At 35.6% G+C, this 1,153,433-nt stretch overlaps 3 protein-coding genes and 4 pseudogenes across 8 annotated transcripts; 4 read left to right on the plus strand and 3 right to left on the minus strand.

The window, feature by feature from the left end:
• Positions 1-74,480: 74,480 nt before the first annotated feature.
• LOC113200131 (testis-expressed protein 13C pseudogene) lies at positions 74,481-76,001 on the minus strand (annotated as a pseudogene).
• Positions 76,002-103,604: 27,603 nt separating this feature from the next.
• Positions 103,605-115,308, plus strand: LOC113200132 (prothymosin alpha pseudogene; annotated as a pseudogene).
• Positions 115,309-399,028: 283,720 nt separating this feature from the next.
• Positions 399,029-400,339, plus strand: LOC113200134 (E3 ubiquitin-protein ligase Mdm2 pseudogene; annotated as a pseudogene).
• Positions 400,340-410,768: 10,429 nt separating this feature from the next.
• On the plus strand, positions 410,769-967,748 carry Tenm1 (teneurin transmembrane protein 1). 3 transcript variants are annotated; one of them, XM_077793578.1, is made up of 32 exons: positions 410,769-410,985; positions 479,619-479,879; positions 481,462-481,518; positions 613,982-614,222; positions 653,026-653,264; positions 696,751-696,903; positions 713,501-713,700; positions 714,947-715,157; positions 720,076-720,177; positions 721,627-721,821; positions 726,403-726,603; positions 796,402-796,587; positions 798,164-798,187; positions 800,256-800,402; positions 812,204-812,420; positions 830,761-830,880; positions 836,944-837,205; positions 838,375-838,642; positions 853,199-853,342; positions 859,811-860,060; positions 868,896-868,916; positions 874,229-874,461; positions 903,203-903,357; positions 929,215-929,581; positions 930,990-931,500; positions 943,433-943,605; positions 944,639-944,874; positions 956,415-956,711; positions 962,256-962,643; positions 963,631-964,851; positions 965,430-965,572; positions 966,990-967,748. In XM_077793578.1, the coding sequence occupies exons 1-32, from the start codon at positions 410,769-410,771 to the stop codon at positions 967,746-967,748; spliced, it is 8,199 nt and encodes a 2,732-aa protein (XP_077649704.1). The 3 variants fall into 3 exon arrangements, with proteins under 3 accessions (XP_077649704.1, XP_077649706.1, XP_077649705.1); XM_077793580.1 differs by having other exon boundaries at positions 696,754-696,903; XM_077793579.1 differs by lacking the exon at positions 868,896-868,916.
• Positions 967,749-976,855: 9,107 nt separating this feature from the next.
• Sh2d1a (SH2 domain containing 1A) lies at positions 976,856-999,185 on the minus strand. Of its 4 annotated transcripts, none has more exons than XM_026412700.1 (4): positions 999,058-999,185; positions 982,349-982,412; positions 977,769-977,910; positions 976,856-976,893 (listed from the first exon to the last, which is right to left on the minus strand). In XM_026412700.1, exons 1-4 carry the CDS (start codon positions 999,183-999,185, stop codon positions 976,856-976,858), a joined length of 372 nt encoding a protein of 123 aa, XP_026268485.1. The 4 variants fall into 4 exon arrangements, with proteins under 4 accessions (XP_026268485.1, XP_026268483.1, XP_026268482.1 ...); XM_026412698.2 differs by having other exon boundaries at positions 977,778-977,910; positions 999,049-999,185; XM_026412697.2 differs by having other exon boundaries at positions 999,049-999,185.
• Positions 999,186-1,010,532: 11,347 nt separating this feature from the next.
• Tex13d (TEX13 family member D) lies at positions 1,010,533-1,012,344 on the minus strand. Its single transcript, XM_026412692.2, has one exon. The coding sequence runs from the start codon at positions 1,012,342-1,012,344 to the stop codon at positions 1,010,533-1,010,535; it is 1,812 nt and encodes a 603-aa protein (XP_026268477.2).
• An 83,497-nt stretch (positions 1,012,345-1,095,841) lies between these two features.
• LOC113199646 (small ribosomal subunit protein uS13 pseudogene) lies at positions 1,095,842-1,096,359 on the plus strand (annotated as a pseudogene).
• The last annotated feature ends 57,074 nt before the right edge of the window (positions 1,096,360-1,153,433 follow it).

A 1,153,433-nucleotide genomic window follows, 5' to 3' on the forward strand; every position in this document is an offset into this window, starting at 1 on the left:
GGAAAACAAATTGAGATTATGACTGCTTTATATTTTTTCTTCACACATTTTTATATTTCCAAAATTTCCCAAACAAGCAAAAAATAACTTCACTAAGAGGCAAAATGCTTTATAAGTTCTCTTTGGAGAAGGAAATCAAACAGAGAATTATGTGTTGCTACAATTCCAAAAAGTTTTTGAATTTCAACTTTATCCACTAGGATGCTGATTATCTAAAATCACACTTAAGTTTTCCTCATGTGATTACTTCATCTATTGTTATCCAATTCAAAACTACTGCAAAAGCTAAAATAACCAGAATGCTTTAGGAAATTGAACATTTTCATCACTATGTTCTGCTCATGTGAGAAAGAGTAAGAAAGATCAAAAGTGAAGACTCTATTAAAGACTTTTTATAAATTTTAGTAAAACAATCCAAAATCCCCAAATCTCTGCTTTCTAGCTGTCATGAGATAAACAGAGCTCCTCAACCATGCCTTTCTACCATGAGGATCTGCCTCACTTCAGACCCACAGCTATAGACTGAAGCTCTGAAACCACCATGAGCCAAAACAAACTCTTCCTCCTCTAAGTCATTCTTGTCAGGTGTTTTGGTCACAGTGACAAAAAAAGTTGATTAACACAAAGAGCAAGACCAAAGTGAAAATAATAATGTCTCACTGCGATATTTGTGCAGATATATGTGCAGTTTCATTCACTATTTAAGTGATTTACCCTCTCATACATATAATGAAGAGCCAATATAATTCAAATTTGTGCCTAGCAAAACTCTAAAAACTCCCTGTTGTGCACCTTTGGAGTAATTGGCAAATGACTTGATGCTTCAGATATTTTTTTCTTATGTAATTTATACTGTTCAATCACTGAATATTTGATTAACCACCTATTGCAGAACCATTACTTATATTTAAAAGGCTTTTATTAAAAAATAAAATACTTTAAATTTTCACAGTTTATCTATTTATTGTATGATTTCATATAAATTTCTGGTGTTTTCATCACCTGTTTCTCACAGGTGGTACTTCATGACTTTGATTTGCATTCCTTAATGACAAATGACAGTGAACATTTCCAATTAACTTTTCTAACATTTGTATATCTTCTTTGGAGTAACATCTATACAAGTTATTTGCATGGGTTTTAAAAATTAAGTTTTGCTTAATTTTGCTGGGCACAGAGGCACATGCCTATAATCCCAGCAGTTTGAGAGGCTGTGACAGAAGGATTGAGAGTTCAAAGCCAGTCTCAGCAATTTACTGAGGCCCTAAGCAACTAAGTAAGACCCTATTTCAAAATAAAAAAAATTAAAAAAATTAAAAGGTCTGGGGATGTGGCTCAGTGGATAAAGTGTCCCTAGATTTAATCCTTGGTTCCAAAAAAAATTGAGTTGTTTGTGTTTTTGTTGTTGAGTTGCACATGTTCTTTATATTTTAAGTTTTAAAAACTACACCTGCATAAGATACATGATTTGCAAATATTTTATTTGATTTCTCACTTTTTTAGGATTTGCTATTTTCTTAATTTTTAAATTGTTTGACATACAAAACTATTTATTTATTTTACTACTGAATATATTTTCTCTTTGTTCTAATTAGTTATACATGACAGTGGAATGCATTTTGACACATCATACATAAACGAAATACAACTTCTCACTCTTCTAGTTGTACCTGAAATAGAATTATACTGGTCATGTAATCCTACATGCACATGGGGTAATAATGTCTAATTCATACTACTATCCTTCCTACCCCTATAGTGCCTCTCCTTCCTTTACTCCCCTCTACCTCATCCAAAGTACCTTTATTTTTCCATACCCCTTCCCCTTTATTGTGAATTAGCATCCGCATATCAGAGAAAACATTCGGCCTTTGGTTCCTTGGGATTGGCTTATTTTGATTAGAATGATATTCACCAGCTCTATCCATTTACCTGCAAATGCCATAATTTCATTCTTCTTTAAGGCTGAGGAATATTCCATTGTGCACACATACCACATTTTTTGATCTATTCATCTGTTGAAGGGCATCTAGGTTGGTTCCATAGTTTAGCTATTGTGAATTGAGCTGATACAAACATTGATGTGGCTGTGTCACTCTAGTATACTGATTTTAAGTCTTTTCGGTATACACAGAAAGAGGAGTGGGATAACTGGGTCAAATGGTGGTTCCATTCCAAGTTTTCTTAGGAATCTCTATACTACTTTCCATGGTGGATACACCAATTTGCAGTCCCACCAGCAATGTATGAATGTACCCTTTTCCCCACATCCTCACCAACACTTACTTACTATTGCTTGTATTTTTATAACTCCCTTTCTGACTAGAGTAAGATGAAATCTTAGAGTAGTTTTGATTTGCATTTCTCTAATTGTTAGAAATGTTGAACATTTTTTTCATATATTTGTTGACTGATTGTACTTCCTTTTCTGTGAATTATCTGTTCAGTTCCTTAGCCTATTCTATTGATTGGGTTATTTGGGGTGTTTTATTTTTGTTTTTGTTTTTGTTTTTAGTGTTTTTGAGTTCTTTATATATCCTGAAGATTAGTGCTTTATCTGAGGTACATGTGGTAAAGATTTTCTCCCATTATGTAGGCTGTGTCTTCACGTGATTGATCACTTCCTTTGCTGAGAAGAAACTTTTTAGTTTGAATCCATCCCATTTATGGATTCTTGATTTTACTTCTTGCACTTTAGGAGTCTTGTTAAGTAAATCAGGTCCTATTCTGACATGATGAAGATTAGGGCCTATTTTTTCTTCTATTAGATGCAGGGTCTCTGTTCTACTGCCTAAGTCTTTGATCCACTTTGATTGGATTTTGTGCAGGGTGAGATATAGGGATTTAATTTCATTTTGCTACATATGAATATTCAGTTTTCCCAGTACCATCTGTTGAAAACGCAATGTTTTCTCCATCGAATGTTGTTGGTGCCTTTGTCTAGTATAGTTTTACTGTATTTATGTGGGTTTGTCTCTGTGTCTTCGATTATGTACCATTGCTCTACATGTCTCTTTGGGTGCAAATACCATGCTGCTTTTGTTACTATTGCTCTGTAGTATAATTTTGATTTATGGGTATTGATTTTATATCCTGGTACTTTGCTGAATTCATTTTTTAGTTCTAGAAGTTTTCTGGTGAAGTTTTTATCTTCTAAATATAGAATTATGTCATAGGAAAATAGTGATAGTTTGAGTTTTTCTTTTCCTATTCATATCCCTTTTATTTCTTTCTTCTGTCTAATTGTACTGGCTAGATTTTCTAGGATTATGTTAAATAGAAGTGGTAAAAGAGGGCATCCTTGTTTTGTTCCAGTTTTTAGAGGGAATGTTTTCAATTTTTCACTATTTAGAATGATATTGGCCTTGGGCTTAGCAATAGATAGCTTTTGTAAAGTTGAGGTATGTTCCTACTATTCCTAGTTTTCTCTAGTGTTTTGAACATGAAGAGATATTTTATTTTGTCAAATTCTTTTTCTGCATCTATTGAGATGATCATATGATTCTTTTTTAAGACTATTGATGTGGTGAGTTATGTTTATTGATTTCCAACCTATGTTTCCAAGGAAAGTAAAAACTTGGTATTAGGAGGAAGCTCTGGAAAAGAGTTGTGCTAAGATGGGAGATTTCTGTTTCATACTTAGCAACAGTTTTTGACTGCCTGTTTTCTGATAAGGAAAATCTGGGGACAGAGCAAAAGTTTTGTTACTGAAAGCTTCTTTATGTATACTACACTAGGCTGAGTGTGGTGGTGCACACCTGTTAATCCCACTGACTTGAGAATCTGAGGAAGGAAGATTACAAGTTCAAGGCCAGCCTCAGCAACTTAGCAAGGCCCTAAACAACTTAAGGAGATCCTGTCTCAAAATAAAAAATAAAAAGGGCTGGGGATGTGACTCAGTGCTTAAGTGCCCCTGGGTTCAATCCCTGGTACCAAAGGAAATTTTTTTAAATGTATACTACACTATGAGGCTGGAGGACATCTTTTTTTATTGTTTTAATGTGTAACCCTTTTCAACAGAAAACTACACTTTAGCATACCCATCTACTAGTCATAAAATGATATTAAGAACACAAAAACTATATGGAATCCTGAAAATCATAGTTTTTTGTAAATTTTAATGATCATACCAAATAAAATTCTGAAAAACAATATGGTTCATGATATTCCCCAGAAATATGTTCTTGGTTATTAAGAGATTAGAAAGATATCATGTCATAAACATAATACCTGTCCTTTCTGACTTGTAATAGAAAAGATACAGAAACATTAACAACTTTAGATACCCATAAACATTAGTTAATGATAATATTATGATAAGTTATCAATGAACTCAAAATAAGTGATTGCTGACTTCAAGTCTTGAAAACTTCGATTTGTTTGGCTATCCAATGTTATAATAGAACACTTGTGCATTCTTTGTCATTAGAAAAAAAATTGTTTACTCCTAGAAAAACCTGGAAAATAAGTAACTCTCTCCTTCCTAAAACAAAATGCATCTGAAAAGCTTTTAAGGCTAAAGTAATTAATTTATGTCTCATATTTCTTTTGTAGCTGAAAGGAAAATGCCAAGACTCTTAGAATATTGGTTCACTTATATGTTAGAGTAACTTTGCTAATAAAATTGATATAACCCTTAACAGACCTTTTTTTTCATCAATTTTAAGTTCTGCACCCAACATGCTTATGACCTCATTTCAATACACTAAAGGTTTAATACAATTGAGAAGAAAGGGAAATCTTTAATTTTGGATCTGAATCAACAAGTTGCTATAATATATCAAGGCAAATTTTGAAAGTTTCTGGGCCAATTTATCTATACATATAATACATTATAAACATCATAACCCCTATGAACACAGGATGAAGAAATTTAGGCAGTACTAATTATTATAGTCTAACAGGAACTTCAGGGTTAGCAAAGACTTCTCAAGTCAATAGATAAGACAGTTCTCACACTTATGGACATGATGTGATCAGTAACACAAGTACAAAAACTCCTGGAAGAAATATTTGTTTCCCAAAGGTTATTCAGTTATACCAGAAGATGTTATACACCTTAGAGTTCAATAGCATCCTCTTCTTTCAATAGATCTTTTTCTTCATTTTAATTTTAGAAATGTCTTATTTTGCATCAAAAAGAGGGAAAAGATCCATTTTGTCATTCAGTCAGTCATTCAAAAAATATTTTCAGTGTATCTTGTGTGACAAGAAAATAAAGAAATAGATGACTTAATTGAAAACCTGGTGAATGGGATAGAGAAGAATTTTTAAAAAATAGGAAGTCATGTGGAGGAAAGGATAGACAGAGACCACAGAGCCTCCTGAGCCTTATAATAAGGATGATATAGTAAGAATAGGATGATCTAAGATTCTATAAGTTCTGGACTTCTTTCAGGGGTTGATGTAAATGGGACAAAGGATATTCATGTGATTCATTCAGGTGGCCTCAGAGCATACAATGAAGACATATATGGGATATTGAAGGGTCTAGAAAGGTGATGAACTGATCAAAATTTTAGGCCCTCCCCTCCAGTCCTGCCAATTATTCTGGGAAACAGGACAATCTTGACTTATATTCATGGAGCTCTGGAACTTCCTCTTGACACTTTTTTAATAAGAAGTGGAGATCTATACCTGACAAAAGAGAACATGCATTTTTAACACTTTAGAAATACCCAACAGTGTATTAAATGAAAATCAAAGAAATCATTTTTACAACTGTAAACAAAGCCTTACATATACCATTTGAGAGACTGAAATGAGATGTGACACTTTGACAGATTGTCTGTTGACAAATTCTTTTTTTTTTTCCTTGAGACACTATGTAAGTTCACGGGACTGGTAATTGCTGGTGGAATTTACTTCATGTCTTACAGATATTTTGTTGGGTAGCACATCAAGAAAAATATAATAATAATGTTTGGTTCACATTTATTCTTGTGTATCTACAATATTTAACTGTCCACCAACATAAAAACAAGTAACCTGGGACATTGGCAAGATTTTATTGTGGCATTCTTCAGTAACTTTTATATACTGTTTCCTTTCATAATTTGAGACGCAATAATGATTTTTGTTATAAATTTCTTCATAAATATTCCTACTGATGGATGATGCATTTATTTAAGCATCAGTGGACAAATAAAGTTATCCACGGGTGACTAACAACCTTGAATAAATACCACTTCACTCAGTTGCTATCCATAGTACCTAAGAAATGCAATTACATGCTGGGACCTATTATCCCAATTAATGGACTGTTTTATATTCACTGTGCATTATACTTGAAACACTTTTAGAGTCCTGGCCTTCACTTAGCTACAGGCAAAGTAGAAATTTATAACAAATAACCAAGAAAAGACTTTCATTTACTTACCAAGATATGTAGCGTGTAATTATACTTTAAGCATAACTAGGCAGGGCTCAAAAATGCCCTTTGATTTAAACCACAATAAAAGTATATTTTCTAAACTGTGACAAATATAATTTTGTAATGAACAAGTCATTTTGGGTTACTGAAACACTGGAGGTTTTCATTATTAACTATGTCTATCTTTTCCTTCTCACAATGATGTGGTCAAAGATTAAACTTGATTATTATTTATTACATTCAAAGATATTCTTATTATTCCAGGCATATGAACCAAAAGAGCAGCAATACACAGAGCTCTTTGACTAGCTAGATGGGTGAACAAATAAAATAGTCTGCTAAGAAGTACACAACCCCTTGTTGTGTTGCTACTTTGTAAAATGTCAGCCTGAGGCTATGTTTTACGGCATTGGAAATTGACCACTGAAGTTTAACTCTACTCCCTCTGGTGGTTTCCAAAGCTGTATTACCAAAGCTATAAAATAAAACACAGTTGTAATTCTTCTCCTTATTGTAAGAAGCATTGATCGCCTCTGATTGTATATTATAGCAAAGGGGCAGTCTATTACATAAATTTATTGCATTTTATTCCTGATAATTACTGGAAGTTATTGAACAAGGCAGGGAGTTATAGCCAGTAAGTTCCTGCTCTAGCTGAGGAAGCAAATCTACAGATATTTAGTGGATCTAAACAGCTGTAAACAACACATCCTGTTTACAGCGTACTAGAAATTTATAATTTACAGTGCATTTGAGGTTATTTTAAGAATCATACTATCACTTCCAAATGTTTAGACTTGAAATATGAACTATAACAAAATGTCACACTAAGTATATCATCTTTGTTTTTAAAACCAATTTGATAACACATAAAATGACAAGTCAACCATTTGGATGTACTCTTTTACTTTATTAAGACAAATAGGTATTATTAATATTGACTTAAATTTTTTATCTATAGTGAACATGTATTTTTGGAAATATTTATTTTGCATTTGTTATTACAATTATTTATTAATCTAATCTCATTTTGTTGTAGCAGAAAAACTTGCCAATAATAAAAGTATAACCAAATTTAAAAGCTTCAAGGTTACTGAGGAAATAAGAGAGAAATTAAAATACTTAATTTATTTCTGAAGCATTCACAATAAAAAGGAAAAATCAGAAGAAACTGGGAGTTGTTATAAGTATGTGTGCATGTTTATATACACATAATTTGTTCTGTACTAAATATGAAATAAGTTTATGTTTGTACAACAGTCAACAAAACATAGATTGGGAAATGGCTAGTACTATTCATTGTCTTATTTATGTATCATTAAATCATATAATTTGAATGTCCCCTATCTTAAAATGGAGGACTAATTTTCTCACAAACAACAACTCAGAAAAAAAGGGTCTTGAGGCACAAGAGAACAAGCAAAAGCAGGCAAATACTTTAGAGAGATTACAGTTGGAAGAAGGAAAGGACACTCCTTGAGTCCCATATTTTAGAGTTTTTTGCCTGAGGAAGGCCATAATCAGTGCCACCTGGGGTAGATAAAATTGAATAGAAAAACCAAAACCATAGTGATCTGAAGGAACAGATTATGATAACAGATTTATGGGCAAAGACAGAAAATAGAAAGTGAAAAAACAGAGCAACAAAGAAGCACCCTAAACTCAATGTGTAAAATCTTCCTAAACTGCCTCTTGAAATACACATGTGTGAGGCAGATTATAAGAATCCCAGCTACACTTAAAAGATCTAAATATTTCAACTTTATCCCTTCCATGGGGGAGATAAGAGTTCAGCTCAATCAATTGTCTGCTATAACAAAAATAACAAAAAACAATGTACAAAATTCATACTTTCTCAAGTGTATAATTTATAATGGCCAGTATATAATCCAAAATTATTAAATATACACAAAAGGATAATACAACCCATATTCAAATGAAAAAAAAATCAGTTGATACTACATCAAGATGATCCAGGTATTGGAATTGGTTGAAAAGACATTTTAAGTAGCTACAATAATTATGCTCAAAAAGCATAAAGAACAATTGTAAGAAATCTAGAGCTAAGTGTGGTGGCACATGTCTGTAATCTCAGCTACTCGGGAGGCTGAGGCAGGGGATCAAAGTGCCAGGCCCCAAGCAAAGTAAGATCCCGTCTCAAAAATAAAAATAAATAAATAAATAAAAAGGGCTGGGGATGTGGCTCAGTGGTAAAGCACCTCTGGGTTTAATCCCTGGTGCCAAAATAAAGATATAAACACATAAATAAATAAAAGAAATTACATACTAGCAAATCTCAGCAAAGAAGCAAAGAGCTAAATGGTTATTTGAAGGAAGAAACACATTTCTGTAAAAAAAAATAAATATTGAAATTCTCTCTCTTGCTCGCTCTCTATCTCTCTAAAAAAACCCTAAAACTATAAAATTTCTAGTAGAAAACAGAAAATTTTTGTCATTTAGGTTTTGGCATAGGTTTCTTAGCCATGACACAAAATCAATAGTCATAAAAAGTGATGAATAAAACCTTTTTAAAAATAAAATTTCTGCTCATCCAAACATATAATTAAGTAAATGAGCAGGCAAAACACAAGCTGGAATAAAATATTTGCAAAGCACAATCATGTAAAGAACTCATCTCCAAAATAGTAAAAATAAGTCCCATAACTCAATAATAAAAGGACAAAAAAACAATTTTAAATGGAAAAAGAGTTAAACAGATATTTTACAAAAGAACATATACAGATGGCCAATGCAGCACATGAAACAAAAATGTTTGGCATCATTAATTGTCAAGAACATGTAAATTAAAACCACAGTGATCTATCATGACACACCCTTCTGAATCATTAGTATTAAAATGACAACACCAAATGTTCACAAAGATATAGGGTGAACAGGAGTCTTATATTGTTAGGAGTATAAAATGATATGACTATTCTTTTTTTTTCTTGTACTGAGGATTAAACAAAGATACTCACACATGATAGGCCAGCACTCTATCACTGACCTACTTCCCCAGCCCAAGATGATTACATTTTAAAAACATCTAACAGCTTCTTCAAAAAGTAAACATACATGCACTACAACCCAATGATTCTACTCCTTCATATTTATGCAAGAAAAATGAAAGACAGTATAAGGTTTTTAAAATACAATGAATTTTCAAATCAGCTTTACTCATAACAACAAATCTGGAATCAACTCAAGTGATCATCAGTAGGAAAATGGATACACAGCCAGCTGAGGTGGTGCATGCCTATAATCCCAGTGACTCAGAAGGCTGAGACAATGGGATCACAATTTTGAGGCCAAGCTCAGCAACGGATGCCTTAAACAATTTAACAAGACCCTGTCTCAAAAAAGTAAAAAGGCCAGGGATGTGGCTCAGTGGCAAAGTGCCTTTGGGTCCAACCCCCAGTACTGCACCCCCCAAGAAAAGGAAAACGGATAGACAGACTAAAGTACATTCATACAATGCAATTCTATTCAATAGTAAAAGGGAATGAACCTCTGATAAATACAACATGAAAGGATTTCAAAAACATTTATCTAAATAAAAGAAGTCTTATAGAGAAGATCAGAAAATCTATGGTAACTTTTATATAAGTTCTATAATAGGCTAACCTATGGTAAAAATTTTTAAAAAATACTTTCTTGAGGTGCTAGATGTAGTGATCAACTTAGAAGGGGCATGAAGGAACTTTCGAAGAAAATGTTAATGTTCTATATCTTCATGAAGGTTTGTGCTATTCAAGTGTATGCATTTATCAAAACTCAGGAAATGTTAAGTTGCTATCTGGGTATTTCAGTGTATGTCAATTTTCTCTAAAAAGAAAATTGCATATACAACCACATATTGAACTCTAGTTAATGATACCTATGCTAAAATGCTTAGAGATAAAGTGACTGATATAAACTCATCTTGAAATGCATCAAAATAAGGTATTTTGATAGGTTAGTAGAGGAATAGTCAAATAAATAAATATATGATGAAGCAAATATGCTGAAAATTATACTGTAATGTTGAGATGATGGGTATATAGCTTTTCACTGTGTAATTCTTTCTACCTTTATATGTTTGAATATTTTATTTACAATGTTGGGAAAATATGTTGAGACTTGGTCTTTTTGGTTATCTACTACTAATAAATAAACTATCCACAAACCTGATGGATTAAGAAAAATTTTATTTTTCCTCATGATTTTTAGTGTCACAGAAGCACTGATTTGATAATTTTGCTCCACATGTTATTGACTAGGGTACTGTGCCATATGCAATTAGCAGATGGACCAATCTGGAGAGTATGCAATAGCTTCACTCAAACTCCTGGTCCTTTGCATAAACAGTTAGGAGTTTGGGCATACCTGGACCCCCTCTCCCTTTGCATGTCATTTCAAGTTCTTTCCAGCCATGTGATTGCACTTCTTACATGGCAGCTCAGGATTTTGAGAGTCTATGGTGGAAGCTCTCATTAAAGTTACACAACCATATTCTGTTCATTATAGACCAGTCCATGTTTAAGGAGAGGAATATCAAATAACATGTAGCTATATATTTAATCTGCCATATTTAGCACAAATATTTTAACTGAAGCCATGATGTTATGCAAGAGTTTGAACTATAACTGACTGCATATTTATTGACTCCCCATTATATGTGGTCAAACATTAGTGATACATAATTGTAAACATGATCTTTACCTTCAATGAACTTATACTTTAGATCAGTTTAGAGCATAGGTACATATAAACTTGTGATACAATATGATTCTTACTTTATTGGTGGTATTCAAAACAGCTGGGGGCATAGAAGAGGTAGTAGGTAGAAATCATAAAAATTTTCTTAAAAGATAAAAAAAAATTGATTGATCTAAAAGCAGTATGTGGAAATTTCCTATTTGGGTAAATAGCAACCTCACATTCCATATTGTTATTTAGGGAGAAAATAGGGAGAAAGAGTACTAATTGGAGTCTATCTTTTTGCCACACTATATCTGCATGTATTTCTACCATAGCACTTAGATCCTGAATTGTATCTCCCTCATTAGAGAAATATTCCCTTGATGGCAGAAATTACTTACATGTCTCTGTATCTTTGATGAATAAATAAATAATATCAATAAATTTTCATGAAGATGATAACAGAATAAACTCCTAGCAGCTCTTCTGAGTTACATGGGGATTCAACTCATTGGAATATTTTAACCTGTAACTTCAATTGGTTGTCAAGGCATGTTCCTAGCCCTTTAAGCATAGGGATAGGAACTCTCCCAAACATATGAAAGTGCCTCTATAGAGAGAATCAAAGGAAAAAATATCTGGCTTAACCCTTTATCTTGTGCTGGCATTTCCTCTTCCCTATTCAAAAGAGCATGAAAGTTAAAAAATTGAAAAACCTTTCTATAAATGAATGAATAAATGAAAAAGATAAAACAACAGGCAATAGTAAGTAGCTATAGAGCAGTATTAATAAAATATCACGTTAATACTACTATGCTACTCTAAAGACACCAAGATCTAAGGCTTTTTGTCTTAATTTTAAAAATTTAAAGCAAGCCAGGTGCAATGGTACATGCCTGTAATCCCAGTGGCTCGGGAGGCTGAGGCAGGAGGATTGCTAGTTCAAAGCCACCCTCAGCAAAAGCAAGGCACTAAGCAACTAGTGAGATCCTGTCTCTGAATAAAATACAAAATAGCGTTCAGGATGTGGGTCAGTGGTCAAGTGCCCCTGCATTCAATCCCAGGTACAAAAAATAAATTAATTAATTAATAAAGCAAATAAACACTATGAAATGTCCTATAAACTACGTTGGAAAAACACTTAGTTTAAAGAACAATCAGAAAATGCATTATCTCTAGCTAGGCGAACCTGCAACCCACGGGCGGGCGGGTCAGGCCCAGCAACCTGCCAAGTGACAGAGAAGCTACACGAGCCTGCAGGGAACGCGGACAGGACCCACTAGGACAGGTCCGGCGGCCTGCTGAGGGGCAGGCCCGTCCCCTCCCCCAGTGTCTGCAAGGTAGGCGGGACTGTGACCACCGGCAGATCGGGCCCAGCGGCCTGCTGAGGGGTGGAGCCGGCCCCTCCCCCAGTGCCTGCAAGCTAGGGGAACTTGCGACCCATCGGGAGGTTAGGCCCAGCAACCTGCGGAGTGACACAGGTGCCCCTGGCGCCTGCTGGGTAGGCAGACCTTTGACCGACCAGAAGAGCAGACCTAGGGCCTGCCAGCGTGGTAGACGGGTCACACCAATTGGAGGAGGATCACAGCCACTACCTGCCTTGCAAGGGTGATTTTTCAACTATGCAAGAGCAATATAAATAAATAGAGGGAAAATTTCAAAAACACAACAGTTTCACCAAGCAGAAAGAAACGCGAGCAGTATGAAAAGACAAGGAAAGAAAGGACCACAGGCAATGCAGGTCAACTCAACTTTAGAAGAGGTAATAGCTGCAACAGATAGAATGTCAGATAGAGAGGTCAGGATATATATGCTTCAGATGATCTGGAGTCTCAAGGAAGACATGAGACAGCAAAATCAGACAATGAAAGATCACATTGACAAACAAATCCAGGAAGTAAAAGATCAATTTCACAGGGAGATAGAGGTAATAAAAAACAAACAAATAGAAATCCTAGAAATGCAGGAAACAATAAACCAACTTAAAAAGTCAATTGAGAATACTACCAGCAGAGTGGATCACTTAGAAGATAGAACATCAGACAATGAAGACAGAGTATTTCAACTGGAAAAGAACATAGACAGCTCAGCAAGTCTGCTAAGAAACCATGAGCAGAACATCCAAGAACTATGGGATAATATCAAAAGACCAAACTTAAGAGTCATTGGGATACAGGAAGGCACAGAGCTCCAAACCAAAGGAATAAACAATCCATTCAGTGAAATAATAAGAGAAAACTTCCCAGACTTGAAGAATGAGACAGAATCCCAAATCCTAGAAGCCTACAGGACGCCAAATGTGCAAAATCATAAGAGATCCACACCTAGACACATTATAATGAAGATGTCCAACATACAGAATAAGGAGAGAATTTTAAAAGCTGCAAGAGAAAGAAAGCAGATTACATTCAGGGGTAAACCAATCAGGATAACAGCTGATCTCTCAACACAGACTCTGAAAGCTAGAAGATCCTGGAATAACATATTTCAAACACTGAAAGAAAATGGGTTCCAACCAAGAATCGTGTATCCGGCGAAATTAAGCTTCAGGATGGAAGATGAAATTAAAACATTCCACGACAAACAAAAGTTAAAAGAATTCGCAGCTAGAAAACCATCTCTTCAAAAAATCCTTGGCAAAACACTACAGGAAGAGGAAATGGAAAACAACAATGAAAACCAACAGTGGGAGGTAGGACAGTAAAGGGGGGAAAATAATCAAAGAGGAAAACAAATCAGGTTTAATAGCATTAATAAACAAATTATGGCTGGAAGAACAAACCATATCTCAATAATAACCCTAAATGTTAATGGCTTAAACTCACCAATTAAGAGACACAGGCTAGTTGAATGGATCACAAAACAAGACCCAACAATATGCTGCCTGCAGGAGACGCATTTGATAGGAAAAGATATACATAGACTGAAGGTGAAAGGTTGGGAAAAATCATATCACTCATATGGACTGCGGAAACAAGCAGGAGTGTCCATACTCATATCAAATAAAATAGATTTCAAGCCAAAGTTAATCAAAAGGGATAAAGAGGGACACTACATACTGCTCAAGGGAACCATACACCAACAAGACATAACAATCATAAATATATATGCCCCAAACAACGGGGCTGCTATGTTCATCAAGCAAACTCTTCTCAAGTTCAAGAGTCTAATAGACCACCATACAATAATCATGGGAGACTTCAACACACCTCTCTCACCACTGGACAGATCTTCCAAACAAAAGTTGAATAAGGAAACTATAGAACTCAATAATACAATTAACAACCTAGACTTAATTGACATATATAGAATATACCACCCAACATCAAGCAGCTACACTTTTTTCTCAGCAGCACATGGATCCTTCTCAAAAATAGATCATATACTATGTCACAGGGCAACTCTTAGACAATATAAAGGAGTAGAGATAATACCATGCAACTTATCTGATCATAATGGAATGAAACTGAAAATCAACGATAAAAAAAGGAAGGAAAAATCATGCATCACTTGGAGAATGAACAATAGGTTACTGAATGATCAATGGGTTTTAGAAGACATCAAGGAGGAAATTAGAAAATTCTTAGAGTTAAATGAAAACACAGACACAACATATCGGAATCTATGGGACACATTGAAAGCAGTTCTAAGAGGAAAATTCATTGCTTGGAGTGCATTCCTTAAAAAAAAAAAAAACAACAAATAAATGATCTCATACTTCATCTCAAAATCCTAGAAAAAGAAGAGCAAAACAACAGCAAAAGAAGTAGAAGGCAAGAAATAATTAAAATCAGAGCTGAAATTAATGAAATCGAAACAAAAGAAACAATTGAAAAAATTGACAAAACTAAAAGTTGGTTCTTTGAAAAAATAAATAAAATTGACAGACTCTTAGCCATGCTAACGAAGAGAAGAAGAGAGAGAATTCAAATTACTAGCATACAGGATGAAAAAGGCAATATCACAACAGACACTTCAGAAATACAGAAGATAATCAGAAATTATTTTGAATCCTTACACTCCAATAAAATAGAAGATAGTGAAGGCATCGATAAATTTCTTAAGTCATATAATCTGCCCAGATTGAGTCAGGAGGATATAGACAACCTAAACAGACCAATATCAATTGAGGAAATAGAAGAAACCATCAAAAGATTACCATCTAAGAAAAGCCCAGGACCGGATGGGTATACAGCAGAGTTTTACAAAACCTTTAAAGAGGAACTAATATCAATACTTTTCAAGCTATTTCAGGAAATAGAAAAAGAGGGAGAACTACCAAATTCATTCTACGAGGCCAACATCACCCTGATTCCGAAACCAGACAAAGACACTTCAAAGAAAAAAAACTACAGACCAATATCTCTAATGAACCTAGATGCAAAAATCCTCAATAAAATTCTGGCGAATCGGATACAAAAACATATCAAAAAAATTGTGCACCATGATCAAGTAGGATTCATCCCTGGTATGCAAGGCTGGTTCAATATACGGAAATCAATAAATGTTATTCACCACATCAATAGACTTAAAAATAAGAACCATATGATCATCTCGATAGATGCGGAAAAAGCATTCGACAAAGTACAGCATCCCTTTATGTTCAAAACTCTCGAAAAACTAGGGATAACAAGAACATACCTCAACATTGTAAAAGCAATTTACGCTAAGCCTCAGGCTAGCATCATTCTGAATGGAGAAAAATTGAAGGCATTCCCTCTAAGATCTGGAACAAGACAGGGATGCCCTCTTTCACCACTTCTGTTCAACATAGTTCTCGAAACACTGGCCAGAGCAATTAGACAGACGAAAGAAATTAAAGGCATAAAAATAGGAAAAGAAGAACTTAAATTATCACTATTTGCAGATGACATGATTCTATACCTAGCAGACCCAAAAGGGTCTACAAAGAAACTATTAGAGCTAATAAATGAATTCAGCAAAGTGGCAGGATATAAGATCAACACGCATAAATCAAAGGCATTCCTGTATATCAGTGACAAATCCTCTGAAATGGAAACGAGGACAACCACTCCGTTCACAATATCCTCAAAAAGAATAAAATACTTGGGAATCAACCTAACAAAAGAGGTGAAAGACTTATACAATGAAAACTACAGAACCCTAAAAAGAGAAATTGAAGAAGACCTTAGAAGATGGAAAAATATACCCTGTTCATGGATAGGCAGAACTAACATCATCAAAATGGTGATATTACCAAAAGTTCTCTATAGGTTTAATGCAATGCCAATCAAAATCCCAACGGCATTTCTTGTAGAAATAGAGAAAGCAATCATGAAATTCATATGGAAGAATAAAAGACCCAGAATAGCAAAAACAATACTAAGCAGGAAGTGTGAATCAGGTGGTATAGCGATTCCAGATTTCAAACTATACTACAGAGCAATAGTAACAAAAACAGCATGGTACTGGTACCAAAACAGACGGGTGGACCAATGGTACAGAATAGAGGACACAGAAACCAACCCACAAAACTACAACTTTCTTATATTTGACAAAGGGGCTAAAAGCATGCAATGGAGGAAGGATAGCATCTTCAACAAATGGTGCTGGGAAAACTGGAAATCCATATGCAACAAAATGAAACTGAATCCCTTTCTCTTACCAAGCACAAAAGTTAACTCAAAATGGATCAAGGAGCTTGATATCAAATCAGAGACACGGCATCTGATAGAAGAAAAAGTTGGCTACAACCTACATGCTGTAGGGTCGGGCTCCAAATTCCTCAATAGGACACCCATAGCACAAGAGTTAACATCTAGAATCAACAAATGGGACTTACTCAAACTAAAAAGTTTTTTCTTAGCAAAAGAAACAATAAGAGAGGTAAATAGGGAGCCTACATCATGGGAACAAATCTTTACTCCTCACACTTCAGATAGAGCCCTAATATCCAGAATATATAAAGAACTCAGAAAATTAGACAATAAGATAACAAATAACCCAATCAATAAATGGGCCAAGGACTTGAATAGACACTTCTCAGAGGAGGACATACAATCAATCAATAAGTACATGAAAAAATGCTCACCATCTCTAGCAGTCAGAGAAATGCAAATCAAAACCACCCTACGATACCATCTCACTCCAGTAAGATTGGCAGCCATTATGAAGTCAAACAACAATAAGTGCTGGCGAGGTTGTGGGGAAAAGGGTACACTTGTACATTGTTGGTGGGACTGCAAATTGGTGCAGCCAATTTGGAAAGCAGTATGGAGATTTCTTGGAAAGCTGGGAATGGAACCACCATTTGACCCAGCTATTCCCCTTCTCGGTCTATTCCCTAAAGACCTAAAAAGAGCATGCTACAGGGACACTGCTACATCGATGTTCATAGCAGCACAATTCACAATAGCAAGACTGTGGAACCAACCTAGATGCCCTTCAATAGACGAATGGATAAAAAAAATGTGGCATTTATACACAATGGAGTATTACTCTGCATTAAAAAATGACAAAATCATAGAATTTGGTGGAAAATGGATGGCATTAGAGCAGATTATGCTAAGCGAAGCTAGCCAAGCCCTAAAAAACAAATGCCAAATGTCTTCTTTGATATAAGGAGAGTAACTAAGAACAGACTAGGGAAGAAGAGCACAAGAAGAAGACCAACATTAAACAAGGATGAGAGGTGGGAGGGAAAGGGAGAGAGAAGGGAAATTGCATGGAAATGGAAGGAGACCCTCAGGGTTATACAAAATTACATACAAGAGGAAGTGAGGGGAAAGGGAAAAACAATACAAGGGGGAGGAATGAATTACAGTAGTGGGGGTAGAGAGAGAAGAGGGGAGGGGAGGGGAGGGGAGGGGGGATAGTAGAGGATAGGAAAGGCAGCAGAATACAACAGACATGAGTATGGCAATATGTAAAGCAATGAAGTGTAACTGATGTGATTCTGCAAGCTGTATACAGGGTAAAATGGGAGTTCATAACCCGCTTGAATCAAAATGTGAAATATGATATATCAAGAACTATGTAATGTTTTGAACAACCAACAATAAAAAAAAATCTTCCCCTACCAAACATGAAAGGATTTTTTTAATCTGAATTATTTCAAAGTTGCAAATAATAATAGATACTTCTCCTGAGATCTTATTTCCTCCCCTCTGAGGGGTTCCTCTTCTCTTTAGGCCCAAAGAACAGGCTATGATACACAGTGAAGGCAATGTTTGTTTTCTTTGCACTAAATTGAAAATAAATTCACATTTGAAAGCTCAGGAAAAAAAAAAGAAAATGCATTATCTCTTCAAAGTACCCCAGTGACATAGCCTCTTTTATGCCCCTCTTAACAGAAACTTGATTCAGAGACATTCATATTATATTTTCCCATGAAAAAGGACAGATTCAGCCATTTCCCAGTCTAATGGACAATATCAAAACCCTTCTCTCAGACATCAACCTCCCTCTCTGTTCACATCTACTATTTCAACTATACTTAATAGCAAAGCCCTAGTTTTACATTATTATTAAAGAGAGAGAAAAATATTTGCTCCTTAGCTCAGGAAATGTCCTCAGGATAATTCTGATACCTTCAATTTGAGAAGAGCCCAGATAGACAAAGCAAGTGTGCAATTTAACATAGTTATGAAATTCAGAAACACTGTCCATCACTGGCAGCCATGAATGGCTGTAATAACCAAATACATAATAACCAAAGTAATGGCAAGAAAGAATTGTGGTGATCCATGAACATAATCAAGCAATGAGTCAATAACTCCTGTTTTTAATGAGGGCCTCAAGTTCTTCTTTAGCTATGTATCTTCTATTTCCATCTTTCTCTCCTGTGTAAATAATTTACATGCATATTTCCCCTCATTGTGAATACTTTTATCATATTGACATAATTATATTTTCATTTGAATGAAGGTTTATCTGTGTAGCACAGATGCTTTGGAGTAAAACTGAAGAAAAACAAAAATGAATTTTGATATGTTTATCTAAACTTCTTTTGCCTATAATGGAAATTATTAAAATTATTTTAGTATTATGCATGACAGGTTTCCCTAAAGGTTGTTGGCTAAACAAATATGTATGTGATTTTTACTTTACATTTATTGACACATCATATTACTTTGGAGAAAATAAAGGATTTATCTTTCACACAAAACCATTATTGCCATAATATTTCACAAGTGACTTGCCAATTTCCTTCATTATCATAAAATTCAAATTATCACTGATGATCATCTAAGTCAGAAGTAAAGACAGAATAAAAGGCATAATATAAAAGGAAAATTTAAAACCATTTATCATTGTCCAAATTTGTTTTCTAATATAAACAATTTTAGATTAAATGGTTAGAGATGTAGTCTTCTTTTAAAGTTTTTATAAAAAAATAAAATGGACTTATAATACCTCAGGATCTTATATCCTTATAAATCTTAAATCTTTTCCCCAAATATTTGTATTTATTTTTCTGTTCAATGAACATTTTTTACTGATCATATAGGAAATTGCTGTTACATAAAAACAGCAAAAATTACTGAGTTCTTACAATTTGCCAAGAATTGTTTTAAGTGTTCTACATAATAAAAATGTCAATAATCACAGAAATATTTATTGAGTGCTTACTATATGTAAAGGATTACTTACTTTATATGTATTAATTAATTTTAACAATCCTAGGACATATCTCTAATCAACTCTAATCATCACAATTTTACAGATTAGTTTAGATTAATCAAGATTAAGTAACACATGACATCAAAAGCAAGAAAAACAACAAAAAATAGTTCAATCCTACTTTATCAAAATTTAAGTCTTTTGTTCTTCAAAGGACACCACAAGGAAAGTGAAAAGACAACCTAAAAAATGGGAGAAATTATTTGCAAATCATGTATCTGATAAGGAACTTATGTCTTGAATAAAATTAATTTAAAATGGGCATAGGTCACAAATATGAACTTTTCTTAAGAAGACATAAAATAGCCAATGCACATATGAATAAATGCTCAGCATCATTAGTCATTAAGGAAATGGAAATGAAAACCACAATGACATACAATCTTACACACATTAGTGTGGCTTGAATCAAAAAGATCATTACAAGTTTTGGACAAGGATATGGACAAATTGGAGTTCTCATATAGTTGTGGTGGGAATGTAAAATGGTGCCGATGCTTTGAAAAACAGTCTGTCAGTTCCTCAAAGTATTAAACAGAATTACCATTTGATTCAGCAATTCTATTTCTAGCTAATATCCAAGAGAAATGAAAGTTTGTGTCCACACAAAAACTTGTAAACAAATGTTTATAGCACTATTATTCATGACAGTCAAAATATGGAAACAATTCAAAACTAATAACGTAACAAGTGAATAAACAAAATGTGGTATATCCATGCAATGGAAAATTATTCAAACATTTAAACAAATGAAAGTTTGGTTAATGTGAGAGCATAGATGAGTTTGGAAACATTGTATTAAATGAAAGAAGCTAATCACACAAAGTATAGAGGGTTTATGATTTAATTTGTACAAAATTTACAGAATAGGGAAATCTACAGCAGAAAGTAAACTAATTGTTACTTTTCATTCATTCACTTAATTAATTTTATTTTGAGACAGAGTCTGAATAAAGTGCTGTCCTGAAACCTGTCATCCTCTTTCTCCAGCCTTATGAGTTATTGCTGTTGTTTTGTGCTTTGTGATGGAACCCATGTCCTGACCTAACTATAATTCTCATTTCCTCCTTTCTTCAACTCTTTGTTTGTTCCCTCTCTTCTCTTTTCCTTTCCCTGATGATAGCTAAAAGGTATGAGCATTTCTTTTTGTCACAAAAATGTTCCATGGATGTTTGCACATATATATGTATATACTATCAACAATTAAATTGTACTCTTTAAGTGACTAAATTGTGTGGGTTTAAATTATGCTTCAACAAACTTGATTTTTTAAAAAACAATAATTTATTCCAGCTTTCACAGCTAATAGCAGAACTGAAATTCAAATTCAGACATTTGGGTCCCTGAATCAGAACTTGTAAATAAGTTTTTAAAAAATATTTATTTATTATAGTTGTAGTTGGACATAATACCTTTATTTCATTCATTTATTTTTATGTGGTGGTGAGGATCCAACCCAGGACACTGCATGTGCTAGGCAAGCTTTCTATTGCTGAGCCACAATCCCAGTTTAAATACCATTCATACATATTACTTTGTTTCATTTTTACAATAATCTAGACAGATGAGTATTATTAAATGTATTTTATGGGCAAATGAATAATGAAGTTAATATACATGGTCTCTGCCCTTAAGGAACTTCAAATCTAGCATAGGAAAAATGCATGCCTAAAAAAAGCAAGAATTATGAAAGACAAAATAAAATGAGTAATATAAAAAAGTGATATAGAAAATTGATGTACAGAGAAGGGATAAAAGAGGAATTTGTTGTATAAAAGTGTTGTTGTAGAACATTCAAAAAACTTAATACATAAAGCATTATAACTATATGAAATAACCAAAAAGGACTAGGAAATAACATTTTTAGAAACTATGAAAAGGCTTTCACTACTGCCTTTATATCTCACATTGCCTACAGAAGGAAATTCATACTTACTGAAGGCCTAGCATCATCTGGCCTTAAAAGAATCATCTAGCTTCTTCAGTGAGTGCTTCCTAACAAAAACCCTATGCTCTAGCCATAGTAAACCAAATCTTTTCAGGTTTCTATTTCTTCTGTCCTGGTTCCAGTAAGGAATGTTCATCTCTCTCTTCTCATGAAAAAAAGCAATTTTCATGGCTCAATTGAAATTATACCTCCACCACACAGTTTTGCCCATCCATTTGGTATTATTCATTCCTTCCTCTGTCCTCTACATCAGCTTTCTGTACCACTATTAAAAAACATTTCACCTGGGCTTCGGATGTGGCTCAAGCGGTAGAGCGCTCACCTGGCATGGGTGCGGCCCTGGTTCGATCCTCAGCACCACATACAAACATAAAGATGTGTCCGACGAAAACTAAAAAATAAATATTAAAAAATTCTCTCTCTCTCTCTCTCTCTCTCTCTCTCTCTCTCTCTCTCTCTCAAAAAAAAAAAAACCATTTCACCTTACCTTGTTCCATCTTGCATTATGCTGTTTTTTATGCATACGTCTCCTCCTCAATCCCCCCTACACTATAGACTCCCCAAAGGCATACCATCATATATCATATATATGCATTAAACTCTAGTACTCTAAACATCATAAATATTTGTTGTATAAATGAGAGTAAGTACTTAATATCAAGTATACAGTTGTTCCTCCTATGTCACCTGCTTATATTTGGATATTACTCTCTCTAACCTGTTAAAGATCCCATTATAAACTGTCATTATTAGCTTATCATGGACTAGACTGCCTCTCAAGTGTGTTGCCCTCTGGGATCTGACTTCATTTTGTCTCTGTATCTATAACACAGAGCTTGTCACTCATTAGGCTCACAGTAAAGTGTTTTTGAATGAATGAAAAAATGTTTAGAGGACAATGTTTCTCCTACAAATACACAACATGGCCACATAAATATCATATCCAAAAATGCAGGTGACACACATAGCATATGGCTTAAAAGTTGCCTAAGTAAAGATCAGTATCTAAAACTACAAATATTGTTTTGTCATTCTCATTTCCCTTAAATTGTGCTGTCAATCTCTAATTTCAGGACATTTGTTAGCATGGTTGTTTCTAAAATAACTCAAGAGTCTTGTTATAATAGGAAATTAACATTTAAATGTGTATCATATCAAAAAATGAAGTGTCACCATGAATGATATATAATTAAGGCTAAAGTAGCAAGTAAACTATAAGCAAATAATTTTAAGGCCTTAATTTCTCACAGAAAGATTCGGGAAGGTTAAAATTTCCATGGTTCTTCTTAGCCCATTTTATTTTAGAAAGTTTTGGGGAAAATGTGTCACTGTTTTGTGGTTAATTTGGCCTAAAATACATATTCTAGTCACTTAGAAATTATTTATATGCTTTTCTCACTGTTAAATGATTCAAAACAATTTGGTTTTAAAATGTCAAGCTTGTCATGTATGCAATACTGAATGGTGAAGTGTGACATTGCCATAATCAAGTAAGTTTGATTTTTAAAGTTGGAAAAATATATTTATGGAAATCTAAAATAGCATATTTAATATAGTATACACTACCAGAATTTCTGTTTCTTGTAAAAGTGAAAATTCTGATGTATATTTTTCTCTACAGCTATAGATACTAAAGGTTCAGGCAGTCAGAGAAGGAGAAGGGAAAGGAAGAATGAAGAACAGGTTGTTCAGGTTTCTTAGCATTAAGAAAAAATGCTCTGTTGTAAATATTTATTCTTGGTATTCCAAGAAGAGTCACACAACAGAAACACTATTCTCCAACATGAAGAGTCAGGAAGAAATAATACCTCATCTCAGTAGTTAATCCATGCAAGCCTGATTTTTTTATTGTGATAAAAAAGCATTTGATGTGAGATCTACCCTCTTAAATCTTAAGAGTATAGTTCAGTATTGTTAGCTAAATTGCTGTACAGATCTCTAGAACATTTTTATCTTGCATGACTGAAACTGTATACCCATTTAATAGCATTCCCCTTTGTCCCCTCTTCCCAGTTTTGCTGGCAACAACCATTCTATTTTCTACTTGCATGAGTGCAACTACTTCAGATATTCCATATTAGCGAAATCATGCATTAATTGTCAATTTTTGACTACCTTATTTCACTTATCATAATGCCCTCATGGTTCATTCATGTAGTAGCATATGATAGAAAGACTTTTTTTTAAGGTTGAATAGTATCCCATTGTATCTATATACCATATTTTCTTTATCCATTTATCTATGAATGAGTACTTAGGTTGTTTCCACACTTAATGTATGCCATACATGGTGATCAACTAAAACCATATTAAAAACGTAAATGTCAAAACTGTAAATTTCCTAGAAGAAAAGCTTCATGACGTTGGTTTTGACAATGATTGCTTGAATAATAACACCAAATAGTTCTGTTATTTATTCGAAAGAACTGAAATCAATATCTTAAAAATACATTTGCACTGTCATGTTCATGACCCTGAAATCATATTAGAAATAATCAAGGCTACCCTACAATCATAGGCCCAGAATGCAAGAGCCTTGAGGAAGAACACTTTCGTAGGAGGGATCACTACTGCCAGGCCCTGCTTCATATGTAGTCTGTGCTCCCCACTCTCTGTCACTGTGACCCCTGGCTTCCCCAGGTGTGGATCCAGAGGGCACCATGCCAAAGAAAGTTTTAGAGGTGTGACTGACTCTACTTATTTTTAAAAGGATACATCTGAAAGCTATGAGGCTCACACAAACAATAGCTGCAGGGGACTACTACTAGAGTCCCTACTAGGAAAACATTCAGCAAATCCACAGGGGGTGGGGCTACCTCTGAAACTGCAGACCAGTAGAAGCACTATAATCAATTCTGGAAGACCTGCAGTCAGAAAACTCCAACCTGTGATAGCTGCAGCATGGGCTGCACTCAGCAAAACCATAGTGGCAAGACCACCCAGAGATTTTGGAACTCCACTCTTGCATGACAAACCTTTAAGGGACTGTCACAATGTGTCTGGAAGAGGAGTTCACCACCTCAGTGTGTCCAGAAGGTAGAACTTTTGCCCTAATGGATCTGGAGAGCAGAGCACACAGCCAAAAATTATTCTCAAGCCTTTAAGTATCAGACTTGATAGGATATGTAACTTCTTTCTTCTATATGATCTCTATCTTTCAGAATGGGAATGTCTATTTTTGTCTATTCCATTATTATATATTAGAAATACATGTTTGATTTTACAGATTCATATCTTGAGACTAATTTGCCTTACTGTGAATTATACTTTGAGTCTCCTCATATTTTATTTAGATAGTATTTAGATAAAAAGTTATAATTCTTGGTAAATGCTAAAGTGAGTTAAGCCTTTAATGGTTATTGGGATAGAATCTATATATTTTGCAAATGAGAAGTACATGAATCTGGGGGTGGGGGTTGGGAATGCTATATGTTGTCTGAATGTTTGTGTCTTTCCAAAATTCATATATTGAAACCTAATACCTAATGGGAAGGCATTTGAAGGTGAGTCCTTTGAGATGGAATGAGGAATGGGATTATAGTCCATATAAATCAGGCCAAGGAAAGGTCCTCTGTCCCTTGTATTATGTGATGACACAGAGGAAAAGCACTGTCTATGAGCATGCGAACCCACATAAGTAACCAAATCTTCTATCATCTTTTGCCTCCAGAACTGTGAGAAATAATTTTTGTTTTTATATCCTCCCTATTTTATGGTGCTTTTAAAAAATGCAATCTGAATGGACTAAGACAAATCTCTTAACTGGTGTCTATATCTCCTTCTAAGAAAAGTGGTCTATCTATTATTGTTGAATTAGTGTTTCCATGGAAGGAATGAGAATCTGAAGCTTCCTATTCGGCTATCTTGCTGATTTCACTCTTGGGCAAGCCTCATCTTGACTGGTAGGGTAAGAACAGAAATACTTGGGAATATTGTTTTCATTCTTATGGAAAACACATGACTAATTGTAGGTTAAATTAGGTCTTTCCAGGACCCAAATACATGTGCCTTATGTTCATTTTAATAGTAATCAAACACCTAAACTTTTACCTGTTTTTACACCAACATACTTCACTAGAGAAAGTCCTAGCTAGATATCCTTTAATTTTAACCTAGTAAGTCCCAAGTTTTCAATTCTGTGCATATTTTAACAAATTGACATAGGTGCAATAAAATAAATTTGAAATCATAATCTATAACTTATATAGTATTATATTAATTGCTATTGTTACAGTATAATATAATTATACTATTTTAATTATATATCTATACAATATTTAATTTGGGAGAAGGTACTGGGGATTGAACTCCAGGGCACTCAATCACTGAGCCACATCCCCAACCCTATTTTTCATTTTATTTAGAGACAGGGTCTCACTGAGTTGTTTAACACCTCACTTCTGCTGAGGTTGGCTTTGAACTTGTGATCCTTCTGCCTCAGGCGCTGAGCTGATGGGATTACAGGCATGTGCCAACATTCCTGACTTATATTTAATTTTTTATAGTAGTTCCACATGTAGGATGATGACAAAAAAATGGATCTGCTTTATTTATTTACTTATTAATTCATTTCTCCCTTAATTCATTATTAACATACTTTGCATATAGTCAGGGCGCCTAGGAGAAACTCAGAGTCCTAGAGATTAACAAACTAAATCCTAGGGCCAAATGGAATTTTCACCTGCTTTTATTAAAGAGTAATTGGAATATGGACACATTTATTCATTTATATATTACCTAGATCTGTTTTCAAGATACAATGTGAAAGTTGAATAGTTTCTACTGAGACCAAATCCTTAGAAACCTAAAATATTTACCATCTGTCCTTTACAGAAAAAGTTTTTTCCAACCCTTGTTCTATGCTACAGATAGTATTGCCCTGTATAGATGGACTTCATTATATAAAATTGTAACATTTCTAAAAGTTCAAATTATGTTTCTGTGAATTGAATTATGTTATAGGAACCACATCTCCTTTTCTTCCTTTTTAATTTATTTGTTCTTTTTAGATATACATTACAGTAGAGTGTATTTTGACATATTATACATACATAGAGTAAGTATAATATGTTCTAGTTCGGATCCCATTCTTGTGATTGTGTATGATGTGGAGTTAAACTGGTCATGAATTCATATATAAGGATGGGAAATCTATGTTCAATTCGTTCTATTGACTTTCCTATTCCCCTCCTCTCTTCCTTCCCTTCATTCCTCTTTGTCTAACCCAATGAACTTCTATTCTTCCCTTCCCTTATTGTGGGTTAGCATCCATACATCAGAGAGAACATTTGGCCTTTGTTGTTTGGGGACTGGCTTATTTCCTTTAGCATGATATTCTCCAGTTCCATCCATTTACCAGCAAAGGCCATAATTTCATTGTTCTTTATGGCTGAATAATATTCCATTGTGTATATATTCTACATTTTCTTTATCCATTCATTTGTTGTAGGATACCTAGGTTGGTTCCATAGCTTGACTATTGTGAACTGAGCTAATATAAACATTGATGTGGTTGCATCACTATAGTATGCTGATTTTAAGTCATTTGGATACAAATGGAGGAGTGTGATAACTGGGTCAAAAGGTTCCATTCCAAGTTTTCTGAGAAACCTCCATACTATTTTCCATAGTGGTTACACCAGTTTGCAGTCCCACCAGCAATGTATAAGTGAACCATTTTTTTCCACATCCTCACCAACATTTATTGTTGCTTGTATTCTTGATATTGAAATTCTGACTGGAGTGAGATGAAATCTTAGAGTAGTTTTAATTTGCATTTCTCTAATTGTTAGAGATGTTGAACATTTTTCATATATTTTTTACCATTCCTATTTCTTCTTCTGTGAAGTGTCTGAGAAATCACATCTCTTAGTTAATTCACACACCAAGGAATCATTTTGTAGTGCAAACCAAACATGAAACATGTTCTACTTCTATTGAATCCAAAAGAACTTCCTTATAATGGTACCCATATAAGGGTGGATTGATGTGCCAGTGGAAATACTTCATAAAATGATTTGCTCTTAAGAAACTGAAATATGTCTTTTATACCCACTGTTCAACTTCTGTCTTTTAAAACTAAAACTTACATAGACACACCATATACCAGAAGCTAAGAGTTTTAATTATGAATAGTCTCTTTTACATATTGGAATACTTAGTGTTCATTTAAACCCTAATTATAATTACCTCTTAATTTCTTGCTCTATTTCTTTTAAATATGTATTTTTATATAACAGGGTGTCTTAAAGTAGGTGGTAGTTTTCCTCTAGTTAGAATATGTTTATGCACACATATAGTGTATTTTATACATATAAATATATTTTCCTTGAGTAATTGCAAACAAGAACCTAAAAGCCTTAGAAAAACTTCCTGTATTTGTATCATGGTCCTTTTTATTTTCCAAAATGCAGCCATTTTAATTAAAGAGATCTTTATAAGTGATAAAACATTTTATTCACTCATGTGTATATTTTAAATAGAAGAGATAACTTCAATAACCAAACAAGATGCTGTTCAGAAGCTACTGTAGTGGAAATCATTTGACATGTTTCTTTTTCCATTTTCTGGTTCCCTGGTTAGAAGTAGGAGGGAATCTGAATTTAGTGTTTCTTAGAAATTGCACATCATTACAGATTTATAAATAAATGTCCAAGTTTTTCATAACAAAGCTAATCAGCTTTTCATTTTGATTTTTGTTATCAGTAATTATCTATAGAATGGCTTTGCCTCCATCATTGAAAAAAACATAATTAGTGTTTCAAATGAAAGATAAGTATTCCACTATTTAAAAGTGATGGCCATGATTAACAATCTCAGATGCTGACAGACAATGCTTGTTTGCCTGTCCCTTTTTCAAAACATTGACTATATGGTTTTTAATGGTGAATTTTAAAAACACATATTTTGTTTTAGCAGCAAATTTTTCTTTGATGTCATTTCACTGGTGCACCAAGCCACCTCTGTGTGCTACTATAGTGTCTTCAACCTTCAGAGTGTGTGCTATCACACTATCACATATACCTTACATATTTTTATTTAAATAAGACTGGATGCTTCTAATCTTCCCACTTCTTTACTTTATCAGGCAAACATAGTAGATCCAAGTGACCATGGAAATCTTTCTGAAAATGTTTCAGTGTTAGAAATTCTGCATGCTTTACAATGATTCTCATGGTGAAAACAAACTGTTAGTAGCAATCCATTGATTTAATAACTATTCTGCTTTTACCAAGTTTAGCTAATTCAGATAACAAGTATAACTGTGGGTTCCAACCTGAGCCTACTGAAGCTTCTGAAATAATTGAGAATAGGGGAAAAGTTGACTTATTTTTCAGGCAGTTCACTTATCATCTTCATTCTTTAAACAAGCCAATAATACTTAAGACTTAATTTAACAAATCAATAAATATTGAAGATCAGTTCTGCCTACACATATAAAAGATATTGTATTGGTCATAGATAAATAAAAAGCCATTCTTGTTGTCAACAAACTTGACCTTTAGTAAAAGATAAAGGGGAAATATCTAAATAAATGCAATATAAAGCAAACCAGTATATAACTGACTAATCGACAGATATTTTATAAATAGGTAGCTTTAAGGGTAAGCCACATTTGATTGTAATTATAATCAATTTATTATAGAAACAGATATTTAATGTCTGTTTTCCTCAGTAGAATGTAATGAAAGCTGCGACTGTACCTTTCTTATCTTTAGGACAATGGCTACAATGTAATAGGTCACCAGTAATTGTGGAATGAATAATAAAAGAGTTCAGGGGGTAAATAATAAAGTTTGAGTAAATTGCTATATTCTAGTAATGCCAGAAGGAATGAATAGAACTCTGCATAATTATTACAGGGATTTATTCCTTTTTTATTATTATTTTTTTATTTTTTAGTTGTAGCTAGTCACAATACATTTATTTATTTATTTATTTATTTATTTATTTATTTATTTATTTTTATGTAGTGCTGAGGATTGAACCCAGGGCCTCACACATGCTAGGCAAGCCCTCTACCACTGAGCCACAATCCCAGCCCAGGTAATTATTCCTTTAAGAGAAATCAAAAAATAGAAGAAACATAGCTCTAGAGCAAGACTATCTAGGTTTTAATCCTTACTCTATCACTTACAAGTTGTATTACCTTGGGAGAGTTTTTAACTTCTTTGTGCATTAGTTTCTTCATCTGTAAAACAAGAATACTAATAATGCATATGTACACATGTGTTATGAGAATTAAATGAGTTAATACTGATATAACACTTATAAAAGTTCCTGGCATATAATAAGCACTCAATAAATATTAATTGCTATTATTACTGCTATTGCCACTACTAACTACTACCACTATTACTATATATCACAAACTGTCCTTAAATAAAAAAGATCCAAAGATGGACAACATTGCTCTGTGGTTTTGGTGGAAAACAAAGAGTAAGAGATTACTACAAATATTAGCTGCTATCTTTTGGAAAACTAAATTCCTAGATATTCAAATTAATCATTTTTACTAATTATATTATGTGATCATATATGCCATACACTGATCACCATCTTCAAAGAATTTGGCTCCAGGAGAATATGCTTACTGATAAAAATAAAACAGTAGGACTACTTGCTCAACAATTCAAATCAACTACATATTTTACATTATTTCAGGGTCATAATTAACAGAACAGCTATTAAGTATGGAAACACCTATTATTTCTGGTGGGTCAAAACTTGAGGAAAGGAAAATTGAGATTTGTGCAAACATAATATGTTGTAGTAGTATATTTAATTTTAATCTATGAATTTATTTGAACAAAATTAAATAATTAAAATGATATCATAAAAAAGAAAAAAAACTTAGGTGTTACTAACTTGAATCTAAAGTAAATTGAACCAGCTGATGTAAGAAATATCACATTGTTTAAAGTTAACAAGCAGAAATATCAAGGAGAAATATCTATGACTATTAAACTCTATTTATTGTAATTATTATAAATATATAGGATAATATGTCAAAAGATTTACATATCCACTATTGCTACTTTACTCATTTTAGGAGTATATACATATATGGATATACTTACATATTATATGATATGGAAATAAGCACTTATATACTCTTTGTTCTTGATCTTTCTAAGAAATTACTAATATACTTGAAATAGATATAATGTAAGTTCCTTTAAAACTAATAAACTGAAAGCTGTCCCCATTATCTGACAACAGATTGACTATATTCATAATTTTAGTTAATTAAGAATATGAGCATATCCACCTTCAATTTCCCCTTCCTTCTAAAAAAAAATGTTTTGTAGCTTCTCATTAGTGAAATTGGATACAAAGTGCTGTTAATGTTAAGAAAAAAAACAGAAAATGTTGTTTGTTGGCTGATTCGTTGGTTGGTATTGGTTTTTGTTTTGTACTTAAGGAAAACTTACAATGTTGAATGATACAGCTAGGAACATTTCCTTGTAAAGACACGTGTTTCTGTATTGATTCTGTTATGAGAACAGAAGAGTAAGATCTCTGTTGTATTTTGAATAAAAACACTGAAATTACTAAAGAAAATATACACAAAGAGAAAATTAAGTGGTTTCTATACCCAGGAACCTCCTGATCATATATGGAAACAGAATACTTATATTGCCTGCTACTGTTGGGGATCTGGGGAACTTGAAATGTTTGGTCATTTTGTGAGGAAAGCAGAAGGAAATAAATCCAAATGGAAAACAGGCTTTGATGTTCTTCCCCACAACTTGGCATGGAAATTCCCCAATTCTATCATCTATTGTTCCCTATCTATCATTCATATCTTTATTGTATTTTGAAACAATTTTAGACTTACAAAAAAGTTGTAAAAAGATTACACAGCTCTATTTAATGCTTTCAATCAATGCTATCATTTCACATACCCATAGTACAATTATCAGAACTAAAAACTAACTTTGGCACAATATTATTAGCTAAACTACAAACTTTGGATTTTACCAGTTTTTCCAATAACTTTTTTTAAAAAATCTTCTTAAATTGAAATATTTTTAAATGTGGTAAAATACACATAAAATTACCATCTTAAACATTTTTATAAGTAGAATTCAGTGCTATTAAGTATACTTACATTGCCGTGCTACCAATATCCAGAAGTGTTTCATGTTGCAAAGACTATTTTCATTAGGCTGTCTCTCCCTTGAATGTATATTCCTTGCTTTACCCAAAATACCTCTCTCTCTTAAGAGTTCCTCCATTATCCCTGGAATATGTATCTACTATCCTAAGTAAATGTCTGTCTCTGCCTCTGGGAGAAAAAAAAAAAAAAAGAGTATTCCCATTAAACAGTGACTCCCTGTTTCCCTTTTCCCGCAACCTCTAATGACAACCATTCCACCTTTTTTTTTCCTTTGAGCATGAAGGTTCTAGATACTTCATATAGAAAAATATTGCAGTATTTATCTTTTCAAGTGTATGTTTGTGACTGGATTAATTCACTTAGCATAAAGTTCATGTAACACATTTTGTTTTTCCATTCATCTGTGAATGGACATTCAAGTTGTTTTCACCTTTTCACTATTGTGCAACATGCTACTGTGAGCATGGATGTACAAATCTCTCTTTCAGAGATCATTTTTAATTCTTTTGGACTTATAGCCAGAAATGCAATTGCTATATTTCCATTGAAATCTATTGCACATCAAGAAGAGTACACAAAATGGAAATGAAGGACTCAGATTTTCATAACCAAATATTCTTTATAACTCCCACCTAGTCAAGTAATTATCCAGAAGCCTCTCAAAATCCTACCCTTTTCCAATCATCATTCCTTAATTCCTCTCTGAATTTAACCAGTATTTTAATTTTTAAGCACAATAGTTCATTTTTTCAGAACTGGAGAATTTATAAATGGATTCACATAATGCATATTGTGTCTGACATATCTTATTCACATATATCAATATGTGATATCAAATCACCAGAATTTGATTACAAGTAGGTAAAATTCATTCAATTTCATTATTGTATACTATTTATTTGTGAATATATAATACAAATTATTTAATAAGTTCTGCTTTTGATGGGCATTGGAATTGTTTTGAGCATAAGGATATTACAAATAATGTTGCTATGAATGTTCTTATATATGTCTTGGTGCAAATGTATGCATATTTTAGGGTATTTTTCTAAAAGTAAAAATCTTGAATCATTTAGATATGTTCAAGTCTAGCATATACTGCCAAACTGTTTTCCAAAGAGCTTGTACCAGTTTCAGTCTAATAAACAGACTGCTAGTTGCTCCATATTCTTGCCAATGTTTGGTATTTTCCATATTTCTCATTTTAGTTTTTCTGCTGATGCAGTCTTATTGTAACTTTAATTTGCATTTCCTTAATTGCTAGGGAGAAAAGACATTTTTACATATATTTATTGATCATTTGAATGTCTTCTTATGTGAAGTATAAGTTTAAATTCTCAACTATTTTTATTAGGATGTCCATGTTCCTTATTCATTTGTACTAATTCTTTACATATTCTGTATATGAGCTTTTTGCTAGTTGTCTATGTTACAAATTATTTTCCACAGAGAGAAAAAAATAATCACTCTATTAATGGTGTCTTTTTCAAGTATTTATTATATTAGTGCTTATTTGTTCTGTTTATTAAATATTTTCCTTCTCAAGTCATGAGTTCATATAGATAATCTGGGGTTATCTGGTAGATATTTTAATTTGCCCTTGATCTTTAGATGTGGAATATTTGCTTGCATATAGTGGGCGGAGCTACATTTACTTTGTTTTACATAGAAATATCCAACAGATTCAGCAGCAGCTATTGAAGAAATTATCTTTTTTTCCTTTTGATACCAGGGATTTAACCCAAGGGCACTTAACCACTGAACCACATCTCTTGCCCTTTTAAATATTTTACTTAGAGATGGGGTCTCGCTGAGTTGCTAAGTGCCTCACTAATCTACTGAGATGACTTTGAACTCACTATCTTCCTGCCTCAGCCTCCCAATGAATTCTTCACTGCTCTGCAGTGTTTCCTTTGTTCATAAATGTACAGGTCTATTTTTAAAAATATATATTTATTTTTCAGTTGTAGTTGGACACAATACCTTTATTTTATTTATTTATTTTTATGTGGTGCTGAGGATCAAATTCAGGACCTCGCACATGCTAGGCAAGGGCTCTACCACTGAGCCCCAGCCCCAGCCCATGTACAGGTCTATTTTTTATCCTCTTCTGTTCCATGTATCTATTTATCTATCAGTGCCAAAACTATACTCTTCATTATTGTAGCTTGTATAACTAATTAAAAGTTTTTAAATTTTAAAAAAAGAATTAACACATACCTCTGGTTAATATTAGTTACATTAAATGTCATGAATGCTATGGAAGAATAAATTCAGTTCAGACCAAAAAAAGAGAGAGACTGACAGATCAAGTCCTCTAGCTGTCTCCCTCAACATTTTTGCCCTTTTCTTGATCCTTTGCTTTTCAACGTAAATTTTAGAAGTAGTTAATCAAGTTCCTCTAAAGATGTATATTGACATTTAATTGAAATTGCATTGATTCTTCTTTAAATTGCATTTTTTATTGGGACATAATTCACATAACATAAAATTCACCATTTGAAAGTGTATACTTCAGTGGTTTTTAGTTCATTCACCATGTTAATCAACCATCACCACTAATTACAGGATATTCCCATCACCCCAAACAGAAACCTTATATCTGATTCGAGCCACTCCCAAGTTTCCTTTCTCCCAATCTCATGGCAACACATCTACTTTCTGTATTTATGGATTTTCTTATTCTAGAAACATCATGTAAATTGTAAAACTTGTGGCTTCTTCCACATGTGCTATGTTTCTGAGGTTTCTCCATGTTTTAGTGTGTATCAAAACTTCATTTTTATAGCTAAATATTATCCTACACTGTGAACATACTACACTGTTTATTCATTAATTCATTGATGGACACTTGAACTGTTTCCACATTTTGGCTATTATGAATAATGTTGTTGAGCATATTTTTTACATTTTATGTGGATGTATATTTTCATTTCTCTTGGGTATATACCCAGAAGTAGAATTTCTGGATCCATGTAGTGTAACTCTAAGTTCAACCATTTGAAGAAATGGTAGGCTGTTTTTTATGACACCTGCACCATTTCATACTACCATCCACAGTGTATGATGTATCAAATTCTACCAGATTCATGCCAACAATTCTTTTTTTTTCATTTTGTTTTCATATTATAGCCTTTCTAGGGGATGTGAAATGGTAACTCTCTGAAGTTTGTTTGTTTCTTTGTTTTATTTAGAGACAGGGTCTTGCTAAGTTGCTTGGGGCCTCTGAGATCCTCCTGCCTCAGCCTCTGGACCACTGCACCAGGCTACCGTATTCATTTCCATTCCTTGCAACCAATGATGCTGCACATCATTTTAAGTACTTAGTGGTCTTTATATATCTTTTTTGGAGAAATGTCTATCTAGATGCTACATTTTATAATTGACTTGGTTGTATTATTGTGATCAAGTTGTATGATTTATTTTTATATTCTGATTATAAATTTCTTATTATATAAATCACAGGTAAATATCTTTTTGCATTTCCTAGGTTATTTTCACATTCTTGATACAGGCACAAAAATTTTAATGAAGTCCAATTATCTTTTCTTTCTCTTTTGATTATGTTCTTAATGTTATATCTAAGAAATCATAAGCTGATCCAAGGTTAAGAAAACTAATGCTTGTGTTTTCTTCTAAGATTTTTATAGCTTTGACTCTTATCTTTAGGCCCATTTGAGTTAGATTATACAAGTTGCATGAAGTATAGATCAAAATTCATTGTTTCACATGTGATGTTCCCCCAGTATCATTTGCTGAAAAAACTATTCTTATCCATTTGAATGGTATTGACATTCTTGTCAAAAGTCAATGATTTTTAAAAGTCAATTGATTTTAAATGCATGGTATTATTCATTGACTATCAATTCTATTTCATTAATTTTTGTGTCTTTTCTTATTTTATTTATGCCATCTTAAGTAGTATGGACACACAGGAAGTATTGACATGGGAAAGTGTGAGTTCTCCAACTTTGTTCTTCTATGTGCTTTTGTTTTGTATTGTTTCATTGCTTTTGTTTTGTTGTAATATTGCTCTGGTTTTTCAGGGCCCCTTGCATTTCAGATAAGCTTTTCTATTTCCACAAATCATTGACTATTAAATCAGTTTGGGAGATATTTGCACATAAGTCTTCCAGTCCACAAATGTAATATGCGCTTCTTTTCCTTCTCTTTGCTTCTAAGCTGTTTCTTTCCCTTTTGGCCTTATAGCAGTTTTATTAAGACCTATCTGGATGTGTGCATTAGTCAGGCTCCCCCAGAGAAAGAATATACACAAACACACACACACACACACACACACACACACAAAGTCACATATCACTGAACAATGGGAAAACATGCTACAAAATGTATCATTAAGCAATTTCATCATTATACAAAAATCATATAAAGCATACTTATATAAACCTGGATGATTTAGTTCATTCCATAGTAGGTTATGTTGGTATTGCCTTTTGGTCCTAGGATATAAACCTATACAACATGTTATTGTACTAATACTATAAAAAATTATAATACAACTGTTATTATTTGAGCATTGAAATATAAACATAGAAAATATACTGCAAAAATGTGGTATAAAAGATTTTTTTAAATTGCTACACCTTTTGGGGCTGGGGATGTGGCTCAAGCAGTAACGCGCTCGCCTGGCATGCATACGGCCGGGGTTCAATCCTCAGGACCACATACAAACAAAGATGTTGTGTCTGCCGAAAACTAAAAAATAAATATTAAAAAAATTCTCTCTCTCTCTCTCTCTCTCTCTCTCTCTCTCTCAAAAAAAAAAAAAATTGCTACACCTTTATTTGGTATTTACCGTGATTGGAGCTTACAGAATTAGGATTTTCTCTGAATGAGAGAAACAACTCAATACACTCAACAGAGAAGTTTAACAAAGAGATGGAAGCAAGTAAAAAATCAAACAGAAATAATTGAGCTGAAAAATAATATCAGTGAAATTAAAAATATGATGGATAGCATAAATAGTAAGATTGATCAAACAGAAAAAAATAATTAGTGAGCTCAAAAACAGTCTATTTAAAAATACATAGTCAAAGAATACAAAAGAAGAAAAACTAAAGACAAATGAATAAAATATACAGAAATTTTTGGACAGTATTAAAAGGCAAATATCGGGTTATTGGAATTAAAGAGGTACTTGAGAATGCAAAGGGATAGAAAGTTTACTCAAAGGGATAAAAATATTGGGCTGGTGTTGTAGCTCAGCAGTAGAGCACTTGCCTTGTATGTGTGATGCACTGGGATTGATCCTCAGCACCACATAAAAATAAATAAATAAAATGTATGTGTGAATCTACAACTTAAAAATTATTTTTAAAAAGGGATAAAAGCATGAAATTTCACAAAACTAAAGAATACAAATATACAGGAACAAGAAGAGCAAAGGTCACTAATCAGATTTAACTCAACAAAACCTATCCAAAGATATCTTATAATCAAGATTTCAAAGTTGAAAGATAAAGATTCACAAGGCTGCAAAAGAAAAGAAGCACATAACACAGAGGTGTCCCAATTCACTTGACAGCAGACTTCCCATACAAAACTTACAAGCTAGGAGAGAGAGACATAACTGCCAACAAAGAATACTGTGCCTAGCAAGCCTCTCCTTTAGAAATGGAAAATATAAAGATATCCCAGAAAATCAAAAAGTAAGAGAAAATATGTCCACCAAACCCATGCAACAAGAAATGCTAAAGGGAGTTCTTCAAATTGAAAGACATTAATGAGTAAGAGAATAGAAAAGGTATAAAACTTACTGGTAAGAGTAATTATACAGACAAATTCAGAATGTTATAATATTATAAATATTGTGCATAAACTATTCATATCTTTAGTATGAAGACCAAACTAGAAAACAATTAAAATAATAATCACTATATTATTATGTTAAGAGATAGGCAACTATAAAGATGTAAAATGGCCTATCAAAAATAAAAAATGTGACTGGGAGTGGTGGCCTGGAATCTCAGTGGTTCAGGAGGCTGAGTCTAGAGTACCACAAGTTCAAGACCAGCCTCAGCAATTAGTGAGGCCCTAAGCAACTGAGTGAAATCCTGCCTCTAAATAAAATATTAAAAGGGATGAGGATGTGGCTCAGTGGTGAAGGCCCCTGGGTTCAACCACCCAGTGCCAAAAAGATTAGATAAAAAATCAAAATGTGGGGAGGAATGGAATGCAAGCATATAGTTTTCTTATTAGTATATTTTCTCACTTTTTGTTTTTGTTGTATCTTTATTATCATGTAGATTCATTATATATTTACAGGATGTTCTTGTAACTTTGTAACAACAAAGGAAATATCTATTATAAACAAAGCAAAACTAAGCAAGAAATCAAAGCACATCACTAGAGTAAATTACTTAACCATAAAGATGAACTAAAAAAAAAAGTGACAAAAAGACATAAAGAATAATAAAACCACAAAACAAGTAACAAAATAGCTATAGTAACAATTTATCAAAAATTACATTTAATGTAAATTAATTAAATTCTCAAAATACAGAGTGATTGGATAAAAACAAGACCAAAATATATACTATTTATAAGGAACTGATTTGGGGATGACACTATGGCTCAGTGGTAGAGTGCTTGCCTAATAAATATAGTTTTTGTTTCACTGTCTTTCTCTTTTTGACATGACAGTCCATTTGCATGTGTTAGATTTTTCTCATGGTACCACCTATGTCACTAATATTCCATTGGTATGTCTGTGTTTTAAAAATCATTTTATATCTCTGCTTTTCAGTCTATGTATCTACTCTAACATACTATATGTTAATTAACTCTTCAGTTGCATCTAATCTGTTAAAACCATCCATTGAAATCTTAATTTTGTTCATTGTATTTCTCAATGTTAGAATTAATTTCTATTTAGCTCATATACTTTCCCCAGTTTTCTATTTGTTTTCTGTTTATTATAGTCTTTGGTCATAATAATTATTTTAAAGATTAATCATAATTTTAAGATTAGAAATTTCTGTATCTAGGTCACCTATTATATTTCTTTTCTGCATTTGGTTGGTTTTTCTGCCTATATCTCCTTATGTTCATGTGCCTTTTTTATTGGGGGATAACCATTGTATGCTAAAATGTTTTAAAATATATTGAAGGCTGAGATGATATTATCAAGCAAATTTGCACTTGCTTCTGGGAAAAGAAATATGATACTAAAAATGAAAATTAATTCTAGTCATATTTTGAGATTACTTGAAGCATACCTTTAGACCATGTTGAATTTATAGTATGTATAGTTTACCATTAATATAAGTCAGTTATCTTTGGGTATCTCAATAAAGAGCATAAGGGGTTTATAAGACTTCCCATTCTTTGGTAGAAGTAGAAGATATTAAGACATTTGTTTGGGTGTTCTACCTGTTCTCAGTAGGAAAGTTTGTTAGCATTACCTAGACTGCCATTAGAACAGGTTAAATTTTTTTCTAAATAGAACTTGAATTAAAAATTTCAAACTTCTTCCAGCTAGTATGTTGAAACTTGATTATTTTCTCCTTTCCCTGACCTAAAATTCAATTGTTACCTAAAAATAGACTAAGAGGAAAAGGAGAAAGTTTAAAAATGAAGAATAATGCACAATCTGGATAATAGATCTTCTGAACAATCAAGAGCTAAGTAGCTTTACATTGATAATAAAATGTGCATTAATTAATTTGGTGTAATCACTATGATGAACACTGAACAGTAATGACTTCTAAACCTTTGTTTTACTCCTAAACCTTTTATTGATGAATCCTTCCTTTCTCCTGATCTAAATGCTACTATCATATGCCAATTTCTCATTTATGTGCAGTTCTATACTATTAATTCATTCCCCCTCTTTTGTCCCTCCCCCAACTTCTCTCTCTAATATCACATAGCTTTTGTTTGTGTCCTTATAATATGATTTGGAAACTACTGACTAAAATGGGCCCATACTTTTCAAATTGTTTTGAAAATTCTTTACCATTTTTCCATGAATCTGTAAAAAAAAGTAAGTTGTCATTTTGAGTGGGATTTTTAATGAAATTGCACTGAATTTATAAGTAAATTTGACAAAAATTGATATCTTGACAATAATGAATCCTTGCTTTATGCCATTGTGTATATAATTGACACTATCTTTTTCACACTTAATAAAAATATAAACAGTTTTCTCCTGTTTTGTATACATTTTTCATTAGATTTACTGCTAGTTACCATATCAGTTGTCTGAGAATATGATCTTTTGTATGTTAATTGACTTTCCAACTGTTGCTGATGGTATATAAAATCACTAACTTTTTGCATATATTGACATTGGGTCTAGCAATGTTGCTTATTAGTTTTAGTATTTAGTCTCAATATTTGTTTAGCTTGCATATTTAGATAATCTTTGAATGAAGACAATTTCTGTTCCTTCTTTTTTCATGCCTATTATTTTTCTTTGCTTTTTATACTCTGTAGAACCTCTCATACATTGCAATATGACAATGGGAAGGTCTATCTGCTTGATGGCTTTTTTTTAGAGAGAGAGAGAGAGAGAGAGAGAGAATTTTTAATATTTATTTTTTAGTTTTCGGAGGACACAACATCTTTGTTGGTATGTGGTGCTGAGGATCGAACCCAGGCCACACGCATGCCAGGCGAGCGCGCTACCACTTGAGCCACATCCCCAGCCCTCTATTGCCTTTATTTGAATTAATATCTGTTCTTATATTTATGATATTATTCTTTTCTTGGCTTTACATTAATATCCTAAAATTCTATTTTTTTCTAAATTTTAAAATTGAATACTTGCCTCAGTAATTTTCAATCTTCTTTTCTAAATACATTCATCTTAGGTCCTTCTTAATACTGCTTTTTCTACATTCTACATGTTTTGATTTACAATTGTTTCACTGTTTTTCAGTTGTAAGTATTTAATTATTTTCATTATGGTTTATTATTTAGATCATTATTGAGCAAATTTTTCCTTTAGGTGTTTTTTATCCCCAAATATAAGTTACAAACCCAAAATTTATTTTGGTGTCATATTGGTTGACTGTTCTGCATACAGGGGAAGTTCATCACAGCCTGAGTTTGTCAAAAGGCTATGGCATTATAGTAGCATCTAAAAGAAAATGAGGGCATGGGATCTCCCAGGGGAGAGGAGAGTTGGAGATGGGACTTCTGTGTCTAGCTGATGTCACTCAGCAGTACTTTGGGATATCTCCAGGTCAGAGAACTCTGAAGGGCAGCAGTAGCTTGGGTCCTTTATAGCCACAGGGTTTATCTTATCTGTGGCTAACAGATGTGCATTTTCACAGGGTATGCAAAGCAGGCAGACTCTGAATGGCTAAAAGTATCCTTATTTGTGGTATGTTTAAAACAATTGGGTGTGTAAAAATTTGAGTTTGGTGCCAGAGGGCATTTGAGCTAATGAGTCTCAGCCTGCTTTGAAAAAATAAATAACCTGGAGCCAGTATTCAGAGGCCATCTTTGGCTCATTTATATAACATGTTTTAGAAAAGCATATGTGTTAGTTCAATATGTCATGCTGCCTGAACTGCTATGCTTACCTCTTTACTAAAGAGCATCAAGCTGAAATTTTACATTTCAAGTATTTTTGAAAAATGCTTTTACATCCCAGTAGTAACTTCACTGTGATTGGTAATAAGGTTTTTCTTATGGCAAAGACCAATTCGTCCAACATAAAGCAAGGTCACTGGAATTTAGATGTTGGAGGGGAAGGAATCATGGTAGCATATTTTCTGGTGCAAGGTTTCATTTAAAAGATTAGGAAATTGAGTTACAGAAAGCCTTTTTTTTTTACTGTCACATAACTAATTAATAACATTATGACAATCAGCACCCAAGTCTTTGGATCTCAGTCCAATAGTTTTCCTACTGTATCATAACAGGCCAAACCTAGTCATTATAAATGATTTTATAAATAGGATTTATCAATTGTTTTTCCTTTCAGAATGTTCCACTTATATTATATACATTTTATAGTGTCTTTATCAAAACCACATTACAAATAATGGAAAAAATAAAAATTTAAACAGAGAGAGATCCAGAAGTATGATATAAATGACTATTCACAAGCCCTTCCTCTTTGTCCTATATAATGGTGATAGGATATAGTTAGAAGGATTAGTAAAGATGCAGTTAATTTTACTTTGCTACAGTGAAATTTCATCATGATCAGTATTTTCTCTCACTAAATTGGTTACATTAAAGTGTTATTTGAAAAGAGCAACAGTGAACAATTTTATTAATTTGCATTCAGTCAGCAATGGATAATCATTTCAGTAGGTGTTTTTAAAAGCATAAACAAGTTTCTTCTATCTTCCTAACAACTTCATCCTTATAATAAAGAAGAATGTATATGAAATATGAGAGATGTACCCTGTGGTGTTTGTTTTGTTGTGTTCATTATTGTCTTCCTTTTTTGACAAAGTATAGTAATAGAGAGCATTTATCATGTACTCTTATCACTAATTTGTGTGACTCAGTCTTTTAAGCATGTCAGCCTTGGTGAATATGGGTTTATTTAACTACTGTCTCAGGTTATGAAATTGAAGTGGTGAGTGGTTACAAGTTGCTTCAATATTTTTCTTACAGTTTAGGCACATTTTTCTCTACAAATAATATAAGTGACATCTTTAAAGCTAATTTTGGCTCCTCAAAAGAAAAGCTGAGTATACAGTAAGCACAAAATAGATATTTATATGCAGACATGAGGAAAGTGAGAAAGCTATTGAGAGGTGGATATTTCAGAAATATTTGGAGTGTGCATATTTCAAACTAGGTTATGCTGATAACCTGTCAATCTTAGAACACAGATCGTCTATAACTAAACCACTTCACCATAGTCATGTTAATTTTGTAGAATAAGGTATTCTCTTCTTGGTTTATTAGTCCTCCTTTATTGCTTCTAGTACAAAGTGTTTCACAAGAAAAATAACACTGATGACCAGACAACAGCATCTCATAAGTGTCTCTGGCATTAATCAGTGTGCTTGAATACAAGGAGCTATTATTTTAGCTACATTTAAATCCTGATTGCATTTTATTCTGCCTTGGCAATGTTCACAATGTGATCTTCATTAGAATGTATTTTAAGCTTTCACATGCTGGCATGGCCATTATTTGTATCCTGCACTGTGAGCAGTAAATCATGTGGAAGATGCCTAGATGTAGAGTTTCAGGATCCAAAATTTGCCTCTTTTTTGTTTTCATTTTGTTCTTTAGTGTTTCATAATAACTAAAAGGGAGTTTATAATATAACTATCTCTGGAAACTAAGCATATTAATAGAAGAATCTCACATTGCTATAACTTTCACATACATTTAAAGATCTCTGGGCAATTCCTGTGGGATCTTCACTCTGGTGAGTAAACATAAAGGATATTGGGTATATCCTGGTATCTTGCTAAATGTTAGAACTCTGAGAAATACTTCTTATACTTTGGGTATTCTGTGAATATGCTAATGAGTTGATATTCTGAAGTTTTTCATACCATCTGCACATTTGCGCCCTTGTTCATTTCTGAAAGGGCCTGGAGCCCTCACACTTGTTGCCTTCCCCTTAGCAGTGTGAAGCTCTAACGTAAGGAGCCTTTCTTAAGATTTTGCAGCAAAACAAAAAGTATAAGTTAGGTCATGTTTTACATCCAGACCTGGCCTCCCAAGGCATGCACCATTTTTTTTTTCTGCTTGTCATTCAGTAATAATCTATGGCACATTCTATAGTGTCACATAAGGTTTAAAGACATGGAATTCTGAATTAGATTTGGGTTTGAATTCTAGCTCCCCAGTTATAAACTTATGATCTAAGGCAAGTTGTTTTCAACAGGGAGTAATTTTGTACCCTGTCCCATGTGGTGGTGGTGGTGGTGGGGGTATTTGGCAATATCTGGTGGTTACAACCAGCCTGTAGTGGGGAGAGATCAGCGAGGCTGCTAAATACCCTATAATGTGTAGGATGGTCCCCTAAAACAGAGTTGTCGGTAATGTCCATACTAAGAAATCTTGATAATGAGGCAAATTGTTTAATCATTTTGATTGCCCTCATCTTTCAAATAGGAATAATAAAGTTTAAAGTTAGAGAACCAGAGAGCATTAGCAAGGATAGTGGAATGTGATGGACATCATTATCCAAAGTACATATATGAAGACACGAATAGGGTGTCAACCTACTTTATATACAACCAGAGATATGAAAAATTGTGCTCTATGTGTAATAAGAATTGTAATACATTCCACTGTCATGTATTTAAAAAAATAAAAACTATAATAAAAGAGAGAGAACCAGAGAGCAATTCCCTAACAACTTGTGTCATTTTCTGAGTCCTTTTAGACATAGTGTCCCCTTCTCTTCATATGTCTCCTATTAGTGACTAAAGGCTAGACTTCCAGACCAAGTAGGAAGAAGCACCATGAAAGTACAGTACAAGCGACAATTTCCTTCTGCTTGGTCCTGTCAGTGTCTCATACAGTATATCATGTAGGCGGTTAGCTATCCTTCTGAGATAGAACATATTGTGGAGCTAAATACATAGAACAATTGTAATAGCAAATTCTTAGGTTGCACTGCACTATATTTTTAGGCACTGAGAAGCTAATAACTTGCTCAAGTTCACATAGCTAACACTATAAAGGCCATTATTCAGCCAAGGATACCTGGTTCCAATGTCTACATAGTTTGTGCTGTTAACCACTACACAAATCTGTCTCAAAGAAAGAATATTAAGGGGATTTAGACTACAATAATATATACTCCAAATGGGGAAATACTGCTAGGATAGAAATTGGAGATTTATGAATTGGACAGGAAAAGGGTACAGTTTAAATGCGTGAAAGTAAATGAGAATTTAAAATGGAAGTTATAGCATTATAGAATGAATATTCATGGGCTTTGAAATCAGAAAGATGCTGGGCTTCCTAAATCCAGACTTCTTGGACAAAGAAATTTAGGGAACTTGGATAGATTACTATAGTTTCTCTGTTCCTCAATTTTTTGAAGGTCAAATTAACCAACTTTGAAATCTATTAAACTGTGCCTCGTGCATAAAAGTTTTATCATTGCCCTCAACATTCTGCCTGCATCTACCTTTACCTAAGGGGAACTAAAAAATTGTTGTCCTCTGGAGTACCCTGTTCTACAAAAACATATCCTAGATGATGTACAGGTAATGGTGGCCTAGACAATAGAGTTATAAGTCCTCATTGTGCTTTAACTAAAATATATCTGTTATGGTTTGGATGTAGTTTTGTTGGGGGGATACTGGGGATTGAACTCAGGGGCACTCAACCACTGAGCCATATCCCCAGCCATATTTTGTATTTTATTTAGAGACAGGGTCTCACTGAGTTGCTTAGGGCCTCACCATTGCTGAGGCTGGCTTTGAATTTGTGATCCTCCAGCCTCAGCCTCCTGAGCCACTGTGATTATAAGCATGCACCACCACACCCACCTATGGTTTGGATCTTAAATGTCCCCAAAAAAGCCCATATGCTAAAGGTTTGGCCACCAGCCTGTGGGGCTATTAGAAGGTGGTAGAACCTTTAGGAGGTAGGGCCTAGTGTAAGGAAGTTAGGTCATTGGAGGAAGACATGCCCTTGAAGGGGATATTGGGACCCTGGCCTCCTTCTCTCTCTCACTCTATACCCCACTCCATTTAAGTTATCATGAGGTAAACAGACTTCCTCTACTACATACTCCATCATAATATATTGAGCCTCCATAGGCCCAAAATAATGGGCCCAAGCAACCATGGACTGAAACCTCTGAAATCCCGAGACTTCTGAAAATCCTTTCCTCTTTATAAGTGATTTAGCTAAGGTATTTGTTACAATAGAAAGTGGACTAACACAATATCTCAGCTACCTTTGAATATATGTCTCCTTAAGAATGAGGATGAACAGTCATGTACCATGGATGAGAAAAGAAATTTTATTCTTACTAAATAACTTTTTAATGAAATAGAAATAGGCAGGTTTAGATAATCCAACAATGTGGATAAATATTCAATTGATAAATATTTCTTTTTGGCATTATACACACATACACACAAAATGAGATAGGAGTTTAGGGATAGATACAGAGAGAACACTGAATCTTATAAAAAAAAAAAAAGCCCATGAACTGTTAGAATGCAGAAGAAACAGCTCATGAGAAACTCAACCCCAATTCTTTCAAATTGGCTAATGAAAAGACAACAGAACTACAAGACAACCACAAGGAATCTAGTGGAACCAATCCTTTAGGAAGTATGCATTTTAAATATTTATATAACCAAGAAAAGACTCTAGATTCATTATAATCATGAGAAGCATACCAGTCGGTAGGGATTTAAGATGCTAATGAGACATGCAATGTAAGAAATTAGCATGCTTAGAGCATGTGAGGGCAATACGAGAGCATAAGAAAAAATGATGTGAAAATGTGTAACCCTACCCTAACATCACCTTAAGTTCAGTACCCTAAGTACTGTTCCACTATAAATGTTTAAAGCCCAATCCAAGACAAAGCAATTCACTCTCATTGAAATCATCTGCACTCCCATTCTCAAGTGTGTAGTTTCTGTTTATAATAAACTTATTGCTGTCTACTCAGACTTAATACATCCGTAAATTCTTTCCTACAAAGTGGTCAAGAAACTGAAAGTTCTGAGTAGAGGTTTGCTCTGCTTTTGTAAACCACCTTGGACCCCTAAACAAGTGACAAAATGAGTGAACACATACATGTATATACATATATACACAGATATAAGCATTCACACACATATAAATACATACAAACACATTCAAATAATCTATGATATAAAATTCATTTCTTTTGTGATACAAAAATTTGAAAAGTACTACATTAGAATTGGGAATTTGGTTTTTGTTTATAACAGTTTGAATGTATTCATAATATACCATTCATAACCTCTGACCCTTTGTTATCACTGACATAAAATTGTAAGGTGACTAACAAACATGGGGGTAGGGAAGTCTAAGACCATGAGAACAATGTGTTTCAATGTAAACAATCATGTATTTATCTCTTGGTGCCCTACTTGCCTATGAGAACACTCTGAATCAGGTAGACAATAAATATCCAACTTATTTGATTTCATGAAGCAATATAATAATAGATAAGCAACTTAATACATTCAGAACCATGACCTCAACAACCTACCATGGAAAAACTTTTATGTTGTTTCAATGGATTTTGAAAAGAAAAATCTTCATTTTAATATCTATTTTCTCTTCTGGAAAGGTCAATAATTGGAAGACCAAGACAAAATTACAAAATAATGTCTCTTAGTGTCAAAGTTTTACCTGAGGATAGAGAAATATGGGTCAGATGATAGTAGTTAAGGGAATGTGTAACCAATCAAATGACTAAAAGTATGCAATATAATACAATTATGTCAACCTGAAATGGATTAGCATCAACCTAAAAGAACTTCAAAAAAATGCCAGCAAGTTCTTTCTTCTCTGGCCTCTGACCTGTTAAATACTTTGAATAGTGAGTTCTCTAAAAAATGTGAATGGCAGCTGGGTGTGGTTGTGGACACCTATAATCCCACCAGCTCAGGAGGCTGAAGCAGAAGGATCACAAGTTCAAAGCCAGCCTCAGCAATCTAGCAAGGCCCTAAGCCACTTAGAGAGACCCTGTTTAAAAATAAAAAAGATTGTTGGTGTAGCTTAGTGGTTAAGTGTCCCTACATTCAACCCCAGCTCCAAAAAAAGTGAATGACATACATAGTACATTTATAGGTGCCAAAAATCTAGGTGAGGGAGAAAATGCTTTTGATGATAAAAACCAGGATACTACTAGATTATCACAGGTTGGTAAATGATAGGTGAAATCTAAGAAGTTAAATTATAATAAGGATAATCATAAAGTCATAGATTTTAATCCAAAAAGCCAACTATAGCAATACAGCATGGTGAAGAAATGGCTTAGCAGCAATATATATTTTTAAAAGAAAGAGGGCTGGGGATTCAATTCAGTGGTAAAATGCTGGCCTGGCATGCACAAGGCCCTGGGTTCAATTCCTAGCACTGCAAGAGAAAGCAAAGGAGAGAGAGAGACGAGAGAGAGAGAGAGAGAGAGAGAGAGAGAGAGAGAGAGAGAGAGAGAGAGAGAGGAAGATGGAGGGGCAGGGAAAGGAAGAAAGAGAGAGAGATTGATTTTGATATTTCAGTTTATAATGAACACAAAATAAGACTACCTTCAAAATGTGTATTACAGTATTATAATTCAGGTTTTATTAATACAACCATAGTATATTAAATAATGGAGTTCATAATCTTTTAAGACCACACCTAAGTATAGTTAAGTCTAATGCTCAGTTCTGTGAGCCATAATTTGTTCACATGAAAGCAGTCAAACTGATGAGAGAATTGAAACAATTTTATGTGACAGGTAAGGGAACTAGAAATATTCTATTTGAAAAAATAGGCTATTGGCAGGATACTAAATTACTTCTATAAACTCCCAAAGGAAGAAATTGGGAATATTGAGTGAAAGCTACTACATATTAACTTTCATCTCCCTATAGAAAAAAAAATTCCTACAGAGCTTATAAATTACTGACTGGATTAAAGAAGTAAGATATTCACTTGGAAATCAAATAATCACTTTGTAAGAATGTTGCAAATTAAAGAATGGTCTGTTCTACAATGACCTTCAAGGTTCTTTCCAAACTTAGAACTAAGTAATTTTTAAGAAATAAATGTCCAACAAATATATGAAAAAATGTTCAAAATTGCTAACTATCAGGGAAATGCAAATGAAAACAATGAGATATCATCCCATCCCATTCAGAATGGCTGAAAGAAAGAAAGAAAGAAAGAAAGAAAGAAAGAAAGAAAGAAAGAAAGAAAGAAAGAAAGAAAGAAAGAAACTATAAATAACAAATTGTGGTGAGAATGTGGAGAAAAGGAAACTCTTAGTTACAGTCATTATTACATCCAATAACATTATGGAGATTCTTCAAAAAATTAAAAATAAATCTACCATATGATGCAGCTTTCCCACTTCTGGGTATATAGCCAAAGGAAGTGAAATCAGCATACCAAGGAGATATCTACATATCCATGTTTATAGCAGCACTATTCATAATAACTCATAAAGAAACAGTCAAAGTGCCCATCAACTGATGAGTGGATAAAGAAAACATGGTTTATATACACAACACAATAGTATTAGTCATAAAGAAGAATGAAATCCTATCATTTGCAGCAAAAATGCATGGAACTGGAGGATATTGAAAAAAATAAAATGCTAAAAGAAATAAGCCACGCTTAAAAAGACATGTACTCCATCAAAACTTAAAAATGTAGACCCAAATGTAGAATAGTGATTACTAGAGTTTGGGAAGAATGGGGGGTTAGAAGGTGGATAAAGAAAGGTTGTATTTGATTAGTGAATGGTGTATGCATGTATAAAAATATCACACTGAACCCCACTAATATGTGCAATCAATAAATGTTAATAAAATTCAAAATCAATAAATACTAAATATGTAATACATCATTTTGTGGATTTAAGATTATCTCTAAATAACAGCAAAACGATAGAATACTCCACAGGATTAAACCATATGTTAAATATATGATCTGTATTAACTGTCACTATTTGGACATCAAGCAAACTTGAAACTTAGGAACTAATTTCTTCAACAAGACTCCTAGAGCACAACAAGTAAAATCCAAAATAAATAAACAGGATGGTATCCAACTAAACAGCTTCTTCACAACAAAGGAAATAACCAACAGCATGAAGAGCTAGCCTACATAATGGGAGATGATATTTGCCATCCGCACCTCATATAAGGTGTTAATTTCCAGAATATACAAAGAACTCAAAAGGCATAACACCCCAAAAAATCCAATCAATAAATGGGCACTCTTCAGAGAAAGAAATATGAATGCTCAACAAATATATGAAAAAAATGCTCAACATCTCTAGCAATTAGAGAAATGCAAATTAAAACTGCACTGAGATTTCATCTCACTCCAGCCAGAATGGCAATGATAAAGAATACAAGCAATAATAATAAATGTTAGCAAGGATATGGGGCCAAGGGTACATTGTTGGTAGGACTGCAAATTAGTGCAACCACTGTGAAAAGCAGTATGGAGATTCCTCAGAAAACTCGGGATGGAACCACCATTTGATCCAGTTATCCTATTCCTCGCTTTGTATCCAAAGAATTTAAAGTCAACACATGACAGTAATACAGCCACATCAATGTTTATAGCAGCACAATTCACAATAACTAAGCTATAGAACCAACCTAGGTGCCCTGCAATTGATGAATGGATAAGGAATTTGTTGTATATAAACAATGGAATATTATTTAGCCAGAAAGAAGAATGACTTTATAACTTTCACTGGTAAATAGATGGATTTGGAAACTATCATGTTAAGTAAAATAAGCCAGTCCCAAAAGAATCAAGGGCAAACATTCTCACTTATATGTAGAAACTAACCCACAATAAGGAGTGGAAAGGGAAAAATCAGAAGTTCAGTAGACAAAGGGGAATGAAGAGAAGGGAGGGTGATAGGATAATGAAACACAGTGTAAAAAATCTGCCATAATTTTCCTATATACATATATAAATACACCACAGTGAATTCCACTAACATGTGAATCCACAAGAATGGAGTCCTAATTAGAATAAGATATACTCCATGCTTGTATAATTATATCAAAATAGATTCTACTGCCAGGTATAACTAAAACGAACCAATAAAAAAGAAATGTGCATTCTAAAGGAAACAGTATAATAAACTCCACAATAAAGTTCAAGTAGTTATAAAAAACTAATATCATGTCTGTGATGCCTAACAGATTAAAAAGAACAAAAAAATTTAGTTTGAATATTTACAAAATGTATGTATAGTTTCTCTACACATATTTGAAAAAACAGAAGGTATGCCAGATTTTTTTTTTTTTTTGCTTTATTTTGGTGTTGAATAAATGAAACCCGAATCCCCAATTGCAGATTATTCTGCTGGAAGTAAATTTTACTTAGTAGCAGTCATCCAGATGTTCTATTCATTTGGTAGCTGGAAAACAGCCCAATTAGTTCAAATACTGCCCATTTTGGCAGACTGGTTTTTTTAATTATTGTAAAGAAAAATCCCCTTAGGAGCATTACTAATAAGATAATAGTCTTTAGATTATTCAATCATTAAAAGAACAAATAACAATATGTAAATCACTGAAAAGTTGTATTATCAAAGAATTGCTGATGTTCCATCATTCCTTCTGATTCCCTTGATGGGCTTTTTGCCAATAGAGTATAAAAAAGCATCCCAAATAAAATGACAGGTTCCCATAATCATATCGTCCTTGGTATTAACCATTGTACTTGTTATTATTTTAGAACTGGGCATTGAACCCAGTGGCACTTTACCACTGAAATATATCCCCAGAACTTGTATTTATTTATTTGTTTATTTATTTAGAGACAGGATCTCTCTAAGTTGCTAAGGTCCCCCCCCCCCACCCAAAATTGCCAAGCTGGCCTGGAACTTGTGATCCTCCTGTCTCAGTCTCCCAAGTGCCTGGGATTACAGATGTGTACCACCAGACCCAGCCATTGTCACATTTCCAGGCTCTAGGCAATAAGGGATCTTTTATCCTAGCAGTTTGGCCTACCAACACATAGCATACCATACAATCATAATGAAGCAAAGATCCCTAAAATATTAGGTGTTCAAAATATAAATTTTATCCACATGGTTGTACATATTTATAGATAAATTAATGATTTTCAGGAATGATACAATTGGTACACCTTAAAACCAAAACTATACATATCAAAAGATAACAGAAAATGGTAGTAATAAGTCAACATGAATATCCTAATATATTGCTCTTACTTTAGTAATCTTATACTCCTTTGTATTTAAGTAGATTTTTAAAATTCAGCAAAAAGGATAATCCTACAATATCCCATGTCTTCTCTCATACTATAGAGAATAGTTATACTTCCAAATCTCCCTTCAGTCACTCTCTCATCATTATTATTGGGTAGTGTTAATTTTTGACTTTATAAAATCTTACAGAATATTTCAAGTGCAAACAACAGGAACAAGTATAAAATGAATGTTGTGTGCATTTATAAAATGCCACAGCAGATAATAATTTGTTTATTTGGTCACCTTTCTCTGGCCAGGAAAATTGAGGGCCTTAAGCTTCAGAGAAAAATCAGTCTCTTATTCATTTCATGTATGTGAGAAATCATAAGCACACATGTTATTTTAATCAAACATAAAGCATTCAACACATAAAATCAAACTGTAGGCAGAAGAGAAAGTGACTCACTCACTCAAAGCAAGTAACGGATGCTATATCTTTCTTAGTAAAGTGAGGAATATAATGAAAGGCAATACTGTGAATACTTTTTTTCCCAAGTAACATTATGTTTTGGACGTTCTTTTTTTTCCATATGATCTTAGCTCGAAGCAGCTCTATATATCACTCAATTTAAAAAAAAATGTAGGCATTAAAGATATTTCATTGATATTTGGAAAAAAAAGAACACTCATTTTTTTTCCCATGGACCAAATATGATTATATGAGAATTTTTCTTTACTGGAATTTTATTTGGCTCTATAACTCATTATTATGATGAAGAAATTAAATCAATGTTCACATTTTCTTTTTTAATATTTTTTAGTTGTAGTTGGACACAATAACTTTATTTTATTTATTTTTATGTGGTGCTGAGGATCGAACCCAGGGCATTGCATGTGCTAGGCAAGAGCTCTACCACTGAGCCACAACCCCAGCCCCCATGTTGTTTTTCTTATAAAGACAAAAGGATGTTCAGTTTGAATCATTGCCAAGTTGTCATATTTTCAGAAAATCCAAAGTGCATATCCTTCACTTTCAGTGTTCCTCACTACCAAACTTTTTACTCAAAACAAATCAGGAGAAATGTAGCTTCCTCTGGTTGGGACTTGTTTTTACCTGTCTAAATATTGAGCTATCCAGGATCATGATAAATTCTACGAGAAATAGCTGAAGGATTTAGACGTATGTAAGACCTTTGTGTGTGTGATTTTTTAAGAATCAGTTTACTTAATTCAAAGGTCATTTCCTCTGTCTCTCTCTTATCAGAGACTAAGAGAGATTTTGTATTTTCATAATAACTAATTCCTATTAAGTCCTTTAGTTATTTTTCCTGTAAAAACCATGATCAACTTACACTGCAATGAAAAATAGTGTTGAGGTATACCGTTCACTGGATAGAGAATATAACCTATACTCAATAAAAGTAAGTTAAAAACTCAGTGGCCAAACAAATGAATAAATATTTTTTTAAAACTCAGTGCCATATGAAAATTGTAGACCATTCATAGATATGGAAATTTTATAAAATTAATTTTTATTTATATTTATAAATAATGAAATTTTAAATAAATCATGTCTTGAAATTATTTCACCAGAGATTGTACTCTTTATTTTTAATTGACATAATAATTGTACAAATTTGTCAGGTACAATGTGTTATTAGATTATCTATATTTGTGTAATTATCAGATCAAAGTAATTAACATATTACTTTGATTTTATTTGGCTCTATAACTCATTATTATGTCTGGCTTATTTTATTTAACATAAAGCTCTCTAGATCAGAGATCTTCTTTAATATTTACTATTTTCATATTTCTATACATAAATATGAATGCATAAAGTATCTTTTTAAAAATATTTTGGAAAATGAAAAAGAAAACTAAAAAAAGAACAATGAGCTCACCAGAGTTCTCTTATTTTAAGCATAAGGAAAATGCTGTGAGTATTGTGTCAGTACTTGGAGTAGGCAGCTTCTGATGTGACCCCCAATGATTGCTACCTCCTGAAATTCCAAACCATGGGTATTCATTTCTCATTCCTTTTGGGTTGAACTTAGTAACTTGCCTCTAATAAATTGAGTGCTTCTAAAGTAATGGGAATATCACTTCCATATCTAAGTTACTAAAACTGTGTTTTCAATATTGTTTACACCACCATCCCCTGATCTTGCTTTCTCTCACTCTGGATCTGTTTCTTCTTGAGCATTTGCTCTTTTAAATCAAGCTTCACAAGTCCACATAGCAAGAGACTGAGCAACTGAGGCTCTCAATTCAATAGCCCTTAGGGAATTATTCCTGCTGCATCAATTTATTATTGCTGGTATGACAAATTATCACAATGAAATAACTTAAAACAAAATAAATTTATTATCTTACATTTCTGGAAATCAGAAGCTTGAAAGGAATCTCACTGGGCTAAAATCAAGGTATCAGCCATGCTGGGTTCCATTTTGAAGATTCTAGAAAATAATTCATTTCCTGGACTTTTTTCACTTTTATAGGCTGCCTGCATTCCTTGGCTTGCACCCCACCCCTTTCATCTTCGAAGTTGGCAACAAGCAGATAACACTGCCTTATATCTGTGTCACTCACCCTCACACAAACTTCTGCCTCCCATTCCCACCTTTAATGTTCCTTGTGATGACATTGGACCCACCGTGATAATCCAAAATAATCTCTTTACTTTAAACTCCTTAGATCAGGTAGGCATGGTGGCACATGCCCATAATTCCAGCAGCTCAGGAGGCTGAGGCAGGAGAATCACAAGTTGGAGGCCAACTTCAGCAATTTAGCAAGGCCCTAGTCAACTTAGTAAGACCCTATCTCAAAATTTGAAAAAACAACAGCAAAAAAAAAAAAATGGTTGGGGATTTAGCTCAATGGTATAGTGTCCTTGGGTTAAATCCCCAGTGCCCCCCCCCAAAAAAAGTCATCAGATTAGCAATCTTAATTCCATCCAAAATGCATTTCCCTTTTGCCTGTAATATAACAAATTCACATTCCAGGGATTAGAACTCATATATCTTCAGGAACCTTTATTCTGCCTATCCCACCTGTCAATAATTACATATGTGAATTTGGAAGTGGATCATTGTGTTACCAACAGGAGTCAGGATTGTATTTGTGTTCTCGAGTTGAAGAATGAACACTGAAAATAACACTGAGTTAAGCAGGCAAGCAGGAATTTTATTTAAAAGGAGAGTAAAAACTCAGAGGACACAGAGACCAATCCATAAAATTACAACTACCTTATATTAGACAAAGGTGCCAAAAGCATGTAATGGAGAAAGGATAGCATCTTCAACAAATGGTGCTGGGAGAACTGGAAATCCATTTGCAACAAAATGAAATTGAATCCCTTTCTCTCGCCATGCACAAAAGTTAACTCAAAATGGATCAAGGAGCTAGGAATCAAACCAGAAACTTTGCATCTAATAGAAGAAAAAATTGTCCCTAATCTCCATCTCGTGGGGTCGGGCTCCAAATTCCTTAATAGGACACCTATAGCACAAGAGTTAAAATCAAGAATCAACAAATGGGACTTACTCAAACTAAAAAGTTTTTTCTCAGCAAGAGAAACAATACGAGAGGAAAATAGGGAGCCTACATCCTGGGAACAAATCTTTACTCCTCACACTTCAGATAGAGCCCTAATATCCAGAGTATACAAAGAACTCAAAAAATTAAACAGCAAGAAAACAAATAACCCAATCAACAAATGGGCCAAGGACCTGAACAGACACTTCTCAGAGGAGGACATACAATCAATCAACAAATACATGAAAAAATGCTCACCATCTCTAGCAGTCAGAGAAATGCAAATTAAAACCACCCTAAGATACCATCTCACTCCAGTAAGAATGGCACCCATTATGAAGTCAAACAACAACAAGTGCTAGCAAGAATGTGGGGGAAAAGGTACACTTGTACATTGTTGGTGGGACTGCAAATTGGTTCAGCCAATTTGGAAAGCAGTATGGAGATTCCTTGGAAAGCTGGGAATGGAACCACCATTTGACCCAGCTATTCCCCTTCTCAGTCTATTCCCTAAAGACCTAAAAAGAGCATACTACAAGGACACTGCTACATCAATGTTCATAGCAGCACAATTCACAATAGCTAGACTGTGGAACCAACCCAGATGCCCTTCAATAGATGAATGGATTAAAAAAATGTGGCATTTATACACAATGGAATATTACTCTGCACTAAAAAATGACAAAATCTTGGCATTTGCAGGGAAATGGATGGCATTAGAACAGATTATGGTAAGTGAAGCTAGCCAATCCCTAAAAAACAAATGCCGAATGTCTTCTCTGATATAAGGGGGGTGACTCAAAACAGAGCAGGGAGGAAGAGCATGAGAAGAAGATTACCATTAAATAGGGACGAGAGGTGTGTGGGAATAGGAGAGAGAGGGGGAATTGCACGGAAGATGGTAGGAGACCCTCATTGTTATACAAAATTACATATAAGATGGTGTGAGGGGAAAGAAAAAAGAGAGAGAAAAACGTGTCACAGTAGATTGGGTAGAAAGAGGTGATGGGAGGGGAGGGAGGGGAGGGGGGATAGGGAGGGCAGCAGAATACAACTGACACTAGCATTGCTGTATGTATACACATGGATGTATAACCAATGTGATCCTGCAATCTGTACATGTGGAAAAATGAGAATTCATATCCTATTTGAATCAAATGTATGATATGTCAAAATCATTGTAATGTTTTGAGCAACTAATTAAATTTTTTTTTTAAAAAAAAGGAGAGTAAAAATTCAGAACTCCAGTGCAGTGCACCTGGAAGGGACAAGATTGCTGTTTAAGTCTTACAGCATCCCTTCTTTTATACACACACAGACACACACATACACACATAAAACCAGGGATTGAACCCAGCAACTATTGCCAGCCCTTTTAAATTTTTTATCTAGAGACAGGGTCTCACTAAGTTGCTTAGGGACATGCAAAATTGCTGAGGCAGGCTTTGAACTTGCAATCCTCCTGCATCAGCCTCCTGAGTTGCTGGGATTATGGGTTTGTGCCACCATGCTCAGAATCATTCTTTCTTTTAAAAACACATAGGAGAAGTTGATAAGCTCATCTTGATTTGTTCTTGATATTTCAATTGTCAGGCAGTGGGCATGGACCTGATTATACAGTCCCTCTCTGCAAGGTGGAAACTTATACCTTTGAGAAACAGGAATTGTTTCATAACATGTTGATGCATCTTAAAATCGCTGCTCTCATGCTTGCTTTCTTGTTGAAGTTTACTGTCTCTTCCCTACTTTTCTATCTCAATTCTACAATGGAGACTTCAAATGAGTTCCTACCCTAGATGAAAACTTGATTGTAGCTTTGTGAGAGACCCTGAAACAGAGAGGACCCAGATTAGCCTGACCCACAGAAACTGTGAAATAATAAATGTGGATGGCTTTAAACTGCTAAATTATTGGTAATTTGCTACAAAGTAATAGATAACTAGTACAGTACTTAAAACTAAATTATTGTTTTTATTTGCACATTCCCCTAGGTTTTATTTTTGCTTCCATTTAATTAAAAACAAATGTACTCCATTGATTTCAAGTTGGGGAAATTACAGGTTACATTTAAGTTATCCAAACCAATAGCTAAAATGATCAATTATGTTAGTATTTGTAATGCAAAGCTCCAATTTGCTATACTTGCACAATGATCCTATCACATCAACAATAAAAATCCCTCTTCCTTTAGCTACAGACTGATCCTCAAAATATGATTACAGTATAAAAAGATGATCAGTCAGAAGAAAAGTCATGGTAGCCCAGCTACACCACAATGCTTGTAATTATAAAGAAATTGTGGTGCATTCAACTGAAATTTTAGCTGCTGGAATGAAATTAATGTGTTGTTAGTTACATTTTCTCTTCCTTAGAAATTAAAGATGCTTTCTTTATTTTGTGAAACATGGAGCACCATGAGATTAAATTACTATAATAAATGAAGAGTCGATTTATCTTTTAATGCTTTTTGTATATTCCTTGGGTAATATATATACCAATTGATCTGTAGCTGATTCACTTAATTGGTTAAACCATGGAGATAATAAGTGAAGTTAATTACCCTAGATAGAACTGAACCCAAGACTATGAGCACTATGTTACTATAAACCAAATAAGTAGTTTTTTTAAAAAAAATCATTATGAATATTAACATAAATTTTGTTTATCATTATCTAATAAGAAAGTTTAAATTTGGCTAGGCATGGTGATACTTGCCTATAATCTCAATTCAGTCCCCAGTACTTACCCTTACATTCTCTCTCATCCCTCTGTTAAACCACAATGCAAAGAAAATACTACTGACTCCAATTTTGAATCAAATTAAAGCAACTTATATTTGTGTACACAGGAGCTGACCAGGACTCTCTCTCCCCAAACCCCAAGCTAGAGTTCAGTACCCCAGCTCTCCAGCAACACAATTTTAAAGCATAAAAAGTTGCAAGGGGTGGGGGGGTGTCTTGAGAACTTACAGATAATAGGATTTTGAGAAGCATAATACAAAGGCAGATAGTAAGTTAATGATCTACATGGCTTAAGATTTCAAGGTAGGGAATAAATTTAGATGCCAACATCAAAATTTATGAGGTGCCATTGAGGTTTCAGAGAGGGTTGTTATGTGGTCAGGGAAAGCCAGGCATGGGTGAGTTTAAGGCACAGACAGGAATTCCAAACAAGTTTAGAAATCGCAGTAATTTATAGTAAAACAGAAATTAACTTTTCATGACTTTGTGAAGAGATGGCTCCAAATCTTAAGATGGAATTTTGCTGGGTTTATCACTTCCTCCTGTTCTCTTTCCTCTACTGATTTTCTGTTGTTTCCTTACATTTGTTTGTTTTATAATTAGTATCTTGTGGGTATACATGATGGTGATATTCACTTTAGAAAAAAAAAGTATATATATATATATATATATATATATATATATGCTGAGGGCCATTGCCAAGTAGGAATGACACATGGCAATTTCTTTGTCAGCCTACCCCATGTTGCTTAGAGGAAGGACTCTCCATTGTGGAAATGGGCTTGCCTTTGGACCCAGGTCATTTGCAGTGACATTGCATGTATGCTTGAGTAAGGTGACCTTGCTCAAGGACCAGGGCGGATCCAGGTTTAGGGTGTATCCTGCTGGGAATAGGGCGTATCCTGCTGCCTCAGGCACGCCCGCTCCATGAGTTCCCATTGAGTTCTCCTGGGATTCAGAAAGTATTTGGGATTCGGAGCCTGGTGGAGTATGTGAATTTTGCCCAGAACTTGGATTTCCCCAGAAAGTGATTGTAGAGTGCCCGTGTGAGTTCGGGAATAAAGAATTGCTGTTTGAATCTACAAGGTGTGTGGTGGCTTGTGATTTTGTGCCCAGCCAGACTGCGGTGTGTATATATATATAAGTTAAGTGAGATTTATTCCACTGGAAAAAACTATATTTAGCGATGTTGTGGGTTGCATTATGCCACCCTTCCATTCACCTATTGAAGTTCTAAACTTCAGTATTTATGGAAATTATTTGGAAAATAAATAAATTTATTGCTAATGCAACTCTTTAATTCAAATTAAAATATTAGTTTGGTTCCTAACCCAAGATTACTGTTTACCTATAAAAAGGGAAATTTTAGACACAGGGCAGACATACAAAGACAGAACGTTATATGAACAGCAGGAGAAAGATAGCCATCTATAATCTAAAAAGCAACCCAGAATATGTCCTTCCTTCATAGCCCTTAGAAAGAACTAACCCTTTTAATACCTTGCCTCCAGAACTGTGGGATTAAATTTCTATTGTTTAAACTAGCCATTTTGTAGTATTTTGTTATGGCAGCCCTAGTAAACTAATATTAATTCCTCTGAGAAGACTATAATCTAACTGTTGAATGATAGGCCTGAACCGTTTTTCAGCTTATTTTAAGTTTTATTCCAATTGGTACTTTAATGCATTACTTCATGAAAGCAAATGATTATGCACTCCCCTGTTCAACTTGGTCAAATCCCATGGATGTTCTCTGTCTCTTTACAAACAAGTACACAAGATATTCTTCCAATGAAAAGATAAATATAACCCTAGGGGGCCCCAAATAATACTTATAGCCTGCAAAATGATTTATTTCTTCCTGTTGTGTAAACTCATTATGTGAAAAATCTTATAAAAATATGCAAATTATATCAGAAGTTTACCACTTTAATTTTAATTTTCTCAACTTGATTCCACCTCAACTACCCAGTCCTAAAACTTGCCTTCTCCTTTATTGAGAAAAGAAATTCACCAAATACACTTTCAATTTTGTATACTTATTACCTCAAAATTATCTAACTCAAGCTCATCCTCACTTGCTTCTCTCTGGTCTCAGAAAAAAAAAGAGAGCCATCCTTCTGTTCAAAGTCAATCCTACTTTCTTTTCTTTTCCGCAACTTTCATGTCCCTGACAACCTCGTTATTGGCATCAAATCATTATTGGCATCATATTCTCCACTTAAGGTCAGGAGCCATTTTATGTAAAGGCTCCAAAGTTTTGATTCTGAGGCAATGCTGCTTAGCTTCCCATAAGAACACGTGCCTACCAAACAATCAACCCCACCCCAGCTTATGATGCAACTCTTAAGCAGCTAATGAAGTTCCTCTTGAGGGCCATAAAGCTACTCTGGGAGTGCCAGCACACTGCTGCTTTCCTTAGAAGGACAGCCTTGTCAGTTTACAGACAATAAATCTCTTGCATGAGATTCTAGTGAGTGGCGTGGTCTTTGGACTTTGCATGGACTATGTGAGTGACTGTTCACTTGTTCCATCTTTGTTCTCCATGGCACCTCTCCTGCTCCAATGAATCATTTTTCTCTGTAAAGTCAGGCAACGTGCCGGCAACCAAAGGAGGCAGATTTTAAAAAGGCCCTGAACGAGGTTTTATTGAGACTCATTCCTGGGCAGAACTCGATCAGACCAACAGAGTGGATAGGAAGAGGGTCTGAGAAGAAGCTGCGTGGGAGCTCGACCAGACTGGAATTTTATGGAAATGGGATTTTTGTCCCACTGGAGTTGTTTGGGGGAACTGGCTGAGATCCAGGATTGGCAAGGAGACCTGCTGATTCACAAGAGGTTTCGTTGATGCCTGATTGATGTTTCTTTCGCACACTTAGGCTGCTTGGAGCTTTATTCCTAAGTCACCACCACCAACCTGACACCCTCAGCTTCAAATATTTCCTTGTCTAAAAGAGAAATCCCACAGGATTCAAGATGGTGGATTAGAGGAAGACTGGATTCCTAGTTGCTCTGTGGCTCAGGATTCAAGCAGCAGGAGTGTTGCTTCTCAGCAAGGTGAGTGAAAGAGGAACTTCACTAAAATTCAATATTTGATAGAGTGTCTTAGGGACTCAGAAATCTGGGTACATTAAACAAAGGAGAAATAGAACATTGGTGCCAAGCCATTTACAGCAGCAGTAGTGGTCTGGTTCACCACAGAGGGTCCTTGCTTAGCATCTGGTAGCCATCCTAGGTAACAGCCACCATTTTCCTGCCCAAGGGTGTATCACCCTTCCCTCATACCAAACCCACCCTTAATCACCCACATTAGGACCCACCTGGCTCTAATCCCTGAGCTTCCCCCATCAAAGCCCCAGAACTCTTTCTAAATTGGCCACTGAGAGCTGTGGTGGGAGTCATCTTTGAGGCCACCACCCTGCAGCTGCTGCTGTGGAGCCAGTAGGTTATAGAAAATGCTACCACACTGTTCCAGCAAAGTGCCTATCATGTGGCTTTGGGTCTTCCTAGGAGAACAGTCACAGGAAATATTATACCAGGCGAATTCCAGTTGGAAAAGCAAATGTAAGCCGAACTTTCTATTCCTTTGAGTTTGGAGGCTCACACAACCAGCTGAAGTGGGTTGGGGATCTGAACAGGTGGGTGTGAGTGCATTCAGGAACTAAGCCTTGGAAGATTGTGTGTTCTCAGGCTGCAAAGTGTGTGGAGGATTGATTCCCTGCCCTTGAGTAAAATTCTTTGGAGGCTCCTGAGATTCAGACTTCTATCAAAGATTGGCAACTACCAGACCCTAGGGGTATGTTAATCTAATCTCTCCATAGCTGGTACAAACCTGCCCCTGAGGCCTGATTAGACCTAAGCCTCGCCTGTTGGAATTCCTACGAGAACTCTGAAACTGCCCCACCCTGGGAGTGTGTTGATCTGGTCTATTCAGACAAAACTCCAGGTGACAGTACTTCCTGTCCTATCCTAACTCCTACTAGGGAGAAGAGAAGCTGAGACTTATTTATACCAGCTTTAGTCTTAGGCTACTCCAACTGGTAGCTCAGAGAGCAACACAAAAAGAGGAAAGGGCTCACAACCCCCAGTTCTTTCACTCTCTCTCTCTCCCTCTCTCTCAGTGCATAGCCCAAGAAGAAACACAAAGAAGGACAGTTGGACATAGGCAGTGACAATCCAATCTCATCCATTCTATCTTTACCACCTCAGTAGAGATGAGTTCTTCCCTTTTCATTAAGAATCTTTTTTCTATGTGTGTGTGTGTGTGTGTGTGTGTGTGTGTTCACTTGTTCACTATGTGCATGTGCTATGCTCATTGGTTCAGGGACATATATACATATTTATTTCTTTTCTTCCCCTCATTTTTAGAATTTTTTAATGTAGTTAGCTTTCCTTGCCTTGGCTTTTGAGAGTTAGGGCTTGAGGTTTGTATATTTTGGTTTTGTTTTATTTTCATTTGATTCTCTTCTTTCTATATCTCTCTTTTCTTCTGCTGACAGCCAAATTCTCCTCTTTTCTCTTTATTTATCCCTTTACTTTGTTTCTCCTTCTTTTCTCCTCTTTTATTATACCTATCACTTTCTACATCTTTTCTACATTTTCTGTACACTTTTGAAATTGTAAACTCATTTCTACCTTTGTAGCACGATTTTCTCTTAATTAACTATTTTAACATCTTTTAGAACTAGTTGGTTTATATAATTCCTGCCCTACCATTCATGTCATAATTTAGAATCCCACCAGTACTGTAAAACTGTTCATTTTTCTCTACATCCTCTCCAGCATTTATTATTGTTTATATTCTTGATAACTGCCACTAACTGTTATGAGATGAAATCTCAGTGTAGTTTTGGTTTGCATTTCCCTAGTTGCTAATGATGTTGAACATTTTTTTCATGTATTTGTTGGCCACTTGTATTTCTTCTTTGGAGAAGTGTGTAATTCATTTGCCCATTTAATTGGGTTATTTAATTTTTTTGGTGAAAACATTTTTGAGATCTTTATGTATTCGAACTGTAAATACTCTGTCAGAAGAGTAACCAGAAAATATTTTCTCCCATTCTGAGGGTTCTTTCTTCACATTCCTAATTGTTTTCCTTATTGTGCAGAACTTTTTAATTTGATGCAGTCTCATTTACTAATGCTTAGCATTATTTCCTGAGCTTTAGGGGTTCTATTGAGAAAGTCCTTGCCTATGTTTATATAATGGACTGTTGACCCTACATTTTCTTCTAGAAGTTGCATAGTTTCTGATCTAATTCCAAGGTCTTAATCTACTTTGAGTTGATTTTTGTGCAGGGTGAAAGGGTCTAGCTTAATTCTTCTATGTATGTATACCTAGTTTTCCCAGCACCACTGGTTTAAAGGGCTGTCTTTTGTTCACTGTATGATTTTGGTGACTTTGTCAAGGATAACGTGACTTTCTATACCATTAGTCTATGTGTCTGTTTTATGTCAGTACCGTGCAGTTTTCATTACTGTAGCTCTGTAGTACAATGCCAAGCCAGGTATTGTGATGCCTTCAGCATTGCTTTTTGGGCTTAGGATTGCTTTGGCTATTCTGAATCTTTTATTCTTCCAAATGAATTTTAAAACTTTTTTTTTCTAGCTTTGTGGAGAATATTATTGGGATTCTGATGGGGATTGCGTTAAATTTGTATATTGCTTTTGGCAATGTTATGGTATGGATGTGAGGTATCTCCCAAAAGCTCATGTGTGAGATAATGCAAGGTTCAGAGGAAAAAGGATTGTGTTTTGAGAGTCTTAACCCAATCAGTGAAGTAATCCCCTGATAGGGATTAACAGATTGTTAACTGAAGTGGTAAGGTGTGGCTAGAGGATGTGAGAATTAGAGCTTGGCTTTGGGATATACATATTTGTATCTGGCAAGTGGCTATGACCTTTCTCTTCTTCCTGATCACTGTGATATGTGCTGCTTCCCTCTGCCACACTCTCACACCATGATGTTCAGCCTCACCTCAAGCCCTGAGAAATGGAGTCAGCCTTCTAAGAACTAAGGCCTCTGAAACCATGAGCCCTCAAATAAACTTTTCCTCCTCTTCAGTTGTTCCGGTCAGATCCTTTAGCCATAGCAGCAAAAAATCTGTCTAAAATAGGTAATATGACCATTTTAACAATATTAACTGCCTATACATGAACAAGGAGGGTCTTTCCATCTCCTGAGGTCTTCTTCAATTTCTTTTTTCAAAGTTTGATAGTTTTCATTGTATAGGTCTTTTACCTCCTCGGTTAGATCTATTCCTATGCGTTTTATTTTTTGAGACTATTGTGAATGGAATTCTTATTCCTGATTTCTTTCTTAGTAGATTCACTATTGGTATGTAGAAAAATTATTGCCTTTTGTATGTTGATGTTGTAACCTGCTATTTTGCCAAATCTGTTTTCAGCTCTAGTAGTCTAGTGGAGGTTTTGGATCTCCTATGTACAAGATCATATCATCTGCAAAGGGTGATATTTGACTTTTTCCTTTCCTATTTTTATCCCTTTTATTTCCTTCTCTTGCCTAACTTCTCTGTCTAGAATTGTTAGCACTACATTAAATATATTTCTAGCACTGTATTAAAAACATCCTGTCTTACTCCAGATTTTAAAGAAAATGCTTTCAATTTTCCCTGTTTACTACAAGGTTGGCTTACAGTTTCAGATACAGCCTTTATGATGTGTTGAGGTAGATTCCTTCTATCCCTAGTTTCTTCAAAGTTTTATCATGAATGTGGCTAAATTTTGTTGAAGGCCTTCTCTACCTCTATTGAAATAACTAATTGATTTTGTTGTTAATTCTATTTGTGTGATAAATTGCACTTATTGATTTGCTAATTTTATTTTATTTTTTTAAAGAGAGAATTTTTAAAATATTTATTTATTTATTTTAGTTTTCGGTGGACACAACATCTTTATTTTATTTTTATGTGGTGCTGAGGATCGAACCCAGCGTCCTGTGCATGCCAGGCAAGCGCGCAACTGCTAGAGCCACATCCCCAGCCCTGATTTGCTAATTTTAAACCACCTTGCATCTTTGGAATAAAACAAACTTGGTCTTAATGTTCAATCTTCTTAATATGTTAAATGTATGCTAGATTTTTTTACTATATTTTGCATTAATATCATTAGATATTAGTCTGTGATTTTCTTTCCTTGATGTGTTTTATCTGGTTTTGGTATGAGTGTGTACTAGCTTCATAGAATAAATTTGGAAGTGATCCATCCCTTTCTATGTCATGGAATAATTTGAGGAGTACCGTTTCTATTCTTATTGAATTTCTCATTCATATCCTATACTGACTTCCTTAATTCTTGTTGTTTTACTGTGTTCCCTTGGAATTCATTGATCATTTTTATAATCATTCTTTTGAATTCTTTACCTGATATTTGATCCATTTCAATTCCTTCAGGATGGTCAGTTGCTGGTGAATTATTAGCTTTAGGAAGTGTCATGTTACCTCATTTTCTTATATGTCTTGTATTCCTGTGTTTGGTTTCATGCATTTTTTGGGAGGATTTCTCTTCCACATATCTGGGCCTTTTTAGGGAACTTGCCAAATTGTCCTAGAGTGATCAAAAATGAAACCCCTCGTAGGTGTGGTATTCACAGCTTTTATGTTAATTCTGTTTTTGCTGTAGGAGTAAATATCTGTGAGTGGGACCTGAGTGTGCACCCCTATCCATTTCTACTGGTCATTAGTTTGGGTTTTTGTCTCTTCTATTCTTTGTATTAGAGCCTAGCTGAAAATTGAGTGTCATTAATTTGTATGTGGAGGAAGATACACTTTTTGCTGAGTTTAGTTCAGCCGCAGAATCTCTACCCTGTGAACTTGTATTGTCCGTTTAGTTTATGAGCACCTCACAGAATAGGGGAAAACAATCACAACAACCAAGGCAAACAATATACAGCATTGAACTAATACTTGGTTTCTACTATGACACCTACAATGTTAATATTCTCTCTCTCTCTCTCTCTCTCTCTCTCTCTCTCTCTCTCTCTCTCTCTCACACACACACACACACACACACACCCAACAAGTTACCAATAGCAAAAACAATAAGTAACATGAACTAGGTCTGGCATCAAAGCACACCAGTGTCAACTATGTTATCCGCACCAGTAATAATTGCAATGTACAACCACTATGGAAATTAGCATGGAGGTTCCTCAAAAGACTAGGCATAGAAACACCATATGACCCAGCTACCTAACCCCTCAGTATTTGTACTAAAGAATTAAAGTCTGGGGCTGGGGTTGTGGCTCAGAGATACAACGCTCTGCCACAGTCTGGCTGGGCACAAATAACCGAGCTGCCACAAAGCCTTGTAAATTCAAACAGCAACTCTTTATTCCCCAACTCTCACCAGTACTGCACACACCACACGGGACCACACTCCCTCCACCGGCTCCTTCCAATCTCTGAGAACTCCCGAGAGAACTCCCGGGAACTCCAAAGTAGCGGGGTGCCAGAGGCAGCAAGAGCCGCCCTATTGCCGGACAGCATCACAGCAATTATATATAGCTTAACTTAAATCATCATCTCAATGGTTCGTTGGCATCATCTTTCAACCATTCTCTCTGGCAAATGCCAGGCGTCATTCTGACTGGGCTGTGGCTCTCAACAATGCTCGCCTAGAATGCATGAGGCACTGGGTTCGATCCCTAGCACCACATAAAAATAAAACAAAGGTATTGTGTCCACCCATACCTAAAAAAAAGTGCTAAAAAAAAAAAAGAATTAAAGTCAACAGCTGAGGGCATGGTTATGCATACTTGTAATCCCAGTGGCTTGGGAGACTGAGATGAGAGAATCACAAATTCAAGGCCTGCCTCAGTAATTCAGCAAGGCCCTAAGCAACAAAGTGAGACCCTGTCTCAAAATTTTTAAAAAGGGCCAAGGATGTAGCTCAGTGGTAAAACATGCCTGGGTTAAATCTCCACTACCAAAGGAGGGAAAAAAAGAATACCATGTTATAGCAGCACAACTCACAGTAGTCAAACTATGGAACCAGCCTAGGTGTCCATCAATGGATAAATGAAATGTATATATACATAAGGGAGTTTTATTCAGCCATAAAGAAAAATAAAATTTTGGCATTTGCAGGAAAAATGATGAAACTAGAGACCATTATGTTAAGTGAAATAACCCAAACTCAGAAGGTCAAGGGTCATATGTTTTCTCTCGTATGTGGAAGCCAGAGAGGGAAAAGGAAAAGAAATGTGGGGGAGATCTCATGAAAATCAAAGGAATATCAGAATATGAAAGGGAACAATGGGTGAAAAGCAGAGAAAGAGGGAGAAAGTGCTGGGGAGTGATATTGGCCAAAGTATATTGTTATATTTTGTGCACATATGAATATACAACAACAAATCCCAGCATTATGTACAGCTATAAAACTCAATAAAAATGTGGAACGTGACAGAGAGAAATCCTTTGACCCCACATTTTCTTTAATCTACAATTGAGTTTCATTTTCTCTTTCCAACAAAACTGTTTGAAAAGGAAGTCATATTAATTGTACCTAATTTCATATCTCCCATTCACTACTCTGTGTTCTGCTTCCTATTACTTCTATTAAAGTTGAATTTTAACTAAGGTTATAAATGTCTTATAAAACTCAAGAGATGTTGTCATTCCGGTATTTTAAAAAAAATTTTAAAAATATTTGATGGATTTTGTTTAATTTTTTTGTAGTTGTAGATGGACAACTTGCCTTTATTTTATTTGTTCTTTTTTTCTTAATTTAATTGATTTATTTATATGGTGCTAAGGATCAAACCCAGTGCCTCCACATGTTAAGCAAGCACTCTGCCCCTGAGCTACAGCTATAGCCTCCCAGTTTTTTACTAAACCTTTGAATTTGACACTATCAATCACTACCTCTTTCTTAAAATTCTCTATTGTTTTGTTCAATGTGAAGAGGGTATTATAATACTCCACTAATTGAAATACAGATTTTTAAAGAACAGAAAATCACCCAAATGCCCATTAATAATGGTTTAAATAAAACTATTTCATTCATATTATGAAGATAAGTTACCATTAGAAATTATGTGTAATAGGAAAAACAGAGCAAAAATTGCTACCTGGGTATTAGAAGTTAAACACCAGCCCAAAGGGCTCAAGCCTGTTGCCCAGGGGATTCAGAGGCCTCTCCTAACTATAAGACTGAGCTCCCTATTCTTCTCACCACTTCCTTTAAATGAGTCATTCAGGCATTTGCCCGCAAACATGAAGTGACACACACCTTATTCCCTTACATATACCCCTAGGTTTTTGCTCTACCTCTATCTCTATCCCTATCTCTATATCTGCTTTACTCTTTATTCCAGCTTCATGCGATCCATAGAGAAAAGACTGCCATACTTACTTATTGCACCCTTTTTGCCCAATATCTATGAGGAAAAAAAATCTTGGGATTTGTTTCCTGATGTAGTGGGGATATTGAATTTGTTCCTTCTATCTGAAGAACGAGGAGTTGTTCCAAGCCAGATTACTCTTAGGATGGGAGAGAACAGAAGGTCAGGTTCCCAGCACCCAGAGGGATGGTCAAGCAGGCATAAACTGGACATAAGTCAGACAAGAGCCATAGGGGCATCTGCCAATGCAAATAAGCCTCCCACATAAGAAGCCCTTTTCTCGCCCACGGCCTACGTAGGTGACGGAAGCTGGGTTCCCCTGTGTGGAGTGGGCTGGCTGGGAAATATGGTGAAAAATCACACAACACAGAAAATAGTTTTAAAAAGTGGGGACAGGACTGCTCATCGACCTTAGGAGTTGAACTTCCATGCTGGAAAGAGAGAGCGAGAGCCCCTGTTTACTTTATTTATGTGGGGGAACTTCAAAGGCTTTCCACAGAATTTTCTAGCCAATCTAAGTAGGAGGTGGGCTGTCCAGTTCTCAATGGGTCCTGCACAACTCCAGAGCTACCAGATCAGCCCTCATAGCCTGATCAGTCTTCATAGCTGAGCAAAGACAGGTCCTGTGCAATGAGTAATCCATTAAGTGGGAGGGGCCACAAAATAGCTTTCAATTCCAAACCAAAATCTCCTTGGCTCCAAGGCTGAATGAAGTCATACAACTAGATATTAGGTCTTTTGCCAGGTAAAAGATGTATCCTGTGAAAGGCTCACTGTAATCACCTATGTCCATCTTCCCTTAATTTCCTGTTACAGCAGGGTTGTTCTATTCAGGTAGTCAAACTTTGACTGAGGACTCTCGAAACCAGGTTCTTGGATAATGTTTAAGGATATATCTTATAATTGTAATATGCTAGCTAAAGTCACATGTATAAAGTTTCAGTTGTTCAAGATAAAATAGTTCTAGAGAACTGCTAAACATTGTTCTTATAGTTAACTATAACAAACACTAAATTTGTTAAAGGGAAAGATTTCATTGTATGCTTTTTATTGCAATTAAAAATTAAGGCTATAGGACATGATGTACAGTCCCATACAAAGGATGTTTTAAAAATAGGATATCTCTGCATACATATATGGAATTAAATGCATGAAAATACAAAGACTTCAACCTCTGGTAGTGAGACTACAATTGAATCATTATTTTCTTTTTATTTGTTTTATAATTTTTCTCAAGTGACATTAAACTACATTTTAATTAAAGATGAACTCAGAAAATACTTCACATAAGAAGCTGTTTCAGATCTCCTTGGTTCTTTCTTACATTTGTGAAATAAGAGAGGACTGGCTCCATCAGAACACAAAGCTTCAACTCCATTCTAGGATAGATATTTTCTTCATTCAAAGGATGGATTCATCCATGAAATACTTTTCAAAAAAGCCACTGTCACCATTCTAGTCCACTGGTTTTTCCCAGGTACTATTCTTTCTTCAGTAAGGATCTTGAGTCATGCTCATCCCTTTGTTCTTATCCCTTCTGCTACTGAAGTTTTTGCCTCCTATTGCCTCCCAGAGAAGTTCTTCCAACACCCACCAACATGCTAGCTGAAGATGTCCCACAGTACATACTTATTCAAGCTGTTTCTTTTGGTTCTGCTTTTACTAGTAGGGGTGGAAAGGTAATGAGAAATTGTGTACTAAAGGTGGAAATAGAAATGGGAATTTAAAGGCAACATTTCTGCTGTCTATCTTCAGTAGGAGGTATGATGAAGTAAAGGAATAGGTGAGGTGACTATTACTATTATCCTCCACTTCTCTAAAGAGTTTTGCTTTTTTTGCTCTTTTTCCTGCTTCCTCATAGACTCTTAACTGGCCTCTTGCTACTTCCACTGAACTCCCTTGCTCAAGAAATACACATATCCTTCCTCTATCACTGTCACCTTCAATAGAGCATCAGGGGCAAGTTTTCAAGGTCCACTGATACCATCACTACTGGCAGCAGCTGTGGCCACACCTAATTCCTTTTCGTTTTCTTCCACCATCATTTCTTCTATTCTTTATTGTACCAGCAGCACTATATTTAGACCTGTAAGAAAAAAAAATACCCATATCTCCCAATGTGCAGAGGCCAATAGGATATACAAAATACCATGTTCTTCCTACTTCCTCCACAAAATATTTGTTCCCCAACAGTCTTCTTTTTCTTGTATTCCTGTCCCAAGTCATCAGGTCATTTACTGGATTTGCTTTTTGTTTTGTTTTTGGTATTGGGGATTGAATTCTGGCACTTAACCACTGGCTACATCCCCATCCCTTTTTTGTATCTACAGACAGGTTCTCACTGAATTGCCTTGCTAAGTTGTTTAAGTGGCTTTGAACCCTCAATCCTCCCGCCTCAGTCTCCCAAGCTGCTGGGATTACAGGCATCTGCCACTGCACCCAGCTATTTACTGTTTCTTATTCATATCTCTAGGGTAAATTTATGGTCTCACAGCATCATTTTTGTTGTTTTTCCCCTCATCTCACCACATGCATTCTAAGTTATCTAGATTGTTGCCTCTCCCCTATCCCTTGTCTCAGAAGAGGTTTATGCTGCTATTTTATACTTGGTTTTCTATAATCTTACTTATCATCTTGAATTCCTAAAAGGGGAGTAACTTAGAGAACAGAAAGTTACATAGATCCCTGCTTATAATACCTGAACATCCCTTACGCCCTGCCAGGACCACAGGGAGAAGGCAAGAACCAGAAGAGAATGATTGCATTATACAATCATTCTCAATCAAAAGTTATACAATCAAAAGTAGGGAGGTTAGGCCTTACAAGTCAGAACTTGCAGTATTGACAGACACTCCTATCTCCCACAACTGTTCCTACAAGAGCAGACATTCCTACCTCTAAGGTACTTCATGAATTTGGACAGTGCAAGTAGTAAGGATAATCAAGGTGGAATAAAGAAAGGTCTCATTTGCACCCCTCCAATTCTTGGATAATTCACAAGGAAGGGCCCTCCAATGGTAAATAAGATCGAACTTTCCTTCACCTCAGTGAAATCGAGGGAAGCATAAGCAAATTAGCCTCCCAAAGCTCCACACATACACATGACACAAGACATATAAGGCAAGTACAAACTCTTTATTGCAAGTTAGGATCAGAAAACTCAGACAATGTTTGTGAGGTGGGCAGGATCTCCAGGGAAACTCTGTGACACCTTTTGTTCACACTGGAGGCAGATCTAACCTCCCACAGGGCTCTACCCTGGCTTCTTGCCTTGCTACTGCCTTGGAGGAGCAGTGAATCTGCAGATAACACACCCAGTGGAAGGCAAGAGGCGCAGGGGCATTCTGGAGCCTGCTGGCCTCATCCAGGTCTATTATTAACCCAAACAATCCTCCCTAGAGAAGCACCATCTATACATAGAGCAGTGGCCCTGTTTTCTGTCTTTGGAATACATTTTTCTCCATACACCTTTTGTTTTGGTGCCAGGGATTGAATTCAGGGGCACTTAACCACCAAACTACATCCCCAGCCCCTTTTTTGTATTTTATTTCGAGACAGGGTCTCACTGACTTGCTTAGGACCTCACTAAATTGCTGAGGCTGGCTTTGAAATCATGATCCTTCTGCCTCAGAATCCTGAGTCACTGGGATTACAGGCATGCACCATACATGCCTGGGGTTGAGGGCTTGGTTATGTAATGAACACTCTCCCTTCTCCCCACCAAAACAACACTTTTTTGAATATAACCCAGTGATCTTTTAGACAGGTTGTAGGTCAGCCAGAAAAATAGGTATGACTCAAGAAATGAAACGGGCAGAGGATCAGAAAAGCCTTGCCTGTGATTTTACCAGGACATTTTCCTGATTTTTGCCATTGCTCATTTGTCTCACTTGGGACCAATGAGATGTGCAGTTTGGTCACTCAAGTCCTTTCATGAAATTTTTTTTTTTCAAGTTGCCTCCCAGAAATACAGAAATGGATATGAATGATATTTAAATCAGTTTTATCCAAGTTTCTATTACATGCAATGCAAAGAAAACACTCCTAGTCTAATGTGGGAGTTATGTTCTTTCCTATCATCAAACCAAACTCACCAAAAAAAAAATTATGATGTATACAAGAGATAATATTGTATAGTTCCAACTCCTAAGAAGCACAAAGCATTCAATAATGAGTTAAATTAAACTAAACAAGTTTTCTATCATATATAGAATTTAACAATACAAACCCTCAACAGTTTCAAGTTAATCCCTTGAAGAAATTAAATTCTAACATAACTATTTTGTTCTTCATTGTCCCACTAATAAGTGCCAAAGCATCTCTTCTTCCTTTTCTCTCTTCTTGGATCCATTTCTTCTTGGCTCCAGGCAGTGGGAAGGTGGGGTCTCAATGAAGTGTGCATCAATCAAAATTGAGGTATTCTTTCAAGCTCTGGGAAGATCTTTTAATAGGACAGGTTCATCTTCTGCAGTAACAACTTCGGTGGGGCTGAGATACAAAAACGGCCTCACCTACAAAAGTTAAAAAGCAAAAAGAAGCAAACATGAACACTATAGTAGTTTCCAAAGGATCAATAATATTTTCAAGGAAAAGTGGTGTTCCTAAAATTCAACATAGCTTATCACTCTAAAAGCAGATGGCTGCTAAAAAATAAATGGCATTTTCAAGAAAAAGAGGTTAAGAAAAAAATAGAAAGGAGTGGGGGGTGAAAACGTCATAACTTTAGTTCTCTGGAGTGTCAACCAGTCTATAATAGCCATCAAGAATCCACCATCTGACTGGCTCAGTGGCACATTCCAGCAGCTGGGGAGGCTGAAGCAGGAGGATAGTTCAAAACCAGCCTCAGCAAAAGTGAGGTGCTAAACAACTCAGTGAGACCCTGTCTCTAAATAAAATAGGGCTAGGGATGTGGCTCAGTGGGTGAGTGCCCTGAGTTCAATCCCCAGTAACCCCCCCCCAAAAAAAAATCCACTACCTTATTTAAAAAGAAAAAGCAAGCTGGGTGTGGTGGTATGTTGAGAGCCACAGCCAGTCAGAAGGACGCCTGGCATATTACCAGAGGGAATGGTTGAAAGGTGACGGCCAGCGAACCATTGAGATGATGATTTGAGTTAAGCTGTATATAATTGCTGTGATGCTGGATTGCTTGAGTTTTATATGGACCCTGCTCCAGGAATAGGGCCCTCCGGGAATCTGCCTCCAGGAATCTGCCTCGGGTGCCTGCTACTTTGGAGTTCCTGTGCAGTTCTCTCTGGGGGGGGGGGGGGCGGGGGTTGGGGAGATTGGGTGCTCAGAGCCAGGTGGAAGGAGTGTATTCCCGGGGAAGTGTGTGTGCAGTGCCGGTGAGAGTTGGGGAATAAAGAATTGCTGTTTGAACCTACAAGGCTTTGTGGTGGCTCGGTTATTTGTGCCCAGCCAGACTGCAGCAGTGGTACGCACCTGTAAGTCCTAGTGACTCTGGAGGTGAGACATCCTCAACAAGTTAATGAGATCCTGTCTCAAAATAAAAACATAAACAGGACGAGGGCTATATCTCAGTGGTAAAACACCTCTGGGTTCAATCCCTAGTACCCCAAAACAAACAAACAAAAAAAAGAATCCACTGCCAAGCAGTGATGCACATGGCTTGGGAGGCTGAGGCAGGACAATTGTAAGCTTGAAGCCAGTCTCAGCAACTCAGAGAGGCACTAAGTAGAAAACAAAACAAAAAGGACTGGGGATATAGCTCAGTGATAAAGTGCCTTTGGCTTCAATCCTCAGTGCAAAAAGAAAAAGAAAGAAAGAAAGAAAAAAACCCAAATCTACCACCTTGAAAACTTAAGTGTAATGAGGAGATATCTTTAATTAAGGAGTCCAATATTCTATAGTCCCATCTTTGTTAAAGTAAATGAATAAAACAAGAATATAATCACATACATTTTGTATGTATGTGGGCCCCAAATTATTAAAAGTGGTTAATCTGGGTAATAGAATATTGCATTAAATAATATTCTCTATGATAATCTTTGTTCCAAAAAATCAAAGGTGGAATGTTCTCTCTTGATATGTGGATGCTAACATCCAACAAGGGGGTGGGGAGAGAATAGAAGTTCAGTGTTTCAAAAATTTTTGTTACAAATTTTCTCTGAATAAATTACTTTTTGATCAGAAGTTGGGGGGGGGGGTCTTAGGAAACTGTTTTCTCTTTGGAATATTTCCACCCTTACTTACCTTTCTAAAATTAGTGAGATTTTCCTGGGTCATCACCTCCACTCTCAACTGGCATGTAGGCTCTCTTGCATTTATAGCAGGCTAGACGCCAGGGAAGATTCACAGCTTTACACCATGAGCAGATCCAATTCACTTGACTGGAGCATGAGGCAGACTTCTCCAGTTGCTGGGATTCCAAGGTTTTTTTCCCTTGGGGTTGCTTGGCCTTCTGAACCTGAGACTGCTGTTTCTTTGGGCTTTTTTTCATACCCTGACTCTTAATGCTACCCAGGGGGGTTGCCTGGGGTCTCTCTGGATCTTTCTGCTGCCCCAGGCTCCCATTAGCCACCAGGGGAGCAGTCCCCTGGGGCATTGCTGTATCTTCCTTCTGGATGTGGCTGCTGCTTTCCTCCAGGGGGTCTGTCCCCTGGGACCTCTCCTTACCCTCTTTCTGGGTAAGGCTAATGCTCTCCCCTGTGGGGTCTTTCCCCTGGGGCCTCTCCTGACCCTCCTGGCTTTGGCTTATGCTTTCCCCCTGGGGGAAAGTCATTCCCTGGGAACCCTCAGGACCTTCTTTTTGCTTGGGGCTTGTTAGATCTCCCAGGTTGCATCTGCCTGGGAGGTTCTCAGGATATTCATCCTGGCCCTGGCAGCTGAGGCAACTCTGGACACATTGAGGAGCCATTCCCTCCTGGCACCCCACTGGAGCCCACAAGCTGGGTGGATAGGTCACTGCAGGAGGCACCTGGGATGCAACTGCTGCCACTGTTGTGGCTGTTGCTCCTGCCGATTCTGATTCCATTACTACAGGGGCTTGTAGAGGTGTTGAGTATGGGAATCCCACTGGGATTGGCATTGGATGGGGCACTGGCATTTGCACATGTGGTTGCATTGCCTGGGACCAAGGACATGGGTGTCCTGGCACATAAAGCAAAGGTGCTGGGGCTGGCATCTGAGCCTCTACATGTGGCATGCCCTGTGTTCCAGCTGCCACCACTTCTGCCTGCTCCTCTCCCTCCAGGGACCATACCACAGCACCATGCTGTTGGGCTGCCATAACAGGTACAACCTTTGGGGGCAATGGATCTGCCAATGCTGACCTCTCAGCCTGAAGTAGTCTCCCACGCAGCACTTCACGCTCATCCATCGCCTGCTGCAAGGCAACCTGAGTGAAGCGCAGCTGAGTGGTAGCATCATCGCGCTCCTCACGCAGCCGCTGCAACTCGGAAGCCAGCGCCCAGCAAGCCGCCTCGCGCTCCTCCACCTGATCCTGCAGCCTACGGACCCGACGCCCCTGCTGCTCCCGCAGCCTGGCCACCACTCGCACGCCCAGGGCCAGGGCGCTCCAAGTGCAAGCCCTCTTGAGGGCACGAGGCACCTGCGGGTCCACCACCACAGAGCGAAGCCGGTCCTCCACCTCGTTCCAGGGACGAGAGCGAAAGGCCATGTAGAACTCCGGGCCACCACCATTCATGAGAACTTCATTATTAATGAACCGGACCACCTCATTGTGGCGAAAGCCACTGGCGTGGTCGCCAAATTCCACCGCCATGGCTGCTGCGGCCTAGGAAGTAGAGCGACGGCTTCGCCGCTGCTACTTCCGCCCCGGCCCGGGGAGTCTGCAGCCACCAACTCTCTCCCCACAGTCCTCGCTCAGTGCTCTTTCAGTCTTTGCTCAGTCCTGGCCCAGTCCTGGCCTCCTCCTCCCTCAACCCCCTCAGTCAGCTCACGAAGAACAAAGCTGCTCCTCTCACCACGTGCTGCGACAATGTGACATGGACAGACAAATGCTGAGTCATGCCGCAAAGCCTGTCGGGACCCACCTCCCTTCACAGAGTGCCACCTACTGGAACGAAGTGTGAGCAAGGTGGCCTTCTGGGACTAGCCTCCTTTGACACAGTGCCACCTACTGGGAGGGAGTATGAGCAAGGTGGCCGAGACAGGGACTGCAGTGAGATTGTTTGTGATGGGTGAAAGTAGGTCCTTTACAGAGACTCTAACCCAGGAGGTGGTGAGTCCTTCAATCATATAAACACTCCTAATCTAAAAGGAAGATGCTTCTGTGGAAATCAGAGATTTTCTGAGCAAGGAGGCTGGGAAGGAGGGAGGGAGGCATCAAAGATGGATAGTTGGGTGGAGAACGGGGTTGTGGATCTCCGACTTTAGGAAGGTGAATAGGTGCAAGAAGGGATTTTTTCAAAATTCAGGAGAGCCGGCGCGGTGACGCTCGCCTGTAATCCCAGCAGCCCGGGAAGCTGAGACAGGAGGATCTCAGGTTTAAAGCCATGTTCAGCAAAAGTGAGGAGCTGAGCAACTTAGTGAGACCCTATCTCTAAATAAAAGACAAAATAGGGCTGGGGATGTGGCTCAGTGGCTGAGTGCCCGAGTTCAATTCCCAGTACCAAAAACAAACAAACAAACAAAAAAAAAACTAAGGAGAGGAAGCAGCACTGACAGGTGTGAGAGAGAAAGCTTGGGCTTGCACTGCTGCTGTGGGGAAGGTTTGGCAGCAATGGGAACCAAACTCAGTTGTATACCCTGTACACAACTGAAGTAAGAACTTGGCAGTTGAAGATTACAAGGTGAAGCCGTATGATAAGGATAGCAAGGAGTACCAGAAAGAGCACAACTGCAATGGCTGAATAAAGGAAGAAAGGGAACCCAGTCCAAGATGGTGTTCTGGGAAGACACTGAGCTATCAAGGATACAAGCCACAATGCAGGTGCATGTTCTGATTCAGGGAAAAGACACTTAAGAGCTCCACATTTTGGACTGGAGTTCTGTGATGGATGATGAGATAGTGTGTGGGAGAAGTGAATCCTAGTGAAGATGCTGGATCTCAGATATTTCCAAGAGTTTCTGGAGAATACTATATATAAGCATGGGTATGGGTTTCCCATTATGGAGTGGGGAGAAGGGACTGCTCTTTGCCCAATTCCTGCATAGCTCCTACCTCACTCCCACAGAAAGAATTTTCTCTTCTCAACTTTAAATATTTCTGTCCTGGGATGGTGGCACATCCAGTAAACCCAGCAATTAGGAAGCTGAGACAGAAGGAAAGCAAGTTTTAGATTGGCTTCAGCAACACAGCAAGAACCTGTCTCAAAATAAAAATATAAAAGGGCTAGGAACATGGCTCAGTGATAGAGCATCTGTAGGTTCAATCTCCAGTATAGCAAAAGAAAAAAAAAATTTGTGGATCCCAGCCTTTCCCATCTCCTTAGGGAAGATGTTTGAATTCCTTAGAAAGTTTGCTGTATTCATTACCTCTTCACTGTCCTCTCCAATTTCTTCTCCTCGACTAACTCCTTTCCCAATACAATATAAGCAGTTTCAGGTTTCATACATGCTATATTATTTTCTTGTCTACATTCTCTGTACCTTAATTTCCAAACATAAAACTAAAGAGAATATTCTAAGGGTACCATCAGTGACTTTCCCTACCCAATAAACCAAGTTTCTTCCAACTTTAGCTTTTTGTAGCACTGACTTCTGTACATTTCCTTTTGAAAAATCAATCCTCCTTTTTCTTCTGTGATGTCAAATCCTATTGATTTTCATTGTGTCAATCTGGCTGCTCCTTATTAGTTCCCTCTGCTGTCCACTATACGCTTCCATTCACCCCTTAAATACTAGTGTCTATCTGAGGTTTGTCCTCAAAAACCTCAAACTTCAGGACTCTCCCTCATTACAAACACTCTCTGCTATCCCATCAATTCTGTTGTTCTTAACTACCTTCATTTCATTAATTGCTAAGACTCCTGAAACATTATACCCAGTCCTGATCTGTTCCTCAAAGTTCAGACTCACCTAAACAACAACCTCCTAAAAATCTTTGCCTGTATCTTCCAGAGGAACTTTTATTGTTCACAAGTCCTAAACTAATCAGTACTACTTTGGACAAATTGCTTATCAAGTTTGATACCATTTCTGAAGATACATTTCCTCCCAAGAGTTGTTAGACAAGAACATCCAAGTCTCCCCTTATCTGTAAAGGATGTATTTCAAGATCCCAGTGGATGCCTGAAACTTCAGATAGTATTGAACCTTATATGTACTGTGGTATTTTCTTTTACATACACAAATTTAATGTCTTTTCCATCTTAAGTAAACACTGTGGTCACAACTTTTGCAATTTGAGGTACAACAGCAAAACTAGAACAATTTTTTCCTTCAAAATTTCATAGACAGGGCTAGGCCTGCAGCTCAGTGGTAGAGCGCTTGCCTCAAACATGTGAGGCACTGGATTTGATCCTCAGTACCGCATAAAAATAAATAAATAAAATAAAGCTTAAAAAATTCACAGATAGAAGATTCATATTTATGTGCTTTCCTCACATGTTTAAGTTTGAACATTAGATAAGCTCGCGAGCATATAAAGCAGGGTTTATTTAAAAAGGAATTATTATGCTCGAATTCCGAACCCCCAAAAGACCACCAGAGACCAAGATCAATGTAAGCAGCAAAGAGGTGTTTATTGCGAGCTAGCTCAGTCCTCCGCACGCACACAGCAACTGGTGACGCTAAGAGGCCCCAAGCTCAGGGTTTGCAGCAGTTTTATACACTCTTTGGAGAAGGCAGGGACCCCACATACATCATAGCATCTCTTAGCAAATCATCACACACCACAGGAAAATCAAACAGCAACTCTAAAACGTGATTAGTGTATCAAGTGGCAGGAAAGAATCTGGAAAGAATTATTGGTTAGTTCAAGGGGTTGACGCACTTAACATTGATTGGTTTAAACCATGATTGGTGTCCAAGGTGGGTATGTGCAAACTGCAGGGCTTCTAGTTTAGATATTGGTCACCACACCTAGGTGGGGGCCATCTGGAATTTCAGATATTTCCATATCTTGGCCTATCTTAGACCATCACCAACTGTGGCTTTTCTGAGAACTGTTCCACAGAGCTTTCTGTGGTATTTTCCTGACTTTAGGACTGCAGTAGGTCAGGGGTTAAGTTTCAGAGCAAAATGAGGTCCCAAGTAGAATGAGATTGCTTAGGTCTTTCAGAATAACATCGACTTCTCCTGGGGGAAGAAAGGGGCCATAGCTGGTATCCTGGTAGCCCCAGAAGTGAGGTGTTCTACCCATTTTCAATGTCCTAGGCTTCCTTTGTTTGCCTGCTCTCTTCCCTTTATCTTTCTCCTTCCTGCAAGCTTACTAGATGGAGAAATGCTCCTTGGGATGGCCCAAAGGTGGGAAACCAATAGGCTGAAGGGGGAAGGGCAGGATGGTGCAGCCCGGGGGCACATTAATTAACAACTTTATAGCTCCCTGTAGGCTGGGGCAATTCCTGGGACAGGTTACCTTAGCAACTGGTTGGAGCAGGATAAGGGTGGAGGAAGGACTGTTAAGGAATTAACATTTCAATCCATCAGGCGACATTCTCCAACTTCCCAGTACTGGATCAAAATTGGCCTAACTCAGTTTACCTATCTATACTGACTGCCTGTCTAATTCTGGCTTCAACATTCAGAGGCCAAAAGAAAGAAACTCCACTCACCATGGAAAAAATATATATCCTAAAATCACCCACCTCCTCCAGCTACACCTTACCTGTCTTAAATTACCTCTCATTTAATCCCTATTAGGCGATTAATTCACTGATTGGCTTAAGCCTCTCATAACCCATTTTACCTCTAAGCTTTCTTGCATAGTCTCACACATGAGTTTTTGGGGAATACCTAATATCTAAACCATAACATTCCGTCCCCAGCCCCCAGAAGCTCATGATCATTCACAATGCAAAATAAATTTAGTCCATTTCCAGGAGTCCCCATAGTCTCAACAGTTCCAAGATTTCCCAAGAGTCCAAGTCCAAAGTCTCCACTGAGACTCAGGGCAAACTCTAAGTGTGAGTCCCTGTAAATATCAAAAGCAAGTCACATATATCCAATATATAAAGGTACAGAATAAACATTTCCATTCCACAAGGGATAAATAGGGGCATAGAAAGAAAGCATAGGACCAAAGCAAGACTGAAATCCAGCTGACATCTGGAGCACATGATTTCATAGTGTTCTCTCCAAAGGGCTTGTATAGCTCCATCCCTATGGCTTTGCAGGTTGCAACCCACATGGCCTCTCTGTTGGCTTGTCTCTGCTCAATTCTTTACAGCTTTCCTAGGCAGATGGTCCGCGAGGTACTGACATTTCTTAATTTGGGGGGTCTCCACTGAATCTCCAGCTTCCTTCCTCCTCACATCTCTATGCACTGCCCTCTCAGGGGGTGCCTGCTGGGACTGTGACCATGCTGCACTTTGTCTGGCCTCCCAGGCCCTCCTGTGAAATCTCAATGAAGGCCTCCCTGACCCCCTAGCTCCAGCATCCTGCAATCCTGCAGAACCAGCACCACCTGGTTGCAGCGAAGGTCTGCCACCATTTCTAGCAGCAGTAAAGCCTCCAGAGACCCTGGCTACAGCAGCCTCTGAGTGCCTGTGTGGGTGCCCATGGTGAAACAACTTCCTAGGCCCCTCTGTGCAAGCAGGGTACCCTACTGGTCTCTTCTCAAAGGAATTTTTACTTTTACACACTTGACTGAGATGGGTGTAATCTCACCAATTCCTGAGATCCCCTAAATTATCTTTCTTATGGTCTCTGGGTAAAGTCTCTACATTTCTTTTGTGGTGCTAATGTCTTTAACAACTTCCACTTCCTTAGCCCCAGTTTTACTCATACCTTTCAAGTAAGTTTTCTAACCTCTCTGCTCTGCTTTCTGCCCCAGATTATCACAATAAATTTGGCTAAAAGCTGCCAGCAATACCCATGCCACTGACTGAATACTATGCTTCTTACAAATTTCTTCCACCAGATTAAGAAATCCATCACATTTTAAAAACTCAGCATCACAGAAAGTCTCAGGACATGGGCAAAATGAAGAAAACTTCTTAGTCAAAACATAACATGAATGGCCTGTAGTCCAATTTCCAATAGAGTCCTCCTTCCCTGAAACATCATGAACCTAGTTTTTACTGTGCACAATCCTATCAGCATTCTGGTCTTTAGAGATCCCACCAGAATTGTCCATTAAGGTCCACTTACAATAGTCTAAAGCTTTCCCAGTTTGCATCACTATAACTTTTCAAAATTTCTTCCACCAAATTCCAAAAAGCTACAAAATCTTCTGAACCACATGGTCAGGTTAGTCACAGCAATGACCCTACTACTCAGTACCAATTTCTGTTTCAGTCAGCTTTTTCATTGCTATGACCAAAAAACCTGACAAGAACAATTAGAGGAGGAAAAATTTATTTGAGAGCTCACAGTTCAGAGGCCTCAGTTCATGGACATCCAGCTCCATTCCTTAGGTCTCTAGGTGAGGCTAACATCAGAACAAAAGTGTGGGGGAAAGAAGCAGCTCAAGACATGATCAGGAAGCCAAAAGAGAGAGACACACCAACCTTCTCCAGCCACACCCTATCAGTCTACAGTTACCACTCAATTCCTAATGGGGTTAAATAGGGTTAAGCTCTCATAATTCAATAGTTTTACCTCTAAACCTTCTTGCATTATCTCACGCATGAACTTTTGGGGGACACCTAATATCCAAAACATAACACCAGACATACAAAAAAAAAAAAATCAGATGTGAGAAAGACTAATCATTGCATATTACATGAAGATAGAAATAATCCCATTGAAACTAAAACTAAGGTTGTTCAGATTATCCTTCTTTTTTATTCTTTTGTTTTTGTTTTTGCAATACTGGAGCATATGCTGCACTACTGAATTATACTCCCTGTTCTTTTTTTCAAATTTTACTTTGAGACAGACAATTTAGCCAAGGCTGTCCTGGAACTTGCAATCCTCCTACCTTGGCTTCCTGAACATCTGGAATTACAGGCCAGTGCCACTACATCCTGCTACTGATAATTTTTTTATTTCTTTTGTATATTCATATTATAAATAAGAGGTGATAATAAAAAAGGTTGTCTTCTAGCTTTTTATATACTAATAAATAATAATGTTTTAGAATTTAGTATGTACTAGGTGCTGTGAACACTTCGTGTATATTACCTTATGTGATCACCAGAACAACCATGTCAGTTACAGTATTACCTCCATTTTTAAAAATAAGTAAATTGCAACTTGGGAAAGCTAAATAACTTTTATAATGACCCACAGCTAGTGTGTGTGTAAGTCCAAATTACTGCCTTGATTGGTCTGAAAATCATGTGTTTTGTGTACAATGACATTATTTCCACAGAACTCTTGAAACCCAAACTAATAAAAATTACAAAATCCATATAATATCCCATGTGCAAAAGTTGTACTGACATGCATTTCAATTCCAAACAAGAACAAAGCTTATCTATAACCTGTGAGAAAACCTGAATTTATCTAAAAGTGAATCAAATAAGTTATCAATTTGAAACAGAAATCAGAGCACACATTGAAACTGACATAACAAAGCTGTCCAACATAGAGGGTGCTCTACCTGATGGATGGGAACTTTTAGGTTTTCCCTGATCAGATTTATCTCTGTGATGATAGAGTCATCAAGTCATAAAATTTCTATAGCAAAAATTCATGAAAATCACCAAACCAATTCCACTTTTTTCATTACATTTTGACTTATGTCTCCTGATACAATTTGACTTCCAGTATAACTTAAAAGTATAGAAGAAACTCTGATCATTGTCCAAAGTGCTTTAGTCTGCTTGACAGTTATACTTATCATTGTAAAGAAGCCAGAACATACCTGATCCATTTGAATTAAACTGGTTTAAGCTTGTTTGTGAGCAATTGGCAACATTCTAGTACCAGAGTAAATTGAGCATCTTATATACAGAGCCAAGGAGCATATTCTGGAATGGGGTATCCAAGCCAACATACATCCACTTTAGGTGACAACTATATGCCTCTGATTCACAAAGCTAGAGGTTCACCTACTTGACCTAAACTGATGAAAATAATCATTACAATTTCTGAGAGAATCATATAGTCATTTGTAACATTTCTTGTTGTATAAAAGCTCTACAAAATAGTTGAAAATAGAAACAGAATTTGAATTTTTAAAAACTTGAGTTACATGCTATAGTACTGCCAACATTCTACTAAAGCAATACTCCATCATGATGTTCTAATTCAACAGTTGATCTTCTAGCTGGGCGTGGTGGCACACACCAGTAATCCTAGTGACTCAGGAGGCTTAGGCAGAATGATCACAAGTTCAAAGTCAGCCTCAGCAACATAGCAAGGCCCTAAGCAACTTACCAAGACCCTGTCTCAAAATAAAAATAAAAACAAATAAGGCTGGGGATGTGGTTTCGTGGTTAAGCATTCCTGGGTTCAATACCTGACATAAAAAAAAAAAAAAAAGTTGGCCTTGTGTATCTGAAGAACATTACCCGTAATTTTACATGCCTGTAATAGAATAGTATTGTTTTAAAGCCACCTATTTTGGTCATCATTATTCATATTTTGGTGGCAAGCATAGTGTATTGTATTTCCCAGAAGAGTTACTTTCTATTATACCCCTTTGTTATTCTTCTGTTCTCCTCTCAATATTTATTGTAAGAGACCTAGACATGTTGCATTATCCTTCTCACTGTTTTTATTTGACAAGAAAATCAGGATTCAGTCATGTTTCCCATCCCAGACCCCCATAGATGTTTTACATTGGGGCAAATAATGAGTGACATTAATCTATTTGACATCAACACAGACCATATTACAAATGGTCCTGTGCTTGAGTATTATGATAAATATGAAATTTCTTTTTTGTCCATTTCATAGGTTAACAATGCTCCCATGGGGGATCTTTCTTTAATCAATAAATACTATGGATGTGCAACTTTTTTTTTAAAGAGAGAGAGAGAGAGAGAGAGAGAGAGAGAGAGAGAGAGAGAATTTTAATATTTATTTTTTAGTTCTCGGCGGACACAACATCTTTGTGGTGCTGAGGATCGAACTCGGGCCGCACGCATGCCAGGCAAGCGCGCTACCGCTTGAGCCACCGGATGTGCACCTTACAAAATTATTTCAAAACTTGAAGAGTTCTTTTTCAACTTGTACCATGTCTTAGAACTTCCAGTGCTGTTTCACCTACTCCATGTTAAAAAAAAGAGAGAGAGAGAGAGAGAGAGAGAGACCATCCTTCCATTTTATCCTATTATCCTTCATTTTATCCTATTATCCTTTTAGGTTCCCACTAAATCTTCTATTTCCTGAATTCTAGCATCTATATCACTATTCTACTATAACTGATTTTGTTACGGTCATCCAAGGGCTGGGGATATAGCTCAGTGGTAGAGCAAGGCTAGCACATGTGAGGTCCTGAGTTCAGTCCCTAGTACAACAAAAACAAACAAGCAAACCCAATTGTAAGATCCAAGGGAGATTTTTCAATGTTATTCTACTGGACCTCTCTACTGTATTGGTACTAACAATCACACCTTCTTTCCTGAAATTCACCCCTCATGACCTCAGGGTTATCAAACACCAGGACAAAATCCTCTAGTTAATATAGTATGTTTCCAACCATTCTTTTTATTTTTTATTGTGACTTCCTATTCTTTCCTGTGCTCAATAAATATTGATGTTCCCAAGTCTGTGTTTTTCCTATTATCTTCTCAATTGATACTTTTCCTCAGATGACAAAATTTATGCTCAAGTTATTAAATGTCACCTATATGCCAATAACTGGTAGATCTATATATCTAATCTGCATCTCTCACTCAGGCTTAAGAATTGTACTAAACTACAATTGTCTCATCAAAACTTTAATGCCACAAACTAAACTCATCTTTAAAACCATGTAACATCCCCTTCTCTTCCTGTAGTTAGTTCCTATCTATTACCATCATCTACTCAGTCACCAAAACTATAAGTTTTAAGTAAACTGTAATCTTTTTTATTTGTTTCTTCTAATTAGTTATACATGACAGCTGAATGCACTTCATTTCATAGTACACAAATGGAGCAGAATTTTTCACTTCTCTGGTTGTACATGAAGTAGGGTCACACCACTCATGCAATCATTAATGTACTTAGGCTAATGATGTCAATCTCATTACATCATATTTCTTTTAGGTGACAACTATATGCCACTGATTCCCAAAGCTTTCCTCCCCTCCTTTCCTCCCCACCCTCCCCTTTGCCCAATCCAAAGTTCTATCCCCTTCTTTCTACCTATATCTAATCGGCCACTATAGCTTCCTTAATATTCCTTAGTAATCCTATAGTCTTTCTTCACATTCACACTACCACTTCCCAAAGCAACCATGATCATTTATTTACTCAGACTAATGCAATGGAGTCATGACTGTTCTCTGTACCTCTCATTTATTCCCCTTCAAATTTATTTTCCAGAATGTTTCCAGATTGATCTATTTAAAATTTTTCATCTAAGTGTCATGCTTAATAATCATTCAATGTCTATATATTTTCTACAGAGTAATGCCCAAACCCATGTTGTTTAATCTGTTCAGGGTTTTACCTATTGTATTTTCCAATATCATTTTTATCCATTCTCCTATCAAATGCTACACTCAAGCAATGCTTAGTTGTTTTCTGTCTCTTGTGCATACCTTATTGTTTCTCACGTACATGTATTATCTGTATTGTTTTCCATTTTCTTCCCTGCCTAGTTCCAAACACTCTTCACCTTTGAGTCATATTAGATGCTGTACCACATTTAAAAGTCAACGTGTTACTGGTAGTTTTTTCCTAATGACACTTCTGAGAAATGTGGGTCTATAGAAACAAATGCATTTTAGAGTGGGGTTTCTCCCTTTTATAGTTAAATCTGACATATCTAGTTCTGTTTTGTTAAAGGGTAAGAGGGATAGAAATGAATAACAATGCCATTAATACTATTTCCTGATTCAAGAATTAAATTAAAATTTATTCTATATATTATTCGAGTTGAGTACAAATGGATTATAGATTCAGCAGAATAAAGACATTCTACAATGCTTAATAGCTAACAATTTGTTTATTAGTCTGAAAAAATTATAATTGTTTAATTCAAGCTGAGAAGCAGTATAGTGTGGTGGAAAGAGCATTAGACTGATAATTAATAATTTTAAAAATTTTTATTCCTGCCTCTAATTAGTTCTATAATTATACTGATTAAAATACTGTTCTAGTAATACTGATCAATTCTCTCCAGAGCATAACAAATTGAATAAATCCACCATTACTCTATCCTACAAAAATATTGAGGTTTGAAAGCTCCTTTTTTAAATGGAAAAATACAATAAATGCAAAATAATAGTGAAGGAAGGATGAAACCAAATGTCTAAATAACATTCAGCTAGCAGGAATGTTTGACATGATAGGTAATATTGGCATTTTGGTGAGCATGGGTATTGGGATTATATGGTAAAATTGTGGGAGGAGACCACAATAAAATGTAAGAACTTGATTCTGATTTCACACAGACAGCAAAACTTTATATGTAAGATAACAAACCTCCTTAGATATCACAATTTTGTGAAGGAACTATTAAAAAAGGAAGAAAGAAAATAATGAAAATATTTACTGAATACCAAGTATTTATGAAAATCTTTAACATCCATTTTCATAGGCACTAAATCTTACTAGGAAAGTAATATTGACAACAGTTTTCTGAACCTGTCAAGGCATTATATTCACCTGAGATAATTGTTAAGCATATAGATTCCCCCGTCCTCAATCCACTTTCAGAATGGTAGTTTTCAATGAGAGAGCCTGATAATCTCTAATTTTTGTACATGACTCACGTGATACTTATGATTAGGCAATTTTAGGAAATACTGCTGTAGACTTTTAAAGGTCACAAAATACATATCCAAAGAATTTGGAAATTCTCAGTGTTGCAAATGCCACTATAATCACTATAATATCTCAAATACAAGTTCTATTTTTCTGCTTAAGACTCATCACTTTCTTATATCTTCCCACTTTCTCTTCATTGCCATTGTCAACACTAGCAGTTGGATCTTTTTGAGTAATTTTTTTTCATAATGACACAAAAGTTGTGTTACTTTCAGGGGAGTTTCTCACCTGTCCCTGTATAAGAGATTGAACTCAGGGGTGCTGTACCAATAAGCTACACTCCCCACTGAAAAACCAGCCTCTACCTCAGAGCAAAGCCTGTCCAAGGAAGGGGCATGACCTTTGACCTTGGAAAGACCCACAGAGCACTCCTAGGCACATACCCACCCTGCTGAGTTATTTATCTACAAATTACAGGAGAGGTCTGCTGCGCCAGGTGTCCCTGACTCAGTCAGGCTAGGTGGGGACCCATAGCAACCCCCTAGCAGCCACCAATCAGCATGAGACAGGGAAATACCTGGGATGCCAGATGACCCTCCCAGTAGTTTATGGTGGTTGATAACATGTTGGGAAACCATGTAGTTCAGCACGTACACCCCTCGTGGCCTAAACCAATCAGTTCAAATGAATACCCCTTTTGTACTGACCAATCACCCCTACCCAACCTGTTCCCTCCAGTGAATGTGCTAATCATGTTTTAGAGTTGTTATTTGATTTTCCCATGGTGTGTGATGATTTTCTAGGAGATGCTATGATGTATGTGGGGGTCCCTGCCTTCTCCAAAGAGTGTATAAAACTCTGGGCTCGGGGCCTCTCAGCGTCACCAGTTGCTGTGTGTGTGCACGGAGGACCGAGCTCTGCTTACATCAATCTTGGTCTCTGGTTGTCTTTTGGGGGGTCCCAAATTCAAGCATAACACTACTCCTTTTTATTTTTGAGTTAGGGTCTCACTAAATTGCTGAGGTTGGCCTCAAACTTGAAGTCCTCCTTCCTTCCACAGCATGACAAATAGTTGGGATTACAGGTAGGCACCATTGTCCTAAGCAAGCACACAAGGAGAAGGGAGCTATTAAGACACACTGCCACATTCCCAGCGACTTAAACACTCAGACATTTCACTCACCCAGAGACGCCATTTGCTGGGTTGCTCGGGTTGCTCGTGACTAAAACTCTCAGGGGTCACTCCAGGGGCACTGGGCTAATTGGGCTGCTCAAAATAACCACACAAGAGACAGAAATACCTTTTTCTTTGGGGGTGTTGTGACAGCTCCTCTGACCTTAAGGGTCCACAGAGAGAGAGAGAGAGAGAGAGAGAGAGAGAGAGAAAGCGCACATGAGAAAGAGGGAGAGAGCCATAGAGAGTGAGAGCACGCTCTGACCCCTTTTATTGAGGAGAAGCTATTCAAATGAGGCAAGGGGTCAGGTTTCAGGGGGCTGAGTCTATCTTCATGATGTCCACTGTCAGCAGGTTAACTGACATCTGGGGTAGGCCACACCCAAGTGCAGAGTAAGAGAAGGGGACACACAAAGGGCAATTCCATGGAACATTCTATCCTAAACAGGGCAAAGGGGTAAAATTACAAAGGAACAGGTAAGGGTAGCTCCACCCATGGGGATGTAGCAAGGCACACGCCCATGCATGAAGACACAGTTGCTCACACAGCTCCCTAGGCAACCAGATCGCAGAGTGACCAAGGACGATGCCACACCAATCAGAAGGGGAGACAGACTTGGTCACATGCTAGTGGGCCTCCCACAACACACTGTTGCCATCCATGAACTTCTGGGTAGAGAATTGGTTGTCTCACAGATTTAAATGCTGAGACTAATTTTATTTTTCATTAATCTGTATTTGCTAAATATATATATTGAATAAAACTATGTGGAAAAGTTAGTCTATAATATAGATCTAGCAAGCTGGCAGTTAGCAAACACTAAAATTTTGTGGTACTGAAATGCTAAGTCATTCTCTTTGAGATCACCCTCATTTTGTCTAATGTGAAGAGATGAATTCAACCAGGGACAGTGTGGGACCACTTTTAACATTTTCCTCACTCATATTGGAAGATATGTCATGATAATTAAAGGATGTTGGTTATTGAAAGTAAGCGGACAGGAAAGTAATTACTTAGAGTGGAAATCAGCATGCATTTGAGGCATATAATCCAAGCTCTAGTTAAAGGCTGATGGGTTCCTAGTTTATCAGTTCCATCTATAGAAAGGACTTGTGAGTTTGTCTGAATTAGCTTCTCTGGGCACCTAGGAATTATCACATCTGCTTGTTTTATTTTCTTTGTAGCATTTGTCATGCACATATTTTGTTCTTTCTTTGTTTATTGTCTCTGTCCATGTCTTCAATCCTCCAAACAAAATGTGAACTCCATGAGAGTAGGGCCCTTTCTTTTTTTATTATTATTTCTGTATCTTATGATAAACTCTTAGCAGAAAATAGATGTTAAATATTTCAGCACATGACAATCCTAAAGCTATCAACTTAGCACCTGCTGTGGCTAAAAAGCTCAAGAAAATAATTAGCATAACAATGGCATATAACATAAAATAAACTATTCTATTTGGGGGCAGGTACTGGGGATTAAATCCGGGAGTGCTTAACCACTTAACCAGAACCTCAGCACTTTTTATTTTTTATTTTAAGACTGGGTCTCACTAAGTTGCTTACAGCCTTGCTAAATTGCTGGAGCAGGCCTTGAACTTGCAATCCTCCTGCCTCAGTCTCCCAAGCAGCAGAGGTTACAGGCATGTGCCAGTACACCTGGCTATACTATTCCCTTTTTTTAATATTAGATTAATGGTTTGCATACATATCTTGAAAATGTGTTTGAATTGGATAAAATCTAAACTTAAATAACAAAGAAACAGGATGTTTGAGGAACAAGGTAGTCAACAGTCGAGTTACATAAAGTAGGATTTTTGAATCTGAGAAAATGAAAACTGAAGGTTGGACATGATAGGAAAAAGGATAAAAATGATGTTTTATCTGTTCAAATCTCCAAGTTTCATAAGTTACCCTTTTGGATTCTTACATTTAATAGATATGCATCATGTAACAAGTACTCTGAGACACCAGGGATACAAAGATGAATAAGATAGAGTAAATCATAGAATAGTAGTAAAAAGCCTTTTGTGGATGCCAGGGAATGCCCTCTGGGTGAGGTGTCACCCATACTTAAATGTTAAAATATGATTCAGAAGAACTTTATGGTCAAATCACAAACTGACTTTGTGCTTAGATTCTCCTTTATATTGTTAGAATCCCACATATATTCCCTATTTTCCAAAAGAAGATAGTCAATTCCTAAAGAGCAGAAACTACATTTGAAATCTCTTATTTTCTACCCAGTACATAGTAAATTGTCTTCAAATGAACATTATTTGGTTGATCACCTTCTCAGAGGATCACAAGGCACTACTGAACTTCATGGTAGCACTTAACGAGTTCAGATCTCTTCCTAAAATTATGTAATGATTTGTCTATCTAGTATTGACATTTTTGTAGTATATACAAGAACTATAGACTATCAGACCCTTTCATTTGGAAACTACCATTCAGGAAGTGGACTGAGAAGTACACTTAACATACTTAATAGAAGTATTTATAAGACATACACTTATGCAGCTAAACTAATATACACATATACATATAAGCTCAACTTTTTTAATGGATGAAATATACTGTCAAAAAAATTTGGAGAATAGTGCTTTTCACTTTTCATGATTTCTCCAAATAATAATGTACACTCTGGGGGCATCAATTAATTAACAGTATGGACTAAGATAATTCTTACATCTATTATTTTGAGTCTACTCTACACTCCTGACCTTCATATATAAATTTCTAGTTATGAAATTTTCCCAAAGTCAAATGAAGTTTATTTTAATTTTATTATTATTATTATTATTAATTTTTTGATAGTGGCGATTGAACCAGGGGCACTCAACCACTGAGCCATATTCCCAGCCCTTTTTATTTTGAGACATAGTCTCACTAAGTTGCTTAAAGCTTCACTAAGTTACTGAGGCTGGTATGGAACTTGTAATCCTTCTGCCTCAGTCTTCTGAGTTGCTGGGATTAAAGGTGTGTGTCACCATACCTGGCTGTCAAATAAAGTTTAAACCAATGGCTTTTTATTCTCTATTTCCCCAATTTATTTTTTGTTCTGTGTTTCCTACTTTTGTTGCCTACCCAGTTTTCTAAGTTGGAAATATAGAGGCCTTAATTTAGTGCTCCTACATTTCTATCAAATATATTTCCTATTCTATATCCCCACAGCCAGGTCTTTATTTAAAGTCCTCAATTTACTACAACAGGACTGTTACACATCTGATAAGTAGTTTCTCTACACTTAGACTTAGTTCCCTACAGTTTTCCCTTTGGCCTACTGGTCCTACACTATCAAAATCTTGATATAATGTTTTCCAAAGTGTTCTTCAAGGTGTGTTCCAAAGATTCTGTGAAGTTAAGGATTGAAAAACAAAAACAAAAACCTCTAACTCAGACTTGTCCAAGAGTGTTCATTCTTAAAAATCTACTTATTTCTGTGGAATATTTATTAGTATTTCCAAAAGACTTATATTTCACAGAATCCACTTTGAAAATGCTGCCTTGTTCATCACAAGATCATATTAGCCTTTCTCACAACATCCATGAAAAACATTCAAGATAGCATTTGAATTAGAATATTTCAGCAGATTGTTACCACTCTTCTTTCATCACTGTTTTTGAGCAACATGGTTTGGGGTAGTGCCTGTTTGGAAGGATAAGGCAACCAGGTGGAAGGGGTATGTGGGTGTACTGTAGCACTTTCATGCTAGTTATTTTCCTTTGCAATTCAGTGAGCTGCACTGAATTGAAAATAAATCTGTCAACAACCAAAGCAAAAGAAAAAAATAAAAAATATTCTGAAGAAAAAAGGAATCAATTTAGGGGAACATAGTAAAAATAAATAAATATTCACCATGAGTATGTACAGGAATGTCTTCACAAATGTACACACATATACTCACATTTGAAGAAATAGAAATATGCTCTTTTATTTATTCTTAGTGAAAGAGTTTTGTTCACTGTAGCAGTCCTTTTGAATCTTTCTTTCCCCATACTTCTGAGTGGGTGTTACCTAACAAAAGATAAGCTGCATTCAACTTGATGCAGTATAATGTGGTAAAAAGAACACTGAGCTGAGCTTCAAAACATAAAATTAGGATTCCAATCTCAACTATGTCATTCACTGTGTGACCTTAAGCAAGTCATTTTTCCTCCCTTGATTTTCAGCTTCTTTAATTATAACTTATCTGGGGATTGTCACCTACATTCTTAATGGGAAGCAAGAAATAGTGTGTGCACATTACTAATATGAAAAGTAAATGACACAAGAAGTTTTTAAAAGTAAAGAAAGTTTAGACTAACTGATCTCAACAAAATCTTGTGTGTGTGTGTGTGTGTGTGTGTGTGTGTGTGTGTGTGTTGCTAGGGATTGAACCCAAGGTCTCATGCATGTCAGGCAAGTGCTCTACCACTGAGCCACGTTTCCCTCAAGAAAACCTTGCAGTTCTATAGAGGTGTTGATATCCTTGAGCCACCAAAACATTCACTGCATCAAATTGAAAGTATAATTGCTAACATTTAGTGGTTGCTTTCATTGTAACTTTTAGTGTGTTTTACAGGTATTATTTATTTGAATCCACACTAAAACTCTATTAGGTAAATATTACGATTATCCCTGTTTCATAGATTTAAAAAATCTGAGCCATAGAAACGTCAAGTAATTTGGCCAAGGTCATACAGCTAATGGGTGAAAGAATAAAGATTTGAACCTAGGCAGTCTAGCTACAGAGAGTCTGAAATTAACTAATAAAGTAATAAGGAAACTTAAGAAATGAGTGCATTTGCAAGGAGAGAAGATGAATAGTATAAAAGTAAAAGCAAAATATTATAACCATCCATTTTAGCAGTTGCATATTTCATGTATATGTCAAGATCTTAACTGATATTACAAACATGGAGCAATGCAAATCAAGGAACTATTTTACAGTTCTAAAGGTTATCCAATAAAATTAAGATACAAAAACAAAGCAAATCTGTATTTCCTGGTCTGCATTCCAGAAAGTTGATCTAAGTGTTCTTACTACAGTATATAGATGAAATGTTCTCTTGGTATATTCTCTTTGGAAAATAAATAATATTAGCATTGTATGGATATAAGAAATCTTTTTTGTTGTTTCATTTGTTTCTGGGTTTTTGTTGTGGATGTTCTTGTTGTTTATACTGGGGATTGAACTCAGGGGTACTTAACCACCGAGTTACATCCCCATCCCTTTTTATTTTTTATTTTGAGACATACCCTCATTAAATTGCTCAGGCTGGCCTTGAACTTGGGATACTCCTGCCTCAGCCTTCCTAATCACTGAGCTCACAGTCCTGGAGATTTTGTTTATATCACTTGGCCAAAGATTCAATTGATCAAGCCTACATATTGAAATGAAAAAAAATCTGGACACTGAACCTCAGGCATAATTACCTGGTTAACAATATTCTGTGCCTACTATTACACATTAATATGTCCTGATTTATGGGAAAAGAAAACTGAGAGTTTCATATTTGCAACCTTCCAACACCTCACTCTATGCAATTCTTCTTTCATCTGGTCTCAAGATATTATAATACTGTAATTGTAAGTATAACACATTTCTGAGTCCTGTGAATCATTCTAGTCAATCATGGAAATAAGGTAAAAGGGGGAAACCATGAATCTGTTGGTCAGAAGTTTGGTCTGGGAAGTCCCCAGCTGGTGACTCGTCTGTGAAATGAGGAAAATCTTATGGAGGATTCTGCCCTTAACCTGTGACATTTGGCCTAACTTTAATTAGTTAGCATCAGAAGTCATTGCAATAATTCAATATGAATCGACTTAGAGAATAACACCAGAAATATTTAAGAGAAGTTGACCACTGCAAATTTGCCTAATGTACCAAGGTTGTACAAAAATAGATTTTTATATATTTTCAAATTTATCAACACCATAAATCATAACAATGTTGAACTTTAAAATACTACCGTTATAGTCAGTCATTAAACCAAAGATGTAATCTATTAAATTATACACTCCAGTACACAAAGCTGAATTTCTTGGTATAAACCAAGACATTCACTATTACTTTTTCTTCATGAAAATCAAAGCCTTTCAACCAAGATATTTTCACCCACACTAAATAAACTGATTATATCCATCAGCTTTCTGTCAGCATTAGACAGGTAATTTCAAAACAAGACTTAATTTTACTTTCACTGAGTGTAAATCCAAACTTTAATCTTCTATCTCTAGTCTTTAAACTCAACTTATAGTGACTCAACTTATGGTTAGAAACAGGTTTTATATATGCAATATATATGTTATAATGTTGAATTTTCAGTAATATTACAGTTCTAGAACTATGTCCAGTGCTATTGAAATCTGTTATCTAAAACAAAGGAAAACCATTTTGTTTGTTGAGTATAATGGATTTTCTATATGCACTTTAAAGAAAACACATCCCACTAAGTAAAAGAAGGCAAGGGTAAAATAAGAAATCTAGTAAATAAAGAATTAGTTGAACTCACCCTCAAAATTTAGGGAGTGGGTCAATTTGTTAGTGTTTTGGAAGGAAGCTGAGACTATTCACCTGATTTTCTGTCAAAGTGAAGGATTATTGACTACTGGTGCTTAGTCTACTTTTCTAATTCTCATGAAAAAGAGCAGTTTTAGATTTAGTGTTTAATTAATGTTTTCAACAACTGTTATTAACTACCGATTATATACCTAGCATTATGTTAGGCACTAACAAAACAGACATAAAATGCACTTCCTTCCCCCACGTGAGGGGCTCTTATTTAATGGAGATATAAGCAAGGAAGCAAATAATTTTAAAACAATGTATAAATTGTATAAAAATGATACCCAGAATGCTCTATTAGAGCAGAGACGAAATAACACTTACCTCTACTTGAGACTGTCACAGAAATATTCATAGGTGATGAATACTTAGGTTGAGACTTCATACGAGAGTTTAGAAAAGAAGTCAAAAAATGAAGGGAGCTTGTACGCACAGAATAGAGAAACATGATGATAGGTGATCACTCCTGCTTTTCTGGGACACAGGACATAGTGCTAACACCAGGAATGTTGCAGGGAAACCAAGATTAGTCATCTTTCAAGGAAATTGCATTATTTTAATGTGTCAGGAACAGCATTTTTAAAAAGAGAGGAGTGCATAACACATCATCAGCTCAAGTATTCTTTCACAGCTTTTAAAACTTCAGGTAGGTAAGGTGCACATGTGTGCACACAGGTGTGTATAAGCAAGCACACATATACATATGTGTCTGCATGCTTTTATGAGTGAAAATCAAATCAGTACTTTCCCATGACTGATTCCAACATTTGCTAAGGAATTTTGAACTGTCTATTCTTTTGAGATTAATATATGGGGATGTTGTCCCAAGTGAACACATCTTGCAAACAAGACAGGTTTTATAGGTTTCTTTGTTTTACTTCTGTGTCCTATAAAAGCCTCCCCTTTGCATTCCTTAAGGATAGAACTCCCAGACCACTTCAGGTTTGGAGCTACCCAGTTCATGAGTTATTTGCTCAAATAAATTCTATAAAAAATTATTTGCCTCAATTTACTTTTTAAACATGTGCATGAGACCTGTAGAGTAAACAGGGCTTGATCTCCACGTTTGATTTCATGAAGTTCTTAATAATTTTGTCTTTAAATTCGTGTTTTTTTAAGTGAACTCCAATGGTACAATCAAGTATACACTTGAGCAAAGAATATATGATTGGAAGCAGCATGCATACCACAAGCTTAGACCCAGGAGTATAGTGAGCACTGAGAAGTTAACATGCACTTGATTAGGGCAGACTAAGGTGCTACAGGGACCTATGGGAGTGGTTGGGCTGAGATGGGCAGCTATGGTGCATGCAGCCTCAGTAGAATTAGCAGTGGTGGTAGCAGTAACTATATCCAGGGGGAAAAGAGGGGTTCCACATGGGAGCAATGCTGGGACCTGAAGTGAGGCTAAATTGCCTGTACATTCTGGCATCTAATTCCTGCAGTGTCTGTACAAATAGTAAGTCCTTCTGCAGGAACTACCAGAGCTCAGGCAGTAAACTTTGTCTATGAATCATTACAAAATAAAAATATACACATGGACACTGCAATAAAACATATTACATTACTAGAATTCTTTAACAAGTTTAAAATTTCTGAATTTGAAAACTGCTACAATATTGCAAAACAAATATTCACAGACTTGGTAATAGAAATTAAATTTAAAGCACACTTTTCATTTGAAGTTTCACATGAATCAATTATTAATGGGGAAGAAAAGTTCTAAATTATTTTTCCTCTTACTTGAAGATTCAGTAATATAATGCATAAATAAGCATTTGAATTAGATATAAATCATTAAAACACTTTTAATTTCTTCCACAACCCTCACAATTACAGAAAATATTCAAAAAACATTAAAATGCCTTCATATAAGTTTACATTAAAAATTAAATTCAGATGTAATTAAAGCTGACTTGTATAAAGAGTTAAATCTTTTTAGAAAAAATATTTTATGAGAAATATCAGCTCGAAATGTACTAAAATATATTTAGAACCGATTTATCAGAAATGCTGACATAATATAGAGATGGAGATAGAGATAGAGATAGAGATAGAGATATTTGTTTTGGCAGCATTGGGGATTAAACCCAGGAGCCTTTTACCATTAAGCTACATTCCTAGCCCATCTTATTTAATTTTGAGAAAAGGTTTTGTTAAGTGACTAAGGCAATCTTCCTGCCTCAGCTTCCCAAGTTGCTGGGATTACAGGTGTGTTCAACTGCTCCGCCACCTCCTAAGGCTAAACATGCCAGAAGGATCTAAGTACTTTCTTGAGATTTTTCAGCTAAAGATGGGGGGAGAATGTCTTTCTTCCCTTTAGTCAAGGAATTATAAGGATTCTAAGGAACTGAAAAAAAAAATGTAACTTTAGGAGTCCCAGGGATCATCTGCTCCAGGATGCCTGAGAGACAGAAACCAACACCCTTGGAAACTAATAGGGAATAGGAGAGGGTGAGGAAAGGGAGAAAAAAGAGACCTACTCTATCAAGACCCTGCCCTTATACTTTATATGATTCTTTATTTTTTATTTGGATAATTACTCCATCTGCTTTGAATGTATTCATTTTTCCCTGTTCAGCTACTAGAAGTTGTACTTCTATCTCTCATAACCAATCAAGAATAACAGATGGATGACAACTTCATATGTGTGAGTATTCCATAATATACCATAGAAACTCTGACCAGCCAACAACATTAATAAAAGAATAATTGAACTAGAACTATCAAACTTAATCAAAGTTATAATACTAATCTTTGTAGTGCATTTTATAATGTGTAAATTGCATATAACCTCATTTGATCTTTACACCAATTTTTTGAGCAAGATAGGATAGGTATCATTACATGACTGCCTTCCATATGATAATATGATGACAAGCTAAATAAGGGAAGAATTGTCTTTTTCAAATTTTACAATTACCCACCAGCCAATTATATTTTAGAAATAATAAAACTGAGACTTTGGAGATAGGATTGACCCAAGGTTACATAAATTGTTAAATGAGTGATCAGAGACTGGTTCCCCTGGACATACACCATTTTCTGTTTTGTAACAGGTCCTGTGTTTGATAACTGAAATACAAAGGTAAGCATATTTCTAGTCCCTGCTGTCAAAGAATTCGGTCTTGTGCAATGGTTCACAATGAAATACTTCTCAGGTATTTTTTTTAACTTTTTTTAAAAAAATCAATATTACAATTACTAACACATTAATTGTGTAAATCAATGGGTTTCATTGTGATATTTCCATTCATACATATGTTGTGTATGGATCATGTCCATCCACCCTTTTTCTTTTTCTACCTTTTCCCCTTTCCCTTCTCTCTCTTCTCATCCCCTTCCTTATTTTCTAAGACTCCTCTTCTACTATGGGGTTTTATTTTGTTTTGTTTCATTTTTTAGTTTCCAAATATGAGAAAAACCATGCAGTTTATCTCACTCCACTTAGAATGGCTAGTATATAAAAAAAAAGTTAATACTATAGAGGATGTAGGGGAAAAAGGAATCCATATATGCTGTTGGTGGTAGTGTAATCTATGAAGCTTCCTCAATAAATAAAACAAAACCTAGGGGCTGTGGTTGTATCTCAGTGGTAGAACACTCACCTAGCATGTATGAAACACTGGGTTCCATCCTCAGTACCACATAAAACTAAATAAATAAAATAAAGATATTGTGTCCACATACAAATAAAAAAAAACTAAAAAGAAATAGATCTCCCATGCCATTCCTCTCCTCAGTATATAACTGAAAGAAATGAAGTCAGCATATGAAAAAGATACCTATATACCCACATTTATTGTGGACTATACACAATAGCCAAGATACAGAATCAGCTTAGGTGTCCATCAACAGAAGAATGGATAAAGAAAATATGGTATATATGTATAATGGAACATTATTCAGCTATAAAGAGGAATGAAATCTTGTTATTTGTAGGCATGTGGATGAAATTGGAAGACATTATGTTGAGTAAAATAAGCCAGTAACAGAAAAATAAGTATGGCATGTATTCTCTTGTATGTGGAAACAGAAAGGAAGGAAGAAAGGAAGGAAGGAAGGAAGACCTTCTGAGGTTTCTCATATACTCCATTCCATCCTATGGAAATCACTGGCCTGGTTATAGGTTTGATATAAAAATACTTCATATTATATTGGAATAACTCTCAGTCACAGCTAGCAGCTAGGAGCAGCTGGGAAGTGCTTGAACTATCCACGTTTGTTCAGGCCTGACAGAAGGACCTGCAGAATGCGGTGAAACCACATCCTCAGCACTTGGGGTTAGCCTTGCCAAACTACCAGGCCAGGAAACCGAGAGTCAGGGGCTTCAGGGCATGAAACCCCTGACTCAGTAAGGGCCAAAGACCCTTCCAGATTGCTTTCCGCCACTACAGCAATATTTAGAGTTTCCTCACAATGTGCTTACATTAGGCAGAAGATGATTGGCTTATGGATACTATCTTGCTTGTGTATGCTTGATGGGCACACCCCACACGAACCCTATATCAGTTGTGTGCATTCCAAAAAGAAACTGAGCTACTGGACGAGGACTTGAGGTGGGTCTCCAGCCAGTTCTCTCACCAGCTCCTGGAGTCTGTGTGTTGATTCCGCAACTCTACCCGCTGCGACAAGGTAGCCAGCAACTCATTGACCACATTAGTGACCAGAACCACAGCAATTTGGTGCCTCAACATGTCTGCTCACACCCTTGCACCTCGGGACTGGCCATCCTGTTGATTTCAGGTAGTAGACCCCATTTGTGTTCCGTGTGCTGAGGGTTCCTTGAAGGTGAGCAAGGTACCCCCTCCTCTACCCCCTTTCCTTGTCCCTGTCGTACCATGGTACCCCAAATTCAGGCACACACCGTCATAAGGACTGGCAATACCTTATGACCCTCCTTCCCCCTGGTTCACCTGGTGAATTCACATAAGGGACTGGTCCTTCCAGAATTCAGAACCTGGGTTTTCTCTGTTAAAGGGAACTCCGCTCTGGAGACACCATGTGGGTATAAGGTCTTGATCTAACAAGTCAAGGAAGTCCCCCACTAAGCACAAGACATTGGACCCTAAACACATCTTTTGTTTTTCTTAGTCAGGGCCTTCATGTCAACATCTTGGGCCCCTATATTAGGTATCTTGTCAAGTCAAAGACATTGCTTTAAGAACTATTAAAAGAAAAAAATGAGGAATTGTTCAGGAATATGATCCAAGGCCCCCATGAATGGTTTCCTGACTTCTTATCTAGAGTAATCCAGGCACTGGGGAAGCTCATTCAACCTGGCCCTACTCAAGGCTCATTAGTTAAACAACTGGCATGGGACTGCAGGAATTAGAACTGCAATTGCCCCCATATGCAGAGAATCCCTTTCAAAATGTATCTCTGCTACAAAGGAAATAGCCCCCTCTTCAGTGCCCATTCAGGCATTAACAGCTGCCATTAACAAACTATCAGTTCACAAAAATGGTGGGCCTTCCCAACGAACATCTGATCCCATTTGCTAGGGCTGTAATCAGCCAGGCCATATTAAACAGTACTGTCCTAAGAATGGCATCTTCCCTGGCCCCAAGACACCCTTCCCTAGATGCAAAAAAGAAAAAAAAAATCATCTCCTATCTACTAAATGTTTTAAAATTATGGATGTTCCCATGTCTATTAAAATTGACAAAGGGCCAACCTATACTAACAAGACATTTTTAGCAATTTGCAATGGTTGTCATATACATTACTTAATTGGGATTCCTTATATCCCTTAGACTCAAGGCATTATAGTAAGAACACAAAAGAAACTATACTAAGTCCCCTCATGATGCCTTGAAAATAATTTTATTTGCTTTAAATTTTCTTTCAATTTCAAAATTTTCTACTGAAATAGCAGCCCATATGCATTGGGCCCTCCTCTAGGAGTCCTCCCATCTACCTATGGTCTCATGAAAGGATGCCATAACAAATGCAAGGGATGTTCCTGGGCTCCATTTAACCATGGGTGGAGGATTTACGTATGTTAACAGGAGCCTCACCCCATCTGGGTATCAACAAGAAATGTCAGATCAGTCACTGATTGCCAAGCTCTGGAAATTGAGCCTGAAAGAAAGAAAGAAAAAGATCATCACAACCGCCCCACCAGAGGGCTCACAAAATAATCTGGGGTGATATCAAAGCCCTATCAGATCAAGCTCAGACCATGTCACCTCCCAGAGACCAGAGTCCTGGTACTCTCTTATTGCTTATGTGTGCAATTATAACCTGCAACTCACAGGTAAGTGCACAACTGGTAAGTCTGGAGGAAGAAAGGCCTCTGCCTAACGGCCTGATAACTCAAGGCCCTATGCTGGCCTGTCCAAGAAAAACGGACACACTTCAAAGTATGTCCCATGAGGGAAAAATTGCTTTGCAGATAGCTATCACTCATGAGTGGCTGTCTGTGGGACAGTTCTCTAGTGGAAAGCCTTGAGCACCACCTAGTGGCAAAAACCCTTCAGTGAGCAAAATACTCATGCCACTGCAAGTAAAAACCCAAGAGAGCCATCCATGCTCAATTAATCATGATCAGGATGTTGTACATACTTCTCTCTCAAATCTTGCAGAATACGTCCCAAGGACAAAACTCAGGAGGACAACAGGAGCCCCCCAGATCAACATCATCATAAGGCTTGTGGTCCTCACAGCCACAACTGCAACTGCTGTACTCATTGCTCCCCTGCACCCGTCCAGAAGAACCACACCCAACCAACTTAAAACAACTTATGCTGTTGCTGGGACTTTGATTGGACTTTCCCCTTCTTTTGCATCAATGCAGAAAAAGACCCCCTTTATGTTCCTGTGCATCATTCTGTCATTTAGCCCGCAAGGACATGCTTGGTGGGTGGGGGCTCCATATCCTGGGATTTTTTACCCGTTGGTTTGGATGGTACTGTATTGCCTTTCTTGTTTGCTACTAATGTTTCCTTGCGATACCCAGTTACATCTGACCCAATAACAAGGCCCCTTTGGAATATGTCACTCTCACTTGATCATTCATGGGCCTTTACTATATTAAGGGATGTGTCTAGGGCACAGAGGTTGTGTCAGTCTACACTTTGCCTTCACAATGCTATTCTTTGGGAGCCAGGAATAGAAGGCATTATAAAGGTGTTCGGCCACTCTCCTTAAAGGGGAAGCAAAAGTAGTTTCTGCAGTGATCTGCCTAGTGGCATGACCATGCCCCCTCATGTTAAAGACTCATGTTATTGGCCCCAACCCTTTCTGCAGAGATGTCCATGGAGAAAATTTAAAGATATCTATGAAGGTATATCTCTCAGAGCTGTATCTTGGAGAGATTGTCTCTCCCTTTCCAGACCGTATTTCACTTTTGATGAGCTTATTAGTTGGTCCAGACCCTATAGAAAAGGTGGACGGAAAATGGAATTTTCAACAGAAACAAATACATGAATATTTACATATCATACAGATTGGAGAACAAATGCTCAAAATATAAAAGAAAGCCAGTCAGGAGACTTTTTGCAATTAGGTAAACAGTTGTTATGTGGTGGTTACAAATGTATAGATATCAGTCCTATTGTCACCATGGATGCCATTTGGTTTAATGGTTCTTTTGAAAAACCCTCAGCTAAATGTGTTACTAAAGGCCATGTATGGGTTAAGCCACCCTTCTTCTTTGTACCTTCCACCCCAAATCACAAAAATGGTCATCTTAATTGTGACGATTCCCAATATGAGTTAACCAATTGCTGGAATTCCTCTATTAAGACAGTACTGCTAACGAGAACACCCCCCAGGTTATGGTTTCCAACAGAGGATGACTCCTCCATTCAAGAGGTGAACTTTACGAGAGATATTTCCCTTCCCAGAGTTAGGCGAGATTTGGGGGTTACTGCTGCCATTATACCTGCCTCCCTCACTGTGGTCGCAGCAGCTACCACCACTGGTGTAGCTCTGACCCAGTCCACAGCAAATGCTGCAACCATTAATCAGGTAGTGCAGTGCTCCACTAAAGCCCTGACCACCCAGGAGCGACTAAACCTGCATTTGAAGGAGGTATCTTAATGTTACAACAACAGATTGACCTTATTGATGAGAAAATTGATATGCTTCAATTGAATGTTACAGTACCCCTGCAGTCCTCAATTTTTGCATGATTGTCAATCCCCTGTCTTGGTAAAAAATGTAACAGAAGCTCGGCTTGAACTGGCAAATAGACTTAAGGGACCTTCGGACTTTTAGGAATTTCACTATGATGCTACATGCTCAGATTATCAGTCTAAAAGAAACCAGAGCAGGGCTAATTCTTAACCCCTCAATCTTACAGCTTCTATGGGATAAATTGTCAGCTTTAATTGACCCCACTAATTGGATCCTCGCTGGTATTGGCATAGTTTTTCTTGTTTTAGTATATGTTATTTTAAGATGCTTCCAAAAAAGACTCAACAAAGTAGAAACAAAACAAGCTGTGTTAGTTCATGCATGTAAGGAAAGTCAAAAAGAAAATAATGATTCTCCTGCATCTGTATGGATGGCGGCTATGGACAGGATCTAAGTAGTACCAACTAAGGGCCAGTTTTCTATGAGGGATCATGCCCTGAGTCTTAGCACTGCCCTCCTTTGCATCTATCTGTGTCTCTCAGCTCTGTCACTATATTACTGTTTGTCTGCCTATGGCCTTTCTACTCCCTTCCTGAATGCAGCCTGCCTCATCAGCCCAGTGCAGTGAGCTGGGCCCTCCATGGAGAAGAACCCTGAATTTCCTGATCCTAAGGTAAATACTGTCGTGGAGGCCACGGGGGCATTATCTATCAAGGAGACAGAGATCTCTCTCGGGGACAATGCCTTGCTCCACATCACCCTGTTTGGCCCCGGAGGATGGCTAGTTAGCCAAAGATGTATAAGATTCCTCAAGGGAGGGACAACCTAAGACAGCCACAGTTGCAGAGGGGCCATCAGGAGAAAACTTGGGGACCAACAGAAGTGAGGCACAGAACCTCGCCCCCCCACACACACACTTGTGCAAAGGCCTAAGTCTTCACCCCATCTGAGAGAGGTCTCCTGCCCCCATGGCTGCTTTGCTCCCCATGCCCAGCTCAGATAGGAACCCAAGTGACAGAGACCTAGTCAGCAGCAGCTGCCCTCTCACCACAGCAGGAAACAACTGCAGCTACAGGAATGGGCCATGTATGGATGTTTTCTCTTTTCTCTTTCTTGGTTCTTCCCCCTTTTCCTATGCTTTTTCCCTTTCCTTTCTTCTCTCATCATGGTTCTCCTTTGGCAACAAATTTAATGAAAAGGGAAGAAATGTTGGGATAACTCTCAGTCACAGCTAGCAGCTAGGAGCAGCTCGGAAGTGCTTGAAATACCCACGTTTGTTCAGGCCTGACAGGAGGGCCTACAGGATGGGGTGAAACCACATCCTCAGCACTTGGGGTTAGCCTTGACAAACTACCAGGCCAGGAAACTGAGAGTCAGGGGCTTCAGGGCATAAAACCCCTGACTCAGTAAGGGCCAAAGACCCTTCCAGATTGCTTTCCACCATGACAGCAGTGGTTTGAGCATCCTCATAGTGCGGTTACATTAGGCAGAAGATGATTGGCTTATGGATACTATCTTGCTTGTGTATGATTGATGGGCACACCCCACTCGAACCCTATAACAGTTGTGTGCATTCCAAAGAGAAACTGAGCTACTGGACGACGACCTGAGGTGGGTGTCCAGCCAGTTCTCTCACCAGCTCCTGGAGTCTGTGTGTTGATTCTGCATCTCTACCCACCGCAACAAGGTAGCCGAGTGACCATCCACCACGAAGGGACATAGGGACACATACAATATTATTAATTTATATTTACAAAAGGATGTTGAGATGTTCCATGTTTATATTTCCTCATATTTTAAATTTCATCAAATGATAAAAGAATGTATTGTATGAAAAAGATCCACTATGGGAAATTTGCCACAACCAGTGCAAGACCAGAACCTGCTGCTTCTTAGACACTAGACTTAATTAGTTGTGTTATTGCATTCCCGAAGTACCCCCCAATGGTTTTATTCACAAGTGGTATATTAGGGTAGTTAAGAAATTGGGTTCTCAAGTCAGATAGGGCTAGGTAAGTCCCAGTTCTGATACTAGTGAGCTCCATTACTATTACAAAGTATCATAATTATTTTTCACTTTTCTTTCCTTATCTGTATAACAACAGTGGGTATATGGTATACCAATAGTGCTTTTGTCATGGGATTTGTTGTTAAAAACTAAATATAGTTTTCTTGTTTTGTTATGATCTAAGGATAAAACCCAAGGATGCTTTAATACTGAGCTGCATGGTAGCCCTTTTTACATATTTTTTTTCTTTTTTCTTCTCATGTTTTTATGTGTTTGTTTGTTTGTTTTTGGTTGGGGTCTTTTTAACTTCAGGAGATCTGAATAACAAAGAAGTATGGGTTGATTAAATTCTAAATTGACAAAGGCTATCAATATATTTCAGCAAAGGATGATTCAATATGGTGATCAAGATGCATGCAGGTCAGATACAAATTTCAGCCCTGTAATATTCCTTAGGGAAAAATCAAGCACTATCTTCAGACACTGCAATTTAAGGTGCTCTTCATAAACACTGTGAAAAGTGCTCAGGTCCATCAAATGTATTTAATATTAACAACTATCATGGATACTTTGGCTTGGTAAAAACTTCTTGTTTTAGTCAGCTTTTTCACTGCTGTTACTAAAATACCTGACAAGAACAATTTTAGAGGAGGAAAAGATTATTTGGGGACTCATTGTTTCAGAAGTCTCAGTTCATAGATAGCCAGCTCCATTTCTTTGAGTGAGAGGTGAGGCAGAACATCATGGCAGAAAAGTGTGGCAGAGGAAAATAGCAGGGAGCATAGCTCCAGGAAGTAGAGAAAGAGACTTCATTGAGCCAAGTACATACCCCAAAGGCAAGCCCCAGAATGACCCACCTCATCCAGGCACACCCTACCTGCCTTCAGTTATCACTTGGTTAATTCTTATCAGGGGATTAACTCACTGATTAGGTTAAGGCTCTCATAACCCAATGACTTTACCTCAAAGCATTGTTTCACACATACACTCACATCCACATCCAAACTGATTTATTTATTTGTTTTTAATATTTATTTTTTAGGTGTAGATGGACACAACACAATGCCTTTATTTTTATGTGTTGCTGAGAATCCAACCGGTTCTGCCCGAGCTAGGGGAGCACTCTACCACTGAGCCACAATCCCAGCCCCAGATTTTTTTTTTTTATGTAAACTACTATCGGAATGCATTGTCTCACTACCTTTGTTTTTTTTTTTTTTAAAGAGAGAGTGAGAGAGAGAAAGGGACAGAGAGAGAGAGAGAGAATTTTAACATTTTTTTTATTTTTCTTAGTTCTCGGAGGACACAACATCTTCGTTTTTTGTATGTGGTGCTGAGGATCGAACCTGGGCCCCACGCACACTAGGCGAGTGCGCTACCGCTTGAGCCACATCCCCAGCCCACCTTTTGTTTTTGTATTGGCTGTTTCTTTTGCTTTTATGAGAAGCTAAGTACTTTTGACAGAGATAGAAACACCCTTTACTGAAGAATATTATTGACTTCTGATTTAAATTATTCAGATCATTACATAGTTTCTCTAATTTCTTGAATCACCCCAATTCAAATAAAAGCATCATTAGGTCTTATTATTTTATCTTTTGGAGGGAATCCTTTCAACTATAATAATTCATTTTCACTTTCTTTTCTCAGTCCAACTTACTGAAATTTACTGTAGACCCACTGACCACATTTAATAACCAGATATCCACTCCATGCCAACAGTTCTCTTTAGAGATTTCTAAACTTATTTTAAGTAAATTTAGCAGTCTCCTTTTAATCTTTATTACTCTAAAGCTTTCATGCCTGACAATTATGATTATCACTAAGAAAAAGACCTGTCTCATTTCTTGGCTCTGAGATAGGATAATATTCTCTTACTCTTCTTTAGACTTCTCTAGCTCATCTTCTTTCTCTCATTTTCTGCAAATGTTATCCTTGGCTCTTCTTTTCTCATATTATGGGTGCTCACATAAACTCAGTCTCATAGCTTTAATTGTCACATCTATATCTGTTGATTAAAACAAATAAATCCCCAAAACATCCTGTTGCTGAAACAGAGCTAAATGCATTACTTATAGTAAGAGAACATACAACCATGACAGGATCTTAGAAGTGTCTTGGAAGGGGATGATCAAATGTAGGATTTCTAGAGACTGGATTTTTGGTTTAACAAAGGTCTTTGCATGTAGGAATCTGAATGCAATTGCTAAAACTTGTAATGTTGATTTTTAGATTGGTGAATATGCAAAGCAAGATTTTTGAAGAGTGTTGATGAGTAATCATTTGATAAGCTAGCAATTTGTCCATTGACTGATTCATCATCCTAAGAATGAGGATTTTACCCTGATGAGTAACTTCTTACCTTTAGAAAGACAGCTAGTTGAGCAGCTTATTGTTTAGATTAATATTTTTTGCAACTTTTTCTACTAGGCAAGAATTTCCTGGAATAGTAATGTCAATATCAACAATATTAATTATCTTTATTATAATTATTAGTGCATAGCAATAGTACAAAATAATGGGTTACATTATGAAAATTTTATACATGCATACAACATACTTCAATCATATCCACCCTCCCTTTAATCTTCTTTTACCCTCCTACCCTCACACCCTGGTCCCCTTCCTCTTTCCTTTTTATTTCTAGATTCCAAATATAAGAGAAAACAGGTGATGCTACTTTTTATGAGTCTGGCTTATTTCACTTAACATGATGGTCTCTAGTTCCATCCATTTTTTGCAAATAACATAATTTCATTTTTCTTTATGACTCAATAATATATACTACATTTTCTTTATCCATTCACCCCACAGCCTTCATTCCTGATCCTATTAAGAAGTATGCTTACAGGAAGCTTGATCTCACTTAGATTGTAATCATTTTAAAATAGTACCTATAAGACAGTCACATTTTCTCTGGCTGCCTACTATACCAGCTACTATCCCCAGTTTCCCTTTTATCAACAGCACTAATATTTTTCAGGAATCTTAAGTTAGAAACCTAGGTACTATATCTAACTCCTCTTTCAAAATGACTCAATATCCAACTAGTCACCAATTGCTACCTATTTATAAATCTCTGATGAAATCCTCTAAAAATGATAAAAATTGCCTAAAAGAAGAAGTAATCAACCAGCCAGGCTATTCCACACATAGATTGAGAAAAAATGACACTTCTTGAATGAAAAAGCAGATATGCAGGTTAAAAAATGTAACTTAGCCTGAGTTTAGGGTTATGCAATTTCCAAAACTGTAATATAGAAAGAAAAGTTTAAATTTCAAGATGATTGCTGGGAAAGAGAAATTTGGAAACCACCAGTAAAACTGAAAAAGTGAAATTTGCAATGCTATAAAATGACTTGATCAAAATCAACATCCAGTTTCAGGTCCATACAAAGTCAATTTCAGTATGGAATTGGGGTTGAATGATATGTAGGTTAATGAACAAATACCCCACATAGCATAGAAGTGTAAATATTGGTTGAGTTGAAATGATGAACACTCACCATTCTTTGTGAAGTTTTCAGGAGTAAAGACAAAGTATTTTTGCTCTGTTCTAACATCACCAAAGATAGACCTATAATGGAACTCATATGCCTGCTGAGTTTCTTCAAGAACATCAACCCCACTCTTCCTGTTGACTGCCCAATATTCTGGTCATGTTTACTTTGATATTTGGAAACTGATGATTCTGGTTCCACTTTGGCAATGAGTTGTCCCATAACAAACACTCCTGAGCTATTTTGGCAGTTCTGTAAATGTCAGGTTTTTCTGATAAAAATGAGTAGCCTCCAGTGATTGGAAAAAAAAAAATTATGGAGGCTGCCTATTTTTTAAATCCAAAAGCCCAATTACCAGAAGAATATGATCTCAACAAAGGTACTAATATTTCTTAGCATTAGATTATAGATAAAATAATCTTCTGTCTCCTCAATTCCACAATGTATGAAAGGCACACTCTGAAAAAAAATACAATTACATTATTTCACCCCAAATGGCAGGATGCAGGATCCTTGTAGTCTTATCAAGTGGCAAGATTTTCAATGAAGTACAGGGGCAGGGCCAATAAACTTCAGAATTATAACACTGTACCTAAGGCACAAATTTCTGGACTTTCATATTTCTAATATTTCATTCATAACGAAGAAAGTTGGTCTCAGTGCACCATTTCTAACCAATGTTAAACACTGCTATTTTTCCAATAAAAATTATTAATGTGAAAATTGGCTAACCCTAATATGATAGTTTCCTTTAAGATACTTTACCTGCTGGGCTGGGGATGTGGCTCAAGCGGTAGCACGCCCGTCTAGCATGCGTGCGGCCCGGGTTCGATCCTCAGCACCACATACCAACAAAGATGTTGTGTAAGCCGAGAACTAAAAAATAAATATTAAAAAATTCTCTCTCTCTCCTCTCTCACTCTCTCTTTAAAAAAAAAAAAAAAGATACTTTACCTGCTAATTAGCTAGCCCCCAAGTGTTTCTTCAGATAGACACTTCATATGTTAATTAGTCACCCCTAGGATTTTAATTAGAATTAACTTTTTTCCCTCTTATTCACCACACTGCTTATACAGTTCTGAAGAATTTTAAAGTAAATTCCCATCTGGACACCATAACTCAGCAACTCCACAGGTTCATCACTAATGCCCTCCTCATCCTCCAACAACTGGCTGGCAGAATGTAGGAGAGCTACCTTTCATAAACAAGTAGGATGAACCCAGCCTGACTGTCAGCTCTATCCCTTAATATATAATTGGGTACTTATGTCCATTGCCTTTAGAAGAATTCCAAATGCAGTAGCATTATTTTCTTCTCTGAATTCCCACATTTCTGGATCTCTTATTAGATTCATAAGGGTAGGGTCCAGTCTATCTTGATCATTGCCCTATTTATGGCTCACAGAACAGTTTCTGATGAATGAAGGATCAGTGAATGAACACATTAATGAAAAAACTGAGTCACCCCAGGCTATTACTGAATTTCTCTGAGCTCCTGAAGTTTCCTTATGTATAAAATAGGAATAATATCTACTTTATATTACTAATTTGATATCCTTATCTCAAGTGCACTTTACATGGTGCTACCACATTCATTTTCTTAAGCACTATTTTATGCAACCCCATTACTGACTGCACTTACCATATTGTTGTATAATTATCTCTTTCCTTGTCTGATTTTCCCACTGGATTGCGAATTTGTTGAAGGCTGACACTTGACATTTTAAATTGTATCCTCAGACCTAGTACTGTGAAAAGATCATAGTTGGTCTCAATGAATGCATGCTGAATGAATAAATGTGCCTGAGTCATTGAAATGGTTAAAATGAATGTAATCATAATTGCTCTCAAGTGTTTGAGCACCAAATTTAATGTTATCCTTACTCTCAAAGTTTGCCCACTGTGAAGGTTTCCACTCTATTATTAAAGTGTATCAAGTTAAAAGTTAGCTTTTCATAGCAAATTAATTCCTCAGAGTAAGTTAACTGAGCCAGTTGATTTGTGGCTATGTGTACAAAGGCAAATGAAATAGAAAGTTAAGTAATTGCTCTGTCAATTTAGTCAATATTGACAGCTACTCTGGAGCACCCATGCAGTTTTCTTTTCCTTAAATAGTACAGATAATTGTCTCAAATCTAAAAAGAAACAATGACCCAGCATTTGTTCCCCATATGACATAAAATTGGTTGCTGTGAAATGGAAAATCAGAGCTCTACAATGGTACGAGTACAAGAGTTAGTAGTTCCTGAAGTATCAGAAGGACCTAGCTGTAAAGGCATTTTGCCTATAATACAGCTACATAGCATGAACCTTGAAGAAAATACAACTGAAGACATAGCTTTTAAGGAAGAGCACTAAAGAATTGAATCTTCATTTCCATCAAAAGCACATTATTGACAATTCCACATCAACAAACAAGTGTAACCCTTCCTTAATCACATTTATTCTGTAGTAAACAGGTAAAATTACTAAAGCCATTGACATTCTTAGTTAATCTGTTATAAATTTAAAGAAAGCAGAGACCTTTAAATTCCAAATATGGAATTTTTTTTAAAATGCAAGAAAAGTACTTGAAATATGTTGAAGTTATTTCTATTTCTAGTTCTTCTGAATTAAAATTATTTTTCTCTATTCTTGTTCATATTGTTTTTGCTCAAAATCTAAAAACTATTCCAATGAGTACAATATATTTAAACTAATTTTAACTTGATTAGTATTAATTGATAATACCCAACATCTATTAAAACTATTTGAATTGACTTAAACGATAAAGCATATGTGACAAGTGTCATTTTTTTCTTAGTAAAAATTGAATTCGGTTGAGAGATTAGGATTGAAATCCATTGCAATTGAACCCAAATTTAATGCTGATCTTCCTGGAATTAAAGATAAATGAGAAACATTATGGAGTTATATAGTTCTTATTGTCTGATAAAAGGAGCCAAAAGTTGTTTTTTTGTTTTTGTTTTTTTAATTTTTTTTGCAGAGACAAACATTACTAGTGTTAAATCATCATATGATTTTTTTTCAGGAGCATGACATAGAAATTAAGGAATATGACAGGCATTGATCCCTTCTTTGGCTTGATACAAGGCACAGAAATATTTTTCATGTAGCCATTTCTTGCACAGACTCAAAAGTAAAATGTAAGTCCATGACAGAGAATTGTGATGCAGTAAAAGCAGTTGATACTGAAAAATAGAAATTTAAATTCCATTGGCAAAATCTCAAATTTCTGTTTCTGCCCAGTCCCAACAGTCTCATATGAATGCCCTTCCACCTTTTAAGCCATGCCAAGGCAGCCAAGATGAGAAAACTTCTTTAAAATTGTTCTCATTAGAAGTTTTTAATCTTGAATCACTTGAAAAATTTAATGTGGAATGGAAGCAAACTGCTGGAGCACAAGTTGCGACAAGAAGCACCAATTGTGTTTCACACAATCCTGTTGGATAGGTACTGTTTGACTCTCAGAAGCAAATGTCAAGCATGAAAATATGTCCCCAGAACTTCATGTCCTGTCTGGTATGTAAGGAGTTTAGAAGTCTTTACTCTTATCTTACCAAGTAAAAAACTCAACTGAAAAATCAACTCTTCTTAACATCTGTCAGAGAGGTGAGAACAAACCATTATCCTAAAAACTGAACACAAAATGGGTTGATATAGAGAATCACAATTTGCTAGAGCAGAAACCCAGTAGTAGAAACTTCCAAGGGTAGTAAAATCTATACTACAATTGACAAATTGCTCAAGGCTTGGTATAAATAGGCAAATATCATGGGGAAACCTTCACACTTTTATTGAGTTTTACCTCTAGGAGTTCTGCCAGACCTTCACAATGAATTTCAAATAAAAATCCCCTCTTTCTTTCAAAAATGGGAGGGAAAAAGAACAATTTTGAAATACATAACATTAGGTTCATCTTTAAAAGCCTACCCTTAGGAGGAGCTATTTAACCAATATCTAACCTGCCAGGGTTTTACCAGACATGGAAATAACCACCTCTAGCTCTCTCTATCCTTCCACCTGGAATAATAAAAATACATACCTCCAGACCTGTTCAGCATCCTATCCCACCTAAAGGGAAAAAAATACCAAGAGAGTTCAATGTACAGAAGACAGGCTTACCTAAAGACTGAGACCTAATCAAAGAGCCATAGAAGCCAGGTGCAGTGGCTCATGCCTGTAATCCCAGTAGCTCAGGCTGAGACAGGAGGATTGAAAGCTCAAAGCAAAGCACTAAGCAACTCAGTGAGACCCTGTCTCTAAATAAAATACAAAATAGGGTGGGGATATGGCTCAGTGGTCAAGTGCCCCTGAGTTCAATCCCTGGTACCCACCTGGCCAAAAGTAGGAACCATAGAATGCTTTATCTCCCCACGTATTTTACAAATACATTACTAAAGGCCTATTCACAGCATTTCCTTTCACCTAGCATGTCATGTTCAATTTTCAACAAAAAAAATTCAGGGTATAATAAATTATAAAAAAAAATTGAAAAGACAGAGAAAGTATCAAAACTTGTCTCCAATTTGGCAAAGATGTTAACAATATCAGAGCAGAATTTTTTTGAAAAAAGCTATGATTAATAAAATAAGAGCTTTAAGTATTATATTATACAACATGCAATGCAAGCCAAGAGATGGAAAATCTAAGAGTTAATGAAAAAAAAAATGTTGGAGTTCAGACACACTATAAAGGAAAGGGAAAATTACTTTGATGAACTCCAACACTAAGACCCAATGGGGGGAAAATTCTCTGTGCTTCATATACTAAATGAATTTTTGTTTTGAGAGAAAGAGAGAAAGACTTGCCATATCGCCCAGGCTGGCTTTTTTTTTTTTTTTTTTTGAGAGAGAGAGAGAATATTTTAATATTTATTTTTTAGTTTTCGGCGGACACAACATCTTTATTTTATTTTTATGTGGTGCCGAGGATCGAACCAAGTGCCCTGCGTATGCGCTACCACTTGAGCCACATCCCCAGCCCCCCAGGCTGGCTTTAAACTCCTGAACTCAAGTGATCCTTCTGCCTCAGCCTCAAAGTACTTGGGACTACAGCACTGACCACCAAACCTAGCTGACAATAGAAACTTCTGAAACTGAAAACAAGAAGAAAAATACTTTAAAAGCTCAAATCAGAACAGACTATCAAAGAAATACAAAAGGGGTAGCAACCACATAATGGTCATATCAGAAAGAAAAGAAAGAAACAGAATCGATATTTGAAGCAATGACTGAGAAATTTCCCTCAAATTAATGTCAGACAGCATTAATTTTAGGGTTAGGGTTAGGGTTGATCTGTTGAATTTCCACAGATCCAGGAAATTCAGAGAACATCAAGAAGGATAAATGCCAAAAATCATCACTGTAGGCATATCATATTCAAACTTAAGATAAATCAACAATAAAATATGGAATTAATAAGTTAATTATAGTAAGGTTGCCAGTTAACAAGGTTAATATACAAAAGTCAACCACTTTGATCAAGAGGAATTTAAAATTAAAAACACATTGTCATTTATATTAGCACCCCCAAACATTTTGATAGATATAAATCTAAAAAGAAATGTACAATATCTGTATAAGAAAAACTACAAAACTGTTATGAAAGATACCAAAGGAGAACTACGTTTTCATGTATAGAAAAATTCAATGTTATCAAGATGTTAGTTCTTCCCCAATTGACCTATATAGATTCAATGTCATCCCAATCAAAATTCCAGTAAGATCTTTTGTGAATATTGACAAGGTGATTATAAACTTTAGAATAAACAACTCAATATTGAAGGAGAAAAACAAAGTCAGAGTATTGACACTACCAAATCTTAAGACTTTCTATAGCTGGGCGTAGTAGCTGGAATCCCTCTGAGTCAGCAGTAAAGCACCCTTGGGTTAAATCCCCAGTACAAAAAAACACAAAAAACAAAAACCACAACCCCCCCCCCCGCAAAAAAAAAAAACAAAGAACAAACAAAAACTAAAATCTCAATAGCTACCTCACCAAAAAATATATACAGATAGCAATTATAAAAAGATTTCAGGGGTTGGGGATGTGGCTCAAGAGGTAGCGCACTTGCCTGGCATGAGTGGGGTGCTGGGTTTGATCCTCAGCACCACATACAAATAAAATAAAGATGTTGTGTCCACCAAAAACTGAAAATTGAATATTAAAAAATCTCTTTTTAAAAAAAGATTTCAACATCATATGCTATCAAAAAAATGCAAATTAAAACAATGAGATATCACTATATACTTATTAAAATGGATGCTGAGGCAGGAGGATCACAAGTTCCAGCCCAGCCTCAGCAACTTAGCAAGACCCTATCTCAGAATAAAAGGAAATAAATAAAAAGGACTGGGGATGTAGATCAGTGTTAAAGTGCCTCTGGGTTCAATCCCCAGTGTCTCCCCCAAAAGAAAACAGCTTCACTGGCTGCTATGAAAAGCCATCTTTGCATTGTTCCTGGGTCCAGCTCCCCAATAGCCACAACCACCTCCGTCCCGCGCCTCCTCCACCTCCTCTGCCGCCCCACCTGTCAGACGCAGCCGTGGACACTAGCTCTGAAATCACCACCAAGGGCTTAAAGGAGAAGAAGGAAGTTGTGGAGGAGGCAGAGAATGGAAGAGACGCCCCTGCTAATGGGGATGCTAATGAGGAAAATGGGGAGCAGGAGGATGACAATGAGGTAGATGAGGAAGAGAAGGAGAAGAAGGTGATGGCGAAGAAGAGGATGGAGATGAAGATGAGGCTGAGGCAGCTACGGGCAAATGGGTAGCTGAAGATGATGAGGATGATGATGTTGATACCAAGAAGCAGAAGACCGATGAGGATGATTAGACAGCAAAAAAGGAAAAGTTATATTCAAAATAAAAGGCCACCGTGACCTATTCACCCTCCACTTCCGGTCTCAGAATCTAAACGTGGTCACCTTCCAGTAGAGAGGCGCGTCCGCCCGCCCACCGCGGGCAGTGCCACCCACAGGTGACACGTGCTCTTCACCACCCAACCAAAACCACAACGTGAATTTGCAACAGGGGAGGATAAAAGAACCAAAACTCCCAAGGCCCTGCTTTTTTTTTTCTTAAAAGTACTTTTAAAAAGGAAAATTTGTATTTTTAATTTACAATTTATATTTTTGTACATATTGTTAGTGGTCAGCCATTTTTAATGATCTCTGATGATCAATCCAACCTTTGGAGCATTCTCTGTCCTACTTCTGACTTTACTTGTGGTGTGACCATGTTCATTATAATCTCAAAGGAGAAAAGAAAATCTTTGTAAAAAAAAAAAAAAGCAAAAACAATAACAACAAAACAATCTTATTTTGAGCATTCCAGTAATATTTTTTGTGTATGCACTTTAGCTGTACTATAAGTAGTTGCTTTGCATGAGGTGGTTAAAAAGGCCAATGATAAAGAGGTTTCTTTTTCCTCCCTTTTTTTTTTTTGTCTATGAAGTTGCTGATTATTTTTTTGGCCCATTTGATGTATGTGTGAAACAATGCTGTCCAACAATAAACCAGAATTTTATTTTGCTGAGTTGTTGCAAAAAAAAAAAAAGAAAAAAGAAAAAGAAAATAAAAATATTTCAACATACCATAAAATAAACTCCAGTTCTGGAAAAGGATATATATTTAAATCTATATTCTGCCCCTTGTTAGCTGTGTAAACTTAGACAAATGGGAATAATAGTCCCCCTCCCATGGGTTTATTATGAGTATCAGATGGGCACATATTACAATCAATAAGTATAAATGGCATGAAAGTAGAAAGTAAAATGTCCACTACATAATAAACATGTGAATGCTAATTGGTATTAATAGTAATAACAGTAATTTAACAATGTAAATACTGTATGACCAAGAGAGAATTTGGTCCATACAGAATTCACAGTGTTTCTTTATGACCAGAATTGTTGTATAGTTTTTGTGAAATATTGTCAATGAGGACTATTGTCTTAGAATAGGTTGTGAACATATTGCTAGAAAAAAATTTTAACTACTTTTAGATTATGATAAAAATTTTAAGGTTGTACTTTTCTTCAAAGATTTAATTCATAATAAACTGTTCATTTGCATTTAATAATATATCCTTGACCTACATGCTACTTATCAATCACTGCATTACAGACTACCACAAACTTAACACATATGAAACAATACAAATTTATCATCTCAAAATTGTCCTGAGAAATTCAGAGGCAGGTTAGTTGGGTGGTTTTGCAAAGAATCTCTCACCAGGCTAAAGATGTCATGGAGGGCTGTAGTCTTTGAAGATTTTATGTAGTGGTAGGGCATTGAAAGATTCTGATCTTCTTCTTCTTGTTGTTTTGTTTTATTTTTAGGATTCACTTTTCTAAGTTCATTCATGCAGTTTTCAGCAAGAGACTTTGTTTTATCAGCAGGTGGGCTGCTCCATAGACCTGCTCAAGCCATGGATTCCATAAGAGTGAGTGTCAGAAAGACAGAGACAGAGAGAGAATGCAGGTGAGTGAGAGCATGTCTAAAATGATAGTCACAGCCATTTATAACCATCACTTCTGCCCTATGACATTGATCACACATGCTAATGTTATGGGGAGAATGTTACACAAAGGTGAGGATACCAGGAGATGGATATCACTAGAGATCATCTTGGAAGCTGGCCACCCCAATTAATGACTATGAGTTTGGATGCATTGGCCTCTAGATTCTTTCTATGCCTTTCTCATTTTCTCCTGGCATTTTAATTACAGTAATGTCTAAACTAATACAAATTTCACATATTATTTCTTTTGCAACAAGATCTTAATTATAATGCAAACCACAACATTCACAGAGGCTCAAAAGTACACAAGAGTCTATGTAGTTTCCTTTCTCAAATAAGATAAACTGTGTTTAAGACATGAACTCCTCAAGGAGAGCTCACAAATTGTTGTTGTGTTCTTATTCTTGACCAATAATTATCCAATATTCTAAATGTTATTCTCATTATTAAATCATTGTAATGACCAAATAGAAACTGACATCTAGTCTCCCATAATGAGATTCTGCTTGTGGACTCACAAATGAATCAACTAAATTAGCTCTGAAATGGCAATTTTTTGCATAATGCATGTGCCTGTGTGGTATATCTATGTGTGTATGTACATATGTACCACAGTAATTAACACATTTAAATATTCTCATTAAATTTTATATTTAGTATATCTTTAGTGCTTATCACAGTGCCAAACACATAGTAAGAGCACATTTAAATAACGTTGCAGTGAATCTTGTGGAAGATGACAAGGATGCTGATATCTGGCAAGAAGTAAACAAATGTCTTTTATGCCTGCTGGAGGGCAACATTACATAGTTTAGTGGTTCTTAAACTTCTACATACAGCAGAACTCATTTAAGAACTTGTTTAGGATTTATATTCCTAAATTCAAAGTTCAAGGGAGCCATGTAATCTGTATTTTTGTGTATGTGTGGTGCTGGGGATCAAACCCCGGGGCCTTGGGCATGCAACTCTACCACTGAGCCACATCCCTAGCCCTTTAATCTGTTTTTAAACAGGCACCTTTGGGCAATTCTGCTATAGCTGATCAGTATCTAACATCATATTTGAACATGTACCTAAGTGTAACTCAGATGTTACCAAATCCATTTTAATAATCAAATAAAATGATTCCATCTTCCATTTTCTCTCCTGTGTACACTAGACACCATATTTCAGTCTCCAATATGATATTTTCAACAATTTCTTAAATGTGATACCCAAAGCACAAATAAGCAAAAAATAAATGTAAATTTAATCAAAATTTAATTATTAAAATTTAAAATTAGACAAAAATGTTTGTTCTTCAAAGGATGCCATCATGAAAATGAAAGGATAATCCATGGAATTGGAGAAAATATTTACAAATCGTATGTGTGATGTTGTGGTTTCAATATGAGATGTTCCCCAAAAGTTCATGTGGGATACAATGCAAGAATTGTTAGGAGGTGGAATGGTTGGATTTCGATAGTTGTAACCTAATCAATGGATTAATGCACTTACATGGATTAACTGGGTAGTAATCCTAGGCAGGTAGGGTGTGGCTAGAGGAGCTAGAAAACTGGTGGTGTGCTCTGGGGTTTATAGTTTGTTCCTTGTAAGCAAAGTTCTGTCTGCTTCCTTGTTGCTAAGTCCTGAGTTGCTTTCCTCCCATGCCTTTCCACCATCATGTTCTGCCTCACCTTGGGCCAAAGTTATGAAGTTTACCATCTATGGATAGAGACTTCTGAATCCTTGAGCCAAAATAAACTTTTCATCCTCTATATTGTCTTGTCAGGCCTTTTAGTTGCAGTGATAAAATAAAACCTGATAAAAACATCTGTTAAAGATTATAATTCAGTATCTATAAAAAATCTTACAAGTCAACAGAAAGACAGATATTCCAATTAAAATTGGACAAAAAGTCTGAATAGACAATTTTTTCCTAAGAAAGAGATACAAATGGCAAAATAACACATGAAAAGATGCTCACCATTACTCTTTAGGGAAATGAAAATCAAACCCACAATGAGGGGGATTGGGATTGTGGCTCAGCAGTACAGCGCTCATCTAGCACATGTGAGGCCCAGAGTTTAATCCTCAGCACTGCATAGAAATAAATAAATTAAATAAAGGTATTGTGTCCAACTACAACTAAAACGTAAATATTAAAAAAAAACACAATAAACACAATGAGGGACCCCTTGGCTTTTGAGAACTCTGTTACTTTGTCACTTTTGTTATTGTAATAAACCTGCTGCTTGCTTGCTAAACAACAACATCAAACCAAACACTTCAATGATATACCATGTCACATACTCAAATGGCTATTATAAAAAAAGAGAAAAACAAGTATTGATGAGGATATGGAGAAATTGGAACACTTATATAATGTTAACATTCAAGTAATGTAAAATAGCACAGCTACTTTGGATAAAATTTTTCATTTCCTCAGTAAATTAAACATAAAATTAACATATGATTCTTAAAATTAGCCTGATTTCTATTTGTTGCTCTTAAATATTACTGTTTATATAATTATTTCTCTGATTAAGAATTTAATAGTCTTTAAAATAAAAATTCATTAAAATAAAATTTCCAGAAGTGTAAAACTCAATCATTATTATTTTCATAATGATTTGCTTGATTCCCCTGATATTTTCCTAGGTATTGGCTAAGAAATGGAGTTTAGGATATCTGGATCCATACAAAGTTCTGACTTCTCATGGTAAGCCACAGATAGACTTTTTTAGGACTAAACAAATGAAATTGAATCTTTGTTTTAACTGTCTGATATATTGGGGAAAATGCTGGACATGGTCCTGATGAAAGTGTTATTATATTATTATGGTTGTTATATAACATTATTATGCTATGATGTTAGTATACATATAGCATATAATATTTTACAGCAGCTCTGATCCAGAAAACAGAATAAAACTAAATTGATACTATATCTTCCAGAAATTACAATGTCAAGAAAAATTATAAGTTTTTACAAATGTTAAGAAAAGACCTGACATCTTTAAAATTTAAATAAGGTAAACCAGGTGGTGGTACATGCCTATAATCCCAGCAACTCAGGAGGCTGAGGCACGAGAATCACAGGTTCAAAGTCAGCCTCGGCAACTTAGTGAGACCTTGTCACAAAATGAAATGAAAAGAACTGCTATATAGCTGAGTGCTAGAGTGCCCCTAAATTTAATACCTAGTACTCCAGAAAGAATAGATAAGAAAGAATGAAAGGGTAAGGTAGAATGAGACATACAAAGAAATTTTTTTTTCAATGGGAAGCAGTATAATTAAGGTGTTATCAATAAAAACTCTCTTTTTCAGTCACAAGTCAATGTTTTATATGTGATAAAATTATAAAAGTTTGTGGGCATCTCAACAATAAAGTTATAGTATTCATTATGGATTGCTTATTTAACCAACATATTTTTATTTATGTATTCAATTAATGACTGTCCCAAGCAAAATCCTATTTCAGTTTACATGCCATGCTAAAAGCTAACTGTGTTTTTGACTTGATTGTCATCAGCAGCATATAAAAGTGTAAATGATGAATGTATTTTCTGAATCAGGTTCTATGATGTGAAATGCTAAGGTCCTTTTAAATAAATATGTTTAATGATTATAAAACTAATATATGCTCACTTTTAAAAATTGGGAAATAGAAACTTTGAAGCTAATATTCTTTATATAGCTGTATTTCATTTTCTTTCTTTCTCCAATATTCTATATCTTATGCATTTTTCTAAAAATTATATGATTCTTAGTAAACATCATGTTCAGGTTTCATTCTAATAGTAACTTTTAACAATAGTGCTAAATAAAAGGTTATACCTCAAAATATTAGACATGGTCAGGCGCAGTGGCACATGCCTAAAATCTCAGTGCTTCAGGAGGCTGAGGCAGGAGGATCCTAAGTTCAAAGCTAACCTCAGCAAAAGTGAGGCCCTAAGCAACTCAGGGAGACCCTGTCTCTAAATAAATACAAAATAGGACTGGGGATGTGTCTCAGTGGTCAAGTGCCTGAGTTCAATTCCTGGTACCCCCGCCAAAAAATGTTAGACCGATTTAAAAGTATACACCACTATGCTGGGAAATGATACATATAACCAGAGACTATCTGTTGTTTGTTATGTAATACTATATTTGAAAATGATTATTCTTTTTAATATTTATCATTTATTTGAATTATCATTTATGAAATATGAAAAAAGTAAATAAATGTATCTAAAGCATATCATTAGTAATTACTCCAAGGGCTAGTGATATAGCTTAGTGATAGAGTGCTTGTATGGCATGCACAAGGCTATGAGTTTAATCCCCAGCACTACAAAAAAAATAAAGATAAAATATTCCTCAGAAATAAATATTCCTCAGAAATAATGTTGTTGTAGTCAAAGTGGGAAAATGGAGGTAGAATTTTAATTTGGATTTATCCTAATTGATAATTATGGCTTTTAGCTAAATTGATGTAAACATACAATAATTCAAATACTCAGCCACATGAATCTTTACACCTTTAATTATGCCTTCTATGATTAAGGAACTCAATAAGCTAAAATCCCAGGTAACATATATTTTCAGCACTTCACTGAACTTAGGTCAGCTGCTTGGTTTTATTTTAGATAGTGTCTAATCTGAGAGTTCCTGACCATTTTTTAAAATGTTATGGGAAAGAATATAACAACTTAGTAGACTGGCCATGAACCTGTCCAGAGTCTTTACCTATAATTAAGAAAAATATCCTACTTTGTTCTTAATGTAGTTCTGTTGGAAGAGAGAGTAGTCAGTTTTGAGATTATTTTTAACAAAGCCATTTTTGAGGAGAGAGAACAGGTGGCTTAGAGAAAGAAATTTAACTTATGAAAGTGACTAAATCTTTCTAAGTCCATAAATAGTATCTAGTCCTCCAGTTTTTCAATTCTTAAAATTTAAATGCTTATGGCTATAAAAATATTACACCTAATAATTTTGAAGTATGCTTTCAGTATTGCATTTTTTATTTTAAAATGTCTTATCACTAAGGATGTCATTGTGAATTATGAAACTTTTCTATATTTAATTTTATTTGGTGTCATGGGCTCTGAGGAAAAGATTTTAGTGAAATAAAGGTTGATAATAGCTTCACTTGAAGTTAAATTATTTTTATTTCTTTTTCTTTTCTTTTTTCTCTTCTTTCTTTCTGTTACTGTATATTTACACTTGAGTGCCCTTTGAATCAGGACACCAATGACACTGTTTCCAATTAATAGTAAAAATTTTCTTTCATCCTTTGACTTTTTATGAGATGAATTTATATTTTCCAGACTAACATGCATGACAACATATCTCTCTATACTCATTAATGTTCAATTTTGCTGCTTTAATGAGAGGAATCAGGAGAAATGTCATCTGCTTATTTTAGACATTAGTAACTTTTACTAATATAAGGAGAACAAAAATACTTTTGAATCATACTCTATAATAGTTGATAATAAATAGACATTATATATGTATATGTGTGTGACACTTTTCCAAATGCCAAATATATATATATACTAACACATTTACTATTCAAAACAATCTTATGATAGAGGAAATTTGAATAGTAAACAAACATAAATAAATATGCCTAATCACTTTTGGATTTAGTCTTCTTTTTTTCTTATGGTTTTATATTACCATGAAAATAGAAGTCTGAAAATGAGGTTTTTTGTTTGGAGGGGAGGGTTGTTTGTTTGTTTGGCACCAGGGACTGAAACTAAGGGAACTTAACTACTGAGCCATATTTTATGTTTTATTTAAAAACACAGGATCTTTCTAAGTTGCTTAGGGCATTGCTAAGTGGCTGAGGCTGGCTTTGAACTTGTGATCCTCCTGCCTCAGCCTCCTGAGCTGCTAGGATTACAGGTGTGTACCACCTGACTAAAAATTAGGTTTTAAGAAATCATTTAATGATATAGAAAAGCACACATGATTTAATTTTGTGTATTAAATTTGTGTATAGAGTCATCTGAGCTCTGTTTTACATATGAAAACATACACACACATATACATACATATTAAGTGTCACTACTAGATAATGGGATTTCATGTGGTTTTCTTTTTTTTTAACCTGGTTTTCATTTTCTTTTTTATACATTGTATTATGATTTAAATCTAGGCAACACTCACAAACTTAAAATGTTAAGCTTAACAGAATACTAACAAAAATCATGTGAAAGGTATAGACAGGACTGGCAGAAAATGTGATATACAGATATATATATATATATATATTTTCTTTTTTGTACTAGGCATTGAACCCAGGAGCACTTAAACACTGAGCCACATCCCCAATTCTTTTATATTTTATTTAAAAGCAGGGTCTCACTAAGTTGTTTAGGGACTCCCTAAATTGCTGAGGCTAGCTTTCAACTTGTGATCCTCTTGCTTTAGCCTCCTGAGCCACTGGATTATAGGTGTGCAACACCACACTGGGCTAAATGTATTGATACTCTAAAGCAGAAAAAAAGACTAAGCTATAGGAATTGTTGACCTAGCTTCAGCTAATAGTCTGGTGATTCTGGAAGGATATACCAAGTCTATATTTAGTTCATAGTGAAATGTGTGGGAGAAAACTTAAGCATTTTTAGTTATTCTAATGAGCCCAATGATTATGTATGTAACCCTTAATGATCCATTTCTACTCTTCTAAAATTAAGTTGAAGTATGCAATGTTAAGCGTACAAAAATAGAATCTAAGAGGACTTTTCAACTTTATTCTATGAAGTCCAAAGATGTGTATTTAATTCAAATCCATATTGAAATGGATTTGAAAGAAATGTAATGAATTTGAAATAGGTAATTATTTCTTTGACAGAAAGAATATACTCACTAAAAATATTAATCTGAGCCAGGCATTGTGGTGTACCCCTCTAATCTCAGCAACTCAGGAGGCTGAGGCAGGAGGATTGTGAGTTCAAATCCATCCTCAGCAATTTAGCAAGACCCTGTCTCAAAATAAAAAATAAAAAAGGGCTGGTGATGTGGCTCAGTGGTTAAGCACCTCTGGGCTCAAGCCCTGGTGTGTGTGTATGCACACACACACATGTATATTTAAAAATAAGATCATATTTAGTAAAGTCATTTTTGTGTTAATAAAAATGTCTACTGCCTAAGCCTGTGTTTTTCAAATTGTGATTACCTAGAGCATCTGTTTCAGAATCAGCTGTGATTCTTGTTTAAAATGCAGAGTCCCTCCCAGACTAACAGTATCAAAATCTCTGGGAGTGGGACCATGATAAATAAATTTTCAACATGCACCCTAAGTGGTTCTAAAGCACACTAAATTTGGAGAATCCTTGTACTGGAAGTAAGATGTAGTCTCTGACAATGACAATTTATATTTGCAGTAGGGAACCGTCATGGAAGATGCAGTTATACTGTAGAGATTTGAATTAAATACTCAATTGTCTCTAAAGAGCAAAGCACTGAGGACAAATCCCTGTCATTATGCATCTCATGGTATCTTAGACTGGTACATCTCAAATTGGTTATTCCTCAGAATTTCTTAGCAGTTTTTTAAAGTACAGTGTTTCATGTTCCACACAACATCTACTCAATCAAAATTTCTGGGGACAGGGCCTGGAAATCTCTAAATTTTTAACATTTTTGTTGATTTTGATAATCATGTCCTACAGACTTCATTATGAACTAACTCTCCTTTCTACCTAGATTATCTTTTAAGGTACCTGAGTCTGCCATAAAATGAAATTGTGTGGTTTTTATTTTGTTTAGAAAATTGATAAAACTATTGATCATTATGACATCTCTTGTGTCATAACAAAGCAGCAAAATAACATTGATTACATTGACACTAATTCAGAAAGTTTGAAGCCAAAGTGATTAAATCTATTTCGCATGAATTGAGAGGTGGCAAGTATTTAGTCTCATGAGCTGAACTCTAGTTATTGCAAAATGTTCTATGATTCTTTATTTTAATTAACAAATAATAATTGTGTATATTTATGATACACAATGTGATGTTTTATCTATGTATACATTATAGAAAGATCTAATGAAGCTAATTAACACATCCATCACCTCACTAAGCTATCATTTTTTTCATTTATAAATAATAAATGAAATTATATGAGAATTAACAGTTCTCTCAAATAAAGAAAATTTAAAAACAGTTACACAAGAAGCCTTCTGTCAGGTGCTGTGACATGAGCCTGTAAATCCAGCTACTTGGAGGGTTAAAGCCAGCCTGGGAAACATAGCAATACCTTATTGCAATATAAAAAACTGGGGAAAACCTGTTAATAAAGAGCTAATCTCTGTCTGGTGCTTTATGGTTTTCAAAAAATGTTTACATACTTTATCTTATATTATTTAACACTAAGAGGAACCATCTGAGATAGAATTGTCAAATATTAGCTTTCCCATTTTATAGATGTATAACTTAAGGTTTATATATTAAACAATGATATGTAAGGTAACCTAGAAGTAATATAATTTGAGAGACTATACCAGAAGCTAAGTCGTCTATGTCTTGCTCTTTTCCATCACTGCATGATGCTACCTCCTTCACTAAAAATGATTCAAATTGGCCAAAATAATATAGATTAGGGCTGGAGGTGAAGTTTACTGGAAAAGCATTTGCCTAGGAAATATGAGGCCCTGGATTAGATCCTATCACTGCAAAAGAAAAGCTGAACAGAACATTTTTGCTCTTTGAGGAGAAAGAATAAGATATCTTTAATTGGAGTTTTTCCTGAGTTCCACCCTCAGCGAATGCTGCCTTATTAGCACAACTCATTTTCAGAAGAGTTTGTTTAATTCAAGCCCCTTGCAGATATATCAGTCACATATGCTATAAATCAAAATGCACAGCAGTGCCTCATTGGCATATTCTTAGTATTAAAATACAGACAATAATCTTTATTGATAAATTGAGTTTCAGACCAATAATACACTTCTTCACAAAAACATTTTTCAGTAACATTACAAATAAAAAATGCTGTGCAAAACTGCCCCAGTTATTCCCATCCAGCTAACAGAAAACAAATTGTCATGACTGTATTAAGTATATGGTTATATGAAAAAATATCAGCAGTCAGAATGGAAATGTTAAGGATGAAAGAAGATTATAAATATATAGTTAAATAAGGAATTGAAAACTTAGGTCATACTACCCTCACAAAGGTATTATTAGGTTACTGACCCAAAAAGGGGGAGAATATTTTGAAAAAGAACCTTTGTCAGAACAGTGATGTAGAATGAAAATAATTGTTTTTACTTTGGAGATAACCCTTTAGACTCTGCTTACTTTGTGACACTTTTCGGTGGCATCAAATACTTACAGATCAACTTTTCAGCCCCACAAGAAATTTTCAGATATCATGCAATTCAACACATTGGTAGGATTTGGAGAGGTACACTCAATACAAATCAAAGTTTTATATTGGACCTTAAAAAAAATCACTTCAAGGGCTGAGGATGTGGCTCAAGCGGTAACGCACTCGGCCTGGCATGCGCCGGGCGCTGGGTTCTATCCCCAGCACCACAAAAAATAAAATAAAGATTTTATGTCCACTGAAAACTAAAAAATAAATTAAAAAATCACTTCAATTGCCGAAGAACAAGCAAGGTTTTATCTCATTCTGTTACTGTCATTTCTTTTTTTATTTTTTTTTTAGTTACAGGTAGACACAATATCTTTGCTTTATTTTTATGCGGTGCTAAGGATCATACCCAGTGCCTCACGCATGCAAGGCAAGCACTCTCCCTCTGAGCCATAACCCCAGCCCCTGTTACTGTCATTTCTTAGCTCATGATTGTGCAGTAGAAGTTTCCAAATAGAGGAGCCAGATCTTAACAACAATAACAAAAAAGTACAAGTGGTTTTTGAACCTTATCAGCAAATGTTTTCTTGATCAAAGCTGACTTTATCCAAACCAGATTTTTGTACAGTATTTATATGTGCCTAGAGGGTAATAAGCACAATAAATGCAATGAATAGAATAAAATATATTTGGCCATATACTCTCCTGTGCCTAAGTCTATCCTTGGGAAGTGAGCAAAGTGGTTAAGGAGGTGCATTAATGTTTTTAGGCTACTTACTGCATGACTGCTGGAAGAGGTTAGTACCTTAGTGGGCTCCCTGAGCCTCTAACTTACTCCTAAGGAGAGACTTACTGGGAATATTAACCTCCAAATTACATAAAAAGCTTGATCCAATGCTAAAGGTACAAAGGAAGTATTATTCTAGACATAGAAGAAATACTGCTCACAATATGTAAGTCTTATCTTAGCTGGGGAAAAATGCTCCAGAAACTTCCCAAAGGAAGAAATAGGAGGTAAGCTACCTGGGATAAGTGAATATTCTTATTTTCTCACAAATAAAGAATTATTTAACAGCTCAGCTAAGGGTGGGTCTCTGTTGCTCTGTCATATGCCATAGAATTATATACACTATTGCAGTTCAGATTGTTTTGGGGGAGGAGGCTTACTGGGGATTGAACCCAAGGTGTTTTACTACTAAGCCACATCCCCAGCCCTTTTTATTTCTTATTTACAGACAGGATCTCCCTAAGTTGCTGAGGCTGTCCTTGAATTTTCCATCTTCATGCTTCAGTCTCCTGAGTTGCTGGGCCTACAGGCAGGTGCCATTGCACCCAGCCCAGATCAGTATTTGGTATTCCTGTTGTGTTTAAGTCTTTTTCATATTGCTATATGTTTATAGCATGGCTATCCAATTGTAATTTTAATGTAAGAATTTTATTTTTAAGTGAATTTTGTTATGTCCTTTTGTGATTTTTTAATTCTTACAGCAACATGTCTTCTATTTAGAAGAAAAATCAATCTCCAAATCCTGCCATCTAGAATAGCAACTGTTAATATTTAGTGACCTACCATTCACTATTCAGTATACAAATGTCACATTTTAAAAGTACAAATTTTGATAATGAATAATTGATATGAATCAATCATTTCATTGTTTTCTAAGTTCCCTTACCCTCCTTCACATATAAAACCTGTATCTCTCCTTTGACATATGAAAACATGTTTGTATAAGTCTTTAAGCAGGTATTGGAATATATTTATATATTTTTTTAAATATTTATTTTTAGTTGTAGTTGGACACAATACCTTTGTTTTATTTATTTATATTTGTGTGGTGTTGAGGATCAAACCCAGGGCCTTGCATGTGCTAGGCGATCACTCAACTGCTGAGCCCCAGCCCCAGCCCATATTTATATTTTTGTTACTGTAAATTTAGAATGTGTATTTAATCTAGCAAAGACTTTAAAATTTTCTCATTTAATAGATGGATGGTCTCTAAGATAGGGCCATCTTATTCAAAGTGTAATAGTGTCTATAATATCTTTCATAAAAGCAAGATCCAGTGTTCACTTTGTAACGACCATTGATTTAGAATTTTTAGCCTGTGTGTTTAAATAATTGAATATTTTTTATTGAAAAAGAATAAAAGAGAAGGAGAGAGGGAAGGAAGGGAAGGAGGGAGCAAGAAAAAAGTAAGGAAGATAGGAAAGAAAGGAAGAACGAAAGAAGGAATAAATAAGAAAAAGGAAAAGACAGAATGTTTCTATCTTTAGCATGAGGAAATCATTATTTATCTATAATAAATATAAATAAATCATTATTTATTTATAATCTACAATAATTATTAGCAAAATGTGTGGCAAAATATAGCCTGATTGACATACTATACAAAAAGATTATGAGAACTAGGCATGACACATCAAAGCAGAGGGGCATCTGACTCAAATCCGAAAGAGATATACTCATCTGGAAATGACTTTTAATCTTTTTAATTAAAAAGTAGAAAAATAAGTAGAGCATTGGTACACAATGGAAAAATACACTCATAGCTTTGTGTTCTATGAAGAGAATTTTGACTATGCTTCTATATGTATGCATTAATTTTTTTTTATTTAGTGGTAAAAATAAATAAATTCTGTGGGACCTATTCTTCCATTGATGCATGAAAAAATTATATAGGGAAGGAACTCTCAAATGAATCAATGAAAAAGCAAGCCATTTGGCATTTAACAATTCTCTTTATTCATTCATTTCATTTCCCAAATGAATACACCCCAAACCTCAGAACCAGAATCTATAAAATTACAACTACAGAAACAAGCACTTTCCAGGAAAGTGCTATGTGCCAGCACTCTGTGTATTTAGATATACTTATCTTTGAGATTTTGGAATATTTAAAATGCATTATGCTTATAAACTATCCTTTTTCAGATACCCACATTGAGAACATTGTTTTAAAGTAATACTTGCACTGCACTCTACTTTCTTCAGTTATAGGCCAGACTCTTCCCCATAATATGTTACAGGGCTCTTACTGGCAAAGAATTTCTCACTGCTTTCGTATTTCAGATACTGGTTTACAGGAAATTCATACACCCTTGGAACATTCTGGGAAAGGGCAGTACACATTTGTGGGCAAACCTTTTTTTAATTAAAAAATGTGTGCATGGTATAGAGAAGTTGATCATGTTTCATACAAAACACTGCTCCAAGTTGCAGAGTATTTGAAGGATATGGGAAAACGATTAACAAACACATTTATAAAGTAAAAAATGTCAGATAAAGTATAAGAATTGTATTATAGATAAAGTATAAGAATTGTATTATAGATCGTTTGGAAAGCAAAGCAAATGAGAACAGAAATGAACCAATAATAAAAAAAATTAGGGCTGGGGTTGTGGCTAAGTGGTAGAGTACTTGTCTAGTATGTGTGAGGCACAGGGTTCTATTCTCAGCACCAAATAAAAATAAATAAAATAAAGTCCATTGACAACTAAAAAATATTTTAAAAAATTTAAACACAACTTTGCCACTTGTCAGTAACACAAAATTAGAGGTTCATTGAAATTTCTCATGGAGATAAAAATCAGTGATGGAATCAGGGACTGGGAAAAGGTTCAAAGAGGTTAGGGTGCCTAGCTTAGGTTTCCTTAAAGAAATTGTATCTTATTTAAATGAGGTAGATTTTTTTTCACCATGACTCTTATCAATATATTAACAACTCATTCATCTACAAATGACTAATTCAGAATTTCTAATGATCAAGATGGATGTGGGATTGATGTTTGTCTTTTTGTAATAGCTATGAAATATTTATATACAATTGAGGGTTTGAGTCAGTTAGCAGGGAAAATGTTGAATCCTTTAGGCAGACACACTTTCAAGGCTTCTTTAAAAGTCATTGTTTAGGTGCTGGAGTTGTGGCTCAATGGTAGAGTGCTCCCCTATGACAGGCAAGGTTCAATCCTCAGCAGCACATAAAAATAAAATGCATTGTATCATGTCCATCTACACTAAAAAATAAATATTAAAAAAGTCATTGTTTATATTTCATCACTATAAAAGTAGTATGGAAAACTGGGAAAAAATATGAAAGTAGGAAGACAAAAATAAAAATCTCTCAAAATCTAATAACTCAGGGATAAACAAAACTGATATTTTAGACAATAAAGTTTGGAAAACTTTCTCTGTAAAGGGCCAGATAATAAATATGTCAGTCTTTGTGAGACATATAAGTTCTTTGTCATTTATGTTTTCAGATTTGTATTGTTTATAACAGTCCTTTTAAAATGCGAAAATCCTTTGTAGCTCAAATGCAACACAAAAACAGATTTTGGGCTAGACTTGGCCAATAGGCTATAGTTTGCACATTCCTTTTTAGTATATATACCTAACAATCATTTTTATTTTAAAGCTTATTATTTTAAGTATTATATATCTCCAATATTCAAAATAATATGTATAATATTAATACTTTTACTTTAGTTATTTTCAATACTAAACTTTCCTATATTTTATTTTAGCTCATCCTTCTGAAAGAACTCAATATTAGATACATCTAAAGTCCTATCTTTTGAACAGCAACCAAATTTTTAAAGGTTCCATTATCCTGAATTGATATGTGTATTATTCCTGCACATGATCTTTAGGCTCTTACTATTTATATATGTACCCATAATGATATTGTGCTGTGTGATTTTTTACATTTACATAAATAATTCTATTATATATACCTTGAATTTTTCATTCAACATTTTGTTTTTGAAATGTCTCCAAACATCTTCCCCCTCTCTAATTCCCCTTGGTAATGCATATGTATCAGTTGTTATAATTCATTCTAACCTGTTTTAGAGAGCCCCTATCTGGCAATACTCGGTTAACAATTAGTCTGTGTTGCTGAATACATTAACCTCACATCTTATGTATCATAGTTGAGTGCTGAGGAAACTCAGAGACCATCTAGTCTAAATTCCTCATCGTACAAATGGGTAAATGGTGATAATGAGAGTAAAGCATGTCCAAGATCACTCAGCAAGATTATGTCATAGTCAGAACTAGAAACTAGTTTTTTGCTTGCCACTGTTTAAAAATAATAAACATATTATACCCAGACCTTGCATTCTAATCAGGGAAAAATAATAATATCCAAACTGTATTTTACTGGACTTGCTGGCACTTATGGAATGGCTGGAACTCCTGCTCCCTTCAACTTGCTCCAATTCGGTGAGTCCCTGAGGAATAGCTAACATGAATTTGAACATGTGCATTGTTTGATTAACATATGGTGTCAACCATGTTCTCAGATGCACTCTGACTTTTAGCCCTCTAGAGCATAATCTTCTTGGATGTGTTCTGCCATTTTCTTCCTGTGGTTGTTATAATTGATAGCCTTTTCCTGCCATTGCAAATACTCAAATGGGTGAGTATCTTTTGCTTTCTTCTTTTTTTTTTTAAGTTTTTTTTATTGTTGGTTGTTCAAAACATTACATAGTTCTTGATATATCATATTTCACACTTTGATTCAAGTGGGTTATGAACTCCCATTTTTACCCCATATACAGATTGCAGATTCACATCAGTTACACTTCCATTGATTTACATATTGACATACTCAAGTCTGTTGTATTCTGCTGCCTTTCCTATCCTCTACTATCCCCCCTCCCCTCCCCTCCCCTCCCCTCTTCTCTCTCTACCCCCTCTACTGTAATTCATTCCTCCCCCTTGTATTATTTTTCCCTTTCCCCTCACTTCCTCTTGTATGTAATTTTGTATAACCCTGTGGGTCTCCTTCCATTTCCATGCAGTTCCCCTTCTCTCTCCCTTTCCCTCCCACCTCTCATCCTTGTTTAATGTTAGTCTTCTTCTCGTGCTCTTCGACACTTCTCAGAGGAGGACATACAATCAATCAACAAGTACATGGAAAAATGCTCACCATCTCTAGCAGTCAGAGAAATGCAAATCAAAACCACCCTGAGATACCATCTCACTCCAGTAAGATTGGCAGCCATTAGGAAGTCAAACAACAACAAGTGCTGGCGAGGATGTGGGGAAAAGGGTACACTTGCACATTGTTGGTGGGACTGCAAATTGGTGCAGCCAATTTGGAAAGCAGTATGGAGATTTCTTGGAAAGCTGTGAATGGAACCACCATTTGACCCAGCTATTCCCCTTCTCGGTCTATTCCCTAAAGACCTAAAAAGAGCATGCTACAGGGACACTGCTACATCGATGTTCATAGCAGCACAATTCACAACAGCAAGACTGTGGAAGCAACCTAGATGCCCTTCAATAGACGAATGGATAAAAAAAAAATGTGGCATTTATACACAATGGAGTATTACTCTGCATTAAAAAATGACAAAATCATAGAATTTGGAGGGAAATGGATGGCATTAGAGCAGATTATGCTAAGTGAAGCTAGCCAAACCCTAAAAAACAAATGCCAAATGTCTTTTTTGCTTTCTTCTTTATGCCCTCTGTAATCTGGCATGGCTTGTTGATTGGCATGTTGTGTACATTTTGTATTCTAACCGTGACTACAAATGGATGTCTATCATCTTACTTGACCTACCTAAGTCTTACAGAGGTTAGTTAAGTAGATTTTTTAAAATATTTTTTGTTGTAGATGAACACAATAACTTTATTTTCATTTGTTTATTTTTATGTGGTATTGAGTCTGAACCCAGGGCCTCACGGATATGAGGCAAGCACTCTACCACTGAGCCACAACCCCAGCCCAGTTAAGTAGATTTTTAAAGCTTTATTGCAACTCTTCTCCCTAAGACTGCAGCAGAAGAACAAGAGAATTAGACAATGGAATAATGAAACTGACAAAATCACTCTTCTGGTTTGAAACCAACTTTTGCACTTGGATGAGATTTACTTGCTATAGTTTTCTTTTTACTAATAATGAGCCCCACTTCTCCCTCCCAATCTAGGATGTTCCATGATCCTTCATAAAAATTGTATCTTTGGACTGGGGCTGTGGCTCAGTGGTAGCACACTTGCCTGGTATGTGTGAGGCACTGGGTTCGATTCTCAGCACCACATATAAATAAATAAAATAAAGGTCTATCAACAACTAAAAATATAAAAAAATTATATCTTTGCTACTCCAACACATCAAACTTTCAGAAATTCCCAGGTATCATAGCTTCTAGGATGATTAGTCTATTTCTCAAGTTGAGATTTCCTGATATACCACCTTTTCAAAATTCTGAAGAATTTTGTTTTTAAATTAGTCCATCCTTTCCTATATTCTCCTTATACTAGTATTAAAGATTTATAAAAGCACATTTTTCTTATATCCCAAGCACTATACTCTTGGGGGGGCAGCATACTAGAGATTGAACCAGGGATGCTTTAAAATTGAGCTACACCCCCACCCCTTTTTATTTTATTTTGAGGCAGGGTCTTGCTAAATTGTCCAGGCTGGCCTCAAATTTGCAATCGTCATGCCTCAGACTTCTCAGTAGCTGGGATTATAGGTGTGCACCACCACACCCAGCTCTTATCACTACATTCTTGACTCACAGGAAATATCATGATATTTCTATTTTAATCATTACTATGAATGAAAATTTAACTCTTATCAAAAAGTTGTTTTTAGTAACTAGTCAGAGTTAATATGGCAGGCATGATAATGGCCTTCCAAAGATGTCCATATCCTAATCCCTGGAACCTGTTATTATGTCATATTACATAGCATAAAGAATTTTATAGATATGATTAAAGGTAAGAGGAGATTATCCTGGATTCTCTGAGTGGGCCCAATATAATCACAACTGTCCTTAAAGTTGTGGAATCCTTTCCATACTAAATTTGTACGTCCACGAGTTTTTACTAAATTATATCATTACTATTATATTTCCAAGAATACAACTTCACTTAGTATTTGCCAAATCAATGTAACAGTGATCTAAGCTATAGATGTTTACAATTATTTTGGTACTGAGGATTGAACCCAGGATTACTTTACCAATGAGTTACATTCCCAGTCCTTTTAATTTTTTTTTTTCACTAAATTGCTGATGGTCTCACTAAATTGCCCACACTGTCCTTGAAATTGTGATCATTCTGCCTAAGGCTCCTGAGTCACTGGGATTGTAGGCATGAGACACTACACCTAGATTTTACAAGTATTCTTAATCTATAGGCAATTCAGATGTCAGCTTTCCCTCTTTGGCAAAGTTAACTGGGGAACAAATCAGAAATTTTGTTCCTTTAGTAGATTTATGGTACTCCTACAGATAAATTCTTTTCTTCTCCATAAAACAGAATTTCTTTTCCCCACAACTTTTAATATAGTATAGTATAATATAGTATAGTAGAGAAGAGATTCTTGGTAGGGGGTAAAGAGAAAGATGACACTAAAGAAATGTTAGCTACTTACAAGCTATTGAAAAAAATGCTTTTTAGGTCAGAGGAATCATAGTGTGATTTCAGTTAGTCACACAATTCTGTCTCAAATCTTCCTGTTAAAATAGTGACAATAACAGATTGGCTTCAAACAGAATTCAGAAAGATCTTTGATCTTATCTCCCTTCTGAATACACAAATCCCTGTAAAAACAACCAAAGCGTAAAACATGGTAGAAGAGAAATGAGTGACAGAACAAGTTAAAAAATATTTAAAGGTTTGCTATTAGTTTATATTACTGGCTGTCATCCCTTTGTTTTGATTATGTTGTTTGATGGGTGAAAATTCATCATTTTTATTGAATACTTAAATTCTGGTGGTACATTGTCTACTTCAATACTGTAAACCACTGAGATATTTAAATTCTGGAAATTGATAAATGGAAGTTAGGAATAAGTTATTATCTTTTAAAATATGGAGCTACATTTTCATACTTAGGGAGTTTCTATTCTTTCTAACTAAAACAATATGTTCCATTGTTTAACATTCTGGAATCAGAAATATTGCATCAGCCATGCAGATGGAGAAAGCACTAGACTTTACAATGAGATTTTAAAAAGAAAAAGTAGTTACCAAAGAGCCGTAGGGATGAATGCACACAGAAGGGGCAGAACATGCCAGATCAGAATTGACATATTGCTAAGAATAAAACTGAGCAATAGCAATAAAATGATATTCTTTTTCAATAGTTTTTTTCAAGTTATATTTGTACTTATAGGCTGTGACATGTTTTACATATATAGTTGGTCAATTTCCAAGTGTATGTCAGGTACCAAAGAACATAGAAACTAGAGTTCTATGTAAAGGTGACCTGACTCTAAAAGCGCCAGACAAAACTTCAAAAGAGCAGGATGCTTGGAAAAATTCACAGGTACCCCAGGCACAGTGGCTTTCTTAGTTTTTTTTTTTTTTTTTTTTTTTTTTTTTTAAAAAAAGGAAAAAACGGGCAGATTATCTCTAGCCAATTCGAAGTAGGCCCATGCAGTTACAGCCTTCTGGGGATATCCTGCCTTGTCCAGGATTATCCTGTCCAGATAATAATGCACTTTTCTATTGCCTTCATATTTTTGACCAAATGATCTCAGTCTTCCCCTGACAGATCCACATCCTGTTTGGGTTCTTGGTGTATTAAGAAGTTCTGAGTGGGATCTGTGGACCCTAAAGATGTACACAGGCAACTTCAGAGGTGTGGCTCTTAAATTCCCTGAAACCATCTGCAAAAGGTTTGCATATATTTCCCTGAAAAAAAAAAGATGTGTAACTTTGCCCTAAACCCTAATTATCACTAATTAATTGCATTCCAATATGTATACATGACATACTTGATTTTGGTCATGCAAAATCATATAATAATGATGATTGTAGTATTTTCAATCGTACATTCTGTTACACATTACATGCCTTATAAACTACTTTAATACAAAGGTCTAGTCTTGAAAATATTATAGCTCACTTGGGACAAAAAATACTCTTTAATTATTTATTAAATATTACTTTTTTCTACGTGCAAAACTGTTCTAAAACACTTAAGGCATATCAGTTAATTAAACAATGATCTATACCTTAGAAGATGAACTTACATTTGGCATTTAACAAATGAAAAAGTTGGAAAGCAATATAAACTTATATAAAATGAACAACAAAATGCTTATAGGCTGCAGAGTACTTTCATTTAAAGTTTTACTTTTAAGAAGATTACTTGTTTTATAACAGAAATACCCTGTCTTGAACAGTACTTCCTACTCTCAAATAATGTTATGGAATAGAGTTTGAAACTTGCCTGGCCTTGAATCCTGTTCTAACCTTAATAAATTTTATTTTTGATTTAGGTCCTCTCATTTAAGTTGATCTTTGAATATCTGCTCATTTCAGCACAAAAACATAGAGATGAAATTAATGTCAATTTCTTTTTTCTTACCCCTTTCCTGGAATTACATGGTAATTCGTAGTGGTACAAACTTACACCATGTATTGTATGGTCAACCCTTCCTGTTTGGATTTTAGTTGCTGCTGGTCCTGGGCCTTGTACAAGTGGTAACAACACAATATCATTTTTTTTCCTTCCAATTAATAAGAGGTAGCAATCTATTTTAGGAGCACAGTAAATAGAATGTTCACATTTATTTGAGTTATGAATAATACCAGGAATAAAAGCATTAGCAGGCAAAGTCTAAGAACTTTGGGTGATAATGTATATTAAACAAAGCAGATAAAAGAAATTTCAGTTAAACATAATTATTAAATATGTACTTTCTGTGTTCTTAAAAGAAATTCATGCTAGAGAAGGAAAAGCTCATATGTTAAAATATTATCATAATGTTTCATTTTAAATGTGTATGTAATTGTTTTTTTAAATATTCATATTTTAGTTGTAGTTGGACACAATACCTTTGTTTTATTTATTTATTTTTATGTGGTGCTGAGGATAGAACCCAGGGCCTCAAACGCACTAGGCGAGTGCTCTACCGCTGAGCCACAACCCCAGCCCTTTAAATGTTCTTACTAGTGGACTTCCTTTCTCTTTGTGTGGACTAAAGTTATTCTATATTTTGTGAGCTTGAATACAAAATTTCCAGTTTGTTCCTTTTACAGGCTATTTGATAATCATAAAATCACTTCTCCCCTGCTTCAGGCTATACCCATTACCCACTGTGCCAATGTAAGCACTTAAGGGGGTCTGGAGGGCTCAGAACAGAGTATTCCCTGGTCTAGGAGAGAAATAATGCTTCTGATAATGAGTCAGATATGCCATCTTTGTATATGATGGACAGTACATATTGTCTTTGATTCACGCACATGCCCTCAAGAATGGCAGAATCTTACCAATTTTATTCTGCCTACCCACTCCTCTTCTACATAAAAGATATATTCATTTATCTCTGAATTCTTAATTCATGATATCACAGAAGGTATTACTTTTTTCTCTAAGGTCAGAATGGGTTCTGGTAAATCATAAAACTGATGTTCTGGGAAGAATTGCTGTAATTGCTGTTCTGACAGAGTTCTTTGTGCTTTTGTATCTATGGAGGGAAGGAAAAAATTTCCCTTTACTAATTGTCTTTCCTTCTCCTTAGAGTGCCAATTTCATTTAGTGGGACTATTTTAAAACTATTATTTAGAAAATGATTTCTGTCATTCTTTATAATATCTCATTCTTATGGGATTCATTACACAGGTTCTCCACTGCTGCTTTCTATCTATGTGACACACAAACATTTTCTCATTTCCATTTTCACATTCTTAATATGCCTATACTCTCTACTGCAAAAACATCTCTACTTTTCCTTTAATCCTCATCTCTTTATCTGTTGTAACCTTTAGGTCTAACAAGAACTCACTTTAAATCCAATAAATAAAAACTCATTTAAAAAGTGTTCAGTGTCAGAGCAATGCTATTGCTGAGGAAGTAGCTATCAGAACCCACCTAATATAACCTTGAGGCATTTCAGCCTTAATAAACCAGAAAAGCCATAGGTAAGAGCCCCCAACTCAGCACTTCAGATGAGCTCACCATCAGAATCAATTATCTCTTTGGCTCCTCTCCAACTGCTCAGGTTCATGGATTATGTACTTGTATTAGTCTGCTGGGGCTACCTTAACAATATACCACAGACTGGATGACTTCTGTACCAAAATTTATTTTCAAACACTTCTGGAGGCTAGAAGTCCAAGATCAAGGTGCCAAGACTGATTACTAGTGAGGCTCTCTTCCTGGCTTGCAAATGGTTCCTTTACACTACAGGGTCTTTTCTCTGTATATTCGGAGAGATAGTGGGGTGGGGGAAAATGAATTTCTTCTTATAAGACTATCAGTCCTGGGCTAGGGTTGTGGCTCAGTGGTAGAGCTCTTGCCTAGCACATCTGAGGCACTGAGTTTGATCCTCAGCACCACATAAAAATGAGTAAACAAAATAAAAGTATTGTATCCATCTATAACTAAAGAATTTAAAAAAGAATATCAGTCCTATCAATCAAATTAGGGCTCCACCCTATGACCTCATTTAACCTTTACATCCTTAAAAGACCTATTTCCAAATAAATTCACTTTAGGTGTTAGAGATTCAACATCTGAGTTCAGGGGGAACAAAATTCGGTCTATAACAGTAAATCTGTCCTTTCATCTCTATTTTAAGGATTTGGCTCCTATCACTCCTTTTCTCTAAAACCCAATTTACTTTGGCATGCCTCTTAAGTGACTTTAACTGGACTTGATTTTATACCCTATTGTCTTTGTATTTCTGGTTCTTGGTTCCCCTGCCTCCATGATACAAGTACTATTTTTATATACAGCTGTGGTGGTGTGTGCTGTAATACCAAAGACTCAGGACACTGAGGCAGGAGGATACAAATTTGAGACCAGCCTGGGAAACTTAGTGAGAATCTGGTTTAAAATAAAAAATAAAAAGTGCTGGTATGTAGCTTAGTGGTAGAGTGCCTCTGAGTTTTATCCCCAGTATCATAAAAAGTACTATTTCTGTATAATCAAATTTTCTATCCATTCAGTTGTCTCCCCACCTCTTTCCTCAGATTAAAGCTTTTCCTGAGAAAGGATAGAATGATTTTCCATTTGAAATTCCTTAGATGTTGGTGAACTCACCCACTATATACATCCTACATACTCACTCCCTCCAAACACACACACACACAGATGTATGGCCTGTTCTCCTCTTTACAAGCCACAGTCAGCTGCTGGAGGAATCCAGCAGTGAACAAACCATTCCCTGTCTTGTCCGAAATCTTTAAATCCCACATTAAATTTCAAGAAACCTCATACTCTATAGTTTTGTTTGTTTGATTTTAATAATAATCAAATTACCACTGCCATTTAGTGGTGATCCATAAAAACTACAAGTTCGGGTTTTTTAAGAGATAAAATAATATTTTTTTTTTTAACATTGAACCTGAACCTAAAGAGCTGAAGTCAATTGCTAACAAAACCTTCATGAGTTTTGTTTATTTTTAGTACAGGGAATTGAACCCAGAGACATTTTACCACTGAGCTGCAAACCCAGTTCTTTTAACTTATTTATATATTTAATTTTGAGACAGGTTCTTGCTAAATTGTCCAAGCTGGCCTTGAACTTGTGATTCTCCTGCTCAGTGTTCTGAGTTGCTGCTATTACAGGTGTATGCCACCACAGCTGGCTACTATGGGATTATTTATGATAATTTTGTTATGTCTTTCACTAAGTTTCAATATATCATCGTGTCTACCCCCATCAATTATATTTTCTTTAAGTTGAGCCATATGTATCACATGGTATATCTCCACACATTAAACTTGAGTGTGACAAAATAAATGTCTCCATGGTTTTATGATATGCTTTCTTCCTTGTCAGTTTTTGAACTCTTTCTGCTATCAAGTATTATGAAAATTTAGTTAAATGGCTTATATATTTTGAGGGATTGCACATGGGTTGGGAAAAGAAGAGAATGTATTTCAAGGGAGAAAAAGAATCCTCTGAAGAACTTTATATACTAGTGAGTCCCAAAGAGAGAATAGAAATTGATGTCTCTGGGGCAAAACAGCTCAAGTAGCCATAGGCAAAATTCTACCAACCTATCTGAGCACATCTAGTTGATGAGAGACTATGTTGCCTGAGATTCTTCTTTACTCCCAAATGTGCTTAACTTAGATTTCTATATCCTTTGTGCTTTCAGTGGAAATGCTCCAGGAAGAATTGCAGTGATTTAAAAATAGATACATGCCACACTTTTCTTTCCATATTTTGTGGCAACTGACTGCAGATTATTTGAAGAATTCAGATTCCAATATATCTTAAACTTGCTGTGAAAACAAACAAAAATCCCTGAGTTTTGTGTGTTCATTGTTAATGTACATTCTCTGAAACCCAGAATTTCATGTGTCTGTCACAAAATTCAGAGAAAACATCAGTCTTAATTCTTCAGTATCTATATGGCTACCTAATACTGAAAGTTGAATAAAATTTCTCTTCAAATTTATTTCTGTTTTAATCATACTGTTTCTTTAATTGAAAATTTTTTTTTTTAAAGAACATATATGTTGGGCTGGGGATGTGGCTCAAGCGGTAGCGCGCTCGCCTGGCATGCGTGTGGCCCGGGTTCGATCCTCAGCACCACATACAAACGAAGATGTTGTGTCGGCCGAAAACTAAAAAATAAAAAAAATAAATATTTTTTTAAAAAAGAACATATATGTTACATTACAAATACTATACCAAATGTTTTGTGCATGGACTATTTTTATGTTTTTATTTTTATTTTTTTATTTTATTTTTGGTACTAGGCATTGAACCAAAGGGCACTTTACCACTGAGCTACATCCTGAGTCCTTTTTATTTTTTATTTTGAGACAGAATCTTGATAAGTCATCAGAGTTGGCCTTGAACTTATGTTATCCTGCTTTAGTAGCTGGGATTACAGGTGTGCTCCACCATGTAAAACATCTTGATACTTAAATTTCTAAGGAAATTTCTCATAATTTCCTGAGGGTAAGTTCTTAGAAGTAGAACTATTGGAATAATAAATAATTCTTTTTAAAAACAAGAAAACATAACGCTGAGGTTCCTAACCTCTTTGGATTTGCAAACCCCTCTGAGAATATGAAATAAATTTTGTATTTTGTATTTCTTTCAGAAAATGCTAACAATTATATTGTTTCCTTCCCATAGTATAATATAAAATGGCATTTTAAAAAATTATGTGTCTCTTGCTCATAAAATTACAGTTAAATTTGAAAAATAAGAAAAATTTAATCTTGCTGAAAGTTATATTTCAGTAAGGATATATTTGTTTCAAATAAGAGTTTAAAGTTTACAGAGCAACACATGCAATTTGAGATCAGCAAATGACATGACTTTTGATGGCTACAAATAATGAAAACACTTACTAATAAAATTATGTGGTATAACAGATAGAATCAGAGCTCATGCAGCTTTGCCAGATGAGAGTAAACTTGTATCAAAATGCCTCAAAATTCGCCAAGTTTTTTCAGTTGAAATCATGTCCCAACACGTCCTTTGTTCTCAAATGAAGAAAGCCTTCTTCTGTCAAAATTTTCATTGTTGATGCTATCCGTTTTAGTAAAATAGTTCTTAAAAATCATTTTTTTAATTTCAAAATCATTTGAGCAAAAAGAAACTTCAAAAGAATTTTGTAATGGTTTTAGGTATGCACAAATTTCTACCTGCAGAAAAATTGACCAAAATTTAGCTATCTTGGCTCCAGTCAGCAGAAGAATTTTTCTAAGTTTACAGAGTTTATAGAGTTTCTGGCTTTCAGTCTTCTCTTCCAGAATAACAAGCTTGGCTAAAAAAAATAATTTAAGAAAAGTATTGTAAATTATTTCCATGGTAACAACAATGGGTGACTGCAGGGCCTTGAATCAAAAGATTTCTCTTATTGTTATCACCAGAAATCATCAAATAAGCCAACCTATTGTTATGAAAGTAAGCTCTCTCTAAGTAAATATATAAATAAATAAAACTTTTTCATCTATTTCAATCAAGCACTTCAGGACTTGTTTTTTAGAGAGCCAGGAAAATCCTCTGTAGTCAGGAAATTCAAATTCTGTTTCCATTTCTTTTCCTACCTCTTTTTTTTAAAAAAGGTGATTTAAGGCCAAGCTATCAGAAAGTTGATAAATTTTACCATATCCTAGATGTAGCTAAAAGAGAGCAGTAGGAGACATAAGTTTCCTGTTATCAATACACAAAGGCACAGTAAATAACCTAGCTTTTGCCAAAAAGACCTGAATAGACATTTTCCCAAAGAATAGACACAAATGACCAACAGGTGTATATAAAAGATGCTCAACCTCCTAATCAAGGAAGGGTAATCCAAAACCCTAACAAGATACTATCTTACGTCCATTAGGATTTGCTAGTATTAAAAAGACAAGATATTAGTTTTTGACAAAGGCATGAAGAAAAGGCATCCTTTGGTGGGAATATAAATTAGTGTAGCCATCATGGAAAACAATATAGTGGTTCCTCTAAAAACTAAAAATATAACTACCACATGATTCCACTATTGTACTACTAGGTATATATCCAAAGGAAATGAAATTAGTATATCAAAGAGTTATCTATACTACCATTTGCATTGCAGCATTATTTTTTAAAAAAATAGTTGTAGATGGACACAATACATTTATGTTATTTATTTATTTATTTATTTATTTATTGTGTGCTGAGGATCAAACTCAGTGCCTCACATGTGCTGGGCACGTGCTTTCCCACTGAGGCACAACCCCAGCCCCCACTGCAGCGCTTATTTGTGAATATAGTTAGATACGGAATCAAACTACATGCCTATAAACAGATTAAGAGATAAAGAAAATGTGGTATATGTACATGACAGAATACTATTCAGCCTGAAAAAAAGAGGAAAATTCTGTCATTGGCAACAACAAACATGAACCTGGAGGACATTATACTTAGTGAAATAAGGTAAGCACAGAAAGACAAATACTGCATAATCTCACTATGTGTGGAATCTAAAATATTCAAACTCACAGCTGTATAGAATAGACTACTGGTTATCAGAGGTTGGGGAAGGGGAGAAAATGGGACATGTTAGCCAAAAGATAACCATTAAGAAGAAGAAAATCATAGCATTTGCAGGAAAATGGAGCAGGAGATCATCATTTTAAGTCAATTAAGCCTCAGAAAGATGAGTATCATGTTTCTTCTCATATGTGTAATCTTAAAAAAAAGCAACATGAAAGATGAAAGTAGAAGATGAACTTTTAGGAAATGGAGAAGGGGGATAGGTATGGGAGGGAGTAAAGTAGGAGAGGAGGGTGGATACAATCAAATACATTATATGCATGTATGAAAATATCACAATGAATCACATTAATTTTTACAATTCATATGCACCAATAATTAAATTAAAAATTATTTTAAAACAGATATTTTGTAAAATGTATAAAATTCCAGTTAGGTACGAAGAATTATTTTTTGAGATCTATCACACAAAAAATGATCAGTATGTGAAGCAATGGATATACTAATTAGGTTCATTTAATCATTCTAAGATGACATCTATGTAAAAATATCCCATTCTACCCTATAAATATGTGCAATTATCATTTTTTGATTAAACTAAAAATATATTTAATCATAAAATAAATAAATATAAATATATGAACATATTGTACATAAATAAAAATAAATATTAAATAAATAGGTAAAGTTTTAAAAGAAGTTGACCTTTGCCAATTTAGCTGCACATGACCACATATAGAGACAGAGGTTCAGATCCTTTCAGTCCCGAGGCAATCTTTCTCTCCAGCAACCTGGCTGAGCAACAGGTGTTCAGAGCAGTAGACAAGACTTCTTTTTTTAAAAATATTTTTTTAGTTGTAGATGGACACAATAACATTATTTTTTATTTATTTGTTTTTATGTGGCGCTGAGGATCAAGCCAGAGCCTCACACATGGAAGGCAAGCATTCTGCCACTGAGCCACAACCCCAGCCCTAGACTTCTTTCAGACTGTTTTCTGACTTTGATTTAGAAAGATTCCTTCTTTACCAAAGTGGAAAACAAGATTTGTGGTAAAGCACAAGAATAACTCCAATTGTATAAAAATGTACCAAGTTTTTTTTTCCCGTTGAAGTATTGCTTGGCAAATAATTTCCCATTTTGAAGATACCAGTAACATCTGAGTTTCTAAAAGGGGTTCAAAACACAGAGATTATGTTATTCTATTAGAATACGTATGACATAAATATTAGATGCAGTCTACACTGAAAGATATGAGTGGTTCTATCCAGTCTGTGGCTTACCTAATGAAAAAGAATTTCAGCAGGCTCCAGTTAGAGACACAGACAGATTTATGTAAAAAAGCAGTTTCACATTCAAGGGAGAATGTGAGTCATCTTGAGAATGATGAGCTTTGGGGGCAAAGCAAGGAATGATATATTCAAGAGAGAATGCTGGCCATCTCCAGAGGGAGAGACAGCAACACCTTGGTGTGGGGTGTTAATATTTATAGAGGGATAATTACTAGGGGCTAGACTAGAAGTGAAACCAAGGTGGAGCTATACAATTTGGAATTAAGTTTTTGCAATACTTGCACATCGTCCTCATGTTACTTTTTGCAGGTAAGGGTATAGGTCAAGGATATAGGCCAAGGGCACCATGAGTTGGATTTCTCAGGAACAACACTCTATTTTATTTTAAAGGTTCATGGGCATTTCCTGCATTCCAGTGGCTCATGGTGCTTCTCTTTTGAGACTCAATCTTTTACTGTATCCCAAAATTCCTATCTCAAGGAAATAAGACAGCCTCTCAACCTTTACTCTCAACGTGAAGATATTACTCTCAATTTTACAGAGGCCTTGTATAGTCAGTTTCAGTAGTTTTTTTTTTTTTGTTTTTTTTTTTTGTTTTTTTTTTTTGTTTTTTTTTTTTAGAAAATAAGGGTGCTTATTTTCTCATTCCATTCAATAAGTTTAGTGGAGGGTACCACAGATTGAACTCAGGGCACTCCACCACTGAACCACATCCCCAGCCCTATTTTGTATTTTATTTAGAGACCGAGGCTCATTGAGTTGCTTAGCACCTCATCATTGCTGAGGCTGGCTTTAAACTGATTCTCCTCTTTCAGCTTCCCACTGGGATTACAAGTGTGTGCCACTGTGCCCTGCCCATTCAATAACTTTTTAAATGGTATTAGGCCTAGGAAACAATTTCAGTCAGGATTTTACTTCCTTTACTGACTTATCTTTATGTAATATGGGTTACCCACAAGAAAAGCAAGGAGTACAGGGCAAATATGACTAAAATTTTAAAATAAAAGTAGTTTTTCTACTATCTGAATGCAAAGGGTCCAGATTTTCAGTTAATCGGCGTTATTGGCAGTAGTCTTTCAAACAGTTGCAGATTCCAGGTTTCCATGGGAGAAGAGTGCAGACTTACACGGACAAGCAGTGATGATAAATAGGAAAGTCTAATGATAATGATAGGTAGCAAATAGACATGAGCAGTAGGAACATGAAGTTAAAGGATTTATTAACTGGGCCTACTGTGCTGGCCCCTGCTACATGCTTTTGTTTTAAAAGTAATTTGCCTAAGGCCACTCTGGCCCTGGGTATATTATATTCCTCCAAACACAATCTGTCATCTGTAGAGCTATTCCCAGGTCTGTGGAGTTTAAGGCTCGTCCCTGTCCATAAGAACACGAATTACAAAGAAGATGGTACTTTTATGACCCTTACTTAGACCAAAGATTCCAAGAGTGAGGAAGACAGAATAATTGAAAAGCAAAACCCACCAACCATAAAATCAGTAAAAAGAGCAAGCTCCAATTAGAACCAGTCAGGGTGGATCAAGGTGACCAAGAGTTGCCTTTAGATATTTAGCATATGATTTTAACCTCATTACAATAGTAAAATTCTCCCCATGAGTTTTGCTTGGGCACCTGTGGGTAAGACCATTTGCAGTAGGTACTTAAAATCTGATGCAATCCTATTGTCCGTCAAAAGTTAACAGTGCTGAGGCTGGTTTTGAACTTGTGATCCTCCTGCCTTAACCTCCCAAATCACTGGGATTACAGGAAAAAAAAAAAAAAAACATCCAGCTTTTCTACCCTCTATAGAGTGTTTTCTTTCTTAATAACCTTTGCTTTAATCTTGCTACTTGTTATGATTTAGATATGTGTGAGACAATGCAAGTATCTTCAGAAGTAAATTAATTGTATTATGAGAGCTTTAACCTAATCAGTGGATTGCTCCACTGATATGGATTAACTGGGTGGTAATTGTAGGCAGGGAGGGTGTGGCTAGAGGAAGTAAGCCATTGGAGATATGTCTTTGGGGTTTATATTTTGTCCCTGGTGAGTGGAGCTCAGCTCTATTTCCTGATTGCTGTGTCCTGAGCTGCTTTTCTCTGCCATGCCGTTCTTCCATGATGTTCTGCCTCACCTTAGGCCCAGAGCTATGGAATCAGCCAACCATGGACAGAACCTCTGAAACCAGGACCCATAAAAGACTTTCCCCTCCTCTAAGTTATTCTTCTTGGGTCTTTTAGTCACAACAATGCAAAGCTGACTAAAACAATTCTTTTTCTGTCTTGCCTGAAATTTTCTCCTGCAACACAAGACCCAGGAAACAAAATGCAATCCCTGACTAGTGCCGTTAACAATAATATGTAAACACATTATTTGGAGTCTCTCAACTATATGAAATATTTGATCTTACTTTTCCCATAATAGTCACTTTACTATGGAGTAAAACAGTGACTACTTCAAAAAATACAAGGCTATGTGAATGTTGATCCTTCTCATTATCAAAGACCCTCACTCAACAGAGTAATCAAAGATGGGAGTTTGAAAAGGCACTAGTGAGACATAAGATTAGCATGTGTTACCAAGATTAACTAAAAATGAGGAGAAGGGAGACAGGAAAGAAGTAAATTGATACATACCCTCTGCATGGGGTGAAAAAAAATGAGCAAAAGCTTGATTTAAAAAAAAATCTCCAAGTCAATAAGACTATTTGAACAAAAGCAGCACTTGAACAAGATGAAATGAAATACCCAGGCAGAACACAAATGGTTTACATTGGAAAGCTGACATTCCTCAAAGAAGAAAACTCCCCAGAAATTCAAAATGAAGATAAAGGCATAGACAATCAAAGTGCACATTAGGAATATTAAATTCTACTAAGTGAACAAAGTGCTTAATTCATAAACAAGTACATCAAGAAAACTCTATATAGGCAGCATATTTTGTCTGAAAACAAACAAGCACACATGCCACCCAGAGATGAACTCCTTACTATGACATTGTCTTTGGGGTTCATTTCATGGGATTGCATTATAAATGAAGTGGTCTTATAATAGGGTTCTTTTAATACCATAAGGAAGTGCATCCCCCACCGTTCAAATCCAGAGACACTAGATGGAGCTCACTTGAGCTGTTTTGTATGTTTTTTGAAAGTTTTGTTGGGTATTATTAATTTTCATATTTCCTTCAATTCAGCAAATATTTACTGAGCACCAATATCTGCCAGGCTCTGTGCTAGTAATAGGGGATATAAAAATAAATAAGGCTTGGTCCCTATCTTAAAATACTATAAAGCCTAGTAGAGGAGACTGTAAGAAAACCAATAATATCAATATATGGAAAAGATGAAGGTATGATACCAGTGATACAAGTATAAAGCTTGTCCCTCAACTAAGACTGTTAGAAGAAGTCTCCTTACTTTTAACAATTTAAAGCCTTTGGCATCTTGGTCATTGACTCTTTCTTTTTATGTACCACTTTTGCTTGGTAAACATATTGCTGTATGTGAAAAAATGTATTTAAAAAACTGTTTTGGTCAGCTTTTCATTATTGAGACCAAAAGATCTGAGAAGTACAAATTAGAGGAGGAAAAGTTTATTTTGCTCATGGTTTCAGAGGTTCAGTCCATGGTCAGCTGACTCCAAAGCTCTGGGAAGAACATCATGCAAAGGGTGAGATGAATGGTGAAGGAAAGCTGTTCAGGATGTGGCAACCAGGAAGGAAAGGAGAGAGAGAGAGAGAGAGAGAGAGAGAGAGAGAGAGAGAGAGAGAGAGAGAGATAACACACTCAAGCACCGCTCTCTGCCTACTGCCTACTAGGGTCAAAATATAAACACCAAAGGCACACCTCCAGTGACCTACTTCCACCCTACCTGCCTACAATTACTACCCAGATAATCTATATCAGTGGATGAATCCATTGATTAGAGTAAAGCTTTCATAGTATAGTCCCTTTACCTCCAAATATTCTTGCATTGCTTTTGGGAGGCTCCTCATATTTAAACCACAACACTAATCAAATGGAAACCTTTCTAAAACAAAACAAGAAGAGTGCCTTAGATGGGAAAACTAAAGTAATCTTAATACCCTTGATTCCATGGATAGACAAGATTGGCCTCAAATTACATTTCTAGGCCAATGAAGTTTCTTTTGGCTTCTTGCTGTTTTCAAAATTGTCCATTCAGATTCTAAATTACTTATTGTCCCTCTCAGAATCCAAAATTCCTCCCTAAAAGCAGCTTTTCATTCCTCACCCTGTTCTTTTTCAAAATTGACCATTCGTTGGAGATTACTGTAAATATAACTAGGGCTACCATTTGTTATTTACTACATACATATAATGTCTCATTAATTTTCACAACCTTGGAAAAAGATATTTTCTTCCTCCTCTTCAGACAGGGAAATGAGGCTCAGTGAAGTTAATTTGGCTGATATTTCATAGCTCCTAAGGGGAACAATAGCATTCCAACCCAGATCTATCTAACTTCAAAGTCACTCTAAGTGTGCTGAGTCTGTAGACAAATTCCTGTCATTGTGTTAAGGGTTAAGAATAAAAGAAGGCATTATCTTCTCCCTGTGAATCTGCATTTCAATAGGCAGCATTGAAGAATTCAAATCATTCATTCTAAATGAATGAGTCTCTAATTGTTGAGTTGCTAGGACTAAAAAGGGAAAGAGTAAGCACCATTTTTCAGGCCCTTTGAAACATTTCACTAAATGTGTAAAGACTGATATCCATTCTCTACCTATCCCATTTTTTCACCAGCATTGTTTCTAGTAAGTATAGTGATTGTTTAGTTAATCCATTCATTTATTCACTTATTCATCCATTCATGCACTCAAGAAGTATTATGAGGCAGGCATTGTGCTAGGCACTGGAAATGCATGGTTAGAAAAAGACAGATATTGTCTTTGCCCTAGGGTTAGAGGATAATTAGAGATGATTTTTGAGTTTAAGATATTTTCTAGAGCACACAGAAATAGCCATTTCCATTTCTGTGTGCTGATAAGTGGATGGAACTGGAGAATATCAAGATAAGTGAAATAAGCTAATCCCCCCCAATAAAGGCCCAATGCTTTCTTTTCTTTTAAAATATTTATTTTTTAGCTGTAGTTGGACACAACACCTTTATTTATTATTTATTTATTTATTTATTTTTTGTGGTGCTGAGGATCAAACCCAGGGCCTTGCACGTGCTAGGTGAGCACTCAACCACTGAGCCACAACCCCAGCACCCCCCCCATGTTTTCTTTGATATGTGGATGCTAATTCACAATAAGGGAGGGGGGGCTAGGAAAGAAGAGAGTTATTTGGGATTAGGTAGAAGGGAGTGAAGGGAGGGGAGTATGTGGGGAGGAAGGATAGTAGAACCAATCAGATATTATCACTCTATGTACATATATGACTACATGACCAGTATGATTCTACATAAGGTACAACCAGAAAAATGAGAAATTATATTCCATTTATGTCTGAAATGTCAAAGTGTATTCTACTGTCATGTATAACTCATTAGAACAAATTAAAAAGAAATGGTTACTTCTGTCCATATATATAACATAAGCAAAGCAATTCTTATAGCCTTGCTGTAAAATAATTTAAAACATACTGGAGATATGCTTTATTTTCATAAAGAGGTAGAAACTGATGAAAAAAAAAAAAACCTCTAAAAGGAAGTACTGTGAGTTAGAAAACATTCTTCTACAATGAATTTCTTTTTGAATGAGCAACTTTGGAAAATGTTCACATCAATATGGTTTATTGGGTTCCGTACATGTGAAAAAGAACATTGACTAGATTGTGTAAGAAAAATAAGGAAACTACTTCCCTACTTCTTGATAAACTCTGAAATACACATTTCTTTATTTAAAGATGAGCAAAGGGCCAGGTATTTTCCAACTCATTCAGCCTTTAAATGGATCAATCTTGCTGAAAACCATTGAGATTCAAAGATATTAAATGTTAAAGTAAAGATATTGCTGAATGCAGAGCTTACAGTAACAGATCTGTAGCAACACATTAAGACTACTTCTTTGACATATCACTTTTAGTACATGCCCTTTTCAGAAGACCACTTAACTCTGCCCATTTAACAATCCATTCCTTGCCTTTGCTTCTGAAAGAGCATTGACATTTGCCCTTCTTATTTCTGTAAGCAGTGTCATAAAGCTTAATTTCAATCACAAGGTTCAGCAGCTCAGAAAATTTGTACCCTTCCATTCCTCTTGTGATGAAAAGAAATATTTTTTTCCTAACAGGGAACGGGTAATGAAGTAATGGTTTGGTGTTCATGATTGTCATTGGTTTCTGAGGTTAGTAGCCTTGTCTTTTTAAAGAAGTGCTTTTGTCTATATGTCATAGAATCTCTTATTAGAATTTCTATTAATTTTATAACATTTTTATCATTTGTTAATTAGCATTAACAAAATGAGTTATATGCATTCAACCATAATTCATATTCATTGAAGGCATAATTTAAACTTTTTGCTTTCTCTAAATATTATGTATGGATCTTTCTTTCATCAATGTTCATTATCTTGACATACTATTTTTTTAAGTACAAATGGAAAAAAAACTATATTTATGGAATGAGCAATTCAAATTAAAGTTGAACACTCTTTGTATTAGTTCCTTATGGTTGTTATAAAAATGTACTATAAATTTAGTGGCTTAAAACAGCATGCACTTACTCTCTTACAGTTCTGGAGATCAGAATTCTAGTCTAGATCAGAATACTAGTCTGCCTTCATGGCCACATTGACTTTTCTGTTCCATGTATCAAAATTTCCTCTGCTTCTAAATTATAAAAAATATGTGTGATTACATTTAAGGCCTACCCAGATAATCCAGAATGGTCTCTCCATCTCAAAATTAATTTACCAGGATGATGGAACACTCATGTAATCCCAGCAGCTCAGGAGGCTGAGGCAAGAAGATTGCAAATCCAAAACCAGCCTCTACAATTTAGTAAAGCCCTCAGCAACTTAGTGAGATCCTGTCTCAAAAAAAAAAAAAAATAAAAATGGCTAGAGATGTGGCTCAGTGGTTAAGTGACCCTGGGTTCAATCCCCAGTACTCCCCTAAACTCTTAATTTAAGCACACATTCAAAGTCCTTTTTTGCCATATTAAATAATATTTACAGGATCTAGGAATTAGGACATTTTGATTCCATCATCAAGTCAACCATATCCTTTTATTTTTAAAATATTTTCCCCTTAATTGTTGATAGATCTTTATTTTATTTATACATGGTGCTAAGAATCGAACCCAGTGCCTCACACATGCAAGACAAGTGCGCTACTGTTGAGCCACAACCCAGTGCCAACCATACCCTTTTAAAGGGCATACAAGGCCACATTATAACTTCTGTGGACCATAAGCACTTTTGCCTTTGTGGTTGTCTCCTGAATAAGATGAAATTAAAAATTACATTTTATGACTACATTGATATAAAGATGGTTATTCCCTGCTATCAGGAATACATATGCATTATTATCATTTATCTTCTGGTTTTAAAATAAATTAAAATGAAAACATTTTTGTGAACCCCTTAAATATTATGGACACTAGGCATTGTGCCTAATGGAAGAGTCAGTCCACATATATAAATTTCTTAATTGCACTTGGATTTTCAAAATTCACAAGATTTCTATTCCTATTCAGATAAGTGTTCCATTTTCTAAACTTTCATTTTTCTATCATGTGACCTGTAAAAAAGGAAACTAAAATATTTTAAAAGGTCTATTTCCCTCATACCTCATTGAAGAAAAAATACTGTGCAAGATCTTTTAAAATGTGATAAAAATAGTTTCATTCTGTCATCCCACTGCAGATTCTGTAACAATACATAGTCCATTTTGTTGGTTTTTAAAAAAAATTTAAAGGTTGGAGGTAAGATATAAGTAATACTAATAACACTGAACTAAAGCATACAACTGCAATGTGACCTGGTTGGATGCCACCCAATTTATGCTTCTTTCAAATTAGGTTTCTCAACAATAAGGTTGTTCTACTGTCAAATGGTTTATAATTGCTAACACAGTTCATTTGTGGTTTGCAGAACTATATTTCCTTTGGCAATACAAGGAGAGTGAGAAATCATACAGATTTTTATTTTCAGTGTGTTTTGAAAGATTATGTTAATCAAAGAAATCACAGCTTGGGTAACTAAGAGCAAATCAAAGTTTGTTTTCTCTCCTTTAGTAGGAAAATGCTATTATTATCATGCCCTGCTTTCTGACTAGTAATTCTACAACCAAACATTCTCTAACATGTAAACTTTGTTTCAAAAGCTCAGTTCATTTGTTTCAATAAACTCCTTATGATTTAGATTATGGTACAGATGATATTTTATTGTATTTTATTATTGTCAGGATAGTTTTAGGTACATCTAGACTAAAAGGCATTATTGCTATATTCATCCATTGCTTTCTTTGGGAAAACAGAATGTATAACTTTTTAAAATATGAAATAAGATAAAGGAACATATTTTAAAATATACTTATAATTTCAAGTTGAATTAAGTGTCTTGTGTTATTATAATACACTACAGAACATTTTCAGTTTCACATACTTATGAAATCTCATGTACTATCCCATTCACTGCTCATAACAAAAATTTGAGAGAGGATGTGAGGAAGTACTGGGAAATGAAATCAAACAAATTTTGCTATGTCCATGTAAGAATATGTCACATGAAATCCAACTTTTATACATAATTTTAATGTACTAATTTTAAAATATAATAGAAGGAAAAAGTTGAATGTAGGCAGGGGATTGAGGGAGAGGGAGGGGAAGAAAAGGTGTATACTGTGGAATGAAATTGATCAAATTATACTGTATGCATGTATGACTATGGCACAATGAATCCCACTATTGTATATAATTATAATACACCAGTACAGATTTTGAAACAAGTACTTTTATTATTCTGTTTTACAGGTGAGTATACTGGGGTACAGAGCAGTTAATTTGCCCAAGATCATAGAGCTAGTAAGTAATAAATTTGAGACTTAAATCTAAACCAGGTTTGTGTGAATACAATCTACACATGTAATCACCATATTACACTATCTCCACATAGAGTATTTTTAATGTTTGCATATTCTAATAACCTATTTTTAGGGAAATTCCAATGTTTATAAAACTTTTTTGATTGACTGTAAACTACCAATAAGTTCAACTAAGGACACACTGACATGTCATACATCAAATACGGAATATATAGGAAATGTTTACAAGAGTTTGCATTGGATAGTGTATATTCAGTTTAGTTGAATGTAGAATGCAAATAAAAAGTAAAAGTTTTGATACCTTTGTGTGTAAAGCTCTTAGTTTAATTCTGTTACAAATCCACAATCTTGTCCAGTAATTCCAGTTAATTTCATAAATGTATGAAACACACAAAGAGGATTTGGGTAGAAAGAATGAATAACTCATAGTAAATCTATTCTATCTACTGTGAAGAAAACCAATCAAAGATTATGTCCTATTGAAGAGGTGACAGTAATATCACATATTTGAAGGACAATATTAATGTGTAAAGGAACTATAGACTTCAAATGAAAGCACTGTGTGCTCTGCATTGCTACTTTAAAGCTGGCAGTGTCTCTATTACTATATCATGCCAGAAGAAATAAAACACAACACTAAAAATAAAAATAATAATAATATTTGCAATATCCCAAGAACTCTTTGGCTTCACCTGTCATTGTCCCCATATTCACAAGTTATTTTGATGCTATAAAATCTAGGAATAGGATGAGACCCTACACCTGACAGGTAAACATACAGTTTCTGTTTAATGCTGCCAATAATGAGAAGCTTATAGAACTGCATGAATTGTAATCCATGCCATTATTACACAGTAATAATATTAAGATTTTGTTGCCCTACCAAACTGTCTGTATTTCCATTTAGTAGGTCTATTTGGGCTTTGGAAAGAAAGAAAGATGCTTAATCTCTTCTCTCCGTGAAAGTATTTGAAGGTAGCTATTATGTTCTTTCTATTCTTTGGCTGGTCACCTCAAGTGCTGTGGACCATTCGTCATGTGAAATTGTGTTAGTCAGATTTCCTTCACTGTCACAAAATGCCTGAGATAAATAAGTTAAAAGAAGAAAAGTTTTATTTTGGGATTACAGTTTCAGAGGTTTTAATTTATGGTCAACTGGCTCCATTGCTTTGGGGTCTATGGTAAGGCAGTATATCATGGTGGAAGCAAGTGGCATAAGAAACTGCTTACCTAACAGAAGCCAGGAGGCAAAGAGGAAGAAGCCTGTGTCCCAATATTCTTTTCAAGAGCACACCTCTGGTGACTTCTACTTGACCCACCTCCTAAAAGTTCCACCACCTCCCAATAGTGCCACAGGCTAGGAATGGGGACTTCAACACAGGAGCCTATGAGGGACACTCCAAGCCTTAGCAGGAATGTTTTCACAGAAAGAACAAAAAACTTAATTTGCCAGCTAATTTATTATGGGCCAAAGGCCATAAGATGAGCCTTGTAAATTATCAATGGGGAAAGAAGTCACTTGTTTCATCACTGCAGTTTTTCTTCCATCCTGAAGTTATTGTCTGTTCCCCCCAACCCCGATCCAAATTTCATGAGAAAAACATCTTCCTCTGATATCTCACTATGTTTGTCCTTAAGCAATCTAAAAAAGAGAAAACCTTTGCCAAATCATTGCTCAATTCATAGGCATTTGAATTTACTTTATCTGATTGTGCATCCATGCAGTCAAAGGGTTTTCCACCTCGTGTATATGCCCAGCCTCATGCATGCTAGGTAAGGGCTCTGTCACATAGCTATATTCCTAGCTCCAGCATGTTCTTTTTTTTTTTTTTTTTTTTTTTACCATTGATTACATTGGCCTTGTGCCTTCTCTATCAGTTTTATCTACATTCTGGCATCAGCCACAGTCATAAACATGGATGATGTCATAAGCATGAGGTTTTGTTTTTATTGCATGAATCCTACTCTAGACAAGATGGGGAGAAGGCTTCAAAGTCAAACACTTGAAAATTAAGGATATAACCTATGTATTCTCTTCCTTCATTCTTATAGATGCAGTAATGCTGAAATAACCTGAGACCAACATTTTGTTTAGAAAACTGAAATCATTTAATTTTAACTAGTTTCCAATATCTTCATCTTGTATGTTTTCTCATCATTTTTTAGCATCTTCTCCCTTTTTCAATGCTTTCTATCATGCCTCTATTTCATGAAATACTCCATCCACTTCTCTTACTTTATTTAATCCTTTGTTCTTTTCCAAGGACCTTCACCAAGGAGTCCCTTAGAAGGAAAGCTACTCATCATTACATCTTGGGTGAGTGGAAGGAGAGGGTGTTCCTGGGAAGCAATATTTTTCTAGGTCCCCTTTTTATGTGGTGCTGAGGCTCGAACCCAGGGCCTTGCACATGCTAGGTGAATGCTCTACCACTGAGCCCCAGCCCCAGCCCAAAGTATCCTGTCCTTAAAGATGATTTTGTCACCACCTAAACTTCTCATTACTGATATACATTGATTTCATCACTATTGGTCATTTTATTACTATTAAGTTTTTAGATGCCAAATAAGCTTTAGATTTTTTTCTGGAATATAAGGCTAGTAATAACTGAAAGAATAAAACAAAAAATTATAAGACTGGCCCAAGTCTATTGCTACCTGCTATTGTCTATCCTAATATCTAGCATATATTCACTCATTGTTTCCATATCTGTTTCCTTTCCACATTTTGGTAAACTATATATCCTAGACCACAATCAGGCATTTTTACTACCCTGACAAATAAATGCTTTTCAACAAGGTCTTCTTTGACTACTGGTGGGCAAATCCAATTTATTTAACATAACAATAAAAAATTGTAGGCTATTCTTCATTCTTAAATGATCTCTTACTTTGTCTCCCATAAACTATTTCTAGGTTCTCCTTTCTCTTATAGACTTCTGACCCTGCCCTACACATTGGTGTTCCTCAGGATTCTGTCCCAGTGCCAGGTACAATGACACAGGCCTGTAATCCCAGTGGTTTAGGAGACTGAGACAGAGGATCCTGAGTTCAAAGCCAGCCTCAGCAACTCAGTGAGGCCCTAAGCAACTTAGTAAGATCCTATCTCTAAATTTAAAAAGTAAAATAAAAAGGGTTAGGCATGTGGCTCAGTGGTAAATCATTCCTGAGTTCAATCCCCAGTACCAAATTTTATTTTTAAAAAGTAAAAAAAAAAATTTTCCTAGGATCTATTCTCATTTTGCTTTCTTTTAGAAACAAAATCCCGTTTTCCTCATCTCATTCCATTTACCACTATTTACTCCTAATTCAGGACCTGTCTAATTCTATCTGAGCCTTAAGTTTCAGCCCAAGAATTCTTTCTTCTGAGAAGTCTCTTGACTAATTTCAAAAGGTCTAACTATACGTTTTCCTTCCCACTCTGCTTCCAGGGAAAAAGCCCTATAAATGTAATAATCATCCTTAACAAGGAGCCCAGAAGCAGTTCTTGCTTATCCCTGAGTCATGGGTGTCATTTCTCTGGCAGTCCTTAAAGTTATTCAAACAAGCCAACCCCTACTTCCTGTTTGGACTAAGGGAAGCACTTGGACTAACCCTCCCAATGCTACAAAGCATACTTCCCATAGCCCCTGGTCCTTCACTCCATTCCAGAGTGCAACCCTTGTGGGGCTCTGTATGTCCTGTGGTATCCTTCTTCCCTAGGCTGTGAGAATTGTGATTAAACTGCTTCCAATCTCATCTCTTCAATGTGAGGTGTCATATGTTCAACCACATCCATAAACCTAAAATGAAAATCCCTTTCTCATCAATGGAGGTAAAGAGGAGAGAAACAAAATACAAGTGGTGTATAGAGAATATACCTTATTATCAGGGCTAAATATTAATAAACCATTGATAATCACATAATTCTGGGTAGGAGATGGCAGGAGTTGGAATATAGATAAAACTTTCATTTTTTTCCATTTGAATACCATGATTTGGGAAGAATTAAAGGAATACAGTTGTCTGTCAGGTGGTTCCATAGTTATTGTCAAATATGATTATTCATTTTTCTGGACCATGGAATAAACCAGGATGTCCAAGTTTAAGATGCACTAAAAGGATTTATTGTTAAACTAGGTATTTTCCCATAAATACATTTTATTTCAACATAGCCATGTATAGTCATTTATGTGTTTTCCATTAACTTTCATACTACAACTGCATAGTTGAGTAGTTTTAACAGAGACTGTATGACCTGAAAAGCCACAAATATTTATTATCTGACTCTTTAGGGAAAAAAATTTTGTTGAACCCTGACATACAGGAAGGATATTCTACTGTTTCATGATATAAGAAATAGGTTTAGCTGTATAGAATTGTTATTAGAGCACATGATAGCTTAGTTTAAAGAGCAAAGCACTCAGTTTTATCCAAATATCTTGAATATATATATCATATCCCTGATTCTCCAACATTTATTATGGCACAGAGTAGACAACTCACTAATAGTTGAAAGAAAGGCTGGATACAGATAGGGCCTGGCTTACATACATATAAACACTTTCCTAAAATATCAGAGAGAGGTGGATGGCCATATAAAATTTATTTACCTCTTTCAAAGAATGAAGATCATGGGCTGGGGCTATAGCTCAGTGGCAGAGCACTTGCCTAACACATGTGAAGCACTGGGTTCAATCCTTAGCAAAAGAAAGAAAGAAAGAAAGAAAGAAAGAAAGAAAGAAAGAAAGAAAGAAAGGGAGGGAGGGAGAGAGAGAGAGAGAGAGAAAGAGAGAGAGAGAGAGAAAGAAAGAGAGAGAGAGAGAGAGAGAGAGAGAGAGAGAGAGAGAGAGAGAAAGAAAGAAAGAAAGAAAGAAAGAAAGAAAGAAGGAAGGAAGGAAGGAAGGAAGGAAGGAAGGAAGGAAGGAAGGAAGGAAGGGAGAGTCTCCATCTACAACAATAAGAAAAATCGTAAAAAAAAGAATGTAAATCACAACAATCTGGTTTAAAGATCTTAATTGGCTTTGGCTTTCAATTCTAGAATGGAGTAATATTTAATTCCATAAAATAAACATTTCAATAGCTTGCAAAAAAGTTTAACTGAGTATTGGGAAAGTAATTACTAGGCATTGGAAAGGGTGGGGTTGATAAAGGGAGGGCAGATAATGGCTACAGAACACAGATAGAAAGGTATAAGTTCTGGTGTTCTACAGCACAGTGGGATGAATATAGTTCAGAAAAATATATTATCTATTTTATTTTAAAAAGATCTAGAAGAGAGAAGCTTGAAGACTCCAAAACTAAATAAAGGATAAGAAGGAAATGTTAAATCACCCTGATTTGAATTGTGTATGCTGTATCCATGAGTTGAAATATCACACTAAACCTCACTAATACACATAATTAATAATGTTCATCAAAAAATAAAACAATAAGTGTTCTAATGGTCCAAATAGAGGAGACTGGTTTTATAAACAAAGAAGTATTTGAGAAAAACATAGAAAAAAAAACAGTTTAGTCATTTCAGAATTGCTTTCCTTATATGGCAGGGACAAGGTGCCAGGACAATAGAAAAATCACTGATTAATTAACATCCAATTACACTAAGTTTATTTATTTATTTATTGTTATTAGTTTTTATTATTTATTTTATTGGCTTATTTTAGTTATACATGACAGTAGTATTCATTTTTATATAATTATGCAGGCATGGAATATATCTTATGCAATTAGAAACCCATTCTTATGGATGTACATGATGGTGGGATTCACTATGGTGTATTCATATGTGCACATAGTGAAATTATGTCAGATTCATTCCACTGTCTTTCCTTTTCCTATTTCTCCTTCATTGCCTTCATTATCCCCTTTTTTAACCTACTAAATATCTATTCTTCCTGTCTCCCACCTCCTTATCATGGATTAACTTCCACAGAGCAGTGAAAACATTCAACCTTTCGCTTTTGGGGGACTGACTTATTTCACTGAATGTGATATTCTCCAATACATCCATTAGCCAGCAAATGCCATAATTTCATTCTTCTTTATGGCTAAGTAATATTCCATTGTGTAAATGTACCACATTTAATTTATCCATTCATCTGTTGAAGGACACCTAGCTTGGTTCCATAGTTTACCTATTGTGAATTGAGCTGCTATAAACATTGATGTGGCTGCATCACTGTAGTATGCTGATTTTAAATCCTTTGGACATATACCAAGGAGTGGGATAGCTGGGTCAAATGGTGATTCCATTCCTAGCTTTCTGAGGAATCTGCATACTGTGTTCCAGAGTAAAAACCAGCATGTCCAAATTTAAGATGTACTAAAAGTGATTTTTGATGAAACTGATTTTTAAAAGCCCCTTTCCCTGAAGACTCTTATTCAATAGGTGTCAGGCGGGGCTTTTTACCTGTGTCCCAGCTTGCTAGAGAATCATGACTCTATGCTTAAGTGTAGCCATGAGTATGCCTGGAAGTAGAGAAATTGATCACCTCTGCACAATAGTATATAGTATTTCAGTTCCCATTCCTCTTGTACTTTTTCTCATACCCTCCTTTTTTCCCTTTCTCTCCTTCCTATCTTATTACTGTTGCAAGTTAATGAAACTTATAGGAAAGACTTCAGCTGCAGGTTATAAAAGAGGGCAGTAAGACAATGAATCTTTAAGCCAAAATTCTTGTGTCCTGGAGTTGCAAAAGGGTAAAAGGTAAAGTATTAGAACTTAAAGCTTCTCCAAAATGGCTATAATTCTAAGACACCATTGAGGGTGATATAGGGAGTAGTCTAATCAAAATGATTGAAGTAGCATTAAGGATAAAGTGTCATTTCTGCTAAAGAATTGTGAAATGTTCAGAGATTTTCCTCTCCAAAAGCTTACATCATAAATGTAATCTTTACATGTTATATGTTTAAAGCCTGTCAAAATATAGCTTATGGGCTGGGGATGTGGCTCAAGCGGTAGCGCACTTGCCTGGCATGCCTGCGGCCCGGGTTCGATCCTCAGCACCACATACAAACAAAGATGTTGTGTCTGCCGAAAACTAAAAAATAAATATTAAAAAAAATTATGTAGCTTATAAAAATGGGAAAATATATCTGAGACTCAGTGTACATCATTATTGTTTGGTAATGTATTATTATTAATAGTACTTCTGCCAACTGGGAGTAGTTTATTATATTTGTAATAAAAATGATTAAAGAAAAAAACTTTAATGAGCTGAATTTGCAAACCTCAGGTTTTAAGTAATCACAAACATGTATGTCAATGTAATTGTTGAAAATATGAAACATGATCTAGTTTAAATCATTTAATCAGAGATGGGCAATGGTTCAGAAATGTAATGTTTCCATTTTAAAGATGTTAAAATTCATTACTATATTACATTCGTGTTTTTAAAACTTTGTGGACATTGGGATTAGGCCCAGAGGAATTTTAAAAATCAAAATTGACAGTACATATTTAACTATCATAACCACTCAGCAATTATGCTTAGCTGCTATAGTCTCATCCAATAACTCCACAATCTAGGAACTTGTGTGCATATTGAGATTCCTATGGAAGTTATAGCATTAATGAAATTGAGTTTTAAATTTCCCTAGGCTCAACCTAGACATTAAGAATATAAATGTAAATTAACAGAGAAGAACTAGCAGCCATGAATACTAACACTCAAATCACATTCATTTTCATTTAAATTTTACACAGACATCAGGGAAACAATTTCTCCTCCTTTCCTCTAAAGAAATTATATTAATAATTTTGGCAGTCTTCCTGTGATGGAACAACATGCAATGCAACATCTTTACATTACTAAGATAAGAAAAGAGTAGCATACTGAAAACTAATGCTTGATAGAACATATTTGCTTTGTTTGTGGGATAATTTTAGAGATTGAACCTAAATAGTCTACCCCTGAAATTAAGGATATCCAAAGGCTTAAAAGTATAAATTGAATACACTTATTAACCAACATTCTGTTAATAACATATATCATTATATGTGTTTTGTATCAAGTAGAAGAAAAGGAGGCATAAAATAAGTAGATGAAACAACAACAACTCTATAAAATGATGTAGCTATTAGTTTTCTCCTTATTTTTAATGAGATTCTGTTATGACCAGAGAGGATTATGTGTTCTTTATGTGGCTTTATTGCCCCTTTCTTTCTTTCTTCTTTCCTTTTGTTCTTCAAATCATAAGGAAAGAAGGAAACAATAACAAACTGCCAGTTATTCAGTGTTTGGTTTACTTACATTTGCTAAAGACAAGAGTCCCCTACAGGTGGATAGTCAGGTAAAAGGAGTTTGGGGCTCCTTGGTGGATAAGTGGATAGTGAGGGTCAAACCCTGCTGAGAATTAAAGTTAAAGATGTGTGGGGTGTGACTGTATTCCAAGGCAGTCTCCCCACCTAATTTCTTGTGGATTTCTCTTATGGATACTCCCCTCTGACATAAGTTTGTTCCTTGGTATTACAGATAACTTTCCTCTAGTAAATACAAATACTTTCTTAAATTTAATTCTCCTTTTATGATAACCTAAATCTACAAACAATTTTCCATTACACCCCTGAAAGAGAAATTATATCAGCAAAAAGTATATCAGTAAAAAGTAAATTCTAGGTGGTAGGAAGCTTTTCTTCATATAGGTTCATATAGGTGAGTTGCGTGTGGAGGCACAGGCCTGCAATTCTAGATACTTGAAAGGGAGGCTGAGGCAGGAGGATTAATTTTGAGGCCAGCCTGGGCAACTTAGTGAGAACCTGTATCAAAATTTAAAAAAAAAATTAAAAGGGCTGGAGATGTATCTAAGTGGTAAAGCACCCTCAGGTTCAATCCCCACAGTTCATATAGGTGGGAAAGGCATGCAAATAACTTTGTAACTACAAATAATTTTTATAAAAAGAGTGAAAGAGAAAGAGGAATGTTTTACTTGAGAGATGTCAAAACATAATATGAAAAGATAATAGAGCATGGTTTTCGTTCAAAGAAAGTCACTCAAATCAGGGGAACATAAGCAAGATTTTTTTTTAAAAAAAGATCACACTTAAAAAGGTGTGCTAATTTTGGTTCATAATGAACTTCAGATCACTGAGAAAAAGATAGGTTTGTCAAAAAAGAACAAGTGACCTATCAAGTGGAGAAAGAAATTAGTCGGCTCCCTAATTAAAACCATGAACAAAAGTTATGATTTTTACAAAGTATTAAAAACAATAGAAGAAAATAATGGATATGTTTAAAATTTGCTGGGTGTTAAGTTCTTCCTAAGCAAAGTATATAACCTAGTCTCCATGAAGAAGACTGAGACAGCTGATAACAACAGGTGATAGAATGAGAGAAAATATATACAAAAGATTATTGAAAATTTTAAAAATAAATATATGTAAATAACACAAAATAAACATGAAATTTATTTTGTGTCATAATTCATTACCAAAATAACATGAAATCTATGAGAAAATGATATAATAGACACTTTACAAAAAGAAAAGTCATACATAGTAGTATCAGGTTATTTTTTAAATGAGGTAGATCTATACTTATTGATGTGGATATACTATAATTTCTTTAACCATTTCTCTATTATTTGGCACTCAGGTTATTTTTAAATGACATAGATCTATACATATTGATGTGCCATCTTGCTGTATTTTGAGTTAAAAAAAACAAGTTTCAGAATCTTCCATATAAGGTGATCCAATTTAGGCAAGGAAATGCATATGAACATATTAGATACATAAATGTATAGAAATACATAGATTAAAGAAATGCATGCCAAATTATTGTAGGGGAAAACTAAGAGAGCTATAGCAGAGTAGATAAGGGAATAGTTATGTGATCTTTGGCAAGTTATGTAAGTTCTCTGAGTCAGTTCATCTACAAAATGCTTACTTCAAAGACTTTTTGTGAGGATAAAATGAAGCAATGTATGTAAAACACTTAAAATGAAGCCTGGCTATCAACTTCCTTAATAAGACTCCCAAAGTGCATGAAGTTAAACCAAAAACAATAAGTGGGACGGCATCAAATTAAAAAGCTTCTGCACAGCGAAGAAATGACTAAAAGTGTAAAGAGATAGCCTACAGAATGGGAGAACATCTTTGCCACCTGCTCTTCAGATAGAGGGTTAATATCCAGAATATATAAATAACGCAAAAACATCAAAAAACCAAATAACCCAAATAATAAAATGAGCAAAAGAGTCAAACAGATACTTCTCAAAAGAAGAAATACAAATGGCCAATAAATATATGAAAAAAATCTTCAACATTTCTAGCAATCAGAGACCTATAAATCAAAACCATATTAAGATTTCATATCACTCCAGTCAGAATGGCAATTATAAAAAATACAAGTAATAATAAATGTTGGCAAGAATGTGGGGGAAAATGTGCACTCATACATTGCTGATGGGACTGCAAAGTACTACAACTACTCTGGAAAGTGGTATGGCGATTCTTCAGAAAACTAGGACTGAAACACCCATATGACACAGTAATCCCACTCTGAGGTGTATATCCAAAATATCTAAAATTTGTATACTATAAGGATTCAGCCACATCAATGTTTATTGCAGCACAATTAAAAATAGCCAAATGATGGATCCAAATTAGATGCCCTTCAACAGATAAATGGATAAGGAAAATGTTATATATATATATATATATATATATATATATATATACACACACACACACACACACACACACACACAATGTATACTCATTTCAGAAGAATGAAATTGAAATTATGGCATTTGCCAGTAAATGGATGAAACTGGAAATGATAACACTAAGTGAAATAAGCCAGACCCAGCTAGTCAAAGGTTGAATGTTTTCTTTGATATGCACAAGCTAGACCAAAATAAGGAAAAAAGAAGAAGAATATGGGGGGGATTCTATGATAACGGAAGAGAGATGAGTGGAGTGGAGGAATGTTATTAAAGGGGAGGGAGGAGGGACAGGAAAAGGGAAAATTGGTGGAATGTATCTGATCTAAATTTTCTATGTACATATGTGAATATACCACAGTGAATCTCACCTTTATGTATATCTATGGCATTAATTTAAAAAATACTATAAGTAAATAGAAGAAAGATCAGTAGAGTAGAGGAAAGGGAACAAGGAGAGGGAGGAGGGAAGGGAAAGGGGAAAAATGGGGACTGAATTAGAACAAATTATAGTTCATGTTTTTATGATTATGCCAAAATGAATCTTAATGTTATGTGTAACTTAAGTGAACTAATAAAAATGCAGACTGAACATAGTATATGCTTACTATGTAAGAATTTGCTATTATTGTTACTTAAATATTTTTCAATAAGAATGCATTCATAGATTGCCTATGCATTAAAAAAGAACAAAATGAGAAATGAAAATGAGCATGGAACAGAAATATATCTAAATTCAAAAAGAAAAAAAAGGAAAAAATAATTTGCCTATACTGGAATTTAACTATACCCTATCCCAGGAGAACATAAGATTCATGTTACATGTCTTCCTTCTCCTCCTCCTCCTCCTCCTCCTCCTCCTCCTCCTCCTCCTCCTCCTCCCCTTCCCCTCCTCCTCCTCCTCCTCCTCCTCCTCCTCCTCCTCTTCTCCTTCTCCTTCTCCTTCTCCTTCTTTTTTTTGTACTTGGATTGAACCTAGGAGTGGTTTACCATTGTGCCACCTCCCCAACCCTTTTTTATGTTTTATTTTTAAACAGGGTCTTGCTAAGTGGCTTAGGGCCTCACTAAATTTCTGAGGCTGGCTTTGGACTTGTGATCGTCCTGCCTCAGCCTCCTGACCTTCTGGGGTTACAGGTGTGCACCACCACGCCTGGCCAATGATATATATCTTAAATTGTTCCTTTGATAGAAAGAAAATCATGGCTACAATATTTTGCAGCACCTTTTATCAAGAGATAAAGGCAATTCTCTACCCTTTGGGTCCAAATTACTCCTGTGATTTTCTTTGAGCAACAGGATATTGCAGAAGCAATATATTATGTTCTGGAGCCTAGGCCTTTTGAGGCTTTACATATTCTACCTTTGCTATCATGGGATGCTGCCCTGACTCTGCCATATAAGGCAATTAGTGTGGCCTATTAGGCAGTGAAAGACCATATGGAGGAGAACTGGGATCTAAGGCAACCAGGCAACACCCAGCACATCTTGCCAGGCAAGATTGAGTCCACATTGTACATTACCTATTCATCTTCCAATTAAATGTAGCTAAACAAATGTACGTGTGGAAAAAAAAAAGTAGACCAAAAGTGTGGTTAACCCACAGAATCATGAGAAATAATAAATTGCTATTGTTTTGAGTCACTAAGTTTTAGGGTCATTTGTTATGCAATAATAATTAACTGATACACATGATATGAGCTGTCACTGAGTGGGACCATATGGAGAGAGAGGTCAAGAAACCTCAGTTATTCCAGCCACTATAGCCGAAGCACTAGACATATAGGTGAGGCTACGTGGGAAGAGCTCAGTTCCAGGATACCTGAAGGCAGCCACTTTCATAAGCCCAGACAAGTCCAACAGAGAGATTCCCACAAAGCTGTGAGAAATGGTAGGTTGCTGTTTTAAACTATACAGTAACTTTTATTAAGCAGCAATATATAAATGACACCATAACCAAGAAGCCTAATTTACTAGATACATAGGAAATACTATAGTTTTGATATGGTTTGTCGCTTAAGGTTTCTTATATTCAAAGCTTGGTCCCCAGTGTGTTAGTGTTGGGAGATGATGATTAGGTCATTGGGTGTGCTGCCTTTGGAAGGAATTGATGTAGTTCTGCTGACACCCTGGTTAGTTCTCATGTGAGTGTTGTGATAAAACAACAAGCCTAACTCCTACGTGACTCTGGTTTCTTGTCTCATCATGTAATCTCTCCACCATGCACATATTCCTTCCATGATGCCATCTGCCATGAGATCTTCATCAGAATTGAGCAAATGCCTGCACCATGCAATGTGGACTTTCATCCTTCAAAATTCTTTTAAGTCACCAAGTCCAAAATTGTGTGCTAAATACACTGCTTTTCTTTATTAATTACCAGCCTCGGATTATAACAATGAAAAATGGACTAATACAGAAAGAATATCTTTTAAATGCAGTATTATCTCTTATATATTCCATCACATAGAACAATGTTCTATTAAGGTACTAGATTTTTCCCCCTGAGGGAAAAAGTATATATAGCTTTATCCCTGAGCTATATCTCTACTCCTTTCTATTTTTTTTTTTAATTTAGACACAGGTTTTGCTAAGTTGCTTTGGGCTTTGCTAAGTTGCTGAGGCTGGCCTCAAACTTGTGATCCTCTTGCCTCAGCCTCCCAAGTCACTGGGATTGCAGGCATATAACACTGTGTTAAACAAGGTATCAGATTTTAAAGAAAATTTCTTATATGGGGTAGGAAACATGATAATTCTAATTATTTAAACTTAATCATTCTATTTCCCCTGAGTTGTTTTCATTACTATTTTAATTCTTTGTCTTAGAAATAAAGATGTTAATTCAAAACTTACCTTTACTTCTTTTTAAATGATGTATGATGTATAACCAAACTATACTAAGGACATAGCCCTGCCGTCAAGGAAATAAAAGTACAATAGGATAAATAAGCATGTAAATAACTATGATACAAAAAAAAGAATGGAATAAGAGTCCAGAAAGGAAAAGTGCTTTTGAAGTTCAGAAGAGATCATTTCAGGATGGAAGTTCAGGGAGGGCATATTGGAAAACATAGCAAAAGATATGAGACTGACAATTATGGATAGACAGCTAGAAATGAAGAAGGGCATTCCAGGCAGATGAAAGAGTGCTTTGAACTATGAATTTTTAGGTTTTATTCATAATGATATTTAAACAAAAGGACAGATGGTTCCATTTTACCCAAATATCTGTCTGATGGCCTGTGGGATAAACTATACTTCACATAATTTCAAGACAGGGCAGTAGTAACCTGCAGCATCTAGAACTTCAACTAAGGCATTAAATACCCTAAAAAATGGATGAGCCTACTTCTTTAGTGTTAGGTAACTACTGTCTATGCCCATCCTGTGATTGAAATTACTTTGGTGATAAAACATAGTGGTCTTGGAGGAGTCTGCATTACTATAATGATATTATGTAAAAGTGTGTTTATAGCAAATTTTGAGATAAATAAAGTCTTGCCTTTAAAACAAAAGTCAAGGAGAGGTAAAGATTTTGTGAGGAAGAATAGTTATGTCTTTATTTTTAATGTCTAACTTTCTGAATATGATATGACACATATTATGGAAAATAAAATGCAGAATTATATAAAAAAGAAATTTTAAATCACCAGAATATTTCTGATACCATTAATACTGTAATTTCTCTCTCCTAGTTCTTTTTCCATTCACCTATTAATAAATATTTTATTATAGTCTACTCATGCAAAGATAGGATTATACACTACTGAAATCTCTCATTTTTTATTTAAAAATACATGGGGAGCCAGGTGCAGTGGTGCACACTTGTAATCTCAGTGGCTTGGGAAGCTGAGACAGGAGAATCCCGAGTTCAAAGTCAGCCTCAGCAAAGGTGAGGTGCCAAGCAACTCAGTGAGACCCTGTCTCCAAATAAAAAACAAAATAGGGCTGGGGATGTGGCCCAGTGGTTGAGTGCCCCTGAGTTCACTCCCTGGTATGTGTGTGTGTGTGTGTGTGTGTGTGTGTGTGTGTTCGATGGACTGGGCATAATCCATGCCAACCTCAGCACTTTCTTGAAAACATCAGCAACTCAGAGAGCTATTGTCTCAAAATTAATAAAAAGGTTTGGGGATGTAGCTCAATGAGAGAGCCCCTGGTTTGTATCGCCAGTACTATATATATGGTGTGTATATATATATATTATATATACATATTGTGTTTACATATAGTGTATATATATATATATCAGCTCAGTTTTAAACATATTGAATTTGAGTTAATTATTAATATTGAAATATTAATAATGGAATATCCAGTTAGCTGTTACAGATGCAACCAAGGAGGAATGTTGGGATAAGGGATGAATGTTGGGATAAGGGATGTAATCTGGAAGATGTCAATCTAGAAAAGTAACTGTTGATACCAGGAAATGGGTAAGGTCATCCACATGTTATCAATTGTGAGTTAGTGGGTCAAGAAAGCAGATGATTCATTTGGAATAGAACAAGTAATTTCTGAATGCATCACATGGTTGCTGTAAGTATTCATACTGTATCGCAATATACAAATCAATTCTTATTGTGAGTCTAATGACTGAACTTTAGGAACAATAAAGAAACTGACAGGAGGGCAGTCACAATTAGTTTTTCTTTTTTAATCACACTTTTTGTATTTCTGTTTGTATATAAAGTATGTTGACAAATAGTTTTAAGAAAAGAAGATTGATGGTGTCATTGGTCTTTAGACCCCTTGTACGCTTTTTTAATTTAAAAAATTATTTGTTCTTTTTAGTTACACATGTCAGTAGAATGTATTTTGACATAAACATACATGGACTATAACTTCTTAAAGTCTTAAAATTTGTTGAGGAATCTAAAACAGTTGTCTTTGTAGATCATACCTACTGATATTTATGTATTAGAAGTTAAAACACAAATTAAAATAACAGTAATGAATCAATAATATGTTAACATAAATATCATTTTCATGAAAATTGCTATATTTTCCAAAACAAAGTGTTATCGAGAAGAGTAGTATTATTATCTTTATTGTCTGGGCTAAAAGGACATAGTTGTGTTCTATCTGATTCTTCTTTTTTGTTGTTAATTTTTTCACACTGGGGATTGGAACATTTTCCCACTAAGCTACAACCTCAGCCCTTTTTATTTTTTGTTTTAAGATAGGATCTCACTATGTTGCTGAGGTAGGCCTCAAACTTTCTATCCTCCTGCCTCAATGTTCCCAGTCACTGGGATTACAGCATGTGTCACTCTATCCAGCTTCTGCTTTAAATTAATTGATGTAGACAGGCAAGACAATGTGAATAAAAGGCAAAGAATAACTTAGTATTATTATGAAAAATAAATTTGACTTCACAGACACCCTAAAAGTCTCTAAAGAAAACTCCCTCAGGAATTTCTGGACCACACTTTGAGAATTACTGGCACATGTTACAAAGAGAAAAGGAAGAATAAGGATAGAAAATGTTTATTGAGAATTAATGAGTAATAAGGATTTGATTGACATGAGTAAAAATTATTCAAACTGTATACCAGATCATATCACACATGCCCTGACTTTCCATTGTCTCTAAGGGTAAAACCCAAAATCCTAATCAATGTCCCTAAGGCTCTGGATGATTTAACAATTTTCTGCCTGTCCTTGTCTCATCCTACATCACTGCTTCACTGAGCTACTCATGCTCATGACACTTTACATACATAGGTTGTCCTTGCAGTCTTTGATGTGTCCAGAAATTTCTCATATCAATTAACATTGTTTCTCTTCTCTCTGCCTGGAATGCTAAATACTATACATTCTTCAGGCCTCTAATTAATAGTCACTGTCTCAGGGAATCCTACCTAACCATCTCAAGCCCAATTTAAATTGACTCTTCTCTGCTCTCTTGGAGATACCTTGTTCTGTTCCTTCAGAACATCCACCAGTTTAGAACTATGTATTTGATTAAAAGAGTGGTTATGCTTATCCTCTGCCAATAGACTGCAATCTCCACAAGAGAAGGAACAGGTGTGTTTTGTTTTCCACTGCCTTCCTAATACATAGTACTGAATATGCATATAGTAGGTGTTCTGAAAATTTTTGCTTAGTGAAAGTAGGAATGAGACAATTAAGACATATAGGGAGACTATTCATCTGAGAAGAAATTATGCACATTTATGTGTTGTATGGAAAATGATGAGATCCTTGTTCTGAATTTCCAAATAAATTTTATTTTAGAATCCAATAAGGTCTGTGATACACTATCCTAATAATTGTTAGCATCTAATAGCAATTGTCAATGTATGTGACTATAAAGTCTTCTTTGGGCCATTATTAAACATGTGTTTTAGAAGCACTAAATGCCTTATTATTGCAGTATAAAGTAATAGTTACCTGTAAGTCAATCATAATAATAATTCACTTAAAAGGTTATGATGATGAGGTCACAAAGTTAGAGAGAAGTTCAAGTGCATTTAAATGCCAACAGAACAATCTTAATTGTTCTATACTCTTTTCAAATTCTTTATTCTGGAGTGCAATTTCACCTCTCAAAAACAGAAATCATAGTACATTTTGAAACCAATTTTCCCCTTTTCAACAACTGTGATAGTTAAAAAGTGCCAGAAAGTAATATTCTTAAAAGTATTTTCAATAAAAAGACAAACACTAGCATAAAGCCAGCTTTCAAATCTGCAAGGGAAGACACTATATCAACTTTATGATGGTACAAATTATTGTTATTGCCATATTTGTTTATGTGTATGAATATCAAATATAAGTGAATATTATATAAATTAAAGACCAAGGTACTTTTCTTTTAACTGTCTATAATTTAACATTTAGGCAGTTATTTGAATCAATTATAGCAATAATACAAATGAATTGCCACTGCATCCTATTGAGAAGCCTTGGTTCCTGAAGGTTATGATTAATCTGTATTAGGGATACATTTTATTCTGAGTGTAAAGTACAGCAGCACTGATGGAGCCTTTCCAGTGAAGGATATACTATATGAGTGTACACTTACTTCTTTAAGCGAGGTTTGCTATATGGAATACAAAATGACTTGCTAAAGCCCAAAATTAGAACAAAAAGCATTTTGCTTTTCCTTGGTAGTTTAGCCAGAGAAGAGGCTCCACAGGGTCTATTTGGATACTAAATAGGAATAGGTAAAGAGAAGACTTTAATTGGTTTGTCAGTTGTTCTCCTGAGCCTTATTTGGGTGTATAAAAAATAAGTCATCTGATTCTATTGTGAACAGATGGATGCAAAATCCTGGCCACCAACTGTTCCCATCCAAGTGAGCTTCCTCCAAAGTGGCTGCTTTCCCCAGAGGGGCACAGTGGCGGGATATGGGCACTTCCTAGCAGCAAGCTGGTGAATGCAGTTTTAGAGACCTGTTTATGAAGAAGCTGTTTGGATAGAAAATCATTAAGCCACCTTTCCTGCTTCTAATCATTGTAGCCAAAATTTAAAGTGCCAGAACCATTCATGATCTCTGGTAGATGATTTCTGGATGGTATTACCAATTGCAATAGGAAATAATGGCTTGCCACAACAAGTACATATTGAAAGTATGCCTTTGAAAACATCTTTCCATTAGTCAAGCAACCAAACAAAACTTCATTTCAGATGGTACACATTGATTTTTTTATGTAATTGTTATTGACTTTAGTCTTCTAATATTATTGTACTTACACTCTTACTTATGAGGGTACTTAGAAACAAGATTGAAATAAGTGATATTTCCATTATGCATTCTTCTCACAGAATGCAACCTATGTGATTAAACAAATACATTAAAAAACCCCAAAGCCAGAAGATCTAAATATTGTTCTCTAAGACTGAATTGTTCTAGGCACATGGTAATAATTTCTCAATATATATTTGTTGATAAGTGAACTGTTCACAAATCGTTGAACATCTCTTAGATTCTTTGCCTATTCCCAGTGCTGGCACACTTCCTGGAATACAGTAGATATTCCACATTTGCTGATTTAAATTTATGTAATTACATTTGTTCTGGGATTAAACATATAAAAGTATATAATACAAGTGTATGTGTGTCTTTGTTAACAAAAAGACATATATCTTGTGAATTCCTAGCACATTATTTAAATAATATAAAATAGGCAACTGGATGACTGTCATATAGAGATTGCATGCTCCATTACAATTAGTTACATTGCCCTTTGCATTGGCCATTCCAAAACTAGCAATTTAGTGTGCTTCTTCATGATATCCATATTTGAAATGGAAATTCTTGATCCCATGAGCAAAACTACTTAAAATTCTGTAATTTTCTGTTGCTGAAATGTGTCTGGGACATCTCTAAAGTTGAATAAATGCTTTAGGAAATCCACCTACAATAGCAGGGTATGGATCACTAGAAACAGAAAATCCATTCTTAGGAAAAGGAGAATGTAACACAGCTTTCTGTATTTTAGAATTGGAACAGAAAACAATGTTTTGAAGAAACTTAAGGGAGACCAATACAGAACAAGTGAATGAGGGACATCAGAGAAACTTAGACCAGTAAGTAAAATGAGAGAAAGAATGTGAGAGAAAATATCAAGAGACAGTAGGGGAAAGTTTTTTTTTTTTTTTTTTAATGATAAAACAGATTGCTGGGGCAGGAGTTGTAGCTCAGTGGTAGAGCACTTGCCTAGCATGTGTGAGGTACTGGGTTTGATCCCCAGCACCACATAAAAATAAATAAATAAAAGGTATTGTGTCCATCTACAACTAAAAAATATCTATTAAAAAATAGATTGCTGAATTGCCAGGAAAGAAGCAGAATCTCCTTTCATGAAATCCCAGGTATTAACTGTCCATTTCCCCAATGTCTTCAAAAAGAGTAACAAAGAGAATGAAGGTGAAATGATCATAGTTTAAAATCCTGTATTACATTTCCATTGCTGTCATGGGTTGTCTATGTCCCATTCTGCCAGAACCTCCTTTTCCTTAGTAGGAAACCCTTTCCTGAAGTAATGGTTACAGAATTTCCTTAGAATATCTCCAGTTGAAGAAGGGACTGGCCAGATTTTTTTTTTTAACCTCCTTCTAGAACTTTGAGGTGGGGATAGAGGAGGTAACCTGAAAGTCTTTTCCCTCCACAGTTTAGGGTTTGGGCAGTTCTTAATATGAAATCTTTCTTTTTTTAGGATTTATAAAAGTATGGATATTTATTATATAAAGATCTTGTTTTTATTTTGAAGGAGGGTAGTGGGTTTTAGGAAGGTTCATTTACATACTGGAGACAAGATGTGCTTTATAGTCATCCTTTCCCCCACTGCTTTTTCAACAGCCCAACAGGGAGACCACGGAGGAAGCAGTTGCTACGCCCCATACAGAGTCTGGTTGTCATCTTTTGTTTCTTTGTTGGCAGGGCGGTGGGGCAGGACGGGGTTGGGGGTGGTGGTGTTAGGCCTCAGGGATCCGAATGATTCCCGCCTGAAGCTGAAGGCAGTGTTAGAAAAAGGACGGTGAGAATAAACGTGCTCTTGATTCTCTGATTCTCGCCCGCCTCCCCCCCCCCCCCAGTGTTCAGTTAAATGTATTTCCTCCCCTTAGTGGTGTGATGGGCTGACAATGCTCCTTCTCTGCAAATACCTGTTTCAAAAGCCGGGAAGATGGGAACACCGGGTTCCAAGATCTCCCCCTGGCGTCACCCTACACTACCTCTCTTTGGGAAACCGAACCCAGTCCCGCGGTTCAGAAGCGCAGAGACCAATCCAGCCCGGAAGCCTTCTTCCTCCGGCAGCTGATGCCACCCAGGGGGGGGGGGCAGCTGGAAGCTTTGGTGCGCGCCGAAAGCAACTCTTCCCGGTAATTAGCGCCAGCCACTGCTCCAAACGCGCTTTATTGCAACCCCTGGCGGGCTCTCAACTGGGCAATAGCTTCATGCTCTCCTTTCTGTTTTTGGGGAGGAAAATTAAAAACGCTCGAGCACACATACACATTCATACACGCCCTTCTTTCTTTACTCAAGAAAAGCATCAGCAAACGTCCTTCGCCCAAAGAAGGTTCGATGCTTCGCGCTATTATTTCTTTACTAAGAGGTTAGCGGTCCCTAGGAACACAACCAGGGATCTATCTCTGCTCTGCGCGCCCCCTACCTGGCTATGGCTGGGGTGGCGCTGGGGGGTAAGGGGCTTGGGAGTCCGCAAGACTCTTGATTTTTTTTTTTTTTTCAGTTGGTCTGTCTCCCCTGGCTCGGCACTTGGTATCTCCCACGGTCTAGCTCTCGCTAGGAAGCCGGGAAGAAGGCTGCTGTGGGCGTCGCCACCACCCTTCCCGGAACAGGAGCCTGCTCCAAGAAGCGGGCGCCAACGCCTCCCACTTCGGTCACATCTGGCCCAGCCATGCAGATGTTAGGGGCTGGAAAGTGCCTCGATTCGAGGCGTCCCCAAGTTCCGAGCATGCCCAGTCGGACTTCTAAGGCTCCTGAAGCGAGTTTCTGGGTGTGCAGATTCCACTTCTCCGCTTTTTCGAGGAAGCTGAGGACAGTGGGAAGGGAGGGATCCAGGGCTTTGGGCCGTGCACTGGGTTCTCCGGGGTACGTGCCCTCGTGCCCGAGTGGGTGAGGGGCAGAGCTGTTTGGGGAACCCAAGGACCTGGGCGGCCAGGCTGGGAAGAATCCGGAGAGCTGCTATCCTCCCCCACCCCCCTCCATGGGGACTTTGTGGATACTAACCTGACATACCACCAGCAGGCTGCATGCGGCTGGCCTTGGCGCGCTGGGGTCATACTGTTAGCGGGAGGCAGTCGGTGGTGCTCTCTCGCCCTCCGATGCACGAGAGCTTGTGGGTAGCTTCTGTACCGCATTCGCTGGCTTAGCTTTTCTGGAAAGCAGGGAAGACGGGAAAAAGAAGAGGAACACAAACAGTTTCTCTCCTCTTTCCCCCGAACCCCGAAGTTATACTGACAAGACTTCCCATTCTTTCTCAGTCCTGAGGGTTTTACACATCAAAGCAGTGATTGCTGTCATGTGTGTGTGTGTGTGTGTGTGTGTGAACGCACGCGTGTTTGTGTATGTCATGACTAGGAAACACTGTCCCAGATTGATAGTGGATTGAGAAATCCTCCTCCAAAATCCCTCATCCCATCTCACCCTCAAGAGAAAATAACGGTAAAAGCTGACCAAGCCAGCCGTCTGGTCAGGAACCTATCCACCGTGGTTCCAAATCTAAATTTTGTTGTTCTTCATTTCCTTCTGTTCCCATACCCAGCTTTCTCCTTCCCTCTCTCCACCCTCTAATAACACTCTGATCTTTCTCATCTCGACTTCTCTTCTGCCGGCTACCTGCTCCTTCAGCCCTCCACCTCCTCCTCCTGCTCCTCCCCCCCACCCCCACCCCCTTCTCAGCTGCGGCTAAAACCTGGAGTCTTGGGGAAAAAGGAAAAAAAAAAAAAAAAACTCAGCTGTGGAGCTGTCAAACCGGGCATGCTCAGTAGACAGGGCAGGTTTTTTGGTCTCGAGTAGCGGAGAAACATTTTTTGCACCACCGCGACCAGCCTTAGAGCGCGGCGGCGGCGGCCACGGCAACATCAGCACAGCCATTAGCCGTGCAGACGCCCCGCACCCGGGAGCGCGGCGAGCTCCGGCTCAGCCCGGAGTTCACCTCCGAGTGCCCCGGGGGCTGAGCTCACGCTTTTTGCTCACACACACACGCACACACTCTTTCATACATACACGTATACACACTATCTCTTGCACACATAAGACCTAGACGCAAGCACTCTACTGGCAGCGGTCATCCGCTGGCGCGGTAGTAGCCAGGTTCGGTTCCTGCCTCAGGCGGCCGCCGGCTATCAACACCGCCGCCGCCAGCCAAAAGAGAGCGATGCGGGGGCCAGAGCGGCAGCTCGAACAGTAATGTGGATTTACAGTCGCTTCCCGCAGGAACCAGCTGAGACACCTGAAGTCCCGGACACTAGCAGCACCCAGCGGAGCTGAGCACCTGGCGAGGGGGCGGGCGGACCGCACCTGAGGACACCACCGAAACTTGCACTAGGACTAGGTAGGTGCGTTTCTTCTGGCTCCTACCTCCTTCCCTCTCGCTCCCGCCCACCATCCCCCATCTTCCACCCCGAGGACTCCAGGCGAACTTCGCCCCAAGGCTGCAGCGGCGGACGCCAGCTCCCAGCTGTGAGCGGCGGGTTGCGCCTGCTCTGGGACTCCTGCCCGGGGTAACGCAGCCTCCGCAACCTTCTTCTTGTGATTTCCACCAGCCCAGGGCTCTGGACCACTCGGGGGAGGTGGCCTTGTTCGCAGTTCAAGCTTCCAGCAGGCCCTAGGGACACTGCCCTCCAAGGGTTTGCTGAGCTCAGGCGGCACTTTTACCAACCAACTCCTCCACTTTAGAGAAGGGGGCTCCTCGCTTAGGCTCTCGCGCAGACCAGGCGCTCTAACAAGTGGATTTGGATGCTAGGGGTGGGGGTGAGGGGCTCGATTTGAAAAGAAATAAGGGGACACCACTCTTCCGGCATCCGTCCCACTTGGAATGTCCACCCGGGGTTGAACCACTCAGGTTCGGCTCTGTCATCTCCCCAAGAGAAGATACCTGGGGGCTAGGACGCACTTGAGTACCTGTTTGCTTCTGAATTTCTATTCGAACCTCAAACAGGGAGCTCATGTTCCAAGGCAAACTCCAGGACCCTTCGACCTAAGCCGTCGAGGGCCCCACCCGTAGCATCCTCCCTGTACTCCAATTTTTGTTAAAAGAAACGGTCATTACAGGGTAGTCGGTGCTCCAGGAGCCGTCGGTGTTTGCTTTAACCACGCGCCCAACTGCGCGGGCTAGTGTGTTTTCGCATCTCGAGATGTGGTCCCTGGGATCAGCAGCGGCCAGCACATCTGCCGAGAGCCAAGCACCCGCTAGGCATGCCTGGGGAAAATGTAACTTCACTTTCTTCCACTCCACAATGGGCAGATTGCCAATTCAGTTTTAGGATGCTTTGCCTAGAGGTGGAGAAGGGGAGACTGTTAGTGCTACTTGGTGAGTGGATGTGTTTGCAGACAAGAGTGTATTTAAACATTTCAGTGAACCTAGTGCAGTCGGTTGTTTACAATTGCAGAGACAGACTATCTCACTCCACTAGTAGATGTCTTCTCAACGTCTATTTCGCCACTGGGAGAGTAGGGGCGGGGGCGGGGGCTGGTTTGCAGCTCATACTCGCGGTCCGCAGCTTCGGGTTTAGCAGATCTGCATCACTGCTACTGGCAATATGCTAATATGGGTAGGAAACTCTTCATCTTCGATATGAAACAACTGGTCAGGAGACGCCTTGAACTTTACCGTTTTTTCCTTGGATACTAATCTAGAGTTATATTTAAGGTGGCCCCAAGAAATACAAAGAGAAGTTCCCAGTGCCATAGATGGAAAATTAGATGCCATTCGGTTTTACAAACCAAAAGGAAACGAAATACCCCAGTGGACTGTAATAGGTACTGTTAGATTAGCATTTAATTGATCGCGTTTGTGGTAAGTAAGGATCATAGACAGGTTCCTTGAATTTTAGACTGCTATTCTATGATTATAATTAAAAAGCCAGGTACACTGTACTCTGAGAATCAATTGCTACTCAGCCTGTGTGAGGAAGACATTGCAAATGTCTGCTTTATTATATCTTTTTGCTGAAATATCCTGGTCCACCTTTCTAGTCCAAAGTCTTCCAATCTAGAGCAGAGAGTACTCTAATGTTACTGAGGAAGAGTACAACCTAAGAGGGAATAGCTTTTAATTTATTTTTTTTAATGAAAAGATGATCCACAGCTTTGACTTCTGCTCCACGATTATCCAGCATTTGCTTGCTGGCTCACCCCCACCCCTTGTTCTTCCTATCTGCAATGTGGGAAAAAATGAATTTTCATAAGGTGTAATATGACCCTTAAAGTAAATAACTGGAAAGGCAAAAATCCCAGTTTTGTCAACTTCAAAGACTTTTTTGTGATGTTAAATAATTTTGTATTGCAAAGTTATTTTTTTAAGGGTGAAAGCTTTCAGGTGTGCTAAAATAATGTTGGAAACTTTTGATGATAAGAAAATGAAGTCACAATATGCATTTGAAAGGGGGTTCAGGTTATTTCTAAAATGAATCTATGCTCTAAATGTTATTTGAAAGTTTTCAGGTTGTCCACCAGAATGTTTTTGAAAAACAGGTGTTTCTGGAAGACAACTCCATGAAGAAATGTTTAATATTTTCATCATAGAAGTAATAAATCCCAGCCCCTAAAACAATGCCAAACACATAGTAGAAAAACAATAAATAATTTTTGAATACATGAGGTAGAATTTATCATTAGGTCTAGATCCCAATTAGGAATTAGGATTAGTCATGTCATTGACAAAATATACAGTGAAGAAGAAGAAAAGATTGCTTTGTAGAATCATTGTGTTGTAAGAATGATTAAGTGAGATACCAAATATTCAAACATATTGATAATTATAAAGGAAAACTATATTAAATGGAACCATCATTTCATTCAAAGGCCTAATTTTAAATTTGAATACCATAAAAAATCTCAGTGTTTCAATTCAGCTATCATAAGTATAAATAACACTGACATGATCAGTTTCCCTCATAAGCATTGTACTTTTCTGAGGCCTTTAATACAAAGATTCTTGCTGAAACAGAACAGTCTAGCATTCAAGTTTATACTGTATAATATCATTTTAAATTATCAAACTGCAAAATATTATTTGATGTTACTTCTAAAAGCAGAAGGCTTAGTTGAAATTTATTTTCCAAGACAGTCTTAAAAACTTGAAAGTGGTAAGAAATTTTAGTGTTTATTAACATAACAACATTTTTTATATTTGATGTTAGAGATAGGCATTTAGCATTCATGTGATGTTTGCTTGAAGCTTGCTTTTCCTAAAAGTCCACCAGTTTCAAATTTAAGTATTGTTATCAAATGATTGGTATATATTGTGATTAATGAATTTCTTAAGGTTTCCCAAACACATTAATTTATTGTTGTTTATGCATTTATTTATTTACTTGTGAATGACCTTGGGTCAGAAGAAGATCAGCACTTTGAATACCTTACTCAATTATTAATTTTTAAATGAAAACAAATATTCTTATACTGGTAATATTTGTCCCCCTCCTCACATTTACACACACACACACACACACACACACACACACACACACACTCCAACAGACATACACACAGAAGTAATTTCATGTAAATGCTGTGCATCAGGTATAAAACATGTAGGATAATTTTATTTAAATTATATATGTATTTTTAAATTGCTGTCAACTTTAATCTCAAAAGTTATAATCTGTGCATACTTCAAAAGAGCTTCCCATCATTTACCTTTTGGACAAAGGTTTGAACTGAATTCCTAGAACAACTGCAGGCAAATGAAATGATGACAAATATCATAAGATACAGAATTTAGCAATTCTGATTAACAGTATAACTGGAAATATAGCTCTTGATTATGAAAATAAAAGGAATCAAATTTAAATATTGTTCACATATTCAATAGTTGCTTTAAATCATGTGCAGATTCTGAGGATTAGATTAGATCACTATATTGACTGGAGATCATTATTATTTTTTTCCTTCCTTTAAAAGGTAAAATTTACTTTTTAAAACATAATTTAAAAATTATGCACTATTTATATAATATAATTAAGGTATTTATCCTGACTTCACATATTATTTCTATTCCTTTCAGTTTTCCATTGATTTTTGTTAGAACAGAGGAAAGTAAATATCAAATAGAACCAGCTAGACCATGCTTAGATTTGAGCAGGTGAATGCTATAAAAGGCTTCACACAGCTTTTGATTATTCTTAACAACCTTGATGGCTCAACCATAGGCATCTCTCTTCAGTATTGGCATCCTGTTATGACATTTATATGATGTATAGAGATTTTGTAGTTTGCTAGACATGCTGTGGTACAATTTAGCAAGACCAACGATATTGCTTACATTTGGTACTCATGAAAAATAGGGCTGTATAAACTGGAGTATGATGGCATAAACTAAAAATTGTTGTAAAATAATATTCATATAATTGCTCTGCTAACATTTCTCTATGTAATTTAAGCAAACTAGTTTTAATTGGAGATGGTAAATATTTTTAAAGTTGATAAAGATTCCAAAAAATAGTAACTTAGAGACTAATAAATGTAGGCTATTAAATTCTTATGTAATTTCAGGACTCATCTCTAGACCTGAAAGTATAACCTTGGATAATTTACAACTTTAAAAAAATATTCTGAATTGTACTTCCTGTCCAAGCCTCTGCTTTAGGTAAACAATAGCATATGGTGAAACTTGGATGATGTTTTTAATGTGATGTAATGATTCTGAAATATTGGGATCTCCACCCCCGCCCTACTCTAAGAGTGGAGAAGTTAATTGGCAAATCAGCACATGAAAATGTGTTTAAAATCTTTTTTCATGTTAGTGGATCATCCCTGTGAAGCTCCTACTCTTCCTATCTGTGTTTGTGGTAGGTCTGTGCCAAGGTTTGTATTTTTTTTTCTGATACTTATGACTCCTAGACCATATCTGGATGACACCTAAATTTGTGAGTGCAAAGTCCCATCAACCATCCAGGTGTTTGGGATGACACAAATAAATATTTGATTGATTGATAGAATATTTTACTGCACAGGCTGATGATCCTTAAGATCTATGTCAAAAAGTAAAATAAAAGTTTAAAATACATGTAAAGTATCTTAAACATGCTTGGATTACTATAAAATACATAATGAACCAAATGTCATTGTGAATCTTTAGCCTTCTGTTAAACATATATGAAGATGTTGCTTGCATTCTTCAACAGTTACAAAAACAGCAACACACTGGCCTTTTCAACAAACAAACAAAAAAAATTTGACTTCACTTCTATACTCTCCTGCCCCTCCCACACTGATTCATCAGTTTAAAGAAATCAACTCAAAGGGTTTGATATATTGGCTTCTTACAATTTCCTGTGCCTCATTTTCCACCAATTCTTCTACTGCCATGGAAACTAGATGGGACAGACAGCTGGGAGTCACTAATTCAGGATGGGAACCTGCTTGTTAATTGAATTTCATGCCAGCCTGTTGGTCCCTGAAAGTAACTGTAAAAGGCTGGGGAATTGAATTTGCTAGAAATAAATGATTAAGCAGAACAAAAATCAGTCATTTTCCTGAAGATCTTTCTGCTATCTTCTTTGTCCCTGCTCAAGCAGTTCTTTAAAAATAGTCACAGAAATAAAGGTTTGATTTGTGCATTCTTATTGGTATTTATGTATTCTACAGTGTTTTCCTTCTAATAGGACATTCACAGCTCTAAAATAGTTTCCTAATAGCTATTACATTGAAAAACTACATTCTTTTAAATTGTGATTTTTGTATATTTTGAAGAACCCTAGTTAGTGATAACAGTAAAAAAAATATAAAATATGCATGAATTTTCCAGTAGGTAGGTTATTTTTTCTTTCAAATAGAAAAACAGTTTTGTGAAAATATCTACTCTCTACTTTTTTTATTAGAGATTACATGGATTTCAATACATTTATTTGAAATCTGTTATATAGTCACTTTACCCATCACCATAAAGCATACTGATTGTTTTAATTTTAATCAACTAAGTTGTCAGTTGATAAGTAGTCAACAATGAGGAAATTGCATTTTAATTTTTCTCATATTTTGTTGTACCATTTTTGCAGCTGATTACAACTTATGAAATTGGATTTTGGAATCATAATCCCTAATAGGAGATGCATTGCAACCCGTGTTAAATCTTTTGCAATATCAGCTATAGGTCCTGAGAAATCATTTTTCCCTGTGAATTATAGCTGCAAACGAATTTATTATGTCTAGAAAAAGCAATTCCCAAAAGATTTTGGTAATGAAAATAAGTGTGTGTGTGTGTGTGTGTGTGTGTGTGTCTTGTGTTTACATAAAGTGCAAAAGGTCTTTTTCTGTTTTAAAGGGCATATAAATTCAAAATACAAATATCTCAGAATTATTAATGGTAGATTGAATACAATCAAGTAATTATTTAAAGATCTAAGAAAATAACAGTTTACACTTTCACAATTAGGGAATACTAGGAGTATTGTTATCCAGTTACTGGATGTTGAATTGCGTGTATTTTATTCACTGGTTTATTTTGTTACCTGAGCTATATCTGGGTGATACAAAAATATCTGATTAAAACAATAAAACCAATCACTATCAGTAAAATGTGTATTTCTCAATATCTGTATCTTCTTGATTTCATGTGATCTATTCAGCAAATGCTTGGCATTTGGATGCACAATAAAAAAATTCAATCATCTGAAAGGTTCCACATATCTGACCATTAAGTTGTTTTTCACCCAAATGCCCAGTTTTTTATGGAGTAATAGCTTCAGTTTCCCTTCTGAAATTACTATCTTTAGTTTTTGATTGTTGTTTTGTTTATCTGAAATGTTTTACAAATATTTCTCATGTTGATTCTAATATCTATCTGTGTATATCTATCTATCTATCTATCTATCTATCTATCTATCTATCTATAATTTGTAACTCTCGGTAGAATTTCAATGTGGTTGTACTAAAGAAAATCCACTCTCATTTGTTTGGAATCAATGTAATGTTTTTAGCTGCTTATATGAATAAGAGTTTGTAAAGCAGCCAAAATAAAAGTACATGGCTATCAGTTTTCATACTTCATGGGAAATCTGATTACCATCTAAGGTCAAAGAGAAAATTTCCCAGTTGCATGGTTTTGCATAATTGGTGGATTCTAAGTGTGTGTATTACCTCTAATGCCTCTATCTGGTTTAGACACCTGTTAAAGACAAGGTGCCAGATTAGATGGACAATTGGTTTATTATATACCACAATCCCTGTGTCCCAGATGCATACACACATTTTAAGAAAACTCTTCAGTTGTTCAGAGAAATTAGAAAAAAGTTACTGCAGATGGCCTATCTCAATAATTCAGTTTTTTTTCAGGTACATTTAAAATCAAATGTCCTAAGAGATGATTAATTCAGTAAAGTTATTGATAATGAACTCATCTTATGCTACACATCCTTTGCACCTATGATGATGCTTTATTAAAGGTGTCTCAATCTTGCTGATTACCACCTGTGTTTAAATATAGAGGAGTATAAATACACTACAACCACGCAGTTGCTGGAAGACTTCTAAACCAAAAATTTTGGCTCTGTTCCTAGCTAACTCAAATTCTATCAACAAAATGTTTCTGATCAACATTTTGAATTTATACTCTCTGCATTATGCCCCCCCCAGCCTTTAACATTAATGATTTTCTTTTTCAAAGCTGTTCTATTTAATTGCAGGCATTCAAGTGATATTGATGTGTGATATCCTGCTCTATTAACTAGGCCAAAATGTGTTTATGTTTTTGTGTGAATGGAAGTTTTTCTTTTATTTTTTTAATTTTGTTTTATTTTTTGGTGCCAGGGATTAAACCTGGGGTGTGTAACCACTGAGCTCAATCCCCAGTCCTTTTTATTTTTATTTTGTTTTGAGACAGGGTCTCACTAAGTGGCTAGGGCCTTGCTAAATTGCTGAGACTGGCCTTGAACTTTTGATCTTCCTGTCTCAGCCTCCTGAGTTGCTAGGATTATAGGTGTATGCCACTGCACCTAACTGTATGGAAATTTTTCTAACGGAATATTTATTAAATGTATATGTGTATTCTGATATGGATTTCACAAGTGTATGTACAGAAACATATAAGTACATCACCTGTTTGCTTACTCTATACTTCAAACAAATGTTTCTGTGAATGTGACTCATTATATGTTTAAAGTTTTAAGCAATGTAGGAAAGCATTGGCAGAATTGCTAAGCAAGTCAAATAAAGAAATTCTGGGAAGACAGTATTATTTTCTGTAATGAGATCTACTGACCTCTAAGTGAGGAGGCTGTGCAGTTGATTGGGCAGTCAATACTTATGACTTAGTCTTGAGAAGACTTTTGTATTTCAAGATATCAGTAAAATCACTCCCCTTCTTCCCTCCCTCCCTCTGTCCTCTTCATGCTCCCTTTCTCCCTCTTCCTTTCCTTCTCCTGCTTTTCTCTTTCTTCTTCTCCTTCTCTCTGCTATTTCCAAGGGTTATGGTGGCATACAAATTTATGAGCTCTAGGTTACTCACTAAAGTATTGGTATTGATTTCTCTTTTTATTATTTTTCTGATTCTGACCAATTCTTTATGTATCTCCTAGAGAATTATAAAGTATAATGTGAGATATAATTATTTATATTGTCTTTGACTCATACATTCTTTCAATTAACTTAGGTAGGTGTTAAAATTAAATTACACAGCAATTTCCTGAGTTGGTGTTTTTTTTTTTTTTTTTTTTTTTTTTTTTTTTTTTTTTTTTGGTACTGAGGATTGAACTCAGGGGTACACATCCCAGCCCTATTTTGTATTTCACTTAGAGACAGGACCTCAGTGAGTTGCTTAGTGCCTTGCTTTTGCTGAGGTGGCTTTGAACTCTGGATCCTCCTGCCTCAGCCTACTGAGCCGCTGGGGTTAAAGGCATGTGCCACTGTGCCTGGTCCTGGGTTGGCACTCTTTGTTACAGTTTTACTCTGTGCTTTTGTTCATATGTTATTAGTACATTTGTGATTTATCTTTCATGTTTAGTCTAATAAAACTCCAACACTTAGGTGTGCCACCATTTATTTTTGGTTTGTAAACCATGAAGTGTTAACAAAAGGGTGCTACATTTTTTTCATTGTTTTGTTTTCCCCATATTTGAAATATTGCCTAGATGAAACATTGGACAACTTGTGAAAGTGAGGTAATTTTAATGTAAACAATTAGAATTCAGTGCAAGGGAAATATTTTAACGGTTAATTTAACACAGAAGACAGGAAATTTTAACAATATATTTCTGTAAAACATTTAATAAAACCTGTTTATGAAAATGTGTAAAAGAGCAATAGACATAGTGAGAGAACACTGGTACCATACATTTAGCAAAATATTTGGTGCTACCTTATTATTATTAAGGCAGAAAAATATATTCAACATTTACACAGAGCTTTAGGACAATGAGTCTTAAAGTCTCAAGTATTACTCACAAAAGCTCTTGAGGTCACATGTACTGACCTCTTCTTTTATTGAACACTAGTATTACACAGAATTGGTCATACATCATAGAATAGACTTTTTAATTTTATTTTTTGTATTTATTTCTTATTGGTACATTATAATCATATGCAATAATGGGATTTATTATGCCATATTTATACATGCAAATAACATAATTTCATCAATCATATTCTCAGTGTCTTTCTTTTTCTCCCTTCCTCCTTCTCCAGATCTGCTTATTCTACTCTACTGATCTTCTTTCTATCATTGTTGTTACTAGTACTACTACTACTATAGGGCATTATAATAATATATAAAAGCTGGATTTATTGTAATATGTTCATACATGAACACAGAATAATTTGGTAGATTTCACTACCCAGTATTTCCTCATGCCCTCCCCTCTTCTTTCTTCTTTATATTCTTCCTGTACTCTGTTGGTCACTCTCTTCTATATTCATAATATCTCTTATTTTATTACTTTTTCTTATGTCTCTATTCACACATGAGAGAAAATATTTGACTAACTTATTTCAGACATAATTTCATTCTTCTTTATGACTGACTAAAACTCCATTTTGTATATATGCCACATTTTCTTTATCCTTTCATCTATTGAAGGGAACCTAAGCTGGTTCCATAGCTTGGCAATTGAGAATTGCACTGCTATAAACATTGGTATGCATATATCACTATAGTGTGCTGATTTTAGTTCTTTTGGATAAATACTAACGAGTGGAAAAGCTGGGTCATATGGGGGTTCCATTCCTAGTCTTTTGAGGAATCTCCATACTGATTTCCATCATAGAACAATCTTTATGAAAAAAAAAATTCATCTGATAATTCTTCTATTCATTCATTCTCTAATTTAACAAACTTTTATTAATTTCTCTGTTCAGGTGAATTCAAAAACATTCAAAAGACTTACATTTAGTGAGGTAGACAGACACAGAAGTATGTTCTGATCATGTAAAAAATGCCCTCGTAGAGAAATAGAGTGCTGTGAAAACTCTAAGGCTTATTTAGTTTTGTAAAGGATAGGTTATTTGAATTCATTCTTAATCAGTAGTAGGATTTTTTTAGTCAGAATAAGAAGTATCTACTTGACATAAATATTGTAAAAGGGCACAAGGATAAATCAGCAATAGAGAATAGTTATCCAGGACTAGAGTACCATTTTTATTTCCTATCCAGGTATGGGGAAGAGAGGTCAGGGATACTGTTTATTTCCTTCTAGGTGCCTCACATATTGAAGATGTTTATTTCGTACTTGTTTAATGAGTGAATGGGTATTATCCTGTATGAAGAGTTAGCCCTGAAATTGGTGGATTTCCTGATGTTTATCCAAAATAATGTAATGTTCTATATTGTAGTAGAGCCTACTGAATTAGATGAGAGGCTTTAAAGTGAGGGAGGGGTGACCAAATTTGAGTTTTAGAAAGGTAATACCAGTAAGGAAGATAGGTTGAAGTGGAATAAGAGTAGAAGTAGTGAGACCAATGAAGAGACTATATTGCAACTGTGAAAAATTATGATGGTACAGACAACGGCAGTAACAGTGACAATGGGGAGAAAGAGACAAATTTGAAAACCATTCTAAGGGTAAAATCAATGAGACTTTGAAATTGATTATATTTAGGGAGTTAATGGGAAGAAAGAGTGATACTGAGGCTTATTATGTGATACGGAGAACACAAAAGAAAAAGTCAGTTTTGGTGAGGATAATGAGGTCAGGTTTGGACTTTTAAAATGTAAGACACCACCTAGACATCAAGATGGAGATGGATTGTGACAGATGGAGATTATATATCTGAAGGTCAGGTCTGGAGGTAAAGGTTTAGGTGTCATCAGTCAATGTAATAGTTGAAATTGTAGGAATAGGTAGGGGAGCTCATCTAGGGAGTATATAGAGAATGAGAAGAGAAGCAAAGATAAAATTTTGAAAAACACTGTACTTAGAGGTTAGCGAAATAAGATGATCCTTAAAAAGAAGAAGTTGTAATAAAAAAAGAGAGGTAGGAGGCAATCAAGAAAATAATGAAATAGAAGCTAAGAAAGGAAAGGATCTTAAACATGCCATCTGGGAAAAGACATGAAAAGATAATTCTCAAGAGAAGAAATAAAAATGGCCAATAAATGTGAAAAATGCGCAGTCTTCAGTAATCAAAATAAATGCTATTCAATGTGTCTAAAGTTTCAATTATGCAAGGTAAAGAAATTCTTGAGATCTGCTGTACATCATGCCTATAGATAATGATACCATATAGTACACTCATGCCAGTCAGAATGACAGCTATTATGAAGACTAACAACAAGTGTTGGTGAGGATGCAGTGAAAAAGGCACACACATACATTGTTGGTGGGATTGCAAATTAGTGCAGCCAATTTGGAAAGCAGTATGGAGATTCCTTAGAAAGCTGGTTCTAGCTAAACTATGGAACCAACCTAGATGTCCTTCAGTGGATGAATGGATAAAAAAAATGTGGCACTTAATCAATAGGATATTACTCAGCAGTAAAAAAGGATAACAAGATCATGGCATTTGCAGGGAAATGGATGGCATTAGAGAAGATTATGCTAAGTGAAGTTAGCCAATCCCAAAAAGCAAATGCCGAACGTTTTCTCTGATATAGTGACTCAAAGTGGGGTAGGGAGGGAGAGCATGGGAGGAAAATTACCTCTAGATAGGGAATAGGGGTGAGAGGGAAAGGGAAGGAGAAGGGGAATATGTAGGAAAATGTAAGGAGACAATCATCATTATACAAAATACATGTATGAAGATGTGAATTTGGTGTCAACATACCTTATATACAGAGATATGATAAATGGTGGTATAAAGGTGTATTAAGAATTGTAATGCAAAAAAGATAAGAGAGCTCATGTATGATGGCATAATTTGATGTGAACATACTTTAAAAACAGAGTTATGAAAAATGGTGCTGTGAATGTATAATTATAAATGTAATGCATTCCAATATTTTCATGTATGAAGTAAATAATAAATAAATAAACAAATAAATTGATGAAATCTTAAAAAAATTTTGTTAAGAGGGTAGATACATTAAATGTTCTCACTACAATAAAATGCATACACATATACAAGTTAGAAACAATAAATATAAGGATTTTGGGGGATAAGATAATGCTTAGTGTAATTGTTCAAGTTCCAAACCTTAGAGTCATTTGTGATTCTCCTTTTTTAACACTTGACATTGAAGCAATTGGCAAATGGTTAACTCTGTTGACTCTGCCTTCAACCTCTATCCTTTATCTGAGTCATTTTCTCCTCGCTCATTGTTAAGTCTGTACACCAAACCACATCATTCTTTTCCCTAGACTACTAAAATAGTCTTCTCATCCATGCCTCTACATTGAGTTTTTGCTCTCATATATTTTCCACTCAGTAACCAGGGTAATTTTAAAATTTAATTAAGATCATGTGATTTGCCTGTTCTTTGTCCTCCAATAGATGGTTTCTTATCACACTTAAAATGCAATTTAAAAAAATATTTTCCATGGCAACTGCCATACATGATTTGGTCACTATTTATTTGACTTCTTGTCTTACTCTCCCCCTCAAACCTTGCTCTGTGAAATGAGTCCTACTTCATTTACTGCTTTTATTTCTTCATATTTCTTATTACTAACTGGTATCACACACCGGGTTTTGTTTATTTACAATTTGTCACCTCTTCTAGCATATGCACTCCATGAGTGTATGGAATTTTTGCACCTTTTGTTCACCACTACTTCCATATCACCTAGAATAGTACCTGACACATACTAGGTCATTAATAAATATTGGCTGCATAAATGAATGAATGATAAAGACATGATAAAATGTCAGTATAGGTTTGGCAGTTTGCAGTAAAACCCTTAAAAATGTACATACTAGTAGAGGGAAAGGAACAGGGGGAGAGAGGAGGACAGGAGGGAAAGGTGAAGTACTGGGGATGGAATGAGAGCAAATTATCATTTTGTGGATGTACTGGGGATTGAACTCAGGGGCACTCAACCAATGAGCCACATCCCCAGCCCTATTTTGTATTTTATTTAGAGACAGAGTCTCACTGAGTTGCTTAGCACCTCACTTTTGCTGAGGCTGGGTTTGAAATCAGGATCCTCTTGCCTCAGCCTCCAGAGTTGCTGGGATTACAGGCATGTGCCTCCGCATTTGGAAAGAGCAAATTATATTCCAGGCTTTTATAATTACGTCAAAATATATGTGCTGCCGAAGCGAGCACAATAATTACGTCAAAATAAATAGTAATGTTACACATAGATAAAAGAAACTAATTTAAAAAAAGAAAAGAAAATACTGAAAAAAAAATGCTCATACTAGTTGACCCAATGATTCTCTGCCTGGAAATTTGTCCTGAAGAACTAATAAGAAGCATAGAAGTAACTTCATTTGCAAAGATTTTTACCAAGCATTATTTGTAACCATAGAAAAAGTGAAAAAGCAAAATGTTCAACAAGGGAATTTCTATTTAGAAAATGAGATTTTTATGGCCATTAGAGATGATGTTTACAAATATTTTATGATAAAAGGAAAATGTTTATGCTATACTATCAAATGATAAAGGTGGATAGAAAATTGTATCTACTCAATATGTAAGAAAGAAAAGAATACTGGAAAATGCCCAAAAGTGCTAAAAATGAAATGGTCTCTGGGGAAGATGGATAGTAGGTGATTTCTTTCCTTTATACTTACTGTATTTTCTAGATTTTACATAATAATATTATATAACGTTCATTTTCATACAGAGTATATTTACAAGGCAAAAAAAGAGGAAACAAAGAACACAAAATAATTACTGTCACGTGAGAAGTGAGGATTTGGTGACAAATAACAAGAATATAGCCATTTTTTGAGAAAATGTACTGGAGGTAAAGGAATACACCAATTCTGACTGTACCATTGTTCTCTGGCTGCTTTGCTTTGGAAGAGGTTCACAGATAGGGAAATAATTGAGATTCACCAATCCAATCTAGTCTTCATTCACTACAGAACCAAAGAAGGCTGAGTTTATTCTGTCAGGATTTGGACAGCAGGTTCAAGGGAAATTAGGCATGTTAAGTCTTCTTCAGATTGCTGTGGAAAGCACTAGCATTTTGCCTCATGTAAAACAGAAGTGATTACTCACTATATTTCTTCATGTCATGTAGTAAAAACAATTAAGTGAAGTTAGACTATAGATTACTTAGCTATTCAGCCACAGTCACCTCTAATGGAAAAGAAGAAAAATAGCATTGACAACTTTTGGCAGGTCTCATCATTAGAAATGCCCATATTGCCAGAAAGAAAAGAAGCTGCAGCCAATAATATAAACCTAGAAGTTCTTTAGGCCCTGAGGAAGAAAGTGACAATAAAGTGTTACAGCATTAATTGTTTAAGAGCACTGATCATTGTAATGGGAAAACTGCCTCCTTGTTAACACGTTATTTTCTACAAGTTATTTGAATAAATGTCCCATTAGAAAAACAGCATTAGGGGTTTCAATATGTAAAGCAATATGTAAAGATATACTCATTAGCAAAATAATGTGTGACCTATGTGCAGCCCAAGGTCCCCTAAAAATAGAGTGTTAATATAGATGTTATAATTAGTATATAATTGAGTAGTTATTGAAAAACAAGTAAGAATTTTATTTCCTAAACCAATAGAAATTATACTTTTAAAATCCATTTGAGAAAGAGAGCTATTCGTACACATATATACATATTTACATATGTATGCATATATATTCATACACATATATATTTTCATATCAACATCTTAAAAAAGACATTTAGACTTTCTTCTGCTCACCTGCAATTTATGCATTTCAACTCCATAGTCAACCTTGACTGATAGATCATTTTAAGAGATGGAGAACTTTCTTTCTTTTTGAAGGAAGTAGATTTTTCTCTACATAGGACTAAAGCAACAGCAGTGGCACTGTTTAAATGGTGCTGGGCTAAATGATCTCTCATTTTTCTTTTTTCAGTCTTGAGGATCAAAGCCAGGGCCTCAGTGCATACTAGGCAAGCACTCTACCACTGAACTACATCCCTAGCCCTGGGCCAGATACTCTCTTAAGGAGCTGTCTAGATTTAGATTTAATACTCTACTTGTAGGATCTAGCAAAACCTAGTCAGTTCTGTGAGATACATTTCTAACATTTGTGGCTTCAGTTATTTTTGCCTCTGGAATGCATTATTTGGTTTAGTCCAATGATGGTGCTGTCAAAATTTTTTTCTTAAAGGGTAGTTTAGTCCACATGCTATATTAAGACTGTCGACAGTTCCTTTTTTGGAAATGAACTCTTGAGTGTAATAGAGAGATAAAAGTGAGAGAAGTGGTACATATTGGGAACTGTTAAGTGATGGCAAGTAACCTGGGTATCTGATATAGATCAACTTGTGAACTGGCCTTTTCTAATCATAAATGGGGTGATACACTCCTAAAGGCTCCAAGTTGAAGTCAATTGAGAAGCAAGCAGAGAAGAGCTATATCTTTTTAAAGCACTTTTGCTTCCCAGACCTCTGTGTATCTCACCAAGGCAAAAAGCTACATATAGGGCAGTTTATTTTTTAAAGCATTTTTTGCTAGCCTCCTTGCAGAATCAGCCTGATGGGTACGATGCCAATTTCTACAGACTTGCTCTGGTATATGCAGCACAAGAGCCAGAAATGTTTTTGTAGTCTGGATGTAAGTACTTTCTGAAATTTCTTGCCTTGAAAGATTCTAACTTAGCACAATTATGGAACCACATCAACACTTGAACAGAACTATGTCTTTTCTGAGCAACATTAACAGTGATGAAAAATGCACATCAGGCAATTAGATTGCAACTAATCAAGAGCACCACTTCAGTCTATTATGAATGATTTATAGTGCATTGGATCTGGAGATCATTAGTAATAATATGATACTCTATTATAATTATAAGGTCACCTTGGTGATCATTGTCAAAGGTGACAATAATGTTATTGACCTTCATTTTTGAAAAATTGCATTTAAATGTCTTATTCTGCCTCATTTTGCTGGTAGAAAAATTAAATTGTTCTTACTACTGCATTTTTCCTCATATGTAAAAATAATAGATTTGGGGATTACTTGATTGATAAATTGGGGCCACAAGGTTAATTAAGTGTCAATCATACAATATTGGAATGTTAAAGTTTAAAGTTGTCTTTTTCTTTTTTCTTTAGCTTTAATTCACTACACTGCATTTTCTAAATGGAGTTTTGAAAAATCCAAAACATGTAACTTTTTTTATATCTGGGTAATATATGTTCATTTTAGAAAAGTTAGAAAATATGGATACACAGATAAAAGAGAATCATATACTTTACATACATAACATTTTTCTACACTGGACACACTTCATACTGTACTTTATATTGTACTTTTCCATTTATCAGTATTTTATGAACATCTTTTTGTCAATAAAATGTTAATACACACACACATTTGTAAAGAGTAGAGAGAGACAGAATTGAAAACAAAAACAACCAAAAATGTAAGGAAAAAATTATAGTCTCTCCCTCCCTTAACTCTTTCAAAGCATAATTTAGGAGCAGCAAATGAAAGCTATGGGTAGAAATTATAAAGTGACGATTAAGTTCCCTTAAGTGTTCCCATGTCATATTTAAGGGTTGGTTAGTTAGTAATCGTGTGGCTGTTCCTTGATCTGTTTAATCATCTTTTATTTATTGGATATTTAGATAATTTCCAATGTTATTATTAAAAATCATGAAAAATTCTTACACACATTTGTTTACATCTCTGATGATTCCCTTATAAATGTATGGATACAAAATAACTGGATCAAAGGAAGTGCATATTTTAAAGGTTTGGTCCCTATTGACAAGTTGTCCTCCATAATACTGTACCAATTTTACATTATTGGTGAAAAATTTTTTAAAGTTTGTATGTTAAAATTCTCTGTGACTTCATATAGACACTATAGAAACTACAGGAAGAAGTGGAGTAGATTAGTGGGAATCATTATATAACAGCACAACTCCTGCTTCAGTATGACTCATGGAAGACATATTTTACATTCATTTTTAAACTGTCAAATAAGAGATATCATGTGGTCCTTTGAAAAAAGGAATGAATCGAAAGTGATAAGATATGAATTTTAATCCTGGCTCTACCAACCAACCATATATGTGACTTTGTGCAAGTTATTTAACATTTCTGGGTCTCAGTTTCCTAACTGTATAACAGAGTTGTTTTGAGAAATAAATGAAATGTATATGATTGTTTTCTGTAAACTATAAAGGAGTATATATTTAAAAAATTTTTTTTGTAGTTGTAGAGGGACAGTTTGCCTTTATTTTATTTGTTTATTTTTATGAGGGCTAAGGATAGAACCCAGTGCCTCAGGCTAAGCAAACATTTTGCCACTGAACTACAGCCCCAGCCTAAAGGACAATATTAATGTAAGAAATTACAATTGGTATGCACGTTACATTGCTATAAACATCTTGAAATCATGGACATTTCATCTCAAAATGAGTAGTATGTTGAATGAATATTGGATAGTGTTTTGTTGGGAGAATGTGGAGCAGGCAAGAGTTCCACACTCTTCAAGGTATACTGTGCTACAAATAAGAAAATCTTTGAGAATGTGGATGTGGTTCAGTGGTAGGTGCTTTCCTAGCATGCCTGAAGCCCTGGGTTTCATTCACCTGCAGAAAAATGGAAATTCTTTAATAGCAGCAAAGTTAATATAATTGTTTGTAGTTACAAGCAGAACTTTTTAAAAAGCCGACTTTTCATCCCTTATGAATCACAAAATGGAATTTTTGTATAGTCAATACATTCATCTCACATGCCCATGCTACATGTATTTCCTCTTCTCCCTTAATATAAGGTTTACTCTGGATTTGTTTGTACATATGTTTGAAGGATAATTTGGCTTAATTTGTTTACAGGAACTACAAGGGTGACCATTATTCAGCTGTCTCCTTTTTGATTACCTTAACTTCTGGATCTATCAAGGTATGTGCATTCTGCACTGAACTTTACTTTGGAAATTGAACATATAGCTATATAATGTGAAAAGAATAGATAATTCCACTGGTATTATCATATATATATATATATATATATATATATATATATATATATATTGAGTTTTATGTAAATTAAATGCATTGTTTTAAACTTCTTGCCATCTATTTGTACATGTCATAGATAAGATTGTGCCTATACCCCATAATTGTCTTTGCAAAACCAGATATGCAGGCTGTCCTATATGTTTGAATAATTATGTGCCTTTTTCATGTACAGATATTAAAACCAGGACACTCCTTGACTAATGGAACCATCTTAAGAGTGTGTAGGAATAACAATGGCCAGTGAGAATGTTTGCAAAACTATTTGGTAGTTTTCACTGAGTACAAATAAATATGACATTTCTCCATATCAATGGAACAAATGTTTTCACTCAGAAAATTTACCAAGGAAATATCTGTCTTTGATTTTTTAGGAAAGTCACAGTAAAATATTGATATTGACACAGATTTTGCATTAATTTATTTATCCTTTTGTTCTTTCACCTATTCATTTATATGCCCAATAAATATTTATTAAGCAACTATCAGGAAAAAGGTGCTGTGCCTTATCTCTTGGTAAATGTGCCAATGAAGATAGAATTCAACTGCAATATTGGAAATGTGTTTTCTTCTATAGTCAGACTTGTCTCAGATGTAAGATGTAAGAAAACATGGCAAGATGGGGAATCTCTCTCATTGGTTTTAATTCTTATTAAGAATATTTGTCAATATTTAATTGGTAGTAAAGAGGGAATAGAAAACATCATTTTTTTCACTATTTGTTTCCTACATTTGGCAGTACTATGCATCATTGATCAAATATGAATTCACATTCTAAGTTATAATAAAGTCAAAGGATGATCTGAATTGTGGAAAGTTGGTTGTTTGGCATCACTTGATACTTTCTTTAAGTGCAAAATATGGAAGTATATTTAAAAATAAAAATTCTTAGACTTTGCATTGCCTGTTGAAAAATATTCTAAAAATATCTCATTGAGTGGGGCTGTGGCTGTGGCTCAGGAGTAGAACACTTGCCTAGCACGTGTGAGGCCCTGGGTTCAATCCTCAGCACCACATAAAAATAAATAAATAAAATAAAGTTATTGTGTCCAACTACAACTAACTAACTAAATAAATATTTAAAAAATCTCATTAAGGATTTCATTAATTGAGTTCCAATTCAAATTAGTCTGTAATGGGAATTTAAAATATATGTCTCACTTTTAACTTTACTATACATAGTTTTATTTGTCATTCTTCCAGAGGTTCTGTTTTTAAGAGGATAATAATTCATATCACTTCAAAACAAAAAATAAGATCATAGAAATTTATGGAGGAAGGAAGCCAAGATTTTCAGATATTGAGTCTTTTGTGAAAATAGTTTTCTTAATTTTGGAATTATGAGTTTTTCTGTTGCTTGATACTAACTGCAGGATTTTTTTCAAACTAAGAAAGTTTAACCGTGTGACAGATCTTAGCTAATGTGAATGAATAGAACAGAATGGAGGGGAAAATTCCTGACAGGCCCCAAGAATGCACACTTATAAAAAATAAATGACACTGAATATTTAAAAGGTTCAGACAGCAGCTAGTTTTCCTTCTTTAGAGACAACATGGCATAGTAGAAAAATTCTTGCCTGTCAATCACAAAGCCTGGGCTCTACTCTCAGCCTTATATTTGTAATATGTTACTCCCTTGGCACACTTCTCCTCTCTGAGCCTTAGTTTTCTCCTGTGTACACTAAAATCTTTGGGTTGGGTAGTTCCAATTTTCTTCCTGCTCAAATATTCTATAGTTTTTAGAAAATTAAGGATTTATCTCAGGTATATGATATGGAATCAAGATGGGTGATTACATTGGAACACACGCACTAGTTCTTTTAAAGATTGCAGCTTATTTCAGTGGTTTTCTGAGTTGGTAAAAGGACATTTATTTTTCTTTGACTTAAAGCAATTGTGTATCCTAACACCACTACCACCCACTCTTCCACCCCCTCATATGCCAGTACTGGTATTATACTAAATAGATTGAAGTCTAAGTTTAGCTAGTCATTTCAAGTTTTCTTCCTTGATAAAAATGCTTAACTGGGAGATACTTCCATGCTGCTCCACTTATAGTCTCTTAAAGTTTAGCAAACTCTTTCTACCCTCTTGCAAGGTGGTCATTCAAGGTCAAGCATTTCTCTGTACCTTGGAACTAGCCAAGTGCATAACCCGATGACTTCAGACTCCAGTGCTTTCAATCTGGCACCCTTCATGAGCATTGAATTTGCATTAAAGCATTTAAAATATATTCTCCTTCATCTACATATCACAGCAATAACAACCCGGGCACAGGACAGTGTCTGGGAGCAAATAACCACTTGGAGTTAATGATCTGAGGGGCAGATGAAGGACCATTGACTCTTCCTAGTCAGTCCTTCATCCCTATAAAATGCCTATTCTTGAGGTGCCAAGCTTTCAATAATTTTTTTTCTGTCTCACATCAGATTAAGTAGTGGCCATAAATAATAGCATTTAATACATAATAATGAGATGTGGCAATGCAATAAAATATCAACAATTCTAGCACTATATAAAGATGGCTATTCTGATCAAACCAAAAGAGGGAGTGGTAAATGAAGTTCATGAATCATAGTATTTTAGAAGTGACTCTCACCTTACTGATTTAATAGAAAATGTAAGTAAGAATTCATGTGGTTTGAGGGAGCAGTTCCTTTTCTTTTACTTCATATTCCACTGATGGATGATCCAATTTGGAAATAATAAAAAATGCCTCTGACATTATTTTAAGTGGATTTTTAATATAGTGTATGTTGAGATTCCCCCATTTAAAGCCTTAGGTTAATTTTATGAAATCTCCACAGTTCTGAACTAAGTTATAAATACAGCTTGACAAATGTTCTTTTCCAGATGAAGCAGTGTTCGTGTATTTATTACTATGACAGACATTGTCTCTACAAGGTGGCAGGCATTGTGCTAGATGTAGGGGATTAAAACCCATTAGGGTACATGGTCCTCACTCCAAAATTCATGGTAGAAAGTTAAGGATTGACCTATATACAGAGAAATAAAATAATCAATGTTGTAGTTGTGTAGCCATATGAATTCATTTGCTCATGGCATTTATTTTTCTAATGAGAAATATTTAGGGCTGGGGACATAGCTCAGTGCTGGAGTGTTTGCTAGCATGCATGAGGCCCTAGGATCCATCTCCAGTACCACAGTTGGGAAAAAAGGTAAATGAGAAAAATTCATCTATCAAAACCTACTTGGTAGGGCAATGTTATATATAATCTAAAATAGCCCCCCACTCAAAAAATTTATAGGTATTGTTGGTTATGGTAGGCAGAGTACTTGTGAATATGTTGTATTACATGGAAAAGAGTAATTAATGAGGCATATGGAATTAAAGTTACTAATCAGCTGGCCTCAAGATAGGAAGATTATTCTGGTTATCTAGGTGGTACCTATACAATCACAAGGGTCTTAAAGTAGAAGGAGGAAACAGAAAAGAGAGAAACAGAGAGATGGCAACATGAGAAGAACTCGACCTGACATTTTTGCCTTTGAAGATGAAGGAAGGGGACAAGGAGTATGGGTAGCTTTTAGAAGTTTGAAAAGGCAAGAGCACAGATTTTCCCCTGGAGCCTCTGGGAAAGAATTCTACCCTGCTGACATCCTGATTTTGGTTTATCAAGACCCATGTCAGATTTCTGACCTCCAGAACTCTAAGATAAATCTGTGTTGCTTTATGCCATCAAATTTGTGGTAATTTATTACAGCAGCAATAGAAAATTAGTACACTGAAGTTTATCCAGTACAGAAAATTTGAGAAGTGTCTAGTTTTCAGCCAGGCATAATAGCTGAAAGGTATGGTTCATATCATGGGATATCTGTCCAGTGACCATTTTTTTTCTGGATATATGTAACAGGTCCTTCCATATAAATTACAGCCGTTTGTGAGGTCCCTGAAAAACTTCAAAACTTCTCTCACTCCTGTTCCCAGTTTCAGAGAGTACTTAGGCTTCTTTTCCTCTCCTGTGGGCCACTTGTGCTCCTTCCTCCCTTCTCCTTTGCCCTGCATCTCTTTTGTTTCATGTCTCGGATATAGATGAGAAGTAAAACTTTTCCTTCCTTCTTTCATGAAGTGTCTGCAGTAGTGAAAAAGATACAGGTAGTACTATTACAACAGATCATCCTGGCTTATGTTTTATGACAAGCAAAATACTGAGAATTACATATAGTGTGAAACAGAAGTCTCAAGCTACTGGCCTTCTGCTCAGGACTGGTCTAAAGAAATGTTTTGTTTATAACTCAGGATTGCTCCTACCCTCCTCTCTTCCTCTTCTCTCCTTCCTTGTCCTTTGTAATTCCATAGAACCTGCCACTCCTTATTTTCTTATTCCATGCTTACATGACTGACATGTTACCAGCTTGATCTTTGGGCTATAGAAGTTAAGTGCATATGCTTTGGGGGTTAAGTACATGAGAAGATCTAGTGCTGCTGCATATTGGTTGTACAACTTGGGCAAGTAGATTAAGTAAAATAGTTAAACTTCAGTCTCTCCAGCTCTAAAATGGAGATAAAATTTTTACCTGTTACATCATCGTGTTGTAAGATTTAAAGTGGCATATACGTGACCCATAAGGAACTTTGCACAATGCCCGCCATAGAATATAGTATATTCTCATTGAATACTATCTATTACTTCCACTACTATTATTGCTATAGTAATGGCACAAAGGAGTCTATCAATGTTATCTAGTCAGGGAATGAGAAGCACGTATCAGGAAGGCTTCATGGAAGAAGTAATGCTGGTAATATTAGAGCCAGTGTGGACTCTAGGGAAGTAGAAAATGATAGTTTGGTATTATCAGATGAACAAATGATATAGATAGGATGATCTTCTAAGGAAAAGAAGCCATGACACAAATATCAAATAGCCTGGTGTCTTAGAGGAATTGCATATCGTTTTATACAGATTGGTATGAGTGGAAGGTAGGCATGAGAAGAGAGAGGTATGCTGATCATGTAGAAGGACTTGTATGGTTTGTGTCCTACTAAACAGCATCTCTCTTTTTTCCTGTTGGCTAGTGTTTTTTTTTTCTTTTTACTTGTTCTTTTTAGGTCTACATCACAGTACAGTGTATTTTGACATATACATACATGCAGTATAGTTTATTCTAATTAGCATCCCATTCTTGTGGTTATACATGTTGTGGAGTTACACTGATCATGTTTTTGTATATGAACATAGGAAAGTTCTGTCTGATTCATTATACTGTCTTTCCTATACTCAACCCCTCCCTTCCCTTCATTCCCCTTTGTATAATCCACTGAACTTCTATTGTTCCCTCTCCCATGGCCAGTGGTTTTTAAAATGTCACTTGTGAAATTCCAAGTTTGGTATATTGCCTGTTAAGTCTCTGTCTTGCCAAAGGGCAACCACAGAAACAAGTCCTTCTAGGAACACAGTCTAAAAGCCACTGCTATAGGCAAAGAGGAACAAGGGAAGGATTTTTTTTTTTTTTTAAACTGGAGATTGAACTCAGGGATACTCGACCACTGAGCCACATCCCCAGCCCTATTTTGTATTTTATTTAGAGACAGGGTCACACTGAGTTGCTTAGCACTTCATTGTTGCTAAGGCTGGCTTTGAACTCTTGATCCTCCTGTATCAGCCTCCGAAGCTGCTGGGATTATAGGCGTGTACGTGCCACTGCACCTGGCTAGGATTTTAATAATCACTTTTGTGACAAAGAGAGTTCACCCTAGTTGTAGTGTGGAAAATGGATTGGAAGAGTCAAGACCAGAAACCAATCACAAGACTATTGCTATGGGTCACATGGAAGATAAGACTCAGAAGGAAATTAGCAATGTGGATGATGATAAAGTGATAGATTTGATTAGTGGTTCTCAAACTTGAGTGTTGTATCAGAATTACTTTCAGGGCTTATTGAGACATAAATTGCTATATTGTACATCTGACTTTCTGCTTCAGTTGATCTGGGGTGGGACCCAAGAATTCACATTTCTAACAGATTCCCCAGGAGATGCTGATACCACTGGTTCTGGGACTATAGTTTGAGGACCAGATGATTTTAGATATGCTAACTATGTAGAGTGACAGACATGGAAAAATCATTTAGATATGGGGATCAAGGGAAGTGTTTTTTGCTTTGGAAAACTAGATAGATGGTGATACAATTCAGCATCACTAAGAGTAAATTTAGACTGAGTTGAACTAAAATGTCCATCACCCTAGCAAGGGCAGGGCAGCTAAAAAATCTTTAAACAACATGACTACAGTAACTCTGCATCATGTACAACCCCAAGAATAAAATCCTAATTAGAATATGTTAGACTTCATGTATGTATAATGTGCCAAAATACATTCTACTGTAATGTATATCTAAAAAGATCAATTAAAAAGAAAAAAGATAAAGATTCATGATCAGATCTTGGGCTGCCTTATGGACAACTTGACCCTGTACTTCTGTACTAGCTTTCCTATTTCCACCCCACCCCCATTTATCTGCCTTGGTGCCTTTCACATTCAGGAAGTGAAATTATAGGTCTGGGGTAAGGGAGGCTAATGGTTCCATTTTATGCCTGTTAAGTTTGGGAAACCTATGGAACATTTAAATGAAAGAACGTGAAAAAATAATTAGGCTTTAGAGTTTTATTTTTGTTTTTAGAAAGAGAGAGAGAGAGAGAGAGAGAGAGAGAGAGAGAGAGAGAGAGAGAATTTTTTAATATTTATTTTTTAGTTCTCAGCGGACACAACATCTTTGTTGGTACGTGGTGCTGAGCATAGAACCTGGGCCACATGCATGCCAGGCGAGCGCACTACCGCTTGAGCCACATCCCCATCCCTAAGAGTTTGTTTTTAATTTAACAAAAGTTTATATCCTTGTTTCAGTTTGGTCCTTGACTCCTCTTTATGCAAAACTAAATATAGTCAAGATATATGCCCAAATGTGGTTTGATTGAGATTTAATATAGTAACTTTCTGTGTGCTTACAGTCAATCCTGTAAAGATTTCTGAGTGTTAAATTTGCTTATAGCTTACAATAATCACTTTTGTAGTATAGATCAATGAATCCAAAACATGTTCATTTTTAAATTCGCCTTGACCCAACCTTCTCTATATTACTGGTTTACCAAAAAGAAAAACCAAAGTATGGAAGAATACCCATTGCTGTTAAGTAAGGGAGAATAAAGGAGTACTATATAAATTGTACTTTTTTCATTTTTCCTAGTTTCATTTTATTTCTGTTCTCTCTCTCCCCTCCATCCTTCCCTCCCTCCTTTCCTTCTTTCCTTCCTTCCTTTCTGGCTTATTTCCATAGTGGTCAGATTTTTCACCAAAGTTATAAGCTACTCTTTAAGGTTTGGTGTAGGCAGAGAAAATATCTTACAAAAACATAAAATACTTATATCCAGTGGTGAATGAGGAATAAAACAGGGGCTATTAGAATTTAGCAAAAAGGATTAGATAGGCTTAAATTTATTTTTAAGAAGCAGTTTTAATGGTAAGTTGATCTTTTCTGGCTCACAGTATATCCTTACAGATGTATACACACACACACACACACACACACACACACATATATATATATAAATGCATATGTATGTATACACATATGTACACACTTATGTTGATATATGTATGCATATGTGAGTATGTGTGTGTGTATATATATATATATATATATATATTCTGATATATTAAATTTCTCAATTCACTTGTCACAGTTCCGTGAAGCTGTAGAGTCATCTTAATGTGGAGAGCAGAAATATGGTAAGCTGGTCAATTACAGCCATTCACTGCCAAAAACTTCCGTGAAAAGATATACTTAACAGTGCCATTCATTTTTCTTTGGAGTTTGCTCATCTTAGAGACTGATTACATACTTGTAATTTGGGGATAGGACAGCCATTCATATGCTTCCATCTGCAAGGCTCATAATGAAACTATCTTGTATATTCAATTCAGTTTCTTATAACATTTAGCTCTGATCTTTCAAGGAAAATAGAAGCATTGCTCAGTTGGTACTTATTCCTCTAGCCCAAACACACACATATACTCACACACACAGAAAGAAGAACAACCACTAAACTGAAAAGAAAGTGTAGGCAGTTTGCTAAATACATACAGATAAGCTATGATCTGAAATGTATCCATATTTACCAACAAGTCCAATACTAGATACTTAGGAAATGGGATTGGAGTTAATAGAAATGGCTCTTATGGATTTTGGAAAATCTGTCAAGGAGAAGTTCTTCCTTAGGGGTATTATTTTGATCCCATGATATTGCTAACCTGACATCTGAATGCAGCAATGTGTCTTTTGGGTGAGGCAAAGCCTGGCTTTTTAGACACCCATCTCACTGTAATAAATTTGAAATCACTATTTCTTCAGCCTTACAACACTTCCAAAGCATATTGAGAATCAGTTATGTATTCTTTTTTTAAAACAAAAGTGCAAATAAGAATTAAAAAACGGCAAAAATTTTTAAATAAGTATAAAAAGGAAATGTAATCCCTTGCCATGTGCTACACAATCTGAAGTAGGGAGGGCCTTCTCTATAGAACGGATGTTGAATTGGTGACCTTCAAATATTATTCTATTTTCACTGGATACCTGACAAATGTCAGATGAAACTATTCAACTTATATGACTTTAAATGGCTGTTTTCTGAAAACACATCAGCTACTTATTTTGTCCCAGACTCATCTGTACTACTGCATATGGACTTCAAAGCACTTTAAGTGACATGGCTTACTGTCATTGTGAGTAATAGATGGCCACTTTTGTTCCTTTTGTTTGGAATATGTTCACCTTGTTAAATGGATTGGGAATAATACATGGTGTGTGAGGTAAACCTTCAGTGATAAGTTCATATAAATAATATGAGCTTTCAATTACCTTAATTTTCTTTAATTTTATACCTTGATTTGTTCAAAAGCACCTTGATTGATGTTTTAATATTTTCATACAGTCTATGAGCACAAAATTAAAGATGTACTTATGCCATACCCTGATCCAAGTTACATCCCTGATGTAGCCTGTGAGTACCATCTATTAGCACTAATTTGCACCAAGATTATAGTTTTAATAATAAAAGAGAACATGAAGTTATTATTCATTTTATTGCTGACAGTAGTTTGAGGAGGCAGAGGAAGGAGCTCAAAGAAGACTCTTTGGTAATTCTAAGAAAGGCTGATTTTCAGTTAAGTACATTTTTGTAAGTCATTTTGTCATTTGGTAAACATACAATGATCATTCCTTCAGATAGATGAAATATTCATTAGAAAGATAAGTGAGTAAATCACAGTACTATTAAAGAACAGCAATGGAGTGGGAGGCCTGTGAAGAATATTCTGACCCAAGGAAAAAGAAATCAGAATTGCCATAGAAAGGGAACATAGAATGCAAACTTTTTAAAAGGTTATTTCCATAAAGTCTGAGAAAACCTTGGCCTCCATTAATATTTTTGTCCCCAAGAGCCTAAACTGTAAGTATGGTATCTGCTTTGTCTGCAGAATAAAAAAGGAGATCCTCCCTTAATCATTATCCTGGGAGCTGAACATCCTGCTACATTTGAATAAAAATGCCTGCTTCATTACTTATGGGAACACAGAGATTGGTGTACCAAATGATTTACAGTAGAACTTACTAACAGGGTTATCTCATAAATGAATGGTCTGTTTAAAGAATAATACTAGTTGTTAATGTGTATAGTATTGAATGAAGTACATAATGTTCACAAATTCTAAGAAATCTACCAAATGAGTACTGGCTATTAAAAAATTAGTCCTATTATTTATATTTTTAGTTTAAATGGAAAGTGATGACATAGAAAATAGAATTCTGATGTGTTGACAATTCCATCAGTTTTTCCCTCTAGTTAATATCTCTTAAAATAATGTAAAACATAGAACTATGGAATCACTGAGCTGTCAAGGACCTTGAGAAATCATTCACTCTAGGCTTCTTCTTTCAAGTACATGGGTATCTACACAAAGGGTAAGTGAGCAATGTTGGTAGAATTATGAATACATAATTATTTATCAAATTTTTCAGCAATTAATTTCGTGTCCAGCACATGATAAGTACTTTACAGGTACCTAATGGAGCACATCTGTCATATTACTACTTTTTCCTCCTTCTAGTCCTTCTTTTTTCCCCCCCCTTTTTTTTTTTTGCTACACATCATTTCCTGTTTTCTTTTCCCATTATTTGATCCTTAGTATTGTTCCAGGTTTGTTGGGGCTCTCCAGTATAATGTGGTACTAAAATATAGTCTATGCCTCTTTTTTCCTCACTACCTTTGAGACTGTCATGGAATTTATGTAAAAATTTCTTATAGAAATCAAAATTATTTTATCACTTATCCTTTATCTCTGTGACTTCTGATTTTATCATAGAAAGAAATAAAATTGCCCTGGAATAATTTGGTATACCTATAACATTCATTGATGGCTACTCCCAGTGTCTTAATAAGATTTGCTCAAATGATAATATCTTTGGATGTGACTAAAATTGTAAAGAGGACTGTATATAGAATATTCTTAAGTAATAATTTATCATTTTAAATGTCCAGTTTGCCAAACCACATGAAAATATTCTCTTGTGTATAATTCCTTGAAAGATATCATGTTTTCTTAATTTTTATTTTTCTCTTCTCATACTTGAGTTTGTGTTTTTTTATGTAATAAACTTAGTAGATATTTAGAAATGAGTGCTAACTTTATCCTTTCTACTTTTCAAAATCTTGAGGACATAGATAAACCTATGTGACTGACATATTTTAGACAATAGAAAATTCAATTTCCAACCCACTTTTTCCCTTGTTCATTGACAAGTTGTGTGTGTGTGATCTTGCAAGCCACAAACAATTACTATGTGCCAAGTGCTGTGCACCTCATTTTTACAAGATTTTATCTCTTTGAATTCCTACAATAACTTTATGATATTTGTACAGTTTTCATCTTCAGTTTTCATGTTTAGAAGACTGAGGCTAAGAGAGGTTAAGTAATTTGGCTAAGGTTACAGAGTAAGTAAGTGATATGGCCAGTATTCAGAGTGTTTTTAGCTACTATTCCCTAGGTCTCCATTTGTTACTAAATCCATGAACAGGAGAATTCTGGTTTCTATAAGTATTGATTCATTGTTTTTTGTTGGTTTGTTTACTTGGTTGCTCCAATTGAGGTATTCCTAAGGGCATCCCTAAGATAAAACATCTTAATCTTAAAGTAGACTTCAGATTCTGCAGGCAAATATCAGACCCATCCACAGATACTGCTCTTATTGTGGATACCTCAACTAAAGGAGCTAATATGACCCCAGTAAAATTATGAGTCTAGTAGGTATATTTTGCAGTAGCACAAGCTGCCATAAAGTGAACTGAGTAACATCATTTTCTGCTTTGCCATTATCTTTTGCTACTCATAATACCATTCTAAGAAGAACTGTTTGTATTTTCTGTGTCAGTGTTGGTCATTTCTCATAAAGTTTCTGTGAGTGAAGAACATAGGCATTTCTTCATGGATTGTTTTCTGTTTCCTATGCTCAAATTATGGATATAATCAAGACCCATCATTAACTTTATGAGTCTAATTGCTTTTGTGTATAAATGACATTTTAGAATAATTATTCATGGAATGGCACCATATTTCCAACCTCCCATCACACATGTGCACTTGGATATTCTGATCTTTGAAATTCATTGTGTTTCTACAGGTAAGCATGATGTATTTCCAAGGTTGGATCTCCTGTTCACCTTCTTAGTTTCTGTAGGGATACCATCATTCTCCCAGCTACCCAGGCTTATAACCTTAAGGTTTTGTTTGCTTCCTTTCTTGTACATTTCGTTCCATATATAATAAGTCATTATGGCCCATCAGTGCTTCATGATGTCTTTCATCTCTTCTTTTATTTTTGTACCACTGCCATGAGTTTACATATAGTTTTGACAGTTTAACAGCTTGCTTATTAATCCCATGCTAAAGCATACCATATTGCCTTATTCATAGTAGGGATTCAGTCTATTTTGGTTTTTTGATTGATGGAAGTACAGGTTACCTCCTGCTTCCAGCAACAATGAGCTAGTCACTTTTGGAAGTAGACTTTTTGGAGTCCATCTTTTCCTGCACGTGTGCTTTATCTCTTTGGTAGTGTGGTGTATATATTTCATCAGGATCAGTATTATATACCTGTAATTCACGAACTAAGTTGATCCTGAATTAATGAGTTCCAATGCTTTAGAAGAATATTTTATCCAGGGAGGGTGGAGATAATAAGTTCATGACAATGGCGATGATATAGGCTCTCTAATTGATGCATACCTAGTATGTTGTGCCATACCTCACACTTGTAGGTATTTAACAAATGTATATTGAATGTATGAATGAATAAATGCCAGTGATAGAACTGTGCTATCTCAAAAAGGGAAAATGAAAATCTCATTAATTTTCTTATTTGCTCTAATATATTCTATTGAGGGGTTTGTACCTAACATGTTGAGATTTTTTTTCACACAGTCATATATCTAAGGCAATAATTGAATAAAATTTATGTTCATGCTAAATTATACTTCTTGTGGGACAACATGGCATGATTGTGCTTGGGTACCACAAATTATATTGATGGGGTAAAATGTGTTTTCATGTCTGTTTGTAAAATGTGGAATATTATTGAATTACTTTAAGTGTCATGTTTGAGATGAGTTTGGGCTGGTTTCTTTGGGTTTGACACATTTCAGTCTGTCATCCTATCCTTAGAGATGTTGAAAATTAAATGGGGATACTTAAATAATTTAATTTATAAGCTTGCTTACAGCTATGTGGTTTATCAAGCCAGATGTCGGTACCCTCAGTTTCTTGCAGCTCAGATGCTGCCAGAACATAAATTAAAATTGGTGTCTCATATCAAGGATCAGCATGTAAAAAAGAAAGAAATCTTTTAGATAGCCATTATCAGTGTAGTCTCTGCTGGGGAATCCAGTTTTTAAACCATTGGTTAATTTTGGGGAAAATGAGTCTATTTCATTCATAAAATAAGCTCAATTATATTTCAGGGAAAATCCTGTTCTCTGTATACATGATGACGTAACTCACATCTCCATAACACAAAGTCTATAATAGATATGTTATTCTAGTTTCACACCTCCTTCTCCTCAGAAGACATTTTCTGTTGCTTTTCAAATGCAATAGATTTATTCGAATTTTTATGATTATACCGTCAACATTTCCAGTTTCTCTTTTAAAAATTGGTCTAGAGGATGTTTTAACAGGGCGTTTTTTCCTAGTGAGAAATTATGCATCTGAGATCATCTTCCCTGACATAAATGGAAAACAAACAAAGGCATCTATGTAATTTAAGCTAGGTTGTGGGAGACAACTGGAGGCGATAGGAGCAATGCAGGATCTCTCCCAGCACTGCACCCATCCACAGTAGGACCTTGGGTAAGTCAATTGCTCTATCAAGGTTCATTTCTTCTCATATAAGATGAGGAGTTTAGGCTGAATCAGCTCTCAGTTTCCTTGCATGCTCTAGAATTCTTTGAGACATTTTAAAGTCTTAAGGCAGCCTCTCTTTCAACTCTTTTTACATTATTAAATTCTATCCACACTTTAACTCCCATGAAATATTCCAAGGTTCATAATTCCAACTTGACATTCACAGATTTTTTAATTCCTACAGCATTTATATAGTCAAAATGCAGTATTTTGCATGTTTATGTAGTCATGTTTACCTTATTCTTTTAATGTATTTTTCTCTTTTTCTTTTTAAGCCTTAGTAATTGTCTCCCCAAATAGACTGCAAGAGTCTTGAATACAAGCACTATGTCTTATAATTCTCCTATTTTCTTTATGGACTCTGTTACATTATGAAGTGCATAAAATTGTCAATTGATTTGGATTAAAGGCTAATCACTTATTACCTAGGTTGAAAGAACTTACTTTGTGAATAAAGGCAACCTTTTTTCATGGGAGGCTGAGTCACACAGTAGATAAAAAAAAAAAAGAGTATAGAGGCCTCTTGTCTTAGTGTCTTTGGGAGTCTATAACAAAAGTACATAAGCTGTGTGGCTTATGAATGGTAGTAATTGAGATTAACATCATCTCTCATAGCTCTTGAAGCTGGGAGGTCCAAGAATCAAGGTACTAGCAAACTGTCAGGTAAGGGACCACTTTCTGTTTCACAAAGGTCTACTTTGTGGGCATTGATGGCACCTTCTCACTGTGTCATCACATGATGGAAGGATAAGGAATCTTTCTGGAGTCTCTTTTATAGGGCATTAGTCCAATTCATGATGGCTATGCTTCATGACCTAGTCACTTCCCAAAATCCACATCTCCTAACATTCAACCTGGGAGAATTTCAACATATAATTTTGGAGGAGGGGACATAAACATTGAGACCATAGCACCTCCTCTGAAATTACTCCTTTAGAGTCCTGAAACTCTTTCTTTATTACAATAAAATGATTGTTTCTGGTTATTTGGATCTTGGGACGCCATTTCTGAAAAACAAAGTCCTATTTGACAGGAAGGAGTTATTTTGGTAATTTTCTTTTCTGGACCTCTAATGTCAACTTTCTAATTCAATCTACCCTACATAAATAGAGCACACATTATGTGCCTATTATTGTGATAAACACTGTGGTGGGTTGGAAAGAGATTAGTGTGTATAAAGAATAATTTTTACCCCCAAGGAGTTTACAGTGAAGGAGTTGGGTATAATGGTTATAAAAACACACAAATAGCTCCTATAATGTAATGTAATAAGAAGAGTAATAGAGGTATATATGAAGTGATTTGAAATTATAGACAAACAACATCTATCTTAGGGTTTATGTATCAGAATATACTAGTAAATAATGACAATTTCTCAAGGTCTAGAAAAATTACTAGAAATCTATCTGTCATAAAAGGTGGGGAAGTGCATTCAAGATGGATATATTAGAATAAGTAAAATACCAAGGCATGCAATCTAGAGGGACCATCTGGTATTTTTTTTAAAGATAGAGTGAGAGAGAGAGAGAGAGGAGAGAGAGAGAGAGAGAGAGAGAGAGAGAGAGAGAGAGAGAGAGAATTTTAATATTTATTTTTTAGTTTTTGGTGGACACAACATCTTTGTATGTGGTGCTGAGGATCGAACCCGGGCCGCACGCATGCCAGGCGAGCGCACTACCGCTTGAGCCACATCCCCAGCCCCATCTGGTATTATTATGTTGTAAGATATTTAGGGAAAGCAGTTCTGAAGAAGGGACTAGAATGGTAGGTTAGCTTCCCAGCTTATTAAACTTCCAAGTTCATTTATTTCCCAAGAGGGAATATATTCTTAAGTGTTTTCTAAAAGTAAGAAAGTCCATGGGTTAGGAGAGATGATCCTCAAGAAGAACTTGTGGAATTACTTTCCTTCTCTCCTGAAATTTTCAGAATTAGCTTCTTTGACTTTCCTATATATTCAAGACAGTAATTTATGTCCTTTTCTCTTACATATGTATTAGAAATGCTGATATTGTCTTAACTAATTTTATGACTAATTAAAGCAGGAAAAAAATCTAAGTTTTCATCTGAGGCAGAGCTATTATAACTCATAACAGTAGACAGCAGTATGGAAAACTGACACTATATTGTATTAAGGCTTGAATACAAGAAGTGTATTCAGCCAGTTTGGAATTTAGACTCTTTCTTGTGTACTTTTTCAAGTCCCAGTGGTAGACATCTTCTATTAATTTCAAGCAAACAGGGACTTTACATTTATCCTCTTATTTTGTGCATATTCTCTTCTCCATGAATACAAGTTCTTCTCTAAGACAAGGAACAGACAAACTTAGTCATTTGGACCTTAAGTGACTTTTAGGACTTAGTGGGATAGTCTCCCAAAGCTGTTTGCATTTTAAGAAGGAAATAAAGTCAATGCTTAACTTAAATAATAAGCTTTTCCATTTCTAACATCACCATGGGTTAGTCCACAGAGGGAGGTATTTGGTGTCTAATCCTAATGGGAATGGTTATCTCAACATTAACATCATCAAATCTTTGATAATACCTCCTGTCCTTTTATCTTACTCAGTAATATTAACCTATTTAAGGTTTCATAGTTATTGCAACTGAAATGAAAATATATAGCTAAATTTTCATGGGAAAATAATGTGAAGGATTTGAATTACCACCCTTGCTGTTACCTTTTATAATAATGAATAAAAATTTAGGCATTATCTCAGAGAAATAGAGTAATTTGAAAATGGCACAAAAAAAAGAGTAAATTGAAGGAATGACTTTCTGGCCCTTTGGTTTTTTCCTATGCAAACTTAATTTTGATTTCTCTGGTTTCTCTAAGAAAGTGACTTTCAATTGGCAAGGAGATTTTAGCATTTTGAATAGAAGCTTAGCTATTAAAAATATTGTATTTTAGATGAGCAAAACAGGATGACCTAAGGGTGTTTAGTTTTGAGATAAAACTAAATCTATTAAAAATATCTGGGGGTCAGATATAAACTAGATATCTCAGTTTCTTTACAAGCAAAGCCAAAGCCTGAGTGTGAAGCAAATTAAGAAAGAGGAAAATAACTCTGATTTATACCAGCCATGTGTGGCCACCATAGCCAGTTTGTTAGTCAGTTCATTGTAATTGGATTTCTGAATTATTTTTTTCATCTTACATTATTGCCATCTTTAAAAGGAATGTGGTCATTTTTCAGCTTCATGCATTGATAAGTAGGTACACAACTCCCACTGTTTTTCATGTGTGTCTAATTTTTGCCACTCTGCTGAAAAATATGTGACAAAACAGAAGTCATTACATTGCATTTTACTTCCTTAGTAGAAACCAGTTCCAGCAGGAGGGACCTAATATCTAGTTCCCCCAAGTACAAACAACTCATTTTAGCCTATAAGTATTCTTATGGTTTATTGGCTGGGCACTAGGCACGCATGGGCAAAGCAAAAGATATAGCTTCTTCCCTCAAAATGCTTACCCTCTAGAATGACAAGCATGACCTGTATACAGACAGGGTGTATTGGTTTTCTTTGACTGTGTAACAAACTATCAAAAATTGAGTGACTTGAGATGATGCCCATATATTATTTCACAGTTTCTGTAAGGCAGAACTCTGGGCATGGCCTAAATGGTTTTTCTACTCATTCCCACAAGGCCACAGTCAAGGTGTCAGCTGGGTTTATTCTCATCTGAAGGTTGGCTAGGGAAAAATCCATGTCCAACTCCCTCAGGTTGGTGGCAAAATGAATTTCTGTGTGGATGTAAAATTTATGACAATTTATTTCTTCAGGGCCAGAAATGGAAAGGGAGTTTCTGCTGCTTCAAATCTCTAACTTTAGGGATTACCTTAACCCTCTTTTAAAGGGCTTTTATGATTAGGCTAGGTCCACTCAGGATAATATCCCTTTCAATAAAGTCAAAGTTATCTGATTGGGGCCCTAATTACACCTGAAAAGTTATTTTGCTTTTGCCATATTATATCGATTTGAAATAAGTTATACGTTCTGCCTGTACTTAAGAGAACAAGGGCACAACTTATCAAATATTACCCAAGGATGTATTTACCACCATGGCAAACACTAAATACAAGCAATGATGATATAGGTACCTTGGTATGAATAACTAATCTAAGTGGAAATTATTTATAAGGACTTGAGGGAACACAGGGCAAAGGGTGAACCTTGCATGGGGGTGACATTTATTCAGTGAAAGTTTACTATGTATTTAATCATGTACTAGGCCCTGTGCTAAGTTTTGAGGCTAAAAAAATGCTGAATGCCAAGTGTTTTAGGCAACTCTTGAAGATATACAATGTCCAACTCCAGAAGACTTCAGAATACTATTAGATGCTGTTGTCTGAAAAAGAGAGACTGAAGAAATAGATGATAATAAGTATATAAATATGTTAACTTATAACCATGAGTTCCTTATATTTTGCTGTGTAAGTACAACACACACACACACATAGACACACACACACAGTAGCTTGTTTACGCAGGAAGGTAAGTGGGTTTGGCTGAATATAACTGTTGCCAAATATATCCTCTGACACAAAATTGCAATTGCTTTATGCTGGCCTCTTTATCTACTTTGTGTGGAAGGTGGAAAATTCCATAAGCCCAGGGTTTGGAGATCTCACTATTGAACCTGTTCAGGTATTGCTCATAGTGAGAAAAGCAGCTTCTTAGTTCAGTCAGGACATTTACATATCTCTTAAATTTGGTTTGAATCTCTGTTTATTACTTTATTGAATTTGGACACTAACCCTATCACATACTTTGATTTTTTGTGTGTGTGTGTGCAGAGTTTACCACTCTCACGTTATAGAGCAATTATTTTTTTCAGATTTGGATAAGCTGGATAGTGGAAAACAAAGGCTGAAATGTAGGTCTTGTCACTCTAAATTAAGAGTTTTCTATACCACACTTATAGTTAAAAACAGGAAGTACTATGGAAGAAAACAATAATATAGAAAACAAAAGTATCCAACCTCACTAGTTCTATGGTATAATATAGGATATATCATCTCATTCTGTGTTCAGTGGGGCTTTCTCCCCTCCTTGTGGACTTTAAGATCCAGATCACTAAGCCTTATAGACTCAGAGTATTGTACTCAAGAGTTGATGAAAATAAATGTTGTTGAGCCTAAAAAGACCCTCTGACTCACGTGGAGGGACAAATTCCAATGAGTCAGTTCTCTGTGCCCCATTAGTTAGGTGATCTCTCTACTGAGAGTGCAAACAAGCTTCCCATTTCCACAATAATTGTAATGATGTGAACATTTGCCCATTGGGAATGAGAAACTAAAATCAAATCACTTCACATAGGCTATTGCACAACTGACAGTTGGGATAATAAATTTCAGGACACTGCTGACTGGTTGTTCAAATCTACTTGGAATGTTTTCACTTCATTCAGTTTCCCTTCAGATTTTATGTTCTATCTATTATTCCAGCTACTTTAGGCAAATGTTTGGTCAGTTTTTCATTTTGTAGATTCAGTGTTCACATCTATGTTTTTAGGTGTACTGAATAGTTGCTCCATATTGTGAATAGAAAAGTGAGTTGATGCCTGGCATGCGTGCGGCCCGGGTTCAATCCTCAGCACCACATACAAACGAAGATGTTGTGTCCACTGAAAACTAAAATATATATATATATATATATATATATATATATATATATATATATATTAAAATTTTCTCTTTCTCAATCTCTCTCTCTCTTTAAAAAAATCCATGTTTAAAAAAAAAAGAAAAGTGAGTTGAGCACTAAATTCCAAAAGGAATAGGCATTTGCTTCATATAGTTATCTCAAAAGCTAATTGCATGGCCCCTCTTAGGAGTCAACTGAAATGTTTGTTTTTTGCAGGTAAAACTCAAAAAACAACCATGTCCTTTCTGACTAAAACTAACATTGTTAAACCAATCTATTTATAGGAATTTGATTATAGGGAAATAGAATATATAATACCAGCTAATATACAATTTCATCTGACTTAAATTATTTGTAAGTCATTTCACAGACATATTAAAGACACACCAAATTATCTATCCAAGCATTTTAGTACCCTGTTTATCCAAAATTTTCTTCACAGATTAAAATTTTTCTAGCATTTCTGTATTTAATTTGTTATAGCATATAGCTCGTGAGCTTCTCTTTTTGCCCTTTAAGAACATTACACTAGTAACCTAGGTCCTTGGATTTTAGTTACCTGTTTTATTACTGACTAGCTATGTGGTGATGAGAAAGTCATTTAATTTTTCTAGGCTTGGTTTTCTAGTCTATCTCCTAAGGCTCCCTGGCAAAAAAAAAAATCAAGAACTGTGTATAGAGAAGCTTTTTCAAGTACAATGGACAGAGTAGTTATTAATAATAATTATTATAAGTGTTGGTAACTTGGATGAGGTTGCTACTTAAATTCAGCACATGGTAAAACTTTTGAAAATGATCACTTCTTATCGTGAACATGGCATTCTTAGATTAATTTTTTTTCATTTGAACTTAAATGTTCTTTTCTTAGGAGGTTGAGATACTTTGTGGTTAACAGATGTAAATCAAAAGGCCAAGTTTTAAAAAATATTCCTAATATATTTTTATATAAAGTACTAAATATAATTAGAGTCTACTCCTTAGCAAAAAGGGTACAAAATAAGGAACAGGTATTGGTTTGTTCTCCTTGTAATGCTATTATAGATCCATATGCATTTTCAGAACACACTCTATCTCTACATATATCACATGCTCAAAACTCAAGTGTCATTGATGCCAAATCATTTGAGTTATTCTTTACTACAATTATTTTTCTCTTCAAAGGAAAGAATTGTGGCTGTTAAAAGCACTCAGAAAGTAACTCAGGCCCACCATGATGATTTTATTAAGTCATGGCAGTGATAAAATATATGATGAACAGGAAGATGGCAAAATGTTTTCCAAAAGAAATGGCCATGAAATTTTCACTACCTGTTAGGTTAAGAAATTAGCAAGGTTAAGAAGTTAGCATAATGTTCTACCTGAATTGTGGGCCTAGTGCCATCAAGCTTTCAAAAGCTGAGCAGAAAAGCAGTTCAGCTTTTGTCTACCTACTGTCATTAAAAGCATCTCTGCTTCTTTCCCCTACCTGAATCCATGGGAATCTCACCGCATAAAGGAACATTATCTGTCATTGTGATGCATTTATGATGCAGGTGTCTAGATTTTTCTTTTCCTACTCTCTTATTTCATGCAGTGCAGTAAAGTAAATTTTGACTTCCTATGGAGACGACATCTTATAAATAATATCTCAGATATACATATACATTTCTTAATGTTAGTGTCTAATGGTTTTGTTTTGAATCATAGGTATATCGACTATTAATAGTGCCAGATAATACAGTGAGAATTCTACTTCTTCCACGTTTCTGTTTAATATGCAAAACTAATTTTTCTCCATCCTGTTCTTTCCTGCCTTCTCCTCCTGTGTTTCTTCCATACTGATAATGGTGTTAAGAATTGGTATAATTTAATTAACTAGAAGTTGTGCAAATTAATACAGAATGTTTCTTTTGATGACCTAGATAATATGAATGAGAATCACTTTTTCACTGAACACTAATCTGCAATGACAGACACTCAATGCCATTTGTGTTGCTGACAGCTTTTGTGCCAGCTTTAGCAACTCTTGTCCTACTGAATGGGTTTGTTTTCTAGTCATGAACATGATGTTCAGTCATGAACACTTTTTTCTGAAGGAGTCAAGAGAAGGTGATGGTTAGTGTTAGAAGTAAGCCATGATCCCTTTCCAGAAACTTCCTATACTCAGGATCAATGAAAATTGGCTCCGTTTAGTTCTAGTTAAAACAGTGCCTACAACTATGGTGTACTTGTCAAAGCTAATGAGTCAGAGGAGAATACTAGAGACAGAGGAAAAGACTTTTCCTTGACTTATAATTTGTAAGGTTGTTATGCCTCTGGTACATTCTTGGTCCAATGGTAAGTAAGTAAAATGGTAATTCCATGGGGTAAGTTTACAAGTGTTTATGAAGTGATTGTGTGCTGGGTGGCTCTGCCAGGGGCAAGGTGATAATTTTGACATTTCAAGTACTAAATTTATGTGTTTTAGACTACTAGTACAATATGAATTCAGAGAAGAAAAACTTAATGAAGCCTGTAGTATTTCTGGATGGCTTTATAGAGGAATTGAGACACTGGGGCTTGGGGGAAATCTATAATTTGAAGAGATTAAGGAATGCAAAACATTCCACTTGGGCAGAATGACATAATCAAAGGCTCAGACTTTGTTGCATAGGCAAGAAGAAATTATCTGAGGATTTTAAGCAGGTATGTGACATTGTAAATAATATTACAAGAGATATTAAAAGTGACTGAAAGGGGGTGAGGTTTAACATTTAGAAGGGTATTATAGTAAGCTATGCCTATGATCACTTAAATAAATGGCAAGTTCAGGCTTTGTGTACATACATGGTGTACACAAAGTAGTTGTTTGTGAAATAGTTATTTAGAAAATAACTGACTTGGAACTATTTTGAAAATAACCAGTTTCGCTGAATTCAGTTGCTTTTCCCCCAAATCAGCTGATTCTTATAGAAGCACTGTGTTAATTACCTGCAGAAACATCACTTGAGCTTATTGTTTCACAGTTTATAGGCAAATCAGCTTGTGGATTACCTAAAATTTTGGCTTTTCAGCTGGAATTTTTAGTGGTGTGTCAATAGTGCCTTTTAAGAATTGTATAGATATTGGCAGGTGGTACCTAGATATGTTGGAATCACAAGGTGTTAGGAAACAGATTTAATTTATCACCCATAGGAAAATAAATCCTTTGGCAAGGCAACCAAAATCATATGGTATATTTTATTAAATTATTTTCAGTGATTTAGAATTAAATAACTTAAAAATTAGAGAATGAATAATGATGAATGAGAAGAAAAAAGTGACCAAAACACACTTTTATATATGTTTAAAATAATCTGCATTGAAGAACATGGCTATTGTTAATAAAAAGGCTCTTTTGAAAAGAGGGAGAACATTTGTCAAAACCATGTTTCTGATTGTTAGTGTCAGGCTAAACCTCAAGCAGAGGTCATGGATATTTATTAAACATTTATTGTCTCAGATCTGAATGTTCTTTCAAACTTACCTTTCCTGAAAGAACATGAATCATTGTATTTTTTTTTTTAGAGAGAGAGAGAGAGAGAATTTTTTTAATATTTATTTTTTAGTTCTCGGCGGACACAACATCTTCGTTGGTATGTGGTGCTGAGGATCGAACCCGGGCCGCACGCATGCCAGGAGAGCACGCTACCGCTTGAGCCATATCCCCAGCCCCCATTCTATTCTTAATGATATCCTAGGTTATGTATATTTCTGCCCTTAGAATCAACCTAAATAGAATAGTTATATTAACCTCTCTGGATCATTAGTTGTTGATAATTTCTAAATAGTTAGTATGGTGGCATTGGCAATCCCAAGTAAGTTATGTGATAGTGACAACATGGAAAAGGATGGCTCGTTGACTCATTGATCCTAGGGTGAGTGGGGCAATATGAGGCAAGAAAGTCCCTTTGAGAAAAGAGCCACTTCTTTGTGGCAATTCTTGTCCAAGAATTCAACTATATTCTTCTACTATTGATTTTTTTTCACTTTCCAGCTTATAATTATATCAGTAATATGGCATCCAGAGAGACTAGAAGGAGAAATACCATTCAACAGACCACTGGCACAGCACAGGGAAAAAGTTGATGGCAGCCTGAATTAAGGTCGCAGCAGTAAGGTTTGTAAGAGATGGACATATGGAAGAGAAATTGCGACAGTTAAATTTTCAAGTGTTGGTATCTCCAGTAAGATGAAGAGTAAGGGAAGAGTAAGGGTCAGAATGATGCTAAGATCATTGGGGACTGAGAGTATGGGTACTGTTAAAAGAAATTGGATATTCAGGAGGAAACTGGATTCTAATAGGTTTGTGATGAGGAAAGATGTTCCATTGAAGACATGTTGTCTTTTAGATGTCCAAGAGGGTGACTTTCAGGATTGTAAGATTGGAGTTTAGGAAAGAGATTGAAGTTATGGATGTAGATATGGGACTTACCAGTTTCATCAGAATTTAAATGTTAATTGAAACTGTAACAATGGATACAGTTGCCCATGGAGAGAATATAGAAAGCCAACAAAATAAAATGAACTGAGAAAAAGACCTGAAGTGCTAGTGGAGTAAGAGTAGTCAATAAAAGTTTTAGAGAAGGGATGGTTAAGAGTGACATAATGAGAATAAAGAAAATGTAATGTTTTGGAATCTAAAGGAAGAGGAAAAAATTAAGAGCTGTGGTGGTGATTAACATCATCAGCAATTGCAGAAAAGTTAAGAGGCCAAAGATTGGAAAAAGGCACTTCAATTTGGCACATTGGTGAACTATATTTAAGGAACAGTTTCAGTGGAGTTGAAAGAGCGCAGATCAGATTGCAGTGAGTTACTGAAGAAGTAAAAGCGGCAAATATATTCTGTAGTACATATCATCATTGATAGGAGCTATAACAATAAAACAAAAAGAAATAAGAAATTTGTAATAAATTTCTTTTTTGATTCTTTTTTATTATTAGTTGTTCAAAACATCACAAAGCTCTTGACATATCATATTTCATACATTAGATTCAAGCAAATTATGAACTCCCATTTTTACCCCATATACATATTGCAGATTCACATCGGTTCCACATCCACTTAATTCTGACAGTGCACAAATTCTTCATTAGGTGGCATTCCCAGTCTATATGCTTATCCACCATTAATTCATTGTAGTCCAGTGGAATTCTGTCAACAATCACTACAGTTTTCATAGTTAAAATAGTAAGCATGCACTCCCATGTTATATGCAGCACCTTTCACAGTACCCAAGTTATGGAATCAAACTAAGTTTCGAGCAAAGGATGAATAGATAAAGAAAATGTGGTATATTTATATGCAATAGAATACTATTCAGCCTTTGAAAGAAAGAAATCCTGTCATTTAAAAAGATTTTTTAGCTGCAGATGGACATAATACCTTTATTTATATGTGATGCTGAGGATTGAATCCAGTGCCTCACAAGCACTCTGACACTGAGCCACACCCCAGCCCCAAATCCTGTCATTTTTTACATCACGGATGGAGTTGGAGGATATTATGCTAAGTGAAATAGGCAGACACCAAGTCAAATGCAGCGTGTTCTCATTTATATGTAGAATCTAAAACAGTTGAACTTACAAGATCAGAGAATATAATGTGAATCATTTTCAGAGGCTGGGGGGTTGAGGGGAATGGAGAGATGATTAGATCAAGGGATACAAAATGTCAGTTACATAGCTGGAGTAAGGATTTTTTTTAATGATCTTGGGGATTTGGGGATTGAACCCAGTACACTCTCTCACTGAACCTTTTTACTTATTTATTTGAGACACTAAATTGCTGAAGTTCTCACTAAGTTGCCAAAGCTGGCCTTGAACATGTGATCCTCATGCCTGACCCTCCTGAGTTGTTGAAATTACAGTTGTGTGTTCCTGTGCCTCACATGAGGAATATGATTTTTTGGGTCCATTGTTTAGTGTGGTGATTATAAATAATCAGTAAGCACTGCAAATTTCAATATCACTTAGAAGGTAAATTTTAAATGATCTCATAAAAAATGTTAAGTATTTGAGACAGTCACTAAGTTTGTTTAATTGTTCTGCAATGTATTAAAATTATAACACCATTTTGTATCTCACATGTATGTATATGTATATATGTGTATATAAGAACTGTAATTTGGCAATATATGATAAAGGAGGAAGCGACAGAGATGGAGTCAAGGATGCCAGTCTTTATTGAATTAATCTGGATCTCACAGTACCTAGCACATAGTAAGCACTCAACAACTGTTAGTCAAGTTGATGAAAATCCTTCTAGAATCTCAACCTTAATATGCTGATTACTTTGGGGAAAAACAACTAAATAAGTGCTTTTCTGCTGTCCAGGGCTACACATGCTACTATGTCTTTTGGGAAAGAAGTTTATGTTTTAATTCTTAAGTGCCAGTATTTGGTACTTGGCTTGCGATACAATAGTCCCAGTTTCTTCATTGTCTATTTTTTAAATGAATTTTTGTAGTGCTGGAGATTAAACCCGGCAGTGTTCTACCAAAGTATACCCCATTCCTTTTTTTTAGACAGGGTCTTGCTAGGTTGCCAAGTCTGGCCTCAAATTTGTTATCTTCCTGCCTCAGCCTCCCCAGTCAGTAGGATTACAGATGTGTGCCACCATGCCCAGGCTTCAAAGAAATTTTAATAACCAAGAACTTAATGTGTATCAGCAAATGATCTTAACAAAAACTTCCAGAAATGTCTTCACATAAATACATACACAGAAACATACAGGACCATAAAGTCTATTATGCAATGACTGATTTTTCTGTCTGGAACTTAGTATGATTTAGATATTTTTTCATTAAATATTTGTTGTGATTTCACAGACAAAAGATTGTTGAAGTCATTTTATCTTATTGAATTATCATCTAGCTTTAGGCATCTGTGCCAAATCTACTTAACCTTATTATTATGCTACTTCTCAGCTTACAGTTCTAAAAATTTGTAGTGCATTAACTTCATATTGACTATGTTTTTTGCGTGTTTCTGTATCATGCTAAGGCTTTCCACATCAGTTTACATACAAGGAAGAATTTTATGGGAAACCTGTTAAATACTGAAAAGTGATGGAGAGAGACAGAGACTAAGAAAATTACATATTCACGCTCTAGACAGATACTAATGGTTTAAACAGCTATCTCTCTGGTAATGAGATATGAGCATCAGTGGTCAAATAGAGTTGATTGCCCTGGTAATATGACCTCATAAGGATTTTTCAAGTTCTTAATTTTAAATGATTATTTACTCATTTCAAGTATTTTTAAAATAAGATGGGATGTAAATAAATACATTTTATTATTTAGGATGCTCTTGATAACTAGTTGAAAAAAATTCAACTCAAAATAGCTAAAACAATAAAGAGATTTATTATCTCATATAAGAATTCCTAAGGTAGATTAGCCAATTCTGTGGATTAAAGACATCATTTTAGTCCCTGCTGTTCCTTCCCCAGTATTTGGAATAATTTGTCCCACATAATATTAATATGACCACAATAGCTCCAGGCATGACATCCTCCTACAACAATGTAGGAAGGGGCAGGAAAAAGAACTGTTTGTTTCATCTGACCCATTAAATGCTAAAAAAAAAAAAAAAAAAAAAATTCTCATCACAAGAAATCACAAGAAGCCTTCCCCTTACATCTCATTGGCCAAAATTAGGTCACATGAATCTTCCTTATCCTTTTACTGCCACAAGAGCGTTGAATTACCACAACCTACTTACATTGTTCAATATTAACACTCTGTGATTGAGGTTGAGGCTATAGCTTTAGCTGAGACAAAATCTGGGGCTGGAGATAGACTCTTTTTTACGAGCTTTATTTTATTTTTTATTTATTTATATTTGGTTGCGGGGATTGAACCCAGAGGGCCTTTACCACTGAGCAATATCCCCAGCTCTTTTATTTTATTTTAATTTTATTTTGAGACAAGGTCTCATTAAGTTGCATAGTCCCTTGTTTAGGCTGGCTTTGAACTCATTGAGACTGGCTTTGAACTTGGGATCCTCCTGCCTCAGCTTCCTGAGTCATTGGTATAATAGATGTACACCACTATGCCTGGCTTAACAGCTTTATTGATATATAATTCACAAACAATAAAATTTACTCTTCAAAATATATAATTCAGTGGATTTTGGTCTGTTCACAGAGTTGTGAATCCATCAGCACAGGCAATTATAGAACAATTTTATCACTCCTAAAGGAAATCCATACTCATTAAACAATCACTTTTTTTTCAAATATTTTTTTTTTAGTTGTAGATGGACACGATGCACTTATTTGTTTGTTTTTATGTGTTGCTCAGGATCAAAACTAGCGCCCTATACATGCTGGGCAAGTGCTCTATCACTGAGCCACAACCCCTGCCCTAACAGTCACTCTTCATTGCCCTTGAAAAATGCTAATATACTTTCTATCCCCATGAATTTTTTCTCTGTCGGATATATCATATGAATGGAATCATATAATATGTGATCCTTTAAGACTGGCCTCCTTCACTTAGTATAATATTTTCAAACTTCCTCCATAGTGTAGTGGGTATTATTAGTCTTCATTTTTTATGGCTCTATAATATTCCATTGTGTGAATATGCCACATTTTGCTAACCCATTTATCAGTTGATTGGCTTTTGGGTGTTTCTATGTTTTGGGTATTGTGAAAAATGCTATTGTAAAGTCAGTGTATAAACTTTGTGTAAACATATGTTTCAATTATTTGTGGCATATAACTCAGAGGAATTGCTGAGTCATATGGGAACTTCACATTTAAAATTTTGAGGAACTACTAAACTGTTTTCCATGGTGTCTGGATCCAATTTTACATTTCTTTCTTGTGATGAGCAATCATGTGCCCAGAGTGCTGTTTTTTGGACCATCCTGAGCATTTGTGGATCATTATATCAAATTTCTTTTTGAAATAACTCAGCTTCCTATTGGTTGTGCCCCTTTAGAGTCTCAGAATCTCACCCTCATGCACTTATAGACTATTTCTGCCTTTGCTCTCCAACATAGTTTTATCTTCAGACGCTGATCTACCCTTTCTTATTTAAATAAGCATACAGTATATATTTGGTATTAGACATTCTATTTCCCTATCCAACAACCATTTGTTTTTTCTTTGTTGTTAGCATGTTGTATTTTTTTCAGGTATCTTGGAATCCTAGAGTCATAACCATAGTTTATTTTACAAATGGAAAGGAACTTAGAAGTCATATTTTTCCCATTTTCTGTGGAAATTGCATTTAAGCCTATACCCTCCAGTTACACCTGGCATGTCAAGCACTCACTCATTAGTACTTATGTCCACAAATTGGAGTTCTTTGGTTCCTTGACATCAGTATGGGCATCAGTGTGGATGACTTTCCTACTAATACTCTTTCTTGCTATCCCTTGGGACCGTATTAAAGCAGAATTTCTAGGTGTAAAACCCAAACACCTCCCAAGAATGGTTAAATGTGCATCTGGTGTTGAAAATCTGTGGGTGAGGCTAACTTCACACACACAAAAAGACTTTGAGAAGCACGGATATTAATGTCATTGAACCACAATCCTTAGATACAACCCTAAATTTTCTGGTTGATATAATTTAGACAACTGTAACCCCTTATCTCTATTCCGGAATGCTCCTTCCTGTCTCTATAAAGATTATTTTGACTGCCTGAATACCATGATTGACTCAGTTTGATATTTTGCATGATTTTTAAAATGTATACTTATTATCTATGTCAGGGTGTAGGTAAGAACATACCCAAAAATATTCCTTCCCCTTCACAAATTTGGTGTCTCTATTTTCAATTTAAGGATGTGTGTCTTAGAAAGTTAAATACCTTCATTTTGGTGTGATATATACTAGATATTTTGGTTTAAAAGATGGATTCTAGGAATCCTGAAGCAGATCAAATATCCTTCCCTTTTGCCTTTAATCAGTGAGTTTGTTCAAATTATGACACTCCCTGATTTTGGGAGATTATTGTTCAGTTAGCTGTTCAACCGAAGTGTTTCAGGGAACATATTTAAGAAGGTCCAGGGTTTCTTTCATGAATTGTACCCTAATTAAGTTCTGAATAACATATACATTTTTCTACCTTGATGTTGAACTCCTCTCACTTTAGGAATGCATTCTAAACATGACAGTGTTGAATTCATAATGCAGTTGTTTGGAAATCAAGGCCTGTTAGTTTCTTCCTATCAAATAGACTTGTTGGGAGGTCAGCCATTCTTGGAAATTGCTGCTGGAGAAACCAATCATCATCAGAGTTTATTACATGTGCTTGTTGTAAAGTGTTCCAAAGATCTATTACCATAACAAAAACATGGTATCAATTGATACATACAAAAGCATGTGTAATATGTGTCTGCCTGCATGCAGCATTGTGCTGAGTACTTGCACTGTGACCTCCTGCTGACATTTATATTTTCAAGCTGTATGGCATATTGGGGTGATTGCTTTAATAATCTAGTTAAACAGAAGCAAAAAACTGTCCCAGAACTTCTAATATTAAGCAAACAACCTATATCATATATGACTATAGAAGCATTTTCCAAGTGATTAAGTAAAAATGATCAGCTAGAGCAGCAGTTCTCAACTCTGACTGCATATTTTAAGGATCAACTAGGGAGATTTTTTAAAAATAATGACACCCAGTCTCTACTCTCACAGATTCTGATGTATACAGTCTGGAATGGGGCCCGACATTGGTATTTTAAATCCCCCAGGTGACTCTCCTATGCAACCAAAGTTGAGAATTACTAAACTTGATTATATGCCTTGTGAAGATAGGGACCATTGTGTGTGTTATTTACTACTGTATTCCTTGTGTCCAAGCTAGTGTCTGGCATACAGTAATTCAACAAATATGTGTTTCATGCAAAGTTACCAAATGTAGAATTGGGGGAGAGCTAAACATTTAGACTCTATTGTTCATGCATTCAAATAGCAACATTTGCTAAATGTTTAGAGTACTCAGAGGCCTGTGGATTGTTACAAAGAATATTTCACAAAACCCACATTAGGAAAGCTTCTTAACTAATCCTGTATTATGCCTGCCTTTTGCGTAAAATGCAAGTATCCAAAACAAAAGTTACCCAAGATCTGACCTTAAATTATTTGTCATCTACACAGACTACTAATTCGCCACATTCTCCTGTGTGGTCTTCTTCCTGCTCTTAAATCCATTCAGAAAGTGGAGAAGGCACAGAAAGACAAGTTGCCATATAATCTTGTTCATATGGAATCTAAAAAAAAGGTGGTCTAATAGAAGCTGAGAGAGGAATAATGGTGCTGAGAGGCTGAGGAGAGTAATGGTCTGTACATTTCAAAAAGCTAGAACAAAGGATTTTAAATATTTATACTACAAAAATGATAAATGCTTATAGAGATAGATATGTTTAATGTAATTTAAAATTACATAATGCATACATGTATCAGAACATCATGAGACTGGATATAGTGGCACATGCCTGTAATCCCAGCAACTTGGGAGGCTGGAGGATTGCAAGTTCAAGACCAGCCTCAGTAACTTTGTGAGGACCTGTCTCAGAATAAAACATTTTGAAAAACGTGTAGGGATATAGCTCAATGGTTAAATGACCCTGGGTTCAATCCAGTAGCAACAAAAACAATAACAAAAAATCATGTGTTAAATGTTTGTTTTATGGTATCAGTTAAAATACACTTAAGTTAAGAGACAGCTGGATGTGAGGCACATGCCTGTAATCCCAGCAATTCAGGAGGCCAATGCAGGAGGATCACAAGTTGGAGGCCAGCCTCGGAAATGTATCAAGACCCTAAAACAAATGAGTGAGAGTTTGTCTCAAAATAAAAATTAAAAAAAAATAAAGAAAAAGTAAGTTTGGACAAATACTATACCAGGAAGTCTTCCTGTTTCTTTTCATAATAATATGAAGGGAAGAAAGGGAAAATTTTGTTGACCTCTGTTCAATTTTCAAGGAAGTTTGCTAGTCTGTTAGCACAGTGAGGTCTTTCAGTTATAATCTTGCTTCTTGGAGATCTGGTATACTCTTAATTGTATCTGAAAACACTTTTCCAAACAGAAAACTATCAAACTAATTTTCTTTTTTTTTTTTTTTAATTTTTTTAATATTTATTTTTTAGTTATTGGCAGACACAACATCTTTGTTTGTATGTGGTGCTGAGGATCGAACCCGGGTCGCACGCATGCCAGGCGAGCGCGCTACCGCTTGAGCCACATCCCCAACCCTCAAACTAATTTTCATCTCATACTCTTTTGTCAGGACTTCCATGACTTTGGAGTCTTATCCCAAACCCCAGGGTTATGACTCCAATTTAAATATGTAAATTGAGAAAATGTAATACCAGTGCCCTTTCTTTTTAGTGTAGATATGTCTCCAAACACTGGCATAGCTGGGACTTGATAATTACTCTGGCCTATAGTAAATCTAGTTTCGTAGTGCATCAGGTAACATTTAACTAATTGATTGTATTTTCTTTTTATTAATTCCATGTTTGCAATTGAATTGAGTTATGTATGAAGCAGTAAAAACATCCCGCTGTTCTTCGAAAATGGTGTTATATTTTATAACAGAGTCTTAAGAATACTAATGTTTAGAGATGACTTGAGGATTAGAATGCAGCTTTAGCTGATGGAAGAAGTTCCCCTTAACAATAGTGGATACAACATGCATGTGGTGAAAATGACAATCAACTGATCTATTAAGTGCAGAAACAGATGTCCTGTGTAAAGATTTCTGTGTCAGTGCTGGGAAACGTGTGTGTGCATTATTCATCTTTACTCAGGCACAACATTCAAATCATTTCCAAGTGTTCCCTTTTGAAGCACTTTCATGCTGAATTGCTGTCTGCAAGTTGGTTTCTTATATTTAACACCCAATTGGTCTCTTTGCAGAAGCACAGTAGCAAAGTAGGGCAGAAACTAAGGGTCAAAGAAGAGCTTAATCTGAAAATCCCAGCTTTATACAGTTGGTCTAAGAGGACTCCAGTGAGGAAGTGCTTTGTGAAAGTAAAAGCTCTACACATGTTAGATGGGATTATTTTTACTCAAGTATGCTTGGCATAAAACACCCTCTGTTTTTGCTGATTATTAAACTTTCTCTAATTACCCATCAAGAAAGGAGAAAAAAGAAATAACTTTCAATCCTATTTTAGTAGTCTCACCTGAGGAATTTAAGGTAGTTAGGTTTTTGGGTTTTTTCCCCCCTCAGGAGATTAATTCAGTTTATATGCATAAGAGCAAAAGAACTTTTTTTTTTCTTAAAAAGCTGAACTTGTGTAGAAAGACCTATAATTAATGCAGTAAGTGATTCTGGAAATTGCTTTTGAATAGAATTTCCATCCCCACCCCACTAGTCATAAACCCCAAGGGTGTTCTAATGGTTAAAGCTCAAGGAGAGACCTCTGCTTTCCTCCCCCTTTTTTCTATGTTGAAAGCACCAAATTTTCTTGATTTAGCTCTTTCGTGGGGGAAACAAAAGAGTCTCCTCAACCTTCTCCTGGACTCCTGACAGATTGCTTTCTCCTTGAAACAGTAAGTTAATATTACTAAGATATTTCCTTCAGTGAAGAAATAGTAGTTGGGGGCTCTAGCCTTATGATTGCTTTTTCATTGGAGACTCAACTTGCTTAGAAAGGAACTACATCTTAAAGACACACTTCTATTATTTTATGCCATCACTGATTTAATTGTCCTCTTTTCCTTCTTTTCCTTCTCCTGAGCAACTCTTTGTCAGCTAGTGTGATTTGGATTAGGCTTGTGGTACTGCCCTCTTCAATAGCATCTGCCAGCCTTTTGACAGTCTAACATATCTACAATCCAGAAGGTATTTTTTGGAGGCAATAATCTTGGCCCTCACAAGCTTCTTTATTCACAATGTCATAATTTGTACAAACAATTCAGGCAAGTCTAGTTCTGTGTGTTCCAGAATTTATAGCTATGGCTTTCCTCAGAAATTTCCCTATGGAAGTGTGACTCCTGAGTTATACAGAAATGCTTTATCTGAATACTGCAATCAGAGAATCTAGGTATATGTGTTCGTTTTGACCAAATGAACAAAAATCACTTTTTTTCTATGATTAACATCTCATTCTTTCAGTGCAAATAAGAGTTACTTTTCCCCCTTTAACTACTCTTCTCTAACCATTTTATACCTGTAGGCATTTATACACATTCCTCTGAACACTCACACTTTATTGCCTTCTGTGGAGGATAATGCTGTACTAGATGAATACCAAATAATTTTATTATAATGCTTTCCAGGAAAACCCATAAATTAAAAGGAAAGTCAATTTATAGGCAAACACCTTTTAATATGTTAAAAGTGCTTGGATATGAGATCCAAGATGCTTGGACATGACATCTGGGATAATATTCTTTATGGTAATTTTCGGTCCATGTTAAGCTAAGGTTGTTGTGAGGTCTTAATATATTCACTTAGGCCAGTTTCTCCACTTCAGCACTGTTGTCATTTGGAGCTAGATAACTCTTTGTTGTGAGGGAACTTTCCAGTGCATTACAGGACATTGGACAGCATTCTTGGCCTCTATGGCATGCTCATCGCACACTTCTCATTAACATGTGACATTCAAGAATGTCTCCAGCATTGCCAAATGTCCCCAAAGTGGGGAATATAGGACAAACCTGAGAAATACTGGTTTAGGATATATGTGGCTTGATCTTTCATTGAAAAGATAAAATCACTTTTCAATATAAATAATTTATATAATTTTCAATTACTGCAACTTATTCTGTTTCTTGGTACCAACCCAATGAACCTCCATATACTTCCTATATTTGAATACTTAACAATAGCATCACATAGCTGGGTGTGGTGACATATACCTGTAATCCCAGTGACTCAGGAGGCTGAGGAAGGAGATCACAAGTTCAAAGTCAGCCTCAGCAACTTAGTGAGGTCCTAAGAAACTTAGCAAGACCCTGTCTCAAAATTTAAAAAGGGCTTGGGATGAGGCTTAGTGGTAAAATGGATTAAATCCCCAGTACCAAAAACAAACAAACAAATAAATAAAATATAAAAAATACCATCACCTATTTTTTATGTTTGTGACAAGATTATATAGTAAATGATAATATCCTCACCCAAGCCCCTTTAATGACTATTTTCTCTCACAAAGCAATCATCTATGACATACCACAAATAGTTTGTCTATGTTGTTTTCTGCACTGGTCTCTGATCTATTGTGTAATATTGTTTTTATATTTTTTTAAATTTTTTTAGTTGTAGATGGACACAATACCTTTATTTTATTTTTATGTGGTGCTGAGTATTGAACCCAGTGCCCCCCACATGCAAGGCAAGTACTCTACCACTGAGCTACAACATCATCCCATACTGACTTTATTTTTAAAACAGGGATGTTAAATTGTTTTGCATGAATACTTTCACTGCTTTGCAAATTCGTTAGAAACATTAAGGAACCAAATTATAATATTTTGGGAGATTTATTTTCTACTAAGTATTTTTAACTGATACTGATTTTTAAGAGATTTTGTTCTGATGATTTATTTGTTGTTTATCCTTTCAACATAACTGTTGCTAGAAGCTTGAGATACATCATATGTTTTCTTTTTTGGGGGATGAGGGGGTATCATGGATTGGATCCAAGGGCACTTAACCACTGAGACACATACTCAGCCCTTTTTATATTTTATTTGAGACAGAGTCTCACTAAGTTGCTCAGGGACTCAATAAATTGCTGAGGTTGGCCTTAAACGTGTGATTCTCCTGCTTCAGCCTCCTAAGTCACTGGGATCATAGGCATGTGTCAGCATACTGTATATACATTTTCAAGGCCTGTAGGTACTCTGAAATTTTGATTCCCCCCTGACATTCACAGGAATATTACATAGACAGATTTTCTATTTAAAGATAACTTTGATTTTGTATAAACCTCACCGTGCCATTTAAGTAATAAATATTGGTGCATGAACTGGTTTGACTTTCTGCTGAGAACTGCTAAAAGCCTTTTAATAGAAAACAATAGGGAATGTCAAATATTGAATCACGATCTCACCGAAGCAATTTTTCTCAGAAAGACTTTCATCACACAGAAGTTTTATCCTTGCTCATATTTTGCCAGAAATTATGTCTGGTTAAAATCTTTTGTGATGTCTTCTATAGCTTGTTTATCAAGTTTTTTGTGAAAAAAAGGTATGCTTTAAATATGGTCCTAGCCTTAAAGTTACTTAATTTTATGTATAGATATATTCTGAGACAAAACAGGTTAGGTGTTCACTAGGAGAGGTGATTAATAGCCACACGTATGCTTAATAATATGGTGACTGCTTGCTTTGAATCAAATAAACTATAATTCCCCCAAATGAGCCACTAATTTTCACTCTGTCTTCTTGCCAGTCTGTGGCCTCTAACCCAGGCCAGCTGTCTCACAATAGAGATGATGTGAAAGGAATGTAGGCTCATTAGAGTTCAGTCACCACTACAAAAAATTGCTAGAATAACATAAACTATTAAGTTTATTTATTTGGGTATTTTTTAAGCACAATATGCTCTAAGTTTTGACTAAGTCTTAATCTGTCCAACTCATAGATATATATTTAGAACAATTGAGAAGGGGAAACAAAAATAAAAACCAAACAAGTAAGTAAGATTACCCATTCTGACTTCATGTAAGTATGGTCTATATGTCTGAAATGTGCAAAAACCCTTTTCACTGCTAACCACCATTTTGGACTTATCATTTTCTTCCTACTTCCTTTCCTTACTTCCTTTCTTCTTAGCATTTTTTTTTGTGTGTGTGTGTACCAGGGATTGAACCTAGGAGCACTTAACAACTGAGCCACATCCCTAGCCCTTTTTTATGTTTTATTAGAGACAAGGTCTCACTGAGTTGCTTAAATCCTCACTAAGTTGTTGAGCCTGGCTTTGAACTTGCAATCCTCCTGACTCAGCCTCCCAAGTCACTGGGATTAAAGGCATGTGCCACCACAACCAGCTCTTCAAAGGAGTTTTTAGCTGGTGGTGATCCTCAACATTTTTTCATCTTTAATATTATGTAGATGGGCTTGAGTTGTAACTCGGTGGTAGAGTAGTTGCCTAGCATGTGTGAGTTACTAAGTTTGATCCTCAGTGCCACATATAAATAAATGAATAAAACATAGGTCCATCAACATCTAAAAATATATTTTTAAAAAGTATATTATGAAAAAAAATTTTAAAAAGTATATTATGGGAGTTGTGGTTCAGTGGTAGAGTGCTTGCCTAGCACGTGCAAGGCCCTGGGTTTGATCCTCAGCACCACATAAAAATAAATAAAATAAAGATATTGTGTCCAACTAATATATACAGCTGGGTTTTCAAATGGTGGTTCTATTCCCAATTTTCCAAGAAATCTCCATACTGCTTTCCATATTGGCTGCACCAATTTGCAGTCCCACCAGCAGTGTGTGAGTGTGCCTTTTCCCCCACGTCCTCAACAACACTTATTGTTGTTTGTCTTCAAAATAGCTGACACTCTGGGCTGGGGCTGGGGCTCAAGTGGTATGCGTGGTGCACTGGGTTCGATTCTCAGCACCACATAAAAATAAAATAAAGATGTGTCCACCAAAAACTAAAAAATAAATATTAAAAATTCTCTCTCTCTTTCTCTCTTTTAAAAAAATAGCTGACATTCTCACTAGAGTGATATGATATCTTAGAGTAGCTTTGATTTGCATTTCTCTAATTACTAGTGATGATGAACATTTTTTCATGTATTTGTTGATTGATCGTACATCATTTTCTGAGAAGTTTCTGTTCCGGTCCTTGGCCCATTTATTGATTAGGTTATTTTTGTTTTGTTTTGTTTTGGTGGTTAGCTTTTTGAGTTCTTTATATACCCTAGAAATTAGTGCTCTATCTGATGTGTGAGGGGTAAAAATTTGCTCCCAAGATTTAGGCTGAGATGCTATTCCTATCCTCAGGAACTAACAATCTAGTGGAAGAGAAAAAGACACAAATAACTATGGCTGGTGGAACAAAGGCTATAATATAGACATACACAATGTGCCATGCAAACAGAGAAAATTAATTTTGTTAATGGGGACACAAAATGGGCTATAGAGGGAGAAGGTGACATTCAAGTTGGTTTGGAGAAATGAACAGGAGTTTGTCAATTAAAGAAATAAGAGGGCTGGGGATATAGCTGAGTTGGTAGAGTGCTTGCCTCACATGTACAAGGTTCAATCCCCAGCACCACACACACACAAAAAAAGAAAAATAAAGCAATAAGAATGTGTGCTAGAGAGGGGATTAGATCCATTCCAAGCTGTTGGAGAGTATAAAATAAAGGCATGGAAGTACATGACCTATTTGATATATGTTTCATGTGTCCCACTGTGGTATTGGGACAACTAGAAAGGTAGACCTTGAATACCTATTAGTGAATCTGAACCTTATCCTGCAGATGAAGGAGAGCCATTAGTGGGTTTTAAACAGGGTTTTGGCATACTCCTGTTTCCAGTTTAAAGAGAGGAGTTTGGTAGCAATATTGACAGATAGGAGGGGAAATGGGTTGTAAAGCCAGCACGAGTTTACTGCAATTATCCAGACAAGAGAGGGTGAGTGCCTGGATTAGGACACGAATATTGTAAATGGAAATGAAGAAATATTTTGTAGGGGTGGGGTTGTGATGGAGCACTTGACTAGCATGTGTGAGGCACTGGGTTTTCCATCCTCAGCACCACATAAAAATAAGTAAAATAAAGGTATTATGTTCACCCAGAACTAAAGTAAATAAATAAAAAGAAACATTTTGCAGTTGTGATAGAAAAATTATGTGTGAAGAATAAGGAGTAATAGAGAATAATGATCCTAAGGCTTCAAGCTTCAGCTTACTATCCAGGAAAATAGAGGAGGATGAAGAACAGTGTTGATTGGGAAAGGTGGTTTGGATGTGTTTGTAGTAAGATTACTGTATGATGTTAGGTATTCAGAACATGGAACTTGAATCTGAGAGAATTCAGAATTAGAGATATAGATTTGGGAGTCATTGACATAAATGGGGTTCTTAAAAACATGGGCCTCAGTGAAGCTACTCAACAAGAATATATAGAAAGGGAAGAGGACATGTCTCAGGAAAAAAAAGACAGCTTTTAAGAAACTAGTAGAGAAAGGGAAGCAGAGAAAGGAATCAAGTAGTTGGACTGTGAGTGTAACTGGGCTAGAGGACAATGAGCATACAGTGCTTTTGAGGAACTGAAAGAAGAGAATGAGTGGAAATAGGAGAAAAGAGAGAGAAATTAAGAAATGAAGAAAGACCGACAAGGAAATTGATTTAGAGAGATTAAGAAAGTTTGAGTATTGGGACAAGAGAGAGAGATTGAATGCTGGGACAAAAGAAACAAGAAAAGATTAAAAAGGAGAGCAAGAGGGATAAAAAGGAAGGATTGTGAGAGGGAATATAATACAAGTCTTCAGAAGCCTTTTCAGGTTAAAAGCAAAGATGAGTGGTAAAAAGCACAGATGAGAAAGATTCTTGGAAAATTAGGACATTTCTTTCTCTGACGCAGAAGACAAAGGAGTAAGAATAAATAAAAATACATTTTGAAAGTATAGTTGAGAAGATGAAAGTTCAGACCTGATGACTTGATTTCCGTATGAAAGAGAAAAGTCATGAATAGCCATGAGATGAGTTGGCACAAGTGAAGTAGGGTAGAGAAAAAGCATCAATGATAGGTTTTTGAGGAATAACTGGTATTAAAAAACTCATACACCTGCATTGGAACCCATTAGTAAGAAGATATGGGTTTTTTCTTGCTTTTAGCTGCTTGTGAGCAGAAAGAGGAAAAATATAATGGAGGAAGGATGAATGTAGGATTGTGAATTTTCAGGTCAGATATGGTACCAAGTAAGGTGTATAAAGGACCTGTGAATGAGAGTCAGGTAGGTATAGATGTGAAGTCAGGAAGAGGCTAATAGGCTAGGAACACACAGACAGGGATGTTATTGGAGGTCTTGTTGAGGTTGAAGAACAGATTTAGTGGAAGTGAAGAAGTATATTTTAAAGTCTAATTATAAGGTTAGAGTCTTGCAGATTTAAATAGAGACTCTATTATGGCTCAACTAATTTTTATAACTAAAGAGTAATGTTGAGTAAAACATGAAAAGAATCTTTAAACTCCTGTGAGAATGTCCAGTGATTAGAGCTATGAAAGCTTATAGGAGTAAGATCAGAAAAATCGAAGCTTAAAATGAACTGTATTTCTCTCTCTCTCTCTCTCTCTCTCTCTCTCTCTCTCTCTATATATATATATATATATATATATATATATATATATATATACATACACACATGTGTATTTATGAATATACATTTTTACATGTATTTTATATAAAATATTTTTTTCTTTCAACTTATTTGAATGAATACATATGTGAAAAAATGGAAGAATCTGTGTTCAAGTGAAAAGTGAAAGATGGTCCTGTGAGGCAATAATGAAATTATCTGGGACTATGCTAATATTGCAGGTGGGTACAGAATTGAAAGTGACTTAATATATTGAAAAATTATTAAAAGGTAATCAAATTCAGTTATGGTATGTTTTAGAGAGTTGAGGAAGCAAAAACAAACCATGAGTAGGGGATATCTAGCTTGTTAATTATAAACCATTTAATTTTTTAAATGCCTCCATAAGTATGTGTTATAGTAACTTTAAATGGGAGTCAGTTCAATGGCATTTAAAAATGTATTTCCTTTTTAATAGGAAAAACTACCAATTAACTCTATCCTTCATTCTATTTACCCTTAACTCTCTCTCTCTCTCTACCTCAGAAATATCTTCTCAAATACAATGGCATATCTTCAGTGGCACATGTCAGTGTCTAGCGTATTTACTGGCACCTAATTACAAATATAGGTAAAAACCTCAATAACAACAAAGCATTATACATGCTATAATAAATGTATAAAAATTTCTATGGTATCTGAAATAGGAAATGGCTAATTTTATATGAGCAGGTTAGGGAATATTTACCTTTAATTCCAAAGCTATTGATGTTTTTATTTTGCCTCTCAGATCTCAACCCCTCTCCCTACAACTCTGTTTTCCACTTTGGATTCTTCCTCCCTAATCTTTCATCTTCATCCAAATTTATCACATTTTTGCCCAATTCACAATAATCTGGTAAAGTAATTGGTACCAATGAGATGATATGTTGAATTATTGATGAGCCTTCTGGAAAGCTTGTTTCAACTCAAAGAAATGACAACAGGGGCATAAGTCTCAAATATCATGGCCAACATGTGTAAACACTATTTCCTTTGAGTAGACAGGTTTTTCAATGACTCTGTCATCTTATCACATTAATGCTTATGCTACTTATAGGTAGAACTAGCCTTGTGATTGTACACAATTTGCATATAGCACCCAGTAAAATTTTGTAGTCATTTGTGCAAATTAAAAGGTAGTACTCTAGATATAAAAGTTCTCTCTGAATGGGCACAATGTTTTAGTAGTTTTACTATCATGATTTCATAAATCAATAAAGTTTGTCATTAAGAGCATTAGAAAGCAAGTTATAAAAAATTAACTGTGTCCTATGCTAGTGAATTCAACCTTAATCAAACCTAACTCAACTTCTCAGCTCCAAAAAGGCATTTGTTCTTACTCTGTTTTCTGCTTGATTTCCCTCAGTTGAAGTGAAATGGATGAAGAATTTTAATTTGTCTTTTTTTGCATTCAAATATAAAAAGTCATTGGGTGTTAGTTGAAAATTTATGAAGTGACAGTCTTGTTAATAAAGATAAATGAGATGGCTTGTTTTATTAATATTAATGTTGCACATAATATAGCTTTGCTAAGTAAATATAGGGTTACATTTTGCAAACTTTGCAAATTAAGTATCTATAGCAATTACAGAGCTTAAGGCCAAGTCATAATTTTTCAGGTGTATTTTAATTGTTGGCAAATTTTTAAAAATTGGAGAATAACATGGATTTTATCTGAAATATTTGTGAGGAAATTGAGTAACAACCTTGATGATTTCCAGTATTTGTAATGATGTACCAATCATCATACTTACAATAATGAGAACTAATGGTAATTGAGAAGAGAATTTGGTTGGGTTTAATACAAGTCAATATCATCACTGTATACTCCATAGGGAAGCCACATGTTCTGGCTGCAATGAAATTCTTACAGTCTCCCAAAAGAAATCAGGCCCAGCTGTTCTATGGGACATGGGATTAAATTAATTAACTTAATACTTAGGTAGAAGATGGAAAGGGAGAAGGTCTTGGATATGCCTTTACTTCCACTCATTCATTTATTAAATGTTTGTGAACACTTCTCATATGCCAAGACCTGTGCTGGGCTATGAATATGACAGATGAGGTCCTTGCTCTCATAGATATTCATCACTCTACTTCTCAGATGTGAATGCTCCTGTAGTGTTCTGTCAGTGGCTAAGGAAAGTGTGTTGGTTCTTTCTGGTCTATAACATAGTTTAGTTAAGATGATTAAGATGTGAGGTACAGAGAGTTGTAGCTGAACAAAAGAGCAGTGAAGAGCTGAGCTGTTTTGTCCTTACCTCTTCCCTTCTTCACTGCCTGCCTAGCTTTCATAATAGATAGGCTAATGGGAAATTCTCTGTAGGCAGCACATGACTCCACTTAAGTTTTTCATGACCATTTTGGAAAGTAGTAGGAATTAGAAGCCCAGCATAGGCAGGACAGGAGATTGGGGGTGACATTTATCCCAGACCATGCTTTCCCTTTCAGTTTTATGATGTAATCTATGAGTACAATTATATTACCTAGTATTTAAATTTATATGCCATCAGAACAAGTATTAATGTATAAGAGAGGCATGCAATATAAAAATTGCATCACCTGAATTTATTGAAAGGTTAGTTTTCCCAACAAATTTATAAATGACTCAAGTTTACTGACAACGCTAATTAATTTGATTAAAAATTATCATTAGATTGATCCTCAGAACTGTGTATATTTGGACTTGATAACACACCATCAATAGGGAACAAAATCATTTTTTTTGGTATTGGGTATTGAACCAGGGGTGTTCTACCACTAAGCTACATCCCCATGCCTTTTTATTTCTTTCATTTTGAGACAGAGTCTTATTAAGTTCCCTAGGCCAGTCTTGAACTTGGGTTTCTCCTGTCTCAGCCTCCAGAGTTACTGGGATTATGGGCGTGCACCACCACTTCCAGCTAAAACCAGTTTTTTTGGAGTGATTTTGTTATTTCCTACTTTCTTAAGTGAAGGGATTTGCTTTATGACCAAAGTTTCTTTGTGTTGATGAGACATGAAAGATACCTATGAAAAATAAAAATCTATAAATTATCCAGATTTTTGAAACATCCAGGTGTTTAATTAAAGATACCTAAAATTGATATTTTAATTTTTTTTAATATTTATTTTTTAGTTGTACACAATACCTTTATTTTGTTTATTTATATTTATTTGGTGCTGAGAATTGAACCCCGGGCCTCGCATGTGCTAGGCGAGCGCTCTACCATTGAGCCACAACCCCAGCCCCAAAATTGATATTTTAGATAATGTAAGGGAGAATAAGTAAATGTTATGTCAGTCTCTTTTCCTGGAAGATTTGTAGCTGTTTTTTTCCCTCAGTATTGGAAAAAATCTTATTTCATGATCAAGATCCTGTGCCTTTGCCTTATGCAAAAATTTTAGTTTCTCTTCGACAGGATTTTTAATTTATAACACCCCATGTTAGCATACAGGTATTTGGTGATAGGTCCTTTAAAAGAAAGATCCAAATGGTTGCATTACTTTTACCTGTGGCAAAAGATATGTAAGCTATTGTCAGTCTTGACAATATAAAAGTAGGATCAGCTTTGCTCCAGAAAGTTTTCATTTAGATTAATAATATTAGAGGAAAATCCCAACTGAGTCTATATCAGGAAATCTTTTATGCTTTGATATCATTACACATTCAAGAATAACAACCTTTCTTTTAAATAAAATTAGAGTGAGTCAGTTTGAGGCTGAATAAAAAATACACAGGAAAACTGTGTATGGTAGAGATACATACTCTTGCTCTGTTGGGAACCCATTTATCTCTGGCTCTGAAACTAATCATATTATTAATAGACATACACACTCTGAGCAACTTGAAAAACAATCAAGATTTTTTTCAGTTTCAGAAGGACTGAGATAACTCCACTTGCCTGAAAATCCCTCAGTTTAACTCATTTTTTTATGAGATTATCAAGTTATTTTTTGCTTTTTCCATTTTGCCTATGTATGCATTCCATGTTGATGTTTCATATTTGAATTGTATCTATTGTTCATATTATTTTATCTCATTCTCTCCCTGGTAGACACTGTCAAGTATTACTGATCAATAACAGATAATTTCTTGGTGGGCCAGTTCAGGGACCTACATCTTATTTCCAAAGGGCTTTTGCATACTAGCACTGCTATTTCCTTTAGATAAGTTATTTTCTCATGGTAGTGTATAGACAACATACACTGCATTGATATACTTAAGATTAGTTATTATATTTGCAGATGGCAGTTTATTAGAATGAGCTGAAACCTTATGGTTTTAGCTGTATTAGTATGAGGTGACTAGCAAGTGAAAGAGTCAGACTTAAGTACAATTGCAGTACAGGCCTGAATGTCTGTGCTAACATAAAGAAGCCATATAATACTGCAGTGGGGTTTTACAGCATCTTTTCTTAAAGAAGTACAACTGTATTTTTAATAAGATCTTAGGGGAATGCCAAAACAATTAAGAAAATGGAGTTGCCTGGATTAGAGAGAGAAGGCCCACTCTCTCATCTGCTCTGTCCTCCTCTTCATCCCACACCATAATCTTTCAAGAACTTCTGTGAAGTTCTAGAGTTCTGAAGATTAACATGCCAATCTCCTGAGGTACTAATAACATATTTTTAAAAATATTTTTAATTGTAGATGGACACAATATCTTTATTTTGTTTATTTATCTTTTTGTGGTGCTGAGAATTGAACCCAGTGTCTCATAATACTAGGCATGTGCTCTACCACTGAGCCACAACCCCAGCCCCCAACATTTTAAAAAAATCATTTATCATTGACAATGGATTTTTTTGCTTTTATATTTTTATATTTCAAAGTTGGGATATTAGTGAGCTAGGCAAATCATATGAATTCACTTGAAAATGCACCCCCTATACAAACTGGAATCAGGAAGAATTAAAAACCTATTTGTTTTTTATCATCCTAACAAAAGTTAGATAAGCATAAAAATCAATGAATTTTTAAGTAATACGAAAGAGTCCATATTCCACCCCTATATCCATGTGTGCACAGAAAGGGATGAGCATCTACTATCTGCTAGGTGCTCCACCATGTGTATTATATTCTCTAATATTTAAAAATATCATAATTACTCTGGGAGGTGGAAATTTTTCCTATTTTACAAATAATGTAAATTTTGCTGGTGGAGATAAAAAAGTAAACTTTACCTAACGTCACACAGATTCCAAATTCTAATCTAGCTAGCTTAAATGTTCATTCCCCTTTTCCAATGCTATGTTGTCTTTCTAATAATAAAGTGATGGTAGGCAAGGATGCCATGAAAGGTAATAAAAGGTTATTCTGAGAAATGTTTACTGATTAGAAATGTTCTTTGATCATAAATACAATGTTTTTCACTCACTACCTATATACCACTATGTCCTCATCTTTTTATTTTATTTGCAATATATTTGATATATTTTACCTTCCTCTTCTCCTATGGCTTTCTTTTCTTTCTCCTTTTTCTTGTCTGTTTCCTATCACTTTCACAGTTGCACAGTCTTGAGAGCTAGGTTCTCCCCTCTTTGAGTCAAAGTTCTTTTGGCTACAAGAATTGAATACTTACTTAATGTAATAAAGTGGAAGTTTCTTAAAAGAATATAGAGACACCTCACAAAATGTAAGGGCAGAATGTAACTGCCATCTCAGGGACTGAAGGGCTCTTTCCATGTCTCTGAGAAGGCATAGCTTTTCTTTTTTCTCCCTCTCTCTCATGGCTTCTTTTTGCATATTTTCACTGAATCCCTCTCACTTTGCCCCCTCTGCTTAGTCATCTACAGCATTGCTCACTCAGTATAGATGTCCAAGCCCTAACTCTGAACAAGCTTTCATGTCAAGTACCTGGAAATTTCCTCTATATCTCTAGTTTTAAATTCCTGTGGGTATATAGTTGGTTCATATGATTGATTGATTCATGAGTAGGCTCTGATTTTGTGCTTATCCCTGATCCAGTCAGCTATTTGTATGGCATCCCACAGGTTCAAATATGGTCCCTTCAGTAGAGACTAAAGGTAGGGCCTAAACCCTCAAGATAAATATGCTTTCATTGATACTAGATTTTGCTTCTAAGTATACTCTTCTCTCTTTTACCCTAATTATTCTATAAAAAGAAGAAAGTAGAGACTATTGTGGCTAGTAGATATTTTCCTGCAAAGGAGGTCAAATTGTTTCATCCAAGACGTGTGGGAGACATTTAGTTTGTCCAGACTGGACATTCCAGAATATAGCAGAGATGCAGAAGCCTTTGTACATGGGGAAAAAATGATAGTTTTTACATAGTCAATCTTTTTTAAAAAAGCTTTTTGAATCAGAATGAACAATGTAAGAGCTTTTATCATTTGTTCCAGTTTCTTTAGACATGGATCAGACTCATAGATATAGAACACCTTGCCTGAAATTTTTTAACCTGTGTAAGAAACCAGATTTCTATGAATCAAATATACTGGATAATTTGTTCTTAATTGATGCATCCATATTCAAAAGAGAAGAACTTATGATGCTACTATAGTTTGAGGCCCAATAATATATTAGAAAATTATTTTTAAAAATAATTTCAAAGATCCTCTGCAAACCATTGTGCAGTTCTTTAATACAATGTGTGTGTGTGTGTGTGTGTGTGTGTGTGTATGTGCTGGGGATGGAGAATTGCAGTACATAACTGGAGTAATGCTTATGTTGCAGGCTAACTGTGTGTCTATGAGTCTGATTTCAATAGATTTTAAGGATAATGATATAAAAGGACTTGATTAAGATAACACTAGGGTACATTATTCTAGTCTTAATGTATCATTTGACGTAGCAACACTCAATCTTGACCACCTTCTTCTTCTTCTTCTTCTTCTTCTTCTTCTTCTTCTTATTATTATTATTATTATTATTATTATTATTTTAACCATGAATTGAACCCAGGGGTGCTTAAACAATGAGCCACATCCTTTTATTTGAAAAGCCACAGCTTTTTAAATTTTTATTTTGAGGCAGAGTCTCAATAAGTTGCTTAGGGCCTTGCTAAATTGTTGAAACTGGCTTTGAACTCCTGATCCTCTTGCCTCAGCCTCCTGAGCTGCTGGGATTACAGACATGCACCACTGAGTTGGCTGCAACTCTCAATTTACTAAAGAAAACTAAAAGATCTTTCCTTGAAATGATTCACCATCTTTTATCCTGAACATTTAGCTAAGGAAGTAAAAAAGGAGTTCAAAGTCAATAAGCCCCCAAATCTGGAAGCATCTCATTTTGAGATTTGAAAGTATTTTCTGGGAATGTTTTCTTCTAGACTCCCCAAATTCCCCTCTTTGCATTCCCCACAATCCTATCAGGTTTCGTGATAGCTTAGGAAGGGATAGACACTCTGTGGTTGCTCAAGATTTTCTACTTCAGGATCTTCATATATGGTGATTCTGTAAATTTCATAGATGATGACCTCTCACTTCAAGAAGGTCCTCCCTAACCATCCTGTTTAAAGCACACTACCTCACCCTCTGTTCACTCTCACTTTATAATCTATTTTACTTTCTATATTTTACTGATCACAATCTGAAGTTATTTTAATCATTTATGTGCTATTGAATGTCGTCCTCATCTGATGGTAAACTCTGAGAGGGCAAGGATCATATATGTGTCAATCACTATTGGTATCCCCAGTGCCTTACACAATGCCTAGCACATAAAAAGTGCTCAATAAATATTTGAGGGATGAATGAATGAAGAAAGCAGTAGAACACTATATTTCCATGAGCATAAGAGCCACTTAAGCCATTGTTTTCACTTTGAAAAACATGTAAGAAACCTAATGCCATATTGGTTGTGTCTCTTATGTTCATGTGGTTAGTATACGGCTCATCCATGGATAAAGGGGTAAGGGATTTGGGCAAGTCATAGGAAATCTGCACATCTAACTTTTTCAAAGAATAATTGCTGATATTTAATATATTTATAGAAAATTACCCTTAGTATGAGTGTGCATGGTGATGATTTTTCATAAACTGAGGATACACAATTAGCTAGCTCCCAGATCAAAAAGCTAAATATTCTCAGTACCCTGGAAGCTTGTATCATTGTAGTTTCTAGTCACTGTTTTGTTGAGATAATCACTATTCTGTCTTCCAACAGTATACATTAGTTTTGTCCATTTTCCCTTTCTATAATGGAATCATTCTAGATTCTACTCTTCCCATTTTATATTTGTGAGATTCATCCATCAACCATATTATTGCTTTACTCACAATATGTTTAAACAGGTAGAAACTAATCCAAAGATACAATAAGAGGACAATATGGTAGAAAAAGGAGATTGGTCATATAGTGAAGACTGGAGATTTATGTGTTGAAGTGAGCCATTTTCTATAATTCACTTTGCCTTCTCTGCTTCCTCTAGCCTTGCTTCCCAAATCCTAAACATGCAGCTTACAAATATCTGCCCTTGGGAAAACACTTACTGATCCACTGAAAATCCATCTCTGCTCCTGAGGAAAAAAAATATTTTGAGCCCATGCACTTTCCCTGATGTGTGTCACTAGTGCCATTTCTTTTTACCAGGGGCAGCATTTAATTATTGATTCTTAATGCATATATCCTGAAGGTGTTTATTAAACTGAGTTTAGGGACTTTGTTCTTTCCATTTCAGTGCATGAGTTTATGAGAATACCTACCAGGGAGGGGTGATGAAAAAAATGATTAAATTTCTGGACTTTACACAGAAACAGATAAAAATAGGAGACTATGCATGATTTAAAATTGGCAAGGACAAACCTTCAGTATAAAAAAATCTCTTTGAGTTATTAATCATGAGTTATATATTTTTTGTGACAGTGAAAGGGAGAAGCCTTAATTAAACACACCTTAATAACCTTCCCTTAGAAAATCCCTTTTTAAAAATAAATGTGGCATCAATCTATGGAAGCTGTAGAGTAACTCTTCTATAGTCCTATATAATGAGGAAACACTCCCTGACAGAGAAGGTTGCCAAGCACTTGCAAAAATTACTAAAGAAGGCTGGGGAATCGATGGCCATCTGTTCAGCATGGTTCTCATGCAAGTGTGTTTGGAGCCAGGGGGCTGGATGACATGATCTTTTAGAAAGAAAAGATCTTTCCTTTTTCATTTGATGATTATCAAATTTCTTCAAGCTTAAAAAATGTCTTCAAACTTAAGAAATAAAGTGTTCCTCTGGCTCATGCCATGTGTCTGTCTCCCCCTCCCATGAGGCAATTTTCACACTTTATGCCAGAGACCACTTGGAGGCAAAAGACATCATTAATTTCACCATTTCCACTCCTAGCATCACACATTTTTTTAAATGGAGGAAAAAAGAGAAGAGTATTGTGCTACCATTTAGGTAAAGAGCTATTATTTACTAGGCCTCATTTTAAAATGTTTTTATTGCTTTTTAAAGTGGTCAAAATGACACTTTTAAAACCCACAATTTTGTGTGACCTGCATATTGAAACAGTCCAGACACCACTTGCAAGATCTTTGTAGGCCGCTGTGGCTCCATACACAATAATAATCAATACCACTTAGTGTATTTATTGGGTACACACTAGGTGCCGGGAATTGGTAGGCATTTTACATACATTATCTCATTTAATTTACTCAACAATCTGGCAAGGCAGATATCACTATCATTGCAGCTATAAGTGACGGAAGTGAGTCTTGGCCAAGACAGATAACCAGCCCTTGGTCACATAGATACTTCATTCAAGTACTGAATAACAAACTCAGGTGTGTCTGGCTCCAAGGCTCATATTCCTTCTCTTTGCTGTACTTTCCCAATAATTTGAGAGCTTTGGTCTACTTCAAATAGGATTATGAAACAAGTGCAACTTCTGATTTTGACTGTATTTCTAGGTTCATCTGTTTTGTTTACTAGCTACCTTTTTAAAAAAAAAAGTTGTATGTGTGTGTTTTAGAATTGTGCGGTCCTCGGGTTGAATGTTGAAACTTGCTTTTGCCACTTAGCACCTATGTGACCTGTAACACGCTACTTAACATCTCTGAATTTCAGGTTCCTCTTTCAAGAAGTTGATCAAATAATAGAAATAACTTCTTAGAGGTGTTTCAAAGATAAAAGAGATTATGAATGTGAAATAATATCAAAATGATAGAGTATATAGTAGAAGTTCAATAATTATTATTAATAATAACATTGGGAATTGTTTTTGAACTACAATCTTGGCTGCCTGTCTTTCCCTGCCCAGGAATTAACTCAGTTACCTCCTACAGAAGCAATCAGGGCCAGAATATATTTCCTTCTATGTTTTCTGGATCATCACTCCAACCTTAAGATAGAGGTAAAGGGCTGGGGATGTGGCTCAAGCGGTAGCACACTCGCCTGGCATGCGTGTGGCCCGGGTTCGATCCTCAGCACCACATACAAATAAAGATGTGTTCACCAAAAACGAAAAAATAAATGCTAAAAAATTCTCTCTCTCTCTCTCTCTCTAAAAAAAAAAAAAAGATAGAGGTAAATATGTAAACCTCTGTGTGTACATTGGACAGAGGCTGACATCACAAAAAAACCTGGGTTCTCATATTTAGATTTTTAGTGGTCTTGCCTTTCATCCTTATAATATAAACAATAACCATGAAAATAAAATCTAACTTCAACCAAAGCAAATTATATATACTCTAGCATCTCAGATCATTAAAATATTATAATAGGGAAACTTGTGCCTATTTACCTAGCACTGTGATTCTCATATATTCCCAAACAAAAATTGTGATGCATGGTCCAATAATGAATTTATTTTTGCTTGTAATCTGATTTATAGGATAAGATTTATGAAAGCATAAAAATCAAAGTACATTTATCTGTACATTTTATGAATCACCTTCATTGAGAATAATATAGGACTTTGTAATATTGAACTCTCCTAAAACATAGGGACATGGGCTCCTCTGCATTCTTCTTTGTGTAAAAGTATATCATTTGAATATCCTTGAAAAGTACTAGGGTAGAAGGTCATTAGCATCCACTGCATTGTTAATAACTTCAATTCAGAATTTCCTTTGGTATCTTTATTTCACTTTGCTTATAGAACTTCTGTTAATGCTAAGTTTACAGAAACAGATGCTTTATGTAATTTTTGGTGTTGGTAAAAGTGATGCATATTCAGAAGGGGGAAAAGATAATTAGCCCCAGGGTTTGATAGACATCATTTAGTAGTTGTCCTGTTAATCTAAAATACTACACATAACCAATTACCATTGCAATGAGAACTTTAATTTTTAAACCTCCAATCCAATTTCTTTCAATCATTGCTGCAAAACATTTGAAAGCCAGCAATGCAGAATATGCTTTATAGATCTGTTAGAAATGGTCACATCCCCAGGAAGCTAAAATCACACCAGATCACACACATTAGGATGATCTTTTTTGGGGCCACTTTACAATTTTAGCTTTGGAAAAAATTCTGTTAAAGAGGAAATTCAGCAAATTTTAGTCATTAAAATTTTTGTAGCCATTATTCATAGAAGCCATATTCAAGACTACTTCTCTCTGATCTTTTGAAAAAAATTGTACTATCACAAGTGAATCTAGATACAGGAGATTTAAGGCAGTGAGTGTTACTAAAATTCTTGTCAGGATTCTGCAGGCATCTTTGTGGTTTTTGCTGTTTAGGGTATTTTCTGTTCGCCTCCCCCATTGACTTTCCTCTTCTACCTGTTAGTTGAGGGTGATTAATTTCTACTAGTGGTGAAAAAGCATTTTCATCCACCACTATGGGGTGGTATTAATCTGCTAGCCCTTCATAAATTTCATTGTGAAAGGACTTAATTTGTTTCCATTATGAGAACTTTTGTGCACATTCAGTTATCATAATCAAAAAGCACTTAACTGCATGTGTACTATGCCAAGAGAATTACAAAGATGTTTTCTGCCTTCTGAGTATTCAGGTTTAAGGGTGAACACCAGGTTGTGTGGATCAATGCTGAAGAACAGGATGATGCATGATCTCAGAGAGCAGGCTTGGGGGCAGAAGTGTCAATCCAAGCCAGAGGTCCTTTGTCACAATAGAGAATTTCAGGGAAACTAGTAAAAGTCTAGCCATGCCAGGGGCAGAAACCATAGCCCAGTTAAGATGTGGATACTGGTGAACTGCTTTGAGACAATCAAGCCCAGTAAGGGTACAAGCAGGAGTGGAGTCCAAACATACAAGCAAACTGGTCAGAATTCATGTCAATCTAGAAGAAATGGAATAGTTTGGACCCACATTTAAAGTGGTTATGTCTACTAGTTATATAGCCATGGGGGGAATCTATATTCCTTCCTTTGCCCTTGATTTTCAAGAGACGTTTTCATGTGTTTTGATCAGGAATATGGGTTTGGGCTATTTCCTCGGTTGAGGCAGGCTGCTATAGATGCTGAATGTTGCAACACAGACTGAAATCCTGCAGTGAACTCTTGTAATCTTGCCTTTGAGACAATATAAATATGAACAAAACATTCAACTGAAGGTCAGATTATATCTAGTGTCTCAGAATTGCAGTGTATCCAAACTTTTATTAAGATTCCCTCTTTTTGGCAATGAGTACAAACTGACTTCCATCAGAGTAGCTTTTAACATTTATAACTGAGGAAACCAATCGCTGTCTGAATAGAACTTTTTCTCCCAATTTTTTTTTTCTCCTAAAGGCAATAGACTTTCTAGAAAGGAAATTACTCTTCATGGAATTATACCTCTGTGTGTATGTAAGGATTATCTTGAGGTTGGAGTAATGATCTGGAGAGTATTGTGTGGAATTCTGGGATACAGGTGAGGTGGTGTAGAGATTGTTCTAAAGAACTCTGAGGGCAATCAGTTCAAGAAAAGTTAAGTCTGAGCTTGAGTTTGGGAAAAAAATGTTCTCAGTGATACCTGGAGGATTGCCAGTTTTCTGGGTTTCTAAGAATAAGGGAGAAATGGAAGAGAAATGATCCTGGTGTTTGTACCTTTGATCTTCATCTAGTACTTTGTTGAATACTACTGTGTAGAATATCCATAAGAAACAACATCAAAGGTCATGCAAATTATGTGAAAAAACATTTATGAATTGGTATGTACCATCAACCTCATTTTATAATTGAGAAAACCAAAGCTTAGAGAGGTGAACTAATTTGTTCAACCACTGTGGTTAAGAAATAGGGCACTTTCAGGGACATGGCTGTGGCTCAGTGGTAGCACACTTGCCTGGCATGTGTGAGGCACTGGGTTTGATTCTCAGCACCATGTTTTAATAAATAAAATAAATATCTATCAACAACTAAAAAATATTTTAAAAAAGAATTAGGGCACTGGAGGCATAAAGTGAACTTGAATTCTGGCTTCCGCTAATTAATAGCAGTATGACCTTAAACTAAAAAGATACTTAAATTTCCTCTTTCTTAGTTTCTCCATTGATAAAATGGGAATAATAATACATAGAATCATAGGATTTGTAGCTCTTTGATAAGATAATGTATGTAAAATATTCACAAGTGTTCTGGATTCTTAGTAAGTGTTCAAAAAAGGGCATCTGTTTTATATTTATTATCATCATCATCATCATTACCATCACCTTAATTATCAGAAACCAAAGCTCATACTATTTCCACAACATGATAGTGCCTCCTAGTGGTAGTGAGAGTGGTGGAGCCAGAGAAAGTGGATTTGTACAATTGGAAGATGAAATGATAGGGATATGAGGTGAGGAAAAAAAAAAAGGAAAGGCAAAATTTAAAATGAAGGATAAAGGGAGTTTTATACTTTGAAATATGGTTATTAGAAGGTCACTGGCCAACAATTGCCTCCGATGCCACATTCAATGTGTCCTGTACTAGAAAAAACTTTGCTTTCTGTTTGACTAAATTCATTAGATTGTGGAGAAAGGAACTTCAGTGTTCAATCAATGAGATTGATGGACAGACTGTCAGTAAGCTATTCTAGAGAAATCCACTAGGTAGACCCCATCTAATCCTCAGAGTTCTAACTCAAAGAAACTAGTTTTAAGGCCATGCACATATCATGAAAAACATGGTCCACCTGTTATGTTCACTTGACTTAATAAGTTTCCTGACCTGTAAGATACAAAGAATGATTGATCATTAAGATAATAAATTAATTTATTAAATCTATTTAACCCCTCATTCACTCCAGCTGTCAAGTGCGTCATGCTCCACAGATTTCCTGTGTGCCAAAAAATGTTCAAATCATGCAAATTCTGTGTGAAAAGCATTGTGTTGGCCACTTTAACTCAACTTCACATAATGTGCATGAACTTTGATGTTGTTTCTTATGGATATTCTACACAGTAGTATTCAAGAAAGTACTAGATTATGTGCAGCCCTCAGAATAGGAATGGCTATAATATGTCTTGAGGTATAAGGAAGCTAAATTCTTGTAGGCCATGTGGAGTTAAGTTAGCCTGATGAACTCATCTTCCCTGTGATTGTTGGTTTGACCTTCATTTCAATAAGAGTGACAGTAAATAGGACTCTTTTTACTTGTTTCTCTAGTAATTTGGATCAATTTTGGACTGATTAATTCTCAATATCTACCCCATTCTCTCAGGGAAACAGCAGATGCCTTCCACCTGAGAAGTCCCTGGTTCCAAGCTTGAGTTACCTTCATGAGTATTGAACTTCAACATACAAAAGTATCAGACAATAATTGATGAGGATTTAACTGTCTCTCTCTCTCTCTCTTTTTTTTTTTTTTTTTTACCATGAGGGACTTTTAAGTTCTGGATAGAAAACTTCTGCAATTCTGAAATTTGGATACCTGTTGAGGCAGATTTTAACCAAAGCAGTGTTCACTTTATTCACTAGGAACTTCCTAATATAAAAGGGAGAGATTTCTATAAACACGTTTAGACTAGTGTATCAGTAAAGCTGTCTTTTAGAGAAAGGAGAATATATGAAAATGTGAGCCCATGAAATATTAAAACAGAGCTTGTGAGGAAGAGAATCCTCTGTGTTAAGCACAGCAGTTGAGGATTTAATAGGAGTAGAACAAGATAATTGTTCTTTTAAATAATACCAATTTGAAGAAATTCCAGTAGTAGGTTAGCCAAAAGGGAGTGAATTAATAAAATACTTTATTCTTCTGTGTTTTGCTGTTTGAAAACTTACTCCCTTCATATCTCTGCTAACATGTCATTTTATCAGAAGTGCCTTACCCCTTCTGGTACATCCTAACCCCCTGACAATTGCTTTTCCCCCATAGCATTCACTGCTATTCTGACATATTTTATATTTCACTTGCTTATTTATTGTATGTCTCCACTATCCCCTCTAGGATGAAAGTTTCCTGGGAACAGGACTTTTGTTTTATTCATTATTGTACTCCCCATACGTAGAACAGTGACTGGCACATATGGGTGTTCGACATGTTTATTGACTGAATGGATGAGTGACCAAAAAGAAATTAATGTAATGACAAACTGACTTTAAAGTTGAATTTAAAATTATCTTTGAAAAGTTAATTTCATATAATTATAATAAAAAGTTAAGTATAATCAATAAATTGTTTTATCATATACATGTCCTAATCTTGTTTTCTATAGCCATAAAAATATAAAATACTATAACCTGAGGGGATAAGTCTTCATGTTAACAGTTGATGGTATCTCAAGTAATTAATTTTAAGTAATTATGCCAAATTTACTTGCTATTCTTTATCATTAATCAAGATAATGAACCTTGCCACAGATAACATTACAATTTACTAGCATTTTGCTCTTTGATTTCAGTTTGTATTTCTGTTTTGAGAAGTAGATTAAGATTTTAGGAAAAATAAGGGATTAAAATGGTGGTAAAATTAAATAGGTGAATTTAGAGCATGCACGTCTTACTAATTTTTAAGGATCCAAACTACCTCTGCAAATTCATCTTTAAAATTTTAGTTGAAGTGTGGTAAAAGGTTTACCAGCCATATGACTCTGGACACAGCACTCTGAACATATGACTCAATCCAAGCCTTGATTTTCTTTTATATAAATTCATGATAATTATTTCTGTCTTTCTCATTCATATGATTGAGAAGTACCAGAAATTTTCTGTGAAATGTAAAATATTATTCAAATATAAGGAGTCATATGATTCTAGTAAATAATTTCAAATTTATGTAATGATTTGGCCTTCATTAAGAGATTTTATTTGAAAATGTACAGTATTCTCAAATGATTCTTTAGAATGAAAACAAAATGAATGGAGGAGTATGTTAGTGTTGGAAGAAATGCAGGGGCAAAGAAGGTATTTCCGATTGGGCATGCTTTCTAAGGATATGGTCATCAGATTGGACTTCATTAGAGAGAGGTAAAGAAAGGTGAAAGCTAAAAAAAAAAGCCACTGGGTTTGTCATTGATTTCAATATTGTGGCACTGGAAACTAAATTTCAGAAGGTCAAACATAAGATGGAAATAGAGAAGCAAAAAAAGCAAAAGCACTTTATTTTGTGGTTGGATAGTATAAGAAGTCTGATACTTGCTCATGAAGCTGACAATTTCAAACCTGGCTGAAAGATGGGGTAGGAGGGTTTTTGAGTCAGCTTATTGAAAAATGGTCTGAGGTGAGGGGGCAAGTTGCTATTATCTAAAATATCTCTAAGGCAAGGTGGAGAAAGATTATGTAAGCCTAGATGGAAGCCAGAGTCAGAGACTTAAGAAACCAGATCTCAGTCAAAACAGATGGTGACAAGGTTATTAGCCAAAGTCGTTAAGGCAACTGAGAAGGAATACTGGGGGGGGTGGGTAGTTGGTGGTGTTATACAGCATATCAGCATGTGGTAGGCAACTGCTTCTATGTGAGTCTAGGTATTTTGCCTGTGGAAAAGCATGTCATGTATCTTTGCGATTTGCTGAACTAGTGTAGATAAGCAGCAGAGATAAGGAGAGGTTTTGGTTTTGCCTAGTCTTTGTCATGGAGAACTTTTTTAAATTACAAAAGACTAGTATGTGTGATAGCAATGAACTTTGAACTGCATCTCAGGTTCTTATTGAATATTCAGCATAAATGAACCTTACTTAAATTTATCTTCAGTAGTACAAAATCTCTCAAATAACTTTATTTCTTTTTTTCAATTTATTGGTTCTTTTTAGTTATATATGATGGTAGAATCCACTTTGATATAATTATACAAACATGGAATGCATCTTATTCTAGTTAGAACCTGTTCTTGTAGATGTACATGATGGTGCGATGGTGCGATTCACTGTGATGATTTTATATAGTCCGTGGGAAGATTATGTTGGATTCATTCTACTATCTCTTTTTCACACCCTCCCTCCCTCCAATTCATTCTCCTTTGTCTAATCTACTGAATTAGATTACCCGTTATCATGGTTTAGCTTCTGCATATTAGATAAAACATTTGACCTTTGGCTTTTGAGGACTAGCTTATTTCACTTAGCATGATAGTCTCCAGTTCTATCCATTTACTGGCAAATGTCATAAAATCATTCTTTTTATGTGTGAATAACATTCTATTATGTATATATACCATATTTTCTTTATCCATTCATCTGTTGAAGGGCGTCTATGATGGTTCCATAGCTTAGCTATTGTGAATTGTGCTGCTATAAACATTGATCACTGTAGTATGCTGATTTTAATCCTTTGTATGTATACCTAGGAGTGGGACAGCTGGGTCAAATGGTGGTTCTATTTCTAGTTTTTTGAGGAATCTCCATGCTGCTTTCCACAGTGATTGCATCAATTTGTAGTCCTACCAGCAATGTATGAGTGTGCTTTTTCCTCACATCCTTGCCAACATTTATTATTACTTGTATTCTTGATAGTTTCCATTTTGGGTGGAGAGAGATGTAATCTCAGTGCTGTTTTAATTTGCATTTCTAATTACTAGAGATGTTGAACATTTTTTCATATACTTTTTAACCATTCATATTTATTCTTCTGTGAAGTATCTATCTGTTCAGTTCCTTTGCTCATTCATTAATTTAGTTTCAAATACTAGTACTCTCTTGTAGGACTTTGAGTATGAATCCTGGTTTATTTCAAGCTACCATAACAAAATACCATAGATGGGTGATTTCAATAGCAGAGATTCATTTTTTCACAGTTCTCAAGTCTGGAAGAACAAGATCAAGGTTTTGGTCAATTCATTTTCTAGAGAGGAAACTTTTCCTGGCTTGTAGGTAGCCTCTTTCTCATTTTTTTTCACATGGGTTTTATTCTCCTTGGGGCTTGTGCCACTGTCTAATGTCTCGTTTAGTGAAAATATGAATTCTTTTGGATCAGATTTCAACTCTTATGACCCTGTTTCACTTTCATTACTTCTTTAGAGGCCCCATCTGCAAGTATATTCACATTGGGGATTAGGGCTTCAACATGTGAATTTGGGGGGAGTACAAACAGTTTATAACAAATACCAAGAGCATCACCACAGTGTTTATAGTAATTACTTTTTATTGAGCATTTTTATGTGTATCCCAGGTACAATGATAAGTACTTTTAGTGATTATCTTATTTTATTTGTCAAATATTTCTCAAGATTTAGTCTATCATAATCTCATCAGTACCACTGGTAGGTGCTTTTCTCAGTGTAATTATTTAAGACCCAGCTTCTTTCCATCTTGTGTTCTCTGGCCTCTTCTGAGTCCTAGGAATCACCTCCATTTAGCCAATTAGTGGATAAAGAAAGTGAGGGTTGCATATAGAAGGTTTTTAAGGTCCATGAGTAAAAGAGAAACATGACCACTTTTCATTAGCCATAACTTACTCACATGGCTATACTTAATGGCTGTTCAATGCAGTCAACCTGTATGTCAAAGAACAGGGAAATATGAATACTTGTGAGCATTAGCAGTGTTCTAGCACACTCATTTAATCTCCATAGTATCCAATGTGGTAGGTATGTATGTTCATAGTCCCTATTTTACAATGAAGAAAGGGTGAAAGATTTGCTCATTATTCCACCACCAGTAATTTGGATTTGAACTCCATCTAGTTCCAGAGGTTTGCTTTTTTCTTTAAATATTTATTTTTTAATTATAGGTGGATGCAATATCTTTATTTTATTTTTATATGGTGCTGAGGATCAAGCCCAGTGCCTCACGCATGCTAGGCGAGCACTGTACCACTGAGTTACAACCCCAGCCCCATCAGAAGTTTGCTTTTAATCCCAGTGCTGTTCTTATGAACTAGGGAAAAAGAGTATCATTTCATTATTATAGTGACTCTTTGAAATGTTTTACCTTTCCTCAAAAATGCTTTAACAAAGCACAACATTTGGCTAGTAGATCAAGGATTTTGTTTTGTTTTGTCTTAATTTGTTTTGTTGTGAAAGGAAAAAGGAAGGGAAGGAGGGAGGAAGAACAAACAAGAGTAATGAGCTTTTTGGCTGGGGATGTAGCTCAAGCAGTAGTGTGCTTGCCTGGCATTCGCGGGGCGCTGGGTTCGATGCTCAACACCACATATAAAAAATAAAGATGTTGTGTCCACCGAAAACTAAAAAATAAATATTAAAATTCTCTCTCTCTCTCTCTCTCTCTCTCTCTCTCTCTCTTAAAAAAAAAGAGTAATGAGCTTTCATGGGAGAGGCTTGATACCATTTATTCCATATGATTTTATGTATACTTGTTGATGCTAACTTATTCAAAATTAGGATTGTTTCCTTTATTGATGTGAGTTATAGAGAAACTTTGAATATGTTTAGGGAATAGTCATGATATCAAAGTATGGGTTGTCCTTTGTTTGTCTAAACATAAGTGCTTCTTCAAAAGGGAGTGTGTACTGTCCAGAGACCATATGAATTTATCTCAGGATTGAAATACTTTTGTCCACATTGAACACACATTGGAAGGTCAAGGACTGGAATACTATTCCCTATTAAACTAAGGGTTACTGAAGTGATCCAGGACAGAAAAGATGGGAGATGTACCTTCTCTTTCATCTAAGTGGTTACAGTGCTGAACATAAATTACATTAGGCTTCCACTTGTTTATTGGGTCTCCCAAGACCTTATATCCACCTGGACCAGGTTGCCTCTCCATTGTATCCTATTACATGGTGTATTGGTTGGTTTGTAATGTTCAATCAACAAGCATCTATTTTTCTCTATTAATCTTTTCTTGAGAGTTTATTTTCTTTTGGTAAATAATACAATACTACCCTAGTTCTAGCTAAGTTGCACTAACAAACTACAGAATATAAAATTCTAAGCTCCTAAAAGTTGTCTTCCTACCATTCAGATGGTATGTTTCATAAAATGTCAGCATATCCCCAAAACAACATAATTCAGCTTTACTAAAGTACAAGAAGGAATTATTTCTCTGACAAAGCTGTTCATCTGCCATATTAAGTCAAATTTCTCCAATACTATAATAGTCCTGGTGGCTTTTGAAGATGGTGTGGTAGTAGGCGGGGGATTGGACTATTTAGAAAGAATGTGAAAGAGCTTAAATGTTTCCTTCCTATATTAAGAAGAGTAGCACTCTGGGATGGTTTCATCTTAAAATAAATTTGCATTCTGTGGTTGATGGTAAAGAGGTAGGGAAATGAACTTGACTGACCTGTTCCTTTATTAAAAGCCAAGTCAGGAGTATTGCATGTGCATGTGTATATATATATATATATATATATATATATATATATTATCTCCAAATGAAAATTCATGGACAATGATATTACATTAGGCTTTCATCTGGCAGTGTTGATAGTCACAATAATATAGATAAAGATTTTCTTACCAATCTGAAACACCCTACAATCTGAGAAAACATTGAAATCAGACTTGGAGAACTGAATTAGAGATGTGTGGGTATTAAAATACTCCATCCAACCCATTTCCACATGTACCATCTGTTGTTTCCAGATGCACTACTTCCTAGAGGCAGTATTCATGGGTGCGGTATTACAACACCAACAAATCGGCATTCCTAGTTCTGGGACCTAATTCCCAGAAATACAAATTTTCATTGGCTGTGCTTCAGGGAATTAGACTCTTCTATGGCCAGGGATATGCCATTACAACCATGGTAACGGAAATAGACCAATTCAGAGCTTATAAGGCAGCAGGGAGCCTTCAAATTGGGAGCAGTATAAAGTTTCTCTGATGTGTCTGTAACTCAAGATAAGTTGAGTAGCACTATTAATGCTCCCCCCTTGGTGGTTAGATATGCCTAGCTCATTGCAGATAAGGTATTGGAGTTACCTCATCTATGTTAAGTTTGATAAGGGAAGTTAGAAATTGCTCCAAAGGCTCTAGAGTAGAAGCTTAAATATATATATATTCCAGCACCTTAATCTGGTGCTGTCTGTAAAGCAATGGGCTGTCACCTCCCTCAAGACCACCGCTTGCCTCATTAATACCACTGGAACAAATTATCACTTCACAGCCCAGAAATCTTCTATAGCAGTTGTGGTGATTGATGTAACAAGGCTAAAAAATAATGATGAAATGCATGTTCCAGAAGACAGATTCAAATGGCAGGAGCTTCAAAGGCAATTAAATGTGACACAGAAGGAGTCTTCCTGGAATAAAGTATTTTCAAATAAATGGTAAGATAAGTGTGATAATCTCCTAGACTCACATTACACATAAATTAGTTTGCTATGAATAATTATTTCTGAAGGCTTAGTATGCATTGAAGTCAAAGTTTAGAAACAGCCAGTTTGAACCATTTAAGTATGTTTGTGTGTGTGTGTGTGTGTGTGTGTGTGTGTGTATATATACATATATATATACATATATATATATATATATATATATATATATATAAGATGGGGGGAAAAGCAATGCTTTGGGACTGGCATATTTGGTCAGGATAGGATTTATTTATTTGAAACCATAGTATTTGAATGACATCTTTTGATATGCTTTAAAGTTTCTTGTTGGTTGGAAAGTAAAGAATCGTGACTGCAGATGTCAAGTTTAACTGCCTTCCTCCAGAGTGAGTCAAACAATTCTTATGATGTATTGATTCTATACCACTAAGTTACTATGTTGTGGGAGGAACCTGCCTACTCAAGAGAGTGCAGCTGTACATTAGATAGGCAAATCAAGGTCACTGTGAAGGGGAAATTTAAGACATAGAGGTAACTGGAACAGCTGGGCAAGGTTTAAAGAGCTCTGGCATGCACCAAAAAAGGCAGGCCACAAAGTGTGCATCTTTCCAGAGGAGGCGAAAAATCCTAAGCCTTGGATTTCTTTCCTGTAGAAAAGGTAAACCTCAAAGTGTCATTTTGGATCTGTAAGTACTATTTCCTTGTTTTTTTGAAATTTGAACACAGGACAGATAAGAGGAGTAACAATTCAACTAAAGCAAGACATAGGTTCTTTTTAATAGGGATTCTTGTCTAAAAGGTTAGTTAATCATAGGATGGCACTCCCAAAGAGAGTTGTAAGAATGAATCCTAGATACTAGTTTTGAAAAACACATGTTTGGGATCGGTGTGAAATGATCAAGAGCTGTAACTGTATATTTGTTTAAAGTTATTTTATTTCATTAATCTACCATTAGCCAAACCTGATGAAGTTATATGTTCATTTGTTGACAGAATCAAAGGAACACTCTTATTTAAAGTAAAATATGTGTTGATCTCATCCAGAACTCTCTAGATATGACTCAATGTAATTTAAACCCCATTAATTTAATTTCAATAATCTTTTTGACATTTACTTTTTACAATATCTTGACCAGACTCTTCAATGACACGATCAAATGACTCAGAAATTTGGTTCTATTTATACAGACCATCATTAACACAGTTGTTTACTCTGAGCAAGTCATAGTATCCTTTTGAAATACAAATTAAAAGCCATTTTGACCTAGTTATTTAAAACAAGTAACACTTGGTTAATTTGCAGAATGCAGACAGAAATATTCACCAACTGTCAAAAGATGTTGAGAAGTCATTTCCACTCTAAGATGTCTACAATTCATTAGATTAGCCAAAGTGGCATGTTCAAGAATCAAATGATTTGTTTTTTTTAAAAAAATAGGTTTGCCCTAATGTCTTAAAAACTTTGAGTTCAGACTTGAAAAATTCTGACTTTTAACTACCTGTCTTATTAATTAGTTGGAAATACTGAAAATACAAACTTATGCTTCATGAATAGCAGAAAACAAATATGACTAATATGACAGCTGCTTGAAATAGAAAAGCAATAAAGTAGTGAGTTTGTACTTTTATGACACATTTATAGATTGGTAATAAAGCTCCTTCCTAATCTCATTCTCTCATCACAGCACCCAAGTGATTTTTGTAATTATTATTTTATCTATCTTTTTAAACAGTGGAAAAGCCAGAAGATGAACCTAATGACCCAGCATTCATTTTTATTGTTACCATCCTTCAACCACATACACATAGTCATTTTTTTTAAGAAAACTGATTTTTTTTTGTCCTGCCCTAAAAGCATGGCACTAAGTTTTTGTATTTTGTCACAGCCGATAAATAATAGCTAGAATACATTTTTTTTGCCCTAATTCTGATTTTAAACAATGTTAAGAATTGGTTGCTTATACAGTATACAGTTAAACTTCTAGATAAGCATTTTTAATTGAATACTTGGAACCAATGAATTCCAAGTTAGTGCTGTAGTATTTTAAGAAGGGAAAAGTACTTACACGCACTGAGTGCCTTCTCTGTTACACTGTCATATATGTAAACTTATTTAACAGCAACCTCACAAAAACATTGAACAGGAGTTATTTTTATCCCCATTTGTATGGAGGAAGAAACCCAGTCTCAGAGACGTTAAGTAGCTTTTCCAGCGTCATACCAGCTACAGAGCCAATATTCAAATGTACATCTGCTTGGTTTTAACTACTACATTACGAAGCTTTTAAATATATGTGGGAAGTAAGTTTGATAATAATGGCTAAATCAAAATACATTGGAGTAAATTTGTATAATATTGTTCATCAAGGTAAAAGTATGCATTCAGTTTGTTAAATTGTTGTATCCAAGATACTGGAATAAATTAAATGCATGAGTGATATCAAAATTTAGAGAATTGTGCTTATTATGTTAATGCTGTTTTACAAATTTTCATAATGACTTCATCTAGGAACAGTCAACACAAATATTTAATAGGAAAAATAAAGTTAGTTAAGGTTATTTGCACCCATGTTTTCATAAAAGTATGGTTTTCAAAGCCAGTATTTTTATTTTCATAACCTCATATATAAAATAAGCCAACTACCAAAAGTGAAAAATGATATGCCTTCAGATTTGAACTATCTGTTGCTAGGTATGAGACTTGTTAAAGATATTCTGATGCAAATTAATCTTTAAAAGAGGGCTTAAGTTAAGTATGTTCAGTTGCATAATACACTTTTGGCTTTAGGTTATAATGCAATCAATTATTTCACTGTGATTCAATATTGACGTATTTCTGCTGGAATAAAAGCCCAATCACTATGGAATGCAATTGTATGATTCTATATGTGTAGAAATATTGAGATATAATTGCATTCTTGTTATTTTATGCTAATCATTTATGAAGATTTAAGACTTTTTTTCAAATTCAGTCTAAATCATATTTTTTGGAGAATGACAGGCTAACTCTAGGAATGTATACTGTTTATTAGAAATAGTAATTATTCCAGAATGAGGAGAAAATAAGTTCTATTTCCTTACCAAATCAATCAGTGCTAATTACTTACCGTGGTCTTCCAAGTTCTTATGACCATCTAGTTCTGGAACTTCCCTGAGCCCAGAGTTTTATTATCTATGAAATTAGATAGTAACTACTTCTCTAGGTAACTATTGATAATTAAATAACATAAAGTATGGAAAGGGCAATGAATAGTCTAGTGCATGGCAATTAGTAGGTATCACATTGTTATTTAATCAGTTAATATGTTGTGTATGTAATTCAGCATATTTGAAATAGGATTTAGGAACATCTATAATCTGACCCAGAAATTGATTTTAAAAATGAATGAAATGTCAATTACAGTGCAGCTGCTTATCACATTCCTTTGATTGCTTCTTCAATGTTCATCAAAATGATATAGACCTCTCAATAACACACCTCCTTTGTTAGATCTTACCCTATACTCTCTTCTGTTTCATTAGTTTCACTTTCAAAGTAGAACATTTTGATATGGCTGTTTGACATGACTATTTTGATGAAACCATATTGTCATTACCATATCCAAATAGCTCTACCAAATATAAAATTACTATTTTCTTCTAAAAATTGTATTGCATATCAAACATTTCTGAACCTAGATCTATCTATAAGTACCACCCACACTTCATAGTTTGCTTTACTCATACATTTAGTTTGATTTTTTCATTAAAATGTCATAAAACAGGAATATTTTAAATACATATCAAATTGAAATAACTTTCAAGAGGAAGGATGGCTTTATTCCTCAAAACCATCCCTATAAAAGAATGTTACCTTATTATGCATGTATTCCACCATAGAAATTTTTAGAAACAGTGTTCTCAGACCCCATCCCTAGTGTCTTATGGAGTTAGAAAAATTAAGAAGTCTACTTCAAAAAAGTAACCATTTAGAAAAATATTTTGTACTGAAAAAAGGGACAAAGTACATAATTACATTGCTAAGTCTGTATGTAAATAGAGATTACATAGGTATGGTAATTGTAATTTTAAGAGATCAGATCATTTGAAATGATGACCCTTCAGCAAACAAAATGAATAGTGACCAATGCCCCATTGTCAGAAAATTAGGTGGAAGAGCATGTGGTTCCTAATTTTATGTCATGAGAATGCCAGATGGTTCTTAATCCCAACCTCATTCTTTACCCCATTTCTGAGCTTCTTGTCATCCTATATTGTTCTGGTCTATAGATCAGGGATAGGGTGAAGTTCAAAGATATGTTGAGGGTGTTGCTTCACATACTATTTATTTAAAATAATATGAATATAAACCTTGTCATATTATCAAAATATCAGTTACCTTCATCTGTTCTTTTCTATGTACTTGTATCTTCTCTATAACAAAATATCAAATGGTAAAGAGATGTACTATAAATCAGGGTATTTTTTCTGTCTGCATATGTCCTGGTGGGTGAAGTGACATGGAGCGTGGACTAGACAGTTGGTCTGAGGCTGGACATCATTTTTCTTGATTCTTTTCATTTTGGCTCCTTGCTTGTTTGTTACAAAACAAATAAAAATTCAAAAACTTTGTAAAAGAATTGCTTGATATTAATAAATTACAAGTAATAAAGGATGCCTATTGAGAAATGTTCTTTTGAAACTAAACAATAATCCCAATTCAAAGAAAACATTTTAGATAATACAGTGGAAAGGACAGAACATCTGTAAAGGATAAAATTTACTTAAGTCATTATGGGAAAGATGTGATCAATTCAGAAAGATATTTGCATATAAAACAGGCCATACTTTTGTAAGTGACCTGCCTGAATATACATATATAATAATAGACAAAAATTTGAGTGAGTTGAATGATAATAAAAATGTTCTGGTGTGTGATAAACTGGTGATACATTCTGTAAGGCCACATTCACCACCATATATCCCATACAATGGGCAGATGTTAAGGTTGTGTTGGTAATTATGCATTTGTTGGACATCTGTGAGCAATGTGCTTTTTAAATAAAATTGATGTAGAGATTTTAAACTCCTGTCTTTAGAAGGCTTCCAGCCTAGATAAACCATATGATACGCTGACATACTGATCATAAAGAATAATGCATATTTTAAATGTTGTTTAGACAGATATATAATTCATTATTACTATATGGAACTGATGTAGACTCTATTACTTTTGAAAAGTCTCTAACCCAGATGAACCTTAAGGTAAACCTTATTTGGCAGGGGAGAATTCTACCACTGAACCAACAATACTTTTTTATTTGGAGTCTTATCTTTGAAGTGGAGATGTTAAAGACTGCTCCAGGAACCCTGCATCTGTATTATTTTTCAAGTCAAGAGAGGAGGAATACTGTCATCAGAAAAAGTTTATGAAGAAAGACTGAGGGAAGATTTGGTTGAATTTAGAATATGATCATATTAAAGTAGCACTATGTCATAAACTAGTTAAAGGCAATTACATACTATCCACAAAATTAGAAGATTCCAATGTGATCATCTTCATTTTTCTAGGATATTCGTAGTTTATAGAATAGGAAAACCTGATTAAATTTAGTCCTTTGAATCACAAGGAATTCTAGATTATTTCCTTTTTAATTCTGAGAGAACTTAAGCCATCTGTTGCCTTGAAGCAGAGAGATTTAGTAATCAGGCACAGCAGTAAGAAGATATTTGTCTAGGGATGCTATTAATTAACAAACTTGGAAAGCATTTTGCATTTCTTACCTTAAAGTCAAAGCACCCCTCACAAGTACATTGGACAATTAGATTAGAAAACCTGTCTTGGGTCTGGTCCTCTTTATGTTCTGCAGAAAACAAATGTGAATAGAAGGTGTTGGGTCCATTACCATAAAAAAGCAGCAAATGACAAAAATGATTTATTTTGAGACCCTAAATAAGTGTGTATTTAAAAAATTACACTAAGCAAGTATTATAATGTTTTACATAATCCTTTTTTAATTTAAAAATAACTGTTCCATGTCTTTTTCACTTAACTTTAAAATTTAAATTGAAAAACATGAACAACAAATTTTGAGGAAACTAGAACAATCTTTTTTAAAAAATCAACTTTATTTAGGCATAATTGGTATGCAATAAAAATGCACTCATTTTAACTTTATACACTGAAGAGTTTTGACAAATACATATATACCCATAGAAACATCACCGCTACTCAGGACATAGGTTGTTCCCATCATCATTTTGGATTCTCCTGTGCTTCTTGGAGTTGATTCTCACTATCCCCAGAAGCAGGGAATCGCCAATCTGCTTTCTGTCACTACAGATTATATTTGTCTTTTCTGGAATTTCATACTGGTGGAATAGTAAGATATTTACTCTTTTGTGTATGACTTCTTTCACTCAAAAAAGGTCGTTTTGCCTTTTGTTTCCACATCCTTTTATCAGGCCTAATGTCAGACCTCAAATGGATGTGTATTTGTATTTCATTGTGATTTTAATTTTCATTTCATTAATGACAAATGATGTTGGGCATCTTTTTATGTTCTTATTGGCCATGTGTGTGGATTTGGGGTCACTTCAAATCTTATGCCTGTTTTTGAAAATTGGGTTATTTGCCTACATATTATTGAATTTTGAGTCTTTTATGTATTCCAGATATAAGTCCTTTGCCAGCTATGTGTATTATGGACATTTTCTCCCATTACCTTTTTAATTTTCTTAATGTTAACTTTTGAAGACCTAAACATATTAATCTTGATGGAGTTCAACCTAACTTATTTTCATGGATGGTTGTTGCTTTTTTTACGTTCTGTGTGTCTTTGTATATGGCAATATCATAAAAGTTTTCTCTTGTGTTTTCCTCTGGTAATTTTATAATTTTAGTTTCTACATTTATATCTATAATACACTTGATGTAATTTTTGTGTGTGATGTGAGGTAAGAATTTAAGTTTAATTTTGCTATATGGCTTTAATGCTAGTATCATTTATTGAAATATTGTGATTGCCTCATTGAAGTTTGCCTTTGATTTTTATTTAAAAAATCATTTGGCCATCTATATGTGAATCTATTTTAAAATTCTCTTTTATTTGGGTGGGGGTATATGGGATTGAACTCAGGGGCACTTGAATCCTCCTGCCTTAACTTCCTGAGCTGCTGGGATTGAAGACATGCGCCATTGTGCCTGCCTTGAGTTCCCTGCTTTCTTCCATCGATCTACATGTGTGTAATTATGCCAGTGCTATGCTGGTCTGATTATTGTAGTTGTAAGTTATTAAATCTGTCCCCCAAATTTGTTCTTTTTTTCAAAACCATTTAAGTTATTCTAGGTCCTTTCTATTCATATTATTTAAAAAATCAGCTTGTCAATTTCTAGTACAAGAGTCTAATGGGATTTTGACTGAGTTTGCTTAGAATATATAGACCAATATGAAGAAAATTGATACCTTAACAACTTGAGCCTTGCAATCCTGGATCATGGTATATCTCTCCAGTTTTTATTTAGGTCTTTAACTTTTTGACAGCATTTTCTTTTGTTAAATTTATGGCTATGTATGAGAACAAACTTTTGAAATTAAAATATATTCATTATATATGTGTGTGTGTGTTGTGTGTGCATGTGTGTGTATATATTTATATGTGTGTGTGTGTGTGTGTGCGTATATATATATATATATATATAGAGAGAGAGAGAGAGAGAGAGAGAGAGAGAGGGAGAGAGAGAATGTTCAAGGGGCAAAGGGAAAGAGTAAACAATTTATCCTACCTAATTTTGTAAATTTGATTAATCTTTTCTTGACATCAACAACCTTTCTATTTTTTTATTTGTTTTAATTAGTTACACATGACAGTACAATGAACTTCTCTGTTTTAACATTTCAAATGTTCTCATGAATAATCCACATTTGTGTATATATTTATCTTCAAGCTTTTGATAGAATGTCTTTTAAGAAACAGGCATATGTTTTTCTTAAGGAGAATCTCCAAATGAACCTATCATTCTCTCCTAAAAGGATTTTACTTTTATTTGATTTATGCCTTCTTTATATTATCTGTTCAGTGACCTATCAAAATAAAGACGATAAGAATTCTTTCCCCATCTTCAGAAGTCTCTCTCACACCTTTAGCTGCCAGTAGTTACTGAAAAGCACAAGCCTTCATGTCCAGACCAATATCTTACCAAGCTTAAGTTCTAAATTACCTACTTCTTCCTAGGTCATTTCCACATGTAAGAGTTTGTTAATTCAAGCATATGTGAAACCAACACCTCATACCACACACACACACACACACACACACACACGTACATATATACATTAAATCAACATATTGCTAGTATGTGGTATACAAAGATGAGTTTATACCCTAAAGTGAAAACAAATGTAAACCAAATTTACTTGATAATTTGAAAAAATAAATAATGGAGGTAAAGAGAGATTATAATGAAAGCACCTAACTTTGATGGGATGGTTCAGGCCCTTTACAAACAAGTTTATGTCTAAACTGGCAACTGTTAGATACACTTTTGTCCATCATATGGAATAAATCATAAAATAAATATTTCTGTAATTAGTACTGTTAGTCACCTCCATGTTTCCATGTTTGAAAACTCGGAGTCATTCTTGATTCCTTTCTTTCTCTTGTACTTTGTGTTCAATGATCAGATATTATCAATTTTATGTAGTGTAGCACAGCCATTAAGAAGGCTGATTGGAGCTAGACAGATTGGATTTGAAACCAGATACCATCCTTTAATAGTTATGTCTTTTGGCAAGTTCTTTAACCTCTGTGGGCATCAGCATTTTTATCTGTAAAATGTACCTAATAATGATCTACCTTATAGTGTTATTATTAAGATAAAGTAAGATAGTGAATACTAATACCTCCATACTTAGCACCCAGCAAAACATTCAATAAATATTTGAAATTTTCAGTATAATATCATAAATATTTTCCTTCCTTTAAGGCCCCTTTGAAACTCTGTGGTTACTCTTTATCTTTATTACTGCAGTACTGAATCCATACTAAAAAAATCATATCTATGTGATTGTTTGATACATCACTTAAATTTTGTCATAGAATAGTGTTGTAAATGAAGATGAAATTGTTAGATCAATCCCTAGCTAAAACAATTTAATGCAAAATCTATTAACTATATTTTTATGTTGAGTACTCTATAGCCCAGTTATTGCATAATAACTTTATTCAATTATTCAACAAATATTTATTGAGTGCTTACCATGTGTCAGGCGTAATTAAATGCTTAGCATACATCAGTAAACAAAGATTTTGCACTTGAAGTGTTAATTTTCTAGAGGAAAAATATAGGCATTCTTTACAACAATTTTACAGTTTCTTACAGTTTTATGCCTCCACTTTTCAAACTTAAAGCCAGCACACAGATCTTTGGAGGATCCCTAAGGAATTTTCATGGTAAGGTGGTAAGAAAGATAACAAAGATTGAAGGAAGCTCCCTTCCAAACTTTCTTGTTCTCTTCGTTAACTTTGTCTCTGGAGAAGAAAGTTGGCACACAAAAACTAGCACTAAGTCTTTGGCTACTCAAGATGAAGTTTGTATTAGCTTCATTTTAGAGAGGAAATAGTTTTAGGCTACAATACACAGAACCTGGATAGAGCTTTGGCTGTGGGTGGGAAGAAATGGGGACCTGGACAGAAGTAGCTAAGAGAGTATTCACGAGAGCCTTGCCACTTCAGACCTTTTGGTGGAATGTTCTGAGTAAAAACACAGGAGGAAAACATTCACATACACACACATACACACACACACACACACACACACACACAGAAGAATGAGATTTCAGACTTTCAGGATGCAAAAGGAATAAAAGGAATTTGCAAGAATATACACGACTGAATTAAGGGATTCCCTATTCTCAGGAATGTCCAGGATATATACATAAGTCAGGAAAAACCATTTTAAACTTTGATATTAAACAGAACAGTGTTTGAATCCTAGCTTGTACATTTTACAACCTTTTTAATTTTGGCAAGTTCCTTAACACCTCTAAATCCTTCCTTCTTCAATTCAAAGTTAATGAAAGCACGTTATGGACACTGTCCATAGTTGTATCTCATTCAATGAGATAATGTAAATAAAGTGCTTACAAGAATGACTGGCACATAGACGGTCCTTGCAAATGTTCATTCTTTTCTTCTGGCCCTTTAAGAATTAACTTGATTCTTCAAAAAATGCTTACACATCTTGTCCTTTCCCGTTCCAAACTATCTTATATACTATAGCCATAGGAATCTCCTAAAAATCTTTGGATTATGTTGTACCATGCCAAACAATTTCCAATGGCTCCCTGTTACCTTCTGGGGAATACTCAAACTTCTTAGGTTAATATTCAAGGTCCTCCATAATCAGTACCTAAATATTTCTTCTCTACCATCCTACATGAACATTTCACTCATGCCCCATTAGTCTACACTAGTGTTTCTCTAGTAGGTCTGAAAAGTTGTTTAAGGATAGTGAGAGCATTAATTTGGGGGGAAGGCTGGTGGTGTGATAGGAAGGCTGCTGATAGCATTTCAGACAACGGAGAGGAGGAGCAGAGAGAAAAATTTTGAAAATATTATCTTAGCCATGAATTGTTTCTTTTTAAGACCAGTACCTGGCCACTGACTCTACGCAAGACATTATTCTTCAAATGAAGACTCTAGTGACATTGTCATCAATGAGTTAATCACAAAGAGGAGAAGATAGACATGAAAACAGTACTTTTTATAAATTGTAGTATGGTTTGATACTGCTTTTATAGATGTAGATGCATGTATATGTGTGCACAAGTCTCTCTCTCTCTCTCTCTCTCTCTCTCTCTCTCTCTCTATATATATATATATATATATATATATACATGTGTATATCTGTAGAAACATAGAGGGAAGTGTGACAAATAGATGTAGGTGATCATCCACAAAGGAGGTAACAGTTGAGTGTGAGATTGAGGTATGTGACATTTAACAGAGTAAGAGCATTAAATAATGGTGAGGGGGAAGACATTTGAGACCAGGGGAAGCAGAAGATATAAAGGGATAGGAGCTATAAGAGGCACTGATGTATTCAGGAAACACAAAAAGTCTAATGGGGCTTCAGCACAACATTAGGATTAGAAGCATCAAATAATGAGAAATGAGGTTATGAGCATAGATTGGAGCCAGTTTGGGAATTATACTACAATAATAGTTGTGACTTTTATTTTTATTTATTTAGGTGCCAGGCACTGAACCCAGGGGTGCTTAACCACTGAGCAAGTACCTAAATATTTCTTCTCTACCATCCTACATGAACATTTCACTCATGCCCCATTAGTCTTTTTAAAATATTTTATTTAGACACAGGGTCTCACTGAGTTGCTAAGTGCCTTGGTAATCTGCTGAGGCTGGCTTTGAACTCGTAATTCTCTTGCCTCAGCCTCCAGAGTTGCTGGGATTACAAGTGTGTGCCACTGTGCCTGGCTATGATTGTCATTTATTGAGCACCTAATATATTCTGTATTTTACTATGTAAAATGCCATATATTCCTTGCCTATTGATGATGACTCTAATGTTTCTAGCTTAGAAGATGTAGTATGGGAGTATACACTAATCCCATTAGCAGAGATGGGGAATTTAGGAGAAAATCAGTGGCAGGGGTATTAACTAATTTGGGTGTTTCATGAATTTCAAGGTCTGAAATGGAGTAAAAGTAGTTACCAGTTATAAATACTGGTCAAAAGGTCTAAACTGGACATATGGATCTGGAACCACCAATACAAGGAGGTGTGATTATGGATGATTACAGATGAGATTACTCAGGGAAAATGTGTAAAGGTAAATGTAAAAAGAAAAGAGCATCCAGTATGTAGTAATCCTTTCTCTGAATTTTATTTTAGTGTTTTCCTTGCTAAATAGTATATACTTCCTAGTGTTATATAGGGATTTTTTAAACTTTTTTTGACATCTATTGGATTATTAGGTGCTGGAGGACAGAGAACTCTATGATTAATTTCTATAAGCTAACCAATGTTTAGCAGAGAACCTTATATGTAGTGTCAATTCATTTTATTGAATTGTCCCAGATCATTGAATGTTGTTAGGGATGGGACCATGAAGGACCTAATCTGGGAGGCTTTAGTTGTTAGCTAGGAGCCAGAGTGGGAGCTATACATTAGGAGTAACACAAATGAGAGGAAAGCACCTACTACTGTTCTAGCCTATTTTCCCCATTCAAATGTGGCAACGTAGTTATGAAAAAGTATAAATGTCATGTTTTATTTTCAGGCTTGGTGTTTGATAGATTTTAGTGGAGGCAGGGAGAAGTCCTTGAACTTCAGCTTCTACATTTTGAAGCAAACTTCCAGTTGTAGTAAATAACAAGCTGAGCAAGCTGAGCATTTAATTTTTTTAATTTAACAATTATATTTCAACTATGCATCACAATGTGACAGCTTAAATGAACTAGTCACTGATTATTCTGAGATTTGAGAAGACGCGGGGCACTGAATAAAAGCCAAGTATTGTTATTTCGTTGTAGCTAAAAGACAAAATCAATACTTGATTACTCTGAATTAGTATATCCAGCCATGCAAATCTTTAACCTCAGATTAACTAAATGTAGGACCATGACCCAATCCACAATGGTAACATTTAGAAATAGAGAATTAACTGATGCAGAGCCTATTTGTAAATTGTGGAGTTGAGCTGCTGCCCAAGCTACTTTACTATCATTTTGTCTAGAATAGCTGCAGAATTATGTCAGCAGAATTTTAACTAATTGGCATTTCTATGACCCTTTCATTTCTCCTACTTCTAATACTCATTTTATAATACATCTCATAAATGAGGCCTTCCTACCCTCAGTGGTACTTTACATTGCATTAAATGTTGTTTCCTTTGTTAATATTCCAAATAGGTTTTAAAAAATATTTTTTAGTTGTTGATGGACACAATACCTTTATTTTATTTTATTTTGGGGGGGAGGGTACTAGGGATTAAACTCAGGGGCACTTAACCACTGAGCCACATCTCCAGCCCTATTTTGTATTTCATTTATAGACGGTCTCACTGAGTTGCTTAGCACCTTGCTTTTGCTGAGGCTGGCTTTGAACTTGTGATCCTCCTGCCTCAGCCTCCAAAGCTGCTGGGATTATAGGAATGTGCCACTGTGCTCAGCTTATTTTTTTTTTAATCTGGTGCAGAGGATCGAACCCAGTGCTTAACACATACGAAGCAACCATTCTACTACTTAGCTACAACCCCAACCCCTTCAAATAGTTATACAAATTACTGTTTTTCATATTCCTAAATATTCATTAAATTATTCAAAATTTCTTTTAAAATTTTTATTTTTTTTTTTTAGTTGTTGATGGATCTTTATTTTTAATTTATATGTGGTGCTGAGAATTGAACCCAGTGCTTCACACATTCAAGGTAAGCATTCTACCACTGAGCCACAACCCCAGCCCAAATTATTCACAATTTAACAATTATATATTGGAAATCTGCTATGTGTCATGTAGTATAGTAGGCATTTGGAGCTCTAGCGGTTTACAAAATTGGCAGGGAAATTATCCATACATTGTATAGTGGTGGAGAAAACATGCAAACAGATAAGTAAACTAGAAGAATTCAAATAGTTACTCATACTATGAAGACAATATACCAAGATAATGGGACAGAGTGGTTTGGTGGTGGTGATAAGTGGATTGCTGTGAAAGATTAACTAAACTTATTATCAGAGAGGTTTCTCTGAGGAGGTGACATTTGCATTGAAATGTGAGTGATGGAAGGGACTTGACCAGGCAAGTATATGAAAGAAGAATGTCCTTCATATAAGGAAAAGCAAGGGCAAGTTCTTCAAGCTTGGAGAATTGTGTAAATGAAGTGTAGTGAGGTAGGAGAGGTGTGAGCATCTCATTTGATATTGGAGAAGCAGGTGGAGTTCAGATCACTCAGCCTCATGGGCCATGATATGAAGGATAGTGGGAAATCCCTGTTGGGTTTACTATACTGGCTTCTGAAATTTGCCTTAGGTCTCTCTTGTTTCCTTACATCCTGCTTCTTTTCTATAGCGAATGATATCTGTTTTTCCTTGTCCCAGAGGAGTGACTATATCTCCATACATTTAGAAGCATCCTTTCTCTGTTGTCACCTCCTTTCCCCGGTTTCACCTTTCCCTGTCCTGCCTCTGAATGGGGCTTCCTTGTTGTTTTCAACAGATGGGCATGCGCAGAATTTGAGAATAAGGTCAGAAAAGGACTTCCCTTGGAATGAAAGGCAACATGAATCTTCCTGATGTAGATAACTGCAGTTTCCTTCAGCAGCCTCCCTCAGACAGATGCATGAAGGGGTACATACCAAGGTCAAGAAATGTCCCCAGGAAGGCCTACATCTTGGAAAGGATTCATGATTTCAACGTGTGCTTCAAGGGGAAATGTCAGGATGATAGAAGCTTTTAATATCTAATAAGAATTTTGAAAAAAAAGTGAGCTAGAGATTTGAGATTCCGTCATATCTCCAGCTTGGTCCAAGGACAGAAACTATGTGTGCTGGTTTTGTGTCCTTAGAAAGTCAATCTTTGTCATTTGGAATTCTATCAGAGTGGGGAAAATTCACTTATAAAATTCTATAATTCCCCTTCTTCAGATTCTGTGTGCACCAAAGTGCCTTTTTTTTATTCTCAAAATAGTCCCTTCAATTGTGATGTTCTCTCCTGTTCACCAATATTCGAACATATGTAACCTAATTTTGTTATCTAAACAATCCTACAATGTATGTTTTACTCTTTGTTAAAGATTATGAAACTGAGGTCTATAAAAAAGACTCCCTACATAAAATGCAGGGACATGAACAAATGTGGTAAATACCTTGGAAATAGAATCAACAGGATTTTTTTTTTAATTTAGTGGTGGAAGATTAATAATATAGCATTTTTGTAATTTCTAGAAACAAAAAAATTGAATTAGGTTAAGGTTAGCCCAGAATTGTTGCTATAAAGTAACTATTAATTCTTCTAACAGCTTTTTTTATGTTCAGATTTTTAGCAAATAAAATTAACTTTACAAAGGCATTTCCTTCTTTATATCTTTATTTTATTTATTTACTTTTATGTGGTGCTGAGAATCAAACCCAGGGCCTCACTCATGCTAGGTGAGCGCTCTACCGCTGAGCCACAACCCCTGCCCCTTCCTTTTCTTTATGTATATTTTTCTTTCTAGCTATTTCATCCTTGGTATGGCTCTAGATTAAGTCATCCAGTTATACATATTGTTTTCTGATATTGAGTACTCTGTTTAATAACACAGAAACTTTTTGTTTTAATGTGAAGAAATTGGCTATTTCATTTGTTAGGTCAGGAGATGTGGTTGGAATGGAAGTAATGAATCTCAGAATTACTAATGAAGAGTAGACTTCAGTTGTACAATGACAAATGGGACCAAACGAGGCCCAGAATTTGTTTTAGTTGGAGGGATGGAGTTAAAGATAGATCTCAGTTTCCCTAGGTTTCTGTAATCAATGTTGTGCTCTGTGTAAATCATATCCTTTTCATAGAATTTGTGGTTTCAAGGGAGAATATGGGAAGTTACTATGAAAGAGGGATTGAATTCATATTTGTAGACTTCCTACAATGTGACAGAAACTGTGGCAGGATTTTTATTTTTAATGCCATTCTATCTACTTTACACACACACACATACACATACACAAATACTGGGAGGGCACACTAAGCCCAATTTACAGATTAGAGAATGCTACTGACCTGTAAAAAGCTAAGTGCCATGCTTAACAGACAAAGCTGGTAAGCAGAAGATACAATGTTCAAACCAGGGTGACTCCATAGCCCATCTTCTAGATTTTGGTGACATGAATGGATTTCTTGTTTTATTTTTTATTTGTTTTAATTAGTTACACACGACAGTACAATGACTTTGACATATCATACATTTGAATCAGATGGGATATAATTTCTCATTTTTCTGAGTGTACAGGTTGCAGAATCACATTGGTCATGCAGTCACATATATACACACAGTAATAATAATAGTCTGTTTCATTCTACTATCCTTCCTATCTCCCCAACCCCTCCCCTCCCCTCCCATCACTTCTCTCTACCTAATCTAGGGTAATACTATTCTTTTTATTCTCACATCTTCATACATGTATTTTGCATAACAATGAGGGTCTCCTTCCAACTTCCATGCAGTTCCCTTTCTCCCTCCCTTTCCCTCCCACCCCTCTTCCCTATGTAGAGGTAATCTTCTTCCCATGTTCTTCTTCTCTTCCCCATTTTGAGTCACCCCCTTATATCAGACAAGACATTCAGCATTTGTTTTTTGGGGATTGGCTAACTTCACTTAGCATAATCTGCTCTAATATCATCCATTTCCCTGCAAATGCCATGATCTTATTATTTTTTAGTGCTGAGCAATATTCCATTGTGTATATATGCCACAATTTTTAATCCATTCATCCACTGAAGGGCATCTAGGTTGGCTCCACAGTCTAGCTATTGTGAATTGTGCTGCTATAAACATTGATGTGGCTGTGTCCCTGTAGTATGCTGTTTTTAGGTCTTTTGGGTATAGTCTGAGAAGAGGAATAGTTGGGTCAAATGGTGGTTCCATTCCCAGATTTCCAAGAAATCTCCATATTGCTTTCCAAATTGGCTGCACCAATTTGCAGTCCCACCAGCAGTGATGAATGGATTTCTTAATTGTGACTAATAATTTATTTGTATTTTATATGTATACCATAAAATAGCTTTTTTATTCTTTTAGTTTTATTAGTTTTTTTAGTTATGCATGACAATAGAATCCATTTTGACATAATTATAAAAGCCTGGAATATATTTGTTCTAATTTAGTCCCCAGTATTTCCCCTTGCCTTCCCCTTCTCCCACTCCCTGTTCTCTTTCCTCTGTTCTACTGATCTTTCTGCTATTTACTTATATATTTTTAAATTAGTGTCTTGTGGATGTACATGATGGTGAGATTCACTGTGGTGTATTTGTATTCATATTCATATATGTTTATGGGAAGGTTAGGTCAGATTCATTCCATTGTCTTTCCCTATCCCATCCTTCCTCACTTCCCTTCATTCCTCTTCATCTACTCTACTGATCTTTCTTCTATTCTCCCTCCCCCTTATTTTGGATTGGCTTCCACTTATCAGAGAAAACATTGGACCTTTAACTTTCTGGGACTGGCTTATTTCACTTAGCATGTTAGTCTCTAGTTCCATCCATTTATCAGCAAATACCATAATTTCATTCTTCTTCGAGTAATTCTCTATTGTGTGTGTGTGTGTGTGTGTGTGTGTGTGTGTGTGTGTGTGTATAATCACATTTTCTTGATCCGCTCATCTGTTTAAAGGCACCTAGGGTCCATAGCTTGGCTCTTGTGAATTGTGCTATGAACTTGGTGAGGCTGTATCAATGCAGTATTCTGACTTTAAATCCTTTGGATATATACTGAGGAGTAGGTTAGCTGGGTCATATGGTGGTTCCATTCTTAGTTTTTTAAGGACTGTCCATACTGCTTTGCAGAGTGTTTGCACAAATTTCAGTCCAACCAACAATGTCTTAATGTATCCTTTTCCCCACATCCTTGCCAACATTTATTGTTATTTGTATTCTTTATTTTTGTCATTTTGACTGGATAAATTAGGTTTTGATTGTAGTTGTCTTAATTTTACATTAAGCAAGTAAAATTGACCTCCCTAATTCTATAAATCAAATATTTGAATTATGGAAAGATGCTTTATGGAACCACTTTATATGATACTTTTAACTGTTAAGTTTAGTAGGATAATCCCCCTTAATACCATGGTTTCTGGATATTTGATTAAGTTTGGGGGGAATTGTCAAACTAAAGTGAAATAGAACCTTAAGATGAATACATTCACACCAGGGGATGTGAGTAAAAACACCCATCAATGTGGGAATCAAGACACCTGATTATGCATTTAGGTACCATTTAGACCTCAGTGTTAGCTCCAAATGAAAACAAAATAGAACTAGAAATGTGCAGAGCTTTTATGATGAATTTCTAACATTATCACTAGATTAATTTATGAGGCTAGTTTACAATATCTACATCAAAAGAAAAAGTACTAGAGCTAGGATAGTCTAGGAAAAGTCAATAAAACCTAAAAAGGCAAATCTTTATGATTTGATTTTTAAAACTAGAAGTATGTAAATTCAAAACAAGCACCTGTTTTCTGTATTATAGTTATAAAAGGTTTTTATTACAAAGGAAAATATATTTGCAATGTCAAGTTTGCTACCTCAGGGAGAAAACTTTATTAAGATTCAAACTGGAATTTTAAAATAATTTGAAATTGGAATTATTTTCATCCTTAGCATTTGCTGGTTTGTTTCTTATATTTCAACAGAATTTTCCTCACAATTTTGGCTTAAGTTTCCATCTCCAGGACATAACCTTGTAAGATCACCTCTCACCTTTATCTCTTGGTGACTGGGTGCTGAGATGGGACATTATGAACTTGATCTGACAACTTAATAAGATGTAATAAGACCTGAAATAGGGGCAGTGCCCTTTCAACTGAGAAGATCTAGATAGCTACAGAATCTTTTCAAGGGTATGTCTAACTAAATTCCTTTTAAGACTTCCTTTTAAAACATTAAATGTCTTTTCCTGTTTCAAACTAGAATGTGATCAGTTGGAATATTGGCGAGGAACAGGTCATTAGCGAAAACTCCAATGAAGACAATTGGCTTTGGGTTTGATTTTCCTGTTTTTGCGGTTAGCTTAGCACCAGATGGTGCCCTAGTGAGTTCTGTATAAATAATACAATCATAGGGTTGAGTGATTCTCTACCAGTCACAGACTGAAGCAGAAAATAGCACTTGTCTTTCCACACAAGCTCATGTAGATTCTCTTATTGCTGAATTGTTCTTACACAGATCTGACTCTTAAATTGTTGTTATGGTTGAGTTTTTCATTGTTGTTTATTTATTGGGTAGGAGAGCAGCCAGATCCTTACTCTGACCCAGAGGGAGGGGCTGTTGCATTTCAGAATCTTTAGCTGATATATCCAACCATTGCAGAAAAAAAAAAAAAGGCAAAGAAGCACAAATGTCTGCATTCCCTCTGTTCTTCATGAAAGAGAAGGGTGGCCCTTACATTCCCTTGACAGTTGGTGCACAACAGGGGGTGATGGAACTGGCTTAGCTTACTGAAGCCCTGTGGCAACCTCTTAAGGCTTTCAAAGTCTAGTTTAAGTGCCAACTCTAGCCCATGATGCTTGATGATCTTCCTCTGGGCTTATATGAGCTCTTCTGTTTGTTATTAGAACTTTCCTAGACTTCTCCCTTTAGATTTAAGTCTCATCTACAAGATTGTAAATAACTCAAAACTATTTTTTCCAACTTGCACTGCTTAACACAGAATTGGCATTTAATAGCTATTTGTTGACTTGATAACATATATGTAGGTCACAGTTACCACACATTGGAGCAAAGATTTAATGGTCAGTATCCCATTAAATGAACAGAATTCATACATTGTGACAAAGGATTCTAGTTTCTTAAAACTGGTAAAAATAAATAAATAACTAAAAAGCTCCCTGCTTTTCCATTTCTCTTTACTTTCTTGAAGATTTGAACCATATAGTAGCAAATCACAGAAAATATTAAATAACACATTGGGGGAAAATAAACAGAATCACTAAGAAACTTTCTTCTTTTGAAAAAAGTCTCTATTTTTATTTTGGAAGCACAAATAGTCATACAATTTTTCCAACCTTCACATAGATCTATGATAAAATTAACCCATTCTGGTATCTTTTCAAGCAAAGTTGGGGATCCATTTTCAAGTGACTATTATTTCCTATGTATTAAATGTTTCAGGTGACCTCAAAAAGGTCATTAAGGTATTCAGACCAGGTTGTTTAAGCCAGTGATTTAGTAATCATTTCCAAATGACACATTTCACACATTCCCCAAAGCATTTTGTAGTCTGTAGCAGGGTTCCCATGGTGTTTCCGATGGAATATTATACAAATAGATGCCACTTGGAAAAAATATTTTTGGTTGTTCAGAGAAATGTTACAAGTTCTTCTTCTTGGGTCATTATGAAGCATATTAAAGGTTCCAAGCAGTCCTTCAGTAAAAAGATTTATTCAATTTGTTTAACTTGGCATTTAGCAGACACATTTGATCCTAGGAAGAGAAATAACATTTTGTGGGAACTCTATACCAGGCATATGTTAGTGCTATATTGGACCTGGAATGTCTCCCAAAGGTGTATTATTGAAGTCTTGGTCCCTAGTGCAACAGTGTTTAGAGTTGGGGACTTCATGGATTCTAAACTAATCAATGAAGTAACCCATTGATGGATTCTAATTTGATGGAATTATTAGAAGGTGGTGGAAACTATAGGAAGTGGGGTCTATTTGGAGGAATAAGTCACTAAGGATATGTCGTAGAATGCTATATCTTGTCCCTGGCCCTTTTCCTTTATCTCTCTCTTTTCTCTATCACCCCCTCCCTCACTCTTTCTTTCTCTCTCTTTCTCTTTCCTGGCTATTCCTCTACCTCTCTGGGTGTCACAAGTTGAGCAACTTTTCTTTGCTATACCCTTCCATCATGCTGTTCTGCCTTACCTCGGGCCCAAAGCAATAGAGGGAGCTAACAATGGATTGAAACTTCTGAAACTATGAGCCAAAATAAAATTTAGCTATTTTAAGTTGTTCATGTCAGGTATTTTGGTCACAGCGATAAAAAAGGTAACACAATTAGCTTATTGAATATTTATGTTAACACTCCAAATTTGGTATTATTATCTATATTTAAAGATGGGAAATTGAATTTTTGCTGCTGAAGGACATTTTCCAAGTCCTACATTGACTGACTTTTGTATAGTGAGTTCTTAGGTGGACTCTGCAGCCAGTTAGCTGTATATGATCATTCTGTACAAATAAGTCAAACTTGCTTAATATTCTTGTTAATTACATTTAAATAATAATTGTTATTTTCATATACAGATATGCCACAATGAAATCCAGTATTCTCTATACCTAATATATATATCAATAAAAATTAATAAATAATAAGGTTGGTTTTAAAATGAAACAAACTTATATTTATATTATTGCATTCTGAAAGAAAAGGTGCCACACAAGTAACAAAATTACCTACTTTGCAAAATTACTAGGAGGAAGAGGGTAAAATGTAGTCCTAGGAAACAACATATTCACTCAAAACATTATGCTAAGTGCTAGATTTTCAGGAACAAATGTAATCAAACACATAGTTGTAAGTGCCCCAAATGGTCACCAGAACACATCCAGTTTCATTTCTAAGTATTGTGCACTTTTGGAATAGTCAGATTCATGAACTGATCAAATTGCATAGTGTAGTATTAAGGCACACAGTGGTGCTGTTTTGAAATGTTAAGACTAGAAATACGTTATGACTAGATATTGGAGCTTTGATCCTTAACTGTAACCTCCCTTGCTTCTATGGCTTTAGGCAAGAAGCTGAGCTTCTTGCATTTTATTTTTATCATTCCTTAAATTCATGCAACATAACCCACTTGTGACTATGTCTCACTCTATCAATACCCCTGTATAGTACCTAATTCTTTGGACTCCATTGTCCCTCTTGGCTTGTCAAAGTCACCATCTGAGGTAAAACAATTTCTATTTTCCCCTTTGTAAGGTTAATTTTTAATGATTTTGCTGTAGATACAGTTTCCCCCTTAATTTTGAGAGTCTTTAAATATCGTTCTACTTATAAATTCTATAAATAAATAAATAACACAATATATAATGTGTACTAATTCCAGCTCTCTCTAGGCTTATTCTACATACCAGCCTGAATGTGGAGATGGGTTTATGATAAAGACAAAGAGGACTGCTAATTAAACGTCTACCTTTCCAAATTGTAAACTGATTTCCTTGTTACCCAAGTTGAACTAAATCCCGTTTTCAATCTAGAAGTAATTACCTAGGCAGTGCACAACTGAACTGAGGCAGACTGCTTTTTGCATTCTGCATCCCTGAACTGTCATTAGCTGATATCATAAATATTGATATATAGTATAATACTCCACCAAGTTTATTAAAAGAATAATTTAGAAGTCCATAGTGGTTTTATCATCCAGGGTCCTACCATTCTCAGAAGTGTGATGAGTGCTTCCGTGGTTTTCCTAGATTTTGTTTTTATGAGTTGTTTATGGCTCTGACATTATTTTATGCCAGAATTCATTAACCTTTAAAAAGTTTCTGATATGGTAAAGTACTATTGTCACCTCTGGTTTCTAGACACACAGAATGCATCACTAAAAAGGAGGAGATGGGACTGATAGCATTCAGATTCATTGGAAGCTGCTTTCTTTGGCCGCTCAGTCTCTGAGGGGTACTGCTGGAGAGGGCAGAACTGCTGCCTGGGATGTGATGCCATTCTGATTCCTTTGTTACAGCCCCAAATTACAAGCTTCATTCTCTGATAACTGATGTCTTGAAAGGTATATCCATCTCTTTACTGTAAAAAGCAGAAGAGAAATAATATCTTTATTTAAAGAATGGTTTCAATGTATATAAAAGGGGTGATTACTACACAATCTGTATATTGCCTAAATGAGTTTATACTCTGACAAAAACATTTCTCTAATGGCAACTCCTTGGGTACATTAATGATTCTGTTGGGATCTGCTCAACAGAGCTTAGGGGACTAGATGAGATAGACAATGAAAAACAGGCAAACAAAAACCTCCACTCCTTTCAAAACTCTTTGCTCTTTGTTCAGCTAAAAAAAAAAAAAAGTGAAGCAACTATCAGAAGTACTTATTAAGTACTGAGCATTCTGCTGCTAAGCAGTGATTTGGAAGGACTGAGGCTGAAACTAGATCTATTTCAATATTGATTCTGGCTTGGAATAAATGTTTATGTCCTTGAAATAATTTGTTGGTGGTTGTTCATTCATTATTGTCTTTATATATTAAACGGGAAGTCCTTTGGTCTCCTTCAAGTTCTGGATAGGCTAATTAGCCATTTTGTAAACCGATATGGAACAGTATTTCATCTGGATAAATTAATTTATAGTTTTGCATTGAAATGTAATTAAAATGTTGTTACAACTAGTTTTTAGTCCCTAATCAGCAATCGCTGTTACTCTGTACATGAATTGGATGGTAAATTTCATTAGCTTGTTTTCCTGGGCAAAAGGTAGCGTCTAATAACAGTCTCTGATCCACAGAGCTGCAGAACAAACCCTTGACTTCAGTTTGCTAAGCAAAGTTGTCTACACACAATTTTTAAGGATATAGGGATGAAGATGCTCCTATTTGTTTTGGATGATGTTTTTCTGTTTCTTGATATTGTGTTTATGATTGAAAGTGTCTACCTTATTAACTTGAAAAGGAGTTTTTTTGTTGCAGTTTTAGCCAGCATTCACTTATTTTGTTCTCCTAAATAAATGTGATGAAAATCGCAATCAATCCATCAATTTGTCTGCTAATTCTACTTAAAAAGAAATTTCAACATTGAAGCTTATCCATTCATTCATTTATTCTGTCACTCAAAAAATATTTATGTATGCCAGTACTCTTTAAAGTATTGAGCTAAATAGACCTTAAGGTGTTATTTGAGGTCACAGCAAGAAAAAGACAATATGAAATTAGTCAAATTAAAATTTTTAAATGTCAGATTTTTAGCAGAAGGAAGCTAAGTTGATGACAAAATATCAGTAAATATGATGCATTTTCACAACTACAATAGTAAATAATTGTGACATCACCAACATATTTGTTGAATTAGTGACATTATTGGGAATTTAAATTGCTTGACTGATAGCCCTTAAAAAAACACTGATACACTTTTCTGTAAGGGTCTGTGCAATCATGTGATTCAGATTGCTAAGCTTTTTTTTTTCCCCCTGGGAAGTCCATTTCCTCAAAATCAAATAATAAATGTGGGGCTGGGGTTGAGGCTCAGTGGTAGAGCACTTGCCTAGCATGCATTAGGCACTGGGTTCGATCCTCAGCACCACATGAAAATAAAATAAAATATTGTGTCCACCTATAACTAAAAAATAAATATTTCAAAGAATAATAAATATGGTAGTATGTTTGGGTTACATACCTCAATTTTAACACATTTAGTAGTATGAATTGAAGGCATTAAAATTCAGTGGAATGTTGGGTTGCCAGAAGTTTTCTTCAGGATTTTTTGTAATAGCTCTTTGTGACTTAGGTGAGATTTAATAAAACGTTTTGTGTTTGACAACATTACTTAAATTTGTAGAAATAAGCTTTTGCAACTGTTTTTACATGTACACATGTGAACATGCTTGTGCGCACGTGCACACACCCCCCCCACACACACACACACTTATTGAAAAACAGAAGATTGGATCTATTTAGGACCAGTAGAGAAAACAAGTTAATGAATGAATATATCTAATTCGGAATATACCTTTCTGATTGATTAAGGAATAGGGTAGCAAAATACTCTGGAGTGTGAACTAGTTTATAGAATGGAGTAAAGAATGGAGTAAAGAAAGAAAAGAAATCACCTTCTCATTAAACTTGTTCTCAGCCATCAGATCACAACCATCACTCAGTACCAAAACCTGGTCTTCAGTAGGTGAGACAAGATGGGTAACAAGCTTCCTAATATGACAGTATAGTGGTGGTAGGTACTGAGAACAGCAACTGATCAGCACCAGAGAGGCTCCAGAGTTCACTGACCTCCAACACCTTACTGTCGTGTTAATAACCTGGTCACATATCTGGCTATATGGCATCTGAATACTCATCACAGAATACCACTGTTTGACTAATTTCTCTGTGTTACCAGGCTCTTGTTTACATACTGTTATCTCTAATGCCTTTTACCAAAGATGACAATAATTGAAAGGCCAGCCTTCTGAAGTGCTCATCAGAGGAATTCCACCCCCCATCACTCTACTATGGTAGCTCTCTAGAGGAATTTTGGTCACCAGAAACTCACTCAAGTTACCATGGGGAATTAGAACTATTCATCAGATAAAAGTAATCAAGCACTACAGACTCCCAAGGTAGGAGAAAACTTTGTGGTTTATCTGGACACTTGTCTGATGTTCAGATAGCTTCCATTTTTAAACAGAGTCCCACTTATAAAACTGTTGCCCTTATAGTGTTTCCTCAAGGGGGTTATCTTTAATGCCATTCCCAATTAGTACTCTGCAAAAAGAAGTGTTTCAAGGTCAAATAAGTTTGAGAAGCAATTGTTACCATATAGGCTCTGAATATTCCTGCCAAAAATAAATCTACTTAAATTAACCTGGATTTTGCACCAACTGATTTGGTTACGGAAACTTTCTTTCACATGTCATGTTTTAGTATTCTATTTACAGAAAACGTTTCAGTATATGTTTTTTCCAAATAGTACATATTTATTGAAGCAACTTGAAATTTCATTGGACTCATGTCAAGCTCTTATTTGACTCCTTGAGTTTTATTCTATAATACACTTACTATTTAGCCACATCTTCATATTTTACTTTGCTTGACTTCTTGGTCTTAAGTACCAGTTTTCTTTTGTCCCTTTCTTTTATTTTTTTTTATTTTTTTTTATTGTTGGTCGTTCAAAACATTACATAGTTCTTAATACATCATATTTCACAATTTGATTCAAGAGTGGGTTCTGAACTCCCAATTTTACCCCGTATACAGATTGCTGTATCACATCAGTTACCCTTCCATTGATTGACAAATTGCCTTTCTAGTGTCTGATGTATTCTGCTGTCTGTATTATTCTCTACTATCCCCCCTCCCCTCCCCTCCCCTCCCCTCCCCTTTTCTCTCTCTACCCCTTCTACTGTAAATCATTTCTTCGATTTGTATTATCTTGTCTTACCCCTCCTTTCCTCTTATATGTCATTATGTATAACCCTGAGAATTGCCTTCCATTTCCATGCGATTTCCCTTCTCACTCCCTTTCCCTCCCACCTCTCATCCCTGTTTAATGTAAATCTTCTTCTCAAGCTCTTCATCCCTACCCTGTCCTTGTTTACTCCCCTTATATCAAAGGGGTCATTTGGTATTTGTTTTTTAAAGATTGACTAGCTTCACTTAGCATAATCTGCTCTAATGCCATCCATTTCCCTCCAAATTCTATGATTTTGTCATTTTTTAATGCAGAGTAGTACTCCATTGTGTATAAATGCCACATTTTTTTTATCCATTCATCTATTGAAGGGCATCTAGGCTGATTCCACAATCTTGCTATCGTGAATTGTGCTGCTATGAACATCAATGTAGCAGTGTCCCTGTAGCATGCTCTTATTAGGTCTTTAGGGAATAGACCGAGAAGGGGAATAGCTGGGTCAAATGGTGGTTCCATTCCCAGCTTTCCAAGAAATCTCCATACTGCTTTCCAGATTGGCTGCACCAATTTGCAGTCCCACCAGCAATGAACAAGAGTGCCCTTTATATTTATAACTTTATATTGTTGGAGCCAATTCATTTTTCCAGCTTTCCATTTCGGATCCTGACTTTATTATATTATACTTTCATTATCAGTTTGAGATCTGTGCTATTTACTGATGTCATGAGCATATTTATTCAAATTACAGAATAGAGATAAGGAGTGGGAATAGGCAATATTGAAACCATTCTATAAACCATCACCCTTTGGTTGTGACTGCTGATCTCATTAATTAGTAACAAATCCTTCAGAAGGGAATTTCCCATAGCTCATGCTTCTAGTCTTTGTGATTTGCAAACCTTTTATTCAAGAGGCAGATAAATCATCTTTTTTCTATTTTTTGCTCCCCCAGTTTTTCCATAGAAAAATTGTTAACAATCTGGTTTCTAAGGACAATGGATCAGAAACCCTTCAAGATTGATTCCATCTCTTTTAAAGAAGTAGTGTTGGTCAAGATCTTGCTTCTTACTTTGCAGAAAGTATGTCTGGGATGTCTTATAATATCCATTGTCTTTCAGTGCTTAGATAATATAGTTTGTGTGATTTCAGTGTATTTGTATTGTAAATTTCTGTCTGAAATAATTGACACATGAAATTGTATACACTAATTAGTGTAATGTAATTTGTTAGATAAAGATACTTTTGAATGCGTGGGATGTAAGGCTTTCAAATTAAGCATTTAAATATAATTGCTGTTTAAACATCATTTCACTTAAAAGATGAGTATTAATTAATTTTTCTTGTAACTACAGATTTGGAGTGGTCTATTGTTAATTTATCTATACACAAAGCAAAAAAAATCTAATGTGTTGCTTAAATTTGCCCCAAACATCCTATTTTTAATGTAGTTTGTTTATATTTATGTAAGTATATTTGCAAAGGTTTAGCCCCAACTATTCATTTCCACTAACATGAATCCTGGAGAAGGAGTTTTGCTTTTGTGCAAATCACTGGGGTGGTATTACTGAGATTTTGAATCTACTTTTCAATAGCATAGCATCTTTAAATTCTCATTGTTAACATTAATTTAGAAAGGAGTATGTCAGAAGTAGTAGAGAGATAAAAATCTAAGACGGAAAAATCCTGAGTCCATGATTGACATTATGCCATTTCCTGGCTGAGGCATCTTGAATAAGTTATTCCATGTGTTTAAATCTCAGTTCCCCATTTGTAAAATGGGCATCAGGATGGTGATGGATACCTACTTCATAGTATTGCTTTAAAGACTACATGGGATGTATTCAAGTAAAGTGCTTACTACATTGCTAATACACATTAAGAATTGGTTACAGTCAGGCTGGGGTTGTGGCTCAGTAGTAAGCCCTCGCCTAGCATGTGTGAGGCTCTGGGTTCAATCCTCAGCACCACATAAAAATAAATAAATAAATAGATAGATAGATAGGTAGATAGATAAATAAATAAATCTATTAAATAAAAAGAATTGGATAAACTCATTACCAAGCTCTTAAGTTTTATTTGTAAGCAAAACCCCTAAAATGTCCAGAAAATGTTGACATGGCAAAAATTAAACTTTATTTGCATGGGGCTCTGGCAATCAAAAGGGACATATTTCTTAAAAGTATTCTATTTTTATGATTACTGTGGATTATAGTATCTAATTCATACAACATGAGAGTATATTTTAAATTCAGAATATTCCAAAAGTATTTCATATAGCCACATACCAATAGTATCTAAAACATATTTTAATCATTACACTTACCACATTGGGCTTAATTGTATATTGTAAGTGAGATGTATAGAGTCTACTGCCTTTGCATGGCCCACACATGGCCCAAACAGTTTGTAAGAAAATGAACAAAATAGTGATTCCTTCCCATTGGACACACAACTATTCTGAATTTGCCAAGTTGGAAATGAGCTTCTGTAAAATAATTTAAGTTTAGGACATGTTTCTAGATATTTTCTCTTTTAGGGCTAGCTGATTTGATTAAAATTTCATTTGCATGTTTTTCTTTTCTTAAATATAGCAGAAGTTACAAAAATATAATGGGAGGGCTCTGGGTAAAATGTCTTTGGTTGAAACATGCTCCTATCTAATATTACAAAGACAATGAGGTTTAATGATGATCAGTCCTGTAAGGACCCAGATAAGCAGACTAGCCAGCAGGCCAAGTCCTCAGAGACAGCCTCAGAGAAAACATCCAGTACATAGTGTCCATACAATCAGCAAGTCCTTAGGGACACGAGTACAGATTGTTTTCTGCACAGGGAAGCATTGTTGAAGGGACATGAGTTTGGACTGAAATATAACTTGCACTTCACTCACTGTGGGTCCTTAGTTATTCTGCCTGAAGGTGGTAATTCTTCTACCCAGAGGGGGCTATCTTCTATTTCATGCAAAAGTGCTTCAGGGGGAATGCACACTTACCCTCATCTCTGCTCTGCCTTTAACTCTTCTGCCTTCTGACTGTATCTTAAATGGATAGGACCCTTCAATAGAGAACTTTATGGTAGAGACTAAGATAGGATGACCTGGTTCCTTCTCAAATGTTGCTCTTTGTTTCACAACATTTCTGGAAATGATACAAAGATTACTTTAGTATTCTGATGGAAAGAACTGAGACTCTGTAGTTAGAAAGTCCAGGATTTTCATCCAAATTCTAACACTTACTGGCTTTGTGACCTTGGTTAAATTAATGGAAAATGTGGAGAACATACATAAATCAGATTGACTATAACATTTTAGATGGTCATATACATTGTAAATTTTATTAAATGAAATTCGGTACCTGAATTGAAAGAAATGAATGATTTATAAATCAAGGAAATGCTTTTTTTTTTTTTTTTTTTTTGGCTAGTGTAAAACAAAATAGTTATCCCACCTGGAATATTTACCATAGGTAAAAATCACCTGTGGTCCACATTGACTGATAGAATATATGTATGATTCCTTACAATTGTGTGAATTTAGGAATTCTGAGAATCATTTCTTAGGTAATGACTGCCTCTGGGACATAGAGGAAGTAACTATCCATTTTGTAATATGGCCTCTTAGAGTTTGAACTGCAACCAGGAGATATCCCACAGCACTACAGTTTGAATATTTTGAGTTTTGAGTGTAGCAAATGAAATCATAGAAATTAGTTGATGTTATGTGTTAACCCTACAAACACATTTCAGAAATTGATAGAAGGCCTAAAACTCCTATTGTGCTAACAAAGTTCTTTTTCTTTCATTTCCCAAGTAGGAATAATTCTAGGGAGAAGAGCCCCTTACATATAGAATGCACTTATCAGCAGTAGTATTCTAATGCATTATTTACACAGAAATGGGAAAAGCAATGGGAGGTTCTAAGTAGCTTTCATTATTAGTATATACACAACATTAATAAATTCTGCCTTGGTTAGCCAGACATGAATTGTTCTGCTGGAATTCTAAAAAGTAGCCTAAGAATAAATAACTATTAAAATCAAGCTCCAGTAATATCCATATAATTCTTATTGGCTCTGAGATTATGAGAAGAAGCCCTATGGAAAGTGACTGCCATAAATTATAAACACTTTTAGTAAAAAGTCATATTGATATTCTGTGTGTTGTTTGCTAGTTGTGTTTATAATTTGATCTGTGACTCACATAATTTTGTTCCCTATCTGTTCCTTGTTATTTTCTGGTGGGAGTTGGGTCAAAACCCATATTCATTTATGATTTCCCTGGCTCAAAAATTCCTACTTCTCTGGAACACTTTGCTCCCATATTATACCATAGAATTAAGTTTTATCTTTATATTGTTCTTTTGAGTACCTACATCCCTTGATATCACATCTGTGATTAGATTTTAGTTCCCTTAAGAGCACTGCTTTTTATATGACTACTTTTAATGTATCTTTGGGTTTTTGTTACTGTTTTCATTGATATTTATAACATTTTTGGAATAATGTTTAATTAACTCTATACATTTTTTGGCTACTATAAAGTCTTGAAACTTTAACTGCAAAGTAATATCAATAATAATAATAATAATAATCTTATAGTGCATAAAATGAGGAATATTACCATGACATTCCCTCTTTGTTTTCTTGATTGAATAGCTTCCTTCTTTGGGGAATCTTTAATTTGACAACCCTGTTAAACAGGAATATGTTTGTTGGGTAGACTCAGTTTTCACATTTTAGAGAGTTGTAGTTTGACATGTGTTTTGATTAAAAGGAATTTATATACAAGGATGGGATATAATTTCTACAGTTAGTAGAGACTATCTAGAAAAAATAGATTTGCTACTTTTGTGAGGTATATTTCTTTTCAAAACATCACAATGGCAGATAGTGGTGTAAATTTATCCCAAGCCTCAAAGAAAAAAAAGGGGGGGAAAGCTTTAAACCATCCATTGCCTTAATAACCAGAAAATCATCCATTTCTCCCCTAAAATAATATTCATGTTTTAAATTATAGTTCTTTATTAGATACTAAAGAAAATTTTCTCTTCTGTTTAGTTTGGATGGTAGGTATCCCTAGCAAAAAGATTTGCATCTAATAAATGTATGTTGTGAATGCACATTGGGCTAGTGCTTCTCATCTCTAAAAGGATTTCTTGGTTTTGTATCTACTGAGGGCAGGTTTCTGGGTACCTTCCTTATACTCCCTCAGGAGTGCTCAACTACTGAGCCACACCCTAGCCCTTTTTTATATTTTATCTAGAGAAAGGGTCTTGCTGAGTTGCTAAATGTCTTGCTGTGTTGCTGGGGCTGGCATTTAACTCACAATCTTCCTGCCTCAGCCTCCTGAGTCACTGGAATTACAGGTGTGCACCCTGCACCCAGCTAGCATCATTTTCTTAACACACTCAGCCTACCTGGTTTCCTATTAGTTGGACATACTACAATTTAAGGTGTCCAAACTTAGCTGAATCCTTTGGGTTTCCTTATATACCTCCACGATTAAGCTTATTTTCCCTTTCCATCTAATAGCTATCTCTGGCTGTGTCTTCCTCCTTTGCAGTAGATGATTAAGCCTTCCAATTTCTCCAAGAGAGTAGAAATCATCAAGCATAAACCTCTTCAACTTTCCTCATCTTTAATTTCAAAACATCATCAAGCATATTTTTCTCATTTCCTCTTGTTTACAAGTAACAAGCCTGTTTTGCCAATATTTTTTCATCTGTCTTTTACTTTGTTGCTGCAGGCTGTCATCACCTGTCATTTTTTAACCATCATTGTCTCCCATCTTGCCCCTTAATCTTCCAGTCCATTCTTCACAATGTAGCCAAAGCAATTCACCATTCAAATTATGTCACTCCTCTACTTCCACTTTTCATTGCCTGCAAATTAAAATCTAAAATATTTAATGTAATGAACAAGGTCTTTCATAATCAGGCACATTCTAGAGGGTTGTGCTTTGTGTTTATAATCTTATTTCCCACCACTGTCCTTGATGCACTCAGTTTCCTGGCCATGCCATGTACTTTTATATCTTTGTTGTTTTCTCTATGTATGCATCTGTCTCTATTCCCTTTACCTAGAGTATTTTATTTTGGATATCCTCTGATCACAGTGAGCTCTTGCAAGAAGTACCTAAAATATTTTCTCCATGTGAAGTCTTTTCCAGTTCACACTGAGAAACATTAATTTGTCTATATTTTCATGATCCTCTTTGCATACTTTTATTACATCTCCACCCTACAATTACATGTTTATTAGCCTTTCTGTCCTTACTAGGTGAATGAATATGTGTCACAATTTTGTTTCTCCAGATTCTAGTGTAGTGCAAAACATACAGTGGACACTCTGTACATATTGGTAAAAGAACAAATGGAGAAAGAACAAGTGAGCAGCAGCTTGGGTTTCATTTTGGATAGTCAAACATAGCTTAAAGCCTCAAACTTCAGTTCCTTAAAAGATTAATAGCATTACAGAAAAAAATGGCAAAATCAAAGAGGGAGATAGCATTGATAGTGACAGAGGTGATTACTGGATTTCTAACACTAGCTGAGGATTTTGTGTAGTATGGAGGGAGTAGGGAAGGAAGCAATGGTAAGAGAAGTAGGGAAACAGAATAAGTGACTGGCAGTGATGGGACCCTACACACACACACACACAGCACACCACACCACACATCTAGATTATCTATCTGCCACCTCTTTTATCTTCTAAAGCACTAATATAATAAATAGATATAATTATGATAATATGTTTTTGTTATAAATATCATATATGATATAATAACTCTGTCTTCCATTTCTCCACAGTAGTATTTTCTCAAAGGGCCATGTTTACCACTCGACTTTCTGATTATCCTTCTTTATGTTCCTCCATGGCAGAAACAACAAAAAGAAGATGGATTAACTTAGTCTCTTTCATAACTACTACTATCTTCCGTCTCCTCCAATTTGACTTTATCTCATACAGCATGCCAAATACTTTTCTTGAATTCTTTGTATCTCAAAAGGCTCTAAATAGATCAGCTGCCAAATACGAGGCATGGCATATGTTTAAATTATGAGCCTTTAAACCAAATCTGTTGAAAGACTGCCCATTTATTCATTTATTTATAAAAGCAACAATTAGATTATGAGTGCCTATTGTTTGCCAAACCACACAGTACTCAGAAATATGTTCATCATATCCTCAGGGAATGATATGTTTTCACATATCAACTGAAATGATGTATACCTTCTGCTTTTTAATTTTTAAGCATATTTTGCAGTTTAGTTACCATCCATGGATAAAGTTAGGTGTTTCTAATCAATAATCTTAAACCCAGAAATCTTAAAATGATTTTATTGTACTTACCTCCAGGAAAATTTGACAAAATGGGGTCTGACAAAATAATTGGTTTCAACAAGCAAGATGGGAAAATTACAACAGAGGTAACTTGAACTTGAGCATGACCTTGAAGGTTTATGAACTTTCTTTGAAGATCTTTATAAGATACCAATACCTCAGTAAAATATTATACACAATCACAAACTTGGATAAATTGGTCTTCTTGAGTTCCTTTGAACATTTAGACCCTGTGGTTAGAGTCTGTGTCTTGTGTCACAGATTTTAAGTCAAAACACTAGTCAGTTCTTGGATTTAATTTTTGGCATCCCCTTTAGAAATGTGAACTAAAGTAAGTGGTCTTTGTGCTAATTTGGAGTACATTGAGTTCTCTTTACATCACTGGTGATGGTAAAAGAGGTGTTTCACATCAATATTTAACTGTGTATAGGTACTTTGAAGCTATAATTTGATTTGAAATATCTCATTTCCTATTATAATGAGCTATGCTATTGGATGTTTATATGTAGTAGATTTGTTGTTAGGAAAGACATGCCTGGTGTTGTATGTGTACCCATTTTCCTGCAACAGTTTAATATTTCCTGTTTCTTTGCTATGGCATCTTAATTTTTCTGTCATCTTTGCCATTTTTATTTTTTAAAATATTTTTTAGTTGGTGATGGACCTTTATTTTATTTATTTCTATGTGGTGCTGAGAATCGAACCCAGTGCATCACACATGCTAGGCAAGCACGCTACTACTGAGCCATAACCCCATCCCCAAATCTTTACCATTTTTAAATAAACTTAAGATAAAGACTTAATTTCTAAATTAGCTTTAAGTTTGCAGAAAATTCAACAGTTTAAGCAGAGATTCACTGTGCCATTTGCATGATTTATCTTACTATTAGCACTTTACATTGATATATTTGTCAAAATTAATGAACAAATATTGATATATTGTTATTGGCTAAATTCCATAGTTTATTCAGTTTTTCTTACCCAGCATTCTTTTTGTTGTTGTTGCAGGATCCCATCCTGGGTACTGCATTACAATTGGCTGTCATGTCTCTTAGGCTTTTATTGGCTGTGACAGTTTCTTGTTTTTAATGAATTTAGCCATTTTGAGGAGTACTGATTGGGAATCTTGTAGAATGCTACTCTGTTGCATATGTTTTGTGTTTTTATGATTAGACTGGGGTCAGAATGGCAATTATCAAGAATATAAGTAACAATAAGTGTTAGTGAGATGTAGGGAAAAAGGTACACTCATACATTGCTGGTGGCACTGCAAATTGTGTAACCATTATGGACAGCAGTATGGAGATTCCTCAGAAAACTTGGAATGGAACCACCATTTGAACCAGCTATCCCACTCCTCAGTATATACCCAGAAGATATAAAATCAGCATCCTACAGTGACACAGCCATATTAATGTTTATAGCAGCACAATTCACAATAGCTAAGCTATAGAACCAACTGAGGTGCCCTTTGACAGATGAATAGATAAAGAGAATGTGGTACATATACACAATGGAATATTAATCAGCCATAAAGAAGAATGAAATTATGGTATTTGCTGGTAAATGGATGGAACTGGAGACTATCATGATAAGTGAAATAAGCCAATCCCCCCAAAAACCAAAGGCTGAATATTCTCTCTGATATGCGGATGCTAACTCACAGTAGGGGGGGAAGGGGGACTGGGAGAAGAAGGAAAGGTTTACCAGAATGGACAGAGCAGAGTGGGGGACAGGTAGAGGGATGGGAATAGGAAAGGTAGTAGAATGAATCAGCCATAACTTTCCTATGTTCATATATGAATACACAACCAATGTAACTTCATATCATGTACAACCACAAAAATGGGAAGTTTTGCTCCATGTATATATGACATCAAAGTTTATTCTACTATCATGTATAACTAAAAAGAACAAATAAAAATTTTTTAAAAAGAAAATCACATGTAAAAATAATTAGACTGGTGTTCAGATTTTGGGGAGGAAGATCACAGAGGCATGAAATATTCTATTTACTTCATACCATATCCTGATAGAGATGATCTACATGTCAGTATTTTTGATGTTGGCTTTGGATCACCTGGCTTAGATAGTATGTTTCAGATTTCTCCACTGGAAAGTTATTCTCTTCTTCCTCCTCCCACATTTCTACATAGTATTCTTTGGAAGGAAGGCATTATGTGCAACACAGTTAGAAGGGAGTTATACTCCATCTCTGTGAAGACAAAGTATCTACATAAATCATATGGACTACTTCATAGTATATTTGTCTTTTCTCCATTTATTTATTTACTTAACCATGCACTTATATCAGTATGGACCTATGAATATTAATTTTATACTTTGTATTCTAATCCAATACTACTTTATTTTTGTTCCTGCTTTAGCCTTTGGGAGTTCTTTCATTTGGTTCTTGTGTCCCTTTGACATATCTGTGCAATGTAGGGCTTTGAGGTTTTTATTTGAGCAATTACTTTATGTCATAACAGGATGTTCCCAGCTCATTTTGTGTATTTGCTTCTTTGTTTATAATCTCAATGATCATTATAGAAGCTGCTAGATTACAGATGACTAGACAACATTGAATATTGACTTAGAAAACCAGTGTGATCTCATGCCTTTACTAGTTTTTCATCTTTCTTTAGATTATAGACAATAAGAAATTTTCTTGTGTTTTACTTGCCAAATTTATCTGCTTTCTATATTAGAAAACTAAAATTTGTTGTTGATGGCTTTCGTAAATTTAAAAAGCTTTTAGTGGATTTTAGATTCACTGAATTGATACTTATCTTTAGAGGAAAATAGCTAATATGGTTGCACCCAGATAGCATAGGCATTAGTTATGATTATTGAAAAGTTAGAAGAGAACTAAAATTATTTTAGGAATATTTTATATTTTCTAAATAAATTATTTATTATCCATTTTTAAGTAATTGAAAAGTTAAATAGGAGCATGTGCTAATAGTAACTGAAGTAAAGAAAGGCAATGGACATTGAAGATAGTAAATAAGGCAGTTCTTTTTAAAAAGTTTGTGTATTCTCCCTATGAATACAAATATTCTGTTACTTTACAATGATTCACATTAGAGGTGCTCGTGATATTACAATCTTCTCTCGTAAGGTCTGTCAGCATTTTCATTATAAATCTACTTTTCAAAGGCATATAATAGCTCCTCTAAAATTTCATTTGGGATTTAAAGTTGCCAAACACAATTGTAGACTGAAAATTTCTTTTGAAAATTTAATCAGAATCATTGTTTTTGTCTCAGTGCTTTGACTTGTGTGATAGCTGCTTTCTTTCTTCCTGTGTCTTGATAAATGGTCTCTCTCTCATCTGAGAATGATGACTTTTGAATGAGAACATGGCCTTAAATTCTCTGAGTTTGATGGGTAGTGTGTAATATCATAACTCTTCGATTCTGTGGCAGGCAACTTCTAGCAGTGAATGTGTTTCCTAAATGGCAATAAATGTTTCTTTTTCTTTTTTTAATGGCCTATTAATATAGTCCCCATGGCTTATACTGTACCTCTCTGCTGATGTGCCAGTGACAGACAGATAGAAATTATAAGAAATTTATAGACAGAATTTAAAAAATAAATATCTTTAAATTCAAGGAATATATTATTAAGAAAAATGCAAGGCTTACATTTCATTGAATACTACCAAGATTCCATAAGGAGCATAAAGTAAAATTTCAAGAAAGTGGAAATATACACTGTGATCTTGATTAGGATGTCTGAATATTTTTAAATATGTTAGTTTTTCCAATTTAACTGGTTTATAGGCTATAGGTATAGGACATTTCATATTAATTCATAGGTCTCATATAGATTCAACAAAAAATCTGTTCTCTTTTTAATTGATGATTCTGAAATTTATTTTGGAAGAATAAACAGATTATAAGAGTTATAATACATAGTAGTATGCTAAAGTGGTAAGAATGGAGAGATGAATAAAATGAACCAGATTGCCTGGAAAAAAATATTTTTTGTAATAAATGAAACAAGATGGACAATAAGGAAAAGAAACATTTAATAAATAGTTCTTTGAAAATTGGTTGTTTTGGAGATAGAAATAACCATAAAATCTCAGATTAAATTATTAATTCACTATGCATATAAATAAAATTTTGAAATATTTAAGAACTAAAGGTCTAAATTTTTAAAATAGAAACAAATAGAGTTGATTGTTGGTTTTTAAGGTGAGAAATTACCCTCAAATCATAAGTATATAGAAAAAATCACAACAAAATGATGCTGGATTTCAGTCAGTAAGAACCAATATTTTTTCTTAGTCAGAAAGCATCATTAAAATAAAAAATGCAAATCATAAACAGGGAAAATATACTAATTCACATAAAAACCTACGGTCTATAATATATGAATATCTCTTATAAATCAATTAAGAAAAAGATGAACATTTATACAGGAAAGTGGCAAAGATATGACTAGGAAATTGGAAGGAAATGCATATAGAAAATAAATATTTGAAAAATATAAATTAAAAGCAATTTTTGGCAAATCATATTCATAGAGATTAGAAATAAATTAAGTTCTTGTGAAGGTGCTGTGAGTCAGGTGTTCTCACAGACTTCCAGAGGAGTATAAATTAGTATAATCTTTCTGGAAAGTAAATAGTAATATGTTCAAGGAGTCTTAAAAGCTATTAAACTTAACCCAAGAGTCTTCTATAGTGAAAATTATTAAGAAGAAATAATCAGGTTGTGGATGAATATCCATATGCAAAATCGTTTTATTTGATTACTAATGATGTAAGACTGAAAAAATCTAAATGCCAACAATATGGAAACACTAAAAGCATAGTACATCTATTATGATAGAATAATGTAGGGTATTTACAATCATCTTGTATACAAGGTTTTAGTTGTCATTAGAGTAGATAACTTTCTTTTCTGCATATTGCATCCTTGACTCTGTTCAAATTAAAATGAGAGATAGGAATTTTAATTAACGAAACCTCACAGAATTTCCCAAACTCTAAAGCATCACTATATCCTGGTTTCCTATTGGCTCCTTTGGCCTGGGAAAGAATGGTACTTTTTTAAGGTATGAAATTATACTTGCCAATTGCTTAGAGAACCTAACCCTAAAATGACTTCAGAAATTATATGCAAGCAATAAACTCAAGTTCCATTCTTAAATAGTCATATAAAAAGGTTGACCATTCACTTTTCTGAAATTCTCTCCTATTGACTTCTGGGTCAGTACTCTCTCCTGGTCTCTTACCAGGAGACGTCATTTGTTTCTAATTGATCCTCCGATATCTTCCTAGTATAATGTGGGAAGTAGCATGTAAGTCTCTCAAACAGCTGTCAACCAATCAAAATGGCTGTGCTTTGGGTTAAGACACCTAATGCTTCATTATTTTAAGACATCTAATTCATCATTATATGGTATAGTGAACTTGGGGTCAGTCTACATCTCTGCTGCTGGTTAGTTGAGTGGCTATGGAAAAATTACTTTACCTCTCTGAGCCTTTGTTGTTGCAGGTTAAGAGGTGAAAACCATATAAAACACTTAGTTATGAAACACTTAGTATATAGTAGGCTGTTAAAATGGTAGCTATTACTATTATTACTATTATGTATTATATGGGAGAGCAGTTGTTTTAGTCAAATTTTTTGCCCATATGACCAAAAGACTTGACAAGAACAGATAGAGGAGGAAAAGTTTACTTGGTGCTCACAGTTTCAGAAGTCTCAGTCCACAGACAGTCAACTCAATAACTCTGGCCCAAGGTGAGGCAGAACATCAGGGTGGAAAGTGTGTTGCGGAGGAAAGCTACTCAGAATGACCATCAGGAAGCAGAGAGAGGTGTGCTCACCAGGGACAAAATATAAACCCCAAACACATACCCCCAGTGATCCACCTACTCCAGCCATACCCTACCTTCTTACAGTTACCACCCAGTTGATTTCTATTAATGGATTAATGCACTGATTAGGTTAAAACTCTTATAACCCAATCATTTAATCTCTAAATCTTTCATTGTCTCACACATGAACTTTTTGGGGACCCCTCATATATAAACCATAGCACCAGTGAATTTTAAAATAAAATGGTATTGTTTTTAGGGAAATGTATGTTTTAAATGTATCTTTTTTCATTGTAAATGGACACAATGCCTTTATTGTATTTATTTATTTTTATGCAGTGCTGAGGATGGAACCCAGGGCCTCACATGTACAAGGCAAACACACTACCAGTGACCCACAACCCCAACCCAAGAAAATGTATTAATAGTTAATGCTACCAGTGGGACACAATATTAGCCAAACTAAGTATGTAAGGCATAAACGAAAGAAGTAGTTCTCAGGAGACTCTTTAATCAAGGTTACCCTTATAGACCAAGCTTTATACACTGTTCTATCCCTACCACATAGCACAGCTCCCAGCAGGTAGTAGTGCTCAATAGAGATTTATTGAATGGATAGATGAATAGATGAATGGATATCTGAGGTTCAAGGAATCACAACCCTTGGTAGTTGGGAGGCAATGTGAAGAAATCTAGTGCATGTGCATCAAGAAAAGATGTAAGTATGGAGAAGAGAAGGGAGGGGAAGAGTGATATAAAGGGAGCTAGAAAGGCATTAAAAAGACACTTCCCAACCCTTTGAGCTACAATCATTTGTGTCTTTTATATTGTTTAGAACCCTGTTTTCACACCCAGCTAAAAAACAGTTGATACCACATGATAAGAAAGTTCCTGTGGTCTTACTTATGGGCTTGAGAATACCCTCTTTTACTTGTATGATCCTAGTAAAAGTCAGCAACAAAATGACAAGGTAGTGACTACTCCTGGGAGCTATTTCTGAAGTCTATGGAGATCCAGAATCTAGGCTAGCAGGGCAATGGGACCATGGCTATAGTGACCTATTTTTCTAGCCCTAAATTGGGACACATGATCTGACCAAATTTTTTTTCCAATATATGGATGGATTCATGTTAACAGTCTCAAGAGATACCTGTATCTCCCTTAAATGATTTTTACCATTATTGGAAATAATAAGTTCTCTGAAATTAGGGCTGTTCTAAAAAAGATAGAAGCATATGGTTGCCATGGTTTTGGGAATCTTTTTAAATATGAGTTTTTTTTTAACTTTCAAAATTTTGGTAATCTCATGGATGATAGATGTACTTGTGCACACACACAAATGCATACACACATAGTGTAGGAAGTTTTGTCAGGATTTCAGATTTTTTAAAATTGCTTTTGTTTTTTAAATACATGACAGTGAAATGCATCACAATTCTTATTACACATATAGAACACAATTTTTCATATTTATGTTTGTATATAAAGTATGTTCATAGCAATTCATGTCTTCATGCATGTACTTTGGATAATGATGTCCATCACATTCCACCATCATTCCTAACCCCCTGTCCCCTCCCTTCCCCTTCCACCCCTCTGCCCTATCTAGAGTTCATCTATTCCTCCGATGCTCTCTCTCCCTACCCCACTATGAGTCAGTCACCTTATATCAGAGAAAACATTCACCATTTGTTTTGGGGGGATTGGCTAACTTCACTTAGTACTATCTTCTCCAAAGCCAACCATTTACCTGCAAATACCATGATTTTATTCTCTCTTATTGCTGAGTAATATTCCATTGTGTATATATGCCACATTTTTAATCCATTCATATATTTTTTTCCATAGTCATAATCAGGGTACAGAAGTCCTAGTAAAAGAATGGAGGGACATATTGCAGGTTTAGGGATAGTAAAGGAGCAGAGATGAGTAGCTGTGGTTTAGGTATAGTTGGTTAATAAGAGTACAATCTAGAATCTAGAGTCCATGAATTAGAGAATAAAAACAGGACTAGGAAAAAAAAAGGATTAATCAGCTGGATGCAGTAGCACACATCTGTAATCCCATCAGCTCAGAGACTGAGGCAGGAGGATCATGAGTTCAAAGCCAGCCTGGGCAACAGTGAGGTGCTAAGCAACCTGGTGAGATCCTGTCTCCAAATAAAATACAAAAACTGGCTGGGGATGTGGCTCAGTGCCAAGTTCCCCTGAGTTCAATCCCTGGTACAAAAAAAAAAAAGAAAGAAAAAAAGAATGTTTGAAGTATGACAATTATTTATGCTACATAAAAATAAGCTACAACATAGATGCGATTTTTTTTTCAGTGGGAAACGGATTTTCATGGAAAGATTTCAGGAGTTGTTGGGCTTTATGAAAGAGCCAAAGTACACATATTCAGTTGGCTTGAAAGGGAACCAAATATAGGAGGTTACAAAGATAAAATTGGTGTCCAACAACACTATTCATTCAGTCAACAAAGTTTTTGGTGTGCCTACCATGTGCCAGATAGTGTTCCAGGCACCAGAATAAATCAGTTTGCTCAAGTTTTTGCTGTTATGAAACTTGCATTCTAATGGCAAGATAAACAATAAATGAATAAAAACACATATTTAATGTGTTAGGTAGTGATGCATACTATAAAGAAAAGACAACCAAGACAAGAAGATAAACAATGGTGTAGTACAGCTGGGGCATTATTTTAGCTATGATAGTCAGGAGCCTTCTCTCTGAGGAGATAACACTTAAACAGACTTTAATAAATGCAGGAGCTGGTGATACAAAATCTGTATGGAAGGAGATAGCATTTCAAAGAGATTAATAAGTGAATATCAGTTCCTGAGTTGGAAATAAGTTTTATTATTAAAAGAACAAAGAGCAAGCCAGTGTGGTTGGATCTTAGTAATTTAAGGAGGAAAGTACCAGTTTGTGTGGAGCACTATAGATAGGCCATTGTGAGATATTCATTTTATGTTAAGTATGATGGAATGCCTTTGGAGTCTTTCTTACAGAAGAATCAAGTGACACGATTTATATTTTAACATGATTACGCTGGCTGCTAGGTAAAACAAGATTTTATAGAGTCAGGAATTGAAACAGTGCTGCCATTTAAGAGCTTATTACTAAAATCCAGATGCAGCCCAATGAGGGTGTGGCCGAGGATGGGTGTGGTAGAGGTGGGGAGGAGTGACTACATTCAGAATGCATTTTGAAAGTAAACTGGATATATATTTTATATTGTAGAGTTATAAGGTTAGGAAGTTGAGAAATAGATTTGTGACATGTTACATTTCAATCTTCTATACTGTGACCAAACATATTAGGAGTAAGCAGCTTATTATCTGAGTATAAAGTTCAGGACATGGTTAGGATTAAAGTAATAATTTGAAGAGTGAACACATATCATTTAAACTATTGAACAAGATAAGGTAATCTAGGGAATGAATGTGGAAAAGAGGTCCAAAAGACACACAGAAAATTCCATAGACATTGCTGTCACCAAGACAGTCGAGAAATAATTTTGAGTGCTTATTATATGCTAAGCATTTTTCTAAGACCTGAGAATATAATAGAGACCAAATAGATAAATTGATGCCCTAATAGAGCTTAGAATGCAAAGTTACATGACTGATAAGAGGATTAAGGCAAAAGTATAGCAGAGAATAATGGGTTAAAATGTTGAGTTTTTCAAATAATAAAAGAACCCTAATAATCACTAAATCAATATGCTCTATTGGAGCCAATAGGACAGAGGAAAATGATCATGGGATTAGTGGTTGGAATGAGGAAGTAGGAGAGGATAAGAGCCAGGAATACCTCCAGGGGTGGGGTTAGACGCCACTGTGATACATATATACCAGCAAAATTGAAATCTTGGATAGGCATTTTGAGCCTATTGGGGAAATGTCTTTCTCTGAGTAGATACAGAAGTGGCATAAAAGAAAGCCTAGAGTTACAAGTCAAGGAAAGACCAGAAAGGCAGAAAATGGTTATCAGCTAATGATGCAGAGGCAGAAATGAATGACTTTATATTTGACACTGTTAGCTGTGTAACTTAGGTAATTATTTCTTTCTGAATCTCAATTTTCTCACCTGCAAAATTGGGCAGGGGGAAGTTTAGGCTATACCTCACAGATATCTGGTATATACAAAACACTAAATAAATGTTAGCTTATAATAATACCAATTCTGATGATGATAATAAATTTTGAGAATCTTCCACATCTGGGGCACAATGGGTCTATGTAAGGTGAATATTTACTCTCAAGGTACAGAGAAAAGAAGTAGGGTTAACGAGGCTCATAAGTAAACTTTGTCAATCAGAAACTTTGATGCATGCTTTTGAACTTTGGATTTGCTATGTAAATATGACTGACTTTCTGTTTGAATTTTTTAAGTTTTGTTAATATCACCCTTTTGTTTTTCATGACATATTGCTTAAGATCTTTTCATATAACCCTCAGATAAGAGATATAAAATATTTAGTTCATCTGGGAATCTTGTCGTGTCTAGAGAAGTGCTTCTTGAACCTTAATGAGAACAGAAGCTTCCAGGTGATGCTTCCATACACCAAACGTTGAGTAGCATGGAGCTAGGAGGCCTATCTGGAGAGCACTAGAAAAAATAGCAGATTTGGGGCAATCAGTGACTTGAGTCACAAAAAAAAATGAGACTGACTCCTGCCTCTCATTTTGGCCTCAAGGGGTTGTCTTACATTACACCCAGTATAAAGAGAATATTTGGTAGTGGGTTATAAAGTTAAAAAAGCAGGAGTGCTGCATGTTTCTTCCAGCCTCCATATTGTCCTGAAACAGATGTGAGTGCACATCTGTCTACTACAGAGAGAGCTTCTGAGGAAAGTCTCCATGGAGCAATATATCTTGCTTTTATCATTTTCCTCTTTATGATGTTTTCTTTTCTCAATCCCTTGAAAAATCACATAATGGGATTTTATTGTAGCCTGTTTGAATGGATAGGACAATGGAGAAATAATGTAGTCAAGAAAGTGTTCCCACAACCAGAAGAAGTTTATCTGAGGAATGTTTGTGGCAGAATGTAACAACCATTAGAAATGAAATTTGGACAAGATGAAAAATCATTTGATATCAATCATACATTGTTTATCATAAATACTTGTAATATACAGAAAGATTTTCATTATGATTTATTGAGATTAAAAATGTGGCTTTCAAATATACTGTTCCAATATGACCAGCATATTTTATTGCAAAAATAGTCCTTCCTCAAGACTTTGATAAATGCAGATTGAAACAGACAGTGTATCCAGATGCTACTGAATACCCTCAGATATCTTGCTTTTCAGCAAGTAAACCAGAAATTGATGGTGACAGTGTTTCTGGTTTGTTGACTTTTTCAAAAAACTGTGATCCACCCTTATTTATGAATGAAATGTTCAGTTTCATTTGCTTATTTTAGATGCATTTATTATCTTTATATCTTACTCAGTCTTTCATTGCTGTTTAAATTCATTTAGTATTCAAGCTGCAACACTTTTTTGGTATTTTGTCTCTATTTCATTGATTAATACCAGAGGCAGTATAGTAAGGTTTTGAGACCATGAGCTTTAGAGACACACTGGTATCCTGACACTATTACTTGTGTGACTTTGGAGAACTAATTTAAACCCCTGGTGTCAGTTTCTTTATCTGTAAAATAGAATAATAGTAGTCCTTACTTACAGAGTTTGTGTGGATAATAAATGAATCAGTACATGTAAAATAGCCAAAATTGTGGCTTGCATAGTTGAGAACACTTACCAAGCATTCAAAATTTATTGACTGATCTTATTAATGATGCATGGTACACCATTTCCTATCAATGTCCATGTTTATCTCCTCAGCCAGACTGCAAACACATTTTAAGTATGAGAGCAGTATCTTTATTTTCTGTATATTTTCTTTGAACATTTATTATTTCTCTAATGTTTGCCATCATCACTATGGATTTGGTTTGCAGATGCAACTACCAAGAGGTGCATTATAAATACAAAAATGGAAGCTGCAATTAAGAAAAACTGCCACCAATAAGCAGTAAGTAATGAGCTAGGGTAAACGGAAAGCATATATTTTACCAATAATTAATACTAATTATAATAACACCTATTTATCAAGCACCTATTTTTCTGTATTGGAGACTTTATATCATCACTTTTATTCTTCACAGCAATTCTATTAGGAAACTGAAACTCAGAGGTTGAGTAACACAAACTGATTCTAATAGCAAACATGAAACTGCTTCATCCTTTTTTAAAAAATATCTTTTAATTGTAGATGGACACAATACCTTTATTTTATTTATTTATTTTTATGTGGTGCTGAGAATCAAACCCAGTGCCTCACACGTGCTAGGCAAGCGCTCTACCACTGAGCCACAACCCCAGTCCCCTTTTAAAAAATTTTTGAAATGGGATTTGTAGTTAAAGCTGATAAATTGTGTTAACATAACAGTTCTGCTTCTCACAAACCGTGTGACAACTTTGAATTCAGAGCCCTTATTTTTACAGAAAGATACTTTAAATCTAAAACTAAAGCTTCTTTCTAAGAGACTTCATCCTCTGCCATTTCCCTGCTAGACTGCTTTTCCTTCCTCCAGAACCACATGAGTTGATCACTTCCTCCAAATCCTCTAGTCACTGCCAACCTAAGACTGTGCATCCTCTCTTATGCCTCAGGATTTGTCCTCCTTTCCTCCGTAGGTTTGAGTTATGATAATGCATTTCTGATTTTCCATTCAGTGAGAAATAATGCAAATATGAAAGCATTGTCTTTCTCTATCTGTTTAAACACTAGGGCTATCACATTTTAATTAGTAAGTACTACTCTGAAGCAGTGGTGTAGAATAGAAAGAATGATCAATACTGCTGGTTCAAGTCCAGATGTACTATAATGAGCATCTTAGACATAAACAAGATAAGTTCACTTGATTTATAGGTTTAGAATTGGCGTATTATTAAGCCACTAATAATCTCCTTGTTCTAGTTTGCCTGGGGACCAATAATGTCAACAGATTCCCCTCTCTCCCCTATCACTTCTGTTTTGTCCTATTGTGAAGTGTGTATGGGAGGAGAAAGTGATTGAGGTAGGAGTAGAAATCATTATGTCACACAGCAGGAGGATCTGTGAATGTCCTTTTTAGTCTGAAGCATTCTTTACATGGGAATACATGTTGCCTTATATTATCTCAGTCACCTGAATCATATGGGTCTTTAAGGTTTTGATTACAATTCCTTCATTCTTTGCTTTTCTTCCAATTTGAGTATCATTTGCAAACTAGAAAATGTTTTCAATATCCTCATCCAAATAATTACATTCATATAAAAATCTGGTAATGAAACATTAGAGCTCAGGGCTTAATTGCTGAAAAATCAACCCTTGGAGCTAGAAAATTCAGTTAAGGTTCCATGGCAACAGGATCTATTATTAACTGTATAAATGTTATCTAATAACATTTTGAAATTAAGATGCTAGTTTAGGTACTTTCAGGACTATATATAAGGGAAGGTGCTGTTTAAAAACAAAATATCTTGTTTAAATAGTTTCTCTGGATGAAAATTTTGGAAAACTTCCAGTTTCTTCAATTATTTTATTGCTTATCAAATTTAATGCTCATTTTTCTATCAGTTAATGAGAAAATGCTCCATTGCTTTTGAAATACAACAGCTTAATGTCCATGAGTTGTATTTATGCCTTCCCTTTTTTTAAGGAAAAAAATCAACAGAAAAGAAAAATGAAATCAAACTTAATGAAGTAGGAAAGCTGTATACTAAGGATGTATCCTAAGGAGGGATCTGGAAGAACAAATTATCCTATGAAGAAAGGAGTTCTAGATACAAAAAAATATTCTTGAAACTTTTAAAGTAGGATATGGATTCCAAAGACATTTCAGGACAAGTTAAAGACATTGTACACTTATAACAAAAATATGAAAATTATTTCATATTAATAAAATAAATGTAAAAAGGTGATAAAACAGTTTTTGGTAGGCAAATCATTAATGTCGAGGCAGAAATGATTGCTTATTGAAATCACTAGATGTATTACTGAGAACTTGTAAATGCACTGGGAAGAAGATTCAGGAGTAGGAAGCAGTGATGAGATTTTCTTGGGGAGGGCATGGGAAAAATGGAGAGATTTTCTCATCTAAACACTGTTCATATTGCTGATAGCAAAGCAACGGCTCAGGGATGGTCAGCAACTCCAAGTTCAGATAAAATACAAAGATATAAAAGACTACATCATGCAGACCATATTCATGTTGCTGGAACAATGCTAAGTTAAGGAGAGGTTGTTATGGGGTGAGGTGATGCTAGAATGTGATGGAGCTACAACTGCTGATGCTATGTTGTTACTAAAGGAAAAGACAAAAATGACCTTTACTAGATTAGAGATTTATGTTAATCATAAGGAATGATTTTCACTGACTATGAAAACAACATTTAGCTCTTAATTTTTCTGCTGTACTTTTTTTTTACTACAGTACTTTTGGGACTGACAAATAGTGAAAGGAAATATACACTCTATGCTGTCCAATAGCTTATACTTTAGTTGAAGAGAGAATATATTCATTTTGAGGTGTAATATAAAAATAAGGAAGTTGATTATGTGGAAAAACAAGGATGTAAGCAAAAAAATCAAATGAAAATTCTAGAATCATTTCAGTGAAGAGGGACCCAGGATTAGTGACAAGAAAAAGATGTGGAAATTCTGCAAGCTATGGAGTCAAACAGATTGGGTTCTAATGCAGACTTTGATATTTATCAGCTGTGCAGTTTTGCTAAGCCTCTCTTTATCTGTACAACTAGTAAAAGAATAGCTAACCTGTAGGGTTTCTGTGAAAATTGTTAATAATACATGTAAGAATATGGGGCCTCTTTGGGGAGTAGTGTAAATATTCAAAAATTGGGTGTGGTAATGGTTGCACAACTCTGTGAATATATTAAAATCCACTGAATGTTCATTTAAAAAAGATGAATTGTAAGGTTGTATACACATGTATATTTCAATAAATCTGTTATGAAAAAAGTTAAACAAAATCACTGTATGAAAAATTTACCTTTTGATTGAGCAATTCCTCTCCTATTACAAAAGTAATAACATGCTTCCACACAGAAGTTATAATCCAATGTTAATAGCAGTATTGCTCCTAATAGCTGAAAAATGACCACAATCCATATATCCAACAACTGATGAATGGATAAACAAAATATAGTATATTCAGATAATGGAATATTATTTGGCCACAAAAAAGAATGAAGTTTTGATATGTGCTATAACATGAATGAATCTGCAAGTGATTATTCTAAGTAAAAGAAAACAGATACAAAATAGGATCATATGATCCCATTCATGTGAAAAGTTCTGAAAAGGCAAGCCTAAAGAGACAGAAAATAGATGAACGATTGCCAGGGGCTGGAGGTTGGAACAGGGACTACAAATGAGCTCAAGGGATGTTTTAGGGCTGGCATTAATATTACATTATTGGTTTGTGGTTTGTTGCAAAACTCAATACATTAAAATTATTAAATTGTAGATTTTAAATGGGTGAATTTTAATGGCATGCTGATTATATCTTAAAGGTATAATGGATTGTAAGCATCAAGTAATAAATACTTAACAAATGGTAGCTTTTATCATTGTTGAAACAATCATGGAAGGTTTTCTGAAGGAACTGAATTTTTTTAATGATAGGTGATGGGTAGAGTTTGGGTAGATAATGAGGAAATGGGGATAAGAAGAACAAATGATAGGGAAATAATATGACTTCAAGTGAGAAATAAGGATGATGTTAATTTGTGTTGCTATAGAACTTGCTAAAGTAGGTAGTCTGTACTAAGGGATGTTGGGAATATTGGGAGATAATAAATTGTTGGAATCAGACCTGAGACTAGAAAAGTACTAGTAGGACATAGTTGACTTGTTGCCATTGATGATTAGGTAGAAATTAAGGTGTTTGAGTGATATATGCCTCAGTGATAGAGTTAAAAAAATGTATCCTGTGGAGGAGTAATGATGCTAGGAATAGAGCTATTCTGGCTGAAGATGGAAGTCAATAATCCAAATCATTTAGAGGCCAAGTTGGGAAGAACTTGGGTAGTAGGATGTGATGTGCTGTATTATGGCAGGTACCCAAGCAGTAATTTATGTAAGATCAATTTTACATCTGAACAAGCAGGCTAAAAGGGCCAGCATGAGGAGGAAAAGCCCAGAAGGTCCAGCTTGGGTGTCTGTCAGGTAAATATAGTATTGTGGAGCCATGTATGTGAAAAGAATGGTGATCCCACTGGCTATCTTTTTTTCTGATGGTTGGTGGAATCATAAGATCTGACTAAGCTGCCTTCTAGTCTTATGAGTTATTTAAGTAAGCAGCCCTGTCAACATTATGCCCTCCGGCTTTTGAAAAAAATTCAGTGAGGTCAATGGGAGAAATGTCTCTGAATGTGTTCTCGAAGTTGTGTAGAATTTTCAAGATTTCACACCCAACTTGAAACAAATATTTACAGTGCTTAATCTAAGTGTTGTGATAAGATCATGACCTTTTCAGAAATACCTTTGATGTCAATCCTAATTCTGCTAAATTCTATCTGACAGGGTAAGAATGAAACATTATAAGCTAGTTTGTCAAGCATCTCAGTAATCTGTTGTGGCAATAATCTGCTCTAACTCAGCCCTGTAGTGATGGGCCTAGTGAATAATGTAGCTTGACTTGGAAGGAACTTATTAAGTGTTTGACCATTGATAAATGAAGGGAAAACTCACTAGGTAGACCTTGAAGTGATAAACTGGACAGGAACCTTGGCAGACATTAGTGCCTCCTGCCTACTATCATACCATGATTTATTTTGAAAATGATGACTGCTCATTTTCTTACCCACATCCCCATAATGCCACAGGAAAAGCAGTGTTGACAATCAACAGACACAGTAATGAAAAATATTGCAGGTTACTCCTATTTTGAGTTTTAATCACCATTGTAAAAGTGAAAAATGCTCATAAAGGATTAGCCTTGTGAAAGCCCATTTTCCTTAGATAACTTTTCTGATGTATAAATTTTAAAACTATGCTATCATTTTTGATAATATAAGCATAAAAGATCAAGAAAATTGAAATTGCATTTTTATTTTTTCAGGTACACTTTATGATTGGCCATAACGGCAAAGTAAGTATGTGATATTTTTGAGTTGATCATCCATTAAGTTTTAGAATGCTTTTAATCTCTTCTCCATCAATGTATCCTATTTCCCCAAAGATCACAGACACTACAGTTCATAAACTGAAAAAAAATGGGATTATTGTGTCTTTATTGCTTTTCTTAAGATTTTCATAAATTATCATTTTCATAAATTATCAAATTTCTTTCTTTCTGGTAAAATTTACTTCTATGTCCACATAGATTATTGAGTGCTTAGGGGATTGGCAACATGCATCATGCTGATTTTCCTTTCTTCTGATTTTGTGCTTCAATGTGATACACAATGTTTGATATGAAATATGTGCTATTTTATAAATTAGCAAATCATAAATTCCTACTGAGACTTGTTTACCACAAGTATCCTTTTTTTGTCCAGGTTAAATTTTATCTTTTAATCTATGAAGCCTCTTTTTAAAGATAGCCTCTCAATATAAATAACAAGGCAAATGGATAAGATCTCCCTCTGAAACAACAAAAAAAGACTATACACAATATTGTTATGTGAACAAAACATAGCTTTCATCGTGTTCAAACCCAAATAAAGTAAAAAACCAAGGGGCCATGACAAATTCCATCAGACCCAAAGGGTTTAACAATTGCAATTCTTCCTTGAACTTCTGAAGATTTCCTGTTCACTACAGCCCTCAAAACTTGTAATACTTCTGGGTGTGGTGGAGCATGCCTATAATCCCAGGGGCAGTAGGCTGAAGAGGAGGATTGCACGTTCAAGTCCAGCCTCAGGAACTTAGTGAGGTCCTAAGCAACTCAGCGAGACCCTGTCTCAAATTAAAATAAACAAAAAGGCTTGGGATGTATTTCAGTGGTAAAGTGTCCCTGGGTTCAATCCCTAATCCAAAAAAACAAATAAATAAAATAAAACAGAACTCGTATACTACAAAAAAATACCACTTAATACTACAATCCTAAACCTTGCCTCATGATAGTCCCTGTGTGAGTAATTCATTTACCAAGAATTACAATTTTTAAAAAATAAAGTGAGAAGTTATTAGTTTGATAACACAAAGCAGCCTTTCATGTCTTGATCCCCAACAGGTACTCTTATAAATTACTGACAAATTACAGTAGATGGCAATTCATGTACTGCTGCCACTGATAGATAAATCTATGCCATATTATTCTGGCTTTTATTGTCTCCTAAAACATCGTCAGATTGATTTTAGAGTAGCAAGGATATAAAATAAATACACAAGATACCTTTCCAATAAAGGAGAGGAAAACCAGCCTTCTTTGTGCCTGAGAATTCTACAATCAAAAGGGAATAACATTTCTGAGTACTTCTTGTTTCAGTACAAAAATTGTGTATCTGTTTCCTACTTGAATATACAGAATACAGAGCCAATTTGTTGTATAAGAAAAAAACACAGGATCCAGAAAAACTCAATATTTTCATCCAACAATTGTCCTAACAAGGTATACAATCTTAAACATGGCATCTAAGTTCCCTGTGCCTTAGTTTCTACCTCTGTGAAATTAGATGGTTGAATTTGATGACCTTCAATATCACTTTTAGTTCTAATATCCTCTAGTTTAAGAGGATAAATGCAGGGCTGGGCCTGTAGCTCACTGGCAGAGTGCTTGCCTAGCATGTGTAAGGCACAGGATTTGATCCTTAGTATCACATAAAAAAATAAAATAAAATAAAAATAAAGGAATGTTGTTCATCTACAACTACAAATATATTTTTAAGAAAAATATGATAAATGCCCACAACCCTCTATGTACCATACAGATAATTATGAATATAATTTATGTGGCTTGACAGCAATGCATGAGTACAGAGATAACAAGTTTTTGAAGATCAAAAGAAGGAATGTGGCTACTGAAGCAGATTAATATAGTAACTAATATTTGTGTTAATACACTCAAATATTATTCATTCAAAAATATTTATGAATACCTGAGTGTCATATCAGTGGTAGGTATTGAGGTGAAGATGAAATATTCTTTTTTTCTTCACACATAGGAGTGTATGACCTGGACACACTTGGATCTGTAAAATAGAAAAGTCTTGATTAATACTCAGGGAAGGGGATGTTAATTGAGACTTTAAAATTAAGTGGCACATTTTTTTCAGTCTTTGTGGTTGAAATGTTTTATAAAACTGTAGTCTATTTTGGACTAAGGTTGTGGCTCAGTGGTAGAGTGCTTGCCTAGCAGGAGTGAGGCACTGGGTTCAGTCATCAGCATCACACAAAAAATAAAATAAAGGCATGTGTCCACCTACAACTAAAATTTTTTTTAAATGTAGTCTATTGTATTATCTTAATGACTACAGTTTAGTGAACATAATTGGATTTTACTTTAGTTTTTGGAATATTTTTTCAGGGTCTCAAATTCATTATTCCCAAATCAGTTGCTGTTGTGCTGTAAAAATAGATTGAAATGAATCTCTTCTGGCAGCAGATCACTTCTTGGGAGATTAATTTGTTTTTCTTTCAGTAAATCCAAGATATCTTCTTGCTTAGTCACGATGTTTATTTTTCTCATAAAAGTTGAGTATAGCAGCCAGACACGGTGGCACACATCTGTGATCCGAGTGCCTCAGGAGGCTGAGACAGGAGGATAGAGAGTTCAAAGCCAGCCTCAGCAACTTAGCAGGGCCCTTAAGCAACTCAGCAAGACCCTGTCTCTAAATAAAATACAAAATAGGGCTGGGGACGTGGCTCAGTAGTTAAGTGCCCCTGAGCTCAATCACTGGTACAAAAAAAAGTGAGTATAGCACATGAAATACAGTGTTTCATTAGTTGAGCTTCAGTTAATTAAGATTTTGCTGTATGTAAGATCTTAATTAGTAACATAGAGATTTGACTTCTTTTTTAGGAAGTATTATGCTCAGTTTTAAATGTGAGAATTGGTTAGGAACATTCACTGGCTACAGGATGGTATTTAAAAGAGACCAACCAGTAAGGTGGAGGTGAAGCATTTAATATGAATAATAGTGAAATGAGGTTAAATTATTTGTAGTGAAGAAAAAATGATGAAAGGGAAATAATATCTATTTGACAAGCTCTTTTGTAGAAGAATGAATAGAATGCCCAGTTTGGAAATGACCAAAAGTTTATCTGGTCTAATTTTTCTCATTTCATGGATATTCACAGAGTATTTGAATACCTTCTTTTAGGGACTAGGAATATCTGGAGAACTTCTAGAGCAGCCATTTCATTCATGACTGCCCTAGTTAGCCTATTTCATATGGAGCTCAAATCTGTCAAATAGTTCGAGATATAAGGGTACATCTAATTCCTTTCCACACCATAACCCTTTAGATATTTAAACACAGTTTATCATGATCTCTTTTGTTATAGTTTTTAAATTCCTGAATCTTGTCCAGAAAGTAGAGCTAGTACCAAGATTACTCTCCTGCTCAAAAACTACTTTCTGTAGCCCAAAAGATAATGTGAAAGTCTTTAATCATGGCATTTAAAGCTCTGCCTGCCTTTGACCTTGATTTTCATTATTTCTCCCATGGAGGCTACAATCCACCTACCCTGAACCTTTCTTTTTCATTAATAAGTCATTCATTTTGCCTTCATTCATGCTTTGCTGATGTTTTTTCTTCTTCTCTAATACCCTGCTTTTCCTTCTGAGGCTAGTGAACTTTTAAGTAATTAAATCTTTAAGGCCCTGGTCAAATGTTCTATCTTTTGTTAAATTTTCATAGAGTTTTCTCCAAACTTATTTCCTCCACACAGAAAAAAATTCCCAATGTTTCTTTAACCCCCCCCCTTGTTTTGGTACCAGGGATTGAACTCAGGGTCACTCAACCGTGGAGCCACATCCCCAGCCCTATATTGTATTTTATTTAGAGACAGGGTCTCACTGAGTTGCTTAGGGCCTCACCTTTGCTGAGGCTGGCTTTGAAATCAAGATTCTTCTGCCTCAATCTCCTGAGTCCCTGGGATTACAGGTGTGCGCCACCATGCCGAGTGTTTCCTTAACTCTTGATTATTATGGCCCATGCCTCTATTAAATCATTTCAAATATTTTATCACATTTCATTTTTGTCTGTTAGCCCAGATAGAAGGTGAACTCTTGATTTTCAGTACCAAATTTGGTTTATATTTTCCCCTAAATTTAACATATTTGAAAAAGTTAATATAGAAATGATATTTATAATACCTTATTCATTGGTCATAAACTCTGTTCATCGATTTCATGGGAGGTTACCTACCTTTACCTGTCTGAAAAGTGATGACCTTTTAAATCTTTCCATCCATAACTTCATTTATTATACTTCCATCATATACCTTTCTTCTTAGCATTCGTCTTTCCAGGTTGAAGAAACATAAATTCTTTTTTTCTGTTCCTTATTTCACTATTTTTTCCTGGATTTTTTCCTTATCTATCAAGGAACAGGACCTTAAGCAGATCTAATTGGGGAGCAAGTGGCAACTGGTAGCATCATTCATTCCATGTGAAAAATCCTAGACTTTATCATACCACCATTTCTACTTCTTTTCATTCTGGCCTGCTTTTCTCAGAACAGTTTATAATTCTCACTGAATCACATAACTGTTGTGATTATTTCCAAGTCAGTGGTTTATTATTGATTTGTATTTCTTTGCTCAAAAATGCAAATCAGAGAGTGTTTTACATAAACTATGTGCATTTCAGTGTATGATACTAGAATGTTAGTTCTTACTTCTGCTTTGAACATGTGTCTTTCACAGCATTTCAGGTCAATTCTGAATTAACTTTTTACTGGGATCTTAGAAAATTATAGGATGTTTCAGAGCCAACTCTTATTCTTACAAGAAAAGGAAGGGAAGGGTCAGAAGGAGAGTATAAAGGGTTGAGTTGTATCTAAAGTAATTTCTTTAGGTAAAAGTTTGAAAATAAAAACAACCCCATTCTGAAACAAAAAGCAAAACCAAGAAGCAATCACTGGGCTGGGGTTGTAGCTTAGTGATAGAACATGTGCCTAGCATGTGTGAGGCACTGGCTTCAATTTTCAGCACCACATATAAATAAATAAATAAGTAAGTAAGTAAGTAAATAAATAAATAAATAAATAAATAAAATCTCCATTGACAACTAAAAAATATTTTTAAAAATATAACAAAAAGAAGCAATCAGCTACAGAAGCCACTCCATATGGTAGCAGCAGTAAGAAAGTTATGTGTGCTATCTAGTTCAGCTACGACAGAAGTTTGCCTGCCTCACCAATATTCTTTTTGAGTTTTCTCTTTGATAACTGAATTTGAGTTACTAAAAGCCCAGAAAGGTGACATAATAGATCAATGAAACCCAAAAAAATTATGAGCAGAAATTAATTTAAAAAAATAGAGGGGAGCAATAGGAAAAAGTTTCATTACTAAACCATATACTCACCCTCCCCATCAACAAAGAGGATTTCAAATTCTTTCTCTTGGAGTTTCTGGTGAAATTTCCCTTACCCAAAAGGCTCCAGTATAATAAAGTGAAATCTATTTGAGCACCAATGTTATTTTGGGTGTAAATGGTCTAAAATGCTTGGGAAGCTACTCCTATCATTGGATTTTTGATAAGGTTGGATTTTTCCCAAGATGACTTGATGTAGAATCTAAGGAAAATTAACCCTTTCCTTGGGAGTGTTGAAACAAGAGCGAACTGTTAATATTTGTTGTTCATCTCTGCAAATCAATATTCTCATATGGTAAAAAGTGAGCAGTGATTCTCTGAGCTACCATTTCTGTTTCTGAGAAAAACTGCATTTGAAAATCACTGAAAATGAAGCATTTGAAGCATTTCAGCCTTAAATCCTATGTGTATAAATAGTATATCTTTGGGTATTTCACTTTTGTCATATGCCAAGTATTTTTGCCTTTAAATAAATTACACATTTTACCTCAAGTATGTAAATTGAATTAAAAAAATTAGAAGGTGCCATTGTAATTTGAAGAATCCTTGCTTGGGGAAGGTCAGAATAGGAGGTCCTAGGCTTCCACTTTCTCTGTAGTCCTCTAGGGCATTCTTTCCTAAGCATTGAATTGTGGCCAACTTTTTAAAAACTATTTTTTTAGTTGTAGTTGTTCACAATACCTTTATTTTATTTATTTTTATGTGGTGCTGAGGATCAAACCCAGTGCCTCACATGTGCTAGGCAAGCACTCTACCACTGAGCCACAACCTCAGCCCTGTGGGCACTTTTGTATGATCTGGCATTTATCATATAAGGAGGCAGTTGATTAAAGAATGACTGTGAAATCCCACCAAATTGAGATAATGTTTATAAAAACGCACCTAAGTTGAAACAAACTAAGCGAATAGCAAATAAGAAAAATTGAGAAACAATTAAGACTGGAAATAAAGCTGTATTAGCCAGAATCTCTGAACTTAAAGTTTTTAGCTTCCTTTGAACTGAATATATACTATGGAAATATTTCATACAGTTTAATTCATTAAATGAAATGATAGTTGATTTCATGCTTTTACTATTGCCTTATAAAACAATCTTTTAAAATTTTAAATATTGACATAATTAAAATACATTTTCAACCTGAAACTGACCTTGGTGACCATTTAATCTGCCTCCTTTTGCATATGAAAAAATTGAGACACAGAAAATGAACTAATAGCATTCTTACATAACCTTGATATTCTCTCAGTTCACTGAACTTCCTAATACTGCATTATGGGTCCCCTATGCAGTCTACTCTTCAGGGATTGTATTGAAGGGAATAACAATGAAGGGAATTAAAAATTGCTACTAAGTCTCTGCTTCTATTCATAGACATAAGTAGCTAGGTTCAGACTCATAATTTTGGGAGAGGGACTCCGAGCTGCAAACTAGTAGGAGATGGAATTGAAGAAGTAGTCCCAGACCATCTGAGTTTCAGAAAGAAGCTGACCCAGACAGAAGTTGTCCATGGAATATCCTTAATTTTGTGGCAATCCTGTGTTTCTTGGTTCCCAGCTCCTGACCAGCTGTCATTTATATGACAGCTTCTTATAAGTTTGCCCTCTTTTAAACATATATTTAGGCTTAAAAGAATCCATAGAAGTAAGTCATCTATTCCTCTTGCTTGAATCCTTGACTATCTTGACAAATAGCCATTGAATTTATGCAAAGATAACACAATTTCATGCTATTCAACTATCATAGTCACTCTCTTCTGTACACATTGTTTGGTCTTTTGAAGACAAAAAGCTCACAATTGAACAAAAGATTCAGGTCTGTTTTTCACAACAAAAATCAGATCAAGAATCCATTTTTTTCTTTCTAGATTCTACATTTCCATTCATACATCTTATGTTCATATCACCCTCATCATCTTGCTATTTCATTGTGCTTACAGTCTCTATACACAGATATTTTAAATCAGTTTCTACCACCATGTATTTATATAATATAGATATTTTTAATGTAAATGCAAGACTCTAAATATCTATCGTTGAAATTACAACAAGTTATCTTTGGATCATAGTTCCATTCCTACATGAATTTGGAGTGTCATTATTATGTCATACAATAGGTTAGATGCTCTACTAGTTCTGTTATCTACAAACTTTGCTTCCTCATCTATGGCATGGATGAAAATGTTAAGTGGATCAAGAGAAATCAGATCACTAAAGACAAATTAATTGCGTATCTTGGAATGGTTGTTCATTTAATTATGTGTCAACCTAATTTTACCATCTTTAATCCCATCTGTATATTCTTTTTTAAGTATTATTTTATTTGTTGATGGACCTTTGTTTTATTCATTTATTTATATTTGGTGCTGAGAACTGAACCCAGTGCCTCACACATGTGAGGTTCAAATCTCAGCACTGCATATAAATAAATAAATAAATAAATACCCATCAACTAAAAATAATAATAAAAAAGTAAGCATTTTTTAAAAAAAATCATCCAATAGTACATCATGAAGGACTTTGCAAAATGCCTTATGCAGTATGAAACATATCTACCCATCTCCCTGCCCTGTTAATTTAGTCAATCTGTACAAAAGGGAAGCAAATTGTCAAGGCATATTCAGATTATGCCTATGCTAGCTTATGGTGCTGGTTGCTTCCTAGTCTCAGAGATAAATGAATATTCTTAGAAATCTTTCAAAAGGCCCAGAAACATGAATTTTTAACATTCTACTTCATGGTGAAACCCAGTCTTCAATTTATTCTTATTAAAGATCCTGTTATTCTGTCTAGTCCAAAAATAAATCTCTTTGACAGAAAAGACAGATGCAAAATAGGGGTTATCCACTTATTGATTGTAGGATTTGTTTGACAACTATCATCATTACATCATTGACTTCAGAAGTGCTCTTATTCACTCATTTTTAATTTAGTCCTATATGTATCTAGAAAAGCCTCCACCCTTGCCTTTTTTGGGCAATACCCATATCTTTTATAATTTGTAATAGGTTTAACTAGTTTAACTAGTCAGATTATATGCAATTATTTTTATCTTTTAACATCACCTTTTAAAAAAGTTCTCAGTTACAGCTATATCTTAATCCTAATGTAATTTTCCCCTTTATCTCCTGTCAGTGTTACTAGGATAATGATGATGATAATTATGGAGATGTCAATGACAACAACAAAAGTATTATAATAGATAACACCTATTAAGCACTTACAGTGTGCCAGGAACTATACAAAGTGCTTTTATCAAATTCATTGAAATAAATTCTATTATTATCTCCATCTTATATATGAGCATAATAAGACATAAAGAGGTCAAATAACTTGTCCAAAATCTCATGGTTAGTTAGTGTCAGAGCTGGAAGCCCTGCATTCTGATTTGATAGCCTGGAATCTAAACCTTTCACTGTATTGCTTGAGGACACAGGTTAGACACTGAACGTTTGAATTGTTAAGAAAATCATGTTGCAGTCTCAGAATATCTCACAGGCAAACTTGTAGAGTATGCAGAATTCATTTTTTGGCATGCCTCCCTTCTGCTTCTGCACATTTAACTATGTTCACTGCTTCTTGCTGCCAACCTCAGGGTTTCCTCTACTTGTAGGCTATCTTAGCTTTTCAGCTGAACTGTAAGGTTCTAGAACATATTTTTCTTATAGATATTCATTTGTCTCCCACATACCATAGGCCACCACAGTACTAAACACAGGGCATATGTGATATCCTTGTGAAATGAAATAAGTGACAAACTTTGCAATTCATTCCTATAGGAGGTGTGTGTGTGTGTGTGTGTGTGTGTGTGTGTGTGTGTGCATGAACATTTACAAGCTCAAATGCATTCGAAGAACTGTGCATGGTGAGGGAAAACATGGCACCTACAATAGAACAAGTACTCTGTGTCTGGTAAATGAGTAAATGAATGAGGGGAGGGAGGGAAAGAGTGAGCGGGGAGAGAGAGAGAGAAAGAGAAAGAAAGTTTTCCTGGAATAAAGTCAATATAATAGTCCTCATGCCTTATTTCTACAAAACATATACTCTTTTGAACCATTAACTATTAGATGCATTGCCCTGATTGTTTTGCAGTTCTGAGTCATAGTAATTGTGCTAGAAATTTTCAATACTATTTCATTAGAAGTTCAATTAAAATATGAGTGTGGATCTGTGTGAGATACATATCCATGGGATATTTCTGGTTCCTGGGACCTCCCTCCAATGCTAAAATCTACTGTACTCAGGTACCTCATATAAAATGACACAGTATTTGCAAATAACTGGTATACATCAACACATGCATTCTAAATTATCTCTAGATTACTTATAATAACTAAAGCAGTGAAAATGCTATGTAAATAGTTGCTATGCTGTATTATTTAGGAAATAATGATGAGGGGAAGAAGTCTATATATGTTTGATACAGATGCAATTTTGGAGGAATTTTTTTTCTGAAGATTGTGGAGGTGTGTGTATGTGTGTGTGTGTGTGTGTGTAAATACATGTACACATATGTGTATATATATGTGTGTGTGTGTGTGTGTTTATATATATATATATATATATATATATATATATATATATATATATATATCCAAAGATAGGTATAGATATTATATTTCATAGGTTTTTTGTTTGGGTAAACAGATTGACTCTGGTATTTTTCATCTGGGTGAATATGTTTTATTATTTTAGTATCTGGGTAAATCTTGAGGTACAAATTGACTCAGACCTATTCAAATTTAATATCAGACTTTAGACAAATCCTTTCATAACAAAAAATAAATGGAGAACATATGATGGCTTAGGTCTTTTATATATAATTATATGGTTCCCAGAGGGGAGTTATAATTGAATTATAAGCTGCCTCATGGAGTATTCTAGCTGGTGTTTAGAGAACCGCAAAGCAGAGCTGAACAATTTTTTTTCACCAGCTAGAACGTGAACAAGGCACCCTATAATTCAATTATAACTAGCCTCCAGGAACCATATAATTATATTATAAAGTAGTTTGAGGAAACTAGGAAACTGAATGTTTTTAAACACATTGTATATGTTTTAGATGATAATTTAATAATTTCACTTTACCTCTCCCCTTTCCTAGCCACATAGGCTTGAGGATACCTTTGTGACCTTATTCTCTTGTACTGTTCAAAACTTTCAAAACAAATTATCATCCTAGGAGGTCCTTAGATCATTCTCCTTTCACTGTAGTCTGTCTGTACATGCATACTCTCAAACTCTTTGGTCACCAGTTTTCTCAACTATCAAATAATTAGATTTGATTTAGATGATCTGTAAAGTACTTCCTAACACCAACACTCATTGAATCTTGTATTAGTCAGGGTTCTTCAGAAAAACGGAGCCAATGAACTGTGCAGTTATAGATAATATTATAGATATAGATATACAGGGAGAGAGAGAGAACATCACTCTGAAGAATTGGCTTATGCAGTGATGGGGCTCACAAGTCTAAAATCTGCAGAGTAGGCTGACAGACTGGAGACCAAAGAAAGAGTTGATATTGCAGTGTGAGTCTGAAGCCAATCTGGAGGCAAAATTCTTTGCCTAATTGGATGAAGCCCACCAATATTATGGAGGTTAATATCTACTGACATAAATGTTGACCACATCTATAATATTTCTTCACAGCAATATTGAGACTAGTGTATGACCAGAAGGTAGGTAGGTACTAGGATTTAGCCAAGTTTATGTAAAAAATTAATAATTATAAGTCCATACAGTGAAAGAATGTGGAATTGCTCAGGTCCATTTTTCCAGATGTGGATTATCTTTTAGGGATGTGAATAAAAATCATGAAGGTGAAGCTTTAACTTTGAAACTTTGTTATGTTATTATCAATACATTACAATGAAAGAGGTTTTTATTTTTAATAAATTGGTCTTAAGAAATCATTTCAGAATAATTATTGTACTTTATGGGATGAGGTGTTGCTCAATTCTAAAATTGAAAATGAAGCCAATTAAGACCTTTTAAAAAGCTTTCCAAAAATGAAAATGATGTATTTAAATTTATTTTCTATTGAAAACTTCTTCAAACTTTCCATTTCCTAAGTTGACTGATGGCATAGTAAGTCTACAGAGAAAACCCACCTTATCTAATTTTCCACCATCTTACTATCTTACATATATTTTCTCTGAGCAACTAATAGTTATCATGGCCATATTAATTTTTTAAAAACTTTAAACTAGTTTATATTAGAAAGTAATGCATACATAGGTATATGAATGTAATAACAGCATTATTCATAATAGCCAAAAAGTAGAAACAAACCAAATGCCCATCAACTGATAAATGGATAAGCAAAATGTGGCATATACTTACAATGGAATATTATTTAGCCAGAGAAGAAATGAAGTTCTGATACATGCTACAACATGTGTTAACCTTGAAAACCTTATACCCAGTGATATATGTCAGACATAAAAGGCCATATATTATATAATTTCAGATATATGAAGTATCAAGAATGTAAAATAAGCTTGTCATAGAAAGCCAAATATCTCATGATCTTATTCAATGCAGAATCTAAGAGTTGATCTCATAAAAATTGAAGGTAGATTGGTGGATACTTGAGGCTGAGACAGTTTGGAAGGATTGGGAGAAATGTTGGTCAAAGGATACAAAATTATGGTTAGGTATGAGGTATAAATTTAAGAGATCTATTATTGTACAGTTGTGACTATAGTTAACACTATATTGTATTCTTAAAAAATGGTAAGAGACTGAGTGTGAAGTGTTCTCACCACAAAATGTTAGCTATGTGAGGTAATGCATATGTTACTTAGCCAGATTTAACCATTCCATAAGGCATATAGACTTTAATACATCATGCATTTGTATGATAAATACATATAGTTTAACTGTCAATTTAAACAAGAATAGGTAATGAAATTGACCGAATTATACTGCATGCATGTATGAATGTGTAACAACAAGTCCCAGTATTTTGTTCCATATAAAAAGGAATAGAAGGGAGGAAAATAGGTAAATCCATAATCCAGAAATTATATTAGTGGTTGTGAGGGTAGGAAATTAGGCGAAGAACAGGAAATGGGATAAACTAATTGATACAGTTTTCCTTTTGAGATAATAAAAATGTTTTAAATTTGATTATGGTTGTGGTTGCATAATTCTGTGAATATACAAAAAATTGAATCTTACTCTTTAAATGATTGAATTCTATAGTATGTGAAGTATATATAAATAAAGTATTTAAAGTAACATATGCATAGGAAAAGATTCAAATAACATTGAAGAGTATATATTGGAAAATTAAAGTCTCCATGTCACTACCACCCCAATTTGTACTCACGACACCTGATCCCACTGCTTACTAGGAACCACTGTCAGTATTTCATATTTTTCCCCAAACACTTAAGTCTTCTGATTTTTTCACCCTTGTATGTTTCGGAAACTTCCTGTATCAACATATAAACATCTTTAGCATTCTTACAAACAGCTGTGTAGTATTCCTTTATGTGGATGCATCAAAATCTTTATAAACATTTTCCTCCTGAGGAATTCTTTGTTTTTAAGAGTGCTTGCAAAAATGCTGCATGTACATGCTTTGATTTTTTTCCAAGAAGGTGCAAAAATATATCTATAGGAAAAATTGTTACACATAGAATTGTCTTATCCAAAGAAATGTACATTTTAGATTTTGATCAATATTGCTACCTTGCTCTATACAATACTGGGACCAATTGATTCTCTCACTGAATGTACTTGAAACTAAATTGTTTCTCCAAATTAATATTGGATATTATCAAACTCTTTAAACATTGTTGATAGGATGGGTAAAAACACTTTCACATTTTAGTTTTTAAATATACTTTTGATTATGAATGAAATTAAACATTTATTTTTATATGCATTTTTATGTCAATTTATAGCATGCTTTTGTTCACACTCCTGTTGAGTCATTGGTCTTTTTATATTGAGTCATAAGACCTCTTCAAGCCTTAAGAAATTTATTAGCCCTTTGTCTATTAGAGAAGCTGCCAAAATTCCCTACTTTTCATTTGTCTTTATATTGTGTTTATGGTACTTTTTGGGTGGGTACTTTTTGAGGTATTCATTCTGTTGCTTTCAAATGAATTATAATACACAATGGAACATATTGTTCAAACCAAAGTCACAGTTTATATGACTATTTTTTAGTAAGTCTATGAAGGCCCTACTAGAGGAAACTTTGAAATTACCAGTGGTGTCAATGTTTCACTGCACAGACCCTTATCCTCATGAATATCAGATATCCCATAATTTTCATCCTGAAGTTTCCTCTTAGATAAGGGTAATTTTTGTTGTTTATTTTTTAATTTGTAACAGATTGATCAATAAAAACATGATAACATTGAACAGATTTTGGATCTTTCTTTTTTCCTTTGCCAGGGCATTCTCACTTCACTCAATGTAACAGCTGTCACAGTGCTTACATTATTAGCTAATTTAACTCTATTACTCCTTTCTCATACCACAGAAGGGTCTTTACAACACATAATTTTAACATGAAGATGAAATGACATATAAAATGGTTTAATGTAGAAAATGCAATTGTAAACATAAAAGACCTGACAACAGGATATTAGCTATTAGGACTAATTTTCATTTCTTTTCCTTCCTTCATTCCTTCCTTTTCCTTTCTTTCCTTCCTAATTTCTACTTTCATTTTTCCTTCCATTTTTCCTTCTCTTCTTCTTTGTTATCATGAAAGCAATATATACTCACTACAAAATATGTATGTGTACATGTGTACATATAGTTATATCATTACAGTGTATATAATGTAATAATAAAGGCTCCCTTACTTACCCCCCAACTCTCAGTTTATTACAGAAGGTGTAAGTCTTCTTTATGCAAATATTTTTGAAATTTTTTATGGGAATGCAAATGTGCATACTGTAATATATTATATTGCAAGAATATATGCATACAAATGAGTGTGATTTCCACTAGGAATAATCACGTAAGAATAATTATCTTAGAATGTACACTGATTTCAATGCTGTCTTTACTAACAATTTTCTTGGGACTTTTTTGTGGTATTACTTTTAGATCTTGGATCTTGGGAATTGCCATTAAATATTTTTACTAGGAGGATTTTTTTTCAAGGATGGAAGTGATCTTTGGGAACAACTAAACACAATTTAGAACCAAGTGTGTTGAATATATGTATTCAATATATGTAGTATAACTTCTGATCAAAAACACTAGAATATAAATTCTGATTGTGTTAAGCAACTCATAAACAAACATTACAGATACTCATCAACGAATAATTCCAAAAATGTTTTGAACAATGACAGCATTGTTTGTATGTTTATAGCATCACAAGGTGACTCACTCAATTAAGGAACTGGAGTTCATTTGAATGTGTAAATTTTGCTGTGCTAGTTTTTGGATGTCAGAATCCTGCTGTTCTGGTTACAAAATTCACCTTAGTTCCCCTCCCTAAAGAGCCTAAGAAGCATCATTCTAGGTCAGCAATATGGTGCATCCAGCACAGACTTTGGCTTCTGACAGTATCCCTGAGGGGTATAGTGACAATCTTAGAGATGAGGAAGAGCCCCTGGATTTTTCCACAGGTATTTAATTACCCATTATGCAATGGCTCCCCACCCACTCTCTCTTTTTCTTATCAATGAAAATTCTGAAAAAGTATTTGTTTCTGGAGCAGCTATATTGTTTTAATTCAACTTCACCTAATTTCTTATCTTTTCAGAGAAGATACACATCTTAAGACATTTTCTATCACCATTCTCATTATTCACATTGAGACACTTTTTTTAAAAGCTTTTCAAAACTGTCCCTTAATAAAATTATTATAATGCCCTAATGTTCCAAGAATTCCTTGCTTTCTTAAAGTCAGCCTCTATTTTCATTGGTTTTAATGGCCAGTGTAGAAGTTTACAATTTAAATTAATGAAGGGCCCAGTAATAATCTGATAAATATTGCCTAGTTTAGATAAGATTGTGGCAAATAATTGTTTTTTTTTAAATTTTTGTAATATATGCAAATGCTAGGTACAAAAAATAGGAAAAACATTACAGTATGATTTGTAAAGAGGATTTGTCATATTGTGTGTAGAGCATAAAAGAAATCTTAAAAAGCTATTCAGAAAAAGTGAACCTTTATTTTTAAACATGATAGGATAGATATGAGGAGGCCGATGTTTCAGACTCTTAGTAGTTCTGAAAATAGTCCCTGATTTCCAAAACGAAGAGTGGTGCTCTAAAATAAAGCAGCAGTGCATGTTTCCTTCCATATTTTTTTCATAAAAGACATGATATGGCAACCAAATGTTGATTAACTTTTGTTTTAAATGCATTCAGGTCTATAATGAAGACTTTTGTCAGGCAACTTGAGCTTCTTGTCATGATACCCATGATCCTTTGCACTGATTTGTTCCTTTTTTGAAATGTGGCTTGTCGCTGCAAAGCTATAGGCAAACTGTGGGTAGGAATGTCTTCAAATGATTTTATTGAATTCATATTTACAAAAATGTCGTTCCTTTCTTTACAGAACATGTATTGAATATCTACTGTGTACAAGACACTGGTAGCTATTGGGAATATAGAAATGAAGGTGGCATCTGTCCTTGAGAAGCTTCTAATCTAAGCATACAGTTGAAGTAGAGATGTGGTAATCAGGGCAAAAACATATAAAACATGCTGGGAAAGAAATATCTCATGGCATTGACTGGATATTCCAAAGGCTTTCTCAATCTCTTCTTTCATTAGAAGAATAAGTAAAGGCAATCCCAGTTTAGAATCCCTAACCTTGCCACTTGCTAGTTGCAAAACCTGGTGCAAGTTAAATCAAATTGTTTTTGCCTCAGTTATCTCTTTGTAAAATAGGAATAATTATATATTGAGATTGATGGAGGATTGTAATTTATATATATACTATGATTAGTTTTTCTGAATAATCAATAAATGACAGCTATAATGATGCTTATTTATACATAATTTGCTTATGTGGATTGCATAATATGTGACTTAGGGTTTTTTGTTTTTCCTTTTTGGAAACAAGATTTTTACAATTTAAAAAGTGACAGACATTGGAGAAGAAAATGACTGTATTTTCTCAGAGCATTATGAGCACTTGTAGAATACACCAAGCATGCTTTTATGCTGATACATTTTGTATCTGTCCAGCATGGCATGCATATTATGCTTTCCTTAAACACAATAATTTCACTTGCCACTTAACTTCTGTCTCACACATTTTCCCATCATATTTTCCTTGTAAGGGTCATGCCAGGAATGGCAGTGCACAGAAAAATGGTACCCTCTCCTCTTCTACATGTCTCCTTTCTATTCTCTGATATCTTCCCTGTCAAATTGAAGTCTTAAAATTGGACTCTCTTTATGACATCAAAAGCCAGCATTGAATAAAGAAACAAAAATACTTCAACCTGACTTATTGTAGAAACTCACTTCTCTCTATGTTTTCTTCTTTCTGTCCTTCAGGTTTCTGCTTCCAAGCTTTCTCTACTTAATGTTGAAATGATTAATCATTTGAAAAAAAATCAGCTGAGTTAGTTGGCCACTTGCAGACAGAATTTTTAGCTGACTGAACTTTCAGAACTTTTTGACTTTATGATATACTTAACTGTGTCTCTCTAGTGAAAGATAATATTTGCCCTTGGGGAAGGAGTGTCAACTTAATCACATTTTTTGGTTAACTGAACATAAACCTTAAATTCACTTTTAATTTTCAGTAATTAAAAGTCTAGTAGTACTTTTAATTCTTAAGTTCACTAAAGGATTGGAGAGCATATCACATACTATATGATAAGAAACCTGTGTCTATCATGGGTCAACTATAGTGATTCTTAACTGAGTGAACTGATGTTTTCTCCTTTCCTCATCAAGAAGAAGGGGTACTGGGGTTGTGGCTCAGTGGTAGAGTGCTTGATTAGCATGTGTGAGGCACTGGATTTGATCCTCAGCACCATACATAAATAAATAAAATAAAGGTTCATCCACAACTAAAAAAAAAAAAGAAAAGAAAAACCTTTAAAAAAGAAAGAAGGAGGGTCATGGTACAAACAGAAACTTGCTGTAGAAATTTGATGAATGTTAGGAATATAAACAGAAAGGATAGGGTAAATACTTTTGAGCATCTACCATATGCTGCTTACCATGCAAAGAACTATGGAACTATGGACAGAGCAATGATATTGATAGACCCAATATCTGCCTTCATGGAATTTAAGGAGACATAGCTATAAAATTAAAATTGTGATAGTATACTAAAGAATAACTATCAGGTGCTATGAGAAAATATACAAGGGACCTTAAATATAGTCTCATGGGCAGGAAAGGCTTCCCTAAGTAAGTAACATTTATGATGAAAGGTGAAAGGAGGGCAGGCAATAGGCTGCATTCAAAGAAGATGGGATAATTATTGGTTGCATTAGAACAGTAATTTTCAACTGAGGGACGATTTTTCCCTTACAGTGCACATTTTTATATTCCTGGAGACATGTTTGATTGTCACAGCATGGGAAGAGATGCCACCAGAATCCAATAAATAGAAATCAGGGATACTGCTTAACCTATTGCTCCTCCAACAAAGGGACCCCCCCAAACAAAAATTTCTTACCCAAAATGTCAAGAGTGCAGAAGTTGAGAAACTGCATTAGATTACAGAAGAAAAGAGGAAGGTCATTGTCCTGAGGGAAAGTAGAGAAATAGTACAAAAAAATATGAGATTATTTCATCAAACCTTATTGAATACCAATTATGTCCTAGATGTGTGTTGTGGGCAAACATCATTCCATTATTTTTTTAAAATATTTTTTAGTTGTAGTTGGATACAATACCTTTATTTTATTTATTTATTTATTTATTTATTTATTTATTTATTTTTATGTGGTGCTGAAGATTGAACCCAGCACATTGCACATGGTAGGTCAGCGCTCTACCACTGAACCCCAACCCCAGCCCCATCACTCTATTCTTATTTTTATTTCAAAACTACTGAATTGACTTTTATTCATGCTTTCAAGGATTTTTTTTCTTAAATATGTTCATTAACTTACATGCTTACTTTTTTTAAGAGAGAGAGAGAGAGAGAGAGAAAGAGAGAGAATTTTTTATTTATTTTTCAGTTTTCAGTGGACACAACATCTTTATTTTATTTTTTTATGTGTCCAGCACCCTGAGCATGCCAGGTGAGTGCGTTACCGCTTGAGCCACATCCCCAGCCCTACATGCTTACTGTTAAGGCCATCCCATGGATATCATCCACTCTTAACACAATATCCTTCTGAGGCTATTGTTTTTTAATTTTTTATTCTAATTTGTTATATGACAGCAGTATGTATTATGGTTCATATTATACATATAGAGCATAATTTTTCATATCTCCGCCCTTCATGTCTTTATACCTGTACTTAGGGTAATGACATCCATCTCATTCCACCATATTCTCTACCCACATGGCCCCTCCCTTCTCCTCCCATCCCTTTGTCCTATCTAGAGTTCCTCTAATCCTCCCATTCTCCTCCTCCCAACCCCACTATGAATCAGCCTCCTTACATCAGAGAAAACATTCAACATTTTTTGGGGTGGGATTGGCTAACTTCACTTAGCATTATATTCCCCAGCTCCATCCATTTACCTGAAAATGCCATGATTTCATTCTCTTTTATTGCTGAGTAATATTCCATTGTGTGTATATACTACATTTTCTTTAAACATTCATCTACCGAAGGACATCTAGTTTGGGTTCCACAGTTTAGCTATAGTGAATTGTGCTGCAATAAACATTGATGTGGCTGTGTCCCTGTAGTATGCTGTTTTTTTTTTTTCTTTTAAGTCCTTTGGGTATACACCGAGGAGTGGGATATTTGGGTCAAAAGGTAGTTCCATTCCCAGTTTTCCAAGAATCTCCAAGGATTTCCATATTGGCTGCACCATTTTGCAGTCCCACCAGCAATGTATGAGTGTGCCTTTCCACCCACATTCTCACCAAATCTTATTGTTGTTTGTATTCTTAATAGCTGCCATTCTAACTGGAGTGACATGAAATGTTAGCGTGGTTTTGATTTGCATTTCTCTAATTGCTAGAGATGTTCAAATTTTTTTTTCATATATTTATTGATTGATTGTATATCCTCTTCTGAGAAGCATCTGTTCAGTTTCTTGGCCCATGTATTGATTGGGTTATTTGGTTTTTTGGTGTTTACCTTTTTGAGTTCTTTATATATCCTAGATATTAGTGCTCTGATTTGGAAGTGGTAAAAATTTGCTCTCATTCTGTAGGCTTACTATTCACCTTACTGATTGTTTCTTTTCCAAGAAGAAGCTTTTCAGTTTGAATCCATCCCATTTATTGATTCTTGATTTTACTTCTTATGCTATAGTAGTCTTATTAAGGAAGTAGGGGCCTAATCTGATATCATGTAGATTAGATGCAGGGTCTCTGATTTTATTCTTAAGTCCTTGATCCACTTTGAGTTGAGTTTTGTGTATGATGAGAGATAGGGGCATAATTTCATTTTGTTACATTTGGATTTCCAGTTTTCCCAGCATCACTTATTGAAGAGGCCATCGGTTCTTCAATGTATGTCTTTGGTGTCTTTGTCTAAAATAAGATAACTGTAATTATGTGGGTTAGTCTCTGTGTTCCCTATTCTGTACCATTGGTCTATTTTGGTGCCAATACCATGCTGGGTTTTTTTATTATTATTATTGCTCTGTAGTATAGTTAATGTATGGTATAGTGATGCCACATGTTTCACACTTTAGCTATTCTGAGTCTCTTATTTTTCCAGATGAATTTCATGACTGCTTTTTGGTAGGCTTCTGAGGGTGTCTTCTATTTCATCACTTGAAATTGATCTATTAAAATTATGTGTATCATCCTCAGTTTGGGCAAATCATATGACCCTATAAATTTGTCAGTGCCTTCGATATTTTCTATTTTATTGGAATACAGGTTTTCAAAATAATTACTAATTATCTTTTGAATTTCTGTAATGTCTGTTGTGCTATTTCCTTTTTCATCATGTATGTTAGTAATTTGAGTTTTATCTCTCCTTCTCTTTGTTAACATGGCTAAGGGTTTGTCAATTTTGTTTATTTTGTCAAAAGAACCAACTTTTTGTTTTATCAATTTTTTCAATTGTTTCTTTTATTTCAATTTCATTGATTTCAGCTCTGATTTTAATTATTTGCTGTCTTCTACTGCTTTTGGTGTTGATTTGTTCTTTTACTTGGGCTTTGAGATGTAATGTTAAGTCATTTATTTGTTGATTTTTTTTCTTCCTTTAAGGAATGAATTTCATTTAATGATCTTTCCTCTTAGTACTTCACAGTGTTTTTGATACATTGTATCTGTGTTCGCATTCACTTCTAAGAATTTTTTGATCTCTTCCTTGATGTCTTTTGCAAACCATTTGTTCATTCAATAGCATATTATTTAGTCTCCAGGTGTTCGAGTAGTTTTTATTTTTATTTTATCATTGATTTATAATTTCATTCCATTGTGATCTTATAGAATACAGGGTAGTATCTCTACTTTTTAAATATTTGCTATGAGTTGTTTTGTGGCATAATATATGGTCTATTTTAGAGAAGGATCCATGTGCTGCTGAGAAGAAAGTGTATTCATTCATTTAAGGATGAAATATTCTGTATATGTCAATTAAGTCTAAGTTATTGATTGTATTCTTGAGTTCTATAGTTTCTTTGTTCAGCTTTTGTTTGGATGATCTATATAGTGGTGACAGAGGTGTGTTAAAGTCACCAGCATTATTGTGTTGTTGTCTGTTTGACTCTTGAACTTGAGAAGAGTTTGTTTGATGAACATAGCTGCACCATTTGTTTGGGGCATATAAATTTGTTATTGTTATGTCTTGTTGGTGTATGTTTCCCTTAAGCAGTATGAAATATCCTTCTTTATCCCATTTGATTACCTTTGGCTTGGAGTCTACTTTATTTGATATGAGGATGGGAACCCCTGCTTGTCTCTGTTGTCCAAGTGAGTGGTATGATTTTTCCCAAATTTTCACTTTTAGTCTGTGGATGTCTTTTCCTATGAGTCTCTTGGAGTCAGCATATTGTTGGGTCTTTTTTTTCTTAATCCAATCTGCCAGTCCATGTCTTTTGATTGGTGAGCTTAGGCCATTGACATTCAGGGTTATTATTGAGACATGATTTATATTTCAAGCCATTTTTGTTTATTTTTGAGATTTAACTTGACTTGGTTTCTCCTTTGAATAGTTTTTCCTTTAGTGTAGTACCTCCCTTAGCTGATTTTCATTGTTGTTTTTCGATTTCTCTCCATAGAATATTTTGCAGAGAATGTTCTGTAGTGTAGGCTTTCAAGTTGTAAATTCTTTTAACTTTTGTTTTCATGGAAGGTTTTTATTTCATCATCAAATCTAAAGCTTAGTTTTGCTGGATATAAGATTCTTGGTTGGCATCCATTTTCTTTCAGAGTATGGTATATGTTGTTCCACAATCTCCTGTCTTTCAGGGTCTCCATTGATAAATCTGCTCATAGTATAATTGATTTCCCCCTATATATAATATGATCCCTTTCTCTTATGGATGTTAATATTCTCTCCTTATTCTTTATGCTAGGCATTTTCATTATAATGTGCCTAGGTATGGATCTGTTGTGATTTTGTACATTTAGTGTCCTGTGAGCCTACTGAATTTGGTTTTCCAATTCATTCTTCATACTTGGAAAATTTTCTGCAATTATTTCATTGAATAGATTGCTCATTCCTTTGGTTTGGAACTCTATGCCTTCCTCCATTCCAATAACTCTTAAATTTGGTCTTGTTATGCTATTCCATATTTATTGAATGTTCTGCTCTTGATTTCTTACCATTTTCATTGTGTAGTGGTTTATATTCTTTTTAAGATTATATATTTTCTCTTCATTGTCTGTGGTCCTGTCTTCCAAGTGGTCTAATCTGTTGGTGATGCTTTCAATTGAACTTTTAATTTGATTTATTTTTTCTTTCATTTCAAGGATTTCTGTCTGTTTGTTTGTTTAGAATCTCTGTCTTCCTATTGAAGTAATCTTTTGCTTCCTGTATTTTTTATGTAACTCTTTGTCAAAATTAACTTTTGCTACCTGTATTTGCTCTCTTATATCATCCCTTAATTAACAGAACATTTTAATTATGTACATCCTGAACTCCTTCTCTGTCATTTCATGTGCTGTGCTGGCCATGGATTCTAATAATGTGGTATTTTGATTTGTTTGAGGCACTTTCTTCCTTTGTCTTTTCATTTTGCTTGTGTGTTTTCCCTTCTAGTTCTTTGGATCTGAAGCATTACTGTTTTTACCCTGTAGGCTTATAGTGCCCCTGTTGGTATCTAATATCTCTCCTTTGAGGTGAAAGACAATGTATAGATAATATATATCCTAAAAACAAATGTTGGCTCTTAAGACGTTTACAGTTTGATCACAATGTACAGAAATGGTGAATTCAGGCATTATCTACAATATACTCAGTAGGTTTGTAAAAGGGTTTCAGTATCTGTTTGTGGACAAAGAACCCAGGGTGAGGAGTGGGATGATATGCTGAGGAGGTAGGAGGTGAGATATAGAGTTATTATATCTTAGGAGTGTGAAAGAGAAATCTAAAGAGGAAGGTTAGTAGCAGAAGAAGGGAGAGGAAGTAATTTTGGGCAGACAAGTAAATGAAAAGACAGTAGAGTACATAAAACAAACACATATTTTTAAAGAAAAATAAAAATGTTAAAATAGTAGAAATTGGTGGGAAAAAGAAAGAAAGAATATACAACACAACTATAATATAATATTCAGACATCCCAGACTTCAAAATCCTAATTCATGCAAAGTACTTGCTTTAATATATGTTGGGGATGTGAGGGCAGGAGAATAAAGAGAGAGAGGAAAAAAAATCTTGAAGAAACAGGTATTGTTTGGGGAGATCAGTATCTTTCCTGCTTCCCTTCTCATCTAATAGGTGGGTGTTGTTAGGTGTTATCTCAGCCCTCAGGAATGTGAAGGTAACCAGGGTGACACTATGCTGGGGTAGCAGCTACTGGAGATTGGGGGGAGTTAGAAACTGTGTACCTGGCCAGCCAGAGTTCCAAACTGGGAGTTGCCCCCACTGAAGATGGTGATGAAGGTAGCCCAAGATAAAGGCACCTGCTTTTAGCGGTTGAGTGTTGGGTCAGGTGGGGGGAACTGAACGATGGTGTTGGATGATGAGTTCACAGAGGAGCTCTGTAGCTTGCAGTGTGTGGCTGTCAGCTGACTTCAGAGCCTGTGTGAAGTTCTTGGGTTTAGGCAGGCTACTGTGAATAGGGAAATATCTCCCCTCCTGCAGAGTCCGAAGATGGTGGTAACTGGGGGAGCCCCATGATGGTAGATGGGGACAGGGGAATAGTGGCTGGAGTTCCTGCTTGTGGGAAGCTGCTGGGTGTCCTGCGTGGGAGTGGTGTTCATGATTTCTGCTCGGGTGGGTGACTGAAAGTTCTTTGCAGGTGCTGCTGCTGCCGCAGATAGTCTCACTTGGGTACCGGGTAGTCCTGCGTGGGCGAGTAGTTGGGAGACCTAGTCTGACATTGAGGTCTGGAGCCTGAGAAGGGCACTAAGATTCCTGCATGGGGGCAGGAATATCATTCATAGAGAAGTAGTATTCTCAGTTCTTGAATCCCAAGTCACAGAGCAACATAGTACTTCCTCCCTCTGGCCTGCCATTTTGGATCCTGCCATCATTCCATCCTTAGTGAGCTCAATCTAGTAAGTAAACTCCAGGGATAGTACAGTAAGCGATAGAAATAATCACACTGTGCTAAGAAGTATGAAAGAAGGAAACTTAACCCATCTCTAAGGCGTCAGGAAAAGTTTCCTCATTGACACAACATTTCAATATATTTTAAATCGTGGATAGGAATTAATCTTTCTGAAAATTGTAGAATCATTGGTGGCAGGTAGTTGCAGATATAGAAATTTAGAAACAGACTATGGAGCCAAAATTAAGACTTTGGAACATAAAACAAGAATATGACATGCCTTAATCTAGCAAGCAGGCTCATCCCAATGGGTCCTGGACCAAAACCTTTTATTTGCCATCTCCAGTTCTGTGTGGACCATTTGGGCATAGAATTGTGCCCACAACCTAGTCAGGATGGAGAGTAACAGCAAACTTGGTGTGGGCATAGCTCCCAGGCTTTGTGGAATTTTCATCCTGTGATCAGGAAAGTGTCCAGATGAAAATGAATTTAGGGTTTTCAAAACAGGAATTCCACAGCAACGCAGCTATCAGCCAAGACCCAAAAAATAAAGCTTGATAAACAGGTTAATTTTAGTTAATATGTGTATTCTGGATTTAGAACAACTTCAGGTTAGTAATCAGGAAACATTGCTAGCAAGGAAATTATTGTATACTTCTCCTAGCAAAGGAACCAATGCAAAAGTATAAGCAAATAAGTGGGTATGTCTCCAAAATAATTCTGGATTTGAAGTACCTACTATTCACCCTTCTGATTTCTTTTTTTTTGCTGTATAATAATTGTAGCTAGTGCTGATATAGGAGATTAGTTGATCTTGGGCCTATTCTATGTCTAAATTCTGAAATTAGTTTACTTATATGATTATATAACTATGGACTTTTTAAGCTCTTTATTTACAAGTTTACCTTTCATTTTTGAAGCAAGAAAAACTTTCATTTGGGGACATAGTGTAGCATAGTAATTATAAGTATGGATAGTGGAACCAGATTGACTGGATCTCAATTCCATGTATTTCCTAGCTTTGCAAACTTTGGTAAGCTATTTGACTTCTCTGTGCCTCAGTTCTCATCTAAGAAATGGGGATCATATTAACTCCCACTAGTGGTTTTTTGGGGGTGAAGATTAAATCAACTGATACACAAATTGCACTTAGAATACTGCTCAACATGAAGAAAGGACCATTTATATGTTTGACGTTTCCAAAATAAAATTTTATGAAACCCAAACTGATACATGATATACCAGGCATAAGAAAGTATACTCTGGTTGAATCAGAGAGAGGCAGAGGTAAGTAACAGTGTTGGCCTGCCCCAAGCTACACTCTACACTGTAGTCACTACCACTGGGTTTCCATTCCTTTTTCCATCAGTATAAGCAACCTGGACATACTTGGAAAATCTGAAAATACTTTGATAGTCACTAATCTAAGACAGTCACTTCTTTTTACAAATGAGAAAATTGCTTTAGGCATATTAACTTATTTTGCCTAAACAATAGTTCCCTTTTTGGAGATTAGGCTCAAGATCACTAGCAAACTACAGAGAAAGAATTTGAATCCATGCAGAAAAGCTAGTCAAGGTGTATAAACGTTTTTTACATGCTGGATTTCAACTTCAAAGAACATAGGAATTTTCCCTAAAGAAGTATCTGTCAGCCACGGATTAGCTATTTGACTCTGGAGTCATCTGTTAATTTTGTTGAATCTCAATTAAATTAAAGCATACTAAACTAGAACAGAATAATGGTTTAGTCATTATTCTTGATGATTTTCACAGTCTCCTACTTTTTTGTCATAGTCTTAGAAAGAGTAATGTCAACATGCTACCTTAAAATGTTTGATTTAAAAAAGGTAGCTATGTGAGATAATGAGTATGTTAATTAGTTTGTGGTAATTATTTCATAATATGTATGTGCATCAAAACATCATGTAAATATATACCTTGAATATATAAAATTTTACTTGGCAGGAGCTGGGGATGTAGCTCAGTGGTAGAATGCCCAGCATGTGCAAAGTTTCAAGTTTCAACAGAATAATAATATTAATAATAATAATAATAATAATTTATCTGTCAGTTATACCTCAATAAAGCTGAAAAAAAGTAATTATTTAATTAAAATTGTGCCACTTTGGAAATTGTGCTTGAGGGAAGAAACATTTTTCTGCATCTGTTTTATGCTGGCAAAGTCTGAAATTTCTCTCTCTTAAACATACTTGGTGCTAGTGGACAAAAGAGTGGGAGTTGTATTATCTGTTTTATTTGAGGGATCTGTCTATTGGGTAAGAGGTTTCTAAAAATATTTTAATAATGTCAGTCTTTACATGAAAAATGAACTGGATATTCTTTTCTGCATTATTACAATTATTAATATTGCACCCTTAAAGGAAGTGAAAAATGTGGTCATTTCTTTCAATTAGATATTTGGGTGTATAGCACTATGGCAGGAGTTGTGTTTCTTCCTATAAGAGAGCAAGCAAGGTTTTGGTAATTTGGGTTGGGCTCCTCCCAGTATAAAGTGCCCCCAGTTAAAACCAAATGCATTAAATTTCTCCACTGCATCCAATTACTTAGTTAATTGAAAAGGACAGCATCCCAGTTTAATTATATGTTCTCGTTTCTGCATTTCTTTTAATTTATGGAACAATAAAAAGTAAAGCAGTGCAGAAAACAACCATTTGAAGAGCCATTTGGTACTGTTCCTGTTTGACCCTGTCCATTTGAGATTTCCAGATTTTCTGTGATTTTGGTCCATCTCCCTATGCATGATTGTTAGCTTCACTTGTTATTTTCAACAGCACATTAAACGTCCCCTGAGATGTTGCTTTCTGGCTGACATTTGATATTGTTTCTACTGTCGCTTTTAAGATTCTGTATTCTCCAGCTGTTGGGTTCTGGAGTAATCTGCTTGTGTTGCCTACCTCAGAATCATTTAGAAATTACAAGGTTATATGAATAATGATGCCATTGCATTGATAGTTTTAATAAGCACTCTCACTTTCTAGAGATGGTAATAAATTTAATAATAATAAAAAGAAGGTATACAGCATAAAGAAAATTTTAAAAATTAAATGACAGTGCACAGAATGGGAGAAAAAATATTTGTAAACTATAGAGGGGACTTTGTTTCCAGAGTCTATGAAAAACTCATAGAAGTCAATAATAAGAAAATAAATATGACAAAAATGTGGAAAAGACCCTTGAAGAAGATAACACTTCTGACCAGTAAGCACACGACAAAAGGTTCAATATCATTACCCATCAAGGAAATGCAAATCAAAGCCACAAGGAGATACATGTCACTCTCACTAGGATGACTACAATAAAAAAAAGATAGACAATAACATGCCTCATTAAGGATGTGGAGAAATTAGAAATGTCACACATCACTTGTGTAAATGGATAATGGTGCAGCCACTGTGAAAATATTTTTGTTAGTCCTTTACAAATAAAATGTTAAACAAAATTTCTATATGGCCCAGAAATTCCATGAACATGTATATATCCAATTAAAAACATGTACACACAAAATTTGTACTCGAATGTACTTATCAGCATTATTCATGATAGACAAGAAGTGTAAATCCACCAAGTAACCATATAATGGAACATTATTCAGCCATCAAAAGGAATGAAACTTGAAACATGCTAAATGTAAGAAGCCACCGACAATATTGATAGACAACATGCTGTATGTTTCCATCATTTGAAATATATAGAATAGCTAAACCATAGAGATAGAAAGTGGATTAGTGTTGTCATTGGTGGTTAAGGGGGATGGGAGTGACTGCTTATGAGTATGGGGTTTCTTTTTGTAGTGATGGGAATATTCTGGAATTAGATACTGGTAATAGTTGCACAACTGTGAATACATAAAAACCATTGAATTGTGCACTTTAAAATGGTAAGTTTTATGGTATGTGAATTATATCTCAATAACACTAGATTTAAAAAAAAAGAGAGAGAAGAAAAATACCCAACACTGAGCACTTACTGAGTTTCAGGCATTAAACTAAATATTTTAGCATGCATGCTCATATTTAATGTTCATAACAAGTGTATGTGCATAGGTGCTGTTATTTCTTCATGTTATAGCTGTGAAAATTGAAGCTTAGTAATGTTATTCAGGTTACTTAAAAATTTACTTGAGATACCAAAGACTTTTAAAAGCCTCCAAACTACAATTTAGAATTTAGGTAGCTATCCTGAAATACATTTACTTCTTGCCTTTATTTTTTTTTAAGTTTTTGTTTATTTGTAGATGGAAACAATACCATTATTTTATTTATTTGTTTTTATGTGGTGCTGAGAATCAAACCCAGTGCCTCATACATGCTAGGTAAGCACTCTACCACTGAGCTACAACCCCAGCCCCCTGCCTTTAATTTTATGATGGCTTTATTGATATAATTATTATAAATATATATCATAAACATACCATGACAACAATATAATTATTGTTTTTAGTATATTCACAGATATGTGAAACTATCCCCACAGTCACTTTCAGAACATTTTAATTATCTTACAAATAACTCTCATTTAAAACAGGTGAATTGTATGTGAACTATATCTTGATAAAGCTGTTTAAAAAAAAACACACCTTGTATTCTTGAAGTATCACCTCCCTATTTCCTCACCCCCTCCAAGCCCTAAAAAAACCCACTAATCTGTCTCCATGGTGGTAGAATGATACTGCTGCCTATAGTTATTTGCATTGTTGTATTCTCTGTTCAAACTGTGTCATTCAATGTAAGATAGAACCAAGGAATTATGAGACAGTGGGATTCCTTTTTAAAAAAGCTTGGAAACATCTGTTCTTAGAAAAGAGAAAAAAATGAATATCATTTCAATGGACTCCTAAAGGCAAAGGGGGAACATTACAGGTTTTGATTTGTCCTGTTTTTGGAATTACCTGTATTGTTTTACTGAGGAGCTGAGCCTACTCAAGAAAAAGGAAACTTGATTGCACAAATATATTTTGCTCCTGAGAAAGATTGCAGAAATTGTCAGGAACTTTCTTTGCCTTTAAAATTGACACAATGCCCTCTAGCTAAATGGTTCTGCTAAGCGGCTTTGCTTGAAACCTTTCCTACCCTCCTTGTCCTGAAGCTACTGCTTTTCCTCCTGACCCTCTTGACTTCAGTTTGAGTGTGTCTTCCAGTTAACAAGTAATTTGGGGGAGTGTCAAAAGGTAACTAGTGTCCCCTGGGTTACAATTAACCTAAAAATTAAAAGGTGGAGTTTAAAATCCTTATTAAGTATAACAAAAACATAAAAGGGAGTTTCTGAATTAGAGTTGGATTTAGAAAGTCACCTTCGAATTAATGAAACTGACCGTACTTGACTATGCACCAAGCAAGGTATTTGAGGGAGGATATACATATATATGTTAGTTTAGTGGTGATAAGTGGCTAATGCAAAGTAGAAAAATTCTTTCTAGGAGCATTTTTCTGCAATAATACTCATGTGCACATAATAATGTCCTTCAGCTTTAATTACCACTAATTTCTGAAATATGCTTGTGAGTGTTACATTATTTGAATTTAAAATTATGCTTTCTCATTTAACCTGGTCAGATATTTGGCAACATCATATTTCCATGAGAAAATTCTTTGATGATTTATTTTTAAAGGTGGCATAATAAAAGCAGCTGGGGTCTCTAAAAATGATTTATAGTGAACTTTTATAGCCTAGTAGTAAATTCTAACTAATATGTATTTCTGGTAATGGATGCCTACAGCCTGTCAATCTGACCTAAAAGTGGGAAGCAATATTGTTATTGTTCAATTTATTATGTAAACTTTAAACACTTATGTTGTGCTGGGTAAGTTCAAAGCATGGTGGATACTTAAAGTATTTAAGAATTCAGAACTGTTAATGTTTCTCTTTAAATATTTCTAAAAACTGGTCCTAAAAGCAGCAAGGTTCTTGGTCTAAAAATAACATTTAGAATCCCATTTTATCAAAGTCAGTTTGTGGCCTCTAGAAGTAAAGTATTATAAATATCATAAACATCTACTGGATAGAAAGTTTGGGGAAGGGATTGATAAACATCACTGTTCATTTTTGAATATTCAGTATGGAATTGTTCCCACAGTTGTGCATACCTTCTCTCCAAATATTTCTATAAAATGGTGCTTGGGTAGTAATAAGCCTCATTTATTTATTTAAATGTATTCCTCTTGCCCCAACACATACACTTGGATGAGTAAAACTACTATCTGCTGTTGCTTTCTTAATCTCCTCAGTTGCCTAGTTTTTAGAGAAGTTAGTTCTTTGGGGGGGTTAGAGGTGAAGCCATAAAGATCCTGTTGACCCACAGTCAACAGAACATTCCTCTTAGTTGTTTAGAAATGCAGATGGCCTTTTCAGGTCCTTTGTGACCTGTGGCACACATTTCTACAATTGTTGCTTGTAGTTAGGTTTTCTTCTATATCCATGGAACAAAAATAAGTGGTCCATTGGAGTATTGAATCCCAATCTTGGTCACATTAGTGCTAGGCTTTAACCAGCAGTTATGTGATTATAATAAAGAGAAGAAGTATCAAAGGACAACTGTAAGAATTTTATGACTATTAACAGAGGCATAGGGTAGGTATCTAGGATATATTATTTCTCGTTAGAAATGCCTTTGAAGGATCATACATTTCTTCAGTGAGCCGTCTATGACACCATGTGTCTAAGCTCTCGACAGCATTCAGGTTGTAAGATCTTTTTTACTGGAAAAGATTTTAAACTGATGTATGGTTTTGAATTTTTGAAAATGCATGCATGGGAATAAAAATAAAGTAAAAATGAAACCTTTTAAGAAGATAATGTATTTGTACTTATTTTCTTCCTTCTTTAATACATCTGTAAAAAATGAACAGATTTGGCTACTTAGTGGACTACCCCTTGATTTAGTTTATATCGCCATAAATAGATAAGAACTGTTTAAATTTCTTTGGTTTTATGTTTTAACATTGGTTTTTCAATATTTTGTTTTTTTCCAAACTACCGCCTACTATCAGGAGTACAAATGAGGGAACTGGCAGTTCTGCTTGTACAAGAGAGAAAAAAATAGTAGAGTACGCTTCAAGTGCTTTGTAAATGAAAAAATGGTGTAGTAATGCATATGTAGGGGGTCTTTTAATTGAAATTAATTGGTGAAACTGTTTTTGGCTTAAGCTGAATGAGTCACTGATGTGTCTTAAACTCTTGCAATAAATTAAGAACTTGATGGTAAAAAAAGGATATGGAGCTGACTGATAATGATAACTCACTATCTTGATTGTTGGGAACAGATAATTTTCTACCTGCATTGATGTCACAATGTATGGTAAGAATATCCATGGGAAAGGATTATGCAGTGTAATTTAGATGAAGCACTATGAATCCAGAACGTAGATTTTACGATTTCTCTGGCATTTAATACAGATGCCCAGTAGCTACTGGTTGTAAAATACTTTGGAATAAAGGAAAAAAACAAAATGCAAAAATAGTTCCAACTTTCCTTCTAAATATGTGCATAGGAATAGACTATGTCTTAATCTACAATCTATTTTTGCCATTATACATGTACTCTTTTTTGCATTACAATTCTTAATACACATATATACCACAATTTTTCATATCTCTGTATGTTGACCCCAAATTCAAATCTTCACACATGTTTTTGTATAATGTTGACCATCACATTCCACCATCCTTGCTAATCCCTTTCCCCCTCCCTTTCCCTCCCATACAATCTAGTCTCCTTGCAATCAGTAATAAAACCAGAGTCTACTCTACAGCTTTGCTATTTAGTAGAATAGCATTAATTTTAGGTATATTTTGGAAACAAAAAAAACAATCATTAAGAAATGAATCACTAATGAAATACGAATATAGTGTTAAAATCATAAAATAGCAATTGTCATATCTTCTAACAAATTTCAAATTATTCATTATGATACAAGATTTGATGGTATGTTAGATCTCCATTTCCTCATATAGTTCATTTTCCATTCATAGAAGTATATCTTTGTATAGGATTTAATAGAAAATGTGACTGTTTCCTAGGATGACAATATGGTACAACCAGGAATTTATATAGACTATGTTGTTGTTATTGATGAATAATACTTATGCTAAAGAGATGCATTCTATTTTTTATTTTTAATTTTTTTAAAAAATATTGGTTCCTTTTAGTTATACTTGGCAATAGAATATACTATGACATAATTATAGAAGCATGGAATATAATTTGTTCTAATTCAGTCCCCAGTATTGCCCCTTCCTCTCCCTTCCTCCCAACCCTTGTTCCATTCCCTCTACTCTCTTGAGCTTTCTGCTGTTTACTTATAGTTTAGTTTTTAATTTGTGTCTTGTGGATGTACATGATGTTGATATTCACTGTGGTGTATTCATATATGTACATAGGAAAGCTAGGTCAGATTTATTCCACTGTCTTTCCCTATCCTATCCCCTCTTCCTTCCTTTCATTACACTTTGTTTACTCCTCTGATCTTCTATTCTTTTTTTATCCTCCTTTGTTCTGGATTTAATTTGGTTTTATTAAGGAAGATACCATAGAATGTGATTATATATATATATATATATATATATATATATATATATATATTTAAATCTCTGTAATCTGATAAATACCTATTCACCTTTAAAGGTCAAGGTCAACATCACCTGTTCCTAATATTTCTACTCAGATTCAATTTTCTTGCTGGGAAACACTCTAATTTACTTACTGTACTGACCAACTCATTGTTCAAGTCTCGGCCTGAATTTCACTTTTGATATTTAAAAATATTTCAGCATCTAGTAACACCTTTGGACTTTGTTATTTGATATTGTCTGATATCCTTTACTAAATGGTCAGTCATATTTATTTTATCAGGCTTGTTTGGTACATACTGTACTACAAAAAAGAAGGATTTGACATTAGTACCCTCCTTTTTGGTATTTGCATTTTTGTCTTGTTTTTTCCCTCCCCAAACAGCTCCCACCTATCCCACTATGATGACTGAAATTCCATTTTTAGAGTTAAGGCATTATTGCTTTGAGAGTCCCATACCAAAATAAAATTACAAGTATTGACATATTTTGTCTGATCAGTTCATCAAGGTCATTTTTAGCATTCTTACTTAAGCAGGTTCCTAAAGGGAAGGTAAGTTTTGGCTTGGCTCTGGAATGAGAGATAAAGAAAGGGACATATCTGGAGATTTCACAGTTAACTAAGATGAATGTGTAAAATTACCTACTAAGATTAACAAGTAGAGGGATATGGAGATAGGAAAGAGCACTTAGGAAGGAAAAGCAGAGCTATAGATACCAAAATTACTCACATTTTGTTTTTTCCAAACCCATTCAAGCACCTAGAAATAACTCAGTTCATCACTGGCATTTACTTCAAGTTATATTGTTCCTTTTAAAGCTAAATTCTGTCTATATTGCTCCTTTTAAACTTAAAGTCTAATTCTATGATGAAGAGAAATTAATGAACAACCTCAGCTTTCAAGTAGTTTTTTTTTCCTCTAAGAGCACTGAAGTCATACTTAAAGCTGTTGAATAAAAGTACCCATTAAGTACAGGATATATCCAGATATGAGAGGTTTATTATCCAGTGAAAAGTACAATGAATACTATGATCTCTAAAAGTTGTTAAAGCACACAGATTCTACTTGACCTGCTGTATTTACATAAGCTTTATTAGCATTTACCCTTGTTATATCCTCTTCAATTTCTTTCGTCCATTTTTGCTCTTTATCTTCCATACTGTTTATCCATGCTTTCTTCAGCTGTGCTCAATACCACTAACTTAAAGGAATATATAATCCTGTGTGTGGTACATTTGAAAGGCTGCTGCAAGATCTACTTTCTAGAGAGTCTGTTCTATCTTACACTAGTGCTTTAAATTCCCAGCATTTTAATTATGATTGTGGTTAAGGCACTAGCTCCAAAAATCATAAGAATAGTACAAATATCCAAATCAGGCACACTCACATTTATTCCTTAGAATGTAGAGAGAAGATAAAATGTTCTATTTCTTTTTAAAAAAATATTTTTTAAAGAGAGAGAGAGAATTTTTTTTTTAATATTTATTTTTTAGTTTTCGGCGGACACAACATCTCTGTTTGTATGTGGTGCTGAGGATCGAACCCGGGCCGCACGCATGCCAGGCACTACTACTTGAGCCACATCCCCAGCCCCAAAATTTTGTTAGTTGTTGATGGACCTTTATTTATTTTTATGCAGTGCTGAGAATTGAACCCAGTGCTTCACACATGCTAGGCAAGCGCTCTACCATTGAGCCACAATCCCAGCCCCCAAATGTTCTATTTCCCTATGACTTAAGTAATCCAGAATGTTAGAGTTGGAAAGAATCTTTGAGGTCATCTCCAGTTTTTAGTTAAAGTTGAATTGTTTTGTTTCAGAGTTTTTTTTTTTCTTTAAATGATATTTGATGTGAAAGTTCAATGTTTATGAGAGAACATTAGGTCTCACCTTCTATTCTCATTATTGGTTCTGTGGAAGTTTTGAGTTTCCATAGAATTTGAAATGAACCCACAGTCTGAGCCATTTTGTGAAGAAAGTGTGTGACCAGAATCCCATTTTTATGATTTGTAATCTATAATTCTTTTTATCCTTTGGATTGGTCCCAATAGTTGCTTTTTTCCCCTAAATTTTGCCCTTTTATTCTGGAAATATTCTTGTTAGCATAGATGAATGATATTATAGCAGTACTAAACAGTGAAATGGTGACCACAAGGAAAATAATCCAAAGGAGAAGAGGACAAGTGATTCTGAAACATAACCCTCTTGGAAGAATCTATACTTTCTAAGAGAATCTCTGAAATACAGCTGAGAATGAAGTTTGGGTAGGGGTGTTATATTATTGGTAATTTTTGTTTTATTTTAATGACTCCCCAATTGACATTACAGCAATATCCAAGTAAAGTGGCCTTTAATAGAAAGGGGAATGAATTGTAGGTCAGATTCTCCCAACTCCAAAAGATCACTTTCTGAAAACAAATAGCAATATCTGGTGAAAACCAGTTTATTGAGGTCATGAGCCTAAATTTTATTGCAAAGCTCCAAATGATGAATAGTATCAATTTTTTTTCCTTCAGCTCAGATTTTTAACATCAAAAGGAAAAAAGGAAGGATGTTGTATATGGCAATATATATATATATATATATATATATATATATATAATCAGAAAATCCAAAATACAATTTTTTCTAGTGAAACACTGTATCAAAATGGAATTTTATTAACCAACATATGTTATATTCATTGGGATGACAGTTGATGGTATAACATACATCTAGAGACATTTTAAAATAGTCTGATGAGAGTTGACTATACTAGACTTCTGAATGGGTATTTGTAATGAACGGACATTTTCAATTTCCTAGTTTGTGGGAAACTACTATATGAGTGTTAGAGAGGTACTGACCATGAGGCAGAAAAATAAGTTTCACATCATGACATTTTATGGTCCTAACTTTCATAGAGTTCCAATTATTTGATTTTTGTTTTCCTGAGTTCTACAGCTTTTCTTTCAGAAAAACTTTTCTTTCTCTAAGACATGTAGATGGGTGAAGATCCATGGTTTGCATATGTTTGTATATGTTTCCCTGTTTAAGAAAAGAACACAAGATAACAAATGCCAAATTAGATATGAAAGTTAAGTATGTAGAATTGGTGTGTGCAAGTGAGGTTTCCTGAGGTTTATTTATACTTCAAGGTAAATCCACCCCTTAATGCAGAACAGAGCACTAAATAATTTAGTAGTTGTTCAGTAAAGGAAAGAGAAGTTTCAGAAACCACAACCCTTTGATATTGGAACAGTTTGATATGTTAATGACATGTATAAATATAAGTGACAAGATTGCAATCATTTGGTCAAAGAAAGAGAATTATAATGCACAGTTTGATGAGATCTAAATTAGATCAATTAAACTTTGATGGTGCTGTGACAATCTGGAATGTCTTTATGCAGTGCATCTTGAGAAATTTAGTTACAATTATTTTAAATCACTGATAGTACGTTTTATACCAATTAAATGGGAATTACCAAGGAATACATTCAATCTGATCAAGGTTAATAAGAAAAGGCTCACTATTTTCATAATGCCGTATAAACAGATGGTCTTCAGTAACATGTAAAGTAAAAACTAGGATTAATGATTCATTTTTAAATTTGTGATATACAGTGCAATTTAATCTAGAATCACTATACTTTTAGGCATCTGATTTTTTTTTGTATGAGTTGGTTGCTAATAACAGCATCTGGTTATCTTCATGCTCACTAAGAATCTTTGTGCACATACATATTTTCTGTTAGGGCTGGGATTACTTATGTCTGTTTTTTTCTTTAACTTATTGGCAGCTTGATTTAAGGTCTATGAACATAATTACTACCAGGACGATTAGAATATATACTGATGGTATATATTCATGCTTTGGAGATTAGCTGATGAAGCATTTGGCCCCCTGAGTAGGTTGCATTTGAGGGCTGCCACAATATCTACCTGCTGAAGAGTATCTTACCCTATGGTCCTGCTCTGGTATCTGAAAATTCTCACCTTTTTAGTTATGGTTTAGATTTAAAACACTGTCCTAAAAATGCAAAACACCAGAAATTAATCCTGCTAAAATGAAAAAAAAATTTGATATCTGTCCATGTCCCAAACTGGTAAGACCTTAGCTATAAATTCAGCAAAATGGGTACAGTCAAAATGAGGACAATGGGTGCTATTGCAATGTATTTATAGGCATACAACTAGAATTTAGGGATATAGTTGTAATAAATTGGCTCATTGGGAAGGAGAAATTGATTTTATTCCTTCCTGATTTGGTTATTGGCTAACTGTATGACTTCAGAAAGTCATTTAATTCTCTGTAACATGAAAAAGTTGATCCCTTCCAGTGGTAAAAGTCTATTTAAATACATATTTAGCATCAAATGTTTTGTAGTTTAGTCTTCTGGAATATTAAATCAGAGTTCTATAAATACAGGTCTGTTAGCCACTTGACACTGATGTCCTTGAACTCACTTTTTGCTGATGTACTACTAAATTTTATTCATTTCCCTTTTTCCAATATTAGCTTTTGATGTTGCAATCTAGGTTAATTATAGTTGTTTTTTGAGATGAAAATAACTGGAAAAATGACAACTTTATAGGCAACATAAAATTTTAATTTGAAAATTACCTACTGTAGATATGTGCATATCATATTAAAGACAGGTTTGGGCATCCATGATACCATGGTATGTATTACATGTAGTTGGGTGTGGATCTCAGGTAAATTAGGAAAGGTACCAGCTTAAATAGTGGAGTATGCCATGTGCCTATTAATAGCTGTTATAAATATTAACATGTTTTTATGAAGCAAATATATAAATAGCACTCACTGTGAGCCAGGTAGTATTTTCAGTGCTTTAATATATTGACCAATTTGATTTTTATAATTTATTAATGATGTTTGGCACTATTATTATATTCATTTTGTGGATGATGAAATTGAGACACAAAGAGGCTAAGTTATGCCCAAGTTCACAGAACTCATAATGGCAGGTGGGAGATTTGGTCTGGGTGCAGTCTTACTGAATGGAGTAGGTATGGTAAGGAAAACAAAGGAAGACTAAACTATCAAAGGACATAGAAACATTTCCATAAGTAGCCAAACAAAGCTCTTTCACACCTAGAAAAATAATATGTTAAAATACATACAGTGGTTAGGAGCTATTTATAGTAATAATATTCTAGGGAGCCTGTTATGAGCTAATGTAAGACAAACATGGCTAGGCAAATGTGAATAGCTGTTAAAAGGGAATGAAGTCCTGTCATTTGTGGCAACATGGATGGAACTGGAAGACATTATCTTAAGTGAAGTAAATCATCTTTTGCTCCTGTGTGAAAGCTAAAAAGTTGATTTCACAGAAGAGCATAGATCAGAGAATAATACAGGCTGGGAAGGTTAGTGGGGAGGGAGTATACAGAGAAGTAGATAATGGGTAAAAAAATAAAACAGTTACATAGGAGAAATAAGTTCTAATGTTCACAGGGTAACTGCAGTTCACAACAATTTATTATATGTTTCATAACAAATAAGAGGAGTTAGTAGGTTCTCAACACAAAGAAATAATAAATGTTTAAGGAGATGGTAATGCTAATTACCCTGACTTGATATTACACATTGCATATGTGTATTGAATTATCACATTGTCCTCATGAATGTACGCAATTATTATGTTTCAAAAAGGAAAATTTTAAATACATAAAAAAATAAAAAATAGTACTATGAGGCTTAGTGGTTTTAATGTCTTAGTGCTGGAGTCATGATTACATCTATTGCATAAGTACACCTGTGAAGTGCACCATATATGCCAATACGAAATAGATAAAATTTGTTTTTATTCTATTTAAATGACATGTGGAATATAGAGCCCCTTATAACAAAAGTCTGAGAAACTAGGGTAATGCAGTACACCATGCTGAGAGCATTCCATGGGTCTAGAGAGACTAATTTATGAGGAAAGATTAAAAGGATTAATTATATACAACTTGGCTAAGTGATGACTAATGAGGAACATGAGAACTGTCTATAAGTATCTGAAGAACAAATATGCCAAGGAGAGAAGGGATTTACTTAGTGGGCACAGACAGAGGAAACCAGAAACATTGGATGAAATCACAGGGAGGATCATTTTGGCACGACAGCATATAAAACTTCTTGACAGGTAATATCTATTATACTGTAAAATAGATTCAGAACATAAAACAAACCAAAAAGGGCCTAGTGTGGCCTTTAAGAATATGAGCAGAGCTTTCGGGAAGGCACAGTGATGTATAGTAAGAAGATACAGCCTCAATTCAGTACTGTGGTTCTACAGTATGATGGTCCTTACAGCTGGGAAGGTATCTACCCATCCCACCCCATGACAATGTTATAATGTAAGTTAAAGTTATTATGTTTCGTCTTATAGCTCAGAGGCATGTGAAGTAGTTTTATGCCTGGTTCTCTGGATCATTGTTGCTTCAGAAGGAGAAGGGGCATTAATGAGAATCAAAACCTGTTTTCCTAAGGGAAGAAATATTGTTTCAAGTAGAAACCAGATGCTGAAACCCAGGAGATTAGAGAGCACAAATTGGGCATTTTATTTGATATAGTAGGTGTTCAATTATTATTTATAGAATGAATAAGAGGATGAATGAACAAGTTTTTTTTTTTTTTTTGGAAAAGGTTACCAGAAATTGAACTCAGGGGTGCTTAAGCACTGAGCCACACCCTCAACACTTTTATTTTTAATTTTGCGATCCTACTTTCAGCCTCCTGAGTCACTGGGATTACAGGAATGTGCCACCATGTCAAGCTGAATGAACAAATCTTACTCAAAATATTCTCACCTGTAAAATATAGTTTGTCATAATACATGTCCATAACCAAAGCTTTTAAATTAACTAATGTATGTGAAGCCTGACAAAAAGTATATGATCAATAAATGGTAGCTATCATTATCTGTTGCTTCTCTAGATCAGTGTTTCTTAGAAGGAGAAGGGCATCAGTGGGAAGCAAAACCTGTTCTCCGGAGGGAAGAAGTATTGTTTGAAGTAAAGACCAGATGCTGAAACCCAGGAGATTAGAGCACAGAGTACTATTTCAACTCTTCCTTTAAATAATTCCTTTCCCTTTGCATTACTAATTATGTCTACTTCATCTGGAGGGTGTGGATAGGAAGCACAATACTTAAAATACCTGAAAGAATTGAGGAGTGCAGAGTGAGCCACTACTGAAGCATTCACTTTGGGATTCAAATAAGGTCATTTTGCACATAGTGGAAGCCTGATGGTGCTGCTGCAAAGGAAAATAAATTACCATGTTTCATAGCATTGATTTGGTGGAAGAAATAAAGATCATTTTATGCCATAGGTTGCCAAAGAGGTTTCTATCCTTTTGATTCTCTGTCAGTAGAAATCACCCCTGTTCATAAAACTGAAAGCACCAGTTAGCCTCTGGAATAGTCTTATTGATGCTCCAAGTTTTGGAGGGAATTTCAATACATCTGAATACAAATACACAGTGTCCCAACCTTTTGCCAACACCCTGGATTATAGTTAAACTCTACACAGTCTTTGTCTTTATGTTTCCCCTTTATAATTCATTGTGGATTTTGATACTTGAATTCACAAGCATCTCAAACTTAAATGTGTTTTAATTATCAGGTGTTAAAAGTCAACACAAATATATTGCAAAACCATGATGCTATAGAGTGAAAAGAGAATTCTTTTTAAAGATATAGTGTTTGAACTTTCAACCAATATATCCTTAAGATGAATATAACAAAAGCAATACCAAGCATAAGTCACATTTAAGATAAATCAGGTGAAAATAGAAAATTTTGACAAAGTGCCAACTGCTACATAATGTTTCAATGACTTAAGGAATACATTTACATTTATTTAGTGAAGATTAAAGATATCTCTGTTTGTGAAATGTCAATTAATAAGGACCTGCAGTTTCTATTAGAGAGAGCATGCATTTTAATTGTTTCTGTGGAATTTGAATAATGATTTGATTGTCCTTGTAACCAGATTACTAACCCTCAGTCTCCAGAGTATCCTGAGAGATAACACAGAATAGTTCCTGCAGTTTCTTTTTTTTTTTTTTTTAATAAACTTATCCACTGAGAGTGACATGCTGTTGCTCCTAATAGAGCACCAGAATGGGAAGATAGCATACTTCCATTCACCAGGGATAGGCCCTGGGACCTTCTTGACTCCCCATATCCTCAAATGTCACTCTAGCGTATAATTTCTCTCATAAAATGCAGTAAAGTATAACTGAAAAATTTAACAGACCCTTTTCAAACCATTAATAATTCTATAAATACAAGACTAAAGTCATTTACAAAGCCATTTTTTCTGACTAAGAACTAGCACTTTCTTTTCACTGCCAGCATTAGCACTAGCAGTTGTTTTTCTTTTCAGGGCCATTTTCACATAGAAATACTTGGTAGAGTTGCTATATGTATCCCAACATGTATAGAAAGGTGTAGATTTTTGGTGAAGCCAAGACTTCACCAAACAGTTGGGGAGTTGTCCAACTTGCTCGCTAGCTATGTCAACTCTATGACAGCCTCTCCAAAGATCCAAATTCAGTGTCAGCAACATTACAAGTTACTAGAGGTCATGGAATATTCATGAATAGTCAAAATTACAAATGTTAAATCCATAAAGTCCAAGAATATGCTGTATTTTCTAGCAGCATGAGCTTGGAAGTTGCTTCCCACTGGTTGTTATAGTACAGTATCAAAAGCATTTTAGCCTTAATGTACCTTTGGTGGTCATATCAGCTCTACAAAGAAATCTGGAAAATTAATTTTGCATCACAGTTATTGAAGACCAGCACTGGCTTTGATGCTCTCCAACTTCACTTTTTCATATTCTTGAATGCAGGTACATGCATTTCTACTAAATTTCACCTGCTTAATTTATTATTAAGAATTTAAAGGGTATTCTCTTGATCTGAAAATTAGATGCCAAATAGTATGTGGAAGCATTAACCACCTGCTATATAGGACACCGTGCACTGTAGTGAATGAAAATATTAGTATGGAAACATTCATTTGTTGATCACTTATGTTAGGCATTGGTTAGTCACTTTACATCTGTGTCTCATTACTCCTGGTGATAGGCCTATGAGGAATTCTCCTTACCCTTTAAAGAGTTTATAATCTATTTGAAGTGATAAAAAATAAAGTTTAGATTTGGTTGGTTCAGATAAAGGGTTTTATTTCAAAGATGTACTAGACTTTTAATATCCAATTTTTCAAGGTAACTGCATTTACCTTTTTCCATAAACTGATTAACTTACAATTTCTGTTAATTCAGGTAGATATCTCTGAAGCAAACCTTTATATATGTAATTTTAAGAATTTGCCACAAATATCAATAGTAAGATGTGAGTGAAAATTTAATCTTCATTAAATCAGTCTGCTTTTATGCTGTTTATTCAAATCCATTCTGTTGCATCCCACAAGATCTTTATTGTTTGGTAAAGAAGATTTTGCAGCCCTGTTGGACTAGCATTAGTTTGTGAGTCTGCTATAATCCTATCAGTGATCTTTGATCAAAATTTTCATTATTTCCCCTGGGAATTACAGGCATGAGGCAGTCATAAACTTGTTTCTTTATAGCAGACTCAACTTACTGAGCAAGAATTCATTGAGCAAGAATTCGTTGAGCAGTACAGATTGATGCCAACTTTTGCAGATGACAATTTTTGGTCTCCTGCCTCCTCTGGTATATAGTTAACTAAGAGGAGTGTAACGTAGAGAATCCTACAAAACTAAACAGATTGCAGAAGTCTAGCATATGTAGATTTGTAGATCTGTTGCTTTTCCTATCTGTGAAACAATCAGGGCAGTCTCCTGAGTAATATATTGTCTAGGGAGTCAAGTGCTCTGGCTTCTGGTCCAGGCCTTGACACACTATGTGACATCTGGCAAGTTATTTTATCTCTGGGGGCCAGGTTTCTGCAGGTATAAAATGGGATGATGATGTCTATCTCACAGTGCTATTGTAAGGACAAATGCAGAAAGGTTATGTTCCCTTCAAAAGGTCAGAACATATATCCAAAGTACTGCCCTTCCATGTGCATGTATGTCTTTTTCACTGTTGACATGTATAATGAAAACTATTTGTCATTTTATGTAATGGTTGCAGCCCAACAAGAGGTGCAGATGAATAAAATTTGGTTATAAACAAAGGGAGAATATTGCATAGATGAGCTGAGTAAATTTTTCTTCTGCAATGTATGCTGTTTATGATTATTATAGTCAGGAAGAGGATATAAAAAAAAAAAGAAAGCAAATCTGCAGCTATTCAGCACCAATCTTTATAAGGTAAAATGTTCCATAGCAAACCCAGGGTTCAACAAAAGGGACTGCGACTTCTAATGTTTTACCAACCCTCTTTTGTTCCCTTTTTCCTGCTACTTGTGGTCAGAGCTGCTTTTTTCACTCCCAAGATTTTACAGCTGCCCCTTAGGAGGTTTAACAGACTCTATTGTCACAGATTTCTCTTCTTCATTAATGTCTAAATGCAGTGAAGACGACAGGATTATCTGCAGAACCATCTCTCCCCTGGATGACATATTATACATTGAGTTTTAGGATTGTTTTCATATGGTTCAAGTTAGTAAGTCTTTACCTATTACCTACCATGTGTTCAGACTGGTAATATATAACATGAGGGATTAATGGAAAATAACAAACACAGTCCTCAGACAAAATTTTTTATATGTTGAAACAAAACATTTTCATGCATAACATGCATATCATCTTCCTTTTGAAACTATAAGGTCTTTGAGGCTATAAGTTATGTCTGGTTCATCATGGGGTCTTTTATTTTTTTGGTACCAGGGATTGAACTCAAGGGCACTTGACCATTGAGCCACATTCCCACCCCTATTTTCTACTTTAGAGACAGGGTCTCACTGAGTTGCTTAGCGCCTTGCTTTTTGCTGAGGCTGGCTTTGAATTCACAATCCTCCTGCCTCAGCCTCCTGAGCCACTAGGATTACAGGCATATACCACCAGGCCCATCCGTCATGGAATCTTAAACATATTTTGGGAAGGAGCACTCTTCACATTGTTAGACTGTCCCATGCCACTGAATAATTATTATTCCTACCTACTATTCAATGAATATCATGTCTCAGTCACTGTAACAACCAAAAATAACCCACATTTTTTTCAAATTTGGGAGAACTATTACTTTTAACTAGATGCATTATTTTTATAGTATCATACCTTGCACTTGAAATGAGATGCATCAATATTTTCTATAAGAAGGAATAAATAAAATAGCAATTGTAAAATAATTCAGCAAGGCAAAAACATCATATGCAAGAATCTTTGGGACAGAATAATAGTTCATTAGGGCTTTGGAAAGTGAGACTGTGTTGTGTTAAGCTATATAAGTTGTTGTCTTGGGCTGTGCCTTAATGGATAGGTAGTTTTACAAAAGTAAATGGGACAGCAGCTGCCACAATAGCAGGGGTATCAAAATTAATAACAGTATATGTAGGGAACCATGTTCATGGTTGAATAACTGGGGGATGGGACAAGGGATGTTTGGATAGAGAGTGGTGGGTAAGAGTGTAGACAGCTGGACTTGATCCTGTAATCAACAGTATATTTCCAAAGACTTTTGCACAATATTATAACAACATGGAAGTTTTAACTTATGGAGCCAAATTTGGCAATTTAATAGAAGTCATATTTAGGATGGGACATACTGGAGACTGGTGACTAGTTAGGAAGTTATTGCCATAATTTTGTTGGAAAATAATAAAATTCTTTGTCTTTTCTCATACACATTTTTTTTATTATTTCTCTTTTAGGTAGTGGGATAATTTTGGTACCTAAATGCATTAATGCTTTATTTCACTTTTCCTTACACTTCTAATATCAATGAAATATATTCTATTACTTGTATATTTTTTTTAATCTGCTTAATTTCATCTTCTAAACTATATAGTTTAAAAACCTTAAAGTACTGGAAGATGGAACTAGAATCAACTCAGGGATTAATTGGTTTTCTTAAAAGTGTGAGAATAAGAGGGAACATTTAATGCTAAATATTCAGGTTCTAAACTATGAATGAATGGCATTTACAGAAGAGAAACATCTGGTTTCTGAAAAGAATAACCTGATTATTACTTGGATTATATTAACTCATGTTTTTCTTCACAGATTCTTCTATTCAAGTGTCAATATTTTAAACTTCAGTTGGGAGTATTACTTAAGATGACCAGAAAACAGGCAATATAGTTAAAACAGTAATATAATATATAACTCATTGATTTATATTGATTTATAAGATTCAAATTAGTACACAAATACAAGATTTCTAGGTTAGTTATTTAAATTTTTATAGGACTGCTGTTCCAAAACAGTTTTTACCCAAGCACCCACTTATATATAGAATCTAATTTCAAATTTTTCTTAAGTACTCATATTAGGTGTCCTAAGGGACCACCACTAGTAATACATTGTAGTCAGGAAGAATCATTTTTTTGTGAATTGAAATAATGCAATGATTGCATTAATTACACTATTTTAAAGTTTGGACATTTCCTTTATAATAATTCACAGTTTTCTCACACCACTAAGATTTTACTCTCTGAATAATATGTGTTAACATATATCATTAAGCAAAACCACTGTTAGACTATTTAGGTAGAGCTAAATCAACTTTTGGCATGTATTGTACATTGTTTGAAAGAGTATTCTGGGGAAAAAGAAGGGATGAACTATCGCCATCCAACTGAGCTGGCGACCTCTGCTAGGTTCACAAACTCTGACCATTTCAACAACTAAGAAAATGGCAAAAGAAGCTGCAACACACAGAAGCACCTTTTCAAAATCTGGGATGGCTCTCTGACCTTAGGGGTTGGTGGAAAGAGAGAGAGCCACTGGAATTCTTTATTCTTATATAGGGGCACACAAGGGAAGGTTCCATGGAAAATTCTATCCCAAAAAGGGCAGTGACACCCACTCCTAGAGCCACACCTCATTATCCAAGTAGGGGTAAAAGTCCAATGTATTGTGGGCTGCAATAACTGTTCAGTACCCCTTTACTTAGGACTTAAAGGTATGTGCATAGCTTCTGTCCAGAGAGGCTCCCAACAATGAACTAGAACATTTTTTTTTATGAAGAAGTGGTTACCAAAGTCTAGAAGGTTAAATCCTAGATGACATAGAAAGCCTCTTCCGGTTGAAAACTAGAGAAAATTGTAACTTAGCAATTAAATTGCCTTTGACATCTTTTCAAAGTAAAGTTTTCTAGTAGGCCAACTAAAGAATAGTTAGAGTAGATGCATTTAAGGACCAAAGAAAATAACGTGGTAAAGAATGAGAAATGTATGTTTCTTCTAAGAGTTCATTTCAGCTTCATGGATTCCTAAATGCCAACCATCTTTAAATCTCTTAGGACTTAAGTTTGATAATGTTTAGCTAATTATGATTATGATTAATTATGATTCTGTTCTTTCAAGAAGGGGAAAAAAGTCCTCATGCCTTGTGTGAACTCTCAAAACATTCATTTCATTAAACAACTGATATGGCACATGAATTTATTTAAAATGCTTGAAATACATATTAGTTAAAAATAACAAATACACTGTAGATAGTTACTTATCAACTTAAATCACTTAGAAAATACAAAGATCTAATCTGTGTACATTTCTCTTTCTTTCCCTTGTACCAGTAAATGAATGAGAATAATGATCTCCAATCCTCTTCTAAAAATCTACCATGACCAAAGTTCCTTGCTTGGTACCTTGGTCCTAAATTCTGATCAATGTCCCACCCTGGTTAACTGGGTTGGACCTTTTGTCAACTGAAAGGACTTTTTTTGCCTAGGCCATGGGCCTGTTTTCCTGTACCGGGGCACTCAGCTTTACTGTACCAGCTGTATGAATTTCAAGAAATAAAGAGAACACAGCAATACCACACACATTTGAGGTTAACTAAGTTTTATTAAGTACAGGAAAAAGAATATGGATGTTGCAATCCCTGGTTTGACAAACATGAACTTCTCTGTGTTACTTCAGGTAGATGGCAGCATCACTCTGAGTCTTGGATTCTCTGTAAAATGACAAAAGCATGCCTACAATCTTGCTATGATATGTTAACTTTAAAATGCATTAAGACATGAGAAGAGATGGAATATCTTCTTTTAGTTCTTGGAAGGATTTGATGTACTATAAAATGGTTCCAAGAAAGGATGAAGGATAAATTAGAACTCTTCTTAACAACTGGCTAATGAATAAATTCAAGGAAACTCAAATAGGGCTTACATGAGGATAAAAGTAAGACTTCAAGGGAATGGAGAGTTCCTCAAAAGGTGAAAGAACTACTATAAAGGTCAACTGCTATAAAGGCAGCCTGAAGTCCAATCTAAAGGCAGGTACTATGATTACTAAATGTATACTCTTGCAAGGATGGTTCCTAAACTGCAGTGAAATGTTCAGGAACCTTGGATGAAATAGTTTTTACTTATTTTTTTTCTTAATGAAGAAATACGTCAAGTGTATAGGGGTTTTATATAGCAAATTTTCACATATCCATCATTTTTTTTAATCAAATTTAACATGATACCATATATTTTTAAGGTTTGCTTTCAGGAATAAAATATTACACACAAAACTGAGACCTTCTTATGTTATTCCCATCACATTTCCTTTCCTTTCACCCAGATGTAACCAGAATTCTGAATTGGGTATTCATCACTCTGGGTATATTTTTCACAGCATTCATCTAAGTTTTTATTACATACATATCCATCTTCAACTTTATTTTCTATCTCATAATTTCTTCTGTGATTTAACTATGATAATATCCAAAACTGTTTCCTTGTTAATTTATAAAAGAAGTCTGTTTGTTGAAAATACTAATCTTTCCTTATTGGTGTACATTGAGATTGTTTCCAGAATTTAATTATGCAAACAGTGTCACAGTAAACATTCTTGTGAGATTTTTAGAGAATACATCTATAATTAGAATATCTGGGACAGAAAGCATGAATATCCCCAACTTTACTAAGTATTGCCAAATTGCTTTCCAAAGTGCACAAGATTAGATCACCACTAGCAGAACATGAAATTCCTAATTCTTTATATCCTTATAAATATTTAGTATGGTTAAATTTTTGCCAGTCTACATGTATGCTGTCTTCACAAATTTCATTTATATGCTTGTGCAATAAAGTATTTATTTCTAAGTCTATGGTACAATGGATTCCTTGTCTGAGAATTAATTGCCTCTTCATATCATTTGTTCAGTTTTCTACTTTTTTGCTTGATTGTAGATTTTAAAATTTTTTTAAAATATTTTTCTTTAGTTGTAGATGGACACAATGACTTTATTTTTTATTTATTTGTTTTTATGTGGTCCTGAGGATCAAACCCAGTGCCTCACACATGCTAGGTGAGTGCTCTACCACTGAGTCACAACTCCAGCCCTTGATTGTAGACATTTTAATAAATAATCTTTATCAGATATGCTTCTTGAGGTTCTCTTCTCCATGTTTACCACTTATGTTTTCAGTTTGTCTCATACATCTTTGGCATTGCATCAGACTTACAGATTAATTTGACTATAATTCATAATACTGAGATTTCCGATGCATGAGCATATTTTCTCTGTCCTTTCACTCAAATCTTTTATGTCCTTCAATAATTTTTGCTTACTCCACAAAGGTTTTGCACAGATTTTCTTAGATTTATTTTTAGGTTCTTTTCAATTTGTTAATACTATAAATGTAATCTTGTGTTTTTCCCCTAGTAAATGATCTAATTGGTTATTGCTTGTATAGGGGTTTGTTATTGATTTTGGTACATTGATTTTTTTTTTCTAGCAACCTTGCTAAACTTTCTTGTTAGTTCTAATAGTTTGTACTCTTGGATTTTTCTGTGTAGGCTGTCATTTCCCAGTAATGACAGTTTTGTCTAATCTGTTCCATTTTTATACCTGATTTATTTTACATGTTTTATTGCATTGTCTAAAACCTCCATTAAATTTTTAAATAGAAATGATGACAGTGTCTTTGTCCTGACTTTAATGGGAACACGTCTAAAATTACACCATTGATTATTATGTTTACTGTAAGTTTTTAATAGATACCCTTTAAGAAGTCAGGGGACTACTGCTGTATTCTTAATTTTTAATTAAAATATTTTAAATTATGAGTGAATGCTGATTTTTGTTAAATGTTATTTCTAAATGTATTCAAATCACATAGTTTTATTTTTATTATTTGGTTAATTAGGTTGATTATCTTAATTATTTTTCCTGATGTTGATTCAGCCTTTCATTTCTTGGGTAAACTCAACCATAATATTTATATTTTATACACAGGTATAGATTTGGTTCACTATTTCTTGTAAGAGTTTTTGCATAAAATTAATCTGTAATTTTCCTTTTTCAAATTCTCCTTGTCAGGATTTTGTATCATGTTTATATAAGCCTCATTAAATGAATAGATAGTTTGCCCTTGTATTTTAGTCTCCGAAACAGTTTATATACATAGAAGTTCATTCCTTGTAACTCTGATAAATTTTGCATCAAAAATTGTCTGAGCCCATTGTATCTGAGAGTGGGAGATTTTTTTTTTACTTTAATTTCAGTTCATTTTATGATTATTACTTATTTTAAATTTCTTTCCTAGAATATTTGATAATTTATGGTTTTCTTTTCTTGGTTCTGGGGATTGAACTCATGGGTGCTTTACCACTAGCTAGACCCCCAGTGCTTTTTAAATTTTTTTTGAGGCAGGTCTCACTAAATTGTTGAGGCTAGTCTTGAATTTTTGATCCTCCTGCCTCAACCTCTTGAGTAGCTGGGATTAAAGGTGTATGCCACCATGCACAGCTAATTTATATTTTTCTAACAATGTTTTTTTTTGTAATTTTCAAATATATTTGTATAAAGTTGTTTATAACCTTATTTAATTTAACTTTTTAAAATCTTCTATTTTGCTTTGTCTCCCTATTTATTTATCAGTTTTGCCAGAGCATTATTTTTAAAATATTTTTAATAAACCATGTTTTAGTTTTATTATACGTTCCCATGCTTTCTTTCTTCTTCTTCTTCTTTTTTTTTTTGTATTTTACTAGTTGTTATGCTTATTTTTTCTTTTTCTTTTTCATTTGTTTTGGTTTAGTGTGAGGTTATTTTTCCAAGTTCTTGAAATAAATATTAATTAACGTATTTTTCATCTTTCTTATTAGTTATTAAGACATTTAATGTTATATATTTCCCTCAGTTTATACTTTGGGTATATCCTATAAATGTTGGCATGTATTACTTTTGCTGTCCTTAAGTTCTAAATATATATTTTAAACATTTATTTAGTGAGTTCCTTGTCAACTCACTAGGTATTTAGCAGTGCTTTTAAATACATATAGGGTTCTGAGACTGTAATTTTAGTGTTGATTTTTTGGTGCTCATAATTGTGTTTTAGGGCTCTCACCAATCCTGCCTCTGAGTAGGTGGGATCCAGAGTGTGAGCCTGGACCTACTGTTCTTTTCTCTCTGAAACAACAGTTTCTTTTGTGTCTAGGGGCCTATTCTGGAGGCTCAACATCAGGGCTTTTGGTTTTTCACCTAGCCTGCCTCTGAGCACTTTTGTTATGGACATTCCTCTGAGTAACACTGCATACTTCTGGATGCAGAGCCCAGCACATCCTTAGATTCAGAGTGTTTTGCAGATTCCTCTTCATTTCCTGCTTCAAGATGTGAATCTTGTCTTTGATCCTAACTATATCTTGCTGCTTTTCTCTTTTTATCATTTCTATGTAGTTAGAGTAGAAGGATGAGTCATTTTAAATTTAAGTATATTTCATAATTTTAAAACATTAACTCCTCTGTAAAGATGAATAAGTGGAGTATCACCCTCACTTCATACACACTCTCTTTTGCACCTCCCCCCAAAACAACACTAAAAATACTTGGGTACTTATATGGTCTCAATTAATCTTTTGTTTTGACTTACGCCTTTCTTCATGCAATATTGAAAATTAAAATTGCTTTTAGTTTTAGTGGTCATGCAGCACAGTACTTGTTCACAGGAATATTTTCCTTTGTTTTTTGGAGCCTCCAAAAATGATTATTCCCAAATGAAATTAATGCTTTTGCTTTCTGTAAAATTTTCTAGATAAAATTCTTTTTTTAGAAATTTCAACTTTCAAGTGTAAAACTGAAGGTCACACTGCCTGTTGATAACTAGCTCACTCAAGGAACAGTGAATCATAAGGCCAAACAGAATTGATTGGAAATTGGCAGGCTACTCTGCATTCTCAAGGCTTATCAGGAGATTTAGTGAAAGCTAATCACTTCAGAGTAAAAACAGCTAAAACTGTAAAGATCCTCTTTGCATTTGGTAAAGCATATTGATAGTTACTAGATGGGAATAATAAAGCTAACATACTGCTTTATGTGAAACATATTTTAATGGGTAGTAAGATTCTAGGTCTTGATTTAAGGGAGGCATTGAAGACTATATTTTCTTTACCAGCATGCATAACTGAGAATAGTGGCTGCACACTTTATACTGATTCACCCAGGAGCATTCTCTATATACTACTGACCCATCCAGAGAATTTTTTTTTTAGATTCTTCAGTCTTTATTCATGAAGCACAAGCAACTCATTAAAATTTTATGCATGTCATCATCTATCATCATCCAACATTACTTTCCTAAAGCACTAGTTTCCCTTGTCTTCTCCAGAATCTTACCTGCCTAGTTGATGTAGAGCTATAAGAACTTTGCCAGTTCTTTAAAGTTAGCACATGTCTATGCCAAAAAGGTAACCAAATAGGCCAGGTGCAGTGGTGCATGCCTCTAATCCCAGCAGTTTGGGAGGCAGAGGAAGGAGGACCAAGAGTTCAAAGCCAGCTTCAGCAAAAGTGAGGCTCTAAGCAACTCAGGGAGACCCTGTCTCTAAATACAATACAAAATAGGTCTGGGGGTGTGGCTCATTGGTCGAGTGCCCCTGAGTTCAATACCCAGTACCCCTCAAAAAAGGTAGCCAAATAGTGCATTCCACAGCTTCATACGTGTAGCTTTCAAAACTGATATGTCCAAAGCTTAGTGGATGACCTTTTTTTTTGGTGTGTGTGTGTGTGTGTGTGTGTGTGTGTGTGTGTGTGTGTTTAATATTTTTTAGTTGCCAATGGATTTTTCACTTTATTTATTTATTCATATGTGGTGCTGAGAATCAAACCCAGGGCCTCACACATGCTAGGTGAGCACTCTACCACTGAGCCACAACCCCAGACCCTGGATGAATGACTTGTTTTAATCCTATATCCTGCATTTTCTTAACTCAATATGCAGTATACATGATTTATAATTAATCTACATTTGCAAATATGATTGCTGAACATAAGAAAAGAGAAATGGAAAAGGGTTATAAAAGAAAGTTTTTTTTTTCTTGGGGATGCAAAGAGAATATTTCCACAATTAAGGTAGCCCTAAGTTAAGAAATATAAAATCAGTTGTACCGGAACTCAGACCTCGGAGACATGGATGGTCTGTTTTAGTATGAGCTAACTTGCTCTAAATTAATTAGGCCCCTTGATGCTTGAGATGCCTAAGAAAAATTTTTTAAACGAAATCCTGTAGTTATAGAAATGCTTTAAAATAGTTCATTATATATCATATTTGAGGCTGGAGCTTTTGGAGCACCAGGCTGCAAAATTCCTAAAAGCAAGAATCAAACTCTATTTATAGTAATAATTTTGCTACTTGACCCCCACATGATAATGCTACCCAAACCCCTGAGGAGTGAACCTAAAATTAGATCACATATTTTATACATTTTGTCCTCGAAGTTTTCATATCGCTTCTAGCCTAATCTTACTGAACCCTGAGCACCAGCCTTTTTTGTTTTGTTTCTTCCCCTTTTATAAAGAGACACTAGTTGAGGTAAACATACAGGACTGAAACCTGTGAGTTCAGGTTGAATTTTTCCTACACTTTTAGTTACCTTTAAAATTTATATGGATCTTTCAGCCAGCTAACCTAGAGTAACTAAGATCTAAGGCAAGGCTTCTTTTTCATGGAGAAACTCATTGTTTGACCTGTTGGGGTAAAGCGCATATTAATACTTTAATGTTCAAGAGAACCCTTGATGTTATACATGAGGGGTTAACAACATTCAAGTCTAGCCAAATAAGCACACAACAGGTATTTGCTGAATTAATGGATAGTCATAAATTCTTTTAGAACCAGATCCACTTCCTCAACTTCTTAGTGCCATATTTGTCATGACCAGAGGGGGAAAAGGATAATCATCTCTCCCATCTCTAAGTGTCATGGACCATTTAGAACAGGGGTTAGCAAAGTGTGATCCTCAGCTAACTACATCCTGCTATGTATTTTTTGCATGGTTCATGAGTTTAGAATGTATTTTACCCTTTTAAATGGTTAAAAAATATCAGAAGAAATTTAATATTTTCTGACATGTGAAAATTATATAAAATTCCAATTTCAGTGCCCATGAAAATAGCTTCACTGAGACACAGCCATGTTCATTTGCTTAAACATGGCTTTTGTGCCACAAAGGCCTAAAACATTTACTCTCGGGCTATTTATAGGAAAAAAAAAAGTTTGCCAGGCCTTGACTTATAGGATTGATAAAATGATTTTCATAAAGAAAACTACTAAGGGATAAACAGTGTGACTATTTCGTTTCTAAATCCGTTGCTATTATTTCTGAGCTATTTGCTTATAGGCCTTATAATAGTAACAGGTGCTAATGCACAAGAATAGAACAATAACTCCTACCATAATTGTCGACATTCATAGAAAACTACAGGTATAGGTGCAGCCAGATGTTTAAAGAATGGGAACTGAAATGAAAATGCTGAAGTCTTTATGGTAAAAAAAAATGTAGTCCTCATCTAGAAATTGCATCTATGACATGATAAAAAGCACAGACAAAGGAATTATTTGTCTTTAATTCATGTGTGTAACCTCTGGAATGGATTTTTAATAGACAGCCTCACAAAAGTCTCAAGAAATTTTACAAGACTATAAAACAATTTTCTCTTTTAAAGCCAAATTCAACCTTAATTTCCTTAAAATTTACATAACATCAACCAGTTCAAGTAAAAGTTACATTTTATTTTATTAATATTGAGTCATATAGAATATGTTGGCAATTTATTTAGAATTATAATATAAAGCTTTAGGGAGCTATTTATATTCCTATGGGGTAGTATGTACAGTCTTAAGTCAGTGGTAGAGAAGGGAGAAGAGTTAAATATTGAAATTTGAATAATGTAAGGAAAATGGAATAGATTTTAGAACTCTAGCCATTTTTTAGGGCTAAAAGCTCACAACATAGGCTGTGTTAAAATAGCACAAATGAAAGTGAAGTTTAACTAATGGACTTCATTTAACTAACATAGACAATAAAACCATATATTTCACTCCCTGAATAGGATTACATTTTGGCAGTTATTTAGTTAATTTGATTCATCGGGATTTGTAAATTGGATCATTCAGAGTCCAAAGTGAAATGGTGATTTAAATGCAGCCCAATGGCCTCTAGAGAAATAATCAATTCTTTACAATTCATCTGAAGAATTAAGTTTTATCCTAATTACTCACCTGGAGAATTAACTTAAATTTTGAAACATTTGACCAGGAAAAAAATAAATCTCAGCCTTCTATTTAGAAAAACTCTCAAGGAAAAAACTTTATTAAAAATTGTGCCCATTTAGTAAAAACAGGCATGAAGCCTATTTTTATAAAAAATAAATATGTAGTCAAATATGTTGTTTTGTGAAGTTGCAGATCCATTCACTTCTTTACTTAGTAATTATTTATGAATCCCTACTGTGTGCCAAATACTTGTGTGGTACTGAGGATTGAACCCAGGGCCTCACTCATGATAGGCAAGTGCTCTAACACTGAGCTGCATGAGTTAGCACCTGTGCCAAATACTTTCTTAAAAAAAATATGAAAGTTGTGTTTATTTAAAAATCTATATTATTCTCTATTCACTATTTTATTGTTATATGCATACTATTAAATTCAAACCACTATGAATAGAAAGGTGAACAAGTGAACAGAAGAAGTAGATTCCCTGCTATTTTGAAGTTCACTTTCTTTTCCTTTCTTTCTGTGTGAAATATGTTTAGTTTTTAATTTAATTTTTAAAATTTGTTTTTAACTGACACATAAAAACATAAAATTTTATATGTTAGTGGGGTACTATGTAATGTTTCAATACATATATACATTGCATAATGTATAAATCAGGATTAAACTTTTGTTTCCTGAAACATTCATCAATTTGTTATGGTGAAAACTTTCAAAATCTTTTCTTTTAGCTTTTTGAAATGTATAGTATATTATTGTTATCTATAGTCACTCTACTGTGCAATAGCATGACAGAATTTATTTTTCCTATCTAATGGTAACTTAGTACCCACTGATCAACTTCTCCCCATTACTCCCTCCCTGTTACTCTTGCCAACCTCTGCTAACCACTACTGTGCTCTCAACTTCTTTTTTTAATATTTATTTTTTAGTTGTAGTTGGACACAATACCTTTATTTTGTTTATTTATTTTTTTGTGGTGTTGAGGATTGAACCCAGGGCCTCGCACATGCTAGGCAAGTGCTCTATTACTGAGCCACAACCCCGGCCCCAAGTGCTCTCAACTTCTATGTGATCAACTTTTTTAAGATTCTGCATGAGTGACATCATGTGGTACCTGTCTTTCTGTGCCTGGTTTATTTTACTTTACATAATAATTTCCAGTTCCATCCATATTGTGGCAAATAACAGAATGTTTTTTATGGCTGAATATTATTCCACTGTATATGTACTACATTTTCTGTATCCATTCATATACACATTGCTGTCAATACTTGTTATGTTTCATCTTTTTGGAGCTCACATTCTTATAGGGGAGAGATAGACATTAATTATCATTTAAAAATTAATCTCAGGTAGGGACAGACACCATGTACAAGAATAAAGTGGGAGACTAAAATGAGGGTAAATGTTCCAGCTAGTGTGGACAACAGAAAGCCTTTCTGAGGAGCTAGCTTTGAGCTGAGACCTTAATAATAGAAAGGAGCCCAACACAGGGACATCTTACAGAAGATATATCCAAATATGTAAAATTAACCCCAACATGAGGCAGATTTCATCCCAGAGACTATTTCCTTGTGCTCAGCATCCAATTCTAACTTAGGTTTTCCGGTCATTACTAAGAAATACCTGTGAGGGACAATTATGACACAGGTTTATTACTATCATTATTTTGTTATTTATAATTAACATTTTCATTAACCAAATATGTTAGATGTTGCACACATATCATTTCATTCGAACCTCTTGAAATGGGGTTACTAATGGTAATAAATTTCTCCAGTTTAGGAAGAAGAAGGTTAAGAGTTCAAAGACACTAAGTAGTTTGCCCAAAGCCACCTGGAGGACAGTTTTGTAATTGTGGAGACGGGACCTGGAAGCCGCACCTTCCATTACAGATATCCAAACTGATCATTTTATTACACCATTCTACCTTGAGTCACACCTGTAATTATGAACCTGTTTATCAACATGTTTCTGTCGAATAAATGATTGCTGTTTAATATCTGCTGCTTTAGGAGAATTAATCAGAATAGAATTTTTAAGTCTGAATCCTCATGAAGGCTCATGATCAAAATAAAGGATGTAACTGCCTTTATATAGTATCACATGCTTATTTTTGTGCTCTCTTTTCAAAATAACTCAAATTTGTAAATCTCAACATTGTTACCTATTTATTTATACTGGACATTGAACACAGAGTTGTGTGTGCTAAGCACATACATACCACTGAGCTGCTTCCCTAGCCTTGTGATTGGTTTATTTTTAAAAGGAGAATTATTGCTTGAACATAAAATTTGTCACAGTGTGAAATTGTCATTAAGTAGTGATTTGTTTGCTTTTTGTTTGGTTTTGAGCTGCCCCAGCACTAATGCTAAAATGCCCACCTGAATTGGCCTAGACTTGTGGAGTATTCATTGACTTTATGCCCATAGTAAAGTAGTGCACATCATCTAATGTGCAAAACTCACTTGGCTATGGTTGACGGGATTTTCATTTTCCATACACAGAGGTAAAGCATTTTCAATATAACACAAGTCTCAGCATAACAAAGTCAGCAATTTGTGAGACACACACAACTCTGCTTACCTTTCATTTGTCAAAAGTGATGAGAAACATCTATATTGCTTGTTCAATCTGTTAATTGTATGTTTTCATCCAAGCTAAACAGAGAAGCTAAGATCTGTCCACTCTTATTAGTTTGTAAGGATGTGCTTGTCAATAGGCCTTTAAAATGCTTTACATGTGACCTATAACTCAAATGATTCTTTATAAAACAGTATTCTAAAGGTTATCTACATTTTAACATTACTTTTGTGTCACGCTAGAAATATAGGATAGAAATTCAAAGAGTACTGTTTCATAATTAAGAAGTTTTATGATTTAACTTTAAATGGGTTAATATTCACTTAGAGGAAGGAGTTAGGAAATTTACCATCAAAAATAGCAATGTTGAGGGCTGGGACTAGGGCCCAGTGGCAGAGCACTTGCCTAGCACGTGAGAGGCACTGGATTTGATCCTTAGCACTACATAAAAATAAACAAATAAAATAAAGGCATTCTGTCCATCTACAACTACAAAAATTTTTTTTAAAAATAGCATGTTTAGCCATGTGCCTATAATCTCAGCAGCTCCAGAGGCTGAGGCAGGAGGATCACAAGTTCAAAGCCAGCCTCACCAATTTAGCTAGGCCCCAAACAACTTAGTGAGACCCTGTGTCAAAATAAAACATAAAAATGGCTGCGGATGTGTCTCAGTGGGTAAGTACCCCTGGGTTCAATCCCTGGTACCAAGGGAAAAAAAAAACAGCATATTTTTAATTAATTTGTAAATTATTCAAACTTTTACCAAGAATTCAAAGAAGTTTTCATAAGTAACAGTGATGTTTTCTCCTAATAGGACCTCAAGATTGTTTCCAAAATAAACAGTTTTAAAATTTTTAAAAATTTTAAAATTTTTAAAAATAATTCAACATGAATAATATGCATAAAATAAAAATAGAATAATCATCCTTTTGATGTCAGTTTGGCATTGTAATGAGAAACTGAACAAATGCTCTGGAGCCAAAAATAATCCTGGTAAACCTTAGCCTCAGAGGAGTTCTGTCAACCTCTTTCAGGATCATCAAAGTTATCTTGGAATGATCAAATTCATTGTCCTACTAATGGTCAAAATCTAAGTGTCTTCAGCACAATTCACTGCTTTGATTCATTCTAGCTATGACTTAAATATGGAAAACAATATCATGAAACTTAAATTATCTACATTCTCATGGTTTAAAGCAAAAATTTGAGTTTTCTCCTGATTATCTTAAAGTTAACATGTATTAAACTTGCTCCCCACTTTTAAAACCAGGGTGATGCTGATATTTATACAAGCCAGAGAAGTTTCTTATATGCTTTACTCTAGATCTAGTCTATAATAGGTGCTCAATAAACAATTCATGAGGAAGTTACTAATTTAAAATTTTTGATTTTACTGTGTTTGTTTTGAACTTGAGGACTAAAGTGAAAAAATTTTACATGGGCACACAACAGGTTAATGGTAGAAGAGGAAAAAACTCTGGTCTCTTACATGCTAATTAATTCATTGCTCCTTCCTCAATAGTACCATGTTTCTTCTAATTCATTGATCTTGCTCCTTCAATTCTAATTTGAAGAGACTTGGGTTGAGCAGGTGAAAGGCTATGAAGACTTTGTCCCAATGTAAGGTTGCACTCTCAAAATAAACAAAATACAGATATTATATTAAAGGATATACATCTACCTTTTAAGATGAATAAGTATACTTCCAAAAACAGATCCGTTTTAATTTTCTCTCCCTGCTGTAGATTGAATCTTAGCAGTAACAAGTGAAACTAATGACAACTAAAGGCTGTCACACAACCTTTTCTCATTAAAGAGCTAGTGGACAACATTGGGAGCATTATCAAGCTGAGTTGCTTGCTCTGATATTTTTACTTATCTGCTGCTGTGACACACTGCATAATCCTTCAGGAAGTGTTATCTCATGGATGTGCTAAGGGTAAGGTTTCACTAAGCTTTGTTAGATAAAATACAAGATGCCAAGTTAAATTTTAACTTCTGAAAAACTATTTTTTTCAGTATAAGTATGTCCCAAATGGGACTTATTTGCTCAAACCTGCAGCCCAAGATTATCTGTCCAGCAGAAAAACCCCAGGAGGTCCAGGCTTCCTTTTGGACATCCTGCCCTTCATTGCCTGGTTTCAGTATTTGTGAATTCTTTGCTCACCCTCTCTATTGTGTTAGTGAATCTTCAGAATATTGCTGTGGGCCACTTGCTAATGCTGTCAATTTACATGACCTGTTAACAGATTAGTGATCCAGGCATAACAGAAACACTTCCCTAGAGCCATCTGGGAACCAGGGCTAAGCCTTTCACAATATTTTTCAGCCTATTCAAACACATATCTCCTTTTGATAAACATAAAAACTTATGTCCCTGAACTCCATTGAGAGTGTTATTTTCTGTAGCTTCTTTATGAAAATATTTTATCTTTTCCATTTTACAAATATAAAATTATATTATGATAGTAAGCGTGCTTTTCCAAGCTACACTCCATATAACACCACTCTAGAGATTTTGAAATCTACCCCTATAGAACAAGGTCTCTGGTTGAAAATCAGCAGTCTATGAGATATCAAAACAAATCAGTGAAAAGTATTCAGTCAAGCTACCCATTGAAAAATATTTAAATAATATCTTTTCTAACTTGGCTGTTTTTCCAAGAGTGACATCAAAACTGGTTAAAAATTTCTTTTAAGGTGTATTCAAAAACACTGGCTTTCTATTCTGTTGTAGTGATAAAAAAATGTTTCAGTTTGTCCATCACTGGTCCACATAAAAATTAAACAATTGTCTTCCCTTAAAAAGCCTATTAACTTCCCTCCTAAATTGATGAGGTGTTTGAGTCTCCTGTAGGTAAGCGTTGCCTTTAAGCTAGCAGGCCATATAAAATCTGAAAAAATCTTTTGGTTGTTCATACTTGTAACATTATAATATCTTGCATTTTTTGTTCTTTTTAGTTATACATGACAGTAGAGTATATTTTGACCTATTTATACAAACATGTATATGGAGATTCACTGTGGTGTATTGCATTTATTTTTATTTACCCTTTCAACATGGAGATACAGTTATCTTAGTCCCATTTTGCAGATAAAGTTGATAGAAGTCACAGTGAAGAGATACCTGGTTGTGCTAGTGAGGATCATATTATAATCTTAGTCATAAACCACAAGTTGTTTTAATTTCTTTTGAATTAGTTTTAAAACCTACATTACTGCACATTTCTGTCCGTCAGGTATCTATTGATAGATGAACTATAGATTTAATGACATACTTTTTTTGTGAGAAGATGAATATCGAGGAAATTATAGCCCTAGAAAAGAAGCTTAGCTATATGTGTTAATTCTCTTTATAGATATTTGTTTCATTTTTGCACAAATGATAGGTTTAGTATCAGGCAAAGAAATATTTAACAAAACTGTTTTGTACTATATTATTCACTTATGGATTAAGCTTGCTGAGCTGTTGTAGCAGGCCAGGGTTCACATACTTAATCTGGTTAGGCTGTTGCCTTCTGATTAACTAGGATTTATTGATTTTTTTTTTCAACTTGGAAAATAGAATGACTCAGAAATCTTTACCCTCTGATTTAATCAACCTAAAATAAATACCAAACTTAAAGTGATTTCTGAGTTTATCACATAATATCACTCAAGTGGGGACTATCATTTATCATTGTGGCATATCCAGGCTCCCTAAATGAAAGAAAACACAAATTACTCAGTAAAATTTTTTAGTTGAAAAGTAAGAAAACACTATTTAACTATTTTTAAAATTTTACTATTTAATTAAACACTCAATATTAGTACTGTATGTTAACAAGCAGAAACAAATAATCAGGATCTCTCCTGGTTAGTGTAATATAAATTATGTTTAAGGTTATTGAAGACTAAAGTATTAAGTTCTGATTATTATTAAAATTAAATACTAAGATATTTATCAGACTCACTTTAAAATGCATAGTCTATCTTGAAGCAAAATTTCTGCAGCAATAAAATTTAGATAAAATGCCAAATATCCTAACCTAAAGCAATCATTTGTAGTTAATCTTCATTTATGATTGCCCATCCCCATTTGGCTAAACATCTTGAGTTTTAACACATTTTAGTCTTCTGTTTATCCTTGTAGAACATTTAAAGGTTTATGTTACAAACTGCTTTAGAAATGAGGACCATGAGATGTAGGAAGAATAAGTAACTTCATAAAGGACCTTTATAAAACATTTTTCCTTAGCCAGCCCTAGATAGAACTACAGATATTGGATGTGTTTTGTAGCAATTTTCCTTAAAGAATAAAACCAACACACACACACACACACACACACACACACAGAGAGAGAGAGCAATAGCAACAGTAATCAACATGTACATCTTTTTTTGAATTAGAGAAATATTACATAATTGCCATAGGAAACTGGGCATGGTGGGTGGACACCTATAATCCCAACAGCTTGGGGGACTGAGACAGAGACAGGAGGATTGAAAGTTTGAGGCCAGCCTCAGCCTCAGCAAATTAGTGAGGCCCTAAGCAATTTATCCAGATCCTATCTCAAAAAAAAAAAAAAAAAAAGGCTGGGCCTGTGGCCCAGTGATTAAACACACCTGAGTTAATCCAAGGGGTGGGGAAGCCATAGCATGACTTGGGGATTTCCACTGTATGTAAGTTTATTAGAGTCTCTCTAAAAAAAGTTCTTTAATAAAGAAAATTGTCTATTTCCCAGGATTTCCTGAACAGATTTAACCAGAGAACCCTTTGTGGGCATATGTATACCTATTAGCATCCCAAAGAATAAATTATGGGGAATGTACTTTGACTAATGCTGGTCTTTCAATATTCTGTTAGACTGAATTCTGAATAGCAACTTAGTTTTTTGGAAAAAGCATAGAGCTAAGAAGTAGAAGACTATTCACTTTTATATTCCTGATGTCTAGCACAATGTTAGGAATAGAAAAGCACATATTTGGTAAGTAAATAAATTAGTGATGAGAGTGAATTAGTGAGTGATGGTTTTGTTCTGTCACTAACTTGATTTAGTATCTTGAGCCAGTTTTTTGAATATTGTGTTTGGTTCTTAAATTTCCTCATCTTAAAAAACTAAAGTCACTTTCCCTAATTATTTAATAGGTGTTCAGAAAATAAAAGAAATGAAAATATTTTGAAAGTAAAAATCCAATTTAAAATGTTACGTTCCTTTTGTATACAGAAATACAGGATATTTAGGGAAGAAATATCTAGGAATTATTTCAAAATATATCAGCTAGGGCTGGGGTTATGGCTCAGTGGTAATGCACTTGCCTAGCACTGGTTTTGATTCTCAGCACCACTTAAAGAAATAAAATAAAGATATTGTATCCATTTACAACTTAAAAAATAATAAAATAAATGAAGCAAATAAGCAAAACATTAATATTAGTAATTATTCAATTTAGGTGATAGGCTTGTTTTGTTTATTCTATTATCTCTATTTTTATGTATGCTTGAAAATTTTTCAGAACAAGGTTATAAAATTTCAAAAATATACTCTGCATATAAAACTGTAATTACTAATTCAGACATTTTGCATTGAATTCATAAAACAATATATAGGATTGCAAAGAAGTATGACTATTTTGTCGTTTTGACTTCCCTTTAACTAAAGGCAGACATTTGTTGAATTGTCGTGTCTGACTAGGGTGGTCAAACCATAATTTTCCTCTGAATAAAGTCAGCTGGCTGAAATGATATTTGAACTTAAATCCTAAGGCTCATTATGACTATGCTCTAGCACAGTAATTCTCAAAGTATGGTCCATGGACAACAAAAACAAGATTGCTGGGAACTTGCTCAAAATACCAATCTACAGGCATTATTCCACATATCCTGAATCAGAAAGTCTAGAAGTGAGGTTCAATGATCTGCATTATAACAAATCCCCAAGACAATTTTGATTCTTGCTGAGCATTGAAAATCTCTTTTCCAACCCATTATGTTGATCTACAATACAAAGTTTAACTGTAATATGAAAACATTCTGTTTCTATAATTAGCATTGTGCTGTCATACGTGGCGTCAACTCTGTCTTAACTTTGTAATAGAAGACAGTCAACAGGGATTCTATCATTGGTTAACTTAACCTGCTTCTTCTCCATCCTTTGAGCATTTTATACATTGGTTGAGTCCATTAAGGTAGAGTTTGAGAATGCATGTACTGTTTTAATGATCTGAGTGCTACAGTGGCCCCATCTACAAGGTATGCTTACGGGATGGAATGAGAATTTTTCATTGTGCAGGGATGTTTAGTCACAACCCTGCAGTTGTTTTTGATGGCTTATTATCTTGGTTTTGTGACAAGGATATTCTCTAGTGGTATTTGCTTATCTGTGGATGGTGGATGACAGCTGTCTCTATGCCTGAAGCAAATATAAGTGTACACAGGTTATTGGATCAGAGTTGGCTTGGTTGCCATTTAACCAGGAGCTGGTCACCAATGTGGAAATGTCCCTTTCAGTTTTGAAAAGAAGCAAAAATAAAGAAAAAACAAAAAACAAAACAACAACAACAAAACAACAACAACACAAAAACATAGCCATCAGGTTGAAGTTTCCAAAAAATTATATATATCACAAACTCTTCCCCCTTAAGCCTTTGTCATATAAATGGCTAACATATCTTTAAAATAATATTATTGATGAAAATTCTTCACAGAAATTTATAAAGCTTTGCCCTGTACTATTGAATTATTGGATTAGAGAAGAGAACAATTATTTCTCAACAGGTGGAAGTTGATGAAGAAATGAAAATTTGGGAACCTTTTTCTAATTGAATTTTGGCATTATGTATGTATTCTAAATTCAAAGTAATATAGCCCTCTTTGCTTGCATTTTTAAATGAAGTGAAGAATTTTGATAGTTGTATTTCATTTTTGTGCTAACAGTTGGCAAAAGTTCTTCCCTAAATCTTCATGGAAACATGAAATCAGGCATAGCAGCACAGGTAATTTCCTCAAACCTTTTCCCTACTTCTATTGTCTCACCAAAAAAAAGGCAAAGGAGTCTGGTTCTGTAGAGACCATAGCTATTTATAATCTGGACAGCTGTAGTGCAAGATTCACTGGCACTGTCCTGCTGGCAAATCAAGGACACATTCTCAGCATTGTACATTGAATCAGATTATAATAGGTTTTGCCATTTTCAATGTTTCCTTTCCTGCCTACTTTTAGTTTACTTATTATATACTAAATTAAGGACTAAAAATTGTAAATCCAATTTAACAAATCTCTTGAGAAAATTGAGAGTTAAGGCAATTTATGAAGAAGTGAGGAATAAAAACCAGAGGATCTTTTTTTTATTTTTATTATTTATCTTTTAGTTTTTGGTGGACACAACATCTTTATTTTATTTGTATGTGGTGCTGAGGATCAAACCCAGCGTCCCGCTCATGCCAGCAAGCGCATTACCGCTTGAGCCACTTCTTCAGCCTCCAGAGGATCTTTTGATGGTAAAGGCAGCACCCATTCCTAAGTCTTTATCTGGCAGCTGCTACAATAGATTCTAGTGAAGAACAAAAGCTGAAGAAGCAAGCCTTATGGAAATGGTCCATTTTCTTCTTTTGCTTTATTTTCACCTAAATCTATACGAAACATTTTAACTGAATCCCATCTGTCAAGGGCTTGATTTTGTGTGTCAAATATACATCAATGAATGTTGAAGCTATTTTGATTCAGGGACTCTGAGCAGGAAACTGGGCTGTCAGTCTAAGACAGGTTAAATGTACATTTATGGTGAATAAGGATAAGATTCAGGAAATTCGGGAGTACCAAGATACTTTTGAGCTTCCAGTGAAGCAGGAAGTGACTTAAGATAAAACTCAGAGGTAGAGAAAATGACCTAGAGGACAACTATAATCAAGGGTCTTTATGTACACAATGAAAGGACTCTTCTGTTGGCCCTAGATTGTTGCTCACTTACAGTATTTTTAAAATTACCACATTCAGATCTTAATTAAATAGTTATGGGGTAATTTTGCTCTTTAGAGGAGACATATTATATAGCAATTATAATATAAAGTGATAGATATAATGATAGTGCAAGGACATGGTGCTGTAGGAACTAAGTTGAAAAGCTCTATATAACTGAAGTCCCTGTTTATTCATTAAATGTACAACATTTAATGTACAACTTCTGTGTTCATTAGGTGTCCTATGTACACTAGATGCAGATAATGCAGTGGTGAATAAAAAAGATATTACCCCTGCTTTTCTGAGGCTTACAATCTGGGAAGGAAGAAAGTTAAGTAGTTATACTTCCTAGTTCGGATCAATTGAGTCATTTCATGACAAGAAGCAGGGCCTCATCTTTTGACCCAACTTTGTTATGTGTGTGTGTATGTATGAGTGTGTACGTGTTTGTGTGTGTTGTGATATATACAACTTAGTCAGGGTAAGTAATAATAACTGCTATAACAAATAACCCTGGCATCATGGTGGCTACACAGAGTGAAACTTCATAGTTCAAAAAGAATTGGTGGCAGTGTAGTTAGGGATTGAGGGATTCTGCTCTCTGTATCTTTTCTTCTCATTTTGACACACAGCTTTTTCCTACCCTTCATTGTTATGTATTATTTTAAGGACATATTTTATCTCCATTATTAGGTTACTGCTCTCATTTAAAATCTTAGACATCTTTGTCTTTCCAATGCCTAACATATATCCATTGAAGATAATTTTGTAAATGTTTATAGATTATTAAATAATGAAGCAGTTTCAAAGCAAGATGATTCATAAATGGTTAAAGCAAGTTATATTACTCCATTTTTCATTACTATAATGAAATACCATTAGATGGCCATCTTGATAAAGAATAGAGGTTTATCAATCCATGGTTCTGGAGGTTCAAGATTATGGTACCAACATTGGCTTGGCTCTGGTAAGGGCCTCATGGTGAACAGTTATCATAATGGCAAGAGCATGTGCATGAAGGAGAAATCACATTGCCAGACATGAAGTCAGAGTGAAGGAGAGGGACCAGTTTTGTGACCTCCAACTAGGCCCTATCTCTTTCAACAGTTCCCACCACCTTTCAACAACATTGCACTGGTAACCAAGCTCCCAAGTATAAATCCTTGGGGGTCACATTCAAACCATACCCATACCACAGCATAGGGAAAAGAAGTTAGTAATCATTTAATCTTAACTATCTCATTTTACAGATGAGGAAAGTGAGATTCAGAAAATAGTCCTAAAGATAATTATTTATCTCAGTGAGTTTTACCTAAATTAAGTCAGCCAACTGGAAGGCTATCTTATATGAAAAAGGTATTGTGGGACCATAGATGATGACAGATAATTAACTATGATTATGGCCTAGTTTCTATTTGCCTTACAAAGTAGAATACAAGGATGTTTTAGCTAGCCCCCAATATTCACTGTGGTGCCTGGACTCCCTCATCCCATAAATGTATCTATCTGTAAAAGGATCATTTCAATAATATATACCAGAATTTGAAAATAATTGAAGTTAGATAAAAATGAATAAATAAAAATAAAAAATAAAAACAAGACTTTTATTTAAATAAAAATTCAAATAAACACATGCACTTATGGGATGTCTGAAGTACAGGCTTTTACTATTTAGGGTAAAATCTTGGCAGGCTTGTTATGAGCAAACTCCCCTCTGGAATTTAATCAGGATACTAATTTGAAATGAAACAATTGGGGAGAAAAAAAGAAAGCTCCTTCAACTACAGTAAATTGAATTCTGGAGCAGTCAGTCTCTGGTTGGGATTGGAAGCCTCTGGAGGCCTCAAAAATGACAAAAAAGAACCTCAGCTTTATGGAGAAATCAGTACAAGATGAATTTGGTAAGGGTTTTATTTTGGAAGATATCTCTCAAATGGCTGGGCTTTCTGGCGAGCAAAAAGCCATTTGGTTGCAACAAATCTAGCATATGCATGATCATCTCTCATTTTATGTGAAAAACTAGATTCACACAGGGTTTTGAATTTTCCATGCAGTTTAGCACTCAGTCAAAAAAAGAGACGATTTTGCTGTTAAGGCAGGCATCGTCTGTTCATGCCAGAATGTAACTCAATGTACATTAAGGTGTCTTCTCTCATATTTGTAACATGTGCATTTTGGAAATATGATGCTTTTAAAGGAATTTTGAGAATATAAATCTCCCAAAACAACCTAACCTTCCTTTGTTCATTGATTAGTTTTTCATCTTGACATAAACAAAAAGATGGCCCCAGTGTTCAGGGATTTCTATTATTCTTAGCCATAAGTTTCTGGTGAACTTTGAATTTCAACATATTCCTTGCTGTAGGTCAGATACTATTTTCAATTATTAAAGCCATAATCTTGAAGACAAGCATAATTTTTGTAGCTTACTTGTAAATTTGTAATTTTAATGACTTAGTTTATGCTGAACATGAATAATAAACTATCACCTATTAAACCTGGAGAGCACCAGAAGTTACTAATATGATTTACAGTACACTGCAAAAATGGGGTTCATTATTATCCTGCATTTTACAAATTTGCAATAGACTATTGCAAACAAGTATTTACTTTAATTAAGGAAACAGCAAGGATTTTTGTAGAGAAGTATTTTATATAGAAAATAATTCTATAATAATCAGAAAGTTCATACTTGGTCAAAAGACTTCTCAGCATTTACTGAGCTCTACCAGAAAATCTGTTCATCCATTTGAGAGAAAATAAGGCATTTCTAAAAGCTTATCTATACACTGCTGATGGTCCTTTTCAGTTCTTGCCAGCTCGGCCCTGTCTTTAAAGCAAGGTCAATGGGAGTGCCTTTACTCAAGGGGGAGAGAATTTGAAGTATCCATGTTACTTTTCTTTTCTTAAATTGCCTTTGTAGAGCAAGACATTTATTAGTGGGCCTTGACAGATCCTTGAGACTTACAAAATCACTGGTGAAGGGATAATAGACTAATTTAAGATCAAGTTCAAACTCCTCAGCTAGGATTCATTCAGCAACATCTCCCCCTGTAATCTGGACCCACAATTCTATCTATGCTTCTCTCTTACTGCTTTCCCATATTGACATCTGCTTTGATTGATGCTTGTTTTAAAAATTGGTTTTTATAGGTGTGGTGGCACATACCTATAATCCCAGAAGTTTGGGAGGCTGAGGCAGGAGAATTACAAGTTCAAATCTAGCCTCAGCAAGTTAGTGAGACCCTAAGCAACTTAGTGAGACCCTGTCACAAAATAAAAAAAAATAAAAAGGGCTGGGGATATGGCTCAGTGGTTAAGCATTCCTGAGTTCAATCCCTAGTACCAAAAAATAAAAAAATAAATAAGAGTAGAGGAAGAGGATCTAGAGGGAAAGTGTAAGAGAGGGTAGGACTGGGGCATGAAATCTACTCAATTATATTATGTCCATGTGCAAATATACAACAATGAATCTTGCTTTTATATATAATTATAATGTACTAATTAAAAATAATAATAACATTAATATTGCCAATAACAAAAACAGTAATAAAAATAGAAAGAAAGAAGTAGAGCAAGGGGATAAGGAAAAGAGAGGAGTGGAGGGCAAAGAAAGGTATTGGGGAATGAGATTGAGCAAATTATGTTAAGTGCATGTACAAATATGGCATAATGAATCCCACTAGTGTGTATAATTATAATGCACCAATGAAAATATAAGAGTCCTAAAACTGGCTTTTATTTCACTGGGATTAGAACCATTTTTCAAGTCTACTTTTATTAGCTAATCAATCGTATTCCTCTTCTGTACTTAGTAGTTATGGAAATTTAACTTGTTCTTCAAACCCAGTTCATTTCCATTTTCTTGCATGAAGCACATGACAACTAACATAATCTTTGTTGATCTCCACATATTTGAATACCTAGAGTACACAGAGTATATCTGTGCTTGACTATCTCATGTAGGAGTATTATTCTCTAACAATTTTACATAAAATGTGAATTAAAATGTATAACCTGTTAATTTTAATATAAATAACATTAAGATTTTAATACGAACACTACTAGAACCAGAATTGATAGTTAAGAAATTTTCTTCTAGGGAAGTTATTACCTATTTGGAAGAGTTGTAACTGTGCCAGCATTTTCAGGGGATCCTTTCAGAAGAATGTTCTCTCATTTCTTCATGTCACATCATGTTTCTTAGACCCAAATGAAATTATTTAGCTTAATAACTCATTTCATTGGCCAACTTGATTTTGACTTGTTTTTGTACACAATTTGAATTCAGTCTCAAAGAAGAGTTTCTGCTAGTGAATTGTATAAAAATATTTTTTAGGTTTAGGACACAAATACTAAAGAAGAATTCCAGAAATGTCTGCAGCAATGTAGTAAGCATATGGTTCCCTAAGGTGACTACTTTAAAGAAGACAATGCCTTCTTAATTTTTTTTGTATTGTTAAAATAAACCCATGATTAATTTATGACAAGAGGCATAAATTAAAGTACATATCCAAGTCTTGCTGCTTCAACCAGAAGGTAACTTCATGCCTCAAATAGGCATGTAACCTCAGAAAAGTTACTGAAGTTTTCTCTGTGCTTCATTTTCTCCATAATCAAATAATAAAGCTTATCTCATGAGATACTATGCAGGCTAAATGAGAATACATGGAAAGTAGTTATACTGGTTGGCAGTAAGTACTCTCCCAGTAAATGCTATTGTTGTTAATGCTATCATTGGTTCTTTGGAAATATCTGTTCATGTCCATTATCTTTTCTCATCTTGTCATTAAATTTCATATTTTGGACCCAGATGTTATATTTTGATGACCACACAGAACACTCCTTCTGAAATCATCTTTATCTGTTTCTAAGCTTACTCTTTTTCTGAAACCCTGTTAATGGCTTCCTATTCAATTCAGTTATAATTACAAACCCCTTAAAGCCAGTTTCAAGGCTGATATCCTATTATGCTCCTTGGAGTTAGGGACTAAACTTCTTTATGGTATCAAGTATCATGTATATACTTCATTAATAAGTAATAATGATACTGTAATGAGCTATATAAAAAACTAGCAGCAATCTGAAAGTCAGGTGAAATCCTTGGAAATCCCATTTTTTTTTCTAAAATGAAACTATATTTCAAAACCACAGGGTGAGTAGACATAATGCAAAATCATATGTGAAGCAATTGGAAAACTTACCTCTTCTAAAATGAACATAGACAAATGTTGCTCTTAATAAACAAACTCAGAGATCACTGCCTTGACCTTGTACATAGATGAAAATAATAGTTTAGGAGATGGAAGCTTTCCATTGGTTTAAAAAATGGGCAGATGTTGTTCTACTTGAACAACCTTACTATCCATGCTGAAAATGGTACAAGGGAGCAATTATATCTAAAGAAGAATACTACAGACCAGTTTACTTTCAGGTCTCCTCTGTGTCTCCTGTTGGTGTCTGGAGCTTCTGCCTCACACCCACACAAAATGTACCAGCAGATGAGAGACTTGGGCATTTGACTGAGCACACTGTCCATGTTCTTGTCATTCACTTGACCTAAATTAAGGGCCGTGTTCATGACCAGAGTGTACTAATAATGTTAAAGCACATTCAACTGAGACATTTCATCTCTGCAGAATAATATTCAGTTTTGAGATTTTTCATTACACAAAGTAATGAAACAACCAAATCACTATGTATATTTATGTTTGTTGATAATTGATTTTGGGTTTTAAAGTGAGTTTAAGGAAGACCAGTATATAATATAGGTTGGACTCTCCTGAGATTCAATTTATTTGCTGCCATTTGGATTTCATTTTTATGGTTGAGCATACAGTTGTCCCAACATGAAATTAAAAGGCCCTCTTCCTTTAATTAATTATACTTACTGTATTCTGCACAATTATTCAGCTCATGTACCTTGAAGAGTTGGAATTAACAGTATCTCAGGGCCATAGACAAATGGTGCTCTCAGCTAAATCTGTGCTTTGGAGGAGTTCTGGAATATAGTTGTAATTGCTATTGGCTCAAATTCAAACTCCTTAATCTAGCATTCAATGGCTCCCATAATCTTTCCCTGATTTGTCTTATTGTTTCAAAAAATACCTTGTATATTCCCTGCATATGGTAGTTGCTTAATAAATCAGTTATATCTGTCCTTCTCCCTGACCTTACCTATTGTGCTTTGATTAGTCAGATGTCTCCACCCATCCTTGAAAGACTACTGAAATCCTATGCCTTTGAAAGTCTTTCTTGGGTATAGACTCTTTACACTGTCTCTCTCTTTTTATTAATTTCTTTGAGGTTAGGTACTAGATGCTGTTGTTAGTTGATAAATGTTTCACATGGGTAGATCTTCTCAACAAGCTTATGATGACAAAGTGGGCATGGACTGCATTTTGTTATAGACTTATATACCCTCTACAATTTCTGGTACAGGGGCTAAGCTTCTGAACAACACATACTAATCTATGATCAAGAGATTGATTGGCCTACTGCACCTTTGAAATTGTTTATTTGATCATTAGAGTAGAACAAAAAGATCAGCAAGAGGCAGGAGGTGGGGGAAAGGGGAATGAGATTGATCAAATTATGTTATATACATATACAAATAAGGGATAATGAATCACAGTCTCATGTATAATTATAATGCACCAAAAAAGTTAAAAAAAGATATTATTTATTTAAAGAATATAAATATCTTACCTATTATGGGGGTTTCTAAGGATGTGGGAATTACATAATAAAATATGGGTTTGAATTTCATTTGAAACTGCAATTATATTATTCTAGGAGAATAAAAGTGTACTTTTTTGGGGGGGGGCGGTTTACTTGCCTTTTAGCTATAATGGAATCAGTAAATCCCCTCCTGATTTAACATGGAATCTGTTGGTAAGTGGCTGTCAGGTTTCAAATCCAGAAAATAAAATTGGACTTTCAACTGGAGTACCTATTTTTAGCACTGCTATATTAGACATATGTTTTACTATGAACTACTCAGAACTCAACTACATCTGTAAGATGGTTGCTAACATAGAATAACCTCAAGAAATTATGGTTTTGTGTCATGAAAATATTTTTAGAACTTAAGAGTGTTTGCAAAAAGCTAGGTCAGAAAGTTAATATGGAGAAGGATTAAAGAATTTGAAATATCAAGTACCTATTAGATGATTATAGTACTTTAGGATTATAATTTGATTTTCTATGGAATATACACAGTTTTCAGATTCATTATTAAAAGTCCACTTATTCATTTAAAATAAAACCTTCTATAAGTAGCTTTTCCAGAAAAGCATTTCATAATTTTTCTTTATTATTTTACTTAGCTTTAGAGGCATAAAATGCACATATTTCAGCTTATTTTTTCAAGGAAGAACAGTCTTCTATTTGCTTTTTCCATCCAAATAAGTAACAACATTCTGAGAAAGTATATTTGCAAAGTTTCTATAAAAACATTAAATATTTTAAAGAAAAATGAAATTCAGAAACCCAGGTCAGCATATTGAAAGTGTTAGGAATTTTTTTTTTAAAGGAACTTAAATATGCTTGTGACAGCACTACATGTTTTTCTTTTTTGGTTAATTCTCAAAAATACTTTCCTTGAGAATTCACATATATACTACTTAAATGATGATAACAACACTCTGTACTTGCCTTCTTTAAAGCATTTGATTTATTGTTCTCATGGTGGGACTGGGTTGCTGATGCATTCATACACTCCTTTTGGTGAAAAATGTGATGCATTTGTGTAGCTGCTGGCAGAAGTTAGGGAGTTAGTTTGTAGCCAAGAAATAGAAGGAGCTAAATGTCCCAAACCTGTATTGTTGACCTAAATAGAAGCAGTATTTTACCATGAAGAGTTCTGTCCTAGGACTCAGAAAACTTGAATTCTAGCTATGTAAACTTCTGGATATTCGTGTATTAATTTATTGGGTTACTACTTATTGAATTAAGGGTAAGACACTGGGCTGAGTATTGGGGATATAGTCAAATTAAATATATAGAATCCCTACGCTGATATAACTTCCTGTACAGTGGTGAAGATAAACATTATTAAAATAGTTACACATATAAACTGTAACATTGTTCCTATGATAAGAACATGGAAGGAAATATACAATGCCATATAAAAGCATATAATAGGGTAATTTGATCAAGTCAGGAACGTCAGAACAGGATTCTCTGAGGAAGTGATGATTAACTAATGTCTGAAGACACAACCGTGTCACCAATCTAAGGGGTGACAATCAGGAGAGTATGGCTTTTCCACCAATGCAAAAACAAAAAAAAGCAGATCAGAATTATCATCCTGAAAAAAGATCAAAACTGAGCACTTACTCTCTCAGTAGAAGTTACTGTTATTACTGATGTTGCTTCTGTTCCAGTCATGGATTTTGTTGCTGCCACTGTCATGGGGCATCAGGTATAAATAGTGAGATAGCTTTGCAGCGGAGACACTATATGTATATGTATATATATATATATATATATATATATATATATATATATATATATATTTGTATGTGCACATTTGGGTACATACACTTATCTAATAAACACTTATCTGCTTTATTAATTCCAGTGTTTTGGACATTTGTTAAACTTATTAACTTTTTATTGAAATGATACTTATTCTAAATTTTTTGGCAAATCTGTGTTTAATTCCCATTTTCCTTTGTCCTTGCCACCCAATATTTTTCAGAGATAGCTTCCTCTCACTGTCAACTGGTGCACACTTTGTCTGTGGCCACTGCCAATAAGTGTTGTGTGTGTGTGGTGGGCGGGTAGAAGCATCATATAATGTACTCCCAAAACTCAATATATTTAAATTTCAGATGAAATGATTTTCTACTCTTTAACATTAGCAAAGATGATCAAGGGTTAACCATATCATGACTTATGAAGCAGTTATGCAAAATAAGGCTTCTAAGTATATGGATTATGGCAACTGGGTGAATAATTGACTATCTCAGGAAAAAGTAAAAATTTTAACCCAACCATACCCATAATTCATCCTTATGAAATACTAGTTCATTTCCATTCTTACAGCTTGTTATGAATGAGTATAAGAAAGCTAAGCCTAAAGCCAAAGAAATTTTTCATAAAATTCTTTCAAAGAGCGACAGGAAGGTTGACATTTCTATGATTTATTTAATGAGATACCTTCTCTCCTATGCTATATTATTGTTATTTAATATTTATCAAACATTATAACCTAGGATGAGTGGAGGAGAGAAAAAGAGCTTGTCAAGTTTTAGTTTACACGAGTTATGAGCAAAAATTTTAGTTGTAGCATTGAATCAAAGCCACTAGCCCTGCGCATTATGCCTGGAACATGGCCAGCACTAGAGGAGCCTAAATTAAGAGTGGCCAAAATCTGGGATCCAGGAACACAGGGAAGGAGTAAGCAGAGCACTGCAAAATAAAGGAAGATTTTGGCAGTGCAGAATAAAAGGAAGTCTAGATATATGCTTAATTATACTTAGGGAAGCCCAGCAATAAATTAAAAACCTAATAAGCAAGTTGCACATGTATAAAGGAAGGCCAGTAGCAGATACTTAGATATTCTGGTAGTCAGTGAACCTCATATTGGCTCTATCAGGAGATGATGGGACGGGAGATTTGGAGTTAGATTTCTATTCCTTAGAGGAACTGGTATGAAGGAATTACCCTTGAATTTTGGGAAGCTGTACTTTTAGGTGAGGGAGTTACAAGGTGTTGAGGCAAGACTTGGTTCTTGGAACTGGGATTAATAATGGAGATTGGGGACTGGGGCTGGGGCTCAGCGGTAGAGCACTCGCCTTGCACATGCGAGACTCTGGGTTCGATCCTCAGCAGCACATAAAAATAAATAAGTGAAATAAAGGTATTGTGTCCAACTACAACTAAAAAAGAAAATGGAGCTTGGGGGCAGGGGTTGTGCTCAGTGGTACAGTGCGTGCCTAGCATGTGTGAGGCACTGGGTTTGATTCTCAGTGCCACATATAAGCAAATAAATAAATAAAGATTCATCAATAACAAGTAAAAACGTCTTTTTTTTAAAAAAAAAAAAAAAGAATGGAGTTTTGACTGGAGTTGTGACTCAGTGGTAGAGAAGTTGCCTAGCATATGTGAGGCCCTGGGTTCGATTCTCAGCACCACACAAAAATGAATAAATGAAGTAAAGGTGGTGTATCCATCTACAAATTATTTTTTTTTAAAGAATGGAGCTTAATTTTAAAGAAACAATGCTGAAATATAGAAGTTCACAGAGTTAGAGCAGTTCCAGCAACAAAGCTTATTTGACATCAGAGAGTTGAGTCACTTAGAGCTTTTTTTTATTTTTCTACTTGCCTATCTTGAGATTGATCCCGGATTTGGGGATGGGATCACTGGACATAAATGTAATGTCATCGTGACATTGTGTGCTTATATTAGAATAGGAAATCAAGAAACTAAGTTTCCTATCATTATAAGTGGTACAAATTCTTTTTATTTCCATCAATCATTTGACTGAAAATTGATAGAAACATAGTTATAAAAGCTACTTTGTTAAATGAACTTCAGTTCTCTCTCTCTCTCTCTCTCTCTCTTTCTCCCACACGTACACATACACACAACACACCACTCACACCTTCACAAATATGAAGATCCACAAGGAGATCAGAGCTTACATCCTTTTGGTTTGATATACTTTTCCCCAACCCCACTCCCACAGTGACTGGTCTGAAATCCTCTCCTGGCCACTTCTTTGGGAAATAAGAGAGATGGCTTCTGCATGGTTGTTTGAGGTAAAATGTATTCTGGGTATTTCAGGGAAGATGCAGGAGGAGTAGGAAGTATCAGTTTGTTCAGGCTGATCCCTATAAAAAGTTCTTAAATAAGGGTGGAATCTATCTCTGCCTCTCTCCCACCTTACCTTTTAATAACCTTCTCTCCAAGGCAGCTCTCCCAGATTAAGGTATACTTCCTCTGTTAAACAGTAAAGCTCAAAATCCTATGGCTTCATTTTATCTTTCCAGCCTTACCATGCCTTGCTTTTCTATATTGTCCTTCCACTTTAGGCAAACAAACCTACTCAGTATTCTGTGAATAGTATCACCACATTCCTACCGCCTTGTATTTGTTTATATTATTCCCACTGCCTGAAACCACATTGTAGGTTTTCCATTATTGCCTCCTGAAACCATCCATCCTACAGCACTATATCACAGCACCTCCACTTACTGTGTGACTATAATTACTTCACTTCCAAACTTTGACTTCCTTATTTATAAAATGGAGATAATACATGCCTTTCTTTTAGGAATCATTGTGAGAATTGGATGAGATAACAAATGAAACTAACAAAATGTAGAAGTAGATCATAATCTTGGCTTTTAAAAGCTGAAACAATATGTAAGTAGCGTCACTTGTGATACTCTAGACACACGATGCCTAACATGTAGGAAATGTTCAAGTTATAGTAACTATTTCTATGATCATATCTTAAATATTCTGTCTCTTTCTTGAAAGTTGTCTTGCCATCTTACATGGTTTGTACCTATTTCAATATCTCCCCTCCCCACTTTAAGAAATTCTTTTTTAGTCGTCAGTGATAATAGATAATAATGATAGAAGTAGTTACTTTTTAAGCTCTTGATTTGTGCCAGAAACTCTATGGAGCATTTCACATGCATTATCTCATTCAGTCCTTAACAATTCTGTGATGGAAGCACTAATAGTTACTCCATTTTATAGAGAGAAAATTTGAGGTTCAGGATCCTGTGCCCCATTCATTCCCTCTCTATCCAAACACCAACTTCTTCTCTATGTCTAGAAGTAAAGTTAAACATTAATTTATTCTTGTCTATAGCCATAGTGACTAGCACAGTGGCTGTCATAGGCACACAAGGGGGTTTGCTGGTTGAATGAATCAGTGTTTTTTTCCCTGATGCTCAAAGGCCCCAACCACATTGTGCTACCTAAGCTTGAACACCTGAACTCATCTCTCTAGCCCTGCCCATATTAAATTGTATCTTTTCTACATTAAATGCCTTCTGGACTTTATTTCTGCTGGACAATTGATAAATTAATCCTGATAGGATGATAGCAGCAGATAATTACTGTATGTTAATGTGTCACCCCTCCTATATAACTTATTTGCATTTTAATGGAGGAATTCTACAGATAATCCCTTAAGGCAAAAGAATGAATCTTGAGGGTGAGAAATCCAGATTCTGTGCCAAGCTGCAGTTGTGGGGATGGGGAAAGAATGTGGTGATATGCAGGTCTCAGAAATGTCACTACTTAAGTATTGTTCCAGCTTTGATGAATATAATTTTTAAAAGCCAACATTATGATCTACTTCTGTATTTTCTTAGTTTTATATTAGAATTGTTGATTCTCTAGAGGAAAACTTCAAGCTCTTTTGGGCAAAGTCAAATGGCTAAGTCTAATAAGATGCATGGTACTGTGAAATTAAATTAATTAACTAGGATTAGAATTTAGGTTGTTTTCAAGACAAAATGTGTCCAAAGTATATGTTTATGAAATATTTTTTGCAGTGTTAACATTGGGACACACTGAATATAATTCTTCTCTTGAAGTTGGCAAGGGGAGCAAATAATGGGACTGCTCAGGAGAAGTGGGGAAAAAATATCTCCTTTTATACTCTTAAATGTAGGTCTTAGTTTATCTCACCATGGTATATTCCATTTTGGTCAATGATTTCTTTAAGATGTCTATATGGAATGTGTCACTGAATTTTTAAAATATTTTTGTAAGTTCAGTTTTCTGAGACATGCACATGTCTTTTACACAAATGATGTATTTTTTAGGTCAATTTTTAAGTAACAAGATATTGTCATTTATCACAAAGAATTAATGAAAGAGATACTAAGTGGTTTATTGACATAGTATGAATGCTTAAGATGGTCATTTATTCAACAAATATCTGATGAACACAAACTGTTCCAGAACTGAAAGGAAAAATGGGAATAAAAGGTTACTAATGTCATATAACCTTGAGCCAGAATCTGGGGTTTTTGACTTCTTTTTCCTGCAGGAGACTTCTTTTAAAAACTGCTTCCATTTGGTTCCATGGATTTATTTATCTATTCTTACATCAAAACCATACTTTCTTGATTATTGTCATTTTGTAATAAGTCTTAAAATCAGGTAGTATGATTCCTTCAACATTGTTCTTTTTCAAGATTGTTTTGGCTGTTCTTAGTCCTTTGTTTTTTTTCTACCTAAATTTTAAATTTTTTTTATTTCTACAAAAAAAGACATCATTCCATAATATTGATGGAAATTTGGAGAGCATTGAGATCTTAGTGCTGAGTCCTCCAATCAATGAACATAGTATATGGTATTTTATATTTTTAACAGAGTTCTCACAAATATTTGTTAAGTTTTTGTTTTTAAATATTTTGCAGTTTTTGCTACTATTATAATTATTTGGCATTTTAATTTTAATGTTCTAGTTGTTTGTTGTTTCTATGTAAAAATACATTTGATTTTCAAATATTGACCATGAATCCTGCAACCTTCCAAATTTCACTTATTAATTCTAGTAGCTAATTTTCAAAACCTTAGGATTCTCTATATAGTTTGTCATGTCATTCATAAATAGTTTTACTACTCTCTTTAAAAATCTGTTTTCATTTTATTCCTTTGCTGAACTTATTGTGTGATCTAGGACTTTCAATATAATATTGAATAGAAGTAGGGAAACCAGACATTATTTCTCTGTTCCTTATCTTAGGAATTTTTTTTTCAGTCTTTCAATATTAAGTATGATTTTAACAACAATTTTTAAATAGCACTATATCACAGCTTGATTTACAGATTGAGAATGTTCTCTTTTATTCCTAGTTTGCTGAAAGGTTTCTTTTTGTCCTAAGCAGATATTAAATTTTGTCAAGTATTTCTCTGTACTTATCAAGGTGGTTGTGATTTTTCTCTTTTATCCTCTCCATAGTATGAGTGACATTGATAGCTTTTTTGAATATTGTACCAACCTTGCAGCCCTAGGGTAAACCCTATTTGATTATGATTTATTACCCTTTTCATATGTTGCTTGATAACATTTGATAATATTGTCTTGATTGTGTCTATATTTATAATTTGTTTATATTATATTTGTTTTGACTTAGTTGTAAACTATAGGGTATATTTATTTTTCTTTACTTAACATTATATCATAAATAAATATATATATATTTATATATATTTTGTTGTAGTTTCCTTATCAAATTTGAGTATTTGGGTTATACTGACCTGGTGAAATGAGTTGCAAATAATTCCTTCTCTCTTATAAGATTGGTATCATTTGTTTTCTAAATGTTTGATAGAATTTACCAGTAAAACCATGAAGGTCAAACATTCTATTTTGGGTTTAATTTGAAAATCACAGAATCAATATGTTCAATAGCTACGTGGGTAACTATATTAATGAAAATGCTTGATTTACTAATAATCTACAGTTCAAAGTTCAGATGTGTTTTTCTAAAGTCATGGGGAGTGAAACATAAAAGTATTAGGAAGTATGAAATCTTAAATAAAAACTAAGTAAGTGAGGCTGGGGCTGTAGCTCAGTGGTTAGAATGCTTGCCTAGCATGAGTGAGGTACTGGATTCAATCCTTAGCACCATGTAAAAATAAAGAAATAAAATAAAGGTATAAAATATATATATATATATATATATATATATATATATATATATATATAAATACTAGATAAGTGTACTTAAAGGCAATACCAAACTGCTTTTTAAACCAAAAGGAGTTTGTAATGATACACACACAAACACATAACCACACACACACACACACACACACACACACACACACAGATAACACAGAGTATGTGGACCAATATACATGATCCATCATTCCATCATCTTAACTGCTATCATTGTAATGTATTTTAATTTGGTACTTTCTTATGTGTTTCCATTTGGTGCTTTTAATGCACAGATTTGTTTTGACTTAGTTGTAAACTATAGGGTATATTTATTTTTCTTTACTTAACATTATATCATAAACATGTTTTCAAGTTTTTACATATTTTTCATTGCTTTCACTTGTAGTGATGACATAATAGTCAATCAAGAGGCTATAATAGCATATAATTATTTCCATACTTTGGCCCAATGGATTTTTCTAGTTTTTCAATTTCCTTGAACAACTCTGAGATTAATATCTTAATACATGTAATTTTCCTCTGTGTTTGGTATTATTTAATTTAAAAGTGATTCATGGAAGTGAGATTATAATCCAGCATAAAAGAGGAAAGTCACAATTTTGTTTCAATTTCCTAACCACAGAGACTTTTTCATCATGAACATATTATTAGATTTTGTCATATGTTGGAGGGTGGTGATTAGTATTGATACTGTGGGGTCTGTAATTTGGCATACTAAAGAAAAATGCTTGAGAGCATTTTAAGGCATATGGTAATATAGGAAAACTTTAAGCCTCCCAAGATCATAGATTTGTAAGAAATTCAGGGCTAGGAGAAGTATGTGGAGAAGAAATGGTGGGACAGGAATGTATACTTAATTCCAGTGAAGAATGAAAAGTAATATTAGCAGTTCAAGAAGTCCTACTTCTGAAAATTCTGCCATCTGAGATACAACCATTGGGAAAACTCTTATTTCTATAGAAAAGTCATTTTTAATAACTTTATTTTATTTATTTTTATGTGGTGCTGAGGATCGAACCCAGAGCCTCACACATGCTAGGCAAGCACTCTACTGCTGAGCCACAACTCCAGTCCCTATAGAAAATCATTTTTAAGTACTGAATTATCTATATGAAGTAGCAGCTGCAACAATATGATTACTTCTTAATGTTGTTGGACATTATATTCTCTTATACTCAGAGGGAATGATGGCCAGTATTTCATAAGAAGATACCTCAAAGAGAGTGTTGTATGAGCAAGTAACCCCCAAAACAGCAGCTTCCATGCTTTAAAGAGTTAAGGGACCTTTCAACTTCTTCTTCAACATGAAGTTTTGAGTATTACACGGAAGTGACAACTCTATTTCATTTTCTAGTAAGAGGAGAAAGGTCACCCTGACTATCATACTCAGAAAGATTTGTGAAAATAGTTCAAATATATATGATATGATACCATTGGGCTAGCCCTTACCAAAGAAATCACCTACCTTAATATTTCATTTTCACTGACAGAAAGGTCTTAGGATCAAGGAAAAAGGAATACAGAAGATAGAACTGAAATAATTCTTTATTTAAGATATGTCTGGTTTTGAGTAGAGCTATTATTAGTATTATTATTTGAAATAAATAATAGAGGCTACCTCTCCATATGTTCTCTTGTATGTCAGCTTGTGAACTATTCTTTCTAAATTATATCCTGGTTGTCAGAGATTGCAAACTTTTAACAATCTTATTTTCCTCCTCTCCCCCAATCTGGCACTGCAGAGCAATAATTTGATGTGTTACTTTTAATTTTTGTTGCTCTTAAAATAATGTTTGGTTGTGATGTTGTACAGAAATGTCAGTACTACTGATTTGTCAACCTCATTTTGCTGTGCCCCAGTGACTGCTTCCCAAACATTAATTACGTTGCATAGAGACCATGTCTATTGTTTCTAGGATTTTTCCCTTAAATTATGAACTTTACATTGCCTTAAAAATTAAATGTAGCTGATTAGTGCTTATAATATTCTCTAAATGAAACACAGGTGGAGGTTCAAGCTACATATCATATAAAATACTGACAATATTGCCAAAAGACAGTCCACACCCAGTTCATTTTTCTGTGACAAGTAGTTTGTAAGTGATTACAGTCCTTGCCACGTTTGTCAACCTCTGTGTATTCTGATGTCAAGTTACCTCAGAAATATAAATGAGTACTTATCACGAGGCATAGTGGATATCATCCATGTGTTAGTCGCACTTGCCCATGAGTAAATGCTTAAAACTACCACTGCATCTAAGAAAGTTATAGTGGGCCTATAAATTTGATTCAAAGGTCTAAACTTTGATGGTGATTTTTTTTTTTAACAAAATGGTATGATTGAAGAATTAGGTGCCCTATTTAATCAGATGATATGCTTTGTACCACTTCTGAGGAATGGAGAAGTAAGTAAACTATATTTAAATTGAAAATTACAAATAATGGATTATAGTCTTTCTGTGAATACTCAGAAGTCATTCTAAATTTATGCTGTTCTTCAGGGTCATCATTGGAAATATCTATTATAATATTGGCTGAAATCTAAATCAGTAGAGATTTCTTGATGATAGAATGTCAGAACACAGAATGTTGACTGTAATTCACATGCTTTATTGAGAAGTAAGGGTAAGATTCAGTTCTGTGGGATTTTAACCTTTGATATTTGAAATAAAAACCAAAGAAGAAACAATGAAAAACAACATTCTAGAAATACCAATTTCAGTAACTTAAAGCCTGGAGCTTCCTTAGCATAGGCAGAGGGGGGAAAAGCCTTTGTTTTGTATCTCTGAATTCTATTAGAGATATTTTATTTAAGAATATGAATACTAAAATTCATAGGAAATTCCAAATTCTTAACCTACTCATCAGTGTTAATTCATATGTTCAAGCTACCAACAATGTAATACTGATTCCTTTGAGGCTGTGGAGGAGAAAAAAATTCATCATTGTTATCTTTTATCTAGGGATGAGATCAATTCTCCTCACATAAAATTAAATCCACAGAAGACATTCCATAAAGATTTAGGCCAATCCTTTCTCTGTCCTGAGGGTCAAAGAAAAAGGCCCAATAAGAACTCAGCCCCATAAAATCAGTAGTTGCTGGAATGCTTGACTTTGGGAGCACAAAAGAAAGTACTCTCCAGTGACAAGATATCTTCCTTAATGGTCTACTATGGGGCCTAACATTTCAAACTAAAAATTAATACCTTTAGACAAAGATGCTGAATTTCCAGATGACCTCTATAAAAATTAACTTCTTCTGGGAGAGATAACCCATTTAGTTCCAATTAGTCATTAATCACTTCAAATAAGTTGTTGACAGGTAGACATCTGGAAAAGACATGAGAGAAAGGGACAGAGACAGATCAAGTAACCTTTGATGAAGGAAGGGAATGATCTGTAGTAGGGACAAAGGAAAAGTGCATAGTAGAATATTTTATTCAGTTTGTTATCAATAAGAAGCCACTGTGATTCTGAAGGAGTGATGGGAAGGGATTCCCTGTGTGTGTGTGTGTGTGTGTGTGTGTGTGTATGTGTGTGTTTAAGTATGTGCATGCCTGTTTGGGAAAGAGGGAAGATGCTGATTTCAGAGAAAACTTTACCTACCGATTACTGGTTATATCCTATGAAAAATGAGAATCAGTAAGTTGTTAGAGCAGTTATTATTTAATTTTTATTATCAGAAATTTCATCCTTTTCTTGAGGTGATTATGTGTCTCCTTCAAATCTTCATATCACTTCTTGCATTGATTATCTTTTTGTAAAAATTTTGGTTCATTCTAAGCAGACTGATTCAGGGATGGCCTATTATGTTTTGGTCAAATTTGGGTTGTTGACTTTGTCAACCAGATCAACTTACTGATTCATGAAATGGGTCTATATATGTGTACATTTCAAGGAGTGTGTTTGTCATTTGACTTGCTTTTGAGGTTTATGGACTTAAGTTACTTAACCTCTGTAAACCTATAAATATAAGTTTACAGTCATAATAATAGTGATGATGGTGGTAATGGTGATTATGATGTTAGTAGTAACAGTAATGGCAGCCAATAATGAAGAAGTGAGTGCTCATTGAGTATACCACATTAGAGTGGGAACATCATACAGATTATTTTAAAATATTACATATTGTTCCTTTTCCTCATAATATTAGAATGTTTTCATTGCAAAACAAAAAGAAAATATAAAAATTGCCCTTAGTGCCACTGTCTAATAATCTGAATATTCCACCATCTGACGATTGTTAATACTTTAGTAGTATATGTACTTTAAATTTTTTGCTACAAAGTATGAATAACATAAGCATTTCCTAATTGTCACATCAACATTGTGAGGTGGGTATTGTTATTCTAAATTTATAGATGAGGAAACATGAGGTTTAGTGAATAGAGGAGCTCTGTAGAACCCAGCTCCCTTATTCAACCTAAAAGCTTTCTTCTATAGATTGCACCTCATTTTTTTGTAGTAGAAAGGTTCAAGGTCTGATACCTCTCCCTTTAGCCAGTTAAATCAGCACTTAGAATGAACTCAGATAATTCTTCCCTCCTTAGCAACTAAAATCCCAGTAAGAAATGCTGTCATTTAAGACAAGGTTTACTAAATGACAAAAGACCAACCATACCAGCTGTAGGACCAAATCATTCAAATTGGCAGCTATATTTTTGTAAAGGCCTCTTATCTCACACAATGCTCCTCCCACTTAAATATGAGGTCTTCATTTTAAATTGGCATTTTCCCTGAGAGTTTCTATTGAGCTGGTATTAAGGATTCTGTTTTTTAAAAATTATTGGCATAGAATAGTGGGTTTCATTGTGGCATATTCATAGATATCATAGCACCAAAGTTAAAACTCTGTGTTTTTAAAAATCTACAGAGATGTCGTCTTCAAATGTACATTGGTGTCCTGCTCTCCAACATAACCCTTCCCTGATCCACAAGAGGTATACTGACTGGCAAAGTTTAGATCTTTTGGCCTAAACCAGGGTCTATTTGGGCATTTTATAACCCCCTAGGGAAAATAGGACACACATGTTCTGCAATTCCTTTTGCCTTATACTTTTAGTGCACTTGATTGCTTTTTACTTTAGCTTTTGTTTTCTTTTCCATGGGTTATTTTCATTCTTTGAAATTAAAAAATAAAATTAAGTCTTATTACCTAGACAGGGATAAACCTAAGACTCATTTGTATTTTTCTGGACTGATAGGGAATCCAGAAGATAATTTACAGTCCTTCTCCACAGTAGATAATCTGGATAGTTTGTACCCACAAATGGGTCAAACATATTGCATTCAGTGTTCCATCAAGTCATGCCAAGTATATGCTCTCATGGGTTTAGCTTTCAAAAGAAAGGGCTAGGAGGTTATGCATTTCCTGGCATGGGGTATACCTCTTAGTGAAATGAAAGACACTTTACAGACAAAAAGCTGGCATGAGACATACCTTTGATTTCACCAGCAAGCATGCCATATGTCACAGAATTCTACTGCTTCCTCTCTGTTATTTCATCTGAATGCCTCTTTCCTGCACAGGGCTTTCGGTTGTAGTTAAGTAAAATGGATAGTACATTTAATTGATGTAAGTAACTTGAATTCAATTGGGCTTAAGTTAATTGCATGATAAATGAATAGTATATTGAGTTTCATACAATTCATGGGAGGCAACATACATAGGGAAAAGTACCAGATGAGGAGTAATGAATCCTGGGTTCTTGTCCAAGTTCTGTTACCATCTAGCTATGTGACCTTTGGCAAATATCTGAGCTTCTGTTTTTCTCATCTGAAAGTGGGAGTAATAATATCCTCCTGACATGCAATGTCAGAGAGGTGTCAGGCATATAAATTATAATACTGTTTGTGAATATTTAAAGTTTGTAAAAGTCTAAAGTGCTTTGCAAAATGTAAGGTATTATTAATATATGCTTCCAGAACAGCTACACATCTATATGAATACAGATAAGAATGACAGAAAAGAAAAAAAATTCTAAATTTCACATAAACTTTGTCATCTCTATTTTTATGATGAAAAACAATATATACTCAATGTGCAGAATGGAGAAAATAAAAGGAAAAAATGATTTATAATCACACAATGCAAAGATAAGTGCCATTAGTATTCTGGTGTTTCTTTATTTTCATTCTTTTAATTTTTTCAAATAATTAGTAATAAATCTGTGTATGTGTGTAAGGGGTGTAGTTTTCTGATGAAAAATTAATAAAGATTCATTATAGAATATTTGGTAGAAAGTTATCCCCCTCTTCCCATGAAAAAGCATTAACAATTTTTCATTAATTCTAATTTTCATTTCACATTGTATTCTACTTTTTTCTACTTGATTATAAACTCTCCAGCCAGGAATGGTGGTGCACACCCATAATCTCAGCAGTTTGGGAGGCTGAGGCAAGAGGATCACAGGTTCAAAGTCTGCCCCATCAACTTAGTGAGGCCCTAAACAGTCTAGTGAGACTCTGTCTCAAAAAATAAAAAAGGTGGCTCAGTGGTTAATTGCCCTTAGGTTCAACCCCTGGCACAAAAAAACCCAAAAACTCTCCAAAAGTATTTTAACATTTTATTATCCCCTAAAACCATACAAAAGTAAAGTACATGATTTAATTAACCCAGCACTGAACTATCACACAGCTTCAATAATTTTCAACCTATGGACACTTTTGCCTCATCTATATTCTAACTAATTACTTATTTTTTTCTCAAGGGATTTTTTTTGGTGCTTAGGAGGATTGAAACCAGGGCTTTGTGCATGTAAGTCAAGTACTAACTGAGCTGTATCCCCAGCCTCCATGGATTTTTTAAAGTAAATTCAAGATATCATATACTTTCATCCATAAAATTTTAGTATATGTTCACAAGATATTTAAACTCTTCTTTATCCTATGTACAACACCATATTGCACCTTAAAAATGAAATTTTTTAAAAGTATGAGATATCTGTTCATTTCTAAATTTCTTAGACTATCTCATATTTATGTTCATTTTTTATTTCTTTGGTCAAATAAGAATTTAAATAAAATGCCCACATCACAATTGGTTGATATGTCTCTTAAAGCCCTATATTTCCCTTCCCTCTTTTTTTTTCTTGAAACTTATCTGTTGAAGAAATGGATCATTTTTTCCTGTCAATTTTCAGGATACTATATCCAGTATTTCCTGTGAGCTGGATAATATATAAAAACTTTAGTTGAGAAGCAAATATAACACTTATGGTAACTTTTGAAATAGTTTTATGTTTTTTAAGTTGTATACTTTTGAGAAAACAAGAGATAAATGATTAGAGCATTTGAAAACATTTCCATATATATATGAAAAAATATATAAAGGATATATAAACTTGAGATTATTATTTCCAACCTATTTTAATGCATCTGTGTAAATTTATTTGAAATATATGCAGAATTGAAAACTTGGGACTTAATAGGTTAGAAACAAATAACAGTGTGAAATTAGTTCTAATATTTTTATTTTACACAATCTAATATATTCAAAATATTAAATCAATATATAATCAATATAATGTTATTAATGAAACATTTTGCGTTTTTTTATTGCACTGTTTTTGGAATCCCAGCAAAAAAAAAAGAGAAATTCTTAATTTTTTAATAAAATCCAACCTATAAAATCCGTCATTTGGGCAGCACTTCTGGCTGTGATCTAATTGAGGTGTTCTGCAAATGCATTTCCCCCCAAATAAGTGTAAAGCTAAAAAAATTGACCAAAAGAGCCCTTTAAGCACTGTAGAAGTCAATCAAAAGCCTATAGCAATCCAAGAAGCACTTATAATTGAATGAACTCTTGGGCTTTGAATAATAAAAAATGAGAATCTATATTGTTTTGGACTATGGCTGCTCATGAACTCCACCTCCCATCTCAAGATTGGCCAATGCCAAGGTTCTGCCATTGTTAGACAGGCTGTAAGCATCGTTGCTTCACTGCCACAGTGAGTATCATTCACTTGATATGAAGTGGTGCATGATGCCCATGTGAAGTGGCAATGTTGGTAGAAATGACAATCTCAGAGTTAGGCTAGTGGGGAGAACCAACAGTTCCGCTAACCTATGGTTGTGGTTATGAAAAACATTCCTGGTTGAGACTGTGCCTATGTGCAGTGGACAACAGAGACCCCAAAAAACCCAAGCCAGCCATATACCTACGAGAGTGCATATAGGAGATATCATATTTTTCCAGTGCAAAGTGGAAGGTGTGGCAAACTTGAAAATGACATGAATCTTGAATGAGCTCACTTTTGTTTTGTTCATAAAGATGGAATCATCCTATATGTATTTCCTACACACAGACCCACTGGTAGAGGATACAACTCTTATAGGTTCAAAGTGATTAAGTACAACCTCTGAGTAGTAAATGACAAATCACAAAGCTACAAGGTCACAGGGGTGACCCTGAGAAAATAGTTTTAAAAAACAAATATAACTTAAAAAAGTGACCAAAGACATCAGCAGTTACACTATAGAGTGATATATTCTGAAGATTTCACTTAACAAAATTATTAAATAAACAAACAAAAATTAACAATAATCTTCAGAGGAAAAAAGTCAAGATTTTCTATATATTATCTAAGATATACAGTCTTCAACAGAAAATTAAGATATGTAAAGGAACAGGAGAGTGCCATGATCATCTAAAAAAAATAAACTAGCTTTAAGTGTCTCCAGATGTTGCAATTAGTAGACAAGGTTTCAGAGCAACTATTATAAATATATTTAAAGTAGTGTTAGCTTTTCATCACTGTGACAAAAATAATTGAGAAAAAACTTAAAGTATAGATTTCTTTTTTAAAAAACTAAAAATCATCATTCATTTCTTATTGCAAAATTTATACATGGGTATTGTAGAAAATACAGACAAGCAAAAATAAGAAAATAAAGGCAGGCTGTGGTGGTGCAAGCTGGTAATCCCAGAGGCTTGGGAGGCTGAGGCAGGAGGATCACCAATTCAAAATCAGCCTCAGCAACTTAGCAAGGCCCTCAGCAACTCAGTGAGACCCTGTCTCTAAATAAAATACAAAAAAAGGGGGCTAGGGATATGGCTCTGTGGTTAAGCACCCCTGAATTCAATCCCTAGTATGGGGGAAAATCAAATCTAACCACAATTTCCTTGCAATCAGAGAGTATCATGTTCATTTGTTATTTCTCCTTCACAGCAGGGCATTTTTTCCTTCTATGAATATACATGCTTAGTTTTGTTTCATTCATAAAGATGGAATCATCCTGTATGTATTGCTTTTAATATTTTCACCAACAGTATATCATATAAATTTCCCCTTAATCCAGTGTTATTCCTTAGCATTAGTTGCCTGACTTTTTAAAAATTAGAGCTTTATACATAATAGTGGGTTCATTCTGACAAACTCATACATGCATGGAATTCAATTTCAGTTCATGATCCCTCCTTTTTCCCTCCCCTTTGCCCGTTCTCCTTCCTCTACTCTACTAGACTTCCTTTTGATCATCTATTTATTTGTATTTGATTGGTTCTTTTTACTTACACATAAAGGTGAAATTCCTTGTGGTATATTTATATATGTGCATAACATGATTTTGAAAGAATTCATTGCACATTATGCCTCCCCTCTTTCCCATCCTTCCACTGGCTCACTATTTCAGTCTTTTCAGTCCATGTTGAGCTGACTCCACTGTTTCTGGGCCTGTGGTAAGGTAGAACATCATGGCAGAAGGTTATGGTGGAGGAAAGCTGCTTACCTCATGGTATGTGGGAAACAGAACAAGACAAAGTGGTTGGGGACAAGAAGTGTTCCTCAAGGATAAGCCACTATGGATCAAGTCCCTTCAAATAGGTCCCACCTCCTACAGTTTCTACTACCTCCCAATTGTGTACTTAGCTATGGACAGAGTAAACCACTGATGAAGTCAGAGTCCTCATGATCCATTCACTTTCCCAAAGCCCCACCTCTGAAAGATATAGTAAGCAAACCAACAACAAAAGTCAGTAATTTCATCTGGTGCTTTAGTTATTCCAGTATGGCCATAACATCCGACATAAAAAACTGACTTCCTAAATAATATTTTCTCAAGACAATAAATAGCCTACTTTTAGTACATTTGTAGTTGTAAAAATCATTAATAATCATAACTGTGTAAATTATATAGTACAGTTTACATGGTGCTTTCATATGTATTTTGTTATTAGAGTCATCTTCCTGCACAAGGAATTTGTGCTAAAGGAAGGAAGGTTGAGTGATTTATCCAGTGAGTGACATAATGAGCCCAAACTCAGAGTTCCAGACTCCAAGTTGAGTGCCTTTTTATAATACATTTGCGACTCCATTGTACAACTCCCAGTAGAGGAATGTGAACACTTGCATACTAAAAGAGGGAATCACAATGGTGAAAATGACAGTTCCTTCTCTGTGTGTGTTCTTAGTACCCATTTGTTGGTAGGGAGGTTGTGGAAATCTAGCTTGTGGCCTGAAATGGTACAGAGATAGGAATCAAAGTGATCACACATTGACCCAATGACACCAAGTCAATTCTAGCCCTCTTTCATCTGAGCATTTAGTCTAAGTGCAACATATGGTAAGCAGGGGAAATTTTATTGAAAACAGACTTTATGACCTTGCAGACAGTCATTTAAATGAAATCAGATCTAGATTCTTTCTTTCCTGGGTATCTTTATGCCATCCTTGCCTAAGAAGCTTATTCTGTTACATAACTGAGAAGGAATACATCATTCTAAGCTGCAACTGAAAGTCTTGGCTGAGTACTCTGATTCCAGCAGCTTCCTTTGAATATTATTTCAGAAACTTGATGAGTCTCTTATGGAAGAGAGATTGAGTTCAATCTCTGGAGCTGCACATGTTGGATTTGAATTCCAGTTAGTGAAATTACTTAACCTCTCTGTGCCTCTGTTTACTCATCTGTAAAATGGGAAAAACCTATCTCATTATGAAATTTTAAGAATGAAACGTGACAGTAAGTAAGATGCTTAAAAGAATATCTAGATCTTCTTTCTAGTCCTTTGACTTCTGTAAAAAATCATTAATATTAATTGTTAATAATAACCAATTACAATATTAAATTTATTATTAGCAGTAATAATATTTAATAAAGCTGACAATATGAATTTATGCCAGGGACTTTCAACTTGTACTTGATATATATGTTTTTTTAGTTGTAGATGGACACAATATCTTTATTTTATTTGTTTATTTTGATGTGGTGCTGAGGATTGAACCCAGTGTCCCTGCATGTGAGGCAAGCACTCTACCACTGACCTACGACCCCAGACCCCTGTTACTTGCTTTTTAAAATGTTCACTCTTATTTTTTTCAGGTGCCATCCATAATATCTATGGGAAGTTCATGGGATTAATGATATTCAGTATTTCCCCTGTGTTACACATGTGTGGAGACACACTACCTTGTCATAAAGAACCTACGTTTTAGAACTCTTATATAGGACCTTTGCTAGTATTAGCTTGCCACATTTGGCATAGTTATCATTTGCCCATAGCAGCAAGCAACTTAGTGCAAATCCCAGGAATCATTATTAACCCCTGTATCCACCTCTGCAGTTGCTAAAGGGTGTATATCTTTGTAGTATGTGTTAGTACCCCCTTTTCAGTCTAAACTTTAGCATAATTGAAAACGAAATTCCAGCAGTAAGCAGTAAAAATTCTGCTTCCAATGTTTATACATGCAACTTGAGAAGGTTACTGATGAAGTGCCAATTTTGCTAAACTAATGCTGAAGATGGATGGCAATACAAAGCTTTGATTAATACTTGCTGTTGGTAAACTGGAAGAAAGTGATATCTCTGGTTATATAATACCATATTTAAAGCCCATTACTTTTCAAGATACTATATTAAATTTGATGCTACATTTTGGATAAGTATGTTAATGCTAAAATTACTATGAATTTACAAAACCCCAATGGATTTCATTGTATGAAAAATGAATTGAATATGATTGTTTACTTGGGGAAATAAGCAGCTATTGTTCTTCTCTAAAGAGTAAAAAAGCTTTTCTATATTGAGTTACCTTCAATTTTCTTGAAGATTGTTCCCTTTATTAAGTGTTTAGATGATCTACATAATCCACCACAAAGGATATTGAGAAAGTAATAAGAGAAAGATAATTTAAAATTACTTTAGGAGGTTGTTAGAGTTCCAAAGAGATGGTGTGATGGAGATAGATGTCACTGAAACTCAAAGATGTTTTATTATTTGTGAATTACTAAGGGATAGAAATGCGCTAGGTTTTTACACAATTACAAAAAAAAAAAAAAAAACTGTTTCTTAATGAGATTCTGGGCCATCATTTTGGAACGCAGTAAATGTTGCAATGTATCTAATGGCAAAGTAGGAAGTCCTCAATAAGTCTTGAAAAAGTCATATGTATAAGAACTTTGTTCGTGTGTGTGTGTGTGTGTGTGTGTGTGTGTGTGTGAGGGAGAGAGAGAGAGAGAGAGAGAGAGAGAGAGAGAGAGAGAGAGAGAGAGCGCGCCAGAGTGAGCGAGTGTGAGGGAGTGTGAGGGTGGGAGACAGTTATTGAAGAGGTTTAACTTCTTTTTTTCTTTTTATTGGTTGTTCAAAACATTACAAAGCTCATGACATATCATCTTTCATACATTTGATTCAAGTGGGTTATGAACTCCCATTTTTACCCCAAATACAAGTTGCAGAATCACATCCGTTACACACTCACATTTTTACCTAATGGCATATTAGTGACTGTTGTATTCTGCTGCCTTTCCTATCCCCTACTATCCCCCCTCCCCTCCCCTCCCATCTTCCCTCTCTACCCCATCTACTGTTGTTCTATTCTCTCCCTTGTTTTTTTTTTCCCCTTTCCCCTCACAACCTCTTATATGTAATTTTGTATAACCATGGGGGTCTCCTTCCATTTCCATACAGTTTCCCTTCTCTCCCCCCACTCGTCTCTGTTTAATGAAAGAGGTTTAATTTCGAAAATACTAAGTTAGAGTTAAGTGTTCAGAGTCTGGAGTCTATAGTGACTCTCTCAACTTCCCCATTCAGTGATTCTTCCCCTCTCTCCACTTGTCTCAGGTGATGCAATATTGGTGTCCATTAAAAGTTTTCAGGTTTTAACAAAAATAAGGAGAAAAAAATAGTCAAAAACAACCAGAATAGCGAATAATTGACGGAAACACTTGGGAGACCATCACTATTCACTTGCAGAATTAGGCAAATTCCACTTTTCTCTTTCAAAATGGCCTAAACAGGCAGGGGCCGGGTTGCCCGCGCAAACGCCCGGATGGGCCCTAGCTTCCGGCGCACTCCCGGCGGACCCGTAGGCAACGCGCACCGCAGGGTTCTCAGAGTTGGGCGCACAGCGGTATTCAGCCCACCGTGGGCTTCTGTGCACCGCAAACCTCCGCGAATTAGTGACCTGGGCGCACGGCGGACCTAGGTGCATGGTGGACTCTGGCGCATTGGTGACCTGGGCGCTTTGGGGACTTCACCTCACCGCGGACTCTGGCGCACCTCAGACCCCGGCGCATTGGTGAACTCGGCTCACCGCGAGCCCCGGCGCATTGGTGACCCAGGCACACCGCGAATCCCGGCGCAAGGGGGACTCTGGCGCATTGGTGACCTGGGCGCTTTGGTGGCTTTGGTGACTTTGGCGCACCGCACACCACGGCTTCTGAGGGAGTGTGTGCGGCTCTATGTGACTAGAAGACGGAGCTTTAAACCGAGTTTGAGGGGCGGCCCTGACCCCTCGGCCGAGTTCCTGCCGCTTCCGCCGCCAGGGAGCCTCCTTTCTCTTTGGACTTAGTTCGAGCGCCGGTGACTTGGGACGCGCGAGTAGAGTGGTGGCCGAGGTCCCGGGCATCGGGCTACCGCGCATCCCGTGAGGGAAACTGGGCGGCGTGAACGAAATCTCCCTCCCCCCGCCCGAAGCGCGGAAAAATCCCACGTGGTGAGGCGCAGCGGCGTTTACTGGTTATTGGAGACACACCTGTGGTCACAGACGTGAGGTACGTTTTCTTTACTGGTTCACGCAGTTATTCAATACCAACATGTCTCTGTCTACTGAGGGTGCCATGAGCACCTCACAGACTCCAGCTTCGGAACCAGAGACCCTGTATAGACCAAAGCCATTGTTTATGAAGTTGTTGAAGTCTGTTGGTGCACAAAAAGACATTTACACTATCAAAGATATTATATTTTATCTTGGCCAGTATATAATGACTAAACGATTATATGATGAGAAGGAGCAGCATATGGTATATTGTTCAAATGATCTTCTAGGAGATTTGTTTGGAGTGCCAAGCTTCTCTGTGAAGGAACACAGAAAAATATATGCAATGATTTACAAAAACTTGGTAATAGTCAATCCGCAGGAACCACCAGATTCCAGCACATCTGTGAGTGAGAGCAGATGGCACCTTGATGGTGGGAGTGATCAGAAGGACCCTGTGCAAGTGCCACAGGAAGAGAAACCTTCATCTTCCAATTTGGTTTCTAGCCCATCTACCTCAACTAGAAGGAGAACAATTAGTGAGACAGAGGAAAATTCGGATGAATTATCTGATGAACAACAGAGAAAGCGCCACAAATCTGATAGTATTTCCCTTTCCTCTGATGAAAGCCTTGCTCTCTGTGAAAGAAGCTGTAGCAGTGAATTGACAGAGACTCCAGCAAATCCAGATCATGATGGTGGTGTAAGTGAACGTTCAGCTGATTTGTTGGATCAAGCATCCATTTCTGATCAATTTAGTGTAGAATTTGAAGTTGAATCTCTTGATTCAGAAGATTATAACCTTAGTGAAGAAGAACAGGAACTCTCAGAAGACACTGATGAGGAAAGTCTAATTACTGCACATCAGGCAGTAGAAAGTGATTCAGATTCATTTGAAGAAGATTCTGAAATTTCTTTAGCTGACTATTGGAAATTTACTTCACACAACAAAATGGGTCCTGCCGATGGTGAGAACTGCCTTCCTAAAGATAAAGGGGAAATCCCCGAGAAAACCAAACTGGAAAACTCAACACAGGAAGAAGAGAACATGGATGTGCCTGATGGTAAAAATTTTACAGTGAAAGATTTTAAAGACTCTTGGGTTGAGCAAAATGATAATGAATTCACCCAAGCCTCCCAATCACAAGAAAGCAAGGATTATTCTCACCCATCAACTTCCAGTAGCATGATTTGTAGCACCCAAAAAGATGTCAGACGGTTTGAGAGGGAAGAAACACAAGACAAAAAAGAAAGTATGGAGTCCAGTTTTCCCCATAATGCCATTGAACCTTGTGTGATATGCCAAGGTCGACCTAAAAATGGTTGCATTGTTCATGGCAAAACAGGACATCTTATGTCATGTTTCACTTGTGCAAAGAAACTGAAAAAAAGGAATAAGCCCTGTCCAGTGTGCAGACAACCAATTAAAATGATTGTATTAACTTACTTCAACTAGTTGCAGTTTGTTAAAGTAGTATTATACATTTCTAGCTATAACTCTAAAAATTTAGATAACCTGGATTTTATTTTTGCTTACATGTATCAAGAGAAGTATCCCCCTGTAGATTTCCTTGTAGTGTAATTTACCTACTTTGGGAAGAAAAGTAGTGAATATGTTCTTTTCTTTTATGAAAATTTCACTTCTGTTTATATATTGCATTTGGATTTTAATGTAATTTACATTAGATATATATCATCCTTTACCTTTATCCCTCATATTCTATATAATTTCTACTTTTTCTTAGGTAAGAAGTATCTGATTTCCTTTTGCTTAAATATAAGTAAGACTTTTAAATGTAACTGATTTAGTACCCTTCATGTAAAGAGAAAAAATATGTATATGCGATTTAATATCTAATTTGAGATAATATGAAACTCTCCAATTCTTAAGTTTTTATGTTCTTTCATAACTTGGTGCTATTTAAGTAAAAATGTACTTCTTATTCCAAAATGTTGTCTTTTTTTAAAATTTTAATATAAACAGTATGTTGTAAGAATTGTCAATTGAGGATAGCCATTATTTACCCTCAAAACTTTTTAAGGCTCCCTTGTAAAATGTAGAATTGTCCTGAAATAATTGGGTATACACAGGCTCTTTTTGACACCTAATTTCAGAATTTCATGTTTCTTGTAAGTTGAAAAACAATTCTTAAGACAATTTGAAGCACCTTCTTGGGCTAGGTTACATGGTTCTTGACAGTTCCCTAGATTTCAGCTCTTGGCTTAAAACCAGTTTTAGGAACCAGTGAATTTAGAAAGATTAACTCAGAAGTTTGATAGACAGCATTGTTCATTTTAAAACAAGCTGGAGCTGTGCACATTGGTGCACACCTATAATCCCAGCAATTTGGGAAGCTAAAGCAGGAAAATCCTAAACTCAAGGAAGTCCAGCCTTAGGAACTTAGCAAGATCCTGTTTCAAAATAAAAAATAAGAAGGACTGGGGATCTAGCTCAGTGATAAAGCAACCCTGGGTTCAATCCTCTACCAAAAAAAAAAAAAAAAAAAAAAAACTGGAAAAGGTTGTAGCTTCTCTTTAAATTATCCAAAAATTGTGCATCACTTTTCTTTAAGAAGGACAAGGTCAGAGCATAGCATTCTAAAATGATCCTTCAGACTATGTAGATTAACTTCTTAACTAGTATTAAATAAGATTCTTAAAACAAAATTGTGAAAATGACCACCTTCATTCAAAGGCCCAGTACTTTTCTCCAATGTACGATGATGTACATACTCAGTTGAAGACAATAAAATCAACTGGACTGTAAGTGTAGAATAGAACAAAAGGATAATTTTGTACAGGCAGGTACTAGTGACAACATTATTGGTTTCAAAAACAAAAGCAATCATAACCCTATGACTTACGCATCTACACATACCTAAGCAGGAAACAAATGCCTGAAGAAATCAATACTTTGGCAGTTTTCAAAAATTTTAAATCTTTAATAATTGGGAATTTACAGTATTTTGACCAAGGAAGGAAGGATGTACTAAGAAAAATCCATCCTTTCTGAGAAAAGTTGGTAGTAATGAGGTTATAAATGACACACCTTCAGGGTGTATGTATGGAAAGAAGGCTATTTACTCAACATTCCACCCTGTAAATGGAGTCATTTTTAATATGTATGTGGATTACTAATGTCGTCTAATTACTAATGTTAGGTTTGTATATATGCATTATTTGTTGATTTCCAAATGAAGGATTTATTAAAAGTTTGATTAAAAAATGGCCTAAACAGTTTTCCAGGGCACCATGAGGATATTGACTGCAGCTATTCTCACAAATGAGTCACATCAGTTTTGGAGGAGTATTTTTCCAGGGGGGCTTTTTATCCTTTAATTGTAAGATTTTTAAAATGCTAATAACAAAATTAGCTTAAACAAATACATGTGAACCAATACATTAAACAATTTCAGAGTCTTGAATGTGATAAAATATCCAAGTACCATAAAAGCAGTCTACTTCAAAGACACCATTTTCTGGATAGGACCCATATTCAGAACATTTATCAGTCTGTATTTTAAAAGCTGGTGATTTATTTCTCTTTTTATTCACCAAAATGTTATGTTGCCTGCATGCAACACCAAAAGAACTGGACAACTGCATGACAAAATCACACTAGTGTGTTGGCTTTATTGTTCATCAAAAAAGGACAAAAATTAAAAGTGCCAAAGAAAGTTTCAGCAAATACTATAGACAAAGGGTTAATATTTTTGTTGTGTAACACTAATGTAGTTTATTTTATTTTGGGGGCCGGGGTGGCAGAGATTTAACTCATGGGCACTTGACCACTGAGCCACATCCCCAGCCCTATTTTGTATTTTGAGACAGGGTCTCACTGAGTTGTTGAGTGCCTCGCTTTTGCTGAGGCTGGCTTTAAACTCTGGATCCTCCTGTCTCAGCCTCCTGAGCCACTGGGATTACAGGCATGCACCACCATGCCTGGCCTGCAGTTTAATTTTTTTTAAATTCCCTAATATTCCCAATAGGTTAATGTACAAAATTTGTGAATAGTTCACAAGAGGAAATAGAACTAGCAAACATTCAGAAAAAAATAGCCTCACTTATAATCAAGGAAATGCAAATTAAATAAGACACCATTAATTTACTTATTTTAAAGAGACATTAAAAATAATACTCAAAGTTGGCAAGGGTACAATGAAAGGAAATTGTTCACACACATTGCTAATGGCAGTGTATATCATTACAATCCCCCAAAGCCACCAAAATGTTCAAACCTTTTGGCTCATTAATTCAACTTCTTGGAATCTACTCTTAAGAAAATAAGATGTTCATGGTATCTTTATATAGCTCTAGTTATGATATAAATGGGGAGGGAGGAATGTAAATATCCTGCAATGTGGGAATGTATATGTAAATTATGGGATATCCACTGTGCACAGCCATTAAAATGTTTGTAGAAATTGTGTAGAAACATGCAAAAAGATCTAAAAATCTGAAATGAAGGAAGCAACATGAAAAAATTATGTGTATAGTATGACTAGAAGGAAATGGGCCAGAATGATGGCAGTTACCCTTAGAGGCTGGTAGGATTATAAGGGAGATTTCTTATTCATTTTTGTAAAGAATCAAGTGATTCTGTTACATTTGTAGACTACTGCCTCCTAGCAGTTCATTCTTTACATATTTCCTTAAGAAAAAGAAACATAAGGGAATCAGGATTTCACTTTCCTTTTAAGAGTTTTGTAAATTCAGTGTTTTCTGAATCTGTCAATCAGCATTCAGGTAGAAGGTCTTTCTTGAGGAAAAATTATTGTTATATTTCCAAAGAGTACTACTGCCTTTGCTAACTATTCCCTAGGCACTGGTGTGGCCACATTTCTTCAAACCATTGTGCTATATGAAGGCTTGTGCTCCTTAGACAATGCTCTATGTACACACACACACACACACACACACACACACACACACATTAATATATATGTTAAGAATGAAAAATATTAAGAAAATAAAAGGATAGAGGAAATGAAGTGATCCCCAATGCATACATCTATACACAGAGACCCATGGGTGTAAAAGCAATAAAGATTGGGGTGTATATGTGAGAGGGTTGGGGAGAAGAAAGTAGAGGAGGGGAGATGAGGAGGAGTAAGAGATAATGTAACCATGGCCTTGAATATACCCACCACTTTTTTTTTGTCATATCAACCTGAACTTCTCTTCAGTTTCATATGCAATCCTAGAATTCCAGAGCCACAGATTTCTTTGAGTTAATTTGGTCTCCTTATTTTACATTTAAAAACAAGGCCCTGAAGCCAGGTGTAGTGGCACACACCTGTAATCCCAGCTGCTTGGAAGGCTGAGACAAGAGATTGGAGTTCAAAGCCAGTGTCAGCAACTGGTGCTAAGCAACACAGTGAGACCCTGTATCTAAATAAAATACAAAATAGGGCTGGGATGTGGCTTAGTGGTGGAGTGCCCCTGAGTTCAATTCCCAGTACCCCTTGCCAAAAAGGTAGCCAAATAGTGTGTTCCACAGCTTCAAACTTGTGGCTTTCAAAACTGATATGTCCAAAGCTTAGTGGATTCAGCCTCACTTATAATCAAGGAAATTTAAAAGAAATTTTTGTTTTTAGTTGCCAATGGATTTTTCACTTTGTTTATTCATATGTGGTGCTGAGGATTGAATCCAGGGCTTCACACATGCTACTCAAGTGCTCTACCACTGAGCCACAGCCCCAGTCCTCTTGAGACAGGAAAGATTATTTACCTAGGATCATTCTACCAGATGTTCCTCTGAAAGACACTGTGAAGGGGGCCAGTGATGTGGCTCAATGGTAATGTGCTTGCGTACCATGTATGAGGCCCTGAGTTTGATCCCCAGCACCGCCCCAAACAAACAAAAAAAGACAATGTGGAACACTGGTTAAGGGCATCAAGACAGGGGCTGGGGATGTGGCTCAAGCGGTAGCGCGCTAGCCTGGCATGCGTGCAGCCCGGGTTCGATCCTCAGCACCACATACAAACAAAGATGTTGTGTCTGCCAAAAACTTAAAAATAAATATTAAAATTCTCTCTCTTCTCTCTCTCTCTTTCTCAAAAAAGAGCATCAAGACAATTGGAGATAAATTGTAGGAGTTGAAATCTCAGCTTTGTAGCTTACTACCTGTGTAGTCTTAGCAAGTCACTTAACTGCTCTGTTCCATGGTTTTCTTTATCCATTAAATGGGGGATTAAAACAGCACCTACCTCATAGAGTTCTATAATAATTAAAGGAGTTAATATATGAAATGCACTAGTATAGTGCCTCATGCCTGGTAACTGCCATATTAGGTACTCGCTGCCTCTGCTGCTGCTGTTTTTGTAATAAATTTAAGGCCAATGATTTCCACATATCAAGTTGTCTCATGAGCTTAAATTTTGTGTCAGTGGATTCAGGTGAGGAGGGAAACATCCCAGTTCACTTCTGAAGTTGCTTGCATTTTGTTAGCAAGTATAAAGTGAAAAGCACAAGGGCAAACCACAAGTGGTGACATTTGAATTTATACTATGTGAACTATCTGAATGGATGTGCTGCAGTAGCGAAGATAATTGACTTCTTTATTTTTCCCCTCTGTTCCATAAGAGCATGTGCTTTACAATACTCATGTGCTTTGGTTTAAAATTTGTCACTATCAAAATAATAGATAAATTTAAAAATTGTTAAAATGAGATTAGTATGATATGATTAGTATGATGGGCTTTTCAAAGCACTATCATCATGATGTCTGAATAACATTTATTTACATTGTACTGCCAGGATGCCATGTTGGGCACTGAATGGAAAAGTCAGTTAAGTGGTTATGAGACCACCTTTACCCAGTCCTTTTTCCTTTTTTAAACAGTGTCTCCTTAAGTTGCCATGACTGTTTGAATTTGCAATTCTTCTACCTTGGCCTCCCCCCCCCCCGCCCCCCCCCCCAGTTGCTGACATTACAGACCAACACCACCATACTGGGGTTACCCTTACTGTACAATATTTGGAACAACATATTTTCAGAATTATTTTGCTTTCACTCTGGTAGATTTAAAAATACTATTTTTTTAATGTTATTTCTTTATTTTCAAAAATATACTGTATGCCAGTGAATTTAAACTCTGTTTCTCAAGGCTTTGACAAATATCACAATTATATAATTTCTTATTTTGAAAAAAGAAAACAAAACCTTATTTATTTTTATGTGGTGCTGAGGATCAAACCCAGTGCCTCACACATGCTAAGGAAGCACTCTACTACTGAGCTATAACACCATCTCCACAGTTATTTACTTTCAAAGCTCCAGGCACTCAGAACTCTTTGTGCCTCTTTCTATGTGCCTAAAGAGATCTGGAATGTTCGCCTAATCATTGGGGTCCACTGACACAAATTTTAATTTGAAAAGTTGTGGAGGGGGGTGTGGGGAATGGTGGGGTATGCCCATAATCCCAGTGGCTTAGGAGGCTGAGGCAAGAGGGTCATGAGTACAAAGCCAGCCTCAGCAATTTAGCAAGGCCCTAAGCAACTCAGTGAGACCTTGTCTATAAATAAAATACAAAAAAGGGCTGGGGATGTGGCTCAGTGGTCAAGTGCCTCTGGGTTCAATTCCCGGTATCAAAAACAACAACAACAACAACAACAACAACAAAAAAAAAAAAAACAAAAAGAAAAACAAACAAAAATGTTGGGGAGGGTTAGGAATCTCTTAACAGGTTATGTTTGTTTTTTTTTGTTTTAAAGAAAGATTGCTTCCAAAGACACTGGATAACCTTGAATAGGTGTGACATTCCTTACTGAACTGTGGATGGGAATAGCTGCAATCAGAAATTTGAAAATGATTAATCATAGCTGAATCTCTCTCTCTCTCTCTCTCTCTCTCTCTCAAAGAGGATATAAATAAATATACCGAGAGAAAAGAGAATGTTTAGGTTTCCATACATAAAGATAAGTGCAATTTTAACATGATAAATTGTACTTGTCAAAACATATTAGGCAATAGAAATGATTTTTTTTCATTTTTAAGTTTAATTTATTAGGTTTGAGTGGCATTAAGATAAATACAGATTTGTAACTCATGTTTAAAGGGGAGTGTTAATCTGCCCATTTTTATATTATCTTCATCATAATCCTTATCAGTGTGAAGCAGAAACTTGAAATAATAAGTGAAGAGATGGAAAATGAATTAGAAGATCAAATAGCATTTATTAATTTCTATATTGTGGCAGAAAACATTTTATTAAGCTCTTCTTAGTTATAAGGTCCTTGATTGATTTTTTTGCATTGTCAATGGCCTTATGTAGAAAGTAGCTCTCCACTCTCAACTTGTTAAACTCTTTTTCTTTAATGAACAAAAAATGTATATGTTGGTTGAAATGAATTTTGATGAATTTTATTCATACCTCTTTTTTTGGGTCAAAGTTCCAATCCTTGACTGCAAAAATACATCTCTGAAATTCTGCTATTGGTACATTTCTTTTTTTTTTTTTTTTTTTTTTTTTTTTTTTAAAGACCTTGTCTTGATAGAGTACATTTATTTTATTTTTTTTTAGAGAGAGAGAGAGAGAGAGGAGAGAAAGAATTTTAGTATTTATTTTTTTTAGTTTTCGGCGGACACAACATCTTTGTTGGTATGTGGTGCTGAGGATCGAACCCGGGCTGCACGCATGCCAGGCGAGTGCGCTACCGCTTGAGCCACATCCCCAGCCCCGGTACATTTCTTATGTTGTACTGTTTATAAAAAATCAAGGCCTAAAATTTAGATAACTGTCTGCCTTCTAAAGAGTATGCTATGGGGACCTAAGAAGAAAGAGATTAAAGTTAGCCTGATAACATAGGTGCTCAATGGAATTTCAGTGGTTGTGGTAACAGTGTTGATGAAGAGGAAACTAAACCAAATGCAGTCTCTTCCTAATACTTTAATCTTTGATGTTCAAGCACTACTTCATTAGTTTCACAAAGTCTTCTCATTCTCCTTTGTACCAGAGTTGTTAATTTTTTGCTTGCCTTAGGCTGTGAGTTCCTTGAGGGTAGTGGAGAAACTACAGTTTATTCATTTACACTTTCTTCCTAGGCCCTGTTCAGAGTATTTTTGTTCACTTATTCAAAATATGTTGATTAAGTCTCTATGCCAGACATTGTTCTGATTCAGAGAGATTTAATAATGACTACAACAGATAAAGCCTACCTTAATGGAGCTTACATTTTAATTGTGGCAGACTATAAATAAATAAAATATGTAGACTATAAATAAATAAAATATTTAATGTACTACTTGGTGATAAGTTCTCTGAAAGACAGAGAAGAGGATTAGCGGTAGAATTTTGGGGTGTTTTTTCAATGGAAAGTTGCAAAGGTCCTGAGGCAGGAACATGCCTAATGTTTTCAGAAATAGCAAGAAGGTTAGTGTAGCTGCAGTACATGAGGTAGGGGGAAGATATAACAGGAGGAGTTTGGAGAGGTTATGCAAGGGCCCTTGTAGACCATTGTAAGAATTCTGACTTTTGTTTTGAAGGAAGTAGGATACTCTTGCTGTTTCTGAGCAAAGGGGAGACATGAATGGCTTGTATTTTAAAACTTTCATTCTACTGCAGTGTAAAGAACATGCCATTAGGGAGTAATGGTGTTAGCAGAAGTCAAGTCATAGAATTGGGGTTGTGTAGCTCAATGATAGGACAAGTATCTAGTATTCGGGAGCCCCTGGGTTTGATCCCTAGCACCACAAAATCAATGAATAAATGAAATTGCATAGGTGACTATCACAATAATCCTGGTGGGAAATGATGGCTTAAACCAATGTGGTAATGAGAATGTGGAAAGGTATGGTTGGATTCTGGATATATTTTAAAGGTAGAGCTAACAGTATTTACAGATGGATCGCATATGGGATTTAAAAAAAACAGGACTCTATGCTTGCATAATTATATCAAAATGGATTCTGCTGACATGCATAACTAAAAAGAACTAACAAATTAAAATTAAAACCAGGAGTCAAGGAGGACTTTGCTTTTGTTTGACTTGAGCAAATAGAAGAATGGAGTGACTGTCTACCAAAATAGAAAAGACAATGAAAAGAGCAGTTTGGGGTAGGGGTAGAAATCAGGAATGTGATTTTGAACATACCAAACGTGAGATACATTTTGGATAACCAAGTGGAGATGTTGAATAGGCGGTTGAATATTAAAGCCCATTGTTCAGGGGAGAGTTTAATTCTGGAGCAACAAATTAAGAAGTTCTGAGTATATAGACAACCTATGAACCATGAGATAGCATTAGATTTAAATGTTCTTGGATCGTCAGATGTAATATTGTATCTTGCTTCTAAGCATCCTCATCTCTGATGTTAATTGAAACCAAACCAGGTATTTACACAAGACTATTGCTGGAATTTATAGGTTTAATAATTAAGTAGTTTCTATAGTATGTGCCTATAGTTGTGCTAAGTGCTTTAGAGAATATGAATAGCCATAAGACTCAAATCTGGTCTTCAAGAATCTTAACATTTAGTTAGGGTGATAAGACCTCAACCTGTAACATTTGGTTCACACTACAAAGCAGCATGTACCATTTAATGCATATCAGTCAGTCCATAAAACTTTACTAAGTGATTTCTGTGTTCTATGTGCCTGCAATAAAAGTAATGGAAATTCCAAAAGTGAGATCCTGTACAAGATAGAGAATCCACTATCTAGATACCCTGAGGTTTCATTGAAAATATGTATGCTGAAGAGCTGAAGAAAGATAAAAGAGTCAATTTCACTACAAAATAGAATAATATTCATTTGGTTTCAAACTAGGTTGTTGTTGTAATTATTATTATTATTTTGCATCATACATAAGACCAGATTGCAAAGTTTCAGCAGTGGATGGAAATCGTGATAAATAATGTGAAAAAGATAAGTAAGAGCATTTTTACAGGGCTTTTAGCTTTACAGAGGACTTTGACATCTCAGATGGCACTTGATCTTCTCAAACCTCTCAGTGCTAAGTAGGGCAGATAATGCCTCTATTGGTCCTAAGAGCTTCAGTGGTTCCTAGCTCAGCATTCTGTGGGGAAAGGAGGTTCTTTCAGTGATTTATCAAGAAGTTTGATATTGCTATTTCTAAACCCGATTTAGATCCTGCTGTTCCTATACCAGTATTGTCACCAGAAGTGTTGTTTACATCCTCAGTACTATGAAGAACAAAAATTTACCATCACTTATTAAAAATGCTCTGCAGGCCTGAGGCTCAAAAGTCACAATATGAACACAAAGAGCCCAGTCCCCCTCAAGGACACTTCATTTCATGAGCTCTGGTTCTGCTTCTCTCACAGAATCCTTCCCTTACTTAGAGCCCCTGCCTTAAATGTAGTATTAAACCGGAGGCAAGAATGTGTTTTTTCTGAATGTAGTTCTCTTAGCAGTTTTTATGTCGAGTGTGGGTTGTGCTAGGTTAATATTTGCACTCCTGGCCACTTACAAATCTGATAAATAAATAAATAAATAAAGGTCCATCAACAACTTAAAAAAATTAAAAAATAAATCTAACTACTGACTTCAGCATTAAAAAACACATGTGCACTACAAAGCAACATTGTCCTTTATTTGCATTCAAATACAACTGTTTTTGAAGGACGCCTGTCTTTTACTTTGAGTATTTTCTGATGCTGCAACTTCCAGCTTCATCCTAAATGCTTGACAATGTATGCATGTAACACAGTGTTATTATTGCCTCCGGCTAGCTTCATGTCATCTAGTTTGTCTTTTGCCTCACTCCTTTGATAGTATTATCAGGACCAATTGTAAATCTGCCAGATGTGTTTCCTTGCAAAAGGACAAATCTAAGAAGGCTTGTGTTTTTCCTCTCTCTTTCAGGACTGCTTTCATTAAAGTACTTCTCCCTTTTTTCATGAAACTGAGCTTAATCAGAGATGGAGCAAACAGACTGCAAACCTTATCAACCACTGTCAAAAGTCAAGCATGAAATGGATCTAGCTTATACCAGTTCTTCGGATGAGAGTGAGGATGGAAGAAAACCAAGACAGTCATACAACTCCAGAGAAACTCTGCATGAGTATAACCAAGAGCTGAGGATGAATTACAATAGCCAGAATAGGAAGAGGAAGGAGGTAGAAAAATCTACTCAAGGTATGTTTTTATTGGATTTTTATAACTAATATTACTTCTCATTAGGGAATGTTTGTATGTTTAAAACTGTTTCAAAAACAAATTTGCTGATGTTAACTGGTTAATAATTTGCACTGCTCAGTGAATCTGTTTCATATGCTAACCCAGCAGAGGTTGTGGGTTACATGTGCTTTCTAAGGATTATGCATGAATTTGGGTGCAACAATCCTCTTATCAGAACATTCAAAATTCGTCTAATCCTACAAATAGCCATTTACAGACTAAAGGATAAATAATTTATAGTAAGATGAAAAGTAAACAGCTAAGTGCTTTTCAAGCCATTGCCTATATGGGACAAAAGTCTCAAATAAATATGTGGTTCCTGAAAAAGCTAGCAGGATAGTGGAGACCACCAAACAAAGGTCCAGAATGTCAATCAACATATTGCAGAAACCTTGTGCTGCACAGTCTAAAGGGAAAGTAAGAATTTTTGGAGCCCCATGCCTTTTTAATCATATTTTGGAGATTTTTTTGGACAGCCTTGCCTACTCAATTATGAATTGACAAAAAAGTTTCTAACAAAACAGGTAGATAGAAATATGATTTCCTATTTCTTTTCTTTTGATAAACAGTATCAGACACTATTTTAACTATATAGAAAAATGGATAGACATTGGCACAGATCATTTGTTATGAATAAATTATGCTGAGATTTAAAAAAATAGATTTGTTTATCTAGTTTGATGGTTCTGAAAGTGTGAACCCTGACCTAGCAGCATTAGCATAAATTGGGAATTCATTAAAGGTACAAATTCTCAAGCCCCACCCCATACCTATTGAGTCAGAAATGCTGGGTGGAACCTAGCAATCTGTGGTTTAACAAGCCCTCCAGGGGATCTGTTGTACACTCAAGTTTAAAGACCATTCCTTTGAAATCTCTTTTACTCAGGTGCATTGATGATTTCATCTACTTGGGTGATTTCTAAATATTTATTTTTAGCTTAAACTTCTTCCTGAATTCTAGTCCTAAGTTTTCAGTTACCTGCTAGACACTACCAAATAAATAACACAGTGACTACTTCATATCAGGAAATCTAAAATGGAAACCATCATCTTAACACCCTCAATCCCAGTCCTCTTTCCATCACCAGACTTCTGATAATGATGCCCCCATATTCCCAGACAACCACCCATTTTTTATATCTTATGAGATGCCTCATCCTTCAGAAGAATTGATCACTACATCTCTCAAATTCACCTTCCCTCCATTCTTATCATCCTTATTGTCATTATATTTTCCTAGAATGTTTTTGTTTCCTAATTGATTTGCCTGTATCTCTGAACATCCCTCTTAAATCCCCATGCTGTGCTGTCTCTTTTTTGGAAGAGAAAGACTTGTTTTGGCAGTGCTGGGGATCAAACCCAGGGTCTTGTACCTGCTAGGCAAGCGCTATACCTCTGAGCTATATCTCCTTTCCCAAACTCCTTCTTGGATTGTCTTTGCCTGCTATCTCCCTTTATCCACATCCAAGCATCTTTCAAGACTTAACTTAAAAAAAAGAATCCTCTGCCACAGAACACTTGTTATACCAGCACCCCTATCACCATCAATATCCCACTAGGTAGGGAATTTCTTCCTCCATGAACTTTAAGTATACTTTATTTGTAACCCTTTCCTATGTCTCATTATGATCATATATATCCTCCTACATTGTACACTCAATGAAGATAAGGATCATGATTTCTTTATTGATATCTATTTTTCTATAAACCTTGCATGTAGTATATGCCTCATAATTGTTTTAAGGAATTAGTTGCTATCAAATGAAATGCAAGTGCTTACAATGCTTTAAAAGAGGCTTGTCAAATATTGCCTTTCAAATGCAGTCATTACAAAGGAAAATTACTGTGTTCTAATTAGTACTGAAATCTTACTTAAATTGAGCTAAAGATTTAAGATATTCATAATAACATTTAAATATATGTTAAATGTTTGTGATATTAACTGTATTACTCATTTTTATCTCAACATAATTGGTAAAGCTTTTATACTTGTCTTTTCAACTAATGTATTTGAATCTCTCCTATTTCTTTCAACTAAAGATTATGTACATTTGTTCTAAAATAACTTTCTTCTACCTACCTGACTGCTGATAAATGTTTTCCTATGGGGATTTTTTGGGTTTTATTATGCCATGAGAAAGGTGTAGTTTTCACTAAACTATTTCTCCATAAATTTGTCCTTACAGAAAATGAACTCCTAATTGTGAATTATGAGTGTGAGATGTGGTATAGAGTGGTTGACCTACTATTTTGTGAGTTTAAGAAAGAATGCACTCTGGTGACAGTTCTGAAAGTATAAACAACTTTGTGCAATGTCAGTATAAAAAGCTAGCCAGCCCCAGATTTTGTCTGTGCATTGTGATCAAAGGAATTTAGGGTGAGGGGAGTTTGTCTTGTGTGATGCCAGACTATCAAACTATCATTCTGAAGCAATAAGCTTTTATTTAGCATTTAATATGTATCAGGGCCCTGAGTCCTATGTTAGGGATGAAGATTTCTGCTTATAGGAAATTCATATGTGTTAGAGAAATAGATGTTCAAATAAATCATTGTAATTAAAAATATAAAAAGTTCTAGCTGGGTGCAGTGGTGCATGCCTGTAATCCTAGTGACTCAGGAGGTTGAGACAGGAGGATGGTGAGTTCAGAGCCAGCCTCAGCAATGGTAAGGCACTAAGCAACTCAGTGAGACCCTGTCTCTAAATAAAATACAAAATAGGGCTGGGAATGTGGCTCAGTGATTGAGTGTCCCTGTGTTCAATCCTCATTACCCACACTCAATATATACTTCTCCTGCTTATTCATGGCTTTAGTTTTGTTTTGCATGATTTCAGTTATCCAGTCAATTGAGGTCCAAAAATATTAACCAAGAAATTCCAGAAATAACAATTCATAAATCGTAAATGTTCAATTGTGTGCCATTCTGAGTAGTATTATGAAATCTCCCACCACACTTCTCTATCTTGCTGAAAATATGAATCATTCCTTTGTCCAGTGTATTCATGCTGTATATGCAACCCATCCCTTAGCCATTTTGTAACTGTTATCAGATTGACTGTTGTGGTATTTCTGGGCTTAAGTTCAAGTAATTTTTGTTTTACTCAATAATGATTATAAATCATAGGATTAGTGATGTTGACAATTTTGGTATACCAAAGAGAAGTCACAAAATACCTCATTTAAATGAAAAGGGGAACGTTCTTGACTTAAGGAAAGAAAAAGAATTATATGCTTTGGTTTTTAAAACCTGTGGTAAGAACAAAGCTTCTAACTATAAACTTGTGAAGAAGGAAAGAGAAATTCATGCTAGTTTTCCTGTTGCAACTCAAACCATAGAAGTTACAGCTACAACAATGATGGTGCTAAGTGAATATAGAAAATACATTAAATTTGTGGGTGGAAGACATGAACATAAAATGTGTTCCAACCAATGGCAACATTTTCAGCCAGAAGTATTGAGCCTCTATGAAGACTTCAGCAAGGGATCCTTGGAAACAAGTGACACAAAGACATTTGCTGAAAGAAAGGAATAGTTACACAGATTCAGGAATAGGTTTGGACTGAAAAATATATACATTGCTGGAGAGGTTACTACTGTTGATGTAGAAGCTGCTGTCTTATTTCTAGTAGAATTGAAGGAGTTGATTATGGAGAAAGGAAAACTATTCAAAGCACCTTTTCACTTGTGGTAAAATTGGGCTTTTCTGGAAGAAGCTGCTCATTAGAACCTATGTTCATGAAAGTGCAAAGGAGGCACCAGGGCATAAAACATGGAAAGACAGATTAACTGTGGTACTGTGTGACAATGCTGCAGGTCATGAGATAAATCCAGGCACAGTGTACTTAGGAAGTACTCACACTTTCTCAAAGACAACAACAAAAAAATATATCTGTTCATGATCCAGCAACATAATCAGAAAGTGTGAGTGACAGCCATTTTGTTTATGGAATGATTCCACCTATTCTTTTCCCAGAAGTGAAAAAATATTTGGAGGAGGAATGGTTAAAATTTAAATTCCCATTAATAATAGACTGTGCACCTGGCCATTCTAAACCCATTTGCTATGAAAATGAAAATTTTAAGATTGTGTATTCTCATCCATCAACATTTTCTGCTTTGGACAGCTAACCATCAACCTCATCATAACACAATGACACAAGATCACCCAAAGCAAATGATCCTCCTTCTGACATATCATCAGAAGGTTAGTAGCTTAACACTATGGCACAATGTCTGTCGTTCACCTCACTTCATGTCATCAAATAAGCATTGAATCATTTAACATCATTATGAAAGAAGGGTGAGTATATACAATAGGATACTTAGAGTGCACACACACGTATTGGCATAATTTCTATTACAGGATATTACATTTTTCCCTTTATTTATTGTTTATCTTATACTGTGCATAATTCATAAATAATGTTTATCATAGGTCTGTATGTTTAGGAAAAATAGTATATATAGGGTTTGGTGTTATTGAAAGTTTCAGGCATCCACTGGGAGTCCTGGAATATATTCCTCACAGATAAGGGGGAGCTACTCTATTGATAAAGTACCATAGCAGTACACAGGATAAAATAGCTAACTTCTTCAGGGGAATCAGTGTCTTTAAAAAGGTGATATTTGATCTAGGTCTTAAATTTTGAATGAGCATTTTACCAGGAGGACATTCCAAAAGGGTAGATTAGCAGGTGAAAAGTACAAAGCCATGAAAAGGTCTGAAAAGATGAAACATTCAATATGAATATAGCTAGAGCAAGGTACATTTGAGCCAGATCATGAAGTCTGGCTCATTTGGCATGATTTTTCATTTTTCTTTTCTTTCTTTTTTTTCTTTGCCTTTAAGAATGAAAAAATAAAACCATTCAATTGATGGAGAATTCCATCATGAATTATAATTTTTGGAATAAGAGTTGTACAGGAAATTTGTATAAGTATAGGCAGCAAAGCAGAAGACTGACTGCAGTTGGGAATAACCTGAAGCAGGGAGAAGATATATGAGGCCACTTAATTAACCTGAAATTAAGAATGGCAGTGGAATGGGCTGGGGTTGTAGCTCAGTGGTGGAACACTTGCCTAGCACATATGAGGTACTAGGTTAGATTATCAGAACCACATAAAAAAGAATGGCAGTGGAGGCCTAAACAATGGCTAAGGAGGTGAAGAAACATGTTCAAGAGATATTAGTGTGGTCAAGTTGAGAGGACTTGGTAATTGATTTATGTTCAAGGTTGAAAGAGATAAAAGAGTCAAGGATAACTCTAAAGTTTCAAGTTTGGGAAGTTGGGAGGATGGTGATCCATTTACCAAGAAAGGAACATAATAGGAGTGGGCCTAGAAGGGAAGATGGTGTGTTTCATTTTGGACATTTTAAGTTTAAGATCCTAATGTGACATCCAGACAGATTTTCCATCAGACAGTTGGGAATGAGTACCTACAGTTCAGGACAGATCTGGGGTATGGGTATAAACAGATTTGATCTCACAAGTGTCTTAGAGTAAGCAGTCTCACCCAGGGAAAGTGTAGAGGGTGAGACTAGAAAAGGTTAACAACAACCTGAATCTATCATCCATGAATTGACATGAACAGGTATTAAACCTATTTATAATTTTAGCCAGCACCATCCTTAAGTGCACACATATAAATTAATATATAAAAAATAGAAGCTGAATATCTGGATACTCAGGATGTCATCTGTCACTGATTGACTGATCTGCAAAGATACCTAATAAGGAAAATTTGTTACCATTGTAGGAGAGAAATGAATTACCCTGTTGGCAAAACATGGGCCTGGTTATCATCTTTTCTGTGAAGTCTAGTATCTTCTTTGTTATTTATTATATGTATTACTGCCTTAATCAAAGGAAATATTAACTTTCAAAAATATGTACCAGTGGTTTATATCTTGCACTAACCTAGTTGAAGTGGAGTTTAACTTCTTGTTTTTTTGAATTTTTATTTCTTAAATTGACATACCTATAATTCCAATAACTCAGGAGATTGAAGCAAGAGGATCACAAGTTGGAGGCTAGTCTGGACAGCTTAGCAAGACACTGTCTCAAAATAAATGTAAAAAGGGCTGGGGGTATAACTCAGTGGTGAAACTGCTTGCCTAGCATGCTTGAGGCCTTGGGTTCATTCCCCAGCACCATCAATAAATTGCCAGATAAAATTGTGAGTATTTAATGTGTATAGCATGATATTTCAAAGTGCTTATACATTGTAGATTCTCAAAACATCAAGTTTTAAGTCAGGAAGGAAGAAAGCAAACATAATATTGAATGGGCATTTGCTATAGTGCTAGGTACTGTGCTTGATACTTTGCAAGTTTATTAGCTGTGCAACCTCTTGTAGCTCTGAGCTTGTTTTCTTGACTGAAAAACTAAATTCTTCTTTTTCTTCTTCGTTGTTGTTGTTGTTGTTGTTGTCGTCGTCGTCATCATCATCATCATCATCATCTTACCTATTCTGTTCTAGGGCACTGCTAGGCATGGTGTTTCACATTTTCTCTTGATAAACACATTATGAGGTATGAGGTATTATCTTATCAGATGAGGTAACTGAAATTTAGAAATAACTTATCAGAGTTTCCATGCCTAAATAATGAGAGGATTGGAAATCAAGACTATGGCTCCAAAGTCCCCCATTCTTCTAACACTATATTGCCTCCCATACCTACCTCAGGGGATTGTGATAGGAAATGATTGCCATCACAAATGTGAAAATGTTTAAGAATTCAAAAAATGTTGCTGTCTTTCTACAGCAACCTTGGCAGCCTCTTTATGTTCCAGTGACCAAGAGTTTACAAAGAGTTTAAAAGGATGATATGCTATATAATTTACCATGACATATTTCTGAGTTTGATTCCACCTTTTAGAAAGTTAGTGTTTTATCCAATTCAGGGCTAATTTTGAGGGAATACTTTATTCCATCTTAAAGCATGTTCATATTCTTATCTTAATTTACCAAGAAAGTATCCCCCCCTTTCCCCTGCACACCTGGAGTACTATATTCTAAAACTGATATTCTTATCTTTCAAAAGTGTTTGAATGAAAGAATGGACACTAATCCAATATTATTCACAATTCTTTACCAATGAGCTCTATTAAGACTTATTTTATGAATTTGGAGTGTTGGATAGTATGCATAGTTTTTTTGGCAGTTCCCAAACGATCTCACTTGCAAAAGAAGCATCAACTAAGCAATTAGAATAAAACAAAAGAAAATATGAATATATGAATACATAAGCCAAATGACAATAATTTTAGTTATGAATGTTGCCCTATGATTTTTATACAGATAATAATAATTTTGAATGTAACTTTTTAACTGGGAGTAATTGGGACTGAAATGCCACCCATGTATAAAAAGGGGCGATGGTGAGAACTTTTACATATCACATAAGATCATATACCTAGACCCAAACATTTCACTTGTCCCTTCTTTTTTTTCTTTTTTTTTTTTTGTAGTGCTGGGGATTCAACCCAGGGCCTTGTGCATGCAAGGAGGCAAGCACTCTACCAACTAAGCTATATCCCCAGCCCCTCACTTGTCCCTTCTTAATCTGCTTTGGTGTGACTTCTTTTTGTCCTAATGCGATTTGTGTTTGGTTGATTGTTTTCCTCTTCACAATTACAATGTAAACCTGTAGGTCACACCATCGCCATCTGGTGGAAAAAATTAAAATTGCTGATATGTATTTACTGTCATGACATGAAGACAGTTTACCTATCATGCATCCATCCATCCATCCATTTGGTAATTTATTCATATATGCATCACCATTCATTTAGTGTCAACCATGTTCTAGGTACTGTGCTAGGTGGATGAACTTCACCTTGAAATGAACACACCCTCATGATTGTTATTTTCTCCCTCCTCGCCCCAGGTTAATGAACCACTTCATCCCACAACAAGAAGCTGCTTATGCAGCATTGCCACTTGTGGATATAACAAGTAGACAGAAGCCTAAACTTGAAACGTAAATTTCTTCGTTCTTATTTTAAGCATTTATCAGTATTTTAAACCACCCTTTGCTATCTGGATGACATCTATCTGGATGATTTGGATAACAGTTCCTGCAAAAAATCTTTTCTTGAAACAACTCTTAATCTCAGGATCTGTATTTCTGTAAAGATCACAGATCAGATGGCAGGTGTAATATTATGTAGCAAGACCTATAATATGAAAATTTCAATAACATTTGATCAAATATAATGAATTCTCTGCTGTGAACATGTTATTCCTATAGTTGTCCTAAGTTTCTAGCATACAAATGTATAATAACTGCTCTAAAAGAACTTAGACTATAAGAGAAAATTTAACCAAATCATTTAATAATCACTCCAATTGGCTCATGTCTTTCAGCCAGTAACATTTGTTCATGAAAACTTATCCCATAACAATTTTCTCATATATAGCATCTAAAACTGGAATGCAATGTCCATGCCAATTGTGCCATTACTTCCTCTACCTGTCCCATGGAAGATACTCCTAATTATTCATGGTGTTCTTGCCTGTTGAGCCCAGATGCAGGCTGACATGCTCTTCAGTATAACATTCCATTGCAAGCATTGTCAATCAATTAGAATCAATGAAACTCTAGAGTTGGGTGAAACCTATTTCCAATGAATGGTCTGCCTGTGCCGAGTTCTGTGTTAAATTCTGAAGAAACACAGGTGAATAAGAAGCAATTATTTCTCTCAAAGAATTCAGAATACAGTTTGGAAGACAGATATATATCAACAATACTGATGTAAAGTGATCAATAGTATAATAGTGGTATGTATAAAGTATATACTAAGGGGGGTGTAGAAGCTAGAACCATGTACTCTTTTTAGATAATTGTGCCAATGATTAAGAGAAATAATTTAACAATAATTCAGTATCAGGCACTGAGTAAGGTACTTTTTGATGTATTATGTTGTTTATTCTTCCCAACAATGCTAGGTGGTTGAGATCATTATTATGCTTATTTTACAAATGAATAAAACTGGGGTTGGGATCAAGGCAATTTGACATTAGAGCCCACTGCCATAACCAGTATGCACAAATAGACAGCTCTAAATTCACATGGCAGATTTTTTTTTGTGTGTGTATATGTGTGTGTGTTTGGAGTTAGTTAAAACTGTTAAAATGTCCATACTATCCAAAGTGATATACAGATTCAATACAATTACTATTAAAATTCTACTGTCATTATTCACAGAAATATAAACAGGTGGTTCTTGAAGTTGTAGGGGTAGGAGATTACATGCAGTGAGAATATGTACAGTAAGAAATAGAGCCACATAAGTTTAAAATAGTGAACAGAAAAGAAGTGGTCTTGAGATTTCAGAGACGAACCAAAGGAAGGCATATCACATAAGCTAGTAGAGAAGATTTTTTCCAGCAAGAATAAGTGACTACTATTTTCAGATGCTTCAGAATTAACAAGTAGAATGAAAATTGACAAAAGGCAGTAAAATGGGTGGTTTTGCAGATCTTTGCTAACTTTAGATCAGAGAGTTTCTACCTTGACTAGATATTAAAATCACCCAGAGAGTTCTACAAGTCTCAGTGTCAAGACTACTCCTTACATCAATTAAATCAGAATTTCCAGGGGGTAGGACCCATGCATTTAAAAAAAATAATCTCCTGGGCTGGGGATGTGGCTCAAGCGGTAGCGCGCTCGCCTGGCATGCGTGCGGCCTGGGTTCGATCCTCAGCACCACATACCAACGAAGATGTTGTGTCCGCCGAGAACTAAAAAAATAAATAAATAAATATTAAAAAATTCTCTCTCTCTCTCTCTCTCTCTCTCTCTCTCTCTCTCTCTCTCTCTCCCCCCTCTCTCACTCTCTCTTTTAAAAAAAATCTCCTTAGGGGATTCTTGTGTGCATCTGAGATTGGGATTCACTCTTTAGAGTAGGCAGTTTTAGTAGTCTTGGAAAAAGATGGCAAATCACAAGGATTTGAAGAGTACATAAAAGTGAATAAAATTGCTGGAATAAGGCTCTATTGGAGAATGTTTCAGGATCTCATTGCAACCCCTGAGAGTGAAAGTAATTCCAAAATAGAGTGACATGAAGTTAAAGAAGTCCATGGGAGGGGGGAGCTGGAGTTGTGGCTCGGTGGTAGCACACTCATCTGGCATGTCTGAGGCACTGGGTTAAATCCTCAGTACCATAAAAAATAAACAAATAAAATAAAGGCATTGTGTCTATCTACAACTAAAAAAATATTTTAAAAAAAGAAGTCCATGTCTTGATGTTCTCAATTTTCCTGGATAAAAAAGAGACAAGATTTCCTGCTCAATGTGTAGTTTGAGTGAAGAGCTTCAGATAAATAGTGAGAAAGGTTTCAGACTAGGCAAAGGGAAAGTTTTACATGCATATCTGGAGCCCACGTGAGGAAAGACTGAACATGGATATGTGGTAACATTAATGAAACCCATTAACTCCTGATGTCAATGTATTAGCAAATGAGTCACTTAGTAGGACTAATATTTGGAAATAATTCTCTATGAAGATTCTTTAACTTTATACAATTACTGATAATCATAGACATTTTACAAATTGTGATTATGCCTCTGACCATCAAGTCTCTTGTTGGGTCAGATTCTCAATTATATTTCTGCTTTTGAAGCCACATGTCTTTTTGCTTTCAGTCTGAAAATATTTCTTACCTCTGCACTATATGTAAGCCTACTTTGCTTGATGCTATGTTTAATGTTTTAATATTTCTTTGTAAATCTAGTTTTAAAGCTACCCATAATATGGGGGATGATTCTAGTGTTCTCTTCTTAAATAACGTTACTCAGTGGAATTTTGTATTGTCTTTGAGGATCTTCATATTTTCAGAAGGAAAAGACTAGCTGTCTGGCTAAGTGTCACATAGATGACTATCCCCTGGGAGGCAAAGCAACTATCCTTTTATGGGAATATAATTTGGTTCCTCCTCAAAGGGGATATCTGTTTCTGGGTTTGTGAAGACTAAGGACACAAGCTTTGTTTTGTTCCTCTTAACCTTTTGGGGCCCATTTACTGTATGGTTAATACAAAGAAAGAGACAAGGGTAAGTTGAATAATTTGAATGACAAACCAATAGATAACATGACTGAAGGAGAGACCTTAGGAGAATGATGAAAAACAGAGGTTGGTGAAATATGGAAGCAAGCAGTTGCTAAACCTGAAAAATAAAGTAAAAAGGCAGAAATTTGGTTCAATAGATAATAAGGAACCTCTACAGTATCTTGAAGGGTTTTAGTTCATAGGGTTGATTGAGATTTTTTTTCTGTATTACATGCTGATTCTCTTTTATTATAAAGTTCTGAGGAAAAGTTAGAATTGGCATTTTGAAATGTTGCTTTATATTCATTTCAACAGTCAAGAGCAGTTTTAAATATCTGCAAAGGCATAACTATGAGGTATGCCAATGTGTCCTGTCAGGAAATTGTCCTGTCAGAAAACTGTTATTGTGCTTTTTGGTCATCTGTGATGCAGAACTGGCATATATACAAATAAGTTCTATTTATTTTCAGCACTTTTTCTTTCTCATTATAATGTCTTAGAGGTGACAGAAGATAAATCTTGAATCCCTAGAAACCTCGGAAATATTCTCATTTGAAGCCTTTAAACTAAAAGCTGAGGCTTCTCTTATCCCATCAGTATAAACTGAACCATATGCAGTGCTATTCTGGTACCAATAATTCCTGTAACACATGAAGTATTTAATTTTATTACTCTCGAGTCTAACTGTTTGAGCAAATGACCCTTTGTGTCTTTTATGTCATGGAAAAAAGCCTTAGAAATGAGCTCAAAGGCAAAAATATTAATAAGGACACGCCCAAACCTTTCATAGAATTTAAAGGTTTGAATTAAGAATCATTTCTCAAGCTTCAACTGAGACAGTTAGAAGACTTCACTACTAAAGTCCAATTATGTCTTCTCATTAATGGTTCAACTCCAGAGTTTCAAGAACACTTAGAAAAATTATCACAATTACATACAAGCAGGCTGAATGCTAATGTGTCTCAAATTAATCAATAAATATGGCCCCAAATCACCTTCTCTAATTGGAAAAAAGCAGTCCATGGCTTTAATAAATGGAGCAGTCACAAGAAATGAAGAATTTTGTTATATATTTTAGTGCTTCATACACATTTCTGTCATATTTTGTAATCACACACACACACACACAGAACAATGCAGTGGATCAATTTATAACAGAATTGCACTCTGATTTTTTTCTATTGATTGCCCTTTCTTAAGCAAGACATACTTGTGTATAATACAAGACAAATTAGAACAGAAGCAGCATCTCAAATTCATGCATGGATACTTATGCCTCCGTTGCTCCTGTAGATTCCTATCTCAAGTATTCTAAGCCCCAGGTATGCTTAGAAAGTGTTGGCAATAGTTGGCAATAGTTTTGCAATGGTTACTCTCAGATTACCCATTGGATAGACAGCAATAAAGCTGATTTCTGAAGCATCCAAACTGTAGCATGTAGCCAACATGGTCAGTTAGTATGTTCTTTCCAAACCACATTTGAATTGGCAAAGCCAGTACATTTTACTGATCGACCATGGAACATGTCAGATCACTTTGACTTAAAAATACTAGTGGGCTGGTTGTGTCATATTTCTGCCACCACATTTTATAGAATTTACTTTAGAACTTGGGATAATATTTGACACCTACTAGTATTCAATAAATATTTATTGGACAAATACATTTATTAAATGTATATCACTGAGCATCTGGTAAGTAATTGGAAAAAAAGGCTCAAATTTGAATATTGTCCACATTGATTGATAATTACCTTTATTTATTATTTTCAGGGAAAATTACTATAGTTTTATCATATGGTGCTTTCTCTGAATGATGTGTCTGAGAAAAGTATGTGGTAGTTTTAGTATCTGAAGTATTACGACTTGATAAAGATTGTCTAAATAAAGTACACAACTGAATCATGATTTCATAATTTTTTGCAGTTAATAAGATTTAGCCTAAAATTCAGTGACAAATACTTTCTAACATGTATGAATCTGCTTTTTTCCAAATGCCTTCAGTTGGGTTTGGATATGGAATTGGTTTAAGACGTGTATGTGTGTGTGTGTGTGTGTGTGTGTGTGTGTGTGTGTGTGTGTGTAGAAGGGTGATATTCTGGTCAGTTACTTCTGCTTTTAGCACACTAGATTTTAGACATAGAAGCTATTGAAGAATGGCCACAATGTAGAAATAAAAAGAATCTGAAAGCTTAGAGGTAGCTTTGTATCTTTTTCACTATTATCCATTCCAACTTCCAGGGGTAAAGGGAAAAAGAGATACCCTAATTAAATGACACCCTTTATTGTTTTGGTTTTTGTTAGTGGTTGTAATGTACTAATATGATCATCTAACATGTATGTGTATATATATATATATATATATATATATATATATATATCTCATATTTGCATGTTTCTGTGTATTGTGGGATTGATATTTATACTTTAATGTAAACTTTGGGGCTTATGTTGTTAGAATTGTTCCTTCATAAGAATGTTGCAAAGGCTCACACAACAATCTGAATTTAACATGATCCAGAAGTACATTGCTTCTGGATTCAACAAAAATATCATCAAAAGTTACTTTTTAAAATAAACTAAACAGACTTCCTATAAGCCTTTTTTTGGTAAAATACTTGCACCTTTGCTAAAATAAAGCTTTAAAACACAGAATCTATAAAAAGAACACAATTAAGCAGTTTTTATTACTCAGGTTCAGAACCAAAGTTCAAAGCACTTAAAATTGAATCACAAATGCTGCCAAGGGCCTTCAGAGAATATGTCTATCAGTCAGGACCACACTAAGCCTGCTCCCCTAAAAGATGCATAAAATTTGATTCTATTTTTGTCCTATCACCAAACTTTCCTGATAGTATGCTGTGCTGATTTTTCCATCCCTACATAATAAAAAATATAATTTTTCATTCTATATACAATTATCACCAGAGTTCAACATGGCAATTGCTATTTTCCAAAAAGAGGCATTCAGTAATTAGTTGATCCTGAAGCCCCAGAGAAATTTCTACCATTTGGCATTGCTAAGCATATTTTATAAAAGTTCCATCAGTAACACTTCAAGTCCCCTTTCCCTTGTCCTGTCCTTGGAGAATATGCATTATAATCAGCTACCTTTAACCGGTATCTGGACACTTTGACATTGTGCAATACCTTGCACATAATTGTTTAGACATTTAACAAATATTCAGTAAACTGAGTTAAAAAATTGAGTATCTTTGTTTTGATGTATTTGATGCTGAATTATTCAGGGTGGTATAATAGAAACAATATTGACCTAACAGCAATTTAGGTTCAAATTGATCTTTTACTTAATAGCCTAGTGTCATCACAGAATAAGTGTTTAGCAAATATTTCTTGAATGAATGAATCGAATTAAGTGAACGAAACCTTAAACACCTCTTACCCTGCAACACTTGTAGTTGGTTCCTATCACTTTCCATCCTGCATAAAGCATGGCTTTCCTCTGAAGCTACTGTTTCTCTGTCAGTCATTCCTTTGGAGACTTCACTATTCTACACTCCACAAACCTAAAACTTTACTACAGCACTGAACTCCTTTGTCCTTATGCTAAAAGCCAATCAACCTCAATAAAAAAATAAAACTCCTTATAGATGGTATAGCTCTACCATTATCAACCTTACAGCCACAATCCCTTGTTTATTTAATGTTTTGAAATATTTAACATTTGTGGGTAATCATTTCTTTAATGTTTTAAAATGTGCAAAATTCTTCCTATTGATTCCAGTTTGGTACATTCCTGGGTACATTTGTGCCAACTTTCATCTCTGACTGAAGCACTGCTTCTAAACCCATTCTTTCCCTGTCTTCACCTGGTTAGGGCCTTCTTAACCTTCAAGTGTCCACTGAAACACTGTCTGCTCTGAAATGCCTTCCTTGGATTTGTAGAGTCTTGGCTTATGCCACTTCTATGTGCTCCTATACACTCTACTTATTACTACCATGGCTCCAATCACTGTATATTATAATTGACTATTGTTTGTATCTTTGATTTGACTGTAAACTTCTTAAGGTCAGAGATCATGTCTTATCCCCTTTTCTAAACTCTGCTGCATAGTAAGTGCTCAATGAATTAATTGTTTAAATGAAATTATATTTTTTAAAGTTATATTTCCACTTATATAAGGTGAAGATAAAATTTCCTTATGGTGGTACAGAAGATCAACTGAGATTGTACACATAAATCATTCTAAAAACTGCCAGGACACAAATATTATTCATGATTATCAAATAATTTCACAGGTGACTTCAACTCACAGATTGCCAATTACATACATTTTCAGAGAGTGATGTCCTCAGCATTCATACTATCTAGGAAATTGTGTCATTGGAAACAACAGAAACAATTAGAATTTTATACATGGGAGTAAGGGAGCCTCCTATCTCCCCACCAGCTAATTTAATTTCATTGAGGATCACAGGTTCTCAAGCCTGTGCTCTATAGTTTAAGATATGAATGGTGGAAACAAGTTTTACAAGATGTTCAGCCCTGTAATGGTGACTAGAGTTGTAACACCTCTGATTAAACTGCTGTGAAACACCAGAGAATAATTTTCAGTTCAGATCTTCTTGAGAATATCTCTGCTAAAAAGTGACATGATGAATATCAGATAATGAAATTTTAAATCATGAAAGAGTATTGATGAAAATGAAATTCCTAAAATCCATCTTTTTCAGTAGTGTAGTCATGCACATTAACCAGTTGGATTAGAAAAGTCTAACTCTGCTACAACTCGCCCAAATCATCATGGCTTTTATAGGTTCTGAAACTCTATGCAAAGTAGTTTGGCTGCAGAACCTGTGTTCCCTCTGATACTTACTGATGGCATTGACCTCAAAAATGGGGTTTTAATGACTCTTCAGCAGCAGATGAGTGTTTCCCTGTCGGGTTTTCATCACCATCTACTGCCTTCATGCCACAAACCTATTTGAAAGAGTTAATGATCCAATCTTATTTCAGTTACTATAATTATATACCCATATTTTCCCAAAATTCTGTGCATTCTAATAGATCCATTATATTTGGAACACTCAGGAACTGAACAAATTAGTCTGAAAAGTTTTCTTCATTTGTTGACTATAGGAAGCACAATCTATTGATATTGTTGTTTGAATAAATAAAAATACTGCTTTTTAGTTTATAATCCTGATGGCATTCCTAACTAAGCATCCAGTAGATTATTTTATAATTAAGTCTACTTAAAGTGAGAATGGGAGAGTTTCTAATCTTCTAGGGGATTTTTTTTCTTCTTCTTTGAAAGATTATGATAACTAGAATTGGTACCTCATAAAATGCCCAAATCAATATTGCTATTGACTTAATCCACAATAAGAGGCTTAACTTCATAGGTGACTTCTGATCAGCTGAAACAAAACAAAAATCAGTCTCTTGGGAGTTCCCAAGTTTAAAATAAAGTTAAAAGCTGTTGCACAAAAACAAATGTATCCAAACTAAAAGGACAGCATGGAGGGACCTTGTAAACAATTATATTTCAGCAAATATATCCTCATATTTATCCATTGTCAAGAATAAATTAACTAATATTTATTATTTGTCAGACATTATACATGGTCACATCTAATATTTAAAACAGCCCTATGTCCTAAATATTAGTGCTCTATCTGATGTGCATGTGGTAAAAAATTTCTTCCCAAATTTTAGGCTTTCTATTCACCTCATTGATTGTTTCTTTTGCTGAGAAGAGATTTTTAGTTTGTATCCAACCTTTTATTAATTCTTGAATTTAATTCTTACGGTATAGGAGTCTTATTAAGGAAGTTGGGGCCTAATCCAACATGATGGAGATTTGGGCCTACTTTTTTTTCTAATACATGCAGTGTTTCTGGTTTAAGTTGAGTTTTGTGCATGGTGAGAGATAGGGGTTTAAATTCATTTTGTTGCATATGGATTTCCAGTTTTCCCATCACCATTTGTTGAAGAGGCTATCTTATTTCCAATGTATGTTTTTGGTGCCTTTGTCTAATGTAAGATAACTGTAATTATATGGGTTAGTCTTTGTGACCTCTATTCTGTACCATTTGTCTAACAGTTTATTTTGGTGCCAATACCATGCTGGTTTTGTTACTATTGCTCTGTAGTATAGTTTAAGGTCTGGTATAGTGATGCCACCTGCTTCACTCTTCTTGCTAAGGATTGCTTTAGCTATTCTGGGCCTCTTATTTTTCTAGAAGAATTTCGTAACTGCTTTTTCTATTTCTATGAGGAATATCATTGGGATTTTAATTGGAATTGTATTAAATCTACATAGTGCTTTTGATTTGACAATATTATTTCTGCCTATCCAAGAACAAGGTGGATCTTTCCATCATCTAAGGTCTTCTTTAATCTTTCTTTAGTGTTCTATTGTTTTTATTGTAGAGGTCTTTCACCTCTTTAGTTAAGCTGATTCCTAAGTATTTTAATTTTTTTGAGGCTATTGTAAATGGGATACTTTCCCTTATTTCCTTTTCAGAGGATTTGTCACTGATATACAGAAATGCCTTTGATTTATGGGTGTTGATTTTATATTCTGCTACTTTGCTGAATTCATTTACTAGTTCTAGAAGTTTTCTGGTGGAAATTTTTGGGTCTTAGAATCATATCATCAGCAAATAGTGCTAATTTGAGTTATTCTTTTCCTATCTGTATTCTTTTAATTTCTTTCATCTGTATAATTGCTGTGGCCAGTGTTTTAACAGACTCTTCTCAGGAGAAGATATACAATCAATCAACAAATACATGAAAAACTGTTCAACATCTCTAGCAATTAGAGAAATGCAAAGCAAAACTACTCTTAAGATTTCATCTCAGTCCAGTCAGAATGGCAGCTTATATTAAGAATACAACAACAATAAGTATTGGCGAGGATGTGGGGGAAAAGGCACACTCATACATTGCTGGTTGGGACTGCAAATTGGTGCAGCCAATATGGAAAGCAGTATGGATAATCCTTGGAAATCTGGGAATAGTACGACCGTTTGACCCAGCTATCCCATCCTTGATCTATAAAAACATCATACTATAGGGACACAGCCACATCAATGTTTATAGCAGCACAATTCACAACAGCTAAACTATGGAACCAACCTAGATATCCCTCAGTAGATGAATGGATAAAGAAAACGTTATATATATATATACACAATGGAATATTATTCAGCATTAAAAGAGAATAAAATCATGGCATTTGCAGATAAATGGATGGAGTTGGAGAATATAATTCTAAGTGAAGTTAGTCCCCCCAAAACAAATGCTTAATGTTTTCTCTGATTTAAGGATGATGATTCATTATGTGGCTGGGGGGTGGAGCATGGGAGAATTAGATGGACTCTAGATAGTGCAAAGAGGAGGGAGGGGAAGGGAGGGGGCATGGCGGTAGGAAAGGTGGTGAAATGAGATGGACACCATCACCCTAAGTATATGTATGAAGAGAAGAATGGTGTGACTCTACTTTGTGTACTACCAGAGATATGAAAAATTGTGGCTCTATATGTGTAATATGTATTGTAATGTATTCTGCTGTCATATATGACAAACTAAAATTAAAAAAAAAACCAGCCCTATGTCATTTAGATACACTTCTTTTTAATATTTATTTTGTAGTTTTAGATGGACAGAATGCCTTGGTTATTTTTTTGTGGTGCTGAGGATCGAACCCAGTGCCTCACGCATGCGAGGCAAGCACTCTGCCACTGAGCTACAGCCCCAGCACCTGGATACACTTCTGATCCCAATTTTGCAGTTACAAAATTGAGGTGTAGGGAAGAAGGTTAATTTTCCCAAGATTGAACGTATGTCTGCTGGCCACTGAAGGTTATGTTCTTAATCAATATACTATATATGTTAAAAGATATTCATAAAATATAGTAGTTGATATTCAAATGGGTCTATAATGGATGATGATGTTTTTTATTCCATTAGAAATATGTGTTTGGGGAGGCTGGTAGAGCACTTGTCTAGCACGTGTGAGGTGCTGGGTTCAATCCTCAGCACCACATAAAAATAAGTAAATAAAATAAAGGCATTGTGTCCAACTACAACTAAAAAAGTAAAATAAAATAAAATAAAAAGAAATATGTGTTTGGTTTTGCTAGTGTGATTTTCAGGTATAACCTGAGATGTGTGCACCTTAATATAAAAAATCTAATATGATTTCCATTAGGCCAATATAACTTGCAAGATAACTGTGAAAAACCAAAATATATTCTATAGCCAAGGGAAAAAATGTCATTTTCTTGCCTAGACAGCTATGTAGTATAAAGATCAAATTCTCTATTTTGTTCTAACATTATGCACTAACTACCTAAATTAACTAAGCCAGAGATAATTTACTCATTGATAACCAATTTATTCCAAGGTCTTAAGTTTAAAAGCCTTGCTTCTTTTGAAGTTCATAACATCTGACTTTTGTTTTCTCCTTTTTACCTCATTAAAATGGTCTATCAATCTTCAGACTGGCAGGCATTTTCAGTATCTTATTGTTGCATTATATTCTTCTTCACTTCATTTCCTAGTATCTGCAGGAAAGCCAATGTTCAGGTAAATATTTTTTCTAATCCCTAAGCCTTATAGTTCCTTGACATCCTCAGAAAATGCTCTTGTCATGATCATCAGTGCCTCCATGGTGCTAAAAGCAATGGTCAATCCTTAGTTTTCATTTTGACTTTTCAGCAGCATTTGATGATCACTCTTTCACTTGGTTTTTAGGATATCATATCCTTCTGAGTTTCCTTCTATCCAATTTAATATTCCTTCTCACTTTCCTTTATTGGATCCTTTTCATCTTTGCAACCATTAAACATTGGAGGGCGTGATGACCTAACCTTCAAACCTCTTCTCTTTCCTTTGCTGCACTTACTCTTGTGATCAGAATATCCTGACTCATGCTATTAATACCATTTAAGTGCTGAAAAAGTTTACCTCTCCCCCCAAATTCATATTCATATATCTAGCTTCCTATATCTCTACTTGGATATCTAATAAGAATTTCAAAATTAACATATGTATATTGTATATCACTTGATCTCCACCTCAAATTTTCTCATCCCACTTTTGAATTCCAGCTGTTGTTGCAGGTACTAGCTGCATCAGACATAGATGAACAACATCTCTTCTCAGTTATCTGTCTATACCAGATAGCTCTAACTTATTGCGGTTTCTGCTATCTGTATATGAAATGCCTGTTGCAACCCATTCAGCCATTCTGAGGCATGTGTAAATATAGAAATGTGAGAGAGTTAGCACATCTTGGTACAACTATTGACATAGAGGAAAAAGAGAGCCATTCCTTACTATCTCCCTCTTCTGTGTTCCAACAGACAACTTTCCAGCTATTTTACAAGCTCTTCAGAAGGGCCACAGTAAGATTAAACTTCATGCCTAGAGCTGTGACCAGCTCAAAAACTCACCCTTCAGTTGGCTTTTCTTACTTCCCTTTTTCGGTTTTACTTGTCCTCCATTTCTGTTTTGGGAATCACTTCACAGTGCATTGTATCACATTCTGCTTCTGGAGATACCCAGGCTGAAATATATTCAAAATGCCTGACTCTCCATTCAAAACCTGTACCCCCATCCTTCTCTATCTCAAATTCTGACAACACTTTTCTCCAGGTCCTTATTTCAAAACTTTGGCATGGTTCCATATTTCATCTACTTTATCAACAATACTTTGTTATCTTTACTTATAAAACATACTCAAAATCTGACTACTTCTCATTGTCTTCTTTGCTACTGCTCTGGTCCAAGCCATCATCAGTTTTCATATTGACTTTTGCAATAGTCTTCTAACTGATTTCCATTCTTCTGTCCTTATTCCCCTACAGTTGACTCAAATATATATATATATATATATATAATAGCCAGAATGATACTTTTTAAACCAGAGACAGATCATGTCGCTCCCCTCACTTAGAACCAAGAACTTACTAATGTGACTTCCCTTTCTATTTAAGACGCCCATCTCCTACTATCTCTTCCTAATTCATTCTGTTGTAACTATTATATGATGTTTCTTAAAAGTAAGAATATTTCTGCCTTTGCAGTCACTATTCCCTGTCTGCCTGAAATGTTCTTCCTCTTATGAAGAACATAAGAACATAAGAACATAAGAACATGTCTATCAGTCTTGGTCTCTCACCTGATGCAGATACTTAATCAGATATTACCATCTCAGTGAGGCATTTCCTGACCGTGCTATTGGAAATAGCCATCCTCCCATACATATCATTTTTCTTTCTTTTTTTCACTTATCACTTAGATAACCATATAATTTATTACACAAACTGGGAAATTTTTAAGAGTAAATGGGTACTCTAGGAAGAATTACACTAAGACCACAGGTATAAACCAAAACTGAGAAAGACTGATATTATTATGGTCACCCTACTTATCAGCATCTAATATACTATTTGACTTATTTTTTATTTATACTTTATTTACTTAAACTTATATATACACACACACACACTACACCTTATGTATGCCTTATCTGGAGTAAACTGTATATTTTGTCATATTTAGTAGTATATTTTTATTTTATTCATTTATTTTCTGTCTTTCTCATTAAAACAAAGTTTTGTGAAAGCAGGAGTTTTTGTTCTCAATCTGATCCCTGTTGTCAGAACTGTGTCTGAATGTACTATGCATGTGGTAAAAATTTATTTAATTAATGCAAACCAATGGAATACTAAAATAGGATCTGGCACATCATTAGCTCTCAATTAATGTTAGTTATTATCAATACTCATTATTATTGTTATTGTTCTTTGTCATCAGCACACAATTAGCTCTCAATGTTAGTTATTATTATCAATGCTTAATATTATTATTCTTTGTCATCAAACAAAAGTGATTGCTTTTAGCTCTGAGAATGATGTTTCTTGGGTGGCATTACTCTATTTTATTTACTCTTCAGTAATATTTTCATAGGCTACCTATATTGAGATGCTTGCAACTGCCAAATAATTTTTATTTAAATGGTTTGCTCTCCTACAGCTTTTTAATCAGAATGTCTAGTAGTTGTGTGATTGCAGTCCTTTGTGATTCATGACATACCAATAAATTGTTATTTTACATATCAGGATAGATAAAAAATTAGCTAGTAAAACCTAGTGTGAGCTTGTATTAAAAATACATTCGATTAATTTATTTAAAGTCCAGTTGTGAACATTTTAAAAGATGCTTGAACTTCTAATTGTAAGAATATATAAAATAATTCTTGTATACCTAATCCAGTTGGAACTGTGGCTAAAAATAGCTTAGAAGAGTGATTTTGAGTTCTTTCAGTAGAATTCTAGAAATGCAAATTCAGATAATTGTAATGATCAATCATTTACTGGTATGTTAATTTCTTAATGCATTCAATTTATCAGCAGCAGGTTTTTTCCTAATTCTAAAGAAGCAATGCTTAATTCTCTTTTTACTGATTAATTGTGGAGAATTATACTTCTGGCAGTTGACAAAGGGACTTACATGGCTTGCTTCAATACCATTCAAGACATAGGTAAATAACAAAAGTAAACAATTCGTGAGAAGTGGAAACATAATTAACAGCATTCTTATGAATATTTGTCTCCTCTCACAAAAATCCTAGCAAGCTGTGGCAAGAGCTTCCAGTTTTCTTTGGATGAGAAGTACTTGTTAACTAATTAATGTATAATCCCAAATGATCCTTAAACATCAAAAAATTGACATTGTCCAATTAGCTAATTCAATTGGACAAGCATTATGGAGCATTTACTATTCAAGTGATTTTCTTTTGGTCACACACACAAATTTAATATAGCAGGACCCCTTCATAAAGTTCATGTTGGAAAGTATAACTGATAGCTTTTTTATTTTGGCTTTTGATTTACTGAGATTATTTATTTCAAGACAGAATTTTCTCTACAGTACATCTGTAGCCTTATAATCGTAGGCTATGTTATAATAGGATTGTGCTTTATTGAGAGAATGGATGAATTGATACTTGGTAAGTTCTTTCATTTTAATACTGAATTCCATGCTGAGGAGCCTTGTCTTCTAACCTTTTGTGCAGACAGTGTCCCTTATTCCCATTTTGCCCCCCTTTTGGATTGCTTCTACTATATGGTCTACCAGAAAGATCACATCACTGGGTCAAGACTCATGCTTTCAATTTTGCTTCATTCACTCACTGAATGACCTGAGGTCTTCTTTTAACTGCCTTTACTAGTATATTAATAGTCACCTGGGGTCTTGTGGCACAGTTAATCAAAGTCCTAAAAATAATTTGAAATGTACAGCCCTCTCTTCTGCCCCTAGAGAGAATCTTTGAACCAAAGAAGAAAAGTAGAATGGAAAGGGAGATTTGCTAGGATAATCAACAATATCTCTGTGTGATGATTTTTCTTTCAGACTTTCCTCTCTGATCCTCCTTAGTCTCCTAAAACTGAAATAATCATTTCATGAAAGTCTTCTTTATAATTTCTCATTTGAAGAACAGACCTTAGAAAGTGACAAGAATGTTATCTATTTGAAATAGAAATAATAAAGATTATGATATTTCTTTATGAGACTTGTGTTGAGATTTAAAAAAAATCCAGAAATGACTTCCAAGTTATATGCTTATCATATAACATCAGTTTGATACGCATGTAGAAATGGTTGAGCAGAAGTGATTGAACTCTAGCAATATCTAAATTGTAACAAGGAGTCACCTAGAAATTTAGTTCTCCTCTAAATTACTTTGTTGTCTCTTTTCCCCCACTCTTTTTATGTCTTTTTCCAATGCCATTACCATTATTCAGTGGCTTTCTGTTACCATTAGTAGACTTTTAACCTTATCAAAATAACTGAAAAATTCAAAGGTTCATCTTTGAGCTATTCATAGTGAGCCCAGTGGAAAATATGCTCAAGGTAGACTTTGGTATGCTTTAAGCACATTAATCTATGGGGGGGGGGTTGGGGAGGATTTCAGAACTTTTGTGTTTCTATTGGCAGTGAAGTAGATACTGAGGAAAGGTGAAAGATGTGTTGGAACGTGTCCAGGTATGATGATAGTATAATAATCTAGAGGAATAGATGATGAGGTATTTAACTTAGGCATTGAATATCCAAATAAAGAAAATAAGACATAGGTGACAGACAGATTAGTATTGCAGACTTAAGTGACTGACTGGATGTGAGACAGAAAGGAAATCAATATTTCTATCTTTGATAAAAATTGGTAAAAGGACAGAAAACTAGTAATCAAGGTACAGGAAGCAATAAATGCAGAATGTTTGAGAAAAACTATTCTCTTTTGAACTTGACTTTTTGGGACTGTAGGTTCTCCATGTAGAAATATCTAGTATGAATTTAGATATACAATACTTGGAGTAGTGGAACCAGGAAATGTATTTAGAAATTGTTAATGTACAACTGATACAGGAGATTGGATGTGATCAAAAAGGAAGAGCACTGACAGTGAGTGGAAAATATAAAAGAAGGGAAAGGACAAAATCCTGGGGCCGATCAATATCTCAAGGGCCACTAAGAATAGGATTACAGGGAAATGCTGAGAAATAGAGAAATAATGGTGAATCAAGACCATGTGGCATTCCATAAGTCAAGAAACTATGAAGAATCCAGACTCTAAAATCCTTATCAGATTTAGCATTTAGGAGTTCATTGCTGGCTTCAACAAGTGAGTTTTTAGTGTTGAAGGCAAATTTCAGTAGGTTGAGGAATAAATGGAAAGGAAGGAAGTGGAGACATGAAGTTTAGGCTTCGCTTAAGCTGGATATGGTGTTGTACACCTGTAATTTTAGTGACTCAGGAGGTTGGAGCAGGAGCACAAGTTCAAGGCTAGCTTGGGAGACTTGGGGAGACCCTCAGCAACTAAAAAAGTCCCCTTTTTAGATTTTATTTAGACACTGTCTCTAAATAAAATCTAAAAAGGGGACTGGGGTTGCAGCTTAGCTGTGGAGCACTTGCCTCAAACATGTGAGACACTTGGTTCGATCCTCAGCACCATATAAAAAAATTAATACAAAGGTTAAAAAACAAACAAATAAAACCAAAACAAAAATAAATAAATAAAAAGAACTGGGGATGCAGCTCAGTAGTAAAGCAACCCTAGGTTCATATCCTCCCCCAAAATGCTTGGCTGAGAGGGATGGGTTGGTTAAAGAAAGAGGCAATAGCTAAAAGAATACAAATTTCAGGAAGGAATTTTTATTGTCTCATTTGTTTGTTTCTGTATGGAAAGAAAATTGAGCATATAAGCTGATCTTCTCCTTCCACAGTAGCAATGAACAAATATTTGATGTATGACTGAATGAGTACTTGTAGACTGAGAAAGAGAAACAAATAAAGAAAAAAAATGAAATGGTAGGAAACAGAGGCAGTACCTGATAGAGCAAGGTCCTAAAGAAAGCCTAAAGGGATTGGGATCCAGAGTAGAGATTGAAGGTTTAGTCTCTGAAATATGAGAAGAGGAGAGATAATTGAATGAGTTTAGTGTGTCTCATAGCATCTGTTTTTTTGTTGTTGTTGTTGTTGTAGTTGTTGTTAAGTATAGGAAACAATGTCATCTGTCAAGATTTGCTGAGAGAAGGTCCGGAGTAGAATAAGAAACATTAGCAGAGTGAATAATAATAGAACAGACTAGGAACAAATATACTAAGAGGTAATAGGGTTTCAGGGAATGTTAACATACTCATATGTTAGGATGTTGGTTTTAAGTGACAGAAAGTCAACTCAAACTGGCTTAAACCAAAAGGGGGAAATTATTGGCTCAGGAAATTTTAGAAAAATTTGCATATCAAACTGCAGAAAGGGCAGAGAGATATGACTGACATCAGAAATAACCAGAGCTAATGAATTTACATACTATCAGCATAGTTTTTAAATATTTCTAGTGGTCTTTGTTTTTAAGCTTATTTATTTTCACATATAGGCTTTCTTCACAGTGAGAAACATGGATGGTAAAGGATCTTGAGCTTTTCCTCTTATAGTTCTAGCAACCCTGATAGAGGAGGATTCCATTTGAGCAAGGACTCTGATTAGCCTTGCTTTGTTTGGTTGTCCACTGCTGGGTCAATCAATCATGGCCAGAAGTAGGATCTGTGAAATGTATCTTGATTGATAAAGCTCGGGTCAGATGTTCACACATGAATGAATTGACTATGGCAGTTCATTTCATCATTCAACTATTATTTGTTTGGTTGTTACAGCGTTCCAAGTCTTATTGTAGATGTTGGAAATGTAGCACTGAAAAATATAGAAATGGCCCCCACTTTGCTGAGCTTACACTCTTGTAAAGAGAAATTGATAATAAACAATTTAATTCTGGTTACTGATATATTCCCTGAAGATATTAAAATAGGCGTAACTGATATTAAAAAATATAATAAAAAGATATTAAAATAGAGAGTAACTGGTGATGGGGTCTAGTGCACACTGAATAGTCAGGGAATTCAGAATATATGACACTATGATCACAAAAAGCAACAAGTTATTTGAAGATTTGGATGAAGATCTTGAGGCAGAGGGAAGAAAAATTGCAAAATCCCTGAGTAAGGAATGAACTTAGCATATTTAATTTACAGAAAGAAGGAAATTGTGAAAAGGTTATGGTGAATGAAAGTATGAGATGGGGTGAGAGAAGTAGGCAGGAGCTATATCCTATAGGTCCTTATAGTTGCTATAAGAAATGGCTGCTGGAGCTGGGGTTGTGGCTCAGTGGTGGAGCACTCTCCTAGCACATGTGAGGCACTGGGTTCAATCCTCAACACCACATAAAAACTATCAGGATAGTTTTTAAATATTTCTAGTGGTGTTTGTAAAATGAAAAAAATAAAGGTGTCTACAAGTAAAAACAATTAAAAAAAGAGAAATGGCTGCTGTTGCTGTTGAGAGTTGACCCAGTTAAAGCAAAGAGCATGGCTTTTTTTTTTTTTTTTTTTTTTTTTTTTTTTGTAACAGGGATTGAACCCAGGGGCGCTTAACCACTGAGCAACATTCCCAGCCCTTTTTATGTTTTATTTTGCGACAGAGTCTCACTAACTTGCTTAGGGCCTTACTAAATTGCTGAGGCTGGCTATGAACTTGTGATCCTCCTGCCTCAGCCTCCTGAGCCACTGAAATTATAGGTGTGTGCCACTGTGCCCAGCCAAAGAGCAATTCTTATATCTAGTAACAAGTTAGGTGGAGAGAAATATGCCTAGAAAAGTAATATGAAGCATAGTAACATGAGATTTCTTATCAGCTCAGATATCGGAATATTATGAATTAAGGTAATATCACTTACAGCATTGACAGGGCAGATCAAACAGAAAGATGAAGGAGAAAGCAAATGTCATGTGATTAAGTGACTAGTTGAAACAACTGATCCTGGATTCAAAACACATGGAAAATGACTGAAGATAGGAGGGAGGCTGGTAGACTGGGAGATTAGAAACAGGTTATTGATCTTGTGGTCTTTGTCAAGGTTGAAGAGTAGGTTTTATGTCCATTGGAAACTCAATATGTAGGAGAGTCAGACTGGCAGAGAGAGATTTCCTAATCAAAGATATTGGAATAGTCTTTCTTATTCAGATGAATATTTCTTTTTATATTTATGTATATCCCATCTAAGTCCATGAATATCTTGCTAGTGTACCTAGTTCCAGGAACTTGCTGCCGTGGGTTCAAGTTACTCTCTCTTACCTCCTCCCTTTTTAAATTGTGATCTTTTCCATTATTAAACATTGGCTTTTTTCCCAGGGATGGCACTGAAGAAGAAAATCGATGACATATCTAGCCAGCCGGCTTGGACTGAATGGGCATTCAAATAGTCTCCAAGGGCCAAGTACAGATGGTGATTTATTGTGCATACAACTTCTACAGAATGCCTTCATTTGAGCATTGATGTATATACAATTACTCACTGGAATGCTGCAGTTTTACAATTTAACCAGAAATCTATGGAGAGATTATGTTCACCAAGAAATCCACAAATGTATTTTTTACCCTTTTTGGCAATTCTACAAAATCTCGGTAGTCTTCTGCATTAAGAAAAGAGATTTCAAAAACAATTCTCCAATTTTAACATATTTCTCACTATCGTCATCCTTATACAATTCCCATTTCAGAACCAATTCAGATTTATTAAACCATATTCCTCTCCTGACATATAAGTAGATGGAGTTGCTAGAGGCAAATCATTTAGTGTGGCTATTGTGAAACCTGAAATTGCAGTAGTTATCTACACATATCACAGTATTGCTCATTGTAAAAATCGTTTTTAGACAATGTTTATGTGATACAGAAACAGCCAAATGAAAGTTGAACAGTTTAAATAAACCAGATACTTGACATTGCATGGGCAGGGAAAACAACGAGGGCACTTCAAAATATCTTTTTCTTATTGGAAATAGTTTAGTGACTATTTGCCCTTATAATGTGAACTTCACTTGAAATTGTAAGGAGATTATTACCTTGAGGAGAATCATTTCCAAAACTCTTGCTTTTTCTCTATGGCGAAATATTAGTTAATTGCTGTGCTATTTGGGGAATAGCATTATGTTCAGGCATTTATGGGTTTATATTGTGTTGTGTTTTATGATATTATGGAGAATGGGTGGTTCTGGTTTACAACTGGAATTAAACTATGTTTTTCTTTCCATCAACATATATGGAATTATATCAAAATGCATATTCTTTAATTTTTTGGCTAAATTTCAGTGATAAAGTGTTAATCATTTTAATAGAAACAGTTCAGATCACTCTTTAATGGGAACAATACACAGTCAAGATTAATAGAAGCTATAAATAAAAAGAAGCTGTAATAGTATTGATAAAAATCAGCTCAGCAAATGAAAATGAGGAAATTCAATAACAAATAATATACTGCAATGACATAGTCCATCGAGTTACTATATGAGGCAGCATGAATAATAACCCTTCAAGTTATTTATGCTCCTTGCAATGAAATCAGTATCTTGGATAGTAAGCTACTAGAAGGGATAAACAAATTTGGTTTGTATGGTGCTAAGCCTCGTACCATCCTCACATTAAGTTTGAATATATGCATTGGTACTTTATAACAGTACTTTTTGAAATGTGATTCTGCCCACCATAGACAGACTTTCAACTTCTCATTAGGGTTTTCTTTATCTATATTTTCTATTTCCTTTTTTCAAGGAGTTTCTCTGTATTACTCCATTTTTTAGTTCTATAATAAAATACTTGTGGCAAGCAACTTTACAAATAAAATAAGCTTATTTTGGTTTAAGGTTCTGGAGGTGCCAGGTGTAGGGTCCTCATCTGGTGATCACCTTCCTGCTGGCAAAGTCACAAGGTGGTGCTGAGCATCACATGGCATGAGAAAGCAAGCACACATGTGTTCTCATCTCTCTAACTTGTTTTATAAAGTCACTGGAATTCAGTCACAGAGATTCCACCCTAATTATTTTATCCACACATATTCACTTCCCAAAGGACCCACTTCTAAACACCATAGTAAAATTAAGTTTCCATGTTTTAATATTATTAGGTTATGATTTGGGGTATTAAACTCCTATATGAGTTAAGACAAGGGAGAAGAAGGACAACCCATATTCAAATCACAGCATTTTCCATTCAGATCTTAGTGTGAGTTCTGTACTGGATAAGCTCATGGTCTGTGACTCTTGGTACAGGGAGAAACACTTACAGGAACATCATTTATTTACTGAGCATTGCAATAAGCCCTCTTAACAGTAATAAAAATAAAATTTTGGACTCTTCCTTCCTTACAGAGAGACCAGACAAGAAGAATTAACATGTACTGTGAAAGTGTGTTAAAGAAATTAAATAAAACTTACCAACAAATAAAAATTAGCTGATAGTACCATTTTATTTTAATGGAATTGACTCATTTATGACAGCAATATTTCTCTATATGGGTTATCATAGTGATTGTCGATTCAGTATTATTGTATCATTTGTTGAATAAATGAATGACTAAATGGGTGAATGTTTTCAGTGGTCCTTGCCAATATATATGGATAAGGTGTGGTTGATAAATGCTTAATAGTTATGTGACATGTTAAGAATTGTGACTATCTACTAAAGACCTATTTATTAAGAGTGCACCTCCATGATTAAACATGTTTTGGGTTTGCACCAAAGATGGCACATCATTGTCATTATTTGTACCCCCAGTAATTACCTATTATGTATTCTCTTAGTATTGCATTCAAGAAATATAGAGAAAATATCTATTATGTGCTAAATATAGAATATAGTGGTGAATGAAATAAATATAGACACTGTCTTCATTCAGCTTATGGGGTCTATTTGGAGAGGCATAGTAACCAGCACTATGAAGGTTACCAACAGGGTGTAGTTAGAAAATAACAGGGTAAGGCTAGGGGTCTACTAAATGTGTTCAAGGAAAGTCAATCTAAAGAATATCCTTTCACTGTATATAAGAAGGATAGGACAGAGCCAAGTATGAGATGAGTCAGGGACCAAGCATTCCAAACAGGGGAACAGCATTCATAAAGTTTCTAATGCATGAACGTGTTTGGTGTGCTTTAGCACCTGTATGGAAGACAATGTGTTGATATTGTAGAAAGGAAGGGAAAAGATGCTGCTCAGTGACATAGGGAAATCCAGAGAACAGATTTAGAACTCTATAGGCCTGATAAAGATTTAGCCTTTTTCTTAATGATAATGGGAATAAATTTCTGGGCTTTGATCAGGGGTAGGAGTGATGTTTATATATTTATAAGACATCTTTGGCAGTTTTTTGGATAATGGATGTGAAATATAAAAAGGAATAAAAGTCAATTATAAAATTATTTGCAAAACTCCATTCAAGAGGTGAAGTGAAAGGGAAATTGAGTAATTTGAAATATATTTTGGAAAGAGAAAGGGAAGAATCAAGAATGAATGAGTAAGGTTTCTGTCTGGAGAGACTGAAGTAAGGAAGATTGAGAAGGGAATGGGTTTCAGTTTGGAGATCAAAAATTCTGTTTTAAACATTTTCATTTTGAGATACCCATGAGATATCTAAAAATATAAATAGGTAGTTACATTTTCCTGTTAGTGATGCAGCAAGTTTGGATGTTTCTACAATGAGTATAAGTGGCAATAGTGGTTTGAGTGTCATGCCTTAATTAATTAATTCAACAAACATTTGTTGAGTCTTTAATACTTGGCACATTTTGAGCCAAGCACTGGGAATACAAAGGCATAGTCACTGCCAATAAGGAATTTGTTGTAATCAAGTTGGGAGATTAAAAAATAGATTAAAATACATTGTATTTTAAAAATAGGAGGAACATCTAACTCAAATAGGGGATTAGAAAAGTCTGAGAAGGATTCCTGTAATAAATGACATTGAATTAAGTTCAAAAGTAAAATCTAGCCAGGCACAGAGGGGCAAAAGAAATTTCAGACATATCTTGGTTAGAAAAGGTATACCAATAATGGATGTCAGATGAATCTGAAAACTTGAAACATTTCAGTGTTTCTAACAACAGAATATTTATGTCCATGAGATATTATTATTGAATATGTCCATAATATCAGAATCATAGAAATAAAAGAACTGTTAGAAATTACCTAGTATAGCCACCAAATTTTACAGACGGAGAATTGGACTCAGAGAGAATTTGCCTGCTCAAATCATCAGTTATGTAACTGTCAGTGTCATAAATAATTAAATGATGCCCCAAAGCATTAATTTAATTCTCAAAATTGCCCACTATAACAAGAAATTATTTTATTCTCAGAGAGATTGCATTATCCTCAACTCTTCTCAGTAATTATTTCCCCCTTAATTCACAATAAGCAATGTGAGTCAATTCTTCAATAACTAATAATAAGCAGCCTTGTGCTACACATATATATTAAAATACAATGTTTCAAAAGAATAGTTGTAGTCACATTCTTTTTACTTCCAAAATCATTGATAAGTCCCTATTTTCTTCTACGAATCATAGCAATGTTTTGGGATAAAGATGAAAGAGTTGACTACTCAAAATTCAATCATATTTTGATTTTGCTGCTCTTATCCTTTTCCAGACTGATTCCCTAAACCATTGCTTTCCTACCTGTTCTGTCACCATGGTTTCTAGTACTATACACATAAGGAAACAGCAACTCACAAGCCACATAGGCAGTAGTCAAAAGAACATAAGCCATTTTTCTTTCCCTTTCCTTTCTGCAGTGCCAAATTCACAATGTAAGTGAGCAAAAAACTTTAGCAGAGATCACAAATTATGCCATACCGATAGCAACAATGTCTTTAAAATCAAAGGAAAGGATCCTTTAGTAGGACCTAACAAATTTAGACTAGTTAAGAAGAAGCACGTCTGTATGTATGAATATATTAGTAAGAACTGAAATTTTATTACTCTGAAATACACTCTCCTATAATGCAAGTCCATGTGATTTCTTTGAAGGATAATTGTGGTAACGTCTGATGAAAACAAACCTTAATCTCTATCAGCAGGGATTGATTAAAAATCAGTTATTTCATCTATGTAGTCATTAAAAAGGTAGACAGCTATACCCCTAAAATAATATTTTGTTAAACAAATTAAACAGAGCAGTCTGTTAGAAGCTCCCAAAATGCCTTGAAAATGTTAAAATCTATATTCATATATTCACAGATATGCACAAATTACAATTAATACATATATAAAAGGCACATGGACACACTTACAAATATATGTATGTGTGTGTGTGTGTGTGTGTGTGTGTATAAGAGATACACAAATATTTTTAATAGTTTCCTCTTGGAGTAGCACTTGGTAACAAGGATAGAAAGAAGTAGCACTTTTTATCATATATATGATGAAAGCTTCATAATTCCAGTGACTCTGGAGGTTGAGACAAGAGGATAGCAAGTTCAAAGCCAGCTTCAGCAACTTAGCCAGACCCTGTCTTAAATAAAATATAAAAAAGACTGGGGAAGTGGCTTGGTGGTAATGTGCCTCTGGGTTCAATCCCCAGTATTCCCCAAAAAACAGTATGGAATAACAGTTGAAGATATTTATGTGGAAAATAAATTGCACAAAATAACACACACACACACACACACACACACACACACACACACACATATATATATATATATATATTAAAATGTATTGCAATGGTTCTAAATGCATGGCACTTAAATTAGGTAAAGTATGGTCAACTAAAGATCCTTTGATGCCTGCAATGAAGGGAAGGGAGCGGGTGTAGGAATACAAAATATGGTGGAATGAATCTGACATAATTTTCCTATGTACATGTATGAATACACCACAGTGAATCCTATATTCATGTAAATCCACAAGAATGGGGTACTAAATAGAATACAACTTAGACATATTCCATGCTTCTATAATTATATACAAATGGATTCTACTATCATGTATAATTAAAAAGAACCAATAAAAATAAATAAAAATGTAAAAACAAAAAAAATTATTACCAACTATTGGAATGTAAATACATGCATTTAAAGTGCTTTTTAAATGTTTATTTTAGATAGTTTAAGCTTTCATTTTCAAATTTTAAATTATTGTATGCACATTGTTTAGTAGTAGTAAATTTCTAACAATTTGTTGAAATTTTAGAAAATTCTGGACTTGTAGAACATTAATGAGGATTTGAAACATCTTTTTGAAATTCATATTCCTCTTTTTAAAGTATCCTTTGGAAACACTAAATTAAATTTTGTAATATAAGTTGCAAAACACTTAAAACTATTCTATTCACTTTTTGTAAAATATATATTTTTAGTTGTAGATGGACACAGTTATTTTATTTATTTTTATGTGGTGCTGAAGATTGAACCCAGTGCCTCACACATGCTAGTCACGTGCTCTACCACTGAGCTACAGCCCAGCCCCCTCTATTCACTCTTGATGTGTCTTTAGATTTGTTTATCCTCTTTGGAGTCATGAACATGTAAGGTTTGACTGGTGGGAGCCAAAGTTTACAACTTTGAGTTTGTGAAAGAGGGTTTTCTCAGTTCTTGCATTTCATGTGCCTTTTATGTTTGATTGCTGGCCTTTTGGACTTTTCACTGCTCATTAATATCTTCTTGAGAATGCAGCTAGCCAAAAAGAAAGTTAAAATACAAACTGATTAATACTCCTGCTCCAGGATAATCCAGGAGTAGGACTCCATGAAAAGCAGAGGCTAATTTTTTCTACTATAACCAGAAGGATAATCAAGAGTTGGAGCTGTAGAGTTGGGAGGATTTGGGTTTAAGATTACTCCTGAGATTATTTTAAAATAGAATTTATGATTGGTTTGAATGAAAATTCACTAAGTTTAGTGACTTTATTATGAAACACATTTAGAGACACCTCTTGGGATTTTTTTTATTCTAGTACTGATGATGATCTTAAACCTAAGTATGCAAAAAGATTTTGGAAATTTAATTAAGGTTAAAAATTCAAAAATTTATTTTTCTATTTGCATTATATGCAAGTTTAGAAAAACCCCAAATGAATTGTGGTGATTTATTTCACTTTAATCTCTAGGGACTTTAATTTCCATATTAATAAAAATATTTATTCAAATTCTTACACTCAGGATTAAATATAGTGACTGTGACTCCTACTGAAGGTCATGTTTGGAATCTCATAATTCCCTTATATCTTAGTTACAGATATTCTTTGTGGATTTTTTTTTTGTATTTCAAATCCTGTCTATACTCAAGGCCTAACTCAAATCTTCCTCTTTGATACAAAGTCTTCCTTCACCACATCTGAATTCCATATATATTGCTCTCTGCCTTCTGTGTACTCTTACAGTTTTTACTATCTGACATTCACAGTCTTGCAGTTGACTGTTTACTGGCTTAAGCATTGGTTGTAAAGATGATCTGCCCAATGAAATGGTAAGTTCCTTAAAGATAATGACTGCAAATACTTTTAATTGTATTGATATGTCCCTCAAATTCCTATGATATACCTAACAGAGTACTTAGTAGGTGCTCAACACTATTGGATTTTTAAAGTCCATTTTGGGCTATACACATTAAATTTAAAATTCTTCCTATCTCACTAGTGCCACTGCCTCAATTAGTTCCATCCTTTAATATATCATTTTTTTTACAAGGCAGGACAAAATATTGCCACTGATATTGAACTCTAGTTTGGCTTATCTGCTGGCGGCAGGCTTTCCTGTAGGGCATTGTGAACGTTTACAGAGCTATCTTGCCCTTTTGGTCTGATTTATTTTCATGGGGTTGCAATATTCTCTGGGTTACTGTGGAAGCTTAGAATTCGGTTTTTGCAAGCATCAATGACCAGGTAGCAACATTTTAGAACCAGAAATGATGGCATGTTTATAAGTGACCTTCCATGCTTAAAGGCCACTAGGACATTGTGGGAATTATGCATATGTACATATGAGAGGCGGAGAGGGAGAGAGCGTGTGTGTGTGTGTGTGTGTGTGTGTGTGTGTGTGTGTGTGTGTTTCCTACCCCTGAAACCTCTACCTACCCTATCAGTCCCAATAAGTCCCAATAGACTTCATGCCACCTGAGATCCAGTAATTTTAAATAATATTTTAATATAGCACATAATAATTTGCCTCCTTTCCTTGAGGAAGGCAAAGAAAATGTTTGCCTCATTTCCTCTGTGCAGGCCCTTAAAGAATTCCCTTCTATTGGCCAGAAAATCAATTTCAGAGACTATGAAATTTGAGAGTTGAGTGGACTCTTACATGGCTACTGTGCAGCAATTCCTGCCAAGAAAATAACTTAAGAGGAGTCAGGGACAATATTTAAGGGTCACAAGAGGCATCCTATTCTGCTCTTGGGCATTTTCTGCTGTTTCAGCCTCATGGTTTCTCTCCCTGAAAAGAACAGGTGTGCCTGACAGCAGGTGTGTTTGTTCTACTTTTCCTATGGCAGCTGTCACTCCCCAGGTAACTCCCTTTTCCAGGTGGTGACTTCTTACAACCCATCATCTTTTTTCCTGGCCACCATTACTTTAAAAAAAGATTTGGCTGTCAACCCTTCCATGTTGGACTTCAGATTCTGTTGAAATTTTATTGTTGTCATTGTTGATTTTGATTTTTTTCTTTCGTGTTTTGAAGATTTTTTAAAAAGGAAAAATATGTCTTCCAATGGATTCTATTTACAATTCAGACAAACTTAACATTTTCCTTTTAAATGCCTTCATGAAAGTCAGCAGCCCTCTTTGATTTGAGTGGAGTTTTGAAGCCTTCTTCTGTGACAGCTTTGGGTTTCTCCATTTTTGCATTTTCTAGTAGATTGTGGGGTCCATCCTCAGTCAAGACACCTGCTGCTGGGACTGCCAGTCACCACATGCTTGGCTTTCATCCTTCCTTGTTTCTATTCATAGCGTGCACTTCTCATAACTCTAAAGGACTGTTTGATGCCCCACGTTGTTTAATATCTACATGATTAAAGCAGCTGAGAGAATTAGCACATGTCCCGAGCCTAAGGAAAAATCTAGTCTAAAAGAAATTATATCACAAGCCCAGATCATTTTTTATAAGCTCTGCTGCTCAATCTTACCTATGCGTCTTTTAGGCTCCCTTGGGCATTTTGTAGGTATTTGAGAGTTAGCTTTAAAAGGATTCTTTCAGGCATGTGTTTGACTCTCAATATAACATTTACTGAGCCCCAACAGTGTACAGCACACTTAGAGTGTTCCCATGGTAAGGTACAAAAGAAGCAAGCATGCCATTCTAACAGTTAAGGTATCAAGTAATCTGGACCTCAGAATGGAGAGGAAGACAAACTGCACACACATAAAAGACCTGGGTGCATTTTGAAAATAAATGTTGAACAAACAATAGCAGTTATTATTTTTGTTGTTACATAACTCTATCAGAATATAAACATTTTTCAGCACTGTACATGGTTTTACTGATATCACTCAGGACCCTCATGATAAAAGCTGTCTGGGAATTAGTTTACACTATAACTTGATAGTAATATAAGTGAGGAAAGGAATACAAAAAAACTGTTCAAAGAGATGGAAAGTTCTAAATCATGGAATTTTTTTTGTGTGTGTATGTGTGTGTGTGTGTGTGGTGCTGGGGATTGAACCCAGGGCCTGTGCATTTGGGGGCAAGCACTCTACCAGTTTAGCTATATCCTCAACCCCAATTTAATTTTTTAACTTCTGAATATATTTTTCAATGAAAACTTGATCTTATTTTTCTCATTTATGATAAAACATTTAATTTTGAAAGTAGACTTTTCATAGAAAATAAAGTTTTTTTAATGCTAAAATTTTGTTCCCAGAGTGCTGTGGTTTGAATGCCCTCTCCCAAACTTATGTTGAAGGGCTGGGGACATAGCTCAGTTGGTAGAGAGCTTGCTTTGCATGCACAAGGCCTTGGGTTCAATTCCCAGCAACACACACACACACACACACACACACACACACACACAATAACTTATGTTGAAATTTAATTGCCATTGTGGTGGTATTAAAAGGTGAAACCACTAAGAGTTGATAAGATTATGAGAACTTTGTTCTTCTGAATGTATAAATGTATTTATCATAGGAGTGGTTTTCTGATTAATGCAAATTCAGCTCTGTCTTGCTCTGTGTCTCACACTCACTCCTTTTCCACCTTCTACCATGGGATGAAGCAGCAGAAAGTCCCTCCTGAGATGGTAATGCTATGCTCTTAGTTCCCTGCCTCCAGAACAATGAGCCAAACAAACTTCTATTGTTTAAAAATTACCTAGTCTGTGGGATTCTGGTATAGATAAATAAAGTGGACTAAGACACAGAGTATGTCCAACTTTTCCACAAATCTAATCCATGGTAATTATGAGACATAACCTATTGAAAATTAGAATGCCAAAGCCATGTCATAAAATTAATAGGTAGCAGAGATTTATAATGAATTATTTAAAAAATTTACCCCATCACATTAGCACATTGCTTAGCTGTATTATAACAGTAGAAAACCTGGCATAAGAGCCTGTAAGAGTTCCAAGTAATGTGCCTGAAGTCACTTACCTACAGGTGAATTCTCTAGTGGCAGTTATCACAATTTATGCTAGAGGCTTATTTCTATGCAGACATAATCTCTGGAAGAATTTTTGCAGCCTCTGTTGACAAAATTGACAGTGTCTATAGGCCCAGTCTACTAGGGAACACTAGTAATCAGTTAGATGTTGGAAAATATTTATGTCTTAACCATGTGTCATGTGCCTAGCTAGTTAGAAACTGTTGGGATATAAGAGGGATAAATAATTCCCTTGGGTACTTTATAGGGCTGACATACTTAAAGTAACTAAAATAGTGACAAGGTTATATTTAATAAAATACCACCAGGGGAAAGGTGAGTATTTTAGGATGTTAGAAAAGGGAGAGATCAGTTAGAGTAATACAGAAAGTCTTCATAAAGGAATTGAAACTTTAGCTAAACTCAAAAGATAGGTGGAAGAGGCCGAGTGAAAGGGGAAATCTTTTCAAATTGAGAACAATTCAGAGGAAAGCAAAGATGAGACCTGGTATTTTTATAGTACAAATGGAAACCAGCTTGATGGGCATGGAAGATACATTTGAAATCAATTAAGTTAGGTAGGGCCAGATTATTAAAAGACCTTGAAAACCAGGTTAAATACTTTGAATTAAATATATTAGGAAATGAGAGACCTTTGCTAGATATAAAGTAGGGAGGGATACAGCATAATCATTGAATATACATTTTTAAGAAGATGAATACAGTATGGATATATTAGGCTGGAAAGTGGAGAGTAACATATACAAATATTATCATAGCACATATTTTATTTCAATCTCAACTTTCAATGTCATGAAAGCCATTTCAACAAAATTGTAGATGCCAATGTTACAGTCATGGCCAAGGCTGGGGGGACATTGTACTTGCCTATGTGGAGAACATCTCTATTTCTCAAATTTGATTCAATTTGTATACAATTATTATTCCTTTTTATTAGACCAATCTTTAAAATTTTGGGGCTGATGCAATATCCCAGAAGCGTCTGTTGTACAAAATGTGGAACATATAAAAAGATGGAATTTTTAGGAGAAAAAATACATATGAATAAGTAAACCAAAATGATTTATAAGGATGATCCAAAACCCAGGTTGTAGATAAAAATAGAAGGACAAACAGGTGTTCTTTCAAATAAAACAAACTAGATAACAAAGAGGCAAAACTTGGGACATAAACCAAGTCTCACTTGAATTTTATGTAAAAAAAAAATTACTTATTTCAATTTTGATTCGTTCACTGGGTCACTTCCTTGTCAAACCTTGTAAATACAAATTTGCTCAGATTTATATCTTCATCAAGGGAAACATTGTTAAATTTGAGAGAAGGTAATGTTTTTCTTTAAAAAAATGAAGATTAAAATACAAAAATGCTACTTCTCTAAGAAAAAATTTAAAAATATAATTGATATAAAAAACAATTTAACTAAATGACTGACACTATAATGAAAAAGGAAAGTCAATTATATTTTACTTATTAGTCTTTTGCCTCAGTTTTCTTTCCTTTAGACCAGTGGTTCAAACCTGGCTCTCCATTTGGATCACTATGAGAATTTTTAAAACAGTATAATGCCTACAGTTAGGAGTGTAGCTCAGTGGTACAGGGCTTGCCTACCTAGAATGTGTGACGTCCTAGGTTTATCCCTAGCACACACATACACAGAAGAGGTTGGGAGAGAAGGAAAGGAGAAAGGAGGGGAGTGGGTTGGGGAAAGGAAAGGAGAGGTCCACTGCCCAGATGCTACCTTAAATTAATATAACTTTGATATTTTCTAAAGTTCCCTAGAGGGTTCTAACAGGGAGGCAGAGTTGAGAAGTAAATTCCGTCTTTCCTCCTCATATACTCCATTTGAAGGAAATAACACTTCTTGCAAGGGATGGCTGAGACAGAAGAGTTGTGAGTGCAAAGCCAGCCTCAACAACAGCAAGGCTCTAAGCAACTCAGTGAGAACCTGTCTCTAAATAAAATACAAAATAGGGCTGGGAATGTGGCTCAGTGGTCAAGTGCCCCTGAGATCAATCCCCATATATACACAATGGAATATTACTCAGCAATAAAAGAGAATAAAATCAGGGCATTTTCAGGTAAATGGATGGAATTAGAGAAGATAATGCTAAGTGAAGTTAGCCAATCCCAAAAAACCAAAGGCTGATTGTTTTCTTTGATATAAGGAGGCTGATTCATAATGGGATAGGGAGCGGGAGCATGGGAGGAATAGATGAACTCTAGATAGGGCAGAGGAGTTGGAGGGGAAGGGAGGGGGCATGAGGGTAGAGACTGTGGAATGAGATGGACATCATTACCCTAAGGTTTTTTTTTTGGGTGGGGTTCTTTTTTTTTTGTCTTTATTTGGAACTGGGGGTTGAACCCAGGGCTTTGTGAACGCAAAGCAGATGCTTTGCCACTGAGCTACATCCCAGCCCTAAGTACGTGTATGAAGACACGAATGGTATGCATATACTTTGTGTATAATCAGAGATATGAAAAATTGTGCTCTATATGTGTAATAAGAATCATAATGCATTCCACTGTCACATATAAATAAAAAGATTAATTAAAACAAAACAAAATGAAAACCAAAGCATAGATACAGAGTAGTGGAAAGAGGCAAAAGTGCTGATTTTTCTATTGCCAAGATCCACCATGTGTACTTTCTACATGTGGCTTTTATTTAATCTTCACAACTATCCTATGAAATAGATATTATCATCTTTATTTTATGGAGAGGGAAACTGTGGCTCAGAGAGTTCAAACAGCTTGCCTAAGGTTACTCACTAGTTGCATAACAGAGTTAGAATTGGAACTCTGATCTTCTTAAGTTCAGATCCCTTGTTGTTTCTAGTACATGTGGCCAACATTAAAGTGACAAATCTATTTTTCCATATTCCTTTATCCAGAATAGGAGTGTTGAACTTGATCAGAGATTTAAATCTAGCATCCTATCCAGGCTTTATGTCCCAAAGATATATTCTTAAATAGTAACATTTTTAAAAATTGAATTAGTTATCAACATTTAAAAGGAAGAGAATTCACATAAAATTGTTGATTTCCAACTTGTCTCAAATTATTAGAAAGTCTAACAACCTCAGGCCTGTGTTTCCACATAGCATTGACCAGCTGAAGCTGAGCAGCATCACTTCAGTGAAATAGAACACATATTTTTTGGGTTCCTACAGACCCTCACCCAGCCCATGGTATCCTATCTTACCCATTTCACTCATTTCTCTTACTTACCAAGCCCATGTAGAAATTTGAATTTGTAACTCACTAGACTAGATAGTCTGAAAATCCCCTTCAAATTCTAAAGTAGTGATTCAATGCTGAAAATTCAGGCTTAGTGATAAGCTTTTTAAAATAATAATTTGATAATCTGAGCTATATTTTACTGAGTACTTTTTCCTTCATTTGTTACTCTTTAGTTTTTCTAGTTTTGCAACCATATAAATGATAAATCAAAAATACACTCTACCTTCTTTTTTCCATTTTAAAATATGATCCACAGCAACACACACACACACAAACACACACACACATGCACACATACACACACATTTTTTTGAATCTTTATGCAGGAAAAAGTGAAACATACTAAACATGTTAAAAGTCTCAAGTATAAAAAATATGAACAACATAATTAACAAGTAATTCATAATAGCAATTAAATTCTGCCAATGTGGAAGGATGCAAACCATTTTAGAAGTCCATGTTTTAGTTGAATCTATAATTCACCATAGCCTTTAAAATCTAAGTAATTTATTAACCTAATATAGGTTGGAAGAGAAAATCTAGTCATAATACTGAAGAAAGTGTAGGAAAAGATCTCTTTCATGAAAATCATTCAAAGTATAATTATTCTTAAGCACATTATTAAAATGTATTTCTATAATATAAAAGTTTTTATTAGTATTCTATGATATAAGGTGCCCTATGCAGCATGATGTTAAATTCTTTCTCCATATTTATAAGTTTTATAGAGTTTATTTTATAGAAATAAACAATGGAATTTCTCCTAGACTCAAGAGTGAATTACAGTTGTTTAATGGTGTGGGTACAAGTTGTTTTGTCAGCTCACAGGCCCAATTATCTGTTCATGTGGTTGCCCCAGAGCTGCCCTGAAGCACAATAGCCTCTATGGTCAGGATATCTAGCTTGTTTAGTGTTTCATATTCTGGTGATATTTGTTTGATTTCATACAAGTAAAGTAAAGGTCCATTTACAAAGCACATGGTAAGGTATGACATGGAGTCCTCTTCCTTGTTCCACCCGCAAATATCTCCTTTTATAGGTTACCATAATACCTGGTTGACATCTTTTATTCCCAGACAAAAGCACCCAGATTTATACATTTAGCTAAGTAAACATATGCAAGAGATAAACAATGAAAATTATGAAAATATTTCAAATTGAAAGAATGGAGAAAGATAATACAGGACAGTTTCAATAAACAGAATTGGATAAGGACACCAGTATCAAATAAAGTGGCATTCAAGGCCAAAAGCATTAAAATAGAACCTAGAAGGATTTATTTATTAAACAAATATTTATTGTAAGTACTACTTGGAAGGATACACAAAGCATTTGATAAGATTCTAATGACAGTTGTAGAATACAATTTTCTCAGAATTTGAAAAGCAATTAGGCAAAATGTAACAATACAAAGGATTTGAATAATATAATTATGAAGCTTGACCTAATATTTTGACAAATACATAGAATTATATACTGTGATGCAAAAGAATACATATTCATATCTTGTGCTCCTGAACAATGTACAAGAAATTGATCATGTATTTTGCCACAATGAAAATCTAAATAAATTCTTAAGCAGAGTACATATAGGTCACATTCTCTGACTATTGTCCCATAAACCTAGAAATCAGCAAAAATCAAGATGATAAAAAGTAAACAGAAAAAACCTTGGAACCATAAAATACACTTTGTAAGTAATTTTTCGATCAAAGAGGGAAATGAATGAAATTTAAAATTACTTAAAAATGAAAGCAAGATTATTTGAAAATCTAGGGATGTAGCTAAAACCATACAAAGGAAAATTTATAGTGTTAAGTGAATTTAAAGAAATACTGAAAAAACATTCAAAACCCAGGGAAATAGAAAAAGAACATATATATTCTTATATATATATTTATGTATGTATATACATACATATCTCACACATACATACATATCTCACAAAAGTTGCTCTGCAAAACTAATAAAGATATAGGCTAAAATTAATTACAAAATTTAAATTTGGAACTAACAAAGCCACAAGCTGGTCTACAAAAGGATGTATATAAGTTGGGTACTCATTCTATGGTGAAATATACAGTAATAAACTTTCTGAACTCGAGTGATAAAGAAAAAAATCTTTCAAGCCTCCTGGCAGAAAGATCAAATTATCTACAAAGAAAAAAAATAATCAAACTGTTATTGGTTTTCTCATCTATATCACAGAAGCTAAATGGCAATGGAATAGCATCTTGACATTTGTAAGATAAAAAAGGTTCAAAACAAGCAAGCATATTGTGCCTAATCAGGGTATCATTTGTCTGTTTGGGTCAGAGAGAGAGATTTGAGAATATGCGAGAATTCTAGAAGTATAACACTCTCATATACCAGTGAAAATTCTAAGAAAAAAATTTAAGCCAAAAAATATATGAATGAGAATACATACCTCAAAATGAGAAGAAAATAATGTGCAATGAACCTGACTCTCTAGAAAAATAACTAAATGTAAACTAAAAGGAAGGTTACCTCTGATAAAGTAACAAACTAGAATTATTTAATTAGAAGGATATTTTATAAGGGAAATGTAAAAATATTCTATAATAGAGCTGTCCATTACAAATACAGTACTTGCTTAAGCTTATACCTGATTTAACTTTCCACAGTTTCATTTATCCATGGTCAACCATGGTCTAAAGATATTAAATGGATAATTCCAGAAGTAAACAATTCAAATTTCAATTGTACACTGTTCCTAGTAGTGTGATAAAATCTCATGCCATCCCTTTCCATCCGGCCAGGGGTATAAATCAACGTTTTAACCAACAGATATATCCATGCTATATGCTACTTTACTCATTTGTCACTTAGTAACCTTGGATTTCAGAATGTCTATCTTGTTATCACAGTGTCTGTCTTCAAGTAAGTCTTATTTTACTTAATGGCTCCAAAGCACAAGAGTGAGGATGGCAGTTTGATTATGCCAAAAACATGCTGTAAATTGCTTCTTGTAAGTAAAAATTTAATGCTTTTATTACAGCATATCACAATATTTTTTTCCATTTAATTATTAAATATTGTTCATCTCTTTTTGTGCTTAATTTATAAATTAAACTTTATGTACCGGAAAAAAAATACATATATAGGGCTTGGTACTAGTCAAGATTGTGAGCATCAATGGAGTTCTTACAATGTATCCTACACAAGATATGCTACATATGTAATTCTAGTTTTTTTTCGAGTAGCCATGTTTTTAAAAGTAAAAAATAAAGGCTATGAAATGAAATTTAATAATATTTTATTTAAGTATTTAAAATGTTATTTCAATGGGTGATGAACATAAATTTTTTTGAGAAATTTTGTATTATATTTTTATGTTGAGTCTTATAAATCCCCCTTATATTTTGTACTTATAAAACATCTCAATTCAAGCTAGCCACATTTCAGATACACAATAGTCACATGTGTCTATTGGCTACTATATTGGATAGCACAAACTGATAACAAAATACATTAAACTATCTCTATTAAACATAGGAATGAGGGCCTGAGTTGTAGCTTAGTGGTGGAGCACTTGCCTAGCACGTGTGAGGCACTGGGCTGGATCCTCAGCACCACATAAAAATAAATAAATAAAGTTTAAAAAACATAGGAATGGAGGTGAGAAGAAAGGGTGAAAGTAAAAGGATCCAGAAGATTTCATGGGATTAGAAAGAGGAGTGAGAACAATGATGAATGCAACCATTTGGCAAAATGAAACAACCTGAAAGTCTAACAATAGGGCATCAGTTAAATAATTAATGACATTTATAACAGAGCATTTTCAGATATACAAATAATGATCTAAAACATATATCCTAGAGAAATATCCATGTAATCTTTTTATGTAAAATAAACATATAGGATAATGCAGAAAATATCCATGCATGTTATGGCTCTCTAAAGGAACAGATATACCTGGAAAAAAAAATATATATATATGTAAAATCTTTTTACCCCCTTTATGTGTTCTGGCTTTCCTGTTTCACTTAGGAATGTCTTTTATATAATGAGATTTTTAAAAAATCTCACTTTTACTTTCCTTTAATTCTACTCTCCTTTATTAATGACCAATTGAATATATATATATATATATATATATATATATATGTAGAGAGAGAGAGAGAGAATAGATATAATTTATGATTATGAAAATGAATTTATTAGATTGGCTTACAGAATCAGAGGATGGATAGTCTCATAACTGCCAACTGCATACCGGAGAGCTGGAGAAACTAGTACCTGCTAAGCCCAAGAAGTTGGAACTTCATAACAAGAGGGACCAATGATATAGACTGAAAGCCTAGAAAGTTCCTGGAGAATCACTAGTCAGCATTTACTATGAATGAGCTGAAATCCATTATCCTCAGCTGATTGCAGCAGCAATCAAAGCACCCACTCAAAAAAGTAAGCCTGCTTCTACCTGGCTTTTTACCTTTCTGCCTTTTGTTCCATCCAGGTCCCTATCTTATTAGACAGTGCTGCCCACATTCAGGGTAGGTCTCCCCACTGTTTGCTGTTCCCCATACCATTCATCTCTGAAAATATCCTCATTGAAACACACTGAAGTCTCTTAATCCTAGGCATCTTTTAATCCTATTAAACTGAAAATGTAAAGTAACCATCATTTCATGTTTATAAAAATAAGGGGAAAGTGTCTTTACATGTGTTTATATATTTGTACATATATTTTATGGTCTACATAAAGTTATAGAAAGATACTCTTATCTTTATGACAAGATTGGAAGAGACAGAAGGAATTATTAATTTTGTCTGTATAAACATCTATATTAGTTGAATTGGTATAATGAGAATGTTTTGGTCATTTCTAAAATATATAATATAAAAGAGAGTGTTATGGTTTGAATTTGAGGTGTCCCCCAAAAGCTCAGGTGTGAGACAATGCAAGAGGTTTAGAGGTGAAATGATTGGGTTGTGAGAGCCTTAATCCAATGTAGGGATCAATTGAGTGGTAACTGAAGTGGTAGGGTGTGGCTGAATATGCTACTAATAACTAATATCCTGTAATGTATTTACCATTCTTTTGCTTCTCCTTATAATTTTACCATGGACATATTCACTCTTAAACAATATATTGTTTAGTTTTCCATGTTTGAAAATTTTTATGAATATAATTATGTTTCTCTAAGAATTGGTCTCTTTTGTGAGATCCATTAATGTTCATGTATATAGATAATTCATTCACTTTAATGGTCATACAATATTCCATTGTGTATTTATACCATAATTTTTTATTCTGTTATCTTTTTTGAAATTTATCATGGCACAACTTTAAATAAATGGTAATAGCATGGATGTCACAAACTACTGAGTACCTACATAGCCCTAGTCAGATTAAACAAAAAGAAATCTTTTTCTCCATTCTTTCTTCTTTCTACACATACTTCCAGGCTTGACTTTAATATCCTAATTTAGACTGTCTTTGGAGTACAAAAATAGATATTTACATGCAGAAATTAGGAAGAAAAGCACAATGCAAAGAAGATGCTGTGAGTGCATATGTACATGGAAAAACCACAAAATGAGAAAATGAATGATAACAGGTTTCAGAATAATAGTTACCTACTAGCAGAATGAGGGAAGAAAGTTGGGATCAAAGAGAGAATCCGAAAAGTTATTGATTATAATGTATTTCTCAAACTAGGTGGTGAATATATAGAACCTTCATTATTAGAACCCAACGGACCCAACTTTTACAGTATTTCTATTATTTTTATTTATTTGAAGCATAAAGAAAATTATAGATGATTTTATCTTTCATAGTTATCTGATACCTCAATCTTCTACTGGAAGAAAGAGAGGAACCAAGGTATTATTACCAAGCATTCAATAATTAGCATCACACTAAAAAAATCTAAATATAGGACTGTGCAAATGTGAGGTGGGGCAGATTAACTTTGGCTAATACAAGCCTTTGAAAAGAAATAATTTTAAGTGCCTTGAAGACTGGATATAACTTTCAAGGGGCAGATATAAGGAACTAGGACTTTCTATGCCTAGAATCACATGAACACTAAAATTGGAATATAGGGTTAGATTCAGACAATGGTTAGCATAGATGTGACTAGAGTAAGGTACTCTGAAGGTCTAGCTAATCCAGTCTCAGTGGGAACACATCTGTGATCAAATTCTAGCTCCGTTTTTCTTTTTAATAACTTGTGATGTTTCTTAACAGGTTATTGACTTGGCCTTGTTCTCTCATCTATAAATTGAAAATGCCTACCTCTCTATGTCATTGTGATGATTGTATCTTTAAATGAGATATATATGTAAAGGGCTTAGCATTAGTGTCTAATACAAAGTAGGAATTAACTGAATTTCGACTCCTTTCTATTTCTCTGTAACATTAATGTGAATAAGGCCTTCTTCAATATTTTTTTTTCTTGGGGGATTGAATGAATAGGCAAAGGATTGAGTAATTTTCTTGAAATTTCCTTCAGTTCAGATCCCCACCATCAAACCTTTCTTTGCTTGTTAGAAAGATGGCTACTCTCCATCTAAACTTTTTAGCATCCTCTTTGTGTTATCTTCCTCTTCCTAATTCCCACATGTAAATATCAGTTCCTGTACTTTAAAAGACAGCTTAAACTAGGAAATTAAACTTGGACCTTGGCATTTGTATAGAAGAAAAGAAAGAATATAGGCATGATTTTGTTTGGTTAACCTGACCTACAAAACCAGCATCAAGAACAGGGCTTGAAACTGAGCCCAAATCATATTAGCTACTTGTTGCTTTTCTATTGTATTCCTAGGGAAACAATTAATGTCAGAGTATAGATAACTCTAAACCTATAGATTAACTTGGCTATTATGGAAGAATGATGAGCAAATCATGACAAAAAGACTTTATTTCACTTGATAAAGGTTAGAAAGCTGGATGAGTCAGTGAGTGTACTAGGAAGAAGAAGAAAGTTGAAAAAAAAAAGTGAATGAGTTGGACAGGGGTGTCCAGAATCAAATCTTAACAGGAGAAAGCAAAATAGGGAGTTATCAGGCAGCACAACAGTCATACAAATAGTGCATATTGGAGTTGAAAATGTAAGACAATTAAAAATCCACAGAAGGGGTCTATCACAATTCAATTCAATAGGTAGTTAAAAAGCACTGATTATGGACCAGGCTCTGTCTGTGGTGTTGGGAATGTAGAAGTGACATAGAAAAGAACAGTTTAGGGCTGGGGATGTGGCTCAAGGGGTAGTGCGCTCGCTTGGCATGCGTGAAGTACTGGGTTCGATTCTCAGCACCACATAAAAATAAAAAAATAAAGATTTTAAAAAAGAGAAAAGAACAGTTTAAAGATCCAAGTTAAAAAAAAATCTACCAAGTCTTTGTGGGGTTAAGGAATGATGGACAAACATCCATTAAAATATTTTCCTAATGCACCTTCACATTATTTCTCTGATTTTTTTATTAGTCAAGAATGTAAATGATGGAAAACCAACTCTAACCAGCTTAAGAGAATAAACGTCTTTTCAACTTATATAACCAAACAACAAGTTGGGATAAGGTCTTAATGGAAAACAGGCTGGAACTACAGACTTGAACCTACTAAAGACTCCCTTTTATACCTAGCTGCCTCTGAAGGTCAGCTTCATTATTTTAAAGGTGGACATCTGGTTACTGATGACTGCTGTGGATTGTCATTATTATAGCCTACCTTACTGAAAGGAAAGTGATCCTCTTTCACCTGTTTTCAATAAACATTAAAAAAAAAACTGAGGATAAACCTACATTAGCTTGGCCTATGTCCCATATCAATATCTGGACCAATCCATGTACACAGAGATGGGGGATCTTAGTCTGTTTCTTTTCAGACCTTAAGTCTAAATAGGAGAATGAAAAATGGTTTCTTTAAAAGTATGAAATTTTACTATAGACATACTCAGTGGGGGAAATCACTGTGAGCAAATCATTCTAACATATAGCAGTTCTCTTGGGCAGAAATCTCTCCCAAAATAGATAATCTGGATGTATGGAAGATAGGGACAGGTATTAAGAAGCACTAGAAGGCTGGGGCTGTAGCTCAGTGGTAGCACATATGAAACACCAGGCTCAATCCTCAGCACCACATAAAAGTAAATAAAATAAAGGTATTCTGTCCATCTACAACTAAAAAAATATTTTTTTTAAAAAAAAGAAGCACTAGTCTGAAATGCAGAATACAAGTACAGCTGGAATAGCAGCATATTCTGATAGGCTGTTCTGTACAACCTTAAATCTTCACTTGTTCTCTATTGCCAGTAGACTAAATTCTGACAAACTGATCTTAGTATTTTAGGTCCTTCACAAACTTCCTTTCTAATATTGTCTTCTTTATTTCCCTCTATATGAACTCTCTGAATCAGCCAGACTAATATATTTAGTGAGCAAAGAACCCTGTGCTAAAGCTATAATTAGTTCCCCAGATGGGACATCCTCATTTCTATCTGTGAGCTTATGCTTTCAACTTTGCTTATGGTGCTTTTCAATTCACTTCTTTAGTTACCAACTATTATTTTATATTTCTAAGTGTGAAATGTTGCTTTGTTTACTGAATACATAATGATGAACAAAGCAGACATAATTCTTGCCCTTAAAGAATTGTACATTCTGGTAAAATTAGACAGTATGTAATTATGTAAGTGATCTTAAGAATGACTCAGTCTATTTTGGAGGGTCATTTAAGTAAGCCAACATTTGAAAGATAAGAAAGAATTAATCAAGGAAAGAGATGGAAGGGACAGAAAGGAAAAGAGGGGGGAAATGCACAAATGTACTGAGGTGAAAAGAAGGATGGAACATTTGACCAACTGGATGTAAACTGATGCTGTAGAGAAGTTAGAGAAGTTGATTGGGAAGCAGTAATATGGGGTTTGCAGAAGATGTTGAGGATTTCGGTATCTATCCTATATGTAATGGGAAAACATTGAAGGGGTGATATGATTGACTTATATCATTTCTCTAGTGGTCCTGCAAAGAAGGGATTAAAGGGGAACAAGATTAGATGTGAAGAAACTAGTTAGATTATTTGCAATCATCCAGATTAAACATTATTGAATATGGAAATGGAAAGAACTGATTAAGTTCAAGGTATAATTAGGAGATAAAAATGATAGGATTTGATGTTGTGCCAAATATGGGGAGTGACTCCCAGTTGCTGGCCTATGCAAATGATTAGATGGTATGTTCTATTCACTGAAAAGCAATGCCAAGAGGAAAATCAAAATTGGAGGCAATGATAACAATATTTACAAAATTGAGATACCATTCAAACTTCTAAGTTTTATGTCAAAAGAAAGCAGATATATATATATATATATATATATATATATATATATATATATATATATCTGGAGCATTGTATCCGACTAAACTGTCACCTCGGTCATTCACATGTTACCTATTCATTAAATCCTAGCTTAATCCATCACCTCCACAAGATGCCACTGATCCATTTTTCCTATTCTTATCTTCCTCTTCTCCGTTCTGTCTCCTAAAGCTTATTACCCAGACGACTCATTAGGCTCCAGTTATATCCTCTACAACATATATGGGAATGGGTCTTATTTCTATAACTAGAAATGAAGTTCCTTAAATTAAAGATTCTTATGAGATTATCCTATCCCTCACTATTTTCAGCAGCTATACGTATAGTAAGAGATGATTTTACATGTAACAAAGTGAATGGATAGCTTTCTGCTACTAAATTGGTATTACAAGCAAAAGGTGTTAGATACAGACAAACATGGATTTGAACTTTCACTTCACCTCTTACTAGCAACAGTGACCATGGTCAAGTAATTTTAACTCTTTAAAGTCATTTTCCTCCTCTGACAAATGTCAAATAAGATAATAGTAGTGATACATGCTCAGAGAATTATTGTTGCTATTACATGCATCATGTATGTAAACACTAAGATAACTGTTAGTTGGTTACTTTTATTATTAAGTTTTTGGGAATCCAAAGATAGCATATAAATGTCATTCGACATTAGTAAATACAAAAATTGGTAAAAGCATATGCCTGTTTCTTCATGCTTTTTACAATAGTAAAATTTTCCATCTCTCCTTCAGAAAGCAGCCATTAGTTTGTCCTTTGTATCCCTGGATGGAGTTTGGACTCTGATTTTAGAGGACATTATGCTGTGGAGCCAATCTCCTATATTTTATAAAGTGTAAATTAAGGAATAGTCAAAACTCATACTGTGTAAGTTGTGTGCACATGTCTCTCTGTCTATCTATCTATCTATCTATCTATCTATCTATCTATCTATCTATCCATCTATCTATCTCTGTGTGTGTTCAGACACATGTACTTACGAATTATTTTATTAAGAAGACCCATTGCTCATAATGTGTAGCATATATTGGCATTATGCTGCTGGAAAGTTAAAAGTTCTCCTCTTCTCTGTGCACTTTGGGGAGTAGATAGAGTACATTAACTCTTCAAACTAGTAGATGGTACTTTTAGTAATTTACTTCTTCCAGTTGCTTTAATAATGCTCTAGTCACCCCACACTAATGCATCTGTGAACACTAAGTAGCTTTCTGTCACCTCACCAGGAGAACTCAAATATTTCTTTTTTTAACATGAAAAGCTTTGGGAGGGAATGTGGAAAGTTTTTTTCCTTCTTGTTTAATGAAATATTTACTTATGGATTTACATTGATAGTATACATATGCATATATTGGATATAAGTTGCTATTTTTAAAACACAGTATCTCTTTTAAATGCATGGTAATAATAAGAAAAACTTCTAAGTATTTTTCCAACTTTTAAATACCAATTCATCCTATTTTATACTTCTTTTAATAATTTTTATTATAAAGACCTTTTATTTTTAAATGTGGCCTTGGAATGTAGTGACATTGTTAATATTCCAGCAGGTAATATGTGTTTCAATTTCATATATGAATAATTAGAATTCAAAATGGCCATTTCAGTTAGTTTTCTTTTCACACCTCTCCTAAGACCCATTTGAATTTTATGTAGGTTAAGAAATAACACTGATTTCCTAGGTGAATGAAAGTTATCTTTCTATAATTTTAGCCTAATGCTAAAATTAAACTGTTCACAAGTAGAATGTTTAAAGCAATGCTGTTCAGATTTGGAATTTCCAGAGGAAATATTATTGGGCATTTATATAGGACACCCTATTCAGACTAAACTTTTATTCATTGATTATACATCATGAAGTGGAACAATGACGTGCTTATAGTTTTATAGATAACCTGTGTAGTATCTAAATTCTTCTTTTCCTTACCCCTACCCAGCCCTACCCCAGGTCCTAATCTCTGAGGGAAAAAAAACCTCTCTCTTCCCATTTTTCAGTCTATCCAAGTACCTTTATACCTGCTTCCCTACCCTTACCCTCCCCTAAGATTTGAAGTTCCCAAATAGATAGCCAAAAACTCTTTCTGGAAACAAAGTGAACACATAATGTAGGGCCAAATGTGGCATATCTCAGCATAGCCACAGGGTCTTCAACTTCCCCTAATGGAAGATACACATGGTTTAATCCTAGTAGATTTCAGTTAGATAGAGAAACTAAATTCCTATGGGTCACTGCTGTTATATAGTACTATTTTCCTGAACTTTGGAAAAAACTCTGAATTAATACCCAGGTGAAATACACAAACAATAATGTAGATTGATATACAGATCAGTGGGATTCCAAAACTAAATTTGGTCTCTACACCATTATTACAAATTTATCCCCACAAAAAAATGAGATCTGTAGTGGTCTGAATTTTTGTTTTGTTCAATGCTTTTCCTCTGGTTTCTCAAACAGTGCCTGCCATATTAAATGGTTAATATTTTCTAATTAAATTAACTTGCTTACATTCTGGATTAAAACTTGAAGCTTCAAAATTTCCAGGCTGCTTTGTAGACTTCTGAAAAATTCTTAAAATTCATTTATTTGCTTTTGTATTAATGATTCTGGAGTCCATACATATAGAAACAGTAAGTAGTAGGGTATAAAATTTGAGCCAAATAAGGTTCATTTCCTTTGCATGGCATGGAAGAGCCTTTGCACACTGGCTTCCTTCTGCCTTACTGGATCCTTTATCCCAATACCTATAGTCCAGACACAGAAAATTATTTACTATTCCTTAAATCTATATTCCCTTTCACATATTTGTTTTTGAACATGTACTTCTCTGTGCTAGGAGTGTTAACCCCTATTTAACTATTCGTCCTTTAAGATGTATTTCAAGGGGCTGGGGATGTGGCTCAAGCGGTAGCGCGCTCACCTGGTGTGCGTGCGGCCCGGGTTCGATCCTCAGCACCACATACAAAACAAAGATGTTGTGTCTACCGAGAACTAGAAAATAAAAATGTTGGAAACTTCTCTCTCTCTCTCTCTCACTCTCTCTCCTCTCTCACTCTCTCTTAAAAAAAAAAAGATGTATTTCAAAATATCACCTGTTCTCTGGAACCTGTCTCAGTCTTCAAGCAGAGTGAATTCCTCACATCCCTTGGCTGCCATAGCCCTCTCTGAATAGGTCTGTCATGGTGCTTATTTCCTTAGCTTGTTATCATTTTCACATCTGCACTGGACTGCCAGCTTCTCTGTTGCAGGGGATATTTTTTCCTTGTTTCTAATCTGCCTGGATCACATCATATCACATCACACAGTAAGTGCTCAATGAGTGCTTATTAAATAACTTATGAACTGAGGGAATGAAAACTAAGGATTGAAGTGCTCTATTAAAATTATATAACTTGGCATGAGTTTGGGAAGAAAAATAAATAAATCTAGGTTAGATTGATCAGATTTGTTAACAGTGTTGTGATCTTAGGTATCCATGAAATATTTTAAAATGAAATAGAGAAAAAAATAAATGGAGATGCCATGCAAGTAATGAATGTTGGGTATGGGGCAAGAGCAATGAGCAGTAGATGCACAAAAGGAACAGATCCCCCTTATAATCAGGCCTTGGCTCAGACTTCTGAACTAAACCTGGTTCACTAATTTTCCCCTTACTGTTGTCAGGGTAGGATTTGTCTTAGCTCTTTTATTCTAAGAATTTTGAATCTATAATATTTATCTGTTTGGGGGTTTACCTTTTAAAGCTCATAATTTTTTCAACTTCATGAATTTTTTTTGTAAGTCAGAAGTTACTTCTTCATTTACCATTTTGAACAACTTAAACATGAGCATTTAAAATCCTTTATCAGGCTGAGGCTGTAGCTCAGTGGTAGAGCACTTGCCTACTACTTGTGAGTCCCTGGGTTCAATCCTCAGCACCACATAAAAAATAAAAAATAAATTGAATAAAGATATTGTGAAAAAAATTCTTAAAGGATTTAAAATAAAATCCTTTATCAATTTGTAAATTTAATACTGAGTGAATAATGGCTTATGTTAAGGAATTAATATTAATTTTTAAAATGTGCAATGGTACTTTGATTCTGTTTAAGGAAAATAAAATGTCTCATTATTCAGAGTAATGTATTCAAGTATGTAAGCAATAATGAAATGATCTGCTGTAAGAAACTGGGGATATGAGAGGTAGATGATATAGTTGAAAAAAAGATTTTAATTTCTAATTGTTGAAGCTTGGTGATGATTATCTTGGATTTTAGCATGTTATTTTGCCTTGTTTAAATTTTTACATAATAAAAAGTTTTTTTTTAAATTTTTTTTATTAGTTGCTCAAAACATTACAATGATCTTGACATATCATACATTTGATTAAAATGGGGTACGTGATCTTATTTTTCCACGTGTACAGATTGCAGGATCACATTGGTTATACAGCCACGTTTATACATAGGGCCATACTAGTGTCTATTGTATTCTGCTAAAAAGTTTCTTTTTTTTTTTTTTAAAAAAAAAGAATCATGCCTAGCACAAAACTTAGAATCATCGACAGAGCCAAATAACTATTGAAAGTGAAAATTCATCTAGGCAGGTATTTTGTGAATTATCAAGTCAATGTTTGGCTGTTTGTGAGTTTTTGCCCCAAGGTGATGATCTGGGGACCAAATGGAGTCAACCATCCAGTCCTAGTGTAAACTCATATTACATCTGTCCTGTATATCATTAACATCCTTGGGCAATCTTCATAGACTGTTTGACCTGAACATCTTTCCAGAATCTGTAAAATGAACAAGCATTCATGTATATAGATTGTCCATCTTTAAAGTGCCAGGAATGTTAATTTGATTGTGCAGGTTAAATGTTTAGGGCAATGTTAATAAAGATTTGGGCTGCATAAGTTTCCAATTCAAAAGTGCTAATGTTACTGTTGCTGTTTGTATTTGCTTTCCAGCTGTAAGAGATTTTAGAAAATGCATTTTGCAGAAATTGCCTGCAGTGTTAGCACTATATGGTAGTATGTGAGCTAAAGAGAAGCATGCCTTTAGCCAATTTCATACTTCCTTAATAAATTTAAAATAAAGAAAAATGTTTCTAAACATTTAATGAGAAACCGGAGAATATTTTCAACTCAGAGCCTTTCTCTGAGTGCGGTGATACATGCAAAACTCCTAATGTAAATCACAGATTTAGGCTCAATCTACTTAGCCTGTGATTATAATGCTACCTTGTAGACAAGAGGTGCTCCCAAAGTTTGATCTGACTGTCTCCTCTGGCTGGATGATAATGTGCTGAAGTAATACCCAACACACATTTCCCAGTGAATAATATTCCTCTTATCTTTGTTAATGTTGTTAAATAATTTCAAAACTCTCCTCAAGGCAGCTGCTCTGTGCTAGGAAGCTAAACACAGGAGAGGCCAACGTTTTCTTTTATTTGACTGCCTGCAGACACAGATGTTGTTTGTGTTGTCTGGAAGCACAGAATATGCTCTGAAATATCATTGTTGTTTTCAATAAGTCAAAGTGACATGAAGATGGTGAAGTGATTCCATAAGAATTAGGACAAAGTGGAATGTATTTCAAAAGAAGGTATAAAATATATTAAAATCACATAAGAACAATGAGCTAATATATGCATAGTGTAAAGGTCTCTTTTCATAATGTCAGTGACAGAGGAAATGCCCATTGTCTCCTGGCTGCCATATCCCTTAAAGTATTTTGGCGACTGGCTGTGAAAATCCAGATGGAAACAGCAGCAAACTGAATGAAACCTGGGAGGCAAGAAACAGGAAGTTTTAGCATCAGCTAATGCACATTGCACAAATGAGAACTGGGCTGTGAATTTGAATATGCTACTTATAACTTCAGATGCTGTATGAAGTGATTAGGACTCAGTGTTAAAATTGTTCTGAGTTAGCTTTGCCACTTGGTATCTATGTGTCCTTGGACAATTTACTTAATCTCTCTTTGAGCCTCAGTTGCTTTATTTGAAAAATAGGAATAATAATAACTTTTCTCAGAAGGCATGCTGTGAGGATTAAATGAAATAATGTATGCTTCAGAGCTTGGTACATAGAAGATGTTAAATTCACATTTGGATTTACTTTCTTCCATTTTAAATATCTAAAACTGTCTGTTCCTTGGCAACTTGACCTCCATTCACTTGTGCCCCAGGACTGTGGAATGTGTACTTTGAAATCAGAACTACTGGCCCCAGTGGTCAAGTTTAAAACCTTATGTTTATTCATTTATAAGTAAGTTTCCTGGTAACTGAGGTAGATTAGTTTCCCATTTTTCACAGCTAATGGAGAATTCCCTTTCATTCTAAATAGAAGTTTATAGTGATAGGACTGTAGTATAAACACAACTATCAAAAATAATTGTATCAATTCAGATCAACTACACTTCAGAATAGGTCAAGATTGACCCTGATGACAAGAGCATTTGACTGTTATGCCATTTTTCCATATAATTTCATTTCTCTTCAGTAAATATTGAAGGGTGCAGTAGTTCAATCACATGGCAGGTGTACATCTAGCACATTCTGTCTTTGGCAATGTGTATGCATACTATGCTACTAAAAAGCTCTTGTAGAAATTAATGGTAAACAAAGGAAACATTATTAACTTCCATAAACAAGAGGATTTTGTTTAATTTGAAGGATTGTTTAGATAGTAGGGCTGCATTTGCATTAAGTTAACCATATCTTCTCCTCAAATCTTCTTTGGAACATAGCATAGAGTTGACTGGAACAAATAGCCAGGATTATGGGCAAAATATGCAGCTATGGAACAGAACAAAAGCACCTAGCATGTTAAGGTGGAAATGGCAAATGTGTTACCAATATTATTGAGTCCACTTAATCTGCTACAGTACTTTATCACTGAGCCCAGAGTGACCCACAAGTCCTTCCTGCCATGGTTAGGATCAAACTTAATTTGGTGCTAATGTTAGCTTCAGTCTATAACAATCTAAGTATTCAAGATTTCAGTGTAAGGGCTGGGATTGTGGCTCAGTGGTAGAGTGCTTGCCTAGTATGTGTGAGGCCCTGGGTTCGATCCTCAGCACCACATAAAAATAAATAAATAAATAAAATAAAGATATTGTGTCCAGTTACAACTAAAAATAAATATTACCAAAAAAAGATTTCAGTGTACACAATTTAAGCCCTTCTGATTCCACTGGAGCAAAGGCAAAATGGCAGAAAAATCAAGAGATGTCTATTATTTCTATTATTCATGGCAGTTTGTGAACACATTTTGGTGTTTTTGTTTTATCAACTTTGCTGCTTTGTTTCATTACTCCAAATGTTCTACTGGGAATTTTTAATTAAGTATGCAGGAAACATTCTTTTCTTCTCCCTGTATATTCTAAAGATGTCTTTGTTGAAATATAATCAACATACAATGAACTTCACATATTTAGGAGTGTGCAATTTGGTAAATTTGATATTTGTGTATACCCATGAAAACATCACTGCAATCATAGTGAACCTTTTATTATCCACAAACATTTAGCCCTTTTGTACTGCCTTTCTACCCTCCACCCCCACCTACCCACCCCAAAGCAACTACTGATCTGTTTTCTGTCACTATAAATTATTTTGCATTTTCTAGTGTTTTACCTAAATGAAAGCCTACAGCATGTAGACATTGTGTGTACCTTCTTTAACTCAGCATGATTATTATGATATTTATATAAGTGGGCATATATATTAATAGTTCTTTTTGTCTTCGGGGTATTTCATTGTATGGATGTACCAGAGTATACATTTCTTCACTTGTAATGGCCTTTTGAGTTGTTTATAACTTTTGGCTCTTACAAATAAAGCTGCTATGAGCATTCATACACAGATCTCTCTTTGGGCACATGACTGCATTTCTCTTTGGTAAAGATTGAGGCATGGGTCAGGCACAGTGGCACACACCCGTAATCCCAGCATCTTGGGTGGTTGATGCAGGAGGATCACAAGCCCAGAGCCAGCCTCAGCAACTCAGTGAGGCCCTAAGCAACTTAGTGAGATGTTATCTCAAAATAACTAAAAAAAGGGCTGGTTAAGTGCTCCTGGTTTTAATCCCTGGTACCAAAAAAAAAAAAAAAAAAAAAAGATCAAGGGGTGAAATGACTAGATCACAAATCACATGATAGATGTATAGGGCATGAAGGTCTAATTAGCCCAAGAGCCAAGGATGCTCTCAACCCATCTAATAAAGCTTAACAGCAAGAAACAAAAGGATAAAATTGTTGCCAGTAATTTATTCATGTGCTAGACAAATCTCAATTATATATTTTATGTATAAATCCATGTGCACATATGCGTGCATGTATATGTGTATATATACTCATGTGTATACACACATACATATATACACATGGGTATATATGTATGTGTGTATACACATGCGTATATATGTATATATGGATGTGTATATATGTATATAGAGATATATGTATATATGTACATGAGTATGCATATATATGTGTATATATATATTCGTGTGTGTGTGTGTATATATATATATATATATATATATATATATATATATATATTAGTGTGTATGTATGTGTATCTGTAGAGAGAGTAGAATAACCGATGTATTCTACTCAATTCCCATGAATTTTGAAGTTTTTCTCTTCTGGCTATTGAGAACTGTGTCTATTTCCAGCCCTATTTCAGATTTAGAAGTTGTTTTCTTTATTCCCTTTAGGTGATCTTTCTCCAGTCTCAGGTTGTTTTCTTCCCTATATGTGCTATCCAGAATATAGGGGAATAACTATGGGGTACTTGTGAAGATCTTTTCCCACATGGTTCTGTCTACCAAGGTATTATGTGCTGCAAAATCAAGGTGTCTTGACTTTCCTTGACTACTATATCCATCTTCTCAACTCAGACCATGAAGATCCACCTCTGTGCCCCACTTTATTCTAAGGCCTAACACTTTGCAGTGAATATCTTGGAGCAATCATAGGACTTACTTCAGTTGTTTCCCACAGCTCAGGATTCACTCTCCATTATCTATTGCCTGATGTTTGAAAATGACTTGGTATGATTTGTGTTGTCAGATGAGGAGAGTGAGTTTAGGTTCTGTCATCCTATCTTGCCTGAAAGTGGAAGTCTTCTCCATAATTTAATGTTTTCCTGTAAATATAATTCAAATTTAACACTTCCTGATGAGTGTCCAAGGAGTCATTTCCTCAACCTTTTCTCACTTGGAGAGTTTCTTCTTTCCATCTCTGAAAAATATTTTGAGTAACCTTCTCTTAGTTCCTGAAAATAGAAGCTCTCAAGAGTGCTACATAACCATTCCAGGACACTCTACAAATTTACCAATATGGTAATTATATTGTACATGGCAGGAAACTGATTGAAGAGAAGGGTAAAAGAAAATTCTATTCAAACCAGCCAGCTGAAAGATTATCTTTTAGTAAAATTTTGTGACTGGTTTCAGTAAAGTCCCCCCACCCCAGTCTTAAAACTCTAGGGTATATTTTTGAATAATTTTAGTAGGGAGTCATTTTCCAACTCATTAACCCCAAAAGGACAATGGAAAAGTCTTCCTTTGTGAGACTATTTTAGTCAAATGTCTATGCAGGGAACTTATTCTCCATTAGTCTAATATTACTATAAACTGCTTTGAGTAGGCTATTGTTTTTCCCTTCTTGCCAAATATGGGGAGCATCTATTATTTGAAGTGCATAGCTAATTTACCAAAATAACAATTTTCAATTTGCACTAGTGGCATTGTTTTGTTAAGCAAAACTATCTCATTTGTATTAGAATGTATTCAAGAGGTTAATCCTTTCAAAAGTGGTTTCATATCACTACTGAGTTTCAAACATTGGTATTAAATGATGACTCTTTGTCTAGAAGTTTTCTAGAAACCAGGGTGATTTCAATACTACCTTATATTTATATAGTCCTTCACAGATCATACAATACTTTGCATTTGACTTTTTCTTTTTTCTTATATATATTTAAGGTATACACATGATATTTTGATATTCTTATATTGATATTTATATGCATAGTCAAGTGATTACTAGAGTTAAGAAAATTACCATGACCAACATACCATAGCTACTGTGTGTGTATGTTTGTGTGTGTGTGTGTGTGTGTGTGTGTGTGTGTTTTAAGAGTACTTAAAATGCTTTTGATATTGAAAGATGTTAAAAATTGAGAAGACACTATAGGAGCTGGAGGTCTAATGAATATGATAAAAATGTAAAGCAAAAAAGAAATAAGCAATCAGGCATAAATTATGTACTATGCATTAGAAATGCTGTAGGGAAATATTGAGATGAAGAAAATATTAGAGAAAACTGTGAGACACTTAGGCTGAATATTAAACATTAGATTATTGAAAAATCAGAGGGAAATATTCTAGCTGTTTGGCATTATATGTTCAAAAATACAGAGGCAAAGGTAAATAGAGCATCTTTGAAAGGTAGTAAAAAGCATCCTCAGATAGAGCAGAATATAGTTTATTGAGTAGTTCTTCATGTACACTGACTCTGGTGCACAGCTCTATCTTGGCATCTTTACTCATTCATCACAAAATAAATGCTAACAGGGAAATGTAGGATGTTATAGAAGTCACATTGTTTGTCTTTATGAGTATGTGTGTGAAGCATTCGCAAGTATTTTTAATGGTTATTTAACTCTTTAGTTCATTGGTCTCACTCCTCTAGATGGAATTGCACAGCAGATTAATGTAGTTTAAAATTTCAGACACACACACAAACATTGAGCAAACAGCTTCACATGCTTAGTGAGCATAATGGAAATAGACAAGTATACCTGGAAGACCACAGTGGGCAATAAGGATTCAAGCTCCAAAGTGTTATGAACAGCTAGAAAATTGGACCAACACAGGTAAGAAATGAGAAATTTTTAGGGCCATTGAGCACCATGCATTTGCAGTGTTCAGTAGCCCTGAAAATTTCTCATTTAGGCCAGGAAGTTCCTGTCTTGTTCGAAATGTAGAAATAAAGGGAACATGCGCAGGTTCTCATTGCTCTAAATTTCTGTTGTCCAGGACCTCCCACCATCTCTTCTGGTACCTGATTCTTTTTCCAGATTTTTGTTACAAAGATTGTAAAGCAGGCATCTACCTTTTTCATTGTAGTGGTAACTACTGTTTGAGTTAGCTTCAAAATAATTCTTCCATCTTATGTGAATATGGTCTAAATGGAATCTAAGGTTAAAATTAGTTCAAGAAAATAGTTAGCAATTCCTTATAACCATATCAAATTTCCTTCCTTTCCTTAGATTGGCAGAGGTTATTTTTAATCTAAGTATGATTGAAGTTTGTTTTGATTTGTTCCAGGTTCCTACCTCATCTCCCTTCTTTTGATTTTGTGCTACAATTCTTTGTCCTCTCATTTGGGCCATTTTTACTGATTTGCAATTCACTTTACTTCTGAGAACATTCTTTTTGACATTAACATGGTCTTTTAACTATGTTCTGGGATGTCTCCAGTTAGCCAATATTGGTTCGTCACAAAGCATGAATGTTTATACTCCAGGCTTTTAACTCTGCCCAGATTTGTTGCCATGCTTTTCAGTATACTGGCAGATGGAGAAATCTTGAAAATTAAATAAGGCATAATTGGTAGGTCCTGAGTGTCGAGATAATGGGTGTATTTGGAACTGTGAGGGGAAGATTAGACTTCAGAAAGCTTAGTTATTTTATTTAAGTCCTCTGATAATCACAGGCCCCAGTCCTGCACATTAGGAACACTCTATCTCTCATTGCTGTGCCCCAGAAAAGGCTGATGAGCCCTAAGCAGAAAAATAAAGGGCAGGTTTGTGTGATGTGCCTTTATTACTCAGTCCTGTTAAATCACTGTTTACTACCTAGTATAGTACTGTACATTTGATGAAGCTTTTTCATGAAGAGAAGAAGAATTAAATTGAACTAATTTTTTTAAGACATAAGAAAAATCAAAGAAGATGATTTTGTTTTCTTGATTTTAAATTGAGTGGGTGTTCAGCAAACCTTTAAGTAAGCTTACAAAAATCAATTCATTTGACAACTTGATATTATTTTCTTTTCAAAGCCCCCAAACTGAAACATACAAAATGGTACCCAGTAGTGAAAATTATTTGTCTTCTGTCCAGTGTTGTTTGTTTGTTTCTGTTTCTTGCTTAAGACTCTAATGATACATCCTGTTTTCCCCTGGAACCAGTAATGAATTATTAAGGGGCCAATATTTTAATTGTGTGAATTTTTATCCTTTAGGCCAAAGCTAGAGTACTACTGCTTATAGTAGCCATGTCTGTAAACTGATGAATTTATGTTTGATGAGTAACCATTTAATCAGTTCCTTTTTTACATTTTACATTCATTTAGCAATAATCTTGTAATTCACAGTGTTTACCTAGACTGCATCAATACTTTAATGTAGCAATGCTTGTAATCATGACAAAAGATCATGTTAACTAATATGGTTGATTATCTTTCACAAGAGATGTATGAATAGCAACTTGATTCACAAAATCACTAATACGTTTCTGATTGAAATATTGACCATTCCACATTTTGCCATAACAAGCTCAGGTTATAACTACAGAATTTTAGAACAAAGCAGTTACCTAGAGATTTATTTCTACATGGACCTATAGATTGTATAAATGAAGAAACAAGACCTCTTAAATGACTTATCCAAAAACTACATGAGTAATTAATAAAACTTGCTTTTGCATATTATCCATAGGGTTGTTATGAGTCATAGTAATTAAAACTGATAGTTTTTATCTTTCCTTCCTTATTTTAAAAATAGTCTAAACCCTTTAAAAGTTGTATCCCTGATTTTTCTGGCCATGGCCAAGATTAATCATGCTTCTTGACCTCAAGTTATTTATCTGGAAGTTTATACCTTAAACCTCCCTTTTTAGAGGATTTTAAGAAAAAATACAATCTTGATCTTATCAGAAACCCATAAATGGCATTTCTAGAAAAATGCTGATAAAGATAACTATTGCTTTCCCATTCAACTTTTTCTTTTTTAATTAATTATTTATTGTAATTAGGTATATATGACAGCAGAATGCATTTTTATTTATTGTACACAATTGCAGCACAACTTTTCATTTCTCAGGTTGTACATGATATAGCGTCACTCCACGTGTGCATGTACCTAGGGCAATTATGCCCATCTCATTCCACCATCTTTCCTGCCCTCATGCACCCTCCCTACCCTCCCTATCCTTTGCCCAATCAAAGTCCCTCCATTTTTCTCATGCTTCCATTCAACTTTTGATAAATGGCTTCTTCAGGCTGAACACCTGATGATCAACCTTTAGATTCATAGAGAAAATGTGCTAGTGTATTTTATTTAGCATTTCACAGCAATTAAATATATTAATTTTATTAACATTAATACAAGGCCTAAGGTGATCCTATGTATCAGAACCATTTAAGTTAGTCTCATCATCCCCAGCTACAGGATGTTCCCCTACCTGCTGGATCAGTTTCAATGTTAATTCCCTCCTAAATTTGGCTTCCAACTGGTAGTGTTCCTAGGACCAAAGTGTTCCCTAGACAATCACTGAGAAATCATGCATCAGTTAGTCTTGATTTCCTCTTTGCTTAGATGTGAGAAAGATAACATTTTGACTGTCTTTTTGTTCTTTTACTAGGAGGGAAAGAGCAGAACCTCCTTCCAGCTCTGAGACTCTTGGTTACACCTGTGAAAATTGACTAATTCAAAATCTCCTCAGTGTTTTAAAGATTGGTGATGTACAGTTCAATAAAAAATAGCTTTAGAGAAGTATAAATGAAAAACTACACTTGTTTAAAGTGTGCAATGTGAACCAGGAGTGGCAGTGCATGCCTGTAATCACAGTGACTCAAGAGACTGAGGCAGGAGGATTGCAAGTTCAAGGCCAGTCAGGGCAACTTAGAGCCTGTCTCAAAATTAAAAAAAAAAACCCTCAGTGCCAGAATTTTCTTAAAAATTAAATATGATAAATTTTGGCAAATATGTAACTGTCAAATTATTGTCACAGTCCAGATAACAGACATTTAGATCATGTCCCTTTATTGTTTTTAAAAAATTAATTGATTTTTTTGTTCTAATTTGTTATCCCTTTGTTATTAATGTCTCTGTCCACTCTCTTCCCTTGGGAACCAGTCCCCATATATTTGTTTGTGTTTTCTAGAATTTTACATAAATGGAAACATTGTAATAGACTCCTTGTCTTCTTTCAGTCAGAATAATTATTTTGAAGTCCATCCATGATGTTGTGCATCAACAATAGATTCTTTTTGAGGAATGACTAATATTTCATTGTGTAAATATAACAGCATTGATTTCTATTCACCTATTCATAGACACTTGGGTAATTTCTACTTTCTAGCTGTGATGAATAAAGCTGCTATGAACAACCTTGTACAGATTTTTGGGTTTACACAAGTTTTAATTTCTTTGCCAAAAATCTCCATGGGTACAATTGCCTTCCTAATAAGTGTACCTTTAACTTTTTAGGAAACTGCCAAACTGTTTTCCCAGCACTTACAATGTATGAGAATTCTTGTTGCTCCATATCCTTGTCAACAATTGATGTGATGAAAATTTTTTTCCAGTAGAAACTTTTTTTTCCTAATAGGTGTGTAGTTGTATCTCATTGTGGTTTTACTTTGTATTTTCCTGTAACTAATGATGTTAAGCATCTTTTCATTTGTTTATTGTCTATTCCTGTATCTTCTGTTATAAAATATTTCTTCAAACCTTTTGCCCATTTAAAAAAGTTGGATTTCTACCTTTTATTAATACACTTAGATTTCATCTCCCCAAAAACTGAAAATAGGTTTTCTTCAGAATAAAAATCATATACATGTTTGTGAGACTGCAAATACATCATTAACTTGGCCACGTCTATACCTATTTATTCTTGAATGGTGATTTCTCATGGTACCTTTCTATCTTTTTAAACTTTGGATATTCTAAGATTGTACTTACATTTCTCTTGTGTATAGCTTTTTTGGTAAGAATAGATCTATAATAAATCCAGTTGAACTTTAACTTCTCTAGAGAATATACAGTATTTTAGGTAACAAGGTTATATGTGCAAGGCTAAAAACCAACCACTTAGGGTGTAAGTGCTTTATAGATAATGCATCCTATGGGAATTTTAAGCAACAACAAGACTTTGTGTATTTAAGGAAATATTTTACAAGGGTGACATTGATTTCAAGAAAGGGAAATGAGGCAGTTCAATGAATATCATTTACTATAAATAAGTGAAAGGTTTCCCTTTTCTCTTTACTGTTATTTTTTTTTAAGAGCAAGTGAGAGCATACTTGGAATGTTACTTTTCCAGTTACAGACTGACAAGGTAGTGCACATTTCTCTGACTACATTAATTAGAGAATTTATGACTTAATCTTTGTTTTCAAAACAGGATGCAATTCCAACAGAAAATAAGTTGTTTATCTTATGGAATTTTTAATCATTTTACATAACATTCTTTAAATGGCAACAAAGAATCCATGTTCAAATTTCCTTTTGAATGGGAAAAAAATATTTTTAACAAAAAAGGCATCTGCTTATGTCTGTCAGTGCTCCTTAAAAAAAAAAAAAAAAACTTATCTGTTGTTTCATTAATCTGGAAAGACAAATGGCCATGCATTTATTTTTATTTGATCATCCTTTTCCAACAAATGTCATGACTCAGATGTTCATATCAAAATCTTTGGAAAGTCACATCTCATATGCCTCTGTCTCGGTGAAACTAAATGTGAGTATGTGCTTTTGGAAGTGAATTTGCTAATTAGCGTCCTGAATTCATGGGACTTACATAGAGGCCCTTCACAGAAATTTGGAGCAAATATTTCCCGCCTCACATCTTCAAGTAGAATTAGAACTGGTGGGGCAAAATTTGTGGTAATCCATGATGAGGTTTTACCATCACTACTCCCCTTTTCCTGGCTCCCATTGACTGCAGAGAAATTTCCAGGGCCCTACTTTTCAAAGTGGGGTCTTTGCATCAGCAGCTTGGGCGTCACCTGGAGACTCATTTGAAATGCAAATTAGCTGGTCCTCCTCCACACCTCAATGGAACGAAAGCAGAAACTAGGGGGCAGGGTGGGGTGGGGCATAGCAATCTCTTAACCAGCCTTCCAGGTGAGTCTGCAGCAGCTGAGTTTGAGAACCACTGGTGTAGGTTAATGAAGGAAGTTGTGACTACAAACCTATATAAAATTCATTTCTTACAGCTTCAAGCTGACAGGTTCATTACCAGGTTGCTGTGGCAACAACTGCAGAGTAGGATTGAATAATGAGACATTGTGAAATTAAGAGGCATGAATATTAACCCATCCCCAAATTCTAAATCCCTAAGATTTATATTGGGCAAAATGGATTTTTACTTTCAGCCTTATGGCAAGGAGAAACATAGTTTGATAAGGTTTTATGTTTGATAAGTGAAAACCATGTGTATTTTTTTAAACATCATTCCTTTGGAATTTAGATAAGTTTTTATAGAAAAGTAGAGTTACATTTGAAGACATTCATCACAGAAATCATAACATTCTCAGCAGTGTTTTATAACCCTGAAGAGTTAACTTTTAATTAGATATTTTAATACATCATAATAGCTTTATTTGTCTATAATATTTGTTTTACAAAGCACAGTGCTGGGCACCTAGTGGTTATTAAATAAATATTAAAAACTTAAGCCGTTATTTGGCCATTTATGGTCATAGAAATAGTTATTATAACAAATATATTTGTATACTATATTCTTTTCTTTAATATATGGTCTAAGATTCAGCACTTTCTGTATTCAAAGAATTAAATTCATGTTACGGTTTGCATTTTATTGATATGTGCTAAGGATTAGATGCACCCAGTTAAGCTTCTTCCTGGCCAAATGACATACCCTGTCTCTGATGTCAGTCTGAGAAAATCCTATATAGTGTACTACATCTCCGGATTACCTTATCTAAGTAGTACATGGACATTTCGGATGATATGTCTTGGCATGTGGTCATTTTTCATTAACTTATTAGGGATTATTAAAGCATCTTTTCTCCTTTTTGACACCTTGCCATAATTGAATATAAAATTGACTATAAGACTGGATGCCTGATATTCATGTAGTAAGTTGATGGAGCTTCATTGGTGTCTAACAGAAATAATGCCCAGATATTTTAGGGGGAAAATGGGCTCTGTTGCCATCTGATGTGGTCTGTGTACAAATAGCATCTACATTTTGGACTATTTTTTTTTCCTCAACTATTAGAATGGAGGATTTGTTACATCATCTTTAAGATTATAAGCATTTTAAATTCTAAGATTTGGGGGAAAAGGAGGAAAACATCAAAATCATAAAGCACCACCAAAGTGCAATACATGACTGAATATTTTTTTATTTGGTAAAAGAATAAATTAAATAATAAGTAGTAAAAAGTAAAAAAAAACTTTGTTGGAGACTATGGGGAATAATATTAGGTACTTTGATTTTAGGATATTAAATGGGCATGTTTTAGGGAAAATATTTTAGATGAGTATATTTGAAGTTAATGTTTTCCCCTCAGAGTTTTCACATTGAATTATTTGTTCTTAAATCCAATGTATGGGAAATACTTAAAAAAGTAAATAACTTTAATATTTTAAGCATAGGTGTGCTCTATAGATCATTACTCTCTAGAAGAGGAATATCTTTAAAGGACAGCTCTCTACACTTTATACTTGTCTGCACTCACTTATTTCATTACATTTTGTGCAACCTAAAATTGTAGCTATAAAGCTATTTTGGGCATACTTTTTCCAGAACTTGTAAGAATCAACAGGAGCATAATTTTAAGCTACAGAAGTGCAAAATAAGCACAGAATCCTAGCTACCATAAATAAAAGGCCAGAATTCTAACTTTGCAAAAACTCATAATTATTAGCAATGGGGGAGGGGAAGTGTGAGCACCAAAAGTGGAGTTTTATGGGATATTTCTCCATACTTCTAAACTTTCCCCCTGAACTTTATTTCTTCTCAGAGATGGAATTCTGTGAAACCCCTCACACTTTGTGCTCTGGCTACCAGACAGACATGCACAGTGTTTCTCGGCATGGCTACCAGCTAGAGATGGGATCTGATGTGGACACAGAGACTGAAGGTGCAGCCTCACCTGATCATGCACTGAGAATGTGGATAAGAGGAATGAAATCAGAGCATAGCTCCTGTTTGTCCAGCCGGGCCAACTCTGCTTTGTCCTTGACTGACACTGACCACGAAAGGAAGTCTGATGGGGAAAATGGTAATAAAATCACTTACACCATTTAAGTAAAACACAAAGAGATTTGTTTTACCCTTTGTTTTGTTTTCCTTTCCTGTATCTTCCCATCTGTCATTTAACATGCAGAATGTGATTGCAAATTATTAGGGTCCCATGGACAAGGCATATCCCTAAGTATCTGGAAAGTAGATGTATTTATTTATAATGATAGACAAAATTCTTTTCATTTCTGGGGAACCCCTAGGGAAATAATCTCATTCGGTCAGCAATATTGTGCATGTCTTATTTATTGCTTGCTTTTATTTTCATCTTTATTTTCCAGTGCAATCCTAGTGGGATTTATTATAGAAAATACTCATTTTATGTATTTTGGCTTTATATCAATGTATGAACAATGAGATGAACAGTTGTATAGCAAGCATACTCTTTATATGTTTCCTATTTTGATTCAGATTAACCTGTTGAATGTGCAGATTGATTCAAATTAATCAGGTTAGGCTGAATGGTTTAAATAATAGATGATAAATTAACAGTAGTCATGTTCTAGGAAATAAGTACTGATGATATGATTATTATAATGTAATTATATACTATTTTCTTGTGATTTTTAGAAAAAGAAAAGTTTTATCTTTCTAATTTGTTGGGAAGGGGCTAACTTATTTCTACTCTTCTGTCTCTACCAACAACTAAAACACTTGCTTAAAAATCACATTAATTCTTACTGAACACATTAATCTGTTCATTGCTATTCAGTTTGTCCAAATTTCACATGTTTCCATCACCATGACTATGAAGCCTAGTCTGTTAGCAATGGCTAATTGCTATTTTCTTAGGTGGCAGAGGTAGCCAACTGTTCTGAACTGGCAGTTTCTTCTAGTCTATCCCTTTGTGCCTCCTTGAGCCCAACAGAGACACTGGACACAAGAATATAATCAGGAATATAATTTTCTAATAATAGTACATAACATTTCATGATATTACCAAATATCTTTGGGAACTTGACTTTTTATGATTATTTTCCTATATGTATGTATATAATGCTGAAATGAGAAGGGAACATATTGATATGTTTATGCACATTCATGTAAGTGAAAAAACATTAAGATGGAAGTTAGGAGACTTTGGAATGGTACCTATATTTTGGGGGCTTCATGTATTTTTCAAGAAAAACAGTGACCAATATTATATAAAATTGAGTGGTATTTGATCTCCTCTATTATCAAGACATCTTGTTCTCCTTCATTCCACTCCTGACATTGGAATTTATAGCAAATTCACTGGATTAAACCATTAAAATCCAAGAAAGACATTTCTACACTGTATTCTCCCATACTTCTACTTCTGTAAGACCCGTAGTATGAGGATACTTTTAGGGTGATAAAAATATTCTAGAATTAGATATTGGTGATGGTTGCATAACCCCATGAAAATACTGCAAACTACCGAATTGCATGCTTTAAAAGGGAGGTATTATAGTATGTGAAGTATAGTTCAATAAAGCTTTTTATTTTAAAAAAAATCACTGAAAAAGGTTAAGGTTGAAGATTGAAAAGTCCCAGATGATTTGGACAAGGATTAATTAGTAAAATGTTTGCTATTACAGGTTTCAAATTCTCTCCAGTTTGTTGTGACATGGAGGCTCAAGCTGGGTCTACTCAAGGCAAGTGTTTGCAAATATTTGACTACAAATTGTTTTTACCTCACCCCATCCCTGACACCCATCCCCTCAAAGGGGAACCCTGTTCTTCTGACAAACAACACAATGAACTTGGTAAAATTAGCCCAGTGTCAGTTTTTGTTTTGTTTTCCTCTGTTATCAATTAATGGAAGCATACCTAGCAGGACATGGATTTCATCTATTTGTTTTTACATAGTCATTTTTCAGCAAGGAGGGCATTATTATTTTTACTTTTGCCTTTATTGTGCTCATTGGGTTTTGACCCCCTTTTTAAAAAATATTTTTTAGTTGTCAATGGACCTTCATTTTATGTTTTTATATGTGGTACTAAGAATTGAACCCAGTACTTCATACTGGCTAGGCAAGCGCTCTGCCTCTAAGCCACAACCCCAGCCCGGGTTTGGCCCCTTTGGAGAAGAATACTGAAAGCAACTTTTATGAGTGATTTTGTTGACTTAATCTGTATTGAGCCGTTTTCAAACATTTTACAGTTAAGGTCCTCATATCTAACCACAGTGATTCAAACACAGAAGACAGATATATAGGGTTTATAACAGTACTTGTAACATACAAGTATGATATGGATACTTATTATTTTTGTATCAGCATTTCAAAATTATTCATATCATTATTAATATCAGTGAGGATATGAAATGAGATAACTCATTTTATCTTCATGACTACTCTGTGAAATAGATCTATTATCAACCCTATTTCACACATAAGGAAGTGTTAAAACAACAATTCAAAAAGAAGCTAGCCATTTTTTCTTCCTTGTATCACGTATGTATATAATATGAACTTAAACAACTCTCCTCTGCTTACATTAGAGTTCTGAATGTCTTATTCTGTTATTACTATTTTCTTTTTTTTAAAAGGGGGGGGGAGAGGGGGAGGGAGAGAGAGAGAGAGAGAGAGAGAGAGAGAAAGAGAGAATATATATATTGTAGATGGACATAACACAATGCCTTTATTTATTTTTTTTTTATGTGGTGCTGAGAATTGAACCCAGGTCCCGCCCATGCTAGGCGAACGCTCTACCACTGAGCCACAATCCCAGCCCACTATTTTCTTTTTTTAAGCATATAAAGCAGGGTTTATTTAAAAAGGAGTACTTCTTATTAAATAATAAATAATAATAAATAATACTTCTTATTAAAAAGGAGACTTCTCCTGGGAGGGAGAAGGGGGCCATAGCTGGTATCCTGGTATCCCTAGAAGCAGGAGTGTTCTGCCTTTTTTTTTAAAAAAAGAGAGAGTGAGAGAATTTTTTTAATATTTATTTTTTAGTTATTGGCAGACACAACATCTTTGGCATGCCAGGCGAGCGCACTACCCCTTGAGCCACATCCCCAGCCTGGTGTTCTTTTTAATAAGTCCTATGCTTCCCTTGTACTCCTGGTCTCTTGCCCCTTATCTCTCTCCTTCCTGATTACATGAGTAGGCTCAGGAAATGCTCAGTGGGATGGCCAAAAGGTGGGAAACAGGTGGGTTGGAGGGGCCAGGGAGGAGAGATCAGGGCAGGAAGGGTGCATAATTAACAACTCCCTGCAGAGAGGGACAATTCCTGGGACGGGTTACCTTAGCAACTGGTTGGAGCAGGGGCAAGTTATCTTGATAAAGGTGGAAGAAGGGCTCTGTCTCTATTTTCAAAAAGAATAGTATAATTTGGGATTTTCCTTTCCTCTACTGTGGAGTAGAGGAAGGGAATCAAGGGGGATGGGTGAAGAATGGCAAAAGGGAAAACCAGTGGAATGAATCTGACATACCTTACCTTTCCAGTTTATATATATGAAAATGTCACAATGAGTCTTACCTTTATGCATATCCACAAGGCATTGATTTTAAAGATTATAAAGAAATAGAAAAATCAGTAGAGGTAAAGAAACAGGGAAAGGGAACAGTGGGGGGGGGAAGAGGGAAAAGAAAAGGGAAGTATTAGGGTCTGAAATATTATATAATACTAGAGATATATGAAAGTTAAACAATATACAATCGCCAACCTTAAGGAACTTTTCTGATGTTTGTCCTTGGATAGATAAATAAAGCTTTCCAAGTCTCAGTTTCCTAGTCTGTCAAGTGGAGGAAATACCTATTCAAATTTTGGGCTGCTGGTGGTTATGTATGTATCCCAGCAACTCAGGAGGCCTAGAAAAGGGGATCACAAATTCAAAGCCAGCCTCAGCAACTTAGCAAGGCCCTAGGCAAATTAGTGAATCCCTGTCTTTAAATAAATAAATAAATAAATAAAAGGACTAGGGATGTGGCTCAATGGTGAAGCACCTCTGGGTTCAATCTCTAGTACAAAAAAATTTTAAGTTTTGGGGGTTTTGTGAAGAGTATGGATGTATAGCATTTTATGGTATGTCTATTATTAACTAAATGTTTAATAATAAATGTCATTTGTGGTTTTATCTATCACTGTACATTTACTATGCACATATTATCAAATTGGATAGGTGCTATAGCGTAACATTTCTGTTATCTATCAAGGATTAAACAGACATGAATTGTACCTTCTGAAACATCTGGTGTCCTAGGAAACTCTCTAGTCTAGCAGAATTCATCTTACTTTCTGCTTATTTCAAACTAGGTAAAAATCCTTGGACTTGTCTTAGATTAAACAATATATCATTTCAACAGCCAGCAATCTTGTTCTGAGAGGACTGTGATAGGAAATTCACTGAAGTACTTCAGACCTGTTAGGGTTAATTCCTGCTATTATAATTCCTACTGTCATTGTAGTAGTCCTTAAAGTAGAGCTGGGATTTCAACTATTCAGAAGCCCTGTTGATTTCCATGCTTATTGGGCAGTTGTGCTCCCTATGTACTGCTCAGGAACTTTACAGGTTACAGGAATATCTGGTGCAATCCCATCACAGCTAAGAAATCCATTAGTACTGCTCCCCATTGTTTCTTTACTGCATGCCACAGAACCCTGGTAATATAGCATGTGCTACCAATAAACACCATACCATCATAGCCATGCATATGCTGTTCTCAGACCCTAAATTGCTTCAAGGGAACAGCTGGAGTTGTGAAAAAATGGCCAAACTAACACCTGGGGTTTTTGAATGACACATGATAGTTATACCCAAATGAGGAGTTATTCCTTCTGATATTTGACCATATGGGGCCATTCATGTACATTTAGTGGAGGAAATTTGTTTATTTGTTTTAGTTTTCTTTCCTTTGCTTTTTGTTTTCCCTTGGTAATGTAAGTTATACAGGACACTTCCATAGCAGTGATAACAGTTCCTGAGGAACTATCTGAATGTCAAAGGAAGTGTGTGAAACAATGCAATGACTTGGTAATAGCTTTGGCAGGAGCCCTGCCATATAACTACATCCTGATGGCTCTGTTGGACCCATTAGGCATGTATGAGACAGTGCAGTTGACTCTGTAACAGCTCTTTTGGAGATGTTACACTATCAGAGGAAGTGCATAAGTCATTGGGATTACTTTACATGTGGGTGAGACACTTCTGTGGTGAATGTTATGTTTTTACAATTGAAAACCACTTTGATGACATTGAACTTCAAGGTATTATCATGGTAGATATAACAAAGTCATATTTTTTCAGTAGGTAATTTTAACTAGTATTTTTAGTGTTAAAGTATTAGCTGATGGTTAAAAATTACAATAATTGAAAACAAGTATAAACTGGAAAAGTGAAATATCCTTCTCCCTACCTTTCAAGTGTCATTTTTGAAAGACAGCTAGTGTTAACAGTGTACAAATGGGATCACATGCTACAGAAAAACCAACAACATTTTCCAGTTCAGATATCTTGGATATATCCCCATATCTGTAACACAGATCTACCCCATTAATTTTAACGTATGGAATTTTGTTTATGTATATGCCATTTTTGAGGTACTGGGGATTGAACCTAGAAGCATTTTCCACTGAGTTATTTTCCCCCTTTTTTTATATTTTTTAAAATTTTGAGACAGGGTTTCACTAAATTGCTGAGGCTGACTTTGAACTTACAATCTTTTTGTCTCAGCTTCCTGAGTTGCTGGGATTATAGGCATGTACCAATGTGGCCAATTGTATCAAATTTTTTTTTATTTAGTCATTTCCTCTTGGTGCACAACTAGTTTTCCAGTGTTTGATCTTAAAAGTAGTACTATATTTAATATCCTTGTATACATCTTTTTGCACACTTCTTGAATAATTTCTTAGTACTAAAAATGATGGGCAAAAGATATATGCGTGTTTAATCTTTTTTTGTATATAATATCAAATTTCCACCTTAAAAGAGCACTACCTACTAACACTATATGAAGAGTATCTGTTTTCCTATATTTTTACCAACACTGGCAATGACAAAAAAAGATTTCTAATACCCAATCTGCTAGATGAAATATGAGAGCTCTTTATGGTATTATTTTGTATTTATTTATGAATGAGTTTGGGCATTTTTATATGCAATGGCCCATTTGCATCTCTTCTCTGAATTGCCTGTTGACATCCTTTGCCCAGCTTTCTACTTATAATCAATAAGAAAAATTTCAACAACAAAATAGGAAAAAAAAGTGGATATAGGCCATAGAAAAGGAAATGAGAGTGTTTCTTGAACATATGAAAAAAATGTTTAACCTTACTTCTAAGAGAAATTACTATTAAAATTATAATACATTATCATTTATCACCTATAATCTTGGCAGTAATAAAATTTTGATAATGTGCTTTTTTGAAAACTGTGCATAAAACATTGTTTAAAGGAGTATAAGTACAATCTCTATTAAAGAAAATTTAACAATACTTAGGAAAAAAATGTTCTCCTTTGACCCAAAAATTTCAATTCTTGAAATTTATCCTATAGATATTGAATGAGCACTTAATGATATGTATGGGGGGGTCACTGTGGCATTGTTGAGATATCAAAAAATCAGAGACACCAATCAAAATGTTTGTCAATAGGAAGAGATTTGAATAATTTATGGTTTATTCATGCAGTGGAGTGTTCTGCAGCTTTAAAAATAATGAGACATATATGTTAGGAGGAAAGTTGGAGATGGCTCAGGTAGAATTGCACAAGGTAGTACTACTCCATTGACACTCTATTTTTGAGTTTATAATATTTTATTACCTAAACTAGGTGATGAGGTATATAGGTAACTATATTATTGCTCTTTATACTCATTTATGATGTCTAAAATGTTGTTTAATAAATTTAGCAAACAAAATGAGACAACTATATATGTATTGAAGTAGAACAAATTTGAGATGCATCATTAAACAAAAAACATAGGGTTTGAATCATTACATAAAAGAGTGGATATTTGTCTGTGATCCAGCATAAGAAATACATTTTATTGTAACCAAGTTCACAATAAATGTATGAATAAAAATCAGAAACAAAAATTTAACAATACGCCAGCCTTTTTATGAACTATATGCTGTGACATATTCTATTCTATTCATTTCTTTATAATGTTAATTATGAGCCAATAAATTAATTGTAACTCACTAATATGTCACAATCTGCACTTTTAAAACCATGATATCTACTATATTACTTTATGTGTGATGTTTAATGAAACTGTATGCACACATGTTTTTATATGCATAGATTTTTTTCTGGAAGTATTCACAGTAAAATGAATAATTTTAAGTGAATTTGTGGAGAAGAATTAGATGATTGTGAGACAGAAGTCAGAGGGAGTTTTATTAAAAATCTATGTGATTTTTTTTGTTCCTTTTGAACTTACTTAGTACCATATGCTATGTATTTTATTTTATTCATTAATTTTATTAATTTATTTTATTTAACATAATTTTTAAAAATAAGTGAAGTAAAAATGATGTCACAGAATAATGAATCCAATTCATCTGTTTTCTGGACCAGTTTTTAAGTAGCCAATAATTGCTGCTTACAGAGCTCTTTCAAATGTTTGAAGATAAATTTAAGAAATAAAAATCTTCTATAAAAAATAACAGAACAAGGTTATAAAATAGTACCTTTAGGGCAATTCCCATCTTTAGCTCTTGATTTCTTTCTTTGACATAGTTGTGTGTGTGTGTGTGTGTGTGTGTGTGTGTGTGTGTGTGTATGTGTATTTTAAGGGTCCGGCGAAGCGTTGGAGGAAGAGACCACAAGAGACTGGCTTCATGCCATAAGCAGGAGGGAGTTTATTTAGGATCCAATTCAGCGCGTTGAGGCTCAAGGCTCACTCAGGAAGGGAGAGCGGCCCAGAGCCCAGAGCAGAGGTCAAGCAGAGCTTAAGTACACTTTTTGGGGAGGGCGGGGGGCTTTGCATACATCAGAACAAATCATCATGAGGCGCGGGAAAATTGAACAACAACTCTGAGACGTGATTAGTACATTCATTGGCGGGAACAGTCTGGGCAGGGGTGATTGGTCACTTCTAAGCGGGGTACACATTCAAACTGATTGGTTTTGGGGCCTGGATACCTACGTGACAAACTACACAGAGTCCCAGGTTATTAGACAACCAGGGAGTCAGTGGGGATATTTACTGGGCAGTTCGGGTATTGTCCTAACAGAGGATTTTAACAATACCTGGTCCTTCACTTTTTAACTCAGGCCTTGCAGCTTAGAAACTTTACAATGCCCGTTCTTTTACACTTTAACTCAGGCTTTGCAGTTTATTTTTTTATTTATTTATTTTTTTTTGAGAGAATTTTTTTTTTTTTAATATTTATTTTTTAGTTCTCGGCAGACACAACATCTTTGTTGGTATGTGGTGCTGAGGATCGAACCCGGGCCGCACGCATGCCAGGCGAGCGCGCTACCGCTTGAGCCACATCCCCAGCCCCAGGCTTTGCAGTTTAGAATCAGCTTAGAAATTTTACCCTTACAGTATGAGAGAGAGAGAGAGAGAGAGAGAGAGAGAGAGAGAGAGAGAGAGAGAGAGAGATCCTTTTGAAAATAAAGTGGAAAACAAACCTATTAGATAACATACTAGGTGATATTGTGATGGTTAAGCCTGCTCATTTTGATTATCCTCCCAAAGTTAGAGGGCCATACGTAGAAGGGAAACAATCATTTATTTAAAAAGCTCTGTTTAGTGATCAAGTTTCTGTCTTACAGAGGATGTAAGGCATGGATGTATTGTTATCCAGCAGACAAGCAGTTGTGTGTTTCTAAGTTATCTGCCAAAATTAACAGGTGTAAAATAAAAAGGTAGCTGAAAATTTCAAGCCTTTCATTTAATATATACCATACCATTTTCCTTTGAAACCAAAAACATATATGTGTCATTTTACAATTTTAGCATTATACACATAATGGTGTTTCCATAAACAAGTGACTGTCATACTAAGTGGTTGATTTTAAATAACATTTCCTTATTCACCAATGCCATACATTAATTTTCTTCAATGTTATGGCCACTGTCATCTGGAATTTTTCCTTAAATTGTTTTTGTTTATTTTGATGTTTCTGAGTGCAAAACTAGATTTTTTTACACAACTTATTGTTTAATTGTTCCTTGACAGATTTATATTTGCTCAAATAATTTTTCTAAAGCTTGAGAGATTGTGTGGCCTAACAAGAAATCTATATAATTGTTTAATCCTTTTACCATGAGAAAATTGACAGCATTGTGAAATAAATCAAAAATTGCTTTTCTACTTCATGTTTTAAATACTTGATTACTGCTGTTAAAAAAGGACCAAAACAAAAAGTATAAGTCTTGTGGAGTTACCCTTTTCCCTGAAGAACTTGTGTGTTCTCTATACTTGCTTCACATGGCTTCTAGGATTCAAAGTTCTCTTCATTTCCCTCTTATCTCACTGATGATTCTTTTTTTAAAAAAATTATTTGTTATTTTTAGTTATACATGACAGTATAATGTGTTTTGACATATCATACATACATGGAGTGTAACTTTCCATTCTTGTGGTTGTACATGATTTGTAGTTACACAGGTCGTGTATTCATGAATGAATATAGGAAAGTTATATCCAATTCATTCTACTGTCTTTCCCATTTCTATCTCCCCTGCTTCTTCCTTTCCCCCTTGTCCATCTCATGAACCTCCATTCCTCCCCACAGCTCACCACCTATTGTGAGTCAGTATCTGCATAACAGAGAGAACATTCAGCCTTGGTTTTTTGGAATTGACTTATTTCTTTAGGCATGATAGTCTCCAGTTCTGTGTACTTACCAGCAAATACCATAATTTTATTCTTCTTTATAGCTGAGTAATAATCCATTGTGTATATATACCACATTTCCTTTATCCATTCATGTGTTGCAGAGCACCTAAGTTGGTTCCATAGCTTAGCTATTGTAAATTCAGCTTCTGTCAACATTGGTGTGACTGTGTCCCTGTAGTATGCTGTTTTTAAGTCCTTTGGGTATAAACTAAGGAGTGGGATAGCTGGGTCAATTGGTCATTCCATTCCAAATTTTCTGAGGAATCTCCATACTGCTTTCCAGAGCGGTTGCACCAATTTGCAGTCCCACCAGCAATGTATGAATGTAACTTTTCCCCTACATCCTTGTCAACATTTAGTATTTCTTGTATTCTTGATAATTGCCATTCTGACTGGAGTGAGATGAAATCTCAGTGTAGTTCTAATTTGCATTTCTCTAATTGCTAGAGATATTGAACATTTTTTTTTTTTTTTAAGAGTAGAAAAAAGATCATTTATTTTAAAGATGCCTATTTATTTAAAAGGCAACATGTATTCTTTTTTTTTTTTTTTTTTATTTATTTATTTATTTTTTTATTGTTGGTCATTCAAAACATTACATAGTTCCTCATACATCATATTTCACAGTTTGATTCAAATGAGTTATGAACTCCCAATTTTATCCCGTATACAGATTGCTGTATCACATCAGTTACCCTTCCATTGATTGACATATTGCCTTTCTAGTGTCTGATGTATTCTGCTGTCTGTATTATTCTCTACTATCCCCCCTCCCCTCCCCTCCCCTCCCCTTTTCTCTCTCTACCCCTTCTACTGTAAATCACTTCTTCCATTTGAATTATCTTGTCTTACCCCTCCTTTCCTCTTATATGTCATTTTGTATAACCCTGAGGATCGCCTTCCATTTCCATGCGATTCCCCTTCTCGTTTCCTTTCCCTCCCACCTCTCAACCCCGTTAATGAAAATCTTCGTCTCAAGCTCTTCGTCCCTACCCTGTCCTTGTTTCCTCCCCTTATATCAGAGGAGTCATTTGGTATTTGTTTTTTAAAGATTGACTAGCTTCACTTAGCATAATCTGCTCTAATGCCATCCATTTCCCTCCAAATTCTATGATTTTATCATTTTTAAATGCAGAGTAATACTCCATTGTGTATAAATGCCACATTTTTTTAATCCATTCATCTATTGAAGGGCATCTAGGCTGATTCCACAATCTTGCTATCGTGAATTGTGCTGCTATGAACATCGATGTAGCAGTGTCCCTGTAGCATGCTCTTATTAGGTCTTTAGGGAATAGACCGAGAAGGGGAATAGCTGGATCAAATGGTGGTTCCATTCCCAGCTTTCCAAGAAATCTCCATACTGCTTTCCAAATTGGCTGCACCAATTTGCAGTCCCACCAGCAATGAACAAGAGTGCCCTTTTCCCCACATCCTCTCCAGCACTTATTGTTGTTTGACTTCCTAATGGCTGCCAATCTTACTGGAGTGAGATGGTATCTTAGGGTAGTTTTGATTTGCATTTCTCTGACTGCTAGCGATGGTGAGCATTTTTTCATGTACTTATTGATTGATTGTATGTCCTCTTCTGAGAAGTGTCTGTTCAGGTCCTTTGCCCATTTATTGATTGGGTTACTTGTTGTCTTATTGTCTAATTTTTTGAGTTCTTTGTATATTCTGGTTATTAGGGCTCTATCTGAAGTGTGTGGAGTAAAGATTTGTTCCCAGGATGTAGGCTCCCTGTTTATCTCTCTTATTGTTTCTTTTGCTGAGAAAAAACTTTTTAGTTTGAGTAAGTCCCATTTGTTGATTCTAGTTGTTAACTCTTGCGCTATGGGTGTCCTATTGAGGAATTTGGAGCCTGCTCCCACAGTATGTAGATCATAACCAACTTTTTCTTCTATCAGATGCCGTGTCTCTGATTTAATATCAAGCTCCTTGATCCATTTTGAGTTAACTTTTGTGCAAGGCGAGAGATAGGGATTCAGATTCATTTTGATGCAAATGGATTTCCAGTTTTCCCAGCACCATTTGTTGAAGATGCTATCCTTCCTCCATTGCATGCTTTTAGCCCCTTTATCAAATATAAGATAGTTGTAGTTTTGTGGATTGGTTACTGTGTCCTCTATTCTATACCATTGGTCCACCCGCCTGTTTTGGTACCAGTACCATGCTGTTTTCGTTACTATTGCTCTGTAGTATAGTTTGAAGTCTGGTATCGCTATACCGCCTGATTCACACTTCCTGCTTAGTATTGTTTTTGCTATTCTGGGTCTTTTATTATTCCATATGAATTTCATGATTCTTTTATCTATTTCTACAAGAAATGCAGCTGGGATTTTGATTGGCATTGCATTGAACTTATAGAGAACTTTTGGTAATATCGCCATTTTGATGATGTTGGATCTGCCTATCCATGAGCAGGGTATATTTTTCCATCTTCTAAGGTCTTCTTCTATGTCTTTCTTTAGGGTTTTGTAATTTTCATTGTATAAATCTTTCACCTCTTTTGTTAGGTTGATTCCCAAGTATTTTATTTTTTGGGGGGATATTGTGAATGGAGTAGTTGTCCTCATTTCCGTTTCAGAGGATTTGTCGCTGATATACAGGAATGCCTTTGATTTATGCGTGTTGATTTTATATCCTGCCACTTTGCTGAATTCATTTATTAGCTCTAATAGCTTCTCTGTAGACCCTTTTGGGTCTGCTAGGTATAGAATCATATCATCTGCAAATAGTGATAATTTAAGTTCTTCTTTTCCAATTTTTATCCCTTTAATTTCTTTCGTCTGTCTAATTGCTCTTGCCAGTGTTTCGAGGACTATGTTGAACAGAAGTGGTGAGAGAGGGCATCCCTGTCTTGTACCAGATCTTAGAGGGAATGCCTTCAATTTTTCTCCATTCAGAATGATGCTGGCCTGTGGCTTATCATATATTGCTTTTACAATGTTGAGGTATGATCCTGTTATCCCTAATTTTTCTAGAGTTTTGAACATAAAGGGATGCTGTACTTTGTCGAATGCTTTTTCTGCGTCTATCGAGACTATCATATGGTTCTTATTTTTTAGTCTATTGATGTGGTGGATAACATTTATTGATTTCCGTATATTGAACCAGCCTTGCATCCCATGGATGAATCCTACTTGATCATGGTGTATAATTTTTTTGATATGTATTTGAATCCGGTTCGCCAGAATTTTATTGAGAATTTTTGCGTCAAGGTTCATTAGAGATATTGGTCTGTAGTTTTCTTTCTTTGAAGTGTCTTTGTCTGGTTTCGGAATCAGGGTGATGTTGGCCTCGTAGAATGAATTTGGAAGTTCTCCCTCTTTTTCTATTTCCTGAAATAGCTTGAAAAGTATTGGTGTTAGTTCCTCTTTAATGGTTTTGTAAAACTCTGCTGTATACCCATCCGGTCCTGGGCTTTTCTTAGTTGGTAGTCTTTTGATGGTTTCTTCTATTTCTTCTATTGTTATTGGTCTGTTTAGGTTGTCTATATCCTCCTGGTTCAATCTGGGCAGATCGTAAGACTTAAGGAATTTATCTATGCCTTCACTATCTTCTATTTTATTGGAGTATAAGGCTTCAAAATAGTCTCTGATTATCTTCTGTATTTCTGAAGTGTCTGTTGTGATATTGCCTTTTTCATCCCGTATGCTAGTAATCTGGGTTCTCTCTCTTCTTCTCTTCGTTAGCATGGCTAAGGGTCTGTCAATTTTATTTATTTTTTCAAAGAACCAGCTTTTAGTTTTGTCAATTTTTTCAATTGTTTCTTTTGTTTCAATTTCATTAATTTCAGCTCTGATTTTGATTATTTCTTGCCTTCTACTTCTTTTGCTGTTGTTTTGCTCCTCTTTTTCTAGGATTTTGAGATGAAGTATGAGATCATTTATTTGTTGTTTTTTTCTTTTTTTGAGGAATGAACTCCAAGCAATGAATTTTCCTCTTAGGACTGCTTTCAATGTGTCCCATAGATTCCGATATGTTGTGTCCGTGTTTTCATTTAACTCTAGGAATTTTTTAATTTCCTCCTTGATGTCTTCAATAACCCATATGTCACTCAGCAACCTGTTGTTCATTCTCCAAGTGATGCTTGATTTTTCCTTTCTTCTTTTATCATTGATTTTCAGTTTCATTCCATTATGATCAGATAAGATGCATGGTATTATCTCTACCCCTTTATATTGTCTAAGAGTTGCCCTGTGACATAATATATGGTCTATTTTTGAGAAGGTTCCATGTGCTGCTGAAAAAAAAGTGTAACTACTTGATGTTGGGTGGTAAAGTCTATATATGTCAATTAAGTCTAGGTTATTAATTGTGTTGTTGAGTTCTATAGTTTCCTTGTTTAACTTTTGTTTGGAAGATCTGTCCAGTGGTGAGAGAGGTGTGTTGAAGTCTCCCATGATTACTGTATGGTGGTCTATCAGACTCTTGAACTTGAGAAGAGTTTGCTGGATGAACACCGCTGCACCATTATTTGGGGCATATATATTTATGATTGTTATGTCTTGTTGGTTTATGGTTCCCTTGAGCAGTATGAAGTGTCCTTCTTTATCCCTTTTGATTAGCTTTGGCTTGAAATCTATTTTATTAGATATGAGTATGGACACGCCTGCTTGTTTCCGCTGTCCATATGAGTGGTATGATTTTTCCCAACCTTTCACCTTCAGTCTATGGATATCTTTTTCTATCAGATGCGTCTCCTGTAGACAGCATATTGTTGGGTCTTGTTTTGTGATCCATTCTACTAGCCTGTGTCTCTTAATTGGTGAGTTTAAGCCATTGACATTTAGGGTTATTATTGAGATATGGTTTGTACTTCTATCCATATTTGTTTGTTAATGTTACTAAACCTGATTTGTTATCCTCTTTGACTACTTTCCCCCCTTTACTGTCCTACCTCCCATTGTTGGTTTTCAATGTTATTTTCCATTTCCTCTTCCTGCAATGTTTTGCCAAGGATTTTTTGAAGAGATGGTTTTCTAGCTGCGAATTCTTTTAACTTTTGTTTATCATGGAAGGTTTTAATTTCATCTTCTAACCTGAAGCTTAATTTTGCCGGATACACGATTCTTGGTTGGAACCCATTTTCTTTCAGTGTTTGAAATATGTTATTCCAGGATCTTCTAGCTTTCAGAGTCTGTGTTGAGAGATCAGCTGTTATCCTGATTGGTTTACCCCTAAATGTAATCTGCTTCCTTTCCCTTGTAGCTTTTAAAATTCTTTCCTTATTCTGTATGTTGGACATCTTCACTATAATGTGTCTAGGTGTGGATCTCTTATGGTTTTGTACATTCGGCGTCCTGTAGGCTTCTAGGATTTGGGATTCTGTCTCATTCTTCAAGTCTGGGAAGTTTTCTCGTATTATTTCATTGAATAGGCTGTGTATTCCTCTGGTTTGGAGCTCTGTGCCTTCCTGTATCCCAATGACTCTTAAATTTGGTCTTTTGATATTGTCCCATATTTCTTGGATGTTCTGTTCATGGTTTCTTAGCAGACTTGCTGAGCTGTCTATGTTCTTTTCCAGTTGAAATACTTTGTCTTCATTGTCTGATGTTCTCTCTTCTAAGTGATCTACTCTGCTGGTAGTATTCTCAATTGAGTTTTTAAGTTGGTTTATTTTTTCCTGCAATTCTAGTATTTCTATTTGTTTGTTTTTTATTTCCTCTATCTCCCTGTGAAATTGATCTTTTACTTCCTGGATTTGTTTGTCAATGTGATCTTTCATTATCTGATTTTGCTGTCTCATGTCTTCCTTGAGACTCCAGATCATCTGAAGCATGTATATCCTGATCTCTCTATCTGACATTCCATCTGTTGCACCTATTACCTCTTCTAAAGTTGAGTTGACCTGCATTGCCTGTGGTCCTTTCTTTCCTTGTCGTTTCATACTGCTGGCGTTTCTTTCTGCTTGGTGAAACTGTTGTGTTTTGAAATTTTCCCTCTATTTATTTATATTGCTCTTGTATAGTTGAATAATCACCCTTGCAGGGCATTTAGTGGCTGTGATCCTCCTCCAATTGGTGTGATCCGTCTACCACGCTGGGAGGCCCTAGGTCTGCTCTGCTGGTCGGTCAAAGGTCCGCCTACCCAGCAGGTACGAGGGGCACCTCTATCACTCCGCAGGTTGCTGGGCCTAACCTCCCGATGGGTCAAAGGTTCCCCTAGCTTGCAGGGGGCTGCTCCCGGAGCGAGAGCTAGGCCTCCCGGGGGAGCCCGGATGGTGGAGGCCGACTGCCGGTTCAGGCGGGGTGGGCCAAGCCGCACTGGGTGCCGGCGGCTTGCAAACGCGGCTGGTATCAGCAGGACTTAACTCCTGCACCCGCTGCGGGGGCACCTTTATCGCCGAGTAGCTGCGGTCGCGTGGTTGGGACCCGGGCGGGTGGGGCCGCTTCTCCCAGGGCGAGAGCTGGGCCTCCCGGGGGAGCCCGGATGGCGGAGGACTGCCGGTTCAGGCGGGGCGGGCCAAGCCGCTCCGGGATCCCGCGGGTTGCAAAGGTGGCTGGCGTCTGCAGGACTTAACTTCTGCACCCGCCGCCGGTTCGGGCGGGGCGGGCCAAGCCGCTCAGGGTTCCCGCGAGTTGCAAAGGTGGCTGGCGTCTGCAGGACTTAACTTCTGCACCCACCACGAGGGCACCTTTATTGCCGAGTAGCTGTGGCTGCCTGGTTAGGAACCGGGCGGGTGGGGCCGCTTTTCCCTGGGCGACAGCTAGGCCTCCCGGGGGAGCCCGTATGGTGGAGGACTGCCGGTTCGGGCGGGGCTGGCCAAGCCGCTCAGGGATCCCGCGGGTTGCAAAGGCGGTTGGCGTCTGCAGGACTTAACTTCTGCACCCGCCGCCGCTTGGGCAGGGCGGGCCAAGCCGCTCAGGGTTCCCGCGGGTTGCAAAGGCGGCTGGCGTCTGCAGGATTTAACTTCTGCACCCGCCACGTGGGCACCTTTATTGCCGAGTAGCTGTGGCTGCCTGGTTAGGAACCGGGCCGGTGGGGCCGCTTTTCCCAGGGCGAGAGTTAGGCCTCCCGGGGGAGCCTGTATGTCGGAGGACTGCCGGTTCCGGCGGGGCGGGCCAAGCCACTCAGGGATCCCGCGGGTTGCAAAGGTGGCTGGCGTCTGCAGGACTTAACTTCTGCACCCACCAGGAGGGCACCTTTATCTCCAAGTAGCTGAGGCCACCTGGTTAGAAACTGGGCGGGTGGGGCCGCTTCTCCCGGGGCGAAAGCTAGGCCTCCCGGGGGAGCCCGTATGGCGGAGGACTGCCGGTTCGGGCGGGGCGGGCCAAGCCGCCCAGGGATCCCGCGGGTTGCAAAGGTGGCTGGCGTCTGCAGGACTTAACTTCTGCACCCGCCACGTGGGCACCTTTATTGCCGAGTAGCTGTGGCTGCCTGGTTAGGAACCGGGCGGGTGGGGCCGCTTTTCCCAGGGCGAGAGCTAGGCCTCCCGGGGGAGCCTGTATGTCGGAGGACTGCCGGTTCCGGCGGGGCGGGCCAAGCCACTCAGGGATCCCGCGGGTTGCAAAGGTGGCTGGCGTCTGCAGGACTTAACTTCTGCACCCACCACGAGGGCACCTTTATCTCCAAGTAGCTGAGGCCACCTGGTTAGAAACCGGGCGGGTGGGGCCGCTTCTCCCGGGGCGAGAGCTAGGCCTCCCGGGGGAGCCCGTATGGTGGAGGACTGCCGGTTCGGGCGGGGCGGGCCAAGCCGCCCAGGGATCCCGCGGGTTGCAAAGGCGGTTGGCGTCCGCAGGACTTAACTTCTGCACCCGCCGGTTCGGGCGGGGCGGGCTAAGCCGCTCAGGGTTCCCGCGGGTTGCAAAGGCGGCTGGCGTCTACAGGACTTAACTTCTGCACTCGCCACGTGGGCACCTTTATCGCTGAGTAGCTGTGGCTGCCAGGTTAGGAAGCGGGCGGGTGGGGCCGCTTCTCCCAGGGCGAGAGCTAGGCCTCCCGGGGGAGCCCGTATGGCGGAGGACTGCCGGTTCGGGCGGGGCGGGCCAAGCCACTCAGGGTTCCCGGGGGTTGCAAAGGTGGCTGGCGTCTACAGGACTTAACTTCTGCACCCGCCACGTGGGCACCTTTATCGCTGAGTAGCTGTGGCTGCCAGGTTAGGAAGCGGGCGGGTGGGGCCGCTTCTCCCAGGGCGAGAGCTAGGCCTCCAGGGGGAGCCGCCTGCCGGAGCGGCTGATGGTTGGGGGACTAGACCTCTGTGCCCGCGTGGCCTTCCAAGATCCACTTCTCTGGGGCAACCTGTCACTTCGAGTAAACCTACCAGTTCACGGCAGCTCTCCTCTTAAGGAAGTTATGGTAGAAGTTCCTCCGTAGCTAGGCTGCAGCTGTTTCGATGAGTCTTTCATATCCCGTTAAAGTGGAGACGTTGGAGACGCTGCTTCCTCGCCGGCCGCCATGTTCGATATTGAACATTTTTTCATATATTTTTGGACCATTTGTATTTCTTCTGTAAAGTATCTGGTCAGTTTCTTTACTCATTTATTGATTAGATTATTTGTTTTTTTGGTGTTAAGTTTTTTGAGTATTTTATATATCCTGGAGATTAATACTCTATCAGAGGTGCAGGTGGCAAAGATTTTCTCCCATTTTGTAGGCTCTCTCTCTTCACATTCTTGATTGTTTCCTTTGCTGTGAAGAAGTATTTAGTATGATACCACCCCATTTCTTGATTCTTGATTTTACTTCTTATGCTTTAGGAGTCTGGTAGAAGAAGTCAGTTCCTAAGCCAACATAAAGGAAATTTGGGCCTAATTTTTCTTCTAGTAGGCACTGGGTCTCTGGTCTAATGCATAGGTCTTTTATCCATTTTGAATTGAGTTTTGTGCAGAGTGAGAGATGGGGGTTCAATTTCATTTTGCTACATATGGTTTTCTAGTTTTCCCAGCATCATTTGTTGAAGAAGTTATGTTTTCTCCAATGTATGTTTATGGTGCCTTTGTCTAGTATGAGATAGTTGTATTTATGTGGGTTTGTCTCTGTGTCTTCTGTTCTGTTCCATTGGTCTTCTTGTCTGTTTTTGTTCCAATACCATTCCATTTTTGATACTGTAGCTCTGTAGTATAATTTAAGGTCTGGTATTGTGTTGCTTCATGCTTCACTTTTCTCACCAAGGAATGCTTTGGCTATTCTGGGCTTCTTATTTTCCCAAATGAATTTCATGACTGATTTTTCTATTTTTATGAAGAACATCACTGGGATTTTAACAGGAATTACATTCAATCTGTATAGTGCTTTTGGTAGTAATGCCATTTTGACAATATTAATTCTGCCTATCCAAGAACATGGGAGATCTTTCCATCTTCTAAGGTCTTCTTCAAGTTTTTTTCTTGAGTATTCTGTAGTTTTTACTATAGAGGTGTTTCACCTCTTTTGTTAGATTAATTCCCAAGTATGTTTTTGAGGCTTTTATGAATGGGATAGTTTTCCTAATTTCTCTTTTAATTGGTTCACCTCTGATCTACAAACACAACTGATTTATGGGTGTTAATTATGTATCCTGTTACTTTGCTGAATTTATTTGTGAGTTCTAGAAGTTTTCTGGTGGAGTTTTTTGGTTCTTTTAAATATACAGTCACATTGTCAACAAACATGGATAGTTTGAGTTGTTCTTTTCATATTCTATCCCTTTAATTTTATTTTTCTAATTACTCTGGCTAGAGTTTCCAGGACTGTTTTGAACAGAGGTCGTGAAAGCAGAATTCCCTGTGTTGTTTCAGTTTTTAGTGGAAATGCTTTCATTTTTTCTCCATTTAAAATGATGTTGACCTTCGGTTTAGCATATATAGTTTTTACAATGTTGAGGTATGTTCCTACTATCCCTAGTTTTCCTAGTGTTTTGAACATGAAGGGTTGCTGTATCGTGTCAAATGCTTTTTTCTGCATCTATTGAGATAATCATGATTCTTTAAGTCTATTGATGTGATGAATTATGTTTATTGATTTCTGAATGTTGAACCAAACTTGCATCCCTGGGATGAATCCCACTTGATCATGTTGCACTATCTTTTTAATGTCATCAGTGACATCTAATGCTATTTGCTGATTCTTCCTATTCTCTATGAACTTTGAACATTGGTATATCCGAGGGCTCATGTCTTTACCCGTGAATCTTCAAATTTATACTCACTCACTTAGTGATCTCATATGGTTTTGAGGCTGAAACACTATCTTATATCTTGAATAACTCCCAAGTTTACTTATCAACCAAAACCTTATTTCCAACATCCATTTTCAACTACTGCTCAAAATTTTACTTGAATTTTAATAGGAATCTTAAAATCAGATTATGAAAAACTAACCTTCTCATCATGAGTATTTATTTGAACTATTATACCTTATACAATTGAGCTTTCAAGGGTTTGTCTATATGTGTAAACCAGTTTGGTTTCTGAGTAACTTGGTCAAACAGCTCAATGAAGTCAGCAGGTTTTAAATCCCTAAGTTAAAACTTTAATCAGTCAGAGTAATTTTCCTGATTTCCTGGATTTGTTTAGTTTCAGATTATGATGATAGCATTGACATTTATAGGTAAAATATTAAAGTTTGTGGATAGAGAAAGAGTTGTGATTGATGTGTCAAATCAATACATATAGACATAACTATATTCAATCACAATTAGATTACAAGTCAAATGACTATTCTAGGAAAACTTTTTAGTCAGCATAGTTTAAGACTAAGAAATAGTAGAAACTAATTGATTGAGTGTCCATAAATAAATAAGCATGTGCATGTATCTTTTTGAGTAATTTATGAAAATAAGTCAATCAAAATTGTCAAATAAGTTGATTTATTTAAGATATTTTCTAAATTGATATGTTGTCTGGCTGAATTGCCTGGGCCTTCCAGTGGAAACTATTGAAACATTTGTTTATGAAGATATAATCATATATTATCAAATAATGCATTGATTTTTGAAAGCATTCAAATTAGAATTGATCAATCAGTCCAGTCAAGTTGTCAAGAAATATGAATCTATAGGACAATTGCACCTAAAGTAGGACTAGGATAATAAAAATATAGAAGATGTTAAAGTGAGATTTTACTAATTCCAGGTCATATCAGAGTTTGAGGAAATGTAAAAGTTGAACAAATAGCAGCAAATGAAAGTTCATCATTTCAGCTTTGCAGAAATTGTAAACCTGTCAAATTATGACATTTTTGCCAGTCTTCCCATACTTATTTGGAGTCAAAACAATGCCATTGCTAACACTAGGATACCTCAAGAAGGACCAGGAAACAGAATAAAACAAAAATTTTTAAAAAGAAATTAGACAATATACATCCTTTTATTAAGTACTTAATATGCATTTTTACTTGACCCCAATATATATGCATGAATTATTTTAACCTTTGACTACTTTCATTGTACTCGTGGTCCTATAGGATATCATTTGCCAATTTTGATAACTTTTGTAGGAGTGGTATAGATTTGGAAATTAATTTTATCTTTTGCCATAAGTGTAGTTTTATCCATAAGCTTTGTCATTTGTATGTCAAACTAAATTCTATAAATTTTTATCAGCTTCAGACACAAGAAGGTTTATCAAGATGTTTCTGTTTTACTTTTCATTTCTAAGCAGCTGCCTAGAACTAGAGTCACGAGTCTGCTAAATTGGGCAGGCATTTGGAACATTTTTTTTTATCACATTCTTCTAAGACCCATAAATTTATAAAAAGAAATTAGCCCAAGGTGAATCTCAGCAGAGAGTGGTTTTCTCTGATAACAATTTGCCTCCAACGAAGAGATTGGTCTTTACCCACAAGAACTAGAAAGAATAATTTGTACATATTTTCTTGTACCTTATACCTTGGGCCCAAGAGACTTAAAATAAAGAAATATCTTGCTTTCCAACAAGTGGGGTTTCAGTTGTTCCAGATTGAATTAGTGTAAATAAAATAGAAAGAAGGGTCCTAGCAAATCAATACTGCATTGGTAGTAAACTGGAAAATACTGACAAATTATCCTTTTAGGCCTTAGCGAGGTTTAATCTAAACATCGTTTTCTCCTGACAGTATGAGAGAGAAGAGACTAATTTATTACTCAGCCCTGATATGGATGAGAAAAGACTGTTGCTTGTTCTCTACTGTTCTTGCTCTTTTCCTCTCTATGCCAGTTCAATTTTTGTTTTGCTCTAGAAAATCATTCCCTAATAATATGTTTATAAGTCTTGTAACTTTAATGCCATGGCACTGCTCCCTTATCATGGTACATTTGAGTACTTGCCAGTTTGTCTAAGAAGAATGTGGATTGTTAAGTGCTTTGTTGAAATTTAGAAGTCTCTCATTACATGCATGGAGCACATTCCTAAGGTGTTGTATGCCCATCATTTCATAGTTCCCTATGCTATATGAGATCACAGTATAAAGGAATGTTTTTAGAAAGTCTGATCACGTTTAATATGAATAATGACCCTGAGCCCAAATTTATGACTTTCATAAGTTGCATCTTTTCCCCATTTTGTTTTTTTAAGGTAAGCCCTATCTCTGGTATAATTCAAAGTTACTACCCATTTTTAGGAAAGGGAGGAATGTGTGTTTTTAAAATCAAAATTATTTAGCATTGTTTCTGTTCAAATTTCTTCTGATGTTTAATTGTTTTATCACATGATTGTTATTCCATGTGATAGGTATGAAGTATAAATATGTGACCTATATGGCAGAAATATTAGGTCAACAATTTGTTCATTGTTTTTTATTAAATAAATTAATCACATTAAATGTCACAATTTTCAACATGGATATGATAAAACATCACTTTTAATTAACCCAAAAGGAATATGGACATAAGAAAACCAAATAATTGCTTCAGGCAGAATCATTTCTCAAGTTACTGCATTATGAACAATATTTAAATTACTGGTCGGATTCCACATATTTTGCAAAACCTAGGGTTTATTATAATTATACCTCAACAGTTATTATCAGTGTAATAAATAAATGAACCTCGGGGCTGGGGATGTGGCTCAGGCGTTAGCGCGCTTGCCTGGCAAGCCTGCGGCCCGGGTTCGATCCTCAGCACCACATACAAACGAAGATGTTGTGCCGGCATGCCGAAAACTAAAAAATAAATATTAAAAAATTCTCTCTCACTCCTTCTCTCTCTCTCTCTCACTCTCTCTTTAAAAAAAAAGAAATGAACCTCAAACTTTTTATACATTTTGAGAATAGTATGCATGTTAAATAGTAATAATATCTTCCTACATATTGAACCCCATATCAAATTGAAGCTTAAATAGGTTTAATTGTTCATCTAAACTACAGAAATATTTAAGTTCACTGGGGCTTCTAGTCAAAAGGTAAAAATATTAAGTTATAAATGGTATACATATATTCAAAAGGAGGGGGCTTGGGATGTGGCTCAAGCGGTAGCGCACTCACCTGGCATGCTTGCAGCCCAGGTTCGATCCTCAGCACCACATACAAACAAAGATGTTGTGTCTGCCAAAAACTAAAAAATAAATATTAAAACAATTCTCTCTCTCTCTCTCTCTCTCTCTCTCTCTCTCTCTCCTCTCTCTCTCTCTTTCTTCTCTCTAAAAAAAGGAGGAATTTCAGTAAAAAAAAATTCAGTTTAATCCTGTTTTATTGTCCCATGGGGAAATAAATTTTTTCTAGAAAACATTTTTTTTTCTCAAAGAGCAAAATTTATTACAGATATATGATTGAGACTACTAAATATAAATGTTGCAACTTTACTGTAAACCATGCCATGGTGGCATAATTTTCCTATGTTAATTAGCAGTTTTTTGCATATGCCAGTGAATTAAAATGAGAATCGTTTGATGCCTTAAAAACAATTAACTGAAATATATAAACTCACTTTACTTTAGATAGTATATGAAATATCATTACCATTTGTAAGACTTCTTATGTTATTAAACATTTTAACATTCCTTCTGAAAGCAAGTCAGTGTTGTAGGAGAGCAATGGGGAGATATAGGGAAAGCTAAGGATTAAAAACAGATGTGGTCACAAGCCTTCTACTTAGCAGTGTGCTTACTTAGACTTAATGGTGCTGATAAAAAATAATTCTTATGTCATTATTAGCCTGTCTCTATACAACTTGGCCAATTGACCAGGATAAGATCAATATTTTTCCCCATTGTCAGGACAGCCAGTCCCCACAGTTTTGATTGGATCATTGCATGGTCGATCCAATTCATTAGTTAAGATTACTGAAATAAACCACACTTGGAGAAATTCAAATGCAAGTTAGTGAACAAGTGCCAAGTAGTGGAAGAGTTCTGTAAGAGCAAGCTCATCAAATGATTTTGCAAGTCATTGTTTATATACAGAATTGATTCAGTGAGTAAAGGCATTTGAAGGATCTGGAAGATATAAAGTAGAAAAAAGTGCTTTTTAAAATTTAAAGTGAAAACACTTATTAGCATTTATTAGAATTTCTTTCAACATTGGAATTTATTCAGCAAACATTTGTCAAACACCTACCATGTGCACAGGACTAGGAACCCAGAAATGATAATTAGACGTTTTCCCCCGACCTTGAAAAATTCACAATCAGTGAGCAAGGTAGGGAGTAGACATATAAATAGATAATTATGATGCAATATGGCAAGTTTTGTAATAGAAATATATGTAAAATGCATGCAGTGGAAGCACAGAGAAGGAAATAAACTGTCTAGGGAAATCTTGGAAGATTTAACATAAAAGGTGATATTTGAACTATAACTTGAAATATGAATACGAATTCACAAGGCAGAAAAGGACATTTCAGTCATGGTGAACAGAGTACACATGAACACAGAAATACTAAAGGGCATAACACATCCTAGAGACTGCAAGAAATATTGTGGCTAAATGATAGCATGCTAACAGTGACAGGTAAGAGATGATGCTTCAAGGAAATTAATACCATTTTATAAGCACCTCATATGCCACACTAAAGACTTTGGATATTTTTCTCCTCTAAAAGTGGGGCCAACCACTTGTTTATCAACAAGACAGGTTTTGAACTTCAGAAAGACAACTCTAAGGCATTTAGAGTATGGATGGAATTCCTTCACTAGTTCAACAAATATTTATTAAATAACCTACTATTTGTCAAGCAGTGCTGTAGGGGAAAAGAAATCAGTTCTTGGACTCAAAAACTTAGACTAGGGAAAGACCAAGGTAGAAACAATTGCAATTCAATAGTATATGGCTATGTCCAAAATACAATGAAAACACAGGAAAAGTATCCAAATTATCTTGAGGAAGTCAGAAAAATCATAGAATATACACCAGTAGAGGTGAGTTTTAAAGGATGAGTATGAATTTGTTGCAGGGGCAGTAAGGATAAAAAACATTTGTGGTGTAAGGAAAATCTAGATGTGATTTTTTTAGTTTTAAGGTGGCAGAATAAAGTTGTCCCTGCCCTCTCTTCTCTGAAATTACTCAAATAAAATAAGGAGATTAAAAACAATAGCTAAATGTGAACCACAGTAGATGAATAGAGGCTGCCAAGTACAGTAATGATCATGAGACATAGGAAGATGCCTAGAGATGATTCCTTTTCAGACAGAGTAGGGCATACTTCTACAAAGAAATTGGCTCACACTGTGGAATTAAACCAAGAATCTTTTATTTTGAAAAATGGGAATAAGATATATAGACTGTTGGTAGAAGTTTGCATGGGCCAAAGGGAATTCAGGTCTGAACAAGGAAACACATATACACATCACCTTTGCAGGAAGAATTTTAAAGAATGGTAGAGGAGAGAGAATGAATTTCGAGTAACACTGCAGCTTCCAATATTTATTGACTTGAGGTAAATAAAAATAAAACTGCTCTCTTTCTCTCTTCCCCTAGATACACTATCACACATATTCATTCTCTCTCTCTCTCTGTCAACACACACACACACACACACACACACACACACACACACACTTCATGTCAAAAGAAACTTCACTCTGAATCACAATGCACTGGCTTGTCTCCTGCATGAACCTAGCACTAATATCTAGTCTAAGAAGAACTAACCTCATTGAAAGATGAGTAGTAATTGAAAAGGAAAAAGAACAAAATATATACAGAGAAACTATAATTAAAAAAGGAAATAAATAGGAAAAACAAATGACAGTAAGCATTGGTCACAGAAATGTTATCCCAAAGCTGAAAAAAGTAGAATAAAACATTGCCATGAAAGGACTCAGTATATAAGTCAGAGTGCTCAAAGGAGAATTACTGATTCTCATTAAAGGAGAATGAAACAACATAAAGGAATAAAAGGAACAAGTCACAGAACATACAGAATTCTAAGATGGTCCCTATGATCTCTCCACTCTCATGACTCTTCTGAGATTATGTTAGATTACATGGCAAATGGGATTTTACAGATGTAATGACGGTTACTAACCAGTTGAATTTCAGATTAAGAGAATGTCCTGTGTACTTGTAAAGCACAGAGGAGTTGCTGACAGAGGAAAAGTCACAGAGATTTGAAGAGTGAGAAGAATTCAATGCAAAAAGTTTTTCTGTTGCTGAGATAGAGGAGGCCATTGCTGTCTAGTACACACATTATATGTGTATATATACTATGCAAAAGTTTCACAAAATAATGTCATTCTTATTATAAATGCATTGTGATATACTATTCTACTCCGGTATAGTCTATCCTCACCTGTTCTTTTCTATTCTTCTATTCTATTCCACCCTACATTACACCTTACATTTAATTCTGTTGTTTTAAAGTTGCCCTTACATGACCCTTTGCATGCATATCACAGTGCACTACTGGATCACTAACTGGAGTTTCAAAAATACTGTCCATAAATATACTTCCCAATCTTTCTGAGGTTAAAGAATGATTTTTTATTGGCTGATACTCATCAAATGTTGATGGATAATAGAAAGCTTCTATGTTGATATCTCTGTTCTTAACCCTCTGACCTTTAGAAGTGAAAGATTAATTATTGGTGTAGTTCAACACCTTCAGAACAACTAGAACAATTGTGCTATGTATATTATTTCCTTCTTTTGGGAATTAGCTTCCCTATTATGATCTATAATGTTTCCTTTTTGCTGGGAGTCTAATATTTGCCCCTTCAGTATAAGACATTTTAAGGCATCTTTCAACATGCAAATGGGACTTTTATGGGCCTTCCCTTTGTATGTTAAAAGATACCTCAGGTGATAAGGTTTCTCTAGAGTGACAAGTGTAAAGGAAACACAGGCAAAATATACCCTGTGGAAAGTGATGGACCAACCTGAAAGACTGTTAAGACTCATTTCTCTAATGACCTGCTTTCACAAAATTTGTCCTTTAATAGCTTACATTCTAGAAGGAAAGATAATTTGCAGTCAAAATTGAAATGGCAGTGGATAAAATGTATCTATAGAACATAATATGCTACCATATTCACTGGTGAACTTAAAAAAAAAAAAACTACAACTCAACCACCTTACAAAATACCTCTACTTAGTTCCTAAATAGAAACACTCTTATTCTCTGTGATGACTTCTTAGCCAACTTTACTACTTTCTCCCTCTCCACATTTCTCTCCAAACACATAAAAGCTGGAAAAATGCCTCCAAAATACTTCCCTGCATCCTAAACACAAATCCTCTTTTCCCATTGCCTTTATTTTCCCTTATCTACAGTATTCCTTTCCCTCCATCTTGTACTTTAGTGGCCATTTTCAAAAGAATCACAATATAAAATTGACATGAAACACAATCTGAATTAGAGGGAAGGGCAGAAACTTCAATTTCAATTCCTTTTTTTTCCTCTTTACCTGTCACCCCGAACTGCCAAATAACTTAATTGTAAGTTGCAAAATTAAGATTGCAAGGTACCTATGCACACTGAAGTGTTCAAGGAATCTGAAATAGGAAGAAAACTAAAATCATAGAACCCTCCATCTCTTTATAAGTCCCTTACTTCACTTATTCAAACTCTATCATTTTTTTAAAAAAATATTTTATTAGTTGTTGATGGACCTTTATTTATTTTTATGTGGTGCTGAGAATTAAACCTATGGCCTCACACATGCTAGGCAAGTGCTCCACCACTGAGCCACAACCCTGGCCCCAAACTCTATCCTTTTGAAGTTGATATATACAACCTAGTTTATCATACCAGCTCCATCAAGCATTCAATTTAAATATTTTTACATATGAAATTATTATTGCTATGGGTGAAGAATTTCACACAAAGTAGTGCATTTAAGTCTCGCAAAATAGTAGCTCAAAACAGTGGTTTCATAAATATACTTTCTAAATAGCAGGTAATTCCCAAATCAGGTAAGAAAAGACTGAAAAGCCATAGTTGAAAGTTTAGTATATGTTTCTATAGTTAAGACTTCTGTTGATTTCAATTAAGTATTATAATCTCATAGAAGTAGACAATAAAATAGTGCTTACTAAAGACTAGGAAGGGGTGAAGGGGATGGAGGGAAGATGGGTAAGGGGTACAAGGGTGCAGTTGGATAGAAGTAATAACTTCTGATATTCTATAGTATAGTAGGATAACTATGGTTGACAACAGTTAATTGCATATTTCAAAATAGTTGATAAATATCATTGCAGAAGTTCCATACATGAATAAATGATAAATATTTGAGGTAATGAATATGCCAGTTACCCTAATATAATCATTATATATTCTACACATGTATTGAAATATCACACTATAGACAATAACTATGTGCAATTATTATGTGTCAAGTGTTTTAATTAAATAGGAATAAATTAAAAAATAATGACAAAATGGTAAATATAAAAAAGCTTGGATTCCAGTTGGCAAATGCAAAATATATTAATGTCTTGTGGACAATTGAAATACCAAATACATCTGCACTTATTTTGGTACTAATAACTTTAATTAAGCCCAAACATCTCAAAATAACTGTAATGAAAATCACATAGGTTAAAAAAACTCTATAAACTGGATTTGAATTAATGATTTTATTTTCGTTAAGGCTGATGTCTAATATTCAGTCTTCAAATATGAAATATTTTTAGAAGACCCATTTGCAAAATAGATCATTTTTAACCCAATTCTATTTTATATTTTTATATTTTTTATTATCTTACAAGGAAAGAGTTTAAAGCAGTATTACTGGACTCATGCTATTTTTATTGAAAGTTCATCCTACTTTAAGAGTCAATGCATTTTACTATTTTGAAAATCATTATTTAAACTTAAATGTGTTTTCTACTATTTTGCCTCACAGTTTAGAGTATTTAGTTGAAGTATGTCTTTATATTTTGAGATTCTTTCCCCAGATAATATTTACAAAACACATTTTGTAGTTTTGCTGCAGGGAGTTTTTTTATAATTGGTGTTTTAATGAGAATGACACTTCATATACTAGATTTACACTCATTCTTTTTTTTTTCAGTACTGGATATTGAACCCAGAGCAGCTTACCCACTAAGCCACACCCACAGCCGTTTTTTATATTTTATTTAGAGACAGGGTCTCTCTGAGTTGCTTAGGGCCTCTCATTTGGCTTTGAACTTGAAATCCTCCTGCCTCAGCCTCCAGAGCTCCTGGGATTACAGGCTTGTGCCACCATGCCTGTCTATACTCATTCTTATTTACAGTTTGTACTGATAAATCTACTCTTCTGATAGGAAAAAACATTTTTCCTGAAGTCATCTGCTTCTTTTTCTGACAGATAACTTATCTGAAACCCAAACGTTATGATTCCTTGACCTTTTTCAGGCCAATGATCATTGCCTTTACTCCACTCCTTCAAATCACTTGCTCATTCCTTCACTCAATCACCTGGGGTCTCATGGAAGCCCTCACACTTCCCTAGCTACTGCCTACCATTCTGGGTTTTTTAAATGTATTCTTTCCTAGTAATCCTACTTCAATCATGAACTAGTTGACTCTGTTGTGTTGCACCGTCTTCCCAATGCTCACTTGTGGACCAGTTTCACTTTATGTTTTCTTTCTTCTTTCTCCTATTATGCTAACCATTGCCACAGAAAATCACATACCTGATTATTTGGTGACCCAGCAAATTCATAATATCCAACTTAATCCAGGACCTTAAGACTGCCTACCAGTTCTTCTCTTTTTATCCCTAAAGCAGAGTCTGATTGAGCTCCCTATTCTTTCTACTTTAAAGCCATTCTCTTTGAACTACTTTTTCCACCCCGACCGTCAGAGAAGCAGACATGTTTCCTATGTCACACAAAAAATAGAAGTCATCATTCATGAAGTTTCTTAAACTTCCTTCCACTCCATCTTAAACATATCTGTATTTATATTTAGTCTTACCAAATGTTTCACAGTTAGAAGTGTTCTTCCCCCCTTTTATTGTTAACACTAATTCTGTGTTTCCTATCCCGTACCATCCCTATCTCCTCTGAAGCTTACATCTTTAGTGCCCTTTAACTTTAATTAGTAATTTCTCCATTGTCTTATACTTTCTCCATTACCATTCAGTCCCCAGTATTCATGAATCGTTCCTTTTTTTCCAGGCCTTTATTCAAATAGGACCTACTCTGTGAGACCTTCCATGATCACACTATCTAAAATTATAACTTCAGATAGCCTACCTAGCACACAATTAAAACTTTCCCTCTTTCTTGCTTTATTCATTATCTAACATCTTCTGACTTATTTTTTTCTTATTATTTGCATTCCCCAGTAAAATATAAATTCAATAGGGTTGAGATTTGTGTATGCATTCTTATCAAGTAGAAAAATGTTAGGCATGTTGTAAAACCAAAATAAGTACTTATTGACTAAAATGAATAAATTAACTATAACTCACTTCTATTTTCTTTTTTTAAGGCGAGAGAGAGAGAGAGAGAGAGAGAGAGAGAGAGAGAGAGAGGGAATTTTAGTATTTATTTTTTAGTTTTCGGCAGACACAACATCTTTATTTGTATGTGGTGCTGAGGATCGAACCCGGGCTGCACGCATGCCAGACGAGCGTGCTACCGCTTGAGCCACATACCCAGCCCTATCAAGTTCTATTTTCTATTACTATATTGTAGGTCTAAAGATCATCATGAGCCGGTGGGCTAGGGGTGTAGTTCAATGATAGAAAGCTTGCGTAGCATGTATGAGGCACTGGGTTCAATCCTTATCACTGCATAAATAAATAAATAAAGGTATTATATCCATCTACAACTAAACAAATTTTTTTTAAAAAAGATCATAGTGAGCATTATGATTGAATTCTGTCCTCAATGTAATTCTTCTCTTACTATCAGTAGAAGTCAGTGCTATTTTCCAGTTGTTCTCTTGAGGTAAATCATTTGTCTCTAATCTAGTTTCTAGACTTCTTCACTGATGTCTCCTCATCATGCCATTCATTAAAAGTTATCAGCATTCTCTGGGCATCTGTCCTTGGACATTTTTATGCTTTTTATATGATTTTTCTGAGAAATACTATCTATATCCATTTTTCTTAAACTGGATATTCCAGTGGCTTCCCAGTCTAGTTCTCTAGTTGCCACTTTCCTCTAGGATTATGTCTAAATGCCTATGGACAGTTTGTGGATGGCAAATATGTTCTTCAAACAACACAAATAAAACCAAAGCATTATCTTCCTTTCCTCCTGAAAGCCTAGTGATATTAATATCTATTCTCTCTTATAAGGTATACACATTTTTAATTTATTCTAGGCTCTTTCTCTCTCACCTTAACTTCTGCTCCAAATTCTAACAATCTACTTCCTAATTCCATTTCTAATGTATCTATTTTTCTCCACCTCTACCACCTTGGTCCTTATATCTATCCCATATAATTTTTCACATGTGACATAACAGTAGTCAGCTGACTAATTTTTTTACCTTCAGGCCTGACCACATCCAATCAAGCTTTTATACTGTCACCAAAAATACCTTCAATAATGCAGCTATCCCAATGCTAGTTCCCTCTTGAAACTTTCAGTGACCATCCATTGCACTATGAGATAAGCTCTTCTATGCCATAAAATCTAGCCTCAATCTGCTTCCAACCTCTTGAAGTCATAGTTACATTCACTTACTCACTTTTCCTCCAAATACACCATACAATTTCTCAAATATAGATATTTACAGTTCCTTTTTTGTGGAATATCAGTTTCCTTATCTAACATCTGGCAAACTTCTAAAGCACTATTTAATGGGCAGTTCAGTATCAGCTCTTTGGTAGAATTTCTCCAAAGTCACTTTGCTGTTTGATCTTAGAGCATTCTGTATCATATACTTCTTTTTAAAACATGTTCACATTGTGTGTGAGAAATTTGTTTACATATTTGTCTTTCTCACTGGACTGTGAAATCCCAGCTGCCAAGTAAAGATAGCTTAGCTGAGAAGACTGAAGACACATTTGAAAACCTAAAGTCTGTAAGGTATGCCTATGATATAATGGTCCTCATATGACTGAAATGGACTAAGATCAGAGAAATGAAAGCAATCAGGATTGATTCTTGGGGATGGATGGTCAGGAAAGACTGCACAGATGAAGTAGCCAGGGTGTTTTTGTTATTGTTATTATTGTTAAATGATGAACAGGTTTTGATCCAGCATTTCACTTGACGGTTATGCTTTGAAACAATATGAAAAGATAGGACTGGAACATAAAACTCAAGTATAAGAATAATGGCGTATACATTGGCATAGGAAGATTTGAACTTGACTGTGGGTTGAGTGAATGGCACGAATTTGTTTGTTTGTTTGTTTGTTTGTTTTTGTATTGTGAATTATGTGTACATGCATGCCCCTAAGATACAAGATATATTTTGAACTATTGCCAACCCTTTTCTACCCATTGTCATCCTAAAACAATTTGATCTAAACTGATAGTTTTTCTGAAGTTTTCAGCGAATCATATTATTCCTCTCACATTATCCTATATTATTCAAAGAAGTTTCAACTCAGTTCCTTTTCATCTCAGGCTCTGATGTCAGGGGCCAAAGTAGATATTGTACTTATTCTGACACGAAAACAGAAAGAAGAGAGGAGGTCATAATGGGATACAATTTGGTTTGCAGAGATCATTTTGTTGATGTGGCAACAGTTTTCAGCTGATAAGACAAAGATGCAATAAAAACAGCAGTACATGAAGTCATGCAGTTTGAACAGCAAATTGTAGCTATAGCATTGGAAGTCCTTCTTCCTTTCTGGTTGTCTCTTTATTCAGAAGTTTAATTAAACTTGGCTCTCCTAGTGTTCAAGTGTTCATTTTAAATGCCTGTGGTAAGAAAAATCATAACCTATAAAATCAGTCAAAATGCACATTGTAGAAGAGTCAACACAGTTGATAGTGATATTTCCTAATGTCCCTTTGCCCTAGTGTTCTTCCTTTATTCTATACTGTTTTTTTTTCTAATTATTATCTGCTGAGATTAGTGGTTTGCCCTTTGCTTTCTGGCATGGCACATTGTACAAATGCTTTGTGGTGGGACTTCAATTTGTTCACAATGACACTGTTTCTGCCTTTGCCCATGGGAAAAATAAAATTGAGTCATTCTTCCTCTGGCCTTCTTCAACTACATATCTTGTCAGTATGATGTTTATCTCAACTTGCCTATTGATGATTACATTGATTGTGGTGTATACTAGTATTCAGCTCCATGCTTCTGGCTTTTTAGATTTGTAGAGTTTACATCCTTTAAAAGAAAGCCTGTGTGAACTTAAAAGTCACCGATCTTCTGATGCTAAGGAACGGAACTACCAGTTATGGTTATTAGCCATGACTGCATTAGGGTGTAATTCAAAGAGGAAATTATGTAAATGGTAGAAAATGTAAAGCTGTGTAATAATAAGCCACATTCTAACCATGCTCTATGATAATAGTTGAGTTTTTAATGAGCACTAGAAAATGTAACACATTTAAAGGAAGAGAAGTAGGATTAGAACTGCTACCTTTGGGTCCATGGCCAGACTACTAACTCCTTTAAGTTGTTTATCTTAGTTTTCTGAAAAGGAAATGAGATTTTAAATATTAGGTTGAAGCTGGATATGGTGGCACACACCTGTAATCCCAGCAACATTGGGAGGCTCAGGCAGGAGGATTGTGAAACCTTAAGCAACTTAGTGAGACCTTGTCTCTAAATAAAATATAGAAAATGGGCTCGAAATTTGTCTCAGTGGTTAAGTGCCCCTGGGTTCAATACCTGGTACCTAAATAAACAAATAGGTATAAAAATTTGTTTGTTATTTTTTTCATTTTTATGTATTTTTAAACACACACTTTGAGTGTGGATCCTGCCCTTAGTTACCTACTAGCCTTGCCACTTTGGGTAAACTTTGTAAACTCTTAAATTTAGAATTATTATATATAGTCACTTCACAAGAATATTGTGAGGATCATGGAAGACAAGGAATAGTTCAGGTTATGCATTTGATAGTGGTATGGCATGAGAGTTAGTATACAAAATGGCTGATTGAGTGCTTTCTCTCATCTTCCACCAGTTAGTATAGCATCAGTATTAGAATAAAGTAATTATATTACATTTTTATTGCTATATAAAATTATCATGAACTTTAAGACTTCAAACAACAAACAGTTATTATTTCCCAGTTACTATGAGACAGGAGTCTGGACATACCCAATTGAGTCCCCTGCTTGGGGTCTCACCAGGGTGAAATCATGTTGCCAACTGGGACTGAGGTCTCCTCTGATGATCCCCTTGTGAGGGCATGTGGTTATTTGCAAACTTCAATTCCTTTGATTATAGGATATAAGTTCCCATTTTTTTTGGTGGCTGACAGCTGGGGTTCACTCTTAGTTCCTAGACGCAACTCTCTATTCCTTGCTATATGGTCCCCTCTATAGGCCCATTCACAGCATGGCAGCTTCTTCAAAGCCAGCTTGTGTGTGTGTGAGAGAGAGAGAGAGAGAGAGAGAGAGAGAGAGAGAGAGAGAGAGAGAGAGAGAAAGAGTATGAGAGCCTTTGTGTGCTTTTTACATGCTAATAAAATGAGTCTTGTATGTGTGTATAGTAATATAATTATAGGAATAATGTCCCATCACCTTTGCCATATACTTACTATTGGTTAGAAGCAACTCACAGATTACACCCGAACTCAAAGGGAGGGGATTATATAATGGCATAAACATAAGGACCATTATAGGGTCTATGTGCTGCAGCACTCAAGAAATAATAGATAATTCACTGGCCTAAAAGAAATAATGAGTAGCATCCCTTGATAATAGTTTAATGTGCCTAATAAGAACTAAGTGTCAAATGTCTCACATTACTTTTTCCTGAGTGTATTGTTTTTGAAACTAATGTTTTAGAGATTATTGAAGGACCATTTGGTTTTTAAAATATTAGTAAAACAAGTAATATATGATTATATGCTTATTGTAAAAATTTAAACCATACAACATTATAAAATGAAAAAATTCTTTATTATTCATTATCCTGTCCCAACACATTTCCCCATGCAAAAATTATCATTAATAATATTTTGTACGTATCCTTTTTTAAATTAAAGAAAACAAATGGGATCATGCTATATCTATTGTTCTGTAACCTGTCTTTGCTTTCAAACAATGCTTTTTGAAGATTTTTCTATGTCAATCTATATAGATAGGGCTATTTTCTTGATATTCCTCTATGTGTATGGACAATTAGGCAATTTTGAATTATTTATTTTAACGAGCAATACTACAATGAATTTCATATACATACATATTTATCCACCTATGGGAGTTATCCTATAGGAGTAGATTCCATAAATGTAGAATTGATCAAAGGTTAAACACATTTAATATTTTAATAGAAAAATAAATTGAAGATGTCTGAAATTTAGATATTGGTAAAATATCCTCCAAAGAGACTATATATGTTTACAACCCTTCCAACAGTGTGTGTGTGTGTGTGTGTGTGACACACACACACACACACACACACACTTATATACTGTTGCTCTGCTGTTTTTCCACATTAAAGTATTTTCCAAAATGCATTGTTATTAGCAACACACTAGAGGGTACAATATAAGTTGGCAAAGATGGGAATGGGTAGAAAAGAACCCTGGAAACTGTGGGTAGTGGTAGTGACCATTTGGTTGGCCACAGAAAATTTACCTCCACTAATAGTTTTTAGAAACTACTTCCAAGTTTGTATTATAGCAAGAGATGGTATTTCTCATGGTATATGAAATTAGAGTACTCATCGTAATTCAGCTCACATTATGTACACATGCTTACATATTAGGGGAGGAAGGAAAAGAGTGAGAATGAGAACAGCTCATTTAGAGAGTGAACATTTTAGAAGTATAAAAAATATCATGGAATGTTGGTAATGCATATTATTAACTCAACAGCTTTAAGAGACCTTCTTCAAAGCCATTTCCAAATCACCTATGATTACATGATTAGAGACCTCTTAAAACAAGTAAAATAGTTCTGTAAACTAGGTTATCTATCAGAGTACTAAAAAGCCTGCTGAGAGCTATCATGTAAAAATGTCACAATTTGTACCCCCCAAAAAAGAAATGCAATTTCTTTGATAAGATATAATAATATCAAAGGTTATATTGTAAGTTAGCATTGCTGGGGATGGATAGAAATTTTTCAATTTGCTGATTACAAAACCTACTCAGAATTTCAAGACTCATTTTTAACCATCCTGATTTGTTGAGACCTGCATTTCTTTATCATGCTTGTGAAAGTAATTATGAATGCTGCAGAAATACTCAATTTTATTCAATTTTCAACAGCTACATTCTAACTATTCCCATTTAGTTTTTCTCTTCAAAGGAGAATATATATGAGGAAGACAACAAGGAAATAAACCTTCTTACTCCATGGTTTTTGTTTTACATACACACATTTTCAATTAATTATGTCTACAATTTGTGGATCGATCATGTAAAGTGGTAATCTTGGCTTAGTCCAATTGGTTTAATCACCCTGAATTACATGTCCAATACAGAAGTTATAGACACACTACACTGCCAACACGGAGAGTTGCTGATTACATAACAATACCGATGAGTACTGTTTTGAAAGACTTTCAGATATTTTGTATATGAGCAATTTTAAAATAATGATTAAATAATATATTTACTATTTCTTGAGTTTAGTAATAATTTATTATTTCAAATATGTTCTCATTCCCCAGAATATCTTGAAGCCATAGTTAGGAATATACTCTGAAAAAGAAAAGCAGTCAAATTGTTTAAGAAGTGGTGCTTACTCATCCCATTCTTGGTTACTGACAATACATATCAGCATATTAAAGTCTCTGAGAAGTCATATAATTATGAAACCTACACAGATATGTTTAACACACAATTCCCCAAATTTAATTAGATTGAGAACTCTTTTCTCTAAAAACACTAACATTCTCACATATTTAAGATATTAAGCAATATAATTCTTAGAATAATCTTGAGCTATATAATTTTATTTCAACATTTACCATGCTAATTTCACATCATTACTTCTAATTAACTTGATGAAATTTAAAAATTCCTTTTAAAATACAAATATGCTTCAAAAATATTAAAATAACATACTTGGCAGGCAAATTAATGGCAGATTTGTTTATAAAACTCATCATAAAAGGCTTATTAATTAAGACTGTAGAATTAGCCATGAAGTGGGGAAGAAGATAATTCTGCATAACCATACCTCTCTTTTCAAAAGATTATTTGATTCGTGTTTTATAAAAATGCAGGCTTCAAAGATGGCATTTGATAAAGCCTCATCTTTGAATTAATTTATTTTTCCTGTTATCATTGTTAACTTTGCTTGTGAAAGATAATCTAAGGGCACCTCAGGAATTAGATAAAGAAGGGACTGCCAGGTCACCTTCATCCAGGTGATGAACTGATAACCATGATTGAAAATTGTAGTCAACTTAAAACAAAACAAAATAAAAAAGGAAATTACTGTCAAATGGAAGTATAGTTTTAGAAGCTGAGCCCTTATAAATTGTATTGATGGGATACCTGCACCTGAGCCACGGTGAATCACTTCACTTGGATTACATTTAATGGCAACTGGAAATATCCTTGTTCCCTATACTTTTTATCATGTGGCACTTTTTTTGTAGTTTAGCTCAGAAAGTCAAGTTTATTGGGAAATAAATTTTCAGTATTTCATATGTTGTCTTTAAAGAAACAGTGGTCACCACCTGCTGCTTGACACCCACTGATGTCATTTTTCTTCACAATCAAAAAAAGCAGGTCAGCAATTTCATTGCAGGACAAAAGTACTAAAGTTCCTGTTTTGCCTGCATTGTGTCATGGTTAGGACTTATATCTACTATGATGTGGGACATATATCTTCCTAATGTCTTTTCAACTACTCTACTGCCCCCAAAAAGAAAAAAAAAAGTATACTATTGTCACATGGTCTTAAATTGTCACACTGTCTTTGGGGTCTGAATATATTTTCTGTGGAGTCTACAATTTGGCCAAGTATATATTCAAGCAAAATTTTATTACATATTAGCCTTTGCAAGCTTTTTTTCTATGCCTGGAACATTTTACTCTTTTCTCCTTCTCCCATCCACTCATCCCTATTCCTTCCCAGCTGCCAGACTTCTATGTATTCTGTAGGTCTGAATATAGATGCCACTTTCTCCAGGACAGTTACCTTTACTCCCTTCCATAAGCAGCTTATCACACCCTGTAATTCTGCCACATTATTAAAAAAAAAAAATACGAGTTCCTGTGTGCCAGTGTGTTTTCCTTGTTTGGCTCTGAGGTCCTATGTCTATCTTGTCATCCTTAATCACTCAGGGTATTCAAGGTACAGTTAGCTTTGTGTCACAAAACAAACCAAGGGACTTAGGTGATACTCTGAATATAGGACCTTAATGCAGAAGCTTTTTGTTTACAGGCAATGTTACTACACATTACATATTGCAGAGCTCTTGCAAATTTATATGAACTAAAAGTCAAATAAGTCCTCCTTCAATACCATAGGATCTTGTTCCTCAAAGTATGATCCATAGACTAGCAGCATCTATATCATCTGAGACTTTGTACAAAATGTAGGGCCCATTCAAGACACAGAATAAGAGTCTGGATTTAACAAGAGTTCAAGATGATTTGTATGCACATTAAAGCTGGAAAACAGTATTCCAGGAAAAATGCGGTGTTATGCTAGCTGTGTGCTTTTGTTAAAAGCATGGAATATTAAAAGGGAATTTACCTTTTATTTACACAGCATAGCATCACTCTTTTAGACTCTCAGGTTCAAAATTAACCCAAGTGTTGGTTTTGAAAATAAGATTTTTCAACTTTAGAACAAGTAATGAAGTTTGTTTTATTTTTACCCCCTTCCTTTAAGGATGCAGTAAGTCTCCAATAGCAATGGGCCTACTAGTCACGTGAGGTGTTTATTATATGTACAGATTTCCAGAACAGAGCCTCAAAGATTCTTTTTGTTTTAGATTTTTTAGTTATAGATAGACACAATATCTTTATTGTTTATTTATTTTTATGTGGTGCTGGGGATTGAACCCAGGACCTCACATATGTGAGGCAAGTGCTCTGCCACTGAGCCATAACCTCAGCTCCCTCAGAGATTCTCTATTGTGTGACATGTGTTGCTTCTATGGTTTTGCAGTTTTAGCAAACTGTATAGGTGATTCTGATACTTGTGGTTCATGGACTTTACGTTGAGCAACAGTGGATGGTTGAACATGATAAGGAGAGACAATGCAATATAAGTATATTAAACACAATCTGCATCAAATCAATTGTAGATACCACACTAAAAATATACCACCAATTGAGAGTCTATTTGCAAGAGATCAGGTTGAGAACATATTTTACCTCCAGCACTACTTTTATTCATGTTTACCAAAGCTCCACAATCAGTGACATATCATTTTTCAGCATGAAAATATTAGTTCTGTGAAAGAACCTGTGGTTAGCTATCAGAGCATATATAGTCTTACTGGAAGTATTCAAAATGTGGTGCAAAAATGACTACCCCTCCCCTCTATCACTACCACCCCCACCAACCACAAGACTAAGAGACTGCTACTAGGAACAACAAAGGGAATGTTTTAGAAAGGAAACTCTCTCTTAATTTTTATCTTGATAATCAAATATAGCTCTATAGACTGTAGCCCATGTACTTATAATAACTTGAGAATGACTTGGGTCCATTTTGTGTCTACTTGCCTGACAACAGATTCTGAAACTGAGTAATGAGATACATTGGAAATTATAACCTGAAATGCATATTGACAATAGTTTGTATACCATAAATAACAAAATATTTCTTTATTTATATGCCCTTAAAATTATTCTCTATATGGCTTAGAAGATCCAGTGCTATAAACTCTAGATACAGCAGTAAAGAAGAAGCTTTGCTTAGAGCTAAGATTTCACAGAGCACTGAATTAGAGTAAGGTGTCTCTTACATAAACTATGCATCTAGAGAGGAAGGTACAGAGGGCCACTGGTGCATAATGTGGTTCCCCTGTGAACAGAAAAAGAAAGCTGGGAAGCAGATAACATGCTTGATAGTAATGAATCATTGAATGCATCTGTCCCTTGCATTTCTTTGGCATCCCAGGAGGAGAAGAACATTAAATATAAAACCTCAAGGAAGTTAAACAACACCACAAAATGAAGAAAACACACTAAAAAAAGTAGGCATCTCAGTGAATGGAGCTACAAGCACCAAGTAATATTGTTTAGTAATATTTCCTTAGTAGGAAAGTCCAGCCAACATTTGCTCCATGACTTTTATGGATTTATATAGAAGAAAGAATAAAGTTTGAACACCTTCTTTTTAAAACAAGAGTGATTTTCACTGAAATGAAAGTGCTTAGAATGGCTGAATTTCCATCAGATACTGCAGTATTTTATGAAATACCTGAAAAATAAATCCATTAGCTTTATACAACCTCAAGCATTATTCAAATTAGTTGAAGAATTACTATGGCATGTTTGTGGAGGTGAGGAGTAGATCTCTGAAATGAAGGGGGGAACTTGGAGGTGTAAGGCAGCAAAGAGGCAACAGGAATCAGCTATAGTTAATATATTTCTAAGTTCACATTGTTTAGCTTTTCAAGTACTGAAGATATTGCAATTAACAGTAAGAATAAGGGATTCTAGATGAACAGAATGCTTGGCAAAACTGCTCAGGAAGTTAATGAAGTTGGCATAGGTCTGGAAAAGTGGATGATAATGCATGTCAGATAAAAAAACTATTTCATTTTGAGAGTGAAACAGTGCTTAAAGGGTACAAGTTTTGTTTATCACAGATGCTTTGTTATGTAATTCTAACATGGCTGGTATGACAGTAGGAATACCCAGTACTTAATTGCTACATTCAAGCTTGGGCAAGACAAAGGTGATACCCTAAAAGACAGCATATCTGCATTTGAGTCTTTCATTACCACTGGTATATCCATGCTTGATGAAAGGTCTGAGGTTTAAAAGAAGAGGTGGAATAGTGCAGGAAATGGCATCATTTAATGCAAGGGAACCTGAATGGGATGACTGAGAGTAATGGTGTTAAGAATTCTATGCAGTTTGATGGACTTAAGGAAAAAAGATTTGGTTTCTTTTTTTCAGGAACATGGTCCCCTTGTTCTCTGACCTTCAGCCTAGAAATTCTTGGTAATTAGCCTGAAAATGAAAGCATCATGCAGTGAATTCTATTACCTATTGTGTTCTTCTCAAAATTTATAAGTGGAAGCCTTAATCCCTGATATAATGGTACTTAGAGATAGGTAATTATGTTTAGATGATGTCATGAGGGTGAGACTCTCATGATGAGAATATTGTACTCATAAGAAGAAACACCAGGGCGTTCTCTCTGACAGCACTGTAAAGAGGTGGCCATCTACAGGTAGGGAAGAGAGCTCTCACCAGGAACCTGTTCATTGCTGGTATCCTCAATCTTAGGCTCCCAGCTCCAAAACTGAGAAAATATCTGTTGTTTAAGACATCCAGTCTATACTATTGTGTTAGAGTAGCCTGAGTAATTGTCATTCGAATTGTACTTTGGTTCCTTTTCATGAAGAAAGTATCAGGAAAAGGAATCTACTGCTTGTGAGTGAAAATGAATGACATTTGTATATTGACCTTGATTGTTTCAAGCTCATGAGTTTGATTTCTCCAGCCATTCAGCAGAGCCCTTGGAAATTCTGTCAGGCCTCAGGGGCCTTTTATAAATTCTTTTATTCTTTTCTTTATAATTTTATTTTATTTATTTATTTTTATGTAGTACTGAGGATTGAACCCAGGGCCTTGCACATACTAGGGGAGTGCTCTACCACTGAGCCACAACCCCAGCCCTCTTTTATTCTTCTCACAAATAATTTATTGAGTGTTTATTTTGCATCAGAAGATACACTATGAATTAGGTCATGGTAATTTGTAGTCATAGGCAGTAGATCAAGAGTTCAGAAATCTCAGTGGGTGACGAGGAAGAAATATCACAAGATACATGGAGAACGGAGGGATAATGAAAGGGAAACACCTATGTCATTATTTTGTTTGCATTCATTCCTGTTAACACTACAAATATGACATTAAATGCTACAAACTTGAGAATATTTCTCTAGGGAACCAATTTGACTTTCTAGAAGTCAACTGTTCAATAGTAAATATGTCTTCCTATTCCAAAATGGACCACAAAAAAAGGCAACCTAATGTGATTATGCATGAGAGACAAATTATTGAATATGTCTTTGCTGTAGGCTTTGCTTACAGATATTCCAGAGTTTATATAGTTTCTATCAGGGCCTCTATTTCCTTCAAGAAGACGCTGAAGTCATGCTCCTTATTGCTTAGCAGAAGATCTGAGGTGATAGTGCACCTTGACCACAGGTGAAAGGACCAGTAGATGGCGTATTGATTCTGTGTCTATTGAATCCTCTCCAGATCCATTCCTTGTTTTTCTTTTTTCTTTTTATCACTCTCAGAAAGAGGCAGCCAGATTACTCACCTGCTAGTCAGGATGGGTCATAACCTATGCTCTGCATGCAGAGCTTTTGAGAAGCCCCAGGTTACTGGGAATGGTGCAAAAGCAATTGTTCATGATTGGTCCTCCTCTGTGCTGAGTTTTATCCACTCTTTTCTAATAATAGGGAACACATGTTGCGTGCCGAGGAAGTCTTTTTGCCTTTGCAGGAGTCCTTGCTTTCATTTACAGAATCCAAGCTCCCTCAATATCGTAGCTGGGTTTAGATTTAGTTTAAATTCTATTGCTTATCTTTTTGCTTCTGTTTTCCCTTACTTTCTTTAACCAAAAGAACAAAAGATGATGTGTTTATCTAAATGGATGTGCTTTCCATCAAAGGGGAAAGGCATGGGGGAAAATACTTTCTCCACCCAACTGAGGTAATATTGAGACTGCTAACTATTTTTTGACTATTTTTTGTTGCCTATCATTTTACTAAAAAGTATCAAGTTAAATGACAAGGTTTTACTTTTCTGAGCCCTCAGGTACAAATTCTCTGGAGGTAATTTTAGGCATAGAAATATCTTTTCCATGGTAACTATGTCCCTATTTTGATCAACAGAAAAGTGTAAATCACCTTAAAATAAGCACAGAAATCATATTTTAACTTCATTCCTGTTCTGCCAGGGAAATTGAACTGAAATATAAAAGTAAAGTGGCATATTGGCTTTGCCATAACATATTAATACCTAATTCCAATTATAATATATAAATATATATCATAAAATTATAATATAAATTATATATAAATATTTATCTTCAGGTATTTTAACTTTTCTTTGGCAAATTTCATTAGTATTGCACAGCTAGAGCTTTACTTGACAGACTCAAATAGGTTTTTGGGTTCTAATTAGCACATATTTTAAGCTTTTTGGAAGATAGGACATTTCAGAGATGTGCTGTGTGCATTTGCAGATTGATGTCATGTTTTGAGGTATATAACAGCCTCTCTTCTTTTTGTGCATTTATATGCAAATGTGCACTTAAAGGGGTAGTCTTAAACTGTTTCTAAAGTTAATCATAATTGTCACTCCAAATTTGTACCATTAATTTGTATGCAAATACTAGAGCATAAATTTTAGAAGTTAAATAAATGTTTAAATGTTTTCCATTTTTTTTTTTTACTAAATCTCATGGCAAATTGAAATAGTTGATAATCATATTATGCTCTCAAGATATTCTTTGTGAAGCAGATCAGTCTCGACTCTCTCCCAACATAGTTTAGTTCATGGGGGTACCAAAGAACTTATATAAGTGCTTTGCACCTCTAAGAGAATCATATACTACAAGTACCAATGACATCATTGTCATACTGTTATTGTGTAGCATCTAGACTTTATCTAATGGTGAGCATCTAAGAAAAGAAATATATTTTAGAAGTTATGTCCAGTGGTCGATATTATTATCCTCATTTGAAAGATGGCAGAAGAGAGGTTCCAAGGGGTCAAGCCACATGTCCAACTTCTAAAAAGTCATTGCCAGAGATTGAATTCTCAAGGCTCCAATCCTGTATTCTATCCACTGCTGTCAGTCAATTCTGAGCCATCAAGGATTTACTATAAGCAGAACTAAAAACAGCAGGACCTCCTTCACTTGTGATGTATCAAAGAGATAAGGTCCAATCACTTGACAGATTGAATTGAGGCTGATTGCATTTGGAGGACCTGGGCCAGATGATTTAAAAGGATCCTTTTCTGTGTCTATTCATAAAATGACCATTGAATTACTTAGAGAAAAATGCTATAAAGATAACACTTCATTAATTTCCCCATTTTGAATGTGGAATGTTTTGATGACTAGTTGGTAAACAGTTTTATTGAATGAACAGATCTAATGATGTTGCTTCTGTCTAATCAACAGCTTTCCATTATTCTTTTATACATTGAGACACTCCATTTTCTGTTCATTGTCCAAACACACACAGAAGAATATGTACAAACAACTCATACATTATTTTCCTGGATGAAAGCTTTTAAACATAGCCCAAAGTGTAGAAAATATGGTATTTATGTGCTTGCAACCAATGTTAAACCTATATTAGCTGGATGTGGTTGGTGGTACACACCTATAATCCCAGTGATTTGGGAGGCTGAGGCAGAAGGATCCAAGTTTGAGACCAGTCTTGGCAACTTAGCCAGACCCTCAGCAACTTAGTGAAACTCTGCCTCAAAACAAAACAAAAAAAGGACTGAGGATATAGTTCAGTAGTAAAGCACCTTTGTATTAAATCTTCAGTATGAAAAACAAAACAAAACAAAACCACCTGTATTAGCATCTGCCACTTTTGCTTCATTGCACTTTCTTTTTTTTTTTTTTAATAAACAAAATGTTAAAGGACTAGGATGTCTGGGGGATATGTCTAAAGTCTCTTTGCTCATGTTTTATCCTGTTTGATTTCATTTTCTTTAAATGTAAGAGTATGTGTTCTTGTGAATAAGATTAGGGAGCATAATTTTTAAATACATATCTATAAAATGAAAATATTTGGCAACACACTTTTGGTTTTCTATACCTAATAGAAAGCAGTTACCTTTAATCTCTGAAATATTGCTGAACTCTTTCTCTACCTGTCTATTCCTGTCTAACACATAATTAAAATATCACCTCATTTAAAATATTTTTCCATTGTCAACATCACGATAAGTTTCCATAATTCTTTTTTGTGTGCCCATATACTCAGAATACATTTTAGATATGGTGGAAACTGTGTCACATTCACCCAAATGTGATTGTTTAAGGTTCCTGGATGGATGGTAATATGATATGTTTAGGGGCAGCATTTATGTGGTTTGAACATAACCCATTTTATACTTCACTGATTTTCACCAAGTAGAGAACATTTCTGCCTTTGTTTCTTTCATCGATGGAGCCATATTCAACTGTTTTTATATAATTGCCTTAAAGTGAAGGAAGTAGTATTTCAAACTCCATTTTATAAAATTCTGTGTCACCAAACCAATTGATCAGGGAATGACAAAGGAAATAAGAATCTATGAGTCATATTTGGATGGAAAAACCTAGGACTCTGTTATGGTTTAGATGTGAGGTGTCCCCCAAAATTTACATGTGAGACAATGCAAGAAGGGTCATAGGAGAAATGATTGGGTGTAAGAGTTTTAACCTACTCAGTGAAATGATCCCTGATGGAATTAACTGAGTGATAACTGGAGGCAGGTGAGGTGTGACTTGAGGCAGTGGTTCATTGGGGGAGTGGCTATGGTGCATATATTTTGTACCTAGAGGTTGGAGTCTCTCTCTCTGCTTCCTGATCACCATGTAAACTGTTTCCCTCTGCCACCCTCACTCTTCCACCATGATGTCTTGCCTCACCTCAAGCCCCAAGGAATGCAGCCAGCCTTCTATGGATTAAGACCTCTGAAACTGTGAGTCCTCAAACTTTTTTCCATAAAGTTGGTCAGACCTTTTCGTCACAGCAGTGAAAAGGCTAAGACAGACTCAGACTAGAATTTAGATTATACCAGATTGAGGCAGATGAGAAGCACAGAAACATATCCTAATTGAAACTAGAAGTCATGGGATTAACAAACTGGAATGAGCAGAGTAAGAATTGAAATTCAGACAGAGAGCAAGGACCCAAAACAAATACTGTGAGAGTGACAGATTAAAGAATCAAACTCAGAAAGCCAAAACGGTAGGAGGAAAGCAAAGATCAAGTAGCAGTAAACCAAGAGACAGCACAGAGGCTTATGTTCTGGAGTAAGGGATCAAGGTGAGAGGTTCAGACACGAACAACAAAGAATATTGTATAGGACCTGTAAGGAGATAATAGAAGGCACTTTTATAAAAGAGAGTACTTATTTTCCTGAATACTCATTAATATATTTATCATTCATGCAGATATGTCCTTTTCTATAGAAAGCACTGATAACAGACATAGGGAGTGATATACCATACTTTAAACAATGATTCTTTTTTGGGGGGGAGGGTACTAGGGATTAAACTCAGGGGCACTTGACCACTGAGCCTCATCCCCAGCCCTATTTTGTATTTTATTTAGAGACAGGGTCTCACTGAGTTGCTTAGCACCTTGCTTTTGCTGAGTCTGGCTTTGAACTCACGATCCTCCTGCTTCAGCCTCCCCAGCTGCTGGGATTATAGGTGTGTGCCACTGTGACTGGCTTAAACAATAATTATTAATATTGAATTATGTTGAACATACTTTAATGTTATGACATGGAATTATAACTAAATAGTCACCTAAGTATCCCTTAAACCAATGTCACTAAGCCACCTATGGTGCATAGAAAACCATTTTATTGGTAAAGTCATTATGAGCCTTTCCATACTCCACACTATATATTTTGAATCCAACTTCACCTGTCCCCCAAATTATTGCTATCAGATAGGCAACAACTATGCCTCTTTCCTATGTCCTTGAATCTACTTTTAATGAATGTGGGATTATTCCCCTGAGGAGTGATAGTCCAATGATCATTTCTCACTTGTAGGGCCCTATTTTGCTGTTATTTCTTTAATTTTAATATTTCCCATTAACTTGAATCATTTATGAAGGTAACTCTGTGCCAACTCTCAGTGACCAGACAAAGTGAAAACAAATCAGTGACCTCTTAGAAGCTAATGTGGGGAATGTGTCCTATTGCTCCCAATAGGATGGGAAATATTAACACTTAGGGTAAAAGGTTAATAAAAACTAGAGTAGAATGTTGTAATGAATTCATTCATAGAGCAGAAATGTATTTTAACATTTTGTAATATATATAAAACATTTATAAATATCAACTAATGTATATTTAATGAACATAGCATGGATTATACTGCCTAATATCCAAACATTATATTTCACAATTATGATCTGCTCACTGGGCAACATTTCACAGATGAGAGGTCAAGGCTGGGAAAACAATTTCTAGAAGCATAAGCCCTAAATGTACTTTTTATAGCATTTTAGCAAATCAGATTACTGTATTTACCCATGTTCATATCTATCCCTTAATTTTAAAAAGGAAAGAAAATTTATTATGCTTTTAGTCAGAAGATATTTACTAAGTACCTCTTATGTGCTAATGAGACTTAAAGGATAGACAGGAGTTTGCTAGGTGACCAAATGGGGTCCACCTTTTCAGAAAGTGGGAATAGCATATGCAAAAACCCAGAGGCATAAGAGGCTATGGAATTTGTTGGAAAAACTAAGGCTAATTTTGTTTAATCAGAGAGAAAGGTGCTGGTTGGTGAAGTAAGGCAGAAAAGTAGGCAGGGACTACTTTTCAAAGGGCATCCTATGTCATCTATGGAATTTTGACTTTATCCTGAAGGCAGTGGGGATTGTGCAAATGACATGATTACATTTGCATTTCAGAACGCTAAGGCTAACAGCTGCCTGAAATAAAGATTGAGTGAGGGGTGGTTAACCTGGAGACAAGATAGCTGATTAGGAGATTATTTCATTGGTTCAAATGAGAAGTATTAGTTTGGCTTAAAATTGTGGAAGAAGAAACAAGGTGATAAAGAGAGGCAACATGGTATGAGCACAGGCTTGGAGTTTTCAAGAAATAACTTTTAATTCCTGCAATGTGATTTACTAACTTTGTGGCTTTTGCTAACTTATTAACTTCCTTGATCCTACAGTGATGTGGCACAGTGTCTAGTGTGAGTGCTTGTATAATTATACTATTTGGATGGTACATACAGAACCTAGTAACCAGATATATGCAGGGATTGGAAAAAAAGGACATAATCTACAATGACCCCCACAATTTTTCTTCAGATAAAATCATCAATGGCAAAGACTCTGAGAATTGAAAAGTGGCATAAATTGTTCTTAATAATAAGAGAAAAGGTGTACCATCTCATTTTTATATTTATATTTGGGGAAATGGTTTTAAAACAGGAACATGGTTGTGACTGTAGGGTAGAAAACAAAAGCTAAGCAGGAATGAAGAGAGAGCTGGGGATATAACTCAGTGGGGTAGAGCTCCTGCCTAGCATGCATGAGGCCCTGGGTTCCATCCTCAGCACCAAAATAAATAAATAAATAAATAAATAAATAAATAAATAAATAAATAAACAAATAAGATTTTTAAAAAGTTTGATGAGATATTTGGAGGCATGGAGTTACTCTTCATAGCGTTCAGCTAAAAACTAATGTAAGGGATTCTTTTTTGGATGGGGGTAACAGAGATTGAACTCAGGGGAACTCAACCACTGAGCCACATCCTAGTTCTATTTTGTACTTTTATTTAGAGACGGTCTCACGGAGTTGCTTAGCACCTCTCTTAGTTGCTGAGGCTGGCTTTGAATTCACAATCCTCCTGCCTTAGCCTTCTGAGCTGCTGGGATTAGAGACATAATGTAAGGTTTTAAGGATGCAAGTAATAATAAAATTCTGTAATAAAATTCTGACAAATATTGATTTGTAAAATAATAGTATTTTAAAGCTGAAATGGTCCATCTGGTTCAATCACCCACATTATAGCTCCAAGATCCTACACATAAAAAGAACCATGTTGTTCATTCATCTCATCTTCCTGGTCATAGATTTTTTTTTTTTTTTTGGAGAGTATGGTGGTGATTTCCCATGAAATGTTTCTCCAAACTCAGAGGAATCATTTGGTAATCACTCAGAAATCTGTCATTGAAAAATGTCAGTTTTTGAGCTGATTCATCCTAGGTTTAGAAAGAAGTTCAAGTTTCTCTCTTACAAACTCACCAATTTAACCTAAAACCCTTTTGCTATTGATTCTTAGTAATTTCCACTTACAGTAAAGGACAAAAATTGCTATTGAACTTGCTTCCAACCCTTTTTATTTTTTGTTTTCCATACAAGAAGATGTGTTTTGATGGCCAAAATACCAAATTTTTATTACATCTAATAAAGACTAACAAAACACCTAGTCTTTTTTACATACTGCCAGACACTGTTTTAAGAGATTTACATATATGAACTCCTGTAATCCTTACATGAGATAGTTACTTTATCATTTCCATTTTATAAAAGTGGAAACCAAAGCTAGAAGTCTTAGTTTGTCCAAGGTCACAAAGCTAGTAAATTGCAAGCCTGTATTAAAACCCGGGCAGTGGCAGTCCAACCCAGAGCCCATGCTCTTAGCCATCTCATCATACTGACCAATAACTTTTGCAGGCTAAGAAACTGACACTATATTGGACATTACACAGCACTGGTCTATTCAGGTATAATTATGGACTCCCTTAACATTATTTATTTCTCTCATTTTGCCTCTGCTAAAATTTTTATCCAGGCAATTATTTCTGTTTTGACAATTGCCTTAAGATGCATATGTTTCCATTTGTTCTAATTTGTTTAAGATTGTTATTATGAATATACACCCAGGGCAATGGCAAGGTTGCATTATAAAAAGGGGAGGGAGAATAAATAAGTAAATAAATAAGGCCTCCCTCATTTCTTGGATCTCAAGGGACTCTGGGATGTGATAAAGCCAAACACTGTTAAAAATTCATACTAGTAACTTGTGTTGTATATTATGCATGGCAACTAAACTTTTTAGTGTCTTGGCAAAGCCCTGGGGCAGCAGAGAGGTACCTTAGAGCACAGAAAGTGCATTTGAAATGGTAATGAGAAGTGAGCTACCTGACACAGTGCTAGTCAGTGAAATATTTCTCTGAGACAAACATATATTTGGAGAGGGTGGAAAGTCTTTGACTGCTGCCATATCATAACCCATTTTAATGTTTCCTTTTTTCCCCCATACTATGCTTAGATGACTTTACAGAAGGTACAATTTTAATAATGCAATAAATGCCCATCCATTTGAAGTTTAATGCTACCTTATTGTATTGTTAATTCTCAAGATGATGACTCTGGATTTCATTGTTTTAAAATAGCAGTAGGACCTACATGAAAGCCCTTGCAAGGTTTAGTGTCCTTGAATCACTACTTGGTTTTAAGGAAAATTCCAAAATTCTTTATCATTATTCCTTACTAAATTGTAAATCTGCTTTTTCTCTGGACTATGTGATAAACAGTGAGTAAAGTTCCTTACATAACACATTTTGTTGCTACAAAGTTTGTTTGTCTCAGCCTTCTGTTTGCTGATGAATAAAATATGATAATGAAAAAGAAGTTGCTTCCAATTTTGCAAGAGTCATTGAATACCATTTTTCATCACACACATACATACTGTGATATTCAGTGCAGCATGTGGATTAGTAGTACAATAAGCTCCCTTAAATCAGGGGAACTTCCAGATGCTCTAGGTTTTGTTCAGAACTTTCAAGTAATACATTAGGAGAGAGAGGATATGTAGGAAAGTTCTCTAGTCTCAGATCCTAAGAAGAAATTTAGGCAAGGAGAGTAGGAAGGCTGTAGTGGATTTGTGAAATTAAAGACAACACTCTCCAGAGATAGAGCACTCAGTTGACAGAGAATGAAATTGTGAGAACGATTTGGGGGAAAAAAGGGAAAAAAAAGGCAAGGAGCATACAGATCTTCAAAATTTTTCCTTCACTAAGGCAAATGCAACTTTGTACTTGTGATACCCAAATTCAGCACAGCCATTAACCCCAAGAGCTCAAAAAGAAAACACATAAAACTTGAGTCATAAACCAACAAAAGCCAGTATGAAATTCCAGTGTCTTTTGGCATACATGTTCTTCTATTTGATCCTCTTGAGACGGTTTGTAGAACAAGTTGAAGGTCCACACTTTGTAACCATCCATATGTGTGTGTAAGAAGTGGGAGTGATGGTAGATAGGCTTAACAGCTTTTTTGTAAAAAAAAATGCCTTGATCTTTTTTCTTCTTTATATAAATGCCTTAAGCTTTTATCCTTTTGGGAACACAGGTGGGTCACATGAATATCAATACTCAGCCTTCCCAAGCATCCCAACTAACATAGCTTTCCCCTGCAGTTTTCAAGATCATAGGTTTTTCACTTCTTGAGGTTCTCCTAACTATTTCTGGGATGACTGAGTATTTCCCATGCTCAAAGTCAATCCTTTAAAAATCATGTCAGTAGTCACTGCATAGCAAGACATGTGAGGGGGCTTACCATTGCTGTTGCCACAATTAACAATAATCTCTGAGTAGACTGTTTCCCATGTGGGGATCCCAAAGCTGGCTGTCTGTCAATGTATGAAAATCTATTACTGCTTCTCAACCTTTACTGTGTTGCTAGAGCAACTATGGTCCATGCAGAAATGCAGAGATTGTAACCTCTTCACTTTTCTGAGCTAAGTTGTGTCACCTGATCTCTGAAATAGCACCATTTGGGACCAGTTTTAAATGAACACAGCTCCAACTTTTGTCAGCAGCACTTAGCAGTATACAGATATGTAGTCACAGGACAAATGTCATATCACATCATCCTCAGTTCTGCATGTCTATCCTCACACATCCCCCACTGCAAATTTGCTTATAACATATACTCAGAGATCTTTCCCCTTTACTCCAAATCCAATTACCTAACAAAATATACTCCCCTGGGAGTTTTCATATTTACCATGCTCACTTTCACTTTATACTAAGCTGGGACCATGTAACCACATAGGTATCCCAAATGCCATGGATAATTCAAGTATAGATGTACTGGGACTAAATGTTTTTCATGGGTTTTATGTGATATCTGAAGACATGCACAGAATGAATATTTAAGAATATATATAGTATTAGGTAGTTTGGGAGGTGTGGGGTAGAATTAGATAGGGTTTGTGATGAATATTGTCCATAGATTATAACATAATTAAGAAACAGCTAGGTCTGGGGTTGTGGCTCAGTGGTAGAGCACTTGCCTAGAATATTTGAGGTGCTGGGTTTGATCCTCAGCACTGCATATAAATAAAGAAAATAAAGGTCCATTGACAACTAAAACAATATTTGAAAAAACCAAATATCTACTGTACCACTGAGTTCAAGCAATTTCAACTTTTCAAGTTTACAAAGCAAGAATATTCACAGGAAACAGTATAAGATGCCCAAACTGATCTGTTTTACCCTTCTTTTGAATCCCAGCTTTTATTGTCTTCATCCCTTTTAAAATAGAGCCCACTAGTCTTGTATATTATGCCCTTGAAACTAGGAATATGGTGGTTTGAAGAATGTAATATCTTAGAGGACAGTGTCTGTGTCTCATATGTATCTTTCCATCATCTAGCAGGCGTGTACTCTCAATGAATATTAAACAATAAGGTGTGACCCTCTTAACCATAAGAGATGATTCCTTGTTTTGAGATGATGTGCCCTGGGAATAAAGAATGCTTCCTTCATTTTCCATGGCTGTCAAACTGGCATCTTTCATCAGCACTAAATTCCCTTTTAAGTAGTTGAATGCCTTACACAGTTTTAACAGGAAATCTCTTAGCACCTCTAGCTATTTTTGAAAAGAAAACAACTCTTTTTTTTAGATACATCTTGCAGAGAACCATTTTCCAAATAAAAAGTTTTAAAACGTGGTATCATATTTAGAGGGAAAGAAGTAAGCCCCTGAATCATAGTGCCAGTTTCATGTTTTCCTTAATGTTGCAAAGGTGATTATTTTTGCCATAATCTTCTTCTGGCTGTTAGCCCAGGATGGCAAGCTGCATAGCTGCTTTGTTAAATAAAAGAGAGAGGAGACTTTCTTGAAGTCATTTTTCAGAGGATTTGTACATATGTGTGTGGGAAGAGTGTGGGTGTAATCCTCAGGACAGAAATTTCCTATCTACTACTTTCATAATAATTCGTGAAAAATTGAATTCCATCACTTTGTTATTAATTTAAGCCCTGGACATATACTCTAATCATCAATATTGTTTCTAAATAGCATATAAATATTGTACTGTTTCAAACTCCTAAAATCTTATGACACATGTTGTGCCTTCTTTCTTTCTTTTTGTTGGAAGTCTGTGTTGCTTCAATAAGAAGTACAGGTACATACAGAATGAGTTAATTTCTTACTCTTGGCCTCTGTGATAATCATTTTTTTTAACATTTTTTGGTTTATTCAAATATATACAGTTCCAAAAAGAGCAGTTTATTTGAAAAGGCCTAATTGGCAGGAGCTGCTGTTGCTGTCACACTGAAGTCCTGCTGACAAGGCTAAGGTTGGCAGAGAAACAAATAAAAGCAACTGATAAATGTCAGGAGTGAATTGTAGTAAAACATACTATTTATTTATGTTGATAAAAAGGGCAGGTGGAAAGTACATCAAATTCTCTTCTTAGAGAGTTATAGACTCATAAATTGCAAATGCTTACCAGAAATTAAATTTATGTCTTATTTAGTTGTGGCTAAGACAATACAACAGCAAGGGTACTAGGAATGTAGCATGTAGTAGTCACTGCTGCTATCCTATGCTTGTTCCTAAAAGACATGAAAATTATGACAAATGTGTTTCAAAAGATGATGTTTTAATGTACTCTTTAGCCATTACAAATTCTTGTGTATTAACATCAGAACAGAAGAATTGTGATATTCCAGAAAATAAGCCTAGGGTAAGACATCTCACTGAAATGAAAACATTCTTGGAAAAATGTGTATAAATGGTCATTAATCAAAGCCTATTTTAAAATTGATTTTATTACATTCAATTGCAAGATCTGTTACATTCTTTTCTGATCATTCTTAAATTGGCCATAGCGTCTAATGTTTTATCCTAGGTTTTAATTCTCTTTTTCTTTATGTCAGCTGATGAAACTAGCACAGGAGTCCTTCATATTTTATGGGTAGCCTTGTGTTGAAGTATATATTTAAAAGACTTGCAGTATGGAAAATAATTTGCTACTTTTTGCTTGTGCTTTAAGTCTGTGTTAAATATATTTACTTATAGAGGGAAAACTTGTGAAGTTTTAACTTAGATCTAAGGTGTTTTAAGTTGCATGCTAAGTATTTAAGGCAATAAAGCTAGGAACTTCTGAGTTGTCATTATAACCATCCTCCTTGTGTGATAATAAGAGCACATGCAGTTTATCTGATTGACACTCCTTTCAGAAGCAGAAGATACTTTTATTGACTTCGGTTTAAATTCGATAGCCAGGGCTTCCTTCATATAAAAAACAATAATGTGAATGTTGGTTGCTGGGAAGGTCATAGACCTTGGATCTAAGCCAAAGATCTGAGTTTTATTTGGGATCCCCAAACAATATTTTCACACAGGATCTCCTCTCATTCACACCAGTACAAAATGAAAGCATTTTCACTCCCTTCCATGTATAGTGTGAGAAACCCCTGTGTTATATATGGCTGCTTGGGCAGTATTTACACTTCCTTATTGAGTTTCTGCAAACTTCTCAGCTCAAAAGTTAAAATAACCCTGATATGTTTGATAAAAATGACGAAACCTATGTAAAAATTTTAGCAAATAAACCTTTCTTGGCTTGCATTACTCTCATAAAGATTCTGCAACTCAGAGAAATAATACTTTCTTTGCTGCGGAAAATATTTGTTTTGTTCTGTTTTTAACACCAGAAATGTAAGAAACAACCAAGGGATAAGCCAATGAGCAAAACGTGTGACCTTCAGAAATGTTAGTCTGTTTAAGACCCAGTAATACATGCCTGTAATCCCAGCTGCTCAGGAGGCTGAGGCACGAGGATGGCAAGTTTGAGGCCAGTATGGGCAACTTAGCAAGACCCTGTCTCAAAATAAAAATAATAAAAGTGCTGGGCTCTGTGGTAGATCAACCCTGGGTTCACAATCCCCGGTAGTAAAAAGGGGTGTGTGTGTGTGTGTGTATCCTATTTGTAAAACTTTGATTCCAAGCACCTCTTAGTTTTTTCCCCTATTTTTGAGAAAATAGATGATCTTTGTAAAAAAATTAGAAAGCACAGATCAGTAAATTTTGAAAGTACTGAAAAGTATGACAATGCAAGGGGGAAATTATTCTGCCACAACCCTGAAGTACTGATAACATTTTGGTTTATTTTCTTAAGCCTTTTTTAACATAATTTGTATCATATTATTAATGTAGCATTACATTTTGCATTTTGTTTTACACTAGTCACATGTAAGTTAGAGCAACAGTAAATAGTTTTTTTTTGTAATCATTTAATGACTCTATTATGGACCATAATTTACTTAGATGCTTTCCTAATGATGGATATTTAGGGTGTCTTCTATTTTTTCAGCACTGTAATTAATTCTACATTGAGAACTTTTTGCATGAATATTTGCCCACATTTCATATTATCTCCCCAGTAGAGCTTTCAGCAATAAATAAGTCAAACAGAATGAGTAGTTTTCAAATGTCTGTTGTATGGTTTCAAATTAATTTCCAGAAAAAAAAACACCTAAATTATGTTACAATCAACAGTGTATGAGAAGACCTGCCTATTACACACTTTCACCAGTACTAAGTTTCTTTCTTTTTAATTTTTTGGCTGTATTAATTTAGTTGGTAAAGGGTGGTTTTGTGTTTTACCATTTCTGTCTTTGAATAGTTTTCAAACAAGTGTAAACTCAAGGCAAACTTGTGAGCCATATTCTGCCCTGCAGGCCCTTCCACAGGAGACAGACTCTTTCTTTACACTAAGAATGACTTATTGGGGCTGCAGTTGTGGCTTAATGGTAGAGCGCTTGCCTGGCACATGTGGGGCCCTGGGTTCCATCCTCAGCACCACATATAAAGAAAATAAAGGTATCATGTCCAACTACAACTAAAACTGAATATATAAAAAAGAATGACTTATTAAGCATTGATGCATGATTGATATATTGAAATGGTATATAAAAAGTATACCATGTGGGGCTGGGGATGCGGCTCAAGTGGTAGCGTGCTCGCCTGGCATGCATGGGGCCCGGGTTCGATCCTCAGCACCACATACAAACAAAGATGTTGTGTCCGCCGAAAACTAAAAAAAATAAATATTAAAAAAATTCTCTCTCTCTCTCTTTTTTTTAAAAAAAGTATACCATGTAAACATTGTGTACAATGCAAATAATAAAGGCTCAAAATGAAAAACACTTGCACAATTTATACTTGATACTTTTTAGAGTTTAATCATTGATATTATATCCCATAGGCTTAAAACTAAAATAATGTGCAAAAGTAGTAAACCTGAATTCCTTGGATTTTTTTGGTGAATATTTTCTGCCCAGTTTTCTACCTAGAAGTCTACAAAATCAGTAAGCTCTTTCATGAAAAAGAAACTTGTCAGTTTCTACTAACAGAATATCATTCAATCCAAAATCAATCTATAGGATAATAATATTTTCCTTACTTCCCCGTTTCATCACCTTCCCATTTCATCATTTTTACTTCAGGGAAAGTAACATTTCTATAATGAGAAAGGAATCTCTATCCATTTTTCAATTTCATTTTTGGAAATGCAAGGGTTGGGATGTGAGATTAATTTATTTCTAGAAATTCTCAAGTTGGAAAAAGTGCTGCCCTTAAGAAGAACATGACTCTGACCTTAAAGTGTGAAAAGATAAAAGGTAATATTACATATTAGGAGTATAACACAGAAAGTGGCTTATATTTTTAATGTTTGAGGTTTCATCGTCTCTTCTTATTTTATCTAGACATGTTAAGAACAACTTTACAATTGTTAAGAGCATAGACTTGACGCAAACTGAAGTGTTTTCAGTTCAGGTGCTGCCCATTACCACCTGACCAACTGTATGATGTTAGACAGTTTAATGTCTAATTTCATGGAAACTAAGCCTTCCTTCCTTTCATTGTTGTTGCTATTGTTTGAGGTGCTGGGGAATGAACCCAGATCATCTCCCATGTGAAATGTGCTCTACCACTGAGCTACATCCTCAGCTCCAGGAACTAAGATTTTTTTTTTTTAATCTATAAAATAGTAGCACCTCTCAGGGTGAGTGTAAAGATTACAAGAATACTGGTAATTAGGTACAGTGCACTCTTTATACTTTCCTGTTTATTTCTTTCTTCCATCAGGTGGCTACTAATCATGCTTAATGTTGAGTTTCTTTTGTGATTGTCCATGAAGTACATTAAAAAAAATGTGTCAAGTGGAAATAGCAGCTAAGAAAAAGAGAGGCTGACAGGTACAGAAAAACATATTCCTATGAGATTTGCCTCCTTATATTTATTTAATCAGCTGAGTTAAATACACAGCAATTTTCTTTTAAACATTTTGGTAGAAATATTTGCCAAAAAATTTTCTCATGTTTCATTAAATAATTGACAAATATTTTTACACCTGCATTTCTGGCAATTAGGTATAAGTGAAATAAATATAAAGGCATGAAGATAAAGAAAGAAGGGAAGTCCTATAATGTAGATCTGTTTAAATAAAATATGGTGTATAAATATGGTATAACATTATGTAGCATTAACCGTAATGCTTTAGAAGACTGACATAGTACATTTTTCATGATATGTTAAGTGGAAAAAAAACTAATAATAATACAGTACCCATGTGATGATCATCATTTCTTGGAAAACATATCTTTTAAATCCACCAGAAGAATGTCTACTATAGTTTTATGATGGTTATCTCTGGTGATGAGACTTTTTTCATTCATTATGGAAATTTATCTATAGTATAATAGCATTTAAATATTTTTCTAATTTTTCATGTGAAACCTGTATTAATTTGTAAATTTAAAATCATGTTTTCAGGCTAAGAAGAAAAATTTAACTCCATAAGGTAGTATATTCACATACTACAATCTTGCCCTCACAGATAAAAGCTACCTTTTAGTGTTTTACACTTTTGTCTCTTAATTTTCTCCCTTACATAGCACAAGAAATTGGGAAATGTTAATATACACTGATATATCAAAGTAGAAAAAACAAACAAATTTGGTAGGCTGCTTTGCTCCAGTCATTTTTTTAACATTGATTTTAAATGGTAGTAATAAATAAATAAATCTCAGCACAAGATCCTATGTGAAAATTTGTAAGCATTTTTATTTCCAAATAATATATTTGTAGATTGCTTTAGCTGAAATAGTTACATCTTCATGCTGTGTTTCTCATCTAAGTAATTTCAAATATATTTTCATTTTTACCAATGTCTATTGATCTTTAGTACGAAATACAGCATGTACATCTCTACCTAATTATAGAAATAGTGTTGAGATGTGAAGACAAGTAAAAGAAATACAGCTTAATGTAACAATATAAGTGTTGAATTCAAATGGTACTTGGCCTATTAGTTCTTGACTCCAGTAAGCCTTATATTAGGACAAAAGCTGTTAACAACAGGTACTTTCCCACAATTGAGTTAGGACTTGACCACTAGTAGAATGTAAGCTTTTTTATGTTAACTACCATTCACAATTGTCCTGTACCTTCTTTGGTGCTATGAAATTTTAGAAATGGAAGGCAGCAGCTTAAGACATCAGATAACAGAGTTGCAGGTAAAAGTTGTTTTGAGTTCAACTTGTTATCAATTCTGGCACCTAGATTCTTTTTTTGCTTTTGTTGCTCATGACAAATGTGTACTTGCTGAAGTCTTATTCAGCTACAGCAGTAGATTATAGACAAACAGAGTGAAGCTCAAATGTTTCAGTCCTTCATTCAGTCAATAAGTACTTCATGAGAGAGGCACAGTACTGGCACTTTAGAGGTTACACAGGAGAATAAGATTGAACTCAAGCTCGTGATGCTTGCTCTGGTAGAAGAAATAAGACATAAACAAACAGAACTTACAATGTGAGGTTAGAAAATGGGAAGTCCTGTGAGAAAGGGGCAAACAAAGTTGTGTTCAGCTGGTGGAAGCTTAGAGGTCCATCAGGTAACAGTGTGAAGTTGTGTTTCATTTATGACCTAAAGTATAGGAATACTTCAGCACAAGTGGATGGATGCAATGGGAACATGTTATAATAAACTCTTTAAACTGTCTCTAGTATATAATAACCATTATCTATATTTACTATGGTAAAGCCTTAGTCATTGTAACAAAATGGCCCAACAAAGAATATTATCATATTCTTGTACAGAGGGTGAGCAGACATCCCCACTGAATATAGTCTGTGGCTATGTAGGAACTCAAATTCATCTTTTTATGTTGTTCCATCATCTGTTAAAGCCATTGTTATCAGATTGAGGATTGAAACTTTTCTGACTACATCCTGATTCCAATAGGTAGGAAGGGGAAAGAGTGCAGGAGTATATTTGTGATGCATTAAGACTTCCATTAGTGATCACATGGTTCCCTAACCCAAACTGGGACCAGAAAATGTGTTTTCTCACTGAGCAACCATATTTCTATAAGCCTATTACTAAGGAAGAAAGAGAGAACAGGTTTTGGTGGATAGCTAATTTTCTTCTCCAGCTATTATTACTGCATAGTATGTTGTTATCACTATGCTATAAGCGTACCCTGGTAATCTGAGATTGGAAGTTCAATTCCCTAAGAAGTGAATTTTCTACTGTACAAGTGCCTTAAGCCCAAAATATTATTGTGACTGTTACTATGGAATAGAATCCAAATGATTCCCGAGGCCTACCTCATACTATCAATGAGTAAACTTCCTCAACTGCTTAAGGCTCATATTTTTGTCCCTAAGTGTCCCAGGCTGTGAAGAAACAGGTTATAAAACAGTGAATTGTAAAACCAGTTCATCCACTGGTACAGAATTATCAGCTGTTTTTATCTTTTACAAATTATTAAGATTGGGGGTATAACTCAGTGAGCAGAGTGCTTGCCTAGTTATGAATGAGTTATGTTCAATACTCAGCAGTATAAAGCATTATAATTATTAATGCATATCAATTGTACAAACTAATAGAAATTTCACTGCGACATTTCCATACATGTATGTACCATGCTTTGATCTGGTCCATCCTCCCTTCTATGAATACCTGTCACAAAGGAAGATTGGTGGAACTGCCTTATTTTATACTCAGTTACTTTCTTTTGCCTTTTTTTAGGGAGAGAGAGAGAGAGAGAGAGAGAGAGAGAGAGAGAGAGAGAGAGAGAAGAGAGAATTTTAATATTTATTTTTTTTTTAGTTTTCGGTGGACACAACATCTTTGTTTATATGTGGTGCTGAGGATCAAACCAGGGCCGCATGCCACACGCATGCCAGGCGAGCACGCTACCGCTTGAGCCACATCCCCAGCCCACTTTATTTTGCCTTTTAAAAGTTCTTACTGGGGAAAAATACTTCAGCATGTCTATTATGGAATGCTCAAATAGTAGTTCTCTTATAGTGGAATATTTGATAGAAAATTACATGGGTAATAATGCCATAGGAAGTGCATACATTCACAAAATGTTTTTCTAATTATTTTAATTTTTCTTGGTGATCTGAAGTGGCATATTATCTTAACCAAGCTCAGGGATTTTGCCAGCTGGGGATTTTGAGTGTTGTGCAGAAATGTTTATTTTTACACAACTTTTTATTCTGTATCTTGTTGACATAATGATTTGTTTGTGACTCAGATATGGAGGGACAAGCCTCCTGTGATTACCTGTCTTATTGACTCTTAATTGCAATACTAATTTAGTCCTGGAGTTAGTGGTATACTCAACTAAATGATAAGTATAAGATATTGATAAATAACAAATAAGGGAAGTGTTTTGTAAGCCATTGGTCAATCTGTTTTATCTTCATGTGTTGATTAATTTGAAAATTAGAATGAAATAAAGGCATACTTATAAAATTTTATAAATGAATTATCTGTTGTCCCCCAGATATTATTCTAAATGTTGTGAAGGGTTACATAAAAAGAAAGATTGAATTTAGCTTTTGGTTGATCTTTGCCTTTATCTAATAGAAGAAAACATGTACTCACAAAAGGGGAAGCATTACTGACAAGGCAATATGTTAAGTATAGGTTACATCAGAAGACAAGAGCTAGCCTGCAAGGCAGGAGATGCAGCTTTCAGGACATCCACCAGCAGGATATGTGACCCTGAGCAGGTTTCTCCTCTCTAGGCCTGTTTCCCCACCTGAAATTTGAGGAGGTTAAATTGAATGAATTATGGTTCTTAATAGATTGATTATTCAAATTTTGTAACTGCATACCTAGTACAAATTGTTGACTTATCTTGTGAAAGTATCTTATGCAGAGTATTGAGAAAAAACAATACAGCACTGGGAAAAATGTATGAGAAGTTCACATGCCCAGTGATGACAAGTTTTAGTGGGTAAAGACTATCTAAATTTTTTGAATGATTGATTTCACTGAATTTCTAGTAAAATTCTAATACTGGGACTTTATGATTATTGGTAGGCAAAAAAGATCTGTCTTTCTCTCAAAATCCCTGGAAGATTTAAGTTGGATGCTGTTTTCATATCTGTGTCTCTGCTCAGCAGATTAATTAGAACACAAATGAAACAAATAAAAAATTAAGGTATTAGGGCCAACTTTTTCTTCTATTAAATGCAGTCTGTGGTTTGATTCCTAGGTCCTTGATCCATTTTGAGTTAATTTTTGTACATGGTGAGAGAAAGGGATTCAATTTCATTTTGTTACATATGGATTTCCAGTTTTCCTAGCACCATTTGTTGAAGATGCTGTCCTTTCTCCATTGCATGTTTTTAGCACCTTTGTCTAATATAAGATAGTTGTGATTTCTTGGGTTGGTCTCTGTGTCCTCTATTCTGTACCACTGGCCTACCAGCCTGTTTTGGTGCCAGTACCATGCTGTTTTTATTACTATTGCTCTATAGTATAGTTTCAGATCTTTGTATAGTGATGCCACCTATTTCACTCTTCCTGCTTAGAATTGCTTTAGCTATTCTGGGTCTCTTAGTTTTCCAGATGAATTTCATAATTGCTTTTTCTATTTCTTCGAGGAATGCCATTAGGATTTTGATTGGAATTGCATTGAATCTGTAAAGGCCCTAATCTCCATCACATGGGGTCAGGCCCCAAATTCCTTAATAAGACACCTATAGCACAAGATTTAAAACAAAGAATCAACAAATGGGATGAGTTCAAACTAAAAAGCTTTTTCTCAGCAAGAGAAATAATATGTGAGGTGAATAGGGAGCCTACATCCTGGGAACAAATTTTTACCCCTCACACATCAGATAGAGCTCTAATCTCTAGGGTATAAAAAGAACTCAAAAAGAACTATGTAATGTTTTGAACGACCAATAATAAAATAAAAAAAAAGTTAAACAACTAAAAATCAAATAACCCAATCAACAAATAGACCAAGGATCTAAACAGACACTTCTCAAAAGAGGATATACAATCAATCAACAAATACACACACAAAAAAAATGCTCACCATCTCTAGCAATCAGAGAAATGGAAATTAAAACTACTCTAAGATACCATCTCACTCCAGTCAGAATGGCAGCCATTATGAAGTCAAACAACAATAAGTGTTGGTGAGGATGTGGGGAAAAAGGTACACTCATACACTGCTGGTGGGACTGCAAATTGGTGCAGCCAATTTGGAAAGCAGTGTAGAGATTCCTTGGAAAGCTGGGAATGGAACCTCCATTTGATCCAGCTATTCCTCTTCTTGGACTATACCCAAAAGACCTAAAAACAGCATACTACAGGGACACAGCCACATAATGTTTATAGCAGCACAATTCACAATAGCTAGACTGTGGAACCAACCTAGATGTCCTTCAATAGATGAATGGATTTAAAAACAATGTGGCATATATACACAATGGAATATTTCTCAGCACTAAAAAATAACAAGATCATGGCATTTGCAGGGAAGTAGATGGCATTAGAGCAGATTATGCTAAGTGAAGTTAGCCAATCCCTAAAAAACAAATGCCAAATGTCTTCTCTGATATAAGGGGGTGACTCAAAATGGGGTAGGGAGGAAGAGCATGAGAAGAAGATTATCACTAAATAGGGAAGAGAGGTCGGAAGGAAAGGGAGGGAGAAGGGGAATTGGACAGAAGATGGAAGGAGACCCTCATTGTTATACAGAATACATGTATGATGTGAGGAGAAAAAAAAGTGTGTCACATTAGATTGGGTAGAGAGAAGTGATAGGAGGGGAGGGGAGAGGAAGGGGGAATGGACGGGCAGCAGAATAAAATAGACATTATTATTACTGTATGTATATACGTGACTGCATGACCAATGTGATTCTGCAACCTGTACACTCAGAAAAATGAGAAATTATACCCATCTGATTCAAATGTATGATATGTCAAGGTCATTGTACTGTCATGTGAAACTAATAAAAAATTAAGGTATGTGGAGGAGGGAGAGCGTCGTTGACTTTAGGTAAGATTAAAAACTTTAATTTACATAATCAATATAATGAAAGATATAAAAGTTATGTATGACTTACTGAAAAGTTTAAGTAAATGGCAGGCAGGAAGAGAAATGGGTTGTCTGATACAGAAAAGACTTAGAATGAAAATTATGGGCTACATGTGGAATATTTTAAAATCATATGACCAAATACCATTTATATTAATTAGAAACTTGGAGCTTGAAAATTTATGGCACTGGAAAGAAAAATCTAAAATTAGCAATAACTTAAAAAGGTGGGAGTTTCCCACAATTATGTAGGCCACAAACATCCCCCTCAACCATCTCATGCCTGTGTTCTCTTGAATGAAGAGAAGCCTGTATTGATAAAGTTTTACTTACATAACATTGTAGTAAGGAAAAAATTAGCATTTTAAGACTGTAAATATTAAACCATTGAGACCATATGATGTATTGTCAATTCTAGATTCTAGTCTATACCCTAGCAATAACATGTCAAATGACTTTAGCTATGTCACTAAGTCTTTCTATATAAATGTTCTCCTATAACCAATAGAGATAATCACTTGGTAGGGGTAAAATCACCTTCAAATTTTAAAGTGCTAAACAAATTTACTAATTTCCTATAGCTTCTTCTTTGCTGTTCTATTTTATATTTTAGGTGACTTGTTTCAGAAGGCTGTGCAATGAAAATATTTTTGGTCTTAGGACCAATTGAAACACCTTGAAATTCTTGTGAATTTCTAGAACTATTTTCATTATTTGCTATTGATGAAATAACATATAATACATTTAATCCAAGGACAGACACAGAAATATGTCATTGAATTTTTAATATTTGTTAGATTATATGAATATATGAAATTTACATTTCACCTCAGAATCATGCCATCATTGTTTTATATTGTCTGGCACTGGCTTGGGTGCCTACCCTTGCAATAACCTTACTCTACTGTACTTACTCTTAGGAAAATTATTTTGTTCTTTTTCTGTTCTTAGGAATATTGCAGTTTTTTTTCCTTATACAATTCAGTGGCCTTTTATTGTGGAATGACCTGAACCAACTTGATCATGCAAAAATTTTAGGTTCTTTTTGGTAAATAAGGGGGCAGGGCAGCCTCTAAAAATGTCTTGATGTCCTTGAGATAGTTTGGAGAGGATTATTCTCTCCAAATTCTCAATATGGGTATAATTAAACACAATCTCAAACAAAATCTTACCATGCACATATTTATAATTTAAACATTTTTAGCATTTCAGAATATAAAACAACTCATTCAACCTATTCTGTAAGCTTAAGAAAATCTCAGATCATATCCTTTCAGATGCTCTAGAGATTCAGAGAAACAGCTTCCCTGAAGGAGAAGAACTATAAAGACTGCATGCTCATTAAGGAAATGTAAATCAAAACTACACTGAGATTTTATCTCACTCCAGTTAGAATGACAATCATCAAGAATACAAATAATAAATGCTGGCAAGTATGTGGGGGGGAAGGAACACTTATATGCTCTCAGTGAAATTATAAATTAGTATGACCACAGTAGAAGGCAAGTTGGAGGTTCTTCAAAAGACCATGAATGGATCCACCATATGGTTCATTTATACCACTCTTTGGTATTTGTCCAAAAGAATTAAAGTTAGCATACTATAGTGATACATGAATACCAATGTTTATAGCAGTGCAATTCACAATAGCCAAATTATGGAATGGTCTAGGTGCCTTTTAATAGAAGAATGGATAAAGAAAATGTTATATAAACATATATCATATATGTGATACACACATATAATTATATATAATGAAGTTTTACTCAACCATAAAGAAGAATGAAATTATGGCATTTACTAATGAATGGATGGAACTGGAGAACATCATGCCAACTGAAATAAGCCAGACTCAGAAGGTCAAGGATTTTAAGTTTTCTCTCATATGTGGATACTAGAGAGAAAGAAAAATGGGATCTCATGGAAATAGAAGGGAGAACACTAGAATAGAAGCAGGAGAGGGAGGAAGGAAGAGAAAGGGAAGATACTAGGGAATGAAATTGAACCAAATTACATCATGTGCAGGTACAAATATATTGCAATGAGTTCCAATATTATTTGTAATTAGAATACAACAATAAAATTATTTGAAGAGTTCGTGCTCTAATCTTGTCACATAAATACTAATAGTGAGAAAACATGTATGTAGTCATGGCATTAAGTTCAGAGATAGTGTATCCTTGGATGTTGGTTGGTTGATAAATGCTATTGATAATGATGGTTATTAAGGACACAAATGACAACAAAATAGCCACTGTATTGTTACATCACATTTATGTCTCAAAAAGTTGAATTGCATAAGGGCAGGAACTTTGTTTTATTCACAACTGCATCTCCCCCATGAAGACTCATTCCTAGAGCATAGTAGGCACTTAATAAACTTTTTTGTATGAACAAATAAATAATTACTACAATTTGAGAAACTGATGAGTCAAATGTTGTTTTAAACTCTCATGTGTATTATCTCATTTGCTCTTAGTATAAATCTATGAAAAGGCAAATTAAATAGAATAAAACTTTTATTAATATAAATGTTAAGAAAACAAAATGTAGTAATTGAGTTTTCTAGTTAACAGAACATTATACTTCAATTCCTTTTTTATTTTACCCCTTTTAATTCCAAATTTTAAAAAATATCAGTGGCTTTGGCTTCCCTGCCTCAAGAAATAAAATTTATAAGACATTCTTGAATTTTTGTTTAGCTGGTTGAAGATTGTTTTCAAGTTTTTCTATGTGAAACTCCAAGCATGAGTTCAGAATCATAAATGGAGATGTTGTACATTAGATAAATGTGTAAAATAATACCATAACTTCTATAGAAGTTTTTATCTTTGTCTTTGGGAATGTGGATGGAGTTATATTGTTAAAGCTTTAGCACATATAATCTTGTTATTCTCTGCCAATTCTCTCATTCACTTGCAGATACTTCATGGACAAGTGATAAGTAGAACATAGAGGAGAAAGCACAGGCTTTGGAGTGTTAAATAACATTAGAATCTTCATTTTTTATCCTGTAACTGCTGTGTTATTTGAGCAAGTTTCTTAATATCTCAGGGCTTTAATTTCCTCTTCTATGAAAGGGGGTTTAAAAAAGCTTAGTGTAAGATTTGTTGTGATAACTGAATAAGGTCATATATGTAAAACTCTCCTCACATGGCTGCTACCACTGCTTTAAGAAGCTGTGAAACATGATTTGAAGGCAACATAAAAAAATGTAAGTTCTTTCAGAAATACATGAAGTATGATACACAGATAAGAGAACATTCTTTGAAAACTGGCAGAATTTATATGGGATGTATAAAATAATCAATTTCAAAGGTACTTTGTTCTGTTTATTAGAAATGACAATAATAAATTTGTGATCCTAAATAACTTAGGTAGTTTTGGAGTCTAAGAGCAAATGGCCCATTTTATAAATTTTCTATATCTGTTCATCCTGAAACCATTAATTATTTATGATTATGAATACACTGGCTGGGCTACATCCCCTTGCTTTGTTTAAGTATGTATTGATAAGCAAATTTAGACATGAAGTAAGATAGCAGAGAGCATAAAATACTTGAGAAAAATTAAAGAGTTTTCAAACATTTTATCAGCATTCATTTACATATAAATAACTGACATACAAATTATAATGCATTCTTCTGTATTTCTAAAAACAAGTGCTTATAGATATTTCATTAGCATATGTTGAACTATTGTGTACCTTTAATATGGTGTGTGTTCATACACACAGATGCATGCATTCACACTTATATACATATATACATATATTATGCATTTCTTTTTTAATGATATGTAATTCACATTTTTTTTGCTAATTTCTCTAAAGAACTCCTTATTTTATTGTATTTCATCAAAACCTTTTTTATCACCCTCCTTTTTTCCAGTGTTGCTGACATAACTATCCTTTTATGCCCAAAAGTTGATTATATCTTTATGATAGCTATATGATTTTCATCTTTGTAATTATCTCTTGAGTATATTCACAAATAGAATAATTCCCAAATTATACGGGGAGAAACAGAAAGCATGTCCTGTTCATTTTCAAACTTCAAACCCAATTCTTTTTTACTAACATAGTTGAAAATATTGTAATTTACTTATGTTCAAATGTATTTAACCCCTCAGTAAACTAATTTTCTATAAAATTACTCAAAATTTGATACATACACCATATTCATACAGAAGAATTCTTTTCTCAGCTATTTTCTGTTTATTGCATAGAGGTCTTTCTAGTCAATCTAATGTTTAAAAACATAGTTACCAAGTCTCTGCAGATTGTTTCATTCAATGATTCTGTTTCATTGAAGCAGAATTCACATCTTAAATCAGCTTTATTTCCCTGAGTACAGTATTTAGATAAAATTTTCCTTATTCACCTAAAGTACTCTTTTTTAATTAACAAAGATTCTTTTATTATTGAAAATTATCTCTAAAATATAAAATGCTATGTACATACTGATGGTATTTTAAAGGAAAAAAATAGAAACTATTTAGCTTCTGCCCATAATTTTTCTGGCAACTATTTCAAAGGACAATAGTCATTTAAATTTTAATATTGTCTAGTGTTTTGGAAAGTCCCAATTAGAGCATTATCATTTGCTGTATAATGAAATCAATGTTGGAATAAAAGTCCCTAGCATTAACAGAGCAAATCAGTTGTGTTTTGGTTTTAGGAAAGTTTCTTTAATGCATTGTTTCATGCCACTAAACTCAAAATTGTCTTTATGAATATTGAAGAACAATATAGCTTCCATGGTTTTGTTTATAATGTATTTGCAATCAGGCAACAGCATGTGATTTGATGGAGTATAAGTAGAGAGCAAAGCTTTTATTCTATGCACATTGGCTTCATGAAGTGTATAAATAAGCATTTCTAAAACCCTGAGCTGACATTGACAGACCCAAGGTATTGATGTAGTAGCTTGCCAGCCTTCTACAGCCATGCATAGCTTCTTGAATTCCTCATTAGGTAATAATGAGGGAACAGTCATAAATACATTCAATTGATTATGCTTTACCACTGATGCTTGCATTCAATTTCAGTACTGGTTAGGCCTACTCTGGACTTTTAATTAATAGCTTGAAGCATTTGCTGATGGAAACATTGAATATACACCATAAAGACAAAAATAACTTCTTTGTTTGATTTAGTGAAAATGTTAAATCCTGCTAAGGCTTTGTTACCACAATCCTGACACTGTAAGTTACTTAGTTTCAGCACGCCCTCATAGGATTCAATTAAGAAAGGCAGGTCAGGAACTGAAATCATTCTTCCCCATCAGTGGCGATCATATCTTCCTTTTCCTCCATTTTTGATCATATCTCTTTTTGTTTCCCTGTTGTGTCAGTTAAGGTCTATCCAGGAAAAGGTAAATACAAATTAAAACAAAAATATGTAATATTAGAACTTAATTGTGCAGATCATTGAATACAGTAAATTGCAGCCATACATCGATAAATGACAGTAGGAAGCCATCACTGTTTCTAGGGTGGAAGACAGGAAAATAATCCATTGACATTTTAACCCAGGAATGAGAGACAGGGATAAGACCCAAAGGAAGAGAAATGTCATGGATCTGAGAAAAATAGACTCTAAACAAGATAGTTGTGGTGGAGGTTTGAAAGAAAAATGAGAAATTAAAAGGATGAAAGTCAGTGGAAACCTTGACAAGTGAATAAGCCATGTTAATGATAATAATAACCGTAATAATAGTTATGATAATAATGATAATGATGATAGCAGCAAACACTTGTGGAGCACTATGAGTCAGGCATTATTCCAAGCACATTGTGCACTCTGTATTTTATTCCAACAATATCTTTCTCTGTTAGACTCTATTACTTTCTCTGTACAGATGAAGGTGGGTACAGTTACTTGCCTAAGACCATGTAGCCAGGATTCAAACTTCTCAGCAATCTGACCCAAGAAATGCAGCTCTTAAACTCTACAACTACCTCCTAAAAATAAAACTATGCTGTTATTTTCTTGGTTGTTCCATTTTCTATCCATGTACACAATTGACCAGATTGTTTTTTGATGGAGTAATGGTTATTTTAAGAAACAACAAAATCTGGGGCTGATGTTGTAGGTCAGTGATGGAGCACTTATCTAGCATGTGTAAGGCCCTGGGCTCAATCCTCCACAACACATAAAAATAAATAAATAAATAAATAAATAAATAAACAAACAAATAAATAAATAAATAAAGATATAACTGCAGGAGGTCAAGCCTGGTGGCCCAGATCTGCCCACACCAGGCTGTGCAGGACCCAGGCTCACAGTAGGCCTGGGTCCACCCCTCCACTGGTGGGGCAGACACCCGTCAGAGCCCAGCTTCCTCAGGCACAGGACCACCTCTTCCAACCAGCAGACTACTGGGAGGCCAGGCCCAGACCAGATCCACCCACACCAGCCTGTATGGGACCCAGGCTCACAGTAGGCCTGGGTCCACCCCTCTACCAGAAGGCATCCACCTAAGTCCAGCCTCTGGCACAGGACTGCCCCTTCCGTCCAGCAGACAACAACAACAAGAGCCCAGGCCCAGCCCATATTCACCCACACTGACTTGCTCAGGACCCAGGCCCAGGGTGGGGCCTAGTTCGCACCCACTACATGGGAGCCTAAGGCTAAACCACTTCCATCTTGGGACACTGCAGTCACCGCCATAACCTTCCCTACGCAGTAGCCCCGAACTTTTTGACAACAGACAGGGCCTAGAAGTATCTGTATCTCAGAGCAGGCATCCCAAAGAGAGTGTGAGGCCCACCCTTTCAGCCCCATCTCTGTAAGACATTGCTTTCCATCTTGGGGCACCTCAACTATTATCTCAAGTTACTTCAGCTATTGCCACCACCACTTTTCGATGAAGTAGCATACATTGAGGGACACTAGCAGGGTCTGGAAGCCCAACATCAAGGTAAGGTATATTCAATCTGCATAGGTACTACAAGAATATAGGGTAGAAACTGTAATATCTCAGATCCACACTGTGAGAAAGGAAGACACATAGACAACATGAAAAACAAGGGAGGAAAGTGCCCCAAACAAACCAGAACACTATAATAAGAAAACCCATGGACAACAAAGTTGATGAAATGTCAGAGAAATAGTTTAGAAGGTTCATAATTAAAATGATCTGTGAATTAAAGAATGACCTAAATGAGCAAATACAGGCAAAAATTGATCACTCCAACAATAAGATAAGAGAGCAAATACAGGTAGCAAAAAACCTTTAAGAAAGAGAGAGACTCTGAAAAAATAGTGAGAAATCCTTGAAATAAAGGTTTCAATAAACCAAATAAAAAACTCAATAGAAAGCATAACCAAGGGGCTGGGGATGTGGCTCAAGCAGTAGCGCGCTCGTCTGGGTTCGATCCTCAGCACCACATACCAACAAAGATGTTGTGTCCGCCGAGAACTAAAAAATAAATATTAAAAAAAAATTCTCTCTCTCTCTCTCTCTCTCTCTCTCTCTCTCTCTCTCTCTCCTCTCTCACTCTCTCTTTAAAAAAAAAAAAGAAAGCATAACCAACAGATTAGATTACTTGGAAGAAAGAACGTAAGAGTTATGGGTGTAGAGAGGAAGGCGCAGAGTTTCAAACCAAAGGAATGCACAGTCTCTTCAATGAGATAATATCAGAAAATTTCCCAAGCATGAAGAACAAATTAGAAAACCAAATAAAAGAGGCTTACAGGACACCAAATGTACAAAATTACAACAGATCCATACCATGGCACCTTATAATGAAAATGACTAGCATACAGCATAAGGACAGAATCTTACAAGCTGCAAGAGAGAGGAATCTGATCACACATAGGGGGAGACCAATTCGTGTATCAGCAGATTTTTCAACCCAGACCCTCAAAGCCAGGAGATCATGGAACAATATAGACCAAGCTCTGAAAGAAAATGGATGCTCTGAAAGAAAATGGATGCCAACCAAGAATCTTATATCCAGCAAAACTAAGTTTTAGATTTGATGATGAAATAAAAACCTTCCATAATAAAATAAAGGTATAACAATACAATAACATTATTTATTTATTTATTTTAATTTATTCTAATTTGTTATATATGACAACAGAATGCATTTCAATTCATATTACACATATATAGCAAGGTTTTTCTTTTCTCTGGTTGTACACAAAGTAGAGTCACACCATTTTTGTCTTCATACATGTACTTAGGGTAATGATGTCCATCTCATTCCACTGCCTTTCCTACCCCCATGTCACCTCCCATCCTTTCCCTCCCCTGTGCCCTATCTAAATTTCATCTAGTCCTCCCATGCTCCCCCTCATCCCCATTATGAATCGGCCTCCTTATATCAGAGAAAATATTTGGCATTCGGTTTTTTGGGATTGGCTAACTTATTATTATATTCTCCAAATTGAAAGCATTCCCTCTAAAACTGGGAAAAAGAAAGGGATGCCCTTTTTCACCACTTCTATTCAACATCATTCTTGAAACACTAGCCAGAGCAATTAGACTGATGAAAGAAATTAAAGGGATACACATAGGAAAAGAAGAACGCAAATTAGCAGTATTTGCCAACAATATGATTTCTATACCTAGAAAACCCAAAAAATTCCAGCAGAAAACTTCTAAAACTTGTAAATGAATTCAGCAAACTAGCAGGATACATAAATCAAAGGCATTTCTGTATATCAGTAAAAAACCCTCTAAAAAGGAAACGAGGAAAACTACCCCATTTACAGTAGACTCAAAAAAATTGTGAATCAACTCAACAAAAGAGGTGAAAGACCTCTACAATGAAAACTACAGAATGCTAAAGAAAGAAATTAAAGAAGACCTTTGAAGATGGAAAGATCTCCCTTGTTCTTGGATAGGCAGAAATAATATTGTCAAAATGACCATACTACCAAAAGCACTATACAGATTTAGTGCAATTCCAATCAAAATTCCAATGACATTCCTCATAGAAATGGAAAAGGCAGTCATGAAATCCATCTGGAAAAATATGAGACCATAATAGCTAAAGCAATCCTTAGCAGGAAGAGTGAAGCAGATGGCATCACTATACCAGACCTTAAACTATACTACAGAGCAATAGTAACAAAAACAGCATGGTATTGGCACCAAAACAGACTGGTAGACCAATGGTACAGAATAGAAGACACAGAGACTAACCCACATAATTATAGTTATCTTACATTAGACAAAGGTGCCAAAAACATATATTGGAGAAAAGAGCCTTTCAACAAATGGTGCTGGAAAAACTGGAAATCCATATGCAACATAATGAAATTGAGCCCCTATCCTCACCATACCCAAAACTCAACTCAAAGTGGATCAAGGACATAGGAATTAAACCAGGGACTCTGCACATAATAGAAAAAGAAGTAGGCCCAAATCTCCATTATGTCAGATTAAGCCCTGACTTCCTTAATAAGACTCCTGTAGCATAAGAATAACATTATTAAAAAATCTTTTACATGCAAAGTAGCTTTCATAAAACACTTTCTTTGTAGTAATATGTAACATATCTGTGTCATACAAATTGTAATAGTATTTTTTAGGCTATATGAAATTGCTAGGTTTGCATGTCAAAAAAGTTGAATATTGGCAATTTCTTATAGTTTAACAATGTGGAGGGTGTACAGTAAAGGTAAATATCTTCCTCATCCCAGTTTCTCTGAAATCAACCACTCCCTCTAGTTTCATAGGTACCTTTCCAGAGATATTTTGTGAGTATACAATTATATATGCAGATATATATCTTACCTTTGGGGCAAATAGAAGCACTTAGTATCCACAGATTAGTACTCTATGTTTTGTCCCTTAACAGAATATCTTAGATGTCATTATTTTCAACAGCTTATAAGTTTCCAATTGTACAAATATAACATATTTAGCAGGATCATGGTGTCAGTTTTTTCTCACTAAAAAGTACCTGCAATAATTAACTTATAAAAAGAGAAGGTTTATTTTGGATCATAGTTTTAGAGGTTCCAGTCTATGATTTATTAGCTCTATTGCTTTGGATCCTGCAGTGAGGCAGTATATCATAGCAACAGCATGTGGCAGAGTAAAACTACTTACCTCATGGCTGGAGAACAAAAGAGAGAGAGGAAGGGCCAGGGTCTTACTATCCCATTTAAGGGCCTGCTCCCAGTGATCCAAAGGCCTCCTACTAGGTCCCACCTCTTAAATGCTTTACCACCTCCCAGTAGCACCTCACTGGTGACTGAGCCTCCAACACATGGGACTTTGGGAGGCATTTAAGACCTAAACTGTGACAACCACATGATGAAGACTAAAGTTAGTTTCATGATAGTAGAGGATAGGAAAGGCAACAGAATACAACAGACACTAGTATGGCAATATGTAAATCAATAGAAGTGTAACTGATGTGATTCTGCAATCTGTATACAGGGTAAAAATGGGAGTTCATAACCCACTTGAATCAAAGTGTGAAATATGATATATCAAGAACTATGTAATGTTTTGAACAACCAACAATAAAAAAATAAAGTTAGTTTCATTCATTTGACATTACAAAAGCATAATTAAGTTAATTTATTTTGTTTTCTTTACACACGTAAAATATAAGAAGTAGAATTTGTTCCACAGCATTTGTGCCTTTTTAATAAATTTGTGCCTTTTTTGATAAATATTCATAATACTTGACCAACAGTGTCAAATTATTTTCTGAAGAAGTTGCACCAACTCAAATTCCCATTATCAGTGTTTGAGAATGCCTGTTTCACCAACTTTGAAAGACACTGGGTGTTGTAAAACTTTTTGTGTTATGCCAATTTGATGGGCCCTATATCCCATGTTACTATATTTTTGTTTTTGTGTTTCTCTTATGAATGAACATGGGCAATTTTCATGTTCAAAAGTCATTAATATTACATTATCTGTGAACTATTCACATTGTTTACTACATTGATTTTTTTAATTAATCATTTACCAATACTTTTATATATTAAATAAATTAGTCATTTATTTGGGATTTGATTTTCAATTATTATTCCCAGTTTCTTATTTATCTTGGTCCTTTTTTATGGTGTGTATATATGGACTTATTTGTATAATTGTTTTTTAAAATATTCTGTGATCTTTAAAAGTGCCTTTGCTGGCAAAAGCAGACTGTACCTACTAATCAACAATTCTGAAGGAAAAACTTATTAAGAGTTTCAAAACTGGTGGGAATATTTTGGATATATTTGGAAAAGTTGCAGTATTTTTTTCTTATTTTAGTCTTGACTGCTTATATCCTGTATTCAAATGTTCTATTTGGATTTTTAAGTCTAACTATGATTTAATGTACATGTTTATTATATGCTTGGTAATCTGTCACGTAAAGTAAAAATAAAATAGGAAAAACAAAGTCCTTCAGCATTTTTTTGTTATGAAACCCATTCCTGATTTTTAAAGACATTTTGGAAGTCTTTTCCCTGAAGCAATAATAAAAAGTCATCAAATTTTATGATACTAATGCTATCACTTATTCTACTAACAAAGTTATGGTATTCATTAGGCAGATGTTAGAACTGTATATATCTGAAAAAATGTAAAATAAAATTTTCATATTTAGCAGTGATTGACATTACCTATATATTTTCATTCCCACCAAATATCACTATTTTAATAAATTATTGATAATGATACTTCAAATATTGCATTACTTTAGTTTAAATTTTGAAATACTATTTTGTGTACTCATTATTACTCAGCCTATTTAAAACTTTAAACTAATGTACATGCATTATTTACCTTCTTAATTTCATTTGCATTCCAAAATGTTTCCTTAGTGCCAAGCTAAATTTCAGTCTGGTATATATCAATAATGTCACAAAAGTCTCTTATAACTATTTCTTCATTATGTTACTTTGACATTTTATTGAACATTTAATACATAAGCACTCACTAAGGGCTAGAGATGCAGCAAGTTCATTGAAGAGCTTATATTCTGACTTAGTGAAAATGCCTTCTTTATCATCACACTGCATTCCCAATCAATAATATAGCGCTGACTCCATTCCTCTCTTACCTCTTTTTACCCCATGAACCTCTGAAAACTAGTATGCCACTTCACCAAGTAACCCATTTGATTCTTCTTCTATGCTCTCAAGGTTAGAAATATCATCTGTCACTTCCCTTAGTGTCTATTTGATGTTATTTCTTATGACTCCTCAATATATTTGCTATTGCAATAATCTCCTCAGCACAGCACACTTCAAAATAATTCCTCTCATTACTTGTATTATTCTTTTCACCTTATCTTTTTTTCTCCATCCTTCAGGGCTGGCACTTGGCTGAGTTAGAAAGGCACATAATGGCATGTCTGAGTTCCTGTCCCAGCTCTCACCCACTCTTAATAACTGTGACCTTGAGTAAGCTAAACGAGATAAAACAGCTAGCATGTTTCTTGGCACATAGATGACACGACTTTTTCTGTCTCATTCCACCAGGTTTTCCATGAAGACTTCCCTGAACACAGTTTCCTCTGAACTAATCTCTTTCTTCTTAATTAAAAATACTCCCTATGTTATGCTAATGGTATCTTACAATGATGTTATTTTCAATCTTTTTCTTCCTGACTAGATTATAAATATATTTATTTAAAACTTTGATCCTCATTCATCCACTACTCCCCTCGAAATGCACCTGCCATAATATGTCTATCAGGCACTCAATAAATACTTGGTATGTTTTTCTATATTTGGAAAGAAAACAGAGCTAGAATTATATCTGTTGTTAAAATATAATTCTAGGAACACATATAATTTATGGACTTGGTTCTCTTCTTCATCCTGTTGTGGTCCTTGCTAATGCCTATTGGTTGAGGGATGATGATATACCAACATTTAGCGAGAAGCATTTTATGACTCAAAAAATCTTGGTTATTGGTAGTCACTTTTCAATACCTCTTAATTGGCTTTAGGCTTGTAGGGGGAAATGGAATCAAAACTGTAGTGATTCAAATATCATAGAATAGAGGAAGCAGGAAATTAACATATTTAATTATAGATTTTGAATGACTTCAAAGGAAACTCAGTTTTTTCAAGGGATTAAGCCAGGAACTGGGCCCTTATTACAGGAGGCCACTTGGGCTTCTATTTAGCCAGTTTCTGGCACATTCATTGACAGGAATAATTTAATGATTGTGAATAATCACCAAGTGTAGGAAATAAGGTCCTCTTTGAGTCATAAAGCTTTTAAACATGAAAAATATTATGCATTTGTTTGAGAATGGTGAAACGTGTGAACTAATTTCATATTGTCCTACCAATTATGAATGTGTTATTTCTGGCAAGCAGGTCTCTTTAAAATTGCATATGCTTAGTTCCTTGCCAGGGAGGTGAGAGAAAAACATTGTCAGCCTCTTTATACCCAGCTGGGGCCAGGTGTTGTTCATTAACATGTAAATAGTGTAATTACTGCCAATTAAGTTTTTTTAAAACATTAAAATCTGTGGGAACACAGTTATATCACCTATAAAAAATTTAAAAAATATATACATCTTAGTGCTTTAGGTTCCTAAAAGGCATATAGCATAACTTGTGGTCTTAATTACACAGTGCTTCAAGTTGCTTTCCTTTGCAGAATGCCACATATGTTGTTAGAATGGCAAGTAAAAGTATGTTGCTGGGTTTATGATCATAGACAAATATTAAGTTTTTATTATGGGGTTGCATTGATTGTAAGATTACATTGATTTTTCCTTAAGCAAATATGTATTGAGCTCTTACTGTGTGTAAGGAATTGTGTTAGGTGCAGAGAATTCATTGATGAACAGAGCAGAGTGGCCTCTGCCTCCAGGGAGGTTAGTCAGATTGGCCTCCACAAGTAAACACACAAATAAGCACACAAACTGTTAGATGCAATCTTGTGTAAAATGAAAATGTGTCATTAAAAAGTATGATGGGGTGGGGTACACAATTTTGAGTAGAGAGAGTTCAGAAGTTATCTATAAATAAGCAACATTTCAGCTCAAACCTGAAGGGAAAGCAGATGATATACCTAAAGAGTAGAGAAGAGTATACCAGCAAGAGATAACAGCACTTAGGAGGGCTGAAAACAAGAAAGAGCTCCATGTCGTTAAGAAATTGACAAAAGAATATATACCTACTTCAAGATAGTGGTTACCTCTAGGGAGCAAGGGAGCAAAAAATAAAAACACTTATTAGTGAACCCTACAATCTATTGATGACATAATACTTTGTTATCATTAGATATAACTAGGCAGCAAGCACATCATTTGGCTGCATCTACTTTGGGGTTACAGTAGTTTATTTTTATAGTAATAGGGCCACCTGGGGGTTAAAACAGTGGAGCTTAGAATGATACCTTTATTGCTAACTTTATCAGGAAACTAAATCCCTTTATTAGAAAAATTAAATAATCCGATCCTGCATTAAACACTATTATCACTTAGCTAGCTCTGTTACAGTGTTAATGCTTTAATTATGTATCCAGGGAAAAATAAGTCATGATACCATGTCTGAAATCTGCAACCAAGTAAATAGGGGGCTTTGGAAAGGAAGTTTTTGAATTGTAGTGTTTTAAACCTCCAGCCTTATTCAGGTAATATTATTTCTGGATTGACAATTCTCTAGGAATACCCAGTGACAAAAATAGTCAGGGGACAAAAGGATCCTAAAACCCTCTTGGGCAGTGCCAAGTAATTAGATGATATGGAAAACCTCTCAAGAATAATCAGTGGACACTACCCTTGTCCTACTCACTAAAGTGAGGAAGCTGGACCCACTCAATTCACTAATTTCAGTAAAACAGATATTTGGGTCAATATAACATACAGGGCATTTATGGGCACAAATTGGGTAAACTACAACTCTAATATATGCAGAGTTTAATGTCTACTTTTGTGAATAAATTCAAATCTAATATATATTAGAGTGGAAATAAGAATGGAAATGTACTTGTGGCCGGGGAATGGGAAATGACTGACTCTTCTTTCACAGATAAAGTGATTCAAATTAAATTGATGCTCTGCATTCTTATGATATTCTCATGGAAAAGAAATTAGTAAAGATCTAGAAATATTCACTATAGTCAAATGACTGTTTTAAATATCAAGGCAAAATTCACCTATATAATAATCATCATTTACAATATAGGAAATGGTTTCTTTTGTCATAAAATGTCCAATTAGCAATGAATGTCTAAATTCCTTAAGTATAAATCTTACAGTTGAGCCTTCAGCAACTAAGGCTGTATTTGGCACTCCAACAAAACATAGGTTGATACATTGTATAGAAATGTTATCCTGTCTGATTTACTGTATCTTCTATATTTAGTATAATAATGAGCTCTTCCCAGCAGAGCACAATATTCTTGAAATCTAATATTTGATGCAGGTCTCAAGAGTGGTACTCAAGGTACTTGTTTTAGAAAGAACAAAACAGGAAGATTACCCTGTATTTTAAAGTTGAGAAGTCCTGAGTTTTATAAATTGACTTGGATACAAAGTGCATAAAATATAATACAGAGGTCATATGGGTCTCTTATCTGTTCCAAAATAGTGATCCCTGGTGGAAAAACAAAGTAGTGCATATCGCCATGTGCTGCAAAATGAAAATGTGTTGTACCACCATTTGTAAGCAGGACCTGCTGAACTGAATAAGCACAGATGTACTTCAAATTAATATTTAATCTGATACCAAAAGCACTTAAAGGAGTTAGGGATATGAGTTCCTCATAAGAAATTACTTCTTTCTCACAGAGAGCAATTATGGTACTGCAAAGATAACACAAATAAGATTGTCATATTCTCTTTAGGCTTAAACAGTAATTCTAGAGGTGAAAGTTTATTGTTGGATCTTTTTTGAATTTTCTTGATATTATTTCTTGAAATAATGAAAAGAAAAATGATTCTCTTTGAATGTAGTGCATGAATCAAAACTAAAGCTAATGAAATGATTTTGATTAAGAGACTATCACGGTCCTTGAGAGAAGATGAGAGTGACTTTTAATTGACATCATTACAGTATTATTAGAATAAAATAGAACCAAGTAAACATTGTTAATCTTTAAAAAGGATGGTGCATACAATCAAGTTATCATCACGATTTCTTTCTGTTACTTTTGGAGTTTAGCTTCTGAAGCAGATCCACAAAATAAGTTTTAGTTGAGAGCTATCTCATACCTATCATTTTAAACTTTTGTTTCCAATTTAGGCTGTGAAAAATTTTGTCTTTAGTTGGCATGCTAAGTACATAGAGACTATCACCTAAAAATAAGGAAGAAAGAAAAAAATCTATCATCTTAGATTAAAATGACACTTTATCTCCATTTTTTAAAAATTTTCTGTAAAAGAAATGATTGAACCTACTACTTCATAGGATGTTTAAAACAGACATTCTTTCAAGTATGGTAGAAATTATCTGGAACACAGTATAACATAGAAAAACAAACTCAATTACAATTAGTTGTGTTTACCCCTAAACTATTAGCTCCCTTTGCAGTATAGTTAGCTCTTATATTATCAAAATGCCACTGGGATTGTGACAATATTGTAATAACAATTTTTAGGTGATAGTTTACTTATATGAGTTGGAAATTAGAAGCTATTTACATATATAAAAGGCAGACATTTATAACCATCCATTCAACAAAAAATAAAACTGCTCTTTATTCATGAATTTAGTATGTATTTGTTGAGCACCAGGTACTGTGCTCCATGCTACAGATAAGACATTCAACAATGTTGCTTTTGGAGCTTATATTCTAGTGGAAGAAAGAGGAGAAAAATTACAAAAGCAGAAAATTTTAAATTGAATATATACATGTGTAAAATGGAATATACAAGATGTACTGATATCATTAGTTTCAGAGATTAAAGGAGGTGATTGCAAAACCTACTTAAGTGACAGGGAAGGTTGGATAAAGCCTCTTTTAGGTGGTGATAGTTATGGTGAAACCTGATGTATGAGCAAAAAAAGAAAAGAAAAGAAAGAAATCAGTTATTCAAAGGATGATGAGGTGGGAAGAATCTTTCCAGTGTATGCAGAGGGACTGTACTAGCAAAAGATGACCCCATACAGGAACTGCAAGAAAACAGAGTGCCAAAAATGTGATAAACGAAGGGGATTACAGTTGGTTAGGAAGCTGTAAGCTAAGCAGCATTCAGAGTCACATAATATCTTTTTTAGTTTTAACATATGAGAGAGAACATGCAGTATTTGGGTTTTTTTGTGTGTGTCTGGCTTATTTCACTTAACATAATGTCCTCCAGTTCCATCTATGTTCCCACAATGACAAGATATAGTCCCTCTTATGCCTGAATAACATTCCATTCTATATATGTATCACATTTTCTTGATACACTCATTGATACACCTAAGTTGATCCCATATCTTGGTTATTGTGGATAGTGCTTCAGTAAACATAGGAGTGTAGATATCTCCTTGATATGCTGATTTAATTTACTTTGGACATATACACAGATGTAGGATTGTTGGATCATATGGTAGATCCATTTTTCTTTTAGTTTTTTTGAGGAGCTTCTGTACTGTTCTTCATAATGACTAGGTTAATTTGCATTCTGACCATTTACATTACCACCCGTATATGAGAGTTCTCCTTTTTTTTTAACATCCTAGGCAGTACAGTCTTTATTATTTTTTGCTTTTTCATAATAGCCATTCTGACTGGGTGAGATGGTATCTCAATGTAGTTTTGATTTGCATTTCACTGATAACTAGTGATGTTGAGCATTTTTTCATATACTTGTCCATTTATATTTCATCCTTTGAAAATTTGTTATTATAACCACTCATCAAGTTCTTTCAATTGGATTTTAATTGATTTTTTAGTTAGTTATATATTCTGGATATTAACTGTTTGTCAGATGAATAGTTTGCAAATGTTTTCTTCCATTTTATAGATTGCCTCTTCACTCTGTTGATTATTTTCTTAGTAGTGCAAAAGTTTCTTAGTTTGACATAGTGCCATTTGTCTGTTTTTGCTTATGTTGCCTGTGCTTTTGAGGTCTTATCTAAAAATTAGCACCTACACCAACATCTTGAATTGTTTCCTCTATATTTTCTTCAAATAATTTCATGGTTTAAGGTCTTACATTTAAGTATTTTATCTGTTTTGTGTTAGTTTTTGCATATGGTGAGAGATAGTAGTCAACTTTCATTCTTCTGCATATGGATATACAATTTTGTCAGCACCATTTATTGAAGATGCTGTCCATTGTCCAGTGTATATTTTTGATGTCTTCACTAAGAATTGGTTGGCTACAGATGCATGGGTTTATTTCTGAGGCCTTAATTCCATTCCGTTGGTCTATGTGTCAGTTTTTATGCCAATACAATGGTGTCTGGGCTACTATAGCCCTGTAAATTGTCTTGAGATCAAATATTGTGATATCTCTAGCTTGGTCTTTTTTGTGTATTATTGTTATGACTTTAAAGGGTCTTCTATGCTTCCATATGAATTTTTTCTAGTTCTATGAAGTGTGCCATTGGATTTGATGAAGAGTACACCAGATCTATAAATTGCTTCAAGTAATATGGGCATTTTAATAATATTAGTTTTTCTGATCAAAGAATGTGGAAAATCTTTGTATTTTTTTGTGTGTGCATCTTCTTCAGTTTCTTTCATCAGTGATTTGTAATTTTTATTGTAGTAGTCATTTACTTCTTTAGTTCATTTTTTACTAAGTATTTTATTTTATTTTTTAAATATCAAAAATGGGATTGCTTTCATGGTTTCTTCCTTAGCAAGTTCCCCATTTTTATATAAAATTGTTACTGATTTTTGTATGTTGGTTCTATATACTGTAACTTTCCTGATTTCATTTATCATTTCTAATAACATTTTGGTACAGTGTTTAGTTTTTTCTATAAATAAAAACATATTATTTACAAATAGAGGTGATTTGACTTCTTCCCTTTCTTTTCATATGCCTTGTATTTCTTTCTCTGGATAAACTACTCTGGCTAAGATTTCCAATACTATGTTGAATAAGAGTGGTGAAAGTGGACTTTCTTGTTGCCTTCCATATCTTACAGAAAAGATTTTCAACTTTCCCCTATTTAATATGATGTTGGCCTTAGGTTGTCATATGTTGACTTTATTATGTTGAGGTATATGCCTTCTGGATCTAGTTTGTTCAGAGTTTTTTTTTTTCATCATGAAGGGATGTTGAATTTTATTGAATGCTTTCTATGCATTGAGATTATCATCGGAGTTTTGTCCTTCATTCCATTGCTATGATGTATCACATTTATTGATTTGTGCATGTTGAACCATCGTTTCATCCGTAGGATAAATCCCACTTGATCCTGATGAGCAACCTATTTGATGTGCTATTGGATTTTATTTGTACCCCACTGTTGATAAGTTTTGCATCTAAGTTAACTAGGGAAATTTATAGTTTTATTATTTTCTTGTTTGGGTATCAGTATAATGCTGGACTCATAGATGAATTTGGACAAGTTCCTCCCTTTCAGTTTTCTGGAATGGTTTGAGAAGAATTTATTTGGTTCTCCTATAAAAGGTTGGTAAAATTCAGCTGTGAAGCTACTTAGTTCTAGGCTTTTCTTTGTTGGGAGACAGTTTGTTAATGACTCACTCTCATTAATTGTTATTGTTCCATTTTATGGTTTTCTGTATCTTTATGGTTCAATTTTGTTAGGTTATATGTGTCCAGAAATTTGTCAGTTTCTTCTAGGCTTCCCAATTTGTTGGTGTATCATTGTCCATAATGGTCCCTAAATATCTTTTGTATTTCTATGGTATCAATTGTAATGTTTCCTTTTCCATCTCTGATTTTATTTATTTGGGTCTTCTCTGTTTTTCTTGGTTAGTCTAGCTAAAGCTTTATTGATTTTGTTTTTCTTTCAAAAACCAACTCCTCATTTCATTGATCTGTCTCCATGTGATTTATTCCTTCTCTGATCTTTATTTCTTCTATTTGTTTTGGATTTTGCTTATATTTGCTGTTCTGGTTTGCTGAGATAAATTGTTAGGTTATTTATTTGAAATTTTTCTATTTTTGATGCAGTTGTTCATTGCTATAAACTTCCCTCTTAGTACTTCTTTTGCTGTGCCCTGTAAATTTTAGCATGTTTTATTTTCATTTTCATTTGTTTCAAGAAATTTAATTTCCCTTTTTATTTCTTCAATAACTCATTGTTCAAGAACATGTTCTTTTTAACTTCCATGTATGCATTTAATTTCTAAAGTTTCCATTGCTGTTTACTTCTAGTTTTAGTCCACTATGATCAGTGAAGATACATTATGTAATTTTTTAAATAAATTTGAAAAGGCCTGCTTTGTGGACAATGTTATACTCTGCATTCAAGATTCCATGTTCTTTTTTTTTAAAGAGAGAGAATGAGAGAGATAGAGAGAGAGAGAGAGAGAGAGAGAGAGAGAGAGAGAGAGAATTTTAATATTTATTTTTTAGTATTTGGCGGACACAACATCTTTGTTTGTATGTGGTGCTGAGGATCGAACCCAGGCTGCATGCATGCCAGGCGAGCGTGCTACCGCTTGAGCCACATCCCCATCCCAAGATTCCATGTTCTAATGAGAAGGATATGCATTATGAAGCTCTTGGATAAAATGTTCTGATGAGAACATTTTGTTTTCTGATGAGAAGAATGTTCCATGTTCCATGTTGTGATAAGAGTAAAGTGTATTTCATATTTCCCAAGTTCAAACCAGTCCAGAATGGGGCAATGTGGCAGTTGATGCAAGGCACTTCACTCCTTTCTTTACCAGTCCATTTGGAGTCTCCATGTCCCACTATTTCTCTGGCTTCATTTGCTCTGTCTTCCAGTGCTCTCTCCCAAATATACTAGCTGCATAGTAGCTATTTGTTCTTTGTTTTTGATTCTTCTTTTTCAGGAGCACTGCATCTAGAACCTCTAGTCAGCTATCTTGTTAAAACTCCAGGATTTTTTTTTTAAAAGATTACTCTAGTGCTGGTTGTTATATAGGAAATAGCCTGGAGGGGGTAAGACTGGAAGTGAGGAGACCAGGAAGAGGACTATTGCAGTTGTGCAAATGAAAGATCAGAGTGGAAACAGGGAAAAGTGCATAAAGACAAGATATATTTCTGAAGGAAAGCAATAGAATCTGGTGATGGATTGGATGTGAAAGGCAAAGAAAAAGAAATCTGGTATGATTGCATTTTCTTGTTTAAGTAAGTAAATACCTTATGATGTCTCCTAAGTTATGAAAGGAAAAGAACACACAGTATGGGAAACAAGAGTTATGTTTTAGGTATATTAAATGCATGTCTATGAGATATCCAAAGTATATGTGGAGTTTAAACTGGATATATGAACCTGGGCTCAAGGAACACTAGAGTTAGCCTTCAACTAAGTGAGAGGATAATACAGCCTGTAAAATCATCACAGTTCTTGATAATCCCTGAATAATTAGTCTTTTGGATTCAGGCATTAGTGGCTCTACTAAAAATATCAGCATTACCTCAATGGTGGTTTGAGATATTAGATACTGTCTCATTACACTGCCTTGAGAGAATATGTCAAAAGATGAGTAATATTTGTTGAGATACAGGTTTTATAAAAGAGATCACAATTACATGGTTCTGTTTAAGAAAGAATCTTTGAGTGGAGTGGAATTTCACACTGCAGAGTTGAAGGGGGCACTTGGGAGAAGAAGCTGTGAAGGGAGGGGGAATGTGCTATAAAAGAAGCTTTGAGTCATTTCACAACTTTGCAGAGTGAAGCCATGCTACTAAATATTTATCTCTAAAAATTTCTGAGTTCCTTTTTATTAATAAAAATTTCAACACATAGTGAACACTTACTATGTTCTAGGTACTGCTCTAACTACATTACATGTACTAACTCATTTAGATCTTTGCCAAAAGGTATGGAATGTTATTTGACCACTTGCGCGGATAAAGAAACAGGCACACAGAGGTTAAGTAATTTCTCAATCAACCAAGGTATTAAGTGTTTCATTTTGATTTTAGCCTTAGTGGTCAGTTTCCAGAACCCATGGTCTTAATCACTATATTATGCATTAGAGTATAATATAAAATGTGATGAGATATGGTGTTTGGCCTCTTTGATAAGTACATCTTTTGCCAATTGTTATTGACATCTTAATGTTCATTATTTTTTTTCCATGAGCTCCAAATATTCTGACTTAGAGAATAATTATAACGATGTTTCAATAATACTGAGATATCTGCTTCTAATCTACATATTCTGTGATTTTGTCTTATGAATTATATTTTTGCTATCTTCTCATATTATCCTTTTGTTCTTTAAAAACAGTGCTAAGAGTAGTACTTACTTATCATAGAAACCATATCCAATTCTAAAACCCTGTTATATTGATCATAATTTATTGATGAGATTTGCCATCTCAAACTCTCTATCCATAGTTCTTCCCATGAGGGAAAGGCTGTAACATTATTTTCTTGCTTGGCACATTTAATTCCAGAAGCTTATATGTAACCATTGTGGTGAACAACTCCAGCAGCTGTTTCAGATTCATTGCCATTTTACTGCAGAGAGCAAAATGAAGTGTATTAATTGGCTAATCTGTATGTATGATAATATTTATTTTTTTTAATGATGTGGTTTTAAGTTAGTGTAGCCATATGTGAGAGCCCATGTATACACACCAGTCTATTTTCAAATCAGTATTCAAGAACTTCCCAAGTACAAAGCAAAAGCTTGATTGAAGTGGGTAAGATTAAACAAAAATTAACTTTTATTGAGTTTAAAATAATGTTAACTATCAGTTATTTTTTAACTTCAAAATACTTACAAATTATTGAAATTTTAATAAATGATTGATGTTCAAATTACTAATTTGAATGTATTTTGCCTTTTGAAATTTTTTTTAATCCTAGGGAATTTTTTTCTCATGGCTAGGTCCCATCTGTCATTGTGCATATGGGCTTGCCCTTTTCCTTTTGCAAATGGTCTATTTCCTTTTTAACAAATATGTACCAGATTTTCAGAGCAAATATGAAACAATGTTTGCTCTTATTCTCTGGCTGAAAAATGGCATAAACTTATGACTCTAATGAGTTTATTACTGAGAACATCTGTCTTAAAGAGATATAGTTGAACCTTTGAAAAAAGAATAAGAGAATTTTCTTTTTTCTGATCATTATCAACATTTCAGTTGAAGGTGGGTTTAGAGGTGGCAATTCCTATGTTACTGACATGCTTTTATAATGCCCTGACCCAGTAATGGACACAATTTTAAAACAAAATGAAGTATAGGTACTGGTAGTTGATGGGCTGTATAGACTCTGGAAATTCACAACTGAATACCTAGCCATGATCTTTATTCAGCATTTGATAGAGAAAGAAAATGCAAATTCTTTCAAGAAAAAAAATCCATCAGGGAAAGTGTTGAGGAATTGAAGGAATATAGGATGGGGGGGGCAATGGTAATAAGATTACTTGAGTTATTGAAATGATTCTGGCTGGCAAGTTTCTAGAAGTACTCCCAGTTTCCCTCTGAAATAATTCAGTCCTCCCAAAGATAAGTCAGGCATTTCCCAGAGAGAGGAAATATTATACTATCTGAAAGAAATAAAATCCTTGCCTGGATCCATCCTTCATAGGGAAGTTAATATCTCCCTGAAGACCTTCTATCACCTCTGGAGACACAGTGTGGTGTGTCTGGGAGTGTATTTTTGAGACACATACACACACACACATAATTATTCACATACATGCAAACCATTAAAATAAGATAGACAAATAATGACTGTACTTATTGCCAGCTTCTGACTGAAGTGTGCCAATCCCATTGCTCTCATAATGGAAAAAATTAATATATCCTGTCAGGACCACATGATATGAATAGTGAAATGCTGTGAAGTGACTGCGTATAGAAGAGTTGGGAAATCCACTTTGATCTTCATTTTTGATGTTTGATAATTGCACTTATTATCAGGTCCTCTCTGCTCGTTTTCTTTGACACAAGATCCATTATCAGTGACAGCATGAGTGTGAGTATGGGTTTGATTTGAAAAACTACTTAAGATGAAGTAATGGAAAAGAAGCAATTTTTGTCCATGCATATTAAGAGAATGAAAGCAAATTAAATCTCACCATACAGTGACGCATTTGAATTATTTCTCTTTTATGTATGGTATTGTCTGAGTAGCTCATGAAGTTACTTTTTTAAAAAAGAAGTCATTCCCTAGTGAAATATTTTGTGTATACATGGACTTCCATCCAAATTTGCTTTGATGCTTTCATTTTTATGAGAAAGCATTGAGTGAAGAAAATAGGATGGGTCATGTGGATAACCTTTCTGTCTTCAGAAATCATGATAAATAGAATGCATAGTCATATGTGAGTAATATGACTAAAAAAGAACAAGAACTTATATTTATAGCAAGGAAGATAATTGGTAAATTCATTAATTAGTATTCCTTCTCTATTCATTAATTTATTTTAAATAACACAAGTTACCTTGATGCAAGTCATTATTGGCAATTAATGTATGATAATGTATTTGAACTTTTCTGCTTGCCTAAATTTTACAACAAGGGCTAAGGCTAATTTAGCACTTTAATGTGGCTCCTTGCACATTAACAAATTAGTATTCTTCACAGTGGAAGCCTAAGTAAAATGCTGATTAATTCATTTACTAATTCTTTATCTCTGCTATGGGCATTACCTACTGTTTGGCCTTTGGTTGTCAATATTATATGTATAGGTCCATATTGAGTAAATAATACATGTTAAATGTTGAATAATGAAATGCTTTCAGTCCAAACTACTTTCTTATCTTATATTTTGATTTTGAATTTTTCTTCTTTGCTGAATGAAGGACAAAAAGAAACATCTTTATTCAACCAAGTTAACTTGTATTCGATTTAGGGGAGCTAATGAAAATTAATAATCATTCAGGTTCCTCTTTCCCATTAACTTTTTTTTCCAGATATATTCACAATGAAAAGGTACTACAGAAATAGTATCCCTTACAGCTTTCAGAGAAAAGGGCATCACATTTGGAAGTGGTTTATGAAGTAGTTTTTGTAGCCTCTGACATCCTCTGAGTGAGTTTATACACAAAGATAATCAGGTGAAAGCATTTTGTAAAATATAAAGCACTATACAAATGTCATCAAGAGTTAGGAGAAATGGGAATGTGGTAAGGTATGATGAATTGTAAAAACACACTTACAAATTAAACCTTTAGTGATATTTGAACTACATTTGTGCTACCTTTAAATCACTAGTGGATTTGCTACTGTTGAAGTGCACATGCTATTTTTGGTAATCCATTTCCTTATTTCATTGTTCTCCAGAATTCTGAATCATTGTAAATCATTTATAACATTTAGTATTTTTTATTGAAAAAGTGTAAAAATAATATTAAAATATTTTTCCCAACCAATTTGAGAAAATAATAGAAAAGCTTACATCATTGTCAGAACATTTTTAGCCTCAGACAGACAAAGTCTGTTGCTATTATTGGAGTATGATCTCTAGGGATGAGAGAAAGCCTATTGAAACTGGTGTCCCTCCAGTACCTTTTTGAGGGAGGTTGACCCAAGTTCTAAACAATATATATCTGTCTGCAATCACTAAATATAGGGCTTGAAGTTACAGGATTAAAGAACAAGAAAAGGGTACAAAAGGAAACTCATCTGATTCTAAATTCTATCTATAACCAATATCAAAGAAAGATTTATAAGGGGGCAAATTTTTCCAAAAGTTTGTGAAGTCCTTTAACTAAATCCATTTCATACTGTGAAAGCATGCCCAAAATATTTGTAGAGATGTATTAATAGTGTGAATACAGTTCCCATATATTTTCACGGAATATTAACTTCAATGCCTAATCAATACCATAACTGATGATCTCAGATCAGTTCTAAGTAATATGTATCTGCTTTATTATATAGAAAAATGTTACCAGTTAGCTCTGTAATGAAATTCTGCACAATATTTTGAGAGTTGTGATGGGTGGGCAATGTCAGTTTTATTTAAATGACAGAACATATTATTGAATGAAATTACTATTGTTTTAAGTAATACTGAGAGATTCCTATATATACAAGTCCTATGATTACAGAACTATATGCTCCTTTTGAAATGACATTTTGGTATCATTTTCATGTTGGTTACATTATTTTTAAAAGAATAGAGGTAAGGGGCTGGGGCTATAGCTCAGTGGTAGAGCACCTGCCTTGCACATGTGAGGTACTGGGTTCAATCCTCAGCACCCCATAAAAATAAATAAAGAAATATATTGTTTCCATCTACAACAAGAAAGAAAGAAAGAAAGAAAGAAAGAAAGAAAGAAAGAAAGAAAGAACAGAGGGAAGTCTCTCTATCACTTGTTTTCATTGAGTTGTTAGGTCATCCTCATTCCTTTGCTTTGTCTTGATGGCTTGCTTTTTGCCTTGTCATGGATAAGAACAGAAAAGGTAAGCCTTCTGAAATAACTTTCCTTCTTATATAAACATTGGCTTAAATTAAAAACTAACCAGTAGTTGAGCCATGATAATTTTGTATTTCATGTTAAAACTCAGCCACAGAAACAGCAAGCCCCCACTGGTTTTCCAGTTTTGCTTTGTAATACACACACACACACATACACACACACACATTCCTGTTAAGATCTTTCACTTGGATATAGTTGATTTATAGAGATGTTAAATTTGTGCATACTGTTCACTAAAGAATTTCATGAATGTTAGAGAAAATAATTTGCATGTTTTCCAATAATAATAAAATAATTTATGTTGTCCAATAAATCCTTTGAAGTTGAACAAGTAGTCCTCTTCATAACACAAACCTATATTGAAATCAGTAGGAATTAGAAGGGGGCAATCTATATAAAAAAAAGAGACTCTTTGTTTTATAGAAGGAATTACTAAAGCTCATTTTAAATCATGTGGTTAAAATATAATTCAACAGGATGCTGATTATGAATATACATTTAGCAGAATATATAGTTAGTAATGGAAGAGATCTATCTGAAAACTCAATGGCAGAAGCAAATAACCATTTATTCATTTGTCTTCATGTACAAATATCGACTGCTTCCCACTTTGAAATAAGGTTATGGTAGAGAATATAGAGCATCTTTTTCTTCCTGCTTCTGGAAAAAAATATCATAGTGAATATATATTATACTTCACATTTTAAATTCTTACAATGTGCAGTTTTCATCTTTACTTGGAAATGCTCCAGTAAATTCGTATATGTGTAGATTTTTTTTGTATCCAAGAGTAACATTGACCTGTTATACATAATAAAATAAATTAGCCCTATGAAGTTACTACTTGAGACATATGTATTTACCATATGAAAATATTATGAGATGTTACAAATATTCACGGACTATTCAAAACCAAAGTAAACACACTTGTACAAACTACAATATTTGCAAATAATTTGAAATTTTACCATATTAGATATTCATTATAGAAAATGATAAAATAGCACAGTCTAGAAGACTGGGCTGGTAATTTGGGGTCTCTTGGAGGAAATACTGTCCTGTTCCACTATTTGGGTAGTCCATTCTGTTTTGCTATATCATCTAGAGTTATTTGACCACTAGGGATCTGCCTTATCTTAACCAAACTCATAAGAGACAGATATTAAATATGTAGTTCAACTGATTGATTTATAATATGAAACACAGTTGACCCTGGAGCAACATGAGTTTGAATCGCATACTCATACTCAGATTTTTTTGTTTGTTTTTGGAGACTTATAACAATTTGAAAAAAAATTGCAGATCAACCACATAACCTAGAAATATCAAAAAATTAAGAAAAAGTTATGTATGTTATGAATCCAGAAAACACACATAAATAATAGCTTATTTTATCATTTACTGCCATAAAATATGTGCAAATCTATTATAAAAGTTCAATTATATTAAAGATACACAAATCCTTACAGACCATATATGGCACTATTCATATAGTAATATAAGTGAATGTAAAGATTCAGTCTTAAATCATAACTGCATATAACTGTAGTACATGTTCTATTTTAATAATTCCATAGCCACCTCCTATTGCTTTGCCTTGAGCTCAAATGCTGGGAGTATCTGTTTAAAACACAGTTTGACTTTAAACATCTCTGCATGAGCAGTTCATCTCCCTAGTAAATTGTGTATCATAATGAAAAGTGATCTCTTGTAGTTCTCATATATTTTTCACTGTATATAATACATAGCCCATATAAAATATGATTCAGTTGTTTATTTTATCAGTATGGCTTCTGGTCAACAACAGTCTATGTATGATTATATCCAAATGAACCACAATGTTATGTATAACTATAATGCACTAATAAAAATATTAAAAACTTTGGGGTCAAAATTATAGACAGATATGCCACTGTGTGTGTGCGTGTGTGTATGAGTGTGTGTGTGTGTGTGTGTTTGTGTTGGGGGGGAATCTGTGCACCTAAACCCAGTATTGTTCAAGGATCAAGTGTATAACTTTAAAGCAGATCAAGCTATTGTTGCCACTGTATTTATTTCCTATTGGGAATCTACATCGGAAATCGAATATTAACCAGTAGGTTCCTTGCCAAGGATGGATATGAAAGAGTTAGAAGAGCAAATTTTGAATATCCCAGTATGGGGTATGCCTGACCCAACACCAGATATGCTCAGATTCCTGAATCAGAGGACCCCTTTAACTAGACAAAATGGGAAAGAGTAACAATAATAGAGTCTTTCTGTGATTCCCCTTTACCCAGTTCCATGTTTCTGATAGCACATTTCTTCAGACAAACTAATGAAACTATTAAAAATATCAATTTGATCACTCCTGGCTGTCCCTAAAATTCTTAGCCACTCATTTGCAGATTGTTGTGTAGGAAATAACTGATCTCACTTACTACATTTTCCCCCAATTTTATTCTCAATTAGCAGCCTTTACTTTTGAATTTGTAAGGATGTTCTATTTTCATGTCCATTCTACTTCTAATATTCAGCCTTGAGCCACTGCCTTATCCAACTCTTCCTAAGTAGGTGAATGGCCAATGGATAAAAATGTACATTGTCATGTAATGAAAACCCTTCATTGTAAGCTACAGAAATATAAAACAAAACTGTGGGGAGCTGAATCTGCTACAAGATTATGGAATTATCTGAGAACTCAAGCACAGAAATCAGTATAGGGCCTAAGAAGGGACTGGAACCAGGAATTGGAAAAAATCTTAGTAGCTCCCAAAGTCTCAATTTATCTGTGTAATTTTCTTTGCACATTTGTTTATTTCTCTTTTTAGACATGATCTATCAGCTTCCCTTTGTACATTCCCAGAAAGTGCCACACCTTTGATCTTGAATATACACAACATCTAATTTTTAAAACCTGAGTCTAAGGTTCTGTTGCACTTCTCTAGTCTCAGGAAAGATCATCTTATTAGTAAAGTTTAGATCAGGGACCTACTGACAGAATATTTGGTCTCAGATTATTAGAGGAATAATCACAAACCTGGTAGAGAAGCTTTATCTCTGTGGGTTGTGGGCAATTTTTAGAGAAGCAGGAGGGTGAACTTAGTGAATACCCCTAAGTTGGGTACCATATATGAAGAAGGTAATGAAAATTGAGCATAGACATATTCGTGGCTTGGATTTATTTACTTTTCATTTCAAATACTGTGATTTTCAATTTAGAATTTCCACTTTTTAAAATTTTTTTCTCTAGTAAGATTTTTTTCCATATTTTACTGAGTATATTTTCCTTCATATCTATGAGAATAGTTATTTTCCATATTTTATGAGTATATTTTCCTTCATATCTATGAGAATAGTTAATAGTTAAAATCCTGGTCTTATAATTTTAATATCTGAATTATTTTAGGATTAGTCTGTACAGATAATCATTTTATCTTGGGAATCAGTCACATTTTTCTTTTATCATATGAAATAATTTTGGGTTATATCTTGGACATTGTAATTATTTTGTGGAAATTCTGGATTCTATTATATTATTCTAAAAAGTTTTGATTTTTCTTTTTGGTTTGGAAGGTGATTAAAGTTTTTGACTCAAAAGGCAGACTCCATCTCTTGAGTTTCAACTCAAATCTCAGTTCATTTCTTCATTCTCTGTTGGAGTCTGCCCCCCAACTACATGGTTTTCAGGTAAACCAGAGATTTGGGCAGAGTTCATACACAGAACGTGGGTTACATCCTCTCTCTTTATATTCTTTTAGGGTTATCACTTTGACTTTAGGTAGACTTCAATTGCTTAAACTCTGTGCCCTGGTTCTTTAAGCTGCATATACTTATTTGCCACCTTATACAGCTTTGATTGTTTTCCATCCTTAGGTTAAGATAAAAACAGATATGAAAACTAGAAACTCACCTTTGCCTTTCCTTTTTCCAAGTGTTGATTCCCCAACAGAATCTGCTTCTTTTGTTCATTCTCCAGGGCCTGCATGTCATTGATTTTTTTTATGGAAATATGTCTAGTAGTTATTATCTGTAGAAGGGTAGGTAGCAGTGGAAACTTACTCAAGTAAACCCTTTTAATCATTTATTGGACATTTCCCACTGCTCTTATAAGATTTTTAAAGTAATTAATATAATACATGCTCACTCCATTATAATAAAAATCGTTAACATGTATATAATGCTTCACATATGCTAGGCCTGTTCTAAGCAATTTATATATAATAACTATCTCATGAAAAAAATAGCATAGAATTATGTAAAATACATTTAAAAGTTCTACCTCTCTCACCAATCTACCCCTTGAGACAGTCACATATTTTCCCCAATATTTCTTGCACATATGAGATTTATCTGTATAACATCTTTCTGCAATATGCTTCTTTCATACTCACAACATATCACAGGTATCTTTCCAAGTCATCTTAAATCTGGAATTAGCTAATATAAATCAGTTACAATTACTAAAACTCTCTCACACACATACACATACTTACAAATTGGGTACTTCCAAAGAGAAAGTTGCAGTCATTTTTAAAATATATTGTTTAGTTGTAGATGGACACAATACCTTTATTTTATTTATTTATATGTGGTGCTGAGTATTGAACCCAGCACCTCACACATGCTAGGTAAGCACTCTACCACTAAGCCACATCCCCAGCCACCCCGCCCCATGGTCATTTTTATGAATGAAGTTTTAAGAATGAATAAAGTAGTTTTACCTAATTTTCTTTTTCTTCTCCCTTAATTGGTAAAACGTGCCTATTCCTAGTGTTGGAACAATTACTGTTTGTCCTTATTTAAATTAAGTCATTTCAATGTATATAAACATTAGGAGGCTAAAAATGAAATAATATTATATAGGAAAAATACCTTAGACTAAATTGTTAAATAAGTAATATCAACATTATATTTTTTATGTTTTCTATATATAAAAGTGTGAGCTACTTTTTGGGGAGATCATAAGGTTGAATGAGATGAAATCTCTGTCTTTCAGATGATGAAAATCTAGTTTTACAATAGACATACAAACAGCTAAAGTATATTTTTGATTTAGAAATATAGTTAATGCTGAGACATATATTTTAAAAACATGTTATGAGAGTGTCAATGGGAGGACAATTCATTTCGACAAAGTGGATCAAGAAAATGTAGTAGCATTAGCGATTATGTGAATTGTTACATGTGTTTGTTTTTTTAAATTTTGTTATTTTTTATACATGATGGTAGAGTGTATTCTGACATGGAATAGAAATTATTCTAATTAGAATCCCATTCTTGTGGTTGAACATGTTGTGGAGTTTCACTGGTCATGTATTCATATATAAACATAGGAAAGTTATGTCCACTTCCTTCTACTGTCTTCCCATTCCCATCCCCCTTCCTTCCTTTCATTCCTGTTTGTGTTTCACGTATGTTAAAAGAATTTAGGCATGAGACAGAAGATATAGAATAAATTGTAGGATGAAAAAACAGCATAGATGTAGACATGAAAGTATATTTTTCTGGTAATGACAAATAATGCATTGTAGTTGAAGTGTAAGGTATGATTTATATGGTCATGTGAAAGGGTGAGTCAAGGATTGAATGTACTATAAGAATATAGAGTGAGTCACATATAGATCATGAAGGTGTCATTCTAATTAATTTGCTTATAATATAATGATCAATGGTAAGGGATTTTAACTAGAGAAATAACATGGTGTATTAGTTAAGACAATGCTAGTTTCTATTATAAATAAGCCTAAAAGTGTACAGTGGTTCAAATATACTAGTTGATTTTTCACTCACCTAAATGCCACATGAGTTTCCTGACAAGTAGGCAGTTCTCCCAGGTTTGACTCAGGGCCCAAGTTTTTTTTCATCCTTATACCACCACTATCTTCAGCACATGCTTGAAAAGTTCCCATGTTTGTCTCCATCAAACTAGAGAAAGGAAGAAGAACAAAGATGATCATGAATGAAAGGTTTTTATGGGCCAGATCTGGAAGATGGTACTCAACACTTACTTTCTAGACTCATCATTTGTCTACACCTATATGCAGAAAAGGCTGGCAAATATGGTCTGTGTTCCTTGAAAAAAGTGGGAAAGGGTTTAATAAACAGCAACATAGTCTTTGACATTCATAGTTAAGATTTCGTTTTTAGAAAGCACATTTTGGTTGCAGTGTTGATGATGGAACGAATGGGGAGATACTGAAGGGCAAAATAGTAGTCAAGATATTTTAATAGTTTAAGTGAGAGATAATGAGGTGCCAAAGACAATGTTTAAGGCATTTGGTGGATAAGACAGAGATACATTTCAGAAATAGGATTTGGTGACTGTGAATTTGGGGGTAGGGAAGTTATTGACTTGAACAACAGACTGATAATATAGACTAATGATTTTTTCTCTATTTAATGCTTACAACATGTATCCCAAGGTTAATGGTTGCTTTCTTAGATTCATAACTATTTAGTATTTGATAGATCAGAGCCCGTTATTAAGAAACATAAGAGGGGCTGGGGTTGTAGCTCAGTGGAAAAGTGTTTGCCTGGCATGTGTGAGGCCCTGGGTTTGATCCTCAGCACCACATAAAAATAAATAAATAAAATAAAGGTTATTGTGCCCAACTACAACTGTTATATACATATATATCTCTATATATCTCATAGAAAAATTTTCTAAAGAAGTATAGGAGGGCCAGGGGTGTTGCATAGTGGTAGAGTGCTTGCCTAGCATGTGTGAGATTCTGGGTTCCATTCCTAGCATGTTTGTACACACACATGGAAGGGAATGAGGGAAGGAGAAAGAATGAAAAGAAAAGAAAGAAAAATAACTATGGGAAAATACAATAGAAATACTTGAAATTTCCCTTTTCTTTATATATATATATATATATATATATATATATATATATATATATATCAGTAAATGCAAATTAATTCAACACTAAATCCAAAGTAGCTAAGATTTGGGGGGGGGAGAATTGTGATCAGGAGTGCATGGAATCATTTGCACATAGGTTTGAAGTTTGGATTTCATTCTTCTTTTGACAAATATGTTAAGCATGTAGTATATGAGATAATTGTACTGTCTTTTTGATACAAAAGTTAAAATAATATTTGTTCAGTGAAATATTAGTGGTTTAATGAGACAAATAAACACAGCCTTTGCTTTTGAGGGGTTTACTGGAAAGAAATAATATGGTCCAGTATGTCTAACATGGAGGCAAACAAGCTACTATGATAAAATTTAACAGGTACCATGATGCAATAGTCTGGTTGGGGCAAAAATGAAATGTTCAGAGAAGTAATTGTAGAGGAAGAGGACCTTTAGTTTGCCTTGGAATAAGAGTGCAAATGCCCATACAAACTAAAAGTAAAACCTGAGCTAAGAAAGGTCTTTCCAATGCGGAGACAAGTAAAGAGGGAAAGGACCAGGTCATGTTCATATCTGCACTTTCATGTATTATTCTTGGCCCTTTGCAGATATTGAATTCTATTCTTGTATGCCTCCCCCATAGTCCTTGCTAGTATGTCTAGTTTACTTGTCTCCAACTTCAGACATCTAACTAATTAACAGAGGTGGTGAAATAATGATTTTTCCATCAGTGCTTGAAGGCTCTGCTTGTCCCTGCTGGTGACCTCACTTTGCATTCCCCTAAGGCTACACAGTCATTTGCAGATGTATGTGGTTGCTTTAAATCAAAGTTGCAAACCATCACTGATATAAGCCATCTAACTCCCAATTTCTGTACAAAGTGAAATGCCTAACTGAAATAATAGTGTCACCAAATACCAACTTGAATTCAAAATCAGATTGAGGCAACAAATAAAGTTTTATGTGATGTGAATCACCAAAGGTTTGAATTTCTCTTACTGTAGCAGAACTATATTTCTTAAAAGCTAACAACCATATTTTCTTAGTGAAATTTACAGTTTGAAGTGTGTAAGTACATTTTGGTCCTTGAAGGGTAGTAATTTTAACCTGAAATATTTCAGAACAAGATAATAAGTTAAGAAATGAATACTTGGGCAAGGAGTTTGAAAAATGCAATTCTATTTCATTGGCATTTTTTGTGTCTATCCTCATTTGTGTGGTTATGCATAAAATAAATATCTATTATAATTTAGACCTTTTGGTCTAATTTTGCTTGAGCCCAGTCTCTAATCTACATGGAGCAGAATGATATGCTTTTAAATTTAGGAATATCTAGAAACTCTTTTGTGCTTTCCTGCTAATAAATGCCTTACATCAAAATAAAAATAGGGGAGGGTAGATATTTGAGGTCAGACTGATTTAAATTCACTTCCCAGATTTGCTACTTCCAAACAGTGTGGCCTTAAACAACTTACTGAATTCTCTGAGCCTTGAATTTTTCATCTCTAAAATAGGAATAATATCAACTACCTCCTTACAGATTATTAGTGAGAATTAGCAATAATATTGTGAGAATTACCAAGGTATTTAAAGAATGAAAACTCTTGTCACCAACGTTGTTGTTAGCATCTTTCAATTAAAGTCATACTTTTGGGAGAACAAGTACATTTGGAACTACCCTTTGTATATACACTATCCCCCTGCCTTATCCATAGGGAATATCTTCCAAGATCCCCAGGGGACTTCTGAAACTGTAGACAGTACTGAACCCTATAGTCTATTTTTTTCTATATATACATTCTTACGATAAAGTTTAATTTATAAATTAAGCACAGTAAGAGATAAAGAATAATAACAAATAAAAATAGAAGAATTATAATAATATGTTGTAATAAAATTTCCTGCATCAATATTCTTGTACTTTTGGGCCATTACTAAATAAAATAAGTGCTACCTGAACATATAACATCACCTTAACAGCTGACCTGATAACTAAGACAGCTACTAAATGACTAATGGGCAGGTAACATCCACAGTGCAGATATGCTGGACAAAGAGAGGATGAATGTCTGGGGCAGGATGGCATGAGATTTTCTCATACTACTCAGAATGGCACACAATTTAAAACTGAGGAGTTATCTATTTCTGAACATTTCTCTTTTATGTTTTCAATCCTCAGTTGACCATGATTATCTAAAAACATGGAAAGTGAAAACAAGGATAGGGGGACTACTATAACAGTTTTAAAAAATTCTCCTTTGCATCATAATGTCTAGCTTCCAGGAATGTTAGGAACTGTAACTCTAGCCCCCATCTTAGTCCCTAAGACATGTTCTTGAAACTCAATTTGAAAACCATTCCCCCAGTGGGCACACATTTAAAAGTATTAGGGAAAATTAACACATGATTAAGAAAATATTTTACAGTTTCAGGTAAATCTCTATATGACCTAAATATTTCTTTTATGGTAAGTATGGTAAAAGCACTGCAATAGAGACTTATGAGAAAATTGTGTACCATGCCTTCTGACCTACCATCTCAGAAAGAAATATATGGGAATAGAGAAGAACTATAAACTTTTCATGATATTTTAAATTTCCTACAGTCTTCCTAAAGAGGTGAGCTATAACCTGTGCCCCAAATTATTGAGCAACGCCCTTTCTTCCAAACACTTCACTGTATTCCATCAGAAAATCACTGCAAAATGCTGGTTGTTTGAATGATACTGTGTCTAGCCATCTTCCAGAGAACTGTTTTAATACATTTGTCCATTTTCAGTATGAATGGCATGCTCTAGGATGGAGCACTCTTATGTAGTGTGCAGTCTGCATTCATTATGCTATGACCCTGCCACTATCCATATTTTTTTTAATGAAGATGAGTTGTTTGGGTAATAATAAATGGCAGCTAATTAAAAAATATAATGGTTTCTTAAAATTTTATGCAGATGCTTTTGAAATTGAGTTTAACTAGAGCAGTAAACCACAGAGATTCTTGAATTTCAAGGGCTTTTCTGTAGGTAGACAAAATAGCAGAAATTCAGCTGTCAACAAAATTATAAGTAGATTAGGCACTATCTATGAATTTAAATGTAAAATTTGTAAATAATCTTCCTCAAGATGATTGAATTGAATATGATTTACTCACATTGACAGATGAAACTCCTTCTTTTATGTTTTTTATGGCTTAAGAATATATTGGAAATATAAATGAATCCCCTTGACTCTGAAGCTGAAGTACCTTTAGAATATTGAAAAGCCAAGGCAACATTCTTTTATTTCAGTCCTCAAAAACAAATTTTTAGCAAAAGTTCCATTCATTGAAACAAATGTAGTTTGTGATTTAAGAGGCCGATTAAGTAATACTGGTATTGAACTCTGTTTTGTGAAATTAATCCACTGGGTAATGGAAACCAAGCCAATACAACCAGAGGTCAGCTAACCATGACACATGGACCAAATCTGGCCTATTGCCTGTTTTTGTAAATGATGTTTTATTGGAACACAGCCATACTCGTTCATTCACCTACTGTCTATGACCATATGACCTTCAAAGCCTAAAATATATACTATTCAGCCTTTCACAAAAAAGTTTGCTGACTTATGTATTATACAATTATTTCCTATGACAAATAAAACACTATATATGTTTATATGAGCAAAATCATAAATATAAGAAAGGCTATCCCACACTTTACTCTAAATGTTAAGTATTATCTGGAAATATTAGAAATTAAATAGAATATTTTCCTCCATTTTATATAACTCTAATGCAACCAAACTCTCAGTCACCACACCTCAAGATATAGAAAATGGAACTGAATAAAATTTAGAGAAGCATAATGAATTTAGACTTTTTTCCCCTTATATTCAGGGAAATAAAGCATGTATGATGATTTTAAAATATATTTGAAGTTAGAAAGGCCAATGGTTAGATGAGCATCAACTTTTTTGTTGGAGGGGCACACTGAGCCACATCCTCAGCCCATTTTATTTATTTAATTTTGAGACAGGATCTGGCTAAGTTGCTCAGGGCCTCACTATGTTGCTAAGGCTGGCTTGGAACTTGAGATCCTCCTGTCTCAGCCTCCCAAGTTGCTGGGATTGCAAATGTGTACCACCAAACCTAGAAAGCTCCAACTTTTTAACAGAATACTTGAATACCTGATAAAGGGAAAAAACAAAATATGCCAACACAGATCTCAGGCCATCCCACAGAGGGAGCTATCATGACAGAATTTGAGTCAATAAGCAGAATGTGGGTTTCATTAGACTAGAGCTCATGGTCAGGAAGACATGATAAAGGAGGAATTATTTACTCATAGACAGATGAAACACTTTCTTTCATTTTTTATGGCTTAAAATATATTGGAAATATAAAGAGATCCTCTTGATTCTTAAGCTGAAGTGTCTTTAGATTCCATTTGACGAACCCTTTATTTAAACAATATTTTAAGTAGAAGCCCAAGATATGAAAAATAAAAAAAACCTGAAGGTGCTGATGAAGCTCGGGTGGAGGAATCTTAAAGTTTTACTAGCTTGGAATAAAATTCTACTTAATTGGATTCGTCTCCCTGTCTATGACTGTCTCTTCTATGGAAAAAAGCTATATACTTTAAAATAGCAGAATATTACTGAAAGTGGATCAGAAAGGTTACTCAAAGAGAAGGAGTATTTTTGTGCTCAGCCATCTAACTTCCAACATGTCCTGACATATTTCTTATGCACTTTTCCTATCTTCTACTTCTTTTGACCTTTATTTTTCTGATATGAAATTATTGATGACATACTGAAAAAAGTTAATAATTACTCTTAAACTTAAAAAAAACAGTTTAAAGCTTAGGACTATACATAGACAGAAAAATCATCTTTGGTATGCTTTTCAGTGAACATTCACTGAAAAGTTTTGTTACTTGTATTATTTTAGCAGATACCTTTGATTTTTCATCATCCCTACTTAAAACTTAAAATTAATCATTATCTTACCATTTCTAGGAACAATAGGTGGAGCTTAGAATGCTTTAATCTTGATCATTCCCTTTCACTTATATGTAAAGATTATCCAGTATTCTTGTTCTACTTTTTCTTAACATGCTGAAATTATTTATTATAATATTTTTCACATTCAGTACTTGTTTAGATGTACCTATGTACCTATGTGTTCATGTGTTCGCCAATTCCTTCTTGCAACTCATGCTTTCCTTCTGAGTTCAGTTTCCTCATATAATTTTTAACTGGATTGTGTTCTCATTTGCATTTCCCTCTACCAGGACTCCAGATACTTTTATATTAATTTCTCTTGTTAGTAGTTTCTAGATCATACACTCTAAATCCATGCTTAGTATAGTCCCATGATTATATATTTTACAGAAATATTTTTATTCTTTTCATCTAGAGCTCAGTCTAGGAAAGACTAGTTGCTTTGTTGTCACCCTGTGCAAGTGGGAAGATGTCTTCAAATATACCCTTTATTTTTTGAAGTATAGCATTCCAAGAGTTTATATTCATATAGATGTATATAACAACATATGAGAACTCATTTGAAACTCCCTGCCCTTTGAAGACCCTAGACCTCCTTCCTCTCCCAACTCTCTGACCTTAGCTTTTAAACCCATGTCCTTAGATAACCCACTAGCACAAGAGCTACAGCACAAACTCTTGGGCATACCACTATTGTTCCCACCTTGGATTTAGCTCTTGGATTTCCCCCCCACGTCTTTTGAGCTCCATTCTCCCCTTAAAAGGATGCATGTTATGTTTATCCAGCATTTCTATGGGTTTTATAGTGTGCAAATGTTTAGGTTTTCTAGACCATCATATGGCCAGAAACTTCATTCCTAATTCCTTTTCTCTACTGCTGCCCTGTAGTTTGCTTTCCAAACAGAAAAGTTTGATTGCCACCAGCAAAACCTTCTCTTTATAGCATAAGAAATCATGATGTTAGAAAAAAGTCTTGATACATCCAGTTTCAGAGAAAACTGCAGTGCTTCAAGGGCAACTAGAAAAGGTCATGGACATGCTAGACAGAGGGATGCTAGAAAATGTTTTGACCAAGCTTACTATTGTGTCACTGAAGTAAGAGCAGAGGTCCTGTTTAGAGAGAGTACTAGAAAGGAATATAGCTCCTTTTTTAATGTAGGTCATTGTTTGTTTCAAGGAAATTGCTCTAAATGTTATCTGTTTTCTATCATCTACTAAGAAACAGTGAGGAAATAATCCTACAGTGACCCAGCTGGCTAGTTGTGTAAGTTGTAAAGTTTTATTTTGTCCATAAAGACTTAGTTTTCTTAAGAAGGTTTGTGTTACTGAGTCCTATAAAAGCTGAATGAAAAGAAGTCAGCTTGTAGATTATTATCACAGATGCAAGGTCCCATCTAGTGGCAAATGTCATGCAATCTCAGGTCAGTACAATCAATGAACATTTAAAAAGTTTGATTTTTTGATACAATTTACAAAGAAAGACATATTAGCCCTTCTGACATCAACTTTTTAAATGAAAATTTCATTTATGGTTTGTTGTAATATTGTTTTAGAATTCTTATTAAGGTAACTTCAAATTATTATGTACTAAGTATCTATTGTAAATTAGAGATTGACTTTTTAAAATGTTAACACCTTTTATATGCCATTTAAGGGTAAGTTTTTAGTGAATTTAATATATCATAGTGTCATAATTTTAAAACTTACTATCATTTTGATAGGGCTAAGCTGAACTTAATCTGTACCATCCCATGGAAAGGGTACTATGAAGAATAAAGAAGATTTGTTTTACTTCCTTAATGGAACAAACTATATGAAACACTTTGAAAGCAATAATAAGAATACAATTGTAATATTTATTGTTTTTCTTTAAATCAGTGAGCCTTTATAGGACATTGGTAATAGTAACATTCATGCAATTTGCTTAAACATAGCTATGACATACTTGGATTTTCAATTTCACTTGGATCTAACTATTTATAAAACCTGCCTTTCTAAATTAGTTTGAATTAAGAGTTTAAAAATTTTTTTCTACCTATTTTCTTAAATGCAAATATTTTATATGCTGAAGGAAAACAGTTTTTAAGCTGTTTTCTTGAAGAAATGTTAATTTCCATGACTCACACCTTTGAATTCCATTTTTACTTACAATTCCAAATTGAGCTGTTGATGTTTTTTTTTTTTAATTTTATTTTAAGCAATTCTTTGCCCCACTCATTTTGAAGATGTGGTCAGATGGGGGTGAGTGAATAATATTCAATTCAAACAACATGACTACACATAATTTAAAACATTTGCTTCATTCTAAACTGACTTTTAAGGATTGCTCTGGACTAATTTATCCTGCCTTCTTCAGCCTACATATTTCTTCTGCGCATAATTCCTTCCTGAAGTTAATGGGAATTTGGCATGTGGCAAAAGTACATGTTTCATGAAATGAGAATCTGGGATCTGTCACTTAATAAAAAATCTGCTTCTACCTTAATTGGTCTATCTCCCTAATGCCTTTCACTATACTACAGCAGCGTAGGCAGGTCTTCCATTCTAATGTGAAATGAAACTATTTTAAAATGCAGGAGATATATATGAGTTACCGTGAATAGAAAGCAAGTAGTATGATCTATTGGACTGAAGATGGAAAGATTCTGAAATGTTGTGCTTACTGGATACTGCATAAAAGTAAAAAGTTCTATGTGCTTCAATTGTAAACATTTTAAATAATAACACATAGTTACACCTACCCAGGACAGTAAAATCTGGAAACCGTCTTTCTTATTCAATGAGCTTTAGAGGTAGAACTTAATTCAAAGAGAAAGTAACAGTTTTTCTAATTGTTCCTCAGTGCTGTGCACAGTGCACTGGACTTCAGTCTTCACTTTGATATCCATATGTTCAAACTTTTTGTTATGCAAATAAGTATTTCTTATATATGAAGGGTGAAATATATTTTAGTATCTAAAACATTTTCAAATATTTATTAATAATTTGCCAACACATTGAATAAACTGTAGTATCCATGCAAGGGAATATGATGCAGTTTACAGGAAAAAAAAGATTTCTGTACACTGATATGGAGATATCTTAACACTTACTAGAAAGATGAAAAAAACTAGTAAAATGGTTACTTACAGGGAGATAAGGAAGAAATGGATGGATGGAGAAAAAGGAGAAAGTGAAGCTTCTCAGTGTATACCTTTCTAAGTATCTTTGTTGGTTATAGTTTGGAGAAATAGTAATTTAATGAAATGAGGAAAAAAAGGAATTAACCAATACACAAGGACTTCAGCTGCTAATTCTCCCTGCCAGGAATACATAAGTTTAAATGTTGGACCTGAATCTTTCTTTTGGCTCTGGCACTAATTAGCTGTATGACTTTAGGTAAATCATTTAACCCCTCTGGACTTATGTATTTGTAAAATAAGGAAGTTAAAATAAATGGTTTCCAATGTCCCTCATAGCTCTAACATCCTGTGACATGGAAACAGCATAGTATGATGTATATAGGCAACTTCCTGAGGACTAGAATCATGTGTGATGATAAGAATATTTATTGTTACTCCAGGCTTATTCTGTTTTAGATAATTTCCCCCAAACTAAATGGTAGTTAAAATGAATTTTCTCACTCAGGCAGATAGGTACACATTAGATATAAATTACCCTTCGAAAACCCAATTTTACTGCCATTCTAAAAAGAATTTCTGTCATTTAACCTTAGGCAAAAACTTTATACAAATATTTGCTAAAGTATCATAAATGTACTAACACCAGATGAACTCAAAACATTGACTTTTAATTGCTAATCAGTATTTTGATAAGCTTCTGAGTCTTTATTAAATATGTTTGATATCCATTCTGTTTAGGCTTCAATTATTTAATTACAGGTCTTGATATGAAACTAATCATGCATATATCCATACGAAGCTTGCATACTGACAGGATAAAATCATTAAACAATCATTACTGTAAACTGACGTTGGCCTGAAATTTTTGCAGTTAACGGGGGAGTTGATGCTTGATGAACAATCCAATTAAAACTGGCAACAAAAGACCTAAAATGTCAGCCAAATTGCTTTTTAATAGTCAATGCAGCCGTCACAAAACATAAACATTAAAGTCCCCATAGAAGCATAAAGCTTCATGGTGAAACAATTCTAGAAAATGAATAATAATTACAGCATCTTGAGGATTCTTTTAATAGATGTGCACTCATTAAAAATATTTTGTTGGTTAGAATCAGATGACAAAGTATGTTTCCCTGCATAGTTACTTTTATTTGTTATAATAACTGTTTTATTTCACATCAGATAGGTATGTCTTCTATTATTATCCAAAAAAGTTAGTTAAAAGCATTTCAATAACCCAGAAGATAAAGTTTTATAAAAAAAGAAGAAAAATATACAATAAGACCTGCTAACATCTTAACATAGAAAACCATAGTGAATCCTCAGTCACACTGAGATTTTTATAAAACAAATTTTATTGTGTATATTTAAGGTATATAATATGTTGTTTTAAGGTGAATATAAATGAAAAGATAGGAAAACAAATTTTGATTCCACAAGTAACCTGAAAACAGTTAGCCAACAATTTAGACTCTTGAGGCCCTGAATGTGTAACACTGAATATGTGAATGGATTAATCACCCAGATATGTCTTACTATTTTGCAGTTTGATTTTGGAGATACAAATTCCAATATTTTTGCTGCATTTTCACCATTGGTTTGTATGTTTTGTACATGGAGACCAAAGTACCAGATTGCTATGAAAGATTATCTTGTGAACTATGAATAATCCAACTTCTTTCTCTATGATTATTGACATGTGTTTCAATAGGCAGAGAAAAAATTGTGAAGTTTTCATCTTTGTGGCATAGTAACACAAGAGAAAACATCAAATGAATCCTAGGGGAAATATTTAAAAAGCAAGGGTTTCATAGTGTATTCATTTATTTTCTCAATAAACATTTGCTAAACACTTATAATGTGCCAACAAAATGTTGACCACTCTGGGAATCTGGAAATGAGTAAGATTTGGAAACCATCCTAAGCTTATTATTTAACTGAAGGTTAGACATGTAAACAATCAATGATAATATATGGGAAAACTGTATGAAAAATTCAAGCCAGGAAAATTTTTAAAAAACACTTGTCTCCCAAACTCACATAGGATTCTCCTTACCCTGCCATATATTTTTTTTGAAAAATGCTTTATAGCATAGATATCCACAGTAGAACTCTCAAACAGATGGTGTCCTAATACATTTATGTATTAAAATATCCGTCAATTAAATATAGCCTTTCTCTACTCATGGAGTGTAATTTTATGTGCTATGAAGGGTAAATTGACGTTCACACTTCTCCAGCTGTGGTTCCTCTGTTTTATCTGTTGAGGAAGTTAGTGCTATGTTTTCAGAACAACAATTTTAAAAATCCCTCAAAGGAGTGATAGACACATTGGGACTTCAAACTCTATTAGCTGAAACAGTGAGGAGAAAACCCTATAGGAATATAAATGAAATTTTAATGGCACCATATCAGAAAATATTAAATGACCCAACTATCCATAAAAAATTGCTTATCTTTTAGTTTTTCTTTTTTCATAATACAATAATGACTAAAACATATACAGAAAATTCTAACATTTATATTATATCTCTAAGTCACCATTTCAGCCTGTGGGAAATAAACATGCCTTGGTCTAGCTTATACACATAACCATATAAAATCATATCAGTAATTTTGTAGGGGTGCTTGAGATTTAACCCAAGGGTGAGCCACAGCCCCAACTTTTTTTGTACTTTGTTTTGAGACAGGGTGTCACTGAGTTGCTTTAGGCCCTCACTAAATTGTTGAGGCTGATCTCGAACTTGTGATCCTCCCAGCTCAGCCTCCTGAGCTGCTTTGTATCAGTAATTTGATTGCTTTTGTTGGGGGGATGATTGAACCAAGTGATACTCAACCACTGAACCACATCCCCAGCCACATTTATATTTTTTTTATTTAGAGACAGGGTCTCCCTAAGTTGCTTAGAGCTCCACTAAGTTGCTGAGGTTGGGTTTGAACTTGCAATCCTCTTTCATCAGTCTCCTGATTTGCTGGGATTACAGGCATATACCATAGTGCTCAGCTAGTAATTTGATTTTGATCAGGTGTTGGCTTTAAGCAAATCAGCCAGCTCTTTTGTACTATATGGATGTAGAATAATAGGTTTAAACAGTTCCTATGCCCAAATTAATATTTTAATATTTAGAAAAGAATGATAAAGCCTTCACTGTGAAAATGAATAGATGATAGATAGATAGATAGATAGATAGATAGATGATAGATAGATAGATGATAGATCAATCTAAAAATCTATTGACCACATATAGCATGGCTTTATGTCTTTTTGGTATAGTTAGCATATTCATGCTAAACAATATTTGTTCCCATATTTAACAAAGAATTGGGTTCTAATATGACCTAGGAATTATGCTAGGCACCAGGGACTCAAAGATGAATAATAAATAGACCTCACCCTCAAGCATCACACTGCCTAGCTGAAGAAACACACATGAGTAAAGAGTTATAGTAATATTGTGAAGTTTCTGATCGATAACTGTGAGAATACAAAAACAGGAATGGATAGAGGCATCAAAGGAGGTAATGTTTCCTAAAAGCCTTTGAAACCCAGCTCCAGTGAATATGGGGGGAACCAGTAGCATCCAAGCAAGGACAGCATATACAGTATTGTGGAGACAAAGAAGTCCAGGGTCTATATATGGTGAAGGAACAGGAGATAAGACTGCTGTTCTTACATGCCCTAAGGATTTTGTGCTATATTTGTAAGCAATGTAGATACATTGCCTTCATTATTATTAAGAAAACAGTTGGGCTGGCGTTGTGGCTCAGTGGTAGCATGCTCGCCTAGCAAGTGCAAGGCCCTGGGTTTGATCCTCAGTACCACATAAAAACAAATAAAGGTATTGTGTCCAACTACAACTAAAATAAATATTAAAAAAGAAAACAGTTGTATATTCATTCATTTTGATTATTCGTTGATAATACATATAATCAAATAAGCTGTTAATACATTTCAGAAATATCAGATATCTTTTCTTTATTTTGATAAGAATAAAATGTGTGAATAGGAGGGTGTCATGTACAGTCAATGGTTTTCATATTCCCTGGAATAGATTTAAATAAGGTAAAGAAATTATAATATGATTTTTCATAAAGCACAATTAGCACGTTTTCCCCAAAAGAACAGGAGTAAAACCAGTATCATGACTGTATAGAAAGCCTAATGTTAAAAATATAATATTCAAGTGGAACTCTTAAATTTTCCTAATTGTAGTTGCACACAATACCTTTATTTAATTTATTTATTTTTTTATGTGGAGCTGAGGATCGAACCCAGTGCCTCACAAATGCTAGGCAAGCACTCTACCACTGAGCCACAACCAAGTCTCTCAAGTAAAACCCTTAAAGAGTCAAGCAATGAAAATACCCCCACATAATTAATACCCAACTCAAGGGCTACCAAAAATATATTTTTATCCACAATTATTTTAATGTTAAAACCAATGACAAGTGAACTTTTGCCATCATAAATTACTTTTCAACAACTTAATGATTATAATATGTGACATGATATAAACCAGAGACTTTCAATTTATTTTCTGCACCATTTCCTACACATAGAAATATATTTTACATTATAATATATAAAACTGAAGTAAAAGTCTCATGGAAAAATTCATACCTTTAGTAAGTGTGATGCTATATGATATATTCTATTCTCTTTCATTTTTTATTGCTGGTCAAATCTGATTTCATAACCCATCAATTGATCATAGCCAGACATCTGAAAAAACAGTGTTATAAATAGAAGAGTTGAAAGAAAAGTAGATTCAAAGTCAAAAGAATACTGGATTAGAAGTTGAAAGACTTGGGTTCTTTTCCTGATTTCTTTTCACTTCTTATTATCTCTATGACCTTGGTAAAGTCAGTTAACTTCTCTGGTTTTTTATATACAAAATGGAATGATGCCTTCCTTGTCTATCTCACAGACTCCTGTTGTAAGGAGCAAACGAGATAATATATTTCAAAGTGCTTTGCAAACCATAAAACACTATGTAAGTATAAGGAGGTGATATCCATAAAATGAGGCTATACTTCATAGTTATGTATTTCATGTGACTTTGGTGAATCTTTTAATCCTTCAAATTCATTCTTGAAAAATAATTTCCTTGAAGGTATATAGTCACGCCAGATATATATGAAAATAAGGTTGACAAAGTACTTCTCATTCTGAGTAAGAGAAAACAGTGACATCAGTTCAACTACAGTTTACATTTTTAGCCTCTGAGGAAAGAATCTGATACAGATCACCACCCTTTAAACTAAAAAGATGCTTGTTAAAATAATGGGAGAAATGCATGGCTTTCTATTACATAATTTGCTTATATGACACATCCTTTTTGATACATGGTTCTACTGCTAAAGTTAGCCTTTGGCAAAGATATGTCATAAACACATTTGCAGAACTCTTATAGAAAGAAATCTATAACAGTAAAGAGGAAGGCAGGCAAGCCATTCATTTGAAAAAGCAATGTTTAGTAAAATATTATTATGAACTACCTGTGTTCAGTTCTTGCCTCACTAAAAATGACCTGAAATTCAATATGATTTGAAGGTGAGTTGTCAAGTTTTCTTCATTCATTCTTTCAATGAGCATTTGTTGAGTACCAACTGTGTGCCACCCTGGAAGTGCTATCTATGGTAGTCACTACCTTTCACAGAGCTTTAGCCTGTTTTAGGAGAGGGATAATAATTATAAAACTATAAGGCACCATACCAGGTCACTTGAGTTGCATGAAACAGAGACTTACTCGGACTAGCTTAAGTGATAACAATTTATTTTAAATGTGCATGCCCAAAAGCTGAAAATGAATACAGTTCAGGAATTTATGTATCTTCATCCTGCAGTTCTGCTATTCATATGACACATTGACTGGCCTCATGTCTGCTTTTTTCTTTATCTGTCTGTTCTCTTCCTTCTGCCATCTGGTTTCATGTATCTTAGGAGTTTGGTGGGCATAAGAGGAATACAGTCCTCTAGGAGATAGGAAGAGAAAACAGTTGTTTTCTTTAATTTTCAAAGAATGCTTAATGAAAGGGACAGCATTGATATTGGTCCTTGAAGAATTGTGATGTAGACAAAATTTGGGATGTAAAGAACATTCAAAGTGGCAAGTCAAGTGTTATTGTAAAAGTTCAATTGTGTCTGTTCAGTGGCAGACATTGCAATTTGACAGGATGGAAAAGAAGGCTGGTCTCAAACTATGCTTTTCTGATCTCTTAAAGAAAAACATTTTTAAACCTTTGCATTGAATTATAATATAATCATTCTGTATGTACATATTTTTAAATATCTGGTACTTTCTGATTTAAGAAATATTTCAAACAAAGCATTTCTCAAAATTGTCTTCCATTGTCCTTTGCTTCAGTTTATTTTGCAGAAACTGGAGCACATTTGTCACTCCATTGACAAGCTTATCTAGTGAGGCATGGCAGTGGGCAGTGTGTGGACTGGCAAAATAAAAACGTCCCTGTCCTTAGAATTTGACAATAGTTTAGGGTACCAGAGGCAGTACATGTGTACAACTCTAACCAATTTCTTTTTGGATAATCTCTAACCTTTGTACACAGTAGCACTACCCATTGTCCCTCATTATTTTTCTTGCTACTTTATCTTTTTAAAGATCACTTCTTAGTCTGCTCTATTCCATACAGCTTCGCAGACCCCTAATTGGTACTGGAATGGAAAAATCTAGTGCCAGGTTTGAAAGCCACCTACTATTTGCTGTCCCCACTCTAGTACTCATCTGACTATATTCATTTCTCATTTTTACCTAGCCATTCTCTTTTTTCAGGGAGGCAAACTTATTTGTCTCTAGAAAATATTGTCTTTTGAGAACCTCAGTGTCTTAAGTCAGGAGAGAAAACAATGAATCACTGATAAAATTTGAACACCTTTGATAAAGTAACATGAACAAAGATTTAAAACATAATATCCTTAATAAATGTTGGGCCAAAGCTTAGCCAAACCCTCAAAATAACAGCTTTATGATAAATAAGATGTACCCTGTCTCCACTAATTCTCCAGGTGATAGAGAATAACTAATCCTGTCTACGGCCATACCACCCTGAACGCGCCCGATCTCGCTGATCTCGGAAGAGAATAACTAATCCAAGGTGACATGGTTAAAATAGGATTCAACTAGTCTCAGTGTGCTCCAGGTAGAAAAGTATCTTCTTGTTTGTTTTGAGTGCCCTCAAGACAGACAAGGACACATGTAAAAAGAATATTCCAACTTAATTTCAAATCCAAGACATAACTGTGCCTATTACCAAATACAGCTATTCAAATATTGGCACAGCACTGATCACCTTGTAAAGCACGTATGTAAATGGTTCTAAAAATAGATAACTGTCCTCACATGAAACCTAGACTATTTGTAAAATGATAATCAATTTTGTAACAGTAGTAGTAACTCTACTGAAAATTGTAGGTGGGCTCCTGATGACACAAGAAAACCTTATCTCATCATGTCTTCCTCCTGACTTCAAGCTTTTTAAAGATGTGTGTGTGTGTGTGTGTGTGTGTTAAATACACATGATAATAGAATTTGACTTTGTCATGTATTTTGAATATTTAAAAATATTAAATATTTTTTAATTTTTTCTGTTGAAATTCATTCTAGAACTTTGTGTTAAGAACACTTACAAGGAGCTGGGAATGTGGCTCAGGCGGTAGCACGCTCCTCTGGCATGCGTGCGGCCCAGGTTCGATCCCCAGCACCACATACCAACAAAGATGTTGTGTCCGCCGAGAACTAAGAAATAAATATTAAAAAAAAAAGAACACTTACAAGATAGCAAAACAAGATAATTCTAGTTCAGTATAACACATCATAATAGGTTCTTGGTGGACAATAATGTGCAATGATAAAGCAAAATTTCTAAAACAAGTAGAATTGGCACCTGAAAATGTGACTCCAATTAGGGTCAGATAATGTATTTTATGGTATGTATAATTTTCCTCATGTCCATGTCTGTACCTCACCATGAGATTTTGAGAGAGGTAAAATTTACTTTTATCCTTATATCTTGGGAACATTATAAACCTAATACTTAATAGGAAGTCTAAAAATTCTTATCTGGGATGTGGAATATATTAAATCATCACTAGCATGTCTATTGTTTTTATTCATGTCTTTATTTCTTTACTTCCTTCTGCTCCCCTACCACTCCCCTATGTCATGCATTCCCCAAACCACCAAAGTACTCTGCTTCCCTGTTCAATTGTGGCATGACCCTTCCCTGTGTACCATTCGCCTTTTCTGTGCAACCTTTTAGACTGGTTCATTCTCCTTTTCCTTTTCAACTCTGCCACTGTTTACTATTTCCTGTTCTTTCAGTCAATTGCATTAAAATGTATGTGCTTACCCTCTCCCCATGTCACCTTGTATGACCTCCTATTTTGATAATCACCCACTATTTCTTGTGATGATTTTGCAGGCAGATACATCTGTTAGAGAAAGAGGAGGAAGGGCTGAATGGCAGATAGATTTTTATAATGTTTGGGATGAGCTTATTTAGTAAAAAAAACAAAAAAACAAACAAACAAACAAACAAAAAAAAAAAACCAACCACAACTGTTTCTTTTGCTTTTCTAGCTCCAACATATAGGGTATTTTCTGAAAGACATATGATGCTGACCATTTAGTGTAAAGGTAGAAAGTAGTTATGATTTGGCATGCTCATCTCAAATGCTACCACAGGTTAACCATGTGATCTTGGGCAAATAATATAAATTTCCCAAGCCTTATTCTCCTTGTCATATATTTAAATGCATTTATTTATTGCTCCAGCAACTTTATAATCACAATAACTTACCATATCTTATAATGAGAATGATCATTGGAAGGATAAATAAATGCAATGATGTTTGCACCTCTCTGTCAGAGAACGGAAAGTAATTAAATCAGTAGAAAACCACTTAGTTAGAATGTCTGAGATCTGATATGTTCCAGATTAATTATATTAGAATTTAGATATCCTAATTCCAAATGAGCATAACAATTTTAAAGGCATGTTAGCTCATAAATTATGCTATGTGGTGTGGGATGCAAAGTATAGTGAGAAATGTTTTAAAATCTCCCATGTCTTAGAAAGTATAATATGTAATATGGAATCAAGATAATGGAAAATGAACAAGATTTTAAGTATACATCTTAGAAAATGTTTATCTCCTGTTAATATACTATCCAGAATAGTTGGTGCTATGTACCAAATTGTGTTTCCCCAAAACTTCATGGTTGAAGCCCTGGCAGAGAAAATAACCATGATCATAAAGCCAGAACCAACCAATGTAATAGTATTTGGAGATGGGCCTCTGAGGGATGATTCCATTTAGATAAGGCCACAAGAGTGGGGCCCTCATGAGATTAGTGCCCTTATAAGAAGAGACTCACTCTGTCCTCACTGTGTGAGAATACAGCAAGAAAGCCATCATCTACAAGCTAGGGATGGAGCCCTCAGGAGAAGTTGACAATTCTAGCACTTTGAATTTGGACTTCTAGCCTCCAGTCTGTGAAAAACCAGTTTCTGTTGTTTAAGACACTCAGTCTGTAGTATTTTGTCATGGCAACCTGAACCAAGACAACTGGCTAGTTATCATGTCATTTATATAAATACATACATTGATATATCCAGGTTTTGGTGCCTACTAAGTACATGTCTTTTCATTTTATCATCACTTGAAACTTCCCAAATTTTCCAAATGCAATAACTTGCTTTCTCTTTCCATTAAACATCTTAAATAATAGGCTGTATAATATATATTTGCACAGTTCAACTAATTAAAGCCTCTATTACCCATTAAAATATTGTCATTTTAAAAATACATAAAATTTACCATATTAATAATTTTCAATGTACAATAGTGTTAATTATGTCTGTAGTATTGTGCAACAATATTTATAGAACTTTTTCATCTAGAAAAATTAAAATCTAGGCCTTTTGACCAATTTTCCTATTCCCCCTTCCCTCAGCCTTGGAAGCAACAATTTACTTCCTAAGAGATTGACTATTTTAGATTATTCATTAAGTGGCATCATGTAGTATTTGTCCTTTTGTGTCTGGCTTACATCACAGCATAAAATCCTCCAAGTTTATCCACATTATTGCAAATGCCAGGATACCTTTTTAAAGCTTAATAATATTCCATAGTATGTATATACCCCCTTTTGTTTATCCATTCATCTGTTGATCGACATTTTGGGTTATTTTCACCTCTTGGCTATTGTAACTAATGTTGCAGTGAATATGGGAGTACAAGTAACTCTTTGGGATTCTGTTTTCAATTTTTAAAAAATATATTCTCTGAAGTGAAACTAGATCATATGGTAATTATATTTTTAACTTTTTAGAAACTGTCATATTGTTTTCCATAGCAGGTGCACCATTTTACATTCTCACACATGGTGCATAAGTCTTCCAATTTCTCTACATTCTCACCAAAACTTAATTTCTGATTTTTATATACTAGTCATCCTAGTGGATATGAGTTTAGATTTGTGGTTTTGATTTGCAGTTCTCTGATTCTTAGTGATGCTGAGCATCCATTTTTATACCCATTGGCCATTTATATGTCTTCTTTGAAAAAATGTCTGTTCATGTCTTTGCCCATTTCTTAATCAGGTTATTTATTTTTGCCATTGTTGTATGAGTTCCTCATATATTATGGATATTAACACCTTATCAGATATATGGATTACAAATGGTTTCTCCCATTCCATAAGAATTTTTACTCTATTGTTTGCTACACAAATGAACAATCACTTTTAAAGTCATTTTTTTAAAAATTGTGTTGTGTTAACAAGGCAGTGACCCTGAACACTCCCTACCCAATCCTCCTAGCTGCTACATGCTTTTATTAACCCATGACAATCTCACTGTTGCACAAGCAGCACATCGAGTAATTTTTGTGATTTTTAAATTCAGATTGTAATTGTTGTAAAAATAAATTCTTTGACTTTTAGAGGTTCCATCATCTTACATAAATGAAGTATAAAATACTAAAATTCTAACTATAATTTGATTCTCATATTTTGATGTTTCTAGAAACAAAGCATATCTCATAATCTTGTGTATATGCATAAAAATAATTTACCTATTCTTTCCTCTTCTTTTTTTTTTTTTTTTTTCTTTTTTTTTTATTTTTCTTTTTTTTTTTTATTGGTCGTTCATAACATTACATAGTTCTTAATACATCATATTACACGGTTTGATTCAAGTGGATTATGAACTCCCGCTTTTACCCCGTATACAAATTGCTGTATCACATCAGTTACCCTTCCATTGATTGACATATTGCCTTTCTAGTGTCTGATGTATTCTGCTGTCTGTCCTATTCTCTACTATCCCCCCTCCCCTCCCCTCCCCTCCCCTCCCCTTTTCTCTCTCTACCCCTTCTACTGTAAATCATGTCTTCCATTTGTATTCTCTTGACTTACCCCTCCTTACCTCTTATATGACATTTTGTATAACCCTGAGGATCGCCTTCCATTTCCATGCAATTTCCCTTCTCACTCCCTTTCCCTCCCACCTCTCATCCCTGTTTACTGTAAATATTCTTCTCAAGCTCTTCGTCCCTACCCTGTCCTTGTTTACACCCCTTATATCAAAGGAGTCATTTGGTATTTGTTTTTTAAAGATTGACTAGCTTCACTTAGCATAATCTGCTCTAATGCCATCCATTTCCCTCCAAATTCTATAATTTTGTCATTTTTTAATGCAGAGTAATACTCCATAGTGTATAAATGCCACATTTTTTTTATCCATTCATCTATTGAAGGGCATCTAGGCTGGTTCCACAGTCTTGCTATCGTGAATTGAGCTGCTATGAACATCGATGTAGCAGTGTCCCTGTAGCATGCTCTTGTTAGGGCTTTAGGGAATAGACCGAGAAGGGGAATAGCTGGGTCAAATGGTGGTTCCATTCCCAGCTTTCCGAGAAATCTCCATACTGCTTTCCAAATTGGCTGCACCAATTTGCAGTCCCACCAGCAATGAACAAGAGTGCCCTTTTCCCCGCATCCTCTCCAGCACTTATTGTTGTTTGACTTCCTAATGGCTGCCAGTCTTACTGGAGTGAGATGGTATCTTAGGGTAGTTTTGATTTGCATTTCTCTGACTGCTAGCGATGGTGAGCATTTTTTCATGTACTTGTTGATTGATTGTATGTCCTCCTCTGAGAAGTGTCTGTTCAGGTCCTTGGCCCATTTATTGATTGGGTTATTTGTTATCTTATTGTCTAATTTTTTGAGTTCCTTGTATATTCTGGTTATTAGGGCTCTATCTGAAGTGTGTGGAGTAAAGATTTGTTCCCAGGATGTAGGCTCCCTATTTATCTCTCTTATTGTTTCTTTTGCTGAGAAAAAACTTTTTAGTTTGAGTAAGTCCCATTTGTTGATTCTATTTGTTAACTCTAGCGCTATGGGTGTCCTATTGAGGAATTTGGAGCCCGATCCCACAGCGTGTAGATCATAACCAACTTTTTCTTCTATCAGATGCCGTGTCTCTGATTTAATATCAAGCTCCTTGATCCATTTTGAGTTAACTTTTGTGCACGGCGAGAGATAGGGATTCAGATTCATTTTGGTGCAAATGGATTTCCAGTTTTCCCAGCACCATTTGTTGAAGATGCTATCCTTCCTCCATTGCATGCTTTTAGCCCCTTTATCAAAAATAAGATAGTTGTAGTTTTGTGGATTGGTTACTGTGTCCTCTATTCTGTACCATTGGTCCACCCGCCTGTTTTGGTACCAGTACCATGCTGTTTTTGTTACTATTGCTCTGTAGTATAGCTTGAAGTCTGGTATCGCTATACCGCCTGATTCACACTTCCTGCTTAGTATTGTTTTTGCTATTCTGGGTCTTTTATTATTCCATATGAATTTCATGATTCTTTTATCTATTTCTACAAGATATGCTGTTGGGATTTTGATTGGCATTGCATTGAACTTATAGAGAACTTTTGGTAATATCGCCATTTTGATGATGTTAGTTCTGCCTATCCATGAGCAGGGTATGTTTTTCCATCTTCTAAGGTCTTCTTCTATGTCTTTCTTTAGGGTTCTGTAATTTTCATTGTATAAATCTTTCACCTCTTTTGTTAGGTTGATTCCCAAGTATTTTATTTTTTGGGGGGATATTGTGAATGGAGTAGTTGTCCTCATTTCCGTTTCAGAGGATTTGTCGCTCATATACAGGAACACCTTTGATTTATGCGTGTTGATCTTATATCCTGCCACTTTGCTGAATTCATTTATTAGCTCTAATAGAAAACCATTGTTTGATGATAACAGTGGTACATCTATTATCAAACATGTTATATAATTTTATTCTGATACTAATTCCATATTGCCCTAAGACCCAGCTCAAAAATTCAACTTCCATGCCACTTTGATGATGGTTGACCACTGCAACCATGTTCTCTTACTTTCTTAACTACTTATTTTTTCCATTTGACAATTCTGTGAGAGTCTGTCTTCATCTATGAGAGGCATTAGAAGCCTGAGCTCTGCAGCTTGGTACCTCCAAGAGTCACAGAATTGTCACATTGAAAGGTACCTAAATGGTCATCCATAGTGGTGTTTCCAAGAATAAATTATCCTGGCAGTCTGAGGGATTACCCACTCCTGATTCCAGGAATGACAAGAAAGAGGAGACAGGAGTTAAATCCCAATTTCTGTATGGGGAGGGGGCCTGAGAAGGATGGCACTGTGAGATCAAGGTTGTATGTCTGATTATTGCTATTTTAGATACTCTTGAATGTGACTAACATATACTAGGGCATTTATCATTCACCAGAAGAATATGTTTCTATTCAATTATCTTTAGTAGATTTTTGAGAAAGAAATCTTATTGCTTAGGTAGTTGTTGGTGTTCAAGGCTAATTTATTTGAGGCAGCTCTTCAAGACCACAAAATGAACAAATGTTAACTCCTGTGTAAGGTTTGTGAAGTCCTGACTGAGTGATTTCAATTCCTGACCAGCATTAAGAGTCCAGAGATTGCAGGAACAGACTAAGGGCACAAAAAGGGAATGACAGGTGCCATGGATCTTGGACACTGATGGAAGTGGCAGAAGGATAAAGAGAAACACAGCCACGACCAGATGGAGTTTGTTACACAATGAGTTCAAGAGCACTGTGGAATTTTTCTTTTGGTCTTCATGCTAATAATTAATGCTTTGTAAAAATGATAAAATGGACACCTGTTCCTATTATTGCTCTTGGTAAAGAGGTTAAAGAATTTAAAATATTTTCTTCTTAGAATATCAAAATTGCCATCTCTGGATTCATCACCACGTAAGAATATAGGGATTTTACGTTTTCTGTTGTTGCTTCCTTTCCCATCATAATGACTACCCCGAAGAACTCTCTAGCATGAAAACTGTTCCCCCTTTTCATATACCAATAAAAAAATGACTTAGAAAAAAAAAATAAAAAAAAAAATAAAAATTGTGTTGTGTGGCTATTTCTACTCATTAGACTTCTTTATAAACAAATGTTTGTTGTTCAGGGCTCTAGGATATGTTTGTTTTACATTTTCAGTTCTTTCAAATTGAGGTGCTATACAAATTGATTGCATTAGTTGCATTAGCTTATTGTTTTGTGAAAATATAGTAACTTATGTATAACAAGTTACCAAAAATCCATAAAATATAAAATAACAATTCATGTTTTTTAAAAGCTAGATATAACCTTCATAGGATTTTAATTTTTTCCCCATAGAATTATTCCATTTTAGAATTTGTCATATCCATGAAACATTACACTATGAATTTGTGTGAGATAGCCTATCATTAGAACTATTTTATTTAGTGACATATGTAATGGTATTGTAGGATTACAATTTGAATTAGCATAATCTTCAACCATCCTCATAATCACTCATTGTTGTAATTCTAACATTTATTTAGGGGAGGAAAATCCCTATGTGTGATTCATAGTTTAAGAAAATTCATTTTATTTAAATAGCATTTATTTGAGATCGATTTGGTCCTCTCCATAAATAGAGATGGTTATCATGAATGCCATTTGCTATATAAAATAATTCTTATTTCATTAGTAAATATAGTAAATATACCTAGACTTTACTGTACATAAAGAAAAATAGCATAAATAAATTGCTCAGTTGTCTTTTTAAAGCAGATCTATTAAGCAGTCTTTTCTGGTATTTTGAGGATCAGCTTGGGATAAAATCACATACCAAATAAGTTAAAGTCTATTGCTGTGGCTCACATAAATTATATAGGTACTATTGAAATCAGGATATTTGTTACTGAAAATTAAAAAAAGCATTTAATAATGTGTGCACACTAAATTGGATTAACAAAGTAATCCATTATATAGATTTAATTAGTTATTACATAGCAGATTCCAGTTCTACATGGTATCTTCGTTGATTGCAATAAAGATGATTGTCAAGTGTGGTATAAGAACAGTTGATGTGGTTTGCTCTGAAGCCCAGCATAGATACCTGAGTGGCAGAAAATTGAGTCAGTTTAATGTTGTAATACCCAAGACCCTGGACTAGCTTATTCACTTCTCTGAGCCTCATATTCTCCATCTCCATCACAGCATATGACTTTAAAATACTGTGTTTTCATCAGGAAAATAAAATGTATTCATATCCTCAGAAGACTTTAAAAATCCCACATTCTTAATAATGATATTTTTTCATAATAGTCCAGTTTTACCATACAATAATTAGGTAAGCAAGAAGGTATAATAAGAGACAATAGAGGACCCAAAATAATCATACTAAGAAATAGTAAATGAAGCTACTGGTAATGTTATGTTTTCATGACATCAGTAGAATTGATTACAAATTTTTAAGTCAATTATTTCATTTGAGTCATTAAAAAAACTAATTTGATTCTGCCTCCCCCCAAAAGTAATTAGTACATGTTTTAATGACATATTCATAGTCATAAGTCTCCACGACAACAAAACTGTATAAACGACTTCAGTTGGAAAGTGGAAAGAGGTCTTAACATCTGAATTGCCTTACTTCTCCTCATCTTGAGTGACTGCTCCTAGAGAGAAAAACAAGGGGTTATTTTCTGGTTTTTACTTTACAGGTACATATCTTAACAGGATATAGAAAAATTCTAGTAGTATCAGCAGCAGCAGCAGCAACAACAACAATAAATGCAAATATATGTTAGTCTTCACTGAATTCTTTGGGAAAAAACCTGGTTTCCTAATCTAAGTTCATAGTGGTAACAATTACAATAGTAATTATATTGGTAACTAGCATTAACTGAGTTTGTCACATGTGCCAGGCACTATGCTTAGCACTTAGCATAAAATCCTGGTCCTATGCCCATTACATATAATATAGACTATTATTAATACACAATGCTTTACTAAATGATTTGGATACATTGTGAGACAAATCGTCTGCCCCAAATTAGGTTGACATATAGGTACAAAATTGATCAAATATCATTAGCTTATAATATGGTTATTGGTCTTGATGAGTGTATGATAAAATTTGTTTATTTATTCACTATGAAAGTTCTACCTATGGAACACCATAGTTCTAAGGAGCAATCGTTGTAGTCTGTTAAGTAGTATTTTGTATATACTATTTTTAAATGTCTCTGAACATTCTGATGCTTTAACCAGCCATCCACAACTCCTTTCCTCATGGGGTTTGCAGCACTTTGAGGGAACTCTTTGAAAGATAGTTTTGCTTGCAGCTGCGCCAGGTGAATAAAGCATCAGATAATATTTGTGCAAGTCTTTGAGGGATGTAGATGAAAGGTGCTTTCCCAATACAAAGCACTAATGCCATATTCATTGAAATGCTTTTTCTTCACATCCTTTGCCTTAATGTCTGAGTCCTGGGGTGCTATTGCAATAGGTATTTTGGAAATGTATGTATACCCCCAAATCATTTAATATAATGGAAAATGGAAGTGAACACATTCAGAGCTCTTAAAGGAAACTCATGAAACACAGATTGTTATCTGAAGTGAAAGGAACTGAGAACATAATAAGAAAGCTAATCAATAGATGGTGTTTGGTTTAGCTTGGAAGAGTAAAGGACAGGAGTCAACTGTTCTTATATTGACTAATGACTTCAATAATAGCTACTTAGGCCTGTTGGGAAAGAATGAAAAATGTGAAAATTATACATTTTTGAACTATAATGGAGAAGTTTTAAATAACCAAGTATTTTGGATCCAGATAGGTTTTCTCTTAGCTTATTTATCAGATTGTACCTGAATTTTATGGATTTTGTTGGGCTCCTTAAGTTGTCCTTCATTTAATATTATTATTTAATATTTAGTCTGTGCCAAGCACTCTAAATGTTGTATACAGATAACCTCATTTAATTTTCATAAACATTAAAAGATGTTTGTTATTATCCCAATTTTACAGATGAGGAAATAGGCTTGAAAAGATTTGATTGCTCAAAATCAAACTGAATGTAAATTGCAGAACTGTGATTTAAACCCATATTGGTCTGATTCTAATGTCTGTGACTTACCTACTATATCATTTGGAAATGTTATGATGTACTTACTAATATAAACAAGTTATGTACAGATGCCATCTGTAAAAGTAAACTAATGAAGGAGAAAGTACTTGATTTACCTTATTGAAAAAAAAAAAAAAATGAAAGTAAGACATTCCTCTCTTTGTCTTCTGCTTCTAATTTAACTTTTTAGGTTCTCTTTTCTTTTGCTTCTCCCATCATTTGTTTCGAATGTAATAAGTAATAAAAACATATTAGCAAGGCATGAGTTCAACTTTAAAGAAGATAATGCAGTAATTCAATAGTGGATGGTATTTGGCCTTTTATTTTGTATATCTGTACACCTTGACCTACAAGTGACTTTTTATGATCACCACTAGAAGGCCTGGTGATGGAACAGTGATAAGATCTATCCATTGTCATCCCTAAGTAAGAATGAATGGGAAACACCTAGGCCCTGTATTGTGAGTAATGACTAGAGAAAATTGCCCTAGAGCTGCCATAGAAAGAATTTGCACATCAGTGAGCTCCACATTAAGCCTGGGTGACATGACTTCCTGAATAACAGAATCATGTTTTACATATCAGTTTCTGAATACAGATGGTCTGGGAATATAAAAAACAGCAATCCCATAATACTAGGTTGTTGTACACTGAGTTAGTGTCATCTCATTGTGTGGTTTACCAAAACCAACAAACAAGAGCTTTTCTTCATGAAATACAAGGGAAACACAACAGAGCCATGTACATACACCTACATACTAATTTTATTTGTATCCTTTTTGTGGTGCTTATTTACCATTCAAGAGTAAACCAACATAAAAGCAAAGTTGAATCAAATCCAGACTGTCATCATGCCCATCCATGAACCCAAATCACACAGAAAGGAGAGCCTGTGCACTCAATCATCGGTTTCAGTTTCTACAAGTGACTTCTCTGAGAAAGTGCTTCACATAGGCAATATGTGGTTAATCCTCTGTCCCTCTCAGCATCCCACCTATCAAACATAAAATGTTTCCCCTGGGTACCTTTTGAAAATTTTATTTAAATTAGCTTAACCAGAAATCCACTTATTTAAGATACTTGCTTAAAGGAAATAGTCACCAATTACTACCTATGAAATATTTTCTTAATTTCTAGAATCACCATTTATATTTATTACTATATTCTCATAATTTCCTCAGTGCATATTCTCATTTTTTCCTTCTGTTTATGCAGGCTGATTTTCTTCCTCTTGAGACAAGCTAATTTTTCAGCTTCCTTAAGGCATCTATACATTATATTAATTTCAGTGTGGGAGCAGTCTCTGAAATCACCATTGTTCAGCTAATCCTAGATTTGTTATACTATATTCCATTAATTTGTTTATTTTGATGGACATTTTTCATTTGATCCACTAGCAGACACATCTATATCAATATATCAGTACATTTCCTAACTGAGCTACTTTCTCATGACTTCATTAGCCATATTCTAGTTAATGAAGTCTCAAGTGCAATCTATATGTAATTCAAGGCTACATGTGAAAACACATCATTACAAAAGAATTTATCAGATAACTTTTTGTATTCTAGGTGATGTTCATCCAGAATGCTGCATTTTGTTTGGGGAACCATAAAGACCTAGTTAAATTGGAGAGAGTCCAGGGAGATAAGCAGTAATGTAATTGAGGGAATTAATCAGATTTTGAAGGAAAAATAAAATAAATTAAATATGCATAGCTTAACATAAGCAAAATTTATAAAGTAGGCTTAGTCATAGGCCTTTGTGTTGGCACCTCTCCAAAAAATAGGTCTATTTAATATCTCACTAAAATACCATGTTGAAAAACAAGAAAATGAAAATTTGTAATAATGAGAACGATTCAATGAACATTTCAAGAAGAAACCTTTTCAGGCACAGGCTGTGCCCACACAATGCCAAAACAGCTGGAAGGAAAGTGAAGAATTCAATCAAATAAGTTATTTGCAATCGTAAAACACTCTCCCACCACAGTACCTGTATTTTTTATAAAATAAAACTTCAATGAATTCAAACTTTAAGCTTTTTAAATTCACTCAAATTAGTTAAATTTGACAATAAGCAAAATAATAAATGTACTGAGTAAAATTATGAGCTATGTGTGGGAGATATAAAGGTGATTCAGACACAGATCCTAATACAAGACTTGTTCTTGCATAGCTTGAATGCAAAACGGGAAATAAAACTTTTTTCTTTATACAGAACTGTTACTTTCCTGCATATATTTCTTAATAGATTCCCTCAGTAACTCAAAAGATGTCAGGCAGAAAGATTGGTGGCAACCAGTATTGTTTTACCAATAGCCATCAAGATCACAATTCTCAACTTTTGGGCCCCAACACATTTGAATAACATGTATATGTGCAAAACATTCCTGTGAGAATACCAGAACTTTTTTTCAATCCTCTAATTTTCAGTTTTTTGGGGAGGTGGGGTAGGAGTAGAGACAGGAAAAAGCAAACCATCATTCCCATAATATGCACTGAATCATTTTACAACCATATCGATATGGCAATCACCTATTGAAATGGTTTGTAAGATCAGATTTTTAGCTGGGTGTGGTGGGACGTACCTATAATCCCAGCAGCACAGGTGGCTGAGGCAGGAGGACTTCAAAGCCAGCCTCAGCAAAATCGAGGCACTAAACAACTCGGTGAGACTCTGTCTCTACTAAAATACAAAATAGGGCTGGGAATGTGGCTCCGTAGTCAAGTGCCCCTCCCTGAGTTCATTCCCTGGTGTCAAAAAAATAAATAAGTAAATCAGGGTTTTACCCAATTCCTGTCACAAGGTATAAGCTCACCTCTTTCATTCCTATCTGGGTAAGCATTCAAATGCAACTCTGTGAGAGTGGCACTATTAGAGATACTGCCTTGAAACCACTCTTACCTATTATTTTAAAAATAAATAGTTTGTAAATTGCCTTCATTGTAGTAATAAGTTATCAAAAATTGGTACGTCTTAATCTTGTAGCTGAGAACTGTTGAGCTAGAGCAATAGGCCAAAATATGGGTGAAATTTGAGAAGCATCTGGGTCTTATGAATACTGCTGTAACAGTGCCATCTCTTCCCATTGTCCCAGATGGGAGGTCTTATATACAAGTACAAAAACTGAAACTCCTTTTCACCACTCCACTGGATTTCTACGGGGCACCTGTATCTCTAAAGTTGTCCAGCAGGGAGGAACTAGAATATAAGGCACCTTTCTCACCAACCAACCAGCCAATCATGGTTGGGTTGTTGTATTAATAATAAGCAGCAGTTTTTCTCCAGAATTCATTTGCAAAGTTTGGGCAGGGGGTGAAACCTTTCCAGGCTGCCCTAATCTTCATGTTTTGTCTTAATCCTCTGGGACCTGTCTTCTGCTTTATGTTTTCTATTACTCTTCATCTAGCCTACCCTCATTATTTAGCATATCATATGTTTGAAAAATATTTTTCTTAGAACTTTAGACACAGTCATAATGTCTTCTTGATTTGTGCCTCAAACATTCAGAGTTTCATTTTCATAAATAACATTAGAATGATTTTCATCCTTTGCTTTTTGAACAAACATAGGGTGACCATTTGTAATAGAATAATAAAAATGAAGTCCTGAAAATGAAAACTTTTTAAAACTCCAGAATATCTCTTATAGCTAATTTATTAAATAATTCACTGTCAATTAATTCATAATTCTCCATTACCTACTTGCAAATAAATAATGAACTTGGGGATTGAAAATAATTGAAATACCTACATACAACTTTAGTTTGAGTATAAACTAAATATGAAACTTTTAAGGATCATTACTTTTTTATATTTTCTTTTTGATATACTTCACTGGCTAATAATGGAAGCCACAGCATCATTGTCAGCATAAGATAAAACAGGGCAATTATCTATTTCATGTTTCATGGTACATAATGGATAATAGAGTTTCCTTCAAGACTGTGGTGAAAAGGCTTTGGTCAACCACTAATTTTAATTGCTAATTAGTATCATATATTAATATTTAAGATTTGACATTTATAATTCCAAATTTTACCATGAAGTAGAGCCTTTACCATTCTACTTAGAAAAATGATAATATTTGTAAGGTAACAAATGTGTTGTTCCCATTTTTCTCTTCTTTTTAACATTGCCAAACTACTCTGAAAATATAAGCAAGATGTACACATCCTTTATTTTCACAGTATAGAAAATTACTTTGAGGACTTACTTTAACTTTAGCAAAATAGCATTTGCCACAGCGAGAGCACACACATGCACACTCTCTCATGTGCTCTCTCTTTCTCTGTTTCTTGATTTGAAAGTCCTAGTTTGTTTGTCTTAATCTATATCTGAGATTGAATTAACACACCAGCCACTTATTAGCATAATATTAACTACTATGCCAAAGACTGGCTAATTTCGCTATGTAAAGCTGACATAGTATACAGCACAGGTATATTCCCCCTATAACAGAGACAGATAGATGGACCTGGGGAGGACTGTTGGGGAATCTTTGGCTCATCATTATGCTTGTATCACACATTAGAAAACAGGAAAACTGATGAATTAGCCCTAAAAAATAGAAAGCTTAGACTTTCTGGAGGTAGACCAGCACATACTTTGAAAATAAACATCAGATTATGAAAAGACTGAAGTACAAATACTGGTATCAGCACAAACATGTAAAAGGATTATTAAGTGCTTCAGTATTGACCTTTATTTCTAGTGGCTGTAACAAAGACCAACCCAGAAATTTACAGAGCATATTATGTAACTTGTTTGCTTTAGAAGAGAACCATTCAAAGTCTTCAAAGAGATGTACTTTAAATCTCAAAGTGTGCATGGTGTGTCAGGGTAGTGGGAGCCATACAGAATGTAATACTCCAAAACCAGATTGAACCCATTTAAATTATAAATCATCATAATTATTGTTAGCCTTCCCTCAGAGCTTCTGTGACTCCTGTCATTCAGTCATCCGCTTTAATTGTGAATTCTCCTGTTTCTCCTTCTCTCTTTTTCCTGTTATTGTCTGTGGTTTGCTCATATACCTGCCCCCTACACACAAGTATTTATTAAACATTAGCTCTTTTAATATATTTTATTTCTAGTCTCAGTATAAGGGTTTGTTTAACTGATGAATCTACTTTTATTAAAAACTCTTGGTACATTAATATTAAAGCAGTATTATTTCAGCCAAAGAAGTGATAAACTATACTTGTTTACTCTATTTTCTTCTGACAACCAATTTACTTTATTTTCTTTAAGCCTTTAATAATAATTATATTATTATAATTATTATAATAATCATAAGCTTCAGAATAGAAGTGTCCACAGCCAGATACACTTAAGATTAATTTAATAATCCTTGAGCACTATGAAGTTAATGGATATTAGCCATAACATGCACATTTATAAAGCACCTCTTTACAGGATATGAAAACTCCTGTAAGTAAAGTACTGTAAATTAGAAATATGTGTTTAGAACTGAGTAGTAATAGTTAATACTAATAACAAACCTCTCATTTCCTTAAGCCTGATTCATTTTATTCCCTCTCCTGTAAAGGTAAAATTTCTAAGCTGATTCTAAGCTGCAAAGCCTGAGTTAAAGTATAAAAGACCGGGCATTGTAAAGTTTCCAAGCTGCAGGGCCTGGGTTAAAAAGTAAAAGACCAGGTATTGTTAAAATTCCTCTGCTACCCCCAGAACCTGTAATCCCTGTAGCTGTTAGGACAATACCCGAACTGCCCAGTAAATATTCCTCCTGGTCCTCTGGCTGTTTAATAGCTAAGGGCTCTGAGTAGCTCGGCACGTAGGCATCCAGGCCCCAAAACCAATCAGTTTGAATGCGTACCCCGCTTAGGAGTGACCAATCACCCCTGCCCAGCCTGTTCCCGCCAATGAATGTACTAATCATGTCTCAGAGTTGTTCAATTTTCCCGTGCCTCATGATGATTTGATCTGATGTATGCAAAGCCCCCCGCCCTCCTCAAAAAGTGTACTTAAGCTCTGCTTGACCTCTGCTCTGGGCTCTGGGCTGCTCTGTCTTCCTGAGTGAGCCTGGAACCTCAGCATGCTGAATCAATAAATCCCTTTTGCCAATTGCCTGAAGCCAGTCTCTTGTGTGGTCTCTTCCTCCGATGTTTCGCCAGACCCTTACATCCTACCTAGGAGGACAGCTCTGAAAAGCAACCAAAAGAGCCACAGGCATAATTGGTCTTTGAGATACTTGACATAGTAATTATGGCAATAACCCTTTGCGTTCTGATGTTTTTTGCACGTGTAGATTACTATGTTCTTCGTAGGCATTAATTAATATTGCCTTATAAGAGTTAAGGAAGGTAGCTAAAACTAATATAGGCCCATAATTCCATATCAAAAGACCCTTTGGAGTCCACTTTTCTCAGAATTTAGAATTTTTCAGATTTTGCAAAGGCAATACTCTGTATGTACTGTATATTATATAACACCAAGTGGGGTATTGGCTAGCACCTCTTAATAAAATGCATTAGTATATTCACAGTTAAGGTTATATAAATTCACTAAATGAGTTAAAGATAATATGTGTCCATTCAGGTCAGGATTTCCCTCCAAAAGAATTGGAAAAATAAAACAACAGTTTTCAGGGATTTCCTTATTCCAGGATTACAAATAAAGAATCGGAAAGCTACTTTTCTCTTGGCCAATGAGATAATAAAACATAAACTAAGGCCAGGAAGTGCAGACATGGCTTCTGACCATTATAGGAACATATGTGCCCCTTTTGGCAACATATACTGCATGATAACTTTTGGGAAAAAAAGCATATTTGAGGGAATACTGTCATTGAATCCCTAAAGAAAAGAATGATCAGTTTATTACATAGATCTTGGGAAAACTGGGCATATGTTATATGGGTCAAATTTTCAAGGAAAATGATCTCTTTGTCATTACTGTAATGCTAGCAATATTTATTTTTAATACCTACAAAAGTTACTTTGCATGTTCAGTCAGTTCTGCTACAATGATTGTTTTTAAAACGTTAATTTGTTCCCTTGCTATTGGTATATATATCTGAGAACAGTTTGAACTTAAGGCAAATTTTGTGTTTTTTCCATCTGTTAAAACACTAGATAAATGCAGAAAACTGCATATAGCAGAATGAGCTGTGTAAGAAGACAAAAATGAACACTTGCATACACCTGAAATATTCACCAGCTACCTGAGTTCACCAATTGTGCTGAGAGCTTCACTCATCCACATCTGGTGTTAGAACTTTTGGTCCTAGTCAGATAACTCTCATTCTACCACTTTACAATAACTCACTATTTGTAACCTTTACAACACCCAGTTTCAATAGCAAGCTTCAGATCATTTTAAAGGTAAATTATCATATTTGGTATGACATTCATGTATTTCTTAACTACTAATATGTATAAAACTGCCAGAATTTCTACTAGGTTCCTTTTTTAAAAATGTGTCACTCATAGTGTTTTATAATGTAGTGCCCAACACCATTTTTCTCATCAAGTTTTTTTCCCATGTGTGATTTTGCACAGTGCAGTGAATTTTAGAAATGCAGGCATCACCTTATAACAGAACTGACTATATGTGTTAATGAAATGTAAGGGTCAAAACACCCTGATAGTTTGCCACATGGTGTTTCTGAGCAGAGATACTCTAATTTCTGGTGAAAACGTTCTCTAACACATGATCCAAATTAAGGTTTATTTGCAAGAGGAGAAAAAAAGATATGTTTAAGCACTTTCCCAGTTACCTTTTGGAGATAAGGAGAGTGTTGTTTCTGAAGGCTCAAACTTCTACTGACAGTTCTCTCACACCAAAAAATGTCTCAGATCTACAGTTTGGAGGACATTTTCCTCTGAGAAATTATCTTTCCAAGTTTTTTTTTTTAGGACCTCAAACCTGAAACTGGTTCCTCTCCAAGTATTAGACCTTTCCATCTGAAAACTTAATTTACTTTCAGAAAGCTCTATGTCTGGATATCTACATTTGCATAATCACCACTCTGTCCCCTCTCCCTTGCTTCTTTCTTTCTCTTGAACACAGAAGTATACATTTTCCAGATTATTTTGGAAGTGAGTGCATGTGACTCTTAACCCACTGGAATTGGTGTTCCAGAGCTCCTGACACTGAACACTAATGTATTTTTCATTAGTGTTTAATGTTGGGAAATCCTATTTCATGGAGCCCAAGGATTAAATTACTTCATTTGGGAGGGAACAAGTGCATTCCCCATCTTTTCCCTGAGGTTAAAAAAAAAAAAAAAGAATGAATCTGAGATCATTTGCATTTCATAAGGGCTTAAGGTCTGGATATATTCCACTCAGTGTAACAATCCAATATTGTGCAAGTGTTTAAAGACAGTATTAACTAGTAAAGAAAACTTAAGCATATGAAATATGGGAATAAAAATACATAGTAAAAGAGATAAAATATGCATATATATTTATATATATACATGTATAAACATATATATACACATATATAATCAGAGTGACTATACAAAGCAATTCTTCCTGCAGCAGAAATATTATAATACCATGATTGCAATTTTCAATGAAAAAATTTTTTTGTCATTTTTCATAAAAATAAGAGAGTTGCAAAGTTTTGAAAAGCAAATCCAGGTGATCATGAGTGTGTTTCTTTCTTTTGAATAACTATACTGAATAGAAACTTTATTTTGAACAACTGTGCTGATAGAAATGTGTACCAATTAGGAGAGTAGATGTCATATGTGTTGTTTCAAGGTTTTCTAAGCCTAACATCTAAAAAGAATTCTTCCTCTGACTCTGGATCTTACACTTTGCTTCCATTTCTTTAGGTCATTAAATCATTTCCCATAAGTGGCTTTAGATAGCAAATCTGTAGTGTGTCACTAGGACTCTTTTGACATCATGGAGGAGTATTATTTTACAGACCCTCTTCAGGGTATTGTTGTTCTTCCCCATGGCTCTGGGAGAGATTCCAAATAGACCTCCAAGGCAGAAACCTACTTTTCAGTGAACAGTTGAATATATATCCAGTGACTGCATTAGAATGAGAGCCTAAGGGAACACTAAAATGGGGTTCACTAGATTCCCTCAACCAGTCAAATCCTTTTCAATGAGTAAAAACTTTTAGGGATCTTGCTCTCCACCCAGGACTGTGCTCAATGCTATGCAGTGTATAAGACAAGTAAAAGTTGACTTTGCTTTAAGAAATGTGTAGTCAATTATGGGTGATAAGATAAAATACATAGGACATCAAGAGAATGCCATAATATTGCATACTCAGGGATCAAATTTATGGTAACAACAGTGTTAGTCAGAGAAGAGTCATATTTACTTACCAAAATAGCATAATAGAAAGAGTACTGGGCTGGGAATATCAGACATAGGCAGGCAAATTCATATAAGATGAATAAATGAACAAGTTACTTCACCTCTCGGAGCTTTAGGTTCTTCATGTGTAGCTGAACTAGATGACCTTATATTTCTACTACATTTAAAAAAAAACAAATAACCACTGACATACTGTTCAAACACATTTTACATGAATAAATTTAATCATTAGAAAAAAGGATTGTTATCTCCATTTTATAAATGAGAGGTTAAACTTCTATGTGATGGGCAGAACTTAAACCCAGATTTGTCATACCTCCAAATCCTATGCTCTTTCAGTATGCATAGCATTACATAACTGTGCCTTCTGGCCTACATTTCATGAGTTATGGTCTAAGAGGAAAACAGACACGTAAACATAAATAAAAATGCCAGAAAACTTTCGGATTCAGTGTCTCTCTATCTTAAGAAGGAAAAGAGAACTTGTATTACAGAAATCTGCAGTACAGGGAATAGATCATTGACCAGAGAGTCAGGAGATATGGGTTCTACTCTCAGCCACACCACTAACTTGTCAAGTGTTCCTGGACAAGTTTTCTCATCTGCAAAATGAAAGGATCTCTGTGCTTCTCTGAGTCCCAAGATTGGAGAGCATACATCTAGTTATGGTTATGAGTATGAGCACAGAGACTTAAAAAATTAATGAGATATTAAGTACTGGTGATGACATTTTAGTGGATATGGGATTTGGGCTGAGCCTGGAATAATGGGGGTGATTTAGAAAATTCATGAAGCATTTTAAATATACAAAGAGAGCTGACCATCTAAAAGAATCCTTTATGAATGAATGATCATCACTCCCTTCCTTATCCATCTTTGATACGATTCAAATTGTCATATAGCAAGTTTATTTAAAAGGGTGCCACCTGTACTAGAAAATTCAGCTAAGAATTTGTCATGCTTTGAGGACAGTAATATTGTTTTATAATATGAAAAACCATGCCAATGTCTTTCAAATTGTGTCTGAGATGGAAGAATTGAAAGAAGTATTTTTTTTTTCTGTGATCAGTCACTGCATAGTGTGCCTCAGCACAAACCAGCTGAGCCCTTTGCTAGGCATCGAAAGCCTCTAGCATTTTTCTGCTTTTCAGCTCTGAGTCATTGGGGAGGTGGGACAAAGCCATTCTGTCTACAAAGTTTATCCAGAACATGCTGGTGTTACAAGCAATCACTTGACATCTATTATGTTTCTCCTGTGGAAGAGAGGTGGCCATCAACTACAATAGTGATTTCTTTTCAAAGGGGTTTAATTGGGGTATTTCTCATTGGGCCAAATCTAACTCACTGTCTTTATGTGTGCCTGCCAAGAAAGCAGTGGAAAAATACCAAACAATAGCAGAAACAGAAGTCTGAGGACGGCTGTCCCAGGCTGCCCCCTCCACAAACAAGCAGAAAAAAAATATTAAAACAGTCTCCCTGCTGCCTAAACTGCTGCTAATATGGCAGGGCTCCTAGAAAGGTGAGGCAAGGGGCAGGGGGGGGGGGTACAGATTGCACCTTGAATGGCCCTGGAAATACGAATTTTAACTGGAACAAACTCCTTTTAGCCTACCTTTTACAAGTAGCACTCTAAAGTAGGGGGCTGAGGAAAAGATAAGTTTCACGCAGATGAGTTACACACTTGTGAGCTGCTTTTCTGAAGTATGGATTTGCTCTTTTTTCTGAGGTAAGCCAGAAGGTGGCCTTATATTTTTATTTGAAGTGCCAAATGGTTTTCCTTGCAATGAATTTGTGCCTTTCACTGGTATTTTCCAAAGTGAGATTTTTGCAACCGATGGAAATCAGCTCACTTCTGTTCTGTAACTTAATGTCTTGTTGATGATTTATTTGTTCAGTAGCAGAAACTATGACAAATTGTGTGAGGCGACCTCATTTACTTTTTAGTTGCTGCAGCCCTGAAGAATTTACATGGAAATGCAACTGTGAATGTTTTACATTTCATGAGCATGCTGCACGTGCTTTTGTAAGTTAAGTGGCATTTTTACAGATACACTGAACTTAAAACTCTTCCCCCACACCACAGGTTATATTATCTGAAATCCTGGTAAGTCTGTCATGCTGCATTTCTCAGACTGCCAAGAAGGAGAGTAAATCTCTATTTTGTGTTTTTCTTCATTCTTTTTTAGAAATGCAGAGCAGCCCACATAACCAGTTCACCTTCAGACCCCTCCCACCGCCACCTCCGCCTCCGCATGCCTGCACCTGTGCCAGGAAGCCACCCCCTACAGCGGACTCTCTGCAGAGGAGATCAATGACTACCCGCAGCCAGCCCAGCCCAGCTGCTCCAGCTCCCCCAACCAGTACACAGGATTCGGTTCATCTGCATAACAGCTGGGTCTTGAATAGCAACATACCATTGGAGACCAGGTACTTGAACTATTATTGATCACACTCAACTTAAATATTGGCAGAGGATGATTCCACTGATTGTAGAAACTCATCTCACCATAGTTATCTGCCGAGACATACAAATTCACATCTAGATACACATCCAGATGCATGGGCAAAAGGGCAGGGCCCTCCAAAGCACTCAAGTGCTTACATCTAGATCTGGGCACACTCACAGTCACGGATCAAATCAGATACACATGTAAAGATGAAAATGCAGATGCATAAACACCTCACTGTCAGATACCCACAAAAACATGAAATGACATAATTATCTAAGCTGTCAGTGCAGCTTCAAAGTGAAATGTATTTGTCCCTTGTTTGAATATGGTAAATTGTCCTGCACTATTACAGGAAAATCCAAACAATCCGAGGAAGAGTGATAGTTTCCATTTTTATTTATTATAAGATTATTTGAAAAAGTAAATTGCCTTTAAAATTTTTTTTGAAAAGTATTTATTTGCCTCATGAAGAGGGAGTATAAGTGTGACTAAAAAAAACTGGATTCTGACTTTGGGAAGAAGTTTGGTCTTTTGAGTAAAAAAGAAATGCTATTGTTTTTCTGTCAGTTCACATATTTAGGTTTCCAGATTAAGTCCTGAAGTGTTTGTCATATGATTAAAATTCTACTCCTCCACAATTCTAGGTCCCTTAATCATGATAGACTTTAGGACTAAGTGGGATTAATTGAGAAATTAATCATCATTTCTAATCACTTGTTCTTAAATCCAAAATTACAGCTTTCAGGACTGGAGGTGTGGTTCAGTGATAGAGCAAGTCCTGGTATGCATAAGGCCCTAGGTTCAATCCGCAGCATCACCAACAAATTACAACTTTCTGGTAGCATAGAAAAACATGAACTAAGAAAACTCAGAATTCTGTTCTCTTTCAAATTCAAGAAGTTTACATTGTCTTCTGTATGTTTTAACTTTTCCTAAAGACATTTATATGTTAGCAATGGGTATAATATACTACTTGATAAACAGTGTCTGGTATCAACTTCTAATAACTTCTGAGAATCAGAACAGAAAAGGAAGCACTAATAAAATCAAATTATAAAACTTTTTTTCTTAGCAGCATATTAAATTAAATGCCAGCTGTGGCATCAGAATGTCACCATCAACAATTGGAAAGTACTATAGATCAAGTCAGATAAACTCTGTATCATCTATCACTTATCAGATTAAATGGGCTCATGAATATTTTTTTTCCTGTCATTTCCTAAGAGAAAATATGGCAGCATCTATGGGGAAGATAACACAAATGGAACAGTACTAATTACTAATGGCAAGGTTTTTTTTTTTTTTTTCCAATTAAAAGAGGAGAGTAAAGAGAAAAACAGAATAATGTATATTGTCTTCAAAGAGTTTTCAAACAGTGGTGATTTCTTCATTCTTCTTTTGATTTCATTTGCAAAGCTTAGTGATAGAGTACTGAGGAAACAGTGGGCAAATATGGTTAACTAGCAATTCTGACAGGCAAACGTACTCCTTTCCTCTATGAAGCCAAATAACAGGAAATCTGGAAGGAGGGTGGGCATGGGCTCAGGCAAATGGAGAGAAAAAACTATTCTTATTTGAAATGTACATCTAGGCGTGTTTGTACAAACTGCACCCACGGACCTTCTGTATCTATGCAAGGAATGTATTAATTGGTCTCAGTTTCATAAGATGCAGAGAAGAACATAAGTTTTCATGTAAGATTGAGCCGAGAACCTTTTTAGTGCATTTGAAAATATATTCAGCATCACAAAAAATGAGTTAAAAATACCTAGAAGACATATCAGGTTGATCAACTAGAATTTTCCAAATATATCCTTTTAAATGTTCATTTCAGATTCATTCAATAAAAAGGTTACTGTGGGTACACAGGAAGTTGTGTATGAGCGGTGTAGCAGAACCTCTCCAATTCTCAGATTCCTCATCTGTAAAAAATAATATAAAAATGCCTGCTAGGGCTGGAACTCTAGCACAGTGGTAAAGTGTGTGGTTGGTCTATACAAGGCCCTGTGTTTGTTTATTCCTCCACCTCGATCCCCACCAAAACTGCCTTCTATAGCCAGTTGTTAGGAAGGTCCAATTAGTGGAGACACTTCATACAGTGGCTCATAAACTATAAAGCACTACCCAATTGGAAAGTAATGTTATTATGACTCAAACAACTACTAGAAGGGTTTTTTTCCCCATTTTTTTGTCTTTTAAAAATGTTTTTATCAGTACATTCTAGTTATACATACTAGGGGTTCATTTTGACATAACTTTACATGAATGGAATATAATTTGCTTTTTTTAGTCCCCAATGCTTCTCCTTTCTATTTTTATCCTTCCTTTGTTCCCGTTCCTCTACTCTCATGGTTGAAAAGTTCTTTTTGAACCGAAATCTGGCTCTTCTTACTTGTGCCCATTTTCCCTTGATCTAGGTCTAATAGAATAAATAAAATTCCTCTCACACTTGATACCCCTTCACTATTCCTGAGTCTGCTCTTTGGGTGAAAAGGGTTCCCCAGTTCCTTTACCTGTTCTTCACATTTACTGGTTTCAAACCAGCCTTCTTGGTCTCCTTTAGAACACACTCCAGTCTGTCCAAACAGTTCTTGAAAGATAATGTTCAAAGCTGAATTCAGGTGTGGGTTATTTGGTTCTCTGGTTGTAGGGAGCAGAGTGCATACTGATTGCCTTGAGTAATTGAGAATATCTTTTTAGTTTTTGATATTAATCCCTGGGAACCCAGAAAGCAGTGGTCACTGCCCAAAGGAAGACCACAGCCTAGAGATCTCTGACATTAATAAGACCCAGAAACGCTCTGCATTTTTGTTCTGATCCCTTCTTTGCCTAATAGCATATTCTTTCCATTGGCTCAATCTTTCTTTTTTCTACTGCATAGTTTCTATTTTATCATAGAAATGTATGGTTTCACTGCACCACATAACTCCAAGTGTACCCCCTGACACCTCTAACCTTATTCCTTTAGCTGTATTATGTCTCATTGCTATATTTCTAGGTTCAGAAATCTAAGAAAGGGAATTAGATTAACACTGTTCATCTCTTTTGTACTACACTGTTTTTAAGTGTCTTAGTAAATCCTGTCAGTTATTCTTTCAGTCAGCTGAGACTAAGGGAGACAAAAATGATATGTTTTAACAAAGTAACATGGCCACCTATGGATGGATGTCTCTTGAGCAAGAACTGGGAACAGATCTGATGCCCCTTAAATGGGACTGTTACTAGTCACCTCGACCAATTCATTCAGAGTTATGGGCTATGACCAACAATCAGTCACCTCCCTTGTTTAATGATTATTTCTTTGTTTGGCCATATGACACTACTGATATACATAAAGAATACACGTAAATAAACTCCTAAAAGTTTTAAACAACTTCCAAGGCTAAGCCATACTTTATTCTACAATAATATAACTGAAACTTTTAAAATTGTATGTTTAAGAAAGAGAGTCTAGGAAGATGTTTAGATCCTTGATCTGGCCTAATTCAATTTCATGTTGTTAGCATGTGGAGATGTAGCCAAATTCTGATTCTGCCATGCCAAGTGTTTGCTTTACTCCAATATTTGTGCAGTATGTCAGTGTGTTTGATATACATTTCATTATTATCTAAGCCATTAATAAAAATTTTACATAGAACTAGATCAAAATCAGAGCACTGTAGCATGCCACTAGAAACCTCTCTGCAAGTTGATCTTTACTTGTCAGGCAGTATTCTTTTACTATTATATAACTTACACTTTTCCATCTTGTTCATAGGAATAGCAAGGAACTTTGACAGATGATTTGCTAATATTTAGATACTGTATGCCTACATTTTTACTGATTTGATAATCTAATAACCAATTCAAAAATAGAAATGAAACATTTATTTAATATGACTTCTTCTTAGAGAATTTATTCTATGTTGTCATGATTACTATTTTATCCTAGGTGCTCACAAGCCATTCTTTTAATAACCTGTTCTAAAATTTTTCACTTAATCTCCATGAGGTTTCATGGTGTAGTCTAAGGAGCCTATAAGCTTCTTATCCCTTTTGAAAACTAAAGCGAATGTTTGCCATCTCCAATCTATTGCCACATTTTACCCATACCATAGTCTCTGAAACATTAACAACTGTGACTAAGTGATAAAATTTATAAGAGCTTTCACCATTCTAGGATAGAATTTTAATTCATTTAGAACAGTCAGATGCCTTTTAATGAACAACTACTTCATAAGGCTGTTGTGAGGATTAAATGAGTTAATATTTGCAATGTGCTTAGAGCAGCAATGAACATAGGAAGCACTTGGTAAATAGTAGTGATAATAATATCAATAATAATAATACATAATGCTTCTACTTTTTTGCCCCATTCTATTTCTTTCTTCATCTAATTAAAGGTGTTTTTATCCTTATGTTCACAGTCTCCCCCAAGTAAATACATACAACATCATTCCACTTCATTTCTTAGCGAGCTTTTAAATAGAATATACTCTTTCATCACTATATTCCACTTTGTAGCACCAACCCACTTCCCCATGTTTTGATGATACATACTTGTGAGGCTTTGTAAGACTGTGCTGTGATCAATCTCCAAAACAACTTTGGATTGCTGCCTGCTTACTGTCATTCAGAGAATCAAGGTTGTGACTACCTAGTTCATTCAGGACTGTGCCCTGCCCTGAACCTTCCCTTTCTCAGAGATCATTAGTTGATTGACCTCTATCTCCAAACCTTCTTTTAGTATATTCAATACCTGGATTATCTTTTTTGCGTGAGGGGTCTTTTGCAACCTAGGAAGATGGGCATATTGCCAAATCTGGAGAGGCTAATTTGTATGTGCTCCAATGTCTCAGGACTAAGCTACCTATATTGTTGTCAACCTAGACATATTACCTAACTTCTGTGGACCTCAGTTATGCCATCTTTTATGTGGAGAAAATGAAAGTCATTCCTTGTGGGGTTATTTCAAGAACTGAATAAGAAAATACATATGAAATATCTATTCCAAGCCAGACTCCTAGATAGTGTACAATAAATATTATTAATTCAATATAAAGGCCTGGCACTGACCTGCTGGCAAAGGAGATGAATTCAGAGTCACTACCATTCAGAGGGCCACATTAGCTTTAAATGTTGTTTGAACATTCAATATTCACATATATCTCCCAGTCTGTGGATTATTGAGTGCATCCAGCCCAGTAAGGCACTTATTGGTAATTCCTTGTGCACTGAGACTACTATAAGGACTAAGAATCCCTGAACTTCAAAAACTTATGGTCTAGTATTCGTCACAATGATAATAGCTAAAAATATAGCGTTGCTACATGTGAAGCACTGCTCTAAGCCCCTTATGAATCAATTGCTTTAATCCTTACACTAGTGCCCTTTGTGGTAGGTACTATTTTTTAAAATTTTTATTTTTAGTTGTAGATGGACATAATACCTTTATTTAATTTATTTATTTTGATGCGGTGCTCAGGATCAAACCTAGTGCCTCACACATGCTAGGCAAGTGCTTCACCACTGAGGTGTACTTCCAACCCCTGTGGTAGGTATTATTAGTGCCACCATCCTCAACTGACAGAGATGAAGAAACTGAGGTACTGAGAAGTTAAGGAGCTTTGCAAGATCCCATAATTACAACATACAGGAACCACACCAGGTTTTGAATACAGGTTATAAATCTAAGGTCTTCACATTTAACCTCTATGCATTAATGCCTTTCTATAGTAGTGGAAAAAAGTGAGATGAAGAACAATACAAGGATATATGCTTTGTTATATTTAAGTAATCCCAAAGTAGAAACACTTGGAGGTAGTGGACCTAACCAAAGTGGGAATAATGATGGCCAAGGAAGTGTCGAAGTAGGTAAAAGAGGAAAAGTGGAAATTTCCCTGAGAAAATCGCCTAAAATTCTTTTTATAAACTTAGGAGAAATTAGATGAAAGTGGAAGAAAGGGCATTTTGGTAAGAGCATATCAAACTCAAAGTCATACCTAGTCAAAGTTATCCATTTAAGTGATATTAAGTACTATTCTTTCCATGGTTCCTCTCCCTTCTCCTCCACTGCCACTTAAACCCTCTTGAGTAGGTTAATTATTCTATGAGAACATATTTTTCTAGTTACTAATGAGAGATAATGACTGTAGAACCAAAGAACTATTATTCTTAAGCTATGAGCCAAAAATTGAAACTTCATGCTGAAATCCATATTATTAAACTTCTGTGTTCTCCTTCCTAGTTCAGGGTTCCATCTATGGATATAACAGAGTTTAAAGATCCTCTCATGCTTTAATTCTCCAGAAAGCTTCTTTTCCTCCCTGCCAAGTGAGTCTCAGTTCCAACACTATCATTTAGCATTGATGGCACAGCTTTGTACCTTCTTAATAAAAGCTGTTTAAGAGTAGTTAAGAGTTTGGATTTAGAAGTCAACAGATATGGCTTTAAGGTTTAGTTCTGCTCCTAATTAGCAGTAGGAATTTAGGCAAATTACAGGACCTTTCTTAATCTGTTTTTCTGATCTTAAAAAATAGGTTAATAGCATTCACGTCACATAGTTATTGCAAGGAGTATTTTAATTCAAATCACTTCTGATTTGCACTTTCATTTCAGTTTCCTTCTCTCTTGTTTTTCTTCCCCTGTGTCACATCCCTCCCTTCTTCATCCCCTTGATGTCGGTTTTATTCCTTGTGGCTTTTCAGAATCCTATTTAACTGCTTTCTTTTCTGTATCTGTTTCTCCATTCAGTCCAAGCACTTTCAGTACAAGTGGTCTGGCCTGCCTTTAACACTTGGTTAAGTGGAGTGGTGCTTATTTTAATCAGGAGTCAAACCTAACCCACTCCCTGCAGAGCGCTGGAACAGTTCCCTTAGCTTCTCATCCCCTTAATCTGGATTCACTTTTAAGTGGAATTGTAGCCAGTTTTGGTTTCCCTACATTATTCTCTTTGCTGTCCCTCAGTTCACATCCCTAACTCAAAGTTTACTTGATAATCTGTTACTCATTAGAATTTTTGGCCAAGCATTGTTTCAATTCCCCAACTAATTTTGCTTGACCTACTCTTAGATGGTATTTTTTATGAGAATGATGTGGATAGATATTAGCTATGATCTATTCACCAAAATGAATTTTAAAGATTTTGCTGCAACTTTTAAAACCTGGATTTCAGATTAATATGACCACTCCAGCTCACAAAGACAAATCAGAATCACGTGGAGCAGTCACATCTGGCCAGAAAAATGGGTAGCAACCACCTTCATTGATTTCAGCATATTCTGACAGATGGCTATAGCTTGGTATGAGGCTAACTGTCCTTGCTGGCTTTAGGCTAATGTGACAATTAAGTGGAGTCCACAGGGTTATTTTTATGAAAGAAGAGCAAAGGCCATTGGTGGAGGAGATGTGGGCAAGAAGTGAAAAGAGAAATGAAAGCTATATGAGTAATGCTTGTTTCCCCACTTGTAGAGCTAGTGTCTGTCCTGGGGAAATAAGAACCATTTGGAAGAAATATTCATTAATAGTGATGGTAGTGATTTAAATATCTATGGAATAATATAGCCTTTACACGTTAACCCATAAATGTAAGTTCTCTAGCACCAGTTATAATTCTTTATTATATAGTAGTACTAAAATCTACCTAATATTTATAAGTAGCATTTTCCTTAGGACATTTTCAATGAAAAAATAGATTTACAGGCATAATTTTTTCCTTCAATAATGACTAGCGGGGAAAAAACTCAGAATGCACATATGCAGAGCTTAGATCCAACAATATCTCATGCTTTAATCCTTTAACAGCACTGGGGTTAGCAAAATCTATCTTCAGCCACAGATTTAAAGATTCTTTTTAAGACAGGAAAAGACTTCTTAGAACTAATCTATGACCTATAAATCCTGTTTACTACACATGAACAGGAATCAACCAACCTTTTCAGCCTACACCAAATGATGGATGTAGACTGTGTTAAATTTACATGAAAAAGAATTCTGCAGTCTCAAAAATATATTTTACATATTGAGAATAAAAATATATCTATAATAGTTAATGTGCTTAGGCATTGAGGAACAATATTTTGGAGATCATTATGATGCAGTCACTAGTGTCTTTTGTGGTGGTATTATTTTTGTGTTGTTGGTGGTATTATTTTTAAATATGTTTTTAATTGACTATTCTTAAGTTCATTTCAAAATAAAACCATAAGTAAACATAATTTGTTTCATTTTAAAAGAAAATTTCACCATAAGTGAAATAAAATCTGATTTTAATAAGGAAAATATTTATTTAGCAATCTAAATGTGAACATAAACAGATATTTTAGAGGATTTTTTAAGTGAGTTGGTTGATGTACTATGCATCAGTCAAAAGTTAAAATTTAAAGGGATCTCTGTATCTAATTTTTGCTTTCCATCCCATTATACTCAAAGACTTTCCTACCCCAGATTATATATTTAAAACAGAAATGTGGAGTTTTTTTTAAGAGAGATAGAGAATTTTTAATATTTATTTTTTAGTTTTCGGCGGACACAACATCTTTGTTGGTATGTGGTGCTGAGGATCGAACCCGGGCGGCACGCATGCCAGGAGAGCCCGCTACCGCTTGAGCCACATCCCCAGCCCCAGAAATGTGGAGTTTTGAGAAGAGACTTGTTTTGAGAAGGAAACAAGTTTTTAACAACCTCATTAAAAAATACAAAGTTACTTATCTAGTTAATCATAGTATATATTTTCATTACCATGTCAAGTAAACAAACACTTGCCTGTTATACTTTACTGAAAGTATGAAATATGTTTGAAGTAGCAGAAAGTAATTTTTCCTGTTCATTGTTCTTCTGATTTTCAACAGGTATGAGTGTGTATATATGTGTGTGTGTGTGTGTGTGTGTGTGTGTGTGTGCGTGTGTGTATCAAAGACATAACATAACACTAAGCCTCTCCCTTTGGGAGAATCCAGCTGGTTCTTTATTAATTCCACAACACAGAAATTTTTGTAGCTTTAAACGCAAAAGATAAGATCAGGTTAATCTTGGGGTCTTTGAAATGTCTCTGCAAGAGTTGTGAAAATGTGGTACTGAGTATTCCATTTAAAGAACAAGAAAGCTCAAAAAAGAATTGCTCCCTTTGGCAAACAGATAAGCAAATAAACAGTAACATCTGTGTCTCCATTCTGTCAAAATTTTTTTGTGTGTGCAAAGGTATAAGAAAGTATATAATGAAAATACCTTAAGTGAAAACTGGTTTTTGATAAATACTATGGTGAATTAATTTTAGTGTAGATAAGTTTCAACAAATTTGAACAAATATTTATTATGCTTCTACCGTGTGCCATCCCTGTCCTATTTGCTGAGGCTACAACAAAGAAAAAAAAAAAAAACAGACAAAAACCCTGCCTTTGATGAGCTTACATTCTAATGGGGAAAAGAGCTACCTTTCCTCTAAAATGTTAATCTTTTTAATGTTTATATTAGTGCATTATATTTATGCATGACAGTGTGGTTCATTTTGCCACATTCATAAATACATATAACATAGGTTGCTCCGTTTTAATCCCCAGTACTTCCTCTTTCCTTCTCCATTTCCCTCCCCATGATGCCCTTCCTCTACTCTATTTGTCTGCCTTCTATTTTTTTAATTGGTGCATTATAATTATATATAGAATTGGAATGCATTGTGATATATTCCTGCATGCATATAGCATAATTTTGTTAACTTCATTCCCTAGTTCTTCTCCCCACCATTGGTTACCACCTTTACTTTACTGATCTCTCTTCTATTTTTGTGAGATACCTCTTTTTATTTCTTCTTTTCCTTGTAGCTTCCACATATAAGAGAAAATATTTGACCCTCAGTTCTGATTCTGGCTTATTTCAGTTAGCATGATGTTCTTCAGTTTCATCCATTTACCAGCAAATGACAATTTCATCCTTCCTTAGGGATGAATAGAGCTCCATTGTGTATATATACCACATTTTCTAATTCCATTCATCTATCAACTGGCACTAGGGATGGTTTCATTACTTGACTATTGTGAATTGTGCTGCTATAAACATTGATATATTTTCATCACTATAGTATTCTAATTTTAATTCTTTTTAAAAATTTGATTAGACATTGATGGACCTTTATTTATTCATTTATTTGTATGTGGTGCTGAGAATTGAACCCAGTGCCTTACGTTTGCCAGGCAAGTACTCTACCACTGAGTCACAACCCCAGCCCTCTAATTTTAATTTTTTAAGATAAATACCAAGGAGTGGAATAGCTGGGTCATATGATTGTTCTATTCCTACTTTGAGGAATTTCTATACTGCTTTCCAAAGTGGTTGATCTAATTTGCAGTTTCACCAACAATGTATACATGTACATTTTTCCTTGCATCCTTACCAGTGATTATTGTTATTTGTATTATTGATGATATTATTGGTCTCAAAAAGATTAACATTTTAGTTGTTGAAGCCAAAATTTCAATCTTATTGAGGCTAATTATAAGATTTGGCTGAATAGAATTTGGAAGATGGGAGAGAAGATTCAAAGAGAAGGCAGAGAGAAGTTAAAGATACCTCTGAGTTGTCTTCCTTTACATGCCTTTCCCTCTCTCTTAGTTTGAGTACTTTAACAAAATACTTCAAACCAGGCAATTTATGAACAATATAAATTATTCCTAATAGTTCTGAAGGCTGGGAAGTCTTAGATCAAGGCCCCAGAAGATTTAATTTCTGGTGAGGGCCCATTCCTCATAGATGGCCCCTTCTTATGGTGTCCTTACAAGGCAGAAGGGGCCAATAAGTTCTTTTAAGTCTATTTTATGAGAATATTAATCCCATACACAAATGTGGAGCCTTGATGACCTAATCACTTCTCAAAAGCACCACCTGAGGGATTAGATTTTACCTGATGAATTCTAGAGGGACACAAATATTCAGAATTTAGTGACCTCCCCACCTCAACTTCACGTAGAAATTCTTGATGTGTGGTCCATAGTTACCTGTGCATATATCTGTCATAACCTTTAGTTCATTGTATATTTATTTGCACCACAAATCTTTTATTTGTTTTTATTCTCCATTGCAACTTGAATAAAGAATTATGTCCTTTCTTACTAAGATTCTTTAGTACTTGGCTCATACTTTTCAACAAAAATTTTATAGGATGCATAGACAGACTATCTTAGCAGGAAACTATAGATGGAGTAAATATTTTAAATCAATAACAGAAGTTGGTAGAAGCAGTTAATGAGTTTTCCTTTGGAAATATTAGAACATCTGTGTGGGATATCCAGGTCAAAGTGTTCAATGTCCAATAAATTGTTGAAAATATGGATCCAGGTGCAGAGAGGAAGGGGAAAAAAAGTTTCTTTTCCTGCTTACTGAATGTTTACCATGTACCAAGCATTTTGCCAAGGAATTATATTATTCATTCCAACTTACATTTTTCAAACAGAAGTGTAAAAAAGTTGAACAACATGCCACAAGGTCACCAGTTAGTAAGTAGTAGAACCAGTCCAAACCTAGGTGTATCTGATTCTAGAGCTCATGATAGACATGGATAATTAAGAGTTTCATTGGTAGACATAGTAATTGAACTTCTGTGAATAATGGAGGAAATCTTTGAGTTCAATGCAAAATAAGAGAAGGCCATAAACTATACCATGAAAACACTTTTATCTTAGCAGTCCAAGAAGGAGAAAAAGACTAATCATGCAAGAGCACAAACAAGAGATGAAAAAATTTCAAGGAAATGGTGATCATGATTTTCAAATGTCACAAAGGAGTCAAATAAAACATGGATGAGAAGAGACCATTGATTGGATCTGTCAATTACAAACTTTTAAGCAGCCAAATTTCAGTAATGTGGTAAGATTGAAGCTACACTCCTTGGGTTTGAAGAATTGGTAAAAGATAAGAGAATGGAAACAAAAGATAGACTTCTCTTTTGAAATGGGATAGCAGTCTGAAAGGAAACTGAATCTGGGTAAAAATTTCATGCAGATTGGAAGGGGAATAAAACAGGAACTACGTTCCATGCAGAGGTACACAGTGATCATCAGGATGGTGATGTTATGAACAGGAAGAACAGGAAGAAATTGACATATCAAGTTAGAGAGCAAGTTTCTTAATGGTAAAGGACATAGAAATGTGCAGGCGCCATTACATAGTGCTAAAGAAATCATGGGATCCCACATAGCAGTCTAGGCTTCTTAAGTTGCCAAGTCATAACAAGAGCAAACTTCATGAATTACTAAATACAGTATGTGCAAAAATTTGCCTCAGTTACTCTCATAGTAGAAAGTGATATTTTATCCTCCCACCCTTACTTAAAATTGTCTTTCAAATATAAGTCATATTCCCAAAAGCAAGTAACTATCATTGGCCAAGCTATGATCATAACTCAAACTTCTCATCTACATCAGACATACACAATATACTAGGTAGTGACTTGTTATTGATGAAAATACTTAATAGTGACATGGATTCTCAAGGCTTATATTAAAAAATAGATGGTAATGTAAATTACTATTATAAGTTCTAATACAGATGACTATTTCTAATTTAACTGTGAAAATATCAACTATGATATTAGCTTCTTAAGTAAATTGAGTTTCTTTTGGCATAAAATATTTACAATCTTTTATTTCCCCTAATCTTCAACTAAAATAATTATCTTTTATCTATGACAGTCTAATCTTTCAAATTTTGTCCTTAACATAGTCAGTGGTATCATTTACTTAGAAAACTTTATGGCAGCAAGGCTGGTTCCTTTTTGGTAGCTGAATATATTTGGTTAAAATTAAAAAGTCAGATTTTAGGTAATGTATACATGTAACTATGCATGTGTGTATGCACATATAGGCTTGTGCATATGTAAGTATGTATGAATAATTCTCAATTGTCCAAAATGTCTTCCTCATTATCTCATCTCAAGGTCTCAGAAAATTTTACTAATGTATCCTATTGGTAGTTGGAGTAAGAGTTGGAGCTGAAATGAAAGTTTCCATACAACTATTCTAATAATTAAACTCTTAACAATTCATCTCTGGTATGTAAAGAACCACAAGTTTCCCTTTTTATCTTCTGGTGAATATTTATGGTTTGGTTAAATTTCCCTGCCTGGAGACATCAACTAGTTTTTATTCTATTTATATTAAAATCTTGATGACCCTAAATGCCTAGAAAATTGGAAAGATCTGGTTAATTGGATTTGGTGATTAGCTTAAGGTTAAATAGAACTTTTCAAAAATTGTCATTCTTGTTTAAAACCATTCTTAATTATGAATGTACTTTCCATTTTAATCCAAATGAACATAATTTAATGTTTTATAATTGAAAATACTATAATATGCCAGAGTTGTCATTTCAAATATGAAATTTTATTGTACAGTGCTCTAGATATAGAGGTAATTATAGATGAGCAAACCATCTAGTGGTCCCAGAGTATCCTCTTCCACTTTTGAATGGCCTCCTGAAAAAGCACTGGGTTTAGAGTTAGAAATCTTGAAAGAACACATACAGTCTCAAAGAAAAATAACTATAATTTCTGTCACTCAAAGATCATTACCACTAATATTTCCAAATGTTCTACTCTAAATTAAGTTTCTGTAGAGTAGGTATTTGATTTTTATTTATTTTTAGTTTGGGGTGGGAGAGGATAGCACAGGGCCATGTTGAAAATATATACTATATGAATTCTGATTTTTTCCCAACATGGAAAATTACCATTGCCTTAGGAATTTTATGGTAACTGAGAGCAGAAAACATTTCAAACTAAGTCTAATATAAAGGAGGTTTTTAATAAATGATAATGAGGGTGCTGAGGCTATGCCTAGCATGTGTGAGGCACTGGGTTCAATCCTCAGCACCACATAAAAATAAACTAAAGGCATCCTTTCCATTTACAACTACAAAAATCTTTTTAAATGATAATGGGTATGCTATTCTCACAGTGCAAAAAACACAATAAAAACCTAATAGAAGATACAACTCTTTCCATCATTCTTTGTCTTTCTAGGGCCACATGTATCATTTCTGTTTCTCTCTATGTATTTGTTCTATTTTCAGGCTTTACTTTAGATGGGATTTCATTCTCTCTTCCTCTATTATATGTTATCTCCATCCCTATGTCTAGATTTCTGAGGACTACAATTTCCTGTGAACTTGGCCATCTAATTCTTGATCAATTAACTATGGCTGCATGGAGTGGGGGTTGGAGGATGGGAAAATTGTGCATAGGAATGCCTTGTCAATGGCTCTGTGCTGAAAGACAATAATTAGCATGTCTAATATGTTTATGTGGTTGCAAATTCTTTGTATTTTCTATGATTGCATAATATTCCATGAAATGAATTATTAGTTTCCTTTCTGTCTTGGGTCTATTTACTTCCAGTCAGTAAATGAGGAAGGAAACTGAGGACCCTGAGTTTGGAAGTTTTTATGCCTTGAATTATCACAACATCACTTTGCACACACTTTACATTTCTTCATCTAGAACTCAGTCACATGTCCACACCTAAGAAAAATGGGAAATGTTTTCTACCTCTGTGTCCTGGAAGAGAAAATAGAGATGTTTATTAGGAGCAGACATTCTCTGCTTCAGACCACCTCTTTGATTTTGTGGCTAATATTTCAAATGACAGCCAATCCTTTTGCGTGCTTGTCCTTTAGAAAAAAATTTATGCTGGATAGATTAGGAGACTGAATTGAGTGGCATTTCTTGATATTTTATGGCATTATAAAGCATTTTTACCTTTAAATTGCATGCATGAATAAGACTGTCAAAGAAATAAGAACTGGTATAAGGCAAATGTTGATAAACATCCTTTAAAAGTTGCATTAGAGGCTGAGTACAGTGATGCACACCTATAATCCTAGCAACTCAGGAGGCTGATGCAGGAGGATCACAAATTTGAGGCTAGCCTCAGAAACTTAATGAGACCCTGTCTCAAAAAAAAAAAAAAAAAATGAAAAGGGCTGGTGATATAGCTCAATGGTAAAGCAGCGCCCTCCTGGGTTCAATATCTAGAACTGCAAAAAAAAAAAAAGGAAAATAAAGATTACATTAGAACAGCAATCTAAATTTTCAACTTGAAGAGTTTAATGGGAAACTCTTAGGCTCTGTTCTTCTTGCACTACTTTGTAATTAATTTTAAACATTCTTTCTTTAAAATAAGATGCCCTTGCTAATGTAGATTACAATTCAATAAAAACAAATGATACAGAAAAGTATACTATGTCAACTGGCTCATAAAATAAACGAGGAAAATACATGTCTGTAGAAAATGAGGATGAATAAAAAGGTAATCAAATATACTACTCTGCCTACTACCCCCTCCTTTAAAAAGAAAAGAAACAACCAAAGTAAATAGCCAGTAAAGACAATTCTATAAAATCAGCAGGTTGCTCTGATGAGTTAAATTGGGAGCTGGTTTTTAGCATTTGCAAAGGGAAATAGAATTGAATTTCTTTACACAATGAAAAGTTTTTTTAAGAAGTCCCAGAAAATTTAGAATCCACTTTAGTTTCAAAGGTGTGGTCCCAAACTTGTCCCAGGTCACAAGTTTGTTCTGCTTTTTTTTTTTTTTAATATTGTTTAGTTGTCAATGGACCTTTATTTTATTTATTTACATGTGGTGCTGAGGATCGAACCCAGTGCCTCACACATCCTAGGCAAGCACTCTACCACTGAAACACAACCCCAGACCCTTGTTCTGCTTTTAAGTAGTCCCTGTTAGGAAGTGAACTACTAAAAACTGTTATTTCTTCATGGGAACCATGTATAATAGGAAAAGACGACTGAAAATGTAATCTTCAATAGCTTTCTAAATGTTTCTACTTTAAAAGGATTATACCTTTCACATCACATCTCAAGCCCTAAATTATTATTAAATGAAAATGAATTAAGCTTACTTATCTAAGTAAATAATTTTATATATTGGCCTGAGCCTTTTAATATCGGAACATTTGCATTGATAGAAAATATTAATTTGATATTTACCTTTCAACTGGTGTAGAGTTTTTAAATATCAATTTTTAAATTAAAGTCAAATCCACAGAGCATAACTTGAAGAAAGAAAATGAGAGGTGGACTTAAAAGGACATTATTATGAAGTAGTGTAGAATTGTTTATTTTAATTTATTTTGGGGTCTACTGAAGCAGCTTGGTCAAATATTGTGAAATATGCAGTATTTTCATTCTGTAGGATTTATATTTCTACACGAGCACTCCTGATTTCATTTTACCTACAAATATCCTCTACCTAAAATGTTTATTTTCTATAGGAAAGTCCAATGTACTATTGTTTGAAAATTTTCTGATGTCTTTCACATTCTAAACAAGGAGACATGACAATTAGCTCACTTTCATAATGGTTATAAGTATATACTACCCTCCTAATATCATCTTATTATTTCTGTAATTTTAAGAGGTGAAAGAAATATTTCCATAAAAACATATTCAGGGAAATATTTAGCTTAAATAAATGTTCATCTTTTAGAAAAATCAGATGGTCATTCGACTTAAGAATACTGTATTACCTTAATGATTAATATTATGACTGATATTGTGAACTAATATGTGCTTGGTGGTTAAGTAAATAGGTTTTATAATTCATGCTTTGGTTTTTAAAATATTTATTGAGTACCTGTTGGCTGTGCATCATCTTAGATGCTAGGAATACAGCAGTAAGTAAGATATCTCTACTGTCAAGTGGCTTGCATTTTATTAAACAACAAAACTGAAGGTAGTTTCCAACTCATTTGTTGGTTGTGTGATATTACGAAATTATATATCTTGATACCTGATTCTTGGCTACATCACCTATAAAAGGCAGATAATCTATCTAAGAGTGATATTTTGAGAATTCAGTGACATGAAGTACTTTATCAGAGTGCTTAGTACATATGTTTAGTAAATAGCAATTATTTTTAAATTATTACTATTTCTATCAATAGTAATTCTTTTTTTATTGGTTGTTCAAAACATTACAAAGCTCCTGACATATCATATTTCATACATTAGATTCAAATGGGTTATGAACTCCCATTTTTACCCCAAATACAGATTGCAGAATCACATCAGTTACACATCCACATTTTTACATAATGCCCTATTAGTAACTGTTGTATTCTGCTACCTTTCCTATCCTCTACTATCCCCCCTCCCCTCCACTCCCATCTTCTCTCTATACCCCATCTACTGTAAATCATTTCTCTCCTTGTTTTTTTTCCATTCCCCTCACAACCTCTTATATGTAATTTTGTAGAACAATGAGGGTCTCCTTCCATTTCCATGCAATTTCCCTTTTCTCTCCCTTTCCCTCCCACCTCTCATCCCTGTTTAATGGTGATCTTTTCCTCTTGCTCTTCCTGCCTGCTCTGTTCTTAGTTGCTCTCATTATATCAAATAAGACATTTGGCATTTGTTTTTTAGGGATTGGCTAGCTTCACTTAGCATAATCTGCTATAATGCCATCCATTTCCATGCAAATTCCATGATTTTGTCATTTTTTAGTGCTGCGTAATACTCAATGGTATATAAATGCCACATTTTTTTATCCATTCATCTATTGAAGGGCATCTGGGTTGGTTCCACAGTCGAGCTATTGTGAATTGTGCTGCTATGAATATCAATGTGGCAGTATCCCTGTAGTACGCTCTTTTAAGGTCTTCAGGGAATAGTCCAAGAAGGACAATAGGTGGGTCAAATGGTGGTTCCATTCCCAGCTTTCCCAGGAATCTCCATACTGCTTTCCAAATTGGCCGCACCAGTTTGCAGTCCCACCAGCAATGTACAAGAGTACCCTTTTCCCCACATCCTCGCCAGCACTTATTGTTGTTTGACTTCATAATGGCTGCCAATCTTACTGGAGTGAGATGGTATCTTAGGATGATTTTGATTTGCATTTCTCTGACTGCTAGAGATGGTGAGCATTTTTTCATGTACTTGTTGATTGATTGTATGTCGTCCTCTGAGAAGTGTCTGTTCAGGTCCTTGGCCCATTTGTTGATTGGATTATTTGTTATCTTATTGTTTAATTTTTTGAGTTCTTTGTATATTCTGGATATTAGGGCTCTATCTGAAGTGTGAGGAGTAAAAATTTGTTCCCAGGATGTAGGTTCCCTATTTACCTCTCTTATTATTTCTCTTGCTGAGAAAAAAACTTTTTAGTTTAAGTAAGTCCCATTGGTTTATTCTTGTTATTAACTCTTGGGCTATGGGCGTCCTATTAAGGAATTTGGAGCCCGACCCCACAATATGTAGATCGGAGCCAACTTTTTCTTCTATCAGACGCAGTGTCTCTGCTTTGATATCTAGGTCCTTGATCCATTTTGAGTTAACTTTTGTGCATGGCGAGAGAAAGGGATTTAGTTTCATTTTGTTGCATATGGATTTCCAATTTTCCCAGCACCATTTGTTGAAGATGCTATCCTTCCTCCATTGCATGCTTTTAGCCCCTTTATCAAATATAAGGTAGTTGTAGTTTTGTGGATTGGTCTCTGTGTCCTCTATTCTGTACCATTGGTCCACCTGCCTGTTTTGGTATCAGTACCATGCTGTTTTTGTTACTATTTCTTTGTAGTACAGTTTGAACTCAGGTATCGCTATACCTCCAGATTCACACTTCCTGCTTAGAATTGCTTTTGCTCTTCTGGGTCTTTTGTTTTTCCATATGAATTTCATGATTGCTTTATTTCTACAAGAAATGCCGTTGGGATTTTGATTGGCATCGCATTAAACCTATAGAGAACTTTTGGTAATATCGGCATTTGATGATGTTAGTTCTGCCTATCCATGAACAGGGTAATTTTTCCATCTTCTAAGATCTTTTTCTATTTCTCTCTTTAGGGTTCTGTAGTTTTCATTGTATAAATCTTTCACCTCTTTTGTTAGGTTGATTCCCAATATCTTATTTTCTTTGAGGATATTGTGAATGGAGTGGTTTTCCTCATTTCCATTTCAGGAGTTTTGTTGCTGATATACATGAATGCCTTTGATTTATGCATGTTGATTTTATATCCTGCCACTTTGCTTAATTCATTTATTAACTCTAGTAGTTTCTTTGTAGACCCTTTTGGGTCTGTTAAAAATAGTATCATATCATTTGCAAATAGTGATAATTTAAGTTCTTCTTTTCCTATTTTTATGCCTTTAATTTCTTTTGTCTGTCTAATTGCTCTGGCTAGTATTTCAAGAACTAAATTGAATAGAAGTGGTGAGAGAGGGCATCCCTGTCTTGTCCCAGATTTTAGAGGGAATGCCTTCAGTTTTTCTCCATTCAGGATGATGCTAGCCTGAGGTTTAGCATATATAGCTTTTACCATGTTGAGGTAAGTTCCTGTTATCCCTAGTTTTTCTAGTGTTTTGAACATAAAGGGATGCTGTACTTTGTCGAATGCTTTTTCTGCATCTATTGAGATGATCATATGGTTCTTATCTTTAAGTCTATTGATATGGTGGATTACATTTATTGATTTCCGTATATTGAACCAGCCTTGCATCCCAGGGATGAATCCTACTTGATCATGATGCACAATTTTTTTGATATACTTTTGTATTCGATTCGCCAGGATTTTATTGAGAATTTTTGCATCCAAGTTCATTAGAGATATTGGTCTGTAGTTTTCTTTCTTTGAAGTGTCTTTGTCTGGTTTCGGGATCAGGGTGATGTTGGCCTCATAGAATGAATTTGGAAGAGCTCCCTCTTTTTCTATTTCCTGAAATAACTTGAAAAGTATTGGTATTAATTCTTCTTTGAAGGTTTTGTAGAACTCCGCTGTATACCCATCCGGTCCAGGGCTTTTTTTGGTTGGTAGTCTTTTCATGGCTTCTTCTATTTCTTCCTTTGTTATTGGTCTGTTTAAATTGTGTGTGTCTTCCTGACTCAATCTGGGCAGATCATATGACTTAAGAAATTTATCGATATCTTCACTATCTTCTATTTTATTGGAATATAGGGTTTCAAAATACTTTCTAATTATCTTCTGTATTTCTGTAGTGTCTGTTGTGATATTGCCTTTTTCATCTCGTATGTTAGTAATTTGAGTTCTCTCTCTTCTTCTCTTCGTTAGCATGGCTAAGGGCCTGTCGATCTTATTTATTTTTTCAAAGAACCAACTTTTAGTTCTTTCAATTTTTTCAATTTTTTTGTTTCAATTTCATTGATTTCTGCTCTAATTTTAATTATTTCTTGTTTTCTACTACATTTGCTGTTGTTTAGCTCTTCCTTTTCTAGGTATTTGAGGTGTAGTGTGAGTTCATTTATTTGTTGTTTTTTGTTCTTTTTTTGAGGAAAGAACTCCAAGAAATGAATTTCCCTCTTAAAACTGCTTTCATTGTGTCCCATAGATTCCGGTATGTTGTGTCTGTATTGTCATTTGTCTCTAAGAATTATTTTTATCTCCTCCTTTATGTCTTCTGTAACCCATTGATCATTCAGTAACATATTGTTCATTTTCCATGTGATTTAGGATTTTTCCTTCCTTCTTTTATCATTGATTTCCAGTTTCATTCCATTATGATCAGATATGGTGCATGGTATTATCTCCCTTTATATTTACTGAGGGTTGCCCTATGGCATAATATATGGTCTATCTTTGAGAAGGATCCATGTGCTGCTGAGAAGAACGTGTATCCACTTGATGATGGTTGATATATTCTATATATGTCGGTTAAGTCTAGGTTATTGATTGTGTTACTGAGTTCTATAGTTTCTTTATTCAGCTTTTGTCTAGAGGATCTGTCTAATGGTGAGAGCGGTGTGTTGAAGTCCCCCATAGTTATTGTGTTGTGGTCTATTTGACTCTTCAACTTGAGGAGAGTTTGTTTTATGAACATTGCAGCACCATTGTTTGGTGCATACGAATTGATAATTGTTATGTCTTGTTGGTGGATGGTTCCTTTTAACAGTATATAGTGTCCTTCTTTATCCCTTTTGATTAACTTAGGTTTGAAGTTGATTTTATTCGATATGAGTATGGCCCTCCTGCTTGCTTCCGAGGGCCATGTGAGTGGTATGATTTTTCCCAACCTTTCACCTTCAACCTGTGTATGTCTTTTCCTATCATATGAGTCTCCTGAAGGCAGCATATTGTTGTATATGTTTTTTTAATCCAGGTTATTAGCCTATGTCTCTTGATTGGTGAATTTAAGCCATTAACATTTAAGGTTACAATTGAAATATGGTTTGTATTTCCAGTCATGTTTATTTATTTATTTATTTTAATTTGGCTAGTTTTTCCTCTTTGGTTATTTTTCTCCCCCTTTACTGAGATACCTCCCACTGTTAGTTTTGGGTGCTATTTTTCAATTCCTCTTCTTGTAGTATTTTGCTCAAAATGTTTTGCAGTGCTGGTTTTCTGGCTGTGAATTCTTTTAACTTTTGTTTATTGTGAAATATTTTAATTTCATTGTCAAATCTGAAGCTTAATTTTGCTGGATACAGTATTCTTGGTTGGAATCCATTATTTTTCAGCGTTTGAAATACGTTGTTCCAGGATCTTCTCGCTTTCTAAGTCTGTGATGAAAAATCAGCCGTTAACCTAATTGGTTTACCCCTGAATATAAACTGCCTCCTTTCTCTCATAGCTTTTAATATTCCCTCCTTGTTCTGTATGTTGGCTATCATCATAATTATATGTCTTGAAGTTGGTCTATTTCGGTTTTGTATGTTTGGGGCCCTGTAGGCTTCCAGGATTTTGCAATCCATTCCATCTTTCATATCTGGGAAGTTTTCTAGGATTATTTCATTCAATAGATTGTTCATTCCTTTGGATTGAACCTCTATGCCTTCTTCTATCCCAATGACTCTCAAGTTTGGTTTTTTTTTTGACATCCCATATCTCTTGGATAGATTGCTAGTGAATTTTAAGCATCTTTTCTGTGTTGACTGTATTCTTTTCAAATTGATAAACTTTGTCTTCATTTCTGATGTTCTGAGTTCTATTTGATCTAGTCTATTTGTAATATTCTCATTTGAGTTTTTAATTTGGTTTATGGTTTCCTGCATTTCTAGGATTACTGTTTGATTTTTTTTTAAATCTCTATCTCCTGGTAGAGTTCCTTCTTTGCAATTTGAATTTGCTTATGCAATTCGTTTTCAAAGTATTCTTTTATTGTTTCGACTTGCTGTCTCATGACTTCTCTAAGATTCCATTCCATCTGAGTCAGGTATGCCTTGAGTTCTTTCTCTGTCCATTTTTCTGAAGTCTCTAGGTCCTCCTGTAGATTTAAGTTGTCCTGCATTGTTTGTAATCCTTTTTTCCCTTGTTTTTTCATGTTTTTCACGTTACTTTCCAACTCTGTTTAACTGCTGTGTTTCTGTTTTCTCCTATAAATTTATTTTGGTTTTGTATATCTCTGTGGTCTCTCCTTTGTGGTGGGAGATTATGCCTAGAAATGTTGGGCTTTATTGTACTTTAAAGCTGATTCATTCAATTCATAAAAGGCTTCCGGATTCTACATGCAAATAGTGATCTGTTGTTTGTTCTTAGGACTTTATGTTTAGGTTAGGTGCTATGATGGTATGAGGGTTAGTATGTCTTGGCTACTTTGGAAGATTGGTCTACTGAAGGGGGATTTTAACAGGTGACTGGATCAGGGTGTTTGGTAGTAGCTAGGTATTTAGGAGCCCTATAGACAGCCTCGATATATTCACCTGTTTGCATTTAGACAATTACACGTAATGGAAGACGTAATGCTAGGGATGAAAGTTGGGGAGTAGGGGAAGGAAGGTGCTCTTAAAAAGAAAGAAGGAGAGAGAGAGATAGATTAGAGGAGAATGGATAGAACAATAAAACTTGAAATGGGAAAGAAAGAAAGAAGGAAAAGGGGAGAAAAGAAAAAAGAGAGAATAAAAAAATTGAAGTTTTAGAGATCCATTTTCTTCTCTTCCAGTAGGTGGAGCTGTGCCCTCCGAGCCAAGCTTCTGCCCTCTATGTGCCGACAGCAATCCCTGTAAGGCAGCTCCTGGGAGTCTCTCAATCCTGTTAGTCCAGAGCTCTTTCACTTCTGCGGCCCCTCCCCCCTTCCTCCTGCTAGCCAGCCAGGTCCTGCTCACCGGAGGCGGTTCCCCAAGGATCTGGTTACACTTGCAGCCCCACTGCGTGCCCTATTTCCCGAATGACTGAGCACTCTCTCTGTCATTCATCTAAGCCCCAGTGCTGGAGCGGTGATCTGGGAATCAACAGTTTAATTTTTCCGTACCCCTTTGGTGGGCACGCCCCCGGAAACTGGCGGATAAGACCTTGGGTGTCGCCGCTGGTGGTAAGGGGAGTTGGGGATCAGGAATCCCCTCTGCTTCCCTACAGACACGCCCCCGGAGAGAGATTCCCGAGGCTTCCAGGCTGCTTGTATCTGGAGGGGGTTGGGGTCACACACCTGCTAAAGTGGATTCCGCTGGGAAGGAATTCTGTCGGCCGAACTTTGGTGACGTCACCTCTCTGTTATGGCGGGCCCCAGGTTCCTTGCCAGAGTGTCCGAAGGTAGGGGTGGGACTGGTCTGTCTCTGGTTGGTTTCAGTTCCCGGTTCGCTATTTCATGAAGGCTTGGCTAGAGACCTCTTCCTAGATTCCCTGCGCCGCTCCTGCTGAGCTGCGCCTCGGAGGCTAGCCACCCAGTCGTGGGGGCCGCGGGTGGGCAGCCGATGGTCACCGAGTCACGCGGGCAGCTGCTGGCGGGTCTGTACCTCTGCGCCGCGTGGCAGAGATTCACTCGTCTGGGGCAAACTGTCACCTCCAAAAATCCTACTAATTCCTGGCCGGTCTCTCTTCAGTGGAATTTTTCTAGGAGTTTCTCAGCAGGTAGAATCTAATCGTATCAATATGTCTCCCTGACCCCGTTATTGAGGAGGTACTGAAAGCGCTGCCTCCCCGACCGCTGCAATGTTGGATCTCCTCCAATAGTAATTCTTTTACTACCAAAATGTCTCACAAAAATGGTTGAGAGGAGCTGGGATTGTGACTCAGCGGTAGAGCACTTTCCTAGCATGTGTGAGGCCCTGGGCTTGATTCTCAACACCACATATAAATAAATAAAATAAAGGTCCATTGACAACTAAAACTTATTTTAAAACGTTGTGATATGAATGAATAATATCTTTCATATTTTTGTTTTAATTTTAATTTTTTGAATTTTTAAAAGATTTTTCTTATTTTTTAATTTATGTATGACAGCAGAATGCATTACAATTCTTATTACACATATGGAGCACAATTTTTCATATCTCTGATTGTATGCACAGTATATTCACACCAATTCATGTCTTCATACATGTACTTTGGATAATTATGATCATCACATTCCACCATCATTTATAACCCCATGCCCCTCCCTTCCCCTCCAAACCATCTGCCCTATCTAGAGCTCATCTATTCCTCCCCATGCTCCCTCTCCCTATCCCACTATGGATCAGCCTCTTTATATCAAATAAAATATTCAGCATTTGGTTTTTGGGGATTGGCTAACTTAGCATTATCGTCTCTAACTCCATCCATTTACCTGCAAATGTCATGATTTTATTCTTTTTTATTGCTGAGTAAGATTCCATTGTGACTATATGCCACATTTTTAAATCCATTCATCTATTGAAGGTAATATAGGTTGTTTCCAAAGTTTAGCTATTGTGTGTCTGTGTCCCTATAGAATGCTGTTCTTAAATCCTTTGGGTATAGACCGAGGAGAGAAATAACTGGGTCAAATGGTGGTTCCATTTCCAATTTTGCAAGAAATCTCCATACTGCTTTCCATATTGGCTGCATCAATTTTCAGTCCTACCAGCAGTGTATGAGTGTACATTTTTCCCCACATCCTCGCCAACACTTAAGTTGTTTGTGTGTTCATAATAGCTGCCATTTGGACTGGAGTGAGATGAAATCTTATAGTAGTTTTGATTTGCATTTCTCTAATTGTTAGAGATGATGGAGATTTTTTTCATATATTTGTTGACTGATTGTTTATCCTCTTCTGAAAAGTGTCTCTTAAGGTCCTTGGCCCATTTATTGATTGGGTTATTTTTTTTTTTTTGGTGTTTAGCTTTTTGAGTTCTTTATACACCCTAGAGATTAGTGCTCTATCTGATGTGTGAAGGCTAAAGATTTGATCCCAAGATGTGGACTCTCTATTCACCTCACAGATTGTTTCTTTTGCTGAGAAGAAACTTTTCTTTTTTAAAATCTCCAGCTTCATTAATTCTGCACAGTGAAACAAGAGCCTTTGAAAAGAAGCAAAAATATCACACAAATTCATAAATATTTCTTCTAGACTTTCTTTTTTGTTCTAATAAGTTATACATGGCAGTAGAATGCATTTTGGCACATCATACATAAATGGAGTATAACTTCTCATGCCTTCTGGTTGTACATGATGTAGAATTACATTGGCCATGTAGTCATATATGCACACAAGGTAATAGTGTCTGATTAATTCTACTATCATTCCTACCTCCATACCCCCTCCCCTCCTTTTACTCCCTTCTGTTCAATCCAAAGTACTTCTATTATCTCAACCAATATGAATTAGCATCCTCATCTCAGAGAAAGCATTCAACCTTTGGTTTTTTGAAATTGGCTTATTTCACTTAGCATAATATTCTCCAGTTCCATCCATTTCCTGGCAAATGCCATAATTTCATTCTTCTTTAAGGCTGAGTAATATTCCATTGTGTATATATACCCCATTTTCTTTATCCATTCATCTTTTGAAGGGCATCTAGGTTGGTTCCATAGTTATTGTGAGTTGAACTGCCAAAAACATTGATGTCTCCTATACCTTTGAAGTAAATGATACCATACTAGAAATTAAAACCTGTTTCTGGCCTTCAAGACATATGAAATTTAGGGGAAGTTGATGAAGTAGAGCAGATATTGCTTCTGCTATTGAATAACCCATTTGTAAAATTACATGAACACTAATAAAGACTATAGAGTATTTCCATTTGAGAACAGATTAGAGAGCTAAGACTTAATACTCAGAAAATTAAACCATCAATAGGTACATTAAAACTCTTTTTTATCTTAAAATAATGAATGACAAAGTACTTTTATTGGTTCATTTTAGTTATACATGACAATAGAATTTATTTTGACATAATCATAAGAACATGGAATATAATTTGCTCTAATTCATTCCCAGTACTTCCCTTCCTCCCTTCTGCTGTTTGTTTCCCTCTATTATACTGATCTTTTTACATATATGTATGTAGGAAAGTTGTATCACATTCATTCTACTGTCTTTCCTTTTCCTAACCCCTCCTTTCTCTTCATTCCCCTCTATGTACTCTACTGATCGTTCTTGTATTCTTTTTTTATCCCCCACATTTGACATATAAGGTTTAGAGAAGATTTGAAGATAAAGGTAGAATCCTAGAACAAATCAAAATCCTCCCTTATGATTCTGTTAGTAGAGGAGCACAATTTGATAATTCACGGTGTTTTCTAAACTGATAATACAGTTAAGCTCAAGAAGAATTTAGATAAAAACTCTTTTTAAAAAATATTTATTCTTAAATTTTAGGTGAACACAATATCTTTATTTTATTTTTATGTGGTGCTGAGGATAGAACCCAGTGCCTCACGCATGCAAGGTGAGCACTCTACCACTGAGCCACAGCCACACCCCTAGATAAATGCTCTTTAGGAATATTTTTTCTTAAAAGGAGTATCAGGAATGGAAAAATTATGGATGTTGAGGTTGATAATTGGCTAGGAATCATCCTTTTCCACAAAACAACACTAGGTATCCTTGTCAGAGAAGAAAATGTAGCAGATCCCAAATAATATTTTCTTTATTTGCATGTGTTATTTGAAGGCATTATCATAAATACCTATGAATAGACATTTCTCCAAAGATATTGTACAAATGGCCAACAAATATATGAAGATGGTCAACACTACTAGTCAGATAAGTACAAATTGAAACCACAATGAGATGTTGCCTTAACCATTAGGATGGTACACTACAAAAAAAAATAATAATAATAATAAACATTAAAGAAGATGTGGAGAAATGGAACCTTTTTACACAGTTGGTTGGATTGAAAAATAGCAATCACTGAGGAAAATGGCATGACAGTTTCTCAGAAAAATGAAAACAGTACTGCCATATGATCTAGCAATCCCACTTCTGTGTATTTATCCCAGAGAATTAAAAGCAGACCCTGAAGAGATATCCATGCCACTATATTCATAGAAACACTGTTCTCAGAAGCCAAGAGGCACAAGCAACCTAAGTGTCCATCAGTGGATGAACAGATGAACAGAATGTGATACAGACCCATGGTGGAATATTATTTGGCCTTACAAAGGGAAAAAAATCTGTCACATGTTATTATGTTAAGTGAAATAAACAGAGCACAGAAATATAAATACAGTATGATTCCAATTATATGAAATATGTAAAGTAGTCAAATAATTTTTAAAAAGAGTGGAATGGTGGTTGCTAGGGGAAAGGAAAAAGGAGTTTTTAATGGGTATAGTGTTTCAGATTTGTAAGAAGGTTCCAGAGATCTGTTGCACAACAATGTGAATATCCTTAACAGTACTGGAGTATATGCTTGAAATGCTTAAGATGGTAAATTTTGTGTCACATGGTTTTTTATCATAATAAAATGCATTTAATAATTTAAAAAAAATAAGCAAATATCCAAATTCTACTACCTTATCCAAATGTGATTTGGACCTTCATATGTTTTTTTAAAAAATCAAGTTCAGCTTCTTCTAAAAACAAATTGAGTTCCTTCCTCTGGGTATAACAATGAGTCAAATGCTTATAACTACAGGAATATAGGTTTAGCTTTGTGTTACATAAGAACGTTTGTGAAATGTGAAAGAAAAAAATACAGGGCTGGATGGTTCAGTGGTAGAGTGCTTTCCTTGCATGTATGAGGCACTGAGTTTGATTCTCAGCACCACATATAAATAAATGAATAAAATAAAGGTTCATCAACATCTAAAAAATTTTTTAAAAAAGAAAAAATACTGGTTATTTATGCATCTGTTGTTAAAAAGCTGTAGATTTCTGCTTCTGTAGAATTTTAAGTGCCACATTAAATCACATTATTTAATGCTAACAGATACCCTCATAATTATGTAGTATGAGGGATTTATGTAGTATGAGGGGTTTAAAAAGAGAGAGTATGTTTCCCCTTTTTAATAGAAGATTTTAAAATCCTTACAAGAACATTTATTATATCCCCATTTACCACCACTGGGTCTCATCAGTTTTGAAGATTTTTTTTTCAATTTCCTTATATGCCCATTTCCTTTTGGCAATATCTTGCTTTTCCTTTTTAAATTTGAAGTTGAATATTAAAACAGATGCAAAAAAGAGTACTACTTACACATAAACTCTTGAACTGCATTTTTATCATTTGGTCTGTGGAAAAAACCCAATTGTATGAAATTGATAGCAACATTTTAGTATATCTTCAGATCTCCAGGGAAAAGCAATGTGCTTAGATAGATGATCTGATTTTATGAGCACGTAGCTGAAGTCTAGCACTGAACATTTGTCTTTATGCTCCTACTTTTTTCAAGGACTAGGAAAGCATATTAGGCACTGATTTCACTTTCCAACAATGGACCGCAAAGCCTATGACACTACCTAGCATTTTCATTGCTATTTTTCATGATGAACATCGAAGTATATAGATCACTTTCAGCATAGAATCTTAATCTGAGCTTGTTAATAAGAAAATAAGGATCATACTATATGAATTCACTTTATTATCTACCCTCACCAAGGACTGTAATTTGGATTCCACTCAAATATGAATTAGTTTAAATGTTGCTCTGCTGTGACCAGTGTTGAATTTATTCATTATGTTGTAATATTTTACTTATGAAACTGCATTTGGAAATCCTTTAGTGTACATCAGATGAAATTACAGTGCTCAGGGATATTGATTATTGCTTGTAATTGCCATCATAATAGCCAACAATTCTCTCTTTCTTTGTCTTTCTTCTACCTCTTAATTATATACCAAACCAAATAAATATCGACACATTGGACCACTTACATTCTCTCAAAAATCCAATTGTTTGCCTTCATAAATATGCAAAGAATTGAAGATTTTGTCTCCAAACATTGAGTAAAACAGCCCCATACTGTTAAACTTCCCATATGAACATATCAGAGTGTTGCTTTATAGGATTAACTATATGTAAGTGACATTTTGTCACCTCTAAAGTAACTATGGGCAGGGGCAGGGAGTTAGGAAGGTGACTCCATTATGCTGCCTGCAAAGTACTACACTTCTTGCTTACTAGTAAATCAGATGGCCAGAGGGGAAAACACAGGCTGGGATTGCTAAGCAGACATTAAAGAAGAAATCTTCCTCCTTATGGCACAGATGAGATTATTTCAAAGCCTGAAAAAGGAAGCACAATGAAATGAAAAGAGCACAATGTTATGAGTCACTTCTTCAATAAAATATAGTTATTCTTATTACTATTTATATATTATTTCTTCATCCTGGGGATAATTTAGGTGCCTTTGGAAGTAGCAATAACTCTTTTAGCTTCTCATCAACTAAAAGGTAGCTTCTTTGTAATGCTTACCCATGCATCCAAAATAATTAGGATGGTCTTTAAGTCTTACTGCAAGAACATGTCACAAACAAAAGAATAGGCATATGTTATATAGTACTGTTTAAACCAATAATATTTGTTGATCCTGGTCAGTTAACCCAGGTAAATAGAACCGGGTACTAATCTGTTGAAGATTCTGCAGGACAGGTATAATAGAGCAACAGAAATATACCATTTTGGAAATTCCAGATAACCAATTTTATCCATGTGCTTAACAAACTATGTCATTTTTAGGTAAATCACTTTCATCTTCTGGGTCTAAGGTACTCTAACTGAAAAGGGAAGGAATTGGGTTTCTGGATGGTTTCTAAGATGTTCCTTCCAATTCTGATTCTGTAAGCCCTTATTATCACAGTCTTGCCATTAGTCCCAAAGGGAACAAGGTAATAATGTGGCTCAATTCAATGAAACCTAAATGCCAAATTCTATACAAGGCATGCTTTTCCTGTGCCTTGACAGGCCTGGATTCAAGTCTTAATGTACTCTCTACCTGCACAACCTAGCAGAAGTATTATAGTGTATTACTTGAAAACAATGCCTCCAGAGCCAGTTTGTCTGGGTTTGAATTTTGGTTCTACCAGTTACTAGATGCAGAACCATGGGAAAGTTACTTAATTTCTTTGTGTTTTGTTTGTCCCTCCAGAAAATGAAGACACTAACTGTAATAAAGTTGTTGAAAAGATTAAATGATAAAATGTTTTGTGGAATATTTAAAACAATGTGTGGCACAAGCAAGCACTCAAATGTCATCTCTCATCAGTATTATGATAATTATTATTACTTCCACTCTACTTCTATTAAACCTCTTTGGGTCTCAGATTAATCATCTGTAAGATTAGGATAATAGTGTCAATTTTTCAGACATATGAGTATCAAAATAATGCATATAAATTGCGTAAGCTGATGCCTGACCTTTCTAGGTGCTCAATAAATCATGTCCACTTAAACAGAAGCAACTGTTGGGTAGTTGGTGCTGTCCAGCAGATTTTCCACTTCCCTCCCCACCAATCTTTTTTATCTTAGTTACAAAATCAATACAAGCTCAAGACAGAAAAGTTCAGGAAACAACCCTCCCATCCAAACATAACACAAAATATTATTTTTCCATGAACACATAGACTTTTTTGTTTGAAAGATTATGGTCTGACTTCCTTCACTAGGCAATATTTATAAACATTCCTCCTAGTGAACAGATATTCTTTTACAACACGATCTCAAATAGTTGTATAGAATTCTGTGTTTGTAAAATAATTGATTTAATAAAATACCAATCATTATTAGGTGGGGATTTTTGTTATTATAAATAACACTGCAATGAATGATTTTTATGTACATTGCCATACATGTTTTTTCCTGAAAATAAATGCCTATACACATAGTTATTGTGTAAACTAATGAATATATATTTAAAATCTTTGGTACATAATGCCAAATTCCCTTCCAGAATGACTTGTAAATATCAATTCCCCCCTGCTACTCAGCCCTTTAAATTTTTTTTTAATCTAGGAATACAAAATCAAAATTCTCTATTATGGATATTTCTCATTAACTGGCATGTAGAGTTGTGTTTTTCCCCTTTGAATGCCTATGCTCTTGTTCTTTAAATATTGGAATCTAGAAATCATTCTTAAAATCACTCAGTGAATTATGCTTTGGGGCATAGGTTACATGTACAGAGTAATGTTGGCTTTTTACTTAGCAAGGAGGTTATTTTTTAATTTTTTATTTACTTTATCACTCTAATTTGTTATGTAGGAGAGCAGAATGTATTACAATTCATATTACACATATATAGCATAATTTTTAATATCTCTGATTGTACACAAAGCAGAGTCACACCATTCATGTGTTCATAAATGTACTTAGGGTAATGATGTCCATCTGATTTCACTGCCTTTCCCACCCCTGTATTCCTTCCCTTCCCCTCCCTCCCCTCTGCCCTATCTAGAGTTTATCCATTCCTCCCATGCTCCCTCTCCCTACCCCACTATAAATCAGCCTCCTTATATCAGAGAAAACATTTAGCATTTGTTTTTTGGGGGATTGGCTAACTTCACTTAACAATATCTTCTCCAACGTCATCTATTTATCTGCAAATGCCATGATTTTATTCTCTTTTAATGCTAATATTCCATTGTGTATATATACCACATTTTCTTTATCCATTCATCCACTGAAGGGCATCTAGGTTGGCTCCACAATTTAGCTATTGTGAATTGTGCTGCTATAAACATTGATGTGGCTGTGTCCCTGTAGTATGCAGTTTTTAAGTCCTTTGGGTATAGACCCAGGAGAGGGATAGCTGGGTCAAATGGTGGTTCCATTCCAAGTTTTCCAAGGAATCCTCAACACTGCTTCCAATATTGACTGCACCAATTTGCAGTCCCACCAGCAGTGTATGAGTGTACCTTTTCCCCCACATCTTCGCCAACACATATTATTGTTTGTATCCTTAATAGCTGCTATTCTGACTGGAGTGAGATGAAATCTTGGAGTAGTTTTGATTTGCATTTCTGTAATTGCTATAGATGTTGAGCATTTTTTCCTATCATTGTTGATTGATTGTATATCCTCTTCTGAGAAGTGTTTATTCAAGTCCTTGGCCCATTTATTGATTGGGTGATTTGTTTTTCTTTTTTTTCCTGGTGCTTAGCTTTTTCTAACCAGCTGAGCTAACTGGCCTCTGGGGCTGGTGCTTAGCTTTTTGAGTTCTTTATATACCCTAGAGATTAGTGCTCTATCTGATGTGTGAGGGGGAAAGATTTGATCCCAAGTTGAAAACTCTCTATTTACCTCACAGATTGTTTCTCTTGCTGAGGAGAAGCTTTTTAGTTTGAATCCATCTCTTTTATTGATTCTTAATTTTAATTCTGTGCTATGGAGTCTTATTAAGGAACTAGGGGCCTAACCTGATACTATGGAGATTTGGTCCTACTTTTTCTTCTATTAGACATAGGGTCCCTGGTTGTATTCCTAAATCCTTGATCCATTTTGAGTTGAGTTTTGTGCATGGTGAGACATAGGGGTTTAATTTTATTTTGTTGCATATGGATTTCCAGTTTTCCCAGCACCATTTGTTGAAGAGTCTATCTTTTCTTAGTGCATGTTTTTGGCACCTTTGTCTAATATAAGATATCTGTAATTATGTGGGTTAGTCTCTTGTGTCCTCTATTCTGTATCATTGGTCTACCAGGCTATTTTTTATGGATAATTTTAACTTTTAGTATTTTCTAGAAAATAAAATATCTATTGGAATATTTTTCTTCCATAAGATTTTAGAAACACAACATTCTATATTTAGTGATTTTTCCTGTAATCTATATTTTAATGTAGTGACAAGGACCTATTTTTCATCTTGGGTAATTAATGGGATGGCTGATTTTTCATGTTTACCCTTCTTTTTTTAATTTTTTTTTATTAGCTACACATGACATTACAATGATCTTGGCAATTCATACATTTTAATCCTTGGCGTATAATTTCTCATTTTTCTAATTGTACAGATTGCAGAATCACATTGGTCATACAGTCACCTATATACATACATCAATCACATTGTCTATTCTATTCTGCTGCCCTTTCTATCCCCCCTACTCCTCCCCTCCCCTCCCATCCTTTCTCTCTATCCAATTTAATGTGACACACTTTTTTTTTCTTTTTCTCATCACAACATCATACATGTATTCTGTATAACAATGAGGGTCTCCTTCCATCTTCTGTGCAACTCCCCTTCTCCCTCTTTTTCCTCCCACCTCTCTTCCCTATTTAGTGGTAGTCTTCTTCTCATGCTCTTCCTCCCTATCCCATTTTGAGTCACCTCCCTTATATCAGAGAAGACATTCGGCATTTGTTTTTTAGGGATTGGCTAACTTCACTTAGCATAATCTGCTCTAATGCCATCCATTTGCCTGCAAATGCCATGATCTTGTTATTTTTTAGTGCTGAGTAATATTCCATTGAAGATAAAGTTGGCCCTAATCTTCATCATGTGGGAGCAGGCCCAAATTCCTTAATAAAACACCTATAGCACAAGAGTTAAAACCAAGAATCAAAAAATTGGATGAATTCAAACTAAAAAGGTTTTTCTCAGCAAAAGAAATAATATGTGAGGTGAATAGGGAGCCTACATCCTGGGAACAAATTTTTACCCCTCAAACATCAGATAGAGCTCTAATCTCTACAAAGAAGTCAAAAAGTTAAACAATATAAAAAACAAATAACCCAATCAACAAATGGGCCAAGGACTTGAACAGACACTTCTCAGAAGAGGATATACAGTCAATCAACAAATACATGAAAAAATACTCATCATCTCTAGCAGTCAGAGAAATGCAGATTAAAACTACCCTAAGATACCATCTCACTCCAGTAAGATTGGCAGCCATTATGAAGTCAAAGTGCTGGCAAGGATGTGGGGAAAAGGGTACACTTGTACATTGCTGGTGGGACTGCAAATTGGTGCGGCCAATTTGGAAAGCAGTATGGAGATTCCTGGGAAAGCTGGGAATGGAACCACCATTTGACCCAGCTATTCCCCTTCTCAGACTATACCCAAAAGACCTAAAAAGAGCATACTACAGGGTCACAGCCACATCAATGTTCATAGCAGCACAATTCACAATAGCTAGAATGTGGAACCAACCTAGATGCCCTTCAATAGATGAATGGATTAAAAAAGGTGGCATTTATTTCTACCAGTCTATTTTGGTGCCAGTACCATGCTGTTTTTGTTATTCTTGCTCTGCAGTATAGTTTAAGGTCTGGTATAGTGATGCTACCTGCTTCACTGTTCTTGCTAAGGATTGCTTTAGCTATTTCAGGTCTCTTATTTTTCCAGACGAATTTCATGATTGCTTTTTCTATTTATATGAAGAACGCCATTGGGATTTTGATTGGGATGGCATTGAATCTGTATAGTCCTTTTGGTAGTATGGTCATTTTGACAATATTTTTTCTGCCTATCCAAGAACAAGGTAGATCTTTCCATCTTCTAAGGTCTTCTTTAATTTCTTTCCTTAGGGTTCTGTAGTTTTCATTGTAGAGGTCTTTCACCTCTTTTATTAAGTTGATTCACAAGTTTTTTTTTTTTTTTTTGAGGCTATTGTAAATGGGTAGTTTTCCTAGTTTCTCTTTCTGAGGATTTGTCACTGATGGACAGAAATGCCATTGATTTATGGGTGTTGATTTTGTATCCTACTACTTTGCTGAATTCATTTACTAGTTTTAGAAATTTTCTGGTGGAATTTTTTGGGTCTTCTAGGAATAAAATTATATCATTGGCAAATAGTGCTAATTTGAGTCCTTCTGTTTCTATCTGTATCCCTTTAATTTCTTTCATCTGTCTAATTGTTCTGGCCAGTGTTTCAAGAACTATGTTAAATAGAAGTGGTAAAAGATGGCATCCCTGTCTTGTTCCAGTTTTTAGAGGGAATGCTTTCAATTTTTCTGCATTTAGAATGATGTTGGCCTGGAGCTTGACATGTTGAGATATGTTTCTGTTATCCCTAGTTTTTCTAGTGTTTTGAACATGAAGGGGTGCTGTATTTTGTCAAATGCTTTTTCTTCATCTATTGGGATGATCATATGATTCTTATACTTGAGTCTATTGATGTGATGAATTACATTTATTGATTTCCATATGTTAAACCAACCTTGCATCCCTGAGATGAACCCCACTTGATCATGGTGCACTATCTTTTTGATATGTTTTTTATTAAATTTGCCAGAATTTGTTTTAGAGGAGAGAGAGAGAGGAGAGAGGAGAGAGAGGAGAGAGAGAGAGAGAGAGAGAGAGAGAGAGAGAGAGAGAGAGAGAATTTCTTAATATTTATTTTTTAGTTTTCAGTGGACACAACATCTTTATTTTATTTTTATGTGGTGCTCAGGATCGAACCCACCGCCCCACGCATGCCAGGCAAACACATTACTGTTTGAGCCACATCCCCAGCCCCTAAATTTGCCAGAATTTTATTGAGAATTTTTGCATCTGTGTTCATTAGTGATATTGTTCTGAAGTTTTCTTTCTTTGATGTGTCTTTGTCTGGTTTTGGCATCAGGGTAATATTGGCCTCATACAATGAGTTTGGAAGTGCTGCCTCTTTTTCCATTTCACAAAATAATTTGTAGCGTATAGGTATTAGTTCTTCTTAATAGGTTTTTTTTTTTTTTTTTTAGAACTCAGCTGTGTATCCATCTTGTCTTGGGCTTTTCTTGGTTGGTAGGCTTCTGATGGCATGTTCTATTTCCTTGGTTGAAACTGATCTGTTTAAATTGTGTATATCATCCTGATTCAATTTAGGCAACTCATATGCGTCTAGAAATTTGTCAATGCCTTTGAAATTTTTTTTTTATTTTACTGGAGTACAAGTTTTCAAAATAATTTCTAATGATCTTCTATATGTCTGAAGTGTCTGGTATTTCACTTTTCATCACGTATGTTAGTAGTTTGAGTTTTCTCTCTCCTTGTCTTTGTTAGGATAACTAAGTATTTGTCAATTTTATTTATTTATTTATTTTTGAAGAACCAACTTTTTGTTTTATCAATTTTTTCAATCATTTCTTTTGTTTTAATTTCATTGATTTCATCTCTGATTTTAATTATTTCCTGTCTTCTACTGTTTTGGTGTTGATTTCTTCTTTTCCTAGGGTTTTGAAATGTAATGTTCGGTCATTTATTTGTTGACTTTTTCTTCTTTTAAGGAATTAACTCTATGCAATGTACTTTCCTCTTAATACTGCCTTCATAGTGTGCCAGAGATTTTGATATGTTGTATTTGTGTCCTCATTGGCCTCTAAGAATTTTTTAATTTCCTCATTGATGTTTTTTGCAACCCATTATTCATTCAGTAGCATACTGTTTAGTCTCCAGGTATTGGAGTAGTTTTTTTTTTCAATTTTATCATTGATTTCTAATTTCATTAAGCTGTGTTCTGATAGAATGCAGCATAGTATCTCTACTTTTTTGTATTTTTTAAGAGTTGCTTTGTGGCATAACATGTGGTCTATTTTAGAGAAGGATCTATGTGCTGCTGAGAAGAAAGTATATTCACTTGTTGAAGGATGAAATATCCTATATATCTCAGTTAAGTGTAAGTTATTGATTGTATTATTGAGTTGTATAGTTTCTTTCTTCAGTTTTTGTTTGGAAGATCTACCCAGTGGTGAAAGAGGTGTGTTAAAGTCACTCAGAATTATTGTGTTGTGGTCAATTTGACTCTTGAACTTGAGAAGAATTTGTTTGATGAACATGGATGCTCAGCAAGGAGGGTTTGTTTTGTACATTTAATTGTAGCAACATAATGTGCTTTGCCCCAGATGGCACTGTAGAGTAGTTAAGGACTTTTGAGCCCAAATGACTTGAGTTCCAATTCTGCCATTCACCTGCCAGATAAATTTATGCAAGTTGTTTAACATCTATAGGGCTTCATTTCCTTAAATAAACAATGAAGACAATAACATGACCTATTTCATATGAATGAAGACTAAGTGAGATAATGACTTCAACACAACACATAGCACCTTGCCTTCAGTTGGCATAAAGTATATGCAGAAAGAAACATATTTTCCATGCTAGTTGGGTTTGTGTCACTATGACTAAACATGCCTGACAAGAACAACTTAGATGAAGAAAAATTTACTCTTGGGTTCATGGTTTTAGAGGTTCAGTCCACGGTTGGCTGACTCCATTGCTCTGGGCCTGAAGTGAGACAGAACATCATGACAGAAGGGTTTGAAAGAGGAATGCTGCTCACATCATGGCATGCAGGAAGCAAAGGGAAGGAAGGGTTGAGGACAAGATATAGTCCTCACGGGCATGCCCCCAGAGACCTACTTCTTTCAGCCATGTCCCACCTGTGTACAATTACCACCCAGTACAATGGCCTTTTCAATTATTAATCCATCACATGGAATAATCCACCAATTAGTTTATGGCTGTCATCACCTAATCCCTTCACCTCTGAACTTTGCTACATTGGATAACCCATGAGCTTCTGGAGGGGGGCACCTCTTATCCAAACCGTAACACTTCCACTTATTTGTTTTTGGCAACTCCTTCCAGGTGAATATATCACTAAAATTTATGGAAGACCTACATTACAATATTTACAAAACAGTCAATGATCATTCTGCAGTAATTCAAATATGACAGCAGCATGACCCCATTTGTATGAAGTTCTATGAAAATCAATATGAATGTTCAGTGGAAAAAAATAAAGAATAATGGTTGTATATGGTAATGGAGATAGCAATGTACTTAGAAAAGATGAGAGGGAACTTCCCAGTAAAATGAGAATGTTCTGGATCTTGATATGGGTTTAGTTTGCAAAGGTGATTGCATTTGTCAAATTTCAGCAAATGTCCACTTTAAATTGTTCATTTGATCATGTAAAAAATAGCATTGAAAAAACTGTAAAAGTATCAAACTCTAGATAATAATGTGGAAGTTTAAATATGTAAAGAGAAGTATACTGATGTATGCAGTATGCTTCAAATTGCTCAAATACCTGAGAGGAACTGATGGGTAGAAGAGTGAAGTGACGTGTAGATGGTTGATAAAGTGAATATGGTCAAACATTAACTGTAGAATCTAGTTGGTGAGAATATGAGTGTTTATTATAAAATTCTTTGGCTTGACTCTGTGCTTGATAATTTTTTAAGATGAAATTTTGGGTGAAAATATGAGAAAAAGCTAGTCTACAAGGTTTGATATTGAGGAACGCTGGTGTTCATCCCATTCTAATTATCAAAATGCCTGATGATATTCTTTCTGTATTGAATGGAAGACAGGGATATAGTGAATAATATCAAGTGTTGATTGTTCGTGCTCACTAGCCAGGAAGTCAGGAAATGCAAGACTTCTTTTTAAAAATATTTTTAGTTGTAGATGGGCCCAATATCTTTGTTTATTTTTAATGTGATACTGAGGATTAAACCCAGTGCCTCAACATGCTAGGCAAGAGCTCTACCACTGAGCTACAAACCCAGCCCTGCAAGACTTCTTTGTTCCTCTTAAAGGTCTAAATGAGGAAAGCTGTAAATGAGAAAAGAACCAGAGACCACTGGAGGCACTTTAGAGTTCCCTCTTGGGTATATGAGACTTTTGCTGTGCTCCTCTGATTCCTCTGAGCTTTGTCATAGTATTATTTGAAATTAGTGGAGCTTATGTTTTTATGGCAGTGGGATTTGGTATTATAGCCCAAACTTTTTTGTTTTCTCCCCCACAGGCATTTTCTGTTCAAACATGGATCCGGTTCATCTGCTATCTTCAGTGCTGCCAGTCAGAACTATCCTCTGACGTCCAACACCGTGTACTCGCCCCCTCCCAGACCACTTCCTCGAAGCACCTTTTCTCGGCCTGCCTTTACCTTTAACAAACCTTACAGGTGCTGTAATTGGAAGTGCACAGCCTTGAGCGCCACTGCAATTACGGTGACTTTGGCCTTGTTACTAGCCTATGTGATTGGTAAGCCCTTTCTTCACATGCCTACATTTTCTTCTTAATCAAAGTCTTATTTTACTTGTGGTGAGGGCTAGGGGATTTCTCTCTCCACTTTGGGATGTACAAATTTGGACCACAGCTTAGTATTATAAATAACAAATGGCTTTCTAATTAGTTTTTTTTTTTTAATTTCTTAACCTTAAATACTGCTGCAGAGAGTAAGGAATGGTCTTTGAGAAGAAATATTTATACTACTAACACAGTCTTATTGATTGCAATTACTGTAGTTAACCATTTTCCTTTCAATTAAAAGGTTGTTATGGTTTTCTCATTAGAAGTCATAAGTACTAATCTACAATAGCTTCTTAAATTACATTTAAACAATAATACTGCCACTGAATTTTCAGGTAGCAATTTCATTAAAACAGTAGTTATTTGCAAGCTATCAGAAAATCCAGTGCATAATTTTTCCTAAGAATTCATATTTTTACACTGAGATAAAAAATGTATCCTTATTTTCATTAGGTAATTGAAAATTGTGTGGTTACTATGTTTGGGAAAGTAAAAAAAAAAAACAGTTGTAAGACACTCTTTATACTTAAAGGAAAAATATTGCTGCTGTTCTTGAGTAACCCTGATTAAAGTTACCCTCATTTAATAGCAAATTGTATTGATTTTTCTGGGTGGAATTTTATTTTGACTTAATATTAATTTCCTTGCTTGAGTGGTTCTGAAGTCTAAAATGTAAATTAAGAAACATGTATTTTGTGAAAGTACTATTCTTAGAATGCATAAAATGTCATGATAGAAAAAATAATCTATCCAGATATCTCACTAGTAACTTATTTTCAGGTTTAATCCAGTTTGCTAATTGAAGAAGAATTACCCACTAAGACACAATGCATATGATTCTGAGAAGTAGTTAAAAAGGGATTTGGCCTTTATTATAAATAACAAACTATATTTGGTTGGTTTCCATTTATCTAGAGAGTGAACAATAAGAGAGTTCACATAATTATTTTCTGTTGGACTCATAAAATAGGCAATAGTAAGTAAAATAGATAACGTTTCATAGGAAAGTTACTGAAGATGTCAATAGTATAGGATCATAGCCTATGCTGATTTTCAGGTTTCTCTCTTTTATATTTCCATCACACATTCTATATATATTTAAATAATGTTTGTATTAAATGTGGATATTACCCTATGATATCACAATATATCTTTTATCTCAGATATTTCAGGATAACCTAACATGTATGTTTATTTGATTTGTAATAACCTGTAATATGAAATACTGCTTAAGGGATCAGGGTGAGGGATGAGAAAGTATTGCAACTCAAAATGATTTTAATATGAAATCATTCAATATAAGAAATAATTTGAGAAATTTAAATACAATTAAAGACTATTTAAAATGTTCTCATTCAATTATGAGACCAACTTTTTGCATGGATTCATTTCCATTACCTTTTTTCCAAAAATTTTGCTTTATTTGATCCATTTTCTATTCTAATTTGTTATATATGACAGCAGAATGCATTATAATTCATATTATACTTACAGAGCACAATTTTTCATATCTCTGGTTGTACACAAAGTAGAGTCACATCCTTCTTGTCTTCATACATGTACTTAGGTAATGATGTCCATTGCATTCCACTGTCTTTCCTACCCCTGTTCCCCCTCCCTTCCCCTTCCTCCCCTTTTCTCCTTTGCCCTATCTACAGTTCATTTAATCCTCCCATCCCCCCCCCCCGCCTGACAGAATATTATGGATCAGCAGCCTTAATTAGAGAAATCATTTGGCATTTGTTTTTTTCATTTCCACTACCTTTTAGTGCACAGAGAGATAATGTTTTAGATATAAGAATGAACCCCTGGTATAAACAAATCCAAGTAATAGCAAACTCATCATTCATGCGTTTATACTACATTCATAACTGTATTTCTGCTTAAGTATATTATGATGGCTATTTCTGGATCAAAATTTTCATTATGTATTGTGAGACATGTTTAATTAGGATGTGTATTTATTCATTTAATAAGTGAAAGTAGAATTCATTCATTTAAGGACTGCCTTTTTGAATAGGTAAACAATGGTATATCAACTTGGCATGACAGTAAGGCAGTGTAGATTACAAGTAAGGTTAAGAGCATAGATTTTCAAGCCTCTGCCACTTAAATATGTTACCTTGAGCAAATTATGTAACCTTTTCAAGCCTCCAATTTCTCATCTGTAGAATAATTATTAAATAGTACCTATAAGATAGGATTGTGATGAGCATGAAATAAGTTAATATAAACAAAGCACTTGGCATAGGGCCTAAAATATTGCAAGTAGCCTACAAATGTTAAATATTATTATTATTACCATTATAATTATTATTGAGTACTAAAATTCACTAGTCCTGAGAATTATCCATGACTGTTTTATTGAAAAGGCCTGGCACATAACATCCCTATCAATAATATCTGTTGAAAAATGAATTATGCTGATTTATTTACATGTATTAGTTCACTTAATTCTCTCAACATTCCTTAAGAGTATCAGTTTTATGGGGAAAGTAAGGCACAACAAATTAAAGAGGTCACATTACTAAGAAGTGAATATCCTGAGCTTTAAGAAAGAGCAGACTGATTCCAGAGCACACACTCTTGAGCACTAGGCCTACCTGCCCCCCCCCTTTTTTTAGCACTCTAGCAAATGTTATACTTCATTCACTTCTTGGACTACTAAATAAATCCACCAGATTTTTTGCTTTAAATTACAAATTCAATTAGACGTACCATGTCTTCAATTGCAATGGTGAGTGCAACTGTTAGGTTGATGGTAAGAATTATCTTCTGAAATTATTTAGCGTGCAATTTTCTAGATGCAGAAATATCAGGCTAAATGCTGGTACAGGAGGGTTAGTGAATGAAAAAATGAGGAGATGTTTATGGCAAACACTGTAACTTTCTTCCCGTTTCTGTCACAATATGGACATTATGTGACTTTGGATAAATCAGTAAAAATCTCTTCCTTGATTTATCCCATCAGTGCTATATTGCTGACCATCTCAGGAGGGTAGAGTAAGAATTCATAAATACACATTCAAGTGAAAGATGCCCCATAAGAACTGTAATATATAAAATGATTTTTAAATGGCTTTCTATGGTTGAAATAAAATAGTATTATATTTCAAAATATAATACCATTTCACTTTTGACTCTTGTTGAATCTGTAAGAGTCATCATTTTTTTCAACCCCTTTTGCAGTTGCTATATAACCCAAGTAAAATCTTTCACTGAAACTATTTACTGTTTCTATTTCCCATGCAAATTCCTTTCTGCTATTTCATTTTCCTCTATTATCCATTACATATAACCTTTAGATAGTAATGGCTCTATGCTGTGCTGCCCTCAATCCCCTAGAGGAAATCACACCAATATCAATGGGATATTAATAGATGTTCTATGCATCATGGCTCTGTAAGTGGTCATTGGAAAGCAAAGGAATTCCAGTATAAGAAAAGAGTGGCAACCAACCCCATCCCCATATCTACCCACTATACTTTTTGGGTCAGCATGAAAATAATTTCTTTGAATTAAGTTTTGAGGTAATAAAATTTGGTAAAGAAAGATATGGAGTGGTACTTATTATATGAAGATATCATGGAATGGCTATTGTCATCACTTCCCCGTAAATCTGTAATATTTTCCATCTGAATAAAAAAATATGTCCCTATGCTTCATCCTCTCTGATATTTTGGCACCAGTGATGTATCAGTGCCAGTCAGAAACACATTTGCTTGAATTTACAAATCAGCCATATGCAGTAGTAGTCAGGAAGACAGATGACAATATGCAAGGCATCAAGAAAAGGCGAGGTTAAGACACTTCATCAGTGATTGTGAAGGGCACAAACAGAGCTCCTCTGGCAATCTCTGATGTTTCGATCAAGTTTCTCCACAGTCAGCAGTTTATATAAGAGGCAATAGAAACTTACAAGAATACATTGTGCCTGGGGTCAAATGGACTCTTGCATCAAATCAGTTGGGGAGTAGGAGTTTCTGGCTCTCAGACCCAATATCATCAGTTAATGACATAGATGATCTTTTTCCTTTGTCATGAAATTAGCAGTGATTCCTACCACCTTCAGGGGCTGCAGGTAGTGTGCAAACTGTTCAGATGAAATAATTTAATTCCATGAATCTTGCCATGATATGCTATATGATCCATGTGTTAAAAGTTGATCAAAATGGATATTAACAATACAGAATTGGGAAAGATAGAATATAGAATCCAGTTCTCTGATTCAAAGTTTAGGAATTAGACTATCCAAAAGGGAAAAGGGCCTGCTTTGCATTATTGTCTGTATCACTGATTTTAGTGCTTTCTTCTGTCTCCTTTATACTAGCCCAAATTGTCTTACTTCTGTGGCTATTATTACAGTAGAGTAGGAAAGGTGAAAATGTTAGTCAAAGGAGTGCAGTTTGTTCATTTTTCCCATCTCACAACGAAAGTGCAAAAACTTCCCTACTGAGGGAAGCAATATAATGGAATGAGGCATCTTCTAATTTTGGAATATTCAAGATTTTTAATAAGAAAATAGAAATGAAGGTTCTTCCCATTCAATCAAAAACCCAATGTCCCCTCATATAATGTTTGCTAAATGTAGATAAGTATGCTTACCAAAAATATCTTTTAATTGCTAGCCACTTCATCAGGGTCTCTCTACCTACATTTCCTCATCTTTAAAATGGGAATATTGATAATACCTTCCTCCAGGTTTTCTATAATTAAATGAAACAAAAGCATGTAAAACACCCAGAGTATTGCTTGGCAGATCTAAATAAAGATTAATGATATTATCAGTGGAACAGGATTTTTATGAAGATTATTAATTTGAGCTAAGCAAAACCAGCATACAATTTATCCTAACATGAACTGCTCTTGTTTCCTTTCTTTCCAAAGTCATCTAACACAATTTTCAGAGCCTGAATGTATGTCTCACAATAATCCTCTAATGAGTTTGTTATTTACTTCTGCCTATTTGAAAATAGCCATCATTTTTCCTTCATTTTACTTATTTCCCTCTCTGTGGTGTTTCACCTTTTAAATGGTTTTATATTTTTTATCTAGAGGCCATGTCTAGGTTGAAACATTTTTATTAGGACTTATTATAGCTCATAATATTCAACAAGTAACTCAGCATAAAATGGTAAAAACAAAACCATTTTACATTATCCTATAGAAAATTATCAATCCTTTTGATGTCATGCTTAATACCCAATTACTTCTTGCAGTAATGATGATCATAATGACAGATTCAGTCTTACCACTGACTTTTTCTCCAATTCACAAATCTACCAACTTTCTAGCAGTCCATCTAAGCAAGAATCTGGAAAATGGTGGTGTAACTTCAGTCTAATAACAAATCTGCCATTCCTGCATTTTTCACAGCCTTTCTTTAAAATAATTTATATATTCATCATACAGTACCTTTTGATATAATGTGTTCCATAAATTTTATCTCCACCATTTTAAGTGGCAGTTTTACCTGTCATAAATAAGAATATTAATTAAATCCAAATTAAACATACTAAAATGACAGGATGCACCCATGTCACATACAACGAATTTACAGGACCATAGTTAGCTCTTCTTGCTCAGAATGAAGGCATTTTGATGAAAGACAAAAAAGATATTTATTTTCACTTGGAATTCCAGAATGCTTTGTACTTGATATATAGTATGAGACATTATTTCATAAGCAAATTACAAGTGGACATCAAATACATATCTTGCATCAAAATCCCCTCCTCTCGCCATGCACAAAAGTTAACTCAAAGTGGATCAAGGAGCTAGATATCAAATCAGAGACTCTGCATCTGATAGAGGAAAAAGTTGGCTCCGAACTACATATTGTGGGGTCGGGCTCCAAATTCCTTAATAGGACACCCATAGCACAAGAGTTAATAACAAGAATCAACAAATGGGACTTACTTAAACTGAAAAGTTTTTTCTCAGCAAGAGAAACAATAAGAGAGGTAAATAGGGAGCCTACATCCTGGGAACAAATTTTTACTCCTCACACTTCAGATAGAGCCCTAACATCCAGAGTATACAAAGAACTCAAAAAATTAAACAATAAGAAAACAAATAACCCAATCAACAAATGGGCCAAGGACCTGAACAGACACTTCTCAGAGGAGGACATACAATCAATCAACAAGTACATGAAAAAATGCTCACCATCTCTAGCAGTCAGAGAAATGCAAATCAAAACCACCCTAAGATACCATCTCACTCCAGTAAGATTGGCAGCCATTATGAAGTCAAACAACAACAAGTGCTGGCGAGGATGTGGGGAAAAGGGTACTCTTGCACATTGCTGGTGGGACTGTAAATTGGTGCAGCCAATTTGGAAAGCAGTATGGAGATTTCTTGGAAAGCTGGGAATGGAACCACCATTTGACCCAGCTATTGCCCTTCTCGGACTATTCCCTGAAGACCTTAAAAGAGCACACTACAGGGATACTGCTACATTGATGTTCATAGCATCACAATTCACAATTGCTAGACTGTGGAACCAACCCAGATGCCCTTCAATAGATGAATGGATAAAAAAATGTGGCATTTATACACCATGGAGTATTACGCAGCACTAAAAAATGACAAAATCATGGAATTTGCAGGGAAATGGATGGCACTAGAGCAGATTATGCTTAGTGAAGCTAGCCAATCCCTAAAAAACAAATACCAAATGTCTTCTTTGATATAATGAGAACAACTAAGAACAGAGCAGGGAGGAAGAGCAGGAAGAAAAGATCAACATTAAACAGATACATTAGGTGGGAGGGAAAGGGAGAGAAAAGGGAAATTGCATGGTAATGGAGGGAGACCCTCATTGTTATACAAAATTACCAGCTTGTGAGGGGAACGGAAAAATAAAAAAAGGAGAGAAATGAATTACAGTAGATGGGGTAGAGAGAGAAGATGGGAGGGGAGGGGAGGGGGGATAGTAGAGGATAGGAAAGGTAGCAGAATACAACAGTTACTAATAGGGCATTATGTAAAAATGTGGATGTGTAACCGATGTGATTCTGCAATCTGTATTTGGGGTAAAATTGGGTGATCATAACCCACTTGAATCTAATGTATGAAATATGATATGTCAAGAGCTTTGTAATGTTTTGAACAACCAATAAAAAAAGAGAGATTTTCTCAAGAAGAGGAAGTAACTTTTCTAAGCTCTTCTCATACAGGAATTTCTTAGCTCTCTTAGGGTAGGAAAATTAAAATGAAATACCTTAAAAATATATAAATATATACTGGAAAGCATAGTAAAAGGAGCATGGAGAGCAGGTTAGTAATTTGGGAGATTTATATGCTTAACAAATTTTTACAAGAGCAAGAATCAATCTTGAAAATTCAGGAAAAAAAATCAAGAAATGTATATCTTTTTAGTAAACAGTTTTAATTCTACCACATAAAGAAGTTTTGCTCTAGTTTTACCCAATTTCTACCTCACCCACTTATATATATAATGTACATATATATAGAGATATGTTATGTGAATATTTTAGACCCATACTACATAAGTTGTTAAGCTATACTTATTCCAAACTGAATAAGAATAAACTAAATTAGAGCAATGGCTTTTAAACAGATATCAGGTTAACCCATTTTAAACTTCAGAAATATGACTAAATTTCTATATAGGACACCCAGAATTGGGGGAACTATCACCAATAAAATATATAATTTGTTGTTAGTGAGCACCAAGAGGTAGCATCTTAAATGGCAGGGTTTTATCCATTTGAAGTTCAGCAGTATTCCCTGCATAGAGAGGTGAAAACATACTTGTTTTCATAAATGCAAATATATATTAATACCAAATGTTGCAAAAAAATGAAGGATACAGGAGCCTGGAAGGAAATGAAGATAGTAAGCAGAAACAGATCATGAAAGGTATTTTAAGTCATGAAGGAGCTTGAAATGTATTCCTAGAACAAATGGGAGGGTTTTTTAATGGTTTTTTATTAGGGCAAGAAAATTATTTGCTCCAATTTATATTTAGAAAAATCACCCTAATAGCAATTCTGAAGTTGGTTTTGGCAGGGAGTGTGATAGAAATTGTAAAATTGAAGCCATGAAGACAAATTGGGAAACTATAATAGTAATACAGGTGAGTGATAGTGAGAGCATAAACTTCTGGGAATGGAAAAGGCGTCAGAATTAAGAAGTACTTAGAAGATAAAACACACTTGACTTACTGACTTATTAGATGTGGCAGGAAAGAGAAGAATTGTTGTCTGATGTAGGGACTGGGTAGATGGTGATACTGTTAGCCAATGTAGGAAATTGAAGGAAGAGATACAATAGAAATAAAAAGGATCATAAAAGACTATTATTAACAGTTGTGCATCAACAAATTGGATAACCTAGAAGAAATGAATAAACTTCCTTATGCATATCACCTATAAAGAGTGAATTATAAAGAAATAGAAAATTTTAGCAAATCAATAATGAATAAGAAGATTGAATTAGTAATAAAAAGCCTCCTGACAATGAGAAGCCCAGGACCAGATGGCTTTACTGATGAATTCCACCGAACATGTGAAGAAGAATGAATTCCAATTCTTCTTAAACTATTTAAAAAAAAAAAGAAAAATAGAGAATACTTCCAAACTGATTTTACAAGGCTTGCATCACCCTAATACCAAAGCCAGGATAAAGCACTAGAAAAAAGAAAGAAAGAAAGAAAGAAAAGAAAAAACTTCAGGCAATATCCCCAATGCACATAGATCTCTCAACAAGATAGTAGGAAACTGAATTCAACAGCACACTGAAAATTTCACCAGCCATGATCAAATAGGATTCACCTCAATGATGCAAGGATATTTCAATGTACATAAATCAGTAGGTTATACATTACATTAACAAAATGAAGGACAAAAATGTGATCATTTCAAAGCATGCATAAAAAGCATTTTCACAATTCAGTATCTCTGATTAAGAGATTTCAACAAATTAGGTATGGAAGGAATGATTCTAAACAGAGTAAAAACCATGAGACAAAACCATAGCTAACATCATACTCAATAGGGAAAATTTGAGAGCTTTTCCTGTAAGATCCAGAGTTAAGATAAGGATGCCAACTCTTAAAAATTCTATTCAATACAATACTGGATTTCCCGGCCATAGAAATGAGACAAAAGAAATAAATGCCATCACCATTTTCAGATAGCATGATCTTTTTTCATATTTATGTTTAAATGAAACATAAAATAGAAATTATACTTATTTAGGAGGTTTCAATACTTACATATATTATGTGTTTAAATGAGGTTGAATATATGTATGTTTATTTATCATTCATGGCAAAAATCTTTCAAAATCCTTCCTTCTAGCTTTTTAAAGTGTACAGTACATTATTGTCATGTATAGTTACCCTACTCTACAATAGCGCACCAGAGCTTCTTGCTCCTAAGTGTATCTTAGCATCCTTTCCCAATCTCTCCCTCTCTCCTACTCTCCCTAAGCTCTAGTGATCATCATTCTACTGTTATCCTCTAGGAGATCAACTTTTTTAGATTCCACACGAGTAACATCGTGTGATACTTATTCTTCTGTGCTTGGTTTATTTCACTTAGCATAATGATCTCTTGTTCCTTCTGTGTTGTTGTAAATAACGGGATTCCATTTGTTTTATGGCTGAATAGCATTCCATTGTATTCCTGTATCACATTTTCTTTCAACGTAATCTTATATATAGTAGTTTCACCTTATTTATGAGGGACACATTCCAGGACCTCCAGCAGATGCTTGAAATTATGGATAGTACTGAACCTTATATATACCATGTTTTTCCTATATACACATATCTATGATAAAATTTAATTTATAAATGAGGCACAGTAAGAAATTAACAATAACTAGTTGCACAATAGAAAAATGACAACAGTATATTATAATAAAAGTTGTGAGCATGTGCTGTCTCTTTCTCTCTCTCCAAATATCTTAACTTCTCATTACACTATCAGTAATATTTTCAGGAAACAGTTGACTGCAAGTACCTAAAACCATAGAAAGGGAATCATAGAAAGGCAACCATAGAAAGTACAGGGGGCACTTATGTATAAAAAACCCTAGACTCCATGAAAAAAGCTGTTAGAACTAATAAATGCATTCATTAAAGTTGCAGAATACAAAAATCAACACACAAAAATTTGTGGCATTGCTCTACCTCAACAGTGAATTACCTGAAAAAGAGTTTGATTGCCACCCAATCCATGTCTTCATACATGTACTTTGGATAATGATGTCCATCACATTCCACCATCCTTGCTAATCCCCTGACCCCTCCTTTTCCCTCCCACCCCTCTTCCCTATCTAGAATTCATCTATTCCTCCCATGCTTCCCCCACTTACCCACTATGAGTCAGCCTCCTTATATCAGAGAAAACCTTCGGCATTTGTTTTTTGGGGGATTGGCTGACTTCACTTAGCATTATCTTCTCCAATACCATCCATTTACCTGCAGATGCCATGATTTTATTCTCTTTTACTGCTGAGTAATATTCCATTGTGTATATATACCACATTTTCTTTATCCATTCATCTACTGAAGGGCATCTAGGTTGGTTCCACAGTTTAGCTATTGTGAATTGAGCTGCTATAAACATTGCTGTGGCTGTGTCCCTGTAGTATGCTGTTTTTAAGTCCTTTGGGTATAGTCTGAGGAGAGGGATAGCTGGGTCAAATGGTGGTTCCATTCCCAGATTTCCAAGGAATCTCCATACTGCTTTCCATATTGGCTGCAACAATTTGCAGTCCCACCAGCAATGTGTGAGTGTGCCTTTTCCCCCACATCCTCGCCAACACTTATTGTTGTTTGTCTTCATAATAGCTGCCATTCTGACTGGACTAAGATGAAATCTTAGAGTAGTTTTGATTTGCATTTCTCTAATTGCTAGAGATGATGAGCATTTTTCATATATTTGTTGATTGATTGTATATCCTCTTCTGGGAAGTGTCTGTTCAGGTTCTTGGCCCATTTTGATTGGGTTTTTTGTTTTTTTGGGAGTTTAGCTATGATATTATAGGGGAATTATGACTGTGAGTGAATGGAAAAGCTTAAGATGGTCATGGTAACATATCAGAATATTAGATTTCAGACTTAGAGCATGAAATATGATTCCCTATTTATTTTGGACCTAGTTAAGGAAGAGGTATGAAGAGTTCTTTCCAGATGAAATCATTTGTTCTGAGAAGGCTAGATTCTTGGCCAAGAATGATCTCACAAGGTAGTCTTCCCTTTTTGGATTCATAGGCACATTAACAAGTTACACAGAAGTATAGACAGCATATAAACCAGAACACAATACTGTATTAGAACCTCCATGCACAGAAGACCCACCTTGATATCCACATCAGATAATGGCTTCTCAAGAACTCCTCCCTTGGGGAACATAAATAAGTACAGTCACTATGGAGAACAGTATGGAGATTCCACACACACAAAAATACAAATCTACCATATGATCCAGCTGTACCACTCTAGGTATATATTCAAAGGAAATAAAGCCAGTATATTAAGGAGATAGCTGCATGCCCATGTTTATTGCAGCATTGCTCACAATAGTTAAGATATGGAATCAGTCTAGATATCTATCAACAGATGAATGCATAAAGAAAATGTGTACATATATACCATGAAATATTATTTGATAATAATAATGTGTGGGTATGTGTGGCAGGGTTGGGGGTAAGAGGTAGGAAAAAGTGGTTGGATTTGGGGATTTTTTGCAATGCATGCTCTATACATGTATGAAATATTACACTGAGTCCCATTAATGTGTAAATCAATATATATTAATAAAAATACAATTAAAAATAAAGACATACTCTCCCTTGGGGGTCCTATTGCTCTCTATGGGACAATAATGGACAAATTAAGAGGGATCAATGACCCACTATAATTTTCTGCTGATCAAAATCTCATCAAAGTATTGCCAATCTAGTAAATGTAAACCTTACATAGCATAGTTAACTTTTGAAGTAATTGCCACCATGAGAGTTTCTAAGGATGGGCTTCAAAATAATCTGGTAGTTGATTGAATGTGATAACAGGAAATTCTTAACTGAAAGAAAACACACATGATCTGATGCCTTATAAAGAACCATTGATTCTATTTCATTTCTTTTTCATTAAAGGAGCTTGGTGTTCTGATGAAATGATCAGAAAACTTCAGACTAGCATATGTACATATAACTTCAGAGAAGGTTTTTGAGCTCTCAGATAAACTAGTTGTGGTTCTGACCTCAAATCAACACAAATACAATTTTGACAGCAACCAATCTATACTGTTTTACTGCCTCCTACAGATGAGACAAGATTTTACTCATTAATAGTCATAAGTTTCATTAAATCAACTTGTTCCATTGTTGTTTTAGACAAACTGCTTAATTCAGTTTTGCCCTTTGTTCATTTAAAAAAGAACCTAGATTCCCTTTGATCTTGAATCTGAATTTTAATTATACAGATATTAAATATGAAAAATAACAGTAACACATAATTGTCTTTTTATGTGGTACTGGAGATTGAACCTAGGGTCTTATACATGTGGGCAAGCACTCTATCACTGAGCTACAGTCCCAGTTCCATTATTGTCTTTTGTATACAGCATATCTACAAATGCTTTGCAGAATTGACAAAAATAGTTATGGGTTTAAATGAAAATAATATTAACTAAAGATAACAGAGCAAAGATTTTGGTGTTTACTCATAATAAGCAGCCAAATTAATACTAATTATATAAATCTTTAGAGAGAGATTACAGCTGTCAAGAAGTTAGAAATAAGTATACAGCTGTCCCTTAGTGTCCATGGGGGATTGGTTCCAGGACCTGCTACAGATGCCAAAATCTGTAGATGCTCAAGTGCTTTATATAGAATGCCATAGTACTTGCATAAGAACTATGTCCATCCTCGTATATATTTTAAATCTTCTCCAGATCATTTGTAAATAGAAATACAAATCATATGTAAATGCTCTGTATATAGTTGCCATGATGTGTTATTTATGGAATAATGACAAGAAAAAGTCTGTACATGTTCGGTATGGATATAATTTTTTCCAAATGTTTTCCATCTGTGGTTGGTTGAATCCACAGATGCAGAACTCATGGATATGAAGGACCAATTAGTATTATACTAGCAAAGAAAATGGAAAGTTTTGAAATGGAGTGGTTTTGTTAAAAATAATGTGCTTCATTCAGTCATAGAATCATTATGAACCAAATACTTTGAAACTAACAGCATAGTGATTTCCCCACCAAGTAGCAGAGAGTTAAGGTGATTTCAAAAATATACTTTGTCTATCATGGTGGTAAAGCTAGCCTTAGTCTGGCAGTCCTTAAGTAGTTGAGGGACAGATGACTTTTTTTTGTTGTTGTTACCAGGGATTAAACCCAGGGGCATTTAACCATTGAGCCACACATTCCCAGCCCTTTTATTTTTTATTTTGAGACAGAAATTTGCTAAATTGCTTAGGGCCTCGCTAAGCACCTGGGGCTGGCCTTGAACCTGTAATCCTTCTGCCTCAGCCTCCTACATTGCTGGGATTATAGGTGTGCACAACCACGCCCACTGGATCAGATGACTTTTGAGTCTAGTTGAACTGTTTAGATTTTTGGAAATGAAAGTTTTTATGCCAGTGGGAAAATGTGGTAAAGCTGTGCACATATTCAGTGCTGTTCAAGGCTACATATCACATGCTCAAACATTATCATGTAGAATGTTACAGAAATGGCACTAGTTAAGATTTACCAACATAAGAAGCTGTGAGTGTATTTGAAAGCCAGATGGAACAAATAGATCCTTTCTTTGTCATTGCTAAAACACAGCCTGTTCCAAGACTGAATAAAACCCAAACAAATCATTAGTATCTTTGGTTTCTCTTCCAGCCTATGGAATGCTTCTAGATTAGTTCCCTGACCATATCCTACCCTTGTATTATTCAACATGAAACTCTTCTTGCTGATAGGCAACATTGAGTCTTTTGAATCAGTGAAATACTAAATGTAGAACATAAGAATGGGGGTAATTTAAAGAATAAGAAATTTAATGGACAATCAACAATTAACTATACTTTGAAAAAAAATGATAAAATAAAGCGATAGGGATATCTTTTGACCTTAAAGGAAACATTATTCATTATTAGCATACTTAACAAGGTGAATATTATAGTCCTGTTTTTATAGGCAGTAATAATGTACATGCTTTTGTGATTTGAGTACATAAGAATGACATAAAAAATATTTAGATTACTCACTATCTCAATAGCATCCTGGCTAATGAGGCCAAGGTCATGGGCTGAGTTACTATTTCAGCCTGTTAGCTTTGTTCTGCTTCATTACCAAAACCCATAGTCTTAATTTCCCTTTGTGTTTTACTCCCCAAATCAGGAACCTAGTCTTGCCTTCTATTCCCTAACAAAAACTGAATTCAGACATTAATCTGATAAAATAGTCAGGTTTTACATGATACAAATAGAATTTGTTAAATGCTATTAAAATTTTCAAATTTAAGTCAAGAGATTTTACTTAAAACATGTGGTTTACATAAAATTTTTGTCTTCTCTTGAAAAAATAAAAATATCTGACACCCCTAGACCTGGATTCATCCATTTAACTACACATTTATTGAGTACCTACTATGTGCCAAGCATTACTTCAGTCCTTGGTGTGGTGAAGATAATATGACAATCATTAACTGGGACCAAATAGGGGCTGCTTCCTACAGGACCATGAACTCACCAGTCCATCAGAATACTCATCCCACCTCTTCATTCTATTATATGACCTGCCTTCATTCTAGACAGACATATAAGATTGCAACCATGTAATAAGTAAGTTAACTCACACTGAAGTATAAGTGGCTATGACAAAAATGAATGTATTATATATCCCTTAGTTTATTTTCATTTTGTTAGAAGACAGTCTTAAACCACGAATGGCAAATCCCTGACATTGATGCCATTACTTCCCTGTCCCACACCCTTGGAATATATAAGTAATCAAATGCAAACAAACATTCTTTTCTGCTGAGTCTAGGTTCTGTAATTAGAGTTGGCTCAGAAGTTGATATATGTTAGCCATCAGTACTTTAAGCCAAACAAATGAGATATTCATGAATTTCCAAGCCTTGGAAATATTGGAAAGTATTATGTGAAAGGCAGGAAAATATGGCCTGAAAGTACAACACATTCACCTTATTAGTAAATCTGGCCCCTTTCATATTTAAAAGTGATAGCCCTAACCAAGGCCAAATATTTTATGGAATTGAGCAAAAAGGCACCAGGTAGGGCTGGGGTTGTAGCTCAGCAGTAGACCACTTGCCTAGCACATGCAGGACCCTGGGTTTGATCTTCAGCACCACATAAAAATAAATAAATAAAATAAAGGTATTGTGTCCGTCTACAACTAAAAAATATTTTTAAAAAGAGCACCAGATAGATAAAAATTTTTATTACATTCCTATTACTAGAGATTCTTTTCAAATGGATGGGCTATAGATATTAAGTACGTAATGTTCAGGTGTATGTATTTTCATGTGTATTATATAAATAAAAATTTATATTAACAGTGAATTCGGAGTTCCTACAGGGCAGCATTAGCCTCTTAAAACCAAATATCTCCACTGTCCTTCAAAAAGCAATTCAAATCAACAAGGAAAGGAAAGAAAACCACACATAACCTACCCCAATAAAATAACCAGTAAACAGAGAATTCTTCAAACTTTAAATTACACATAAGTAGAAAAATTAACACCCAAATTAAGCAGAGTTAGCTCTGTAGCCCATGTCAGACCCAAGAGTCAGAAAAATTAAATGGAAAAGAAGGTATAAGACTTGGGGCCTAGCTGTACCAGAATTGATCAAAATACTCCCATTAAAAAGAAGTCTCATCCTTGATAGGCTGATGCTGAGAACAGATTTCATACCTGGTATATGAGGACACTGGCTACTTTAATTGAAAGGAATGTACTTTAAAATGCACAGAACTAGAGTTGATGTCCTTGGGAAGGCAATCTAAAGTGGTGGGATCACTAATTTTTCCTCTGTTGGAGGCTTAATGGTGAAAGAAGGAAGCAAAGGTAGAATTTTAAGATACTACATAAATAAAAGCAAATCAAAAAATTAAGAGATATATCTAACCCCTATCCAAAAGGCATCATCAATTTTAAAAACTGCACTTTAATAAGAACTAGAAAATTGAGTAACCTAGCAAGTCACCAAAACTCCAGACTTCTATCTGCATACAACTCTTACTGCTGGCCTAGCAAAATAAAATATTTCAGAATGAACATAAAAAAGAAGATAACATTCCTACAAAGCTCTATTATAAGAGAGTAGAAAATAAGAATGCCATTTCACCAGATGAAAAACCTCCCCAAGTAACCAATCCAAAACAGAATAAAACAGAAATAAAACATTTCAATCTTAATAAAGCATCTTTAAACAAACACTTGAAGATATTAAAAAGGCTCAAATAATAAATCTTGCAACTCAGAGCAGAAATGTGCAAAATGAGAGTTAACTGAATGCAGAAAATGAATTGAAGAATAAGATAAAATCATCTTGAAAATGAAGACTACACTGAATGGTGACCAAGGGAGAAAATATTTTAAACTATAAAGAAACACAATGATAAAAGGCCCTAAAATAGCGAAAAGAATGAATTGAAATGAAGAAAAAAGTTTAGAGAAAATTATTGATACAGGAGGTAGGCAAAGAAACCTAAACTACATATCACTATAATTCTGAAAGAAAAACAAAACAATGAACTAAAACTAATACTAAAAATTATAATCAAAGAAAACTTTCCAGAAGTAAAAGACCTGATGGTAAGTAATAGAGGAAACAACCTAAAATAGCCTCAAATGCATTGGAAAACTGTCAAACAGTCGATTTCAGGACTTATCCTATTAAAAATATTGAGCTTTAACGATAAAGAAAAAATAATAATCCTTTGGATCTTGGAGTGTAAGGGGTCATTTATAAAAGAAAGAAAATCAGATTGGCATCAGGCATCTTAACAACAAAGTGATGTAAGGGTAAAGCAGCATTTTCAAATGTCCCAAGAAAGAGACTAAGAGCTAAGAACTTTACTCAAACCGGTTGTCCTTTCATTATTAGGGGCATAGAAAAACAATGTTAGAACTGTGGCTGTGGCTCAGTGGTTGAGTGCTTGCCTAGAATTTGTGAGGCACTGGGGTTCAATTCTCAGCACCACATATAAATAAATAAACAAAATAAAAATATTGCATCCATTTACAACTAAAAATAGTAAAAGAAATAAGAAAAATAATGTTAACATGCAAGAATTTAGGGAATACTCTGGTCACAAGCCCTACTATGAGTCAGTGAACTTTTTGTATAAAGAACCAGATGGTAATATTGTTAAGCTTTGGATGTCTCTGTCACAACTACTCAACTTATAACCTAAAACAGCCAGAGATAATATGTAAGCAAATGAATTTGACTGTGTTCAGATAAAATTTTATTTATAAACACAGAAATATGAAATCCACAAAATTTTCATGTATTCTGAAATATTATTGCTCTTTTGAAATTATTCAATCATGTAAAAATGTAAAACCTGTTCTTAGCTTTCATACCAGACAATGGGCCATATTTGGCAAAGAATTGTAATTAATTGAACTGTTCTATAAGACAAGCTTTACCCAATTAAGACATGAGGAACTATGGTAAATAGTCTGATGGTGAATGCTAGACTTCCTTAATTGTATATTTAAGATTAAAACAAAGGTGGGGACAAGAGAGGAAAACTAGTAAGTAAAGTTTTTTTTTTCTATACAGTAGTAATAATGCAGCTAAAAATGAGAAAAGAAGAAAAAAGGGAAAGTAGATTGTCACATAGAGAATCAAGGTGAGAAACCAAATAATATGAAGTCAAGCAAGTGAAAAGAGGACTAAAGGAATTAGAAAAGATAATAGTACAAAGGTAATCAGTAGAACATAAGCACAAATCTCAAATAGCCAGTTTTTAAAATGTAAAAAAAAATCTATAAAAATACAATAGAATTAGTATAATGCTATAAATATAGCAAAAAATAATTATACAATTGAGTTGAAACCAAATTTGTCTGTCCCATCAATGAATGTAAATGATTTAAGTCATGTATTAAATGTAAAGATTTAAAAATAGCTCAAAAAAGAAAACCTAATTTAGTTTGCAAGAGTCACGCCTGAGATCAAGGGAGTCAGAAACAGCATAAAATTAAAGAGTAAGCAAAGGATTTACTAAGCAAATGGAAACAGTAAGAAAGACTATGAGCTTCATATCAGGCAAAGTAGAACTCTGGTTTATGAAAACCATTCAAGACAACAAAAAGGATACTTTACAACAAACTATGATTATGTATAACCACCTATATAACACAAAAACTAAGAAGAAATGCAAAGAAACTATAAGGTGAAATAAACAAAATACACGAGTAACAGGAAATTTTATCCCACTATGAGCAATTCATGTCACATGAACCAAAATTAAATACGCAGAAGAACTAAAAATAAGCAAAATTAATAAGGCAGATCTTAAGTCAATGTGTTGATTATAACACCCTGTTAATAAAGAATATAGCTTCTTTTTAAAGTTTCATAGAATATCCACAAAATTTGATCATGTATTATGTCACAAAGGGAGCCTCAGTGAATTTCATAAATTAGAAATAATGCAAATATCTTTCCAGATAATGGTGAAATTGCAAAATAATAAGAACATTTTTAAAACAAGAAAAATTGTTCCACTTGAAAAACTTTAAAAATTTTAGCAACTCTTATATAATTGGGGAAATAAAATGTAAAATTACAAAATTTCCAAGAAGTAATGTTAATAAACACACCCTATGTCAAAATTTATGGAATACAAGTAAGTCATTTAAATAGGAAAAAAATTCATATGAATAAAATGAGGCGAGCAGAGGCGGCGGGGCTTTGGATGCCAAGGTGAAATTTTGATCTTGCAGCTATCACAAGAACTTTCTTGTTCATGGCCGCTGCGTACCGGGGGTTGCTGAAGTGCTGCGCGTGGTACTCAGAGCAGCTGCTTTAAGAGATTTTGCGCAGCTTGTTAGAGCTCCTTTCACCGTTACTCTGTAGCGGATCACTTTGCCAAGCAGCAAGAAGAACAAAGAGATTGAAAAGGAGACGCTTGGCTCCCGGACGCTTTGCTACTCAGAGCCGCGGGCGCTTTGCTCCCATCTGCTTCCTCTTTCGCTTCGCTCCGGGCAGAGAAGCTGAATGTGTAATCAGCAGTGGATTGTAAGTACCCGAGGCAAAGAAAGCTCACTGCGTCCCGCTTTTTGAATATTTTTTTATTCCGGGAGAGTTTGTGGATTGGGATTGTTTGCTGGGCCTTGGTTTCTGTGCCGAAAATCCACTCCCCGGGAGCCGCCATTTGCTTTTTGCTTGCTGTCTTGCTTGCTCTGTCTGCATTGTCCCGCAGCGCCATCTAGAGGTTGGAACTTGGCATTGCATCTAATAGACTTAAGAACTTTGTGAATAAGCCAAAGTGTCAATAACAACCCATCAAGACTTGTGGCTTATTAAGTCAACTTAGACGCTTACTTGCTATTCTGGATTGCCCCACGAGACACAGAGGTTCAGATCTGCCAGCCACAGTCCGCGCGCCCGCAGCAAATGTGACTGGGTCCTGCTAGCCTCCGAGACGCAGCTTGGCAGGAAGAAGTCTTTAGCCAAGCCTTCATGAATTAGCGAGCTGGGAGCTGAAGCCAACTAGGGACGGACCAGTCCCACCCCTCCCTTTGGACACTCCGGTAAGGAGCCTGGGGCCCGCCATAGCATAGAGGTGACGTCATCGGAGTTTGGCCAACCGAATTTCTTCCCAGCAGAATCCACTTTAGCAGGTGTGTGACTCCCTCCCCATCCAGATACAAGCAGCCAGGAAACTTCATGGACCTATCAGGGGTCGTGTCTGTAGGGAAGCAGAGGGGATCCCCGACCCCCAACCCCCCATATCACCAGCGGTGACTCCCAAGGTCTTAGCCGCCAGTTTACCACAGCACTGGGGCTTAAATGGGACACGCGGTGGGGCTGCAAGTGTAACTAGATCTCTGGGGAACCGCTTCTGGTGAATAGGACCTGGCTGGCTGACTGACAGGAGGAAGGGGATGAAGGGCCAGAGAAGTGAAACTGGCTCTGGACTGACAAGTCTGAGAGACTCCCAGGAGACGCCTTACGGGGATTGCTGTGGGCAGGTAGAGAGCAGAAGCTCCGCTTGGAGGGCACAGCTCCGCCTACTGGAAGGAAAGAAAATGGATGTCTAAGACTTCAATATTTTTTTCTTCTTCTCTCTATTCCCTTCTCACCTTTTCCTTCTCTCTTTCTTCCCCGTTTCAGTTTTATTGTTCTTTTCATTCTCCTCTAATCTATCTATCTCTCTCTCCTTCTTTCTTTTTAAGAGCACCTTCATTCCCATACCCCCCAACTTTCATCCCAAGCATTACGTCTTCCATTACGTGTAATTGTCTAAATGCAAATAGGTGAAGGTCTCGAGGCTGTCTATAGGGCTCCTAAATACCTAGCTACTACCAACACCCTGATCCAATCACCTGTTAATATCCACCTTCAGTAGAGCAATCTTCCAAAGTAGCCAAGACATACTAACCCTCATACCATCATAGCACCTAACCTAAACATATAGTCCTAAGAACAAATAACAAATCACTATATACATACAGAACCTGGAAGCCTTTTATTAATTGAATGAATCAGCTTTAAAGTACAATAAAGCCCAACATTTCTAGGCATAATCTCCCACCACAAAGGATAGACAACAGAGATATACAAAGCCAAAACAAATGTATAGGAGAAAGCAGTTACAAAGCAGTCAAACAGAGCTGGAGAGTAACGTGAACAACATGAAAAAACAAGGGAAAAAAGGACTACAAACAATGCAAGACAACTTAAATCTACAGGAGGACCTAGAAGCATCAGAAACATGGACAGGGAAAGAAATCAAGGCATACCTAACTCAGATGGAACGGAATATTAGAGAAGACATGAGACAGCAAGTCCAAGAATTGAAAGTATATTTTGAAAATGAACTAAACAAACAAATTCAAACTGCAAAGAACGAGCTTTACCAGGAGATAGAGATTTAAAAACAAAACCAAACAGTAATCCTAGAAATGCAAGAAACCATAAACCAGATTAAAAACTCTAACAAGAACATTACAAATAGACTAGATCAAGTAGAAGTCAGAACATCAGATAATGAAGACAAAGTTTATCAACTTGAAAAGAATATAGTCAACACAGAAAAGATGCTTAAATCTCATGAGCAATCTATCCAAGAGATATGGGATCTCATAAAAAAGCCAAATTTGAGAGTCATTGGGATAGAAGAAGGCACAGAGGTTCAAACCAAAGGAATGGACAAGTTATTAAATGAAATAAACCTAGAAAACTTCCCAGATATGAAACATGGAATGGATTGCCAAATCATGGAAGCCTACAGGACCCCAAACATCCAAAACCATAATAGACCAACTCCAAGACATATAATTATGAAGATAGCTAACATACAGAACAAGGAGAGAATATTAAAAGCTACGAGAGAAAGGAGGCAGATTACATTCAGGGGTAAACCAATTAGGTTAACGACTGATTTTTCATCACAGACGTTGAAAGCGAGAAGATCCCGGAACAACGTATTTCAAAGGCTGAAAAATAATGGATTCCAGCCAAGAATACTGTATCCAGCAAAATTAAGCTTCAGATTTGACAATAAAATTAAAATCTTTCACGATAAACAAAAGATAAAAGAATTCGCAGCCAGAAAACCAGCACTGCAAGGCATTTTGAGCAATACTACAAGAAGAGGAAGTGAAAAATAGTGCCCAAAACTAACAGTGGGAGGTATCTCAGTAAAGGAGGACAAAAATAACCAAAGAGGAAAAACTAGCCAAACTAAAATAAATAAATAAATAAACATGACTGGAAGTACAAACCATATTTCAATTGTAACCTTAAATGTTAATGGCTTAAATTCACCAATCAAGAGAGTTTTTTTAATCCAGGCTAGTAACCTGGATTAAAAAAACAAATCCAACAATATGCTGCCTTCAGGAGACTCATATGATAGGAAAAGACATACACAGGCTGAAGGTAAAAGGTTGGGAAAAATCATACCACTCACATGGCCTTTGGAAGCAAGCAGGAGTGGCCATACTCATATCGAATAAAATCAACTTCAAACCTAAGTTAATCAAAAGGGATAAAGAAGGACACTATATACTGTTAAAAGGAACCATCCACCATCAAGACATAACAATTATCAATTCGTATGCACCAAACAATGGTGCTGCAACGTTCATAAAACAAACTCTCCTCAAGTTCAAGAGTCAAATAGACCACAACACAATAATTATGGGGGATATCAACACACCGCTTTCCCCATTGAACAGATCCTCTAGACAAAAGCTGAACAAAGCAACTATAAAACTCAATAACGCAATCAATAACCTAGACTTAACCGACATATATAGAATATATCAACCATCATCAAGTGGATACATGTTCTTCTCAGCAGCACATGGATCCTACTCAAAGATAGACCATATATTATGCCATAGGGCAACCCTCAGTAAATATAAAGGGAGATAATACCATGCACCATATCTGATCATAATGGAATGAAACTGGAAATCAATGATAAAAGAAGGAAGGAAAAATCCTAAATCACATGGAAAATGAACAATATGTTACTGAATGATCAATGGGTTACAGAAGACATAAAGGAGGAGATAAAAATAATTCTTAGAGACAAATGACAATACAGACACAACATACCGGAATCTATGGGACACAATGAAAGCAGTTTTAAGAGGGAAATTCATTTCTTGGAGTTCTTTCCTCAAAAAAAGAACAAAAAACAACAAATAAATGAACTCACACTACACCTCAAATACCTAGAAAAGGAAGAGCTAAACAACAGCAAATGTAGTAGAAAACAAGAAATAATTAAAATTAGAGCAGAAATCAATGAAATTGAAACAAAAAAATTGAAAAAATTGAAAGAACTAAAAGTTGGTTCTTTGAAAAAATAAATAAGATCGACAGGCCCTTAGCCATGCTAACGAAGAGAAGAAGAGAGAGAACTCAAATTACTAACATACGAGATGAAAAAGGCAATATCACAACAGACACTACAGAAATACAGAAGATAATTAGAAAGTATTTTGAAACCCTATATTCAATAAAATAGAAGATAATGAAGATATCGATAAATTTCTTAAGTCATATGATCTGCCCAGATTGAGTCAGGAAGACACACACAATTTAAACAGACCAATAACAAAGGAAGAAATAGAAGAAGCCATGAAAAGACTACCAACCAAAAAAAGCCCTGGACCGGATGGGTATACAACGGAGATTTACAAAACCTTCAAAGAAGAATTAATACCAATACTTTTCAAGTTATTTCAGGAAATAGAAAAAGAGGGAGCTCTTCCAAATTCATTCTATGAGGCCAACATCACCCTGATCCCGAAACCAGACAAAGACACTTCAAAGAAAGAAAACTACAGACCAATATCTCTAATGAACTTGGATGCAAAAATTCTCAATAAAATCCTGGCGAATCGAATACAAAAGTATATCAAAAAAATTGTGCATCATGATCAAGTAGGATTCATCCCTGGGATGCAAGGCTGGTTCAATATACGGAAATCAATAAATGTAATCCACCATATCAATAGACTTAAAGATAAGAACCATATGATCATCTCAATAGATGCAGAAAAAGCATTCGACAAAGTACAGCATCCCTTTATGTTCAAAACACTAGAAAAACTAGGGATAACAGGAACTTACCTCAACATGGTAAAAGCTATATATGCTAAACCTCAGGCTAGCATCATCCTGAATGGAGAAAAACTGAAGGCATTCCCTCTAAAATCTGGAACAAGACAGGGATGCCCTCTCTCACCACTTCTATTCAATTTAGTTCTTGAAATACTAGCCAGAGCAATTAGACAGACAAAAGAAATTAAAGGCATAAAAATAGGAAAAGAAGAACTTAAATTATCACTATTTGCAAATGATATGATACTATTTTTAACAGACCCAAAAGGGTCTACAAAGAAACTACTAGAGTTAATAAATGAATTCAGCAAAGTGGCAGGATATAAAATCAACATGCATAAATCAAAGGCATTCATGTATATCAGCAACAAAACTCCTGAAATGGAAATGAGGAAAACCACTCCATTCACAATATCCTCAAAGAAAATAAGATATTGGGAATCAACCTAACAAAAGAGGTGAAAGATTTATACAATGAAAACTACAGAACCCTAAAGAGAGAAATAGAAAAAGATCTTAGAAGATGGAAAAATTACCCTGTTCATGGATAGGCAGAACTAACATCATCAAAATGCCGATATTACCAAAAGTTCTCTATAGGTTTAATGCGATGCCAATCAAAATCCCAACGGCATTTCTTGTAGAAATAAAGCAATCATGAAATTCATATGGAAAAACAAAAGACCCAGAAGAGCAAAAGCAATTCTAAGCAGGAAGTGTGAATCTGGAGGTATAGCGATACCTGAGTTCAAACTGTACTACAAAGAAATAGTAACAAAAACAGCATGGTACTGATACCAAAACAGGCAGGTGGACCAATGGTACAGAATAGAGGACACAGAGACCAATCCACAAAACTACAACTACCTTATATTTGATAAAGGGGCTAAAAGCATGCAATGGAGGAAGGATAGCATCTTCAACAAATGGTGCTGGGAAAATTGGAAATCCATATGCAACAAAATGAAACTAAATCCCTTTCTCTCGCCATGCACAAAAGTTAACTCAAAATGGATCAAGGACCTAGATATCAAAGCAGAGACACTGCGTCTGATAGAAGAAAAAGTTGGCTCCGATCTACATATTGTGGGGTCGGGCTCCAAATTCCTTAATAGGACGCCCATAGCCCAAGAGTTAATAACAAGAATAAACAAATGGGACTTACTTAAACTAAATTTTTTTTTTTCTCAGCAAGAGAAACAATAAGAGACGTAAATAGGGAGCCTACATCATGGGAACAAATTTTTACCCCTCACACTTCAGTTAGAGCCCTAATATCCAGAATATACAAAGAACTCAAAAAATTAAATAATAAGGTAACAAATAACCCAATCAACAAATGGGCCAAGGACCTGAACAGACACTTCTCAGAGGAGGACATACAATCAATCAACAAGTACATGAAAAAATGCTCACCATCTCTAGCAGTCAGAGAAATGCAAATCAAAACCACCCTAAGATACCATCTTACTCCAGTAAGATTGGCAGCCATTATGAAGTCAAACAACAATAAGTGTTGGCGAGGATGTGGGGAAAAGCGTACACTTGTACACTGCTGGTGGGACTGCAAAATGGTGAGGCCAATTTGGAAAGCAGTATGGAGATTCCTGGGAAAGCTTGGAATGGATCCACCATTTGACCCAGCTATTCCCCTTCTCGGTCTATTCCCTAAAGCCCTAACAAGAGCATGCTACAGGGACACTGCTACATCGATGTTCATAGCAGCTGAATTCACGATAGCAAGACTGTGGAACCAGCCTAGATGCCCTTCAATAGATGAATGGATAAAAAAAATGTGGCATTTATACACAATGGAGTATTACTCTGCATTAAAAAATGACAAAATCATTGAATTTGCAGGGAAATGGATGGCACTAGAGCAGATTATGCTAAGTGAAGCTAGTCAATCCCTAAAAAACAAATGCCAAATGTCTTTTTTGATATAAAGAGAGCAACTAAGAACAGAACAGGGAGGAAGAGCATGAGGAAAAGATTAACACTAAACAGAGATGAGTGGGGGGAGAGAAAGGGAGAGAGAAGGGAAAGCATATGGAAATGGTAGGAGACCCTCAATGTTACACAAAATTACATATAAGAGGTTGTGAGGGGAATGGGGAAAAAAACAAGGGAGAGACTTGAACAACAGCAGATGGGGTAGAGAGGGAAGATGGGAGGGGAGGGGAGGGGGGATAGTAGGGGATAGAAAAAGTAGCAGAATACAACAGTCACTAATATGCCATTATGGAAAAATTGTGAATGTTTAACTGATGTGATTCTGCAATTTGTATTTGGGGTAAAAATGGGAGTTCATAACTCACCTGAATCAAATGGATGAAAGATGATATGTCATGAGCTTTGTAATGTTTTGAACAACCAATAAAAAAAAGAAAAGAAAATCTCATGTTGTGGAAATAGTTTCATTAAAGTTTAAGAAAACATCTAAAAAATGAATAAAATGAAAGAAAATAAAATTTTAAAATCAATAAAATAAACCAGGATCTCAAGAAGTAAATAATAAAGATAAAACACAAGTTGATGGTGTGATAAACAGAAAAATAAGGAAAAAATAAATAAAATGATATTAAAACCAATGAAAAGAACAAACAACCTTAAATCAAAAGAAAAGGGGAAATATATGAAAAATAAGAAATAAAGAGGAATAAATAACAGAAACTTTCAAATAACTTTGTATACTTTGCATAAGCCTTCTGCATTGTGGTTGTACTATTTTCTATATTCACCAGCAATTTTTGAAAGTGTCTAAATCTCTATGGACTTGGCTACCAAACTGTGTTGTAAGCTTTTGAATCATTGTAAGTTTAACAGATTAGAGATGGTATCTCCATGCAGTTTTATTTTGTATTTATCTATTTTGAGTGAAATTTAATCTTTTAATATTATTTAAGGATATTTTTGTGAATTTTATATTCATATCTCTTATCTTCTTTTCTAATTTTTGTACTCCATTACAAGATTTAGGAGTTTTTAGGGGATACATTCTAATGAAAAAAACACCACCAACTTTTAAATTACTTTGTAGGCTTATTTGTAGTAGTAGTTTTGGTGTAATAATTCTAATACTATTTTGTATGTCTTTTAGGACAAGCAAATTAATAAGTATAATGATCCAATTGGAAACAAGGTTTACTGTGTGAAAAAGGAAATAATTATAAATAATGGAATGAGGACTGGGAATGTAGCTCAGCAGTAGAGCACTTCCCTAATATGTGCAAAGCTGTGGGTTCAGATACTAGCACATGGAATGAGGGAGAGGAAGAACTGTGATTTGGAAGTACAGTTGAAATTATCAAACTGAACGTGTGCTTTTTAAAAAATATATATGTGTACAGATTTGTGTGTATATATGTGCGTATTTACAAAGTTGATTACAAAACCTAAAAGCTTTTTTCTATGTATGTATTCCTGCTCCGTCCCCTGAAGGGACTTAAAAGCAATGGTACTAAGTAGTAATGAGCATACCTCATATCTAACCTTTGGTTTCTTAATATATTCCTACTGAAATATACTTGAAGAAATACCTATTCCTAGATCTTTTACAGGAAAAGAAGTACAAAGTAAACCTGGAATATTTTGTTCTAGAAAGCAAGATGTGTTCAGGCATCTCATAATGACATAAAAGACAATTGAAGGCATTCCCCTTGGCTAAATATGATCATCGAAAAGAACAATGATGAGCAACAACCAAAAAAAGGATATAATATTGTAGTATTAAAAAAATCAAGTGCTTAATTTCTCAAAATAGACATGAATTATTCTTTAACTTATGTAGGTCCCTATTTGAATAATTATTGTTTCTAATTTCCATACAAGCAAACTGAGTTTCCGAGAGTTTAAGTAATTTACCCCATAATGTAGAACTAGTGATTGGAAGAGACAGGTCTGACTTTTTTATTTTTAGTGATGGGGATCCAACCCAGCGCCTTGCACATGCTAGGCCACCATACTACCATTTTGCTATGCTCCTGGTCCCCTGTCTGACTTAAAGAGAGTCTATGCCTTCACTTATTACACTAAATAGCTTCTAAAATAAATGGTATTATATACCATTTATTACCTAATTTGTGAATATCTTTCTATGTTATGAAATGTTTTCTACAACATTATTTTTAATGGCAGCACCCTTCTATATGGTATATAGTTATTACTTTAATCAATCCCATTTATTGGACATTTGAGTAATTTTTCAATATCTTGCTATTATATAAAATATCCTGTTGGATATCAATGTTTTATATCTGTTCAGTCTTTTATTAGTATAAATTTTTAAAAGTTCAATTTCTGGATGAAAATATTTTAAAGCTTTTCCCAAGTTGTGGATATATTATCAATTTGTCCCAAATATTTTCTAACATTTTACACTACCAGCAGTATATGGGAGTACTCATTTTCTCTGAATTAAAAACTTTTTGATATCATAATTTATTCAAAAAACAAAAAGAAACCATTTTGATAGGCAAAAGGCTATTTCAGTGTTTTAGCATACATTCCCCCCACCCATGTTTATTGAGATAAGATGAAAAATAAAAATTATATTTATTTTAGGTACATATCATGATGTTTTGATGCATGTATACACAGTGAAATGATGACCATAATCAAATTAACTAACATATCTATCACTTCACATAGTTAAAAAAATTTTTTTTGGGGGGGTGGGGGGTTGTAAAGCATTTAAGATCTACTCTAAGAAAACTCAAGCATACAGTTCAGAGGTAAAGTGCACAGTTAGCATGCCTGAAATCATGGGTTCAATCCCCAGCATTGCAAAAACAGAAAATTTCAAGTATCTAATACAATATTAATTATAACCACCATGCTATGCATATTAGATCTCCAGAACATACTCATCCTGTATAACTGAAACTGTATATTTTGACCATTATCTTCCCATTTCTCCTGCTCCTAGTCCCTATCACCTTCCATTCTTCTCTCTGCTTCTGTTGGTTTGATTTGTTCAGAATCTACATATAAGTGAGATCATGCAATATTTATCTTTCTGTCTCTGGTTTATTTCACTCAGCATGTCTTACAGGTCCATCCATCATTTGCAAGTCAAAAGATTTTCTTATTTACCAATTATGATATTGTTGATTGGAAGTTTTACCCCTTTTCAAAACTTTGAATGTATCATCCCACCCTCATTGCTTGCAAGGTTTCTGCTGAAAAATCCACTGATATTTTTATGGAAGTTCTCTTGATGTAATCAGTTGCTTTTCTGTTTGTGCTTTTAAAATTTTCTCTTTTTCTTTGAATTTTCATAATTTTATAATAATATGTCTCAGTGCACCTTTCTTTATGTTTAATCTATTTGGAGTTCTTTAGGCTTTGTTAATCTGGATGCTCATTTCCCTCTCCAGATTTTTTAAAAAATAATATTCCTGTACGTTTCTTGTTCTTTGCTCCTCCTGTAAATTCCAGAATTTATATGTTGGTGAATTTAATGGTGTTCTGTGTTTACCATGGACTTTATTCATTCTTATTTCATTTTTAAAATTTTTGTTCCTCTTCCAGAGTAAATTTAAAGGAGATTGTCTTTGAGCTCACTTATTCATTCCACTTTATAAGGACTGCTTTTGAAGCTCTTGATGGAATTTTTCAGTTTATACATTGTGTTTTCCAGCACTAGAATTTGTTTGATTTGTTTGTTTCTTTGTTGAGCTTCTTATAGTCTTTATGTATTTTTATCCTGATTTTATTTAGTTTTCTGTGTTCTCATATATATCCCACTGAGCTTCCTTAAGTTGATTATTTTCAGTCTCTTTGAGGAAGTACATAGATTCCAATTTCTTTAGGGTTAGTTATAAGTACTTTATCTAGTTTCTTTGGAGGTATCATATTTTCTTGATTATTCATGATCTTTGTGGCTATATCCCCCATTCCAGTCTTTATAAATCAGCTTTAGCAAGGAAAGTGCTCCACTGGTCAGCTCCTCCACAGATTCTATGTGGGCCATCTTGGAGGATCTGCAGGTAAGCTTGTTTACTGGAATGCTTGAGGCAGGTGGGTCTAATGCTTGAGGCAGGCAGACCTGGAGCCTGAGGCAACAGGTGTCACACTGGTACCTTGGGCCACAAGGGATAGCCTGGAAAAGATCTAGAGCCTGGAGCCACAGAGGTGAGCCTAGAGCTTGGGGCTCTGAGTTCCAGCCTGGTGCTAATTTAGGCCTGGAGCCTAGATCTGTAGTAGCCAGACTGGAGGCCAAATCCTTGTGAACCTACCTGGTAATAAGTCAGGCTGAGAGCCTGGGTTAGTAGGATCAAGCCTTAAGCCTGGAGCCATAGAGGTCATCTAAACCCAGGGATAGACCTAGAACCTGGGACTCTGAGGGCCAGCCTGGAGCCTTAAGCTATAAAAGTTTACCTGGAACTGGACAATTCCAGGATCTTTGATCCATGGAGCCAACTTAGTAGTGAGACTTGCTGCAGTGGGTCTGATGCTGGGGTCCAAATGAAGATGGGGACTCATTTCCCTCTTCTACCTCCACATGAAAAGTAACTCTCTCCATACTATGCTGCATGGGCTTGTAGGTGGGGTGATACAGGTAATGTAAAACTGTCCTTCACATTCCTTAATGCATTTGTTTATCCCTGTGCTCTATGCAGGTGCCATAATCTTCCAACTTGATTCTTAAGATATTGTGAAGGAATCTTTCAGCATGGATGATTGTTAAAATTGATGTTTCTGTGAGAAATGAGCACTAGAAATTCCTATTCCATCATCTTATTGAAATCACTCCTCTAGGTTATATGATTAAATTATCACCATGGTTGAACATATTAAGTTATAACTGTTAATTTACTTTTCTTTTTTGTGAATTGCCTCTTGATATCTTTTGCCTGTGTTTCTATTGGAGGGTGTAGCTGATATTTATTAATTTATTAGGAATGTTTATACATTAAAAATTTTAACATTAATTGCCTCTTTTAATGTTATATAAAAATGAAAATTAAAGTTTTAAGCCATAGGAAAATAAGAGACTGCCATATTCTTTTCCTGTATCTACTAATATCGTGCCAAGTCATTTACAAAAACATAAAGAATAAATTTAGATCCATTTTCAGGTATCATATGAAGTTGAGTAAACTTCCTACTACCTACCTTTTCTTTCTTAAAAAACCTTGAATCTAGTTTAAAAATAGACATTAAGAATTTGGACAACAAAGTGAACAGTTTTAACAAAAATCCTAAGATTGAGACTGTAGATCCAATGGAATATATGACTTTGGTTACATAGGCCCAGTAATGCAATAAAATCATCAAAGTATTTTATAAAATGATTTTTTACTGATATATGTGTATTTTTAATTAAACTGATTTTTAAAAAAATAGAGCAGTGAAGTTGGGGATTCAGACTGTCCTATGCAATTACCTGAGATGAATGGACAAAATGAGTTTGAATAATCAGTCTGTGGCAAAGTCCAGAGTTTTATTCTATGCAAAGGCAACTGGATGGCATAAAAATTTAACCTATACCATTGGCCTCATTAACCCAATATTTCAACCAAATTATTTTAGTACTAAAAGTCATTGAATAGAAGAAATTGATTCTATCTTCTTTTGGCCTTGAACATGGCAGAAGCAGTGTGGTTTAGTAGAATGAAACTGAGGGCTAAGTTTTAGTTTCCTCTTCTCTAAAATGAAGAGATTGAACTACATGGTTTGTCTGTGGTATTTTATTTCCAAAACAAGTTGTTAATTTTAGAACACTTTTAGACTTACATTGAAGTTGCAAATATAGTACAGAGAATTACCATAAACTCCTCATTCGCTTTCTACTATTGTTAATATCCTATATAAGCATGGTACATTTATCACAACTAAGAAACCAACAATGATAATTATTATTAACTGAACTCAATCTTTGATTTAGGTATTGACAGTTTTCCCCAATGTGGCTTTTCCATTCCAGGATAGGATATTAAATTTCATGCCTCCTTATCTTCCTCTGGCCTGTAACAATTTTCTTTAAAAGATAACTTTGCCAGTTTTGACTGGTCTGATTTTTTTCAGTGCTGGGAATTGAACCTGGGGTCTTGCTCATGCTAAGCAAGTAAGTACTCTACCACTGAGTCACATCCCCATCCCTGGTCTGAATTTTTACAGAATGTCCCTCAGTTTGGATTTTGCTAATGTTGCTATCATGTTTATACTGGAATTATGAGTTTTAGAAGGAAGATCACAGAGGTGCAATTGTCATTGCATCATATCAAGTATACATGCTATCATCAGTGATGGTAACTTTAATCATCAAGATGAAGTAGTATTAGCCAAGTCTCTTTAAGATTATTTTCCTGCCTCCTTTCTAAACTCTACTCAACTAGTTTCTGGGTTTTTTTGTTTTTATTTTTTTGCTGCTGCTGCTAGAGATGGAACCCAGGGCTTTGCGAACACTAAGCAAGTGCACTTTCACTGAGTCACATCCCTAGCCAACTGATTTGTGGTCTTTTTGAACTCTAACATACAATAATCTTATTGTGTTGCAGACAGATTTCCTTACCTGCACAAGTCAATTTTAGAGTTGAACTCATCACTCAGGATTGCATATTTGTGCTGGGTAACTCAGCAGAAATTTCCTTGTAACCCACTTCTAACTATGTGGCTATGTGAGAATCTTCAGTTATGTTTCATAAAGTGAGACTATAACTGGTTTATGCTAACCTTTGTAAAATTTTATTCCACTAAAATGATGGCATCTTTAAAACATTAAGAATTGTTCTAATTTCTGAAAACTTTTACCGAAATAATCCAAAATTTACAATTTTTAGGTCCAGGGACCACAATGGTGGAGAAAAGGAAATAAGCAGCTTTGGGAGATGTTAATGAGGGAAGAGATATGAATGTCTGCTCTAAATTTGGAATTAGAAAATTAGGCAAAAGTTTTTTTTTTTTAATCTGCTGTACTGCTGTGTGAAAATGGCACCTGAAGTTCCCTCAAAGATTTGAGTTCCTCTATTCTCTCAAGAAAAAATATAACTGTGCAATCCTCTCATAGAGTAGGAAAGCAGAGAATTCAATGAGAAGATGACCTTCTGCCTTTATCTGCTTCCAGATGGTTTGGAAAGGTTTGCCTAAAAGGGGAATTAACCAGAGTTAATAATAATGGCTAACAATTACTGGGCATCGAGTATGTACCAGGCACTTTTAGGTATCTTACATGACTGATTCATTTTGTCCTCATAAGAACTTTATAGAGAAGATGCAGTTATCATGTACATTTTATGGTGAGGTATTGAGACACAGAAATTAACTATTTGCCCAGGCCACATAGCTACTTAGTAGCAGAATTTGGATTTGAATTAAGGAAACTTGGCTCCAGAGTCCCTGGTTTTTACTACACCACATGACAACTGCCCCACTATATAGATGATAAGCTCTAAGAGGGGAAAGATGATTTTTGTAATCAAACAGTTACTATTGTATCCTCATCACCTAAAACAATGTCTAATACATAGTCAACCAACAAATAATAATTTCATGAAAGAGGAAAAGGCTTGAGGATCCTGACCCTGAATCATCCTCATTTCAATAATATATTGGTGACTCTTTTTAGAAGAACACTATTATGGTGGCACCTCAGAATACCCTGAACAAACTGAATCATTATGCTCACCACCACTTCATTTTCTGTACCTCCCCATTGGATCACATCTTAAAAGCAACTAAGAAGGTTCAGTAGTTTTCTATCACTTCTCCACTTTCCATCTTCTTTATTATATCTCTTGCCTCCACAGCCTCATATAGTCCCTGTTCTTTAATATTAATTATGAATAATCAAGGATTGGAAAGAGTTTGATAGTCTCAATACTCAAATGTTGGCATAAAAATATATACATATAGGGGCTGGGGTTGTGACTCAGTGGTAGCACACTTGCCTATCATGCATGAGGCACTGGGTTCGATTCTCAGCACCACATACAAATAAATAAAGATCCATCAACAACTAAAAAATATTTAAAAATACATACATATAACTATGGCAATGACTACATGATCTTTAATCAGAAAAGTGAGTTTTAGAACTTTGAGTGACCAGGAAGTGTGGACATGAATCAATTAATACATTTCCCTTTTTAAAACATAAACATACATAGGGAAAATGAGTAAGAAGTGGGAAGAACTGCATAGGTCTATTTCTTACTTTCCATAGTCACAGATTTTATTTCAATCTTTTAAATAACCCAGATAATATCATTAATGGGTACTTAAGCCAGGAAAGAGGTGATGCATTTTTCAGGAAACTAAGAGATTTCCTATCATCTTAACAATGAATAGTGATTTGTTTGACAATGAAAGGAAGAATTAGTTGAATAAAAGGTGAAGTAAAATAGGAAAGTAAAAGAAAAAAAATTAAAGAATCCAAGTGTTGATTTCTAGCTAAATTGATATTTTGCTACATTATTTATTAAACTGTTTTAAATTTATCCATCATTATGCTGCTTATTTATCCTGACTTCACAAAGCAAATACTAATACAAAAATAAATAAGATTTGAGTTATGGAGAACACTTATTGGTGCTGTGACTTGAGATGAAACCACTAAATAATTGTGTCTGCTGATAAGGAATCCACAGATGGGCCTGTTATGCAACTACAAATGGAGATCATATATTAAACCTATGATAAGGTACCCAAATAGACATGTTATTTATAAATATTGCTGCAGTCTTGGAATGGAAAATATAAAATACATAGTAAATGAAAGTTTTAAGATAATATAATATAGAACTGGAACATTAAAATGATTTATTACTTTGATAGAATCTTCTCTAGCCTGGGTATTGGATAAAACTAGGACCATACTAAGGCAAAAAAAAAGTGTGCTGCAATAGATAGTAATTCATTTCATTTAGAAGAAAGTAGGAATTCAAACATGGAGCAATAAGAAAGATGCACTCATTGCCTCTGTTGTATTGTCTCAATCTTAGTTAGCATTTAATTTTACTTTTTCATTATGGCAGACTTGCAAAATATGTTCTGTAAAATTTTTCAAGTTAACATGCTTTTTCTTTCTTTCTTCCTTTTGGTTGTTTTTGTTTAAATTAGTAAAGCCCTTTCTTCCAAAAGAAATTCTACCCATACCCAACACAACAGCCTTCTGGGCTTTCAAAAATGTTTGAAAGGGATAGCAAAGACATATTGACTACCTTCAAATTCCTTTGAAAAGGAACATTTAAGTATGTTTTATTTATGTTCATGATATAGGGCAAGGAGAGATAATATTTTTAGTAGAAAATGTATATGTATAACCCTAGGAAAAAAAGAAAACTTGAATGAAATTGCTGAGGCAAAAGTAAGGTACTATAAATAAATATTCATTGCTTCCTTTATTTAGTTCTTGAAAAATGCTTTGCTGAAAACTAATGGTTTTCAATTCTGCATGTAATCTAGTTATTACCAGGATAAAATTGAGATCTAAAGGGCCATAGTTCACCCATATACCAATTTGATGTTTAATGTAATACAAATGGGATTTATTTTAAAATGGAATGATAACCTGGTTTCTGTAATGTTTGCAGTCACTGCATTTAATTCAAGTAGCATTTATATTTGCAGTGATATTTCTTGTTGCAGAAACATCTAGTCCCATATGATGTCCACAAAGTATCTGTCTGGTGAAATTGTTTCCCCTAAGAGATAAGTTGAAAGCCTAAAGTCATCAGGGATCAGCATCTGGGTAATGTATTTGGTGTGTTTTTCAGAAAGGAGATTGTCCAGCATACAAGTAGATATGTAGCTTTGACAAGCTTTGGAAGTAAAGTACAAAATCTGTAACATTCCCTAGCCTTAAAGAACATGAAGCAAGATATGTAAAAGAACTGGTAAGGGGAAAATGCTGGCAAAAATAGAAAATAAATTACCTCAAAAAGTATTGCATGCTTTTAACTGAACATGATTAAAATTTATAACATCAACTGTAGTAGTCACACTTTATTTGTGAGACAGATTTCAAACTTTCTACATAGGTTTATTTGGTAGAATTAGAAAATAGTCTCCAAAATTCTTGCAACAAATAAATAAAATATTCTGAGCTAAATATGTATGCATTTTAAGATGCAAGATGAATTTCTTGGAAGCTCAGTTATATTTGTCTTAAAAATCTTACTTATTATCAAAGTACTATTTTGTTATTAAATGGATTTCAATATTGTCTGTAAGACAGTTGACCCAAAGTACTAAAAGATACAGAATAGCACAAAATAGTAATCCTATTTCTTGACACTAGCACTATAATGTGATTTCATAAGTTTAAATGTGTAAAAGGAATTCTTCCTAGCATCCAAATTTTTCTTATTCATATATATAATACATATGTTTATATATATAATATATGTTTTATATATAAATATGTGTGTGTGTGAAAACAAGACTCTTTAGATTGAAAGACTCTAAGAATCCAAAAGCTTTTACCAAAACCTCTATAGAATACAGTTTGAAATTTGTGGCCTAAAGGCTGAGGCAGGAGGATCATGTGTTCAAAGCCAGCCTCAGCAACAGCAAGACACTAAGCAACTCAGTGAGACCCTGTCTCTAAATAAAATACAAAATAGGGCTGGGGATGTGACTTAGTGGTAGAGTACACCTGAGTTCAGTCCCCAGTACCAATATATATGTACACACACACACACACACACACACACACACATGTATATATATGATATATCATATATATTATATATATATCAGTTATTTTTTTGAAGTTTCTCATGTTTTTAATATATATATTTTTAGTTGTGGATGGACACAATACCTTTATTTTACTTATTTATTTATTTTTATGCAGTGCTGAGGATCAAACCCAGTGCCTCACACGTGCTAAGCAAACATTCTCCTACTAAGCTACAACCCCAGCCCCCAAATGATTTTAACAATAATATGAAAATGTTAAAGTATTCTTCCAGTTCCCCAAGCTCCCCCACTGAAAAACATCAATATTTTAGTATGAATCCTTTCAATTCTCTTTATGCATTTTCATATATAAAATATATATTTTCTGCTTTAACGGGATATTAGAATATGTATTGTTCTACAACGTTTTTCATAGAACTATCTTTCTATGTCAGTTCTTGTAGGTCATTCCATGGTGTACTGATAAAAGTATGACGACCAGCTCTATGGACAAATGTGCAGTATTTTCTGATTCCCAGAGTGTAAAGATACATACCATGGTCTATTGCAACTGCCAACATAAAGTCACTGAAGGTGAAATTAGGAACAGATGCACATAGATGGCACTTATAAACCAGTATAAGATGGCTTTGGCACATCACTGGATTAGTCTTTTTCTCTCTCTTTTTTGGATTTTTTAAAAAAAAATAATTTTAGACTTAAGAGAAAGTTTGCAAATGTAACACAGAATTCTTGTATACCTGTCACTGAGCTTCTCCCAATGTTAACATCTTACAATAACCACAGTACAGTTTTCAAAATTAAGACATTAACCTTGGTATCATGCCATTAACTAAGCTCTATTTAATTCTGATTTCTTTTTTTCCTGTTCTAATATCCAATCTAGAATCCTATATTGCATTTAATTGGCATGTCTCTTTAATTTCCTTCAATATAGCAGTTTCTCAGTATCAATTCTTTCAATCCTTATACAGATTTTTTTCCAGGAATTTGAAATTTAAATTTATTTTAACTGAAACATAAAAGTAGTAATATTAGTAGGTTGCCATATGATGTTTTGATACACATATACATTATGTAATGTTTAAATCAGCTTTACATAAGATTTCATAGTATAGATACATCATTCTCTCCCATAATTTGATATATTGTCCCTTCTGATTTTTTTAATATATTAACAAAGCCAATGTCTTAATAACAGTGTAATAAATTTCCTTATATGTTCTTTATGACATATGACACATGACATAATTATTTCTTTAGTATAGACTCCCAGAAATAGAATTCCTGTTCAAGGAACATTCACAATTTAATTTGTGATAGGTATCAAAATTTCCTTGCAAGGCCACTTTATCACATTACATTCCTATGAGCAGTGTGTAAAGGTAATACTTGCTATACCCAAGTGCTGAGTTAGGTATCCAGGGCAGAAAAATGAAGAAGACATGATTCTCATCTTTTAAGTGCTTATTATTGATGAGGCAAATATGTAAACAAGTATCTGCAATTTAATTTGGTAGATTCTATGATGGAGTGCTAAGAGAAACATCTTGTGAAATGTTCTAGTCAAAATCTTCACTGTCCAATAAAAATGTAATATGAACCACACATATAATTTAAGGTTTTATAGTAGCCATATTAAAAGAGTAAAAAGAAACAGATGAAATTTAATATCATAAAATTTTTATTTAATCCAATATATCTACAACATTATCATTTCAATATGTAATCAGTATAAAAATATTAATGTGATATTTTACATTTTTTCTTTCATACTGCCTTGACTAGTCAAATTTCAAGAGCTCAGTAGACATGTGTGGTGCATGGCTGCCGTATTGGATAGCACAAACCTAAGTCATTCAAGTTGTATTTCCCACAAGCATTCTTGTGGTCTCCTTATAAGTGAATATTTTTTGAAAGGAGTAGAATAGGGAAGTATTATTTGTTATATATGTTAGTAAACACCACCAGTCTAACATTAGAGAAAGGAAGTCCAACATCCTGAGTGCAGAGATATAACTGCAGCTTGAGTTGGAAGTTTCTATAGATATGTGCAAGCTAAGAAGAGCTTCAGTTTGTGGAGTCAGCCTGCCTTGAGATCCAAGGTGCTTGGTTGAGTTTGGCAATTGAAAACAGCAATATAATCCATTTGTTACCTTAACTTTGTAATGAATTTATAATTTTGGAACATAGTTCTTTGCAATTGGATAGAACAAGAAAAATAGTAATTATAAAATGTACAGGGTTCATCAGCAGGAAACATTTGTTAAAAGACCATTAAGGGATTGTCATTCTTAATCAACTGAAAAAAAATTACTCCTGGAATATCTAAATAGGCATACACATTTTTTCCCAGCTATTGGATTTCAGTAAAATACAAATAATTAGACCCATATTCCCTGAGAGAGCTTGATAGTTTCCATCTCTACTTACTGAGTTTAAATATATATGTGTGTGTTTGTGTGTGCATATGTATATATATATACATATTGGTACTGGGAATTGATCCCAGGGGTGTTCAACCATTGAGTCACATTCTCCAGCCCTTTTTTAAAATTTTTTATTTTGAGATAGGGTCTCACTAAGTTGCATAGTACCTATTCTGTTTTGACAATTAACTATTTTTAATATTATATTCCCTGTATTCACCTGTATAAAATATGGAAAGTACATTACTAGTGTGCTTGGCATGTGCTTTGAATATATATGTTGAATAAATCAATAAATAATCCCCATAGGTGAAGTACTACCATATCTTTTTAGTTGTCCATTGACATATTCCACAGGTCAACATAATTTTATTTATTTGCTTAGTATGGAAAAACTATTCTTTATTTTTAATAAAACTCAGACACTGTAGTTGTTTAGTAACTACATTCTACCCTGCACATAAATGCACTTTTGGCTTTCTTTCATGCCTCAGCAATGTGGAAGTTCAATTAGGAAGAGAGAAAAGGCCAGGAGCCTTTCCATGGTACTCCAGATCTGTAGCAAGTAATTAACTTTCATTATATATTCAAATATACATTCCACACAGTTTGTTCCCCAGGATATATTAAACTTAAGGAATTATAAAGCCTTACTACTCTCAAAGAGTATTCACTAAATGTGCCCATACCTCTGTATCTGCCTTGATTGGCTGCAAGCAGTCTATTTAATTTGATAGTAAAAAAATTAATCCTTGCCTTATATATTTTGAAGTGAATCTCTCTACCACATGAATTTTTCTAACATTTTCTAGTGCCCTCAGGAAACTGGCTTAACTTAAAGTACATAAAATAGGTCTTCAAAATGAGATCCACTATGCCTTTTGTTACATATGGTCCATCTAATTTCATAGAAAGTAATTGAACCAAGGAAATGAAACACATTTTCAATATAGTTAGTAATATCCATTATATCCAAATTATTGGGGGGCACAGAAAATACCAAATTTTCTGTAGTACTGATAAATGCCTTTAACTGGGACAAGTATGTTAAACCAAACTTTAAGTCCTTTGGCAAGGAAATTTCAATAATGTCACTAGTACAGCTTTATTAACATGCCATACCATACCTTACTCAGAACCAGTGTCTTTTGCTTTTAGTTGTTTCCAATAATTGCGAGAGAAATTCATCAGACAGTATTGGCCTTAATCCAAAGAAAAGGATAGAAACCAATTAAATGCTTAAAAAGTTTTAAGGATAAATTTAAAAGTAGGTGCTAGAAATCTCTTTAGTTCCAACTAAAAGTGGATGAATGATTTTTAAATAGGTTATCTGCCTAGCTTCTCAGTTTTCAGTCACTAGTTCATATACTAAATGAGTATATTAAATTAGCCCCTTTCAGATTGCCTGAGAACACAGAAAAATATGAGATGACTTATAAGTGGCTTCCTGCTTTTTTTTTTTTTTTGCCTTTTGGTAGAATTTAGTTGATGTTGAAAAATATAATGAGAAAAATAAATTAAAAATATGTCTGTAGCTTCTGGCCCAGGCACTATTCTCTCCTAAATTCTCTCCCTTCAATTACCTCATTCACTCTCACATCTTAAACTGTTGCTTCTTTGTATGTATACCATTGTAGTCTTGTTCTAGTTTAAAATTTTCCCCAGAACGTCAACCCTTTTGTGGTTAATATAGCTATGTACATGTTCTACCAGTCCTTGGAACCCAACATCCCCAAATTTGAATTCATTGCATTCCTTTAATCACCTCAAAGCATATGTTCAACTACTCATTATTCAGTAAAACATATGTGATACCAACTATTCAGAGGCTAAGTGAAGAATTCCCTAAATTTATTAATAATCCCACCATTTTTTCAGTTACTATGGCTGAAAAACTTTATCATTTTAAATTACAATTTTACCCACACTTTTTCTTATGCCTCACCTAATATACCTACATACCTATATAAGATATGTATATACATACACACACACATACATACACACACACATGCACACACAGAGACACACACACCATGAACACATATAGAGCTTGTTGCCAAATTCTAAGCTGCCATTTATGAAATTTCTTCTTAAGGAATTGCCTTTTTTGCCTTCTCACTCTAAAAACTTGAGACATTCTTTGGACACCACCTTAATTGAGACACTAATTATTTCTCACCTATATTATTGCAATGCCATTCCAATTGGTTTCCTTGAATTATCTTTAGGCCTCCAGTTCATCCTTCTCCACACTATTACTGGGTTTATCTTTATACAAAATGTATTCTGATGATATCATTTGTTTGCCTAAAACACTCATTTTCTCTGCATTGCTACCTAATTAATCTTTTTAAAGAAAATTCTGATCATCTCCCATCTGCTCAGAAAATAACAATGTTGCACTGTTACTTAAGATATTAACTCCAGTTATTCAAGGGTGGTATTCACTCATTGTCTTTCTACAATGTGACCCTAATCTACCTTTCTGGCTTTAACTTCCACAACTACCTCCACAAAACTAAGCTCTAATGGATCCCAGAAACTTAATTGTTTCAGTCAGCTTTTTCACTGCTATGACCAAAAGACCTAATGATAACAATTATAGTAGGAAAATTTTATTTGTGGGGTCACAGTTTCAGAGATCTCAGTCCATAGATGGCCAACTCCATTGCTCTGGGTCCAAGGTATGGCAGAACATCATGGTAGAGGAGTGTGGTAGAGGAAAGTGTCTCAGGACATTGCACCAAGAAGCAGAGAGAAAGAAAGCTCTGCTCAAGAAGGAATACACACACACACACACACACACACACTATACATATATTTATGTATAGTGTGTGTGTGCACACACATACACACACAATACATATATTTATATATGTATAGTGTGTGTGTATGCACACACATACACACACAATACATACATACATACACACACACACATATACACATATACACTAAAGACAGGACCCCAGGGACCCACCTCCTACAGCCACATCCTACCTGTCTACAGTTACCATCCAATTAATTCCTATCAATGAATTCATGCACTGATTAGGTTAAAACTTTTATAACCCATTCATTTTACCTCTAAACTTTCTTGCATTGTCTCATACTTAAACTTTTGGGGGACAACTCACATCTGAACATTTCTTTTGCCTCAAGTACATCCTATACTTGACAAATTCATAATTGTTCAACCAGCCTCTTCTTCCCTCTCAATTGTCACCCATCAAAGTCCTACACATTTTTCAAAGTTCATCTCTAAAATTATTCATTCATAAAATCATTCTTGATCAGTCTAGCCAAATTTAAGACATCATTCCTTTAAACTGTTTCTCTTCAAATAAAATCTTCTTGTTCTCTAGGTGGCAAATATCACATGTTCACTGTAAAATATACAGAAAATATAGAAACCATAAGGAGGAAAATAAAAATCCTTTGTAAGCTCCCTGTACTATATCCTTCAGCATATTCTTGCTCCAGAAATGAACACACACACACCACACACACATTTCAGATCATACTATTCATACTGTCTAGGAACCTGATATTTTTTTTCATTTGATGCATCATGAATATTTCCCATTTCATTGCTTGATATTCTGCAACATGATTTCAGTAGCCACAGTCTTTTATTATTTACTATATTTAGCCAGTTATTTGATGAAACCTCGCTTAGTGAATATTTAGCTTTATCAGAACTTTTTAGTATTATTTTCATATGTTATGATGGATAGTCATAGTCTGCCACATTCATAGTTAATTCATAGACATTGAATTATTGTCTCAAAGGATCAACCAGATTTTAAAGGTTTTGTTTATTTTTTTGGTGGGGGGGATGGTGCCACATTTCCCTCCATAAAGCTCACTGTATTTTTATATTTCTATCAAGATTAAGTGTGCCATTTCCCTCATAATGACCAATTACATATACTTTTTAATCTTCTTTCAAAAATATGAACTTCTTGTGTCAATTCTTCCATATACTATTATGGTTATTTTATACTTACAATACTACCAAATCCCATGCCATTCGTCATCTAGACTTAAACACCTGTAGCAGCTATCATAGAGTCTTATGCACATGAGGCATTCAGGAGATATTTTCTGAATTGAATTGAATTGAATTGAATTGAATCAGAACCACTGGGAAGATTTCCCATGTTCTCTTGATAGTCTATTAACATTACTCTGCAGTAGTTTCCTTGTGCAAACGAAAGTTAGGTAAGTGGAGAGGGAACAGGTGGGTCACAGCACTGAAGAACTGAGTTAAATCCCACTGTTACTGCTAATCCTCCCATCTCTAACCCTATTTCTGGGATATCTGTAGCTTCAGAGCTTTAACAACAGCTAATTGGAAAAGTAGTGTAGTAAAGTAAAAGTATGGTGTAGGTGTATACTCCTAGTTGCTCAACCTAACTAAAAGATAACTGGTTATGGGGTTTCTAGGTACAAAAGGATAGCTGGTTTTGGAGGCCTTGTCAGTGAGTTTGAATAAGTTAATATATAACTTGTTTTCTTGCAGCAGTACATTTGTTTGGCCTGACTTGGCAATTGCAACCAGTTGAAGGACAGCTCTATGAAAATGGAATTAGCAAAGGGAACAGAGGGACGGAATCCATGGATACTACTTACTCTCCAATTGGAGGAAAAGTTTCTGACAAATCAGAGAAAAAAGGTACAGTGATCAAAATGATTGATTGATTATTGATTAATTTTCTTCTAAATTAGTCATTAGGACCATATGTAGGATGGTTTCACTTCACATTAAATTTCATGATCACTTGAAAGAAGTACTCTAACGTGAACTGAATAAATACATGTAAATGTATTGTCAAAACAAATTTTTCTTTTCTCCAGTGCCTTGAGTATAAACCAATTAAACTTTTCAAATATATTGGCAATTTTGAAAATAGATAAATATTTACTGAATGGAACTTTCAATACAATGGAAATTACATTTCACATATAGCTACCCTGAAGCAACATGGGATTTTGATTAAGTTCTCTTGTGTCGAAGCCCAACATTTTTATATAACATTTTACAAAGGGCATACAGAAATTTCTTTTGTTTACAGTAAAAAGGGCTTTTTTTCTGCTTAATATGAGGGTGAATGTTTATGTCAAAATAGGAGAACATAGCATTTTTTCTAGCTGGAGACCTTGAATCATTTCTAGTTGGGGAAATGTCATATCACTTTGAGTCCTGATTTGATAACTTTAACCAACATGGGTTTCAACTAACTATCTGACTGATTTACAATAAATATCATAATACTAGCACTCCCAACTTCTTATTCACATTGAATGGTGTTAGTTTTAATATATAAGCATTAAAAACAACTGGATGTTTGTATTATGGCTGCTTTTCAAATAAGACTCAGTACAAAGGACCCAAGCTGTGTTAAATTTCAGGAAGACAATTCGAAAAACAGAAATTGATAACATGTATAGCCAGCAGTATCATAGGTATTTTTAGGAGATCAAAAATAAACAAATAAGTGAGTGATCCAAACCTTACACTCAAGAAGCTTATGATTTTATAGGAGTAACAAGATAGTTGTGTTTTGGTTCATCATTTCCAAATAGGATATGTTGTTTTTTGATTGCTTGAGCTAGTATTCTTGATGTGTGTGTTTAATTCCTTTTGGAGGGTTGTTTTTAGGTTTCATTTTTCTTTGCTTTTGAAATAGTTCACTTTGCTATGGTCCATGCTTCAATGAAAAATAATACTCATGGGGTTATGGCTCAGTGGTAGAGTGCTTGCCTAGCATGTGTGAGGCACTGGGTTCAATTCTCAGCACTGCATATAAATAAATAAAATAAAGGTCCATCAACAACTAAAAATTATTTTAAAAAATAATACTTATAGTTCAGGAGAAGATAATAGCTTTGTTGTAGTTTTCAGTAATGATACAAGTTTTCTTTACATGTTGTTTGAAAATATGTTTCTAGGCTGGACTCATCAACAATTTCATTGTTATTGCTGAGAGGAGTTGAGGGGCGTAAAGGATTCAGAGATGACAGAAGAAGGGGTTTGAGTACACACAGATTTTTCTTCCTAATTTCCTTTACCTGATTTTTCTCATTCCTCTATGTCTGAAGAAATATCTATCTGTTCAGGGTTTCTTGTCATTGATATTGAGATTCAGAAATATCTGAAGGAAATGAAAAATATAAGATAGGAATAGGTTATCACATAGGTATCATCAGGGTATATTTAATTTTGTATTCTATCTCAGATATCTTATGATACATTTCTAAAAAGTAGGTTGATGATGATGGCCAAAATTGCTTTAACAATTATCAGGGGTCAAGAATTGTTGCAAACACTTTACTTGTATTATATCATGAAGGAAACATATTATGATTGCCATTTTCCAATTGAGAAACAGAAGCACAGAGAGAGTAAGTAATTTGCCCCAGATAACAGAGCTAGAAACTGGTGGACTGATTACAGAGCCCTGTTTCTTAACTTCTGTGCTATAATTAATCCTTGAATAACAGATATTTGAACTCTTAGGGTCCTTTACATGCCAGTTATTATTTGAAGATGTGTTGCAATTTGAAAAAAAATCACAGATCAACCGTATAGCCTATAAGTAGCCAGAAAAAAAAAATTAAGCCAGGCACAGTAGCGCACACCTATAATCCCAGTGCTTGGGAGACTTAGGCAAGGAGAATCGCGAGTTCATAGCCAATTTCAGCAAAAGCAAGGCACTAAGCAACTCAATGAGACCCTGTCTCTAAATGAAATACAAAAATTAGGGCTGAGGATGTGGCTCAGTGGTCGAGGGCCCCTGAATTCAATCCCTGGTACCCCCCCCCCAAAAAAAAACAGGTAAGTCATGAATGCAGAAAAATATATGATATATGTAGATAACAGCTTATTTATCATTTACTATCCTAAAATTTATGCAAAACTTTTTAAAAGTTAAAATTTATCAAAACATATGCACACAAATACTTATAGACCACCCATGGCACTATTCACAGTCAAGAGTAATGTAAACCTGAAGATGCAGTATTAGATTGTAATTACATATAATTAACTGTAGTGCGTACAGTGCATACAGTAGTAGTATAATAACTTTGTTGCCACCTCCTGTACCTATTGTGGTAAGCTCACGTTTGAGAATATCTGCTTCAAACACCATGTGACACTGATCATCTCAATGTCAGCAGTTTTTTTCCTCTAGTAAATTGTGTATCACAGTAAAAAAAAAAGTGATCTCTTGCAATTCTTATATATTTTCACTGTTTATAATACATATAGCATACAAAATATGGGCTGATCAATTGATTATATTATTGGTAGGGCTTCTGATCAATGGCAGGCTACTAGCAGTTAGGTTTTTGGGGAGTCATAAGTTTTACATGAATTTTTTACCATGCAGGAATCAGTGCCCTTAACCTCCACATGGTTTCAGGGTCAACTGTGTACTGAATATACACATGAAATGTATACGAAGACCACAAAATTTTTTTACATAATAAAACAAAACCCCAGAATCTATTCATGATCGAATTTGGAGACATTCTATTCACTTATATTTTTAAAGTATTGTGACAAATTTCATAAATTAAAAAAACAATTTGTATTCTGCTCAAGTATAACAACACAGAAGGAAAAACAATTTCAATTTAATACTTTAGTAAGAAAAATCATTATAGATTGTTAGTATATAAACAAAGTATTAGCGTAAACTGATTTTTTATGAATCCTGGACAAAAAAAGTAGAAACATCATGTTTCTACTCTATTTGGTCTTTACTTCTAATTACTTATCGAATAAAAAAAGAGCTCTATTTTTTATAATGCCATGTGTATGGTAAAGCAAACCTTGCAGAAGATGTAATACAATATAGGGATATTTTCAAGTGGTCAACTGAATCCTTTTATAATTTTCTAGATAGCACATACCCTGTAAATACAGTTCTGGAAGGTTGTATTGATGCTTTATGCCCTAAATTATGAAACTGACAACCACATAATATTTTTTACATTATTTTCTTTACTATCTTGGAGGATTGAGCATTGTAGCATTGTGGTTAAGAGCCTGGACTCTGGAGTCAGGCACATGTGGAATAGAATACTGACTGTGTCATTTACTGACTTTCCAACCTTAAGTAATTGACACAACCTTGCTGAACCAATGTCCTTATCTGTAATATAAGGATGATAGTAACAGTACCTGTCTCATATGGTTGTAGTGAGGAGTAAATGAGACAATGGCTCTAAAGTATATATCATAATTTCTGGCACAGTGTTTAACAATAAATAATATTAGGCCAGAAGACTGGAAAATTACCTTGAGTTTTTAAAACCTTCATTTACATTCAATTGGGTCCTACAACATCAGTAGCAACTTTTCTATATATGATGACCTCCTTGTGATATGATGTTTTCTTTTCTTAAAATTCGGGCTATTTTTATTTAACCAATTTAACATCTATTGTTTTTAAATTATCACTATCATCAAATGATGGATAAGTTGAAAGGCACTTTAAAAAATCAAATTTACTAGAATTGGTGCCTCATGAACATTTATTATATGTGTCTCATTAGGAAATAGAATTATTTTTTCAGCACTTAATTATCTAAATGAAAGGGAAAAGGGGCATTTGGTTATAGACATTTAGTATGCTAAAATTTTTAAAACATTCTAGAATTTAAGATGTCACACTCTCACACTGGCATATGCCAAAATAAAAATTTAAAGAAACCATAAGTTGTCCTTGTTCAATAAACACTTATAGAATTTAAGTCATCATACTAATATAATCCTTAAGTACCTTTGAAGCATACAAACTAGTCACAACTCTTTCCATTTAACTAGCAAATGTTATATAACAACTACTTCAAACAAAGCAAAGGAAGATAGGAATAAGGCTTACTTCTAAATCTGCATCATGTAGCATTCATAAATAATTAAAATAATTGCAAAATAATTTATCAACAAGTTTATAATATTAAAATCTTCATGCTTATCCAGTCCAACAACTTTATTTAAAGGTGAAGAAAATTAATCCCCAAAAGTTCAAGATCACTCAGAAAGAACTGGGACTAAAACTGAGGACACTGGTTCCACATTTTATGTTTTTTCAACTCTGTTATCATAATGATGTAACACAAATTAAATATGTAAATTGCTGAAGAACTTCTCAAACACAAAGTGTCAAACACAAAAACTGAACAAGTAAGGAAATTGATTTTATTCATGCTATTGCAATATAGAGGTTTAGCTTAGTCTTTTATAGAGAGGAGTAGATAAGTTTCATGTGGGGTAATCCACAGGGGGATTGTTTTGTACTCGAGGGTAGTCTCCATCAGTTAACTGTGCAGAAAATGCTTATCTCTGTACCTAGCTAGTTTGGGGGTACAATTTTAATGTTAGGTAATTATTAATGAGACAAATAATGGGGATTTGGAGAATCTGTGTCTGGGACTAAAAATGAGGACATCTGATTCCACATCTTGTTTTTCATATATTATTGTAATACTGGAACACGAATATATAAATTGCAGCAGTCATACAAAGAATGGACAGAGAGATTTATCTAATAAGACATGTAGGGAAAGTATGTCATGTGTATTTGTGTGTGTGTGTGTGTGTGTGTGTGTGTGTGTGTAGCTTTCCAGTAAGCCATTTTTCAGAACACAAAAGAGTAGGGGAATTTTTTAGCCAGTACTGTTTTCCAGAAGCATAGGGCTCAGGTAAAGCCCAATATTTTCAGTAGCTGTCTCAATGAGATAAAATTTATTGAGTCCAAGAGTACCGAATTCCTGCAGGTTGATGCAAAAACAGAACACCAGGAACTAAGAAGGGTGGCGGAGAGAGAAAACTGAAGGATACTAAAGGTAGATTTTGTTTCCTTAACAATTTTGCAAAAGATTGGCCTTGAGGGGGAGTGGCATTTCTTTGAAATTCATCCTACAAGATCAATCACCACAAAGCTGAAGGAAAAAAAATGACACTTTCTAGTCAGTGTCTGCTGAATATATGACCATGTAAACAACACTCATTTGATTGATATGACACAATTTATATCCTGTCGTGAAGATGCTTCAGCCAAGACCCAATAGTGACTACAGTTTCACCTCTCTATACTCCACTTTCTCATCTGAAAAATAAAGGAGCTTGGCTTTCAACCCTTTCAGGGGCTAGAGAACAGGACTAATGGGTCAGTGAATCCCTTTTTGCAAATTAAATCTTACTTGAAAATTAGAAATTTAAATATAAAACAAAGAAGGTGATGGAAGGATGCACATCTTTGTCAAACCTCACACTCCCTTTTCTTTTCCTTTCTATGCTATCCATTCTCTTGGCAGTTTGTAAGGCTTTGACTAACATGGGGTGATGCTCAGCAGGATGAGTTTATCTCTAAGGTCCTGTCCAGATGTGCATGTCATGAGTCAATGAATTCAAATTCTGCAGTTAAGGAAGAACAATTAGTCAAACCAGATAAAAATGGACTTATCTTTACAAAAGGGATACACTCTGGGAAATGGTTGAAGAGTATGATTGTAAACCATATTTTCCATTTAAAGTACTTGCTGCAAGTTTTGTTGTAATTTGAATAATTAATCCCATTTCTGCAGTACAAGTTTGGATTTCTGACATGTATATAACAATAATAGAGGGCACTTAGAAACCATTTACAATTTCAAAATATTTTATAAAACAGCTATGTATTTTACCACATAACCATTTTATGCTATGGCAGCTATTGTTACCCTGTTTTATAGTTGAAAATGAAACACAAGAAGTTAAGTAACTTGCTTTGCATAATCAACATAATGATTATAAGCAGAGCTGAGATTGGGATCTAGTTTTTCCTGTTAGTTCATTACACTACTTTGGGCCCTTTCTTTTTTATAAAATTATTTTCTCAAGGCTAATTATTTACAGCTATCCAGATTTCAGATCTCAAACCATCCAGTCCAAATGTATATCCCTAAGAGTACTTTGCAGTTTTAAATTTCATATCAAAGACCTCTCTGTTCAGATGCTCTGCCCACTCCTCCTCAATCTAAAAGATATCTGTACACAAACACACACAGACAGTGCTTTTTGAACTTTAAACTTTGAAATTTTACTGACAGTGTAAAATGTGCCTTTAACAACTACATTTCATTGTATACCTGGGGGAAGGATTGTGTCTGTGTGTGTCTGTGTGTGTGTTTGCCTTTTTACCTTTGTTTTGTCGAACCTGAGACACAGAGAGATTGAAACAATCTATGCAATGATAGTTGTGGCCTTTGAAAAACAGGTTAAATTTTAAATTTGCTTAGAATTTTGCAGATATTTTTTCACAGACCCAATCAGCAGGTCAGTATTCATTTTGTGGTACAAAACTAAAGAACTGCACCAACCCTACCCAGGTAATCATTGTGCATTCAGATGGAACACAGTCCTGCAGCATAATGCTGTGGTTCTTCAGTATTGGTTCAAAGGACATGTGGATATTAAAATGCACTCAGCTGCCCTTTGAGTCAACCCATAGTTGCAGTATCTTACTTAAAGGATATCATAGCCCAGGACATTGTGGTAGAATTGAGAATAATTCATATAAGCACAACAAACCGCATGAATAAAATAGTAGTAATGCACTAACAAAGACAACATTGTTGGGAGCTTAACATTATTATTTTTAAAGATTGATGGCAAATTACAGTAAATGCTTCCTATAATGCTATATAGATGTTTCTCTAACACAAGGTTTCAGAGGGCCCAGCTAGAGTGCTGCAGCTTGTTTTCAACTATATTAAATCACTTTATCAATATACTTCAGTTTTAACAAAGGCTTTTCTAAAGCATACTGGAGACCTGACTTCTAAAACAGATTTATGGAAAGGATTCCCTATGCTAAAAGGCAAACTTATTTATTGTATAAAAAATTCATGTTAAATGTTCTTGGTCATATATGTTTAATGTTTCATTCTTATTTCATTGTAATTCTATTTTATTTATTTTTAAATTTTTTTATTTTATTTATTTTTTAAAAAACTAAATACACACCTTTCCTATGATGCCAGAGAAAATGGACCTAACTTGTGGTCCTTATAGTCAATAGGCTCCATCTAACAAGGACACTAAGTGGACTTGTGCTTCCAAATAAGGGGATCCTCCCTTAGCATCTTTACAACATCTTAGTTTTCTGGAGGAGCCAGGCCATTGTAGAAATTTATCAGCCATGTGTATATCTGGTTCTGTAAGGATGTATTTATATCCATTTTAGCCTATGTTACTTTTGGAGGAAGTTAAAAACATTATTAGCTTTTTTGTGAAGTCAACTGTAGTTCTAGTTTATGTGAAATTTACTTTTGAAAATGAAGTCCTAAAGTTCAGGTATTTAATGCACAAGTCTGCATTTTCACACTGTGTAACTTTTGTAATCCTACACATAATAATCATATCTCCTTTCTCTGCCTTCACCTAGTATTAAGAGTCTTTGGGTTAACTTAGTCATTGGAGTTGCCTTTTTATTTCCATTGTATGTCCTCCTGAAAGTGTCTTGACCAGAAGACAAATACCATCTTCTTCTGGAAGAGGGAAGAATAAAAGTAGAAAGTTGGGTTGACAGAGACATGCTTAACCAGTTCAAACCCTTCATTAAAATAATAACAAGAGAAGAAAAATTTAAATAGTACTATTCAGAAACATAGAAACTCATGATCTTTAATGCTCTATGGATCAACTTGGTAATTTAACTGTACTAAATATATTAAAAAGTTAACAAATGGGGCTGGGGTTGTAGCTTAGTGGTAGCGCACTTGCCTGGCATGTATGAGGTACTGGGTTCCATCCTAAGCACCACGTAAAAATAACATAAAGGTATTGTGTTCACCTACAACAAAAAAAATATGTAAAATAAATAAAAAGGTATTATATCCATCTATAACTAAAAAAATTAAGTTAACAAATGATGCAGAAGACATAGTTTGCCCTTGAGAAGATTCCTATTAAATAGGAGAACTAGAAGAAACTTGGATACATATAGGCACAATGCAAAAATAACATACAATCTGTTGTACAGAAATGAAATAAGGTATTTAAAGGCTTAAAAGAAAGATGAAAAGGTCACTATTATTTAGAAATAGTGTGACTTTTTAATTTTTTTTTCTTAGGGAAACAAGAAAAATCAGTCCTGGCGACCTTAAGGAGTATATAATTAGGAGAATGAAATAATAGAGTGATAAGAGAAAATGCAGATGATAACAGACTAAGAGATAAGTGCATAGTGAAATAGATGAAGGCACTTTGGCAAGGAAAGGAAGGAGATAAATAGTATGATAACTAGAAAAGGGGGCATTGGGTTATTTTATTCTCTTTTTTTCTAAAACAAGAGAGATTTGGGTTTATTGAAAGACAAAGAATAAAAAGTGAATAGAGGGAGAGATTGAGGATGCTAATAAGAAAGGAGATTGGGAAGGGAACCAAAGTCCCAGAGGAAGCCGAGCAAGAGCAGGGAGGAGCCTTGGAAATAAACTGGGACATCAAATTATATGGTAAACTGAATATGAAAGAGACTACATATATAAATTCAAAAAGAGGACACAGTAAGTGTTCAATAAATATTAACATCTATTTTTATCCATATTGTTAATGTTACTCTGCAATGAGTTTTGTCTTTGAGAAATTTTCATTTGATATTATTGAAGATTTTTCTGGGTTCTTAAAAGGTAGACATTAAAGACTGCAACAATATGGTACCTATGAAAACTGGTGCTTATGCCAGATGCTTCTCTGTCTGAAGGTCAAATACAAAATGTTGTACAACTCCTTTATTACTCTCAACTATATGATAAGTAGATCATCATATAATTGTTTTTAATTAAATGCCCAGGGAGTCGATATGAGTACCCTGTCCTTAGGAGATTTTTATTCTAAATTAAAGGGAAATCTGGATAAACTGATCTATGATTAGCCCCCCTACCAACATTCTAAAGTCCAAAATGATGTGAACTTAATAACTTACATACCTATATACAATAATATTTAGCATTGTATAAAATATAGAAAATAGGCATCTCTTCTGCTTACTCCTAAATACATTTTTTTCTTTGGTTTGGTTTGGTACCAGGGATTGAACCCAGAGGCGCTTAACTACTGAGCCACATCCCAGCCCCTTTTATATTTGTATTTTGAGACAGGGTCTCACGGAATTGCTTAGGGCTTTGCTAAGTTGCTGAGGCTGGCTCTGAACTTGATTCTCCTGCCTCAGTCTCCTAAGCTGCTGAGATTACAGGTGTGAACCACCTTGTCCAGTCCTGTCACATGTTTTAAAAGAACTGTCCAAGGAACAGTTCAAATTCTAGGTAATAAGCGACATTCTAAAACCACTTAGAAATGTCTCAGATATCTTTTGACAGTGCACTATAGTTTGTATGTGTATGTATTAGTGTGCTATGTCAATTTATGCTTTATAACCATATTTTGTAAGAGATTTGTTGAGCTATAATTTATATATTATTTGCTGACTTAAAATGCACAATTCACTAAATTTAGTATATTCATAGAGTTGTGTAGCTATCACTACTACTTATTTTTAAGTTATTTTCATCATACCAAAAGGAAACCTCACAGACATTGCCCGTCACTCCATATGCCACATCCCCACCTCCCTCTCACCCCTGGAAATCATGTTGTATCATGATTGTTGTAATTTACATGTTGTATCCTTAGATTTGAATACTTCCACATTTCATATAAATAGAATCATATAATATGTAACTTTTGGCTCTGATTTCTTATATGTTTTCAAGGTTAATAAATGTCATAGCATATATCAATATTTCATTTTTAATGGGTGAACAGCACTCCATTGAATGAATATACCACATTTTTTAATGCATTCATCAATTGATAGAACTTTTGTGGATTTTCACTTTTTGGCTACTATGAATGATGCTGCTATGAACATTTGTATACAAGTTTTTGATAGCACCTATTTTCATTTTGTCAGGGGCAGGGGGATATTCCAAGTAGTAGAATAGCTGGGTCATGTGGTATATGTTTAACTCTTTGAGGAACTGGTGAACAGTTTTCCAAAGTAGCTTCATAATTTGCCATTGCTACCAGCAATTTATGAGAATGTGAATTGCTCCACATCTTTGCCAACACTTGTTATTTTCTGTGTTTTTTTAATGTTAACCACCCTTATAGGTATAAAGTGGCATCTCAATGTGGTTTTGATTTGCATATCCCTGCTAACTAACGATGTTGAACTTCTATTGTTGTGCTTACTGGCCATCTATATATCTTCTTTGAATAAATATCTATTCAAGCAACTTGCCCATTTTCAATTATGTGTCTTTTTACTGTTGAAGTATATATCTTCTAAATGTATTCTACATTAAAGTCCCTTATTCAATATATGATTGGCAAATATTTTCTCCCATTCTATAGGCTGTCTTTCCATTTTCTTGATAGTGTCCTTTGAAGCTCAAAAGTTTTAAATTTTGATGAAGTCCAGTTTGTCTACCATTTCTTTTGTTATTTATTGTTGTCAAATCCAAGGTTGAAAACATTTATGTGTAGGTCTTCATCTGAGAATTTTATAGTTTTAGCCCTTACTATCAGGGTCAGGCTGGCTGTTTCTGCAAAATGAGAATTGGAATTTTGATAAGGATTACACTGAATCTGTAAATCAGTTTGGGAAGTACTGCCATCTTAACAATAGTAAGATGGCAGTACATGAACATGGAATATCTTTCCACTTATTTAGGAACTGTAATTCCTTTCAATGATGATATATTTGGGTTTATATCAATTCTAGCTTTCACTTAGGAAATTCCAGGAGACCGGCTACTTCATATACTATTAGTAATAAGCATACAGAAATCCTACAATTTGTATTATACTCTGAGATTGTATAATAACTCCAAACAGCCTTATATTTGGAAACTAACTTCAGTGAATGCCACTTAATGGTCAGTAGACCCATGATAAGAACTGTGGAACTTTATTTATTTTTTTTAGGGAATTGCACATTTTAACAACAAAATTTAAAGAAATCCTTCTAAAAAGAGAATTATGACTTTTATATTATACATGTTCAATAAAATATATATGGAGTCAAAATAAGTCTTTAATTAAGGATAAAATTTTAGCAATGATATTTCACTTCTTCATGAAAAGAAATATGTAATACCAAATAACCTATTGTACTCAAATATGAAGTCTTTCAGGTTTTGGACATATTGTTTATACTCGTATAGTAATATGTCTCTCAAGATTAGTTAATGAAATTTTCAACAGAGTCAGCAATTTATTTTCAGTGTCAGTAAGCTAGAGGGATTTTATTTATATTATAAGCACATTTTATTCACAATGAATTCCCAAAAGCCTATGTGTGTAGATACTTTCAGTTCTTCCTCCCTCCAAACCTTGCACTGAAATGTCAAAATAGATTCTCAAAGTTACTGTGAACGAAGTAAATGATCAATATTACTATTTTATTTATTCATTTGTATAATTATTAAATAAGTGCCTGCTATGTTCAAGGTTCATTCTTCATTTTCTTTATCTTGACTGCTCTTGGGTTATATAATGGATATAAAAACATGATATATAATATGGATATTATCCATGATATATAATATGGATAATCTTCCTCTGAAGAACTGAAAATTCAATACATATTTTTCTTCAATATAAAAAATCATATGAGCCTATGTAGATGGAAATGGTAAAGCTTATGCTGTATCCTCTTCATCTCTTCGCATTTTTTTTTTCTTTTGGGTACCAGGGATTCAACTCAGGGCACTCAACCACTGAGCCACATCCTCAGCCCTATTTTGTATTCTATTAGAGACAGGGTCTCACTGAGTTGCTTAGTGCCTCACTTTTGCTGAGGCTGGCTTTGAACTCACGATGATCCTGCCTCAGCTTCCCAAGCTTCTGGGATTACAGGTGTGTGCCATCATGCTCAGCTCTTTATAGCTTTTGATCACAGGGAACAGAGATTGGTTTTACCTCCCCGTTTTGCTCCAAGAACCGATATTCTAAATTTTACAGAGACTTGTTACTATGAAACTAATATTATATTTGTAGGACCATAATGATCCGTAAATCATGAGACATACACTAGGACTAATTCAGCTAAAAACCATACCAAAGTCTTTTCAAAAATCTGAACATGCTAGAGGATGAAATAAATATTTTCTTAATGCCTATTTATTTTTCTTTTCTTTGGACAGGCTTAGATACTTCTCATGGAATTTACAAATGTCTCTAAAAGACTGCTCAGATTACTATTGTGGGCAAGAGCATACATAGCCTTTAATCTAGTCATCTTCACATAAAGAACTAATAGTGGATACTTTTTAATAACCACATGTCAAAATCTTCTACCAATGTTTGATTGTTTGACATAAAATCATTGAAGCATATCTAACTATATTAAGTAGAAATATATATATATATATCCAGAATATAGTTATTTACCCCCTATTTTAGAACAATGTTGTTATTATTTTGTTACTATCCAGGTATGTGTCTGGATCTCAATGTATGAAACCTTGGTTTAAGTGATGCAGACATTGCACATAGTGTCTGACATAAATTCCAGCTACCCTTCCTTTTTTTTTGCCTTCCAGGAAGCTTGACCTCTTCTTTTTGAACTAAGCTACCATCACTTAATGTGCCATGCTTCAACACAACCTATCTGCCATTGGCTTTTCCTGCTCAGCAGTTGATGCCTGTGTTGCAACCTATAAAGAGGGTGTTTACCTCAAACTAAATTGGGGGATATTGGTGAAACTGTGATAACTATAGTACTGCACAGTGTGATATGATTTGTGGCTCTCTGCATTTCATTCTGAATTTGTACAAGGAAAAGTTTTCTGTTACTGGTGAATATGGTCTCCTTGGGCCTTTTGATATGCTTCAGCAAAACAAGTGATTAAATGATAAGTGAAATATGAACATTACACAAACTCTACCTTAGTGTTCTGCTATTAACAATTTGCAAAGGATCACAGTCAGTGTTAAGTTTGACCATATCTATTTCTTATGTATGTTAAAGCAGAATTTCTTCAAAAAAATCAAATTTTGTAGTTTTTCTGCATATAATTTTTTTCTTTTTAGTTTGCTCCATCTTTGAGAAGATAATGAAATAATAAATGAGCTCATAATCACTATATTGTAGTCCATAACTTATTTTGAGATTGATAAAAATGGAGCAAGCTACTTAGTGGTATAGATTACTAAAAGAGAGATATCTTCCTTTCTGATTCACAAAGCTCTGAAAGGTTAGAGGCTGAGAAATTTTTTATCTACACACTATGAGAACTTCTCTAATACTAAGTCACTGCAACTACCTTGCTTTATTATCTTTATTTAAATCATGGTCCACATGCTCATTACTATATTGTCATCTCTGTTCACTGGTCTTAAATGTAAGCTCTCAAAGGGTAAGATCATCATCTTTTAAAATTATTTTCATAAATAACCTATGCAGATGTGCTCTAAATATACAGTACTGTTAATGATGAGGAAACTCCAACAACACAACTTTATGAGTTTCTTTTGATTTAGTGAATAACATTTAAGTAGCCTCATTATGTAATATATCATGCCATAAAGTGCAGAAGGAGGAGATTTTCTAGCATTTGATGAGTTGATATGGAAAGATTAATATCCATCAACCAGTTTTGACTAGAATTTTAAAAATTACATCGAGTCATTAAAAGTGGGTTTTTAGCACCTAAAAAAACAGTATTTGTTGACCCTAGAACATTTATAATTGTTTTAGATTTATACGAGCTTGCTTGGCCAAGTGATGCACTTTAAGAAGTGATAAAAGCCTCTAATGAGGAGAGCAGTCCAATAAACTAAACAATTAGTTGAGAACAGAAGTGTCCACATAAACATGGTCTGTTAATCATTTGCTCATTGAAGACATTTGTCAGTTCTAGGACCTTAAGAGTTAAATGTTTAATCAACCCTTTGGGAACCAAATTGCTCTGTCTCACATGGAAAAATGTAACTTTCAGTGAAAAATAAGGTCCTCAGTTGGTCATTTATTATCTCAAAGGGTGTATTTTATTATAAATGTCAATTCCACAAAATTATGTGTCCTGTAATACATAATTATGTTCAAAATTGCATTTGAAATCTATTATTAACAGTTAACAGTGAACATTCTTAAAATAGTTATTACTCTTGGCCTTAACACAAAAAGCAATAATGGAAGTATTTTAGGGAGTTAAGAGCTGCAAGGCATCGGCCTCTGAATAAAGCCACTGCAGGTGTGTTTCTTAATGGGCTGTTAATTTTATAGCTGGTGAACACAAAGGACAGAGACCATGTGTGTTTTTAAACTGTTTGGTGTGGAGATGGAGTTGATGGCTGAAAAATATAAAGGTAGTATGAAATGAGGTCAAATTGAACTTTCCCCTCCTGAGGTGTCATCTTCCTTGCTTAAGATCAAGTCAAACTAATTCCCTTTCCTCTTCTTGTATCCCTTCCCTCCCTACTACCAGATGACAAAGGAATGCATATTAAACTACAACATCAGAAATAATTAGAAAATACGACAATGTCCTCTCTCACAAAACAGTTCCTTCTATTTTTCTTATTTTTGTTATCAGCACTGTCTAAATCACCAAAAACTCAGAATCATGGGGTCAGTTTTGACCCTCTCTTAGCCTTCACACGTGAGAACTTTGCTTCTCAGGGTGTGAATTGTGAACCATGCAGCATGAGTATCAGCTGAGAAATTACAAAAACTGAACATGAATTTGCGTTTTGACAAGACCCCCCTTTCTTATACAATTAAAGTTTGAGAAGCTCTGCTGTAGAATTTTCCTTTGCATTGTTTCTCAGGCATTCCTCCTTCTTTCCATTCACACTAAATTATTTTTCACTGGAAATGTATCTTTTCTACATGAGTCATTTGGGTTGACACTAAATGTAGATCTTCATGTCATTTCACCTGAGTCATTGCCCTATAAATTCTATATTATTCTTGTATCTCCATTCTCTAATTCATTCTAACTTCTGCCCCAAGATTAGTCTATCTAATGTCCCCTAACCTCTTTTTTTTTTTTTTTTTTTTTAGTGTTGGGTATCAAACCAGGGCCACATGAATGCTAAGCAAACAATCTATCACTGAGGGCTGGGGATGTGGCTCAAGCGGTAGCGCGCTCGCCTAGCATGCGTGCGGCCCGGGTTCGATCCTCAGCACCACATACCAACAAAGATGTTGTGTCCGCCGAGAATTAAAAAATAAATATTAAAAATTCTCTCTCTCTCTCTCTCTCTCTCTCCTCTCTCACTCTCTCTTTAAAAAAAAAAACAATCTATCACTGAGCTACATCCACAACCTTTCCCTCTTCTTAAAAATGTTTAATGGCTTTCCATCCTTTACTAAATAAATCTGTTCAACTGGCATTCAAGGCCTTATAGAATATGATGTCATTATTTCCCTCTAGTTCTTTTTCTAACTACTCCTTTATTTATACACATACTCTATACCATAGCTTTACAGTTTCCTTCCTCTTTTCACTTTCTTATTCCCTAATACCCTTTCCAGTAGCTGTGTTGAGATCTTTTACTTCATCTAAGACTCATCTTCAATGTCACCTCCCACAAGAGTCCTATTATCATTCACTCACTCATTAATTTAATATGTTTATCACATATATTCTTGGCCTACATTTACCTACATTCTTCGATGTACTGGTGATATATCAATGAACAAAGCAGCAACAGATTTTTCCTTCCCAGAGGAAAAAAAACCAGGCAATAAACAATAAATAAGTAAAATGTGTGGTATGTTGCATGGTGATAGATGCTAAAAATAAATAAAAGAGGATAAAGACAGAATTGAGAAGTATCCCTTAACCAAATACTTTTCCATCCTTTGAATGCCCAGAGCACTTATTTCCCTTTACAATATGTTAATTTGTGCACTTGTCCTATTTCCTCTGTTATTTTCAAAGTTCCTTGAGAGCAACAACTGCATCTTATTCATCTTTGTAACTCTTGCAGCTACTAAGGTGGCACTTGGTAAATAATGGTTAAAATGAATCAAGTTGATTGAAATAAATGCAATAGAAGTTTAACAAAATGGAGACTGACATAGTGGTTGGTAAAGGAAGGCTCCTTAGAAGATATTTAATTTGTATAAGGCTTTGAAAGATGGGAGAGGGTAGGGATGAAGAAAAAGCTGATTAAGTTATTTTGATATGCCTATTCTTGAAATGCTAAAAACCATTGCATTACAAATTAAGATTAATATGTATGTAATTTTCTCTACCTTCAGTGTTTCAGAAGGGACGAGCAATTGATACTGGAGAAGTTGACATTGGCGCACAGGTCATGCAAACCATTCCACCTGGCTTATTCTGGCGTTTTCAGATTACTATCCACCATCCTATATACCTGAAATTCAATATTTCACTAGCCAAGGACTCTCTGCTGGGAATTTATGGCAGAAGGAACATTCCACCTACACATACTCAGGTATTTGATATTATGTGTATTTTCTTGAACCCTTTTAGAGGATTGTAGGTTAAGCCGTTTAAAGGTTATGGTTTTTTTAATTGTGTAAGTATCAAAGGTAAGGGCAGAAAATTGTACAAAGAAATATCCAGAATAATCACACTCTGATGAAAAAAAATGGCATGGAGAAATAAGGAATAGCATTTACTGGGGCAGATTCAGAAAAAAAGCGTTTTAAAAAATATTCATTAAATTTGACCTCTGCTTTCTGGAACAGGTTGATTATGAGCTTCCCAGCCCTGTCATCTTAGAGTTAGTGCCCTTGGTTCTTTCACTGGTTTGTGCATCCTTACCCCCTTACCCTGATGAAGGAAGGAATGAATATCAGTAAAGAGTTGATTGCAAATAAGTTAAAAAGGCACTGTTTTTTATGCCTTACAGGTAAATATGGTTCTTTTTTATTGTGAATAATAACTCAAATATGTAAATCCTCTACAGTTTACATAGCTTTTCCATAAACCTTAGCCACCACATTGATTTTGTTTTCTTTCCCTTATTTTTTTCCCTTCAGTAGTCCATTTGGAACCCTACTCCATCTGAGAAGTAGCAAAAAGAATAAACACCTTGGCCTTGCTTTTTTTCCCCAACAGATATGACCAGAATCAAAACCTTACCTTCTTGGCCAGAATAGACAGGGAATCAAAATGCTATCAATGCGGACTCTTATAAAATATTCAAAGAAACATGTGCTATGTGCTTTTGTAATGATAGTGGGGGAAGGATTTTGAATATTCTAAATGTGTTACCTCAAAGGTATTAAATTATGATGAATGTTCTCAGATTTTTGACTGTTCATTTATTTGTTTTAAAAACCATAAAACAGTTTTTAATTTGTAGAGAAGGTCACAGTAACATTTCTAAGCAGAATGTGTATTTTCAAGTATCTTCTATCAGATACTTTAGCAAAATGTCAAGATTCTCTTGCATAATACTGAAGATTTTTTTCTATTTCCTAGTTTATGGCTTTTAAACAATTATTTTGAATGCTCTAAATCTGAACTGTTTATAACATTTATAAATATCATGATAATTTTTTTCAAAATTAATAAGTTTTTGAGTTCAAATATACTTCAGAATTAATAACCTTGGTCTTCTACTTTGCCCACATCCAAAGCAAAGAAATATGGAATAGATCAAGTGAAGTTAGAGATGTTTGCCAGTCTAGAAGTAAAATTAGTGCTCATATTTGTGTCTGTATTTGTTCCAGTTTGATTTTGTAAAACTAATGGATGGCAAACAACTGGTGAAGCAGGACTCCAAGAGCTCTGATGATACCCAGCACTCCCCTCGGAACCTTATCTTAACCTCACTTCAAGAGACAGGTTTCATAGAGTATATGGACCAAGGACCTTGGTATCTGGCATTTTACAATGATGGAAAAAAGGTGGAGCAAGTATTTGTGTTAACTACAGCAATCGGTAAGCTGCCTTGGCTATAATTTGGATTTACAGTATAATTCTAGAAGATACAAGTGATGAAAGCCATACAGGTGCTATGTAAGCTTATTGCTCATTCTACCCTAAAGTCATTATTCAGAGTAGGTCACTATGAGAAAAATTTATATTGTTGTTATTGATGTTGTGTCAATGCTGGTTAAGATTTTTAAAAATTCCCATTCTTTGCTTCTTTTCCAGGATACTTACTGTTTGCTTCTTTTTAACATGTTCTCAACAAAAATAATTACCTGGCTAATATTACCAAGGCTACGTAGGTGAACAAAAACTTCAGTGAAGAAGGGAACAAGCAAGAGAAGCCTTGTTATTTCAAGTTCGAATAATAAAAGAAAAGGCAAATAATACCTTTTAAAATAGACAAACTGGCATCAATACAGTTCTTTAGAACAACTGATTCTAGAACCATTAAGCCTTCAAAATACAACATAAGAGTATTTAGAGAAGGATATTAAGGATAATAACTTGAGTCATTCAAAGTCCTTCCTTTCAGAATTTTTTTAGTTTGAAAATCATCACAATGGCTCTTTCAGTGTGTTCAGGGCCTTTTAAAACATGTTCTTTTTAAATATAATGCCTATACACACTCTTATTCACTGTCACCCTAGTTAGTCAGAGACATCTCACTCTTCTGTCATTTTTTGCCAAATTCATTCCCCATGACCCTTTATATGAATAAGGCTGAGCTCTTTAGCAATTGTAGAGTCCTGAGGGTAAACAACTCATAGACACCGTACAGTATTGTGTGAATTTTCCTAAGACACGTGTCTTTTAAAAAAAGGAAAAAATATTTTACAGCTGTCAGTTTTCTATACAAATCTCTCCACTTTATCCTTTAGTTAACCTGTTCAGCTATATGTTTAGGAAGATGTGTTGACTGTTAATAGATATACCATCTGCTCTTTGTAACAATTATGCTCTATTTTTACTTGATGCTGAAGACCTTCAGTGAGTAGAAAATGGCATTCCAGCCATACAATTATTAAAATTTTCCTCTAAAGTAATCAGAAAGGCAATAAAATTGCAATGATGATTTTTCTCCTAGAGAAAACCTCTACTGCTCTTACATCTTCCAAAACAAAGTGTTTGTTAAAAAAATACATATTTTGAATATATATAAATATTAAAAATATATATATAAATCACATCACTATTTTGCTACTCATCAGACTCAGTGTGGAAAGTTAAATGGATGGACTTTTCATATTTGTCTATGCAGCCTTATTTTGAATTATTAGAGGTCAAGTTACTACTTCTAAGAAATTAGAAGACATGAAATATTTGTAAAGATTTTCTCTCTTCCTGTTATTTTAATACATAAACTTTTAAAAAACACTGACCAAGTGATTAACCTTTCAAAAATCAGTAGACCCAGAAATATATTTGGAGCTTTTTTCTGTATCTTACTTCACCCACTAAGAACCTAATACTTGAGATCCAATTTTTATATTTGCCTTTTTTTAATTGGTTGTTCACAACATTACAAAGCTCTTGACATAACATATTTCATACATTAGATTCAAGTGGGTTATGAACTCCCAATTTTACCCCAAATGCAGATTGCAGAATCACGTCGGTTACACATCCACAATTTTACATAATGCCCTATTAGTTATTGTTGTATTCTGCTACCTTTCCTATCCCCTACTATCCCCCCTCCCCTTCCCTCACATTATATTTGCCTTTTGATTATGCAAGAAAGCTTCTTTACCTTTCTGTTGTCTTTTTAAGAATAGAGGCAACAAAAACATTTCTGCTACTGTTTATTTTTAAAAATTCAAGTAAATTTCCAAAAACAATTAAAGACATAAAAGTCATTTACCTTGAATTCCCTCTATTGATTTTTATATGTGTATAGTATATCTTAATCAGAATAAAAAGAGGCTATTATATTTCATTAAACAAAGTGAGATTTGTGTGAATTTGTTCTTAATGATGCTCATTCATCTATTTCATAACATTAGAGTCACTTGATCCTGACTACATTTGGTCCACTACTAACAATGATCAAGACAGAATTAATAATTAACATTCATTGAATGTTAAATTGCCTATATTAATATATATTATTTTCTGGTAGTATAGGAAGAGTTGTTGATATTACTTAATCTCAGGCAACTTGCTCCATAACATGATAATATATACCACTCATGGAGTGCCACTCTTCTCCAAGCACTATACTAGATGCTTTACATTCAGTTAGCTTGTTGGATTCTCATCACAACTCTGATAGCTCAGGTACAGTGATACATATATTACAAATAAGTAAACAGAGACTTGGAAAGAGTAAATCATTTGGCAAGGTCTCTAAGACAGCGAGAGGCAAAATGCAGATTTGAGACCCACTATGTCTGATTCCAAAGCCCATGCCCTTTAGACTGTACTCATTCCATAAGATTATTTATTACCTGAAATTTCTCCCATGAGAAAAACTGCCAGAAGCAAATCCTATCATCAGTATAGATGGGAATACTAAGGGGCTTTTTACTGTAGCATATGAATGAGGTTTTAAACATATAGCTTCAAAATTATTCTTAACTCTAATAAACTGCAGTCTGAGAAATGATTCTGAAATAAGAGTTTAAAGATAGAAGGCAAAGTTTACTGGAGGCCAACATAAATAGAAAAACACTTTCTTTTTTTTAATCGATAGTTGTTTATGTTTTCCTGCTAAAGTTACCACCTTCTTGGAGTCCCTAGACTGTCCCACTATCCCTTTCATACCTAGTGAAGATGGCAACTTCAAAATCCTCCTTTATTGCCTTCTCTTCTCATTTACATTGCTGGGGTTAAGCTCTGTGCAGCAGTGTGAGCCCTGGGATAGTTCTTATATAAATCAATAAGATGTAGGGATTTTTATTTATTTTGATAGCAAACTTTATTATATATTTTTTCAGAAGAGCTACATTCCCACAAGGCTGCTTCCATAAAATTGTCAATGGGATCTTGTGTGAAATTAAATTCAACTATATTTACTTTTGAAAGCTTCCTCCATGGCCTCCTATTAACCATCTAAGCTAGGAGAAATCCTAATGTGGATTTAAGAACTGCTACTACTGCTTGGTAAAATAAATTCAGATAAGTAGAAAATACAGAAATAATTTCTCATCTCTGAATGAAAAAAGACTCTTTATATTTTTTTCATAATTGCTTGTTAAATGCATTAATAATTTTCTGGAAATAGCTAATGTTTTATTGAGTTAACCATGACTGGCTCTTTGCTGGATATTACATTTTAGCCAGCTCAATTGTAATTCAGTTAATGTCATGTGTGACTTGCTTATTGAGTTCAGAGAATGAACTATCATAAACCTGCGAAGGGCAATCTGATATATTCACATGTGGGTGAGAAGAATAATCCCCTCTAATAATATGGTAGCTAAAAACACAGCCATTGGGTTCATTCTCAGCTTTCTAAGAATCGCTCAGATGGACTAGATACAACTTTCTTTTTCATCTTTATACTGCCCAAGGCAAAACTCCAACATCTAGGCCACAAGTTTTCTAACTAGGAAATATAACTATTTAAAGCATTGGTTCTCAATTGTGAACACATGCACATTCAACTGTGGTGTTTGTTAGAATGTTGATTACTGGGCTACATCCTTCAGACAATGATTCAGTAGATCTGGAGCTGAAGCCCAGATATCTGTCTCGTAAATGCTCCTGATGATCCTACTGATACAAATGGTTCACAGGCCACAATTACAGAAAGTCTATTTTTCAACCCTCATTGTGAGTTCTCACTTTCATTGTTCAAAGGAAGGTGTTAGGATCACTTCCTAGAACTCTCCTTGTAATTAGAAATATCTTATCCAACTGAAAATTGGATTGTAAAAGGAAAAATTGGTACATATGAGAAGTATGAGTTTAACATGCCACAACATAAAACACTGAGTTCAAGAGTGCTATGAAAAATTTATAAAAAGGACTAATGGGAAGAGGATAACACACACACACACACACACACACACACACACACACCATATACACACAAACTGAAAGAGTAAAACATAGAAACCATCATAGTTCATAGACTTAGAATTTGATCATTATTATATGTGAATACAATTTTAAACTACAATTTAAAAGTCATTGTCAGAGACTATACTTTTCCAGATAAGTTACATAAGATTTATCACAGTTCTGTACTATCATAGTTCCACACATCTTTATGTCACCAGATCTACCTATGGACACCTTCAAAGGTTTCCCAATTCCCCTGAAGACTATTCCCTGAGAATGGATTGAAAGAAAATTAGTGGCAAAGAACTAATAAGCATTTATAGCCAAGAAGGCATTTCTCAACAAATACTTAGGTTCTAATGCTTTTAGTGGTGGTGAATTTAATATGAACACTTACTTTAAAAGCCTTCCATTGTCACTTATTAATGAAAATGAAATACTGATTGTCATATTTAAGCTGTCAAGATAGTAGATTAGATCTTCTAAGTTGCTAGAGAAGAAGCTTTATTTGAAAGAACCTAAGATTGAAAAATAAACAGTTGTCTTTGTCTTAGGGGTTGCATTATTTAAGCCTGTTTTGCTTTGGAGAAATGTCCTATAATCCTCAGACATTTTTAGCTTTATAATGAATGTCTCTTAAGAATACAATTAATCTATATCCTTTATGCACTTTAGAAGTAAGGTTGGTTTTTAGTTCTGCTCTCAAATAGCCAATTCAGCAAATATAGGACCCTTTTAATAATCCTATACTGCATGTGACATCTTACAGAAGTCTTTGGCATCTGATTTTGAGCAGTAAATGCTCTGTAGATAGCATAGAGCAAGATTGTCATAGGCCCCGAATTCTTCCAACTTAAAAAATTAAAGACCCTCTGGTTGAGAGATTTGTTCATTTTTTTCTCTTTCTTTATGTTAATAGAAATAATGGATGACTGTTCAACTAATTGCAATGGAAATGGAGAGTGTATCTCTGGCCATTGTCATTGTTTCCCAGGATTCCTTGGACCTGACTGTGCTAGAGGTAATGTTGCTCTGTGATTCTGATTGGTTTAGGGAAATAGATGTCATTTGGGAACTCAGAATTAGTAATAATAGTAATAATAGAAGAGGCAGAAGCAACAGCAGCCGTGCCCCACCACTACCAACAAATGCCAACACCTACTATACCAGGCACTGTTCTAAATACTTTGCAATGAACTGTGTCCTACCTTATGCCTTATGAGGTAGTTCTTTATAATCCCAGTTTTATGAGCAAAGAAAGACTTCAGAGAGACTAAAAAACATCAAAAGTTACCTAATAGCTGGAATATATACCCAGATTGTCAACCAAACCACTTTATCATGCTTATATTTTCTTCATAAATTCATTCACAATAGTCTGAGTTTAAAAGTGGGCAAAGTTATTTTGTGCTTATACACACCAGTGTAACTGAAAGGGGTGGGTAATCATAATTTGGTAAGTAGCCTAGAAAGTAAAGGTTGGAAAATTAAATTTAAGAAACTACCATTTCCTAGACTTGCCCATAGTTTAATTCTTGGAAAGCCTATGGTAAATCACACTATGTTTTCACATAGCCTTGCAGTTATTATTTTAGAGGTGCTTTCCTGATCATTTTTAATGTTTTAATAAGGTTCCCAGTGTGCTAATCTCAGGTTTCTCAGACACTCACTTTCTTTAGATTAAATTTCATTCACCACAGAGTTCTAAACCACCAGCTAGATTCCAGAACCATGATAGATCTCAAAGATAGGGGGTAGGGAGAGTGCTGATAGTTGGCATTCAAAAGCAGAATGAAATAGAAGATATAGGCTTTTCATTTAAAAAGTCCCATAGTTTTCATAGGGAGACAAACAATGACAAAACAGAACAAGTGTTTCAATAAGATTCTGTACAATGTGTTACAGAGTAGACATGTGTCCATTATAAATTTAACCCAATAGCTTTTTTAAAAAAATTATTTATTTTTTGTTTGTTTTTATGTGGTGTAAGGATTGAACCCAGTGCCTCATACATGCTATGCAAGCGCTCTTCCACTGAGCCACAACCCCAGCCCTAACTGCATAGCTTTTTAAAGATGATATTTTATAATATGAATAACTCACTATTTATTAGTTCTGAATTTTCAGGTTTTGCTTCCTAAAAGCAATATGCATCTGCTTGAGGAAGAAAAACCATAAAAGAGAAAACTTCTAGATGATGATGATGATGATTGATTGAAGAATATGGTAGGATCAACAGCAAATACTTGATATAATTTCTTCATTCAGGGTATCTTTATAATTGAACGCACTTCAGGAAGAGGAAAATTCTATGTAATCATGAACATATGCCCATTTATTTAATAAAGGGTAACACAGAAATAGTAGTTTATTTGGCCTGAAATATTATGCCAGAATCAATAGAGAATTGCTCTTTGGATATTTTGAGAGTATTATGAGGAACATCACAAGTTCATTTGCCAACCTTCAGATTCATGTCCTGTTCTGTGTGGTGGAAATGGAGAATATGAGAAAGGACACTGTGTGTGCAGGAATGGCTGGAAGGGGCCAGAGTGCGATGTTCCAGAAGAGCAATGCATTGACCCAACATGCTTTGGCCACGGCACCTGCATCATGGGAGTCTGCATCTGTGTGCCAGGATACAAAGGAGAAATATGCGAGGAAGGTGAGAGACTCATTTTAATCTACTGCTTCAGCCTTTTCTTTCTGAATTTTCCAGGTGTCATTCTATGCTTCTAATAGAGTGCAAGTAGTCTTTGCAAACAATAAATGATAACATGTCCTTAGTATGTGTGCAGAGGGGTGGGATCAGGGAAGTTCATATATCTTCTGACAGTATCTAATATTATATATGAGACTATATGACAACTACTAAGAAATAATGAAAAATTGTGTTTTCCTTCTTATTTCTAATACTATTTAATAAACTTGAGAATTTAGAATTTCCATGGATGATTTTTAGCTGTTAGTTCATATGCTGTCCTTATTACAGAGTACATTACGCTACATCTCACTTTAAAGAAAGCAATAAAAATAATGATATATGCACATTTGGAGGCATTTTGCAAATGTTTTCTTTGGGAGTAGTTTGTAATTACCATTATTATTATTGCTTTAGATTTTTTATTTTTACATACCTTATGCTGAAACTTGACCTCTGTGCCTAAGGAAGCAGGCTTACCACTAATGAGTTTCAAACCAGTGCCTTTATATTAAATTTACCCCAAAGGAGTCTTTGCAAAAATATTTTGATATGGCAATAGTTTCATCATTTAAAGAGATACTTTGGAAAATAAGTTTACTAGTAATCAGACCTTTTTCATGCCACATTCCTCAAACAAGACTGATTTCAGAAATAATATTAAACCATTACCATGGGAGATGGTCTCATCACAACTGTTGTTCAGGAAAGAGGCTGCTGAAAATACACTATAATTGCTTTTTAAAGATGGCTCATTAAGACTATTACACAGCATTCTAAAGGGTTTAATCTCATTCTACTCTATGAAAAAGCAAGACTTTAGCTTTCCACCTCCTGTTAGCAATAGTAGAATTTGGGTTTGAAGATTATATGTGTTCCAATGAATGGCATTGGGTCTATACAAGGCACTGGAGTTTCTAAGTTACTTTTGGAAGTTGTTTTAATGCTAACCTAACTATAGTCATTATATTTAACTTGTAAATTAAAGTACTAAATGCACACACACACACACACACACACACACACCACTAACAACAAAAAAAATGGTGTCTAGGACTACGGCTGTAGCTCAGTTGGAGAGCACCTGCCTTGCACATGTGAGGCACTGGGTTGAATCCTCAGCACCACATAAAAATAAAGATTTTAAAAAATGGTGTCTATCTCAACATCTACACCTTGCCATGAAAATCATGTAACCTAATTATTTTAGACTCGTCTAATTTAAATTTTGTAAGCACTTGAAAAAGGATTTAGCTTAAATTTACCTTCTCTGAGGTCACTAACCAAATTCTTTTTTTGATTCTTTTTTTATTATTAGTTGTTCAAAACATTACAAAGCTCTTGACATATCCATACATTTGATTCAAGCAGATTATGAACTCCCATTTTTACCCCGTATACATATTGCAGATTCACATCGGTTCCACATCCCCTTTTTTTACATACTGCCATACTAGTGTCTGTTGTATTCTGCTGCCCTTCCTATCCTCTACTATCCCCCCTCCCCTCCCCTCTCCTCCCGTCTCCTCCCATCTTCTCTCTCTACCCCATCTACTGTAATTCATTTCTCTCTCTTGATTTTTCCCCTTTCCCCTCACTTCCTCTTATATGTAATTTTGTATAACAGTGAGGGTCTCCTTCCTTTACCATACAATTTTCCTTCTCTCTCTCTTTCCCTCCCCTCTCTCAACCCTGTTTAATGGTGATCTTCTTCTCATGCTCTTCCTCCCTATTCTGTTCTTAGTTGCTCTCCTTATATCAAAGATGACATTTGGCATTTGATTTTTAGTGATTGGCTAGCTTCACTTAGCATAATCTGCTCTAGTGCCATCCATTTCCCTGCAAATTCCATGATTTTGTCATTTTTTTAGTGCAGAGTAATACTCCATTGTGTATAAATGCCACATATTTTTATCCATTCATCTATTGAAGGGCATCTAGGTTGGTTCCACAGTCTAGCTATTGTGAATTGTGCTGCTATGAACATCGATGTAGCAGTATCCCTATAGTACGCTCTTTTAAGGTCTTCAGGGAATAGTCCGAGAAGGGCAATAGCTGGGTCAAATGGTGGTTCCATTCCCAGCTTTCCCAGGAATCTCCATACTGCTTTCACAATATCCTCAAAAAAAAATAAAATAAAATACTTGGGAATCAACCTAACAAAAGAGGTGAAAGATTTATACAATAAAAACTACAGAACCCTAAAGAGAGAAATAGAAGAAGATCTTAGAAGATGGAAAAATATACCCTGTTCATGGATAGGCAGAACTAACATCATCAAAATGGCGATATTACCAAAAGTTCTCTATAGGTTTAATGCAATGCCAATCAAAATCCCAATGGCATTTCTTGTAGAAATAGATAAAGCAATCATGAAATTCATATGGAAAAACAAAATACCCAGAATACCAAAAGCAATTCTAAGCAGGAAGTGTGAATCAGGCGTTATAACGATACCAGATTTCAAACTGTACTACAGAGCAATAGTAACAAAAACAGCATGGTACTGGTACCAAAACAGGCAGGTGGACCAATGGTACAGAATAGAGGACACAGAGACCAATCCACAAAATCACAACTTTCTTATATTTGATAAAGGGGCTAAAAGCATGCAATGGAGGAAGGATAGCATCTTCAACAAATGGTGCTGGAAATACTGGAAATCCATATGCAACAAAATGAAACTAACCAAATTCTTAGTACAACCAAAATAGCAAGGAACAGTGCTCAACAGATTTAATGATATGCACATTTCAAAAACAATAGAAAAAAATATTTTACTTCAGACATGACTGAGCAGAAACCCACGGGCTGAACTGGGCCTGGAGATGGATTTTGTTTATCTCACATGTGCCATGTTTTTTTTTTTGTTGTCCAATGTGACTATAGGCCCAATACCATTCATTGGAACACATATAATCTTCAAACCCAAATTCTACTATTGCTAACAGGAGGTGGAAAGCTAAAGTCTTCCTTGTTTATAGACTAGAATGAGATTAAACCCTTTAGAATGCTTTTACCAAAATTTAAAAGTAGAGGACTGTCATATAGAAATTGCTATTTCTGGCCACTCTTGACCACTATAAAATCTGATGACATTGAGCCCACATTGCAACATGATGGTAATCTACTAGAGCCAAGTAACAGCAGTTCCCTTTAACCCAGACATTTGGTTTCAGTTTGCTCCCAATACACCCTGTTTTCTTACATCCAGCCCATTTCATCCATGTTTGGCCCCTTTAACTCCATGACTTTGTGCCTCTGATTTAAATATAACTTACATGATGATTTACATAAATACAATAGAGCAGCCCTCTTAAGGAAATAATATATATTAACTTAAATATTACTTTGTTTATTAAGATTGTTGTACTTCAATATAACAAAATGGACTCCTTCTAAAAAAGATCTATACTTCATACTTTCTCCCTTCAAATGATGAATCAAATTAGATGTGCCTTTGTGTGTTAATTTACTGATTAGCTCAGGTATTAAAGTATTGTGCTAATGACCTTGAGATCTTGGGTTAATTATAATGGCAATAACACTAATTATAATAGTGCTTAGTTAGACTTAGTCTGTTCCATGGCCACAAGTCACACTTTACAACTAAGCCAGTCTTTCAAATGCAAACAGTTTGTATCAGACAGTCTATTTCTATTTCTGCAAAAGTAATTCAAAACATGTATCTTCTTTATAATGGTTTGGTTCCATTTGTATACAAAGACTAGAAATTTGGAAGTTAACCTTCCCATTTTGCTGTAAAAAGGTTACTTGGTTAAAAGCCCAAAACAATTTTCCCCAAGGCATGTATAGGAACCTACCTCCAGAATGGCTCATACTTTTGTTAAAATGTAGAAAATTTTCCAGAATCACAGAAACAGAGATAAATGGAATCGAGTCTGTTATATTCTCAGACACTAGAAACTATGTCACAGTGTCCTGATAGAAGGAGAAACCATAAAGAAAATAATTTTGGAAATAGGTATAAAATGTCACATTTTAGTGCTTCTAAGGAATAAATGAGAGGTTAAAATAAATTATTGTAAATTCTATTATTTCATACTAACCGCAGTCACCTTGCTTAATAACTTGAATAATCAAGCTTAATTTTTTTTTGTGTTGACTCCTCTAGACACATCAAGTTAAAGTCATTTCTGGAGTTCTAATTCCAATTTCAGAAAAGATAAGGAATGACTTACCAGAAATTCTTGGGCCTTTGTTCAAAACAGGAATTCCTGTTGGAGGCCCAGAGAGGGGTCCACCCACCCATTTTTGTAGGGTTGCTACACACTATTCACAATTTCACATACCATGTGTGATTTTCTTCTCCTAATTTTGGGTTGTAACCTCTATGATACTCCACCATATTTTTAAGTGTTAATAATCTTATGGTTTGAACACAATGTTTGCATGAGTCATTTTATTGCCCAATTAAAGCAACATTAATGATATAATACTAGGAAATCAATGTAAGTATCTCAGTTTCATTATCCTTCACCTGTTCCCTATTAACCTTCCCTCTTCCCTTCTTTGGGCCTTCAGAGGACTGCTTAGATCCAATGTGTTCCAGCCATGGCATCTGTGTAAAAGGAGAATGTCACTGTTCAACTGGCTGGGGAGGAGTCAACTGTGAAACTCCACTTCCTATATGTCAAGAGCAGTGCTCAGGACATGGGACTTTTCTTCTGGACTCTGGAGTATGCAACTGTGATCCCAAGTGGACAGGATCTGACTGCTCAACAGGTACATTGGAGTTATTTCCTTTTCTTTCTTCTTCTGCTCCTAAGTTCTAAATGATCCTTTATCTAAGAGAGAGAACTATCTTAAAGTACTCTTTAAATTCTGATATGCCTTGATATATGGTTTTTTTAGTTTTATTATTCCTGAAATATATTGAGCTTTGTATAAGTATACATTTGTGAGTCATAAGATGCTTTCCAGTATGAGGTTTAGTGTTTACTGCATTTCATTTACAACAGGATGCTACTGTTTGTTTTTTCATCTTGTTTTTCATTGTGGTAGGTCTGTGTCTTTAAGTTTTTGTTCTTCTTCTGTATTCTTCTCTGGATATTTCGTTCATTCTCAAGTCTCCTACTATCAGTGCTATGCAGATTGTTTCAAAACTCTATCTCCCCAAACTTGAGAAATCAGGCATTTGCACTTGATGTCCTATCACCTGAAAACACAACTTAACCAAAAACTCCACTCCATTTTATATACTGCCATATTGCTTCACAATTCCTATTTCTATAGTATTGCTTTCCTTTTGCCTTTCCCTGCCCCAACATTTTCCATACCTCTCCACTGTCTGCAGATAAGCTTTAAGTATCTTAGCCTATTGTCAAAAGTTCACCATAAACTATTCAAAATCTCTTGTGTATAGCCTACACTCTACTTCTGCTTCCTGTATAAATTCCTTCTTCTGGGGCTGGGGTTGTGGCTCAGTGGCAGAGCAGTCACTTAGCACGTATGAGGCCCAGGGTTTGGTCCTCAGCACCACATAAAAATAAATAAATAAAATAAAGATATTGACAACTACAACTAAAAAGATTTAAATGTTTTTAGAAAAAATAAAAAAAAATCCTCCTTCTGCCCAAATAATCTGTATGCTCTCCTTACTCCCAAGATATCTTATTTTCACACTTGTTTTCCATGTCTTTTTCTCAGCATTGAATGTTATTATTGTTCCCCCTAGGTAAATCCACCAAGACCAATTACAATTTTAGTCATCCCATAAAACCGTTCCTGATCACGTCAAGGAGAATCCCTGAAATACATCCTATCTGTATTGCTAGAAAGCACAGAATACATTGTGATGTAGATATTTGTGCACATGGCTTGTTTTCCACCTGAATTATAAACACTGTAAAGAACGGGCCATTCTATATACAATTTTTCTTATCTCTGGATTTCATGCTCATTAAATGAGCAGAATTAATAAATGGTGATTTCTAAAAAGCCTTTGCCTATAAATTTTGTTGAGGATGTAAAATGACATGTGGTAAGTAGAAAAAAATTAGTATACTGTGGAACTGTTGGTACCACTGAATTAGCTCATGATCTACAGTAAGGAAACAGCAGGAGAATATTCAAAGAATTAATTCTAACATAACATTTTACCATAATTCTAACCAAACTTCACTAAAATTTTGTTGCCTCACATAGAAATAATATGCGAGATAATATTGCAATTTAAAACTTCAGGAAATTATCAAAATGTTAAGATAATCTAATAATAAAGAAATGCAAATCTTAAAAACCATTCATTTATATATCTAACAAATATACATATCCTTGTTATATACTTGGCATAGTGTTTGGTACCAGGGATCTAGTGGTAAATGAGATGGATGAAATTTTGCACAGATGATTTTTTGTAGTCTAGTAGGAGAGACACATTGAACAAAATGTTACTGAACACCTTCCATCTTTCCATGTTTCAGATATAGTATTCCAGCCTAGAACTTCAGGTAAAATAATATTAATGTTAGCATTATTATTATTGTACACACAGTAGTCACTATTCTAAGTGTACTTTGTGTATGAATTCACTTTGAATTAAGTGCAATAGTAATGCCCAATTTACAGATGAGAAAACTGAGGCACAGAGAGGTGAGTGAAATAACTTGCCCAAAGTTACCCATATAACAAGTATTAGAATCAGAATTTGGACTAAGGTGTTTTGGCTTTACAGTCCCTGCATTAACCACAATACTATGCTGTCCTCTAGGAGTCCTTATCTAATTAATCACATATAAAAACATCATTGTTGGGCCATGTCCAGGGCCATGAGCCACAGAATCACGAACGAGGGAGGAGTAAGTTATTTCTGTGAGAAAAGACCTTATAGTCAGATAAGACATTGCAGAAGTCTTCACACTCAAATTAACTCTAGAAAGATGATTCATGTTTCTCAGATGGACAAGAGAGATAAGAACATTTTAAACAGAAGGAGTAGCTTAACTAAAGAAACAATGTTAAGAATCTAAATGAAACACTTGAATATTTGCAAGCCATTGGGTTAATTGCAACCTAGGAGTGAGGAAGGACATTAAACCTGTGAGAAAGCAGGGACCAGAATGTAGAGAACTTGACAAAGTATGCTAAGACATTTACATTTCCTGTTGACACAACATGAAAACATTGAGTGCTTTAAAACACACTGCAGTTAAGATTGTCCAATCTTATGGCAACTGAAAAGACCAGTTGGAGATGAATGGGATAGGGAACTAAGAGGCAAGAACAGTGTATTTATTGGTGTAGTGCAAGAACATTATGGTGGGAATGGTCTGAACTGAAACTGCTGTTATGAGAAAGGTTAGGTGGAGACAAATCAGAGAATTTCCATGAGAGATGGGAGGGGGATCCAGGTGACTGGGTAAAAGGAAGTACCAACAACTGAGAAAGAAAGAGTATATAGGCAGAAACCCTTGCTTGAGGCAGGTGGGCCAGGTAAGGTGCTAATTTATGGATATTAGAGGTATCCACAGAAGATCCAGAAAGATATGTCCAGTGAGGGACTGATAGTCAAGAAAGAAATTTATAGAAGAATCCTGAGCTGGAAGGAAACATTTTTACATAGTTCAGATCATAGGCATGTAGCATGTCCTTGGTTTTCCAGGGAGAATACAGAAAATGAGAATAAAGAGAGTCAGAATCCTGGAGAACACCAACATGTGTTTATCATGATCATGTTCTTCACACTGAGTCAAACATTTACCTCTTTGTGACTACTTAAGCATGTATTGATTGAATAGGGATTCCATGTCATATAATTGTTCCTTCAGACCATTCAAATTTCCTTCCTGATACCTCAAAAATTGAGTAAATTTTCTGGTAAAGCACCACTTGACAGTTAAATAAATTCAAATATTTATATTTCCAATGAATTAATATTAAGTTCAATGTATAGAGAGTTTTTTCCCTTCTCACCCATACTCCCTAACATGCAAAGCCATGCACCAATTCTATTGGCAAAGAAAATCACAGAAGGAGAGAAAAATGGCTAGATGTGAACATTCTTCTCCAATTCCCCTCTTTCCTTCTTTCACATTTGGTACCCTAAACACCACCCTACTCTTCCCTCACTCCAAACAACCCTTAACTCACAAAAATTATGAAAGAAAATGATAGCTTCTATTTTAGTTCAGATATGTATTGTCTCCCAAAGGCTCATGTGATAAAGGTTTGTTCCCAGCCCACGGCACTATTGGAAGGTAGTGGAACCTAAAAGAATTAAGACTTAGTAGGAGGAAGTTAGGTCACTGAATACATGCCTTCAGAGGGGTACTGGTTTCTCCCTTCTCTCTCCTTTGCTTCCTGGTCGACATGAGATGAGCAATTTCCTCTGCCACACACTCCCATCATGAAGTACTCCCTCTTCACACACCCAAAAGCAACAGAGCCACAAACCATGATAGAAACCTCTGAAGCTGTGAGAAAAAATAAACCTTTCTTCATGTAGGTTGATTATCTCAGATATTTGTTATAATAACAGAGAGCTACAGGGGCCCATAGAATATTGGATCTGGAAGGAAGTATAGAGATATTCTGGTTCAGTGCTCCTCAAGTATGGTGGTGTCTAGTCTACTTGCCTCAGCATCCTTGAGAATTCTAATGCACCACAGAAAAGAGGCTAGGTGGTTTTCCTCAAAGCACATGAGAACTGTTTCACTAGCCTAACCTCTTCCTTTCATTAAGCAAATGTTTATTGAGCCACTGTTATATCTCCATCAGTATTTGAGGTAATATATAAAGAAGAATAAAGCATAATAAATATGATTTAGGAAACAAATATGAAAAACATGAAAAATCTTGCTCTAAGTGCTAAAAGAGAGAGATACAATGTACAAGGAGTGTTTAACATTTTCTGAAGGTATATGAAGTGATCACAAAAAACTTTAGATTGTGAATGTCCATATATGTCATGCATAAGAGTTTATGTGGTCCTGAGGATTATGAGAAGACCATAGGAGGAGTTTAAAGAGGTTGACCATTTAAAATTACCCTGGAAAGAGTTTGAAGAGAATAATAAAAAACTATAGTGGAAAATTTGACATAAAGTAATTTAAGTGCATGTGAAAAAGAAAGAACAGCTGTGATAGAGGTTAAAAAATAGGACTTGGTGACTCTATGGTTGTAAAGGGAGACAGGGAATTCAACTAACTCTGATGTCTACATTGAGAGATTACATGTATAGCTAACACCACTGATTGAGACATGAAATGTCCATCTATTTAAAAAAATTCATTGAGCAACTACTTTGTGCCATGTCTTGTGCTCTTGGGATGCATCAGTAAGGAAAACAGATTTCTACACTAATGGAGGTTGCAGTCTGGCACGGAGGGATAGCAAACAATGAAAAAGAAATATGTGAGTATTTGAAACACGAGGGAACTGAATCATAGAGGTTAAATAACTGGTCTAACATCAAAGACCTGGCTAGTTACAAAGCTGTGAGTAAAAACCAGGTCTGCAGATTTCATGCTATGTCTAGCATTCTTTTCACCCTGCTATCTCCACTCCTGCCCGTGGAAGACAGAAGTTAGACAAGGAGATAGAACTCAGGTGAGTAAATTAGCTTACTGAAAAAGGAGATGAAGGACCTCAAATACCAAGGGCATGAATGGCACATTTTTGTACAGAGATCCTGAACCAAAGCTGCATTCATCTATTCTGGGCCCAATAGAAAAACTCACTAGAAACATCTTGCTCACAGAAGCAAAAGGGTGAATAGGTATGATCTCAAACTCAGCAGCCTCTCAGGCAAAAGGCTTCCTAATAAAACTACCAAATTGAAAAATAGGAAAAGGAAATGCCTTCCAAATCTCCAGTGTCATGGTAGGAATGGTCCTTCTGTGATTTTTAAGCTCCATAAAGGTTGTTCCCACAGAGCATATTTAACCATCTAGATGATCTCACTGTGCAGACTTTTAATTGAGTGCGCTCAGTACAGGAAGCAATTTAACATCTGATTCTTATAATGGATTGTGTCATTTCAAAGGTGGATATGCTCTTTGCCATTGATCATTTTCTTCCTCTAAGCACATGAAGCTTAGCTGTTAGCATGTTAACTGTGCTGCTCTGATACCAATGGGACTTCAGTGAATGGTTTACTGATTATTTTCAGTCTGTTTTTCTAGGTATGAATATTGTTAGAAGCCCTAAACTGATACTTGATATAGACTTCTTAAACTGATAGTCTCATGGTACTTCACAAAGGTTAACTCATTAGTCTTTAAAAATACCTCAAGAGGAATACAATAGAAGCTTGTTAGATCATGGTTTGGATTTGGATATACCACAGGTCAAATCGTGCTCCCTTAAAATGTAACCCCTTGCTGTAAAAATCACAGTAATACATTTAGCCTTTTCTAAGTGTACTGGCCCTAACATCTGAGATCAGCATTGTAAAACATGTCTACTATATTTCTTTTGTAAAATCTGGCTTCTCCTGATCACATGGTCTTTGGGGAAGAGCATAAAATAAAACTTTACAATCCTCTCTCTCTTAATGAAACTTCCTATGAGACATTTCCTCTATTGTTGAAAATAACAGAAAAATTCATGAGAGGTAAGCACTTACAAAAAGAAGACAACTCTTGCTCTTTCTCCACCACAATATCTTCTTATTCTTGTTTGTCTTAGAAAATAATTAATCAGCTGCATATATAGCATTAGGCCCTGAAATGTTTGTAAACATACTATAGGTTATGAGAAAAATATCATACAAAGGACTATCATTATGTACCTCATCCAAACAGTATTAGTTCTTGAAGATGTTAAAAGGGTCTCTTATAAATATACTTGTTATTAAGCCATTCTATGACATGTATTTATCTTGTCCATCAGAGAGATAACACAGTATGTGTGTGCATGCACATGTGTGCATGCATGTATGCACATAACAGGAACTTTTAGTATCTCACTTAATTTTATTGAAACTTAGCTGCCTCATTTGTGAAATGGTGGATTAACCAAAAGGTCCTGGAGTTCTTTTTCAACATTGAGATCTATGATTCTTGATCCTGTATATTAGACTATTGACACTGATTATTAATTTTTCACAGAGACAGTCTATAAACTCCTTTAACCTCATAATGTTTATGGTGAGGAAATACTAATTGAAAATGTTTTTGTTCTCATTATAAGGATATCCACATTTTGATATATAGACCATATTGTTTGAGGATTTGCCTATGTATATGGAGATTCACATACATACAAATATAAATGTGTATATATATGTATATATATATATATATATATATATATATATATATATGTATGGGTGTATGTGTGTATATATTTATATATATCTTCATTATAACAATGTCTCATTATGTTTTTAAGTGTTCCCTAATGGATGATGATATGCATCTACTAATAAAACAGATAATTAGAGGAGGAAGTTGTAAGAAGCTCATATAATTATTGTTGCTAGGGAAACTTTCCTTGATTATACAAGGGCCATATGCTTTAAAAACATCATTAGTTTCCTCCTGTATTTAAAGTGCCAATAATCAAAAGATTTTCATCTGACTGTATGTCTAGCACATGTAATGCATCACTTTCTCACAATTTCCAGAAATTGCTAATGCCCTGTGACTACACAAGTATTATTTTCTTCCAAATATTACACTTATGGCAGGTTCATACATGCTATTTGATAAAGAGGCTTTGTTAAAAATGTAATGCAGGTGCTCTCTCTAGGAATGAGTGAGTAGCATTCATTCATCATGCCACTAAAGGGTGTGCCCACTCAAATATAAAGTAACTAGAATTCGGCATCTTCAATAGAAAAGAAATCATTAATGTAACTAGAATTGGAACCCCAGGATTTCAGGTACTTTTCCTTCTGTGTTCTGGAAACACACCCATATTTCTTAGGAATAGAAGCTAAATTCTCAGGGAAAAAACTCTCTTTTTATTAGTGAGCAACAGTGTTAATATATCATAACGCTACAGATTCCCTGGGATTAAAGAAAAGTTCAGATATAGACAACTCATCACTGAAACATGATAGGAGAAAGAGGGTTATAGTGCTTTTTTAGTGTAAAAAGATAAAAGGCTTATGACTTGCATATGGCTTAATTATCTTTAACTTGATATGCAAGGTATAATAGCCTGTGCTCAAATTTATTTTAAAGTAATTATTTTTCTACTCAGTAAAGAAAAAGATAAAATTTAAGGTGACTTTGATTTGATTGATTAAATAAAACAACCCTCTATTTGAAACATTGCAGCTATGCCATTAACACTAAAGTGAGGTCAAAACATTAACTCCAGTTTATTGAAGTAAATGAAGTTCATTGGTGACATTAGAAATGCAACCCAAAAGCATCCTTAAGAGAATTACAAGTTAAATTAAGTGTGTAAGACTGAATCCACAGAAATATTTTTGGGAGGTAGATATGAAATAGGAAAAAAAATCACACTAGTTTAATGATTTCCTAGCAACACATCCTACTCAGTCATGGTTTGCCACCCCCAAGCCTTTTTTTGGCTCAAGTAAAAATAGAAATTGAACCCAAAAATATTCTCAGATTTTAAAATTTCTATTTTTTAAAACAGCTCATTTAATGGCCCTAACATTATATATATTGTGAGGTAATTTAAAGCACTTCAAATATCTAATATTTTCAAAAGAATGCTTTTACATTTTACTCTGAGACAATAAAAACCACATCTGTTATGCCATCATTAGCAGGCAGCAATGTAAAACTGCAGTGAAACTTTTGACAATTTGACAAGTTTGAAGTAAGAGGTAAATTTGCAGATGCTTCTCTGTAAATCTGAGCTAACTCTACTGACTATTTCAGGACATTAAAGCTTTAAATTTGCTTTTCAAACCAGGGACATATTTAAATAAGTTGGCAATTGTGAAGAAAAAAATCTAAGTAAACCTGAGTGTGAGGATGTGTGCTTATTTACGTGGTTAAAGTACAGTATAATAAGGAATGCATTTGGATAGACCAATAAGAACATCAAAGAAAAACATGCATGTGCTGTGTTTCACTATTAAATGTATTCCTCTCATTTACTCAAACTCTTATTCTGGAGTCCAGGTACATTAGCTATTTGCCATTTTTAAATTAATATTTAGCTACATGAAGTGAAAATAGACTCAGAAAAGGATGAATCCAAAAGGTGTAATTTTCCCTGTGCATGAGATCCTGTGGAGAAAGTGGCCACCTGGATGCCTACTTTCACAGTTCACCAGGCTTTCATAGCAGTCTTTTTTTTTTTATTGGTCGTTCATAACATTACATAGTTCTTAATACATCATATTACACGGTTTGATTCAAGTGGATTATGAACTCCCGCTTTTACCCCGTATACAAATTGCTGAATCACATCAGTTACCCTTCCATTGATTGACATATTGCCTTTCTAGTGTCTGATGTATTCTGCTGTCTGTCCTATTCTCCACTATCCCCCCTCCCCTCCCCTCCCCTCCCCTCCCCTTTTCTCTCTCTACCCCTTCTACTGTAAATCATTTCTTCCATTTGTATTATCTTGTCTTACCCCTCCTTTCCTCTTATATGACATTTTGTATAACCCTGAGGATCGCCTTCCATTTCCATGCAATTTCCCTTCTCACTCCCTTTCCCTCCCACCTCTCATCCCTGTTTAATGTAAATATTCTTCTCAAGCTCTTCATCCCTACCCTGTCCTTGTTTACTCCCCTTATATCAAAGGAGTCATTTGGTATTTGTTTTTTAAAGATTGACTAGCTTCACTTAGCATAATCTGCTCTAATGCCATCCATTTCCCTCCAAATTCTATGATTTTGTCATTTTTTAATGCAGAGTAATACTCCATAGTGTATAAATGCCACATTTTTTTTATCCATTCATCTATTGAAGGGCATCTAGGCTGGTTCCACAGTCTTGCTATCGTGAATTGAGCTGCTATGAACATCGATGTAGCAGTGTCCCTGTAGCATGCTCTTGTTAGGGCTTTAGGGAATAGACCGAGAAGGGGAATAGCTGGGTCAAATGGTGGTTCCATTCCCAGCTTTCCGAGAAATCTCCATACTGCTTTCCAAATTGGCTGCACCAATTTGCAGTCCCACCAGCAATGAACAAGAGTGCCCTTTTCCCCACATCCTCGCCAGCACTTATTGTTGTCTGACTTCCTAATGGCTGCCAGTCTTACTGGAGTGAGATGGTATCTTAGGGTAGTTTTGATTTGCATTTCTCTGACTGCTAGCGATGGTGAGCATTTTTTCATGTACTTGTTGATTGATTGTATGTCCTCCTCTGAGAAGTGTCTGTTCAGGTCCTTGGCCCATTTATTGATTGGGTTATTTGTTATCTTATTGTCTAATTTTTTGAGTTCTTTGTATATTCTGGTTATTAGGGCTCTATCTGAAGTGTGTGGAGTAAAGATTTGTTCCCAGGATGTAGGCTCCCTGTTTATCTCTCTTATTGTTTCTTTTGCTGAGAAAAAACTTTTTAGTTTGAGTAAGTCCCATTTGTTGATTCTATTTGTTAACTCTAGCGCTATGGGTGTCCTATTGAGGAATTTGGAGCCCGATCCCACAGCGTGTAGATCATAACCAACTTTTTCTTCTATCAGATGCCGTGTCTCTGATTTAATATCAAGCTCCTTGATCCATTTTGAGTTAACTTTTGTGCACGGCGAGAGATAGGGATTCAGATTCATTTTGGTGCAAATGGATTTCCAGTTTTCCCAGCACCATTTGTTGAAGATGCTATCCTTCCTCCATTGCATGCTTTTAGCCCCTTTATCAAAAATAAGATAGTTGTAGTTTTGTGGATTGGTTACTGTGTCCTCTATTCTGTACCATTGGTCCACCCGCCTGTTTTGTTACCAGTACCATGCTGTTTTTGTTACTATTGCTCTGTAGTATAGTTTGAAGTCTGGTATCGCTATACCGCCTGATTCACACTTCCTGCTTAGTATTGTTTTTGCTATTCTGGGTCTTTTATTATTCCATATGAATTTCATGATTCTTTTATCTATTTCTACAAGATATGCTGTTGGGATTTTGATTGGCATTGCATTGAACTTATAGAGAACTTTTGGTAATATCGCCATTTTGATGATGTTAGTTCTGCCTATCCATGAGCAGGGTATATTTTTCCATCTTCTAAGGTCTTCTTCTATGTCTTTCTTTAGGGTTCTGTAATTTTCATTGTATAAATCTTTCACCTCTTTTGTTAGGTTGATTCCCAAGTATTTTATTTTTGGGGGGGATATTGTGAATGGAGTAGTTGTCCTCATTTCCGTTTCAGAGGATTTGTCGCTGATATACAGGAATGCCTTTGATTTATGCGTGTTGATCTTATATCCTGCCACTTTGCTGAATTCATTTATTAGCTCTAATAGCTTCTTTGTAGACCCTTTTGGGTCTGCTAGGTATAGAATCATATCATCTGCAAATAGTGATAATTTAAGTTCTTCTTTTCCTATTTTTATGCCTTTAATTTCTTTTGTCTGTCTAATTGCTCTGGCCAGTGTTTCGAGGACTATGTTGAACAGAAGTGGTGAGAGAGGGCATCCCTGTCTTGTACCAGATCTTAGAGGGAATGTCTTCAATTTTTCTCCATTCAGAATGATGCTGGCCTGTGGCTTATCATAGATTGCTTTTACAATGTTGAGGTATGATCCTGTTATCCCTAATTTTTCTAGCGTTTTGAACATAAAGGGATGCTGTACTTTGTCGAATGCTTTTTCTGCATCTATTGAGATGATCATATGGTTCTTATTTTTAAGTCTATTGATGTGGTGAATAACATTTATTGATTTCCGTATATTAAACCAGCCTTGCATCCCAGGGATGAATCCTACTTGATCATGATGTATAATTTTTTTGATATGTATTTGAATCCGATTCGCCAGAATTTTATTGAGGATTTTTGCGTCAAGGTTCATTAGAGATATTGGTCTGTAGTTTTCCTTCTTTGAAGTGTCTTTGTCTGGTTTCGGAATCAGGGTGATGTTAGCCTCGTAGAATGAATTTGGTAGTTCTCCCTCTTTTTCTATTTCCTGAAATAGCTTGAAAAGTATTGGTATTAGTTCCTCTTTAAAGGTTTTGTAAAACTCTGCTGTATACCCATCCGGTCCTGGGCTTTTCTTAGATGGTAATCTTTTGATGGTTTCTTGTATTTCCTCAATTGATATTGGTCTGTTTAGGTTGTCTATATCCTCCTGACTCAATCTGGGCAGATTATATGACTTAAGAAATTTATCGATGCCTTCACTATCTTCTATTTTATTGGAGTGTAAGGATTCAAAATAATTTCTGATTATCTTCTGTATTTCTGAAGTGTCTGTTGTGATATTGCCTCTTTCATCCCGTATGCTAGTAATTTGAGTTCTCTCTCTTCTTTTCTTCGTTAGCATGGCTAAGAGTCTGTCAATTTTATTTATTTTTTCAAAAAACCAACTTTTAGTTTTGTCAATTTTTTCAATTGTTTCTTTTGTTTCGATTTCATTAATTTCAGCTCTGATTTTAATTATTTCTTGCCTTCTACTTCTTTTGCTGTTGTTTTGCTCTTCTTTTTCTAGGATTTTGAGATGAAGTATGAGATCATTTATTTGTTGGTTTTTTCTTTTTTTAAGGAATGCACTCCAAGCAATGAATTTTCCTCTTAGAACTGCTTTCAATGTGTCCCATAGATTCCGATATGTTGTGTCTGTGTTTTCATTTAACTCTAAGAATTTTTTAATTTCCTCCTTGATGTCTTCTAAAACCCATTGATCATTCAGTAACCTATTGTTCATTCTCCAAGTGATGCATGATTTTTCCTTCCTTCTTTTATCGTTGATTTTCAGTTTCATTCCATTATGATCAGATAAGTTGCATGGTATTATCTCTACTCCTTTATATTGTCTAAGAGTTGCCCTGTGACATAATATATGATCTATTTTTGAGAAGGATCCATGTGCTGCTGAGAAAAAAGTGTAGCTGCTTGATGTTGGGTGGTATATTCTATATATGTCAATTAAGTGTAGGTTGTTAATTGTATTATTGAGTTCTATAGTTTCCTTATTCAACTTTTGTTTGGAAGATCTGTCCAGTGGTGAGAGAGGTGTGTTGAAGTCTCCCATGATTATTGTATGGTGGTCTATTAGACTCTTGAACTTGAGAAGAGTTTGCTTGATGAACACAGCTGCACCATTATTTGGGGCATATATATTTATGATTGTTATGTCTTGTAGGTGTATGGTTCCCTTGAGCAGTATGAAGTGTCCTTCTATGTCCCTTTTGATTAGCTTTGGCTTGAAATCTATTTTATTAGATATGAGTATGGACACTCCTGCTTGTTTCCGCGGTCCATATGAGTGATATGATTTTTCCCAACCTTTCACCTTCAGTCTATGTATATCTTTTCCTATCAAATGTGTCTCCTGTAGACAGCATATTGTTGGGTCTTGTTTTTTGATCCATTCTACTAGCCTGTGTCTCTTAATTGGTGAGTTTAAGCCATTAACATTTAGGGTTATTATTGAGATATGGTTTGTTCTTCCATCCATATTTGTTTATTGATGTTACTAAACCTGATTTGTTATCCTCTTTGACTACTTTCCCCCCTTTACTGTCCTACCTCCCATTGTTGGTTTTCAATGTTATTTTCCATTTCCTCTTCCTGTAATGTTTTGCCAAGGATTTTTTGAAGAGATGGTTTTCTAGCTGCGAATTCTTTTAACTTTTGTTTATTGTGGAAGGTTTTAATTTCATCTTCTAACCTGAAGCTTAATTTCGCTGGATACACGATTCTTGGTTGGAGCCCATTGTCTTTCAGTGTTTGAAATATGTTATTCCAGGATCTTCTAGCTTTCAGAGTCTGTGTTGAGAGATCAGCTGTTATCCTGATTGGTTTACCCCTGAATGTAATCTGCTTTCTTTCTCTTGCAGCTTTTAAAATTCTCTCCTTATTCTGTATGTTGGACATCTTCATTATAATGTGTCTAGGTGTGGATCTCTTATGATTTTCCACATTCGGCGTCCTGTAGGCTTCTACGATTTGGGATTCTGTCTCATTCTTCAATTCTGGGAAGTTTTCTCGTATTATTTCACTGAATAGACAGTTTATTCCTTTGGAATGGAGCTCTGTGCCTTCCTGTATCCCAATGACTCTTAAATTTGGTCTTTTGATATTGTCCCATAATTCTTGGATGTTCTGCTCATGGTTTCTTAGCAGACTTGCTGAGCTGTCTATGTTCTTTTCCAGTTGAAATACTTTGTCTTCATTGTCTGATGTTCTCTCTTCTAAGTGATCTACTCTGCTGGTAGTATTCTCAATTGAGTTTTTAAGTTGGTTTATTGTTTCCTGCATTTCTAGAATTTCTAATTGTTTGTTTTTTATTACCTCTATCTCCCTGTGAAATTGATCTTTTACTTCCTGGATTTGTTTGTCAATGTGATCTTTCATTGTCTGATTTTGCTGTCTCATGTCTTCCTTGAGACTCCAGATCATCTGAAGCATATATATCCTGAACTCTTTATCTGATATTCCATCTGTTGCAGCTATTACCTCTTCTAAAGTTGAGTTGACCTGCATTGCTTGTGGTCCTTTCTTTCCTTGTCTTTTCAAACTGCTCGTGTTTCTTTCTGCTTGGTGCAACTGTTGTGTTTTTGAAATTTACCCCCTATTTATTTATGTTGCTCTTGTATACTTGAAAAGTCTCCCTTGCAGGTGCGGGCGGCGGCTGTGCCCCTACTCCAATTGGGGTGACGTGTCTACCACGCTGGCGGCTCTCTGGGCCTGTTCAGGGAGTGGAAGGCGGCTCTGCTCTGTCCCTATTCCAATTGGGGTGTCGTGACTACCATGCTGGCAGGTCGCTGGGCCTGTTCCGGGCGTGGGCGGTGGGCTTGGCTGGCGGGATTCCACCTAATGGCAGTCCCTAACCTCCCTGCTTGCTAATTAATGGCTTCTCTGAGGCGCCACGCCTTCTGTAGCTGCGGGGCAGGCCGCGCGAATCAGTTGGCCTGGATCTCCGGGGTCCTGCTGCTGGCTGTTTTGATGTTGCAAGCTGTTGGAGAGTGGTGGTGTATCCTTCAGCTTTCCCGGATGGTGGCCGCTGACTGCCTGGATGGAGTGTCCGCTGTTTTGATGTTGCACTCTGAAGGAGAGTGGCGGTGTATCCTTCAGCTTTACCGGATGGTGGCCGCTGACTGCCTCGGTGGAGTGTCCGCTGTGGGGGATGGGACTGTACCGCTTCCTTCCCCTTCTGAGATCCCGTGCTCGGCCCAAGGGTCCGTGTGGGCTTGGCTGGCGGGATTCCACCTAATGGCAGTCCCTAACCTCCCTGCTTGCTAATTAATGGCTTCACTGAGGCGCCACGCCTTCTGTAGCCGCAGGGCAGGCCGCGCGAATCAGTTGGCCTGGGTCTCCGGGGCCCTGCTGCAGGCTGTTGGGATCCCTGGCACTCTATCACTTTGATTTTTCCTGCTTGCCCCTCCCCCAGCGCTGGCTAGCCAGGTTTCGTTTTGGCTGCTACTGGGAGGAGGGGTTGGAGGTCAGGTGTCTCTAGTTTCCCCCTAGTCTTTATGGAGGCTCAGCTTGATACTCCCTCTCCCGGCAAGCCTAGGAGAGATTTTATGCGAATTCCCGCTGTCTGGGGGGTGAGCTGAATGACACCGACCTGTTTTGATGTTGCACTCTGAAGGAGAGTGGCGGTGTATCCTTCAGCTTTCCCGGATGGTGGCCGCTGACTGCCTCGGTGGAGTGTCCGCTCATAGCAGTCTTGTAATGGCAGGAAGATGTAGAAACATTTCATTGCATTGTAGAGATGGTTAAGAGAGATAGTAGGAAACCTGGATTCAAGTGTGTAAAATCAGTGACCAGGATTTAGGAATGAATCATAGTTAATTGTCTCAGTCCTGTGTGCCAAAATCAGTTGTTTGGAGCACCCTATATACCTCCCCAAAATAAGCTGAATGATACTATTTCTGTAATAAAATATACTGCATTTAACTGATAGTTTTAATTTTTCTCCTAATATTTATTGACCCATTTTCTCTACTTCATCATCATGGCCATAATCCAAGGTTGTTGATAGAATTGGGATTTTATATTGAACTCTAATGATACAAAATACCTACAAGACTGCTTCAGATAATTGGAATTCAAAGGAATATGTACATAAACCAATAGAAAGACAAGAAGAATAGGAATAACAGAGATTAGTTCTTTAGTAAAGAAAGAGGCCAATAGTTTTTACTTAGAAACCTAATAAAATTGAGTTCATAAAGACTCTAAATGGATGGTTGAGTGTATTGTAAAGAAATTGACTTTGGGGCTGGGATTGTGGCTCAGTGGTAGAGTGCTCGCCTATCATGGGCAGGACCCAGATTCGATCCTCAGCACCACATTAAAAAAAAATAAAGGCATTGTGTTGTGTCCATCTACACCTAAAAAATAAATATTTTTAAAAAAAGAAAAAGAAATTGACTTTTGCCCTTGCTACCAAGTCTCCAGTAACCTAGCAAAAAGGTTTTTCTTAATGTCAAATGCTTATGAGGTGTAAGTAAGGTAGATAAGAGTTTTTTCATCTTACATGTGAAAAAAACAAATTCACATGATTGGCAAAGCAAATTACTTTTTCCTGTGTGCTTTAGAGTTGAAGCAGAGCTATTCACACCCCAATGTCCTTTCTTAAAGTTCAGTGTACATTAATTTTTTATCCTGACAGGATTTACTGAGCTTCTTGAATCTAAGGACCCATGACTTTCATGAATTATAGAAAATTTTCAGTCATTGTCTTTGTGAAACTTTATTGTCCTGCATTTGTTGTGATCTGTTTTTAGAAGTTCCCTTTGTCTCATCTAGCCTCCATCTCTTTTACTTCTTTTTATATTTCATTTCTTTCCTTTTCTAGGTCACCTTGTAAATAATTTCTTCATATTGGTCTTCAAGCTCATTAAACCTCTCTTTGGCTATGTTAAAGCTTCCATTAAATTCTTAATTTCAGTAATTTTTGTTTTTAAAATATATGTTTTGCCTTTTTTTCAAGTATGCCTCATTATTTTTGGATAATTCTTAGCTCTTTAATCCTGTTTTTGGTTATTTTTCTCTAAAATATAGTAAATATGACTATTTTATATACTGTATCTGGTAAATTATAACATAGAAGTTTTGTGGGTCTGAGTTTATTGCTTGTTGTTTCTCTCAATCAATCCTTGTATATGAATTGCTTTTTTGTTTTTTTTTTTAATTGTGAGCCTAAATGTACCGAAATTCTTTCTTTGTCATATGTTAACAAAGTATTCCTTTGGAGAGGATTTACATTTGTTTCTGTCAAAAACTGGCCTGCAATGTAAGATTTTGGTAACTAAATATCTCACTTTACAGTTAGCTTTTTACTAGGGGGTTGCAAACGTATCATACATTCAGACCCAAATCCACATTGAACTTGGCTGGTGGCCATTAAGTTTTAGAATAGGTTTGTTATTTAACATCCTCATAGACCCAAGGCTGAAGTGGACCATTTTCTTCTAGTCTGACTGTACATTGAACTTTTTCTTCTAGATTGATTCCCACATTTGGTACCTACTCTGGACTCTCATCAAAACTCTAGGTCACCCAGATAAGCAGATGGCCCCAGCTGTCCTGACAAGTCTTTGATTCACCATGGAGTCTTAGACACATTGACCACTGTAGGTCTCAATTTACACATGTGCAAATTGTGCTTTTAAGCTAAATTCACATTTCGATTTATTTTTAGTAATTAGCATTTTTCCACTCTAAGAAGATAACTATTTTTGTTAAGTTCCAGTTATATCAAAAGTTTATTCTAATGAGGTATAGGTAAACATTAAACAATACCAGAAGATGTCACTCTGCTAGCAAAACAGTTCTGTTAGTGTGCAATGGAAGAAAGTTTTGAAAAGTATTTTTCAAAAGATAATTTGGAAACCATAGCATTCAAAAGCAGTAAGGTTAACAATGGAGTCAAGAGTAGGAAGTTTCAACAATCAGAGCAAGCCACCCACACTTCTTTGCTAGGTTCATTCATTCTTAGATTGAATTCTGCATGTCAAGTAATATGACTTCAGGCACTCTAAATACTATTGCCTGTTTTATTTTCCAACAGTCTTCCTTTTGTTCATTTCTTCTTTCATAGACTCATTGGAATAATTGTAGAATGTTGACACTAGATGAGATTTTAGACACCACCTAATTCTGCATCCTAATTTTATAGATTAAGAAACAGTCCTCAGAATGTTAAATAACTATGTATGGTCACTAGGTACATTGTTAATATGACAAGTCTCATGATATTTGGTTTAGACATTTTGACCAATATACCATTCAGAGAAATTTATTAAAATTCAGCATATGTTACCTTTCCATTGTAAACACTTCCACTGAATATCTAGAAATTTGGCAATGAACACATGCAGGGGAAGATCTCAGGATCTTTTTCTTAACACTCAGAATGTTATGAAAATTGTCAGATATTCAGCATAGGAAAATTCAGACAGAAATGAATTCAAATCTCAGCTGTGCTTATATGTTACTGTGTGACCTTCAGTATGTTATTTGGCTTATCTGAGCTTCTCCTGTAGAATGGGGAAATTATTCATATTTTCTAAGGTAGTTGCAAGGGTTAAATAACATAATGTTTGAACATCAGCCAGTATAGTGCTACTCCCATAGTAGGCACTAAATTATAATAAAAAATGGTAGCTATTATTGTCATTATATTTCAATTCTCATTGTAAAGACACATTTCAAAGACAAATCTATTATAAGTAGGAGATAAATTAGTAGCTGTCTCAAAGAAATTCATTTTCAGACATTGTAAAGCTGAATTAATTTAAAGGAGTGTGAAAATTCTTTCTATTCCACAGTCATTACATTCTTTTGTCCCTACCCAAATGGTGTTGTTTCCTGTGTTTGTAGAACACAGATAGATGTATTATTGAAAATCTGGCTATAAAGTAGTTGTTCTCTTTTTCCATTGCCTTTACTTCGAGCTCTGCTATTCATTACAAAATCACATTCAAGGAAAATTTATATTCCTTGTGTGTCAGCTAAGATTAGAGTTCAGTGACAGGAGTTACCCCCCTCCTCAAGAAAAAAAAAAAAAGAGTGGCTTAAATAAGATACAAATGTGATTTTCTCTCAGACAACAGAAATTTAGAAGTAGGCAGTACAGAGCTTATCTGTAACTCCATGAAGAAAGCTTCTTTCAGTTCACCACTGTACTATCCCTAGAATGGAGCCCTTGTCCTAATAGTTCACATTGTTAGTCAGTGCTCCAGCTATCATGACATCCTCATTTTAAGAATGAAGCAACAGGGAAGGGAGTATTTTTCTACCCTCTGTAAAGAGGACTTAACTGAAGCTACTGCTAAAAACATGCACTTATAAAGCTCATTGACCAATAACTTGGTCATGTCAATGCACCTAATTCCAAAGAAAGCTGGAAAATGTAATATTTAAGGAAGCCATGTGCACAGTTAATTAACATGTAATTTCAACATAGGTTTCTAGCTCCCTCCCTACAACACAAAAGGGCATGATCAGTTATGTGACTCATTGCTCTCCAGACAGAGATGAATGGGGATAAAACTTATTTGCAATGAAATCAGTAAGACACTTGCCTGCAAACCTCTTCAATATTTACTCAAAGTTAATTAACATATCTCTTAATTAATTTTATGTTGAACACAGGCTTAAATGATATCTTAGATACATTGGATTAAACAAAATATGTAATTAAAATTAATTTCACTTGTTTTGTTTTTTACTCTTTAATGTGGATACTAAAGAATTTTAAATATAAAATATATGTGGTTCATATTGACGTTTATGTTGCACTTCATTTGACAGCACTGCTTTAGCATGTGCCAGTACTAAGTTTACCCTGAAAAATACAACCAAATTAAACCAATTATTTTCAAATGCCACACAAAGTCAGTTAAATGTGGAGACTGTCCACCAAAAATGATGATCTGATTTTTAATATAATTATGCATCAATCTTCTTTGGCAATAATAAGACATCAAGGGCCCCCATTACTAAATCTACTTCTAGTTTGACAATAAAATTGTATCAGTTAAGTATATAAGAATTCTTATATTTACATTTCTTAAGGCAGGAGAAGCATCAATTCAATGAGAGAGTTTTGCACAAGATGATAAAGAGTACAAATGTGTAACAATAGTAGCATAATTAAATCCTTACCATTAGTTTACTTCTTATATAAAACAGACCAGAAAAAACCTTGTCTTTCAACTTCTCAAGATGGAAATCAACATATGCTTTAGATTAAACATATATTAATAATAGGTAACATATTAAACATATATTAGTAATAGGTCTATAACTTGAATGGAATAAACTGAGTTAGACACAAAACCTGGGTTCACCCAGACTGAAGACACGTAGAGACAATAACAGTAAACAAACTGACAAGAATTAGACCTCATCATTCAGGGTTTTCCTTGGATGATTCTCAGGCCAAGAAATCTTCCTCCAATGTTTTATTTAGCTGGAACTTTACAAAAATCAAGTGTGTTCTATAAGAAATTACTAGAAAATAGAGGCAGCATGGGATCACCAAGTTGTCAGTTGACATCTGAGCTGCCATGGCCTCATTCTCCAAATTCATATCTTGTAACTGCCATAGTGCCTGGCCTATTTATGGAATAAAACAACCAAATTCAGATCTTCTCACAAGGTTATATTAAAGGTGAGTTTTCACTTAGCAAAAAAGCTTTTCATCAATAGACTTGACTATGAAAAAGCCACATATCTTTTTCTATTTTTTTTTTAATTTTTGCAGGTCAGCACATTAACCTTACCAGAATTTTTTTCTTTTTTTTTTTTGCTACATTCCTATCAAGCCAGATACTGAGACAATAAGACAGAGAGTGAACATATTCATTTAAATTATTATCAGTCCATCCATAATGAACCCATGTCCCTAATGTGAGACATATGAAGGCAGGGTTGAAATGGTTTCTGAGAGTCAATGTATTCCCAATAGAGTGTGAAAACCTCTCACTCCATTTCAACCTTTCAGACCTCTTACATCATTGCTCAAATCATAAATGCAGACAAGCTCTGGAACTACTATACCAGAGGTTAAAATAGTAAAGAAATTGTTATTTTCTTCTTTTTCTCAGATATCCATCTTAAGGATGTTAGTTGGAAAGGAGACTATAACCCTAGTCAATAATCTTATACAGCAAACACAATCTATAGTTTGCCCCTAGGCTGGATATAGACAAATTTGTTTGCAGATTCATCCCACATCTTATCTTTTTCAGGACCAGCAAGTTCGATGCAGAAATACATTTTTTATTTGTGTGAGGAATTTTCCTTTTGGGTTAATATATCTTTTTCTAAAAGATATATTATGGGGAAATACATGGGGAAACAACCCCCACAGTCCCTGAAGACTTCTGCCAAAAGCAATAGGATCCACCACCATCCTAGAATTCAGCTCCTAAGATATGATTAACTCTACTACAAGGAGCAGAGAATGGATAAAAGTTTAAAGATGATTTTAAAAGGACCATATATCTAAGCAAACTGTGTGTACCCTTGACAGGAGATATACAAGGGCAAAAGCAAATTATTTCCAGATTGCCAGGGAACTGAATCAGGATGAAAAGGAAGAAAGTCCAGTTGTATAAATCAGACATTCAACAGAAGTCCACCTTATACCTGCCATGTTTTTAGTTGTTTCTCTTTCTTAGATAAGTGGAGAGGAAAGGAGGTAAAACTCTGATACATACGATGATAGTGGTGCTAAACACAAAATCTCATGAGTACAATAAAACCAATCAGAAAATGCAGTGTAAGAACAGGGTGCTTACCTGGAATTCCAACCTAGGATGTTGCAAAAAAAAATCTTAGTCATCATAGAACCATTTGGTGACTCTTATGTAATCTAAATAAATACTTTAAATATAATTATTATATAGTATATTTTCTACAGAAGCTTCTGCCTCTATTGTACCAGCTCACCCCAATCTAACAAACAGAATACTCTGGTGTGGAGCCTGTATATCTTTATTTGTAGGAGTCTATTAGACTTACATTTTCTGGTCCAGATCATCTGCACCATGGTGGAACTTTATTTTTAATTGAATTAGTTTTTTAACTGATAAGTAGAAATCTATTTATGTTATGCAACATGATATTGTGACATATGTATACATCATGGAATGGCCAAATCAAACTGTTTGAACTGTGCATCACCTCACATATTGTTTTTGTTGTTGTTGTGAGAATACTTCAAATCTACACTCTAAGCAATTTTTAGTTGTCTGACATATTGTTATTAATAGTAGTCAGCATACTATATAATAAATCTCTTGAATCTATTCCTCCTATCTTATTCTTTCTTTGTGGTTATAACGATGATTATGCTAAGGATAACAATAATGTTGTTGAATTTATTGAGATGTTACTATATTCATGCTTTTAAAACTAGTATGTATGTAAACTTTATGACATGTCAATATTTCCAATGTATTTTCTATATAACCATTTTACCATAAAATAGAATAGGAAAATATAAAACATTCTGCAATGGGGAGGGGAAGGAAAAATACTACATGTGTTACCCCCAACTTGGAAATTCACAAAGCACATTACAGATTCTAAAAATGCTCTTCATAAGGAAATCTGCTCACCAAAGTTTCCCACAAATCTTTGATCAGGAAACACAATGTTGCCTCAGATTTCTTTATATCTTACAGAGTTAGTAGTGCTCTTTGGAACACAATTGGTGTTATAAAATGCTATTTTTGTTTTTTAAATAAGGAATTAACTCCTAGAGATGTTCAACAGCCTTGAAACACCTAGTCAGTAGGAGACAGGGCCTTTTAAGTTAAGTTTATTTAACCTAGTTTGTCCCATTGTCCCAGATGTGGAACACCTATAAAAACTAATAGTGTATAATATATAATGTAATTATGTAATATACAACATAACTAATTATATAATTATAATATAATAATTATTATATACTATTAATATAATATATAAGCTCTAAATTATGATTTCCAGCATATTTAATCATCTTTGTCAATTTCATAGCAATATTGGCAGAATTGAAAAAATTAGAACTTCATGGGTTAATGACAATGCCCACAGTTATCATTAACTTTAATGGCTTAGATAAAAGCTGTTATGTATCAACTATCTGTTATCTTCAAGGTGCTTTTGTATACTGTCTCTCATCCTAGAACTCTTGCAATAAGAATACCATTGTCCCCATTTTATAAATGGAAAAACAAGCTTTGTTAGATCCACGGACTTACCCAGATCTTGGCAAATAAGCTTATCCAGGACTGTCAGCAGGGATGTAGAGTTGGTTGGTTCTGGTTATAAATCCTTAAGCAAATTATTTAATATCTTGAAATTTCAATATCCATATCTATAAAATGGGTATAATGTGTGTAAAACCTCTGGCACATAGCAGTTTAACAATGAAATCAATCCAACCAGTATACTTTAAAATAATGAAATCAATCCAGCCAGTATATTTTAAAATGAGTACAAAGGGAGGCTTCAAATTGGAAGTATGGTTCATTAATTTATTTATTGCCTTGAAGGTAGATATTAAGTTGATGTCAATCAAGTTTTTAGGCATCATTAGAGAAGACAATTGAGAGTCAGAGAGTAGTAGGCATCCAATAAACCCTATGCCCAGTAAGAGAAGATATAAATTCTGGAAGGGTCATCCCTTCACATTCATTCAAAAAGATTAAATCTGGTGTAATGCAAAAACAGATCTGAATTTGCCACATGACCCTAGACAACTTACTTAACCTCTCTGAGCCACAACACCTCATCTGAAAAACAGAACTAACACAACCTTGCATGGTTGCAGAGAAGATTAAATGAGATAATGTATGTAGCGATTCTATCCCTGAACCTGAGACTCATTACATGTTTGTGTTAGCTCCTAGGGCTTTCCCTTCTACTTTCTAGAGCAGTATGCTTTAATCAACAGAAGAGAAATATGTCAATGAATGAGCATTAATTTGGTCTCATAAATGTGGCTGGTGCCCTCTGCAACTTCAAGGGTGGTCTGGGGTAAAAATGGATGATAATTACAGTCTTCTAAGTATTAATTCCAAAGTACCCTCAATTGCTTTAAGAATGGCAAGTGTCACTGTGAGTGAAGAATCCTCAGAGAATAAGGTAATAAAATAAATTTTAAAGCGATGAAGAAGGAAAGTTTCCCTACTTTGGCAGCTGATTTACATCTATTAAACTGATATGACCAGGTGCAAAATCCTGGGGACAAATTTGAATATAGCTATTTTTCCCCCCAAATTTCAAATGAGGTATAAATTGTGTGCATGTCTAATGCAAATATCTTATAATATGCTATAGGCAGTTAGGGAGGTATTCCCCCCATTCTATACTGAATTTAGTGAAGTTATTTCTATAGTGACTGCCTATATAAAAATGCAAGTGATATTTAATCTCCAAGCCTCTATGTATCCAGAAAGACACATTCTTGCATATTCAAACTGTCAATTATATGAATACACAAACATACATACATACAAACATACTCATACAATACTCTTAAGCACACTTAGGTACATGCATACAATCAACCCTCACACCCTCATGTGCACACACACATTTTTGCACACAGGTACACACTTTCACACAATTACTCATATACTTAAACAGGTTTGCACACTTATTCATGATTCAAACACGTGCTTGCCCACTCCTATATACTCAAACACATTTGCCATGAATTCACATACACATTGCTGTACTTACACATATACACAATGAATTTTTGTCTATAAAGAATATTATTATTAGTTTGTGTAGAAGAAATTATTTTATAATAATTTCCTCATTCTCAGCTGATTTTATATGCCCATTGAACACTTAAGTTTTTATTTACTTAAGTTATATATATTATCCATCAAAGAGGGAAGACAATTTTAAAGGTTCTAAATTGTATTCATGCCCTTTTAAAAGTTGACTCTCATTCTGTCTTGAAATACAGAACATCTTTAAAACTGAAGTGCTGTGAGAAAAAAAAAATGTAAAATTTTGTAATAGTTGTAAATTGGTATGTGCACTGTAGAGTAATTTTAAATCATTAGAATGATGCATTTTTTAAAGTAAGTGCTTCGTTAGAAAATGAGTGAAGCAATATCACAGTGTATTAATGGAGCTTGAGACATCTTAAATTGATTTTGAAATTAAACATCAAAAATTGCAACTTGAAAAAAATAATTAGGTAAACCATTATGTAGCAATCAAAAAGAAAAAACCTCTTGAAATTTAGGAAATTGCAAATTAACAGTGTCAGTCATCCTGATTTGGCAAGGGCAAGGATTGTCAATGAAAAGAAAACATACGCTACTTAAAATATTCTTGAAAACTGAATTGTGCCTAAGGTTTGCTACTCTGTTTTGGTTTCTAGTTTGGGTCTTTGTTTCACTTGTGTTTGTTTCACTTATATCAGTATGAGAGCTTTATTCAGCAAAGGACTTGCAAACCTCTTATCATTGGAAAACTTGACCCTGGGAGCCTTGTGCAAAGGAAGCTCATGACCCTAGACTGGAAGAAATGGTCAGGCTATGTATCTCCTCCTCTTTTTCCACTCCTAATATTAGACTGAACTGTATTAAATTGCTGATGTTCACCCTATTAATATCTTCATATAACTCAATCTAATATTTTCAGTTTAACTAGATTTAGGAGGGAAAGTAGTTGTAATTATCTAGGAAGTGGCCTTCCAGTTCTGATCCCAGCAGCAGAGAGAAAAGTGATCTAAAAATCATTTCAGAAACATGTAGCTAGTTGCTTGACTAGCTACAAGATATTAGCTCATTCATTTAAAAAACGGGAATAATCTCAGCCTAGCATGTATAACTCAAAAGTTAGTAGGATAAAATGAAACAACAGGTGTGTTTTTAATTGGTGCATAATAATTACACATAATAGTGGGATTCATTACGACATATTTGTACATGCACATAACATAATCTGATCAATCTCATTCCCCAATACCTTCCTTCTCCCTCTCCTCTTTCTTCCCCCAACCTGCTTGTTCTACTTTACTGACCTCCCTTCTATTATTATTATTATTATTATTAGATTTTAATTACATATACAGTAAAGATTAATTGTGGTATACATGGATATAGCATAAATTGGTAGATTTAATTCCCCAGTACTTTTCCACAGGTATGTTTTTAAATAGTCCACATTCCAGCACAAATAAACTTAAGTGATCTGCCTTGATTTTTTCATTTGTTTAGACTATTCTCAGGTGCAAACTAGCTTATGCAAAGGGTTTCTCTATTTGTAGTATCAAGACCAAATACTTTAAAAATTGAGATATCTCCATGTTAAAAACATTCCTCTTCAGCTACTCCTGCCTGCATGAGAGGGATTTATGAAATCTTCAACATTATCTGTACTTCTCTGTTATATGTACTGAACCTATAGGTGTCTATAATTCTGTTGTTATTTTTCTCCTATCTACTTGAGTCTCTAGCAACTCCTTGTCAATGGAGTGACAGAATATACTCTACCCTCCCTCTAGTTAACTCCTTGTGTTATTTATTCTTCAGTGACATTATGAAGATATTTCATACTTACTTTGGTTATGGTCTTAATCATTAATAACAGTAATAATAATAGTTGTTATTATTATTATTATTATTATTATTATTATTATTATTATTTCATCCCTTGGAGAGAATTTGACTTAGGCTCTGCATAAGAAAACTAGCATATATTAAGTACCTACTATGTGTTGAATCCCATGGCTTCTGGGAACAAGATATACAAACATAATAGTAACCCATGTAGTCTTCCCAGGCAGCAATCTGGCAATTTGGCTATTCACAGCAATTATTCAGAAGAGAAAAAAATCAGCCACAACTTAAATAATAACAGTATCAGAATGGGTATGTAAATTAGGGTGCATTTTGGAATGCTCTGTAACCATTATAAATGTTTGTGAATGATTTTTAATTTATAATAGAAAGTTCTCAATATAGGAAGTCCAAAACTAAGCTAAAATGTGTATCTGATGTCACAACAAAGTATATAAAGTACAGAACTGAAAGAAAGATGACAAAAATACAGCAGTCTCTGCTAAATTGGGAAATTTTTTTGCTTTGATTTTGTATTAAGGGACTGAGGATTTAGAATATACAAACAGCAGGATTTTAAAACCTGAATTAAAAGATCCCTGAGGGTAGATTAGCCCTTGTTCATTCAGAGAATAGAGGATTCAGAAGAGACTTAACAATAGAATTCAAGTATTTGAAAAGTTTTGGGTAGTGTATGGTAACCAGGTCTTCTCCACTTCCTTAAAAATTAGAATAAGAGGAAGTAAGCAAAATACAGAGAAATAAATTTGGCTAGGTAGAAGCATTTCACTGGGGAAGACAATACTTTAAATACGATAGTTTATGATGGTAAATATGGCATTTCCTTTTTGGAAGTTATGATCAGCAACTTTTCATTTACTTAAAGATTCAGGAACAATCCAGGCAGTATTTTAATGCAGAAATGTTAGCTGAATGTACTCTTGAAGTCACTTAAAGTCTTTTGATTGCGTCATTTGTTCTGTACCTACAGAGTACATGATACATCTCTGGCCTTTAAACATTGTACCTTTTCCTACAAGACATTCTGAAATATGTTCAAACTTATTTTGATGATCTTTAGGAATGCAACAGGAAAAAATACTCAATTCATTAGTTATCAAGGACATACAAATGGAAAAGAGACTTTTTTAACTCCTCATATTGACATATAGGTCAAGGATATGGAGAAAGTAGTATTCTCTTACTCTGACTCTGGGTATTTAAATAGATATAGCCTTTTATCAGTCAGTATCTACCAAAATTTAAAATGCATACAACCTTTAGCCTCCCGTTAATTTCATTTCTAAGAAATAGCCCAGAGAAATATTGGCATAAGTGCACAAAGTGGCATTGTATATAATAGGAAAGGTTTAAAAATAATTTAATGTCTGTTTGAAAAGGGTTAAATTATAGAATATATCTAGACTATAATGACATGTATGAGTTTAAAGGAATGGGTTAATGCCATCTAGACTTAATATGTCTTGGATATATTTCCCAGTTCTAAGAAAATATATATGAATCATATTATTTAGACCAAAATATACCCACAACCTAGTTATATATCTCTATGTACATGTATTCATGTAAATGTTGGGAAAGGCATCTACAAAGAATATCTAACAAACAGATTTAGTGGTTACCCTCTTGAGAAGGAACTATAATTGGCAGCTCAAAGTGGATTATTGCTTCATCCATAGAGGAAAGTTTTACAATATGAATGTTATTTCTAATTACTTATAATAGCATGTAATTAAAGACAAACATAAGAAAAATGAAGAAGCAGATACATAATATGCAAATGAAAACAAGTGATTAAAATAGATGTTTGTGGCATTTGACAAGGAAAAAGGATTAGGCCAAAGCTTTTAGAAAGTGTGGTGGCAACAGGGTTGCAGAGGGAGGCAGAAAATATAATGGAAAAAAACACACACACAAAAGCAAAAATAATCTTAGGATTAAATAGTACAAAATGTGCAGAACTCTGAAGAAAAATATAAAACTCTAATGAGTAATGAATGAGGACTTGCACTACTAGGTGTCAAAAACATGTTATCAAGCTTAAGTGAATAATACAAGTTGTTACTGAAAAGACAGACCATGGAACAGGATAAAAAAAGTGTGGAAAGCAACTGAGTGGAGATAAGAATTTCAGGCATGATAAATCAGTAAAGATAGGATAGATAAACCAATACAATCCAGAAAGCTTCATCCTAGCTCAAAAAGCATGAAAGCCTGACAATACCTCTCTAAGTAGGAAAATGATGGATGGAATAGGTAAATCACAGAATTCCCCAGAATAGGAGTAGTTCCACAGGATAAAAAGTGTGGGTCTGTTTTTACTTAAAGACCTTACTTTTTTGTGATGACACAAAAAGGGAAGGGGAGGTTTTTAAGGACCATTGTGGTTATGAATGGAGTCAAGGTTTTCCTTTCCCTTAATTTTTGAATCCTCTCTTCAGTCCCATTAACAGCCTCTTGTCTCTTCCAGAGACTCTTTCTTTCCAGGAACCTAGTATTTCTTATATATTCTAAAAGAACTCAAGGGAAAAACTAACTGGTGAACTAGTTTCCTTTCTGGGAAAAAAATAGAAAACATCATCATCATAACAGGAAGAAAAGCTTAATTCAAGTCCCAGAGGAATTTAAAGTAAAAATCATAGAGCAGCAGGATGGAAACCCCTAGGTTTTTGGAACTAAGCCAAGCTGTACCAGAAGGGCCTAATGCAGTCATTCATTGATTTGAGAGATAGGATATGTCAAAGGTATTAGAGTTACAACGAGGCAACCTACAAGGCAGAGGCTAGCCTGCCAACCTTTACTTGATCATTTGCTGCTTGATATTACTGGCAGGAGGGTCAGAAATATTACCTCTTCCCTGCCCCCTTTCCTCTCTGTGTTGTAGCTAGTCAATTCTCAATTCCCCTCTGCTTCAGCTCCAGTTACCTCAAAAATAAACCTTCTCTGGAAAGTCTGCCTTTATTACACATATATCATTTTTCTCATACTTGCTACTTTTCAATTTAGTCAGCTATGAAAATTTGGGAGCAATTAGAAATCCATTAGTATTCTGAAGTCTCCAGCCACTTTGTCATTCCGATTTAGTGATACCTATTCAGGGACACTTATTAAGGTATATGGCAAGATAGCAAGCATCTTAATTTTTACTTAAAAGAAGAAACCTATTTAACAACATCAGTAGTAATAACACTGCAAACTGGTACTTCCAACAATAAACCTAAAAATGTAAGAATAGCCTAAGACTACGGATTTTATTAACGGTGATATTTCATGTCTTAGGGTTCTTGTCTTTCTAAAGAACACTTACCCTCATTAGAGGCTTTTCTTTCCTTAACACAAAGAGACAAAATAGGTGAGGACCCTCAACATATCACTTTATAGCCTGTCCCATTTAGATAGGAATATTTTAGGTAGTTTTCTTTTTCCCCCCTGGGTTCCTATGCATACATGTGAAGTCACTTGCCTATTTAAGGTCTTCCACTTATCCATCCTTTAGATACTTACCAAGTGCTCACTATGTGCCTAGCACTGTGCCTAGACCACATTTATAATAGTGGGAAAGGAAAACTCTAAACCAATTTCCTTTATAAAACTGATACCCTGGGTGATGCAGTATGTAGAGACCATGTGTTCTATTTTCATTATAATATTCTCACAAAGAATAAACACTCATATAGTTGTTAAATGTGTTTCTTAAAGCTCTACAAGGGGACAGATTCTGCGGCAGTGTTTCTCTTTCTTTCTTCTTTCTTTCTTTCTTTCTTTCTTTCTTTCATTCATTCATTCATTCATTCTTTTTTAAGTGCTGGGGATTGAACTCGGGGCACTCAACCACTAAGCCACATCCCCAGCCCAATTTTGTATTTTATTTAGAGACAGGGTCTCACTGAGTTGCTTAGCACCTGATTTTTGCTGAGGCTGGTTCTAATTTGTGAGCCTCCTGCCTCAGCCTCCTGAGCTACTGGGATTACAGGTACATGCGACCATGCCTGGCTGCAGCAGTGTTTCTTAAGTATCACAAATAACTGGAGTGCTTATGGCACATGCAGATTTCTACTTCCCTCCCCACCCCAAGATTCTAACATACGGGGTCTAGAATGAGGATCAGATATCAGCAAGCTTACCAAACTACCCAGATTGTTGTAATACAGGCAATACAAGGAGACATGTGTTGAAAACGTTGCTTCTACTCTTCATTTTATAGCTAATTAGTATTTCACATATTTTAATTTAAGGCTATTGACTTTTGTCTCTGACACAGAAAACAGATGCTCAGCATCTTCTTTGTATAAGAAGGCTAGACATAGCCTGAAATTGACCATATTGTGGTTAATTTGGGGCTTTTGCCATATTAATAGCCAATTGTTGTGCCATCACTCAGAATGGATATGTGGTCAATTCAACCATTAAGATGGTCAGTAAAATGAGATGGCTGTGCCATGCTAACAACATTTAGACATAACCAAAGGCAATTTTGTTTAATTATTTCCTTATCATAGTGACAAGGATTAAAGAATATTTTAAGTAATTTCCATTAAAATAGTTCATTTTTATGACCTAACAAAGGCTGGTTCAGATCTGAGTTCTTTCAGCTAGTCACTGAAAGGAATGTTTATGTCCTCATTTCTAAAGGAATATACTAATATTAACTTGTTTGAGGATGAAATGACATAATATGTAAAGATACATGGGCAGCCACCCTATTTCAGTTTAGTTTTTATTTTATATGCATAAGCTGGGCATAGTAGCACACACCTGTGATCCCAGTGACTTGGAAGCCTGAAGAGGATTGCAAGTTTAAGGCCAGCCTCAGCAATGTAGCAAGACCCTAAGCAACTTAGTGAAATCCTTTCTCAAAAAAATAAAATTAAAAAGCACTGAGGATATGGTTCAGTAGTAAAGCACTCCTAGGTTAAAGCCCTAGTACCCCCCCTCCAAAATTTAAAATACTTGTTATAGGGCTCCATATGTATCTTTTCCCTATAGGATTTACCCACATTTCATAGAAATTAATTAATATCCAAAAGATATCAAGTAACTGATAGAACTATGCATGCCACTACTAAAACTAAAATAAAAATGGAGGAATAGGAATAACAACAACAACAACAAAAAATCACACTCAGGTAATTCCTGCATTGCCATTTTTATTTTTTTTTTATTTTTTTTAATTTATTTTTTTAATGTTGGTTGTTCAAAACATTACATAGTTCTTGATATATCATATTTCACATTTTGATTCAAGCGGGTTATGAGCTCCCATTTTACCCCGTATACAGCTTGCAGAATCACATCAGTTACACTTCATTGCTTTACATATTGATAAACTCATGTCTGTTGTATTCTGCTGCCTTTCCTATCCTCTACTATCCCCCCTCCCCTCCCCTCCCCTCCCCTCTTCTCTCTCTACCCCCACTACTGTAATTCATTCCTCCCCCTTGTACTGTTTTTCCCTTTCCCCTCACTTCCTCTTGTATGTAATTTTGTATAACCCTGAGGGTCTTCTTCCATTTCCATGCAATTTCCCTTCTCTCTCCCTTTCCCTCCCACCTTTCATCCTTGTTTAATGTTGGTCTTCTTCTCGTGCTCTTCTTCCCTAGTCTGTTCTTAGTTACTCTCCTTATATCAAAGGAGACATTTGGCATTTGTTTTTTAGGGCTTGGCTAGCTTCACTTAGCATAATCTGCTCTAATAACATCCATTTCCCACCAAATTCTATGATTTTGTCATTTTTTACTGCAGAGTAATACTCCATTGTGTATAAATGCCACATTTTTTTTATCCATTCGTCTATTGAAGGGCATCTAGGTTGATTCCACAGTCTTGCAATTGTGAATTGTGCTGCTATAAACATCGATGTAGCAGTGTCCCTGTAGCATGCTCTTTTTAGGTCTTTAGGGAATAGACCGAGAAGGGGAATGGCTGGGTCAAATGGTGGTTCCATTCCCAGCTTTCCAAGAAATCTCCATACCGCTTTCCAAATTGGCTGCACCAATTTGCAGTCCCACCAACAATGTACAAGTGTACCCTTTTCCCCACAACCTCTCCAGCACTTATTGTTGTTTGACTTCCTAATGGCTGCCAGTCTTACTGGAGTGAGATGGTATCTTAGGGTGGTTTTGATTTGCATTTCTCTGACTGCTAGAGATGGTGAGCATTTTTTCATGTACTTATTGATTGATTGTATGTCCTCCTCTGAGAAGTGTCTATTCAAGTCCTTGGCCCATTTGTTGATTGGGTTATTTGTTATCTTATTGTCTAATTTTCTGAGTTCTTTATATATTCTGGATATTAGGGCTCTATCTGAAGTGTGAGGAGTAAAGATTTGTTCCCATGATGTAGGCTCCCTATTTACCTCTCTTATTGTTTCTTTTGCTGAGAAAAAACTTTTCAGTTTAAGTAAGTCCCATTTGTTGATTCTAGATGTTAACTCTTGTGCTATGGGTGTCCTATTGAGGAATTTGGAGCCCGACCCCACAGCATGTAGGTCGTAGCCAACTTTTTCTTCTATCAGATGCCGTGTCTCTGATTTGATATCAAGCTCCTTGATCCATTTTGAGTTAACTTTTGTGCTTGGCGAGAGAAAGGGATTCAGATTCATTTTGTTGCATATGGATTTCCAGTTTTCCCAACACCATTTGTTGAAGATGCTATCCTTCCTCCATTGCATGCTTTTAGCCCCTTTATCGAATATAAGAAAGTTGTAGTTTTGTGGGTTGGTTACTGTGTCCTCTATTCTGTACCATTGGTCCACCCGCCTGTTTTGGTACCAGTACCATGCTGTTTTTGTTACTATTGCTCTGTAGTATAGTTTGAGATCTGAAATCGCTATACCACCTAATTCACACTTCCTGCTTAGTATTGTTTTTGCTATTCTGGGTCTTTTATTTTTCCATATGAATTTCATGATTGCTTTCTCCATTTCTACAAGAAATGCCGTTGGGATTTTCATTGGCATTGCATTAAACCTATAGAGAACTTTTGGTAATATCGCCATTTTGATGATGTTAGTTCTGCCTATCCATGAACAGGGTATGTTTTTCCATCTTCTAAGGTCTTCTTCAATTTCTCTTTTTAGGGTTCTGTAGTTTTCATTGTATAAGTCTTTCACCTCTTTTGTTAGGTTGATTCCCAAGTATTTTATTCTTTTTGAGGATATTGTGAACGGCGTGGTTGTCCTCGTTTCCATTTCAGAGGATTTGTCGCTGATATACAGGAATGCCTTTGATTTATGCGTGTTGATTTTATAACCTGCCACTTTACTGAATTCATTTATTATCTCTAATAGTTTCTTTGTAGACCCTTTTGGGTCTGCTAGGTATAGAATCATGTCATCTGCAAATAGTGATAATTTAAGTTCTTCTTTTCCTATTTTTATGCCTTTAATTTCTTTTGTCTGTCTAATTGCTCTGGCCAGTGTTTCGAGAACTATGTTGAACAGAAGTGGTGAAAGAGGGCATCCCTGTCTTGTTCCAGATCTTAGAGGGAATGCCTTCAATTTTTCTCCATTCAGAATGATGCTAGCCTGAGGCTTAGCATAAATTGCTTTTACAATGTTGAGGTATGTTCCTGTTATCCCTAGTTTTTCAAGAGTTTTGAACATAAAGGGATGCTGTACTTTGTCGAATGCTTTTTCCGCATCTATCAAGATGATCATATGGTTCTTATTTTTAAGTCTATTGATGTGGTGAATAACATTTATTGATTTCCGTATATTGAACCAGCCTTGCATACCAGGGATGAATCCTACTTGATCATGGTGCACAATTTTTTTGATATGTTTTTGTATCTGATTCGCCAGAATTTTATTGAGGATTTTTGCATCTAGGTTCATTAGAGATATTGGTCTGTAGTTTTCTTTCTTTGAAGTGTCTTTGTCTGGTTTCGGAATCAGGGTGATGTTAGCCTCGTAGAATGAATTTGGTAGTTCTCCCTCTTTTTCTATTTCCTGAAATAGCTTGAAAAGTATTGGTATTAGTTCCTCTTTAAAGGTTTTGTAAAACTCTGCTGTATACCCGTCTGGTCCTGGGCTTTTCTTAGATGGTAATCTTTTGATGGTTTCTTGTATTTCCTCAATTGATATTGGTCTGTTTAGGTTGTCTATATCCTCCTGACTCAATCTGGGCAGATTATATGACTTAAGAAATTTATCGATGCCTTCACTATCTTCTATTTTATTGGAGTATAAGGATTCAAAATAATTTCTGATTATCTTCTGTATTTCTGAAGTGTCTGTTGTGATATTGCCTCTTTCATCCCGTATGCTGGTAATTTGAGTTCTCTCTCTTCTTCTCTTCGTTAGCATGGCTAAGGGTCTGTCAATTTTATTTATTTTTTCAAAAAACCAACTTTTAGTTTTGTCAATTTTTTCAATTGTTTCTTTTGTTTCGATTTCATTAATTTCAGCTCTGATTTTAATTATTTCTTGCCTTCTACTTCTTTTGCTGTTGTTTTGCTCTTCTTTTTCTAGGATTTTGAGATGAAGTATGAGATCATTTATTTGTTGGTTTTTTTCTTTTTTTTAAGGAATGCACTCCAAGCAATGAATTTTCCTCTTAGAACTGCTTTCAATGTGTCCCATAGGTTCCGATATGTTGTGTCTGTGTTTTCATTTAACTCTAAGAATTTTTTAATTTCCTCCTTGATGTCTTCTAAAACCCATTGATCATTCAGTAACCTATTGTTCATTCTCCAAGTGATGCATGATTTTTCCTTCCTTCTTTTATGGTTGATTTTCAGTTTCATTCCATTATGATCAGATAAGATGCATGGTATTATCTCTACCCCTTTATATTGTCTAAGAGTTGCCCTGTGACATAATATATGGTCTATTTTTGATAAGGTTCCATGTGCTCCTGAGAAAAAAGTGTAACTACTTGATGTTGGGTGGTATAGTCTATATATGTCAATTAAGTCTAGGTTGTTAATTGTATTATTGAGTTCTATAGTTTCCTTATTCAACTTTTGTTTGGAAGATCTGTCCAGTGGTGAGAGAGGTGTGTTGAAGTCTCCCATGATTATTGTATGGTGGTCTATTAGACTCTTGAACTTGAGAAGAGTTTGCTTGATGAACACAGCTGCACCATTATTTGGGGCATATATATTTATGATTGTTATGTCTTGTTGGTGTATGGTTCCCTTGAGCAGTATGAAGTGTCCTTCTATATCCCTTTTGATTAGCTTTGGCTTGAAATCTATTTTATTAGATATGAGTATGGACACTCCTGCTTGTTTCCGCGGTCCATATGAGTGATATGATTTTTCCCAACCTTTCACCTTCAGTCTATGTATATCTTTTCCTATCAAATGCGTCTCCTGTAGACAGCATATTGTTGGGTCTTGTTTTTTGATCCATTCTACTAGCCTGTGTCTCTTAATTGGTGAGTTTAAGCCATTAACATTTAGGGTTATTATTGAGATATGGTTTGTTCTTCTATCCATATTTGTTTATTGATGTTACTAAACCTGATTTGTTATCCTCTTTGACTACTTTCCCCCCTTTACTGTCCTACCTCCCATTGTTGGTTTTCAATGTTATTTTCCATTTCCTCTTCCTGTAATGTTTTGCCAAGGATTTTTTGAAGAGATGGTTTTCTAGCTGCGAATTCTTTTAACTTTTGTTTATTGTGGAAGGTTTTAATTTCATCTTCTAACCTGAAGCTTAATTTCGCGGGATACCCGATTCTTGGTTGGAACCCATTTTCTTTCAGTGTTTGAAATATGTTATTCCAGGATCTTCTAGCTTTCAGAGTCTGTGTTGAGAGATCAGCTGTTATCCTGATTGGTTTACCCCTGAATGTAATCTGCTTTCTTTCTCTTGCAGCTTTTAAAATTCTCTCCTTATTCTGTATGTTGGACATCTTCATTATAATGTGTCTAGGTGTGGATCTCTTATGATTTTCCACATTCGGCGTCCTGTAGGCTTCTACGATTTGGGATTCTGTCTCATTCTTCAAGTCTGGGAAGTTTTCTTGTTTTATTTCACTGAATAGATTGCTTAATCCTTTGGTTTGGAGCTCTGTGCCTTCCTGTATCCCAATGACTCTTAAGTTTGGTCTTTTGATATTATCCCATAGTTCTTGAATGTTCTGCTCATGGTTTCTTAGTAGACTTGCTGAGCTATCTATGTTCTTTTCAAGTTGAAATACTCTGTCTTCATTGTCTGATGTTCTCTCTTCTAAGTGATCCACTCTGCTGGTAGTATTCTCAATTGACTTTTTAAGTTGGTTTATTGTTTCCTGCATTTCTAGGATTTCTATTTGTTTGTTTTTTATTACCTCTATCTCCCTGTGAAATTGATCTTTTACTTCCTGGATTTGTTTATGTAGTTCCTTGTCAATGTGATCTTTCATTGTCTGATTTTGCTGTCACATGTCTTCCTTGAGACTCCAGATCATCTGAAGCATGTATGTCCTGAGCTCTCTGACATTCCATCTGTTGCAGCTATTACCTCTTCTAAAGTTGAGTTGACCTGCATTGCCTGTGGTCCTTTCTTTCCTTGTCGTTTCATACTGCTGGCGTTTCTTTCTGCTTGGTGAAATTGTTGTGTCTTTGATATTTTCCCTCTATTTATTTATATTGCTCTTGTATAGTTGAAAAATCACCCTTGCAGGGCAGGTAGTGGCTGTGATCCTCCTCCAATTAGTGTGATCCGTCTACCATGCTGGCAGGCCCTAGGTCTGCTCTGCTGGTCGGTCAAAGGTCCGCCTACCCAGCAGGCGCCAGGGGCACCTGTGTCACTCCGTAGGTTGCTGGGCCTAACCTCCCGATGGGTTGCAGGTTCGCCTAGCTTGCAGGCACTGGGGGAGGGGCCGGTTCCGCCCCTCAGCAGGCTTTGGGCCCGCTCTGCTGGTGTTCACAGTCCCGCCTACCTTGCAGACACTGGGGGAGGAGACGGGCCTGGCCCTCAGCCGTCCACCGGACCTGTCCTAGTGGGTCCGGTCCGCGTTCCCCGCAGGCGCGTGTAGCTGCTCTGTCACTTGGCTGGTTGCTGGGCCTGACCCGCCAGCCCGTGGGTTGCCATTTTTAATTGGTGCATTATAATTATCACAATAGTAGGATATATTATGATATGGCATTATTATTTTGTCACTTCTTCCTAGAAACTGTTGATTTTTGAAAAAAGGTTTTGGCCAGATACGGTAATACTTTACCTTGCATGGCATTACACTTTCAAAGCTCTTTCCCAACCATTATTCCATATGACAAAACCCTGTGGAAAAAATATTATTATTAGACAAATTAGCAAACGAAGGCACAGAGAGGATAAGTCGTTTGTTCCAACTCACCCAATCATAAAGTGCCCAGAATATCTGATCTATATGCATGAAATGATATCTCAACCAACATTGACTCTGTTAACAGTGGTCCCTTCACCTTCTAACAGTGGTCCCTTCACCTTTGGAATATAGCTCACGTTGCTCTAAGGCTTATATTTTTTTAGAAAAATTTTTACTCTCTCCTTCCTGTCCCCCTCCCCAACAAGATTAGGGAGTCTGTGTTATCTTTTCTTCCCCTAGTTAACTGACCACAAATATACCCACTACAGGAAGGAGATGCCTGCTGAGGATCTGGGAAGTGAATATCTCCAAAATTAACAAGAGAATCCTAACTTGTCACCAGGGCACCCTGAGATCCCCTACCAGAGCATACCTGGACTGTAACCCTTGAAGAGTTCCTTTAAAAACACCCTTGTGGGGCTGGGGATGTGGCTCAAGGGGTAGTGCACTCGCCTGGCGTGCGTACGGCCCAGGTTCGATCCTCAGCATCACATACAAACAAAGATGTTGTGTCCGCCGAAAACTAAAAAATAAATATTAAGATCTCTCTCTCTCTCTCTCTCTCTCTCTCTCTCTCTTTAAAAAAAAAACACACCCTTGTCCCTCCTGATCAGGAGAGCCCCAGTCTTTGGGACAGGAGTCCCCCGTGTTTCTCCTTTGCTAGCAAAGAAATAAACCTTCTTTTTCCTTTTTCTCAAAACCATGTCCTCATTATTAAATTAGCATTGATTGGCATTAGGGACAGGGACCTAGCTTTTGGTTAAAACTTGACTGCTTTGCTTGTCCTTCTATACCTAAAGCTACATTAAAAAAAAAAAAAAAGAGTAAGTATTAGTCTTTGTATTATCATCATGACATATTTTTTTCTTTTTCCTTTTTGTTTTTTTTTTTTGGGGGGGGGGGAGGGTACTGGGGATTAAACCCAGGGTCAATAAACCACTGAGCCACATCCACAGCTCTTTTTTCTTTTGTATTTTTATTTTGAGATAGGGTCTTACCAAGTCCTTAGGGCCTTGATAATTTGCTGAGACTGGTCTTGAACTTACAAACCTCCCGCCTTAGCCTCCTGAGTCCTTGGGATTACAGGCATGAGCTCTTTCTTCTTTTGTTCTTAATATTTTTTTAGTTGTCGATGGAACTTTATTTTATTTATTTCTATGTGGTGCTGAGAATTGAACTCAGGCCTCAAACATGCTAGGCAAGCACTCTACCACTGAGCCACAACCCCAGCCCCTCTTTTTTTGTTGTTTATTTTTTAGTTATAGGTGGACACAATATCTTTATTTTATATTTATGTGGTGCTGGGGATCAAACTCAGTGCCTCACACATGCTAGGCGAGCGCTCTACCACTGAGCCACGACCCCAGCCCAAGCCCCTCTTCTTTTAAATGAAGGAACAAAAATTAAGAATGCTGTTAGGAAGATGGCTTCTAGACACAATATTTGATACTTAATAGTTATTGGCCTGATATTAAATCTTGGGCCTCTTCCTAGCAAAGGTACCATGTTTTCTCTTGAAAATAACTTTATTATAACTTACCAGATTGGGGCATTTGGCCTAATGTGTTACACAAGCCAAGACACACAAATTACCCACCTTGTGCTAAAATTTTATAGATTTAGACCCTGAAACACATATTTTTGTCCATCTCATGCCTCTGTTCTTGCTTCTTTCTTCTTAGCTTCTTTAATTATGACATTTATAACCCTTCTATATTTATATTTTTGACCAAATCCCCTCCAGTTTGAAGCAAGGTCAATTTCTCTTAGTCTCTATCCTTTGTTCTGCCTTCAAATTACTGTTTAGTACTTCTAAAGTGCTACCTGTTTAACATCCCTTCTAGCTTGCATAAACTCTACATCCTCTCCTCCTATATGCCATCCCATGGGCAGCCACCCCATTTCTGTTTAGTTTTGTTTTATATGCATGACCTATAAGTGGAAAGAATGGGATGTTGCTTTCATGGACCAGCAAGCATAGCATGGAACTTCTTGGGAGGTAGATATATTAACTTCTTAGGTGCAATGATGGATGTTATGGATAATTTTACTAGCTTATGTTGATATTCCACATACTGGGTAATCAAGAGAGAATTTTGTGTGGGGCTGAACTTATCTAGGCCTATCCCTAACATTTGTGAAGCTGGGGCAAGAATACAAATGGATACCTTCTACCTGTGTCCTGACCCCTTTCTCCTCCTAATTCTGACTTTGTTCTACATTATGAGTGGCTTCATACACATCAACTTGGCCACACCAGGCAAACTCTCAACACATGCCATGTTCCATCTCCAGAAACTGCTGTCCTTTGACATCCCTCAAACCTATGGATACATACATTAGCAACACATACATCAGACCAGGTGGAGTTCTTCATAGGCCCTGGAAATAGTCTCCAGATTAAATAGATGAGAAATTTTGTGTACCCAGCTGCCCAGGGAGACATCTAATTGGGGGCCAGTATACTAATTCCAGGTATGCATACACCACTGGCCCAGTGAACTTCTTACTCCAAGGGAGGTAAGATAGAGCCATTTTAAATGGACTCAAAAAGGAGACTCTAGTGGCCCAGATCTAGGAGTAACACAAGGGTCAGAAATAATATATTTATTCCTGAAGTTTTTAGTATTATTGATTCAATCCCAGCCACCTAGCACCATAGAAAAACATTGGGGAAAAGATTCTCATAATATTATCTGGTGAAATAGTATCAGACAAAGAGGATGAGATGAGCAGATTTAAAAGTTACAAGAACAATTTAAAGAAGTAAAAACTTTATCACCACCTGACCCATGTTACAGTTACATCTCCTGTTTCCCAGTGTCTCTTTATTCCATGCCCAAGATCTATCTGAATTTTCAAGCACATGTGAAATGTGCTTGAAATAGGTCTTCCACTTCCTTCAACCTCCCAATCTGGAGGTCCTAAACAAAAATATTCTTATTCTGTGTATAATTCTGTGACCAGTTGTCATTTCAAACACATAGCACAATCATAAATCTCTTCTCTCTCCAGAACTTATTGTGGGGTAAAAAAATGTTAGCATACTTTTTATCACCATGGGGATGGATGACACTGCTGGAAGGAGAATAATTCTGTGTTTAATTAATTTAATGGTTTGTTGATGTAAGAGAACCTGGGAAACTCCATTCTTCCTTTGCATTACTTTCAGAAAAAGTTCAGCTTACATATACATTAAAACCAAGCACATTGGAATCAGCAGGTGTCCATTTCCCAGATTTTCTCAACTTAATTTCTTATCCTGGTCACTTCTATTTTTTTTCCTTATAATGACTCAGTCCTGGGAAGCAGCGAACGTTTAAGGTGATACACAAACTTGAGTCATTATAATAATGGATCTGAAAGTGCTTCACAAAGGGTAAGGTTCTATACAAATCTCAGTTGTTGATCGTCTCAGCAGGTAGCACCTTTCTATGGCAACCTTATTTCAAATAGTACCTCTCACTCAATACCAAAAGGGAACTTTGAGCTAGGGCCTTTATTCCATACAGATCATAGAAGGCAAAGACAGATAATATTCAGTCAGTAGGATGGAATATGGATTTAATTTTCTTTCGGGCTTCGAGATTAAAATAGATTGCAGGCCTGGTAAATTGTTTTAGTAAGCACCAGGATGATTAACTGCAAGTATGTTATACTTCAAAAGTATTTGGATTCATATGTAAACATGAAATTGATGTGGGAATGTACTTTGATAGATAGTAATAGGTAGGCAGGCAGGTAGGTAGGTAGGTAGGTAGGTAGACATATGAGTGGGTAGTCAGATACATAGGAGGGAATATAAAAGCGGAGGTTAATAGGTCTTCCACTTCCTTCAACCTCGCAATCTGGAGGTCTTAAACAAAAGTATTCATATTCTGTGAATAATTATGTGATCAGTTGTCCTTTCAAACACATAGAACAATAAATCTCTTCTCAAGAACTTACTGTGGGGTAAAAATATTAGCATACTTTTTATCACCACAGGGATGGATGGCACTGCTGGAAGGAGAAAAATTCTGTGTTTAATTCCTAGGAAAAAATGTTGCCACAGATGTTTGCAGTGCAAAATGTTGTCTAACCTAGTAGATTTCAATCTTTTTATGTTATCCAACCTAGTAAGGATTGTGACCAGCTCCTCCTATCAGTAAGGGTGACTTCTGGCAGTACCATATTGATTATCAATTTGGGAAAATTATCAGAATGGGAGATGAAGTGTATATAATTTGAATAGCCTCCTCCAGATTATTTTGATATGCCCCCAACATACACACACACACACACACACACACACACACACACACGTACATATACATACATACCCCTACCTTGAGTTCAGTGTTCTAACCATTTTTATTCCATGCCTAAACTAGCATCCCTGAAAAATACATGCAATTTGATTTTCCTGTCTTGATTGAAAACGTTCTTTGTAAAAGCCAGTGACACTGAATGACCTTTGTCACATTCAAAGGGATCATTTTCCTTACAACCATAATCCAATAAAAGAATTTTTGTTTTCTGAACAAATCATATTTTAAAATTCAGCAAAGCTGAAAACTTACAGGCATATTATATTAAAACATTTACTCTTGCAATGCAAGTCAAGTTGCTTAGTGCTAAGAAGCAGCTGCAGAGTTCAAAATGAATCTAAAAATGTGTACCTCCTTTAGAAATTAGTTTCTAAAGCATGCTGTGCACTTGAGACTTAGCATTCATTACAGGTAATATTATGTGCACCTAATACATTGTGACATGAAAAGTCACAATATTCTTGAGGATTTTCTATATCACAGTGGGAGAACCAAAGTCTAGTGAGTAGAACAAGAGATAGTGGATCATTCTATGTGATATTCCAAATTTAACTTCTATTTCACCTCATGACCCTGAAAGAGATTATTGATCTTCTTATCTTTGGTATAAAGATACTTATTCCATATGCCTCTTCCTCTGTATATCAGAGATAGTTGGTATTGAATTATATTCATTAAATCATGAGGTTCCTTGAAAGTGCCTTAGAAACTTCCAAAGAAGCAAGTGGCAATATAAGTGGGTTTGGATCTCCCTATCACTTTGTATATATTCTATATAATGAAATTCTGAGTAAGATTTCATTTGAACAAAGGGTATTATGGTATAAATATAAGTGTTCAGCAATATTCTCATTGTTTTCTCCTTTGGATTACAGTGCCCTTTCTGTTGTTAGGCATAAACATGTGAGTTGCTCCGGCCCATGAAAGGTGAACAGAGGTATAATCAGCATTTCTGAGTGAAGCATTTAAGAGCATTGCACAATTCTCCATAATCTTTTAGCCTGATTTGGAAGACCCTGAAAGTCTTTTGTTGAGATGAGATTGTCCTAAATGTTGGTCAGAGCATCACCTTCAGAACCATGTTGGACACATAACATAAATGAAAAATAAATGTTTGTTGTATTCAGGACTGTCATTTGCTGAGGGTGGGTATCATTTGTTACCTAATCCATCCTATACTGACTAGTACAAGCATCCTTTCAAAGCCATTGCTATATTATAATCTAAAATTGAGTCAGTTGTCCTAGATCTAGTTCCAGCTCTGCTACTGACAAGCCCTAAGACTTTAGTAGGTAACTCATTTGTTTGAGCCTCATTTAAGGCAGAAGTAAACATTTTGAATGCTTCTTAGAGGTGATTAAGTGATATATTATATCTGAAAGGACTAATTTAATTATGATATTATTTTAGGAAGTCTTATCAGTATAAATGTTGGCAAACAAATATAATCTTTAAAAATTCTAGGAAGAGGAAAACAAAAAAACAAATTCCTAACTTTTCTCTCTCAAACACCTAAGTCACTCCTTGGCAAAAAAAAAAAAAAAAAAAGAAGAAGATCTTGGGCAAAGGACATATCATTCCTTATTTAAGCCACTCTTAATACCTAAATCTGGCTGATTGATTTTACTGAGTAAGGATCCACCAAGAAATATTTCCTGTTGAAATTTGATTACAAACACTTAAAATAAACAACTGCAATTCTTATTTTAATCAAAGAGTTTATATGATAGTAAACTTTACAAAGTTTGTTAAAGATTACACTAAGGTACAATTCATAGCTTTTCTGTATTATGAATTTACTACAAAATAGATTCTCAAGGCAGTGAAGTCTGGACATTAACAGTACATATTCCTCTTACAGTGACTCCATATGTTAAAAGAGAGAGTGAATACTCTCCAAATTATATTAATTTGTATTGCATGGGAGGCAGTCTTTTTCTGTACTCATTTCTGAAGTGTGGCCTCCTATTATTGCACAATAAGCAGAATCTAAAGATTATTTGAGCTTATATATCCTCAGCTTTCTGAAGGTTTAAAGTAGTACAACCAAAGTGCTATAGGATTTTGGAAAAATTATTTTGGGCTTCTGTTTCCCAATTATCAAAATGAAAATAGCTACTTTTATCTCCTCTCTGTCTCATGGAGTGACTCTGTTCCCATGTTAACTTGACCCAATCAATTAGAAAACATTGTGAGCTATTGTGAGAAAAGCCCCCCCCTTATAAATTGATTATAGAAAGTATTGATTATTACCTTCTGTTCAACCACAGTGATTACAACATTGTACTTGCTGGCATTATCTTTATTGCCTAGACTTCCCTTGACTGATTTCAGAGTAAAAATCTATATCTGAATTTTCAGTATCCACTTCCCTATGGTGAAACTATATATCTACAGCAATAGCTATACATTTTCTTACCTTCATGCTTCCTTGGCTTCAGGCATCAATCTTATATTCAAGGGTCATAATCCTTAGGGACAGTGTTGCTTTTTTCTGTTCACTAACTGAATTATTTCTCCCAGTATCAACCCTTTGTTTCCTCACACACAGTAGGTTTTCATTACATTTTACTCCAGTAAGGAGTAAAGTCACATGGGCATGAGGCAGAAGCAGGGCCAGTTTATATCTTTGGATTAATTTTATCTCCCCCTCTAAGTCCACCAGAAATAATGAAACATAGTTCCTTTGGTATTGCTGCAACTTTGATTAAACATGTTAAAAGGCTTGTTGGCTGCAATTTGAAACTTTGGCAACTACTGTCTTACAGTTTTCACTTGTAGCATGCCTTGCTCAAGACCAAATGCTTTAGACACATATAAAAGAGAAAGAGCAGCCCTGATTCAAGAATCTGCAAATCTATCTGCTCTAAATGCTTAATTTTTAACGAGTTGATCCTAGAGACTTTTATTTCTTCAATGACTGTGTCAGTCTAATTTTCTACCCTATCATATGAAGTGTTTTTTCATTTATTGTAAACGATTTCCCACAATATCCTTATTTGATCTGCCAGCTTGTACAATCTATGGCCCTTAGAGGGAATAGGGAAGGCAAGTTCTACCATTCAAAAACCCCTTGTGTGTTGGCCACAGCATAATTGTATTTCTGCTTTACACCTATATCATGGTTGGGTAAACAAAGTTATACCCAATGGTGAATGAGTAATCCTTTTCAGTAGTATCAATTTCCAGAGCTTTGGTCCCATGAAATGAAATATCTGTTAGTATGTTTACCATTACCAGTCCAACTCATAAGATTGTATTGATTAGATTTTTGCACTGCAAAAATACCATTTTAAACCAGAGTGAAATCAATATGGGTGTGTACTTTTTATATACAAATTGGATTTAGCTCAAAAAGAATATTCTTCTTTGGAGCAGAAATAAATCTGGAAAGAAAATCTGATAAAGCATCCTAAATGAAAAAAAAAAAAGTTTAACCTTCCCGGTGCTTCGGTCCTTTTCCCTATTAATCTGAGCTCAGTCCTGGCTGTCTGAGTAGAGATTTCTTTTCTGCTCAAAGCAGATCAATGTTCGCACAAATTAGGACTTCAGATAATATCATCAGCGTGCAAATGCCTTCTTTAGATTTAAATGACACAATAGCATTCCATTCAGCTCTTTGGGAAGCAGCACAAACTTGATATACAAAACAGCCAGTGAGGCTCCTGACGGCAGTGTGCTTACTGTAAAGCACAGAAGCTCTTTTTCCTGGAGCACTTAATGCTTCAGAAACATCCCACCAGATGGGGTAGGATTATTTCCAGAAAGCAATTAAGGCAGTTACTGGAGCGATGGTAAGGCATCACTGTGAGTAAGCAAATAGCAAAGTTGGAGCCCCTCAACTTGTACTAGTTTTCATTTGATTTGGTTAAAGCTGAAGTTCAGAGATAATGAATATGGCTTTGGAAAGCTGAAAAGTGATGTATGTTAACTCTGAATGTGGACTTTCCATGCATGAGAAAGACTGCAGCTTATTCCCAAAATAATTTGATAAGCACTAGACTAAAACTAAAGACAGTGTTCCCTGGCTCCCTTATGATACTAACAAAAGCTATTCAGTAACAAATATCAGAGGACCTGTTACAGGGCTCCTCACAGAGGAAATACTCACCAAATGTTAGTTGAATGATGCTTCCTACTGTCTCAACTGAGTCATACATAAACTTATCCTCCCTCCACGTGCTACTGCCCTAGCCCCCGCCCCCATCTAAGGAAATGCATCTCCATTCTTACATTGCTCAGGCCCAAAACCACAAGGTCATCATTATTTCTCACATTTACATATTATATATTTACATATTTACTCAGTCAGCAAATCTTACTAGCTCCAGCCTCAAAATATATCCAGAATCTGACTACTTCTCACCACCTAACCTGCTACTATCATAGACCCAGAACACTATCACCTCTTGTCTCCTGTTTTTTTCTTGTTCCCCTAGAGTCTGCTCTCAACACACTAGCAAGAGGGATTCTTTGTAAATTAGATCATATCATTCCTCTGCTCAGAACCTTCTATGGTCTCCCAATTTCATTCAGAATAAAAACTGGTGTTCTTACCATGGTCTACAAGGTCCTACCCAATTTGCTCCCTCTCACCCACATGACCTCCTTCACACAGTCTCCTATTTCTATCACACTCTCTTTCCCTCTTTTACTCTGCTCCATCTACATATTCTGGATTCTGACATCTTGTTTTATTCTTCAACACTCTGGCAGGCTCACATTTCGGGGCCTTTCTACCCCTATTTCTTCTGCCTTTCCCCTCAAGTAGTGATAAGACTCTCAGGTATCTGTTAAACTAATTTACTATTAGAAAGGCCAGTAACTACCCAATGTAAGATAGCAACTCCTCATCCTCCTTCACTCTGTGTTCCACTTACTCTGCTTTAGTTTTCTTCATAACTATTATCACCACCTGAAATATCCCATATTCATTTATGGTTGTCTGCCATACCCATACTTCCTCTGCATATACATGCACAATATGAGACCCCCCCAAAGGTAGACCACCACTTTATCTCCACTGCCTGGGTCAGTACCTGGTACATCAAACATTTCCAACAATATTTGTTTTCAAATAAATCCACTAAGGTATTACGTGCCAACTATTTTTGTCTCATTCCCTGTCATTTCCTCCATCCCTTCCTTCCTCCCTCCCTCCCTCCTTCTCCTCCTCCTCAGCCTCTTCTTCTTTTCTGCATCATGTCTATTTATTACTTATTAGGCACATGTTGCTGGCTCCTGATATGCATACTATGCTATCTCTTTTAATTATTTTAAGAATTCTTTGAGGTGTATATTATCCCCATGCTAATAAATAAAGAAACTACAGCTCAGAGGGTGATAAAATTTGCTCAAGATAGCATAAATAGTACATAAGAGCTATGATCTAAACCCTGGTCAGTCTGACTCTAAAATCCATGATCATTCTATTCTTTCAAATGTACCAATGTCTTTGGCTTATCTTCCTGTATTTTTTTGTCTTTGCTACTCTCCCTCTAATAGCTATAAGATTCATAATATCCAAGAATGATGGATCCTAAAAAGTCTTAGGCATTAAATCACTAACCATCTTGCTTCCTCCACTTTCTTTCATATTTTATACTATAATGCAGTTTGTGAAACTAAAGCTTAGAAATATTAAGACTTGTCCAATGTCACATAGGTGATAATTGGAAAATGAGAACTAGAACTTTCTTATTCACAGTCCTGTGTTCTACATGGAACTCCTAGAGATATTTAGTTAGTTAGCAATTGTTTTGAGTATATAGAAACTCAGTAAAAAATTGAAGTAATCTTTTTTGTCTTCTGTATTTTTTAATTGGCATACTATAATTACACATAAAGATATTTAAGTAGTCAAAAAACAGCATAAGTTTACTGGAAAGTATTCAGATTGAAACAATAATAAAGATTCTTAGGCAAAGAAAAGAGAAATGAAAAAATGTCTGCTTTCTCTGAATCAAATCAGTGATTCTAAAATTTTAGAAATACATGAAAATGACATAGATTATTGTTAAAAGGAAAATTCACTCTTACATTTCCTTCAGTAGTTTTGGGGTGAGGCCCAAGAATCTACATTTTTAACTGAATTACCAGCAGACATTCTGTGGGCCATTCTTGGCAAAACCCTATATAATTCAAATATGCAAGGTTTAGATTAACAACATATAATCTTTTAGTGAAAGTGCCATAGCAATAATTTTTAAGACGAAAAATGATCACATTGTTCCTTTTAGAAAGCTTGAAGAAATCAAATTGTCATTTTGATACCAAAAATCATTTCGAGTAGTTTGCAAAGTTCAAGCTTTAATATACACTGCTACAGTAAGAATTAAACTTTTCTTTTTTTATTTTTTATTCTTCATCGAAAAATTAAACTTTTCAAGCTAGGAAAGAAAAAACACAAGATGATAAAAAGTCAAACTGGTTTGATATATGATGACAAATGTATGGTAATTAAAAGCTTCACACTTAATGGGAACTTTGCATTTATTAATGATGCATGACATTGGCATTCCAGTGGAATAGTAGATCATGTTCCATATTATCCAATGCATTGTAGTGAGTAAATACCCCAAGGATTAATAATGTTTCATTATGAAAAATCAAGTTTATAATCATTGTTAGGTTACTGGACAAGTGACATCAGTCCTCAGAGACTGAAAATACTGACAGACAACACTGAAAAAACAAACATTACTGAAGATGAAATTGGCAAAGCAAAACCAGAAGGGTATTTGTAAATGTTAGCTAGCTGTGCTTTCAATATTAGGAAAAGATAACTGAAGATTAGAAAATAGAATTTGCTCCCAAAGCTCGCCAACAATTCTCTTGCCCCTTGACTCCATATATAACAGGAGGTCCTATAGATCACACCTGGAGTTATTTGAGGGAATAGACCAAAGGAGAAAAAAAGCATTTTATGTGTGATTTTTTAAGGTAAAACTTTTTGCTGGACCCAGGAAGGACAAAACTGTTCTTATACACATCAAGTAAAGCCACCTAGTCAAAAGTAGTAAAATTCATACCTTTTATTATCATTACTGAAAGAAAAGCCCATCTAGTATGGTGAAAGTGGTATTGAACTTTAGAGAACACTTTGAAAACTTGTATTCTAGATATTAAAGGCCAATTTTCTGAAATGCAGCCTCCTTTTTGGTTGAACTCAAATTGATTTTTCTTAGAAAATTTGGAACCTGATGCTTTGACTTTACAGCAGTCCCTGGTGCTTTGTCTTCAGGGCTTTTTTGAAGAGGTCCATGTAAGGGAAACTTACCATCGGTCCTAAATGGAATACCATATTTTCCCTAGACCTAGAGATATTCTTCAGAAATAGAAAGGGCATAAGAGGAAGGAATAGAGGAAGGAAATAATATGTGCCAGTCAAGGTACTAAAAATTCAGATAAATGTCATCTATTAAAAACAACCCTTCCAAATAGGTAGCTCATTTGATAGTTCAAGAAACAGTTATCTGACCAATTGAAATGTTAATCTTAAAGCATTTACCCAAGTCCACTCAGCTATTGGTGGCAGATGGAGGATTCAAATTCATCTCTCTATGAAAGCTCATGCTTTCCTATAGTAATGATCACTTTGGTTTACTGCTTGAGTTTTGAAAGCATTCTCACACATTTACACTCTATTTTCAGCACATCTGAAAGTTAGGATGGGTGATAGCATACTCATTTTGCAAATGAAGACACAGACTCAGAGAAACTAAACAATACATCCAGGTTCACATGGCTAATAATTAGCCCATCTGGGACTCCTAGTTAGGTCTGTTGATTCTACCTCACACATCAATGACTTTGTATCTGCAGATGAGAAGCTGTCCCTAACAGCTTCAAACTGATCATTCTGGGCATTTTGGTTTAAGAAAAGTAAATGACTCTATCCCCTAAAGGAATGTAAGTTTGGGGGAAAAAAACAATGCAATTTCTATTTGAAGAACATTTTAAGACATCTCAAACATACAGAGATATTTAAAATATGAGAACCTACAACACTGTAATACTCTTTTATATCATTGATAGCTTCTAAAATAAAAATATGAAGAAATAATGCCAATAGAGTGAAAGGTATCTTGGTGGAAGGGTTTCCTATTACAGCTGACTAATTCAAATGTCAAGGCAGAGCAGAGAACCTTTATTTTAGCAGAGTAGCTACTCATTTTAAGATTGCTCCATTATTACTAGGTCTTTTTTTCCATTATACTGATTAATTTATGTAGAATAACTAAATTTACAACAAGAGTTAGTACAAAGGTGTGAGAAGAAAGAAAGCCTATGGTCAAATTAAAGGGTGAAATGTTATTGTGATAAAAAAGAAACAACTCCTTCACAAGGTGTAATGATTTCATTAAAATAGCTTAAATATATGAAAGAAACATTTTGCTTTTTAATAGAATAACATCTCAAGGTAATGCTGGCTGAGTTAACTTTGCTATTATAAATGTTATTATTCTTATAGTCAACTCTGGTCACTGAAAGTAAATGACAAGAAGTGTCTTGAAAAGCTTTCATTTTGCTGTGATACACACTTGTATTTATTGTATAGGAATGACTGTCTGAATTTGAATTTGATTGAACTTGAAAACAAAATTCCATTTATTGTCTATCTATTCAGACTTAACTAGTCCATAAGCTTTTACCAACTACTGTACATATCCAAACTATCTTGAAAGCATTCCAGCGTAGGGGTTCAAAATGTGGGCTGTAGAGCTACGCTGTGTGGGTTTAAATCCCTCAAAAAATCATTTACATTATATTATATAATACCTAGTATCTAAAATTTTCCCCCGGATTGGGACTTTTATATATTTAAGAGGACTTAGATACTGCCTCAGATTCAAGGTCCCTGTAACCTTGTCTTGTTTCTCTCCCCCCAAGCACAGAAAGAGGCTATCTCTGTAATTCTTTTATCTACATTAATATTAGGTTTACAAAAGGGAGAATGATTGCCTTCCATCTCCAACTGGGAGTCATATTATCTATCTCAGAAGACTGAGGACTGTAACCATACCTGGACAGGCATTACAAATCCCTTCTAGCATTATATTTTGTCAGCCTTTTGGGCTCATTCAAATTCCAAAGAGAATCCCTGTATATATCAGTTAATTTCTGTGTCTGGGTCTATTCATTTCCCTAATAATCATTTAAGATCCCTCAAAATCTAACTACCCCCATGAAGAAGAATATATAAGCTTAAACTATATAGTTCTTCTTTGAGTCTCATACTTTATATATGACTCCCATGCTGTGATTTTTTTCCCCAGCCCATTAATAAATGTGTGTTATTTCTTTAAAAACATAAAATACAATTCTCAATAAATATAAGCAGTGTCTAGTACTACTCTTATTGCAGAGTTTGAAAAGACCTGAAGATTCAGAATGTACTATGTTTTTCGTAACTACAGTAGAACATGTTTAAATGACATGTTCAGTATGTCAGTTTTCTATGGCTACCATAACAAATTACACCAAATTGAGTGGATCAAAACCACAGAAATATACTCTTTCACAGTTCTGAACCTGAAAAGTATGAAATCAAGGTATCAGCAGACCCTCTGTAGGCTTAGGGGGAAAAACCCTACTTGAATCCTCCACCTTCTGGTAGCTGTCAGTATTCCTTGGCTTGTGATTAACTATGTGACTCTAATTTCTGCCTCTGTCTTCATATGACTTTCTCTACTTCTATTCTCCTTTCCTGTCTCTTAAAAGAACACTGGACATTGGATTTAGTGTCCACTAGGTTAATCCAACATGATCTCAAGATTCTTTATCACATCTGCAAAGACCATTTTTCAAAATAGGGTGTCATGCACAGGTTCCAGGGGTTATGACACAGACATATTGTTCAACCCATTAACATTTGGCAAGACATCTTTAGTTTCATTTCCTCTTTCTTCATCATCTCTTAAATTGATACATCCTGGAAAAGATTTATATCATTTTATATCAGATTTTACCATATCAGGAACCAAATATCATCAAAATTGTGAAAATAGCAAGTTCATCTTCAGTGGCTTGTTACCCCCGTCTAGGCTCCTAGCCTTCCCCTATGTGGCTCATCACTCCTTGTTCTTCTCTCTTGTCTTATTCTATATAAGACCCCCAACTGCCACCCCAACCAACTCTTAACTCACCATGAGTGGTGCCTCAAACTCTAAACTTACATTTTTTCTTCAACTTCCCAATTATCTTATCATAAATTTTAATGATGCTTCATTAGCTCATTCTCCCAGAAATCTGATAAGAACAATAATGTAGATACTATCATGAAAATTTTTGAAAAAGCTGACACACTGCCTAAACATTCATTTAAATAGACTTGTCAATATTTTTGAACTTCATTTTTTGACAACAAAAAATTCAGTTAAGTCTTCTGCAGAACACCAATTGAAAAATGAAACTGATCACGTAGGCATGCAAATATCTGCATTGTGATGGGATAATATCTTGTTGGTATTTCAGGCACTGTGGATTAACTATAATCTGACTCTAGAATTTTTGTCTTTAACCCAGTTCTCATTCCAGTGAACAGATAGGACTGTCTCATCCTGAAATCGCTAATATATGCCAGCACTTCAAATTTCTAATTAATGATTCAAAATGATAAGGAAATTAGAAACTATTATTGTAATTTATTGGGAAGGCTGAGATTTTCAATGTGGAGAATATTCAATTTTGGATTTATTCTGACACCTTAGAATTTTACTAAGCTTTAGTTTTGGTGTTTTTTTCTATCAGTAAATAGTCTCAGGACATATATACATACACACACACACACACACACACACACACACACACATATATATATATATATATACATACATATATATACACACGTATGTGTATATATATTTATTATACACACATGTATATGCACACACACATATATGCATTCCTTTAAGAGAGAATGTAGAAAAATATATTTCTAACATTCTAACACAAATAGTCTATTGTTTCAATTTATCTTGCAAATGCCCTAAAATGCCTTGACCCACTGGGTCTCCCTGGAAAAACTCAAACAATGAATAATATCTACTCTAAACCTTATCCTTGACTATACCCAGCAACAAAGCTGTATTGGAGAAAAATACAGTTTGGATATATGGGTACCAATAAAACTTCATGGTAACTGAGTTAGTTAACTCTACATTACTATGATAAAATATCTGAGATAATTAACCTAAAAAGAGGAAAGGTTTAATTTGGCTCATAGTTTTACAGATTTCAGTCCATGGTCAGTTGGTCCCATTGCTTCTAGGCCTGTGGTGAGTATACCATGGTGGGAGCTTGTGACAGAAAAAAAGCCTTTCATCTCAAGTACAGAAAAGAAGAGGCCAGGGTCCCAATATCCCCTTCAAATATATACTCCTATATGATTAGAAAACTTCCAATTAGGGCCCACCTCTTAAGCATTCCTCCATCTCCCAATAACACAATGGGCTGTGAACCAATCCTTTAACATGAGCCATTGGGAGACACTCATTCTAATCATGAAAGTCACTAGACTCAACTGGGCCATTAACACTAGCCAGCAATATTACTGTATTCCTCGGATTACCTCATTCTATGATCTTCACAATTACTTTTTCAGAACTTGTCTGTTTTTCTCAAACTTCCAACATTACCTATCTATTCATTCTTAATGAATGCCCATCCATCAATTATCGTGTATTTTATGATTATACATGAGAATTCCCTCAGTTTCCTGTCATAACCATATTGTGTCTGCACCCAGACTTTCTTTCTTTCTTCCTCTGGTTATAATGCAGCAAGTATTCTCTTAAAAGTCAGTCCCTCCTCCCATGCTCTGGATCACACCATTGTCCCACTGTCTCTCACATGTAAAGTTTAATCCTCCAAGTTTCTACTAGATCTTTCTCAAGGGCTTTTAAACATGATCTTGTCTCTCTCATTTAAAAAATCCCTCTTTTAATCCTACATTCACCTCTAGCACCTAATTATCTCTTTCCTCCATTTAATGCTTCAACTTCTTTTTTTAAAAACTTACTTACCTTACAATTACAAGCTTACTGAAAAGTATGAGTATAAAGATTTTTTTCCTGTAGCATTTAAGAAAAAGTTATGGTCCCACTAGTTGTGTATCTCCTAGAAACAAGGACATTATTCTGCATAATCATAATATATTTTCAAAATCAGGGAAGTATCATTCATACATTACTACCATCTAATACTCAGACTCCATGTTTTTCTGATTATTTCAGTAATATCCTTCATAGCAAAACAATCTGATTCAAAACCAAGTTTGCATTTTAGTTGTCATGTCCCTCTAGTCTTCTTCAGCTTAAAATATTGCCCCAATATTTCTTTAACTATCATGAATGGCACTCTTAAAGGTTGTACATCAGTTATTTTATAGAATGCCTTCAAATTGAGGTTTTCTAATGTTTCCTCCTAATTAGATTCAGGATATGCATCTTTGGCAAGAATATCATACAACACTATATTCTTTTCATTTGACCCTCTCAGATACTGCCCATTATTGATTTGTCCCACTACCAATGATGTTAACTTTGATTGTTTAATTAAGATGAATACCATCTTTTGTAAGGAGAAACTTTGAAACTCTGTAAATGTTCAATTACTCATTAAACTGCCAATTTATTCATTCATTTATTTATATCTGTGTGATCTCATGGTTTCTCATATTGTTTAATAGATTATATTTTTCTCCCTGTTAATTTTGATGCTCATGTTGTTTTATTTTGGCCTGTGACCACTCCTTCATGGCTTTTTTGCCCCTTTTTCACATGTCTTCATCATTCTTTGAGCACTTCCTTACCTTCCACCACAAGAAGATGCTCCAGTTTCATCTTGTCATTTCTCTGCCATGTCCCTGGAATCAGGCATTTCCCCAAAGAGCCTTATTATTTTTGGTGGAATGGTATTTAGAAGCCAAGTTTGGGGTATAAGTATTTATTTTGCTATTGGGATGCTGCTATTTCCAGGTCTCATGGTGAACAGAGATAGGAAATATGAATGTATATTTGCATGCAGAGCATACTAATTTATATATATATATATATATATATATATATATATATATATATATATATATTAATCTCTCTGTTGAAAACCATGACTCACCATGGTTACTCAAATTTCAATTCAACATCACGAGGTCAATCCTTATGCTGTTCTTTATCATATTTGTAACATTCTTTTCTAACAGTGTGAAACCTGGATCCCATTGTCCTAAATATACTTGTTACAGTCATTTGTCAATTTATTTCATTCTACCTTTTTTCCCCATCACTTCACTAAAACAACAGTCACTAAGTTACCAGTGATCACTATTTTACTAAATAAAATGAACATTTTTGATCTTCATCTTACTTGACTTCCAGTAGCATCTTAGAAAGTAACTGCTTCATATTTATGTAAAACTCTCTTCTATTGGTTTCTATGATGGTACATTCTCTTGATTTTCCTCTTATATCTGGGGGAAATCCCTCTCAGTCTGCTTAATATTCTCCTCTGTGTGACCTTTAAATGTTAAAGTTCCTCAGTCTTAAGCCATATTTTTTACTCATCTTATTCAACACTTATCCCTTAGCTTCAATTATCATTTTTACTGAAGAATCAAAATTTTAATAGCTAGTTCTAACCTCTCTTCTTAAATGCAGATTCGTGGATGTTTCATCTGCCTACTTCATACTTTTACTTAGGTTTTTTACAGATACCTCAGGTCAACATGTCTAAAGTTGAACTCATCATCATGCCCCTAAAATCTGCTCTCCTTCAGTAGTTCTATATTGATAATAAGAGCATAACCTCTCACACAGTTGCCCCTGCCAAACCTAGATGGCACTCATGTCACCTCCATAGCTTTTAGTCACTTCATCTAATCAATCACAAAGTCTTGTAATTCTGCTTCCTAAAAATATTTTGAATATATACTTTCCTCTCTCTCTCTCTACCCCCACTCCCTGCTCTTGTCTCCACTCTAACTCTAATGACCACTGACTTTCAGCTAGTAGTCTTCTTTCAGTAAATTCTTACAGTAGTCTACTAAATGATCTCATTGAATCTCTTCTTCCTTTAACACCATTCTCTATATTATATTCAAAGAAAGCTCTACTACAAATATTTTTATTACTCTCCATGACTGTTCAATGTTTTCCCATTGCTAATACAATAAAATCCAAAATTTTTAGCAAAGTCTATAAGGCATGGAATTCACTGACGTCTGAGTCCTTCTCCAGTGCCATGTCATACCATTCTACCTCTCTCTTTTATTTGTGGGAGACATATTATCCATTGCATTTCCTTCATCACTACATACAGAACATACCCACTCATCCTGTAGCTTTGAATTTACATGTCAATGCCTAAAAGAGGTCAAAATCCTGACATGCCCCAATTAAACTAGGTCACCCTGTTAAAATCTCCCATTTCACTCTACCTTGTTCTTTCATAGTATTTTTTTAGTTTGTATGTACATATTTTTGAGTGTTTATGCTGTAGATTTCATGCTCCAAGAAGGTTTGGGCTATATCTCTCTTTGTTATTATATTTCTACCAGTTAGCACAATGCTTAACTCATGGTACACACCTAGCAAATATTTGTGAGATGTGTAAGTGAATGTTTAAAGGCAGGAAAGAAGGATGGGTTACTGATCCGCATATTGGGTAAAAAATATTTCAGTCAAATATTCAGATGTGCTAGGTGTGGTGGCACACGCCTGTAATGCCAGCAGCTCAAGACACTGAGGCAGGAGGATCATGAGTTCAAAACCAGCCTCAGCAAAAGCAAGATCTAAGCAACTCACTGAGACCCTGTCTCTAAATAAAATACAAACCAGGGCTGGGGATGTGGCTCAGTGGTTGAGTGCCCCTGAGTTCAATCCCTGTACACCTCCCCCCCAAAAAAAATTCAAATGTATCTAAACAGACACATATTCTAGGTTTACATAAATATAAACATTGTTTCTTTTATGTTAGGCAGTAGAGTGATCTGACTGGCTAGCTTCTAATCATTTCACCTTGTGTCATTCAGAAATCACATTGTGATTTTGAAAGCTTTTCTTAACTCAGTTGCTCAAAAATGAAATTGGATTGTATCCTGGGCACAGCAGGAAGGCAATTTAAAGAACCCATGAACATTGTTGAAATTATCATGCAAGCTTATTAAATGCAATGTATATTTAAATTGAAAAACTTTCTTTATTAAACCTAGATAGGTGAATTTTTACAGCTTCCAGCACTAAACTATATTAAGTTTGAGAGTCAGGTTAGATTAATTTCTAATCTTTATGGAAATCATTTTTATTAAAAAATGGAAAGTTAAGATTTTGACAGTTACAGGGTTTGGATAACTCTAAAAGGGTCATCATTTAAATATGCAGGGGAAGTAAAATCAGAGTGCTTTCATGATAAAGATGATTTGTTTATTTTATGTGCTCATTTTTAAAAGGTGTTTTAATATTTAAGCTTGTTAAGGAAAATCTGAAATGTGGTTGAATATATTAAAACCTAAATAAGAGATTTGATTTTCATTACTTTTTGTAAGAGCTAACCAAATAAACCTCAGCCCAGACTTAGATAATAAAATTAAAAATATTAAGGGGATATTTTCATTTCTAATATAAATGATCAACATATTTGTTTTTTGTGAATATGCTATAATTTTCAAGTCCATGTTTTCTATTTTGTAAAAGGATATTTCACATCACTGAAAATCATTAGTTAATCATTTACATTCTGAATTGTTTCTTTTTTTGTTCTAGCTTTATTGAAGTGTAATTCACAAATAAGATTGTATATATTTAAGGTATATAATGTGATGATTTTATATACTGATACATTGTGAAATTATCACCGCAATCAAGTTAGTTAACATTCCATCACCTCACAGTTACCTTTGTGTATGTGGTGAGAGCACTTAAGATTTACTCTCTCAGCAAATTTGAAGTGTACTCATATTATTTCAATTTAAAGGACACCTTGGTTTCTTGGGGTGGTTAACTTAGAGGTATGTAAAAACACTTGGAAAACTATTTCCCAAGGATATAGCTAACAAAGAGGGGAAAAAAGCTGCTTGTCTTTGAGTTTAGAAGGCTCTTGGTGTTTTTAAAAGTTGGAAACCAAATCTCAAAGGAGTACAATTTTTTCCCACAAAACAGCAAGGATATTTGTCTAATGTATTTATTGGTAGTTTACAAGTACTGGGAGGTTGTAACTTGTGATAATAGGTCTTTGAAATCTCCATAGAAATTGACTCTCTATCTTCACATTCACTTTTCCATTCTACCTCAGCTGTTCAGGAGCTCTGTGCAGTTCTGTGAGCTACCCAAGGTTGGGGAATAGGTGATGGGGGTAATCCACTGACCAACTGGCCAATGAGGGTCCAGAGGCTCAGTCTCTGGGCACTGGCATGGGGACAGGGACCTTGGGTCTCTACCCAAAACTGGGGTTCACTGTGGTCATCATGGTACTTGGTGTCAAATTTAAGGCCTGAACCTAATTCCCTCTTCCTTCCTTAAGCAGAAGGCATTTATCTTTGCACTGAGTTTCTTAGAGTTGAGGGAAGGGATGGTTCAGTCAACCTTTTCCCTCCAACTTTCTTCATTGTGTCTTTTCTTATTGTGCTATGCCACAGTCTGGCTGGGCACAATTCAGGAGCCACTTGTCAAAAGAAAGGAACTTTATTTTTAGAACTACACACACCACTCCACACAGCTCCTCAGGAAAAACCCTCAGAGCCCAACTGCCACCACTGGCTTCCCACAAGCCTCTCAACCTCCCCCACTCCTCCTGCTCTTGAGGCTGATTGGCTGGGTCACGTGGGCAGAGCCAAAAAAAGTCCCCCAGTGAGCAGCTCCGTGGTCTGAAAGGGTGGGGAAACAGCCCATTGAGCATCACCACAGAGGAGCCAATCAGTTGGCAGCTAGAAGTTTGCTGGGGCCGCTGTGAGCCAATCATCAACTGGCAGCTGGAAGTTTGCTGGCAGCTGGAAGTTTGCTGGGGCCGCTGTGAGCCAATCATCAACTGGCAGCTGGAAGTTTGCTGGGGCCCCTTCGGCTGTGGCTCTCAACAGTGCTAAAACCCAGTACTATTATTTCTTGCCTGTTTTCCTCAGCTCTTATGAAGATAATTTGCTGCATGAGTAGCTGTTCAAATTGATGTTTATGTGGACATGGTTGTTGGAGAATCGTTCTCTACTTCCATCTTACTCTACTACCTCTCTTTCCATCTTTTATATCCAAAACAGCAGCACCTAGCATGGTTATTTCCCATATACAACTGTAAACTAGAAGAATAGAATCTTAGCTTAGTAAATACCAAATGTAGCTCTCATTCAGATCACTGCCTTTCCTATATCTCCTTATACATAGGAATCAAAGTACAGAGAGATTTAGTGACTTGCCCAAGGTCATGTACCTAAGCTGAGATAGGATTTCAGTTTAGGAAATCAGGTTCCAAAGGCCAGACTCTGAACCACCAAGTTATACACACTCTACATATCGGGGAGAAATAACACTTTCAAAAAATTTTGAAAACAGAATAATTGAAAGACCTAGCGAGATATGAGTATAAATGCAAAAAGAAGATGAAAGCATAATGCCAGGTTTCTTGCCTTAGAAACCAGGAATATCCTTGTGGTGTTAACAAAAATAGTGAAATCAGGAGAAAGAACTGATTTGTAAGTAGATTTAATGTTGATTATAAAAGTGTTGATTTAAAGATTCTAGTGGCCTACTCAGGTAGAAAAATGTAGCATACTCTTTGGCAAATAAAGAGTTAGTCAAGGATTTTAACTTTGACTAAATATAGCTAGATTAGTATACTACCTATGCATAGTTTTCCTACACTATGTTATAACATCACTAGAATGTTGATATTAGTGGATAGACTAGATGTAATATCAAACTATTAATCCTTAGAAAAATGGGTGTGGTAACTTTAGGAAATGTACAAAATATATCTCTAATAGTTCAAATGGCAATAATAACCAGCCACATAGCCTTTCAAACTTTTTAGTGATTCCTATAGAGTAAAAGAATAGTTTAAAAAAAAACTAAATGTATCAAATGACACGAAGTTAAACTTTCAAATGCCATACACGAGCATTTATATGCCTTTGTCTTTATCATGCTGAGGATTTTGTTGACTCTGGGTTCTTTATATTTCTTTTTTTCTGGTCATATTTATTTATGTAGATCATGCTCTGCTGGGCAATGATGGCAGCATTGTAAATATGTATGCAGCCTTTGCCCAAGCCTTTGACAGAAAGCTGCTTTCCTTGCCTTTGGAATGCCTTGAACTCACCTTCTGCATTAAGCTTACAGAAGCCTACCACAGTTACAGAGGTTACCTGATGATTGCTAGTATGGTCTCTCTCATAGATTCCATTTAGACTTCATTTTCTAAAGCATTGAGAGCCCTTACCAAAAGTATTGAATAGTGGGAGCCTGGAGACAACTCTCTGAGTTCTTTTTCATTCAGAGTAAAGTTTTTCAGTCTGCATGGAGTGTCCTTCCAACAAACAGCTTTGGCTTCTCCACTGAAGTACACATCAGATATGTTTGGGGGCTTAGAAGACTTGTTCAGGGAATATGGGCACTTATTGTCTTAGAATAACACCATGCAGGAAAATTTAGATGTGCCTCAAGAGGTCTGATGAAAATCCATTTTGCAGAGAGGAGAGCTAATATCAGAAATTTGTGAAAGAAGAACACATGAAATATCAGTCAGGGAAGGGAGAGAAACTTCTCCTTATTGCATTTTTAACATTATACCAAATCATGACAAAAAGTATGCTAAACCTTATATATAAAGAGTATATTTTAAGCTTATCAAGTCATACATTTTAAATAGCCACTCTGAGCCAAGATGTAGCAATAATTATTCTATTAGTAGTTGTACATAGAAAAGCTTGCTTTTTTCGGTAGTCACAAAGTACAAATAGGTAGCAATGGTGTCAAGAAAGTCTGGAAAGCTGTGGGTAGACCAAAATAAATTTTCTCATAGCTAAGCAATCAGTTCATAACATGGCCTACCTCAAATAATTAAGCTCTTCCAAAATTAACATTTGCTCCTTAAGAGTGATGATTTTACCCAGACGTTCTGCAACCTATTGGGTCGAGTGATAAGCATTTGTGAGATAGTGTCTAGATTTCAACGTTCTATTTTGGCATTGAGAATGCTATTGTGTAGGTAAAAGTGTCAGGTTTACAATCAAAGGATTGAGACACTGTCTTACAATCTGTAGCCATGAATGAGTAAAAGTTTGCCTCATCCTCCAAAGTTTCAGAAGATTGACCAAATGAAGGAAAATGTGACGTGTAGAGTTAGAAGAGAACATGTTATTTAGCAAACAAGAAATCAGGATTTATTCCAAAGGAAAGATTCTACATAGTGAAAAAGCCAGCTAACTATTTTATTGAATTCAAAAATGGAGAACCAGGCTTGGATACTTCTGCCTTTCAGGTTTTTTATATCTACCAAAACAGTGAGCCACGTTATAAAGGCCATAGGTGATAACTAAGATCCAAGAAACCTTAAGCTAAAAGTCATTACAGTTCTTGGTCTTCAAAAAGTAAATTGTTTGGAATTTCTGTTCTTATCCATCAAGAATTTGAGACTCAAAACTGTGGGGCCAGAATGTGTTGTTGTTGTTGTTCTTGTTACTGCTACTTGTATGCTGCTCTTTGTGCAAATAGAAGTAGCTAATATTTTGTTGTATTTTCAGTTAGATTGTTGTTCTTGTGTAAGAAAACATTAAGACTATTAAAAATATGGGACTGGGGTTGTGGCTCAGTGGTAGAATGCTCGCCTAGCACATGGGAGGACCTGGGTTCAATCCTCAGCACTACATAAAAATAAATAAATAAATATTTTTTAAAAAATACCATTAAAATATATTGTAATGTTGAGGCTGAGGGTCAAGTATTATGCTTATTCCATAGATATTCTGTATTCAAATGAGATATACTGTTATGCCTCAAACACATTACGTTAGCTTTCTCTTACTATAACAAATACCTGAGATAATCAACATATAAAGAATAAAAGGTTTATTTAAGCTCACAGGTTTAGAGTTCTCTCAACAATCAATTGCCCTGTTGCTTTTGGGCCTGTTGTGACGTAGCACATCATGGCAGAAGAATGTGGCAGAGGAAAGCAGTTGGGAGCATGGCACCAGGAAGGGGGGCGGGGAGGGGGGGGAGAGAGAGAGAGAGAGAGAGAGAACTCTGCTCAACAAGGACAAAGTATATACTTCAAAAGCAAGCTTAGAGACCCACCTCCTCTAGCTACACCCCACCTGCTTATAGTTACCACCCAGATAATTCCTATCAATGGATTAATGGACTGGTTAGGTTATGGCTCTCAAAACTCAATCATTGCACCTCTAAACCTTCTTGCATTGTCTCACACATGAACTTTTGGGGGAAACCACATATCTAAATCATAGCAGGTTGGTACTGCCCATAGTCACCAGTATCACCTTACTTTTTTCCAGTTATTAACCACATAAAACAATGAAAAAATCTTCAGTTTCCCCAACAAAATTGTAGTAAAGCTTAACAAAGAGAAGGACTCCACTTTTCTCATTTTTGTTCATTTCCCATTTTCCCTCCCTGCCTGATGTCATTCAACTGATTCCACTAGGTGCTGGGCAAATAAATAACTAATAATATCTTAATTTTAAGAAATATTTAAATCAGAGGTATCCCTTCCTTGTTTAGAATGCCATGTTGTAGTATTGAAAGTTTTACATAAAAGTATATTTTAGAATTATATAACCAGATTCAATTTTGAGGAGATCCAATATTATTGTTGCCCAATGTTAGAAACAGCCGAAGTGCCAAAAATGACAGAATTTACTTTACTAGAAACTTTTTTCTAAAAAGTAAATCTTGGAAAAATTGTTCTAAGGGAGGCTCTGAAGGATTTACTATTTAATCAAGTTGTTCTTTTGTCAGCATGCAACAAAGAAGTATTTCAGTTGTATCCTAGTTCAATTTATACAAGTGTTGTTCATTGTTGACATGCATAAACAAACTTATTAAAAATGAAATGTCTCAATAGAACTTTAAATTGTCTGCCTATATTTTTCATGTTCTTTCCCAATATATTTTCATGGAAGAATGTTTATATTTTGTGATTCTTTTGTCATATTTTGTGGCCTGTAATGTTAATGTATTTTCAACCAGATAGAAAATATTATACATGGAATAGAACTATTCATGAGAAAAATATATTAGAGAAAAATATCATTTCTATCATGTTTATAAATTATACAATTGCCAGCATCTGGTTTCTGATAGTCTTTCCCCCACACCAACCACACTACTGATTATACAAAGGTTGAGATTGAAAAACCTTAGAATTAGTACAGATACTCCCTCTGAAACTAGATACAATTGAAGGAATGTTGATGCCATTCAAAATGAGAAATGCTTATTGTTTAAGATCTGCTGCTCCATTTGTAGTAATTTATTTGTTAGGATTCCCTTACTCATGAGAATATTGCTTCCCACCTGGATACTGGCAGTGCCGATACTGTAAATCATACTAGTGGTTGTGGCTTCTATCTGTGAAGGGCTTTGTGTTGAGGAGTGCCAAGAATCAGGTTAAGCCATATCTGTGCTTATTTATTCTTTAAAGCAGTACCTAAAGATAGTTGTTTCTTACTGATTTTTAAAATTTTTTTTCTTTTGTAAATTATTTTTAAATATTTCAGGCATTTTAAATACAATAAAGAATAGCTATAAAACTACTACTTTATTTTAAAAATTAACAAATACAAAATCCCTATGTATCCTTTATTTAATGAATTATTTCTTAATATATATTTTAATGATACATATTTATGGGGAATAGTGTGGTAATCTGACGCATTTATACAGTGTATAATGATCAGGGTAGTTGTCATGTGATCTCATCATCTGCCCTTTTCTGCACAAGAAACACTGTCCTAAGTGTAATCATTTTCACACACATTTTTTTGGCTTGTCTGAATATGCATATACCTATGAAATATATTGTATTATTCTCCTTGTGTTTAAATTTTATAGGAATGATTTGGTTTCTTCCCTCATTATCATGTGTTTAAGGTTTACTCATATAGAGGCATGTGTCTCTGCATTTTTCAAGTTAACCTGCATGTTTTTTTATTATATGAATACACTAAAATGTATTATCCATTTTCCCAATGTTGGACATTTAGGTTAGGATACACACAATGTATATACTTCAAAATGTTCTTGGGTATTCTTAGTCTTTTCTGTTCCATATGGATATTAGAATCAGATTTGCAAGCTCTATGAAAAATGTTGGAATATTAACTGGAATTACATTGAATTTATATAACTAGCAGAGGAAAGTTAGTACCCTAATGATATTGAGGCTTGTGAATCATGAACACAATACAGTATATCTCTCCATTGATTTAGTCCTTTGTATATGTTCTTCAACAAAGTTTAAAAATTTGGATTTAAAGAATGTCAAACACTTTTTTGTAGATTTGCTATTATTGTGAATGGGATATTTTTAAAAACTACATGTTCTAATTGGTTTTCCCAGATATATAGGCATGTTGTTGGTCTTTTTCTTTTGATCTTGTATATAGCATCCTTCTTATCCTCTTTTTGGGTTTTCATAGTTTACCTTTGTATTCAGTTTTGTCTTTCTCTCTCTGGGTACTACACATTTTATATTTTTGGTTGTCTCATTGTGCTGACAAAGATCTACAATATAACACAAAATTAGAAATAGCAGTTGATTCTAGTACTTCTGATATTAAGGGGAATATCTCTATTTTTCATTACTAAGTATAATGCTTACTATAAGATTTTGGTAAATCACCCTTATCATATTCACTAAATTCCTTTGTAGTCTTATTTTGCTAGGAGATTCTATCACACATAGTATCTAAATTTTAGTGCACTTTATATATATGATAATAATTTTTCTTTTATTATTATGAAATGAATTAAAGTAGAATGAATTAATTCAATGATAAACTACATTGATAGATTTTTCTAAAGTTAAACCATCTTGGAATTTGTGCTTACTTGGTTTTGATTTTTATACTAGGGAGTATGTGTATATTATTTGCTTGATTTTCAGATATTTTATTGGAGGTTTTTGTAGCCATATTTATAAGTGAGATTCTATTTTTTGAAAAGTCTTTCTCTTTTTCTTACCCTATTTTTGAACTGTAGTATATAATCTCATAAGATGATCCAGGAAGCATCCTCCTGCCTTTCCCTATTCTCTGGTATACTTTAAATGGAGATATCTATCCTCTGAAAATTTGATGAGACACCCAAAAAGCTGACCCATTTGCATTATCTGTCATATATATAATATATATTAGTTTATTATATATAACACATATATATAAATTATATAACATATAATATATATTATATATAAAACATATATGTAAATTTTATATTCCTTCACAAGTTTGTTTTCTTAAAAAATATTTACTTCATTTAAAGTTTCAGATTTCCTAGAATAAAGTTGTTAGTAGCATTTCTCATTTATTTTTAAATTTTAATTTATTGTGTTTATTTGTATCTTCTTTTTTTTTTCTTTGCTCTACTTTGTTTCTCTATTTTGGCATTCATTTCAAAGGCCCAAATTTTGGTTTCAATGATCTTTTCTATTATTTCTAATTCTGTTGACTTCTGTTGTTGCCTTCCATTGTTCCCTTCATCTTTTTATATGTAGTTCTTTTCAGAAATCCTTGAATTGGGCACTTTGCATACTACATTTTAATTGTTGTTTTCTGCTAAATACATTTCAGGCTATAAATTTCTTCTAAGTTACTTTCTAAGCCGCATCACACAAGTTTTTATAAGTAGTATTTTCACTGTTATTTAGTTTCTAATTTCCAATATAATTTTTAACTGTAACCCACAAATTATTTTAAAGTGTGTTGTTAATAAACAATTTTCTTGGGTTTCTCATTATTTTTTTATGATTTCTAATTTTACTTCATTTTGATAAAACAGCTTAATCTGTATGATATGGTATCTTTGCATTTGTTGAACCTATTCTATATATGTCCATTATATTAAAGTTCTTAAGTGTGCTACTCAAATATTCAAAATTATGTTGTGTGGAAGTGATCATAGGTATCTTTTCTCAGTTTCAATAATATAAAAATATTTTAACATAACACTTTTAGTTTTTAGTTTTCATTTTTTTTTTGCTCTTCTTAGAATTTCATAGAATGACTGCTTAGTTCATTGCTTTTCCACTGGTTTTCCTTTTAACCTTATACATTTTCCTGTACACATGTATTTAGTTACATTATACAAGTTTTGATATGAGATACATTTCATTCATTTAAAACTGTTTTCTTATTTTCATGATTTCCTACTTGTTTCCATAGTTTATTCAGAAGTGCATTCTTGTTTTTCTAACATATGTGAACTTTATAGTCATCTTTTGTTACTAAAGTTTTATGTCTTAGTAGGCAGAAAATATCCTATATATAATTTCAATACTTTGAAATATTTTGAGATTTGGTTTAGAGCCCAGGTTAATATTTGTAAATGTCCCATGTGCATTTGAAAATTATGTGTATTTTGTAGTCATTTATTGCAATGTTCTATATATGTCAATTAGATCAAATCTGTTAATCATGCTGTTCAAATATTTCATATTTTTTCTAATTTGTGTGTTTATTCAGTTAATGAGTAAGGGAGACAGAAAGTCTTTTGCTGCATTTATAAATTTTTCCTTTTTTCTTTTATATTCCTTTAACTTTACTTCATATATTTGTATTAATGTTTTCTTCAATATTGGAGATTTCTTAGTCATTATCTATTAAAATGTTTTTTCTGCACCCATGAGACTGACAAAGCTGAACCCAGCTTCTAAGCCTTTTTTAACTTCATCTACCATAACTGACAGACCCGTCTACAGGAAAAGCATTCATAAATGTCAGGCTCACCACTCTGGGTTTACTTTTCTCCTGGAACTTGACACAGTAATTCTTTACTATTTTGTGAAATCCAGTATCTTCCAAAGGATTTTAAAATATTTTTTTTACAGATTTTCTGGTTCTTATCAGGAAGGAATAGTAAAAATTACTTAGTCCTCTATTACTAGAAAGAAAATTCCACCTTTAAGTTTTCATATGCATAGTTGACAAAGTATCTCATATAACTCCTGAACAATACAAGACTTTACAAATATTTCACTCAGGGCATTCCAACTTACATATTATTATTTCATGGTATTTTATTCCCACATTGTTTTCTAACTCTCAAGCTTATTGCTGTTATCATTATCATCATTTTTACCATATCATCAATGCTTCCTGTCCATCTCTCTGAGATAGTGGGTGGAGTTTATCAGTCACCATTTCACTGAAATTGCAGATATTCAAGAGTCCTGGCTTTCTGCAGGAGTTTCAGTCTGACTGTTCAACTTCAATGAACCCGAAGCTGCATCTCTTTTCCCTCTGTGGGCATAAATACACAAGCCTGTAGTCATTATTTTGTCTGATAACCCTCAAGGGTGCCAGAGAATGGACTCATGAGCTTAGTGCTTTGACTCATAGCATCTTCTTTGCCTATGGCACTTAAAGATTTCTCTTTCTTGTGAGTTATGATTTGAAAATTGTTCCATTATATCTAATTTTTCAAAGAGTTTACATTGAGAATAGCCTAGTCTACCATCTTGCTGATACTATTCATCTATTCCTTTTAGTTTTCAAGCAAAAAACAGAAATGATATGTTTCTCGTGCCTAAGATTTGTAACTGTCTCTATTTTTTCGAGTCAGTTCTGACTTGATTAGTTTTGGCCAATTAGTTCTTTAATCTTAGAATGACACTTTCAGTTCAATTTTTTTAGTGTCTTGAAGGAGACTATTTAGGGAACAGAATTATAATCTCAGATTTACTACAAAAATGAAATTATAATCCCATAATATCAATCAGATTCAGAACTAACATATAAGGACTAAGGACTATTTCAGGATAATTTTATCTAAGCTATCACTTATTAGACCAAGGCCACTTTTTTTTTATTAATTTTTAGTGGTCAATGGATCTTTATTTTATTTATTTATATGTGGTGCTGAGAATGGAACCCAGTGTCTCACACATGCTAGGCAAGTGCTCTACCACTGAGCCACAGTCCCAACCCCAAGCCTGAACTTTTTAAAATATATTTTTCTGTGGTCTAGACTTTTCTTACAACCTGGTGATTCCCTGAACAACTTCCTGTTCACTGTTTCACCTCTTCCGGTCCACCTTAGATACAATTCTTCCTATAGTCATCCACAATTTTCATATTGATAAACCAAATGGGCCCGTCCCTGCCTATGTCTTACTTGACCTCTCAGCATTGTTGATTACATGTAACCACTCCTTTCTTGAAATAGTGCCCTCTTTGGGCTTTGTTTAGTTATACCACAGTTTTGCTGAATTTCCTCCTATCACTCCTATCCCTCTCCTTCACAGATTCCTTTGTTTGGTGTTCCTTTTTCAACCTGATCTTTTTAATTTTAAATGAAAAATAACAATTTTATGTATTATAACAATCTATCCATTCAATAAATCTTTGATTATTTCATGGATCATTCCTGAGACTCTTCTGTTTTCTTTCTTTAGGGATATCAACAAGATCCATGCTTTTAAATACTACCTATAGACTAAAGATTTTATATCTCAGTCCTAACCTGTCAGAATCATGTATCTTACTGATTAATTGACATTTTTACTTGGCTCTCTATATGTATTCTAAGGTTTATTGGGTGGTATTACACCCTTATTCCTCCCCTAGCTTTTCCCATTCCATTAATAGTAGCATTATCCATTTATTTGTTTAATACAAACTTGTATTTTCCCTTTTCTTTATCACCCATATGTAACAATTGAAGAAGTCCTGATGGTTCTGCCTCTAAAATATATCTCAAAGCTCCCCATTCTACCTTTGAGGTGTATATATTTACTTTCATTGTATACTTATACAAGCAGAGATTAAGAGACCATGTTGGTAAGTTGTCCAAGGGTACATAGCTATTAAGCAGAGTTAACAGGTATGTAGGTTTCTTTATTTCAAATCTACTAGTCTTTCCATTATTTCCTCACCTTCAAAAATATTTGTGAATAATTTAATGAACAAAATGATACAAATTATAATAATATCCACAACCAAAGCTTTATCAGAAAAATATTGGCACTCACTGAAAAAGTACTCTACTACCTATGAAGTCTATTAATATCATTGCATCTCTATACCTCTTAACATATAAAACCAGTTTCAGAGGTGGGCATGGTAGCACACGCCTATAATCCCAGCAGCTCAGGAGGCTGAAACAGGAGGATCATGAGTTCCAAGCCAGCCTCAGCAAAAGTGAGGCACTAAGCAGCCCAGTGAGACCCTGTCTCTAAATAAAATACAAAACAAGGCTGGGGATGTGGCTCAGTGGTCAAGTACCCTCGAGTTCAATCCCTGGTACCAAAAAAAAAAAAAAAAAAAAAAGCCACAGTTTCAGAATTGAAGTCTTTGAAACAGACAACTTAGCTTCTGCAAACCTTTTTGTTCTTTGAGGCCATTAAATCCAACTCCATTGCATTCTTTCAGTATTGGACTTCTCATCTAACAAGTGAATTTACATCAAGAAAAGACTTGGGCAAGCTTTTATTTGGTTTCTCTATTGATATTCAACATTTTTCATCAAACAGTCGAGGGAATAAAGGAGGAACTTCAGCAGAGCCAGTACATACCATCATTATATTGCCCAATATTGAACACATGTCAGAATAAGAAGACTATGTACTTTGATCCACCAGGAGTCATTTTGTATGATTGTATGATCAGAGAAACCAGTTGATTACTGTCATTGGAAGTTTTACCTTTTGTATATTATTCATGGTATTAGAAAGTTATCTTTCCAATTATTGAAGTTGTCTTCCTAAATGAAGTTAGCGAACTATTTTATTGTTTTTTCCCCCAGTGATTTCTTGTAGTATCATAAAATTCCTGCAACATTATCTGTCATCTTAATGAATTTTTAGGGAAAATTCCTTGGCATTTGTTGGACATTCATTGCATTTCTAAGCCTTGAATGTCATTATCATGCTATAGAATTCTCAAAATCAATTTGGGTTAGGGTTTATTTTGTACTGGATACTTAACTACCTTTCTTACAGAATTTCTTGTATGTTCACCAAGATGCTAGGGATTTTTGTGACATTTTATTTGGTTTATTTTAAACCACTTTGTTTAAAATAAGTGTGGACTAGGATAGTTATTAATTCTCATGTTTTTTAGAAAGAATGAATGTTATATTTAATAAAATATGTTAATATATGTTCTTTGAATTCCCCACAGAGCTCTGTACCATGGAGTGTGGTAGCCATGGGGTCTGCTCAAGGGGAATTTGCCAATGTGAAGAAGGCTGGGTAGGACCAACATGTGAAGAACGCTCCTGTCATTCTCACTGTGCTGAACATGGCCAATGCAAAGATGGAAAATGTGAGTGCAGCCCTGGATGGGAGGGCGACCACTGCACAATTGGTAAGTACCACCATACTTTGACCAAAGTAAATTGGGCTAATAAGAAGTAAAGCTGTCTAGTGAGTCAGTGGCCAGAATTTTAGTAGAACTTGAGGTTGGAAAAGAGGAGGACGTGGAAAGTTGGCTAAAAGTTTCCAACTTTTGTGAACTGGAAGGGTTCTTATTTTGTTGATAATATTTTACTTATTCCTTATGTCATTTTTCTTACTCATTACCTCAGTATTCCTTATATTTTCTGTTTCAAGTGCTGTGAGTATACTCAAAGAAAAGATGATACATTGGAGTAAAGTGTCATTAGTTAATAAGAGAAGTGCTTTTGTTGTGAAGGTAACATTCACTGCCCATTTTTTCCCTTTGAAAAGTATAGGTTGTTTCGGTTGAAAGCACTTAGAGGCAATTTCATTAAATGGGACTACTTTAACAGAGGCCATTTGATATCATTAGAGGCTGTCTTTAATGTATATGAAGAAGACACTCCTAACCTATCATCAATAGAACATCTGTGTCGAATTGTTTATCCTTATTTGGTAGTACAGAGTTAGTACTGAAGTATCCACCCTCTTTCACCCCTTGTCACCAATTTCATGAATTTTCAGGATACTGCCTCTAAGAACATTCAGTAGGCATGGGAATGACTACATAATAATTTATCTTGTGATATTTGTGTTATAAAATACAATGATAATAATTAAGATTTCCATAATAAAACACTTCTCCCCCAAAAAATAAAGCCCTTGACACATACACATGCCTGCCACAAAGGTTTCTTGCATAGAAAGAGGGACATGTACAATTCCCATTGTTCAGCTAGGGAAAGTAGGTCATAGTGTTCCAGTGGCACTCCATGACTAGACAAAAAATTCACACAGCAAAGGAAAGGGAGGGGGTTTCTAGATATATAATTCATTATTTGTGTGCTTTTCTCCCCAGTAGACTGTACTTTAGCTTTCATTTTTAGGTGAAAGTATTTTGTTATAATGGTTCGAACCTGCCAAAGTAATGTATAATATATATAACATATAATCTTAATAAACTATATTACTACCCTCCTAAAAGTACAGTAAGTCTTTTTCTGTGACTATGAAAAATATTTAAGATTCATTAAAAAGGTGGTGAGGGGTGAGATTCAGATGCAGCTTAAGTAATTACATTCCTGCACTACAGTAAGTTTATTGCCTTCACATAAGAGGATTTAAATATTGTGATGATTACCAAAGATGGCTACTCCAGAATTCCCTTCTAAAGATATTACTAATAAGAAGTTGAAGCTAGTACTCTTTCACAGCAGTTATTACTGAAATGTAAAAATGCAGTTCTTATACTTTTAGTGAAATATGACACTTTTTTAGAAAGCCTAATAGAGTTTCTTGCAGAAAAGCCATTAATATTTTTCCCACAGAAAATATTATTCACAAACGTCACAGGCCAGTGTACCAACTTTTGAGCTGCAGGCATTTCATCAGTTCAGAGTTTGCTGTTCTCTTCCCAGGCCACAGATGGTAAACCATTAGTACATGTTGTATAGTTTTGGTCTCCCAGAAATTCATTCAATCACTCTTTTCCCTCCTTTTTTTAGCACACTACTTAGATGCTGTTCGAGGTAAGACTTTTCTCATCAGTTTTATAGCAGAAATAAACTTTAAGCAGAAAATATGCATGTGGGCAATGAAGGGTGGTGTTTTGGTTGGTTTTGTTTGTTTGTTTGTTTTATGTTTTATTTGGTTTGTTTTTGCTTTTGGCAACTTTATATAAGAGTAATATTGTCAGATTCAGACCATAATAGTTGAACTAAAAGGTAATTTGTTTTACCAACTTCCAAAAGTCACTTATTCACATAGAATAGAATGGACTGACAAGAAGGTTTTTTTTTTAAGTTATTGATGGACCTTTATTTTATTTATTTATTTTTATGTGGTGCTGAGAATCAAACCCACTGGCACACACACACTAGACAAGCGCTCTACCACTGAGCTACATCAGGGCCTCTGATGAGAAGTTTTAAGGACTAATTTTCTTTGTCTTTTTATTGAGTTTGTGTGTGTGTGTGTGTGTGATGTGTGAGTGGGTAGGTGGGTGGATGTGTACAACACACACAGACGTAATTATTAAGTAAATAGGTTTAGTTAGGTAAACTACTTTTTTAGCATACAAAATATCTCTAAATCCATATACAAGGACTCTAAAGTCCTAACAAGGGCAGAATTATCCCCTTAGAAGTACCCCATCATCCATCCCTGCAGGGATCTGCCTTTGACAGACAAAGGGATTTTCTGTCAAATATGCTAGTATCTTTCATCACTTCAGCTTCAGAAGTTGAATATTTCCAAAATTATCCCCAATTTCTCCTTATCCATTAAATATCCATTAGAATGGATCTGGATACATTACTTTCTCAAGTCTATGTATGTTCAGCCTGTGCCATGACTTGAGGATATATATATATATATATATATATATATATATATATATATATATATAACTTTTCATATTTTCAAACAGCCATCTGTCATTTTATTTTAAAGATTCTTTTTTTCCTCTGGTCTGTTGATAATTGCATAGAAAACTGTTTGAAAAGAACACTGGATTACTTCTACAAATTTTTTAATTTATTTTTTGTTCTTCAAACTTATGAGATTTTCTGTCAAAGGCAGAAAATAAAACGAATTTTGACTGTATTATCCCCAATAAAATCCAAGTCTCTGACCTTGTATTGCTACTGGGAAAATATCCAAAAGATATACGCTATTATTGCTGTCTCTGTTCATCCGCCACTGATCACTTGGCACATGCAGTTACCTTTTAATAGAGCCTATCTCTGAACTACTGGTAGAAAGAGTAGGGCATTTGAAAAAAGAAAATTAAGAAAAGTCTAAAGAGGGACCTTTATTGGTGTTGATGCTTTATCAATGGATAAAGGCCATTTAAACATTACACTTTCATATTAAATATATTTTCCAGTTACTCTCTAGAATTCTAAAAGTCTAAATCAGACATGGATTAATTCCATAAACATTTGCTGAGCATGTAATATTATCGTTACAGGCATACTATTACGCTAGCTTCTGCGGGAGACATGAGAGAAGCAAATATTCCAATTGGCACTCAAATCAATAATAATCTTAAAAGTAGATACAAATCAATTGCAGCACATTTCTAAGGCACCATATGACAAATAGTTAATGGTATGGTCTGAACTGTATACCCACATACCTAAGTCCTGAAACAATACATCACAAGGGAAAAATCAGCATAGGCTAGAAGTAGTCAGGGAAAGTTGCTCTTCACAGAAACTACTATATTTTTCCAACTTATTGACCATACAGCATTATCTTTCCTATTTTGATGAGATGAGGAGACACGTTTTTCAAAAAGAAACAAAAAACATTTCTTATTCCCACCATAGTTTTCATCCTGTCCGAACTAGAGGTTGGGAATTGGGGTTAGCATTAATAATGCTTAATTGGCTCTCTAAGGAAAAGCACTGCAAAGTAAGGGATAACAAGTTCCCTGGGAAGGTTTTGCAAGTAAGCAAGCTCCTCTTCCATTTATTCAACACCTCATCTGAATGGGGCCCAGATGATTAGGTGTTTCCCTGTAGGCAGATACATCATCGTTGGCCAATCCCATTCTGATGTCTCTGTGATTGTTACACTCTGCTGTCTTTTCAGATGGCTGCCCAGGGCTCTGCTTTGGAAATGGACGATGTACCCTGGATCAAAATGGTTGGCACTGTGTGTGTCAGGTGGGATGGAGTGGGACAGGTTGCAATGTTGTCATGGAAATGCTTTGTGGAGACAACTTGGACAATGATGGAGGTCAGTAATTTATAAAATGCTCATGTAAAAAAGGATTAGCAAAGCTTTGAGCACAGTGGTAACCAACCTGGACAAGGGTGAAAATTATTCTCAGTATAAATTATATTGAAGTTATACTACTTCTTAATCTCAATAATATTAAAAAGATATCACTTATTGAAGATTTGCTATGACCAAGCAATACTCTAAACTCATTGTGTACGTTAAATCTCCTTTAATTCCCCCAATATCTCTATGAGATATGGGAAATATTATTTTCCCTATTTGTAAATTGGAAAACTAAGGCTCAAGGTAGGGTAGTAAATGACTTATCCAAGGTCACGCAGCTAGAAAGTAGCAGAGGCAAGTTTCCAATTCATAACTTCAGAGTTGTTTTTTTAACATGCTGCCACCATAACTATGGCATTTATTATACTAAATTTAATTAATGTACCACAGTGCAAGCTGTCAGATGTTAGTGTACTTGGCACTATATACACTGCAAAATATTACTTGGTCTTAATTCTCTACAGCTCTCTCTTGTTTCTCTACCTCTTGGTAACACTTAATATCTTTCAGAGGGAACAGCATGGAGACGATTCACAATAGATTTTTTTGTGTATTTAATTCAAGATCTACACTTTTTAAAGTACAATACACTTTTTAAAGTACACTTTTAAAGTACACTTTTTAAAGTACAATAATTTGATATACACATATAATGTATAATAAATAATCAAATCAAGATAAAGTGTATTCTCATCTTCTTAATCATCAATCATTTCTGTGAGTTGGGAATTGTCATACTCTTCTACTTATATTAAATATTTCATATATCAGTGTAACCAGTAGATATCCTGCTGTGGTATAGAAAATCAAAACTAAATTCTCCTATCCAACTGTATTTTGGTACTCTTTTATTTAACTTCTTTCCATCCTCCTCCCTCCCATCCTTCTCAGTGTCTAGTGGCCACTATTCCATCCCATTCTTCTATGAAATCAACTTTTAGATTGTGTGTACATGGCACTTTAAAAAGCTACACATGACCCCTAGGCTACAAGGCAACCACTTCTATTTGAGTCAAGTTGATAAAAATATCTAATGCATTGTAAAATCAGACTTCAAAGCCGCCCAAACCACCTCTGAGTACACTTAAAATAACAAATCTTCGCTTTCCCCATACTTCCTTCCCAAGAAAACATGAAATATCAACAAATTCTAATTTCTGTCTCTCTATTAAAAAATGAAGTAGATTATTTAATTTGACTCTGTAGTTTTCTGTATTACTTAGACAATTGAATTCCTTGTCATTTGAATTCAAATATGGAGCTTAAATCAATGTTGTGATCATCTTTTTCACTGCTGTGACTAAAGGACATTACCAGCACAATTATAGAGTAGGAAAAGTTTATCTGAGGACTCACAATTTCAGGGGGTCTTAGTCCATAGAAGGCTGGCTCCATTCCTTGGGGTTCTAGGTGAGGCAAAACATCATGGCAGAGTGTGTGGCAGAGGGAAGCAGCTCATGTCATGGTGATCAAGAAACAGAGACTTCACTCTCCAGATACAAATATATACCCCCAAACCAGGCCCTAATTCCCACCTCCTCTAGCTACACACTACCACTTCAGTTGCCATTCAGTTAATCCCAGCAGGGGATTAATTCACTGATTGGTTAAGACTCTTAAAACTCAATCATTTCTCCTCTGAACCTTCTCATATTGTCCCACATGTGAGCTTTTGGGGGACATCTCCCATCCAAACCATAATAATCAATGATTCAGCAATCATGACCTAAGTACTAAATTGGAGTTTTTTCCATTCACTTATTCTGGCTAGAACAAAACGAAAATGGGTTGATAATAACATTAACTATCTATATGGTGGTTGTAATTATTAAATGAAATAATTCAACTGAAACAGTGAAAGGACAATAAACAACACCCCACACACACACACGCATATATACACACCCCTTAGAACAGACCATTTCTAAAGAGACTATTTACTACACATATAAATGAAAGCCTTGTTTGGGAAGCCAGAATAAGATTTAAAATTAAATGATAAACTGATCAACTACTTAGCTGACTTTTATGGCCCTTCAAAACTCATCTTCACCTTCATTTTCTTTCTTTTCATTAATATTCCTCTTACTTGGTAGCCTTTATATTAGTCAGATTTCCATCACCATGACAAAACACCTAAGAAAATCAATTTAAAGGAATTAAGATTTATTTTTGGCTTACAGTTTCAGAGGTTTGAGTTCATAGTCATGTGGCTCCATTGTTTCTGGCCTGTGATGAGACAATACATTATGTTAGAAGGGCATGGCAAAATGGAGCTGCTCACCTTTGTCTTTCCTGCTCATGGTGGCCAGAAAGCAGAGAAGGAAAGGGAAAAGGAAAGGAAAGGAGAAAGAAAGAAAAGGATTCAGGGTTCAAATATTCCCTTCAAAGGCACACACCCAGTAACCTACCTCCTCCAACTAGCCCCTAACTCCTAACTACCCCCAACTCACTAGCTCCCAATAGCACCACCAGCTAGGGACAAGCCTTTGACACGTGAGTCTTCAGGGGACATTCCAGATTCAAACTATAATAGCCTTCTCCTCTATTCAGAGAATGCTCTGTCTACTATTTAAGTCTCAATTCAAGCCACAGCTCCCATGAAAACTCTTTTGACATTCACCACCTCAATCTCCCCTAGTACTTATAATATACATTACATATAATCAAATGCCTAATTATATTCTATCTTTATGTTTTTCTTGCTATACATTTAGCATGACCCATAGCCCATAATATATTAGTCAGATATTCATCTCTGTAGCCAAAATACCTAACCAAAAAAACAACTTACAGAAGGAAAAATTTTAATTGGGTGCTAGCAGTTTCAGAGATTCTGTCTATGGTCCATGTACTCCATTGCTCTGGGCCTAAAGTGAAGCAGAACAACCTAGCAGAGAGCATGGCAAAGGAAAACTGCTCAACTCTTGGCAGCAGGGAAGCAGAGAGAGCAAGTAGGGCACCAGGAACAAAATATAAACCCCAAAGACATGTCCCCAGTGACCTACTTCCTCAAGCCATACCCTATCTACCTACAGTTACCACTCCTTTAGTCCATTCAGATTATTAATCCAGAAATAGATTAATCTATTGGTTAAGTTACAGCTCTCATAATCTAATCACTTCAAGCTTCTTGAGTAACAACTCATATCCAAACCATAACACATAGGTGTATGCCCAATATAATTAAAAATAATGCACCTCACTTGTATTCAGGGATTACTATGTACCAGTCAGTGTGCTGAACCCTTTATTTGAATAATTTCATTTAATCCCATGATGTACGAACTACCATGGATGCTATGTTACAAATTAGGTAACTGAAACACAGAGAAATTAAGAAAGTTACTAAATATCATACAGCAAGCAAATGATAAATCCAAGATGTAAAAGTGGGTGATCTGCCTCACTAGTACAATTATAGAGATTTCTCAGTTGATATATTAATTAAAAGGTTATGTTCACAAAATACATTAAAAACCTATGCAATTATAACTTCTGACTCAGTTAAGGTTGAGCCAAAATAAGTTTCCTGTCTTAGTCAAGTGATAAAAATAATTGAATATTTAATTATCAAGCATTTTTATGGCCTCAAGTTCACCTCAAGGCAGACAAAAATGTTTAATGAATGGATCAATTAAATATTAATGAATTAATGGATTATCAATTTTCAATGTCTGTGGTATATGTGAATACAGAAATTATAGAAATTTTTCTGAATGTGTATTGACCTCTGAACATTTCTTAAAAACTGTGTATCTATATGCAAATTAAAAATCAAAGACCCTGATATGAGCTTAGTGTATTTTTATGATTGTCTCTTTAGGGAGCAGGGGTGAAACTCCTTAAGAGTTTCAATTACCATTTTATTCCTTTAGTAAGATTAAGATGATATTGATGATAAATATAGATTCAATTCTACTTTGAGATAGAAAGATAGATTGAATAACCTCTAAAAGCACCATGACTAAGCTTTTAGACCAATAATTCCACTTTCATAATGTCTAAGTATTACCCCTAAGAATACATTAAATACCCTTCACTTGATGATCTTAGTTTATCAGAAAAGCTGGATTCATTTATTTGGATATGACTAATGATTAACATTTGAATACTTGTTTATATATGTGTATGTATATTTTAATTAAATCAGAAAGTGTCAATTGAATCTTTTTTTAAAGTAGTCCTAATTTTTAAAATGTAATTCTTGAGAAATTTTCCAATCAAAAACATCACTTTCAAGCAGTTGCATCAAGTAGTTGCTACCTGATTACTTCATATTATAGCTGATATTTAAAGCATGGTGGGATTTTTTTTTTTTTGCATCGTGATCAGCTTTGAATATTCATTAGTGTTGCTGCTACTTCCTACAGCTTTGACTTTAGTTACACTCTGATTCAATGCATTGTGACTCTCAGTAACTAATTGGGCTGCATTGAATATGTGGGTGACAGCTTCACTATAAGCCATCTAAGAGCTCCTTGAACAGTAAAAACAAAACAGAGAAAATAACCTTTGCATTTTTTTCTTAACATGCAAAAAGGAAAGTTATCTTACTATAAAAGCTAATTACTGTAGAAGTCACACACCTATCAAATGTTTTGACCTCATTTATCCTGTTACTTAACAAGCATCTAACATGTACACAACCCTATGCTTGGAGGAGGAGACTTAACATTGATATTATGGTGAACACATTTTCATGGTTAATCGTGGTCTAATTTGGACGTTAGGAAATATGATCACCATATATTACATGCACATATGAATTGACATGAAAAAAGTATTTAAATATTATATTGACTGAATCACAGTAGCTAAAACAAAGAATAATGAAGGGAACCATCAGACATTAAAGTATAATTCAAAGATATGATAATTAAAATAAAGTGGTACTGATATTATAACAGACAGATCAAGAAAACCAAACAAAAGCTCTAGAACACACCCAATCACAAATAAAACTTTGTTATTTCATAAATCCAGGATCAAACAGTGGGGAAAAGAAGCATTATGAAATAAATGGTGCTAGGACAACTATTAAAAGAAAAAAAAAAACTTAGAATCAGCTGATAGCATATGCCAAAAGAATAAGATAAATAAAACACTCCAGCTAGATTATTGAGTTAAAGGTAAACTTCAAATACCATGAAAAGAAAATAAAGGTGACAGATACTACATTGGAAAAGAGATCTTCAAATTAAAAGCAAAGAAAGAAACTACAATAGGAAAAAAATATAATTTTTTTGAGAGAGAGAGAATTTTTAATATTTATTTATTTTTTAGTTTTCGGCAGACACAACATCTTTGTTTGTATGTGGTGTTGAGGATCGAACCCGGGCCGCACGCATGCCAGGCGAGCGAGCTACCGCTTGAGCCACATCCCCAGCCCCCAAAATGATAAATTTGACAGTAAAAATTTAAAACAATGTTACAATTTTTGCCTTAATTAAAAACATCCAATATCTAAATATTTGGATCAATCAAATTCTGCATTGGCTGGTCACCAGCCATATGTCAGTATTTTAATTTTATTTAAAGTTTGTTTTTTTTTTAATTTTCACTAGATACATGTGAAGTGCAGTAGCCACATAAGACTTGTGACAGTATTAGCTCAGTGGTACAGCATCCCCTACTTTGAAAACCGTTTTACTGTGTTTCACTGCATAACCATCACAGATTCAATGGAATATATCCATTATATGAAGCTGGTATTACTTAAAAGTCATGTATTACTAAACTCTCTTTGGTACAGGGTTAGGATGCAAGGAATACTTGGTAATATGTTAATGTGGTGGTCATGATTATGCAGTAAAATATGGTACTGGATACAGCTGATTCAAATATTTGACTCCAATGTTTACCACTCAGCCAAACATTTCCCATGGGGTACTGTTTTCCATTCATAACCACTTCTTGCCTAGTATTGGCACTTGGAAAAATGATAAGCATGACAAGGTTCTGCCTCCATTGAGCTTATGGTCTAGCAAGGAAGACAGATATTAAGCAAGAATCCACATAAATGGTTACATATTTAAAATTCTGAAGAGTGCTATAAAAACCTGAGGGTGACACAAATATGTATGGAGGACCTAACCAAGACTGGGTGGTAAGACAAGCCTCACCTGACTCCAGGGAAAATGTTTCAGGTAGAGGAAACAGCATGTACAAATGCCCTGGGTAGAAATGTACTAGGCTCTTTTAGGAAGTAGAAGGCAAGCCATTATTGCTGGAACACAGTAAGTCAGAGAGGTATTAGTTTATAACAGTGAGCAGAAGCCAGATCATATAAAGCATTGTGAGTTTTATAAGCTTTTCAGTCATCAAATAATCTATTTTACACAGTGAGAAAATTGTGATGTTGTAGGAAGATTGTCAAGGAGGTTAAAAAGATGTTCAATAAGAGGGTTTAATCAAATAGCCTCCCCCCCCCAATCCTTTGAGTATTTGTCACATGTTTGCCCAAGCTTCTCTTGTACAAATTCTTCTAGAGGTCTATATTCATATTCATTGGCAAAATCAATAAGTTAATTGCCTAAAAGAGAATGATCTTCCAGGAATCATTCTTCATAACAAGTCACCATTCATTAAAAGCAATAGCTATTTGCAAGCCTTTTATAGTATAGTGTTTCTAGATCTAGACAACAGCACCATGGCTGAGTTATGAACACATATAAGCTCATGGATCAATGAACCTCATGTTCTGAATGTCACCAGAATAATGCAGTGTTTAATAAGTAGGAAAATAAAAGAGTAGCAATGAACTGATAATATTAGCTCTATTTAAGGGCCAGACACCCTCTCCCCATTTACTTTTGAGGTTTAGTTGGAGACAAAAGACCTGACAACAGAAAGCATATTCCAAATTATTCTCTTCTTATCATAATCCCTGCATTTCCAAGAAACCTATTTATTAAAGGATCTGCACTTAGGAGTGAGAGCCTAAATTTCTAAGTGCTTCCAGAGGCACATGGTAGGTAGAAAATTCACACTGTGACTGAATTCACTACTCTATGAGTAAACCTAACATGTTATTTGTCAACTAAAACTAATACTACTTGATATCCATCTGCATACTTTATATTTGAAAATTAATGAGATAATTCTTGAAATAAAGTAATTTAAAGTGGATAATAAACATGTAGCATCAATGAAGAATCTATTAGTGTGTGTGTGTGTGTGTGTGTGTGTGTGTATATATATATATATATATATATATATATATATATATATATATATACATACTAGGGATTGAACCCATAGGCACTTAACCCATGAGCCACATCCCCAGCATTTTTTATATTTTTTTTTTTGAGACAGTCTTGCTGAGTTGCTAAAGTCCTAAGTTGCTAAGGGTGTCTGAACTTGCAATCTTCCTGCCTCAGCCTCCTAAACTGCTGGGATTACAGGTGTGGGCCACTATGCCTGGTTTAGCATATGTTTTGATGAATTAGTTGTGTATTAATTAATCTCAAAGCAAATTTACAGATGTCATAGAAATAGGATTTTTTTCAGCCTTAGCAGACCCTCTACCCTATAGGTTATAGAAAGGTTATACTTTAATCCAGCCCCTAGCCAAATGGTGACAAGTTCTGAATCAGTGAAATTCAACCAATGAGAAGTTTCTGTAGTATGACCATCTAGTCAGAATCACATAGGATTCTACCTAAATGAAAACATAACCAAATGTAGTTTGTAAAACACTATAATGAACTAAATGTGCTACAAAGAAGTAAATTGTCCTCTGGCCAATGTTAAGGCAACTTTAATAAAAGTTAGGCTGAGCACTTAAAGCTGTGATTACAGGTCATTGTCACCTACCAATAGGATTCTATCCCTAGCCACCCTGAAGTCTGTATGTTCCAGAATTTAAGCTAGCTAAGCTCTTTGACTTTTGTATAACTTTATTGAGTTTATAAAATGTATAAAATACATAATAAATATAAATAGTGAGTTTAGACATATGTATACATTTGTGTTACCATGACCACAATCAAAATAATAAACTTATCCCTCATCTCCAAAAGTTTCCTTGTGTTTCTTTGGGTTTGGGGGTTATAGGTGATTTTTTTGTGTGTGTGGTAAGAGCAATTATTGTTAACTATAAGTACTATGTTGTACAGGAATTTGCACATCTTGTATAAGATTTTAGATGCCTCATATAAGAGGAATCATGGAATATTTGTCCATCTGTGGCTTACTTATTTCATTGACCTTCAATCTATGGCCATACCACCCTGAATGCATTCAATATCATCTGCATGATTTTTATAGCATGTGATTCTTACAACTCTAGTGGGTAGGTAGTATTGTTATCTACATCTTATATATGAAGAAACTGAAAATCCATGAGTTGAACCAATTTGTCCATAATCATATAGATTGTAAGTGGCAAAGTCAAAAGTAGAACCAAAGTACTCTGGATATTTTAACTTTAACCACTTTGTGTTATCTAAATACCTATTCATATTCAGGCACTTAGAGGTCCTACAGTATAGATCAGTGCTGCTTAAATAATGATATTGAATGTGTGATTTGTAGTCAGAATGCTATGTGTTAATATGACTCTCACATTACTGAAAGGTATGCAATCACATTTAGCCCCCCCCTTTATTTGTAAGATGAAGATGAGAATATCTACTCAACAGGGTTATTGTGGGAATTAGCTAAGATAATATATCTGGAAGTACCTATTACTTGGCAAATATTAACTAATGTATATATGTGGCTCCACATCCTTTGGGGTCTCCTATCATGAATTAGCTATCCATTTTTATGAAGATGATAATATGGGCATTATCTCCAAAGTATATGCATAAAGTACATTGATTTATAGAATTAGGAAAATATGGGTTTTGCCTAAATCACTTATATTCCCTTCTCCATTCTCTTTTTCAACCAAGGGCAGACATCTAGTAGGCAATAGTTTGATCAAGTGATCACTTAGCCAAAAAACTAGTGTCCTTGATCTTCATCAGCACAATTGAGCCAACTGGCATAGCCCCAAATTGATTGGCAAAGGTAGGATCAATGAATGCCATGTTTAGTCCTTCAAGACAATGTAACCTCCCTCTTCTAAGCTAAGATGTACTTTATTAACTTAAACGGGAAAAGCCCTAAAAGTAAAATTAGTTAGCATTTGATATGCCCATATCTAACACCCTGATCTTAGCTGTTAGTAGGGTGCCACATCTTCCAATTTAGAACAATAAAAGAACCATTATTAGCCCAAAAGAGGGGAGAAGAAAGAGAGAGAGAGAACACACACATCCAGTGTGACTATCATTTGCACTTCTTTTTAACAGTCTAAACATACTGTATGGAGTGTTATCTAATGTGATAATTGGTAAGTAGATCTTCACCCTTCTGGTTTGCCTATGAATTATAATTTAGAGGTTGTGTGCCATTATTAGTCTGCTTGCCTGTGGCCTTTTATATTCAACGGAAGCCTTGCTGTTTTCTCAGAAAAACAGAGGTCTTAGAGGGTCAGCTCTGTATAATAGGCAATTACTAATATGAAAAATTAGCTTGGAATCTATAATATATAACTAGATGAGAATGTGAGTCCTGATTTTGAATTAGTTCTATGTTTAGTTTTAGAGTCCAACTTTAAAGATGATTTTGGCATTAGTGTGTATTTAAAATCTATTTCGTTTCCATAATGAGTTGGAATCCTGTGGTTGATAGGATGAAGCCTGTGAATGCCCAATCTGATTATTACTAGTGCATTTGTTAATGTTTGCCAGGCATGACATTTGTGCTTCCACATATATTATCTCAATAATAACAAATTCACTATTCAATAAAATTGCAAGATAAAGGTGCTTGCCCATTTGAAATGAAGTTTTCATTGTTTAGTGTATCGTGCGCCAATTCCAGATATCAAAGAGCTCTTTTAATCACCCTGATATTTTTGCCAGCTTTTCAGTGCATCCAGATGTTTAATTAGCAGAGTAAGGAGATAATGTGCTAATAAGAGGCTGAGAACAATATATTGGAAGGAGAGGTGGCAGTGGCATCTAAAGTCTATAGAAAAATCTGTTAATGTAATTTGCTGAATTGAGTGAGGAGGGGAATTTCTTTTTGAAACAGATCCACACTTAAAAGTTAGTCATCAGTGAATAAGAAATATGTGTATAGAGAAATAGAAATCAGGGACAAAAATATACTGAACAAACAGGAAAAGCAAGAAAGAAGCAAACTGCATTTTAAATCAAAGTAGTGTCTGTGGTACAGGGAATTTGAAAAGACCACATGTGGGGAAAAATATTTCCTGGGTGCCCGAGGGCTACTGTTCCAACCGCCTACTCTCTTGGTGGTTCTGGCTTTCATTGCCCCTAGCTGTGGTACACCCTCCTCTTGCTCAACAGGAGCAACCAAGTGGGGGGAGAGAGAGCAAGCAAAGAGCTGCATGAAACCGGTGTCACTAACTTTCATCAGCAGCCTTAAGGAGCCAGGGATCCATCTGAACCTCCCTATTCCACTGCAAGTCAAGAAGATTAGCATCTTTATATTTACCCTTGTTAAACAACTGAATTAAAGCCACTTCCTTCTTTAAGGACCTTGGAAGGACTTTAAATTATTATTATTATTTTATTTTTTATCTTTTTGCTTATTGGGTATGGCGTAAAGTGCTCATATGCTCAATTTATCTCTGCAAACCCTTCTCTTTGCACAGAACTCATAGCACTTCTTACATTTCACTACTTTAAGAGTCAGCTGTTTACACACCTATTTTGCCTACTAAGCTCTGAGTTCACAGAAACAAGAAAAGGATTTCTTTCTCTTTTTACCTCCCCAAACACCTAACGGTGTTTTTCACCTATTAGATTCTCAGTAGTCTCTCCTCCTCATGTAACCCCTGTGTTTCCCATTATCTATCGACCGAAGAGAGGAGCCTTTATATGATTTTCTTCTTATTGGTACAATGGTGGGTTTAGGAGTTGGGAGCAAATGGTGAAGGCTCAGAAAATGAAAGAGAGCAACTCACTACATTCATATAACTCAGGTTTAGCAGTAATTGTATCAGAAAACTGCTGTTAGGTATAAGTAAGCTCTAGTTGCTTCTACAGATTCCTAAAAGAGTGCTTCTGCAATTTTACTATGCTTCAGAATCAGATTAACCAAGCATAATCCTGTGCTCTGTAGAAATTATGATTCAGTAGGTAGACCTCCATCATATGCATATTTAATAAGCTCCTCAGGTAATTGCACATTTGAAAATCACTGCCCTAAATATTTTGTTACCATGAAAATTTCAATTTCTGTTTGGGGAAATATCAGTAGACAACAATATTGGGAGAATTTTTTTAAAAAATACAAACCAAATTCAGGTTGGCAAGTACTTGTTATTTGTGTGCTCATAGATGTAGAAGGTATGAAGAATTCAGGAGAACTACAAGAAGTACTTGCTATTCTGAAGGAATGGTCTCATTGAAGAAGAAGGACACTTCTAAAGAGTGAGACCTAACAGAATATTCTACCCCAAAGTACACTTAACTATATAAACTATTCCTTGACTGAAAAATGCTGGAGAATTCCAAAAAGAGAGACTTATGCACAAAATGTTTTGAATTTCTCTGATGCACCATATAAACTCAGTGAACAATAATTCATGAAATACATGCACATTTAGCAGACTCTGAACTCAAATATGGTTACCTTTATATCTAGATTCTTCCCTATATTGCATATTTTAAATATGTTGTTTCTCTTGAAACTAAACGCCAGTTTTGGGTTTTTTTTTTTTCCAGATGGTTTGACCGACTGTGTGGACCCTGATTGTTGTCAACAAAGCAACTGTTATGCAAGTCCTCTCTGTCAGGGATCACCAGATCCTCTTGACCTCATTCAGCAAAGCCAACCCCTCTTCTCTCAGCACACTTCAAGACTCTTCTATGATCGAATCAAATTTCTCATTGGCAAGGACAGTACTCATGTCATTCCCCCAGAGATCTCATTTGACAGCAGGTACATATGTATTTATTTTATTTCTTAATGAACTCTGGTCATGTTTTTCTCCAACTGTGAAAGGAAGATATCTTCTAAATACCAGGTTAATTTCTCATTCCATACAATCCATATTGTTATCTTTCTTTAGACTTCTCTAGAATGCCTAAGTTCTTACCAACTACTGAGAGAGAAATTCACTTCTAGAGATTCTGTTTCACAAAAGTTTGTGTATGGGGCTGGGGATGTGGCTCAAGCCTTAGCACGCTCGCCTGGCATGCATGCGGCCCAGGTTCGATCCTCAGCACCACATACAAACAAAGATGTTGTGTCCACCCAAAACTAAAAAATAAATATTAAAATTCTCTCTCTCTCTCTCTTTTAAAAAAAAGTTTTTTTGTGTGTGTGTGTACCTGCATATAAACACCCACACAACTTTTAATGACAAAAAAGAAGGGAAGTACAATTTACAAATTTATTCTGTTGACTCCTTGAAACTCTTGAATTTGAAAAGCTAATTTTAAGTTTTGTTTCCATGATGAAAAATGTTTCCATATTAAAGGGTTGGGTGAATCTGACATCCTAATGTGAGATGCAAGACTTGTAAAAAATTGTCTTCTAGGAAAGCTCAAATGCATCAATTGTCACTAAGGACCTGAGACCAAATTCAATCTCTTAGGCAAAGAAATTTTAAAACTTGACTGAGTTATTTGACATGCAATAACGTGAATTTGCTCATTAATATTCATTGCTTCATGTTCATCAATGATATAATTTATTAATTAGTACTACATTTTGGTAATTCACTGAAGTCAACATTTCCATCTTAAAAATTTCCTCCTCTCTTCATTCTGTAAGTTGTTATGGCTTCCTAGACTATGGCAAACAGAAACTTTTTGTAAAACAAGGAAAATATTTGTCTAGGGTAGCTACACCCTACTCACTTAGTTGAAGCCTGATGAGCATTATCAGTGCCCAAGAATAATTTGGTCAAGTTTGTACTGATATCAGTGATATTCTAAGAATACTGAAACTCAATCTTAAGTGAGAGGAATAATAAGCTCCATAACATGGATATGCATGCAGATGTATTAAATGACACACTGAACTCAAGTAAGGTGAGAAAGTCAGGACCTGAGAGAGAAAAGAAATAAGTCACAGACAAGTACACTTGCAGAAAATGGGATAATGAAGATATGTATGGAAATTTGAAACACTCAATTCCCTTCCCTTCAATTGTCTACTAGAACTCTTATTGAAACTAAAATATTTTTCATTATTTTTTATTTTTGTGCAGTTTTGACCTTTTAGGTCTCTGACAGAAATTAAAACCCAAATGCCAATATATCACAAGAAAGGACCTTTCTGCCAGGGGATCTTGTCAAAGTTTGCCTCCTTCCAAGAGATTCAGTGAGCCTTATTTTGAAATGTTTCTCCCAGCTCAATAACAACGTAGTATAACTTTAAGATGAGGTGTAGTCATAGTAATTATTTAGATAATGAAGATTTATTTACTGTACACCAGAGGAACAAAAAGAACAAAAATCAGCATTGTCCACATTTTCCTATTTAAAGTAGAGGTAAGTCATCAACGTTGTAGTTTTCTCTACACTTAAAAGACAAGTCAGTTTTTAAAAAGTGAGAGAAATAACAACAACCTCCATGACATGGAGATTCATGGAAATGTGTTAAATGACACTGAACCCAAGTAAGGGGAGGAAGTCAGAACCTGAGAGAGACAAGAGACAAGTCATTGTTACCCAGAGCAGGACATTTGAGCAATAAACTTTGAAAAGTCAGGACAAACTTAAACCCCTGCGGTTCAGCTTCATGCTTCAACAGAGCTTGCCTGCAGCTCACAGAGTGAACAAACCTATTACTTGTGGTGGTTAATGCCCTTCTCCTCCTCCTGGTTTGATTGAGTTTTCCCATTCTTTTGTAAAATGCTCCAAGTTATCATTTGGCTGTGCAAGTCACATTTAAATTCAGAGCGATGGGTCTCCTTCATCCAGTGGTCTCAGCTATTACAGATTTATCCATTCTGTCAGAATAGGTGCAGGCCTATTCCAAGGAAAGTAGTTGAAAACAAACAATCTATTTTCTCAAAAAAAAAATTTATTTGTGGTATCTCTGGATAGAATAAGTCCAATTCTGATCACATATGTGAATAATAATTGTTACAATGTCTTAAATCTATATAGTACTTTTTCTTTGGATTTCTTTGATACAAGGGAGGATTCATTATTTGAATAAACACACATGGTTCTCCATGTTTGGTTCTCCTAGGTTCAAGAGCTCATAGATTGGAACAGTTTGAATTTTCAGGTTTCAATTCATTTTGTTCTATACAGATAGATCAAAATAGAGCTCCAAATCAAACACGGTTTGTGGTAGATGCTTCAAACTTTAGTTTGCAAAGGCTTCAAGCAAACATTATTTAATTTTATCCTTACAGTACCCCATGAAGTAGGCAATTGTACTAGATATATTTTATATATGAATAAACTTAAGTTCAGAGAGGCTAAATAAATTGCTCAAAATCACACAGACCTCAAATTGGCATTGTAGCAACTCCTGTAACCTTTCCACTATGCAACAGCTGCCCCGTTTTAGCTTGTCCTTAAAAAAGTCTGATAACATGGTCCAGATCTATCCCAGGTAAATGACATCTGGGTCAACAGAAGAAACTTAGAAACCAAGTGGTTTTTTTTTTTTTAAATCCAGTTCATTTTAATACACTTCAATGATATCATCTGCAAACTTTCAATCAGTGCCAATGAACTACTTTGTAGAAGACAAATTAATTATATGAAATGGGAGTTTTACTATATGTAAATTGTTAAATTGTTATATGTCAGGCCACATACTGTGCTTTTACATGTGCTATTTCACAAAAACTCTGTATAGCAGGCACTTTTAGTAGCTGTACTTTTTAGGCATGGAAACAAGAATTGAGATGTTAAGTAAGTGACTTGTTCAGGGAAAATCAGAGGGTCAAAGGCAGGATTTGAACCCAGACAGACAAGTGGTAAAAGTCTGGTCTATAAACTACTGTTCTGAGCCACTTTGACTACTTAAAAAGCTGGGGTGACCATCTCCAAAATGGCTTAATAACATACATTCCTGACTATGGGGTTGCTCTCCTCCGACAGATCTAGGACACTTACATGTCATAATCAGATGAACCACTTTGTGTTTTTTTTTTTTTTTTTTGCTTTTGCTGTATAACTGAGAGCTGGGGAGGCAGGTGAAGAAAGCATTGCCACAGGGATGATTTGCCTACTGGCAAAATATGACCCACACAACTGACTTGCTGCCTAGCACTACCACAATCAGAAACCTCTGGAACTAAAGATAGTGGCATACAGGTGACAAAGAGTTGCAAGGACACACAAATGTTAAATAACTGTTCATCCTTGTGCATCTAAGGGAGACTAAACTTTCTTATTCTGAATTTGCTGCACTGGCATGTGAGAGCACATAGAACATGTACCTTTTGTGCCCTATGATTGGTATAATGTCAGTGTGAACATGCAGCTTGCCCACAGTGAAGTCTCTAGCAAACTCAATTCACTGTTTTTATTTTTTTTAATACAATTTACCCTGTAGCCTGTGTTGCTTTCTTTTCTTCAATCTATGTGTTTTCTTCAAACATAACTACAAAGTAAACCACATATTCTATGTGCTCTGGATGACTTATTACTTTTTAATAATGTAAATAGGTGAACAGAAGCATTATTGATCTTCAGTGTCTAAGCATTTAATCACTATTAATAATGTAAAAGGTTTTTATAAATATGTAAAAACAAGAGTACATTAAACTAAACGACAGCAGTAATTTGCAAAGCCAGACATTTCACTCGCCATCACTAATGGAGAAGTACATTTAAAAAACAAAATCCTACCAGGATTAGTGCAACCACTGACAGCAAGGTCTGGCCAAACTCATTTGTCTATTTTGTAACCATGAAAGAATGATCCCCACATCAATCTACATCAAATGTCTATATCAGAGGTTGCTTAAAATCAGCCTACAGATGGCCTGACATTTAGAAATCAGGAGATCTAACATAAAAATTGGAATACATTCCTTCTCTAGAATTTTTATCAACCCTAGGCCCATGGACATGATGTAAGTAGTCTGGAGGTGAGGGCCAGGTACCACTCAGAATTAGACATAACACGCCCCTCTAAATCACTATCCACTGTTTCCCTTATACCTGATTCACTTCACTCACTTCCACTGTCATGCCTGGCCCTGCTCTTTGAGCTTCTGACCCCTGCTCTGTACAGTTTCAATAGCTTTCCTTGGAAAGAACTCAAGTATGTATGTATGTGTGAGCATGGATGTGTGTGCATTTTGATATTTTTCCCTGAGATATAAATCTCATCATTTTTAAATATTATCATTTTTTCTTAATTTTTGAATGATTATTAATGAGTTTTTTAAAAGATGACCAAACATGAAATAGAAATCACATTAGTGGAAAAATAGGCCTACCCTTAGTTCACAGAGTACTTTCGTATACCTCATGAATAAGTTGGTATATACTCTGCCTCATGAGGCTAATAAATTCCTCTGGGGCCAGGGGTCTTAATATATGGCCCACATATCATGGTGTCAATCCAGGTTCCACCACAATAACAAAAAGTGCACTTTTTATGAGAAGAATGTGTGTGTTGGCAGGCATTCAATAACTCTTTATCACTTAGAGTAAGTTTTCTGAACAGTTTAAAGATGTAAAACTTCACTAAACGAAATTGTGGTGACTTTTCTACCCACCACTTATGGAACACCTATCCTTAGTTGAAAAGTTCTAGAATTGGGACCAAACTTAGTACAACACTAAGAACCTAAAAGCACTCTTAACAGTCTAAAAAAATTAAGAAGTTAAACAAGTTGATGACTTTCTTCTAGTTCTAACTTTTTGTGGAGTTGTTACATTTCAGTTTCTTGATTCATACTGGGATGTACATTGTTAGCTTTTAATTGTTCTCATTACTTAATATTAAGTTTTGTAAGGACATGAAAGAAGTCTGATTTGTTCTCTCATTATTTGGATATCTGTTGCTATGTTAGTCAGATTTTCATCACTATGACCAAAATACCTAACAAGGACAACTTAAAGGAAGTAAAGTTTATTTTGGCTCATAGTTTCAGAGGTCTCAGTTCATGGTCAGCCAGATCCATTGCCCTGGGCCTGAGGTAAGGCAGAAATCATGGCATAGGGTGTGGCAGAGGAAAGCTGCTCAGTTCATTTTAACCAGGAAGGAGAGGGAGATGGACAAGGAGAGGGAGAAGGAGAGGAAGGGAGAGGGAGAGAAAGAAAGAGAGAAAAGAAGAAGAAAAAAAAAGAAAGAGAAAGAGGAGGAGGAGGAGGGGGAAGAGGAAGAAGAAGAGCAGCAGCAGCAGCAGCCATGGACACAATATAGTCCCCAGTGACCTACTTCCTCCAGCCATGCCCCACCTTCCTAAAATTACCACCCAGTAGTCCATTCATATTATTAACCATCAAATTGTTTAATCTACAGATGAGGCTTTTATAATCCAATCTTTTCTGCTCTGAACATTGCTTCATTGCCTAACACACAAGCTTTTGGTGGGACATTTCAGATCTAAACCATAACAGTTGCTCTATGGCAAGCTCCTCAAAGTAATATATTAAAATAATGTGTTGTTATTAAACCTCATGATTCTATGGGTCAGAAATACAGACAGAACATGGCACAATGGCTCATTTCTGCTCTATGATATTTGGATGCTCAGCTGGAATGACTCAAGTATCTGGGGACTAAAATAACTGGACAAAAGCTAGGAATCTTTTCACATACAGTCCTGTTGGCTACGTGGGATTCCTATTAGCATAGTAGCAAGCCTTGAATTTGTTAGAACTCATACATGGTGGCTCAGAGCTACAAGAGTGACTGTTACAAAAGACGGGAAATGGAAGATGCCAGTCTCTTAAGTATTGTGTCTAAAAATTGTCATGGTGTCATTTGTGTCATATACTATTAGTCAAAGCAGTCAATTATCTTCCCCAGATTCAAGGGGAAGGACATACGTCCCACCTCTTGAAGAGACAAGGATCAAAGAATTTTTTACCATCTTTAATCTAGATCCTAACTAGTACCCAGCATATAACAAGTAAAAACTGAATGAAAAATTAAGTGGCTAAGTAGTTTGTTTAGTTATAGTAATTTTGAAGTGCAAGTGCTCTTCTCACATTTGCTAATGAAAAAACTCATTTTGGTTGCCGAGAACACACAGATGATATCAGGACCTTAAATAAACCAATTCCCAAATGTAGAATCAGCCTAAACGTAAGATTACATATCTTCAAATAGCACAAGAACTAAATTCGTAAAAGATGAAGTTATTATGTAACAGTGCCAAAGTGATGACTTTTTTTAAACTTAAAAGACCTTCCACCACTGTCATAGCCTGCCAATAACTGATATCATTTATGATTTTGTATAAGCATCTACCTTCAATGGGATATATAACCAAAATGTAGTACCAAGAATAAATTAGGAAATAAGGAACATTATTAAAAAGTCAGTAGGAAGACTACTGTCAGTTGACTCAATTTGGTATGCATCATTATTGTTTCTCACTAGAAAACCAAAGAGAAGTGCCACCAAGCAATTTGAAGTGCTACAGATGCCTTAAGTATGGAATTCCTGACAAATTCCACTTATCCAAGCTCTTCTCTTCTTTTACTACACCCCACTCAATAATAAAATCTTGATTCTTGCTCCTGATTAGTCATAATACCTGGTAATAGCCATAATTGCTTATCATAACTTGTTTAATAAAACATGTTTTTCTGCACTTGGTTGATCTGGGAATAAATACAATTTGAAATTCCGTGAATAACAAAACAAGTTATTGACCCAAGACTGAGGTCAAAGGAAGCTTGCAGGAAGGTGGTCATTTCTGTAAAAGCGTTTATTGTGAATAAATACTAAGAATTAAGAATAACTATACTTGAAAAATACTAATTATAGACTTAAGTATATTTTTATCAAAATTTTAGTACTTCCAGAGTAACTGATGATTTCATAAGTCCTCAGAAGGAGATAACAGAGATATCAGACTCCTCTGCCATTCTTAATGTAATATTGTACCCTGATATCAGTTTATTTTTCAAAAGAGTGATGAGGATATGTATTCATTCATTCATTTAAGAAATATTTCTTTAGAGCCTACTCTGTACCAAGAATTATGTGGATGAAGATAAACAAATGAAACACAATCCCCTTTTCACAGAATTTACATTCTAGTGAAAGAGGCAGTGAAACGTCAATATTTGATCATTGCACATTGTGCATATATATATGCAAATTACCATACTGTACAATATAAACATGTACAAATGTTATCTCAGTTAAAATGAAAATAAGAAAAATACATAAATAATTAAAATACTTGCACGTGAAATAAGTTCAGTGAACCTGGGACAGAATGTAAAGAAAGCAATGAGCCTGGCACAGGCTGGACAGGAATTTCAGGGAATGATGGAGACCACATGACATAAAAAACCAGGTTTTTAAAGAAGCTTGAAGTTCATTAACTCAGAGGATCTCAAATTCAACTGATTTGTTGGGGTACACATGTACCCTAAATTGATGCAAGATAAGAGGTATTCTAGCAAATAAGACAAAGTCATTAAACAGTAACAGAAATGAAGCTAACCTGGATATTTTCAGCTATAACATAGAAATGGAAATAATTTATTCAGGTGAGCACAAAGAGCTGTTAAAATTGATACACACAGGAGACTATTGATGACTTGCAAGAAAAATACAAAGCTTATTTAGGCAGGGAACAGCTTAACTATGCACAAGTAGTTTCATCCTTTGACATTTAAAGCTATATTTTTTCTACAATTTAAAGTGTTTGTATTAAAAAATTCTGGGAGAAAACAGATCAATCATCAAAAAAATTTCCATTTAGCACAATAAAGCATTCCTATTAACTATGCTTTGGATTCATTTTATAATAACAGATTCTGTAGTTTGAAGATAATCTATATTAGAGAAGACTGATAATCGTCTCACTCTTGAGATTTATGTATATTAGAATATTTTTGTTTTTTCTTTTCTTCATTCAGTGATAGGTACTCTACTAGGCTCTGACCTCTCTTCATTATAATGAAGATCACAGACAATAATGAAAAATGTAAATATCAGGAAGGTATAAGTACTGTCAAATGAGATAAAGGAAATTTAGGGACAGAGAATGACCATTATAGTCAGAGTGGTTCAGAGAAGCTACTCTGTGGGTGTAACACTAGGGCAGACCCTCATAGTATTCATCTATATGCTAGGTGATTTGGGCATGAATATTTTTTACCACCTGGACCCATATAAAATAGATTTTCACACAAGCAAGAGCCTGACATTGACATTTAGGAGTCTATTGAATTAAGATTCTGTGCCATTATGTGCAATAGGAAGGTAAAACAAATCTTTCTCAAGAAATTACTACCTATTGTTACTGTACTAGGATTTATTGATAAATGCTTGGAGTGCCTGCCCATCCAGAGAATTTGAATAACTCAGTCAAACTGGATATGCCTTAGAAAAAGAACTCAACAATAGCTCTAGACCGTTTAATCATGAAAGGGGAAAAAAATAGCAGTTCTTCAACGATTACTTAACCTAGAAAAAATCCAATATTTAGAAACCACTTACTGATTTGAAGTTATAAACAAAGAAAAGATAAAAGACAGCCTAAATCTTAGAATATGTAAAAGGAAACACAATGTTGTTACAGTATTTAAGCATTCACAGAATTAGTATTCATAGTTTTGTGTATCTATGAGTAACCCCAGAAGATCCACAACATAATCATTCATAATTTTGCTGAGGTACACATTTGGATCCATATGCATTTTGTTTAACTTTTTCATGAATCTGTTTGTTAAAGAACTCTAAGTCTATTTGCTAATAGCAGGTTTTTGTGTATTTTTAATCTAGGAACATGAAAAACATTATACCAGGTACACAACTGAGAGTAGATTCACACACAAAGCAACAATTGCCGAATAAAATAAATAGACTAAGGACTGGAGGAAGCCCTTCACAGAGCATCAACATACTCAAATCTACTTTCTAGTCACCTTTTTTTTTTTCTAAAAAGAGACACCGCACATAACCTGCCCACATTTGGGAAAGGTATCCAAGCATGGTTTGGCTTGGACATATTTCCTTGTGTTCTGCTTTGTCATTGCACCTTGCTTTCCCTGAGCAACCTCCTTTCTTCATAGCTTCTGCAGTTGTTGTCCTAAGTGGGGAGAAAAGTTGTTGATAGTTGCTAATAAAGCACTTTGATCTCGTTTATGTGAAAGGTGTTACTCGTGTGAAAACAGGATCTCCTGATTTTCAGACAATGATTTTGTCTAATGCTATAATTCATGAAACACATGTTCAAGACACATTTTTAAAATTACAAAGTGCTGAAGGTTCCCAGATTTATAGTGTTGGCTAGCTTCCGAAATCAGCAGTCAACACCTAAAGGTACCAAAAAGAAAGAATGTGCAACTTTCACTTCTTTGCAAATGCTCTTAGAAAAAAGTCTGAAAAGAAACCAGAAAGTCTTCAAAATGTTATTCAATCTGATTATTTATGATATTTTGAAACTTAGATATTTTGAGATGCTTAATAATTAGTAATACCAGTAGCTATCTACAACTTACCTCAGTGTGATAGTTATTTTCTAATATTTTATCTTTCCCACTTTCTGCTCAATTAAAATCAGAAGTCAAAAGGCTCAAATCCTTATTACCTACTTCTCAGCCACGATACGTGTTTGCAGTGACTCTAGCTAATTAAATCATCTCATCTTGTCCCTAGAGAGGGAAGAACCAGTGCAAGTTTGGGGATAAAGAATGAATAGTGTTCTGCAATTCCTTTCCACTACACACCCTGCACAAAGAAAGTGCTCAGCAGTTGGTAGATTTCTGTAGGTAATGATTTCCTAGGGATATCACCATGTTTGTAGGTGAGCACTTTTAATTGTAGCCACATTATTTACATCTTGACAGAAAGATCTGAAGTACAGCTCAGGCTCTTGGAGTCCAGATCAAGAGACCTCCACCACTCCACCACTTATTACTGTAACAACATTGTGCTTCCTTTTAAATATTCTAAGTTTTAGGCTGTCTTTATCTTTTCTTTGTTTATAACTTCAAACCAGTAAGTGGTTTCTAAATAATGGATTTTTCTAGGTTTAAGTAATTGTTAAAGACCTTGTTATCTTGAGTTTTTGTTTAATCCTAAATAAGTTTCTTCATATTTAAAACAGACCAACAGTTGTTCCCACTCAGGGTTATATGGACATTAAGTGAAATAAAGTAAGGAAAGTGTCTTGCATAGTAGCTGGCTCATAGTAAGTATGTAATGTTTTTTAAAAAATATTTATTTATTTTAGTTGTAATTGGACACAATACCTTTATTTTAATTATTTTATATGTGGTGCTGAGGATTGAACCCAGGGCCCCGCATGTGCTAGATAAGCACTCTACCACTGAGCCACCACCCAGCCCTGTAATGTTTTATATATACAATTACATCATAATTATCAGCATTCAGAAAATAATTTTCAGGATTAGAAAACAATTTGGAAGGTTCAGTTGTAAATATGGTCATTTCACTGGGTAATTTATGATATCTTTGTGTGGTGATAGAGGACAGAAATAAAGTGTGATAGTTATTTTCTAATATTTTATCTTATTCCCATTTTACATAAGGAACAAATGAAGCTGAGAGTAATTATGTTTTGTAGGAAAAGTAAGAGTGGTGATGCTAGCAAGACAGAGCTAGAACACAGTGGCTACAGCTAGGCCAAACATTTTTCTCATGACAGAAAAAATAATTCATGCTCAGGAAATAGCCAACAAGAAGGACCTGGCCTATATTTAATGACTCTCCATTATTTGAAAGGCAGATCAACAGAGAAGTGTCAGGAGAGGTTAATGAGGTTAACAAAACCTCATAAAGCTGATTACAAAGATAAACCAATTGAGTAATGTGTAGAACAAGCAAAACACAAACAAAAAAAATTAACTTCAGACTATTCAAGAGTTGCAAGGGCTTACAGGACAAGTATTTCAAATTCAAATTCTGGACAAAAGTAATCATGTGTCTAAATGAAGCAAACTGGCACTTATGCAGTCCTGAAAATGTGACTGTGTCGTCAGTTTTCTTATTGCTTCAAAACACTTGATCTTTTTCCCATTACTTTGGGGATCTCAGGCATCCAAAGCAAGCCTACTTTTGACAAGCAATTACCAGGGCAGATGGGAAAATAGCCACCCTACCTCAGGGTGAGTGCCCCCATTTTGTTTTACTTGAAACATCACTAGCCATGAGGAAAATAATTCTGCTTAAAAAGCTATCTGCATTTTCAATAGCACCACCTTTCCCTGAGCCCTAGAATGTTGATGGATAATGCTCCCAGCTGCTTTTAGTGTTACCTATTTGGTAGGTGTTATTTATTTGGGCTAGTGATCAAAGGAGTAGGATTAAATCAGCCTGCTATATTTAAGTAAAAACTAATGAGATTTTGTTAAGTTTGCATATGAACTTTCACTGCATTCACATTTTTAGAACATGAAAACTAGTTCATGATAAAACATTAGGTGTTTTCTTGGTGCTGCACCAGCTTAGATAATGTGTATAAAAAAACAGCATGTGTTCTGTGGGAACCCCTCCCAAAATATGGATATTAGAAACCTCAAATATATTTAAATTATAAAATACCAAATAGTAATTTTGTGATGATATATAAAGACATAATAAAGTTAGTGTGCATAAATTAAGCATTTGAGGAGAGCTATTCATTCATTTCTCCCAATAACACAGGTGCTATTTAATTCCCTGAAGTAGTCAATTATCAAACAAAACTCTCATGATGAGATTGTCATAATATAAAATCCAGAATGTTGGCTTCTAATAAATGAACTGGTAAGGCATCTGTCACACTGGAGCCTCACAGTAGTCCCTGAAACCCTGAAAGAAGTGCCATGAGAATGGATTGCAAGTACATTATAACTTTATTCAAAAATAAAATTTGAGTTGAAATCCTATGAATCTTTCTTAAGCCCATGTCGGGTACTCCAGGCACTGGGAAGGAAACAAAGAAAACCACACAGTCCTTATCATAGAGTGACTAATAGGAAAGACAGATCTATAACTGTCATCCAAGATAGGCTGTGACAAGTGTAATAACATGGGTACAAGCACTGTATAATGAGAATAATAGGAGTGAGGGAGAAATTGGCGTTTTTTAGGACAGATAAATTGGGTTAAAACATATTTCCATTTCATGATCTCTGGATTTGAAGGGTCCCCACAGTTCATTTTATAGTTCAGCCAGCGCTTTGTGGTGACAGTTTTACTATGGCTCCCCAAATTACAGTTGTTGCAAACCTTTTTCCAAAGGTTAATGTGGAGGAGTTAAAATTCATGCCACAGATTTTGTATGGTAAGATTGTGAATCAGTTGTTGATTTGCCTTCCTTTATGTGGTTTATGCTTCCTGCCTTCTTCCCCAGGAGTTTATACACCTTAATTGGCTGATTCTGCTATGATCTTGCTTTTACTAAAGCAGTGATTCTCAAAGTTTGGCCTTTAGACCAGCAGGATCAACATCACTTAGGAACTTGTTAGAAATGCAAATTCTCAGGTCCTATACCAGACCTATTGCATCAGAAACTCTGGGGATAAGGCCCAACAATCTGCATGTTAACAAGCCCTCCAGGGAATTCTGGCACATGGCCCGCAGGATCAAACTTGAGAATCAGTGGTCTGTAGGAAAGATTACCAAGAAGGACTGACAGAGTCCCACAATGGCACTTTAAAGAATAGGCCCTTTTAGTCGTTACATGAGGACACTGGATAATAGAAACATCATAAGCTTTTTGTCCTAACCATCAGGGTCCCTAGAAGCAGTGCTTTAACCCAAATGATACAATCAATGACTGTGGGATTTAAATTATAATAAGCCCAGGGAGCAACTCTCCAACCACATCTCATATACAGTAGGTTTCTGTCCCTTGAAGAATCAAGCCAACTGACAGTTCCTCAAGGAATATAAAGGGCAGGATTCAAACACTAGAGAGCAGAGAATTCTTATGGCTTCTCCCAGCCCAGGCCTTCTCAATGCTATCTCTTGACCAGAGCTGTCAGCTTTTGAAAAGGATTTCATCTGTTCCTATAGAGAAAACAGCTTAACCTGCCCACCTGCTGCTAGGTCCCCTGCTGGCTAGGTCCTTGATTTTGAATGTTACCCTTCAAAAGTAGCTTATGCTCATGTTTTCAACAAAGCAAATAGCTGTAACTTCCCTAGCCCTGAGCCTCATTTTCCTTAGGAAAGATTCTAATCAGAAATACAATGCAGTAAATTACATCTTCTTTCAGCAATTTAGTTTTCAGCCTTGTTTTCAAACCAACTTTTGTGCTTCAGGTTAAAGTTGTTGCCTGAGGTGTTGAATGAATATTGGAAATTTGACGCAGAAGACAAAAGACAACAAATAAGGGAAAAGGAGAATGGAACCAAGAGTTGATTGAAGGCTAGGGATAATTTGACTATACCTTGAAAATAGCAAATACAGAATGAATTAGACCTTTTGCATCAGGGCTGTCTAACAAGCAGCTTGTTAGTTAAATAAGGCCCTCAGTAAAGTGCATTCTGACTTGCATTTCTCAAGTTGCCCTATTCTTCATACCAAGTTCCAAAGACTTGGAAGATTCAGCGTTTAGTTAAAGTGGAGAAGCAATTCCTTTGGGGTACTGCTTTAGCATAGTGACAGCAGGTAGACAGTTTGGCAGCAGCCTGTATTCTCCAGAGAATAGGGAAACAGACACTTGTGAGGGATGATCTTCCCCACACATGGTTTTTAAGTCACATTGGACATGCCCATCTAAGTTCAAGTTATTTTGCTATGACCAACAACATCAGGGAGAAGTTCTTGTTTTTAAAGGTTCAAGGAAGCAAAGCATCCCATCCATGTCTGTGAATCAAAGGAGAGCTCCAGGCAAAGAAGAAAAGCATGCAATGTGGGCACACATGTATACACGTGTGCACACACATGAACACACACATATATACATACATACATACAACCAACACAAAAGACAGTTACCGCTGAGCATGGTGGCGCACTCCTGTAATCCCAGCAGTTTGTGGGACTGACGCAGGAGGATTGCAAGTTCAAAGCCAGCCTCAGTAAAAGTGCTATGCTAAGCAACTCAGTAAGACCCTGTCTCTAAATAAAATACAAAATAGGGCTGGGAATGTAGCTAAGGGGTCGAGTGCCCCTGGGTTCAATCCCCAGTAACACCCCCCCTCAAAAAAAAGGCAATTAAAGTAGACAGATACCTGCTGTACAAATGTGTTTGCCCATCCTCATGGCAGTCTAGACAGCTGCTCCTGTCATCTGACTTGAAAGATTCTGAAGATTTCTCTATATTATTGAATTGAAAAAGTCTCAGAAAAACATGGGCCCTTGAATAGGATTCAGATTGTGGCAAAACTTTAAGAGTTCAATATGTTTTTGAGATAGGCAATCGATGGGCCAAGTCAGACTGTTTAATTTAGATGTGATGCAAGAAAGCAGGGACTCTCCAGAATAGGAAATTGGGAGGAATGCCAATGGGGATAAAGAAAAACACAGGAATCAGAATTGTGGTACTATCAAAGACAGACCCCTGCCATATACACCTCACTATTCAGCTAGGGTTTGTCCGTATTATAGAGGTTTCCCTGGATCTGAGAAGGATAATTAGAACAGGTTGTATAAATGGGGAGAAATTACATTTAATGCTGGTGTGAATCAGAAAACACAAGCTAGAGACATAGCTACTTGTCCACAATTAGGAAGAAAATTGAGTTTAGAAGCTGGAGGTTCATAAAATGGTGGTTGAGCTGAACAAAGTGGCATAACATACCATATTAAGCAAGAATACATACAAATTCTCCCTACGGATCATTTGGAGTTGGTATAGCCCCAGGAAGTGAGTAGACTCAAGAGCTTTCTTTTTGAGATAGAGTTTGCCTGAGAAGTAAATTTTCCCCTGGGTTTCTACATGGAGTGTCAGTCAAAATTATTGAAAATTAACAAGAATACTTTAATACTGTCCCCAAATTTAGACAATTTATACTGACATTGGATGACTGATATTGGTCAAAGATTACAGTAAGAACTAGTAATCCAGGAATGAAAAGAGCTAAGAGTTATTCTTGTGAAAAATGGATGACATGGAGTGTGTAAATAATGGGAGCAAATGCAGCAAGATACAAGGAATCTTAGAACATTTAAAATCTAATACATTACAAAGAGAGTTCAATACTGACAAATGTGGAATAATAAGTTTTATGGGGCTTTATCATATGCTGTAAGTTAATGTGGATCATAAAATATGAGGAATAAAAAAGTAGGGGAGTTGAAAGACAAGTCTGTGCACATTATTTATGAATGATGAAGAGTGAAATGAATGAAAAGAAGAGCAGGTAGACAATGTCTTGAATAATGATGACTTTGATGAGTCATTATCACACAAATCTCTATGCTTCATAAAATATGAGGAATATTAAGGAGCAGAAGAGTCAAAAGACAAGTCTACTCAGAGTGAGATACGGAATGAAGGAAGAGAAGAATACAAGGGAAATGCACAGAATAATGATGACTTTTATGAGACTTTCACTCACCAACCTGGATCCTTCATAAATATAAGCCATATAGAAAATAAAAAAGCAGCAAAACGAAGAGACAGATCTGTGTCTGTCATAAAATACGAGGAAACAATGCCAACTAGGCTTGACAAAATAAAAACAAAAATAATTGAACCTACTACAGCTGTGGAAAGACACAATGTCTAGATTAATGTGAACAAATAAAATGAGCAAGTGTAGAATTGTCTTGCCAATAGGGAATCAGCAAGCACCTAGGTAGGTGTTACTATCGCAAAGTCCACCTTGTTAGCTAGTAGCGAGGTTTGGCAAGTTCATAATCAATCCCTGCCAAGCCCCCAAAACCACCATAGAGACATAGCTACTTGTCCACAATTAGGAAGAAAATTGAGTTTAGAAGCTGGGAGTTCATAAAATGGCAGTTGAGCTGAACAAAGTGGCATAACATACCATATTAAGCAAGAATACATACAAATTCTCCCTACGGATTGGGGTTCAGGAAACATTGTTTAATTTTTAAATGATTTGGCCTTTCAAACACACAGTTTCTTCTCAGTCTCTCCAAATCTAGTCCCTGTGTAGTTCATAGGAGATTTTCACAGCTTATTTCCACTTAATATATATCCCTCTTGTCCAATATTGCTTTGTAAACACCTCTACAAGTTTACTATATAAAACCAGAAATGTGGGGCTTGTGTTGTAGTTCAGTGGTAGAGCACTCACCTACCATATTCAGGGCCCCAGGTTCAATCCTCAACACCACATAAAAAGAAATAAATAAAGGCATTATGTCCAACTACACCTAAAAAGTAAATTAAAAAAACAGAAATGTCCTTTATTTTTATTTCTTCTCACATTGAACTTGGAAACTGGGATCAAATTTGTCAGGATTAGTTCAAATACTAAAACTCGAGGACTTCAAATATCTTTGCTATTAGAACAAATGATACAGAGATTGGAAAAATCAAACATGGAAATAAAGCAAGTGTCCATATGCCATTTACATGCCATTCAGAACCATGATTTGCATAATTCATGGGAAGAAGAAAGCCACTGATCTATATCACTAAACAAGGAATGTTGGTCTGAGAGCTCAGATATATACACAAACACTAATAGCAACAATTATACTAGCTTACCTTTGTGTAATACTTAATGGTTTATAATTTGTGTTAGGGAAAAGCCTTAGGTAATTCAGGATAAATCCTATTAGCATAATTTATAACCAATTCCTCTGATTGCAGTAGAACTTAGTAATGAGGTTTATCGGCTGAAATATATAAAACAGACTTTGTTAACTGTCTTTTGCTTATTTGGAGGAGTTTGGTTTTTCTGCTTTGTTTTGTTTTTCCTCAAGTGATCCTTGTGTCCTTGAGCCTTTAAATACTACCCTTGGCTTGCTGATTCTGTTAGATAAATATATAATCCCAGGGTGAAATTATTAGCATTATTCTGGAAAGCCATGTTGGCCAAAATAACATGGCCCCTTTTAATCCAAGATTGAGCTGCCCAGGATACCCCAAATCCCAGTTGGAGAAAAAAATGACATTTGTGCCCTAGAAAAAAAACATTGACCTTGTTCAGCCATCCTCAACCCTGCCAACTCCAACTATAAAATGCATAGCCAAGAGCTAAGAGCTGCCAAGACTAGGATTGGACTCTAGTGAAAAAGCTATCTCCTCCCCCACCCCAAATAATGGTAGACCAGTGAAAAATCTTTGCTTGGAATTTGTCCCAGGGCCCTCTTCTTAACTGCCAGACTCCAGGAATTTGTTACAGCTTGTCAGCCAGGCCAGAGTTGAAAGTAATGGACATTTTAGTGGACTGTCCCTGAGGAACAGCCCTATTTCGGGGTTAGTTTAATGGAATCCCATTCTTTGGCAAGGATGAAACTCATTTGCTTAAAGAGGAAATGCCCTGATATATTTTATTAAATTGGGCAAGAATAATAGGATATCATGGTCAGGATTTTGTCTCTTTTGCAGGCTTTAATTTAAGGTTCACCACCTATGTTTGTTTGGTTGTGTTTTTTTTCCCAGACAAAGTTATGTGGCAGTGTGCATCATGAATATTAAAAATTTTCATACCTTTGTATGTAAATGCACAGAAAATGCACATAACAAATTGATACTGCCTATTACTACTGGTGAAAACACTAGAACAAGGAAGTGGGGGAGAGGTGGTCAATAGAACTTTTGTCATATTTATAATGTATTTATGTATTAACTAATGTAGTTAATTTTGATTTTGATGAAAGGAAAGTGTCCTTCCACAACTAGGGCTCTTTCCCAAAGAAATAAGAAATTCCATGTAGAAAAAAATAAGAAACAACTAAATATCCTAAAACAAGGGGTGAGATAAACATGTTTTGAGGTACCATTTTAAAGGTACATTATATAATAACAAAATTGTATATTGATGAACTTCTAATTACATTGGTTGATGTTGCTAACCATTCAGAGATCTACCTTTTCTATGATCCCAACTTTGATGGCTAAAAAAAGGTACACATAACCTCCTCAAAAATGTTATTAGTACTTATTACTGATTGGCAAAATTATTGGTTTTCTTGGTTTTACTTGACTGTTTTCAAAAGTTTCAATATCTTGGCTTCTAGATTTAGCTTTAATGTGCTTTGTTATTTGCCTTTGGTCTTGTGTTTCAGGCGTGCCTGTGTGATTCGAGGCCAAGTGGTGGCTGTAGATGGAACCCCTCTTGTGGGGGTGAATGTCAGCTTCTTGCACCACAGTGATTATGGGTTTACCATCAGCCGGCAGGATGGAAGGTATGACATTATTGCTTCTGACCATTGTGGGAACCAAGTACTGACTTCTACCCATGAGTAAATGCAGGGCTGAAGATGATACAATGGTAGTAAGCCCATCTCCCATTTATATCTAGAGAAGTCATTGGTGATATTTATTTCCTCCATATCTCTTTGTAAGTCAAACCAAACTACTCTTCTAACTTTTCATGGTTATTCTCAAGTTTTCTTGAAACTCAGGCTATGTATGAAACTCAGGCTATGTGAAAACTTTTTTATCTTTAATCTATTTCCATTTATAATTCCAACTTAAGTTCAGTGAGTTGATGGAGATAATAAATAGGGAACTGAGAACACTCTGGCTAGTCTTCCAAAATAGGCCCAAAATATTTCAGAAATAAACATGTCCAAAAAGTTTCTTCTAAAAGTTCAAAATTTAACCATACTAAAAGGATTTTTTTCCATGATCTTAAACTTTTTATGAAAAAGTTATAGATTTACAAGAAGCTGCAAAAGTAGTACATAGAGGTCCCACATATCCTTTGACTAGATTTTTCAAAAGTTAAAAGGATTTTTTAATGTGTCCTATTTGCCTAGTGACTGCAACTGATTGACAAGCATGGCCAGCCTATATAACTGTAATGAGTTAAACTTGATCATCAACCAGCCAATGACTCTCTAAGGGCTTCTCTAGGTTCTCTGAGACCTGGGAAGTGAGACCTCCAAGTAAAACATTTCTTCCTGGAAAATGATTTACTCACAAAAACATTTTTGTTGCTGTCATGTAGATAGATACTTATTCAGAATATTTGAGTCAATAGGCCATATGTCCATCTTGAAGGTACCTATTTATAACTCCAGGGAATATTGTAATAATGGTCTTGAGGTTCCCTGTTCTCCAGGTGGCTACCATTAAAGTGTCCTACTTATAACAAGGCACTTCAGTACTTATAAAAAAGACCTGATTGCTAGGAACTTTATTATAATATGAGAGACTATCTCATATTAAGAACCCATAGTCATACCTTATTAGTCCTAACCATTTCAGAAATGCTAATTTTTCAGCTTGGGCTGCACTGAATTTACTTTTTCAATTGCCTGTCAAGAAAGTGCTTATAAAAAATTAGTTAAAGAAAATAAGGAAGTTTTAACCTACTTAAGAAAACAAACCATTTTTAAAGAATTTAGTGAATTATTTGAATGTAAATTGCATTGCTAATAGTAACTAGCCATCTATTCATTATAACAAGCTCAGCAAAACCACTTTGGTAGCAGATAGTACTACACACACACACACACACACACACACACACACACACACACTATATTTCCTGTCAAATATTCGATAATTGGGACTCTTTATAAATTCAAATGGACCTTTCTCCCAATTAGATTGAATGATGGGATTTTGTAGTTCACTTACTGGTAACTGGTACACAAAACTAGCCTCTCCCTCGTGAGCATCTTTAATCATCTGGCATAAATTGAGAAATAGATTACTTTTATAATAGAATATGCTATCTAAGACATTTGACTTCTCATGACTTTAGTTTTTTTTGTTTTGTTTTTTTAAGCTTAGATAAAAAGGTTTTAGTGAATTATTTGATATTTACAAAAGGATCTTAATGTCCAAAAAAAATAAGAATTTGTTTTCAGATTACAGAGAATATTAAAAGGGTAATTTTGTTGTTACTTTTTGTGTTTTTATGTTTAAGTTAAATGTCAAGACCCTCCTCTGCTGAGCTGTCTGTGAGAACTAGGTTTATGTAGATGACAGCTACTAGCCAGAGTCCCCTGTGGCAATAACTCTCCTCTCAGGCACAATAAAGGGTGTAAGTGTTCAAAAAATGTACCCCAAATGCCAGCCAGATTGTCCCACTGTCAGTTCTTGAATATAAAATGACAGCATGATGAAAGTTTCCATTTATATGTCTCTGCTTATTACTACCTCAGATTAAGTACACTTCAAAAATAGAAAATCATAAGGAAAATATACCTGAGGGTGAAAGATTTTAGAAAGGCTGAGGTTAGCATTTTGATACCTAGTAGAGACAGTATGATATGTGAAATGCTGAAAGAGGCCTCTATCTCCCAATATCAAGCCCACCAATCTGCTGCAGTGATGATACTGCATTGGGTTAAGCTATTGGCTTTTTCAAAGTCCACCTTAAATGCAAATATCTTGTATGGGATATAGAACTACTTACCCCATTATCAACACCTTACTAATTGACAGCTTCCCTGGGAGAACTAGAAAATATATGTATTTCACACATACACTGACACATACTTGTATATATGTCATGGAAACAAAACAAAGAAGATAAAACAAAAAGATGGATGGTAGTAGAAGACTGAGCCATTTGAAAGTATCAAGAACAGAGATTCAGATAGAGAGGGACCAGCAGAGCAGAAAAAAACAAGTCTGAAATAAGAACATTTATGAGTGTCTCCTATGTGACATATACTTTCATTAATGTCCTTCTATCTTCATCCTCACAACCCTATGAAGTCAACATTATTTTTGTCTGCCCTATTTGGCAAATGAGAAAACATCTTCATATTAACACAGCTAATAAGGGTAGAGACCAAGATTTGAACCCAGGTAATCTGGATTGTATCTACTATGATTTACCAACTTCCATCTGAGATATAACAACTGGTACTCAATAAAGTGCTGAAAGGTAACTGTTCATAAATAGTTCAGTTAATGATAATCAAAATAGGTGAAGTGATGGCTTTCTTAAAAAGTTGCTTGAGAAACATTAAATGCCTCAAGAACTTTGTTCGAAAGACTGGAAGACAAAGAGAGTGTTCCCTCTGATTGCCCTCAAGATAAAAGTTTGTTAATTTAGGGGTACCATAAGGCATTGAATAGGCTTCAACCATCTTCCATCCATGGATAAGACTAATTTGACATATTATGGACTGACAACAATCTGCAAACAAATACTCTCCCTTGGGTCTTTTATATCTACTCTCGTATGACTTAGAAACCTGTTTCTTTAATGATCCATGCAAATGGAGAGGATTTATGGTAGGAGAAATCCCAAAGAATTAATCATTCAGAGAGCATTCTATTTGGTCTATTTAGCATTGTAATGATTTAGATAGATTTTTTTGGCCATAGATCCTGCTTCTACCTTCATGTCCACTAATGAGTAAGTTGGACAGTGTGTGCTATGTATAACAGCTAGGTGGGAAGAAAATAAGTATATCAGGGCTTTCCAGGGAAATATATATGTGTGTGTGTATGTATGTATTATTATATATAGAGAGAGAGAGGTAAGAGGAGATTTCAAGGAATTGGTTTACTTGATTGTGGGCCTGGCAAAGCTATAGAGCAGGATGGCAGAATGAAAACCCTCAGAAAGGAGGTGAAACATCAGTCTTGAGACAGAATTTCTTCTCCCTCATAGAAATATCAGTTATAACTGATTGGATGAGACCCACCCACGTTAGAAGTCAACTTTAAGATATGAACCACATCTGTAAACCACATTTACCGCACCACCTAGTTTGGTGTTTGGTTGAATAACTTGATACTATAACCTAGCCAAGTTGATACATAAAAGTGTTGTCATATGAAACCTAGATGAAGTTCTAAGAATTTAAAAATCAAATATGTTCATGGAGATAATCAAGAGTAGGCCTAGGGGCTGGGGTTATAGCTCTGTGGTAGAGCACTTTCCTAGTACATATAAGGCACAGGGTTCGATTCTCAACACCACATAAAAAAGAAATAAACAAAATAAAGATATTGTTTCCATTCACAACTAAAAATATTTTTTAAAGATTTGGCCTATTGTTCAACTACAAGAAAAGAAAATAAATGGTAAATTTAGTAGGGCATATGATTTAATTTGAGAAAGTCAATATTGGTTGAGTCCTTACAATATGCTTGAACCTAAGTCTTATCTCATTTATTTATTTGTAGTAGTATCTAAGAGATATACCACATTGCTTCTATTTTATTAATAAGAAAACTTGGGTTGTGGCTCAGTGGTAGAGCACTTGCCTTGCATGTGTGAGGTATGGGTTTGATTCTCAGCATCAAATATAAATAAATGAATAAAATAAAGGTCCATAAACATCTAAAAGAAAATTTTAAAAATAGAAAACTGCAGTTTACGGAGGTTAAATAATTAATCCAAAGACACAAAGTTAATATGATAGAGCTGAGATTTGAACTCTGATATATATGAAGCCAAATAATACATGATGCCCACAAAACAAATGACTGCCCAGCCTGGTTAATCTTTCTACAAGTAGAGAATAATTCTCAGATACGGATGTTCTTGGTTGAATAGTTTAGTTTTGTGTTTGTGTTTGGTTTTTTGTTTTTAAATAAATAAACCCTTTAGTTTTAAGAAGTCAAGAGTGAATGTTTGGGCAAAGCCAATAAACTTGCCCAAGGACACAATTAAATCTATGTAGAAGGTGAACTAAAGGAAAGGCTTCCTGACAAGCAGTGTTGGATTTTCCCCACTACACTTGTCTTAAACTGCTCCCTTATTATAATGAATTCAGCTTCTCTTGTCTTAAACAATAAGCCATTTGGTTTTTCTTTTTTAGTTCAAACCTAGATTGTTTTCTGAAGCTAACGCATTTCTTGAAATCCTCTTTTTGGAAACTGCCTTAATATTGCAGCTACTTCACTGAAAAAGCAACAATAAAAAATACAGTGTTATCCATCCTTTGTTACTGTCCATTTATCTTTACCTGGAAGATTTCTGCAACAAGAGATGATGGGTAATACTATAATAAATATAATAAATGTCATAGAAAGGGAGTGATGAGATGTCCATAATTAAGTCTGATTCCCTATCAGGGCTTTTTATCATTGAAGAAGTGTTTTCCTGAAAGATCTTTTTTAATGCAGGGAAATGCTTACATCGCTCTCCTGTGGATTTACGTTGCTTTGAATTTTAAGGAGCATCATATTGCCCTTTATCCATTTTTAAGATATAATGATAATAATTTATCATTATCTTACTTTCATATAGTATTTTATCTTTTTGAATGCTCTCAAGTACATTATCTCAAAGACATCATTATACTTAAAAGAGAAGGAAGGTAGAACCATCTAGTGTAGAATGAACTAAAATCTGAGTCTTTTATGCTCCAATACAATAGTCTTGTCAGAGACCACATCTACAAATGGACAGAGATGGCTTACAGGAGAGGTAGACTTGCTTTGTCAGTTACAGAAAGAGTCGTTGGCAGAGATAAGCAGGGTCCATTATAGGCTGTCTTACAAAAGGAAGCTTAGAGTCATACTGGAGCAAACCAGAAATCCTAAATATGGGATTCGGGGATTCAGGCAGAATAGCAAGCCAAAGGGGGTTGTCAGATGTGGCTGGTTCATGCATGCTATAGTTCAAGCAAATTTCACTAAATAATTTTCCTCTGCTGGTGTCTTTCTCCAAAAGTTATCTCAAAGACACTGTCTGGTTTCTGACACCACGTTTGTGACCCTGAACAAGATATTTAACCTTTTGCCTCTTTACTTTTCTTATGTTCATTATAATTTTTTTGAGGATGAATAATGCATTATATTAAAGATGCTGCTGAATATTAAATGGTCATCTTTCTGTTAATTTTAGCACAAGGGAGAGCAGCAATGTCAGTTTTGGCTTTTTAGAAATGCATGCAGTTATTTTAAGATAGTATTAAAATTGGTTTATGAATTCTGGGTGGATATCAACTGGTGGTAAGGAATTTCTTCTCAGAGGTCTACTGGATAATGAAAAGAAGTCATCCATGGAATTAATATTTAGCTGGAAGGAATTTGTAAGATAGAAAATACAAATGGACATAATTGAGTCTCAAAAGAAGGAAAGGGCACTAAAATTAACCTATTTTAACTTTAATTTTGTTTTTTACTTTTAAACAGCTTTATTGAGGTGTAATTGATATGCAATAAACTACACATATTTGAACTATATAATTTGATAAGTTTTGATATATATAAACTGTCATTAAACCTTTACCACAATCAACACAAGGGAAGCAGGCTCCCAACTTTAATTTTATTTTGTTTATTCATTTGGTTGACATTGTCTTGTATTTTTTCCTTCTCAGCTTTGACCTTGTAGCCATTGGTGGCATTTCTGTCATCTTAATCTTTGACCGTTCACCATTCCTGTCTGAAAAGAGGACACTCTGGTTACCTTGGAATCAGTTTGTTGTGGTAGAGAAAGTAGTCATGCAGAGAGTTGTTCCAGATCCACCATCCTGTGATATCTCCAATTTTGTGAGCCCAAACCCTATAGTTCTTCCTTCACCGCTAACATCATTTGGAGGGTCCTGTCCAGAAAGGGGAACAGTTGTTCCTGAGCTACAGGTGAGTATATTGGCCTTGGATGTGTAAAGCCACAGTATCATGGAGTGGTCAACAGTATATAATTGCTTAATTCATTTTCCTTTGGTTCCTGCTAGCCCTATAACATGTGGCCCTTCATTTTTCAAGAAATACCTCCAAATGCAGTTTCTCCAATACACATTTGCAAGCTGATTGGCCAGGGCCTTAGGGTACTATCTATGTCCATTAAACAGCAAGGTAAATTAGCTGTTATGAGAATTAAACCCTCGGCTTTGACTTAATGAATACTGTACTCTAAAGAATCACCAATGGGGAAAAAAAAGAACAAAAGTATTTCCACTCTGAGACCAATGTTTAGTATAAAATTTGAAGAGGAAGTAGTGGGAGTTATTTGCTTCTCACTCACAGGTACCAACTTAAAGAAATATGTTCCCAAGCATTGGTATACCAGGCACAAAGAAAGATTTTTTAAAAATTTTATTTGTTCTTTTTAGTTATACATGACAGAAGAATGTATTTTGACATCGTATGCATACATGGAGTATAACTTCCCATTGTTGTGGTTGTACAAAAAATGTTTGATTAAAAAAAGTTTACCGCAGAGACATAACAGAGTTCCAAAAATAAATAAATAAATTTGATGACATCAATAAAGATTAATTCTAGGGATACTACGATCTCTGTCACAAAATATCACTTGCTGGGCCTGCTTCTGGAGTCTTTCCTCTTAGAGAGCCTAGCCTGAGTAAGGATTATGACAATGGGTTTGTGATATATGACTTAACACCAAACAAGATTTTGAGTATGTATATATAAGTAAAGAGACTCTCTTTAATGGAACTCATAGCACTGAATTGCTTGACATTCGGCAGTATGATCTTTTCCAACTCCTACCAAGCAATTTTTGGAACACTGTCAAAATTTTAAAAAACTGAAATTGTTCTTTACATAGTCTTCCCTGGAAGGAGAAAAGTGAGAGCAGTCCATAAGGTTAGCTGGATGTCTTTTCCCGTGTAGATTTGGTACAAAATTTGAAACCATGGTCACATGATCTGGGAAAAAGTGGCTTGCCATCCATAGATCCCATTAGGCTCTATCTCTTACCATGTTTCAGATAACAAAGCATGCAACATCTTCATCCACCTGTGACCATTCATTAAAGCCATCTGGACATTTTTTTTTTCTTTCAGGTTGTACAGGAAGAAATCCCCATTCCTTCCAGTTTTGTGAGGCTAAGTTACCTGAGCAGCCGAACTCCTGGGTATAAAACTCTGCTACGGATCCTTCTGACACATTCAACAATTCCTGTGGGGATGATTAAAGTACACCTCACAGTGGCTGTAGAAGGGAGACTCACACAGAAGTGGTTCCCTGCTGCAATTAATCTTGTCTACACATTTGCCTGGAATAAGACCGACATCTATGGACAGAAGGTTTGGGGCCTGGCAGAAGCTTTGGGTATGTTGAACTTATTCTAATGTAAATAGCAGTGTTATGCTCATAACAGAAAATACTAGTTGCATATTAATTTGTATTTGGAATAATTATTGATTTTCTTCTTTTTAAATTATCTAAGACTCTTTTTATTTAAATACTCCCTTTGGGCCTGTTTAGTGTTCCCTTTTGATACATTTTTACTTCAAAATGATTTTAGTTCACCTTTCATGGTGGCTACAAACTGTGGAATCACACAATTTCTGACTTGTAACTGTCTCTAGAGCTGAATGTTGCCTTCTAACTGTGACCTTTGGTGTGGCGTTCTTTAGGCCATGTTTTTAGATTTGACATTTAGACTGTCATTTCCACTTAGAAACTACAAAATTCTAACTTATAGGCATCTTCACATATTATCTTTTATGTTGAAGATGGTAGACTCCATTAACTTGTTACTTCAATAGGTTAAATAAAAAATCATCCTGCCTTTCTTTTCCTTTTGATTTTCTATAATCTCAAGACTTCAAAACCTAGAATCTTATAGATAGCAGAGATCTTAACAGGTCCTTTGGGCCCACAGGTTTTAGATATTTAATTCTCTCAAACAAATGACATTTTTATAAAAATGAGTCTGAAACAGATTTGCCAGCTTTTTCACATTGCTAAATAAGACTTTTTTTAATGAAGAAACCTCACTATAATCTACTGTGTCCTATGACTTCTGTAATTTCATAAAGGAAGTATATCTTAACACTAAAAACAAAGCAAAACAGTCTGTTTTAAGAAATGATGGTAGCAATCTAACACGGACACAGAGAGAGGCAGAAAGGTTGACACCAAAGTGTTTATTTCTTTTACTCTGTAGAAGGCAGTGAAAACTTCCTGAAGGACTGGATACAGGTCTGTGGACCTGCAGTTGGGAGCCATTGATCCTCGTACCTTCAGGCAGTAACTCATGGAAACCACCCTTGGACAGATGATAAGCCTATTTTAAAGCTCTCCAGAGGAGCTGTTTTCACATCTTCCCTTGGAAGTGTCTATCATGATACAACTCCCATATAACTGACCTATATTTCCTAGAGTGCAGTATGTCAATTTCCTCTCTGTTTCAGAGGAAAATATGGAGAGACAAAAAAAGACAGGTGATCTTTCTCTGCCTTGAAGACCTTCATATATTTAAATAACTCATCTCTCTTGGTCTTTATTGGATTGCAGGGAACATAGACAGGTTTAGATTTCCTCACTTAATGGAGAGTTAATGTAAATACACAAGGAAAAGTAAGAAATATCAACAGCAGCTTCCCAGGCAAATGTCTAGAATTATAGCCTTGTTCAGGATACATTGTTCTTCTAGTAGACCAGCAGCTGCTCTGTCATCTCAGTAACAGTTCTAGTTGTCCCTTCTATAGTAAAAGTCTACTGCTTCCCAGGGTAGTTACTCAGTCATATGATGGCTCATCTCTTCTGCCATACAACTACCCCTTTTTTTCTCTCAGCTCTTCACTGACTTAAGTTAGCTGATGTGCTCTTACATTCAGATTCTTTTTAGAGAGAATATGACAGTGTGTCACCATACAGCGTGGAATAACTCTATAAGGCAGAAGTCTACCATTAAACCAACTACCAATGAGGTTGCAGGCCACCCAACAGAGCCCTGTTTAGTCCCTATGCAAGTAAATGTAATAGTTAAGAGAACAACTTGGGAACTAAGCTTCATCCTAGGGTTCAAATATTCCCTTCTCTACTTACTAGCTGTGTAACGTTAGGAAAATTGCCTCAACTCTGAAGTGCCACATTTTATCCACTATAAGATGGGTATCATAAAGATAATGCTACTCATAATACCGTTATTATATGACAATTAGATAACTAATTTAAAGTACCTGGCATCTTGTAAGCACTCAACAGATGTTGGCTGCTAGTATTGTTTTCATCAATGTTGCTATGGCCAGGGTATTGCAATAACATGATACAAAGCATGTAGCCTATGCAAGTGTTTTTTAGCTCACTTGCTGTATGAAGATGGCCACTGATATAGTGGCAGGCAGTCTGTGCTACTCATTCCCTGTTTCCCCTCTGCACTGCCTCGCAACACACACACACACACAGCTGTTATTTGCCCCTTCCCAGGTGCTGAGATGTTGGCTTCTATGCACTACACTGCCTGGATGCCTTTGCTCTCTGACTTTCCGTATGATTTGGTCAATGGGTGGCACCATTTGGATTCTGCAGAGTAGAAGAGCAAAGTCAGGGTATTTATCTTTTCTCCTGCTTTACTGTACTTCTGCCATTGATGACATTAGCAGACAGCAGCTCATACTGTACATCTCCATGCTCTCTTAATTCTTCTATACCATCATCCCTCCTCTTGCTCCTGAAAGCACAGAAGGCCTCCCAGTGGATTCCCTTAACTGTGTCCACACCTTCATTCAAAATCTGTGCAGCAAATACTGATATGGGACTCTGATGTACATTCAGCCTCATGTTCTCCTTTCCAGGATATTATTTTGTAGCATTTGCTTCACTAGGCAGAATAATCCCAATTCCTCTCAGTTCTCCTCTGTAAGTCTTTGTCTTCTAATTCTTTATGAGCCTCCTTAGAACCTTGCTGGCACGGGGGATGTATATTTGTTTTGTTTACCTTTTTTCTTAAGTTATAACACTTACAAAGTTACCCAATGTCCTTGTGAAAAGTTGAGTAGTACATATCTAGCAGTCATTTCTTGCTAAAGCTTACATAAATGCAATGGAACTTTTTTATATAATAGCATTATTGAGATATAATTTGCATACCACAAAGTTCACCTATTCAATGTGTACAATTTGGTACGATTCACAAGGTTGTACAACCATCACCAATATCTGATTCCAGAAAATTTTCTCCACCACTGTACAGAGTAACCCCATACATATTAGCAGTCACTCCTTTGCCACCCCTCAGCCCTAGAATCTACTAATCTCCTTTCTATCTTTATAGATTTACCTATTCTGGATTTCCTAAACAAACAGTATCATAATATATGGGGTATATTTGTGTGTATCTGGCTTCTTTCACTTGACTAAGCATTCCCAAGGCTTATCCATCTGATAGCATATTCTATATTTCATTCATTTTTGAGATTGAACAACAACTGTTTTGTATGGATGTGCCATTTGTTTGCCCATTTATCAACTCTTGGACATTGAGACTTTTTTTTAACCTTTTGGCTATTTTGAATAGTGCTACCACAAACATTTGTATCAAAGTATTTATTTCAGGGACTGGGGTTGTGGCTCAGTGGTAGAGCACTTGCCTAGCATGTGTGAAGCACTGGGTTCGATTCTTAGCACCACATATAAATGAATGAACAAAATAAAGGCCCATCAATGTCTAAAAAAATATTTTTTTAAAAAAAGTATTTCAATACCTGTTTTCAGTTCTTTGGAGTATGTATTTAGAAGTGAAACTACTGGGTTATATGGTAATTCTATGTTTAAATTACTGAAGAACTACCAAACTGTTTTCCCAAAGTGGCTGCACTCTTTAATCAACCTCACTTTATACATAAGATGTATTACATCTCTTCTTATAAATACCTCCAGTGCTAAAGATTCTAAATCTTCCTCCTTATTCTAGATAACCACCCTCAATGACTTAGTCTCTAATATGTCTATGGATAATTGAGTAAACTTCTAAACTACAGACATAAACAAAGACTTTCTGGTATGGACATAGGATAGTGAAAACTCCATTCCTATTGTTTGCCTATGGGTATTCATTTACTTCTTATTTCTAAAATTGTGTTCCTGCTCAAAATGTTCTCAAGCATTCTGACTATAAAATGGCCTTGATTAAAATGTTAAAATATATGTTGCTGGTTTTCTTTTTAAAGCTAATAAAGTAATAAAAGCAAAATATAATGGACCCACTCAGAAATAGCCAAAGCAGGAGTTTAAAATGTTTTTCTATACACTTGATAGACATATTTTTAGGGTATAAAAAGAAAACTGGCAAAGTTCCTGAGTAAAACAGACAAAATAATTGCACAAGTACTACCTAGGCTGAAATATAGATTATTTGCCTTGTAGAAAATGTCCCTGGTACCTTAATCATGAATTAATGAATTAATGGTTAAATGGATTTTATTTACTACCTAGTCTTCATCACCATCTCCATGGAGACTAAGAGAATTTTCTGACAATGGTAAAGCATTTTGAACAGGTGGCAGGATGAATTTACCATTCTGAAGATGGCAATAGAAATTTCAAGTGATAAATAGCTAGAGACAAACGTATCAAATATGTGACCATTAAGTTGATATCTTAATATCTATGATTGACTCTGAACAAATAAGCAAACATGTATTTGTACTCCTCGAAATGTTTTATAGTCACTTAACTGATATAGGTGGAGATAGACTAAATTTTCCACCAGATATTAACAATGGTGCTATACATGACACTTCTCAGATTGTTTTAAGTTCAAAATTTAAGTATAGCTATTCAGTAGGAAAAATAGTAGCCCACTGCCCTAAAAATGTCCATCCTTGTAACCTATGAATAAGTTATGTTGCATGCCAAAAGAGAATTAAGATTGCAGATGAGCTGGAGATATAGCTCAGTGGTTGAGTACTTACCTAGCATGTGTGAAGCCCTGGGCTCCATCCCCAATACTAAAGAAAAAGAAAAGAAAACAAACAAAAAAAAGATTGCAGATGAAATTAAGATTGCTAATCAGCATTAGATTTGAGATTGGAGATTATCCTAGTTTATCTGAGTAGGCCCCAAATCATCCCAAGACTCCTTTAAAGTGGAAGAGAGAGACAGAAGAGGAGGTCAGATTTACAAGAGGATATAACTATGGAAGAAAAGCAGAGAGATACAACACTACTGGCTTTAAAAATAGGGGATGGGAGCCACAAAACAAGGAATATGGGTGGCCACTAGAAACTGGAAAAGGCAAAGAAATATTTTTTTTTTTCTCTTAGAGACTCTGGGGAAAAAAAAAAAAACAGCCCTACTGACATCTTCATTTTGCTTTTATTTTTTTTTTTTGGACACAATACCTTTATTTTGTTTGTTTATTTTTATGTGGTGCTGAAGATTGAAGCTAGTGCCTCACACATGCTAGGCAAGTGCTCTACCACTGAGCTACAGCCCTGGCCCTTGATTTTTGCTTATTGACACCCCTTTGAAACTTCTGACCTCCTCAACTTGATAGTGTGAAGCCTTTCAGCAGCAATAGGAAACTAATACAAACATCAACTTAATCCCAGTTATAGCAAGGATTTTGGTTAAGATTATGGTAGAAAAGTTTCCACTATTCTTTTTTCTCATAACATTTAAATATGAATCTTGACCCATCCATTTCTAGGTGATGGACAAAGAGGGGTTCAAATTTAAAGAAGCTGAATTTGAAATGATAGCAAATATCTAAGTTGAAATGTCTGTTTAGTTTGAAATGTGGGAATATTGTTTCCCACATAGCTCAGCTGTGGAGAATTGGTGTGATTTCTAAGGACTAGAATGTCACAAAAGAAGAATAAAGTGTTGAAGGACAGCCAAAATGAGAAAAGGAGTGCTTGACATCCTAGAATATCCCATCTTTTTTTTGTACTGAAACAGACTATGCAGTTGGGATATTACCAGAGTGAATAAATTATCAACAGGGGTTGTGTGAACTCCTTCCATGGTAAAGTATCAATGGCAACTGATAAGATTGATTAATTCAAGTACAATATCGATCAAGTAGAAGAAGAGTAAAATCACCCCAGGGTTCCAGTACAAAAGCCACAATCACTAGTTCATCCAGCTTAAAGATTTTGTTGTCTAATACACAAATGAGGCTCCCCTGCTAAAAACTCCATGTGAGCATTTAAAATCATTTGGCCTTAGTGTTTTATTCTGTGACTCTAAACAAGGTACAGTGTCTGGAAATCATTGTATTTTATTTAGTTTCTTTCCCAACTCTGCTGCTTGCAAAACAATGTAAAAAAGTCATTATTGTTAAGTTCATGGTGCTGTTAAAATTCTAGAGATGGCTTATTTAATTTGACAAACTGGCTTGTTCAGGGCCTCTGATCTGCATCCATTATGTGAATTTTGTCAAAATAATTCCCTATGTCCGCCTGTGTCTGCATACATTATCAATGTGTAATAATGCATTCTGCCTGGTCTTCATTTTAATTAAATTAAATTGCAGTGGTTTGGAGTCCTGGAAGTTCAGGAAATCAGCCATTCGCCTTTAGTAGCACTGCTATAAACAATTCTATTTTTCTTCAAGGTTATTGGCAACAACAATTGCATAATTATTTAGTACAGTAGTTTGGCAAGAAGAGTGGTGTTTCTGGGAGAACTAGACTTCCTAAAGGTTCACAACGCATAGGAGTCTGTCTAAATCGTGTTAGAGAGAAACAGGGGAACATTAATAGTAATAGGTGCTAAGCTACGGTTGCTTTGTGCACACAAAACATTCCTGAGAATGATGTTTTAGTGTTCATAAATTTCCCTTCAGTAAAACCTAAGCAGGCTGGGCAGCCACAAAAATAGCATCCATTGAATATTTTAATAATAAATGGGTAGTGCTTTACAATTTGCAAAGTACTTTCACATACATTATCTCACTTTAATCCGTATAACATTCCTGCCTTGTAGGCATGGCAGGATTAATATGGTCTTCATTTTACAGAGGGGAAAACTGAGGTTCAGAAAGAGCAAGTGACATGCCTCAAGTCTTAAACAGAACAGGGATTTCAAGTCAAGTCTCTCATGCCTTTTACTACTGCCTCTCCTCACCAAAGTGACCAACCCACCTTATCAAATATTCAATTCAACACCCCAGTGGCTTTCTGTCAGTGAAGCTAGCAGAGAAAATATTCTTTCATCATTTTTCTTCACTCACAAATTCATAATTGTTAGCTGAGAGCAGGGCTATTTTATCTACTCAATTTTATAGGCACAGGACCAAGGATATGAGTATTTCAAGGACCTACTAAATGTTTGCAACCTAAAAAACAAATTTATTTGTACCAAAATATAAAAGGAAAACTAGAAAACCAATGTTAATAAATGGTAAGTGTGCAAAATTGAATATTATGTCAGGTTGATAACGGCAACTCAGTTTTCATACTTACATAAGAAATATGTTTAATGTGAGATGTGAGTTGTATCCATTTTAACATTTCTGATAAGTTATACTAGGACCTCCAAAAGCCTGGGCCCTGCTAACATTTTCAAACGGGCCTGACAAATACTGATAAACAAGTGGTCTCTGCCCATTTCAAACTGCAGTTCACACTCATTAGTAGATTGTGAAACCTATTTATTGAGTCAACTAGCATTTTTTTTACATAATGGAATAGAATGTAATGGAACAAAAATGAACAGAACAGAATAGAATGGAAAATATCTGAAAGTGCTTCTATCAAGAGAGTATTGTTTTGGAAAACATTGTTTAATTATCTATGTATATACTGGACCACAATTAACAAATTGTGTTTCATATCATGACTTTCTTTTTTTATTGGTTGTTCAAAACATTACAAAGTTCTTGACATATCATATTTCATACATTTGATTCAAGTGGGTTATGAACTCCCATTTTTACCAAGTATACAGATTGCAGATTCACACCGGTTACACATCCACATTTATACATACTGCTATACTAGTGTCTGTTGTATTAGACATGAAACATTGAAAGCCATTGGTAAGATGCTAGAACCAAGAGAAAAAATTAAATGATTTATCAAACCATATAACTTATTTTCCACTTCAGCATCGAAGTTCCTTCCACCTACCTATCAGAGGGTATTATGGAGATAACCCTTCAGGATTGGGTAACCATATATTATCATTCAAACCAGATATTTTTTGAGAGTAAATGGAGATGCTGTTAACTCAACAAGACAACATCATGTCGAGTCATTTAGTAGCAGCACTATTCTTTCTTCTATAACACTGCACCCCTTTCATTAATCACATCATTTCTAAATATAGCCAGTCCATTTTTGAAGTGAGCTTATTTCCTAAACCCCTATCCAAAGAAAAATGCCTAAATACTGCTAGAGGGCAGTGATCTTTTGTTTTATTTTTTAATTTTTCATGGATGGAGGTAGGGTGAATTATTGTTTTTCACTTATTTTTGAAGCAGTAGAAAGAAACTGATGCTCTAGCCACCCTGACTGTTTAAATTTCCCAAAGATACCAAGTCTCAAGACCTTCACACATGCCGCTCTTTGCCTACAATGCTCTTCCCCAATTCATGAATTTGACTTACAATTTTTCAACTTTACAATGGTGTAAAAGCAATATGTATTCAGTAGGATCTTTATTTTGAATTTTGAGGTTTTATCTTTTCCCAGGCTACTAATACACTACATAGCACAAAGTGTCAGAGTAATAATGCAAAGGAGATACCAAGGCATAAAACATGGAAGGACAGATTAACTGCTCCTGTGTGGCAGCACTGCAGGGTACACAGGAAAATACACTGTATATAGAGTTCAATACTATGCACCATTTCAGGAATCCTGTGGGGGTTCTTGGAACATTTCCCTTGCAGGTGATGTAGTATTGCTACACTTCATGAGGTAAGCCCCTTCTCCCATAAAAAGATTTTCCCTCACCCCCCCATCCAATCTAAATCCCTTTGTTAAGCTGTCGTATAGTACTCTACATTTTCCATATAACATTTATCACAATTTATTTGTATATGTGTACATGGGGTTTTTAAAAATTTTTTTTCCACTAGAATGTAAATTCCACCTGGGATATTGCTGTCCTACTACATCTTGACCATCCTCACATCCCCAATGCCCTACACAGTGCCTATCAATAGTAGATACTCAGTAAATATTGTACTTTTATTGAATGACTGAATAAACAAATAAATACAGTCAGAGGCCCAAGGTGACCCCTTTGCTTTGCCTGACAATGGGGTAGTGAGCCTGCCAGGAAGAAAGTACACAGGTACGCAAGGGCACTCAGAAATGTATACATGAGCCAGCACATCACTCTACCTTCCATGGCAAATTGGCCATCCAGGTTGGCTTTTATCCAGACAGGTTTGGACAAAGCATCCAGAAAACAATTTCATGATATTTGGGTTCTGTGTGCAGGATCTCTTGGCAAAAATGTTGCTACTCTCCTGAATGATTTTTATTTTTTTTCCCATGTATATTTTCTTTTCATTCAACTCTCTTACTCTTGACAATATCCTGTTTAGCCCTTATTTTTGTAATTGGTTAGGGTAAAGATCTGTGGAAGTCATTTTTTTAATCACAAGTACCTGAAAAGAAAAACTTAGAGGAAGAACAGGGTTTGGGGTCTCACAGTTTCAGAGGTTCATTCCATTATTGGCCAATTTCACTGCTCTGGACCCAAGATGAGGGAGAACATCATGACAGAGCTGTGTGGCAGAGGAGAAGGCAGAGGAGGAAGCAGAGCAAACACAGGAAGAGCCAGGGACAAAATATATAATCCTCAAGGCATGCTTCTAGTGCCCCACCTCCTCTATCCATGCCCCTCCTTCCCAGAATTATCATCCAGTTAGTCCATTCAAACTAGGATGGACTGTTTAAATTATAGCTCTTGTAATCCAATCATTTAACCTCTGAACATTTCTGCATTAACACAGGAGCTTTTAGAGGACACCTCATATCCAAACCATAACAAAATCCTAAGTAAAGGATTACCAAATCAAATCCAGTGATTCACTGAAAGGATAATACATCAGAAGAAGGTAGAGTTTAATTTAAGACCACAAAAATGGTACAACATCCAGAAATCTATTGCTATAACTCACTATTTTAATACATGGAAGAAGAGAATATGTGAATATCTTCATAAATGCTAAAAAGGTACTTGATAAAAATTTAACACCTGATGCTGACACTCTTAGTAAGCTAGGAATAATAGATAAACAAAGTATTTCAGGTCATTGGGCACTGCGTCAAATTGAAGAGCCTCTAGGATCATCCTAGCCTATGAAAATCACAAGAGAATAGAAAAAAAATAGAAAAAAAAACTTTGACACTTGTTTTTAATAGATAGCATTTTATGTACATAAACTTGGTCTATTATTGCCTTGTCTTTTATTTGGTTCTTTAGGTCTTTTTCTTCTGTTGTTGCTTTTGTTTTTGTATTAATCTTGTATTTTCAAAGAATGGGAAATATTTACTGCCCTATTCAATGACTCCTTTTGGAGAAAAAGATTTTCACCTTGTTACTTACCCTTTCAATGTCGTGGAATTATTTTTAAATGTACCTCCAGTTCATGAAGGTAACATGTAAATTTCTCACACTATCAGACTACTTTTAATTATATATTGCCTTCATAAATGCAACCATTATGAATTCTGAAACCTTAGCCTGAAGCTATTGAAAATCATCTGCTTAATCATGTCATATTTCACATATCAGCTTTTCATTGCATGGCATCTTTACCTTGGCAACTTAATGTCAATCTCTTATCCAAGCCCTTATACATAAACTGGTTGTTAGGACACTGTGGCCCTCAGCCTTCTTGCAGTCCCCATGCCATACAATTGCTGCTATTCTGATAAGTAGAATGCACATTCAGAGTTATTTTTCCCATGTCAGATGGCTTTTGGGAACAACCTACACAGTATTTCACTCAGTTTTCTTTGTAAACAAGCATAATGCTTGCAAAGTGACTAATAGTGAAGTGAGATGTGCAGTTCTATGACCAGATGACAGAGCCTCTGAAAAAATTATATATGTGGGCCGGGGTTGTAACTCAGTGGCAGAACGCTTGCCTTGCATGTATTAGGCACTGGGTTCGATCCTCAACACCACATAAAAATAAATAAAATACAGGCATGTTGTCCATCTATGGCTGCAATTTTTTTAAATGATATATTAAGGAATATTCCATTAGTATCTGTGTGGAGGTGAGGAAGAGAATACAGGAAGATAGAACTCTAGATGAAATTATCCATATCACAAGAGACGTGGTTACATGGCTCAGAGAAAGTGTTCTTCCATATTAATGACTCTTTCTCAACTTCCTTCCCAATATATGCACACCAGCATGACTCCCTATGCCAGCCCCTGGGCTGTATTGCCCAGGACTCCTTCTTCCCTACCCCTGCTAACTGACAGTCTATTCAATTTCCACAGTTCTTCTGAAATGTTGATGAATCATTTTTCCTTCCTATTACACTAGTCTTATTTGTCCCCACTCTAAAGTATCAGGGACTAAGTTCGTGCCCTATGCTATGCTATGTTGATTATCAGATGTGATAGACAACAGGCTGCCTGAGAAATGGTACTGGTCCACTCTGCTTACTTAGCTGAAGCTCAGCTATCACAGTATCTGAGTGTAGTATCAAGGCTCAGCTCACCAACCCCAGTATAACCCTTTTTCCTCCATATTTAATTATATGAAAAAAAAAAGAGTAGGCGTTTAGTACATTGCAGTCAGCCTCCGTGAGAAGAAGTCTAGGATTAGTTGCTACTGTATTTGCCAGTTCCTTTGCATTTGGAGAGCAGCTCAGCTCCGTGGGGTGAAACTTCTGCCTTCTCATAAGCTGAATGTACGTTCCAGGATTATGTTAAAGTGGGCTGCTGTCAGAAAGAAACCTTGCCTTGTTACTCTGAGCAAGGAGCCACATACAAAAATACTCCAACACACTGCCATTCTCATTAAAGTCAGTTGGAATTTTGAACAAGTCTTAAGTATAAATTATAACTTTATTAGTTCATAGAGTTTTCTCAGGAGAAAGTAAATCTAATAAAAATTAGAGGGAACTTATTAAGTGGATGCCTTGTTGCTGTTTGCTGTGACTGGGGAGAAAAAAGTAATATAAGTGTGGGGTTTGCAGCCAATGCACATTTTTGTTGTGGACTAGAGAGCAATTCAGAGAGCAAATAGGAGGAGGTGAAAAGGCTATGTATGTCTCATTACCATTTCATTGAGAACTCTTTAATTGATGCTTTATGTAAGCATTTCCTGCTGCAGAGTTGGAATGATCTTTAACTATTACTGAGAGGGAGAAAGCAGGCTCCAAACCACCATCAGAGGTCACCAGGGCACACTACTTATTTGCAAAACTGTGCAATCACCTTCCGGAGAAGGAATTCTAGGGGAGCTCACCAGGCTTACAGCATATAGAAGGCAGATCCCGTAATTGCCAGGCATACTGTGGGGAAGGAGATGATGGCTTTAAGGGAACTTGTAATTGTTGTTGTGATTATTTATTAATCAAGACTTTTAAATGTTGGCAAGAGAAGCAGAAATCATGTTATTCTACACACCAACGTGGCCATTGGTATGCTCTCTAACCACCTGACTTTTCCAACATGAGCTACCATGTTCTACTTGGATTTGGAGTTTGATTCTCAACTTGAACTTACCAACATAATTTAAAAGGAATGCAGCTTAGAATCATAGAGTATTAGTGCTACATGGAGGATAAAAACATTTTCTAGTACAGAGGTCTTTAATATGAGATTTTTATTTGGATTTCAGGAAGTCAGTGAGCCCCCCCCCCCAGAATTACACACATAATTTTGTGTGCATTTGCCGTTTTCAAGGAAGAATGGCTATTTCGTTCACCAGATTCAGAATGAAGTGCTTCCTAACCCAAAAATGTCAAAGAACCACCAATTCTAGCCACTCTGTCCTCACTTTCCTACCAAATGAGAAAAAACTCCGAGAGATGAAGAATAATTATCCTGAGCCCACAATGGGTAATTAATGGCAGATCTAAAAGTTGAAGCCTTCTCTGTCTCTTAGCCTAAAACCAATTATTTTGAGCTGTTTTAGAAATTATAGGGGCTATGATGATATTTTGGGGAGATTGTAAATGGCATTTATTTGTTCCACAAGTGTGACCTGAACTAGATTATCTCTGAGATTATTTTTACCTCTGAGATCCTCTTTCCACCCACATTAATGAAGAACAGCGTTTCATGGATGATCCCAAAATAATTTCCACTTCGAATATTTTCCCATTTTATGATCAGTATTATCCCTCTCCTCACTGATCTTCTTTGCTAATAATGCTTGGTTGAGAATAATATTCAAATGAGTTTTCGTTCCATAAATCTTCATTAGTTGATGGTTGATAGAAATACATCTCCATAAGGACTGACTGGCTACATAATTTATGGGCCCCAGTGAAATGGAAATGAAAATATAGAACCTTTTGTCTAAAAAGTACTAAGGGTTTCAAGATGGTGACAGCAGAGCATTAAGCCACTTGTGGAGCTCTTCTACACAAGGGCCACCCCTCTGAAGACCACCCTGATCCATCCTATAAATTTGGAAGGAGTAAAGAGCAAAAAGAAGTCAATCTGTGATTTAAAATTGGCCTCATATGGTCCACAAAGTTGGAGAGTTGTGTATTCACACTCATAAATGATTTTTGGCTTATCTGTGCATGTAACCTCATACACACACATGCACATGCACACACACAAATCATTTTGACTAAAATTACCATTGTTCCCTTCACCTCATGCCAAAACCCACAACTAATTTGCTACATTCTTTTTAATTTTTTGGACTTATTGTGCTGGTATTGTTTAAGCACCTGTTTTCATTATCAGTTTTCATAATTAAATGACAAAAGAAGTACTGATCTCTCCATGGGCATTTAAAGAGTCAGGTAAAGGCAGGTACTCAAAAGCAGTGGCAGATGACAGACCAACTGAGACCATTTTAAGCTGCCAGAAAGGGGTAAGCAGCTTTGGGATAGGCAGTGAAATGAGCCAGTACATTCAGGCTTAGAATATTATGAGGAAAGAAAGCATAAATTCAAGAAACAGAAATCTGGGAGTCCAACAGGTAAGCAGGTTTACCAACTGGGAAAATGGGTAGGACTTGGTATATTTTGGCTATACATATTTCAGTGGAGCAGAAATACCCAAGATATCACATTCTGCACTTCCCATTTTAGTGGCATACCAGGGTTCCAAGTTTAATGCACAACATCTGTGCTTCATAGGAATTGATGCCAAATGTTGGGTGATGTCCCATTGGTTAGCTATATGCAGAAACCACAACATAATGCACACCAAGTGAAATTTATGCTTGCAGAACTCTAAGCAAACTCAGTCTTCTCAGCAAACTAACAGTTAGCACAGGAAAAATATAAAATTGGCAAATCAATTTTTATTAGTTGTATGTGTAGTCAGTTATTGTAAAAGTGACCCAATACATTTTGTACTCTAGAGAGGTAAGAAAACAGCTTTCCCTGCACTTCATCTACAAAGGTAGAAAGAAATTATACTACCACAGCTTAATACTGCAGAGAGCTTCTCTTCGGTTTTATAAGCACAGATCCAACCCAAAGTCCAGAATAAAACTTAATATCCATAAACTTATGTATATGCCTAATGACAGCATCCATTCACTTTTGCCTCCATATACTTATCCAGTGTACACTGACTGATCACTTTTGAGTAACTAATACTATGCTAGGTGTACCATGCTAGTTGAAAGGCATTTGCCATCAAATTTTAACTCACATCAGAATTCAGTACTAAATGCAATAACCACAAAATTATCAACCAGTGTGAACATGAACAAATGTTTTACAATTTTCTAATGTGCTCTTAACTCTTTGTTTGCAGTGTCTGTTGGATATGAATATGAGACGTGCCCTGACTTTATTCTCTGGGAGCAAAGGACAGTCATTTTACAGGGTTTTGAAATGGATGCTTCTAACCTAGGTGGCTGGTCCTTGAATAAGCATCACATTTTGAATCCTCAAAGTGGTAAGCAGCTTTTTCAACTTGTAGTAATACTGTTTTTCTAATGCTATTTAATATATATATTCATTGCACAAAACTTGGAAAACTACAAAAGAAAGAATACCTTAAGAACACCACATACAGATGACCAAGTTAATAAATTTCCTTTCAAGTCCTATAATTTGATTTTGAATTAGTGTTAGTATGCAGGAATCAGAATACTCTCATCTTTAGTCTCTCCTTTCTTTGGACTACTTTTCCTGCTGTTACTTCCTCCTACTTTATAATCAGGAGAAGGGACCACATGCAGTCCCTGAGCCCCTGCTTCTCCCAAGCAGAATGATTTTGTTACCCTGGTTTTAACTCCTTCATCCAAATTACTTTTGCATCCTACTAAGAAAGCAGTCATTGGTATTTCCATCCAGCTTTCCTAAGAGCATCTATTTAGAAGTTTTCACATGGAGTCATATTCCTTTCCATCTAAAGAGGCAGATTCTGAGCAAACATGTACTGTAGTAAGATGTGTATATCAGGTTATTTTTCCAGAAAGTGAGAATAAGAATGTTTTCAGTTAGCTACACTCTTCCTCCCAGTCATCCTTGTATTCATTTTACCCTTATAAAACAGCTTAGTTATCTTGTAAGGCTAAGAGATCCTTTTTGCAATCATGCCCATGATTTTACCTTCATTTGCACCATAGTCAAATTGGCCACGCTATCCAGCCACATAGGTTGGGAAAGTTTGATTGGCAAAGCTAACCAGACTTGCTTCAAGATACAATAAGACCACTGGTCATAGCCCCAGTGTGAGACACTGAAGGTGAACGAGACCATTGCTGTATGCCTCCATTGTACCTCCTTCCCCTCCTCAAAGAAGAGTCCAAATTCCATTTCCAAATGTTTATTATTTTTTAACAGCCAAGATTCAGGCAGATAGAAAATGTCAACTTTTTTGTTGTCAAAAGGAGAGCCACAGTTCTAAAAGTACAAAAACGAAAGGGCAGATGCCACTTATTAAATTATTAGTTTTTTTGTTTTGATTTGAAAGAGTTTGACATTTTAAGCAGCCGTTTCTTTTCCACTCACTTTTATTGGCATATATGGATTGTCTCTTTCAAATGCCTGTCATTGACATTAAACACAAAGTGGGAAATGACCTCAATCGAGCTAGCCCCCAGCTGTGTGCTTCCCGTCCTGTATCTTCTTATCATTTGTTTCACACAGACTCTAGAACAGAGGGAAGCCATTCTGAAAGTCGGCTTTAGGGGCCACCTGATTTCAGCCCATGTGTTCCCTCCACCCCTAATTAGTTTTTAGGTAACAGGTACCAGATTACTTCTGAGAGATTTCTAGCAGCTTTATTGAAATATGGTTTATACACCATAAATTTCACCCATTTTAAGTGTACAGATTTTTAGTAAATCTGTAATTTTGCTACCAGCACCAAAACCAAGTTTTAGAATATTTTATCTCACCAAACAGCTCTCTTGTGCTTACCTACATCCCCACTGAATCTGATTTCTATCCCTACCTTTCTGATAATTTTTCCTGAGAAAGAAACTTTGCTTTTGATACTTTTTTTAAAAGGAACATTAGTTCTTTTTATCATCTCATTTGTAAAGGTATTGTGTTTCTAACCAAGAACTGGTCACACTTGCCAGAAACAGATCTGAAGCCAGCTCTGACACTGCTTTTCAGTCTGACCTTGGACATGAACACCCCTTTTAGTATGTTTCTGAAGTCTAAATCCCACCCACAAAGGCAGTCTTAGAAGCAGGAATGATAAGTGTGAGGGAGCAGCTTTGGGAACATCAATTTAGAAAGCAATGCTCTTTCCCCCTCAGGTCAGATGGTCTTTTCTGACTGATTAAGGCAAAGCACTATCTTTCCAAATCCCCCCCACTCTCTGTAAAAAGCCTAACTCTTTAGGCACCCTGCTTTTTTGATCTGAGACAGATAGTAGATTAGAAACAAGAATCTATCTTCCTCCAATTTCCTCTCACTGGTTAAAAAGACACCTATAATTAGATTGGATGTCTGCTGCCATTCTATTCTCCAATTTTTCTTTGGCTCCCAAATCATTATGCAGTGGGTAGTTTCCAGTAGGCAGTGTTTTCAGACCATTTGTCATTTCAGTTGCAGCAATTATATTTACCTGACAATTAACCATTGGTTGTTGAGAATTGTTTCCAAATATTATGCCCAATAGATAGATAGATCCTACTTTCACTGAGATAAAAACACTAAGAACATGTGTTTTTCAACATCATTCCCTCAAAATATACCGTTAGTGATTATAGAGAATGCATATTCATTCCCTTCAAGAATACTTAGTTTTTTTTAATTCTGAGAAAATGTGCACATGAATCATCTACTTACAGAGCTTAGCTACTTGTTTAGTATTTTTTAATCAAACATATTCCCCAGTGTTTCCTACAAACTGAGTGTTAAAAATGATTAGAAAGAACAATTCAGGGTACTTAACTGGGCATTGTCATCTGTCTGAAATGGGTAAAGAATTTCCTTTAACTTAGCCTCCAAGATAGACCAGTAGTTTGTCGACAAATGCTTTTACTGGGAGAGGAAGTAAACTCCCATTGATCACACTGGCATATCTCCCAGTTTGTGTTTATATCCTCTCAGTCAAGTAGTAGGAAAAATATGTATTGTGTCCCTTGTTGTTCATAAGTCTGAAAAATGGTTTTTTCTTTGAAATCAGCATAAAGCACCACCCACTGGCTTCCAAGGGGAATTTTTATTTCAGACTTATTTATAAGCTTCAAAAGAAGTTCTGAGCAAGGTAGCAGGAGGGTATGAATAGTGTGTTTAAAAGTGTGCTTACCTTATTACACAACACACTTAGCTTTTAGGCAAAGAAAAGGAAAGCTTAGGAGGGGAAATGTGCAGTAGGCCTCATCCAGTGGAGTTTCATTGTTGACTATAAACAAGACACCCAATCCTTAGCAGGAAGTTGGCCTTCATATAAATAATGTGTGTTGTCCTAGGATCATTTGATTCTGTTTTCAAAATGAGCATGTGTGGCAGAAGAAACTGGAAGGGAGGCAGCAGTAATTGATCAAGATTTCAAGGAACATAAACAAAATATTTTCAGAGCAAACTTTTGCAGAAGAATTGGTGTTAAATCATTGTTGCTAGATGGTATGGCCTGGTTCTATGTAATGGAAGGTTAAACAGATTCTTGAAACAACAAAAACACCTTTCAAAATGATCTATTTTTCCAGGGCAATACAAAAGGGGTTTGCCCATTTTCGTTTTGATTGCTTCAGCTTTAAACAGGAATGGTAATTTCAGTACATGGGCACTTTAGTACCTTGCATGAAAGCAAGACATCAATTGTTGAGATGTAATCAGAAAGTACATTGCCTTATGTTTTATTTCCTTTAATCATTCTTCTTTTTTGATGGAGTACTAGGCTTTCTAATCGAAAAGGGGAGTTTTAGAATTGCAGGCTTAGAAGAATGTGTTAGAATAGCCATCTTTAGTTTTTAAATTGCCAGGAGCCTGGTAATAACATGTCATTTTGAGGGTAATTGTTAACTATACCGTTATATTGATATAAAAAATGGAGATCTACCTGTGAAAATAGATGTTAATAGCAAATCTGGTATTTCCAAGCCAATAATTGAAAATATTTTTGAATAATATACCTTATAGTGCATTGCTAAAATACGAAAATACTAAACAGTGGTTTCCTCATTTATTAAAGAACATATCATAGTCTCATTGGTAGGATATTCAGTTAGCAATCATTAGGAGATTTCAACAATGTTGTGCATCTGTCATTCCAATTCTCATTCACTTACTCCTGTTCATTTAAATTGCAATATTGATCACAATGCAATTAAATGTTTTTTGGGGAAATGAAATTCAATCCTATTAGTCTTACTTAATTAACTATTTTTAGTGAGAAGTTTCCTTAGTAACTAAAAAGTTATTAATAAAATAATAAGAAATTAGTGGTCTTCAAGATATCTCATAGTTCTGTAATAAAAGAGCAGTTTGTTAGGGTATAAATTCACAGCTGCTTTTGCCAATCAGATGTTGAAAAGTAGCTAGAAATCACCCTGGGAGGGAGAGTAAAGTTACCGAAATTTGAAATACAAAGACCATAGGATAGACAGGATTTCTGTTTCCTGGAAGGCCCCTTCCAAGTATATATTGGTGCCATGGTATGCATGTTTTGCCCTCTTATTTTTACCAGCAATGTTTCTACTTCACAGTGATCAACAGCTTCTGTCATAGGTCTGTGGAACAAAAAAAGTTGGGGGGAAAAACTGAGGAAGAAATTTCAGGAAATGTTTAGGGAGAGTAACAGGCACTCTGAGGAGATAGATAGCAGGGGGCAAGGGAGAAAAAATAGGGCTGTACAGTATAACTGCATTCATTTATTTGCTGTCAGTTACGTTGGTCTGACACATTGGCATGCCTTCTCACAACATGGATGTTTTACCTGCCCTGGCTCATTCTGGGCTGACTTAAGCTATTTAGCACAGCAGTACTTGTTCCTTGGATTTTCTGCCCAGGCTCAGCGGGTTTGCAAAATCATTGGGATTTGGACAAGGAAACTACAAGAGACTCAAAGCCTATTTTCAACATTTACTGAGCACTTATAATGACTTGGCCACAGGGATTGGCACTAAAATACAGAAAGGAGTAAGACAGAGGGTCTGCCTTCAAGGAGCTCATTCATGTTCTAATGGGGAAGATAGAGAAGTAATGAAAACTGTATCATACAATGTGGTAAGTGTTATAATAGAGCAACAGAAAACAACCTATGGGCGCACAGAGAAGGGAGTGACTAACTCTGCCTGGATAGAGCACTGGGGCAGATTTGAGCTGAGCTTTGAAGGAAGTAGAAGTTCCCGCAAGCAGCCAGGCATGATGGCCCATGCCTGTAATTCCAGTGGCATGGCAGGCTGAGGCAGAAAAATTGCGAGTTCAAGGTCAGCCTCAGCAACTTAGCAAGGCCCCAAGCAACTCAGTGAGATCCTGTCTCTAAATAAAATACAAAATAGGGCTGGGGATGTGGCTCGGTGGTTGAGTGCCTCTGAGTTCAATCCCTGGTACCAAAAAAAAAAAAAAAAAAGTTCCCCAAGCAGAGAAGATGAGGGGGACATTCAGGATAAAGGGATAAAGGGAATGACATGTACAAAAGCAGGAAGGAAATGAAATGTATGGATGTAACTGTAAATAGTTTTCTATGGCTGAATCTGAAGATACAAATGAGAATGTAATGAGAGAAGAGCCTGAAGAAGTAGACAAGGGCCAAACCATGAAAGACTTTGTATGCCTTAACAGTAAGGACTGTGGCCCTTATCCTGGAGGGGATATGGAACTATTGAAAGATTTGAAGCCACAGACTGAAATAATCTCTATGACAGTAGTGTAAAGAATGGTTTGGAAATGCAGACCAGGAGACCAAGAAGTTAAGAAAAATTGAACTAAAGCCCTAATAGTAGTAATAGGGAAGAAAAAAATAACTTTAATACATTTTAGATGATAGGCTCCACGGGAGTTAGTAATTAATTAGGTTTGGAGAATGAGAGGAAAAAATGAGTCATGGTGATGCTCAGATTTCCAATTTAAGTAACTACATGACAGAAATACCACTCATAGATTTGTAAGGAACATGAGAAGAAGAGCAGGATTTGGTAGGGGCTACAGAAAAATAATGAGTTCAGTTTGAAACTTTTCAAGTTTGAGGTACCTGTGGGGCATCCAAATAAAGAGATCTAGTAGGAAATTGCATTCCAGGTAATAATTCTGGACAAGATAAATTTGGGACATACAGAGATGAAAGTTAAAACTCTGGGTATGGATGAGATTGCCCAAACAAAATGACTGCAAAGCATTTTCATAAGTCAGTATCTGTATTTCCTGCACTGATGATAGTGAGATATGGTCCAAAAGAGTGGAAAATTCAAGTCCCTTTCATGTATCTTTGAAGTGCATTCTAGCAGTAGAATTTCTTTACTTTTTCACAAAAGTAGATTACCTTCCTGATTGTGTTTTGCTGAGGTTAATATTAAAATTGACTGATATTCTCCTTTCAAAAACCAGTTTCGTAGTGAAGGTAATTTGAAATCAGACAGGTGTGTGCCAGCATCAGTAGAAAGCTGGCCAGAGATGAAAAATTAGCCATAGATGATGCACAAAGCCCACAGTGAACAGGCAATCACTAAAAGTTAGTCATTGAATGCCTTATTGAGGTATTCAGAATCAGCATTAAAGGGTCTCATTGTATTTCTCCACTTCACAGATAGGCAAACTGAGATGCATTGTTGTAGTTGTGCAGTTAAACAAAACCAAGGCAATTTGTTTCACTCTCAGATTTTTTTTTATGCCAGGCCAAAGCTCCTTCCTGTTTTGAACAATGAGAGAGGAATTTAAATGTAGCTGAGGAATTTAAATGTAGCTGAAATTATTTTGTGGTAATTGTTTTTTTTTTTTAATTTTTTTTCCTTGTGTCTAGGAATCATACATAAAGGAAATGGAGAAAATATGTTCATTTCCCAGCAGCCCCCAGTCATATCAACCATAATGGGTAATGGACACCAAAGGAGTGTAGCTTGCACCAACTGCAATGGTCCAGCCCACAACAACAAACTCTTTGCTCCTGTTGCCTTAGCTTCTGGCCCTGATGGCAGTGTGTATGTTGGTGACTTCAATTTTGTAAGGCGAATATTTCCCTCGGGAAACTCCGTTAGTATTTTGGAATTAAGGTAAGTCTCTTCTAATCTCTATGTTTGCTTAGCGGATAAAGGAAAAGCAAGTCTAAGATAACATGAAGAGACAATATATTGCCAGAAGGAGCAGAAAATGCAGTTGCCTGTATTGTAGCACTGAGTTAAGATGCGGGAATAGGAACAATAGACAAAGTGCCCAGTCCTCCTATTTGAAGGAACCTTTGAGCACTGCTTTGAAGAACCAGGAAGTGTTGACATACCTGTATGTGGTGCCTTTCCTATGTACTCTGCTGTCACTGACATTGATCTCAATACTTTCAAGTGCTCAGGTAAGTCACCAACCCACATTGCTGGTTCCTATGAAGACTAATAAAAATATCTATTCCATTTTGGCAAGTAGAAGTATCACCATGTCCAAAAGCTAAACTTTCTAAATTCTCTGGGTCCAATCTTTTGAAGTGGTCCTTTAATAAAGAATGAAATGGTAGTCTGTTTTTTTCATGGCCTGATAAGGAAAGAGCTAGGTTTTTATCTTTAAAAGCTCAACTCCACGATGAGCAAAACATTCACCCTTAGATTTCTCGAGACTAAAAAGAATTTTGACACCTTTTGTAAGGAATTCATATCTTTTGATGTTCTGTATCCTCAAGTTTACATAAAGATTACAACTAAGTAGACCGTGGCCTAATCATCTTATTTTTACCCTTTCTGAGGCTATAAGACACAATATATGTCTTTTAGAGTCTAAGAAAAGAGAAACATATACCCCCATCTTGTTAGGGATAGACAAATCTGATTCCTCTCCCTGGGTAAATTGGTAGAGCTTTCCTTCTAATTGATTATGACTGCTCTATCACTGATTTATGCCTCTGGAAATTTAAACTAACAGTTTCTCGATATTCCAGAAGATTTTGATGCTATCCTATGAACTATACCATCAAACAATTTTTACCTCAGACATCTCCTCAATTACCTCCAAAATAGTGACTGGGAAAGCAGACCCATCAATAGAGCAACTTGTATGTACAGAGAACTGTGAAGGCCTGTCAAAATACATGAGAAGCCTCCTGTCATTTTCATTTAATACTTATGTTCACGCTAGCATGGAAATTTGAATTTATAAGGATATTCCTTGATATTTTTCAGATTCTTATGCTTGCTAAGAAACCTACCTCCCTTTTCTCAGACTGAGTTATTCCTTCACACCTAGCTGGGGAAATCTTCTAGTCCCAAGCCCCCATCCATTTTTCACATTAATTCACTCCAGTTTTAATACTTTTCTTAATTATAATTGCAAACGCTGTCATAGGGAAGAAAGCTGTTAAATCCCTTGGCTAATAAAAATAGACTGTAAAGTTAAGACTTTATAAAGACAAAGCACATCCAGAGAGTATAGAGAAGTACTAATTCATAGTGCCCTACCCTAATCAAGGGTTCAAGTACCTCAAGATGTCCTAGGGACTTGTCATTTCCAATTCTTTGGGCACCTACTTACTGGAAAGTCAACAGGAAGGCCAAAATAATTGTATGTCTGGATATGGAAATGATTTGTACAACATTCTACATTGTTTTGAAAACCCGGTGGGTGTTCTGTCTACATGATTCCAAACATGGATGGGAGCACTGAACAATTCATTCAACATCTGAACATTTCCAGTCATGCAGATATTGGTTGTCAGGTAGACAAAGACTTTGTCTTACTGAGCTTAAATAGCTCACCCTACAAAGCCTTTATATCTAGTCCTTATGTAGCTAACTCCTCAAAGGAAAGATATTAAAATTAAAGATAGTAAAATATAAAAAATAATATAAAAAAGCCCCAGCTAACTTTAGTCTTTTCCTTTGTAATTTAAATGTAAATTTATATAAGGTGGAGCAATTGTCATTCATTGATGAGATTCTCTCGTGGTCAAGGATCCTTAACAGTTCACAAATTTGCATTTTAGTCCAAAGTACCTTATGACCTTCAACACAAAGTCATTTAAAGTATGAAATAGAATATCTTGAACCTTAATTGTAAAGTTATTTCCTCAGTATAAAGAAAAATTAGTTTCTGACTGAAGTCTTGTCCAATGCCTCTATGCATTCTTACTCTACAACACTGTTTTCTCTCATTGTCACAGATCTTCAAATACATAGGCATGTACACACCACAAACTCCTACATGAAAGATCTCTCACTGAGCATAAGTCTCATTAGCTGGTTTTTTGAATTAGGATCTTTTAAAGAAGTTTATTTTGTTGTTGTTGTTGTTGTTGGTCTCAGACTTCTTTGAGAATCTATTTAAGGATATAGGCCCTTTCAGAAAATACACATCACCCAAAATCGCACATAATGATTTACAGGGTTGTGTTTTTCCCTCCCTTGAATCCCCACCCAAGTGCTGTCATAGTTAAGATCTCCTGCAGTAAGTTCAAAGAGAAAAGCAATTCTCCCTTCTCTATTCCAACATTCCTGTGATTGGCCATGAGAGAAAAAAACTGATTGAATATGTGTGATCATTTTGACCTAATTGACAGGTAACTCCCTATTTGGCTATAATCAAAACCATCAAACTAGTTTATGTCAGCATACATTAGTTGTCATGTTTACCCAGAAACTAATATAGTTCTTATTAGATTCACTGTTTTTTTAAAGCATGTATCCTGATCAGTGGCTTATATGTGTACACTGAATCTTTCATATATTGGTGGATTTATATATTTGCTTTATAATATTTTCAGATTTGTTTCCTAGGGAGAAATAAGTTGATTTAATAAGACCATGATATCTTAAGAACCTTAATACTTATTTAGTTTCTATTGTGTTTAGGTAGAAACTTCATTCTGTACCAGTTTTGTTGTTGTTATTAAAATCAGTTAATTTAAATGCTCCCTGCCCCATGCACATTAGTCATTTTACTTGGTTGAATCATCTGTTTCCTTGGAAACACATACTAATAGAGTCATTGTATTGTTGCTTATATTCAAAGTTGTAAATGGAAGGACAATATTATTAACAGGTTATAACAAAAAAAAAAGGATAGAGAACTTTCTAGATCTTGACCCTTGTCAGATTATATATTATGAAACTTAATTACTCTGTCTTCTATTTCCTTATCCATAAAATTGAATTCAGGTTTATATTTCAGTGTCTTCTTACATGTCTCATATGGTTTCACTTGTATCGGTTTCACTTGTATTGAGATGCACAGATGGGTAGTTCTCAACCCAATGTTTGATGATATTTTGGAAGGACATAAAGTTTGGTTCTAATGGATTCCCTGTCATATTTCCTTCTCTGCTATCTTTTTATTCAATATTTTGGCCACATTGAACAATTACAGATGCCCCTTGACATTTCAAAAATTAGAAGACTGTAGATTCTTCCATCCTCAACCCTGCCAATTCAAAGTATCCCCAATTAAGCTTCTTTCACCTGACCTAAGAAATAATTTAATATTTGTTGGTTGCCATTCATTTATTTCCTCTGGTTGGTCACTCACTAGCTGAACAAGGAAGAAAAGGAAAAGTCAATGATATAATTGTCATTAGAAATCTGCCTAGAGAAACAATATTTTATGTTATTTAAGCCTATAATAACCCTTTGGCTGTTTCCAGCAGATTTTATCCATAAATATACAACTTAGTGCTTTAATACACATCTTAATGCTTCCTTTCAGTGTAGGTGTTTCAGCCAGCTTTTTTTGCTGCTGTTGACCAAAAGACCTGACAAGAACAATTTTAAGGAGGAAAAACTTATTTGAGGGTTCACAATTTAGAGGTCTCACTCCATAGGTGGCTGACTCTATACCTTAGGGCCAGGGATGAAACAGAACATCATGGAAGAATAGTGTGACAAGGGAAGCAGCTCACATGAAGATCAGAAAGTAGAAAGAGAGTTGACTCACCAGATACAAAATATATCCTCCAGAGGCACTCTTCCAGCGACCCACTTTCCCCTGCCACACCCTACCAGACTTCAGTCACCACCTAGTCAATCCCTATTAGGGGATTAATTCACTGATTAGGTTAAGGCTCTTATAACCCAATCATTTCACCTCTAAACCATCCTTATTGTTTCAAATGTGAGCTTTTCGGGGACACCTCATGTCCAAACCATAACAGTGAGATATAGAATAAGATAATAAAGAAGCTTATAAAATCATGCAATTAAACCTAAAGAAGTTTCAAAAACACATTTTCTGAAGACTTTTAAAGACAGGTTCTTTATTCTGTGCAATAGTTCAGGTCTTGGTTTCCCTAAGGGATTTGCTTCTCATGTTAAAATTTTACACACACACACACACACACACACACACATTTCTCTAGCACAAAAGTGATAGTAGTTTGTCATCTCTACTTTGTTTAGACCCTTTCAATAAAAAGAAGCTAAAATACCTCTCAAGAAAACCCATTTCATCTTTGGATTGCTCCATTAATAATTTCTTCCTTATATTCAACTTAAATCTGCCTTCATGAAACAGCCACTTAGTAGAGGCAAATGTTAGCATCTGAAGCAGTACAGAAGTCACTTCACAAACTTTCACAAGTGTGAAGAGAGCTGCCATAGTTTTCTGAGCTTTCTCTTCTTTAGTTCAAACATCCCTAAGTCTTTCAACTATTTCTCATCATTTATGACTGCTTGCTTTTTCTTTGATCATGGCCTCAGGGCCACTTCTTGGTTTTCTAAAACTAACAGGGATAATTATATAAGTAAAAATAGGAGACACCATAATAGTGCTTTGCAAGAATTCAAATATGTAACATCCCTTTGCTCCCCTCTCATCTTCTAATTTCACAATTCTATTAGAAAACCTATTAAGCATGACTAGAAGTGATTTATTCTTTATAAAAACCTCATGCTGCTATTGTTCAGTATTATGTTAGTCTCTAGATATTTATTTTGTCCTTCCCTTAAAAATGAAAGAGAAAAAATAAGAGACTGCTTCTTGGTACCTTGAGTAATTTGAACTCGACAAATGTCAATGTGACATGAAAATTTCTCCTGAGATTTTACTATTTCTTTTCCAGTGACTGGTTAATATTTCTTATATTGTTCTCAGTATTTGACTCCTGTCGTTGACTAGAAATGGAGTAGACCTGGAATAGCACCCATTTAGGGCCAGTTAGTATGCTGAGGGGCAGTGGAACTTGTAGAGCACTCTGATGCAGGAACAAATAGAACCTGGGCTTTGTAGAGCTCTGCAAATAGCTGAGAAATGTCCAAGAACCATTCTCTTATCCACAGCACTGAAGCTACAAATAGTAGAAATACTACATCTAGATGACACAAGTGGTTCCTTCCCCAGCTTGATCTGTGTTAACAGTAGCACTCAAAGGCTCCTTCTGTCTCACCCAAAAACATCTTTGCAGGTCTTCCACAGTGTCCCAAATTTCCACTCTAACAACTGGGATCTTTTGAGTTGATACATTATGTTTCTAAGAGTTCCCAAAATAATAACTTATTTTAGAGTGGCCCCTCAAACTAAACTCATCCACTAGTCCTTCAATATTCATTCACTTATCAGTTTACTTTTCAAAGGGACTGTTAGCTGAAAACAGGACTCTAAAACACAAGACAGGTAAGTTGTGATACGGGTGAGGGATAGAGCCAAATCATAGGGGAAGGTAGTCTTAGATAAAAATTGATTGACTAGGGAGTGCTGTGAAGTCAGTAACAAGAAGAGTGGACACCAGCTATTCAAAGAAAACCATGGAAAGATGAGCAGGGAAGGCAGTCCATTCTTCAACACCAAATATTTGTGGCCAAGAATGAGGAAAGAAGTCAAGAACATCATGAAGAACAAGTAAAGGACTATAGCTACCACAGAGCAGGCCATTCAAACTCTTCTGATGCCAACTAACTAGACAGTAGCACCAAAGTTGGTATATCTCCTCTGTTCTGTAACTTGGCTCACAAAAAAATATAAAAAGAATAAATGGGACATTGTGTTAAGTGAGAGAAGCCAGACACAAAAGGGCAAATATTGTATGATTCTATTTATGTTAAATACCCAAAATAGGCAGATCCATGGAGACAGAAATCAGTTTTTTTGGTTGCCTGGAACTTAGGGAAGGGTGAATGGGAAGTAATTATCAGCAAATAGGTACAGAATTTCTTCACAGGGTGATGAAAATGCTCTGGAATTAGATGATGGTAGCAGTTGCACAACTCTCTGGATATACTGGAAATTGTTGAATTGTATATTTTAGAAAGGTGAATTTCATGGTACATAAATCATGACTCACTAATTTTCTTTTTAAATTAAAAAAGAAGTGTAGATGGCCCTTTCCATCATTTGGATTCTGAGAAAATCAAAGACCAACTCAGAGACCCTATCATTAGGAGCATTGTTTGCTCTAAAAAGATTTGTGATTCCACTCCTTTCTCCTCCTAACTCATAGCAAACTTCAAGTCAGTCAGTTGCCAGGTTGTGATGCCCACTGATGGGCCTAGGCTTTTGTGAAGAGCTCACACACTGGCACCTCAGTGTGTAATCAGTTGCTAGCTGCGCAGCAGGCTGACTTTGGTTGTGGCTCTCAATCCTAAATCCTTAACTAAAAGTAATTCTGAGACAGAACAAGGTCACACACTGGAAATAAATTCCGTCATTTTCACTTCCTCCCTCTGAGATGTTAATGAGAGAAGCTGCTCTGCATAATATGGGACATCTTTCCAAATTCACAATGACATTATTGGCAGGATCAGAAGCAGCTGCAAGAAAATCAAACCATCCCCCTCCCTACTCCTTGCCATCACCTAAGAATTTCAAAACCCTTTGTAGCCACACAAATGGTTCTGTGTTGTAAAAATCTATTGCAGATGAAACCATGTTTTAATGAGGTCCTTCTAGTATTTTCACAACTACACTTCCTTCAGAAGGATCAACTATGTTATAGTGAAGAGAACCAGCCTTGAATACTCTCACCTTACAATTTAGAAGCCTAGAAAACAAGCAAGTGCCTAAGAGACAAAGAAAATAGAAAGAGGTGCAAATGCCTGAGGCTGGGTTTCTAATCAGAGCTCTGTATCCTTACAGCTTGACCTTCCTGTCAACCCACAGGATACTACCCTTTTGAGATGGGCCAGAGAAACAGAAAAGTCAGTGGTCCCTGATCTGTGGCCCAGCTAGTAAAAATCCCAGAAAGGTTCTTTTTCAAAAGAGTTGAATTCATTTTAGCAGATAATTTCAAATGAAATAATTTTGGATCTTTTCTTTTTCTTTAATGTTCCAAAGAACAAGAATGTTTTCTACTTTAGATTAAAAGATTTGTTATCTTCACATTTTCAAAATGACATAAGGGCCAGATTTAAAAGGATTTTAAAATTAAAATGACTGTATTTCACAGATGATTATAGCCTTTTCATTCCAAGCAGACTTGACCCAAAGTCAGGCCTGTAAAGTCTATGTCCCCTATGTAAGAAGCCTCATACCATGTCCCAGAGTGAAATGCCCTAGGCAATACCATATGCCAAGAGGTTCATGGATCAGGGACCTCCAAAGGGTTCAGCTTAGTTTGTGCTGACAATTCTGGTTTTCCCACCCCAATTACCCCTTTGAGCATGGATGACTGAAAGACACAAAATTTTAATAGTTAATACATATGATGTACCAAGGATTGAACTCTGGGGCACTCAACCACTGAGCCACATCCACAGCCCTATGTTGTATTTTATTTAGAGACAGGATCTCACTGAGTTGCTTAGCACCTTGCTGTTGCCGAGTCTGGCTTTGAATTTGGGATCCTCCTGCCTCAGCCTCCAGAGCTGCTGGGATTATAGGTGTGCACCACCATTCCCAGCTTATTGATGCAGCAGTTTTGATACTAAGGACATCCTGTCATGGTCTAAGAGAAAACCCTCATACTTTCAACTTATTAATAGTGTGTGTGTGTGTGTGTGTGTGTGTGTGTGTGTGTGTGTGTGGAATGAACCCAGGGCCTTGTACATGCCAGGCAAGCAGTCTACACCTAAACTACATCCTCAACTCTTTTTATTCTGTTTTATTTAAGACAAGGTCTCACTAAGTTACCCAGGCTAGCCTCAAACTTGGGATCTAACTGCCCCAGCCTTCTAAGTAACTGGAATTACAGGCATATGCCACCATGTCTGGCCCATTAAGAAGTTTTTTAATATTAAGGAAGATGCACACAGATATTCATATTTTTACCTCTAAAATTTAATAAGGGGTTTTTGCCTGTCCAGCACTTGACTTGATTATAAAACACAATGATTTCACATTTTGATAGGGTTATTTTGGCTATCAAAGCAGAGCCTAGAATGGTTAGATCCTTTGCAGTCACTGATTTTTCAGCTCCTAGCCAAGTGGTTCTTTTTTTATTGATTTTTTTAAAAAAAAATAAATGACAGCAGAATGCATTACAATTCTTGTTACACATATAGAGCACAATTTTTCACATCTCTGTTTGTATATAAAGTATGCTCACATCAATTCATGTCTTCATACATGTACAGTGGTTCTTAAGACTAACTATGTATCAGAATCACCAGCTGAGTTTGTGAAAAATAAAATTCCCAGGCTCATACCCCCATATCAGAATTCTGATATGGTAAGACTAGGAAGAGCACCATGAAACTACACATGGATAAGAACTCAAGTGATTATGATGCAGGTGGTCCAGGGAGAACTTTTTGAGAAACTTGCCTTAGAAGTTGGGACAATCACTTTGACACCATGTCAGGAAAAGAAGCCTGGAAGATTGGGTCAACTTTGGGTTGCACACCTGACTAAATGATGCCTGTGGAGTCTCCCTAATTATAACAAACTGAATTAGGAGTTTGTGTGTGGTTAGATTTGAATTGTTGAACGATACTGATGACTCTCTATTTGCTTTTACTTGCCACTCGTGGATACCTTGTGCACCCTAGAAACAGAGATACCAGACATAGGTAAGCAAATGACATGGGCAGCTACCTATTAACCCCCCTTGCCTAAGAGGCCACCTCCCAATAATGTGATAATGGAAATTTTGCTTCTTAAATAAGGTTAAAGAAATGATGTGAAAGTGAATTTATGGAAATTATGATGCAGGTAAGTGTCTTCCAAAAGAACAGGACTCCACCACTAAGTAGAAATTTGCTAGAAGAAGAGAACATATTGAACAGAAAACAAGATAAGTGAAATCTGGCAGTTCAGTACTTCATGGTAAAGCAAGGTCATAAGTCTCATCATATTTCCCTAAGGTGATATCACAAATTAATCTGTAAGTTCAAACAGATTGGCTGTTTTCAAGTTGCAGGTAGAGACAGGAATAATACAGCAATCTCCCTAGATCCAGAAATGGAGTTGTCAAGTGTATGATGACCTTATTTAATAAGAGTTTTTCTTTCTTTCTTTGGTATAACCTTATGGTTTCTATTTCTTCCCACCACAAAGAATAGGAAAATTCTGAAATAACTGTTTACCATTTACCATCATTGTCACATAGCTCTGGAATTAATCATAATGAGTATTTATTCAATTTGTTTCTTTATTAAACTTGTTAAAACTATTCTAAATTCCTGAAATTGTAAAAGAGAAAACTGAATTTATTCACTCCCAAATGCCAATTGTCATCAAAATGGCACCAATAGGGTTTATAATTTGGATTTCGTTTGAGAGATGCCACTTCCTAAATGCCAATGCATGAGATCAGCCTCACTACTTTGGCATAATTGATTCCTTATGCAAATTAAGTTGGTTGTCAAATTGCTTACTGGTAAAGTGTTGCACAGTATTAATTGTAAGCATTAATTGCCCATTTAACAATCTATGTGATTTTAACTAGCATGAATGAAGTGATCTTTGCTAAGTTGAAGGACACTGGTTGAATGTAAAACTAACCAGAAGGTGACAGTAAGTCTAACACCCTAATTATAAAAGTAATCTTCACATTTCTCAAATTGCAGTATGTATTTAGACACGAGGGATTATAGCAAATTGGAATGTAACACAGTGGCTTTTCTTTCTAAGGTATGGCATGTTTTCAGAAAGTAGAAAGTAATCAGTTTCAAAAGAGCTGAAGTGCACTTGGGCAATGGCATGAAATGGCAAGAAATTACATACCAATATAGGGAATGTTCCTGACTGTTGGCTGTCAAGAAAATAACATTAATCAGATTTGAATTTGGTATGGTGGGCTATTGCATTTTCTAAATGCTAGTACATAAGTTAGAGAAAATCCTCACTGAGCAAAATAAGACATGTTACTCAGAAGGCAAGAGCACTGATTTTTGTTCCAATTTCAGAACAATTTCTGATGGCTTATTACACACATAGTCACACATAGTCACACATGATCCAATCTAATCTAATCTTACTACGGGCCCAGTCTTGTTAGTGACCCTGGGCAAGCCCCCCTATGTGTCTGGGTTTCCCCAGCTGAGGTTTGAGGGGAATGCTAATTCTAACTTCCCTCAGAGGCACATTGGAGATATTCAATAATGAATGAATATAATGCATTCCAAAGTACTTTTGTGTGGATAACATTTCTCTTGGAGAAATAGCTTATGGGCTTTTTCTAAACAAAGCATGATTAATCTGGCTTAGCTGAAACTCCATAAACTGGCTACCAAAGTATTGACAGTTGTTTCAGGGAATGGTTGTGACTCTTTCTTTATTCTAGAAAGATCTAAGCACATGGGAGAAATTTTATTCTGCAGGTAAAAATTCAACTAATGTAAAAACTTTCACTCAAACCCCTATTTAAGAAGTCTCTGCTACAGAGATTCCTTGTCTGATAAAATTGCCAAATCAGCCTGGAGTCTGTTGGATCCTTTTTCGGTGTATTTACAGCACCTGTCATGGTGGTTCCAGAGTTGAAGATATTCCTGAAATCTACCAGATTATCTTACTTGACGAAGGTAGTTGGATAAAAATCAAGTATTCCAACTGAACCTGATTTTTTTTCCAATAGAAACTGTAACCTGAATCCCATTAGTATTTTCCAGGCTTATTATTATTAACATACATAAATATACTTGAGAGGGCAAATGCAATTTTGAATACAATTAAGAACAAATCAGTCTTTAAAGCTACCTTTGACCCTCTCTCCTCCATATTGCTGGGTAAGTATCTAAGGCCTAAACTTACTTATGTCTTAGTTTCACGTCCCACAGTCCAGTTTAGTTCAACACTTACCAAACACAAATCTGTCAGGCACTCTATTTGGCACTAAGAATAGAAAGGTGAATATGGTACCTGCCTGCAAAGAGCTCACAGTGTAGTTGGAGAGAATGAGAGATGTGTGGCAAAAATAGTGCTTACATATGCCTCCAGATATTGGTTTCTAATACTATTCTCCAATACAAGGAACCAGGGATTCTTGGAGAAATAACTGATTCTAGAGGAAGTGTATAAGATGACTCGGTAGAACATTTTATAGTGCCAGAATGTATGGAAGTGCTATCAAAAAAATCAACATTTATACAAGTTTGGCAAAAGGGCACATGAGCCAACTGAAGAGCTTTAAATGGCTAAAGCTGGAACAATTTGAGCAACAAAATAAAGTAGCATTAGATTTAACACAAAGTATAAAATAAATATCCATGAGTCCATACTGATATAAATAAACTGGTGAATTTTCTTTTTTTTTTAGAGAGAGAGAGAGAGAGAGAGAATTTTTTAATATTCATCTTTTAGTTTTCGGTGGACACATCATCTTTATTTTATTTGTATGTGGTGTTTAGGATCGAACCTAGCACCCTGCGCATGCCAGGCAAGCGCGCTACCGCTTGAGTTACATCCCCAGCCCCACTGGTGAATTCTTAAATAAATGAAAATGGGATAAAGCTCCCATTCAGAAGAATTCAAAATAATTTATGTAGATGTTCCACCCTCAAGGAAGTAGAATATAACTCCCTATACTTCAAATGTTGGGTGTACACGGTTATTCCTCCCAAAGCAAAAAATACGGAAAGTGGGAGAGAAAGAATACCTTTACAGTGGAGAAATACTGTCTCAGCCAGGAGGTGAATGTCAACCCCATCAGTGATAAGTCATGTTGATAGGTTTGTACCCTTTATATGATTTGATCAAAATAGCACTTGACCTTTGTGGTCTTCCTCCAAGAGCCCACAACTCCTGTCTAGCCATGAGAAAAAGTCACACAAATCCCAATAGAGGGTCATCCTACAAAATACTCCTCAAAACTGGTAAGGTCATCAAAAACAAGAAAATTCTGAAACTGTGACAGTCCAGAAGAGCATAAAGAAACATGATGATTAAATATAATTTGATATCCTGAATGGAGTCCTGAAACAAAAAAGGGCATTAGGTAAAAACTAAGGAAACCTCAATAAAGTATTAACTTCAGTTAATAATTTTTAAAAATAATGCTAATACAACACAATAGATGCTATTAGGTCATGATTCCCTCCTTTCTGCTCATTTCTCTCTTTCTACCTCTTCTGTCATAATATTTGGATTTATGACAGTCAGACCCTGATTACTTGTCTTTCTCCTCTACTTAATGTGAGTTTCATGAAGAAAGGGATTGTATCTTACACAAAGGTAGGTCTCCAGATCATAGCACAGATTTTGGGCACATTTTAGGCACTTAGTAAATGATTTTAATAAATTAATAAACACACAATATAGAAATGGTGCCAAGTAAATATTTCAGATGAAAGGAGTGATGGAGACTTCAACTAATGACAGCAGAGATAGAGCAGGCAGACTAGAGAATTTACAAGGTAGAACTTAAAAAAAACATGATGTTTTGCTGGGTTTGAGTAATGGTGAAGAGAAAGAATTGGAGAAGAGTGGCTTCTACTTTCTCACTTAGTCAACTAGGTGCTAGGCAGAGTTCTGGGTATTGAACATTTTAGAGATAAACAAGAAAAGGTTGCTCTTCTCCAAGCTCTCATGGTTTATTTGGGGGGATACTGACACATAAATAATTTAACATAATATATAATCCTTAAGCACAGTGCAAATAACCCAAGCTGGAGATTTAGGGAAGGCTTCCTTAAGGAGTAAAGCCTCAAAAGGCATATGAGAATGAATTGAGTGGAGAAACCTTGTATACCACACAAGAGCATTTAAAAGTTTTAAAAGATGAGAGCCAAATCATCAGAATACTCCTGAAGGCAGTGTAGGAGAAAATGGACTTAAATAATCAAAAACTTCTATATGCCACACTATAGAAAATACTTCAGGCCAGAGATGATGAAAGTTAGAACTAATGCAATGGCAGGAGGCATGAAAGAAGAGGATGCTTCTGAAAGCTACTTTAAAGACACAATTGCCTGTAGAGAGAAAAAGAAGAATCAGGGATGACTTCCAGGTTTGCAGCTTGAGTGATGCCAGTCACACATGAACCTTAGGTTCAAGTAAAATATCCCCAAACCAAAAGTTACTGCAGCAATTAAAACACTGAAATTAACAAGACTCAAAAATAATGAGCTTAATCATCGATACAAACAAAAATAACATAAGATCCTATGGGCATATGTGATTGAAGAGTTTAAAAATGTCAAAATAGTCAAGGTAAGTTGTCTTTAGGAGAGATGGCATGTGATTACACAATCCTGTGATCAGGATTATACCTTAAATAAAGTTAAATATAATCAATTGTATGATGTCCTGAAAGAAGAAAAATGGATAAGGGAATTGATCATCAGCTTAAAAAAAAAAAAAAAAGAACTTTGGAGAAGAAAATTTTGACGGCGGATCTACAGCACAGTCCTCCCAGCAATGCTTCTCTACCTTTGGCAATGCTATTTAACTGACAGCAAGAGCCTTAGGAGGATGGCAGTGTCCCTAAGTAAGGCAGAAAGCACAGAAAAAGAGCATGTTTTTGAGGAATGGGGAAGGTAAAAAAATAAAATAACTTCTGTTTCAGATTTTTGAGTTTGAAGTGACTGTGAGATATTCAGGCAGTCTCCCAATTGGTAATTGGATAACAGGGTATGAAAAGTATCAGAAAAGTTATCTCCTGGGATTTTTTTCTCTTCTGTTTCTTTCTACCCTCAAAATTGATGATATTAAAATTAATGATGATATAAAATTAATCATTTCAATTTAGCAGTACACATTGGACATTTTTTTTCATACCTAGACCCATGAGAAGAAAAAGAAGTATCTGTCCCCTCCTTATATAAGCAGGAAGATTCATGAATTCTTTCACCTAAGAGATTTTTCAATTTGTGACACACAGCAGACCCCAGGGGGTGCATGTTGGACAAATTGCTTTGAATAACTTTATTTTTCTCTTTCTTAGCACAAGTCCTGCTCACAAATACTATCTGGCCATGGACCCAGTGTCTGAATTGCTGTATCTATCAGACACCAATACTCGAAAAGTCTACAAATTGAAGTCTCTTGTGGAAACAAAAGATCTGTCCAAGAATTTTGAAGTGGTAGCAGGAACAGGTGACCAGTGCCTTCCCTTTGACCAGAGTCACTGCGGAGATGGTGGGAGAGCATCAGAAGCTTCTTTGAACAGCCCTCGAGGTAAACAACAACAACAACAAAAATCTTCCTTTCATCAACTAAAGATTTCATTTGGCTTCACAAAATCCAAAGACTGCCATACTGCCATATTGTACTTCATCCATCCATCTCAATATTCTGCCTCTGTCAGACAACTCTGAAGTCTATCCCAGAAGATAGGCATATACATGGTGAAATTTTAGCCAATATGTATTAGTATGGTCATAATTGATAGCAAAAGATTGAAACACTCCCCTTCTGATTGATAAATAATTATTGGCCAAAGCCCTCTGAGTACCTCCTGTCTCCTAATTTCTCCCAGGGACTACCTCCTGAAACCTCCCCACAGTCCAGCAACTAAAGGGTTAAACTAGCCCAGAAGAGAGCCTTCAGGCCCCTCCTTTAGGTCTGTGGTTTGCATTGAGTGGGATCAGGTCTGTGCCCACCTTCTACCACTGTCAAGTGTGTTGTATATCTATCTTAAAGACCTTTACCATTCCTACATTTTGCTTCACAACCATTAACATACCTTTTTTCCACCAATTTATCTAGATCTTTTTTTTTTTTTTTTGAGGGGGAGAGTACTGGGGATTAAACTCAGGGGCATTCAACCACTGAGCTGCATCCCTCCCAGCCCTTTTTTTAAATCATCTTATTTAGAGATGGGTCTCACTGAGTTGCTGAGGCTGGCTTTGAACTCTCCATCCTCCTGCCTCAAACTCCAAAACCACTGAGATTACAGGTGTGCACCACCACGACCAGCTCTAGATCATTCTTGAAGCTACTTGTATTTCACTTGTATTCTCCCCTAGGATAACAAATTCTATTTTTTGTTTGCCTTCTGTGGTAGGTCGGTCTTAATCTTATTTGTCCTAAATTTTATTCTCAGTCTTCAAGGACCAAGTTTGGTTGCCTGGAAGTTAGTGAACAAATGTGAACTTCATGATTTTGTAGACTTGGATTATATTTCCAGTCTAGGCCACTAAAATGAAGGATGCTCAACTTTTAAGTTTGTCTATTCCATCTGCTTAATTATTTAATCACTTTTCTGTGTTCCTTCTCCAAGATGTATGAGTGTACATATGTATATTTATTTTAGTGAGTTTTGCAAATTAGTCATTTTGGGTCATATGAAACCATTTTTTTTAAATTGCTACACAAATAATATACATTTGTTGCACAAAACTTAGAAAAGAGATAATGAAAAACAAAATAGTCACCCATAAACCTACCACCTATAGAAAACAACCATTAAAGTTTTAGTATTTATCCATTTTTATTCTTTTCCCTGCACATCATATATTTTAATTCTCTTAGAATCATATTATGCAATGCTATTCTGTAACTTGATTTTCACACTTAATGTATTATAAATATCTTCCCATGCCAATAAATATAGTGAGGTTAATGTGTTTGATTTGTTAGATGGTCACTTATTATTTCAAATATTAAGAGGTTACTTTTTAGCCTTTTGACATTAGCCATGTTGGGATTAGGTTCCAACAACTAAAGTTTAAAGACTTTTTGTGTGTGTGCTGGGGATTGAATCCATGGCCTTGTGCATGCAAGGCAAGCACTCTACCAAGTGAGCTATATCCCCAGCCCAAAGACTTTACTTTCTTTAAGGCTTTGTCTTTCATAAATTCCTTCTAGCTAACCCCAGTCGATTATATCTGAATTTCTTTAACAGTGTGTACACTATCAAATTAGTACTTGATTATATTTTGCCTTCTTTTGTTTTCCATTTCTTTCATGAGTGGGAGATTTTTTTTTTCCAAAAGAAATTGCTTGAGATGAAAAACTATACCTCGTATTTTTTAATTTTTCCCACTTCTCCAATTTTTAGCACAGTATATTCTTTAGGTGCTTATTGTGTTATTGATCAATTAAGTAACTAGTATTTATGCCAAGTATTCCTAAAAGGAATTTCAATGATGTTTATGATGGGAGGGAATGATGTTTAAAGGGAATGAATTTTACCTTGAAGAACATAAGCCCCCCAAGTACTATAGTAAAGTGTTCTTTCTTCCCTGTGCCAGCTCTCATTTCTTATACATAGTAGGTCCACAATAAATATTTAATGAGTGAATGAATAACTCAGCTCATCGTCAAAGGAAATACATCAGGCTGGGTCCCACCTTTTTCACAGGTTTAAAACTTTGTGGGTATTATAATGATTTCTGCATAAGAAATAGGGAGGAATCAAGCCTGTATTGTGCCTGAAATTGACAGCCTCCTGTGCTGCAGTCCGGCTGCAGGAAAATAACCGGGGGGTGATGAACAACTTGTGTAGATTGATACAGCAGGAGTAGGAGCCGTTTATTGTAGGACAGGAGCAGTATTTATCCATTCCACACAGCTTATTTTAATTAACATAAACTAGATACAGCAGTCAACCAATAAGGAATCTCCACACCTAATGGCTTGCTGGCATTACTTCACAAATCACTCCCTCTGGCATTTTGCCAGGCGCCATCCTGACTTGTTTACAGACTCTAACATTCCCCTGGCAAAATGCCAGGCGCCATCCAGACTTGTTTACAGACTCTAACACTCCTGAGTTGCTTCTAGTATGAAAACCACTCATCTCACCTACCACATTCAACCTGCCACATAGAGAATGAATATCTCAGCTTTTCCAAATAAAGCAAATAATTGGTTCACTGCAGCTTTTTTTGCTTGGAAAGCAGCAATAATAGAGTCCTGATGAACAGGATTTACATGAACTCTTGAAGCATCAGTAATGAGAATGCCAAAATTTATACATCTATTAAAGCTAATATTAAACTACATTTTTCTTCTTGTCATAGCCAGTGGTATATTTTCCTTTGGCCTGATTTATTTATCTATCTTTCCAAAAGTGGCCTTTACCATATAATCTGATACACTTTATTCATCCAAAGCAGCAAAGGGTCCTAAGAACACCTAGCTTAGACTTCACTATCTTAATCCAGCAAGTGAACAAGAATATTTAACAGAATGGGATATAAGAGTTACACTAAATATCCACCACATCACCTTCAACCATGCTGACAGTGTTTAAAAACCCTGAAAATGCCAGCAGCTCAGGAGGCTGAGACAGGAGGATTGTGAGTTCAAAGCCAGCCTCAGCAATGGCAAGTGAGACCCTGTCTCTATTAAAAAAAAATACAAAATAGGGCCTGGGATGTGGCTCAGTGATTGAGTGCCCCTGAGTTCAATCCCTGGTACAAAAAAAAAAAAAAAAAACTGATAGTGCTCTATAAAATCATTCACATGGCAGAACCTATGTTCAGACATAAGTTTCTCTAAAAATGCTGGTCAGAAACTTAGGTGCCTAGCTATGACACCTATCTCTATGCTGAATACAGACAGTACTCACCCCTGTCAGTGAATCAGAAGTGAGATTCTCATTATATGGAATGCTGCAGGGCAATTTCATGGACTTCCATAGAAAGAAAAAAATCATGCAAGAAGTTATTAAAGCACAGTGTGAAAATTGAGAGAAGAGTATGGCTAATTGCTAATTTCATCTTTGAAGTTCTCCTGCAGGTTCTTTGTCTCTCAAGAAAGCCCAATTTGGTTTTTGCTTTAGAACTACCATGCACATCAGCTTCTTCCTTCCCCCTTAAAAGACAGCAACTGTTTAATGGATATCTTTAAAGAAAGGTTTGAATTTTCCCCCTCTATTCAGAAGCTCATAAAGAAAAAGTGTAGATCAGTAGAAAATGGAAATGTACATCTAGGGAGTACAAATTCTAGGTTAGCAAAGAGAGCTTGCTCTAAGACTTTAACAAGCAACATATTGCAGGTATAGGGAGACTCTCCAACATGTCCTTAATTATGCAAGGTAAGTCAAGTAAATGTTAATCTGCAAGACAGCTAATTTACTTTCCAAATATATTCTAAAAATAGATGAAGCAAAATTTGCTTTTGAGATCACTCATCCTAAAGTCAGAGTCAATTACCAAATGGGATTAAAAAACAGCAAAACATAAAAAGTCAGAATCCATGGGGTGTTTTGTTTATTGGGGACTTTTTGTTTTTGTTTCTGAAAAATGGCAGCAAATTGTAGTGAATACCCAGTGGGGGAGACTGGACTTTCTTATTCAATCCATATAATTTCCATTCTTCTTTAAATGATTCTGTGCAAGTCACTGTACCTCACTGTGATCTTCTGAACATAATTTAATGATGCCATGGCTGGTTTTGTGACATTAGCCATTCTAACACTGGGTCCTGAGATTCCTCAGTTGTAAACTGAGGGCTCATAATGATCTTTCCCTAAGCTTTAAAGTATTACAATAACCATAGATAATTACTGGATCCCTATTTTGTGCCATACACTGTACTAGATATATTATACACAGTATCTCTTATCTTCACAACAATGCACAAGTCTATATTGTAATATTATTCCCATCATGCAAACAAGGAAACTGATAAGTTAAGAAATTTACCCAGGGTCAGACAGTTTATAGCATACTCCTGGAATTCAAACCAGTTCTGCCTGATTAGAAGAAAATATTCATGATACCTCCACTATCTCACACTGCTTCCCTATCTGCTAAAATCTAAATGAGCAGATATATAGTGTAAAACTCAAATAACAAAATCTATGATCTCTGGGAAGGATAGAAATATTGGGAAATAGTTTTCATCTAATGACATGTATTCAATGGAAACAAAGTAGTTTTATTTACAAGATAAAGAACTTTTAGTCTAGTTTTCTTTTCTATTAAACTCATTTCTCTGATTTTTCTAACCTAAGAGTGTATGCATAGTGCACTACATAGCATTTACATAGTCTATAAATGTAATTATTCAAATAAATCTCCAGGAAACCTTGTCACTTCTCTTTGGAAGATTCTGCAATTAGGAACTTCACCAAATTTTCCTTAAGGGACCAAGGCAGGAAACCTTCATTTTATTAAATTTCTTGACTACAGTAGTAACTACAAATTTTGTTTGAAGGAAAAATGGAAGCATCTCCAAATAGAATTTCATATGATAGCCCCTGGCTGCTTCTCCTGGGAAGAAGTCTTTATCTGACCCAGTTTTATGCATTTTGATTTGAATCCCAATAAAGAGAAACATTTGCCATTTTACTCATCAATACTTCAATGTGATGGGGCAAAGAAAAAAGTTTAGCAAAGAGGTTGACAGAGTGCTAATCCCTGGCATTGTATATGAGTTTGAATTGACTTTGAAAGATGCTTTTAAAACATGTATGGATGATGTAGTTGAAACTTAGGTTCCATTTATTATTTTTACTGCAACTTTCTTTAATTCTACAGAGAACTCAAACTAATGAGTCATGTAATAGATGACCAAGTACTTAAGCAGAATGTGAAATGGTACTAGGTGGGGATATAAAAATAAAATTTGTGACAAGCTTGAATGCATTTATTTTTTTAAGTACATACAGAGGGTGAAGGAGTGACTGGACAGGATGAAATTAATCAATGACTTAACTTGGTTTTCTTGGATCTCACCAAGGATTATATCTCTGTTTTCATGCACATCTTTAAGCAAAGTGACCTGAGAAGTCAGCAGGACTTAGGCAATACCAGGTGACTGCTGATGGTTGTTCCACATGAGAAGGACGATTCTTAAATCTTAGCAGCTTCCAAAAGTGGTTTCAGGTATTCATGACACTAGCCATACATAATATATTTTAACTTTATTGGCAATTATTAAATCTGAGTCTAAAAAATTCTAGATACTAACAGTTTTCATACCTTCCTAGATCTAGCTGAGATATATCCTGAAGCTCTATTCCTTCCTCGGGCATGTGCATGCTATTCTGAAAAGCTATGTTTAAGATTAATGAAAAGATGCTAACTATGATCAGTGATGTCTTATTGATGTCACAGGTCTCTATGAGGGAGAGAATAAAGTACAGAAACAAGAATTAGACTGTTCTTTTGGTTCTCCTGTGTGATGAGAACAGCAAGGTTTTCTTAAATTCCTTTAACATATGATCTACCTTGGTGATCTCATCATTTGGATTGACTTGAAGGATAGCTCTCAACAAAATTACAGAGGAACCACAACATGAATAAAAATAATAATATATTTAGGAATCATAAATAATTCCATTAGAGTAAAAATATTTAAGGGTAATATGAAAGGCAGGGATATGAAAAGAAAGAAAATTTTCCTGTTGGCAAAGGATCTGAAGCAGCTGAGTAACAGCATCATTTGATGCATGTATTTTGGATCATTTTGGTGATTGGATAATTAATTATACTGGCGCAAGGTTGGGGCCAAGAAACCATAGGCAGTTCTGATAATTTTAAGGTAGGCAATGGAAGTTAATATAATAAGAGGCAGAATAATCCTTCAGAAAAAGGGAAGGCTAGCCAAGAAAGCATGGTGTCCAGGAAGCCAAGGGAGTAGCTCATTTTAAGAAGGTATGGAAACCAATATTAAATGTCGCCTATTTCTAGCCATTGCATTAGAGAATGAGTTCATCAAAGACACTACCATTGGTGGTTTGAATGGTGGTAGAGGCAGAAACTAAATTTTAGTCATTACATGAGCCAATGAGAAATGAAAGAATAAATATCACTAATGAAGATCACTCTTCTGAGGAGCAAGGAAAGGGAAGAAATGCCAAAACAAGATCTGTAGGAAACTGGAAGGGGGTAGACATTGACTAGGAGGGGAGAATGAAAAGACCATCCAAGGTTATGTGTAATATAAGGATAAGGATAAGTTTGTTGGTAGAAGGAGCTAGAAGGTTGATGGTTTTCTATCTGATAGGCTCAGTGTTCTCAGAAAAATGGAGCATTTATTCTGAAAAATGAGGAAGTGAGGTCAGACCTTGAGGGCATGAGAAATTGTGGTGCTAGGTATCTGGTAGAATAGTATCAAAGTGAGGAGAGGTGGGAGAATAACAATGAAATACAGTCATCCCTCAGAATCCACAGAAAATGTTCAGGTCTCTTATATGAATGGCATAGTATTTGCATATAATCTACGAACATCCTTTAATATGCTTTACATCATCTCTACATTACTTATAATATCTAATAAAATATAGATGCTATGTAAACAGTTGTTATACCATATTATTTAGGTGAGTGCTGACAAGGAAAATAGTCTGTACATGTTCAGTACTGATACAATTTCTTTCTAATATTTTCAATATGTGGTTGATTGATCCAAGAGTGTGGAACCTTTAGACGCAGAGGGATGACTATACCTCACCTCACAATTTTGTCTAGAATGAAATTTGTATCCCTGTATGTAAGGACTGACAGCATAGAATGATGATTCTTTTTTTTTTCTTTAAGATCACTAGCCAAAATAACTTTGCTTTCTTATCACAGCTCCTCAATGTCACACCTTTCTTATCTGTCCACTTAAGAATTGCCTCCACAGATTGAAAATAAGAGTCTCTGGCCAAAACAAACAAAAAAAAATGACAGAGATCACACACTAACAGGCTGCAAATCACTTAAATCATATTTTGAGTGGTGTATTATGGTAACCTATAAATAACTAATTGCATAAAATTGCTTTAGTAGTTTCTAGATGGCAGCTTTAATTAAAAGCACCAGAGACATTTAGAAGTTTAGAAATGGATGGCATGTAATTTGCCCTTTTACCAACCATAAAATGGTAATTAAGGAATTTGATTCACTTCTTCCTATTAAAAGTTTTATGAGAATAGCAAGTTCCTTCTAAATACAGTTTCTCCTCAGCAGAAGGTAGTGCATTTGCTTTATCAGTCTTCTCCAGCAGGGTAAGATGTTTTAATGTACAAATTCTTCAGAAGTTAATTAGGAAATCTCTTTCAATGCAAAATGTTTGTTTTTAAGGTTCTAAAACATGAAACTGTACTAGTGTTAAAACTTTGATCATGGCCCCATATTGCTCCATCATCAATATAAGATGGCCCCACAATTCCAAGTTTACCAAATGCACAGAGCTCACTATAAAATCAGAGAAACAGAGTAGAAATTTCCTGATAAGTGTAGCATGCTTTGCTGATTTTTAAAGGCATCTGTAGTCTACGGTGCATTGACTTCTCAGGGAATCCAGAACATCCACTCAACAATGGAGGAGTTACCAGAAGATGTTTTTAGCTTCCTTGATCCTTCAGAAATACTGGATAAATGAGCAGATATATAGTGCAAAACTCAAATAACATATAGTAAGCCAAGATGTCTTTGGAAATCCATGAATTTAACATCATCATGGACTAAAACAGAAATGGAGTCAGGAAGTTTATTTTTGTTTTATAATTGAACAATTTATTATATTTTTTACCATTTCAGCACAAGGATTATAGATGGCATCACACAGAACATTTATACCAGCATCACTAATGATTTAAGTTATATGCATGTAAGAAGGACACTGCTGCTTCTTTTTAATCAAGAAAAAAGCAGATTTTTACAGGGTATCTAAGTTAGATGGATCTAAGCAGCAAACTGGTAAAGTGGAAGATGTTTGAAATGTCTTCTCTTACTTTTGTCTTCCATGATTCCCTGCAACTCGTACCCTGTCTCTCCTAGATAGAAATATACCCTTTCCTTTTCTATAACACCTAGTCAGAACTGGGTGGGAATACAATAGTATGTTAAAGGAGAATGGGGCCATGGGAGAAGTATTTTATCACTGGTATTGTTTAGAATTTCCAATGGATGATGTTAGTAAAAACAGAGCTACTATTCATCAGGCTCCTTATCATTTTAATGTTTCTACAAGAAGTACAAAGTGTGCCCCACAGCCCACAAACCTTGGTACACCACTGTAGGTAGAAAGAAAAATACAAAATAATGTTCATTGAAAAGTTCAGGACACAAATCTGTATGTTCTGTGTGGTGCTACATCTGTAAGGGTACAATTATATATTTACATAAAGAGAAAAATGTTTGGAAGCAAATATATCTACATGTTAGCAATGATAATTTCTGAAGAATGAATGATAATTGATTTTATTTTCTCTTTCATTTTCTGACCATTTATTTTTATAAGTCAACAAAAGACAATAATGCTATTTTTCAAATGATCAAATGCTTAGTTATGAAATAAAATATAGCTTTGTATTATTCTTTAAAAATAGGTTGTTAGGGCTGGGGTTATGGCTCAGTAGTAGAGCACTCGCCTAGCATGTGTGAGGCCTTAGGTTTGATCTCAGCACCATATAAAAGTAAATAAGTAAAATAAAGCTATTGTGTCCAACTACAACTAAAAAATAAATATTTTTTTTAAAAATAGGTTATTATTATTCTTTGGGGGGGTACTGGGGATTTAAATCAGGGAAGCTTAACCACTGAGCCACATTCCCAGCCCTTTTTATTTTGAAACAAAACAAGGTCTAAATTGATGAGGCTGGTCTTGAACTTCGGATGCTTCTGCCTCAGCCTCCCAAATTGCTGAATACAGGCATGTGCCACTAAGCCCAGCCTCAAAAATAGGTTATTCTCTGTCTCTGTCTCTGTCTCTCTCTCTCTCTCTCTCTCTCTCTCTCTCTCACACACACACACACACACACACACACACACACACACACACACACAGTCCTGTCCTGTGGCCTGATCTCTGAGGACTCAGGTCTCTGCTTTAATGGGTGATAGCATTCCAAAGGAGTGGCATAGTTCTGATGGTTGACAATGGGTTATTCTCATCTGAATATGTTACTGGACACCTGCTGAAGGGATAATACCATAAGTCAAAAAAGAAACCTAAATGGAAAACCTTGGAATCCTGATACATCAATAGTAAAAGATATTAATTGCACCTATTTTTAAAAGAGTAGTATAAAGAAAAAATTTAAATGATCCATAATCTCATCATCTAGATAAGCCCTCCTTGTATTGAGAAATAAAAAAATATTTAATTTTTGAACTGTATAGAAAAATGCAAAAAGAAACTTTTAAGCTTATTTACCACAAACACACTTCAGTCCCTCTCTCCAATTTTAACAGTTTCTTGAGATTCTTCTAGACCTTTATATTTACTTTTTCTTATGTGTAAAGAATCATACCATATGGATTACTCTTCACCATGCTTCTTTCATTTAATAATATATCTTGAAAATCTTTCCATAAAAGCATGTACATAATTACCTCTTTGTTTTTAAGAGCTGCTTAATATTATAACATATGGAATTATCATAATTTATTAAGCTGGTTGCATCTTGATGAACTTTTTTATTTTAATCTTTTATTATTACAGTTCCACAGTGAACAATCTAGTTCATGCATTTTGGAGAACTTTTGTGAATATATGGCATTAAATTTTAATAGTAGTGCATATTACCAAATCATCCTCACAAAAGATGAATATATTTGTACTTTCACTCATAGTATTTAAGAGTACTTGTTTTCCATACCTTCAGTGGTTCTGAATATAAACTTTATATTGAATGCATGTGCATCTGATCAGTGGGAAATAGTATCTTGTAGCTTCAATTTGTATTCTATTAATTATCAATGAAGTTGAGTGCCATTTTCACATGTTTTGTGACCATTTTTATTTTCTTTTTGGTAAGCTTGCTTTCATATCCTTTGCTAACTTTTCTATCAAGGTCATTCAGGTTTTGAAAAATAAGAAAAACATCCCTTTGTTTCTCATATGTATTACAAATATTTTTTCCAATTTGTTATCCCTCCCCCTCCTTTTTTCATTTTTCATGCTGGGGATAAAATTCGAGATCTTGCACATTGGAGGCAGCTACTCTACCCCTGAGGTCCATCCCCAGCCACTAAACATTCTATAGAGATTTTCAAACTTGATAGCATTAGGTTATCAATATATTTCCTTAATGTCTCTACAGTTTGTGTCCTGATAAAAAGTCCTCCAATGATTGTTATTTTTTAAGGCAGGCTTTTCAGTGAACCTTAAATCATTTTATGTGTTTTTCCCATTTAAGCCCTTTGAAATTTGGAAAATTTAGGAACTATTTAAAAAAGTTAAAACCAGAAACTTCAGAATCACATATATAAAATTATCTTTGAATCTATTTTGAATCCATCTCTGAGTTGCTGTTTTCTCATCTGTAAAATGGAAATAGCACCTACCTTTTTTATAGGGTTATATAGGATGAAATTATACAAAGATGAATTCAACTATTACTTTGCACAGATAAATTATGATGATGAGAAAAAGGATAAAATTTGAAATATATTTTAGAATACTTAGTATATATATTATTAACTAGATTATTTTCAAGATTAGTAATTAATGTTTTGTTTTCAAAGTTGTTTGTATTCATATTCTCTTATTTCAAACTTCATTGATTGGATATACACAGCTGCAATTTAATTCTAAACCTTGCAAAACTAACTATCCAACTAAAGAGCAAAAATGGCAACCATGTCAGAGAGAGAGTTACTGGGAAGTACTTGGCTGAAAAAAAAAATTGTATGGAAAGTCACAAGTCCACACGGGGTAAGGAGACAAGTGCTAAAAATATTCATTAAAGTAGAAAAATAGAAACCATCTAATAATAAGTGCTTAGTCAAATGATGGAACACTATACAACAGAAAAAAAGAAAGAAGTAGGTCTCCATGCAAAAGCATCCATAGGCACAAAAACATATCATTGGATGAATAAAAGAGAAAATTGCAAAAGGATATATAAAATATTATATAATTTACATATTTGTTATAGTAAAATAAACAGTTAATAATATAATTTTAACCATTTTTAAATTTACAGTTCTGAAACATTAAGTATATTCATATTACTATGCAACCATTATGACATCTATTTCCTACATCTTTTTTGGTTCTGGAGGTGGAACCCTGGGCTTCATGCATGCTAAACACATGTACTACCATTGAGCTATACTCTAAGCCTACCTACACAAATTTTTGAAGCAGAAAAACAATACCATATATTATTTGTGGATGTACACATTAGAAAATTTATAAAAGCGTGTATAGGAAGATACTAATTTCAAGATAGTGGTTACCTCTAGGGAAGGAAGGAAAAAGGGTAAAGGGATAAGGAGATGTGGTTTTATCTCTATCAATAACATTTCCTTTTTGTAAAAGATATGTGAACAAAATGTCAGTACTTATTAAATCCTGGTGATGGATAAATGGCAGTCTATAGTATCATTTTCCAACTTGTATTCATTTTAAATGTTTCATAATTTTGAAACACAAAAAAAGAAGTTTGAGAAAGCAACTTAAAGTTTTATGTCTGGCCATTCTATTTCAAAAATTGATTTATTTTGTTTCAAATAAGGTTTTCATTCATAAAGAGATGATAAAGTATTTAATGACCTGTAAGGTATATGTATCTACATGAGACCAGTCTTCAAGGCCTCCTGTAATGACTGATATTAATCTCTTATTTTTTTAACTGACTGAATTTAAGGCTCTTCCATTAGTGAATCAGCACATCTAGTTATGTGTCATGTGGAATTCCCTAAACGTCTGATCATGAACTTCCTGGAAGAGCCTGAATATAGTCAATTTTATCATTGAACAACAAAAAAAAAGTCACTGTTTCCTTGGGAGTGAGTTCTGGCCCATTTAAAGTTTTTTTCCCTGAGGAGTTACAGGCTTAGTAACTCAAAAGTGAGGTCATCTTCAAGCCTCAACTATCAAAGCCCAGCCAGGAAGCCCCAGTGTTATTTGCTCTATTTTTCTTCCAGTTTTATTTGCTAGCTATTCCATTTGGTTTTTCAAAAATCTTGTTAGACTGTGTAATGGGTTTTGGGGAAAAGGAAGGTGGGTAGGTGCCCCATTTTACCAGTATTTACTCAGGAAGGGAAGCTGATTACAGTGGTAATTTCCCTGAGTGGGCAGGAATCATTTCTCATTTTGGAAGGCATCTCTAACCCAAGGAAATTGAAGCCATAGTAGTAGATTGATGAGTCTGTTTTGTCCTTCCCCAAGCCAAAATTCATCAGAATGTATTCTGCCAGGACTACCTACATTGGTTTCCACAATCCTTTCTCTGTGTTCTCTTAAACAAAGTAAAATCCAAACTGCAGAAAAGCTCCTGCTCCAGCCCTGCTTTAGGACTTTGAATCTTGTACAGGATACCTTCTCATCTTTCCCAGAGTAGTAAAACTGGGGGCATTTCTGAGGAAACTGAACTGAGAAAAGACTATATCTTAATGTCTTCTGATTTTAGCTCATTAAGCTTGGAATTTAAAAAAAAAAACAGAGCAACAGTTAAAACCCTCTTTTTTACTAATACTGGGCACTGTTTTATTTCCCAAGTATATCTGGTCCAGTTTTAATAGTATGGCTTTATTCAAATAATCAATGTGAATGTTTTAAAAGAAAATAGTCAATTAAGAGATGACCAAAACTACTGGCTCTTGAATTAGCCATAAATTATATGTTCCTAGTTCCTGGAAATTCTGGAGGTGTTTGAACTATTGGATTAATAACCATTGCAGTTGCAAAAATGGTATGTGACATTATTTTAATATGCCTCCATTTGGTTTTGTTTTACTTCCTTTATAAAAGTCACTGGCTATTATTAATTACTTTTTTAATTGCTCAAATTGTTCTGTTTCTAATAAAGATCTTAGTCATTAATTCTATAAACATAAAAAGTACTCCCGCAATGCAAGAACTATGTTAATACTGTAGTTCAACACTGTGACCATTGATTGTTACACAAAATCCTCCTGGTTATTCGACAGGTATCAAGAGATGCTGTCATCTTAATTAATAGTTCTAAACTATTTAACTGATGTCAATAAGACACCAGTGCCAATGGTCTTGCTTTCCTATTCATAAGACTCCCACTGGTTTTAGCTATTCTGTCAAACCCACATCATGGTCCCAGTATATCTTGTTAGAAAAAGAACAATGTTTCCTGAGATCAACTGTTTTGTTAAGCTTTTCAAGCAGCAAATTCAAGATTTATAAGTGAAGTAAAATGATATGGCCCCTGCCATGGAGTGGAATATAAGGTGGTTGAGGAGGCAAGGGAGAGACTCATTAAAGAAGACCATAATCCAGCATTAAGTTTTGTGATATAAACTTTAAATATTACAAGGGTTCAGGGAATGGAAAATGGATTGGGATCTGGATAGAAAGGGAGAGGGAAATAAGGAGAAAAAGGAAGATGTAGAGGAAAAGAAATGAAATTGAAAAAAAGCTGGACACAAGGGTAAAGAAAAACTGGGAAATGGATTTTAACCTCTATTCCTAATAAGTCAAGTGAACTCCAAAAGAAATAAGAAATCAAAGATTAAGGTACATCCATAAGACACTAATTTTAAAAAATCTATAAGTAAATAGCAGAAAAGTCAGTCGAGAGAAGGGAATGGGGTGGGAGGAAGGGAAGGAAAGGGGAAGTACTGGGGACTTAATTAGACAAATTATATTCCATAATTATGTCAGAGTATATTCTATTGTCATGTATAACTAAAACTCAGTTTAAAAAAAGAATAAGGTAAAGGAGAGAAGGTAGGGCAGTGGAAAATAAAGTAGTGACAAGACCAATGAAATTGCTTGATATAATTGACAGGGAAATACTTCCATCAAGATATTTGAAAGCGCTTGAATCAGTTTGTGTATCAAAATTCTTGAGGCTTGTTCTATGCCTTGAAAGATGAACCGATTTGAATCCTAGGGAAAAAGATCATTTCAGGCTCAGGGAATAGTGCAGGCAAAGCTATGATGAAGGGAAAGAGAGTGGTGTATTATACGGGATCATATACAAACAGATCATCACTATCAGCCTAGAGGAGATACTAACAGAATTACACACAGGGCTCCTGGCATCTAAGTCGAACCATGTTGAAGCAGGTAATCATATAACAGATAAACCAGAGCATGATACTAGAAAACTGTTAATCAAAAACATAAATAATTGTTAACAACACTTGTGTTAACCTTTTGGAAAGATTTCACAGACAGAACAGCTGTTATTTGATTTGGCCTTTACAGTAATCCACTGATATGGGCAGCTCGGCTTTTATTCTCACCATAGACAAAGGCAAAAACCTGAACTGGGGGAGAATATGTAAATTCATTTGAATCACATTCTCACAAGCAGATCTTCCACCTTCTACCACCAGCCTCTACACTCTTTCCTTCTCCTCTCATGTCTCTCATGAACTTATGTTTGTGGTTGAAAAGCTTAGAGGTAAAAGGTAAGGAGATAGCCTCAGAAAGCCCAGTCTCATGAAGACAAGGCTAAGGAAGTTGTCAACCCCTTTGAACAAGGTATTCAGCATTTTCCATAACTTTGGGTATAACCTTCTCATGCCCACAGATTGTCAAACTTGTAGGTCAGAGTGTGGAAAAGAGAAAACAGTACAATGAATTGTTTGTCTCATAAAAACTAATTCGACTATCTTTTGCTTTTACTCAGCTGTTGTGTGTGTGTGTGCATACGTGCATGCTGTTGCTGCATTCGTGTATTATTGATTGAGCCCAAATCAGCCCTCCTACATGTCTCTTGAACTTCCATTAGAAAGGCTAAATAACTGTATTTACACCGTGCCTTCCCTTTCACAAATGACTCTACCACTGGGTGAACTTCTGTTTGCATTAGCTTCATTAGTCAAGATGTACAGATATTTGAAGAATTTAAAATGGGCCTTCTGTGTTGTTTTGAATGAGCAAATAATTATTCTATAGAAATTTTAATTCTTCTTGAGTTTGCCTACTTTGTGAATAGTAAGCACTGTTGGATTGGTTCCTCATATCCTGCTTTTATTGAGTATTCAGGACAAGGTATTCTACTTAGTTTGCTTTTTTATTAGAACCTCTTGGATGCTCACATACCTTGAGAGAGACTTATTTTCCCTAGAGTGGAACAACTGCAATTAGTTTTTTGCTGCTCCATGGGCAATAAATGAACTTTACTTCCTTGGGCTAATTGTTCACATAAGGATCTTGTGAGGTGGTTTGTTTTCTTAAAATGATAGAAGCATTACTTCAAAATGTATCTGAGTTGTGTCCTATATACAGTTGCTTGATGTTTGAAGAATTTTTAAGGGGGGGGGGGGCAATAAAATTTTCAGCTCAGATTTAGTAAACCTCATTTATCTTAGACCATACTAAGTACTGTGTACTGAATTCCCTTAAATCTCACTCTCCACAAATCTTTTGGGCAGGAATTATAGCACAAAAAATAAAACAAAGTGTATACATTTTGATCTGAACTAGAACATTCTACTTACCCAAGTCTCTCTTACAGACTTGGGTACAAGTCTTACACACACACACACACACACACACACACACACTATAAAGCCAGGAAAACTAACTCATATCATTATTAGTGTCTGGTTTCACTTTTAAATGTTGAAATACCACTATGACCCTTGGCCCAGAATCTTCCTTAGCCAATTGCAAAGCATGGAGCTTGATTTATTTCATTCTCTGTATGAAAACTTTAACCATCTTATAAAAGCTTGAAGGTTTTTACATCAATAGTTCAATAGTACAGTATTTCCCCTGAGCTAACAAAATTGTTTTCAACTACTGCCTTGTCTCTGTGGTGAATCCAACATAGGGCACTGTGCTGGCAAAGGTTACATAAGACTTTGTGGACTAACATCTTATTCTGTTTATCTCTCCAACATAGAAAAGCTTAAAATGTTTAAACAGGGCCTGCATAGAAATCTTTGTCTATGGGGCCAGGGTTGTGGCTCAGTGGTAGAGTACTTGCCTAGCATGCATGAGGCACTGGGTTCGATCCTCAGCACCACATGAAAATAAAATAAAATAAAGGTCTAAAAAATTTTTGTCTATCATTCTAGGCTTAGAAAAGTCACTTTCAGAAAGAATAACAGCAATGACTATGCAATTCGGACACTACTTAGCGCTCCCATACTTTATCCTCTTCAAAGTGTTTTCATTCCATTGGCTCCTGTGAGCTTCATAGAATTTTGCCCTGTGTAATAAGTAATAATGTATGGGCTAGGAAATCAAGATGCTGAGTGGTAAAATGCCTTATCCAAAGTCCTACAGCTGATGTTTAGGATAAGACAGACTGAAACACAGATCCCCAAACTAACCTTAGAGCCAGTGTTCTCTCTGCTTTTCCTTATATAGTATGTAGTGAAACAAATTAAGGTAAAATCTTGAGACATCTCTGTTTCTTTATAACTTTTGACATATACTAAGGTTGAACAAGATTACAAGATCACAACAAGGCTGTGTTGAGAGAGCAAAATGGATTTGGTGTGGTGAGGGAGCACTGTTATTCAGTATAGCTACCCATATAGATCACATTTATTTGCAGTTAATTTAATCTGTGGTCCTTCATCTATTTCCTGATTGTCAACCCCCCCTCTTTCCATACTATAATCATCACTAATTGTTAGGTGCTATACTCTTCTTAAAGGTCTTGGGAGAAGGAGATTATCATTGCATCCTTTCTAAACACATTTTTAGAGACATTTGTATGTACTTTTGACCTCCTGGCATGCTTTACTTTATTCAAGTTAGATGTATTTCAACATAAACATGTGGAAATTTAGTCTATAATTCAGGAAGATTTATTGAACATTTTTGTCCAAGCCTGGATTTGTTGAGATATAAAAAGAAGTCACAAAATCAAGTTCTTGCCCTCGAGGAGCTTAGCTTAGATAGCAGGATTGGAAAATTCACATTAAAAATGCATAAATAAGCAGAGGAAAGAGAGAAGAGCTGTGGTATAAAGCTGACCAAATTATGTTGTGTACATATATTAATATCACAATGCATTCCAATTATATGTATAACAATAATGTACCAATTTTAAAAAAAATAAATAAATAGAAGGAAGACCAATAGAGTAGAAGAAGGGGATCAGGGTAGGGAGGAGTGAAGGAAAGGGGGTAGAACTAACTAGGAATTGAAATGGGGCAAATAATTGTGTGTATTCATGAATACATCAAAATGAACTCCACTATTATGTATAACCATAGTACACTAAAAAGAAAAAGTCTTCAAAAATCTCAAAAAATATGTAAGCAACAGCTTCTATGGTTTAAAAACAAGAGAGACAATGATGAATTGGGGTTTTCAGAGAAGACTTCATGAAAAAGGAGCATATTGATGTTACAGAAGCTGAGACAATAGAGGTTTCCAGAGGCTGAAGAGAATATGGGACAGGGGTGAAAGTTGGTCACTAGGTACTAAATCGCAGATGGAAGGAATAAGTTCTGATGTTTTGTTACAGAGAAGGGTAACTAATAATTTACTATACATTCCAAAAGGCTAGAAGAAAGGATCTTAAATGTTTTACCACAAGGAAATAGCAAATGTCTGAGGAGATAGGTTTACTCTAATTTGAACATTACACAATGGTACATTATTGAAATATTATATGGCATCCCATTATAAGAACCATCTTATAAAAGCCTTGAAATGTGAATATGATTTTGGGCTGATGAATTTTGGGCTGCTAAAAACTATATTAAACATATGTACATAATTTTGGAGTCTTAACAAACCAATAATGTGTTTCTTATTCACATCACAGTCCAATATGCATTGCCAGGTGGTGGGAGGTAGACTCTCTGCTCCAAACAGTTATTCAGGGAACCAGTCTTCTTCCATCTAGTGGATCCTAAATACCTTAGGCCTTGGAATCTTCCACTAGCCAGCCTACAGGAGAAGGGGGAGATTTATAGAGGAACTCAACAGAGTTTTTGTTAGGGGTCAGGTCTAGAAGTGACATACAACACTTCTGCCTACACGTAACTGTAGAAGAAGCTAGGAAATGCAATCTAACTTTATTCTCAGAAGGAAAAAAATGAATGACCTGAGTATATAGCACTGTCTGAACCATACTGAAGAGGAAATGACTTTCTAAAAGAGAAATGAAGAAGAGAAATGGGGCCAGAGCAAAAGCAAGATGAATTCAACTTGGACACCTACTTTTCTGGCTGATTTGACTAAATCTGATGAGGTAACTTGTCACAAACTATGGGATTTCGTCTTGGTGGGAACAAAAGAGAGTGTGTTCTTAAACAGAATTACATCAACATTTATTCAAGTATTTCATTTTCCAGTGCTGTGAATCACAACTAGCTTTGGTTGTCTTTGGTTTCATGGTTCTTTTACCAAGACATAACTTTTTTAAAAGATTTTTTTAGCTGTAGATGAACACAATACCTTTATTTTATTTATTTATTTTTATGTGCTGCTGAGGATCAAACCCAGTGCCTCACTCGTGCCAGGCAAGTGCTCTGCCACTGAGCCACAACCCCAGCTCCAAGACATAACTTTTAACAGCAGTGCTCAATTAATTATTTAGAACTCTAAATTAATAGATCTGCTCTGGTTACAGCAGCCTCTTCAGTGTTGATATATCCTTCCTGATTATCCTATAGCAAGCATCATGAGCTGGAAAGTCAAGGATCAAATCCAGTTCATATAATATATATAATATAATATATATATAATTCATTTGGTTTCATTTTTTAAAAAATGAAACATTTAGGTGGGAAATGCTCTCTTTTAGTTAACCTTCATTTCCCCTATAACCTATATGGTCTAATTCCTGGCTTAACTTTACATTTTTTTTTTTTAAAGAGAGAGTGAGAGAGAGAGAGAGAGAGAATTTTTAATATTTATTTTTTAGTTCTCGGCGGACACAACATCTTTGTTGGTATGTGGTGCTGAGGATCGAACCCGGGTCGCACGCATGCCAGGCGAGCGCGCTACCACTGAGCCACATCTCCAGCCCCTTAACTTTACATTTATATCACCTACCAGACCACTGACAGCATATGAGTTTCTGGGACCTCCTCTTTAAGTGTGAGCTCATATAATAATAACTAAGTTATTAAACTCCTCACCACATGGGAACTCTCAATACTTCCACCAAGTTCATCAACTTTGTGGGGATGAAGCTACAGAATATATTTGAAGAATAATTCCAAAGAAGTCTAGGTCATGTACAGGAATACAAAGATACTTAACAATATTTTGCATGGATCCCTTTGACAATCTAACATAACCAATGGACCCTCTTCCTATGAAAGTACCCTTAAACCAAACATTTTTCAGGTAATCTCATGGAGTTTCGGAACCTTCTTAAACTAGTCTTATATGGTACTCCTATGGGTAAAGCAATTGGTAGCCTATTTGAACTAAACAATATAGTAAGTGATTAAGAGAACTATCATTGAACTCAGAAAAACATGAACTAGTATGTAACCTAGAGTTAGTCACTTTACTTCTCTGCATTTCCATTTTTTCACCAAAAAAGGAAAATAATATCTACTCCCAAGTCTATTATGAGGATTAAGTAAGAAAATACATGTAAAGAATTCAGCACAGCACCTGAAATATCACAGTACCCTCAGCAAATGGAAATAGTTATCATCTATATTAGTCATACTTCATGAATTTTCAGTGTTGTTTACCTGGATTTCATAGTAGAATCATAAGAAATTGAATGCTTCCTTTAGATTTTAGCTTACACATCACTCAACACAGATATCACTCACAACCTTAATATCCCCAGCCCAGTCCCCAAGGCTGCTCCCATAGCACCCTGAACTTGCCCCAAACTAGTGCTTATCCAATGGCTTTATGCCTGATTATTTGTCCATCCCACTGACATTTCTGAGCTCCTCAAGGGCAATTTTTATCTGTTTTACATTGTCCTGTACTCCCAGTGTCTAGCACAGTGCCTGACATATAATAGATTTAGAATAAATTTTAAATAAATTAGTAAGTAAAGGAAAAACATCTTCCTCAGTAAGCTCTTAGAAAGTAGTGGTTGATAGAGGTAGAAGAACTGCTCATACACTTTGCCTTGCAGCAAAGCTGAAGTCTAAAACTTTGAGAGTTGAAGAAGAATACAGACCTTGTCTATGTTTCTCTCAGACAGAATTCTTGGTTAACTAGTCCACAAATCTATTGTTCCTTATGACGACTCTGAAGCCTTTTAAAGTATTTTCTGAGTCATCAAGGAAAGGATATTTTAGCCAGTAGAACATTAGTTTGAATGTTTATCATTTTAAATTTGCATTTAAATACTTTAGAAAATTACTTTTATTGGTTAAAATATACTTTCACTTTTTCATTAAACAGAATATCTAATTAAATATTTACTTGCTAATCATACAATATTATAATAAGTTTATTAAAGCCTCCTACTGGAAAAATTCTGATCTCATTGTTAACCACTCAGTGAAATCACCTCAGCTGTTCATTAAATTCTTCCTCTTTCGACTCCTAGTTACACACTTGTATCTATAAGCCCTCTGAGTTCTAGAAGCTTCATTTAGTTACTTAACAAGAGAACTTAACAGGCTTATGGTGTGGAAGTAAGTTGGCCCTTTCCGATCCCAGTGGGTAATTAAGTTGACACTAGTCAGATCAGTTGGAGAAAATACTATTCTGTCTAGTAGAGTTTCCATATATACCACATATATGATACCAATTTTCAGAGAATTGGAATGCACACAAACAAAGCAAAATATCTCTGACTTAAAAAACGCTGTAGGATCAACTGGCTAATGTCAGTTACACAGTTCAGCACTCTCAGTATTGGAGATTGAGCAGACACTATATTGAGCTTGGGACATTCCCTAGAAGTTGATTTTCACCATTTATCTCTGTCTCATAAAATTAAAGAGCAGATTGTTGCAGAAAAAAAAATCCAGTATTTCAGTTTTGTGGTTGCCAGGGCCATAGATGAAGAGAATTTTATGACTATTTTCCAAAGCTTATATTCTGAAAGAAGCTTCATTTTTCATATAGAAATAATAAAAATGTACATAGCCCCAACAGGTGTAATTTTTTAAAATTAAGTATACAGATGCCTTCTGCCAACATTTGAAATTGGCATTGTGCACAGTCCAAAACTCATCTTTGCTGTTATCTAATTTGGGATTTTACCTACTATTTTCAGGCTATTAAGTTCCACATCTGGACATGTGGTGATCACATCACCATGCCCCTGTTTCTTTAATATTGATCAGCAGCATCCTCTTCCCCAACAGGTGATAAATTTATTAGTAACTCCCCTGGCTGCCCAAGCTTTAGGCAATTGTCTTCTTAAGAATTACAGCATTTATTCATTGGAGGATAATAAGACAAGAAAGGAAGTCAAATAATTTCACCTGTAATTTGCAGCCATTTCATACAGAGAGATGCTTCACAGAGAAAAGAACCTACAGCTCAGATATTATATAATGTCCCCTACTTTGCATAAGACATTGTGAATAATTTTTTTACAAGATGCACTTTATTTATGAGCAGGTCCCTCCATAGAGGAGCTTGTTAGGGCTTAATGCTGATGAATGGAGACAGCACCATTCACACATCCAGGTTATGGTCTGTCAGTGCTTTCATTATGTGCACTAATTTACAAGGATTTATTTATTTTCTCACAAATGTAAAAATGTGCTCCAAGCTAAACATGCTGCATGGGCGTCTGATCCTGATATTTTCCTTGGTGGGGGTGGATGGGTATGGGGACTCAAGCTGTTGTGTGTTGTTCTTCCCACCTCCACGCCCACCCTTCCAGCGTCACTGTCTAAACTTGTAGTAATATCAGAGATATATTTTTTTCTTTTTATTATTTATTTATTCTAATTTGTTATACATGATGGCAGAATGTGATTCATTTCGTATTGCACATATAGAGCACAATTTTTCAAGTCACTGATTGTACACAAATATTTTCACACCATTCTTTTCTTCATACATGTAACTTAGGGTAATGATGTCTAACTCATTACACCATCATTTCTACCCCCTTGCCCCCTCCCTTCCCCTCCCTCCCCTTTGCCCTATCTAAAGTTCCTTCATTCCTCCCATGCTCCCCACCATCACCATTATGGATCAGCATCCTCACATCAAAGAAAACATCCAGCCTTTGGTTTTGGGGGATTGGCTAACTTAGCATTATATTCTCCATCTCCATCCATTTACCTGCAAATGCCATGATTTTATTCTCTTTTAATTCTAAATAATGTTCCACATTGTGTGTGTGTGTGTGTGTGTGTGTGTGTGTGTTTCCCTATCCATTCATCTAACAAAGGGCATCTGGATTCCACAATTTAGCTATTGTGAATTGTGCTGCTATAAACACTGATATGGCTGTGTCCCTGTAGTATGAAGTTTTTAAGTCCTTTGGGTATAAGCCAAGGAGTGGGATAGCTGGGTCAAATGGTGGTTCCAGTCCAAGTTTTTCAAGGAATCTCCATACTGCTTTCCAGATTGGGTGCACCAATTTGCAATCCCACCAGCAATGTATGAGTGTATGTATGACTGTACATTTTTCCCCACATCCTTGCCAATACATATTGTTGTTTGTATTCTTGATAACTGCCATTCTGACTGGAGTGAGATGAAATCTTAGAGTAGTTTTGATTTGCATTTCTCTAATTGCTAGAGATGTTGAACATTATTTCATGTTTGTTGATTGATTGTATATCTTCTTCTGAGAAGTGTCTGTTCAGTTCCTTGGCCCATTTATTGATTAGTTTTTTTTGTTTTTGTTTTTGTTTTTGTTTTGGTGTTAAGGTTTTTGAGTGTTCTATATATCTTAGAGATTCGTACTCTATCTGATGTGCTCATGGTAAAGATTTGCTCCCATTCTGTAGGTTCTCTATTCACCTCACTGATTGTTGCTTTTGCTAAGAAGCTTTTTAGTTTGAAACCATCCAATTTATTGATTCTTGGTTTTAATTCTTGTGCTATAAGAGTCTTATTAAGAAAATTGGGGCCTAATCTGACAAGATTGAGATTTGAGCCTATTTTTTATTCCATTAGGCACAAGGTCTCTGTTCTAGTGCCTAAGTCTTTGATCCACTTTGAGTTGATTTTTGGATAGGGTGAGAGATAGAGGTTTAATTTCTTTTTGCTACATATGAATTACCAGTTTTCCAGACACCATTTGTTTAAGAGGCTATCTTTTCTCCAGTGCATGTTTTTGGTGTTTTTATCTAATAGAAGATAACTGTAATTATGTGGGTTAGTCTGTGTGTCCTCTATTCTGTACCATTGGTCTACCAGTCTGTTTTGGTGCCAATACCATGCTGTTTTTGTAACTGTTACTCTGTAGTATAGTTTAATATCTGGAATAGTAATGCCATCAGCTTCACTCTTCTTGCTAAATATTGCCTTGGCTCTTCTGGGTCTCTTATTTTTCCAGATGAATTTCATGATTGCTTTTTCTATTTCTATGAGGAATGTCATTGGGATTTTGATTGGGATTGCATTAATCTGTATAGTCCTTTTGTCAGTAACATCATTTTGACAATATTAATTCTGTCTATCCAAGAGCAAGTTAGATCTTTCCATCTTCTAAGGTCTTCTTTAATTTCTTTTTTAGCATGATGTAGTTTTCATTGTAAAGGTCTTTTACCTCTTTCATTAAGTTTATTCTCTTTTTTTGAGGCTATTGTAAATGGGATGTTTTTTCCTAGTTTCTCTTTCAGTGGATTTGTCACCAATGTACATAAATGCCTTTGATTTATGGGTGTTGATTTTATATCTAGCTACTTTGCTGAATTAATTTATTAGTTCTAGGAGATTTCTGGTGGAATGTTTTGTGTCTTCTATGTATAGAATCATATCATCTGCAAATAGTGATAATTTAAGTTCTTCTTTTCCTACCCACATCCTTTTAATTTCTTTCGTCTGTCTGATTATTCTGGCTAGAGTTTCAAGAACTATGTTAAATAGAAGTGGTGACAGAGGGCATCCCTGTCTTGTTCCAATTTTTAGAGGTGATGCTTTTAATTTTTCCCATTTAGAATGATGTTGACCTGGGGCTTAGTATAGATAGCCTTTACAATGTTGAGGTATGTTCCTGATATTCCTAGTTTTTCTAGTCTTTGGAATACATCACATCAATAGACTCAAAGATAAAAATCATATGATCATCTCAAGAGATGCAGAGAAAGCACTTAATATATATTTTTTTCTTGCTTGCTTTAAACATGAATACTGGTTAAAACTTTAAACCCTGGAAATTGTTTCCTTAATGCAGATTAAATATTTCCTTATCCAAAAGCTGTGCCTTCAATCATATTTTAAGTGCTAATGAAAACACTGTCATCACATCAATGAACATGGCTATTGGTACAAACTATGTCTACAACATTGGGTAACTAGTTTTAGAGATCCAGATACAACTAGATCAAAATATGAAAGTAAATTTAATCTGAAGATCCTGCTAGCCCCAGATGGCTTTATGTTATCTGAAATCACATCCTCACCTCTGAAGAATAAAGCTTAAATATACTGGGTATGTGTTACCTCCTCCCACTCAGTCTAACAAGCAGTAATAGATCAAACTACATCACTATTCCTGGGTTATAGCAATATTCATTATAAGAAGGAAAACCTCTCCAAATAATGGACAAAAATAATTATGTTTTTCCTGCCTGGCATTTCCAATTTGATTTTTATCCTCAGCGAAAATTAAACACCCCTTAAATTCCACCAGCAAAGAGTTTGTAAAACTAGTTTTTTTGGGAAATAGTTTGGGTGTTGGATGGTTGCTTGTCTTATAACAGAAGGAAAATATGTACATTTAAAATGTGCCCAGGTGCATTTATAAAGCACATATCCCCCAGTTTTCTCAAAGTCCGTGGTACTATTTCTTTTTCAACCCCAAGTCTAAGTATAACCCAACTGAAGTTAACTAGAGAGTCTCAAGGAAAAAGGAGTGTGTTTGGAATTTGGAACATGATAAAATAAGTTGCTACACAAATATATAAAAGGAGAATATTCTACAAACTGTCAGTGGAATAAGCCCTGAAGGCAAATACAGTAGTGAGTATTTAATAAACCCAGACTTATTTCAAAGGGCACTCATCTGTGGAACTCAGCTGACATGAACAGAGAGAGATAAGTTCACATTGTTTAAAACTTCACAAAGGTTAAAGGCAAGGAAACCAGGTATAGTCCAAGATTATTCTTCCTGGGTCATTCCAAATCCTGAACCCTGATGGGGATATTAAGTGTAGTAGTTAAGGAATAGAATTGTCCTTCTCTATTGTCAGTATAAATATACTGACAGTTACAGTTAGAATCTGAAATGTCCTGCGAAAGTCCCATGTGTCAAAGGTCCTATGTGTTGCTCTTTCACGTAGCACTATTGACACATAGTGGAAACTTTAAGAATTGGGAATTATTGGGAGGTCTTCTGGTCATTGAAGTTATGCCCTTGAGTGGGACCTCACTCCTTCCTCTTTTTTACTTCTAGCTGTAAAGGTCTTCATGAATCCTACCCTCCCACCATGATGAGATACCTCACCACAGGCCCAAAAGCAATGGGGCCAACTAACCATGGGCTACAATTCTGACCTAAGCCAAAATAAACCTATCCTCTCTTTATGTATATTATCTCAGATTTTTTGTTACAATAACAGAAAGCTGATTAATGTATCTCCACAAATACTTTAGTTAAATATACATTCATTTTCTAAAACTTTCATGAACCTGCTTAAATTTTAGAGGATCAGATTCTCTAAGTTTACCACTTTCTAATAAGAGCAACATTTAATTTTATCTTTAATACCTTACTAAAGTTTCAGAGTATTCCTCTTACTCTTGATTTCATATACCTAGAATCTTCGTCCTTTGGCTCTTAAAGGATCTATCATAGTGGCATTCACTAAATGTTTAATAAGTGATTCACAATTTCATACACTTCAAACGCATTTACTGTCACCCTTCTCTAGGCTTGAATCTTAATCCTTCAGTCCTTCCTCTTCTGATGACCAATTTTTAAATTTCACACTTAGTGCTATTTAATATAGAGGTCAGTTCATAGAAGATAGTCCTATAGCATAGGCCTGTCACAAAACAGACCAAATTTTAAGTAGTTAAAAATGTATTGTGCCAAAACACATACAAAAATAAAAGGCAGATGTTCCTCTTGATTCATCCTCAACTGGAATGTTCTGGAGAAGAAATAAATGTTCATGTGCCACTATTGTTTGACCTGCCTCATTCTTAAAAGTCTGCTTATAAACCTTAAAGGTCCTTATTGCCTCTAAAAAATGATAATGGGATTTATTGGTATAGAATTTACTTGTTTGAAAATGCTGTTTTTTTTGGAGAATTCACAAAGGCTGATGACTTTATAGGTATTCAGGGGAAGCTGAAATGAATAAGTTTTAATAAGTAAGTTTTATAGATGTTAAGGACTAGTTCTTTATAAGGAAGATAGGATTAATGAAAGCATATGATATATCCAGGTTCTAATATTAACCTTCTGCCAATAAATTTGCTCAGTAAAAATAATTTATTGTGTTTCCAAATTATCTCAGATGAGTTTATGTTTACCCAGAAAAATTAATACACGTGTATATATGCATGTAAAATCTTATATTAGAAGAAGATGATTATTTAGCACAGAAATTTCTAACTTTTACATGTGCCCAGTGAGTTTTACCAGATCTCAATAAAGGGGAGATGGAAAATGACAAATTACATACTAGTTTGAAAGTACAGTAGTCTCCTCCTTATCCACAGTTTTACTTTATACAGTTCCAGTTATCTGTGGTCAAACATGGTTCAAAAATATTAAATGGAAAATGTAATATTAACAATCAAAGGTTTTAAGTTCCACATCATTCTAAGTATCATGTTATAATCTCACACCATCCTGCTCTGTCCAGCTGGAATGTGAATCATCCCTCTGTCCAGAATATCCACACTGTATGTTATCTACTCATCAGTCACTTAGTAACTATTTAGTTATCAGATCAACTTTTGGAGTATCACAGCATTTGTGTTCAAGTAACCCCTGATGTAGAAACCTAATGCTCTGTTACAACACTTACTTACATCATTCACTTCACTTCAACTCATTATATAGGCATTGTATCATTTACATCATCACAAGAAGAAGGGTAAGTACAGTGCAATAAGATACTTTGAGAGAGATCACATTCACATAACTTTTGTTGCAGTATACGATTATAATTATTCCCTTTTCATTAAATAGTTGTGGTTAATCTCTTACTATGCCTAATTTATAAATTAAACTTTAATCCAATTTGTTAAGGACTGCCTAGGTTTTAAAACTGAGCCCTGCCTTAGTCCTGGCAAAACAGAGAAGTTGATTGGTTAGGTAATACAGATCATGTTTTTCCTATTTTACCAAAGAGGAGGCTGAAATTGAGGCTGAAATTTGGAGACAATAACTCAAAATAACACATCAGTTGTAAGTGGTATATTCAATATTAGAATCAAAGCCTTCTAACTGCTATTATACTTTCCAAGAAATAAGAGTGTAATTAACACAGTGTGCAAAAACTACTGTGAAATTTTTATTGACTTATTTTTTCTAGAAGCTTAGCCATTCCCTGTGTAATGCCATAATTTTGCTCTCCAACCCCCTCTTAATAGATAATATAGAGGGTAAAAACTCAAGCCAGTCTATCAGAATTATCACAAACCCCCTGTTAACTGAGTATGAATTGATGAACATAATTCTAATATTTTAAAAGACAGTTACTTTCTAATATAACCATGAAATAAGTAGTGGCTTAGTATGCATACCCAAGAAGAAATGTAACATATAATGCCTCTCCTGGCTTTTTCCATTTATTTTAAAGAGAATATTTTTCTGCTTGTGGAGGGAAGCAAGTATCAGGCTGATGAAAATGTAAACTGGATACAACAAAATGTTTAGACCTGGCTTTATCTCTTTATGTTATTTTTATTGTTTCTTTTTAAAATACAAAGTATGGAGTGTGTGTCCCAACAAGCCTCTCCCATTACTGTCCTGTATATGCTGAGCAAAATTGAATCCATATGTCTTTAAAATGCCTTCCAATTTCTATGGTTTCTTTCAAACTACTGATCATAGTACAAATATGACCCACCAGACTACTAATGCTCATTTGCTCTTTCCCAACAGGCATCACAGTTGATAAGCATGGATTCATTTACTTTGTGGATGGGACTATGATTCGGAGAATTAATGAGAATGCTGTGATCACAACTGTAATCGGCTCAAACGGTCTGACTTCCACACAGCCACTGAGCTGTGACTCAGGAATGGACATCACTCAGGTAGGCACCACTGGTTTTCAAGTGTTATCACTCTTTGGCATCATGGAAATGGATAACAATTTTCTCATACAGAAATTAGGTAGAAAGGAAGCCTGGTATATTTGTTATAATGCCAGATAGCAGAAGTTGCTGTTTATATGTTACTTTTTGCCCCCTCAGAAAAACTTAGTTGGGAGAAAATGGTAATGCTAGGTGGGATGTTGACATAAAAAAAGTCTCCCAAATTGGAATCAATTAGAGGATAAGGCCAATCTTGTTTACTGAACAAGATATATAATTTTATTGTTTTTAAATGAAACAATAGCTCAAATTTGGAAAAGTAGTGACTACTAAATGTCTTTAAAATATTTTTTAATGAATATGAGCATGATTTGTTGTTCACATATGTATAAACACCAAGGATGTTCTAAAGTTTACTTGAGTAAAAGCAGTATCCTCTGAGTTCTGTTTTATATTTGTTTAGCAAAATTTTTTAGCCAATAAGAAAAAATTGAGTGTGGCTATCATTTGAGTCCCAAATTCTGATATTATCACCATTATGTATATATGGGGACACTATGGAACATACCACATAGTCCCAGCACTGTGTGGATGCTTAGTCTGCACACACAACAGGTTGTGAAATAAAGGAAATAGACTAGATGATCCTCAGAGGGACTTACATTGTTCTAACATTTCATAAATCTGTGACTCTGCTAAAGCAGATTATTAGAGAATCTTTTCAAAGGAATTAGAGTAGATATTGAGAGTTTGGGGATTGGTTAGTGTCTCAGAGAGGATGGTTTGGCTGCAAATAATAAAACACTTGCCTGAAAGTAGTTTAAACAATAAGGTTTCATTATCTCACATAATAATATGACTAAAGACACTAGTAGATTTCCTTCTTGTGTCACATTGGCCAGAATTCAGTCATATGCCCTTTGCTTTCACTAGTCACTGACAAAGGGGAAATAGGATTTTTGTAGTGGATTAAGATCTTCTAGAACTGGGGAGCATTCCTTATGTGTATTGTTGTGTGATTCTTGAACCAGTATCAGTGTTCTGTTAAGCAAGGAGTTTTAAGGTTGCTGTTGCATAGGCAACTAGTGGTGTCCTCCACAGTTAGGATATTCCTGTTGCTCCATTGTCATATCACCTGAAACATAGGATAAGAAGGAAAAATAAAATGAATGCATCATTCAGAAACCTTACTTTAGTCATTAGTTCTAATATCTCCTCCCACCTATACCCAGCATGACTAATCTATAAAACACTAGAGATGTGCCTATTTAGGGTTTCTTATTCTGTGTATGCCGCCTGCCTCATCCCAGAAACTCAGAAAATAGTCAAATATTGTCAATAATAAAATGGGGAGTTGGAAAACAGACAAAATTCACAAATCATTCTTAATACAGATATGAGTGGATCAGACTGTCAAGTCCTAGAATAGTCTCAAGTTTTCTGTGATTCAAATCCTGCAGAAGGCAAAGAAAAGGAGCTTTATTTATGACAATAAAGAAGGGCATGAATATATTGGGGGGAGGGGGAAAAAGATGCATATATATGATTCACTTGTGGGGTGTTTTTAACTTAAAATATGACACTTTGTACTGTGATCAGTCAACTCTAAACAACTTATCTGTTTCTGTGTGCAAAAGTTATGCTAAAAAGAGAATCCTTTGGCTAAATAGAGCAAACATGATCCTCATCACCATAATTGCCAACATAAAAACTACCTCATCTCTTTTGGTTTGAGATGTAGACTATATGTTCTTTGAATATGTGTAGTAAGTACTCAGCAGACATATTTAACATATATGCCTGTACCAAAAGAACACTGTGGTGAAAAAAAAAATATGGAGGAGTGGTCAGAGATGAAACTAAGGTGGTTTGCATGGGTGAAATGGTGAAGGACCTTATAAGCATGATAGAGTTGTGATTTTATCCAGTGGACACTGGGAAGCCAAAAACATCATTAAGCAGGGAAATTAATTTTTAAAAGATAATTCTAGATATAATATGGAGAATAAGATGAAGCAAATCAGTGCTAGAGGCAGGGGGATCACTTAAAAGACAATTGAAGTAATGAGTGTGATGGAAATGTAGCAATGATTAGGACCTTTTGAAAAATGCCATACAAATTAAGTTGCTTTCCACTGCTTTTTGAATGTTCAGCTGATACTTCTTTGGAATACAACTCTATGGTGACACTATGATGCTGCTCAGGTTTATGACATTACATAGGCAAGCAAGGGTAATGGCTGAGTTTAAAGGATCACAGTTTTGGCTGAGGAAACTATACAGATTCTGGAAATGTTGAAGCGAAAATCAAAAAAGTTTTTTTAAATTGTAGATGGACACAATATCTTCATTTATTTATTTTTATGTGGTGCTGAGGATCGAACCCAGTGCCTTGCATGTGTGAGGCAAGCACTCTACCACTGAGCCACAGCCCCAGCACCCTCAAAGAAGTTTTGATGGAGTTAATTTCAGACTTAAAAAAGCACACAGGTGGTAGTATCATTCACTCAGAGAATACAAGAGAAGGTTTGAGCAAGGGTTGGAAGATGGGTTCTACTGGGGACATGTTGGATTTGAGGTGCCTTTTTGGCATCCAAGTAAAAATACCTGGATGTAGATCTAAATCTCAAGGTCTGAGATGCAAACTAGATTTGTCATTATTGTTTTACATATAACTATGGTGAATAGGGAAGTGGACAAGTCCTCCTAGAGAGGGTACATAACAAAAAGAAGAGAAGGCTTAGCTGGGTGCAGTGACACATGCTTGTAATCCCAGCAGCTCAGGAGTCTGAGGCACAAGGATCACAGGTTTGAAGCCACTCCCAGCAATTTAGCAAGACTGTAAGCAACCTAGTGAGACCTTTACTCAAAAAAAAAAAAAAAAGCCTAGGGATGTGGCTCAGTGGTTAAGTGCCCCTGCATTCGTAACCTGTCAAGTTAGAGGGAAACCAAAAATTTTTGTGAACCATAAAAGCCAAGGGAAGCAAGATTTTCAAGGTCACTATCAAATGCTGCTTAGAAGTCATGGAAAATATGGTGTGTGTGTGTGTGTGTGTGTTTTTTTTTCTAGAAGCCAATTGGTTTTACACCATTAGGGACTGTAATTAGAGTACCTTTTGTACAGTACTAATTAATAGGAGCTGGAGTGAGTGATAGAATGAGAAGTGAGGAAATAGATAAAGTGAAAACAGATCACTTCTTTTGAGTTGTTTGCCTGGGAAGGGTAGTCTTTGGGTTTAAAAGAAATCAGAGCTCCCATGTGTAAGCAAATCAGCACCCAGGTGGAGCACAAATGAACAAAAACTGGAGAACACTGAATGAAATCCTATGGGTGAGTGAATAGTGTTTACCAGGGGGAGGCTTGGTGTGGCACAGCTGCCTAGATGCTCAGCCATTATGGCCAAAGCTTCCTGTCTGTTTAGACAACCATGGCAGGTTGGCGACCGATGTTTCCCATGACTGTACTTAAGAACTAGGGCTATCTTCAATTTGAAAGAAGAAAGCTGAGTAGAGAACTTCACAACACCTTCCAAGAGCAAAGGCCCAGTTGTTTATAGTAGTACTTACAGTGATCCAGCTGAGCTTACGCAGCGTTCAGTTTCATATTTCAGTAAATCAAAATATATTGATGGATGAGGGCAGAGACAAATGTCTAAATGAGAGTGCATGGTTTTTGCTGACAGGAACAGACAGGGAAGAAAAAAGAAGCTTGTGATGCAGCATGAAGATTTTGAATCAGACTTTAAGAAGAGCTTACTGTTTTCTGAGACTGTGTGGTAGCACCATATATTATCAAAATATTCTGTAGAGTTCCAGCTTCTTGGAACTTTTCATGCAAAGGTTGGATAGCAATAATCTATAAATGCTTGGCATCCAGGACTTTCTGGAGTCAGGAAGATGAACCAACTAGTCTCACTTCATGAAGCCTTCTCTACAGAAGTATAACCATGTTCCTAAAGTTCCTTCTTACCTTCCCATCATTTTGAAACCAAAAAGTCACCAACAAGGAAAGTCCTATCCATGCCAGTATAATATTTGTGGAGGTTGGGAAATCATGCAACAAAATGGTCCTCTTTCTCATATTTATTTTGTCTTCTGCACTTTCTGAGACCAACTAGAGCCTCAGAAAGAAGCAATCCTCCATAGCCTGTCCTAATCTTCAGCAGATCTTGATGTCCTTTAGTAGTTCAAAGAATAACTTCCGTCACTTATTGAGAGCCTACTATAGGCCAGGAACTATGCTGAGCATCTTACTCATATTGCTGCATTTTATCTCAAACACCCAACCACCCTTGAACTAGTATATATTGTGTTGCAATCATGGAGTTAGTCATTGATACAAGCAAAATTTGAGCACAAGCTTTCTGACCTCAAGCATGCATTTTTCCAGCTTCCATATTTTCAATGACAATTGGAGTGGACCAAATGTCATTGTATTTAGCTGAGTGAAAAATGGTGCTTGGTTGAGGAATATGCTGTTTATTCACAGAATGTGTGTTTAGTGGCACTTAGGAAATAGTTTAATAAAATCTAATCATCTCAAGAAATGAAATTTGCTTTGACAATAAAATCAGCCATTTGTTCAAAATCAATATCTTTTCTTTTTTTATTTACTGAAATATGAAACTGAATTCTCAGTATAAACTCTGCAGCATAACTTCCCTTTCTAAGCACTGCTATAAACAACCAGGCCTTTCACTTCGGGAGATGAGTTGATTATAGAGAGATTGGCTCTTTATTTCCGTTGTTGCGTTTGAATCTTTCTGCTCTGTACTTCCATCTCATGCCTGACTAGAATGGAATTGGGAATTACATCAAGTCTCTTGGAAGGATGGAAAATCTAAACACTGGATTTGCTTCTTGAAGCCACCCTAATGCCCATTCAAAAATCAGCCTAATAGCAAATACACAAGCAACATGGATCTTTTGCATGCACAGATAATCCTGTTGACCCACTTCCCATAAGGTGCCCACTTTTATTTATTTGTCTGGAGAGCCCAATACATAATCAATCCTACACAAATGCTTCTTGGATGATCTGTATACTCCTCACTGGTTCCCAATAGTACCCATTTCTCAGATGGGCCTAATGAAGGGCAGGGGGATCATCCATGTTTAAGAAGGAAGGTAATTGGTTCTTCCGAGGAAGAAACTATCCCAATACATTTAGTCTATCAAGCTAGTCTACTAGGAACCCTGCTCCTATCCCCAGTTGTTTCATGCTGGACTCCCCTCCTGAATATTTCACCATATGGAAACCATCCAGCTTCTTTTCATGTGCTTTTTGTGATAAGGAACTTACTACCTTCCCCCAAGCAGTTCATTCCATCTTTGAATTTTTCTGATTGATAGAAAGTTCTTCTGGGATCCCTTTAACTGTAATGTTTTGTTCCTATAACTTTTGCCACCTAGTCTTACTGCAACTCTTCAGACTATAGTTATAAATTTAATCTTTTTTCCTATTAAATTCATATACCAGTGAATCAAGTACTATAGTGGATACTTTCATACATATTTTCTTATTTAATTCTCCTGACAATCCTCCAAGATAGATATTATATTCCCCCATTTTTAATAACTGTGAAGAAAGATTCAGGAGAATTGAATAATTTGGTCAAGACCATACAACCAATAAAATGGACAGTGTTGGAATTTGAACCTTTTCAACCTGATGCCAAAATCCACATTATTTTCAGCAAACTATCAAACTGCATCCTCCACAATCAAATCCCAAATTAATTTAACTGTGTCTCACTTGGCATGGTTTTGAGTTCCTTCATCACTCTCCTCACTCATCTCTGGACATATTTCCATTTACCCATATCTCTTTGAAAGTGTGGCTTCTAGAAATGAATAAAGTAATCCCAGTGTGCTCTGACTACTTGGAAACAGAATGGAGACTATCACAACTCTCTACATCCTTTTTTCTATTCCTTTTTCCCAGTACCTTTCAAAAGTACTTTAGACACAGAATATTTACTTCAAACAAAATAGGTACCAATTTATTAAAAAGATTAAAAGCAGCAAATTCAATAAATTCTCTATTCAGGCTTACTCTCATTCAACGGTAGTTCTTATGGCGACTCCCAAGTCACTTTGCAAAATGCTAAAAAGAGTACAGGTTAAAAAAACATAGCTAACATTTATTTGGGTTTTCTTACAACTATATCACACTTTTGGTATGTGATATAATTGCTGTGAACTAAAAAGTCATTTTTCTCATCCCTATGTCCTCATCTTGTACTTGCACAGTTGGTTATCTGCATAAAACAACAGGGTCAGGGTCTATTATTAGTATGCCTCCGATTCCATGTCATTTGATTCAGTGCATTTTGTTTTTATATTTTTCTGCTATTATCCAATATTTCTACCATCCATGCCAGCCTTGTGTCACCAATAGGCTTGATGAATGTCTTTTATGTTTTCATTCATGATAAAATTGATAAGTAGATGAGCCTAAATATAATTGTAGCATCACTGGACCCGTTATCTGTTAGATTATGGACCCATCTAACTGAACTATCACTCATGGCCTCTGATTCATAATAGATCATGATGAGCCTTTTTTTAAAAAATGAAACAAAAAATCAGAATGTGTTATGTGTAATAAGGGTAAACATTATTTCATTTTTTTATTTTAACTGGATAATAGTGTAAAAAATAATTCTGAGTGAGAGTCACAACCAAAACAGGTCTGAAAGCTATTCTCACTGATTATTTCCCCAACTTATCTGCAAAGGTGTCATGCAACTCAGATTCCTTACCACATTGGTAACTCTGTTTAAAAGGAAATAAGAACTACTTGACAAAAATCTGTTTCCAGTCATATTAGCTCTTCTAAGAACTGTAGATCAACTGTTCAGTAACACATTTGAGAATCTTTTCCAAATCAAGCTCCTTCTATGAAGTTTGTGGGACATAAGTGATTCTACTTGAAGTCAGATCTATGTTCCTCTGATCTTTCATCATGTCTTTGATTGCCCACTACTTCATAATAATCAACACACACACACACACACACACACACACACACACACACCTGATTCTTAAATCTCATTTGTAAGTTTTATGAGGTAAATCTTCTTGGAAAAAAATTATTCAAACTCAGTTAAAATTCTGTTACCCATCTTGGGGTTTAGTAACTTTGAATCAATATTCTTTGTGGTATTTTTCCTTAACAGAGAAAACAATACCTTCCCTTTCTCTCTCATCCATCAGCATTATACCACCTGCCCCAAGCAGCAGACCTGTGCCTTCCCTGGTTGTCTTCCACTCTCTATATAACAGAAAAATCCATTTCTATTGTCCTTAGAATTTTTTGCAAGCTTCAACTAAACTAACCACAACTGGATAGAAGGGGAAATATAAAGCCTCCTTTTCAAAATCTACATGTCAATTTGACTTTATACAACTAGATTCAGCACTTTCTGTTGTTTTCAAAAAATATATATAATAATATCCAAGCATGAAAAGTCACAGCAATCTGGGAAGAAAAAAAGAAAAGAAACAGTAGTTTAAAAGGAGAAAAAGCACCTTCTTTTCTCCTTCTTAAACTCTTGCCTAATGTTTCTCATTGTCTCTCTCTCTCCCCTGCCAGCCCTTTCATGTCTATAGAATGTCCTCCATCACCCTGAGTGATATGGATGATATTGAAACTCAAGTTTTTCAAGGGTTACTTGCCTTTCTTTGTGCACTTCCATCACTCTCCCATGTGCACACTAAAAGAGAACAGAATTAGATCTTTCAAATGGAGGCCCATTATAAGTGAAATTCCCTGCAGGGACAGACTTCTGAATTTTGTGAAGCTCTGTAGGGAATCAAGAAAATCTGAATTATAATAGTTTGCTTGAATAAAGGGATCTCCCAAGGGAAAAAAGAAAGTTTATTTTAAAAGTTCTTGCCACTAGAGATGAAAATCTCACCACCTCCACCCCTACCACACCCTCTCAATGCTTCAGTGACTATGGAGCCAATCTCACTGTCAACACAAAGGAAAAGTCTCTGGTCATACTCCAGATAATTCAGGTATAGACATATGAGGTAAAAGGAAAGAGTAAGTTTCAAGACAACACCTAGACTAGGAAGATGAAACCAAGGTATGTGAAATATCTAAATATATGGAAACACATCTCTTAGGGGCTAGCAATACCAATGGACAACAGGCTCAGCTACATGGGAGAAAAGGAGAGATGACAAAAAGGATAAGAGAACGGAGTAGAGAGCATAAAACAGAAGATTAATGAGGCCCAGGGAGTAGCAGAATGGAACCAAAATAGTTATTCCATAGCCCTTGTGCCAAACTGCACTTAATTGCATCCTGATCAGTCATGGTTTGTTTAACCAAGTGAACCAACCATCTTCATAGTAACTATCAAATAATGGATGAGATGCCATTAAGTCATAACAACCAAACTTCCAATGGATTTTCATATTTTTTCCACTGTTCTCATACCTGGACAACATCAATAGTACAGCAATATAACTGCTTAGCAATTCGTTATTGCAATAGTCCAAACATATGCATCTTAATCAGCAAAGTTCAGCTCTATTCATTTGTGCCGCACACTCTCAGCCAAAACACATATGAAAGAACTTTCTTTTTTGAAAGGTGCTTGCAACTGTAAATTGTTGAACTGAAACAAGGGACCATATGGCATTACATATAACCTTGACTTTTATGTGTTCATTTGCCACACCAGTTAGATGGGCATGTGAAAGGGAAGTGGCACAAACCTCAATCTACACAGCAATCAAATCATCCTGTCACAGAGTATAAGATGGCAGTGTTGTTTAGATTCTGATTTGATAGTATCACCAAAAACCATTTGGAAAGTTTTCCTTCAAAGTTCCTAGTGGCTTTCCATGTTACTTGCCTTTAAATGAAAGATATGTTACATATTATTGCTAAAAAAATTGCATAATGTCAAATAACATTTAACACTTTCAGTTGTCATTTCTGTATTTTAGTAAAAGAGCACTCCTTTTTCATTTATTCTGTTCTCATCTGAAATTTAGTAATACAGAAAAAAATTCAATCATTTTTGTCTACTTCCTGACCTAGAAGAGAGTTCTCTGGAATTTTAGATTCAGCAATACTCTTGGAAAACTGACACTAGAATTTTATAACTGGCTAATTATTCTTCCTTATGAAGGCTAATTCGATAAATTACCCAATTGTTGATTAAGTGGCCTCTCTTTTTTAATGTGAAAGCACTTGGAAAAGTATGAAGTGCTTTACAAATATAAGGGATGATGTAAGATGCTAATTGGCATCTTCAGGAAATATTTTCTGTTGATTCATCATACACTTGCTAAAATGGGAGGACACAAGAACAAAATAAGTCTGCAAGGTGGTTATTCTGATTTTGTAATATCTATCACTGTCAGTCTCCAATTTAAATGCATTCATGGATAATGTTATTTATTGCTCATGCAGCCCAGACCTAGTCTCCTGGTTCTGTCAAATGCAGAAAAAGCACCTTCTGTAACTGCAAAGGAGAGCCAAACCTTTCTCTAATTCTTTAATAGAGGATACAAGAGACAAAGTCAGGTCTTGAAGGTAGACACTCCTTCATAACTGTATCAATACAGAAAGTTACTAAGCATAGTAGTTGGGAACAAAGACTGCCTGGGTTTGAATCCTGGATCCACACTCATCATGTGCTTCTCAGGGACAAATTCTTTATTTATTATGAGGATGATAATGTTACCTTCCCCATACTGAGGTTGTGAAGATTCAATGAAACAATGTGTATAAACCACTTAGCAAAATGTTTGGCTGTAAGTGCTCAATAAATCGTTATTACTACTACTAGTATTTGTCCTTCTGTTCTCAAAACAGAGTTAAACTGGTAAGTTACAAAACTGGGGTAAAAAGGACCAGAAGAAATTTGGAACTGATAAATTATGTAATCTTCCCTTCTGTCCTTTTCACAGAGGTGTACCTTTTGCAGATAGCTAGAATCTATAAATGTGTTTGATGGGTTATAGCAAACATACTCCAGAGACTAGTCTTAACCTACTTTGACCTTCACAGAATGTTTTATCCATCTTGTGCTGATGTGAAGTTCTATGTAGATCACTTAATGAATATTCACAATAGTCATTGAATCGTGCCACAAATCCTTCATTTTTTCTACTTTAAGAAGTAATATGATGATTATAGAGTTAATGCTGGAATGCAGTGTGAGTTTCATATGTCTGTGAATTTGAGATTTTAGATCATCTTCCATCTCTTTGAAATCAAGAGGTAAAGAACAGCTTATGCAGTGAGTAGCCTGCAGCCATTCTAGGTGGGTCAATTTCACAAAAAAATAAATAAATAAATATTAGATTCGATAATAAAGAAGTCAGTTTATTTAGGTCAACATGTAAAATATGACTCTCTCAAGAGAAAACAAAAGGGCTCCCAGCTTAGTATAAAACCAAAAGGAAAGAAGTTGTGAAGCTGATGTATCATAAGAAGAAAGCAGTGTCCTAGGATTTTTGAAGCAATTTAGTCTACGAGTTCCTTCATCTATCCAATGACTCTTCTGTTTTAATCAAGATATTCAGGGCGCTGGGGTTGTGGCTCAGCGGTAGAGTGCTTGCCTTGAATAAGTGAGACCCTGGGTTCGATTCTCAGCGCCACATAAAAATAAATAAACAAATAAAAAAAAGATATTCAGGGGGCTTGGGATATAGCTCAGTTGGTAGAATGCTTGCCTTGTATACACAAGGCCCTGGGTTCAATCCACAGCACCACACACAAAAAAAAGATATTCAGGTTCTAAGCATGTCTATCAGTTTTAAAAATTTTAATACATAAAAAAAACAAAGTAAACAAACAAACTAGGAGAAATGTCACAATAAGATCATCCAGAATTCCTTTAAATATTGTTTCCTTTCTCCACATTCACTTAAACTCTTTTTTAACTGCACTTTTTAGGCCAGCATCTCTAGGTAAAATCACAATCAATAAAATCTAATATACTAAACTTTGATCAGAGATATTTGCTTTGTTTCCTCCAAAATGACAACTCAGGTTGTTTATATAAGAAGTAGAGGACAGCAGGCCAACATCTTCAACTCCAGCATATCCAAATTCTGCTGAAATGTCTGCACAGAAGCAAATAGCCAGAGTTGTCAGGGGCCTTAAAATAAAAGTCAAATACCGTGCTCAATGCTATATCGAAAATGTGATTTATCACATAAATAAAACTCCCTCAGCAGTGTCCTCTTTTCACACAAAGGACAATGGCACGTTAGTTCTTATTAAAACTATTAAGCACCAGAGGAAAAGCATCTTCAAAGTTCAGGGAGAGTCACAAGATGCAAAGCTTGCAAACTACTTTTGAGCCACTCAGTCTTCCACACATTTTGCTTGGCATGCTCCAGGACCTGAGGTGAACCTGAAGCTCTCTAAGATACAGAAATATCTGGTTGGTAAATTCAGTGGTTAATGTCTAGAGGTTTTAGGTCCAACATCATAGGCTAAGTCACAACTCAAACCAGTTGGCATAGCTATCTTTCAGACTATATCTTTAGGCATAGCCCCAGTCTCTATTGACTATGGGAGGGAAAAGTACACAAATCAATACCAACTCTTCTGTATCAAATGTAAATATAACTCAGAGGTAGCACTCCATCTAGCAGAAGTGCCATCTTTTTTTTCCTTTTTTTTTATTGGTTGTTCAAAACATTACAAAGCTCTTGACATATCATATTTCATACATTAGATTCAAGTGGGTTATGAACTCCCATTTTTACCCCAAATACAGATTGCAGAATCACGTCGGTTACACATCCACATTTTTACATAATGCCCTATTAGTAACTGTTGTATTCTGCTACCTTTCCTATCCTCTACTATCCCCCCTCCCCTCCCCTCCCATCTTCTCTCTATACCCCATCTACTGTAATTCATTTCTCTCCTTGTTTTTTTTCCATTCCCCTCACAACCTCTTATATGTAATTTTGTATAACAATGAGGGTCTCCTTCCATTTCCATGCAATTTCCCTTTTTTCATGCAAAAATTATGTGTTTGGAAAAGTGAACAAGACAACATATAAATCATTTATCAACAGGCCATTTTGTTGAGAAGCATTTATCCTGAGTTACATAAGAAGAAGTATTCATTTGGTCTACCTCAGAGAATACTCCCAACAGAAAACTGAGGAGATGATTCTGAAGGAGCAATCCTGATGACTGACAAGGAGACTAGCAAGTGGGAATATAAAAGAAATTTAGTGATAAATACCCAATGTATTATTATTATTTATAAATTTCAAACACATAGAAAATATTGGTTTAGGCCAGCCTCATGAACCATTTAATACATAATTGTGTCTTTAAAAGGCATATGTGAGAATCACATGATACACACCATGAAATTATCCTCAAAAAATCACAAAAATGAGAAGTTTCTAGAAAATATTGACATGAACATGGCATTTCCAGAGAAGCTCTATTTAAAGTCAATCACAAACAACTTCATAACCTCCAAGAACAGTTATTTATTTTTATGGGTATTTTCTGGATTTTCATGGCAATTTCAGTACCTATTACTTAGGAAGTACATGGATAAAAGAAGTTATTGACTAATAACAAGATAGTCCTTTCTGGTTCCTATTCACCTTTACTAGTTTTACTAGTTTATTGTTACCCCTGGCCTACAATAGCATATTATTCTTCTTCTATACTTGTGTATGGGTTCATGTTATGAATCTAGTCAAGATCCAGTCATAAAAGCAGAAACCAGCTGGGCACAGTGGTGCACACCTGTAATCCCAACAGCTCAGGAGGCTGAGATAGGAGGATCAAAAGTTCAAAGCCAGCCTCAGCAACTCAGTGAGGCCCTAAGCAATTCAGTGAGACCCTGTCACTAAATAAAATACAAAATAGGGCTGGGGTTGTGGCTCAGTGGTTAAGCACCCCTGAGTTCAATCCCGGGTATCAAAAAAATAAAAATAAAAATAACTATATTAGTTATTCTAACTGGATTTAATATAGGGGATAGGCTGCACAGTTGTTAAAGGGTTAAAATAAAGAGAAGGAATATCTGCAGGAAGTGGCCACCACCTCTAGGACTACAGAAATATAGAGAAGAGTTTGGAGTTGTCAGAACCTAGTAATGGGGGGTGGGTTGCTCCAGGGAGATAGGACCTAGTCCTTTGAGAAGAGGATGGCAGCCTTCTTATAATAACAATGTTCTTCTTACAGTAACAATTAAGTTTGTCTCTGGTTCCTCTGAGAGGGCATCATGAAACTGATTCTCAGAATACACAAAGAATCTAAAAAGTGCTGCCAGCTACTGCTGCCAAGATGAAGGGCTACTGTTGGGACAATGCTGACAAGAATAGAAAGCAAGCAGGAAGGAACAAGTCCCTTCTCACTCCTCTAGCTTCCCAAGATCCCATTATTTCCCATATTGTCAGGATCTATCAGAAATCCAGCTGGCAATATAAAAATGTAGATTGCAGTGTCTCAACCCCAGCATCACAAAGTAACATCTTTAAAGGAGTGAGTTTGGAGCTGTGAGACAGTAGCTTAATAACTAGCATACTGTGCAATGAGGTGTTAGATTCATGTCATTGTTGCTTCTGCTGGAGTCACTCAGATATGCTTACAGTTTGGATGAAACACTAATTAGAGTGGACTGTTTGCCACAGAGGATTTCATCATTACTGACTATGTAAGAAGCTCTTATCAGTAGACCTCAACCAGAGCTGCTCAATGTGTTTGTGAGGGTGATTTTGACTCCCCTCTTATTGAAACTCAGGTATTTAATATTCATCACCAGTTTTTCTATTGTTCAGGCTCAAGTCTATAGCCTTCGTGCTTCCTTGAATAATTCTTTACACATGATAAGTGGTCATGTGTACAATCTCCAGAGTTCTAGAAGCATGAAGCTTGAGCTGGACCATCTGTTGAGTGCGTGCAGTTCTGTATTAACACACAGGGAAGTGGTGGGCAAAACCTGGAAGCACACTGAAGGGCTAATGAAAATTCGACCAGTTAAATCCTCCCTCTAAATGTTCATTAGGCCATCTGCTCTTATTAGTGTCCTTATCATTTGGAAACATTACAGAGTTAAGATGAGAGAGACAATCTGTGGAATTCTGGTCTAACTTGAAATGAACTTCTGAGTAGAGCAATCATGAATTGTGATGTTTCACTTCCCATTCAGAGCCATGCCCATTTCTATCTTAACATCTCCATGGTGAAATTTTTTAATAGTTTCTTCCTGAAATATTATACCAGAAAGAAGGGTTAGCAGTAGCTACAGAAATGAAAACATAATCTCAGAGTGGCTGATCAATGAAATCAGGCCATTTCATAAAAGCTATGCAGTCATACTTCTGGCCTGTAAATTGCTTTAGGAGCCAAAGGGAATTGGAAGCTTAGTCTATCCTGTTGAGCCAATACTATAATATTAACAACCTGCAACAGACAAGTTTCTGCAACTTATCAGCAGGAAGAAACTGCAGAATGATTTCAAGGGCTTCTTTATAAGTCCCTGGATTTGATGTGGCCAAAGCCTTGGTTCTCAAGAGCACAAGAATCCCACCTCCTACTGCATGAAGACCCATAGCAGTCCTTACTCCAAATTGTCCCAGAATCATAGTCTCATCACCCAGCCTCACTTAGGATTTCATATTACCATGAACTGTTCTCCAGTTGCCTTGCCCTCTGTATCTGTATTCCCCACAGTGCTGAATATACAGTAGGCACTTAAAAACATTTGTACAGTTAAATTGAAACAGAAACTTGAAAGAGAAAATGATAGATTTCCTTTTTCCTATTCTTGTCCCTACCCCCAGAAGTGCTGAAATGGTTAAGTTCTCTAGCTCTAATGATAAAACCGAAAATACAGAGATACAAATAGTAAATTGGCAAGTAGCATCATGTAAGTAGCATCATGTACAATATGTTCTTCTTACAATAACAATCAAATTTACAAACAAATTAGCTGTGCAGTCTGAAGGACATTCTGTAGTTTTCACACTGGGCCTTCATCTCCTGCTGATAGATGACTTTGGCTGTAAATTGAAAACTGGAAGTAGTTAAACATTCTGTGTATTCACAAGTGCCATTTCCAAAATTGAAGTTTCAGAAAGAAGATGCAAGAAAGGGTTGACGGAAACTCAGAGCAATTATGCCTGTTATTAAGATGAGGTAGTGGCAATTATACAGCAGACTCACAGGGAGTGTGTACATGCTGATTGTTCTGAGGGAGCCTGTAAGAACAAACTTTTATAGCACCCATCAGGCCTTGAGTCTCCAGAGGAAGTGAAAATTTTCAGGCACTCCATCAGTATGCTTTTGGACAGGGCTTAGAGCTTCAGCAACCATCTTGGAAAGGATATGTGCTTTTTTTTCTTAATGACCTTGAATGAAATCTTTATATAAAAGGATGGCTTCTTTCACTGTTTCTTTCCTCTAGAATAACCACTCTCAAGTTTTGGGTTCATATGCCCTTTGCATTCGTAAAATTTGGGGGGATCCTCAAAGAGCTTTTCTTTGTATTTTATGATGTTTATATTTACTGTATTTGAAATTATGAATGTGAAGTTTTTTAAAAAAAAAAACTAAGGGTATACTAGCCTGAAGTAGTCTCCAGAAAACTCCACCATATACACATGATCAAATAGAAAAGGTCAATTAGTATTATTAGAAAGTAATTTTGACCTCACAGACCTACTGAAAGAGTCTCAGGACTCTCCAAATCTCCAGACCATATTGGAAATATCATATTTCCTCAATTCTAAGATACCATGGACTAGAAGACATAGCATTAGTCTGATAACTGTGGGTGGTGGTGATAAGTGTTCCAATTAAACATATGCATCAATTATAAGACACATTATCACTTTATAAATGTTAAAATATCAAAGGAGTGGAAAATGTACTTCTTAAAATTAAGGAACTATGGCAATTCCCACTAAGCTCAGTGAGTTTCTAGAAACCCAAATATACTACCTCAACCACACTGATGAAAAGTAGATTTTAGAGGGTTTTTTAATATTTTATTGGGTCTTTTTAGTTATATATGATAGTAGAATCTATTTTGATATATTTATATAAGCATGTAATGTTTCTTATTCTAATTAGGATCCCAGTCTTGCGGATGTACACAATGGTAAGAGGCTGTTTACATGTTATAATTTTAAAATGCTTACATGGACTGAAATTGTTAGTCAATGAAGCACTTGTGTTTTCACTCAAAAAAACATTTGCCAACTATAATACTGGATACTGGGAACACAGAAATGAACGAGTATTCATCCTTGTCTTTAAGGTCCCAGACCAGGTAAAAGGCAAAGGAAGACTAACAAGCATTTACAGCATAATGAAGAAGCACTGGTTCTGATTGAGTTAGTCATGGAGCTGGAAGAACAGCTTGAAGGGCCCATAAATGGACCCTTGTGTAAATAAGAATGCTTGAGGTTAATCACTAAATTTAAGCTATTAGTCATCCTCTTAGCAAATGGCCAACCTTCAACATGGATAGAACTGAACATCATTACATTAAGTAAAATAAGTCATGCCTACAAAGACAAGTATCACATAGTCTCACTCACATGTGGAATCTAAAAAAGTCAATGTTATAGAAACTGGAAATAGAATGATGGTTATCAGAGGCCAGGGGGATTAGGGGAGAGGAAGGGATGGGAAAGCTAATGAATGGGTACTAAGTTACAGTTAGATAGGAGCAAGAAATCCTGGTGTGCTATATTACACATTAGTGTGAGTATAGATGATAATAACATACTTGTTTTTATAATAAAGAAATGATAAATGTTTGAGGAGATAAAATGTTTAATTTCATTTAAATATTACACAATATACACATCTCAAAACTTTACATGTACCAAGCATGATGGTGCACTCCTGTAATCCCAGAGATTCGGGAGGCTGAGACAGGAGGATTTCAAGTTCAAGACCAGTCCAAGCAACTTCATGATGCCCAAAGCCACTTAGCAAGACCCTGCATAAAAATAAAAAATAAAAAGGACTGGGGATGTGGCTCAGTGCTTAAGTGCCTCTGAATTCAATCCCTGGCACCAAAACAAAACAAAACCAACCTTTACATCGTACTTTATTAATATGTACAATTTTTGTTTTTATATATCATTCAACAAATAAAAGACAAAATTTAAAGGGCTGTCTGAATGCACTTGCTACATGTGTCAGTCACTTTCAGATATTAATTTATTTCAGTTTAATTTACTTTAATTTTTCATACATGGGTGATTTATCCAAAAGTGTAAAACTAGAAATGTGTTGGAACAATTTGACTATAATGATATAGTCAGTAGAGTATTGTCTTCATTGTAATTAGATTCAACTGAGAATAACAGAAAACCTCATAATAACACTCACGTAAGAAGATAGCAGCCTGACTAGATACATAGTTAAGAACTGAGATGGCAGCTCCACAGTATCATTTGGGACCTAGTCTCCTGTATTTCTAACCTGCCATCCTAGCATGCAACTTCCATGTTCTGGGCCTCCTCATGGTCCAAGATATCTGCTAAAACTCTCACCAGTATATTTATATTGTAGAATGGAAGCAAGGGCAAAAAGAGGTTCCTTTCAGGGATCAGCTTTTCTTAATCAGTATTTTAAAGCATCCATATGAAAGTGTTGATGCTTCCATGCTTCCTCCTGCATGGGGCTGCCTGGAACTTCATCACATTGCAAATAAGACTTCATTGTCTTTTTTTCTAGACAGCAATGTGCCCAGATAAAATATCAGGAGTCTAGTATTGAGGAAAGAGTGAATTAATGATGGGGTAGGCCTAGAACTAGTAGTCTATGCCACAGGAATCTTAGCAACCACAAATTTAACATTTTGTTTTGACCCTGATACTGCCTGAACTTCTTCAGATTTATAAAGAGAGAGAAAAGCCATCTAGAGAACATTTGGTTTTCTGCAAGCAGAAAGCACGATGACACCTGAAAGAGTGATGGCCCTTACTGATATTGCTTATAACAAGTGGAAATTATTAGAAGATAAAATACACCAGGACTACTTTGGAGTTTTTATATTGTTGTGGGGCTTTTTTTCTGCTTTGTTTCCTCCACTTCCAAAATGTCTTAGGGACATTGAGGTAGATGCAATTAATCTAAATCCTCTTTAGTAAAAGAATTCTAAAGATCAGTCCTATTATAAATTTTGATTACGTTGGTACTAGCTATTCATTTGCAATGCATAATGCAATTTAAGTGTCAGGGTTTTTTTTTCCCATTGGACAGCCATGGAGACAGACTATGCAGATGCATTTGGCCAAAGGTCGAGAGGTTCTTCACACTCTCCAGCCATTATGTGGAGATATACAAGAGTGTGAATCTGGGATAATGGGAAATAATGTACCTGTTGACAAGGCCATATAATCTTGCTGTATTTCATCTTCTAATAATTTCCACTTTTTAAAGCAAGATCAATAGGGGCCATCACTCTGAAAGGTGACATCATGCTTTCCAAGTGCAAAAAACCAAACTTTCTCCAGACAATTTTTTCCCTTTTTTTTTTTTTTGTAAATTTGAAGAAGCTCAGGCAGTATCAGTGTCAAGAAATGAGAAGGCCATTTGAAAACTGACCAAAAAAATGATGCTAACAATCTGGAGTTGTCAGCTTTTAGAAGCATGGGGAAATCTAATGTGGAGTTGGCAGAATACCTGGCAGAGAGCATTCAGTCCCATCACTGTATCTTCCCCAGGGCAGGCACACTACAGAAGAGATAATCATACACTTACAGGAAAGTCCTACTGAAGAGGCCTCAGAGATCAAACTCAAGCAGAGTTACTTTTAAATGAGCTATAAGGCTCCAATTATATAGTAAAAGAGAGAGATTAGAGGTGTCATGTTTGGGATGGGGACACAAGACCTTTGGGGGAATGACTGGTTTCTTCAACATAGTTGAACTTTGGGAAAAGGAGTTATTAGCACTTGGTAGAAATTATAAGATATTAACAGTCGTGTTATGTTTTACAGGCTCTTCATGAAAATTAGTTTCTTAAAATGAGTGTAATGGAACAGCAATAATCTGTTGTTCTATGCCACTGGCAGCCCCTTGGACATACTGAAAAATAAAGGAAAAGAAGTTAGCAAAAGACTGTAAACTCCATGAGGGAAGTAATTCATTCTGTCTTTATTAGAGCAAATTTTTTTTGAGTGCCTAGTATAGTGTGTAACATGGGACAAATAAACTTTATTGATAGAAAAAAGGAAATTAAAATAGTATGGACTATGCTTGGAAGTGTACCAAGAGTACTATTACAAATAATAGGGGAATCCAAGTAATAAGCTAAAATATTAGCCATGAAATTGAAATTGGCAGACAAATGTGAGATAACATATCCCAATATAAGCTAAATATTTCTTGGAGGACATATAGATTAGAAAGATCCCCAAGGAATAAAATAAATGAGCCAGGAGGAAATGGCTAGTGATGTGTAATCGAGGAAAACCTTAAAAGAGCATGACTATAGAATTAAACTTAAGAGTTTATAAGATCGCCAAGGAAGAAACATTGTAATAATCAGAAAGGAACCTGAGGAAATACAGGCATGTTCCATAATAAATAAATAGCCTTTATGAAGCTTTCTGTGTGCCAGGCACTGTGCTTGGTGGTTTGTATAGATTTTTTTCACCTAATTCCTATAATAGTTTTTGAGAATTTTACTCAATTTCTAGATGAGGAAACTGAAGTTCAGGTATGTTCATTCATTTGCTCCAAGGTCACAGAAACAGCAAATAATATATTCAGAATTTTTGACCCTGGAAGTCTTACCTTCAGAGCCTGAGCTCCTAACCACTTCATTCTACTATATCTGAAAATTTTTTTCTAGAGAGAGAATACATAGCTTTTACCAGATTCTCAAACATCTCTATAAATCAAAAATGTATGAGAAGCAGTATTTCAGACTCTGAGTACCAAGAAGGCAGAGACTATGTCTACCTGGATCCACACTTAATATTACACATGGTTGGATGGAATTATATATTCATGGATGGATGTACTAACGAATGGCTGGCCTCCAAATTGGTTTTCTCACATCTAGTCTGGTTTCCCTCCAGCCTGACTTCCAGACTGCAGTCTAAGAAATCTTTCTAAAATACTAATCTGACCATGTCAGCTCTCTATTTTAAAGATCTTCATAGATGCCTCAACACCTACAGTTTAAGTCTAGAGGTCTTAGCATACACAGCTCTCCATGACTTAATCCAGTGCTTCTCAACAAGGGATAAGGTTTTGCCCCTCAGGGAACATTCTCCAATGCCTAGAGACATTTTGGGTCATCATGATTGGAGACAAAATATTACTGGCATAAAGAATAAGGACCAGGGCTAGGGCTGTAGCTCAGTAGCAGAGCGCTTGCCTAGCATCTGTGAGGCACTGAATTCAATCCTTAGCACCAAATAAAAATAAATAAATACAATAATTTTTATAAAAACACTCATGTTAAAAACTAATAAAGACCAGTAATGCTGCTAAGCATCCTACAGTGCACAGTACTAACCATACCCAAAAGTAGTGTCTTAATGGTGATACCTGGACATAGTGTCCCTGACAAATATTTAGAACTGTGTCTACAACTCATAGCTACCCCATTTTATGCTTCTGTGCTTTTTTTCATTTCTATTCCTCTGCTTAGATCACTCTTCCCACCTTGCTTTAGACACCTTAGTTTTAACCTTCATGTTAAGTTTACATTTCTCTCCTAGGTATCTCACCCAAACTCCTTCCTCTGTGTTCCCATGCCCCCCAGGCATCTATCATGATACTTAACCACACTATATTAAATGACCTATTTCTGTATCTGCCTTCTAGCACAGAAGAAACCCATTTTGTTCACCTTCATAACCGTGTCTGGCACATAGTAGGCACCCACAAGGCAATGAACTAAAAGATAACAGACTGCAAACAGAAACACAAATCACTTGATTCCTAATAAATTTTTGACCTTCTTAGCCAGAGAGCAATTTTTAGATTGATCCAAAAGAGGTAAAGGGGAGGCCAGACTTGGTAAGAAAAGAGTAAAGATTGTGACCATTCTTCTGAATGAGGAAATCAGATGACATAGGAGCTACAAACATATCTAAAAACTTGGAATGTAATATTTTTTCAAGTGATTTTTTTTCTCAAGTATATAAAATAATAATCCATGTAAAATGTCTGACACCTAGGAAGCACTCAATAAATAGTAGTTACTTTTATTAACAGCCTATATTAGTGGTTCTGTAATTTTATAGGTGCTATAAATTAGGACCAGTTAAAAGAAAAAGGGCAGCACCTATTCATGTTTAAAAAGTAGGTCAATTTAAAGAAAAATATTAAGTCAATTATAGTGCACTTGGCATAGGTGTAAGGCAAAATTCATAAAAGTGGTATGTGGACAACCAAAGTCTAAAAAACAGTCAAAAAGGAACTACATTGAATGGTAACTGGTTTAGGTTTCTTCTAGTTCTAAAGATATGTAACAATGAAACTGTTATTTATATTAATGCCACTTACCATCCCTTACTATGTGCCAGACACTGAGTTGAACACCCTATATCATTGTATCATTTAATCCACATAAATAGATAGTACTATTTCTATACTATAGAAATACTATATGCTATCATTAGCCTTTTTTTCCTTATTATAGTTAGAAAACCAGAGATGCAAAGAGGATAATCCAATTTCCAGAGGGTTACATACTAGTGGAAAGAGTGAATCTGAAGTCAAACTGTTCAAGAGAGCCCAAGTACACAAATGATAGTTTGTGTCTATGGAGTGGGGTTAGGTTTCTAATTGAGGGATTTTCTAACCTAGTCTAATCAAAAGTCCATTTTTAGATATTGATTTTACACCTAGATTTTTCCCATAGTATTCTGCTACTATAAACTTTTACTTAAGTCAAAATTAGCTGGATCTCTAAACCAACCAGGGAACTGGTTGACCTAAGAGTCAGCTCCCTTCAAGGCAAGTTTTCAATTAGCAGCGGAAGACATAGTGCTGTCAAGGGTTGACATCAGGACCAAGAGCCCCTTCCTGCTCAGGGTTATTTCCCGGGGAAGATTGTTGGGAGATGGGCACATTCCACCAGCTGGCGGCTATGCCAGTGACCTTTAATTCAAGTTTAGTTTAAATACATTTTGACATTTCAAACAAATTAATGTATTTTTACAAGGTGGGGCAAGCATCACAAATTAGGCCAAATGGCTTGCCTGTGGGCCAGGTCACTAGGCAGAGTTTATAGAGCTTCACTGCTGCTTTTCGATCTCTTTCTGTTCTCCACCCCAAAAGAAATCTCTTCTGCGCCCTCCCCCTGAGAAACCACTAGGACAAACGCCAACAGCTCTCAGGAGTTAACCTTAGCCCGATTTTAGTAGCATGTAATTCCAGGCTCTCTCTGCAACTAATAGACATTAATTCTGACTACCAGAATCAGTTCAAAGACCCCATCCCATATGTTAGGTTGTATGTTATAGAAATGCCTTGATAGTAAATACTTTGTTTCTATTGTGTGGGTGTAAGGCACCAGTTTCTTGAAAAATTACCTGGAAATGGAAGTATTTAATGATAGAAGGTTATAAAAGAAACTGACAACCTAAAAAAGGTAAAAAGGTCCATCTTCTGAAAAGGCAGCCCCTCGATTACTAAGTAGCCACACATCCTTCATCTGAGCTGATTTCATAGACAAGCTGCGCAGCCAAATCAAATGGGAATTAAAGGGATTCTGTGTAGTTGGTATAGAAAGTGTCTCAGAAGCACAAAGGCCACTTTAGTCACAGGAAACTGCCAGAGGGTGGCTTATTTGATGGAGAAGAAAACAAACAGACACAATAGCTGGTGTATTTTGAAGCAATATTAAATCTAATAAACATGACACTGATAGTATTGGCCTAAATCAGGTTGGCTGAGTTGGAGAATTCAACAGCTTATTTTCCAACTACCAGCCTTTATCTCAGAAGCAGCCTTGATAGCTTAGAATAGAATCCAAAACATGCTCCTTTTCTTGCTCCTGCCAGGTGTGTGCCATCCCGGCCTCTGCCCTGGCCTTGGCTCCCAGAGTGGGGATAATTAGAATGTCATTTCTGCCAGGTTTGTTTTTTCTGGGTCACTGACTTCAGACTCCATCAAAATAGGAGTGTTGTACTGAAATAAATTTATTTCCTCTTCCTCAGCCAGCCCTGGCTTATTTCCTGGGGGACCATGCTCCATAGGACTAGTGCACACAGACAGTTTCTGTACAAGCACGATAGTGTATATAGAGGTCCAAGGCAGGGGCACATGGTGGAGGAAGAGTCAGCGCCCTCAGCAGCAGCAGGCCTCACTGCCTCTCTCCGTGTCAGGGCACTGACACGCAAAGGCCTCAGACAGACGTGCTGAGGAACACATAACCGCAAACTGCTCTGGGAGCTGTTAAGGCTGGTATTTAATGTTTATCCAATGGCCTCAGTCTGAAAGGCACTGTAGAACATGCATAACACAAGCTGAGCTTTATACCCCATTAGCACTCAAATTCCTAGCTGCCCAGAGGCATATGGTACTGACCAGAGAAGGCCAGTGTGGATGTGGAGGTGGAGGGCATGCAGAGATGTAGGAACAGAATGAGGTTTGCTAGGTGTCTGGGAAACACCCAGAGGCAGAGGCAAAGAGCCCCAGGTGGTCCAATAGAGAAGGTCAAAGGCAACCTTTGTCCTCTTCACAACATCACCAGTTGCCCTCCCTTTTGAGACACAAGCAGAGGAAGAACCATATCTTACTACCTGGGCTTGCTTACTAAATACATATCAGACCTCTTCCAGCTGGGGAAGCTGTGGGCCTCAGAACGCAATGAGAACATATCTTGTTTTCAGACTTTCAGCTTCTATGAGGAAAGCAAAGCCTTCTTGGGGTTTTTACTTAAAGCCAAAAAAAAAGGCTACATTATAGTTACTATTTTGGCCACAAATGGAATATTTTTTTTCTGCCTTTGTCTAGCCTAAAAGGAGACAAAGAGAAACTAGAGTGGTGAGGTGGAGAGGGGCATGGAACATAGTTCTCTTAGAAGTACCCAGGGATAAATATTCACTCTCAAGAAGATGTCAGGGCAGGCATTGCACCAACTCCTATGTCCAGAAAGGAACTCAAGTGCAGACCAGTACCTAGCACAGCACTTAGCACAAGGCAACACACACACACACACACACACACAAACACACAGAGTCCTTTTACTTCTATCTCTTTAACATGTCTCAAATCCATCTACTCTCCATGCCCTCCATTGTCATTCTAGTTCAGGCACCATAATCCCTTACTTGAGCCACTGCCTGCCTCCATCTTGCCTCCACCTCCAATATAATCTCAATAGCAGCTAAAACCCAAATATGATCCATCTAAAACCCAAATGTGACCATGTCACACCCCTACTTAAAGCCCTTCAGTAGCTTCCCCTGGTCATCAGAATTAAATTGGACATGCACTTCCCTATTTTGCCTGGTATATTAGTTTGCTTGGGCAAAAATGTCACAGACTGGGTGGCTTAAACAATAGAAACCTATTTTCTCACACTTCCAGAGGCTAGAAATTCAAGATCAAGGTGTTGACATGTTTGATTTCTCCTGAGGCCTCTCTCCTTGGCATGCAGATGGCCAGCTTTGTGCTATATCCCTCTGTGTATGTACAGCCCTGGCATCTCTTCCTCTTATTATAGAGACACCTGTCCTTTGGATTAAGACCCCACCCTTATAGCCTCAATTAAACTGAATTTACTCTTTGAAGGTTCTGTCTCCAAATACAGTCACATTGGGGAGGACACAATTTAGTTCATACCACCTGGCTACTGAATTATTTGTAGTAACCTAAATGGGCCATTCTGTCTCTAACCTCTGCGCCTTCACTCTGCTGTTACTTCTGCCCAGATTGACCTCAACTCACTCTCCTCAACTTCCACCCCATTCCTCTCCTACTGGTCATCTCAGCCCCTACTTAGCAATCACATTCTTTGGTAATATCTTGCCTCCTGACTCCCAGTTCAGGTGAAGTACTCTCATACCCACTCTGCTGTCTCCTTCTCATAACGTAGAGAGTAATTGCTTAAGGTTCCTCCAAGGGCTCTACCAGACCATAAGTCATTTGAGGGTTGAGGCTGTGTCATAGTAATTTTTCAAGCCCCCAAACCTAGCATAAGACTTAGCCCAGAGAATATTCTCAACAAATTCAATGAAAAAAAAATGTTTCTTTCTGAGGGAGGGGGCACATGGGTGAACCAGGCCAAGCTGAGCAAGCAGTATGATACAACCTAGGATTCCAAACCAATAGCTGATGAACTATACATAAGTAATCCACAATACGGATATTACGTCTACGCTAACAACTGCTAAGTAAAATCGGTTTTCTGTTGTCCAAAAGGCTATGACTGTTTTCAATGCATCTACCACACAATGAGAAAGAATTGTGTTTATAGCAATCCAGAAGCCCTAGGGCGATGGTTCTCAGAATCACCTAGAAGGCTTGTTAAAGCATAGGTGACTGGGTCCCCATCCCCAGGGGTTCTGATTCAATAGAACTAGTGTAGAGCCTGAGAATTTGCATTTCTAACAAGTTCCCAAGTGATGCCATTGCTGCTGGTCCAGAGACTACACTCTGAAAACTGCTATTCAGAGGATCCTTCTGGAATTGAAAAAAAAAAAAAGAGAGAAAACTTTGCATTATGTTGGCAATAGCATAAATCATAAATATGTTTATCAGAAATATCCCCCCTTCACTGTCAGACATCACTAACATTTGCTGAAATTCTTAAGAGGGGAAAAACAACAAACCAATGTTTCTTTCAAGGTAAAATTGCCTCTGGAAAGATATGGTAACCTAACGGTGTGTGTTCTGTTCTGTTTGCAGGTGCGATTAGAGTGGCCAACAGACCTTGCAGTCAATCCCATGGACAATTCTTTGTATGTCTTGGATAACAACATTGTGCTGCAAATTTCTGAGAACAGGCGTGTGCGGATCATTGCAGGGCGCCCCATTCACTGCCAGGTGCCAGGCATCGATCATTTCTTGGTCAGCAAGGTAGCAATTCACTCTACTCTGGAGTCGGCTAGGGCCATCAGCGTCTCCCACAGCGGGCTGCTCTTCATAGCTGAAACAGACGAGAGGAAAGTAAACCGCATTCAGCAAGTGACCACCAATGGGGAGATCTCCATCATCGCTGGTGCCCCCACTGACTGTGACTGCAAAATTGATCCTAACTGTGACTGTTTTTCAGGTATGACCTTTTCAGCAATTCACCAGCTCCCCCTCTCTGTTTTTAAAAGAAAAGCATGCTTCAGAAAAGTCAAAAGGGTTCCTTGTAAACATTGGTGTGGGCTAGCAAAGAATGGAATGGGTTGGCAGTCAGATCACCTAGCTGTTCTGACAACTGAATCACTGAATGACCCTAGGAAAGCCACAAAACCTCTTCATGACTCATTTGCCTTATTTGTTAAAGACAAGCACTTGTCTCAATTGTATTACCTTGCTATACTGAGGATAAACTAGTTAAAGGAAAAATGTTATACTCTTTTCAAAAGTTAAGATCATTGTGCCAATGTAAGAATATGACATTATTTGTACTTTCAAGAAAGGGAAAATTAGTACAACCCACATCTACTGATTTGGCTATGGAAAAAATAATTCCCCTAGGTGACTGGTTTCCAGATTAAAAACATTCACTATTCGAGATTCAGAGGGTTCAAGAACAGAATGCCTTGGGGATAGAATAGTAAAATTTAATCCCACAATGGAGGCTCCTAAGGACATCACTCTGCTATCTACCTTGTTTCATAAAAACCTAAAATCCTCTCCAAAACTAATAGGGTCCTTTACTTTAATTGAAATGGGAGAAAAAGAGTCTTTTCCTCCAAAACATGCAATGGATATTCCAGATAGCTAACAGACCTCTAAATGTCAACAGATGCATTATATAGAAACCCCTCCTTGCTACATGTAGCCCTATTAAACTACTCATCCAAGCCCAAATGGTCCTCTTACCTTTTGCCTTTTCTTAGGCCACAGCAATCAGGAGCCAGCAATTTGGTCAAAAGGACTTTTGATCAATATTTCCAATGATTTCCTGGACAATAAGTTTTATAGATATTTGGCTAATTTGTATCTTTCATTCAAGGCAAATCTAATGTTTAGTCTATTTATCAAATTTGATGCACCGAATCATTGTTACATTTATAGACTTAGCATACTTTAACAGTGGAACAATGGGAATTAACACTAAGAAAGGGCTCTAGGCATGGTAGGACTGGAAAATCATGAAACAGATCCTACAAGCATTGACGGGCATAGTTCTCATGGATTTCTAGCCAAATTTTGTGTAGCTATCATTATTTGCTGTTCTTCTGTCTTACAATACAATAGATTCTGAACAGCAGGATTGAGGATTTCACAAAATTGGTGTAACTGAGATAATTACATCTTACTGTTCATCTTTAGTGGTACTGACTCAAGAATTACAATTTTTTGAATAATGGGTTTCAGAATCATCAAGGGGACCATGCAGAGAATGTTGGTTCACTGATTATTCCTTTTAAAATGATTCCTGATGCACAGTGCTTTCTGCCTATGGTGTGTTCATATAAATGCTCATGATGCCAATTACTAAAATCTAGATCTTTCTCCCATAGGTGATGGGGCCTATGCCAAAGATGCAAAGATGAAAGCACCTTCCTCCTTAGCAGTGTCGCCTGATGGTACCCTCTATGTAGCAGATCTTGGAAATGTTCGAATTCGTACCATTAGCAGGAACCAAGCCCATCTGAATGACATGAATCTTTATGAGATTGCCTCACCTGCTGATCAGGAACTCTATCAGTTCACTGTCAATGGAACCCACCTGCACACCCTGAACTTGATAACAAGGGATTATGTGTACAACTTCACCTACAATGCTGAAGGTGATTTGGGTGCCATTACTAGCAGCAATGGCAATTCAGTGCATATTCGCCGTGATGCAGGGGGGATGCCCCTTTGGCTTGTGGTGCCTGGCGGGCAGGTGTACTGGCTGACTATAAGCAGCAATGGAGTCCTAAAAAGAGTTTCAGCCCAAGGCTATAATCTGGCCTTGATGACCTATCCAGGAAACACGGGACTTCTAGCTACCAAAAGTAATGAAAATGGATGGACAACTGTTTATGAGTAAGTTTCTAATTCTCAACATAGTCTTTGTTGGATTTTTATTTGCAATTGTATTACAGTAGAAAAATGGCTTAGTAATTGCTGGGTATTGTATGTTATTTTCTCCTAACAATCACAATAAAAAGTAAATAGTCGAAAAGAAAATTTTACCCAACTCCTAGGGTTTGGACCCATTTTCCCAGAGCAGTTTGTAAAGCATAATAATAAAAGCATAGACTGAATGAAGGAGGAATCAAGTATAGCACTGCAGGAGTCAGGAATGCGGTAGAAGTCCATGTACTCAAACAATTTACAGCATACCTGGGAAGACAAGGTAAAATTGCATTTAAATAACAAAGCTAGAGGATAGTTCTAAAGCAGTAAAGAAGCAGTGTGATTTAACAAGTATTTCTTGATCCCTGTGGGGTTTAATGAATGAATACATGAATATGTGCCCAGCCTAGTCCAACTCAGTATAAGTTGTGGTGGGAGGTAAGAGAGAAGTTAGAATATAAGAAATGGACCCTGAAAAGCAAGTGTAAAATTATGTGGATCAAATGCTGAATAGCAGCACCACTCCATTGACTGCTTTCGTGAAATGCAGAGCCAAATGCTCCTGTGTGGGCTTGGGTTTCCTGAGTGTCCCTGCGCAAGTCAAAGAATTCAGCACATATTGGCAGTTACAGACCAGATCTGTGACAACTTTGTTTAACTTGGAACAAACACAAAATGTGTCTGACAGCAAGCTACTAGGAGATGTCAAGGCATGGAAATACAGACCATTGTCCTTGCCTTTTAAAGCATGGACAACCTTGTTTGCACATCAATGCAGTTAGCAAGCTGGTCTGCCAGCACTCACAAAGCATTTTCCCCACAAAGGGAATTGCTGTACTTTGGGCCAGTATACTGAGGGAGGGTAATCTGTGGAATCTGAACCCAGAGCCAGGAATGGTGTTAAAGTTGAAGACTGTGAGAAGTAGAGATATTAAGTATGAGAGTTTCCAAGTGTGACTACTCTTGTGAGGATGTAGACAATATGGCCAGTCCCATGAGAGCTTCCTGAGGAAAGGGACAAAAGACTTGGCCTTCAAGCTTTGGATCATGTCCCAAAGAAGTGCCATTTTATATAAAAGAGCTGGATAGCTGTTCTAGTTTCACTTAGAAAAAAATGTATTCAGTTGTTTCTGTTGCAAGTGTTCCTTAGTTTTGAAAAATTCTCTTATATCTTAATGAAGAGTAATAAACGCTAGTGTTCGCTAAGGATTTGCTAAGTGATAGGTGCTAGAGTAGGTGATTTACACTGTTTTTTAATTGACTCCTTTAATAGCAACATGGGATGGGTGCCCCTAGTATGTCCATTTTTTTTAATTTTTATGTAGTGCTGAGGATCGAACCCAGGGCCTTGCACATTCTAGGCAAGCACTCTACCAGGAGCCACAACCCCAGTCCCTAGTATGTCCATTCTCTGAATTAGTATTTCACACCATAGTATTTCAAGTCCACAGTTCAAACCCCAAAATTCTGTCTCAAAAACATACAGTTCAGACTGGTGTTGTGGCTCAGTGGTAGAGCAATTGCCTCACACATGTGAGGCACTGGGTTAAATCCTCAGCACCAAATAAAAATAAATAAAGATTTTTTTAAAGCCGCATTTTGAAATATACTACCTTTAGAAATGTTAGCTTCTAATGAGAAATTTTAATGTCTTTTTTAAAGCCCATACCAGATCACATTGTGGCTGACCTTAGGCAAACAACTATTTTTTAATATATTTTTTTTAGTTGTAGATGGACACAATACCTTTATTTTGTTCATTTTTATGTGATGTTGAAGTTGAAATCAGGGCCCCGTACATGCTGGGCAAGCACTATATCATTGAGCTACAACTCCAGCCCCAAATAACTATTTTGAAAGCTATTGGTTGAACTCAGTTCCCCAACAAGAAAGGGCCAAAGTATTAACTCATTTTCAAAATAACCAGTTCAACCATTTATTTATTAAACAAATATTTCCTGAGCATCTACTCTGTGCCACTCAATTTTCTAAGGGCTGGGGATATAGTCATGAACAGAAAAGATAAACATGGAGCTTAAATGTCATTGAAGGGAGACAAGTAAGATATGTAGAACTTCAGGTGGTGATAAATTATATTCTAACGTCTCTAATACAATAGGGTAAAGGAGATCAAATGTGTGAGACAAAAGGGAGGGCAGGACAGCCTCAAAGGTGACACTGGAGCTAAGACCTGTAGAAGATAAAGTCATATGCATATCCAACAGGAAGGAGGTATTAGAGGAAGAGGGAACAGCAAATGCAAAGGCCCTGAGCAGGAATAATCCTAACATGTTCAAGAAACAGTAAGGCAATTATGTATGTATGGAGCTGAATGTGTAAGAGTAGTAGAGGAGAAAGGAGGGAAAGGAGAAAGGAGGCACTGGGGAGTATTATATATATAATTATAAGGCACAAATGAAAACATTAAACAAACAAAAGAGTAATGGGGAGATTAAATCCTTTAAGTGGCCAGAGCTACTTCATTTTTTTTCTTGGTAGAGGGATTTGTACCTAGGGTGCTTTACCACTGAGTCACATCCCCAGCCCCCCCCCCACCACCTTTTTTTTTGAGGCAGGGTCTCACTAAGTTCTTTAGGGCCTTGCTGTTTCTGAGTCTGGGCTCAAACTTGTGATCCTCTTGCCTTAGCCTCCCAAATTGCAGGGATTACAGGCATGTACCACCAACCCTGGCCAGAGTTACTTCATATAGGGCCTTAGGGGCCACTATAAAGATTTTGCCTTTTATTCTAAGAGGTGCAGCCACTGGAGAGTTTTGAGTAAAGGCTTGATGTGCCTAGCTTACATTTTCCGATTCATTCTGAATTGAAAACAGCATATGAAACCGGAAAAACTAAAAGGTTTGGGGAGGTTTTGTTGAAATAAGCCAAGCAAAAGATGGTGACTTGGACTAGTGGAGGGACAATAAGAAGTATTAAAATTCAGAATATATTTTGACAATAGAACTATAGATTACATATGTTATTTGTGAGAAAGAGAAGTCAAAGACAATAGCAAAGTTTTTGGCCTAAGCAAGTAGATATTGGGGTTTCAGTTTCTCAGAAAAGATGACTATGCAGGGAGTGCATTATAGTGGATGGTTGTAAGGTGGGAGATCAGGAATTCAACTGGGATATGAGCAATTTAGGTAGACATCTAAGTGTAAATATCACATAGGCTAGTGAATAGATGAGTCTGGAAATGAGTAGAGAAGGGTGACATTTGGCATCCACTAGTGTTCAGATTGTATTTAGATTGATATGGGATGAGATCTCCGTGAAACTGAGTGTAGACAATGAAGAAAACAGATCTGAAAACATTCTGGAGCACTTCAAAGATTAGAGTTGGAGGTATGAAGAGGAAGCAGCAAGAGGGTGAAAAGGAAAGACCAGCGAAGTAGGAAGAAAACTGGGAAAGTGGACTATTCTAGAAGCCAATTGTCTTAGTCTGATTGTGCTATTGTAAGCAAAACTTCAGACTGGGTAATTTATAAACAGTAGGAATTGATTTCTCCAGTTCTGCAGGTAGGGAAGTCCCAGACCAAGGTGCCAGCAGTCTTGAACTGTTTCTTCACATGGCAGAAGAGAAGAGCTGAAAGGGACTAAGCTACTTCCCTGTGGCCCTTTTATAAGGTCACTAATCCTATGCACGAAGTCTGAGCCCCCATTATCTAATTGCTTCCTAAAGGCTTCACCTCTTCACAATATCACATTGGCAATTAGTTTTCAGCATATAAATTTGAGGGACACATTCAGATTCTATCACCAAATAAACCAGTAATTCAAGGAGAAAAGTCTGAACAGCTGTGTCAGATACTTCCAATGAGATGGGGCTGAGAACTGACTATTGAATTTTGAACTATGGAGATCATTGTTTACCTAGAGAAGAGCAGGTGCTATGACACAGTAGGGGACTGCAGCCCAAGTAGAAAAGGTTTAAGAGAGAATGGATACACAAATGTTCATAGCACTATTATTCATAATATCCAAAAGTACAAACCACCCAAGTCTTCATCAATTGATGAAAGCAAGCAAAATGAGGTATATACATACCATGAAATATATTCAGCCATAAAGAGAAATAAAGTTTTGATACATGTTACCCATGGATGAACCTCAAAACGATAATGATCAATGAAAGAAACCAGACAGAAGAAGACAGAACTAGGCGTGGTGGTGCATGCCTATAATCCCAGTGGCTCAGGAGCCTGAGGCAGGAGAATCGCAAGTTCAAAGCCAGCCTAAGCAAAAGTGAGACACTAAGCAACTCAGTGAGACCCTGTCTCTAAATAAAATACAAAATAGGGCTGGGGATGTGGCTCAGTAGCCAAGTGCCCCTGAGTTCAATACCCAGTACCAAAAACACAAAACAACAAATATCATATTATTCCATTTATGTGCAATGTTCAGAAAAGTCAAATCTATAAAGACAAAAATCACATTAGTCATTGTCAAGAGATGGAGAGAAAGGTGAATGGGGAGTAACTGTTAGTACAGGGTTTGTTTGAGGGAATGATGGAAATATTCTAGAAGTAGTGATTATGGTTGCTTAACATCATGAATGTGCTGAAAGTCATTGGATTGTACCCTTTAAAACTGAATTTCATGGTATATGAATTATAGCTCAATAATAATAAAAAGAAAGTGACTAGGAAGAAATTGGAGACAGTGAGTAAAGAATTATTTGGAGGAGCTTAGCTGTAAAGAGGAGCAAAGAATTTGGAGCTGGAGGGGAATGGAATAAACAGAAGGAATCCTTTCAGTGAGAGAAATCTATTTGTTTACTAATGAAGATGATGCAGGACATAGGGTACAATTGACAATGCCAGATAGAGAAAACGATGTTATTGTCAGTTCAGTTTGTGTGCCTGTATCCCACTGGCAGCACATCAACATAGGCACTGTGTGGTAAGCAGAATCATCCCAGTGAGTGGAGTCCAGGTGGGTTACCAAGACTTGGTCAGTACTGAATGAAAAGCTAACATCATTGCTGAATAACCAATCTTGAGCCACTAAGAGATAAGAAACATAGACATGCATATGGGGGTAGTAATGGAATTTTATGGCCACACACAAAAATAAAACATTAGAAGTCATGCAGGGGATATAGCTCAGTTGGTAGAAGTCATTTCATAAATAAGGAAATGGGGCCCAGAAAGAAACTTGCCCATTCGCATGGCTCATTGGCTGGATCTAGAGTCAGGTCTTTAAGGTTCTGTTCCAATACAATTTCCACTACTACCACCTTACCACTACTACCTTCCAGAAAAAGAAGGAACATTGGAGAGTGCATTAGTGACTATACAAAGTCTGGAGTGCTAGAAGAATGTAGCAGGAAAAGAAAACTATGGAAGCACTACTAGGTAAAATAAAGGAGACTGAGCAAACATTTGTTTTTTCCTCTCACCTTAACTCCAGCCAGAATCATTCTGAAACCCTCATGGCCATACAGCATCTGTTGAGAGGAGAAGGTCTCACTTCCTCCTGAAGCAATCCATTCTGCTGCTAAACAGCTTTCCCTCCTGAAACACTGCCCCTGTCCCTTCTTGCCTGTACACACAGGAATGAATAACTTCCCAACCTTTATAACATGACTAATTCTTCCTACAGTCTTCTAGGCACAAAATATGACATTTTTTTAAAATATTTATTTCTTAGTTCTCGGGGGACACAACATCTTTGCAAAATATGACATTTTACAAATTAAAAAATTAAATGATTTCTTTCACTTGTATCTTCCACTACTTTAGCCAGTTGTGAGCATTCCAAGTTTTTTTTTTTTTTTCCTTATCCTTCTGAAACTGAAGAACAGAGCAGGACTAAGGTTGGTAGAAGGTTGCAAGGCCACAAATACCAGGCCCTCCTAACAACACTTGACTATTTGTCTGAAGCTTCTTTCTGTGGCCAAAGGAGGCAAATTATTTGCCAAGGTGGAAGCAAAAAATCTGTTCTAAGATGAGAGAGAGGGAGAGAGAAATGAAACAAAATTTGGCAGGATGGAGAACTACTATGTAAAGGTAGCCAAACCAGTAATGCATTCAACTTTTTATTATCTGCAGTTATGAGAGGTCAAATGACACACATGACCCTGAACAATGGACATTCCGAATGGGATTTTGAAAAGCATCTTGTACAGTGGTAGTGTGTTGCCTTTATTGTGTAGTGTGATTTTGTTTAGTTTGTTCATTCCCATAATCCCATTTGACTTGAACCAGAATCGAAATTGCACACCCAAAGTATCAGTACTCTATGCCTCCACTACCTGTAAGCATTCTGAGTATTAGGGGGAAAGCTGATCCCAGAGAAATAGCTAACAAGGAGGTGATTATCAAGATATGAATATTGGCAAAATAAGGCAGGCATTCCCACCTGAGAGGCTAGTGAGTTTTAATAAATCTGCCACAGTTGGGATCCAAGGGATAGGTTCCACAACTCACACAACAGGCAAGCCCTCTTCCCCCCAAGATTTGTAAGAATAGCCATGATGTATTTGGTTGTGAATCTGACAAAGGTGTCTGCTCTACTAAATGAAAAAGGCCCCAGACTAAAGTCAGAGCATCAGTTGTGTCACTATTGTAGGTCCAGGTTGAGTTGACAGTTCCTCAGACCCCTTTCCCTTTGTGGCAAGCCCCTCCAACTTTAAGGAGACTCTTTATTTACAAGATCTCTTGATGGGGTTGGAGGTATGGCCCTATGTTCCATCCCCAGCACCACAATAGACAATTAAAATTATCTTTGATCCTTGATATTCTGCATTCTCTATGTTATTGAACTTTGTTAGTTCATCTCCTCCTTACACACACACACACACACACACACACACACACCAGCCCCTGAAAAGTTGGAAAACCCTTTATAATATCTCTAGGTATCTTCTAGGCTCTTTTACAAATGCTCAGTTTTATCAAATATGGCTAATAAATAATTTCCTGTTCTCCCCATAAGATTACAAAGGAAGGAGGGGCTAGATAAATAAGCCACATCTCTGGGGAGGATATTTGCCTGGGGATAGGATGTGATTCCCATGCAGAAGTGCTTATGTAATGATCAGTCAGTCCAAATATATGAAATGTTTCCAATGCCTTCTAGAATTCCAGAGTAGAAAGGGAACTAAGACACCATAAGATCTAGCCCTCTGCTTCTAGGTAGTTAAATTATCTCACTTAAATAAGAATAGAGAATCATTGAGTGTTCCTTCAGGTCTCAACAGATAGGACTCAATACCTTTGCTCAGACACTATTCTCTTTGTGCTTTATGCCCTTGATAAGGATCCAGAATGAGGCAAAGAATAGTCATGGGTACTGTTAGGAAGAACTGAAATAAAGAAAGGGAGCAAACAGAAGTAACAAGGAGCTGGTGTCAGAAAAAGCTTTCAGAAGCTGCTAAGGAAGTTTAGCTACACTGCACAAGACATCTAAGTAAGTTAAGTGTAGTTCCCAAGCCCTTTATAGATGGTTATGTCTATTCTATAACCACTTTGGCTCTCACATTCACCCCATCCTTTCCATTTCCACTGACAGCATCATATTTACACTCACTCAGCAAGGGTATGCAGTGAGAATCCACTCTTTGCCAGACACTGAGAATACAAAGATTAATGAGACATTGGTACTCTCACTTGGAAGATGTGAGAGTTGGCGGACTAGTGAGGAAGACAAGTCCCAATGATAGGCACTCACAATACATTTGGTAGAAGCAAGAGGCCACCATCTTCTCTTATATCAGCTGAGGCTGCAGCCTCCTAACAGTTCTCCCTGCCCCATGTCACCCCTTCCATGAGTTATTGCCACCAAAGCACTGCTCAGATGATCCTATCTTCCCCGTGAAAAGCTTTCCATGCCTCTCCATTGTCTACTAACTATATGCTTACCTCCAAAGCCAGTATGCCAGTTTCCCCAAGCTCTGTCCCAGCATGCCTCTCCTTCTAGAATTCTAGAGTAGAAAGGGAACTAAGGCACCATAGGGTCTAGCTCGCTGCCTCTAGGTAGACACATCTCTTACCACCGTTCAGGTGGATCTTGTGCTCCACCCACCTGTATGCTTTCCACAATCTTGCCTGTTTTCCATGCCTTCCTTCATTCTTTCATCTCTACCTACCTTCCAGGATTCAAACCCTACCCTCTTCTGCTCTTCCTCCTCCTTTTCTGCTCACCGAGTTGGAAATGACCTCTGCCTCTTCTGAGCATCTACAGTTCTTTCTTTACATAAGTACTTGGAAATATTATTCCATTAAACTTATTTGTGTGTTTTACCTGCCCTACTAGACTCTGAATTTCATTCAATACTATATCCCCAGTTCCTAGCATGAGACTCTCATATTTAAAGAATGAAAGACAAATGAAGACAAAATGGCATTATGGACTTGGAAGTGAATAATAGGAAGTCACATGAAATTCTTGATGAGGAAAGAGAATCTGTTATTTCTTTAAAAATGCTTATTAGGTTGGTCAGTTTTCTGACATGAAAATGTAAAGAGGATCTAACACCTTTGTATTTCCTTTAAAAAATAAGTAATGGATTTTACTTTTATAATTTGCAATATTTTCTTAAAAGCAAAGGTGGAGGAGCATCTAGTTTCTACTCTGCATAGTTTAGCTCTGTGTTAAATAGTCATCAAGGGAAAGAGCAAGCTATTGTTTCTGAGAAAATATGAAACCAAATATACTTAATAATATATAAATATAATTCTCCCAACTAAACTATATGCTCCTCAAGGACAAGAATGAATTCTCAATTTCCTGTACAAATGTTTTCTTTGCTCCATTGGGATGTAAACACGTGCACATGAACACCTAAGATTTGCATGCCTGGCTAGGCAAATGTTGCACCCTGCCAGGTGGAAGGAGGGGGTTGCTCCCATGTTGTAGCCTGAAGGGATCCATTGGAGCATATTGGCTTGTGCTTTACACCAAAGGATGCAGGCACCAAAGGGAAACACACAACATGAGAGATTTTGATTAAACGTGTTTCTTTGACATTCAGACTGGAAAGATGCATTCCCCTGTGATGGTGGGGGACTCGAGCAAGCCATAGGAAATCAAAGGCTCCCTTTCTTTCTCATCTACTTTGAGCAATTTTCCAAAGTTGTGGGAATTATTCACTGATTATACATCTGCCTGTCACTCTTCCTTTGGAAATGACCCCACAGAACAGAAGTGGGACTATATGTTTTGATCCAGGGTCATATAAATGATTGAGCACATGAGAGATGCCAGACTGCAGACACCATCAAATGTGACTGGTTTGACTGTAACTAGCCAAATTTGGGGTGCATGAGTGTGTTGGGGTGGGGTGCTTTGTTTATGATAGAGTGACAGCCAAACATACACTCTGAAATAAGGATGCCTATGTAGCCACAAAAAGGAAATTAGGCAATAAAACGTTTCAACCTTTTAGCTACTCAGCAACTGTACAGGCCTGTAGGAAATGATACCTTATTCCCCAAACATTGACTCTTTCACCAGAAAAGCAGCATCCTCCCCAGTGGTCTTAACTCAATAATGATAGTCTTGTCTAAGACTCTTTAGCTGCCTTCTCCAAATGTACAACAGTCAGTTGGAAAGTAGGAATGAGAACAGAATATGTGGGAACATGTCTGCAATATTGGGAATAAGCCTTAAAACTAAAATATATCTCAAAGAGTACCAGTAACTTGACTTAAAAGTTGGTTGGTAGGTGTGTTAGGAAACCGGATTTATACACAGGTCTTTACTAATGCTCACTGGGACTTTTGACCCTTGTTCCTCTGCTCAGTGAATGGCCTTGTCATCTTGCTCTAAAGAGTAAACACAACCATTGATCTCTCATTTGCATGAAATGTTGATTTAAAACAAAGGGAGTGCTAGGAGTGTAGGTCAGTGGCTGTGTGCTTGCCTAGAACATGTGAGGCCCTGGGTTCTGTTCCCAGCACCTCAAATCAACAAATGTTTTTTTGTTGTTGTTTTGTTTTGTTTTTTAATAAAATAAGGCAAGGAACTGTGTGACTGAGAATGAAGGAAACTAACCCCAAGCTCCAAAGCCTGTTGACAACCTGTATCCATAGCACCCTCAGATTTTGTGGAAGCATGGTAAAGAGCCGCATTGACCAAGGGTTGAGGAAAACCCGCGGACATCAGGAAAGGGAAACAAATGAGGGACAGTTGCAGGTGCTGAGTGAACAGAGAGGAGCTGCCTGCATTATACAGACTCCCTTGTGAGGAAGACATAAGGCAGCTGCCTTCTATTTGCTAGCTGAAAACTCCTCCCTGCAGGGAAAAGCAGGTTGATATCTTGGGAGAATAAAGGCCGGACATTGTTTTCCTCTCCTGGAAGGAACACCAGGCAGAAAAGGTTGGAGCAGGATAGGATTTGCAAGCTTTTCTGTGCTCCTTTCTCATCAGGGGCCTGCTTCTTAGCCACAGAGCCCCAAAGCAAGCCAGGAACAAACAGGCTAGGTATAGGAAGTATTATGCCATTAACTCTAGGCACAAATAGCACCACTCGGCTTTTTTTTTTTTTTTTTTTTAATAATGAATCCTTAAGTGCATAGAAGCAACACACAACCATTTTGACCAAAATCCTTTTAAAGAAAGGAGACACCCAGTTAAACAACTAACATTTGGTATATCCGTGATGTCAAATGACCAGTTTGGTTAATTTTTTTCCTTTACATGACTTTTAATTGATAGCCTGTGTGCATACATACAAACACAATAAAGCATTGCCTATAGCCCCAAGTTCAGTTCTGTCCTACAAATTATGGGCTAGCCTCCTTTCCCAAGCCTACCACAGGCTGGTATAGGTTTTAAAATTTCAGCAACTACCCAGGCTGAGTCCTTTAAAACCTAGTGGATTAACACTGAATTACTATGGCTTTTTGCATAATTGTAGGGGGAAGGGATAGTAGAGCCAGACTACACCATTGTGTCAAGGCTGAATCCTGCTCACTTTGGGTAAAAAGAATATAATTGTTTAACATTTTAAAAGCAAATAAACGTGCTTAAATATTTTGCAATTTGCAACTTGAAAAGAAAACAGTAATGGGTTTCCAAGTGCATGTCTTTACTTTTAATGAAGTGTTTATTTTTCATGGTTCTATTGGCAATAAAAGAACAGCTCCACATCAAAAGCCTTCAGGGAAGCAGTTTCCATTTGGAGGACAGTGAGATTGCCAATAATTCGGATCTTTTTTTCAAAAAAGTAAACTCACTAGGCTATATTCCTAGATATGGGGTATTGCTTATTATCCCAGGTAATTATTATTTTTTGTCTCTTACTCATATAGGCAAATTACAAAACATTATACACCATACTCCAAAAAGATAAAAAGAATGTGACACCAAGATCAGGGGGTTCCAGAATGTTTTAATGAACATGTTTCCATTATCCTCTGTGCTTGTTCATTTTGTTGGAAGAATGATTCATTCATTTCAAATTTGGCAACTTAAACAGCAGCAAATTATAATTTTCTCATCACAATGCAAAGGCAGTTTATTGGCCTGCTCAGGCTTTGCGGGCCCTTTTTGTGCCTTCTTTTCCTTTGACAATGGCACCCTCTGCTGGTTTTTGTAATCCATCACATCTAATGGGATCGACCCAAATTGCAAATGGAGGCCTCCTTGCAACATTGCACACAGCAGGACATGATTCATAAATCAGTTTTCCACCCTGGTGATTCATTACCAGATATATTTTTTTCTGTAAAACAGCACAGCTCAAGGAAGTCATCAGGAATTCAGAAGCTGCAAAAATACCTTCGTTTGATTAATCATCTCTCTGACCTTTTTCTTCTTATTGAACAAGGTTAATAATACTTGTTATCACTCAAAGTTAAACTGTATTAGCTGCCAAGTGATTTTTACTTTGCAAAGGCCTGTTATCACTGCCAAGAGGCTTCAGAGTTGGGATTGGTTATATTCCTCAGGTATGACCCCGAGGGACATTTGACCAATGCAACATTTCCTACTGGAGAAGTCAGCAGCTTCCACAGTGACCTGGAGAAGCTGACAAAAGTGGAGCTAGATACTTCCAATCGTGAGAATGTCCTCATGTCAACCAACCTGACAGCAACTAGTACCATATATATTTTAAAACAAGGTAAGAATGTTTAAAATTTCACCTGACTGTAACAGCACCTATCTCTGTGTACCCTCAAACCTGTGCATGCCATTAATAAATACAATTCACCTTTGACTGAGAAGATGGAGTCTTCTCCCTATTTTTCAGCTAAGACCCAGACAAATTCACACCTTTCACAATTTCACATATCAACTTTGGATCACATCTTTGAGGGATTAATGAGGCAAAATCCCTGCCAAGTCTACTCTTTTATCAAGTCAGTTCCCAAAGCCCAGCTGTTTGTAAAGCTCTTTTAGGGTCTGACTAGGTTACATGAAAGTAATGGAGTCTTATTACTGAACTTAACATTCTAGATCAACATTGACATGGATGAATAAAAAGGAAAAAAATTAGGATACACACCAGGGAAAAATGAAGTGAAATGAGAATTTAAAAGTCATTATATGCAAAGAGAAGAAAGAATGGAAGAAAAATGAAGTAAGGATAATTTGGAAGGAATGTCCTGGAAGCTAAAGGGGAAGTGAACAAAGAGAAAGTGCTTTCCCCCTTCCCAGTCATTCAGGACTCATTTTGTTGTGGGGCCAGATGCTCTAAGAAGAACAATATTGACTTTTATCAGTGTTAGTATTTTCTGGGGTACAGCAACTGTGATGGTATTCCAGGTGGTAAGAATGCTAAATTGAACTTCATACTCTTCTCATTCTAGCTCCCAGCATATCAAACAGAGGTGGCTGATCCAACAAGTCAGGGAATTTATAAAGCAATGTTTTAAAAATGAAATAAAAAATAAACACAAACCAGCCTGTGGTGTTAGATAGCAGTCTTTGATCCTAGAAACAAGATACCCCAGCTGTGAAAATAACAAGACCCAAATGGACAAAAAGCACATCTACCTGTCAGAGAGGTGGTCTGCCTGGAAGGCACTTAGCTCCTCAGCACCCCACCTGCCCATCCCTTCCTGAATGTGCTTCCTAAAGCTAAACATGTCTCTGTCTGGCTTCCTGCTCTTCCCTTTCTTCATCCTCGTCTTCCTTTTCTCTACTGTCTACAGAAAATACTCAAAGTACCTATCGAGTGAGTCCAGACGGTTCTCTACGTGTAACTTTTGCCAGTGGGATGGAGATCAGCCTCAGCTCAGAGCCCCATATCCTGGCTGGGGCCGTCAATCCCACCCTGGGCAAATGCAACATCTCATTGCCTGGAGAGCACAATGCAAACCTCATCGAGTGGCGGCAGAGGAAGGAGCAAAGCAAAGGCAACATTTCAGCTTTTGAAAGGAGATTGAGGGTAAGGCTTGACCTTCTCAAACTGTATGGGTTTCTTTAGAAACTGCAGAGCCTTCCTGATTGGGAGTCCCATTTCTCCAAAGCTTTTCTAGGTGACTGACTAGCTTATATGATATACTAATTCAAGAGAGGGTGCTAATGGCTGATAATGGTTCAGTATCCTTAAATGAGCATTCTAATGGGAGCTTTCTTTGTCATTAGCCAGCTAAAGTGCTCTAATAGTAGCAATTTCAAGCACCAGGAAAGTCTGGCTGGAGAAATATGTTTAGTCAGGAGACCCTCCAGTACCCATCCCAGCATGCCCTGGAGATGCTTATCAGGTCCTACAGGTTGACCCAGGTCCCTGCTTTTGGGTAGTTATTGGAAAGACCAGGTAGGTACGCACAGAAGAATGAGAGATATAAGGCAAGCTAGGAGGAAATTGTATACTATCTCATTGCCATGAATACATATTCAAGACCAGATGGGGGGGGGAAACCTAGGACTGAGATCAGGCTGAAGCACTCAGAGAGAGCTGCCTGAAGGAAATTAAAGATTTGGGAGTTTTCAAGTTCTAACCTGGCACAATTCACTGCAGTAACCAGAGATCTGTGTCAAAATTTCTTTTCTGCAGCACATGAAGCCTATAAACACCACAGCACTGTCTACCTTTCCCTTCTTCAATACTAACTTATGTTAGGATGGCCAGCTTTCCAAATATAGTAACATTCAGTATCAGCCCTACGGCAACTGCCAGCCTGCAGGAAAGACTCAATCACTATTGAGGTCAGGCCTGCATTGAGCAACCTGTGTCACATCTAGGGTACTAGAAATGCTTGCACTTTCTTCATTCATGATAAAAACTTAGTAACCTTAAGGCTGTAGAAATGCAACTGCCAAGCAATAATGCAATTTTAGGGAGAAGCAGTCAAAATAGTCATATGGTTTGATATGGACAAAACAATCTGCAACTGAGCCCACTTTTCTTTCAGCTCTGTTGGTGACACAGAGACACAGATGTCAGTGGGTGTTTTTTATAATAGCTGCTGAAGTTGTAATTTGTAAGTTTTGATTTTATTTTTTATGCTCTAACAGAGCATTTACCAGATATGCCACTGAATTGAGAGTTGAAACCAGTCCAAATAGTCAAACCTCTATGTGTGTGTGTGTGTGTGTGTGTGTGTGTGTTTCATTAAGGGTTTCCATCAAAGTTCTTCAAGAATTGAGATCTCCTGGACACAAAAGCTCAGATGGGAAAATTAGATGACATGGTCTTCATACTGGTTTTTAAATTATTTTATATTTTTACCTGTAAGAATTATCTACAAATGGCTTTTCAACCTCATGGATTGCACAGAAAGATTGCAAGAAATAAGTGATCTCTTAGTGCTTCCCCTAGTGTATGGCTTTGGTAAAGCATTACAAACCAAATCGTATGCTAAGTGACCTTGGGATTTTCAGTTCTTTAGGACAACCACCCTGTTCTATGTGACCTTGGGATTTTCCATTTTCTAGGATAACTCACCCTGTGTTCTCCCCTCCATATGCACAACGAAGAAAAACTGTAAACTAATGTATAGCCTATATCCCAAATTGTTCTTTTCTCCCTGCAAGGATTTTATTTTTTATTTGTTCTTATTTAGATATACATGACAGTAGAGTATATTTTGACATATCCTACATACAATGTTGAGAAGCCAATGGCCATAAAACATTCCAGAGCTCTTGGTGTCGAGGAGTGAAGTGTTTAGTTTCATACTAATTGTAATTTGACCCATTTCACATCTTATTGTAGAGTTGAACAGATTTGTGAACTGGGTTATAAAAGCAACAAATTCAAGGCCTCCTACTCTGTATGACCTCTAGGGTACTCCTTAAGGTCCTTGAATTGAAGAATTGGAGCTCCTTATTGACTAGGTGATGTTACTATGCATTTCCCTAGACATCCAATAACAATAACTATACTTTACACATATTTAGTGCATTAGAATTAACAAAATGCTGTCACAGCCATAATTTCATTTGATCCCTACATACATCAATTTTTATTCCCAATTTATAGATAAGGAGACTGAGGCCCAGAGAGGTTAAGTGATTTGCCCAAAGTCAAACAGCTATTAAAGGGTCACAGCCAGAGCCAAAATGCAGGTCTTCACCTAGTGCAGCATCTTTCCACTGCATCATGCTTGGCTGCCTTGTTCCTTCCAATAATTAATCTATAAATCATTGCCCCATTCAGTACAGCCACCTTGGCAGGGCCTGACTCCTCATTTCAATACTGACAAAGAGACAAATAATCAACTCTAATGTACTGGCAATTGTGTGTGGTATAGGGCATCTGGCTGGCCTCCAGGCAGAGAAAGCATGAAGGAGACGAAAGGAGGAAGCAGGCTGTTTAACTTAGTTCTTACCTGCCCTCCCCCTTTATGGGAATTTTTTTTTATGCTGCCACTTCAGTTTCCCCATATTAGGCATATATCCAATTTAATGGAATGAATATGCTCCCAAAAGATAGGCATGGATCCATTTTGACAAAGCAAATTCTCTTTTCCCACTGATCACATTATTTCAGAGGAGATGGTCCTTCCATTACAAGGAACAAGCTGATGATAACTTTCTCTTTTCATGAACCAAATATGCAGTGACCCCATTTTTAAGTATACCTGTAAAGAATAAGCTTCTCGGATGCCCTCAAGTACCTGGATACTTCAACTGAATCATACATTTCTCCTGCTGAAGATTCCACTCCAGAACATGGACAGATGAGGCTCACCAAAGCCTTTGGGACACAATTTCAGGTAGATAGTCACACAACATATAAAGCCCTGCTGTACTATGGGAAATGTAGCTCCTCTGAAAACCCACACAAAGGTGTGGTTGTAATCTATAAATGTGTTTAGGCAGCAGGGCATAAAGCACTAATTGTTCAGGCACAAAGTAACAGGTTCATTTAAAGGCCCATTTGGTAAGATGATGGGCATCATATGTTACAAAAAGCTACCAATCATACTTACACTAGACCTTCTAGCTGGAAAGAAAAAAATCATAAAGTGATAGACCCCTCCTTGTAGATAAAGCAATATGAGTTGTTTTTCTCCAATGATCAGTGATTTTTTTCTTCACATAAAGTCAGGATCCCCTTCCACGTGAGGGAAGCAAACTATTGGGAAATGTGATATCCTGCACAGCCTGAGCAGGCAAGGGATTTGTTACCTCTGGGCCATCCTTCACCAGCACCATTAAGGGAAATAAATCACATTAACATCCTGAAATTTCATTTATTTAAAAAATCCATTTCCCCCAACCTGAGTTGTGTTTGAATCATCTTCCTTGCAAAGTATTTTTGCATCCAACCCATGTATCTTCTCATCTGCTGCATCAATCTGTCCCCATAAATACATTTCCCTGGACAATAGAAAAATTAGAGTGCAGATAACAATAGAGGCAGTTGTAAAAGAATTGGACATTCACCAAAGGCAAACTGGTTTAGGAACTACAACCAGATTGCACCTTGCTGTGTCTGTGGATAATAATGTTGTCATATGAGACTTATCCCAGCATTGAATCCCAGTGTTCTTTATAAGATTTTGCAGTCTGAGTTGTAACGTTACAGCAAAACCCCAGAACTTCAGCCTACTTTAGTTTTCAAAAATGGAAAAAGCTTAGCACTTAAAACGAAAGTCATGAAATCAAGGACCATGATTATTGTACTTACAGGCAAAATGAAGCAAAGACTAAAATTCACAACTGATTTTTCCTCCACTAAAAGATAAGTGAAAATGACACAGGAGATACACACACACACACACACACACACACACACACACATTTTTTTTTAAGTTGCTGATGGACCTTTTAATTTATTTATTTTTATGTGGAGCTGAGAATTGAACCCACTGCCTCACATAGTGCAAGGCAAGTGTTCTATCACTGAGCCACAACCCCAGCCCAACACAGGTTACTTTTTAAATGCACATGTGAATGTTCATATATAAGCTGAGCTCTGAAAGGGAAAGTAAGCCCAGTTGAAACACAGGGTCCCATACAGAAAAATGATGGGGAAATGGGAGGTAGCTAAGAGGGTTCTAGCTTCTTCCTTGGTTCTCAGAGATCACCTTTGCTGACAGGACGCTCAGCTACAGGGTTCTCTAAGCTGGAGTTCTCACTTCCTACTATTAAAACTTCTCTCTCTTCAAGTTTAGTGAAGGCACTTGTTTTGTGATAATTTATATAAGGATCTGCTTAAGGATAGACTAATACATTTAAAAATGCATCTGTAATTTTCAGTCCCAAATAACAGTACTTCTAGCCTTAATGGGTCATCTGGAGACAAAAGATTTCAGGCATCAAAACTACTAAAGCAATATTTTGGTTTTGGGTCAGGGGATTTTGGGGGGACTTCAAATCATAAAAACTACTATTATTTTAATCTTGGGTGAACCCTTCTAATGTAACTAGAAATAATTATTTCACATACACCTTCACCTATATGTAAGCATTAATATTTGATATAATTTTTAAATGTGTTTATGGTTACACAGGTGAATTAATCAATAGTAAACTATTTAAATAAGAGAAAATTGATATAGTGCAAAAAAGTGTCCTAGTTCAATGATCTTATCAAATTCAGGTGAGAAGAATGCGCATGTATTTGAGAAAGAACTGGCATGCCCATAATTTTGTCATTTTCCCATCTATAAAATGAGAGGTATGGATTATACAGTCTCTTATAACAGCAACTAACGTTCCTTCAGATATTCCTTCTTTGAATTGCCAGTGGTAACTCATTTACTACTCAGCAATTTATTAAATAGGTCTTTAAATTACCATTCCCATTTAACAGATGAAAAAACTGAAGCACAGAGAGGTCACACAGTTTACTTGTAGTGATTACGAGAGTGAAACCCGGGCAGTCTGGACCAATAAATCTGAGTCAACTAAGATCCTTTTTAGCACTAAGATTTTGTGGGCTGGCAAAGTGGGGAAGTATTTTGAAAGTAAAATAGGAAAAAAAAGAAAGAAAAGGGAAATTCCAAGTAAAATATTAGAGGCTGATTAACTAACACTGAATATATGCTCTGTGCATTTGTAGGCACCTCTGTGAAATAAAAGCAGGCCTAACTAAGATTTTGACTGTCAAACAAAAGATATCAATAAAAAATAAAATCTGTGGAATTAATGTACTAATTAATTTTTAAATCCAGTACTAATCACCTTAAAACTAGTGGGAATAAAGCCTGCTACTTTAAAATCAGCTGTGACTTTTCTATCCATTTGTATAACTTCATTGAAATTAAATGCAATGTATCTTCCAAATTCTGATGTGGCTATTTGGTCCATCTCACTTATTCACTTTCTGACTTCTTCAGCAAAAATTTAGACAAGTAACTCAGTTGTGTTGTGACTAAATGTTAGACAGTGTCCTTGAAAATCAGCCTTTTCATTCTTATAAAGGAAAGAAAATCAGTTGCCATGCTTATAGTTCAGAATTCTCTCTCTCCCCCTCTCTCTCTCTCTCTCTCTCTCTCTCTCTCTCTCTCTCTGTGTGTGTGTGTGTGTGTGTGTGTGTGTGTGTGTGTGTGTGTGTGTTGGATTGAAGCATGGTGAATTTCCCTTTGTGAAGGCCAAAACAGCAATTGCCTATATATCAACCAAATATATGATCTAAAACCACCTAATAAAATGTTACAAGTAGTATATTCAATTCAACTAACCAAATGAGTCTCAAACTAGAAGAGTTGAGGAGCAATTAGAACACAAAATCCTAAAAAGAGAAGGAATAGGAAGCAAAGAATACATGCTTTGGAGCTTTCCTCTACCCACCCTTCACAGGCACTTTTGCTTCTGCTGTCAGTGCTATTCAGAGTTTTCCAGAACACATTCTTTCCTCTTTCCTCTTTGATGCAAATACAAAAATCAAACCCTTCTTCTCCTTAGATTAAAAAATATTTAAGGGAAACCAAAGGACAAACTGCAGCATAGAAACACATTCCCCTGTTTTTTAAAAAAGAGTACAGTCCAGCTTTCTTACCACAACATAACAGCTCATCAGTTGCCAAACTCAGAGATCATGCTCAACATGAAGAGAGCCTTGTAACTTGGGCTGTTGCCAAATTTTAATCCTTCCCCTTCTCCCCACCCCCACCTCTCTACCCACCCCCAGCTTTTTACAGGGAAGGATTGATGTAGAATGTTTGGAGAAAGAGTGAAAATAAGGCTTGTTCACCTATGCTTAGGTCAAGGGCTATTGTCTTTCAGAAAAGTGAGCACATACATGAATATGAAGCTTTCCCAGCCTTGCCCACAATGCCAGCAGTCAGCAGCAGTCAGCCCAGTTCTGATTTCTGCCGTGGAGGCTAGTAGCACATAAGCACTCCAGAGGGAGGTTGGGAGGGCTCACGGAGAAAAGCATTCACCTTCCCAGGCTTCTCACACAAGATTTCCACAGGAGAATTGGCAGGGGGTGGCTGGGAGCCTATGGCATCTTTGAGCCCTTCATCCCCTTTCAACTCTTGTTGAATTTTACATTAACTTCCAAACCTGACTTTGAAACTAGTGTTTCAGCAGCATCCGAATATCAGGGTGCATTATCTAGAAACAGAGGATCATGGTTGCAGAAGTCCTGACAAGCAGAAAAAGAACATCACACTGTCTTCCTCTGCTTTCTTTCTAGTGGATTTTCAACAGTGATCCCTGCTTGTGTAGCAGTAATGACTTTATTAAGAAATGGGTTCTTGAGTAGTAAACTTAATCTATCAGACAAATAAAACCACAAATTTAGTTGAACTGGAAATCACTTGTTACTTTGGCTCTTTAACTATCATTATAACATAAATTGTAACAGTTACAACCGTCTCCAGGAGTACATGGATATTTTACAGCTATTGTAAATGAACGGCATTACAGTTGGAGATATGTGGCTATAAAACCACAGGAAAGGTAGTTGAAGAAAGAACACCTGGTTTCCTAAAGGCTTCCAAGTGCTGCGTATCAAAAGACAGGAAATATGCGCTTCTCTATCACCTTTTAGGTGATCACAGCAGGTTACTATATATTTATGCAGTCTATGTATTTATGACACTGCATGCATTTGCTCCAGATGGTTTAAATAGTCATGATTCCTGATCTGTGGCTCTATTTACTGAATTAAATCTACCCCTGAGACTAACAGCACTTTCCTCAAATAATTTGAGTATTTTACCCCTAATCTTTAGATGGAATTCATGGCATTTAACATTTGATAGGTGCTTATTTTGCAGAAGTTCAAAACTAGAAAAAAAACTGGGGCAAATATCATTAGCCCCAGCCTGCTGCTGAATAAATTGAAACCAAAAGAGGCAAGTGCCACAACCCTATGGAGTAATGGGCAAATGTCATGAGCAGACAATTCATGGAAGACATGTATATGGCCAATAAAGGGACTCAATCTCACTAGTAATAAAATTAATGCAAATTTAAAATTTTTTTTTGTAGTTGTAGATGGACAGAATGCCTTTATTTTATTTGTTTATTCTTATGTAGTGCTGAGGATCGAACCCAGTGCCCCACATATGCTAGGCAACTGCTCTGCCACTGAGCCACAGCCCCAGCCCAAAATTAATGCAAATTTAAGTCATAGTAATGTACCCTTTTCCCCTCATGTTGAGAAACATTCATGAACAATAATACTGAATGCTAATAAAGAAAAGAGATGGGCTGTCCTACTAGTAGTCAATGGGAGTATGAATTTGTAGAGCCTTGAGGCTGAATAACCTTTCAAGTTGTATCAGGAATCATTTAATATGCTCTTCTCATTTGACCTAGGATTTCCTCTCATTTGACCTAGTAATTTAGCCCCTAGGATTGTATATTAAGGAAATATTTATATACAAAAAATGTTCAACAGCACATAAGATATGAAAAAAATGGAAAACAGGAACTCTAATTTCCAATTGTGGTAACATGAATATATAAATGTTTATTATATTATAAAATATTATGCAGCCATTAAAAGTCATATTTTTAGATTACTTGATAACATGAAAAATGCTAAAGTTAAAATATTGGCTGAAAAAATAAGGCACAAAACTTTCAGTATAGCCCTAGTCATGTATTTTAAATGTCTGGACAGAGATTATACAAAAAAGCAAGATAAATGGAATGAAATGCAGCCCAGTATTAACAATAATTCTCATTGGAAGGTGGGATTGCATTGAGGCTACATTACAAATTATCATAGCCATCATCATTATCTTCATCATCATCATCTTCAGATTTTCTTTTCAATGCATTTGATGATTCATTCTCAGTGTTTGGCAATGATACCATATTAGTGGTAATAAGAATGTTTCTGGATGATCCAATTAATGATTGATTAATTAGAACATTCTGACAGCTAATGTTGCAGAAACTGATGCTTTTGTGGCAAGGGACTGTGAAGCAGGCATCTCTACTGTAAAATTTTGCTCTGTGAGAGACATCAGAGTCCCTACTTTAGTTGAAATAGACATGGTTTGTGGAGTTGGTGTAAGATGATATCAAAAATATTCATGAATGTGCTTATGTGCATTTTTCCAAGGACACAGTGTATACCTTTCAGATATGTAAAGGAATTCTTGACCACAAATGTTAAAAATTAACATTAAGTTTAGTTGACTAGCTAGTGGATCAGTTTAGTCTGACTATAATTAATATAGTAAAACCCTAGCACAGGTTCCCCCCCAACTCCTACCTCATTAACCAGAAATTTAACATTCTATTTAGGATTGTGCTGACAGTTCCCACAGATATAAATCTAATAAACTGAGCTTAAATCATGGATATGTGACACATGGGCCTATTCACAAGCTGTAATAAAATGAGAAAAGTAATCATTACATATTTTAAAAATAACAATTACTAATGATATTTCACAGTTTACCAAGAACCTGTGTGATTCACTTATATCTTGACATAATTCTGTGACATAAAGTGGTAATATCATTCCCATTTCACATATAGGAAAACTAAAGCCCTGAGAGAAGAAATGATGGGTACATTCATATAACTGGCAGCTCATCAACTATCTCCTGACTCCATTAACCACTACTTAAACTTCTCAAAGTCTCTCCTTTTTTTTTAATTCTTGGCTTTGTTTCTGCCAAATATGCTTGACCTTCCTCCACTCAAATCAAAAGGTGTTCCTTCAAACTGTGTGAAGGGTTCATGGTGACTCTACTATTTCACAACTTTTTATAAGTCAGATTGTTGCAAGATAAAAAGTTATGATAAAACAAAAAAGCACTAAAAGTAAAAATTAATGAAACTAAAATAAAATGAATTTAATTGATTTTAGAAGCCCTCCTTTAGCCTCCTACTTACCCCTCCTTCAGAGATGCCTTTCCATAGAGCCTTCTTCAGCACACTGACCAGCAGGTACTGAACTCTCTTAATGAATAAAATCAAGAAGAGCAACTTTTTTCACATAGCATGATATTCTCCAGTTCTATCCACTTACCAGATAATGACATAATTTCATTCTTCTTTATGCCCAAGAACTTTTCTGTATAATTATAAAACACCAATATTTTAAAAAAAGGAGGAAAACCATTAAAGTAGAAAAAAGGGGACCAAGGGAAGGAGGAGGAGAGGGATAGGGGAAGTACTAGGAAATTAAATGGAACAAACTATGTTATTTGAATATACGAACACATAACAATGAATCTCACTGTTGTGTATAATTATAATGCACCAATAAAAGCACAAAGAGAACAGCAACATCTTTCTGAAAGACAAAATAACTGTTTGAGTATTGTATTTTCTAAGTGGTTGTGCTACAATCAGCTAGCTATAACAGAAGGTACTGGTAGAATTACCGAACACTAACATGACTAGCTGAAAAATGGAAAAAAAAAATAGATCATTTGTCAGGTTGCTTTGAGACTTCATTAAAAGTCTTTTTGCTGAGTTTTAATGTTTTTTTTAACCAAGTCATTTAGTTACTTGGTCATCTCATGTAGATCTAGCTGAATTTCATCACAGTTAGGTGCCACTGAGTGCTGTGTTTCATAGACTCTAACTTGAGGTTCCTTGAATCAGCCTCACTCTCGATCAACTGCCAGGTTTTGAGATAACCAGACAGAATACTAGCATGCAGTAGAAGACTAAGATCAGAACCAAAGCAAATAATGAATTGTTTTTATTTATTTGTTAGTGCATTATAATTATATATATGATTGGGGTTCATTTTGCATATAACATAGTGTTTCTCATTTCGATCCTCAATATCATCCCCTTCCCTTCCCTCCTCCTTCCCCATGATATTTTCCCCTACTCCATTGATCTTCCTTCTATGTATTTATTATTATAATTGATGCATTTTAGTTATATATAAAATTGGAATGCATTGTAATATATTCGTGGATGCACAAAACATAATTTGGCCAACTTCATTCCCCAGTTTGTCCCCTTTCCCTCCCATCTTTCCTCCCCTTGGTTCCCTGCTTCTACTCTACTGATCTCCCTTCTATTTTCATGAGATCCTATTTTTATTTTTATTTTCTCTAGCTTCTGTGTATGAGAAAAAAAAAACACTTGACACTTTACTTTCTGAGTCTGGCTTATTTTACTTAGCAAGATGTACTCCAGTTCCATCCATTTACTAGGAAAAGACATAATTTAATTCTTCATGGCTGAGTATAACTCCATTGTGTATATATACCACCTTTCTTTGTCTATTGATGGGCATGTAGCCTGGTTCCATAACTTGGCTTTTGTAGATTGTGCTGCTATAAACATTGATGTGCTCTTTATCACTATACTATGCTGATTTTAGTTATTTTGAGTACATACCAAGGAGTGGGATAGCTGAGTCATATAGTGGTTCCATTTCTAGTATTTTGAGGGATCTCCATGCTGCTTTCCAAAGTGGTTATACTAAGTTGCTTAACTTGGAATTCAAATTTAACCAGTCAATTGTACCACCCTTGCAAATGTCAGGGTACCTACCAGGTTTACTTAACAGCTTCAATGGAAATATTGTTGGGTGGGGTTCCATCTTTAGAGAATCTGAGTTCCCCTGTGATAGAAGTGAAGTTCACTATTCCCAGGTGTACAAGGAAGTCAGAGAAGATAATCTCTGTATAAATTAGGACTCACTGTATTCCTTTTTTCTGATTTCTAATTGCATAAATAATTTACCACTTTATGTTCTAGCCTCTTGAATGGAAAAAGGGGAGAAGCAAATCAGGAACCCCTACTCCTGAGTAGGTACCTGACTCACATAAAATAATGTCACATAATTATTAAAAATTGTGGTAGTCCACTTGAAGCTTGAGCTACAGAAAAAACAACAACCAAATATCAAATGTGGAGAGTACATCAAGAACTATCCCAGGAGTTCAGACATAGTGTTGGCCCTCCAAGAGTGTACACACTGTGAGGAAATAAAGATAACTGACATCTGGGGAATGTGAAGCCATAAAGTTTCAGAGGTGAAGAGAGACTGATCGTTGGAGAATCAGAAAAAGCTTCAGGATTGTGAAAACAGTAAATTAGGAATCAAAGCAGTGCTTAAAATGTTACTTCATATCTCTTTTTTTGTAGGCTCATAACAGAAACCTGCTCTCCATAGATTTTGATCATATTACCCGTACTGGAAAAATCTATGATGACCATCGAAAATTCACCCTTCGAATTCTTTATGACCAGACTGGGCGACCTATTCTTTGGTCTCCTGTAAGCAGATATAATGAAGTTAACATCACATATTCACCTTCAGGATTGGTTACATTTATTCAAAGAGGGACATGGAATGAAAAAATGGAATATGACCAGAGTGGAAAAATAATTTCAAGAACTTGGGCTGATGGGAAAATTTGGAGCTATACCTATTTAGAAAAGGTAAGTATGTAGGGGATAAAACTAGTTTCAAGACTCCTGAATGAGAATATTGATAGCAGCCCTAATTACCCACCTTGGTGAGGGCCTACAGAGAAAAATCTGTTTTAGCTGTTCTGTAGAAATAACAACAAAAAATGGTGAGCCTATGAGGATAAGCTATTTTTCAGCTGAAATCTTTCCCTAGTCCCATCGTCTACCAAGTACTGTTTCAAACTGAAGTCGGGATAATGGCTTAGCTTTTTCCTCATTTGAGCATATTTGTTCATGCTCTTGAAAAGGTATCTTTATTATTATGAAAGCTCATACTGAGGGAAAATGGCTAGAAAATTATAAAACTGTGTGTTAATGTATCTCAGCTCTGGTAAAGGGCCTCTTACCCAGCAGATAAGGAATTCTAATTTTGTTAGAAAAGTCAGTGAAACTTTAGTTCTATACATTTGAGGATTAATTTTCAAAAATAATCAGCCTGAGGGAATGGTGGCAGGGAGGCCTCATTGGTAATAGTCTTTTGTGTAGACTAAGTCCCCAGTAGCATCCATAATGGGAGCTTGTGACTTGTTTCTGGAAAAGGAGAAAAGGATTTTAATCCTACTATAGGAGCCATTTGCAATCATCAGTTCCCTATAACAGCAAAATGGTTTCTGGTCAGATCAGCACCGGAAGACAATGAGAACAATGGACTTCTCTCTGCCGTTTTTCACTTCCCATCTCCTAGGCCAGTGCTGCTTCTTTCTCAGATTTACCCACTCAACTGAATTAGTTAGTCATGAATTATTTGCTGGGAAAATTTTAAAATATCTTCCCTTGAGGATTCAAGGGAAATTAGTGCATGGAACTTATAGAAGTTCATAGATATAAGCTCATATCTCACACAGCAAAATGTCATTGTTTGTGCACAATGATGCTAGGCTTTTCTGATACACCCATCAAAGTAATAATAATAACAATAATGTCAGTTGCTCTGTATCATAAAACTCCTTAGTACTTCCCAGAGTGTGTTACTGAGGAATTTATCAAGCTGGAAATGCCCAGGAGATAATCTAAGCAGAGTTCACTTGGGAGCCAGAATAAAAGAAGGGAGTCTTTTGCTCTGTCAACCCTGTGTCCTTTTCTTCTGATGAAATTTATAATCCATCATCTGCACTGGGAAAATCTGAATCTTATAAAGCAAGACTTTCATTTTTTTGAATTTCTATAACAAGAATTACTGGTAAATCACCTAGACTTAGTTTTACAAAGTGTCAAACTTGTTAAAACATTAATTGAACCCAAATATTTGGTGGTATGTACACATAGGCAAAGTACTTCTTAAGACATGTATTGATGACCTTCATTTTAAAAAAAAAAGATGCCTCTGACCATTAACATAATATTGGCATGACCTAGTCTTCCAGGAATGATCCTTACACAGGTTCTCCATGTGACTAGTGAAAAAGCCAACACTCCTTAGGAGCATATGCAGGTTTGAACTCTTAACCCAAACCTCATTAGCACCAAAGTGTGACCAACAGAGCTAATTGCCTACAGATAGTCACATCTCAGCTCTCCTAAGACTTTCCCTTTAGGCTGTCTGTACAATGACAAAAGAGCCTATTGAAAATTTAAGCTTCTACTCTGCATGCAGTCTTCTCAAACACCAATGAGGAGATCTTATTATTTCTCTTTTCTGAATTAGCTGATTATTTCATCAAATTTGCTTGAGCAAAGAATCTTTTGAAGCAAACTTTGCATGAGTTCTCTTTGCTATAGAAACTTAGTGAGCAATAATTATTTTTTAAAAACACCAAACAAAAAGCTTTGTGAAATTGTCAGTGTTTCCAGTGGATAGAAATAAGACCTTATTGACCTAGAATAATGTATCAAGAAAAACCCTAGTGACTTCCAAAAACTAATTTACTGACCAGTGAGATAAGCCAAATCATTTGGCCTTTTATTTGACTTTTGTCCCTTTCTTTATTTCCTGTTTAACTTGTTCTCTAATTAAAAGGGCAGCCCCTTATTTAAGCAATCCTATTATGCAAAACTTACAATCTATAAAACACATAATTATGGAATATTTCCTTACTTTCCAAAAGTAATTTATCATAAAACTAGTTTTATCAATACTGCTATTACTAGTGATAATAACTAATTCACTGGATTGATATGGTGATTAAATGAAATAACATAAAGTACCAAACTAGAGAATTTAAATGTTAGTAAGCATTCACTGTCACTTGGGAGTGGGGGAGAAAGGGAGAGAGGTAGAAAAGAAAGAAGGAAAGAAATTAAAGCATCTTTTAAAGTGTGTTCAAGGAGAAAAGGAAAGGACATTGAATTTACTAAAATTCAATTTACATGTAATTTTTTCAGTGATTTGATGAGGCTTTGAGACTCCTTGTATTCTTTCTGGTTCTTTGTTTAACATGGCCTTTGCTGACACATCCTTTCATCAAGACAGGGTTAGAGAAGGGACAAAGAGGCTTATCTTTGTGGTATGCGTTAAAATAAGAATCCCAAAACTTTAAAATGTAATTCTCTTTTTCACCCCAAAATATTTCTGGTATCACCTCTGCAAATTTGCTTTCCATACTTTTACCATTATATATTTAAAAAGAAGCAGCAGATTGTTAACCTTAACGTACAGAAAATTTTGTAAAACTAGTTTGACTTCCTCCAGAGTAAGTCAAAGTTATACATATCGTTTTTGTGCACAATGGTTCGTAGCTATTAGGAGAAAAATAATTATTTGGGTAATGGCTGCAGTTGCTTAAATGATCTCTCCTCTATTAAAAAATCAATTATTGTTTCTTAAATTTTCTCTATGTAGTCATTAATTCTCTGTCTTGATTTATGACACTTCTCTGAGTTAATTATATTTTGGAAGACTTGTGGAGCTAAAATTTTGTATTACTGTAAATGAAAATCTTTCAGTTTCCCAAAATCATTCTTATGAGCTTCATTTTTTAAATGTATTTAAATAAATTTTATAATCATTTAATAAGATGCTTTAGTCTTACACATTTATACAAAATTGCCTCTTTGGAACTGACGTTTTCAAAGGCTACCTGCCTATAGGGACAAAACGCAGTCTTTGGCTTGAGCTTCCAGATGGCCCCACACTGCCATCTGGTGGTCATTCAAGTGCTTTAACTTTTCAAATTTCTGCTCTCATTTCTATTTTTGTTCAAATAAGTATACGACCATGATTGTTCTTTATTTTTTTTTTCTTTACAAGGATCTCTTTTTAGGATATAACAATCAATTAAAGGAATAAAAGCCTCCCACTCTATTATTTGAACTAATAAAAAATGGCCTTTTATCCTGCAACAGCACTGTGGACATTGGATAGATTCATAAGCATTGTTTTTGAACAAACTGATAATAATGTCCAAAGTGAAAAAGCAGCCAAATGAGAACTAAATGGTATTCTGGCAACACGACAGTTACATTCACGAGATTGCTAATCACGTCATCCACATTCTTGCCATTGGCAGGAAGCTTTAAAAAAGACTAGAGAGCTTTTGAGACAGTTCAACATCAGCACCACCTAGGAACAGGGTTCAGGCAGTGTTTTACTGCATGCTGGAGAGTGAGAACAAAGGAGAGAATACAATAATGATGTGCTATAAATTTTTGGCAAGGTTGGTACAGCTACTGGAAAAGGCATGGCCCAAGCAGGCTGGTACTAGATAATATGAAGAGGCCATATGGTGGTTGTCCCTGGCCAGCATCACAGGTGACAGATGTCATTTGTCCGTGGCAAATTGACAGAAGAGAATGCAGAGGAGCTTGAAATTATGACTTTCAGCATAAAAATAATCTAAAGGCATTTTCCACCAATTCCTGTATAAGGCCCCTCTGGGGCCATCCCCTGCCACATGCTGCTCCATTGATAGGGAAAAAAAATCTCTGCTGGTTTTACTAAGTTCCACCTTGATCAAGGGAAGCAGTTCTGCCTTCCTGTCCTCAAGGCCCATACAGGATTTCCAGGTCTCCTACCTTTTGTTCAGGAGGTTTTTCAGAGGTCACAATGGTGGAAATACAGGCTGTGGAGAGCTACAGGTTGTCAAAGATAACAAGCTGACAAGATTTCTGCCCTTATCCCTGGATCCCCAGGCATAGTGTTGGTGGGAAAGAAAGACCGCATGAACAAGCAAATCACCACTGACTTTTACTTCATGGTACTGACATGCAACTCAAAATCAATAATTCTCAAAGGATAGGAAGGATATGTAGTTTCGAAAAGCACATTCAGTATTAGAATATAATTTCATATTTAGAAGATGCAAATGTACATTATATGTTTATATACTTCACTTTTATAAATATTTATGTAATTTGCATATAGAAAATGAAAACTACTTATTTTCATAACACAAAGTTCAGAAAATAAACCTCAACTAAATCCTTTTGCTTGATAAGGTGGTTCTCAAGAGGGGAGGGTAAAGCTCCCTTAAGGAGCTATATCAGAAATATTTATTAAAAGATGAGATTTCAATGCTAGTGAATTAAAGTCCTCCCTAAAACAGTGCTTTTTCATGTCTATATTTTAAATTAAAATGAGATCAACCAATATTTATGAAACACCTATTACATGCAAGGCACTATACCTCAACAAATGCTTGTTCCTGAAATACAAATCAGTTTGGGGAAGAGGGATTGCATAACCAGAGAATTCTTTACTTTTAATACAAATACTAAATCATGACTAGTTGAAACATGAATTATAAAACAAAAGTAATATTCAATGTGCAACTTTTCAGGAAAACATCTACTACATGAAATCAATACTTTTTGGTGACTATAAGTTAATATTTGACATCCCCTAACCTCTATTTACCTCCCTCCAATTCATCTCCACGTTGAAGCAACAATGACCTTTCTAAAATACCAACTTGGCTATTTCTTCCAGCTCTGCAAGCACTCATCCTTCAGCTTGCTTGAAACCTCTCAATGGTTTCTGGTTGCTGATATGCTTAAGTCCAAACCTCTTTGCATGGCTTAAAAAGCCCAGTGTGATGTAGACCCATCTGTACTCACCTCTTGCCATTCACCACCTCGACCCCCAGCACACCCATGCTTTGACCACACAAAATTACTCTCTGTGTTCTCTTCTATATTCAGACCTTCACAATATTGTATCCTTTAACTGGAGTAATCTCTCCTTACTTCCCAAACCCCTCTCTGCCTTTACCTGGCCAACCTCTAGTCATCCTTTAAGTCCTCATTTAAATGTTCCTTTTTCCAGGAAGCTTTCTCTGGCCCCTTAAGTCTGGGCTAACTGTTGCTCCTCTACCTCCCATAAGTACTCAATACTTTCCTTGTCATAACATGTTTCACACTCTATTTTGCTTGGTTACTTGTCTTTAGCCTCCATTAAACTGTAAGTTACCTGTAGTGCATTATTGTGCACTACTGCATCTGCTAGGGTCTACCATCTACAGTGCCTAGCACATAGCAGATGCTTAATAAATTTGTGTTGAATGGATGAATGTGTATTTTCTTTAATCTCCTCAACTTTAATGATACATATTATGCTATTTTGCTTTTGTCTCGTTTCAGTCTGTCATGCTTCTCTTACATAGCCAGCGGCGTTACATCTTTGAGTATGACCAATCAGATTGTCTACTGTCAGTCACCATGCCTAGTATGGTGCGCCACAGCTTACAAACCATGCTTTCAGTGGGGTACTACCGGAATATCTACACCCCACCAGACAGCAGCACTTCCTTCATCCAAGACTATAGTCGAGATGGCAGATTACTACAGACTCTGCATCTGGGGACAGGGCGCAGAGTTTTATACAAGTACACCAAGCAAGCAAGGCTATCTGAGATTCTCTATGATACGACTCAGGTTACATTAACATATGAAGAGTCTTCTGGAGTGATCAAGACAATCCACCTGATGCACGATGGATTCATCTGCACAATCAGATATAGGCAAACAGGTTTGTTATGAAAGGGCAGTGATGTGTATGTCAGTATTTTATACAATTTTAGCTGACCACATTTGGAAATAGAAGTGTTAACCTATGCACATTCAATTCAAAAAACTTGCTTTACTTTTCAAATTATCTTTCATTGAAAATTAAAACATGTTATTGGGGCTGGGGATGTGGCTCAAGCGGTAGCGCGCTCGCCTGGCATGCATGCGGCCCGGGTTCAATCCTCAGCACCACATACCAACAAAGACGTTGTGTCCACCGAAAACTAAAAAATAAATATTAAAACTCCCTCTCTCCCTTTCTCTCTCTCTCTCTTAAAAAAAAAAAAAAAAAACATGTTATAGTTTGCCTTAAAGCAGATTCCTTACAAACATGTAGTACATTTCTCTTTCTTTCTCTCAGTTCTCAAGAAAGTTGAGATCTAAGTGTTTAGTCTAACCGTATACCTATTCCTTCTCACCACCAAATCTTCCCAAAGGTGCAGCTGCAAGATATGAATCTCAGTGAAACTAGCTCAAGCCCTGTGTAACCTCTGTAAGCTTCAGTTGATGACAGAAGTCACAACTTTCTAATGTATTTCATCCTTTGGGTTTATAACATGCCCAAATCCACTTACTTTGATGTGGACATTGGGAAAACCTCACCCTCTGATTTTGTAGCAAAAGTTAAATGAAATGTAAGCATTCATCACAGAGATTATAGCAGGAATGCATAGTCATGACACCAGTTTCACCACTGAGGCTCCTGGATGTTGTTACTTCTGTAGCTTTTATAATTAAATTATTCTATAACTATGCTATACAGTATTTTCCCATATATGGATATCACCACATAAGAATATGATATGATATGCTCAGGCCTCAGACATCAGAGGTCAGTCTATACTATTTCATTTTGAATATACAATTGTCAGTACTGAGTAATACTAGACCTTCCTGATTGTTCTACATTTATCACCAGCTTTTTTTCTCATTATTTTTATTCCTACAGGGCCTCTTATTGGGCGCCAGATTTTCAGATTCAGTGAAGAAGGTCTTGTGAATGCACGATTTGACTACAGCTACAACAACTTCCGTGTCACCAGCATGCAAGCTGTGATCAATGAAACCCCTTTGCCCATAGATCTGTACCGATATGTTGATGTCTCTGGTAGAACAGAGCAGTTTGGAAAATTCAGTGTAATTAATTATGACTTAAATCAGGTCATAACTACTACAGTGATGAAGCACACCAAGATCTTTAGTGCCAATGGACAAGTCATTGAGGTCCAATATGAAATCCTAAAGGCTATTGCCTACTGGATGACTATTCAATATGATAATATGGGCCGCATGGTAATATGTGATATAAGAGTGGGAGTAGATGCCAATATAACTAGGTACTTCTATGAATACGATGCTGATGGACAACTTCAAACTGTTTCTGTAAATGACAAAACCCAGTGGCGTTATAGTTATGATCTGAATGGAAACATCAACCTTCTGAGCCATGGGAATAGTGCTCGTCTCACTCCTCTCCGATATGACCTCCGAGACCGCATCACCAGATTAGGAGAAATTCAGTATAAAATGGATGAGGATGGCTTTCTCAGGCAGAGGGGAAATGACATATTTGAATATAATTCTAATGGTCTGCTGCAGAAAGCCTACAATAAGGTTTCTGGCTGGACTGTGCAGTATTACTATGATGGGCTTGGGAGACGTGTTGCCAGTAAGTCCAGCCTAGGGCAGCACCTCCAATTCTTTTACGCAGACCTTGCCAACCCCATAAGAGTTACTCATCTGTATAACCACACCAGCTCGGAAATTACATCTCTGTATTATGATCTCCAAGGTCACCTTATTGCCATGGAGTTAAGCAGTGGTGAAGAATATTATGTAGCCTGTGATAATACAGGTACCCCACTAGCTGTGTTCAGCAGTCGAGGTCAGGTCATAAAAGAGATATTGTACACGCCTTATGGTGATATCTATCATGACACTTACCCTGACTTTCAGGTCATCATAGGTTTTCATGGAGGACTCTATGATTTCCTTACTAAATTAGTGCACCTGGGGCAAAGGGATTATGATGTTGTCGCTGGCAGATGGACCACGCCTAATCATCACATATGGAAACAGTTGAACCTCCTTCCTAAGCCATTCAACCTCTACTCCTTTGAAAATAACTACCCAGTTGGCAAAATTCAAGATGTTGCAAAGTATACCACAGGTATTCAAATAGTGTAAAACTTTAAACTAAACTCGAGAAAACTCAGTGCTGTTTATCATGGAATCTCAATGCCTTTGTAATGTTTCCTCTTCCTGCCAATTAGCCCACAAGTATTGTGCATTCACTCTCTTCCTTAGTTTCCTAGAGTGAACAAAATGTGCAAGATAACTTCAGACTGATGCTTTTGCTTCCCAGTATATTTTTTCCCTTTAAATTGTTTCTGTTTCTATGTTTCCCTCTTAAAAGTTTATGCAAAAAATTTCTTAAGAGAAAAATTCAGGATTATGTTGCATGAAATATACCTAATATCACAGTCCATATGGTCTTAGGTCACTACCACATTGAGACTTTCAATGCAGTAAACATAGCCTATCTCTGGGATTCTGCACAAGTCAAAAGGTTTCCTTGTAGAGAAATTATCTGTTTTAAAGTGAGTCATACCAATGGGGAGTTTTATCCCTATCTTCCCATTTTCTAAATACATTGAAGACAGGAAGGGCATGCCTCGAGTTTTCAACAAAGGTTTTAAAGTAGGAGCTTTTTGAATGTTGTTTTCTTTCAAATGTTGTATCTTACAGACATTGGAAGTTGGTTGGAGCTATTTGGTTTCCAGTTACACAATGTACTACCTGGATTTCCCAAACCAGAATTAGAAAATCTGGAATTAACCTATGAGCTTCTACAGCTTCAGACAAAAACTCAAGAGTGGGATCCTGGAAAGGTTAGTAAAAGTGTTACCATCTCTGCTTAGCTGGGAAAAAAAGAGAGAGAAGCACATCTAACACCAGGAAATATATTTACATATATTTGCTTATTTATTTTTGAGTCTTTTTGAATAATCACTAAAATTTGTATGATTTAGGAGAAGGCTTCCATGAGGAAAAGACCAGGGAATTGGAGCTTTTGAAATATGAAAAGCTAAAAGGTTACTTGATGTCTGCTGCAATAGATGAACAAGAGGAAGGAATTAAACTTTTAAAATTCTGAAATGGGATGCCAGGGGAATTATGAATTTTGTACAGAGAAAAGTGTTCACTAAGAGACATGAAAACATCAGACTTGACTGTGAAATAATTTAAAGGATAGTGCCTTAAGAGCATAAGAATAACAGAATAATATTATTCTGATAAATAAAAAGTATATAAACACAATAAACAAAAATAATAAATATTACAGGGATAAAGTCTGAAAAAAATAGGAATACTAAAAACATTCAAGATTCAGCAGGGTATTTCTTTGGGAATATGAGGTACAAATAAAACCAAGAAGAAACTAGGAATGCCTGTGTATGCAAAAAAAAAATCTTTAACAAAATAAAACTGAAATTTAGGTAGAAAGACTTGAAATTTAAGTCAAAAAATTATAAAGGAAAAGAAAGCTTAAGGTGGTACTAAAGGCTTATCCCTTTTTGTAAACACATAAAGTATGTGAATGCTTTTTGTAATTAAAAGCCCTTCTTTTTCACTCCCAGTGCTGAGGATTGAACCCAGGGCCTTGTGCATGCTAGGCAAGCACTATGCCACTGAGCTAAATCCCAAACTGTTCAAAAATCCTTCTTAACAAATTTTAGCAAAATGTTGAAAATTGCTGAAGCTTCCTAATTGATACTGGCAGGTTCATTAGTCCTTTCTCTTTATTTCTTGGCATTTTTTAAAGTGCCCAAATGAAAAGGTTTTTTGAAAGTACACATAAAAAGAGCTGTGAATGTCTTGCTGTTTTGCCATAGTTGTTTATAAGGTCATAAGCTGTTGAAAGCAGGAACTAAACCTTATGCATTTCTTTATACCTCCCAGTGCCTAATGTATTATTCTACATGCAGTAATAACATCTAGTCGGTATCAATTAAATTGGTGAAAGTAAAATATGTGCATTTGGGGGGAGCTGGACCCACTTAAAAAGTGCATTCTAGCTCTGAACATATTTTCTTAACACTCTTAAACTCGACTAAGATATAAGAATGCTAGGTAGTCCATCTTTTCCTTTCCCTGACTCTGTCAAAGAGATTCCATACTTGGCTTGTTTGTCATACCAACAAATTAGAGAAGGAAGTGAGCTTGCAGCCTTTCCTTTTGACAATCACCAAGCATAAGGCAGGCATCTAACCCTGTCTGCATTTGCACTGTCTTTTTCTTTCTCAGACGATCCTGGGCATTCAGTGTGAGCTCCAGAAACAGCTCAGGAATTTCATTTCCTTGGATCAACTTCCTATGACTCCCCGGTACAATGAGGGACGGTGCCTTGAAGGAGGGAAGCAACCCAGGTTTGCTGCTGTCCCTTCTGTCTTTGGAAAAGGTATAAAATTTGCCATCAAAGATGGCATAGTAACAGCTGATATTATAGGAGTAGCCAATGAAGATAGCAGGCGACTTGCTGCCATTCTAAATAATGCTCATTATCTGGAAAACCTACATTTTACCATAGAGGGGAGGGACACTCACTACTTCATTAAGCTTGGGTCTCTGGAGGAAGACCTGGTGCTCATTGGTAACACTGGGGGGAGGAGGATTCTGGAGAATGGTGTCAATGTCACTGTGTCTCAGATGACTTCAGTGTTGAATGGGAGGACTAGACGGTTTGCAGATATTCAGCTCCAGCATGGGGCCCTGTGCTTCAACATCCGGTATGGGACAACTGTCGAAGAGGAAAAGAATCACGTGTTGGAGATTGCCAGACAGCGCGCTGTGGCTCAGGCCTGGACTAAGGAACAGAGAAGGCTGCAGGAAGGGGAAGAGGGAATTCGGGCATGGACAGAGGGGGAAAAGCAGCAGCTTTTGAGCACTGGGAGGGTACAAGGTTATGATGGGTACTTTGTTTTGTCTGTTGAGCAGTATTTAGAACTTTCTGACAGTGCCAACAATATTCACTTTATGAGACAGAGCGAAATAGGCAGGAGGTAACAAACAAAACCTCTGCCTTTGCGTCACCAAAGACTGCCTGTTTTTAAAACATAAAATGGTTTATTGTATTGGTTTTCTAGATCAGAACTCTGTATATGTAAATATGGAGGAAAACATATCCAACTGCCTTTCAATGTGACGGAAGATGGTATTTTAATATTGTTTGTTTAAACTCTTTAAGAAATGACAGAGATTTTTAGTTCTTGTGTGGCAGTATTCAAAATAACACGAGCAGAACTCAAACAGCTAAAAATGTTTTCAGAAAGTACCACTTAAAATTTGTTAAGCCATGCATACGTTCAACTATACAGAAAGAACCCAAGGTTCTCTATCTCGATTGTGACACCAAGTTTCATGTTTAACTGTTGGCAGAACTTGCGGGCTATTTGAAAAAGTGGTGCAATAGTATCTGAATCTTGCATCTAAAAAACTGCCTGCCCTTTCACATTTCCCAGATCTGTTATAAGGAACTTAAAAAGAAGTGTAAAATGTCCTCAGCCACCATCTCCTAGAATCAGGACCCATTTCCCTCCCTCCCTGATTATTCCTCCTTGCTTGTTCAAGTAAATGCCATGTTGTTGTGCTGTGTTTTGGCGTGTGGTGGCTGCATCTGTCTACCATGCCTCCCTGTGGGTAGGGTAAGCAGACTGAATAGCCACTATTGCTTGTGTGAACATGATACCAAAGCAGCTGGCCAATGTGACTTCTCTCACATAACCTGTTTTGACTCCATTTTCTACCAAATTGTCCAGCTGTATTGGTGTCATGTGAACATAGCTTTTATTAACCTGGGTAGGAATCTCATTTATATATAGGGTGTGTTTTGGTCATAGTTTCACATTAGTGACTCAGTATTTATACACTAATCCAATGGTTTTGTGCACATGAAAGGTAATTTACTAAAAAATATGATTCTGGTACAAAAATAATGAGGCTTAACAGGCATATGTGCCTGGGATGCCCATAAATACATTAACAATACATTAACTACTAGTGCAGAGATTCACAAGAGCCAAAACCTTAAAAAATAGACCTAGTACTAAAGTCAAAGGGAAGTACCAAAGGGAGGACCAAAAGAAACATCACAGTAGTTCATGCCATATTGTTTCATCTCACTTAGATTTATCTTTCAAATGTACAATTTTGTATTGAACCTCTCCCAGACATATTCAGAAAATTGGATTAAGTGGACCTTTTCCAACCTAAAACATTTTTGACTGATTATAGAGAGGCAGACTAGTTTTTACTAATAAAATTTATATGGTTATTTTAGTTCTCTGTCTTTACCTATTTATTTTGATTTAATCTTCTCTTCTGCCTAAGAAAATAACTATTTTCTAGGATGGGTTATTTGTTCCATGATCATTAAAATTTAGAGAAAGGTCAGGATTAGTGTTAATAGCAGCTGCAGTTTCTCAATCTCTATGAACCCTGCAGTAAAAGAAGCCTCTTGGTGAGCTGGGAGATTTGTGCCCAGTGACAAAAAGACAGTTTGTAAAATGCTGTGTGATTGTAAGTTACCACAAATGAAAATACATGACAGCGCAGTGTGGCCTATACAAAATTTCCTGAGCCAGCTTCTGCACTTTTATCACCAAGCCTGAACATTTGTTATGTCTGAAGGAGAATTTATGATGGAATGTTTGTTTGGATTCTTTCCAGCTACTATCTAAATGCAGTTTGGGGTCATTGCCTTGCTTTGCTTTTCTTTGAAAATATGCAAAGTCAGAATCTCAGCTCATGTTAAGGTTTTTAAAGAGTCTGCCTCTTATTACACAAAGGAGATCAAAAAGGAGAGGAAAGACCCCAGCAGACAGTAGGGGAGGGTATATTCAAATATTTCATTTTCAAAGCCTTCAGGTTGGGATTACCACATTCTTACACATGTATTGAGACAGAGTCAGAAAATTCATGATGAACTCATCTCTTTGCAATTGGAAGCACACCAACTCAAGATATTGCTAATCCAGACTAAAATCATATTATTGGGTTTTTCCTGAATCAGGCTTGTATTATTGGTGCAATATTTTTTCAGGATAGAATTCTAAAATGACTCACACACTTATAGAAAATTTGAATACCTCCACACCAACCTAAAAATAAACCTTAAGTTCCTAGAACCTCTGATGTTATTTTAAATCAATGGAAAAATAATTTGTGAACTGTATATAAAGAGTGCATTCTTAAATGTGATGATGTATTTTATCACTAATCCAAGATGTCAATATTAGAGTCTATTTTGCTTATATTTTAAGTGATGATTATACGTTTTTGCAATTCACTGATGATGTATCATTTTCAAACTCCTTTAAATATTCATTAGAAACAAATATTTGAAGATTTTACTTAATAGTGATTACCTTGAACTGTGCATTTCTAGTTTGTAATACATATTTAGTTAGTTTGTGCCTTTAGTTTCTTAATGTTGTATTTGTATTATATTCAGGAAATGCACTTTTTATCACTTACTGCTGTGGTTTTAATACTGCCTTGAACTATTATTGTTCTCTTTCCAACTCCTAAAGTTTTGGGGAGAAAAGAAGGAAAAAAACCAAAAGGTTAGCACTAATAAGTAGTAAATCTAAGAGAAACATTTTGGCATTTCTCAATAAGAACATGGAGACATTGAGTACACTGCTTCCTATTCAACTGAATAGAAAAAATGCTTTCATTGACTTGTACTTCTGAAGTTTAAATTAATGAAAGAATAACTCAGTTGCATTTCCTGATAAAAGTTAAAGCACTGTTAAGAGAAATATATGAATTTCTCACACCCAGAAGACAGGTGGCTGACACTGCATGGCCACATATCATTCACGTAAGTTAAAGTGAGAGCACAGTAGTTGGACTCTCCTGTGAAGAACATTCTGGGCTGGAGGCAGGGAATACTCTATGCTTGTTTCTTTTTCTAAGTTAGGGCCATTTATTTGTGTTTTTTGTTTTGTTTTTGACTCTTGCACTAAAGTCTAGAGATCCAAATGAGCTGAAAAGTTCAGTTTAAGAGATCTTTAAGTATGTTTATTTTTGTTATCATTCTAATCATTATTGATTAGAAGCATGACTCCCAAAGGAAAGGGAAATAAAGCTCAGTTCATACTAACTTTCAACAAAACACATACCATAGAAATAAGTACGTTTTATTTTTAACCCAACAAAATACTGTACAAAATAAACACATCATGTATTGTCAATTTATCTAAAAGATCTATAATATATAGAGTACACACATATAATATATATACAACATACCCAAATGTATGAAAACTTGACAATGTATAATTTGGAATTCATGTACTACCTCCATAGAGAGGTATAAAATTAAGACTTCTTATTAATCACTGTTGACACAATTTCTGACATTCCATCATGTTTTTCTTCTTTCTCTCTTTCTTCCTTTCTTTTTTCAAGCTATATTTTTAACTATACCAGGCCTCATTGTAATATCACCTGAGAGAGTCAGGGCAAAGTTGTTGCATTTATAAAGATATGTTCATGCTAAAGGCAATTTAATAGAGTTCGGGGGTAATGGAAGCAAAAGTACAGTAGTCAAATATTAAAAGAAAATTTCAGAGAGATTGAAATATATTCTAGCTTTTGGGGAAACCTAAGGCTACAGATTGGATGCAACATTCTTGCTTTCTTGGAGGGAGTCACATACACATAGCTGACCTGACTAGTGCTTCAGATCCCAGACTGCTCTTCCACAGCCTTCTGTATGGTTATTTATTCTGAAAAGAAAACAAAAACAAAACAAAAAAAAAGCAAAACACGAAAAAGCAAAGCAAAACAAAAAAAATAACAAAACAGAAAACAAGAACAAAAAAAAATCAACACAAAATAGTGACTATTATTTCAGTGTGTCCTTCATGTGAAAGCTATTGAGGACCAAATATATAACTATGTGTAAGAAGAAATTACTTCCTAAACAGTAACTGAAAATACTTAGTTAAACTTGCTGTGGATGTTGTCTTGGCAGTTGTCACCTTACATTATTTGTCAAAGGAAGTGTGTTTGGCAGTTAAAAATCTTTCCTTAGATTTAGTGGTGGACTTTAACCTCTTAAATACATGTTAGTATATCAGATTGTGTCCTTGAAAAATATTTTACTTGTATGAATCATGACAATGTCTAAATCTTTACTATTCTTCTGGCAAAAGCATCAGTAAGAGAGAAGGTGAAAAAGAGAAGTATAGCCTTTACGTCAGAAAAATATTCTTTTTAGCTGCTTACTTTCTCATGAAAAGTAAAGATGTTTACAGTGTATGCCAAGATTTTCAGTTTCTATATAACAACAGTTAGAGGTTCTAATCATACTGAAAATTGTGTTATAATGGCCTGAGCCATGTTGCTAGGAAACAATAGGTTCCAATTTTGTATTCCTGCTCTCACTCCTGTGCTGAAAAGTGACTGGATACTGTACGGTTCATGTTCTCTGGCTGCAGTTAAATGGTCTTTTGCATTTTGCTCTGGCTTTCAGGCCAGAAGCATGCATTTTTCTACAAGAGCATCACAACAACATGCTGTAAATATTTAAAGTTAAACATTATGTGTCGATATTTGAAAGAAAAGTACTTTGAATATTTCATTTTTAAAAAATAAAATTGCAAACGAACACCGTGTCCCAGTTTATTCATGCGCCAAACTGCATTCTCAAGTCAGTCTGGTCACCTGAGATAGGAAAAGTAACTCCCTGATGGGGAATAATAAAAACCACATCATCTCGAAAATGTAGGTGCAGAAATCAAAAAGGCACTAATCCTAGCCAGGTGTCTCTTCATTTTTATTATTCATACAAATAGGATCTCTGACACAAATGACCACTTAATAAACAAAGAAGAGTAGCTGTTGTGAATTTAAATGCCTCTAGGCTATGACTTTTTCAAAGGTTTTACTCTATCCCTTTGATGCTTTTCTCAGTGATAGAAAGAAAATTAAAAATAGCAGAAAAAGCTGGGGAAGGATAGTTAGAAGACCGGGATGCCCAAATGCATTTGGCAAAAAAAACAGATGTTTGACGTAGAGGGGGTTTCACTCATAATAGACTAAAAACCACAACAGCTCTTCCAAGGCACTAGGCCATAAACAATTATAATTGCCATTTGTCGCTTGTTTTTCACAAGAAGATATTTCCAAGTGACACTGGGGAAACTGGCCAAAAGAAAAAATTCAACTTGGCACTACAGGGGCAAAGAGAGTCCAACTATCCCGTGCTGAAATGTACACCACTTCAAAAATGCCCTGTTTATATATATATATATATATATATATATATATATATACACATGTATAAACATATATCTACATACTTACGTATATATACATGTATATGTGTATGTATGTATAAGTGTATATATCTATGTATATGTACCGGTTCATGTTAGCATGGTACACACACACATATACACAGAGTGAAAAGATTCACAACCTATCAACAAAAAGGGGGTTGACATTAGCATCACCTGGGGTTTTTCTTCAACATATACAACATACCAAACTCTTGAGTATTTAAAAGAAGAAGAAGAAGAAGAAGAAGAAGAAGAAGAAGAAGAAGAAGAAGAAGAAGAAGAAGAAGACAGGCATAGTGGCACATGCCTTTAATCTCAGCAGCTTGGCAAGATGAGTCAGGAGGATTTCAAGTTCAAAGCCAGTCTCTGCAACTTAGTGAATCCCTGTCTCAAAATTTAAAAAAGAAGGGCTAGAAATGTGGTGCAGTGTTTAAGCATCCCTGGGTTCAATCTTTGGTGACAAAAATATAACAATAAATAATAAAAAGGCAGGAACTCCAACATTGGCAGAATTATTAAAGGAAATGAGAGCTTTCTCCCTTTTTTCCCTTCCCTATTCACCTCACTTTTAGAGATCTTTGAATATCAATGTAATCAAACATTTTGCAATGTTACTACCTTGAAGTTATATAATTCTAGTACCTCAATAATTCTATGAAGTAAGTAGGATTTAATTATTCCCACTTAGCAAATGCAGTAACAGTCACAAACTCTTGCCTAAGTTCACATAGGTTTTCGGTAACTGAGGTGAAAGAAAAATTCAGGTCTTATGTATTACTGCTTTCGTTCTCTGTCCAATACTGAGTGTGGCATCACCTTCTGTCGTCTTGTGAGAACAATTTCTTTTTTGTGCATAGTGGGGCATGTAGTCAAGATACATATGTGTATGGATGGATGTGTGTGTATGTTAATATGCTCTATCCAGTTTGTCACGTTTGTTTTATCTTCATACATTAAGAATATCTTCATTTAAGAAACAAACAAACAAAAACCCTGCTTAGTATGAAGGGACATGCCCATAATCACAGAGGCTTGGGAAGTTAAGGCAAGAGGATAGCAAGTTCAAAACCAGCCTCAGCAATTAACAAGGAAGCATTAAGCAACTCATTGAAACCCTATCTCTAATGAAATACAAAAAAAAAAAAAGGCTAAAAAACAAACCAAATAACCCAATGATAAGAATTCAATCTTTTATTACAAGTTTAGCCAGTGATCCCAAATTATAAAAAAAAAGTTCAAAGTAGATAGTTTAACTTCATTCTTAGCTGCAAACAGTAAAACAATGGTATCCCATTTACTGTAAGGGCAAACACAGATGGGAAAGTTGAATTTATGATACCATCACAGGAAAACTAGGCATCCTGCAACCTTGAAATACTCAAGGGAAAATCTGCATTTTATTATCAATAGACTTTAGATTCTGAGCTCAATAAAATAAATCAAATAAAACATGAGCTGATGTCAAAATATTCTTAATAGATTTGAAAACACTTCTCACATTTTAAAATTTTCTATCCATTCTATCACAAAGAATACCTTAAATCCAGCACATTATTTATACCAGAGGACTTGATCAGAGATATTCTCTGTAGACTTATTCTACCTATGCACTGCCACAAGTTTCCCTGCCTGTAACAAACAATTACCTAAGCTTGTCTCCCAGCTGACCTTATCTCTTAAGAACAAATTTCAGAGGAAATAAACTAGTATTTGATAAGCTGTCATGTTCCTTGTGGGCTTGCTGACACTTTTTTTTTTCTAAAGAGAGGTGTATGCTTGGAACTAGATCTGCATTTTTCTACCTCGACTCAGCATCTTACCAGTTCATGTTAACATGGCAATATTTTAGATACAGCAAGAATATGACCTTTCTGTATAGGTGCAACCTATTACATACTGAGAAATAATAATGATGCTCATGTTGGTAATGAAAAAGTAAAAAAAAAAAAAACTTGATGAATAAAAGATCAAGCAAAGAAGATAGGATAGGCTCATCAACTGGAAAGTTTGACAATAGTAAAAAAGATTTTATCTTTTCCAGGGAATCAGTCCAGTAAGATAAGTAAGGTAGCCTACATGAGTGCTTTATTTAGTTTATTAATTAGCATCTGTCTCTGAATATTTTTAAGGGAATATTTTAAGACCATTTAGGTAAATAAAGCATTTGAATACTTTTGATTTTACATTAGAATGTAAAAAAACTAATAATTCCAGAAAACTTTTTCCAAAATAGACCCTCATAAAAGCAAACATCATTCATATATTTAAAATTATTCCAGAATTAACAAGTTAGAAAAAGTAAAAAAAAAATGGTTACATGTATTAAATATTTAAATGCAAGCTACAAATATTTAAAGTTTATTTAATCATATAAATTTTATTTTAAAAGTAGGTTTTCTGAATTCCTTTACAAGTTAAAGCAAGGCTCTTCAAGAAATGATGAACTGCCACCATGCATTCCTACGGCCATACTCCACCTTTGCATTCTCATAGCATTCATGTTAAATGCTCAGAAATCAGATCTAACCAGCTTTCTAAGCAGTTCATTAATTATTAACCAAGCTTATAACATTCATGCATAACCCAGAATTCCAATATATTAGCTTACAATGAAACAGCCTTTTCCTGTGGACCATGGACCAAAGTATTTGTGGTGATTCATTCTGACTCTAAAGACAGGTCTACCTACACACTGAGAACCTCACTTAAGTAGGTAGGGACTTTTATTGTGGTTGTTTTCTTGTCATTTTTAGTTTCCTTTATTGTCTTTTATTATATTGTCTTCTTATCCAGTGAACTTTGTGAAGGTAGGGAACAAATGTTTTTACTCCTCTACCCCCAGTGCACTATTATGTTTGTTAAGTGAGTGAATTCTGGGAGCCCTGAAGCAACATGGCATATAATCAAACACAAAAATATTGAATAGATAAATGTGAGAAGAAAATACTGCATACAAGTTTGACTCTCACTCAGGTTTCAATCACTCAAAATTGTTAAAAATTAATATGTCATAAGCTTTCCGATGATTTGTAAGGGTTACCTAATAGGGAGACTGCTCACAAATCAATCATGAGCCACAGCTACTGAAGAGTTCCTTCAAATGAGTCTTTATGTGTAGTAGAGAGACAGAAAAAAAATGAAAAATAAAAATATGGTTCATCAGATTTCAAATATAATTTCAAAACCTATAACATCAAATACAATAAACATGTAAGGCATAAGATTTTAAATTCCAGAATGGTCTGTGAAATTTACTACCCAACATCAGAACATGGCAAGAAGGTTTCTTTGAGATTTAAACAAAATTCTTTACTCTTTAGTACTTATTTTAGCATACTTCTTCATAACTCCCAAAAGAGCCTATTACACCATAGCGAGTGAAGAACTGCATGCGACAAAGACAAGGAACACCAACCACCTTTCCACCATACAATCAAGCAAGAATTTAAAAATAGGTAACTATCCAATAACATTTCACTAAAAATGGTGCTTTTATTAAAAAAGAGGATTATTTTTATTTATACTTGGCAAGAACTGACATTAATCTATAAAGTATTCATTATGCTTTAAATTGTCTCCTATTTGTAAATATAATAACTAAAAATAACCTAAGGAATTATTTTTTCCCAATCCTCATTTCAAAACTTCTCATTATCTACAATATCCATTTCAACTTTAACATCAGACTACATACTTCCAGTACAGGACTATGATGATGTTAGAAATGCATTTATAGCTCACTGAACTATATTATCTACAATATACAAGACTTAGCATATATTTAAATTATTGAAAATAAAGTACAAGGTGTATTATTTTTCTTCATGGTGCTTTCAGGCAGACATCAGAATCTCTTCTCCCTAATGAAAAAGAATAACAAAAATCAAGAAAAGATCAACTTACAAAGGATTAAGATTACAGGTTAAGTTGTAAAATTTCCAAAAGCCTGAAATTCACAATGATGCAGTGCATTGATAGACTTCAAGCAACTATTATTTAAAACTGAGTTATAAAGCCTGGCATATTGGGCAGAAAAGAACAATTAGCCAATTTGTGGCAGTGGAACAAAAACGTTTAGCACTGAATTTCATTTGTGGTAGTAAAATATAATTCATTCAAGCACCACCAATTCAGAAATCAAAATCACGTGGATTAGGCTAACATTAGCCTTTATATTCCTAAACAAAAAAACTAGTTTACCAGGCAAAGGTAAAGGACAGCCCAAGAGTTCTCTGAATTATCCCATCTTTCAATCATTTATGTCTAGATTAGCAAAGTGAAATGGTACTTATATAACTACAAAAGGGAACTGCTTTTCAGTCTTTTGGCTTAGATCAAGTGTATATCTATATTTTAAAAAGACTGAAAGCACAAGATGGGACAAAGGAGATTAAAATGTCATATCACCTCAGGGCTGGGAATATAGTGCAGTGGTCGAGTGCTTGCCTGGTATATACAAGGCCCTAGGTTCAATCCCCAGTACTGGAAAAAATAAAATATAAAGAAGTTGTGACTTCGTGGAACTTTTTATATTTTTGCAGTTTTATGACAAGCTTATAGTATAGCAGACTGAAATTATGGCACATAAATAGTCACCTCTCTTTCTTGATTTGCTGGCTGTATCTATTCATTATATTTTTCTTACAGAACTTGCAATTGATTATATGCTTATGAATAGGCTGATTCCTTAACACTCAGCTTCCAAACCCTGTCAAAAATCAACACTGAACCATACCTGTAGTACCTTGTGTGCTTCTAGCAGAGGACTTCTCAACCGGATACTGCAGAGGTATTACGATGCCTTGATCTGGCTTCTGAAATGCTGAAATGAGATTTTTTATTTTCCGGAAAAATCTTTTATGTACCCCAGGTGCTGTCTGGAAAATAAAAGGCCAAGCAAATTATTTACCTACCTCATAATACTACAAAAAGGCCTACAAAATGTGGGAGGGATGCTTAGAGAAGTAACATTTGTATAACTTCTTCAAATATTTGAAAACATAAGGAAGAAAAAACAACATCCCAGAAGAGCTTACTTTGGTTGGCTGAATTTCCCTGCAAGAAGAGCTAATGAGCTGTCATTTCAGTTCTCCCAAGGGTGGTATTAGTTTGTACAAGCTCTTGTTCATTGCCCTGCCCTTCCTGCCTGCTATCCATTATACATCCTGAACCTCTAAGGGTATACAGGCCATTACCCACAATGAATTTAGCAACAGAGGGATGCAGTTAAACATAGAAAAAGCACAGATCCTACAGGTCATTAATAAAAAGACTGAGGAACCCCAAAACAACCAACAATCCCTCCTCCCTGACATCATTTCACAATACAAAATACTACACAGGAAATTAAAAATTGACTGTTAGGATATACACAATGCATGGCTAGTTAGTCCTCATCTCTTTCACCTTCTGTGTCCTGCTTCATCCCTCACATTAAATTTTTTCTTCTTTGGGAAATTTCCCTATCCTCCCCCAAATTTCTCTCTCCATCAGCATTGTATTGTGACAAGATTTTCCCTGTGACATGAAAATGAAAAGCTATATAAGGTCACCTTTATTTATTTGTTTTTAAGGAGATCATTATTTGCAGGTGACTATTAAAATGTTTTGCTTCCCTAACATCAGTTCCCTTGCAAAAACACTGCCTGAATTCAATAACAATTTCCTGCAGAAGTTTATGAGCCAAGCTTTAGGCATCAGCTCAAAACTGTCATTTTTCATAAAATAAATTAGTATTGCTTGAGCAATTGAACAATGACTAGTTTTTTTTTTCTTTTAGAAAGTTACTTTTCAGCTATTCTATATGGAAAATTTTTGAGGTGGAAGCTGCTTGTTTTTTAACATTTAATGAGAAAACATGAAGATTGGCATGCAGACTTCTATCAAATAGACAATATGCTAGAAATAACTAGACTGTCCATGCTAACTCTTGGTCATTTTCTACATTGGGGTAAGTAATTTTCCATCAAAAACACTGCAAAAGTTCTTTTAGCTCCCAATTAATGGCCATTCATATGCTTCTAGTGATGTAGAACAGTCTCCCACCCAGCTCAATCTCTGTGTTCCAGACACCTTCCTAAAACTCTATTGAGACTTCATCCAAAACAGCATGGTTCTAATAAAGTCAGAGTCACCACCAAGAGGAGAAACTATACCCTCCCCTCTGTGGAAAGACTTCAAACCACACATCTTTTTAACTATTCCTGTGGCTCATAAAACCATTTATCAACAGAAGCATCATTTTGCTGGGTACTGATTATCCATGCCGACAGAGAAAAATGACAGCACTGGATGTGTAGAAATAATTTCAATTTGGAATATAATATTTTCTTAGCACATGATTGACCTAATTTATAGTGTTTTGTTTACATTAATAAGTAAAATTTTTTAGTATCTCTGATCTTGTGATAAAAAAGACCCAGAAAAGCACAAAGGCACTAAAGTTGGCAGGGAGAGGTCAGTACATTCTTTACAAATGTACTGCTGACAATTCACATTTTAAGAATTGATAGTTAGCTATATGTAGAATTTTCTAAATTAATAATTCAGCAAAATTTTACCCTGAGTCACAGGAGCTAAGTTAATAGCTTAGACTAAAGGTCTACTTAAAATGAAAAATACACATAATATCTGTCTTTTGTAATTAATTGGATCCAAGGTTCAATTTCATCCCACTCCTTAAAACAAATCTCAGACTTGCCTAGATTTCTAGTATAATCTTTTCACAAAAGATGGAGTATTACTGCCATGATTTTTTCTTGCAGTGTGGCAAACTAAAATGTTATTCCAAAAAGCAGTATAAATATCTATCATTTACCCAATTTTGAAAATACATTTACCACAAGAATAGTACCACTGACAACTCTCATCCTGTCACTGAACTCAGCTGTTATTCAAATCTGTACATTTCCCATACTGTCACCTCTTAGCTATCCATGGAAACATGTTTTGGATCACAGCTGGTCTTCAATATGCTCTAGAAAATTTTTCTAGTCAGGTGATATGAGATCCAAGAATACATACTAGTTTAATATTCACCTTAGAAAAACATAACTAAGAAGGCAAATTCAGCAGAGAGAAAAAAATGCAATATGTATTTCAAAAATAAACAATTTTGAACTGTTTTGTATTGGGGGATAATCCATGCCAATCTTCTGCTTTCTTGGTGCAGATAATTGCAATATCATTATATAAACAGGGTCAGATTAAACAGAAGGAAGAGGGGGCATTTATGTTCAATAAGCCCTCTCTTTAACTTGGTCACAAGGGTGTAACAATCTGCATATGATGCTATGTTTGAAATGGAGGAAAACACATTTAAAAACAAGGTTGTTAAACTCTAAGAATCTGAGATCCCATTCATAGAAAATATTTTTCAGCAACAAAGGATACTTCCCTAGAGACAAGAACTATTTCTGGTCATACACACACACACACACACACACACATATTTGTAACTATCCTTCATGATAAATGAAGTTTAATTTCTTATTTAATATCTCTTCAGTGATAGAGTATTTTAAAAAATAAGCAGGAACAGTTTTGATTAGAAATGATATTGCTTTTCCTTCAGTTAGTATTATAGTATTAATTATCCTGGTATAAAGTAATAATGTGTTTGAAAACTTGCCCTAATACATCTAAGTAGTTCAAAATGTTTGCACTCTGTAATTAGTACTTTCAAGTTTACTGATGAATTTGTAAAGCTTCGAGCTTTTAATTTTTTAAATGTACACTTTAGAGTTTCCTAAATGCATAAACTAAGTTTTTAATAAATGTTGATATTAGCATTTAGGTTTCCAAAATTTCATAATAAATTTTCATTATATTTTATTATATATAAGTTATGTATAAACTGCATTTATACTTTCATTATAAAGATGGACAGCTGTAAGGAGAACCCATAGAAAGCATATGTAGTTAAAAGTTTCAGTAGAGGCCTCAATGATTGATAAGAAGTGATATACCATACAACTCTAGTCCATGGAAATGGATTTCACTCTATAGGCCTTTCTTAGAATGGTACCGTGAGTTTCAAACATTTTCAAAGTCACAAGAACCCTTTGTTGTAAAGAACTATTACTCTGAGCCCTAGATTATAAGTAAAATAAAAAGGGAACTGCTCAAATTGAATTCAAGGTGTAGATACTGAGAAATATACCCACTTACCTCCTCCTCTCCTGCACCACCCCCCCACCTACTGCAAGAAGCCCCAGTGTTCCAGATAGAAGAACACTAGAATTTTGCAGAGCATATCATAAAAACACAGCAATGTATCCTCTCCTCTATTCCAACTCTCCATAGGCTTCCAATCATGGCTCAGCTGGGCCTACTGCCTCCTCACACACAGCAGCATTGACCACCCTAATACTTGAAAATTCTCTATTCTTTGAACTCCTGTTCTAGATAACACAGCACTGGACTATATACAATCACTTTGTTCAACAATTTTCAAGAGTTCACATTTTTACTAGGTGCCAGGCCCTATGACTAAAAGATGCTTTTAGTCCTCAAAATGAGCCCTGTGAGTAAAGAACTATTTTCAGACTCATTTTACAAATGAAGAAACTGGTTCACATAACAGTGAAGTAACCTATCCAAAGTCTCAGGCCTATTGGGGAAAAACAGGGACCAGACCTGAAACCTGGATGCACTTGACAATGAAGCCCACTACTGTTTAATTTCATGTTATGTCTCTGAAGGATTTTATAAACTCTTAGAAAACAGTAATTATGTTTTTTTTAAATTCCCAACAGCACCAAACTTCTATTGGGGCCACTTAGAAATATATCTGATTTAATTATCCTCCCCCACTTTTTGTGTACCAGGGATTGAACCCAGTGGCACTTACCCACAGAACTGCATCCCTAGTCATTTGATTTATTTATTTTTCAATTTTTAATTTTGAGACAGGGCTAGGTTGCGTAGGCTGACTTTGAACTTGAGATCCTCCAGTCTCAGCCTACTGAATTGCTTGGATTACAGGCATGCCCTACTGCATCCAGCTATTTTATTGGCTTTTATAGGCTTTCTGAAACTTCATTTATGCACAAAAAGTTTGACATAATCTTTCAACTTTTTTATCTTTCCCCAAAGTGAGACCACTCCACACAATGGTGGCTGAACAGGACTGGGACCAAAATTCTCTAAAGATTACTTAATAAGCCATGAAAATTTTTTGATACGAGCTTTAGTGATTTAAATTTGATGAATACTTTGATGATGTTTAATGTGACTTCTAGTTTATAAAGCCAACCTAAATATCAAACACCTCCCTGATACCCACAGAAGCAAAAATAAATAAAAGAGCTATACCTCAGCACTCCAAGAACCTGTTTCTGTCTGGGACACTCGGTATGTATAAATGTAACCTTGATACCTGTGAAAGAATAAATTTCCATTACTAAAAATTTCAAAAGAGCAATGGATGTTCTAAATTTGAGTTTACTGTTACATATAAATGTTATTTATACTAGGATGCACAAGTATGGTGCGATTGCATTCGTAGGAAGCGAAGGCCAGCGAGTCTTTGTATCTGCCTAGGCGCAGCTCACAGAGAGCCCTCCTTATCTTTTCATGTTTTTTAAAAGTGGGAATTCACATTATAAGGATTTTTCTAGTGGAAAGACTGCTTAGATGAAAATATACTAGGCACCTATTGTCATTGATAAAAATAATGAATTATTAAATAGTTCTAACAAATGATAGGCTTATTATTTTTACACAGAGGGCCATAAGGTGAAAAATTTTCACTAGGATAAGAACCCCAAGGCCCACTTAAGTTAATAGTAATATTGATATTCCTAATTATGATATTACCATCATATAATAAGTATATAATTATGTAAGAATATAACCCTTCTTATGATATTGCAATTGTTTCTAATATAGAGTAACAATATTACTTCATTACTCCATAACATATTATAATATAGTAGTAATAGTAATTGGAATTTTAAGAGAATCCTGTACTGTGGAATATTATTCAGCCTTAACAAAGAATGAAACTGTCGTTTGCAGCAAATGGATAGAACTGGAGGACATTACATTAACTGAAGTAAGTGAGGCACAGAATGACAAACATCACACATTCTCACTTATATGTGGAAGCAAAAAAAGTTGATTTCAAAGAAGTACAGAATAGAATAGTGGTTACCAGATACTGGGAAGGGTGTGGAGGAGGGAAAGAGGTGAAGAAGATAGATAATTAGTACAAGAGTGCCTTTGGATAGAAAGAATTAATTCTAACATTCTATAGCATGGCAGGATAACCATGGTTGAAAATGACTATAATTGTATATTTCAAAATAGCTAGTAGAGATGGTTTCAAATATTCTCAACATAAGAAATGAAAAATGTATGAGGTGATAGATGTGCCAGTTACCCTGATCTGATCATTACACGTATTGTATACATATACTAAAATCTCACTGTATCCCATAAATATGGACAATTATTTTGATTCAAATAAAATAAAAAATTGTCAATGAGAAAAAAGGAATGCTGCTAATGTACTTAAAAAAGCTTGTCATTTGAAATATGGTAAACAGTCTCCTCCATTATTTAGTTTACATGCATTTTACATATCTGTACAATCGATTTCTACTATATGCCAAGATTTTTACATGTTGCATTAGTCTCCTCAGCTACCATAAAATGCCATAGACTGGATGGCTTAAGCAATGTAAATGTATTTCTCATAGTTTTGGAGGTTAGAAGTCCAGGATCAAGTTACCACCAAGAAAGGTTTTCATACTAAGGTCTTGTTTCTTGACTTGTTGACAGTTGACTTCTGCCTGTGTGCTCACATGGTCTTTCCTTAGTGCATGAGTACAGGGAAAGAGAGTAAGATGTCTCTCTCTTCCTCTTATTACAAGGCCACCAATCCTATCAGACTAGGGCCCTACTCTTATGACTACATTTAACCTAATTACCTTCTAGAGAGCCTATCTCCAACTACAGTCACATTGAGGGGAACTGATTGAAACATATTTTAGGGACACACAATCAGTCCATAGAATTTCATCCCTAGCCCCTCAAAAATACATGAAAAATACATTCATTCCATCCCCCAAACCTGAAAAGCCTTAATGCATTCCAGCATCAACTCTAAAGTCTGAAACCCAAAGTCTCATCTAAATATCATCTAATCACATATGGATGAGATTCAAGGTACCATTCACCTCAAGGCAAAATTTCTCTTCTATGCAACCAGACAAGTTACATGTTTCCAAAATACAATGGTAGGATAGATATTTCCATTCCAATAGATGGAAATTGGAATCAAAGGTAACAGGTATCAAGCAAGTCCAAAATATAGCAAGAAAATTTCCATTAGAAATTAAGGTTACTGAATAATCTTTAGATCAACACTCTGCCCTTCAAGCCCCCAGGGATAGCAGACTCACCATCACATCTCTGTGGAGGAGCCCCTGCCCTCTTTTGTTGGAGAGCTAGCCCTGTCCATACAGCTGTTTTGTCCTCAGTACTGCCCTTTGGCACAACAACCTTGACCCTTAGGCCTATGCACTCTGGGTTTGTGGTGGGAATGACAGCCTTGGTGACTTCTGAATTGCCTTCATGTCATCCTTTCCTTTTCGTGCCGGATAAAGCATGTTTGAAGCCAAATAAATCTACCCTGCTGTTTTGTTCCCTTTGCTACAAACTGTCAGTGTCTCTGTTACTCGGTTCAAACTTATTCATGGATTCTGCTGAGATAAATAGTTAACGTCATGGGTAATCTCCTTAAGGAGAGAGTACAGTCACACCCTTGATATTCTCTTTAGAACAATTTTCCTCCATTTTTGTAATATAAGCTGAGAAGCTGGGCACAGTGGTGCACACTTGTAATCCCAGGTACTTGGCAGGCTGAGGCAGGAGGATCTTAAGTTTGAGGTCAGCCTCAGCAAGTTAGTGAGACCCTATCTCAAAAAATAAAAAGGGCTAGAGATGTGGTCCAGTGGTTATGGGCCCCTGGCTTCACTCCCCAGAGGTCCTTAAGTATTTAATTTTTGGTTAACAATTTCTTCCTCAACTCATCTTTCTTCTTTGACAAGCTGAAGGAACCAAGTCACCCCTTAAAAACTTTGGTTAGGAATCTCAGTTCAGGGAGCTGGGGGTGTAGTTCAGTGGTAGAGCTCTTGCCTAGCATATATGAGCCTTGGGTTTGTTTCCCAGCATGAAAGAAGGGAAGAAAGGAAGGAAGAAAGGAAGGAAAGGAGAGAGGGAGGCCTCAAATAAATATCCAATTTCTTTTCTCACAATTTTATTTTCCACAAAATACTAGAACACAGTTCAGTCACGTTCAAAGACTATCATTCTTCCAGTTTCCAATGATATGTTCTTCAATTCTATTTAAGACCTCATCAGAATGAACTTTAGTTCTACCAAAAATCTATACATGGTAATAGGCTTTTCTAGCATGCACCCAAAAATTCTTCCTGCCTCTACCCATTAACTAGTTCCAAAGCCACTTCCACATTTTTAGGTATATGTTACAGCAGCACCTTATTCCACAGTACCAACATCTGTGGTAGTAACCTTGGATGCCATAACAAAATACCATAGACTAGGTGGCTTAAACAATTTCTTTCTTATAGTTGTAGAAGCTGGAAAGTCTACCATCAAGGTGCCAGCAAGGTAGGTTTCATTCTGAGGACACTTTCTTGGCTTGTAAGCAGTCACTTTCTTGCAGTGTGCTCGTATGACCTCTTAGTGTGTGTGTTTCCCTCTTCTTATATCCTATCCTTATAGACTCATTTAATCTTTATTACCTCCTAGATTTCCTAACTCAAAATACAGGCAAATTGGCATAAGAATTTAAACATACGAATTTGGGAGAACATAAGTCCATAGTAATGCATTATCTCCTTTGAATCCCACAAAAATTCTCTAAGCTTTATATTATGAAATTCATTTGAGATAAAGAAACTGAAATTTTGAAAAGTTAAGCAACTAAAGCCAGAGCAGAGATCAAGTAACAAAGATGGGACTTCAGTTGGGTGCAGTGGTGCATGCCTGTAATCCCAACAGCTCAGGAGGCTGAGGCAGGAAGTTCATGAGTTCAAAGCCAGCCTCGGCAAAAGCAAGGCACTAAGCAACTCAGTGAGACCCTGTCTCTAAATAAAATACAAAATAGGGTTGGAGATGTGGCTCAGTGGTCGAGTGGCCCTGAGTTCAACTCCAGTACTCCAAAAAAATGGGGCTTGAATCAGGTCCATTTGATTCTAGAACTTGGATTCTTGATCCCTCCTGCAACAGATAAAAATTTATTTTAGGATACATGGTAATGCTACTGAATTTGCCTAATGAATTTCTTTTAAATTTTTAATATTTAAATTCATTTTAACTGGCAAATAAGAACATAAAATTCATGTGTTTTAGACTGGGGCTGTAGCTCAGTGGTAGAATGCTTGCCTAGCATGTGTGAGGCACTGGGTTCAGTCAGCAGCACCACATAAAAATAAACAAATAAAATAAAAGTATTGTGTTCATCTACAACTAAAAAGTTTTAAAATAATAAATTACATTAGTGGGATAATGTGATGATTTGATATATGTGTACATTGTATAATGCCTAAATCAGGTTAAACATATCTCCTCAAATATTTAGCATTTCTTTATGTCAAAAACCTTCAAAATCCTTTCTTCTAGCTTTTAGAAAAGTACAACACATTATTGTTATCTATAATCATCCTACTGTGCAACAGCAGGCCACAACTTGTTCCTATCTAATTGTAACTTAGTGTGATCAACCTCTGATCAACCTCCCCCCATCTCTCTCTCTTCCCCACACGTGTTCCCCAGTCTCTGGTAACCACCATTCTACCTTCAACCTCTATAAGATCAACTTTTTTAGATTCCTATATGAGTGAGATCATGCAGTACTTGTCTTGCTGTACCTTGCTTATTTCACTTAACATAATAATCTCCAGTTCCATCCATGTTGTCCCAAATGACAAGATCCCATTCTTTTTATGACTGACTAGTATTCCATACATATGTGTACCATATTTTCTTTATCTTGCCATCTTGGCTACTGTGAATCATGTTGCAATGAACACAGGAATGCAGATGTCTCTTCAACACATTAATTTCATTTTCTTTAGATAGATATCTAGTAGTTTGATTGCTGGATTATACAGTATTTCTATTTTTAATTTTTGGGGAGAGGTACTGGGGAATGAACTCAGGGGCACTCAACCACTGAGCCACATCCCCAGCCCTATTTTGTATTTTATTTAAAGACAGGATCTCACTGAGTTGCTTTGTGCCTCGCAGTTTCTGAGACTGGCTTTGAACTCATGATCCTCCTACCTCAGCCTCCTGAGCTGCTGGGATTACAGGTATGCACCACAGCACTCAGTTACCTATTTTTAAATTTTTGAGGAATTTTTTTCCATAATGGCTGTACTAATTTATATCCACATCAACAATGTGCAAGTGTTGCTTTTTCTCCACATCCTCGCCATCACTTGTTATCTTTAGTCATTTTGATTATAGCCATTCTTATTGAGTGAAGTAATATCTCATTTGGTTTTGATTAGTGGTGTTGAGCATTTTTTCATAATTTGCCTAGTAAATTTTTAATTCATTGAAAGGTAAGTAAACTTCATACTGAATTATTTTAAATTTTGAATCTGAATGTTAATCAACAGGGGTTTATTTAACACATTTTCTACTTGTTATTTATAAATATTTTTTGTTTTGTTTTTTTTTTTTTTGGGGGGGGAGTTTTGTTTGGTTTTGGTACATGGGGATTGAACCAGGGGCTCTTAACTACTAAGTCACATCCCCAGCCTATTTTTTTTTTTTATTTTGAAATAGGGCCTCACTAAGTTGCTGAGGCTGACTTCAAACTCACAATCCTCTTGCCTCACCTTCCCAAGCCACTTGGGTTACAGGTATGCACCACCATGCCCAGCTCTACTTGTTATTCTTGGGCACAAGTTCGAATCAATAGAGATCTTCGGTTAAGACACTAAAATCTGGTTAAAAATCAGTGTTTTTAAAGTTATAAAAAGATGATGCTAAAGTATTACAAAGACAAGGTCATGTTTGAGTCAATGACCACATTTGCCTTAACTCCCTTTAAAAGTAAAAGTCTTTAAAATTTGGATTAAATGACTGTACCTTTAACCAATATTAATCAGTAAGGATTACCTAAAGAACAAAGAAATACATCTAAAACACTCTAATCAGGTTCATTTGATTCCTGACATTGAACAAAATGTCAATTTAACTGCTTGTGTTATCACATGAAATGTTTCATTTTTGTTATGAAGATTTGCCAGAATATTTAGATCATATATAATATGCTCAATAAATATAAAATATTACACTGTTAAAGTCTTTTTGTTTTGTTTTGTTTGTAGCCATTGAAATCTACCATACAGTCCACTGATTTTAGTAAATCCTAGACAAGGAACAAGTAAAGAAATTCAATTATCGTTTTTCGCCATTGAATTTGAAACATAAGCTTTGAGTTACTTTCTTAAAGCCACACAGCAAAATGGAGATGAAAGCAGGGAATCAACATAGGTCTTTACTTCCATTTTCCTATGGGAAGCAATTAATAGAAAAAAATTCAGCAACATGAAGGGTGGCATGGAAATACTTTGTTTAAAATCTCAACAACAATGCAAGTAAAACAGCAAGCAACTGGTTTCCCACATTCTAAAGTGGTCTCTAAAACATACAATGAATCTATCTTCCTGCCATCATTCAGCCTCATTTAGTCAAAATAAATGACTCTGTTTTGAAAATTGTTTCCTAACGAATCTGATCTTATCTCACTTTCAGTTAAGCAGCAGGAACCTAAGTGCCACTTCAAAAGTTCTTACCTCCTTCAGACTCTGAACAACTTGGTATCAATGGCACACAAAATTTCTCATGATTAATGCATCTAATATTAACAATTTCCTCCCCCACCCACCACCACAAATCTCTCAAATTTCTGAATGAACAAAATTGTTTTGCCCCTCAAATAAGCCAGCAAGTCAAGACTTCCATTTTAAAGTAACTGATAAAGGATCTCCGGCAGCCAACTTTCATTATGTCATGGATGGAAGAGATCTAAAACAGTGAAACTCAGATTGTGTACCTAGTGTAATAGCATTGGCATCACCTAGAGCTTGTGAAAAACGTAGTCTCTCAGACCCTAGCCCAGACTTGCTGAATTAGAATCTGTATTTGAACGTTTTCAGGGGAATTGTATAAACATTAAAGTCACAGAAGTCCTGATTAAAGTGCAAAGAGAATGTCCATGCCTTACTGGGAATATTGATGATAACTTCCCCAAAGTCAAACTGGCCTATTTCATCTACCCAGGGCACTTCTATACCATCTCTCCTACAATCACTTAGTGTATGCTTTAATGTAATTTTATTTTAATATAAGCTAAAGTTTTGTCAATTGTTTCAGTCTTCATAGAGACATGTTACTGAACCATTTACTTCCTTCTTCCCCAACCAAATTTTATAGTTTTATTTTCTATAGCTTATAGTACAAAACAGTAATATTTATTTATTTACTGTACTGGGGCACTCTACCACTGAGCTATATCCATAGCTCTTTTAAAGTTTTTTATTTTGAAGCAGGGTCACATTAAATTGCTGAGGAACTCACTAAGTTTCTGAGCCCTCAAACTGGCCATCTTCTTGCATCAGCCTCTAGAGTCACTGGGATTATAGACATGCATCATTGTGTTTGGCTCCCTATAAGGTCAAGTAACTAAAACAAATTTTTAAACAAAAAAATTCCTAGAATTATGACTTTGAGATTGACAAAGGACAAATGAGAAACATAAAATTTATTTTTAAAAATTATTATATCCCTTCCAGGATTATCTTTATTCTGACTCTCTCTATTAATACAGATGAATCAAGAATGTAATATAAACCAGGTGCAGGGGTGCACACTTGTAATTTCCATGGCTCAGGAGGCTGAGGCAGGAGGATTGCAAGTTAAAAACCAACCTCAGCAATTTATCAAGGCCCTAAGCAACTTAGTAAGACACTGTCTCAAAATAAAATATAAAAAGGGGTGGGGATGAATTGGGGTTGTAGCTCAGTGGTAGAGCCTAGCACACATGAGGCACTGGGTTCAATTCTTAGCACCACATAAAAATAAAATAAAGGTATTGTGTTCATCTACAACAGGAAAAATTATAAATATATATGGGGTGGGAATGTGGCTCAGTGGTTAAGCAAACTTGGGTTCAATCCCTGTTACCAAAGAGGGGGGAATGTAGTGTAATTTTAACATTATGTCCCCATTAAGCTGTTTTTTGGACTGGCTGATAAGTCTGGAATTTAAAATTTATCATCAAAAAATCCAGGAAATGAATAATTGGTAGAGAACCATGGAGTTTTAAAAAATTGTTAGCAATATTTTATTTTCATAACTTTATATTTTGCATTTTAATGACCACATGCATGTGTTTATCCTGTCTTTGCGGATATTAAGATTTTTCTTTATTTCATCCCTAAGCCTTTAAAAGTTTTCAAATTAGATACGCAGAAGAAGAAAACCACTCAACTTATTTCTTATTTTCTCAATGGGTCAGTGTGGGGTCAGATCTTGGTTTCGAACTGACAAAACCACATCAATTCCTTCCTAGTTACCACTTCAAGAACTACACAAAAGAAAAAGTTTAGTTACATCTGACTTCTTCGTGACACTGCAAATAAAACAAGCTAGCTCCCTTACTGTGTATGTCTATACAAAGTAATAGTAGTAGATGGAAAATCCAAGGCACAATCATGTGACTGATTTTTTAAACAAATGTTTTATATCCAGAGGAATAACAACCTATATAAAACCATTATTTTTGAGACTCTGTTCTGATTCAAGAGGTTTATGAATTTCCTATGGTCAAAATTTCTTTTGTTCAGAGCAAATCTGAATTTCTGGAATAGTCAAAAGTCTTTCATCTTCAAAACTAATGGTAAAACTGTGTAATATCAATTTTGAAAAGTCATAAAAATAAATTATTCTCTTCTCCCACTGAACTTCCACTAAAGTTTTATTTATTTTGATGGTCTTTGTATTGAAATTATTTATAGATATTTTACTTATATTAGCAAACATACATTTGGTGGTAACCTCATACATATGAACTCATGTAATAATCCTTGTAACGACACTATGAGATAGCTACTATTATTATCACCATCCCTTGTTTTATAGATGAGAAGCCTGAGGCACAATAAGTTCAACCTGCTTAAGGTAAAATATCTAGTTCAGGGTCAGAGCTGGGATATGTATTCAGAGGATCTGGCTGGGAGATTTGGGATTTTAACTGGCAATATATGATGCAGCTATGATATTAGAAGGAATGTATTAATATATGGGTCTTAAAAGAAAATTTCAGAAGCATAATTCTCAAAAAGAAAGGGAGTTTTATAGGACATAGGGCTGGAGCTATGCACTGAGGGACAGAGCAAGGAAGTGAGCTGGAGAAGCCAGGTGAAGAGTCCAGAAGAGGTCAACCCAGAACACCTCCTTTGCTTAAGATAATGACATCTTCATACTAATTTTGCAACTTCAAATTTACATTATCAACCAGAATCAGCATTTGGTTTAATTGCCTAGGAATTGCCCTTTGGTTGTCTATATGGGATAAATGTGAATCCTAGGCTGGTCTTCAAGTTCACTCTGCCATTAATGAACTGTGCTCAGATAATTCCAATTTTGGTAACCCAAGTTATCATGAGGATGTGGCCTCAATATATATATACAACAAAATTTTAAAAATAAATGTAACTTAAGTTGTAATTTCTCACTAAATGAAGTTGTTATAATGTCAAGTTTTTTGCCACACTGTTCCTCTCTACGTATTATAACTGAGAAGCTAGAATTTCTTTTCATCACTGCTCCTCCTCCACTTCTCCAGTTCTGTTATTTGATAGGCGCTTTGCTCCTGGTCATCCTTTTAAATCTTCTTCTTCTTCTTCTCCTTCTCCTTTTTTTTTTGTTGTTGTTGTTTGTTACTAGAATTGAACCCAGGGGCACTTGACCAGTGAGCTACATTCTCAGCCCTTTTTTACTTTTTATTTTGAGACAGGGTCTCACTAAGTTACTTAGGTCCTCAATAAATTGTTTAAGGCCTCAATAAGTTGCTGAGGCTGGCCTCAAACTTGCAATCCTCCTACCTCAGCCTCCCAAAGTGCTGGGATTACAGGCATGTATCACCATGCCTGGCTCCCTTTAAAATCTTAAAAGATAGAAGGATAATTATGTTTTTATGTAAAGATACATATGTCAAATGATTTTATTATGAGTCCATGAGGCTAAAGAATCATCATAGCATTTTTTCTCTTCCATCAGATAAGCAGCAAAGTCAGATATGTACAGAAGGATGTTCATCATGAAAGTAAGCTGTTTTTTCAAGCTAATATATAAAATATTTTAAATTAGTTTTCCTCTTTATACCATCAGTCAATCCAAGTTGGCAGTCAGGACTTTCCCAATGGCTATATCTACACTGAGGATAAGAAGGGAATAAATATGCACCTCAATGAAAATAAACTTGATGTACCTAGAAAACCAAAGAAAATGAAGTACAAAAAAATTTGCGAGGGCTGGGATTGTAGCTCAATGGTAGAGTGCTTGACTTGCACATGTGAGGCACTGGGTTCAATCCTCAGCACCACATAAAATAAATAAAATAAAGGTATTGTGTCCATCTGCAACTAAAAATATTTTAAAAACTATTCTCATTAATAAGTGCATTTAATATACTGGATTAAATACAAGAAAAAATATAAAATACCTTTCCTATGCAAATTAAAATATAGTAGAAATAGATTCCATTTATGATAAAAATTACCACATTCACTAAAACAATAACTACAAATAAACTTAACAAAAATGAACAAAACCTACAGGTAGAAAACTACAAAACTCTATTGATAGTTATAAATGGAAAAAAAATAGAAATGGAATGACATCATGTATTTGAAAAGGAAGAGTAAATCCTTTAAAGATGAGAATTTTTTTCTTAATTTATTAATGAGTTAATGTAATCCTAATAGGACTTTTTAAAATTTAACAAACTTATTTTAGATTCATCTCTAAGAATGAATAGGTAAGAATAACAAATAATTTTTAAAATATATAAAAACATTATGGTACTACAGTAATATTGGTACAAGAATAAGTAGATCACTTGAGCCAAATAAATAGTTCAGAAAAAATAACAGGTAGATAGATAGATAGATATAGATAGCAAAATCTTTTAATAGATGGTAAAATAAGCTGACAAACCAATGGAAAAATGGAAGTTCTAGTTATAAAATTATATTGGGACAATTGCTAGCTATCAGCCAACAAAATCAAATCAGATCCTTTATCCACAGAGTTAAAAGTAAACTAAGAAAACCATAAATTTAAAACAGCCCAACATGGTGGCATATGCCTGTAATCCAAACAACTTGGGGGGTGGGGTGCAGGCTGAGGCAAGAGGATCCTAAATTCATGGCTAGCCTCCGCAACTTAGTGAGACCCTGTCTCAAAATTTAAAAAAATAAAATAAAAAAGACTGGGGATGTGACTCAGTGTTTAAGCATCCCCAGGTTCAATCCCCTGTACCAAAGGGAAAAAAATAAAGAAAAACAAACACTAAAAAGTTTTACAACATCTCTGGAGGAGAAAGGACTTTTGGGGGGGGGGGTACCAGTGATTGAACCCAAGGGTGCTTAACCGCTGAGCAACATCCCCGGCCCTTTTTAGGGACTCACTAAGTTGCTGAGGCTGGGTTTGAACTTGTAATCCTCCAGCTTCAGCCTCCTGAGCTGAGAAAGGACTTTCTAAGCTATGAAACAAAGGAAGAAATCAAATACAAAGAAAATTAGTAATAGATTTTGTTACTATAAATGTTAATTTTCATGCATCAAAAAAGTGATGACAAGGCTGGGGTTGTGGCTCAGTGGCAGAGTGGTTGCCTAGAATGTGTGAGGCACTGGGTTTGATTGTCAGCACACATATAAATAAAACAAAGTCCTGTTGACAACTAAGAAAATATTTTTTAAAAAAGTAATGGCAAACACCAAACTGACAAAGGATATCTGTAATAGATTAAGGATGTGTATGTATGGATAAGTGTATATAGACATAGATATAGGTATAGATACATATATAGATATAGATTGTATATTATATATACATATGTATATGTATACATAAATATATGTATAGATATTTATATTTATACTGTATTAAGAATAACAGCAGTCAATTTTATTATATTTTTGGTCAAATAAATACCCAGGTGTTCAATAGGATTCCCAAAATAAGCATCTTGCATTCTAAGTAGCTTCTAAGCAACTTTCTTAATAATTTAGTTTGAAAAGTTGTGCTAGAACCTAAATACAGTAAGTTAAAGAAAAGTACACAAACTGCCAATTCACAAATGAAGAAATACAGCTGCTTAACCATCATATAAAAAGACACTCAATTGCTAATCAAAGAAATCTAAAAAGTGAAAAACAGAGTGTAAATATAAAATAAAGAATGAGACACCAAATTTCAAGGGGAATTATTTTTTAACAACGGTACCCATTTTTAGGAAGGGTGCAGTAAAATAGACACTCTCATTTATTACTAGTGAGTATATAAACTGGAATAAAACACTTAGGAAAAAATATGTATGTAAAGAATCCCAAACTGTTCATGTTTTCTGACTTCAAAATTCCACATCTGAAAACCACACAAGGAAATAATCATAAAACAAGGAAAACTTATGCTCTCAAATATTAATCATGATAAATTTTATAATTTAAAAAGTGAATAATTCAAATGTCCAAAAATAGGTTCCTGGTTAAGAAAAACACAATATGTTCAGTAGCTAGCTGGACTATCGTGGAGCCATTAAAAATAATGCCTTAAAATATGAGCGGAATTTTTTCATTTTAAGTGGGAAATGCTGCAGAATGCAATATTATAAAAGCATATCCATGCTCAGAATTGCAATTCACCTTATTAAAATAAATCAGAAAACTCAATTTTCAATGACAGTTGTCATTAGGTTATAAACTTTAGATGATTTTCCATTAATCTATGTTTTTCAAATTTTCCATCATCAATAAGTATTTTAACAGACTTATGCAAAAATCAAGATTTATTTAGAGAAAATACTTGGAAAACTTCTCATTTAAAATGAAGGTGAGCAATCCTATAAATAGAAAACTTCTTTAGTGTTTTAAGAGACTCTATTTTCTAAAACTGAAGAGAAAAAAAAAGTCCACATATGAGAGCCAGGATTGGAGGGTTCAGAACTGGACAAAGGGGCAAGAATAGTTTGAAAGTACAGTGTAAATGACAATTTGAAAGACATTTGAAATTTGTATCTCATCAATAAAAATACAGAAAGTAAAGTTCAACCAAACTTTCTAGATTAGATGGGAATAAACAGCAGAGAATGAGAAAGCATTCTGGGTAAGCTCTGCAATCAATACATGTTTATGAGCTATACCTTGTTGTTCATGCATATACATATGACACCATTTACATTGTTATTTCTATTGTATATCACAGGCATAAGTGTTTTGATTTTAAATGAGTTCAGTTTATTCCAAAAATAAAATTTGACTTTGTAATGAAAGTGCCATACGCAAAAAAGGGGAAGGAAATATTTATGTTTATTTAAAGGGACAGCTAGCTCAAATAAGTTGAGAAACTGTGATAAAGGCATTGTATCACTGTGTCTTCCTTCTGTAGCAGTCTGGCTTGAACTCAGGGGCACTTAAACATTGAACCATATCCCCAGCCCTTTTTTGTATTTTATTTAGAGACAGGGTCTCACTGAGTTGCTTAGGGCCTTCCTAAGTTGCTGAGGCTGGCTTTGAACTCAAAATCCTCCTGTTTCAGCCTCCTGAGCTGCTGGGCCTCATTAGACTTTGATGCCCCTATATGCCTACCATTCTGAAGCACAGTAAAGGAACTCCCAACTTCCCTATTATCTTCTGCTGCTTCATAAGGAGGATTTCATGGAGAACTTGAGTTCTCTTTAGGTAGAAACTTGAATGTTTGAGAATTTCCTCCCAGCCTAAGTTAATTCCTTATGTGGTTCTGTCCTACATGGTCAAAAAACTAAAGGCCTCCTCTTGGATATGTCACTTATGGCAATCCTTTGCAGAAGTTAAGACATAAATTACTATTCCTGTTTTATAAATATGGAAACTAAGGCCCAGAAAAGTTGAGTAACTTCCTCAGGGCCCACACCCTAGCCTCCTAATATCAGTCCAAAGCTCTTTCCCCAAAGACTAGAACTTGCCTTAACAGTTCATTCATTTAATTCAAAAACATTTGCTGAGCTCCTATTAGGTATTAGTAATGTGCTTCTGGTACCAGAGATGATGTTTCTGCTCTTATGAAGATTACATTTTTGCAGGGGAGGCCTACAATAAATAAGTAAACAAGTGAATGTCAGACAATTTGAAGCCCCTTGGAGAAAAAAATAAGAGTGTGACAGTGACAAGATGAGGGCATTTATTCTAGATAGGGTGGTCATGAAAGTACTCTCTCTCAGAGGGAAGAGCCAGTTAAACTAAATGTATATTTGGCAGAAGGAACAATAAGCACAAAAACCCTAAGTGGGAACCATGCCTAATGAGTTTAAGAAATGGCCTGATGACTGGTGAGGCTGAAGCCTTAGGTTTATCTTGTCACACACTGCCTTTGCCTGCTCATACTTGCTCAGGCTTCTTTTGAACCTTCACTTTTCCTCTAGGTTAAGGGGTTGAGGAACACATTACCTCTTTTGTCAGCTTCTCTAAAACAGCCTATTTTGCCAGCCATTCACTCCTTCTTTTTTTTTTTTTTAGCACCAGGTATTGAACCCCAGGCCCCTTAACCACAGTGTAATATCCCGAGTTCTTCTTATTTTTAATTTTGAGACAGAGCCTCACTAAGTTTCTGAGGCTGGCCTCAAACTTGCAATTCACCTGCCTCAGCCTTCTGAGTTGCTGTAATTACAGGCATTCGCCACCATTCCTGGCTTCCTTCATCTTCTTTTGATTAAAAAAAAAAAAAAAACGGGAGAGAAAAGGGAAATTGCATGGAAATGAAAGGGAGACCCTCATTGCTATACAAAATTACATATAAGAGGTTGTGAGGGGAATGGGAAAATAAACAAGGAGAGAAATGAATTACAGTAGATGAGGTAGAGAGAGAAGATGGGAGGGGAGGGGAGGGAGGATAGTAGGGGATAGGAAAGGTAGCAGAATACAACAGTTACTAATAGGGCATTATGTAAAATTGTGGATGTGTAACCGACGTGATTCTGCAATCTGCATTTGGGGTAAAAATTGGGAGTTCATAACCCACTTCAATCTAATGTATGAAATATGATATGTCAAGAGCTTTGTAATGTTGTGAACAACCAATAAAAAAATTTTTAAAAAAAGATTGAAAAAAAAACACAGTAATTTTTATTATGAACACAAATGTATTATGTATACTAAAATAAGATATGCTAACCCAAGTCTTAAGTTCAGAAAGTCAAAATAAAAGTTCCTATTTATGAAAAACAAAAGAATTATAGTTGGCCTTCATCACCCTTCCTTGGGTTCTCCTTAAGGAAAACAATCATATAAGCAAACATAAAGATCCAAGCCCATCTACATGTACACCTTGAAGACTTTATGCAAATGTACTTAAGCATGACCTAAGAACTACCACAAACAAGGCCTGACTATTTTTCAAAACCAACATACAAGGAAAATCCTCTACATAGAAAGTTTCTTCACTGTAGAAAGTACTTCAAAAATCTTGCTGTGTATCATGAGATACTGAACTCACTACCAAGCATTTTTCTTCGTTTTATTTCTGTCTAAATCCTTGGTGCAAGACTGGTGTTTTCACATGTATTCTTATCCTACTGACAGCAATGCTTGTGCTAGGTCCTTCCATTGAAATACACCCATGATAACAAAGTAAAATCAACTAAAGAGAGAAGGATATAATAATAATGATATCAAGAGCTTATATTCACCAAACATTTATTATGTCTCAAGTCCTATGCTCATTCTTATGTGCATTATGGCACTTAATCCTATGATACAGGTTATAATATGGTACCTACTTAATAGATGAGAAAACTGAGGGGCTAAGAAATTAATTTGCTGAAGTCACAAGCCTAGCATCTAACTAGTGCAAGATTAGGTCTCAGATTTGCCCACTTCAGGAGCACTGGAGCAAAGAGGTAGGTGCATCTGGTTCAAAATGGGCCTTAGACTGAGACATGCCTAGACAAAGAACAAAGCTGAATCATAACAAAGGTGTTTTCCCCTCCACACTCTTTACAAAACTATCGTCAGTCCTAGCTTTTATCAAGAAGGGTCCTGTTTCTGAAAGCTCCTGCCCCCCCCCATAGCTCCTCTAAAGGAAGCAAAATAAGAAGATCTGGAGAGGCAGTTTACATACACACACACACACACACACACACACACACACACACACACACTGCCCCTCAGCATTCTGATTTAACTGATATTGCATTCTTAAAATAATGGACTCCATTTCTTAGTCTGCCTCTTCTCCCTGAATTTGATGCTCTTCCTTTGAGATAACACTTTCAAACCCATTTATAGAAAGCCGAAAAGCTGGAGAGGGGCCTTTACTTCTCTCAGAAGCTGGTGGCCCCAAATCCAAACAGTGTACCATCCCAGGGCTTTACCTTTCTGACTTCTACTGGAAGTCAAAACACAAATCGAAAGCCCAGTTCTTTCTCATAGTGAGGGTAAATTTTGGACCATGTTTTCTAACTATAAAGGGTGTGTAATACACCCACCACAAAAAGCCCTGGTGAAGCCCGTCTGGAGAGCAGGAGGCTCAGGTAACAAAATCCACAGAGAGGAACCTAGGCCAAAGAACACTGATCATTTCCCTGGGCCAAACCTGAGGCATTCCTGAGGCCATGAGATGGGCCTTGGAAAAGACCTCTATGAGCTTGGCTTTAGCCCACTACTACCTGTGCCCTTGGCAGGCTCAGGCCGCCATCGTGACATACTTACAGCACACACAAGCAGTACACGCCTGGGACACTCTCGCTGTCCCTCAGCAAATAGCTGCCATCCAGCCCCGTGGCAAGCAGGAGCTTCTCTCCAGTCTCCCTGCTTATTTTCCCATGATACACAGTCACTGCATCCATGGCCTGGTAGACTCTGGGTGGGTCTAGGCAGAGGACTGTAAAAGGGACTCTGTCGCTGCTGCTACAGCCAGGCACAAATCAGCCACCTGACTCCCAGTTCAGCCAGATGTGCAAAAAAGATACAAGCGCCGGAACAACAGGATGTTGTGTATCTGCCTTAAAACCTCCTTTTCACACTTCAATTAAAACCAGCTCAGCAACTTAGCAGCTAGGTTCCTTCAAACTTGCCACAAACTTTGATGTGCTGCTCTCCAACACAGGGTTCATGTGGAGAGGAGAGGAACATTGGAAAAAGGACCTTGCAAGAATTGGACTGTACTGCTCCCCATGTAGCCCTTGTACACAGAAAGGAGTGCTTGGTAAAACTTCTATGCTTGCATTTTCCTCCAAGGCCACTGGGGATGATTTGTCCCCAAAGGGGTTGATGATAGAGGCAGGTTATGCATGTCATTGTGTGTGACAGAAACAGAATGACAAAATGAAAGGCCCCAAAGCTCTAAAACCAAAACTATAAGTATACAATTACTACTGTACATGGCCATGGGGCTTCTTTCTGCAAGGTTAGAAGTCATAGGTGAACAGCAGACTTTGAGGAATCTTCCCCCTCCTCCTCCTCCCTCATGAACAGGTTATTTTTTTTATTGTTCTGGGGATAAGACCAAGAGCCTCACACATGCTAAGCACTGAGCTATACTCCTGGTCCCTTAAACAATCTTGGTCCTGAACACATACTGATTTTTCCTGACACCTTGTCTAAGATCCCAAAATACTGGCTGAGGTACAAAAATCAAAATGCATGTGCAGAGTCAGGCACAGGGTGTGTGCCTGTAATCTCAGCAACTCAACAGGCTGAGGCAGGAAGATCACAGGTTCAAAGGCAGCCTCAGCAACTCAGCAAGACTGTGGGGGGCGGGGGGGAAAGCATGTCAAATATGTTTCAAATTTATCTATGTAATAGGTTTTAGATGAAAGAATGAATCATTTAACTGGTTCTTTGTCTTTATGTGGATGCATATGTACACTTTGGTGTACAGGGCGCAGATTTCAGCGTTTTAGCCACATAATTTGTTATGTATCATTTTGCAAGTGTTGATGACTGTATTGTAACTTTTATTCTCTGTCATTTCTAGAGAATGTTTCTTCTACAATTAAACCTAAACTGTCATTAATTTTTAAAAAAACCTTTCAACCTCATTTCCTTGTCTTATATAGTATGGCTTCTATTTCAAAATATGCTAAGTAACATCTCCCAAAAATGTCCTCCACTTATCACCAGAATAAGACTTTATTTAATGCTGAAAGCTGAACAGCCTTATATGTGTACCTTTAGATTATGTAAAAGACTTTTTAAATTGGAGTTTGAAGAGCTAAAGCTATGTTGTCTGTTGTATTGCTTCCACTGCTTCAGAGGCTAGTTCCTTAAGAGTATGGCAAAGCTGGGATCTCAGTAGAGAAAATGATATTAAATCCTCAATGAATCTCAATATCTGCCTTTGGTGCAAGGCACAAAGTTTGCACCAAAGGCAGATATTTATGCCCTACCTACTAGAGTTAATAACAACCCTCTAAATTTTGGCAGTAGCCAGTAGTAACTCCTTGATTGAAGAGAGACCAGCCTTAGTAGCTAACCCATCAACAAAAGCCTCCTACAGTCATTTTCAACACTACAAAAATTTTGTTTAAAAACAGCATTCAAGGTGACATTTGGGGATGCCTCTAGGAAACTGATGATCTTATCATCTTCCAACCTCATGTGTTTTTAACCAACTCCCTGCTACATCTTTTCACAGCTTGGGTCAAGGAAGAAATCGGAGTGATATGTAAATGCATACATACTCCAATGTTAAGGACTTGAGAAATTAGTCCACCAAGGGCTCTGCATTTTGAGCAAGCAAATTATAAGCCCAAAGAAATTAATCACAATGATGATATTTCAGATATGAAAAAAAGACAAGGAAGGGGATCCTCTTATATTGGACATTATGGGTAACACCCTGTCAGATGAACTGTGAGAATATTCAGTGTCACATAGGTTAAAAACTAAACCTAACCGGTTTTGGTGTTGGTTGTTGTTTTTCTTTTTCTTCTTCTTCTTCTTCTTCTTCTTCTTCTTCTTCTTCTTCTTCTTCTTCTTCTTCTTCTTCTTCTTTTTTCATCTCTGAACAACTCTGAACAAATCGTCTACAAACTTAGGAACACAGCAACCTGGATCTGACAGCACAAGCATACCATACATTCTTCTTTTCTTTCTGTGTTTTGTTCTGTGTTGCTAAAATAGCACACCTGTCAAAGCAGCCAGGTACAGCGGGGTTCAGCACAACTAAAACTGTATAAAAAAAGGAACAGATAAATTATAAGGTAATAGTACAACTCTCACATCCAGTACCTCATTGTCATCTCACAAGCAAGCTGACAGCTGAGCCAGCCCACTAGTGCAGTGTTGATGAAAAATACTGACATCTTCACTCGAGAGCTACACTGGTACTAAACCTGACTTTAGCAAATTTAAACCTTCATGCTGAGCTTGAAGTATGAGAAAATTGGAATTGAAATGGCTGTCTTCCTCTACTCTCTTCATACCCATGAGAGAGGAAAGGGAGGGAAATGAGACAAGAGAACAATGGCCATAGTAGAGGTACTCTTAGACAAATGGTTAGGGAATGAGCCCCAAGAACAAATATAAATCACTTAGGAGCAGAATAATCTAATTATTTATCTGTCTCCTCGACTTAACTTTAAGGTCTATTACGGCAGGATTTTGTGTGCTTTGTTCAATATTGTATCCCAGTGTCTGGCACATAGTAGATGCTAAGTATATTTTCTGAGTGAGTGAATAAAATCAACACTCAAGACAATAAAATCACTGAAATAGTCTTTTACACACACACACACACACACACACACAATTCAATCTACATACCTTGGGCCCACCTTTAAAACATCAAGATGAAATAGAAGGACCCTAGTCTAACAATTATGAAAGTTGAATTATACTCCATATTTTACCACTAAATCTCAATCTCAATCTCTCTCTCTCTCTCTCTCTCTCTCTCTCTCTCTCTCTCTCTCTCTCTCTCTCCTTCATTTGTCTGTCTGTCAGATGCAGTTGGACCAGATGACCCCAAATGTCATTTCCAGCCTGTGCTCTAAATGAAAGCTAAAGGTGCATTTTTAGAGAGAAACAGAGGGGAAATGAACTGTTCCTCATTTGTGTGCAAGAAACAAGATCTGTTTCCTCAAGCCTTGCTCAATAAGGGAAAGATTTTGTTCTTGTTTTCAAATAACCTATGAAGTGAAAATCATAGGGTGGAAGAAGAAAGATACACAGTTTAAAGAAAACTACAATCTTTTAGAATATAGATGCCATTTAAATCAAATATAAAAGCCTTAAAAGTTAGAAAAACCATCAGCCAAGGTTGAAAGTGTCTTCTTATCTAAACTTGTCACCTCCTAAGGTCTCTGAGAGGTGATAGAATTTTGCATGTGGATGCCCTGTCTGAGGTGCTAATTGTCTTCATTTCAAAAGCCCTAGGCTGTTCTCAAGTCCAGGTAGATTAAAAGAACCATGCCAAGGGTGGTCAGTTTTATAGAGTGGATCTGACATTTCAAAATTTTTTTCCCTAACCTTTCTAAGCTAACTTTCTTCTTCCACTAGCTTATCTATAGGTGTGAATTCTCCAGTGACAGTGTTATGATATTGTCACCTGTGATGAGTTTACACATTCTCTCAGCACTTACTAAAATTCACTTCCTCTACAAAAAAAAAAAAAAAATGTGAAAAGAAAAAAAATTTAAATGTCTCTTTTTTTTTAAAAAAAAAAAAAGCACCTCCTTTAGATAATATCTGGCTATAGGAGGCTGTTTTTCTCTAAAAGCCCTTTTGAAAGTGAGAAGCCAAAGACAGGATTGTTGTATTTATTAAGCCTGCTTTAATATTTATTCTTTAAACCATTTATGAGCACCTACTACATACCAGATAATAGAGTAGGTACTTAGGATAGAGAGAATAAAAGCATATGACCTGCACTCAAGTATGTTACAGGCTAGTGAAGAAGACAAGCAAACAGACTATTACAATTCACTTAAGAGACGTTGACAGAGGAAAGGATAGGGCTCTACAGTGGGACATCTAGCTCAACTGACATTCTGAACCTGCATGATTTCTTCAAGATGGCAAGTTGTTTATATTTCTGTGTTCTATGCAAAACCCTTTTACTTATCCTAAAAGAAAGCCCCTTAATGCTAGCTGAAACTGCCTGCTTCTGAGGTTTTATTCTTGGGGGTAACAGTAACACAACACATCTGATATGGGTTATTAGATCAGACACACTGTTTTGGCCTGGATCTCATTTGTTACTATGTCGTGGAAAGTTCTTGAGTGTCAAGGTCTGTTTTCCAGGCTTATAAGCCTAGAATCTAGATCATCAGTTTATCTATTCAAGGTCACAGAACACTGAATAATTTTGGGTTTGTTTTTAAAGTGATCTAGACAGGTACAGTGGCATGCACCTGTAGTCCCACCTACTCAGGAGGATTGCTTGAGCCCAGGAGTTTGGTGTCATCCTGGGCAACAAACCAAGACTCCATTTCTTAAAAAAAAAAAAAAAAATTAAGTGATCTAGGCATCTTATATTCTGGGACAAAGTGGATATACAAATGTCTTATTGACCCACTGTTTTTTTTTTTGTTGTTGTTGTTGTTCCTTTCTAGACCAAATGAAGGCAATTCCTTGGCTGTTTTTTCTTACCTTTCCCTTGAGGATAAATGAAAGTGAGTATACAATGTCCCTTGAACCTAAAAGATACTTTATACTGTTCTTTCTACAGTTTGTAAACCCCTGGAAGATCTTAGCCTAGATCTTAGCACAGTATCTGGAATCTAGTTAGCACCCTCCCTTTCCCCTTCCTCTTTCCCTTATAGTGAGAACTTTCTGAAAGTAGAGAAGCTTCTAATTTGCCTCCTTTACATCATTTCTGACATTGACTATTTTGACATTTATCATTTAACAACAGTTACCCTGTGGTCTGCCTCACTTTGGTAGAAACAATTCTTCACATTCCAAACCTCAGCCCTTGACAGAGAAATAAATCATCCTGTAGCTCTTTTGGCCTTATCAATCCAGGTACCTTTGGATTGTAACTGAATCATCTTTCTGCCTCCCTTGACCCTGGGTGGGGGCCCTCAGAGTATGACATCATCACAAGCAAATATCACTTCTTTATAAATGAGGCTCCAACTTGCCATCTAAAAATCTGTTCTGAAAGTTGAATTATACTCCATGTTTTATCAGGTACATGTTTTGTTTTTTTTTTTTTTTTTGGAAGCTCAAAAATAAAGTTCCACCACTGGTACTTAATCTATAAGATTAAGTCCAAAAGACTGTTATTTTGTCAATGTATTTTTGTCTAAACATTTATAAAAAAAACTTTTGATGTTTTAAAACATGAATTATTACTTTGGTCTATACATCACAAACACCAAAATTTGGAAAAGGAATAAAATGAAATGGACTGTAAACATCCCCTAAACAGGTTTGAAAATACAAATTAACTATTATCATCTGGTAAACAAAACAGCTAATGATGGATTTTTAAATGCATTGTGTAGTTACATAAGGCAACATTGGCAGTGTTTTTCTTTTCCTTCTCAGTAATAAGGATTTCATGAAAAAATGCTAGAATCTTTGATCAATTGGGAATTCACTAGTATGAGTCTTTTACAAAGCAGGTCAACTATATTCTAAAATTCCAAAACTATGCAATTTTGGGAATTTTAGTAATAATAGTATGAAATTTTCAATATTTTCTCACTCCTTTTCTGGAGCCAATGTTGTTCATCAAAATGATCAAAATAAATATATATCAAGCAAAAAATAAATGATATTAAATCCCCTAAAACTTTTACTTATAGACAAAACCCTGAGAGAGCGCTTTGTCATCATTTAATAAACACTAGGATATGGTTTAATGCTGCTTACCACAAAAGTAATCATAGGTTTCTGCCTTGTGTGCAATAATTTTAGTAATGTAGTGCAGAATGAAGAATAAAGCCTAAAATAGTAGACACAGACATAAAAATCAAAGACCTGGACAATGTCTCAAGTGAAGCTGTAATACTGCACATTACTTTGAAGTAAAGCAAAGCCAACTTTCTTAGCAATTTTGTAGTTCACTGGGGGCACAATTTGAAACCATCTAGCTACCATGGAAGTTTTACAACCCAAAATGGTACATACTGACTTTGGATACTTCTAAAATCCTTTAGCAAATACTGGGATTTAGTATGCATTTACAGAGGTTTCTCATAACTTGTGTTCCCAAACTTTATAAATTTTTTTTTTTGGTCCCAGGGATTACTCCAGAGGTGTTTAACTACTCAGCCACATCCCCAGCCCCTTTTTTTTAGTTTTTATTTAGAGACAGAGTCTCACTAAGTTGCTTAGGGCTTCCCTACGTTGCTCATGCTAGTTTTGAACTTAAAATCCTTCTGCCTCAGCCTCTCAAGACAGTAGGTAGACTTTTAAGATGGTAGTATTAGGGCTGGGGATGTGGCTCAAGCGGTAGCGCGCTCGCCTGGCATGCGTGGGGTGCTGGGTTCGATCCTCGGCACCACATAAAAATAAAATAAGGATGCTGTGTCCACCGAAAACTAAAAAGTAAATATTAAAAAAACTCTCTCTCTCTCTCTCTCAAAAAAAGATGGTAGTATTGAATAGATTCTGAGGTAGTTTCACTCTTACAAAGAGCCTACAAAAATGGTCCATTTGCCTGTGTTTCAGCTGCATGTAACAATAATAGTAATAACACAATTCAATGGATCATCACAAAAATCCTATACTCAAATGGTAAAAGACTGCTTCTTGTTAGAAGTATATTGACTGTGAGAGGGACATTTATAGAGGTATTCTTAATTTTAAATGAGAAAATAATCATTTACTAATTGATGCCCTTTGCTATATAGAATCTTTCAAAAAATGACATCTACAGGCCAAAAGATGATGTTAACAATTGAGGAAAAGGCTGAAAATCACTACAGTCTGTTGAATACTTACCTTATTTTTTTCTAACGGAACACAAGGTCATTGAAGCCAATAACAATTACTTCCACAGAGTACATTACCCAAATGATAACAACACTGTCCTGAATACTTGCTGTTTACCTGATCTGCAAAGTAATAAAAAAAAAGATCTTAAGGGCATTGCTTACCTCTAAAATTGACATTTGGGATGACAAAATGTTTATCAACAATTGCTTTATACCCCAGAGAAGTTAGACCAGACAGGTCAGAATTTAATTGACTGGAGGAATTCCTAGGTCCATTGAAGAGAATGCTTCCAACAGTGAACAAAATAGGGTGTTATACTCAAAGAATTGTATGAGGTATTCTGGGTTATAGATATCTAGTGCAGCAACACTTCCTATATTTATTTCAATGTGTTTCTGAATATTTTTATTAAATATAAAAAATAAACATTAGTCAATGAGGAAACTTGGGGAGTCCTCATGATTAAGATTATAAATGGTCCTACTCACTGGCAGCCTAGATAGTCTCACATCCTAAAATTTGGAGAATATTACTCAGAATGGGTAAAAGGTTAAGATAGTGTGATATGATATAATGGGAAGAATACATGTCAGAGTTTTTAGCTCCCCCCCCTTCCCTCCTGACCTGCAGGAGAGATTGGGAGAGAGCACGCCCCGCCCCGACCAGGACAACCAAGAAAGGAAAGGCCCACAGATGGCCCGAACCCAGCCCTCCCCCGCCAGAGAACAATCAGGGAGACCAGTCAAAGCTGGATCTCAGTTTATTGAAAAAACACACACAGCTAATATAAGGCACTGGAGCCAATCAGGGTAAAGGTCAGTAGGGTGGGGCGAGTTCACGTGTATACCCATCCTACAGGCAGTAATAGGAGACACCAGCTGTCCATGAGGGCTGAAGAGTTCTGAGCCTATCCCAGAGGTGGTCTGATTTTTCCTCACCACAATGCCTTCTGGCTGATGGCACCAGGCGCTATCTTTGCCACATGTGGCCCCAGGACCAGGAAGCGGATAGCAAGTTAGGTTTCCTCCTTTCTGATGCAACATGCCCCACATGTTACATTATGCCCTACAAATACAGACATATGGAGCCAGTCAAATTTCATTTTGTAGCCAGGCTTCACCAATCACCAAATTTGGGTATTGACTTAACACATTTGTAAAATGGTATGATAGTGCCCATTTTGAAGAAATATTAATATAGATACTTATCATAACTACAGTCAACAAAAGGCATAATATGCTTAGAGAGTCTGGCACACAGTTAGCACTCAATGGTAGCTCTCACCATTAGCCCCTAATAAAACCTATACTAATTACCCTAGCATCAAGATCAGAACTCCAATGGTAGGGAATGGGAACTAAAATTTGTTGGAGCCCAGAGAAATTTAGTAATTTCTTTGAGGTCACATGGCTAGTGAGTAATGGAGCAAGTTTCTGAACTCAGGTCTTTCTGGCTTCAAAGCCCACGCTCTTGTCATAGAAACCTGCTGCCCTTTCTTTTGTGTACCCAGCCTAAAAGAAAATAGTGATTTGGCAGCCTCAATGAATTCAGGTTGCTTTGAAAAAGGTCAGCCCTGGAAGACTGTATAATCATATTAAAATACATAAAAGCTACGCATAGAGGGAATCTATTTTCATATAGACCTAAATGTGTGCCAATGAATAGCAGAGTCTGTTTTGAAGCCATAAAAGCAGCAATTATAGTGAGATCTAGAATGACCTGCTGGTACATGAAAATAGATTATGCTGGAACATTCCCAAGTCTCATCTGTGTCCTATATTCCAAAAATTTCAAGGAACTATCAGCAAACATGAATATCACAAAGTCTGCCCCAACCCAGGCAACATAACTTTGGGTTTGATGTCCGTGATGAATCCCTTCCTTTCTAATACTTCCCTCTCAAGTAACCAAGGCACCCCAATAAATCATTAACTTTGGGTTTGATGTCCATATTGAATCCCTTCCATTACAATGCTCCCCTTCCAGTTTCAAAGCTCTCCCCCTATAATCATTAGCTCTTAGGGAAATGAAAATTCTAGTGAGGCAAGGTCACTTTTGTTCTCTGTTCCCATTCCTGTCCCTAAGTCAAGCAGGTAACCAGCCTCTATTCCCCTTAACCTCATGGAATATTTGTTCTGAACAGCCTACAACATGGCTACTTCCGAGAATCATGAGCACCTTGAAGATACAGTGTGTAGGAGGGGACAGTACCTTGGAGAGCAGAAAGGCAGGAGGAAAATTTCTGCTCATAGGACATCAGGGGGCCTGGAGGAGACAAGACTTCAGGGAAACGGCTTCTCCATACACGGAGGGAAGCTTTAGGACTCTAGCCTAGGCAGAAGCACCCTCCTACCTAAGCCCCCTTTCTGCATGTCCCACCAGTCTTAGAACAGCAGACATGCCCACCTTCAAGGGACCATGTGGACCTGGACAGTGAAGGCACCAAAGAGGTACCTCTAATTCTTGGATGAATGGAAAGGAGAGAAGGAGTCCTCCAATAGGGAATGAGGTTGAAATTCCCTTCATCTCACTGAGATAGAGAAAAGGATTTAATCTGCCGCCTCTAAGCAAATCTGCCTCCCACCTCCACACCATACACACTACACAGGATACATATGAGAAGTACAAACTCTTTATTGCTAATTAGGATCAGAAAACCCCCTCATTAACATCATTGAGGTGGGCAGGATCTCCAAGGAAACTTTGGGAAACCTTTTGTTCAGACTAGAAGTGGATCTCACCTCTCACCTCTCACCTCCCACCCACTGGGCTCTATCCTGGCTCCTCCTTGCCTTGAAGAAACAGAGAGCCTGCATAACACATCCAGTGGAAGAAAACGGACCCAAGAGCACTCTGGAGTGCTAGCCCTGATTCCATTCTATTTTAACCCAATTAATTCTCCTAAGAGAAGCACTGGCCATACAAAGAGCATTGCCCCATGTCTGTCTTTGGAATCCATTTTGTTATTCAATATTAGATGGAAAGGTACTTGAGATGGGGGCAGCCGGGAGGGCTAGAATGAATAGTCAACATTCCCCAAACACTACCTTTTTTTCATGACAGTTCAGTGATCTTTCTGGTGGGCTGCAGGGCAGCTAGGATAATAGTTGATCCACACTTTCATGAGGACACCTTGCTGGTATTTGCCACTGCTCATTTGTCTCCCTTGTGACCAAGGAGATGAGTAGTTTGGTCACTCAATTACTTTGCCCCCAGAATACAAAAATGATCTGAATGTTATCTCAATTGGTTTTACCCAAGGCCATTCTACATGCAAGGCAAAAAAGACATTCCTGACGTACACTGTATCTCAAATCATGCTCTTTTCTATCATTTAAACAACAGAAAAAGATTATGCTATAGGCACTAGATAATACCATGTAGTTCAGTTAATATCATTTTTTATAATTAATCAATTTGCTATCATATATAGAATTTAACAGTTCAACCCCTGCCAAACTCTTCCAAGTTAATTCCTTGTCCCAGTGGAAAAAATTAATTGCTAACAAAGCAATTTAGTTTTTCATTGTCCACCTGAAGAGTACCAAGGTATCTCTTCTTCATTGATTTCCTCTCTTCTCAGCTCCAGTCAGTGGTGGTGAGGGGTCTCAGTAAAGTATGGGTCCATCAAAATCAAGGTGTAATTTCTTTCAGCTCTGATGAGATCTTTTAGTGGGCAAGATTCAGCTTCTTCAGCAACAAAGTGGGATTAAGACAAAAAAAAAAAAAAAAAAAAACAGGACCTCACCTATAAAACTTAAGAACCAAAAAGAATCAACATGAACACTATAGTAGTTTCCAAAGGGACAAGAGTGTTTTCAAGAAAAAGTGCTTTTTAAAATTCAACATAGCTCATAACTCTATTACCATACGGCTGTTCCCAAATACATAGCATTTTCAGGAAAAGGGGGTTAAGAAGAAAATAGAAAAGAGGGGTTGCATGGGGAAAGTCTTCATAATCAGATTCTCCAGGGTATAAACCACTCCATAACAGCCATCAAGAATCCACCACCTGCAAAATTTAAATGCAATTAGGAGAAATTTCCAATTTAAAGAGTGTTTTTCAATAGCCTCTCTTTGTTGAAGTAAATGAATGAAATAATATAAATAATTACATTTGTGTTCACAATAGTAAAAAGTAGTTAATCTGAGTAATGAGATAATAGGTTATTTTACTTGATTTTCTGAATAATTTTGGTATCATATTTTCTGTGAAGTTACCTTTTGGTCAGAAGGTGGCCGGGGGACTTAGGAAATTGGTTTCTCTTTAAAGTGTTTCCATTCTTACTTACCTTCCTGAAATCAGTGAGTTTGTCCTGTGTTGACACCTCCACCCTCAACTGGCACAGAGGCTTTCTTGCATTTGTAACAAGCTGTGCGCCATGAAAAATTCATGGCTTTACAACATAGGCAGACCCAATTCTCTTGATTGTAGCATGAGGCATACTTCTCCTGATGCTGGGAACCCAGTGTTCTTTTCCCTTGTGGTTGCTTGGCCTTCTGCCACTGAGGCTGCTGTTTCTTTGGGCTTTCTCTCACAGCTTGACTCCAGCTCTCCCACACAGGGGTTGTCTGGGGCCTCTCTGCACCTTCTTCCAGATCATGACTTCTGTTCAACCCTGAGAAAGTTATCCCCAGAGCTCTCTGTAAATGTTCTTCTTCCTGGCTGTTGCTCCCACTGAACTCAAGGGGTGCCATTCCCTGGGCCCTCTCTGGACCTTCTTCCTGGCAGTGGCTTCTGCTGTGCTCCAGGGAATACATTCCCTCAGGCCTCTGATGAACTTCTTCTTGGCTATGGTGCCCACTTTCTTCAAGTAGGTGTGTTACCTGGGGCATCTGTGGACTCTCTTCCTGGCTGTGGTTACCCAGGTCAACCAAGGAGACCATCCCCTGAACACTCTGTAGACCTTCTTCTTCGCTATGGGTCCCTGTGTCTCCCAGGGAGACCATCCCCTGGGGTATTTCTGGACCTTCTTCCTTGATGTGACTCCCTATGTCAACTAGGGAAGTCATCCCTTGAGACTGTTCTGGTTCTTCCTGTTGGATATGACACACACTGTCCTCAGGGGGGAGCATTCCCTGGGACCTCTGTGGACCTACTTCTTGGCCACAGGTCTCCATGTTAACTAGGGAAGCCATCACCTGGGGTTTCTCTAGACCTTCCTGGCTGAGGCTTCTGTTGTCCCCTAGGACAGACCCCTGAAGGTTCACAGGACCTTCAGCCTGGACATAGTATCTCTGGTCCCACAGAGGGATTGTCTCATTCTGGAAGTTCCCTGCAACCCAGGAGCCAGGTGGACAGAACCCCACAGGTGGCATCTGAAGTGGGACTACTCCTGCTTCTGCTTCCATGACTCCTGCAGGTGGTGGAGGTGGCAAGTACGGGAATCCCACTGGTAATGGTGGTGGGATTGGGACTGACTGTGGCACTGGGACTTGCACAGGGGGTTGCACAGGCGAGGCCCAAGGAGTCGGGGGTCCTGGCATATAAAGGACAGCTGTCGGGGCTGGTGTTGGAGCCTCGAAATACAGCCTGTCATTTCTCCCTACGGCTCCCACTTCTTGTTGCTGGTCTGCATTCTGGGGCCAAACTGCAGGCCCTGGTTGATTGGCTCTCAGACTAGGGACTATATCATGGGCTGGGGGGGCAACCTGTGCCACCCCTTCAACCTGAAACAGCCTCCCACGCAGCATATCACTTTCATTCACTGCCTGTTGCAAGGCAGATCGGGTGAAGAGCAACTGTGTAACCACCTCATCACGCTCCTCACGAAGCCGCTGCAACTCGGAAGCCAGCGCCCAGCAAGTTGCCTCGCGCTCCTCCACCTGATCCTGCAGCCTACGGACCCGACGCCCCTGCTGCTCCCGCAGCCTGGCCACCACTCGCACGCCCAGGGCCAGGGCGCTCCAAGTGTACGCCCTCTTGAGGGCACGAGGCACCTGCGGGTCCACCACCACAGAGCGAAGCCGGTCCTCCACCTCGTTCCAGGGACGAGAGCGAAAGGCCATGTAGAACTCCGGGCCACCACCATTCATGAGAACTTCATTATTAATGAACCGGACCACCTCATTGTGGCGAAAGCCACTGGCGTGGTCGCCAAATTCCACCGCCATGGCTGCTGCGGCCTAGGAAGTAGAGCGACGGCTTCGCCGCTGCTACTTCCGCCCCGGCCCGGGGAGTCTGCAGCCACCAACTCTCTCCCCACAGTCCTCGCTCAGTGCTCTTTCAGTCTTTGCTCAGTCCTGGCCCAGTCCTGGCCTCCTCCTCCCTCAACCCCCTCAGTCAGCTCACGAAGAACAAAGCCGCTCCTCTCACCACCACGCCAACCTCTGCTCCGCACGTCGTGAAGCGTCACAGAGAGAAGCTCTGACTCATGCCGCAAGGTTTGCTGGGACCAACCTCCCTCAGCACAGCACCGACTACTGGGAGAACAGGCAAGGGGCTGAGGTAGGAACTGCAGTGAGCCAATAGCCGCTTTGTTCATAGGAACTCGGAAAAGAAAATATCCTGCACAGCGGAATGAATTCCTAGGCAGGTGTCAAAGTCAAATAGATGATTGTAGGAAGAGTGCTCTAGTCTCAGCTCCATCTCTTGTTTTCTTGTTATTACTTCAAACCTCCTATTGGGTCAGTCATGCTGTCTGCACACTTCCCTCCTCATCCTGAGCAGACGAACTGAGAATCCCTGTCATCAAAAAAAACAAGTGATTGAGCCATGACATCCTTGAGCACTTGTGTGGAAATTCACTCCCATCTTTATCTGGTCAACCCTGATCTCAGACGGTATTTGTATTCTTTTTGGACTAAACGTTCTTCCTATGAACTGGACCTTCCCTAGCAGAAATACAAAAGGGAAATTTCCAGCCTATATTGGGCTGGAATCCACGCCAAAAAACAAAGCACATGGTAAAGGTAACTATATAGGATAACACAAAAGACAGTATTAGTTTATTTTTGGAATGTAACTCCTCTTTAATATATGACTTTTAAAACTACTGTATAAAAATATAAATCTATGTTGGGTATATAATATATAAATATGAAATTTATGAAAATAACAATGTTGAAGGGGTGGAGCTACATTAGAGCAAATGTTTTGGTAGATTTTTCAAATAAAATTGGTATTACTCTGGACTATATTGTTATAATTAATATTATAATTGTAATCCCCTGGGTAACTATTAAGAAAATTTATAATTTATATATATGATTGAGAATGGAATCAACATTGTATAATATAAAAAAATTAATGAAACAAAAAAGTCAGTAATAAAAAAAAATGGGGAGAAGACATGATATATTAAAATTCAAATAGCAAAATGCCAGAAGTTGTTCCCTATCAGTAAATATATTAAATGTGAATGAATTTTAAAAGGCAAAGATCAGAAGGATAGATAACTGGAAAAAAACCATCATCCAAATATATTGTGTCCACAAGAGACTCATTTTAGACCCAAAGACACAAATAAATTTAAAGTAAATGGGTGGAAAAGGTTAGTATTCCAAGTAAATAATCAATTGAGATCTATAGTAGCTTTACAAATAAAGCAGGCTTTAAGCAAAAATTGTTTGAGAAAAGGAGGTTTAAAATGTTTGTTCCATCTATAAAATATCAGTTATAAACAGAAGATATTATATAATGTTTAAAATGGTAATCTATCAATAAGATATATCAGTTATAAACATATATGCATCTAACAGCAAAGTCCCAAAATACTTGCATAAATGGACAGACAATGGGGAGATATAGAAATTCTACATAATAGATGGTGACTCCATTATCCCATTTTTAATAATAGAAGAACTTACCAAAATATCAGGAAGGAAATATAAGACTTGAACAACACTGTTACAGTTTGGATCTGTGAATGTCTTCCAGAAGTTCGTGTGTTGAAGGCTTGTTCCCCATTTTAGCAATGTGTAGAGGTGGGGCTTTTGGGAACTGATAAGAACTCTGCCATCATTGATAGCTGAATGACCTACTGGAAGGTGGTGGAAACTATAGGCAGGTGGGGCATGGTTGGGAGAAATAGGTCTCTGGGAACATGCCCATGGAGCATATGCATGGCTCCTTCCTTTCTCTGCTTCCCAGCTGCCATAAGCTGAGTAGCTTTCTTCTACCATGCTCCTTCACTGAAAGGGTAAAGTTTCTAAGCTGCAAAGCCTGAGTTAAAATGTAAAGGACTAGGTATTATAAGGTTTCTGAACTGCACACAGAACCTGAAATTCCTGAGGCAGTTAAGACAATGCCCGGTACTGACCATTTAGTTGTTAAATAACCTGGACCCTGTGCAGTTTGGCACATAGGCATTCAGGGCCCAAACCAATCAGTTTGAATGTATCCCCTCCTTAGGATTGACCTATCACTCCCTCCCCACCTGTTCCCGCCAATGAATGTACTAATCATGTTTAAGAATTGTTGTTTGATTTTCCCGCGGTGTATGGTGATTTGTTAAAGGAGACTGTGATGTATGTAAAGTCCCTGCCCTCCCTAAAAAAGTGTACTTAAGCACTGCTCAACCCCTGCTCGGGGCTCTTGGCCGCTCTCCTGTCTTGAGTGAGCCTGGAGCCCCAGTGCACTGGATTGGATCCTCAATAAACGCCCTTTTGCTGTTGCATGAGTCGGTCTCTTGGTGGTCTCTTCCTCCGACGTTCGCCGGACCCTTACATCACCATATCATGCCTTACCTCAGGTCCCAAGAAATGGAGCCCCTGACCATTGAGTGAAATCTCTGAAACCATGGGGCAAAATACATCTTTCCTCCTTTATGTTGTTTTTCTTAGGTATTTGTCATAGCAAACAAAAGCTCACAAACACAGAAATGGATACAGATAAGTTATAGTGCTATGACTGTACCTGACCATGTGGTTCAGAAGACTTTGGAAATGTTTTAAAGGAGGATTTTAGAAAAGTTTAGAGATGCAGGCTAGATAAGCCAGAGAATGTTGGAAACAGAATTTAATGGGCAATTCTGGCATGATTTTAGAAGAACAGAATGGTGATAGGAATGTAAATAGCAAATACTGTACTCATAGGATTTTAGATGGGAACAAGGACTCTAATAGGAATTGGACAAGAGGCCATTTGTGTTACATTCTGGCAAAGAGTTTGTCTTCATTTTGTCTATGCCCTAAAACTATGCAATGATGAATTTAAACATGACAGAACACTCCACCTGGCAGAGGAAATATCAAGGCAGTACAGCAATCAGCTGGTTGCATAGGTATTGATGGCTGCCTTCAGTCAGGTTTACTGTTATTGCTGAGAGCCACAGCCGAGTTGGAATGGCCCCTGGCATTTTACCAGAAGTATGGTTGAGAGGCGAGCCATTAAGATGATGTTGGATTGAAACAGGTTGTATATTCAATTGTATTTTAGACCTTTACTGTCTGGTAATAAGATGGCTCTTGCTGCCTCCGGCAGCCACTACTTTGGAGTTCCCATTGATTTCTTGTGGGGTTCCTAGAGTGAGTGCGAGTGCAGCCCAGGGGAGGGAGTTCCGGTTAGTGTGTGGTGTGTGCCTGGTGGAGCCACGTGGGTGGTGTTTGGGAGAGTTCCGGGGGAGTGCGCGTGGAATGCTGTGGGAGTTCAGAAATAAAGTTTGTTCCTGCTTGAGTGGCTCCTGATTTGTGCCCAGCCAGTGATAATCATGAGTAAAAAGCATAGAAGAAAGATTTGAAGCTGCTTTTCTGCAGATTGGCCCGAAAACTGCACTAAAATTGGGGCCAAGGAAAGTGTGTGGTAGCTGAGGAGATTAGCACAATTAAACAGAAATGAGCACTTTGCACAAGAAATAGGAAATATGGCTTAAGGGCATCTCAGGAGTAAGCAAGACCCCACCCATCTCAGACACAAAGGTATAAAGGTGAGAACTTGTTTAAAAGATTTTTGCTTTGAGAAAAAAATGTTGAAGTGCCTTGCTCCCATAGGACTGCCTAGGAAGCTGCCTCCCTAGGATTCATTTTACCATGCTCAGGTCCCCAGGCACTCTGAGGCCACTGCAGCCATAGTCCAAGAGGGCCCAGTTATTGCTTTGCTGATGGCAGGCCTTGGCATCAACATGGCACTGATTTTGCAGGCATGAGGAATACAAGAGTCAAGGATCAGGGAGGCTTCCATCAAGATTTCAAAGGAAGGTATTCTAGGCCAGAGAGCATGTCCCAGGGTTAGAATACCTGCAAGCATCCCCTGAGAGGGTGATGTGTAAAACAATGAGAGTGAAGCCAAAATTGCATTGGAGACCCCCCAAGAAGTTAGAGATGCCAGGAATGTGGAAACATCTGCCAAAGAAAGCTGTGGGCAGCAAGTAGTCATCCCAAGAAAGAGGACATGTGGACTGCAACCCAAAAGGCCATAGGGGTGGGACTTTCCAAGCCCTTTAGGACCCACATCCTGCCATCATGTGCTTTGGATGCTGGACATGTGGCTATAGGACTTAATGTTTACCTTGATGCATTTCAATCTTGCTTTGGTCCATCCTTCCTTTCTATACCACTATTCCTCCCTTCTGTAATGAGAATGTTTTCCCCAGGCCATTGTACGTTTGCAAGCATATAATTTGCTTTTTGATAGTTACCAGGACTCAGAACTTAAAGTAACCTGAGTCTCAGAGGAAACTGTGGACTACAAGTTTTGAGCAATGCTGGAACTATTAAGACTGCAGGGACTCTTGTAGATGGACTGAATTTTGCATTATGAGATGGGCATGATCTTTTGGAGTACGGAGGAGAATGTTATGATTTGGATCTGGAATGTTCCTCAGAAGGTCATGTGTTGAAGGTTTATTCCACAGGTAGTAATATTTAGAGGTTTTTGAGAATTGATTGGATCATGAGGCTTTAACCTCATCAATAGATTAATTCGTTGATTGCTGAATGGATTACTGAAAGGTAGTAAAAACTACTAGCAGCTGGAGCATGCTTGGAGGAAGTAGGTCACTGGGGGCATGCTCCTAGGAACATATCTTATCCTTGGCTCCTCATCCCTCTCTGTTTCTTGGCTGCCACAAGCTGAGCAGATTTCCTATGCCATGTGGTTCCAACATGATGTTTCTGCCTTGGAGCCAGCTTACTATAGACTGAAACCATGAGCCAAAAAATAGATCTTTCCTCCTCTATATTGTTTTTCTCAGGAATTTATCACAGTGGGATGAAAAGCTGACTAACACAAACATCATAAAACAAATAGACATAATAGACATCTATAAAAGAGTCAAAACCAAACAGGAAGCTACATATTCTTTTCAAGGGCATATGAAAGATTCCAGGATGGACCAAACATTGGGACACAAAATGAGCCTCAATTTTTAAACTTAAAGAGATTGAAACCATACTATGTCCTCTGACCACAACAGAATAAAACTGGAAATCAGTAACAGAAGGAAATTTGCCAAATATAAACTATGTGAAAATTAAGCAACACAGTCTGAAATAACCACTGGGTCAATGAAAAAGTCACAAGAAAAATTTTAAAACATGTTGAGATGAATGAAAACAAAAACACTGAAAGGGTAAAGTTTCTAAGCTGCAAAGCCTGAGTTAAAATGTAAAGGACTAGGTATTGTAAAGTTTCTGAACTGCACACAGAACCTGAAATTCCTGAGGCAGTTAAGACAATGCCCGGTACTGACCATTTAGTTGTTAAATAACCTGGACCCTGTGCAGTTTGGCACATAGGCATTCAGGGCCCAAACCAATCAGTTTGAATGTATCCCCTCCTTAGGATTGACCTATCACTCCCTCCCCACCTGTTCCCACCAATGAATGTACTAATCATGTTTAAGAATTGTTGTTTGATTTTCCCGCGGTGTATGGTGATTTGTTAAGGGAGACTGTGATGTATGCAAAGCCCCCGCCCTCCCCAAAAAGTGTACTTAAGCACTGCTCAACCCCTGCTCGAGGCTCTGGGCCTCTCTCCCTTGTTGAGTGAGCATGGAGCCCCAGCACGCTGGATTCTCAATAAACCCCCTTCTGCGGTTGCATGAGTCGGTCTCTTGGTGGTCTCTTCCTCCGACATTTGCCAGACCCTTACAGCACAATATGCCAAAACTAATGGAATTCAGCAAAAGTATTGTTTCACTGAAAATTTATAGTTATGAATATCTTTTTTTGAAAAAGCATATAACATTATTTTTCATATTGTCACTGTACTGTGATACAGTGCATATTCATAGAGTCATCCATGTAAGTTCTATAATTCAAAGTTTTAAAAATATATTGAGTTATATCATTACAATCAATCTTAGAATATTGTCATCACCTTAGAAAAAAACCTGTACCCATTAGCAGTAATGTTTTTTCCTTCCTTTCTCAATCCCTAGCAAGCATTACTCTACTTTGTCTCTATGGACTTGCCACTTCTGAACATTCCATGTGAGTACAATCATAAAACATGTGGCCTTTGTTGTCTGTCATCTTTCATTTAGCATAATGTTTTCAAGGCTCATTTATGTTAAAGCATCAATCAGTACAGTACTTCTTTTCTTCTGCCCATTTATTGGATGTTAGTTTGTTTCCTCTTCTTTTTTTTTTTTTTTTTTTTTTGGTACTGGGAATTTTCATGGGTGCTTAACCACTGACCACACCCCCAGCCCTTTTTTTATTTTTTATTTAGAGATAGGGCCTTGCTAAGTTTGAACTCATGACCACTGGCCTAAGACTCCTAAACTGTTGGGATTACAGGCATGTGATACCTAGCCTAGCTGTTTCCACTTTTTGGCTATTATTATTTTTGTTAAAGTATTTATGCTGTGAACAGTGAATTTTGTCAGTGAATGGATTTGTGTGCATTATAATTTTGATATCCACACAATAATATAATCTGAAAGAATGCTTGCAAGCTGGGCACAGTGGTGCATGGCTGTAATCTCAGCAGCTCAGGAGGCTAAGACAGAAGGGTCGTGAGTTCAAAGCCAGCCTTAGCAACAGCAAGGTGCTACGCAACTCAGTGAGACCCTGTTTCTAAATAAAATACAAAATAGGACTGGAGATATGGCTCAGTGGTTGAGTACCCCTGAGTTCAATTCCCAGTACACCCCCAAAATGGCTAAAGTATTTTGTTGCATAAATTTAAGTTGTGTAATAGTATTTTTAGCAATACATAAAAAGAGAAAAATTAGCTCCATAGGTAAGCGATATGTTATGAATTCACAATGGTGTTTTATTATCCAGCCATAACAAAAATGAGATCCTGTAATTTCCAGAAAAATAAATGGAGCTGGATGGTGTAATGCTAAGAGAAAAAAAGAGACACAGAAAGAAAAGTATCACATGTTGTCTATTATACGTGGCAGCTAAAATAAAATTGATGTGAAAGTAGAGTATTGATTCTGGCTGGGAAGAGTTCTGGGCCATCAAGGATGGAAGAAGGTTGGTTGGATATTATCAGTGCATATGTATGTATATATGAAAATATCATACCAAATCTCATAATATTTACAGTAGATATGTGTTAATAATATCCATCATGTCACATAATACTCATTCTGCAATAAGAATACCTCAAATTCTACTCTTTGTAATTTCTAGTATATGATATAGTATTATTAACTATCATCCTCTAGTAACCATTGTTCTCAATACATTCAACATTTTTTTTTCCAGATTTCCACACATAGAGTATGCAATGTATTTTTTTTCTATGTCAGGATCATTTCACTTGTTGTGAAGTCTTTCACCTTCATCCATGTTATTTTAAATGGCAGCATATTCTTTTCTTTTATTAGTAGGGTTTGAACCTAGCTTTGCTTTGCCACTGAGATGTATCCCCAGTCATTTTTATTTTTACTGTTAAGATAGCATCTTGCTAAATTGCTGAGATTGACCTTGAACTTTTGCCACCACTTCCACCTATAGCATCCTTTATAAAAGGTGAATGATAAGCCAGGTGTGGTGGCACATGCCTGTAACCCCAGGTACTCAAGAGGCTAAGGCAGGAGGATCACAAATTTGAAGCCAGTCTCAGCATCATAGTGAGACCCTCTGTGTCTAAAAGAGTTGCTGTCTCAAAATAATCTTAAAAAATGAAAAATTTTATATATGTATGCATTTTTATATATTTGACAGGAGAGCAGAGAATAATCACCAGATACCTGGATGTTAAATTAAACATCTTTGTACCGCTTCTCCATTTATCTTCCATAGGCACAGTTACCATATTAGAATGTCATTTTGTCATGTCTCCCCTTAGGAAACTTGACAGGGTAATATGTCCTCAATCACTGCAATATCTTTTCCTCATCCTGCATTTATGACTTGCATGAGACTGACACCAGGTACTCACAGGTACTTTGCCTCTTAACAGTTCCTAGAGAATATCAGCCTCTGTGTACACCTCTCCTCCTACAGAGCAGCTTGAGTTTGGGGGATGGAGACTCTTGTGGGAGCAGCTGTACACCCTTGAACCTGACCACAACTTCTCCAAGGACATTTGGAATGGGGATTCTGGCATTTTCAAAAAGGACTTTCCAATTTATAAAAATAAGCAGGCTTCCTTCCTCCTCCAGGAAGGACCAGATGGCATCTCCAGTCAATTGACCTTGAGACTGATAGCCCACTGGGCTATCATGGTCAAGGTGATGGATCCATCCAAGCTGATGATCTGCTTCAGCCATTTGTACTTGGTGCTGGAAAGACCCAGTCAACAACAGGAATTGGTGATGACAAAGAAAACCACAGATACTCTCTTCAGTGAAGAACTTTTCCTTAGGTCTCACAAATTGATTGATTTCATTAAGTTCACCTTTGCTAGGTTCTTCTCAAATCTGCCCAGGAAGAGCTCTGTGGCACAAGTTCAGCTATCTAGTGTGCAGAGGCCCCTCGCCTTGAAGTCCACACGAGCCCAGCACCGTTGTGCAGTCAATGGTGGATGCAGAGCCCCTGCAGCCCTTTATAGAAGACAGGCTCAAAAGGCCCCAAGAGAACCCCTCCCCTCCCACCTCATGCTTTTTTTTTTTTTTATTGTACCAGGAAGATTGAACACAGGGGCACTTAACAACTGAGCCCCATTCCCAGCCCTTTTTAAATTTTTTTTATTTTGAGACAGGCTCTCACTAAGTTGCTTAGAGCCTCCCTAAATTGCTGAGGCTGGCTTTGAATTTGTGATCCCCTTGTCTCAGCCTGCCAAGCTGCTGGGATTACAGGTATGCACCACTGCGCCCCACCTCCATTTCTCTCTAACTTTCACAATTGAGGGTAAATATATGGCCCTTGACTTTCTGAGTCTGGCTTATTTTGCTTAATATAATGCTCTCAAATTCCATCCATTTTCCTGCAAATAACACAATTTTATTCTTTTTTAAGGTGGAATAAAACTCTATTGTGTATATATATATATATATATATATATATATATATATATATATCACATTTTCTTTATTCATTCTTTTTTTGACAGAAACCTAGGCTGATTCTGATTTGACTATTGTGAAGTGTGCTGTTATAAATATGGATATGCATGTATCAATACACTATGCTTACTTTATTTTAGATAATACCAGGAATGGTATAGGAAGTTCATATGGTGCTTCCACTCCTAGTCTTTTGAGGAATATCCGTACTAATTGCTATAGTGGTTGTACTAATTTGCAATCCCATTGACAGAGTATAAGTGTTCCTTTTCCCCTCTCCTTGGTTAGATTTATTCTTTAGCATTATTTTTGTGAGATTATTATGGTGAAATTCTTTTCCAGATTTCTTTTTCAAAGAATTTATCAGTGCATAGAAAAGCTATTCATTTTTACATATTGATTTTTGTATCCTGCTACTTTTCTGAATTGATTTATTAGTTCTACAAGTCTTCTGGCAGAACTTTTGGGATCTTCTAATTAGAGGATCATATAATCTTCAAAGAGTGATAATTTGACTTCTTTCTTTATTATTTATATTCATTTTATGTCCTTCATAAAAGTGAAAATTTGAAAAAAAATTTGATCTGGCTAAAATTTCAATAACCATATTAAATAGAGTGGGGAGAGTGGACATCCTTGTCTTGTTCCTGACTTTACAGGAAATGCTTTCACCCCCCCCCACCCTTCAGTATAATGTTGATTTGGGGTTTATCATATATAACCTTTATGATGTTGAGGTAGGTTCCTTCTATCCATAGTTTCTTCAGGGCTTTTAAACATGAATGGCTGCTGAATTTTGTCAAAGGCTTTGTCTGCATCATTTGAACTGATCATGTGATTTTTTTTTCTTGTTCTATTTATGTGATATATTTATTGATTTGTGCATGTTGAACCATCCTTCATCCCTGAGCCTTTTTGTCAAGTACTATTTGTTTTATGTAATTAGGTGTACCAATGTTTTAGGCATAAATATTTACTATCATTACATTTTTTGTTGGCATTTTACCTTTATCAATATACAGTAACCTTCATTGTTTCCTCTAACTTTGATTTGAAGTCTGCTTTATCATATATGAAAATAGCTGTCAGCAAAAATATGGAACCAGCCTAGATGTCCATCAACTGATGAATGGATAAAGAAAATGTGAGATATATATATATATATATATATATATATATATATATATATATAATTTTATTTAGCCAGAAATAAAAACATGAAATTATGTCATTTACAAGAAAGTGGATGGAACTTGAGAATTATGTTAAACAAAATAAGCCAAACTCAAAGCCAAGGGTCATATTTTCTCTCATATGTGGAAGCTATAGAGGAAAAAAGAAAAGAAAGGTGGGGGATCAGAGATCTCATGAAAATCAAAGAGAAATAAATAGGGAAAAAAGGGAATAGGAGGTATGAGGAGGAGAGGGAAGGGGAAGTATTGGGGAGTGATATTGGCCAGACTATACTATTATATTGTGTGCATGTATGAAAATGTAACAATAAATCCCATCACTATGTACCACTATAATTCACCAATTTAAAAATGTGGAAAGAGGAAAAAAGTAGTTTCATATCTTTCTTGCTTTTAGGCTCCATTTACATGGAATATCATTTTCCATCCTTTCATTTTTAGCCTATGGGTGTCATTATCTCTAAAGTGTATCAGTGTGTTTTAGTTATTAAAGGGTTATAAATTTTGGAGGCATTTTGTTGGCTTGTTTCCTCATGTTTTTGGGAAGGTCTGTTTTGTTTGCACATCTGTTATGATGATGATGAGTTCCACTTCTATTATGTTAGTCTTTTAGTAAAAAGTTATGTCTTTACAATCTTCCCTGATCTGGGGGTTTATCTTAACTTCAAAACATCCAGTTGGCATAATCAAGGTCTTAAGTTCAACCGCCAGTACCACTTTGAAAGGGAAAATTAACTGCCAATAACAGTGATAGCTTAACAGCAAACCATATATCAATGTGTATTTAAAAACTTATTACTAATGATCGCTACAAATCTGTTAACCAATGATAAAAGTGGATGAAAAAGAATATGGTATAAGCTGAAAGGGTAAGCATTAATGATAATATATTTAATAGGCTGAAATGTTAAGCATTAATCATAGTTTACTAAATACTAAGTTGCATTGGGGAAAGGGACAAAAAATAAAGAAGAAAAAGGGAAAAGGAAAAACAAAGGTGAGGGAGGGAAGATAGAAGATAAAATGAGGAGAGAAACAAAGATGAAGGGAATGGAAATGAGAAAGAAAAAGGTATTGAGAAAGAATTCAATTAGTTGAAAAAATACATAAAATTAGAACTCTGAAAAAACAGATAATGAAGGAAGACAATAGAAATCTCTTTACAGAGAGCAGCTACTATAACAGTAACCTTAAAACTATTCTGATTTCTTCTTTAAATGGAGACACTTCTGCCATGCAAGGTGGCACATACCTGTAATCCCAGAAGTTCTGGAGGCTGAAGCAGGAAGATCACAAGTTCAAAGCAGCCTAAGCAACTTAGCAAGACCCTGTCTCAAAATTAAAAAATAAAAAGTGCTGGTGATGAGGCCCAGTGGTTATGTGCCCCTGGGTTTAATCCCTGGTATGAGAGAGAGAGAGAGAGAGAGAGAGAGAGAGAGAGAGAGAGAGAGAAGGAGACCTTTCTTTCTAGAGTTTCAATTTTAGAATCCTCCAGCTAGGAAGACGGTTGTGTAGTACAATTATACTATTTGTTCATTTTCAGCTCTGACCCAAAGCAGCAAAGTTGTTAGGGGATCAAATGATGAGCTCTACCCTCTTCTTGCCTAGCAGCAAACATTAGGGGGACATTGACAATTTCAAAGCAGAATTTACCTTCCATATGGATATGTTGTTATAACCAGGGATGAGATTGCAATTCTGGCAGGTGCTGCTATCCAGTAGTCTCACCCAGGTAAACCATAGACTTATCCAGATGGTGCCATGACACTCATTCTGAAAGTCTTAGCTCATGAACTGGGACAAGGTACATGAAAGGTGCCCAAGTTAGATAGGCAAACCTTCTATACTCTTCTGGGCTTAGAAGAGGTGGGGGGGGGGCTTCAGGAAGATGCTTCAGGTTGGTACTTTTCACCCTGATCTGTCCTAGTTTCACCTCATGTCAATTTAGCTCCTCATCACAAAGTTCAAACCACTAATTTCAAGTGAAGGTGCCATTTGCTCTTCTCTACTTTGCTGACTTACCAGACAGTATCTGCAGACCTGTTACCACTCAGAGTGTCCCACAAGTCCATGCCACATTCTCATTCCTGTGCCCAGATTGACCTATGACTTGGGTACCCACTGCTGCAGTGAAAAGTAAAGCACAATTGGCCATTAGATCCTGGGTACTCAAAAATACAGCATACCAAGAATAAGATTAAAAAAAGAATAAAAATATAGAGAAAAATTAAAGTGGGTGTGGGCAGGGGGACCTGCATGGATTTCTAACCTCCTGCTCAAGAAGCCTAAACAAAGCCTTTATAAACTGGCACTGCTTACCCACTTTCACTAACTCTGCTAGGAAGTGCCAGGACTCTCCCACACTGGGTCATTTCGCAGTATCTGAGCATCATTTCGGTTCAGATTGTGAATTTGCTGGACAGTGGAGCCTATTTTTCTCAAACTCTCTGGGGAAATTTCTTTCAGGTTGTTGGAAGGGAACTTCCACTTGCTTATTGAGCCAACATGTACCCGGCATTGCCATAGTCTGTTCCTTTTATTAATTCTCTTTCTAATCTAAAAAAATGATATTTCTAGTTTTTAGCTGGTTGCTAGCTCTCTAAGTTACCTTCCATCATTTCCCCCACAGCATTCCTACCTCAACATGCCATCACAGGACTCTTGTTTTGATTCAGTTTCAGAAGCTACCATATGGCATGTTCTTCCAATCCACTAATTCCCTCTTCCATATCAAATCATTAACCCAACCACCTACCTACCTTACGGAATTAGAAAAATAAAACTAAACCTAATGCAAGCAAAAGAAAGGAAATGATGAAGATTAGAGTGAAGAGAAACTAAATAGAGCAGAGATAAACAGAAAGAAATTAAGGAAACTAACTTAGTACTTCAGAAATATCAACAGAATTGATAGACATTTACATGGATCATTGAAGAAAAAAAGAGAGAAGTTTCAAATTACTAAAATCTGGAATGAAAGCAATGCATTTACTACTGATCTTACAGAAATAAGAATGATCATAAGAGAATACAATTATATGCCAATAAATTAGATACTTCGATGAAATGGACAAATTCCTAGAAAAACACAAACTATCAAAACTTACTCAAGAAGAAACAGAAAATCTGCATAGACCCTTCAGAATAAAAAGACTGAATCAGTAATCAAAAATCCCACAACATACACACATACACAAAGTCCAGGACCAGATGGCCTCCAAATATTTACAGAATGGTGAACAGAAATTCATCTCAAACACTTCTAAAAATATAAGCAAAGGGAAAATTTTCTAGCTCATTCTATGAGGCTGGTATTGCCCTGATACCAAAGCCAGACAAAAACATCATAAGAAAACTAGAGACCAATACCATTATAAATAAGATGCACAACTCCTTAACAAAATACAAGCAACCCAACACAAGCATATTAAAAGGATCATAAAACATGACCAGATGAGATTTATCTCAGGAATACAACAGTGGTTCGATATATGAAAATCAGTCAATGCAATGCATCATTCTACTAGAATGAAAGGGGGAAACCTACCTGATAATATATGGATGTAGAAAAAGTGTTTGACAAAATCCAATACCCTTTCATTAAGAGATAACATAAATGAACTAGAAATAGAAAAAGAAGAAACCTTTTAGAATGCCTCCTCAAGCTGTGTGCAGTGACACACACCAAAAATACCAGTGGATCAGGAGGCTGAGGCAGGAGGATCACAAGTTCAAAACCAGCCTCAGCAACTTACTGAAGCCCTAAGCAACTTAGTGAAACTCAATATCAAAATTAAAAAAAAAATTACAGGCTGGAGATATGGCTCAGTGGTAAAGTGCTTCTGGGTTCAATCCCTGGTACCAAAAAAAAAAAAAAAAAAAAAAAAAAAAAAAAGATTGCCTCCTCAACTCGAAGGAGAGCATTTATGAAAATTCCATAGCTGATGTTAGACTTAATAGTGAAAGACTAAAAAGTTCCCCTCTAAGGGCAGGAGTAGACAAGAAATTTTACTTTCATAATTGTTATTCAACAATGTCATGGTACTTCCCTTGAGAGTAGTTATTCCAAAAAAAAAAAAAAGAAATAAAAGGCATCAAAATTAAAAAGAAATGAATTATTTCTGTGGAGGATAAAGCTAATAAACATATTCACCAAAGTGGCAGAATACAGTATCAACACACAGAAATTAATGGTATTTCTGTGCACTAGTAGTGGACGATTTCGTTTCCAGAAAATAATTCCATTTATAACAGCCTCAAAATAATAAATAATAAAATATTTAGGAATAATTTATCCAAAGAAGAGAAATACTTACATGTTGAAACACTTATACAATAAGACACTGCTAAAATTAAAGAAATCCTAAAAAACAGAAAGATATCTGATATTCATAGATTGGAAGATTTTATATTTTTAAGATATCTATAGTGCCTAAACACTTATACAATAAAACACTGCTAAAATTAAAGAAATACTGAAAAATAGATTCAATGCAATCCTTTTTCAAAATTCTAATTGCCTTTTGGACAGAAATGTCAAAATGATAATAAAATTTACATGCAATTATAAGGTACCCTTGAATAACCAAAACAAACTTTAAAAAGTACAAATATCTGTTTTGAATACTTCAGTATTCACACTTCCTGCTTTTAAACTTTTTACTCCAAAGCAAGAGTATGCAAACAAAATGGTACTGGAATAATAGTAGACATGTATGTTAATAGGATAAAATTGGGCGTTCAGAAATAAACTCATGCATCTATGGTAAATTGATTTATGACATGGGTCCCAAGAGAATTCAGTGGGAAAGAATAATATCTTAATTAAATGGTTCTAGGATAGCTGAATATCCACATTTGAAAGAATGAATCCACATACAAAAATATAAAAATTAACTCAACTTTGCTTTGTTTTCTTTGTTGCTATTTGGGGGTGGTGGTCGTTATTTTATTACTTTCCTAAACTATTTTTGTAGTTTCTTTTTTTTTGAAGAGAGACAGAGAGAGAAGTTTTTTTAATATTTATTTTTCAGTTTTCGGTGGACACAACATCTTTATTTTATCTTTATGTGTTGCTGAGGATTGAACACAGCACCCCGCGCATGCCAGGAGAGCACTTTACTGCTTGAGCCACATCCCCAGCCCTATTTTTGTAGTTTCTACTTGTCTTATGTGACCACTGATATATCTGTATTCCATTAGCTTAGTGGTCAGATAATATACATGATGGAGTTTTCATTAACATGTAGATAATTAAAAAAATAAAAAAATAAAAAATAATAATTAAAAGATAATAATTAAAAGATAATTCTTAAAACTTTCCCAGTTTTTGAAGATTGGCTCTTTTAGGACACTCCTTCAGTGTTTACCTGATCAATTATTACATTGCCTTCACCCTTCCTGCTTCTGCACAACCTAAAATCAGTGGGACATGGTAGCTTAGGGTCTTCTCAGGCCTTTTCTAAATATGTGCCCAATTTATTGCATGTGCATGGCTTTCTCGAGTTCCTAATTTACTCAAGGGCTTTTAATAACCCTCATTTCTTCACCTAGTTTCATTCCCAGGCTTATTGGTCTATCTGTTGCTTGTTCTGACTGCTATGCATTACCAGGCTGCTGCAGCCAACACTATCACCTTTAAATGCTTTTGACAAATGCCATCTGGAAAGCTGCCCCAGCTCTGAGAATGCTCTGACCTGGACAGGCAAAACAAAAGCAAGCCCTTGTACAAGTCCTTCAGGGAGCTACAGGAGAAATTGAAACATATAACCACAGTTCTTTAAGAATAAGGTCCGCATTGCTCCCTCTGGCACTTGGCAACCTGCACCAGAAGTTCAAGCTGCTATCTTCATAGCTGCCTGGGATCTGATGTGTGGGAGAATAATAGGCAGGCAATTTAAAGCACTAGAGAACTCCCATACTGCAATATAGCAGTTTCTTTCTTCATTAGACTTTCCTATAATTGTTGTGAGTTTTTTACTAGATCTGAGTTCTACACAAGTTGATTCTGACATTTTTTAAAATATATTTTTTAGTTGTAGTTGGACACAATTCCTTTATTTTATTTTTACGTGGTGCTGAGGATCAAACCCAGTGCCTCACGTGTGCTAGGCAAGCGCTCTATCACTGAGCTACAGCCCCGGCCCCAATTCTGACATTTTTTAACAGTTCATTAGCTGCATTTATGTATTGAGGGATGGGACCCTGGTGTCCCCGACTCTGCCATGTTTTGTATAGAGAGCTGTCATACTTTAAAACCATTAATATCCCAAATAAGATTAATTTCCTCTCCTTGTCAGCCATCTCTGATCCTTTCAGCTCAATGACTACCTCCTCCAGGAAGCCTTTCATAACCATTCAATCACCAATACTATAATTACTTTTTATTCTTCTTTTCACCAACTTGTCTTAGTCCATTGAGAACAGAGATTGTATCCTTTCACCTCTAAATTCCTAGCACCTAACAGGGTTTCTGTTACATGTAATGCTTATAAATGCCAAAATGAGGGAACAAAGAAATATTAGAAGATGGAGGAAAGACAGAAGGAGAATCAGAGATTATTCGTGATTCCTATAATCCTGGTAAAAATTCAGACTGAAGCATAAGGGCATATCCATGTTATGGTTTCAGTCCAGAGAAAACTAATTTGCTTAAAGACATACACACTCCTAAAAAAATTCACTATATTCAAACTGATGCATCTATCTTTTGGGAAAGTGCATTCATATACTGTTAAACTTCATAACAACTTCAAGCTATTTCCAAATTAATGTAACAACACTTCATAAATGCCAAGGTATTTTAAAAGTATTAAGTTTAAAATACATTTGGCCTTTGAGACCTTTATAGAATCTATTTATACTGCATTGAAACAGGAAGGTAATATATAATGGCCTATAAAGTGAGATTTAAAAGGTAACTTGACTAAGTTATCATTCTTGGTGAAACAATGATAATATCACAAATACCACCTCACTTTACTTTGCAGGTGAGCAAATTTGCAAAATGTGGATGTATGTTTACAGGAGAGTAAAACAATTCGATTGCATAAATTAATCAATCTGAGAAACCACATTAAAAACATACCTAATTTTTACATGATTTTCAGTAAGTTCATATACTTTCAATTTTAGTGTAACCTCTGTCACAAAGCCTTCATAACAACTTTAAATGATAATCATTGGTGATAAAGAAAGGAAAAAACATTTAAAAGTTCATCATATTAGTATGTATCTACGCTTGTGCAGATTTAATCTCCTAGGAGTCAAAGGTGGTAAATAGAATAGAGAAAAGGCATATACAGTAAATATAAGCTATATATGCTGAGTACTGAGGAACAGTTTTTCATACTGCTTTAGGAAAATTTACACCTTTTATAACATATGCTTTCTTTCCTTGTATGTTGCACCCATGGTGACCTCTTCAATACAGCTGCCCAACAGATGCCAAGAAATAGAGGCAGCTAGACAGTTAATCTAAAAAATACCAGAGCAGCATTCCCTGAATTTTATTCTATGTGAGCATAAAACACATGCAGAAGCCCATAGTACATAGTCAACCCAAGTGTGAGTAGAGCTGAACACAACGTCACATTGTAAGCAAATAAATGGTTCATCTGACCCATATTGAGTATACATGATTATTATCGTGTATATGGTAAATTTAATCATAAAGAGTAAGAAGACATACGTTTACTTTATTCAAACTGGATATTCATATTTCTTTTCTCCTTGTTAAATCTCCAATATCTGTGAAATATCACTATTGAACATTTTCACAGAAACCTTTCACAAATTTAAGTCTTCTCACCTCCACTCACCCCCTACCAACACACTCATACTCATAACCTAGTATATCTCCTCACATTGCAAGTTGCATGGAAGACTCAAAGAAGTAGGGACTCTGGACTATAAAGCACTAGTTTATTGACTAGCTAGCAAGTCATGCTTGGATCATCACACTTGGAGGGGAAATCAGGGAAACAAGAGGATGGATCCTGAGTCCCCAAGGGGTAGAGTGTCTTAAGGTTGAGACACCTTAAGACACTCTGAGAATGGGAAGAACCAACTAGGTTGCAGTTCTATGAACAGTTAATAACCCCAGGACAAGCATAGACTGAATTTACCTAATAATGGGGATAGGCACAGTTTTAAGAAAACTTCCTGGGCCAGAAATGGAGGAAATTGACAAGTTTCAACGATTCTTTGAAACTGCCTATCAATAATGCCACATCAAAGTACATTTGTATTGTTAATATAAATGAATTTATACTAGAGGGTAGAAGGACTATTACTGTTTTTCTAATCTGATGGCAAGAGGAAGACTTTTGAGAGCACTGTATACCTGAAGGTCAATAGGCTATATCTGATGGCTGAATAAACAGGAAGAGGTGACTATTTTTCACTGGTGAGAGTAGAACCAACAAGCCCAGTCATAAAAACAGTCTCTTTTAGAAATGCCACTTAAGCTATGCTTCTGATTTTTACATCACTCTCTTGAGCCTTGAAAAGTGAGCTACAGATTACTACTAGAAAGGGATAGGCAATGTGAGAGCCACTGGACTTTATCCAAATTTTTCTGAGAGTAAGAGGCCCAAAAAGCCATTAATAGAAGAAATTGGTTTTCCTTCCATATTTGGCTGGATGAGAAGAAAGGGTGGCTTTACTAACTCTACCAGCACCTGGGTTCTGCATTCCACTACTAAAAACCTGCTTTTCCCAAGGTAATGGCTAAGAAAACTGCAGACTTCTCCCTTAGCGTTCCATGTCATTCTCTGGAAATTTGGAACTGATTAGCACTTAGAAGAATCCAGATCATGCAATGCCTTATTCTAGGTAAGGGCACTCATAACCTACCATTCAAATAAACAAACTCACTCATACATGCATTTCAGGGGTGACAGACCCTGTACTCAGCAGAGCAGAACAATAAAAAGACAATATTTCAATCCTGCTCTGTCTGTTCAAGGGCATACTCAGAACCCAGTACCCTCATCGGAAATCCTTCTGCTCTGAAGCACCAGATGCCATTACTCTCTAGAATGTACCTTACTGACCCACAGTTGAATAACTTCTTGTCACGATAACAGTTATGGTTTGGGGAATGCATATTATGTAGTTACACACACACACTCATATATATAGTTACATATATATGTTATATATATATATATATATATATATATTACATATACATAGTTACATATGTGTGTGTTTATTTCATTTGATCCTCAAAACAACTCAATGAATTAGAGATATAATTACTAGATTGTTTTGCAGACAGGAAAACTGGGGTTCATGAAGGCTAAGTAATTTGCCCACATCACATATCTAAGAAACAAACTTAGCCCTTTTATAAAGATTTTTTAAAAGAAATTTATTGTTAGTGATACAACTAACATTTTCTTCTTTCCTTCCTTCTCCTTCTCTCTCCAAAAGTAATCCAAGGTTGGAACATATATTCCTCTGTGTTTTTACAGATATATATGTATCTATAAACAATATGCAGTATTACCTCTGTGATAAACAGTTATCAACTTTCTTCAAACTTCCATTTTTCACTTTGCATGATGCTTTCTAGGACTTCCTACATTGATACTTACAGATTAGTTCATTCGTTTTTAGTTGCTGTTTAAGAGTTCACCCTTTCAATGTACATTTAGCTTATTTAACAGTTTTTCCACTAATAGCAACAGTTGTAATTAAAACAATATTGTCCATGTCTGATGGCGTACACCTATTTAAAAGTGGAATTTCCCCCATGAAAGCATCTACAGTTTTACTAGATAATGTTTTTGTTCTCCAGAATGGTCTCATGAGTTTGTTTGCAAATACAGAGTTTCTGTGTTCCAGGAAATTAGTGAAGAGGGTCATCTTAAACGTGATGGCACAGCTAAGACTAATACTTAAGAAAGATAGTATAAGATGCTAAACTTAAATGTTCATGATAATTGCCCAATGAGCTTATAGAATGCAGATTTCCAGGCCTGGGCCCAAACCTTCTGGATTGGATTCTCTAAGGATAATATGTCAAAGGTTCACCAGTTGATCCTGATGCAGATGTTCTGTAAACTAGACTTTGTAGACCACTATCTCAGCTATATTCTGACCACACTGTATACTAGATTTTTTTTCTTTAACCATATATTACACATTAGAAAACAAAACATGTGGCTGCATTAACTTCTCCCCTTTGTCCATTACCATAGATTAAGTGCTTGGATTTTATGAAGGGCTGTTATAGAAAAGACATACAAGATTTGAGAGGGTTGAAGTTGTGTAATTGTTTCACTCTGTTGTATTCTGTGTTAAGATTCCTAATGAAATTAAGAAAATACCTTTTTAAGCTGTTTAATTAACCAAAAGCAGCCAGACAAGGAAAGGGAAATAACTTTATGCTATAAACTTTCAAAAGAAAAAACGCATTCCCATAATTAATACTAAGAATAAGAAGGAGTATTTACAAAAGTCTGACAACTTTCACTGATTTCAGTTTATGACGATTTGGCCTATAATGGTGTGTAAGAGTAAAATTTCCTAATTTTTCTTGGCACAGTTTGGTAAGTAATACTTTCTAGGAAATTCTCAACTTCATCTAGATTTTCTGGTACAGTCTTTTATATTCTACTCTTATTATATAGTGTCCACAGCATATGCAGTGATATTCCATTTTTTATTTTCAATATTGATTATTTAGACCTTTTTTTCTTTGATAAGTCTTATTGGAGATTTATCAATTTGATTGATTTTTTGAAGGAGCAAATTTGGCATAGATGGTCCACTGCATTATTATTTTGTGTTCTAGTTCATTAATTTCTGTTCTTACTGACAATATTGGACATTATCTTAGCCCTTTGCTCCCACCCTTTTGTGCTATGGCTAACTTTGAAAACACTATCCTGCTCTTATGTATCCCAAGAAAACACCTATCTCAATTCTCCTTCAAGGCAGATAAGTCCAGTATCCATCCTTCATATTCCATAAGGCTTATCTATAATTCCATTGTTTTCCTGCCTCTGTTAAAGCCCTAGGACCCTTCCACTAGAAATATTTCCTTTTTTTTTTTTTTTTTGATACTAGGGATTGAACCTGGGGGTGTTTAACCACTTAGCCACATCCCCAGCCATTTTTAATTTTTATCTAGAGATAGGGTCTTGCTGAGTTGCTTAGGAACTCACTAAATTGATGAGGCTGGCTTTGAATTTGCAATCCCCCTTCTCAGCCTCCTGAGCTGCCGGGATTATAGGTGTGCACTTCCGTAACTAGCCAAGAATATTTCCCTTTCACTAGGAATATTTACTTGATTATAATAACCTGAATAAAACCATCTCCTTAATTGATCAGTGCATTTTATCTTTTACATTTTTACTGTTTTCTTATTTCTACTATCTTTGGAATTTTTTTTAACTTTGTGAATTTAGTACATTCAATTTCAACCATGTGTTCCACATATTGAAGCTAAAAAAAGGTGGAAATAAAAGTAAAGAGTAGAATAGTAGTTACCAGTGGCTAGGAAAAGTGAGGGACAGGAGTAGATGGAGAGAGAATGGTTATTGGGAACAGGGGTGCAGCTGGATATTGTATAGCACAGTAGACTATTTATGGTCAAGAACACTTAATTGTATATCTCAAAATAGCTAGTAGAGAAGATTCTGGATGTTCACAACACAAAGAAATGATAAATGTTTGAGGTGATATGGATATGCCAATTACTGAGATCTGATTGCTATACATTATATACATGTATTGAAATATCACACTATACCCCATATGCATGTACAATTATCTGTCAATTAAATTTTTTTAAATTGAAAAATAAAAAATAGTTAATCTGCTGAAAGTAATTTGGCTTTATTGCAAGTGGTTCATGTAAGAGATACAAAATAAAATTGTTCAATCAAGAAAATTGACCTTTCTTCTTTTTAATATGGACATTTAAGACTATACCATTCCCTGCAGGTAGCAGTTTAGCTGCACACCACAAGTTTTGATATGTGATATATCCATTGTGATATCTTCTTTGATCCAAGGGTTATTTCAAAATCTATTTCTTAATAACAAAATGTGGGTATTTTTATATATATTTTGTTATCGATATCAATGGCATTAAAGTTAGAAAACAAACTATGATTTCAATGTGTTCTAGTCATTATGACTCAATTCATAGTCAAGTTCATATATATTTGATAACATCTATTTTACAGCTTTTAGCATAGTATTCTATACCTTTTTATTAGTTCAAATTTGTTCATTGTACAATTTGAACAAAAAATTATAATATTGGATTATAATAAAATAAATACTATTAAGCAAATGATTGAATAAATATATAAATGGAGGGAAAGAGACAAATCTCCCATGCAAAAGAATTTTAAATAAATTATGAAGATACCCCACTCCAAAATAAAAGGACCATAACCCTTCACTCCTTGCATGCAGACTGGGCTTGATGACAATTTCAAAGAATAAGTGTGGGCCAGGTGCAGTGGCACACACCTGTAATCCCAGAAACTCAGGAGTCTGAGAGAGGAGGATTGTGAGTTCAAAGCCAGCCTCAGCAAAAGTGAGGCACTAAGCAACTCAGTGAGACCCTGTCTCTAAATAAAATACAAAATAGGGCTGGGGATGTGGCTCAGTTGAGTACCCCTGAGGTCAATTCCTGGTACCGAAAGAGAGAGAGAGAGAGAGAGAGAGAGAGAGAGAGAGAGAGAGAATGGAAAGGGAAAAGTAGTGCCTTCACAGTGGAGAACTTGGAAGATGTATGTTAACCAAATGATTTGAGTTAACATCACCAATAACAAGTCATGTTGAAATCATATACCTCCTGACCTGATGGAATGAGATGTGTAATTTACCACTATGGTAGTCTTTCCAAAATTCCATAACCCCAGTCTAATCATGAGAAAGTATCACATCAAAAATTCCAAACTGAGGGACAGTCTACAAAATACTTGACCATTCAAAATCAATAATAATGAAAAACAAGGAAAGACTGAGAAACTTGACAGGTAAGAGTAGATAAAGAAGACAGGACAAATGCAATGTGCTGTCCTTGACTGAATACTGGAAAAAGGATATTAGTGGAAAAACTGAAATATGAATAAAGTCTATACAATCATTAATAGTAATGAATCAATGTTAAGTTCTTAGTTTTTATTAATGTACAATGGTCACTTAAGATTAGCTTTACTTATAATAGCCACAAACTAGAAACAAGTCAAATGTTCATCAGTGATAGAATGTGTATGTTGTGATATATTCAGACAATAGAATTGGAATAGTAGCATTAATAAAAATAACTATTGCCACACACAAAAACATGAATGAATCTCACATAATGTTGAATGAAACAAGACAGTTCCAAGAGTACTGTCCCTATTTGATTTATATGACATTCAAGAACAGGCCATTAACATGGTGTTAATGAAGTGACCATTAAAGTTCCTACCATCAAGAAGTAGAATTTATTTTCAAACCCTAGAGTTTGAGATGGTTTTTTGACTTGTTTGAACAATGGAATGTAGCAGCCTATGTGATATTGTATGACTTCTGAGTGCTCTGCTATTGCCCTCTTGCTGCCCTCTTGCTGCCCTCTTGCTGCCCTCTTGCATCCCAGTCTAACCTCTTTGAAGATTAGACCAACATGGAGAGGCAGGCCCACCTGATCACCAGCACCAACCACCATACCATGAGGTGCATGAGACCACCAAGAACACCCCAATCAAGATACCAAATGAATACAACCACATAAATGAACCCAAATGATACCAGCAGAATTGCCCAACTGAGCTCAGCCTAAGTTTCTGACTCATATAATCATAAGCTAAAATAGTTGTTATTTTAAATCACCAAGTTTTGAAACAGTTTGATAACTGAAACAAAGCTAGAAGACAGAAAAATGGTTACCACTAGGGTGTGGATATTCACTGAGAAGGAGCACATGAGAGCCTTTAGAGGTGCTGTATATATTTCATATCTTGATCTGAGTTGTGCTTCATAAAAGGATATGTTTACAAGCTAAACATGTAAGTATTTTTTATGGTTTGGATGTGAGTTCTTCCCCAAAGGCTCATGTCTTAAACAATGCAAGAACATTCAGAGGTGAAATGACTATGTTATGAGAGCCTTAACACAATCAGTGGATTAATCCTCTGATAGGGATTAACTGAGTGGTAACTGAAGGTGGGTAGGATGTGGCTAAAGGAAGTGGGTCACTGGGAACGTGCACTTGGGGTATATATTTTGTATCTGGAGAGTGGACTCTCTCTGTCTGCTTCCTTATCATCATGTGAGCCACTTCCCCCTGCCATACTCTTCTGCCACAATGTTGAGCCTCACCTAGAGCCCTGAGGAATGGAGCTGGCCTTCTATGGACTCAGACCTCTGAAACTGTGAGCTCTCAAAGTTTTCCTCCTCTACAATTGTTCTGGTCAGGTCTTTTAGTCATGGCAGCCAAAAAAACAAACAAACAAACAAAAAAGCTGACTAAAACAGTATTTACAAAAAATTCATCAAGCTGTACACTTAAGATTTAAGCATGTTTTGAATATTATATTCCAATAATCTGTTTTAAAGGTAAGGCCCATATTGGTTTGTCTCTAAGTTTGGTAGGCACCCAATAATGTCCTAATCTTTGGAACATGTGAATGTGTTAGGTTACATGGAAAGGGGAAATTAATATTACAGATGAAATTAAGCTTGCTTGTCAGCATATACAGGGGTTAACATGGATTAACCAGGTGGACCCAATATCCTTAAAAATAAAAGTAAGAGGCAGAAGAGTAGAATCAGAGATGTGACTACAAAACCAGAGAAACACAACATTACTGGCCTTGAAGATGGGAGACTATGAGTATCTAAGGAATGCAGATGGCCTCTTGAAGCAAGAAAAGTAAAAAAGATTCTCCTCTAGAGTAAGCCCTACCAACACCTTGATTTTAGCCCACAAAATCCATTTCAAACTACTGAACTAAAGAACGATAATAAATTTATATTAAGCCACCAAGTTTGTGGTAATTTGTTATAACAGCAATAGAGAGAAAAATGGGTCACTGCTGCAAAGAAACTGACATTGATGCATCTTATTGCAGTTTATTTTAAAAAATTTGTTCTTATCAGTTATACATGATAGTAGAATGTATTTTGACATATCATATATACATGAAGTATAACTTCCCATTCTTGTGGTTGTACAGGATATGGAGTTATATTGGTAATGTATTAATATATGAACATAGCAAAGTTATGTCCCATTCATTCTACTGTAGTTCCTATTCCAATCACCCCTCTCTTCCCCACTTGTTCCCCTTTGCCTAATCCAATGAACTTCTATTCTTCCCCTCCCTACCTTCCCTTGTTTTGTGATAGCATCCACATATCAGGGATAACCTTTGGCCTTTAGTTTTATGGGACTGGCTTATTTCACTGAGCATAATATTTACTTCCATCCATTTACTGGAAATGCCATAATTTCATTAAGGCTGAGTAATATTTTGTTGTGTAATATACCACAATTTCTTTATCCACTCTCTGCTGAAGAGCACCTAGGTTGGCTCCATAGCTTAGCTATTATGAATGAGCTGCTTTTAAACATTGATGTGGCTATGTTACTATAGTATGCTGATTTTAAGTCCTTTGGGTATATACAAAGGAGGGGGATAACTGGGTCAAATGGTGGTTCCACTCCAAGTTTTCTGAGGAATCTCCATAGTACTTTCCAGAGTGGTTGTACCAATTCGCAGTCTCATCAGGAATGTTTGAGTGTACCTTTTCTCCACATCCTCACCAACATTTGTTACTTTTATTCTTGACAATTGCCATTCTGACTAAAGTGAGAAGAAATCTCAGTGTAGTTTTAATTTGAATTTCTCTAATTGCTAGAGAGATTGAACATTTTTTTTCATATATTTTTTGACCAATTTTATTTCTTCTTCTGTGAAGTGCCTTTTCAGTTCCTTTGTCTATTTATTGATTGGGTTATTGTTTTTTTATGTTACATTTTTTGAGTTATTTATATATTCTAGAGATTAATGCTCTGAGGTGCATTGGTAAAGATTTTCTCCCATTCTGTAGATTCTCTCTTCACATTCTTGATTGTTTCCTTTGCTGTGAAGAAGCTTTTTAATTTGATACTATCCCATTTATTGATTCTTGAGTTTACTAATTATGCTTTAGGAGTCTTGTTGAGGAAGTCAGTTCCTAAGCCAACATAATGAATATTTGGGCCTAATTTTTCTTCCAGTAGGCTCAGGGTCTCTGGTTTAATTCTTAGGTCCTTGATCCACTTTGAGTTAAATTTTGTGCATGCTGAAAGATAGGGGATTAATTTCATTTTGCTACATATGGATTTCCAGTTTTCCCAGAACCCTTTTTTGATGAGGATATCTTTTCTCCAATGTATGATTATGGCACCTTTTTCTGGTATGCAACTATTTATGTGGGTTTGTCTCTGTGTCTACTATTCTGTACCATTGGTCTTCATGTACTTTTTGGTGCCCAAATCATACTGTTTTTGTTACTATAGCTCTGTAGTATAATATAATGTCTGGTGTTGTGATGCCTCCTGCTTCAATTTTCACACTAAGTATTGCTTTGGCTATTCTGGGCCTCTTATTTTTCCAAGTGAATTTTATGACTGCTTTTTCTATTTCTATGAAGAACATCATTGGAATTTTAACAGGAATTGCATTAAATCTGTATGTTGCTTTTGGTAATATGGCCATTTTGAGAATATTAATTCCGCCTATGCAAGAATATGGGAGATCTTTCCATCTTCTAAGGTCTTCTCCAATTTCTTTCTTTAGTGTTCTGTAGTTTTCATTGTAGAGGTCATTCACCTATTTTATTAGATTGATTCTCAAAATTTATTTGAAGCTATTGAGAATGGGATAGTTTTCCTAATTTCTCTTTCAGCTGATTCATCATTGGTGCATAGGAATGCAAATGATTTGCAGGTGTTTTATTTCCTTGATGAGTCTATTTTTTGTATCAGGGTGATACTAGCTTCATGAAATGAGTTTGGAAGTATTTCCTCATTTTTTATTTCATGGAATAATATGAGGAGGATTTGTGTTAGTTCTACTTTGAAAGTCTGGTAGAACTTGGCTGAGAATCTGTCTTGTCCTGGGCTTTTTTTGTTGGTAGCCTTTTGATGGTGTCTTTAATTTCATTGCTTGAAATTAATCTGTTTAAATTTTCTATGTTCCCCTGATTCAATTTGAGAAGGTCATATGTCTCTAGAAATTTGTCAATGTCTTCAGATTTTCTATTTTGTTAGTGTATAAATTTTCAAAATAGTTTCAGATTATTATCTTATTTCCCCAGTGTCCATCATGATACTTCCTTTTTCAGCATGAATTTTAGGAATTTGAGTATTTTTTTCCTCTTCATTACTTTGGCTAAGGATTTATCAATTTTATTTACTTTTTCAAAAAAACATATTTCCATGGACTGGAGTTGTGGCTCAGTGGTAGAGCCTAGCAGGTATGAGGCACTGGTGTTTGATTCTCATCACCACATATAAATAAATAAAATTGGGCTGGGGATGTGGTTCAAGTGGTAGTGCACACACCTGGCATGTGCGGGGCGCTGGGTTCAATCCTCAGAACCACATAAAAATAAAAATAAAGATGTTGTGTCCACTGAAAACTAAAAAATAAATATTAAAAAAATTCTCTCTCTCTAAAAAAAATAATAAATAAATATATTGAAGGTCCATTGAAAACTAAAAAAAAGAAAACTTTTTGTTTCACTGATTTTTTGAATTGTTTTTTTGGTTTTAATTTCATTGATTTTGGCTCTGATCTTAATTATTTCCTCTCTTCTGCTTTTGGTGTTGATTTGTTCTTTTTCTAGGGCTTTGAAATATACTGTTAGGTTATTCATTTGGGAGTCACTAAATATTTTTTTCATGAAGGATCTCAATGCAATGAACTTTCCTCTTAGAACCGTCCTCATAGCGTCCCACAGATTTTGATACATTGTGTCACTCCTCTCATTTACTTCTAAGTTTTTTTTTATTTCATTCCTGATTTCTTCTGCTATCCATTGATCATTCAAAAGTGTATTATTTAGTCTCCAGGTGTTAGAGTAGTTTCTATTTTTTATTTTATTGCTGAATTCTAATTTCATTGTATTATGATCTGATAGAATGCAAGGTATTATCTCTATCTTTTTTTTATTTACTAGAGTTGCTTTGTGGCCTAAGATATGGTTTATTTTAGAGAAGGATCCATGTGCTGCTGAGCAGAAAGTGTATTCAGCCATTTATGGATGAAAGATTGTGTTTGTGTTTGTTAAGTCTTGCCGCAGTCTGGCTGGGCACAAATCACGAGCCACTCAAGCAGGAACAAACTTTATTTCCGAACTCCCCCGAACGCCACCCACTCGGCCCTTTCAGGAACACCACACACCAACCGGAACTCCCTCCACCGGAACTTCACCAACCAACCAACGAGAACTCTCCCAGATTCCCTGCGAGAACTCCAAAGTAGCGGGCGCCCCAGGTAGCAGGAGCCACCCTATACACAGCCTGTTTCAATCCAGCAATCCAGTGACAGCAATTATACACAGCTTAACTTAATTATCATCATCTTAATGGCTCACCGCTCAACCATTACTTCTGGCAAAATGCCAGGGGCCATTCCAACTCGCTGTGGCTTTCAACAAAGTCTAAATTATTGTGTTTTTCTGTTCTATGGCTTCATTATTTAGTTTTTGTTTGGAGTATCAGGGCATGATGTAACATGTGGGGCATGTTGCATCAGAAAGGAGAAACTTGATGTAGGGCATGCAACATGTGGGGCATGTTGCATCAGAGAAGAGGAAACCTAATTTGCTATCCACTTCCCGGTTCTGGGGCCACATGTGGCCATGGGTTGTGACTAAAAATCGGACCACCTCTAGGATAGGCTCAGAACCCTTCTGCCCTCCTGAACAGCTCGTGTCTCCCATTACTGCCTGTAGGATGGGTGTACACGTGAACTCGCCCCACCCTACTGACCTTTACCCTGATTGGCTCCTGTGCCTTATATCAGCTGTGTGTGTTTTCTCAGTAAACTGAGATCCTGCTTGGACTGGTCTCCCTGACAGTCTGATTGTTCTCTGTCGGGGGAGAGCTGAGTGTGGGCAGTCAATTGGTCAGTCTGCCTTTCCTTTCTTGGTTCATCCTGGTCTGGGAGGGTCGTGCTCTCCCAATCTCTCCTGCACTGCAGGTCAGGAGGGAAGGGGGGGCTAAAAACCCCCGACAGGGTTGTTAAAGTCACCCAGTATTATTCTGCTGTGCTCTATTTGATTCTTGAAATTGAGAATGGTTGGTTTGATGTACTTAGATGCTCCATTGTTTGGGGCATAAATATTTATGATTGTTATATCTTGTTGATGCATAATTCCATTAAGCAGTATGAAATGTCCTTCTTTGTCCCTTCTGATTAGCTTTGGCTTCAAGTCCCCTTTATCTAATATGGGGATAGAAGCTCCTGCTTGTTTACAAGATCCATGTGAATGATAAGTTTTTTCCTATCCTTTTACCTTCAGTCTGTGGATGTTTTGCCTATGAAGTGAGTCTCCTGGAGACAGCATATTGTTTGGCCTTTTTTAAAAAAAATCTAATCTGCCCTCTGTGTTTTTTGATTGATGAGTTTAGGTCATTTACATTCAATGTTATTTTCAAGAAATGATTTTTATTCCCTATCATTTTGATTTATTTCTAGTTTTTAATTTGAATTAGTTTCTCCTTTGATTGACTATTCTTTTAGTGTGGTTCCTGCCTTTGTGTTTTTACTTTTATTTTCATTTATTCTTCATGAAACATTTATTGGTATGTTTTGTAGTACAGGCTTTCTAGTTATGAATTCTTTTAATTTTTGTTCATCATGGAAGGTTTTTATTTCATTGTCAATTCTGAAGCTTAACTTTGCTGGGTATAGTATTCTTGGATGGCATACATATTCTTTCAAAGCTTGGTTTATATTATTTCAAGAAATCCTAGCCTTATGGATCTGGGTTAGGAAATCAGATCAGATCCAGATTATGCCCTGTCATTTTTCTCTGGCAGCCTTTAAAATTCCATTCTTATTCTATATGTCAGGCATTTTTATAACAATGTGTCTTGGTGTGTGTCTGTTGTAATTTTGTTTATCTGGGTTCTGTATGACTCCTGTATTTGATTTTTCATTTCATTTTTTATATTTGAGATTTTTTCTGATATTATTTCATTAAAAAGATTTTGCGTTCTTTTGGTTTGTATCTCTAAGCCTTCATCTATCCCTATAAATCTTCAGTTTGGTCTTTTCATGTTACCCCATATTTCCTGGAAGTTGTGTTCATGATCTCTTAACATCTTTTCTCCATGGTCAACTTTATATTCAAGATTATGTATTTTGTCTTCATTGCCTGAGGTTCTGTCTTCCAAGTCATCTAGTCTATTGGTGATGCTTTCCATTAAATTTTTAATTTGGTTTATTGATTTCTTCATTTCAAGGAGTTTTTTTTTTCAAAATCTCTCTTTATTGAAGTGATTTTTAATTTCCTATATTTTTCTCTCTGATTTCATGCCTTACATGGTCTTTATGTCAGAGATCAGTTTAACTATGTATATTCTAAACTCCTTCTCTGACATTTCTTCAACTGAGGTGTCAATGGACTGTATCATTGAAATATCTTGGATTGTTTGGGGTAATTTGTTCCCTTGCTTTTTCGGGTTGTTTATGTATCTACCTATATAATAGTATGGATCTGAGGAAGTAGACATATAGTGTCCCTGAATGTTTCCAGTATGTCACCATTTAGACAAATAATAAAAATAACCAATGCAAACAATTTACGGCATTAAACCAAATAGTTACTGCTATGACATTTAAAAATGTTAATTGTCACAATAAACAGAACTGATGTGATCTCTTATTGCATACAGTAAAAACAGTAAGTTTGCAAAAATGTTTACTATTTCAAATGGTGGTCAGGGAGTGAACAGAAGTGATGTAGAATGTGATGATTATGAGGAAGTGGAGAGAAGATAGAAATAAAAAATAAAGGAAGAGTGAAATGGAGAAAAATAGAGATTGGCATTAGCAGAAGAAAAGAAGGAAAGAAATCAAGGGAAACAGGTGAGAGAAAAAAAATTGTTGCAATTTAGTGACCAGCAATATTAGTTCACACCCAATTACCTTCTCAGGCCTTGAGGCAGTTCTAGATGAGCCAGGACCACAACAGTTATTTTGTGCACAGCTTCATAACCAAGACCACAATCCAGGGCAAGCTTAAAGCATGCAAATGTATGCAGCTTCACCCTTGGTTTAATGCTCCATTGTTGCTGTCTTAAATTCTTTATTAAGGTTTTTCTTTAATAAAAGACCACAAATTTTCATTTTGCACTGGGTCCTACAAATTATATAGTCAATAATATCATTATCCCCTTCCTTCCTCTTTACTGAGCACCAGGGCCAGCTCACCAGGCAAACCTCTCTAATTTTTTTATAATGTTGATACTAGTCTCTACATTTTTAAAAATGTTTTTTAGTTGTAGATGAACACACAGTATCTTTATATATTTTCATGTGATGGTGAGGATCGAACCCAGCGCCTCATACATGCAAGGCAAGTGCTTTACCACTGAGCTAAAGCCCCAGCCCCTCTCTAAATTTTTTATTTAAATTATTTCCTGAAACTAGGCCTTGAAAAGTGCCACCCTCTCTACTTTAATCAGGCCCCATAACTTTGAATCTCAGGACAAAGCAGTTGGAAGTTCCTTCCTTGGACTTCTCACATTCTCATTCTCTGTCCAGATTTCTGCATATGTAACTGGTAAACACCCACATAACTCAAATCATCTCTCAAAGACCTTGTTATCATTGGATATGAGGTGTCTCCCAAAAGTTCATGTGTGGGACAAGATGATATGATTTGATTATGGGAGTCATAATCAATGAATTAATCCATTTGCTGAATTAATTTCAATGGTTAAGTGGTTGCTGTAGCAGGTAGCGCATAGCTGGAGGAAGTAGGTCATTGGAGGCATGACTTTTGGGATTATGTTATTCCTGGCTCCTAACACTTGAGCTGTCTCTGCTTTCTGGCTGCCATGAACTAATCAACTTTCTTCCACCACACTATTCCACCATAATGTTCTACCCCACCTCAGGCCCAGAGCTATGAGTTGGCCAACTATGAACTGAACCTGTGAAACCATGAGCCAAAATAAACATTTCCTCCTCTAAATTGCTCTTGTTGGGTATATTATTCAAAGCATTGAAAAGCTGACCTAAACAGATTTACTCCAGGATACCTGTTCATTTCTGCCTGTATGGAAATTAACTGGCAGCTCCCTTCTCAAAAGAGGAAAAAAATATCTCTGATAGGACATCCTACTGCATGCAGAACACTAGTGCTGAGAGTATTAAGATGGGTTATATGAAAAAAGAGCTATTATCAAGGAAGTTTGTCAAACTTAGTTTTTAAAATTAAATATCTTTTCTGAGGGACTACTCACCTTGCTTAATTTACTAAATGACATATGCCCCTCTAAGGTGAGGTAAAGAGAGAACTTCATAAATATATTTGACATAGTATCCCTTTTCTCCTAAGAACCTTGCAGGGCTCATTTTAACAGAAAGGGGTTTGAGGAATGTTTTTCTATACAAATTAAACACTTACCAAGCTAACTGAGTCATTAGTTTATCTCCTTTGCCATTGAAATTTACAACCATGAAAGCTGGCACACATCAAAGTATGAAGATTTTCTTTGTCTCCATAATTTTTCCCTTTCCTTGCTCCTTTGCTCACATATATACTCTATACAGAAGGACAGCAGCTTAGGGGGTTATAATCAAATCTACACTTATTGGGTGAAATGTGATGGTGATTAAGATATCTAGCAGTTATCAAGCACTCACCCTGTGCCAACAAGCACTGGTCTAGGCATCTGTCACATACCATTCCATTTCAAACCATGGCCTACTTTAAATAATACTCTACATTTATAATACAAAAACTTTAATTTATGATTAGTAAATTTCAACAGACACAACTGATGGTAAACTCAACATCTTTTGTCATAGGGTAAAAGCATTTCCAGTGGCACGTCTCCACCCAAGGGATTATGGATTTACTTTTCTATATATAAAATAAACAAACCAAAAAAAAGGTTAATTGTAACATTTTGAGGATAAGTTCAAACACCTGGCAGTTTTTCCATTCAAATATACATCAGTGAATGACTGATAATACTACAGTTCAAGAAAACTAAGATTTTTGTGGGAGGAAGCTGGAAGCTGATTACTCAAGTGAGCTCTAAAGCAAATGCTAGGGGAAATATGCTCTTAACATCTGAGGGTATTCTCATGGCATAAAATATTTCTATAAACACATGTAGAGGATGTTTAACTATTGGAATATTGAACAAGGAAAGAACCCACTTTTATCCTTTATACAGAAAAGTAATAATAAAACCATTATGATAGCTATTACTCCCATCAAAAATAACTTTGACACTCAAATTTCTTTAAGCTTCTCCAACCTGTGGATATTATAAGAGTTCAATTAAATATAATCACCAATTTTACCAGTTCTTGCATTCAGTACATCAAACTACAGCTTTCTTTCATTAAGGTGATTCCAGAGTGTTTCTAGGTGCTCGTAGAGAATGAATTCAACCATAAGCACAAACTAATCTAACTAGCTATCCAAACAGCTACTATGAGGTTTTGAAGGATCTTTATCCTATTGATAAGTTCCCACTTCACTCTCTTAGCTAAACTTCATAGCATAAGCCCAAATACCACTGTCTCCCACCCCCTGCCACTGGTCATCTCCCACTCTATTTCACCAGGCTCCTCAATATCTCACTGCAACCGAAGAACTAAAGTCCAGAGATGTCAAATCGTCATGTTGCTTTGCTGAAAATTGGGGGGAAAGATTGCTTGTATCCTATTATCTTTTTCAGTGAAAGGAGGAAAAGTTGGGAGTATAAATAAACTAAAGTCTCTTTCTTAATGGGAGCATATAAACATCACTTTTCATGATCAACTACTCAGTCTCAAATGGACAAGATAATAAACTTTGATGCTGTTTTCCTTAAAAGTAGTTCTAACAAGAGATGGGAAAACATGGTGGAATAGAGGCACACAGCATTTGTCTAAACATCCACAAGGAAGAACCGAAGCAACAGGTGTTTAGCTACATGTTGAAGTCAGTGACTACAGAAGAACACTGGAATTCAACAGTAGAAATGCAGAAACCTGGGGAAATTCAGAGTCCTGAGATAACAGCATGCCAAAAAAGACAAAATAATCCTGCATCTGTCATCTGGCCCCAGGGCTGGAGAGAAGGGAGAATCTTCTCTCCCTGGGGATAAAGGTGAGGCAGAATCCCGAAAGCTTTGTGGGCACAGGTGCTGGCAATTTGCAGACTTGAGCCTAAATGGATAAGAGTCCTGGGATCTATGGTAAATTGGGTCTGGACATGGAATTCACTAAGTTTTGTGCCAAACTCTCAGGATGCTGTAGCCAGGAGTCATCTTGAAATAGTACCTGTTATATGTGCATAGACTTCTCTAGACCCCACAGACATTCCACTATACTGCTTCAGTGAGTAGCTGCCTCAAGAGACAGATATGACTTGGTGTAGTAATTCAGAGAAACCTGCTAAAAGTACTATGCTGTGTGGAATAGAAGGTGTAACATGGAGAGGAGAGGAGAGAAAAATCCCTATAGAATCAAGAGACTGCAGAACCTGCTCTTTTAAGTCCTGGGAAGTACCCATCTTTTATGTTCTTGGACAAATGCCAGGACTGAGGTGCCAGGATCAAGAGTGGAAGCTGACATGGTTTCTGCTACCCCTCTCTCAGCACAGAACTTGGTGGTTACACAGATACCCTACCCACAGAGGCATCCTAGGACAGTAACAAACAAACTGCCATGACTCCAGATTTCGCCCCCTCCCTCAGGGCACACAGTTACTTGATACATATCAGATACATAACAACTGAAATACTCAAGGGGAAGAAAAATTCCTGGCCAAAGCTCTTCCCCTGGAGTGCAGAGCCTAAGAAAGTCCAGAAAGAAATTTTGCTCAGCATAGTCTGTATTACATTCTTTTTCAAAAATTGTTTTAGTAGTAAATGGACACAATATCTTTACTTTGTTTATTTATTTTTATGTGGTGCTGAGGATCAAAACCAGTGCCTCACATTTGTGAGGCAAGCACTCTGCCACTGAGCCACAACCCCAGCCCATGCATTACATTCTTGCTCACCTCAGAACACCTCAGCTGAAAAGGAATTTATCTTTTATATTCTGTTGTTTTTGCAAGGCTGGTAATCCAGCCCAGGGCCTCATGCATGCTGAGTTGGAATACAGCTGAGGGGAACTTTGCCTAGCTCCAGTCACAACCTACTCCTACTCAAACCCCGGAAGGCACTTCAGCTTTAAAAATTAGGAGTAGAAAAGCCAATGGCCATTGATTTTCCCACAGGTATGGACAGTGGTGGGTGCTAGGATTCCGAGGTCCCACTCCTGGGCAGATAGCCCCAGTTTCAGCTGAGAGGAATAACACAACTTTTTCGGACACCACAGCTCTGTGTGTCTTTTGCACCAGTCACACCTGCATCCTGTCATATTGCACATTGATGACAAGACTGGGTGTGAGTGCCATAGATGATGTGCTGTGATTCCTGCCTTTTTCTCTTCCCCATGAAGCACCTGGACCTGCATCAATTAGATGAATAATTCAGAACAAATAATTAGAGAACAAGTACTTCTGTTCCATTACCACTACTAGAGCAGCCAATAACAGAAACATTTTCACATAACAGAGCCAATTTCAATATTATCAGTGCCTGTAGGAATCTTCATCACCTTATAGGGTCTACCACTCCCATTATAGGAGTAAAAACCGAGTGTGTTCCCCATATACTTTGCTGTCTATACCACACATGCCTGAATTGCTAGACTATTTCACTCTTGCATGAACTATAGAAACAGTGGTTCTCTATAGGTCAATCTCACTAATCACAGTCAAAGAAGTTACAAGGAGATTACACAGTGGTGCCAAACTAGAAACTGAGGGCTGGAGTTGTAGCTCAGGGGTAGAGCATTTGCCTGGCACATGTGAGGCACTGGATTCAATCATCGGCACCACATAAAAATAAATTAATAAAACAAAGATATTTTTAAAAACTAGAAAATGATACCCCAAGACACATCATCCAGACAAAGTTGCTCACTAAGAAATTTATCCTGTAAAAGCAGTAGACATTCATCCCAACAGATACACAAATCTCAACATAGAAACAAGTAATATGAAAAACAAAGTAATATAATAACTCCTGACGTTCATAACTCTCTAGTAGCAGATTCTGAAGATATGGAAGTAGAAGTAATACCTGATAACAAAAGAATCGTTTTTAAAAGTACAATGAGATCCAAGAGAATAAACAGTTAAATGAAATAAAAAGACAATGTAGGATATGAATGAGAAATTCAGCAAAAACAGAGATTTTGTTTCAAAAAATTCAATCAAAAATCTTGGAAATGAAAAGCTCAGTAAGTCAGAAAAAAAATCAGTTGAAAGCCTCAATAGATTACATTAAGCAGAAGAAAGATTAGAGCTTCAAATCAGGTATTTTGAAATATGACATTCAGACATAAATAAAGATACAAAAAAATGAGAAGAACATCCAAGATTTTGGGGACAAAGAACAAACATTTGTATTATTGGCATGGCTAAAGAAGAAGAAATAAAGGATAAAAGCATAGAAAACCTATTCAATTAAATAATAGCAGAAAAATTCCTAAATCTTGGGAAAGACATGGATATCCAGGTTCAGGAGGCCTTTAGAACCCAAAGTAGACATTAACAAAAGGAGCCTCACAAAGACACATTATAATCAAACTATCAAAATTTATGTACAAAGAAAGAACTTTTAGAACTTCAAGAAATGCAAAGTCATATTTAAAGGTAAAGCCATTAGACTAACAGCAAATTTCCCAGCAGAAACCTCAAAGGCCAAGAGAGCATGGAATAACGTATTTCAAGTCCTGAAAGAAATTATCTGTTAATATTAATATGCCTAGCAAGGCTACCCTTCAAAATCAAAGAATAAATAAACACTTTCCAAGATAAACATAAATGAAGGGAATTCATGATCACCAGACATCTTACTAAACATCTTACTAAAGATGTTTAATGGAGTCCTATACCCACAAGTAGAAGAAAGATAACTATTACCATTGTGGAAACATAAATTCCACTAGAATAGATACACAAATGAGAAATAGAAAAGAATCAAATGTTATCAATAAAACAAACCATCAAGCCTCAAAGATGAATAAAAGGGAAACAAAGAAAAAAACTAAAAGAAAATGAACAAAATGACAAAAAGAGGTTCATACCTTTCAAAAATAACTCTAATGTAAATTGGCTTGATTTTGCCAATTAAAAGATACAGACTAGCTTAACAGATTAAAAAAAAAAAAGACCCACCAACAATAAGTTGCCTATAAGAAATTCATCTCATGTATGTTTTTTAAAGACTTAAAATGAAAGGATAGAATATAATATTTGAAGCAAATGAAATCCAAAAGCAAGCAGTAGTAGCTATGCTTACACCCAAAAAATATATTTTAAAATGAAAACAGGAGATACCAAGTTTGTCACTATATAATGATCAAACAATCAATTCATTAAGAAGACATAATGATAATAAATCTATGTACACCAAATGTCAGAGCACCAAATGTTATAACACACTATTTTGACCTAACAGGAGAAAGACGTTTCAATACAATAAAGGTGGGGAATTTCAATACTCCATTTTCACCAACAGTTACATCATCCAGACATAAAATCAATAAGGAAACTTCAGATTTAAATTATACTATAGATTAAGTGGACTTAACAGACATTTACAGAAATTCCATCCAACAGCTACAGAACACACATTCTTTACTTCAATTTGTGTAACTTTTTCTACAATACAACACACATTAGGCCATAAAACAAGTCTTAACAAATTTTAAAAAATCAAAATAATATCCTACATCTTTTCTGATAACAGTATAATGAAACTAGAAGTCAATAGCAAGAGAAATCTTAAAAATTATACAACTACATTGAGACTAGATAATATCCCTTTGAACAGTGGGATATTGAAGTCAGAAGGGAAAATTTAAAATTTCATGAAACAAAAGATGATGGAAATATAACTTACTAAAACCTGTAGGATATAGAAAAAGCAGTAGTAAAAAGAAAGTTTGTAACATGAGTGCCTACATCAAATCAGTAGAAAGATCTCAAATAAATAACCTAATAATTCATGTCAAGGTCTTAGAAAGGCAATATCAAACTAACCAAAATCAGTATAAGGAAAGAATTGATAAAGATCAGAGATGAAATAGAGACTAAAAAACAAGGCAAAGGATCAGTGAAAGTGTTATTTCTTTGAAAAGATAAACAAATTGACAACCCTTTTGCTAGACTAACCAAAAAGGAGAGAGAACCCAAAGAAATAAAACCAGAAGTTAAAAAAAAAGACATTACAAGTGATACCAGAGAAATTCAAAGGATCATTAGGGATTATTTTTAGAAACTACATGGTAACAAATTGAAAATCTAAGAATTGTTTATGTGATCTACCAAAATTGAAGCAAGAGAATACATAAAACCTGACTAGACCAATAAAAAGCAATGAGATTAAACTAGTTAACAAAGATTCCTAACAAACTAAAGCTCAGGACCAGATGGATTTTGCCAAACTTTTAAAGAATTAATACCACTGTTTGTTAAACTATTCCATGGAATTGAAAGGAAAACACATTGAAATTTGTTCTGTATGGCCAGCATCCTCTGCTACTAAAACCTGACAAGAGCATGGCAAAAAAATAAAAACAAAATTATGGACCAGTATCCTGATGAACATAGACGTAAAAATCCTCAACAAACCAAATTTAACAGCAAATTCACAAGATTACCATGACCAAGTTAGTTTCACTCCATGGATGCAAGGATGGTTCAATATACAAAAATCAATTAAATGTAATATAGTACATAATAGAAACAAGAATTAAAATCTTACGATCATCTCCATAGATGCAGAAAAGTATTTGATAAAATTCAACAACCCCTCATGGTAACAGCTTTGAAAATAATAGGTATAAAGGACTCATACCTTAACATAATAAAGGTTATATATGACAAATTCATATCCAACATAATATTGAATGGGGAAGAGCTGAAAGTATTTCTTATACATTCAGAAACAAGACAAGAGTATCTAACTAATATGACCCTTATTCATTATAGTCTAGAAATTTTAGCCATAGAAGTAAGGCAAGAGAAGGAAATCAAACATATACAAATAGGAAAGAATGAAGTAAAATTATCACTGATTGCTGATAATATGATCATAGCAGGATACCAAAACAATATGTAAAAGTCAGTAGCTTTTCTACATGCCAATAACAAATTTTCTGAAAAAGAAACCATAAAGGAAATTCCATTCACAATAGTCTCTCTCTCTCTCTCTCTCTCTCTCTCTCTCTCTCTCTCTCTCTCTCTCTCTCTCTCTCTCTCTCTCTCTCTCACACACACACACACACACACACACACATACACACAGAGAGAGAGAGAGAGAGAGAGAGAGAGAGAGAGAGAGAGAGAGAGAGAAATCCTAGGAATAAGCTCATTGAGAATGTGAAAGCCCTCTATAATAAAAATTTTAAAACACTGAAGAAAGAAATTAAAGATGACACTAAACACTAGAAAGATTTCCCATGTTCACAGTTTGGGAGAATTAATATTGTTAAAAAAATCAAATGTAAATGCTATGATTTTATTCTCTTTTATTGCTGAGTAAAATTCCATTGTGTATATATGCCACATTGTGAATTGAGCTGCTATAAACATTGATGTGGCTGTGTCCCTGTAGTATGCTGTTTTTAAGTCCTTTGGGTATAGTCTGAGGAGAGGGATAGCTGGGTCAAATGGTGGTTCCATTTCCCAGATTTCCAAGGAATCTCCATACTGCTTTCCATATTGGCTGCACCAATTTGCAGTCCCACCAGCAGTGTATGAGAGAATCTTTTTCTCCATATCCTCCCCAATATTTATTGTTGTTTGTCTTCATAATAGCTGCCATTCTGACTGGAGTGAGATGATATCTTAGGGTAGTTTTGGTTTGCATTTCTCTGATTGTTATTCAGCAATAAACGAGAATAAAATCATGGCATTTGCAGGTAAATGGATGGCATTAGTGTAGGTTATGCTAAGTGAAGTTAGGCAATCCCAAAAAAAACAAATGTCGAATGTTTTCTCTGATATATGGTGGCTGACTCATAGTGGGGTAGGGAGGGGGAGCATGGGAGGAATAGATGAATTCTAGATAGGGCAGAGGGGTGGGATGGAAGGGAAGGGAGCAGGGGATTAGCAAGGATGGTGGAATGTGATGGACGTCATTATCCAAATTACATGTATGAAGACACGAATTGGGTGTCAACATACTTTATATACAACCAGAGATATGAAAGATTGTGCTGTATACATGTAATAAGAATTGTAATGCATTCTTCTGTCATTTATTTTTAAAAAATCAATAGATTAAAAAATCAAGTGTAAAAACATAATAATAACAAATGCTGGTGAGAATTTAGAGAAAAGGAAACCCTTATATACTATTGATGGGAATATAAACTAGTACAGCCCCTATGGAAATCAGCATAGAGGTTCTTCAAAAACCTAAAAGTAAAATTGCCATATGATCCCACTATCCCATTCCTGGTTATACATCCAAAGAAGTGAAGGTAGTATGCAAAAGAGATACACGCACGCCCATGTTTATTGCAACATTATTCACTGTTGCCAAGATATAGAATAAGATTAGGTGCCTAGCAACAGAGGAATAAATTTTAAAATATGGTATATACTTATATAATGGACAATTATTTGGCCATAAAGAAGATTGAAATATTCTCTTCTGTAGTAAAATGGATGTAACTGTAGAATAACATCTTGAGCAAAATAAGCTATACACAGAAAGAGAAGTATCATGTGTTTTCTCTCATATGTGGAAACTAAAAACAAAACAAAACAAAAATAAATAAATATTGACAAGAAAGTAGAAGAAGGATTACTAGGGTCTTAGAAGGATGTAGGGGAGGCATGAAGGTAGGCAAAGGTAGACAAGTAGATTGACATGATTGTTATGGTTTGGATATGAAGTATCCCCCAAAAGATCAGTTTAAACAATGCAAGAATGTTCAGAGATGAATGATTAGATCATGAGAGCTATAATCTAATCAGTGGGTTAATCCATTTGATGGGTTAATAATTTGAATGAATTAATGGATGGTAAATGTAAGCAAGTAAGATATAGCTAAAGGCAGTCTCTGGGGGTGTGCCCTTGGGGATTATATGATCCATGGCTCCTTGCACTCAAGCTCTGTTTCCTGGCTGTCATGAACTGAGAAGCTTTCCTCTGCCATACCCTTCTGCCATGATGTTCATGAATATAACCTCTGAAACCATGAGCTCAAAATAAACTTTGCTTCTCTAAGTTGTTCTGGTCAGGTATTTGGGGCCCAGTGACAAAAGCTGACTAATATTCAGTAAACTATGAATGCCTACATGGGAATCACAATAAATCCCATTAATTAATACAAAAATAAACTTAAAATAAAAAAAAATTAACAGAGTATCTACTCAAAAAGTAACAGCAGTTCCTGTCCTTTTTTGTTTGTTTGGTTTGGTTTGGTTTGATACTCAGGATTAATCACAGGAGTGCTTAACCACTGAGCCACATCCCCAGCCTTTTAAAAATTTTATTTAGAGACAGGATTTCACTAAGTTTATTAGGGCCTTGCTAAGTTTCTGAGTCTGGATTTGAACTTGGGATCCTCTTGCCTCAGCCTCCAAAGCCACTGGGATTATAGGTATGTGCCCATGCCCTGCACCTGAACTTTTTGTGCCAGGCACCAAACTTTGGCAGTCTGGTGAACCCTGTAGGCTCTTATTCAGAATAATGTTCTTAAATGCATAAAACAAAATAACTAGGATTTCAAAAGAAACCAGTTTCATTGAAATAGAATGATCATGCTATTTTTAAAACAACTTCTATCTGATAATGTAAATGTCTTTTTTTAACTGTGAGAAATAGAAAGCCCGATGGTCTGTTTTCAGAACATAGCCTTAATTGGATCCAATTATATTTTTAATTATAGCCCTTACCTTTGCCTGCCCCAATTTTTTTTGGGGGGTGGTGGTTACTGGGGATTGAACTCAGGGGCACTCGACTACTGAGCCACATCCCCAGCCCTATTTTGTATTTTAGTTAGAGACAGGGTCTCACTGTGTTGTTTAGTGCCTCACCATTGCTAAGGCTGGCATTGAATTCACTATCTTCATGTCTTAGCTTCCTGAGCACCTGGGATTATATCTGCTCTAATTTTTAAAATTAGGTAATTATGGAGATTATACCCCAAGCTCCTCCAATCAGGGTGAAGGGCAGCACTACATTAGGGATATGAGCAGGTGGACTGCCCTCCCAGGGGCACTTGCTTACAGATTCTAGTAGCGCACCCTTCTGGCAGGAGTAAATGCCTTGCCCACCCACTTCTGAGCACGTTTGATTTCCTGAGGAACCTCAGTATTTCTAATGTTAACACATTGAATAAATGATCCAGGTCTCATACCAGAATTCAAAGTAGTACACAAACTGTACTGGGGATTAAACTCAGAGGCTCTGTACACTTGAGCTACATCCCCACACCATTTAAAAAATTTCTGAGACAGGTAGGACACAATGGCACACACCTTTAGTCCCAGAGACTCAGGAAACTGAAGCAGGAGGATCACAAGTTCAAGGCCAGCCTCAGCAACTTGGTGAAGCCCTATCTCAAATTAAAAAAATAAAAAGGTCTGGGGATGTGGTTTAGCAATAAAGGGCCCCTGGGTTCAATCTCTAGTACCAAAAAATAAAACAAAACAAAACAAAACAAAAACAGTAGTGCACTGAATAGAATGTTTTGAGAAATCCGAAAATATTGTAATCTGATATGAAAATATCTGATTTCTGTCCACAACAGAATCACAGATATGGCTAACATTATTGTTGTTTGTTGCCTATGTTCATAATTAGGGGAAAATTAAGTTTCAATGGTGTACTTGTTTTCTCTTCCAAGCTCACAGACCCCATGAATTTTATTCATGGACCCCAGATAAAGAACCAAGGCCTTAGAATAAGTTCTCTTTGGGGAATCCTTACAGGGCCTAGTGCTAAAATACTTACAGCTGCCTATGTCTGCAGCTCATTTCATACACCCAGCCAGGACACAACCTGGGAACCCTACTATATTTAAATAAAATATTTTTTAAAAATACATTAGTCTCATTAGGATATTTCTAGATAATCATGTGCTCTCCTCAACTGGGTCAATTTTTTACCTGGCATTACCTCCCAGTCTCTAAAATTACTACCCCATCCTTCCACCACACTGTGCATACAATGATCTTTTAAAATGAAACTATGATTTGTCACTCCCCTACTTAAAATTCTTGGCACTTTTAGCCCTCTGTCACTTTCAGAAAAAAAATAATTTCGTAAGCAGTGTCCTAAATATTATCCCACCTCCTCCCCAACCCAATATCAATTTACCCCACAATGTTTGAGGATCACTAAACCACATGCTTTTGCCCGTATACATCTCCTACCTTTGTACATGCTGCTACCTCTTCCCTGGAAGGTTTTCCCACCCCATCCTCCTCTGGAAAATTCTTTCTTGTGCTTTAAGATGCAGCTCAGGTACTAACTCCTCTCAGAGAATGTTATCAGGCCTTCCCTGGCCTCCCTGGGAAGAGTTTATTACTTTCTCCTATGTGCTACCCACTCACTGAACCTTGACTATACATATAGTGTGGCCTTATATAAAGTAGTTTATTGAATGAGCTAGACACAGTAGGGTGTAAGCAAAAAGCAATATAATTCTTTCACACCACTGCTTTACACCACAAACTCTGGGGAATCATTTTTCCCACCCCTGCATGAAATTTCAGACAGAACTCATACCTTTTTCAGTCATTCTCAGATATTAAAAAATGGTTCTTGTTTTTTAGGCATTAAAAATTCCAGTCAAGTCTAATACAGTACAGCTCCAATCTGTTACCCATTTCTGAGCATCACTCCTCCCCGAGCTCAGGTCTAATTTAGCCAGGAAACTTGTAGTGCAGGAAGTGTAGGGAGCATGGTCAGCTTTCCCCAGTGGTCCATTTCTCTCTCTCTCTTTCTCTCTCTCTCTCTCTCTCTCTCTCTCTCTCTCTCTCTCTCTCTCTGTCTCTCTCTCTCTCTCACACACACACACACACACACAAACACACACACACAAACACACACACATAAACACACAGTGTTGCCTCCAATCCTGCCTCTGGGATTAGGAAACCAGGAAGGACTAGAAAGTAAGGAACAACAACAAAAAAATCTTTCTTTGACTGGCATTGATTGAACAGTATGTAAATGTCCAAAGCTGATACTTTTTCTTTAGGTGGTTCCTTTGAACCTCCTACCACAGAAGATCTCTCTAATGCAGTTTCCTTGATCTGGGAAACACTTCTGCTGGTCAGCCAATTTCAAATCCTCTGTCCTGGGTTTCCATCAATTCATACCTCTGAGCAATCCTTTTAGGGGAGATCCCTTATAACTTGATACAACTTTAACTTCCTATGATGGGGACTATAGTTGGCTTGCAAGAAACAAAGTTTTACCCACACATTGGCAGATATACAGCTCCCTGAAAATACAGCCCTCTTTCTCTTTTTTCCTGTGGTATCAGAGAGACTGCTTTTGTTTCTTTCTTTTTTTCTTTCTTTCATTCATTCATTCTTTCATGTCAAGCTTTTGGAGTGGTTCTGATATACCACCACTTCATTTAATGTATAAGAAACACTTCCTTCACTCTCCCATGAGGAGGAAAAACTTCTTAGCATTCCCATACCTCTCTTCAAAATTATCCATTTTAGCACTTTCCTTTCAATTAATCCCCATATACCTTTAAGGTAAGTAATGGACTAAAGAGTCACAGACCACGTTTTGGAAAATCATCTTTTTGCAAATTCTATACAGATGGTATGTCACATTTCTTTAGTATGAACAAGTCCTTAATACCCTTTGTTTTAAGCTTTACATCCTCATCCAAAACTGAACCAGCAGAAAAAGTTCCATTTTAACATCCATTCCATGGGATTGTATCTACTACTATTTTATATGCCCCCTGATATAAGGAAATAAGTTTCATTTTCATTCATGTTTATACTCCCAGCACCTAGCATAGCACTTAGTAGAGTATAGGTGCTCAAAACTATTGATCTTAGTTGAAGACAGTGGGAAAAGTACATCTGTTACTTCCAATTCCACCTATATTCCATTAAAATAAAAATACAATAATACATAGGGGAAAAATTCTAAGAGTAAAAACAATGAAAAGGAAATGGAAAAGTTTGCAAAAATAGAGATCATAATACATTTCTGGAAGAAGGAAAGTGGATGTGAGCAGGTTGGCAGTTTAAACAGATGGATAAAACCACAGCCTAGAATGTTATGAGGAAGCTATAGAGGAGATGGGAGCCAGCATTCCTGGCAGAACCCTGGAGATATTCTGGGCTTTCAGTTAGCAAGTACAGAAGAGAACAGGAATGCAAATGGGGCCTTAAACTGAGAAATTAATTGAAGATTTGTAAACAGAATAGTTACAGTGCCCACCACCATATTCCTACTAAATCCCTTGTTCACAGTAATATTTACTGGAATTTGCCAACAAACAAAAAAATCAAAAAACAAACACTAGAGGACTTTTATCTGAAAAAAAGATTAAGCTATGTAAAAAGTTAAGACTACCACTTTGAAGGCTAGGGATGTAGATCAGTGGTAGAGTGCTTGCCTAGCATGCACGGGGCCTTGGGTTTGATCCCCAGCACCACACAAAAAGACTTTCACTCTGTATATTAGACTCTCAGAGAAATACTCATCTTACTAGGCATTTACAGGGCTCATAGACAAACTACAAATCTTCAATGAATTCACCACAAAACAAAACTGGCCAAACAACCCTACCTCATAAAGATTTACTGATCAGAAATCCCAGCCTGGGCTGGGGTTGTGGCTCAGTGGCAGAGAGCTTGCCTCGCACATGTGAAGCACTGGGTTCAATTCGCAGCACCACATAAAAATAAATAAACAAAATAAAGATATTGTGTCCATCTACAACTAAAAAAATTTAAAAAAAAGAAAAAGAAATCCCAGCCAGCGATCAGAAGGGAGAACTCCCTGAAAACCAAAACTGCCTTATGCAACAGCAAAGTGAAAACCCACACCAGCTACCCAGTAATTATTTCTTAGTACATTATAGTTTTACATAATTGTGGGATTCATTTTGATATATTCATAAATATATATAACATAATTCGCTCCATTTCAATCCCCAGTACTATTCCCTTCCCTCTTCTCCTCTTTCCCCTGAGCTCATTTTTTTACTCTGTTGGTCTTCCTTCTATTAATTTATTTTTAATCAATGCATTATAGTTATACATAAAAGTGGAATTCATTCTGACACATTCATACATACACACAGTATAATTTGTTCACTTTCATTCCACAGTTCTTCAACTTTTTTGTCCTTCCTCCCTCCCCCTTGATCATCTTCCTTTACCCATCATTCTCTTCTATTCTCACAGCATTAACTTTTGCAAGATTGTGGAATCTAGTCAAAAACTTACAACAGTCAAGGAAGTGTTGGTAAAGAAGTGGCTGCAATGTAATAAAACAGGGATATAGCACTTTAAATTGCCTGCCTAACATCCTCCAACCTCCAGATCAGCAGAAGCAATAATGATGTCAGCCCAAATCCTTGGCACATATTATTAGTACCAGACAGTGCATTATAGATCTTATTTGAAAAAATTGTGGTTTTCCATTTCTATCTGGCTGTTGACCCACTGAAGAACACAAGGGCTTGCCTTTATGTGACATGACTCAGTGAATCTGCAGAGATAGGGCACCTTCTTAGGCAGCATTTACCAAAAGTATTTAAAGGCACAAGTATTGAATGCAGAAGACTGTAGCAAGGAACTGTAGTGGAGACAAGCAACTGACAGACCAACAAACATGGGAAGGAAGAGGTTTGGAAAGGAGCTATGTGTGGGTAATCCTTTTTAAAGCTTCCAGATATATTGGTGGATTAAGAAAGCTATAAACATACTCAGACTGAATGAATGTGCAGAAAAAGCCAGAAAAAAACTAAGCGTTCACTTATGATCTTCAGTTTCTGTACAATCATGAAGTGAAGGCAGAGGCAGAATTGTAAACAATGTAGCTGAACTTTAAAAGTATTCCCAATGCAAAGGCAATGTGTCAACACTGAGAGTAGATTTTTTTTCTTTCTCCAGCTCCAACCATTTATGAAATCTTTCAAAACACTAGCTACCACCAAGTTAATGGATCATGTACTTCAGTGATTTGCATGCAACAAAAAAAATGTCCTGTCTATAAAAGTAATTTATAAAAATGATATGAATAGGAAAAGAAGAGCTCAAATTATCCCTATTTGCCAACAACATGAGTGTATATTTAGAAGACCCAAAAACTCCATCAGAAAACTTCTAGAATTTATAAATGAATTCAACAAAGTAGCAGGACATAAAATTAACACCCATAAATCAATTGTGTTCCTATAAACCAATGGCAAATCAGCTGAAAGAAAAATCAGGACAACTATCCATTCACAATAGCCTCAAAAATATAAAATTTTGGGGAATCAATGTAACAAAAGAGGTGAAAGACCTCTACAATGAGAACCACAGAACACTAAAGAAAGAAATTGAAGAAGACCTTAGAAGATGAAAAGATCTCCCATGCTCTTGGATAGGCAGAATTAATATTGTCAAAATGGCCATACTACCAAAAGTGTCATATAGATTTAAAGTAATTCCCATTAAAATTTCAATGATGTTCTTCATAGAAATAGAAAAAGCAATCATTAAATTCATTTGGAAAAATAAGAGCCCCAGAATAGCCAAAGCAATCCTTAACAAGAAAAGTGATGCAGGAAGACTTGCAATAGTGGACATTAACTTATACTACAGAGCTATAGCAACAAAAATGACATGGAGTTGGCACAAAAACAGACATGAATAGCAATGGAACAGAATAGAAGACACAGAGACAAATCCACATAAATACAGTTATCTTGTACTACACAAAGGTGCCATAAAATCATACATTGGAGAAAGGTAGCCTCTTTGATAAATGGTGCTGGGAAAACTAGAAATTCATATGTAGTAGAATGAAATTGAACCCATATCTCTCACCCTCCACAAAACTCAAATTCGATCAATCTTGAAGCATTAGACCAGAGAACCTGTGCCTTCTACAAGAAAAAGTAGGCCCAACTCTTTATCATGTCTGCTTAGGAACTGGCTTCCTCAACAAGTCTCCTAAAGCTCAAGTAAAATCAAGCATAAATAAATATGATGGTATCAAACTACAAAGCTTCTCCACAACAAAGGAAACAATCAAGAATATGAAGAGGGAGCCTACAGAATGGGCAAAATTCTTTGCCACCTGCCTCTCATATAGAGCATAAATCTCTAGGATATACAAAAACCTTAAAAATGTAACACAAAAAAACGCAGTAACTCAATCAATAAATGGGCAAAAGAACTGAATAGACACTTTACAGAAGAAATACAAATGGTAAAAAAATATATGAAAAAAGTTCAACATCTCTAGCAATTAGAAATGTAAATTAAAACTACACTGAGAATCTATTTCACTCTAGTCAAAACAGCAATTATCAAGAATACAAGTACCTGCTGAATGGAGTCTATGTAATTCCTTAATTTCTTTCCAATAAATTCTTCAACAATTTTAGAATAAAAAAAAGAATACAAGTTCTAAAAAATATTGGGGAGGATGTGGGGGGGGGGGAGTTCACTCACACATTGCTGGTGACACTGCAAATTGGTGCGACCACTCTGGAAAGCAGTATGGAGATTCCTCAGAAAACTGGGAATGGAACCACCATATGACCCTGTTACCCTACTACTTGATTTATACCCAAAGGACTTAAAATCAGCATACTACAGGGCTGGGGATGTGGCTCAAGCGCGCTCGTCTGGCGTGCGTGCGGCCCGGGTTCGATCCTCAGCACCACATACAAACAAAGATGTTGTGTCCGCCCAAAACTAAAAAAAATAAATATTAAAGAAACTCTCTCTCTCTCTCTCTCTCTCTCTCTCTCTCTCTCTCTCTCTCTCTCTCCCCCCATCATTCTCTCTTTAAAAAAAATCAGCATACTGCAGTGATACAGCCACATCAATGTTTATAGCAGCTCAATTCACAATAGCTAAACTGTGGAACCAACTTTGGTACCCTTTGGCAGATGAATGGATAAAGAAATTGTGGTACATATATACAATGGAATATTACTGAGCCTTTAAAAAGAATGAAATTATGGCATTTGCAGGTAAATGGATGGAACTAGGGAATATCATGCTAAGTGAAATAAGCCAATCCCAAAAAACAAAAGCCAAATTTTTTTCTCTGATAAGCCGATACTGATCCATAGTGGGGCCAGGGGATAGGGAAGAATGAAAGAACTTTGGTTTGTGTAGAGGGGAGTCAGGGGAGAGGTGAGGTTGTGGGGCTGAGAAGGACAGTAGAAAGAGATAGACATTATTACCCTATATACATGTATTATCATCACACTAGTGAAGTGACTCTCAACTATGTACAGCTAGAGGAATGAGAAGTTGTGCTTTATTTGTGTACAATTGTAAAATTAATTAATTAAAAATAAATAAATAAATAAAAGAATTAGATCTTAATAAGTTATATTCCATATGTGTGTGTGCGTGTATACACTCTAATGTCATGTATATTTAAATTTTTTTTAATTATAAAAAACACTAGACAGTAATTTGGAATCCATTAAGAAACAAAGAATACCAGTAAATGTCACTACCTAGGTAAATATTAAATATATATATCAAAAATCATGTTATATACCTTAAAATCACACAGTTTTATGTCAATTATAATTCAACAAAGCTGGGAGTAAATCTGATATTGTTATGTATTTGGTTTGTAACTCCTTTTTTCTATGTTTTAAAATACTAATGAATAAAACAATAATTATAAATATATGCTTATGTACACAGAATGTTTAAGACGTAAATTGTGATAATATTAGCATAATGGGAGAAGTGTGGACCTGTTTAGCAGCAGAGTTTTAAATATAATTTTTGTACACTATTGAAGCCAATTTACTACTGATTCAACTTGTTTGTTATAAGTTTGTCAGTTGTTAATACTCAGGTAACTAAAATATATAAGAAGGAAAAAAGTTAGAAAGGACTCAAAATAATACACTAAAAAACTAAACATGAATGAAGAAATTGAAGAACAAAATAGATATGAGACATATAGAAAATAGCAAAATTACAGAAGTCAAAAATACTTTTTAGTAATTTTATTAATTATAAAGATATTAAACTGTGTAATTAATAGAGAGTTAGAGAATGGATATAAACATATGGCCCAACTCTGTGCTGTCTCTAAAAGTGTAAGGATGATAAAAGATGTTCCATGCAAAAAGAATTCCATTGCAAGTAGTAACCAAAAGAGAAGCCAGGTAACTATACAAATACCAAAGTAGTCTTTAAGTCAAAAATGATTATGAGACAAAGAAGTACTTTACTGAGAAGTCAATGCTTCAAAAACATATAACAATTATATATACATCTACTATCAGAGACCAAAAATGTATGAAACAAAAACTGACAAAACAGACAGTTCCACAATAATAGTTGAACTGTTAAATTCCCCTTACAAAGCATTAGACAAAACATTTTTTAAGAAAATAAACATCGGGGCTGGGGATGTGGCTCAAGCGGTAGCGAAATCAACTGGCATGCGTGTGGCCCGGGTTCGATCCTCAGCACCACATACCAACAAAGATGTTGTGTCCGCCGAGAACTAAAAAATAAATATTAAAAAAAAATTCTCTCTCTCTCTCTCTCTCTCTCTCTCTCTCTCTCTCTCTCTCTCCCTCCCTCCTCTCTCTCTCTTTAAAAAAAAAAGAAAATAAACATCAATACTATAAGCCACCTAGAACTAACAGACCTATACAGAACATTTCATGCAATAATAGCATAATTCATATGCTTCTCAAGGCCATGTGGAATATTCTTTGGGATAAACCATATAGTAGGCTACAAAACAAATTTCAATGAACTAAATTCCCTTATATTTCCAAGTGGATTTGTAAATATATTTAATTTTCTTTTAAAATACTTTAAATGCCCTTAGCAAGCACTGAACAATTAAGCATTTCTAGTAAAATAATAAATGAATAATAAAATAATAAATAAATCTTGTCTGTGTGGATATCCTACTATTGTTTAGAAACTTAGAATTTTATTATTCCTTTCAGGCCAATACAAGTCTAAAAATCAATTACTCAATAGAAATCATAAAGCTAATCTGACACTTTTATGTGTCCAAATGCATTAAACATTACAAATTCTTAAAATACCATATGTACAAATTTCCTCAGTGATTTAAAAACTACTATTCCTGAACTGAACATGAACTGGTTTTATTTAGTGATTTAGTTGGTAATGGGACACTTTATCACTAATCTACATCCCCAGCCCTTATTGAGACAGGCTCTCACCTTGAACTTGAAATCCTCCTGCCTCAGCCTCCCAAATTGCTAGGATTGGGCCACCAGGTCTGGCTGGTTTTATCTGTTTCATGATTTCTATACATAATCCTAAAGTTTAGAAAGTTAAAAAGATAAACATATGGAAGTAAGAAATATTTTCCTAAAGTCGGGGTCTCCTTCACAAAGGATTTGAGTTGTTTACTGACAAAAGTTGGGGGAAGGGACCTGAGATTCTGCTACTTTTCACATCATCAAGGGACAAGTTGAACAGTTTTTCTAATGCCATCATGAGGGCAAGATGGGGAATAGGAGTTCATGGGCAAGACCAAAGGAGCATGGAGAGGGTCTTCCAATAAGGTAATTTTGAAGTTCATAAAAGTGCTTGTGGACACAGCAGGGAACCCAATCAGACACTTTCAGACTAGTGCTTCTAAGTGGGGATCCAATAGGAAAATGAAAATAGATGTGTGGACACAGGGTGGGCAGGATGTGGAAAATATAAACTAGCAAGGGGACCCTGGATAGGAGAGGAGATAAGGAAAGGAGGAAGTTCCAGGGATCATAAAAAGAACAAGCCAAAACTTTCCCCCACCAGAGTCCTGGCTCCAAGACTGTTTCTCTTTAGAGAAGTCTGTTACTGTTACTTTTGCTTGCTTGCTATCTCTGTTTTTCAATTGTTTACTGAATGGAGACAAAAAAAAAAAAAAAAAAAAAACAAGACCCCTAGGCAGGAACAATTATGCAAGAAGAAACCCTCATGCCTAGACTTTCCAAATGGAATGCTCTTACAGCCCAAACATACCAAATTCAGTTTACACATTACCTAATTTTTCTTTCTAATTTAAGTCTGTACCCCCACATTTGGGTTATTTCACCATGTGATTATTTGATTCTCTCATCTCAATTTTACTCTCCTGATAAACATCTAAAATGTTATAGACCTAAGTGACAACAAATTGGATTTTGTGTTTTCTTTGAGGCTTCATCTGACTCTCTGGTCAACATTCTAATGACAAAAAAGGAAAGGAGGAATGATGGGAGACAGGGAAGGAGGAAGGAAAGTAAATAAAGGTAATTTAAAATTCTAGAAAAAATTTTTCAAAGTACAGGAAAATCATGATCCAAACATAACAAACTAAAATAGGATAGGTTTTACTCATTTGACAGAGTATAAGAAAATACATTCAGTAGCATATTGTTTAGTCTCCAGGTGTTGAAGTAATTTTTATTTTTTATTTTGTCATTGATTTCCAATTTCATTCCATATGATCTGATAAAATGCATGATAGTATCTCTCCTTTTTTGTATCTGCTAAGAGTTGCTTTGTGGCATAGTATATGGTCTATTTTACAGAAGGATCCATGTGGTGCTGAGAAGAAAGTGTATCTGCTTGATGCAGGTTGAAATATTCTATATATGTCAGTTAAGTCTAAGTTATTGATTGTATTATTGAGTTCTATAGTTTCTTTATTCAACTTTTGTTTGGAAGATCTATCCAGTGGTGAGAAAGGTGGGACTGCAAATTGGTGCTGCCAATATGGCAAGCAGAATCTCCATACTGCTTTTTTCCTTGGAAAACTGGGAATGGAACCATCATTTGACCCAGCTATCCCACTCCTCAGTCTATACCAAAAGGACTTAAAAACAGCATACTACAGAGAGACAGCCACATCAATGTTTATAGCATCACAATTCACAATAGCTAAACTGTAGAACCAACTTAGATGCCCTTCAGTGGATGAATGGATAAAAATATGTAGCATATATACACAATGGAATATTACTCAGCAATAAAAGAGAACAAAATCATGGCATTTGCAGGTAAATGGACAGAGTTGGAGAAAATAATGCTAAGTGAAGTTAGCCAATCCCCCCCCAAAAAAAAACAAATGCCGAATGTTTTCTCTGATATAAGGTGAGTGACCCATAGTGGGGTACGGAGGGGGAGCATGGGAGGAATAGATGATAGGGCAGAGGAGTGGGAGGGGAAGGGAAAGGGCAGGGGGTTAGCAAGGATGGTGGAAGGTGATAGACATCATTATCCAAAGTACATGTATGAAGACATGAATTGGTGTGAACATACTTTATGTACAAACAGAGATATGAAAAATTGTGTTCTATATGTGTAATAAGAATTGTAATGCATTCCACTGTCATGTATTTAAAAAATAAAAACAATTAAATATTTTAAAAAAGAAAATACAAAATAAAGACCCAAAATCCATTTCACTTTGATACTAGAATTCATAGAAGATATGAATTAATTTTAGCACACTGACTGGCTTGACATTTCTTGGCCCAACATTACATGTTTCAGCACTGAAGAATCATTATGCAAATATATATATATATATATATATATATATATATATATATATATATATGCAATTTTACTTGGTCCTCAAATTTTGGAATCATCCTATAGACAGAGTAGGAAAACCTTGGTTATATTGGCAGAGTGTTGGTTAGGATTTGATTATGAAAAATGAATCATTATGAAGTATTACAGAATAAGAAAATTGTTATAAGAATAAAATTGCATAATTATAAAAGAAGCTGGGAAAGTAGAATCACACAGAGTTGGAAGATTAGAGGTATGTCACTAAAGAACCAGGCATGTTCAGCTGCCAGAGTCAAAATGGAAAGCATTGATGATGGAGACACCTACAGAAGACGATTTTGTCTGCATCTAGCAGTGGTCTGGTATAGAGTTACCATATTTAGTGAATATGAAGGTATACACACATGTACATGCAATTTAATATCATATAATATATACATTCATATATGCTATATGTATACATATGTTATGAATTTATCTATAGATATGTATAGGACATGTAAAATACATGTGAGAAATCAAATATATGTAAAGTGGATATATATATATATATATATATTTATATGTGTATATATAGCATGGGGCATGGGCCATAGTGAACACTTTAAAAAAGCTGAAATTCAGACTTAATTGGATATCCTACATTTTATTTGGGAACCCATAGCACTTGCCCCAGATTGCTCACTCTTAGTCAGCAAGGTTGGCAGTTTAGAAGAGCTAGACTCTGAGTGGCAGAAATCAAGGATAAGCTGGAACCCACCTGTGCATCTATCTGGCAGTCAGTGTGTGTTACAGCAACTCTCAGGGAGTGAAATAGCTGCTGTAATCCTGCCTTCCAAATCTTGCACAAATGTGTCTTTTGGCAAACTCTAACCTGATACCATCAAGGGAAGGGGTCCTAGAAAACATATCTCTAGCTTAGCCAAACTGATGAAAATTTTGAAGCATTGAATCTCATGTAATCATTTAAATCATATGAACTGTAGCACTGGGTAACCCAATAGCAAATGAGGCAAATTGCTCTTTATGAAACTATAGAAACTAATGAAAGAAACAATTAAAACATCACAATTTTGCAACCTCTATTACTGAATAAATATAGGCATTAAGCAATCAGTACCTGCTAACATCTCAAAAAGAGAGATGAACAGATACTATATGCCTCCCATAGTCTTGTCAAACATCACCTACAATTTTGCCAAAAGAATCAAACTAGCATTTGATCTAGTCTCTGAATCTAACTGCCAATTTACCAGAAACACAGAGAACAGAGAAACGTATTGGACTCCACCATAAGTGTGAAATTAGCAAAGCCCAGACTATAGGAAACTACAAATTTTATGAGTTCATCCAGAGTTAAATTTTCAAGAAAAGAGATGGATAAAGGGTAAACCACAGATTAAAATATACTTTAAAAGATATATCAAAATATGAGCATCTCATTAAACTCTTTTTAAAACACAAGAAAATGATTACACTAAAAGTTAGGTGGTAACTCAGAATGGGAATGTGGGGAAATATGAAAGGGCTTCTGTGGTGACTGGCTTCTTCTGGGTTTCTTGATCTGGGTAACAATAAGCAGGTTCTCTTCACAATAGTTCATTGAGCTATGTTTGTTTTATTTTTCTCTGCATCGGTTTTTATTTTCAATTATATAAAAAATAACTTGGAGGAAACAGAGTATTCTGGAGAGATCTTTTCAATATCATTAGCATCTTTTTTTTTTCAGTGCTGGGGATCAAACCCAGGGTCTCGTGCATTCTAGGGAAGCACTCTACTACTGAGCTATATCCCCAGCACATGTAATTAATGTGTCAATAAAGAAAAGAGATTACATCCATGAAAGAAAACAGGGTTTAATTTTAAAAGAAACATTCAAAGAACAACAACAAAACAAATCAAAAGCTCTTAGAAACTAAAAACTGCAATATGTCAAAATATTCAGTCATGTGTATCTAACACAAATAAATAAACTAAAAACTAGATAGCAGTAATGAGAATGAGTGTGTGTGTGATGTATAATAAAAATACAGCTGGAAAATATGTTTAAAGAAATTAGAGCAACAATGAGATATGGCCAATGAGATATGAGTGAATTATATCCTTAGGAATGGAAATTAGCTATCATCTACTCCTCATTCCTCCTTCTTGTGGCTAGAAAGAAGAGGTTATGACCAATTAAAAAAATTTAAATACTTGAAGCATCTAAACAATAAAATGTGTGACAAAATAAACATTAAGAAACAAAAGAAAGAGAAGTGGTGATTATCTATCTTAAATCATGAGGCATGAATAGGATCCTAATGTAAGGGTAACTGAACTTTTTCTGTAAAAAAAAAACAGATAAAAATATTCTAAGTTTTGTGGGCAACATTACCTCTACTCCATCAACTCATGCTGCCACTGTAGTTCAAAAAAGGCCCTAGAGCCAAGCAGGGTGGCACCACCTATAATCCCAGATACTTGGAGGCAGGAGGATCACAAGTTTGAGGCCAACCCGGGAAACTTAGTGAGGCTCCATCTCAAAATTAACAATAAAAAGGGTTGGGGACATATCTCAGTAGTAGAACACCCCTGGGTTCAATTCACAAAAAAAAAGAAAAAAATAATGACCTTATATAACATGGAAAAAAGCAGGTATGGCAATGTTCCAATTAAACTTTATGGACACTGAAATTTATCTTTCATGTATCATGCAATATTCTTTTTTTTCAATCATTTAAAAATACAAAGACCACTCTTAGTTCACAGCCATATAAACAGCAAGTGGATAGCCAGGCACAGTGGTATACACCTGTAGTCTCGGTAGCACAGGCCTACAGTCCCAGCTATTTGGGAGGATCAGGCCAGAGAATTACTTGAGCCCATGAGTTCAAGACCAGCCTGGGCAACATAGTGAGATCCTGTCTCAAAAAAAAAAAAAAAAAAAAGCAACCCTGCCCAAGGGAATGTTAGAGAAATGAGACAGAACCTGAGTTTATGGAGCAGAGCCACCTACCTGAACTGGACTTCAGACTGCTACCCAAGAGAAATATACTTCTATTTTGTTTGGCCCAGTGCGTTTTGTATTTGTTATATTATTTAGTCTAAATCCTAAGTATCACTTATAAATTCTCAGTTAAACTGAAGTTAAATAATTGTTAATAAGATTCTAAAGCATTTGATTGGGAGGATGCACATTTCCTACAACCTACTAAAAACCCTAGAGAATCTCTTCTATATACACATTAAGAGACTAGCATAAGAATGCTGATTTCTAATTGCTTCTAATAACAAAATCTGGGAGTCATTAAATGACAACCAACAGGAGAATGAATAATTGTGGTATATTCAAATACTACAGAAAATTAAGATGAATGAACTAGAGCTGTATTAACATGAAAACGTTCACAAACATGAGCTTGAGCAAAAAAGAAATTACAAAATAAAAGAAGATGCCACTTACATAAATTTTTTTAAGAGAGAGAGAGAATTTTTTTATATTTATTTTTCAGTTTTCGGCGGACACAACACCTTTGTTGGTATGTGGTGCTGAGGATCGAACCCGGGCCGCACGCATGCCAGGCGAGCGCGCTGCCGCTTGAGCCACATCCCCAGCCCCACTTACATAAAATTTTAAAAATGAAAAGCAACAATAATTATTACTACTTATGGGCATGTATATGTTAAAAAGTCTACTCATATATGAAGGAATGTTAAACAGCAAATTCAGGATAGTGGTTATTGCTGGGGAGAAAGAGAAAAAATTAGGATCATGGAATGGTATAGAAGATGATTCAACTCTAATGTGTTACTAATATTTGAAAAACCAGAACAAATAAAACAAAATTAAATGGTATCGAAGGTTAAATTCACAAATGTTTACATCAAATATCCTGATATTTGATATATTTCCATTTCATCTCAAGGTTTACATTCACAGAGATTCCCTGGCTAAAATTGTTCAAGGCTAGCTAACATCAGAGCAATAAAAAAATTCACTCATTATACTGTTTATACTTCAAACAGTGTTTTTAGCCTGACTATCTAGAATGGAAAACAGGTATTTCTCCTACCAGTTAGGTTCCCTAACACAACTAGATAATGAGAACTGCCATCAGGAACTAGTAACCTAAATGAGAGGTAAGATATTGCTAGGATCACAGGTGCTCTGTTTGTGGTAAACTCTGGTAGTTTTAATTAAGACACTAATGGATGATGAGTGAATAAAAATAAGGATGTGAAAGAAACTCAAGCTAAAGAAAATGACAGAGTGGAACACTATGGCCACTTACTTTGAAACAAAAGCTAACTCTAAAAGTTAGATTCACTCACTGATGTCTAGGTTTATTAAGTGTACATTTATAGTTATGTTTTTAATTGTACTCTTATTTAAAATGCCTATAGGAAGCCACCCCAAAACATCCATCAACAGGAAGCTAGATAGACAAATTGCAATATATTTATAACATGCAATACTACACGTCAATAAAATGAATATACTACTAAGATGAAGAACATGAATGAATCTCAAAAATGAGCTGAATTAAAGAAGCCAGACATAGAAGAGTACATACTGTTTGATTCCATTTTTATTAACTTCTAAAACAGGCAAAATTAAACCATAGTAGCATAAATCAAGAAATCAAGCTGTAGGTAGGAAAGGATTTACCAAAAAGGAACAAAAAGGATTAGTAGTTATACAGATATATGCATTTCTTAAAATGAAAACTTTGTTGACTTGTAGATTTGAACTACATACATTATTTTAATATTTTGTTTTTAGTTGTAGATGGACAAAATATCTTTATTTTATTTTTATGTGGTGTTGAGGACCGAACCCAGGGCCCTGCACGTGATAGGCGAGTGCTCCACTGCAGAGCCACAACCGCAACCCACATTTTTTAATTTGTTCTAATCAGTTACACATGACAGTATAATGCATTTTGACACATCATAGATAAATGGAGTATAACTTCTCATTCTTCTGGTTGTACATGATGTAGAATCACATGGGTCATGAAATCATATATGCACATAGAATAATAATGTCAGATTAATTCGACTTTCCTTCCTACCCCCATGCCCCCTCCCATATGGCTGATTATTTAAAATATCTTGAAGAAATATAGCATTGTAACTATGAGTCTGAGAACTCTCTGGCCCAGAGATTACAAACTGATGCCCACAGGTCAAAAGCAGACCACATATGTATTTCATTTGCACTCAATTTTTTCAAACCAAATTAGTTATAAACATTTAAGAATTGGCATTGAATTTTTTTTAAAAAAAAGCCCAACTTTTCCAAAAGAAAAATCATAAAATTTTGCATATTGAGCCAACATATTTAAATGGCAAGAATTGCCTGTATACCTACCCTATTAAACAAATCATGTACTCTTCATTCTCCACAGTTTCCATCATGGGACAAATAGTAATAGGCAAATCTAGACCTGGATTTGAAGCTCAAATTGAAATAACTTTTTTTTGTACCTGGTATTAAACCTGGGACAGGGGCAGGGGATTACCACTGAGCTACAATCCCAGCCCCTCTCTCTCTTTTTTTTTTTTTTTAATTTTGAGACAGGGATCATTAAATTTCTTAGGGCCTTGCTACATTGCTGAGGCTGGCCTCAAACTTGTGATCCTCCTCCTATCCACCCTCCTAAATTGCTGGGATTATAGGCATGTGCCCCTCCATGCCTAGCTGAAATAACACTTCTTGATCACATAACATGGTAGTCACCATATTAGTAATTTTCACATATGCCATTTACATAGTTGAAGACACAGAAGTGGATTAAATTATTAAGGACATATAAAGAGAAAAGGTTAAAGATGAGACCTGGTGGAAGGAAAGTTCACATTTAAAGTGTTTTAGAAAAGATGGGAATTAAAGGAACAGGAGACAGGAGTGGCTGAAGATGGTAGAGCAAGAAAGAATAATGCACAGTACCAGAAACCAAGAAGAGAAAATTTAAATATATCTACAGTATCAACTACCAGAGAGAACAAGAAACATGAGATTTGAGAAAAGGTCATCCAGGCAAGGAAAAGATCACTGGCAAATGCAGAATTGAATGGTTCCAGTGGAGTACAAGCATGGAGGTAATGTTACAGAAGTACCGAAAAGGGGTAATTAATGACAAGCACATGGGAAAATATAATAGAACATAAAGAAATAACCAATTCTAATATCTAAAGACAATTACCAAAGTTTTCTGGGTTGTGATATAGATCATTTCCATGTTAATCTTCTTATACCTCTGCTTAGGAGCCAGGGATCAAAATGAAAGCAAAATTAGACCCTGTCCCCCACCCTCTTAGAGCTCACAGTTGAGTAAAATGGCAGGTAACAGTCATGTTGAGAGTGGGATAAAGAAACACAAAACAAAAGGATAACAGAAACGGAAAAAGAAGAAGAAATCAAAATGACAGTTATAAATTTAAATGCAAGGATAAAAATGGAAACCCTCCCCATTTATTTTTTGAAGCTACCATAATCCTTATTCTAAGGTGACAAAGATAGTACATACACACACAAAACCAATTTTAGTTGAGTGTAGGTGCAAAAAATCCCATATAAAGTACATGCAAAATGAATCCAACAGCATATAAAAAGAACAATACATCATTACTAAATGTAATTTATTTTAGGACTATAGCATAGTTCAATATAATGAAAACTATTCATGTTATTCATCGTATTAGAGCAAAGGAAGGAAATATGTTTATAAACACGAATGGCAGAAATTCAGTTGATTGGACTTAATTTTCAAAAACAGAAGAAAAACTCTTAATAATCTTGAGGTACAAGGATGTGTCTTTATTAATGTAAAAAAATATATTTCTTAATCCAAATGTTAATATCTTACATAAGAGTAAAACAATAGAAGCCTGTTTTCTTTAAAGTCAGGAACAAAACAAGAATACTTCCTAGAGCTAACATCATGTATATTTTTCTAAAAGTGCTATTAATAAAACATGAAAAACAAATTCAAAGCATAACTAGTTAGAAAGGATATGTAATCATAATTCTTATAGATTATATGTTTCTCTCTGTAGAAACCCCAGTAGAATTGATCAACTGAAAATCTAAGAGAAGTAATAATTGACTATATGCAAAATAAACCTAAAAATATAATAGCTTTCCTATATAACAGCAACAATCTGTGAGAAAATACAATGGCGGGGACTCCATTCATCTTACCAATATATTTTATGAAATCACTGGGAACAATGTAAGAAGAAAGCAGCACCTGCTTGAAGAGAACAACATGAATAAAGTTTTAAAAAGAGAAAAAAGAAAAAAGACAGGAATAAATGGAGAAACAATATGCCTTATAACAAGCACAGGCAGATGATCATAACGATGTCAATTTGTCCCTGAAATTGTGGTGTGAGGCAATTTCAATCAAGTTGATACAGGAAAAATTGTTTAACTATTGGAAAACAAAATAAAGTGACATTTATTCCAAGTTCATACCATAATGAATTCCAGATATAATCAAGAATTTTAAAAATAATAATAAAAATAAACAACTAACCAGGGGCAGTAGCTCAAGCCTTGTAGTCACATCTACTCAAGGAGGCGAAGGCAGAACTATCACTTGAGTTGAGGAGATGGATACCAGCTAATAGCAAATCCAATCTCAAACAAACAAAACAAGCAAACAAACTTAAAAGGCTAGAGGAAAATTTAAGGTAGTCTATAAATATAAGGTGGAATATCAGTCTAATTCCAGGATGATGGTAGATTTTCCTAGTATTAAAGCAATGGAAAAAATGACCCAAAAAAACTATTTCTTATATATATATATATATATATATATATATATATATATATATATATATACTTTTTTTAGTTACCAATGGATTCTTTATTTATTTATTTATATGTGATGCTGAGGATTGAACTCAGGGCCTCACACATGACAGGCAAGAGCTCTACCACTGAGCCACAACCCCAGTCCCCTCAAAAAAGTATTTCTAGATAATGAAATTTATAGTCTATATTTTTATTTTATTTATTATTTATTTATTTAGGTACAGGGAATTAAAACCAGTGGCACTCTACCAGTGATCTACATATCCAGTCCTTTTAATTTTGCTTTTGAGACAGGGACTCACTTAGTTGCTGAGCCTGGCCTCCAATTTCAAATCCTGTTGCCTGAGCCTCCCTAATCTCTGGGATTACAGATGTCTACCACCACACTTGACCACAGTCTGTAATTTTATCAAAATCCCAACAAACAAAATGAAAACAAGAAAAAAAAAACTGTTCCAACAAATATGGTGACCACAAATAGGATACACAAACAAAAAGCTCAAGGAACAAATGACATAAATAAGAAAAATAAGATTTATAAATCGTCACTAGCATATGAAGGCTGGGGTTGTGGCTCAGTTGTAGAGCACTTGCCTAGCATGTGTGAGCCACTGGGTTCAATTATCAGCACTGCATATAAATAAATTAATAAAATAAAGGTTCATCAACATCTAATATTATATATATATATATATATATATATATATATATATATATATACACACACACATATTAACCAAAAAACATGTGAAAACAATGTTCAGGCTCACCAACAACTAAAGAGCTACTAAACAGATTAACATAGTCTTTTTCTCTTTTCAAACTGGTGAATTATAAAAAAAGAAAAACTAATAGAAAAAGGTAACATTCAGTGCTAGCAAGAGTTTTATGAGATGGCCTATCTCATGCAATGCTGGTTGGAGTGTAAAATGGCAAAATCTCTGAAAAGAACAACCTTGTCAACGTGTATCAGGAACTTTAATTACGTTTCTGCTCTTTGATCCAGAAATTCTTATTGCCAAGAATCTATCTTAAGGAAATGCTCAGATAAATGGACAAATATTTGAGGGCTGGGGCTATAGCTCAGTTGGTAGAGTGCTTCCCTCACATACACAAGGCCCTGAGTTCAATCCCCAGCACCACACACACAAAAAAAATTATGTTTAAAGTAGGATGGTTATAAAATTTATCCTCCAGACTAGGATACTTTTGAGAGTTGAATAGATCATTATTTATTTATTTATTATATCCGGGATTGAACTCAGGGGCACTCCACCACTGAGCCACATCCCCAGCCCTTTTGGTATTATATTTAGAGACAGGGTCTCACTGAGTTGCTTAGGGACCTCTCTAAGTTGCTGAGACTGACTTTGAACTCGCGATCCTCCTGTTTCAGCCTTCTTGCCACTGGGATTACAGTTGTGCAACATTGCACCTGGCATGAATAGGTCATTATTAATAATTATTTTAGTCCTGTCTTAGCCCCCTGAATAGCCGCAATTACAGGCATGCTCCACTATAATCACCAACTTCAAGTATTTCCTATGCACTGGATCAAACAGCATATACAATGTTAAATATAAGAAGCCAACTGAGAAATTGCAAGGCAATGAAAATCTTCCTTATATGAGAGAAAATATGTGATTCTTGAGTCTGAGTCTGGCTCATTTCATGATAGTCTCCATTTCATCCGTTTACCAAACACCATAATTTCATTCTTCTTTATGGCTCTATAATACTCCATTGTGTACATAAATCACATTTTCTTTATCCTTTCATCTTTTGATGGACACCTTGGCTGGTTCCACAACTTGGCTCTTGTGAATTGTGCTGCTATAAACATGGGTATGCATATATTACTATTATATGGAGACTAATTCTTTTAGATGAATACTGAGGAGCTGTAGAGCTGATACACCACATGCATTCTTGTCAGGGTTTCAAAACTATATGTTTAAAAGGAATCTCTTAACTGAGAGTAAGAAAATAGACTTGAGCAAATAATCTTCCTAAAATTATAGGTAATGATTATTGAACCTAATCTCAAAACATACAATGACAAAAATATCATAATTTAATCAAAAATTTAGACTATTCCTTGGGCCTTACTTTCAGATGGGTTCTATTTTCCACACATTTATGAGTAAACACAATTCTCTCGATCACAACACTCAGCATAAAATGCCATGGCAATTTTCACTGCTACTAGTTTCTCTGAATGAATATATTATGTGAGCAGAAGAAGTTCAAGTATTAAAAGAACATAAACCATTTCCTAATTCTTACTAACAGGAGGTAACTGAAAGTTCATCTAGCTCATGAATTCTATTTAAGTAATCATTTTGTAAATGTATATTTCCAGTACAGACTATTTTAAGTAACAACTTTGAAATCCATTTTTTTTATCATTTCACCCTTTAAATGGGTCCTTTACCCTATTATTCATCTCATATAATCTGCTTATAGTTTATAACAGTATTTTGTTTAACATTTACTTTCAATCACTGAACTAAAGTTTAAAATATCCAATTTTCTATCCAACTGATATACAAAAGAGGATTTATAAGGAAGACCCATATTCTTTAATAAAATTTCCTTTCTATATTCAAACACACACACATGAAAATATGAAAATACATACAGAAGCATATTTAAAATGAGGCATATCTTCATGCTAACTAATCTCATAGCACCCTGTTGGTTTGGATCATTAATCACAATTAAATAGTAAATTAAATCAACTATGTAAATACTGGTTTAATGACTGACTTTCCTAGTAAAGTATGCTATTTTTGATGTTTTAGCTTTCCTTTTTGTTTTTTTTTTTTTCTTTTCTTTTTTCTTTTTTGGTACCAGGGATTGAACTCAGGGGCATTCAACCACTGAGCCACATCCCCGGCCCTATTTTGTATTTTATTTAGAGACAGGATCTCACTGAGTTGCTTAGGGCCTCACCATTGCTGAGGCTGGCTTTGAACTTGCAATCCTCCTGTCTAAGCCTCCCAAGCCTCTGGGATTATAGGCATGCACTGCCATACCTGGATAAAGTATGCTTTTTGAGAACAGGAACTTTATCTTCCTCATTCATTCCTCTGTCCCAAGTACCTAGCACCATGTTCAATATATGTTTATTAAATAAATGAAGTAAATATAAAGTAAATCACAACTCAAAAAATATTATTATTATTATTATTATTATTATTATTATTATTAGACCACAGACATTGACAAATATGGTCCCAGGCAAAATGAAGTCAGATGGTCATAACTAGTTGAAGACTACTGATTTCTCCATTGGAAATAACTTAAAATAAGCCAGGTGTGGTGGCACATGCCTGTAATCCCAGTGACTCAGGAAGCTGAGAAAGGATTGTGAGTTCAAATTCAGTCTCAGCAAATTACTGATGCTCTAAGCAACTCAGTGAGACTCTGTCTCTAATAAAATATTTTAAAAGGTCTGGGGATGTGGCTAGGTGGTTAAGTGCCCCTGGGTTCAATCCCTGGAGAGAGAGAGAGAGAGAGAGAGAGAGAGAGAGAGAGAGAGAGAAATAACTTAAAATATGCTGAGGTAACAGTTAAATTAATAGTACATTCACATGATACAGTATTAGGTAATTAAAAGTATTTGTCAAAATGTATTCAAATACAATATTGTATGAGTATTTTTAAATATTTTTTTAGTTGTAGGTGGACACAATATCTTTATTTATTTTTTTATTTATTCATATGTGGTGCTGAGAATCAAACCTAGTGCCTCACATACACTATGCAGGCGCTATACCTCTAAGCCACAACCCAGTCCCTGTATGAGTATTTTAAAATCAGGATAATAAAATACATATATACATATGCATATATATATGCATATGTATGTATATATATATATATATGTGTGTGTGTGTGTGTGTGTGTGTGTATGTGTGTGTGTGTGTGTGTGTGTGTGTATGGTAGTATGATCCGAAGTGGCTAAATCCCTATATAATGAACATCCCTTGATGACCTACTCATCCTGAAATCATGTGGATTTTCCTCCGTTTCACAGTTCATGGATGGGCATCATTAAGCCTATGTCAAGGATCCACAGCAGTTAACTGGATACAGTTATTAGTACATATTGGCACAACCAGAATAGAAGGTAGGACTTTTATTCAGAGCTTCTAGAAGTAATGGGAAATTGTGCTCCTTTTTCCTTCTTAATTTGAACCACAAGAGAATTTGGAGCATTGAGGAGAGCAGTGAAAAGAATTACAGAGAAATTTAGCTGGAGTACCAATCACACAGTGCCAGAGACTCTCATTACCTCTAGACTTTTCAATTAACAGGAACCACAAAGCACTCTGTTTTCTTAACCAGTTTCCGTGATGTTTCTGTTCCTTACAAACAAAAAAATCCAAAGAGATATGATGTATAGATACAGTATAGTTGTATTCAACCTGAACTACGCACTAAAATTACCTTCTAAAAATAACCATGCCTGGATCTTCCACCCAACATTTTTTATTCAAATGATCTAGGTGTGGGATCCAGCACTGGTATTTAAAAAAAAAAACAAACCTTCCCCTGGTGATTTTAACATTGAAAAGTTTAAAGAATAATATGTGTGCGTGTGCGCGTGCATGCGTGTGTGTGTGTGTGTGTGTGTGTATGTATGTATGTGTAAAAGACCAGAAGGAAAACAGCAAAAAAGTTAAGAATGATAATCCTTGGCTACTGGCATTGCAGAATGTTTTGGGGTTTTGCTTTTTAATCAATGAAACAAGTTTTTAAATTTGTTACTAAGTTTAAGTCCTCTTTGGATCACCTAGTGAGAGAATATCAAAATATGTGTATCCTTCTTTATTGGCTTTAAATACAAATAATAAATTCAAGGACAGAAGTATAAAATACAAACAGTGAAAGTTTCTCTAAAATAAATAAATAAATAGATTTCTCTAAAAAGCAAAATTCCCTCTTTACTTTTCTATTTCTCTGTTTCCTATGAAGAGTATATGTAACTTTTATCTTTAGAAACAAAGTTTGTTATTTATTTAAATAAATAAATATTTATTGGTGTAACAGGAATTAAACTCAGGGGCTCTTTACCATTGAATGGCATCCCCAGATCTTTTTATTTTTTATCTTGAGGCAGGGCCTCACTAAATTGCTTGGGGCCTTGCCAAATTGCTGAGGCTGGCCTCGAATTTGCAATCCTCCTGCCTCAGCCTCCTGAGCTGCTAGGAGTACAGGCATGCACCACTGTGCCCAGCAAGGACAAAGTATTTTTTAATAATGACAACATATAGAAAATAAGCAGTAGCCATGCCAAATGATTGCATGAGAAATAATTTCCACTGATCTTTCCAATTTGAAGATTAAGAAGCATAGGCTGCATTAAAGATAAGAAAATACAACTTTTTCAGTGTCATATGCTAAGTGAGAGCTTAAATCTCAATCAGGAACATGAATAAATCTTAATACAATAATCTTAGATCTATGAGAGGATCATCTATTTAAAACATATGCTATAAATCTGGGTGCCATGGTGCAACTTGTAATCCCACTGGTTTGGGAGGCTGAAGCAGGAAGATCATGAGTTCAAACCCAGCCTCAGCAACTTAGAGAGGCCTTATGCAACTCAGGGAGACCCTGTCTCTAAATAAAATATAAAAAAAGGGCTGGGGATGTGGCTCAGTGATTCAGCACTCCTGGGTTAAATCCACAGTACCAAAAAAACCAAAAAATTAAAATGCATGCTACATAGCCTAGATAGTCAAGAATATGCAATGTTTGTACGGCACTTTTTTGTGAGCAGTAAGGTTGTACTTATAGTATTTGGTTCTACATAAGTATTTATTTTTTTAAGAGAGAGAGAGAGAATTTTTTAATATTTATTTTTTAGTTTTTGGTTGACACAACATCTTTATTTTTTTATGTTTATGTGGTGCTGAGGATCGAACCCAGCGCCCCGCGCATGCCAGACAGCACATTACCACTGAAGCCACATCCCCAGCCCCTACATAAGTATTTATTATAATAGGACTTAATTACAATTGTCACAGCAAGTGATACTTTATATCTAAATCAAAACAGATTTCCTCAATATCCAATTTATTCCAGTGTTACTTATGAAATATGTTAAATTTATAAAATTTATAATTATAAATCTAAAAACAAATTATTTGTATAATGTACATCTTACTAATCTATATTTCTTTTTAAATTGTTTTTTAGTTGTAAGTGGATGCAGTACCTTTATTTTATTTATTTATTTTTATGTGGTGCCAAGGATTGAACCCAGTGCCTCACACATGCTAGGCAAGTGCTCTACCACTGAGTTACATCCCCAGCCCCTGCTAATCTATATTTCTAATTTACTCTATAAGTTTATAATTTTAGGAGTATGATTTATAATACTATAAGTACAATTGACACAAAATATTGTTTAAATCTAAATATATTTCTTAATATAGGAATAGCATAATTTATTTAATTAATTTCTCAATATTATTTGATTTCTAAAATATCCTATAAATGTTTGAGAGAAAGGGGAGAAAGGTATTTTGAAATACTCTTGTTTTCTCATTTTCATCTCCAACAAGATTCCTTGAATAAAAAAAATGATAGCTTCCTCAATGTATTTGCTTCCGTAGATTATTCTAAATTTATAGGAAGTAGGTTCATTCCAGGAACTCAGTAACAGATGAACAGGGAACTGAGGAAATTGTTATTACATTTAACTGCTCTGTTCCTTTCACAGTAATAGTTGAGCCTCCTTCAGTTGTGGGAACAGAAAGCTGTAACAGCGTATATACAGTAGGAAAATGTATCATCACTTCTCCAAGACTTTGAAGCTGGTTAAAAAATATATTGTCCAAACATTCTAGCAGTTGTTTTTATGGAGTACCAATGGAGTGAAACTGATTCTGATAGCATGTCAACAAAGTGTCAGGCCCTGTAAGAGATATTTGGGGATTATTTAAACTGTTCTGTTCACTTAGCTGAGATTGTTGTCATACAAGGAATTTTTTATTGGATAACAAATGTTAGTAATTTCTGAAGGCTTTGCCTGGTTTATAATAATACGTGACCAGCAAAGAGAAAGATACTTGACATGCATTTATTCAATATATCCAATAAGTATGAAGTTATTTAATGTAAATATAAGGAAAGGTATCTAGGACAAAGCCCTGGTTTATACCACTTCCAATTAGAATTTACTCTTTTAGGTATGTTTACCCACGCTGCTTCTTAGTTTCTTTCTTCCCAGTAACTTAATAGATGCATAAACTTCAAAGGACAATATAACATGCCTGAAGTTCTAGTGTACAAAACTGAGGATTTTTAATATTGTCATCAATGCTTCAATTTATACACGCACACAGAATGTTGTGCTGCAGCCAGCTCTTACTTATTCTTGATAGTCATCTGTGAAATTTTTAGGAATTTTGCCAGCTGGTTGCTCAACCTTTGGTGGCTTGAAATTGGCCATGGTGGAAGTATATTATACCATGGAAATCCTCACATGCTATAAATCAAGGGTTTTGTTAAATTTCTGGAGAGCCAGTTGTTAAACATTTATTAGTGCATTACTTTTCATGTATAAAGAAAGAAATCTGGGCTGGGGATGTAGTTCAGTGGTCAAGTGCTTTCCTAGCATGCATGAAAGAAAGAAAAAGGAAAGGAAACCTTATAGATAAAGGCAGATCATCTTGGACCTACACTCAAAATCCCATTTTCCTTCCCCCTTCTCAAAGGCAATCATCATCATGAATGTAGTTTGCATTTTCCACAACAATATCTTTTATACTTTAAATGCACTCCCATATATCCATTAACAAAATAGAATTTCTCTTTTGTGTGTTATAAAATGTACATATGTCTACATACTCTGCAACTTTCTTTTCTCACCCAACATTTTGTTGCATATGGATCTGGATGATTTCTTTTATCTTCCATATAGAAGCATCTTATAGATAAAATATACCTTTACCTATCCATTCTATTCATGGACATCTAGAGTGTTTCCAAGTGTTTATCATTAGAAACAATGCCAAGATGAATGGCCTTTGCCCTTATGTACAAGAGTATATCTAAATATGTACCCAGACAGTGAATAATAACTCATTACTCCCCATTCTAGCCAATATTTGGTACTGTCAGGCTTTGCTATTTGTCAATCTGATAAGTGTAAAATGATATTTCATTGTGGCAAATTTGCATTTCCTCGATTACTAGAGAGTTTTGAATATTTTTTCTCATATGTATTTATCATTTGTATCTTCTACTCTCTCTTTCCTTTTCCCATTCTTCTATTGGGTCATTTACCATTTTCTTCTCAATTTATAGGAGTTTTCAACATACTCTACAAATAATACTTGTCTTTTCACTTTGTTTATGGTAATTTTATTTGCTTTGTGTGTGTCATTGTACATAAAAGCAGATGGATTGAGTTTCTGTGGGCTGTGTCATTGTACATAAAAGCAGATGGATTGTTGTCTGTGGGGCTAGTGGTCAGAGAACTTCTCTCATTTTCAGAGGTGGTGGCCAACCCAGAAGATATAATTTCCAAGGCCACAAGTTCTGGCTAAAACTCAAGATTTAATGCTCTGCTCCAGCCAGACTGATTTTTTTTTCAATTGCTCCATACTGTCTCACCTCTAAGCCTTTGCTCATGCTGTTTCCTCTGCCTGAAAAACTCTTCAGGTCCCTGTCTTTGCCCCCAATGAACCTTTCACTTTCCCTCTCTTAATACTTAATCATGCTATAAAACAATAACCTTTTAGCTTATGTTCTCTTCCACCAGATGATGAGTCCTACAAGGGAAGAAAAGGGTCTTTCACTGCCTATGTAGGCCCCATAGCTAGCAAAAACCTTGACACATAGTAGTTGCTCAAAAAATATGTGTTGTCACGCACAGTGGTGCACTCCTGTAATCCCAGTGACTTGGGAGGCAGAGGTAGGAGGATTGCAAGTTGTAGGCCAGCCTCAGCAACTTAGTGAGATTTTGTCTCAAAATAAAAATTTATATATATATATATATATATATATATATATATATATATATATATATATACACACACACACACACACACACACACACACACACACACATACTGGGTATGTGGCTCAGTGTAAAAGAACCTCTGGATTCAATCCCCAGCACCAAAAATGTGTGTGTTGAAGCTGGGCATTGTGGTGCATACCTATAATCCCAGCTACTCAGGAAGCAGAAGCAGGTTTGAGAATAGCCTCAGTGACTTAGCAAGATCCTGTCTCCAAATAAAATTTTAGAAAGGGGATGCTAGGAATGTAGCTTAATAGTAGAACACTTGCCTGTCATGTGCAAGGCCCTAGGTTCAAGTTCCAGTTCCATACAAAAAAAGTGTGTTGTGGTGTATATTGAATGAAGAATAGTGAGTATAGTTAAGACACAGGACAGCCATATTGAGAGTCAGAGGACATGTCAATCATTCATCCAATAACTTATAGTTACCTGCTTATGATACGGTACCACCCCTCACTGAGCTCCCAGACAAGTAGGAAGAAAGACTCATATCTTCCCAGGACAGTATAGACATTACTGCCTTTGTAGAGAGAAGCACAGAGCATTGTGAGCATGCAGAGGAGGGGTATCTATTCCATCCAAGGGTGGGAAAGAATATCAAGAAATAAATACCCCTTTTACAGATGAAGGGAAGCCAAAAAGAAATAAAGCTTTCAATCATCAGTCCCTTGATTTAAAATATAAGTAAAAATCTCCCTAGCACTTCCAGCAGCTGCTATTTGGTTTGGGTTTTTTTGTTTTTGTTTTTGTTTTTGTTTTTTTTCAGATTATGACAATAAATTAGTTTGACCAGGTATTTTCCCCATTCATTCACATTAGAGCAACACCTATCAATAAAGTCTCAATAACCAAGCCAAGCCCCTTGGATACCAGATGAAACCCAAGGATTACCCACTGCCCCTTTTGTAGCAGGGGGCAGTGGGTAATCCTTGGGTTCCTTTTAGCTACAAAATTCTTCTCATCATCATCTTTATCTTCATCTCCATCCCCAAACCTGATCTCTCCACCAACCTCTGTAGGCCAATAAAATAGTTACCCCATAGTAATCTGCTCTATTTCTCAGGGTTAGGTATGTACTAGGCCCCGAGAACTGAATAATAATTAGGAGCCATCCTTCAAGTATCTTAGGCAAAGAGCTTTCCAAGTAGAGGGAAGAGCTACTGTCAAATGCCTACTGTATGACAAGAATGGGAATATTATAGAAACTGATATACAGGGAGACAAACACGAGGGAATTGAGGGGTACAAGATGAAGCTAAAGAGATGGATCACAGAAGGCTACCAGAACATTTTTTAAAAAGGTAATGATAGGTTTTCTACAATTTTTTTTGTGGTGCTAGGGATTGAACCCAGGGTCTTGTGCATGCAAGGCAAGCACTCTACCAACTGAGCTATAGCCCCAGCCCTGGTTTTCTATAATTTTTAGGATTCCATGACATCTGCCAGTTCTCACCATAAGGTCAGGGTTGAGTAAAGTGTATAGTTCATCCCTCAGGACAGGTTTTTCAGGAGAAACCAACATATAAGTTCTGGGATCTCATTAAAGGTAATCTTCACCCAAAGAAAGTCTGAAAAAGTTCAAGGCTGGGAAAGCTATAAACATGTTGCCCAAACTCTTATCACCATCTTGTCTCTGACTCCAGTGTAATGCTCTTCCTGAATCACATTTCATTCTATATCCTCAGAGTAATCATCATCTAGGAATGAAGGCCCAGACTGGACCAAAGAGATATACACAGATTAAAACAAGCACAAGTTTATCTGTGACTAGCTGTCTGGGCCTCTAGTGCCTGCACCTGCATGGGAACACTCTTCTCTCCCAGGGCCAGGGACAGCCCACACATCTCTAGTTAGGAGTCATTTTGATTCAGCATTACATCACTGACACAGCATAACAGCCTCCTGGGTGTCTTTGCTATTACTCAAACATCTGTTTCTTCCTCCCTCCCCTGCCTCCTTCTGGGGTCAGGAGCCCTCTTTTGCACATGGCTCCCTTCCTGAAAAAATCAATCATTCTTATTTATTTTCCTGGAACTGGAGAAGAATCGCAGGGTCTGGCCCTCTCCCTCCTGAGATCTGCATCTGAACTATGCAGGCCTCTGACACTAGAAAGCTGTTGGAAACAGTGATGTCTTCTCCTTTCTTCCTGGGGACAAGAAACACTGTCAGAGATTTGGTTTTGCTTCTGCTGTGCTCATGATGCCTTACTGTTTGTTTAAACACAGGGGTCCTTGCCCAGGGTCTGATTTCTTGATCTTTGGTCTGTTTAAAGATATAAGAGCACATGTCTCTGGTGGCCACATATGTTACAACCAGCTGAAGTCTCTGCTAGACTGGGGTAGGCAGGCTGCCACAAGGCAGAGCACTCCAGGTTGACCAGCACAAAGAATCAAGTCTCCTCTACAAAGGAGCTGTTTTGACATAAGAGAATGTGCCAGAGGCCTCTCTAAGACCTCTTTCTCAGAATAACAAAATTTGCACAATTTACCAATGAGATGAAATTTTCAAATCAAAAACTAAAAACTGTTTATCTATATTAAATTTTATATTTCCTCAAGAACAGGGATTATATTTTCATTAGGTGATTTTTAAAGTCAGTGCACAGCTGCTTCCAAGTCTGTCTGGATCTGATACAAAGCCAATACTTTTCAATACTACTAGAGAAAGACCAAGAAAGAAGAAGTCTAAGGGGTAGCAATGGATCAAGTCAGCATTTTTTTTGTGAGTCAATGTGTCTAAAATTCTACTTCATCTCTCCCTGGGTCTCCTCCTGAATCTACTGGGAGGAAAGCATTAGAAGGGAAAAAATATAATCTCCTCCCTAAAAAAAATAAAGCACCCCATATTTGTCCCTTTCATCCTTCGATAAATTAACTGCATCTAATGCTAAAGGAGAGGATGCACTCCAAAGCCTTCCCACCACACACACAAAGAACAGAAAGAACCACATACTTCCCAGCTGAGAATCTAAAATAACTCAACATACATTTCATTTCAAAGCCCCCTCAGCCCATGTTTTCCTCTTCACAAGCAGATTTCTCTGTCCTACAAATTCACACATACTCATAGTTCATTTTCTGAAATATGTCACACAAAAGAAAAAATGTTCTTAAATGTTAAAGAAACAGAGGGGCAATACTGTGTTAACCCTGAACTACTTGGATTCCTCATATATTTTCCACATTTCCTCCAAATTTTCACCAAAAGAGGAATTCATTTCTTTGAGAATCCCTTTAATGCCTAGGATACTGAAGAAGTTATTCTCCTGATTAATCACTTCCTTGTGCTAGCTCCTTCCATGTGATTGGAACACTGGGTGTCATGATCAAGTCTGAACTTCAGCTGGTCTCAAAGGTGAACCATCTTTGTATACCATGGTCAGAGACACAACTGGTTTTTTTGTTTGTTTTTGTTGTTGTTGTTGTTGTTTGTTTGTGTATGTGTTTATGTGTGGTACTGGGGATTTGACCCAGGGATACTTTACCATTGAGCTACATCCCCAGCATTTTTTTTTTTTGAGACAGGATCTCACTGAGCTGCTTAAGGCCTTGCTAATTTGCTGAGGCTTGCTTATGAACTTGGAATCCTCCTGCACTCCAAAGTCACTGGGATTATGGTGTGTGCCACCATGCCCAGCCACAACTGGTTTTGATATAAACAACTAGAATAGTAGATTCTGACTTACCCAGGATAAGGAGAAGAAACAAGCCAGTCACAATGGCCAACCATTATAATCCCAGAGACATGGGAGGCTAAAGCAGGAAAATCACAGGTTTGAGGCCAATTTCAGAAATTTAGCAAGATCCTCAGCAATTTAGGATCACCTGTCTCAAAATTTAAAATAATAATAAAAGGACTGGGGGTGTAGCTCAATGGTAAAGCACCCTTAGGATCAATCCCCAGTATGTTCCCCCCAAAAAGGAGAGGGAGCATTGGTAGCAAAAAGCCCAAATTAGATAGTCATGGTAGTGCATGCCTGTAATCCCAGCAGCTTGAGAGGCTGAGGCAGGAGAATCACAAGTTTAAAGCCAACCTCAGCAATTTAACAAGACCCTGTCTCAAAATAAAAGATAAAAAGGGCTAAGGATGTAGCTCAGTGGTTAAGCACCTCTGGATTCAATCCCCAGTACCAAAAAAAAAAAAAAAAAAAAAAAAAGAACAAACTGTAGTTGTATATAAGACATCCACAGGTTCAACATACATGTATTCAGCACTTATGAATGGGCAAGACTCTGGCACCTCAAAGTATTCAAAAGCCAAGCATCCACACACAAAAAAAGACACTTATTTAAGTAATGTATAGTATGCATATGATGTTATAAAACTAACAAATTTGCTTCCTAATGGTGTGTGGCTTTTGCTGTTAGCTCTTTAAACTGGGGAAACACTGAGAAACTAATTACTACATCTACAGTACACTGTGTTAGTATCATTTCAACACCATAACCATCTTATTTAATTTGGCATCCCTGTATTTACCCATTCCCATTCCTGAGGCTTGGTGCCCCAGGCCTCAGATAATTGTATAAGGAATTTCTCAATGGATTCAATAAACCTTAACTCCCATCTTTTTAGATGGAGTGGATTATTTCATTTATTTTTAAAAGTCAGAAAAGCAGCCAGGTGCGGTGGCACACACCTGTAATCTCGGAGGCTCAGAAGGCTGAAGCAGGAGGATCACAAGTTCAAAGCCAACCCCAGCAATGACAAGGCACTAAGCAACTCAGTGTAGACCCTGTCTCTAAATAAAAATACAAAATGGGGCTGGGGATGTGGCTCAGTGACAGAGTGTCCCTGAGATCAATCCCCAGTATCAAATAAAATAAAATAAAAGTCAGAAAAGCCATGCTTCTCTTGCCTTTATTTTATCATGCCAGTTGTTTTGTGTGCTTTGAGCTTTCTTGGGTTTAATTTTGGTGTTGTCATTGTTTTAATGGCAAAAGGGAGAGATTCAATAGCAAAGAACAATGTATTATATTAAAATCCAAACTGTTAGCACAAGATGTGTCAAAATTGCCTCTTTACTTTCTACCCGTTTTGAAAGACTATTACATAAACAGGTCCCCAGAAATGTCAACAACAATCTATACCCTCCCTTTTCCCAGACCCATGCCACATCAGTTTATGATTAAGAGAAATTCTTGCCGGTTCAGGCCATACTCAAAGTGTTATTGCAAAGAGACAGTTTGTCCTATTGAGATTTATATCATTTATTTTACTGCTGCCATGGGAGATTAAAAATTAAATCATAATTTTAAATATTTTCATAAAGGTTAGGTAGGCATGTTTGATTTCTTTATTGCTTCACTGAATGTCAGAGGCTAGAGTGTTCACAGAGGACTGACAGTGAGGAATGATGGTATTTATGAAACAAATGTCATTAAGTTTACCTTTGAAGAAGATGCATTCTGGACTTCACCTAGAAAATTATGCACAAATTAATTCCTATGATAATGGAGTGTTTTACCACACCGAGATTGTTGTCCACTACTTGAAAAACCATGACAACAAAATATGTCTAAAACAATGAACTAGTCCCCTTACAGTGTTTCTTCAAAGCTGGGCAGACATGCAAGCAAGACCCTGAACCTCAGAAGGCTCCAGAACAGTTCTGGCTTGCTCACACAGCTGACAATAACCAGTGAGGCTCCAGCAAGACTATGAAATTTTTCTTCAGGGTCCAATTCTCAGGTTTCTGTATTTTTCTTCCCCAAAGGGAAAATGGAAAATCAGCCAGTACAGAACCCTTCAATGATAGAGTCCAGTATTCAGTAGGGCTGGTCACATGAGGTGAGGATGGAAATCTCAGAGGAGATAATTTATTTAGAGACTATGGAGCCTCAAAACAAAAGCAAATTTGGGGGATAGTTTGTGTGTGTGTGTGTGTGTGTGTACACACAGTTGGCATCTTTAATATCCTAATGTGCACTGTAACTATCTGTAAATACATTTGACAATTTATCAAGGTATGTTCACATCTTGTGGGGCCCCATAGTTTCATGGAACATGGTTTGGGAAATGCTGCTATAGACAAATTATGTCTAGTACAAGACATCTGATATAATTCTTATGATATCCCTGTGACTAATATAGACTAATGAGAACTGGATGAAAACACTCTTGTAGAGTTGCCAGATGAAATACAGAACACCAAATATTGCATGAAACATATTATACTAAAAATTATCCATTGTTTATCTGAAATTCAAAATTCAAATTTAAATGGTCATCTGGTTTTTGTTTTTGTTAAATCCAGCAACTCTATGTTCTTGATGCAGTTCATGAGTCTCCTGACAATTTTTTGTCTTCCCAAGATACAGTTCATCCTTTACCAACAACCTATTGTTCTATTGCCATGGAGTATAGTCCAAAAAATTAAGTCCAACATTATGAATGTGGTCAAGTATTAATTCCTGTATCTTACAATCTCTACCCAACTCATTCCTTTTACCCTATGAAAGAAATCAACATTCTACCTCTACTCTCAAACCCTTCAAGTTTCACATCCAAATTTAGAATCACTAAAGAGACAGTTCCATCTCTTCTGATTATATCATTTGTTCCCACATGAATCAGCAGATGTGGATAGAGGTCATTGAGCTTGACAAATCTTGGCAGACTCTGTTCTATAGCTGAACACTCAGAAAGATGTCACATTGTGGTAGTCCTGGATTGACCTCTGCCCTACTCATTCAATCATTTATTGAATAAATAGCTTCTGATCACCTAGAATGCACCAGGCACTATGTTAAGAATTTGGGTGTATGCACCAGTGATACAAGATAAACATGATTCCTGCCTGCAATGAAGTTACATTCTAGTAGGCAGTGGGAAAGAGGGAAAAATCAAGTAAATAAGATAGATCATTTCAGTTAGTTAAGATAAGTAACAATGAAAGAAACCAGAAGCCAGGAGCAGTGGTGCACACCTGTAATCCCAGAGACTCCAGAGACTAAGGCAGAAGGATTCCAAGTTTGAGATCAACATAGATAAATTAGTGAAACCCTATCTTAAAATAAAAAGGATTTGAGATGTAGCTTAGTGGTAAAACATTTTTGAACTCAATTCCCAGCACAAAGGAGGAGGAGGAGGAGGAAGAGGAGGAGGAGGGAAAGAAAGAAAGAAACTAGAGGAATATAGTACAATGATGACTGGACTAATGAATATGGTAGCTACATTTGATAGCATGATTAAGGTAGGTCTCTTTATTAAGTAATACATAGGCGGAAGCATGAAGAACTAGAAGTTTAAAATGCCAAGATTCAAGGGAAGAGCAATCTAGGCAGAACACAGGCCACAATGCTTGTTCCTAGAATCAGTAGAGTCAGTAACAGAATCAACATTGATATGGCTTAGTAAAAATGTTCAGTAACCTCCAAGATATCCAACCCCACCCCATGCTTGCTTCCACACTCTTTCCACTAAAGGATATAAACTTAAAGCTAGAAGTGTGTCATACATGATGGTATACACCTATAATACCAGCAACTCGGGAGGCTGAGGCAGGAGGATCACAAGTTAGAGACCAACCTCAGTAACTTAGCAAGATCCTGAGCAACATAGTGAGAACCTGTCTCAAAATAAAAAAATAAAAAGGGCTATAGATGCAGCTTAGTGGTTAAGCCCCTTGGTTCAAGCCCCAGTACCAAAAAAAAAAAAAAAAAAAAAGCCTGAAGTGGAGAAAATAATGCTAAAAATGGGTCATGAAGCAACAGAAAGGTAAATGTCATTTGACCTCTACTGTCATAATATGTGAGAGAAAACACAGAGGTGGTAGTTGGAGGGCATATATTCACCATATATAACCTTTCTTTTTAAGGAAGTTCTTTCCTGGAAGATTTTCTCACCTAAAACCTACTGTGATCTTTCATATTCAATTTCTCTGGTTTGTTCCTTGGGGAAAATATGCAGCAGTGTTTTTAGACTCAGCACACAGACCAGAGGATTTGGCTCTGTGGCGTAGAATCATTTTGGAATTTTTCCCTCCCTAGAATGAGTAGCAATAACAGCAACAGCAATTAATCCTCAAGACGCTTTTAAGCCCATTTGGGGTTTGAGTTTTTCTATTTAACTTTAAATGACTCCCAAATTACCTGCTTTCTGAGGTGGCAGAAGGAGCAACTGTTTTCTCAGTTTTTGTGTGGTTTACTATGAAGTTGCTAAAAGTGAAGAAGGTGGCCAACTGAAAACTTGAGTGTCAAATACCACAAGTAAGAGACACAGACTGACTAATGTAGGTTGTTTCACAGTGATATTTACAAAATGTAACACAGTGAATGTAGGCCAGATGTGGAAAAGGAGATAAACCAAGACTTGGTGTTTTAACTAGTATGAAAAATGCATAAAGTTACTTTAGCTTTCAGATAAGAGGAAAAGGTGTTATAACTGCCAAAAGGGGCTTTTACAGAAGTTTCAAATAGAAAAAGACAAGGTTGAGGGAACTTCAAGAGCCCAGCTGGGTGTTTTCCAAGGGCACTTTTGGGGTAGCAGCAGCTTAGAATTTACCATTCTCTGACCTCCAGGTCTAAGGTTCCAGGACCCTTATTTTGTTAGCACATCCACAGTAAATGCAATTTCCTCAGAAGTCTCACTGTTCATTCAAGAGTGTTTGTTAAAATTATATGAGTCAGACTTTGTGTTCTAGGCATTAAAATAGAATGGTGAGCAATATAAATATTAAGTCTCTCCTGATATGCACATTCTGCCTTCAATTAGGTTAGTACACTTACAACCTAAATATCTGATTTTTCAGATTTGTGAGGTCACACAATCCCAAACAACCAAATTTGACCATTCATGCTACTTAAGAAAACCTAAAGCTGGGGTTGTGGCTCAGTGGTAGAGTGCTTGCCTAGCACATGTGACGCACTGGGTTTGATCCTCAGCACCACATATAAATAGATAGATAGATAGATAGATAGATTGTGTCCATCTACATCTAAAAAATATTTTAGGAAAGAAAGAAAATCTAGTCATTCACCAAATTCTTCTCCCAAGGAAAGTTTGAGAGTCCTTAAAGAATACTTACACAGCACTTAGATCCATCCTAGTTACCCAGCACACAGTAGGTACTCAGTAAATGATTTTTATGTACATGAATGAATTTTTTAAATCCCTTACATTTCGATTTGCAAAGCACTTTCATGGTCCTTCCATTGTAATTAATCACTTTACTGTGTGCTCTGCAGAATCTATAGCATTGTGGGGAATAACTAAGAAACAAGACCCTCTCCCTGCCTTCTGGTGGGTCATATCTCATTTGTGGAAAACATGAATATATACATTTGACACTTAACTAAGAATCCAAAATGAGTGAGCAATCTAGAAAAACTCAATGGGTCATTTATTAGCCAGGTAAAGCCTCACATTTGGAAATGAGAAATCCTAACATAGCAAAGGACAAGTTTAATTTGAATTATGCATAGTGCTTAGAGCCCACATTCAGACCCCCCTGACTGGAGCAGAGACTTGATGGAAAACATTTGGATTGGCCAGATGGAGCCAAATTCAGGAATTTGGGCTTCACTGGCAGATAGAAAGGAGCCATTTATGAATGGTTGTACAGAGAGAAGCATAACGATATTGCTAACATTTATTATGATTGAAGGGAAGAAAAAGTCAAATATTTCAAACTTCACTAAACAGAACAGAGATATTACTAATGGAATCAAGAAGATTTTTATTTTCACCTCAAAGGGATGAATCTTGAATAAATATATAAAAAGAATTGTTGCAATAAGATTGGAGGGTTGGAGAATAATCAGAATTCCTTTCAAAAATAAACTATTTCAGTCAGGTGCAGTGGCACATCCCTGTAATCCCAGCAACTCGAGAGGCTGAGGCAGGAGGATCAATTGCAAGTTCAAAGGCATCCTCAGTCATTTAGTGAGGCCCTAAGCAACTTGGAGCATGTCTCAAAAAAAAAAAAAAAATCAAAAGGTGTGGGGATGCAACTCAGTGGTTATGTGCCCTGGGTTCAATATTTGGTACCAATAAGTAAATAAACAAACAAACTATTTCAGCAGAGAAAAAGAAAGTAAATTGGTTGAAAGTCTCTAATCTCAGGTTGTACTAGATTTCTAAATCAACTTTGCCCTAATATGTCTCTCTCACTACTTCTATTCAATTCAACAAGTACTAACTGATCACCAAGTATATGGTGGGTCTTTGTTAGGCACTGTAAGTATAGAAAAGAAGCATAGGAAGGTGACAATCTGATGAATTATACTACTGTTGAGTGCTTGCTATACATCAGATTCCTAGCTTTCCATGAATTTAATCCTTTTAACCACCCTGAAAGCTAGATAGGACTATCTTCATTTTGTAAGAAATTAAGATTCAAAAAAGACTGAATTAACCCCAAAACTTAGTAAGTTACTTGCCCTAATGTCACAGAGCCAGCAAGCAACCAATGGAACCAGGATTCACATTAAGGTCTGACTGATGTTCCTACTTTTAACTACCACTCCATTACCTAGGGCTTACATGCATAAAACAATTAAGGAACAATACAAGCTAATACCATTCAGCATTTCTCATTTGTGATTTTAGTGACTTTGTGATTCTGTAGGCTCTGTGTGACTGGAAGCTGGTAGAAGGGGACTGAAACGTGCTGTAGAATATTATCTTCAGATAACCTTTCTGAGGCCTATAGGTAGGTCAAGCAAGAGAGGGAGAATGTCACAAAATTTCAATCCCTCAACACCTTGACTTATTTCTCCCTCTCCAATTATTGAACCACACACACTTTCTAGCACCTTTCCAGTTCTATGCTTTCACCTTGACCCAATCTTACACAACCCAGATACGTGCCTTGCAGTGCTCTAACTTGAGACAAAACTAGAACACATAATAACTATATGAGATGGGGGATAGAATGTCCCTCATCTAAATAACACTTCTCTCAGCTGGGCTATTGATAGGAGACACAGAAGACAAGTCAATGTTATTATATTCACTGTCAAGTATCTGGAGCATCTAATCTAGTTCAGAGGCCTCTACATTATTTAAAAAGATATATGCACCCAAAATTATATATGAATTTATTTACAAATTACATACACATAAGTATATTAATATATTACATACTAATGATACAAACATACACAGAAATGTTTAAAGGATGGGAAAATAAAACTAGTGGTATTTAAAACATGAGTATACTTTGCATAAATGATACCTAAGTAATTTTATCCTTTCCTAAAACTATTTCTCAACAGAGTTTATTGAGAGCAATATGACTTAACATTGGCCCTTAATTTTAAAATCCTATCATACAGCAATTCGAAAGACTTGTTCCAGATTAGGTGGAAATTTATTTGTTTTTGGTTTGATTTGGTTGTTTGGTACTGGGAACTGAACCCAGGAGCATTGAGCTTTATCCCCAGTCCTTTTTATTTTTAGACAGGGTCTCACCAAGTTACTGAGGCTGGCCTTGAATGTGCAATTCTCCTGCCTCAGCCTCCCAGTTACCTGGGATTACAGCTGTGCACCACTGCACCACTGCACCTGGCTCTAAATTAGGTTATTTTGATACCAGGTTTTAATGGATCTTGGTTGAAAAAGAGCTCAAAGATACAAACATAGAAACAGAAGAAATAAAACATTGTCTGTGCTTAATATATCATAATGCATTTTTTAAATATTTATTTTTTAGTTTTAGGTAGACGCAATAACTTTATTTTTCTTTCATGTGGTGTTGAGGATTGAACCCAGCACCTCCGCGCATGCCAGGCAAGTGCGCTACCGCTTGAGCCACATTCCCAGCCCTCATAATGCATTTTTTTAAATTTCATCCTCCAATTATTTAAGAACATTTGTTGTAATTTATCTACTAAACTTCCTTATTTCCTGATGGCAATCACCTATGCTTACAAAAAATCAGAAGGTATGGTATCTTAACATTCTTGCCATAGGGTTTACAAAAATTCTTCATTTGGAAGAATTTTAAAGAGGTTAGCAATATTTCTTTCTAGACAGGTGCAGTGGCACACACCCATAATCCTAGAAATTTGGGAGACTGGATCATGAGGATCAAAAATTCAAGGCCAGCTTTGGCAATTACTTAGTGAGACCCTGGCTCAGTGGCAAAGCTCCTGTGGGTTAGTCCCTAGTATAGAAAGAGAAGAGAAGATAATTTGATCAATTTCTGATTTTTAAAATTATACAGATACCGACACGCCGCCACTCTGCTGCCGCCATGTCTCTAGTGATTCCTGAAAAGTTCCAGCACATTTTGCGAGTACTCAACACAAACATGGATAGGCAGCGGAAAATAGCCTTTGCCATCACTGCCATTAAGGGTGTGGGGCGAAGGTATGCTCATGTGGTGTTGAGGAAAGCAGACATTGACCTCACCAAGAGGGCTGGAGAACTCACTGAAGATGAGGATGAATGTGTGATCACCATTATACAGAATCCACGACAGTACAAGATCCCAGACTGGTTCTTGAACAGACAGAAGGATGTAAAGGATGGAAAATACAGCCAGGTTCTGGCCAATGGTCTAGACAATAAACTCCGGGAGGACCTGGAGCGACTGAAGAAGATTAGGGCCCACAGGGGACTGCACCACTTCTGGGGCCTTCGTGTCCGAGGCCAGCACACTAAGACCACTGGGCGCCGCAGCCGAACCATGGGTGTATCTAAGAAGAAATGAGTCTGTAGGCCTTTTCTGTTAATAAATAGTTTATATACCAAAAATATATATATTATACAGATACCAAGAGGTTTATTTTAGGTGATAAAGCAATGAAATCACATTAAAAAATTAAAAAGAAGGATGGTGGAATATGTTTCTAAGATGGGAGTCTGTAAGTTGCTGAGGCTGCCTCGAACTCACATTCCTTCCAACTCAGCCTCCATATAGCAGGGATTATAGGTGCAAGCCACCACACCAGGCTCTTCATTTTTAAAATACACTTATTTTTAGGAGTTAATTTTTGTTTATTGCTAAAAATCACCTTGAATGGATAGTTTAAGTCTTTTTAATAGTATCCTCTGGATATCATACTACTACCAACTACTTAGCAAGAAAAGGTCAGCTAATTTGGAATATTTCTCTGTGTTCAAAAGAAAAAGTGTAATTTATCTCTAAGTTCAAGTTTTTAAAAATATTTTCCCCAAGTTTACTAGTGAGCCCTCTGGGTTGTACAAAAGAGTTCCATGGTCATTCTCCATCTCCTTGCAAACTACTGAATATTTGATTATTTAAGATCATATAAGCCAGAACCTTCTCCCTACACAGGTAAACCACAGTTTCTTGCAGTACCTTGAAAACAAAAAATACAGTGAGGACTTTGCTGAAAACTGCTTTAAATTATGAAACACCCACTCTTTCTTCAAGGTGCTGGCAGACATGTGTGACATGTCTATCAGAGATCCAAGTGAGCAGGCAATGCCAATCCAAAGATGAAGAATTAGCAAGGCTTGGGGCTGGGGTTGTGGCTCAGTGGTAGAGTGTCCCTGAGTTCAATCCCCAGTACCAAAAAAATAAATTAAAATTTTATTGTTTTCCCCATACCCAAAGAGATCATCTTGCATATTCTCTAGGAGTCCAAACATCCCCCACTTTGGAGACCATTGGCCTAAGATAAACCACCACTAAATGTAAGCCATGAATTTTAAAATCAAATGAGTAGCTGGGTGGTAAAGTCTAAATGAGTAAATGGGTGATTTAAGAGAGTTGAGAAGCTCCCTCACTCTGTCAAGCAGAAGACCATCCTAGGTCTATTCAGAAGTGGGCTAGAGAAGTCAAAATGGGATCAGTGGCTAAACTTAATATTATTGTATGCTAAAAACAGTATTTTTAATTCTATACTGAGAAACATACTTGTGAGAATTAATTCTAAGAAAATAATAAGCAAAGAAATTGCATATAGAATACAACACATTTAAATACAATCTTTAGTGATTGTTAACATTCCCTTGGGTAATGACAGTACTGGGCATTGAACCTGGGGTGCTCTACCACTGAGCTATATCTGCAGCTCTTTTCATTTTTTTATTTTGAGACAGGGTCTTGCTAAATTGCCCAGGCTGCCTTTGAACCTGGGTTCCTTCTGCCTCAGCCTCCCAATTATCTGGGATTACAGGTGTGCACCATTTAAAACATTTTCTATTGACTCAAAACAGTCTCCCATTTATTAACCATCACAACAAGTCAATGAGATAAAGACTGATCCCTACTTTACAAGTGAGGAAACAGAAGCCCAGAGGGAAGACAATTTTCCCAGACACGCTCTGACAAAGTGGCAAACTAAACCTAAAATGCAAGTGTTACTGTCTTCATCCTGTCCCCAGCCTAACATGACACTCAGTAGTGCCCATTCTGGGAACATCAGCTCAATTGGAAAACAAAATGAATGAATTTCACTTGAGGAACTCCTGTATTCTTCTTCAGTTCCTTGCCTTCAAATCCTAAATCAAGCAATATATCCTGCTTCCCCGACTTTCCAGACATTATTAAACCCCTGAAAATGTACAATTCACTGTCTGCATTCCTCAGTCCTCCAAGGGCCAGGAGCAACTCTGGAAATGCACTTAGGGCACAAACAACATGTGCAGCCTGGTTTATTTTCATCTACAATGTATGCTTACATTTATTCCTCCTACTGGACCATACAGGACTACTAAGTGGCCTGAAGGCCATTTTAGGGGATATGCAGTGCTTCCTCTTAGCTACCACCTAACAGCCCCTAAGTCTGAGAGGCAATGCACAGAGTAAAAACTGCTATAAAATTTTATCATCTACCACATATGTGGATAGAATAAAGGTGAAAATATTCAAATTCCTTTGGCTTTAGCACTTTGAAACTTAATGTAGCATCCTTCATAGAACTAATTTGTTCTTCAAGGCAGCTTATTAATGGAAAAGAGAAATGAAATATTCCTAAGGGAGTCATTTCAGTATAGATGAAGGTCAGCTAGTCTTTCCTTTAAAAAGTATTAATACCTCAGCATGGAAAAAGCAGCATTGCACACATTTAACAAATTTATTTCCACTTATTTTCTGGTGTATATACAAACATATGCATAGATGTATATGCATATGTGTGTATATGCACAAAAAATAAACATACAAGAAAAAGTAGTCTTAATGATCAGGGAAGCTATACAGCATCACACAAAGATACACATTAAACTGACAGTGTGAACCTGGGCAAATTAATTGTTTTAGCTTCCTAATCTTTAAAGTGTCAAAAATAACTCCTACCACCATTGGATTATCAGAAGGATAATATGAACCAATACAAGTTAAATGCTTAGCACACTTCCTGGCAATTGGCACTCAATAAATGTTAGATTTTTTAAAATGATGACTATTAGTTATCATCATCATTATTAATATTGATACTATTACTATCATCATCATTATTATTGCACAAGCAAGAAGCTTAAAGACTCATTTCTTCTGGAATGAAGTGAGAAAAGCCTATGTTGTCACTACAAAAAATTATTAGCCTGGAGAAGACTTGAGGAGCATGGTCCAGTAGTCCATGAAGGGATTTAACAAGAACAATGCTGAGAAATTGTTCTCAATGTAAATGACACAGTGGCCAAGGAGAAATGGGCAAATCTAAGTAGGAGAGACATAGTTGGAAAAAAAGAAACTTTCTCAACTTCTCTGGAAATTGAACAGACAACCAAGAAAGCTGACTGGGTCCCTAGATACTACCTAAAAGTTACAAATACAGCATTTGTCCAGAATAAGTTAGTTCTAAAGGCCCAAGAATTCTATTTATGAATCTTTAATACATCATATGCCTACAAGCTATAATGGGAAATTTTCATTATCAATCTACAGGAAAATCATACCAGAACCCTGGTTTCTGCCCTTTGACCAAAGCCAGTTCACATAACCACAGTAGCAGCTCTCTGCCCCAGTACCATAAAGAGCACGATCTCCAGTACATCTTCCCAGCACCATTATCACTTTCACCTTTAAATGTCATCATCTGAAGAAATTAATGGGCACATTAAATTTTCCACCTGCAAATGAGAAAATCCAATTTTTTCAGATGACTCAGGCTAAGAAGTAGTATGAATTTTCCATCTAACAATGAACTCAGAAAAGTCAACACCACACCCACATGAAGTTTTATTGATTTTCTTTACCTCAAGCCAATCTAAAAGGTACATTGCTCTCTTAATACAAAAGGCTCAGTTACAGAATCACCAAAATGAGTGTTGTGAGCTAAACTGGCACTTTAATGTCAAAGAGGTATGGCCCTAGATTTTAACATCTGTGAGCTCTTTCTATATAGCTCCAATGTTCTTGTATAGTCTAAGGATTGGACAAGCCTCTGAACTGATTTTCCTTGTGTATTTCAAATAGCCAAGCCCAACATTTACTGGAATCCTGCCCATCTTCATAGCTTCTTAAAGTATATTTTCCTCCATTTTCAAAACAAAATGTATATGTTTCCCCCAACTCAGTGAGGTTGGATTGATTGCTAAAAATAACTTGGAAAGAAGACTCAACAATTTTGAGAAGGTCAATTTTTAAGATACAAGGCAGGACCATACCCAGAGTACAAGACATACATGGCACAAACAGAAAGCTCACAATCATCACGTCATTTCCTTGTAAAGGTGGTTTTTATCACATGCACCAGACAGCCCTGCTTCTACCAAGATTATTTCTAGAGAAGTGACACTCCTCTAACAGCTAATCTGTCTGTTCCCATCAATGGGATTCACACCCCTGACTTTGCCCCCACTTTCTGTAAGGGCTGTCTGGAGAATTTTTGGAAAGCTCTTTGAGATGCTTAGGCCAAGGATGCCTCAGGTGCCATACTTTTGAGACCAAGCAAATCTCCACAGTCAACCTGTACCCCAGCTGATACTATGGAGTCCTGCCACCTTAGGGAATAAACTATTATAGGCACCCAGCATGTAGTCAATGAGCTGGAATATGTACATATGTACAAAATATTACCATTCTGATCTGTATTGGGCTAGCTTTTTGCAAACACTGACTCCCAGCATGCATGCACATGAACACACATACACACACCCACAGTCTCAGAGACCTATTCCTGGATCCTACTGTTCCTCCAGTTCTGCCAGGCTAAGTAGATAAAATGTTCCACACTAAGAATCTTATAGCTGTTTCCAGCTTAATGGGCTGGTGTCCCTTCCCCCTGCTCAGCTCCCTATATTTTAAAGAGGGTCTCTGGGAATAAAACAATATTTTCTTTCTCTAATGGAAAGTTCAGGCTTTGAGGCCTGCCTGTACGGGAAGAATTTGGCAAAGGAAGATCTTTCCCCACACCCTACAAATCACAAGTCTTGGGTGACTGCCTACTCCCTCGACATAAAGCTGGCTCCAAGTGTAAACACACACATATGGTGTCCAGCTGCCTCTCACTTTAGAGTCAGAGACTTGGCCTTCCTCTTGTCTTCCCCAACCTACATTCCATCACCTCCTCATAGATCACTGATGGGAGCCATATGTTCAGAATTTACATGCACTGTATTCATAATGGAAAATTCTAGTCAGACTTCTGCAATAGATATTTGGATGTCAACTTTGTTAAATTTCTCTGGACACAGAGCAAAACCATTTGGCAGTCGTCTGTCTCTCCACATCTTATAAAAGTAAAATAATTTTTTTGCACTTAGGTAGACTGCCTTCACTAGAGATTCTGAAGACTTTCACAAGTATGTGATTTCCTTTGATCAGTTTAGACGAATAGATCACTTTCAGAGGTGAAACTTAAATCTACTTTTCTAAATACATTCCAGTTTGTCTTCACACAAAAGAATATATACTACACATACAAGTAATGTGTCATTCAGTTGCAGAAGTCTATACTTTATATAGACAACTATTTCCCCATGTCCTGATCTGTGCCAGTTTAGCACCTGCTTGGAGAGTATCTTATGTGGTTCTCCAATTGTTTCCAATATGTTAAGCTGATCTTGCTGACCATATTGTAACAAGCTTGAGACCCTGGTTTACATATGATATTCTTTATATAACCTACCACAGTGGAAGGCAGACAGAAGGAACTCTATAAAGTGAATGGGTTGGATCAAATTATCTTTTTAATCTATTTCTATAAAATGTTATGTTAGGGAGGCCATTTTAAAATAAATAAAATGAAGGCATGTAGCTAGGGAAAGAGTAGAGACAGGGGGACTTTTGAGGAGGGAAAGAGCTGTTCTGTGTCCACATAGTGGTGGCTACATGGATCTATATGTATGTTAAAACTCATAACTGTACACGCATCAGAAAACTGATTTTACTAAATTGTAATCTTTAGGATTAAAAAATTAAAATAAAAGCAAATGAATGAATAAATTCTACTTTTATATCCTGTTCTCTCACTAAACTTAAAACAATCTAATTACTTTGGTTTCTTACTCAGAATTGAGTGAAGTGCTCCTTTCAAATCACCCTGAATTTCTCAATTTAAAGTTACATAAAACACCTTTTATATCAGGGACAATCTTCACATGAGTTCAGATATCTCTATACTCTTTAGTAAAGGCTATCTTCAGAATCATACCAGAGGTTACAATATCCAAGCTGATCAAATGAAAATGAAGGTCAAAGAAGTCTATGAAAATGGCAGCCTAGAACTGGGGATGCAGTGGGGGGAAGTGTTGTTGTTTTTTTGTTGTTGTTGTTTTGTTTTGTTTCGTATGTTTTTTGGTACTGGGAATTGAACCCATTATCACTTTACACCACTGAGCCACATCCGCAGCCCTTATTTATTTTTAATTTTCAGAAAGGGTCTCACTAAGTTACCAAGGCCCTTGCTAAATTGCTGATTCTCCTGCCTCAGCTTCCAAGGTCTCTAGGATTACAGCCACTGGGCCCCAGTGGTTAAGGGGCCCAGAGTTAAATCTTCAGCACCACACACACACAAATAATAATAAAATAACATTTAAAAATAACTGGGGACAGTGGTGCATGCCTGTAATCCCAGCAGCTCAGAGGACTAAGGCAGGAGGATTGCAAGTTGAAAACCAGCCTCAGCAAAAGCAAGGTGCTAAGCAACTCGGTAAGACCCTGTCTCTCAATAAAATACAAAATAGGGCTGGGGATGTAGCTTAGTAGTTGAGTGCTCCTGAGTTCAAACCTCAGTACCCCCCAAAAGTAAAAGTAAAAATAAAAAGATAAAGGCAGAGGCAGGGCTAGAATGTGACTAGTACATTTTAACTATATCATAAAAGTAAAAAAAAAAAAAACAGGAGTTTTCTATTTACCACAAAGGATTTGAGACTATATATATATATATATATATATATATATATATATATATATATACACACACACACATATATATATACACATATATATATATACACATATAATTATGTTAACTAAAATTTTTTTAAAAAGCAACAAAGCCACAGGAAAGGGTAGGAGATACTGAAGCCATAGAGTCCTACATAATTAATAAAGTTGGAGCTACAAATTTGGCTCTGAACAATCTGGCAGCCAAAGCCAAATGATCATGTTTCCACATGCTCATTTACCAGATCTGTATTGTCCGTAAGGAATAAAAGCATACCAGTTCCTCAGAATAAACAAAGATTTTCCTGGCACTTAGTTCTAAAATTTCTCATGTGAAGATGTCATATACAGGACACAGAAAAATAAAGTAGATGAAGTCTTTAACAATATCCTTACACTATATTTAACTAGTTCCTCAGGATTCTAAAAATGAATTCTATAAAAATATTACTGAATCAAAGAAGTTATGACTTTAGGTAATTTACCTCTCTTAGCCTTCTCCGCCTTCTCCACCTACTGAATTAGATGTTGAATTTATTGACCACCTTCTAGGTCCCTATCAGTTCTGACAGTCTTTGATTCTGACTTCATAAACTAAATTTTATTCTTCCACCAACTTGTATAATTTCTTCAAATCTTTTTTTGTTGGGTGTATGTATATATGCATGCATGCACATATCTTCAATGGCCTGGAACATTCAGTTTTCTTTCACATCTTCAAATGGAGCCAACTTCAGATATAGATATAACAGACAGCTTAAAATCAGATATAATTATTTATGATTAAAAAGTCTTCCTCACCAGACACAGTGGTGCATACCTGTAATCGCAAAAACCCAGAAGGCTGAAGCAGGAGGATCACAAGTTCAACTTAATGAGATCCTGTCTCAAAATAAAAAATCAGGGACTGGGGTTGTGGCTCATTGGAAGACTGCCCGCCTAGTGCATGTGAGGTGCTAGGTTTGATCCTCAGCACCACATATGAATAAATAAAAAATAAAGGTATTGTGTCTACCTACAGCTAAAAATATATTTTTTTAATTTAAAAAATAAATTTTAAAAAATAAAAAGGGCTGAGGATGTAGCTCATTGGTAAAGTGTCCCTGGGTTCATTTCCCAGTACAAAGGAAAAAAAAGGTCTCAAAGACCACACATAATTACTTCCCCAAATATAAACCATAAAACCTTTCCTCAGACCCAAATGCCTGAAATTGTGCCATACTTTGGAGAAGGAAAGAAAAAATATCTATTGACTACCTACTATGTGCTAGTACTTTTACATGGATTGGCTAATTTATTCTTTACAACAATCCAATGAGTCAAGTATTACTACCCCATTAAGAAATAGGCTTCTTGTAAATTTGTACTCTGTCAACTTGCTAAACTGGAACTAGATCTCCAGGATTCCCTGTCCTATTCTCAATAGTTCAGCATGGGCCACAGAGATATATTGCATAAGACTTAGAAGAAGGAAGTGAAGCACTAGCAATTTTTTTTCTATACCCAGAAGATCATTGGAGGGCAACCAGGTGCTGTTGCAGCTTAAGCGTGTTGTCTCTTCTCTCCTGGCTCTCAGTTTTGGCATAGGGCATTTTTCAGCCCACATCAACTAGTAAACCTCCTCCTTCAGCTTCTCTGGCTCAGAAGCCAGGTGACTGGGTCTGCAATGAAGTATACCAGCTTCTTCTTCAGAACGTACCCAGCTTTGAAGTTGTTTGGCTTAGAGGCTATGAGAGATTGATGTGGGTTCCAGTTTGTGTTCATGGGTTCCCACAGATTCTCATAAGTTCTAGTTTGGCCTTGCTCTCCCCCATTTCACATCCATTCCTCCCATCTGCCATACTGACTTCAGGCCCAGCACCAGATGCAGAACAACAGCCTTATGTGAACTGTTAAATCAGCTCCCACAATTGCATAAGATCAGACCCCATAATAAATCCTTTGTGTTTGATATCATTCTTAATGGTTCTGCTTCTCTGATTGAACACTGGATGATATGAGGCCCAATGAAGTAAAATTATTTTCCCAAGGTCACAAAGCTGGGATGCACAGTTACAAATCAAAATATGTCTCTCTGACTCCAAAGTTTTACCTTAGTAAAAAACTCCCTGTCACCTAAGCTCTGATGAGAAGCAGCACGAATTTTCCCAGGGAGCTAGTAAATAATTGTATCAAGACTCTCAAGCTCCTACACCCCCCACCCCGCACCAACATGCTTTATTTTCTCCCACTTAATATACTATATATATTGAACTACTATATTTTACTGATTGCCTGACCACCCCACCAAAATATAGTTCCATGAGGGCAAAAGGGCATGCCTGTTCTATTCACTGATATATCCCTGGTACCTAGAAAAATATTTTGCTCATAGCAGATGCTCAATATTTATTGTTGAATGAGTGGAAGTAAATCATAATGACCAACAGGGACATCACTTTGAGATAATAAGAAACGCTAAAATAATCCAAATTTAGTCAAGGAAAATTATAATAAATGTTTTGGACTTCAGTCTCTCTTCTCTCTCTTTTTTTTAATTTATTTTGGTATTGGGGATTGAACCCAGAGGTGCTCAACCTCTGAGCCACATCCCCAGCCCTTTTTATTTTTATTTTTTTTATTTTTGAGACAGGATCTTGCTAAGTTGCATAAGGTCTCACTAGATTGCTGAGGCTGGCCTTGAATTTGTGATCCTCCAACCTCAGCCTTCCAAGTCACTGGGACTGCAAGAGTGTGTCACCATTCCTGGTTTCCTGTTTGTCTTAAAGCAAAAGCTAATGGTGAGAATGAAATGATTAGATAGTGTCAAGAACTCAGATCACTGAAATGAAAATCTAACACCACCACCACAAAAAAAATAATAATGTCTACGTGCAAAGGAGACATTTTTTACCTCTGGCCTTTCTTTATCTGCTCAGGAATCAAAACCCATAGGCCATAGGAAACAACTCAGACATAGAATCAGACTGTCATGGCCAGAAGTACTTTAAAAATACATTTCATTTTACAGATGAGGACACTAAAGTCCAGAGAAAAGTGAATTTCCTAAGGTCACACAACTAGATCTGCGTATTCTGCTACCTAGGAACAAGAGATTTCCACTCTACTATGACCTTGAGCAATTACTTAACCTCTCTAAGTGGTTAAGGGAGAATAATAATATCTACCTCAGAAATGACATGAGAATTAAATAATACATGTGAAGGATTTAGCACTGTGCCTGACACTAGTAAATATCAGTAAATGTTAGTTATTTTTCCTGCCAGACACAAAAAAAGGTGAACATACTATAATCCACCAATACAAATCTCCTTATCTTCTCCTTTGTCCATATATACATACAACTTATGTAATCTAAATCAGACTTTCTACTTGCTTAAAAATTTTTAAGATAAAAATTTCTGAAACTACTTTAAGAATCTAAGAAACTCCAATAAAAATGCAAACTTCAAAACCAGAGACACTTATTTGCTGAATAAACAGATTCATTGCTGGATTTCTTTAGCTAGTATATTCCATTGGCACATTTAAAATTGGAATTGTTTACCAGAAGTGCACTTACTGACTACCATTTCAGAATAAGGAGCAATGGCAGAGTTCCAGGCACACCTGCATTCATTTCAAGCCATCTGGAAAGTTCCTGACATCCTCATTTCCCCCAGTGTAAGTTTGATAGTCCCCAGGCTGTTGTCTGTCCTCTAAAAGTTGAAAGGAAGAAAAGGAAGTCACTTTTGAGAGGGGGTCTACTCTGAAAAGACTTTAGTAGAACTCCTATCAAATTTGGCATTTTGCTAGGAGTTTCTTAAAGACACAAAGAAATTGTGAAATTGTGGAATGACTGGCAATGAACTTGGCAAAAGTAGTGCACCACCAGCTGCATTTTCAAATCTCATTCTATAGAGGATCACCTCTTCTACCACCTCTTAAAGCTTACCCTGTTGTACTTAACTTGAAGATGTTACTAGAAAGTGGAATATAATTTCCATAATCTAAAAAATATGCCCATAGAGCCATGTTATAAGCAGATACCTATCTTATACTGCAAGGGAAAAATTGAATTCATGTTTGCAACTACAGTCACACATTGCTTAAAGACAAGTATATGTTCTGAGAAAAAATTTGTTTTTATGCAATCATATAATATACTTATATATACTAAGATGGCTACAGTGTCAATGGGCAATATGTGCTACCATCATGTATGCAGTCCACTGTTGACAAAAACATCATTATGTAGCAAGTTACTATATGTCCAGTAACTCTACTGTCCTCTACTTGTATCAAATGCAAGTGCATCCCATCCTGACTATTCCTAGGGTCTTATGACAAACAATAATTAAAATTCTTAGCAGGCACTGCTGAACTCCAGTAGGTGGGAAGAAAAATAGAGCGATTCAAGTCTAATTTTTGGCTGCCATTATAACCATGACCAGGGCCTCCTAGATATCCTGAATAGATACTACTGCTGCTATTTCCCATAATCTCTCTTTGGACTTGAGATTTGCTATGTGGCAGGCAGTGAATCATCCAACTACATTCTACCTCCAACAACAAAGAACATGTAATACAGGGGCAAAGAATATAGCTCAGTGATAAGGTGCTATCTAGTATGTACAAAGCCTTGGATTCAATTCCCAGCACTGCAAAAAAAAAAAAAATGTTAGGGATCAGAAATTCTCTTAAAAGAAGTCTTCACATGACAAAAAATACCATAAAGCAGATAATTTGGGTCACAAAGTAAGGTGTAGAAGATGTGGAGATTCAAAAAGTTGGCATGGAATCTAAGCTCTACCACTTACTAGCTGGGTACACCTAAACCAATAACAATCTCCCTAAATTTCAGTTTCATTGTTTATAGCATGGACATAATTAAAATTCTACTTCATGGGATTGTTGCATTAAATGATATATGTGTTACAGTGTCTGCCAGTTACCTTATGGTTCTTCAGCATAAACAGTGTGATATTATGTCTTTGCCAGTTTATTTTGGGTTGACCTTTAGAGTCAGTTAGCTACTCTCATAAGGATGTACAGACAGGAACAGAGAGCATGATGCCAGAAAGGCTCACACTATGGATGTGATGACAATTGCTTTTGTTACCTTTATCTCAGACACAGGACCACCTCCTCTTTGCTAATTAGTATAAAAAATGCAAAAAGTGATTTTCTAATTGACTGGTCTGTTAATTTGCATAATATTAAAAATGGATTCTCACTGGTTTAAAAATGGCTAAAGTAAAAGAATGGAATCCTATTGAGAATAAGTTATATTCCATGTATGTATAACATGCCCAAACACAATCTACTGGGCTAGGTTTGTGGCTCAGTGGTAGAGCATTTGCCTAGCATGTGTGAGGCACTAGCTTCAATCCTCAGCACCACATAAAAATAAATAATGTATAAAAATACATTCTACTGTCATGTATATCTAAAAAGAACAAATTAAAAAATGACTAAAATGCCAGGTGCAGTGGCGCATGCTTGTAATACCAGCAACTCAGGTGGCTGAGGCAGGAGGATCATGAGTTCAAAGCCAGCATCAACAATAGCAAGGCCCTAAGCAACTCAGTGAGACCCTGTCTCTAAATAAAATCAAAATAGGGCTGGGGATGTGGCTCACTGGCCTAGTTTCCCTAGGTTCAATCCCTGGTACCCCCCCCCCCCAAAAAAAACATGGCTAAAATATTTTAGAGACTTCCCTACCCTTGTATTAACAGATATAAGTATCCAAAGAATCTTGTATTTGTCCACACACTTAAGAAAAGCACTTGAAGGTAAATACCTAGAGAGACCTTTTCAACTCAGTTTTAAAATTTGTCTTGGTTGTTTAATGTCTACTATAAAGCATAAAAACTCTGCTTTTGGGAATGATATCCCTAAAAATACAGGAGTAGGGAACTACAGAGCTCTGTCCCACCTTAAAAGCAACTGATGAGCTAGGTTTTTTGTTTGTTTATTTAAAAAAAAACTGTAATAATCAACTTTTGAAGAGCTCTTAAATTACAAAACAGAAAACCCAACAACAACTAGAGAAAGACTTGAAGAAAGAAGTGGCAGCTTTGGGTATGAGACTACAATGCTATTTTAAATTGCCCACCCACCACATCCAGCCTACATGGGAGCTTTTAAAAGCCCTTATTCCCACATGTAGCTCTTTTCCCAAGCTCCTCCTTCCCAGGATTATTGGTCTGTCTATTGCTTGTCCCAAGTATTTTGCCCTTGCCCTGACTGCAATAGCCAGTACCTGTGCCTTTATAAGCTTTTTGTGAAGCTAACTGCTATAAAACTTGGAACTCCTAGTTGGGTAAAATGAAAGGTAGCATTTGCTCTCTTCCCTGAGAAAAGTGATAGAATAGATCAAGATCCACCTTCTATTCTCCCAATAGGCAGTGATCCTATGAACTACAGCCTATACCTTTGACACAGATTGCCAGTGCCAGAGAGAGGAATATGTGTCTTATTCTCAAAGAATTGGGTCTTGACTTGTTCTGCCATTTTCCTCAAGGAACAAAGCATGTACTCCTAGCAACTTGGGAGGCTGAGATAGAAAGATTCCTTGAGACCAGGAGGTCAAAGCCAGTTCAGGCAATATAGTGAGACCCCCATTACAAAAATAAATAATTTTAAAAGCTCCTGTGTATACTGAGGAATAGATGAATGCATACACATGCCCTGTGAGGAACAGACACTCAGGAAAGGACTGAGAAGGGCTAGGGGTATAGTTCAGTAGTAGAATCTTGCTTAGCATGTGCGAGATCCTAGGTTCCATCCCCAATACTACAAAAACAGAAAAGGCTGAGAAGATCCTGAGCTTTAATTTCCATCTAGCCTTCAAGCCCCATGAAAGTAGAAAGTGAAAGCTAAGACAGAGTTGTAAACAGCTCAGATAAGCAGTGAGGGAGCACTCCAACACAGAACCTATTTACAAACACTGGGAATTAGTCCTTTTACTTTATTTTATTCTGCCTTTTTTCTTTTGTTGACTCCAGGCATTTAAAGTCATTCTGCCAAAACCCCAAGTGATCACCATTCTAATAGAACAGAGTTCAGAGCTGGGTGCTATGGCGCACACGTTAATCCAGCAGCTCAGGAGGCTGAGGCAGGAGGATCACGAGTTCAAAGCCAGCCTCAGCAATTTACCAAGGCTCTAAGCAACTCAGTGAGACCCTGTCTCTAAATAAAATACAAAATGGGGCTGGGGATGTGGCTCAGTGGTTGAGTGTCCCTGAGTTCAATCCCCAGTACCAAAAAGAAAAAAAAAAAACAGAGACTTCAGGGACCACATATGACAAAAATACAAACAAAAATGGTTTAGAGAAGCCACTAAACAAACACCAGCAGCCCACACAGCTAACAAGAACAAATTCTGGTTAGGATGGAGAATCTCATTTCCAGAATTATCATACTGTAATATTCCAAATACAGTTTTCAACAAAAAATATTAAAAGGAATGCAAACATAAAAGCATATGGCCTATCTACAGGAATAAATAAATAATAAAAAGTGTTCCTTAGGAAGTCCTGGCACTGGACTTACTAGACAAAGGCTTTAAATGAACTATGAGATATGCTCAAAGACCTAAAGAAAACCATGGACAAAAACTAAAGTAAAACAATGTCAACAAATAGAGAATATCAAGGAGAGATAGGAATAATTTTAAAAAATTGAAACAGTAATGAAAATTCACTACAGGGGCTTAACAGCTAACAGACACAAGAAAGAACTGGCAAATTTACAGATTGATCAGTTGAGATCATTCAGTCAGAGAAGCAGAAAGAGAAAAGAAAGAAAAAAAGAACACAGCTGGGCTCAGTGGCGCCAATCTCTCATCCCAGGAACTCAGGAGGACCACAAGTTTGAGACCAGACTCAGCAACTTAGCAAGGTCCTAAGCAGCATAGTGAGATTGTGTCTCAAAATAAAAAAATTAAAAAGGCTGAGGATGTGGCTCAGTGGTTAAGCCCCCCTGGGTTCAATTCAAGCACCACCACCACCACCACCCCAAAAAAACCCAAGCCTAAGAGACCTGTGAAATGTCATCAATTATACTAACATATGTATGCAGAAATAGATTCCTGGAAGTAAAAGACAGAAAAGAACAAAGAATATTGGAAGATATAACAACCAAAACCTTTCCAATTAGATGAAAATCATAGATCTATGTATGCGTCCAAGAAGGACAACAAAATCCAGGCATGATAAAATCAAAGATATCCACACCAAGATGCATAATAGTCAAAAGACTGACAAAGAAATCACCTTAAGAAAACTGAGAAAAGTAACCTGTCCTATGAGGGATGTTCAATAAGATGAACAGGCAATTTATCCTTGGAAACTATAAGGGCAATAGGATGGCATAGTCAAATTTTTGAGCCAGGCTTGGTGGTACATGCCTATAATTCCAGAAACTCAGGAGGTTGAGGCAGGAGGATCACAAGTTCAAAGCCTGCCTCAGAAACTTAGTGAGGCCCTAGGCAACTTAGTGACACCCTGTCTCTAAAAAATAAAACAGGACTGGGGATGTGGCTCAGTGGTTAGGCATCTCTGGTTCAAACCCTGATACCAAAAAATAAAAATTAAACAAAAAATTTTGGAAGAAAAATAATATAAACCAAGAATTCTACATCTAGCATAACTATCCTGCACAAATGAAGCAAAATTTACAACATCCCCAGATAAACAAAAACAGGAGTTCATCACTAGTAGACATGCCATACAGAAGGAAATGAAAGCACACGGGATATTAACCCAACACCATTTGAAAAAAATAAACAACGGTAAAAGTATTTATAGAGGTAAGTATAAAAACTGATAGTATTTCATATATACTTTGTAACTGTCTCCTCCCCCCTTTTTTCTAAAGAGAGAGAGGGAGAAGAGAGAGAGAGAGAGAATTTTTTAATATTTATTTTTCAGTTTTCGATGGGCACAACATCTTTATTTTATGTGGTGCTGAGGATGGAACCCAGAGCCCCATGCACGCCAGGTGAATGTGTTACTCCTTGAGCCACATCCCCAGCCTCTGTCTCCCCCCTTTTTGATGGATTAGTTTTGACCCAAAATGATTTAAAATGAATAAGGAAATAATTACAAAACTATGGTAATGAGCACATAAATATGTAATCTGTGAAAATAACAAAAAGAATTTATGTAGACTATTGAAATTAAGAAGTAACTACACAGAAATTTCATCCCCTTAAGCTGCAGACAGTTCATAACTCTCATTTCCTATAGTGTTGAGTGTGTGTGTGTGTGTGTGTGTATTGCTGGGTTCTAAACCCAGGACTTCATGCATGCAAGGTAAGTACCCTACCACTGAGCTACATCCCCAGTCGTCCTATACTACTTTTATTTTGCACTATTTATACTTAACAAAGTTGGTAAGTATTGTGGGATATCTTCTATAGGGAAACCAAAAAGGCACACAAGAGAAATGGCAAGCACAGTGCCTGCCCTTAAAAGAGTCTGACATCCAAGTTGGAAAACAAAGATCAATATTCATAAAACAATGAACACAAGGTACTGGGACCTAGATAATAAAAAGCTAACTTACATACTATCAAGACACAGTGGCACAGGCCTATAATCCCAACAGCTCAGGAGGCTGAGGCAGGAAAATTCCAAGTTCAAAGCCAGCCTCTGCAACTTAGTGAATCCTTAAGCAACTTAGCAAGACCCTGTCTCAAAATATTAAAAAGGGCTGGGGTTGTAGCTCAGTAGGTAAGTACCTCTGGGTTCAATGCCCAGTACAAAACAAACAAACCAACATAGGATAGGATTTTTGTAACCATCAAAAGGCAATGTGCAGGTGCTAGGGGTATGGCTCAGCAGAAGAAAAAGTGCTTACCATGCATGAGGCCCTGGGATCAATTCCCAACACCAAGGAAAAAAAAAAAAAGAAAAGAAAAAAGCATTGGATAGTCAGACGAAGTAGCAAACACGTATAATCTACTATTTAGGAAATTGAGGCAAAATGGTCACAAGTTTGAAGCCAGCCTGGGCAACTGAGTGAGACCCTGTCTCAAATTTTTCAAAAAAATTTAAAAGGGATATAGATGTAACCTACTGTGGAGCACTTGCCTATTATGCTTGAGGAGGGTTTAATCCTCAGCACCACAATAAATAAATAAATAAATAAATAAATACGATGTGTAGAATAACATAATAAACGCTGTATCATATAGAAATACAATTCTCAGTGATATGCAGGATGACCTGAAAGAATTTAAGGCTAGATTCAGAAAAATACCAAGAAAACTATTACAAAGTACACATGTACAATACTGCAGGGCAGCCTGAACGAGGATTAAAGGGGATATAATTGAGTAGAATGAAAACATCTCAGAGGGGACAAACAAATTCAGAGTGAGGTGACTTCTAAAATAAGGTAAAAGAGATAAAGATTTCAATAATTTGATCCTGAAATACCCTGAAAAATGATGGTACCATATGATGAAAATAATGTCGCTTAGAGGGGGAAAAGCAGAAACACTTGGTTTGGAACAAATTGATACTGAGGTACAAACAAAAACTCCAAATAGAAATGCCAGGTGGCAGTTGAAGCCCAGATGAAGTCAGAACCATAGCATAAGTCTCCTCATAGAAGTGGTAGCTGAATTATGAATGTTGATTCATGACTGTAACAGACATCATAATTTGCTTACCAAAAACCTATTCCTCATTTCTTTCCTGCTTAGAAAATCCCAATTTTGTCCTATTTCAAGCACCCATGTTCTTAAGGGAGGTTGGGAGCTCTCCCCTCTCCAAAGGGACAAATTAGAGGGTTTGGTCCAAACCAGTAGCTCAACCTTGCCTGTACAGGAAAAACACCTGGAGAACTTTTTAAATGTTGATGCCTGGGTCCCACAATCAGCAATTTGTATTTAATTGCTCTAGGACCTGCCTGGGCAGGCAATTGTCAAGTGCAGCCAAATTGAGATGCACTGGTCTAAGCCAACCAAGGCATTTTCACTCCATTGGCAGTAATTGATTTTGGCAATCCTGTCCATGGGTTCTGGAGGGACGTCGGGTGGAAGCTTCAAAAAAGAAAGTTTTTCTTATTTGTAAAATTAACTGCACTGTAGGCAACACTTTTTTTTAAGTGAAGGTAACCATTTCTACGTGCAATGCCTGGAACTGCCACAGCCTTCTTGCAATCCTAAAAGAGATATGCTAAAGATAGAAGACAAAAAAGTGGAAAACACCTGCCTTCTGAATGTGGCTCTTGAGCTACTGAATTGACCAACTCTGGAACCTCTCTGCCTTCGGATGTCTTGTTAAAAGAAACAAATTTGTCCTAGTTGCTTAAGTCACCTTGAGTTTTCTGTTACTTGTAGCTGAAAGTGTTCCAGTTGAAAACATATATAGCTGTCCCTGCCATGGAGTTCCATAAAACATGTCATATATTTCATATTAAATATTACACTACATTGTTTTCATTGATTTCCTGTCTCCTTCCCCAATTTTTGAGTTTCCAGAAGACAAACATCATGTCCAACATATTTTTGCATTACCAGTGCACAATACAGGTCTCCAAACATAAATAAATATTTAAATATTTTTTAAATGTTTGATGGATGGATGGATGATAGAGTTCATAAAGGAAAGAAGAAATTGTCAAAGGACTGTATCTGTATAAGAATCCACAAACTGAAGATTTGAAAAGAGGAACTGGGAAATAATACTTAGGTATGGTCAAAGTAATAGAAGGGAAACTAGTATGACACTGCGTTGCTGAAGCCAAAATTAAAAAAAAAAAAATAAGAAGTTGGAGTGGTTATGCCTGTAATCCCAGTGACTCAGGAGGCTGAGGCAGGAGGATCCTGAGCTCAAAGCCAGCGTCAGCAAAAGTAAGGCCCTAAGCAACTCAGTGAGCCCCTGTCTCTAAATAAAATACAAAATAGGGCTGGGTATATGGCTCAGTGGTTGAGTGCCCCTGAGTTCAATCCCTGGTACCAAAAACAAAAAAGAAGTTGGGGTAGTTAATGTCAATGAAGACAAAAAGGATACCAAAAGGAGGAAAATACTAATGAGATTTGGTAAGAATAAGACACCTGGGAACCTCTGATACATATTTTCCCAAGCAGACTCAAAGCCACATAAGAAATTATTTCTCAACAATCTTAATTTCTCGTCTTCTGTGTGGCATAGTCATGTGCTTAAACTGAAATTGCTATGCTTAGTCAATGCAGTATTTAATGGAATGTCAATTATCCCCTCTCTGTTCTTCAGTTTAACTTCTGATGACATAGTCAGCTCTGGGGACCCCATACCTAGAGGAGACTAGATCAAAGTCAAGATTTATCATCGCTAACATGAAATAGGTATATCCTTAGAGGAAGAAAGAAGAGATCACATTTTTTTCCTGCAGGAAACCCAAGAACTTTGAGTATCAACTTCTTCAAATACAGCATAACACCTGTCACAAAGAAATCGGGTGGCATGGAAAGATTACCTGCTTGCAGCCTTACTTTCTTGCTCACAAGTCAACAGGGGGTTTCCCAAGATGGTAACACTCTCATTTAAGACATTCTGGAGCCCTACTTTCCATTTTAAATGATGGTTTATCTCTACTTTCCATTAAACAAGTCACTCTAACCCACTACCATGAAATTCTTCTGCATGATTCTGGTCTGAGAATGATGTATTTCTGAGAAGGGGACTTAGGGAAAATCCCCCTTAATCAGTGCACAAACCCTTCTTCTTTCTCCAAGAGCCTTTGTCACGGCACAACCAGTAGACAGCATTAGATCTTTTAAGTAGCAAGCACCCTCTGAGAATTCCATGAGAGCTATACGAGTCCATTATAGCCTCTACACAATTAGCTGAGTAATGTCAGCAACTCCCCAAATTTGAGCAAGCTTGACCCTGGATTAATCTCAAAAGAATACAATTGTATTAGCATGTTTAATTATATATATATAATTATACACACATGTGACCTCACATGGCAAAAAAATGTTATTTTGTGATAAAGATCTTGAGGTGGGGAGATTACCCTAGATTATCCAAGTGTACACCTACGAGAGGTCTACTAGCCAGAGTCAGAAGATGTGATGGAGGGAGGGGAATATGAAGATGCTGTGCTGCTGGTTTGAAAAGAGTGGTTGGGACCCAAGAATGTGAGTGATAACTAGAAGCTGGAAGAATAATCAAATAGATTCTCCCATAGAACCTCCAAAAGGAATGCAGCTGTGCTGATATCTTGATTTTAGGACTTCTGAACTATAGAACCATGAGAATAAATTTGTATGCTTTAGAACCATTGAGTTTGTGGTAATTTGTTTTGACAGCAATGGGAAAGTAATAAAGTCTCCTTTATAACTAATTTTCTAAATTTTTAATTGACAACAATTGTGTGTGTGTGTATATATATATATATATATATATATAGTAAAAATGTGATGCTTTCCCATAAATATACACATTGTAGAATGATTGTATCAAGCCAATTAACATTTCCATCATAGTTTGCAATACTTTATTATTGACTATGCTCATTATGTTGTATAATAGATCTTAAAATGTATTCCTATTGACTAACAAACTTTGTGCACTTTGGTTATGATCTCTCTACTCCCGCTACTTCCCACCCACTAGTAACCACCATTTCACACTGCTTCTGTAAGTCTGATTAAAAAGAAAAAATTCACGTGTGTGATCATGTGGTATTTGTATTTCTGTGCCTCCTTTATTTCTCTTAGCATAACTTCTTCTATATTTGGGGGTGGGGCACCAGGGATAAAACTCAGGGGCACTCAACCACTGAGCCACATGCCCAGTCCTATTTTTGTATTTTATTTAGAGACAGGGCCTCACTCAGTTGCTTAGTGCCTCATTTTTGCTGAGGCTGGCTTTGAACTCACAATCCTCCTGCCTTAGCCTCCTGAGCTGCTGGGATTACATGTGTGCATCACCACAACCAGCTAGCATAACTTCTTTTTAAAAGTAATAAGTACCCAAATAAATTTGCCGTCTCTCTAGCTTTTCTTTTTCTGTTTTTTTTTTTTTTTTTTTTTTTTTGTTGTTGTTGTTTGGTAGAGGGATTGAACCTAGGGACTCTTAACCATTGAGCCACATCCCCAGCCGTTTTTATTTTTTTGACACAGGATCTCACTAAATTGCTGAGTCTAGCCTCAGACTAGCCATCCTCCTGCCTCAGCTTCCCAAGCCTCTGGGATTACAGGTGTGTGCCACTGTGCCCAGCTTTTAGCCTTCTTTTGGAAATTCATTGTGTACATTGGTTCACTAAGGCTCAAAAGTCCTGTGGGAAAGAAGCACATCAACTATGAACAAAACATTTTTAACTGCAAAGTATCAATTATCATCCTGCAGTATAGTGTTCCTTTCTCAGAATACTGGTTTGGGGTAATGTTGCTAACTCACTGTGTCGAAATTTGAAGCTGAAGATAGATGTGTTAACCAAAAGGAAAGGTTGGTGTAGAGATCTAGAAAGTGAGACAAACAAGATCTTAGTGTGGTCCCAGGAGAGCTCATTCTCACCTACAAATATGAGTATTTAGTCCCTGCTCTCTGATCTATCTGTAGGGTGGGATTGTCAAGGTGAATGAAAGATGTATTCATGATAATCCAAGGAGTTCCCCTAGTTCTCACAGAAGGTTGTTTGGAAAGTGTTGAATGAGAACTAGGGGAATTCCTTGAATAATTATAATGTGTACTCATCAATTTTTTAAAATAAAAAATAAAGCACATTATAAAGCTACTATCAAAAAAAAGAAGGAAAAAAAAAGATTAAGTTGGGTGCAGTGGTACACACCTGTAACCCCAGTGTCTCAGGAGGCTGAAGCTACAAAATCATGAGTTCAAGGCCAGCCTCAACAACTTAGTGAGATGACCCTGTCTCAAAAAGGGCCTAGGAATATAGCTCAGTGGTCAAGTGTCCCTGGGTTCAATGCCAAGTACAAAAAAAAAATTAGTTTCTTACTGGGTGTATTGGTACATGCCCATAATTCCAGTGAATCAGGAGGCTGAGGCAGGAGGATCACAAATTCAAGACCAGGCTCAGCAATTTGCAAGACCCTGTCTTAAAATAAAAATGAAAAAGACTGGAGATGTAGCTCAGTGGTAAATTGTTCCTGGGTTTAATCCTCAGTACCAAAAAAATAAAAAATAAAAAAAGACTTTAGAACTTTGTTAGAACATAGTTAGTTCTAGATTTATTTAAGTTTGTTTTCTGTCAATTGCAATCAAGAATGTGCTAACTAATAACAGGAGGCTTTAAAGAGCACACCCAGACTCAGTGAGAAAGAAAGCTGTGATCAAATGACAGTGTCTTGCCATGATGGCAAAAAGTGAAGACTACGCCACACCTATATCACATGTTAAGTGCAGATCCACTCCACCAAATCAGGATACAAGTTTTAATATTCTGTTTAATGTTCAAATTTTTATAACTGAGTTTTTATGTCTGCATATTGACAGAAAGTTCAGGCTTTATCTTGGAGTGCCTGAGAACACCAGGTATCAGATATGTTGCTTGACACCAGTATGCAGCCTTGGCCCCAGGGTTATTATCACCCACAAGAACTCTGGGTCATGGTTGTCACAGACAAATGTTTCAAGATAAGAAGCCTGGAGTCTTCTAATTCTTTCATGCACATGGATGAGGGCTTTGACTTAAACCTGCCCCACTGAAGTGACTGTGTTAAGGCACATACTGGTCTCAGCAGCTTCAGAGACTTCGCAGAAACTTCCCCCAATATTTCCTATACCTGAGGAACCCCAGTGAAGGGTTAACCATTTAGCCCTGTATCCTCTCTGAGGAATTGTATTGCCCAGATTCCTGGAATTGACTGGGACCACCCTAGTCCATCCCAATATGTTATAACTTTGGATCTTAAATATGAAAAATTGTTGTGGAACCAACCTAGATGCCCTTCAATAGATGAATGGATTAAAAATGTGGCATTTATACACAATGGAGTATTACTCTGCACTAAAAAATGACAAAATCAGGCATTTGCAGGGAAATGGATGGCATTAGAGCAGATTATGCTAAGTGAAGCTAGCCAATCCCTAAAAAACAAATGCCAAATGTCTTCTTTGATATAAGGAGAACAACTAAGAACAGAGCAGGGAGGAAGAGCATGAGAAGAAGATTAACATTAAACAGGGAGGAGAGGTGGGAAATTGCATGGAAATGGAAGGAGACCCTCATTGTTATACAAAATTACATATAAGAGGAAGTGAGGGGAAAGGGGAAAAACAAGGGGGAGAAATGAATTACAGTAGATGGGGTAGAGAGAGAAGATGGGAGGGGAGGGGAGGGGAGGGGGGATAGTAGAGGATAGGAAAGGCAGCAGTATGGCAATATGTAAAACAGTGGATGTGTAACCGCTGTGATTCTGCAACCTGTATACGGGGTAAAAATGGGAGTTCATAACCCACTTGAATCAAATGTGTGAAATATGATATGTCAAGAACTATGTAATGTTTTGAACAACAATAATAAAAATTAAAAAAATAAAAGCATACATTAAATGCAGGGACAATTAAAAAAAAGAAAAATTGTTCTATATATGTGTAATAAGAATTGTAATGCATTTTGCTGTCATATATAAAAAAAACTTTGGATCTCAAATAGAAATTCAGGACCTCAATGTCAGTGTCAAATAGAAGCCCTGGTGCTCCTTATGCAAATCTCCCTCATTCCCTACTGACAATGGTAGGTCAGTATCCCAAGTCAGTGGGGGATGTAGTGCTTTATATTTATGTAATTACAAGGCCATTCTGGTGACTCACTGGGAACAAAAGGAAAAAGCTTCAAAGGGAACCAATGTCTTCACTAAAAATTGCCAGCAACTTCCTAACAGTTGCTTTTCTGATTAGAAAATACTCTTTCTCCACCAGTACCTACAACACATAAATTTGTCATTCCCTAAGTTAGAGAATAAAAAGTTACTGACACCTAAAAAAGGGAGGGGGAGTTAAGATGTAGGTGAAAACAAGATTGGAAGTAACAAATGTGAACAACTTTGCTTATTGCTGAGTGAATGCAGTCAAGAGACTCTGTACAGGGAGGTAGCTGAGGTCAGCAGAACTGCATAGATGCACACCTGGAGGGAGCATTGTCGGGGAACCCCAGCCCCTGATGCAAGAGATCCTTGAAGCTTTCCATTTATTATCAACTTAGCCACAGGAGTTTCATTCGTATTGGACTTATTTACTGAGGTTGTTCCCAAACTGTAGTCCCTAGACCAGCTGCAACATCACCTGGGAACTTGTTAGAAATGCTGAATCAGAAAATCTGGGGATGGGGTCCAGCAATCTGGGTCTTCATTACCTCCAGGTGATTCTGATTGCATCCACAAGTGTGAGAACAACTGGCCTAGATCTATTTTAATCACCAAGCTCTGTGCTTTGTGCTAAGGTGGAGTTAGAGTTGCCAGATAAAGTACAGAACACCCAGTTAAACTTGAATTTCTGATAAACAACTTTTTTTTTTAAGTAAAATAGTGTCCAAAATATTGCACGGGGTGTACTTACATTTAAAAGCATTTGTTATAGCTGAAATTCAAATTTAACATTCTGTATTTTTATTTGCCAAATCTGACAACTCTAGGTGGGGGAACCCTAGAGAGAATACTGGCACAAGCCTAACCTTCAGAGGGTCCCTCAGATCAGGTGGGTGTGCAAAGCTTTGACATAAAACAGATACAGGACAATTCCAAAAAGCATGTAATCGAGAAGGTAAAATGTGGATCAAGGTGCCTCAAGAGTACCTTGAACTGCAAGCAATTCTAAGCAATCACAGAGCACCAGGAGGTAGGCTAAGCCAACACTGACTTTAGGAATTGAATTTGAGTTCCCAGTTCAGACTCAAGGGGTCCCAGCTGCTATTGTTTCTAGCAATGGTACTTGTAATTTTTTTTTCCCTGTGACCGAACTCCTGCCTTGTACCCATAAGGCACCATTGTGTGAATTAGAAAAAGGCGCCCTTTGGTTGGATCGGATGCAACGCTGCACCTGGGTGCACAGCTTGGCGCATGGATCTGGGGCTGGAGTTCAGCCCCTACTCACCCCCTCCGCTGAGCACAAGCTGCACAACCCTTTGTGGCAGCTCTGAGCCCACTGCCCTTGTGACAGGTCCTCTCAGCGCTGGCTACTTGGACCCACTCCAATTGCTTACACTCTGTCTGCTTTGTTTCAGGGTCCTTGCCATCCGTTGGGGGAGGGCTTGCTCCCACCACCCAAGGCTCGGTTTTCTAAAGCCATGTTTGTCAAAAGCATCCGTGTGCAAATTCCTTTGTTCATAATGGTGGCATTCAAGTTGAATTGCGCATGAAATTGTCTTGCTAAAGAAGCGGCTTTCTCTATATAAAAGGGGGCAAGAGAAATTGAAGGATCTGATTAGTTAATAAGAATTCTGAGTAGTGAAATTCCAAATTAGCATAAAACAATTTCTTGTTCAGAGCACGTGCAGCACCAGAGCAAAAGAATTCTTTTCTTCCCCTTATTTTTTGTTAAAGCATTTAGTTCTAAAATAGTATAATCACAATAAGACATTCCAATGTGTGAATTATAGTATATTAAGTCATGACTAATTGCATTGATTTGCATTCAGAGTTTTTTAACATCTGTGTGGTAATTATCCTAATCCAATTTGTTATGCAGAATACAATCAATGTTAGTGTTTAGGGCTCGACACAATTTCCTGCAATAAAAAGGAATGAAATACAAAGGTAGCTCAGGTGGAAAGACAAGCACATTTTTTATAGATATCAAGCTCCCTTTCTTGATCTCCAAAATTAGCTGGGGGAGGGGGAGTGGCGATCAAGCAAATTTAATTAGCATTTTAAAAGGAGGCCCAAGAAAAGAGAGAAAGAGAGAGCTATCTAGCAAGAGTGCTCCTGAGAACAAGTGAGAGCAAGCGGTATTAAACTCTCAGGAAGGAGATTTTTTTTTTTTCTAACAGGCTGTGGCTTTCAGAAGCTGCCAGAAATAATGTCCTGACCTCACCTGATAATGAGCCAATGAGACTGTGTTCTGCTGACATAGTGCTATTTCAGTAAGGGTTGCATCTTACCTGGGAGTCAGGGTTTAGCTTTAAACCTTTCATTTTTTCGTCCTTTTAGGAAAAAGATAGAACTCTGCCTAATATCTCTCAGAAAGTCCTACAAAACTGGGGCATAGCCAAAGCATCTGAGCCGACTTTAGACAAAGGCAAAGAAAACAGCAATCCCACACACAAACATACTGGAAACCTGGTTGCCCTCTCTCTAGTTTGAATTTCCTACTTTGGGGCATTTACTCTTTTAATGTCTGCATTTGTGCCTTTTAAAATAGGTCAATTTTCCCTCTCAACAATGCAAACCTTAGTGAGCAATGCTTAACCAGCCTCTCAAGAAAACAGATTTTATATAATTCAGAAGAGTAGAGACAAAGGGACAGTAAGTACCAAGTGTCCAAGCAGCAGCAGAGGTTCCAAAGGCGTTAAAAAAAAAAAAAAAACAGTTTGGAAAGTAAAGTTAGCCATTTTACAATGTTAATTTGACATTTTGATGAATACACAAGTCCTGGTGCCCTCCTAGGGCGGCAGTGAAACCAGAGTTTTGAGATGAGACTGGAGTCCCCACTTCACCAATTTCCTTCTGGGTTCTTGTCTCTCAAATCTGAAGAATAAAATCCATGGACAATAATGGAAGGGAAGACTAAACGCAGCAGTGAGAAGGAAGAACTTCCGTTATGCAGGAGGGGGCCTGATAGCAGGAAAACTGTTTTTTGGTGTGTCAGCTTAAGGGCATATATGGGTTTGGGGTGTGAGCACTGATCAAAATCCATGTAAAACGGGCACTGAAAAAGTATTGGCTGTGTCCTTTATCATGAATTTTAATCCTTCCTGTAACTGCTATCTGTGTTCACTTCCACCTTCCATTTTCCTGCCTCTCTTGAACAAAGGAATTGGCTGGAGCGATTCCCACAGGTGAGCCTCATGGTCTGTTATATTTGAAATAGGCCTTGATAGTGCACATTAATATTTCTACCAGATAGCCTCCTGGTGTGGTCTCTGCCTTTGATTAAGACCTTAATTGGGGTCTGTTGCCTGATCATTGTCTATTCTTATTCAGCAGGAACTCATATCTGGGGAAACAGAGCAAAGTAGACCCCAGATCCCCTCCAATCTCCCCTTCTTCTCCTCCCCAAACTTATCCCTTTTCCAACAGCCAGTTCTCATTACATATTTATTGTCCTCTTGGCCAATCCATAGTGTAAACCTATGGCTCCAAACCTAGCTGATGATGAGAATCACCAGGAAAGCTTGTTAAACATGTAGTCACCTCATCCCCTTCTCATTAATAAGGATTTAGTAGGTATGGGCTAGGGGCCAGGCATGGGTATTTTTAGGACTGTTTCCCAGGTGAGTGTAATCAGTAGCTCCATTTGGCAGGCACTGGCATCAGCTTTGGTTTGCTACCAGGTGTGCCTGCCAGACAATGGAATAAAACTATGCACCAGCAGACTAAGCCTCCCAAAGGTTCCCTTCTTGACCAAAGTTTGGTCAGGCTCCTCTCTCTAAACCCTTTTACCAACCAGGCCTTATCCTCAGCCCTGTCCTTGGCCTACCTTTAGCAAAGAATCCTGCTAAGGGTTAGGGTTATAGCTCAGTGGCAGAGCACTTGCCTAGCATGTGTGAGGCACTTGGTTCAATCCTCAGCACCATGTAAAAGTAAAAAACAAATAAGGGCTGGGGTTGTGGCTCAGCAGTAGAGTGCTTGCCTAGCACGTGCGAGGCCCTGGGTTTGATCCTCAGCACCATATAAAAATAAATAAATAAAGGTATTGTGTTCAACTACAACTAAAATATATATATATATATATATTTTTTTAAAAAAAAAACAAAATAAAGGCATTCTGTCCATCTACAACTACCAAAAAAAGTTTAAAAAAAAAAGAATCCTGTTAAGTTTGTGAGAAATACGAAGTCTGGTGGTCCATTTTCAGCATATAGTATTTAGCCTTAATTAGGATGTGAGATCCAATTGTATCCTTTAATTATAGACCTTCTCTTTGCCCACCCCAATTTTAAAATTAGTTAATTAAGTAGATTGTACTTCGAAGCTCCTCCTATCAGAGCAAGGGGGAGCTCTGCATTAAGGATAAAAGTGGGTGGACTGCCCGCCCAGGTATGCTTGCTAGCCAGGTTTAGTAGCAGGCCCTTCTGGCAGAAGTAAAGTTTACCTTGCCCACCGACTTCTGAGCACATGTTTCCATTTCTTGTGGTACCTCAGTATTTCTTTCTTTTTTAGTTGTAGATGGACAAATACCTTTATTTTGTTTATTTTTATGTGGTGCTGAGCATCAAACCCAGGGCCCTACACGTGCTAGGCAAGTGCTCTGCTGCTGAGCCACAGCCTCAGTCGCTGCACCTCAGTATTTCTAACAAGTTGGCTTAGAAAAATACCCCCAAGCTTAGATATCTGATCACTCTTGATATCTGATCAAATTCCTCATCTCTCACCCTTGACATCCAAGTCCCCAAGCCTGCATTTAGTAAGAATCCTGCTAAGCCAGTTTAACATGAATCCCCTACCCTCCACTTCTTTTTTTTTTTAAATTTTAAGTACTGGAGATGAGCCCAGGGGTACTTTACCACTAAGCTACACCCCTAGCCCTTTTTATTTTTTGAGACAGGTCCTCATTTAGTTGCTGAAACTGGCCTCACAGTGGTGATCCTCTTGCCTCAGCATCCTGAGTAGCCAGGATTACAGGCATACACCACCACACCAATCCCTACCTTGATATATAATCCAACTCCTCTTAGAAATTTTCTATCTACTGACCCCCTTCTCTTTTCTTTGGCTCTAAATATCCACTTGTTCTTGTATTCAGAGATGACTTCAGTCTCTATCCCCTATCACAACCACCTTGAATAAAATCCTCCTTACCATTTTAACAACTTTCAGAATATTTTTTCTCTAATAGGCATCTACTAAACACCAGGGCTTCTTTTAGTCAACTACTTGATAGTTCAGTGAAGACGTACTCCAGCACACTACTAAATGCTTCTAGAAGCAGGATAACCTGCTGTCTGGGATTCCAGTCGGGTGCTAAACACTTCCTTGCAAAGAAACCTTGAGGTCCCCCTCAGCCTCCATTACCTCATCATTAAAATAGAGGTGAAATGCTGTCCTTCCTACTGCAGAGAAAATGGGTGAAATGAAGTGAGATCAAGGATCTGAAAATGCTCTGAAAACTGCAGCTGGCCATTCAGAAGAGCTCATGATTAATATTCTGAAGGGCCCTGCAAGGCATATTGAAAAGGTTTTATAACAACACACATGAGGGCAACAGGTTGCCACCAGAATAGGAACAAGAGAGGAGCAACATTGACTCACCCATGGGCTGTCCAAGTTTCCTCTCACCCAGGGCCTGGGTGCTTGGTGGGATAAATAGCTTCTGCTACCGCCCTCCCACCCTCCCACCCTCTGTCAATGTGGCAGCAAAGCACCTGCTATATCAACCCCAGATGCCAAGACCTAACTACAAATAACCACTCAATGGCCTCCCCTTCTTCTTTTGAAAGCTTGTTATTATCATTCTTGAAGTCCTGGTCCTGGTATGCCCTGAGAAACATCTATCTAGGGGAAACCCTATACTGATGAAGAGTTTTTGCAAACCTTCCTTCCTGAATTTGAACCTTCATACAGGTGCACAGGCCAGAGAGAAATTGAAGTGAAGTATGTCTGGCATATCTACAACTTTTCTGCAAATGACTCCCCCTTCATCCAAATGTCCCCACACTGCCCTTGTCTTGAACCCAGATGGAAGTTATAGGAACATGATAGCCTTGCAGCTTTTTCAATCCCCGTTTTACACAGATTTGATTAATGATTTTGATGCTGTTTCCAATTCCTGTTTAACATAGATTTTGCTCCATGCTTTACCCAGAACCATATATAAACTCCTAAATTAGCACACACCAAAATGGGTTTTTCTGCTATCTGGCCCCCCTCCTGCATGTCAGGGGTTCTAGCACTTTTGCTTAAATAAATTCTGTTCCATTTGCTCTTCTCTTCCATTGTTGTCCATGGATTTTATTCTTCAAAAATTGCAAGACAAGAACCCAGAAGGAAATTGGCGAAGCGGAGAATCTAGTCTCATCTCAAAACTCTGGTTTCAATATGATATGTTAGCTAACAAGTAAATACCATGACCTCCCTCTGCAGGGGAGAAGGCAACATGGACTTCCAGGAAGGCCCAGAGGGAGATTTATTTTAAGGGTAGAAGATTGGAAAACCTTGTCAATTTCCCCCCCAATCCCCCCCACACACATAGATAGCCACCTGCTGGTAAGGAGGACCCTGCTTCCTTAGGCTTCTGAAAACCCACAAAAAAATCTCTTTTAGTAATCGTTGTCAAACGCTTGTCTGCTTGTCCCAGCCCTGGGGAATTTTGTGGCAATGCCTATAAATCAGTATAGCAGAGAACTGCTGCAGACTTTGATGACACTTATTTGGAAACTCCTTTATTGTTTTCCTCCCTCTCCAGGCAACATATCAGATTGATCTGATAAAGGCCAAAGTCTGGAGAAAGAAATCACAAAGGGGCTAACAGCCAACACCCCTTGGCATCTTTCCTTTCCCGGCCATGACCTGGAGCTATCCAGAAGGGACCTGCAGACCTAACACAAAATCCTGAGCAGAAGCTATAGCTGTTCAAACATTAAAGCCTCAGTAGGGGCCTGAGGTCAGAGTGGTGGAGGTAAGGTGTTTAGTACATGAAGCTTAGGTCAGATTTTAAAGCTTGGTGTTTAAAGGGCCGGAAATGCTGCCCTGTCCATCAATCAAGCTAAAAAAAAAAAAAAAAAAAGGAAAGAACAGAAAATTGGAGAGAAAGATAAGCAGAGACCAACCCAAGAACATAGGAAGACATACTCAGATGGTCTTCTGAGTGAGCCACACCACATAATTGATTTTTAACTTTTTTTTAAGGAATCTAGTTTAACACTATGCAATAGAGTTCTCTGTGATGATGAAAGTATTGTATATATGCACCATCCACATGCTAACCACTAGCCACAAGGAGCTATTGAGTGCTTGAAATGTAGCTGATATGATTGAGAAATTGAATTATGAATCTTGATTCATTTGAATCCATTTGAATTTAAATAGCCACATGTAGTTACTGGCTACCTTATGAACCAGCACAGGTCTAGAGTTACTACACTTTCTGCATTCAAATTTCAAATCCCAACTCTGCTTCAGACTGTTGTGATGACTCTCTGTGTGTGTATGCAGATAGTGATTAGAAAATGGTAAATAATAAGCACTCTCTGTCCCTCTCTCTCTTAATCTCTCTCTCTCTCTCTCTCTCTCTCTCTCTCTCTATATATATATATATATATATATATATACATATACATATATATATGTATATACATATATGTGTGTGTATATATATATTTTTTTCCAATTAGAAACAGTAGAGCAACATTCACTAGCCATTGTGAAGCCTCTGCAGAGAAATTGGAGCCCCTCACTGCTATAGGGATAGCAGGTGGATGTCATGCAGTTTTCTTAAGCCAGATTTCAAATCACTATCCTTTGCATGGAAGGCTGAGAGCAGTATGTGTATGTTTGGCAGGGTACTGAAGAAAGTGCTGAACTTTAGCTGCTGTCTGCATCTAGCTCTTCACCACAGGCAAACAGAACACTTCTCATCTTTCCAAGCTCATTTGGTTGCATGTAAGTGAGATAATTCTTGCAGATAGATGTCACCATCTTTGGCAGTGAGAGAGACCTTGCAGAGTCATGATAAGAGCTTGGGGTCAATAACCATGGAGATCTGAATTTGAATCCCTGCCTAGCCACTAACTAAAAGGATGAAGTTAAGCAAGGGACTTCCCCTTCTCTGAGCCTCAGTTTATCCTTCTGTAACACAAGCATATGTCAATTCCTATCTTCCAAGATTGGTGTGATGATTGAAGGAAATAATATAAGCAAAACACTCATCACAGTGCCTGGTATCTGCTTTTTTAATGTCCATATGATATGTTGGAAAGGGAACCAATCCTAGGTATATGGGTGAGTGGAGTTATTTCGCAATCCCTCATCAACAACTCTCTGAGCTCAGATGAGGATAAAGAATTCTATTCCCTAGTGCCCAAAGAAGCAGAAACCAATTGCAAAACCAGAGCTAAAACCCAGTCCCATTGCCTCCTAGCCCTAGGCCAGGCAGCATCACAGAGTTCTTTCAATGGGCCTGCTGGCTGCTAGTTTTGAATAGGGTTGTAAAGTATTTTTCATCAATCACTCTCAATGTAGGAAACAGAAGTGCAAGTTACTTCATTAAAAGCACTCACACATAACTGGATACATTTACATATTAAACAGGCAACCGAGACTCTAATCTTTCTATTTTATGTACAGCTGTAATCATTACTCAGCATCAGAATGCTTGTTAAATACCCAGGGTACTACAGAGAACTCTCAAATCTTTGCTAAGTACAGGTGACAATTTAAAAGTGCTCCCATTCACAAGCTGGATTCAATCCCCCCCTTATGCCTTGAACCCTTGGTGACAGTGTGTACAGATGCCCTGGAGTCATTCAAATCAACCCTATTCCTAGACTGTAGGTTGTTCTGTCAGACATTTGCCTTATTTGATTAACTATCACATACAGGAATACAGGTCTCTATTGTGTTATGCATTGTGTTATTGGTTTGGAACTGGGGCAAAGAAGGGAGACAAAATTCCAGAGTGCTGAGTAGCAGGGCAACGATTTGAGGGTCCAGCGCCATCTTCAGTTGGGAGAAGATCAGTAATGTGATTTTGCAAAGTAAAGGAAAGCAAAGCCAAGTCTCAGAGAAGAAACTTGGCCTTCTTATAGCATTGTTGCCTCAAACCAGCACTAAATTCAATCCCACTACTTGAAAAATAAATACCAGACCGATAACATTATAAGAAAACTATGGATCAATATCATTCATGAACATAAACATATATATCCCCCCAAATATTAAAAAAATAACATCTGGCAATATATAAAAAAGATAACATCACATGGCCAAGTAGGGTTTATCGTAGGAATGCCAGACTGGTTAAAATATGAAAAACAGTCAGTGTAATTTACCATATCAACAGACTGGAAAACAAAAAACATATGATCATCTCAGTAGATGCAGGAAAGATATTTGACAGAAATGAAGAACCATTTACAATTTTTTAAGGACTCACAAGGAAACAGGAACAAAAGGAAATATCCTCAACCTGATAAAAGGCATCTATGAAAAACCTACAGCTAACATTATACTTAATAATAAAAGACTGAGCCAGGTGTGGTGGTGCATGCCTGTAATCCCAGCAACTCAGGAGGCTAAAGCAGGAGTTATCACAAGTTCAAAGCCAGCCTCAGAAATTTAGCAAGGCCCTAAGCAACATAGTGAGACCCTGTCTCTAAGTAAAAAATATAAAAATGGCTGGGGATGTTGCTCAGGGGTTAAGCACCTGGGTGCAATCCCTAATATCCCCCTAAAAAATTATTAATAATAATAATACACTGAAAACTTTCCCCCTAAGGTTGGGAACAAGGAAGGACATCTGCTTGACCACTTCTATTCAATATTGTTCTAGAAGTTCTAGCTAGGACAATTAAGGAAGGAACAAGAAATAAAAGACATAAATATTAACAAGGAATAAATAAACCTGTCTTTATTCACAGATGTCATAATCATCTACATAGAAAATCCCAACTAGGTACAAAAAAGTTACTAGAGGACCGTAGGTATGGCTCCATGGTAGCGTGCTTGCCCACCATACTTGTGGACCTGTAACAGTGGTCCACTTCACGTCTTGAATATAAGCTCTGAATATATGCTCTGAGGCTATTTTTTTAAAAGACGTGTTCTTTTCCTCATCTCCCTCTCCCCCTCCCTAAACTGGGAGTGGGGAACAAGATTACCTTGAGTTATCTGTGCTCCATAGGAAAGACATATGTGCCAGAGGATCTAGGAAGTGAATATCTCCCAAGTTAACAAGTGAATGCTAACACACCATCAGGGTACCCTGAGACCCCCTGTCAGGGTACACCTGGAATTGTAGCCTTAGAAGAGCTCCTTTAAAAGCCCCCTATTCCTCCCAATGGGCAGAATCACAGCCTTTGGGACAGGAGCTCCCTATGTTTATCCTTTGCTAGCAAAGCAATAAATTTCTTTTTCTTTTTCTCAAAACCATGCCCTCATTATGAAATTGGCATTCATTGTCATTGGGGACAAGAACCAAGCTTTCAGTTACAGACTCAGATTTGATCCCCAGCACTAAAAAGAGAAAAAGCTACTAGAACTAATGAATGAGTTTAACACAGTCATAAGATACAAAATCAACATATAAAAATTAATTACAAAAAAACAATTACATACCAATTAGAAACTGAAATTTAACAAACAATACCATTTACAATAACATAATAAAAATTAAATACTTAGGGATAAATCTGACAAAATATGTGCAAGGAATCACTAATAAAAGAAAAAATGAAAAATCCAAAACAAATACAAATACATGCAAGATGTGAATGCTGAAAAGTACAAGACAAAGATGAAATTAATAGGACCTATATAAATAGAGAGGCACACCTTGTTCATGGGGCAGAGATTCAATAGGGTTAAGTTGTCAGTTCCTTAACACCAATACTGCTCAAATTATTCCATGAGATAGAAAAGGAGGCAATCCTTCCAAACTCATTCTACGAGGCTAATATCACCCTGATACAAAAACCAAAGACACATCAAGGAAAGAAAACTTTAGACCAATATCCCTGATGAACATAGATGCAAAAATTCTCAATAAAATTCTGGCAAATCACAAGGAAAAACACATTAAAAAGATACTGCACCCTGATCAAGTGGAGTTTATCCCAGGGATGAAAGATTCATTCAACATATGAAAATCAATAAACATAATACATCATATCAATAGACTTAAAGATAAGAATTATATAATTATCTCAATAGACAAAGAAAAATCATTTGACAAAATATAGCACCTCTTCATGTTCAAAACACTAGAAAAACTAGGGATAACAGGAACATACCTCATCAATGTAAAAGCTATCTATGTCAAGCCCCAGGCCAACATAATTCTAAATGGAGAAAAATTGGAAATGTTCCCTTTAAAACCTGGAACAAGACAGGGATGTCCTCTTTCACCACTTCTATTTAACATAGTCCTTGAAAATCTAGCCAGAGCAATCAGACAGATGAAAGAAATTAAAGGGATACAAATAGGAAAAGAAGAACTCAAACTATTACTATTTGCCAAGGTCATGATTCTATATTTAGAAGATCCAAAAACTTCCACCAGAAAACTTCTAGAACTAATAAATGAATTTAGCAAAGAAGCAGATATAAAATCAATACTCATAAATCAAATGCATTTCTATACATAAATGATGAATCCACTGCAAGAGAAATTAGGCAAACTACCCCCATTCACAATAGCCCCCCAAAAATAAAATACTTGGGAATCAATCTAACAAAAGAGATGAAAGACCTCTACAGTGGAAACTACAGAACACTAAAGAAAGAAATTGAGGAAGACCTTAGAAGGTGGAAAGATCTCCCATGCTCTTGGATAGACAGAACTAATATTGTCAAAATGGCCATACTACCAAATCTGTTAAACAGATTTACTGCACTCCTATTAAAATCCCAATGACATTCTTCATAGACCTAGAAAAAGTAATCATGAAATTCATTTGGAAAAATAAGAGGCCCAGAATAGCCAAAGCAATCCTTAGCAAGAAGAGTAAAGCAGGTGGCATCACTATACCAGACCTTAAACTATACTACAGAGCTATAGTAACAACAACAGCATGGCATTGGCACTGAAACAGACACGAAGACCAATGGAACAAAATAGAAGACACAGAGGCAAACCCACATAAATTCAGAGATCTCATACTAGACAAATGTGCCAAAAACATGCACTGGAGAAAAGATAGCCTCTTCAACAAATGGTGCTGGGGAAACTGGAAATCCATATGTAGCAAAATGAAATTAAACCTCCATCTCTCACCCTATCCAAAAATCAACTCAAAGTGAATCAAAGATTAGGCACTAGAACAGAGACCCTACACCTGACAGAAGAAAAAGTGCGCCCAAATCTTCATCATGACAGCTTAGGATCTGGCTTCCTTAATAAGACTCCTAAAGCACAAGAAGTAAAATTAAAAATCAATAAATGGGATGGATTCAAACTAAAAAGTTTCTTCTCAGCAAAGGAAACAATCAATAATGTGAAGAGAGAGACTACAGAATGGGAAAAATGTTTACAGTACGCACCTCAAATAGAGAGTGCTCTATTTTACAGTACGCACCTCAAATAGAGAGTGCTTTATATATCTCCAGGATATATAAAGAACTCAAAAAATTTAACACCCCCCCATAACCCAATCAATAAATGGGGCTAAGGAACTAAACAGACACTTCACAGAAGAAGAAATACAATTGATCAACAAGCATATGGAAAAATGTTCATCAACTCTAGCAATTAGAGAAATGCAAATCAAAACAACTCTAAGATTTCATCTCACTCCTGTCAAAATGGCAATTCAAAAATACAAGCAATAAGTGTTGGCAAGAATGTGGGGGAAAAGGTACACTCATACATTGCTGATGAAACTGCAAATTGGTGCAACCACTTTGAAAAGCAATATGGAGATTCCTCAGAAAATTGGGAATGGAACCACCATGTGACCTAGCTATCCCATGTCTCAGTTTATACGCAAAGGACTTAAAATCAGCATACTACAGTGACATAGCCACATCAATGTTTATAGCAGTTCAATACACAGTAGTTAAACTATGGAACCAACCTAGTGCCCTTCAACAGATGAATGGATAAAGAAATTGTGATACTTATACACAATGGAGTATTACTCAGCCTTAAAGAAGAATGAAATTATGGCATTTGCAGGTAAATGGATGGAACCAGAGAATATCATCTTAAGTGAAATAAACAAATCCCCAGGTGATGAAATGTCAGAGAAGCAGTTCAGAATGTACATAATTAAAATAATCTATTAATTAAAGAATGACCTAAGTGAGCAAATATAGGCAAAAATTGATCACTCCAAAAAAAAGAGATAAGAGAGCAAATACAGGCAACCATTGATCACACCAATAAAGAGATAAAGAAGCAAATAGATACAACCACTGATCACACCAAGAAAGAGATAAGGGAGGAAATACAGGTAGAAAAATACTACTTCAAGAAAGAGAGATTCTGAAAGAAAAAATACTCAGAAATCCTTGAAATGAAAGAAACAATAAACAAAAAACTTTATAGAAAGCATCACAAACAGACTAGATCACTTGGAAGACAGAACATCAGATAATGAAGACAAAGTATACAATCTGGAATATAAACCACACACAGTGAAGATAGTAAGAAACCATGAACAAAATATCCAAGAATTATGTGATAGCATCAAATAACCAAATCTAAGAATAATTGGGATAGAGGAAGGCATAGAGATTCAAACCAAAGAAATGCACAATCTCTTTAATAAAATAATATCAGAAGCCGGGCATGATGGGTGCACACTTGTAATTCCAATGGCTTGGGAGACTAAGGCAGGAGGATCATGAGTTCACAGGCAGCCCCAGAAAAAGTGAGGTGCTAAGCAACTCAATGAGACCCTGTCTTTAGATAATTACAAAATAGGGCTGGGGATGTGGCTCAGTGGTTGAGTGCCCCTGAGTTCAATCCCCAGTAGAAAAGGAAGGCAGGAAGGAAGGGAGGGAGGGAGGGAGGAAAGGAGGGAAGAAAATCAGAAAATTTCCCAAGTATAAAGAATGAATTGGAAAATCAAATACAAGAGGCTTACAGGACACCAATGTGTAAAATCACAACAGATCTACACCAACATATTATAATGAATATGTCTAGCATATAGAATAAGGATAGAATATTAAAGAGAAAGGAATCAGATCACATATAGGGAGAAATCAATTAGGATCTCTGCAGATTTTTCAACCCAGACCCTGAAAACTATAAGGCCCTGGAAGAATATATACCAAACTCTGAAAGAAAATGGATGCCAACCAAGAATCTTATATCCAGCAAAATTAAGCTTTAGATTTGGTGATAAAATACAAACCTTCCATGACAAGCAAAAGTTAAAAGAATTTGCAACTAGAAAGCCTATACTACATAACATCCTTGGCAAAATATTCCATGAGGAGGAAATGAAAATCAGCAAAGGGAGGTATTACTCTAAAGGAAAACCCAATCAAAAGAGAAACCAAGTCAAGTTAAATACCAAAAATAAACAAAATGACTGGGAATACAAATCATGTCTCAATAATGACCCTTAATATTAATGGCCTAAACTCACCAATCAAAAGACATAGGTTGGCAGATTGGAAAAAATAAAAAGATCCAACAATACGCTACCTTCAAGAGACTCATCTCATAGGAAAAGACATCCAGAGACTGAAGGTGAAAGGTTAGGAAAATACATAACACTCGCAGGGACTGTGGAAACAAGCAAGGGTTTCCATCCTATAGCAAATAAAGTAGATTTCAAGCCAAAGTTAATCAAAAGGGATAAAGAAGGACATTCCATACTGCTTAAGGGAACCATACATCAACAAGACATAACAATTAGAAATTATATGCTCCCTAAAATGGAACATCTATGTTCATCAAACAAACTCTTCTCAAGTTCAGGAGTCAAATAGACCACAACACAATAATTCTTGGTGACTTTAACACACCTCTTTCACCACTGGGTAGATCTTCCAAACAAAAGCTAAACAAAGAAACTCAATAATACAATCAATAACTTAGACTTAACAGACATATATAGAATATTTCATCCATCAATTATGGAATACACTTTCTTCTCAGCAGCATATATATCCTTCTCTAAAATAGACCATATATTATGCCACAAAGCAACTCTTAGCAAATATAAAAAAGTAGAGATACTACCCTGAATTCTATCAGATCATAATGGAATGAAATAGAAATCAATAATAAAATAAAAAACAGAAGATACTCCAACACCTGAAGACTAAATAATATGCTATTGAATGAACAATGGGTCACAAAAGACATCAAAGAGGAGATTAAAAAATTCCTAGAGGTAAATGAGAACACTGATACAACATATCAAAATCTCTGGAAAACTATGAAGGCAGTACTAAGAGGAAAGTTCATTGTATTGAGCTCATTCCTTAAAAGAAGAAAAAGTCAACAAATAAATTACCTAACATTACATCTCCAAACCCTAGAAAAAGAAGAACAAATCAACACCAAAAGCAGTAGAAGACAGGAAATAATTAAAGTCAGAGCTGAAATCAATGAAATTGAAACAATTGAAAAAATTGACAAAACAAAAAGTTGGTTCTTTGAAAAAAATAAATAAAATTGATAAACCTTTAGCCATGCTAATGAAGAGAAGGGGAGAAAAAACTCGGATTACTAACATCTATGATTTCTAAAAAAAGGAAATATGGTGACGGACACTACAGAAATACAGAAGATAATTAGAAACTATTTGGAAAATTGGTACTCCGATAAAATAGAAAATATCAAATGCATCAACAAATTTCTAGAGTCATATGATTTGCCCAAACTAAATCAGGATGATATACCCAAGTCAAACAGATCAATTTCAAGAAAGGAAATAGAAGATGCCATCAGAAGAGTATGAACCAAGAAAAGCCCAGGACCAGACTAATACACAGCTGAGTTCTACAAGATCTTCAAAGAAGAACTAACAAGAATACTCCTCAAATTATTTCATGAAATAGAAAAAAGGGGGAACACTTTCAAACTCATTCTATGAGACCAATATCACCCTGATTCCAAAACCAAAGACACATCAATATCTCTAATGAACATAGATGCAAAAATTATCAATAAAATTCTGGAAAATCAAATATAAAAACATATCAAAAATGTAGTCCACCATTATCAAGTGGGGTTCATCCTAGGGATGCAAGGTTGATTCAATACACGGAAATCAATAAATGTAATTCATCACATCAATAGACTTAAAGATAAGAATCATATAATCATCTAAATAGATGCAGAAAAAGCATTCGACAAAATACAGCACCCCTTCATATTCAAAACCCTAGAAAAACTAGGGATAACAAGAACATATCTCAACATTGTAAAAGTTATCTATGCTAAGTCCCAGGCCAACATCATTCTGCATCATTCTAAATGGAGACAAATTGAAAGAATTCCCTCTAAAAACTGGAACAAGACAGGGATGCCCTATTTCAGCACTTCTATTTAACATAGTTTTTGCAACTCTAGCCAGAGCAACTAGACAAATGAAAGAAATTAAAGGGACACAAAATAGGAAAAAAAGAACTCAAACTATCAACATGATTCTATACCTAGAGGATCCAAAAACTCCCACCAGAAACTTTCTAGAACTAATAAATGAATTCAGCAAAGTAGCTGGATATAAAATCAACACCCATAAATCAAAGGCATTTCTGTACATCAGTGACAAATCCTCTGAAAGAGAAACTAGGAAAACACCTGTTTACAATAGCCTCAAAAAAATAAAATGAAATATTTGGGAATCAACTTAATGAAAGACATGAAAGAACTCTACAATAAGAACTGCAGAATGCCAAAGAAAGAAATTAAAGAAGACCTTAGAAGATGGAAAGATCTCCCTTGTTCTTGGATAAGCATAATTAATATTGTCAAAATGACCATACTACCAAAAGCACTATACAGATATAATGCAATTCTAATCAAATCCCAATGACATTCTTTATGGAAATAGAAAAAGCAATCATGAAATTCATCTGGAAAAATAAGAGACCCAGAATAGCCAAAGCAATCCTTAGAAAAAGAGTGAAGCAGGGGCTGGGGTTGTGGCTCAGTGTTAGAGCACTCACCTAACACATGTGAGGCCCTGGTTTCGATCCTCAGCACCACATAAATAAATAAAATAAAGGCCCTGGGTTCAATTCTCAGCACCACATAAATAAATAAAATAAAGGTATTATGTCCAACTACAACTAAAAAATAAATATATAAAAAAAGAGTGAAGCAGGTGGCATCACTATACCAGAATTTAAACTACACTACAGAGCAATAGTAACAAAAACAGCATGGTATTGGCATCAAAATAGACTTGTAGACCAATGGTACAAAATAGAGGACATACAGACTAACCCACATAAATACAGTTACCTCATACTAGACAAAGGAGCCAAAAACATATAATAGAGAAAAGACAGCTGCTTCAACAATGGTGCTGGGAAAACTGGAAATCCATATGTAGCAAAATGAAATTAAACCCCTATCTCTCACCATGCACAAAACCCAACTCAAAGTGGATCAAGCACCTAGGAATTAAACAAGAGACCCTGCACCTAATAGAAGAAAAAGTAGGCCCTAATCTTCATCATGTTGGGTAGGCCCCAATTTCCTTAATAAGACTCCTATAGTGAAAGAATTAAAACCAAGAATCAATAAATATGATGGATTCAAACTGAAAAGCTTCTTCTCCGAAAAAGAAACAATCAGTGAGGTGAATAGGGAGCCTACAGAATGGGAGCAAATTTTTACCACATGCACATCAGATAGAGCACTAATCTCTAGGATATATAAAGAACTCAAAAAAAAAAAAAAAAAAAAAACAACCCAATCAGTAAATGGGCCAAGGAACTGAATGGACACTTCTCAGAAGATGATATGTAATCAACAAATAGATGAAAAAAGTTCAACATCTCTAGCAAATAAAAACTACTCTCAGATTTCATTTCACTTCAGTCAGAATGGCAGCTATCAAGAATACAAACAACAATAAGTGTCAGCAAGGATGTGGGGGGAAAGGCACACTCATACATTGCTTGTGGGACTGCAAACTGGTGCAACCACTCTGGAAAACAGTATGGAAATTCCTTGGAAAACTTGACATGAAACCACCATTTGACCCAGCTATCCCACTCCTCAGTCTATACCCAAAGGACTTAAATATAGCATACTAGGGACACAGCCCTAAATAAATGTATTGAGATATGAATGGTGTGAATATACTTTGTATACAAGCAGAGATATGAAAAATTATGCTCTATATATGTAATATGAATTGTAATGCATTCTGCTGTCATATATAACAAATTAGAATTTAAAAAAGAAAGAAAGAAAGAAAGAAACTGTGATATATATATATATATATATACACACACACACACAATGAAATATTACTCAACAATAAAAGAGAATAAAATCATGGCATTTGCAGGTAAATTGATGGAGTTGGAGAATATTATGCTAAGTGAAGTTAGCCAATCCCCCCCCAAAAAAAACCCAAAGACTGAATGTTTTCTTTGATATGTGGATGCTGATCCATAATGGTGGTGGTGGGGGGGGGAACATGGGAGGAATGGAGGATTTAGATAGGGCAAAGGGGAGGGAGGGAAAGAACGGGGGCATGGGGGTAAGAAAGATGATGGAGTGAGATGGACATCATTACCCTAGATACATGTATGAAGACACAAATTGTGTGACTCTCTGAACAACCAGAGACATGAAAAATTGTGCTCTGTATGTGTACTATCAATTGAAATGCATTCTGCTGTCATGTATAACAAATTAGAGTAAATAAATAATTTTTTAAAAATTTGCCTCCTTGAAAAAAAATATGCATTCTACTGTCATGTATAACTAATTTGAACAAAATTTTAAAAAATAGAAGGAATACCTGTAGAATAGATGAAAGCGATGAGGTGGAAGGGGAGGGAAAGAAGAGGTACTGGGGAACAAAATTGATCAATTATACTGTTTTACTGTGTGCATGCATGAATACAGTATAACAAATCCCACTGTTATGTATAATTATAATGCACCAATAAAAAGGGAGAAAAGAAGATGTCATTTCTTCCCCAGTTGGTATGTAGATTCAACATAATCTCAATCAAAATATCAGGGAAGAGGTAGGGAATGGGGGAAATACTGGTGTAACAGTGGTACCTTCACCTTCTGAATATAGCCCTCATTGCTCTAAGATTTATATTTTTTAGTATTTTTGTCTCTCTTCTCTCTCCCTCTCCCTAATAAGATTAGGGAGACAGTGTTATCTTTTCTTCCCCTAGTAAATTATCCTTGAACATACCCAGTACAGGCAGGAGATGCCTGCTGAGTATCTGGGAAGTGAATGTCTCCCAAATTAACAAGTGAGTCCTAAATTGCCATCAGGGTGCTCTGGGGACCCCCTACCAGAGCCTTTAAAAGCTGGGTCCCTCCAGATCAAGAGAGTCACAGATTTGGGACAGGAGTCCCCTGTGTTCCTCATTTGCTAGCAAAGCAATAAACATCTTTTTCCTTTTTCTCAAAACTGTGTCCTCATTATTAAATTGCCATTGATTGTCATTGGGGACAGGGACCAAGCTTTCGGTTACACCAGGGAACAATATTAAACAAATTTTATTGTTATATCATGTGTATGTATGAATATGTAACCATGAATCCCACTATTATATATAATGATAATGCACCAATAAAATGTATGGAAAAAAGTTTTGATAACAACAACATAAAAAAACCACAGCTAATAAAACGCCAAAAAATAATTTTTTAAAAAAAATTCCAGCAGGTAATGTAAGGGGGGGGTCCGGCGGAACGTCGGAGGAAGAGACCACACACAAGAGACTTACTCCATGCAATTGGCAAAAGGGGATTTATTGGGGATCCATTCCAGCGCGCTGGGACTCTGTGCCCACTCAAGAAGGGAGTGCAGCTCAGAGCCCAGAGCAAAGGTCAAGCAGAGCTTAAGTACACTTTTTGGAGAGGGCGGTGGGCTTTGCATACATCAGAACAAATCATCATGAGGCGCGGGGAAATTGAACAACAACTCTGAGATGTGATTGGCACATTCATTGGTGGGAACCGGCCGGGCGGCGGTGATTGGTCATTCGTAAGCGGGTTACACATTCAAACTGATTGGTTCAGGCCCTGTGAGAAACTGCCCTAGGCTAAACGGCCAGTAGGGCATTGTTTTAACTATCTCAGGAATCTGGGTGTAACAGAGGAACTTAATAATACCTAATCTTTTACATTCAAGCTTTCCAGTTTAGAAACTTTACCCTTTCAGTTTCTTTGTAGAAATTGACTAGGTGATTCTAAAATTTCTATGGAAAACCAAAGGACATAAAATAGCCAAGACAAATTTTAAAAAGAACAAAGTCAGATGACCTACACTCTGAATTTAAGACCTACAGTGAATCTACTGTAAACAAGGCAGTGTGTTGTTATAAGGCTAGTCATATAAATCAATGAAAGAGAATAGAGTCCACAAGTAGATGGTCAATTGGTTTTTTACAAAGATGCAAGGTAATACAGTAGAGAAAGGATATTCTTTTGAACAAATGGTACTGAGACAATTTGGCATCTCTATCAAAAAATGAACTTCAATCCTTACCTCATATTGTAACAGTGGCTCCTTCACCTTCTGAATACAGCCCTCCTTACTCTAAAGCTTATTTTTTAAAAGAACATGTGTTTTATTTTTTGTCTCAGCAAGAGAGAGAAAAATCTCTAATGAGATTGGGGAGACAGTGTTATCTTTTCTTTCCATAGTTAATTGCCCTTGAACACACCCCCTACAAGAAGGAGAGGCCTGCTGAGGATCTGGGAGGTGAATATCTCCCAAATTAACAAGTGCATCCTATGTTACCATCAGGGTGTCCTGGGGTGCTGAGGGCCATTGCCAAGTAGAAATGACGCATCGAAATTTTTTTGCCAGCGTACCCCATGTTGCTTAGAGGAAGGACTCGTGGAAATGGACTTGCCTTGGACATTCGCTGTGACATTGCATGTATGTTTGAGAAAGGTGACCCTGCTCTGGATTAGGGCAGATCCAGGTTTAGGGTGTATCCTGCAGGTTTTAGGGAGTATCCCGCTCCTTGGGTTTAGGGCGTTCCCGGTTTAGGACAATCTGGATTTAGGGCGGTTCCAGGTTTAAGGTCATTCCTGCTGGGAATAGGGCGTATCCTGCTGCCTGAGTTCCCGTTGAGTTCTCGTGGAATTCAGGAAGTATTTGGGATTCAAAGCCTGGTGGAGTACGTGAATTTTGGGGGCAGAACCTGAATTTCCCCAGAACGTGTTTGTAGAGGGCCAGTGTGAGATCGGGAATAAAGAATTGCTGTTTGAATCTATAAAGCTGTGAGTGGCTCATGATCTTGTGCCCAGCCAGACTGCGGCACTGGGGTCCCCTACCAGAGCACACCTGGAATGTAACCTTTGAAGAGTTCCTTTAAAACCACACTGTACCTCCTTCCATGGGCTTGTCATCCAAGCCCATGACCATTTCTATGCTAATGACATTACCACTTGGATAACTAATAAATCTCCCTAACTTCCCATGTCTAAAACCAAACGAATTTCTCCTACAAACCTATCCATAACTGCTGTAAAAGTAACTAACATAAATATTCAGGCAAAAGAAACATTTTCCTTCATTCAATGCTCAATAAATCCCTTTGGTTCTACTCCAAATATATCCACTTTTTTCCATCGCCACTGCTAAGTCAGTGTCCCTGAAATAGTCTTCTGATTTCCCCACTTCTACTCTTGTTTCCTTAGAATTCATTATCTACTCAGCAACCAGTGTAAATTAAATCACAAGATATCCCTGCTTAAAACTCTCCTCAAAACAAAACACCATAACTAAATGACTACAAGGCCTTTAATGATTGAGTGTCCACATAAAGTCCAAAGACCATGCAACACACTGGAATCTCACACAAGAGATTTATTGTCAGTAGCACAAGGTAAACCGACAAGGCTGTCCCTCCAAGGAGAGCAGCAGTGTGCTGGCCCTCCCAGAGCAGCTTTATAGCCCTCAAAAGGAATTTCATAAGCTACTTAGGAGTTGCATCATAAGCTGGGGTGGAGTTGATCATTCAGCAGGCACATGTTCTTACAGGGAAGCTAAGCAGCATTGCCTCAGAATCAAAAATTTATAGCCTTTACATAAAATGGCTCCTAACCTAAAATGTTGAACCTGATGCCAATAATGATCTGAACCTCATTTGCCTCTTAATCTTCATCTCACACCACCCTTTCTCTTTCTCTCTCCAATCCAGGGTGCCCCCAATGCATCCCACAGTTTCAGGGACAGGAGTCTCCTATGTTTCTCCTTTGCTATTAAAGCAATAAAGCTTATTTTTCTTTTTTTCTCAAAGTCATGTCCTCATTAATAAATTGGCATTAATTGGCATTGGGGACAAGGACTGAGCTTTCAGTTACAAATTCAAATACAAATATTTACTCAAAATGAATCAGGTGGGCTGGGGCTGTGGCTCAGCGGTAGCAAACTTGCCTGGCATGTGTGAGGCACTGAGTTTGATTCTCAGCACCACATATAAATAAATAAAATAAAAATCTATCAATAACTAAAAAAAAATTTTAAAAAATGAATTAACAAACTTGTAGAATAAAAACATAAGAGAAAACTCTTTGTAATTGAGTTAAAGATTTCTTAGATATGATCTATAGAAGAATGAATAACAGAAAAATAAAAGCAATAAATTGAGCTTCATTAAAATTATAAACTTCAGCTGGGCATGGTGGCACATGCCTGTTATCCCAGCAGCTTGGGAGGCTGAGACAGGAGAATCATGAGTTCAAAGCCAGTCTCAACAATGGTGAGGCACTAAGCAACTCAGTGAGACCCTGTTTCTAAATAAATACAAAATAGGGCTGGGGATGTGGCTCAGTGGTTGAGTGTCCCTCAGTTCAATCTCCAGTCCCCCCCTAAATATCATTAAAATTATAAACTTCTGCTCTTCAAAAGATAGGGTTAGAGGCTGGGGATATAGCTCAGTTGGTAGAGTGCTTGGGTAATGCCAGATTTGTGGGACCCCAATAGAACTCCAGGAGCCAAATCTGATGCAATCTCACAAGAGTCTTTATTGCAAGCTCAAGCCTGGACTCACAACGGGTTTCCATCACAGCGGTTCCAGGGAGTGAGATTTTATAGGTTTTGGGGGGTACTATATGCGTCACAACATCACACAGCAAATCATTCCATACCACAGGAAGTCAAACAACAACTCTTAACATTAATTAGCAATTCAATGGCGGGAACAAGTTGGATAGGGGTGATTGGCTAGTACAAGAGGGGGATTTGTTTGAACTGATTGGTTTAAGCCACAAGGGGAGTATGTGCTGAACTACATGGTTTCCCAACATGTTATCAACCACCATAAACTACTGGGGGGTCATCTGGCATCCCAGGTATTTTCCCTGTCTCATGCTGATTGGTGGTTGCTAGGGGGTTGCTATGGATCCTCACCTAGCCTAACTGAGTCAGAGACACCTGGCACTGCAGATCTCTCTAGTTATTTATAGATAAACAACTTAGGAGAGCTCTGTGGGTCTTTCCAAGGACAAGGGACATGCCCCCTCCCTCTGGACAGGTCTTGAGGTAGAAGCTGTTTTAAAAAATGGAGCCACATCAGTTTCTCATTTACCTCACATACACCAGGCCCTTGCTCAATCCCCAGTCACACACACACACACACACACACACACACACACACACAGTGAGAGTTAGAAAATCAATATTTGGACTAGGGATAAAGCTCAGTGGTAGAGTTCTTGCGTAGCATGCAATAGGCCCTGGGTTCAACCCAGCATCACACACACACACACACACACACACACACACACGGTGAACCACAGATGACTGGGAGAAAACTTTTATAAAACATATGCAAAAAGAGGTATGCATCCAGGATATATTTTAAGAACTTTAAAAATTCAATCATAACAAACAACCCAATTTAAAAATGAGCAGTAAAATGAATGAGTTCTAGAGATCTGCCATACAATGTAGTGCCTGTAGTTGACAACATGGCATGGTACGCATAAAAAGATATTAAAAGGGTACATTTTGTGTTAAGTGTTCTTACCACAAGAAAAGGGGGAGAAATAAAGAAACTTTGGAGGCAAGAAATATGCTTATTACTTTGATTGTGGTGATAGTTTCGTGGGTGTATGCATATGTCGAAATGTATAAACACATACAGGGTTTTTTTGTATGTCAATTGTATCTCAATAAAGCCTTTTGAGCGAGGCCTGGTGGCTTATTTTTATAATCCCAGCAGTGCAGGAGGCTAAGGTAGGAGGACTGCAAGTCCAAAGCCAGCCTCAGCAACTTGGTAAGGCCCTAAGCAATTCAGTGAGACCCTGTCTGAAAGTGAAAAATAAAAAAAAAAAAAAGGGTTGGGAATGTGGTTCAGTGGTTAAGTGCCCTGGGTTAAATCCCCAGTCCCCCCCCCCAAAAAAAAGTGCCTTTTGAAAATGGACAAAAGATTAGAACAGATTTTTCATGGGGGAAAAGATATAGATGGCAAATAAGCACACGAAAGGGCACTCTACATCATTCTTTATTAGGAAAATGCAAAGTGAAACTACACAATGACATAAAATAAACATCTATTAGAATTGCTAAAATTAAAAAAGTGACCTTATTCAAGGATTGACAAGGATGCAGAACAACTAGAATTTTATGCATTGCTGATGGGAATTCATAATGGTATAGCCATGTTGAAAATTTTTCATCAATACAGGGAAGGAAAAATATCTTTTTCTCTGCTGAGGCATCAGTAACAAAACATAGAAATAACAAGAAAAAACAAAAGTACAAGTTTATTTAATATAGCCTTTATCTGACAAGGAAGACTTTCTTAGGAAAACAAGACCCAAAGAAAAAATTAAACCTGATCATATTTTATAGCTTAATAGTAAAAACTAGGGTTTCACTTAGCAAGGCCTAAGATTCTTTTCTGCATCCCTTTGTCTTCAGAGATAAGGATATTCTTTTTTGCAGGTATAAGGAAGACCACTCTCACTTGAGGGTCTTATGTCCTTCTTCAGGGGAAGTTCAGAAAATTTTCCTGGGTTTTCTAATCAGCTTCAGAGGAGAAGGGAAGAGGGAAAGTGATGGTGACCTTCCTGCTTCTATTGTTTTCTCAAATGCAAAGATGTAATATTTGGGGGTAGCATATCCTGAACCCCATTTGTAGTTTTTTTTTTTTTTGGTACCACGGATTGAACTCAGGGCACTCAAGCACTGAGCCACAACCCCAGACATTTTTGTATTTTATTATTTAGAGACAGGGTCTCACTGGGTGCTTAGGACCTCATTAGATTGCTGAGGCTGGCTCTGAACTTGTGATCCTCCTGCCTCAGCCTCCCAAGCTGCTGGGATTATAGGTGTTCGCCACCACACCTGGCCCATTTGAATTTTTTTTTTTACAAAGGTAGGCATACACTCATCATATAACCCAGAAATCCAACATCTAGGTAATTTATCCAAAAGAAATTAAAATATCTATTTACACAAAGACCTATACATAAATTTCTATGGCAGCTTGGTTAACTACCATTCAAAGCTAGTTACAACACAAATCTCCATCAGTTGATGAATGGATAAACAAATCATGGCACATCCACCAACGAAATATTACTTGGGGATAAAAAATTAATGAATTACCAGGCCCAGTGGCACATGCCTGTAATTCCAGTGGTTCAGGAGGCTGAGAAAGGAGGATCACTAATTCAAAGCCAGCCTTAGCAAAATTGAGGCAGTAAGCAACTCAATGAGACCTTGTCTCTAAATAAAATTCAAAATAGGGCTGGGGATGTGGCTCAGTGGCCAAGACCCCCTGAGTTCAATCCCCAGTAGCAGCCTCCCAAGAAAATGAATGAAATGACATGTATGAATCTCAAAAACATGCTAATAAAAGAAGTTAAATCCTTTTAAAGGCAAAGTTATGGCAATAGAAAATCAGCATTCTCCAAAGATTGGGTATGGAAGAAGAGGATTGACTGCAAAGGAGCAAAGGAGAACTTATTTGGAATTATGAAACTATTCTATATCTTAATTGTGTTGAGGATGACATAATAGTCCATGATTGTCAAACTCATTGAACTGCATTTTAAAAAGGAAAATGTAAGTTGGGCAAGATGGCACATACCTGTAATCCAGGCTGAGACAGGAAGATCTCAAGGCAGAGGCTAGCCTGAGCAATTTAGTGGACCCTGTCTCAAAATAAAAATTAAAGCAGAAATACTGGGGAATTATAATGACCAAATTATATTATTATATTATGTGCATGTGTGAATAAGTGACAAATTTCACTTATTATGTATAATTATAATGCACCAATAAAATATGAAAAAAGGAACTCAGTCTCAGTGATAGCCTTGCATGGGTGAAGCCTTAGGTTCTACGGGCCAGTAGCTAAATATATATATATATATATATATATATATATATACATATATATATATAAGCTAAAATATATATATTAAAATTATACCTCAGTAAACCTCACCTTTTATAAATCTAATCATCTTAATCATCTTAGTGAGCCTAGGTACAGAAGAGATCTACCAGGCCTGTCTTCCAAAACCATGGTGTGCATGGTTGTGGGGAGTATGTGACATTCATAAGGAGCCTCTATCATTGCCTGCTTGCCACAATGCCAGCCTCCACCAGGTAACAACTGGGCAAAGGTGAGGTAGGGAAGAACAGGGAGAAAATGAGGAGAATAAGAATAAAGTATAGATTTTGACATAAAGACTCACATGTACTCAAATCCTAGCTTTGCTATTTTTGAACTGTGTGACTTTGGGAACCCACTTAATGTCTCTGAAATGAGTTTCCTCATTTCTACAACAGGACCAATAATCCCTGGCTATCTCCTAGGATAGAATTTTTCAAACAAACTTATCTATTTGAAAGTGCCTGACACACATGTTTAACATATATGAGGAGACAATATAAGAGGTAATGCACATCAAAGTACTTGATAAATGATAACCATTCTTATTCCTAAAATCAAAAGATGATGGAGGGTAGGAGAGTGATCTGTCTGGTAGGAAAGATATGTGGGTGGCATTGATGCCTCCCACCTACAACCACTTGTTCAGCCCTAGTCTCCACTTATGGCATTACCCACTTAGTGGGTGACCTACATTCTGGAATTTCCAGGACAGCCACGGTTCTAGTCCTTCCCCTCAGGGGGGTATATGTCAGAGTTGGGGAAGTAGAGGAAGTACAGTCAAAGGACATGTTTCTGGTCCCTTCCCACGCCAGCTGCCTCTTCATTTCTCTCCTCTCTTCCCCATCAGTGGGGGATTTGCTCTGACTTCTTTCATTTGAAATCAAACAGAACTGGGCAGGTAAATCTCCAGGGTGGAAAAAAAAGGCAACAAAAAACCACCACCTCTGTACAATACATTTAAATGCCAAATAGAAATGGTTGAGAGATCACTGCTGTTCTACTTGTATGTGACTGCTCTCCCCTCCCCACTCCATCCCATCCCTGTTCCCATCCTCCCCTCCTTTCTCCAAAGGTAACTAGGGTTGAAAAAACATTTGTCTCTCAGCTGATCAACTAGGCCTGAGGGGAAGGCAAATGAATTATTTCAGTTGTGCAGCAAGTGTGAGCGTGGGTTTTTCAGTGCCTGTCTCCCCCCTTTTTAATTAATGAACAATCTGGCCCATTGCTGCTCCCATGGGTATGCAAAATAGCTTCCTCGTTTGAAATCCCTGTTGTTGAATGTACTCAGGCACAATCACATTGCCACCCCCTGTTTTGCATAAGAAACCGCTGTTTCCAAGATAAGAATCTTTTCATTTAGCTGTCATGAGCTCATCCTTTTTCCTGTGCATTGTGGCTCCAGCTCCTTTGAGTCAATACCCAAACAATGACTGCCTGCCTTAGGGCACCCTCCTGCCCCCAACCAGAAGCTGTGGCTTCCGGAAGCCTGCCTAGGCAGGCAACCCAAGCTCTTTTCAGACCTCAGATGTCAAGAGGGTGAGAAATAAGAAGATCTGAGACCTCTGAAAATCTTCCACTGACTTTAAAGCAGACCCTGGGAAAGAAACCCTGAATAGGATGGTGTATGGTAGGGGGCAGACAGGCAGTGCCATGGGATCATGAACTTAAACAGTCTGGAAAATCTAAGGACTGGGAGTGGAGACCCACAAATGTGCAAAGCTGCTGGACCACTCCTCCTCTGTCCCTGATCATCAGACTGCATCCTGTCCTTGCCCTCTGGTTTGGAACAACCACGCCCACAGCAGAAACCACACAATGGCTCTGCACTCCAATTAGAAAGTAGAAGGGGCCTCAGAGTCTGTGGAATCCTCCTGAGTATGGGTAAATTGAGGCCCAGAGACTAGAAGGGGCTTGCCTAAGAGCACTTGGATTGTTAGTTGAAGAGGTAGGTGCTAAAACTCCAGTCTCATGCTGTTTATCCTAACACACACACACACACACACACACACACACACACACACACACACACACACACACACACACACACACACACACACACACACACGGCTGCCTCTGGAGGGAATCAATAACATTTGTGTGCAAAGCAGTATGGAAAAAGACAAGATAAGAGATTAAACAGAGATCAAGGAAAACTGCAAAGCCTATACAAACAGTAGGGGTTTTATTGTTAGCTTCCTCATTTGTAGAAGATATTTTGAAAAGATCCAGAAGAAAAGCAAAATTTAACCTTTACCAGTATGAAAGAATTCTGCAGAAGAAAGTAAGTTTCCAGACAAAATGTATCTAGTCATTTTATGGGGTTACATAGTTACATCAACTCAGCACTTGCTCATTATTTCCACTTTGGGGACAGAAAATAATGCAACAAAGAAGAAAGCATTAGTCAAACCATAGATAAACTTTTGTCCAGCAGGAAGCCAGGTGCACTGAAGTTCACGAGGAATGGGGAAAACAAAGGCCCTTCTTTTAAAGAGCCTACAGGCAGGTGCTTAGGCTGTTTGTTGTGCAATTTGATCATAAGCCTCTTCAGGGCCAAGCTCATGTGTCCCAGGTAACTTCCAGCATAGAGCCGAGCTCATGACAAGAGCCTACTGTATCCTTGCTGACTGGTTAACTAAGATCCCATACTGATTCCACAATGTTCCCAGCACTGATTTTTCTCCACCTTTGGCATAATGGAAACTTTATTACATTTTAAACAAACAGTTCCCCTGCTGTACCCCTGAAAAGGCTCTGCAATTCCCAGAATGTATGGCCTTCTTGTGGCCCTCAAGGTGGGAGGGAGGCATTGGCCTCCCAGGCAGCAGAGATGAATGTTTGATGCTACTAGTGAAGTTGCTGAGGAAAACCACAGCATGAAGTCAGAAGGAAAGTTTTTCTTCCCCTGCCTGTCACTTTGGGAGGTCAGAAATGTCATATTCCAGATCTAAAAGCATCAGTTCGGCAGGAGTTGGGAGACCTGGGTGCCCATCCTAATCTGGCCCCTCAATAGTGTGAGACATTAGTAGCAAAACAACTTTCTTCTCTGGACCTCAGTCTCCTCATCTGTAAAATAAAAGCATTGACTTGATAAGTTCCCCAAACCAAGGTTCAGAAGTCCAAATCTTTTCAAATATGGGATTAGGGGTGAGGAGGACGAGATATATATATATATATATATATATATATATATATATATATATATGAAGAGTTTTCTGATAATGAAAAGAAAAGGACACCTGGAATGGATGCAAATTTGCAGTTACATTTCATGCTTCTATAAAATCCAATTTCTAGTTAAGGAATCAGCTTTAAAATGAACCAGGTGTTTGTTATTTAAAATAATTCCACTTCTAGTTAAATCTGGCAAATTGAGCACATGTACTAATCTAAGTTCCTTCCTAAGATCTTACAAAAAATAGTAAAGGGTTTAAAAGGTTAAACTTTGGGAGTACAAAAGAAGCAGGAGAGGCTGCAACAGGTAGGGCAATACATATAAACACATACACACACACACACACACACACACTTGCATACACACATGTGCAAAATATAGAAACTAGAAAACAGATACACAAGTTGTAACTGGCTTAACAGATAGGAAAAAGTTGAACCCAAGGAAGTTTTAATAATGTAATCTCCAACTGGCCCATCAATTGAAGGAGCCAGGTATTTCTGAGAGAGGGTGTCCTTGTGTGGGGTTGAAAACAGAATGATTGATTGAACATTTTAATGAGCAGTTAGTTCCCAGATCCCCTCTTCCACCACAGCAGGCGATGGGACACTTAAACCAAACACAAGTGAGGGCCAAATGAGATGCCATGCTGAAAATGGGGATTAAGTTGAAGTCTGCATTTTGAACACTGAGACCTCCAGTCCCCTTCCTTGGCTCAGTTCCCAAAATACTGACAGCCACGTTTACACATGCCAAGCAGGAGATGGGAAAATTCTGCTTTGGGAAATTGACTAAACCCAAAGAAATAAACCAGATATGATACTGGAGAAGCAGGTAGGGTGCCAAATTATATAGGGTTTATAGGACATATTAGAGGGTTTGGGATTTTAACCTAATGACCAGAAAGTCTTCTCAGGGTTTTAAGCAGGGAACAAGATGATCAAGTTTGCATTTAAAAAAAAAAATGATCTAAAAGGAGCATGTGTGGTTGTTCAGAGACAAAGGACTCTAAACCACATTTTAGCCAGTTGTAATCACATTAAAATAGAATAGTTTCTCTCCTTTCTCCTCCAAGTTTAGAGGAGTCAGTGTCAGTGAAGAAGGCAGCTATATACATACCATAAGTAATATTCCTGCTGCTGCTTGGGAATATGTGGAAAGGTGGGGAGGCAGTGCTATACAGAGGGATGTCAGTGCAATGCCCACTGGCACCCTTGGACACAAGATAGTAAGAGGGACATGGGGTGCTGAAGCAGTGTACAACACCACATGGAAGTGCATTAGCAATGTGCAGACTGATGTACAACAATATACAGTACTGGTGGAGTGTAGAAGTGGCAGATGAAGGAAAAGATTAATGCTGCTAGGAGACTGGTTACATAGATTGAGCTAATAGCCAGGCGTGGTGGCATATGCCTGTAATCCCAGACACTCAGGAGTCTGAGGCAGGAGGAACCCAAGTTCAAAGCTACCCTCAGCAACTTAGTGAGGCCTGTCTCAAAATTAAAAAATGAAAAAGAGGGGCTTGGGATGTGGCTCAAGCGGTAGTGCGCTTGCCTGGTATGCATGCGGCCCGGGTTCGATCCTCAGCACCACATACAAACAAAGATGTTGTGTCTGCCGATAACTAAAAAATAAATATTAACATTCTCTAGTGAGGCGGAACTGCAACCACGGACAGAACAGGCCCAGCGGCCCGAGGAGGGGCAGAGCCGCCCCCCCCCCCCGCACCTGCAAGGTAGGCGGACCAGTGACCACCGGCAGAACAGGACCAGCGGCCCGCCAGAGTGGTGGACAAATCCCCCGGTTGGGGGAGGGGAAGAGCTGCCGCGCGCCTGCAAGGTGAGCGGACCTGCGACGCACCAGCAGAACAGGCCCAGAAACCCGCAGAGGGGCAGAACGGCCCCAGGCGCCTGCAAGGTAGGCGGACCTGGGGCCCACCAGCAGAACAGGCCCAGTGACCCACCAGCGTGGTTGGGGGAGGGGCAGAGCCTGCGAGGGAGACTTTGCAACTAGACAAAAGCAATATAAATATATAGGGGGAAAATTCAATAACACAACAGTTTCACCAAGCAGAAAGAAATGCGAACAGTATGAAAAGTCAAGGAAAGAAAGGACCACAAGCAATGCAGGTCAACTCAACGTTAGAAGAGGTAATATCTGCAGCAGATGGAATGTCAGATAAAGAATTCAGGATATACATGCTTCAGATGATCTGGAGTCTCAAGGAAGACATTAGACAGCAAAATCAGACAATGAAAGATCACTTCAACAATGAATTACATAAACAAACCCAAGAAGCAAAAGATCAACTATACAGGGAGATAGAGGTTATAAAAAACAATCAGAAATCCTAGAAATACAGGAAGCAATAAACCAACTTAAAAACTCAATTGAGAATACAAACCCAAGAAGCAAAAGATCAACTATACAGGGAGATAGAGGTTATAAAAAACAATCAGAAATCCTAGAAATACAGGAAGCAATAAACCAACTTAAAAACTCAATTGAGAATACTACCAGCAGAGTAGAACACTTAGAAGATAGAACATCAGACAATGAAGACAAAGTATTTCAACTTGAAAAGAACATAGACAGCTCAGCAAGACTGTTAAGAAACCATGAGCAGAACATCCAAGAAATATGGGATAACATAAAGAGACCAAACTTAACAGTCATTGGGATACAGGAAGGTATAGAGGTCCAAACCAAAGGAATGAGCAATCTATTCAATGAAATAATACGAGAAAACTTGCCAGACTTGAAGAATGAGACAGAATCCCAAATCCTTTAGAAGCCTACAGGAAGCCGAATATGCAAAATCATAAGAGATCCACACCTAGACACATTATAATGAAGATGCCCAACATACAGAATAAGGAGAGAATTTTAAAAGCTACAAGAGAAAGGAAGCAGATTACATTTAGGGGTAAACCAATCAGGATAACAGCTGATCTTTCAACACAGTCTCTGAAAGCTAGAAGATCCTGGAGTAACATATTTCAAACACTGAAAGAAAATGGGATCCAACCAAGAATTGTGTATCCAGCGAAATTAAGCTTCAGGATGGAAGATGAAATTAAAACCTTCCACGATAAACAAAAGTTAAAAGAATTTGCAGCTAGAAAACCATCTCTCCAAAACATCCTCGGCAAAACATTAAAGGAAGAGGAAATGGAAAATAACAATGAATATACCACCCAACATCAAGCAGTTACACTTTTTTCTCAACAGCACATGTATCCTTCTCAAAAATAGATCATATATTATGTCACAGGGCAACTCTTAGACAATATAAAGGAGTAGAGATAATACCATGCATCTAATCTGATCATAATGGAATGAAACTGAAAATCAATGATAAAAGAAGGAAGGAAAAATCATGCATCACTGGAGAATGAACAATAGGTTACTGAATGATCAATGGGTTATAGAAGACATCAAGGAGGAAATTAAAAAATTTTTAGAGATAAATGAAAACACAGACACAACACATCGGAATCTATGGGACACATTGAAAGCAGTTCTAAGAGGAAAATTCATTGCTTGGAGTTCATTTCTTAAAAAAAGAAAAAACCAACAAATAAATGATCTCATATTTCATCTCAAAATCCTAGAAAAAGAAGAGCAAACAACAGCAAAAGAAGTAGAAGGCAAGAAATAATTAAAATCAGAGCTGAAATTAATGAAATCGAAACAAAAGAAACAATTGAAAAAATTGACAAAACTAAAAGTTGGTTCTTTGAAAAAATAAATAAAATCGACAGACCCTTAGCCATGCTAATGAAGAGAAGAAGAGAGAGAACTCAAATTACTAGCATACGGGATGAAAAAGGCAATATCACAACAGACACTTCAGAAATACAGAAGATAATCAGAAATTATTTTGAATCCTTATACTCCAATAAAATAGAAGATAGTGAAGGCATAGATAAATTTCTTAAGTCATATGATCTGCCCAGATTGAATCAGGAGGATATAGACAACCTAAACAGACCAATATCAATTGAGGAAATAGAAGAAGCCATCAAAAGACTTCCAACTAA

Source organism: Urocitellus parryii, chromosome X (assembly GCF_045843805.1).
Source record: "Urocitellus parryii isolate mUroPar1 chromosome X, mUroPar1.hap1, whole genome shotgun sequence".
Classification (NCBI taxonomy): domain Eukaryota; kingdom Metazoa; phylum Chordata; class Mammalia; order Rodentia; family Sciuridae; genus Urocitellus; species Urocitellus parryii.

Bases quoted from the DNA above. Each gene is read 5' to 3' on its own strand.
- Sh2d1a (XM_026412699.2), bottom strand. From the start codon at position 999,185: ATGGATGCAGTGACTGTGTATCATGGGAAAATAAGCAGGGAGACTGGA. The intron at 977,911-982,348 runs GTATAGCTCTTT...TTTATTTTCCAG, and splicing joins CAGGTTCTTGGAGTGCTGAG to ACAGCACCTGGGGTACATAA. The intron at 976,887-977,758 runs GTGTTGATTTTT...ATTAGGGAGAAG, and splicing joins GGTACTACAGGTATGGTTCA to AGATTCTGATGTCTGCCTGA.
- Tenm1 (XM_077793578.1), top strand. From the start codon at position 410,769: ATGGAGCAAACAGACTGCAAACCTTATCAACCACTGTCAAAAGTCAAG. The intron at 798,188-800,255 runs GTAAGACTTTTC...CTGTCTTTTCAG, and splicing joins CTACTTAGATGCTGTTCGAG to ATGGCTGCCCAGGGCTCTGC. The intron at 943,606-944,638 runs GTAAGAATGTTT...TACTGTCTACAG, and splicing joins CATATATATTTTAAAACAAG to AAAATACTCAAAGTACCTAT.
- Tex13d (XM_026412692.2), bottom strand. From the start codon at position 1,012,344: ATGGCGGTGGAATTTGGCGACCACGCCAGTGGCTTTCGCCACAATGAG.